Raw genomic sequence first — 1,153,433 nt, 5'->3', positions numbered from 1 at the left:
GCAGACGGAGCAGCAAGTCCGTGCGATCATTAATGAGTTTTTTATAAATCAGAGAAATAGTGCTGTCGGGCACGTAGCCATCCAACACTCTATACTCCAGTGGGGAGTACTCGGGGATAGCAGCAACGTCCGGAAAAACCGAAGACAGAGCATGGTAGACTTGTGCATACCGGAAGTACTCTCTATCATTTAATTTGTATTCAGTTTTAAGCATTTCAAACGTTTTGAAAGACCCCTTCGCCCAAAGATCACCCACCTTACATATACCAATCGTATCCCATTTCTCAAAACCTTTCGATCACCACAAACAGCCCAGCCGCCCGGATTTGCACATTGTTGATTTTAAAAACAAACTGTGTTTTCGTTTTTGCTGCTCATTTTAATTCAGTTGCATCTGGGCTTTTGATGACACTTTCCTGCGCAGCGGAGCCAGCGCTGTTGTAGGAAGGGCGAAATCTAAGCCGCCATCACCACCCACGAGACACTGGGCCACGCCCCTTACAACTAGCCACACCCCCTCCTCCTCCCCATAACTATGCACACTCCTCGGAAGCGCAGCGGGCGAGCCCTCAGCACGCCGAAGACACGCCAAAGACTAGCCCGTCTGTGCCCGTCCGGGCCAGTACGGGGCATGGGGCAGAAGACCATGCTCCCCCCGCCCACAAAAGGCTGGTAAGATCCCCTACGGAACTAAGAGCGCTACGCCCAATCACTAACATGAGGTGCACAACACTCAATCTCCACAAAACAGGAGTTACCTCCTGCAAAAACTGCAAACTTACCACCACCATCCGCCAACCCTATCCTGACGCTGCTAGGAGGCACAGGAAACGCAAACAGCCTTGCAACGTTGAGGCACAAAAATACGTGTTCTACAGTACAAACTGCCGCTCACTACCTAAACACAAATTGGACATCTTCAACCTCTTATTGGATGATAACCCTAGCGTCCTCTTCCTGACAGAGACGTGGCTGCACGAGAGTGCTAGCCCAGACGTTGCTACTGCCCTCCCCGCCAATTATGCAATCACTAGGATAGATCGAAATAAACAGCTAGGAGGTGGAATAGCAATCATCTTTAACAGAGACTTGAAATGTACGTTAGAACAAGTTGCCATCCCTGACTGCGAAGCCGGCTTTTTCAAAATTTCTCTGAACCCGTACTTCACGATGTCAGGCTTATTGATATACCGGCCCCCCGGAAATTCATCCCAATGGGCATCAAATTTAGCCAACTATATCACTCCATACTACATTGCCTCAAAAAATTTCTCACTTATTGGTGATCTAAACTTACATCTTGATGACCCTTCCATTCCCTTTTGCTCTAATTTGTTAGATGATTTGAAGGCCCTAAATTTGACCTTAGTCAATACTGGACCTACACATAAAGCGGGCCATCTGCTCGACCCCATTATCTCCAATATCAACGAGCTACAATGGCATAACACCACTCCCATTTGTTGGTCTGACCATCATTTAATAAAATTCTGCATAAATCTCCCACTTACCTCCACTATGCAATCTGACTTTCCAGCTACGTCCAGGAAAAACTGGAAGCTACTGGACTTGGCCAAACTAAATTCAGCTCTCCATGAAAACCCTCCTAGAAACGGTCACAACATGGACAGCCTAGCGGTAGCTACTCACAAATGGCTCAGCGACGCCGCTGATCACTGTTTACCCACCCCTCATATCAAAGGAAATAGACACTGCCACCCTGCCCCATGGTTCAATGACTTTGTAAAAACTGAAAAATCGAAATGCAAGGCACTTGAGCGTCAATGGCGAAAAGACTACGCCCCTGACGCAAAAAAGACCTACCATGAGGCCAGGAATTTATATCATACTGCCTGCGCAAAAGCACGAGCCTCATTCGTTTCTCATACTATTACGGAAGCAACAAATAAGCCGAAAACTTTGTTCAATATAGTGAAAGAACTAGCAGGCGCACAAACCACAGCCTCGGCTTCCCCACTGAACACTCAACAATGCCAAGATCTAGCATGTTTCTTTACTGAAAAAATCGAGAAAATCATCAGGGACATTAATATCAACAATAATGATCCACCCCCTTATTCTGACTCGGAACATGCTCCCTCCTGTGAAAATACCCTGGAAGCCTGACCTCCCATTTCGGTAGATATACTGAAAACCATTTTTAAGAACATTAAGTCCGGCTCCCCCAGGGATCCTATCCCGATTAAAATAATTAAACAACTGGACGATCGCTCCCTGGAAATCATCGTAGATACGCTTAACTCCTCGTTTGAACTTTCTACAGTCCCGACCCTCTGGAAACACGCCATGATAACGCCATTGCTAAAAAAGCCCAGAGCAAATCCGGAAAGTCCAGCCAACTACAGACCCATATCCCTGCTCCCTGCCTTCTCCAAATGCTTGGAGAGACACGTCCACTCGGTCCTATCCACCTTTGCCGAAGAAAACTCGCTTTTGCACCCCTCACAATCGGGTTTTCGGGCTGGTTTCTCGACAGAAACCACCCTTCTAGGAGTTACGGAACACATCCGGAATCTCCTCGATAAAGGTCAGACGGTCGCGCTCGTGCTTTTAGATCTGAGCGCGGCCTTTGACACCATATCCCACAAAACTCTCATCAAGGCATTATACAGAAATGGTGTCCGTGGAAAAGCGCTTAACTGGATTCGATCCTTCCTGGCGGAACGGACTTCCCAAATAACATCCTCACTGGCCTGTTCCGACACCTTCAATGCCCCCCACGGCGTGCCACAGGGATCTATATTGAGTCCCCTGTTTTTTAATCTTTACCTCAGACCCCTAGCTGATTTAGCCGAAAAATCTGGACTTACCCTCATGACCTACGCCAACGATTCCCAAATTATATTCTCCCTATCTGAATCCTGTCCGACATCCCCATCTCTCCTCAAATCAGGGCTTCAAAACATCCTTAATTGGATGGCAAGAAACCAATTAAAGCTCAATGGAGACAAGACAGAGATTCTTCTCTTAGGAAAACGTCAAGATCTTTGGAATCCTTCACACTGGCCAAACCAGATGGGTAATTTTCCTACCCCAGTGACTCAAGTTCGTAATCTGGGAGTCATCTTGGATAGCTCCCTCTCCATGAGCCAACAGGCCAACAAAGTTGTCGGCCTATGCCTTACCATCATCAAATGGCTGAGGAAAATCACTTGGATGATGCCCTCTTCCACTCAAAAGACCGTAGTCAATGCCCTCATAACATCACGGCTTGACTACGGCAACATTCTGTACCTTGGCTCAAATAAAGCGGTAGTCAGTCGACTACAACTTGTCCAGAACGCTGCAGTCCGACTACTGTGCCGAATCCCTAAAAATTCCGGAGTCTCGAGCTACCGTCAGGAACTCCACTGGCTCAGGGTAGAAAGCAGAATCCGTTTTAAAGCCCTGAACTACATGTTCAGAATCAAAGCAGGTACTGCACCCAAATACCTTCTAGCTCTGGCTCACCCCTACACTCCCAAGCGTAATCTTCGCTCGCAATCAGCTACCAACTTCTGTGTACCAAGATTTAAATTGGCAAGAATGGGAGGCAGATCTTTCGCCCACCTTGGACCATCCCTCTGGAACGCACTCCCTCCCTTCATTCGAAAGGAGGAAAACCATGTCAGGTTCAGAAGGCACGTCAAGACCTGGCTATTCGAACAATAACAAGAATAGCCAGTAAATTCTCCTGTGTCTCGGCGCCGGGAAACCCTTTTTGGGTAGCTGTAGCGCCTTAAAAATTTAAAAAATAAATAAATAAATAACGCACCAATGCCGTCTTGAAGTCTTCTTCCAGAAAGATGATTTAACTTTTATGCTCTTCTTCTCCTGTTTCCTAGACGACAGCTGTAACAAGACTCCTGTGCCTCTGCCACTCAATGCCTTTGCCAGACTACAGCGGTCATGCGTCATAGAGGCTCTCTCACTACTGCTGCTACTCTTGTCACACGTCACTAGGCTTCTTAAAGGCAGGTGGGGAGCGTGCCCAGAATCTCGTGATTACTGAATGCCGTCACAAATACTGGTAATTTTTTTATAAACTTTAGCGATTTCTCCAAATGTCTCACTTGCCTCAATTGTAATTAAAAAAAATTATTTTGTGCTCGTGCACCTGCCTTAAGGGAACATGTTGACACCCAGCTTGTGTTTAAACTTGGTGGGCCCGATGCGTAGATGCTTTTCCTCAGATTGTCGCCATAATTGTTGAGACAATAAGAATCCACCAAGGAAATCGTCTTTGTAAAAGAATTACTTTTATTTTTCAAAGTAAAGAAAAGGCCCACAAGTCAACTCCACAGAAACGATGTTGCTTCGCAAAGATTCAAAATATCATGAGAACCGGTAAACATAACCCCTATCAACCGAACGATAGAATCCCCAGCATTATGACATTATACAAACGTCATTAAACAATCGTCATGAACAGGGCTTCATTTACTTCAAATCAAATCAAAATTTCTTTATTCGACCTTCCGAAGACAGGTCATAAAAGATGCAGATGCAAATACAGTGTTAAAACATCTCATAAAAATGTGCATCGTTATAAAATTCATTAAAATTGATCACCGGAATTTGATCACGGCTAAACTGACAATGCATATAAAATAACTGGATAAAGAGCAACAATATAATTTTAACAACCAATAAATAATAAAATCGATCATGAAATAAATTTAAATTAAAACACTCAAATCCCATCATCTACCCATCCTAGTAATTTAAACTGTATCAAAATCATCCTAAATTCATTCTATGGCGCATGATATACTGCAGAAAATTAGAAACAATGTAAACCAACCCCTCCCCATCCAATAACTGTAAGAAAAGGAAAGCTGGACGACAGGTTCGAAAACCCATTCGTTTTAATAATGGGCTAAGTAATTTTTTCCGCTGTTCCGTGTAATATTTGCAAAAGAGGATGGTATGCATTGTGGATTGGGTAGAAATCCCATCACAGGGACAAGGGGGTAGTTTTTTAGCCCAGTTATTTCTCAACGGAAAGACAACTAAACGGTGGAAAAAATTCAGCCTAAACCTAACCAAGAGAAACAATTCATAAGCAGTAATACCGTAGGTTAGGTAAGGCTGCATCCCAAATACCGTCTGAACAGTCAAGCTGTGTCTAACTGATTGTTTCATGACCTCAGAGGTAAGTCGCAGTTCTTCGAGGTGGTTTAGACAGAGTTTCTGAAAGGCCTTCCTCGGTATCTCCCGAATTAAAAGGGGATCGTGGTAATATTTTACTAACCCTAAGTCAATTAAAAATCTTTTAACATAGGATAACCACCTAGATTTGAGTGCATTTTCCAGAGCTTTACAGTCTTGAATGATTGTTTGTGAGAAGACTGTTTTGTCCGACGACCATATTCGATGCAACAATAAAAGTGGCTGTATTCTCGCCAGGTCCGCCACATAAGGAAGACCCAGTTCCAAGTGGCAAGAAAAGTTTGCGGAGCTGCTTGGTAATGCAAGAAGATACCTCAAAAAGTTGTTTTCTATCCCCTGGATAGAGTCCAAAGCTGCGTGGCCCCACACACCCGCTCCATACAGAACCACTGTAATACATTTAGCTTTGTAAATTTTGACCATTTCCGTGGGTGCTTTTTTACCTAGTTTCCTAGAAAAATTTACAAGCGCTGTGGTAGTTCTCATAAATTGGAGTTTCCTCACATCGACTGCCACTTCCCAGCTTAATTTCTGGTCAATCATCACGCCTAAATAAGGATATTTATCTGTGGTCGCCAGTTTTTCATTATTCAGGTAAATAGCCCTAGTTTTATTTTTATTGCCAACCCCGGCCTTCATAACGAAGGTTTTACCAATATTGACCTTGAGATCCAGATTGGCCATAAAGGATGAATACCTGCTTAACGCCCTTTGCAGTTCGTTTGGGGTGCGGGCCAGTATCACTGCGTCGTCCACGTAGAGAAGAGCCGGTATTAGACGGTTGCCTACCATAGGGAGGTCCTGAGCCCCCCTCAACATCTCCCGCTCCAATCCCATTGGTATAAAGGGTGAAGAGAAAGGGAGCCAGGACACATCCTTGCCTAACCCCCCTCTCCACTCTGAACGATGCAGTGAGTTCTCCACTGGTCCCAAACCTCACCCTGGCGGTCGCGTTTGTGTATAGTTCCCTCACAAAGGTAACTACACTCTGCTCCACCCCCATCTCTAACAGAACAGACCAGAGTTTAGCGTGACTGACGCAATCGAATGCGGCAGATAGGTCAACGTAGACCATATAGAGAGCTCCGGCCTTAACATTTACATATTTATCCATCAAAAGTGATAGATTTAAGGCTTGGTCAATGGTCCCCAGACCCTCACGAAACCCATATTGTAAATCGAATAAAATACTGCTATGCTCCGCCCACTCCTGCAGACGGCCGAGAATTATCCGACCCATCATTTTCCCCAAGGAATCCATCAGGGAAATAGGGCGATAGCAGGATACTAAGCTTCGGTCCCCTTTCTTAAAAATCGGGACCAGTATGGATTTTTTCCAGGATTCAGGGAGACCCAAAATGCACAATGAATTAAAGACCCTGGTCAAAAAAGGGATCCAGAGATCGGTGTAAATTTTGAAAAAGTCTATTGGGACCCCGTCGGGGCCCGGGGCCTTCCCTTTCTTACTTGCACTTAAAGCCCGAGTGACCAGGTCTAATGAAATGGCCAGGTCAATGGGAAACGGGGAAGACCGTTGATAGCGAGAATCGCTATTGATTTTGTTAGAAGGTACTGGGTTGTTCATAAAAATTTTTGAAAAGTGCTCTACCCAGTCTTTTTCGTCAATAGCGACCTCTATTTTGGGGGAGTCACCGTTATCAATTAAAAAAGGTGATTTTACCACTTTCCAGAATGCAGCACTATTTTTATATAAACAACTCTCGCGCAATTGGTCCCAGAGTTGTTGTTTTAACTCCGATTTTCTTTCTTTTATAGCAGAGTTATATGCCCTCCTTAGTTTAGAGATCTAGACGGGAACCCTAATTGTCATGCGTAAAGCAGATTTTAAATTTGAATAGGCTACAGTACACCTGTGGTTAAACCAGCCCTGTCTTTTCCTTGGTGTATTATTCTTTTTCACCATTAGGGCTTCGTTTATGGCCTTAATCACTGTGCCAAAATTGGTGATAACATCAGCATCTGTAGTGGCCAAATCTAAACATTTCTGAATGGACGAATGTGCATTGGTTACCACAGTTTTAACAATTTCAACGGGATCAACAAGAGCCCACTTAAGAGAGTAGCCATTAAATCTGTCTAATACTAGATTATTTTGATCCAATAAGCTAGGGATATTAGGGTTGGACCTATGATAGAGTTGAATAGTGATGCTCAGAGGATAGTGGTCACTCAAAACATTCTGGTGTAAATGGAAAGAACTGTCTCTTCTTATTACTCCATTTGACATCAGAATAAAATCAATGGTGGAATAAAAACCTCTCCCATGGAAGGTAGGAGCCATCGCCATGTTCGAATTGACTAAATTATTGGCAATTCCTAGGTCTAAATTGAACATAGTTTCATTCAGGGAGCTACCTAATCTTGTGTGGCTAAAATGGGGGATAGGGTTATCTCTCTCATCATAGATGCCACATATAAGTTGATTAATTACTTGACAAGAAGTCTGATTAAAATCACCACCCCATATGGTAGTTACCACCCTAGCTAATTTCCTTATAATAGATGATATTAAGGAACAGATAGAATTTACTAAATTTACTGCTTCTATCTCGGGAAGATTGTTATAAAAATTTACCAACAGGAAAGTGTCCTTCATATTTATACGAAAGCTAAGGATCTGGAAATTAGGGTCAAGTTTTATAACCCTCATCTCATCTATATTAATCAAGTTTGAAATGTAAATAGTTAAGCCTCCCTTAGCCCTACCAGACTTAGAAGGTTGGGCAGGTGAAAAATAGGTTTTGTACCCATCTTCATGAATCTCTGTTGTCAGCCATGTCTCCTGTAAACACAGAATATTAAAATTTAAAATAAAATTAGTCCAGACATCATTCCCTAGTTTGGAGCGTTGTCCAGCTACGTTCCAAAATACAACCTCAATTTTTGACTTAGTGATCTCCCGATTATAGCCAGTCATAATGTTAGGTGATGGGGGGGGGGGGATTCCAACACTTCGTCCACCCATTGAGGGACGGTGCTTTGATCCTGTTGTTGTACGTTCTTATTGTGAACTATAATAGGATTTGGGCAGGGAAACAGAGAATCACTGTTCTCTGATTCCCTGTCACCAAACCCTTGAGGATCCCCGTTTTTTCCCCCAATAGGGAGTCAATCTACGTCCTCCAGCCCTCGAAGAGTTGAGAAACGATTGAAAATAGGAATATTAAAATTAAAACCCCCAAGTTGGTGCCGGGGATAGGCTCTAGGCTGTATTGGATTCCTCAATAGTGTCTGGGGATAAAAATAGGTCAGATCATAAGTTCTAATAACACTCTGCCCTTGCCCTTGAAACCAGTTTATTATATGCGTTGTTGCCCTGCGATCTCTAAAATTAACAATAATCAAATCCCCTTGTGTTTCCTTCGGCCGGGGACCAACCCAGCCGAGTCTGCGTACGTTTAAAATTTCCCCATCAATATTAGTGGGTAAACGTCTGTTCTGACCCAACCAGTGTACAACCTTGTTCTTTAGGTCATAGTATCCTTCTTTTTTCCCTCTTTCTAGTATTGGGACTCCTACTAAAACCACAACATATGGGACCGCCTCCGGGGGCAAATCTATATGTTGCCTGTTTGCGCCGTCAGACTTACCCGGCACAATAGATGCAATTTCATTTCGTCTAGGCAATTCAGACCCATGGGTTTGCGCACTGGGATTTGTCTGCCCACTTTCTAGCTCAATATCGTCCTTCAATTGGGGTATCAGTTTTTTTTAACTCAATGGGGGGGATAAACTTTTAACGGCCACTGACTTATTCTGTCTATCATCAATCAATAAAGATGGTTTTACTTGTATAGAGCTATTTAGATGTGTCGCTCTATAAGTAGATAGAACTTTTATTTGATCGGAGTTACTTAAAATCGACTTCTCCAGTGACCCAAGTTGGTTAGACACTCCCTTCATTCTTTCAAAAAATGGAAGTAGGAGTGATCTAACAAGTATCTCCAGACGTCCCATTAACTCATTAATTAATGGGTCAAAAAAGTGAAGGTCCGAATGAGTTTCGCCCCCCTGGGCCTTTGGGACATCTAAAGAAACAGGCATCTTGGTAACTTTCACTAATTTACTTTTATTATTACTGATAATATTATGTTTGTTATTTTTTTTCCCTCCCCTCTTCCTTTTTTTTGGTGGGGGGCCTGCAGTGATGCTTTCTTTGCTCTTCTTCGCCTGAGCAGTTACAATATCGTCACTAGGAGTCTGTCTATCTGGGATAATAAGGTCTGAGGATGTGTCAGAGGATAAATTAGAAACAAGCCCTATCGAGTCATTATAAGTTTTTGCCAAGAGAATGCTATCTTGCATAGGTAAGGGAAGACTGGCATCGCTCGTTGGATTGTTCACCAAACAAGACAATGGTGGTGCGGTCTCCGGTGAAATAACCAACTGGATTGATCCGATTGAAGAGCGTTTATTTAATAAATGATCAGCCGATAGGCGCCGCTCCACCAAGGCAATTTCTTTCTCAAGTACTGAAGTAGCCCTTATAATGAAGTTGTCCAAAGTTCCTCGTACTGACCCTCCTAATAGTGAGGGTCTGCTTTGGGAATTACGGGAAGACATAATTAAGATAATATATGCTTGGGCTGCTCAAGGGGCCGCAAGTCTCAATACAGTACTCACACTCAAGAGGAAAAAATGTAGTACAGCCTAACAAATACTGGGTGCTTGAATGGGATAAAACAGTTAAGCAAGAATCTTACACTTTTAGTCCCGAATAGCAGGACTAAGAGTAGGGGCCCAGCCCAGCCTCCTCCTGCCCTGGACGGCCACAGACGGCCCGCCCTTTGCCCGAGCTTAGCCTGGCGCCGCCCACGCTTGGACCCGCGACGCGGACCCGCGACGCGGAGGATGAGGTGGTTTATGTAGCGCCTCCAGGCGCGGGTACTGGGCGGGAACTTCCGCCCTTGACAAGAGGTGTGCCTGGGAGATGTGGTCCCCCTCCTGACCGCGGCCGCGAGGATGGCAAACGCGGCGGCGGGAGGGAGACACAGACAAGGACAAGCTGGTGAGTTCGATTTGCGTCCTGAAAGGCTGAGAAACCGCACACAGGGCTCCACACTGCAGCACAAGTAAGTATTAGTCCGCTTCATTTACTTACCCATGCAACAGTGTGGTATACTTTCTGGGGTTGTGGCTTTGTACCAGCAACAGGATGGAAGTGGATTTTAGAACCAGGAGCTCTCTAAGAGACGTCCGCCATCTTGATCCTCCCAAACATGCCCCCCAGTGTAGTGTTTATTTTTGTGCACAAAAGTCAAAACACTAGCTGGACATTCAGTTATTTGGGTGTTTTACTATGATTTGGCTGTCTAGTCCACAAAACATCCTTTTTTAAGCATTGAACTGTGCTGCCTCATTATTCCTCCGATCAAGTGCTAACGGTAAGTACTAGATTACCCAGTTTGGGTCAATAGTACAGTACTGTGGCCGCAGTGGTAAATTCCTCCAGTTGTCACAGTTTGAGCCTTGTACCTCACCTCTGCTTCCCATGGGACATTCCCCGAATTAGATCTGGCACTGGTTGGCAAGCAGTAATGAATCACTGGTCTGCAGTCTCAGTGGACATTAATACCACTAAAAAAGCAAACTTATGGAAAAGATGACCGCAAGTGTGAAGAAGCCGAAGTGCAGGACGTTACAGTAGAACATTTCAAGACATAGGGTTCTGCTGTGGGTTGGATGTTCCCTGGGCCAAAGCATAAAATATATCTTATAGAATAATTTTTACAAATTCAATGTAGTGAGAAAGGCCGTTTTCTGCAGAGGAGGTCCATGTAGATAACTTGGGGAGGGGATCTATAAAAGATACCTCTGAAGTGAGGGTAGAAACTGAAAACTCTTAAAACTGGGACCTTTTTTTACTAAACTATCCCTGGAACTCCACATCTCTGAGGATAAAATGTCCCCTGTCCTAGAAGTTGCCCCTTAGAAGGGACCAAACTATCAGATGCTCTGAAGCTCAGGCAGGCAGAACTAAAATTACAGAAGGCAAAAGATTTAACTAAGGAAAAGGCTATGGAGTTTCAGCAGGAAAAAATGAGGTGCCCCAAAAGGCAGATGAAGAAGGCATAGACAAGAGGATTAGACCTGGAAAAAGAAAGAAAAGAAGCAGGAGAGAGACAGGAGGTCAAGGATAGAGCCATTCAAGAAAAAAGAGGAGCTGCTGATAAAGAATTGTAGATAGTCGAGGTGAAAACAGCTAAGCACAAATGGGTTAGGTGATTGTTTTCCCACATCATCAGGCGATACTAGACAAATGAAGTCCATAACTTTCCTTAGTAGTCTTCCCCTTGAGGGTACAGAGGTAAGAAACCTGGTGCATGAGAGTACGAGGTTGTTTTATGCACTCATGGAAGAACCTATAAGCCGGAGGTTTGGGTTGACTGCTGACCAATACCAGCAGAATTTTAGGTAGAACAAGAAGACACAAGTGGTCTCGTATGAGACCTGGATGCATGAGGTATAATGTAATTGTGAATAGCGGTGTATTGCATCGAAGCAAAAGATCATGATGAAGACAGTTTGATTATTGACCCAACCAAGGGAGGAGCGCCCAAACATACTAATGCAATATTTGATAGAGAAATAGGCCCTGTATGACTTGCCATGCAAACACTGTGCTCATGCCACATAATTCCTAGCTGGCGGGGAGAAAAACTCACATCAACATGGTCAGAAACCTAATGGAAGAGGTTACAGTGCTTGCCATTGCTCCAGCAGGAGCTTCGAGTGGGTCCTCTGATCAGCAACAGAAGGGGTGTGGCGAGGAGAACCTTTCTGCTTGTCCTTGCCTAGTGAAGTACGTCTGGTGAAGCAGACGGGACATGTCAAATGGAAATGTCTGGTGAAGGAACCTCATAGCTACTAGCAGTGTAGGAAGGGGCCAGTGTAGCTGCTCTCTGTAGTCATTGACATCCTGAAATGAGACTCGGATGCTCTCAAGCACATACGCTCTAATTCCCTGAGAGTTTGTGACTGGTGCAGGGATCGATGGAAGGAAGGTCCCTGCCTTGTGGAATGCTGCAGATTCCATGGGATATGGACATGTTGCTCCTGGGCAAGTCACTGACTGCCTTCTAGCCTGGGTTAAGGTGGAGGTAAGAAGTGGGAATTGATTGCTGTGAGACCGGGGAGTGGGGCATTCCAGGGCAAGCAGAAGCTACTGGTCTCCAATTGTAACAAGCTAAATTGGTCACGGCTGGTGTCCTAGGACTTCTTACTACAGGATTACCAAGCACTCCTCTGCAGTATTTGACTACTTGTTGGTAGTTGAACAGACAAGTCCAAGTCCTCTCGAGGAAGAAGTATGGTTTAAAAATTCAGAAGATATTAAAACTGTCAAAAAGCGCTCAATAAAACAATATCTAATCAGTGTTTTGCCATCATAATATAAAAACGGGTTTATTTCACGCACAATCCAATCGTACTCCTAAAATGAAGATATCATACTAGTCAGCTTGAGTCCTTTCACAGCCACAGTTCTGAATCCAAATGTCTTTAAAGTCTTTAAAACACCAAGGCGCTAAGTGCAACGTTCCTGTCAATGTTAAATTTACGCCAATTCTTTATATATGGTTTTCACACATACTGGGCCAACAAACCTGTACTTCAGCAAATGTGAATTCTTAGCGAAGGCAGACATACAAGCTGGGTTTCACTGATCTGTGCATACTTGCACCACTTGGGAGACTGCAATTTATAGAGAGGCAGGGCAAGAGAGGTCTGGTTTTCTGTGTACATATTCATTTTATATGACTATAGGGTCTCCATTTATGTAACACGGAAGCCCCATAGACAACACTTTGTGCTGCTCCATTAAAGATGGCGTTAAGGAGCTATAAACTCTTTAACTGGTATCATTTACATTTCAAACTCATTCTGTTGAGGTCTCGTTCCTAGGTAAAGGTGTAATAGGGCTTAGAAATCAGTCAAACTGAAAACCTTTTTTAAAAAGAGAACCTGCAAGTCACCTGGTGAGTACATTTTAAAAAGTGTACGTTTACCTGATGCCTGCGGATCACACACATCTGGGTCTCAAAAGCAGCCTTCAGCCATGCTAATCGTCACATTTGCGTTTGTTTTTTTCAGAACAGGCACCCGAGCGAGTTGAGTGCCCACTCCTGACATCTGCTGTGATGAGCAGGTTATAAGCTTGGCTACTGGCAAGGCCATTTTAGCTTTTCATCATTCCAAAGTCAATAAACTGATTCCCATTCAACTGGGGAATAGCAGTCTCAGGGGGCTTATTTCCTAATGATTTCCACAGGTGCTGACATGGCACAAAGCACTTCATGGATTTTCGTGACACTATAAAGGTCTGCGGGTGCAGCATATAATTGCCACACGAGTGGGTATGCATCCCTTGCTGAATCTAGGTATGTGTTGGACAACACTGTGGTATGTGGAGCTCTATCCAACAAAGGAAGATATTTAGAGTTTGGTGGACAGGGTACTCCACCACAAATGTGGCCACATACATTTCCACCAAACTGTGGGTTCACCCGCTCAGTTTGTGGTCAAGCGAACCATCTTGTTTCTGCTGGAGGAGGTCCTGCTGGCACTGCTAGCGGAAGCCTCAGAACAACGACCCAAACCCTACAGAGTTCATGCCCTCTGTCATACCACAGGTTGGAAGTTGAATTTTGAAAAGCAAAAAACTTTGCGGAGCGGCCACATGAAACATGGCGGACACTCGGCAAACTTACAGTGCCTTCAGAGAAAGCCACTCTGGCAGCGGCTCCTCCGAAGTAACAGATGTCCACCACGCGGCAGCCATCTGCCAGAGTGGTGGAGGTTGTGATTTCCAATACCATGACAGGATGCCCACCAAACAAAAAGTTAATACCATCCCCCGGTTATCTGTAATATTATTATAGTATATATAATAGAAACAGGATTATGTTATTTGCCAGATGGTTTTGCATACAAAAAAAAGTCAGACTCCATTTGATTTCCAACATAACGTTCTCAAACCCTGTAATTGTTTGTGGGTGCCAAGTAAGCTTTGACTTCACCTCTGTGCGTACGTGCTTTCGCGCCAATTTCGCCTGGTGCGCACATGCTCTCGCGCAACCCTCACCCCTGTGGTAGGCGCTCGGCGAGGCCTTCTTAAACGTTTTTGACTGGAAAGTGTCTTTAGAACTATTTATTACATTTGGGGGTACAAACACAGCTTTCAGAGAGTTTGTATCCTCACGAACAAACCAATAACACCACTAATATTATGAAAACATGTTATCAACATGTGATGGCTTATCAAATTAGTTTTTTTACAACATCACAAGTGGTGACTCAAAAGTGGGGAACCCGCAGCAAAAGCTGTTGGGCTGGGAAGAGATCCAAGGCCTAGCCCGAGCCCTGGAAGGGGACGGGATACAAACAATTTGCATTTACCTGAGGCAGGAAGTCACCAGGAGGAGCACTTCCAGCGCCAGAGACCCAATCTCCAGAAACAGAGGGAAAGGAATGACTAGAGAGACGCGGTGACCAAGATGCCACTGGGATAGAACTAGGTTCCCTATCGTGATGCCATTTGCTGCTCCGAGCCGGCTTAGAAAGGGTCTGTGCAAGACGTTTTGCATCTTTAGTGCATGCATTAAATACAAATTTTCTCCAAGTTAATGCACATTTTTATGACCGCAGAGTTCGGCACCACACAGAGGCAATTAATGCCCCCTGTTTCTGAGCCCTGCCGTCAGTAAAACATGCACTGATTAGAGCTAATGTTTGAGGTCAAGATACCAACAGTTCTGGCATTCCAGAACCTACATCACGGTACAGCCCCAGGGCTCCTGGGGGGGAGACTCTAGAAGTCAAGACCCAATCCATGTTTAAAATGAATATACACAGTAGGGGCCATTTCTGTTCATCTTCCCGGAGATTAGGGCACCGTTGGTATTAGCACGTTATGAAAGATGAGGTGGAGATTAGAGGGAACCGTGTCAGACATTAAAATGTGGATTTGGTCTCATCTGTCATTTTTAGGTCTCACGCCTAGCGATGCAGTGCGCAACACTGCTCGCACAGCGAGAGTCCTTTTGTCCGGGGTTCCAAAACGGAGCCAGGAATCGCACACGCTCGTGCGTGTGCTTTTCCTTTTGTGCCCCGCTATTGGCGTTTGCGTGTGTGTTTTTCCCAAAGAGAGCACGCAATAGGCCAAAGGTGGGCGCATTCCACCGCCTCTGGCCTATTGGTGTCTATTACGTGCACCAAAGGCCATGTGGTTTCAATTATCGTACCCAGACACGGGCGCGATTATTGAAAACATATGGCCCGCTGTGGCGCGCGCGCACAACTCGCGGGAGTGGTTTTTTTTGTACAATAGCGATCACTTTTGCGATCGCTTTCACTGCCGCTTGTTGTGATGTGCATCGACACTCGGAAAAAACGACACTTGACTATCACCCCTGAGTGCCAGTGGAGTCCTACCGGCTTTGTCAACATGTGTTTTTTATAGTTCCCTTTGAGTAGGTGAAGTTTGTGAAATTGCATTTGGCAGAGTCTGAATTTTCAGCAGCATGAAGAAGCCAGTGCGCCCCTGTGACCCGGCTCCGCAGGCCGGTATGCGTGTCCCAGACTCCAGGCTCATACTCAGTTTCTCATTGGCGGGTTTCCCTCTGAAGAGTGTTGGAGGCACGGCGCCTGTTGATCCACCTGCCTGTGGGTGCCAGGAACTCTGTGTTCCTTCCCTCCGTGGGCCTCTCTGTAGCTGCTCTAGGACCCGCCTGTCTTTCGGTTGCGCAACATGCACCTGACTGCGGACACTTGTTTTATTTGAATATTTCTGCCCCGGCTACTGTGTTTTAGCAAGACTGACCGGGGCTCCCATACAGGCAGAAAACATCTCAACCCTGCCCTTTGTTAGGGTGCAGTGGGCTCCTCCTGCCTCTGAGCCTCTGCCACTATCCCTGTGAGGCACTCCTGGTCAGTCCCGGCTCCCCCCTCACTTATGCTGGTCATCCCTTGTCATTAGATGGAGGGGCTTGAGAGCGCCCCCCCACACACTGCCCAGTTACCGGTCATTAACAGGGCCCAGTGGATTAACGCCCTTCTGCTAGCATGTATGTGAGCTGCAAGACACTTGTTGGAATAGCGCATCTCCTCATCCTTTTATCCTTCCAGTCTGGGGTGGATAAAAGGAGTGTGCAGAGTTTTAGGAGGAAGTGATATAGTTGATTGGATCAACTGGAATAAACGTAATCCTGCAGCCTCCTGTTGTACGCACCGTGTGATATTGGGCTAGTTGCATTTGTTTGGTCACTTTAAAAATACTTGTGTGCAGGCCAACAACCGCAGATCAGACAGGTTCTCAGCACCGCCCCCTCAGATGCACCCTTTCTGTTCTTTTCCTTCCCAGTTTTAATGCGTCCATGTGATGAGCCACAGCTGGCACTCTGTGTGATCTTTGGCACGCATAGTGCTTATAAGAGAATACCTTACTAAATGAACATATGCACATACTCTACGTCATCAGGCAAATAAACTTTCTGTTCTCCCGCTTGCAAAGTCACCATTATTAGGAATCCAGCACCCTGCGCTTGCTTTCCATCTGTTCCCTCAACAGACATGCTCTTGAGACAGTGCTGCGCTTGCGGATATTCATTCCGTCTCGCCTATGAGACAGTGCTCGAGCTGTCTGTTGGGAGACATATAGTTGCCTCTCCAAGACCGTACAGGCACTTAGAGTCCGCCAAGTGCTCACCATTGGGTGGCTTTCCTGTCCCTCTCACTTGCCTGCTTCATAGTCCCATTATGGCACCCGGCCCCACCCTTACCACAACAGAGTATGCATGCATAAATAAATACACAACACAACTTTTGTTTGGGAAAAATATTGCTGCAGGTTTATTCCATACAAAAGTATGCAATATGGTGGGTTATCTTACGGGCGATCCAAGGGCAGGCAGCTGTATAAACCTATGCTGCCCTGCCCGCCTGATGAGCCACGCACTGTGGAGAAACCAATCAGCGCTACCCTTATGGGGGGTGATCCCCTTACTGGATCACGGGTGATCCCCTTACTGGATCATGTGACACATTGGTCCCTTATTACTCAAGCCCTTTTCAGGGCGGAGCGTAGCAAGGCAAACCCCCGGTTGTTCAGGCCCACAACCGCCCGAAGGACTAACGGGGCGCCGACGTAGTTGTTCCAGGACCCTCCACACGAGGTTCCTGTGATTTGGCTCTGGCACCCCTATTGTGTTCTTGCAGAGGTAAACTTTCTGTACCCATATGCTTCCAGATCGCCCTGTAACTCCGCCTGCAACGACAAAGAAAAACATTACAACATCCTATGTAATTCGCCTGCCAACCCCACGCCGGGTAAGCTGTAGGGTGGGAGACGGCGTGTCCGGCGCAAAGAGGACGCCAAGATGGCCGGGAGAGGCATAAATACCTCCCCCTCTTCTTTGTGCCGGAAGTGACGTATCTGGCCAGGGGACTCCTCCTATAGTCCCCCGTATTAGTGGGGGTGGGGGAGTGCCAAATGCGACTAAGGGTGGCCGCCCGCTTAGGGTGGCCCCCTGTGGGGGCCGCGGGCAGCCGCATATCCTTGTCCCGGCCCGTCAGTCTTGTGTTTCTTTCGCCCATGGAGCATAGCTTCTTCACCGTCTCTTTTGGGTGGCTGTCTTCTATGCTTCTAATGCTTGCTTTACAAGCACACCTTTTTTTTCCTTTTGGGTTAAGCACTCCATTCGAGTGCCTGTGTTTCCAGATCCCTTCCTCGTGCTCTACTCTCCCCTCCACTGTGTGTTGCTCTGCTGCCTTTGTGCTTCTCCGTGTCCCCCCTCCGTCTTGTGTGCCTGTTGTATTCTCCCACCTGCTCCGCGTTACTCTTTTTTTCACTCCCTTCTCTGTGCTCCACTTTGCGTTTTCCCTGTCTATCTGCTTCCCCCACCTGCGACCGTGTTGCTTCCTGCCCCGACTCCTTGTTGCTTTCCCTTCATTCTCTTTTAAAAAAAAAAAAATTCTTTGCATTTTATTCCAGTTTTAGTTTTCAGTCAAACATTTATCGGTAACTACAAAGAAAAGAAGGGGGTGGCTGGCTGAATCTGATGAGCTACTTCAAACGGTTCACAGCACTGCACGTGGGAGAGTGTCAATGACCTGTGCATACTTCAACCAGACACCCGTGTATGGCATGCCCTCAGCTACATAGTAATAATTGAGAGAGCAGAGAGCGACCATGAGCATGACCAGAGACGTGCTGCTCTCCACAGACATTTGACAGGTTAATGGGCAAGGCTAGCGGAAAAGCCAGATGTAATGTCGTCATTTAGGGCGGACGTGCCCCAGGTATTGGCAAGATAGAGACACTGTCAACTATGTAGATATGAACGAACTCATTACTGGGGCTCACAACAAATCATTTGATAAAATAAGACGTTTCATTTTCAAGCCACTAAGGCGGCACCACGAATTACCTATCGCACAGCAACACCGGTATAACAAGGACTGTAGGCACACCTATTGACCCTTTCCAGCAGCAATAAAGTCCGAAAGCTAGCTTCTATTCATCATGCGAGGCAACTGGATACGCTGTCCCAGTGGAGAGCATGAATAGATTGGGATGGACAGCGGGACTAGTATAAGACTCCATCGTCCAATTTAATGTCACTTAATTTGCATGTAGAAAGGCTAAAACGAGGAGATGTTACTAAGATATGGGTCAGTTTGCAGTAAACAATCGGATAATACCATGTGAAAGGAAGCAAATTTATATACCCGTGTTGTCAGCTTGTGTTGTATACGTAGGTAAAGTGGCTGACTCACACGCTACCTTCACCCTGCTTGTCGTGCTGTAGCTGTTGGGAACACAATTACAAGCCAGGAAGGCACTCAATTTGGCCAATTGAAAAATCTTAATAGGATTGCAGGTCCATAAGTGCCTAAATCACCTATGCCTTGTTACCAATGCCATATTTCCCAGCCTGAGAAACAGATTTAGGTGTTGCTCTTCCCGCTCAGCCTTTCTTGGAGCCCGGGAGATGGGAAACATTCACATATTTGGGTCCCCGAGCTGAGAGATGTATTCTTCGGCAGCTCAGTCAGTCAAATTGGCTTTATCCGGAGTCATGATAAACGGCGTCCGATTAGCAGTTGCGTTAAAAATGTTTTGCCCAGCCGAGTAATCATGCAATCCTCGCTGTAGCAACTCGGGAACACTGAGCAACATGAAGGTTGTCTTCGGGTCAGACAACATGGCGGTGGTGCACGCCATCAACGGCCTTACTGCCTCGTGCCCGCTAGTCCTGAGTCTGCTGAGGGAGTTAGTCAAGGAGGGTCTGCGCAGCAACGTCGAGTTTAGGGCGCGGCACATCGCGGGTGTACGGAATGTGGCAGCTGACGCTCTTTCTCGCTTTCAGTGGCTCCGGTTCCGAGAGGCCTGGCCGCGGGCAAGGGCGGAGATGACACCATTCCCGGACCACCTCTGGCGCTTGCTTCAGTGGGGGAGAGACTGAGGAAGATGGGGGACAGGTCCTTGGCGCCAGCGACGCTGAGGAAGTACGACTCACAGTTAGCAACGTTCAGAGCGGTAGTGGAGGCGCTGGGTTGCTCAGCCTCGGGGGCAGAGGAACAGGTAGAGGCCTTTGTGGTGTGGGCCAAGGAGAATGACAACCTGACACCAGGGCACCCATTGAATTCATAGACCTTCAGCTCCTCTTGGACGCGGTACCCCAGATTACTTTCTCCCCGTTCGAAGCTAGGCTGTTCTCAACGGCTTTCTGCCTGGCATTCTTTGGCGCATTTAGGGTCAGCGAGCTAGTGGCAAAATCGAAAGCTGACCTGTCTGATTCAGCGCTGGGGATTGCGGATGTGGCCCTCAATGCATCGCTGGAGCTACGGATTCGCAGATCATAGACAGACCAGGCGGGGAGGGGGAAGACAGTTGTGTTACAGACCCTAGGGGACAACAGGTACTGCCCGGTTCACATGGTCAGGGAATACCTGGCCTTGCGTCCAGCGTCCCCGGGTCCCTTCCCGGTTCATGCAGATGGACCCCCCCCCTCACCAAGTTTCAGTTCGACCGTATTCTGGGAGCCACTCTGGCTAAGGCTGGCCTATCGGGGAGTGGGCGCAGATTCTCCTCGCACTCCTTCTGAATTGGTGCTGCCACTTCAGCGGCCAAAGCCGGCCTGGGCCCAGAAGGGGTAAAAGGGGTGGGGCGGTGGGAGTCGGATTGTTTTAAGAGGTATGTTCGCCCTTGATGCGGTATGTGCAGACCCGACTATTCCCGCCCTGGGTTTTTGTTCTTTTTTGATGAACGTATCTAATTTAGTGTGTAATAAAGATACGACTTCCTAAAAGCCGCTTCATCGTTTCATTGACAGGTCACCAGGTTTGGTTGATGGGACACTCCTACATCACGAGGCTGGAACGCTGGGCAGCACACAGGAACTGGTCGCAGAATTTTGCTAACACACAGTTCGTGTGGTTGGGCTCCCCGGGAATGAAATGGATTGAAGCCTGGGGCATAATTGAGCAGCGCCTGGCTGTTGTGGGGGTTCAGCCCTCGGTTATTATCTTACACCTAGGGGGTAATGACCTGGTTTCCAGGGGAAGGAGGGCCCTGCTCATGTCCATGCAAACTGACTTGCCAGCCATTAGCCAGGCTGGGGGGGTCATGCAAAGTCTGGTGGTCGGAAATTGTACCCCGCAGGATTTGGAGGGGGGCCAGGTCCCCGGCAGCGCTAGCTAGCAAAGGACATCAGTAAAGCCTATGGAGGGAAGGGGGGGCTCTGGCAGCGACGGTAGCCTCCCCAGAGCTGTGGCGGAGTTACAGGGCGATCTGGATGCAGACGGGTACAGTAAGGGTACCTCTGCGACAGGCGGTACAGTAAGGGTACCCCTGTCCGGCACAGTAAGGGTGCCCGAGCCAAGGTCCAGGAGCCGAAGGGGGTTCTGGGAAGACCGCGACGGCGCCCCGTTAGTCCTTCGGGCGGTTGGGGGGCCTGACCAACCGGGGGTGTGCCACAACACGCTCCGCCCCTGTCAGAAGGGGCGGGAGTAGGAGACAGATCACGTGACCCAGTGGATGATCTGCAAATAAATATGTGCCACACTGCCGGGCATCGACCCACCGTGTGTGCTGGCTCACCAGGCGGGCGGAGCAGCTAGGGGCTGCTTGCCCTGGATCGCCCGTAAGATAACCCATTTATCGTCATACTTATGCTGTATGAAATAAACCTGCAGCAGTTCTTCACCCACAAAGAAAGTGTCAGTGTAATCCTTGGGTGACGTCTGTGCATGTGTGTTGATTGAAGCGGATGACGGTGTGGTCACTATGCCGCTGCCCGCGTCCCACGCAGTGGGACATCAGCAGGGCAGCCCTCTAGTGGCCGCCCGTCGCAGCCTTCCCCCTCGCGCGCGAGGCCACGCCCAGGGAGGAGATCTCCCAATAAGTGTACAGGTGGAGGCGGGCCGTTGGGGGGGGGGGGCGAGGCTAGCCCCCCCTACTTAGGCGTCCCTCTCGCCCAGTTCCTCCTCTGCTTCCTGCGCGCCGCTCCTGCTCGGACACGCGTATTCCCACCCTTTCCGCTTACCCTGCGTGGCAGAGACAGCGCGTTATTGGAATGTTTTAATGTTTTTCTTTTGCGTTGCAGGCGGAGTTACAGGGCGATCTGGATGCAGACGGGTACAGTAAGGGTACCTCTGCGACAGGCGGTACAGTAAGGGTACCCCTGTCCGGCACAGTAAGGGTGCCCGAGCCAAGGTCCAGGAGCCGAAGGGGGTTCTGGGAAGACCGCGACGGCGCCCCGTTAGTCCTTCGGGCGGTTGGGGGGCCTGACCAACCGGGGGTGTGCCACAACACGCTCCGCCCCTGTCAGAAGGGGCGGGAGTAGGAGACAGATCACGTGACCCAGTGGATGATCTGCAAATAAATATGTGCCACACTGCCGGGCATCGACCCACCGTGTGTGCTGGCTCACCAGGCGGGCGGAGCAGCTAGGGGCTGCTTGCCCTGGATCGCCCGTAAGATAACCCATTTATCGTCATACTTATGTTGTATGAAATAAACCTGCAGCAGTTCTTCACCCACAAAGAAAGTGTCAGTGTAATCCTTGGGTGACGTCTGTGCATGTGTGTTGATTGAAGCGGATGACGGTGTGGTCACTATAAGTCTCAAAGGTGAGACCTATTGGCTTTGCCAATGCTTGTATTCAGTATGCATGCGCTGTGCCTAAACGAGATCAGTTTTGCAATTGGGCCTTAGGGTTGCACAAATGCGCTCACACTCTCTCACTCGATAACTAGCCTTTTCACATCCACCCAGTGCCTTGGAAGAACGTTCTGGAGATGAGAACATTCCTGATTGAGTTCGAAGGAATTTCGAACCCTTCCCAAGTCGTTGCTAATTAGCATACGAGGCGGCAGAAAGGGGACAAACCAGTCTGCCCTGCTGTCAAGTACACTGAGGCAGGTCGGTGAGTTACTGCAGTTCTGGATCAATACGTTTCCCGCAGTCGAAGCTGCAGGCTTGTTTTGACAGCATTTCTAGGGGTGTGGCTGTACCTGCTTCCTGTCACTAAAGGTGTTTTCGGGTTATCATTCTGTTTCGAAACACTTCCCACACCTTACTCTTGAATTGGTCGCAGTATTCGTACTCATTTCAGAAATAAAAGATTTGACAAAGCCACTAAGTTGCGCTTTGTGATAATTGTCTGGTACATATTAACTCATGTTTCTTCAGTCAGGAGTCTGCTATATCATATACATATATTTATCTTGCTGTGAACTCAAAGTGCGTAGTTTAAAAAATTAGATTGGGGCGCCTCTAAGCCCACTTGTATGGGACAACTTGTCAGTTATCCAACCCTCAACCCACTATTTCTTTGCAGATTTAAGGAGCCTGAATTCTCGCCTCATTTTTTTAGCTTTCGTCTACACGGCGCTTGCGCCATCTCTTATAAAAAATAAATAAAAAAGATCTTAAAAGAGGCGTAGAACCCACACATTACATACATTTCCTTACCATTGGTCGGCTACTGCGTCACTCTCATTTTCTTTCTTCCTGTTGGTCTTCACTGACTCCTCCTGTCTTTAGCTTACTGTTTGGCTTTACGTCTTCGTCCTTCGTGTGGAGCTTGAACCAAGAACTGCTACCAGCAGCCAGTGTCCTTCCACTGGCTGCGCACTTACAACATACCCTTAATTTCATTTTTTTACTTTCCAGCGTCCTCATCTGTTTATTGTTTGCCTGTTGCTACCACCACCTCACTTCCGTCGCTGCATGCCCCTTCCCCGCATGCCCCTGACATGTCCCTCCCACCACCTCACTCTGTCACTGCCTTCCTTACCCCATCGCTAGTTGTCTCACTTCATTACAGCTTGTTTTATACAGCGCAACGTCTACTGGAAGGACTCGAAGCGCTTTTCATGAGTGCCAGTTTTATTACACAAGGACACATTCATTGTTACAGGCACAGGGAGATTAAGTGATTTGCCCAGAGTCACAGGATGTTGTGCCGGCGCAGAGACTCGAACCTGGTTCCCCAGCTCCAAAGGTAGCAGCTCTGGCCGTAACACCACAGTCTCCATCCGTAACACCACAGTCTCCATACTCAGTGTTCCAACTAGCTACACTTTGACACGCTGGTAACTGCAGTGGGCATTTGTTCAAGAATATAAACTTCTTATTAAGTATAGGGAAAATCAAAATTTTAGATTATATGTGCCTAGCTTAAAGTAAAAAATAAAATAAAAAAAATAGGCTGTGCTACAGTCTGGCCATGTCATATCACTGTTTTTTAATTAACATTAATCTATGTAGCACAGCAGCTTGCACCGCTGTGCAACATGGAAAAACATTGACACATGCAATAGATTTCGCATAGGCCAAACGTATTGGCATTGCCAATGCTTGTTTGATTATACGTCCTTTGAGGTTACTGTGAGATACATTTTTATAATGTAGCAGACGCCTACCTGGTGAGACAGAAGTACCTAAGCACCATATATTTTATATGGGCTCATCACAAGACAGGGATATATTTTAATTAGTAGGTTCCTTTAACTCCAACTCCTTTTTAGGTCGAGCCTGGACAGCGCCTGCGCTGCTATGCGAGGCATGCATTATTGAGGTAGGGTCTTGAGGCTCCGCCCACGTTTTTCATTGGCTTGTGTCATTGTCCTCTTTAAACTGTGGCTGTTCATTGGTCAAAAGGCTTAGTAGTCCGTCCTTATTACCGCCTTGTCCCATTTTGTAAACTCCCATTGGGACACCCCCTGTTACGTGTGTTGTTGCTCATAGTCTTTTATTACAGCCTCTGAGTACTATTGTCTCAAATAGCTTTGTCCGCTCCCTCCTAACTCTTTTTTTACATTTTTATATCACACATTTGCGAAGCAATAGGTCTCGCATTTGCGAAAGTTTAATCTATTGCAGGCCCGGCTCCAGGAATCTTTATTTGGGTGGGCCAACGGTGCATTCGGGTGGGCCACTGCAGGCTAGATTTGTCACATATATGTCTAGGCAGGCCTGCTTCAGGGCCCTCCTTTATCTCTTCTTAGTCTTACAAGGCCAAGTAAAACGCACTCTTTTCCAAATCTCTTTCTAAATATTATCACTCTCAAAAAGTGTTTTTTCCATATAATGTTCCTTTGATGGGAAGAGGAGGTTTCTGAGGTGGGAGTAACAGAGGGTGACACTTCTCGTTCTCCCTCTGTGCGAGCCTTCAGGGAGAATCCCTCTTCATTACTACCTCCTCCTGACCCCGGACTCTGCAACACACTCCCTTACAAGCTTGTGTATCCACTACTCCTCTCCAGTGCACCTTATCTCACAGCTGACCTTGGGCCCCAGCCCCATATCAGGCACCATCGGGCTCCACTTTCATTTTTCCCGGTAAAAACATTAGTAAAATCACCTTCAAACTTAAAACATTGAATATAGCAGTAAATATAATTAGCACGCACTTTAAAGTATGTTCCACAGTAGCCCTTATGACCCGACTGCTAATTAAATAAACAAAAACAAAAAGGCCGTGACAGGGCCGGGTTTAGCGCTGATGCGAAAGTCTTTTTTGGCGCCGCACCAATAACCTCTTTCTCCATAAATACCTTTACTATCACCTTCCAACAGTGCCCCTCATCCCTCCATGCCCCCCCCTATTGACCTCCTCCTCGGATTCCCTCACTGCCTCACGCCACAAGTGCCACTCATCTCTCCATAGCCCCTTCCCCTCATGACCTCCCCCTCGGATTCCCTCACTGCCACCCTCATCTAGTGCCCCGCATCTCTCTGTAGCCCATCCCCCTAATGACCTCCTCCTCAGACTCCCTCACTGCTACCCTCCAGCAGTGCCCCTCATCTCTCCTTAGCTCCCCCCTCCACCCCATGACCTCCTCCTCGGATTCCCTCACTGCCACCCTCCAACAGTGCCCCTCATCTTTACGTAGCCCCTCTCTCATATGCATTTCATTTGTTGTATAGCGCTACTCATATTAGTGAGTGTGTGTCAGTACTTTACACCACCCACCCATTATACAGAGACAACGAATCATACAAGTATGTAAATCAGTCTATAGGGAATGTCAAATAAGCAATGAGGATTACAAGGTGTATGAATCACATGTCATCCATACCGGTGGGCAGTATATTTTATGGGGGTTTGGTCTGGAGAAGCACAAACTCAGGATTTAAAGAGTATTCCAGTGGTTGGGGGTTGGCTTTACTGATAAAAATGTATATCTGCCCAAACATACTTATTTTAGCAACATTAGAATAATGAAAGCCTGAGGAAGTTCTAACTATATCACAAAAACAGAAAGCGAAGTTCTAACTATACCATTCATGTTTGTATGCAGCTCTTTGGTGAGAGTTCATTGGTCACTGTCCTACGTTAGGAATGTAACTTCTAAACTGCAAGTAACTTAAGAATCTCTGTGACAAAGGCAGTAACCCACTGAGCTGCCACATAAAATACAGTTCATCTACATTTAAAAAGTACTAACAGACAAATGATTGCTCTCCAGCAGGACCATTAATCACCAGCATTATCTGGGCATTTTGTATTGTCTTATTTTTGTCCTGCATCAGCCATGATAATGATAAAAACTGTTTAAATGAAGCGCACACAAAGTATGTGTTAGACCTGGCACCATTGGCGTGAGTCTCCCTTCCATTTTTCGCTGTGTCTCCTCTGTTTTTGCTGTTTATAGATGCTCTAGGCGCTGTGCCACTGCCATTCAGGGCCACAGCGCGAATGCTCCCTTTGTAAAGATGACATGTGAATTGGTACATCCATGATTGGCTTATTTGGTTTACCTGTTAGTCCCTAGTAGCGTGGCCTGTGTGTGCCCAGGGCTGGTAAACCGAAGGCTGCTGGTGGGCCTGCAGCACTGGTTTGTGCCACCCACAGAAGCAGCTTGTAAAGTGTGTCTCAGACCTGCCACTGCAGTGTCTGCGTGCAGTCCAGAACTGCCATCTTGGCTGTGAAGTGCACCCACTTCCCAGCCCCTGAACCTTCCCTTGGCATCCTGTAAGCCACCCTTATGATAGGGTGCATTGTATGTGTAAGGTAGGACATGCTCTGATGTGTGTAGCATGTCCTAGTAGTGAATTACACCTAATTTCGTTTTTCACTACTGTAAGGCTACCTGTTCTCCATAGGCCAGAATGGGAGGTCTGGGCTATTACATCCTATAGTCCTAACTGACCCACAGAACATGGTAGAAAAAACGAATTTAGTATGCCTGAGCTCAGAATATTAAAATACATCTTTTAGTGAAGGTTATTTTTATATTCTGTGGTTGAAACTACCACTTTTAGAGTATAGGTACTTCTTGCCTAAGCCTTCCAGTATGCTCTGCTATTATGTGTATTGGCTGTCTGGTTTTGGAGGGACAGGGCAGGCTGAGTCAGACCTGGGTTGAATAGAGAGATCGGCCTGGGAGTGAGGGGAGGGGTAGCTCCTGCACTTGAATGGGGCTGTGCCTGGCAAGGTGAATGCTGGCTCCACCTCCCACTGTGCGTCTGAAGGCAGACCCCCTCTTTCTGAAAGGAAGGATGCAGCCTGGTCAACAAAGTGCTCCAGGGCTGGGCAGAACTGGTTCTGGCTGGGTTCAGAGACTTGTGACTCCTAAGAACAAAGACTTTGGGGGTATAAATATTTGTGCCCAAACCCCTACAATTTGTAATGCTCCTGGACAACAAGAAGAACCTCTGTCCGTGTGACTACAAGAATCTGCAGGAGAAGGACTGTCCTTGTGTGCTGTTTCTTGGACTGGCCTGCAGAGGAAAAGGACTTGGAAGGAACTTGGATTTTGTGGCTACAGCAATCACCCAAGGGCTAGAAGAGAGCTAGCCTCCTGCAGGAGTCTCAGGCACACCAGACTCCACCACCAGCCTCCTGTGTCCTCCCTGCGAGGATTTCTATCTGCAGGTGAGGCTCCTGTGAGTTCCAGGGCCTCTAGTTCTACTGCTGAGAAAAGAGTGCTGAAAATCGTCGCTAACCCCCATTTAGCGAGCCGCTGCAGCTGGTGAGCGTAAGAAAAATCGTCGCTCTGCTACCGCCGAGCGCTCGCTACCGGATATCGTCGCCTCATCTGTCAGCGGGCCTGAAAACGCCCGCTATCCCGAAGATTATCGCTTCATCTGTCAGCGGGCCTGAAAACGCCCGCTATCCCGAAGATTATCGCATCACCCGTCAGCGGGCCTGAAAACGCCCGCTATCCCGAAGATCGTCGCAGAGCCTGTCAGCGGGTCCCAAAACACCCGCTAACCAGAGGATCGTCGCAGAGCCTGCCAGCGGGTCTGAAAACGCTCGCTAACCCAAGTTATTGAATCGCCTGACGGCGGGCCTGCAAACGCTCGCTAAACTCAAGTGTTGTCGCATTGTTTGTTAGCATGCCCCAAAGCGCTCGCTAACCCCGAATTATCGTACCAAGCTCATCGCAGCGCGGACGTCGAGCGTTCGCCATTTTCCCCGCATCGCATCGGGATCGTCGCTCCCTCGCGGAGCGCCATATTCTTCTATCGCAGCAAGATCGCACACGCACCAGGCTCGGTGCATAATCCTCCCTTAGCGGCAAGGATTTTATCATATCACCGGCTTAGCGTGAAGAAGTTTGTCACTTTGTCCTGCCCGCAACCCAGCGCATCATCCTCCCTTGCGGTAAGGTATCGCTGGTTAGCGTGAGGAAATTTATCGCTACAACTCCTTAGAGACATTTTTGTTGCTTTGCTACAGAATCCAGATACCTTGTGAGTAAAAAGGTCGCAGAGACCACTGCATTGAACTGAACATCATTTTGTGCACCTTGAACTATTTTTGCAGCATTTTTAAAGTAACCATATTTTTCTAGTATTGTGGATTTTTACTGTTATTGGTCTTGTGATTAAGTCTATATAAATATACCTATTTTTTATAACTACTTGAGTGGTGTCCATTTGTAGTGTGCCTCATTGTATTACTGTGTATGGTCAGAAATGGTTCACACACTGCCTCTGAGATAGGCCTCGCTGCTCGTGCTACGTTACCACAGGGTTGAGCAGGGGTTATCAAAGGGTGTAGGCTGCTTACTCTGACTTAGGAAGAAGGGTCCCTACTTGGACAGTGGCCAGCCGTTGCCAACTAGAGACCCCCATTTCTAACATTGGTGGTCAGCGGTGAGGATCTGGACTTGCATTTATGATTGCATACAGTTATTATAGTGTACACTACTAGTCAGTGCAGACCATAACATTACCATGTACGTTTTTTGAAATTTCTTGATTCTATTTTTGATTGTTATTGCCAGTTATTGCTACAATGGGCAAGCCCAGATCCAATGCCTCTGAGGATCTCTCCTGGGAAGAAGAGAAAATAGACACCTACACTTCTAAGCAGCTCAAATATTTTTGCAAACGCTTCACAGTCCCTATCACAGGTCTCACTAAGAGAGAAGAGTTTTACAAGGCACTGAAGGCCTGACCAGAGGCCAGTGATGCTCTAGGAATAGGGAATAGCCTGTGGAGGGGGGAGAGAATGCAGGAGAGCAGCAGGAATAAATTGTAGATTTGGTAGGGATAAAGCAGTTTCCAGCCCTGGGCACTAGTGTGTCCTCAAGGGGCCTGACTCCAGAAGAGATGGAGGACAGGGAGAGAGATAGGCGGCATAATATGGAGATGACTAAGCTTAAATTGGATGGTCAGAGAGACCTAGAGAATAAGAAGTTAGAATTTGAGATGATGAAGGTGAAATTTGAATATGAGAGAATTTTGAGGGAATTGGAGATTAAAGCAAAGAGTATAGAGATTTCCCCCTCTGGTGGCAGCATACCAGTAGTGCATACTGAAAGTAGAGTGTATATACCTAAAGAGGTTATTAAGGATTTCCATAAAAGTGAAGATATTGGGCAATGGTTTGCCGCTTATGAATTAGCTATGGTGTCCCACCGGGTCTCTGAGAAGGATTGGGGAGCGGGGTTGTGGGGACGCTTTGTGAGTGAGGGGAGGGATACCTTGTTGGACCTGCCCCCAGAAAGTAGGATGGTTTATGCCCACATGAAAGAAGCTTTGATTACCCACTATGGTTTGACCCCTGAAATGTACAGGCAGAGATTTAGAACCTGTAAGAAGTTAGAGGGTACCACGTGGGTTGAATATGTGTCTTTTTTTGGCAGAGCAATGGAGCGCTGGGTAAAAGGTAGTAAAGTAGCAACTTTTGAGCAACTGTATGATTTGATTGCATGGGAGCATTTCTCTAGTAATTGTTTTCCTGAGCTACGCCAGCATCTGATAGATTGCAAGCTAACTAACCCTAGGAAGCTTGCTGAGGAGGCGGACCGCTGGGTGAGCACCCGGGTTCGCAAGGGTCCAGTGGGAGACTTCGCCAAAGGTGGGCAGGGTCCCCCGCAGAGAGGTGGGGGGACAGGGGTAAACCAAGGGAGTTCCACAGAGGGCCCCAAAATAATTCCCCAGGGAACCAGGTAGTGGTGTCCCAGCCCCCCCAGGACAAGAAGCCAATGCCCCCAACAGGTAGGCCTGTTCAGAGGGGGCCCCCTACTTGTTTTAAGTGTGGCCAGGTGGGCCACCGGTACTTTGATCCCCAGTGTCCCCAAAGGGATACTACTGCACCACCCCGTGCACCGCCCCGCCAGCTTGCTAGTGTAGCCCTGGGGGAGGAGGAGATGGATGCCCAAGGTGGGTGGGACCCGTAGAATTGACCCTTGTCTCACTAGGAGACTTTGAGATGGTTCCTAAGCCTGCACTGCCTGATAACACTAAAAAGTACAGGCAGTGGGTAACCATCAATGGCCATAGAGTGGAGGCTCTGAGGGACACAGGAGCCAGTGTAACTGCTGTCAGCTCCCGGTTGGTGTCCAAAGAGCAGGTTGTGCCCCATGCATTCTACCCAGTAGTGTCTGCAGACAACACAGAGAGCCAATGTGAGGTGGCTCAGGTTCCCTTTGAGGTGGGGGGGGGGGGTCTCAAAAACTCTTCAGGTGGCTGTGAGGCCCGCCATGCCTGTGGACTGTCTGTTGGGCAATGATTTAGAGAACTCACCGTGGGCTACAGTGGAGAGGAGAGCTCACTTACAAATGTTGGGTCTGCCTGAGTGGGCGTGTGCTACCACTCGGTCCATGGCAGCCATGAAGGGTGTTGAGAAAGACCTGGAGCCTGAGAGTATGGCCCAGGTCCCTGCCTTAGAGAGAAGGGGCAGGGGGCGCGGGAAGCTGGCCCCCTTGGTTCCCACGGCCCAGGAGGGAGCAGACCCTGAGGGGGATGCCCTGGAGCCTACCGGGGAGCAGAGTACCGACCTAGGGGACCTACCTGAGCTGACCCAGTGGCAGCAGGAAGGAGGGCCCACCAGGGGGAGTTTTGTGAGCAGCAGAGAATTTGCCCTTCTCTTGAAGGTATGTGGCAACAGGCTGCAGCCCAGGCAGCAGGTGATATGTCTGGTTCACATCTGATTTATTGGGAGAACAGTCTCTTGTATAGCGAGCCTAAGGCTGCTGAGCCGGGGTCAGCCCGTGTGCTGTTGGTACCCGAGTGCCTCAGAACCTTCCTACTGGGGTTGGCTCATGACATTCCATTGGCAGGACATCTGGGGCAGACCAAGACCTTTGAGAGGCTAGTCACCCACTTTTATTGGCCCAAGATGCGCAAAAGCTCAGATACATATTGTAGGACCTGTGAGACTTGCCAGGCAAGTGGGAAGAGTGGGGGGAAGATCAAAGCCCCACTACAACCCTTTCCAGTTGTTAGTACCCCAATCGAGCGAGTGGGCATTGACATTGTGGGGCCTCTGGACCCCAAGAAAGCCATGGGCAACAGGTACATCCTGGTCTTGGTGGACCATGCCACCCGGTACCCTGAAGCCATCCCGCTCAGGACAGTGACGGCCCCCGTGGTGGGACGTGCACTGATGGGGATCTTCTCCCGTGTGGGGTTTCCCAGAGAGGTGGTGAGCGACAGGGGGACCAACTTCATCTCCCAGTATATGAAGTCTCTGTGGAAGGAGTGTGGGGTAACTTACAAGTTCACCACTCCTTACCACCCCAAGGTAACGGTCTGGTTGAAAGGTTCAACTGGACCTTGAAGGGCATGATCATGGGCCTGGAAGAGCCCCTGAGGCGTAAGTGTGACGTCCTCTTGCCATGCTTGTTGTTTGCATACCGTGAGGTGCCACAGAAGTCCTTAGGGTTCAGTCCCTTTGAACTGCTCTATGGCCATCCTGTAAGAGGGCCTCTGAGTCTGGTCAAGGAAGGCTGGGAGCAATCTCCCAGGAAACCTCTCCAGGATGTATTTAGCTACATCCTGGCCTCCAGGAACCAGACTCTGTGTTTCAGAAAAATTGCTGAGGCAAATCTGGAAGCCAGCCAGGAGGAGATGAAACGTTGGCACGACCAGAATACCACTCTGGTCGAATTTCAAGCTGGTCAGAGGGTTTGGGTACTGGCCCCAGTGGAGCCTTGTGCGCTCCAAGATAAGTGGACTGGTCTATTTGAGGTGGTGGAGCGCAAAAGTCAACTTACCTACTTGGTGGACTTTAAATCTCCCAGGAACCCCCTGCGGGTCCTGCATGTGAATCGCCTAAAGCCCCACTTTGAGAGGTCTGAAGTGGGCATGCTTCTTGCCACAGATGCAGGGATGGAGGAGGAGAGTGAGCCTCTTCCTGACCTCCTGTGTGCAGGAGAGAAGGATGGGTCAGTGGAGGGTGGTCCTCTCCACCACACTGACCCCTGAGCAGCAGAGAGATTGCCACCATCTGTTGGGGCAATTTCCTGGTTTATTTTCCCTGGTGCCTGGTGTCACTGATTGGTGCGTCCATGAGGTGGACACCGGGGACAGTCCTCCTGTCAAGCACAAGGCTTACAGAGTGACTGACAGGGTAAGGGCCTGCATTAAGGAGGAGGTCTCCAAAATGTTTGCCCTAGGGGTGATTGAGTCCTCTAGCAGCCCCTAGTCCAGCCCCGTGGTCTTGGTACCAAAAGCTGCAGCGCCTGGTGACACTCCAGAAATTAGGTTCTGTGTGGACTACCGAGGTCTCAATACGGTCACGAGGACCGACGCGCACCCCATCCCCAGAGCTGATAAGCTCATAGATCGGTTAGGGGCTGCCCGGTACCTCAGCACGTTTGATCTAACGTCTAGGTACTGGCAGATCGCCTTAACTGAGGGGGCAAAGGAGAGGTCAGCATTTTCCACCCCAGATGGGCACTACCAGTTCCGAGTGATGCCCTTTGGGATGAAGAATGCCCCTTCCACCTTTCAGAGGTTGGTCAACCAGGTGTTGGCTGGGCTGGAGGATTTCAGTGCCACCTACCTGGATGACATTGCAGTGTTTAGTTCCTCATGGGAGGACCACTTGCACCACTTCTGGGAAGTGTTGATGGCGCTGCGCAGAGCAGGCCTCACAATCAAGGCCAGTAAGTGCCAGATTGGGCAGGGTTCTGTGGTGTACTTAGGACACCAGGTAGGGAGTGGCCAGGTGGCACCCCTTCAGCCCAAGATTGAAACCATCCTGGCGTGGGAGCCCCAAAGGACCCAGACACAGGTGAGGGCCTTCTTAGGACTCACGGGTTATTACAGGAGGTTTGTCAAGGGGTATGGCAATATCGTTGCCCCCTTGACTGAGCTGACTTCCAATAAGCGGCCAAAGATTGTGAACTGGACTGAAACCTGTCAGAAAGCTTTTGATGCCCTCAAGACTGCCATGTGTACAGCACCCGTACTCCAGGCGCCCAACTTTACTAAGGAATTTATTGTCCAGACAGACGCTTCAGAGCATGGGGTGGGGGCTGTTCTGTCACAGATGAATGAGGAGGGACTAGACCAACCTGTAGCCTTCATCAGTAGGAGGTTACTTCCACGGGAACAGAGGTGGAGTGCAATTGAGCGTGAGGCATTTGCTGTGGTCTGGGCACTGAAGAAGCTGAGACCCTACCTGTTTGGGACTCACTTCCGGGTTCAGACAGACCACAAGCCCCTCAGATGGTTGATGCAGATGAGGGGTGAGAATCCCAAGTTGTTAAGGTGGTCCATTTCCCTACAGGGTATGGACTTCACGGTGGAACATTGCCCTGGTACATAACACGCCAATGCTGATAGTCTGTCCAGATTTTTCCGCCTTAGTGATGAGAACTTCCAAGGGGATGGGTAGTTCTCCCCACATTTCAGCTGGAGGGGACGCGTGTTAGACCTGGCACCAGTGGCGTGAGTCTCCCTTCCATTTTTCGCTGTGTCTCCTCTGTTTTTGCTGGTTATAGATGCTCTTGGCGCTGTGCCACTGCCATTCAGTGCCACAGCGCGAATGCTCCCTTTGTAAAGATGACATGTGAATTGGTACATCCATGATTGGCTTATTTGGTTTACCTGTTAGTCCCTAGTAGTGTGGCCTGTGTGTGCCCAGGGCTGGTAAACCGAATGCTGCTGGTGGGCCTGCAGCACTGGTTTGTGTCACCCACAGAAGCAGCTTGTAAAGTGTGTCTCAGACCTGCCACTGCAGTGTCTGCATGCAGTCCAGAACTGCCATCTTGGCTGTGCCCCCTGAACCTTCCCTTGGCATCCTGTAAGCCACCCTTATAATAGGGTGCATTGTATGTGTAAGGTAGGACGTGCTCTGATGTGTGTAGCATGTCCTAGTAGTGAATTACACCCAATTTCGTTTTTCACTACTGTAAGGCTACCTGTTCTCCATAGGCCAGAATGGGAGGTCTGGGCTAATACATCCTATAGTCCTAACTGACCCACAGAACATGGTAGAAAAACGAATTTAGTATGCCTGAGCTCAGAATATTAAAATACATCTTTTAGTGAAGGTTATTTTTTATATTCTGTGTTTGAAACTACCACTTTTAGAGTATAGGTACTTTCTTGCCTAAGCCTTCCAGTATGCTCTGCTATTATGTGTATTGGCTGTCTGGTTTTGGAGGGACAGGGCAGGCTGAGTCAGACCTGGGTTGAATAGAGAGATCTGCCTGAGAGTGAGGGGAGGGGTAACTCCTGCACTTGAATGGGGCTGTGCCTGGCAAGATGAATGCTGGCTCCACCTCCCACTGTGCGTCTGAAGGCAGACCCCCTCTTTCTGAAAGGAAGGATGCAGCCTGGTCAACAAAGTGCTCCAGGACTGGGCAGAACTGGTTCTGGCTGGGTTCAGGGACTTGTGACTCCTAAGAACAAAGACTTTGGGGGTATAAATATTTGTGCCCAAACCCCTACAATTTGTATTGCTCCTGGACAACAAGAAGTACCTCTGTCCGTGTGACTACAGGAATCTGCAGGAGAAGGACTGTCCTTGTGCTTATGTGCTGTTTCTTGGACTGGCCTGCAGAGGAAAAGGACATGGAAGGAACTTGGATTTTGTGGCTACAGCAATCACCCAAGGGCTAAAAGAGAGCAAGCCTCCTGCAGGAGTCTCAGGCACACCAGACTCCACCACCAGCCTCCTGTGTCCTCCCAGGAGGATTTCTATCTGTAGGTGAGGCTCCTGTGAGTTCCAAGGCCTCTAGTTCTACTGCTGAGAAAAGAGTGATGAAAATCGTCGCTAACCCCCGTTAGCGAGCCGCTGCAGCTGGTGAACGTAAGAAAAATCGTCGCTCTGCTGCCGCCGAGCGCTCACTACCGGAGATAGTCTCCTCATCTGTCAGCAGGCCTGAAAACGCCCGTTATCCCGAAGATTATCGCTTCATCTGTCAGAAGGCCTGAAAATGCCCGCTATCCCGAAGATTATCGCATCACCCGTCAGCGGGCCTGAAAACGCCCGCTATCCCGAAGATCATCGCAGAGCCTGTCAGCGGGTCCCAAAACACCCGCTATCGCGAGGATCGTCGCAGAGCCTGCCAGCGGGTCTGAAAACGCTCGCTAACCCAAGTTATTGAATCGCCTGACGGCGGGCTTGAAAACGCTTGCTAAACCCAAGCATTGTCGCATTGTTTGTTAGCGTGCCCCAAAGCGCTCGCTAACCCCGAATTATCGCACCAAGCTCATCGCAGCGCGGACACCGAGCGTTCGCTATTTTCCCCGCATCGCATCAGGATCGTCGTTCCCTCGCCGAGCGCCATTTTCTTCTATCGCAGCAAGATCGCAAACGCACCAGGCCCGGTGCATCATCCTCCCTTAGCGGCAAGGATTTTATCGCATCACCGGCTTAGCGTGAAGAAGTTTGTCACTTTGTCCTTCCCACAACCCAGTGCATCATCCTCCCTTGCGGTAAGGATTCAACGCATCGCTGGTTAGCGTGAGGAAATTTATCGCTACAACTCTTTAGCGACATTTTTGTTGCTTTGCTACAGAATCCAGATACCTTGTGAGTAAAAGGGTCGCAGAGACCACTGCATTGAACTGAACATCATTTTGTGCACCTTGAACTATTTTTGCAGCATTTTTAAAGTAACCATATTTTTCCAGTATTGTGGATTTTTACTGTTATTGGTCTTGTGATTAAGTCTGTATAAATATACCTATTTTTTATAACTACTTGAGTGGTGTCCATTTGTAGTGTTCCTCATTGTATTACTGTGTATGGTCATAAATGCTTCACACACTGCCTCTGAGATAGGCCTAGCTGCTCGTGCTACGTTACCACAGTGTTGAGCAGGGGTTATCAAAGGGTGTAGGCTGCTTACTCTGACTTAGGAAGAAGGGTCCCTACTTGGACAGTGGCCAGCCATTGCCAACTAGAGACCCCCATTTCTAACAGTATGTGTCCTGCTTGGCCTGTGCAGATTTATAAAAGAAAAACAAATAGTGACACATTCTCTTACCTACTACTCCATGAGTCAAACTTTATGTCACTGCCTGATGTGATAAGCAGCTGCAGGGGTTCGGAAAGCCGAATAGGAATGAACAAACTTATTTTCTCCTGTGCTGCATAGAAAAAGAAATATCCACGCAGCAGGACAGTAGGCAACGGTTACCGTTGTCAAAGAAAGGATTTGTCGCCTTTCGCCATGCCCCTAGTGGAGATGAAGGGGTGAAAAAATAAACAAAGCCTCGTTAACATGTAAATGGTCTTTTCAAGACCTGTGAAGTACTCTGGTGCGGCTGCGATAATCTCAAAAACTGTCTGTGTGCGCGGCCTGGAAGCTGTCTCAGCCAGGGGGCACACGCACATACAGACAGCCCTTTGAGCCCAATGCTGTTGCGCACCTGCCTTCAAGCCCTCACTGCGAGGGCCAAAGCTCCTGTTTGGGTGGGCCAGGCTCATGTTTGGGTGGGCCTGGCCAACCCGTCCCACCTGCTAGAACCGGGCCTGATCTATTGCCATTGTAAATGACAATGCCTTTTATTTATCTGATTTAAAAACAACACTTAAAAAAAAGGCTTTGTCATTTACAATGCCAATAGCTCAAACTCTCATAATAGTGAGACCTATTGCATTGCAAATGCTTGTTCTTTATAGATTGAGGGAGCGTCCTGTGTACCAATCGTGCTGATGAACATTATGTTGACTACATCATTTGCTTTAAACATGACGGGTAAAATGCAAATGGTAACATACGCTTGAAAGCCTTCGTCCCTTCACTACAGTGAGAGCACAGCCCGACGCAAGCATTATGATGTTACAGGCCCCGCGCTGTGATGTCAGAGGCCCAGGGTACATGGAAATAGCTAAGTCTAAACGGGGAAGACGAGACCCCCCACTGCAGAAGAGCGAAAGAGAGACAGTGTTTAGGCTGTAGATCATAGAAAACGGGACTGTTTTTCTGGTTCATGGCTGAAAGCCTTTTAGTGACAATATTTGGATTCAGTCAAGAAATGATATCGTCACCATGCCTGACCCAGCACCCACTTGACCCTGTACAATAATGGTATCAACCACAGTTTCGTAATGTGGTGTTGGGTTAGGTCTCCATTGTGACGTGTCGTTTGTATAAACGACTAGTATCCAGGGAGATGCAGTATTTAACATCAGGACACTACTCGGGGAGGATCGTTGCTCGTGCCTAGAGCTGGGGGACACTGAGGCCAGGAGCCATAGGGGATGGGACACACGAAAGTCCACAAAAATAGAAGCGGTGAGAAGGGTGTGGGCAAGAGGTCAAAGGTGAGTGAATAAACCATATGAAACAACTGAAAACTGAACACAAATCGTAACAGAAAAAATATCTTGAAAATCCACATTTACCGTACCTGTTAATCCTTTGCCTCATCCACAGCCCAGTCAAGAACCGTCCACACGCCCCCCGCACTCATTTCCAACCTACAAAGCCTCCAAGCCAACTCTTCTGCTCACTAGTAAACCTTTCTCCTCCTATGGCTTTATGTTTTCTCCCTTCACTTTCCTTCCTTAGCCTCCTCTTGCCTTCCCTAGTTTCTTCTCTCTCCCTCCCTCATCTCAACCCACACTTTTCTCCCCACCCCAACATTTCCATCTTTCTGTACCCCTCCCTTAAATTCCCTAATCACTTGCTTTGCTTTCCCTGGCCTGCTTTTTTATTCCCACCCCTTCATATCTTTACTTTCCCCTTCCCTACCTTTTCTTTACCTGTCCAAACTAGCCATTATTTTTACTTCTTTAATTTTTTTCCCTTCACCAGCCCAATGCTTTGAAAAAAACATTTCTGCTCATTCTCTTCACTTCCCTCCAAACTATTTCCTTAACTTCCCTTCCCATCCATTCACATTACTCTCATTCTAATCCCATTCCTGACCCCTTCCTAGCTCTTCACCTCCCCTCCCAACCCCACACAAGCAGTGGTGGCTCCTCCGCTAAGGCGGAGGAACGTTGCCCCACTGCTTTTTTTGCAGTGAAACAAAGGGAAAATAAGATGATAATACCTCACATTGTTATCATTTTATTTTCTCCGATGATAACTCACGTCATCCTCAATGTATTTTCTCTTACTTTTGTAGCTTTGCGTGAGGGGGCAGATGTAGGGGATGAATGGTAGCACTCTCCTAAGTTCGCAATGACTGCTTGGCCGGCCCACTGGGGCCACCCAAAACAGTCTTGCGCACTTTACATGTTCTCCATGCAGGCTGCAGTACAGCTTGCATGGAGAACATGCCCAGGCTCCCAATCAGCGTCTGACCAATCACAACGCTGCTAAGACAGCATTGTGATTGGCTGGCTGGGAGCCTGGGTGTGCTTCCTGTTGAGGCTGACTGAGGGAGGACTACACTGGAGAGACGCAGCGAGGAAGAGGCGAGAAGGTACGTTTTTATTTTATTTTTTGATACCCACGCATCACCAGTCCTTACCCCGCCCACTTTCTGTGCTATCCTTTCTCTTCCCTTTTTTCGGCTTACCTCTCTTTCATCCTCCCCTGCTTCCCTCCTTATTCCCTACTCTCCTAGTTTGCTTCATCTTTCCCTAGTACTCCCTGTTCTTATGCAGCCCTAGTGCATTCTATCCTCCCTTCCGACTAACATTACCATTTATTTTTCCTCCTTACCCATTCCATTCCATTCCATTCACTTCCCTTGCCTCTTCTACCTTTTCTGCCACATCGTTCAATCCCATCTCAATTAGTCATTTCCCTTTTCTTCCCCCTTCTCTTTCTCCTTCCCCTCCCTATGCTTGCCTCCCCAATCTTCCTTCCCCATCCCACCCACTGCTTCCATGCCAAGCACACTTTTCCTCTACTTCCTTTCCTTTCCTTCCCTCTTCTGCCATTTAATCTACTGATCGCTGACAGGGTGTCTTCTAGACTGAAAGCCAATGCTGTGTTGTTTGCATTCACCACAGGGGCAATAATTACTGGGTTTTGTTCGGCCATGTGGGTATTTAAACTGCCCTGACCCTCCGTTGTGGAATATAGTTTTGAAAAATGGTCCACCCAAGTCTCCGGCTGAATATGATAACTGAGGGGCCTATTAGAATGGCGGTTGGAAAATCTCCCCGACCGCCATGGTAGCAGGAAAAGACCGCCCGCAAGGACTGCAGCATTACCGCCTGTCCAATTAGGATGCTCTGCAGTCGAAATCCGACCGCGGCGGTCAGATTCTGGCGATTAACATTGCGGCGGTTGCTGCTACCAGCAGCACCGCCGCGGTGTGAAAAGGAGCATGTCATGCATGTCACTGCACTGTGTGGCAGGCACTGCACAATGCCTGCCACCTGGTACAGGGACATGTAGGGGGTACCATGGGTACCCCCCAGTGCACCCTCCCCAACACATTGGGGGCCTGCAATGGGCCCCCGGAGACATTCTCCGCATGCCTTTCCATGGCGGTTCCACCGCCGCGGAAAGGCTGGCTACCGCCGGCATCATAATCAAGCCGGCGAAGCCTGGCCCTGCACCAGCATCATTGTAGCGGTCCAGTTCCACCCGCTAGGCATGCGTGTGGACTGGTACCGACGGAAAAGTGGTGGGCGGAGATTCTCACCGCCGCGGTCGTTACCGCCATGCTAATGGGACCAGCGGTTTTCAGGGTTGCGATCGCGGGCGGATGTCAGCCGCCGGTCCGGCAGTTGCCACTGGCGGCGGCCTTCCGCTCGCCATCCTAATAGGCCCCTAAGAGTGAAAACATTCTCCAAACTCCCATTTGAGACGGTATGCCAAAAGAGGCGACTATCTCTACATTGACCAGAGAGGTCATTTTCTATGACTATGGGGTCTCAATTCATGTAACAAGGAGGTCCCACAGTCAGCACTTTGTGCTTTTGCATCAAATATAGCTTTGAGGAGCTATGAACTCGAACTGTTATCATTTATATTTCACACTCATTCTGTTGAAATCTCATTCCTAGGTAAAGGTGTAATAGGATTAGAAATCAGTCAAACTGAAAACATTTTTGAGAAAGAGAACCGGCAAGTCACTTGGTGAGTACATTTTAAAAAATGAACATTTCACTGACGACTGTGGATCATGCACATCTGCGTCTCACAAGCAGCTTTCAGCCAGCCATGCTAAGCGTACCATTTGCATGTGTTTTTTCAGAACAGGCACCTGAGAAATAGTATCCTTAGGCTTGCATGAAAGATTTTTCTGAGCTGAAGTGGTTTTGTCACTCAGACAATTATCTGGGGTGCCAGAATACAGGCCCCCCCAAAGTAAATGCCTGTGTGGCCTCAGTGAGGGGATCACAGGAGTCACCTGTAGGGAGTCTTAAGTGGAAGGGTTTCCATTCGAAGGCTGCCTGGACGAAGGTGTAAAAGAGAAAAAATCCTGGGGTGGGGGGAGAGAGTAGAAGGGGGTCTTGATCAAAGTATAAGACAGAACCTACTAAAGAACGACACAGGAAAGGTGTATTTTGCCCTCTGAGCCACTAAAGGGTTGGCACTTCCAGGCGTTGAAGAGATTAAATATTGCTAACAACCTAAGGGACAAAGCTATACGTTCTTATCCTTATGCATCCCTCCGTAACACCTCCTTCCACACCTGTCCCCTTGCCACTTCCATTTCCCTACCCTTTCTCTCCTGTTCCTTACGCAGTTCTCCTTTCCTTCCCTTCTGCCCACTTTCATCTCCCTTTAATCGCTCTATCATCATAACAAATTCCATTCAAGCCCCATCTGTTCCCTACTCACCCATTCCTTTTCTTAATCGTGCCAAAACATTCCATCCCTATCTCACCCGTATCACCTTTCATCCATTTACACCAGCTCCCTTTGATTCTCCTTCCTTCCTCATCACTTACCTCCCCACATATACCTCCCCTAATTTTACCTTTCCTCATTGCCACCTCCTCTTCTCTCCTTACCCTACATCTTTGGTCATGGCACTTCTTTCCCATGCAACTGATTGCCATCACGGATCACCTTTCATTACTCACTTAAGACCCTACTCAACCTGATGTATTCCTTCTCTTCTGTGCCCTACTGTCCCCTCCTATGCCTGCTCTCATAATCCCTGCTGTTTCCTTCCTCTTTACCACTTTCTTCCCCTACACTTTTCCCCCCTGTCTTTCCCGCTCCAACTCTGTCTCATTGAATCCCATCCTTTTACATTTCCTCTGGTTTATTTCCCCTCTTCCTCTTCTAACGTACCTTCTTCGTACCCCCTTCTCTTCCATATCAGAACCCCTGTTGTTTATTCTTTCCTTCCCATCCACCTCACCCATTCCCTTCCCCATTTCAGCCCTCCCATTCTTTCCCTCTCCTACATTTTCTTTCATTCCTTTTCACCATATGTACCCTTTCGACTTTCATTACATTACAGACTTTTGGTTCTCCTTCCCTCCTGTTTTTTTCTCCTGCCCACCCCTTGACAGTATACTTTCATCAATTGGCTTCAGGTTGTCTCTCCAAGCCCTTTCTCTTCCCTTAGCTTGTCTTCGGCATTCTTATTCCCTTTCTATTTCCCTTATTCTCATACCATAAACCGATCCATTCTATTCCCTCCCATTCTACTCTGCGATTCATTTTCCTTTCCTATCCCCGTATTCCCATCTCTTGAAATGCCTCTGGCTTCTTATCTGTCCATTTCCATTCTACATCAATCCCTTCCCTTTGCCCATCCATTAATTTCTCCTCACCATCCCTTCTGCCCACTTCCTTCACTGTCGCTTCCTTCCTCCACCATACCTTATTCGATTCCCAGCCTATCTACCCTTCTACTCTCTCATTCCTTTCCATTCTAATTCCCATTGCTTCCTGACTGTCCCCTCTCCTCCTCTCTTATATTCAATATACAAGCCCCTTGCCTTTCTTTCGTTACCCCTCCTTCTTCCACTTCCTTTCCCGTTCCTCCTGTTCAATTCCCTCCCATTCCTTTATCCCTTAACCCATTTGATACTCTTCTCCACTGCCGTTTATTTCTTTCCATTGTTTCCCGCTTAGCTGGGCATTCCCTACTCTTCCGTACGTCCTTTCCTTTCACTTCATTCTCCCATCGTCTTCTTTCCATTTATCTTTAACTGTCACACATTCCATTCCCTTCCTACCGCTCCCCTCTCCTTGTGAACACTTTGATTCGATTTGATTTGGGATTTATATAGCGCATGGCTACCTTAAGGTTTTCCCGTGCTGACAATGAGAGCTGTGGTAAGAGACGGAGCCCATTAGTGGTTTACAGGAAATAGCCAGGTCTTCAATTTTTTCCTGAATGCCAGTTAATTTTTCAGCCCTCTTAGGTCCAGAGGTGGCTCAATCCACAATTTTGGAATCAGGTGAGAGAAGGATCTGCCTCCCCATCTATATTTTTTTATTCTGGTGGTACGGAGGAGGTGTGAATGGGAGGACCTTAGTAGCCTGATGGGGGCATTAGCAGAAATCAGATATCTGAGTTTTCCTGGATCTTTATTATTTACTGCCCTGTGAGCGATGCAAAGGGATTTGAACTTTACTCTAGCAGCGATTGGCATCCAGAGAACTTGTTTCAGGGATTCTCTTGCTGAAGTATGCCTTTGGAGTTTGAGCAGGAGCCTAGCCTCCGCGTTCTGCACCGTCTGTAGCCTCTTAATCACGTACTTAGGTGAGCCCAAGTAGAGAGAGTTCCCATAGTCCAGACGGGAGATTATCAAAGACTGCAAGACGGTTTTCCTAAGCTGCTCCAGGATAAGTTCCAGTATCTTTCTGAGCATTCTCAGCACTCCAAAGTAGATACCAGACAATTTGTTTGCCTGTAGGTTCCTTGAGAGGGAGCTATCCAGCCAGATGCCTACATTTTTTACCACCGGTTTAGGAACCAGTGGGTCTCCCATACAGGATGGCCAGTTGTTCAATGGCCTGGGAATGGCCCTGTTGCCTAGAATCATGAGTTCTGTATTTTCGCTGTTCTAGTTTTAGGTAACAGTTTGACATCCAGTGGGCCAGTTTGTTCAGGCAGGGACCCAATTGAATGTTACCTTGGTTGTGATCTTGGGACATAGAAACGATCAGCTGGGTTTCGTCAGCATACGACACACCTAGGATGCCAAACTGCTGCATGATGGTGGCAAGCTGTCTTACATATATATTAAATATAGTGGGGCTAAGGGAGGAGCACTGTGGCACTCCAAATGTTATTGGCAAGCTATCCAAGAGACAGACCTAGTCCATCACTTGGAGAGACCGGTCTTCCAGAAAGGAGCTTAGCCACTCCATAGCTTTGTCCCGGATACTTTCATTCTCTCGCCTCAGCTGCCTTCAAATCTTCCTTTTATTCCATTCCATACTTAACGCTTGCCTTCCCTGTTCTCCCATCCTCTTCCTTTCTTTCCTTGCTATTAGCCATTCTTTTACTTTTGCTCTTGGCCCTGCCCTCTTCTTCCATTCCTGTCCTGTTCCTACTTTCATCATTAAAACTTTATATCGGTTCAAGAACCATAAAAGTGCACAGTAACAAACGTGTCAGAAATATATATATTACATGATGACTAAAAGGAAACCTGCACAGTTTGTTACAGTACTGGTAAATTAAAATAGATAAAGATCATAGTACATCTGTGTGCAATGGAGCACAGTAAAGTAGCTCCACTCTGGGACATTTGCCCGAGATAAATACACAAATCAATTTAAACAAGTAATCTAAGATAAGTTAAGATCATGATGCATGCATTTACGATGGAGCATTTTACAATACCTCAATGCTATAACAATTTCCCAAGAGGCAAAAACCTCAGAAAGAACCTAAAAAGGAGCTCTAAGAGGGTCCGCTATGCCAACCGTGGTATCTAGCAATACACATTAGTTTGTGGGTGCCCAAGCACTGTCTGATGTAGGAAAGCATAAAGTGCGAAGTGCATATAAAAAAAGGTCTCTAAAATCTTAAAGACATTAAGTCATTGGAGATTGCCTTTGAGGTGGGATATTTGAACCAACTTTAGTTCTAATGTGCCAGTTTAAGTGTAAACAAATTTGAGACTGAAGATATGAAAATACACCTATTGTTTGACTAAAAGATTCTCAGGGCACTAAGGGCCACATGCATCAAAAGAAAAACTGGTCGCAAACGGGCAGATTCTCAGAATCTGCCCCTTTTGCGACCGGCATTTTTGCATTTGGGATACATCCTCCCAAATGCAAGAATCGCAATTTAAGTAATCTCTAAATTGCGATTACTTAAATTGCGATTGCATTTAAGGAATCGCAAATTGAGATTCCTTAAATGCAATGCATTAAAGTAAAAAAAATTGCGATTTCGCTAATAGGAGTCGCAAATTACTATCAATTTGTACTTGATGGTAATTTGCAAAAACTTTGAAAAATGCTCTAAAGTGCATTTTTCAAAGTTCCATTTTACACACACACCTTTGGGGCATGTGTGTCTGCAACATGTACTCATATGAAGATTTCAGGGGTGCAACAGGGTATCCTTTTGGAGCCCTTGCACCCTTGAAATTGCATTCGCAATTTGCAAGTACCTATTGGGTACTCGCAAATTGCGAATGCAATTCCCATTCATTCCTATGGGCCTCTAGGCCTCTAGGTACATGAGGGGGTGCAAAGGGTTAGTGCAAATGCACGACTTAAACTCCTCCAATATAATCTAGTGCATCAAGTATACCTCACCCCACGCACGCTACATATAATCTACCCATCCCACAAGGATGAATGTCCCAGATGCAAAAAACACAGGGCAGACTTCCTACATATGATATGGGCATGTTCGTTGCTGTTCCCCTTTTGGGAGAAAGTCCTGGCATGTCTACGGGAGGCCCGGGCTGGAGTATACCCAGAGATATTAAGCAGGCATTGCTGGGAGTATTGCCTGCGCCAAAGAACAAGAAACTAAGCAGGCGATTTTTCAATTTAGGACTAGTCCTGGCTAGGAGGTGGGTGGTTATAGCATGGATGCATCCTCGGCACCCTCGATATGCCGACTGGATTAGAGATGTAAGCGAATGGTCGACTGCGGAATCGGTACAAATGAAACCTGTGCGGAAGGATGATCAGGTTGAGGAGGACCTGCTGACATGGGCCGCTATGTTGGCAGACTTACAAGGGGGCCAGGTGCCTGCATCCCAGGAGCTCTCGGGGAGGGAAACTCCCTAGAGAAGAGATTAAAAGCGGGAAACTGCCTAGGACATATGTGGAATTCCAACAATAGAAATGCTTTTGAACTGTGCAGGTGATCATCTGACCTGATGCGGACTGACCAGGGATGGGAGGGTAGGGGAGGAGGGTGGGGGAAGTTAACTGTTGTGATATATTGTGCACGTTATGCTGGCAAAGAACATGCAGGGAAATAAGTAGTCGGTAAATGGTAATTGAAGCAAACGATGTTCATATAGACAGCTGTAATACGGTTACCTGTAAATGCCAATAAAACTTTATGAGAAAAAAAATAAGCACAATGGACCAGGTTTTATGGGCCTCTAGGCCCATAGGAATGAATGGGAAGACATTCCTTAATTGCTACTTACAATTTGCGAGTCGCAATTAAGGAATGTTTAGAAATCGCTATTTTAATAGTGATTTCTACATGCATAGGCTTTTGCGATTCCTTAATTATCGCAATTAAGGAATCGCAAATGCCTACCTTGATGCATGTGGGCCTTTGTCAATTATAATTTTTAAGGAGCCGACAAAATTGCACAATCCAGTGAGTGCACTGTTTTTCATATGCATGGCAAAAGAATAAAACATGTTCTTCATTTTTCACAGTTTGACAACCTAAGGCACATAGCTTATTCAGAATGCCATTGTTTTTGCTCCATGAGTAAGTAAACAATGCAATTGGCAATATTTCTATTCTAAATTTAAATTTATTATGTAAATGCCCTACGCACGATCTTGTGCGTGGTGCATTGACATAATACAGAAATTCCTAAAACCTTGGTGCACATTTGTGGGACAACTATAAATCAGTCATAGTACCGGAGAATACAGTTGATATTCTGTTACAGATAGCAGCATTCCTGTAGGATAATGCAACTGATTTTTCGGCAGCTTTAGGTATAGAGGCGGGATTCAGCTAAAATTCAAATAAACCTAGCCTGGGCAACCAGGTTTTTACATGGGAGACACGGAATCATGGAAGCCGAACGATTCACCACTATCTCCTGGAGGTAGTCTTTATACGGGCCATATCCTCTGTCGTCCAGAGCCTAATCCAATATAGTATGGGTTTTAAAGAGGCTGTATCTGAGATTTGTCTGAGATTGAGTAGTAGTGGGGTACTTTTCAGTATCCTTAGCAAGGATTTGATGAAGGCATTTTCGGTTCTGTCAAGCTGGTCAAGGTTGCAGCAGCCCCACAATTCAGCCCCTTAAAGAGTTGTCCCACATGCCTGGGCCTTATATATCTCTAGTGCAGGAAAGATTTGATATGAATCTGCACTGTTGACAACTCTCACTATGGATTCGGTTCTATGTTTGAGAGTCAGTGTGCTTTGTTTCAATCTGGGCTATCTAATTATGGGAATCGTTGAGTCTCACACCAAGGTAGTCAAATTCATGGACCCCTTCTAGGCTATTACCCTTTAGGACTACCTTCCCCCCCTAATTTTCTTTCGATGGCTGAATACCATACATTTTGTTTTGGTTTTGTTTATTTTACAGCCATGGTCCTTGCAGAATAAACTAAACTTCCCCCAACAGGGTATTTAGACCCTGGGGGGGTTTTAGAGAGGAGAAGGATGTCATCTGCAAAACAGCAGACCAGGGACCTTTGACCCTGCCTTTATTGGGGAGTCATTCTGGCAGTCCAAGAGGTAGACAATACACCCACTAATAAATAGCATATATAGCGTGGGTGCCAGGAAACATCCCTGGCGGACACTTCGTCTAATTGGAATATCTCCAATTGTATCTCCACCCGGGCCTCATCTGAACTTGGCAAAATTCCTGGTACATAGTTGCTGCATCAGACGGAGTAACCAATGGGAACCCCAGCTTTCCCAAGGACCTCCCAGAGTTTGGTCTTAGGAACAAGGTTGAATGTTGCACATAGGTCTATAAAAAATGCAACATACAGAGACTCCTGATCGATATCAACTGTTTTCCACTTGGTAATCAGAAACCGTAAAACCTGGTCCATTGTCCTTATTTTTTTTTCTCATTAAGTTTTATTGCCATTTATAGGTAACCGTATTACAGCTGTCTATATGAACATCGTTTGCTTCAATTACCATTTACAGACCACGTATTTCCCTGCATGTTCTTTGCCAGTATAATGTGCACAACATATCACAACAGTTAACTTCCCCCACCCTCCTCCCCTACCCTCCCGTCCCTGGTCAGTCCGCATCAGGTCAGATGATCACCTGCACAGTTCAAAAGCATTTCTATTGTTGGAATTCCACATATGTCCTGGGATGCAGGCACCTGGCCCCCTTGTAAGTCTGCCAACATAGCGGCCCATGTCAGCAGGTCCTCCTCAACCTGATCATCCTTCCGCACAGGTTTCATTTGTACCGATTCCGCAGTCGCCCATTCGCTTACATCTCTAATCCAGTCGGCATATCGAGGGTGCCGAGGATGCATCCATGCTATAACCACCCACCTCCTAGCCAGGACTAGTCCTAAGTTGAAAAATCGCCTGCTTAGTTTCTTGTTCTTTGGCGCAGGCAATACTCCCAGCAATGCCTGCTTAATATCTCTGGGTATACTCCAGCCCGGGCCTCCCGTAGACATGCCAGGACTTTCTCCCAAAAGGGGAACAGCAACGAACATGCCCATATCATATGTAGGAAGTCTGCCCTGTGTTTTTTGCATCTGGGACATTCATCCTTGTGGGATGGGTAGATTATATGTAGCGTGCGTGGGGTGAGGTATACTTGATGCACTAGATTATATTGGAGGAGTTTAAGTCGTGCATTTGCACTAACCCTTTGCACCCCCTTACCTTTCTCCTGTCACTCTCTTACAGGGGTTCATTCATCAGTGTATCCCACTTTTGCTGAATTCCGAGAGGCTCTTCCAGTAAATCCTCCCTTAGAGCTCTATAGAGGTGGGAGATAAGTCGCCTACCTTGTGCCATGTATAGCATGACTTTCAGAGTATTAGTGGTAAGGGGTTCCTCCAGAAACCCCGGCCACAGTTCACGTGCAACACTAGAGATTTTCCCATATTGCAAAAATTTGGCCTGGTCCGAGGGCAAAGGCATCCTATGCCTTTTCCCGAGTCATGAACCTTCCGTCCACATAAAGATCCCCCAGGGTCTGGCAGCTGCCATCCTTCCAATGGTGAACTGACAAGGAGTCTGCGATACTGGCGAATGGGCGCAGTGCCCACAGGGGCATATCGGGAGTGAACGGAGCATGCTGCACACACCCTTCTCACCACGTTCCCATACTACTGCTACGTGACGTACAATATAGAGATATTCTCCGGGGACGCCCCCCCCCCCCCCCCAGCATCAACAGTTCAGTCAGCGAGCGGTCGCCGTAAGTTCCCTCCAGCGGGCGCTTCTCCCAGTTTTCCTCATTGTCAAACCAGTGAACCGCATGCTGCAGCTGAGAGGCCATGTAGTAAATCTCCAAGCGGGGCACCTCCTGACCAGCCTTTTCCCACGTTCTCGGTAAAGTTGCCAACCGCACCCTTCTATGTTTTTCCCCCACAAGAGGTCCACCATTAGACTCTCTAGTGTGTGAAAGTAAGATTGCAGGGTTATATAGAGTGAGCGTTGCAGTGTATACAGGCAGCGAGGCAGAACAATCATTTTAATAACCGTAATGTGCCCCATGAGCGACAATGTCAGATCAGTCCAAAAGCGTATTGATCCCCACAACCTTTCCACTACACTGCCAACATTGAGTTTGAGATAGTCAGCGGCCGTATTCACCAGGCGAAACCCGGGTATAATGCCCCCTCTCCAGCCCATGGCAATTCAATGTGCGGTCGCTCTCCTGGTGGGACCACAGCCAATTTACCAATAGGGGCCACCCTGGACTTCTCGGGGTTGATGCATAGTCCCGAGATCTCAGCGAAGTTCTGCAACTCCACCATGACCACAGGGATAGAGCTCTCCGGGTGTGTCAAGTAGACCAGTGTGTCATCTGCATACAGAGAGACTATATGATTAGTCTCCCCCAACCTAACTCCCCAAGGGTCCATCACAGCTCTCAGACCTGCAGCCAATGGCATCATGACAATCGCTAATAGTAGGCGGGGGAGCAGGCATCCTTCACGTGTGCCCCTACCAAGGATGAGCTGCCCAGACACAGCCCTACCTACCCAGACTCTGGCAGCGGAAGCTGCATAAACCAGACACACCCATTGTAAGAACTGGTCTCACCCCAAGTCTCCGAAATACCTGCCACATATAATGCCACTATACTGAGTTGAACACTTGTTCATTATCCAACAATGCTATGGCACAATCAGTTTCCAGCAGACCGGGGGCATGCCACACATGCTTCAGCTGTCGCAGGTTATAGGTTATGTTTCTTTTCGGAATGAAACCTGCTTGATCTGAATGGATAAGCTGTGTCATCTTCTGGAGGAGACGTTCCGCCATTATCCCGCTGAGTATTTGTACATCCATATTTAACAGTGATATTGGTCTGTAGGAACTGGGCAAGTTGGGGTCCTTATCTTTTTTTAGTATCACGGTCACCAGTGCTTCCCTCATAGAGGGTGGAAGAACATCTTTTCCCAGTGCCTCATTATATCATTATAGACCTCCAGGAGTCTATCCACCAGTAGTGGGGCAAATTGCCTATTGAACTCTGCCGGAAGCCCATTGGATCCTGGACTCTTAAGACGACCTATAGCTCAATTTAATTCTTCTTTGGTGATCGGGGCACTCAAAGCCTCCTGTTCCTCAAGCTCCAACCGGGAGAGTTCAATTGAGTTCAGATAGGTAACAGTCACCCACCCAGATAGCTCTGTATATACCGCTCATAGATGACTCGCCAAGGCTTCCGCTATCGTCCACTGCGTGTACATCAATGTCCCTTTGTCAGCTCGAATCTGCATTATCTGTACCACAGATGTTTCTTGCCTCACTAGTCGTGCCAATAAATCCCCTGTTCTATCTCCTTCCCTCTATAGCCTCTGACAATAGGCTGTGTGAACATGTTTTTCTAACCGACGAAGGTCAGTCAGGATGGCCTCCTTGGTTGCACACCACTCCCTCAGTTTCTGGGGGGCCATGGCAATCTCAGCCTCCAGCTTACCCAAGTTGGCCTCCTTTTGTAGCTGCATTCCACTCCAATTGATGTCGAACCCCTTAAGATGTTTTGATGCAGATTCCACTCATGATCACCTTCATGGCTTCCAATTCGGCCGCCCAGCAGCAGATCGACCCCCAGTTCTCCTGAAAGTACAGGTTTAGTTCCTCAGATATTGCGGCTACGAATGGAGGGTCTGTTACAGCTTCAATATTGAGCCGCCACAAGGGTATCTTGGACCTAACCCCTCTTCCCCTAAATACATCAGGACTGGGGAGTTATCTGACAAATATCTGAGTAGGTAGGTTATCCCCCCCAGATTCAAACCAAGGTCTGCAGAGAGAAACCAATAAGCCAGTCTACTGGAGGTTCCTGTGGCGGGCATATGACATGAAAACTGCCTAATAGTGGGATGGCGCACGCACCATACATCCCGTAGGCGCATACCCTCTAGCATATCTTGTAGTGCGCTAGTCATTTTAGGCTTAGCGTAAATGCGGTGGTTCACGGTCTAGAAAGCCATCAATGACACAGTTTATGTCCCCCGCCATCATCATTGGGGCCCCAGATATGGTGAGGCCACATCCAGGAGGTCAGGGAAAAAGGAGGCATTATCTTCATTTGGGGCATATACATTGATAATGCACACTCCTGTTCCGTCCAACCTCCCATGCAGGATGACATAACGCCCCTCCGTATCAATTACATGGTGTAGGTATTGAAAGGTAACCCCTGGTGCCACCCATATGAGAGCCCCCCTTGCTAACCCAGAATATGAGGTGGCGTACAGATGTCGTCTTCAGCGTTTCCGTAGGTATGCTATAGTGTTTCCCCAGATATGGGATTCCTGAAGACAGGCCACTGCTACCTTATACTTTTTCAAGTATGCAAATATATGCCTTCGCTTTTCAAAGACTGCTATGCCTCGGACATTCCATATGATCAACTTACTCATGGTGGCCGCCATAGATTGCCCTCTTCTTCCACTCGCCCCCATTCAACCATTCTGCTCTAGTACACATGAACAATCTCAGCGTTGTATTCATCATTGCAAATCTTGTCGACTGACACATATGAAGGAAGGACCCCTTGAACCGTTCCCAAACATTACCAACACCCCCCACCCCTTGGGCATTATCACATTTCCCTCCCCATCTAAATATAACAAGGTGAAGGCATGTAGATGTCGCCCCCATGTCCCCAAAGAGAAGCCCCCAAACTAAGAACTTTATAAAAATAAAAATCCCACTACTACAAATAGCACCTCCCTCCCGCCCTTCCCGACAGTAGTGGCTGGCCAGCCGGTGAGGTGTGAGGACTAGCCTACAGCTCCCCAGTCAGCTACCCACCTCTGGGGGGCATGCCCCGTAAACTATCTTCAGTTCGTGTCGAAAACTTTGTATGTATTTGTCCTCAATTCCCCCGCCCAACGCCATCCCATCGGTTAAATCTTACCAAATTTCTCAGCTTGGAAGTTACCTCTGTTCCTACCAATACGCCGCCACATGCCACAGTCAGTTGTCCGTATCCTCGCTCGGGTTACTGTTCATGAGTCGGCCTGGTGATGAAGCTCTTCAGTCCGGCACAACATCCGGGTCCTGGAGCATTCCATCCGGACAAACCCTGATCTGACTGGGGCTCTGGTTCCTGTTACTGTCCAGGGCATGATTTTGCTGGTGTCTAACCCTGGGTTGCCTTCGCGATCCCATTTTCTGTGGCGTCACTGTGGAGGGTACCAAGCAAGCACTCGGGGAGCCTCTAGCATCCAGCCAGTCACTTGCTTCTGCTTCTGAAAAGAAAAATAACACCTTCCCCTTGCTCTTAACCAATGCTGTATGCGCCCTCTCCACTGTGAAAAACTTTGAGAATTTCTTGGGGGGCAGTGTAGCAACCAGCCAATCTTACGAAAAGAGTTCAGCAGATGGTCCTTCTGCCTTTTCGGGGAAACCAACAAAGCAAAGGTTGTTTCTCTGAGATCATCTTTCCGCGTCTTCAACTAGGTCATCTAGTCACACCACGCATTTCTGAAGGCTGATTACCGTCTTCCTTAGGGTATGTAGCTCCGTTTGTAGAGCGTCCACCGTTTGTTCAGTGGTGGTCACCCTATCTGAGACTTGTCTTAGATCGAATCGGAGTAAATTAACATCTATGGCGACTGAATCAATTTTGTGAATCGCCTTGTCCCTCGTGGCATGAATAGCAGGGAAAACATCCGCTATGGATGGGGCACGCTCATCATTTTACGTCATCTCATCCTCGCACGTGGTCAGGGCCACCACCTGCGACCCCTGGTCCAGTGGGAGTGGCAGCATGTAGTTGGAGATTTTATTTGCCTGCGCTGCCTTGCCACCTGTCTCTTTCACCATACCTGCTCTTTGGACTACTTGCTCTTCTTTTGAAGCATCAGTCACGTTTGCCAGTTAGGAGCCCAGACCCAGTTTCCACTTGGTAGGGTCACTTTCTTGCTCTCTCCGTGTCCTGCCTAGGCCTCCCCCACCAGCCCAAGGTCGCCCAAGGTAGTCAATGGTTCCACGTATTCCTGCAGTACTTCCAGCTCTCCTGCCCCAGGCTGGAAAGACGAAGCTAGGCCCGACCCCTATTAAGTGCTGGATATTTGTGCAGCTCTGTTAATACGTGTATCACTGCACAGGCCTCTTCCAGGAGTTCCCACCTCCACTAGCAGCGCCAAATATCCTTGTATCAAGGCCCTTATTGGATACTCCTCCTCCTTGCTTGGCCTTCCCTACGTTGCCCGTAGCCTCTGCTTGCCTCCGTCTCACAGCAGCTGTCTTGCTGCGTTAAGTCACTTACCCGATGTGGGCCTCCAGCCCTTTTCAACTCCTGCTTATGCCCAGGAGGTGAATCTCCACACATCTTTGGCCCTTCTTTTCACCTAGGAGGTCTGCTTATATTGGCCGTTCGCGAGGCCCTCACTCCCACGCACTGGCTCTCCTACCTCAAGCGCTAAGTGCTGGTCGATTCCACTCCATCACCGGCGCACCTCACGCTGCTTTTCTGGCTGTATGCAATAGTTCCTGCTTGTGAGAAAGTGGCTCTGTATATACTGTTCCTTAATAGGTACAGGGTGTACAGAGTCCACAGACCCCAAGGGTTTAACAGAGGTTAAAGTTAGATATAACCTTATTCTCCAAAGTGGTAGCCTGGTCGAGCAGTAAGGCAGTATCAGAGGACGTGTAAAGCATTTATTGTACACACTCAGTCAGCAAATAGTTCCACACACTCAATAACTGAACTCTAGGCCAATGGTTTGTATATAAAAAATATATGCTTGTTTTATTTTAGAACCAACACTTGGAATTAAAATATACTTTCTCGACAGGAGATGTTTCATAAAAATACTTTTGTATATGCAATAGACTTTTTAGTAATCAGTTACAAATAGTTGCAGTAGGCAACTCTATTTCTAAACACAATACATTGAGCTCAATGATAAATTCAAATTATATGCAACAGATTACTTTTTAGATTACTTTTGTAATTCCAGGGTTGGATCCTAGATCCAGTCCTGGGTCAGTTCTCAGAATCAGCTGTTGAAAGTCGACTTTGGTACTGTAATGATTTTTAACTAATATTTAGCTATTTCAAAAGTGAGCACTTAGAAAATATTTCAGAGCAAACAATCAATGATTCCCTATGGAAGGAAATATAGGTTACAGGTACAGTAGGTTATCGTTACTTTTGTAATCCAGTACTGGGTGTCTAGACTCAGTACTGGGACATTTATCCAAAACAGGTAAGTAATTACGTTTTCAGATGTTATACGATTTTTGAGGAATATTTAGAAATTGCAGAAATCAACACTTAGAAGAAATTTCACAGAAAAGCAGTCAATGGTTTCCTATGGAAGAAAAATGAGTTAAAGGTAAGTATAGTTGTGGTTACTTTTCAGAGTCAGTGCTGGGCACCAAGATCCAGCACTGGGAGCTCACCTAAGAGCAGGTGAGTAAATTCGTTTTTTGTACTCGGCTGATTTTTGGTGAATATTTTGAGTTTTGAAAAGTTCACACTTAGAAGAATTTCCAAGAAGAAGCCAGTCAATGTTACCCTAAGAGGAAAATGAAGTTAGCGGTTTAAGGGTAAGTACTCGACTGGCAGAGTTGAAGTTCTGGGCATAGACTCAGGGGTCCCCCAGTGTCAGGTAGGTACAGTCAGTTCACCCTCAGCGGTTTCAGGACGGCCGGGTGCAGAGAGAGTTAGGCCCAATGTTATCCTATGAGGGATAGGGGGGCCTGGGTTGGTGGCTGCTGTCGGGCAAGCCACGCGGCTGTGGGAGCTGGGCTCCTGGTCACTTACTCAGGGCAAGTGGGGAAGTAGGTTAGAGTAGAGTTTTCACTGCCAGGGCCACTCGGGCGGCTGGCTGCAGGGTGCTTTTGAGCCGTCGGGCGCTCAATTGATTTCTATGGGAAATCTCCGGTTTGGAAAAAGACTGCAGGCTCGGGGACGAGGACTCTTCGGGTGCCACCACCACTTCGAGGAGTACGTTGGGTAGTTGGAGGATAGGTAGGTACCCCGGGATTGGGCACAGAGGCCCGTGGGGCGCCGGGTGCAGGGGTGCCTTTTGATGTCGGAAATCTTACCCTCTTGTTGATCGCGGTTGGGGTGGCACTCTGTTCTGAGGCTGCAAGCTTCTTCAGGATAGTCGAGGGGGGTCCTTGGGGGCCGGACTCGGGGTCACAGTCGCCGTGGGGTCGTCCTCGTGGGTTTAGTTCACTCCGGCACCGGCCAGGCTTGGCGGGTGCAGAGTGGGCTGGGATCGCGGTTCCGGGCTGCTGCCAGGGGTGAAAGGTAGGTTCTGAGTAGAGCCTATACTCGTGGGAGTCCCAGGGGATCAGAGTTCAAAGGTAGCCAGGTCCTCCAGGGTTTCTGAGGTTGCTGGCCACAAGAGATGCCGGGTTTGGAGCAGGAGCAAATCCGAGGTCGACAGGCCGGTAGGGCTGGGGCCAAAGAAGTTGGTGTCTCCCTCTCCTTTGCAGCTGCAGGGCAGGTCTTCTTTTCTTCTCGCTCTTCTTGTAGTTTCGGAATCTGGAATCTAGGGAAGGAAGGTTCAGGGTGCTCCTAAATACTAGATTTAGGGGCGTTACAGGTAGGTGAAGGCCAGGGACCAATGGGTCCTTGTCCTGGGGTGGGTACACCCCCTATCCTGCCCCTCTCCTGTGGGAGGGGGGCAGTAGCCTAATCCTGATAGGGTAGGGCCTCCCATCTTCAAGATGGCGAGAGCCCGGAGATGTGCTTCACCTCGCCTCCCCCACCTGAGGGGTGGGGTGGGCAGGCTGGCACATCCCCTGTCCTTGTATGGGGTTTCCTGCCAAGCTTCCCGCCAGAGTGGGGGGTTGCAGTGGCCTGGGGCAACTCCTAGAGGCGGCAGGCCTTTGAAGCTTCCCTTTGCTCATCCTGGGGGAGGAGATCTATCACCTCACCCAGGATGTGCATTGTTGCAGGCCCGGGAGAGCAGGGGCTCTCCCACCCAGGGGTCCAGCAACGTGTCTGCTGTGTGGCAGCCTGGGCAGCCTCAGAGCAGACGTGGTTTGTAGGTTAGTTGTAGGAGGGCATCTCTAAGATGCCCTCTGGGGTGCTTGGTACATTAAATCTCTCACTGGCATCAGTGTGGGTTTAATTTGCTGAGAAGTTTGATACCAAACTTCCCCGTCTTTAGTGTTGCCATTATGGTGCTGTGGAGCTCGTGTTTGACGAGCTCTCAGCACCATGTACTCTTAAATGGCAGCACTGCACTTACAGTGCCCGGGAATGGACCTGGGTACTGTAGGGGCACAGGGCTCCTGCTCCTGTGCCCACACCATGGGCATAAGGCACCCAGCCAGAGGGGTGACTGACATATGTCTTGGCAGTGTGGGTGTTGGGCATGGCACACAGAGATGTGTGCCATGTCGACTCTTCATTTTGTCCTGCACCCAGACACTCAGCCTGCAAAGGCAGTGTGTGTGTGTAAGGGTACAGGGCCCCTAAGGGTGGCACAATGAGTGCTGCAGCCCTTAGGGGTCTTCCCTGGTCACAAGGCCCTGGGTACCTAGGGTACCATTTACTAGGGGCTGACATGTGGCCAGGGTTTGCCAATTGGGAGTTTGTGTGTTTTAAGGAAGGAACATAGGCCCTGGGCACCTGATTGGCAGGAGTCCAGGGTACACTCAGTAAAAGTACATTCAGCAATTTAGCAAAAAATGGGGGGCATACCATGCAAGAAAGAGGGCACTTTCTCACACAACCCCCTCCCCCAAACGAAAGGTGATGAGACTAACCTTGTCCTATGGAGTCTTCATTGTCTAAGTGGAAGAACCTGGAAAGTCCATCTGCATTGGCATGGGCAGTCCCTGGTCTATGTTTCACTTCAAAGTCCATTCCCTGTAGGGAGATGGACCACCTTAATAGCTTTGAATTTTCCCCTTTCATCTGGATTAGCCATCTGAGAGGTCTGTGGTCAGTTTGAACCAGGAAGTGAGTACCAAACAGGTATGGCCTCAACTTCTTCAGGGACCAAACCACAGCAAAGGCCTCCCTCTCAATGGCACTCCAACGCTGCTCTCTGGGGAGTAGCCTCCTGCTTATAAAAGTAACAGGTTGGTCTTGGCCTTCATCATTGGTCTGGGATAGGACCGCTCCTATCCCTAGCTCAGAGGCATCAGTCTGCACTATGAACTGCTTGGCATAATCTGGGGCTTTTAGAATTGGTGCTGAGCACATTGCTTCTTTCAGGGTGTCAAAAGCCTTTTGGCAACTAACTGTCCAGTTCACTTTCTTGGGCATTTTCTTGGAGGTGAGTTCTGTGAGGGGGGTCACAATGGACCCATACCCCTTCACAAACCTCCTGTAGTATCCAGTCAAGCCAAGGAATACCCTGACTTGGGTCTGGGTTGTTGGAGCTATCCAGTCCATGATGGCCTGGATCTTAGGTTGTAAAGGCTGTCCCTGGCCTCCACCTACAAGGTGGCACAAGTACACCACAGTGCCCTGCCCTATCTGGCATTTGGATTCCTTGATAGTGAGGCCTGCATTGTGCAGGGCCTCTAAAACTTTTCCAAGGTGGATCAGGTGATCCTGCCAGGTGGAGCTAAAGACAGCAATATCATCAAGATAAGCTGCACTAAAGGGCTCCAGCCCAGCCAGGACATGGTTCACCAGCCTCTGGAAAGTGGCAGGGGCATTCTTTAACCCAAAGGGCATCACAGTAAACTGATAATGTCCATCAGGGGTGGAGAATGCTGTTTTCTCTTTTGCTCCTGGGGCCATGCCAATCTGCCAGTACCCTGCAGTTAAGTCAAAGGTACTGAGGAATTGGGCAGCCCCTAATTTATCTATCAGTTCATCTGCTCTTGGGATAGGGTGAGCATCTGTCTTGGTGACAGAGTTGAGCCCTCTATAGTCCACACAGAACCTCATCTCTCTCTTTTCACCCTGTTGATGAGGTTTGGGGACTAGAACCACTGGGCTGGCCCAGGGGCTCTCAGAGGGTTCAATGACCCCTAACTCCAGCATCTTGCTGACCGCAGCTTTGATGCTCTCCTTGACCTGGTCTGACTGTCGATAGATTTTGTTTTTGACAGGTGCATTGTCACCAGTGTCCACATCATGGGTACACCAGTTGGTCAGACCAGGGGTCAGGGAGAAGAGGCTAGCATACTGCTGCAAGACTTGCTTGCAGTCAGTTTGCTGTTGGGCAGAGAGGGTGTCTGATAAGACCACACCATCCACTGACCCATCCTTTGGGCTGTAAGAGAGGAGGTCAGGGAGAGGTTCACTCTCTGCTTCCTGCTCCTCATCAGTCACCATCAGCATGGTGATGTCAGCCCTGTCATTGTAGAGCTTGAGGCGGTTCACATGGATGACCCTCTTGGGTGTCCTGCTAGTGCCCAGGTCAACTAGATAGGTGACCTCACTCTTTCTTTCTAGGATAGGGTAAGGGCCACTCCATTTATCTTGGCGAGCCCTTGGTGCCACTGGCTCCAAAACCCACACCTGTTGCCCAGGTTGAAATTCAACCAGTGCAGCTTTTTGGTCATACCAGTGCTTCTGGAGCTCCTGGCTGGCCTCAAGGTTCTTGGATGCTTTTTCCATGTACTCAGCCATTCTGGACCTTAGGCCAAGCACATAGTCCACTATGTCTTGTTTGGGTTCTTGAAGAGGCCTCTCCCAGCTCTCTTTTACAAGACAAAGTGGTCCCCTTACAGGATGACCAAACAGAAGTTCAAAGGGTGAGAAACCTACTCCCTTCTGTGGCACTTCTCTGTAAGCAAAAAGCAGGCATGGTAACAGGACATCCCATCTCCTTTTGAGTTTTTCAGGGAGCCCCATGATCATACCTTTCAATGTCTTGTTGAATCTCTCAACAAGGCCATTCGTTTGTGGGTGGTAGGGGGTAGTAAACTTATACTGCACCCCACACTCCTTCCACATGTGTGTTAGGTAAGCAGACATGAAGTTGAAACCTCTGTCTGAAACCACCTCCTTAGGGAAACCCACCCTGGTGAAGACACCCAGGAGGGCCTTGGCTACTGCAGGAGCTGTGGTAGTCCTAAGGGGAATTGCTTCAGGGTAACTAGTGGCATGATCCACTACCACTAGAATAAATTCGTTCCTCGAGGCTGTGGGTGGCTCAAGTGGACCCACAATGTCCACTCCTACCCTTTCAACGGGGACCCCCACCACTGGTAGTGGAATGAGGGGGGCCTTTGGGTGGCCACCTGTCTTGCCACTGGCCAGACAGGTGACACAGGAGCTGACAAACTCCTTCACCTTTTGGTGCATCTGGGGCCAGTAGAAGTGACTCACTAGCCTTTCCCAAGTTTTGGATTGCCCCAGATGTCCAGCTAGGGGGATGTCATGAGCCAAAGTTAGGAGGAACTCCCTGTACTTCTGTGGCACTACCACCCTCATGGTGGCTCCAGGAGTGGGGTTTCTTGCCTCAGCATACAGTAATCCCTCTTCCCAATAAGCTCTGTAGGTACCACTGACATCTCCCCTGGCTTCTGAAACAGCTTGCTGCCTCAGGCTTTCAAGAGTGGGACAGTCTCGCTGACCCTGGCACAGCTCTTCCCTAGAGGGTCCCCCTGGGCCCAAGAGTTCAACCTGGTAAGGGTCAAGCTCCATGGACTCAGTTCCCTCAGGGGAGAGGGGTCCTGAATGGTTTGCTGTGTAGAAGCTGGTTGCCCAGTCTTCTTTCCTTTTCTCTTGGTTGGCTGGGCCATTATTCCAGGCTCCAGACCTACTTTTTCACCCTTCCTCTTGCTCTGTGCTCTGGTTTGTACACACACCAATTCAGGGATGCCCAGCATGGCTGCATGGGCCTTCAGTTCAACCTCAGCCCAGGCTGAGGTTTCCAGATCATTTCCAAGCAGACAGGCAGCTGGCAACTTTGGAGAGACCACTACCTGTTTCAGGCCAGTAACCCCCCCCCCAGCCTAATGTTACCATGGCCATGGGATGACTAGTGGTGACACTGTCAGCGTTAGTGACTGGGTAAGACTTCCCAATCAAGTATTGCTCAGGGGAAACCAGTGTGTCTTTCACCATAGTGACACTGGCACCTGTATCACTCAGAGCTTCTACCCTAGTTCCATTCACCCAGGGGTACTGCAAGTATTTCTTTAAGTTGGGTGGCCACACAGCTACAGTGGCAAACTGCACTTCTCCCAAGGAGACTAGACTGGCTTCAGTGTGTTCCCAGATTTGCTCAGGGTACACCTCTGATCCCATTTGTATGCTTGCTGCCCCAGGAGTAGCTGTACTGGGTGACTTAGGGGCTTTGTTTTGGGGGCAAGCTACAGTTAAGTGTCCTTGCTTCTTGCAGGTATTACACCAGGCCTTTAAGGGATCAAAGTTCTTCCCCCTATATGGTTGGGGCACATAGGGAGTAGTTTGGGTCCCACCCACCTGAACAGGTTTTTGGGGCCCTTTGGAAGACTCAAACTTTTTATCTTGGGGATTCTCACCACCTTTCCCCTGGGGAGGTTTTGGGACCACTTTCTTTTGGTCACCCCCAGTGGTTGTCTTAGTCACCCTAGTCTTGACCCAGTGGTCTGCCTTCTTTCCCAATTCTTGGGGAGAAATTAGACCTAGGTCTACCAAATGCTGATGCAACTTTTCATTTGTGCAGTTACTCAAAATATGTTCCTTCATGAATAAATTGTACAATCCATTAAAATCCTGCACACCATGTCCAGCTAACCAACCATCCAGTGTCTTCACTGAGAAATCTACAAAATCAATCCAGGACTGGGTCTGGGTTTTGTGAGCCCCCCTGAATCTAATTCTATACTCCTCAGTGGTGAATCCAAATCCCTCAATCAGAGCTTTCTTCATGAGGTCATAGGAGCCTGCCTCTGGCCCAGAAAGGGTCAGAAGCCTGTCTCTGCAGTTACCAGAGAAAAGTTCCCACAGGAGTGCCCCCCAGAGAGGTTTCTTCACTTTTCTGATATCACAAGCCCTCTCAAAGGCTGTGAACCATTTGGTGATATCATCATCTTCCTCAAATTTAGGGACAATCCCTTTGGGGATTTTAAGGTCAGAAGTTTCCTCCCTATCCTTATTTTTATTATTGCTGCCACCATTGATGGGTGCTAAACCCATCTCTCTTTTTTCTTTTTCTAGAGCCAGGAGCCTGGACTCTAGCTCTAATCTTTTGGCCAGCCTCACAAGGCTGTCCTCTTCACTGGGGGGTCCCCCAGTGTTCTCTCTGGGACCAGAGCCACCTGTGTAGTCTCTAGGTTCCCAGATGCTAATCCTTGGATTGGAGGGTATGGGTGCCCTCTCCTCCCTAGGGAATAGCATAGGGGGGTTGTTGTCAACCTCCTCTGCTTCCCTTTCCTCATCTGACTGGCCATCACCATGTTCAGATGGGTGGTCCTTAGCATACTCAGCCAAGAGCTCCTGGAGCCCTAGTTTGTTTGGATGCAGGCCCATTTGTAAATTTTTAAGTTTGCATAAGGACCTCAATTCCTTGAAAGACAAGTGTAAGTAAGGTGTGAGGTCGAGCTCCTCCACCAGGTCCATGTTATTATTATCACTAATAGCTGGGTTTGTTTGAGACATTCTAACCTGACAGTTCTAACCCTCTACCCTGACTATAGTGACTTTTATTTTTCTAAAATTCTAATGGGACTTAAGCAAGGCCCTAGCAAGACTTTTAGTAATTTTGGAAAGACCAATCCGAATTCTAAAGGCAATTTTTAGGTGTTCTGTCGTGTGGTCAGATGGTAACAAAGTAGTCCAACAAATGCAAGTTTGTATCCCACCGCTGATCCACCAATGTGAGAAAGTGGCTCTGTATATACTGTTCCTTAATAGGTACAGGGTGTACAAAGTCCACAGACCCCAAGGGTTTAACAGAGGTTAAAGTTAGATATAACCTTACTCTCCAAAGTGGTAGCCTGGTCGAGCAGTAAGGCAGTATCAGAGGACGTGTAAAGCATTTGTTGTACACACTCAGTCAGCAAATAGTTCCGCACACTCAATAACTGAACTCTAGGCCAATGGTTTGTATATAAAAAATATATGCTTGTTTTATTTTAGAACCAACACTTGGAATTAAAATATACTTTCTCGACAGGAGATGTTTCATAAAAATACTTTTGTATATGCAATAGACTTTTTAGTAAACAGTTACAAATAGTTGCAGTAGGCAACTCTATTTCTAAACACAATACATTGAGCTCAATGATAAATTCAAATTATATGCAACAGATTACTTTTTAGATTACTTTTGTAATTCCAGGGTTGGATCCTAGATCCAGTCCTGGGTCAGTTCTCAGAATCAGCTGTTGAAAGTCGACTTTGGTACTGTAATGATTTTTAACTTATATTTAGCTATTTCAAAAGTGAGAACTTAGAAAATATTTCAGAGCAAACAATCAATGATTCCCTATGGAAGGAAATATAGGTTACAGGTACAGTAGGTTATCGTTACTTTTGTAATCCAGTACTGGGTGTCTAGACTCAGTACTGGGACATTTATCCAAAACAGGTAAGTAATTACGTTTTCAGATGTTATACGATTTTTGAGGAATATTTAGAAATTGCAGAAATCAACACTTAGAAGAAATTTCACAGAAAAGCAGTCAATGGTTTCCTATGGAAGAAAAATGAGTTAAAGGTAAGTACAGTTGTGGGTACTTTTCAGAGTCAGTGCCGGGCACCAAGATCCAGCACTGGGAGCTCACCTAAGAGCAGGTGAGTAAATTCGTTTTTGGTACTCGGCTGATTTTTGGTGAATATTTTGAGTTTTGAAAAGTTCACACTTAGAAGAATTTACAAGAAGAAGCCAGTCAATGTTGCCCTATGAGGAAAATGAAGTTAGCGGTTTAAGGGTAAGTACTCGACTGGCAGAGTTGAAGTTCTGGGCATAGACTCAGGGGTCCCCCAGTGTCAGGTAGGTACAGTCAGTTCACCCTCAGCGGTTTCAGGACGGCCGGGTGCAGAGAGAGTTAGGCCCAATGTTATCCTATGAGGGATGGGGGGCCTGGGTTGGTGGCTGCTGTCGGGCAAGCCACGCGGCTGTGGGAGCTGGGCTCCTGGTCACTTAATCAGGGCAAGCGGGGAAGTAGGTTAGAGTAGAGTTTTCACTGCCAGGGCCACTCGGGCGGCTGGCTGCAAGGTGCTTTTGAGCCGTCGGGCGCTCAATTGATTTCTATGGGAAATCTCCGGTTTGGAAAAAGACTGCAGGCTCGGGGACGAGGACTCTTCGGGTGCCACCACCACTTCGAGGAGTAAGTTGGGTAGTTGGAGGATAGGTAGGTACCCCGGGATTGGGCACAGAGGGCCGTGGGGCGCCGGGTGCAGGGGTGCCTTTTGATGTCGGAAATCTTACCCTCTTGTTGATCGCGGTTGGGGTGGCACTCTGTTCTGAGGCTGCAAGCTTCTTCAGGATAGTCGAGGGGGGTCCTTGGGGGCCGGACTCGGGGTCACAGTCGCCGTGGGGTCGTCCTCGTGGGTTTAGTTCACTCCGGCACCGGCCAGGCTTGGCGGGTGCAGAGTGGGCTGGGATCGCGGTTCCGGGCTGCTGCCAGGGGTGAAAGGTAGGTTCTGAGTAGAGCCTATACTCGTGGGAGTCCCAGGGGATCAGAGTTCAAAGGTAGCCAGGTCCTCCGGGGTTTCTGAGGTTGCTGGCCACAAGAGATGCTTGGTTTGGAGCAAGAGCAAGTCCGAGGTCGACAGGCCGGTAGGGCTGGGGCCAAAGCAGTTGGTGTCTCCCTCTCCTTTGCAGCTGCAGGGCAGGTCTTCTTTTCTTCTCGCTCTTCTTGTAGTTTCGGAATCTGGAATCTGGGGAAGGAAGGTTCAGGGTGCCCCTAAATACTAGATTTAGGGGCGTTACAGGTAGGTGAAGGCCAGGGACCAATGGGTCCTTGTGCTGCGGTGGGTACACCCCCTATCCTGCCCCTCTCCTGTGGGAGGGGGGCAGTAGCCTAATCCTGATAGGGTAGGGCCTCCCATTTTCAAGATGGAGAGAGCCCGGAGATGTGCTTCACCTCGCCTCCCCCACCTGAGGGGTGGGGTGGGCAGGCTGGCACATCACCTGTCCTTGTATGGGGTTTCCGGCCAAGCTTCCCGCCAGAGTGGGGGGTTGCAGTGGCCTGGGGAAACTCCTAGAAGCGGCAGGCCTTTGAAGCTTCCCTTTGCTCCTCCTGGGTGAGGAGATCTATCACCTCACCCAGGATGTGCATTGTTGCAGGCCCGGGAGAGCAGGGGCTCTCCCACCCAGGGGTCCAGCAACGTGTCTGCTGTGTGGCAGCCTCAGAGCAGACGTGGATTGTAGGTTAGTTGTAGGAGGGCATCTCTAAGATGCCCTCTGGGGTGCTTGGTACATTAAATCTCACACTGGCATCAGTGTGGGTTTAATGTGCTGAGAAGTTTGATACCAAACTTCCCAGTCTTTAGTGTTGCCATTATGGTGCTGTAGAGCTCGTGTTTGACGAGCTCTCAGCACCATGTACTCTTAAATGGCAGCACTGCACTTACAGTGCCCGGGAATGGACCTGGGTACTGTAGGGGCACAGGGCTCCTGCTCCCACACCATGGGCATAAGGCACCCAGCCAGAGGGGTGACTGACATATGTCTTGGCAGTGTGGGTGTTGGGCATGGCACACAGAGATGTGTGCTATGTCGACTCTTCATTTTGTCCTGCACCCAGACACTCAGCCTGCAAAGGCAGTGTGTGTGTGTAAGGGTACAGGGCCCCTAAGGGTGGCACAATGAGTGCTGCAGCCCTTAGGGGTCTTCCCTGGTCAAAAGGCCCTGGGTACCTAGGGTACCATTTACTAGGGGCTGACATGTGGCCAGGGTTTGCCAATTGTGAGTTTGTGTGTTTTAAGGAAGGAACATAGGCCCTGGGCACCTGATTGGCAGGAGTCCAGGGTACACTCAGTAAAAGTACATTCAGCAATTTAGCAAAAAGTGGGGGCATACCATGCAAGAAAGAGGGCACTTTCTCACACTGCTTACTTGAGGGCGTCTCACGGGTAACATCTAAAGGGCCTTGCCGGGCTTCACGGCCCTCCTCTGTGTGCCACTATGCTGCGGAGTATGATATGGAGCCACACCCATCCCCACGCACAGTTCCGCTGCCCTCCAGTTCGTCACCTATTCAGTGCGGGGACCAGGCTGTTCCCATTCACACAGTGGCCCCATGTGTGGCCGGGCCCAATTTCCTCCTGTTAGCGGTCGGCCGCCCTCCTTTCCCCTATGCACTCACTCTTTGAATTGCGCCGCCGTCTCCTCTACTTGTGGGCCTCACTCGGTGCTGTCAGGACAGCCGTCTGTCCTTGTCGGCCGTTTCTCTTTTCTCCCCACAGCGGTGCCACGGAAGGCTGGGATCGATCACCTCCAGCGAGGAGCCAGCCTCCCCTCGCCACTCTGCTCCGCTTTCCCACAGTGGCGCAAGTCGCTCTCTGGAATGTGCCATTGCCTTCTCCGCTTGTGAGCCTTACTCGGCAGCAACAAGGTGGCCATTCGTCCCGGACCGTTGTCTCATTTCGCTTCACATGCAGCGTTTAACAACATTAGCGTACGGTTACTGGAAGGAGCTGGGGAGGCGAGGAAGTCCCGATATCCTTGCTAAGCTGTATGTTGCAGTTTTCCGCACCCAGGATGGCTCCGGATAATAAGCTGGCGGGAACTCCTGGAAAGCATGTCTACTCCGCCATCTTACTTGGCCACGCCCCTCGTCCACCGTGCTTATATGAGCATTGAAGCCTGCTTGAAAGTGCGATAGTGTATTACTTGTCCTTATCCACTCCCAAAGCTTTATCAGGAGGTATTTACTGTCAATATTTTGGATATTTTCAATAAGGCTTATAGGGCGATATCTAACTGGATCTTGTTTAGCTGCCTTTTTATAAATGGGTATAATTTCTGTCCCTTTCCATGAGTGGGGCATAGTGGAACCATTTGCTATTGCATTGGACAAGAAATGTATATTGGGGCTCCAGATAAGAGGTTCTGCAGGAAACATGCCCACAGGGATTCTATTGAGGCCTGGGGCTTTTCCCACTCTCTGAGCTTGAAGAGCTTTAAGGGTTTCTTCTAATGTGAAGTCCACTGGGACGGTCCCTGTTCCCATTGCAGAGTAAAAAGATCACAGTGCTTTCAATCTTACCTTCAGGCTCGGCATAAAGAGATGATATGTGCCTGACCGACTCCCCGCTGATACATGGCATTCAGGATGAGCATGGTCCCTATTTCCCTTGTGAGTCACCAAGTGCCAAAGCAATCTGGTATCTTTCTTTCTCACTGCATCCAGCAAGTCCTCCCACATCTTCGCTTCGCACTTGGTCTTACTAGTCTTTAATTACCTTGGTGTAATTTCTTCTGGAGCTAATAGATGTCCGCCCTTACATTACTTTTGATAGCTTTCACCAAGTCAGTCTTTGCCTCTTCTTGGGTTTTCAGTTTTTTAAAAATTGGATTTGACCTCTTTCACAAAACATGGATGAAGTCTAGAAAACAAATCTTGGTGAACATCCGTAATCTGTCAGTGCAGCCCGACCAATTCATCTTTCTTTTCTGGATATGCGCCATGCCAGAAATGTCCACTCATTTCATATTACGCCTATTGTTAGTCAAAACTCTTGAAACGGATGAAGTTAACTCAGGGCGGGACAAGTCCTTTATTTGAGACCCCTTCTGTTTTAATAAGAGAGGGAAGTGATCACTCGCCTGACGATCAGCGACCTCCATACAACCAACCCATGCCATTACCTAACATCTAGTAATTCATAATCAATATTACTTGTGTAATCCCCCAACTTAAAGGTTGGTTTGGCTCTGGAATCTGAGACAGAACGGCCATTGCACACTCTTAATTCATAAGATACAGCAATGCCTGCTATCTGCAAAGCAGCCTCGCTCATTTTTACATTTTTACCAGGATTGGAATGTGCTGGGATCCCCCAGCACTCGTCCTCCTTGCTGGCCAACGCTGGCAGAGGTGGATAAAGCTCATAGGAGGTGTTAAAATTTCCAGCAATGCCAAGAAAGTGACCTGCACAGGGTGTTTAAAATTTCCAGTATTTTGGAAGGTTTATTAAAAAGGCAAAATCTATTATAAACATTAACCAGGAGATGGAGGGGGGTCCCTGATATAGGTGTCATATTAATTGCAAGGAGGTCTGGTAAGTTGGTGTCTATAACTTTGATGACACAGTCCGAATATGTTGTGGTCCATATGGTAAGGCCTTCCGAAGGCCTTCCTGCTTGTGAAGTCGTAACTTCAATGCTGAATGTAAAGTACCCCTGCCTGCAAACCTTGTTTAACGCTCTGGTTTCTTGAGACAAATTTGGAATTCATCAATAAAGCCTCCCTACTCTGCATCAATCAATTTGGGTTTGATTGCAGCTATGTTCCAGCTTACTAACTGTATATTAAATGACAATTGGTGTGGGGAAGGATGCATACTTATGTCATTGTACAAGCTGTCGGGGAGCAAGCCAGAAGCAATGGGATGGCGAGAAATCTCCTGACTAGCGGGATGGGCAATAGCCTCAGTAGACCCAGTAGTAAGCTGTGTGAAAGGGTCATAAGCTATGTGGGTCCCATTGCCCTCTGAGGAAGCGTGGGGATTTAACAGTCAGTCGACTGCAGTCAAACCGCTATCAGCAGGAGGCCTCAATTTGAAGCAGATTTCAGACCCTATGGGAGGAGGGGTACATTGGTCCAGGGAGTTCAAACCAATAATATAGAAGTGACCAATTGAATAGCAATGTCTAACATTTCTAATCCAATGTAGGACATGGTTCTTCAAGGGAACTCTAACATCTATAGTATCCTGGTTTAATTTGGGAACCTTTGAAATAAAAACAGTATTGCCCACTTGGGGATGCAGAGTACTCTAGTTACTTTTAGATGTAGAACCTTAAGAGGTCACAGAGTTGACCGAGGAGATGCCGGGCCTTTGCAAATGTCGTGGAGGCTGAGTGAAAAGTGGATTTGTCTTGCAAGTAGCCAGATGATTTGATGGATGCATGGGTGGAAACTGATGCATGGGAGGTAGGGGAGGGCCATTACTGCAGATGTATGGAGGGCATGGGCGATCAACGTTTCTATAATTTCTTGTCATCCCGTTTGGGGGTACCTATGGTAAGTCTTTGAGATCTACAGTGCGGGACAGGACAGTAGGAGACTTTATAACCCCAGTAAAAAGCACAAGCAAGCGTTCATCAGAAAGTTTAGGCGAGACAATTTTTTACATCAAGGAGTGCTTGTTTTAAGCCATTAAACTCATCCCTTTGATGAGGCTGACCACTTCTTTCTGGGGGTCGGTAGGGGGGGCTATAACCAGGTGTTGGGATGTGTGGGGGAAGAGCAGGATTCTGAGATTGACTATCGACTATCCGAGGATGGTCTACTTGAAGGACATCGTACCTTTTGAGACATTCTACATAAGAGATTACTTATTTGTACTTGCGTTCTAGTGAGCTGTTTTGCCCATCAGGAAGAGTAGTTTGTTCTCTGGGTTGGGGAGGGGCTATAAGGGGGCCCAGATCATTGTGGGCAATCAGTGCCTTGGGCTTCTTCTTGAAGATTTCCGCCACCTTCTCCGCTTTTGGTTCTCTAGGTTTGCTGCTTTCAAATTATCTATCCTTTACCCTATCAATTTCCTTCTGTCCCTGTCTGTCCTCCGCTTTCATCCCCTCCCTTTGCCTCTCCCTTGCCATCCCACCTGTTCACTTCAATACCCTGACCTGCATATCATCTTCTCTGCTTTGATCTCTTCTCCTGCCCTTCATTTCCCTTCCCAACCTAGTTCCTTTAGTTACAATACTAACTTGTTGCTCTGAATGTTGCTGCAGGAACAACATGGAACCCACTGCCCTCACTCCCCGTTGACAGTGCGGAACACATCCAAGACTGCACTTGATTGAGGGTGAAGGGGGTGAAAGGATATAAGACAATGCACACAAGGTCATGCAGATTGTCTCCACAGACCAAGACTCTCTTTGATTTTTTGCAGTCTCACAGGTGAGAGCTAGCTTTGTTTTACTAAACAGAACACAATACTAATGTTATTCTCTGCTCTGGCATCCTTTTTCTCCATTTTCATGCATTTCGCGTGAAATGAGACCTCTACAAGATTTACTCTAGTAACTGACACACATATTCAGCATATCAGTGGCACAGTATATATATCTTGTTAGAGCCAAAAGAATCATCATGAGACTGCTCTTGTTCCGATACCCTACAACAGTTAATGTCCTCGAGACACCGATCAAAGACAAAGGTTCAACTGGTATCTTCATATAACACTGCAGAGGCCAACAAGATAGTTGTTACCGCACAACTTTGAGGGTGTGACAATCATACTACGTAGGAGCAGGGGACAGTATGGGGTCCAACAGGCAAGGATACAAGTAAAGTCTTTAAGGTGATAATGCTGAAGTAATATCAGGAAGTCACGCAACCAGGAAAGTGCTTGGAAGATGTTCTCAACGTCTGACCTGACTTAAATGTCGACCGGAGAGCCAGAAACACAGATGAAAAGCTGGGCCAAAGCAGAGGAACACCGGTGAAGTGCAGAGCCCAAGCAGAGGCTCCCTCTCATCAATGGGGAGGAAACCCAAGTACCTTCCATGTCTTGGGTGTGGCTTTTGTAGACTGCCAGATCCTCAAATCTCAGCATCCTCAAATTCTGTGCTATAGTCTGCCACTCAGATGTGCCTTTCAGTCACAGCTTTTTGGATGCCTGTATGGAGAAAGAATTGATTGTGGTGATGATGGGTATAACAGCTGGGCAAACATGTAGCAGCCACAATTAAGCGCAGCATGTCCTGTCACATAGCATAAATGAAATCTTTGATGGCAATACCCTGAGCAAGGGGTAGAAGTTGTTGCCAGTAATGCCCAGAACCAGAGGTGGATCCCAACAGGTCCATCGTATATGACAAGCCATGACATTCTAATTCCATTCCCCTTTTCTACTGCACCCTCATGCATTTCCTCCTTTCCCCCTTACCTTCCTTTCCTATCTCTTCATTCCCTGCCTTTTCTGTAATTTCATCTTCCTTTTTCTACCATTTATCTGTCGCTCTTTTGTCTTTCTTTCAGTTCTTTTGCTCCTTTCCCTTTTATTCCTTTCTGTTGTTTCCTTAGTTTTTGCTTCCCCTCCTTCCCATCCTTTTCACTTCTTCTTTTGCCTGCCGATCGTATTCCCTCCTGCAGAGGGTTACAGTGTACTTTGGGTGGGACCAGCAGTTCCTCTGCCAGACCACATTCAACTCTGCCACATTTTCCTCCCTGATCTGTCTTACAAAGGCCTTGCTGTCCTGCTTGGGTTCAAATGCACATACACAGTTGAATTGATTTGAACCAGCTGTTGCAAGTCCTGTTGCCCATGACAGTAACATATTGTGTTGATCAAGCAGCAGCCATGTACTCTTTAATTATTGGAGGAGCTCCCTGAAATTCGCAGGATCCCAGGAGCTGATTGGTCAGCATTGGGATCAAATACTGGCCAACCTGACCAGTACGTAGTCTCAAGATTCCTCACTGACCATGTGTTCCTAGGGATTGAGCCTAGGGCAAGATACTGGCTGGTATTCATGCTGGGCTGGGTGGCGGAGTGCCTTGTAGCACCCTTCATAGGAGAACGTGCTTCGAAGAAGTTCATCCCATCTGACTTGAGGACTGTAGAGAGCTTTGCAAGACAATGCATTTACCTACATCTTCACTGCCTGGGACGTAGGGGAAGGGACTGCTGCTTACAGCATCATGTGGTGAGATCCCCTTTGCCTTTGACTTGCCACTGTCCTCTCGTTGCCTCCAAAAGATCTTGAGGTTTATCTTTGACACATCTACTGGCCGGTATTTAGATGGAATTGAAAGGAAACAGAGAACAAAGGATGCGATGTGAGAAGAGAAAGTTATCCAGTATTGGGGTATCTTTCATAGATTCACATGCCTGAATCCCGCCTCGGCGACGGGGAATGATTCAGGCATGTGAATCTATGAAAGATACCAATACTGGATAACTGTAGTTACAGGTAAGTAACTTGTTTTCTTATCCAGCATTGGGGTATCTTTCATAGATTCACATGCCTGAATCATTCCCCGTCGCCGAGGCGGGATTCAGGCATGTGAATCTATGAAAGATACCAATACTGGATAACTGTAGTTACAGGTAAGTAACTTGTTTTCTTACTTGACATGGAAGAGATTGGGAGGGTAGAGGAAGCTAATAAATCCATAAGAGGTATAAATGCGTTTCTGTTGTTGTGGAAATATCTAACATTGAAGCCTTAACTCATAAAAGTGATATTTTAACATCCTGTGGGATTGGGAAAAGATAGGCAAGGCTAGTGAAAGAAAGGGGAGGGAAGACAAGCAAAGCTGACAAAAGTGAAGGAACGTGTAAGGAAAGAGAACCAAGACGCTAAGAATAGGTTAGGTGGAGTATTATGTAAAAGGAGGAGGGGGAAGGAATTAAGGGAGAAAAAACTAAGAATGGATGAAAAATTGGAAAAGAAAGGAGGTTTGACCAACAGAGGAAATGGAAAGAAGCAAAATGAAGGAAGGACTTTAGAGGGAAGGTGAGTATGGAATGGAAAGGGATTAGGTAGTGAAGGGGGAGAGGTATGGAAACAAGATCAATGGGTAGAGATGAGGCTGAAAGGGATATGAAAGGGAAGAAGACTGTGGAATGTAATGGAAAAGGATGGGGATGAAAAATAATGAAAAAGGTGGAAGGAATGGGAAGCAGGGAAAGGTAGTGGAAACGGAGGGGATGTGTGGGGAAGCAAAGTATATGGAAGAGAAGGAGATGTGATGTGGCCCAGTATTGAAAGGAGGGGTAGGGAAGGGGAAGTAGGGAACAGACCAGAGAAAAGGGTAGGGGAAAAGAGGATGTGGAGGAAACGTAAGTGCAGGAGACGATAAAGGAAGAGACTAATTTAGAGTGGAGAGGGACAGTGTGAAGGGATTGGACATGAATGTAAGAAATGTGACGGGAAGGAAATAGAGGTGAGGTGGTGATTGGGAGGGCAGAGGATAGTTAGATAGGCATGGGTAAGGTAGTCTTTAGCGATAATTTGCACCAGAGTCATGTGGCAAGGGAAGGAGGCATTCCTTGTGCTACAGCCTGTCTGCTGAATTAACATATTTAATGAATCTGGTTACCACTTGAGGGTGTTCTTCTTGCAGGCAAAAAATAATGCCAAGGCAGCGGGTACGGATGCCAAACTGTTTAAAGAGAAGGCGTAACTACATTGGACGCTCATTGAGGAAAACAGGGCAGGTACATAACATATAAGCCAAAGTTCCTTTCGGCATGTTACAAAGCCGACATACCTGCAAGAGAGAGTGTGCCTCCCATTTGGGCAAAAAGCCCAAACCGGGGAGGAGCCTAAAACTTAACGGCATTAGCCTTGCTTTATGCTACACGGAAGGTATCGTTAAATAATTCTGTGGGCGAAGGGAACTTTGTAAGAGTAGATTACTGACCAAGCGTGGCTTCTCTTTCTGCTATAGTTTGTTCCGCGAGAGACTTTTGTTTTGCCAGTTTTTTAAAAAGAAACTTTATCTAGAAAAAACTATTAGGGAGGTCCAATTCCCACATACCGTCCACCCGCAGAAATATTGAGGCAGTATTCAGAAATGTTAACCATGAGTTCTTCTCGTTAGCAGATCCCAACTTCATTTCTTCTCAGACATGTTTGAGGGAAGGAATATGGGGATGGCTTAGTTTCTTAGCGTATTTTAAAATTTTGATTTTTAAAGCCACATGCTGGTGTATCAGTCCTAGTTCTAGCCTAATCTGGGTTTTGGTTGAATTTTTCAGTTATCTGTACAACGGTTTTTATATTTTGCATTGAGATATCTTCAGAAAAGAACCAAGTTTGTGTGGATATACCGGTGCACCATATGTGAGAGCAGAAGTGAGACTTGATATTGTCACTCTAAGTCTGGGGATTAGTGACGGGTTTCTGTTTTATTGCATCGAGGCACAAAAGGTGAAGTTTAGTGGCAATCTCTCTGGTTTACAGGAATTCAGATGTTTTGGTGCCTGCCGTGATCTTCAAACCAAATTCCCAAATATTTATATTTTGAGATGTTTTCCAAGTTGTCGTTCAGCAAGATCTAGACTTTTTTTTACTTTCCTCCCAAAGATGACAGTTTTTATTTTATCAAGACTTACTGTCATTTGGTTTGCTTTCCAAGAGGAGGACTTAAGTACATTTAATAATTTCTGGAGGTCAAACCGTGTAGGATTTAATAGAACAACATCGTCAATGTATTGAATTGATGTATTGTGCAGATCGCCAACTCTAGGAAGGTGAGAGTTGAGGACATCGAGTTGTGTGCTCAGGTCAACAATGTAAAGATTCAAGAGTAGCTGAGCAAGCGCGCAGCTTGCTTGAGACCTCTGTTTGTGTGGATTTTTGCAGAGATAGTCTGGTTTCTGCCCAGCTTCACCTGCACCCAGTTGTTTGTATATAATCGCTTGATAGCTCATAGAAGATAATGCCGAAATGCACATTTTTTCAACAGCAAATTTCTATTTACAAGATGAAAGTCTCTACTGAAGTCTATAGAACAAGCATACAGAAGCTTTTTCTTTTGAATAGACTCTTCAGTCATCATAGACAGGACGGCCAAGTTGTTGGTTGTGCTTGACTTAGAAGCCTATTTGATTGAATGGTATTAGAATTTGGCTTTGTGCTCAGGTCTCTAGGCCCTTCAGTAGGAGGTTGGCGAAAAATTTAGACTCCACGTCAAGCAGAGCTACCTGCCGATAGCTGTTAGTGCTTGAGGTTGAGCCTTATTTAGGTCTCGCCTGACCCAGCGCATGCGCTGGTCTAGCGAGACTTATTGAGAGGGCTCCAAAAAGTGCTACCAGGCCAGCCTAGAGCTACAGTGCACGTGCACGGGCGCGTGCACCGCACTTTACCGCGATTATGTTTGATCGCGATTACTTTCACTTTCGCGGCCGCACGGCCGCTTTGCATAGCCAATAGGTCTCACTTTTGGGACCTTATAAGTATTTAGTTATGCAACTGTTACATGGCTAAACACTTATAAGGTCCCAAATGCGAGACCTATTGGCTATGCCAATGCTTGTTGTAGATGGGCTGCAGTATTGAACCAGGCAGAGAAACTGGGATGGACAGTAAGTGTGTTTAGGCAAAATAAGAGTAGATATGGAAATCTTTTCACCCCAAAGGAGAAAAATGGAAACTGAGGGAAGTGGGACATGAGTGAATCTAAGGAGAGCAGATGTTGGTGAATGTAAGGGTTGGGTAAAGGTTATTGAGGGGGATAAAAGAAGGTTACGAAAAAGGATGCTCTAGAGGAGTGAGTAAATTATAGGGAAGAGAGCAAAGAGAATGGAAAGATAGGAGAAAGGGAAGGATGGCAAAGGATATGTAAGGGGCTGCAACATAATTGGGTGGTCTCGGACAGGAATGGGAAAATTAAAAAAAAAGGTCAAAAAGACTGTCTGGTAGAGTAAGGGGAGCAGAGCGATGGAATGGGAAGGTTACAGAAATGAATAGGGAAGACAAGAATTTGGAGGCCAATGGAATTGTGATAGCGCAGAAGAATGAGGAAGGAAGAAAAGTAAAGTGGAAGGAAGAAAAAGCAGCGATGGTAAGGTAAGAGAATTAAAGGGAAATGAAGAAGGCGAGGTGAGAAGTAAGAGGAGACAGAAGGAACTGGATGGGAAGTGAGAGAAGGAGACGGTAAGGAAGGTAAATAAAGGGGAAATAAGTGAATAGAATGTAAACAGTAAAAGCATGAAAGAAGGGAAGGCTGAAGGAAGGGAATGACTGAATACAAAGAGAAAAGGGAAGGGGTGCAGAAGGGAAGAGTTGTGGGGGTTTTAGAGTGAAACAATGGTGATGGAAGAAGGAGAATGTTGGATACTGGGAGAATCTAAGAAACAGGGCAGATGGTGGACTTCAAGCCAGTTTTCAGTTTGGTTATGAGTTCTGTTTTCATTTGGTTTATTCACTTTCCTTCACAGCTCCATCAAGCATCACGCATATGGGGTTAGACTCACGCAAATTAGTCCTTGTCCCTGCATAACCGTATTGACACCTAGTTGTTACGCTATTCCATGGTCCTTTGGGGGTCAGCTGCACATTCACCCGTGAAGTGTGAAGTGTCGTTGTATGTGAACCTGTTGTAAAATGATAACGATATGGTGCATCAAAGTCGTTGTCCACGCAGCAATTAACCGAGTTACACTCCTCCAGGGAAGCTGCCCGCAAACAAGGAACACCCAATAGGTCAGTGATACTACACAACACTGAAGGTTTTAAATAGAGCTGGATGGATGGGGGAGGGGAAGGGCAGGCAAGATTTGTGTTCCTGATTGGGTGACACTGGGCTTAGTACTCTGGGTTTATTTGCTTGACGCGGGTGGTATGGACTGCGTCGTGCCGTAGCTAAGCTGGTTCGAGATTGGGTGTACTACTGTGCTGGCATCTTTATTTCCGAACAATACCCGTTAAGCAGTTGTGCATAGGTCAGTCCAGAGTCAGTCTGCTTGTCCAGGGAGTTTAGCAGACCTGGCCAGCATAGCCCTGCTTCGCTTTTCCTCTTCCGCAGAGATTTATCAGTCCTTCCAGACCAGTCCAGCTTCTTTAGAGAGTTTATCTTTCTTTCCAGGCCAGTTACTGCTTTTCTCCTCTCTTCTACCTTGTCTTGCCTAGGCCACCGTTGCTTGATCTCATATTCTGTCTTTGCTAGAGAGTTTGAGTCCTCCCCAGGACAATTCTGTTTTTAGCTCTATAATTCCAGCCCGAGATTTAACCAGCCTCGTGTACATTTCCACATTGCATCACTCACACATGTTCATGCATATGTGCTTTGCATGCGCGTGTTTTCCATTACATTATGTGCATGATGAACATATACGTCGGACACAAGTTTGAGAAAGCAAAATGGTTAGTGGCCCTTTAGTACAGCATATATATGTACATTGTACAAGCAATCAGTGGACTCATTAAGTTTCATAAACATTTCAGACCTCAAACTAAGTGGTCTTCCATCACTTTACTCTCCATTAGCACACATTTACCTAGTGCAGCCAGTGTGATGGAATGTGATGGCGGAGACATAATGTGCATAATGACTAAGTGCCCTTGTGTTGTGTATCTGAAACCTTTGACCACTCCTGGTCTTTTACCACAAAAGGCTTAGCAGTCTGGGACCTGTGGCTGCACCAGGAGTGGGCTAGCCATTACCAGTGCACGGCTAAATGAGGGTGCATTTAATACTCTGAGGTGTAGCCGGCTCCTGCTGGTTTGCTGCTCCTTCACAGTGTGAGATCACATTCCTCTTCATTTGGTAAATAAATATGTGTTGCACGGTATAGCTTTTGTACTGGAGCTCTTCCCTCCTGGTCAGCATGTTCATGGTGTGCAGAGTGCACAAGCAGGGGCTTATTTATTATGATGCCACTGTTGTTTCGAGGATGGTCGTTTTACAAATGGGAAGCAGGTTACTAATCTTGTATACACACTTCAGGACCAATGCAACCATTTTAAGGTTATCTCTGGGCACTTATATTGTGTAAAGCAGGATAATTTGTGAAATCTACCTCAGTGCATGGATGTACACTTTTTGATCTATTCACAATAAGGTGTTACACAAAGTGTCACACATAAAATTTGAAATGTCACACGTAAACATACTGGAAACATGAAAATGTCACCCATAAGGAAAATAAAAACATGGCAACTAAACCTTTGTCTCCTTGACCAAACCTGCTGACCTCTTAATCTTTGGTGCCTAAGCAGCCCTGTAGCTTCTGGTCTCTCAGTATCACTAGCTTCAGCCTACAACATTGGTCCCCCTTGCCTAGTGTTCCTGAGTACAACGCTGCAGGATCTTAGTTATCAGATTTGTGGACATGAGACATTTCACAGTGGATTGTCACTAAATTCACAGTGCAAATTATTGCACTGTATTTCCCTGTACAGAAATATGCGCTTGGGCTATTTTCATTGTTTCATATCTGGTTGCAATTTGTTAAGTAACCACACAATAGTCTTCTTTTGCTGAGCTCCACTTTTATTTAAAATGTATTTGATGCACACAGTAATATTAACAATCCTTGCTGGCTTTTAAAAGTGCTTCATTCCATGTGTTTAAACTAGGAGTGGGTGGAACTCGCGGAGTACTGCGGAATTCCGCGGAGTTACATAAAAACCCAGTAAGATTCTGCGGAGTTCAGCGATTGGGCCGAATTCGGAATGTCACGCTGATCGCCCTGATTTTTAGTGCCCGGACCTTGTTCCGTGCTGTAAAATTAGCGCAAACTGCACCACGCAGCTTGCCAGAGGGCACTACTTCTTTCTGCCGCTAGAGTAGATTTTCTACTCAAGCAGCAGTCTCTTCAATGTGAAGGGTAGCGACCTGCAGCTAATGCCCGCTTTGAGAAATCTCTCCGGAAGGAGTTATAGTGCTCGAATATCATGATAGGGACGCAAATTCTCACTTGTGGACTTAATGTTGGCGAGTCGCACGCGAGCAAAAACTTTACCATGTGGTGATTGGTGAAGTTTTGACAAAACTAAGCGAACTCTGTTAGCGCAGCAGAATTTTTTGCCCAGCGCTATTTTAAACCTCAATGCATTTTGGGCTTAAATAGCCCATCACTAGGAGAAAAGTGAAATCCGATAAACCGCAAATCATTTTTGTAGCCATCATTAAAACTCATACTCTTGTAAAACTAAGGATGTAAACACATATCTCAATGGTATACCAGATGTGAATACATTAGTCTTAATAGCATGTGTGGCTGTAGATACACCTGCATCTCTTGCCAACTACCGTAAGGCTCAGACATTTACAAGTTGTTTTTCTTCGAAGAATTATTTTGTGTCACTCGGTCTCGGTGACTCCAACTCTGGTGTCACACTGTCACTCACCTGAAATCCAGGTTGTTCCTCTTTGGAGATGACTAGACCCCAAACCCTCTAGGACCTTGCCCAGGAGAAATGACGTATATTTTGCACTGTTCCAGATAAGACCCCAGGGGGAAAGGGGTTGGGAGATAAGAGAGAGAGTAGAAGAAACAAATTGCATGGGGATCCCGGTGTGTATGGCTGCCAGGATTTCACTTACCGTACTCTGGACATCTTGGAGTTGGAGTATTGAGTGCAGCACCCCTTTGACTATCTGCAGAGGAGCAAGAAACAATTATAATAACCCAGAAAACTCACATACCTTCATATATAGAAAACTTGTGTCATATAAAATACATGTGCCTTTATTAGCATGGAGGTGCTCTTCCCTTATAACTTCTGTGGTATTGTTCTATCACAGGACTCTTTTTAATGCTACATATACTCAATAGGCTAGAAAGAAACAAAACACACTTAATCAAAACACAAAAGATATAAAAAAAGACTAATACTTTTCATATATGATTTCCTACATTTGCTTAAGTAAGTGCTGGTTGTCAACCAAGGAGTCCAGTTCTTATTTATAATACACCTGCTAACAATCGTGCCACAAGTTGTCCAGCAGTTTTTTCCCTTTTAGCTTTGTTTTATCTTTTTAAAAACTCCTTATGGCGAGTTCTTAAAGTCATCCCTTCACAAAACACTTATAATGGTAAGAAAAATAAGTTGGAGTCTCTTAGTTCTGTGGTTTGAGGCTCAAAAAGGATTATCATATGTAGAATGCCTTTGCAATTCAGCCCACACAACGCGAGCCCCGAGAAATACCTTTTAACATTGTCCTTTCTCTCTTTTCTTTATTTCCAGGTTTCTGCTTGAGAAGATTCGGTGTGGCTGACAACTTTGTCTTGTAGATGGGAGGCATGGTGAAGACTCTGGAGGTGACGGGGTAAGAATGCCAATGGAACTAGGAAGAAGAACTGCTACACAAACTGCTGCCAATGGAGATCATGTAAGTGCACAGATGACATGAGGTAAAGCGTTTCATGCTCGGTCTGGCATCTTTAAATAGAAGCGGTTCAGAAGCCGCTAGAAATACACGTGATGGGTGTGCCACCAGTTGCAGGTGTTGGCACACCAGTGTGATGGGCCTCGTTGGCAAGACCGCAATGGCAAGGAGGCGCAGTGGGCGAACAGCAAGAAAGCACACACATGAACACACATACACCAGTGACTCGGCTGCAGGCAAAAGACCCTGTGCGGTCTTTGCCCCTTTATTATACATCCTATGGCCATGGGATACTTTAGCTGTCAGTTATTACTGTGGTAATCCCTCCGTCTGGAAAACACCCGAAGTCGAGGCTTATCTGGGACCATGGGGTTGTGCATGGTTATTCCGTGATGATCGGTGCCGGGGCCTCTTGGATGCTTGTGAGCTGGCATGATAGACACTGTCGCACAAAGTCATCTACCGCAGCTTCCAGCCCTGGGAACCAGACTTTCTCCCTCATTCGGGACTTCATCCAAACGGTTCCTTGGTGGCTTCCGTGGGCTAAAGTTATCATGTGGAGCTTGAGACTCTCAGGGTTTACGATACGTTCTATGCGCAATATCAGACCACCCTCCATATCTTCCCTAGGCATTCTTTGTCCGGGGCCATACCAACTGTTGGCATCCCCTAGAAAGTTTTGCCACAATCCTTGCTGAAGGGCATCCATGACCTTCGTCATGATCGGGTCAGTCCTAGTTGCTTTGCTGATTTCTTTGACGGAGAACGCCTGGGGGCATTCTCCGTGAGAAACCATGCTGATGTACTCCTCCGTGGTGTCTGTATCGTCATTGTTCTCGTCTGCTGGGACTAGCGGGTGACGGGAGAGGAAGTCAGCTGGGTTCTTAGATCCTTGCCAGTAGACTACCTCCATCTGGTAATGTTGTACTTGGATCGCCCAGCGTTCAATCCGCGTCGGAGTGTGTGGCGCTGTGCCTCGAAATAAGGGACAGTCGGATGGTCAGTGACTACCTGGAATGGCTGCCTGCTGAGGTAGAGGTGAAAGTGACCACACACCCACTTGATGGCTAGTACTTCTCGTTCTATCTGGGAGTATCAAGCCTCTGTTGGCGAAGGGGCTTTGCTGGCGAATGCGAGTGGTGCCCACTTGCCCTATTCCACTTCATGGGTGATCACCGCACACAGGCTCACGGGGCTAGTCGACCAGTAGTTCGATGTGCCTCTTGGCATCGAAGTATGCCTTAGTAGTCTTATTGAGTAGAGCTTCCTTGATGTTCTGGAAGGGTTCCTCTTCGCTACGGCCTCATTTCCAGGGTGCGTCTTTGTTGCTCAGATATCGTAGAGGCTCGGCACGCTCGTGAGGTTCGGGATGAAGCGGCCACAGTATGAAGCCATTCCAAAGAAGCTACGCACTTCCGACACAGTGGTTGGGACCGGTGCCTGCTTGATGGTTGGGACTTACTAGGGTCAACTTGAACTCCCTCTTGGTTGAGCACACAGCCAAAGAATTCGATTGAGTTTTGGAAGAAAGAGCACTTGTCTTTATGGAGGGTAACTCTGATTGGATAGCCACTTCAGTGCCGCTAGGAGATTGTGGTGATGTTCTTCGGTGGTCGTTGAGTGGATTAAGATGTCATTGCTTACGTTCATCACACCTTGTAAGCCAGACAGGGTTTCCCAAATTGCATCTCGAAAAACCTCCGCCGCTGAGGAGATACCGAAGTTTAGCCGCTTGTACTGGCGTAGTCCTAGGTGCATTGAGAATGTGGTTATATAGCAGCTCTCATCTGCGAGTATCAGTTGGTGGTACCCAGCACTGAGGTCCAGTTTGGAGAACCACTGTGAGGCGTTAGGATCTGCGATAATGTTATCTATTGTGGGTGTTATATGCCTTCCCCGCTTGATGGCTTGATTGGGTAGGCTCATGTCTATACACAGCTGTATCTTACCCGGTTGCTTCAGCTTTTCAGCAATCACCATGGGGGAAACCCACAGCATTGGACAGGAGACCTTCTCGATCACTCCCTGTTTTTTCAGTTTGCAAAGTTCCTGCTCAACCAGGGGTCTCAGGTGGAACGGTACACACCGGTGCCGAAGAGCCACTGGCTTGATGGACTTATTGATGTATAGCTTGATGGGACACCCAAGCCCTGTGAAGAGATGAGTGTATGGCTTAGGACCTCTTCTGTCTGGAAGGCCTTCACGGTGTGTGCGAAGACTACTAGGCCCAAGTCCTCTGCGGTGTGGCTTCCGACAAGGGTATCGGCTTCCCTGTCGATGACGTGGGAGGTGGTTGTGATCTCCTGGCCCTCTGCTTTTATTTGGACGGTGATCCTCCCTTTCAGCGGTAATGGTGTCTTGCTTTGGCTTGTGAAGATCTTGGTGTTGGTTGGGGACAGAGGTGGATGTGGTTGGAGGCGTCGGTACTGCTGGATCCCCATTACATGTACAGATGCCCCAGTTTCGATAAGGGCCTTGATGCTGTAGCCTGCGACTTCGACTATGCAGGTAGCGTGCGGTCGTTTACTTCGCTTGAGATCGCCTGTGAATAAAATAAGGAATAACTCCTCATCATCATCGTCTGGGAATGAGTCTTCTATTCGGTGTCGATGATGAGGCGGTATCTTGGTGGTGCCTTGCGACACTGGATCTTCCAGGGACAGTTGCCTTACTGATTGTGACGATTGTCGCCTCCCATGTGCGCCTCTGCCTCTAGGCCCTCCTCTGCAGGCAGTAGCGAAGTAGTTTAGGGTGCCACCCTCCGAGCACGTCCGTCCTTTCACCGGGCATTCTTCAAGAGGGTGTTCCTCACACCCACAATACCCACAGTGGGATCCAGATGGCTGATTGTTGTGGCTTATTCCTCTTTCCAGGTGCACGGACTGCGTCAGCGTGCTCTATCTTCACTGTTGAATTCCTCTCCCGTTGCTGCATAATGGCTAGGCCCATTTCATAGGCCCTGGTGGAGGACAGGTCATGGGACCAGGCCAGGATAAGGATGTCATCCAAGGTGATATTGCATCCAGGCCTTCCACTGGGGTGAGGCGGTGGCAGGATCCATAAGCTCGCTGAAGGGAGGCAGCACACTAACCTGCGTGTGCTGAGGAGTGGCCTGGGCAGGCGTTAGGCCCGGCGCGAGCGCAGCATTGCCAGCATCATCAGCCATGGTCGTGGAGCTTCGTGGTCACAGGCAAAGGAATACAGAGATGAAACAGGGCGGCTTACCCGCAGGAGGGACTGAGAGTCTTGCAGCAGTCAATGCTTAGTAGCAGTCACAGTAAGGCTGGGCTCCAAGAGCCTTGTGCCAGCCTGTGCTTGTTGGCTGTTATCAATGAGGAAACATGTGCAAGCCTGTGTTTAACTGAGCTCGACGAGCCTTGTGGCAGCTTGTGCTTGTTGGCTATTCTTTATATATTTTTTATATACCTCTCTTTACTGTATGCCTAGACTCAGGAGCAGCGGGTCAAGAGCCTCGGGGCAGGCAGTCAGAGCCACGGAGGAAGGCAGGAGGAGGCGCTCAGCAAGCGCGAGGAAACGGAGTGGAGGAATGGAGGGGCCGCTCCAGAGCGCTGCCTTCTCAGCGAGCGGTCCGCATGCAAGTCCTCCGGCAGTCTCGGGGGGGCCAAGCCAGCTAGGCGGCCATGACGCACCTGATGCGGGTAGGACCGGTGCCACATGGAAGAGAATGACGGCACAGCAAAATCTGCGCCATAGTCATGGCCGAGATGGCCCAGCAGTGGGGAAGCCACACAGGGCACAGGTGAGGCCAGTGTCACTTGCGGGCTGGTTTTGGCGTTCTTGGCCAATGTTGCCAGGTGGAGGCTATGGGGTTGGAGGAGCCCCCACCCTCGTCGCCGGTGTGTTGGGCCTCGTGGGCAAGGCTGCATCGGTAAGGTGGTGCAGTGGGCGAGCAGCAAGAACTCCCACACACACACACACCAGTGGCTTCGGTGCGAGCGAAAGACCCGTGCGGTCTTTGCCCCTTTATTAGGTCTCGCTGAGCCAGCGCATGCGCTGCTCTGCGAGACATTTAGTGTGTGGGTTTTCAAAGTGCTGCCACAGGCTTTTGGTGGCCTCAAGCTTGCATGCACGCGAGCGTGCACGCGCGCAGCCGCCATCTGTCATCTGTCAGCCACCATCAGTCTTTCCTCCGTCACACGACTCCCGCTTCTCCCCCTCCCCCACCACAGATCGCTTCTCTCGCGGCACTTGATCGCGATCACTTTCACTTTTGCGGCATGTGAAAGTGACACGGACGCGTGGCCAATGCTTGTTGTGTTGTGTTTGGGCTCAGCTCACAGAAGTCTAAAATGGGTGCGACATTGAGTGTTGTGCATTTTGCAAGCCTGGACTACCCTCAGATTCTAAGTTTTATCTTTACCAATGCCATTTCCTTCCCTGCTATAATTGTACCTGTCACTCCTCTCGCCGCCATTCTTGCTCCTCCCGCCACCTTTACGCTGTACCACTAGCCTGTCATCCTCCTTTCCCGCTCATTCTTCCTCTGCTACGCTTAGCTTTTACCCTGAAGAGTGTGTCTCTCTCTTTCTTTGACTCTGGAACATCTTCTCTCCTGCCCTCGTCGCCCCTCTGCTGACTCTGCCTCTTTCCTCGCAGCCCCACACCCATCCCCAACTCCTCCCCTCCATTTGTGCCCCATTTTTCAGTCCATCCTACCTTGTTCTTGTTTATTTTTCTCTCTTCCCCTTTGGTAATTTTTGCCCCCGTCCTCATGATCCCTCCCGCACCAACATCTGACCCTCCTGTGCTACTCGCCTTACCTACTCATCCCACTTTTTAGTGCTGCTGCTTCTCCAGCCATACCATTCCTGGACTATTTGGTTTCCATCACGCCATTAAGCCTTTTTTCGTAATCTCATGATTGAAACCATACAGTCTCTGCAAGAGTTCCTAGAGTCTCCGTAGTGGTTGAGGATAATGGATACTATTGCCTTAACATGAGCAGACTATTGAAAACAATTTAGGCGTAGCACTTTTAAAAGCAACCTGACCTTTTTATTCAATTCGACAAGTAGAACCCAATTAATTGGTTTCCATAAATATGGCTCCAAATGCACTTTCCCTAGAAAAGCCTAGACTACTGGAACTACATGACGGTGCATGACTCGTGGTCCACTAAATTAAGCACCTAGGAAAAGGCTAATTATGTGGCAAGGAACCGTTGGAGAATCTGACGGGTGACTCTGGTGAAATCATCCCCACATTTACGGGCCGGAATGCAAATACTGTGATTGATTTCATTTGCATCTCATCCAGCCTTAACCAGTGGTGTACAGCCCCTCTGATAGTGGAAAACCTTATCAGCGATCATAATTGTTTAACTATGGAAGCTGTACTATGGAAGACGAAAAGGGGCCCTAAACCTAACATCATTGCCAATATTGAACCCCATCGTCCCAATGGCACTAGAATTAGGTGGAAAGGGGACAAAGCAGATATCTTGTCCAACTCCATTATTAATAGCTGTTTAAATGATATTACTGTTATTTTAGAGAATAAAGAAGCGATGGATGTAACTATCCCTAAGTTTATTAATATTAACACTACTATTGATGCCAAATGTACAGTGTTCTTAAAGGGAAAATCATGTAGGTTAAGAGGTTGGTTCGACCATGCTAGTACCAATGCACTTAAGGGTCTCAAGGAGGCACTTGCTGCTAAACCTAGAGACATAAATTTGGTAAGGGAATTTAGAGCCAGCTATCGGTCTGCAATTAATAATAGGAAGGCCGAATTAAGGCAAGAGGCTTGGGACAAGTTAGATCAAGCGGCTGAAACTTCAGATTCCTCCCTTTTCTGGGCTACTGTTAACCGTCCATTTCTTAAAAACGAGGAGATGCCTGAGTTGACTGCTAACGTCAGCGTAGAAAGCTGGGTCTCCCATTTTTCAATGATTTTCGAGTCGAATATAACCCTGGATGTAGACCGAGACGACTGGTCTGCCATTCCCTTAGATATTTCCATTATTGAGGTTCAGGATAGTATCTCTGCCAGCAAGGGTGGTAAGGCCCAGGGGCCGGACGGGGTGCCCATTGATGTCTACAAAAAAGAACCAGAGATCTGGGGCCCGGTATTAACAATTGTGTTTAACGCAGCAGTCTGCCTCGGTGTCCCACCCTCATGGGAGGAATCTATCATAGTACCAATATACAAGAAGGGGGAGAGAAGTGATGCTAAGAACTACCGTCCAATCTCCCTTCTTGATTCCTCCGTGAAAATCATGAGTAGGGTGCTCTTGGTTAGACTTGAAGAATGGGCTGATTCTAATAATATCCTGGCCAACTCTCAATATGGTTTTAGGAAGGGACGGGGAACAGTAGAACAGTGCCTCAACCTTGAACTTCTGATAGGGAAATATACGAAGGCCAAGAAAGGATCTCTTTATCTCTGCTTCGCAGATTTGAGCAGTGCCTTCGATAAGGTGAACCATAAGATTTTATGGGAGAAACTCCTGGAAATGGGGGCACCAGAGGGCATTGTTCATTTCTTGGCCCGGCTCTATGCCAATCTTAGATCGAGCGTACGTTATGGCTCGGCTGGGGAGTGTACCCCTAAGTTCCCTATTAGACGTGGTATCAGGCAGGGATGTGTACTCGCCCCCCTGCTTTTTACACTTTTTATTAACGAGGTCGATTCGGTCTTAAAGACTGTTGCGGCTGATACCCCTAAAACCCCCGATTTCCATATTCCTGTTTTACTTTATGCAGACGATGCCGTTATTTTATCTAGGACTCCCATCGGTCTGCAACGTCTAATGGACAGATTCTCTCTGTTCATTAAGGACAGGAAGTTGAAGATCAATAAATCAAAAACCTTTGTCATGGAGTGTGGCAATAGTTGTAAGAAGCCACATTCTTTTTTTATTGAAGGACAAAAGGTTTTAACAGTGGACACTTTCAACTACCTAGGTATCACCTTTTCTAAATCAGGTAGTTGGTCCAACGAGATTAATTATGTAAGGGGTAGAATGGCGAAAAGTGCCCATGGGGTGTTTCAGTTTGCTTCTAAATTAGGGGATAAACGGCTCATGGATATGCTGAAAATCTACCAAATGAGATGCCTTTCTATTACTCTTTATGGTGCCGGTATTTGGGGGCATGCACCGAGTAGTAGTCTTCAAGTGGAGGAAAATACCTTTCTTAAAAGACTTTTAAGTCTACCCACTTCGGCTTCTACCGATCTGGTGCATAGGGAGTTTGGGGTCCAACATCTCTCAGACCATGTAGCCCTTAGACCGCTTATGCTTTGGCGTGCAATATGGATAAAGGAAGAGACATCTTTAAATAGAGCCATTATTGAAGATTGTCTCTCCACCGATAAGCATTTATCGATTCCATGGGTAAAATTTGTTTCTGATAGTTTTTCCGAAATTTATGATCTTAATGTATTAGAGGATCATCATGCAGCCTCTTGTTTTACCAAAAACGAGTTGAAATCTACTTTTATGAACCACAGGAATGAGAAGCGAGGGAGGACCAGTGGTAATCTAACAACCTGTCGTTTTTATGGTAGTTTTAGTGAAATGACAGGGTTTCAACCGTACCTGAGTTTTGTTTCTAGACCCTCCCATCGATTTGTTCTGACAAGACTCCGTTTTGGTATTGTTCATCATCTGGTCGCATTTCCAAGCATTAGGAAATACCCAACAGGTTCTTGCCCATGTGACAATATCACCGCACAAAGTACTGTACACTTCTTACTGTTCTGCTCATTTTACGGAAATATCCGATCAGCTTTTTTAAAACCTGTTTTTAGGAAATATGGAGTTAGGACTGTAAAAGACACTATGAATCTGTTATTTAACCCGTCACCCGATGTATGTTTTTTCACTGCCACCTTCCTTCTACGGGCTATTAAAGCAAGGCCTAATCTGTCATTTTAAACTGTTTTAAAGTATTTATATGTTTGATTGTTAAAATGATGAAGTTTTTTATGTATGTATGTGCTTTTATGGACTTTGTTTTTAAGCTCCGAATAAAGCCTTATGAACTGAACTGAACTGATGTGGCAAGGAAGGCAAAATTTGCAGCATATTCTGTTAAAGGGAAATTATGTACCCCGTTCTTTGTCATTACCATCTAGTGGTTGTTGCATTTTAACACAGTGATTCAAAATATGAACCCTAAAAATATATTTTTTGTAAGTTATCTTACGAACAAAATGTAAACATATTAACTACAGTTAAAAATATTTGCAATTAGTGTTAGTCTCGCATGAAAGCCAGGAACAAAAGTTTATGAACCCCGTTCTTTCCACCTTCTAGAGAGTAAGAGACTGAGAGTAACATCTTGAGTGTAACAGATGCAGTGTTACATTCAGCAGGAAAACAAGCCTACATATACTTTGGTCTTGCATTTGAATGTGTCTGTCTTATTCTGTGTTTTCCCTCTTTAAAGTCTGGGTTGGAGATGACTTTATAATTTTCTCAACCCAGGTCTTTAAAAATAATCATAATCTACGTACATGTAAACAAATACACAGGGGCTGTGGGTCAGCGCTCTTCACCCCGAGTCTGTCAAATTGTCATTGATCTTTTTCTCCCACCCACCACCGCATAAAGCATGTGGTACTGGTTATAGCCCACTTTTATACATTTGGTCTCTTGCACTGTGAGTGATGTAATTTTTAGGTCTCACCTGCCTGACAGTGTAAGCTGTCGGTTTGCGAAAGACCTATTGTGAAGGTAGTTTGGGGTTAGAGTCCACCCATTGCTTGCCATTAGAAAGCTTTATTGTTTCTCTCATTTGCTTACTTATTTGTAAGCTTGTGTGGGTTTTTCTTCCTCTTCATGCGTTTGTTCCACCCCTGGAGTATGGCCTCATTACTTGCATCCTGCTGCTTACACTTCAGGCACTAGTTTTTTTCTTTTTGTTTAAGCAATCCATGAGGGTACCTATGGTTTCCACGTCTCCCTTGTGTACTACTCTCCATCCCCTCTGCTGCACTCGTGTTGCTTTCTCTCTTCCATGTGCCTCTCCCCACCCCTTCCATGTTGCGTTCTCCCTCGTGTGCTTCTCCAACGGTGTTGTTTTCTTGTACGTATATTTATTCCCACTCTAGCTCCATGTTGCTCTCACCCATGTACTTGTCTTTGTTTTCCTCTGCCCTCTGTGTTGTTTCTGCCCCCCATGCTTCTCTCATCCGTGCCCTCCATGTGGCTTTAGAAAAAAATGTGCTCTATTTTTTTTGTTTACTGATCCAACTCAGATAGGTAAATTACATGATAAAAGGATGTTTGTCATTTTGTAGGCATACGCTGTGTGCCTACAAAGTGCCTACAAAAGGACACAGGCAGCCGCGTTGCAGGCTTTTCTTTTTTCCTGCTCTTTGGCCATACCGCACAGCATTGGGAATGCTGTACAGCATCGCTAAAAAACATTGCCAAAGTCAGTTGGTTTAGATGAAAAGACCTTGTGGCTTTACCAGTGCTCGTTCCTTATCAGATGTGCACATCTGCCTAAAATGTAGTGCACTTCAGTGCGAGGGCTGTTGTGTCACTCTTTTTTAAAATGTATATTTTCTACTTGAAAATGTTTTAATTTCCATTGCATATGCTTTAAAAAGGAACAGATTCACACTTACTAAGGTCAGATCTTATAATTTTGCAAGTGTCTTTTTCAAATAGTCAATTTTTTTGTTTACCCTCTGTTCACACTACTCGACCTCTCGCAGTATTTCATTCTACCAAGAAGCAGCTCTGCAGAACTGTATTGTACACTCCATTAATATTATGTGACCTGATGAGAGAATTTTTAAATACAGGATGACAAGTCGTAGTAACATGCAAAATATTGGGGACTAGGAATGACCTATAGAAATATCTCCTGCTTTGAGGACAGTGCGATGTAAACATAAATTTGCATGACTAAAGAAACAAAATGCTTTTATTGGAAAGAAAACAAGCATTGGCATAGCCAATAGGTCTCGCTTTTGGGACCGTATAAGTATTAGTTATGCAGCACAATATCCTTGGTGCAACAACATCAACTGTTGCACGGCTAAACACTTATAAGGTCCCAAAGGATAGACCTATTGGATATGCCAATGCTTGTTATATATGCTTTGGCCATGCCTGGCCAGAGGATGTTACAGGGTGCAACTTCCGGGTCACATCATCACCCCGAGGGCAGTGTTGAGATCATTACAACTGGGATGTTAATTACCGGCACAAGTGTTTGTGAATTGCCGGCACAAGTATTCCGGTGGTTACAGGTGTTGGCATTTCCGCAAAGGCATTTAAACACTGGCATGAGTGTGAGACAAACCACACCCACACCCTCTGAACATGTTTTCAGGAATAAGCATCAGCAGTAAAAACATGTCAGGTTAATTTATATGCAGAATTTGACTAGTCTAACAGCGAAATGCAAAATTTCACTAGTCTAACAGCGACTACCAAGGTTACACGATATGGACATATGACTATTGCGCAAACATATTCAATGACAGTCATGAGAGGATATATTCTTGAGAACGAAAAGAGGGGGTTAATTTCCAATGCAGGCTGTGGCAGCAGAACTCAGACCACGGACACCTGGTCGTGAATGTGCATGGGCACCAACCCCATTATTAGATTATTGTTCTGCGCCATCACGTAGGTTGGAACGTGAAATAACATTGCTCCCACTCTCGACGAGTTTGCCAGTTCCAGTCATGGCCTTGGAGTTTGTTACCTTCCATTGTGTTGCGAGAAGACAGTTTGATGTACTTCTTATCGTAGCTGTTCTGCTCCTCAAGCCCATCGGCGTCGAGCGACTGGCTGCTTGACCATCGAGGCCCTCTGGGCCACCCCATACTTCACTCTACCATCGGAAAATGAAGACATTCTCGAGTTGATGGATCAGACACTGATTCCCACGCTGTCTGCAATCTTTGCCTCTCACTGGAGCAAGACGAGAGCCAGTGTGACTCCTGTTCGGCGTTCCACAGCAGAAGAACTCTGTGCCACGACTAGACAGACTGCGGGCCCACAGCGACTGTTGAAATCCTCTGCAGAAACGCTGACATCTTTGGTGAGGTTGACCCTCTCAGTGGCAAAGGAAAGGAATCGGGTGAGTCACCAGTTCTCCCGGCACAAAAGCTTGGTTCTCTGATTATTCACTTTGATGTCTTAGAGCCATAGGAGAAGGAACATCAGGAAAAGGTGTCACCCATGGATGCTCAACCTCTTTGGTTGGTGCCAGTTCTCGTTTGAAGACCACACAACATGTCAGTACTGTCAATACTCCAGCTCTTCTCAAAGGCCAGAAATGGCTGCATGTTGCAACCGAGCACTGCTTCTTCCAGGGAATGGGCTTTGAGTCCTGTTCCTAAACCTCTGTCACCTTTTGATGCGCAACAGCCTCCAATCTCTGGTCAACACTGAAGCAAGGCCTCAGATATGAGGAAAGACCCTTCCAGGGACCTTGAGGTTTGTCCAGCATCAAGGCTGAGGATGCAGGTCAGCTCCGAACTCTCAAGGCTGAAAGCGACATCAGTGTCTGAGCAGCTGCCATCAAGCCAAAACCACAGTCGGCTCCGAAGTCCCCTGGCCCCCGCTCACTGCATTGGGGAAAGCCCGATCCTCGAGAGACGACAGCAGGAGCTGGACAGGGCAGAGGAGGATCATCATGCACCTGCGCACTGGCAAAATCTCTGCCTCAGAGAAGATCCTGCCAAAAAAGCACAGGCTTTTTGAGAAAGTCCCTCCATCTGACACTTCTGTGTCTCTCTTTCCACCCAAGAGGCCTAAGGACAAAGCTTCTTCTCTTTCTTCTGTCATACCACCCTCACCCTGACCTCCTGTGACTTCACCTCATGGGTCACTGGAGTCATACTCCAACACAGGAGGAATTTGCCCCAGTCTGCCCATAATCAGACAATTGAGCTCTCAGTCTTTTTTCCATTCCATAGCCAAAAGAGCACGCCACACACTTGACGTTAAACACGCTCTAATGTACTATACAGATAGGACCAAATCCTTCTTTAAAATGCAACGGCTATTCATAGCCTTTATACAGCCTCATAAAGGCCATGAAGGCCCTGCTATTTCTAATGCAGGAATCGTCAAGTGGATTGTTAAATACACCCAACTCTGTTAAGCTAGAGCTAAAAGAACGCTACCTTCCACCCCAGGCCACACTCCACCCACAGAAAGGGTGCTACTATGGCTTTTTGAGGAACCCATAGCAAACATTTGAAAAGCTGCCACATGTTCTACTCCACACACATTTACATAAGATTATTTTGTAGTCATCCTTGCAAGACAGCAAGCCGGAGTTGGTCAAACTGTCCTTAGGACCACCCTGTTCCAGACTGCTGCACCATCCACTGGCTAGCCACCGCTAAAGGAAGTACTGCTTTACAGTCGATGCAGAGCATGTGCATCTACAGCCACACATGCTACAAATGGAATACATTACATTGTAAGCATCGGTCGTTACATGTAGTGATGTAGATTCAGATGCACCTAACCTTCTCCCCAGAAGCCATGCTTTGTTATGGATATCTTTCGCTTTGATATCACTCTCTTTCAGCATGCATGGATGGTATTCTTTTACTATTTGCTACTCCATTCCTATTCTCACCAGTTGGGTGAAAAAACAATTTAATATTGGAGTCAGGGCTAATGCACATCCACTTCCAGAAAAGGAGTCACAGAGACCTTGAGACTCGAAAGACTTCTACAATGAAAAACAACTTGCCAGACATCTGAGCCAATACACTAGACGGCATGAGTATGCACAACATGTGAATCTACAGCAAACATGAAATGAATAAGTGCTTAAGGGGTAAGAACATAATCCGTCTGCACTCAAAGAGGTTTCCTATGTAGTAAGCTTCAAAGGCTATATAATCCACCTTATCCACACCAGGCAGTTGAAGAGAGGTGACTCATTAAAATACAGGGTGCTCGCCTATTGGCAAGAGCGTTTGCTCATCTGGCTTGTGAACACCATGGAGATGGCTCAGTGCGGAATGCAATGGGTGAAGACGAGCAACAGTGCCCTCTTGTATTTCAATTAATGCCGCTGTTGCAGTGGCAGCCTCTCCTATGCAGGCTCTCTTGTCTCAATGTACCCTGCATCTTCTGCCATCATATTGCGAGACAGTGCTTGATTTGATCTGATGGTTGCAGGTGAGTCCCACAGGCACTTCTTTTCAGTCAACAGACTTTGATCCAGAGCAAGAGAGAGAAAAACACACAAAGGGGAGCGAAGGAGGAAGAGGAAGACAGATAACCACGATAAAGGGAGAAAATGGATGGAAAAGAATCTGCAAGATTGATACAATGAGGCAGCAAGTGTTTGGTGGTGGACTAAAGAGGCACATGGTGGGATCAAGACTAGGCAGCCTTGGTATTCAGCATCCAACCTTCCATAGCGTTGGCATTTTGCTTCTGATCAAAGCTTTGGGCCATGGCAGTTATTCTTTACAAATTAAGCTCTGTTGCGAGGACTGCAATGTCATAATTGCTCTGTTCACAGACTTCTGCTTCTATAGTTATTGAGGAATGATGGGGGCTTTCATATGAATATTAAACTGTACGTTTTCCTCAGTCTTTGTTCAAAATAATGTATACATGCAACATAGTGCTAATGCCTTAAATTCACAATTGATATGGAACTTCCCCAATATATATAACAAAAGGATCCCATTGTGCACTATTCACATCTGTGTCTCACCTCCTCCCTTCTAGGATTAATGTACGGTAAACTCCCTTACTGATTCTTTCAAGGAGTGCTAATAGCAATGGTGTGTAGATCACCTGATAACTATATTCCATTTATAAAGAATTAGTTACAGCTAACAGTAATAATTTGTTTGCCTAGAATGTGTTCACTCATTGGATTTGTCTGTTCTTTTTAGGTCTGGCGTTAGCCAAGACCTTTTGATTTTATTAAAATATGTGTAATATACTTACATATGGGGGCTTTCAGCCTCCTCTCTTCAGCCATTGATCTGTTGTGGCATTCACATTTTTCTTCCGCCATGGGACAGTAGGTAAACCTACTTGAGTGACTGGTTAACTTCACTCTGAGTGACTGCATTTTGCTTTCTCACAAGGAGCACATCCACACACAAGCTAGTTCCCTTCAATGCCAGTGTTTTTACTCTATACTTTAGTGTTGCCTTTGCGTTTAGAGCCTGATGAGATAGACGGAAACTTCTGGTGTGCATTCCATCTTTATCAGATCCCCTTTTCCTGCCAATCCTGTTGTTAATTCCATTTGAATGTTGTTTTTCTGACTGTTACTATTTCACAGCATACCAGATTGTGTCCATTTGAAACTGTTCTGTATTAAGTTATCCTCTTTTTATTTTTCTTTCCTTCTTTCCTTGACTTCTTTCATTCCGAATTTCTATCCTTGCTTTCTTTCCTTGTTTCTTTCTTTCCCTCTTTTCTTTTCCTTTCCTTATTTTTCTTTTTCCATCTTTTCTTATTTTTCTTTCTTTCTTTTTCTTTCTTTTATCCTTGCCTTCTTTCTTTCTAGTTTTCTAATTTCGTGGTTCTTTTCTTCTCTTTCCTTGTTTCTCTTTACTTTCTTGCTTTCTGTATCTTGCCTGCTTTAATTCCTTCTTTCCTTCTCATTCTTTCCTTCTTTCCTTCTTACTTTTTTCTCCATTCCCTTCCTTCCTTTTTTCTTTCCATTTTCTTTCTTGCTTTGCCTTTTTTCCTTCTTTCCATTTCTATGTCCATCTTTCCTCATCTTTCTCTCTTTACTTCTTTCTTTCTTTCTTTCTTTCTTTTCTATTCCTTTTTTCCTTCTTACCTTCTTTCTTTCATTTGTGCCTGCTTTCTTTTTGCAGCCAATTCCAGACTGATTGCCTTTTTAAGTAGGTCCCTTCAATACCAGAGAGTAGTTTGGTAATATGTTGGGTTTTTAAAGACCCCAAAAACTTTATTGCAAATGATTTTTCCCCAGACTCATGAGGGTCGAGCATATTCCCAAACAATAGCGTTTTGCAAAAACATGACAAAACAAGCATTGCCAGAAGGCTGGCAGCCAATGGCAGACCTTGTTCTAGTTTATACGGTTGGGAAGCCAACCTTTAACCCCTTGCGTGCGCATGACGGAACCACGCCGTCATGAGCCACGGGCGGCGTGTGCTCATGACGGCGTGGTTCCGTCATGCTGTGGCCGCTCCGCCCACGCGTCACTGATTCCCCGCCTGTGCGGGCGAAAAACTAACGAGTGGGCGGAGTCGTGACGGAACCACGTCGTCATGAGCACAGCTCGCCCGTGACTCATGACGGCGTGGTTCCGTCACGAGCATGGCGGAGCCGCGCTCACCCCGCACCCCCGGAATTTGCGCCGCGGCAAAGGGGTTAAGAGAGCACTTTAGTCGAATTTAAATTGCTTAGCAACACAAGCTAATATTACATATAGTAATTTTATTTATGGCTATGTTTAGTATTGCGGTAGTTGATCCAATTGACAATAATTTGAAATTTTAATGTGCCACTTTAAAATGCATACATTAATAAGCACTCGCTTGAAATAACTGCCAACCACTCCAAACGAGTGTGCAGATTATGCAGTGAGAATCTCAGATTATTATAAAATCTGTTACTGGAATGTAAATAATTATCGCATTAGAGATATAAATCATTTTCTGTGGAGTATAGATTGAGTCAATTCGGTCCGGATTTTCATTTTACAGAAAACTTAAACCCTGATATTTAGATTGGGCAGGGTTGTTTGTTTACAGTACTTTGATCATGTTAATTACAATTTTGGGAACATTATAATTGCTATAGATAAATTATGTTTTATATATGTGATACCAACTATGAAAGTTCAGAAACTGCAATTATTTATTTCACTTTACAGACGCAGATTGTCTTTGAGTCTCCCCTTGCAATTCAAAACCTGCTCCATGTTGGGAACGCCATTCCTTGTGCTTCAGGAGTGTGGTTTGGAAGTGGTGTTTCCAGTGAAGCCTGGTCTGTGGTGAGCACATCACTTTTATAGCTCCATTGTGTTGTTTTTTTGCGTCTGGCCCAGATTTTGCTTTAGTGTTTCTCCAGTCTTATGTTTTACAAAAAAAAAAAATCATACTAAAAATCCATAAATAAAGGGGCTTTCAATCAGCTCTCTCCATCCATCTAACTTTTCAAGGTTCATTTATATTTTGCTTTTGCTCACTACAGCAATGGGTCAGCCCACTCACCTGGCTCCCTTCACTGTAAGTGATAGGACATTTTGCCTGTGTACATCCACCATAAATGTATTCCACTTCAGTGCTATGGTTGGTTGACAAATCTCTGCTTTTATTTCATGTTTTTATTTGTCTACTTGGTCATTTTTACGTTTAAACTTTGTAGCACCTAGTGCATATAAAATAAATATAAAACATTGTGGCCTTCCCAAGGTTCGACCTATTGGCTTTGCCATTGCTGTTTTCTTTTGGTTCTGCCCCTCCTGAGTATGTCTTGATGGGGCTTTGGCTCTCCCAAATGTTCATTGTTGGTACTTAACTATATTGAAGTCATCGGCTGTGGTATTTGGGGCTTATAGAAGGGCTTCAAGAAAGGGATTACTTAATTTATCTCCCGGGTTCATACATGCTCGCACAAAAAGTAACTCTAGTTCTGCTTTCAAGCTTTAAAATGAAGGGGCATATTTACGGGCCCCATAGCGTCGCTGTTGCGCCACGCAACGTGGTGCAAGAGCGACGCAACTCGGAAATAAGATTTATTAAACCACTCAAGGCCACCGTGCGTGGGCCTGAATGGCTTCATGATTCTCGAGTAAAACAACGTAGCGCAATCACTCTATTGCCTTAATCTGTGCCAGGGAGGTGCTCCATGGGTGTTGCGAGGGTGTTTTCCCAGAGTCCAAATGGGCCCCAAGGACCCCATCCCATGGGGCCACAGAATAAGTAATGGGAGGGGGACACGTCCCCCGAGCCTTAGAAGGCTGCGGGGCCCCATTACCTGGGGCTGGATCACAGACTGTGTCCTGGGGAGTTTTTCCCTGGAAAACATAGTAGTTTCTCTGCCTGCAGAAGCACAAGCAGGGAAGCATATGTTTGGTCCCGCCTGTCAGGAGCATTTTTAAATCTCCTACCAGGTGGGAACAAACATGCCTTCCATGTCTCCAGGAATGCGGGCTGGGAAAGCTTATCTACTCACACCCAGCGGTATCTTTAGAAATGCTCCCACTGGGTGGGAGGAGACTTGTTTTCCTGCCTGCACTCCTGCGGGAAGGGAAACAGATATTGCTCCTGCCCGGACGGAGCATGAAAAAGGAGCTGCGCCCTCTGGGTGGGAGCGATAACAGCTCTCGCAGCACGCAGGGAGCCGACTGGGGCTGTAGGGGGGTTCCCCCCCTGCTGCCCTCAATTATATTTTTGAGTTTGTTGGCTTTAGGACTCTGGGCACTTTACCCCTACTAACCAGGGCTGAGGGACATGTGCTCTCTCTCTAAACATGCTCACATTTCCTTATCCACAATTGGCATATTTAATTTACTTGTGCGTTCCTAGTAAAGTGCACTACAGGTGCCCAGGGTCTGTAAATTAAATGCTACTAGTGGGTTTGCAGCACTGATTGTGCCACCCACTTCAGTAGCCCATAAACATGGCTCAGGCCTGTCGCTGCAGAGCCTGTGTGTGCAGTTTTAAACTGCCATTTCAACTTTGCAAGTTGACCTATTTGCCAGGCCCAAACCTTCCATACGAGTCACTCCTAAGGCCCTAGGCAGCCCTATGGGCTGGGTGCATTGTATTTAAAAGGTAGGACATGTACTTTTGAGTTTTACATGTCCTGGTAGTGAAAAATGGCTACATTTGTCTTTTACTACTGCAAGGCCTATCTCTTCCATAGATTAACATTGAGTGTAATTTCCAGTTGGCAAAAGATAGAAATTTGGAGCTTGATGTCTCTGAACTCACAATGTAAAATCACAACTTTTGGTGAGGTCAGATTTTAAATTGTAAGTCTGAAAATGCCGCTTTTAAAAAGTTGGCATTTTCTTACTTTAACCATTCTTTAACCATTCTGTGCCTCTGTCTGTCTTTAAATACATGTCTGGGTGGGGTAACAGCTCGGCTTTGTGCATTTCCTCTGGATAATCATACAAAGGGAGCTGTGGTGTGACATTTGCATCTGATGGCCTATTATTAGGCTAAAGGGCCTTCTTGCGAGTGAGAGGGAAGAGCTGACAATTGAACCTAAAAATTGCTGTGCCTGTCCCCACACAAAGAGCTGCATACCCCCTGTATTGCGTCTGGAGCCAGGACAGGAAAGGCAGGGAACTTGTGATCCTCAAAAGCCCCTGTGATGTCTCCCCCACTTCAAAAGCACATTTGGGTATCAGTACTGGACCTTGACACCCCAATTCTGAACTCTACTAGAACCAAGGGCATTTTGCCTGGAAGAAGAGCTGCTGTGCTGCAGGAGGGACTGCAACTTTGCTACTGGCTCTTTTGTGTTGGCCTGCTGTTTGCTGTACTATAGGAGGGACTGCCACTTTGCTACTTGCTCTCCTGTGTTGACCTGCTGCTTCTTCCCTGGGAGTGTGAGGGACTGGACCTGCTTTCTACATGCTTGACCTGCTTTCTACATGCTTGAACCAAAGATTCTCCAAGGGCGTGTTGGCTTGCCATCTGTGAGCCCTACCCTTGCCTGAGGTGCCCCCCTCCAGTCCTGGGACTCAGAAGTGGGTTTCTTGCTCTACAGCCCCTTTAAATAAAGCTTTTTTGGCTCTTTGCAAATGGGCCCATTCATTCTGAAACCCTTCGGTCGGCGCAAACTGGTGCATGCTTGTCTTTTGCTGCTTGCGATCACTGTCTGTCCAAAAACACCCAATGGCTCTTCAGGCCCCACAGACCACTGGCAGTGACACTCACAGTGCTCCCAGATAAATCTTTCCCTGCAAACGGGACTCTTGGCTCAATTTGAGAAGGAAAAACTTCAGCAGGACCTGTTTGGAATAGTATCCGCCTTGTGCTCCATCTCAGTTGGCTTGACTTTTCAGATTTGGCCCGGTCTAGCGCAACCTAAAGTAACCCTTTAGTGCTATTGACTTCAAAGCACTGTTTTCGGATTTAATCTTTAAAAATTCATATCTCAACTTGTACTTATTGGATTTCTGTTGTTTTGGTCTTGATTTAAACAGAATATCCTCTAATTTTCTAAACTGGTGTGGAGTCTATGTGGTGTTTGCATAGAGTTACTGTAAATAAAGTGTGCACAAATACTTTACACGTTGTCTCTTAAGTTAAGCCTGATTACTCTGTGCCAAGCTACCAGAGGGTGAGCACAGGTTAATTTAGGGTGTGGATCTGATTTACCCTGACTAACGTGATGGTCCCTGCTTGGACAGGTTGCATACCTCTGCCAGCTAGGGAGTCCATGTGAGAAGTTGGCCTGGTATATGCTGTCCACTAATTAAAGTGGGCACCTTGTACCAGTCCAAAAAACCCTTATGGTGATTTAAGAGGTCAAAGATAACCTTAGAAAGCTATCCAAGTGGTAGGTGTGGCGAGCAGCCTTCTCTTGAAGAAATGTTAAGCAGCTTGTTTTACCAGAATGCAACCATATTGTATTGGTTAAACGAAAGGAGAACCACACAGTAGTTATATAAATATGTATTTATTATTATAACACACTCTAAATACTTCACAGTATCTGCTACACGCTCATAAACACAAAGCACACCATACTGTAGCACAAAAACTATCACAAGTAGCACTAATACACAGTGGGCTCCAGGGGGAGACCAAACCATATACTATAATAGTGGTATAAGAACCATGACTCGAGTCAAGACAATGTATAGAGGATGTAGAATCGCTGGCACCCCAAGGAACCACCCAAGGTGAGTAAGTAGGGACCCCACGAAGGCCGGGTGCAGTGTGGAAACACAATCGTGGGCGCCGTACAATCTATGGGAGACTCGCAGTTGCAGTTTTAAAGTTTAAGGACCTCTACCAGTGGATTACAAAGAAACCCTTAGGATCATGGAAGGTCGGAGAGCCACCCCATCCATGGATACTGCAGTACCAGAGTTACCTATCCCAGGGAAGCTGGGTACATAGGGCTGAAGTGGTGTCGGAAACCGCCTTCGATCTCAATGGAGAACTTCACGAAAGAGCCACTGCTGGGAAGGAGAAAAGTGTCCATTGGAATACAAAGGTGGATTCTTGATGAAGAGTACCTGGAAGCAGAGGGGACAGAGTCTAGGTCACTCAGGAGTGACCAGGGGCTCGGTAGACGAATGCCCACTTTTGACAGGTGCTTCAGGTGCAAAGAGGGAGTTCTTGACTCTGCAGCCACTGAGACCAGGAGATGTCGAGGATGACCAGGAGCTGGATAGCTGACCCACAAAGGATGTCGAGTGCTGAGGGGTCGGTGTCTGGCTGGAGCAACAACAAGCCTTGGCAGCAGCAACCCACGAAGATGGTCAAGTAAAGTTACAGTTTGGACCAGCATGGTCCAGGAGACTCAGCAAACACCGGGGAGTTAGGGCAAGCCTGGAGCAACCAGGGGAGCCCAAGAAAAGCAGTGTTGACCCTCAAGAGGACCCACAGGCCGGAGGCACAGGAGTCGTAAGAGGACCTCGAGAAGAATTAGAAAGCAACAGCCCACGGAGCACTCAGTGTGAGGAGGCCAAAGTTCTTTGGAGTAAATTGTGCCAGACGTTGGGTTTACTCAGAGCCCAGTGCACTTGTTTTGAAAACACCAACAAGCATATGCACTTGCAAAAGTACACGATGCACAGGGGTACGGGTATTGCAGCCCCCATGAGGGATTCTGACTCCAAACTTGGGGAGAGGGCAGCCCAGACCTCTCGAGATGTGGAATTCACCTCCTGTGTTACTGGAGCCTTCGGATTCTGCAGGAGCTCAGGATCAACAGACCGGACAGTTGAGTTACGGTGCCTGCGACTGCAGGGGAGTGTCTCCTTCACTCCGAGGGATATGTCTTTGGTTGTCCTTGATGCTCCACAGGTCCTGCATGAAGCCTGGATGGTGCACAGGCACAGGCGATGCTTTGGACGGAGTGGGAGACAAAGTCGGGCCCAAATGAAGACCAGCAAAGTCTAGTATCCAGACGGTCGAAGTTCAGGACTGGTTTGAAATAGACTATGCACAGGGATACCAAATGTGCCCCTCATGCATACTTTTGGTCGCTGGCAAGCGCACCCCCCCCAGGCCTAATACACTAAATCCTGTCTGGGAGGTGGTCACACCTCCCTGTGACAGGATGCCTATTGTTCTGCCTTCCCCTGCTCGAGCTTGGCTTAGCAGCAGGAGGGCAGAAATGTGTCTCTGGTCGGCAGCAACCCTTTTGGGCTGCCCGGGACTAGAAGGCTGATACTGGGAATACCAGGGACCTCATAAAGCTCGTTTCTGAGGGGTGGAATCATACCTCCCACACCGGTTACCGGTGTGGGAGGTATGATTCCACAATGTTTGATTCCAAACACAATAGGGTTACTTTCAGAGGTTTTAGAGTTGGTCATTACATGGTCGCATAATGACACTCTATATGTCGTAAATGGCTGAGAAACTGACAACCCGGGAGAATGGACTCCGTAGGCTGCAGGGGTGTCCTGCTCAGGCAGGGTCACCCTCTCTCTTAAAACCAAGCACCCTGCCTTCAGGATTAATGAGGCCTGCTATAGGGTTGACTTATAGGTTTTAAGTGCAGTGACCCTTAGATATAGGAAACCTATATCTTATGTAAGTGGTGCATGCACCAATTTACACAGGCTGCAATGGCAGGCCTGTAGATCCATTTTGCATGGACTCTCATGGGTGGCAAAAAATATGCTTCAGCCCATGGGAGGCCTCTGGGGTATCTATGCCCTGCGTACATGGGTACCATATACTAGGGACTGACAAGGGTACTCCAGTATCCAATCTGGAGTGTACCTAAGTACATGACATAACATTTTAGGGAGAAACCAGATAGACTGGGGTCCTGATTAGCAGGATCCCAGTCAGACTAGTCAAAAATCAGCTTAGCACCAGATAATAATATGGGGGTACACATGCAGAAGGATCCTACCTTCCTACACTCCATTTCTAACATCTCCCTTCCCCTAAAATACCTGGTTTTGGCTCCGGGGGTGCATTCCTCGGGGCCTTTTAAGGGTAAGGGGGAGGCACATGCCACATTCCCTATTGTTTATTTATGGCCCTGGGGGATGGACAATAGTGTTATGTTATGTTAAAGGGTACTTGTTCAGTGCACAGCTACTCAAGAAGAGTGTCCCAGCGCTAAAGAACCTCTGTGCTGGACTGTTGCTATCGCTGAAAAGGGAAAAAGCCTTAAGGTTTTTGCTGGAACAGCCTGGTTTTCAGCTGCTTCCTGAAAGGGAGTAAGTCTGGCACCTGAGTGACACCGGCAAAAGGTTCCAGACACAGGCAGCCTGAACTTGGAAGGAGCGGCCACCGGTATGAGCGCGGGAAACTTCTGAACAGCCGCTTGCTGTTGAGAAGATAATCTCAGGGTTCTGCCGGGGACATAGTGTAGAACTCTCTTTCTAATATAGTGAGCGCCAGTACCATGTAAAGCCTTAAAAGCCAAGACCAAGGATTTAAAGCGGATTCTTTTTCGGACAGGGAGCCAATGCAGAGCCTTCAGGTGAGGAGAGATCCAAACTATGGGTCCAAGCATGAGGACCGCCCTGGCGGCCACATTCTGGACCACCTGAAGTCTTTTCAGTAGGTACTGTGTGAGGCCCAGGTATAGGACATTTACATAGCCCAACCTAGAGACAATGAGGGCTTGCTCCACGGTCTTCCTGTGTGTGAGAGGCAATTTGGGAAGACATTTCTTGAGCATTCGTAGGCGGCCAAAACAGGATCCTGTGACTGCCTGGATTAGAGCTTTCATTGAAAGGGGGTCATCTAACTTGACCCCCAAGTTCTTGACCGGGTTTACCGAGGCTAGGGGAGGTGACATGTCAGAAGGCCACCATTGTTTCCACTCGTCCTGAGATGGAGAGCCAAAGAAGATTATCTCCGATTTCTCAGGGTTACATTTTAATTGATTCTCCCTGAGCCAAGTGAAAACCTCAGTCAGGCATTTGTTGATCTCCTCCCCTGCAAAATCCTCTCCCTTATCGCATGTAAACAAAATTGTGACTTGAGAAGGGGGCAGCGCACCCCCTCCCCCAGCAGGGAGATGGCTGTATGTGGGGGTAGGGGCCTGAATACAGGGCCTGGCCGCCGTCCAGGCCCTGTGGCCAACCCCTTCGCTGCATGACCAAAGAACCTGCGTGGCTCAGTTGGCCTCCTGTGGGGGTCATTGGCAGGGCATGACCGTAGGCGAGACCCTGCAGACAACCACACATCGCAGTGTGTGGCATGGGCTTTCTTGCTTGCGAGAGATTAGCTGCAGGCCCTGTGGCCAAGCCTCCTCAGTGCGCGGCCAGAGGCTGTGTGTGGCAGGGGCTGGCTTTATGTATGGTAATATAATAGTCTGCGTTAAAAAAAATAAACTTTAGAAATCCACTGGAAAAAACAAAGGTTAAAGTAATGTTATAGTTAGGTGAAAATGTCAGTGACAACGTAATATTTTGAACTACAAAAAACACTGATTTTCACCGCTATAGCTCTCACCAGTTATAATTACTATAACTCATGCGTTTGTCATGCACTGCTAATCACCCCAAATATTACACCACTCATGACATCTGTGATATCATTGATAATATCACTGCAAAATTTGCAATGAAATAATTCATGAGAAAACTGTGTATGGCGGGGGAGCGAGTTATAATTACCTTAGCGCACGAGTTGTAGTTACTTGAGATAACTATAACTGTGGTGCATGGTCACTGGAATCAACTCTATGGGCCTCTAACACTGTCCCCTTCCGCTCCCTACCAGAGTGGGCTCTCCTGAACTGTGCCTATCCTGAGGCAAAGGACGTTGCCCCCTTAGCCCCCTCTTCGCCTTCCTTTGTGTCCGATTGCCGTCACTAAGTTTAGGGTGGGCTCTTCTGGCCATTTTAGGTGGTAAGCATCAGTTTGGGCCCGATTCATTGCAGTGCAAAGGCATAGATGAAGAGGTACATGATCCCCTAGTCAAATGAGACGTGCAGATACATTTCCCACTGAAATGTAGAAATCACGTGTGACCACTGAAGGGCATCTAGTGAAGAACTGAGCCCACACCATCTTATTGAGTATGCCTTAACGTGCTCTGCCTCGCTACCGCGAGAGCCCAGTGCTTGAGGAGGATGCTAGTTAGTCCAGTTTGGGATCTGATAGTGCACAGGGCCCAGGGTACCAGTGACCAATGACTACAGTTGTCACAGTTGGAGACCATTAACCTTGGACTGCCATGGGACAACCCAAACATCTCTCTCAATTAGTCACATTTTCCATGGCCTCTTGTTTACTTTTTTTGATGGAAACTGAGTGGGAACAGACCTTTAAGTAGAACCCATTTATAAAGTTTTGATGCTTGCATGAAAAAATGTTGTTCTGGGAAAGACCGTTTGGCTTTCCAGTGTGCTAATAACAGTACAATGTTTTTAATGTATCACCTCATAACGTAGCATTGCATTACATACATCCTCCAAATAATGTGTTAACAATTACTCAACTGAATGGTACTCCGTTTACCAACCTTGGCCTGATCAAACAACTTGTTGTTGTTGCTGTTTATAGCTTCCTAGTCACAGCAGCAAGCACTTGTCTCATTGAGCGATCTTGCTAGATGTTGATAGGAGCTAACTGGTAATCAGTCAATTAAAAACATGAGAATATTTCTTCACCCAAAGTCGTTACTAACCAATGCGTTGTCACTAAGATTAGCAAAGATATTTTTTTATATAGCTTTCTGGCCTACTCATCAGTACATCACTTGGTGGTGGGGGGTGTGGGGGGGTCAACTTTCTCTTGCCCAGCCACAGGTCCACTCAGAGGGTACTTTCTTAGTTTCAGGTCAAAGGCCCTTCCAGGTTTCTTTTCCTTTCTGACTAGCTTTAGCCTCAGACCATTTTTAGCTGACTAACTCTAGCTCTGCCGCCTGGCTCGCTCATGGCCTTTCGGAGCAATCCCTCCCCTCAGGCACTCATAAGTCAAACCACCTCAGCATTATCTACCAATTGAGGAACATGCTCAAGCTGTGCTTCACTAATTAGGCTCGAGTAGGCCGAAACCAGCCTGGATTTGCTTGTGCTCCATTCTGGAGAAGACCTGCTTGGCAGTTCAGGATAGACTGTTCCTATTAGAAGGGATCAAATGGCCAAATTGCTTCCTTTTCCTTTTGAATGTGAGGATGAGACCTTCTATGCAAGCTAGAGGTCTGGCAGCATTGCATGCTGGCTGGGTCAAACGTGGCCTGGAGCTCCTCTACCTGTGCTGTTCTGATTGGAGGTTATCAGTTTCATACCTTAGCTCTATTTATGGCCTGGCAAGGGTCCAGGTAAGGTACTCTTTGATCTCTGCTCCCCACAGCCTCATTCCTTAATCTTGTACCATCTCTGCGTACGCGGGAGAGTCAGCTAATGGGTGGATTCTATGTTAAACGTCTCTATGATTTGCAATGCCAGTGGTTTTGTTTGTTACCAAAAAGAAAGCAGGATGTCACTGAGCAGGTTTAAGTTCACTCTGCCCTCCCATGGTATTGGCGTACCCCTTTAAAGTGGTGCGAAAGCCACAGCTTTATTTTGGGGGTGGAAAATATTTGACTGTCCTAAGGTTTGTATTAGGTTTTGAATCCTTTTTGTAGTGAATATGGTTGAAAATGTAAGCCTAGCTGGAAGCCAGCTCTTCTCCTCACCAAACACCTCTTTCTTGTCCCACTCTCCAGTATAGGAGAATGTTCTTTCTAGAGAGCACACCGCTACTATAACTCTCTTGTTCCATTAAGGATGCAGGACCGCAGTGTGCAGAAGTACCTTGGGCAGATCAACAAGCAACATGATCATGCAGCCCCAGCAAGCAGATGATAGGTCTAGATTGCAGGTGGTGATGTGCTACTGACAATATAAAGCACTGAGGGTGTGGTCCTTAGGTAAGTCGCTACAACTTATTAGTATCAAAATAATGTTCCATGCACTTTAGGTTTGAGGACAAAGATTAACCAAGACCTTGATTTAGAGCTACTATGAAAGCTAGAACGGCATGAGTATACTTAAAGCTGATCTTCATGTATCAGATAAGCAGGTTTCAGAATAATCTTTTCTTGGATGGAGGCTCTGTGGTAAAAGTAGTAGTAAAGTAGTTTATTGTATTAATGATTACAATAAAATATGCATCATCGCATATAGCATTAAAAACGTTCAAATCTGACTAACAGCGGTAAGTCTTTAAAAATCATCTGTTTGTATTCCAACATCAACGGATATTTACATTTAGCTAATTCATAAAATCCTCCCGTTGCTGCCATTGACAGCACTGGTCACATTGTTCGATGTACGACAGCTGTATTTACTACCATCTTTACCACAATATATTACTGTTGGAAACAGCCCCACTCCCACTCCGCAGGGTGGTGGAGGGCCTTCCCGACACAATGGGGTAGCTTGGCTCGAGTGGTCAGGAAACAGGCGCAGTGCTAAGCATACAATATACCCATACAATAACCATGCGTGCATCCGTTCCAAAAACGACTCTACACCGTAAAAATTATGAAAATATTCTTCTTTATCTTTTTCTCTTAGTTGCTGATTGGGAAAATAAATAACAATCACAATATACAAATTCTTAAATAGAGCAGGTCAAATAAATATTTGCTGTTTGCTGAAATAAATAGGGGTGATCATAAATAACAGGGCATAAATACAAGTGCAATATATACAGACAATTAAATACTTTGAGGTAATAAATACTGTACCAATAAATACTGTACCAATAAATACTGTACACCAACAAGTCCTGTGGACCTATAAATACAGTGCAGCATTAAATAGATAAGAACTTAATAAATACAGTTTCCTCAATAAATAATTAGAAGTATACAGTAGCACTCATGAATCAGATGACACTTCAATACTTAAGGGCTGATTTGGCCCAGGCACAGCTTGTAGGGTGTGGAAGGCTTGGGGGGTCCTACTCCCTGGCTGAGGCAAAGGCTGAGGCCTAAACTGAGGTAGATCAAAGGGGGGAATTCCAATGCCCTGGCTTTCCTCTCCACACAACCTCTCTAGGTTAGTCCCAGTTCACCCCAGGCACAGTCAGGTGGGTTTCAGCACCTCCCTAGCCCCTTAGAGTAGTCTCTCAGGTCTCCACAGGGCCTTAGGCGCCCTCTACTCCACTTACTGCCCTTTTCTGATGTTCCGACGCCGCTGGAGTCGTGTCGACGCCGTGAGGCGGTTCCGGTTCGGTCTCGGCGGCCTCGGCACAGTGTCAGTTCTTTGTCGACGCCGGTAGGCGGTTCCGGTCCGATGTCGGTGGCCTCGGTTCGATCTCGACCTCCGATTCGATGGTGTCGGGCAGTCTCTTCACGATGTCGACTTCGGGCGGCTCCGGTCCGATGGCGTTCTCGGTTCCGATGACGTCGGCCGGCCTGGCCTCGCTGTCGACTTCCGGCGACTCCGGGGTGCGATCCTCACCCCCGACCTCCGGTGCTCCTCCTCTCTGGTTCCGGGCGACTCCGGAGTGCGATCCTCACTCCCGACCTCCGGTGCTCCTCTACCTCGGTCTCCGACGACTCCGGAGGGCGGACTTCACCCTTCCGATGACGCCGCTCACTCGACCTCGGTTCACCTCCTTCTCGACCCTTGGTATTCCTCTCGACCTCCGCCGGCGCCCTCTTACGACCTCAGGCGGCTCCGGGTACGACGTCTGCTACCTCAGTCAGCGCCGCTTCTCCACCTCGGGCTCCAGGTCTTCGGCTACTCGACGCCAGGCTCCAGGGAAACCAGTTCTCAGGTCAGAATCTTGCTGCTTTCTTGGTTCTAAGGCCTGTTCCTGCTGTCCAGGTCCTTAGGATGGTGTTCTTCTGTCTTCTTCCCACACAGGGCTATAGGCTGGGATCCATCAGTAGGGACAAGTATCAAGGGTGGGTTTATGGACCCCACTCCAGGCACAAGTTTCCACCCCTGCTGCTTCACTCCTTCCTCCTTCACTGTTGTGCTCCTCTCTCTTCACCAGTCAGGTGCCAACTGCCAGCTCCAACTGCCAACTGCCTCTCTTATCCTCCCAACATTCTAAACGGTTTCCAACTGTCACACAGTTCTGGAATCTCCTGGAAGGTTCTGGAAGGTGCTGGTAGGTTCCAGTGGATGCTGGTGATGTCATGGGAGGCCACCATTTTGTGCTTCAGGCCCTCAGACAGAAGGTTCAGGGGTAGCTAAAATGGCTCCCTGAATCTGTAGCAACACGAAAAAGTCTGGTGGTTCCCAAAAAGGAAAAATTCAAACAGGGTTTGAGGCAAAAGTGGGACAAAATAAATAATGATGAGGAGGGACCACCCAAAGGGCTGTCAGGTCTAACACGCGTCCCCCCCAGCTGAAAGTGGGGAGAGCTACCCAACCCCTTGGGAGTTCTCATCACTAAGGCGGAAATACCTTGAGAGACCGTCTGCATTGGCGTGGTCCACTCCAGGCCGATGTTCCACCTGAAAGTCCATCCCCTGTAGGGAAATAGACCACCTCAACAACTTGGGATTCTCCCCCTTCATTTGCATCAGCCAACGAAGGGGTCGGTGGTCGGTCTGAACCAGGAAGTGCGAGCCAAACAGGTATGGCCGCAACTTCTTCAGAGCCCATACCACTGCAAAGGCTTCACGCTCTATTGCACTCCACTTCTGTTCCCTGGGAAGTAGTCTCCTGGATAGGAAGACCACGGGTTGATCCAGACCCTCTTCGTTGAGTTGCGATAACACTGCCCCAATGCCATGTTCTGATGCATCTGTCTGGACAATGAACTTCTTGGAAAAGTCTGGGGCCCTTAAGACCGGGGCCTCGCACATGGCTTTCTTCAATTTCTCAAAGGCTTGCTGACAAGCCTCCGTCCAGACTACCCGTCGAGGTTGTTTCTTGGACGTGAGCTCCGTGAGAGGGGCTACGATGGTACCGTACCCCTTCACGAAGCGGCGATAGTATCCCGTGAGGCCCAAAAATGCTCGGACCTCAGTCTGTGTCTTGGGGGGTTCCCAGGCCATGATGGCCTCGATCTTCGCCTGGAGGGGTTGCACCGCTCCCCTACCCACCAAGTGTCCAAGGTACACTACCGACCCCTGCCCGATCTGGCACTTGCTGGCCTTGATCGTCAATCCAGCTTGTCTCAGGGCCTGGAGAACAGCTTGCAGGTGACGCAAGTGATCCTCCCAGCTGTTACTGAAGACGGCTATGTCATCCAGATAAGCAGCAGAGAAACTCTCCATTCCGGTGAGGATCTGGTTTACCAGGCGCTGAAACGTGGCAGGTGCGTTCTTGAGCCCAAAGGGCATCACACAGAACTGGTAGTGGCCATTGGGCGTGGAGAAGGCTGACCTTTCCCTTGCTCCATCAGTCAACGAGATCTGCCAGTACCCTGAAGTAAGGTCAAAGGTACTTAGATATTGGGCAGCTCCCAGCCGGTCAATCAACTCATCCGCCCTTGGGATCGGATGTGCATCAGTCTTTGTCACTGAATTCAGTCCCCGGTAGTCCACACAGAACCTCAGTTCTGGTTGGGCACCCGGTGGTGCAGCTTTCGGTACTAACACCACCGGACTAGACCAGGGGCTGCTAGAAGGTTCAATCACTCCTAGCTCCCGCATCTTAGTGACTTCACTATGAATGCTGGCCTTCACCTTGTCTGACATCCGGTAGATCTTGGACTTCACAGGTGGGCTGTCTCCTGTGTCCACGTCATGGACGCACAGGTGAGTCCTACCCGGGACAAGGGAGAACAACGAGGAGTACTGCCCCAGGACCTGGCGACAGTCCTCCTGCTGTTCAGGAGTTAGAGATGGGGAGAGAATCACTCCCTCCACCGACCCATCCTTCTCTTGAGACGCAAACAGATCAGGGAGAGGCTCGCTTTCCACGTCCTCTCCTCCGTCAGTCACCATCATCAAGATGACTTCGGGCCTCTCGTGGTGGGGTTTGAGGCGGTTGGCATGCAGCACCCGCAGGGGCTGACGAGGGGTCTTCAGGTCCACCAAGTAGGTAGCCTTACCCTTCTTCTCCAACACCTCAAAGGGTCCTGACCAGCGATCCTGGAGGGCACTAAGCTCTCCTGGTTCGATCACCCACACCTTCTGGCCAGGCTCCAACTCCACCGGGTGAGCATTGTGGTCATACCACGCCTTCATCACTGCTTGGCTGGCTTCCAAGTTGTCAGAAGCTTGCTTCCACAACTTAGCCATTTGGCTCCGGAAGGCCAGCATGTAGCTCACCACATCCTGGGGAAGCTTTCTGGGAGTTCTTTCCCATCCGTCTCTCACCAGGTTGAGAGGTCCACGTACAGGGTGCCCATACAGAAGCTCGAAGGGGCTGAAGCCCACTCCCTTCTGTGGCACTTCCCTGTAGGAAAAAAGTAAACAGGGTAGGAGGACGTCCCATTTCCTCCGCAGGCTTTCAGGCAGACTTCTGATCATGCCTTTTAAGGTTTTGTTAAACCTTTCCACCAGACCATTGGTCTGGGGGTGGTAAGGAGTTGTGAACCGGTAGGTCACTCCACACTCCTTCCACATTGCCCGCATATATGCTGACATGAAGTTGGTCCCCCTGTCGGACACAACTTCCTTGGGAAAACCCACTCGGGTAAAGATTCCCATCAGGGCCCTAGCCACAACAGGTGCTGTTATGGTCCTCAGAGGTATTGCCTCTGGGTACCGTGTGGCATGATCCACCAGAACCAGGATAAACCTGTGACCAGCTGATGTTGGCGGATCTAATGGACCCACAATGTCGATGCCCACCCTTTCAAAGGGGGTGCTAACGACAGGAAGTGGTTCCAGGGGAGCTTTCAGCTTCACCCCTGTTTTCCCACTGGCTTGGCAAGACACACATGTCCGGCAGTAGGTATCGGACGACACTTTCATCTGAGGCCAATAAAAGTGTGGGACAAGACGGGCGAAGGTCTTGTCTTGCCCCAGGTGTCCTGCCAATGGTATCTCGTGAGCCAACTCCAAAAGGAAGGCTCGATAACGTTGAGGAACTACCAAGGCTCGTGACGATCCATGTAGGGGTGCCTTGGGTTCACTGTAGAGGAGGCCATCCTCCCAGTAAACACTGTAGTTCCCTTCAACGTTCCCTGCTGCCTGGGCTTCGGCCTGTCGCCTCAGCCCCTCAAGGGTAGGGCACTCCCTCTGGCCCTGGCAGAATTCCTCCCTGGACGGGCCTCCCTCCACGTGCCACTCGGCCGGGATGGGTAGGTCCTCCAGGTTGGTAACGTCCCCCTCCGCAGACTCCTGGTCCACCACCTCCGGTGGCCTATCCGTCCTACGGGGTGGAGACGCCGAGGCAGGCTCCTCCTGCCCTCGGTTCTTCCCTTGACTGGCAGCTGGCTGGGCCTTTGTTCCAGGCTCCAGCCGGAATGAACTCCCTCTTCGGGTAGTCACGGACCTTGTGCTAACACAGGCCCAGTTAGGTGTACCCAGCATCTCGGTGTGAGTCCGGTATTCCACCTCCTTCCAAGCGTTGTGCTCCATGTCATTGCCCAGCAGACAATCGACTGGCACGGCAGGGCTTACGGCAACTCGAAGTGAACCTGCAACCCCCCCCCATTCAAAGGGAACCTCAGCCACGGGATAGTGGCCGGTTCTGCCGTCAGCCATCGCGGCTGGGTGGAGTACATCGGGAATGACTTGCTCTGGAGACACCAGTTGGCTACGTACCATAGTCATACTGGCTCCTGTGTCTCTCAGAGCCTCCCCTCTTTGGCCATTGATGGTGATCCACTGCCCATACTTTGCGGTATTTGCGGGCACCTGGATCTTAGGAACCATCTCCCGTTCTCCCAGGGACACTAGAGTGACACCCGCCCACTCCCTTCCCTTAGTTAAGGGCATCTCCTCCCCGAGCACTACACTAGCTACTCCGGGGGGCTTTCCTCCAGTGGGAGGGGGTGAGCGTTTCTGACACTTCGGATCTCCTTTATAGTGTCCAACGCCACCGCACTCGTAGCAATGGACAACCCTTGGCTGCTGACTCTGGCCAGGATTAGGGTTTCTGGGTGGGTTAGCCTTAGAGGTGAATCCTGTTCCCTTCCCTTGGAAGTTATTTTGGGGGCCTTTGGAGAACTCCTTTTTCTTTTCCCCTCCCTCTTTCTTCTGGGGGGCGCCCTGTCCGGCCTTTTGAGTATCCCCTCCAGTCCCCCTTGTGGACACCCGGGTACTAGCCCAAATGTCCGCCTCCTCAGCAAGCTTCCGGGGACTGGTCAGCTTGCTATCCACCAGGTGTTGCCGCAGTTCAGGGAAACATTTCTCGAGTAGGTGTTCCTTCAACACTAGGTCAAACAGCTCCTCGTAGTTCCTTACTTCACTGCCCTGAATCCAACCTTCCAGTGCCTTCTTTGCATAGTCCAGGAAGTCCACCCAATTCTGTGTGCCCAGTTTGTGACTACCCCTGAACTTCTGTCTGTACTTTTCCGGAGTAAGTCCAAACTTCCTGATGAGCGCCAGTTTCATGGTGGGGTAGTGGGTTTGCTCATCCTCTTCGAGGGCCAATAAAGCATCCCTACCAGCTGGAGGCATGTATTTATACAGTCCCCCTCCCCAATACTTCGCTGGAACCCCATGGGCCCTCAATGAGACCTCATAGGCTGCTAGCCACTTGGCGATGTCGTCACCTGCCCCATAGCTCGCTACAATGTCCTTTGGCAGGTAAGGTTTGGATTCCCTGGTGGACTCTTGGTTTTGGCTGCCACCATTGGGAACAGGTTGTGCCCCGATTCGCAAAATCTGAAGATCTATTTCTTTCAGGCGCAATTCATGGGCCATCCTCTGCTCCTCCTTTTCCTTCTCCAGCTTTGCTAAGTCCCATGTGAGCTGTCTTTTCTCCCTCCGGTCTGCTAACTCCACTTCAGACAAGCCCCCGCTAGAGGCACGGCTGCCCCCCCTAGAAAGCGTCCTGGGCCCTGCGGACAGGTCCCCCACCTCAGGTTGGTACATCTCAGCCCCCTCGGGGTCAGGCTCTCCATCCCTGTCTTCTTCCTCAGCCTTGCTTTCCCTGCGTGCCTCCCCCCAAGCCCTTAAGCTGGTTTGAAGTGCACCCTTCTTTGCTCCTGGGGGACAGTACACCCCCTCTCGCTGGCAAAACTCCCTGAGTTGGGCCACAGTGTACGTGTCTAGATTTTCAAGAACAAACTCCATCTTGCCCACTCAGGTTAGAGGTCAGGTTTTGTGCAGTAACAATGCAGGGGGGTACCTTTAGTAATACCTCCTCCCACCACCAGAGTAAATTTGGAAAAAACAAAAACCCACAATTAGGAAGGCCGCTGTGAGAAAACTCCCGGTGTAGGCCTATGGACTACCCACAGTTATTGTTGAGTATGCGTAGGCACAGCTCTATCCCACCACTGAACACCAATTTATGTTGGAAACAGCCCCACTCCCACTCCGCAGGGTGGTGGAGGGCCTTCCCGACACAATGGGGTAGCTTGGCTCGAGTGGTCAGGAAACAGGCGCAGTGCTAAGCATACAATATACCCATACAATAACCATGCGTGCATCCGTTCCAAAAACGACTCTACACCGTAAAAATTATGAAAATATTCTTCTTTATCTTTTTCTCTTAGTTGCTGATTGGGAAAATAAATAACAATCACAATATACAAATTCTTAAATAGAGCAGGTCAAATAAATATTTGCTGTTTGCTGAAATAAATAGGGGTGATCATAAATAACAGGGCATAAATACAAGTGCAATATATACAGACAATTAAATACTTTGAGGTAATAAATACTGTACCAATAAATACTGTACCAATAAATACTGTACACCAACAAGTCCTGTGGACCTATAAATACAGTGCAGCATTAAATAGATAAGAACTTAATAAATACAGTTTCCTCAATAAATAATTAGAAGTATACAGTAGCACTCATGAATCAGATGACACTTCAATACTTAAGGGCTGATTTGGCCCAGGCACAGCTTGTAGGGTGTGGAAGGCTTGGGGGGTCCTACTCCCTGGCTGAGGCAAAGGCTGAGGCCTAAACTGAGGTAGATCAAAGGGGGGAATTCCAATGCCCTGGCTTTCCTCTCCACACAACCTCTCTAGGTTAGTCCCAGTTCACCCCAGGCACAGTCAGGTGGGTTTCAGCACCTCCCTAGCCCCTTAGAGTAGTCTCTCAGGTCTCCACAGGGCCTTAGGCGCCCTCTACTCCACTTACTGCCCTTTTCTGATGTTCCGACGCCGCTGGAGTCGTGTCGACGCCGTGAGGCGGTTCCGGTTCGGTCTCGGCGGCCTCGGCACAGTGTCAGTTCTTTGTCGACGCCGGTAGGCGGTTCCGGTCCGATGTCGGTGGCCTCGGTTCGATCTCGACCTCCGATTCGATGGTGTCGGGCAGTCTCTTCACGATGTCGACTTCGGGCGGCTCCGGTCCGATGGCGTTCTCGGTTCCGATGACGTCGGCCGGCCTGGCCTCGCTGTCGACTTCCGGCGACTCCGGGGTGCGATCCTCACCCCCGACCTCCGGTGCTCCTCCTCTCAGGTTCCGGGCGACTCCGGAGTGCGATCCTCACTCCCGACCTCCGGTGCTCCTCTACCTCGGTCTCCGACGACTCCGGAGGGCGGACTTCACCCTTCCGATGACGCCGCTCACTCGACCTCGGTTCACCTCCTTCTCGACCCTTGGTATTCCTCTCGACCTCCGCCGGCGCCCTCTTACGACCTCAGGCGGCTCCGGGTACGACGTCTGCTACCTCAGTCAGCGCCGCTTCTCCACCTCGGGCTCCAGGTCTTCGGCTACTCGACGCCAGGCTCCAGGGAAACCAGTTCTCAGGTCAGAATCTTGCTGCTTTCTTGGTTCTAAGGCCTGTTCCTGCTGTCCAGGTCCTTAGGATGGTGTTCTTCTGTCTTCTTCCCACACAGGGCTATAGGCTGGGATCCATCAGTAGGGACAAGTATCAAGGGTGGGTTTATGGACCCCACTCCAGGCACAAGTTTCCACCCCTGCTGCTTCACTCCTTCCTCCTTCACTGTTGTGCTCCTCTCTCTTCACCAGTCAGGTGCCAACTGCCAGCTCCAACTGCCAACTGCCTCTCTTATCCTCCCAACATTCTAAACGGTTTCCAACTGTCACACAGTTCTGGAATCTCCTGGAAGGTTCTGGAAGGTGCTGGTAGGTTCCAGTGGATGCTGGTGATGTCATGGGAGGCCACCATTTTGTGCTTCAGGCCCTCAGACAGAAGGTTCAGGGGTAGCTAAAATGGCTCCCTGAATCTGTAGCAACACGAAAAAGTCTGGTGGTTCCCAAAAAGGAAAAATTCAAACAGGGTTTGAGGCAAAAGTGGGACAAAATAAATAATGATGAGGAGGGACCACCCAAAGGGCTGTCAGGTCTAACAATTACCTTTCGCTAATAATAAAGTGCAAATGTTCCTAAATGTGCAAAACGCATGCAAATCCTAAATTTTATGCAACCAACAATTGCCTTAAAAAGGAGGCCCAATACTCTTTTGAGTGGTTTTATCATTTCCCTATCTATGCATAGATATAATGAACAATCAGGCAGATAGTATTTTATAGACCTGATCTAAAAATGTTATCATCATTGTTATTGCTCGGTCTTCTCTGAGTCGAAAACTATATCTAATAGTGTCGACTCTTGTTGTTATTTTTGCTTTTTTTAACAAGGGGCATATATATTTCTTCCTTTTAATCAACAGTTAATGACAAATACATATTGCATGTATTAGAGTTTCAGCTGTGGCACAACAGAGATGGCAGGCACTATTTCCTTTAAAAATTGGGTTCCATCTCCCTTTGAACTCCCAAATTGGAATCTATAACTATCTAAACCTTTCACATTTCTTATTCACATGGCCGGGCAAGTTTACTCCTAGATAATCTTGGCTTTGTGCGCTATAAGTGTCAGCTACTAATGTTGTGTGTTTATATTTTGCTGCTTCTGTCAGGTCATAGGCCCACTGCTTGGTAGTATATGTGTTGCGAATAAGGTTTTTCCAAGCATATAGGCTCATTTTGGCCCAATGTCTGTGCATCAGGCAGGTCATAGGCTTATAGACTTCTCGATTATTTGTGAAATTCAAAGTCTTTTTATATGGCTCTCCCTAATTCTTTATATAATAGGTATTTTAATGAAGTCGGGCCAGCCTTGGCAGAATTAACAATATAGTTCACAGTACATCAATAATGGAGTGTTACCACAGATTATAGGCCTAATTCCAGTCTCATAATACAGTGAGGCGTTGCCGACTGTAGATACAATAAATTGCACACTTAAATTTTTTTAAATCGAAATTGGAGATGGCCTTCTTGCTCATTACCGGGGATGCGTACAATAGGTACGGAACCAGTTTCATGCGTAGGGATTTGAGTAATGGATTAATCACTTTTCCTCCAAACATATTCATGAATCTCAGCACCAACCTAGTTATCACCGGTGCCTTCAATTTCCTATTGGCCTGGTGACTTGCCCAAGATAACTTATTATCAAAGGTCGCTCCAAGGTAGTCATAGTGGTTTTCTACTTCAATTGATTATTCTCCTAGAACCCACTCCCTAGCTTTTGGGTGACGTCCCCTGGCCATAATTTTTATTTTGGACAGATTGACAGTAAGTCCTTTCTCCATATTGTACAAATGTAGTTGTTTGAGTTGGTGTGGTAGTCCTTTTGGCATCTAGGACAGGATCACTAGGTCATCCGCATATGCCAGATATGTTATTTTTGTACCTGCTAATTTTGGAAGAATACCCTGGTCATGCTTTAACGACATATTTAGGTCAGCAATGTATAATGAAAATAATATTGGGCCTAGGAAACATCCTTGTCTAAGGCCGTTTTCAGTACAAAATGTAGGTGATAATGTGTTGCCTGGCAATAGTTTTACCTGTATCCAAGTATTGGAGTGCAGTTCAATGATGAAGTTCAAAAGGTTACAATCTATACCCCATGCTATAATTTTGCTCCATAGCTTTTGCTGATTAACCTTGTCGAATGCCGTGGAATAATCCACGAAACAGGCATATAATGTTGTTTTCTGTATGCATGCTTTTTCCATGGTTAGAACAGTGTTAAAATGTTATCGACTGTTGAGCATCTTGAGTAAAACCCTGTTTAAGTTATAGGAATTAGTGCTTTGTCCTCTCCCCATAGCCTTAATCTATTTTGAAGGTGTTTAGCAAACCGTTTTCCATCAAAATCCAATAATGCAATTAATCTGTAGCTGGTTGGATCAACTTTCGGCCCTCGTTTGTATATTGGCTGTGCAATTGCCCCCTTCCAGGAAGATGGAACTTTCCCTGACTTAATTACATGTAAGAACAACTGTTCTAACAGTGAACTCCAATAGATTATATTTAGTTTGACCAGGTCTCTTGGTATACCATTGGGTCTGGCTGCTCTAGATGGACGAGAGCTTTTTATTAGGTTGGATATTGGTTCCTTCGTAATATCGGGGTATATTCCATCATTTTTTAACAGTATATATTGGCAGCTGATTTTTGATTTGTACAAAGTTTTAATATGGGTTCCCCATTTATCACTAGAGATAAATAAGTTGTCTGGCTCTTATACAAAGTTGTAACATATCCTATCAAGGTCCAATAAGCTCGTTCATTTCGGGTCGAAATAGCATGAGATAATTTTGCATAAGCGTTGTCCTCACTGTCGCACTTTGTTTGTTTGTTTCTGTTCATAAATTCCCTCTTGAATTTTTGCAACCTCAGATCATGATCCTTAGGCTCGAGGGATTTTGCCGCACCAGCTTACTTTATTCTCTCTATAATTCTGTTAGTTGCTTCGCTTTAGTTGAAAAAAAAGTATATAATCGTGGTTTTCTTAACTGAGTCATCAAGATCGCTTGTATATGCTTTATAATGTATTGTCAGAAGTTCATCCAATTGTCCCTGGCTTTCAGTTGCAAAACTGCTTTTTGGATGCGTAAAAACGTAGTGCCCCCTAGGTTAGATGCCTTATTCTTTAAGCTATTGTTCCAGATAAGCTTTTCCCATTAACTGAAATCATTCTATCAATGTTTGTCATTACTTCCATCTTCCACCAATCAGGCCTGATATGAATAACTAATCTTTGCGGATCATGATCACTCTCGGGCCTTGGTATAATTGCATATCCTTTACATAGGAGGAAATGAGAATAATGTACAAATGTAAAATCTATGATGGTGGAGGCCGCTGGCTGGTCTTCTGCCAACCTTCCGTTATGTGCTCTGTATCTGGAGCTTACTAAAAGGTCATATGTAAACCTAGGTGGAACTGTGGACCCTTTTGATTTTTTTCTGTGGTAGGATTTTTGGATGAGGAATGTTATAACTTAAATCTGGCTCTTCCATAGTTAAACACGGATTATCAAGAGGCAGAAGTGTTTGATTAAAGTCCCCCGTTACAATAACACATGATTGACTGTGTGCATCCATAATTTGTTCCAATTCCTCTAGTATTTTCCGACATCTATAGTTGCTTTTCACAAGCTGCGGGGGATAGTAGATGTTTATAATCAGCAATTTTGTAGCGAATTGACTTGTTAAAAGGACTGCTAGTATGTACTCCGAAGATGTTTTTATTTTTTCACTTATCATTCTGAGTTTATTGCTGATTGATGTTGACAAACCGCCGCTTAGTCTTCTGAAGGCCTTCTTGGTTGCTCTAATTTCATGTGTAGTATAATTTGGAATTGTTAAATTTGCGGATTGCCAGGTCTCCTGAAAACAGATTACGCACTGTTCTTGAATGAAACTAATCATTTTTGTCCCTGCCTTTGTCAATTGCCGTTCATACCCAGCGATAGTCCACGATAAAATGGAGAATTTATTGCTCCATGCTTCCCTTAGTTCCTGTTTATTAGGAGTACAGTGTGGTTGGATGTGGATGATACAGTGTTTGTGGGTTCCTTAGACCTATGACTGGTTGCAGATTCGGATCTGTTTCCCTTGTAGTGATTTGTAATTTTTCAGATCTCTGTGGTAATAGCAGCTGTGGTTTGGGTGAGATTTACACTTGTTCCTATAGGCTCATTATGGGAACATGCGATATGAGTACAAAGGAAAATGTAATCATTCTTTCAAAGAGAAGCCTTTGGAAATCATCACCTCTAAAATAGGCAGTGCACCATTCACGGATGCTGTTTCTGTTTGCATATGATGAGTCTACTCTTGGTCTTACATAATGTATCTGTGCTCAATAGTGACAATTCTTTACTATAATGATAGGGCTCTTTCAGATATTTAGTGGAGGCCTGGGGTATGGTGTTGTTGATGTATATTTGTGACCTTAGAATGAGAATGAATAGAACTCAGTATAATAAGGAGTAGACCACAATCTTGACACGTTATAAAGCCTTCAAAGACAGGTCTGTGCTTGACCTTTGTGTACATTTTGTATTCATTGTAAGCAATGCAGTGGCACATCCAGAATGCTCACAGCCAGCCATTGTAATAGTTGACTGAAAAGGCTTCTGCAATCATCCATGCACGTTAATGTCCGTTCCTTTCTGTCCTCGATTCAGATGCGGATCCAGAGCTCTGGTCCTTTTCTCATATCTTGAAGAGATATGTTCTGAACAATGTGTCCCTCACAAACCTTGTAGGGACAGTTGCAGAGCATCACGTCTGACAAATGGGTCTTTCGCATCATCCAGTGGGGCTACCTCCTGCCATTCCTTTTTGACCCACCGCATCTTCCATCTACATCAGAGCAGTTTTCAGAGGTCCACCTGTCCAATTTGTATGATGAGGAACATGCTGTATTGGGCAAAGGCGCCATAGAGAGGGTACTGGCCGTAGAAATAGAATCCTCACCCTTTAAACACCTTCTTGCAGAAAGACACATTCAAGATTCTCATAATGGCCATGGGTCTATCTGCCCTGGATCCAGGAGATTAGATGGTTCATTGGACCAGCAGAATGCCTGTTTCCCTATCCTTGTTCCATCTGCCCACAGATGCTACCTGCGGTTCAAGCTGGGCCACAAATATTTTCAGGTTGCTGGTCTCCCTTTCGGCCTCACCAGTGCCCTTCAGGTGTTCATAAATGTGATGGCATTGGTCGCTATCTATCTTAGGAGGTTGGGAGTATCAGTTTTTCCTTAACTCAGCGACAAGCTGTTGAAGACGGGCTCGCCACAGTCAGTAGCTGACCACCTCCAGACTGTGTTCCTCCTTACTTCAATAGGGTTCACAATCAACCTTTTGAACTTGCACCCACTCCTTCGCAGAGCTGTTCCTTAATCAGAGCCATCCTGGATACGGTGCACTTTCAGACTTCCCTCCAGATCAATGAGTCCAGGACATTAGGGCTATGACCCCGCATTTCAACTACTATCCTCGGTCTCAGTGAGGATAGCACAGAGACTTCTTTGTCTAGTGAACTCTCATTCTGCTCGTCGACAATGCCAGATGGCACATGTGAGCTCTATAATGGGCCCAGCATTGGTGGAACCTGTCAGATTCCATCTAGGATTCATTGTAGACTTCAAAAGATCTGCAGTGGTGCCTGCTTGACCGCAATTTGACCACCAGCAGACCCTCTCCCTACTCCTCCCAGAGCTGATGGAGGTGACGGATGTGTCGCTTCTGGTAGGTCATCTGGGAGAGGTGAAGATCAAAGAACTTTGGTCTCCAGCAGAGACCCGCCACTACATCAATTCGCTGGAGCTGCGGGCGATTGACCTTGCTTGAAGGCCTACCTGCCAACCATGAAGGGGAGGCTGGTGCAGATTATCATGGACAACACCCCTGCCATTTGGTACTGCAACAAGCAGGGTGGGGTGAGGTCCTGGGCCCTGTGCCAGGAGGCCCTGCACATCCGGAACTGGCTGTGCCAGCAGGGATCTCCCTGGTTGTGCACCACCTGGCAGGATCTTGAATGCCAGGGCGGGTGAACTCAGCTGACTATGCCAAGCAGATTACATGTGGCAGCTACACACAGAGGTGATGGAGGGTGTCTTCCAGCAATGAGGAAAACCTTAGCTTGATCTCCTTGCCACCACCGAGATCATGCAGTATCAATAATTTTGTGAGCTAGATTTCCCAAGAAAGCTTTCTCTCAGTGACACCTTCTACTTAGAGTTATGTGGATGACTCCTGAATGTCTTCCCATGGCTACCTCTTTTGACCAGAGTTCTGAAGAAGATCAGGAACAACCAGGCACAAGTTATCTTAGTGGCATCCAATCAATCTGCCGCTTCGAGAGGACCTTCTTGTCGCAGCAGCAGAGCAAGGTCTTGTACCTGGGTCTGGGCATTCTGCACTTCCATGCATGGAGATTGAGAAGCAGCAGTAGACTAGAGTTGGTGATGTGATCTGGGCAGCCAAGTTCCCTGTCACAAAATCAGTGTAAGCTGAGTGCAGGGATAAATTTGTGGCTTGGTGCGGCACCTGCCAGCGACATCCATTGCAGGATAAACTGTTGGATGTTTGTTTTATCTTTTGTCCAGCAGGAACTTTCAGTGGCCATTTTAGGGATTACTTGTCATCCCTTTCATCCTTTCATGTTTGCCAAACCAGCCATCCTTGTTCAAATCACTTGTTGTGATGAGATTTTTTAAATGTTTGTAACATGTTTTGACCAAAACCATTTGTGATTCAACAGTAAAATCAAAATGTGGTTCTCACTTTCCAAATGTGTACTCTTTTTGAGCTGATGCACAGTTGTCCATTATGCTTTCTGACCTTGAAAACAGTCATACTGGTTGCGATATCATTAACCATCTTTTTTCCAAACATATTGGGGTTGTGAACCCGAGCTGCTTTCCTGCCACAGGTAGAGACGCCTTTTCATGTCCGACAAGCTATCACTCTTGTGACATTTTTAGTTCTGCCTCTTCCCTCAAAACAAGAAGAGAGACTCCATTGCTGAGCTTTTAAATTTATAGTAACAAGCAGCAGAGCAGACAATGATCTCTTAATGGGGTTCTTTAGAGCACAGAAAGGCAAGGTGATTCAGAATCAATCCTTAATATGATGGACCGTTCACTGCATTAAGGTCTGCAATGCATTGACTAGTAGGCAGCCTCCAGAACGTCAGTGGGCTCATTCCACCATAGCCGAGGCTGTTATCACTGTGTTGGCCCTTGGAGTGCCTTTCCCGGATATCTGTTAGGCTGCTACGGGGGCATCACTGCTTATGTTCAAGAAACACAATTGTCTTCACAGCCAGGCTTGTCTTACCTTGGGTAACACTCTTTCTGGTGGATACAGTATCTAATCTCAGATTCCTCACCGCCGCCCCACCTTCTCATTCTGTGGAATGTTCTCCTATTCTATCTGAAAAGATCCCAGTTAAAGAATTTGTACACTGGTCCTTCCAATTTGCTGATGGCCTCCGCATCTGGGGCAGCCGTGGTCCGTGCAGGTAAGAGCAGTGGTGCGGTGGGGCCGGGTGAGGGGGGATTTCGACAGATGATGACGAGAGAAAATTAAATAAATAATTAATTTTCACTCATCATCGTTAGTCGAAATCTGCCCACCCAGCCACACTGCCCCACCGCTCTTACCTGCATGGGCCACAGCTGGCCTGGGGGCACAGACAAGCCTACAAAAAACATCATCATCTAGGGTGCATGGGTGGTGCCTATATGCAGCTCAATTTGTCACTTCTGGAGTGGAATGAAGTTGACGTGGAGCCGCACAATGCCTACATGCAAGAGCACTGCTTTTTGATCCAGTCTGGCACCTGGAGATATTTATTGACAAGGTGAGGAATCTCCAGTTAAAGAGAGTATACATCAGAAAGAGCATTACCAAAGGTAAGTAACTTGTGCAATACTGCTTATTAAATTTTTATATCTGATAGAGACTTATAGTCACAGATTCCTTACCTTAGAATATTCACCAGGCATCAGACTGGCTCACTAAGTGTTTTAGCAGTCGCCCAGCTCACTGGAGATGGCATAGTTTGGCTCTGCATCTGCGTTCTCCATGCACCTACATAGGCGCCACCTGGCCATGATGATGTCAGTTCTTTCCTTTATGCACTAGATAGCACTGATCCGTGAAGAGCTAACCTCAGTTGTTTTTGAGTGGCTTTTTTCCTGACTTTTAATAATCCCTTTTTTTAGAGATTTTCTCTCCTGGAGCGACAGGATGCCCCCAAAGAAACCAACTGGTTTCAAACCATGTGGTTGCCTGTCATAGGCAGATGTCTGTGACAGACCCACACTTGGTTTGTCTGTGGTGCTTTGAGAGGGACCATGAGTCCAAAAGCGGTGAGGACTGCTGCACCATGCACCCAAAGGTGCTGCAAGAGCCCTCTCTCAAACTCCAAGACTCCTGACGCTGCATGACCTCATGACGCTCAAGATCCTGTTTGCGCATAAGGTCCCAAGACCCTTCGCAGACCTGCACCCGGCAGTTGTCATCGGTAAGTTCCACCACAAGAAGAAATCTAAGAAGTTGGAGAGGTCTTCGAATTTGCCACACCTGTCAAAGTCTTCGGACGAGGTACGGGAGAGTCAGCACTCCAGGCCTCTCTCTTTTCCAATGCCTGAGTAAGGGTCCACTCTGCGCTTCACTGACTTTCCCAGACACCCACCCAGCTGCAAGAATTTTATGAGGCCATGCACGTCATATTTGGGTGGGCTTCGTGTCCCACAAGTATAGGAGGGGCCACCACAAGGGCCCCACCAGCTGGTTCACACTCGCTGCCAGTCGGGCCCCGTGGATCCAGAGCAGAGCTGCCTGCGGGACCGACACCTTCCTCAGTGCCCGAGCCAGTGCTGCCAACGCCCCTATGGCAGCACCATCCCCATCGTTATTCCCAACTTTGACACAGAGCTGACCGGGATCATGCCTTCCGGATTGGCATCCGGATCAGAGCCAGTGCCTGGAGAGAGAGATGAATGGGAGGGGTTGAGGACCCTTATGGATAGCAGCTTCCCCTAGATGATATTGAGGACAACTGGTATGCGGAACTGGCAGAGGCCATCGTGTTAGACACCTCACCTGACATTTGCTTGGTCTCTTCTCCTACAGTGGCTATGGAGGAGGAAGCCTCATTCTCTATGGTGGTGCGTGGTGCGACTGAGGTCCTACACTTTCAGCTACCTTTAGTGGCAGTCAAGACGAATGTCTTGACAGAGGTGCCTTTATCCGAGAGTCGCCCATTGTAGGAGAGTAGGATCTACACTTATGTTGCCCCCACTTTTTTCTGATGTATACACTGGTTTCTGGCTATAGTCTGGCTGGGTCCCTGCTAATCAGGGCCCCAGTCTCTCTGTTCTCTCTAAACAACTTGGAGTGCATATTAGATGCACTAGTGATTGGATACTGTGGTACCTTATGAGCCCCTAGTATATGGTACCTTAGGTACCAAGGGATTAGGTACTACACAGGCCTACCAGGGGCTGAAGCATGTATTATGCCACCCCTGGGAAGCAGACTAAATCTGACACCACAGGCCTGCTACTGCAGCCTGGGTGAGGTAGTGTTAGCACTCATCACTGAGGTATAGGTTCCTATATCTCACCATACACACACATATACACCTATCAGCCACCCCTATGGCAGGCCCTTTCAATCCTGAGGGCAGGGTGCTTGGTTTACAAGGTGAGGGGGTGCCTCTGCCTGAGCAGGGCCCCTCTGCAGCTGGCAGGGTCTATTCCTTGTGGCTGTTTGTGGATGCGGTTAAACCATATACTCTTAAGTGCATTATAACCTACCAGTAAATGCTAACTTTGGAATGACTGCATCAAAACATGTCGTGTTTGGTGTCAAACAACTTGGAATCATACCCCCACACCAGTAACTGGTGTGGGAGGATGATCTCATCCTTCTAGAGGGGATGACATGTACCTACTGTGGTAACACAGTAGAAATCTGAAAGAGCCCTGGCATCACAAAATGGATGCCACCAGCACAGACACTAGGCTGCCCTCCTGCTGCTGACTGAAACTCGCAGTGGAGGAAGCCCAACAATAGGCATCCTGTCACAGGGAGGTGTCACTACCTTCCAGACAGGATTTAGTGTATTGGGGCTGGGCGGGTGCACTTCTAAAGTGCTTTGAAGTCCTGCACTGGGGGAGCAGTAGGCTCCTCTGTGCATATGCCAGCTCAAACCGGTTCAGGGGCTACCTGTCCATGCTCTGGTGCGAAACTGGACAAAGGGAAGTGGGTGTAACCACCCCCTACTCTGACCCTCCCAGAGGAGTGGTCCTAGAGCTATTCCCTCCCCTATCTTCAGTATAAGATAGGACACCTTGCCATTGCAAAGTAGATAACCCTGGATGACACTCTACAAAGAAGAATCCTGGCCCTTCGATGTTCCACTACCTTTGGAAGACAGAAGAATCTCCCTTGGAGTCAAGGAGTGACTTCCCTGCTTGGCAGGCACCAAAATCTCTAATCAACAGTCGCAAACGTTCCCGCTCCCGCTGGAGTCCGACGTCCCTGCAGCCCCGGAAGTAGATTTCCTGACCTTTCGACGGCCATTGTGAGACCCCAGCAGAGCTGAGGCGAGTGAACCCCACGACTGACGAGGAACCACAATACCAGGGAACTGTGCACTATTGTCAAGTGCAACCCCTTTACGACGTTCTACGAACTTGTGCTTTGGACCACTTATGGCCCAAGCCTCCAGCAGGTTTTGCAGTGAGAATCAGAGGCCTACCCCATTCCGAGTGACCGTGGGCTCCTGTGAAGCATTTCCTCAAGAGGCGTCTTTGCAATCCCTTGCCCATTGGCTTGTGGGTCCCCCCGAAGACTTTCTTATCAACTCAAAGGGCTCCCCTGGTTGCTCCAGGCCTGCCTTCACTCACCCTCACTGAGTGAGTCCCTCAGACCTTGCTGGTCTGCACCATTGACTAAATTCACTTTCCACAAGACTTGCTGTTGCCAAGGCTTGTTGGCTCCAATCCAGTTGCTGACACCGCAGTCAGCTGCAGACGTTGTGGGACACTCCGAATCCAGATGCTGGTCATCATTGATCTCTCCTGGACCTCGTGAGCGAAGAGTCAAAACACCCTTGACCACCTGAAATCACCCGACATCCGTGGGCATCCATCTTCCTGGCCCCGGGTCACTGGCAAGTGACTGTGAACACTGTCCCTTCAATTTTCAGGTCATCTGCATCTCAAATCCAGCCTTGGATTCCGCCGGACACTTCTTCAGTCTTCGCAAGCAGCAAACCTTCTTTGGTCTCCATAGAAAACAGCGACGTGACCCGACACCAAAAGACACCTATGCACCCGGCTTCCCTGGGTGAGGTAACTCGTGCACTCCGGTGCCCAAGTGTGTGTTGGCCCTCGAATTACTTACCTTGTAAGTGGCTTGCTTGTAGACTTCCTCGAAGTACCCTAAAACATTAAAAATCAAACCGCGACTTGCTCCATTGTAATCAATAGGGAACCCACGGCTGTGTTCTCACACTGCATGCGTCTCCCGTGGGCCTGTTACTTACCTGCTTTTACTGCATTAGTGAAGCCCCAGCTATTCTACAGGCCCGAGGCCTTGTCATTCTGCAAGTCGACTTTCCTAAACCTCATTTTTAGTATATGGTCTGGTACGCCCATAGGGCCCCAGCCATATTTGTGCTTAACTTATTGTGAAACCTTGATATTTGAATGTGTTCCTGACTTCAAATCTCATAAAGAGATTAGTAGAGTGTGTCTAGAAATAAATACATATATATTTGATACATATACCTGTGTGGTGTCCTTTCATTTGGTAATTCAAGAGATTATAAGGTAAAATAAACTGCTTTACATTCCTCTGAGACTTAGCCTTAAGGCTGCTCTCCACAGCTACCACTAGGATAGCTATCTTTAAAAGGTTGTCTTAAACCTTTCTACCATAAGAGTCGAATTGGACTGGTGCAAGGTGACCACTATAACTAGTGACCAGCATATGCCAGGCCAACTTCTCACATTGGTGGGCAGTGTGTGGGATTCCCGCTTGCCATTGTTTTACCAGAAAATCTCTATTTGAATTACTAACTGAAAACCACTAAAGGTACTCAAGGTACATATAAAAGTCAAGCTTAGAGTTGGTTGTGAAGGGATAGCACACCCTTGCTACAGCTCAAGCTAGGACCAGTAGGCCACAAACTAGTGTAGGTAGTGCAACACTGCATAACACTAGAATGTCCTCAAGGGATGGAGCCAGTGGGTCCACCCAACCTCAGTATAAGGACATGACCTTCTTTGACTTGAAGGCCATGTGTGTTGCAAGACACCTGGGATTAGGACAGAGTCCCTCCACACAACACTTGATGAATCTACTTATAGCAGATTATCTTAGACTGGCGCTAGGAGCTGGTGGATCTGGATCAGGGGGTGGGTCAGCAATAGTCTCTGGGTCAGATGATGAAAATAAAGATGACCTGGAGTCTGTGCTTGAAGGGCCAGACCCAGAAAGGTCTGAACAGGACAGAGGAATTCTCCCTAAGAGAGTTAGCAGAGTGGTTGAGAGGCCTAGGTCCCTTTCAAGGGAATCTAACCACTCATATCACTCTGACAAAGATTCTGTCCATCAGAGGAACTCATACTTTAATAGAGAGACCTCCTCTGAAAGAAGGTACAAGATACTCCAGTATGAGGAAGCTAGGCTTGCCCTCAGAACCAAGCAATTGGCCTTATATAGAGAAGCCTTTGAGCTCCAGAGAGCTCCTAGAAAAGAGGGGTTAGATACCCCTGGTGGCAGCAACAGTGTCCCTAGAGGCAGAGATTATATTCCAGACCATAGGAACCTGTCCAAGGTTGTTCCTCCCTACCAGAGTGGGGATGATATCCACAAATGGATAACTGCTATGGAGAGGGTCTGTAAAGTTCAACAGGTCCCCCAGAAACAGTGGGCAGCAATCTTGTGGCTCTCCTCTTTTGATAAAGGTAGAGACAAGCTCCTCACTGTTAGAGAAGAGGATGCTAATGACTATGAATCCCTGAAGAGTGCATTAATAGATGGGTTTGGCTTAACCACTGAACAGTACAGGTTGAAGTTCAGAGATACCCAGAAAGCACAGACTCAGGATTGTACTGACTTTGTTGATTGTGCAACCAAGGCTCTGGAAGGTTGGCTGGTTGGTAGTAGAGTTACTGATTTTAAGGGATTGTATAATCTTATCATGAGAGAACAGTTCCTTAATAATTGCCAAAACCAGTTGTTGCATCAGTACCTGGTGGACTCTGATCTGACCTCTCCCCAAGAATCGGGAAAGAAGGCAGACAAATGGGTCAGAACCAGGGTGAGGCAGAAAACCCAGAACCAAGGGGGTGACACCAAGAAGCAAGATCCTAAAGGCTCAGATAAAGGTGGGGATAAGGCAAAAGACTAGAAGTCTTCACAAGGGCCCCAAAAATCTGCATCTGGTGGGGATTCACAGTCTACTAAGGGAAAAGGCCAAAAGAAGCCCTGGTGCAAATTCTGTAAACGGAAAGGGCACTGGACTTCTGATTGTACCAAGTCCAAAGACCAAACCACCACCACTCCAACCCCTAAGGCACCTGTTCGCCCTAGTGCAGTCATTGGTGGAGGTGGTAACCATAATAAGGGTGTAGTAGGGTTGACCCTGGGTTCTGATGTGGACTCTGGCCTAGTCAGAGTACCAACACAGGCATTGCTAGTTTGTGAGGGAGACCTTGATATGTCCTTCCTAGTGAGCCCCAGTAAGTGTGCAAGTACAAACAGCAGCCTATTATAAATGGCAAACAGGCTTTGGCATTCAGGGACACAGGTGCTAGTGTCACCATGGTGGCAGAGGATCTAGTGGACCCTGCACAGATCATCCTGGGTGAAATATACCAGGTTACCAATGCAGGCACTGTCAGGACCAACCATAGTCTGGCAGTTGTGAATTTCTCCTGGGGAGGGGTAACTGGCCTCAAAAAGGTAGTAGTCAGTGCAGACCTCCCTGTCGAATGTTTGTTGGGCAATGATCTGGAGACTTCAGCCTGGTCTGAAGTGGAGTTATGGACTCATGCTGAGATGTTGGGCATACCTGCAGAGGTATTTGCTGTGACCAGGTCACAGGCCAAAATGCATAAAACTGAACCAGCTCTGGATCCTCAAACTATGGACCAGATGCTACCCAAGAGGAGGAGCAGTAGGGTTAAGGCAGTGCCTTCCCCTCTGTCTCAGATTCCCCTCCTGAGGGAGGAGAAGCAGAGCCTGAAGAAGGAACTGCCCCAGAGGAACTTGAGCCTAGTCAGGTTGAGTTCTTGGGGGCAGGGGGCCCTTCCAGGGAAGATCTGAGCAAAGAGCAACAGTGCTGCTCCACTCTTGAACCCCTCAGACAGCTGGCTGCTGCTGAGGCTGCTGGGAGTGCTAGTGGGTCCCATAAGGTTTATTGGGATGAGGGGCTCCTATATTCTGAGGCTAGAGATCCTACCCCTGGAGCCACCAGGAGGCTGGTAATACCTCAGAAGTTTAGGGGGTTCCTCTTGACCCTAGCACACGACATCCCATTGGCAGGACACTTGGGCCAAAACAAGACCTGGGACAGGCTTGTTCCACATTTTCATTGGCCACACATGTCAGAGGACACCAAGGAGTTTTGTCGCTCCTGTGTCACTTACCAAGCCAGTGGCAAGTCAGGTGGCACAACAAAGGCCCCCCTGATACCACTACCTGTGGTGGGGGGTTCCCTTTGAAAGGGTAGGGATTGACATTGTTGTTCCCCTTGACCCTCCAACAGCATCTGGGCACAGGTTTATCCTGGTGGTAGTGGATCATGCCACCAGGTACCCAGAAGCAATTCCCCTCAGGACCACCACAGCCCCTGTGGTGGCAAGAGCCCTCATTGGAGTTTTCTCCAGAGTGGGTTTCCCTAAGGAGGTTATATCTGACAGAGAAACAAACTTCATGTCAGGGTATCTAAAAGCAATGCGGAAGGAGTGTGGTGTAAACTACAAGTTCACTACTCCCTATCACCCATAATGCAATGGGTTAATTGAAAGGTTCAACAAAACCCTGAAGGGAATGATTAAAGGCCTCCCAGAAAAGCTTAGGCGAAAATGGGACCTTTTACTTCCCTGCCTTCTGTTTGCATACAGGGAGGTCTCACAGAAGGGGGTTGGCTACAGCCCTTTTGAACTTCTGTTTGGGCACCCTGTCAGAGGCCCATTATGTTTGGTGAAGGAAGGATGGGAGTTACATCTCAAACCTCCTAAACAGGATGTGATGGACTATGTACTTGGTCTCCGCTCCCAGATGGCAGAGTACATGAAGAAGGCAACTAAAAACCTTGAGGCTAGCCAAGAATTACAAAAAGCTTGGCATGACCAAAAGGCTGTCCTGACTGTTTATCAGCCAGGCCAGAAAGTGTGGGTGTTGGAGCCTGTGGCCCCAGCAGCTCTCCAGGACAAATGGAGTGCCCCCATACAATTGTTGAGAAAAAGGGAGAAGTCACCTACTTGGTGGATCTTGGAATTCCCAGGAGCCCCCTTAGGGTACTCCATGTCAACAGATTAAAGCTATATGTGGACAGGGCTGACATGGGCTTGTTCATGGCAACTGGTGAGTACCAGGAGGAGGAGAGTGACCCTCTCCCTGACCTGCTCTCACAGAACCCTGATGATGGGTCAGTTGATGGTGTTGCTTTGGCAAGCAGCCTCACTGATCATCAGCAAACTGATTGCAGACAAGTTCTGCAACAGTTCAGACATTTGTTTAGCCTGACCCCAAGTCAGACTTCCTGGTGCACCCATGAGGTGGACACTGGAGACAGTCTGCCTGTCAAGAGTAAAATCTACAGGCAACCTGACCATGTCAGGGACTGTATCAGGACTGAAGTCCAGAAAATGTTGGAACTAGGTGTTATTTAGCCTTCCGATAGCCCTTGGGCTAGTCCAGTAGTCCTTGTGCCTAAACCTCATACCCAGGGTGGTAAGAAAGAAATGAGGTTTTGTGTTGACTACAGAGGCCTCAATACAGTCACCAGGACTGATGCCTATCCAATTCCCTGGGCAGATGAACTAATAGATACTTTGGTCTCAGCCACGTACCTCAGTACATTTGACCTAAAAGCTGGCTACTGGCAAATCAAGTTAGCTGATGATGCCAAGGCCAAAACAGCATTTTCAACCCCTGGTGGGCACTATCACTTTGTGGTGATGCCCTTTGGTTTGAAGAATGCACCTGCCACTTTTCAGAGGTTGGTGAATAAAGTTCTGACGTATGGAAACCTATTGCTCAGCTTATCTTGATGATATTGCTGTCTTTAGTTCCACCTGGCAGGATCACCTGGTCCACCTCAGAAATGTTTTGGAGGCCCTGCAAAAAGCAGGCCTCACTATCAAGGCCACTAAGTGCCAGATAGGGCAGAGTCAGGTGGTGTACCTGTGCAACCTTGTAGGTGGAGGCCAGGTTCAACCATTGCAGAGCAAAATCCAGACAATGATGTAATGGGTAGCTCCAACCACCCAGACACAGGTTAGAGCCTTTTTAGGCCTGACTGCGTACTATAGGAGGTTTGTTAAGGGATATGTATCTATAGTGACCCCCTTAAATGATCTGACCTCTAAGAAAATGCCAAAAAAAGGTTCAGTGGACAGCTAGCTGTCAAAAGGCATTTGATGACCTCAAGCAGGCAATGTGCACTGCCCCTATCTTGCAGAGTCCAGACTACAAAAAGAAGTTCATTGTTCAAACAGATGCTTCAGAGCTGGGTGTGGGACCTGTACTGTCTCAACTTAATGATGAAGGTCAAGACTAGCCGGTAGCTTTCATAAGCAGAAGGCTAACCCCTAGAGAGAAACATTGATCAGATATAGAGAGGGAGGCCTTTGCTGTGGTGTGGGCCCTGAAGAATCTGAGGCCATACTTGTTTGGCACTCACTTCATAGTTCAGACTGACCACAAGCCCCTCCTATGGCTCAAACAGATGAAAGATGAAAATCCTAAACTTCTCAGGTGGTCCATTTCCCTACAGGGGATGGACTATACAGTGGAGCATAGACCTGGAACCCAACATGCCAATGCAGATGGACTCTCAAGGTATTTCCACTTAGAACACGAAGACTCAACTGGTCAAGGTTCGTTTAGTGTCCCAGCGTTTGGATGGGGGGGTTGTGTAGGAGAGTAGGATCTGCACTTATGTTGCCCCCACTTTTTTTCTGATGTATACACAGGTCTCTGGCTATAGTCTGGCTGGGTCCCTGCTAATCAGGGCCCCAGTCTCTCTGTTCTCTCTAAACAACTTGGAGTGCATATTGCATAGTGATTGGATACTGTGGTACCTTATGAGCCCCTAGTATATGGTACCTTAGGCACCAAGGGCATAGGTACTTCACAGGCCTACCAGGGGCTGAAGCATGTATTATGCCACCCCTGGGAAGCAGACTAAATCTGACACCACAGGCCTGCTACTGCAGCCTGGGTGAGGTAGTGTTAGCACTCCTCACTGAGGTATAGGTTCCTATATCTCACCATACACACACATATAAACCTATCAGTCACCCCTATGGTAGGCCCTATCAATCCCAAGGGCAGGGTGCTTGGTTTACTATGTGAGGGGGTGCTTCTGCCTGAGCAGGACCCCTCTGCAGCTGGCAGAGTCTATTCTCTGCTGCTGTTTGTGGATGCGTTAAACCATATACTCTTAAGTGCATTATAACCTTGCGGTAAATGCTAACTTTGGAATGACTGCATCAAAACATGTTGTGTTTGGTGTCAAACAACTTGGAATCCTACCCCCACACCAGTAACTGGTGTGGGAGTAGGATCCCACCCTTCTAGAGGGGACGACATGTACACACTGTACTACACGGTAGAAATCATCTAGAGCCCTAGCATCACAAAATGGATGCCACCAGCACAGACACTGGGCAGCCCTCCTGCTGCTGACCGAAACTCGCAGTGGAGGGAGCCCAACAAAGGGTTTCCTGTCACAGGGAGGTGTCACCATCTCCCAGACAGGATTTAGTGTATTGGAGCTGGGTAGGTGCACTCTTAGAGTGCTTTGAAGTCCTGCACTGGGGGAGCAGTAGGCTCCTCTGTGCATATGCCAGCTCAAACCGGTTCAGGGGCTACCTGCCCCTGCTCTGGCGCGAAACTGGACAAAGGGAAGTGGGTGTAACCAACCACTACCCTGACCCTCCTAGAGGAGTGGTCATAGAGCTAGTCCCTCCCATCTTTTCACTATAAGATACCACACATTGCCAATGCAATTTAGATTACACCTGGACGACGCTCTACGAAGAAGAATCCTGGCCCTTCAACTTTCTACTATCTCTAGAAGACCGAAGGATCTCCCTTGGAGTCAAGGAGTGACTCCCCTGCTTGGCAGGCACCAAAACTACTGAACTACGGTTGCAAACTTTACCGCTCCCGCCGGAGCCCGAAGTCCCTGTGTCCCCTGAAGTAGATTTCCTGACCTCTCGAGGGCCATTTTGAGTCCCCAGCGAAGCTGTGGCATCTGGACCCCACGAGTGACGAGGAACAGCAATACCAGGGAACCGTGCACTGATTTAGAGTGTAAGCCCTAAACTACGTCCAACGAAGTTGTGCTTTGGACCACTTGTTGTCCAAGTCCCGAGCAGGTCTAGTACCGAAGATCAGCGGCCTACCTCTTCCCGAGTGACCGTGGGCTGTTGGTGAACTTTTCCTGCAAAGGTATCTTTGTGGTTGCTTGCCCGTTGGCTAGTGACTCTCCAGAAGACTTCCACATCACCTTCAAGGGCTCGCCTGGTTGCTCTGGGCCTGCCCTCACTTATCTTTGCTGGGTAAGTCCATCAGACCTTGCTGGTCTGCTCCATCGACAATCTTTCATCCACACAAGACTTGCAGTTGCCAAGGCTTGTTGGCTCCAAACCGAGTGCCGACACCATCAACAGCTGCAGACATTGTGGCACCCTCCGAATCCAGCTGCTGGTCTTCATCGATCCCTCCTGGATCTCGTGAGCGAAGAGACAATACGACATCAGCAACCTGAAGAGACGCGACAGCTGTGGTCATCCATCTTGCTGGCCACCGGTCACTGGCAAGTGACTTTGAACTCTGTCCCCTCAATTTCTAGGTCTTCTGCAACTCCAATCCACCTTCGGATTCCAGCGGACACTTCTCTCGACGACGCAAGCAGCAAGTCTTCAGTGATCTCCATTGAAAACAGCACCGCGACCCGACACCAAAGGACACGTATGTACCCGGCTTCCCTGGGTGAGGTAACTCTTGCATTACAGTGCCCAAGTGTGCATTGGCTCTCGAAGTACTTACCCTGTAAGTTGTTTGCTTGTTGTCCACTCCGAAGTGCCCTAGAACTGTAAAATACAAACAGCGACATTTGTCATTGAAACGCATTGAAAACCCACGTGTGTGTTTAGACACTGCACGCGTCTCCTGTGGGCTGATCACTTACCTGCTAACACTGCAGAAGTGAAGTCCCAGCGATTCCCAAGGCCCTAGGCCTCTTCATATTGCAAGTCGAGTTTGTTAAACCACTATTTTAGTATATGGTCTGGTACGCCCCTAGGGCTACAGCCATAATTGTGCTTAATTTATTGAGAACTGTTGATCTTTTGAATGTTTACATGGCTCTAATCTCATAAAGAGATTAGTAGAGTATATTTAGAAATAAATACATATATATTTGATATATATACCTGTGTGGTGTCCTTTCATTTGGTAATTCAAGAGATTATAAGGTAAAACAAGCTGCTTTACATTCCTCAGAGACTTAGCCTGAAGGCTGCTCTCCACAGCTACCACTAGGATAGCTTTCTTTAAAAGGTTGTCTTTAAACCTATCTACCAAGAGTCGAATTGGACTGGTGCAAGGTGGCCACTATAACTAGTGACCAGCATATGCCAGGCCAACTTCTCACATTGGTGGGCAGCGTGTGGGATTCCAGCTTGCCATTGTTTTACCAGAAAATCTATGTTAGACTCGGGGATCTCTGATTGGCGCAAGGATGTCCTTGTGTCAAGCAGGGACCCTCTCCTCCACGTCAGGGCAAAGGATAACCCCTTTTGGAATGACCCTTGCTCACCCTCTAGGTGCGTGGCATGAGCAGCCAAGGCGATTCTTCAGGCGTTGTTGGTTAAGCAATTATAATCACACACACAGTAAACACATTAATCCCCCCCAGAAACGGACACCAGGCTTAGGTATGTGAAAATACGCTCCTTTATATAAAAATAGTTATCTCAATATGCAGACTTATCACAAGACTAGTAATGTTGTTTGGATGCCACCAGATTATCAAGCAGGCCAGCAGTTCTTTAAGCGGGTACTTCTTTAGTCTTTTATCAATGTCACTTGAGGGATTCCGGTCTTGACTTACTTCAGGCTTACCGCGGCTCACGCATCTGTCGTGGGTGCGCCTGCGCCGTGCACAGCTCTTCCCGGCAGCTCCGGGGCGGCGGGAGGTGAGACGGTGCGGTGCGATGAGGATAACGGGGAAATAAGGCGGTGCGGGCCCCGAGCCCGATACTGGAACTCCTTTAGTGATGTGGAGAGTCGGCACAGGTCGGTGCGACTCTCAGCTTTGGAAGAGCTCTTGGGGCCTCAATCAGCGGGTGTGGGCAGGTAGGCAGGCGCGGCCAGCGACCCTTAGCACGGCGGTGCAGGGGGGTCTCCACAGCGGGGGCGGCGCGGCCCGGCGGTGTTCCAAGGATCACGAAGCGGGGTCACAGGGCACGGTCCGTGCAGCTGGTGACCCGGCGAAGATCACGATCGTTGGAAGGATTCCGGCGGGAGGGGTGACAGCGCTCTCAGCGCGCTCCAGTGGCAGGCGGTGACAGGGGTGCAGGCAACCTAGCCCGGGGACAGAGAGCGGCTTGGGACGGAGCGGGGCTCTCACGGGGTTGAGGCAGGCAAGCTCCTGAGTGTCACGGCCCTAGGATGGGCGGTGAGGGGCGCAGTCTCTTTCCAGCGGAATGCACACACGGCTCGAATTGGAGGACGAGCAAAAGCACAGAGAACCCACTGGTCCTGGGGTTCAGTTCAGGGGGCAAGCTCAGATCAAGCCCTTGGAGAATGTTCAAGCACAAAGCAGCAAAGTCTTTTCAGCAAGTCTTTTCCTCTCCTTTCTCAGCAAGGCAAGCAGCAGGCCAGTCCTTCCAGCTACTTCTTCTCCTCCTAGTCGGGCAGAGGTTCTTTGTGGGAAACAGGATTCTGATTTCTTAGGAGCTAGGCTCCTACTTTTATACCACATTTCTTTTGTTCTCTCAGGCCAGGGGGGCCTTCGCATAACCGTTCTCAGTCCTGAGCACTTTGTTGGGGGTATTCTGACTTCTGCTTTCAGTGTGAGGGGCAGGCACATCAGCCGCTCCACAGGAGGTGGAGCCGGCATTCAGGGGACAAGTACCTTCAGGAGCACCTTGTGGACAGCGCTTCGCCCGTCCTGGCCAGGTGCAGGCTGAGTCCTCAGTCGCTCCCCAGGGGGCGGCGCCAGCATTGTGGTCGTGGAGCACTGCCCTATTCAGAGTCCAAGGGGCACTCCCACCTGTCATCCCCCAGCCCTGTCACTCGCATAGCCCAGACAGTCAGATACACGCACAGCAGAGGCGGCTGAAATGATTAAGCGAGTAAATACGGACTTTCTAAAAGTCGTATTTACAAACCCAGGATAGTAAAATAAACTTGGCTACAAGAAGTATTTTATCATTCCGAGTTCAGGCATACTAAACATATCTCTCTACCATGTTCCCTGAGCCTGCTGGGATTATAGAATGTAATAATTCCAGCAGCTCATCTGGCCTAAGGGGAACAGGTAGCCTTGCAATAGTGAACTACGAATATGGCGGTAATTCACTACTAGGACAGGCCACATAACCAGGGCTTGTCCTACCTTACACCTACAACGCACCCTGCCCGCGGGCCTACCATAGGGGTGACTAACATGAGGCTAAGGGAAGGTTCTGGGGGCTGGCAAGTGTGGGCACTTGCCCAGCCGGCGGGACAGTACGAGACTGAACGCGGGGTCTGCAGTGGCAGGCCCAGGACACATTTTACGCGGCCGCTTTCTGTGGGTGGCGCAACCAGCGCTGCAAGCCCACCAGCAGCATTGGCATTCACAAGCCCTGGCACCCCGGGTGCACTTTACTGGGGACTGACAGTAAATCCAATAAACCAATCATGAATATCAATTACAGGTACACTTTACCTAGGGAGCACTTGCACTGCGGCACGGATTAGCCGTGGCGCAGTGCCCTGAGCGGACAACACCAGCAAAACAGTTGAGGCACACCATAAGAAATGTGGAAGGGAAACACACGCCAAGGTGCCAGGTCTAACAATCTATATTTGAATTACTAACTGAAAACCACTTAAGGTACTCAAGGTACATATAAATTCAAGCTAGTATCAATAAGTTCTACTGAGCTTAGAGCTGTTTGTGAAGGGACAAGCACACCCTTGCTACAGCTCAAGCTAGGTCCAGTAGGCCTCAACTAGTGTAGGTAGTACAACACTGCACAACACTAGTATGTCTCACCAGGGTGGAGCCAGTGGGTCCACCCCATCTCAGTACAAAGATATAGCCTACACTGAACTGAAGGCCTTATGCTTTGAAAGAAATCTGAGGGTGGGCAGGAGTCCCTCATCACAACACCTGATAGATCTGTTAGTAGCAGATGACCTGAGACAAGCTCTAGGAGCTAGTTGGTCTGCATCAGGGGGTGGGTCACACATAGTCTCTGGGTCTGATGACGACAATCAGGATGACCTGGACTCTGTGGGTGAAGGGCCAGACCCAGAAGGGTCTGAAGAGAATAGAGGAAATCTCCCTAAGAGAGCTGAAAGAGTGGGAGACAGGCCTAGGTCCCTCTCAAAGGACTCTGACAGGTCATACCACTCTGGAAGAGAATCTATTCCACAGAGGAACTCCAACTTTCCCAGGGAGTCCTCCTCTGAAAGAAGGTTCAAGATGCTCCAGTATGAGGAAGCTAGGCTTGCCCTCAGAACCAAGCAATTGGCCTTAGATAGGGAAGCCTTCGAGCTCCAAAGAGCTTCAAAGAAGGAGGGGTTAGATGCCCCTGGTGGCAGCAACAGTGTCCCTAGAGGCAGAGATTACATGCCAGATCATAGGAACCTGTCCCAGGTTGTTCCTCCCTACCAGAGTGGGGATGATATCCACAAATGGAGAACTGCTATGGAGAGGGCCTGTAAAGTTCAACAGGTCCCCCAGAAACAGTGGGCAGCAATCTTGTGGCTCTCCTTTTCAGACAAAGGGAGAGACAAGCTCCGCACTGTTAGAGAAGAGGATGCTAATGATTATGAAGCCCTGAAGAGTGCTTTGATAGATGGGTTTGGCTTAACCACTGAACAGTACAGGTTGAAGTTCAGAGACACCCAGAAAGCACAGACTCAGGATTGGACTGACTTTGTTGATTGTGCAACCAAGGCTCTAGAGGGTTGGCTGGTGGGTAGTAGAGTAACTGATTTTAAGGGATTGTATAATCTTATAATGAGAGAACAGATCCTTAATAATTGCCAGAACCAGTTGTTTTATTTTTATTTTTTTAAATTTATTTTTAGGTTTTTATAGAGCGCGTAGTCACCCTCGAGTATCCCAGCGCTGAAACCTCGGACTCCTAAGGAGGGGGCAAAGAGAAGCTGCTGACGAATCAGGGAAAAAGAAGGGTTTTGAGGGACTTCCTGAATCGTAGGAGGTTTGGTTCAGCTCTGAGACTCGGGGGGTTGGGGGGGGAGCGCGTTCCATTTTTTAGCTGTGTTGACTGAGAAGCGGCGGCCACCTATGCGGGCCTTCTTCACCCTGGGGACAATGATAAGGTTTCCCTGTTCTGACCGGAGCGCTCTCGTCGGTCTGTATGGAGTGATCCAATTATTCAGAATAGGGGGGCCGGCGTTGTGCAGAACCTTGTGGGCCAGGCAAAGGGCTTTGAAAACGACTCTTTCCCTCACGGAGAGCCAATGAAGTTTCCTCAGAGCTGGTTTGGCTGATGTTTTTGCTGGGGTGTTCGTGAGTAGGCGAGCTGCGGCATTCTGGGTCTTTTGCAGTATTTGGAGAGTGGCTTCCGATGCTCCGAGGTAAATGGCATTGCTATAGTCGAGCCTGGATAGAACTAAGCCTTGAATCAGCAGAAGACGGGACTGGGATGGTAGTAAAGGGAGCACCTTTCTACATGATCTGAGTAGGCCATAGCAGATGCCAGCTGTTTTCCTAGCCTGTGTCCTGAAGGTGAGATCTGTCTCCAGCCATACTCCCAGACTCTTAACCTCTGTCTTGGGAGTAGGGGGTTCACCCATACAGGCGGGCCAGAGGTTGGAGGGAAGGCTCATAGTTTTGTGACCTAGGAGCAGGATCTCTGTTTTTGACCCGTTTAGTTTGAGGTCTGAGTCACTCATCCATTGATGGACGTTGGAGAGGCAGTCTCGAAGACTGGAGGGCTCTAGCTTGGGGTGGGAGAGTGTCACCACCAGCTGAGTGTCGTCAGCATAGCTGACGATAGTGACTCCGAATGGTGAGACCAGCTCCTCCAGTGGGGCCATATACACGTTGAAAAGCGTGGGGCTCAGTGAAGAGCCCTGAGGCACTCCACACCGGAGGGGGATAGAGGGGGAGCGGCTTTCTCCTTCCCAGACTTGGAAGGAGCGTCGGGAGAGAAAGGATGTGAGCCATTTCAACGCGCTGTCTTTCACGCCGATGTTATCCAGGCGCTGGGCTAGGACCTGATGGCTGACAGTGTCGAATGCCCCGCTTAGGTCTAGGAGGACCACTGCCACTGATCCTCCAGTGTCGATGATTTCTCTTGCTCAGTTGTTGCATCAGTACCTGGTGGACTCTGATCTGACCTCTCCCCAAGAATTGGGAAAGAAGGCAGACAAATGAGTCAGAACCAGGGTGAGGCAGAAAAACCAGAACCAAGGTGGTGACACTAAGAAGTAAGATCCTAAAGGCTCAGATAAGGGTGGGGATAAATCTAAAGATCAGAAGTCTTCACAAGGGCCCCAAAAATCTGCATCTGGTGGGGAGTCACAATCTGCAAAGGGAAAAGGCCAAAAGAAGCCCTGGTGCAAATTCTGTAAACGGAAAGGGCACTGGACTTCTGACTGTTCAAAGTCCAAAGACCAAACCACCACCACTCCAGCCCCTAAGGCAACTGTTCCCCCTAATACAGCAAGTGGTGGAGGTAATACTCAGAATAAGGGTGTAGTAGGGTTGACCCTGGGTTCTGATGTGGACTCTGGCCTAGTCAGAGAACCAACATAGGCAATGCTAGTTTGTGAGGGAGACCTTGATATGTCCTGCCAAGTGAGCCCCAGTAATCTGGGCAAATACAAACAGCAGCCTATCATAAATGGCAAACAGGCTTTGGCATTTAGGGACACAGGTGCTAGTGTCACCATGGTGGCAGAGGATCTAGTGGACCCTACACAGATCATCCTGTGTGAAATGTACCAGGTAACCAATGCAAGCAACACCAGGACCAACCATAGTCTGGCTGTTGTGAATTCCTCCTGGGGTGGGGTAACTGGCCTCAAAAATGTAGTAGTCAGTGCAGACCTCCCTGTCGAATGTTTGTTTGGCAATGATCTAGAGACTTCAGCCTGGTCTGAAGTAGAATTATGGACTCATGCTGAGATGTTGGGCATACCTGCAAAGGTATTTGCTGTGACCAGGTCACAAGCCAAAATGCATAAAGCTGAACCAGCTCTGGATCCTGGAACTATGGACCAGGTGCTACCCAAGAGGAAGAGCAGTAGGGTTAAGGCTGGGCCTTCCCCTCTGTCTCAGATCTCAGATTCCCCTCCTGAGGGAGGAGAAGCAGAGCCTGTAGAAGGAACTGCCCCAGAGGAACTTGAGCCTAGTCAGGTTGAGTTCTTGGGGGCAGGGGGCCCTTCCAGGGAAGATCTGAGCAAAGAGCAACAGTGCTGCTCCACTCTTGAACCCCTCAGACAGCTGGCTGCTGCTGAGGCTGCTGGGAGTGCTAGTGGGTCCCATAAGGTTTATTGGGATGAGGGGCTCCTATATTCTGAGGCTAGAGATCCTACCCCTGGAGCCACCAGGAGGCTGGTAATTCCTCAGAAGTTTAGGGGGTTCCTCTTGACCCTAGCACACGACATCCCATTGGCAGGTCACTTGGGCCAAAACAAGACCTGGGACAGGCTTGTACCACATTTTCATTGGCCACACATGTCTGAAGACACAAAGGAGTTATGTCGCTCCTGTGTCACTTGTCAAGCCAGTGGCAAGACAGGTGGCACTACAAAGGCCCCCCTGATACCACTACCTGTGGTGGGGGTTCCCTTTGAAAGGGTAGGGATTGACATTGTTGGTCCCCTTGACCCACCAACAGCATCTGGGCACAGATTTGTACTGGTGATAGTGGATCATGCCACCAGGTATCCAGAAGCTATACCCCTAAGGACTACCACAGCTCCTGTGATAGCAAGAGCCCTCATTGGAGTTTTCTCCAGGGTGGGTTTTCCAAAGGAGGTCATCTCTGACAGAGGTTCTAACTTTATGTCAGGATATCTAACTGCAATGTGGAAGGAGTGTGGTGTAAACAATTTCACTACTCCCTATCACCCACAATGCAATGGGTTAGTTGAAAGGTTCAACAAAACCCTAAAGGGAATGATTAAAGGACTCCCAGAGAAGCTTAGGACGAAAATGGGACCTTTTACTTCCCTGCCTTCTGTTTGCATACAGGGAGGTTCCTCAGAAGGGGGTTGGCTACAGCCCTTTTGAACTTCTGTTTGGGCACCCTGTTAGAGGACCATTATGTCTGGTGAAAGAGGGATGGGAGTTACCTCTCAAACCTCCCAAACAAGATGTGGTGGACTATGTACTTGGTCTCCGCTCCAGGATGGCTGAGTACATGAAGAAGGCCAGTAAAAACCTTGAGGCAAGCCAAGAACTCCAAAAAGCTTGGCATGACCAAAAGGCTGTCTTGACTGTTTACCAGCCAGGCCAGAAAGTGTGGGTGCTGGAGCCTGTGGCCCCAGCAGCCCTCCAGGACAAATGGAGTGGCCCCCATACAATTGTTGAAAAGAAGGGAGAGGTCACCTACTTGGTAGATCTTGGCACTCCCAGGAGCCCCCTTAGGGTGCTCCATGTCAACAGACTTAAAGCATATGTGGACAGGGCTGACATGAGCTTGCTCATGGCAACGGATGAGGACCAGGAGGAGGAGAGTGACCCTCTCCCTAACCTGCTCTCACAGAACCCTGAACATGGGTCAGTTGATGGTGTTGCTTTGGCAAGGAGCCTCACTGAGCATCAACAAACTGAATGTAGACAAGTGCTACAGCAGTTTAGACATATGTTTAGCCTGACCCCAAGTCAGACTTCCTGGTGCACCCATGAGGTGGACACTGGAGACAGTCTGCCTGTAAAGAGTAAAATCTACAGGCAACCTGACCATGGCAGGGACTGTATCAGGACAGAAAATGTTGGAGCTAGGTGTTATTGAGCCCTCAGATAGCCCTTGGGCTAGCCCAGTAGTACTTGTCCCAAAACCTCACACCCAGGGCGGTAAGAAAGAGATGAGGTTTTGTGTTGACTACAGGGGCCTCAATGCAGTCACCAGGACTGATGCCTACCCAATCCCAAGGGCAGATGAACTAATAGACACTTTGGCCTCAGCCAAGTATCTCAGTACATTTGACCTTACAGCAGGCTATTGGCAAATCAAGTTAGCTGATGATGCCAAGGCAAAAACAGCATTTTCGACCCCTGGTGGGCACTATCACTTTGTGGTAATGCCCTTTGGTTTGAAGAATGCACCTGCCACATTTCAGAGGTTGGTGAATAAAGTTCTGACTGGTATGGAAACCTATTGCTCAGCATATCTTGATGACATTGCTGTCTATAGTTCCACCTGGCAGGATCACCTGGTCCACCTCAGGAATGTACTAGAGGCCCTGCAGAAAGCAGGCCTCACTATCAAGGCCACTAAGTGCCAGATAGGGCAGAGTCAGGTTGTGTACCTGGGCCACCTTGTAGGTGGAGGCCAGGTTCAACCATTGCAGAGCAAGATCCAGACCATGATGGACTGGGTAGCTCCAACCACCCAGACACAGGTGAGAGCCTTCTTGGGCCTGACTGGGTATTACAGGAGGTTTGTTAAGGCATATGGATCTATAGTGACCCCCTTAAATGATCTTACTTCCAAGAAAATGCCAAAAAAGGTTCAGTGGACAGCTAGCTGTCAAAAGGCATTTGATGACCTCAAGCAGGCAATGTGCACTGCCCCCATCTTACAGAGTCCAGATTACAAAAAGAAGTTCATTGTCCAAACAGATGCTTCAGAGCTGGGTGTGGGAGCTGTACTGTCTCAACTTAATAATGAAGGTCAAGACCAGCCAGTAGCTTTTATAAGCAGAGGGCTGACCCCTAGAGAGAAACGTTGGTCAGCTATTGAGAGGGAGGCCTTTGCTGTGGTTTGGGCCCTGAAGAAGCTCTGGCCATACTTGTTTGGCACTCACTTCATAGTTCAGACTGACCATAAGCCCCTCCTATGGCTCAAACAGATGAAAGGTGAAAATCCTAAACTGCTCAGGTGGTCCATTTCCCTACAGGGGATGGACTATACAGTGGAACATAGACCTGGGACCCAACATGCCAATGCAGATGGACTCTCAAGGTAGTTCTACTTAGAACATGAAGACTCAACTGGTCAAGGTTAGTTTAATGTCCCTGCGTTTGGGGGGGGGGGGGTTGTGTAGGAGAGTAGGATCTGCACTTGTGTTGCCCCCACTTTTTTTCTGATGTATACACTGGTTTCTGGCTATAGTCTGGCTGGGTCCCTGCTAAACAGGGCCCCAGTCTAACTGATCTCTCTAACCAACTTGGTGTGCATATTAGATGCACTAGTGATTGGATACTGTGGTACCTTATGAGCCCCTAGTATATGGTACCTTAGGTACCTAGGGCATTGGTACTTCACAGGCCTACCAGGGGCTGCAGCATGTATTATGCCACCCCTGGGAAGCACTCACAATCTGACACCACAGGCATGCTACTGCAGCCTGTGTGAGGTAGTGTTAGCACTCCTCACTGAGGTATAGGTTCCTATAGCTCACCATATACACACATATAAACCTATCAGTCACCCCTATGGTAGGCCCTATCAATCCCAAGGGCAGGGTTCTTGGTTTACTATGTGAGGGGGTGCTTCTGCCTGAGCAGGACCCCTCTGCAGCTGGCAGAGTCTATTCTCTGCTGCTGTTTGTGGATGCGGTTAAACCATATACTCTTAAGTGCATTATAACCTCGCGGTAAATGCTAACTTTGGAATGACTGCATCAAAACATGTCGTGTTTGGTGTCAAACAACTTGGAATCCTACCCCCACACCAGTAACTGGTGTGGGAGTAGGATCTCACCCTTCTAGAGGGGACGACATGTACACACTGTACTACACGGTAGAAATCATCGAGAGCCCTGGCATCACAAAATGGATGCCACCAGCACAGACACCGGGCTGCCCTCCTGCTGCTGACCGAAACTCGCAGTGGAGGGAGCCCAACAAAGGGTTTACTGTCACAGGGAGGTGTCACCACCTCCCAGACAGGATTTAGTGTATTGGAGCTGGGTGGGTGCACTCTTAGAGTGCTTTCAAGTCCTGCACTGGGGGAGCAGTAGGCTCCTCTGTGCATATGCCAGCTCAAACCGGTTCAGGGGCTACCTGTCCATGCTCTGGTGCGAAACTGGACAAAGGGAAGTGGGTGTAACCACCCCCTACTCTGACCCTCCCAGAGGAGTGGTCCTAGAGCTATTCCCTCCCCTATCTTCAGTATAAGATAGGACACCTTGCCACTGCAAAGTAGATAACCCTGGATGACACTCTACAAAGAAGAATCCTGGCCCTTCGATGTTCCACTACCTGGACAAAGGGAAGTGGGTGTAACCCTCCACTACCCTGACCCTCCTAGAGGAGTGGTCATAGAGCTAGTCCCTCCCATCTTTTCACTATAAGATACCACACATTGCCAATGCAATTTAGATTACACCTGGACGACGCTCTACGAAGAAGAATCCTGGCCCTTCAACTTTCTACTATCTCTAGAAGACCGAAGGATCTCCCTTGGAGTCAAGGAGTGACTCCCCTGCTTGGCAGGCACCAAAACTACTGAACTACAGTTGCAAACTTTACCACTCCCGCCGGAGCCCGAAGTCCCTGCGTCCCCTGAAGCGGATTTCCTGACCTCTCGACAGCCATTTTGAGTCCCCAGCGAAGCTGTGGCATCTGGACCCCACGAGTGATGAGGAACAGCAATACCAGGGAACCGTGCACTGGTTTCGAGTGCAAGCCCTAAACTACGTCCAACTAAGTTGTGATTTGGACCACTTGTTGTCCAAGTCCGGAGCAGTTCTAGTACCAAAGATCAGCGGCCTACCTTGTCCCGAGTGACCATGGGCTGTTGGTGAACTTTTCCTGCAAAGGCGTCTTCGCGGTTGCTTGCCCGTTGGCTAGTGACTCTCCAGAAGACTTCCACATCACCTTCAAGGGCTCACCTGATTGCTCTGGGCCTGCCCTCACTTACCCTTGCTGGGTAAGTCCATCAGACCTTGCTGGTCTGCTCCATTGACAATCTTCCATCCACTCAAGACTTGCAGTTGCCAAGGCTTGTTAGCTCCAAACCGAGTGCCGACACCGTCAACAGCTCCAGACGTCATGGGACCCTCCGAATCCAGCTGCTGGTCTTCATTGATCCCTCCTGGACCTCGTGAGCGAAGAGACAAAACAACATCAGCGACCTGATGTCACGGTGTTAGTGGTGACGGACAGTGTTAGACTCCACTAACCTTGTCGCAGAAGCCAGCGGGAACGATGACGAGCTGAGGGGCTTCCCAGCTCTCCGAAACGCTATGCCCCACAGTGCAAGAATACGCAGCTATGTGACTCAGCACCCCGGGGAAAAGGGAAGGGGACAAAATAAGAAAGGTCACTGCCTGGGAAGCGTCTGGCCTGTGTCTGGTATGCGCTCGAAGTCCGGATAGTGGGAGGGACCTATAGAGGGACGAGAAGAAGGTACACAAGCATCAGCACTTATCTCTACTGGCATCCACTCGCCCCCGTCCCTTCCCTTCCCAAGGCAACCACCTCAGGCACTTACTGGAACTAGGCAGTCATGACCCAGGTAATACGCGTCCGAATTCACATGTAGAGAACGCATTCCGTTCTTAAACGGGATCAAGGTAAGGGTTTGAATGGAAGTCTGTGCTTCCGTGATATCTCAGGCAGAAGCTGCAAAGTACTGAAGTGAGGCGCAGCCCGGGGCAATCCGGACAGCTGTAGAAACCCCCCCTGTTATAGGCACGAGAGTCTGTACCCACAGGGCGGGGGAAGAGGAGCCATGGTGGACTGAGGCTGCAGAAAACAGTTCTGCCCAAGCAGAAAGTATTCCGGGTAAGTTCTCTCCTTGCACCTCTGTGCGGGAAGAACAAGAACAAAGCAAGCAAAAAGGAACGAGGATAACAAGCAAGGCAAACGCTGTCACGCTCAGGGAGTTGTACTTGCGTGAGTGCCACCAGCGATGCCTTGCAGCCCTCGGGGTCCGGTATCGATCGAGAAGGAAGTTCCAAACGCGGCGCTGAATGTCCCAGCGGGACCTCGAGGAGTTCAGCAACGCGTTGCCTTCGGAAATCCTGCGCGGGAAGGAAAGCGTCCGCCCTGATGAAATCTGCAATGGCGTTGTCTTCGGAAATCCGGTGCGGGAAGGAAAGCGTCCGCTCCGACGTGGAAAGCTAAACGGATTGTCAAGCACCTACTGCCTGTAGAGGAGGTGCTTAAGGGGGAGTTTGAATTAGTGTCCGCCAATCAGAACGGCGGAGGAATGTCCCAGGGTATGCTGGGAGTTGTAGTGCCACGGGTCTCAGTCATTCTCTCTCGTGCTTTCATACTCTAGGGGAGCGCTGAGGTGGGTACTCTCTGTGATAAGGGTTTGGAGATGGGGAATCGTGACAGAACCCCTCCTGAAGGATCGCCGACTCGGCGGTCGTCCGGGTTTCCCTGGATTGTCTTCGTGGAACTGGTCTACTAACTCGGGGCAATGGAGATTCTGCTCGGGTTCCCATGTTCTGTCCTCCACCCCAAATCCTTTCCAATCTACCAAATATTGGACTCGTCCCCGAATCAATCGGGAATCCAATATTTTGTTCACTTCATATTCCTCCTGCCCATCTACCACAACTGGAGGGGGTTGATCTATAACTCGAACGTTGACTGGACATGGCTGGAGAAGGGAAACGTGGAAGACAGGATGTATTCGCCAAGAAGGGGGCAATGCTAGTCGTACCGCTACTGGATTGATGATTTCTTCAATACTGTAGGGGCCTATGTATTTGGGTTTGAGTTTGTCTATGCCTTTCAGATGTATGTTTTTTGTAGCTAGCCAGACCTTATCTCCGATTTTATAGTCGGGTTCTTGGGTTCTTTTCTTGTCTGCGAATCTTTTGTGAGCTGCTTGCGCTCTCACCAGGTTATGTTTTGCCTCTATGAGAATTGCTCTGAGATGAGCATGGTGTTCCTGGAGGCTTGGAAGAGTTGTTTCTATGGGCCACTCGAAGGGGAGTATGTTTGGGTGGTGTCCCAATAAACAGAAGAACGGAGAGCATCCCAACGTAGAGTGTTCGGTATTATTGTATGCGAATTCCGTGGTCCATAAGAGTTCGACCCAATCCGTGGTATTCTGCATGGTATAACAGAGGAAGTACTGCTCCAAGGTTTGGTTCAAGCGCTCCGTTTTTCCATCTGTTTGGGGATGGTAACTTGTTGAAAGCTTGGCTTCTATCTTCATGGAGGCGCATAGCGATTTCCAGAAGCGGGAGGTGAATTGTGTCCCTCGGTCCGTAATGATCACACAGGGAATTCCATGGGCTCGTACGACGTGTTGGAGCATTAACTTTGCCAAACCATACGAAGTAGGGAGTTTTTCCAGAGGGACGAAGTGTCCCATTTTGGTAAGGTGGTCAACGATGACTAGTACCACCGTATATCCCTGACAAGGAGGCATTTCTACGATAAAGTCCATAGAAATGGTATGCCAGGGGCGTGGGGGAACTGGTAAAGGACCTAGCTGTCCTGTGGGTTTCGAATGCACGGCCTTACCCTGAGCACACACGGCACAGGTTTTAACGTAGTCTCGCGTATCAGCTCTCAGTGTTGGCCACCAGAAAGATCGTTCTATACCTTTTATGGTCTTCTGGATTCCCATATGTCCTCCTAAAGCCGTATCATGAGCCCATGTCATTACTTGCTCTTGTAATTCTGTCTTTGGGATATACAGAGCGTGTTGAACAAAGAGCAGACCTTCTTTCTCCGATCTTGTGTCCGGGGCTTTCGTTAACCAGGCTTGTGTGTCTAGGTTGGTCAGGGATGCTTGGACTTCTTTCAGGAATTGGTCCGCGGTGATAACGGCAATGGTGGGTGTTTTCACAACTCCCTCTGCCAGAATGAATGGAGTTTCCATGCGGGCGTCTGCTGTATCTCTCTCTTCGTGGGGAAGCCGGGAGAGGACATCCGCTTTTCCATTCTGGGAACCTGGCCGGTACTTTATAATGAAATCATAATCCGAAAATAAAAGAGTCCATCGTAATTGACGTGGTGTTAGTGCTTTCGCAGTCTTCAAAAAGAGCAGGTTTCGATGGTCTGTGTAGATTTCGAATGTATGGTGAGCCCCCAACAGATAGTGCCGCCACTCTTCGCAGGCCCTTTTGATCGCTAATAATTCCTTGTCCGATATGGAGTAGTTGATTTCGCTGGGATTCAGTTTTTTCGAGTAGTAGGCTACCGGGTGTAGTTGCCCTGTCTTGGGATGTCTTTGGGACAAAACACCACCAATAGCATATTGGGAAGCATCCGTCTCAACAATAAAGGGGACTTGCGGGTCTGGATGTCGCAAGATGGGAGCTTGAGTGAACTTGTCCTTCAGACTTCGGAAGGATCGGTCTGCTGCCTCTCCCCAGACAAAAGGAGCATCCTTTTTCAGTAGATGCGAAATGGGTTGGATGATTTTCGAAAAGTCCTTTATGAATCGCCGGTAGTAATTCGCAAAGCCGAGGAAGCTTTGTACTGCTTTTACGTGCTGTGGGGTTTTCCACTGTATGATAGCGTCCACCTTGCTCGTATCCATTTTGAACCCCTGAGCATTGATGACATAGCCCAAGAAGGCGACCTCTTGTACGTGGAATAAACATTTTTCCAATTTAGCATACAAAGAATGCTGACGAAGCCGATCCAGAACAGCGGTGACGTGGGTAACATGTTCCTGGAGTGTGGTGGAATAAACGAGAATATCGTCAATATAGACCATGCAGAAGCTGTCCAAGTACCCCCTCAATACTTCGTCCATGAAGTACTGGAACGCTGCTGGGGCGTTACAGAGCCCGAATGGCATCACCCGATACTCAAAAAGGCCAAATTGTGTTCGGAAGGCGGTCTTCCACTCGTCTCCGCTCTTTACACGAACCAGGTGGTATGCCCCGCGTAGATCCAGTTAGTGAAATATCGGGCCCCCTTGATTTGATCGAGGAGTACCGGAATCAAGGGTAATGGGTAGCGATTCTTCACCATCACCCGGTTTAGCGCGCGATAATCTATACATGTGCGGAGCTCCTCGCAGTCCTTCTTCGGTATAAAAAAGAGGGGAGACGAGGCGGATGAGGATGAATGGGTGATGAATCCTGAGGCGAGGTTCTCTTCCAGGTATGTCTGTAAGTAGTGGGTTTCAGCCTCTGTCAATGCATATACCTGACTACACGGGATATCCGCTCCTGGAATCAGCTCAATGCGGCAGTCGTAAACTCTATGTGGCGGGAGTTGGGTCGCGGATTGTTTATCGAAGAGGGACTTGTAGTCAGCGTATTCCTCTGGTAGCGTGGCTGCAATAACAGAGGCTTCTGGTACGTTTGCGCTTGCCACGAGCCTTGCCTTGGTATTTTCGACGGCTCCGGGGGGAAATTTAGCTTGAGTACAATGTTCTTTGCAATACTGGGAATTCATGGTAACAGTGCGGGCTGCCCACTTTACCTCTGGATCATGAAGTGTCAGCCAGGGCATACCCAGAATTAGACAGAATTGTGGCGCATCAATCAGGTCAAACTGTATGCATTCTAGATGGTTCTCACCGAACTGCATTAGGAGCGGCGGTGTATGCGAGGTGACTGGTCCTGAGGTTAGCACTGAGCCATCCACTGCCTTTACCCATTCGGGTTTTTCTTTTCTTTCGCTGGGGACGCCTATTTTCTGAGCGTAATCGATATCCATGTAGTTCCCTGTTGCCCCAGAATCCAATAAGGCGTCTGTTTTAAGGGGTGAACCCTGGGTCACCCATAGGGATACGGCTACATTCAGGTGCGCAACTGCGGGTTGTAGGGTATTGGCTATGACGGAGGAGATCGAGGTTCTTCTTCCGCCCGGTCCAGCGATCTCGAACTGGTTCGGGCTCTTCAGTTTTCCGCCGTTTCTTTGGTTCCCATCACAGTCGGCTGTCTTGGTGACAGGCTCCTTCCGGGAAGCTGTGCTCGGGCTCGGCATTCTCGGATGAAATGACCTCCTTTCCCGCAGTATAAGCAGAGCTTCATTTTTCTTCTTTTCTCTCGCTCTTCTACGGAGAGAGGTCCACGTATACCTCCGATTTGCATTGGTTCCACTCCTTCCGAGTTCTTGGGTCTTGTTTCAGAATATTCTTTAGGTTTGGGGTACCAGGGGCGTGCTTCCCCCCAAGTCTTATCTCCCTTGCGTTCTTGTAACCGGTGGTCTAATTGGACGGTCAGTTCGATCATCTCCTCGCACGTCGGAGGTAATTGAACTACTTGGGAAAGTACATCTTTCAATTCCCCCCTCAGGCCCTGGTAGAACAAGGTGGTTCTTTTTTCAGGTGGCCAGTCGGTTTCTACCACTAACCGATTGAACGCGGTGATGTATGTGAGCAAATCTTGTGTCCCTTGCCTTAAGGTGAGGAGTTCACGGTCCAAGGTTAACATATGGGATTTTCGGTCAAAGAGTTTACGTAATTCTATGCAAAAGTCCGGGAACTGGTGCAAGACCGGATCGTTTCTCTCCTTCAACGGGATGGTCCAGTTAGCGGCGTTCCCCCCCCATATACGACATCATGAATGCTGTTTTTGCCGTGTCATCTTGGAAGATCGCTGGTTTGCACAAGAAGTGAAGCCGGCACTGATTTAGAAAAGTCTCAAATTTCTTGGGTTCGCCATAGAAGCGGGACCTCGAGGAGTTCAGCAACGCGTTGCCTTCGGAAATCCTGCACGGGAAGGAAAGCGTCCGCCCTGATGAAATCTGTAACGGCGTTGTCTTCGGAAATCCGGTGCGGGAAGGAAAGCGTCCGCTCCGTCGTGGAAAGCTAAACGGATTGTCAAGCACCTACTGCCTGTAGAGGAGGTGCTTAAGGGGGAGTTTGAATTGGTGTCCGCCAATCAGAACGGCGGAGGAATGTCCCAGGGTATGCTGGGAGTGGTAGTGCCACGGGTCTCAGTCATTCTCTCTCGTGCTTTCATACTCTAGGGGAGCGCTGAGGTGGGTACTCTCTGTGATAAGGGTTTGGAGATGGGGAATCGTGACACCTGAAGAGACGCGACAGCTGTTGTCATCCATCTTGCTGGCCACCGGTCACTGGCAAGTGAATTTGAACTCTGTCCCCTCAATTTCTAGGTCTTCTGCAACTCCAATCCACCTTCGGATTCCATCGGACACTTCTCTCGACGACGCAAGCAGCAAGTCTTCAGTGATCTCCATTGAAAACAGCACCGCGACCCGACACCAAAGGACACGTATGCACCCGGCTTCCCTGGGTGAGGTAACTCTTGCATTACGGTGCCCAAGTGTGCATTGGCTCTCAAAGTACTTACCCTGTAAGTTGTTTGCTTGTTGTCCACTCCGAAGTGCCCTAGAACTGTAAAATACAAACTGCGACATTTGCCATTGAAACGCATTGAAAACCCGCGTGTGTGTTTAGACACTGCACGCGTCTCCTGTGGGCTGATTACTTACCTGCTAACACTGCAGAAGTGAAGCCCCAGCGATTCCCAAGGCCCTAGGCCTCTTCATATTGCAAGTCGAGTTTGTTAAACCACTATTTTAGTATATGGTCTGGTACGCCCCTAGCGCTACAGCCATAATTGTGCTTAATTTATTGAGAACTGTTGATCTTTTGAATGTTTACCTGGCTCTAATCTCATAAAGAGATTAGTAGAGTATATTTAGAAATAAATACATATATATTTGATATATATACCTGTGTGGTGTCTTTTCATTTGGTAATTCAAGAGATTATAAGGTAAAACAAGCTGCTTTACATTCCTCAGAGACTTAGCCTGAAGGCTGCTCTCCACAGCTACCACTAGGATAGCTTTATTTAAAAGGTTGTCTTTAAACCTATCTACCAAGAGTCGAATTGGACTGGTGCAAGGTGGCCACTATAACTAGTGACCAGCATATGCCAGGCCAACTTCTCACACAGCGCCCCTTAGGTGTTCACCAAGGATCACCTGCAGAGGTAAGGGGTTCCAGTCTTTCCCTACCTCAACAATTAGCTGTTGAAGGTGTGCATGCCACAGGCAGTCATCTCCCACCTCCCGACTACGGCGAACCTCCTGCATTTGCTAGGGTTCCCCATCAACACGCTGAAGTCATATCTGACACCTTCTCAGATGCTCCCTGTTAGAATTTGGAATCTCTGGTTGGCACAGGTATGCACTTGTGACAAGCAGGGACTCTTACTTCTAAGTCAGAGTAAGGGGATCACCCTTTCAAATAACCCCTGCTCACCCTTTAGGTAGTGTGGCACAAGCAGTCAAGACTATTCTCAGGGCGTCATAGGTTAAGCATTTGTGAACACATACAGTAATACAATGACACACCACAAATGGACCCCAGTCAAGGTTGTATCAAAAATAGTTCTCTTTATATAAGGCTTAGCACAAGACCAGAATAACGAATACAATGACCACAGTGTTATTTTATAGTTCAATGTTCTTGTAAAAAGGCTTAAAATACAAAAATAGGCTTCTTTTAGTTAATTACGCTTCTTTTCAGGCTTTGTACGGTTCGTACCTGGATGTGCGAACAGAACAAAGTACCTTGGTTTTGTAGGGTCCGCGACGGACAGTACGGGTCGTAGCTCGGCAGCGTATTCGGATGCTGGTCGGGTCGCGGCGTCGGGACGCGGCGTTGGTACGGGACCTTCAGGGATACGTGCGGATGGCCCGGATCGGCTTGCAGAGTCCGTGGCGTTCGGCGTTCGAGCCGTACCTTCGGTGCGGATAGGCGGCGACACTTCTCGGCGAGCCGTACAGCGTACGGGGAGGATCAGCGTGATGCGGCTTCTCGGCTCTGAGTACGGCACGGTGCAGTACGTCTAGCAGCGTACGGACCGTACCTGCGGGATAGCGAAGCTTGGGTCCGCCGTACAGGATTAGGCAGCCAGGGTTGTACGTCTCGAATCGGCGGGGAAGGTTAGGTGCGATGCGGCCGGGAGGGATACGGTGCGTACAAACGCTTTTAAATCAGCGTAGACACACGGTGCCGGGCGGCAAAGACACGGCTTCGTGGCCGATGGGGTACGAGTCGTACTGGGGGCCAAATCCAGCGGGAAACAAGCAAGAATTGTCCAGGCAACTCCGTTTTGGAAGGCAGATGAGTCCAATGGTCCTGGGACTCAGTTCAGGGGGCAAGCTCTTCTTCCAAGCCCTTGGAGATTGTTGAAACAAAGTGCAAAGTTTCTTTCAGTCTTTTCCTCTCCTTTCTCAGCAAGGCACCCACTGCAGGCCAATCCCCCAGGTTAGGGAAAGTTACTCCTCCTTCAGCTTCTTCCAGGTCCTTCTAGTCAGGCAGAGTTTCTTCGTGGTTCAATCAGGATCTGATTTCTTAGGAGCAGGGCTTCTACATTTATACCAAGTTTCTTTCTTTTGTCTTTACAGGCCAGGGGGGCCTTTGCATAATCCCAGTCCAGTTCTTTTCAGTGAGGAACTCTTGGTTGTTGGGACTCTGGCTTCTTCTTTCAGCAGGCAGGGCAGAGACATCAGACGCTCCCCAGGGGGCGGAGCCAGCATTGTGGTGGCAGAGCACTGCCCCATTCAGAGTCAAGGTGCACTCCTCCCACCCATCCTGGTGTAAACTCTCTATTCACCACCTGGTAGCCCCAGCCTGTCTCCTGGAACTTCCCAGCCCTGTCACTCAAGCTACACACAAAGAAGATAGCCCTCCCCTCCAGAGGCGGACTGAAATGGTTAGGCACGCAAAGGCTAATTTTCTAAAAGTAGCATTTGCAAACCCAGGATATTAAAATAACCTTTGCTAAAAGATGTATTTTATTAGTCTGAGTTCAGGCATACTAAACATGAATTTCTACCATGCTTCCTGAGCCTGCTAGGATTATAGAGTGTTATAATCTAGCAGCCCATTCTGGCCTATGGAGAGCAGGTAGCCTTACAATAGTGAAAAACGAAAATGGCTGTAATTCACTATTAGGACATGCCACACACCTCAGGGCATGTCCTACCTTATCCTTACAATTCACCCTGCCCTAGGGCCTACCATAGGGGTGACTAACATGAAGGTAAGGGAAGGTTTTAGGGACTGGCAAGTGGGGACACTTGCCCAGTCAGCATGACAGTACCAGACCGCATGCAGGTTCTGCAATGGCAGACCTTAGACACATTTTACCAGGCTGCTTCTGTGGGTGGCACAACCAGTGCTGCAAGCCCACTAGCAGCATTTGGATATACAAGCCCTTGGCACCCCTGGTGCACTCTACTAGGGACTGATAGTAAACCAAATAAGCCAAACATGGAAGTCAATTCACATAATACATTTTCCCATAGGGAGCACTTGCCCTGTGGCACTGGATTTCGGTGAGAAGGACTCTGAGGTTGTTGTGTGTAATGCCTCTTGCATTCTGCTTGCAACACATGCCCGTTGGCATATTCAGGTTCTGCGGTGGGGCCTTAAGTCCCAGTGGGCATGGCATTAGGGGTGTGTGAGAAGTTGGCCTGGCATATGCTGGTCACTAGTTATAGTGTCCACCTTGCACCAGTCCAATTCGACTCTTATGGTAGATAGGTTTAAGACAACCTTTTAAAGAAAGCTATCCTAGTGGGAGCTGTGGAGAGCAGCCTTCAGGCTAAGTCTCAGAGGAATGTAAAGCAGCTTGTTTTACCTCATAATCTCTTGAATTACCAAATGAAAGGACACCACACAGGTATATATATCAAATATATATGTATTTATTACTAGACACACTCTACTAATCTCTTTATGAGATTAGAAGTCAGGAACATATGCAAATATCAACGTTTCACAATAAGTTAAGCACAAATATGGCTGGGGCCCTAGGGACGTAACAGATCATATACTAAAAAAGAGGTTTAGGAAAGTCGACTTGCAAGGGGACAAGGCCTAGGGCCTGCAGAATCGCAGGGGCTTCACTAATTCACCCAAGGCAGGTAAGTAAAGGACCCAAGGGAGATGCGTGCAGTGTGAGAACACAGCTGCGGGTTCCCTATTGATTTCAATGGAGCAAGTCGCGGTTGGATTTTTAAAGTTTAAGGGTACTTCTAGAGAGTCTACAAGCAAGCCCCTTACAAGATAAGTAGTTCGAGGGCCAACACCCACAGGAGCACCAGAGTGCACGAGTTACCTCACCCAGGGCAGCCGGGTGCATAGGTGTCTTTTCGTGTCGGGTCGCGTCGTCGTTTTCTATGGAAGCCGAAGAAGTTTTGCTGCTTGTGAAGACTGAAGAAGTGTCCGGTGGAATCCACGGCTGGATTCAAGATGAAGAAGACCTGAAAGCATAAGGGACAGTGTTCACAGTCACTTGCCAGTGACCCGGGGCCAGGAAGATGGATGCCCACGGATGTCGGGTGATTTCAGGTGATCAAGGGTGTTTTGACTCTTCAGCCACGAGGTCCAAGAAGTGTCGACGACAACTAGGAGCTGGATTCGGAGTGTCTCACGAAGTTTGCAGCTTACAGATTTGTCGGCAACTAGATTGGAGCCAACAAGCCTTGGCAACAGCAAGTCTAGTGGACATTGAAGAAAGTCAGCGGTGCAGACCAGCAAGGTCTGAGGGACTCACCAAGCAAGGGTAAGTCAGGGCAGGCCTTGAGCAACCAGGGGAGCCCTTTGGTTTGATGAGAAAGTCTTCAGGGGACCCACAAGCCAACGGGCAAGGGATCGCAAAGATGCCTCGTGAGGATTCACTTCACAGGAGCCCATGGTCGCTCGGGATGAGGTAGGCCTCTGATTTTCAAGGGAAATCCTCCTGGAGGCTTGGACCGCACGTGGTCCAATGCACAAGTTCGTAGAATGTCGTGAAGGGGTTGCACTCGACAATAATGCACGGTACCCAGGTATTGCTGTTCCTCATCACTCGTGGGGTCCACTCACCTCAGCTCTGCTGGGGACTCACAGTTGCCGTCGAGAAGTCAGGAAATCTACTTCTGGGGCTGCAGGGACTTCGGACTCCAGCGGGAGAGGGAAAGTTTGCGACCATTGATTCAAGTTTTTTGTGCCTGCCAAGTAGGGGAGTCACTCCTTGACTCCAAGGGAGATTCTTCTGTCTTCCAAAGGTAGTGGAACGTCGAAGGACCAGTATTCTTCTTTGTAGAGTGTTGTCCAGGGATAGCTGATTTGCAATGGCAAGGTTTCCCTATCTTATACTAAAGGAAAGGGAGGGACTAGCTCTATGACCACTCCTCTGGGAGGGTCAGGGGAGTGGGTGGTTACACCCACTTCCCTTTGTCCAGTTTCACGCCAGAGCAGGGGCAGGTAGCCCCTGAACCGGTTTGAGCTGGCATATGCACAGAGGAGCCTACTGCTCCCCCAGTGCAGGACTTCAAAGCACTCTACGAGTGCACCCACCCAGCCCCAATACACTAAATCCTGTCTGGAAGGTGGTTACACCTCCCTGTGACAGGATGCCTATTGTTGGGCCTCCTCCACTGTAAGTTTCAGTCAGCAGCAGGAGGGCAGCCCTGTGTCTGTGCTGGTGGCATCCATTTTGTGATGCCAGGGCTCTTTCAGATTTCTACCGTGTTTCCACAGTGGGTACATGTCGTCCACTCTAGAAGGGTGGGGTAATACTCCCACGTGGGTGTATGATTCCAAGTTGTTTGACACCAAACACGACATGTTTTGATGCAGTCATTCCAAAGTTAGCATTTATTGGTAGGTTATAATGCACTTAAGTGTATATGGTTTAACCGCATCCACGAACAGCCACAGAGAATAGACTCTGCCAGCTGCAGAGGGGCCCTGCTCATGCAGAGGCACCCCCTCACATTGTAAACCAAGCACCCTGCCCTCAGGATTGATAAGGCCTGCCTTAGGGGTGACTGATAGGTTTATATGTGTGTGTATGGTGAGATATAGGAACCTATACCTCAGTGAGGAGTGCTAACACTACCTCACACAGGCTGCAGTAGCAGGCCTGTGGTGTCAGATTTAGTCTGCTTCCCAGGGGTGGCATAATACATGCTTCAGCCCCTGGTAGGCCTGTGAAGTACCTATGCCCTTGGTGCCTAAGGTATCATATACTAGGGGCTCAGAAGGTACCACAGTATCCAATCATTAGTGCATCTAATATGCTCTCCAAGTTGTTTAGAGAGAACAGAGAGACTGGGGCCCTGATTAGCAGGGACCAAGCCAGACTATAGCCAGAAACCAGTGTTAACATCAGAAAAAAAGTGGGGGCAACATAAGTGCAGATCCTACTCTCCTACAGGATATATCTCTGTCATAGTCCAGATCTTGGAGGGAGCTGCGAAAGATCTACTGTCGTGGCTGATGGACTTTGATTGGGTCAGAGGCAGAACCCTCTCCCTTCCACAACCAGCAATAACTGAAGTAACATACGTCACAGCTGGGATGTCTCCGGCAGAGTCTGGACTCCACTTCCACATAAACCTGTTGAAGCTTTGGATGATCCACTTGACATTGGATGCCTTTCTTTCTGTCAAGGTCCCCTCCCAAGGCTTACCTTCTTTTTGAGGGGGTGTTCCTGCAGAGACGACTAGAACCACCACCCCGTTTCCCACCGTGCCCTAGTCGGGGTAGAGCACCGCTTAGGACAAGGGGGTACCCGGGGTAGAAGCCAGAGAGGCGTGAGTCCGGATGACGTTGGACCAAGCTGTGAGGGAAAGAAGGGAACACGGTTACGTTCCTGTACGTTCCTTCTCTACCCCCCTTTGTGTCGTGCCCACCTACTAGCCACTGGGTTACCTGGTGTTCTGATGTGGGATCCTCCTCAATGTCCGGCTTCCAATTCGCAGGTCCGGGACCACAGTGGCCGCAAAATGTTGTGTAGCTCACTAATGGTATCGACCCAAAACAAGGAAACAAAACCAGCGCTCCGGCGCAAATAATAAAGGTCCCTGGCGTACCTGTCCGGTACTCTCCTGTTTCAGGGAACGTGTGTGGCAAAAATCAATGGAACAAAACCAGCGCTCCTGCGCAAATAATAAAGGTCCCTGGCGTACCTAACCGGTACTCTCCTGTTTCAGGGAACGTGTGTGGCAAAAATCAAGGGAACAAAACCAGCGCTCCTGCGCAAATAATAAAAGATCCCTGGCGTAAATAATAACTGCAGGATGAGTCTCCCGCTCCACTGCACACTCCCCGGTCTGCAGTGGGATGACTTAACATAGGTGTAGTGAGATGGCAGAGACAGACGTCCATCTACCCTTGGTGCGCCCTCTGATAAGGCTGTACCTGGTCCTCTCGAAGTCCGCGGCAGCGTCCTTCTTCGGCGGTGTTCTGGAGCTTGGAATCGGCGTCTTCTCCTTCAGCGGTTGAGACCAGGATTCGAAGCGCTGAGCAGCCGGAGTTCCCGGCTGTTATGCGCGACCAACCGGAAGTGAGGATTTCGACCTTCCGTTGTGGTCCCGCAACACTAGACCGCTAACCTCTCCTCCACGGAGCGGGCGGATCGCGGAATCGCGGAATCATGACAGCACCCACCACTAAACAGAACCCCCACCCGGCTGCCGGAGGTTCACACCAAGGCGGCAGGCCGAGGACAGCCAGGATGACCCAAGTGGAAGGCCCGAACCAACCGGGAGGCGTGGCGGACATGCGACAACGGCTCCCACGACCTCTCCTCAGGACCATAACCCTTCCAGTCCACCAGGTAGAAGAGCCGGCCCCGGGTCCTCCGGGAATTCAGAATGGCCCGGACCTCGTACTCGATGTGGTCACCGCGAAGAACAGGAGGTGGAGGAGCGGAGGCCACACAATCAGGATGGGTAGCTCGCAGGAGGGAAACGTGGAAAACAGGATGGCATTTCATGTGCGGGGGTAGAGCCAACTTCATGGCCACACGGTTGATCACCTTAGCAATGGCGTACGGACCCACGAACCGGGGCAACAGTTTCTTGGGACCGTGTGCATTGATGTGCTGGAGTGACACCCACACCCTGTCACCCACCCTGAACTGCGGCTCGACCTGTCTACGTCTGTCCGCGAACAGTTTGTACGATTCCTTAGCCTTGGCGAGTTCGAACCTGGCCCGCTGCCAGAGATCACGAAGGAACCCATGGTATGCTTGCACTGTGGGCAGAGGACTGGCAACAGGATCCTCCCAAGGGGCCGTTCGGGGATGTCGCCCCTGGAGACAAAAGAACGGGGACATGCCGGTTGAGGAATGTCTACTGTTATTATAGGCGTATTCCACCAGCCAAAGGACCTCCGACCATTCGTGATCGACGGACAGGAGTAGACATCGGAGGTACTGCTCCATGGTCTGGTTGGTTCTCTCCGCCTGTCCATCAGTCTGAGGGTGGTATGCCGTGGATAAGCGCACCTCCATGCGCAGGATGCGACAAACCTCGTTCCAGAACTTGGACACGAACTGGGAGCCCCTGTCCGTGATGACTACCGATGGAATGCCATGTAAGCGTATCACGTTTTGTAGAACGATCCCTGCCAAGGCGGCCGCCGAGGGAAGTTTTTCCAATGGGACGAAATGGGCCATCTTGGAGAGATGGTCCACAATGGTGAGGATGGTGGTACAACCCGTCTTAGTTCTGGGTAAGTCCACCACGAAGTCCATGGATATGGTATGCCAGGGGTACGGAGGCACAGGAATAGGATGTAGCAGCCCCACCGTGGGTTGAGATGACCCTTTACCCTGAGCGCAGACAGCACACCGCGCGATGTAAGCATGCACATCCTTGTCTAGGGTAGGCCACCAGAAGTGTCTTGACAACAAGTCCTTCGTCTTCTGACGACCAGGATGGCTGGACAACGGGTGATCATGGCACATGTACAGGGCCTGTTGCTGAAGGTGAGGTAGAGGCAAGTAGTACCGGTCTCCCTGGTATATGTACCCATCTTTAGCGGTGAGCCCTTCCAGTTCCCCCATCCACAACGAGGCGGCCTTCAGTCGTAGGTCGTCCCGCAGTTGGGTCAAGAAGCCGGAAGACAGAACGGTTCCTAGAAAACAGCGGTTCGGGAGGATCGGTGCTGGCACGTCAGCTGGCAAGGTCTCCTCGTTGTCCGTGAGTCGTGACAGGGCGTCAGCCTTGGCGTTGTTCTTGCCAGGTCGGTACTGGATGTGAAAGTCATATTCATTAAAGAATAGGGTCCACCGCAGTTGCCGAGCGGTCAGGGCCCTGGCTGAACGAAGGAACTGGAGGTTCCTATGATCCGTATATATGGTTACGGGATGCCTCGCATCCTTGAGGTGGTGGCGCCATTCCTCGAAGGCGGCCTTTATGGCCAGCAATTCCCTGTCGGAAACCGTGTAGTTCCGCTCTGCCGGCTGTAGTTTTCTCGAGTAGAACGCCACAGGGTGCAGCAAGCCCGTGTTGGCATCTCTTTGGGACAGTATCCCACCTAGGGCGTCTTGGGAGGCATCGGCCTCTACAATGAACGGCCGTTCCGGGTTCGGGTGTAGCAAGATGGGGGCCGTGGTGAACCGAGTCTTCAGGGCTCGGAAGGCGCTTTCTGCGTCGTGGTCCCACGCAAAGCGGACCCCTTTTCGCAGAAGACGAGTGATGGGAGTGACGATCCGAGAAAACCCCTCGATGAAGCGACGATAGTAATTCGCAAACCCCAGAAATCGTTGCACCTGCTTCACCGACGCGGGGGATGGCCACTGTAGTATAGCTGCCGTCTTCTTGGTATCCATGGTAACCCCCTCAGGGGTGATGACGTGACCCAGGAATTCAACGGCGGTGGTGTGGAAAACGCTCTTTTCCAACTTGACGTATAACCCATGGTGCAGCAGTCGCTGTAACACTGAGCGCACATGTTGGATGTGTTCCTCGCGTGTGTTGGAGAATATCAGTATGTCGTCGATGTAGACGACACAGAACCGGTCGATGAAGTCCCTCAATACTTCATCAATGAAATACTGGAAAGCCGCCGGGGCGTTGCAGAGCCCGAAAGGCATGACCTGGTATTCGTACAGTCCGTACCTGGTCCGAAACGCGGTCTTCCATTCGTCACCCTTTCGGACTCTGACGAGATGGTAGGCCCCCCGAAGATCTAGCTTGGTGTATATGTTGGCGGTTTTCACTTGATCCAGTAAGTTCGTGATCAGTGGCAATGGGTATCTGTTTTTTATCGTAATGGCATTCATCGCCCTAAAGTCGATGCACGTTCTTAAATCTCCTTCCTTCTTTGCCACGAAAAAGAGAGGAGAAGACACCGGTGATCTGGAATGACGGATGAACCCATTACGTAAATATTCGTCCAGATACATACGAAGATGTTCATTTTCTTTTTCTGTGAGCGAGTATATGCGACTACAAGGCAGCTTCGAGCCCGGAATCAGATCTATTCTGCAGTCAAAGCTGCGATGCGGAGGTAAAGTATTCGCCCCTTGTTTATCGAACACGGCGGCCAGGTCCAGATACGCCTCAGGTACCGTCCCGTGTACGGTTAAGACAGTGTTGGTAAGGGGCAACACGTGCGCCTGTATACAAGAGGAGCTGGAGATACATAGTCGGGGGTAACAACAAGACGTACAACCCTCGGAATCTAAGTACATCACCCTGGTCGCCCAGTCAATTCGTGGGTTATGGGCCGCCAACCATGGAAGTCCCAGGATCAGGCGGAACTGCGGTGCGTCAATGGCATCAAAGGTGATTGATTCCGTATGGCTATTCTGGAACGTCATTTCAAGGAGTTCGGTTGAGAAACGGATGAGCCCTGACGTAAGATCTGTCCCATCCACGGCCTTCACGGCCTCCGGCGTCTTCTTTGGTACCACTGCCATTCCTAGGCTAGCCATATAGAGGTTGTCGATAAAATTGCCTGTGGCTCCGGAATCGATAAGGGCTGTCACCTGCCATGCCTGTCCCGTCTGTGTCTGCAGGGTAACTTCTACCCCGAAATGATGGCAACCGACGCCGTTTCCCGGGGTTGGTATCCTGACGGATGACGAACCCAGTAGCCGGACCCCACCGTTTACTGGGTTTCTTCGTTTCCCGACCAGTCTCCCCTGGAAATAGGGAGTGCAAAGGGTCTCCTCGGCCGTGGCTTTGTGGGTTTAACAGGGCACTCCTTCACGAAGTGGCCGCTTTTGCCACAATACAGACACTGGTTCTGTCGCCGTCTCTTCTCTCGTTCCTCCTTGGTCAGTGCTCCCCGAATCCCTCCGATCTGCATAGGTTTGGGTGAGTCGGAGGTAGGTACCGCCATGTCGGGGTTCTTCTCCCTTTGTGGCACCACTCGGGGGTCTCCGCCCCTGTGTCGATCGGTCTTCCGTTCCTGTAACCGGAAGTTCAGTTTAACAACCAGCTCGATAAACGGTCCGATGTCCTCTGGTGGGTCCGGGATCTGGGATAGAAGGTCTTTCATGTCGTCCCGTAATCCCCTATAGAAGACCGACACCTTCTTGGACTCAGGCCACTGGGCTTCGATGATCAGTCGGTTGAATGTAGTGATATAATGTAACAAATCCGTGGTACCTTGTTTTAATCCAAGCAGCTCATTATCCGCGGCCTGTACAAACGTGTGACGGGCGAACATCCTTCGCATGGTGTCCTTGAAGGCAGGTAAGTGGTACAACACTGGGTCGTCATTCTCCACCAAAGGTATGGACCACAGAGAGGCATCACCTCCCAGATAAGAGAGGATAAAGGCGATTTTAGAGGCATCATCCGGGAAGGCGGTAGCACGGGCCATGAAGTGCAGCTGGCACTGGTGCATGAAAACGCTGTACTTCGTACTGTCACCAGAAAAACGCTCAGGGGGGGCCAGTTGCACTGTATGCGGGGCTATCACCTGGATGGAGGTGTCTTGCGTGGGAGTCGATGGAGAACCACCGGATTGAAAGGTGGCGGGTCTCAATAGGCCTTCTCGCAGCACTCTTGATGTGGGGAACTGTCCCCAAGGCCCTGTTCCGGTATCCGCAACCTGTGTCTGTAACGCGGTTATGTCCTGGCGTAGACTGCGGTTGTCCGCTTGCATAGTGGCCAAGATGGCCGCAATGTCTTGTAGCGTAATCTCAGGGTCACCCATGTCGCCCGGGCAGGAGGTAGTACTTGGGCTTCGAATTCTGTCAAGGTCCCCTCCCAAGGCTTACCTTCTTTTTGAGGGGGTGTTCCTGCAGAGACGACTAGAACCACCACCCCGTTTCCCACCGTGCCCTAGTCGGGGTAGAGCACCGCTTAGGACAAGGGGGTACCCGGGATAGAAGCCAGAGAGGCGTGAGTCCGGATGACGTTGGACCAAGCTGTGAGGGAAAGAAGGGAACACGGTTACGTTCCTGTACGTTCCTTCTCTACCCCCCTCCGTGTCGTGCCCACCTACTAGCCACTGGGTTACCTGGTGTTCTGATGTGGGATCCTCCTCAATGACCGGCTTCCAATTCGCAGGTCCGGGACCACAGTGGCCGCAAAATGTTGTGTAGCTCACTAATGGTATCGACCCAAAACAAGGAAACAAAACCAGCGCTCCGGCGCAAATAATAAAGGTCCCTGGCGTACCTGTCCGGTACTCTCCTGTTTCAGGGAACGTGTGTGGCAAAAATCAATGGAACAAAACCAGCGCTCCTGCGCAAATAATAAAGGTCCCTGGCGTACCTAACCGGTACTCTCCTGTTTCAGGGAACGTGTGTGGCAAAAATCAAGGGAACAAAACCAGCGCTCCTGCGCAAATAATAAAAGATCCCTGGCGTAAATAATAACTGCAGGATGAGTCTCCCGCTCCACTGCACACTCCCCGGTCTGCAGTGGGATGACTTAACATAGGTGTAGTGAGATGGCAGAGACAGACGTCCATCTACCCTTGGTGCGCCCTCTGATAAGGCTGTACCTGGTCCTCTCGAAGTCCGCGGCAGCGTCCTTCTTCGGCGGTGTTCTGGAGCTTGGAATCGGCATCTTCTCCTTCAGCGGTTGAGACCAGGATTCGAAGCGCTGAGCAGCCGGAGTTCCCGGCTGTTATGCGCGACCAACCGGAAGTGAGGATTTCGACCTTCCGTTGTGGTCCCGCAACACTAGACCGCTAACCTCTCCTCCACGGAGCGGGCGGATCGCGGAATCGCGGAATCATGACACTTTCTTCAATCAAAGGAAGGCTGGTGCAGATTTTAATGGACCGCCATTTGGTACTGCAGCAAACTGGGTCTGATGGGGTCATGGACCTTTTTTCAAGAGGCTCTTAGGGGTATTGCTCAAAAACATCAGAATTCAGTCTGACACCTGGGGAATATTCTAAGGTAAGGAATCTGCGACTAGATAAAGCCTCTACCAGATAAGGCATTACCGAAGGTTAGTAACTTGTTCTTCTCGTACTCTGTGAGGTGGCACTCAAATCAAACTTTCCGGAGCTATTGAAAATGTGCATGAGTATATTTTGTAGAGAGAATGTGTCAGTTTCCTAACAAGATCATGCAGTGGTTTTCACTCTTAGTTACCATTGGGATGCATGGCTTAAGTAACGTTGCTTTCTGATATTTAGACCTTGTTGGAAATACTCCACTCCCACACCGGAAAGGGTTTGGTGGTAACGGGGTCTTTCCAGGACATACAGTGGTAGCTTGGCTCGAGTGGTCAGGAATCAGGCACCGTGCTAAGCATACGTCATACCCAAACAATACCCATGCGTGCATCCGTTCCAAAAACGACTCTACACCGTAAAAATTATGAAAATATCTCTGTTTATCTTCTTTTTCTCTTAGTTGCTGATTAGATAAATAATAACACAATCACAATATACAAGGCTTTCTAAGTAGTGCAGGTCAAATAAATACTGGCTTAATGATTCAATAAATAGGGGTGATCATAAATAATTAAGGCATAAATATAAGTGCAAAACATACAGGCAGTTAAATATTCTGAGGCAATAAATACTGCAAACCAATAAATATCGTGCGACAATAAATACTGTGGAACAATAAATACAGTGGAGCAATAAATAGGTTAAATACAATAAATACAGTGCTCTCAATAAATAATTAAAAGCTGACAGTGACACTTATAGAATCAGATCACATTTGAGATTACTATGGGCTAATTTGGCCCAGGCACAGCTTGTAGTTAGATGGATGGCTTGAGGGTGTCTATTCCCTGGCTTGGACAAGGCTGAGGCCTAAACTGAGGTAGATCAAGGGGGGAAATTCTAGAGATCTGGCTCTCTCACTCTACACAACCCCTCTGAATTAGTCTCAGCTCACCCCTGGCACAATCAAGCTGGTTCCATCACCTCTCTAACCCCTAGAGTAGTCTCTCAGGATTCCACAGGGCCTTAGGCGCCCTCTATTCCACTTACTGCCCTTTTTCTGAAGCTCCGACGCCGCTGGAGTCGTGTTGACGCCGTGAGGCGGTTCCGGTTCGATGTCGGCGGCCTCGGCGCAATGTCAGTTCTTGACGACGCCGGTAGGCGGTTCCGGTTCGATGTCGGCGGCCTCGGCTCGATCTCGACTTCCGGTTCGATGACGTCGGGCAGTCTTGGCTCGATGTCGACTTCGGGCGGCTCCGGTCCGATGGCGACTTCAGTTTCGATGACGTCGGCCGGCCTTGGCTCGATGTCGACTTCCGGCGGCTCCGGAGTGCGATCTCCACTCCCGACCTCCGGTGCTCCTCTCCTCAGGTTCCGGCGACTCCGGAGTGCGACCTCCACTCCCGACCTCCGGTGCTCCTCTCCTCAGGTTCCGGCGACTCCGGAGTGCGATCTCCACTCCCGACCTCCGGCACGCTTCACCTCGGTCTCCGGCGACTCCGGAGGGCGGACTTCACTCCCCCGTCGACGCCGCTCACTCGACCTCGGGTGACTTCCTCCTCGACCTCTGGTTCTCTCTACGACCTCCGTCGGCGCCCTCTCTCGACCTCTGGCGGCTCCGGGTACGACGTCTGCTTTTCCAGTCAGCGCCGCTTCTCCACCTCGGGCTCCGGGTCTCAGGCTTCTCGACGTCGGACACCAGGGAAACCAGTATCCAGGTCAGGATCTTGCTGTTCTTGGATTCTAAGGCCTGTTCCTGCTGTCCAGGTCCTTAAGATGGTTTTTCTTGCTTCTTCCCACACAGGGCTCCAGGCTGGGCTCAGTCAGTAGGGACTAGTATCAAGGGTGGGTTTATGGACCCCACTTCAGGCACAAGTTTCCACCCCTGCTGCCTCACTCCTTCCTCCTTCAGGTTTCTGCTGCTCTCTCTTCACCAGTCAGGTGCCAACTGCCAGCTCCAACTGCCAACTCTCTGTCTTAGCTTCCCAACATTCTAAACCGCCTCCAACTGTCACAGGGTTCTGGAATGTTCTGGAAGGTGCTAGTAGGTTCCAGTGGGTGCTGGTGATGTCACAGGTGGCCACCATTTTGTGCTCCAGGCCCTCAGACAGAAGTTCCAGGGGTAGCTAAAATGGCTCCCTGAATCTGCAGCAACACTAAAAAGTCTGGTGGTTCCCAAAAAGGAAAAATACCAACAGGGTTTGAGGCAAAAGTGGGACAAAATAAATAATGATGAGGAGGGACCACCCAAAGGGCTGACAGGTCTAACAGACCTTAATGTGTACTTAATAAAGCTTTGCATCTAATCTTCCAAAGTGCTAACCAGCGTAACTGTCCTTGCAAAGTAGGAATTTAAGAAGGCACGCAGGCTTAACATCTCTTGACAGCATTATCAGTAAAACACTTTACTTGGTGATAAACACAAAAGTATTGTGCACCATGAAAACAGTTAGTAAACGTGCTGTTTTGTTAGGTATATTGTATTTAGCCTAGGGCACATACCACTGGTAAGTAAGCAGAGAAGATAGTTTTATTGGGTGGAGCCAAAGAGGCTTTTTCTTTGTCACATGTCCTCTAACATGAAGATAGGCAGCTGTTTATCGATTTCTCTGCTGTTTGTGGATTTCAGAGGCCCATGGAAAGAGAAGGTGCTTTTGTAACTCACTCTTTCCAGGAAATGTAAAGTGCATAAAGATGGGTGATAAGCCAAGCAACTAGGACTATCTGCAGATGCAAATCTATTAAGCTGCTACTTGGTCATTTGGTGCATAACGCTTTTGTGGGAAATTAACCCTCATTTCGGGATCCAGTACTGTAGCATTTTTAGGTCTCGCCTACGCAGCACGCATGCGAGGCATAGGAGGACCTTTAGCCATCGCTCTGCTCTTTTTGGAAGCACATACACGTGCTTTTGGCGGCATCCACCTTGCGGGAGCGAGCAAGGGCGCACCCACAAGAACCAGTAAGTAAGTGCCAGCAGTGTGTTTTGCTTTTACTGTGACAAGCACACATGTGCTTTAAAATAGCAGCATTGCATGGCTATCATTTACTCTGTGTTTTGCTTTTACTGTGACAGTTTTCTCATCACTTCTTCCCTCGTGCTCTCTTGCTTTCTTTTTTTTTATCATACACTCTGTTTTGCTTTCACCTTTTCCCACTATTTGTCACCATGTCCACCACCACTACCACGTCCTCCACCACCACCACCACCACATCCACCACCACCACCATGTCCACCACCACCACGTCCACCACCACGTCCACCACCATGTCCACCACCACCACCATGCCCACCACCACCACCACGTCCACATCCACCACATCCCCCACATCCCCCACCACCGCCACGCCCACCATGTCCCCACCACCACCACATCCCCACCACCACATCCAACAACACCATGTCCACCACCACCACCACATCCAACACCACATCCACCACCACGTCTACCATCACATCCACCACCACATCCATCACCACCACCACATCCACCACCGCCACATCCACCACCACCACCACGTCCACCACATCCATCACCACCATGTCCACCACCATGTCCACCACCACCACATCCACCATGTCCTCCACCACCATCATGTCCATCACCACCATGTCCTTCACCACCATGTCCTCCACCACGTCCACCAGCACACTGTCCACCACCACATCCACCAGCCCAACGTCCAACACCACCACATCCACCACCACGTCCACCACCACCACGTCCACCACATCCACCACCACCATGTCCACCACCACCACCACGTCCACCACCACTACCAAGTCCACCACCACCACGTCCACCACCAGGTCCACCACTACCACATCCACCACCATGTCCACCACCACCACATCCACCTCCACCACCACCTCCACTACCACATCCATCACCACACCCACCACCACATCCATGTCCACCACCACCACCACATCCACCATCATGCCCACCACCACCATGTCATCCACGTCCACCACCACCATGTCCACCACATCCACCACCACCACATCCACCACCACCACGTCCACCACCACCACATCCACCATGTCCTCCACCACCCCCATGTCCATCATCATCACCATGTCCTTCACCACCATGTGTTCCACCATGTCCACCAGCACACTATCCACCACCACGTCCACCAGCACCACGTCCAACACCACCACGTCCAACACCACCACATCCACCACCACGTCCACCACATCCACCACCACCATGTCCACCACATCCAGCACCACCACCACGTCCACCACCACCACCATGTCCACCACCACCACCACGTCCACCACCACTACCATGTCCACCACTACCACGTCCACCACCACGTCCACCACCCCCACATCCACCACCACGTCCACCACCACCACATCCACCACCACATCCACCTCCACCACCACCTCCACCACCACATCCATCACCGCACCCACCACCACATCCATGTCCACCACCACCACCACCATGCCCACCACCACCATGTCATCCACGTCCACCACCACCATGTCCACCACATCCACCACCACCATGTCCACCACATCCACCACCACCATGTCCACCACCACCACATCCACCACCGCGTCCACCACCACCACATTTACCACCGCGTCCACCACATCCACCACAACCATGTCCACCATGTCCACCACCACCACATCCACCATGTCCTCCACTACCACCATGTCCATCATCACCACCATGTCCATCATCACCACCATGTCCTTCACCACCATGTCCTCCACCATGTCCACCAGCACACTATCCACCACCACGTCCATCAGTACCACATCCAACACCACCACATCCACCATCACCACGTCCACCACATCCACCACCACCATGTCCACCACATCCAGCACCACCACCATGTCTACCACCACGTCCACCACCACTACCATGTCCACCACCACCATGTCCACCACCAGGTCCACCACTACCACATCCACCACCATGTCTACCACCACCACATCCACCACCACGTCCACCACCACCACATACACCACCACATCCACCTCCACCACCACCTCCACTACTACATCCATCACGACACCCACCACCACATCCATGTCTACCACCACCACCACCATGCCCACCACCACCACGCCCACCACCACCATGTCATCCACGTCCACCACCATGTCCACCACATCCACCACCACCACATCCACCATCACCACATCCACCACCGCGTCCACCACCACCACATCTACCACCGCGTCCACCACATGCACCACCACCATGTCCACCAGTACCATATCCACCACTACCATGTCCACCATGTCCACCACCACCATGTCCACCACATCCACTGCATCCACCACATCCACCACCACCACATCCATCACCGTGTCTACCACCACCACATCCACCACCATGTCCACCACATCCACCACCACCACCACCACTGTCCACCAGGTCCACCACTACCACTACCATGTCCACCACTACCACATCCACCACCACATCCTCCACCACCACCACATCCTCCACCACCACCACATCCACCACTACCATGTCTATCACTACCACATCTACCACCACACTGTCCACTACCACCATGTCCACCACCACCACATCCACCATCACCACCATGTCCACCACCACGTCCACCACCACTACCATGTCCACCACCACCATGTCCACCACCAGGTCCACCACTACCATATCCACCGCCATGTCCACCACCACCACATCCACCACCACATCCACCAACACATCCATCACCACATCCACCTCCACCACCATCTCCACCACCACATCCACCACTACCACCACCACCACCACGTCCACCACCACCAGGTCCACCACTACCATGTCCACCACTACCACGTCTACCACTACTACGTCCACTACCATATCCACCACCACATCCACCACCACCACCACATCCACCACTACCATGTCTACCACTACCACGTCCACCACCACACTGTCCATTACCACCACATCCACCACCACCACCACATCCACCACCACCACCATGTCCACCACCACCACCATGTCCATCACCACTACCATGTTCACCACTACCACGTCCACCACCAGGTCCACCACTACCACATCAACCACCATGTCCACCACCACCACATCCACCACCACATCCACTACCACCACATCCACCACCACCACATCCACCACCACATCCACCTCCACCACCACATCCATCACCACACCCACCACCACATCCATGTCTACCACCACCACCACATCCACCACCATGCCCACCACCACCACATCCACCACCACACCCACCACCACCATGTCATCCACGTCCACCACCACATTCACCACCACATCCTCTACCACCACCACCATGTCCACCACCACCACGTCCACCACCACTACCACGTCCACTACCACCACATCCATCACCAAGGCCAACACCATCACCACACCCACCACATCCATGTCCACCACCAAGTCCACCATGTCTACCACCACGTCCACCACCACCATGTCCACCACATCCCCTACCACCACGCCCACCACCACATCCACCCCCACATCCTCTACCACCATCACATCCACCACACTCTCCACCACCTTCACACCCACCACCATACCCACTACCACAACACTTTCCACCACCACCACATCCATCACCACCACGTCCATCACTACCACATCCACCACCACATCCACCACCACCATATCCATCACCACATCCAACACGTCACCATCATGTCCTCATCCACCACCACATCCACCACCATGTCTACCACCACATCCACCATGTCCACCACCACGTCCACCACCATTTCCACCACCACCATGTTCTCTACCACCACCACATCCACCAGCACATTGTCCACCACCACCACGTCCACCAGCACATTGTCCACCACCACCACCACATCCACCTCCACCACGTCCTCCACCACCACCACATCCACCACCACCACGTCCACCACCACACTGTCCACTATCATGTCCACTACCATGCCCACCACCACGTCCACTACTGTGTCCATCACCACATCCACCACCAGCTCCACCAGCACGTCAACCACCACGTCCACCACCTTCACCACCACCACATCCACCACCATGTCCACCACCACCACGTCCACCACCACCACGTCTACCACCACCACCACGTCCACCATCACCACACCCACCACCACATCCATGTCCACCACCACCACATCCACCACCACTTCCACCACCATGTCCACCACCACCACCATGTCCACCACCACCACATCTTCTACTACCATCATGTCCTAGACCACCAGCCTGTCCACCACATCCACCACCATGTCCACAACCACCACCACACTGTCCACCACACCACACTCTCCACCACCACCACATCCACCACCATGTCCACTACTATGTCCACTACCACCACGTCCACCACCACCACGTCCCCCACCACCACCACGTCCACCAGCACATTGTCCACCACCACCACCACATCCACCACCACCACATCCATCACCACGTCCACCATCACCACAACCACATCCATGCCCACCACCACCATGCCCACCACCACCACGCCCACCACCACCATGTCATCCACATCCACCACCACCACATCCACCATGTCCACCACCACCACATCCACCATGTCCTCCACCACCACCATGTCCATCATCACCACCATGTCCTTAACCACCATGTCCTCCACCATGTCCACCAGCACACTATCCACCATCACGTCCACCAGTACCACATCCAACACCACCACATCCACCACCACCACGTCCACCACATCCACCACCACCATGTCCATCACATCCAGCACCACCACCACCACCACCACGTCCACCACCACTACCATGTCCACCACCACCACGTCCACCACCAGGTCCACCACTACCACATCCACCACCATGTCCACCACCACCACATCCACCACCACGTCCACCACCACCACATCCACCACCACATCCACCTCCACCACCACCTCCACCACCACCTCCACCACCACCTCCATCACCACACCCACCACCACATCCATGTCCACAACCACCATGCCCACCACTACCATGCCCACCACCACCATGTCATCCACGTCCACCACCATGTCCACCACATCCACCACCAGCACATCCACCACCATCACATCCACCACCGCGTCCACCAACACCACATCCACCACCGCCTCCACCACATGCACCACCACCATGTCCACCAGTACCACGTCCTCCACCACCATGTCCTCCACCACCATGTCCTCCTCTACCATGTCCTCCACCATGTCCATCACCACCACCACGTCCACCACCACCACCATGCCCACCACCACCATGTCCCCCACCACCACATCCACCACCATGTCCATCACCACCACGCCCACCACCACCACGATGTCTACCACCACCACCGTGTCCACCTCCACCATACTGTCTACTACCACCACATCTACCACCACCACATCTACCACCTCCATGTCCACCACCACACTGTCCACCACCACACTGTCCACCACCAACACCACCTCAACCACATCTACCACCACCACCATGTCCACCACCACACTGTCCACTACCATGCCCACCACCATGCCCACCACCACGTCCACCACCATCTCCACCACCATGTCCACCACCAGCTCCACCAGCACGTCAACCACCATGTCTACCACCATGTCCACCATCACCACACCCACCACCACATCCATGTCCACCACCACCATCATGTCCACCACCACCACGTCATCCACGTCCACCACCACGTCCACCCCATGTCCACCACCACCATGTCCACCATATCCACAACCACAACCATGTCCAACACCACGTCCATGTCCAACACCACGTCCACCACCACATCCACCACCACATCCACTACCACCACCACATCCACAACCACCACATCCACCACGTCCACCACCACGTCCACCACATCTACCACCATGTCTATCACCACGTCTACCACCACCATGTCTACCACATCCCCCACCACCACGCCCACCACCACATCCACCCCCACATCCTCTACCACCATCACATCCACCATATTCTCCACCACCTTCACACCCACCACCATGCCCACCACCACAACACTCTCCACCACCACCACATCCACCACCACCATATCCATCACCACATCCAACACATCCACCATCATGTCCTCGTCCACCACCACGTCCACCACCATGTCTATCACCACATCTACCATGTCCACCACCACGTCCACCACCATTTCCATCACCACCATGTCCTCCACCACCACCAAGTCCACCACCACATCCACCACCACCACATCCACCACCACCACATCCACCACCACCAGGTCCACCACCACACTGTCCACTACCACGTCCACCACCATGCCCACCACCACGTCCACCACCGTGTCCATCACCACATCCACCATCAGCTCCACCAGCACATCAACTACCACGTCCACCACCTTCACCACCACCAAATCCACCACCATGTCCACGACCACCATGTCCACCACCACCACGTCCACCACCACCATCATGTCCACCACCACCACGTCATCCACGTCCACCACCACATCCACCATGTCCACCACCACCACATCCACCATGTCCTCCACCACCACCATGTCCATCATCACCACCATGTCCTTAACCACCATGTCCTCCACCATGTCCACCAGCACACTATCCACCATCACGTCCACCAGTACCACATCCAACACCACCACATCCACCACCACCACGTCCACCACATCCACCACCACCATGTCCATCACATCCAGCACCACCACCACGTCCACCACCACCACCACGTCCACCACCACTACCATGTCCACCACCACCACGTCCACCACCAGGTCCACCACTACCACATCCACCACCACCACATCCACCACCACGTCCACCACCACCACATCCACCACCACATCCACCTCCACCACCACCTCCACCACCACCTCCACCACCACCTCCATCACCACACCCACCACCACATCCATGTCCACAACCACCATGCCCACCACTACCATGCCCACCACCACCATGTCATCCACGTCCACCACCATGTCCACCACATCCACCACCAGCACATCCACCACCATCACATCCACCACCGCGTCCACCAACACCACATCCACCACCGCCTCCACCACATGCACCACCACCATGTCCACCAGTACCACGTCCTCCACCACCATGTCCTCCACCACCATGTCCTCCTCTACCATGTCCTCCACCATGTCCATCACCACCACCACGTCCACCACCACCACCATGCCCACCACCACCATGTCCCCCACCACCACATCCACCACCATGTCCATCACCACCACGCCCACCACCACCACGATGTCTACCACCACCACCGTGTCCACCTCCACCATACTGTCTACTACCACCACATCTACCACCACCACATCTACCACCTCCATGTCCACCACCACACTGTCCACCACCACACTGTCCACCACCAACACCACCTCAACCACATCTACCACCACCACCATGTCCACCACCACACTGTCCACTACCATGCCCACCACCATGCCCACCACCACGTCCACCACCATCTCCACCACCATGTCCACCACCAGCTCCACCAGCACGTCAACCACCATGTCTACCACCATGTCCACCATCACCACACCCACCACCACATCCATGTCCACCACCACCATCATGTCCACCACCACCACGTCATCCACGTCCACCACCACGTCCACCCCATGTCCACCACCACCATGTCCACCATATCCACAACCACAACCATGTCCAACACCACGTCCATGTCCAACACCACGTCCACCACCACATCCACCACCACATCCACTACCACCACCACATCCACAACCACCACATCCACCACGTCCACCACCACGTCCACCACATCTACCACCATGTCTATCACCACGTCTACCACCACCATGTCTACCACATCCCCCACCACCACGCCCACCACCACATCCACCCCCACATCCTCTACCACCATCACATCCACCATATTCTCCACCACCTTCACACCCACCACCATGCCCACCACCACAACACTCTCCACCACCACCACATCCACCACCACCATATCCATCACCACATCCAACACATCCACCATCATGTCCTCGTCCACCACCACGTCCACCACCATGTCTATCACCACATCTACCATGTCCACCACCACGTCCACCACCATTTCCATCACCACCATGTCCTCCACCACCACCAAGTCCACCACCACATCCACCACCACCACATCCACCACCACCACATCCACCACCACCAGGTCCACCACCACACTGTCCACTACCACGTCCACCACCATGCCCACCACCACGTCCACCACCGTGTCCATCACCACATCCACCATCAGCTCCACCAGCACATCAACTACCACGTCCACCACCTTCACCACCACCAAATCCACCACCATGTCCACGACCACCATGTCCACCACCACCACGTCCACCACCACCATGTCTACAGCCACCACCACGTCCACCATCACCACACCTACCACCACATCCATGTCCACCACCACCACATCCACCACCACTTCCACCACCATGTCCACCACCACCACCATGTCCACCACCACCACATCTTCTACCACCACAATGTCCTCTATCACCACCCTGTCCACCACATCCACCACCATGTCCACAACCACCACCACACTCTCCACCACACCACACTCTCCACCACCACCATGTCCACCACCATGTCCACCACCACCATGTCCCCCACCACTACCACGTCCACCAGCACATTGTCCACCACCACCACATCCACCAGCACATTGTCCACCACCACCACCACATCCACCACCATCACCACTACCATGCCCACCACCACCATATCATCCACGTCCACCACCATATCATCCACGTCCACCACCACCATGTCCACCACATCCACCACGTCCACCACCACCATGTCCACCATGTCCACCACCACCGTCTACCACCACGACCACGTCTACCGTCACCACACCCCCCACCACTTATCCATGTCCACCACCACCACATCCACCACCACTTCCACCACCATGTCCACCACCACCACCATGTCCACCATCACCACATCTTCTACCACCACCCTGTCCACCACATCCACCACTGTGTCCACAACCACCACCACACTCTCCACCACACCACACTCTCCACCACCAGCACACTCTCCACCACCATATCCACCACCATGTCCACCACTATGTCCACCACCATGTCCCCCACCACCACCACGTCCACCAGCACATTGTCCACCACTACCACATCCACCAGCATATTGTCCACCACCACCACCACATCCACCACCACCACCACGTCCACCATCATCACAACCACCACCACATCCATGTCCACCACCACCATGCCCACCACCACCATGCCCACCACCACCATGTCATCCACGTCCCCCACCACCATGTCCAACACATCCACCACCACCACATCCACCACCACCACGTCCACCACCACCACATCCACCATGTCCTCCACCACCACCATGTCCATCATCACCACCATGTCCTTCACCACCATGTCTTCCACCATGTCCACCAGCACACTGTCCACCACCACGTCCACCAGCACCACGTCCAACACCACCACATCCACCACCATATCCAACACCACCACGTCCACCACATCCACCACCACCATGTCCACCACATCCACCACCACCACCATGTCCACCACTACCATGTCCACCACCACTACCACGTCCACCACCACTACCATGTCCACAACCAGGTCCACCACTACCACATCCACCACCACCATGTCCACCACCACAATGTCCACCACCACATCCACCACCTCTACCATGTCCACCACCACCAGGTCCATCACTACCACTCCCATGTCCACCACATCCACCACTACCACATCCACCACTACCACGTCCTCCACCACCATGTCCTCCACCACCATGTCCTCCACCATGTCCATCACCACCACCACGTCTGCCACCACCACCATGCCCGCCACCACCATGTCCCCTACCACCACATCCACCACCATGTCCACCACCACCATGCCCACCACCACCACCATGTCTACCACCACCACCGCGTCCACCACACTGTCTACCACCACCACATCCACCACCACACTGTCAACCACCACGTCCACCATCACCACGTCCACCACCACCATGTCTACCACCACCATCACGTCCACAATCACCACACCCACCACCACATCCATGTCCACCACCACCACATCCATCACCACCATGTCAACCACCACCACCATGTCCACCACCACCACATCTTCTACCACCACCATGTCCTCTACCACCACCCTGTCCACCACATCCACCATCATGTCCACAACCACCACCACACTCTCCACCACATCACTCTCCACCACCACATCCACCATGTCCACCACTATGTCCACCACCACCATGTCCACCACTATGTCCACCACTACCACGTCCCCCAGCACATTGTCCACCACCACCACGTCCACCAGCTTATTGTCCACCACATCCACCACCACCACCACATCCACCACCACGTCCACCATCACCACACCCACCACCTGTCACGATTCCACACATCCCTATCATCAGCCTAGTGAGTAACCACCCCCGCACTCCCTTTCAGGTACGAATGCACGAGAATGAATGGAGAAAGGGGCCGCGGCACTACAACTCCCAGAATGCCAAGGGACGGGACTTCTCCCAGTTGATTGGCAGCCACAGATTCAAACGACCTCATAAGCACCTCCTCTACAGGAAGAAGGTGCTTGACAATCGTTTTGCTTTCCTGAGACGTGGCGGACGCTTTCCTTCCCGCGGAGGAATCCAGAATCACCGCCGCTGCAATTTCCTCGAGTTACCTCTCGGTACTCCGACGCGACGTTCCTGAGACATCGCTCCTGACTCGCCGATTCACCGAGGGCTGCAGAGAATCCTTGACCGCGCACACGCAAGTACTTGCTCTCTGAGAGTGTGCAAATTCGTCCTCCTAGACAACTGTTTTCTTCGTGATAGTCCAGCGATAGTTGTTATTTCCCGCTCTGAGGTCCCGGAAAGCCCGTATTCCCTCAGACAGAGACTCGTTTAGCGGAGGCTTCCAGAAGCAACCATCCGCCGCCGCTTCTTGCTCCTTCTCTCTTTTCCCTCGTACTCCTGCTTCCCCTGCCCAGTTGGTACAGACTTTCGTGCCCAGAGCTGGGGCGGTTCCCCCTTCGTCCTCATTGACCCTGCTGTGCAACTAACAGCTTTCTTCGAGGACACTGACTTTGAGACATTTGCCAGGGATTAAGAGTTCCCAGTGGAGAGTGGACTGCTTTCCTTTCCTTTGTTGGATTTCGGAGAGAGAATTTCAAGCTGTTACTGTCTGGAGTTTGTAAGTGCCGTGGTGACAACCAAGGGAGGGGGAAGAGCATGAAGGGTGAATGAAAGGCAGTATAGTGGTTTTATGCTTGTGTTCATTCTTCTCTTCCCTTCTGTAGGGTGCTCCCATTATCCGGACCCGAGCACAGAGCAGCCTCAAGCCAGACGTTCCCCAGGCAGTGACCTTTCTTATTTTATCCCCTTCCCTTCTTCCCCGGGGTGCTGGGTTCCATAGCTGCATTAATAGCACTGTGGGGCTTATCATTTCGGAGAGCTGGGAGGATTCTCAGCACATCATCGTTCCTGCTGGCTGCGGTTAAAACGGTTAGTGGTGTCTAACTCTGTCCGTCATCACTAACCTTCGTGACACCACCACATCCATGTCCACCACCACCATGCCCACCACCACCATGCCCACCACCACCATGTCCACCACATCCACCACATCCACCACCACCACATCCACCACCACCACATCCACCACCACCACATCCATGTCCTCCACCACCACCATGTCCATCATCACCACCATGTCCTCCACCTTGTCTACCACCACACTGTCCACCACCACACTGTCCACCACCAACACCACCTCAACCACATCTACCACCACCACCACGTCCACCACCACCGCATCTTCTACCACCATGTCCACCATATCCACCACCACCGTGTCCACCATTACTACATCCACCACCACCACATCTACCACCACCACGTCCACCATTACTACATCCACCACCACCACATCCACCAGCACATTGTCCACCACCACCACGTCCACCAGCACATTGTCCACCACCACATCCACCACCACCACATCTACCACCACCACGTCCACCACCACACTGTCCACTACCACATCCACCACCATGCCCACCACCACGTCCACCACCGTGTCCATCACCACATCCACCACCAGCTCCACCAGCACGTCAACCACCACATCCACAACCTTCACCACCACCACATCCACCACCATGTCCACCACCACCATGTCCACCACCACCACATCCACCACCACCACATCCACCACCATTTCCACCACCACCATGTCCACTGCATCCACCACCACCACATCCACCACCATGCCCACCTCCACCACCACCACCACCACCAGGTCCACCACCACCATGTCCACCACTACCAGGTCTACCACCATGTCCACCACATCCACCACCAAGGCCAGCACGTCCACCATCACCACACCCACCACCACTACCAGGTCCACCACCAAGGCCACCACATCCACCATCACCATACACACCACCTCATCCATGTTCACCACCACCACGTCCACCACCACTACCATGTCCACCACCACTACCATGTCCACCACCACAGGTCCACCACTACCATTACCATATCCACCACCACTAAGTCCACCACCACGTCCACCACCGCCACCACATCTACGACCACATCCATCACCACCAAGTCCACCACCACCACGTCAACCACGTCCTCCACCACCACTACCATGTCCACCACATCCACCACCACCACCATGTCCACCACCAACAACATTTCCACCACCACCACCACCAGGTCCACCACTACCATGTCCACAACTACCACATCCACCACTACCACATCCACCACCACTAAGTCCACCACCACGTCCACTACCACCACACCCACCACCACCACATCTACCACGTCTACCACCACCACCACATCATCCACATCCACCACCACCACGTCATCCACCACCACATCCACCACCACCACTACCAGGTCCACCACCACCATGTCCACCACTATCACTACCAGGTCTACCACCATGTCCACCACATCCACCACCAAGGCCAGCACGTCCACCATCACCACACCCACCACCACTACCACTACCAGGTCCACCACCAAGGCCACCACGTCCACCATCACCACACCCACCACCTCATCCATGTTCACCACCACCACGTCCACCACCAATACCGGGTCCACCACCACCACCATGTCCACCACCAATACCGGGTCCACCACTACCATGTCCACCACCACCACATCCACCACCACATCCACCACCGCTTCCACCACCACTAAGTCCACCACCACGTCCACCACCACCACCACATCCACCACTACCACGTCCTCCACCACCATGTCCATCATCACCACATCCACCACCACCACGTCTATCACCACCTCCACCACCACCATGTCCACTGCGTCCACTACCACCACATCCACCACCGTGTCCACCACCACCACATCCACCACCTCTACCATGTTCACCACCACCAGGTTCACCACTACCATGTCCACCACTACCACATCCACAACTACCACATCCACCTCCACTAAGTCCACCACCACATCCACCACCACCACCACATCCACCACACCCACCACCACCACCACATCATCCATATCCACCACCACCACGTCATCCACCACCACATCCACCACCACCACGCCCACCTCCACCACCACCACCACCACCAGGTCCACCACCACCATGTCCACCACTACCAGGTCTACCACCATGTCCACCACATCCACCACCAAGGCCAGCACGTCCACCATCACCACACCCACCACCACTACCAGGTCCACCACCAAGGCCACCACATCCACCATCACCATACACACCACCTCATCCATGTTCACCACCACCACGTCCACCACCACTACCATGTCCACCACCACTACCATGTCCACCACCACAGGTCCACCACTACCATTACCATATCCACCACCACTAAGTCCACCACCACGTCCACCACCGCCACCACATCTACGACCACATCCATCACCACCAAGTCCACCACCACCACGTCAACCACGTCCTCCACCACCACTACCATGTCCACCACATCCACCACCACCACCATGTCCACCACCAACAACATTTCCACCACCACCACCACCAGGTCTACCACTACCACATCCACCACCACTGTGCCCACCACCACCACGTCCACCACCACCACATCCACCATCACCACCACATCCACCACATCCACCATGTCCACCATCACCACATCCACCATCACCACCACATCCACCACCATTATGTCCACTAACACCGCCACGTCCACCAACACCACCACGTCCACAACCACCACGTCCATCACCACCATGTCCACCATGTCCATCACCACCACGTCCACCACATCCACATCCACCACCACGTCCACCACATCCACCACCACCACGTCCACCACATCCACCACCACATCCACCAATGCATCTACCACCACCGCGTCCACCACATCCACTACGTCTACCACCACCACTACCACATTCACGTCTACCACTACCACATCCACCAACACCACCACGTCTACCACCACCACGTCCACCACCACCACCATGTCCACCACCACCACGTCCACCACCACATTCACCACCACCACGTCCTCCACCACCATGTCCACCATCACCACATCCTCCACCATCACCACGTCCACCATCACCACATCCACCACCACCACGTCCACCACCAGCACATATTCCACCACCATGTCCACCATGTCTACCACATCCACCACCACCGTGTCCACCATTACTACATCCACCACCACATCCACCTTCACCACATCCACCTCCCCCACATCCACCACCACCAGGTCCACCACTACCATTACCATGTCCACCACCACCACCACATCCACCACCACATCCACCACTAAGTCCACCACCACTAAGTCCACCACCATGTCCACCACCACCACCACCACATCCACCACCACATCCATCACTACCACGTCCACCACCACCACGTTCACCACCACCACGTCCTCCACCACCATGTCTACCATCACCACGTCCTCCACCCTCACCATGTCCACCATCACCACATCCACCACTACCACGTCCACCACCACCACGTCCACCACCACCACCACATCCACCACCACTACCATGTCCACTACCACCACCATGTTCACCACCACCAGGTCCACCACTACCATTACCATGTCTATCACCACCATGTCCACCACATCCACCACCACATCCACCACCGCATCCACCACCACATCCACCACCGCCACCACATCCACCACCGCATCCACCACCACTAAGTCACCACCATGTCCACCACCACCACCATATCAACCACCACATCCATCACTACCACGTCCACCACCACCACGTTCACCACCACCATGTCCTCCACCACCATGTCCACCATCACCACGTCCTCCACCCTCACCATGTCCACCACCACCACGTCCACCACCACCGTGGTCCACCACCATGTCCACTGAGTCCACTACCACCACATCCACCACCGTGTCTACCACCACCACATCCACCACCTCTACCATGTCCACCACCACCAGATCCACCACTACCATGTCCACCACTACCACATCCACCACTACCACATCCACCACCACTAAGTCTACCACCACATCCACCACCACCACATCCACCATACCCACCACTACCACATCATCCACATCCACCACCACCACGTCATCCACCACCACATCCACCACCACCACGCCCACCTCCACCACTACCACCAGGTCCACCACCACCATGTCCACCACTACCAGGTCTACCACCATGTCCACCACATCCACCACCAAGGCCAGCACGTCCATCATCACCACACCCACCACCACTACCAGGTCTACCACCAAGGCCACCACGTCCACCATCACCACACCCACCACCTCATCCATGTTCACCACCACCACGTCCACCACCACATCCACCACCACTACCATGTCCACCACCACCACCATGTCCACCACCACCAGGTCCACCACTACCATTACCATGTCTACCACCACCATGTCCACCACATCCACCACCACATCCACCACCGCGTCCACCACCACTAAGTCCACCACCACGTCCACGACCGCCACCACATCCACCACCACATCCATCACCACCACGTCAACCACGTCCTCCACCACCACTACCATGTCCACCACCATGTCCCCCACCACCACCTTGTCCACCACCACCACCATGTCCACCACCACTACCACATCCACCACGTCCACCACCACCAGCAGGTCCACCACTACCGTATCCACCACCACTGCGCCCACCACCACCACGTCCACCACCACATCCACCATCACCACTACATCCATCACCACTACATCCACCACCACCACATCCACCACCACGTCCACCACCACCACATCCACCACCACCATGTCCACCAACACTGCCACGTCCACCAACACCACCACGTCCACCACCACCATGTCCATCACCACCACGTCTATCAACATGTCCACCACATCCACATCCACCACATCCATCACCACGTCCACCACATCCACCACATCCATCACCACATCCACCACCACCGCGTCCACCACATCCACCACGTCTACCACCACCACTACCACGTCCACGTCTACCATATCCACCACCACCACATCCACCACCACCACCACGTCTACCACCACCACGTCTACCACCACCACCATGTCCACCACTACCACGTCCACCACCACCACATCCTCCACCACCACCACGTCCTCCACCATCACCAAGTCCACCATCACCACATCCACCACCACCACGTCCACCACCAGCACATATTCCATCACCATGTCCACCATGTCTACCACATCCACCACCACCATGTCCACCATTACTACATCCACCACCACATCTACCTCCACCACATCTACCTCCACCACATCTACCTCCACCACATCCACCACCACACTGTCTACCACCACATCCACCATCACCACATCTACCACCACTACGTCGTCCACCACCATACTGTGCATCACCACACTGTCCACTACCACACTGTCCACCACCAACACCACCTCAACCACATCTACCACCACTACCATGTCTACCACCACACTGTCCACCACCATGCCCACCACCACGTCCACCACCATGTCCACCACCAGCTCCACCAGCACGTCAACCACCACGTCCACCACCACCACCACGTCTATCATCACCACACCCACAACCACATCCATGTCCACCACCACCACCATGTCCACCACCACCACATCATTTTCGTCCAACACCACCACGTCCACCACCACCATGTCCACCACAGCCACCACCACAACCACGTCCAACACCACATCCACCGCATCCACCACGTTCACCACCACATCCACTACATCTACCACCATGTCTACCACCACGTTCACCACCACCATGTACACCACATCCCCCACCACCACGCCCACCACCACACCCACCACCACATCCACCACCACATCCACTACCACCACCACATCCACCGCATCCACCATGTTCACCACCACATCCAGCACCATGTCTACCACCACGTTCACCACCACCATGTCCACCACATCCCCCACCACCACGCCCACCACCACACCCACCACCACATCCTCTACCACCACCACATCATCCACCACCACCACGTCCATCACCACCACATCCGCCACCACATCCACCACCACCATATCCATCACCACATCCAACACGTCCACCATCATGTCCTCGTCCACCACCACGTCCAACACCATGTCTGCCACCACATCCACCATGTCCACCACCACCATGTCCACCACCACCACGTCCACCGCCACCATGTCTACCACCACCACCACGTCCACCATCACCACACCCACCACCACATCCATGTCCACCACCACCACATCCACCACCATGTCCACCACCACCACATCTTCTACCACCACCATGTCCTCTACCACCACCCTGTCCCCCACATCCACCAGCATGTCCACAACTACCACCACACTCTCCACCACACCACACTCTCCACCACCACCACACTCTCCACCACCATGTCCACCACTGTGTCCTCCACCACCACCACGTCCCCCACCACCACCCCGTCCACCAGCACATTGTCCACCACCACCACGTCCACCAGCACATTGTCCACCACCACCTCCACATCCACCACCACCACCACATCCACCACCACCACCACATCCACCATCACCACACCCACCACCACATCCATGTCCACCACCACCATGTCCACCACCACCACGTCATCCACGTCTACCACCACCACGTCCACCACTACCATGTCTACCACCATGTCCACCACCACCACATCCACCACCACCATGTCCACCACATGCACCACCACAACCACGTCCAACACCAAGTCCACCACCACCACATCCACCACCACATCCACCACGTCCACCTCCACCACCATGTCCTCCACCACCATGTCTTCCACCACCAGCACATTGCCCACCACCACGTCAACCAGCACATTGTCTACCACCACATCCACCACTACCATGTCCTCCACCACCACCTCGTCCATAACCACTGCATCCATCACCACCACCGCTGCGTCCACCACCACATCCACCACACTCTCCACCACCACATCCACCACCACCACACTTTCCACCACCACATCCACTACCAGGTCCACCACCACCATGTCCACCACTTTGTCTACCACCACCAGGTCCCCCACCACCAGGTCCCCCACCACCACATCCCCCACCACCACATCCACCACCACATCTACCACCACGTCCACCATCACCACACCCACCACCACCACCACATCCATGTCCACCACCACCACGTCCACCACCACCATGTCCACCACCACCACGTCATCCACGTCCTCCACCACCATGTCCACCACCACCACGTCCACCACCACCATGTCCACCACCACCATGTCCACCACATGCACCACCACGTCCAACACCACGTCCAACACCACGTCCACCACCACCACATCCACCACCACCACCACATCCACCACCACCATGTCCACCATCACCACGTCCACCACCACACTGTCCACTACCACATCCACCACCATGTCCAACACCACATCTACCACCCACGCGTCCACCACCACATCCACCACCAGCACATCCACCACTACCACGTCCACCACCATCAAGTCCCCCACCATATCCACCACCAAGACCACCACCATCATGTCCACCACCACCACACCCATCATCACCACCACATCCACCACTACCATGTCCACCACGTCCACCACCAGGTCCACCATGTTCACCACCACAACCACAACCACCACATCCATTACCACCACGTCTACCACCACATCCAACACATCCACCATCATGTCCACCACCATCACAACCACATCCACCACCACATCCAACATGTCCACCATCATGTCCACCACCTCCACATCCACCACCACGTATACCACCTCGTCCACCACCATGTCTACTGCCACGTCCACCACCATGTCTACCACCACATCCATCACCACCACCACATTCACCACCACGTCCACCACCACATCCAACACGTCCACCATCATGTCCACCATCTCCGCGTCCACCACCACATCCACCACTACCATGTCCACCACATCCACCACCATGTCTACCACCACCACGTCTACCACCACCACGTCCCCCACCACCACCATGTCCACCACCACATCCACCACCACCACCACCATGCCCACCTCCACCACCACCCTGTCCACCACATCCACCACCATGTCCACAACCACCACCCCTCCCTCTCTACCACCACCACACTGTCCACCACCACACTCTCCACCACTTCCACCACTATCACATCCACCACACTGTCCACCACCACCACCACATCCACCACCATGCCCACCACCATGTCCACCACCACCACCATGTCCACAACCACCACCACGTCCACAACCACCGCATCCACCACCAATGCGTCCACCACTACCACGTCCACTACCACATCCACCACCATCTTCACCACCACGTCCACCACCATGTCATCCACATCCACCACTACATCCACTACCACCACGCCCACCTCCACCACCACCACTTCCACCACCATATCCACCACTATCACCACCCCCGTGTCCACCACCACGTCCACCACCAGCTCCACCAGCACACCCACCACTACCATATCCACCTCCACCATGTCCCCCACCACCAAGTCCTCCCCCACCACCACATCCACCACCAAGGCCACCACCACATCATCCATGTCCACCACCACGTCGTCCACCACCACCATGCCCACCTCCACCACCACCACATCCATCACCGCCACGTCCACCACCACCACGTCTACCACCACCACATCCACCACTACCAGGTCCACACTACCACATCCACCACCACATCCACATCCACCACCACCATGTCCACCACTGCCACCACCATGTCCGCCACCACCACCATGTCCACCACCACCATGTCCACCACCGCCACCATGTCCACCACCACCATGTCCACCACCACCACATCCATCATCACCACCACATCCACCGCCACCACCATGTCCGCCACCACCATGTCCACCACCACGTCCACCATGTCTTCTACCACTACTATGTCTTCCACCATCACGTCTACCACCACGTCCACAACCACCACCATGTCCCCCACATCTACCACCACATCCACCACCACCACACTGTCCACCACCACCACATCCACCACACGCTCCACCACCTTCACACCCACCACCATGCCCACCACCACAACACTCTCCACCACCACCATGTCCTCTACCACCATGTCCACAATCACCACCATGTCCACCACCACACTGTCCACCACCATATCCACCACCACCACACTGTCCACCGCCACCACATCCACCACCACACTCTCCACCACCACCACACCCACCACACCCACCACCACCATTCTCCACCACCACCACCACATCCTCTACCACCACCATGTCCTCTACCACCACACTGTCCAGCACCACACCCACCACTACACTCTCCACCACGTCCACCAACACCATGCCCACCATGTCCACCACATCCACCAACACACTGTCCACCACCAACACTACCTCCACCACCTCCACATCCACCACCACACTATCCACCACCACCACGTCCTCCACCACCACCATGTCCTCCACCACCACACTCTCCACCACGTCCACCACCACCATGCGTACCATGTCCACCACAACCTTCACCACCAGCTCCACCACCACCAGCTCCACCACCACATCCACCATGTCCATCACATACCCCACCACCACACCCACCACCACATCTACCACCACGTCCACAACCACCACCATGTCCCCCACATCTACCACCACATCCACCACCACCACATCCACCACACTCTCCACCACCTTCACACCCACCACCATGCCCACCACCACAACACTCTCCACCACCACCATGTCCTCTACCACCATGTCCACAACCACCACCATGTCCACAGCCACCACATCCACCACCACACTCTCCTCCACCACCACACCCACCACATCCACCACCACCATTCTCCACCACCACCACCATGTCCAGCACCACCAGGTCCACCACTACCATGTCCACTGCCACCAGTACCACGTCCACCACTACCATGTCCACCACCACCATATCCACCACCACAACATCCACCACCACGACCACATACACCATCACGTCCACCCCCACGCATCCACCACCAATGCGTCCAGCACCACCACGTCCACCACCACATATACCACCACCATGTCCTCAACCACCACGTCCACCACCACTACCATGTCAGCCACCACGTCCACCACTACCACATCCACCCCTACCATGTCCACCACTACCTAATTTACTACTATCATATCCACCACTACCACTACCACGTCCACCACCATGTCCATCACCATGTCCTCCACCACGTCCACCACCAAGTCATCCATGTCCACCACCACCACATCCACCACTACATCTACTACCACCACGCCCACCTCCACCACCATCCCTTCCACCACCATATCCACCACTATCACCTCTACCACCACCACCACCGTGTCCGCCACATCAACCAACACACTGTCCACCACCAACACTACCTCCACCACGTCCACCACCTCCACGTCCACCACCACACTGTCTACTACCACATCCACCACCATGCCCACCACCACATCCACCATCCCGTGTCTACCACCACGCCCACCACCAGCTCCACCAGCACATCCACCACCACCACATCCACCTCCACCAAGTCCCCCACCACCAAGTCCTCCCCACCACCATGCCCACCTCCACCACCACCACATCCATCACCACCGCGTCCACCACCACCGCATCCACCACCACCATGTCCACCACCACAACGTCCACCACTACCAGGTCTACCAGTACCACGTCTACCACCACATTCACATCCACGTCTACCACCACCACCACCATGTCCACCATGCCCACCGCCATGTCCACCACTACCATGTCCACCACCACCACATCCATCATCACCACCACATCCACTGCCACCACCATGTCCGCCACCACCATGTCCACCACCACGTCCACCATGTCTTCTACCACTACTATGTCTTCCACCACCACGTCTACCACCACGTCCACAACCACCACCATGTCCCCCACATCTACCACCACATCCACCACCACCACACTGTCCACCACCACCACATCCACCACACTCTCCACCACCTTCACACCCACCACCATGCCCACCACCACAACACTCTCCATAACCACCATGTCCACAACCACCATGTCCACCACCACACTGTCCACCACCATGTCCACCACCACCACACTGTCCACCACCACCACACTCTCCACCACCACCACTCTCCACCACATCCACCACCACCACCACGTCCTCCACCACCACCATATCCTTCACCACCACACTGTCCACCACCACACACACCACCACACTCTCCACCACATCCACCACCACCATGCCCACCATGTCCACTACAACCTCCACTACCAGTTCCACCACCACCAGCTCCACCACCACATCCATCACCATGTCCACCACATCCCCCACCACCACACCCACCACCACATCACCACCACCACCACATCCACCACCACATCCATCACCACGTCCACCACCAGCACATCCACCACCACCACATCCACCACCACCGCGTCCACCACCACCGTGTCCACCACCACATCCACCACCACCATGTCTACCACCACATCCACCACCACGTCCACCACCACACCCAACACGTCCATCACCATGTCCACCACCATGTTTACCACCACGTCCTCCACCACCACAATGTCCATCACTACTACCATGTCGGCCACCACGTCCACCACTACCACATCCACCCCTACCATGTCCACCACCATGTCCTCCACCACGTCCACCACCATGTCATCCATGTCCACCACCACCACATCCACTACCACCATGCCCACGCCCACCTCTACCACCACCACTTCCACCACCATATCCACCACTATCACCACCACATCCACCACCTTCCGTGTTCACCACATCCACCAACCCACTGTCCACCACCAACACTACCTCCATGACGTCCACCACCTCCACATCCACCACCACACTGTCCTCCACCACCACCATGTCCTCCACCACCATGTCCACCACCACCACATCCACCATGTCCTCCAACACCACCATGTCCATCATCACCACCATGTCCTTCACCACCATGTCCTCCACCATGTCCACCAGCACACTGTCCACCACCACATCCACCACCACCACGTCCACCACATCCACCACCACCATGTCCACCACATCCACCACCATGTCCACCACCACGTCTACCACCACTACCATGTCCACCAACACCACGTCCACCACCAGGTCCACCACTACCACATCCACCACCATGTCCACCACCATCACATCCACCACCATGCCCACCACCACCACACCCACCACCACCATGTCATCCACATCCACCACCACCATGTCCACCACATCCACCACCACCACGTCCACCACCACCACATCCATCACCACATCCATCACCGCGTCCACCACATCCACCACCACCATGTCCACCACTACCACATCTATCACCATGTCCACCACCACCACATCCACCACCACCACATCCACCACCACCACATCCACCACCACTACATCCACCTCCACCACCACATCCATCACCACACCCACTACCATATCCATGTCCACCACCACCACATCCACCATCACACCCACCACCACCATGTCACCCACATCCACCACCACATCCACCACCACATCCTCTACCACCACCACCATGTCCACCACCACCAGATCCACCACTACCACTACCATGTCCACCACTACCACATCCACCACTACCACCACTACCACGTCCTCCACCACTATGTCCTCCACCACCATGTCCTCCTCCACCATGTCCTCCACTATGTCCATCACCACCACCACGTCCGCCACCACCACCATGCCCGCCACTACCATGTCCCCCACCACCACATCCACCACCATGTCCACCACCATGTCCACCACCATCACGCCCACCACCACCACCATATCTACCACCACCACGTCCACCACCACCACATCCACCACTGTGTCCACCACCACCACATCCACCACCGCGTCCACCACATCCACCACCACCATGTCCACCAGTATCACATCCACCACTACCACATCCACCACCACATCCACCACTACCATGTCCACCACTACCATGTCCACCACTACCACATCTGCCACCACATCCACCACCACCACCACATCCACCACCACATCCACCCCTACCATGTCCACCACTACCACATCTATCACCATGTCCACCACCACCACATCCACCACCACCACATCCACCACCACTACATCCACCTCCACCACCACATCCATCACCACACCCACTACCATATCCATGTCCACCACCACCACATCCACCACCATGCCCACCACCACCACATCCACCATCACACCCACCACCACCATGTCACCCACATCCACCACCACATCCACCACCACATCCTCTACCACCACCACCATGTCCACCACCACCACATCCACCACCTAGGCACACACCATCACCACACCCACCACATCCATGTCCACCACCAAGTCCACCACCACCACCACATCATCCAAATCCACCACGTCATCCACCACCACGTCTACCACCACACCCACGTCCATCACCATATCCACCACCACCATGTCATCCACATCCACCACCACATCCACCACCACATCCTCTACCACCACCATGTCCACCACCACCACATCCACCACCACCACGTCCACCACCACCACATCCACCACCAAGGCCAACACCATCACCACACCCACCACATCTATGTCCACCACCAAGTCCACCACCACCACATCATCCACATCCACCACCACCACATCTACCACCACCACGTCCACCACTTCCAGGTCCACCACTACCACGTCTACCACCACATCCACCACCACCATGTCCACCAACACCACCTCCACATCCACCACTACCACGTCCACCATCACCATACCCACCACCACATCCATGTCCACCACCACCATGCCCACCACCACCACGCCCACCGCCACCATGTCATCCACATCCACCACCACCATGTCCACCACATCCACCACCACCACACCCATCACCACCACGTCCACCACCAGCACATATTCCACCACCATGTCCACCATGTCTACCACATCCACCACCACCGTGTCCACCATTACTACATCCACCACCACATCCACCTTCACCACATCCACCTCCCCCACATCCACCACCACCACATCCACCACCACATCCACCACTGCGTCCACCACCACTAAGTCCACCACCACATCCACCACCGCATCCACCACCACATCCACCACCGCGTCCACCACCACTAAGTCACCACCATGTCCACCACCACCACCATATCAACCACCACATCCATCACTACCACGTCCACCACCACCACGTTCACCACCACCATGTCCTCCACCACCATGTCCACCATCACCACATCCACCACCACCACGTCCACCACCACCACGTCCACCACCACCGTGGTCCACCACCATGTCCACTGAGTCCACTACCACCACATCCACCACCGTGTCTACCACCACCACATCCACCACCTCTATCATGTCCACCACCACCAGATCCACCACTACCATGTCCACCACTACCACATCCACCACCACTAAGTCTACCACCACATCCACCACCACCACATCCACCATACCCACCACCACCACATCATCCACATCCACCACCACCACGTCATCCACCACCACATCCACCACCACCATGCCCACCTCCACCACCACCACCACCACCAGGTCCACCACCACCATGTCCACCACTACCAGGTCTACCACCATGTCCACCACATCCACCACCAAGGCCAGCACGTCCATCATCACCACACCCACCACCACTACCAGGTCTACCACCAAGGCCACCATGTCCACCATCACCACACCCACCACCTCATCCATGCCCACCATCACCACATCCACCACCACCACATCCACCACCGCGTCCACCACATCCACCACCACCATGTCCACCAGTATCACATCCACCACTACCACATCCACCACCACATCCACCACTACCATGTCCACCACTACCATGTCCACCACTACCATGTCCACCACTACCACATCTGCCACCACATCCACCACCACCACCACATCCACCACCACATCCACCCCTACCATGTCCACCACTACCACGTCTACCACCACACTGTCCACCACCACCACGTCCACCACCACCTCCACGTCCACCACCACCAGGTCCACCACTACCACTACCATGTCCACCATTACCAATTCCTATGTCCACCACTACCACGTCCATCACTACTACATCCACCACCATATCCACCACCACATCCACCACCACCACCACATCCACCACCACCACATCCACCACTAACATGTCCACCACCACCACGTCCACCACCACCACATCCACCAGCAAGGCCAACACCATCACCACACCCACCACATCCATGTCCACCACGTCATCCACCACCACGTCCACCACCACACCCACCACCACCATGTCATCCACATCCACCACCACATCCACCACCACATCCTCTACCACCACCACCATGTCCACCACCACCACCACGTCCACTACCACGCCCATCACCACCATGTCATCCACGTCCACCACCACCATGTCCACCACATCCACCACCACCACCACATCCACCATGCCCACCACCACCACCACATCATCCACATCCACCACCACCACGTCATCCACCACCACATCCACCACCAGGTCCACCACCACCATGTCCACCACTACCACTACCAGGTCCACCACCAAGGCCACCACGTCCACCATCACCACACCCACCATCTCATCCATGTTCACCACCACCACGTCCACCACCACCACCATATCCACCACTACCATTACCATGTCCACCATCACCACATCCACCATCACCACATCCACGTCCACCAACACCATGTCCACCAACACCGCCACGTCCACCTGTAACACCACCACATCCACCACCACCACGTCCACCACATCCACCCCCACCACTACCACGTCCACCACTACCACATCCACCACCACCACATCTCCCACCACCACATCTCCCACCACCATGTCCACCATGTCTACCACATCCACCACCACCACCGCGTCCACCACTACCACGTCCACCACCACTACCATGTCCACAACCAGGTCCACCACTACCACATCCACCACCACCCTGTCCACCATCACAATGTCCACCACCACAATGTCCACCACTACCACATCCACCACTACCACATCCTCCACCACCATGTCCTCCACCACTACCACGTCCTCCACCACCACATCCACCACGCCCACCACCACCACATCATCCACATCCACCACCACCACGTCATCCACCACCACATCCACCACCACCACCACCACGCCCACCAGGTCCACCACCACCATGTCCACCACTACCAGGTCTACCACCATGTCCACCACATCCACCACCAAGGCCAGCACGTCCATCATCACCACACCCACCACCACTACCAGGTCCACCACCAAGGCCACCACGTCCACCATCACCACACCCACCACCTCATCCATGTTCACCACCACCACGTCCACCACCACCACCATATCCACCACTACCATTACCATGTCCACCACCACCACATCCACCACCACATCCACCACGTCCACCATGTCCACCATCACCACATCCACCATCACCACATCCACCACCACCACCACCATGTCCACCAACACCGCCACCATGTCCACCAACACCGCCACGTCCACCACCACCATGTCCATCACCACCACGTCTACCACATCCACATCCACCACATCCACCATCACCACGTCCACCACATCCACCACCACCACGTCCACCACCACCATGTCCACCACCACATCCACCACCACGTCCACCACCACCGCATCCACCATCACCACCACATCCACCACCACCACATCCACTACCACCACGTCCACCACCACCACATCCACCATGTCCACCATCACCACATCCACCATCACCACCATGTCCACCACCACCATGTCCACCACTATATCCACCACCACCACATCCACCACATCCACCTCCACCACCACATCCATCACCACACCCACCACATCCATGTCCACCACCATCACATCATCCACATCCACCACGTCATCCACCACCACGTCCACCACCACACCCACCACCATATCTACCACCACCATGTCATCCACGTCTACCACCACATCCTCTACCACCACCACCATGTCCACCACCACGTCCACCACCACCACATCCACCAGCAAGGCCAACACCATCACCACACCCACCACATCCATGTCCACCACCAAGTCCATCACCACCATGTCATCCACATCCACCACCACATCCACCACCATATCCTCTACCACCACCACCATGTCCACCACCACCACCATGTCCACCACCACGCCCACCACCACCATGTCATCCACGTCCACCACCACCATGTCCACCACATCCACCACCACCACGTCAACCACCACCACATCCACCACCACTACCATGTCCACCACCACCACCACGTCCACCACCACGCCCACCACCACCATGTCATCCACGTCCACCACCACCACATCCACCACCACATCCACCACCATGTCCACCACCACCACATCCACTACCATGTCCTCCACCACCATGTCCTCCACCACCACCATGTCCTCCACCACCACCACATCCACCACCACCACCACGTTCTCCATCACCACCACGTTCTCCATCACCACCATGTCCACCACCACCACATCCATGTCCACCACCACGTCCACCACCACCATGTCCACCACCACGTCCACCACCACCACATCCACCACCACAACCACTGCATCCACCACCAATGCATCCACCACCAATGTGTCCACCACCACCACGTCCACCACCACAACCACATCCAACACCACGTCCACCACCACCACCACCACCACCACCACATCCATCACCACCATGTCCACCACCATGTCTAGCACCATGTCTACCACCACCATGTCAACCCCCACCATGTCCATGTCCACCACCACGTCTACCACAACCACGTCCACCACCATGTCCACCACCACCCCCACCATGTCCACCACCCCGTCCACCAGCGCATACACCACCAACACATCCACCACTGCATCCACCACCACCGCATCATCCACCACCGTGTCCACCACCGCATCCACCACCACACTCTCCACCACGTCCACCACATCCACCACACTGTCCACCACCACATCCACAACCACGTCCACCAATACCTCAGGGGATGGCAGTTCACCAACAGAATCCAACGCAGACCATCGTGATGGATGCCTCTCTGCTCGGATGGGGAGCCCACATGGGTCAGCTGCAAATACAAGGCTCATGGTCTCCGAACGAGAGGACATACCATATCAATCTTTTCAAACTCCACTTAGTTCATCTTGCACTCAAGTCGTTTCACCAGTTCTTCATGACCGACAAACTGCTTGTTCAGACAGACAATACAACCACCATGTACTACCTGAACAATCAGGGGTGAAAAAGGTCCAGAGCCTATCACATGAGGCTTAGATGATCTGGCACTCGCTCCTCGCCAGGAGTGGGAATGTAACAGCCACTCATCTTCCAGGCGTTCAGAATGTCCAAGCAGATGCGCTCAGCAGGGCTCTGGACGAAAACCACGAGTGAATGTTGAATGAAGATGTCCTGCAAGATATCTCCCGCTTGTGGGGCACACCTTCGGCCGACATTTTTGCTACAGCGGATAACAAAAAGTGCTGCGACTTTGCCGCCAGGTTTTTCCAACCAGAATTATTGGGGAATTCCCTATGGATAGACTGCTCCAACAAATTTCTCTATGCTTTTCCACCAAATCCCCCGATCCCGGCAGTCCTGCTCAAGTTTTCAACCATAACAGCCAAGATGATCCTCATCGCACCAGAGTGGCTAAGACCATTGTGGTTCGTGGACCTTATTCAGTGGTCTCTCTGTCCACATCTTAGGTTACCATGCAGGCCAGACCTCTTGACTAAATTCGGACAACAAATTTTACACCCCAACCTCTCCTCCTTGAATTTAGTATCAGGGCTCCTGAGAGAGTACAGTATGGCCACCTGAACCTATCTAAAGACTGTATGGAAATTATAAAGGAAGATAAGCGGCTATCCACACGGTCTGCATATGCATTCAAATGGAGGAGATTTTGCATCTGGTGTTCATTCAGACAGATGGACCCTACATGTTAATCTCCCATAGCTTTTGCACCTTGCTAAATCTGGCGTGCAATTCTCTTCCATCAAAGTCCACCTGGCTGCTCTCACAGGACACAGGAAAAGCCCTTCATAAACCTCTTTCTTTAAGATTTCTGTCATCAAAGATTTCCTGGAGGGTTTAAAGAAGGTATTTAGGCACCCCTCTCCTTCATGGGAACTCAACGTAGTTATTTCACGTTTGATGCTACCACCTTTTGAGCCTATACATAAAGAATCTCTCCAACATCTCACTTGGAAAACCACTTTCCTTGTGACAATAACATCTACACGTAGAGTTAGGCCCTTTGTGCTCATGAGCCATACACAGTCTTCCACTTTTCCAAAGTAGTGCTCAAGACCCATCCCAAGTTCATACCTAAAATTAACACCAATTTTCACGTAAACCAGACTATAGCTTTACCCACTTTCTTTCAAAATCCATCTACTGCAGCAGAAAGAGCCCTTCACTCTCTGGATGTAAAGAGAGTTTTAAAGTTTTATCTAGATAAAACCAAATCTATTCGCAAATCACAACAATTGTTCGTCAATTATGGCCCAGTTCACACAGGTCTGGCTACCTCCAAAACAGTCAATTTCCAGATGGATTGTCTTGTTTCTTGCATCCTGTTCTGCTATCAGCTAGCTAAAAAAAAGTCTTGCTGGCAAACCCAAAGCACACTCCACTAGGGGCTGGGCAGCCATTACTGTCTTGATGAGAAATATTTCCATGGCAGATATTTGCAAAGCTGCTTCATGGAGGTCAGTCCACACATTTACTAGGCACTACTGTCTTGACTCTGATGCTAAAATGGATGCTTAAGTAGGGCAGGTGTCCCTCAGAAATATCTTTGCTTAACTATCCATCTCGCTATTATTTATGTCTACTCCACTGCTTCAGGGGGGATGGTCTTGCTACTTTATTCAACGCTTATGACTATACATGGAAACCCCCTACCAGAGAAGGTATAGTTTCTTACCTGTAACTCCTGTTCTCTAGTAGGGGTATTTCCATGGTAGTCATAAGCAACCCTTCCTCCTCCCCAGTGGATTAGACAGACACTTTTATGCTCCACTATTATTCAGCTAGTACAGCCCATAAAAAGAACTGAGGTAACTGCCTCTGGCTGAGCATGATGGGATATTGGAGGTTACACAGTTCTTAAAGGCACAGTCTCCTTTTTCTTCCCTGATAATAGCAACCTATGGACAGTACTGCCATGCACTTCTTCGCCCTTCTCTCCCATAACAAAAGGGTTTATGAAAGATTTTTTTCTTTCATCTTACAAAGTTTTTCCTCCATTAGTTGCATGTTTCCTTCGATATTCCCCTGTTACAACAAGATGAAGAATTTTGACCACTGTAGCATAATGCTATAGCCTGCATAATGACTGTAAGTGACTATTGAAGGCCTTTCTGAAGAAAGACGAACTTAAGCACGTAAGAAGATATATTGGAAAAAGTGCTCCAGGGCCCTCACAGGCAGGCAGGACTATTCAACCCTCTTGACTATCAAGGAAATACCCCTAAGAGAGAACATGAGTTACAGGTAAGAAACTGTACTTCCTTAATTGACAGTACATCGACACCCACCATTTTACCCATGAGTGCAAGCCTTTGCCTTTAGTGGGGTAATGAAATTAATATTACATCATGTATTAGTTTATTAATTAGATTCCACAAAGTGATAGAAAAAAGGAATGGTCATATTTATTACAGTAGTGTCACAACAGCAGTGCTTTAAAAAAACAAATGTTCTGACAAACTTGACATGGCTATACATATGTGCATAATGAATATGGCTAACTATGGTCAACTATGATCAATTTACAACACTACATTTTTATAGCAAAATTGGCACGTTTTAGTTATAAAATAAAATTCATGTAAGGGTGGAAGTGACCTAGGACTAATATTAATTTTCTGACTCTGCCTTTACTGAGAAGTTCTCAGTATTAAAGATAAGATGCTTTAAGAGCAAAATTTAGCATAAGAAGCTTACGTATATAACAATTTACTCTTCAAGATCACAAATATAATAGACCCCATATTGTAAACCAAACAATATCTGTGCCATGTGAATTCTGAAATTCACATCACTTCGAGTAACAAGCTCTTTGTGTTGAACTCTTAGACTGGCACACAGTTCCTCATCCTACAAGAATTAAGGTATAAGATCTCAAAGATTTACTATATATTATATATATATATACACACACACACACACGCGCATTTCTAGTGTTAGAAACATGGGCATTGAAATATGTTAACTCTAACTATACCGAGAAAGTAATACTCTAAATTTTAAAGCCATAAAAACATTCTGCCCTAAAGAGGTCTATTGTCAAACTAATTAAACATTTTAAAACACGTCTATCTCACAATGTGTGGTAGAAGTTTTTTTTTATTTAATAAAGTATATAGCAAATATACATTTAACATGACCAATTCTAGGTGCAGATAGCACACAAGGGTCTTATTTTTTATGTAAACAAAGTTACTGTACATCAGATGACTTTTCAAAAATCCACACTAGATCATTTTGGTCATGCAAGTTATTACATTTTACGGCCAAGTGAGAAAGCAACCTCAACCATGCAGGAGTCATACAATGAATTAGTTGAAGTTTATAATATGACATAATTCTATAACAATATATTAGGCACTTTTGAGAGAAACCGCAAGATAATCAGAAGAAACTGTGAGATTGATAAAATCACATTCCCTTGATTTTTTGGGCCTAATCTATGTGCATTTTCTCAGAATCAGAACAGACAATCCACTTCTTTTTTTCAAATACAGTGCCCATTACATTGGATAGCTTCTCCAAGATGGGAATGTCTGCAGCTCTGGAAAAATCTGAATCTGTCCACCTGAAACAAGAAAGTTAATACAGAGCAGATTTTTTCATGTTTCGCGGTTATCTTGTTTAATGTATTATGATATAATATATATAACACTCTATTGCTCTTGTGGCTAGGTACTCTATCTTATGTAAATAAGATAGATACATAGATTGCTTAGCAAGAGGGACAGAAAGGGAACGCATCATCATTCCAATTTTAAAATGTGTAGATTTGGAATGGCTCCATGCTGAGATATTGATGTTTATGGATGGATGCCCAAGTTGCTAATGTTGAATAGATTGTGAGGTGGATAATGGCAAGCCAGACTTCCCTAATCAAAGTATTATTCGCAGTGGCTTAGTGCCAAGCTGGACACCAAACTGCAACAACTTGAATAATACAGGTCATCTGTCCCTTTCGTACACACTCCTAGGTCCAGCATCAGCCTGCATGTCCTTAAGGTTTAGAGGCAGATTCCCTTCAGTAGCATGTTTCAACGATGTCTTCATGGCAGCCATAAGTTACAAATAATTTTGACGCTTCATTGGAAGCCTATCTCCCTTTGGACAATACCATTCATGTATTTTAAAGCCTAGTAATCAGTTGCTAAGAGCAGCTAAGTCTGGAAATGATATTGCATTTATACACAATGAACTTTTTTCAAATTTCATGTGACTTAGTTTTATGCCATTCAATTACCAACCATACAAGAGGCTGAGGGACATATTTATCAATATGTCACGCAGCACAGCAAGCTTTCTTGCTGCGAGGCAAGGAAGGGACAGGAATGTGCCATATTTAACATTATATGGCCCATTTCTGCCTGCTTTTCTCACACACTGGCACACAATGTGCTGCCTAGGGCCGACGCATGCACTCTTGCACCAAGGTGCAAAAGTGCCTACGTTGTAAGCAGAATTGTTTTTGAGCAGGAAGGGGCACCTTACTGCACAGAAACAACCCCTTGAGGCATTTTCCTCTTTCTATGTGCACTGTGATTTTGCTATAGCCTGCATAATGACTGTAAGTGACTATTGAAGGCCTTTCTGAAGAAAGACGAACTTAAGCACGTAAGAAGATATATTGGAAAAAGTGCTCCAGGGCCCTCACAGGCAGGCAGGACTATTCAACCCTCTTGACTATCAAGGAAATACCCCTAAGAGAGAACATGAGTTACAGGTAAGAAACTGTACTTCCTTAATTGACAGTACATCGACACCCACCATTTTACCCATGAGTGCAAGCCTTTGCCTTTAGTGGGGTAATGAAATTAATATTACATCATGTATTAGTTTATTAATTAGATTCCACAAAGTGATAGAAAAAAGGAATGGTCATATTTATTACAGTAGTGTCACAACAGCAGTGCTTTAAAAAAACAAATGTTCTGACAAACTTGACATGGCTATACATATGTGCATAATGAATATGGCTAACTATGGTCAACTATGATCAATTTACAACACTACATTTTTATAGCAAAATTGGCACGTTTTAGTTATAAAATAAAATTCATGTAAGGGTGGAAGTGACCTAGGACTAATATTAATTTTCTGACTCTGCCTTTACTGAGAAGTTCTCAGTATTAAAGATAAGATGCTTTAAGAGCAAAATTTAGCATAAGAAGCTTACGTATATAACAATTTACTCTTCAAGATCACAAATATAATAGACCCCATATTGTAAACCAAACAATATCTGTGCCATGTGAATTCTGAAATTCACATCACTTCGAGTAACAAGCTCTTTGTGTTGAACTCTTAGACTGGCACACAGTTCCTCATCCTACAAGAATTAAGGTATAAGATCTCAAAGATTTACTATATATTATATATATATATACACACACACACACACGCGCATTTCTAGTGTTAGAAACATGGGCATTGAAATATGTTAACTCTAACTATACCGAGAAAGTAATACTCTAAATTTTAAAGCCATAAAAACATTCTGCCCTAAAGAGGTCTATTGTCAAACTAATTAAACATTTTAAAACACGTCTATCTCACAATGTGTGGTAGAAGTTTTTTTTTATTTAATAAAGTATATAGCAAATATACATTTAACATGACCAATTCTAGGTGCAGATAGCACACAAGGGTCTTATTTTTTATGTAAACAAAGTTACTGTACATCAGATGACTTTTCAAAAATCCACACTAGATCATTTTGGTCATGCAAGTTATTACATTTTACGGCCAAGTGAGAAAGCAACCTCAACCATGCAGGAGTCATACAATGAATTAGTTGAAGTTTATAATATGACATAATTCTATAACAATATATTAGGCACTTTTGAGAGAAACCGCAAGATAATCAGAAGAAACTGTGAGATTGATAAAATCACATTCCCTTGATTTTTTGGGCCTAATCTATGTGCATTTTCTCAGAATCAGAACAGACAATCCACTTCTTTTTTTCAAATACAGTGCCCATTACATTGGATAGCTTCTCCAAGATGGGAATGTCTGCAGCTCTGGAAAAATCTGAATCTGTCCACCTGAAACAAGAAAGTTAATACAGAGCCGATTTTTTCATGTTTCGCGGTTATCTTGTTTAATGTATTATGATATAATATATATAACACTCTATTGCTCTTGTGGCTAGGTACTCTATCTTATGTAAATAAGATAGATACATAGATTGCTTAGCAAGAGGGACAGAAAGGGAACGCATCATCATTCCAATTTTAAAATGTGTAGATTTGGAATGGCTCCATGCTGAGATATTGATGTTTATGGATGGATGCCCAAGTTGCTAATGTTGAATAGATTGTGAGGTGGATAATGGCAAGCCAGACTTCCCTAATCAAAGTATTATTCGCAGTGGCTTAGTGCCAAGCTGGACACCAAACTGCAACAACTTGAATAATACAGGTCATCTGTCCCTTTCGTACACACTCCTAGGTCCAGCATCAGCCTGCATGTCCTTAAGGTTTAGAGGCAGATTCCCTTCAGTAGCATGTTTCAACGATGTCTTCATGGCAGCCATAAGTTACAAATAATTTTGACGCTTCATTGGAAGCCTATCTCCCTTTGGACAATACCATTCATGTATTTTAAAGCCTAGTAATCAGTTGCTAAGAGCAGCTAAGTCTGGAAATGATATTGCATTTATACACAATGAACTTTTTTCAAATTTCATGTGACTTAGTTTTATGCCATTCAATTACCAACCATACAAGAGGCTGAGGGACATATTTATCAATATGTCACGCAGCACAGCAAGCTTTCTTGCTGCGAGGCAAGGAAGGGACAGGAATGTGCCATATTTAACATTATATGGCCCATTTCTGCCTGCTTTTCTCACACACTGGCACACAATGTGCTGCCTAGGGCCGACGCATGCACTCTTGCACCAAGGTGCAAAAGTGCCTACGTTGTAAGCAGAATTGTTTTTGAGCAGGAAGGGGCACCTTACTGCACAGAAACAACCCCTTGAGGCATTTTCCTCTTTCTATGTGCACTGTGATTTTGCTGTGCATGTGAAGCATACTTGTATACTATTATTAAGCACAACAATTCATCTTGCTGTCCCCACAGCTTACTTAGTGCACCGAGGACCCCAGTGAGGTCATAGTCCCCACAACTGCAAGCTAGAGAAATGGCAGCCTCATGGTGAAGTAGGCAAAATGCTCATTACTCAACATTTCCAGCACAGCTACATTAGAATGCCAGTGGCATGCCATGCTAAACAAATGTTACAATCTAAACAAGATCATTCCTTGTAGACTGAACTTCCATTCTTCAAGGGATGATCCTTTTCTATGCAGCATGCTCATTGCTTTCCTGATTCAAGCTATACCTATGTTTGGCTTTCACATATCTAGTGAGATGTATATTTATTTTATGTTTGTCTGCATTCTTGCCATATTCTCTTGGAGATGAGTTACCAGGATCTCTTTATTACTTTATTTAATGGAGTATTGAAACTCAGTGACAATTGTTATTTTCCAGGGGGAGCTTCTAGCCCAAAGTCATGTAGATATAAGGGAGAATTTTTATCAGGCAATATCCTGCTTCCTTAGTAAGTATGGAGATGATGGAGAGATAACATCAGAATAATGATCAAGCTACTAGATTTGAGCAGCCTTCTTCACTTAGCATCCATCTCTTTATATTGCCCTTCACCTTTCCTGGGCAAGGGGCATCTGCAAGGCACACTGGCCCAGGTGAAAGAGGGTAGGGGCCAGGCTTCTTATATAAGATCATGTGAACGTGTCCAAGAAGGGCTTGATTTGAAAGGAGTAAAGAATAGAAAAGCTTAATTTAGTAGTTCTGGGTGGAGAAGGCATATTTCAAATATATTGTCATGATATAGGTATTTACAACTAATTACACATATTATTGGAAAAATGCTAAATATCGTGTATTAAAGACACTTGATTGCAATTTAAGCCAAGATGCCGTATCACGAGAAAGGGTTAAGCAGGATCAGCAGCTCAACACTCTAGTGTCAAACTCTTAGCTGTGGTGTGACTTTTAAAAGCTCATTTTAATTTTCTGAGTTTAGCATGCTGCAAAACTGAGCTGTAGTAGTTGCTTTCTGAACACCATAAATTCTGCCTACTGTTGAGTGAAAATATTCCATCAATCATTAGGCCAAATATGCATGAATTCTTTCATTCATGAGAACCCAATCTGATACTTCTCTGAAGAAAAAAAATGCTGCAAAATGCGCGAGGTAAGTTATCATTTTTCAACTAAAAAGATTCCAATAATATTCAGGCGTCATAATGCATGTTAATGTGTGATTAAAATTCGTATGCTTTCTCAGTACCATGAGTAACCATCTGACAGTACAGAATGCAGTTGTGTGCAGTGGATAGTTATTTGCTTTTTTCTTCCTTTTTAACTTATGTTAGTTTATGTTTGTCAAACGTTTTAAATATTAGATACACTTTCAAACTTTTTTACTGTGATGATTAATATCAAATCAGGCTAGTTCGAAAATGATACAACAGGATTGCCCACACTCTTTGCATTTGTACTCAAATGTGATATACGTCATGGAAATGATAGCCTTGAGAGAAGCTCCAGAATATATTTCCTACAGACTTTGCTTTCAAGCATTCTCCCATGTTAAAAGTGATGCAAAAGTGGCGCAAGGGGCTTGTAAATCTGCCCCTTTGTTTTCAAGCATACTCTAAGCTGTGGGTCCTTTGAAATGTTTACAGCCAAAGTGAAGTTTTCAAGTCAGTACTTAGAAAGACAAATTAAAATAGAATTGTCAAGGGGAAAAGACACCTTATGTTGTAACTCATAGGAAACAATAAGGGGTGGATTAATATTCCAGGTTAAAAATATAAAGGGGCCTTTCATATGCAACAGGGCGAACTTAAGGTGCACAAAAGTCTAATATAAAATATGGAAGAAAGGTTTCTAGAGAGTCCAAATATGCTCCTTTTCTAGCCTTTCATTTTCTTTGTCACCACTTATCCTTCAAGTAACCATCAGATTAGACTGTGACGGCTGCCGGGTAGTTTTCTCTGAATCCCACTCCCTTTTATCCACAAGTCTGCTAGTTTGTTCGAAATGTCTCTTAAAACACACTGGGCAGAAAGACCTGGCAAACTAAATGCAGAGTTGGGTTCAAACTCAGATTCAGAAATAGTTCAAATATTTTACAACAGGTAGCAAACAGTGTACAACATAATTTCCCCTTGGTTTGCTTAATTATATTCTGATGAAAAATGTCACCAAAACACATTTCCTTTATATTTTTTTAATATAATATTAGATTGCACTGGCCTTTTAATGTGATAGTAAAAACGACACTCTTCGCCAACCACAATGCAACTTTTCTTAACATAAAATTGTTGAGCAGTAGGATTTACTCTAGCTTGCTGCGGGATTTCACCCTCCACCAACTAGTAATGTGGAAATTTAGGGATATGGAAATCTCAGCACCAGTTTATTCTATTATACGTTATTTCCTGCTCATAGTAGTGGCAAGGATAAGAGTCCAGATTCATATTCTGCTCCCACTAGCACACGTTTCGCAATTTATTTGCTAGGCACAACTGTCCAAGGGAACTTCTTAAAGAGCACAGTGAGCCTGCACTCAAAAAAGTTCAGGTTTTAGTGAAAATTTAGAAACCATAATGACTTAATGTACTGATGACACAATTAAAGTGATGAAAAGTGAATATTACCATTTTATTATTTGAAAATGAAGACAACAAGGGTATAAAAAGTGTTTGTTATTAAAAAGCAATACGGTATCCAAAAAGGTTAAGAATAGACAAATGTTAAAAGGAAAATTTATCATGATGAAGTCTTTATTCTGTGCTCATCGTTTATGTTTTTCATCATTATGGTATTCCTTTATTTTCAGAATGAACCATCCCATGCCACCTTCCACATCAGGGTAAAATTCAATTGAGATGCAGTTCAACAGCATGACATAGTATACAGTAGATTCTACCACTCTGTCACATTAAAGCACTGAAGCTCTTTACGTACTTTATCATTAGACTGACCGGCAAAAACAAGTTCCCAAGAGGAAGTTGTAAAGCTGCCTCAATCAGCAACATCACAGTTGAGAAGCCAGCAACTATGACAGCGTCATAAGTTTCAGCATACCTATCCCGCACCATCATAGACTTACCGACACTGGAACCAACCGCCGCTGCTATAAAAGCATCTCAGAAGAGGAATGGGCTTCCATTCTCTCCAAGCACCGGCCCAAGCACACAAGAGGCTATCTGAAAGCCATCAGATACCCGAATAGCTGGATGACCACAAGCACCGACACCCTGGCTCCCCTCAAGCACAACTCAATGGCAAGAGCCCGACTACAGAGCAGCTGGTATACAGAGAAAGTAAGGCTGATGGAACTTTACTGCAAACAATTGGAGCGCAAATGGAGAACAAGACAACCCGGATAGACATCTTCATATCAGTTCTTCGATACAAAATACCAAGCGTAGAGCTCCTGCAGATCGCATCGACACCATCACTAACAGCAGCAAGAAAATCTTCACCATCATCAAAGATTTCAGTGTATCTCTTGCCGCCTATAGGAACATTCCCATCACAAGACCTTTGCAACAAGCTTTCAGTACTCCTGTGTAACAAAATCTCCTCCATATATAGCAACTTCAAGTCTTAAATGGACCCCTTCACCATTGCAACTTCACTTCCGATCACACCTGATAAACGAACCCTGACTTCATGGCCTGCAGTAACCACAGTCGAAATGGCTGCTACTATGAAGACCGTCCACTCGGGGGGAGACTCCATCTGACCCTTGCCCCCACCAAGCCATCACTATAGAACTCCTACCAATCAGCGAAGCACTAACACCCAACCTCAATTCCTCCATAGACATTCCCGGACACCTACAAACATTCAACCATCATGCCCCTGCTCAAGAAACACTCTGCCTACCCAGCCACACTTCTAACTACAGATCCATCACCCTCCTACCATACCTGGCATGGATCTTGGAAAAACTAACCAACTGATGCCTCACTGACAACCTCAATGCCACGCAGTCTGGGTTGAGGCCCAACCACAGTACAGAAACAGCACACAGCACCACCACAGACATCTGCAAGATCTTTCGCAAAGGAGACATGGCAGCCCTCATTCTCCTGAACCTCTCTGCAGCATTTGACACAGTCTCACACCCCATCCTCATCAGGCACCTGAACAAAGATGGTATCCAAGGGCCTGCTATCCACTGGATCTGTGCCGTATTAACGGACAGAACACAAGCTGTCAGCCTGGCACCTTACTCCTCTGAAGCTCGCAAACTTATCTGCGGAGTGCTTCAAGGTCAATTGCTCAGCCCCACCCTCTTCAACACATACATGATCCCGCTGGCCAACATTTTCTCCTACACAGAACATACTAAACTCATACTTTTCCTCTCAGATAAGACCCCCAAAACAAGAAACAAGTTCACTACCTGCATGACCAAAGTTGCTAACTGGAAGAAAGCCAACTGTTCTCAAGCGCAACACTGATAAGACAGACATAGTGATCTTTGTCAAAAACATCTCACCATGGGACTCCAACTGGTGGCCAGCTGAAATCAGACTCACACCCAGAACCTTATCAGCAACCTCGGATAATCATCCACAGCAAACTAGACCTGATATACATAAGTCCACACATCTTGTTTCACACCCTAAAGATGCTGAGGAAGATCTTCAAACAGCTCCCAAGCAACACTAGAAAAACTGTCACTCTCGCCCTAGTTACCAGCAAGATGGACTACGGGTGCACCCTCTATGCCAGGATCACCAAGCAACTCGCAATAAGACTACAATCCATTCAGAACTCGGGAGCCACACTCATCGTCAACCTCCCACACAGAACTCACATCACACCACAGGGAACTACAGTGGACCCCCATACACAAATGTGCTAGATTCAAAACTCCTCACACACACATCTAATGCACTACACAAATCAGGCCCCACCTACCTGAACAGTCACCAACCACCCAGACACCTCCGCTCCGCAAGTCTCCTACTCATTCTCATCCCACGCATACACAAAACGAGATCAGGAGGCTGGCCGTTCTTTTATAGAGCTCCTAAGGCATGGAACAACCTCCCTCTCCACATCAGAGCCTCCTCCTTTCGTAAATATCACAAGCCACTTTGATAAATGTGATATGAAATGAAAACAAGGAAAGGTATTACTAATCCATTGTTTCACCTCAATTCACTACCCTTGGCACCTGTTCCTAGATGTCATCCTTTAGCCCAAGAGAACCATTCAGAACGGGACATTTCTGACCAGCTATACATTTATTCAGTCAAAAGGTTTTTCATATAATAAACGAAGAGAATATGAACCCTATGTGTTATGTTGTAACATTGGTGGCTAACCAACTTTCAAAGGTTGTTGTAATGCAAACAAAACAGCAACAAAGAGGGACAGAACTAATTACAAGTCACACTGAAAGGAGTGTGGCTGTAAGGTCACATTGCTAACGAAAATATTGAAAAACTCTACATTGCAATCTTTGCTGATATTTCTAATTTCGCTATTTGAGTATCCCCAGAATCTGGAGATGATCCCTATTGAATAAAACCAAGCTCTGCTGGCAAGTCAAGGGCCCCATTTAGAGGCTGGTGAATGGGATTCTCAGTCATAAAAGTGGCGACGGTTTTAAAAGTTCTATAGGCTTTATAGCCTATGACACCTCTAGACCACAGTAGATATTATAGCCGTAATATTTTGACTGAGTATCCCTGTCGGCTAAACTAAATAGACCCCAAACCTTTCACATATTTTACAGATAAAATAAGTCAAAAATCATGCGTTCCAGGTTCTCGGCAAGTGATACAATGATATACGTCTCTATGAATAATGATTGCCACATATAGTATTCCAACTGTAGGAAAATAAATACCCATTTTGCACAATCTCCACACATAATATAGCATCTGGAAAAACAAGTGTCACGTAAAAAACAGGCATCCCAAATAACTAAAGCAACTGACAATGAGTATGCAGTATGTATGTAGCAGACCAATGTCTCTCTGTGAGATGAATGCAAAACATCACTTTTGTAGGAATGGACAACAGATCGTTAATATATCATCTATGAATTGGAAGCTGGAGATTATCTGAATATTAATCTGCAGACTTGCGCATTTTAAGAATAAACAAAATTATTATTTCAGAAAACTCGACATAAAAAGGCAGCAAGCTTTTAAAGTAGGCCAGTAGTCTGTAAAACACTGTATGGTCCAATACTGGATATTAAAATGATTTCTGACTTTCTGTATCCTTTAGAGTCACAAAAAAAAAACACACTTTAAGTCACGGTTCTTTAAGGCGAGACAAAATAAGTTATCTTCTTCAAGGCAATAAGTGGTGAATCCAGGTGATCCAGGGAATAGAGACGGTGTTCTCTCCCATTTGCCGCGAGTTCAGCATAAGAAGCACATTCCACCACTTCGAAAGGTGCTTAGCCCAAATAGTCCATAGGTCCATATGCCTCCATGTCTCTCTTGTTAGCAAAACCCTTAGTATTCTTGGACATCACCATCTAGTCTTTCATCGCCCTGCTGATTTGGCAGCTTCATAAGGTACCCAGTCGAACAGGAATGTTGATTTGAGCAATACATGATCGTTTTGGCATCAACAGTTGAATCCAATGCTCTGGGATTTTGCTGTGTCCGTGCACACAAAGTAGGTCTTTAACTCTCCTTTCCCTTTGACATTGATCAATCCTCTGCATTCACAAGAATACCCAAGACCCTGTAAAACATTGCTGGTCTCTTCGGTAACCTGCAATAGAAGGGAAAGTCTTTATGTAGCTTACAGAAGCTATCAACGTTTGGTATTAGTGGAAAAGGCTCATATCAGTCCATTACCTGAATTTTTCCAAGTTCACCTGTGCTCTCCATCCTGCTGGCCACATTAACAGCATTTCCCCAAATATCATACTGAGGTTTGCGAGCACCAATCACACCAGCTATCACGGGTCCATGATTTATGCCTGAATAAAAAAACAAAATTGACAGGCATTCATTTTATTGCAATGGTGTTTGGCAATCCCTAATTTAATGAAAATAAATAATGAATTTTCAAAAGACGATACACAAGGAAGGATGCAATGCTCAATGCTTTCCCATGTATTTTTTAAAATCCAGATAAACTCTATATATTCAAGGAGAGTTTTCCAAAAAGCCAACAGACGGAAGGGAGATCATGATCCCAAGATGGCTGAGAAATGTGGATAGGATGTGGAGAGAGCAAGAGAAATGTTGGAAAGTACTGAGAAGGGGTCAATCAGAAGAAAAGAGAGACTGTCTTTTTGGTGTACAGGTTGGTGTCTAAGTTCTGGATGCCTCATCTCTAAATAATAGAATTTCAGACAATCAAGAGGCATGATTCTAAATGCAATGTGTTTGTCTCTGTCTCTCTATAACCCACTGCAACTGTATAGTTCTTGTTAGGATCGTGTTTTCATAGGAATAACCTTTTTTGTGCTGCTAAAAACTGTGGTGCCGTTGGACAAATTTTCACAAAACTTTCACAAAAAGTGCCACGGAGAATTTCAGGAACCAAGAAAAATGGAGGGTCCTAAAATGTGTTTTCCCCATTCATTTTTCGATAGGAACTTTAGACACAGCTACAGTCTAAACTACTGAACGAATTAACACCAAATTAGGTAGAAAGCTAGATATTGGTCCAGAAAGAGTGTGTTTATAATGTGTAGTAAATCTGTTAAGTAGTTGTTGAGCAATTAATGCTAAAAGAAATTATATATTTAACGCCGTGGAGGCTCCGCAGACCCAACAGATCCCTTGGAGAGAGCTGTCTGCTGCCACCACATTAACAATGATATGGCGGAAGCCATCTTAGGACTCGGTGGCTCAGTCAGAGTCCTAAAAAAAAAAAAGGCGAAAAATAGGCAGAGGGGCAGGGTAGGGATACCCTGATTCCCTAGGCCTGGAGGTGGGGTCCCATAGAAATCCCGCCTGGAGCCCAAAACGCTAGTTGGTGTTTTTTCTTTTAATTTTACAGAAAATTTGCGGCAAAGTTTTTTAAAGTGTTTTTTTCCCCAAAAGCCCCACAGGAAGGGCCTGGGCAGTGGTGCAAATTTGCAAATTGTTTTTTTATGGCAGGGGTGAGCCCCTGGGTACCCTATCCTCCAGCGAGCATCATTAGACCCTGAAGACCCCATCTCTGGGGCCAAAAGGTGCAAAAAAAAAAAAAAAAAAAAAAAAGAAGTTGGAGGAGCAACGCACTCCCCTACCTTCATTTTCTTCACGTCCCTACTCATCGAGCCTAAAAAGACCCTGAGGACCCCATTCCCCGTGGCCATATTCAACCAAAAAAGGGATGGATAATGCACGCCTCCCCCACCCCTCCCTGAGCTTTAAAAGGCTTTATGCCAGGCGGGAGCAAACATGTCTTTCTTTCCTGCAACGGCGTGGGCATGGAAGTCAAGCCTGCTCCCAGCTGGCAGAAGATTTAAAAATGCCCATGCCAGGGAGAGCAGACTTCTTTTTCCCAGCCCGCACTGTTGCGGGCAGGGAACAGATATTTTCCCACCCAAGGGAGAAGGCAAAAAAACAGCTTCTCCGGGTGCAAACAGTGACGGCTACCACCGTATATGGAGAGCCTGTGGAGGCCCCGGTGCACCTTCGCAGCCCCCAACATGGTGCTTGGTGGGTGGGCACCAAGGAACCCAACTTTAATTTAGTTAGGCAGGGGGAATGGGATTATGGGGGCAACAATGGGCTTGGGGGGGTCCCTCGTTCCTTTTTGTCATAATTTGACCCTGGGGGATGTGGTTCCTGGGGCATTTTAAGGCTCGGGAGGGGCGCTGTGTGCTTGGGACCACTATTGGCTCTGGAGAGAAAGGGCCATGCACTACCCCTGCCCATTACATGTATTGTTTGGTCCCGGTGGATGGGATCCCCGGACCACTATTGGCTATGGTAGGGAGGCCGTGCACCCCTCCCCTTAATGGCCCGGGGATGGGGCTCTTCTGGCTAGGGGAGGGAGGCCACTTCCCCCCCCCCCCCTTCAACTTTCTGAATATCGTTTAGTTCCAGGGGATGTGGTCCCGGGCCCAAAGTGGCTTCAGCAGGGGGGACACGAGCCAAAGGCTGTGGCATGGTTGGGGGAGGTGGCCTTTATGTAGGGTAACAAAATATGACTTTATGCTAAAAAGAAATAAAACAAATCATAGAAATTCACTGAAAAAATCAAAGGTTAAAGTAATGTTATAGTTAGGTGGGAATGTCAGTGACAACATAAAGTTTTAAACATACAAAACCACTGAAATTCACCAATTATAGTTATACAGGTATATTATATTCAAATTCTACACCACTTAAAAGAAAAGGTTTAAAAAAATGGGCAGTTCTCCCTAAACTTTAATAAAGTAAGTGGTAATAGGCAGTGAGCCATAATAAAACCTACGACTTACCTATAACTAATACCCTAACCCACAATGCAGCGAAATGCAAACGCAGAACGCAGCCTAACTGTGCCAGAAACTACATGGCTGTCTTTTACCTTTGGTAAACACAGCCATTAGCCAACTACATAATAACTTCTCATCCACCTGTACCGTGGCACAATATATAACTACTTTTTTAAACTTATAACTTTAACACTACTTACACTATTCATACATACTACCAGATTTTATCATTAACACCTCAATGTATATTCCTGCCACATTATATCTACATCTGTTCACACACTTTCATGCTACAACTGTTTCAATTACAACAGTCCACACCACTAATCTATGTCACTCCACTGTGCACTTTCACAATCTACGCCATTCCATTCTATGCCACTCAACTGTATGCTATTCCACTGTAGCCAAATCCACTCTAAGACACTACACTCTGTTATTCTACTCTATGCCACTCCAGTGTACACCACTCCACTTTTTCTTTCTATATAAAACTAACTTAAAATACACAAACATTACAAATTCTAAAGTTCTAGTTAAACCTTCAATTTAAACACTAGGCACCACCTTTAAATTCATATAACTTTATTTATTCTTTACCTACAAATGAAACGTAAACTACACAAAAATAAAAAATTGTAAACTTCTACTTATACCTTTTAGTTGAATATTTATGATACACCTTCAAATTATTAGAACTTGCGCACCTCGATATACAATGAATTCAACTCTGTAGCCACACTACATTAACTACAACTTGCGCCTTCTCCATGCACTGCTTATTCAGTTTTATATTATATCACTTACACCATTTAAAATAATAGTATTTATAATAATAATTATCACATCGTAAATCATATGGTTTGGGAGAACACAATGCATGGTACAGTGGTAAGTTGTAGTCTGGCTACATAGTTGAATACACTATGTATAGAGATGTGTCAGTTATAATAATTTGAATGTGTTACGTAAATTATAAATCAATCGTATAGTAAGAAGTTTTCCATTTTTAATTTTGAGTACTTTTTTGGTTTGTAGGTAACAAATACAAAAAGTTTAAAGGTGGTGCATAATGTATAAATTGGAGGTATTACTATAACTTTAGAAAATAGTGATCAAAACAGTACCAGTGGTAGGCATTTTTTTGTGAATGAATACATCTAGAACTAACCATCATGTCATGAGCCTGGGTGAGCAAGGCTGGCTCAGTGGCGCGGGTAAAACCTATGATTTTGGTGAAAATGTAGAACACAGCCTCTCAGCATATGTGGCTTCACCCCACAACTGAAAAGCCAGAAAAGAAAAAGGGAATACAATAGAGCAATAGTGTCATGTTTTATTATTTCAGAGTTTCTTGTATTACTGAAAATTCCCACACAAAGTGGGTTCAAGATTTTTCTCTGAAAATCTGTTCATCTTTAAATGTCTAAGCAAGGCTATTCCAGAGCCTTCCTAATAGATCCGATTAGGCGATGAACATTTAAGTTTTAGATTTTAAAAGTAGAGAAGGAAATAGACAAACAGAATAGAATTAGACGCCTTTACAAGCTACAAAATTACATTCTAGTTTCTCATTACTCAAAACTTACCAACACGCAGTCGGAAATTGTTGAAGGAATGTCTGTTAATGCCATCCAATTTACTCATCAAAGCAATGGCATACTCTACCATGATTCCAATTTGAGCATGTTGTTTTTCTAGATCCTGTGGGGACACATGATGAACACAAAGTCTCAGTTCACTTGTAGAGCCATTGCAAAATATACAAATATTCACATAACAAGATCTTCAATAAAATTCCGATGGGACTGGTGCATGTCATTATCAGAATTAAAGGGACACTCACATAATGAGGGCCTACGTGAAGTACTAGGCTGGAGTGTCTGCAGCGAAAAGAGAAAAGTGTTTTTAATTATGTAGTTAATGAAGAGGTTCAGAGTCATCGGGTTTTGCTTTCTTAAAAACCAGATTCTGGTTATAAATATCAGAGAGTGTTGAAGTAAATGCCAGTCAGACAGTTTATATTCAAACCTGACAGCAATTAGTCTACTCAGCATCCCTGAGTAAATGGTTGAATAAACAATAGACAGTGGTTATGCTCAGAGATTGCTGCAGCTACTGCCAGCAAGACAATCATCATAATGAGAACTGATTCTATTCAGAATTTTCTGGTTGTATTTGGCTTTCAGAAAAAAACAATTGGCAATCAATCCTGATTTGTCCCGATCAGAAGCATGATATTAGATGATTCACACATTTAACGCACACGCTGATAACATCTGAGGAAGCCTCCACAGTAGTGATACATGACGTTGAGTATACATTTGACACAGTAGATTGAGACTACATATGGTCAGTCATGGAAAAGATGGAATTCGCCCCCAACTTTGTTTTCAAATTGTTAAATACAGAATCAACACTGAGAATCTAAGTAAACAGATGGATCTCAAAAAAGTTGGAAGCTAGGAAGAGGTACCAGACATTGATACCCCCTGTCTGCAATATTTTTTGAACAGGCTATGAAGCCACTAGTGTGTAAATTGCACTCAAATCTAGCTCTGGGGGGACACAGCTTGGTGAAAGAACCAATGCGATATTGTTGTACGCTGACAATACATTAATATATTTAAGAGCTATGGACCAGTCAGTTTCTATTCTCCAGGACATGTTCAAGATGTCCTAGGCTTACTCACTAACTGTGGAGAATCATACTTATTCACTCCTTGGGTTCTTCAAGGAGTGGAAAAGCATTTTCTTCCGAACGTAGGAGCACACTTGGACATGCAAGTTAATGTTAGACAGGAACAGTGCTCATTTGATATGGGAAGGTTTCTGGAGGGACTGAGGTGCTCAGTAGAGTTCTGGAAATCACTGCCATAGTCTATTATGGGAAGGATCAGATATGCTAAAATGGTCTTTCTACCATGTTGCCTTATGTTCTCACAGCTGAGTAAACAAATTAAAGACTTGGACGGCGTTTATGCTTAATCATTTTGGTGTACACGCCTAGCCGTATTAAACTGGAAGCTCAGACGCTCCCATGGGCAAACGGAGGGCAATAACTGCCCCACTTACCCCTATATTACACAGCAGTGAAATTACAACAGGTGGTGACTTGGTTTCATGAAGAGCCGAACCGGGTGAAAAATCTAAGAAGGGAACTTAACTCACCAGAATTTTGAGAGGCATTACTTTCTGATGGATTCTTCCAATTGCAGTTGCTTCACCTTCGAATATTCCCCAGGCATCAAACTAGAGCTGGAGATTTTTCAAAGCAATGCTCCCAGCGTGCTGCTAATTGGCACTGTACAGCTTTGCCTTAGCTCCATTATGCCCTGGAATTCATAGATCTGAACCCCATATAATTGCCACCCTTGTGATTATTGTCAGTTCATTTCTTTTAGCACCTTTTAACGCAGATCCTTTCCTGTTTTTTTGGTTTTTCCCAGTAATTTCTAAAAAATTCCAAAAAGGGGATAGGGATTAATCCCTCCACCAAAAACATCAGGATTCAAGTTGTGCAGCGACAGCAGGAAGTAAATGGCGGTCAAAGATCTGCAAAAAGTTGGCCTTTAGTGTCTGGTCCCAGGATATGACTAGGTCATGTGATAAGTGTACCCTTATGCACCTGAAGGCAATTTGAGAGCAGGAGCTGAAACTGTACATTGCCAAGCACAAGAAGAAATCTTAGCCTTTGTGTAGGTCCCGCTCCATGCTGTGGACCAGTACTCTGTCTCAATCATGGGGCTGTTCCTACAACCACTACACTTCCCACTCAAACTCTATTGGTAAGTATATGTCTAAATGTAAGCACAAAAAAGCAAAGTGCCACTCCAAATCCAAGGAGAAGGCATGAGGGGTGTAAAGATGCATGTCACACTCCGTTGAGGTCATAGGTTATGGAGTCGATTTCACAGCTGATCCTGATGTGCTCTGAGTTTCTCAGGTTCTTGTTGAGCCGGCAGCAGTATGAGGCCTTCAAAGAGGTCATGCTACAGATATTCAGTTAGCTTCCTGCTGCCTTTGGCGCACCTTTGGAGCCCAAAGACCTGCAGGTCCTCATTTCAGGTTACTTCTAGAAGTCCTTTTCCTGGCACTGTCTGTGCTCTTGGGACCCACAACTAGGTCAGTGCTGATCCCAATAACAGACTTCCACACCGGCCCCACCACCTCGATGCTGCTGCTCCACCTATGTTTAATCCCAAACCAACATCAACCTGAGCTCAGCTGATGTTGCACCATGAGATTACAAAAGGGCAACCAGTTGTCATGCAACTTGACATGAACCCTGGACATCCACTGAGACTGAGACAAATGTTTACATAGAATGTTTGCAGCTGGGGCCCGCAATATCTTGGCGTTTATTTCCATTTAATGATGCCTTACTGGTCAAAACCATGTTCTTGCCCACCAGTAAAAAGACAGATGGACAGATATCACAGACCGGCGACTCATGACCCAGATTTTCTCACCAAGTATCCAACTCCAGAGGAGCCTTATTGAGCAGGCCTCAATCATTAAAGCCAATCCTAATTCATTCACCATCACTCCTCCTGGTAGGGAATTTAAAAGGATTGGCTCCTTTAGCAAACATGTGTTTTCTTTAGCCAGTTTGGCACGGTGTTCTGCAAACACACTTTTTCTGATGGGCCAGTACACCATTGCACTTTGGCACAGCTCAGATTCAAGAAGTGGATTGAGCCCACTCAGCACGTACTTTCGGACTTTAAAGAAAGTTTGAGAAAAATGTTCTGAGAAGGTAAAGTTCAGCGGGGCAAGGTTGCAGGCTGTGTCTGAGGAGGGAGCCTCTTCATTGAGGGGTCGTGGGTCAAAGCTGTGGAGATGATTTTAACGTTCGGACTTATTTGCTTTTATCGAAGTTGAAAACAGGACAAGGCAGGAGACTGTAGCCAAACACAGTTCCAGGGGCTTAAATAGCCCTTTGGTGAAGGACTGCTAAGTAGGATTTCTTGCTGTGGAGAAGAACATAGTGGGATCAGCCACAAAGTGGGGCTGACGGGCGATGCACCTCGGGCAGACAGACGAGCAAGTTGGTCCCAGTCTCCCCTCGGTTCTCAGAGCAGTTTTTAGCCAAACATTTTCAACATTCTCAGTCTTTAATTTCGCTATCTGGGTACATTTAGTACCATAACCAAGGGTCCAGGACTTGTGGGACACCACTTGGGTTTCAGAACCCATTCAGACTGGGTCCAGGTGCGTGCTCAAGAGGGTGGGAGTCTTGTGTCCCTGTAGCTCTGAACAGGAGGCCAGAAAACTAGCTCTTGGAATCACTCGTAGTTCTGGGTGCAGGCGAAGATGGAGGAGTGGTCTATGAGGGTTCAAGGCAAGCTCCAGGAGCGAAGCAATCCTCCCAGGTACAGCAGGTCACAGAAGCAGTCAGTCCTCCAAGAGTTCTTCCGCAGGTTCAGAAAGTAAACTGAAGATTGGATCTGAGGGCCCTATTTTTATACTTGGTCTCCTACCTCTGGAAGGTGGAATAAGCTTCTAGAAAGTCTCTTTGAAGTGCATGGAATGTCTGGACTCCCCTGCCCTGACTCCAAGCTGGCTGCAGTGACAATGTGGAGGTGATAAGTCCTTTTTGTGAAGGCAGAGCACAGCCTATTCAGTTGAAAGTAGGGCTGTGCTCAGCTCAGACCCTCTCCCCCCCTCATGCCAGTAGATACAGGCACACCTAATCCCTCTATTGAGTGACAGACTTTGTGGACTCCTCCCAGGCAAAACTATCAGTTACACCCAGTCATGTGACCCGACAGACTGCAGTCACAAAAGGGCTAAGGGCAGGAAAATGGCAACTTCCTAAAAGTGGAATTTTTACCATTTTATTTACAAATTTGACTGTACCATTGAGATGAGGTTTCATCACAAATTCATAGATACTAAACATGAACTGGCTACCTGGTCCCAATCAAAAGTTAGTACATATTAAATGTAATAAGGCAACCCAATGTTATCCTAAGGGACAGGTAGGACTCACAACAGGGAAAACAAATTCAGGCGTTTTGACTACCAGGACATGTAAAACCTAAACGTACATGTACAACCTTTTAATTACAATGCACCCTGCTCTATGGGTTACCTATGGCCTACCTTAGGTATGACCTATATGCAATAAAAGGGGACTTTAATGCTTGGCAAACGAGTTAAATTGGCAGTTTCAAACTGCATTCAGGCTGCAATGGCAGGCCTGGGACATGTTTTACATGCCACTTATGTGAGTGGCTCGATAAGTGTTGCAGGCCCAATAGTAGCATTTAATTTACAGGCCCTGGGTATATGGCATACCACTCTACAAGGGGTTTATAAGTAAATTAAATAAGCCAATTGTGTGTAAGACTATGAAATCATGTTTGAGGGAGAACATTTACCACTGGTTAGCAGTTTACCCCTGGTTAGCAGTCCCAAGGCCAACATAAACTAATTTCATCAACAGAAATGGCAGTAAGCAGGCCTAAAGTTTGGGGAAAGACCAACCTATGGCTAACAGATAAAACACATGTTTTCCCCACACGTGTTTTCCCCCAGCTCAAAGTAGGGAGAACTACCCAACATCCTTGGAGTTCTCATCATTAACACAGAAAAACCTGGATAGATCATCTGCATTGGAGTGGTCTGACTCAGGGCAGTGTTCCACCGTAAAGTCCATTCTATGTTGGGAGATGCACCACTTCAACAATTTTGGTTTCTCACTCCTCATTTACATTATCCACCGGAGGGCCTGTGGACTGTCTGAACCTGTTTTTGAGTCCTAAATAAGTATGGTCTCAGCTTCTTCAGGTCCAGGCCACAGCAAAGGCTTCCCTCTCAATAGCACTCCACCTCTGTTCCCTGGAAAGTAACCTCCTAGAGATGAAAGCTACAAGTTGGTATAGGTCCTCCTCATTTGAGCGGAGATGAGACGGCCCCTTTGCTCAACTCTGAGGCATCCGTTTTGACAGCGAACACTTTAATAAAGTCATATTTATAACTGAAAAGTGCAACCATTATTTTAAGTGTGAACCATTTAAAGTTCAGACAAATGTTCCATATTATGAACTATTATGCAGAACATGTTTTTGTACTTTAAATTTCTCCCATTTAAAAAGAACGCTTGTATGTTTCACATATAGTGAAAGGTATGTCCTGTCCCACAAGTATATATGACACAGGTTTCCATGCACATAGATCCGATTCATACACACACATGTTCAAACAACCCCAAGGACACACTGACACACATGGTAGCCTTGTCATAGTATCCCTAGTCAAAGTATTTTGTTTAAACCATAGTATCTGGTTTGGTAGACACAAGGCGTAAAGTCAATGAAGCTGGGCGTGGGGGTGTCTGGTAAAAATGAACAAGTTGCCTAGCTCTCACTACAGAAAAGGTTGGAGACCCCTGCTCTAGAGATTAGAGCTGAATAGGAGGAAAAAACCTGTACTCTGTTTGCATACCGAGCCATATAGAGGTCTTTGGCAGTGTCTGTAATGCACATCACAGGAACTTGTTACTGAGAGTTCTGACTCGGTCACAACTAAATATTAATATCCTTTTTATTTGATTGCATGTTTTTTAAGAACTTTTTTGAACTTTAATGAAGAATATATGCAATCAGTGTCTCTCTCACCCCAACTGCTGTTAAACCCTTCACAAAACATAAGGGCTTTGAAACACTTAACAGTGCCATACCTGGTTATTCTCCTGTCCGGGTGTAATACTGAGTCCTGCTGCTGCCATGTAGGTGCTTCCAATAGTTTTAATTTTTTCAACACCACTGAACTTAGGTTTCAACAGCAGCTGGAAGAAAATAAATAGTTCAAATGATAGATTTCAAAGCAAAGCAAGTTTCAGTTGTTTTGGTGTGTTATAGTCTTCTCTGCAAAATATTCATAGATAATTTGACTGCAGTGATTTAATGGCTAAAGTATTTTTAAATTGGTGTCAAAACTTGTTCTACAAATCTGGAAAATGGCATTATGACAGCTGCACTAGAAAGTATGTCACACTAGTAGCAGATAAAACATCACTGTATTTTTAATAGCAGAGGAACAAAGCTTTAAATACAGCCTATCCGAATTTGTACAAGCGTTTTTTTTTTGCAGATTGTTATATAGCGCGAACTCGACCCGAAGGTATTGGAGCGCTTTACATGAGCACCGGCTACGTTACACATTCAGGCACGGGGATATTACGTGATTTGCCCGGAATCACAGAATGTGGACACGACCCAGATGCTCGAACCCTGGTTTCCAGCACCAAAATCGGCAATCTAACCAGACAGAGGCAATTGTTTTGATGTTTGTATAACAAATATAATCCTCACTAGCCGCACAGTACTAGTACAGGATAATCAGCAGCAAGATATGCTTTATCCAGAGACAGAACAGGTGTAAGATGGGCAGCATTAAAGTAAGCTTTCTTTGCTGAGAATACATGTACTGTTCGGCCGGAAGCAATGCAAAGTTCACAAAATAGCCTCTGCATGGCCAACTCTTCCTATCTCTTTCTCACACACATCCAAGAATAAATACATACATGCAGAGCAGGCACGGCGTACATAATGGCATAGCAAAACTCAGAATACAGAAATTTGCACTCATACAGGACAGTTATGGCTCAGACGTCAGAAAGCATATGTGCACCTTGAGGAGAAGAGGCTCAATGCCGTCAGAAACCAATGGTTCTTCTAACATAAATGGAACCAGCACATCTAGGGCAGGCGTGGCCCATCATTAAGGGTGGAGAGGCTCCACCCCGCCACCCTTTTGCAAAGCATGAAGAGTGTCCATCAGGCTGAGCAAAGACCAGTCTGATATTCAGGTCAAACAGCCCGGCGTTGTTCATGGGCTAAATGCACAGGCACCAGTCAGCCTGATGCAAAGTTTGCCAGGCTAAATATTTCACAGCCCTGAGGGCATGACCGCCTCAGTCTGGCAAAGCCCTGTGATATCCCCCCTCCCCCTAATGACAAGGAGGCACTTCACTGATAGACTCGGACCTGGGTGCTTCAGGTTTAGGCCCTAAAGTGCCCAGAACTGATTGTTAATCAGTAATAGTTCGTATCAGAGTGTGCTGAGATCAGTAACTCTCACTGACCCCATCCAACTCTGACGATTGAGGGAATGTCTTACTCTCATTGGCCGGCGCATGACAGGGTCAGTGAGTAAGAGGAGAAGGAGGGATCTTCTTGTTTTCCCAGCCTGAAGTGTCCAGCAACTTCTGTGCCATCTGCTTCTTTTCCCGCTGGACTGCCCAGGAGGTACTTTTCTTTTTTTTAAAGTTTGGATGTGTGTGTGCGCATGTATGTATATATATATATATATATATGTATTTGCAACTGAATGCTGTGAATGGGTGTGAGCATGTGTATAGATGGGTGTGTGTGGACGGGTGAGTTTGCACACGTGTGGGCCGCCCCACTGCAGAGTCACATTACGGGTTGCCACTTATCCCGGGCAGCAGCAGTTAAACAAATCCCACACAGCACGAGAAAATGTGTAGCAGAAGTGCAAGGTTAACTTTGTTCACACATAACAGGGAGAGCATAGGCGCCAACAGTACAAGCTTCTTTACACATAAACACACAGAGCAAAGTCTGCCTTCACATAGCAAGCAGTACAAGCTCTGTTAGCATGGGTAGAATGGGTGCAGGATGGCATCAGCTGTGCAAGATTTCTACATGGATAAAACCGGTACAGCAAAGCAAAACAGGGCTGCTTCAGGCATTCAAACTGGTAAAGTAGGAGCAGCAGCATGCAATATTTTCCTTTATTACATGCATAAACACACAGAGAAGGGCAGCAGCAGTGCAAGCTTAATTCACATAAAGAACATACTGGTGACCATAGTTAACTCAGAACACATATTTGTACCCCAACTGAGTGCAGCAAAGACAATTGTGAACTTGTAGCTAGCACTACTTAGAGAAATTCTCCTGGTCCTAGTAAGCAACCATAGAGTATAACTCGCATGGGCACTTGTAATAGTCTGCTTGAGCTAATGCAATGCTATCTAGACCAGCCCCCCTCCCCCCAAAAAAGCAATCATGAACTTTCAAATGGCATCCTCTCACCTGACCATCCCATCCCATCCCAAAATAAAACCACTGTGTCAGTTCACTGGGGATTCCAGGACCCAGACCCTGAAAGAAACGAAACCCACGTCTGTGGGGTGAACTCAACTATGTGCCGTTTAAGATACTCCTGAAGACTGAGCTGCTAAGAAAGGCTTTTCACTGAACACCTGATATTACACGATCAGCGACTGAGAGATCGCCGATCCTGGATCAGTCCCTATGTTCAGATTGATTCGGACTCTCTGTGAACATTATCTTCATCAACCATCTTAAGCATCCCTACTAAGCCTCCGAAGTGTCAATGGCAACATATGGCGATGCATAACATTCCATAACAAAGAGAATAAATAAATAGATAAATATATGTCTAATTGCATGGAGATACACCATAGACAGTAAAGGCGGGAAGGAGAGTCCACAGGCAAGTAGATGCGACTCAGGAGCACTAAAAGAAGCAATGCAGGCGGGACGAAGGCAGCCATGAAGGAGGAGGCAGGGAACCTCTTCCACGGCACACCAGCTCTCTCATTCAGTCGTGTCTCTTTGCAGGGTGCAGGGCAAGCCTGGTGTGTGGTTTCCCACTCTATTTTGTTATACAAGCAGGCCATCCTCTCAAGTAGTTCTTCTTGATGTGCAAAGCATTTGCACGCAGGCAACCATCATAAATGAGCATTAATGACCACTCCTCAGGGACCATCATTGTTAATTGCCTGATCTTCAATTATGGGTGCATAAGGATGGGAAAAGACAATTATCCTCTGTAGACCTATTAGCCGACTCCCCTTAATCTCAATGTGCATAGACCAACATACTCTATGCGTGTCTGCTTTGTGCCCTCCCTTCACGCTTTCACTGAAAGCCAAAGGCAACCAACAGTTGTTCATGCCAAAACTCTACTGTGATTGGTTGCCCCACTCAGAAATACCATACAGCTGCTAACGCAGAGTGCATTTTGATTTTTAGTTAGGCGAGTGAAAACGGTGTTACCTCGTCGAAGTCAGCAATTATTTCATTTAGCAACCGGATGCACTCCAGACCTTCCTTGTTGACGTCACATTCTGTGTAAAACACTTTGAAGTCAGGAACGGAGGCAAACATGATGCAGACACAATCATACGACTGGTGGTACCAATCCTGCCAGGATGAAAGGGAGAAAATAAAATCTCATAGGAATGTTGGACACTTAAGCAGGTCATTCTCTTGTGGTGTATACATTGTAAAAATGCATGATGCTTTGCACAAATCTGTTTACGTGCCTTTATGGTTTCATTTGTAGTTTGGTTCAGGTCTGCTTGTTGTTGTATCAAGTTTAATTTATTGTTGTTATTTTTGCTTATTTTTCTCTCAAATTCTTAGTTTTTCTCCTTTTCCATCCTTATTGATCCAGCAGTAGCAGAAGCCACTTTCATTTTAATTTCTGTGACCATCACCTAAGAGCACGGCACAGAGTTTGAGGGCTGCAATAGGTGGCTGTTTCCGAAGCTTAATTCAACATCGGTTCTCAGTAATATGTGCCTTATCTTCAGCTGTTTTATGTACAAGGCAACACCGAGCTGCCCTACTAGCTAAATGTTACGGGCTACAACTGTAAATAAAATGACATAAGCAAGCATTTATTGACCAGAACTGTAGTGATGGCTGCCTTCACTAAAAAAAGGTGGGGGCGCGAAAGAGCTACTCACCATTAACTCGGAGTGGGTGCACGACCGCTGCAGCACTTCTCCCTTCCACGAGCATGAAAAAGAAGGACGTCCTTCCTGCTCGTGGAACGGAACTCCAACCAATCCTGGAGCTGTTTGCACGCTGTGAACGCAGCTCCAGAATTGGTGGAAGCAGGCTCACCCAGCGCTCATTTTGAGGCTGGGGGCCTGTGCCAGCAATCACCAGTCTGTTTCACAGCCTTTGGATTGCTGGGTCTACACTGCGCATGTTGGCTAGGATGGCTATAGACAAGCGGCCAATCCGTCATGTGCACTGTAGACCAGTGCTGTAATCCTGCATTTGCAGGATTCAGCCCCTCCTCCATCCTTGCATTGTACACACCGCAAGCCGGTGCGGTGGCAAATTAATAAAATGGAATTAAAATGCCATTGTATTTATTTGTGTTTGCCTCCTGCGCTTGCAACAGGTAGGGTGACGCTCCTGGAGAAGAGCTGCCCCTGCAGAACTGTCTATGTGATCAGGTCAGATTCCGAACTACATGGGAAAACTAGGATACGGCCTTCACTTATGCGATTGCTCTGTGAGAAAGAGTGTATTGCAAATATAGACAACTGATAGTACCCATTGCCTTGTTGATGACACCAAGATGACAAGGTCGAAGAATGTGCTTGGGAATGAGAGAATGGCTGAGAGAGGTGCTCTGGCCACCACTTCCTGGGAAGAGTAAGCAGGGGAAGTGGAGGGGACAGGACGGGCCAACTTGCTAATGAGCAGCTGCAGGGTGAGATCCCGGCTTCGCATATGTAGATGATGAAATATTAAGAGGATCAATGAAAAGTAAATAATCATGCCCATCCTTACTGAAGGGTGTCCTATGTTTTTGCGGAGCAGTAAAACTGCATTAGGTGTCAGAACTGCACTCTGTCGCAGAGAATTCCAACAACATTGCAGACTAGGAGCTCATCTAGAGTTTGGTGGGGTGGGAACCCCCGCGGAAATTGGTGGAGCTCCCCTCTCACCAAACTCACGATTCTGCTCTCTCATTTAGAGTTCGGGAAACTTCCAGGTTTCCGATGGCAGAGCCTCTGCTGGCTTCGCTGTCTGAAATTATTGGCCTGACCACCCATTTCATACCGGACTGCCAGGTCACAGGACAATAGCCCCGCCCTATTTAGTGTGTCTGACCGTCACTGTTTTGTCCTGCTTGAGTCCTCCATGTAAAGAATGGTTTACTAAGGTAGGGAAAACCAACCATGGCTCTCATGCACACAGAGGAAACTTTGTTATGCAAGCCTCTGTATACATTATGCATTGAGCTGTGCATGTGGGACCGCCGGCAAAAATGAATTTTGTTGGCACCCATTGTATTGCACAAGGTGTCAGTGTGGCAGATTTGTTGCATATTTTCAGTCACTGATTCATGTTACAGCAAAAGGGAGAAACCTGCTTTAGCTGTACATTCCCTCTAATCCTTTAAAGGCAAAGTGTTCTATTCTTCAAGTTTACTACTTGCATATTTATCACTTTTTTAACCTTGTGTGAAAACCGAATTCACACTTACATACTTTGAACTTTTGGCAGTGTCAGTTTTTTTTCTTCGTTGTATGCACGTACCCGTAGCATACTATTTCTATCCCTCCCTACTAATTTGTTCAAACACAATTTTGATTCCATTCGGTATGATGCATGCTAATTAAGAAAAGTGCATGTGAATTAAGACACTGTGGGATCTTTTGATTGTGGCATGAATCATACTTTCTGACTAAAGGTAAATCAGTCCATTGTCACGTTGTCCTCTGCTCTGTTTTAGTGTTTCTGCATCTGGATATGTAACTATTTACAGTTCCTAGAATTTCTATTTTGGTCTCTTAACCTCTCTTGATTGTATGTGTTTCATCCTGATGAAGGCCTAGGTGATGGATACACCTGTGGCCTGAAACATGCATATCTAATCCAAACAGTGGTTCAAGAATCAATTTACTAAGCAAGTGCAATACCTACAGACAAATACACATTATAAGCAACCAACCCTAACAATAATTAGTAAAAGAAATACAAAGAAGAGAGAAGAGAAACCCATATACAGAGTAATTATCAAAAAATAAGCAGATTTATTACAATTAATATATGCTAAGAATATTTAAGACACAGGCGCTCAGTACAATGTGCTGGTACAAAAAGACAATGTGTATTACAAACCAGACAAGTGACAAACGAAAAAATGTCATACAGAGGGAACAACATGAAACAAAATAATGTGTTCTTCGTTAATTTTCTGGCCATATATGCGTCAACGGCGTTTCGACCGCTCTGCAATCATGTGGTCATCATCAGGACTGGAAAAGTCAGTAGCGCGTCCAAAATTCTATTTCTAAAAAGCACTCCAACGTTTTATTTCTTTCAAGCGCTCGAACAGTGTTCACAAATGTTCATAGAGATAAATGCTGGGCAAACATGGCATAAATAGGCCACAGGGAAGAGAGATTTTCAGGCGGGCTAAATCTGTCCGCAACTTCTGCAGATCATGCTACAGACCAGGTGAATAAATCACCGATATCGCGCGACAATTTGGCCGAAGTGTCCACGTCTCTGCTTACAAAATCAGGAAGTATTGCACTTGCTTAGTAAATTGCTTCTTGAACCACTGTTTGGATTAGATATTGACTGCCCCTGGTTCAGGTGGTTCGGGCCGCCCCTGTGGCTGGTAATGCTGAAACATACATATGCCGTATCCTGTATTTGGTCACAAGTTAATGCAAATCCTCCTATTAACTGGCAGTTTAGTTTCAACATAACACTATCTTTTCCTCTTTCTTAGTCACAGTTTTATTCTCTCATATCTTATCCATGATCTAGCACTGCCATATGTTCTGTTCTCATGTGAATTAATTTGTCATGGTATTGTGAAAGTAAAAGGTTATAGTTTAATTCATTACGGTGTTTAGAAATGCCTAACATGTTTAAAAAATTATTACCTTTTCACTTTTTGATACACTGTGATTTGTTCTCACTGCCCAAGTTTATGTTGGAATGTTTATATCAAAAACCAGATCCATTTTAACCCAAAACATTGCATACTTTAAAATGAGTATGTACAGGCTTACGTAAACAAATATATTCAACCATTCAATGTCTATGTTTTTTCATATACCTCCTCCATACCCGTCACAGCTGATCTTTATTAAATATGGTTTATTCGACCAGTGCTGTATTTTTTAGATAAATGTATGAATATGTAAGAAAGTTGATATCACTACTAGTGCTTATCATATGTAGTTTATTTAATTGATTTCCATCTGAATAGTACACCCCCAGCCCAGCAGGAGTACCAACCACTGCAGATACGACAACCCCTTCCCTAACACCCCAGCCCACATAGATCACCTGTTTCCGCTGGTAAGGTGATACCACAGAACACCCCTTGCTTCTTACAAACATCATAATGTCACCACCTATGTTAACATACATATTCTTCATTCTATTGTATGCCCCTCTTTTGTTTTGTATATATATTGTCATTCCATGCTTGACCAGAAGACACCCACTAGAATTTGGGGAGGAAATGGGAACTGTTGAGAAGACACAAATTCAACATGTCTTCCCTGAAAGAGACAACGTATATGCAATACAACAAAAGGGAGCTGGAAGTATCGAATAACTACAGCTGTAAAAGTTTTTACCTCGTTAAAATTATTGTTGTTGAGAAAATGTGCTGCGACATGAGCCGGGAGAACATTCTCCAGCAAGAGTCGAGTCATATTTTCCATGGTTTCTGTGTTCTCATCTTCTTTCTTAGACTTGTTCTTCCACAGGCAGTCGAGTCTGCAATAATAGTCAATCTGTAAAGAGATGTTGAAGTAGTGTGCTATAACTAAGATGAAACAAATCATACAGAAAGAAAAATGTTCAAGAAAATTAGATGAATTGGTGCAATTTGTAATTACTGATCAAGGGAGAAATTTAGAGTTTCAGGTTTAATTTAAATTTTATTATTGAGTGCGAACAAAACGTGCACATATCAGAAAATACCGATTGATTATGATGATTGGATGAAACAGATTTGTTTTAAAGATTAGCCTATTTCTCGAATAGATTCAAGGACGTTATAATAAATTCAGTTTTCATTACATTTCATTAAAGAACACAGAGGCAGATCCCTAAGAGTTCGAGGCCCAAAGCTGTGGAACACCCTGAACCTGACATTTGAGAGTAAAACTGATCAGAAAACTCCAGAATGTATTTGATGTGGTATGTGTACAACGTGAACCTAGCTGAAAGGCAGAAGAGTGCTCTACGGGGCTAAAGGCAAGCCTAAAGTCAGTGAGTGGTAGGAGAGGGAGCTGGTCCATTGGATTGTTACTGCATTGTGATATAGTGCTTTTTAAAGATCTCTTGAAAACGGAGCTATTCAGTCTGGTGTCTAACAAATGTCTAGACTGTAAGACAGTGAGCAAGGAGTAGTGAGCCACCTATGACATTTGGTCAAACTGCTGCTACCTGCCAATTCCTGGCTACTTTCCTATCACCTGAAGTGCTCTGAGCTAACTAGAAGTTGATTATTGCACTCCAACATCCCATGAAAGAAAGAAAGAAAATATTCCACCTATCGTGCATTTTCAACTATAGCACCATCTAGTAGCACCTACATCAGTGTGTCAAAAAGAGAGGATAGTTATAAACACAGAATTTGCACTCATTCAGGTCTTTCAGCTATTGACAGCACAATCTGCTTATTCACAATAAGATGCTCATTAGCATATTAGGGATATTTGCAGGAACATTTTATAAGAACCACTTTTATTTTATAGATAGCATACATTTTCTTTGTAAGGTGTTCTATTTCAGAAATCACATCTTTAGCTCCTAATGTATTATAGTAAACTTTATATCCCTTAGAAAAGAACAATTGCGAAATTGCACTGTCACTGAATTACAGTGGGTTCTGCAAATACTCAAAGCCTACAGGATAGAATTGTATTTATTTTTTAAGAATTCAGCTTACTTTGCACCTTATAGCCTTAGCCTAGGAGGCACTGACCTTACTACCTTATGCCTTTAGCCTTATTAGCACACTGGAATGTTGAGAGCTCCATTGAAGACAATGGAGTGCTCTGGACGCCTAATGGCCCGTAGAAGCCTGGAGCTCCAACATTCCAATGTTGTCATGAACAACTGTTGCTGTGAACAAAGGCCTCACGGAGACCGAGGGGATTGCAACTTTGTTTTATTTGTTGGAACATTCTGCCCTCTAGTGGTGGAATGTTCAAATAGACTTTTAGCACTCTGTAACTGGGCTATACCGGCGCTAAGGCGGGCTACAAGCCTTTAGAAGACATTAGGGTGTCACATACACAACGGTTGCATGTCAGAATAGCATAGAGAAAAATATAATTCCTAAATATCGTTTACAAAAATGTTGTAACTTTGCATATAGATTTTCTATTATTAACTCCTTCGAGGCGTATTTTTGCAGATCATATTTAGGCCACAGTATCTATTTTACATGGTATTTCCACAAATATTCTGTTGCTACACCTTAAACACTACTATTTATCTCATGTTTTGAATTTGGCCCAAACATAACTTAAGATCGTCCACAATTCACTTGGCTTGTTCATGGTGTCCTTTCATTTCCAGTAGTTATGGAGGGATTTCTAAACTAGAATCCCTGGGCTGGTTTGATAAATTACATGACTTGTATAAATAGTCGGATCTAATAACTGGGGAAATAGCACAAGAAGGGGATCAGATGGTGAGTACGATTATCATGGGTAGATAATTAGGAATATTCAAAGTCAAAAACTGTTGAAAAGGAAGGGGAACAAATTTATTGACTGAAACAGAAGGTGGAGGAGAGAGAGTGAGGAAAATAAATAAAATGTACTGGAGTCAATTAACTCTAAAGTTAAAATAATTTGTAAAATTGCAAGTAGAAAGACTAGAATGAGAGAAACAGCTAGGAGAGGGAAGAGTGATGATAGTGTAAAACAGATGATGTAGTTAAAAGTAAAAAGAAAGTAAGGGACTGGAAGTGAATTTTTATGGGGAGACTAGGAGGGTGGACCAAAAAATAAATAACAAGGTAAATCAGAAGTGGTTTGGGTAATGGTCTAGCATGTCTGTACAGTTTGCGGCATTTGCTATTCACTCCAGCCTTCTAGTGCTGGGTGAGGACATAGCAACTTGTTTTTCTTCAAAGAGGTTTCGGTTTTGAGGTAACTTGTGATACTTCCCCTGAAATCCATAATGCATCTGGATACACCCTCCAAACCACCACCAGGTTTGGACAAGTCTTGAAGTACTCAAGTAATCTAGTGCTAAAGACTTCAACTTCAGGTTGCCGGATTGCTTCAGATCTGACGCGTGCTGAGAGTATCAGGATGAGGGTGTTAAGAATTACTCCGGTAGGGGGATGGTGTAGAGAACAAACTTTTTAATTTCTGCCCCAGCTGTAACAAGATCCCTTGGTCGGACCAGCATTTGGTCCGTGAGGGTCGCCTCCAAAGGGACCCAGACGAGACCACCAGTTCAGCCTGTAAAGGCTTTCAGTGCATAAAGACCATCAGTCACCAACTGGACCGACAGGTTGTATCACAAGTTGCAGCACTGAGGCTCTTCCGAGCCAACGTCCAGGAAGTACAATTTCTTAAGGAAGCCAAAAAGCCCACTGCATGGGCATGCTATGCAGCTAATTGGAAAACATTTTTCCGTTGCTGTAACAGCCTTAAAAAACAGTCCTTACAGGCCTAAGTGTAGGACATTATTTGCTGCTTGCTGCGCTTACAAAAGGAAAGCATAGCCTACACCTTCATAAAAATAAATACTTTGGGAAACAAACACATCCCAAAGTCCTTTTTGCCAAAATATGTTGAAGTAAGGACAGAGTGAAAGTTGTGGGTAAAAGGTTTGAGGGCTAGGGTTTAAAGGTTTAGTGTATACGGTAGAGGGTACAGGGATTAAGGTTATGGTGTTAGGGATATAGGGTTAAAGGTACAAGGCTATGATTTTGGGTGTAGGGTTAAAGGCTTGGTTATATGGATTTAGTGTACAGGGTTACTTTGTTCGGGTTTAAGGGTTAAGGTTAGGGGTTACGGGCACAGGCTTAAGAGTTAAAGGTTGGGGTACAGTTTAAGGGTGGGAGTTAATGTTATAGGGAACCCCTATTATGCTCCCTTCGTTGGCTTCCCATAAAAAACACATGTGCTCTTCAAACTTATGTGTTTGGTCTTCAAATCACTGCACGGGAAGGGACCATGTTATCTTCAAAACAAACTGCAGCCTTATATCACGGTGTGCCTGCTCACATCCAGTGAGCTACTACTGCTATGCCTCAAACTTATCCACACAGCTAGATATGGTGGCCGCTCCTTTTCTTTTTTGGCTCCCAAATACTGGAATCAGCTACCCTTGCCCCTTCGCTGACCTAATCTTCTTCAAGAAACTCCTGAAAACATGGCTGTTCGATCTTTAATCACCGTATGGAATTGTGACCTGTATCTGACTGCTTTGGCGCCGAGAGATCCCCCTAAACAATATTTTGTTAAGCCAGTAGAAATCAGAGTACAAATGTGATCTGGGATTACAGTAGTGCGAGATGCTCAGTTTCAGAGCTTTTGAAGTGCTAAATGTGCACTTATGAATAGTTTAGAATCACTAGGGCGTATGGCGGGTTAATGTGACTAATTATTTATTATGATTTACGAGAATGGCCTTCATCTACTGCCGAGTTGTTTATAACTGGTTTTAGATCCGTGTTTTGCAATAAGGCTCATAGGCAGACCCCAGGGGACCTCAGAGGCATGTGCATATCCAACATAATTAGAGTAAGTTCTCTAATGTTAACATGACTGGTTAGGTGACTGTTGCATAAGGGACTGTGGTTTTAGAAGCCCTGAAATGACTAAATGTCTAATGGACTTAGTGTGTAGTCTATGTGTTGCCTGAGTTTGAGACACGGTACTTGTAACAACTTGTAACAACCAAGGAAGCACACTAGTTAAGATTCCTCTATATTCATCCAGCTGCCACAAGATTGTTATAACAATAGAAGATTAATAATAACAAGATCAAAAATGATTAATCATGACAGGCCCCATCTGAAACCTGAACAAAATAATTCCTATTCAATTTAGTACCCCCCTAACCTCTCTAAAAATGCCTCTAAAGTTTTTAAGCATAACCTACTTAGAAGAAACCCAGAAACCTTAATTTTAGACCCTTCCTTCATTATAAAAAAAGGCACTATTATTAACGACCTTATATTCTTCACTTCTAAAATGGCTAAATGGCGCAATTGCCCTAAACAATTTGCTGAAGGTACAGGAACTGAGGCACATATTACTTATGGCTCCAAGATGCTAATAACACCCTCTCGAAAATTAAGAGCAACACTAAGTATAACATGCTGCAAAAATCACACGATTCTCACCCAAGCCGCCAACAAAGATCTGGAAAAATTTTACGAATATTTCTCAACCTCAAAAGAACACGTCCTTAACAGCCCTCCATAAAAAATCCGCCAAATAACAACTTGCAAACAATCTCCCCTCACAGGATTCATTCTACTGTGATTGTAAACGTAATTGCTAATGAACCCCAACAGTCGAATCAATCTGTGTGGATAGAAAACAACATTGCTAATGAGCACGAACAGTTGAAAAAGGATTCCAGTAGCTCCAAAGCTATCAGTAACAGCGCACATTTATCTAAATTTACATTACCCCCCCCCCCCCCACTAACCACAGAGACCTCCGCTTCGAATCAAGCCCCTACACCGATTCCAACCACCTACTGGAAACAGGCATTAGGAGGGAGTCAACAGTCTTGGACCAGGATAACGGGAGATGTACTCATAGGTCCATCACTAAGAAACGCGAAACAGCAACAAGATATAAAGAAAGCCAAACAGTAGCTCCAATCCACCAGAGTCCATCTATGCCAGCATACCATCATGGTTACCCATACATCCTCCTATCACTCCTCAACCTACAATGGAGTCTGAAAATCGCAGTGCTCGTCACCCAAGGATAGAGACTGACAATCCCAACTCGCAAGCCATCAAGACGTATAAAGCCATGCAATCCGCTATTAGAGACATGAAGAACCTTCTACTCTTATCTGAAAAATGTCCAGCGAAATTGGATCTACTACAGATATCCACTCACGAAACCCAGAATAAAGTAAATTCTATCCCAATGGTAGTGGCAAACAGGCTATTCTGTCCTCGTGATCAACTTAGTTATCTAACAGACAATGAGATACAAACCCTATTGCTATCATATGAACCATCCCCCATTCCTCCGACTAATTTCGATGAACCCAGTATTCAGCCGGTCCCAACTAATGCATGCAGGACTGCAAAGACTAGCCATAGAATGCTAAATCTGAACAACCTAAAAGTTTTTTTAATAATTCATTAAAAGCAAGATTCGCCAACAATCAAAAAAAAAACACATTCGGTGTATACTACTAAATTGTTAATCAGCAAAGAAACATGTGGCAGACATAGCCAACCTTATGCTAAACCAGGAAATTGACGTAACTATACTAACAGAAACATGGCTATCTGACGCTTCTTCCCCATGCCTCGATCTACTAGTCCCCCCAAACTATTGCATTATGAGACTAGACAGGACAATAAAAAAAGGGGGAGGCATCGCCTGTATATATAGATCTGACATTGCCATAACGAAAATACAATCTGACCCCCAAGAGTCTTGTGCATATCTCCGTATGTCCTTAAGATCCTCTGACAATCAAAACTGCAAATTTCACACTTTCTACCACCCCCAGGCAAAAATACCGGGTTCTTAGATCAGCTGATAGAAATCATCACAGCAAACTCTTCTCCTCACTCCAATAATATTTTCTTGGGAGACTTCAATCTTCATTGGGAGGACCATACGGATAATCAGATCAATTCACTCAAAGCATTCCTCGAGGATCAGTCGCTGGTCCAAGAATGTCATCTTCCAACCCACTCCAAAGGCTCTACCCTCGACTGGATCATAGCTAAAGAAAAAGCTATTGATAACATTGAAATCACCTCCTGCTATTGGTCTGACCATCACATCGTTACCTTCCAAATACCCTTTATGAAACCTAAAGCCTCGTCACAACCAATAAAACCCAGAAAATTGATTAGTGACACTAGACGGCTCAATATGGATAACATCGCAACGCGCTGTGAGACAGGACTGCAACCTCCTAGTAATATGGTGGACATTAGTGACCTCATGGAGTACTACAACAATACAATGGCGAATATTATTGAAGACATAGCCCCTTTAAAATTCAAAAGGATCCCTGACAATGAAGAAAGACGCTCACTCAGATCCACAGAGCGGAAATGGCGGCAACACCCTTCCTCAACCCATCTAATCCAACTAAGATAGGCCAGAAAAGCATACAATAAAAGCATTTTAAACTAAAAAAAAAAAAAAGACATTTTCAGGAACGAACTGGATAATGCAAAAAAACAGACCTAGGAAACTATTCGATCTGCTAAAAGATCAATCCAATGAAACGGAATCTGCACCAACAACTACAAAATCAAATATAAGCAGTGAAGATTTCTCCTCCTTCACTGCCAAAGCCAAATCGATGGAAGTGGAGCTCAAAAAAGCAGCTGAATGCCTTTGGATTTCTAAGAGCACCCCAGATGAGCCTCAATCTCAACCAGAGCTGGAAACGCCTAAAAATAATGCTGGATGGTCTGAATTCAAGCCCATTAATGATCTAGTCATTGCAATGATCATTTAGTCCACTAAACCAAACAATCACTACAACGATCCTCTACCGGCAAAGTGTTGGTCTACAATAAACCATCTGCTCATCCCCTCATAGACAAAGATCATTAACGCTTCGCTAGCACATGGCTTAATACCGGACTGCCTATAAACAGGGCAAGTCACTCCAATCCTAAAAAAACCCAACAGAGAACCCCGCTGACCCTAACAATTTCAAACCAGTAACAAACATTCCAATGCTAGCCAAAGTCCTGGAAAAATGTTGTAAGAAAGTGGGTTTCTGTTGCAGTAACCCCCCCTTTTTTTGCCTAATAGCTGATGCACTTTTCCTTGTCGTTCCCTGGGCTCCTGCCAATCAGGTGCCCAGGGCCTGTGTTCCTTCCCTAAAAACTGCCTAACAGCCAAAACCCAAATTGGCAAACCCTGGCCACATGTCAGCCCCTGGTAAATGGTACCCTAGGTACCCAGGGCCTTGTGACCAGGGAAGGCCTCTAAGGGCTGCAGCACTCATTGTGCCACCCTTAGAGGCCCTGTACCCTAACACACACACACTGCTCTTCCAGGCTGAGTGTCTGGATACAAGACAAAACAGAGTCGACATGGCACACATCCCTGTGTGCCATGCCCACAACCTACACTGCCCTGGCATACATCAGCCACCCCTCTAGCTCGGTGCTCTATGCCAGTGGTGTGGGCACAGAGGCAGGAGCCCTGTGCCCCTACAGTACCCAGGTCCATTCCTGGGTCCTGTAAGTGCAGTGCTGCCAGCTAAGAGTATATGGTGCTGGGAGCTTGTCAAACACGAACTCCACAGCACCATAATGGCAGCACTGAAGACTGAGAAGTTTGGTATCAAACTGCTCAGCACATTAAATCCACACCGATGCCAAAGTGTGATTTAATGTACAAAGCACTACAGAGGGCATCTTAGAGAGGCCCCCTGAAACCTAAACCTACAATCCACGTCTGTTCTGAGGCTGCCTAGGCTGCCACACAGCAGACATGTTGCTGGACCCCTGGGTAGGAGAGCCCCTACTCTCCTGGGTCTGCAACAATGCACATCCTGGGTGAGGTGCTAAATCTCCTCCCCCAGGAGGGCAGGGGGAAGCTTCAAAGGCATGCCGCCTCTGTGAGCTTCCCCAGGCCACTGCAACCCCCCACTCTGGCGGGAAGCTTGTCCGGAAACCGCAAATAAGGACAGGGGATGTGCCAGTCTGCCAACCCCACCCCTCAGGTGGGGAAGGCGAGGTGAAGCACATCTCCGGGCTCTCGCCATCTTGAAAATGGGAAGCCCTGCCCAATCAGGACTAGGCTCCTGCCCCCTCCCACAGGAGAGAGGCAGGATAGGGGGTGTACCCACCCCAGGACAGGGACCCATTGGCCCCTGCCCTTCACCTACCTGTAACGCCCCTAAATCTAGTATTTAGGGGCACCCTGAACCTTCCTTCCCCAGATTCCAGATTCAAAACTACAAAGAAAAGCAAGAAGAAAGAAGACCTGCCCTGCAGCTGCTAAAAAGAGGAAGACACCAACTGCTTTGGCCCCAGCCCTACCGGCCTGTCGACCCTCGAACCTGCTCCTGCTCCAACCCGGCATCTCTTGAGGCCAGCAACCTCACAAACCCTGGAGGACCTGGCTACCTTTTAGCTCTAAGCCCCTGGGACTCCCATGAGTAGAGGCTCTACTCAAAACCTACCTCTAATCCCTGGCAGCAGGCCGGAACCACAAACCCAGCACACTCTGCACCAGCCAAGCCTGGCCAGTGCCGGAGTGGACAAAGACCACGAGGACGACCCCACGGCGACTGTGACCCCGAGTCCGGCACCCAAGAACCTCCCTCGACACTCCTGAAGGAGCCTGCAGCCTCAGAACAAGGTGCCCCTCCAACCGCGATCAACAGAGGGTAAGATTTCCCGACACCAAAAGGCACCCCTGCACGCGGCGCCCCACGGCCCCCTGTGCCCAATCCCGGGGTACCTACCTAACCTCCAACTACCCAACTTACCTCTCGAAGTGGTGGTGGCACCTGAAGAATCCTCGTCCCCGAGCTTGCAGTCTTTTTCCAAACCGGAGATTTCCCATTGAAATCAATTGAGCGCCCGAAGGCTCAAAAGCACCCTGCACCCAGCCGCCCGAGTGGCCCTGGCAGTGAAACCTCTACACCTACCTACTTCCCCACTTGCCCTGAGTAAGTGACCAGGAGCCCAGCTCCCACAGCCGCGTGGCTTGCAAGTCAGCAGCCACCAACCAAGGCCCCCCTATCCCTCATAGGATAACATTGGGCCTAACTCACTCTGCACCCGGCCGCCCTAGAGTCGCTGAGGGTGAACCAACTGTACCTACCTGACCCTGGGGGACCCCTGAGTCTACGCCCAGAACCTCAACTCTGCCAGTCGAGTACTTACCTCTAAACAGATAACTCTATTTTCTTCATTGGGTAACATTGACTGGCTTTTTCCTGAAATTTCTTCTAAGTGTGGACTTTTCAAATCTTAAAAAATTCACCAAAAATCAGCCGAGTAACGAAAACGAAATTACTCACCTGCTCTTAGGTGAGCTCCCAGTGCTGGATCTTGGTGCCCAGCACTATCTCTGAAAAATACTTACAACTGTACTTACCAGTAACCCAATTTTCTCCCATAGGAAATCATTGACTGTTTTTCTGTGAAACTTCTTCTGTCAATTTCTGCAGTCTTTAAATATTCTTTAAAAATCGTATAATATCTGAAAACGTAATTACTTACCTGTTTTGGATAAAGGTCCCAGTACTGAGTCTAGGTACCCAGTACTGGATTGCAAAAGTAACGAGAACATACTATACCTGTAACTTGCATTTTCTGCCATAGGGAATCATTGACTGTTTTCTATGAAATATTTTTTAAGTGTCAACTTTTAAAATAGCTAAATATTGTTTAAAAATCATCACAGTAATTAAGTCGACTTTCATCACTTGATTCTAAGTACTGACCCAGAACTGAATCTAGGATCCAGTCCTGGAATTCCAAAAGTAATCCTAAAAGTAATCTGTGGCAAATAACATGAACCTTCCATTGAACTCAATGCATTATTGTGTTTAAAATAGTGTTGCCTATTGCAACCACTTGTAACTGTTTACAAAAGTCAATTGCATATTGCAAAAGTATTTATATAAAGCATCTCATTCTGAGAAAGTACATTTTAATTCCAATTGTTGGTTCTAAAATAAAACAAGCCTATATTTTTTATATATAAACCATTGGCCTAGAGTTCAGTTATTGAGTGTGTGAGACCATTTGCTGACTGAGTGTGTACAAAAAATGCTTTACACTGTCCTCTGATACTGCCTTACTGCTCGACCAAGCTACCACTTTAGAGAGTAAGGTTATATCCAACTTTAGCCTCTGCCAAACCCTTGGGGACTGTGTACTCTGTACACCCTGTACCTATTAAGGAACAGTATATACAGAGCCACTTTCTCACAAATGTGTACAACAACAATTGAGCCAACATATCTCTGAGCCAACATATCTCAGAATTCAATCTGTTGATTGACTTCCAATCAGGACTTAGACCAAACCATAGTACGCAAACAGCAATTCTGCACATCGTGGAAGACGCTCTACTTGCCCTCGACTGCAACAAAACATGCCTTCTAGTCCTGCTCGACCTTTCTTCGGCATTCGACACGGTAAACCATGCTAAAATACTAGATCGCATGAAAAATAGGATGGGTTTAGATGGTACGGTCCTAAGATGGTTTAGTTCATTTTTAGAGAACAGATCGCAAAAATTCATAGTCAACCAAACATTATCAGCTTCATCCAGTAATGTGATTGGAGTTCCTCAGTGCTCAACTCTATCCCCGGCGTTATTCAATCTGTACGTCGAGCCACTCACAAAAACCTTACAACAAGCAAACATCTCGTTCCACATGTAAGCAAATGACACACAGCTTTACATCAAGATCACATCGTCAGAAGAGATAGGTATCATGAACCAGGCATTAAAGAGAATCCTCCATTGGTTAAGCAGTAATCACATGAAGCTCAAACCACATAAAACCGAATTCTATGTCAGGACTGGAGGCGAGGATTATGCCTTCTATTCCTCACTTTATTACTCAGCAGCCAATAGTAAAACAACAGACTACATTTCCCATCAAACTCTGGGGAAACTGTAGTCAAACAAAAGAACCAATCGGCACTGTCCATAGTCCACCAATAGGGGTCCTCCAGCACCCAGATAGTCTGCCCTCACTGGTCCTTCCTCCTCTTTCTTCGCTGCTCAGCAGCCGAGCTAAGTGTTTTTCTTTTCTTATGAGTCTTTCTGTGGTAAAATGATGTGCTTTACTACTTGTGGTCTTAAAACTGTAGCGCTATTACCCTGTCAGTAATATTGTACAATTTGTTGGTTTATTGCGAGTCTTCGTGTGAGACGCTGACTGAATTTTATGTGACGAGATTTTGCATGTGGAGCCTGTTTCGGTTCTTGTGAGCGGTGCGGGTTTCCCCCGCGCTGATTTCGTTTTGCTTATTGTCACGGTTTATTGGCGGGCGGTTGCCCGCCCGGTTGTTGAGACCGCGGGAGCCGATCTCCTACGCGGCCTGTCTGGTGTCCCTGGTTCCTCCGCCCGTCAGGGGGCGCGGTGGATGTTTCTGCGGCGCGCACATTTTAAACCCTGAAGGGTCTGTGTGACGCGCCGTACAGGGAATCTGGCCTGAGGCATTACGCGAGCGGGAAGTCTCTATCAGCTATTCTGAGACTTCCGCTCGTTGTACAGCGCTTACGCTCCACTCTCTGATAGCATCGGTGGAGTCTGTATTACATATTTACATTCAAACGCCCGGTTGGGTCTGTATTGCACTGCGTGTTTCTCGCTTTGGGGCACCTGCCCAGGCCATTATTGTCCACGAGACTTTCTGTATCTTTACTTTGCCAGACTTTGGTGCCAGGGGCTCCCACCCCCCCCCCCCCCCCCCCACTGTTGCTAATTGCGAGTCATCTCGCCCATCTGCTGGCTGTCTCCCAGCCTTATATTTTGTGGTGGAATTTCTTAGCGTCTGAAACCCAGACCTTTTGAATACGTGCCTTCTAGGCTGTGTATCCCAATCATCATCATGGACTTTGAATACGATGATGATTCCCATGGAGGGGATGATGCCCTGACCGACCTCCAGTGGGATGAGGAGTTTTATGAGGCGGTGGACACCTCAATTTACCGCGCTGTGGGGGAAGCTATGGCGCCCTTAGAGGACCGCCTTACCCAGCGCATTGATCAGGCGCTAGCGCGCTTCGTGACTCTGCCGGGGGTCCCCCCCCCCCTGCAAACCCTCCCCCTGCGCCTTTGGGGGTGTCCCCCCCCCAACTAAACGTTCACGCGACACAGGTATGGACCCTTCCGCCTTTGACAGGCTTAAACAGGCTTTCCTGGCATCGCAACCTCTTCTGCCTCTGGGGCAATCTCCGGTTCCCAAACCCTCTGGTTCCGCTGATCCCGGGTTAGGTCCTTCCAACCCTCATGATCCCTCTACTGCCCCGGCCACCTCGGATATGTTTGATCCTGATGACATCGTTCATCCTCGTTCCTCTGACTGGGCTCCAGCAGACAAAGTGGCTGAGTACGTGGCTATGCGTATTCGGAGACCCCTAGAGAGGGAGGCTCGTAGTTGTTTAAGGGCTGAGTGTCCTCGCCCCTCCTTGGAGGGCAAGGTAGCGTTGACCCCTGAAATTGACTCCCGCATGGCGACTTTCTTACAGAAGTTCATGCGTGATCCCAAGAAGGGGATCGATAGGTCCTGGCGGTCCTGCCAGGACAAGCTCCTGGATGTCCTGGGCCCGTTGACTAAGATCCTCGACATGGCGGAGGAGGCGAAAGCATCTGGTTCCCTAATTTCCCCGGAATCCTTGTCGGGCTGGGCCCAGAGGGCCATTGTGTTCCTGGGCAATGCGAACTGTGCGATCTCTACTGAACGTCGGCGCTCTCTTTTGATTAAGGTGGACCCCAAACTGGGGGACCTTGCGGATACTGAAGCCGGTGCAGTGGCCCAGGGGGGCCTGTTTGGGGAGCCCTTCGTGAAGGAACGGGGGAAGTTTGTCAACACGTTTACTTCCTTGGATAGGGCCCAGTCGACTATTCGGAAGGTCTTCCCTCGGGTTTTCCGGGGGGCCGGTCGAGGCAGGGGCCGCTCGTCCGGCCGGGGTTCCAACAACCAGCCACGTGGACAAGGCCCCGCTAAAGGACAGTACCAGGATCAAAGCCGCTTCGGCAACTTCTACCCCACGAGAGGCAAACGTGGCAAAGGACGAGGCTACCGGGGAGCTGCTACCTCTTCCAACGGTGAGTGTACTCCCTTCTTCCCTTCTAAAAATAGGGGGGCGGCTGGGGAATTTTTTCCAGGCGTGGATTTCTGTCACGACGGATCCCTGGGTTCTTCAGACCATTCAAGGTTTTCGAATAGAGTATCAGGGGACTCCTACCCAACGCACCAGGCCGCGTCCCCTCTTGTTCTCCCTCCACGACTCCGCTTTGGTAGACGAGGAAGTTTCCTCTCTTCTATCCAAGGGGGCGATCGTTCCCGCCGACCTTCACCCGCGGGGTTTCTTAAGCAATATTTTTCTTGTCGACAAGACAGACGGCGGCAAGCGTCCGGTGATCAATCTGAGCAGTTTCAACGAGTGGCTAGTATACCGCCACTTCAAGATGGAGGGTATCCATCTTCTTCGCGACGTGTTGCGCCCCAACGATTGGATGGTCCGCCTCGATTTGAAGGACGCCTATCTGGTGATCCCGATCTTCCCCCCCCCATCGCCGTTTCCTGCAGTTCCTTTGGCGCGATCAGGTTTTCGAGTTCGCCTCCCTCCCGTTCGGCCTCTCGTCGGCCCCTTGGTGCTTTACCAAGGTACTCCACCCTGTGGTGGAGTGGCTAAGAGCTCGAGGTATTCGGATGATTGTCTACCTCGACGACATCCTGATTATGGACGTCTGCCCGCGTCGCCTTCTTCATCATCTTCAGGTAGCGGTAGATCTCTTGCAAGGACTGGGGTTTGTCATCAACGAGTCAAAGTCCATGCTTTCTCCTTCACAGTCTCTGACGTTTCTCGGGTTCGTGATCGACTCAAGGTCTTCTTCTCTCAGCCTTCCCGCTCGGAAAATTGCGAAGATCCGTCACGAGCTACGTCGTACCCTTGCCAGGGCTCAGGTGTCCCTTCGGGACCTGGCGCGAGTGGTGGGCTTGCTTTCCGCCTCTATACAGGCGATCTTTCCGGGGCCCCTGCACTACCGCGCGCTCCAACGCCTCAAGGCGTCTTACCTCCGCAGAGGGCTCCCTTACTCACACAAGGTTGTCTTGGCAGGGGAAGCCAGGGACGAGATCCATTGGTGGCTGCAACACATGGAGGCGTGGAATGGACGCGCCATTTTTGGTTCCGCTCCAGATTTAGTTATCGAATCCGACGCCAGCATGCAGGGCTGGGGTGCCAGGTGCGGCGAGTTTTCCACAGGAGGTTTGTGGTCTCAAGAAGAGCGCAGTTTGCACATCAACTGCTTGGAGCTCCTAGCGGGCTCCTTCGCCGTTCGTTGTTGGACCAAGGATCGCATTCAGTCTTCGGTCCTTCTCAAGATGGACAATATCTCAGCGGTCCGCTATATCAATCACCTGGGAGGCACCAGATCCAAAGCCCTCTCCGATTTGGCGGCCAGCTTTTGGCAGTTCTGCCTGGAGCATCAGGTCGCTGTGACAGCAGAGTATCTCCCGGGTCGGGAGAATTTGGTGACGGACTTTCATTCTCGGAATTTCAAGGATTCCAGTCTTTGGAAGCTAGACTCCGGAGTGTTTCGCCAATTAAACGAACTTTGGGGTCCGCTGTCGATCGACCTGTTTGCCTCAAGGCTCGACCATCAATTGCCCCGTTACTTCAGTTGGAGGCCGGACCCTCTGGCGGTGTCCACGGACGCGTTTCTCCAGGATTGGAGCCTGGAAACCGGATATGCGTTTCCCCCCTTTGCCATGCTGGCTCGTGTAACGGCTCAGGTCCGACGCCAGGGAGCAGAGCTGGTAGTCCTCTCTCCTTTGTGGAGGGCTCAAGTCTGGTTTCCAGTTCTTCTGGAACTTTCCTGGGATTCTCCAATCCTTCTCCCCCTGTTCCCTCATCTTCTTCTCAGTCCCGACGGGATACCCCATCCTCTGGTTCTGCAGAACTCGTTACGTCTTGTCGCGTGGAGGATTACCGGCGACGCTGGGAAATCCCGGGCCTTTCGGCAGCAGCTGGGGACCTCATGGCTAAAGCATGGGCAAACAGTACTGTCAAGCGTTACAAATCCGCATGGGGCCGATGGTCCCGTTGGTGTCTGCGAAGGGGTGGCAATCCCATGGACACGGATTTAGTTCACATCCTGAATTTTTTAGCCCATTTAGCGTCCGAGGGCCTTGCTTACCGATCCATTAACACCTTTCGTTCTGCTATCTCGGCTGGACACGTGCCGGTGAACAATTCTCCGGTTGGCGAGCATCCCCTAGTCTGTAGACTTCTTAGGGGCATTCGGCTTTCGTTGCCTCCGGAACCCCGTTACTCAACCTTATGGGACGTTAACCAGGTCCTCAATTTGTTCCTTTCCTGGCAGCCCAACAGGTTTCTGTCCAGGAAGGAGCTGTCAGCCAAATTGGCTATGCTGCTCTGTCTCGTATCTTGCAGACGGGTTTCTGATGTGAGAGCACTGGATATCACTTCTAGGATGTTCACTCCTTCAGGGGTGACCTTCACTCTTTCAAGGAGGACAAAGTGTCACACAAGGGTGATTTCCTACCCGGAATTCCCGGATTGTCCCAAACTGTGCGTGGTCCGTTGCTTGAAAGCTTATGAGGAGATGACCGAAGAGTTTCGTCCTCCGGGGGAGCGTCAGCTCCTAATTTCTCTCCGCAAGCCCTTTCAGGCGGTTTCTTCCCCCACCATTGCCAGATGGGTTCGGTGGGTTATGCAGGAAGCAGGAATCAACCTTAGAGAGTTTGGCGCCCACTCGGTTAGAGGGGCTATGGCTTCCAAAGCTTTCGGTTTGGGTGCCCGTTTGGAGGATATCCTCAACGCAGCGGACTGGTCTTCGGACTCCACCTTTAAGAGGTTTTACTTCAAGCCTGTGCTAGATATGGCTCACCTCGTGGTGAGCAGGCTTTGAACTAGCATAATCCTCGCCTCCAGTCCTGACATAGAATGAAAAATTTCCTAGCTAACGTAACGGAAAGTTTCAATTCTATTAAGGACTCGGAGGCGAGGATTATCCCGCCCTAGGGATCATCTCAGGATTCCCGCCCCGTATTTCAGTAAGTAACACATTTTGGGGTTTGTGGAATTGCTTTATTGTTTGCTTTGTTCTATGCAGTATCGTGCTGATATTCTGCCGGCATCTGTTCTCTTCTTGGATTGATGGTTCCTTTTGCCTCCGTAGGGTCCGACTCCAACAAACAAGATGGCTGAGGAGTTCGGCTGGAGGACTTCGCGCTCAGAAAGAGGAGGAAGGACCAGTGAGGGCAGACTATCTGGGTGCTGGAGGACCCCTATTGGTGGACTATGGACAGTGCCGATTGGTTCTTTTGTTTGACTACAGTTTCCCCAGAGTTTGATGGGAAATGTAGTCTGTTGTTTTACTATTGGCTGCTGAGTAATAAAGTGAGGAATAGAAGGCATAATCCTCGCCTCCGAGTCCTTAATAGAATTGAAACTTTCCGTTACGTTAGCTAGGAAATTTTTCATTCCTGTTGATTTCCCCCCAGAAAAGCGATACGAACATCCTAGAATGGACCAATCTGATCACGGCACTAAACTGTACTCCGAGGATTGTTGATTCTACCAAATCCTTGGGAATTGTACTAGACAAAAATCTGAACATGCTATCACATATCAATATGATGGCAAAAAACGCCCGGTTTCAATCAAGTTATCTCAGAAAACTGAATCCTTTTTTAAACAATTCTGACCTGAAAATGGCAGTCCAGGCACTATTAATATCAAGGATCGAGTACAGCTGCACAACTCTAGCTGGTCTCCCCAAGATCTCAACAGCCCCTCTGAAAGCCTGTCTCAATGCGGCCACAAGACTTATAACCGGCTCTAGAAAATGCAACTGCATCACCCCCCATCTGAAGGCGCTTAACTGTCTGCCTTACGAAGCAAGAATAAATCTAAAAATAGCATGTATTACTCACAAAGAGATACATTACAACACATCAGTGTACCTAGCCCAGAAAATCACACTATCAGGAGGATGCCGTCCCTCCCGGAGTCATAAAGACCTACTATTGAAACCGCTCGTTTCCGTAAGAAAATAACTTATGACCGAGCTTTCTCGGGTGCAGCCCCTAGAATTTGGAATGCTCTTCCCCCGAACATTAGGAGAATTTCGTCCATTTCCACTTTTAAACATGAAGCCAAATCTTTTTATATGAGTAAATATCTCCCATAATCTCAACAGTCACTACATTTTCATTCATCCGCCAAGATCATACAAATGCTAATTCTCATCGAACTTTAACCTAGTTGTGGATCGTACATATGTACATTAAGCCTTAATGTTTTTCTCAAAAACAATGTACAACTACTGATGTTTGATGACTTGACTATATGTAAATGTAAAGCGCTATGATACCCTACTCTGGGTCATGTTCGCGCTATATAAAACACCAAATAAATAAATAAAAAATAAAATGGTAAGAACCTTTGCCCTGATAGCAGGAAAGATAGTGAAGAGAACTTGTAAAGAACTGAAGAAGCACAAGGCCTCCATTTTGAGACTGATTTGTAAAAAACAAAACCGTTCTAGTATAAATCTGTAGAACGGGCTGTCTATGAAGTGGGAGGCCTCACTGACTCAAATCTTTAATTTCCTAAAACAGCAACTCTAGACAGAGGCACACTCAAAACATATATTTATTAATTTTAATATTTTTCTTCATGCTGAGGATAAATCCTAGACTTCTTTTCTTTTAGGGCAATTTCAAAATTAAACCAATTTACAAAGAATCCATATCGGCGTTCCTAATAACATACCCCACCCCCTTAGTGACTATAATATCACTAACATAATGCAGGGCAAGCAGTAGCTATAAAAACATAATACCTTGTTTTTATTTATTGCATCACAATGCCCTTAGTTCATTTCCAAGCATGGTAGATGACAATTACCAAATTTGATGGTGCTCAAGTTACTGTTACCAAATGTATTGATACTCAGTGTATCTAGCACATAATGAAAGAATGCTGTGTTTTCCCACCCTTAGATTCATTACTGACGTGTATATCAGCCCATACTTCAGGTGCATGTTAAAATCACTAAGTGATTCTGCCAACTGCACTACAAGTCTACAGAAGACACGCATGAGCTAGTGGCATTGTAAATGACAATGCCTTTTATTTATGTGTTTATTTAAAAACAGATAAATAAAGGGAAGTGCCATTTACAATGCCAATAGCTTGAACTCTCGCAAATGCGAGACTGTTGGACTTGGCCCATATTGGGCACATTTTTTCGCTTTTCCCCCTAGCCTTTTACCATGTGTGAAGTAATACCTGCTGCGCAATGGCGTGCGCAGATTTATTTGAAATTTTGTGAAGAAATGCTACTTTTAAAATGGACGCCATGGCTGAGTGCTTGTGCCTGTCTGCCGAAGCTGGGTTGCCAGTCTAGTTGTTTGTTTCCCAGCAACCCCAGCTTTTGGAGGGAAGCCTGGCACCCAGGGTGCTTTACACCTCCCCCTAGGCCAGTTAGGACCAGTTTCCCCAGACACTTCCAGAAGCTTCAGGCACTGTCTGGTAGGTGGGGTGAGGGGCGTATAAATAGCGGCGCTGGGATGCCATGTGCTCAGACAGAGCGTGGACTTGAATGTGAGGGGGGACACTGCCAGGAGGTACCGCCGCATGGGCCTGTGTGCTGGCCCCTGTGCCCAACTGTAACCCCTCTGCTGTCCACAGGGCTAGTGAGAGCCCCGCTGCTGGAGTAAAGACTGCTGTACCAGGAGGAGTGCCACGTTATAGAGGATGACAGTTCCTAGGAATTGTGGCCCTGTTCTGATGAGTGCCCACTGACTGCTGATCTTGCCCAGTAGTGCCTGCTGCTCTCCTGCCCATCACCTCTTGAGTGCTACAACCCTGCTTCGTGGCACCTAGCGCCGTGGAGCGCTATATTGGACTGGACTGCACTCCCAGGAGGTGAGGCGTGTGGGCGCTACGTGCTGGGGTGGGTCCCTGACTGCCTGCCCGCACCCTAGTGCCTCGTGAGCGCTATATTCGAGGCGCCAGAAGAGAGCGGTATTTCTGATCCCTGGAGCTGTGGGGCTTCCTAGCGCTATATTTCACTGCCCCAGAAGGAGGGAGGAGCGAGTGACGCCTGCGGCACTGTGAGGCCTGGGAGAGCTGTTTATTTTAAAAGGAGAGCGGGAGCTCACCCCGCGTTCGTGCCCCCAGGAGGAGAATCCCTGATCCCAGCGGAGCCCCCGTGTGCCCAGGAGGGCCCCGCGTTGTAAGGGAGAGCAGGTGCCCACCCTGCGTGTGAACCGGGAGAGCGGCCCGTTTAGAAACCAGCGGGAGCCCACCCCGCGGTTTTGGCGCCTCTGCAATTATTTCAAACTCTGCGGAAGCCTACCCCGCGGTTTTGGCACCGCTTCATATTTACAACGTAATGGGAGCCTACCCCGTAGAGTGGACCTTTGCGGGTGCCCACCCCGCATTTGTGCAGTTGCGCGGGTGCCTACCCCGCAGTGGTTTTTATTTGAAAGCGGGTGCCCACCTCGCGTTAGGAAATTGTCAGGAATCACCGCTGCAACCCGGGTTGCACCGCAGAAAAGGGCCTCCGCGCGGCGACCCGGAAGGAGTGCAGACTGCCTGGCGTGGGCGGGGCTGGGGCAGGAAGCGATTGCGTGACAGAGCGGGGCTCCCGTGCAGTGTGAGAACTCCGCAGTACTGTAAAGTGTCTGGAGCCTGCCACCGAAGTCCCCGGGGGGGAACTGGGTGAAGCCGGAAGCCAGCGACGGTGCTGCGGGGCTCCCGTGGTGATGAGGGAGCCCCGTGTTGGCCGAGTAGCGAGGCGGGAGCCTACCCTGCACTGACCCAGCACCCACGTCGGTGGAGACTTCGCTCCGTAACAGGTGGGGGCTCTCCGTGAGCGGAGGAGAGCCCCGAGTGCAGCCGGAGCCCTGCCGGCTCCATGTCAAGTCCCGGGCCCCAGGTAAGGGACCCGGGTGAAAAGCGGAGTTGTTGCCTATGCAAGGTTGCGGGAAGAAGCAGTGTGCCGCCTGCAGGGCTCCGTGTGATGAGGGAGCCCTGCCGCCATCATAGGAGTTTGCTCGCAAAGAGTCCTGGTGAGTGAGGGGCTCAGTGGGGGGGGGACTGGAGGTGGAGGGGGGGCAACAGGGCACAGTGTCGGTGCCCGCCCCCCGTTGGTCCACCTCAGGAGACACAGGGAGTGTCCGTGCCGGCCTTGGTTCTTCAGCTGCCCCGACTGGCAGTGGGCAGCTGCAACGTGCAGCCATAATTGTTTTGAAGCCCCCATGGGGCTCCACCACGGACGGGGCCATAGTGCCCCGGGGGCTACCCAGCGATGCCGCAGTTGCGGGTCGCTGCAACGTGAGGCATTTTTCCCTGAGCCTCGGGTCCCAGGAGGGGACCCCCAACTGACCGGTACTGTGTAGGCCATACAATTTTTGCATTCCTGTGTCCCTGAGTGGGGCTCTCTGGGCGCGGTGGCGCCAGAGAGCTGACCTGCGACGTTGGGGACACTTGTGTGTGCCATCCTTCCCTAAGGATCGCTAGGCTGAGGGTCAGGCCTTATGTACTGCTATGACTGCATTGCTGTTAATGTTTTATACCCCTACTATGGCCTAATGTTTTACCCTTCATGCCCATATTCATGCCTAATGGGATGTATGCTCACGTTTATGCCTGTTGATAATGTCTTACGGCCTATAACGTGACCTACTGCTTTCCCCGCGGGGTTGCCATACTAATGTATTCTTATGCCTAATCTATTCATGCCTAATGTCTTCCTAAATGGTTGCAGTGCTGATTTGGTGCCTGACGTCTTGGTTATGTTCGCAGGCCCACTTGGATTCATGTAATGCTAGTTTCATTCTCGGCCTAATGTAAATGGGGCTTTCTTTGCTAATGGCATGCATAATGTGTTGTTTATGCCAAGGGAATGCTCACACTGCTGATGGTTTTATGCCTAATGCTCTAGGCCTTATGGGTTCTGACGCATAATGAGTTTTCATGCCTGCTGTTATATGCCTACTGTTTTCTGCCTACTGACAAAGCCTGAGGTGTTAGGGCACGTGGCAATGCCTACTGCATGTGATGTTGCCTATTGTGATGCCATGATGTTTTCGTTGCAGGATGGGTGATTTACGCCCTAATGACGCCTCATGCAGATGTTTATGCCTAATGCTATGCCTAAGGTGGTGTTCTACCCCTAAGATGCTAATATGTTTATGCAAAGTGGGCCTTGGTCTTATGTATAATGCACTTATGCTCAGGATGATGCCTAATGCCTTCCCCTAAAGCTGATGGACTTTACGTTTATTCTTTGCACTTACCTTTATCCTAATTGTACCTTGTGTTGGTCCTGGCTGCGGCCCGATTGGCCCTGCCTTGTAAATAGTCCCCCCTGGTTATGGCTACCTAGTGCCAGTTGGCACGGTGTTCACAACTGTGATTGCATCCTACTGTGTTTGATTTAATACACAAGTTATTTTTCACCTAAACTGGTAAAACATTTCCTCCAGAGTTTGGCCCACCCGCTCTGCACCACGCTACCCCGTTTCTAACAGAGACCTATTGCATTGCAAATGCATTAGGAGAGAGCGTGTGCTGCCTTTTCCTGCCGACAAGAGCTGGCAGGACAAAGCTCTTTGAGAAAATAGTGCTCGGAGGCTGTAATTAAAGGCTACTGAGCAACAGCACACGTAACAGGGGATGTCCTCATGGGAGGTTCCAAAATGGGAAAAGGTGGTACTAAGGAGGGACTACTAAACCTATTGACTAATGAAAAGCCACAGTTTACAATGGACAGTGACACAAGCCAATGAAAAAACTGGGCGGAGAGTGGGCGGAGCTTCACGTCCATATTTTAATACAGCGTGCCTTGCAAAGCAACACATGCGCTGTCCAGGTTCGACCTAAACTATCCTTCTATAGAGAGAGAAAGAGGAGGCCAAGATTCTGGTTATGAGATTACACAGTCACAATGATGATTGGTGGACAATGGGAAATGTGGAGGAATACAGAAATGTAGATAAAAGGTTGTCACTTGACAGGGGTGACGAAAAGCAGAGACAAATATGGGAACCGAAAAGGAACAGAAGTCAAGATTAAGAGAGGATCCAGATGGTGGAATTTCATTGGCCTAGGTTGGAATTCTGAAACAAATCCAGAAGGGTAATGGAGTAGAGCACAAATACATTTAGATTAAAGTCTGAAGGGAAATCAAGATGATGGGTGGGAGGTAGGTGCTGAGAACTCTTGTCAAGCAGATACTAAAGAAGGGGGAACATAAAAAGTACAGGGAAGCAAGAAATAATTACTATGTTTTAGAGATGACAGCGGGAGTAGATATGAGTTGAGACTAGCAGGAAAGATGGAAGAAAATGATTGGGTCACTGTCTTTACCAAATGGACAAACTATGGAAGAATAACAGAAGGAGAAGAAGGAAAATTAAAGGCTGACTGATTATCCATCATTTAGACAATGGAGCAGATCAAGATTGGAGAATCCTTTGCTGCACAATAAGTGAATACTGCATTACATAAAAGAAAGTTTTCGACAAACAACTTGAGTGACAGAGACCAAATACAATTAGGGGGCCAATGAGGCTGGAAGGAAAAACTGTGGGTTGTAGAGTGCAAGTATGGGAAACAAATATGTTGAATGTCTTGAAGGAAGTGAGATAAATGACAGAAAGAACTGGAGAGGTGGAGATTTAATGTATGGATAAGGACAGCAAGTATTTAAAGGTAAACTTGGAATTAGCGCCTGACCTGAAGAGGACTAATAACTACAGTCTTTTACTCAACACCCATCCTTAATGAAGAGCTGAGAAAAAAGCCTGGAACAGGTGTTATTTTATTTCCCTAGCCCAAGTGTGTGGATTCAGAATGCACATGTAAAGTAGAGCCAAAACAGCTAATCGTTCCTTCCATAACGCCCATTTGTCCAGAGAGATGGGAGCAAGAGGAAAAGCCAACGTGGAGTCCTGCCAGCATCTCTCTTTACAGGAGGTCTCCATAGTAGCTTTGATGCCTCTTTTTATGTTTACCTGAATAATAAGTGCAATCTGCATTCCAATGCAGGGCACAAAATCAACAACTAGGGCGGGGACTGGATGGAAGGGTGTGGCAGAGCGCCCCAGCTGTGCTCAGATAGAGCAGAAAAGGAGGAGCAGTGCTACCAGAGGTCCTCTAGAGCAACATACGGCTTCCCAGCTGAATTTCCTTGGAGTCTCAAAAAGTGCTCTGCATCTTCTTGCTTTGCCAATATAGAGCTTGAGCAGGCCAATGTCACAAAGGATACAATGGGAAGCAGGCTACCCACCAGTAGAAACGAAGTGACTGGTAAAGCATGTGCAAAGATAATGCACAGACGATGGAAGGGTTGCCTGGGTGTTGCAGACTGATGTGCAAAACACAAATGTCAAAAACGAAAATACAAAAATACCAATTCATCATTACAAAATGTATTGACTAACAAGTGGGTAATTGCAGTGAAAAACATACATTGAGGATTTCTTAATAACGAAAATAAATGGCATCATCCCCAACTATGAACTTTGCAGTAACGACTAGCATAACCTAAACCCATGGCCAATAATGACAAATTGTTTGGTTTTCTTCTAAACTATTTATTTTCAGTGTTAAATTCTTCTTTTCATTTTAAACTTTTTGAATTCCTCAATTTATTTTTTTAGATTTAATTTTTTTCAAAATCCTTGCGTATCACAACTTTTATTTTCAACCATTTTCTCCCATGAGGGTTTTAGGCGTTCAAACTTTCATTTCTAATCATGCCTCACGTCAGAGGTTTTCTTCCCCATCAGATGCAAGACTTTGCATTAATCTACATTGTACCCTAGTTGCCTTCTCGCAGACCACTTTTCCAGATTTTTATAACTCCAATTCAATTATTCTCTCTCATTGAGGTGGATTGATTTTTAAGACTAATCTTCAATTAATCTACACGTAGGCTTAGCTTCCAATCCCTATTTTCTGCAGTTCCCCTTTAGAGACACATCTGTATCATGCTTACCTGTCTTGATAAGAAAACCAGGGTTACATAAAACAGTGAAAGGTAAAAACAGGCCATCATCTGTGGGTTTTTCATAACTCCAGCACTGAAATACAAAATAAAAATAAATAAAGATGTCGATCTCATTTTAAGACACAATTGTGGAATTAAATACATTCCGATCCAGTATGTTGTCTTATCACTTGAAATGTAATGTTACATATTTATTTCAAATTAACTTTTCAGCAAATAATCAAAAAGATGAATGCACTATGAAACCCATCTACTTCTGTTTCCACATAAAAAATACTACTACTGTTTTAATAATTGCAGAACAGGAGAAAAATTGCATGGCAAGATAGACAAAGTCATCAGAGGGACAGAGTACTTTGGTGAATTTCTCTGTATAATCGCATCAAAACGTTAGCCATCACCTGCTCCTCAAATCAACATACCTATAGCAAAATAATAAAAATTAATTATAGATACATGAGTGGCCGAATATGAAAAGACATTCCTGGCAGCATTGCACAAACCTCATCTTTAAATACATTCTATGTATTGTTAGTTGCAACGATACTGGTAATAAGACAATATTTCTTGAAGTCTTTTTATTGAAATCCATTCACTCGGGAGCTCCCACAGACCCATGCCCGCACCACATCTTTAACCTCGGAAACCAAAGGATCGGTCAGGAACTCACCACCCTACTCAACCCCGCAGCATTTCCCAATGCCTGGAAACACACCGAAGTCAGACCACTACTCAAAAAACCCTCCACCGACCCCAGTAAACTAAAATACTACTGATCAATCTCCCTGCTCCCATTCCCAGTGAAGGTACTGGAAAGGATCATCGACAATCAACTCATGATACACCTGGAGCAGAACCAGCTACTCAAAGCCTCCCAAATCCGGCTTCAGCAGCAATCACAGCTCCGAAACTGCCCTGATCGCAGCCACCGACATCTGAACCCTATACAACCGAAGAGAAACAGCAGTTTTGATCCTCCTTGACCTCTCTGCAGCCTTTAACATCGTATCCCACAAAATGCTGATTAAAAGACTCCACCACAGCGGCATCTCCTTCTGTTTTTCTTCTATAGTTTGTCAATTTGGCAAAGACAGTGACCCAATCAGGTGGATCACTCCCTTCCTCACAAGAAGAACCCAGAGGATCCACCTCTCACCTTTCACCTCTGAACGCAAGGAGATCACCTATGGTGTCCCCCAGGGCTCATCCCTCAGCCCAAAGCTCTTCAACGCATATATAACCCAGCTGGCCAATATCATCCAATCCCAAGGTCTCAACATAATTTCCTATGCAGATGACACCCAACTCATCCTCTCATTCACCGACGACCCCACCACAACCGGAACAAACTTCCACAGATGCATAATAAACGTAGCCGGCTAGATGAAGAGCAACTGCCTGCAGCTGAACACAGACAAGATGGAAGTACTGATCTCTGCCAACAGCAGTAACACATGGAACAACTCCTGGTGGCCATCAGACCTAGGACCAGCACCCACTCCCTCCGACGATGCCACAAACCTTGGAATAATCATAGACAACAAGCTCACAATGAAATCACAGATCAAAGCCTTCTCCTCCGCCTGCTTCCTCACTCTGCACATGTTATGTAAGATCTTCAAGTGGCTACTCCTACACATGAGACACACCAAGACACAGGCCTTGATCACCAGCCGACTGGACTACGGCAATGCCGTCTATGTAGGAATCACAGCAAAGACTTGGAACAGGCTCCCCACGCACCTCCACCCAATGGCCTCAAGACCTGGATTTTCTAATAAGCGCCTGGGACCTGCAAGCGCCTGGATACCCTATCAGGTCTTAGCCACGCTTTATAAATCCTGATTGACTGATTACCTGAATGTAAATATTTTTCTGAGTGTTAAGTACACTGTCAGCCATTTTTTATTTATCATCCAAAGGGGTAAATGTGTTCTGGACCTCGGAATAGCACGTTGCATTTATTGCTATTTTTTTCTTTGCTATGTATTCTTGTAGGTCTAATGCTTAATCTGCCAGAATTTTTTCTCAAGCTGTTGTCATCTAGCAAATGATGTGTCACGTTACCCTTTGATGCTTTAATGACAATTATTCCTTTCTGCCAAAAGGCCTCTCTACAGTGCATATGCCAAAGGCAGTGCATGACATGGGGTTGGCAGTCTGTGAGGGGTTAGATGCAGGGCCTGGCCACAGGCCTGTCGTTAAGGCTAAATCCCCACTGCTGCACACAGCCGAAAGCTCAGAGCAGCATGAGGTTGGCTGCCTCTGGATGGGTTGCCAGGGCCTGTGTCCAACGCCCCTCCCTGCTGTGCACGGCTAAAGGCCATGCTCAGCATGGAGTTGGCTGCCTGCAGGGGTTGGAGGATTGTACAACAGGCTCTGTGGTGAACCCCCCGTAGCAGGCCCAAAGGCCATGCACATCTGGTTGGCTGCCTGCCTGGGGTTTGGATGCTGGGCCTGGCCACAGGCTAGACCTTGTAGCCAACCCACCACTGCGCACAAACAAAGGCCGTGTGCAGCATGGGGTTGGCTGCCTCCGAGTGGGTTGGCCACAGCCAGGCCCTGTGACCAGCCCACCGCTGCACAGAGCCATGCAAGGCGGGGGATTGGCTTTACGTATGGTAACAGATAATACTTTATGTTAAAAAAACAGACATTCACTGAAAAAAACAGAGGTTAAAGAAACTTTATAGTTGTGTGAGAATTTCAGTGACATCATTAAATTTTAAATGTACAAAACCATTGAAATTCCCAAGTATAGATAGCTCTGGTAACTATAACTCGTGCCCTATGGGAACTAGAACTCGTGCCCTCGCCGTGCACTACTAATTAACCCATATACTACATCACTTATGACATCTTCTATGATATTAATAAGATCACTGCGACATAAGCAATGAAATTATTGAGGAGAAAACTGTGCATGGCAGAGGTGTGAGTTATAGTTACCTTAGGGCACGAGTTATAGTTACCAGAACTAACTGTAACTGGTGAATTTCCATGGTTTTGTACATTTAAACTGTTACATTGTCACTGAAATTATCACCTAACTAGAACTTTAGTTTTCTCCATTTAACATATATACATAGAGAAACAGGGTTCCTATTGTGGTATTATGATATAGGTCGATATTACAATGCAGTGAAGAGGTGAATTGATAATATACGTGTACATTAATCCAGCCTCTTGCATGTTTACTCACTACACTTTCTATAAAATAGACCTGTGAATTAACAAAGACCCTCTCCAACGTCTCACCTGATGTTTCCTTGAGGTTCATCAGTTCTAAATAAGTTCTGATGGGTGCGAAAGATGACAACGTTGTAGAGGATGTAAGCGGTGGATAGAAGGAGTAGTTTGAGTTCGAAGCTCAATCGAAGAAACACTGAGCAAGCGATAAACCCCAATATGCAACTATAAATATAATACTGTAAAAGAGAGTTTAGAATAGTTTAGAATAGTTAATGAACAGCATTATTTCATTCACAAACAGGTTACAGGACGTAACAACTATACATTCTTGTTGTAGGCATATGTGTGCTATAATTGATGATTTTATTGTCCTCAGTTTCAGAACTTAAAGTTTTTTTCCACTCACAGGAACGCTTTGGCAGTCACTGTGGTTTTCTATGCTTGATCCGTTGCAGTTTTGAAGTGTCTGGTTCAGTGGCTAGAAAGTACAAAAGAGATCTGTCACTGGCACTGGATATAAGGTGCAATTAACATACACAATGAAGACATAAATAACAGGTTGTTATTAAGGTCTTTTTGTAACTATTGTTGGTTTATGGGAAAAGCAGCACTATGCAATGTTCTGGGCAGAGTGCCTTGGGAATGACGTGCTCTTTTAACCAGAAAGCCTGTCTCTGAACAGGTATCATCGGTGAACTGTCACCCATGCTGCTCAATCGAGCCGACCACGACCATTTTTAGGTCTGGGTTTTACAGCGGACCTGTCAAAAAAACGTATTGCTTACAATATACATGGAGTGGGCTTTGGGCTTGCCTCTATCTACCATTGTCTTTCTTCTAACACCCTTTTTCAGCCATTGGCTTGAGACTTGGCCAATCACGCCATGGCTCAGCCAAGTAGAGTATTCATCTCTCTTCTAATGCTTTTGACTGTGTTCTTCCACCTCCACTTGATTGTCTCTCCCTGAACTGCGTGAAGGAGTACTTTACAGCTATAGTCTTCTCTGTCGGCTCTTGCTGGCTCCCTATCCTGTGTCTCACTCTTTTAGGTTGATGCTGCACATGTCAGCACATTTAATCCAGACCTACTGACCATGCCAATGATTGTTAAGACTGTCAACAAAGGTGCAGAGCTGTCTATGACAATTCTTGTAGTTACGCTGATATTTTACCAACGTAATCTGAATAAGATTAAGTGTCTGAAGAACTTTCCATTAGCACTGTTCTTTAAATCAATTTCAATTTCTGAAACAGAGTCTATATACCTACTAGAATTCATTAGTTAATTTCCTCCACAAAACCAAGAAGGAAAAAAGAACAGAGCCTTGGTTTCTACTCTACATCTAATGTTTTCTCTGGGATTTTCAGTTACTGCCAAACGCTACATTGCACCGTATTACAGTAAATGTGCTGTGCCCAGCAGGGCCACAAACTTGCATTGACTCTGGGGACAGCACACAAGTGAAAGAGAGACTAGCGACTTGAAACGGCAGACGGCAAACTAGCCTGCATTCCATTGGGGCACAAAGATCCTGCTGGAGGTGAGTGCAGGGAGTGACTGCCTGTAGCAACCATGGGTCCCTATTTTTCCCCATTTGAGGGGACACACTGACTCCGTAACGAAATGCCAGCTCAATTCACAATGTAGGAGGGGTCGCACAAGCATATGCTGTCCTTTTGATAATACCAAAGTTCCCTGGGGTGCAAAAAGCAGGTGCACATGCCTACTGTGTCCCCAGGCACTTTTTGTAATACGGCCCCAGACAGAACTAGGTCCGTCATTACCAGCACAGGATAGAGAGTTATTGAGAGAGTTTGGCCACTATGTACATTCATCTAACTATTCAGTCTTCAGCTCTTCGAGTGATGCCAATGTGAAAAGAGAATACTCAGATTAAAGTTGGTTAGTGACAAGTGATAATGTGACAAAGCAAGATCTGAAACAGGTACAAAGGTCAGGTAAAAAGAAAGACGCACCCAGTTACGCTTTTATAATCTCCACAGCTTAAATGCAGTTCACTTGCGAATATTGTTTTACCTTATGGGATCAATGTAGTCACCTATGCGGATGACACCCAACTGGTTCTGTCTTTGAATCATCCTCAGAACACCTTACTCTACCTTGATGTATGTTTAGAAAAAGTGGCAGAATGGATGGATTTCTGTCTTAAGCTAAATGGAGACAAAACTGAGCTGATGCTTCTGGGCAATACACGCACTTCAGGGTTGGGACTGGTGTGGCCAATCGGTTTTGGTTCTCCTCCTGCCCCTAAGGCAATGATTAAAAGCCTTGGCATGTGGCTTAACAAATCTTTTAAATGTGACCATTAAGCAGTGAAATTAGCAGCCACATGTTATGGCATGCTTAGAATGCTTTGTAAAATCCTACCTTTGCTTCCTTTAACCGCTAGGAGACTGATGGTCCAGGCCTTGGTTTTTTCCCTCCTGGACTACGGTAACTCCCTCTATGTAGAGGCCCCAAAGACAACTACAAGAAAGATGCAAATAACACAAAATTGTGCAGCCTGGATGCTACTCAGCATTCCCAGAACCCAATTGGCAAACCAAGCACTGAATACCCTACACTGGCTGCCAATAATTGAAAGAATAAAGTTTAAATCCATATGTATTGCCCATAAGACACTCTAGGGTAAAAGTCCCCCAATCATCCACTCCCTTATTTCTTATTATCACCCTAGAAAAAGGCTGCGTTCAGCGATTTATTTTTGTCTGTAGTACCCTGTATAAAAAAGGAAAGATATGGAGGGCGCTCCTTTTCATACAATGTTGCTAAGCTTTGGAATGCCCTCCCTCTCTATTTGTGCTTGGTGACACAGCATCTTCCCTTTCTGAAGCTACGTAAAACCAGAATATCGTACCCTAACTATAAGCTCTCCTTACTGCTGTTGTTGTGCGACACTACTAGCGCTGGGATGCCTTCGGGTAACCATGCGCTTTACAAGTGTTTCATAATAAATGCAGTAACTGTTTTAGAAAGACTAGATCATGTGAGATTATCCAGATATTTATCATTTTCGTGGACACATGACTGAAGTATGAATTCCTTGGGGTAAAGAAAGACACACTTGGTAGCCAAGAACTGACAATGTACTTGTGAACCCCAAATACAGTAGATTTATCAATGAATTTAGAAAGCATGCACAGAATTATTCAGACTCTGACAGGCTCTGCTGTGTCAGATGTTAGTGCTGCCCATACATTCCAAAACACATACGTGACATGATCGTGCGTTTAGCACGTTTCTTACATGGTTCATTGATAATGAAAATTTTACATTCATCATTAATATTAAAGAGTGCATTGACAGTAACATTTGAGAAAATACTTGTGTGTGTTTTAATCATGCAAATATACCTGTTAATTGAAGTCTTAATGAATTTAAACCCATTCTAACTTAATAGTGAAGATGAAATTCAACTTTTATAGACGTGTGCTATACTACATGACTAATATTTAATGGCTTGAAAACTTGATGGAAACCATCCTGATATGTAGAATGTGATTTTACCTAAAATGATAAAGTTTATGTAATGTGTGCACTAATGTTATACATATATGCATTTAAATGTAGTTCTTTGCCATACTTAAACTAGATTAAAATAAAGATTTCCTGCATGCCACATGTAATACGAATTTAACACAATGTGCTAGAAACTTATATTCAATTGTGTTTAAATGTGCCCATGCGTCTTAAATGTGCACCATTCGATCTGTCTTGACAATTTAGGTCTGTATTTCACCATGCTGCATTTCATAAAATATTTTTTCCATTTTCAGCTAACGTGACATTTCTTGCAGGTATTCACATGAATTGTTAGTTTAGAATAGATACATTACTGTATGAGAGATAGAGGAGAGAGCCTGAGAAGACTACCTTGACGAAAGTACATGGGGAATCAGAGCGCTAACTGAAAGGCCTATTCAGCAATGTGTCAAAACTGCTACCAGCGTGAGAAGGAGATGTTGTTCCCATATCCATGTGTGATTTTCTCGGGATGTTGTAGTCTGCAACCTGAGAAATGGATGAGAACAATGGACCCCTGATGACACGTATAAGACTTTGTGAGATATAACATAGTGTTCACCCATCAGACTTCAGAGCTACTTTACTGAATCCTTCTGCAGACTTTATGCAGATCTCTCTTGTGGATTCCTTGTAGACACCTTCCATGTTTCCCTACTACCTGAATGGAGTTTGAAAGGTTTAGACCGCAATGTTTTCTCTTAATTCTATCCTAAGTGTGGCTCAGACTCACACTTATTCCCAATGCACTGTAGACTCTTGGATGAGCTTCTGAAATGCTAACCCCTTTTTACTTGATTTGCTTTCTCTTGTCTTAAATTCCTTGATGGAAATTCCCTGCTCTTAAGATCTTAGGTTCCCGAACCATCCACGTGACCTGGACTTGGGAGATTTAGATTACTAATGTATAGGTGACAGAGTCTTAGACTATTTTCTGAGAAACAAATATTGATGCTGCTCTTTTATATTGCTTTTACTCAGTGGCGGCTGGTGACATTTGAAAGTGGTGAGGCGTAAAACAATGGGCCTACTGCAATGTTGCGAGCGAACGCAAACCACCTACGGGGATTCGGGGGGTTCTCCCCCGTGAACATTTTTAAAAAAGAGTGGGCAAATGGTGCATTTTCAAGCAAATTTGAGATAGCAGGAAGGTTAATAAAGCAATTGTGAATCTGTTCTAACAAAGACAGTAAATGGCTCAGCTCTGGTCGAGTTCTTCCTTTTATTTGTTAACTTGCCCACATATAGTCTCATACATTCCCAGCACCATCACTATCTTTTGTCTCCATCTATTCACCTTTCTTGCCATCCGTCCATCCATCTTTCTCTCCATCACCCATCCATCTTTTCATCTCTCCTTTTCTCCCGTCCTTCCTTCCATCTCTCCTTTCCGCCCAGATCTCTGCTCCGAACCCTTGAACCTGCCTAGTTATGCTGTGAACTATGTAAAATAAATATTTTGAACAAGAGATCCGCTAGGACACAACACAGCGACTGCCCAAAATGCCCAACATGCCAGACTGGGTATCAGGTTCAGGTACAATTTAACACCTACACATCAGTTTCTTTTGGGGGGCCAGGTAAGAATGGGTTTTAAAAGCTGTGGTGACCTTTTAAAAAGCAGTAAAGTTTTGACATCAGCCATAAGTCTGCACTTTGTAAGTCAGGTCTCGTAGTGCACAGTGGCGAGTGCAGAAAGGCGCCGGTGTGTGTGTGTGCACAGACGTGTAGGCCTATGCGTTATTACAATGCAGCGTAGAACCCAGCAAGTCTTCATTAACAACCACTTTTCCAGACGCTTGAATAATAAAAACAAATCTTTTACAGTCACTTTTCTTTTCTTTTAATTCCACAAGCACAACTAATTAACCCACTCGTTGCCAGGGAAGTACAAGTTTGCTGTATGCGATCTCTTTGTGTTTTGTGTGTCTGGCTAGGGTTTCATCTCAGGGATTTCCTTTATGGCGAAAGGAATCCATACACTAATTTGCTGATCCCACTACAAGGTAATGGTTATCCGTCAGCGTCCTCCCTCCTCCACCCCCAGCAAACACCCTCACACCCAGAGAAGAGAGGCACATGGGAAAATCACGTTTTAATCACTTCTGTTTAGAGTGACAGTATTTTTCTCTACAGAGCTGAGTCTTTCATGTTTCGCAGCGTAACCGCCGCATGCCAACCACTAATATAGAAGGCCAACTCCCACATGGATACATGGTTCAGCGCAGGCCTACTTCCCCAGACTGTACATTTCTGTTACCAGGGTTTCCATGTCAAACTTGTAGCGTTTGTGTGAAATATGTACCCACGACAAATGGCCACAGCATATTGGATTTGACATGCCATATCAGGTCAAATGGACATAGTTCCTGTCTCTGATATAGTTATCGACACAATGTGGCTCTGGACTTCTTAGCCTGAGATGAAAATGAAACACAACTCTGGCTCCAGTAATTAGATATAAATATTAGCGACTTTGAAATCCTATTTTAATGCTCAGAGACACAGGATTGTGGATACTTAACTTGCACCTCAAAGGAGTGGAGTATTCCTAGTTTCGAAACATTAACAATAGATCAGTCAGTGACAAGAATAGAAGTAGAATACCTTGAACACTTCACAAGCACAATGGCGGTATCTGAAGCAGCAGCAGTAACCTGCCCATAACCCGTCTTCTTCTGGATCTATGGTGTAATGTCATTCAGGGGGGCCCGGAGTCTCGTCATGGGAATGGGAGAGGGCAAGGCATTCACGCATTTGCAAATTCCAAAAAGTTGTACGCTTGGCAGGCCACACATCAGGCTTTGAGGCTCGGGCCGAACACGAGGTCACTAGGTCTCGCAATCGCAGCCGGCATGACGGGTGGGGGAAATGGGGTCGTCACGGGGGAGGCAGGAGGCTTTATTTAGGAATACCAAGGAATTGGTAGAATCGAAGAAAGTGTGAACAGAAAAGGGAAAGGCACGTGGAAAAATGAAAATGTGCATGTTTCTCTTTGAAAAACGGCAACGTTTCACTGTGATGCAACAAACCTGTAAAGTGCTTCATTTTTGCAGCCTAACCAGACCCCCAAGCTTCAAAACCAATCGTCAGGATAACATACCATGCGCAGTGACAGAGACGCCATGCTCACCTGCTTGAAACACGATTCTCGTACATAATGTTTTTCAAACATAGTAGTCGCATAACTATCACACATTCTAGAACCACACTGCAAGCAGGCAAAGCGCACAGTAGTAAGCCACCCAGATTGCTCCATCAGGAGCAAATGCAGAGCCCCTTCCTGTCCTAAAATGTGTCGTCCGAAGCAGAAGGCGCTGAGATGCAAAATCCAACATCCCTGAACAGAGATCACACAAGTTCCCTTTAATCCGCTTTACAGACCAGAGACAGACACCAATGCCCTCAGCGCTGTAGTAAAAATAAACATTTGATGTAGGAAGACCTGCAGATGGCTGGAGTTGTATGCAACAGCCACCCTACTGATACCATGATCAGGGGTTTAATTAAAAAAAAATTAAATAAAACTCACCGTCCCTCGCGGCGCGCCACCTCATATGGGTCCCGACTCCCGCCGTCCTGCATTTTGAAATTCTATCACCTCCAGATCTCATCGTCATCACAGGCAGCCTCCCTCCCTCCACCCTCCGCCAATCACACCGCTGCAAGGCGCAGCGGAGCGCTCCCCACCCAGGTCATTTTCTCTATGTAGGCTGCGGCATGTAGCAGCCTACATAGAGAAAAAGGGAGAGTGGGCGGTCCTGCTGAGGGCAGGGGGGGGGGGAGTGGCTTGCCCACTGTTGTGGGTATTGACTGCTGGGACGGCCCCAGGGCCGACCCAGCAGTCAATACCCACAACCCACTCCCCCCTGCCCTCAGCAGCACCGCCCACCCACCTGCACCTAACCAGGCACTCCGCAGTGCGAGAAGCAGAAACATGAAATGGTTGTTTTTACCATTTATGGTTCGGCCTTCTCGCACTGCGAGAAAGCAGTGGGGCAACACCCCCACGCCCCAAAGGGGGAGCTGCCACTGCTTTTACTGAACCTATTGTTTGTTTAATACTGGTCCACCTCAATTTCTTTAGGAGGTTGGAACTTCCCATTGTTATCTTGTACCTTTACAGCATGGTCCTAAGAGTTGTGTATTTGAACTTGATTATTAATCTGTAATAAACCTTCTTAAACTTGGCTACTGATTCCTGGTCCTCATTTTGTAGCCAAATGGGTTGCACTACTAATTGAATTGGATTGAAGGTAAATGCTTACTTTCATCACCTCTCAGTTGAGTTAAAAATGTGCATTGGAGGACCAATGGTAAGTAAGTGGGTCCAGAAAACGCTGGATCAATGTCAAGCAAAGATCAAAAGTTCTGATCTTCAGTTCAAAAGGAGGCATCCTGTTGACCGAATTTTCTAGTGAGTGTGGTTGAAATATGACGTGCTTTGCTGAGCATAAATATTCTTAATTTTTACCAAATCTGGACCCTTTCACTGGAGGAACGTGTCTACACCTCTTTGTGAAATCTGGTAATTGGAGCAAGCTGCAACCAACAATTACATTTTTTTTTTGGGAAATCAATCAACTCCCCAAACGAGCTGTGCATCAGTAAGAAATGGTCAAAGAAACATTTTAAATCCTCAACAGAATATTTTTAATACTTTTAAAAATACTAAAACAGTAAAATATTTAAGGCTTATTAAATATTTTAAACACTTAATATTTGTTTTAATACTTTCAGCATCAAGATGACTAGTATAGATACCTTTAGCAGGAAATGTCTTCCTTTTCTGTAATGTTTTAGCTAGGTTTGACTGTAGAGTACATGACATGGTTCTTGTATGTTCGATTCCTCTTCATATTTTGGAATGTATGATCTATGAGTATTCTGTGGTGAAGATCCTGTCCCTGGCAGTTGGAATAAGTCTATTGATCTGAAGGTGGGCTTTGCGTTACATTGCATGTACCAGCAAACTAAAGAATGATATGAATATAGCTATGAGACTATAGACTGACTACGGTCTACTGCGGCATCCTGACTTCAACTATCACACCAGCAATGAGGAAAACATCTAGATTAAGGCCACAAGGCAAGTAGCAAGAAAACAGCCATAAAGACAAGAGGTCTGCAGTAGCCAAAAGCAATTACATAGACGAAATTGGAAACCAGAGGACAAGATTTTGCCAGCTTCATGAAGCACAGGAATCGATAGAGAATGTGCATTCATCTGATTGTGTGCACCAGGAGATTCTGGTCTGAACACTTGCAAAAAGGAATAAAGACTGAATTTGCAGTGAGGTGCCACAGCCAGAAAGACAATGTCACCTGAGGCATTACAGAGAAGTGTGGGAGCACTCCATGTTCATTTAGTGATATCCTACTAGAGGAGACCGTCCATGAGGGGAAGAGGAGGATAACAGGAACTCGTGTTCATTTATTGGTTATATGTGAACTTTCTGTCTCTTGTAGTGACTGGTACTCAACATTTCTTTTATATTTTGCATTTTGTTTCCAAGTGCATCCACCTTTGATTGCAGCTTACTAATGATGTGAATGCGGTTCAAATAGGGGGTGGCACAGCAAGAGTCTGCAGATAGAGCAGAGTTTTCTTGGCTGCTTTTTTGTGCTAGAGTGCTCAAATGGAGGGGAACAGGACCTTACAATGATCTTTGTGGGGGAGAGCAGAAATCTATGGTCCGAGACAATAGTGGGCTACACACGTTGCCATGTATGTGGGCAGCTTCGGCCCAGCCTACATTTCTAAGTTCAATGAGAATCCAATCACTGAAGTAGAAAGACTGGCCAGGGTGTCAGATCTCTCTGTTAACATTAGATCAAGCTTTGCGTCAAAATGTGACCATGTTTTGTTTGCGGTATGGAAGAGTGAAGGGTCTGAATGTGGTTCCTCTGGTGCTAACAAGTGGTGAAAGATGAATGTGGGGGGAGGTGTCAAGGGGGTATTGATGTGCTATCTTGTAGAGATTTGCACTTTCCGCCCTATCTGTCTTCAGAGCGACCATGGGCAGGGACCAGAGATACATGTGTGGGGGGAGTGGAATTCCGCATCAGCGGGTCCCCTGGGGACAATGCCCTGCTGGTCAATTCCCCTGGTTGCAGGGGGAATTAGAGGGGTGGGAGGAACATCCCAGGACTTGATAGGGATCAGAAGCTCAGGAGGGGGAGTCCAGTTTGTCCTGCAGCCCAAGTATGTAAGTGGCTCATAGGGTAGCAACCCTCCTTTTTCCTCATGTTGGTGTGTCACGCACCATTGCATCAGTTTTGGCACTCGCCCATATAAGCACAACCCAAAGCCAGCAACAGCTATTTGTTTGTAACTCTGCTCTGCTGGTACATTTTGACCAAATATGTTAATTAACTTATTTATATAGAAATGTATATATTTTTTAAATATTAATAAACGTAAAAATACATACATCTTTCATCTTCAAATATTAGTAGGTATTAGCTGCTAATGTTAAATAACTGGTCAAAAAAAGGCAGATCAACATTTTCACACTCCACTGTTCACTCTGTATGAATGCACAATTAAGCTCTGTTAATGCAACAGTCAGTAGTGCTGACTAACAAAAACAAGCATTGGCATAGCCAATAGCTCTCGCCTTTGGGACCTTATAAGTGTTTAGCCATGCAAGAGTTGATGTTGTTGCACCAAGGATATTGTGCTGCATAACTAAATACTTATAAGGTCCCAAAAGCGAGACCTATTGGCTATGCCAAAGCTTTTTTTGGGTAAGTAAGAGGGCTGGCAATAATTTAGGGCTGTAAAAACCGGAAGCTGTCCAACATGTCTATCTAAATCATTGTTTCTGGCTGCAGGTTTATTTTATGTATTTGTTATTTTGGGTAGGCCTAGGAAAAAATGTGATTACTCCAGCACAATTTAAGAAATTCCTGGATTTCAGATCATGCAACATTTATGGAATATCTCGAAATTTTAGCATGGTGTGGTTTTCTGTAACTTTTTTCTTTTAAGTCAGTTCGCACCTTGGGTAAAAAAGTCTTGTGAGTTACCAGCAGGTGACTGGTTCGAGCGGAAAACGTAGAATTTTATTTTGTGTGTGAACTAGTCTCCGGCTGATAAAACAATGTGATTTTGTACACCCTTAGTGGTGTGTAGGCATTTTCTTTTGATTTTTCGGCATGGGAGATTAGTGATTTGCCCAGAATCACAGGATGCTGAAAGGACGACAAAGCTCTAACCTGGTTTCCCAGTAGGCAGCACTGACTGTGCCCATTCCCTTGAGACAGATTCCCCCTTTGGCATCCCTGTAGTCTAAGGGATATTTCACAACGGATCCCTTTAGAGGGCCCAGGCAGACATTTCACTGCCATTTACAGTCGAATAATGACCACTTTCCTGTTGTGACCCCAAATGCATAGCTGTTCATAGCTCGCAAAAGACCTTACAGTGAGTCTGTACAAACCTAAGCAGCATGTCTGTGCAAGATAGAACTACCCAATCTGCAACCGCAGGCCACTCTTTTCTGTCAGCTGTCAGATAGGCCGCTTTTATTTTGGTGCCCGGGTCTATTCACTGCCGACCACGCATGGCGAGATGTTATTCCTACCACCGGCTCAGCTAAAACAGTGTCTGGTCTGCAGAAACCGAAATCGTAGGGGGGGCCCCCAACCCCATGGCAGATCAGGGTTAAAAGCACAGCAGGTGTAGGAGAAAGCTTGCTCATGAATGGAAGCCCCAGGGCAGCAGCGGGACACGTATATTGCGTTACCCAGTTAGCGCGCACAGCCCACAATGCACCTCTGAGAGCCCCTGGGGCGGGACACGCCCTTGCTGCTCATCCAGTGCAATAATGACAAACCATGTCAAATGGGGAGTTCTGAGAGAGGCCCTACGATGAACGGCAGGAATTTTTCCTGTGGGTAGCGGAGGTTGGGGGATGCAAGGGTCCGGGGACATTCAGCAGGTCTGTTGTTACTAAATTGCTAAGTTGGCCCCTCAATAATGTATGCAGCGCACACCTGGCTTCACAGAAAGGTATTGTTTTCACATTCCTTTTCGAGCGAAGCGTGTTGTATCTCCCCGTCAGACTAAGGTGCTTTATGTGGGCCAGAATTTCAAGGGAAACCAACATAGTTTGCTGCGAGACAGCTTGAAGGTGGATTAACTTGCAAACTCAGCGTGCACTCTGATGGGCTTAAGTTCTGTTTACGTCCAGGCAGCCACACGTTTAAATAACTTTTAGCTCCTGATAAAAGAGAAAACGCACACTTATTGAAGAAAAGAACGAGGTGCCATTTGAAAGGATTAAAACGAGCACGGATGATGATGATGATGATGAAGTCCGGGGTGCCGGGCTGCTTTAAAAAAAAAAAGGAAAAAAAGCCTGGGAGTGGTGAGTGCGCGCGCTTGTGCCCGCCGCTGCACGTGAATAACAGAGGGCATGCTGCGCGCCGCTGTTCATAACGGCAAGGCATAGGCGTATACATTTCCTGGGAAAGGTGGGACATGCACCCACCTTTGCCCAAATGCGTGCTGTCTTCGAACGCAAAGCCCAATAGAAAAAAAGCTAAAAAAACACCACGCACGAGCGTGTAACAAATTCAGATTGATTCCAAGAGGTTGTTTTCCTAGAGCAGCGCATGCGCGCTGTGCTAGGCTCAACCTGAAAATATATGGCATGGCCAATACAGGGAATACACTCCAACACCCCAGCTAGGTGCCTAGAACAAGGGCGTTCACATCAGTGCTCGAAAAACAGTCTGTAGGTTTATACTATAAAATGGAGACCATACAACCTTTTTTTCTCGAGCTGTGTAAGGAAAAGAAATGTTTATCCCAAGAAACAATTGCCATTTTTGTTTAGTTGTACTGGTGTGAATAATGTATTCTCGCCTATTAAAACCCATTTGTATAACACATTGAGAACTGGGCTGTAAGGAAGCTTTCTGGTTTGTGTTACTCTAAACTAATCAGTACATCTGTAGAAAAATTGCTCAATTAAACGTTGGTTTAAGATTTTTTTTTAATTAAGGTATGCTGTGGTAAGAATCATATCGTATATATTTCAGTGTACGTCTAATGAATCTGCATTTATACTAGAAAAAACACACATGTGCAATGAAGATTTGAATTGAGAAATTAAGATGAAAAGGTTTGCCCCACTAGTATGGCATTCGCTCCTCTTAACCCGTTCCCTTTACTCCAGTGGTAGGAAACTCTTACATTATTTCTAGTAACATTGTTCGAAGAGTCGCAAAAGCTGACCAAAGTTCTCTTCCCTATGTTTGATTTATATAGACAAAAGTTTTGACTGCTCTGGAGTCCCTTCTAAACTGTGCCAACGTAACCAGTGTTACAGATTACAGCCCAATCCCATACAAGAGGGCATTCAAGCATGCCACTTTGAAAACTATTATTGCACCAATTTGCAAACATTTAACTTCCTCCCTCTCCTCAGACAAAAACCATGGGTAAGGTGGGTTCTCCCGCATAGACGGAGTAAAAAGTTTTTTTTTACATGAATAAACAAAACTGCCATGAAGGGAAAAAGCAAATAAAATAATTCTGCCACTTGGACCTTTGCATGCAAAAAGGTAAAACAATTGTTATAATCAGACTGTGTGTTCTCATTTATTGCTGGGAATTGTGGATTATAACTAAAAAAGGCCATTCACATAACTAGCCTGCCCAAAGAATTTGCTGTTTTCCCACTTCTCTTCAATGGTCAATAGCACCAAGAGCTGCGAGAGAGTAGTGAGCACTTTACAAGGCAGCCAATCAGAGTCCTTTTGAGAGAGAGAACATGGCCGACGTTCCTGAAACCCCATGGCTTGGCCCTCAGACACAGGGGAAGTGGATATGTACTGGCAAACAATGGGCATGGCTCATCCATTCTGGTGAGGTTCCTTCTCACTTCAACTTCACAACAAGCGCTGGAGGAAGACTGGCAGTGAGAGGAGAGTGTTAGAGAAGGTGCCTCGACTTTAAATGAACGCTACTAGATTTTCAAATAGATTTTAACATTTATAATTTTGCACTGTTGTTGAAATGCTTGCACATTTCGAGGCCAACAGTTGTGGTTGATTTGTAGGTAGTTATTCACAACTTTCATCTAGTGCCCATCTATATGATTTCTATTTACAATTGTGGGGTAATCTCCATGAAGTAAGCCTAATATTTTGTGGGGTGCTCTTTGTTGTTTTATACAATGACTTTCTCCAGGTAAGTCACACAGTTCTGATTACATGATTGAAATCAGGTTAGGGCATGAGAGGAAAATCAAGTGGTGACGAGAACGATGAAGTGGGTTTGGTTTTCTCGAACTATTTATTATTGATTTTTTCTATCTCTGATTTTCAGGACAGTTTTTGCTTCTTTCTATGTGTTATAGTGGTTCTGTGGTGCGGCTTATGTGCTACGGTTTGTCATTACACCTTTTTCTTATGAGTAAGGCTTTCTGGACAAAAGTGGCTGCTCTTAAGACCAGTTTAATGCCATCTCCATCATATGGTATGGTGGCAATGATAGCTAGGTCAGAGCTCGCATTAACCCACTCTGTCCCTCACGCTGGTCCACACGGAGCTCTGATGTGCCGCTGCAGCCTGTGACATGTATGACAAGCAACATGTGAGCCCCTGGAACTCTCTGAGGCCTGGGGTAGAGGAACATTGGTACCCGTCACCCTGCATCCAGGGAGCACAGGTAACACTTCGATTACTCTGTCCTTCATGCACATACTTCTCCCCTCCCCCACATCCCAGGGACAACAATATTGAGAACCAATCTGGGGTGCCTCATGTCTACTGTGAGGTGGACCCAGGGATTTTGGGGTGCAAAAAAAAATCTAATTAGAGTAGAAAATTTACAAAAAACCTGTTAGACATACCCATTGGATAACTTTTTGAACTTAACTCTTTTTTTAGACCTTCACATCCAACAAAGAACCATTCAGTAATTAGAAAAACATAACAGGAATATTGTTAAAAAGAAAATGACAGTACCTTTCTATTCTTGAAGGAGACGGTCCAAGAGAAGCATGCATTTCAAATACAACAACATTACAATGAACCAGTGGCTGTCTATTTTCTAAGACTTGCATCCCAACACTCACCAGATTAAAAATGGCGATTATCAGCAAGGCACCAATGGTAATGACGGTGAGCGGCAGTCTGACGCATGGAATCGTTTCCACTTTTTCTGGAAAACCATCTAAACATTGAGCGATGCTTGACTTCTTAAGACAGGAGCTCTGCCGGGAAAATAGAGAAAGTAGCAGGGACAAAGCAAGTGAGCCAACAAGTTTAGTTAAGTAGAGAGGGCTGGTTCTTGTGCAGAGCTTGTTACATTAGAGTTCCTCGAGGCACACAATGGCAGGCATGTCAGAGATGTAGCATACTCCTAGCTCTCTGGTAGATATCAATCAATCAGTCAATAAGTCAATAAAAGAAATGATTTTACTGAGCTATATTTTACAAGAAAGGTAAATGGAAGATTAGAAATATTGGTAAAACCAAAGGGTTTGGCCTTGGCAAGCTGGAGCAATGGTTAATTATTTCATGCTGGCATATACCACAAAAATAAAAAATGGAACAGAGAAAATATACCCGTAAAACATTCACTGATGCTCTGCTTTGCTAGGATTGTCTTTTTTAAGAAGCCTTGCACTTGTGCGATGCATTTTCCTATTATTATCGATGAAGGAGACAATGAATGCCACCTAACCAAGCACTCAAACTACAGGCACCTATAATGCTTACAATGCTGCTTGAGTACTTCACAACAAACTTTAAGTAGTAGTGGTGGCAAAATAAAAAAACTATAGTTAATGTTAATATATAAAAATAAACATAATAAAAAGCTTTCGTAGTTGGAGGGAAGGGTTTTCATGCAGAGCTAGGGGCAATTAGTTGGGAGGTGAGTTCATTATTGCATGGTAGTCCCGTAGTTTACAGGAATACAGAGAAGTCCTGTATGAGCTCCACCCTCCCTTCTACTGTTTCTATCTTCCACTCCACTCCACACACCAACATCTGATTACATCATTCACTCTCAGCATTCCAGACTCCAGTTCTGAAATACAGATAATGGGGACATCCAGGGTACTACACAACAGGGCTTTAAGTGGGATGAAAAAACTTGGGGGGGGGGGGGAGCTTAGGGGGGTCTCTCAAAGGGGCGTGGCCAATGTAATTAGGGCGTGGCTTAAAACACGTAAGCTAAAAATCCGTGCTTAGCATAGTGTGCCGCCAGACTTGTATTTTGCTGTTTCTGTCATTGCATCTAGATATATGATACAACAAGTAACATCATACCTACAAGCCAGGACTATTGGCTTTGTCAATGGTTGTTAGTTGGATAAGATAAATAAGCAGCAACTATGGCGTCTATATAATATTGAAAAAGCTTCCACTTAAAGCCCTGGTGACATCACGACAATGTTGCTGCGCCTGAGTTTCAAAAGAGAAGGCAAATCCAGAGAGAAAATTACTCTTTAAAGGAATTCCCTCCCCTACAACGCTCACCTGGCAGGACGTCAGGCCGTAACTTCTCCACTAGTGAGAAGTGAGCAGCGCACATCGATGTGCCAGGGTACAAAACAGAGCCCGATAGAGACCCGTTTTGAAGCTCCCTTTAAAAAACTGCCGATGCTCAGCACCGGTGAGACCCGGCCCACTTAAAGCCCTGCTACACAATCAAAATTTGAACCAGCTGTGGGGCTTAAAACAAAGGAACAATTGTAAGGCAGATGTGAAGAGTGTGCACAGGATTTCCCGTTTGCAACCCCTAAATACAGTCGTAAATCTGGCCCTAAGTCCCTGGCAGGTATCTAGAGGCGCTGAGTAGCTGTGTGTTACATCCACATCCCTACTTGCAGACTCTTGAGGGCCTCAATTAGGGGAGACTGCATTTTAGATGGTATAAGGCAGCCCACTGCTCTTCTAAACTCTGCCTTCTCCAGCTGATATAAAGAACCAGTGTATGAAGTTATTTGTACGTTGATAGCACAAAGGCAGCCACTGATATCTAGAAGGGGAGAACTTTGGTGATACTCTTGTAGATTCCAGCTATAAACTACACCTGCAAATGTACTCTTACAAGCTCATGCAATAGTTTATTCGGGTACATAACCATAGGTAACCCCTGCTCAAAAAAAGGTTTTGGTTAAATGTGTTTTTACTGTGGACAGTCGGAAGTCATTCTTCATTCTGTGCACTGTGCGATTGGCGCCTTATAATATATTTAATGTGGGTTAGGTTTAAGTTTCCTCTTCGGAATGTACAGCAGTGCATTTCATGAGATGGCGGCACAACCCAAAAGGTTTGTCACAGCTTTTGCCACAATCGGATTAGCTCTCACCGATTTTGGAGCAATAGATTAAAAAATATATAAAAAGCATAAAAGACGTATAATTTAGAATGGAGCTACCCAGCAGGAAATTGTAGCTGCTGAGTCTATCAAATAAACCTCCCTTTTTCTCAAAAAGTACGCGATGGGGAAAAGACGGGGAGCAATGGTGGAACGGGTGGAGGGAAAAATGAACGGCCACAGGAATGACTTGGAGCAGGGAGGTGTTTGGGATCAAAGGTGGCGGCAGCGTGGGGTTAAAAAAAAGAAAAGCTGAGCAGGATAGGGAGTAGTGGTGGAAGCAATGGATGAGCCTGGGTGGGGAGCTACATGGAAAGCGCTGAGGATGCTTGTGAGAGTGAAGCAGCAAACAGGGAAGCAGGCAAAAAAGTGCATGCGCTCCTAGGGAGTGCTAAAAGAAAAAGGTAATTCCCTGATAGGCTTAGATGAATACAAGTCATCCAATCAAAAGAACGGTAAACAAGCTAGGTTTATAGTAAGGGACAAACACAAGAAGAGGAATGAAAGCCATTTGTCAGAAAATTAGACTGACATAAAAGCCAACCAGTGCCCTGATCCAAGCCTACTCTGAGCATTGGTGTTGTGCTCAAAAGTTCTTCGACAACAAACAGCTAAAAAAACACCTGTAGGCACAACCTGAAAAGTAATATATTTTACCCAGAACCCATTCCAAAATGTGTATCCCATGGGAAAGAAAGAAGTGCAACGGGGCCAGCTAAGTCATAGGTCCCATTGATAAATCCCATGGGAGCAGGCAGTCCCTTTGGAAGGGTTTCATCCCAGGACAATAGTTGACCACAGGGCAGATGGGAAAACCCTATTGTGGCAAACACATAGAAGGATCTAACAGTAATATTGACAGTAAAAGGACAGTGAGTAACCAAACACAGTGTAGACTGGGGTCCCCCGTAATTAGGTTATCTGGAACATAAAGATGGGTCTAGATGTCTTACGCTATTGGAATGCAGTACAGTGATTCCTGGTACAAACGACTGGCAGAAAGGTTGGCAGTGGCCCCAGGCTAGTCAGAGGTTAGCACACAACGTTGGGGAAAGAACGAATGCTGGGTTCTTGAGATGCTTGTGTTTTGGCCAGGTGAAATAAACAGCACCTGATTCTAATCAGGTGTACTTCAAGAGGATGTCAGGCTTGCTAGAATTTAAAAATCTATAAATAAAAGTGGTTGAAGGAGAGCAGGACCCTGGAAAGTGAGCGGCCAGGGGCATAATGCCTCCTCTGCCCTCTCCTTATGGCAGCCCAGGATAACTCTTCCTAGTCAGTGAGTTCATTTAAGGTGTGGTTGCATTGTGGGTGGATTAAGGCTCATTGATGCGGAGATGTGTAATAAGCATGCCCCAAAATTTGTTATCAGACACGGTACCATTTTTTTTTAGAAAGCTCCTTAAACCTCTCTGTTTCTAGTCCTGTGTACACTGTGTTTGTTTGTGTTCCCGTGCCAGCAATGAGAGGTGTAAATAGGTTTTACCTTCTTTTTATGCCAAGCCTAGAGGCAGCACACATGCGATGCTCTGTGAGTTATGCTGTAATCCCTCTGTGGGGTTTGAACACAGCTACCCCACGCCCAACACTTTTCATTGGTTGCTTGATCCACCTTTACAAATTCCATAGTTTTCATTCGTGAATAGAGTACATTTGTCCCATCTTGTGACTGTTTTGTTCCCACCCCGGCTACTGCCCCTGCTAAATGGATCCTTTCGATATGGGCCATATGTTTTGTTTGAGTTTACTACTTTACCTTTCATCCCTCTCCTCGCCACTCATGAGACTTGGGGCTGCTTGCAGTTCTTTTATTCTACCCGTGCCTTCCCCCAACACCTCCCGGCCCTTGCAGTTTTTAATTTCCAGTGTCATTGTTCAGTAATTGCACCACATTCCGCCCGTTGCTGCTTCTATGGTTTGGGTTAGTTTTATATTAGTGTACGTGTAGATATAGATGGTGAGCAGTAAAGAAATAATGGGTGAGCTTTGGTAAGAGAATTCATTATCTAAATAAAACACTTCCCTTTTAAACTCTGATTCTTCACTTTGGATAATTAATTTTATCTTCATGTGTCTCCGATTGCTGAGTGAATGTAGCTTAGAAGCGTTTGTGGTCTTTATTGGCAGCAGCGTTACACACAACTCGTGGCTCTGTATGGAGCTATGATAGTGGTATGAAACTTGCACTACCTTGGCCCTCTTCAGTGTTCATATGCGTGCCACAAAGAATGCATATGCCCAATTAAATCATGTGCAGAATGTATTTTTGAATGCTTGATCTGTCAGGACCTTTGTTTAAATCGCGCTTGCTTATATTTTATCGTGAAACTTAGATGCCCGTTTTTGGATTCCAACCACTTTCTGAAGTTACAAAGGGAGGTACGTGGAAACCCCCTGAAGAGATGAGGAAGGTTTGACTCATTCGCTCTCGCCAGCTGTGACGTCACCAACACGCTTGGTATCAGTCCCTCACCTGGCACACATGGCTCAGTGCAAACACACTTGTGACGTGTGAACAGGGAGGGACAGGGAGTGACTGGCTGCAGCGGATGTAAACAGACCGGCTCACTCGGGTGAAGCTGAGCCTCTTTGAGTGGTCATCTCTCTGCATTGCTGTGGGTATTTTAAAAAGATGCCTGATCGCGCTGCCTGTCTGGGGAAAAGGTGTTTTTTTCTACTGCCGGTTCTATATTTTTATTGGATGTGGGATGAGATTGTATTATATTTTCAAGATTTGGGCATTATTTTAAACACAGCGTGGGAGTGGCTTTGGAAAAAAACAACTAAATGCTGCATAACGGGTTTCGGTGATCCTTCGTTCAAATGTCCTTCCATGCAGCTCTCAGGCAGACTTTGAGTAGTGATGCTCTCCACAGTCGGTACTCTCCAGCCTGGAGCAGGCACAACAAAGGCAGAACGAGGGGTGAAGTTTATTTTTACTGTTGAACTAATATGCCGTTAAGATTAGTATCATGGATTATTAGAGGGCTGAATTCCCCCATCAAACGGCAAAGAGTTATGACCCATTTAGCCAAATTGAATGCTGATATTGTATTCTTGCAGGAGACTCACCTAACGGAGATTGAGTCATCAAAACTAAAACGAGGTTGGGTAGGGGAAATATTTTATTCTAATGGCGATGGCAAGCGCAATGGAGTCATGATCCTTTGTCTTAAATCGCTTAATTGTAAATTTATATCAAAGGAATCTGATGTAGAGGGTCGATGGCTCCATGTTAAATTGATGCTGAAGGATGCTCCAGTCTTCTTTTGTAATGTATAAGGTCCTACTGGTGGTGACTCCTCTTTTTGGTCTTCAATTGCCCAGCAGATGGACCTCTGCATGGAAGATAATTTTATCCTAGCAGGGGATTTGAATCAGATTTTTGATCCTTTTGTTGATCGAAATTCCAAATTTCCATTCATTCCTAACAAACCACATAAATCTTTCATCCATGCTATCACTCAGCACAAACTTCTGGATGCTTGGAGGTTGTGCAACCCCAACACCAGAGAGTATACTTTTTATTCCCCTGTGCATCATTTCCAAACACGTATTGATTATTTTTTTGTGTCCCACAATATTTCACAAGCCATTTTGAACGCTGAAATAGGACCTATATTGTTATCGGATCATGCCCCGGTTTTGATTGATTTGGATATTTTACCTAAAGTTAATGCGCCTAGAAGATGGAGATTTAATAACTCACTTCTTTTGGATCCTGCATTCTCTTCCTCATTTTTTACCTTTTTTGATGAATACTTTTCCTTGAACGACACTACCTCCCTACCTTTTTCAACTATTTGGGACGCCTTTAAGGCCTCTACGAGAGATTTTATTATCAGCTATGTGGCCAAGAAGCGTAACATTGCTCGCAAGTGCTCGAGATCCCTACTTCATGATATTAAGAGACTGGAGCATTCTTTTTATACCTCCAATTCAAAAGACTCTTAGACGCACTCCAACACTTAAAAAAAGATAAGGCACCTGGGCCTGACGGATTCACTGTCGAATTTTACCTCCACTTCTCTAAATTATTATTGCCTAAATTACACCTTCTGATTAATTCCTTTAACTCTTTGGGGAAATCAGCAGGCTCTTTCTCAGAAGCTCATATATGTCTAATCCCTAAAGAAGGTAAAGATTTGAAGCACTGTAAAAATTACAGACCCATCTCATTGGTCAATATAGATTACAAAATCTTTTCTAAGGCACTGGCCTTCCGTTTAGATCCTGTTTTACCAAATATATTAGGCAGGGAGCAATCCGGTTTCGTGAAAGGACATGTCATTAATGATGATACACTCGCTGCTATACCGCTTGACGCGGAGAAAGCATTCGATAGAGTTGAATGGCGATATTTATTTTATACTGTCCAGTGGTTTGGCTTTGGTCTTAAGTTTACAGCCCTGACCTCACTTCTGTATTCTAGCCCACGTGCTGCGGTACGTGCTAATGGTCTCATCTCGCCTTTTTTTGACCTCGGTAGGGGTGTCCGTCAAGGTTGCCCCCTTTCCCCTTTTCTTTTTAATTTAGCCCTAGAACCCTTTCTCTCAAAGATTTGTCAGAACACACAAATACATGGTTTTCAGACCCCGGTCACTGATGTCAAACTAGCAGCATACGCTGATTATATTTAGCTTTTTATGTCTAACCCTAGTGAATCAGTTCCTGCCTTTCTTAAGGAAGTTCAATCCTTTTCACTGGTTTCAGGGTATAAACTGAATAGCGATAAGTGTGAAATCTTACCCCTGACTAAATTCACTTTTAAAGCTGATTTCGCCCCAACGAATTTCACTTGGAAATCCTCTCATATCAAGTACCTAGGATTGCATTTCACGTCCACAATTAAAGACACAGTTACTTTATGTTTGAATAATTGTATTAAAAAAAATTCGGACCTTACTACCAAATGGCATCCCCTGTACCTTTCCTGGTGGGGCCATTTAGACACTAAAAAAATGATGCTCTCCCCTTTGGTTTTATATACCATTTGCAAAATTCCAGTCCCCATTTCTCCAACACTATTCAAATCGATTAATTCAGTACTGTCTTCCTTTTTATGGCACAATAAGAAATCATGTATGTCTATTTACAAGTTAATACGTCCTAAAGCTGAGGGAGGGGTTAATTTTCCCAACTTTCCTGCTTATCAGAAAGCTTTCTTATTACGACAGGCCTCATATTGGCTGCTTGACCCCACAAATGATTGCCCCTTATGGGCATCAGTTGAAAGTTCGTTTTTGTCTCATTTCAAGAATATCTCTCTTTTTCCCGTAAACCCCCTAAATTATCTACTCCCACATTTAAATTTACTTCCAAACATCTTTCCCCTTTATTCCCTTTAATCCCTGATACTCTTGAGTCCTTTCTAGCGTCCACCATTTGGCACAATAACACTTTATTAATAAACAATAAACCCTTTTATTGGAAGTCGTGGAGGCAACATGGTTTGATCTGGGTCCACCAATTATTTTCGAATCATGAATTTGTTTCTTTTCCTTCGCTTCGACAGACTTATAAATTGCATGCCGCTATGATTTCTAAATACTATATTCGCCGTCGTACGGTGCTTGATGTATACACTAACCTCACCAGGGATTCTAGTAATTCTCATACTACTGATGTGCCTACTAACTTGTCCACTCTTTTACGTACTAGACCTAAAGCCTCTACTTTATACACTCTTCTCCACTCCAAAGGTCTACCTAGACAAACATCTAAGACTGAACTCGCTTGGGAGAGAGATTTTAGTGTAGTATGGTCCCCGCCATTGTGGAATAAGATTTGGACTAAAATACCTAAAACCTCCAGAACAGCTAGTTTAACACACACACTGTTTTACATCTACAATAGGCTTTTATTCTCTCCTCACACCTTAAATAAAAGATTCTCCACTGTACAAGATTATTTTTGGTCTTGCGCATCTCCTGATGTTGATTTGTTTCATATGCTTTTTTCATGTTCACTTGTATATACGTTTTGGAAACAGGTTTGGTCTCAAATTAACTTAATTTTTGGCACAAAAGCCCCGTTCTTTGTAAAGGACATTTTTCTGGGCAGCCTTTCCCCAATTTGGGATAGCTGCGAAATTAATGTTAAAATTGTTGATTTACTAATAGCAGTTGCTTTTCAGCAGATAACCAGAAATTGGAAAGATTTCACGAAGATTTCTTACAAAACTTGGTGGTATGATGTATGTCATAATCACAGACTGGATACATTTCTCCTGTTTCCTTTACAAATGGCCATGAAGCGAATTCAGTTATGGTTACCTGTCACAACACTTTTTGATAAATGTGCATTGAAACACTCTTTAGCAGTCCCTTCTCAGCAGGAAGTACTTAAACTCCCTTGATTTTCCTTGATGTTTTTCTAGTTTTCAACTGTATATGCATTGTGTTCTTCCGGACTATCTTTTTGCTGTGTTTTTAAATTTTCTTCTTCTCACTCGTATATTCATGCTGGAATATGTATATGATGTATTGTTTTTTTTTTTTTTTATATCAGTAATATGTACTGTATATTATCACCTCTTTACCTTTAATAAACTTTTCTTCTGAACTAAAAAAAAATGCCACTGCAGCATTAAAAAAAATACACCAGCTGCTTTTTTTTCTTTTAAGTCTGGGAGTTGTTCTCTTATTTATTCCACTAGAAAACAGGACTATAAGTTCTAGAATGTAAAGGAAAACATCTGGTCTGGAGTTGCACATCAAGCCTGGACCTGGGAAACTTAGCAGCTATGAATCTACTTACAGCAAGTTGTGACAAGCCACCTGGTTGGCTCAGTTCTCTCCGAAGGATCACAATTAAGCTCATTCTCTACTTATATCAACTCCATTAACCTCATTCCCCCGTTTTTTCTGCTTTGAGTCCACTCTCCATATTCGTGTCACACTCTAGATCCCAAACCCAAGGAAAACTGTTTTCTGTGTAGGCTTCCAACGATTATTCTACATATTTACTGGAGCAATTTTAAATAAAGTTTGATGAGCGCCTAAGGAAAACTGGCTTATTTTTTACAGCAACTGTGCAGCAATTCTGCTACCTGTTTTCTTAATGCACAAGAAATTCTAGAGGTGTTGTATACTTACACAGCTAATGTTGCCATATAAGACAACAACATTTGCAGATCAAGACTGGGGCTCAGGTTACAAACACAATGCGAACCTTGTCAGGTTCGACACCTAGAGGTTAGCTGCCTCATTGACAATATATCACAAAAGCAGGCTAACTATGCTTTTGTTATATGTACTAGACCTGGGCCGAGTTTGCGGAATTCTACTCCACGAAGTGCCAGAAAAACACTGCAGCGCTCCACGGAGTTCTGCCAACAGCGGAGTCTGTTAAGTCGCACTGTTCGCACTGATTTCTAGTGCCTGGAGTTTGTTCCATGCTGTAAAATCAACACGAACGGCATTACGCGTCGCACCAGAGGGCACTGCTGCTCTCTGCCGCTCGAGTAGACATTCTACTCGAGCAGCAGCTTTCTCAACGTGAATGGCAGATTTCTCAATGCGAGCAGTCGCTACTTGCTGTGACTGCCAGTGATGAGAAATCTCGCTGGGAGGTCTAACATGTGATTTTTTTCTCGCGAGCACTTGCCAACTTACCCTTGGCGAGCCGCTCCAGAGAAAAAACTCTGCTTTGCTTCACTTTGCTAAGTTTTTCGGAACTCTACACTCCGCATGGAGTGGGCAAAACTCTGCGAACTCAGCTGGCAGAGTAAGAATGTTTCACCCACCCCTAATATATACATACTTTTAGCAAAAGCGTAGTGGGGCTCTAAAAAAAAGCGGTCCTAGTGTAAATAGCTGTGGCTGTTCCCCACTTATGATGCCCTAGACTCTATCTGGGCAGGTATCTGCTGTGGGTCACCTGCATCAGATCCTCTGGTTTTTAGGTCGAGCCTACTGACAGAGCGCATGCGCTACTCGCTCTGCGAGGCATGTGGTAGTAGAGTATGCACTGGAAGCTCCGCCCACTCTCCGCCCATATTTTTTATTGGCTTGTGTCATTGTCCTTCGTAAACACTGGCTTCTGATACAATAGGAGGCTTGTTAGTCCCTCCTTGGTACCGCCTAGTCTCCATTTGTTACCGCCCATAAGGACTGGACCTTTTACTTGGCTCGTTACACGGTCTGCTTTATCTAGTGGGTGAGCACTATTTTTGTTATTAATACTGATGGGGACAAGGGCGGCCGTTTGTTTGTTTTTGCAGCGTGCCAGACGCACTTTCACTTAAAATAGAAGCTGCTGTCTCGCACAGCACTCCCCTCAAAGCGAAAGCACGCATGGTGCGCTGCAAATACAAACAAGGTGCCTCCAATACCAGTGTTCAACAGCTTGGGAGCAAAAAAAACAAGCATTTGCAATGCAATAGGTCTCGCATTTACACGAGTTTAAGCTATTAGCATTGTAAATTACTCTTATTTATGTTTCAAAACGAAAACAAAAATAAAAGGCATTGTCATTTACAATGTCAATACTAAAACTCGTATAAATGCGAGACCTATTGCATTGCAAATGCTTGTTTTGTAAATGGAATGGGGGTAATTTTCTCTTGGGGGCAAATCATACTGGAAAAACTATGGGAACTTAAAGAAGAACCAGAAAAATAAGCCTTGGGTTTAGAATACCATGAGTCAAGAGGCACTACCCCTTCATTGTGGCGCAAATGATGCAGAAGGGCCTTCTCATAAGCATTCTGAAAGCACGGCATGACCTTTGAACTTGTGCATCAACAATTTAAAGAACACACAGGTGCCTCAAAGACGTGCCTGTTTTCATCTGTTTACCTACCTGGAATTTATCAGCAGAGCATAGAAATAAAATAAGTAAAACGATTGCTCCGACTATGCCAAAGGAAATTCCCAGCGCAGCAGTCCTAAGAGGGAAAGAAAGGGGGCATTAATGATTAGCAGTGGCCCAGGCGGGATGATCATCGATGGCACACAATGAATGGCAGAAAGAGCTTTAAAGGGTCAAAAGCTGGAAAGGAGCAGTGGATTTACGTTATTTGGTATACACTTCTATTACCCTTTATCCTTTGGAGAATTTGGCCATTTTTGATAAAATCCTATATTGTGATCCCACACAAACCTTCACATAACGCCTTAACAATATGCTGGAACTCTAGAGAATATTTATTTTTGCAGTATTTATATAGTGTAAACTTGGCCTAAGGGCGTCAGAGCGCTTAACGTGAGCGCCAGACGTTATACATTTTTTAAGGCACTGGGAGGTTAAGTGATTTGCTCACGATGTTGAGCAAAGGCTGGGTTCAAACTGGGTGCCCCGGTTAAAGAATAGGCAGCTCCTGCCATTAGGCCCTACAAAATGCCTTTCCTTGTCACGTTCATGTATGATTTACTTCGCAACGGGATAATTGGCCATACGACGTGTCATCACGTGCGAACAGCACCAAAGCATTGGTGCCAAGTGAAATGTGATTGTTTGTGGCAAGAACTTACAAACACGAAACCCATAGTGTGTAATGCAACCTCCTTGGGTGCTATAGAGATTAACTTTTCGTCCAGTGCAAACAATATTTTACACTGGGATAGTTCCTGATACTTTAAAAACGTTTTTGTGTTTAAATTTGCATTGCTCACACCATGCCATCTAACATAACATCTCCAAAAACTTTTTTTTAATCATCTTATCTGACTTCTGCCATCTTGGAACAGAGTGCCTTGTGGGTGTAAACTTGCTTCCCTTTACTCCACTTGACAGTGATTCACACTGAAACGCCTAATAGCTTTTTGAACAGTGCCATTTGTACGTTAAAACATTATTAGAAGCCAGACATAAAATATTCATAACAGTTTGGTATTAGGAGAACAACAAGCTTACGTACCTTGGCATGATTAAAATTTGTATCAAAAATATACAGAGGAGCACAAAAGTGGCGCAGACAAAATAATTCCGGATCTTCGGAATAGCGATGGTGCGATACTGCAAGGAAAAGATATACATTCAAAGAAGGTTTACTGCTGGAGGAACAACTCAAACTTTAACACAAAAACATTTAAGAATGAAGAGTGGCCTTTAAAGGAGATCTGCAGCAGCAACTTTAAGCGATCTCTTTGCAGTGGCGGCTCCTCTGCTAAGGCGGAGGAGCGTCGCCCCACTGCTCAATAGGAAAAAAACAATGATAATAACCTATTGTTACTATCACTGTATTTTTCCTATGGAAGTCAGTGGCTCGTGGGGCTGGGCATCGCTGGGGGAGGAGTGGTTTTCACTCCCTAAGTGCGCATAATAGCTTGGCCGGTGCTCTTGGGCCGGCCAAGCAGTCATGCGCACTTTGCATCATTACGCAGCCTGGTGAGGAACATGCAAAGTCTCCCTGTCCTCGTCTGAGCGCCGACTACGGCGCTCAGATTGGCTCAGGAAAGCCTGTGTGCCTCCTGCTGCTGCCGACCAGTATTGGAGACCAAAAGATGAAGAGGACGGAGGGGAGGCAACCGCATGTCCGTTTCAGGTAAGTCCTCTTTGTTTCTTTCCACTACCACCCCTCCCTGCCCCACCACCCCGTCCGGTAGCAGCTGCTACTGCGATAATTATAGGGATTTAGATATGGGTTTTTTTTTCTTGCAGTTTTGTATAATGCAAACTCGACCCAAAGATATAGGGCGCTGTACATGAGCACCAGTTACATTACACAAGGATACAATCAGTTTTGATAGGCACGGGGAGATTAATTGATTTGCCCAGATTCACAGGATGTTGAGCGACACAGACGCGAACCTGGATCCAGCTCTGGTCGTTACAGTACATCCTCTCCTGGGTTGAGGAAACTGGTGTATCCTATTCACATGTACATGTATAAAGGTGCATTTGTACCATTGTGTTCATGACTGAATAACAGGGCAAGTTATGGCTGCATTTTGTTTTCTGCACGCTTATCTGTTTTAAATAGAGCAGAACAATATAAGCCATGTTTCCCAACACCACCATTCCCCGGGGATTCAGCTCCCAGCCGCATTAACATGTTTTTTATACAAGGCCTCAGGGCTTTAAGTGGGCCGGGTTCTGCTGGTGCTCTGCTCCGGCTTTTCTAAAAAGCAGGTGCTGAGACGGGTCTCTATCAGGCTCTACATTTTTGCCCTCACCCTCAGTATGAAAAAAGTTCTTACCTCTGCAGCAGTACCACCTTTGACTGCCTTTGAGGTAACTTCAAAGAGACTCGTTATAGTTCTTTCACAGTCGTCTCATCATTTCAGAACTGAAGCATTTTCAATATTATATACAACAAAGCCATAAGGGTTGCTTATTTATCTTATGCAACTAACAACCATTTGCAAAGCCAAAAGTCCTGGCTTGTTGTAGATATAATGTTACTTGCTGTCTTATATATCTGGATGCAATGACAGAAACCGCAAAATACCAGTCGGGTCACACATTATGCTAAGCACAGGTTTTTAGCTTAGGTGTTTTTAAACCACGCCCTTATTTACATAGGCCACACCCCTTTGAGAGACCTCCCCCCAGTTCTTTCATCCCACTTAAAGCCCTGCAAGGACTCTTTGAATATGCCAACTGCCCACTGAAGCAGGCCACTCTATCTCCAAGTCCTCCTTCTATGGCCTCCTTCCAAGTCAGCAGCTGGCGAGGCGCCTCAGATCTATCTGATCAGCCGCCTCTCTTGCCCTGCTTGGCTCCGGATCAAAGCCAGCCTTCCTTGGCAACTGTGTCTAGCATTGTATTGTGATGTGACATCCTGGGGTGGGTGTCTATTTAATTTTGTTGGCTTAAAGCTTCAAGGGAAAACTGGCACGACCCCCACCCTCCCAGCAGATGGTGCCCCTGTGCTGGCTAGCACTGCTTTGTTAGCAGTCTGTATAAAGAAGACAAACAAAACCAATTCAGGAAAGCCACCAAGACAGAACTGTATTGAAGAGCTTATACATAGCTCTGCACAAATACCTCAATACAACCCACCTGTAACGTAGCAGGCCCACACAATACACAGGGGGAGCCCATGAAAGATGACTAATATCTTGAAGTGGACCCCGCTCCCCTTAATTTATCCCTTTGTCTGCGCTCAGTCATTAGGGGGCAAGCAACATGAGTGTCCCTCACGTAGGGGTTTGGTTGGCTCTCTACATCACTTCCTACTTTGGTTAGGTCCTTTGCACCTGTGGTGATTCCCAGGGTTCTTTGTAAGTGCAGCATACATAGTCCAGTAATGCTTGGATGGAGGCCTGTTTGGGTCTCAAGTGGTACCTTTGGCTCTGGAGTCTTGTCAGAGGGCTGTTAGCGACTTGTCCTTCAGCAGAGGGGCCTGATTCCGCCGGGGGGCATCTCCTTGCTCCTGGGTTGTGTCCACTGAAATCGGCAATCTGTCTCCAAACTCTGGTGGGGCACTATGCAATTTTATTCCCAGTGGAAGGGCTTTCATTGACACTTGGCATCTCCCTGCTATTGTTCTTCGTGGTTTCCAAAGGAGGTATCTTTTAAATCATGAAACATTGAGGGTCACTTTTTCCCCTCCCAAGAATGCAAAAACCATTGTGCCTTTGACCTCCTCGAGTCTCCACGGACCCATCACAAAATATATTTGAACCTTCCACCTTGTGTACTTGTCTCGGATAAGCACTTGGTCTCCAGGGCTTATAGGGGAGTCTTCGGTCATTCAGTTCTGACTCGCAATCTCATTTGCCTGTCTTCGTTGGTATTGAGTTGTGGTAATGTCCAGAGCAGCCGGTCACTGCCTTTGCCCCTGAAAGAATACTGTCCTAATTTCTGTTGCCAACCTAAAAGTAGCAAAAAAAATTTCCAGTGAAGGGCACACCTTGTGAAAAGATGTTGACGCCATAAGCTCAATCACTGGAAACTTAGTGCATCCATTCACGAGCACCAAGGTTAATTGTCCATCTGGGAAGCTGCCAAAGTGTATGCTGACATTCGTCCAGAGAGTCTTTCATGGGTCTTCAGTCAGGATGGGGCTGGGCAACTTGCGTCCCTGGTCAGCTGAGAGGTGTAATATACTTTTGCCATGTCCTCTACTTCCTCATCCACCACTAAACCACAGTTTCTCCCCCAGCTGTGACTTTGTTTTGGCAACCACAGGTGGCCTTGGTGTGCCAACTTCACTACCCTCTTTTGGAGTGTTTGAGGTATCATGATGCATCATGCTTGCAGGAGAAGCTCTTCAATGGTGGCACTCAGGTCCTCCTTCTCGTCACAGTGGCATGAGCATTGGTTTATCGACTGAGTTTCATGACTGGGAGTCCTGCAGGCAGTCTTTCTACCTGTGTTGTAGATTTGCCTTCACAGCTTTCTGTAAACATATGTCTTCCCAAGAAGCAGTGATGATTTCATCCAGAGTCATGTCTTTGGGATATGCTCCCTGTGCGATCAGGCAAATGTAGTCTTTGGTTTCATCACCTGGTGAGATTGTCTCTTGGCTGGGTATTTGCAGGTGCCGCAAATCTGTGGGGTTGCTGACCCCTAGTCTGTAGAGTGAAGTGAAGTTGTATTGCTGAAGCTGAACCACCCACCTCAGTGGGTGGTGTTGAGATGTTCTGGCAGACAAGTGGCTTGTGGGCCATTACAACTCTTAACTCACCCCATAGAACAAGAGGTGTACGTGATGATCCGTCCACTTAATAGCCAGGCATTCAAGCTCAATTTGGGACGGGTCTAAGAGAGGGTCAGCGCCCTTCTTGCAAAAGAGATTGGCGTCAGAAACCCTCATTCGTGTTCTTGGACTAGAACAGCACCCAGCCCTACAAAACACTCATCTATGATGTGTTCCATGTCTTTTGGGGGTAGAAATATGCCAATGTGGTGTTACAGAGCAGTGCTTTTTTGATGATGTTAAATGCTTCTTTTGCCTGGGTTCTCCAGTCCCAACAGGCATTGGTCTTTCTCAGCACTCTCAGGGGCTCCCACAGGTTGGCTAATTTGGGCACAAATCTGCTGCAGCTGTTGGCCATGCCTTGGTTATTGAGGATATTCCGAGGTTGAGACGCTTGTACCCTCTTAACGCCAGATGTGTTGTATAGGTTATGTACCCGCTGGCCGGGTCTAGGAGTAGCCCGATTAACTTGCATTCAGATCAAGCTTTGAAAACCATTGACCCTTTGAGGTCCGCAATGATATAGTCTATTGTGGACATGATGTGTCGTAGCCCTGCCAGACAGGGGAAGCTTGTGCAGTAGTTCTGGTGGCTTGGCTTGTGTGGCCTGTGGGTTGTCGGACATGCCAGTGTCCAGGTGATGATAAAACAGACCAGCTGTTTATGCTCCTCTGCATTTCTGGTGTGGGGAAGTGCAGTGATAGCAAAGCATCTGTTGGGGGCACTCTTATGGGTGTACCAGACAGAAAATACCATTATCTTGTATTGTTATTGTAAAGGGCCCTGAGGTCCGAAGCAGCAAAGGGCGGGTGCGGTGGCAACTGTAAGTCACACGGGGATGCACTTCACACTTATGGGGATGTTCCATTCTTCCGCTTCCCGGTATCAGGGAGGGGCTCTACTGTGTCAGCTGGAGCCGCTAACTGTCCCTCAGCCCATGAACGCCATGTATGCCGTGCCGGCACTTGCCTTCCTGTCGGGCTGGGGGACGACGGGTGGTCGTCTAAACAGCAGATGAACGTGGGCAGACTGCAGTGGCATTGAGCCATCAGCCGGATGTATATGTAGGATGCTCTGATCCTCATCACCAGTGTAATATGGCTGGCCCACACGACAGTCTGAGCACAGGCACACTAGACACATCGGACTCTGGTCTGGGAGTGGACCTCAATTGGTCCAGTGCCACTTTATTTATCCCTTCCCCTCTGCCCAGTCATCAGGGTTTATGAGACGTCAGTGGCCCTCACATAGGGGCAGAATGGCCCTCTACATCTCCATTCAGCCTTTAATACTTAAAACACCTAGTGCCTATCTTACATTGGCCGAAAACGGCCAGTGGGTTGAAAACAACATACCCGCCAAAGATATCATAACATAATCAGAGTTGCTATTGGCCAACTTTCTAAATCTGTGCCTATAATTATGTGCTAGTGGGTATGACACGTATTGCACGGTAAAGTTACAAAATACAAGACTTTCTCCCTGCTCTCAATGCCATTCATGGTCATGGGTCGGATACTGAAATAAGGAGGCAGGCAAACGATTGTGGGGTTCTGCCCACAATTTACCACCCCTTGTAACTCCCACAAAAAAAAAGGAAAGAGTGTATGATCCTAGACGTCCTTTAAAAGTACATTTTCACTGGGCTTCCTAAATTATGCGATTACAAAAACAACTCTTGTAGAGTCTGAGAAAATCCAAACATTGCAATAATGTAGGTTAACAAGGCATACATGCCAACATTTCGAAGCAGGAAAGAGGGAGATAATGAAAAAGCATGTTGGCCCTTATTTTCCCCATTAACTAAAATTGGAACAGAGGCGATTTTAGGCAGGAGACGGCTAAATAAATTAAATATCGATAGCCGCCTGTATGAAACATAGGCGTCATCTGTGTGAATGTACAGCTGTCCATGCTTTTAGTGTGACACCAGCCCTGAATGCCTGCACGTCTACTTGAGAAAAAAACCTGAAACCCTGACGTCAGTTGACATCCATGTCTGTTATAGGGCAGCGCGCCCTATAACAGCATCACTGCATTTCTCACTGTCCTGCAAAGCACACTTGTTTGATGTAGTTTCAAGGGCTAGACTGGACCGCATGTGTGAAGCTTCTGCAAGACGACCACCAGACTGCAGAGCATGCCGGCCATAAAGCATTCGGGGTTTAACTTTCACACTACATAATATTTACAAAAGGACTTGAAACTGGAATGCAGAATATGCTGATTTCCTCTCGGCTTGGCGGAGACCTCGGGAAATGGGGTCGTGCTCTTTCAAAACATTACAATGACAATTATGTAAAAAAGTATTTTAAGAATATAAACAGCCATCCTAATAATAATCTGCTTAGTGTTCATGCTAAAATACGAATACGTTGCCAAATTGCATTTTGTAGGCCCAAGAACCCATCTTCTAACACATTTTACAGTATTTTACCTACCTCTCTCTCCAGTCCCTTTTCGGTGAAGAAAAGGAATATCCCATAGAAGTCATCGGATTTACCACACCAGGGCCTGCACACAAGAAAAATATGGTGTTACACTTAAGGGTGCAAATGGAAATGTTGACATTTGAATTAAGGTTTAACAAGCCACTTGCTCGCCAAGCCTTTGGTGTTGGAAGCAGATTCCCATTTTATGGCAAGCCTAGCTGCACCACTGGGTCCCCACACCCCAACTGATATCTAAAATGTGCGACTGACAGAGATCAATTTGTTAAATATTTTATTAAATATAATACGCGCAAACATTACCTGCCGTCATCGCTAGTATAATTTTTTAAAACATTAGTTTGCTTGAAACCTCATAATGTGCTCACGGCCATTACTGGAGCACCTGGTTTTAAGGTTCCTTATAAGAAATTCTGCAAACGTATCAGATAATGCTACCGGTGGTTGAAAGATGGGGGATACCTTCCCACAAGAGGCGCCTCAAGAAGGTTCAACTGGAGCCCCCGCAAGCAGGGCAGAGGTCCAGGCTCTTCTCCGAGGAGGAGATCTTGACCTCAGCCCAATTAGGTAAGACAAGGCACAGCTGAAATTCTGGGTGACTGCCCTGATGTTGCCACCATTACCCATTGTGGATGCTTCCAGCCAGTTGAAAGACTCCTACCCCTCCAAAGAATATAAGAATAATCTGAGCTGTGTGTCTGTATGTGTGTGTGTGCGCATGTGTATGCGCGTGTGTGTGTGAGAGAGAGAAAGACAGACAGAGAAATGGTGTGTGAGTGTATGTATGTGAGAGAGAGTGTGTGTGTGTGAGGGAGAGAGAGAGAGAGAGTCCCTGCCCATGTATAATAGGAGCTTGCATTGTTGCCACGGTGTTGCAGCTGCTCTGTTTGTGAGGGAAGCTTACACGCCACACTCTTGTGGCCACACTGTTTTGTGAGTATTTCTGAAACCGAAAAGCTTTTTGACTATAAAAATGCCCAAACTATTACATTTATCAGTATTGCTTTTTAAAATTGTTTTTGCACATCCTTTTTTCGCTTTTGTCGGCACAGCAAGCAAAATAGCTATGGTTGGCTCAGAGGACATGTAAAGTTTAAAGCTCACCTGTATGTCCCTGACGCAGGTATAACAGTATTCAAAGGAGGATGGCTCAGGGTAATCGCCACTTACTGAACAAGACCAGCAGCAGTGCGAGCCTATGAGGTATGGAGCTGCCACAAAGGGTTAACGAGTGCTTGTGAGCAGAGTGTTAGAATGACACCGCTTTCTGTGCCTGACCTGCGTGAAATGAGTAAATCCATGGAACAACTGAGCCAATTATGGCTATTCTGAGCAGCTAGCAGGCGCACCAGTAGAACTGTAAGAGTGACAGCGCTACATGCAGCTGATTGGTGGAACAATAGGTGCACACAACGCCATCATTCTGTCCCTTTCTGGAATCTTCCGGGATCACTGTGATCACAGTCTGTGTCTCTACAGCAGAGGTTTCCAAACGATTTGATGCAGAGACCCCCTGTCAAGATTTTTTAGGCGTAAGGACCCCCTCCTGACAAAACTTTCTAGAACTTGGTCCTCCTCATCAATGACACCTATCGACAACCATAAACGCTCTCAATTCTCACAGCAAATAATTTTTACATTGGGGAAATAATATTAAAAAGTGTTTATCAAACAAAGGTCAGTGAGCGTGGAAGTGTGGTCAAAGGTGTGGCTTATAACAAAGGGGCTCATTTATGAGGAATTGGCGTAGAGCAGCCCCGCAAGTCTTGCTGCGCTGGCCTGTGCCAACGTGAAAGGGCAGGAATGCACCGTATTTATGAAATATGCTCTTTTTGCTCTTTGGTTGACCGGAGCTGCACTCCCCAAAGCCCCCTCCCCCCTCGGCAACCTTGAGACCCTCATAGGTGAGTAGCGTGCTTTAAAAAAACCCTGAATGATTGAAATATGGTCCATGCCTGTCCTGTACCCCTGCGTTGACGCACAAATTGCTGCCTAGCGCCAATGTAGGCAGGATTGTTTTTGTGCAGGAAGGATTACCTTCCTGCACAAAAACAATCCGAGAGGGGTTTTCCTCTTTCTATTTGAGCTGCAGAATGCAACACAAATGGAAAGAGGCAAAAAAGATGAGAAATGAAAACATTTCTCCTTGTACGCCTGCTGTGGGGAGGTGTAAGGTTTTGTCTCTGCCCTAGGTTTACAAGGTGTTGGAAATCTGGGGCAGCATCAAAATCCATGGGTGTGTTGCGTGGGAACACCAACCGCAATGCACATGGAACGCCAACTTGACAGACTAAGGCAAGGCAGCGACTTGCACTGCTCTGTCTTACTCCATATGTAGGAGTCCATGAAAAGCTATGCAGGGTGACTTTACGTCTCCTTATAGATATGAATGAGACGCTTGTGCCAGCGGAGCTTAAAAAAAAGTTACATTTAGGCAGCGCAAGCCTCTCATGAATCAGCCCCAATGGCCATTTATCAGGTCTTTTATCAGGTCTTTTAACATCAGGTAGCTACATATAAAATAATGGGTGGCTTAAATTAAAAATGTATTTTAAAAAGTTGTTACTCGGGAGGTAATGCACTGTAGTACATTATGAAACCTCTATTAGTTAATGCAGTGTATAGATATACCAGGGAGCCACAGAATTAAATTTGGTTGGTGCAGTGGAGAATAGTGACTTGTCTATTTTTAGTGCTATGAGGTCACAGCCTGTGACAGAAAGCACTGTGAATGTGTAAGTCATTATTTTATTCTTGCATTACACACATTATAAAATAGACTGTTACAAGCTGTGCAAATAGTTTTAGGATAAAATGGAGCTTCCAAAATGTAGATTTTAGTAATACCGGACCATTAGTAATGTATTTTGTTTTTGCACAACTGTCCCTTCAGCACCCCCTCAGGGGTACTAAGCGCTGTGTAAATTACGACTAAAAGCATGCACTTCACAGCACAGTTGTTAACTCATCCTAATACCACTCAAAACAAAACCAAATATTTGCCATCGCAAAGCAATTAAAGCCAGAAATGCTCCCAAGCACCCTTTACATTTGCAGATTAACTCATAACGCTCGATTGCTTTTCATTCAGGCCCCCTGGCACAAAGGATTGTTGTACCTGTCTGCCCAGCCTCTTCCTTTCAGACTCCATTAACTTCAGCAGAAGCATTTTAAGGACCGGAATGAAGCATCACGGTTTCCATAAGGAAGAGCACATGTTTTAGGTTCCAGGCAGAAGAGAGGACTGGAAATGCGACCTCCTTCCCAGGACTCCACTGCCCCCCTGGGGGTTGCGCCCTACACACTGAAGACCTCTGCTCTAGAGGGCGACATCCTGCCTTGGGACCCCAGAGGCTGCTTCCAGATACAGTGGTCAATCGTTTGCACTAAGATCCCCAACAGGACCTGAGACAAATGTCTCTCCTACTCTATCCACTGGCCTCAACAACGTCCTCAACAGCTGTAGTGTGAAACAGTTTATCCAGAAGCATCACAAGCCTGTTCTGCCCTCTGCTAACCCAGCTTCCGTGCACTGTGGCGTGAGTCTCACTCCACACCGCTTAAGAAGTCAGTGAAGAGGGGGTGTAGCGGGAAGTGAAAGAAAGTGTGGGGGTGTTGGCAGGCCTATCAGGGTCTTTGAGGCTGGGGTTGCGAGAGAACATAGGGGGTGGAAAAGTAGCGTGGAGGCCTCCCAGGTCTCGTCCCCCCCCCCCCCCCCCTTCATTAGGATGGAGTCGTAAAAACGACAACAATGTGAAATATCTCCAATATGTAAGCTAATGGATAATTGTAACAGATTTTATCTGCTGGATGCTAAATTATAGCTCAACATGCCGTATATGTTGTATGATACAAATGTTATTAAAAAAGAGTTAAAAATAAAAAAAAGTGAGCCAAGTGTTAACAGCGCAAACACAACTGACCCATGGCCATTGACTGGCTGAAGTAAAAGCTGTGCTCAGGCCTCAGCCCGAAATCTTGCAACTAATTCACAAGGCACATTTTGTTAACCTCTTCTGTGCCCATGACGAGATAGTCTCGTCATGAAACCCACCCGCGTGGGAAACGCCCGGCACAGGAGGGGGAAAGGGCGTGGCACCGAAGGGGTTAAGGGTCTGGTTCAATACTTCTCAAATAAGCCAAAATAGCTAATGATCTTTGATTGCAGCTTGCAAGTCATTCTGCAAGTGTGAACGTGTTTTTGTGCCAAGCTTAGTATGATTCCCCACAATCCGAAACCCCACCCTTGCACCCTTTTACACTCCCTGCCACCCTCGCTCTCACTTTCCTACTCATCCTATACTCGCTTTTTGGCGACGGCCTTACTTGCAAGGTTCCAATCTACACACCAAGTTACGGAGTTCTGCATAAAGCGCCTAAATACCAATCAGGATTAAAAAACACTATGGAAATCATACACATTAAATAATTTAGTTAATTTTAAAACAAAACAGAAAGCTGGTCTGAGTCACTGAAACTACATACCTATTTCTAAAATGCTTTGCATTTAAAAGATCATGGAACACATCAGAGCCAAACAACTCCAAGTGTATGTAGGACAATAACGTGTCCAAACTCTCCAGAGCACTGGAATAGTGCCATGTGACAAGCAAGAAACCTATAGCAGGACCGGTAGACCATCAATATGCATCTTTTCTGACCTTGGTGCAAAGTTCAATATAAAAGACCACAACATATTAACTAAACAAGTTCAATGAAGCACACCAGTTAAAGGATTGGCCTTCTCCGGGCTACATCACTGATGAAGAATTGATAGAAAGTGTCCAAATAAAACATTGCAAACCTTCTAGCTTCATCACATCTCCTACGGGTTTCATACCTGCATCCATATACAGTCACACGTGTCTTCAGGAGTAATGGTTGCAGCGTAAGGTGATGAAATGAAGCATGTCACATTGCTTACCAGGGCATGCTACTTCAAACTATTCCACTCCTGAAGGAATTTCACTGACACGATGATACTGAAAACACTTGGCAAATTCCACTAACAGAGGAGGTCCGCTCTGCCCACAAGGAGAACTGAATCGGTGCCATTTTTCCAGATACTGAGCGCTGATATCACTGCATCAGCAGCATCAATGTTTCACTAGCACCAGAGCTTACAATCCACCAATTCAATATCAGTCGTCACACCTTTGGCCACAGGATGGTACATCCCTACAGCTCTCTGCCCATGAAAGGAGACTCGCATCTCTGGGACTCTCGCCCATGGAAGGATGCTTGTATCTCTTAACACTCCATGCTCATGGAAGAAGACTCACATTACTGTGAATCACTGCTCATGGAAGGAGACTGGCATCTCTAAAACTCTCTGCCCATGGAATACAGTTTGTATCTATAAAACTCTCTGCCCATGGAAGTCACGCATCCTTGAGACTCTCTGCCCATTGAATGAGACTTGCATGGCTAAAACTCTCTGCCCATGGAAGAAGACTTGCATTTCTGACTCTTTGCCCATGGAATTAGATTTGCATCTCTAAAACTCTCTGCCCATGGAAGGAGACTCACATCTCTAAAACTCTCTGCCCATGGAAGAAGACCTGTGTTTCTAAAACTCTCTGCCCATGGAAGAAGACCTGCATCTCTGAGACTCTCTGCCCACTGAATGAGACTTGCATCTCTAAAACTCTCTGCCCATGGAACGAGACTCACATCTCTAAAACTCTCTGCCCAATGAAGAAGACTTGCATCTCTAAGACTCTCTGCCCATGGAATGAAATTCACATCTCTAAAACTCTCTGCCATGGAAGAAGACTCACATCTATGGGACTCTCTGCCCTTTGAAGGAGACTTGCATCTCTGACTCTCTGCCCATGGAATGAGATTCACATATTTAAAACTCTCTGCTCGTGGAAGAAGAGCCACATCTATGGAACTCCCTGCCCATGGAAGGAGACTCGCATCGCTGGGACTCCCTGCCCATGGAAGGAGACTCGCATCGTTGGGACTCTCTGCCCATGGAAGGAGACTCGCATCGCTGGGACTCTCTGCCCATGGAAGGAGACTCGCATCGCTGGGACTCTCTGCCCATGGAAGGAGACTCGCATCGCGGGGACTCTCTGCCCATGGAAGGAGACTCGCATCGCGGGGACTCTCTGCCCATGGAAGGAGACTCGCATCGCGGGGACTCTCTGCCCATGGAAGGAGACTCGCATCGCGGGGACTCTCTGCCCATGGAAGGAGACTTGCATCGCTGGGACTCTCTGCCCATGGAAGGAGACTCGCATCGCTGGGACTCTCTGCCCATGGAAGGAGACTCGCATCGCGGGGACTCTCTGCCCATGGAAGGAGACTCGCATCGCGGGGACTCTCTGCCTATGGAAGGAGACTCGCATCGCGGGGACTCTCTGCCCATGGAAGGAGACTCGCATCGCTGGGACTCTCTGCCCATGGAAGGAGACTCGCATCGCTGGGACTCTCTGCCCATGGAAGGAGACTCGCATCGCGGGGACTCTCTGCCCATGGAAGGAGACTTGCATCGCGGGGACTCTCTGCCCATGGAAGGAGACTCGCATCGCTGGGACTCTCTGCCCATGGAAGGAGACTCGCATCGCTGGGACTCTCTGCCCATGGAAGGAGACTCGCATCGCGGGGACTCTCTGCCCATGGAAGGAGACTCGCATCGCGGGGACTCTCTGCCCATGGAAGGAGACTCGCATCGCGGGGACTCTCTGCCCATGGAAGGAGACTCGCATCGCGGGGACTCTCTGCCCATGGAAGGAGACTCGCATCGCGGGGACTCTCTGCCCATGGAAGGAGACTCGCATCGCTGGGACTCTCTGCCCATGGAAGGAGACTCGCATCGCTGGGACTCTCTGCCCATGGAAGGAGACTCGCATCGCGGGGACTCTCTGCCCATGGAAGGAGACTCGCATCGCGGGGACTCTCTGCCCATGGAAGGAGACTCGCATCGCGGGGACTCTCTGCCCATGGAAGGAGACTCGCATCACGGGGACTCTCTGCCCATGGAAGGAGACTCGCATCGCGGGGACTCTCTGCCCATGGAAGGAGACTCGCATCGCGGGGACTCTCTGCCCATGGAAGGAGACTCGCATCGCGGGGACTCTCTGCCCATGGAAGGAGACTTGCATCGCGGGGACTCTCTGCCCATGGAAGGAGACTTGCATCGCGGGGACTCTCTGCCCATGGAAGGAGACTTGCATCGCGGGGACTCTCGGCCCATGGAAGGAGACTTGCATCGCGGGGACTCTCGGCCCATGGAAGGAGACTTGCATCGCGGGGACTCTTGGCCCATGGAAGGAGACTTGCATCGCAGGGACTCTCTGCCCATGGAAGGAGACTTGCATCGCGGGGACTCTCTGCCCATGGAAGGAGACTTGCATCGCTGGGACTCTCTGGCGATGAAAGGAGACTCCCAACTCTACGACTCTCTGGCGATGGAAGGAGACTCGAATCTCTGCAGCTCTCTGCCCATGAAAGGAGCCTCACTTCTCTACAACTCTCTGGTCATGGAAGGAGGCTCGTATCTCTGGGACTCTCTGCCCATGGAAGGAGACTCGCATCTCCTGAGACTCTCTGCAGATGGAGGAAGACTAGCATCTGTGCAGCTCTCTGCCCATGGAAGAAGACTCGCATCTCTGTGACTCTCTGCCCATAGAATGAGATTCACATCTTTAAAACTCTGCTCATGGAAGAAGAGCCACATCTATGGGACTCTCTGCCCATAGAAGGAGACTTGCATCTCTGGGATTCTCTGCCCATGGAAGGATACTTGCATCGCTGGGACTCTCTGCCCATGGAAGGAGACTTGCATCGCTGGGACTCTCTGCCCATGGAAGGAGACTTGCATCTCTGGGATTCTCTGCCCATGGAAGGAGACTTGCATCGCTGGGACTCTCTGCCCATGGATGGAGACTTGCATCGCTGGGACTCTCTGCCCATGGAAGGAGACTTGCATCGCTGGGACTCTCTGCCCATGGAAGGAGACTTGCATCGCTGGGACTCTCTGCCCATGGAAGGAGACATGCATCGCTGGGACTCTCTGCGCAAGGAAGGAGACTTGCATCGCTGGGACTCTCTGCCCATGGAAGGAGACTTGCATCGCTGGGACTCTCTGCCCATGGAAGGAGACTTGCATCGCTGGGACTCTCTGCCCATGGAAGGAGACTTGCATCGATGGGACTCTCTGCCCATGGAAGGAGACTCCCATCCCTGCGACTCCCTGCCCTTGGAAGGAGACTCGAATCTCTGCAGCTCTCTGCCAATGAAAGGAGACTCCGTTCTCTGCAACTCTCTGGCCATGGAAGGAGACTCGCATCTCCTGAGACTCTCTGCAGATGGAAGAAGACTAGCATCTGTGCAGCTCTCTTCCCATGAAAGGAGACTCGCATCTGGGCAGCTCTCTGCCCATGGAAGGAGACTCGCATCTCTGGACTTTGCCCATGGAAGGAGAACCACATCTCAGCGACTCTCTGCCCAGGGATGGAGAATCACATATATGGGACTCTGTGGCCATGAAAGGATGCTCCTATCTCTTAAGACTCCCTGTGATGGAAGAACACTAACATTACTGTGAATCACTGCTTCTGGGAGGAGACTCACATCTCTGTGACTCTCTGCCCATGGAAGAAGACTCATCTTAGATTTATGCAGATTAGAGAAGAAACTTTTCAGGGAACTCACATGATGAAAGAGATATTACTTAACCCAACTGTCTCTCTGAACTATCGATCCAAATTGCTCTGCTTTCTTTTTCTCTGTTATGATCATCCTACTGTGCTTAGCATCACCTCCCTCATCCGCATGATGAAAGAAGCCGGGTCAGGTGAGGGTAATCTTGAAAGTTCTCAGAGTTGAGGCAAGCTCTGGAGAAGGAAGCTCCAAATAAGAGGCGTTAACAGAGAAAGATCTGATTAGTACACTGTTGTGAGGAGTCTCCATGGCAGTGCTGGTTTTGGAAGCGGAAGGTTGGTCAGTGCAGGAAGGTTGGTCAGTGCAGGCTAGGTGAAGCAAGGCGAAGGATGGATTTCAAAATGTGCCTACGGCGGAGGTCCTTACTCTCTTCTCTAAGCTCCCCCTAGACGTCCAGAGAGGGACAGCTGACAAATCGCAGAAGGCGAGATCTCAACATCGAGGACTTTAAAGCGAATGAGAGGAGTAATCCCGGAGGACCCGGGAAAGGCAGCTGCAGCAGCCCAGCTTCCTGAGCAGTGGTGTGTTAATCACCGCGCAGGTGAGATTCGAGTTTGTTAAAATGGCAGTTAAACAGGTGGCTGAAGGCAGAGGAAGTGAGGGACACATTTTGCTGCTGAAGTGAACCCCAAGATCGTAGGTTAGGCGTGAAGGAAGAATGTGGAGCATGGGAAAGGCATGGAAGATGAAATGCCTTTGGGTGCAACGCTTAACAGGAAATAAAAGATTCTGGCATATAGGACACTGTCAAAACATGACGGATGTCCCGTTCACTGCATTACAAGTGCCAGAGGTAGACCGGATATCCGCCATGTTGGAGATGGAGTATCCCAGCTGCCAAACTCTAAATGAAACCCTTAACCTTAAAGATTAGCAGTGGATATGCGCGAGAAATGTTTTCAGATCTGAGCCCCACCATACAGGACTATACAACTGGTCGTCACTTCAGTATATCTCAAAATGAAGTGATCTAGAAAAATGGGTCATAGCGATGTCTGCTATCCCCAATGATCAAATAGTGAAAAAAATATCCACCTCATATTTTCATTTACTATATGATACAAGAAACCATGTTTAAATAATAGCATCCAGATCGGATGCCCCCACAATACCGTGCAATCACATTTTGCTCTCGACAATGATTAACTTCCCGCCAAGCCAGGAACAGGACATGCTGTGACATGGCTGATAAGCTTACCCCAGAGGCTTTCAAACCCAAGGCAGGCAACAATCGACGTCATCAGCTGCCATGTGCCTCACCGTTGGCGACGGAGTGCTACAGCGCTGGCGCTATTTATAGGATTCAAACACCCTTTCACGAAAACATGACAGGACCGTGTGATGACGCATCATTGTTTAGGGGAAAAAGGAATACAGGTTATCATGTAAGCATATCTTGTGCTCCTGACGCAGGCGCGCCGCTGTGTGCTGTTTTTAATAGGTAAAGCGTGGATCTGACCTGTTTAGAAAACAATGTACGAAAAATCATGGGGTTTCCTCTGACGTAATCCAACGTGCACATACATCGGGTACTGGAGATGGGAAAGCGCGCTTTAATTCACTCGGCAGAGGTAAAAGACAGAACCACATAGGTTTGATCAAGTGTCTGAAAATCTCACATTCCCAGTGTCAAAGTGACCACAGAAACTGACTGAGGCCCAGGGTGGGACTGGGATAGAAACTAGGCCCAGGCAACAAAATAAAAGTTGACCCCATTAGCGAATCAGAGAGCAAAAAAAGCCCACATTTGCACAACGTGGCAGTTCTGAACGTGTACACTACACATCCGCTATGTAGGTGTTTTGCAAGGTATGGAAGACTGTACGCATATGGGCTTTCTGCAGGCAATGTTGTAGTAATATCAGGGAAATCAACAGTAAAAATTGCCCACCAGACCATAAACATGCCCGCAGACTGCCAACAAAAGGCCCACACACTGATCAGTCAGACCAGTGTTTCTGGCAGTGCCAGCTGCCCTATAGTCCAGTCCGACCACGCTCCGACCCTCTCTACGGTTGGTAAGTGCCAGGGCTCGAATCGGGGGTACAGGCAGGTACACGGCGTCCCCCCTCTCTTTTCACAGGGTGCGGTGGACGCCGTCCCCCCTGCCAAGAAGCTGGCCCCCACAGAAATAAGCTGAACGTGCCCCAGTGTAATTCTCAAACAACCGGGCACGTTCAGCACGTGACGTCATGGGGTAATTTGCATTTTGTAAGTCCCCCCACTTCTTATTATAGGACTTGTGCCCTGGTAAATACTGACACTGCAAGGTGCCGTATTTACCCGGAGTGGTACTGTCTTCCCATTTGGGATGCACAGCTTGGTAACAACGTACAACTGTCATTGTCACCCATCCGAGCTGCAAAAACCTGGATTGCTGGGCGGCTTCCCTACAGGATCAACTAGACCCAATACCACACCCCAGCACCAAAATAAGAGTGGATCACATCAGCGAATCAGAGGTAAAAAAAAGTCATCCACATTTGCATATTGGGGCAGTTTTAAACTCGTGCACACACACACACACTATATAAGTGTTTGCAAAGTGTGGGAAGCTTTCACCCTGTGTGGGCCTGTGAGGGGTAAGTAGTACCAAGCAGGGCCATATTTAGGGCAGTGCAAATGGTACGGTCGCACTGGGCGTTGACCTGTGGACGGGGCACTGACCTCTTAGGGGGGGGTCCTGTGTTTAGCAACAACTTATGATTCGAAAGATGAAGGGCTCTTTTGCTCTGTGATGGTGAAGGAATCTGAGGAGGCAGCCAAAGGGTGTGGGGGCGCACTGGGCACCACCAGCGTTGAAGCCAGCCCTGGTACCAAGTGCGTGACCCTGTGCCTGAGCAACACTGGCTATTACTCCCTGCAACTCTCCTCAGCTCACCCCATCTTCTCTAGATGTATCCCCGTGCTCTCCGCAGTCTCTCTTTCTCTCGGGTAGACCCAAATCACCCTTAAAGTGCGGCGTCCGTCTATCTCCTTGGGTTGCAGCAGCATGAATGGCGTCCTTGATTTTGGATAATCCTTTCTATGAGGGGCACCAGTCGATTTCTCAGCATTGCTGCACACCCAGTTCTAGACCACGCGACACCTGTCTGTGTAGGGGTTGGTTCACTTTTCATGGGATATAGTCTTCTGCTCCTGGATGAACTCCACAGACAAACATATCAGCCAATGCTGGTTTCTTGGTTGGGTTCTACGGTTTGTGTAGTCTGGACGTCTTATTTCACTTTATGCCAAACCAAAACAAGTATGAAAATGGGAGGACTGAGTTGCCCCGGATGGTTTAAATAATAATCAGTCAGTTGGCGGCCATTTATTTGGAATACGGTGGTCTTAAATGACGCCAGTCTTTGGCAGAAAGCCAAGTAGCTGCTCTTACCATGAGCGACTACTGGGTATCACACATCGCCATTGTCTTGTCGTCAGATCTGGAGACATTAGCCAGTTTTTCAAAAGGTCGTGACCTCACAAACGCCTGGAAGCCATTTATTGCCTCGTATGTACAGTGCTATAAGTTATACGATTTCTAGATGCTGTTATAAGGAGATGATACAATTGTTTTTTCTAATGTATAATCGTCATAACTGAATTTGGCAGCTTTTAATTTTATTTTTACACCTGATCAGGATGTTTCACATGCTCCAATGTAAACTTTGTCTTGATGAGGCCATAAATCACAGGCCGAAACACCTCAACACCTTTAACGCTTGAGGAGTTTACTCTGAAAAACAAGTGGTACAGTGGCAGCTCCTCCGCTAAGGTGGAGGAGTGTCGCCACACTGCTCTTTGAGCAGTGCAAAAAAGAATGATAATAAATGTATTATCATTTTACTTTTAGTGTGGAGGCGGGGCGGGGCTGGGATCAAGTCAGATGGAGGACGAGTGGTTGGTGCACCATCAGTGCGCATGGTGATTTGGCCATCCGTCATGGGTCGGCCAAACCATCATGCGCACTTAGCATGTTTTGCACAGCCTGGGTGGAGAAGATGCACAGGTTCCCATTCCCTGTCTGAGCGCCAAACCAGGCCACTCAGACCAACAACAAGGCTGCGATCATGCGGTTGACAGGGGAAACAGCCTTTACAACGCGGTCATTACATCGTGTTTCCTTTACAACACGGTCGTTACAACTTATAATACTATTCCTAAGTCCAGCGCGCCCCCTACAGCAAGTCGATCTAATGACTTGCGTTGTAAAGGTATCGCGTTGCAACGACCGCATTGTAAAGGAATGCAATGTAATAGCATGAGTTGTAACATGCTATATTCGGTTGACAGCAGTGTCGTGATTGGCTAGGGGAGTCTGGGAGCCTGAGTGCTGCTGCGTGGCAGGAAAATAGGGAGGATGGAGGAAAGACTGGTGACCGGAAAGCAGCACTTAAGTCTTCTTTTTTCTTCTTTCTTTTTTTCTAAATCCACCCCCAAGTACGTGCCACTGTTCCCTACCAGCTGCCACTGCAAGTGGAATATAAGGATTGATTACATATTGACCAGACGTTGGCCTATGGACTTTGCCTTTGGAGTATCATTGTTCAAACTACCTCAGGGTGTATAAATGGACACAATTTATGTGCATGCACCCCCGTAAATGCTTAAAATGGACTGTGATGCATTTTGCACAGTGTTTACATACACGGTATGCACTTTAATGTGGTTAACAGTTGTTGTATTTTGATTTTTTTTTTAAATAAATGAGCAATGAATTTCAAAAGGTAACTAAAGTTTGCCTATTATAGAAGATAAAGTGATACTATATGTTCTTTGCTTGCCATGGGTTAGAGTAGGAGAAATAATTGCCTTAAAGAAATGTCAATACAATTAAGCCAAAATGATGAGTACATTCTTGTGTTAAGTTAAATGCTGTTAGGCATGATCTTTCCCTTAAGGAACCACACTTTTTGTATATAGTTGAGAGCCCAGGTTCCAGGGGATTATACGGGCTGTCCTTCAGGCTCCCTGATATCTTGGGATAATGCATCTTCTGCTGGGTGGAACTCATAGACCCATGTATGTGTGATGTTTGCTTTTTTCCCTGGGACATAACATCTGATTCTGGGTGGACTACATACACCCATGTGGCTGTTGGGTCTATTCATTTTACTGGGAGCAGGGAAACATCCTTTACTCCGCATGCGTTACAACGCATGTCATTACCCCACATTTTTCACTCCGCAAAAACTTTTACAATGCAGGGCTTTACACCGCAAACCATTACAACGCATTCACCATTACAACGCCCCGGTGGAGGTAGAATAGTAAATTGCATTATAATGGTCAATGCGTTGTAATGGATTGCGTTGTAAAGCCCTGCATTGCTAAAGTTTTTGCGGAGTAAAAAACGCGGGATAATGGCTTGCGTTTTAAATGTGTGCGAAGTAAAGTGTCCTATTCCTGGGAGCATAACTTCTTCGACTGGGTGGATCTGATAGAGCCTTGCACATGGGGTGTTTCTTCATTCTTCCTGTGAAACAGCATTTTGTGTTCCTGGGACCCCACATAGACTAATGTATGAACAGTCGCTGTTCATTTCTGAGGGGATACCATCCCCTATCCTGGATAGAGAGCATTGAGCCATGTAGAAGTGGTGCCTGTTAATATTTCCTGGGACACAGATCTTCCACTTGTGTGGGAGCCCAATAGACCCATTTAAAAATTGAGTCTGTGGGACTTACCTTCTCTAATCCTGGGTGGCCCTCAGACTTACCCAATATCAATGGGTTCTCAAATCTATGCAGAAGACCCACACACAAAAATGTCTCTGGATTTTTGTGGCACATAGCATCTCTGCTCCAGACTGGAACCAATAGATCCATTTAATTATGGTATCTGTTGATATCATTGAGTTACACGTTCCTAGGTGTGGCTGTCAGATGGATAGCTCACTATCAGAGGGATAGCTCTCCAAAAAGTCGTCATAGGAAATAATGCTGAGAAATACAGTAAGCAACATAAGTGAGCATATGCAAACACAATTCTATCTGTCCTACTTACGTCAGCTTCATACCATACCTAGGAAACCCCACACATTTGCTGCAAAATGTTAGGGGCACACATATGAATTTCACAGACACACCGAAATGACTCCCAGATAGGCCACACAATGAAACCTAGTCTCTGCTTAACATGCAAAACAAACCGAGTAGCTTGTTTTTAATTTTGGCAGTCCACGCGGCACCCCTTTACACTTACCTGCTCCCTGCTGACGAGAGGCAACTACCTCGAAACACGTGTCCAGGGATGGCTAATGCGACACATATTTTTTATACACACCGTGGCATAGGCGTACTCACCGTCGCCACTACATTGACCACAGTTCCTTGGGGCAACTTGCTGGTGTGACGAGCAGTGTGCGGCCAATTGAACTTGATATATTACGGCTCCCTTGAGCCACCGGGCTGACGAGTCCTGGATCAGCACCTACGCGCCATGAGAGGTACTCTACCTGTTTTTAATTTTTGGCAGTCCATGCGGCACCCCTTTACACTTACCTGCTCCCTGCTGACGAGAGGCAACTACCTCGAAACACGTGTCCAGGGATGGCTAATGCGACACATATTTTTTTATACACACCGTGGCATAGGCATACTCGCCGTCGCCACTACATTGACCACAGTTCCTTGGGGCAACTTGCTGGTGTGACGAGCAGTGTGCGGCCAATTGAACTTGAGTAGCTTCTTACTTTACTATCCAGAAAATTATCTGATACCTCACTAGAGGAAGGAAATTGAGATACAATTCTACAATACAATGCAATTATAAAGACTAAAAAAGCTTAATTCCCGGGTTTGGTGCTCAAAATAATATCTGCGTGTGGGGGTATTGAAAAATCCTGAAATTGATGGATAGAAATTAAATGAAACATGTAATGTCGGGTACACTAACTTTGTTACACTCTTAAGTCTCATATAGGAATGCAAAAATGTTAGTTTGACGTTATACAGTGTAAATCCTGAATCACAGCATGGGGCTGGTCCTCAAAACTATTTGCTTTTGAAGGTTGGCTTACACGTGAAAATAACATGTTTTATTGATAGTAAAAAAGACAACTCTACTTCTCAAGACCAGAAACACTTCCTGCACTTTAAACAGACTTGGATGTTCAGCACCTACCTGGAGTTCAACCCCACCAAAACAAAATGTCGGCTGTTTACCAGAACCAACCAGCAACAACTGGCCCAAACCTTGATCAATTGCATGAATCAGGAAGGATTCAAAACCAAAATTTCACCAAGCACTAAAGCACATGGATTCAGCCTGGCCACCAACCTCGCCCTCAAGGAATATATTGCAAAGAAAACCAAGACATCCTCGTACCAGAATTCTTTACTAAAGAAAGTAGAATCAGTCCTCCTAGGAAGTGACTTTAGTACAACATCCTACAGATTGTAGTATGCCTCACCGATTGCCTAATGAAATATGACTAGATCACCCCTTCCCTGATGGAACTTTACCTGCTCCTGTTGCAAGTAGGAGTCAACTTTCTAACCAGTTGCATCAGCTTCAAAAAGCCATCATGACCAGCACCGCATTTATTGGGCTACCAAGCTCACCATCACTGGTGGATCTCGGCACACCTACAGCCAGATCATTATTAGACATGAAGATGAAGTGCAGAAAAAAACAAAACAACAAGCCTTGTCCATCTATGCGCCTAGTATCTGGAGTGACATCCCCAGATCTATCAGCATAACCTAATCCCAGTCACCCCTCCAGTCACTCATTGACTGTATCTGTGCCTTTGACTTTCTTCTCTTCTCCTTTGGGTTTGTGCTATAGAAACACCGCAAACGTACTTTTCCACTTCATAAAAACAACATTTTTCACCTATATTTTCTTGTGAGTAATTCTTCTACAAACATAGTTGTTTCTGAGTATTCACAAGTCTTTTCTCAGCCCATTCGTACCCTGGAAAAAGTCCCAATGTACCCTTGTCAAGTACAGGAACTGGAAGGGAATATCGCTAAAATTGGTGTAGGTGTAGTGGGAGTGTGTGTCTTTGGGAAAATACAAAAACATAAAAGTACAATTGAACTGATGCATAAGCATTTTCCATGTCATTTTCATACTAGATACAATTAAGGATGGAGAAAGTTGGAAATCTCAAGATCTGTTAGATTTCTGGGTGTAGTCTGAGCATTGTAAAAGGAGGACACACGTAGACTTATATAACCTTTCATTAGCATTATCTTTACTGGGTGAGGGTCCTCTAACTGTGATAAAGGATTTCTATCACTTCATGTCCATGGCACTGTTGCTTGGGGTCAGTGTTGCCAAACGTCCTGCTTTTACAGGTTCAGAGCATCACTGAACGATTTGTCTTCCACATATCCCTTAGAATATCATTGATAACCTTATCCATCCACCTGCACAACACTCTTAGATTTGGTCTAGTCCCAAGAGGCCATTCATATGTAAATGGAATACTTCTAGTAAAATAGCCTTCCAGCATATTAAAGCACACAACAGGTGCTTAGGTTAATAAAGTGAACAATTTGTTTACTCCTTCAAGTCAGCAGCATGTTTTAAAAAGAGATGGATGTGTCACCCCACCCGCATAGTATGGTGGCATGCTTCATCACGGATGATCTATTCACACCAAGGTAAGTAGATAACACCTTGGCGGGCCTGACAAATGCGTGAGAGTTCAGATAAAATTACCTGGATATTTACAGTGATCCAGATTCCTGTTAATAGACTTGGGGTTTGCCCCTATGGGACATCCCACTTTATTGATTGGGGACCCAAATATAATTAAAATATCTATACTGTGGATCTTAGATTAGATATAATGAACCATCCGTCCACTTTATACTTTCAGACTTTTCCTATGCCTCTACGGGTCAACAGCTTTTGTGTGGGCTTTAACTAATGTAGGTATCCATGGGTCTATTTCTCTCATAACATGCAGCACACTAAGGAATGCTAAACATCAAACCTAAATTACTGTTTTTTGAAGACCCTTCTCTATGGGTAATTGCTGCATCATGGACCTTATGGGGATGCTCTGACCTGTAGTCATACACTCATCAAGGGTTAGTAACCTCGGAACACCTACCGATCCCCCATCAGTTCTATTGGAAGACAACATATGATCACAAAGTTTCATTGTACACATTCCAAAAGGCTTGCGGGTAGAAGGGCTATGCTGAAATAGATACATAGGGTTCAACCAGGAATAATTTCAGTCTCAACATTTGCAGTCAAGAAGTATTTACTTGTATACGTTTTCTCTATCAGAAACGTAAAATGCTTTATTTTTTACCTTACTCTATCTCACAAGATTCTAGCACCATGAAGCATTTGTGAAGCATCTGTAAACTGGATTTAACGGATACATGGAGTCTCAACCTACAGGAAAAATAGTTGACATACTTAGCCGAACTGAGACCATCAATAGCCATTTTCATCTTGTCGTGTAGGCCATCTTCGATCTTCTGAGACGCATTTCTAAGGGAAAATACAGAGGGTATAATTGTTCAATTTTATCCCCATCTCACTTTTGTTTTCAAGAACTGCAAATCCCCTAGTGTCTGGGATCTAGGAAGGCATTTCAGACACACCTGGCTTTATTCTTCAAAATACAATCTCAGAAATGCTCATAAATGCAAAAGACTTCAAGAAAGACAAGGTACAATTATTGCAAGTCAAACCAAATAAATGTAGCATCAAATGCAGTACTAAGAACCGATAGTGGGTAATGTTTGTTAATTGTTCAGTCCATCCATGTTTTTACTATCTGTTCAAAGCCCTTGTCTAAAGTTCTGTTCTAAATCCTACTTTCTATGATCAATCGTATCCAGTACGTCCTCTGAGGCCACCACTGCAGCACCTCTTTAGGACTATGCTACACATCCATATGCCCATCATCCTTTACTGTCTCCATGTGACATTGCTTAACAGTTGCCCTTAGCTTTTTGCAGTTTAAATAAGGATCCTCCCTTCGGATAAGTGGTGGACCTACTTGAACTTCATATTGAAATGCTTTGGACCAAATGGATAACTTGATTATTAATTGTAGGGAAAAAGTAATTTTTTTGTACTCACTGTGAACCTAGAGTTCTGATGGTCAGATCCAACATTGTAAGCTCAATTTTAATCCATATGTTATCATTTTCCTGACCTGACTCTCAAGATTAACCCATCATTGAAGCTGGAGGATTAGGAGAAAGAAGGGCCACTGAGTGATTAATTAGGCCGGGAGCCCCCTGACCACCACTATCGCAATGCTGAATCCTCACCCACCACCTCTCCTTCCCTCCCAAGGGACTAAGCTCGAGTCAAAGCAGTAATTGGGATCTGGGAGCGGCTGCTGGTAGGTTTACTAGCTTAATTTGAGGACAATCAGTACTTTGAGAATTTATAAGTGTTTATGCATCATTAGAAGACAATCATAATTATTTTCAAAATACTGTCATAACATAACAGGAATCAAAGGCAGCCAAGATGTCCGAGTCAAAAGCAAAGAATGTTGTTGCATTCCTCCATTGTGTTAAGACCACTGCTGATGCTATCGGATTGGAGTATCTAGTAGCATTCAGCTTTATTTAGTAGATGTTACACAATTTACTAGGAAATAACATTTTATGATTACCTTAATTTTGATTAATTTAATAAGTAAGTAAATTACAGCTGTTGTAAAACATCCATTGGTTATATAGCTTTTGGAGTCTACTAGGAACCATTCATTGGAGTACTCATAAATGCCCTATGGCATTTAAGCATGTTTATGTGAACATTGTGTATTAACATGCACCACTTGACCCAATTTCTTCAAACTTTTCTTGGGGGAAGAAATCTACCTCCCCAAACCCTCCTAGAGATGCAAAGCTTTCTTCGCTCATTTTCAAAGAATTTCAAGACAAGTATTACACTTCAACACAAAGATCACCAGCTACCACTACTGGACGTTGTAATGCTTTACTGAACTTCCATAGAGCCGTACATAAAACTTTCTTGATGAAAGCGGATTGCCCGTGCCTTTTCCTACTCTTAACACTTTGTCATTAAGGGTTTGCGTGGAGTTTTTCTCTAAATGTCTCTATGAATATAGCCTCAGTAAAAGTTACAAGAGGGAAAGCAATCCTCCTGCTTTTGATGGGATACCTCGAATTTCTGCACAGGGCATCCAAACGTATATTCCAGTCTCTTTTCATAAAGTTGTCTTATTTTTTTTTATTAGATGCCCCATTGATGCCTTTTAGCCACCTTCATAAAATGATATTCTGTTTTCTAACCCATGTCCTCCAACATCTATAAGCCTTTGTTTACTTGAGAGCTGGGTGTGAAAAGTTAAATTTTCTCTTATTCTGAGACATCTATATTAAGAATTGTTGAATCCTCTCTTCCCTTCCCACTTCTGTAACCTGTGTGAGAGAGTCAGGCTTTCTAGACGTCTTGGAGGTGTGCTGACTTACTCTTAGTGTTAGGCAACTTGTAATCAAATTGGTGAGTTGTAATTTAGTCTCATCAAGGACTGGGATGGGGAACACTGGTTCTCAGCTGCCCCCTACCTCGAAGATAGGTTCCAGACAATAGACAGTTAAACTTTTAATAGTATAGTTCAGAAGTATCTTTCTTAATCGAACAGTACCGGAACCTTTGAAGCACACTGCAATTAGAGGTGTGCGAAATTCATGTAACTAAATACATAAAGGCATTAACTCTAGTTTGGAGTTAACTTCTGAGGGAATGTAGATAATATGAGAGATCTGGAGGAGAGGGACATTAAACTTTACCAAAGGATTTTTCTATAACTTACCCAGCGCTTGCTGTGTTCTGTCCAACGGTTTGCAGGGGTATCTCCTAAAAAACAATATATGGAAAAATATGAGATGTACATTTACTAAAGTATGACTCAGTATTTCTTTAAAAAAAAATCATTTAAAGGGGCTTGGTCATGGAATTGAAGGTGGCACAGCACCCTTCATCCCAAGAGTCTTCTTGAGGCCATGTCTTCCTTTAGCCACAGATTGTCTGCATTTTGAGTGTTATCTCTAACATACATTCTAAATGTTTTATTTACCTAAACCATACGGACAGGAATGGGACAGGTAAGATACCACACACCTCCAAAAAATAAACAAAAACAAAGGGAAACGTTACCCCGACAACAATATATTTCAGTCTAAGACTGGATGGCTTGCTATATGACAAAATCATATTTTATGGTACCATTCATTTTGTGCAGTGTTTACATGCACAACCATATCCTAACACACAACCCACTGGGCCACACCACCTCTCATCTTAGCTCTTGCATCACCCGCCACTCTGTCACCTTTTTGTTTACATGCAAACACCACCCAGTGCAAATTGTACGCTCTACAATCAGTAACTTTCCCAGTTTTATAAAACTCCTATTTTTCTACAAAGTGAGGAGAAAACACTCTAAACCCTTTGTTATATTTCTAGGTACTTTATTGCAGACCCAAATACCCACCTTCACATCCATCTTCCTGGTGTCTTTCCTGGAATCTGCCCTCTCCTTTATTCTGTTCTGAATTAATCCATTCTCTTTCTTTTATCATTCACCTTCACTCTTTTTTCTCTTTACATCTTCTATAGGTGCAATCTTTTGTTTGTCTTCCTTCCTCTCAACATTTCAAAAGGAACTAACCCTGTGATCCCTTGAAGTGTTGCCCGGTGTCCCATGATTGTCTTATCCAAATACATCTTCTAATCACTCCCCTCACTCATCTCATCATAATGCTGCATTTAATGTTTTAGTCAGTCTCTCCACCATCCTCTTATTTTGAGGCTGATACAGAGTTGGCAACTTGACGGTAATTTCATTCTTTTAAAAAAATCACCCATCACCAAAAAACCTTTCACCTTTTAAGTCTCTAGAACTCTTCTTAACCTACTGTCATGCTCTTGCATCTGCTTCCCTGCTACCAGATTTCACCCTGAAAATATAAGACTACCTGGTACACCTCTAAATACTTGCTGCATCACTATGAAAGGGCACTAGAAGAAAATAATTATTCTGTATGCAAAATGCTTCGAATGACGGAAAAACTCGTCTCCTCAAAGTGCTCCAACGAGTCACAACATGAGCCTAGCAAGATTCCGATCATAGGGTATATGGCTGATGAAAGTACAGTAATTAAGTCAAGTGGTATACATTCAAATGGGTCACAGAACAGAAGCTAAGATTGCGTACATATTTTTATCCATATCAAAGCAATCAAACTAAGCATATTATATTCAAATCAGGATGATCAATACAGTAAATGAGTTAATAAAGACAACAACACCAAGACACAGAAAAAATCGTCATACCTGATCTCACACTTTCAGACATACCACATTCATACCACAAACAGTAAACACATTCTTAAAACAACAAAGAGAAATAAACAACTTTAGGGGGACAATCCTAGTGCTATAATCAAAGCTTAACCCAGGATAAGAGATCTTCTTATGTAGAGTTGGAATGGTCTCAGTATCTTACACTTACGTCAAAAGCAAACAGCAATTGCTAACAGTAAGGCTGTTGTATCACAATGGGGATGATTCAGTATGCTGAGAAAGTACAGTTCTAAGTGAAAATATATATCAACGCTACACGGAGCTTCTTATACAACGTTTCTGTTTAAGGTGGTCTCCTTATAGTGCGCTGACACGCGTCTCGGTATTTGACTTAACAAATAGGTCACACCTTCTTCAGGGCACTAAAAACGTAGGAGAATCAGAGTGTCTTGGTGTCGGACAGAAGTCAAAATCAATCCACAGATCGGAGTCTGGGAATGTACATACTTTGGAGGTAACCAAGGTGAGACAACCGGCAGCCCAACAGGCAGGGGTCCTAAGGGAGATCTCTTGCGTAACGGTCCTCCCGATGGTAAAATGTGGACCGGCGTTCGACAAAGAAATGTGTGAATAACAGGGCTTCAAGAGGGAAGTGAACTAATCATGGGATAACCGCCATCCCAGTTCCCCTTTTAAAGCCTTTCTACTTTTAATGTTTGAGCAACATGGATGGAATCCTTCTTTAACCTAATTTCAGGCACGACTTTTTAAACATCCACATTTTCGCAGAAACATCGCCAAATTCTTCTCTCTCCCCTCTTTCCTTGTGGAGCATCGTCCCCACACTGCTGCACTAATGATTGTGAACCAGGAAAGCTATTCATTTCTGAAAAGGAGACAACATTCAGAATTCAGCAGGGGGTCATCTGTGTACATCCCTAAAGGTTTTCCCAAAGAAACTAACTGTTGAAAAAAAGAGATCTTGAAAATGAGTAGGAAAAAACGGCCATTTGTGACATTTCCATCTGTAAATGTTTGTCACAACAGCAGAGTTACAAAAGCAATATATCATTACGTCTGCTAGATCCTTCTGTTTGCCGGGATGTATAGGGTTTATAGGTCCTCCTAGAATCCAAGGTATCCAGAGCAAACAACTTAGGTGCACTGTACAACAGCTTTTCATTGTGTACAGAGTAGAGACCAATTTGTATGGTGAAATATGTAGAGTGAAAAATGGGTTTAAGGTAAATCTATGTATTTCTGAAATTAGCACAAGATGTGGAGTTCAGGAGCAGTGGCTATTTGTACAAATCTGAATATGTGGGTACTGGTACTAGCATATGATTTAGAGGGTATTTTTCAAAATGTCTTCTTTCTTACACATTGGCTTAAATTTGGGCGGCACCAATGCAGCGCAATCCAATTGGTAATAGCAATTCGTTAAGAGTTTCCGTTCATAACAGGATGTCCCCCAGTAACTAGATTGATTTCGTAACATTCTTCGGTTGGTAAGATATTTCACTAAGATAGATTCAGTGCAATTTAACATTGACTGCAACGAGATGGCCACCGTAGTTCTAAACTGTTATGGACGGAAACTCTGAAAGAATAGTCGTTGATCACAGACACTGTACAAAGGAAGGGATCCAGATCAGTGAGTTAAAAATGCTTAGTTTCCGACAGTTCACCTTTATTGGTGGGAACAATAGGTAAGATTAAAAACAAATAGTAGTAGACTTTTATCTAAGAACTCGTCAAGTCCACCAGGAGGTCGAGTCCACCCTGTATTGTATAGGGTGGGGAGAGGTTGTCGATGATGAAGCATGACACAATTTTCTGTGTGAGGCTTCCTCTTCCATAAGGATGACCTTCCCTGCTCTCTGCACTCATACAGGAACACTGTGAATGTCTTAGTTGGACTTCAATGACTCTGCTTAAGGGTAGTAATACCATATCTTGTATTTTACCCACAGCTGCCATACCTATTGGTGTTGGTTTTATCCTCATAGTGGGGTGTACGGTGGCTCGCCTCCTCCTCTCTCTTATGTGTTATAAGGAGCAGAAAGACTGTCTGTCCTATTGCTGGTGATGGGGGCATGTCCATGCCCATAGTGGGCAGCCCCCACACCTATATTAAATAACACCGGTGTCTAGTGGGTTTTCTGCCCCCCCCCCCAGGGGGGGGAGATTGGGGGTAACTTCTACTATTCACAACCCTGAGAGGGGATAGAAAGACAGAATCTTTATATTTACCCCTAGGGGAGCACAAGCCCTGCCAAAGGGGCTGTCCCTCCATCCCTGGTGCCTACCGGTGGATCCCTGCTTGGGGATCCCCAAGCAGTGATCCACTGGGCAGAAGTACCACTGGAAAGGGGATTTTCTTCCCTCTCCATCAATACCTCCTCCAAGAGAATCAGTGCTAAGGGGGGCCTGAGATATGCGCCCGAGCACGGATTCAATCTAAGTAAAATGAGCCCATCGGGTCATTTACTTTCAGTGCAATGACGTCAGGGCGCCCTGCGCGCCTATGTCATTGCAGTAAAAAAGAACAATAAACACTCTGGCTGCTCGGGAAGTTCCTCCCAAGCAGTCCAAGCTAACAATAAAATAAAGTACTCCCTCTGGTGCAGAGCCCCAGAGGGGCCTCTATATTCCTCCCCAGTGTCGGCCAATGGCCAACAGACTCACTGGGGAGGTAGTGCTGGTATTGGCCATGGGCCAACACCCGCAGTAAAAGGTTATCCGAGTGGCTGATATTTAAGAAGCAGTTCAGTAGCAGAATCTATAAGGGAATTTAAGAACAAAATCCAAAATCATTTCACTCACAATTGGAACCCAAACAGTCCATCAGCTCACCAGGAAGGTATGAGATTTGTGCGTAACTCGGGTAGCTAGCGATAAGGCATCACCCTAATAAAAAAGACCTGATAAAGTAAAAAATTCCACTCCTTGTAGTCTCTGATAAATGAGCATGAATGCATTAATTGCCATATTTCTCCATCATGGTGTCAGTTTGCTTGCTACAAGTGTAGCCCACATGAGGATACTGATTTGTGTTCACACACAAGGGGGTTATTCTGGAGCACAGTGTGCATAAGAGTTATTCAGGTTTGTACGGCCTTATTTAGTACTGTATTGTTTGCCAAAAAGGCAGCCCTGTCATGTATCATGCATGGAGGATTAGAATAATGCATTTCACTGCCTGAGCATGTCTCTGCACTGCACTGCTTTAGTCATGCACATGAGCTTCATTGGACTCTCCTCAAGGGCCTCCAACAATAAAGAGTGGGAGCTCTGTTGTCACCCTGCAGTGCTGCAGAGGGGGCACCCAGGCAGTAAGATGTTGGGGCGAGACGAGGCTGCTGCGGATGTGATCTTGTGGCTTGAAGGGGTCTGGGCCTGCCGGCATTGTCCTCTTAATGTGTTGCGCATAATTATTGAATATAATAGCGGATAAAAAAAACGAATGAGTACTTTTGTTTTAAGTTATTCATTCCAGTTGTTGCTTTTTCTAATTTCAGGATAGCTTTTATTTCTTACATATTTATAGCCATCTGGACCGTGATGCACAATATTGATAGTATTTATGGTGTTAAATCTTTAGACAGAATTAGGTTTTATCTAGCTGAATGAAGCCAATTAAACATTCTGCTACAACATTACCCTTGCATATTACTACTTAATTGTCTTAAGCATATAAGCCCTTTCTGCACATCGCCCAAGAATGAAAGTATATTTATTTTTCTTTTGATTGTTATCTCCATAGGACCTGCATGCGAGAATTCAGAATGCATTTGTTATGAAATTACAATGCATTCCCCTCTTACTCCCTTCTCCCACACTGAACAGCAGATTGGACTGGGAAGAACTACACCTGCTCAAAATTTCAGTGATGTGGCTAAGAGTAGTGGGTGGTGGTGGTGGGGTGGGCCTTGTATTGAAACCGAGGCAGTGCGGTTGCTAGCATGAACTAACAGTGTTGCATGCGCAATGCCACTCCATGAGCTTGAAAGCCAAGAGGAGCAGCTGACTGCACACATTTTTGTTTTCCTGTCGCCATCAGGTTCCTAGATTACAGAGAAAAAAGTGACCCTCCAGGACTCCCACCCAGATAAGCGAAGGGGGGACCCCTTTGGATCCTCAGGTGTCATCGTCCTCACTGTTGCCTGAGCATTCCAGGGCCCTTCCCCCGTGTGAGAGTCAAGGGACCCCTTTGAGGCCTCACGTTTCATTGTTGCTGTCCTCGTCTGATCTGTTCAGTGCAGTGTAGTCACACAGGAGACCGCGAATCATGTTCCGGCAGCCCAAGGCCGATGTCTCCTCCTTCCCTACTAATAGGCAGTTTCTGGAAAACAGAAGAACATCTTTAAACCAGCACAGGAGCCTCCAGCAGTCCTGGAGGTCCCAGAGTGCATGTGTCCCTGGGAACAGACAGTACATTACAGAGTCCGCGGTGATGCATGATGTTGGTATGCAGCCCCTAAGCTCCATGCCTAGGGCCTTCACCAGGACCTGTACATAAGCGCACTCCCAGAAAAGATGGTAGGTCATCTCATCTGCGGTGCACCTTCTTGGGCAGGACTTCTATCGGTTGAGCCCTCTTATGTGCATAAAGGCTCTCACTGGCAGACCTTCTTGGATGGCCATGCAGGCGATGTCCTTGTGGTGGTTAATCAGGCGCTGGAAGCAACGTTCTCCCACACGTGGTCCACTGTGGCAGAGGGGAGGGTGCCAATCGGTTCACTGACATCCCTCGCATGTACCTGGTGTTCGATGATCTTCGGAGTCTACTAGGCCGGGGCAGCAGCCTCCAGACCAAACTCCTTGGCAGACTTTTCCACTTCTTTGTAGAACCATGGAGAATCCAAGTTGTGGGAGATTGGGGGTCACCCACTCTGCCTATCTGAGGCGCCGCCACGTTGGCAGATGGAAGAAGGGTGTCATCAGAAAGCTGACATGGCTTTCATCTTCGGTCCTCAGGGTGCTCCTCATGCAGTGACACACAAAGATTCCCTTTAGGATGGTGGCAATGTCTGGCACTCCCTTGCCTCCCTTTTCATGGGTTTTGAACATCATCTCCCTCTTCACTTTAACTATCTTGGAGCTCCAGATGAAGTAGAAGATCATTCTCAAACAGCCTTCGCCATTTGAGGCTGCATTGGCCACACTTGAGCGACCAACTGGAGCACTGGCATGGTCTCATTCTGCGGGACCAAAGCTTCCCTTCGATTGTCAACTTCCAGAGTCCCAGCTTCTGCTTCATCTTCTCCAGTTTCTCTTCCCAGGTCTTCTCCGCTGCACCTTCTCTGCTGAAACAGCCTCCAAGGATCTTCAGGAAATCCTGACTGATGGGGAATGCCAGTGGATCTCAGGTGGGGTCCAGTGGCCAAAGAACAGGGTTTATGACTTTGCACTCTTGATCTTTGCTCCAGATGCTTTTCCAAGCTCAATAAGTCCTTTGCATTTCTTTCACAGAGTGCCCGTCCACACAGAAGATCGAGACATCGTCCATGTAGAGGGAGCACTTCATTTCATCCTTCCTGCTGCTTCCTAGTACTGTCACTACCATGATGTTCTTGTTCTGTCTAATGCATTTGTCGTGGAGCTCTATAACGCAAATGAACAGAAGAGGGAAGAGTGAACAGCCCTGCATAACACCTGACAGGATGGGGAAAGGGTTGGTTTTCCATTGATTAACCAATGCCGTGCTAGAGTTATCTATGTACATTGTGGTCACCACGTCACAGAAGTCATGCCCCAGTCCCAGGACTCTGAGCGTCTAGCCCATGAACTTGTGGGATACGTGGTCAAACATCTTTTCCAGATCCAGGTTGATCAAGGCCATCAGAACATTGCGGCTCTTGATGTACGCAATCATGTCCCGTACCAGGATCAGACTGCCCACAATTTGCCGACCTGGTATCCCATAGGACTGGTCAGTGTGAAACTATCTTCGCTATTACTTTCCTTAGGCGGTTGGCCATTACCATCGCTAGGATTTTGTAGTCCACATTAAGGAGCGAGATGAGCCTCCACTACTTGAGGTCCTCTCTCTCCCCCTTCTGCTTGTACAAAAGCATTATCATGCCCTCATGCAAGGATTGTAGCATACTTCCCTTGTCCACCATTTCCACGTAGAGGTCCAGCAACTCCAGCCTGATAAGGTCCCACAGTTCAACAGAGTTTCACTACGAGACCGTCATTTCTAGGCATCTTGCCTCTCTTAAAGGCTATAGGGGCCAAGTGCAGCTCTTCCAGAGCAAAGGGCACATTGAGGCCCTCTCTCTTTTCCAGACCCAGTGTCTTCGAGATGCCCTCCAGGAAACTGTCCGCCTGGGATCTCTCTGACGACTTCGGTGAGTAAAGCTCACCATAAAAGTCAGCCACGGCTTTTGCTCACTTTGGAGGTTGCCCCCAAGTCCTGAAGCTCTACAAGCGGTGTGTGAGGCGAGTGAAGTTTCTTGAAGAAGAATGAGTTGCATTTCTCGTCCTTTTTGACGTTCTCGCTTCTGGTCTTGAAGATGATTTTCTTCGATTCTTCCCTGAAGTGCTCTGTGAGCCCCTTTCAGGTTTCCTCCAGTTCGTCACTCACGTTCCATTCTCTGTCTCGTAAATAAACAGATTCGGCCCCAGACAGACTTCTACCCAGCTCATCATCACCAAATGCTGTACTCTGCCAGGGCTGTTTTGTCATCCTACTTCATTTTGGACTTTCCTATTAGAAGACAAAGAATGTGTGTCAAAGTCCCAGTCGACACGTTGTAGGTTGTTTGCCAGGCTTGAAAAGATTTCAGGAGTGCTGCATTGCTTTTAAATTGGTTCCTAAACAATTACAATTATCTAGAAGGAGTTAATTTTGGACATGTATTCATGAGATAAATATGATTGCTTTATTCTATTTGCAAAAAAAATGGCTCTCAAAGATCACACAAAAGGCAGTAAAGTGTAAAGCATGACAGTTCTGACAACATGGAAATGTCACTCAAAAGCAAACTGAAAACTTGCCAACTACAAACAGGAGTCATCTCTGTTGCATTTGGCCCTTTCTGCAAGGTCATCTTTAAACTCTTTTGGCTTCATCTGCCTGTTTTCTGAGACTGTTTTTGTTGGCTTTTAGGACTTTGCACACTTTACCACTGCTAATTAATGCTAAAGTGCTGTACTCTCTCTTTATAACATGGTAAAATTGGCTCACACCTAATTGGCATATTTAATTTACTTGTAAGTTCCTAGTAAGTTGTCACTACCTGTGCACAGGGCCTGTGAATTAAATACTACTGGGGGGCCTGCAGCGCTGGTTGTGCCACCCACTTAAGTAGTCCTTTAAACGTGTCTTGGGCCAGGCATTGCAGTCTGTGTGTGCAGTTTTAAACTGCCATTTGAACCTGCCAAAATAAACCTTTTTGACAGGCCCAAACCTTCCTTTTTACTACATATAAGTCACCCCTAGGGTAGACCCTAAACCCCCGACAGGGCAGGTTCCAGTGTATCTGGGTTTACCTTATTACATCTAATACGCTGCAACTTCCAATTGGAACCAGGTAGACAGGTCGAGTTTTGGGTTTAAAGAATTGTAATTAAAAGCCCCCTTTAATGGTTAATTAGGATTTTTAATCACAATTCTGAAAATTACACTTTTAGAAAGTTGGCATTTCCTTGTCCTCACCATTTGGTGCTTGCAGCCTGATCCTGGGTCACATGACTAGGCATAGCTGGCAGTTGGTCTTTGTGTATTGCTCCCAGACAGTGAGACAAAGGGAAGATGGGTCTTGGCAGGATGGCCAACTCTGATTTAATGATGGGGAGGAGCTGTCGCCTACCACACGTTCACATCACAAAGGCTCTGCCTGAGCACTCTCACAAAGGGCTTGTCCCTAGGTTATTGTGATCTCAGATAAGCTACGGTCAGGTCAAGGAAGTGGAGATGCCTACAGCCTCAGGGGAGCGGACACCTCTAGAAGCTTCTCCCCACTTCAAAGGCCCAACTGGGTATAAATACTGGACCTCAGACACCAACTCTTCAGTACACTATTGACCAGTGGATACTCTGCCAGGAAAGACTGCTGTGCTGCTGAAATGACTGCCACTCTGCTGGACTGCGGCTCTGAAGTACTGCTGCCCTGATGTGATGACCTGCTAACTTCTTGCCTGACTGGACCTGCATCTTTTGAACCCAGCACCCAGAGTGACACCAAGGGCTAGTTAGCTGGCCTTCTGATCTGAAGCCTCGGGGATACAACAGGCTTCCAACATCCTTGCACCTGCACCTAGACTCTGCCATCTGTGAGTCTACTCTGCCTAGTGGTGCCACCCCAGTCATGGACCCTTGGAAGTGGGCTGCTACACAGCGCAAACTTGTGCAGAACTGTCGCATTGCTGCTGCTGCATGGATTGGACCCGTCACAAAGACCGCATTACCGCTACAGTCTCATCGGAACCACCACTGCCCAATGCATCCTCAGTGCAGGCCCTCGCATCTCTCGTAGACAGCAGCCTCGAATGACAAAGATGCAGCTCCTCTGCATCGACTTATCACCATGTGGCGCATCCTTGAGCATCTCAAGCCCTTATCAACGAGATACTCAATGACGATGAAGGACCTCGCATTGCACCCTCGCTGCATCACGAAACCAACGCTTCCACTGCATAATTTATCTTCAACACGGATTGTTGCAGCGCTCCACAAACCAGGATTTAGGTAATTTGTTCAGCAGCCCTAACTGGGTCCCTGTAGTCAGAACACACTCTATCGTGGTTACCCTGAACCTGTGACTTTGTCCCAGTCCGGCATGACCAGATGTCCACAGTTGGTGCTTTGTGCGCTTTTTTACTGAAATCTTTAAAATTGCATATCTTTGGGTTCTACTGATTGCATTTTTGTTGTTTTGGTCTTGTGTTTTTTTATTGAAGATAAGTGTACTTTTCTAGCTTTGTTTAGAGTCCTTTGGGGTGGTGTTTTTCCTTTATTAGTGTCAGAAGTGTTTCACAAATAATTTAACTCCAAAAAAGGAGTACCACCCTTCACTGTCAAAAAGGAGAGGGTGGTTTATACCTAGAACAAATGAGATTCCCTTTTGTGCACCCTCAAAGTGTAGGACCCAGATTTTGCTTCCCAAGGCCCAATGGATATGCACTATAAGCCTTGCTGCATGAAAATATAAATAATCCCTGTCTCACTATATATATATTTCTTAAAAAAATTATTTAACATTTATCTTCATAAGATATAATCATATACATACATGAAAATAATCACAGATTAAAAGCACTTTCCATGGTCCATCATTTTCGAATACTAAAATCTTTGTTTTCTAAAATTCATTATGAAAAGACTTTTTATTACAATAAAATAAATATAAAATGAACCAAAAAACGATTCTGTTGACTGGGCGTTTCAGCAGAAATCAAAATGGTTCACAACACCTTTCTCAGGATAAATTATACAAATCATGCAAAAGTTCTTAATCTTCCTTTAGCAGCACTCATAAGTTCTCCATGATTTAGGAATGTGATGAATCACTTCACACATTGCCTCATAGTTAAGCTTGACTGCTCTGTGCTAAGGTACCAGAGAGTTGAGCAAAGGTTAATTTGGTATTGGCTTGTGCCTCACCCTGACAAGGATTGTGGGTGCTGTTTGACTAGGGCTCACTCCCAGTCAACCAAAAACCCAATTTCTCACAATCTCTCTCAGGATGTTCTCTGTTACTTTACTTTCTATTTGTTATGTGAGAGAGTTGTTGTGCAGAAGATTCTGGCGTCAGCCATGGCTGAGCTCCTGTGATGTCCCCAATAGAATGTTGACGCTGAAGTTAAGGAGAGTTAGTCGGAGAGCAAGTAAGTTGGGGGATGAAATGGTGGTAGTGCAGGTGACCCCTAGAATGGGAGAACCAAGAACCACAAAACCAGAGCTACGTGAAGTATGTGTATGTGCTGGGGACATTCGTACTAGTGCAAAAAGAAATGACTGCTGAAAATGTGTTCACCTTTCTGGTAGTGCCATTCGGAGCAGCAGACTCATTGCTTATACTTTCTCGATGATTCAGTTGTGAAAACGGCCTGGCAGCACCCCAAGACTCCAAGTACCTTGTCATTCGGACTGAGGCCCGCATCTTCAGACCTCCATTGACTCTTGGTTTTGGCAAGTGATTATTTCTTAGGTGTCTCTCCTTAGTCTAGAATAGAAGACACAATAGAATTTCTTTTAAAGAAAAAACCTTGGATGTGTATATACATGGGTATTAACTGTTCTTTCAGTTATCTGAAGGCTAAGAGTCACTCTGGTTAGTGGTGCAAACAACATGGAATTTTTAGCCAACTGCTATAAATGTGACACACATCATCAGAACTTATCCAATCTCATTAATGTATATAAACAAGTGAAAATAGGTAACAATATACTTTAGTACAGAATGATTTTGTTTAAAATGTTGTACAGTATTTCACATGGGGCAGGGATCACCAATCCACACTTACTCACTGATTATGTGTGAATAAAAACAAAAATATTTACAGAACCTAGGGCCTGATTTAGAGTTTGGCAGACAGGTACTACATCACAAATGTGACGGCTATCCAGTCCGCCCTATTATAAGTGCATGTTATCCTTATGCACTTGTAGTAATGCAGACCGGATATTTGTAATTTTTGTGACAGAGTACCTGTCTCCCATACTCTAAATCAGGCTCCTAGATTTAGAGAGTATTAACATACTTATTTCATTGATGGTAAAGAACTCATGAGCATTCAGGACAATAAGCACATACAGGCATGGAAGAGATCAGAAACTCACCATTACCGTGAAGTGAGGCAAAGGAGGTAAGGGATGCTGGCTATGTTGATAGGAAAACTGAAGATGTGGGTTTTGTGATCTTCCTACATCAATCAAGGAGGGTGAAGGTGTGAAATAGTGAGTAGGGAATATCGACTTACCATATTATCGTAGTCAAAGTATCGAAGAGCAAAATATTGACAGGTAACAATATATAGGTAAGTATAGGTTTACTATATGTAACTCTCCATATTTGTACATAGATGTGGAGTTTGGAAAAGTAAATCCATACTTATCTATCTGCACTTACCTACTCTGTATTTTGGTCCTTTATATTCTGGTAAATCTATATTAGGGACTCGATATTCTAGACTACAACCATGAAGGAGCACGTCTGAGGTGAAAAGGGAGAGTGGGCATTCCTTTCAGGCAGAGGATGTATCACCGTACAACTGATTAATGTTGATCTATCTTTATTAGAGGTGAGCACAGTCAGGAATTTTGTCAAAGCCCAGTTTTAACTAGATGTAACCATTATGTAGATGTATTAGGTTGAGGAAAATAAAATAAACCATACATATATGTTGTTCTTAATTTCCACCTCATGCCTTTCTTCCGATTCCATGCATTTCTTTTCTCCTCTCACACTTGAAGGTTCTCACTGTGTCATTGTTCACTTATCTCCCACTTCCTACTTTTTCTCTCTTTCCCTCTCTTACTGTGAGTCAAAGTCTCACGAAATGTAAGTTACTGTCACAGAAGTGATGTGCCCACCATTAGCAACCAGCGGCACAAATCAGCATATGAAAAACGTTCATAGTAGGGTGCCTTATACAATAACCACATAACTACATTTTCCAAATAGTACACGCATGTCCTTTTTGCTCCGGCGAGTCAACAATTTCCCAGATTGTGTGGGACAAGATAATTGGCAGTTTTGTGTCCTTCCTTTTGGGATAATGATGGCTCTAAGAGATTTACAAAAGTTCTGTTGCCAGTGATGTCATTCTTTAACAACAGCAGAATAAAGATTTATCCTCACAGTGACGATCTTTTGATTCATTCCCATTGTTGTGCTGTTGCGTTCCAACGGGCAAAGAAAGTCTTGAAAGGACCGGAGAGCTTCTGGTTTCTAATCAACAAGACAAGGTCAGTTCTGGTTCCATGACAGGATATGGAGTACATTGAGCCAATTTCAGGACAGATGAGGAGGGAAAGGTATTCCTTCCGGTCGCAAGGAGAATGAAGTTACATACTCAAATGGATATCCTGCTGAACAACAGTGGGCTCCGGTGAGAGAATGTCTTCAAGTCTAAGGGGACATGGTAAATATATTGTGATTTCTGCTCTCTTGTATCAAGCTACATTCCAGCATAGTGAATGCTATGTTGACTTTTTTCCCTTTTTTTCAGGCAGCAACTGTAGCAATCATTCCCTGGACTCACTTTCCTCTAGGTCAGGTGGTCCTTTATATCCTCCAAGATTGGTACCCAGTTTCAAAGTACCATGAGATGCTCATTCCAGTACCTTCTGTGGTCAGAACCCATCTGAGCTGGTGAACTGATTCCCCTGCACTAGATCAGAGAACTCCCTTTTCGCTTCCAGACCCTCTTATACTACCTACGTACACCAGCAAGCGGGGCTGGGGAGCAGTGCTAGGGACTTTAACTTCTCAGGGACTTCGTTCTCCATAGGAGGTGAATCACTCATGGAACTGGAAAGGGTAAAAGGCAGTTCATAAAGCTCTTTGGGTTTTTCTTCCTCAGTTGAAGGGTTCAGTTTTGGTGATCAGGACGGACAATTTAATGACAAAGGCTTACATCAATTGTCCGTTTTCTATGAAAAGTCAGTCCCTGAACCAGGTAGCTTCACAGATCATGTCTTGAACAGAGGTAAATCTTCTTTCCATGAGATCAGTACACATTTAGGGGAGTTTGAACTTCCAGGCAGACGGAGTCACCTTTTTCACAGATCACAAGAGTATACTCATAATCCCGTTTTCAAGCTCTATGTAGCAGATGGGGGTTCCCTCTCTTAGACCTGTTAGCAGAGATCTCAAATGCACAAGTTTGTCATTTTGTTTCCCGATCAGCGAACAATCAGTCTCTGGGAATAGATGTCTTTCTCCAACCATGGTCAAACGGTCTCCTGTATACCTTTCCCCCTTTTACCCTCATTTGGAAAGCCCAGCTCAGAATTCTGACAGAGGAATTGGATGTCATTCTGGTGTTTCTTTTTTTTGGCCACAGAGTATATGGTTTCCCCTTCTTCACTCCTTGGCAATAGACCAGAAATGGATTATCCTCTTGTTCCCTATTCTGATCATTCATTCAGTCCTGACTGTGGTATTCCTGGACCTGCTTTGACTATTGGCCTGGAGGTTGAAAGGGGGAGTCTGATAAAGAAGTGTCTTTCCTTGTCTGTCTCCCTTCATCATGTGTGCAACTTCCAGAATTCAAATCGTGTATCCAATGCTTAACCACTCATGTGTCTAGACCAGTGCTCATTTTATATGAATATTGTTATTCGTAATTGTATGAAAAATCAGATTATCAAATGCATATATTTAGAATTAGCGTTTTTTGTTTACTATTTTTTGTTTATCACTCGGTAGGTCCCATGGAAATCGCATTTGAATCATTTCTCGCTCTGAAGAAGGTGTTACCCCGGGGAAAGGGGGTGTTACACCGAAACGCGCGTCGGCGTCTTGAACTGAACTGTTCGTTACACAGATCCACTAAGACCTTACAATACCACAAGAACAATTCTTTTGTTGTTCCATTTTTCTTTCCATACCTGGTCATTCTTGATTGTACTTATCTGTGTATGCCTTACGCCTAAGAAGACTCGCCTACCATTTTGGGCCTGTATTTTGTTCATCTTTCAAGATTTTAGGGTGTATGTGTCACTTGTTGTTATGGTGTGAATGGATCTTAGTATGAATGAGAATGTTTGAATAATTTTATATCACAGACTGTCCATGGGTACCAATGTATTGTAGGACTAGCAGGTCCTTGGTTTTGTTGAATTGTTGGTGTAATTTATAAAATTCTGCGTATTCACTAAGCAGATTTTTTTTCAATTAATTTCAAAATTAAAAAAATGGATTAACACCTTATTTTGACTTGTTATGTAATCCTTACACGGTCTAGACAGAGTGGTTTTTTCTGCCTTAAAAAATGACTTAGGTGCATTTATCAAATAACTATAGGTACAGCAGATATTTTCGTGTTAACTGTCTCCCTTTCTATTCAGGCTTCTAGGAGTAAGTCAACTAGAAAGTCATACATCAGCACTGGGCTTTATTTGATAATTGGTGTACGGTGAAAGATTTATACTTCTTGGAATTTTCCCCAGAGGTGATACTGGATTTCCGTTGGGAGGGTTTTGACAAAAATCTATCGGTTTCTACATTGAGACTTCATTGGTCTGCCATTAGAGCTTTTAGATCTCCCTGGGATAACCTGGATTCTATTGATTCTTTGGTTGGTAGCCATTTTTTAAATCTGTTTTTATTGCTTTTACAGTCAAAATGCAAACAAAAGCACCCAATTACATGAGTGTAATGATATGTCAAACCAGGCAGGAGAGTAGAGTGACATATCCAGGATATAGGATATATAAAGTATGGCAGTTGCACTACGGGATGCGCCGCAAGATATAAACAATCTTACATCATGAGAAGCGTCCTTAATAAGACCGTGCATGCCCTCATATAACCAGATCCTCATGCACATCCTCCATATGCTCAAAAACATCCCACTAGTCGAGATTACTCTAATCCGGAAGCCTTTGTGTCGTCACGCTGATCTGGGGATGAGGCCCTTTCCATCGAAGACTCCCTGGTGGACCCCTCCTATGCCACTATCCTCCCTTGGAGATCGAGTTTAAGACAAGCCAGCAATATCACACCACAGGCCATTAGTAGGGGTATCTTACATACTCCTCTATCCTCCTCCTTTCTGATCGCTGCTCTATCGCAGTCCACCCGCTTAATTACTTCCAACACCTCTACAAGTCTGGGTCCCAAGCTGATATCCAGCACCTCCTAAGTGATTAGCCAGCAAGGATCAGTGCCAAATCTGTAAACGTAATCTGTAACCTTATGTTCAGCGCTGCATTTATGAATAACTAGCAGGCACAACTGGGGAGCAAGGTCGTATGACCTATCCACAGTAGCACGGATGGCCCACATAAACCTGTCTCAGGAGTGGGCGATTACTGGGCAGGCCCACACCATATCGTAGAAATCGGTCTCCTCTGAGGCACAACGGGGACATGCTGAGGACGCTCCGGGAACATAGTGTGCATTCTCCGTGGGTTGAGATATGCTCCGTGCAAAAAGTAGAACTGGATTAATTTAAATCTAGCATTAGGAGACACTTTAGGTTTGTAGGTCAATGTTCTCCTCCAGGCTATCTCATTAAAAGAGGCCCCAGGTCCTCAACTCAGTGACTGTGGAGTGTGGTTGGGCCGCCTGAGCTCCCTTCTCAAGGGCCCTATAAAGAAGAGTAACTGTATAGTCTTCCCAGTTATGATGAATAAATTACGAAGACATTTGTGTTCCGGAGGCTCTGCAGATACCATGCCCATACCCTGCAGGTCAATGCCCCCTATAAACAGAAGAGCCCAGCCAGAAGACCTTAAGAGTCGCATAAGTCCAGAAAGAATGTGAACTCGCCCCCTGTGTAGATTGCTCAATATGGTAAATCTCGCCTCTGTACATGCTTGCAGGCCCACCCAGTTCTCAGGAGTGAGCTAGCATTTCGGGATCTGCAAGGGACGCTCTGAAGAGTTCGGGGGTTTATTGCATGTTCTCTGTAGCATCCTGGCCCATACATGCCTCGCCATTCTAACCAGTATATTCTCATTACGTACCTTCAACACTGAGGTAGGTTTCTGCAAAATATGGGTCAGGAGTTCACGGGATGGCTGTTCACGCCCCGCTGGCCCAGAGTATCCCACAAACGAGAAACAGTAGCGCCTTATCAAGGGCTATCTCTGTGCCCAAGGCTTTAGGAGCTATGGACCTGGAAATATGTTTGTCTTTTTCTATATTATGACAGTGCATTCTGGTATTGTCATTTGAGCATAAATCTCTCATAAAGCCTGTTTGGGGATCTTGTTATAAGAGATTACTGATCAATGTTATACCCTTCTGCCTTTTGCTAGATCATGAACTTTGGTGATAAAAACTTTTGCCTGGCCATTTGCTTGTGTTGGAAGCACATTGTTCTCATCACCGAAAATGTAACTTTGTGTGTGACAATTACATTTTCTACTCCCCTGGAGTGTGCCCTGAGCACTCAAGATGTGGTAGAGCCTTGTTGCAGCCCAGACATTGAGATGGAAAGGGTTTTTGCACAATGAGGTTTGAGAGCTGGAAAATGGCAGATGTGTCTATGAATAGCATTTTCTCAACCAAGTTTGGTTTACAAATATATCGATGATTACTATTGTTTTGGAAAGGTTGGAACAAACTCAACCCAGACAACTAGGCTGGATAATTAACTATCTTAAATACAAATTCTAGCTCCCACTCTAGCCTGTAAAGTTGGACACATTCCAAGACAATTTTCAATATATATTACAGGATCAAGTTTACATTAATGAACTTTCTCTGAAAAAAATTCTTAGGGGTTCATCAAATGAGGTGAAAGTTATCAGCAAACAAAACCTGGAGTTTGCAGCTATAGCTGTAATGAGATCACAAAGCCCCTATGCACTATTAATAACCTCACATATTAGATCACAGAAGACCTCCCAAACAACATCTGCAATGACATTATTGGAGGGCCACCCATTGTATATCCTCTCACCTCTTGATACCATTCTCTTGATAATCTGTGAGGACATTGTTAGTTGTGTAGCACATCAGGTTTAGATATGTATCCAGCAATATGAGGATAACAATTACTTATAGCTATAGCAAATATTCTCTCTAGAGGTTCTCTATGAAAACTTGCAGTTGCTGACTAAAACTGCTGCTTTGCATCTGTATTTAACATCTGCGAGGCTAGCTATTTGTGACTACAGCATCTGTATTCCTCTTTATGACCTCTTGAAGGACATCTAGGCTGACATCAGTACTGCAGGGTTTACTTTTTATGCAATCTTGAGGATACTTTTTCATTTTGCATCCCACGTTTGCTCTTTGCTACAGCAAAGAACTGCTGAACTGACTTATATCTACACTGCCATGAAAATAAAACTTTACTCAAAGTAGACCTTTTGTGGTTTGGTATAAATCCAGTCAGTAATTTTTTAGATATTTGCATTAAAAAAAGTGTCAGATGGTCTTCTAAGAGTTAAGCTTCTGGGTGTGTAACATGCTTTTTTGATTTGTTTATAAATTAATCACAAGTTGATGAATCTGCACAAAATTCTGTTTACGCCAAACATGATACCGTCACGCCAGGATATCCTTGAGTGTGATAGTGCACTTTACAAATGCACATAACATAACACGTTTAGCCTGTTCTTGGTATGTCGGTCTTGGGCAAATCTGTTATGGTGGGGAATAATGGGCAGGCTAGCATGGACTGAATCGATCTTCAGTTGCTTAATGGATCAACATAAAATTTAGATGACAGAAAAGGGCTTAAAGGGTTGTGTGGTGAATTTCATGCAGAATAATCAAATTAGATGGCACCAAAGCTACTAGCAAGTTAAAACTTGATCGTTCATCTTTTGCTTTGCCGCATGCCTCGGCCTTTTGCCCGGAGACCTCAACAGGTGGCAGAAGGCAGTGCACAGGTAATTTTGATCGAATTGGGGCTTGGCTTTGATCCTGTACTCAGAGATTGGAGAGTCACTAGGGCTGGCTGTAGGCGTTGCTGTGGACACAGACGTCACTACTTAGGCCAAATAATAAAAGCAGTTTGAGTTAGTGTGACGAGGACTGAGTGCATGGCCTGGCTGCGGCCTGGGTTCTGTGCCCAGAAGCTACTGCACCAAATCCAAAGGATGCTCCATACAGAGTTGTGCACATTGAATTATTGACTTCCTTAATCTATATCCTACAAAAGCAAGACAATTTGCTTACATGAGAGAAATGATTAGAATGTAACCACCTTACAAACCACAAGGGCTCTTCTCAAATGGGAAGAAAATACCCTTTCTTACCACGTAATGTGTGTGCTTTATCTTGACGTCTATGGGTGTGAAAACCTAAGTTTGTCTAACACATTTTCTGCTAAAGGTATAGACTTTCAATGCTATAAGCATTCGGTTGTGTGTGTGTGGGGGCGGGGGAGGGGGCAAACATGGTGCTGAGGTTTCTGTCAGTGACCAAAGTCTTATTTGGCTTGTAATGACATATTCCAAGAATTTTGTTCTGGTCCTTCTCTCAGTTTGGTGGCAGTGTTTTTTATGCCATACCTGGGTTTATGATTGTGGGAACGGAGGGTTTAGGGATAGAGGGCTTTATCAGGCACTACATTTTACAGATATTACAGTTATGGTGCTTGCATAGGTATACCATTGCAACACATCTCCATTTTACTGACACAACTTTTTGATATTAGGGGACGCGCACATCGCCCAAGGCCACAGTGACTCAGGAAACTGCATGTCCCAGACCCCATTGCTGCTGCTTGGAGGTGTGGCTAGCGGGCATTCGCACTGAAAAAGCGCCGAAAACAACCGCGGCGCCGGACGCGCGCGGGCGAAGCCCGGGCCAAGGGCGGGCCCGTCCTTGCCCGTCGGAGCCAGGAAGAGACAGGACAGGGCTTCCCCTCTAACTCACCAGGCCACGGGCATAAAGGTACTGTGTATTTGCATCATTTAAGACTCAAGATATATGATCACTGTGAGGGGCGAGCATTCGATCTGCCATTTTTCATTGAAGCCCTGCTTTACGTTTGTATATTATAACGGACGCTGTGCTGCATTATTTTGTCTAAGTGCACTTGATAATATATTTATCATCGTCACTGCCAGAGAATGGGCAAGAGAAAGGCAATGGAGGGTGGGGGCACTGCGGGTAGTAAAAAGGGCAAAAAGTCCAAAATCACCAAACACGCTGCTAGTAATTGTGTTATAGACAGAATTGAGAACATCGTCACTGATTGTGAGGACATTTTGGGAGGGAACATTACGGGGTCTGTCGTGGGCAATGAGGAGGGGTCGGGTAAAATTCCCCAAAAGGGCATACCATCCATGTTTTAAAAAAAAAAGAAAAATTTAAACAAATTGCAACGCACCCTAATCCCATTTCTCACAGCTCTTTTATGGATGATACTAGACTTACATTAGCTTTGGATTGCCCCGCGCCCCGATCCAAACCTCCAGTGAAAGGGGGCCATGGACCCAAGAAATGTCTCGACGAATCCTTACAATTCATTCCCTGCTCAAACCGCTTTTCAGTGCTGGAATCCGCACCAGAGACCGTCGAGTCTGTAGATTGTCCATTTCGTAGTAGGTGCGGTCCCGCTGAGATCGCGGCCCCTTCGATCCCTTGTACCTGTAAAGCATCCTTCGAGAGTCTCATGGAGAAAGTCGATTCTCTTCAGGGCGTAGTGATCTCACTCAGTAAGATCATTGAGACCCTTAACGCCAAGTTAAGTACCCCCTTGCCTTCAGACATTGCCCAGCCTATAACAACCTTTCCTCCCGTAGCGGCGCACATTGCTAGTTTGCGGATCGTCACCTCTAAACTGGTATCTATCAGAGGATCTTGTGGTCCGTCTAACCCTGCAAGTGCCCCACCCTGCTTGCCTCCTTGCCCTACTCCCAAGACCAGTTACGCGGAAAAAGTAAGTGCAACTAGGCCTATCCGCACAAATGAAATGTTTAGGGGGGGGGGGTGTCAAGAATTCCTGTCATACAAGGGAAACACGCCCTTATGTAAACAGGAGAGCTGTTACATAACTCAAGGAAAACACGCCCTTATGTAAACAGGAGAGCTGTTACATAACTCAAGGGAAACACGCCCTTATGTAAACAGGAGAGCTGTTACATAACTCAAGGGAAACACGCCCTTATGTAAACAGGAGAGCTGTTACATAACTCAAGGAAACACGCCCTTATGTAAACAGGAGAGCTGTTACATAACTCAAGGAAAACACGCCCTATAAAGGGAGGAACCGGGAGGTACAACGCTGTCGGATATTGTGTTCACACCGACGTACCTGCTTCGTGAAGAGCAGTGTTCCGGAGTGGTGCTCCAGTAAGGCAAGAACGGAGGTAGGTCGAGTCGTTACTCCCTGGGCCGTGTCTTGCCCCATCGTCACCTGTGAAGGACCCGGAAGCTCTACCGGTCAACCATTGAGCTTCGCTTTTTGACTCGGCTGAGTCCAAGCGCAGTGGCGCTTTTGCTGGTTGGAGTCGTAACTCCCAGCCCGACCAGAGACACAGGGACTGCCAGCTGTAACGCACACCAGGAGGTGTTTGCCGCGTTACAGACTCGGAAGTCCACAGGATCGATCGAGCGGCTGCTCTCGGTTCAGTCTTCTTGCTTGTGATTGGGGTATCGGTGACGCATCACCAGGAGGTGACTCCGCGTCCCGGTGCAGTCTGAGGAAGAGGTTGAGCGGCTGCTCCCTTCAGGTAGAGACCCCGGCTGGGTGTTTCCCTGACTCCTCGATTCTCCCCAACACTCTTCGTGCCCCTCACAGCCTACCGATTGGCATTGTCGGCCATTTCATTTCTGCCCTCTGTTGGCATACGCCGGGACCGGCGTATATGCAGAGGACGGTTAGGACCATCCGTGCTGTGGGCTGGTAACGTACTTAGCCTGGAGGATTCCAGTGACTATAACTTGTTTATTCTTTGTATTATATTTGCCTTCATTAAAACAACTAACCCTTCACTAGTGGTTGCGTCCTCATTGTCGTGTCTGTTAAACGATCCTGAGACGTTCAGGGCGTTACAAAATATCCGACCTTAATAACACGAACTGTCTCCCGGTCGATAACAGACATGGCAACACTTGATGATGTGCTGGCTGCTTTAGCGGCCATGCAAGTTGAAGTGGCTGCCTCTAGGCAAGAAACAGCCGATGTAAAAGCCAGACTGGATGCTATCCAATTGGACCCGCTCACGCCCAGCACCTCCCTCACGAATCAGACCCCTGCGGTAGTAGTGGAAATGCCGGTAGCCATCCCCTTGGCGACACCAGAGAGGTACAGTGGGGATCCTAACACAGTGCAGGTATTCCTCACACAAGTGGCGCTACATTTATCGTGCAAACCAAAGGCGTTCCCCACGAGTCAGGCTCGTGTGGCTTTCCTTATATCCTATTTGGCTGGAAACGCGGCACAATGGGCCGTACCTCTGGTGAGCAGGGACGACCCCCTCTTATGTGATTGGGGTGCTTTTCGCGAGGAATTCCTGAAGGTATTCGACAGAAGGGCTGACTCGTACACGGCGGACCGTGAAATGCTTGAGTTGAGACAGGGATCCAACGACCTGGTGCAGTATCTCAACGCGTTCCGAAGGCTGGTTGCGGAAACCAAGTGGCCTGTTGCTAAACAGACGGCGCTCTTCCATCAAGGGCTGTGCGATGAGCTCAAGGACGCCGTGGCTCATATTGACCCTCAACCCAAGACATGTGAGGGCCTTATCAACCTGGTATTACGGCTGGAACATAGGCTAAGTGAAAGAAAGGGGGATCATGGGAGAAAAGGAAAATCCCTTCCATCCTATGTGACGGTGGGAAGTCCTGAAACTTCCACCGCATCCAAGGGAGAACCCATGGACATCGGCGCAATACGAGCGAGCCTCACAGCCACGGAGAAAGAGTCACGCCGTAAACAAGGATTGTGCCTATATTGTGGCAAAAAAGGCCACTACGTACGTGAATGCCCTGCCAAACCGAAGACGTCACGTTATCGGGCCAACCGGTCGGTAACAGCCGTGGTGGACATACCGGCGGAAAACTAGAGGACTCCAAGACCAGAGAAGGGGCATCTCGGAGTCACTCATCCATCCCTTCACTTTCAAACTCGGTCACTAAGGGACAACGACACCTGTTTATCACGGTGCACGTGGGAGTGCATGACCAGTGGATACCCGTTGTGGCCATGGTGGATTCAGGGGCCACTGGCATGTTTATGGACCACAACGAGGCATGCAGGCTAGGGCTAGTGCTTCTTCCCAAAGCTGTACCCGAAGACGTCTATGCTGTAGACGGAAGGCGATTGGTGACGGGGCCCATCGGGCAGCACACGGGGGTCCTTCCGATGAGATATGGGTGGAACCATTTGGAACAAATCGATTTTAACATCATCCGAGCGCCCCAATATGGCGTCATATTGGGATTGCCGTGGCTACAGAAACACAACCCCTTTGTGGATTGGCCAACACATCGCATCGAAATGACGTCACCGTATTGCATCCTGCATTGTGGAATAAGAACGGAATCCCTTGACGCAGATGAGAGCGGGAGTCAGACGGTGGCTACAGCGGCAGAAAAAGATGTGGCTCTCCCCCAGGCTTATCACAGTTTTGAGGATGTATTTGATGAGGTGAAGGCGGAAGTGCTACCACCACATAGACAGTTTGACTGCCAGATCGACCTGGTGCCAGGGGCCAGCATTCCCAGCGGCAGGCTGTATGCCCTGACGGAGCCTGAAAACGTGCATCTCCGGGGGTACCTGGATAAACTCCTCAAGCTAGGATTCATCCGCCCGTCCAAGTCTCCGGCCGCCTCGCCACTCTTCTTCATCCCGAAGGCTAATGGGGAGCTGAGAGCCTGTGTGGACTTTAGGGCATTGAATGCGATAACCATAAAAAATCGGTACCCCTTGCCTCTCATCAGTGTACTTCTGGAACAGGTCAAGAAAGCTCGTATCTACACCAAGTTGGATTTGAAAGGAGCATACCATCTGGTGCGCATGAGGGACGGAGACGAGTGGAAGACCGCCTTTAAGACCAGGTTCGGCCTTTTTGAGTACCTCGTCATGCCGTTCGGTCTGTGCAACGCCCCGGCAGCCTTTCAGTACTTTTTGAATGAGGTATTCAGAGAGGAGTTGGATATCTACGTGGTCGTATATATCGACGACATCCTCATCTATTCGTCCAGTGTGGAGGAGCACGTACACCACGTCAAAGCTGTGCTCCAAAAGCTGAGGGAAAACATGCTGTTTTGTAAACTCAGCAAGTGTGACTTCCACGTCACATCCGTGGAATTCCTCGGAGTGATGCTGAGTCCAGAGGGACAGGAGATGGCAGAACGAAAGATCAAGGCGGTGAAAGAATGGCCGGTGCCCCAAAGCGTGAAGGACGTCCAAAGTTTCATTGGCTTCGCCAACTTTTACAGGCGGTTCATAGATGGATTTTCAGGAGTGGTGGCCCCAATCACACAGCTACTGAGGAAGTCCAAGGAGTTTGTCTGGTCCCCTGAAGCGAACAAAGCCTTTGAGGCCCTGAAAAGCGCCTTTGGTAAGGCGCCGGTGTTGGCTCACCCCGATCCGGATCTCCCCTACGTGGTGGAAGCGGACGCGTCGGATGTGGCGCTGGGGGCTATCTTGTCCCAACGCAACCACGACACAGGGGTGCTTCATCCCGTTGCGTACATGTCCCGCAAACTCAACGACGCCGAACGCAACTACCATATTGCGGAGAAGGAGCTTCTCGCAATCAAGGACGCCTTCACCGAATGGAGGCATTGGTTGATGGGGGCAAGACATGTGGTATCGGTGTACACGGACCATCGGAACCTACAGTTCATGACTGCCACTAGACACCTTTCTCCCAGGCAGCTGCGGTGGATGATCTTCTTTGCGGGGTTCAACTTCCGCATCACATATCGGCCGGGGACGGAAAACCGAAAGGCGGACGCCCTGTCCCGTCAATCTGCAGTTAAGGAACCATTGCCTGCGACCGAGCGTTCCATCATTTCCCCGAGGATGGTATTGGGGGTTATCCAACCGGATACTTTCCTGAGGGGAATAAAGAGAGGGATCAGGTCATTCGCATGGCGGAGGTGGCTCCTCAGTCACAGAGAATGGCAGCTGAAGGACGGGATACCCCTGAAGGGCAGGTGCCTATTGATACCCACGCCTAGGCTAAGGAAACAAGCATTCATCTGGTGCCATGACTCTCCATGCGCAGGTCATTTGGGCTTTGAAAAAACGGTGGCTAGCATGGGACGGCATTTCTGGTGGCCAACCATGAGAGTGGATGTCAGGAGGTGGGGACAGGAGTGTCCTACGTGTGCTACCATGAAGGCCGACCATGGCCGAACCCAAGGGCTCTTACATCCACTTCCAACCCCGGATAGACCATGGGATAGCATATCACTGGACTTCGTGGTGGGCCTACCGGTAGACCAGGGGATGACGGCAATACTGGTGGTGGTGGATTACTTGACGAAAATGGGGCACTTCATCCCCTGCAAGAGAGTCCCTACGGCCGGGGAATTGGCGTCACTACTCCTAAAGAATGTGGTACGACTGCATGGATTACCTGGGGTGATCGTGTCGGACCTGGGGTCGCAGTTTACTGCGCAATTCTGGAAGACTTGGTGCACTGCGCTGCATGTTAAGACCGCCCTGTCCACCAGCTACCACCCTCAAACGGACGGCCAAACCGAGCGCCTGAACCAAACGCTCAAACAGTATCTGCGATGTTTTGTGGACCAGGGCAGGGAAGAATGGGTCGACTTGCTATGGGTTGCAGAGATAGCCTATAACAACGCCACTCACAGCTCCACACAGTCATCTCCGTTCTATAGCAACTATGGCCAACATCCCAGGTTCTTGCCATTTCTACATCCGTTCAGAGAGGACAGGATTCCCGCCACAGCGGACAGGGTGGCACACATAAAAGACACATTGATGCGCTCAAGGGCTGTCCTAATAGAGGCCAAGAGAAGATACAAGGCTGCGGCAGATAGGAAGAGAAGGCCCGGGCCACTGTACCGCACTGGAGACTACGTCTGGATATCCACAAGAAACATGAGGTTTCGAAAGAACAGTGTGTTCCATCCCAAGTACATGGGCCCCTATCGAATTACCAAGTGTATGGGTCCCGTGAACGTGAAGGTGTGCTTGCCCCAGTCATTGCGGATACACCCTGTCTTTCATGTATCATTGCTCAAACCAGCACCCTCCAAGCCGTCTGGGACACCTCGGCCGGTATGCGTGGAGTCGGAGGTGGAGTATGAAGTGTCGGGCATACGGGCGTCCAAATGGCGCAGGGGGAAGCTGTGGTACCTGGTTGCGTGGAAAGGCTATGGCCCGGAGGAGCATTCATGGGAACCGGCTGAAGGGGTTCATGCTCCGCGCTTGGTCTCCTTGTTCCATCGGCGTTTTCCTGCCAGCGCTGGACCCGTGGGGAGCCGCTGAGAGGGAGGATGTACTGTCAAGAATTCCTGTCATACAAGGGAAACACGCCCTTATGTAAACAGGAGAGCTGTTACATAACTCAAGGAAAACACGCCCTTATGTAAACAGGAGAGCTGTTACATAACTCAAGGGAAACACGCCCTTATGTAAACAGGAGAGCTGTTACATAACTCAAGGGAAACACGCCCTTATGTAAACAGGAGAGCTGTTACATAACTCAAGGAAACACGCCCTTATGTAAACAGGAGAGCTGTTACATAACTCAAGGAAAACACGCCCTATAAAGGGAGGAACCGGGAGGTACAACGCTGTCGGATATTGTGTTCACACCGACGTACCTGCTTCGTGAAGAGCAGTGTTCCGGAGTGGTGCTCCAGTAAGGCAAGAACGGAGGTAGGTCGAGTCGTTACTCCCTGGGCCGTGTCTTGCCCCATCGTCACCTGTGAAGGACCCGGAAGCTCTACCGGTCAACCATTGAGCTTCGCTTTTTGACTCGGCTGAGTCCAAGCGCAGTGGCGCTTTTGCTGGTTGGAGTCGTAACTCCCAGCCCGACCAGAGACACAGGGACTGCCAGCTGTAACGCACACCAGGAGGTGTTTGCCGCGTTACAGACTCGGAAGTCCACAGGATCGATCGAGCGGCTGCTCTCGGTTCAGTCTTCTTGCTTGTGATTGGGGTATCGGTGACGCATCACCAGGAGGTGACTCCGCGTCCCGGTGCAGTCTGAGGAAGAGGTTGAGCGGCTGCTCCCTTCAGGTAGAGACCCCGGCTGGGTGTTTCCCCGACTCCTCGATTCTCCCCAACACTCTTCGTGCCCCTCACAGCCTACCGATTGGCATTGTCGGCCATTTCATTTCTGCCCTCTGTTGGCATACGCCGGGACCGGCGTATATGCAGAGGACGGTTAGGACCATCCGTGCTGTGGGCTGGTAACGTACTTAGCCTGGAGGATTCCAGTGACTATAACTTGTTTATTCTTTGTATTATATTTGCCTTCATTAAAACAACTAACCCTTCACTAGTGGTTGCGTCCTCATTGTCGTGTCTGTTAAACGATCCTGAGACGTTCAGGGCGTTACAGGGGGCAACTTCAGGGCTTCTCAAACCCATTTCCCCACTGAGCAGGACGCCCCGGTAAATATTGTCAGGACACCTGGTTCACAGCATCTAGACACGGTCCCAAATCACAGGAACACAGTATATTTGGTCAAAGTCCCCAAACCCCCCCCCCCCCCTAACCGGGGGTTTGAAGGTGGCGAATCACTCTGTAACAAGGCTATGCAATGGCTGCGCCAGGTCCGGGGTTGTAGATCCATTATCAGGGAGGATATTATTAGGGCAAAGAGACTATCGTTTCATAACTCCCCGCTTGACTGTATTGAGCTGGAACTTGTAGATGCTAACTTGGCTGAGAATTTAGTGGCCTTGGAATTTCGTTCTTCTTCTCCTGACTTTTCGTCCATTCAAATTAGGCGAATACCGCTATGGGCTCCACTGGGAGCTAAACCCCAAATGACATCGGGGGAAACTAGGGGGGATTCTGGCCTGAATAGGGGGGATTCTGGCCTGAATAGGGTGGACTGACTTATCACCATCTAGTACTGGTTCTAGTGTCGCCTTTCCCCCCAGTGGCCATTTTTTCCCAGACACCCTTTTTCCTCAAGACCATTGTGAGAATAGGGAAACTCCTATCAACCCGCCATCACACGTTATTGCAGGTGTTCCTGGAATATCGGTTACATCAAATAAATCCACTCTTCACATTATTTCTTGGAATATAGCGGGACTAGAGAAGAAGCTAGCTCTTCCTGAATGGAACGCTCAGGTTGGGAAATACGAAATTTGTTTATTTCAGGAAACCTGGAGCCTGAAACCTCTACATAAGTCAGGCTATTCTACCTATTTTTGCCCGGCCATTAGGTCAAGAAAGGGACGCCCATCTGGAGGTCTCCATATATGGGTCAGTACCTCCCTGAATTGGTCAATCTCCTCCCACAACTGCACTTCACATAACATCTTGCATTTAACAGTAGGTGGAGCACCCAATAGACCCACACTGGATCTTTTTAACATCTACGCTAGGGGTTCTAAGGGTGCCCTGGGCTCCGCAACCATATCAACGCTGGAAAGTATGCTCTTCGGCATCTCCCCGTCTTCCTATATCATTATAGGGGGAGACTTAAATTGTACTTTTGAACCGCTCGGCGAGGAGGACTTTCTTGGCACTGCCGAAGAAGATGCCAAATGGAACATTCCTGCCCTCGCCCTACCCCCATTAAGAAGTGGTCTCAGAGGGTTATCGAATTAAATGCCCTTGTACAGGAGTTTAACCTTAGAGCAGTAAATGGAAGATCTATCTCAGATCTACATGGGGCGCCTACTTTTAATAGGATTTGTTCTCCATACAGGATTGATTATATTCTCATGGATGTCAGGCTATGGCGCGACTTACTAGACATGGAAGTTAAACCTTCCACAGACAGTGACCACAATCCCCTATGTTTAGTATTAAATAATGTCTGGCAGGCTTCTGGTGTTGAGGCAATGAGCCGACCGATTCTGTTTACTAGAGAAGTAATTCCTACCAACTGCTGCAGATGCCTCAAATGGCAGAAAGTTGCTATCCAGGAACACAAATTGGCAAGTATAAAGGGCATTCTAGAAGCCGAGATTAGCAAATTTACAAATTATGCTAAATCTGCTCCGGCTCAATTTAACTTTCATAAGATCTACCAAGATTTCATCTCTAATTTGAGTGCCTTTTTTATTGTTTGCACCAGAGGCACACAGGCAAAGACTGGGAACCCTTGGCACTCTACTAAATGCAAGGAAAAAAGGGCGGCTCTTATTCTAGAAGTCAGAAAAAAATATTCCCTGGCAGTTTCTAGAGCTAGGAAGGAGTACTCCGAGGCCCAGAGGGAGGCCAAGAAAAGCTGGGACGAGATCCATTGGGATAAATTAAAACATGCATCCAACGAGAAAGACTAGAAAGGCTTTTGGGACCTTATTAATAAGAGGGCCAGGAATACCTACCCCTTAATGCCCAACCATATAACTGCCAGCCAATGGTCGCTTCATTTCTCTAAACTGTATTCTGATGATGCTAATCCTTCCCTTTCTCTTGACACGGCTTGCCTACCTCTTACTAGTGCCCCTGGCTATCATCTGGATCCCTTTGCCTTGGGTGAGGTGATGATAGCAATTAAAAGTATAGCCCCAGGTAAAGCAGCGGGTCCAGACGGACTCCCTGGTGATTTGCTTCTGCATTTTTCTGAGACATGGGCAGTTCTCATTCTTTTGACCCTGAATTTGATAGCAAGAGGATCACCTGTGCCAGACTCCTGGAAAGGCGCTGAGGTGGTCCCTATTTTTAAAAAGGGGAACAGGGAAGACCCTGCCAACTACCGACCGATTAGCTTAATCGACGTGATACAGAAAGTGGTTGGCAGGGTCCTACTAGTCAGGATGGGAACTTGGATGGAAGACAATAATATCCTGTCCCACTTCCAAGCTGGCTTTAGGACCAAGGTGGGAACAATCGATCAGGTCTTCAGATTCCTTATGATCTATTGGAAGACAGTACTTCTGGGAAGGGGCAGTTTGTATCTGGCTTTCATAGATCTGAAGACCGCTTTTGATCTAGTACCCCGGGGGAAACTTTGGCTTACCCTACAACAACTAGGTACTCCCCCTCTAGTCCTTGACATCATCCAGCGCCTACACAATGGCAATTATGCCAAAGTAAGATGGGGGTCTCAAGGGCAACTGACTGAGAGAATTGCTGTGAACAGGGGTGTTCGCCAGAGATGTGTACTGGCACCCACCCTGTTTTCTCTTTACATCAACGGGGTGGTTGACTTTTTACGCCAGGACCCGGCCGATGCTCCATCAAAGGCCGGGGAGAAGATCCCGACCCTCCTGTTTGCAGATGATACTCTCTTGATTTCAAAATCCCCGGGGGGGTCTTCAGAGGCTTTTGAACAGGTTTGGCACTTTTTGCGACTCGCATGGTCTGATAATTAACACCACTAAAACCAAGACCATGTGTATTAACCCGTCCAAACGCTTTAAAAACCACTTCACCCTGGATGCTGTCCCGCTGGACAATGTGGAGGGTTTTGATTACTTGGGAATTTGTCTTGCTAAAGATATGAAATGGGGTCCCCACCTTGCCAAGATGCTCTTAAATCATAAGAGGACATCTGGCGCCATCTTGAGAGAACAGCGTCTTGCTGGGTGTAGGCCTGTGGCCCCTGTGCTTGCGGTCTATGCCGGTAAAGCACTTTCATCGGCCCTGTATGGTTCTGAGCTTTGGGGCTTCCAGAATGTGAGTGATCTTGCCACGTCGGAAAATAAGTTTATGAGAGATATGCTCTCCTTACCTTCTTCGACGCCCCAGAAGCCTCTATTTTTTGACCTAGGGAGACACTCATTCCAAGATATAGTACGTCTGCGCCCCTTTCTGTTTTGGGCTCGCATCAAAAGGACTGACGAATTGTCCCATTATGCGGCAGCTCTTGATGAACTTGTTGCAGCGGACTCTGGGAGCAAGATAAAATAGCTAACAGACCTCCGGAAACTTCTATCTGCCATTGGTCTAAATGAGGCTTGGCGTAGCCAGACACCACCCACGAAACAGGTTATAAAAAAAATATACTGGGAATCGGTACAGTTACAGGTCACTCAAAATCCAAGACTGGGGAAACTGGCGGAGGGTTTCTTCCAACACAAACACACCTGCTCATTGGAACCCTATTTGGACTTTATCCAGATCCCTAGACACAGGGTATTATACATGAAGCTAAGATTTGGGACTAACAGCTTTGTTGCACGCTGGAAAGGGCCAACCATGACACCTTTACCCTGCCCGGGCTGTGCTTATCATAATGAATCGAGGCATCTCTTGTTTGCCTGCCCGGCGTACAGGCTCCCTAGAAAGAGGTGGCTAAAGCCGGTTTGCCAATTATTGGGCCCAATGAGCCATCGTAATGCTCTCCGCATCCTATGTACAGATACCTCCTCTCTTACCCTGATATGCGGGGTGGCTAAATTCTTGGGCTCTGCCTGGCTAATTAGAAGTAAGATACTGGCTAGGAAGCCTCCCTGTCTAATCAGTGCAGACATTAATTGTGATCAGCATCCACTTAGCTAAGATTCAAGGATTGGGCCCCTCTTTTTTCATGTAGGGTTCCAGTCCACACATTTAGTTTCAGATTTTTTTAAGGTCTTTTAAAAAAAAAAAAAAACTACGAACTAAAATTTGTATTGGAAAATGTATTGTATAAGCTGTGTTAGATGATGATTTAATCACTTTTTAACAATTTTAACCTTGTAAATAATGTGTTTATTTTTATTCGGAAATGTACTGCTTTTATGATATTTTCATATCGAATAAAGCTTATACTACTACTATTAGTATTTTAATTGACATTTTACAATATAAGCACTGTATAGAGCTAAGAACCTTGTGATGGTATTCACATACTTTTTATTAATGACATTTTTCAATATACAACTCAAAATACATCTACGTCAAAGCTGAGCATTAATACATTCAATTATGTAGTTCTATTTGTTTAAATTCTAACTACATGGCCTCCCGAGGTGTGTTATCTGGACAGAGCACAATTTTTTGCACCTATTTTTCTGCCCATGACCCAGTTTTACAGAATGAGTTTGTAGTTCCAGACAACGGCGGACACAGAGACCGCACTACCCTATTTAGTTCCCTTAGTGTGACCCAGTAAGTAGAGTGAGCGTGCACAAAACAAACTCCAGCACTCGCCGTTGAGGAGTGCCAACTGCTTAGCAGAAAACTGAAGGAACAGGTTGGTGGAGTGGTGCACTGCTTATTGTTACGAAAATGGTGGTCAATGAATCAATGAGTCTTGGTAAGTGATAAGTCTTGTTTATTTCCCAAGACATAGATTGCCTATCTACTTATTCTCCCGCGTTCTACTTTCCAGACACTACATGTTATTTTCGTGAGGGAACGAGTCTTTCGGATCCCGTCTTACAGAACATTGCGCACCCAGGCCCTTATCAAGGTGGCCCTCGCGCTGTACTGTGTCTACCTATATTTGCTGATTGGGATTTTACAAGAGCGCCCACACTTGCCCTGAAGAAGTTCATTAAATGAACGAAACGCGTTGGCTGGCAATCTAGGTCTTGGGAATTAACCAAGACTTATCACTTACCAAGACTCATTGATTCATTGACCACCATTTTCGTAACAATAAGCAGTGCACCACTCCACCAACCTGTTCCTTCAGTTTTACAGAATGCTTTAGGTAGAGATTGCTATGGTGGCCTGCTGTCATCCTTGCTTTCTAATTTCAGCAGGTATGCATTCCATTCAGTGCACCTTTGAAAAACAGACCCATTTCTAATGAAGATATCCAAGGCCATTATTTTCGCCCTTGCAATTTACTCATTTTTTCCTGCCATCTAAACAAAGATGCTCATCCACATTCTTCCATCCCATCGCTTTTTGTATTTTTGCCAATAGCATATCCATATCAGCATATTAACACGCTGCTGCATGGTGCTTCGGTCTCTGAAAAAGTACCAACAGGGACACGCTTCACGGCCAATACTTACAGCACTCTGTGGTGAGATAAAAAAAATTAAAAAGCTCTTTATTGTCAAGAACAAAACTATAATTAATGACCACACTGTCTGATTGTGAAGCAAGAAGCATGTATTTTCAGTGTGTTAAACATACCTATAACGAGGCCAATTTCAGAGGTTACTAATTTTAGGAGCTACTTCTAAAGTTCTTTAATGACAATTTTATCAGATGTTTATATCTAAACACATCCACAAAATCATAGGTACATTTGGAACTTACTCATTGTGGACAAAATGCATGAGTCACAAGGTAGAGTAACAAGAAAGTGCAAGTTACATACATGAATCAGGCTTTACAGCAGACATTTCTAATATGGCTTCTTAGTATTTACACTCTAGGACCCTCATTATGAGCAACCCGTTAAGATCCTCATTAATACCCACTTCCTTGGATTTACCATTATAGTGGCATCTGGTCATTTTGGAAGGTGTGGGAATGCCCCGGTTACTTACCGAGTCCTAGTCTTCCTTGCCACAGTAATGACATGAGCTATAGCCTCCCACAGAAAATCCAAAAGTTAAAGTCAGCATACCAACCTCCCATCCCTGCAATATGGCCGACGCGGTCATCCACCAATGACATAAAAGTAACGGACTCCCCACATAACATCCTGTAACCAAAGCCACAAGAAAGATGAAGCCCCACACAAAACAGAGCAGGAGGGATGGGAAACTATACTGTGGCGAGGATGACTAGAACTCAGATTAATGAAGATTACCGGTAAGTAACCGGAGGATTACCCCCCCCCCCCCCCGTCCGTCTTCGAGATGAGATGATATCAAAGCAAGCATCAGCTTCAAGAAACATGCCAATAACGCAAACACCATGAAGAGATTTGCAACAGCCTGTTTAATCTACACAAGTCCATACGTACACAAACAGGGACATCAATATATACTGCCATGCAGCACAGAGGTAGCAAAAGACACAGAAGCACCGCCCGACCTCCAGCCTGTAATGCTCCATAAAGGTGTGAGGAGAAGTCCATGTAGCTGGCCTGCAAACATCCTCCAAGGATACGCCCTTAAAAGCAGCCCAAGGCACAGCCACTGACCTCGTAGAACATCCTTGAACTTGGTTTACCAACACCCTGTCCTGAGACTCATAGGCCAACAAAATCGCCCGCTTGATCCAACGACTAAGGGTAGAATTGGATTGCTTCAAGCCATTCCACACTGGACCAAATGTGACAAAGACTATCCACTTTACAGGAGGGCTCAACAACGCCCTCTTCACATCCAAGAGATGTAGGAGGGACTCCTCCCCAGACTGATTATCAGGGGAAAAAAACAGGAAGCACCACCTCAGCAGATCAGTGAAAGAATGAAGCCACCTTAGAAATGGAAGTGAGGTGAGTCCTCAAAACCACCTTCTCCTCGAGGATCTGTAAAAAAGGGGCAGACCTCAAAAAACATCCCAGTTGCCCAATCCGCCTGGCTGAGGCAAACGCCACCAAGAACACCACCTTCAAAGTCAGGAACTTCAAGTCCACCGACTCGAGAGGTTGAAACGGACATCCCTGTGAGGCCTGCAAAACCAACTGCAAGTCCCACGGAAGGGAAGACAACATAGCCCTCTGCCATTTTAGAGCCAGGGATTTCAACAATTGAGACACCAGAGGCTCCACCATATCAAAAAGAGGACATGCGGCCGACAGTTCCAACAGGACCAGAGCTGTCCTGGCCCCAGCATCTAATGTTTCACGTGTGGTCTCAGCAATTTTCACCAGTGCCAATTCCGTACCGTAGGAGGCTCTGAAACCCATTTGGGCACGATGAAGGAGGCCATGCTGTTTCACAAACGCGGTCAGTGATTATTGACCACTTCTCACAGACCTTAGCCACTGCAGAGAGCAAAGAGATAGGGCGGTAGCTGGTCAGGAGATTAGGATCAAGGGACGCCTTTTTAGGAAGGGGAATAATCAACACCTGCTTCCAGGAGGGAGGAACTGTAGCCGATGCCAATGAGGTATTAAACAACTGATTCATGTGGGGGTTGATCACTGCTGCTGCGCCAGCCAAAAGTGTGGCAGGGCACAGGTCGTTGGGAGAACCCGATTTGAGAGTAGACAGGGCGGCCAAGGAGTCCTTCAGCGAGATGGAGTCAAAGGTGGAAAATGTAGCCTCAGGAGGGGAGGGTGCTTGTTGGCAAGATATCACATCAGCTGCCTGGCTGTTCCATTCGCCATAGTGTGATTGCAGTGCCCGCACCTTGTTGATAAAGAAATTTGAGAGTTCCTCACACCATGAGAGGGATGGTGTATGGTTATTAGTCATGGCCTTAGGTTTTACATAGCTTTGCACAATATGAAAAAGTTATTTGCCATTATTGCCAGATAGGGCAATGCGTTCAGCATAGTGGGCGCATTTAGCTTGCACAATAGCGGCAAAATAGGACTTTTGGGCCGCTTTGAGAGCGGCTTTAGCCTCGATGCTATAATCCTGTCTCCATTTCCGTTCCAACCTTTTACATTGCTGTTTCTGAATGTTTAAAGAAGTTGACCCGCTATGGAGGACCCTGCCGTAGAACCAGCCGCACCCAAGGAGTCAAAAGAAATGTCCGACAAGAACCTGACCTCCTGCTCGATCATGGCCAGAGTAGGATAAATGTACTCCCAATGGTCCATCAACTCCGCCAGAGATTGGAAGTCTTTGAGGAGGGATTGAATAGCATATGTAGAGTAGGTAGCAGCCCTGATCGCAAAATTAGATGTGGAAAAAGTGTGCTTCACAGCAGTGTCAAACCTTTAAATCAACTGGGTTAGATGGAGTGGCATCTTCAGAAATAATCGTACCCTGGGAGGTCAGCCCTGCCATCAAGGAATTGACCTTAACAGACGCCAGAAACTTGTCACCAAAGTCCTGCAATAGATATTGTTTGGGCAGAAAACGTGCAAAACCATGTCTGTCCACATCTTTACATTCATTCTCTAACACCGCTTGCACAGAAGAATGGTGTGAGAATGATTCAGGTTTCCTACGTTGATACTGGGAGAAAAAAAGCATCAGTCTCCTCCAGCGTCACAGCATCTAGAAATACTAGATTATGGCAAATGTGCTGAAGGACCTCCTTCAACTCAGGACCCTGCACTTAGTATAATTTAAGTTCAACATCCTCATCAGAATCAGCCTAGGCCACTGCCTTCATATGAGGTTTGTTAACTGGTGGAACAGGATCTCTTTCACAATAAGCAGCAGCCACAGTAGCCTGTATAATCTGCTGAATAGCAGCTAAAGAAGGATCTGCCTCAGGAGCCCCAGGTTACTCCATATTGTGCGTTTACTTCAACACTTTACCACCAGCCTCCATACTGCGTGCAGTACAACTATAGTAAGCAAAGATGTCTCCCGCTAATATAGTTGCTAAGCACCCAAAACATGAGGCATGCCAAGCAACATCCCCACAATGCCTTGCGGTCTGTGCCACAAAGTAACTGCGAAGCATGCACCCAGGAAAAGTACAATAAAATGCAGACATCGGCTACTCGCGTAAACCAGCCCATTCACACCTGCTCATGCCGAGCGCAGAAGGAGCAACGCAACCCCACAGAAACCTCCAGGAATCTGAAGATGCCAGACCGCAACACCCCCCCCCCACTCCCCCCCCCACCCCAAGACCGCTCAAGCAGCAACCTCAAGGGGAGCACAAGACCATATATATATTGCGCCCAATCCTCAAGGACCCATGAGTATGCCAAGCAATGAAACCTCAGCTTAACTGCCCACCCAGCACCTTCCCCGAGCCTGATCAAGCAGGATAGCAGCTAAGGGGGAAGCGCAAGAGCACAAATAGGGAAAATGCACAAAGTGCAAGAAATTTACAAATGCCTAATTAGTAAGGTCCCAGGTATGCTAAAGCAATACCACGACCTTGCGGGACCATGAGTTCACTCTGGCAAGACCTTGATCCCCCACTTACCTGCAATTCCCAAAAGCAACAACTCACGAAGTTTGTTTGTAGAAACTAAACAACACAATGTTATGTGGGGAGGCCGTTCATTTTATGTCATTGGTGGATGATAGCATCAGCCATATTGGAGGGATGGGAGGCTGGTATGCTGACTAACTTTTGGAGTTTCTATGGGAGGATAAAGCTCATTATATCATTACTGTGGCGAGGAAGATGGACAAGGAGGTAATAAATATGATTACAAAGCTTTGGAGAATAACAAGCAGGAATCTGCATCGAAAGGATCAGCATGAAAAAACAAAACGTATAATTCGGATTACAAATAATTTATTCCTGGCCCCTTGAAATGTATAGGCCACTCATAATTGAGGCTTACTTCGTCCAAGTACTTTTAACTGATTTGGCTGCTTAAGAGTTTGTTTCTGCAGAGTTCCTTTTGTTTTTGTTTCCTAGGTGCTCACTCTTTTTTTACTTCTCATCTATGGGGCCACCTGGGCTGTTTTTAGGTTCAAATCTTTTAATGATAAATGTGGTTTATGCAATGAACAGTTCCACCAGTAATGAGCTAGGTAGATCATACATGTACAGCAGGGCACGTAACAAAAAAAAAACAACACAACTCCCTCCCGCCCTACCTTCCCCCCCAGGACCACCCAACCCAACCCCCATCTCAATCCCTCCCTGGGCTGACTTGGTATGGAGCCAATAGAACAGAGTTGGGACTGTTCTACCTACTAATGCAGGTTGAGCAATTTCCAGTGGGGGCGTCAAGAGACGTAAAAGGTGCAAGTATTTGGGGCAGGTAAGTTCCCACATTTCCATGCTAAGTAGGGAGAGGAATAGGCGCCATAGGGTTGCGAAGGAGGCATAGTCTCCCTGAAGTGAAAGGGATATACGCTCCATACCCAGGACGTACCACAGTCTGTATAACCACCCCTGGTTTGTGGGCATCCGGTCTGTTCCCCAGTGAGATAGTATGTTTTGTAAGGGCGAGCCAAAGCAATATCCATTTGTCTGCCTTTGCGCGATCTGAGGGGAACGTGAGCGTATTGGGCAGGCCTAGGACAACTTATGCCTGAAAGCGTGGTATCTGTGTGTCAAAATGTTTGTCTATATCGTTTAGAATCTGTTCCCAATATGAGGAAAGGGTGGGGCAATCCCATAACAAATGTGTTAGCGTACCTTTAGACCCGCAGTTTCTCCAACAGTCTGATTTGAGGGTGGAGTTACATCATTGCAGTCTGGGGGGCATGAGGTACCAATATGTGGCAACCTTAGTCGCTGTTTCTATGCTAGAGACGTTTCGCGCGGTGTGGCGTACTCGATAGAAGATGTCGCCCCATTCCTTCTGTGAGAGCGTAGGTCCCAACTCTGTCCTGCAGATTTGTTTGCTGGTCCTGGAGGGAGCAAGAGTTGGTAAAGCTCAGTGATGAGGCATGGGCTAGTTGTTTTGGTGTGCAGCCATCTTTCATATGGGGTAAGGGGTCCCTGGGCCCCCGGACGTGCCGAGGGCAAATGACCCAGTGCCACATCTGTTAGAAGTGGTAGCGTTCAGTCTCCGGCAGTGCGAGGTTGGAGCAAAGATCTTCGAAGGTCAGTGGGCCTTCCGTGTCAAAGAGATGTCCTATTGATCTACACCCCTCCTTCCCAATGTTTAAAGGCCACCAGATCGAGGCCCGGTGAGAAATCCGAATTGCGAACTATTGGCGTAAGGGGTGATGGAAAGGAAGTTAAGCGCACATTAAGGCAGTTGAATCCCTAGTTTTTAATGTTGTGCGAGTGACCGGTGATCCATATAGCCCTGCAGGACATTGAGTTTTATGGAGAAAGGAGATCTTACACAGAGATTGGCCGGCAATGGCTCTTTCCATAAAAAGCCAATGCTTTTCCGATTCACTTCGGGACTATTCCAGTAAACTTCGAAGCTGGGCAGCCTGATATTGGGAATTCCCAGCCCACCCTCCCAGGGGGTCTGTAGCTTATCTCCCTACTCATCCTAGGATTCTAGTCTGCCCAGACGAACAAGAGGAATTCCTGCTGTAACGACTTGATGACACACCTATCCACGGGGAGAGTCTGAAAGAGGTACAGTATTTTGGTTAACATGTTCATTTTGAGTGCCACCATGCGAGCTAGCCAAGAGAGGCCGAATGGCTCCGGTGGCGCAGATCTCGCCTGGTTTGGGAGAGGAGGTGATTATAATACAAGGCAACAGTGACCTGTGGCGATGTTGCCAATCTAATGCCAAGGTATGAGATCGATTCCGTCGCCCATTGAATTGGGCATAGCTGTTTAAGGCCTACTTAGTGGAGGATTAAAAGGAAACCCTATGGACTTGCGATTTAGAAACATTGACCTGGAACCCTGAGTCTTCTGCAAAGCTCTCGAGCTTGGTGAAGAACACTGGGATGGAGGTCCAGGGATCCTAAAGTGTTGTAACTACATCATCTGCGTATGGCGCTCCCCCAGAAACCGAATCCCTAAGATCATTGAGTTCTCTCGCACTCTCTGGACCATAGGCTCCATATAAAGAGCAAATAGTAGCGGGGAGAGCGGGCACCCCTGTCTCGTGCCTTAGGTGTTCGGGAAGGGGTCTGAAGAGTGACCATTCACCCGTATCATGGATGTGGGGTGACTGTAGCTGCTAAATAGCCATTTGCGGAAGGGTGGCTTCCAAATATATCCAATGCACCCTGTCGAATGCTTTTTCAGCATCGACCGACAACACTACCCTCTGATGTTGGGCCTTATCAAAGAGATGGAGCAGTCTCCGCGTATTATCACAGCAATACCTAGTGGCTACAAACCCAGACTGGTCTGGATCCACCAATCCCGGCTTCATCAGCCCAAGCCTGGCCGCCAAGATCTCCGTAAAAAGCTTCAGGTCAATATTTAAGAAGGATATCGGTCAAAAAGAAGCACAGTGTCGACTATCTTTGCCAGGTTTCGCAAGAATGACGACCGATGCAAGAAGCATCATGGGGGGGGGATGTCGGAGGAGTCGCCTATCACATTAAGAAGCCTAGTAAGAATGGGCACTAAGATGGTTCAAAAGGTCTTATAAAACAATAGCAGAGAACCCATTAGGGCTGGGAGATTTAAGATGCTTAAGACGAGCTATAGCCAATATCACTTCTTCTATACAGATGGGGCTGTCAAGGCTGGATGCCTGCTCCGGGGTTAATTTAGAGTGGGTTGCCCCTTGCAAATAGTTAAGAGAAGCCTGTTCTGGGAGATGTTGAGCTGTGTAAAGTTTAGCATAAAAATCCCGTGGGTTATGTTTGCGACGTTCAAGCATTCAGAGCCAGTCACATCCAAGACTGTGTTGACGGTAGCTGCCTGGTGCTGAGTGCGTAATTTATTGGGTAAAAGGCGTTCGCATCTGTCTCCCCCTACATAGAATGAGTGTCGCAGCCTTGGTGCGGCGTATTGCGCTTTATCCAAGTCCAGGCCGGCAAGCTGTGAACGTACTGCCTCTAATTGCCGCCATTACCGTTTATGAATATGCACCAATTCTTGCATTTGTTTGGCGAGGCCCTCTCTTTTGTCCTTACGGAGCTTGTTATCCACTGAGGAAGTGGCAATAAGTTCCTCTCTCGCGACTAGCTTGAGTGTTTCCCATAGGGTGGTAATTGAGGTGTCAGGGGTGTCATTAAAAGCCAGGAATTCCTCTAATGTCTTAGCTAGACATTATACCACTGCCGGGCGATGTAAGTGTGTCACACAGCCACCAAGAGTATGTTGGTCTGTTTGGGGGAAGGATTGCTAGTGTAAGTGTCAGTGCAGCAAGGTCGAAGACGAGCTGGGTTCAATCTCTGAGGCGAGCGCTAGGCGAAGTAGGAATTGAGACTAGATGAAATAGTCAATTCTAGTGTATGTTTTGTGCGCATGTGAATAGAACGTGTAATCTGTGGAATGTGGGTGTAGGGAGTACCAGATATCCACCAGTCCCAGGTGGTGTAGCCACTCCCTCCCATTCCGTGAAAGGTCCGTTGGGCCGAGCGGTCTAGTTGATTGTCGAAGACCGTGTTTATGTCTCCCCCCAGCATAATTTGCCTGTCCGGAGAGGTTGTTAATTCCATCACTGCTCGTCGGAGGAAAGCCTCCTGTCCCTCAATGGGCGCATATATACAGCACAGGGTAAAAGTGTGTGCGGTGATGGTTACTGAGATAGCTAAAAGCTGCCCCTTAATTTCAGCTAGTTATTGCCCACCTTCCCTCCAAAGGTGCGGGAGGTAAGACTGGCAACACTGGCTGTTTTGCTTGTGTGTGAGGAGAAATATTGTTGCGGGACAATCCTCGGTCGGAGTCTGTGTGTGTCCCTGGCGAGGAGGTAAGTTTCCTGTAACAGGCATCCCGACTGCTCTAAATAAGAAAAAATTGCCCATCTTTTAATCAGTATATTTAACCCTTTGACATTTAATGTAAGGATTTTAGTGTTCGCTACCATATGGGTCGGGACCAGGACTGAAAGCCAAGCAAGGGGCCAGTGCATACCGGGAGACCCCCGCCCACAGATATCCCCAAGGAGCCAAGTGTGTATACCTGGCGGAGAGCAGTTATCTGAACTGGAGGCCAAGCATTCGGAGAGCCCAGAAGGGTGAGCACAAATAAAAAAACAAGTGAAACTATGAACCAGTGACTAGAGTCGGGAGCGACATGCCCCTGGAGAGTTAGTAGACTGGTACCAGTGGCCAGCTTCTCCCCACTCCCGCCCAGACCCAGCCCCATGCGCGGGTCGAGAAAAAAAACAGGAAAGGGACCAGCAGATTGTTCGCTATTTTCCCCCACTTATCATGGCCTCAATGTTCAAGGGGGGTCCCCGGCTCCAGCACCGCTTGTCTTTTTTTGGCCATGGTGTCCGGATCCGGACGCAGTTTATGAGTTGGAGTTTTGACTGTTGGCCACCCATGCCCACTCCGGCAGTTTTTGCTTGCCTTACTTTGTTGAGGCTCCTCGGCCGAGGTGCCTCGATACGCAAGAGCTTGCAGGATTCAGTCACTGAGCACAGTTGCAGGAGTTCCCCCATTAAGGGGGAAATCAATCGGAATGGGTGACCGCATGATTCGGAGATGCCAGCTGCCCATATGTACATAGTGATGGGCCGAAATGCTTTGCCTTTCTGTAGTGCAGTTGCGGCTAAATCTTGGTATAGTGTGGGGTTTTGGCCCTTGTACTGAAATGAAGGGTTGTCTCTGGCAGCAAGGAGTATGCGCTCTTTAAGCTGAAAGTCATGCACGCCGGTTAGTATATTGGCCGATGGGGCCGGAGCCGCCTTCTGGGGCCCCACTTTATGTGCACGATCAAGTTAAATGCGGAAGTTTGAGGGCTCTCCTAGAATTGCACGGAAGAGATCGGCCACCAGGGCCTTTATGTTTGTGTCCTCCATCCCTGTTGCAATACCTTGGATGCGTATGTTATTGTGCCGGGACGGTTTTCCAAATCTGCCGTGTGAGTTTGGAGGTCGAGGTTCTGTTCGCACAGTCGGATGACTCCTTGTTGGGAGGCCTTCTATCTCCTAGTCCCCACTGGACTCGTGGTCCTCCAAGATATTAATCCTCTCCACTGAGAAGTCCAGGACTCGGCGAACATCCCTGAGATCAGCCGATAGATCGTGCTTCATGGATGAAAGGTCCTCTCGGAGGGAGGTGAAGAGTGATTCCAGGAAGGTGTGACTGACCGGGCCCTCCAATCCATCCACTCCCTCTACATCTGCCGTAGTCATCTGCCGGGTGGAGCCCACAGCCTGCAAGTTAGGTGTCTTGAGGAGCATATCTTTGACCGATCTGTTCTTCCTCCCTTACCGGAGGCCATACCTGGAATGTTACTCCCCGTGGCTCGAGACAGATCACCATGGCCGGCTATAGGCAGGGCCAATGGAGCAGTATAATCTTCTAGGGCCCAGGTTACACCCGCCACTCCCTTGGTCTCCTGCAGTGGGGGACAGGCCAGCCCCTCCTGGTACCCAGCCAGTGGGTCGCTGGTGCCATGGACGGTGTGTTGCTTTTCTCCACCTGGGGTATGAGGGGGCCTCACTATTGTCCTCAGGTCTATGGCACTGGGTTTGCTGTGACCGCTTGCTCTTCACCTCAGGGTCTTTGGCTTGCCACTGGCTCCCGTCCACCAAGATGGTCCTTAGACTAAGACTCCCTGATATGGGCTCCGGGTCTTTTCAGGCAAGGGGGGGACCCCCAATCCCGCCGCTGCTAGCTCTGTTCTCCACCCCTTGCTCCCGCGATCCCTGCAGAGTGGGTGGCTACACAGCGGCTATCTATCAGCCAGGGCCCAACCACTCATCAATGCTTTTAGTTTGTAAGTAGGCCCCTGGAGCCTCAGGCCCTACCAGGTCCGCCATATGCCAGGAATGCGAGGCTGCACTGGATCCGCTCAGGCACCTTCTCTCGTTTCTCGCCCACGAAGCAGGAGATCCATCGGATGCCTATGCACAGCCACAGGAGGCGTGTCAAAGCTGCCTCTTCCATTGGGCCCGCTGGCACCGGCTCTTGCACTCCGCTCCTGCAGTCACTGGTTAGCTCCACCCACCTCTGATGGCCGCAGCTCCTCGGCGGGTCCACCCCACACCACCGGGGATCGCTCGGCGTGCCTCTTCCCAGTTCTTGCTATCACCACGTCAGTCCTGGTAGGCTGCCTCCTCCCAGCCACAGGGCACCCGTCCACGAGCCAGACTCCGATTGCCCGCCGGCCCAATTCTACTGGGACTGAGTGCCTGAGCAGCTGGAACTGCTCCTCCGACTTCACCAGCACTTGGAGGATGGTTTGCTGGGGGAAGCTGTCCCCGATGACCACTGATTAGCGGCTACAGATTGGGGCCTAGCTGGGCAAGAGCAGAGGGAAGGAAAAGCAAGTCTTACTGTGCCGCCATCTTGGCCACGCCCCACACCTGGGCTGTTTTTATAGTAAATGCCCTGTGTCTCACTAAATCTATTAACTTGGTAATAACTTACTATTTTGAGGTGCAATCCTCTAAATTTTAAAATGTACTGAATGAATCCTAGAGAAATCATTATTTTTTTTACATACCCCATTGACCCAAAATCTCCTTAGTGTATTGGGTTGGCATTTACCCAATATAGGTAAATGCCAATAGGGTACATATGCTTGAAAATGCTATGTTTTAACTTACTTTACCAACACTGTCCTTGTTCATAGTGTGTTGAATTAAATACTATAAAGTTAAGTGGTATTAACTCTAGCAGAAGGCCAGTTCCTTACATAATGTCAAACTATGAAGTTCAACTGTTTAATGGTAATGTTTGACAATGTAAGGCTTAATTAATAAGAAACTATCCTTGCCATTTAATGCTTGCAGTTGATATTCACCCCTTACCAGCCCTCTAGAAGCCTAATCGAAGTCAGATATGTCCTAAGATTCATACCCGTAGACTGTATTGGATGAAACCTTTGTGCAGCTGAGTATTCAGACCACTTTCTAAAATGACTACTATATTAATTCACTTTGTAAAATATTTTGCTTTAGCTAAATATTCCTAACCATTTTCAGAGAAACTAAATATAGGAACAATAATATTGAAAAAACACTAGAATTGGGACACCTGAGATGTTGTGGCCATCAAAGTGGCACTGGCAGTATTTGTACAAAAGGAGAGTGACAATATTTTCAAAAGCAACTTTTTACTTTTCAGAATGCAGTGACATACCCTGGGGTCAATCACAAGGTACGTTTTTATGTTCATCTCCTTGAGATAGGGGTCTCTCAGATGTCCATTTCCTTCCTCCACTTGATAGGCATCAGCCAGGAAGGCAAGCGTTGCTTCTGTGATATGTACACGGCTGTAGAGAAAGAAACAAAGCATTAACACTTTCTAAAATGGCAAATCATTAATGTTGTTGTTTTTTTGCTATATGGGTATTTATGAACCATACCATATCTTCACAAACAAATGGATGAGCGTAAGAGCATGGAGAAACCATCAAATTTGCCCAACCATTCACTGACGTAAGGTTGAGCACTGTGGAGACCAGAGTAGATACAGCTTTGGGTCATTTACATAGGAAAATTATATAAAAGAGAGTCCTTAGAAGTTTGAAACGAAGAAGGTTGCTCATCTATTATGTTAAATAATAAAAATATGTGACCTTTTATGTCTTTTCTGAATCGGAGGAGGGTTGGGGGCGTTTGATTTGTAGAGAGACATTATTCTATATATTAGCTTGATGGATATACAATACTTGTCTACTCCTTCCTACTGTTGTGCTGCTATGATCTGATGAGGTTTTGGCTGTTGTCTGTAGAAATATTCCACTGACTGCAAGCTTACCAGCTGGGGTGCGGTTTCAGGTTAACGTACCTTTGTAAATGTCACGTAAGGTTTTGAACAAGATGTGTATTTAGGATTATTAAGTGGAGCTTGCAAAGGTTAAGAGTAATGAGTTTGAACTTTAATTTTCCTTTGAATGAGTGGAGCTCTCATGAGAGAAAGCGAGGATTCCACAGACATGATATATATTGCGTGTCCCCCTTCCAGGCGAGCGATCATGTGTGCCTATACAGGGGCATTGAGTTTGCTTGTTGTCTTGAGATGTTTGAGTTGGTGTTAGGCTGAATGTGCTTTCTCTGTGATGTGACAAACAAAGGCGGATGATAAATATGAAGGTTGAGTGATTGGGTCCAAACTAGCAGGTGTGATGAACAATCCCACCATCTGTAAACCTGAGAGCTAGGTTTCCCAGGCTTCAATTTTTGAATGTTTGTTTTAGGTTGTTTGTTACATACATTGAGTTTTTGTGGAGCTGATACACTGTGAGTATCTTGATTTGAATGATGGGGAGGCTGTATCTCAAGTGCCTGACAATATCAGTTGCAACGCTTTAAGTTTGATTTGAGTATACTTGGGGTAAGAGTGGATATAGATGCCGTGGTGTACTAGTAGAATCCATAGCATTTCTATTTAAAGGTTAAATGTAAGTTGAATATGACAGAGCCCTTGGGAATCCACTAATGGGGCGGAGGTGGGATCTGATCTGGGCAAATTGATGGAAGTCTGCCACATTGGAGGAATGTTATACTTGTAAATGGTTGTGGCTATCTCTTGCATGTGGGTCTGTAGTTGTATGCTTACGGCTGTTTTTCCAAAGTAGTGGACAGCAGATCACGGTAGCCGAAATCAATTTTGAGTGAGTAATGCATTAACTGTGGAGAGGAGGGGCGTGAGTGCTTTAAGACATACCAATATGTCAGAGAAGTTTGTGATATCTGTGCATTATCTACAAATTTCCAAAGGTCACAACATATCTCAGGACACCCTATATGGTCCTGAGATACTGCCCTTGTGACCTCTGGAATCCTGAACCACAGTGGCATTGACAAGGACAGAATGTTTATCTCATGCATATTCCCTAATAGCAATTTTTACCCACTGTAGATCACTCCCTTTGTTGCACTGAACGCATGTTCATTGTTTTAAGGTTTTTTTTTACTCCTAAAAACAGTACTGAATTTGAAAGGTGTTTTTAGTTTGGAAACCCTTAAAAGGAAAGTCTTCTGCTCATCATCATAGAGATGTTCCAGGGAGGTTGTACTACTGAATATCGGCACCACCAATATTGAGATACAAGAATATTGAGGACAGATTGTTGAGGGGCAAAATATTGATAGGTAAGTGGGAAGCATAGATTTACTATTCTTAACTCCATATCTACATACCTTGAAGATATATGCACCGCATATATACATATATGTGGAGTTAGGTATAGAAAATCTAGAATTACTTACCTGTCACTATTTTTTTCAATATTCTGTCCCTCCGATATTCTGGACTCTATATTCAAGTTGCACATCTTTCAGGCCATTTCAGGTAGCTCTGTTGATGACTTTGATAACAATTTGCTTCAACTCGCTCAGGAGCAACTATATAATATGGACACTCAAGTTCATTTCAGTGCAGGAAGCTCTGAATTCAGTTCAGGGGCAGAAAATGTGCAATCTAATCCACCTTTAGTTATTTTACAGAAATGTACAACCTCTGAACTTTTTGAGGAGCAGGCACAAATTTAAAAGGAATACCCTTTTTTCCCCACTTCCAAGGGTACAACTTGCCAAGAACCTTGTTAAAGATGCTGTAACAAGTTCCAAGAATAGGTCGGATGAAATACTGAACACAAAAGAACAATACTATAAAAAAATTCAAAAAAAGCTTTTCCTTTTTTGAGAAGGCATGCCTATAGAATTTGTCTGCCCATCCCAGCACTTTCCCTGCCAGTGTGGGACCACTACCCACTGGGCAGCTAGAGAGATTCTGCGATACCAAAATGAAAATCCATAGATTGGCGGGATATGTTGCCCAATCAATCAATAAATCATACTGAAGGCTTACCCAGGTACTCCGGCTGATTCCATGCGATTAGCCAGTGTGACATCATGGGACCAAACATCGTACTGCCATTTCCTGAGGCCAATCACACCACAGAGAACACTGCCAGAATGAATACCAACTCGCATATTGATATCCACACCCACGGCTTCACGCACCTTTCTATAAAACAAAACAGACGACTTATGAATCAATAACTCTTCTTCATTTGTCAAATCAGTTCTTTCGCCACCAATTGTAACACTAGGTTTGCTCATTACTTTTCCTTCCTAGTGACAATACTAACCCTGGGTGGACAACTACGCTAGCGAAGTTTGCGTAGTTTGTGCTACTTCGCGCTACGCGAATTGCACGTAGCACAGTGCAAAAGCGCATAGCGTAGCGGGCATTTTTTGCTCGCTCGCGCTCCTCATTGTCAAGTTGGCGACCGTGAGCGAGCTAAATGACTTCCCGGCGAGACTTTTTCCTCGTTTGTGATCAGCAACATCAAGTTGCCGATCGCAAGCGTGGAAAATAAACCTCCCGGCGAGATTCTCAACGCGGGGAGGTCAGGTTTCTCATTGCGAGTGGTCGCGTATGCTCGCAACAGCTTGCGATGAGAAACTACCAGTCCGCGTTGAGAAAGCTGCCGCTAGAGTAAAAATCTACTCGAGTGGCAGAAAACGACAGCTTGCACTGTGCAAGATGCCGTTTGCAATGATTGCACAGTGCGGACAAGCATCCGGCACTGTGCAATCATCGCAAACAGCGTACTACGCAGTTCGCGTAGTGCTACGCGTATCTCGCGTAGGCGAAGTGCACTTCGCGTAGCTATGCGTAGCGCTACTTCGCGAACTACACCCAGGGTTAGACAATACATGGCCTTACTCCTCCTGTTTACAGTGTCTTTTTTACTCTACAATATTTTCATTTATCGTTGCTATTTGCAATTTATCATTTTTTGTATGCATCTAAACACCATAATATATTCACCAAAAGAGGTTGCTAGGGTGTACAACCACAATATTATGTGCACATGGACGTAGACCACCTTTGACTCCAGAAATCAATTGCCACTGTATAGTCAATATTAGTATGGATAGCTAAGTGTAGATTTAATCTTAGTCTCTCATCACTTGCATATATATATATATATATATATATATATATATATATATATATATATATATATATATATATATATATATATATATATATATATATATATATATATATAACCTACTGGCGGTCGCCAGTAGGTAGTTATAGTTAGGACCCTCTTACCATAGGAAATCCACAACATTCTATTTTGAATAACTTTGGCGCCGGTCGATGAATCCTCGCGAAATTTTCAAAATAGGTGGGGCGTTGAGCTCCGCTCCTACCCTGAAAGTCTCGGGGGGATTCGTCAAGCGGGGCTGAGATAAAAGGGGGGTCCCAAAACGCGTTTTTCCCATGCATTTTTCCATAGGACCTTTAGACAGAGCTACAGCCCGAACGGCTGAACAGAATTAAATGAAATTTGGCAGAGAGGTAGTCCTCAGGCCAAGGAAGTGCCTTTTGTAGGTTTGGTGTAAATCTGTTCAGTAGATTCTGAGAAAATAGCCTTTAAATCAATATATATATCTGAGCCAGCTTACGGTGCGCTTACGGTGCGCTTACCGTACGCGTATGGTGACGTGCGCGAGCGCGATTCTGATTGGCTCTTAGATCTTAGTAAACATTCGAATCGGTGGAAACCAGGAAGCGGCGGCCGCCATTTTCTCTCTAGCTCTCTTAGTTGGGCAGCAAAAATGAAGCCAAAAAATGTCTAAAGGGGCAGTATATTGAGATCCTAACCACCCAGCATTGATATAGGGGTCCCCAAACAACCCCCAAGCCCAAAAAACATTTTTTTTTCGGAAAATCGCCGATTACGCTTACCGTACGCGTACGGTAAAAATTTAAAAACAAAAAAAAATTATCCACACTCTCCCCACCCCGTGTGCAAATTGTGCCCGAAGGGCACCATTTGTGCATGGCATATCACAGGTGTAAAAATAATAAAGAATACATTTCACAACGATGCGCATAATATGTCCCCCATGTGCGCACGGTTCGCACGCGCGTGACCACCGTGCGTGCACGGCACTAACTGCGTAAAGTGGGCGCGCGGTGCGCGAATGGCGTAAAGTAACTTAGCATTTAAAAAACCGTACAAATTCACTGAAAAAAACCATAGGTTTCACACACATTATAGTTAGGAATTAGCATTTAAAAAACCTTGCAAATTCACTGAAAAAACCATAGGTTTCACATGTTAAAGTTAGCTGTACATTTCACTCGTAAAAAACCAATGAAGTTCCCCCGTTATAGTTAGTGCAGGCAACTATAACTCACGCGACCGCAATCTTCTGCTGATGACATATGTGTCTTTATGAAAAAAAAATATTTGTAATATATGTATAGCTAAAATTTAATGGAAGAAGACATGGGCAAATAAGTGTCTAAATACAGTATTAGCATCAGCAGAGGATTGCGGTCGCGTGAGTTATAGTTGCCTGCACTAACTATAACAGGGGAATTTCATTGGTTTTTTACGAGTGAAATGTACAGCTAACTATAACTTGTGTGAAACCTATGGTTTTTTCAGTGAATATATATATATATATAGGATCACTGCACATGTCATTCCTCACCTGTGATCAAGGCTTTATGGACAAGCTGAAACGTGTTAGGAGGACGAAAGTGTGCCTTCTTAAGAAATAAAAACGCACCGTTTGTTTCTAGAATCTGGCTTCAGCGCCTCTCTTTTTCATGGAAATGTGTAACAGGATGCTCCGTCCCTGTTAAACAGCTGAAGCCATTAGGCAAGACTAAGCCGTTTCTACCATTAGGCAAGACTAAGCGGCCGCCTAGGGCGGCAAAAGGGGATTTTTTTTAAAAGATTGAAATCAAACAGTGAAAAAAATTTAGCAAATTAGGTGAAAATAAATGAAATAGAGGAAGTAAAAGGGAGGGGGGGGCATTTTTTAATTCTCGCCTAGGGTGGCAAAACACCTAGAAACGGCCCTGCCTGAAGGGTTGGGGGCTGCCGTCGATGGAGGTCTTTTGTTTGTACTTAATTGGGGAGCATGACCCACTTGTCCTCCGGCCAGTGAAAGGATCGAACCTAATACTTCTGAAGCACGGAGGTGAGGAAGGGAAATGAGAAAGGAATTGTCCTTGTGATTCTGGACACTCTGCGTATGAATAGACATTTGAACAGTTTCTGGCAACACTTTTAGGAGCAAAGACTGAATTAATATGAAAATTGCATTGTGTTAAATTTCAAAACACATGACGATGTTGGCTTTTATTTTTAGGCAACTGAGCACTGGAATAATATTGTAATTGTGGAGCAATGACGCCATTACAGCATTGCTCTACAGTTTTGGAAATATGTGATCTCATTCCAGGTGCATGCTGGGCATCGTAGGATGTAGTAGCATCACGTGTGGTTGGACTTAAAAGCACAGGATCACTGCACGTCATTACCTCACCTGTGATCAAGGCTTACTGGACAAGCTGAAACGCGTTAGGAGGACGCAAGTGTGCCTTCTTAAGAAATAAAAACGCACCGTTTGTTTCCAGAATGTGGCTTCAGCGATATATATATATATATATATATATATATATATATATATATATACTTACCTTGAGTATTCTGACATGCAATCGACTGTTGGCACGTAGATTAAAGAGACACAAATGGGCATATAAAGCGTCTGCTGGTAGACCCTAAAATTACTTTGTTTTCCACACATACGTTTTGTCCACATTACATTGTGGTGGTATTTTATTCAAATGCCCTTTGAGACCACACTTCTTTAAAAGCCATTGCATGATGCCAAAAGCCAATGTATTATTTATGTTGGTCCAAAACACTCCTAATATCACATCTCATAACAGGGACTTCACTTTAATGTTACAGCCATTCACTGTGGAAAATTGCTTGCGTAATTAATAGGAGGGGAGACAAGCTCACTTCACCACGGGAAGTCAAAAATTATATCGGATTTCTTTTTCGCAGGAAGTGCTCTGGAAAAAAGAGCATATGACACTGTTCCCTTCGCCTCAGAATTTCATTTTTTGACAATAAATTGCCAGATCAAGAAAGCCGACGCTTTTATTATTTTGTAGAACTCATGAATTTAACACTTGACCAAGTCTGTGGCCTTGCCAAAACACACACACTGCCCCACAGTGAAACTCAATGTGCAGAAATAACTTTGGTGTCCAAGGTAAGCAACATGAGATACTCGCCATCCTGTCTAGGGTTTTTTAGACATGCAGTATTCTCCGAGGGTGGACTTCTGTGGGTTTCATGTAAAACACATAGACCAGAAAAAGATTTAAAGCCACAACAAAGATATTGAAATATAGACTGCCAAAATCTCGGCTAAGGTAAGTACATCGCTACAAAAATTATAGACACAGATGTAATTCCCTATATAAATGACAAAATAAATTCAGCCACACGTATTACAGGACTGACTTAATCTACTATTGTAACCCCAGTTCTGGGCTATATGGGCGTAAATGCCTAATAGTGGAACTATTTTAGGTCAACATTTGCATATTAAGAAATGTATTTAATCCCTTAACTACTGGGCCTTATCCCCCGTCCCCTGTGCTGAAACCTTTTTGTTTTATTTGGGGTAGTATGCACTGAGGGCTCTATACATTTTTTCCACATAAGGTATCCATGCCAAATTTGCCTCCTTTTTTTCCAGCATCCTGAGGATTACAGAGGTACCTAGTGTTTGTGGAGTCCCCTGGAGGGGACCGAGAAAATATGCAAATGATAGCACATTTTGGAGTTTTGGAGGAAAAATAGGAAAAAAGTGCTCTGGATAAAAGTGTCTGGTTTTCTTACCTAACATTTGGCACCAACAATCAGTTTGCTGTGCTAAAGTCACCATCTTCCAGGAACATGCAGCGCTAAATAAAAAAAACTAATTTTGTTACCACAGTTTTAGCATTTTACAAAGAGGTAGCCCATTTCTCCTATTTTTTGTGCTCTCAACCTACGTCCAGTTTGTGGTGGAAACCAGTATGAAACCCATGGGTGATCCAGAAAAGCTATAGATTTCTAAAAAAGTAGATGAAATTCTCAATTCAGCAAGGGGTCATATGTGTACATCCCTCAAGGTTTTCTCAAAGAAACTAACTGTTGAAATACAGAGATATTGAAATGGAATAGGAAATAAAGGCCATTTGGAACATTTTCATCTGTGACTTTTTGTCACACTAGCTGATTCATAAAAGCAAAATACCATTAAGTCAGCTAGACCCTTCCGGTTTCGGGATATTTAGGGTTTGTATGTTCTCCAAGAACAGAAGATACCCAGAGTCAATAACTGAATTGCACCATACAATGGTTTTTCATTGTGTACAGAGTACTTCATATGGTGAAATATGTAGAGTGAAAAATGGTATCAAGGAAACCTATGTATTTCTGAAATTGGCACAAGATGTGGAATTTCGGAGCAGTGGTTAGTTGTACATCTCTGAATTTGTGGGTACCCGCACTAGCATATGATTTAGAGGGTATTTTTCAAAATGTCTTCTTTCTGACACACTGGCTTACATTTGGAAGGCATAAATGCAGTGAAATCCAATTGGTAATAGTAAATATTCTACTATTTTATGCTCCCACATGTATTCTGATAAAAATGATACATTATTTGTTTATGTAAGCCTAATGCCTCAGGGAGGAAAGGGCTTCAAACGCAACATGTAAACAGTTACATGGGGGAATCCAGGGTGAGGTGACTTTCACAGCTCTCACCAGGTTTTTTTTATACCCAGAATCCCTTGCAAACGTGAAACATTGACTAAAAAAAAAAAAAAAAAGATTTTCCTCACATTTCTGTGATGGAAAGTTCTAGAATCTGTGGGGAGTCACAAACTTCCTTCCACCCAGCATTCCCCTAAGTCTCCCAATAAAAATGGTACCACACTTGTGTGGGTAGATCTAGTGCCTGCAGCAGGAAACAGCCCAAAATGCAACATGTATACATCACATTTTTCCACTCAAAACTGACCATTTTTTTGTAAAATGGATAGCTGTGGAGTTTAGGCCCTAGCTCAGCCTGCACCTAGGGAAACTTCGGCAACTTGCACATTTTTTAAAACTAGACACCTGGGGAAACCCAGGGTGAGGTAACTTGCATTGCTGTCACCAGATTTTCTTTTACTCAGAATCTCCTGCAAACATGAAACTTTGACTAAAAAAAACACATTTTCCTCACACTGACCTGTGTTTGATCCGTTCATGTTGCAAGCACAAGTCCCAGCCACAAAAGTGGCCCAGCATTTTTATTGCACACATGGGGTAACGCTGGGTGGTAAGATTTTTGTAGATTCTTGTAGATTCCAGAAGTTTCCAACAGAGAAATATAAAGAAAATGTGTGATTTTCAGGCATAGTTTGAGGTTTGCAGGGCATTGTGGGTAAGAAAACCTCATGGGATCCACGCAAGGCACCCCAATCTAAAATGCTCTGGCTATCTATTTTTCATAAATACCTGTGGTTCATAGGTTTCCATGGGTGAAGGCCAAGCACGGACCCAAATCAAAAAGTTACTTTTATTACTGATCTCTCCACTTAGCGTTTTAGGGCCTTTTGTGTCAAGGTCTCTTGGCCCACCCACACAAGTGAGGTAGCATTGTTATGAGGAGACTTGTGGGAATTCTGGGTTGTAGGAAATGTGTGGCTCCCTGCAGATTCTAGAAGTTTTCCTCACAGACATGTGAGGAAAGTGGGTATTTTTAGTCAAAGTTTGAAATTTGCAGGGCATTGTAGGCAAGAAAATGTTCTGGCATCCAAGCAAAGCACACCACCCTGGACTCCCCCAGGAGTTTAATTTTCAGAACTGCCTGGGTCTGGTAAGTTTTCCCAGGTGGCAGCCTACTCAAGCTCAACAAGTGCAGCCATTCACTAGTGCAAGTGGGACAATATTAGGAATTAGCCACACTCTCCAGACCCATTTGTACAAACATGATCCAAAGGAATCCAATTTCCTCTTGTTTGCCATTGGGATGGGATTACTTAGTCCGCAGGGGAGCAGAAAGACTGGTGAGCATTAAGGGTGAGGGTGGGGCAGATGTTAGGATGGGCCAGACCCACCCCATTATTTTATTTAAAAACATATATTCCTGTCATACAGTGGGCTTTCTGGTCCCCAGGGCAAACCAGCTATCTGCCCCAGTGGTAGGAGGGGAAAAAAGACTTGTTTGTTCCTTTTTTTAGGGCGGGGGTCGACAATGCCAGAGTGCAGCATCCACACCACTTTCTTTTGCCCTAAATAAAAAAAATATTTTCTACATCCCCCACCCCCTCCCAGGTTGGACAAACCTCCTACCTGCCCCCAAGGGAGAAGAAATACACTTTTGCCCCTTCTGGGGAGGTGGTATGGCTCAATGCCAGGGTAGGCAGCACCCTCCTTTTGTAAGTTTATTCTCCTTTTTGAAATGCCTGGTGTTTATTGGGCTTTTCTCACCGCCCCCTTCCCCGGGGCAGAATGTGAGTGAATTCCCCTAACCACCCCCCGGGAAGGGGACAACAAATCTATTGGGCCGGGTGGGTGGAGAAAGCATGGGCCCATGCCCGGGGGGCTGCCCCCGACAAAAATACTGCATAAATGTAGTCTCTGGTGTCTAGTGGGCTTACTGCCCCTCGGGCGGAACTGGGATAATTTCCCTAATCCACCACTAAGGGCATCAGAAAGACTGTCTGTACTCTTTTAGGGTGAGGCATGGCCATGCCTATGGGGGCCAGCCCCCAACACTATGATTTTTTTCTTTCTTCCCTGGTGTCTAGTGGGGTTTCTGCCCTGGGGGTGCATATCGGGGGTTGTTTCCCCCATCTGTCCGCCGGGGGGGCAGAAAGACTATCTGGCTTCCTGTTGGGATGGGGCATGGTCATGACCATGGTGGGCAGCCCACACCTCCTTTATTAAAAGAAAAAATCCCTGATTCCCTGGTGTCTAGTAGGCTTTCTGCCCCCTAGGGGATTTATGAGAGAGAGTTATGTATGCCAATAATGGATTATCCAGTTTCTACATTTTTAGAGGTAAGAGCCCATTCACTGGGCACGGGTCATCAGTGTCCCAGTGTGCAGGGTCCGAAAACCAACACAACCAGTATAAAAATGTGAGTTATCACGAACAAAGGAGCATTTTCTCACACAAAACCATTTCTGTCTCAGTGTTGTTTAGTTTGGCTAGTCTCACCTGCAGCACTAATTTGTTCGCCGTTTGTGACTTGAATATCTCAGGATATTTTTATCTTTCTATTTAACTGGTCTTTTTGACAGATGTCTGTGTGAGGGCAGTTGTGCAGAATGTTCTAGTACCAGTTGAAGCAGGAGCACAAATGATGTCATAAATAGATTGTGCTGAAGTGAAGAGAATCAGAGTTGGAATCTAACTAGATGGGAGTCAGAAGAGAGAGGAGGAGGGGTGGGGACCAGGAGCTACTGTTGTATGAAGCTTACTCTGAGACAAGCCTTTGTAAAACTATCCCCTGGCTCTCTAGCTTATCCTGAGATGCATCATTCCTGATTCTTGAAACCACAGATGTCCTTCAGTAAATCAATATCCATTCTTCAGTCAGACTGCTGTAGATGAGAGGGAGTCCCTGCGATAAAGAGTAATCCAGGTTCAAGATCCGGGAGATCCAGCATCTCACATCTTGAGACACATTGAGGGCCCAGATTCCCCCACTGTTTGCCTGAAGTAACACCAGAAGACTGTTTGGTGCGATTGTGAAAATGGCATTGGTAGGTGGGAAGACGACAAGAACAGCGAACCTAGTGGTGAACACTAATTTGCACATTCATCAGTACATTCGTTTTAGCCACTAGGAAGAAATATTTATTCGAAATAACAATAAGGTTTATTACTAAAATCTGGTGAGTAAAGTGTAGTTTATTCCCAAGAAGTGTTATTGATAGAAACTCAAAACATCTTCTCAAACTTTCATCTAGATCAGTGTTTCCCAAAATGTGGGTCCTGAGCCGATTTGTGGTGGGTCGCAAAAGTCCAAGCAATAAATAAAGGAGCCTTTAAATTCTGTATTATCTTGTCACATTTTCTGCGGTTCAAAGACAGAGGCCAATGTCAGGCTGTCTTCTGACAAAATGCTGCTTATTTTTTTTAACATGGGGATTGGTTTACAGTCAGAGAAAGAAAAGTAAAGTGAATTATGTGACAATCTTGCTGCATTACAGGAAGTGTGAAAGGAAAGTCTGTAGGATGTCATTTTTTGTAGCACACAACAAATTGTAAATACCTGTAATTCAACTGTACAAATTCAGGAGTTAGGAAAAACAATTAAGAAAATATTTTCTGTAATTCAGACGTGTGATGGAAACAAAGATTATAATAGGATCAAAACACATAAAGGCACAGTACTTGGTGATGCACAAATGACACATATTCATCTAAAACCAAATCTCTAAACATCACCATTTATGTCTGTTATAATTGTATCAGTGAAACTGTATGCCTGAGCAAATTTAGTACCCATTTCAATAGATAAACAGTAAATGACAGTACGTTACCACACAGTGCTAGTCTTTTGACTGCCCACTAAGTATCACTGCCAGTGACGCATGATGCTGGTATCACACCAATGTACGACCTAGTCATCTTGTCCCGGCCATAAGAGATTACTAGCTAGCAGGCTGAGCACTCTAGCCCCAGCACGACGAGGGATCGAAATTGGATTGCATGCACAGTGGGGCATAACATGACCAATCATAAGCATGAAGTCAGATCCAAATACTAGTTGAAATAAACAACACTAATTCAAACTGAAAAATGTTTCAGGCTAAGGTCTTACAAATGATCCCATTAATCATACCCCAAGAATAAATGTAGCATGCCTTTATATATGGAATTGATTTCTCTGGGTGTAGAGCAGCTGGAGGGAGGGCGTTGGTGGGGATCTCTGGAGCAGCAAAAGCAGGTAGACTACAGAATTAAAATTACTATTTGGATGGATGCTACAAGTGCATTGACACCCGGTCAATTTCAAATGTATAGAGAATGTCTTCAAGGATATCGGTCTTCAATGTCCAGAGGTTGACTTTCATTAATCCCTGGTCTTTCGCCCAACATTACTAAACATGCTGGCCAAACCTTGTAGTTTGATTTTTAACTGCTGTAAGTATGGGCCTACGAATGCCAGCATGTGTGATGCTGAGGACTGAAAAAGACTGTGCGATATGAAAGTGATCCTCCTGGCATGAAGTTATTTCAAAATTATGTTGAGGAACTTGGATCTCAATTGATGTTCATATTTTGCTGAATATTCATGAAAAAAACTGTAGTTCCACATATGTTTCTAAAGTTACTGCTGGGTAAACATGCCATCTATGTACTGCTAATCAGCCATATTTGCAGATACTCATTTCTTTTATTATTGGTACCTGGTTTCTCAAGCATTCTTTTACTCACTTTATAGCTTCACACATATCTAGTCCCATCTTCACACAGTTCTTCGCATTGGTTGGCAATGACACAGGCAGCCCTGAGACACAGTAGTAACAGTCTCCCAGAATTTTGATCCGCATGCACTCATTCTCCTGCAGAATAAGGAAAAACCAATGCATCGTTATGAACACGGGTTAGCGTACTGCAAAATAGGGTTTCGCTTTTTTTTATTCAAATATTTTGTCACCATACTAAAGCCCTCTTCCAAAGGTGAAGATAAATTCAGACTTGAGAGCAAATAGCATTTCTGCCTGTATCAGGATCACAAATTGTGTAGCAGTTTCACAACCCCGTGACTTTTCTTTGTATATGCATTAACTGGATTCATTCGTTTAAGGGAAATAAAATGGAAAAGAAGAAAATTTCCAAAATGTTGGTTTGGTATAAGTGATTCTGCATGTTAGTCCTCATTTCAAGATGAGAAAGGCAGGACAAAGCAGTAAAACGTTTCTAAGGAAACATTTGAATATGGAAGAACATATTTCCCTTTTGGTTATTTTGCAACATAGCAATTCCACATTCTTCAGAATGAGGTTACAAATTGAATAAATATTAAACTGCTCTCTCTACAAATTGTTTCACCACATTATCACACACAACACCCTTATGCTGTATTTCAAAGTTATTTTCAAAGTTCCTTAATTTGTTGTCTTGCTTAAGCTCTTTTAATTTTCATAGGACAATGGGCTGGCCAAGGAAGGGCATAAAGATTTCAAGGAAGAACCACAAACTGGTTCTGCAGACCTGAAATTCTTAGATGGTACTTAATAAAAAGCCTCAATGTTATGCTCAATCACTAAACCTCCTAACGTGTCATTTGGACAGCATTCAGTGAAGTAAAGTCCTTGGGCCAGATGTATGACCGTTACATTTTGCGGCTCGCGAAATGCGATTTTTAGAGATTCCAATTTGTGAGTCACAAAAAGAAATGTACTAATGTGTTTCAGACACATTAGCGATTCCCAATGGGGTCGCAAAAGACCTGCCTCATCAATATTTCTGAGGCACGTCGCAATTTGCAACCCATTGGGAATGGGCAATAACACAGGGTTGCTGGCCTGCTGGGGACAGCAGACCACCATGTCTGTGTTTGCATTTAAATAAAGCAACTTTTATGTGTTTTAAATGAAGCCTGTTTTCTTTAAATGAAAAAGTGATGTGTTTCAAAAAGAATAATGAAATGTTTCTGTTGAATTTTTTTTAAGTAGGCACTGGTTCGTGGGACCACCAGCTCTTAAAAAGCTTTTTTGCTGCCAGTCACCAAGAGGAATTGGTCCCCTGGGGACCCCTTCCTGTTTAGGATTGGCTTACCACCTACTTGAAGTAGACGGTAAACTGTGATTATTTTGCGACCGCATTCCGGTTGCAAAACAATTGTACATGCCCTTGCGACTCGCTATTAGGAAGGGATGCCTTTGGCACGCCACTTCCTAATAGCAACTCGCAAACCCTATTTTGCGAGTAGTTAATAGATTACAGACTTGCAAAATAGGGTTAGTACATGTGAAAAGGCTATTTAGCTGTCACAAATAGCTCGATTTTCCGTTTGTGATTGCTAAAAGCTGTCGTACATCTGGCCCTTATTTACTTTCATAACCTTGGCTTCTTACCTCTCTCCAACCTAAACACTAGCTATCTCTATTCATTAATATACCCCACCAGCGTTGTTTGGTACCAAACGTTCTCCTAAGTTAACTACCGTCTACAAGACATCTGTAGGATGCTCCCTTCCCATTTTTTTTTATTTGGGTGGTTCTCTTTCTCCGCTACCAAAACACTGGCTCGCTTTGCAAAACTACCTGCAAACCCTTTGCTGTGCCTGAATCTCCGATTATAGAATAACTCTTTTATGGGATCTTCTCCATTTTATTTCTCATTGTAGGGAAGGCCCACTTCCATATAACATAGATGCCAAACAGGGCGCCTTCTTCAGGTTCGATAGGTCTGGATCTCCTATACCAACATCCACTATTGGAAGAGTCCCAAAACATTTCCAATTTTCCATGCAGCTTTGGAGGGGATCCAATATGGCCTTCTGTCTCAGGCTAAACAATGGTGCCTCCCACACCCTACTTCGAACATTATTGGACAGTTCTTTTCAGCTGCCCTGCTCCATAAGCCAGGTCCAGTTCAATTGTGCTGCCCAGTTTTTTCCAGGTCTGTGTAGGAAGCCACCCACAGCATAACACAAAAGTGGTGGAACTAGTGCTTAATTTGATTCAGTGGTTGCAAATTGGACCCACCAGCACTCATTTTTGGGGACTGACACTTATTTTTCCTCATCATACTTTAAACCAGAGCATGATAGTGAAAAATTCACAAGGGGCAATGAAAGTGGAAGAGAAAGACAAAAAAATGGATAAAGCGAGAATCTGCAAGGGTGAGATAAAAGGGCATGGAATGTCTGGAGGTGAATTAAAGGAGGCATGGTGTGGAATCAAGACTCCACATCCTCCATATGCAGCACACTGACATACAATAGTAATGGCTGTGGGCTTCTGAGCAAAATTTTGGGCCCCCTACTTATACATTTACAAATTGAGAACTGGGCAGAAAACATTTGTAAATATGATAAAGTTGGTCTGCAACCACTAGATCTCAACAAGACTACAAGATACTGAAGCCAGAGAAATTTAACATCAAAAGTGCAAAAACAGTTACATGGATCAGTGTGTGCAATGAACTCTGGTTACAGCGGCAAAGCTTCAGAGAATCAGCAGGCGTCCTGCCCTTTGGGAAAGGTAATATATAATGGACAATGCCCCTCCTGAATATGGTTAATAAACACCATTTGTTTGCATTCGGAACCAATTGTAAATTTGACCTTCTCTTGTTTTGAATAATCAAATAAAATCGAATTGCTCTCTTACATAACTGCAGAATCTCTTAGCATTTGTCTCCACTGGAGAAAAGTATCCTTCACCCAAAGTGTAACTTTCTTGCATACGAGTCACTGTTTCTTGAAACAAAACTGCTCTACTGAGTACAGTACATGAGCCTTGCATACTGAGGCACAGAATTGGGAGCACCAACCTCAGGCAATGGTTAATAGTTTCTCGGTTTGCAGAGTAGCCAAATGAACCCAAATATACATCCAAATGTGTAGACATGCTCATTTTATGACATCTTTCAAATAGCTCGACCCAAGTTTTTTGCTTCAGGAAGATGGGGAGTGTTGTGTGTTCGGCCTAAGAGTCGTGTGCAGAACATATTTTCTTCTATCTGAACACAGTTAGTGTTAAGCAATATCCTAGATACCCACACCGTAACAAATAGATATAATACATTTGGTAAACAACGTTTACCACAAATCTTTTTCCCCGCAGGGAATCACAACGGGGTCGATACAACGACCGCGTTGTGATTCCGCATACCATTTCTCCGCAAGTCGGAACAACGACTTGCGGAGGGGGTGGGGGTGGGGGGGGGGGGAGGTGCTGGATTTAAAATCCAACACCTTCCCTATTGTCCACACAGACTGGAGTTGGAATAGTAAATTATACTATTCCAACATCCAGCACCCCCCTCCGCAAGTCGTTGTTCTGACTTGCGGAGTAATGGTATGCGGAATCCCAACGCGGTTGTTGTAACGACCGCGTTGTGATTCCCCGCGGGGGAAAATAATGCGTCATAAGAACGTACATTCAATACATTTAATTCTGGAGGTGTCCATAGTAAGTTCCAATGACCAGCCTATCCAAGCCACCAAATCACAAAAGGCCCTGTGCGGTTAAATATGCCTCCTGGTCTACAAAATAAAAGACCAACGTCCAAAACTAACAAAAAGATACGATAAAGCCCAAACTGCCTAAAAAGTGAGATTTAGAATACAAAATGTGCTAGAACACGTGGCCTTAATCCCCATGGTTAAAACGTGAGACCTGAATACAGAGAACAGAGAAAATCAAAAATACTACTGTCCATGCCCATTTTAACTAGGATAGGGCAGAGTTTTGACATGGACGTCAACTAACCAAAATGCCAGGAATAGCGGCAGTGGCATCGCATTCCTTCAGTGGCGTAGCTAGGGGGGGGGGGTGCGGTGGGAGCGGTCCGCCCCAGGCGGCACTATTTTGGGGGCGGACAAAGGAATTCAGATAAGGCTCGGCTTGCTTTCGTGGACGTTCGGGGACGGGCAGAGAAGGAATAGGACTCAGCAATGTTCTCTTCTTTTTTGTGCTGGCAGCTGTCCCCCCCCTCTCTTCCTATTATTCCCTCTCTTTCTGTCTTGCTCCTCGCTTCACAACCTCTTTCCTTCTTTCATTTAGTTGCTTCCCTGTGAAATGGATCCAAAAAAGAAAAACACTCTTGCAGGAAATGCCCTTTTTCTGACATTTTTCTATTCCAAAGTGCAGCAGGATGGAGAGAACTAGAAGGTTTTAAATCTGAAAAATAAATACATAACTAAATAAAGCAAGACAGAGTGGTTGCAAAGTGGCCAGATTGGTTTTATTCACATCCAAACACATCAGCCTCACTTTACAGAATTCGCAGTGAAGCACTACTTTGTTTTCTCGTCTTTCTTTGAACAGCATTGTTGTCCCCAGGTGGGGAAGTGAACCATTCCTGGAGGTACTGCAATACCTGGTTGATGGGTGGATTGGAAAATCAAAATGTGTACCATGGCTCTGTTTATGGATGTGGTCTTTTTAAACCATACTGCTTACGTTTATTAAGGATATAAGCAATGGACATTGAAACGGTTCCCTTCAGGGCCCTCTAGTCACGTCCTTAACTTTTCAGGTAAAACCACTTGCTGATTTCTGAATAGTGAGTGAGAGATCGTTAAGGTAACCATGTTGTTTTTGCTTACATTTCACATGCTTTACTTAATCTTGCATTCCCTATGAGTGTTTGCTTGTACTTTTTTTTAGGCAGCATATTACACTTATCAAGTGCATAATTTGAATTAAGCCACATCCAAGTGTTTATAGCGGGCACAATTAGGTTGTAGCTGAAGGCAGTGCGAGTTTCTCTCAGTGGGGCAGTATGGTGTTCAGTGGGGGAGAGGATGTGGCACTATGGCCAGAGCTGTCGAATTTGGAACTGGGGAACTGGGTTCAGCCTTCATGACCATTCCACCAGACCACTCTACTGAGGGAGCATATTCCCATGCTAGACCTTACAAGGCCTCACTAGACCTTAGAAGACTTGATGTCTTAGCACAAGCAGGTGTACCCTAGTGTCAATTGTGAGTTAACCTTGAAGGCCTGTCCACCAGAATCCATACTGAAGTTTATCTCCAGTCTTGCGGGCAGGCCTACGAAGCAGCACAACTTAGAGCAACAGTGATCCAGTCACTGTGACTCTGTCACTGAGGTCACATGAACCTTGAGCAGGTTAGGGCGGTGCAAACGGTGTGACCGCACTGAGTACCTATTTCGGGTGGGTGTGTAGTGTTTGCAAGTATATTATGGTTTTAAAAAAACTTGCTGCCTCCTTCCTGGCCTCCAGCAATTTTCAGAAACAATAAAAATGTCATGATAACTTCGATGATTAATGTTCTTCCTAGAGAGAGATCCGAGTTTTGTCTAGTGGAAGGGTTGACTCCTGGAAAGGTAGCACAGGGGGTTAATGTGCTTACTGCAAAGAACATGTACGATGCAGATCCCTGAACAGTGTCATGTATGTGCATGTTTGCATTGTGCTAAGGGGATTACCAGGTAATTGTTCACGCAGCTCTCTGATGGATGTCACATGCGGTTTTTCTGAGTCCCCAGATAGATCATGCAGGCTGTGTGTTCTCTTTTGTACTGCCAGTCACTGGTGTATTCAACTGTGTAGCCTTGGACCGTGTCATGTATGTGCATGTATGTGTCATGTATGTGCATGTAACTTGCATGATCGAGGTAAATATTAGCGGCGATACTACGTGTCTCTCGGTCCTCTTTCAAGTGCTTGCCGTCCTTTTTCCCCCGCAACCCCCCACCCCAGGGGCGGAAATCTGAGGGATAGCCCCGGGCGCCACAAGCTCTAGCTGCGCCTCTGCATTCCTTTTGACATTAATGACATCACAGGAAGGTACATCACATGACCTTTTGACTCTGACCCCCAGGGAATCGTGTCACAAGACCAAAACCCTGAAGACATCATAATAATGAACATTTCTGAAGTTCCATAATAACGGCATGATTAATCTAACAACACAAATGTCTGTTTTAGAAACCACCTATATAAGACTGCTCACAACGTCTCTGAAAAGTAGTACTGTGCAATACCTGCCCTGAAAAGTAGCAAGCGAGAAAAGTGAATCAGCCAGACCTCTTGTATGGGGGTTTGGAGCATTCGCTCATGAGAAAGGTTTGAAAAACTGAGTCAAATGTAAATTTTAAAGCACAATTTTAACATACATTTCCTACAATGCCAGAAGACTCTAAAAGGGCACTCATTAAATGTTTAATTCCTTTAATGGTGTGCCATGACAATGAAATCTGACGTTCCACAGGAGATGACCTCATTTTAAAAACAAATGTGATATGATTGTCCCCATGTGTCAAAAATTACCTTCACGGTGCCAGGGTCAACAATTTGTCATGAAGACTCCCATAAGCAACGGGTCCCCCATGCCAAAAATTACATACAATATGCCAGTGCCAGAATATTGCCAATAATGGCATCCATGCACCATGGGTGACCCTTATGTAAAAACTTTCATCAGTAAGTCAAGGGCAGCATTTTGTCATGGTTGTCCCAGTTCCGTATGCCATGGTTGTCTCCCTTAAGCCAACAATTACATCTAATGAGCTACTGGAAGCATTTTACTGTGAATGCCCACTATGCCAACAATTTCAAGCATGCCAGCATTTTTCGCAAGATGCCCCATATGAGAAGAATTACCTCTACTATGCGAGTACCAGTACTTTACCATGGGTTCCCATTATGCCAAGAATTATCTCCAATATGTGCGTGTGTTAGGTATTTTGCCATGGGTGCTTCTACAGGGCAAGAATTGTCATTACTATGACTTGCCAATGGCAGACTCGCAAGCATAACACCACATTTTCACCCACGCCCACTTATATTGACTCACCCACACTCTCTCACTCACTCTCTTGCACTTACTCTCACTTCACAAGTGACTCTCATACTTTCTCACTCACTAACACTCACACACACTCCCTCATTCTAACTCACTTATTCATTCACACTCTCTCATATTCACTCATGTATTCTCAGTCAGACTCATTCTCACTCACAATTACTCTCACTCACTGCCACTAACACTCCCTCACACTCATTCATTCTCAATTATTCATTCACACTCACAATCTCATTTGCAGTCACTGCTGCTCTAACTCACTTTGACTCACTCATAATCACTTATTCTCACTCTGTACCCAGTACATATCATTGAAACTTACAAACGCTCACGCATGCAGACACATGCTCACACATACACACGCTCTGTCTCACAATTGTACCATCATCTGCAAGCATTCCCACAACTTACATTTTAAAGCTTTTTTATTTTTTTAACTTACCTCACCTGGCAGCGAAGTCCCATTCAACAAATTGCCCTCCATTGTTTTTTTATTGTTCTCTAATAGTGAGTAAATAAGAGTATTAGTCACTATTAGCCTAATAAAAAATGGGCAGGGAACAGGGAGGGTGGTGTACTGACAGCCATAAGGAGCTGCTCCCCTGTGCTGTTGGCAGTGATTTTGCCACCTCTGAGGTCATGGATCACAAAGGTAGTGCCAGAGGTAACAAGGGACGAACCAGAAGTTGCAGCTGCGACCCCTGAATGATGTCCAGGATTTTTGACTTTATGAGACGGTCAAGAGCTTAGTTAAGATCCATGAATGTAAAATGTAAAGAGCCTTCAAAGTCTGTAGTGTATCTGCTGACAAACAAATGCAAATGTAGGCAGTGCTCAGTGGAAGAGAGACAGCTCTAAAGCCATGCTGGGCATTCATGATAAAATCCCTTTCTTGGGCCTAAGTTTAATTTCTCTTCCTAATATCTCTATGGGCTACCTTGATGATCAAAACAATCAGAGATTGGACAACAGCAGCGAAGGGCCGCCTTAATCCCTTCTTAGAGGTTGGCACAGTAATAGATTGTGACCAGGATGTGGGTAAAAGACTTGCTGGCGGTGTTTAAAAGCCTGGTACCTGTAGGAGGTCAAAGGGTCGGAGGAATTTTTAAAAAAGGTCCATAGGGGGCTTTGCCAGAAGCGCTGGCCTTAATGGTCTTCATAGTCTCCTGTAATGTAAATATTAGTCCATTACCTTCAGTAAGAAGCTCACCAGCGGATTCACTCAATAGGTCCTGGGGAATGGAAAGGATGGTTCTTTATACCCAATAATGATCTCAAAACAAATTTCCAGGGAATGCACACTACACACCAACACTCCACTGCTTCCAGCAGCCATTTGATGTTGTCCCGAGTTTTAGCGGCCTGAGTTAAGGTCAAAGAGCAGATGCCAGGGTGCACATGATACCCTTATCATTTTTTATGTGAGGCTTCTGTCTATTTATGCATTTTTTATTGGTAGGCTTTGTTAGTATGTCAGATGTATGGATGCGACTGCGGTATGACTGACTTAATGAGAGAATGCTGTTGTGCAACTGATATGAAGATGTTTTAAGTTATTCTTTTGCTGTGATTTACTTGGATGGGGGATACTTCATTAATTATATCACTGTTTTAATGGGTGCATTTTGAAAGGTAAAATATGTATGGTTAGGTTATTTGATGTGTTCTATTATACAGTTAAAACATTATAACAATTCTTCAAAATATTTATAGATTTATCTATTTTGAATAAAATATTTGTGTACCAGTCATTTTTTGCTATTTTCTTATTACATTCAGGTGCTTGTGCTATCTATGGTTCTGTTCCCCGCTTGAGATATCTGTGTAGCTACTGAGAGACGCTTTGCGCTGAGCTTATTCCGTAGGCAGGCAACACTCATTCCCTTCCTTTCCAACGTGGAGCTCCTAGGAGGCAGGTAAGTACATGAATACATTACCTTTGCAGAACGAATCTATGCCCCTCTCTCCCATGCATTTGATTTTTAAAAATACATTTTTTATTTAAATTATGCTTACAATGACAATCTGGAAATAATATTTGGAAAATTTAATTCTATGGAAAAATAAAATCCTATTAATGTGACTTTTAACCATCAACATCTTATAAGTGCTGGTCTGGTGGCTCAGTAGATCCACTCCAGACCTGTGTCCTGGACACAATAATCACAGGTTTGAATACTAGTAGGTCTACTCAACTTTCCAACCTGTCATGGTCAATTAAATGAGTACCAATCATCTAGATAGCAATACATATCTGTTATTTGTCAATAGCTTAAAGAGACTTCCTTGGGGGCAGGAGGGTGCAAATGAGGCACTCTACAAATATATATGGTATGTTTATGGATGAAACTAGAGGTGCATTTCTTTATGACTACCTTAACCTTTGACCCAAGCCCAAAATGATGATATGAACAACCAATATCAGTGATCGGCAGAGCAGGGCCGGCGCTAGGTATGGGCAGAGTGGGCCGCTGCACAGGGCCCAGGAGACATCCCTCCAACTTGGGGCCCGCACCAATGCGACAGTCAAACCACGGCATGAAAGGTGCCACCTTGCAAGTGCGCCACTATAGGAGGCCCCCTCCCCTGGCCTCACTGCTATGGTGTAGCAAGGGGAACCTTCCCCCTCCCCATTCACAGTTGTTAACTCAGGTTTGTCTGGCAATTAGGCCTCCGCCCCCCACCCACCCACGCAGAGCCACAGAGGGATGGCGACTGCCCAGCTGTTTAGCTCCCTGGCAGTTTGGAGATAAGAAACCCTCACCCCTTCAGCCCTTTATTAGCTGTTAAGAGGTGCTTGTAGGTGGCTGAGAGGGAGGGGCTTCAACTTCAAGAGCAGGGGCATCTATTGAGATGCAGACAGCTCTGAATGGGTCAAATCTATGCAAATTAGAGGGGCCTCGTACATTTCCCTTCTGCCCAGGGCCCCAAAATTCCTGCAGCAAAGACTCTCGAAAATCCCATCATATAAATAACTATTTCTTGGCATGTCTTTATTTGAATCATTCACTATCTCATATTCCTTGCACAAATGCCACTTGCTTAGTAAATCGCTGTGTGATTCAGTGATGTAAAGAAACCCATGAAAGAATATATTGAATTTAATTTTTAATTTGAAATATTGCACATTGGCCATAGACTTTAATGGGAACAATGCTCAAAATAACCACTTGGTATTATTTATTATATGTAACGCAGTGTCTCCCACTGCCACTTTTGTCAAAAGTTCACTAGTACAAAAATACCCTATTTAATACAACCTCCATGCTGCGCGGTGGTTTCTTACTGGCAAGACCTTGTATACCGCTGACGCTTTATCCCAGTGTTACCTATGAAATTGTCACTGCATGCTGCAAATCACAATGTAATTTTCATACAATTGCACCTCTCTTTTAGAAGAAGAAAATAATCACATCCTGTTCTCCATGTGGCATGTTTTCTTCACCTTTTTTATTTTTTGGGCAAATGCTTACAATAAAAATATTACATTAAATTCACCATCGCATTAGATTACAAAGGCCACATTTATTGGCTTAGCCAAGGATTGTTTTAATGGAAAAACATCAAGATGCTACTAGTTGAGTAAGCTTCTTAGTTACTGAATACATTTATTCCCTCTGTTTTGCGTTTTATCGCATCTAGGTGAACTTTTTTGGGATGATGGGCAACTCCAAGCAGACAAGATGCAACATGCACCATAGCAGGAAACAGGACATTTGAAAACCACTTAGAAAGTACACTGGCCAGCCATAAGAAATGGGGATTCACATCAGCTAAATACAGTGCTTACCTCACTTGAGATTTCCATCAGCCAACCTGTCAAACATTAATTACTGCATTTAGGGTAGATAAAAAAAGAAACCTTATGGACTAACATTTTTAATAATTATGACATAGAGATTGCTGAACATGTAGTGAGGTAAGTGGTAATTTAGTAATGTAAACCTGACTGTACACCAAGTCGGTTTCCTCTGTTGCGGTAAGATGCCAGGGCTTCTCCTGAGTAACTTACCTTTGCTATCTGGTCAAACTTCCCAAAAAGTTCGTTCAGCACCACCACGAGCTCTTTGGGGGAGCAGTCACTAGCAAGCCGGGTGAAGCCGACAATGTCTGCATACAGGATGCTGCAAAGAGAGTTAAAATAACTTCAACTTCTACAGCCTGGTGGTACAACATAAACACATATTAAGAACTGTTTGAGATACAAAAAATCAGTAGTGATGTGGTAGAAATAAACTAAAGAAGCGTGCAGCTTTTGCCTTTAATTATTTTTTATCGTCATGTGTAATGGAATTATGTGGTAGAGGAGAACAAATTGTGTGGCAGTGCAAATAATGCGTCAAGGAAAGGAACATTTTACTGCACATTTTGCGATTCAAGGCAAATTGTGCAGCACATTTTGTGTTTAGAACACTAACACAAAACATTCCAATGTTCTAAAAATACACAGGTCATACAGCCGATTCTCTTGCAATTTGTTTTCGGCAACCATTAATAACTTTGTCTTGCACGGTAACGCAGGTTTGCGGTTTTATGAATACTGTCCTGTCTACTTCCCACAGTAAAATCAATAGGTAAAACAAACGCAACATTCTATACAGTAAAAAAGACGTCTAAAAGTACACACTGCTTGCAATACCCGGTGTGACTCATTCATTCAGCACTCCCCTTTTTGTTCTAAAACTTGTCTTCAGTTTCAGGTGAAGCCTGAGAACATCTGTGATGGAAGCATGAATCGGCATTGACGCAAAGCACGAAGGACAAAGAATGAATCATTCTTTCCACCCTGTTTGCATTACATTTGCGTGTTTTCCTTTTTTAGGTCTCGCGAGCCAAAGGCTCGAAGAGACATTTTATAACTGGGCTTTTCAAAGTGCTGCCGTGGCCTAAAGCTACAGTGCACGTGAACGTGCACGCGCGCAGCGCCATGTGTCTTTCCTCCGTAGCGATCGTAATCACGATCACTTTCACTTTCACGGGCTCCTCTGTTGCTGGTTTGTTGTTGTTAAACTAAGCTGTTTACACCAAAGGCATCACCCCCGTTCTGTGCTACTTTAGCAGTCAAGCGCTTTTAAAACCTCTAGGATTTTTCTTTTGCCATTTTATGCAACTGCTTTTTATTATTGCTAGGATTTCACGCAAAGCCACGTTGTGCTACGTTAGTAGATCTGCCTCTGCATGTAAACGCTGTTCCCGCCCTGATATGCCCCCACTGCATTACATTAAGAGGGGGCTTGCTGCTATGCAATACAGAGCCAGACATTTTGCTTCAAATTATCAGCGCAAAACCTCTCTTTTGTTTGACAATTGGTGTTTGTTCTGCTTTGTGTCGCGCTAGAGTACTCCTAAAAGAATAGTCAATCTGAGCCTACCATTATGGGGTTTAAAAGTTTGGAGCCAACGTCCGTTTGCCAAATTGAGGAGTTTTGCCCACAATACACGTGTTGCTCTGCAGTGATGAGACAGCACGTCACGTCAGCTGCACGGCTCGAGCCAACAACAGGCAGTCTCTCCTCACGACTGCAACAGCCAAGTTGCGATAGGAGGGGCGCTGCTTACGAGCCCTGAGACAGCCGTGCGCGTGCACATCGCCTGTCTGGGCGCATGCCATCTCCTGTCCTGTCAGAACCCCTCGATCTCAGATGAGTTTGCTGCACAGAAATCCATAGAAAACCAAGTTTCTCAAGCCCAGCAAATACCAATCCCCGAGCCTCCATACTCTCTCTCAAAATTTAACTTGACTTTGCGGCTTCCTTGTAGTTTGCAAATGCATATAGGAATTACTAGGACGGCCCTAACAAATCTTTATCTAGAATGCACTTTTTGAAAGTCTTGCCATGAGGCAGCTGGCACTGTGATCGGCTAAATGACTGTGTACAGAAATTCTGGGAACAGACCTATTGTTTAGCTTCGATTTCTGTTTCACTTCAAAATTGGTAGTATTTCTGCTTTCACTTTTTCTCTAACAAGATGGATGGCAACAAGAAATAATGCCTCTTAGGGTCCAACTACAAATCTCCACAAGCCTGAAGAGACAAAGTGTGAGTGTATGCCACATGCTTGGCCATGATGTGGTGGAGTACACAATGACCACCTTCCCTGAGAGTAATGAGTGGTGAAGGCAATGGCCATTCTTGAAGTTTCACCTAACTATGAATACTGTACTTTTAGAGAATATGCAGTGTGGCACCCTAGATGCATTTTTTAGGCTTGTTTTGATGCAGATTGGAGACTTAGGACTCAACTACCAGAAACCGTCAGAGTGACTTTATAATCCCGCCGGGATTCCAGCACCCCCCTCTCCTAATACAACGAAGAACGAATGTGTATTTTACGTTCCTTCGCTATGCCGTACTTTATAATCATTTTTCAAAGGGAGCGATTCGTGTCCGTTGGTAGCGCCTATTACCGCAGCGCTACAAAACCGAATATAGGAGCTGCTGGTTTACACAGAAAACAAGATATTGATATTTCACCCATGTGTTTTCTTCGTGTGAGTTGTATAAAGTAGGCCCCTGTGGCATTAAATGGGTCTTGCACAGCTTGTCTGGTCTGCCACCGTGTGCGATCTCTTAGTCTTCGTAGTTGGGCTTGTTCGATTCACTGGCCCTATACCTTCAGCCCACCCCTCCCAGTCTATACTTTAAACATGAGCATATTTCCACTTCAGTGCACAACATATAATTCCACATCATGCCACATACTATGCCACAGAATTGCACTCCCTACAACATAATTCCACTCTGTGTCACATAATGCCTCTTCCCTTTCGCGCCACATAATTCAGCTCAACATATTTCCACTCAACTCAACACTATTCCTTGCCATGCGACACAATTGCACATCACATAAATCCATGCCACATAATTCTACTATATGCCACACACTTTCACTCCACACCACATAATTCCACACCACGTCACATAATTCCACTCCACATCACTTAATCCCACTCCACACAATTGCACTCCATGTCACACAGTGGCACTCCTCACAATTCCATGTCTCAAAATTTCACTCCATGGCACACAATTGCACGCCATACAATTTCACACCACACAATTCCATGCCACACAATTCCATGCCAAATAATTCTGCGCCACTAAAATCCAATCCATGGCATGTAATGCCATGCCACACAATTCAACTCAACATAATTCGGCTCCATGCCACATAATTCCACGGCACGTAATTCCACTCAACACCACACAATTCATTACCATGTCACATAATTCCACTCCATGCTATATGATTTCCACTCAGTGACACTCCATGTCACCCAATTGCACTCCACATCACACAATTGCATTTCACGCCACACAATTCCACGTTGCACAATTCCACTCCAGTCAACACAATTACACTCCGTGCAACACAATTCTGCACCACACAATTCAACTCCATGCCACCTAATTGCACTCCACCCTCATATTTCCAATCCAAGCCACATAATTCCACTCCATGTCGCATAATTCCAATCCTCTCAATGCCGCACAATACCATGCAAAACAATTCCATGCAACACAATTCTTCTCCACATAATTTCACGCCACCTAATTCTACTCTACACCACATAATTCCACTAGTCAACACCCCACAATTCCATGCCACACAATTCAACTCCATGCCACATAAGTTCACTCCATTCAACATCACATGACTCAACATCATGCTACATAACTCCACTCCATGAGACATAATTCCACTCCATACCACATAATTCCACATTGTACCACACTGTACCACCAAAATTTAATCTCCCCAAACCAACATAATTTCACACCACACAATTCCACACCACACAATTCCATGCCAGACCATTCCATGTCACATATCATAATTCTACTCCACGGAGCATAATTCCACTCCTTGCCACCTAATTCTATGCCACACCACTTGAATTCAAACCATGTCACATAATTCCACTTCACGCCACTGAATTCCTCTCCAAACAATTGCACACCACGTCACATAATTGTAGTTCACGCCACACAGTAACATGTCTATCTCAGTGAATGCAAAATAATTCCACTCCACATAATTCCATGCCACATAAAGTGCTCTCCACTTCTCATAAATCCACACCACATAATTCCATTCCATGGCACACAATTCCATGCCACATAATTCTATACCACACCCCATAATTCCACACCACATCACATAATTCCACTCCATCCCCATACTTCCTCTCCACAGAATTGCACTCCATGTCACACAATTGCATACCACGCCACACAATTCCATGTCTCACAATTTCCCTCAACACCCCACAATTGTAGGCCACACCACACAAATCCACACCAATTAATTCCATGCCATACCACATAATTCCACTCCATGGCACGTAATTCCATGCTACATAATTCCACTCCACTATTAATGAATCCACTCAATAACATAATTCCACTAAGCGGCACATAATTCTACTCCACCACATAATTTCATTCCATGACACATATTTCCACTCCATTCCATGACACATACTTCCATTCCTCTCAACACAATTCCATGCCACACAATTCCATGCCACACAATTCCACTCCACACAATTCCACACCACACCATATAATCCTACTCCACGCCATGCCAACTAATTCCACACCACATCCCTTAATTCCACACCATGCCACATAATTTAACTCCAGGTAACATAATTCATTTCCATACAATTGCAGTCTATGCCACACCACGCCAATCAATTCCACATCTCACAATTCAGCTCCATGCCACACAGTTCCAAGCCACTCAACATACTTTCATGCCACATAATTTCACCCCACACATCATAATTTCACTCTGCATATTTCCACTCTACTTGACACCACGTAATTCTACTTCCCTCTACATTTGCAGAACAAGCATTTGCAATGCAATAGGTCTCGCATTTACGCAAGTTAGAGCTATTCACATTACAAATAACAATGCCTTTTATTTTTGTTTTCTTTTTTAAAATTAAAATAAAAGGCAGTGTCATTTGCAATGCCAATAGCTTAAACTCGTGTAAATGCGAGACCTATTGCATTGCAAATGCTTGTCTATTTTCCTGCTGTAAGTAAAAGCAGTCTTTCCAGCTCATCAGCTGATCAGGTTTGCACAAACGGGGTAAAATAGTTACTTGGTTTAAATGTCCGACTACAGCAATGTCCCCATTTTAGAGACAGGCACACATGGCATGAGAAGAACAGTCTTTTTACAGTTTCTGACTGTTATATTCTTGGGTCAAAGGTCACATCGGTAGGCACTGAGGAATCCATAGGTATTGAATGTGCCATTCTCTTGCTACCCCTGACTGAAAGAACTAAAGATGTGGCAAATGATTAAAAAATAAGTAGATCATAGAGCTGCATAAAAATACAATTTAAAATAGGATTCCAATTAGGACCTGTGAAGCTCATCTGGTGCATCCACTTGCTGCCTTTCTATAAATGCAGACACTGCGTGAGCTCCAGCGTAACATGTTTGTTTCTTTTTGAGAGGGTGTGGAGTTCATCAAAACGCTTCTCTTTAAGAAAACATGACCTAGTGTTCTTTCTAACCATCCCCTCCTATTCTCATATTGTGGCCTCTAAAATTGTGACACCTAACTTTAAGGCTTCTCTTGTCCTGATGATGCATACCAGTTGTACAAGTTACCATTTTCAGATGCCCGTACCTTACTTTCTGCATCTCAAAATGTCCTCCAGGTGGTATATCACAAGAAAACCTGAACACCTTTAGAGCTGGCCTAGCCTAAGCTTTGGATGAAGGCACCTGCAGTCACCCATGCACACAACAAGACTTTGTGTCTCAACGAAACATCTGCGGACAGTGGGATTCACAGCTGCACCTACTGACAGAGCAGAGAATGGGCTTAGAATCTGACCTCCAGCCGCATATTGTGTGGGTTGTTGGTGGCATCCGATCCTACCACTGCGAGAACTGATCTCCTGTTCACTCCGTGCGCCACCTTACTTCCCTCCGGGTGAATGCCATTCCCCTGCATCGTCATTCCACCACTGCACCAACCTAGCTCGCGCTCAGTCTCTTAATTGAGGTCAGTATCAAATATTTTAATGAAACCCATAGCTCTGCCTTACCTCTTCATCTTGTCAGACAGTCAAGGATGTTTGACATGTGTTTACCTTCATCCAACTTCCCTGCTTAGCTAATTTTGTTTTTGTTTTGCTTCATTAGTGATTCTCCCGCTCCATCATTGATGTGAGGTTGACGCACACAGTTTCAGTCTGCCCTCCTCCGTCAGGTCTGACTCAGACCTTTCATGGGCCCCAGTGATCAACTGAGCCCCATAAGGGGCACTCCCAACTTTGGCAGTCAATCAAGTGCCCCTAGTTCCTATGCAACCATTTTGAGAAACTGAGTCAAAATTCTGTTTCTCCATTCAAGCGCTCCCTTTGTTCCGGGGCAACTACAACCTCTTGGGGTCAACTGTGGTGGTTTCTGCAACATCACCAGGTGCAAGGATGTAGTTAAAGTGTAAAGATGTATTTATTAGTTAGTATATAATTTGGAAGAAAAGAGCATCTTTCCAGACCTCAAGCTGCAGCCACTATTTGGGAAGTTTTGAATGAGGCATATTTGAAGGAGAGGCGGGGAGCACCTGTGGGGCCTTGTAGGAAGTGCTGCTTGTTTGTTCTCGGACAATTGACAGCTCAATTGATAATCTAAGGTGCGCCAATAATAGGCTGTGGTTACGGTGAATTGACCACCTGAGAGCAGATGTGTGCAAGCCCCTGGGTGGTGGGAATCATGCAGAAAAGGACCCGCTCAACTAGTAAAACGTGTTTTTACACTGCAGGTCTCCTGGGAGGCCAGCTCCGGCTGGAACAGCACAGCCCCACTGGTTCCCATGAAGCCGTCGATGCGAGCACAAGGCACAGGACGCAGCGCACATGCATCAGTCTGAAAGAAGCTTTGTCTACCTGACGTTCGGGTGACGTTTCACGTACAGACTGTGGAAGTTTTTATCGGGCACGTTCCTGTCATTGTTCTCCTTGAGGCGCTCCATGATAGCCAGCTTCATTTCCATCGAGATATGCACCGGAAGCACCGATAACAGAAGGTTTTCCTAGACAGAGACAAAGGACATGCAGACATTATTGATGCCCCGACACGCAAGCAAAGAAGTTTACTCAAAATGCCACCTGTACTCACGTGTTCAAACATTTCCGCTTACACAAATGTGGCTAGGCATTTTCACTGGTTGGAATGAAAAGAAATGCATGTGAAATTTGAGAATTTCCTCCACGGAAGAAAATACCCTCTCTCTACACACCCACCAATTTTGGCGTTGATCCATCCCCATTTCCACCCTCTATATGGACCTATTCATGCACTTGATAGAGTAGATCTCATACTATATCCAAAGTTTGAATTAGACATAGCAACATTTTAACTATGCCGGCAAAACTGGCAAATTTCACTTTATGCTAAATATCCTGAAATTCCGCATTACGTAATTTTGCATATATTGCTTATATTCGGCAAAGGGAGAATGGTTCGTGTCCTGCCAATGTCTTTAAAGATCAGTGGCGTAAAAAACACGAGCGTGTGTGCCCCCCTGCAAAGTACACGGAGCCCCCCCCCCCCCCCCCGCGCTCTGGACCCAGTCAGGAGCTCCCAGTCCAGGGGCGGAGAGGGGCCTCCAGGAACTAGCCCCCCCCCCCCCCCCCCCCTAACTGCAGGGACTATTGTTACGCTCAGGGCTTAAAGTGGGATGAAAAAACTGGGGTGTCTCTCAAAGGGGCTTGGTCCGTGTAATTAAGGGCGTGGCTTAAAAACACGTAAACTGAAAATCTGTGCTTAGTGTGATATCGGCTCTCAGGGGCCGTTGGGGGTGATGCCGTATAGGCCGCAATGTGCGGAGCGGGCGCATACAGATGGAGCCACGCCAAACGAGTCGGATTGGAGACCCCGCCCCCGAGCGGGCAGCTCCTTTTATTGGGGACCCCGCAGGCCACACCTGGCCCGCGGATGCAGTGTGACGGCACAAATAAACACTAGACTGTGGAATACTACATCCCTATCCAACTTGGGTCAACTAAACAATCACAAACTCGCAATAGTTCAAATAGTTCGAACCACCGGGGTGGTGATACTTGCGTGCCTTCCGGCGTCAGCATCTGGCTGTCTTCAGCAGGCAAAGTCCTTCAAACGCTGGCTGGAGCGAGGATCGGGCCTTAGGCAATACCTTTGTGGAGAACCTCGCATCCGTGAACTGGCGGGGTTCCCGTTTTCAGGAGGTGGGTTAGCCGCTGGCCCCGTGGCGTCCTCGGTGCTTCCGGGGGCGTCAGTATTTGCGCCAGTCGTGGACCCTTCCGTGGGTCTCTCCGGGTGTCCTGGTGGCACCTCTTTGAACCAGGATACATTCCTGGACACTTCATCACCTCCTTTTCGGGCAGTTACCATGGTCCCTCGGCTTGCGGTGACTGCCCATGGCCCGGGTTCATAGTTCGTTCTGAATTTTCCCACGGGGCGACGGTCCTTGAGGAGTACAGTAGCTCCGGTGCGAAGTGTTCTTGGGGTAGCCCGGCGGTGGAGGCTTGCTTGTTGGTTCCGGCGGGTTCTTCTGGCTTGCACATCCTCGACCTCTACAGGTGGCGGTGCCCACCCTGGGCACGTAGGGAATAGGTCTCTCCGTGGGCCTTGGAACATCAGTGCCCACGGGCTTCTTTGAGTGGTGCAGCGGGGTGTGCTCCGGTACTCCCTTAAGAATTCATGAAGCCGTCTTTCGGGGTCTATTTGTTCCACGCCTGCGATGCGGAACACTTTGTTTAGGGTGCGCATAAAGCGCTCCACATCGCCATTGGCTTGTGGCCACTGGGGGTTTATCCGTCGGTGGTGCACTCCTCTCTGGCTTAGGAACATGGCAAACTCTGTTCCCTGGAAGGGAGGTCCATTGTCGCTGCGGATTTCCTGGGGGAATCCGAACATAGCAAACACTTTCTCTAGGATGGGTTCTACTTGGGTGAATGCTGTTGAAGCCACCAGTTCCACTACGGGGTGCTTCGATTACTCATCCATTAGTACCAGTGTGTGTTTTCCCCCGGGGAAACTCCCGAAGTCCATGCTCACTCGCGACCACGGGACGGTACTGGCAACTTCGGTGATCACTGGTGCGGGTCTTTCCGCACTGCCGGTCAGCTGGCACAGCGGGCATCGTCGGACGTATTCCTCCACCATGTTTTCCAGCTCGGGAAACCAGACTTTCTCTTGCATCCTGGCCTTCATTTTCGTGATTCCTTGGTGCCCTCCGTGGGCAAGTTGTGTTGCTTTGTGTCTCAGGGCTTGAGGTATCACTAGCCTTGCTCCTCGTAGCAGGATCCCGTCGCTGGTGGCGCTGAGTTCATGTCGTATGTGCCACATCTTCCCAGAGTATTCTCGCTCCTCCGGACTCCAGGAATTGGCTGGCCGCAGATAGTTGGTCCACGATCCTTCCTGGACTGCGTCTAGAGTTCTTTGGTACACCTCATCGGTGGTAGCCGCCTCTTTGATATCTTCCAGGGTCATGTTTACCGGACAGGCCGCGGTGGATACTAAGTGGAAGTATTGCTCAACCTCCTTGGTTTCTTTGTGTGTTGCCGCCGGGGCCGGGTGCCTGGACAGGAAATCGGCAGGGTTTTTGGCTCCTGGCCGGTATACGACTTCCATCTCATAGATTTGCAGCTGCACTGCCCATCTCTCGATCCCCGGCGGAGGGTAAGGCGCCGTCCCCTTGAAAAGTGGCACGAGTGGTTGGTGGTCTGTGACCATCGTGAACGGTTGTCCCTTGAGGTACAGGTGGAAATGGTTGCAGGCCCATTTGATTGCTAGGGCTTCACGTTCAATCTGCGCATACCTGGCTTCCATAGGGGTGAGTGACTTGCTGGCAAATGACAATGCTGCCCACCGTCCTGGTTCTTGTTACTGGGCTAGGACGGCGCCTAGCCCTACAGGGCTGGCGTCTACTAGTACTTCGGTCCGTTTTGCGGGGTCAAAGTACGCAAGTGTGGCTTTTCCTAGGAGGGCGTCCTTTATGCTTTGGAATGCCTCTTCCTCTTTCTGTCCCCACTGCCACTTAGCATCTGATTTTGTGAGGGCTCGTAGTGGTTCCGCCCACGTGGCTAGTCCTGGGATGAATCTCCCACAGTATGTTGCCATACCTAGGAAACTGCGTACTTCTGTTGGGGTCAGTGGTGCCGGTGCGTCTCTGATAGACTGGGACTTCCTCTGGTCTACTTGGATGCCTTCTTGGTTAAACACGTACCCGAAGAATTCTAGTGATGGCTGAAATAATTGGCATTCTCCTTATGTAGGGTTGCCCCATGGTCTCTGAGGCGTGCCAGTGTGTTGTGGAGGTGTCTATAATGTTCGGCAGCCGTCGCAGAGTGGATGAGAATGTCATCACTGACATTTAGGACGCCAAGCAATCCGGATAGCATCTCTCTTATCGTGTTTTGGAATACTTCTGCTGCTGACGATATCCCGAAATGGAGTCTCTTGTACCTCCTTAGTCCTAGATGGGTGCTGAACGTGGTAATGTATCGACTATCCTTGGCCAGTGGGAGCTGGTGGTACCCTGCGTTTAGGTCGATTTTCGAGAACCACTTGGATCCATTCACATCCGCGATGATGTCGTCCATAGTCGGCGTGATGTGGGGCTCCCGTCGTATGGCTTTGTTCGGTAACCTCATGTCAATACAGAGGCGTATTGCCCCCAGCTGCTTCAGCTTCTCCGCGATGACCATGGGTGACACCCAGGGTGTTGGTCCCGATACTTTCTCAATGACGCCTTGCCTTTCTAGGGTCCCAGCTCTTTTTCCACTAACGGCCGTAAGTGGAAAGGAACCCTCCTGTGCCGCAATGCGACTGGGGCGACTGTCTTATCAATGTGTAGCTTGACTGGGTTACATTTGATGCGTCCAAGCCCTTGAAATAGTTCCGGGAATTGGTTGAGCAGCTCTTCTACTTGGTGGGTCTGTATTCTCCTTGCGAACGAGATCAGACCCAGGTCTTCTGCGGTGTGGCTGCTTAGAAGGGTGTCTGCTTCTCTGTCAATGACGTGTATTGTTGCCGTTACCTCTAGGTTATCTGCCTTGATGGGGACTGTGATCTTCCCTTTCAACAGAAGGGGTGTGTCGGCCTCGTATGCATAGATTCTTGTTTTGGATGGCTTCACTAAGGGCCGGGGCTTTAGCCGTCGATATTGTTGCAGGCCCATGACGTTCACGGTGGCCCCTGTATCGATGACTGCTTGTACTTCCGTTCCTGCCACATGGACTACGCACGTCGGTTGCGGCCTGCGGCGCAGCTTGAGTTCCCGCGCGAACGAGATTAGGTATGCTTCTCCTTCATCTTCGTCCGATGACTCTTCACTTGTTTCTTGGTACTTCTTCCCTTTCCTCTTTGAATCTTCGGGCGGCCTCACATCCGTTACCGACAGGTGCCGTACTGCCTTCGTCGGGGGTCGTCTGTTCCGGACCTCACGGTCTCTAGTGCGTCTCCGGCATACGGAGGAGAAGTGGTTCGGTATCCCGCAGTTGGTGCATGTCTTCCCTTGCGCGGGGTAGTCTTTCGCAGCATGCGGTTCATGCCCACAATACCCACACTTTGGTTTGGTTCCCTCTGTTTTCTGGTTCCTGAACGGGCCTCCTCTTGGTTTGGCTCGAAGGGCATCCGCCCGTTCTACCTTGATGTTTTCGGGTCGTTCCGGGGTTTTTGGTGAGCGCTTGGTCCATCTCATTTGCTCTGGCCGCCGACAAGTCGTGTGATCTCACCAGTACGAGCATATCCTCGAGTGTGATTTTTGGCTGGCGCAGGATGAGCCCTCTCAGCGTCTTGTCTCGACACCCCTGTATTAGTTGTGCTCGTATTTCCTTTGGCTGGTCGTCTTCTGTGCACGTGCTAGCGAGCTCACGCAGTCGGGCATAAAATACGTCCATTGACTCCCCCTCTCTCTGCCGAGCTTGGCGCAATTTGAACCCTTCAAAGTCTGGGTTCAGTTGTGGATCAAAATGGGCATTCAGGGCGGTTACCGCTGCGTCGTAATCATCTGCTGCTCCCGTGTTGGGCAAATGCTTGAACAGCTTGAATATTTCGTCTCCTGCGTAGTGCAGGAGCAGAGACCTTTTTATGGCGTTATTGGTTTCCCTGGTCACGATGAAATAGTTGTTGAGCCATTCTATCCAGATCTTCCATCTGGGCAACGCTGTCACGGGGTCTTCTAGTTCGCTGAACGGGGGTAAGACTCCCGACGCTGCGTGCTGGAATGGGGCGTGAGCAGGCGCTGCTGCTTGGCCTGGTGCGGCCCTCTGGGCGTTGTCGACCATCGTGCCGGGCGCGGGTGACTGCTTTGACGTGGCGCAGTAGGGGATGGGTCTCTCCCTTGACTGCTGGTTGTGTCCCCTGTGGCGTCTTGTGTGTGTGTGTGTGTGTGTGTGTGTGTGGGGGTCCTACTGCTCAGCCGGTTGATGGTTTTGTCCTGTCTCGTGGGCCTGTGCCAACTTAGTAGTAACAGGAACTACGCTTTGGGCCAGCACTTATTAGTGGGTCTGGTGCTTCCCTTGCCTTGTCCCCTTGCATTGATTTATTCAGTCCCCCATGTGCTGTGGGTTTGTTTTTCTTGTTCCTTATCGTTTTTTTTTTCTCTTCCTTCACTGTGGAGTAGAGTTCAGTGAGACAACGCTGTACTGCTGCCCTGCGTATGTCCGGCCCTGTGTGCCGCTGTAGCTCCAGCGTTGTGCAGGCTGGCTGGCCTCGTGGCAGTAGGAGCGAAAAACACTCACCGCAAGACTTGTCGGGGATCCGGCGGTGCACACGTGGCCTTGGGCGCTCCGCACGGGCCGGCGCACATGCGCGCACTTGAAGCCGCCGGGTCCCGATGTCCGTGCCTTCTTTCGGTGTTGGTTGTGCTCGCGTCGTTGTCGGAGCTTTCCGGCGCGCGGAGCCTGCATGCTGAGGGTCTCTGAGCCCCCTCCCTCGTCGCCAGTGTGATATCGGCCCTTCGGGGCCGTTGGGGGTGATGCCGTATAGGCCGCAATGCGCGGAGCTAGCGCATACAGATGGAGCCACGCCAACAGAGTCGGATTGGAGACCCCGCCCCGAGCGGGCGGCTCCTTTTATTGGGGACCCCGCAGGCCACGCCTGGCCCACGGATGCAGTGTGACGGCACAAATAAACACTAGACTGTGGAATACTACACTTAGCATAGCGTGCCGCCTCACTGGTATGTTGCTGCTTCTGTTACTGCATCCAGGTATAAAATACAGCAAGTAACATTATACCTACAACAACCCAGGACTATACGCTTTGTCAATGGTTGTTAGTTGCATAAGATAAATAAGCATCAACTATGGCTTTATTGAATGAAATATTGAAAATGCTTCAGTTCTGAAATGATGAGACTGTGGAAGAACTATATGAGTCTCTGAAGTTACATCAAAGGCAGTGAAGGGTGCCACTATTGCAGAGTTAAGATTTGGGTTTTTCGCCGAGGGTGACGGCAAAAATGGAGAGCCCGATAGGGAACCGTTTCAGCACCTGCTTTTTAGAACTGCCAGTGCTCAGCACTGGCAGGACCCGGCCCCATTACACCCCCGCTTACGCCACTGTTCAAGTTCTTCACTAGAGGCACTGCCGTGTGCAGCGGACGAAGTGCATAAAAAGTATGGAAACCCGAGGAGGAGGACAACAAGGGCAGGGTCAGAGTGCAGTGGCAAGTCAGGCATATAGCTAGAAAGAACAAAATATTATTTAACTATTGCTGACCTTTCACCTACAGGTAACTGGGTATAAAATATTGTATGCACACATGAAAAAAAATAAGTGAATCTATTCTGTGTGCAATGCACTGTTCTGATAGGAAAGGGCAGTTGGTTAGTGTGATTACTTTATGTGTGTGTAACTGTAGGGTCACGGATTTGAATCCTGGTTTACGCACTGGGGACAATGATGCATTTATAGTGGTATGAGCTCCCAGCCTGTGACAGAAAGCACTATGGCTATGTAAATCATTAGTTTAAAAGTGCATTACAGACAGTATATGATAAGCTGCTGCAGATTAAACAATGTAAAAGATGCAGTGATTACAAAGTTATATTTTTTGTAATACACAATGAGACAGTACCTAGTGCAAACCTTCATTATATGTTTTGATTTAAGGGAGGCATTCCAGAACGGTAATAGCCTTAAAGTACCTCTCCAAAACAGTAACTGTTTGTCACCAGGATGCTTCAAATTCTAGCAATGAAAGCCTGTACTGGCTCCTAGGCACCCTTTAGATTTGCTGACCAATTGAACACATTTACATTTCTATCAGGTAGCAGCCAGACACCCTGGATAGAATGTTTGTTTCTTGTTTAGCTATCTGTCTCTTTTCTTCATTCAGAGTGGAGGAGGCACCCTTCTTCCCTTTCAGCTGACGCAACCCAAGGTTCTGCCTTAACCATGCAGGATGGGTTGTTTCCGGTCTAAAAGTAGGGTAACTATTTTGGTAAAATAGAAAAAAGCAAAGGGAACGTTGTTCCCAATAGATTCCATGTTCTTCAACCTCTGGCCGAGTGTGAAATGTTGACTTCAGACACTGGCAAATTACATTTCATGACATTTTGTGTCATTCCAGTAAGTTTTCCTGAAGTTCACAAAAATATGCAATTTACACATCCTAGTTTGAATGTGCCATAAAATGTTTCTGAATACCACAAAGTTGCAAGTTGGTGGATGTTCACCTAGCTTGGCACTTAATCCGAACCCTCAAATGCCCACAGCCCACCCAAAGACACAGCAAGAGAGGGCTCTGGCTCTTTAATTTGTAATAGAGAATCTAACGTCACTAAATAGGATAATTCCACAACACCTTGTGAAAATGACCAGACCTAGACCCTCATCTCTCAGGAGGGGCGGACAAAAGGAGGAGCTGCGCCTTCTCTTAGCACAATGTACTAACTCATCATGGCTCACTGAGAAGAGACCTGTAAGGGCAGCCAGCTGAGCCATGCCTCACCAGGAAAATTCAAGGTGGCATTCAGAAGAAATCCAAGAGGTGTACAAACATTGCAATTAGGATGAAAGAAGTTGAGCACACCTTAGAGGCAGAATCTGTCTTAGCAAGGAAAATCAAGTAAGATGCACGGCATGAAAATCAATTGTCCAAAAGAAAATGGAAGCGCAAAGAGTTCAAACATTAACAATGCCAAAATAATCTCAGGGTATTGGGCACTGGGGAAGGAGTAGAGGGCTCAGACCCCAAGTCTTGTTTAAAAATGTATTTCCAGAACTAAGTGACTGGGATTGACAGAATCAAGAGGCTTGCCACTTTCACTTGACTGCCCGTGGAACATTTCTTTTGAACCTCAATGAAAGGTGCCTCCTTGAACAATATTCCTTTTCTGTTGTAACTTTTTACTCCAGCATAACTTCTTTGAAAGAGCTAGACTGGAAGCAAAAGTTAAGACCGATGAACACTTGTTTTTAGTGACCGCTGATTTTTGCCACACAAATGTGGAGAAAATTAGATGACTTTATCAGATGATCAAACCTTTTCAGGGCATGAAGATGCATGCATTTCCCCTACTCAAGGATTACCCAGACTCAGGATTTAAATTTTTTTTTTTTAAATTGTATTACAAACATGAGAAAATCTTACAAATGTTGTATTCTTTCTCACAGTTCTATCTATAGAAGATACATAACAACCAATCCCATGGTGGGATATTGTTAAGTCAAAATTTGCATAGCAAGACAGTGGGAGGCTTTAATTCGATCAACATAGTAGAGCTTAGCCGCCTTAGTCCTAAGCCATTTGCTGTGCGTAAGGGTCAACTGAGATGGAAGAACATGCGTTTACTTACATGAGTCAGCTACGTATTGTGGGTTAAAATAATAAATAACTAAAGTGACAGTAATAGTTCCCCAAAAGTCAATATTTATAGCGGGTCAGTGTGAGGGAGATGCAAATATGCAGGTCCATCACCACCTATGCGGTGCCAGCGATTTTCCTCAAAAAGGAGTGTACATAGACACTGAGATCCAAGGGACTGAAATAAGGGAGGGGAGCTGCCCAAATGTCTATCATTTATGGAGCAGGGGATGTGAAAGCAGTGGTGTGCAGCTGTCAGTCTTTAGGGAGCTGTATGTGTGGGAAGGGGTTGTACCCTAAGATATTCACATTAGTTTTTATGGGCGACTAAAGTACTTATCCCTGCCTTCTGTTATGTTTGCTCATAATTCATCCCATTCCCACGCTATCAGGTATTTACAAAGGCTTCTTGCTTCCTCTCTATGTACGGCTGTGCTTTCCCAGGTCATGAACCGCTGTATAGGAGGGCCTAAGGAGGACTTCCAATTCATAGCAATGGTAGGCTTTGCTAGGATCAGCGAATTTCGAGGCTGCCTTGCATCTTTCTGGGCAGGGAGTGGGGCGCAAAAGGCAAGCGTCCGGGTAGTGTAATAGGTCCTACCAGTGGTACATTGTATGTCGCTTGAACCGGTTGCCAAAATTAATACTAGACATCATGTGGTAGAAATCCACCTGATGTATGTGATAGCAGGGACAGTTACCTGTGGAAGTTGAATACATTTAACTGAGCATGTGGCAGGATAGATATGCTCCATGAAGCTGATAATCATGAATTTGTTGCGGTCCGGCATTGTGGGAAACCTCACATGGATATTGGAGTAGTTTGTCTCATATCTTGTCAGTGAATGCGTGTTCCAAGTTTATTTCCCAGTGAAGTTTGAGCTTATCCAAGGGGGGTGAAGAGTGATTACAGTTATTTATAGAGCCACATAATTAGTTTGCAGTCTAATCCTGATATAGCTATGTGTAGGTGGTGCCTCATTGGTAATATGACACAAATTCCTCATCTGCGCCAGAAGCTGTCTGTGTGAGTGGAAGGTGTTTGAGCTGGTCTGCAATGATTCAAAAGCAGATATCGTCCCATTCTCGAAAAGCTACCCTACCGTGGTGAGGCCAGCGTGCGCCCAGTGGACTGCCAGTGATTTATTGTGAGGAGGTGGGAGTGTAAATAAAGAGTACTAGAGGTATATCTGGGGCATATGGTGTAGTGGCTCAGGACCGATTGAGGTTTGATCAATTGCATTGTTGTGCCACCGTGGATAGTAGGGGTTGATAGTTTTGTGGTCTTTTAGGGCATAGTACCCACTGTGCCATTCAGTCTATTGCATTAGGTCTCTGTGAAGTGCCAAGCTCAGTTAAAAAGAAGACGGCTAGCCATTGCGAGAGCTATTGTGTTTGCGCTGCAAAGTAGTAGAGCTCGAAGCCAGGGACCCCACGTCCTCCCTGATCAATTCACCATCTGAGGGTGGCCACAGCAACCCTAGGGCGGTTCCCATGTAGTGTCACATCCATCTCTTAAAAATGTGACCTAGGCAGCGCCTAAGGTAGGTTGTAATAGTAATAAAACCATTGAGGTGACATTACCATTTTTGCCACTGCTATACTCCCAGTCATCGACAATAGGAGGATGCGCCAAAAGGCTACCTGGGCGAGGAGGATTGCACAATGTGCCTGATATTCCTGTCAATCACATCCGTTTCAGCTTAGGGGACCCATATCCCCAAATAACTAATTGTAGTGTGAATCCCTGTGGATCCCCACTCAGGCACAGTTCGAGGTTGCTTCGGGAAGATGGTGGTCATATCCCAGTTTACCTACAACCCAGAAATGCAGCCAAATGCACTAAACTCTTCGAAGATCTCTGCTACATTAGTGCCCAAGTTTCTGAGGTAAAGCAAAAGGTCCTCTACATACAGAGAAATCGAGTCTGCACCCATGTCAATGGGGATTCCCCAGTTCCTGCTGATCAATCAGGATTGAATTACAAAGGGCTCCAACGCCAGGGTGAACAGGAGAGGGGAGACAGAGCAGCCGCGTCGGGTACCTCTATGGCCGTAATAGGACTCTGATATCATTCAGGGCCGGGCCGAGGAGATAGCATAGAATAATTAAATATACTTAAGGAAGGTGCCGCGGACCAAAGAGGGCCATGAACTTATGTAAGAATCTCCAACTAAGGAAGTCAAAGACCTTCCCTATGTCCCGAGTAAAATTCAAGTGGCAGGCCATTCACTCCTGGTACCTTCCCAAGTGGCCTGTTCCACTCTAGTGGCTTGAAGGTAGGCAGGTGCTCAGATGTCTGACTGATTAGCATTCCAAGTCTCGTATGCAGCTATCTAGAAAGATGGGTTGAGTAGTTGTTTCTTTAGTCCCACAGAGGTCTGTATACAGTGACCTCGTAGACTGACCTTAAATGCCTCCCACATAATGGACTGAGGGAGAGTCTTATCTGCATTTCCATTGAAGTAGGGGTCAATAAATTCCTCTAATAAGTCTTGAAACACCGCATCTTCTAAGGCGGTGCTTAGGAATCTCCATGTGGTGATAGGTGGAGTGACATGTGCACAGGCTAAATGGAGTATTAGTGGGTTCTGGTCTGATATGGTGTGGCTCAGGTGCTCTATAATATGTATGTCAGGCATGAGGCTGGTATGAGCAACAGACCGATCTAGTCAGATGTGTACCTCATGGAGTGTTGAATAGTAAGACTGTTTCAGGCCTGGGGATATCAGTGGTGCCACATTTCAGTGAGATCCCAGTGTGTAGCCATTCTTGTAGGGACTTTGCAGTAGTGAATGGCAGGGCATTTGGTAGGAGGGTGAGCGGTCCACGTGTGCATATAATATACTATTGAAGTCGCCACCTAATATTAAGGGTGGATGAGGCCATGATGCCAACATCTGTTGCACCACAGACCACTTCCTCCTACCGGGCTGCGATACAGCCTGCAGCGTCTCTTTTCTTCAGGCGCGTCGCGGTGCTGCACAGCTGCCCACTGTTGCTGTTTTGGCATTGCAGGTGCATCCCTCGGCGCCTGCTGTCTTTTTGTGTCGGGCACGCCGCCTACCTACGCGGCGGCCCGTTATCTCACAATTTGCATGACGGGAATGCCGCATCTCCGGTTTTGGAGCTGCGGCTTCTTATTTTCACATGTTAGGGCACTATATTCTTACCTTCCTTTCACTGGATATATATTTCTTTCTTCATGGGGCCATCTTGCCTTCCCATAATTCCATAGTCTTCTTCCCAGAAGACCTTGGGAAGTATCTGCTCAACCAATTCAAGATCTTCCTATTCTGTCCACTATCCTTTTCCTTATCCAAGATGGTGGTCACTTACTTCCTGTTTGGTCACTTCCTGTTTGGTCAATTCCTGTTCATGGGTATTTAAAGGGCTGGATCCTTCATTTCCTTGCATTGCAACACTCTTCGCTCCTGGCGGTGTGTCCTCGCTCCTGTTGGCATCCTGTGCTCCTGTCTGGTGTATCTGTGATTCCTGTTGGCCTACCTTGTTCCTGATTTAGCCTTCAATTACGGTTCGGATTCCTGTCCTTTCTCCTTCTGGAGGTTTCTTTCCTTCCTCTTAACTCTTGGAGTTCCCACTTCCACCAGAGGTTTTAACGACGGGTTTTGTTTCCTCTTGGAACTCCTTTTGGAGGGCACTGTCTGCTTTGGCTGTTTCATAGTCAGCGGCACCGTGGCTACCAGAAGGGGTCACCCTTACCTCGGACAGATAAGAACCCTCAAGAACCAATGTCGAGAATCTCTCCAACACGCCAGAGCCGGTAAGAACATCACAAGTCTTGACAACACCAGGGACAGGGAAGCAAAAAATGAGAACTGGCTAGTGTTGAGTGAATATATCATGAGTAGTCATCTGTTCAGCCTGCCCTCATCAACCACTTGTGCTTTAACTTCGAAGGAGACCCTTAGGCTTATCCAGATCAGAGTTCCTAGAGTTTAGGACGAGTACCCTGTGGCTCCAACTCTGCCTCGTCTTTTAGCCTGTAACTTTCGCCCCTCTGCTACTGTTAGGTGGGTCCCTTGGGGCATAGCAATGCAGATATCCATACAGCACAGAAAGGAACCTGACAGACTCAAGGTTGTCAGAGACTCACAAATGTATTTCTCCACTTCAAAAAATCATTTCTAAAGAATCTTCAAACCCCGAGGCATGTCTAATATTTAAGTTTGATTATCAAACAGATGTCATACATTAATAGTGTTGTTGGGTTGGTAGGGGGTAGAAGGTCAGCTTGGCACACTGATCAGGGACGGTGTGAGAAACTGGTTTGTTGGTTGACTGGGGTGTGAGCCCTGGCCAAGCAGCAACCACATTCCTCGGCAGAAGCCCGCCCTAAATTAACCTGTGCTCAACCCTCTGGTACCTTGACATAGACCAATCAGGTTTAACTTAGAGGCAATGTGTAAGGTGTTTGTGCAACACTCTCTAAAAAGTAACAAAGTGACAACAGTACAAAAAAAATCATACACCAAGTTATAAAAATAGAACTTTCTTTAGAAAATAAAAGGCCAAAACAACAAAAATACAATCAGTAGAACCGGAGATTTGTCATTTTAAAGATTTTAGTGAAAATAGTGCTAAAAAGCAAAAAGTGGCTACTTTGGATATCTGGTCGCGCCAGAATGAGACCAAGTCACAAGTTCTACCCGACCGCAATGGAGAACTGGCCGGCTACAGGGACCCAGTTGGGTCTGCAGAACAGAGTACCTTAAATCCTGGTTTGTGGAGTGTTGCGAGGATACCGATCAAAGATACATTACACAGCCAAGGCAATGCATCAGTTCCATGATACAGCGAGGCTGCGATGCAAGGGCCTGCGTCATCATGGAGGATCCCGTCGATGGGGCTTGCAATGGGAAGCCCAGAGTCGAGGATGCTGTGCACAGTCGTGGTGATGCATCGATTTCAAGGGGCTTTCAGCAACGTCCTTCCGGCTGTCTGTGATGAGAGGTGCGAGGCCCTTGCCAAGGATGCATCATACAGGGCGGTTCTGTAGGTGTGCTGGTCTTTGCAACTGGTCTCCATGCAGCAGTGAAGAAGCATCGGTTCTGCTTGGGATTGTGCCACGCAGCAGAGGAAATGCTTGATTCTGCTGAATCCACAGAGGCCAGCAGAGCACCTTAACCCACGTCCAAGGGTCCAGGACTGGAGTGGCACCCCTTGGCAGGGTGGACCCGCGGATAGAGTCCATGTGCAGATGAAAGGTTGTAAGAAACCTCTTGTGTCCTTGAAGCTTCATATCAGGAGGCCAGCTCACTAGCCCTTGGAGTCCCTCTGAGTTCTAGGTTCAAGAGATGCAGGTCCAGTTCCTTCTCACCCAGGTTAGGAGGGCAACTGGTCAGCACAGGAGGGCAGCATTTCCTTCAGACCAGCAGTCAAGCAGAATGGCAGTCCTTTCAGCAGCACAGCAGTTCTTCTTCCTGGCAGAGTATCCACAGGCCCAGACGTGTGCTGAAGAGTTGGTGACTGGGGTCCAGTATTAATGCCCAGTTGTGTCTTTTAGTGGGGAGAAGCTTCTAGAGGCGTATGTGCACAGGTGCCCTGCCTTCCTGGCCCTGGCTCCAGACTAAATACAATGGGGATGCAGCCCTTTTCAAGTGTAAGTGGGGCTGGGCCCAACTCCTCCCTCCCATCCTGCTTGTAACAGCCCACGCAGCACTATTCTTCCCATTGTGTGTGGCTGTCTAGGAGGAATACATAAAGCCCAACTGTCACCCACACCGACTCATGTGACCCAGAGTCAGGCGCAGGCACCAAACGGCTATGGAAAGAAAATACCAACTTTCTAAAAGCGGCATTTTCAAAATTGTAATTTAAACTCCAACCCCACCATAAGTTAGGATGTGAATTTACAATTCCAGAGACACCAAACATGAAACGATTACCTGGTCCCATTTGGAAATTACACTTAAACATATAACAAGGTAACTCCAATGTCATCCCATAGGAGAGGTGGGTTTTGCAGTATTGGAAAACAAATGTAAGAGGTTTTCACTACCCGGGCATGTTAAACTTAAAAGTACATGTACTAATTTTAAAATACATTGACCCTGCCCTCGTGGCTGTCTGGGGCCTACCCTAGGGGTGATTTATATGTATTAAAAAGGAAGGTTTGGGCCTGGAAAAAAGTTGATTTTGCCAGGTTGAAATGGCAGTTTAAAACTGCACATACACAGGACAGCAATGGCAGGCCTGAGGCATGTTTAAGGGACTACTTAAGTGGGTGGCACAATCAGTGTGCAAGCCCACCCGGAGAATTTAATTTACAGGCCCTGGGAACAGGCAAGGTCCCACTTTACTCGGGACTTACAAGTAAATTAAATATGTCAATTGGGTATAAGTCAATCTAACAAGTATTTTTTTCTCAAAATGTTTTTTAAATTCAATTTTTTATGAAAGGGCTGTACATTAAAAATAATTAACCAGCAATGGACACATCAGTGAAATGACCAAAATAGCAGGGTTGTCAAGCCTGGAAGTGTGGCCGCTATCGACTGCCATCATCAAAACAATAAAAGGAAACCGACAATACCAAAATAACAATCAAACATGTTTTAAAGAGAGAGCACAAACACTTTAGCATTGGTTAGCAGTGGTAAAGTGCGTCGAGTCCTAAGGCCAACAAAAATAAGAGGTCTGAATGCAAAAAGTTAGGGGGAACCACGCCAAGGATGCTAGGTCTAACAGATGGGTTATTTCTGTCAAGAGGAACAAGAACATGAGGGTTGGGATGCATGGATCCGGGTTGGGTGGACGTAATGTGAGGGCAGGCTGGGGTCTGGTGGAAGGTGCTGTCTATAAAAATACAAACAAAATGAAAGAATCACTGTCACAAAACCTAGTCAATTGCAAATACACTCAGGATTTAACATACGATAACTAAGGCAGAATTACGAATTTTAATATGGAACATTAAAGGCTAATATCAGAGCAGTAAAATGAAAATCAATGGCTGCAAAACTAAAACCTATCAAGGCAGGTATGATTTGTATTAAGTAAACCCACATATTCTTTAATAATAGAAAACTGTTGGAACAGATGGAACATAGGTCTTTGGTATGTACAACCCAACATTTTTCTATCTGCAGGTTTGCAGTATTGGCCCGTCCTAATTTGTTTCATGTGCTAAGTAAAGCAACTGATTCAAAGGATAGAAGGGTAATGGTTCAAGTACGTCCCGGAGGGCCAATGAACCACTGGATACAATTGATTCCCACCCACACAAGAAATATGCTCAAATAGATTTATTTTTTATTGATAAAGAATAATTGTTATTTTCATCAATAAAACGCTATCCGAAAGTTCTATGAAACCATACTCCGCTCATGCATGGGACGCTGTTAAAACTGGAATCCATGGGACTACATTAAGTGATACAGCAAGGAAGAAAAGACTATCACAAATTCAAATCCAGAAAACATATAAACTTCTAGAGAAGTTAGAATTAATTCATAAGCCGGCAAATCTTAACAACAACCAATGTTCCCTCTAAGTTATTTTATCCGTGTGCAGCTACAAAACCTCTATTTTCTCATTTCCTTTGGCCTTGTGCAAAACTCCTTCTTGGTAAGCTAGCTGTAGGGCTGAAAGCAGGATAGGAGTGGTCCTCCTAGGCCTTTTTAAAAAAATGCAAAATGTGACAAATGAAAGGTACTTTTTGCAACATGTTTGCCAAAACAAGGACATTTTTCCCCAAATAGTTTCAAAGCTTCCTATCCAATCAACATTTATTTTTTACATAGCTCTAGGAAGGTTGCCAAACAGATCCAGCTCTAGGTAGGTTTCAAAAAAGATCAATTTCCCAATATGGCTTGCTAGGAGTCACAGAACTATAATACGTGCTGAAAATATGAGAAAACACAGAAAACATTACATTGCGTATTTTATATAGCCCACACTGTGAACTGAATTCTAGGCACTTTTGCGCTGGGACTCATACTGGTGATGGATTAAAGGAGTTTGAGCACCATGCCTTACGTGAAGTCCCTAGAGATCAACACAGCAAAAAGTTGTAAACTTGGGCTAACCCTTTACATTAATGTTTATGCTTCACCCACACTTTCAGCCTATACTTTTGGCAGTACAGTGATAAACATAGCTCTCATAACATAACATTACTTTACATAACATACCATAAGGAAACATTGCCTTGTGGAAGATGAGTTTCAGTAATTGGTGAATGAACAGGGACATTTCAAGTCTCTCTGAATAAAACAGTTCCCTTAGTTAAAAATGTGTAATCTATGTGTAGATGAACACTGTAGTGCTACATTTCCTTCAAATAACTACAACTTAAAAGCTGAAAAATATAAATATTATTATCAGCCTGTCGGAAATGGCCATCGTTTCCCCACTCCTTAAAATGAATGGTATTAGCACTTAAAATGAGTGACAGTAAATAATATACTCTTGCTAAATAAATTGTAAAGAATCTGCCATTGTTCATATGCAGTTTGGTGGTCTGTAAGTGCTACAGCACATCTATCCAATGAGCAGTGACACGAAGAGACACGCTCAAGAGTTTTCAGGATGACACTTGGGATATGTTGGACTGTTCCTTCAACCTGGAGTTCCATATTCCGGGTTCTAATCATTTAGCCTCAACACCCCACATGAAAATAATTTTGGTGCTTTACATGAGCAATGCCGTAGGATTTAAAATTTGAGAGATTTCATAACCAGCTTTACAGAGCTTCATTACATGCTGCCTGATATTTTAGGAAGAAATTCTTCATGGGATGCAGATTTCACCGGGTACTGCATTTACTGGGTGCAATATTACCTCCCTAATAATACGTTCCATAATGCAGAGCTGGGGGTACTGGTGAAATACTCCATGCTTTGGTTCAGGCTATCATCCCTGCAAGTGTTGTTGTTCTTGTTTGTTAGCATCTCAAACCTGAAAACAAGTTTCTAAAGCTGCCATTGAGCAAGACACCCTTTGTGATGAACTCCTCTTAAGTTACCTTCCAAACAATGGAGCTTGCTCAGAGGCCTTTCCACACTGATCAAATTCTGTGAAGCTGAAGAAAGGGGCAGGCCGCTCTATTACTCTTATTCCATCCCTCTATTTAACACTATTGTTGAGGCCTCGCCTGTCGACCCCTCCCATCCTTCACAAGTCAGATGTGGCAGTGGTGCAGTGAGGAGAAGAGGCTCCTTTTAGGCAGAACCTTGGCTAGGATGCAACACACAGGCAGTGCATGCCTTTCATTTGTATTTCACAAAGGCCCTAATGTATTTTAGGAGCATGCATGCTCCCTTATGATGAAGTGTGTGGAAGTAAAGGTGAAGCTGAGCAGCCGCACAGGCATGCAACTGAAAGGGAACATAGGTAGCATCCCACAAGAAAGTACTCTGCAAGAGCAGCTCATTGCTTCCAGAGCTGACGCTTGCAAATCTATCCTGACATGCCTGCTAGAAACGTCATGGCTAATCGGTTGAAAATGTATGATGGTAGAGAAGCAGTGGGTAAGGTCCTTGTAGCTCAGTTAAGAGCCTGGCCTAACGGCTAGAGCGGTCGACTTCGGAGCTGGGGAACTGGGTTTGAGTCTTGGCAGAGATGCTCAACATTCTTTGATTCTGGGCAAATCACTGAGTCTCCCCATGCCTAACAAAAATGAATGTGTCCATCTGTAACACAATTTGTGTTCATTTAAAGCACTCTGATACCTTCGGGTCTCGTTCGTGCTATATAAAACTCTAAACAAACAAAAAAACTCTCACAGACCTGATTAAAAAGGAGGTACGATTCAAGGTCTGTGAGCATTCCAAAGGTGTTTTATGACAATTAATCAGTGGCTGCGTTGAGAAGATTGTTATGCTCTAAATGAAGCTATCCACTCACAAATTGAATCCGTCTTGAATCATTGAAAGAAAATGATTGAGACCCTTTATCTTCACCCATCACTGGGCACGAAATAGAAACTGCTAAACTTGATTGCGAGTCTGGTCAGTCGGTTGTTGAGGACAGAATATCATTTAAAATTTCCATATCTTTTTCTTCCATGACTCCATTGATGTTATCCCTGTTTTAGAGATTCAGCACACAAAGACCATATCAGGATAACAGATACAGTTAAATACTGTATTATTTGAAAAAACCAAACCCTAGACATATCCTGTCATACAGTCCTATTTCATTGATTAATAGCAATATTACAGCCTATTCTAAAATTATGGCCACTTTGATAAGTTAAGTTATTGCCAAGTGGGGTCTCTGGAAACATGGACTTGTACTGGGTCGGGATACTGTAGTTCATATCAATTGGGCTATTCACTATTTAATATTGTTTCAGAGCAGGGGAATCTCTTACCAATGATTCTGCTAGACGCAGAAAAAGCATTTGACAAGGTCTCGTGGCAATATCTGTGGATGGTCACGAAGGGGATGCTATTTGGCATTGGATTTATAAAATCAATATATATCAGTAACCAAAAGATAAGATTTTAACGATGGAGAGAGCCTCTGACAATATTCAAATCTGTTGGGAAACTCGCCAGGGATGTCCTTGTTCTTTACCTTTATTTGCATTATATCTCAAACCCTTTCTGCGAAAACGTTCATTTTCAGAGACAATAATGAATGTAGAAGTCACTTATTAAAGTTGCTAGCTTACCAGACAATATTGCTAAGTTATCACCAGGAGCTGATACACCTATGAAGGCTATTGATTGTGCAGCAGCGATTTATTGTCAAATAGCTGGATATAATCTAAATTAACATAACATACAAATTGTAAGTGCTTGCTCGAATGTGTAAGATCAACAAAGAATTAAATCTGCTATCTAATTAAGAATTACTTTGTCAGCTAAAACTAATGATCTAATACCACTTAACAATGACCCTTTAATACAAAAAAGCAAAAAATGATTTAAACAACTGGGACTACATTCAGATTACTCTTATTAGACAATGTAATATTGTTAAAATGTCTATTTCACCAAAGTTCTTTTATATACACAGGGTTAGACTCCTATGTTTAACAAAATACTTGTTCCCTTGAAAACGATTAATCTATTAGCAGTTTTGTTTGGGGTTACAGGTGACGAACAAGGGCTCTGAAGTTTCTTAGACTTCTTTTACAGTGAAGTTGTCGGTATTTTCCTAATTTTAAATTCTATTTCCCCGCAATGCTGAAGCACACGCATTTTCTAATAAATAGCTACTTTTATACAATCAAAGGAATGCTGGCTTTCACCTATATATAAGCTAAGTGTAGAAGATGAAGGCGAAAGATTTCTTATCTGATTCATAAAGCTGAGCTATTGCAAAAAAAGTGCATTTTAGGACAGTACACTAAGCGATTAGGGTCTCGAAAATATGTTCAATTTTACTCAACTTAACAAATATACCCTTTATGGAAGTCGGCTCTCCTGCATAGCAGCCACAATCGACGCTGCAGGGGTTGGGAAAACCCAGTAATGAGGCTATGCATACAGACTTTTTGTTAACGGTTCTATGTTACACCTTTATTAAAATTCAAGAAATATTTCATTTATCCAAATGTGTTCTTCAAATAGTACAGATTGGGGATATCTTTCAAAGGTGAGAGTAGATTAAAATCAGTTTATGCACAACCAACTACTCGATTCAATCTTCAAAGAAAATACAAATCAAAAGCCTTTGGATTATTACTAGATCTTTTCAGAAAGTTGCATAGATGATCTAAATTTTCAAAGACATTGCTGGAGGGTTAAGCTGAATAATAAAATAATTGTATGTTCAGCAATAATCAATACGCTTAGGAGAATAATAACCTATTGTTATCAGCTATCCTTAAGATAGAACAATGAAAAAAAATGTTTTGCTTATATTATACACCTTAAAGTTTATTTAAAAGGTGTAGAGGTGACAGCTCTGAATGTCAGCAGGATGGAGCAGATATTTTGCATATGATTATTTGCCGAATGCCATTGTTTTCAAGAATATTGGAAATGTATATTTAGCATTTCAAACAAAATATTACAAACACAAATTAAGGTCTCCATTCAATTCATTATATCAAGAGAAATCTTAGGCCATTCTTTCTAGCGATTGTACTTGCTAGGCTTTATTTTGCTACTGTTTGGCTTAGCCCACCCTCAGCCCGGCAATGGGGGCCAAGATATGTGGCTTGCTATTATATAGAAAATTCTCTTTACAGATTAAAGAAAGCAAGTCATAAAAGAGGTCAAGAGCTATAGGGACAGTTAGACAACTGGTTGAATTTGAATTCTGGATAAATTGTGTTGACATCAATATTTTTGGTTTATTAATATTTTAGCAACTCCCACATTTATGGGCTGGATGAAACTACTTAAGAATTATCTATTGTGGTTCTGTACCTTTTGATTTTAAGTATGTTATTTATTGGTATCTAGTTTTTCACTTTCATAATACAAAAATAGAAACTATGATTACAGGTGCTCATGAATGTGAACAGAAAGTGCTTAGCATCTTTGAACATTCTTAAAGCTGAAAGTTCATGGAAGCCTCATGCACTAAGTGTAACAGTTTGGGTCACGGGCTCACTGTGCCACTGGAATCAAGCTATCCTGGCTGATTAGGAAATAAGGTTCAGCATTCCGTCCATCAGTTGTGTGTCTTTTGCTTTCTTGCCCTAAGTGCGCTGGTATGCCCAGGCGTAGGTCCCGGGCTCACTGTGCCACTGGAATCAAGCTATCCTGGCTGAGGAGGAAATAATGTTCAGCATTCCATCCATCAATGATGTGTCTTTCAGTTTCTCAACACTGGCACAACTTTGTTTTTTTAATTTTTTAGAATACCTCCCAGAGTCTAAGAACAACCAATTCCATAACTTTAAACAGACACCTGACAGTCAACTCCTTCACATTCTGTAAAGAATGAAGGCCACCTACGTCTTCGCTATTTAGACAAATACCTCAAACCTCAAATCCAATTTGAAATCCTTTTATTCAGTGTCCTATCCAAAGACGTTAAATTATGCTTACCTCAGTGCCAACTTTTTCTCCGAATACCTAAACGGCTACATTGCTGATTTCTATTTAACCATATAATCTATGTACTAAGGATCATGTCTTCTTGTGCACTAACCTATACAAAATAGGATGAAAATGGAATCAAGGCCAATGTAATGAGCTATTGTGAGTGAGGATATGCTATGTGTTCTTGTATTTCTATGATATTTAGTTGTGCCTTCCTGTAAAAATCACTGAAAAAGGGTGTGTTGATACTGGATCAGGTTTTACCAGCACTCACTGTCCCTCACCTGTTGCACGAGGAACCAGCCCACACCTTCTGCCGACCCCTAATACACCCCCTGCCCCGCCACACGGAATACATCTAGAACCTTTCAATCAGTTAATTGGGTCAGGGAGTGAAACGTTTCTCTTGATCAATATTAATTGACAAAGTTGGATACCGATATCTTTTCAGTCTTTCGCTAAATTGTGCAACTCTAGTTCTGTTATTACCAGATCAACTTTAGAAGGGTGAATCAAAATTATGGGAAATGGGTTGAAGTATCTTTAGAAGCAATGCAAATTCACCATTACAATCGGATAGCTACCTGCTGCCTCTTCTGATCCTCTAGTTTCATGCGCATCCGGATGCACCTCAAAGTATATCTGTACAAATCTCTGGAGGCATCCAGCATCTGGTGCTTGTGAAATGCACCCACCAGGTTTCCACAGAGAAAAATCACAGCATTGGAGAGGATCTGGAACACAGAAATAAACAATGAGGCACACTGAAGTGAATTTGGTAAGGACAGTCCCCAAATCCCCCCCTCCCCCCCCCCCCCCCAAAGGAACAAGCACGAGCCCTGTCATTCTGCACTGCATTTTCACTGTGTCTCCTGTTTCAACAGTCTATTGCTATACATAAACAGTAACAGGGGGCAACATGTTGCAGCAGGGATTAGGTTAAAACTTCAATACAATATGACAATTATATTCTCATTAAACTGCAATTATGTTTTCCATAAATTTCACTGGAGTTTATAATTCGTGCAACACAGCAATCTTTATCCATTTTTTAATATGATAAATAACCTATTTTGTTACCACATGAAACTGTCATTAAAGTATTCAGTATTATTAGGGTTAGAAATGGTAATAGGGCTGGAACAGCTCCTATATATAATTGCAGCATTAATGTCAAAGATAAACACTGGGTAAATTCTACTAGAGACGGAGACATTTTTGCACTATTCAATTTCTTTCAAATTATAAATGATAACTCATGTGATGGGAAGATAAATTAGGCTTCTCTTTATTCAAACACCTGTATGTATACAATGCAGTGGCATTAATTGAACTCCATTTGGTGACAGATCTGACAAAGCTATAGCATTTGTTCTAGATATGCCAGCATAACAGTGATTGAATTCATATCATATCATATATAGTCTTTATTATCGATTAAATTCATCATAAAAGACAATACAATATAAAAAGTGTATTCCATACAGTAAAAAAGAAAAGCATTTCAAGGATACAAACTAGATAGAAGACTAAGTAAAACACAATGCTGGGTGCCTATTATGTCCTATTTCTAATGATCCAGGCCCAACCCAGAAATTTGGCCACGGCAATTACAGTGCAATCACTAGTATCAAATCTTAATATTCTTAACGCCTCAAGCCCCACTCTAGTGCCCAAGTTTCGACATATGGGTTTGAGCCATTTTACCCGTGGGGCTGCATAGGCCGGGCAGACAAAAAATATGTGACCAACGGATTCAACACAGTCGGAGCACCAGCGACAGGAATCACTCACCTCTCCCTTCCAACTTTTGGTGAACGATGTGGTGGGTAGGGAACCAACCCTAAATTGGAGATAAAGTTTCCTGTCACTGGGCCTACAAATAATGTCCCAATAATCTTCTAAAAATGGGACATTTTTTTGCTCTAGGAACCTGCCAGTCAAAGACTCTGCTGATGTTTGTGTTAGTTGCTTCTGGTGAACCTGGGACCAGTAGAGACCTTTGAATAATTGTTTGGGTGGAAAGGGGTTATTAACGGGGTCGGACCATAAATTTCCCAATCCCATGGATTCCAGTAGCAAACTAACTTGCTTAAACCAAACTATATTGCCAGAACCCAAAATGGAACGAACATCCAAAAATGCCTTAGCATATGGAGCTAATTCCAGGGTGGTCCATAATCTTCTCCAGAAGGCCAAAGGTTTAAACTGGGCGATTTCTTCGAAAGAGCGAGACCCTCTAGATCCAGTAAAAGTGGTTTCACTGGGCTTGAACTGGGGAGGCCCGTGAGGTTCCTCAGAAATTTATTTTGCGCCTTGACCAAGGGGGATAGATCCGCAAAGCCTCAGAGTTCTGCACCATAAATAATCGCGGAACTGATCCTGGAGTTGTAAATCTTAATTGCTGGACCTATCCTTTTTATCTGGGACTGTTTCTGTTCTTTTACCAAACACCCGGAAAGCTGGGCAAATTTAAGAGATAGAATGTCAATTTGCGGCTTCCAGCTCAGTTTGTTCTCAAGAGCAACCCCCAGATAGGTCATGATGTTCGTGCGTTCAAGTATTTCGTTGTTCATTGTGACATGACCTGCCAAGCTTCTTCCTTTATTGAAAACCATATACTTGGTTTTGGAAACGTTTACTTGCAGATCGTGGTCAAGGCAAAATTTGTCGAATTCATTCAGGGCCCCCTGTAGCCCCATCTGTGTCTGTGACAGTAATAGGGTGTCATCGGCAAACATGAGCAGTGGGATCTTAGTACCACCCAAGGAGGGGGCGTCAGTTGAAATAGATGAAAAATACTGCACAACTCTATTAATGAATAACAAAAAGAGAGTTGGCGCTAGGACGCGCCCTTGCCTGACACCCCTATTTACTTTAAATTTGTCAGTGACCTGCCCTTGGTTCCCCCAGCGTACTTGAGCAAAGTTTTCATCGTGCAGCCTGATGACGATGTTCAAGAGGTCAATGGGCATCCCTAACACCCCCCATAATTTTGTCCTGGGAACTAGATCAAAGGCTGACCGAAGATCCACGAAAGCGGCATATAAAGTGCCGCCGCAAAGGTAGACCGTTTTCCAGACGATCAGTTGAAACCTGAAAACCTGATCGATGGTACTAATGCATGATCTAAACCCAGCCTGCAATGGCGAAACGATATCCTCCTGCTCGATCCAAGACTGGATTCTTGCCAGAATCATCCTGGCAATGATTTTTTGAATCGAGTCGATTAAGCTAATCGGCGATAATTACCTTGGGCACGAGCGATCACCCTTCTTAAAGATGGGCAATATCTCGGCACCTTTCCATGATTCGGGAATAGCCGCCCCCTTAGCTAGGGCAGTAGCCAAGAAAGCAATATATGGCACCCAGTTGCTATGGTCCGATTTAAAAAGGTCCGCCGGGACACAGTCGATACCGGGGCCTTTCCACTGGGAATCTTACTTAAAGCCATCTCGACTTCTTTACAATCGAACGAAAAGTTTTGGAGGATAGACAAATCCCGAAAAGTTAGGGGAATAGTCTCTTCAGCCAAATTGGTGTCGGAGAACTGTGACTCGAAATGCAACACCCAGGTTTCAGGGAGGACATGGTTTGAGGGGATCTGCGAACTCAGAGTTGCCCCACTTCACAATGTGCCAGAACTTGGTCAAATTTTCTTTACTGGCAACCAAGAGATCATAAAGCTAAATACAAGAAAAACCCTACACAAAGAGGGAGAGTGTGGGTAAGGAGGGTCCAAGGGATATGTTTAGAGACCAACTACAGTATAAATCCCCAGTCAACAAACATCATACCAAAAAATACTGTGGGTCTAAAAGTTCTGTGTGAAGACCTGATATATTAAATAAAGTGAAACCATCTGGGGTATACCCAAAAAGGTTGAATTCCCATCACCCACAAAGGTGGCTATTCATCATCTGGGAACTCTGAACTAAACCATAACAACCAACCACTTGGGTAATTATGGCGGTTATATGGTAGTCCCAGTCGTGGGTGACCCAGGGTAGGGTGATGGTTTGCAGTGCCAAAAATATAAATGGAAAAAGTGCTATTAAAAATGGCTATCAAAACACAAACAATTTTATTCTGGTGCTGTCTTGATGCCACATTAAAAACAGTGCGTGGACAGCGTAACAAATAACTGTCAGGGTGTCGGTCAGGCCAAGAGATCATGCCAGTGTTCGTTGTCCCAATCTTGTTTAGCCAGAACTTTGGCCTTACTATAGTTACTCCTGGCTGTTCTAATATTAGCCAGGTTTTTAGATTTGATTGCGGATTTTAATTTGCCATAGAATTCACGGCACACTTTGTTGTACCAGTGGTTACGCTTGGGTTGGATAGATTTCTTAGCCTTACCCGGCTTTGAAAAGAGAGCCTTAAGACCCAAAAACAGATTTTCATGGATACGTGTAGTCTGCCCAATGACAGCTTCATAGTTTTGGAGAGAGTGAAAAGCTTCCATCGCACCTGTGACTTGCGAGCTAATTTCGGTAAGTACGGCGCTATCAATGGCAACCCTTTCCCAACGCACTCTCCGTAAATTATTGGTTAGGAGGGCGTCTGCAGTAGCTAGCTTGGTGGGTTCATTTCTGCTAACTGTACAAAGCAAGAAGCTCAGTACTAGAGTATTGTGGTCACTCTCAGGGCGATCTAAAATCACCATGTCATTTAGGGTAGACCAGAACTCCACTTTAACGAGGGCATAATCAATTCAGCTGCGCCGACGCCCATCGGCAAAGGTGTCGCAGCCATTTTTATCGGAGTTGGTCCGTCCGTTGGCTGCCCTGAAGCCACGCCCCCTACACAAACTCATCCACTGGATGGCAGATTCAGTCCACTTCTTGATAGGTGGAAGATCAAGGGGGGGGATATTCCAATTAGCGTCCACTTCCATAGTGAGCGAATCCCAGGCGGTGTTCAGAGGTTCGAAACAGCAGTTCACGTCCCCCGCAATTATCACATTAATATCGGGGTTAACTGTTTCCAAAAACCCATCTAATTTTAGAAAGGTATTGGAACCTCTCCCGCCTGGTTGGCCCCTGTTGTAAACATTTATAATCATGATATCTGGATCATCATTAAAGTGTAACAAAATTATCAAAAGGTCTGGACTGTCGATGGCCAATTTGGTTAGACTACACTTAAGGGTTTGCCTAACCCAGGTACAGAGACCACCCGAGGCTCGGCCCCTTGTCCCGCTTAGGGCCCCTTTGTGGAAATTAATGAAACCAGGGAAATATACCGGATCCACTGCCCACGTTTCCTGAAACGCCAATATGTCATAATTGTCTACCCATGTAGACCACTCCTCTATTGCAGTTTTACTCCTTAGGCCAGCAATGTTCCACGAGACCAGAGTAAGGAGGGGGGGATTGTCATTAACAACTGATATTTGAACCTGGGACGAGACCTTGGGGACAGGCTGAATTACAGTCTTGCCAGGGGCCAAACGCTCATATTCGCCTGAGCATGGGTCTATGCGCAGAGGCTTTAGTCTGTCATTGCTGGGCATGCAGGTATGTAATACTAACTCAAGGTGGATGGACGGAGGGCTTACGAGGTTTATACCCTGGAAATTTTCAGAACTATCCAAAACTAACAAAGAGGGATCTTGATTACCGAGGGGCACAGGGGGGGGGGTGGTGCATACGGTGTTAGAACGCTTACCATCATTACCCGTGGGCCCCTCCATGGAACAGCTACTAGTTACATTCCCCGAGCAGACAAAACTACCGAGGCCATTTTCAATTCCACTCACACAGCCATGATTGATGTTGTTGTTAGTCAGTCAGTCTACCCCTTCCATGCTGTTCAACGGGCCAAAGTGATTAAACAATGGGAGATGGAAATCCAATCTAGAAGGATAACAATGGCCTCTATTGACCCTTTCCCATCCAACTGGCAGGTCGTAGCGTGTTTCACGGGGGGCAATGGGAAGGAAATAACTCAAATCCAAGGTAAGTATACCACTAGAGCTCATAGTATTTGGATTACAGCATATATGCCTCACGACTCTAGGGTCCCTGAAATTGATGATTATGCAGTCGCCCTCTACATTCTTGGGTTTTGTACCTAGCCAACCTTTGTACGAACAAAATTTCAGCACGAAGGCTGGGGGGCAGAGGCCTGTTACCATTGAGCCAATTAATCACCTTATTCTTGAGCTCACTATGGAGTTCTATCTTGCCCTGGGAAATTCCTGGAACACCAGCCAAAATAACAGTGTAGGGCAGTGACTCAGGAGGAAGGTTAATACAGGGGTGTTTAAGAAACAAACCATCACACTGGGAATCAGTTTGCCCTACAATATTATTGACCTCATTATTAGGAACATTTATAGCCAACTGGTTCGTCCTACCGGCTCCAGTTGGGGTATGGGCAGCTTCCCCAGCGAGGTCCGAAACAGATGTGGTAACAGGGTTTATATGTACGGGGAGATTGGAAGGTTTGCTAACCATGGTAGAAAGATTAGTGCCATTTAAAACGGTCTTTGCTTTAACAGCCAAGCCAGAGGATGAAGTAGTACTCGGATTTGGCAAGGTCACTAGAGTTTTTTCCAAAAGGGTCGTGTTGGCAAGCACAATACTTTCCAGTTTCCCAATAGAAGCCAAAAGTTGCTTAAATCTCTCATATATCGGTAATAAGAAAGATTTTAGCAATTGTTCAAAGGACTCCAAAGTACTAATAGGTAGTGGATTATCACCAGGCTGGCTAGGTAGGGTCTTACTATGCAAGGGGCTGACATTAATTGGGGAGATACTACAGGATAACGATGGGTGGGGTACTTTGGGTGGACTAACTAGTTTGGGAACTTTAGGCACTTTAGCACGTCTACCCTTGGATAGCACTCCCACACGTTTTCTTTTCCCTTTAGTAGGCTGGGGGATGCTTCCTTTATCCACATTGGCATTAGAAGATTGTACAGTAGGGGGCAATGGAAGATTAAATCCAGATTGTACAACAGGGGGTCTGGGCTGATGGATATACTATCGGGGGTTGTGTCCGAAACACTGAAATTTGTCGTATCCAACCCCCCAGTCTCGATGCTATGCACCAGGTCAGATTCGAGTTGGGGCAACCGGCACTCGGCGGGAAAGAGCTGACATTATTTTACCAAGAGACGATCTCTTGGCTGTTAAATCCAAGGACAGTCTTTTTTCCGTTAAGGTAATTTCGTGTTCGAGGACACGCACTGCTCTAGTAATAAAATTATCAAGAGTCCCTGAAACGGTGCCCCCTATACAGTCCTGGGCAATCTTCCTTCCAGACCTCAGTGATGTCATCTTCTATCGTGACGTGCGTGCTTAAACAATAACAGCAAATGCAATAACAGCAAAAGAGTGTCAAAAACCCTTAACCACACAATGTGTTACAAAAACTAACACTCAGTTTGCGTTGTCACTATACTTAAAACAACAAGGCACCATCAACTAATCATCGAATGAATTATAAAGGCACAGCAATATATCATACAAGTAAAAACTCGGATATCATGCCAGGACAGCTGATGTTAGTGTAGTGGCCCGACCCGGCTACTACTGGCCACGAACGGCCACAAACAGTCCTGCCCTAGTCCTGGGCTTCTCCCGGCACGCGACCGCACACGACCGCGTAGCGGGCTACTATGTTTCTTTTATGCAGGTAACAACAAGGGCGGGAAGAGGGCACAGCTGGGCGTGGTGACGGGGCTGCTGGTCCTCGCAGTCCCGTTCGAGTTAGCCTCCCGCTGTCTGACCGCTTGGTCAAAGATCCGCTCACTCTCCACAGCGCTATTCTCACGAGCAACACCAGGTCAGCAGGATATCACACCAGACACCCTCAGACTACGAACGGCAGTGATTGAATTCAAACATTTGTCTTGAGAAATCTCATTGGCTGAATTTCAAGAGCAAAACAAGTGTAGGCTGTTGCCATATATAAATACCATTGTTTGAATAAAAGGTAACCTAATTAATGAATCTTGAGGAATTGTTTGTGAATTGAAAGAAGAGGAATATTATCAAGATATCGGATTTGAAAACTATCATGACAGTAGTTACTAAGTATTTTCATAATTTAGACCAATTCTTCAGAACAGCTTTCAGTTCCTCGTCATGGTAATTGTCAATAAGAGTATCCCACACACAGTCCATCAGTGCAAGGACAGATCTATGAGCTCTGTTCATGCACTCTTTTGGATTGGTGCACATTTCTAGTTGATGTCTCAACAATATTCAACAAAGTTATACAGCTCAGAATTATGTCTGATTCAGATGGTTGGGCACAAAGATAAATTACAGTGTTACGGGAACCCCTGCTAAATTAATAGGCTTCAAACGGTGTCGTCATAGTTGTATGCAGGATACAAAAGAAAAATCAACCGATTTGTAGCTGAATTGAAGTTGGACTATTGTAATATTATTAATGCAAGCTTTCCCAAGGAACATCTTCTGCAAAAGCAGAGAGGGCAGAATCTGGACATCAGTGTCCCATCTGTGTCCTAAAGACATCACATTGGCTCCCAAATGAGTACTGGATCTACTTCAAATTCCTGTGCAACATGAACAAAATGTACTGGGAAAAGAGTTCAAAATATCCCCAGTACCTGGGACCCCACTAGTTCCCACCCAGAAACCTAATGTCCAGCCACTCCTCTCCCATTACATTATCAGAATGTTGTAAGGTAAAAACATGGGGACAAATGCAGTAAAGTCGAGACTCTGATTTGTGGACAAGTTTAACCCCATGCTGAGATTCCAACATACCCTTGTGTTAACAAGAAGTACAGGATGGTACTCCAACCTTTAGCTCAAAAGCTGCATGAATGGGAGACCTTCTTTGAGTGAATACTGTGTCCATAATTCAAAGAATCCCATATATGATTATTCAAACTTGTCACAAAGTCCTTCATGTCATGTGGACTTCCTCAGACTACCTGCAGAAGAAGAGCAACCCACCCATGCAATGCGTGCTTACAGACGTTTGTCATTTCAACAAGCTGAGAATGCCATTGTAGACAGAACCACTGAACTTTGCTACATGAAGTACCGACTAACATGTGTCACCCAGATCAGGTGGCAGCCTACAGTTCCAAACTGGTTGACACACTAGCACTCCAACAGTCTCTAAGACAAGTAAATATAAATATTGAAGCACAAAACAGCACACAATGTGTTCTGGTCCAAGCTACATTAGTTGATGCCTAATTAAACCTATGTGAGCAAAGAGATACTGTTGAGCAGCTAACAGTATTGAGATCTAAATAAGTCATCAATGTGTCCTTACGATAGCGTATCCGGGGCAGTCAATCATTCTTGTTGAGTGCCTATAAAAAAAGATGCTACTTGTTCCAGTCACCCTCAACCATCTACAAACAAGAAAGCTATGCCCTGGAAATGTAGACTATCAAATCAAATACTCTTCTTGTCATAAACTCTATAAACAAATGAAAACTTACTGAATACGGAGATTATGAAAGATAAAACACAGTCACATGAACAATAGACTGACCTAAAACATGACTCTTCAGCTGGAAGCCTCGCTATTAAATGAAAGGCATAAAATGTCCCAAAGTACTTTAGTTAATGAGACTGGCCATTTACTGTTTTGTCATTGTACCAGGACTCTCCTTTACGGTGAGATGTAGGGGTGATATTCTTACATGAAAATAAACCTTCCACTGTACAACTGACTCTGTATTGCTGGACATATTACACTTGGAAGCATAGAGCTGTTCATATGATTGAATTGAAGAGCAGTATTTCAAACTGAATCACTTTATATGACAAAATATGTTGACACAGTAGACATGAACAGTGAGAAAGGATATATTAAGACTAGGTGATGCAGCTGGAGGTGAATGATGATGTGAGACATTGACAGTACAGTTTGTCTAACATATTTAGAACTGGGGGAATTGGTTGTGTGGAAACTTTTTTCCAGGAGTCATCCAGTGTATGACGTTACAACAGCTCTCAAAACTGAAGATGATGTCAAACAAATATTCTAGATTGCCTATTGTTGGTGATTGTTTGAGATGTAGAAATAGGCAAACAGCACTATATTTTTTCTACACTGGGTGGCAGTACTTAACATAAATTCGTATCATTTTTATGCAGTTACATTTTGTAAGCTCACTAAGTTTGGGTCCAGCCAAAGCAGTGGGGGTGAGGCTCAAGGTGGTGGATGAGTTTTGAGGCTGAACTCTAAATGCCTGAAGTAAGAGATAGCTCTATTTCACCAAGCATTCTGTTCTGGTGATGAGGTCCCAGTAACTAATGGAAACAAAAGTGAGCTCAGTGAAACTAAGGAACAACCAGAAAGTAGTGCCAGGCATGATTGAATTATTCAATTGAGTGAAGCAGTGCTTGAGATAAGATGAAAAATCCAAACTAGTGAACTCATAATAAGCTTTATGATTAGCTGATAGCTATCGGGCCTGGTGTCCTTCTGTTCATAACAGGCTGCTGTGATTGGACTGTGAAATCTTCTGAATGTTGTAATGAAATAAACAGAATGATTCTGTGTGAAAAACATGCCAGAAACATGTAACAAGACAAACGCACAAAGAATTCCTGACTCAAGCAGCTTGATTAAAACTTTAATGAACGTAAAAATACACAATGTATACCTTTGATGGTAGGTTGAAAAATTGTATATCTTCTGGAAAGAATTGAACATTGAACCCAAACCCGTAATCATTGCAGGAAAGTTAGCTCTAAAGTTGATTCCACCAGATCAGACAGTCAACAACTACCTATGAATCCATGCACCTGTCCATACAAGTACAATCAGGGCAGCATTACTGAACAAGGAAAGATGTAGGATGTCTGCCAATGACGCAAACTATCTACTGTGATACTCCGAATACGAGAACACACTTCAAAAAACAGAAGTTGGGAAGTCAAAGATAGATTAAAGCAGGACTTCCCCTTAGTGAGCTCCAAAAGTATCCCTGATTGGGCAGATTAACATTTCTTTTAGCAATTTACCCCACATGATCTAATGCTCTTCATCTGCTCCAGAAGTCCAAAGAAGGATCAGGGAAACAGTACTACCTGTCATGTCTCATGTTTTGGACTCCTATGTAAGATGAAAAGTAAATGCTATCTACCTAGCATTTGGTATATATTTTCTTGTCTTCCAAGTGATGTAAACTTCCAAGGTAAACCATCTATAGTGATTGGTATGAGTAAGGGTAGAGAAAAGTAAGAGGCAGGTGGCTTTCTCTTCATTATTGTATTCTTGTAAATAGTCTCTGCAAATCACTAGTTTCCCAGTGCTGGACACAAGCATACACATCTGCAGGGCCTTGAAGCTGTTACAGTTCTGTCTGATTGGTACAGGAGGATTCTTCCCATCCTCCGGCTCTCCATGTCCATGGCCAAAATACAATGAACTCTATCTATCTATCTATCTATCTATCGATCGGTCTGTCTATCTATCTATCTATCTGTCTGTCTGTTTCAGAATAACAAAAATGTGCCTATTCTAACTAACAAGCATATTGATAAGACACCTGCAGAGGGGAATGAACATGAGACTTGCAAATTAATTTATAAAAATACATTTTGTGTAACCCGGGCATGGTTATAGGTTATGCCAACTTTGAATCAACATGGCTTCCAAGCAAGTACAATTAACATGAGTAAACACATTGATTACATGTCGAGAATATGTGTGCATTGTTCATCTTAAGGGTAAATACAAATGAATACTTAATTTGATTAATAAAAAAGCCCTTGGATTAATAGTGTTAAACACACATCGAATATTTAGATGGCATATAACTGAGTGGAGCACTACATTTCGCTGCTCCACTTCTAAGAAGAATATTGCTTTGTGCATGGTCCAGCCTTGTGACGTCACCAACTAATAATGTTCAGACTACTAATAAAAATTATAACTCAAACAGCTGGACACTACAAAAAAATGCTGCTTTTTGATTGGCCCTTAGTAAGTCCAAACAGGAGATTCATAACTGACAAATGTCATTACAGTAGCAACCAACCTATCACCTGCGCCTTCTTCCCATAACAGTGGCCTGTGAAGCTCACAGAGTTCTAAGAAAGAACTACAATGTTCACCTAGCTCACAGTATGTGTCGACAATGGGGACATGTTGCTGGAGAAGATAACTTTAGACTCATTCAGTTTATTGTACAGAAGTCTGAATATGTACATGAAAACGTTTCTGATCTCTGCTGCTACAAATTCCTAAAAGTCTTTTAAAATACTCCTTTCCATGCATTGGTATTATACATTTAAAGAAGGTCCTAGTCTGTGAAAATTGAGCAGTCTATGGCAGTTCTGACCGTGTTTTAAAATTGGACCATCACTTTTTTGTCTGTTTTAATTATTTTAAAATATTTTAGATGATTCTTTTTAAATGTAGTAGTTTATAGGGTATACAGAAACTTCTTTTTAATATATTTTATAATTGCCTTATATTTAACTCAAAATAGAAATATTTTGAAGCTAGTTAACATTTATGTAAAGTGATGCAACTACTTATGAGGAAGTGGGAAAAACTAAAAAGAAAATATTAAATGTCCGAACAGCAGCTTCTTCACAGGGTTTCTTGACGCATTGTGTCATGCAGCACAAATGTATTCATTTCAAATATGAAATATGTCTGCAAATAGCCTCTGAACAATCTATTCACATTTAAATGGAAGAATAAAAAAGCCTTCTGATTCTAGCAACATGTTTTTCAGGTGTGCCTCACATTTGTCTTGAATATAGAATATTAGTGTTCTAGTTGTTCCTTAGAACTCTGTGCTAAAGCTGCATTAGAACACATAAATAACAAGAATGCTCCTGCTATTGGAAGTATATATTTTACTTAGCATTCGGTTCACCATCGCGCACGCACGGAGACGGCCATAGAACTAGCGTACTCGCTAAAGATCATCAAATGCCTACATAATAGGCAAGAAAACAGATTGGAAACCCAAACGCCGATAGTACTTTTAAAAGAAGTCTTATGAATACGGATCTATTCTACTGCCATTATCTTAAATTTACTAAACCGGGGGACATACTCGCATCACAGCCGGGACAGAAGTAAAACCGGTGGGGAGAACCAAAGTAAATTTACATTTCCGACAGCCCTGAAGAACTCGTTTGTGCAATCACCCACGACGAAACACGTGTTGGCTGGGCGTTCGAACTGAATAAAGGAACAAAGAACATTTCACAAAATCTCTTGTCAATAAGGATGCTTGTGTTGAATGTAACTGTTGATTACCATGACATTGACCGTACTAGGGTCGTATGTACAAAATATATAGCGTGTGCACAGGATTTGAGTTTATATTTTACTTGGCATGTCAGACTTTTTTTCTCAAATGGCTATGGAAGAAATGTATGAATTTATAGAAAATGTGCTCTCATTTTCGCTTTCGGAGCACCTTCCGTAACTCGTATGACAAAAATCATGAAAGAAAAACATTTTCTCTCAAACATGGTTCATTAAATCCCAGAAGAGGGAGAGCATTTTTCACATGGTAGAGTTCGCTGAGAACTCATCACAATTCTTAAAATTCGCAAGATTCCACCAACAAATAATTTATATTGTAAGTGAAATCTGTTATAACCCTTTGTTCATTTCTGTGTCCTTCAAAACGAGGCATTCACTACAATGCATATCAAAGAAACAAAACTGGTGGAGCCTTATTAACACAAAAGATTAATCAGGTATGATTCTAGTAACCTTCCACTTAAGCAGTCACAAGACAAACACACCAACAAACAAACTATTTTGTGGATTGCACCCAAATGTAAGGGTCTGATTTACAATAGCAATATTATCCAAGGGAGAGAGCACTCCCAAATTGTTATGGACTAGGATGAAGTAGGGTCCTCTGGCCTCACCCCGGTCAATAATTACCTTGAAGTGCCCCCCTCCCCCGCTTCAGGTAACAATGCTTAAATAGTAAACTATGTTCTGAAGTTCATAGGCCAAATGTACGTTGCCAGTTTGTAACTAGTAAACAACATAAAGCAAACTTTTCCTAGCAGTACTCAGGAGACAAAGCAAGCCAAACTTCTCACCCCAGTCCAGAGAACAAAGACACACAAAGTAACAACTTCCTTCTTCCAAGGACGAGCTGAGCACATTTCACTGATCCTCAAAATCACCATCAAACATTAAAATGAAACTATGTCATGGCTCCAACAACATAGAGAAAAGCACGGTAAACAAAGCAATCTGCAGAGATCACCAGTCACCACTAAGGAGAAAGGTTTATTTTGTCTATGTGTTAATTCAGTTCTTTGTCACACTGGCTTCACTTGTCATCTCTATTAAGATTGTTTGGAACCCCCAGATTAATTAATTAATTGAGAATAATAAATTTTGCTTTTAGATGATTTTAAGCCATTAAAGTGAAGAGCTGCAATAGGCTTTGAAAGTACAATTTGGCAGACGACAGGCCTTGGCGAAGAGCCCGGCGTCAGGAGACATTAGCGGTAAATGCCATGGTCACAGGTAATTACTACTGTAATACAATTGGTTTTGTCAATAACTGCCCTCAGAGATATAATAAGGAGTGTCTGCAGAAAAATGATATACTGTAGAAGGGGGTGATTAGGACCTCACATTTGCTGGAACACTGTCAGCGATCTGCAAGCCAGCACTTGAAAAAAAACACAATGTACCCTGGAAATACAATTTTACTTTGATGTGTGGCATGCATATTCTTGTGCAGTGATTGTACTACAAGAGTGCCGAAGGAGAAAACACCATCCAGCTAGGTCGTGCACTTAATCAGCAACCCTTGAAAATACTATATTTCACATAGTTCACTCCTGTTTTTGCATCTAAGAGTATGCATCATAGAAAGTAAAAACAGTTCTTGCTATTGACCTCTGCTGTGTGTGTTATATGTCCCCTAACGCAGGGGCAGCTCCTCCGCCTTAGGATCGTCGCTCCACTGCAACGGCCAGACTGGAAATCGAAAACAGCCCTGGCAAACTGCTCGGACGGCCCCCTGGTGGGGGGGGGCGGCCAAGCTGTTTGCTAGGGCCGGTTTCGGCCGATTTTGTTACAGAGGGCCAGTATTGCCGACCCCTGGTAACAAAAACGCCCCCCAGAAGCCCAAAAACGGCACCCACCCTGGTGGCCCACCAAGGAAAAACCCGGTGCCCGCTACGGCCGGCCCTGCCCACTGCACTTTGAGCAAGGAAAGAGGGAAAAATAAAATGATAACTGAATGTTATTATCATTTTATTTTTGGTTTCTGCAGGGCTGGGTTAGGACGGGGCTGGTGGCTCAGGGAGGAGGAGTGAACTATGCACACTAAGTGCGTACGACTGCTTGGTCGGCCGCTTTGGCCGGCAAAGCAGTCATGCACACTTTGCATATTCCCCACCAGGCTGTAATGGACAGCCTGGTAGGGAATATGCATAGGCTCCCTGTCCTGATCTGAGCACCGATCCACAGCACTCAGACCAATCACAACGCTGTATTGCAGCATTGTGATTAGCTCAGGTGAGCCAATGTGTCCGGGTGCTTCCTGCAGCTTCTTCCGGAATGGAGTCAGGAAGAGCAGAGAAGCGGAGCGATGTGGCCGGCGGAAAAGGTAAGTGCGTTTAAAAAAAACATTTTCAACCCCACACCCCGCCACCCCCATTCCCTACTAGCCACCACTGCCCTAACCTTACTCACTCACTTAATTTAAATACAGGCAAACTAAAGCAGTTATTGCATGCATTTTTAGCTTTCTTGTTGGCTAAGACATCGTCACGGAAGTTGCCATGATGAGTGAGTGAGTTACTTCAGTAAGATGACTTTAGTTACACGTTGTATTAACATGTGTGCTTTTAGTTCTACTCTCCCTACATTCACAACATGTGGACATCCACCTTGAGTCAGTGATTACACTTTTATAGCACAATGTAGGCCCGATTCAAAGTCCTTAAATCTCTGATTAAAACTGAGTTTTGTACTTTTTCCTGATTCATAAAAGCTTGACACAGAACGACAGACAATGTTATTTTGTGTGGAGTTCCTGGGGTGCGCCTGTAAGCAGGAGAATTGTGAAAATATTTTTATATATATATATATATATATATATATATATATATATATATCGCTGCTCCGTAGGTCTTACCTGCTGCCGCACTCGTGAGCGGGTGCCCGGTCCAGCGGTGGCAAACCGCTATATATCAAGCTCCTTACTTCTCAGTAAATTAGGGCCAGCACTCGCGTTCGGTATAAACCATTAAGATTTATTTACGAGACTCGATAATAACAACAAACGCGTTTCGGCGTCAGCCTTCGTCAGTGTCGCCGAGCGCCGTTGTCGTGGCAACTTAAATTCAAAAACAAATGCGTGCAATGAACAAAGGACTTCTGCTCGGTTTCGAGCGCCATCTTGGAATATGTTATTGATCACATATCCTGCCTTGCAATAATACAACCTAAATGTGTTACTCTGGTCAGATTATACAATAATTCCATCAAAGCCACAAATTAATAAGCAAGTTAGTTCACAAGCCATGTGTGTTAGCGCGTAGATTCAATTAAATAAAAACATGATTACGCCCTAGATGGGCTTGCGCTATTACTTCAAACACCAGTTTGTAACTTATTAGCATATGCGTTTCAATTGTGATAGATCTAACACATAATTAATTAGAGGAATCCATCTCAACTTTTTGTAATGGCGCAATAAAGTTATATGATTCAATCACATTCTATGGATAACAAAATAACGCCCTGAATGGGCTTGCGTTAAAAGTTCAAGCTTCCTCTTGGAACATGTTTATATACATATAATAATCGTGATCAATCTATCACATAATATCTAATGACACTTATGTTTCTTAATCCTCTGGTGTAATCATGTTTTTATTTAATAGCATAGAATTGGGCAATGGAGGGCAGGAGGAGTGGACTGGTACATCATACTAAATTGAGGGCAGTGGCAGCACATCAGACCATGCATGGTAGGAGGGAGGAGGCTAGTCCATGGATTCACACAACAGAGGATAGGGAGGAGGGGGATGGGGCAGCAAGCTAACTGTTCAGAGAAGGCGGGTATTAGGAACTTTATTGTTTTTAAAACATTGTGTCTGTGCGAACTACTTAAAATATGAACAAGTATGCAGCATAATCTCACTTTTATTCAGGAAGAAGAGGACGTTTGTGACTGTGACTCCGGGCTCACTTGGCAGAAACACCCCCTGACCCTCCACCCCCTATCGCAAAATGTAATGCCCGTGAAAAGGGTAGGTGAACACAGTGTTATATAGAACATAGTCCTGAGAGCACGATTGGTATAAACTATGCACCAAAAAGTGTGATATAAGATGAACCGGGCGTGAAATATAATATGCAATACATTGAGCGCAATGACAGATTCATTGGAGAGCGCGAGATAGCACAGGCACTAGCGCGTGCTATGTGATATGCGCCTTGGAGTGTAATATGCACAGGGCAGTGTTGTGTAACCTAACTAGTCTCTAAAGTTGTAATATAAAATATGTGCTGGGGAGTGTAACGTTGCATATGCACTGTGACAAAGATATGGATCCCAGATTGTAATATGTATGGCATAGCACTGTGCGTTATAACATAGGCATCGAGAAAGGCACGTTAGATGGGGCAATATAACCCGTGCAAAGGCAAGTGTGGCATGACATATTCACAGGGTGGTGTTACAGTGCACATGGGCTAGAGAGTGTCATAGCATATGCACTAGCTAGTGGAATACAACACAGAGGTGTGTGGCACTCGGCAGGCAATGGTGGGTGTAACACAGCATTGGGCTCTGTCAGGAGCACGCTGTGACTCTCAAGTGATGTTCGTCCCCTTTCCAGAGAGTAAAATAAAAAGTATTACACATCCGGCGGTGGATGTGTGTTTTATTAACCGTGAGGGGGGTTTCTTGCATAGTTTTGGTCGAATTTTTGTCGAATCCCCTTTGAATGGCTTGGTGTGCATGTGTATTAAATGTGCCCGTCAATAGCTACCCATGTTTGTATAAATAAACGACAAGGGTGTCTACCAGGATTAGGCACGGTAGGGCATCAGACATGTCAGAGCTTCACTAGTGGTGTAAATACATTCCACGTGGATTCATTGCATGCATAGTCGCCTTTTAATGAATATCACGCAAATCGTCATGGTGATAGGTACGTACGGTTTGTCCAGCATGTCCTAGGTGTGTCTATAAATATATATTTTTTAAAAATAATAAAAAACAGTGGCCGGCCCTGGGGTTTGGGGTCAAAAAAATATAATTAGGAGACTGGCCCTGGGGGATGGGGTCATCAGGGCCAATAAATTAGAATAAGAAGGGGAACCAAACAGCCCCCCTTCTTAAAAAACTAAAATAAATAAAAGACTGGCATCATGCCGGAGGCCATGCCCCCTCCGTGCAGCACTCTGCAAACGCGCCCCCAACAGGCATCTCCAGTATGCGCCAGGGAGCTGCGCTGCAGCCAGGTGTTCTGAGGCCAAGCCCCTTTTTACACCTCTCTGCAACGCAGCTCTGTGGCGCTTACTGGAGGTACCTAGTGGTCTAGTTTGACCCTAGGGACCCTTAGGATTCAGGGGGACTTAATCTCTCAACTTAGAACAGCCACAGGGCGCGTTTACACAGTGGTGAAGGGAGGGGACGGGGCCTGAGGTGACGTGTGCAAACACGCACTATGGCACGTTTTAAATTGGGGATATAATTTCCCTTCAATACTGAGGGCCCCTGGGGGCTAACTAGCCCACCAAGTGCTTCCAGTAAGCGCCACTGAGCTGCATTGCAGAGAGGTGGTCCAGGCCGTGCCACTTTTTACACCTCTCTGCAACGCAGCTCTGTGGCACTTACTGGAGGTACCTAGTGGGCTAGTTGGACCCTAGGGACCCTCAGGATTCAAATGAACTTAATCTCCCAACTAAAAATGGACACAGGGCGTGTTTACACAGTGGTGAAGGGAGGGGACGAGGCCTGAGTTAACGTGTGCAAAAACGCCCTGTGGCCTGTTTTAAGAGGTAGTTTTAATCCCCATGCCCTATTATACACTAGGGGCTTACAGAGGAGGTCATGCTAATCACAGGGGGACCCCAACGCATAATGTTCCCTAGTGTATGTAGGTGTTTTCACTGTATTCTAAGTGTCTTTTAACATAGCACTGGCTCTAGGACTGGTTAGTCAGACTCAGTTACCACCAGTATCCGTCTGAAAAAGTTGAGGGTACAGGATGATTTTGCAACAAGGCTTCTTTCTGCTCTTCTTTTTGTTCTTTCTGCACGTTATCCTTCTTCCTGCACTTATCTTCGTATTTGAGGACTTCTGTTGCTTCTTTCTGCACTTCTTTTGTTTCTTTCTGTGCATTTTTTCTTCTTTCTTCACATGTCCTATCTCTGTAGGCATAGTTAGAAATTAGCATTTAAAAAACCTTTGAAATTCACAGAAAAAACCATAGGTTTCAGGCACGTTATAGTTAGGAATTAGCATTTAAAAAACCTCAGAAATTCACTGAAAAAACCATAGGTTTCAGGGGTGTTATAGTTAGCTGGACTTTTCACTTGTACAAAACCATTGAAATTCCCCCGTTATAGTTAGTTCAGCTAACTATAACTCGCGCGCCCGCAATGCACTGCTGATGACGTCACATATTACATCACTCATGACATGGTCAGTGACATCACTCATGACATCGCTGATGACATCTCAAATGACATCACTGATGACATCACTGATGACATCATCCTTGTGATAGAGTGGCAGACCTCCTCTTTCCCTAATATAACCTTTGATACACACATTCAAAAATAGAAATTAAAATTTTAAAAACAATGGACATACCAATACCAGTTACAACAACCTATACAGTAATTCTAAGATCCACATACACATCCACTCATTCACCAACAGTCCTATACAGTCACTCATACATGTACTCACTCATCTTATGTACTCACACACCTATACATCCTGTTACACAACGCCACTCATCCATAGAGGTACTCACACACATAGTCACTCATGCTAATAAAGAATCAAACATACATTTACTTGCATATACAGTTATACACACACCACCACACTTACTTCTACGGAAACTTACACATACTTAGTCTTTTAAACAATCACTTATAGAAACACATACTTATTCATACAGGAACTCTTTCAGTCTCTCACTCTCACATATACTCACTTATATACACCAATAGTCACATATACTAGTTTAAAACATATGTAGTTACTCATAAAGACACTATTGAGACAGTCATTCACTCACTAACACACCCATACACACACTCATCCACCCATACAGTCCTGCACACATGCTGTCTTCAACACATACAAACAGTGAGTCACTCATTCATGCACCTATGCACTACGTAATACCCCCCACCGAACCATGCAGACACTCAGACTGATACTCAAAAAAACAACTAATAACCTATATAGACACCCATGTAGCTACTCACCAACCCATGCAGCCACTTATACACAAAGTGAGAGACTGATACAGATATTTACATATTTAAACATTACTCACTAAGCCATGTATTCACTATGAAACACTTAATCAGTCAGTTACACAATCAATTTTTCAAAAACAAATCATCCATTTAGACACTTATATACCCATTTATTCTTCCATCGACCTTGAGATATACATATATAAAACAAATTTAATTTTCAGAAAAACACACATTCACTGGATGATGTCATCAGTGATGTCATCAGTGATGTCATTTGAGATGTCATCATTGATGTCATGAGTGATGTCACTGACCATGTCATGAGTGATGTAATATGTGACGTCATCAGCAGTGCATTGCGGGCGCGCGAGTTATAGTTAGCTGAACTAACTATAACGGGGGAATTTCAATGGTTTTGTACAAGTGAAAAGTCCAGCTAACTATAACACCCCTGAAACCTATGTTTTTTTCAGTGAATATATATATATATATATATATATATATATATATCGCTGCTCCGTAGGTCTTACCTGCTGCCGCACTCGTGAGCGGGTGCCCGGTCCAGCGGTGGCAAACCGCTATATATCAAGCTCCTTACTTCTCAGTAAATTAGGGCCAGCACTCGCGTTCGGTATAAACCATTAAGATTTATTTACGAGACTCGATAATAACAACAAACGCGTTTCGGCGTCAGCCTTCGTCAGTGTCGACGAGCGCCGTTGTCGTGGCAACTTAAATTCAAAAACAAATGCGTGCAATGAACAAAGGACTTCTGCTCGGTTTCGAGCGCCATCTTGGAATATGTTATTGATCACATATCCTGCCTTGCAATAATACAACCTAAATGTGTTACTCTGGTCAGATTATACAATAATTCCATCAAAGCCACAAATTAATAAGCAAGTTAGTTCACAAGCCATGTGTGTTAGCGCGTAGATTCAATTAAATAAAAACATGATTACACCAGAGGATTAAGAAACATAAGTGTCATTAGATATTATGTGATAGATTGATCACGATTATTATATGTATATAAACATGTTCCAAGAGGAAGCTTGAACTTTTAACGCAAGCCCATTCAGGGCGTTATTTTGTTATCCATAGAATGTGATTGAATCATATAACTTTATTGCGCCATTACAAAAAGTTGAGATGGATTCCTCTAATTAATTATGTGTTAGATCTATCACAATTGAAACGCATATGCTAATAAGTTACAAACTGGTGTTTGAAGTAATAGCGCGAGCCCATCTAGGGCGTAATCATGTTTTTATTTAATTGAATCTACGCGCTAACACACATGGCTTGTGAACTAACTTGCTTATTAATTTGTGGCTTTGATGGAATTATTGTATAATCTGACCAGAGTAACACATTTAGGTTGTATTATTGCAAGGCAGGATATGTGATCAATAACATATTCCAAGATGGCGCTCGAAACCGAGCAGAAGTCCTTTGTTCATTGCACGCATTTGTTTTTGAATTTAAGTTGCCACGACAACGGCGCTCGTCGACACTGACGAAGGCTGACGCCGAAACGCGTTTGTTGTTATTATCGAGTCTCGTAAATAAATCTTAATGGTTTATACCTAACGCGAGTGCTGGCCCTAATTTACTGAGAAGTAAGGAGCTTGATATATATATATATATATATATATATATATATATATATATATATATATATATTTTCTGCATGAAAATTTGTCTTTCTCCAAACCCCTGTCAAAATGTGGGTGTTCTAGGCCCTCTCTCGCACCACTTATACCTGGGTCGTCCAGCCGTGAGTTTAAAAAATGTGACTGCGAGAAAAACCATTCCAGATAAGGGAAGTTAATACTGTGCACCGCACGCTCAAATGTGAACCCACAGTTTTCCATCTCTAGATATCACTTACGACTAAGGAAAGGCTCAAACATCTGAGACACTGCAAATGTGCAAATCCGTGGCACTTTTGAACTTGGTTTCTTAGTACAAAAATGTTTTTAAAGGTTAAGGAACAGGAGCTACATAATAAACTCTTCTTCCTACAGACAGACCTGGAAATGGACTCACATAGCATTGTGAGTGCCAGTGGATTCCAGGACTTTGCTAGACTCCCCTGTAGACAGAAGTCAACCACCTCACTAGAGAGAATACAGGCCAATAAATGTCCTGTGTAGACATGCAGCATTACCTGTGCACCCTCATCGGCCTGTGAGACCACCTGTGTTTTACAGAGTTAAGTACTTTGTGTATGGCACCACCCCACCTGCCTGGTTGTCCATTACTAATTGAGAGAAACATGTCCATGGTAAGGTCTATATCCTAAAATATACCGAAACGTGCAGCAAATTACATCACATAACACTCCTGGTTTCCAGTTAGAGGACACAAGGCCCAAACCTCATCGCAACATACATTGTTTAGATGGATAGTGTCACAGTTAGGAGTTGGGTCAATCATTCAGAATCTTCTGATAGGGTCATTACATAAGAAAACATGGGATTCATGGGACCAATTAGCGAAAACCACAAGACCAAGGGTCCTAAAGGCACTGGTCCAAGCATATCAAAGGACGGGCAGTAAGAAGGTAGTGTGCGTGGATAGGTTAGATGGAAACTCAAAAGTTCCGAAGATTAAGTTGTTCTATGTTGAGATGGTTCTGCTCCTACAGGTATATGACTGGAGCTGGAAGCTGTGAGACACTCAGGTAGTGCTCACAGGAAGGAAGGTCTGTGTGTATCTAGTCTCAATGCTAACTATAGTAGGATGTTGGCAAAAGTCAGGAAAAGGCCTCTAAATTCCTGGTCAGCGCTGTGTAAAATACAATTCAGTTGAGATTTCATTAAAGACCTTAAGTTTACCAGTCTAAGAATTACCAAGGCTTGGTTGACAGATAAGAAGAGAGCTCTATGCAAAGACATTCTGATCCGAGAGTGACATAAAATGGGGTGGAGGCCTCCTAATATCAATAATGAGATAACAAAACTTTTATTTCTCTGCTTCAGATTATCTACTATGAAAGCCTGGCTAATTGTGGTTTAGAATTGATAAAAGCCCAGCCACTCCTGTTTGATTCATGGACCTCTGGTTTACTCCAGCAGTTTCTACAGAATTGCATAGCTTCTTTTAGATGGCTTTCTCCAGGGCAAAAAGGAGAGAAGATATTAGGGAACATAAATATCTGGAAAGGTTGTCCAAATCATTGCCAGGAGCTCTAGAATGACTTAGCTCTTACCCTTGCATGGGCCCAGGCCATGGTGCAACAGTGATCATCTTGGCAAATGAATCCACAGTTTGACATGGTGACGTTGGTGGATCAGCTAGGGGCGGCTGGGGAGCAGGTGAAAAGACAAGAGGGTGCAGATGACAAATTAAGTATTTGATGGGGATAGGGGTCTTAAAATTCAGGTTGAAACTGGAAGAAATGCTAAATGTTCTGTCAAATTTCCATAGCCTGAGCAGGGTTTCATATTTGCTTCCCCTCTGTGTCAGTAACAGTAAGGACAGTACAACCAGCAGCAGCATGGTGCCTGGATATTCTTGTAGTTTTATGGCCAGTTTGCTCCATACACTCACATCTGTTGTTTTGGGGCCACTTATATACTCTTATATTCCAAGTATTTCCCCTCGATCTGTCATATGTCTACTTCAGAGTTCCTGATGAGTTCCAGATCTCCCAGTCGGCTCAGCAGGGCAATGTTCTCTGAAGGAGCTAATATGGCTCTTGCCGATAATTATGTATGTGCCTGACCTTGCCTCTCATCTTTAGGATAGAGACTGAGGGGGATTTCGACCTAATCGTTTACCCAATCAGAACTTGTTCTGAACGGCTCCAAAAAACTTTATTATTCAGTGATGACAACCATGATCTGGTTTTGTAGTGCCTGAACTGTACCTCCATCCTTCGAGCCTGGACAGAATGTTTTGAGTGCTAACCATGGAGAGAATGTATCTGCACAGTCACACTCATGTGATGTATCCCAGTTCTCTGCCATAAAAATGACATATGTGGGGTGAGGTTTCTAGAAAGTACCTGTTCTCCCACACAATTCTCATTGAAAATGTGCTCAACTCCGTGCATATGTGGCACAAGCAGCAGGTAATTCCCCAGAACATTTTGTGTTAAGCAGTACTAACAATAGCGAAGTAACAGACAACATAATAAAATCCCAAACATATTCAGAAATATACATAGAAATGCAAGACAGCAAAAAAGAAACAAGTAAAATAGGGTAAGGGAGATTAAAGAAATCAATTTGTCAGTTTTAAGGCAAAAAGGGACTAGAAAAAGTAAAGCACCACTGTAAAAAATGAATTTTCAGTTCACTGGGACCTAGGTGGGATTTCAGGCTGATCGGGATTGAGTGGAGGTCAGGGAAACCAAGCTGCTCGCACTGTTCAATGTTTTTGCTTTAGGACTTATTCTATTTCATCATCAAGCTCCCCCTGAAGCAGTTGTTTTTGGTATGAAAAGCCCAGAGTGAGACAAAACTAGATTTCCAAGCCTCAGAGGCCCAGTCACCGCTGGAATAGAATTGTGGCCTCAGTATAGTATAAGATTCCACCTCTAGTCTTAGTCATGCATTTCTTTCTGAAAAGCCAACAATTGAATGAGGCAGGAAGCTTTAGCCGAGCTAGGCTCCACCACGATGGGCACCTTTAATGCAGGTTTTCGCTAAACTGATTTCAGCATGGCAAAAAAACCTAACTGGTTGAACTTGGTCTTCTTGCCCGGCTAGGATGTGCATGCTGCCTGTGGAAGCCTTAGCACCTTGTCTCGGCCCCCCCGCAGGAGAAAAAACAGTAGTATCACTTTTCTCCAACTGCTGGAAAAGATCCTTCTGGTTAGTCCTGAGCGCTTAAATCTTCATGGAAGACTTCTTGGCATCAGAACTCTCACTAGCCTGGGTCCTGCAGGGTCCTTCCACAGATGGTCTTTCTTGCAGTCAGAGGTCTGCTTTTTGACTAGTCGGAGAATGCAAATAGGAGGCCAACGATTTGAAACCTTAAAAGCAATTCTAATCCTTGGGGGCCAGCAGGATTCCTTGAGTCCTGTTTGTGCAGCAGTCCGACAGAACCTTCTTTTTTACAAATGGTTTCTTTCCATGTCCCAGAATGTTCCAAGGAGGGGTTGGCGAGGTTCCAGTTTTATCCTGTGCAGTAGCCACTGATTGGAGAAATACCTACACAAAACACTGCACTATCCCCACCTCCTTTTCAGTACTTCCTCTTTGATGTACCTCCAAAATTCCAAGAAGCACTAAAATCAAAGTGGCTCTGTCCATTCACCACCCGAAAGGAGCTCTGGCATTCCCTCTGCCATCTTATTTAAAAACAAGTGCCAATACCCGTAAAGAAGTGTTAAGGGTGTCCTCTTACTCTCTGAAATGGCTGAGTAATCCCGGCAAAAGAACCAGTTGTTGACAACATCCTTGCCACCTTAGGCCGAGAGGCCAAGCTGCCAAGCCATTGTCCTCTGGGGGCAAGGTCTTTAACATCCCCCTGCGAGGAACAGGTATTGAGCCTCTGGAGCAGGGATGAGAAGTGGATTGCTTCTAAACCAGTTTTCTTTCAATCAGCACAAGCAGATGCTCTTAAAGTTATGCTTCCACTAATGTTATCAAAATTCTGCTTTCACTGTTGAATTGCACTTTAAAAACTAGCATTTTTACAGGCAGGGATGTAAAATAAGGATATTTATAGCTAAGCTTCTTCATGGAAAATGTAGCTTTACCTACACAGTGAAATCAGCTTCTCTGCAATTGTTCACTGAGCAGGCATACAATTCCCAATATGTATTATGCCACATTTTTATATTATTAAGCACCCAGCCCTATGGGCTTACAATGTATACTGGACTACTTATCATCAATATACAAATAGGTTTTTCAAAATGAAAAAACAACTTTCCATGCCATGTATCGTTGCAGTGTTTTTCAATTACAGTCCAGTCAGAGCCCAATAATGGCCCTGCCAGCCATCATTTTATGTCATACATATGGGTGGTAAAAATACATACTGCCGTCCACATAGGACATTTAACTGCCATGACACTAGTGTAATTTCTGCGCTTATTTACAATGGTCTTACTGGTAAGGTAAATACACCAATTGGGTGAAACCAATTTTACAGTACCATTGTAGGGGCAGAGTACACACACGGTGTCACTGGATGTAAGTTTAACAGTGAATTAACCACTAGTAACTGCATAAATAAGGTTCAGAGAAAAGGCCAAAAAACAGATGCGACTAAGGAGAAAAGGTGACCTGGCTCTAAAAAGTAAAGGAAGTTGCTTTACATCTTAGAAGTACTAATTCATTCCTTCCAGAGGGAAGACTCACTGTATAGAATAGTATTAAAAAAATTGATCTCCTGGTTGATGTCTATGTCAGACAGTAAAGTGCTTGAGGACTGATGGAGTGCAAATCCCTAGCACAGCTTTATCATTTTTTTTCTTTAAACACTTTTATGAACTTTTATATATGGTACAGGTTACATAAAGCGAGATATTAAATTATTTGTTACACTGCGGTATAAGGTCGCAATATGATTCATTACTTTGTTTTCATGCCAACAGCTTTCTGGATGGGGTAACCCAAAATGCTACAATAATTCTCTGACCTACCAATATTTAATGAATCTCTTTAACACATTTGTCATAATTCAATGTCAGTTGTGCGACAAAGCATGGACAGCTCTTTGGCTAACAGAGGCAAGTCCTTCTGAAGAAAGACTACAAGCCCATGCACGCTTGGGAAATAAGAGTAAAAAAGTCTTATTCTGGGGACACAGCCCCTACAATAAACAAAATAAATATGATCTTGACCATACGAACTCAACTTCTTCACCGGCATCGTAGAGAAGGAATGAACAAAAGGCACAACTTGTAATGATTGTACAGCAACGTAACAGAGTGGAACCTCCAACCATGATATCAAATCAGATTTTCTTTATTTGGTTAACGTTAGCCATTAAGGATGCAAAGTTTTAAGAGATGGTAATTCACATCTTATAAAAAACACTAGACTTGAAGATAATGCAGAATTATAAAACAATTATTACTAGATCATTACTCTTAAAAAGCATATTACGAAGATTAGAAATCACAACACACAGCTTAACGGGTCCTCTGCAGGAAAAACACCACAACTATGAAAGGTGCAAAGATTAAGTGAAAAACAGCTGTCAGTTATTGGCAGTTCATAACACGTTACTTAAACTCTACTCTTAAGGTTTCCTTCAATTTAATCGACTGCTGAATAAATGTAATCACAGCCAGACATAATATGATTCAATTCAATTCAATGACACTTTATTCGGTTACATACATAACCATAAAAGTACATAAAAACATAGTAAGATTATAAAAGAAGACATATAATTATATTTCCAATAGAATAAAATGATGGACCAGATTCATAGACATTATTTCATTTCTCGTATTGTCACATCATAATTGATTTCCTACACTTAAAAATATTTTTTTTAAAGGTGGTTACAGAGGCATAGTAGGATAGAAGGGAGCAATTGAATAAAAACACTACTTGTCTACAGTGCCTAAAACAAGTGCAATTTCCGAATAGAACGATAAAAAAGCTTCCTAAGTGAAAGACTAAAATTTGTGGAATAACATAAAATGCATTGTCATCTTAGATGAACAGGAATCACACAGACATACAGGAAGCTTGGCAATATAATGACCTGGTTACGGAAACGCCACCAGGTAGTGTATGGAATGTACCCCGAGTCGAATGAATAAGCATCTTTGTTCAATATTTAAGACCCTGATCAGATGAGGTACTATCCCTAGAGTGGTTTGAATTAACAAATAATCTTTCACTTTATGTTTCTGAAATTATCGACATTCTCTGCCATTATAAGATTAATCATAACAAGCATTGGAAAACTCATTAGGTTATGCCTATGTGATTAATAATAAGCTGTTCTTTGTGGTAAGTTGTAGCCTGCTGAGTAGTTGTACAATATAAGTTACAGAAAGTCTGTTAAAAGTGTTATGACTTGTTTATGTACAAAAAGACAATATGTTGTGCTGTTACTAATGGTACAGTGCAGGTACGAAATTTCAACATTTTGAAAAATGAAATGACTGAGGGAAATAATAGAAAATAATTGATGTATTAGTAATGTTTGATGTTTAGAGTAGGTATGACAACTCTGGCCCTGGTGTCACTGCACCTGCTGCACCATCCAAATCATGAATCATGACCCTGTTGCCTGTAAGGTAACTGCACTTGTGACTGCCTGTTTAGTAGTGAAATATTGCAATATTTGGTTTAGAGGGGTTCCTAGAGCTTTGGGCCCCAGTGTCACTGCACCTGCTGCACCATTGAAATCAGGTGCCTAGTGCCTGCTAGATAACTGCGCTCGTGACTGCCTGTTTAGAAGTAAAATATAGCAATAGTCTGCGTTTAGTGGGGTCCCTAGAGCTGTTTGCCCCAGTGCCACTGCACCTGCTGAACCATTCAAATCAAGCACCTTTTAACAGCAAGATAACTGCAATTGTGGCTGCCTTTATAGTAGTCAAATATAGCAATATTAGCTGTTTAGAGGAGTTCTGACAACTTTTGGGCCTGGTGTCACTGCACCTGCTGCACCATTCGAATCATGACCCTGTTGACTGCAAACTAACTGCACTTGTGGCTGCATGTTTAGTAGTAAAAAATAGCAATATTAGGGGCCAGATGTACAACCCATTTTTGCATGCGCAAACAGGTTTGTGACCCATTTGCACATGCAAAAACCTACAGGGCCATGTACAAACCCTTTTTAGTGAGAGTCGCAATTTATTTGCGACTTGCTAAATTGGATTTGTGACTCGTTATTAGGAAGGGGCGTTCCCTTCCTAATAGCGACCCCAAATGCCAAGTATGACTGTTTGCGACCGCAATTGTGGTCACAAAACAGTCGCAGTTTAACACCCTTCATAGGAGGGTGGTAAACAACTCAAACGGGAAGGGGTCCCAGGGGACCCCTGCCTCTTTGTGACTGGCTCTAAAAATAATTTTTAAGGGCAGGCAGTGGTCAAAGGGAACACTACCTCATTTTTCATTACTTTTTAAATGCATGCCGTTTTCCTTTATGGAAACGGGCTGCATTAAAAAAAACCTGCTTTATTTAAAAGCAGTCCCAGACATGGAGGTCTGCTGAGCCCAGCAGGCCACCTTACCTGGGAGGGCCAGCCATTCTCAATGGGGTTGCAAATTGCGAGTGACTCATGAATATTGATGAGGCATGCAATTTGCGACCCCATTGAGAATCGCAAATAGTGTCTCTGACACTGTTGTACATGTCATTTTGCGAGTCGCAAATTGCAACTCGCAATTGAGCGCAATTTGCAACTCCCAAAATAACATGGTCGTACATCTGGCACTCGGTGTTTAGTGGGGTGCCTAGAGTTTTTGGTCCTGGTGCTACTGCACCTGCTGCACCATACAAATCATGACCCTATTGCCTGCTAAATAAATGGACTTGTGACCGCTTGTTTAGTAGTACATTTTAGCACTAATCTTGGTTTAGTGGAGTACCTAGAGCGTTTGGCCCCAGAGCCACAGCACCTGCTGTATCATTCAAATCAAGTCCCTTTTAACTGCAATGTAACTGCAATTTGACTGCCTGTTTGGTAGTCAGTTCAGTAAAACTTTATTCGACTGCTGTTTCAGACAATCATAAAAGCACATAAAATAAACATACATTCAATGCCCAGAGTAAGAATAAATATGGTATACAAACAATTAATTCAGTGATTATACTACAATGCATTTTCTATGGCTTAGGACTTTATTTAAAAACATCGCTACCCCTCAAACTTTATGTCCAACAGCTGTAATACAATAAAGGCCGGGCAACATTGTCTGATCCCAAAAGATTTTAAAGAGTGACAATCCAAACCTTCCTTAGTTCACTGTAGAATTTACAAAAAATAAAACGACATGGATAGTTGATTGTACTGAGTGGTTGTCACAAGGACACAGTTGCAATTTCCGGGACCAGTCATTCATTTTTGGAAAACGTACAAGATTGTGGAAGATTCCAAACCTAAACCTAGTCAGTAAGAATCTGTCGTAGGCCCCAGGTACCACTGATAAATATGGTTGTATATTAAAAGTTGTTAAAATCAGCTGGGTATACTGAACTGTAGGCTTTATTATCTCACCAGATATTCTGTTTGTGTCTAACAGCAGGAGGCCCTCTCTTTTTAAATCTTTTCTCATAACCGTGATCATGGTAGTAGGATCAGTAAAATATTCCATATGACCTAAAATCGCCCATAAAATCTCGGACATATCTTAACCATGGGAATTTTAGTGCTCCATCCAGCTTCAGACTATCTGTTATTATATCTCGGTTTAGCTTTGTCTCTCCCTTTGCCCAAATCCTGTGCCATAGAAGTATAGGCTCCATTTTTATGAGATCAGAAATATACATCAAGCCTAGCTCAGCATGACAAACGTACGAGGATGTACCCTTAGGTACAGTCAGGAGGTAACGAAGAAAGGTATTTTCCACAATTTGTATCGGAAGGACATCGGCAAAACCCCACACTCCTGCCCCGTACATGGCTGCAGAGACACATTTCGCTTTGTAGATCTTAATGAGCTTTACAGGCGGTCTTCTGGCCAGTTGTTTTTTTTTTTTTAAGTTGGCAAGGGCGGTTGTGGTTCTTGAGAACGCTAGCTTTTATTGCTGATACTGCCTGGACCCAGGAGTCTTTATGGTCAAAGAGTATGCCAAGATATGGAAATCTCTTTACAGGCTCTATCATTTGTCCATCCAGAAACATGTCCCTACACGTCTGGCTACCACGGCCACACCTCATTATGAAGGTTTTCGTGTTATTCACCTTAAGATCGAATTTGCTCATAAAATTAGAAAAGTTATCGAACACCCTCTGCAGTCCTACTTGCCTGCGTGCCATTAGGACTGCATCATCTGCATAGAGGGCGGGTATAGGACGGCCAGCTATTTGGGGAACGTCTTGGTTATCTTTTAGGAGTGCCTCACCAAGGCAGTTGACAGATTAAAAAGAAAGGGGGTCAGAACACAGCCTTGCCTGACCCCTCCTTATTGGGAATGGGGCCGAGCGATCTCCGCTCAGACTGTAACGTACTTGCGCCTTGGCGTCACTGTACAGGCGCCTAAGAAAGTGGATAATTTGTGTATCCACCCCTGTGGCCTCGAAGATCTCCCAAAGCTTATCGTGCCTCACAGAATTGAAGGCTGCAGTGAGATCCACGAAAGCCAGGAACAGCCTACCCTTTTTAGCCCGTGTATACTTCCCAACAAGGATAGCTAGGTTTAAGCACTGTTCTATCGTCCCAACACCTTCGCGGAAACCGTATTGGATATTGGATAGGACCTCATTATCCTCTGCCCAATCGTGTAACCGTTCTAATATTACTCGGCCTACCACTTTCATCAGGGAGTCTAATAATGAGAAGGGCCTGTAACATTCTGGGTCTTGGCGATCCTCGTTTTCTAAGATTGGGACAATAATCGATTCCGCCCAGGTTGCTAGAAAAGGGGCCCAGCAACCAGAATTGATTACCTGAGTGATAATTGGGGACCATAGGGTCTTGTTTGACAAACAGGTCTACAGGGACCCTGTACTGATGCCTTTCCGCCCAAACTCGCAGAAATGGCCCGATCAATTTCCTCCATCGTAAATTGGAGGTCGGTGTATTGGTTCATATGATCATATGTTATTTCCCTATGGTTGTGATTCAGTTGAGAGGTAGAGCTTCCCTCACCATTGTATACCCTAGAAAAGTGCTCGATCCATTTATCCTCTGAAATGGCAATTTCTATTGTCGGGCCGCCGCCTCCAGAATTCAAGAAAGGTGCCTTTACCGCCTTCCAGAAGGCCGCACTATCTTTTATTAAGGAGGCCTCATGTAAGGATTCCCAGGCTTCGTTTCTCAGAGCATTTTTTCTATCCTCAAGTGCCAGCCTATAGTCCCCTCTGGCCTGCCTCACATCATTAAAATTTCTAGGGTTCTTATGTAGAGTATGTTTTAACTTGGTAAGGGCTTGTGTACAATTTGAGTCAAACCATCCCTGGCGGTCACTTTTTTCCCAGTTATGAACAAGTAATTCCTCCCTTATAACACCGGATATTGTTCGAAAGGCGGATAAAATACTGTCTGGAGCAGCTGTTTCGTTTAAGCAAACCTCAATAGCTAATTTACATTTTGTCATCACTTACTTAGTGATCACAGAGGGATCCACCATCACCCAATGCAAGGTATAGCCGTTTGGCTTATTCATTGCTATATTTGCTAAAATCTGGTCAGATTTGTCCAGGGTCCCAGAATGGCTTATCGGTAACAATATGGAGAGCCTCAAGGGAAAATGTTCACTTATTGGGTTATCGTCTAATGAGAACGAGCAAAGTCTACAAGCATGACTATTTGACAGTAATATGAAGTCTATAGTAGTACGCAAACCTCTGCCATTAAAGGCGTGACACATGGGAGTTGGTATGGCACATAACTCATTGGCAAAGCCCAAGTCAAGGCAAAAAACGAGGTCGTTGTACAACTCCCCTAGGGGTGTGTGTCGAAAGTGGGTGTTACTGATCCCTTCTTCATTTGTAAAACCACATTATTTACCATCTGTATTTGGGCACAATGCACAGTTACAGTGCGTCCCTCCCACCCCCCCCCCCCCCCACCCGAATTAACATAGCATCTTTGGTGTTGTCATTATACAAAGTTTTCAAAACATTACCCAGTTGTCTCACTGTACCTACAACTTTTTCTGGGGGTATATTATTATACAAATTTGCCAGTACCATACAGGTCTTTATATCCACATTAATTTTGTAATCAATTGATAGTATATCTCCTCTATACACATCACTGCCTCTTTAATTTTCAGCCTGTTGGAAACATAGGTGCAAAGCCCTCCTTTTGCCCTACCACCGGACCCCACAACAGCTGGAATGTGAAACGTTTTAAACCCGTTGATATGGATTGGGTCCTTTGGCCACGTCTCCTGGAAACACAGAATATCATAGCTTAGCACAACATCAGTCCAGGTCAGAATGGTCAACTTGGAACGTAAGCCTGCTATGTTCCAGGAGACAAACTTACAAAGGGTATTATCACAGTTATCAGAGGAACTGGTTGTTATTACATTCATAGATGATGAACCATCAATGTTGGAAGATATCCAGCTTGTGCTTACTGGTTTGGTGGATTTAGAAGGCGCCCCCGAAGTCAACTCGGTGGTGCCAGTTCCCACTTTTCCCTGCTCAATTATGGCTAAGGATGACAGGTAGTTCCGTGTGGCTTTATACACCTGAACAGTGGAGTTTTTTTGTTTGCACACTTTACCGCATCGATTTACATTTGAATCAGGCTTGCGAGTGGGAAAAGGGGCATTCGGATGAGTCAGTCAATCTATGTCTTCTACTGAGTTAAAAATATCATAGCGATTGCTGACTGGGACCATGAATTTAGTCTGTGCATTCCCAAGGATTCTGTCCTCTAAAGGATTCAACCACAGGTCTTTAGGGGATTGATAAAAGTAGCCCAAGGATAGAATGTTAATCTCCTGCAACATGATGCACCGATTTCCGGCCCTATCAAAAATGGACTTCACCAGAGAGGGTGACCTAAAAGTTAAAACCCCACAATCACTTAATAGTGTTTTAGATGTTTTACCAACCTATCCTATTCTGCGGGCCATCTTAAATTCCAAAAAAGGGGTATTAGTTATACCTGTTCTAGCGCTCAATAGGTATAGTGATTTATTCCTCAATGTTGATCAGTGTTCAGGAACCTTAGATAGTGAGGGTGGGACATTTGCTAATACCACCGTATAAGAAGTTGCTTCTGGTGGGAGGTGCAGGGTCAAATTTGGGTTAGGATGTTCTCCTGAGTTTGGACTTCGAAGATTAATTGGGTTTGTATTTATCGCTTTATCTCCCCGTTTAGTAATCCCCATAGTTGTTGGGGCCTCATGTCTGTGTTTTACTGCCTGTGAGCTTATGGAGCTCGGGCCATCTATAGGAGACAGAACCCCAGGGTATTCTGGTGGGAGGGATGTTATTAGTTGAGTTTGGGGGTCAATTCGAGCTCGCCCTTTAGCTGTAGTGCTATATCTAATAGGATTGTGTACTTGGCCACTTAAGGAGTTAGTTATGGGTTGGTTAGCCGCTGTGCAGTTCCCCCCGCTAGGTAGCATGCCACTGCCTCTACATGGGCATGAAGCCAAGTGGCCTAAAAGGTGGCTTGTGGCATGCCCCTCCAATTTGGTAAGCCTCTCTTCGATTTGTTTCAGTTTCTGTGACAAGGGATCCAATAGGACTGATACCATTGTCTCGAGCCTTTTCCAGAACTCCTCCTCAGGCGGCCAGGATGGTAGGCCATTTGTAGCCGTGGGCAATAACACTGCACTAGATCTCGGGTCACAAACTCCATCAACGGGTTTAGTTTTATCTCTCATCACGTGTGGCGATATTTGTGGTTGTTTCTGGGAACGCCGGCACTTTCTTTTTTTTTGGTGCTTCGTGGCTATTAACATGGATTATTTTGGCCTTCTGCCCCCTAGTTGTTACATTAGGCTTGCTTGATCTACTTGATCTACTTTGTGGCTCAGGGGGAATACTGGTTGCCAGGTCAGTCCCCATATGTTTTGCCTGGGTTTTCTTGTTGGGAGATATCTCCAGGGGTAACAGTAGAGTGAATAGCAGTTGCCACTTCTGTTCCCAGGTAGTGTGACTGGGTGACTTGCAATGAAGTATCTTCAGGATTGTGTTGCAATAGGCACCCTGTAGGGACTAAGCGATTCTGCGAAATCTGAGGCTCTAACGATAGTCTACGCTCTGTGAGCTCGATATCATGGATGAGAGCTGACTCTGCACTCCGCAGAAAAGTGTCAAGCATCCCCACTACCCCCTGCCCAACACCAGACTTTCGCTTGCTCAGATTAAGGGTTCACTAAGGCTCACTAATGACAATAACAATGGCACCAAATACACTGTGCACTGTGCCTTAAATGGACAACTAATGAGTCCCAGAGTCCAGATGTTAATGGTGTGGCCCAGCCCTGCCTCGTTCGGTCTCGGATGGGCGTTGTGGGAGCCCGAGTCCATTTTTATGCACCCCTTGGCGCAGAAGAACCGTGTTGGCGCCTCCTGGTGCTTGTGGTGCTGGGAAATGCAGTCCAGTCGGCCTTCAGCGGTCCCAATAAGGCAGGCAAAGTGGTGGCGTGCAAAGCAAGATGCAAGTAGTGCTACTGTCCCACAAGGGCTTAAGCGTAGGGCAAGCGTGTGAGATGCTGTGCACACCTACGAAGAAGCACTGTGCAGTTCAAATGGCCCCCTAATGAGGGCTCAGCTATGAAGGAGCCAGCCCTGGGCAGCTCTGGTTCAATCCGGGGAATAGGGTGTGCAGTCCCCTGGGCGAAGGCCAGGCCCACGGGTTACGACCAGGCCACGGCGTTGCCCAGCGTGTCTGGAGGGTACCGCAGCGTATATTCATACAGTTGGATTCCCAGTGTTGCAGGGTGCTGCGCAAAGATATATCGTAGCAGGGTGGGATTCCAATCCGTTTGCTAGAGTGAACAGCCAGAGTGTGGTACTAGGCCAACGAGGAGCACTGTGCAGCATTCAATTAGTGTGGTTATATTCTGCAGCGGGGGTCAGTGCCGACTTGCACATACCTATGAGATGTCCCCTGGCCCCAAGGGCCGAGCAGTCGCCCCCTGGAGTCCTCCGCTCTGCACAGCGGCGTATCGGGGGCTTAAAATTTGTCCCGCGCGCCCCTGGGATGTCGGACAGGCCTACTCACCACAGCATGGTGCAAAGGCCACGGCGGGTGCGCTACCGCTCACTTCAGTGTCTGCAGCACGTCAATCGCCTCGGATGGCGCACCGACGGTCACCGCGGATGAAGCAACAATTTCTGTGCTTGCAGCCACTTTCCAGAATGTAGTCGGGCCGCGTTGGTCAGATTTGCTCTGGCTTGCGGAGCAGGCTCTCCATGGTCGCAGGGCGCATTCACGCTCGGATGGACGTTCTGGAGGAAAAGAGGAAGATCGTCTTAGGGGCTGGTGGTCAGAAGTACTGCGTCCGGGTCAGGATCCAGAATTCGGCAGAGGAGTCAGTGTGAGTCTGGCATCAGACAGAACTAATGTGTCCAGTACCGTATCACTGTGCATAAGTTAGTGGGGCATCTATGTTAGTGAGACGCACACCACCATGATGACATAACAAATATATAGTCAAATATAGCAATATTCTGTGCTCAAAGGAGTTCGGACAACTTTTGGGCCCAGTGCGACTGCACCTGCTGCACCATTCAAATCATGATCCTGTTGTCTGTACGGTAACGTCACTGTGGCTGCCTGTTTAATAGTAAAATCTAGCATAGGTCTTGTATAGTACATTTATTTTTAACGTGCAATGTTTATTACAAAATTTAGAATTTGATCATAATGACCAAATAGATGAAGTTGAAAAAAACTCAATCCGATTATCTCTACAAAGTGCAAAGAAAGGTACTGATGCATGAATATGAAATGCCACAAACTTTCTAAAGCTAAAGCATCTGCTTTGCACAACCAAGAAATAAAAAGCAAACATTTCAGCATACTGTTAGAAGCGGTCTGCCTTTTCAGTGGGCAGAGACCTTATTTTGACAGTGAATGAGGCTTAAACAGTACAAGTATCAAAATGTATTTAACAGTGTGAACAGCTTTAGTAGAAGCATCGTAAATGAGTGCAGTCATGTGAAGTTCCACAGAAAAGCGAATGACCACAGTAATTCGGCATTGGCAACTGATAAGAACCTCCTTTTATGATATATTAAATAAAAGATTTCACCAGCACCTTGCAAGCGAAACCTAACAACAGACCTTAACGCTATCCTTAGAAGACGGAGACAATTGTTGTGGGTTACTAAACCAATCCTGCATATTGACACGAAGGCGTACTTTCTTTAAGTAGGCAAAACAATGAATCTTTAATGCTTTGCCTAATTGAAGATAGTCAGACAGAACCTGTCTAAGGCCGGATTCCTGTTTGGTCCATACAGATAGTGACAGCAGCAAGGGGCTCGATTTAATCAAATCTGTGGTATAACCTAGCCCCAGCTCTGCGTCGCACACATAAATCGAGGTGATATTAGGCACAGCTAGCAGCCTCTATTAATTTTTGCAGCCTACCGAACTTGCCCAGTCGCCTTCCTCGCGGAAGCCAAGACCTAAGCCAAGCCTATCACCATAATTCTCTCCTGAGGGAGGAACCTGTTCAGCCTGCATGAGTGAGGGCTTGGATCTTCAGACTAGTCTTCACTATGGAGTCCTGGGACAACAAGCTCTACCGCTGAAATGCTCTTCAAACACCTCAATGGTCAAGAATTTCTGCAGTTTCCACACCCCTACTTTAATATCAATTTTTAAGACCTATTTTGGCTTCATTACCTCATATTTTAAGATTAAATACCCGCTTAAATTTTAGTTTATTTATAAACTAAAGATCTGCCAGGGGCATTTGAAGTATTAAATCTGCAAAGGTGCGCAGCTCCAACCAAGATACAAACAGCATTGATCTGGTCATCCAGCAGGCCTAGACCGCGGTAGGAATGAGATCAGGGCCGGCACCAGGGATCCCATGCATCGGAAAAACGTTTAGGGGCCGAGTCATACAGACACTTCATGAGATCAGACTTTGCATACATCTGCAAAGACAGGAGTGAGTGTTTGTAGACATGACTAACAAAAGGTTCCCTTACGTGCGGTTGCACTGTGGTGGCGCGTTATCTGCAGACTCACACGTCACGTTTTCTGTTTTAAATTAAAGCAGTAAACAGACCAGTACTAAACATTAACTGCCATGGCGATTTGCTTGGAGAATGGCTCATGGAACGATGTGCATATATGCCTATTTCACCCAGAGGTAGTGCCTGCAAAATCTTCAACCATGAAAACAACTTTCTGTTCATATTTGGCCAGGGTTTTCAGTCCCATTTGTTTTTTTTTGGAAAACCCTATAAATTTCGAAAATTCACAAAGTAAATGCAGAAACTGTGATTCTTTTACAATAAAGGCAAATGTGTGCAGTCACTTTCTAGGTGTGCATGACATATTCCTGCAATAAGAGTAAAGCAGCTTCTTGTTTGTGAAACCGTTCTGCAGCTCTGTGTACTTGTCTCCACTTGGACTGGTGGAGAATGATTCAAATAGCTTTCAGAATATTACATGCAATACAGGTGCCAACCTTTAATTTTGCTCAAACTTGCGGTTTTTTTCTTAGCACTGACAAGACTTTAATTAGTGATAGATGCGGTAGAAGATACGTGGAACGTAAGACTCATGGAGGTAAGACCAATGTACTGTCTACCTTTCCACCAACAGCAAGGCTACATTGCCCTAAATGTCTCCAGAACCAAAATGCAGTCCTTAATTTGTGGCGGAGGCTGGCGGGGATGGGGACCAGGCCTTATCTTTCATCATCAGACTTTGTACAGAGCAAAGAAGAATTAAGGGAAATATGGCAACGCAGTTACAGGGGGACTAAGAGGAGATCAACAAGAACATGCAAGAATGAGATAAAGAGACAAGAAAAGAAGAGCCGTAGTAAAAAGAGGCATGAGGTGAAATCAAGACTAGGGCATCCCCAGAATTCAGCACGGTCGACCACATCTACCCAGGAAAAAAATTGGGCCCCTGCATGTATTCATTTAAATAAATAAAAAATCTATTTATTTATTTTACAATCTAAGCACTGGTGAAATGATCAATAATAAAAAAGACTGAGATACTTTTCGCCACTGGGTACTGTGAAGTGATAAACTGGCAATTTTAGAACATAGGGTGAGCCAGAGGCTCGGAGTCACCAGAGCAACATATTTTCAGTAGTATACCCTCTGATTGCACAACACTGCATTGGCATATGCACCCCAGTGAGTTACAGTGAGGTGAACAAAGATTAGCACTCCAAGGGCCAGATGTGGGACCCATTTTTGCATGCAAAAATCTTGTTGGCCATGTACTAACACTATTTTGCAACTCGCAAATAATTTGCGACTCGCAAAATAGTGTTTTGCGACTCGCTATTAGGAAGGGACGTTCCCTTCCTAATAGCGACCCTGCAAACCATGTTAGAATGTTTTGCGACCGCTTTCATTTTTAAAAAAATGCATCCTGTTGTCTTTTAAGAAAAACGGGCTGCATTTTTTAAAAAGCGGCTTCATTTAAATGCAGCCTCCGACATGGAGGTCTGCTGAGCCCAGCAGGCCACATCCCTGGGAGGGCCAGCCATTACCAATGGGGTTGCAAATTGCAAGTGCCTCATGAATATTGATGAGGCATGCAATTTGTGACACCAGTGGGAATCGCAAACAGAGTCTCAGACACTGTTGTACATGCCAATTTACGACTCGCAAATTGCGACTCGCAATCGAGCGCAATTTGTGACTCGCAATTTCTCATGGTCGTACAACTGGCCCCAGGCGCGTAGCTGGGGGGGGCGGTGGGGGCGTACCGCCCCAGGCGGCACTATATTTAGGGCGGCTGTGGCGGCCTTTACAATTTATTTAGGGACACAGTGTCACTAAATAAATTATAAAGTCCGCCGCGGCCGCAACGGCGCGGGCGGCCAAGTTTGAGTGCAAGCAGTGCGCTGCACACTGCGCGCACTGACCTGTAGTGCTGAGTGCGCCAGTGCGTCAGCGCCTGCTGCTGCAATTGCAATTTGCCACCATGATGACCGTTAATCTCTGCCCACGGCGCCGCCCGCGTATACGTTGTTGACTGGCCCATCCCAGCCTGCTCCAGGGCCGTCAATCTTGGAGCGCACGCCAGCGCTACCAATGACGGCCCTGGGCTACATTTTTGCCCGGCCCTCGCGATGAGAACGTAGCGGTGACGCGTCACGCGCTTCACCACTACGCACTCTTGTGAGGACCTTGTGGCCTGGGGCAGTCTGCTGAGCCTGCTGCTTGGATAATTCGTTTTAGTGCAGACTGCAGTAGTAGATAAGAGAATGTGTTTCAATCTTTTCTTTTTAAAAATATGCGCAGGCCCAGCAGGACACGTACTTCGTGTGCGCTTCATTTAAACAGTTTTTATCATTATCATGGCCGATGCAGGACAACAATAAGACAATAAAAGATGCCCCAATAACGCTGGTGATTAATGATCCGCTGGAGAGCAATTATTTGTCTGTTAGTAGTTTTTAAATGCAGATGAACAACTGTATTTTGTGTGGAAGCTCAGTGGGTTGCTGCCTTTGCCACAGAGATCCTTGTGTTACTTGCAGTTCAGAAGTTACAATCCTAACATAGGACAGTGACCAATGAACTGTCACCAAAGAGCTGCATACAAACATGAATGGTATAGATTTGTTTTGTGATATAGTTAGAACTTCCTCAGTCTTTCATCATTCTAATGTTGCTAAAATGAGTATGTTTGGGCAGAGATACATTTTTATCAGTAAAGCTGACCCCCATGGAATACTCTTTTAAATCCTAAGGTTGTGTTTCCCCAGACCAAACCCTCTCAAAATATACTGCCCACCAGTATGGATGACACGGACCTACTTTGAAATACAGTGTGGCAAAGGCTACCGGTAATGCTATTTCCAGACCTGCCTCTCCACAATATTTTACGGCCCATCTTAATCTGAGCCCATGAGTGAAAGCTCCGAGATCGAATGCTATGTTAGCTTTTTCTCAACATTAAGCAGTTAAGAAACCACAAGAGTCTATCACCTTCCTCCGTCTCCAAATGGATTTGAATGAGCTTACGCTCCATTTAGAACAATATATTTCAGCAGTAACGAGGGGTGACATTCTAGACTGGCACCATGTACATCTTTTTTAGCACTGATTATTAATTCAACCATTAAGTGGCTCAGAAAACATCCTGCAGAGTAAAGAAGTTGACTATATTTTCCATTTCCTCTTTTTTAATCCCTGACAGGCAACAAGATCAATTGCCCTAGGAGTAGTTGAGAAACATCTGTGGCCAATAAAGCGCGTTTATTCTTCCTTTTTAAAGAATAATGACCATGTTTTGGTCAGAATAATCATGTTACGAGTAGACCTATGCATTACCATTTAACACCTGCTGGTCATGGCAGAAGTGTAAGTGATTAAATGAAATTTAACTAATTTCACCTCTGATGTGGCTATGTGATCTTCAGCTGCTTTCATTTCCCTTTGTATATTATAAATTTTTTTTTATTTAAAACATATATCAAGCTGTGCACTCTATGTTTAACAATTTGTTTCAGGGCTTCGTTTCGACAGTACATTGTATGGCAGCAGTTTGATGCAAGTTCCTTCAGAATAAAGCAAAAATAAAAATGAATTATGCAGGGTAATGGATTCAATGAAATACGTTTGTAGCTGGTCAGGTACAGTTCACATTAAATCACACAAATTAATAATTAAATGTGGCTTCAAAATAAATTATTGAAAAAGAAAAAAGGTATTAGGTTTTTGCAGCAAGCAGGAGTGTATGCAGTTGAAATAGCATACACATAAAGCAACACGTGTTTTGCTGCAAATAATCTTTTATTGGGGAGGTTTTTAGAGACATTTCATAACAAATCTCACAAAACTGCGTCACAAAACCAAAATGAGATTTATCTAGTCACGCAAGGTCACCTTGGTTTGAGGAATCTAGAGTAACACAAGGCAGCGCAATCGCTGCCTTGCGTTAATCTGCAGCAGGGAGGCATGCCTCAGGTGGAGTGTAGGTGGTCCAGCACATTTAACCATGGATTCTGACACATTCCCAGATTCACCAACATTAGTAGACCTGGGAATGTATCAGAATTGTACGCCTCCCCACCAGAGGCACAACGGGGAGAAATATCTTTGTTTATGGTTGTTGTGTCCTCTTTCTAAGTATGCAGCAGATTCCTACACCTTGTAATCCTCATTGGCTTATGTGACATTCCCTGTAGACTGATTTACATACTTGTATGATTCATTGTCTCTGTATAATGTGTTTGTGGTGTAAAGTGCAGACACACTACACTGATATGAGTAGCGCTAAACAACAAATGCATATGAGAGAGGGGCTACGGAGCGATGAGGGGCACTGGTGGAGGGTGGCAGTGAGGGAATCTGAGGAGGAGGTAGTTGGAGGGGCTGTGGAGCGATGAGGGGCACTGGTGGAGGGTGACTGCAGGGCTCGAGTCGGGGTACCAGGCGGGTGGATGGCGTCCCCTCACTTATTTTCACTGGAGCTTGATTACTGGAGCAAATGGAGCTACACATTTACTCTTTGGCCTCTCTGGGGCGAGATCGGAGCTCATTCAGAACGCTGCTCACGCGCTGGCTTCTCTGATGCAATGGCATCTAAGGGGTGAGCAAGGGGAGGCAATGAGTCTGATGGTGCAAGCCACCTTTCGTGACATCACTTGCTGTTTTGACGTCAGCGTCCCCCCACTTCTTTTTTTAGGACTTGTGCCCTGGGTGACAGTGAGGGAATCCGAGGAAGAGGTCATGGTGTGGAGGGGGAGCTAGGGTGAGATGAGGAGCACTGGTGGAGGGTGGTAGTGAGGGAGTCTGAGGAGGAGGTCATGAGGGGGAGAGGCTACAGAGAGATAAGGGGCACTGGTGGATGGTGGCAGTGAGGGAGTCCAAGGAGGAGGTCATGAGGGGGAGGGGCTATGGGGAGATGAGGGAGCCCCGGGCGCCACAAGCTCTAGCTACGCCACTGTCTGGCCCCAAGAATATATGATTGTGAAATAAAAGGTAAAAACACGAAACAACGTTAAGTCATCAGTCAAATTCCCCTCAAAGGTATGGCCCTCTATTCTCGCTCCACAGACCCACTACAAAAGGCACAGCAGATGGTAAGAATATAAATGTTAATTAGAATCTGTAAACATCTCTGTAGCACTACAGACCCTGCAAATGGGATCCATGCCCTGAAAGGACAAGTATTAGCCTGCTACAGAAGCAGGGTCGCCACATGCTATCTTAAGAGCTTGTGACTGTCAAGTTATCAGATTTTTTTCACGAAACATTTCAGTCTTTGAGGGACAAAGCTTCGACGGCCGGATCTAGAACATCTAAATTTGGATCAATCAGTAGTTATTTGTTAATTGAATATCGAGGCCCAGCTTATGAAGAGTAAACTTCTGACATAGATTGTGTGAGCCACAAATGGCCGACTTAGAGATGGATGAAAATGTGAAAGTGATTCAAGCTTTGTCTCCTCAAAATAGGTTGTTCCAATAGAGACTGATCTAACCACCTAAACCACAATGTCATGTCATGCCCCTGTTCTGAAACGTTTACTGCAAAGGGATTTGTATTTCATGGTACTTGGGTTGTTAGCTGAAAAAGCCTTACCTGGAGAGCAACGTTGTCCTTTGGTTTTGAAGAAAACACCGTTACAGCAATACTAATAACCACAATATGAGACACTGCAGACAATACACTGAGGAAGATGGCTTCTCGCATCCCAAACGGTAACATGGTGTAAACTGCGAGAATTATGAAGAGAAAGAATGGCACCTATTCAAGAAATATGAAAGTACATACATTAGCAAGATGAAGCATCCCAGAAATTAAAGCAGAAACACGGTAGCAACCATCCTGCACTTTCCATTGATTGGAGTTCATCACAACATACACTTTATAATCATTCGTTTGATCGGGTCATGTTCATACAGGACTACAGGGAAGCTGCAGGAAAGTTGTAGGAGACCTCAATATACACGAACATCAAACATATACCCAAACCAAACATGTTTATGCCGTGCAAGGGGAGAGAAAATGTACCCAATATTCGAACTGAAAAAATCATATTAAGGACATTATAGTGGATATCATCAAAAACTCTAAAAGAACTACTGAAATTGGCAAATTATGCTTATGAGAACCACCACTACCCACTGCACTCCAAATGCAAAGTTCTTTCCACTGAAGTGCTACCAGAGTGCTATGGTCCCAGTGAGGTCAAGAACCATTACAGGCAAATTTCAGGACCTGTTCAAGGTTAGGTTGATTAAAACCTCAATGTCCTCAAAAGTCAGGCTTTCGGTGAATTCTGTTTTTTAAAGATCCTTCTTCTATGTTTTGTTTCTTTCGGTCCCCTGTCCATCAGTGTGCTTATAGTGATCACCATCATTACAGCAGGTGTAGACTGTGGAAAGCATCTGTAAACTAAATATGAAGTCCAGTGACTTCAATGATCACAATTTGCAAGTGATTGCTTTAGGACCTTTAGTTACTGAAAGATTATCCACTGAAAAAGGATCAAACTGGCAACCTCCTGAGAAAATGAGGACATTTTCCATTCCTCTGTCCTCAGTCCCATTAGGTCGCACATGCCTGGAGGTTCTCCACGAAGTCCAACCCAAAATATTTTCTCAGTTGCATCTGTGGGCTTCCAATCAAGCGTGTGTCTGTGGTTGGGAGAGACTCTCGCCAAACAAAATCTGGCAGGTCTGCAGAGAAAGTGTACAGGCACCTTTGAAGACTGTAAATGAGGTTAACTGATTACGCTTGCAGAAAAAGTTAAAACTAGGACTGCTCTGTGGATTCTACTGGTGGACATATACTTAAAACAAAACTTTCTACGTGTGGATTGTTAATTATTCAATTGTTAATATCTCCCATCCTACTCCACAGATTTACAACAAGCTACAATGCTGACTAATGTGGAAATTTATTATCTACCCAGTACTTTTGGTGTAAATCTGTCCAATAGGTTGGGATGTAGAGGAGAGAAAAAAACATAACATGAAGGTTTTGAATACCCACCCCAAAATAGTTTCTCCAAACTAATGTTTGACCACCTTGAACAATTTGTTCTAAATTTATAGTGGAGACCCAGAGTAAAATGCGCCAAGGGCAAGCCAATTTGGTGTGGATTCATCAAACAGGTTAAAATCATTTAGCAAAAACATAAACGTTAATAAATGCAGATTCGACCTTAAAATAAATAAATAAGCAACATACACAATGTGCAACCATGTATTAAGATCGTCCCAGGACCGCGCTCATCCTTCCCGCAGCTCCGCAGTGCTCTGCACCGCCTGGCATCCAGCAAGCTCCCTGTTGCAGGGTTCGAGTCCCCCTGACCCCGTTTTTGCCATATTTCGGTAAATGGTAAAATGTGCCTGGTAGTGTTTTTGTGAGTTAGATCATTGCCTAGGACTGCTTCTGTTATTTTATTTTCCCCCTGTTACTGTGATTTTATTTTCCTCTTGTGCCCCCTCGTTGCTTCCTGTTCACCTCCGTTTCTCCTCCGTCGCAGACCCCTCCCCTTCCGCCCGCTCCTGCCTCCCAGCTCCTCGTCCCTCCCCCCTTCCCTACAAATGCCAACCGCTATGCGGTCACGTAGCAGGCGCACCGCTGGCACGCCAAAGGCACGCCTAAGGCAAGCCCGTCTGCACCCGTCCGCGTCTGGCCCCCGCGACCTCCACGGGACCCGATGCCACTACGACGCCAACACCCTCCATGCACTCAGCACCGGCCGAAATCCCACCTGCTTCCAGGCCACCCCAAAGCTAACCCACGGCCCTTTCACCTGCCGAAACTGCAGCTACACCAGCCTGCCCACCCCAGCACATCCGGCCCACCCCAACACTGAAGGCAACAACCACCTCAGCTGCATACTACTCAACACCCGCTCAGTCCACAAGCAAGCCGTCGAAATCCAACGACAACAACTCCACAACACTGATCGCCAACCTCTGACTCAAACAACTCGTCGCAACACCCACCTGCTCTGCCAGACACATGCTCGACCCCATCTTCTCTGCCAGCGACGTCGTCACATTCAGCCACACCACCGAACACCACTGGACCGACCACCACTGCATCCACTTCTCCTTCAAGAAACACACCACGCACAACCAACCACAACAGACCCCATATCGCAACTCATCACCACACTCGCTCGAGACCCTCCACCCAACCCCACCGAGACCGACGCAGCAGCCCACAACCTCAGACAATGGATCGACGACTGCGCCAACACCCTCGCCCTGATCAGGAAACCCTCCAACAGGCACACTGACTCAAGAGCCATCTGGTTCAACGACGACCTTCAGAACTCCAAAGGTGCCTGCAGAAGATTCGAGAGGTAATGGCACAATGAACAGACACCAGACAACCACGCAGCCCTCATGAACGCCCGACGCAAACACCGCCAACTCATCCAATCCGCCAAAAGATCCTCCTTCAAGGAACGCATCAACAACAACGCACACAACAGCAAAGAGCTCTTCAACATCGTGAAAGAACTCGCCACCCCCAGCTCCAGCTCCAATGACGTACCGCCATCACAAGAACTCTGCGACTCCCTGGCTACCCTCTTCCACCGCAAGATCGCAGACATCCACAACAGCTTCGACACCCAGACGCCGACGATAAACGCCGACCCCCCCGACCCAACACCCACCAAACACACCAACCTTCTGCTCTCCTGGACAACATCACCAACAAAGACACCATCAAAATCATGAACACCATCCACTCCGGCGCACCATCGACCCATGCCCCCACCACATCTTCAACAAGGCAAGCTCCATCATACCACCCCAACTCCGAAAGATAATCAACAGCTCCTTCGACACCGCCACCTTCCCTGAGATCTGTAAACACGCCGAGATCAACGTCCTCCTAAAGAAGCCCAAGGCGGACCCAAAGGACCTCAAGAACTTCCGACCCATCTCATTGCTCCCGTTCCCGGCAAAAGTCATTGAGAAGACCGCCAACAGACAAGTGACCCACTTCCTAGAGGAGAACAACGTCCTGGACTCCTCCCAATCCAGCTGCCGCAGCAATCACAGCACCGAAACTGCCCTCATCGCTGCCACGGACGACATCAGGTCCATTCAGGACAAGGGGGAAACCACGGGGTTCATCCTCCTGGACCTCTCGACCGCCTTCGACACTGTCTGCCACCACACCCTGCGAACACGCCTCCACAATGCAGGGATCCGTGGCAAAACCCTGGATTGGATCACCTCCTTCCTCACCGGCAGAACCCAGAGAGTCTGCCTCCCCCGTACCGATCCGAAGCCACTATGATCACCTGCGGCGTACCCCAAGGATCATCCCTCAGCCCGACACTCTTCAACATCTACACGACACTGCTCGCCAACATCGTCAGAGCACACCACCTCAACATCGTCTCGTACGCCGACGACACCCAGCTGATCCTCTCCCTCACCAAGCACCCGAACACCGCCAAGTCCAACCTCCACGAAGGAATGAAGGCCGTCGCAGATTGGATGAAGACCAGCCGCCTTAAACTGAACTCTGACAAGATGGAGGTCCTCATCCTCGGCTCCACCCCCTACGTATGGGACGACTCCTGGTGGCCGACCATGCTGGGAGCTGCCCCGGCACCCACTAACCACGCACACAATCTGGGGTTCATCCTGGACTCAACGCTCTCTATGACCCAGCCAGTCAACACTGTCTCCTCCTCCTGCTTCAACACCCTCCCCATGCTCCGCAAGATCTACAGATGGATCCCCACCTAAACAAGGAGAATGGTCACCAAAGCACTCGTCAGCAGCAGGCTGGTTTACGGCAATGCCCTCTACACAGGAACCACAGCTACACTCCAGAAGAGACTCCTACGTATACAAAACGCCTCTGCATGCTTCATCCTCGGACTCCCTCACCACAGCCACATCACCGCCCACCTTAGAGATCTGCACTGGCTCCCGGTCAACAAGAGGATCACCTTCAAACTCCTCACTCATGCTCACAAAGCACTCCACAACGTCGGACCAGCATACCTCAACGAATGACTGTCCTTTTACATCCGAACCACCAGCTTCGCTCCGCCGACCTCACCCTCGCCACCGTCCCACGCATCCGCCGAAGGACTGCAGGCGGAAAATCCTTCTCCCACCTCGCCACAAAGACATGGCACACCCTCCCCGTCCACCTGCGGCAGATCCAGGACCTGTTGAACTTCAGGAGACTCCTCAAGACCTGGCTGTTCGACCAGTAGCCGCCTCCCCTCAGCGCCTTGAGACCCTCATGGATGAGTAGCGCGCTCTACAAATGCTTGATTGATTGATTGATTGAAGATTTAATGGTATCAAAGACTGGGTCTAGTGACAAGATAACAAATTACAACACTGATGTTTGAGTGGTTGAATGGGTGACCAAAAACATGATATGTCATTATTGAAACATTTACACAATAATTTGTTATGCAACAGTTATATTTCACAAAGACTAAAATCCAAGATTCCAATTGGTTGAAATATATTATGCACAGGAATGATGTGAATCATGAGGAACAATTTAGGAGTACCATATTGTTCTTTTAAATGATGGGTGTGCTCTTTATGCAATAACAATAGCCAAAAATGTAATATATGTACATATTTCTTTAAACTCATTTAGTTGTGGCCAAATTAAAATAATTAAAATAGAAGGGAAAACGTCAAAAGCCACAAAATAATCATTCAGGGTAGTGGAAACGTAACTCCCCAGGAGCTCCTCAGACGTCACACATGACATTACAGATGAGAGCATTATCAACTGTAACATATTATGACTTGTGGTTCTTCATGGTAACAATGTCCTATCAACTCAAGATTTTTCAAGGAACTTCGTAGGTTTTTGCAGTATCAACATGCTAAATCGGCAGGTTAGATAACCGACATGTAATACAACAATGGCCATTTGCAAGAAGCACAGCTGGCCACTCCCCACAACATTTTCCCTGAATAATTCTGCATACATTGAGGCACGCATCAGCGCAGCAGGGTGTTTTTCAGATGAGTAACCAGGTGAGACTATACAGACAGAGGTCTACCAGGATCCTGGTGTACCGCAATTTACTACACTTCACCCATGTAGTCCAGGGTGGATTATTGCAGACATGTGTCTGTTTTGAACTTCAGTTCTGATCCTTTTTTAAAGGATTTATGGAAATGTATTTTATATGCTTCGGTATGCACATCTGTCAGAGCCTGCAGAATGTGTACAATTCACTGTGAAATATAAAAATTGATGTATGCTTATCAGTGACTCATGTAGTTTTCCACCTTCTATTGTACAAAATGTCATTTTGTTGGAGGGTTTGAGGTGTTTGGATTGCATCAGGGCCTAATTTGTAAAAGAATAAGTGCCTGACCCAACGTTTTGCCCAGAAGCAAACGGCAGGCGCTATCAAAGGTTGGATGCCGAATAGAAAGGACGTCTAGTCTTGATTCCACCACCTGCCTCTTAGTCCACCATCAAAACTTCACTGTCTTTTATCTCACTCTTGCAGGTTCTTTTTCATACCCATTTTCTCATCCCTTTGACATTTGTTTTCAGTCTCTCTTCCTCCTTTTCTCCTCATTTTGGGCCTCATGTAGGTAGCCAAATACCGGTCGGTAACGGCCGATATTCGGTAAATATGCCGTTACCGACCGGTATTCAGACAAGTGAGATGTAGGAGTCCAAAAACCACTTTTCGGTAAATATGAGGCGGTAAATACCGATTCATATTTACCGAATTCCAAAATACCGAATCAGATTTACCGAATACATAATTAACGATTCGGTAAACATGAAGTGGTAAATATGAAGTGGTAAAAATTAAAATGACATGTAGGAGCACTCGGTAATTAAGAAATCCAGGAAAATCGGTAAATAAGAGTCGGTAATTAACACGGATTGAAAGCAGGTGGTAACCATCAACAGTGCAGATAAGCAATCCCAAAATGCAACAGCGTGGACAACATGGACGCTATGTACGTCATTGCAAGGCGCCTACGTCTACAGGCAGCAGGACTGAGGGTGTGGCGACGGGAGGAACAAATCTACAGACAGCGCATCACACTATTCCAGCTGACTGATGCAGAGATACATGAGAGGTACAGGCTACACCCCGAAACCATCATGGACTTAATCAGGGACCTACACCCACTCCTGGACCATCCAATAAGAAGGGCGCACGCCATACCCCCACATGTGCAGGTGCCCTGCAGCCTACATCTGTTGGCATCCGGCAGTTATCAGGTGGTGATAGCTGCGGTGGGTGGGGTATCCCAGAGTTGCCTGTCACGTTCCTTCAGGAATTTCTTCCCCCATTTCATTGGCTGCATTGATGGTACACACATCCCACTCTGTCCACCAGCTGACACAGAGCACATCTACAGGATCAGGAAGTCCACCCACTCCATCAATGTGCATACCGAATGGAATGATTTTGTGAATGGTCCTGTGGGTGGCAGAACCAAAAGGTGGGCGTATGCTATCTACAACGAAGTCTGCAAGTTGTCGCACAGTGAGGCGGCTTCCAGATTGAGAGCTATTGACCAAGCAAACATGGAGAAGGCTTAAGCCGTTATAGATAATAGCTTTAGCACTCTCTCCTCTAGGATTCATACATGAGACAATAGGCACATGCAAGTACACGGCGCATGCAATGTACAAGCCCAGATTTTTGCGTGCGTACTACGAGGTATCCCAGTGGCTGTGATTACGCCTTCTTTCACTGTGCTTGCAAACGGTATATATTTAATTTTGAATAATGGAGCTTGCTGCGGGATGTGAGTGGGAATCCCGTGCATAACTGTCTCGCATAAAGTTGTCTGCTGCAATACTGTTCTTTTTCCACCCCCGCATGTGCGGCTGGATGTTTCCATCTGGCCTTCGATTCCAACCTTGAAAGCAGAGTTCAACAAGTTGAGCAGAATAGAGCGCTATTGTCCCACAAAGAGGTGCCTTTGACTTCCTCTCGTTAAACATTTGTCCTTCACGTTGCTAATACGCGCACTGAGGTACAGGCGCCTCTGAATACTGACCTCCCCCTGCATTTCGGCTCTTTGATCCAAACTATTTTCAATGCCTCGTCCACGACCGCCCTGGCTCATTTTTTGAAACATGTGGCCTCGGGTCTCGTGACCTCCTTCCAAACTGTTTTTTGGTGTAATTCCGGCATTTGTTCATTCACTTTTCTCGAGCATCTTTGGAGGTGTCCCGCTGCTCCTGGCGCTAGTGGCAGGTGTGCTGCTTCTCCGTTTCATACTCCGGAATGGCTGCTCCTTCTGTGCCACACGAGCACCTGTCCCGTCTGCATCTTCTTCGTGATAGGATGCTTGACTACTATGGTACTTTGCCATTGGCGACTTTGAGCCTGGCTTATGGTTTATCCTTCAGGTATTCCTACTTCACCTGCGTACAACCTGTATTTCACTGCCTGGATTGTCCCTTCGAATGGCCTCTGGATTTGTGCTTGACCAACATGGTGTCTCCGGTGCCGGATTTCGATCGACTGATGAGGCCCTTAGTGTCTCACGAGTTGTCCTGTTCTGGTGTCCGGATCATGGCGTGTGGTGCGGCGCATGGTATCCTGGGTAATTGGGACATCTCAGCGGCAGCCTACGACTTCTTGTCTATGAGCTATTTGGAGGAACATTCCGGGTGCCCTCTGATTGTGCTAGAGGCTCCGTTGGTTGGAGAACACGTATGTTCCTTTTCTTTACTTAATTGGATGGCTGAGACTTTCAGTGGCCCTGCAAACGATTTTTTGTTGGAAGCCGTGGCCACATATGCTGCCTATACATTCATGGATTAACTGGATTGTCGTCCATTGCGCCTGTGCTACTGGACAGCACCCTGGCGCAACATTTATTTCGTTTATTTCTCTTATTTCTCTTCCTGATGGTCGGTTTGAGTTTTTAACTATACTTGCATTGTGTTTTTGGGAATATTATGCTGCTATTAATTGGACTTTAGGACTTTGGCGCTGCATTGGTTACGCCTTGTTCTGCTCTGACGAAACTGAACTCTGCGTTCTCTCTTTTCTTGCCTATTACATCTTGCTTCGCTCAAGGGGGCGTGTAGTGAGTTCTCCCTGAATCCGTACATACATTGTTCAGTTAGCATAACCACGTTGAAAGTTATGTAGCCATCTTTTTGTCTTTGCACAAGACACTGCGTTTACATGTTCTTTCTTGAATAAACTGCTGACTCGAGACTTCCTTCAGACGAGTGCAATCTGTTGTTACCATCCCAAGCTCTGCGCAGCGACCTTGGTCTGTACATGCTGTGCCACACAGTCTGGAATTTTACACAATGCATGTTTTCCAGTCTAGGTTGTTCGACCCACTATTTAGCCATGACACACGCGCAGCTGCAAATACCTGCAAGTTGGTGCTTTTCATATCACAGACGTCATGTTTATTATTCAGACCGAAGACGAGCCTTCCTGCGAGAAGGCTCCTGATGCTCCTGTGATGTGATTTCACTAAGCTGATTTTTGAGGTATGGGGTCCCCTATTGAAGCCTAAGAGACCTTCTATTGTAGCATTATTATGATATTTGCTACTTAGTTAAGGGAAGGTGGTAGTATCCTCGGTATTTTCCGATTCGCTAAATACCACCTCGGTATTTACCGATTCGGTAAATACCACCTCGGTATTTACCGATTCGGTGAATTCCGATTCGTGATTACCGAATGTTACCGAATCGGTAACTGTTACCGAATTTTTACCTACATATAACTTACCGATTCTAATTTACCGATTCGGTACGGCTCGGTATTTAAGAACCGGTAAAATTTATTTTCCTACATGAGGCCCTTTGTGTTTTTCTCTCTCTGGCTCAGCTTCAAAGTCCATTGAGTTAAAATAGGTGCTGGACTCCAAAAATGAGTGTCCACGGGCCAAATCTGCAATCACTGGCTCAAATTTAGTACTGGATTGCATGTCTAGTTCAAAGACTTTGAAAAAGCACATGTCTTTGGGCCACATGTATCAAACATTTTTGCATTTGCAAATGGGCCGAATCTCACAAACGGCCCATTTGCGAACGCAAAAAATGCTTAACGCATGTAACAAACCCTATTTTGCAATTCAGTAACCTGTTACCGAATCGTGCGATTCGGTATTTGGAAGCAGCGTGTTTAGGGCGTCACATCCAAATACTGAATCGTAACTGTATGTATGAATGTTTTGTGACCAAAAATGCAGTCGCAAAACATTCCCAATTTACCACCAACTTCAAGTTGGTGGTAATCCATTCGCGAATGGGAAGGGGTCCCCTTTGGGAATGGTGGCGAAAACTCGGTTTAAGAGCAGGCAGTGGTACCATGGATTTTTGTTTTTATTTTTTAAACAAACCCATTTTCCTTTAAAGGAAAACATGCTGCATTTAAAAAAATAAAATAATAATGCTTACTTTATTTACAAGTAACCACGGACATGGTGGTCTGCTGACCCTAGCAGGCCACCATTTCCGTGATTTTAGCGATTTCTAGGGGGTCGCAAATTGCAACCTACCTCATTAATATTAGTGAGGCAGGTCAATTTGCGCGCCCCAATGAATTGCTAAATGAAACTTTTGGAGTTTCATACATTTGGAATAGTGAATACCTAATTGCGATTCGCTGAAAATCACAATTAGGTCTTTGCTATTCCAAATCTTGATACATGTGGCCCTTTGAGTTGAAAGTAACAGATTCAATGTTCTGATGTCTGGTTCTGGGTTCACTCTGTGCTGAATTTGCTCATTAAAACTACAATATTCATTTATGAGAAGAAAAAAAAATATGAAAACTAGACGTGCCTACCTGGAGACAATTTAAAACTAAAATACTAATTCTCAGTTAGAATATCAGAAATATATCAAAAGAGTTGCAGCCGTTTTATAAGGTCATAGACAGTATAATAAATGTGCTATTGAAAAAGGAAAGAGTAATAGAAAAAAACTCGACTGGAGGTGCCAGTGTTCGGCTTTCAAAGATGTAATCTTAAACATTTGAAAATGCTGAACACTTTTTGACATGCACTAGAAGGTGCCAAAGCAATTAAATAAGTTGCCAAAATCATTTAATAAGAATGTGTCCAGTGCCTGCTTTTGGTTAGCACACTTGCAAACAGTGACCAGATCATTTGTTTCAGCCACCTTTAGGTAATCAGGACACAGCCCTGAAATATGAACAGGTTCGTCAACAGTCCAAAACCACAGAATTGCATCAAAGCCAAAACAAAGTTGATATAAAAAGACTGCACAGTGTCTGACATGCATTTAAATTCTCTGGCAAGCAGAGACATTTCGCCATCACAAACACCTTGATTAGGATCTTAATGTTTTACTTCAAATTACACCAGGTGTTGTCAAACCTTTCCGTGATGAGCGCTACTTCTGATCAGTGAAAATCATTGTGAGCTATTGAAGGCCATTCAAACTTAGGCATTGTACCAGACACCCCATCGTCCAGCTTCCTTGACTTTAAACCTAATGTCCATGAAGCCAGATACTATGGTTGGAACAAAATACGTTGACATGAGGCACTATGGCAATGCTGCCATGTGTGTCAGTGGGGATGTATGAACATGTGTGAATGAATGGGATATATGTGTATGGAAGACTGAGAGCCTGCGTTGTATGTACAGGACATACCTTGCGCCATTTGTGGCACCGTTACATGAACAGCACAAATAATACAACCATTATTTTTTAAATGGGAGAAATTTAAAGTGCAGGAAAATATTCTGGAAAAATGGTCATAATAAGGAAAATTTGTATGCACTTTAAATATCTCCCATTTAAAACAAGCATGGTTTTGCTATGTGAGATCTATTGACTTTGTCAATGTTTTTTAGATACGTACAGCAGCGCGGGCTGCTGTCCAACATGGCAAGTAAAACGGTGCGAGGATGTGGTGCTAAGGTTAGAGCTGCCGACCGTGTTACTGGGGAACTGGTTTGGGCCTTGGCGTCTCCACAACATCTTTTGATTCTGAGAAAATCACGTAATCTTCCCCTCCCCCCCAAAAAAGAAAAAAAAATTAAAGTGTCCCTGTCTAATGTAAGTGGTGCTCATGTAAAGTACTCCAATACCTTGGGGTTGAGTTTGCCCTGCAAAAAAGCACCAACAAAATTAATTAAATAACAATAATAGGCCCTGAATGGAGTTTAAAAGGACATGAGGCAGGAGAGTGGTGGACATGGGGGATGTTGCAGGAGGTGGATGAAGCAGGGGGTGGGTAAAACAACGAAGAGCAGAGAGGAGGACGTGGTGAGTTCAAAGCAGGGGGGATTAGTTTAAATATATGTAATCAACAAGAGAGAGAGGGAGAAGTATAAGGAGTCACTCTTGATCCCCCTACTGGTAGCATTAAATACACAACAAAAGGGTGCAGCCAAAAGAAAAAGAGAAACGGCAAAAGAAGTCACTGTTTATTAAAAGAACCCTCACTCACCAACCTAGTTGGAACGGGTTTTTTTGTGATGCAACTGTGAATAAGCGGAAAGTGGCGTCCGCGGGGTCCTCAGGAAGGGAGTATGCAGGTTCCATATGGGCGCTGAGCTTTGGCGTAAGTTTGACTACAAGCCACCGCCCCCCACCAGGACCCATGGTGCAAGGTCACCGGATATTTCAAATACACATGGCTTTCATTAATGCTGAAGGCACTACTTAAACCGTACGTTATACCGGTTCTTTCTACACCACAGGTTAGAGTGCGCCTTAGCGTGCGCATACCGCTGTGGTGTCTTGGTCCTGACGAAAGCCTCGCAAACAATGAGTGGAGGCAGAAACATGTTGACCACACCCTTTTCTTTTCTATACTATGGATGTATCTGGTCAATTTAGCCATTTTCTGTAAGATCCATCACACTGCCTGTAAGTAGTGCTTGGTTCTCCACAAATAAAGTTTGTTTTCGGTTGAACTAAGCACTTTTTAAACCACTTTTCACTTATTCACACTTGCATCACAAAAAAACCCTGTAATCAGGCGTCTTAGCACACCAGGGAGGCACTCAGCCTCTCTGGTGGGAACCCAATGATGAAGCACGTCACCAACTAGGTTGGTGAGTGAGGGTGTTGTATTCCGCTTTAGGTGTCCGTATATAGGTTTTCCTGAATCATGTCCTTATATAGGCACAATCCGCATTTCCCTTATATAGGCATAAGATCCCAGTCCTTATTTAGGCATTAGCCATGCTACCCAAATACAGGCATGGTCACCTACATCCGTCCACCCCGACGTCACAACGAGTTCTTAGAAACCAGACACTTAAGCTGTTGGGAGTTTCCCTAGCCCAGGATTATTGATTTCTCCAAGAACTCATTTATTATGCACGAACCGCTATTCATTGTCATTCATGACATCTTCCTCTGCCCGACTTTACGTCAATGCAAACATTCCTAAACACCTTCCAGGTATAAATACACAACAAGGACGGCAAGTACGGAGGAGACCTCGACTTTAGAGGAGCCCGTGTCCCGGCCTGACGCACTGACAAGAGACGCTGTCACCCCTGCTCGCAGAGAATCCAGCTTCCAGTGTTCTGACTCCCTTCGCGGGGTGTTAGAGTTCGAGACCCGGAAAGAGATTCCCACCTCTCTCATTCTCAAGGTATGGAGCTGACTAGAACCTAGAGGGACTCTTGGCATACCAGACTTAGCTGGCTATACTATAGCCTACCAGACTATAGAATATAGCACCTACTTCTTACATTGTACTACACTTAGGTTAGGTACACTGGGGTAGAACTAGTTAGAGAAGCATCTCAGGAGTACTTGCATTTTTAGCTTATGTTATTTATGTATATGAATATATGTCTCATAGCTAAAAGATAATGCTAGTGCAGTATTATTTCTTTCTACTGCTTATGCTGTACATAATATATCTCGCATACTGTCTTGTGATTATAACAGCTCATATCTCTTACGCGAGAAACAAGACTATTCAATAAATCCTTTTATTGAAACGCCCGTCTATTCTTTCTGTGTAACTCTGAAGAAAGTAAGCACGCACGAATAGCTGAGTGAAACGGTTATCTGTTTCCACAATTCTGAGAGTGTTCCGATTCTAAAGGGAAACAAAGTTGTCATGTTTATGCGGCTGCCAGGAGTGTACAAGGAGTTTCTAGTGACCTCTGAGTTAGCAGGTACAAATTAATTAAGTTTAATATACTCGATAGGGGCATACTGATCTCAGCCCTATGCCAAATCTATAGGGTATATTATTCCAATGCGCAGAGCCTATTAGGGAAATAGGAACTACACTACATTCTTAATAAACAAGCGAGACTTCTTTTGCAGTTTCTCTTTTTCTTTTGGACGCACTCTTTTGTTGTTTATTTAATACTTTGGGATTAGTTTAAAACCATGGCCGTGGGCTGGGGGTGGTGGGTTAACATGCTGTGTAGGAGAGAAGATGGCTACAAATGCCCTTTTATGGAGTGCTCACTACGTGTCTCTGTGTAATCTAAGTGGGGCTCATGTAATGGACTGCAATCCCTACAAGTTGAGTTTGCGTTACATAAATGCAGCTATAAAATAAATAAAAGGCAAAACGGAGCAGGAAGATGATGGAGTACAAACACATGCACTTATGGGTCACGTTTGCGCTACATAAATGCCCGTAAAATAAAAAATGTAAACGGCAATACGATGCAAGAAGATGACGGGACAAACACATGCACTTGCAAATCGAGTTTACACTACATAAATGCAACTAAAACATAAATAAAAAAAAGCATTTGTAATGCAATCAATCTTGCATTTGAGCTACTGGCATTGCAAATGACAATGCATTTTATTTATGTTTTGTTTTCTAAAACATAAATAAAAGGCATTGTCATTAACAATGCCAATAGCTTTAACTTGTGTAAATGCGAGTCCTATTACATTGCAAATGTTTTTCTTCCTTCTTCAGTGGGGGAGTGGAAATAGCAGTGCTACGTGTTTGGCATGCCCCCCAGAGATTAATCACCCGCATGGCTGCTGCCAAGCCACGAAGGGTGGGGGGTGGAGCCAGTTCCGTGCAGCCAGGGATCATGGTCTCTTGTCCGCTTTCTCGCTAGACCACGTTATTCCAGAAGATTTGAAAATCAGAAGCAGGAATGCTGCGGTGAGTTTACGACTTAATTATGCAAATCTCCAGGAAGGGCTTGCCATCATCGCAGCACCTTTCTGATAGAACTGTAAGGCGGCTGCCTTACCTTACCTCAAGCACGCCCCACACCTGCGTAAACCAGTTGCACCGCAGAAAGCAGTCTCTTTCTGTACATCCATCCTTCCCACTCAAAAAGGATAAATGCATTAAAATACGTAACCAAGCTCATTAAGGGTAGAGGAGACAAGGAAACTCGATCTCACCAGTGAACGCGATGATTGCTAATAACATCCCATCTTCTCGAACGCAGAGATCGGGTAACTAAGTCTGCTGGTGCAACTATGACGTTGTGCCCCAAACCCTGCTCGGCCCTAACGAAAGCGGCCTGCACTATTAATAAAATAAAAGAATAAGCGCATTTGCTATAGTTAAAGCGGATGCGCTATAATTTAAATATATACATTAGTAAAACTAGAGGGCCTGCTGAGATGTCGTGGGTGGAATAGGGAAGATCATTAAAGAAAATAGTGCTTACCGACTTATGAAGGAGACCATGTAATGTCACAAGTAAAAGGTCCAGGCGTTATGGGCGGTAACAAATGCAGACAAGTCAGTACAAAGGAGGGACCAACAAGCCTATTTACGAATCAGAAGCCAGCATTTCCCGAAGGACAATGGCACAAGCTAATAACAAATATAGGAGGAGAGTGGGCGGGGCTTCCACTGCATACTCTATTACAGCATGCATGCTGCCGTTAGGCTCGGCCTAAAAAGGCAATGTAGTTTAGGAAGTACTAGGTCCACAGCTATTCACAGCTGACAGACAAAATGTGAGCTCTGCACAAGGGTCACTGGTGCAGTCTACCACAGAGTGATGCGGTGATCTCTGTGCCTCTGGAGCTTCTTTTTGCAGTGTAGGCTACATGACTGAACTGGACTTTTAGACACTTGGTCTCAGCCCAATCCAACACCCCTTTGACTACGCCCATCTGGGCAATCACCCGTTTGTCCTGTTACTAAAATGAGAGCGCTTAAAAGCAGGCTAAAATGCCGGCATTGCCTGCTGTATTTAAGTAACACTACATTTCTACAGCACACCATCTGTTCACAGCATTTGCAACATTAACCTGGGCATAACATAAGGACAAATTTCAAATATTTACAGGAAAAGTGTAAATAGATTTCGAGCCAAAGCTTCCACGGCCAGACTTCTGGTGCACAATTCAAAGTTCTCCAGGAATTCAAGCGCTCACATAATTCAATATTATTTTAATCCGATAGACTTCTGGAAAGCTCCTGGTAAAATAAACATACTTAAACTGGCACTGGAAAATCAGTTTACTCACATTCAAGCCCAATGCTAGTAAATATTTCACGCAGGCCAGTAAGGTCGTAACTGAGACCGAATAACGACGTAGGTAGAACTGAAGTGTCTCGAAATGCAACATATTGGTGCCAAACAATTACATGACGAAAAAATTATGAAGTAGTTAAAATCAGTTTCAATATTATTAAACATTAATAAATACACTATACTCCACAAAAAGAATAGCCTTGTATGGAGTGTGGGAAGAAAGTAAAAAAAAAAAGCACTTCGGAAGCACTTGGCTAGTGGAAGGACAGCCGCCAGCCGAAAACTGTACTCGGTCCAAGCTCCAGGGAACAGCAGGGGAAAGTGAAAGCTGATGATGTGACCATGAGGCTTCCGACCAGTGAGAAGCAAGAAAATGTGAGTGACCGCAAAGCCTACAAATGGTAAGTAATGGGCAGGATGTAAGCCGCTTGGAAGAATTTTTTTTAATAACAAGAGATTTCACAAACGCTGTGCAGGTAAAACTTAACAAGCATTGGCATAGCCAATAGGTCTCGCCTTTGGGATCTTATAAGTGTTTAGCCATACAACAACAGTTGCATAACTAAATACTTATAAGGTCCCAAAAGCGAGATCTATTGGCTATGCCAAGCGGCCATGCAGCCGCGAAAGTGAAAGTAATCGCGGTAAAGCGCGGCGCGCGCGCCCGCGCACATGCACTCTAGCTCTAGGCTGGCCTAGTAGCACTTTCTGGAGCCCTCTCAATAAGTCTCGTCAGACCAGCGCATGCGCTGGGTCAGGCGAGACCTAAAAATGGCAGCATGCCTACCAGCCAATGGGAGCAAGATGCCTGCTTTGTGTAAATGCGACATATAGAAATGGGAGAAAATTAATCTGAAGAGTTAACTTTGTTTATATGCATTCCATAAAACACAATTTTAATTTTCTCCCTTTTCAAAGTGTTGCATTTACAAACAGCAGGCATCTTGCTCCCAGTGGCCTATAGACACAGTGGCATATTTATAACGGAAAAACACAGTCCTTACGTACATTACAGCCACATACAAAAACATTTATGTGGTTTACAAATTAGTACACTATGCGTGTAGTTACTATACATTTCTGGTTTAATTAAAAGCACCCATAATTGGTTGTACTACATTACTTGTATGCTTTGAATATTTTCAGACAGCAGATTGTTCTCTATTAACCTGGTAGAGCTCTTAGATCTGCTCACAATCTACGGGCTGTAGTCCCATCCGTGAAGTGAAAAGGGAGGAAGATCCTTTAGATTTAACGTGGCAAAACTTTGGAACTCCCTGACCCTCTCTTTGCAGACAATTGATAATTAATTGTCCTCAAGGAAAAGGCTCAAAACCTTCCAGTCCGTGAAGAAACCCCTAAGGATCCTGCGGTCATAGTCTGTGTTGCCCAAAAGCGCTGGGATGGCTTCGGGTTGCCATGTGCTTTATAAATTCCCCTAACATTACATAACATTTCTTCCCTCATCTATCTAAAGTTCATATGAATGAATTCCAGATGAACCATTGGTTTGAGTATATACTGAATGCCCAGACTCTACTGGCATACCGGCTGCTACTGTCACATATACTATAGTGAGTCAGCTAATGAACAGAACTGTTTTATGTTGCAAATTTCTATTCACCAGTTTCTATTGTGGCACATAGGTGATTGGTCAGAAAACAATATGCATCCAAAAATAAGGCATAAGGAAATGCACAGAATGTCTCCTGGTTTCATAACGGTTACCAACTAGTGAACACAATGGATTTCCTTTCATACCAATTTACACAGTCCTGAAATAGAACTAAAATGTATCCGTATTTTCTGTATAGCATACACTCTCATTATATGTCCAAAGCCCAATTTCCTACCAGCTGGATTATCAACCCAAGTATGAGTGATCAAATATTATGTGTATTTCAATTCATCTTCAAATATATACTTAGGTGAGAGATCCAACTCAAGGTAATTAGATTGCACTTTCCTGGGATCTGGTTAGCCCTTGCTTGCATCTCAAATCCAGTTTCACTGCAATCCAGGCGGCGAACAAGAGTCTTGAGGATCATGCAATGTTTCATGCATACATCTTATCGTAAGGTTCGCCCTTAAGAAAGCAATTCCATTTGTTGTGATAGAGGGAAAGACCTTGTGTTTATATTTTTACTCTTCCTGATGTTTGCCTCCTCTCCTCTCCTTGTGCATTGCTACATCTTGAGAAGCACTCGTTGATCAGCCATGCCGTCAAGTGCTCCAAGCTGAGAATCATCTGCCTAGTTATACTTAAACTTCACATGCCGGCTACAATATCTATCCCCACCATCACCCAAAATGGATCGTGTCTCGTCCTATGCATTTACTTCCAGAACTGTCAATTCGCTGATGAGGAACTTGGAAATCTTGAATAGAAAATCTCCAGGGTATAGTAGAACTGAGCTATGCAACCAAACCTTCAATCCAGCGGTTTGTCAAATAGACTCTTCATTATCAGAGGCTGGTACATATCTCTCACAGCCACACAACCACACACTGGACTTACCTGACCCACTATCAGCAATGACTTCTAGATGGTACCCAAACTCAAGCAGTTCAAAAGCTAGCTTCAAGTACAGTTACATCAGAGTATGCTTCCGATGCAGCTTAGGTCTCATGGAGAACTGGCACTCAACTTACAGTAATGTAGCAAGGCTGAGGTCCCCTCTCTAAATAACAGAGGGTATACTCAGTGGTCACTCTGCTTTAAAAAAATAAACACTAGGTCTGGGGTGTGGCCAGGTGTGCATCTGGCTTGACAGGGTAAATTGTGACAGGCAGCTGCTGAAGGGGCACCTTGGCCTTGATCCCACACCACGAATCAATGCAATCTCGTAGTACGCCGCCTCGCATTGGGAATGTAGGCAACATTCAGGGGCCACCTCACACAGATAGGTAACACCAGGTGAACCACTGTCCGGTGGCATAACACAAAATGTTGGGGCCCTTGCAGCATGTGGGGAGGGGCCCTGCGAGTCATCTAAATCTCACAAAAATGTATAGACCTTTATCTATGTGGGGGGCCCTACAGGGGCCTGATTATACACTTGTATCACTGTCCAGTGTTGGTTTGTTTTATTATCTAAACATATACGAGCTCTGCCAGTTTGTGTACGGAAGAGTGTGCTTTTACTGTTAATATGGCGCACAACCCAGGTCTGCACATGGTGCAGCATCTTTGGGCACTCGCATGTTCAAACCGGATGCATGCACCCCTCCTCTCCCCCCCCCCCCCCGGTCTTCTGAACGGTGAAGTGGACAATAAACCACAATTTTAGTACATAGTGACAACAATGTAAGCAATGTATGATGCAAACCTTTTATTGCCTGCCCCTAAACTGTGACCATAAAATATGGATGCATGAGAAAAAAAAATTCATTTTTTTTAAAAAAACGACTAAAAACTTTTTTTAATGTTAAATACGCAATTACTGCAAAGTGATTAAAATACTTGTCCTGTTTTCCCCTTCGTTATATTGTATTATATGCGTTTAATAAATGGACGGAGCTTATCCTGAAAGACTACTAGGCCAGGTGTGATATTTGATGCACTTTAAAGCCAGGTTTGGCAGTTTGTCCCATGCCCCGATTTTCAACTGAGGTTGTTAAAGATCAAATGGAACCTTTTGGCATGAATTTTCTATTTTGTGGTTACTTGTAATGCGTATTCAGTTAGATATTATTAAACCTAGTCTTCAATCTTGTGCACTTAAAGTTTTAATTTTTGGATTATTCACTGTACTTGATGTGCAAAAGCTATGTCAGCAATACAGACATCAACTGATTTGACGATAAATTAGAATAAAGCAAAATACCTGATCCCACGCGGAAACAGCACCTTTGTCGAAAATCAAGACATAGCCGATGGTCATGAGGCAGATCCATATCAGGGCCGCTAATAGTGTCAGCCGCCTCTCAACAGAGGATTCAGAGCGCACCAGCATATACAGGACGCAGAATATTACCAGGGTGACTAATACTGTAATGACGAAGGCAAGGTGCTCACTGGGATCCTGTGACAAACAGAGCAGAAACATACCTTTACAAGGTGGCATGGTGGAGGTTCCATAACAAAACTAAAATTGATCATATATGCAAAATACACTCATTGCATGCAGGTCTACAACGCGTCATGGAAATCGAGAGGTCGCTGGACCTCTCAACACCTATTATCAACACAAAATATCACAGCTGTACTGGAAATGTGTTTAGTGGAATCTCACATCACCAAAGAATGCACTATAGTTGTGCTACCCCATGACTTTGCCCAATTGACCTTGGACACCATTACTCCAACCGACCATTAATCTGACATGGCTTATGCGCCTAAATTGGGTGGTATTTGAGTTGCAATAGTAAAGCACATACGTGGAAGAACACGTCAGTCAAAAAGTAAAAGACAGGCCTCAGTAATAGGAAATTAATTAATGGAACTCAGAGAAATGGCAAAATACTTGCAGCTGCCCATTGAGCTAAAAAAATAGTTCCATCTCAAATTTGCACTGCACTCTGGAGAATTTCAGATAAGGCTATGTGATACCCGGTTTGTGTCACTTCGTGAACGAGTGCAGTGTGCAAGCTCACCTTGAAGTGGGATTTGGCTAGGATCAAGCAGTCCATTTTGAATCACATTTGCAAACCATTTCGGTTAATAAAAAATATGTTTATTAGTTGTAAAGGGGAGCTCAAGACTTCCTTTAAATATCCCAAAATATGATTTGTAAAGTTACCACAGAATCATTATTCATGAGCCAGCAACAGAAGGACGTTAGAGGGTTAAAGAGGATATGTGTAAAAATCTAACATGCGCATTGAGTTGGGGAGACAGCACCTTTCAGAATACTTTGCTAGAAAGAAGAATGTCTACAGACCTTGCCACGTCCACTCTGTCATACACAGACTGGACAATTTGTGTCATCGTTTTTATTTCAGTAGGAAAAACTTTAACTATCCATGAAAGCATCTCAATCCTGGCTTCCTAATGTAAACAAATTGTGAGATCCTGGGTAAATCCGTTGTCTCCCTTATTGGGAAAGTCTAGATGAGAGCTAGCTTGCGATATATGCCTTTCAAAATAAAATCATGAAAAAGTACAATCTTTTCACATCGATATTTAAATAAAAATGATCATATAATTTTATAATATCTACTCTAGCTCATCAAAAGCTCTTATTTTGAACATGGACAAAGAGTGCTAGGAAGCAATTCTAGTTTCGGTTTCTAGATGTGATTGATTACTGCTCCAAGTTAATTTGCCATGCATGTAATGAATGGGAGGAGTTCCAGGGTTTACTCGTATGAGGCAGCAATCTGTATGAGAGTCATGCTTAGGAGCAAATACAAGACTCACAGGAGGCTGTGCAGACAGCTTAGCCATATTCCAAAGAGGTTTGAAATCCTCCTAGTAAGGTTAGTCAACATGCTTCCTATCTGTCTCTACACGTACATCACGAGATGTTCTTGGACTGCTTTTACTTCATTGAGAAAAGGAATTTCATAGTGAGGCAAACCTTAACACGCATTATACTTCCGCCATATGCTCCTCTCTCTTACAGCAGCTTGTAGGTGCTCGACTCCTTCCTCTTCAGCATATGCTATAATTCCTTTCCTCTACAAAGTAAAAGTAGGGCAAGAACATCCAATATTCTATGATACAGAGATGGATTTGCAGTGGAGCCCTTGTTTTGGTTATGTGCCATACTTCAAGGCTACCCCCTCACCCTGGCTTATGCTATAAGGAACAAAGTTTGTGTATCGTGTTGAAGGTGATCTTTGCTTTAGGGCATAAGGCACCAAAAAGCAGGTCAAAAGACATCCTGATTTGCCCAATAAAAAGGGAAGAGAAGTGGGCATGCAGAGGGGATCTGAACAAATGTATTTTAGTGTTTGATTTGTTAGTGATTTTATTTTTATATCAAGAGAGTCTGTATTGGGATGATTGAACTGGAGTGTATATGTGTATGGTATGCATAAGGTTGATGGAGTGGGCTTCTTTGTATGTAGGCAAAAGGAAAATTGAAAAACAGATTTTGTAAAAATTAACAATGTTGCACAATCAATAATATGCATGCATATGAATTGATTGATGGATGAATTTTGTATATAGTGTGTGTGTGTGAAAAGAAAATTAAGTATATAGAACCACATATTATAGTATGCCAGTATTTCGGTCACCTTCTGGGTTTATCAATTTTGACTCCTCAAAGAAATATAGGTCCGGCAGGCAATTTTTCGATTGTTTTGTTGAAATTATCCACTTCCCCATACTTGCTTACCCGTCAAGTAGGACTCCCTCAAATGTCTGCTAAATTTTATTGTCATTCCTGATAGGTGTATTTTAAATAAATACTTAGTAAAAAAATTATTCTTAATTTTAGACTATACATATCCTTTCTTTTGTCATTTTCATTAGCGTGATGTAACTACCTGTGTTCTGTTAACGTGAGACAACTTTTAAAGAGTTACATCCCCTAGCAGCAGCCTTCCTTAGTAACCTGTATCTCCACCCAATCATCCGGCATGCTCCTCTGCATGATAGCTAGGTTAGCGCACTACAACTATTGTACATAAAGTAACTGGAAATGCACGTAAATGAAAATATGCATCTTTCACCCTAAAGCTTCTCTCTAGTAAAGCCCCTAGCAGTGGCACTTAACTGCAGATGTCCACGACCAGGACATATTACTAGGGCAGTGAAAGTTGACGACTGGGCAGAATCCTGTGACTAGCTAGCTCCTCCTTTTTGTTTGGAGGAATTTGCCAGATTCAAGGCTGTACAATAGGTAGTGCGCTTCTATTTCTAGTGCTATCTTATGCTATGTTAAATCGACTTGATATAGCGCACAAATCACCCTAGGGCATCTCGGTGCTGCTTGTGAATCAAAGACAGGAACCGATGAGGGTGTTTTAAAATAGGAGGCCTTTGAGTTGCTTCCTAAATTTACAGTAGTTTATTGTTCATAAATGTATGCACAGGTATGCGTTTGCACTAATTTAAGGTGGTGCTTACTTAGGAAACAAGACTGGAGATGCAAATAAGAAAACACAAGGGACATATGGGTTATCTAGAACAACATACTTATATCCACCAGTACTACTATAACTTAGCTCGAAATCGGCTGAAGACAGACCTCTTTAAAGAGTACTCTAGTACGATGCAGTAACAGTCCACTTTCGCTCTTTGAACCCGGCAACTCATCCAATCTAACGTTGACTGTGTCTTTGCCTTAGATTCTTTACAGTCGAAAGGCTCCATCTTTCATCTTGCTCTTGACTACATAGATACCATATACATGCATAGATAGACACAAATACAACAGAATATCTAGCAAACCTTCCAATGAACAGTCATCACAGAAGGAAAGTAGGCACAATATAGTGTAGTTTTATCACCCTAACACTTTTGGCCTCAAGCCCATGCATTAAAGGAATGACCTCGTTTGAAGAATACCTGTACTCACATAGAGAGGGTAGGAGGCAAAGAAGAAGATGATCAGAGTGAGGCACGACGTGATGGAGATGAAGAGCAGATGTAGCAACAGCGGGTAATGGTGGCTGGCACAGCGGTACGACTCATAGAGGAGGTCCGAGTCCTTCAAATCTTCATTATCATTTATAAAGTACTTTCCCTTGGATGGCATTTTCTTCCAGTGCGACTCCTTTTGAGTGCCAGATTTTCTGTGGAGAAGAAGCATGGGCAGCTGGCTACGCGGATAGTTGGTGGCAGAGGTGAAAAAGCTGGCCGATTCAAGGACACTGGTCAACTCCCACTCCACACTCGAGACATGGACGATGGATCTCCGATCACCTTACATACAAAGCAATAGGGTTTCGTCCTCCACCGACCCAAGTGTTATTCATGGGGAGCTCCATGCAGCGTGCTATTTGTTCCCCAGTTTTGTTTCAGTTCCTGAAACAAAAAGAACATATTTATACTCTTATGTCCACTGGCTGTCGTGGATTATATGGCGATTTGGATGATAATAGCAGTGTAACACAAAATAAATAAAAGCGAGAACCCTAAATGAAAGCGGAACAACCACCCAACGGACTCTACAAATCAATTGCCATGGTCAATGTTCATGGACTTGTCCGCTTGCAAGTGTCAAAAAGATAGACGAACTAGAAACCTAGCAAGAAAGAATGGATTTTACTAGGGCGCATTCTATGGGACTCCACATTGCTGGATTTTATTCCCTTTGGTGGTAGAAACCTACACTTTCATCACAAGAATATACAATTAGAGTTATGCTTCCGTGATGGATGTATATGTGGTGGATGTGTATTTGTCTTGACGGCCGTGCCACTGGACATCAGGAAAATATTAACTAGATGGAACTGGATTGTTGCAGTTGTAGTGTTTGAGTGCTGTAGTAGAAGTGGTATTTCATGGTAGGGTTGTATATAAGCGCGGCAGTTTTAGTTCAATAGTGCAACAGACGTGGTGCCATAGTGCTGCAGTTGAAGTAGGTACTGAACTAGCTGCATACAGGTCAAGGTAGGGCTTGAGCACAGCAAGTACCTCCAAAACATGAATGCTACACCCACACCTCTTAGAGATACAGCAGGCGAGCAGCAGCACAGCAACAACACAGGTGCAGAACTTCACTTCCGCTTATCAACCAATGGAGGGAGGCTAAAATATTTATTGTACCAATAGTTTGGGCCTATATAGCTCTAATAATGCAGAAAGACAAAATCTAAAACTGGCATTCAGCAATAAATTGATGCTGCGCATGCACAAACCGCACACACTCACAATACCACCACACCTCAGAGAGAGCAGCGTAAGAGTGAAATGCTTCCAAAGAGACAGGGTAGGGTGCGTGTTCTTTTTTGGCCCGCATATACTTGAAGAGTTTTAGCTGCATTGATTGTAACAAACTTATACTGCAAGCAAGTTGTGTTGTAAGAGATTCCATGGGTCTACAGTTTACCCAAGTAGTTTCACTTTGTGTACAGCTAGATGTTGGCCCTCGCTGTGGCCTGAGGCCTGCTGACCCATCCTCAGTCATCATATGCTCTCACCAAACTAGCTTTCATTCACCACCCATGCACGATAGAGTGCGCCAAGTTGCAGGTCGACCGACGACCGTCTCAGATGTCAAAGCAAAATTTTACCATTGGTAACAACTATTGTCATCGCAATCATCGTGTGTATGTAATTTGCACTGAAAAATATAAAAAACAGATGTAATCCACCTCTTCAGAAAACGTCCACCCTACTTATACCTGCATCACGAGAAGTCGAATGTTTAATTATCTTCTATACCAGGCACTCTCTTTATGCATTAACAAACATTTTAAGATTAATTTACAGAAAAATTTAAATAAAAACAGCATCAATGAAAAACTAAAAACAATATTTTAGAAGTGGGACTTGGCAATAAAAAATATATATTGTTAACAGCATCCCAAGGTTGAGGGAATACGCTTAGAAAGGAAGGGTGCCATGAGACATATTCTGCTGCATAAATTATTTAAAATGCATCGTTGAAAGTATCAAATAATGTTATTAAAACACACACTGGGCGGAGCTGGGAACACGATTAAGAAACAATTATTTAATTATGCTCCTCTCCGTCTTCCATTGATCGTATAATTTAATACCATTTTTTTCTGTACTGAAATTAGCACCAGAGGGATTTATTATCCAAAGTCAGAATCAGGCTACTTAGTGAACACATTTGTAACTGTGGTAGGTAACACCTCAAATGTTTCATTGCAAAGGAGAAAGTGATTGTAAACATAAGCCTACCTGGACAACGTTTCTCAAGAAGGGGAGATGTGGCTTACACATTGTGCAAATATGGGACTTATCCCTTGGAAAAAGATGTAAATTCTCAAAGGCACGATTATTAGTTATTGCATATATTAACAACGTCCAGGCGTATCTGAGCAAAGTGGGCTACTTTGCAGAAATGAATGCTTTTACAGTTTTTGCACATCCTACTCTTACAGTTGAGCACAGTGGGGACTATCTATAGGCAAAGGACCAGTTAGAAGGTGCATGTGCACAATTCTTTCAATTTCCTTTATCCCTTTCACATGAAAAACATACTTTTACTCAATCCATCTGTGCATCCATCCACCCACTCATCCACTTATCCATCCATCCATCCCTTCACTCACTCATCCATCGTTTGTCTCATCATCCATCCACCCTTTCACTCATCCATCCTTCCTCTTTTACTCATCCACCCTTTGACTCATTCATACATGCATCTATCCAGCCACCCAAACCGCGCTATTTCTGCTAAAGTAGAGAGTTCACAACACCCCTGCTTCCCACTATAGTTGTTTAAGGAACTATGGCAGACCAGAATATCTATTCACTGAAAACCTCCAAAAACGAGCAACTAATTACTAAAAAAGTACAATGATCACAAGTTTAGATTGTAAAAGTGCAACAAAGAAAGGTCTGGCAAGCACCAGACCGGATAAGCCAAAAAGTGACCTATGCCACATGGTAAACGAGACATAGTTTCAGAAACGTGCACCTTAACAATGAGGAAACTAGGAATTACTGTAAAAATTTCTCTCAAAAGTTCAGTAACTTCACAAATTTGGAAGATTAATAGTTTTACCTTCCAAATCAATTGACCAAGCAAAGGGAAACACAACTTTTTTGAGCCTAGTGCTAGGAACCTTAGTCATTGTATGCACACACACATACACATGTTTCTGTTATCTGTGGTGTCACCTGGGGGTATTAACCACTGAAATCATCGTTTCTATAATCCCTGTTTGATTCTTTCTGTTACATTTTAGATTAGAAATCTTATTGATCGTTCCTAACTTTTCTCCTCACATATATATACCTCATCACTTGCTTTGGAAAATAACTTACCTTGAAGAGTTTAAATGAATTAAAGTCTTACAAGTGAACCATTGTTCTTTGTATCCCAGAACCTCAAGAACACATCCTATGTTAATCAATCAATGTGAGAGGAGGAATCTCTTGACTTGCGCTGTCAAATCTTTACCTCACAATTTAGCACTTTTTAGCTTGGAAACTCACAAACAATGCTCCAAAAATGTTGGACCACTAAAAAGAACAGGTCTTCAGTCTCATTTGAAGCCTGGCCCAAAAGGGAGACTAAGGGACCAATTACGAATGGGTCGTTAATTTCAAACCCCTCTTTGCACATTGGTCGGAATTACGAGCGGATTGTTAATTAACGTATACGATAAATATCGGATGTGCTAAATACCTCAACCTTTGTTACATTTCGGCTGGTCAAACCAAATAAAAATTAACAGGGGAAAACCATACGGTAATTTCCGTAACATGCGGATTTTGGTTCATTAAACACCAAAATCTGCTTGTTATTCCCCACAAACTTGTAATAGGTGTAAATGTATTGCCCATGGTAAATAACGTACCCCATAGTATTGTTATTTATATCATGTGCGATAACTAACACCTACACTTGTAATGAGGCCCTAGGTCGCTTAGGAACCGTGGTACTCAATGATTTCAAAGGTATTCTCAAGAATAGAAGAGTAGCAAAGCGCCATATAGCACGCCTATGGGGAGCGGGCACACCTCCAACGCTCAGTGAGTGGAAAAAAGATATGGACTGGTGTATGCTGCAAGAGAAGACAGTCTATGTGGCCCGGGGGTGTCCCCGGAAATGGGTGGCAGTTTGGTCAAAATGGAATGAATACCGTGAAAACTTGTGTGAACCTCCCATGATCCCCTCCCTTGACGAACCATTAACACCCTAATGACCTCTGTATTGCCAACAGCGTGTGTAATATGACATCTAAAGTGATAAGATTTGTATAAGAATCTGTGACTGCAACAATGTAAGAAATGTGATTATATATGTGTAATGACCAACGAGTTGATTTTTGCAAATAAAAAGAATTATAAAAAAAAAAAATAGAATAGAAGAGTATAACTATGCCACGTCAACCATTTAGGTACTACTTTCAGGAAGTTCAAGATGATCAGACCTACTTGAAAGAAATCACTGTAATCACAGCATTACTCAATAATACACATATCGATTAGGAGAATGCAATACAGGGTTAAAGGCCTTGTTGGCATATATGCAATAGTTTCTTCTGTACCCATCCCCCCTAAAGGAATTCTCCTTGGTGTGTTATCTCGGACATCTAATCGTCTGAATGTCCAAAGAAGAAGCAGAGGTGGCCCTCGTGCTAGGTGGAGGAGGAGGGAAGCAAAGAGGTAGAAGAAGAGGGCAGCTTTTCCTACAGCGCCAAAAATCAATAAAATGGTCCTAGTGCCATTGTGCTGTACATAGAAAAGACTGTCTCCGACTGGTGCTCGGCCAGGAAGCAAATGGTGATATTTATAACCTCAAAACTTTACAAACAAAAACTTTTACAAAAGACCAATGTGAGTGTGTGATGACCTGTAACAGGTCACAGTTTTTATTAATAAGGCCGATGCTTTTATGTAGTACAAGAGAGCAGCAACATCTGCCTCTTCTTTTGGAAATTTGAAGCTAAAAGCTAGAGTGTTTTAGCTCTCTAAAATGAGAAAATGACCCCCTGCCTAAAACAAACTCGTATTATTAAAAACAATCAAGGAACACGATAATGCAAGTACAAGCAGGCCGAGGACTGCCAGCATCGTTCAAATGAATAGCTTGCTTATAATTGCATGTATGTTGCAAAGGTATGCTATTAGTGGCCTTTAAATGTGGGAAACTGGATTTCATACAGGAAGATCAAAGCTAAAACGCACTTGAGGCAGGTACAACCATTGGCTTGTCAGGGCAGAATGAACTTTCCTAAAATTATTGCAGAAAAATAAATGTACTCTAGCAAAACGGTACTCGCCAATAAGAATCACAGGTCAAAGAGTTTCTGGCCATTACCTTTTAATTTAGAAGGGTGTTTTTCAGCCATTAACAACCTCATTTTAATGTATTTATTGTTTGCAAATCACTACCTGCAGTTGTTAGTTTTCTCTGAGTTCTTAGCAGAGGGGAAATCTGCTTACATGTGAATGCAGCTGGCACATGTGTGAAGATGTTGTGCTTCCAAGTCTTCACATGGTGGGTGAAAGTAAATGGGTTAATATTTGGGGAAAATCTGTTTCCTTTTTAAGTGATAAGTCTCTAAACCCTGCCAGGTTAAACATACAATGTCATTCATTTAAACCAGAGTTCTAGCCCAAGTAGCTATGGCACAGAGCAGAAAGGGTTAACTTGGAAAAAGCTTGCAAAGTATTTAGAAGTAGCAAACCAATAAAAAGTCTACACACATCACAATAAATATCCCACAACCAATTTCTAACTATTGAGAATAATGTAAAAAGAAAATGGACACAAAATTAATGCAATCCAATTGTTTCCCAGACATGATTTTTTGGGCAAAAAGTGCCAAGAAAAAGTTAAGCACCAATTAAAAGTCACTGTTCACGTTTGACCAGAACCTAGGCACAATTTCAAACTAATCACAAATGAACAAAGGTCAGACATGCCAAGGGGCTTGTCCCAGTAACGTGTTTACCTTCTGACTTAGTCTACTTTTTGGAAGTCAAAATTCTCCAATGTTGCAAAGTTGATGTCTGTATCCACGGATGTGCACTACAAGTTAGATACCCTGTGTCCAAAGGATCTAATAAGGTGGATGGGATATTCATCGTGTTTGTGACGGAGTACCTGTCTACCAAGCTCTAAATCAGGCCACAAGTCAAAAAGTGGAAATCTTGACCGGGAAAAGGCATGAAAAGCATCTTGCTGAGGCTGGAAAACCAGTGGGAAGTCAAAGTGTGGAACCTACAAATGTGGGCACTGTGGTATCACTGTATATATGAACCCGTATTCCTCGGTCACCTGGTCATAGATGATAGTTGTGAAGGTGATGCTATGTTTTGTACCAAAAATTCCCTAAATAAAGTTGTTACAAAAAAGTATCTGACTGACGAAACCTGGAAAGAATTTTTAATTTTCCCAGAGCTTATCCCGCCAAAATCAATGGCATCACTGGGTCCTTAGCTACAGCACATCAGACTTCGAGTAGAACACATAGGATATAGCCTTGAACCATACCCCACTGGATGATTTTGGCTTCAAAACAGTAGATTAATTCAGAAGGTAAAAACGTTGACCAGGAGGGCCCACTGGGTGCATTTGATCTTGGCTCCATCACAGTTAGCCTGAAATCGCACCCAGGTACTGGTCAACCTGGTCATTAGCGAAAACGCAGGGATATCTATCACATTTGAGATGGAGAATCCATCTGCCAAACTCTTAATCAGGACTTTAGTCACTTTTTTGGGAGCTCAAAATCTTCTCTAGGGTCAAGCCTGGACGTTGTATACATATAAGTCCTCTTGAGAAAGGATACCTTTACCACGAGGTCCACTGAAGCTCCAGAGGTCTTAGAAGTCAAACTATTCCTAACCTTTTGGAGTAGCTTCTCTTGGTCACTTCTAAGGCTCCTGGGGCCTGAAAGACAGCACATAGGGGACACAAATCACTCCAATGTGGGCCACTAGCAGGGTCCTGTCCAGGTGCAACTGGTCAGCATGTCACACCAGACCAAGAAAAGGGTCACTTGCAGCTTTGGATGTCCCCGTAGCCAGACAGGCGGTCAGCCAATGGACCCTTGAAGTCCACTCCTTGGTCCTGGGTGAAAGTGAAAGAAGGTCCAAACCCTTCAGGTTTCCACATAGGCCACGAGCAGCAAGTCCAGTCCTCTTCTGTTCTTCCACAGGTCCATGTGTCTTCTGAGGAGCTGAGGTGAGGTGCCACTTTTACATTATTATTAGACAGTGAGTGAGGGTGGTGCCTTGACACTCCCTGACCAATGAGCAAAATGTATCCAAGCGCAAACCTTCCCCCTTTTGTAGCATATCCTGTTTGTGTCACTGCAAACTAACCCACAATGCACCATTCACAGGGAAAACTGAGATGGCAGATCTATTCTGCCCTGGACGGACCATCCAGGAGTGTTATGTTATGTTAGGGGGATTTCTAGAGCGCGCGACTCACCCCGGGGCATCTCGGCACAACTTAGTGATAAACTGATGGAGGAAGTCAGAGTCGAAGAAGTTACCCGAGGATCAAAACAGAAAATCTTTCAGTTGTTTCCTAAAAATGCTAAAGGAAGTACATTTGCGTAAGGCAATAGGCAGTTGGTTCCAATAGCGAGGGGCAAGATACGAGAAAGCCTTTCCACCAGTGCGAGAAAGACGTATTCGGGGGACCATTAGGAGTCCTAAGGAATTTGATCTAAGGTTGAGAACCGATACCGGTTTGGTAAGCTTCCTTTGGAGGTATAGGGGGCCTTTGGCATTATAGGTGAGGCAGCAGATCTTAAAATGTGATCGCTTACGGACCGTAGCCAGTGAAGCTCTCGCAACAGCGGAGCTGAAGGGGAGCCAGCTGGGTGATTCAGAGTCATTCTCGCTGCGGTGTTTTGAATCACCTGCAGCTTTGTGAGCAGCGTCGTACCTATTTCAGCCAGCAGTGCATTCCCATAGTCAAGGCGACTGATCACCATGGCCTGGACCAGGGTTCTGCGAGGATTAATGGGCAAGTAGGGCAAAATCTTACGTAGGAGACATGGCTGTAGTAGCAGGAGCTGGAGACAGCTGCAATATGGTCTTTCATAGATAATACATGGTCATGTTTTAGTCCCAGGTTTTTTACCGATTGTTTTGGAGAGGGGGCGGCTCCCAGCTGGGTTGGCCTCCAGTCATCCCTCCAAAAGGTTGAGGCTTTCCCCATTAACATGACCTTGGTCTTACTTGGGTTCAACTGAAGACAATTCTCCGTCATCCAGTTAGAGACAGCGAGCATGCATGCCGAGAAACGGAATTTCTCAGATTCAATATCAGGGCCAATTGTAAACATAAGCTGAGTATCATCAGCATATGAAATTATCTCAAACCCCAATGGCTCTACAACTTTTGCCAGTGGGGCTATATAAACATTAAACAATGTTGGACTGAGAGAGGAGCCCTGGGGTACGCCCTTATCCAAGCGTGATTTCTCTGAGTGGTAAGGCCCTAGTGTGATCGTTTGATGTCTGTCAGACAAGAAGTTCTGCAGCCATTTTAGAGCTGTGTCTTGGATACCACAGGAATATAGTCTCTCCACGAGCTTAGAGTGTGAGATGGTGTCAAATGCCGTGGAGAGATCTAGGAGGATCAGGAGTGCTGATCCTTCAGCGTCCATTACTCGCCTCAGTGAGTCAGTCACTGCCAGGAGAGCGGTCTCGGTACTAAAACCTGGACGAAACCCTGATTGTGAAGGGTCCAGGAGGTTGTTGGACACAAGGTAGAAACTTAACTGCCTGTTTATTGCCGTTTCCAATTGTTTTCCCAACAAGGGTAACAGGGATATGGGCCGATAATTACCAAGTACCTGAGGGTCTGCAGTTGTTTTTTTAATATCGGGCGGACATATGCTTCCTTCCAAGAGGTGGGGATTATGCCAGATTGTATTGAGCAGTTAACGTTTTTTTGAATTTCCAAGGCACAGCTAGGAGCTAGAAGGGCTATAGTTCTGGGAGAACAGAGGTCACTTGGTGATCCAGATTTAGCAGAGGATAAGAAGTTCATGACCTCATTTGACGTAATAGGTTCAAACTGCTTGAGAATACTGGCTGTCGGTGAACCCAATTCTATAGGTCTAATGTGGGGTTTAGTATTCTGAGACTTGGAAGTAGTAAAGTTGGCATATATCTGCGCGATTTTATCGAGGAAATGGGCTGCTAGAGAGTTACATAGTTCTTGTGATTCTGTTGGAGATTGTCTACATGCTTGGGGTGATACAAAGTCTTTGACTATGTTAAACAGGGCTTTGGATGAGTTACCGGCCTGATCAATTTGGTTCATTATGAAGGTTTGTCTAGCAGTTTTTATATTTTGGTGGTATTTGGACAGGGACAGTTTGTATGCCTGTCTGTCCAGCGAGTCTTTACAGACTCTCCAACGTCTCTCCGGGGTTTTACACTTGGATTTCTCAATATGAAGCTCCGCAGTGTACCAGGGGGCAGATTGACGCCGTTGAGCTGGACAGTATTTTTTTAGGGGAATTATGGAGTCGAATGCTGTCACTAAAATGGAATTGAAATTCTCCAGCATCCCAGACACATCGGAGTCAGCTGGAGCGCTCTCTGGTGAGTATGGGTGGAATACCTCCTTGAAAACATCCAGGGATAGGTTATTCCAGGTTCTACGTAGCTCCTTCTTTCGAGCTGCAGCTCCTGTTAGAGTCTTAGTGGACTGAGATTGAGAGGAAAACATGACCATAAAATGGTCAGATCATGTTAAGGGATAAGGAGGATAGCAGGACAGATCTATATTAGTAAAAATTAAGTCCAAGGCATGTCCAGCCCGATGAGTGGGAGCAGTGACCTTTTGAGAAAGTCCAATTTGATTCAGGCTAGCTATGAGGTTGTTCACATCGGGATTCGATGGGTCTTCGCCATGAAAGTTAAAGTCTCCCAGCAGAATAAAATTGCTGGAGGCTAGGACTTGCATGGCTATCTGCTCAATCAATTCATTTGAAAAGTTAGCTCTTGGTCCTAGAGGCCGGTAGATCAGAGCTCCATTCCAACTATCAGACGGAGACCTGGTAATTTTAAAAATGCCTAGTTCCAAACTGTCATTGCTGAGGGTGGAAGTCCATTGGACGTTGAGATGGTTTTTGAAAGCTATCTCTATACCACCCCCCTTTTAGCGATAGGAGTGTGCCTAGGGAAATGAGCAGTCCCGCCTCCTCAACAACAGCAAACTGGTTCTGGGACCAGCTCCCCACCCAGTGGAATGGAACCAGCCTGACCACAGTTGGCCCTTGTATCGAAGGACCCCTGTTCCCCAGGTCTCACTTTACACTTAAATATGAATTAGCAGGCTTCATTCATTCATCCCTTACAAGTTAATTAAGCTGCTGAAACCTCTCTAACTGCCCTTCCTGACAGGTGATGAGTCACATACCTCACACTCTGCCAAAGGTCCAAGTCACTGTTTCTGCGCTGGGAGAAGTTTTCACTCATCAAGGGGGAAACACTGGCAGGGTGGGCATTTGCATGTAGGCTAATGCTAATGCAAATCAGTTTACCGGACGTTCATGCAAGAAACATTTTGCTTTTTAAAAGTCATTTTTCTGTATATTTATCAAAATCCACTTAATTAAATTGGATTTTTACTTAATATTAAAAAAGTGACTGGGTGGACTACATGAACTATTCCAACCAAAGTTACAAAAAACTGTATTTTAATTTAAAATTAGTTTTTTCTTCATAGAAACCGCAACCGCTCTATACAGTGAATATAGTTTTTAGGCCATGCTAGTGTTAAATTCTTACATGCTAAATGCTAGACTCCCTATACCTTGTGAGCTACAAAGCATACTTAGGGGTGACGTCCTTAATATTTTAAAGTAGAGTTGTTTCTTGAAGAAAAGGGTTATTTTAACATGTCTGCCTGCACACTTAAAAGCTGCAGCAGGTAGGCTAGACAGATCAGCCTGAATCCAGATTTCCCTGGTCAGCCTAGTAGATGGTTCAGTCCACACGTGACATTTAACCTCAATGCCTCTGGTGTATTCCCTACACTATATACTATGGCCTTACTGGAACTTTACATATGCCAACTGAAGATTAGCCAATTTGTCTATGTGTTTCGGGATCAGAGCACGTACACTGGGGACTGGTGGGCAAAGCCGCTGTGTGCAGAGTTTAAAAACCTGCAACTGCAGTCAGCAAAAGATGCGGGGTGACAATGCTTTTTAAAAAGAGGCATTTTCTAACAGTAGGCATGCATTGTAAAATGGATCAATCAGGCCTTGGATTCCATGGGCTTAATGGTAAACGACATCTGTTATCCTGGTAGAGTTAGAAGAAGTCAGAAATGGGTCCTTCGTAAAACTGAATAACAAATGGTCACACAATGGTAAAGTCCCAGTGAAGATAGCTGAGAATTTTAGTAAACAGGCTTCCTCATAGGCAGAAGATACTGTCCAGCCTTAGGCATTCGGCCCATATTCAGTATTGACGAAATTAAATGCAGGTGTCTAAAAAAAATCCTAACCTAAACGGTGTAAAATCAGAAGGATAAGACTTTTCAAATTAGGTCAGCATAGTTGTTAGGGTCAAGGACACCTAGTCAAATGAGCAATGTGTGGCCATCTACAGCCAATGACACACGAGGAAGGTAGCGGCGAATATTCAAGCTACTGCAAGCCTCTCAGCTGATTTTATTTCTCTTAGTTCAGATTATTTGGAACAGACTATGCATAATGTTGGATTCTAGAGGGGTCAGCCAACACCACCGTCTACCAGCGCCACACGCTGGAAGTTAAGCAGGCCTCAAAAACTATCATACCTCCTGTGTTTGGAAAACATTTACGAAGCCTTCTGCTGAATAGGTCTTTAGTGGTTCAGGGGACTATTCTATTCTTTAGTGTTTGTAAAGCGCATCGCTACCCATGAGGTCCTCCCAGCGCTAACAGCTAAAGAATCGGATGCAACTACTAGGAAATTAGAAAACTGATTTTAATACCTTTCTGAATTTTGCTTCTGACTCAGTTTTCCTTAAATACTCAGGTAGAGCGTTCCATTGCTTGGGGACCAGGAATGCAAAGAAGTGTCCCCTGCTCTTGAAATTCCTAATCCTGGGAACTTTGAACAATTGCTGGCTAGTGGAGCAGAGCAATCTTATAGGGTCTTAAGGGGATGAGAAATTTCTGAATCAGTCTTACAGTCAGTACACACACGCTATGGAGAGGAGGTTACATGACTAGTTCACTTTTATCAGTGTGATTCCCTACATTTGTGGTGACCATGTAAAACCCTGGACAAATCCCTCATCGCCGTTCAAGCCTATCCAGCCTCAGCACCCCCGGCTGGGATGTTTCCTGGAATAGACAATAGAGATTATGTGCCCCATGCTGTTTCAGCAAGCTAAGAATACTGGTATCTTTCAACTGTGAAGCTGTCAGAGCCAGTGTATGCCATTGTTCAAGCCCCAGATTTTCAATACTTGGTGCTAGCCAGAAGATTCGGGGTTGGCAGCTTGAGTTTGCTATGTGGATTGGATTTGCCTTAATCATTACAATGAGCTGGAAAACAGTGAACTTCAGTGAAGAACAAAGGGAAGGTGTAAAGCTTGTGAACTTCACATTACATGTGGATCTCAGCAGCAGCCATTTGCGATTTCCACTGGCTTAGACCTTATAAACAGGCACACAGGAAATCCAAGAGTGATTCTACTGCTGACCTCACCTGCCCTCTTTTGTGCACTTCTGTAATATCTGGTCATTGATTTAGGGCTTAGGCTGACACTCCCAGGTAAGCAGCATCAGAATAATGAAGCACAGGGAGCAGTTGTGTAAGGACAACTTCCCAAAAAGTCACCCGGCAGATGTATTTCTTTTTTGTTTTGATCTCAGTGCTAGTAAATGCCATGTTCCATCACATCCATTGCTGGCCATTCAATGTGAGATGTTCTTTAAAACAGCCCAAAACCACTTCCTCTGGGTTGATGTGTTATGTACTTGACCAGGCCAGATCCATGGGAAGGTGAGGCTGAACTAAGTGGTACTTCAATAAGCTTTTTAAATCTCATCAGGGAGGCGTGGCAGGAGATGCTCCGAGATGGACATACTACACTAAGCTCTACCTGGCTCCGGCTTTTCTGGCTCTGATCTCAGACCCGGTGGGGAGGGTGGGTTCCTGGCTAAAATTGGGGTAAACAACAGGAGCTGCAGCCCCCAGTTAAACGAGCACCTTTGTGACAATAGAAAAGCTGCATGGCTCATCCTCAACATCCCGAAATATCTTTCCATGAAAGAAGGTCTTTGGAATCTTCACTGGCTGCCAATTAGAAAGCACGTGATCTTCAAGGCACTTGGGCTTCATGATAAGGGAGCTGTGGCAATCGGGTCCACTTTTCATAGCCACAAGCCGAACAGGCATTTGAGATCAGCCCCCGGCAAGAAAGCTGTAGACTCTAAACTTCAAAATGCAAGATGGGGCAGTCGCTTCTTCTCTGTGGCAGCTGCGAAACTATGGAATATCGTGCCAAAATACAGTGCTGAGAAAGACTCCGTCGCCTTTCGGAAAAATTTAAAAACCTGGCTTTTCACGTCATTAGCTTGCATTTTTGTTGTCATTAGATTAGTTGTTTTTTTCTTTCCCTTTTTTTGTAGCTTAGGGCTGTTTCATTCCTTTCCCTTTCTGAGGGATCCCGGATAAGGCTTTGGAATTCATTAGGTGCAGCGCCTTGATACTTGCGGGTTAAGAGCGCTTTATACATCACTTTTTTATTCATTTAATTTCATGGGCACTGTGTATCACAGAATTGTATTTTATGTAAATAGCTCAGTGGGTTACTGATTTTGTCAAAGAGATCCTCTAATTACTTCCAGTTCATATGTTACAAAGCTAATAGAGCACAGTCAGCTATGAACTCTCATTAAAGAGCTGACCGCAAACTGCAAGGTATGAGTTACAACGTTGTTTTTATTGTTCTTGCCCAGTCTTTCATTACTCTAAAATGGTTCATTTGGGTAGAAATAAGTTATTAGTAATACCTACTCCAACCACTGTGTTTTGTTTTAAATCCAAAGTTTATTCTTATTCAGACCTACCAGTATGGATGAAATGCAACTCCTATACCTTAAAGTCCTGATTGTCTTTTGTGACATTTCCTACACAATGATTTATACAAGTATGATTCACTGTCTATGTATAATGTGTATGCGTGATGTAAAGTACTCCCGACACCCTGCACTGGTATGAGTACTACTATAAAATGAAATACTTGTGAGAGGGGTCATATGGAGAGACGAGGAGCACGGTTGGAGGGTGGTGTTGAGAGAAACCTTGGAGAAGAAGACCATCAGGGGCGGCAACATAGATTGTTGCTAAGGGCACCGCCAACACTAAACCCAGCTTTAGCTGCTTGTGAACAGAACCAACCTGCTCACAAAAGATGGAGCATGCTGAGCCGTGGGTTGGATTAAACTCAGTGTCTCATAGAGCAGAGCTACCTGCTCATTGACCGCAGAGGAGAGCATGTCAGAATGATGAGTAGGCTCTTCAGGCTGATGATGGGGGCCTGTTCTTTCACCGCCTGCGTAGGGGCATCCAAACTAGAGGAGTGACAGCACTGTATCAGGCGGATAGAGGGCTGGGAGATGGCTGGAGCATTAGGGGGCCGTAAAGGGTGACCTGTTGCATCCATGTGTGGTCACCCAAATAACCACCTGGAAATTGGCATAATGAGAAGGAATGCGTCCTGTGAAGAGGTATAACACCCAGATGGGTGTGCATCTTAAAAGAGTGCCCTTTATGCCCCACTGTTGAAAATAATATTGAAAGAAAAAATCCAGAGATAAAGAGCATTGGAAGCTTCCTTAGAGATGTCAAAAAGAAGCCCAAACGGCAGTCAGGGGGTAAGGAATTACTTGAGCCCAGGGGATAGCTATGCATCATTATAAAGACAGGAGACACTGGCACACATGAAGATATAGCCTAACAAAGACGAGCGGGAGCCTATAGCCTCTCAGGCAGCTCTTCACAAAAGACAGATAAAACAGAGTAGACTGTCTACCTTTGAGTCGCATATAGGATCAGTGGAGACAACAACAGAGCTAGTTTCCAAAATCTCTGCTTAGGTGGGTGCCGGAGAAGAAAGGAGAAAATTGGACCAACTCTTGACCACTCAGAAGCATTATGAAGGTTTCCCAAGGTGTACAGTCGATTCAAATTACAGATGGAAGGGCAATGTGAGTAGCTGATGTATGGCAGACATGCAACCTTGCTCTTGAAGATGCCAGCGAAAGAGTGGGGCATTTATATGAGGTATGAAATGGAGGATTTTTTAATGCAGAGATGATTTATGACAAATGTGGAAAACCTGTTGTCTCAAAAGCAGCAGTCAGAGGGGGCGGAGTCTGGCCACTGACTGAAATGGCCGCCTCACTCCGGGAGGGGAGAATTCTTCAATTCAGCTGTCAACAGGTGTCCTTGGAGCCAGAATAAAAGCAACATGAATGGGACAACAGTGGGGTAACTTTGAGGCTATTTTTCACATGAGAAATTTCAGTTAACCAGCTCTTCCATGAAAATGAAATCCTGAAGTCCATCTTTCCTTCAGCGGAGATTTGCAAATCATTCTGTCAGGAAACAGTCAACTGCTCAAGAGATAAGTGTTTTTCCTTGCTTTTAAACACAGAGGCAACTTCAGTGGAATTTAATTACTCTCGTACTTTGGTTGACCTCTTCACACTGGCAGAGGGGAAGGGCAAGTGTTTTCCTGTCAGCTGAGTGTGTGGAGGGAAAATTAGAGCACCATTTCTGTAGCTAAGAGTCTGTGAAAAACAACTCATTCTGTCAGGAAACAGCTTGAGTCTAAATATTTAAAAGAAATCCCCTTTCTTGAAGTGGAAAGACTGCTGTCTGTTTTTGAATTTTCTTCCAATTGCAGTTGTATTTCTCACAGACACAGGAGAAGCATAGAGTCTGTTACATAACATGGGAATTCCTGTCAGCAGAGTGTGTAGAGGGAATTTGGCTAAAGGGGGGAAAGCTGTGTGGCATTTATGACAGCAACCCCTGTTTGACAACATGCAACCATAATTTTTAGAATCCCAGAATTCTGTGAAAAAAGGACTCATTCTGTCAGGAAACAGTCTGATTCTAAAGAGAAATTCCCTTTCTTGAAGTGGAAAGGCTGATGCCTGTTTTTGAATTGTTTTTGAATTGCTCATATGACACAGGAGAAGCATATAAGTACTTTCAACTCTGAGAATCCCAGAAGCTGTGTGACATTTCTGATTGCCCGGTGACTGTTTTTCAGCAACCCCTGTTTTAAAGACATGCAGTCATAATTTGTTAGAATCCCAAAAGTCTGTGAAAAATTACTCATTCTGTAAGGAAACACAACCTGATTCTGAAGAGTTAAGTGGAATTCCCTTTCTTGAAGTGGAAAGGCTGCTGTGTGTTTTTGCGTCACTCTTGTACTTCTCACAGGGCGCAGGAGAAGCATATGAGAACTTTCAAACCTAAGGTATTTTTCTTCATTTGACAGCTTCGCCTCTGCTACAAATTTAAGAAGACAAGGAAAGTCCAACCAGCAAAGGGTGCAGAGCAAACGTAGATAAACAGGGGAAAGCAGAGTGGCATTTCTCATTGACTGTTTTCCAGCACCCCTTGTTTGAAAATATGCCGCCATAATTTTTGAGAATCCCAGAAGTCTGTCCATATCCAAATATGTATTTGTGCTTATAGTGTTACTACCCAACTGCTTTGTGAGGCAACTGGATATCATATTGGTTAGTAGGCAGCACTTATTTCTTGTTTTCTCTAACATTGGAGTATAACAGTATGGCCAGTGGAAAACCTAATAGAAAGCCTTTGTTTACACAAGTAGTAGGGAACACTCTACCTTCGGGCACTTCTACTACTGCCCCACAAGATACTGCTTCTATGGACCTTATTTTAAAAGAGATCTCTGCTGTGAGACAACGTTTGGGATCTATGGATGTCAAAATCTCAGATCTCGCGACAGAAATGAAGCCTATGAGGATGGACATAAACTCTTTTCATACCAAAGTGGAAACTCTAGATAAACGAACCACCCTTTTGGAAGAAAGATTAGATAATGCAGAGTGCTGGGGTCCAGATATCTGGCATTTAAAACAAAAAGTAATAGATTTGGAAGATAGGGCCGGAAGAAATAATGTTCGCTTTTATGGAATTCCAGAAAAAATGGAAATGAATAATGATGTGAAGAGCTTGCTACTAACCTTGATACCGCGGCTACTGAACATATCTTTTGAGCATCCCATCGAGTAGCAGAGAGCTCACAGGATTCGGTCAAGAACGTCAACTGCAACCCTTGAATCTAGACAAAGACCAATAATTGCGTGTCTCCTGCGTCATGAACAGGTCCGTCAAATACTAACAGCTGCTCGTAAACATGGTCCTTATGACTTAGAAGGCCATAAAGTATTTATTGCTGCAGACTTTTCCACTGAAACCAATGCCAAACGAAAAGCGTTCCTGCAACTTAGGCCAAGACTTCGGAAATGGGATATTAAATATGGTCTTTTAAGAACCTGCTACAATGTGGATCACAATGGATGGGAAATCAAGAGATTACACAGAGCCTGAAGATCTGATACGCTTCCTGGACAGTTTAGAGGACCAACACATGGACTTAATACCGCCACCCCTGACCGAAAAAACTATGAACAGTCAACTTCAATTACAGAATGATCCTCAATCCCACCTTACTGCCGTACCTTTAAGAAACAGTCTGACAGAGATAAAGTGGTCCGCTGTGTAGAAGTACTCACACAGGAAAATGCCAGAGACAAATCGAGATCACCTCTGAAGTCATCCACGTCTTTTGATAAAGTATCTGATGCTAAACCTTCCACTGTTGCTTCTTCCAGCTAGAGGAGTATATATGCATGCTGTGTATTAATATAATGTTATTACTGTTTTACTCCAGTTATTACCTCTGATGGATGTGATTCATTTCCTTTTCTCCTACATTGTTGTTCAATACACCATGTATAGCTCATACTGTATTTGTATACACAAATCTCCTAGATGGACTTTATGACTCTATGGCTTGGTTCTTTGCATAATCTGTTTACCACGTGTGGTTTTCTCCCCTGCGGAGTCTGCATCTCGCATTGAGGTTTAGACCCACCGACGAAAGATCCATTGTTTGATCTGTAGTGTTCTTTTCCTTTCTAGGAGGTAGAAAGGTGTACTTACACCAATTGAAGTTTAGTATTAACAATATTTTGTGATCATATTTCCACATATTGGTTTCAGGTTAATTATCACTTTTTTTTTTTCTTCTTTTCTTTCCCTTCTTCGCTTCAGTAATTTTCCATTACCATATTCCCACATCATTTATCAACCTTCCTTTCCCGTTTTATCCTCTTTGATACATTCTTACACAATACAAACATACTCTAACATTTCCAATCCGCATCATGACAACTAGTCCTTTGCACATTGTGTCTATCAATGTCAATGGCCTTACTAATTACATTAAAAGGAAGAAAATTCTTTCCTATTTAGCCTCCAAACATACAGATATTGCTTTCATTCAAGAGACACATCTATCAGGTATAGAATCAGAAAAATTAAAACGAGATTGGGTAGGCCAGATTCTTTACAGCTGCAAACCTCCTTCTCACACGTCAGGTGAGCCTATGTCCCATACTATTACTAGAAAATGTGGTGTAGCCATTCTGATACAGAAAACACTGAAATGTCAAATACTACAGTCCTGGTCAGATGAAGATGGTCAGTTTGTTTTAGCCAAGCTTAAAATCGGTAATACCATATTAGGAGTGGGTTCCATTTATGCCCCTGTTGGAAACAAAGCTCCTTTTTTCCTTCATCTAAATAGAATTCTAACAGAGATGGGAATTTCCAAAATAGCTCTGGGGGGTGATTGGAATCTTGCGCCAGATGTGATCTTAGACAGAACGGGCCCTCAAGACACAACACATGGCAGAGATAGAGCGATACTGGGAGACATCCGTGAAGATCATGGGTTGACTGACATTTGGTGTTTATTACATCCTTCGGATAAGGGGTTTACATATCACTCTGCAGTACGATTCCTATTCTAGAATAGACTATTTCTTTATTTCACATTCTATCATACCACATGTACTTGATTGTGATATTTTAGAAATTGCACTTTCAGACCATGCTCCTATCAGTCTACAGCTTGATTTGGGTCTGAAACGTCCTTGTAGGAAACCATGGCGTTTAAACATATCCCCATACAAATTACCGACAGAAAAATCACAATTACAATCACATTTGACTACTTATATGAAAGACAACAAAGGTTCCGTTTCTTCTCCACAAATTTTATGGGCCGCTGCAAAAGCCACCATTAGGGGGCAAATCATGAGAGATTCTGCCATAGCCAATAAACGTAGAACAGAACAACAGTCTATTTTAGAAAATGATATCAAAACCCTGACACATGCTCATTTTACCAATCCAACCGAAGCTTCCAGATGTAGATTGGAAAAGGCTAAAATGGAGCTTAATACACTATATACTTTGAAAGCAGAATATATGTTATATAGACTTAAGGCTCGAAACTACGAACAAGGAGAAAAAGCCGGTCGTTTACTAGCGGAGCGGCACGATTAAAACAGAGAGAAGCTATGACAGCTATTCCAGCTATTTATAATTCTGTAGGTAAGCTAATAACTGAGACTCAGGAAATAGCTAATACATTTGCAGATTATTATGAGAAGTTATATAGCTCAGAGGTTGATGATGATCACCACAAAGATCAGGAATTTTTTGATAAAATAACACTTCACCGCCTCAATGAACAGGATCGGCTCATACTGGCAGGCGAAATAACAAAAGATGAAATTGCCCAAGCAATCTCTAATCTTCCATACAATAAAGGACCGGAAGAAGATGGTTTTCCTGGGGAATTTTACCGTTGGGTAAAACCAGAAGCAATAGACGCCCTTTATGAGGCCTATAAAGAAGCAGAGGAAACTGGTAGCCTCTCCTCTCTCACAAATAAAGCTATCATAACGGTCCTTCCCAAACCTGAGAAAGATCCATTATACTGCAGTAACTATCGTCCAATTTCCCTTCTGAATACAGATTCAAAGATATTAGCCACCATTCTCGCCAACAAACTCAAACAAGTTATCGCTAAACTCATGCATAATTCTCAAGTGGGATTCATACCAGGCAGAAATTCTCGTAACCATCTACGTACTTTGGCTCACATACTCTGGCTTTCCAAAGATGCTGGAGAAGACAGAGTAGCCTCATCCTTAGATCCTGAGAAGGCCTTTGACCGTATTGAATAAAGCTATATGTTCCGTACACTACATAGGCTGGGGTTAGGCAATGAATATATCTCTAAGGTCAAATGTTTATATGAGACACCATCCGCAAAAGTGAATTGTGGGGGTTTCCTTTCAAAATCTTTTTTAGTGTAAAGAGGTACCCGGCAGGGTTGCCCTTTATCGCCCCTTTTGTTCCTTCTTGCACTTGAACCACTGGCTGCGGCAATAAGACAGTGTTCACAAATAGCAGGCATTCCTACACCAGCAGGGATCTCAAAAATACTTCTTTATGCCGATGACATATTGCTCACACTTACTGAACTGCCTACTTCACTCCCTAGACTCATGTCTACCATTTCTCGCTTCTCGATCATTTCTGGCTACAAAGTCAATTGGAATAAGAGTGAAGCTCTACCATTGTCCAGGGGTACAACAAAAGCAGCTATTTTGGGCTATAATTTTCAATGGAAAGTGGACCGCCTGAAGTATTTAGGTATTTACATCAACACAGGTTTAGAACGTATGATTCAAGATAACTTAGATCCACTTATTGCCAAAACGAAGTCCGAGTATGAAAAATGGTCCCATCTTAACTTGTCTTTTTGGGGTAGAGTACAGGCAGTGAAAATGATTATAGTGCCCCGTTTCACTTACGTTTTAGGTATGTTGCCTTTGACAGTTAAAATATCAATATTGCGAGATATTGACAAAGGTATTAAAACCTTTATTTGGGGATCCCTGAGACCTAGGCTTAAAATCTCCAAATTGATTGCTCACAGGCGATATGGGGGTCTTAGTTTACCGTGTGTTGAGCATTACTATACAGCCCTCCATTTATCTCAATTGGTTTATCTTTGGCCCAGACAGGATGATCCCCCACTATGGGTTCTCATTGAAAGACAAACTGTACAGGCAACTTCAGGTTTGCACATGTTTTACACTCATAAATCACCTGCTTTACAAACTTCCAACCCTATTATTCAATCTATGCTTAAGATGTGGATACAGGCCCACAAACTCCTTAAGAGTGACCCAAGACTACATGGAAAGGCCCCCATATGGCATAACACTGATATTAGAATAGGTAAACAGACTATATCCTGGGATATATGGGAGAGATCAGGTATTCTAACGTTGGATCACTTACTCACTTTAGAAGGTGAGCTTAAAACCTTTGAAATGCTTAAGATAGAATTTCAACTCCCTGCCTCCCAAGAGGGGAAATACTTACAACTAAAACAAGCCCTATTTCGTAGACTAGGACCATTTCCTTGGATAGTTGAGGATTCCCCAGTATTACAATACTTACAAATTTGGGGGAAATTCAAAGGCGCAGTCTCTGGATTTTATAATCTCATAGTGCATAAATTACACTCATACCCATTACTTGCACAGCTTCATGTCAAATGGCAAGGGTTAATTACTGTCGTTTATTCCGACGATGAATGGGAGGATGTTATTATGAACATGGATAAGGGAATCAGAGAGGCCAAAATGAAATTTACTCTTTTCAAAATTCTTCATAACTGGTACTGGTCACCACAAAAATTCAAGTCAGCAGGTTTACTACACCGATCTCCCTGTTGGAGGTGCCCAGGGGAGGACTGCGATATACTACACATTTTATTCCGATGCCCAATTTTGAAGGCATATTGGTCTTCCATAACTGCCTCTCTACACAGAGCTATACAAGTGTCCATTCCTTTAACGAAAAATTAGTTCTATTACATGATGTTACTGATCTCCCAAATCTCACAAGACGATTGATAGCTATTGCACTCACTGTAGGAAAAATTTGTATATTAAGACATTGGAGAACACCACAATGCCCTACATATGACGAATGGCTTATTGAAATGTATAAAATAGCATCATATGAAAAACTCATTTATAGATTGCAGGACAATGTTGGAACTTTCATCCAAATTTGGAACCCCTTTCTAACTAATAAATGTTCTATTTCTGGTAACATTTCAGATTTTTCTTCTAGTTAAGAACTACAATAAGTGAATTACTTCTGTTTTCATTTCCTTATTAATTCATTACCATCATTATTTATATTCATGCTGTTGATGTTATCATTAGGACTGTTGATGCTGTAGCCAGTAACACTGATTTGAATTAGGACTTACTGTTCGCCTATTTGAAATTGTTGAGTTAATGGGAATATCTTCACTTGAAATAATATATTTGTATGATATTATCGCTACTATCTTCCAACTATCTATAATACATGGTTTACTACATACTGTATACTATCTTTACCATCTCCTCCCTAGTCCACCTTTCCTATTTCTTCCTTTCCAGGTTTTATGAGTACCTCAACTATTGTATCTTTTGATATCTGTATTATCCTTTTTATATTTAAAAATCTGAGAAGGTAACATTTCATAGTAATTTATTGTGTGGCCATGATTTGATTTGTTTATACTCCCTTCTTTTTTATGTATTGTTTATAAACTGACATGTACTTCTCAATAAACATATACCAAAAAAAGCAGCAATTAGAATGGCAGTGTGCAGGGGTGGGAATGCCACACATTAACATGACAACTCTGATCATGATAAGAGATGGCTCTAAGGGCTACCTAATCCTTTCAATGATGATAAAACAGGAGATTATGCTACTAATTCTGCTGATTTGTGACCTTTGTTTGGAAGAAAGGAGCTCCAAAGGCTGAGCAAGGAACTGGAGAAACTGGGGATTCAGGCATCCATGCCAAACGGAAAGTGCTGAGCACATAGGAACTACATTTTTATATACATGGTTGTAACAAAATGGTTTGCCAACAGTGTTAAGGCAGAATTTTCATGAAAAGTAGCATGAATGAGACAGGCACAATCTTGATGTTGACTCACTCATGGGATTAGAGCTGAGCTACAACGGCTGTTGTATGATGGTACACTGTATTTCTCCTCCATTCTTGGTACACTTTCAAGACATGAGGGGACAGAGTAAGATCTCATCGACAAAGGAAAGGTAACCTTCACAGGAAGAGGGGGGCGAAGCTTAGCTCGCGAGAAGAATGGCTGCCTGAGCTTATAGCTCCACTGCGCAGCGACAATATCCGTGGAATAATCCTGCCCCTCTACTGCCGGGATACTGAGACACACGCCGGGGCCCGAGCGCAGATGCCAGTACGGGTCCCAAGTCAAGAAAACGGGACTCCGGAGGACGCCGCAACTGCGAATCGCCGGATGGCAGAGCGGAGGGCAGAAACAGGCCGCTGATCCCCGTGCTCAGGTGCAGGACGCTGCCGGGCGACGTGGCTGTATGTGCGGCTTTGCGTGGGGCGGAGTCCCGGTCCCCCGCATTGATTTCACCGCATAAACGAGTGAAGGGTCGCGCTGCAATGTAAACACAGCGAAGGCATTGTGGAGGCTGTGGAGACGCTACCGTAAGTAGCATATGAGGAGCGCTGAGTTTGACAGTTGCGGCTCCAAGGGCGAGCTCTCCTATGTAATGCACTGCCTGGGAGGCACAGCGGATTTCGGCGCTGTGGTGGGATAACTGTTGGTGTCTGCTACCAGAGGTGATTGGGGGACCCCATAGTGAAGCCAACGAACTGAGCAGCTGAAGACCCCCCCCCCCCCCTCCTGGCTCGGGCGATTTGTTGACGCTAGGCGAGCCCAGGAGACGCAATTTACAACTCGGGGGGGACCCCTTGAGGCAGGCGGGGGACGCGCTGTGGTCTGTGCGGGGGGGGGGGCCCTGGAAGGGGTGGTCCTGCGGATGTCATCTTAACTTTTGCCGGGGTGCAGATGATTGGTGACCAGCGGAGGAGAGATCTGCGTGGCTAGGCGGACTGTCATTGGTGAAAGGCTGAGGCACAAGTGAGGGGTTCTGGCCAGCAGGTGGTGGAAGCCTGCCCACGGCTGCAAGTGGGTGGAGACTCATACTCCCAGGGCTATAGCGCGGCAGCTGCGGTTAGGAGTGCCGTGTTGCGACGAGGCGCAAAATGGGCAAAACTGACAAGACGCAGCCGAAACTAACTTTTGAACAGAAACGCCCCAATACCCAGGCTGCTGCTGAGGGGGCGACCGGCACCGCTCCGGAGGAAGAACAGGATATAAGAAGCTTGTTGCTATCTATGGAAAAGGGGCTGCAGACCGGCATAAACTCCTTGGGGTCCAAGATTGATGCCCTTTCGTACCGCATGGATCGCATGGCGGAGCGCTTAGACAAACACGCGGAGCGACTGGACCAAACGGAGCAGCGGTTGGTTGACGTGGAGGAGGTGCAGACGGCGTCGGAAGCGGATCGTGTTAAGATGGGGCGACTCATGCAGGTGCTGCAGGACAAAATGGAGGATGTAGAGGCCCGCTCGCGGCGCTGCAACCTGCGCATTACAGGCCTGCTGGAGACGACGCCTACCGGTCGGATGGAGTGCTACGTGGAGAAGTTGCTGGTGGAGTTGCTGGGCCAGGGGATATTCTCTAACATGTTTGTGGTGGAACGAGCGCACAGGTCTTTGGGGCCTAGACCTCCGCCGGGCGCACCGCCGCGACCTATTATAACGAAATTACTGAACTATCACGACAGAGATGCAGCCCTGCATGCGGCTAGGGAAAAGAAGACGCTGTCCTACGAGGGGTCGACCATTGCACTCTATCCAGACTTCACGGCGCGTGTCCAGGAGGCTAGGCGACCGTTTATTCCGGCCAAAAAGCAAATGCGGGATATGGGACTGGACTATGCGATGCTTTACCCTGCCAAGCTGCGAGTGAATCGGCAGGGGAAGACCCACATTTTTCTTGATCCCAGGACACTGCAAAAGGCGCTAAACGAATGGAGCAAGGAGAGGCGAAAAAGTCCAGAGAAGCCGCCGCAAGAGGATGAGACGGAAAGCACACTTGATCACCAGGACTAATGTTGGTCACCGAGAGCAATCGGTGGTTGGGTTCCTGGAAGGCCGGGCTCCATTGCAGAGGTGATGGCAGTACGGAACTCTGGGATCCCCCCTTTTTTTTTTGTGGTGTTTGGTGAGGTGGGCAGTATTAAGAAGCCTTTAGTTAGGGGCAGCGGTGGTCTGGTGGGGTTGCGTGAGTCTGAGGCGACAAAGCGAGCTAACATGCGAGATCCGGGAGGGGTGACTGCAGCGCATGAAGCATGGCTGGTCTACTAGACGTGAGCTGAGCGGCGAAGTTTGGGGCCCAGCGTCATTGGGTTCAAAGTTTGCTTCTGTCCCGGCGATGTAGAGAGGGTGAGTTACTGGCGCGCGGAGGCATAGGGTGCAGGGTGAATTCCCTTTCTAAACTCAGCACTGAGCGACCTCCGCCCGCGAGTGTGTACCACAGTGTTCAGGAGTTTCCTTTTGGTGAAGGGAGGGTGTGGGAGGAGTGGGTAGTCCCTAGATAGGGAGCGGCATGGCCGAGTTGGGGGAGGTCAGCTGCGGGTGGGGTGTTTTGGAGGGATGTTGTTTTTTTGTTTTTGAGCCGTGTGTAGATGTGCGAGGTCTGATTTTGGCATTTGCCCGCTCTCGGCAATATGTGGGGCACTACATGCTCGCCGTTACGATGTATAGGCAGGTGAGAAATGACGAGTGATGACATAAGCGGGGGTCTGTCGGGCTCCTTGAGAGTTGTGACATGGAACGTCAGAGGCCTGAACGATCACGGGAAGCTGCGCAAGGTGTTGCACTATCTAGTATAGACGTGGCCTTCCTGCAGGAGACGCATCTCCCTAACCAGAGTCAAATGCTGCGCACGAAGGGGGTACTGGGGAACGCGCTGGTGGCTGGCTTCACAACACACGCTAGAGGTGTAATGATTTGGACAAACCCTAAATCGGCTTACAGGTTGCAGTTGGTCTCAGCGGATGGGGGGGCAGGTTTGTAATAGCGCGCTGTCAGGGCAGAGGCCTCGATCTACTGCTAGTTAATGTCTATGGACCCAACTATGACTGTCCGGAATTTTATGAATCCTTAGTCAACGCTATAAGGGGCTGTGGAGTACCTAATATTCTTTGGGGCGGAGACTTTAACATGGTCCGGCAGCCGGGTCTGGATAGATCGGGGGGCCAGAGCAGAGGTCTGGCAGCTGCAGTCAAGGTAGTTGATAGAGCGCTGATGAGTTTAGCATTGGCAGATGTCTGGAGAGCGCTTAATCCGAGGGAGGGGGGCTATAGACACTATTCGGCATATCATGACCTCCATACGCGGATTGACTACTGGCTTTTGTCGGTGTCTCTTTTGCCGCAGATACATGCCTGCCAGGTACTGCCGAGGACTCTATCCGACCACTCCCCCATACTGCTGACCATCTCTACACCGAAGAAGACTATTCCGCCCTTTACGTGGCGGTTTCCCCCGTACTCGCTACTTGACCCCCTCTTTAGGGAGGAAATAGCGGAAGCAATAACTGAATATTTTGACATCAATACTGGTTCAGTGGATAATTTCCAAACGGTCTGGGAAGCCTTTAAGGTTTACATCAGAGGGGTGGCCATGGCAAAGCATTCTGGGGTGCTTCGCGATCTCCGGCGACGGTTGACGACCCTAGAGAGTAGACTAGGGGAATTGGAGGTTCGGCAGCGAAGAGAGGGGCGAGGCGACGCTGCAGATGAGTTAAAAACAGTTCTGGCAGATTATCATGAGGCGGCAGATGCGGAGGTGAAGCATTTGGGGAAGTATGCTACAGCCAGGGTGTATGGGGAGGGGGAGGGACCCAGTTCTGTTCTTGCTAACATGCTGAAGGTTCGTAGAAGTAAGGCCAACAGGCGGAGGTTTGTACCGGGCAGGAACCTTACTTACAACCTGCGCACAGTGTTTGGCACTATTCAACATGTCCGGCCGGATTCTAAGGCACTCGCGGTCTTCCTGGACATGGAGAAGGCGTTCAACTCTGTTGAGTGGTCCTTCATGAGCCAGGTATTGACCAGAATGGGACTGGGGCCGGTCTTTTTGCAGATGATTGGGGCGCTCTACAGGAGTCCCACTGCAAGAATACGACTTGGCGACAGGATTTCAGACACGATCCCGATTACTAGAGGGACGCGGCAGGGGTGTCCATTGTCGCCCATAGTATACGCTATAGTCGCGGAGCCCCTGGCATGTGCATTACGAGAGTACCATGCCCTGCGGGAGGTGAGCTTCCCTACCTATAAGATTGTGGTCTCGACGTACGCAGACGATACTCTGCTGTACGTTTGAGACCTGGAGTACAATTTGTCATCGGTGTTGCGCGAGGTGGTGCACTATGGAGCGCTGTCTGGTTTACGTGTTAATTGGTCCAAGTCTATAGCTTTCCCATTGACTCCGTCTACTACAATCTTTGAAATGGATTATTCGCTCCAGTGGTCTGACGACCCAGTCAGGTACCTGGGTATACAGTTGCATGTCGAGTCTGAAATAGTGCTGCGGGAAAATTATGGTAGGGCAATCCATAAACTGGAAGATGATGTGGAGAATTGGATCGGGCTGCCCTTATCATTGGTAGGCAGGATATCAATCATGAAGATGGTGATATTGCCCCGATTGCTATTTCTGTTTGCTAATATCCCTACTGTGCTGCCGCGCTCCTTTTTCGCTAGGCTTAATAAGTCCTTGCTGCGGCTGGCGTGGGCGGGTAAGCAGGCGCGGGCTAGCTGGCGAGTGCTGACATTGCCTTATTGTATGGGCGGCCTGGGGGCACCAGACCTGGAGCTGTACTACAGGGTGGCGCAGGCTGCACAGGCGCATAGCTGGATACACGGGGAGGAGTCGGTCCCATATCTAAAGCTTGAGAGACTGTTTGCTGACCCGCAACCACTCCCAGCGATAATATGTGAGCCGGTGGACCGCAGGGGGGGCTTCCTGGTCTCGCTAAACTCCACTAGACATGCTTGGCATTGTATACTTCAACAAACGGCAGGGGCTTTACTATATTCACCATCAATGACTCTGGAATGGGCGGGGTGGCTTCCTCCTTCCAAGGAAACAAGAGTAACGGGAGCACTTTGTGAGCTTGGAGTCAAAATGATGGGAGAGTTGTTTGTGGATGGCACGGCTAAGACTTGGGAAGATGTGGTGGCGGCGGCGGAGGCCCCTACTCAGCTGCAACGCTTCCAGTTCCATAGAGTGAGGGGGGCATTGAGACAGCTATTGGGAGATGACATGGCTGAACCCCCGGAGGTCCGGGAGTTAACTTACCTCATTAAGCACAAAAGCCCTCGCAAGTTGATATCGCAACTATACAACATCGCACTGTCACAGAGGTCCCAGCAATACACCAAGGCCAGATTGACATGGCAAAGGGACTTGGACACTGTCATAGATGACGCCATGTGGGCGTACTGCTGCGTTGGCACTCGCAGGATTTCGCTACACGGCAAGCATAGATTGGTACACTTCAAATACATAAATAGAACATATTACACGCCGGAGAGGATGCATCGGTATGGCCTAAGAGAGGCGGCGTCATGCGACAGATGTAGCCATTCGGTAGCAGACTTCTACCACTTAGCGTGGGACTACCCGGGCATCCACAGATTCTGGGAAGCTATTTTTCAAGAAATAGGTAGAATAGCCACATTGGAGCTCAGCCCTGACCCTGCGGTTGCACTTTTAGGCTACTCTAGGGGACTGCCTAAGGCGGCGCGTAGGCTTGTCGATATGGGAATGCTAGTAGCAAAGCGCAGGGTGGCGATGTGTTGGATGCGGGGACCCCTCCCAACAATTGCGCAGTGGGAGCGAGATGTACTTTATTGCTGCACGCAATCAGATGCTTATAGCGAACTACTCTCGCCAAGAAGCAGGCCAAAAAAATGTTGGGGCTTGTACGCGGAATACTTGGGAAGGGAACGCACGGCAGCGGATGCTGAGCTGGGGGCGGAAAGCGAGGGGAATGCAGGGGAAGCTGTTGTCTAATCAGTTTTTGCGACACATGTCATACATAGGAGGTATCACTGGAGCTTGGGAGAGGTTGTGTCCTCTGCGCGGAGGGGGGCGTCAAGTCTTGAGATTTCATCACTGTCATTATTGAACTACAGACGAGTGTACGGTGTTCTGTAGCGGGGGAGCAGCTCTCGGTGGGGAGCTGCAACTCTGTATGGTGTGTGGAAGTGGGCAACTCGGGTGGGTTACGGCCCAGGCGATGCTACAGGCTCAGGGGAGGGTGGGGAGGGAGTTGGGGGTTTTGTATAAGGTACGCTAACTGAGAAAACTGTGGGCTTTGGTGGAGAACACTACTCGGGCAAAGATGTACTATGCTGAACTATAGGGTGCTCATAACGCATTACTGATTTGACAATTGTGCGGACAGGATTAAAGGGAGGCGGGGATGAGGTGTGCCACGATATATCTCATGAAGTTTTGTCAGCCGGCCTCAGGGTTGTAGGCATGAAGCAATGTACATCACCACGAGCGTATCATTTAATTTAAAAAAAAAAAAAAAAAAAAACCTTCACATGAAGAAATACAAAGAACTACTTTTCCCATCCTCCCTCCAGCCAGAGCCAACTCACGACAGGGAAGTACTAATGTGAATTTCAGAAAGCAATGGATATATCTTGTGTTTCCCATCTAATAGTTATGGTGAATTTGCATGTATAGGGATTTGCATTATCTGATTTCAAGAGTTTTTTGCCAAAAGAAAAGTTTTAAAAAAAAGGTCAGTTTTTCACTCTCCACCTGAGAAAGTCAATGAGACCATACTACTGACAATTCATTGAAATCTACTGAGAGCCATGTTCTGCTGTGTGTTGTAGAAAAAATGAAGGAAAAGGGCAGCCCAACATGCTGATTTTCAACACAGTCAATCTGTGAACTCAAGAACATGTTGAAAAGAAGTAAGAATGAGAACTAGTAAGGAATATTATGTTCTCATTAGTCTTTCGCACCCCAATCTTATATGTTAATCAGCCCCATGGCACTGACATGGTTTACCTATAATAGCAAATGCAGCAAGAAAATAAAGACTTCTCATTCAAATGTTGGCTCTTTTGCTTTTTTCTTCAGCCTCACACAAATGTGCCTGCCTGTCCTATTAAAGTAAGACAGGTATTTCAATTTTTCATTGGGGGCGAGGTTTCATAAAGCGCAAACTCGACCCGAAGGTATCAGAGCACTTTACATGAGCACCAGTTACGTTACTAACGGACACGTTAATTTTGGTAGGCACAGGGAGATTAGGTGATTTGCACAGAATCACAGGATGTTGAGCATCCCTGCCGAGACTCGAACCCGGTTCCCCAACTTCGAAGTCGACCACTCTAACCGTTAGGCCACATCCTCTTTCCAACATTCTTTTTGTGCTGTACTTATATTATCTGGGTCAGTCTCAAACAGGCCCTTATATGTAGTTTAGGCCACTGTGGCTGTGCTTTAGTCAGTGTGTGGGATCTCTCCTTCTCAATGTATGACAGTTCCTGCTTCAGGGGTGCTCGTTGCGATGAAACTCTTAGCCCAAGTTTTAGGAATTTAGTGCTATTTTACAGGAGATCAAGGAGGTTAAATATATTCACTCTCAATATTCCTTTTATATTAAAGGACAGACTGAAAAGCATGAAGGTTTGCTTTTGTTCACCAAATGAATTCAAGCATTAGAAGTACGTGTCTCAGACTTGGAGGATCATGATATAAAGCATCATGCAGGAATATCAAAAAGATCTTGAAATTCCTAAATCTATTGAGGAAGGTGTTGAGAAAAGACCAAGGCCATCAAATATTCTCCTCACTGGCATCAGTCACTAAGGAGGCTGAAATAACTCTAATCCAGCAATCCTAATGAACAAACTTGTTAAAGAATAGATTCTATTGTATTGCAAAGGGGATTTAGCAATCATGCATGCATTTTATATACCTATATATAAACATTTGAATTTTCCACATATCATAATTATCAGCTTTGCCGATTTCTGGATTAAGGAAGGACCCTAGCTAAGGCCTTGACTACCAAAACTTTTAAGACTAAAGAAAGGTTTGATTTCAGAATATTTTCAGACATGACCTATGAAACAGTTAAGATGTGTAAAGGTTTCAAACAGCTCTTTCCACACTTTCAGTCTTTGAAGTTCTTCCCAGCATTGTTTCAGCATTGGAAACTCATGGTGGTTCCTAATGGCCAGGTGCACATGCTTTAGGATCTCAGCTTGCATTACTTGATTTTTATTCAACAACTAAATCCCACAAAGTGATTTTTAACTCGTATCTAATTGTTTTCTCAGCTGTATGGTTTCACTGGCACTGGAATCCTTCTGTGCAAAACAACAGCTCTTCTTTTGGTGAGGGTGGTGGCTTCCAGAGGCTTCTGGATGCCTGGGTAGGTTGGAGGATGCATGGGGTGGGGCAGAGGCTTGGAGAGGTAGAAGGGGGTCAATAGAGGGGGGTCGTACAGGTGCATATGGGAAGAAAATTAGTGCAAAGGCGGCTCTTGAAGATTTGCATATTTTCGGGCAAGCAATATTTTTCATCCCTAATTGGATTCATTTAAAATGTTTATGTGCTGTTAATGGGTTGAAGAATGGAAAAAAAGATAATTATGTAATGGGTAAAAGAAACATCACCTGCTGTTATATTTTGCAATAGACACATGATAATTCTAGTAAGGTATAATGGGGCCCCAGCTGTATTGATTTGCACCTACTAAAGATGTTCCTATCGGGCTAGTAGATCCTTGTAGAACAATGCACACCTTACAAAAAACAATTCACTTGTTTCTCAAGCAGGTTTTAACAGCTTGCTTTGATTTTCTTTAAACATACAAAAATATTGTTACAAATTGAGATCAGAGATAATACTGTGCCTTTTTAAGTATATTGCATAGGGATAACTCCAACTTTTGCAACTCTTGGGCATTCAAAAATTATTACTGCAAGACAGTGTGTGGATAAGTGAAACGCACCAGTTTATCAGTGAATTCTTTGAAGTCAATATTGGCACTGCTAAGTTAGTGACTGTTAGGGACATCTTTAAAGCCACTTTCCGAAGTTCTGTCATTGTCTATAAAGTTAGGAAAAATAAACTGGGGTAGCAGGTAATTCATAGTATGAAAAAATAATTATCGGGGTGCCATACCAATGTGTGGTCGATATTAGTATTACAGTCCAAAAGTAGCTGGTGGAAGCTAAATCAAAAATGCACAATTTTTTTATCATGGGAACAATTATTAAATGATAAAACGATTGCCCCACAAACTTTGAAGAAAGTGAGTGTACAAGCAGATTACTTGCCTGCGCTGCAAAGGCTAAAACTGTTAAAAATCAAAATATACGGATAAAAGTTCCTTTTACTAATCACATAAAGACCACTCCTGAGCAGATCAATTACTTACATCACTATCAATCCATTTATACTGTTGAACATAAAGCCTCACCCCAAGAAATTATCATTTTCTCTCTTCAATTAGGGTCTCCAAATGAATGCAGAGCAGGCATCTGAATGAATATCCCCCGTTGATTCAAATAAGTTTTCAAACTGCAAGCTTGCCAACTGAAAAACCTGTGGTGGAGATGATTTCCCAGATTAATTTTTTAATATTACTATAAAAATGTTACTAATATTATTTAGTCATGTATTTGCAGGTGGATTATCTACAAACTCTTTTATTGAAGTGAGTGTTATGAGTTTCTTGATGAAGGATAAAGATCCTGAAAACCTGAGCTCCCTACTATAAATTATTTAAAGAAATTATTAGATAAGAAAATGATTTCAATCGCACAGGGGTTGACACATTCAGAACAAACTGGCTTTGTTTCAGGTAGGCAAACCATCTCTAGCAGTAGCTATTTAACCCCTTCAGCGCTGCGCGGATTCCCCCGCGGTGCTGAAGGGTTCGAGCGCGGGCGGGGCCATGACGGAACGGTTCCGTCATGAGCACAGCTCAACCGATGCTCATGACGGAACCGTTCCGTCATGAGCATGGAAGGGGTTAACTGAGTACATTGATTACTTTTCTAATTCTCAGACTTTTCTCACAGCAATGTTTATGACTGATGCTGAAAAAGAATTTGATTTGGTTAACTGGGACACTCTACTTTTAAATATGGTGGATTGGCAGGAAAATATTGTAGGTTTCAGCATTTATATACTTCTGCTTCCAGTTTAATGAACAATCAATTTGCAAGAAAAATATGCATTGAGCGACGTAAACAACAGAGTTGTCAACTCTATCCTACTCTCTTTTGCTTTCTTTATATAATTTTTGTATTCCTTTGTCAAAATACAAGAATATACTAAAATCAGTGGCAATAAAGTTTATCCATCTAAAACCGAAACACTATTCTTCAATGCACAACCAGCAGTTCTACTGATTTATTTGATTTTCAAAATAATTATCACCTGCCGCAGAACATCCGATATCTTGGCATTTGTGTTTCGCACAACTAATATCTTTTTTTTCAATTGAATTATAGCACCCTTATATAAAAAAATGAATTCACTGCTTTCTAACTGCAGCCTCTTACACTCTCTATTGTTGGAAGGGTGGCACTAATCAAAATGTTGATCCTACCTTTGTTAGTCTTCATATTTCTTAATGTTCCATGTACATTTCTGTCTCTATCCTTTAAGCAGCTCCGACAACTTTTAACATCTTTTATTTGGCAAAATCGCATAATCTAAATGTGACGGGCAAAGCTTGGACTTGATAAAATGCAGGAAGGTCTCTCAATGCCAAAGCTAAAATTATACTACTTCGCTGCATTATCCAATGTAAATCCTTTTCATAGTCTTTCCATGTATGATAATTCTATTGTATGACTAACAATACAGCAAGATGGGATTTAACACTATTTTTTAAATGACCCATCTATTCAAACAATTATCTTATACAAGTCTTCAAGTTTTAATGTCCAAAATAAATTAAAACCAATTTTTTTCAAAATTCCTCCATTCATTGTACCTTCATTTTATCTGGTTGCCAAAATGTGGGACTAGAAATAGATTTTCTGAGATTCTTAGATGGAAATTAATGGGATGTGCACTATTCATGATATTTTTTAGGGCAGATAACTTTTGGTATACCTTGGATTAACTGCAACATCGAGTAAATGATAGGCAATCATGATATTATCTTTCATTTCAGAAAATCAAAGGTTTTGTGACTCCACATGTGAAAGCTTGTCACTTTTAGTCTGCTGAAATCATGGATACTTTATTTAATGATACTCAGACTGGAACTGGCACTGGTATCACAGAGTGTCTATGAGAAATGGCCTAAGAGAAAAAAAAAATAGGAGCAAGATCTAAACATCTGAAATACTAGTTTGCGTACAAGCTCTTAAGGCAGGCGTATTTTCGTTGTGTTTACTTATTGGCAAGGTGGATAATTTATTACCAAACTAGACCAAAGAGAGACTCTACCTGTATCAATTCTAAGGGTGCTTTAAGTCACCTATTTCCGTTAACCGCTCTTGCTAAGCCACTGCAATCAATAACAGTATTCAAAGAAGCATAGTCATTGACTAATTTATTATTTTTTGACTTTTCTGTACATAAACATCAATACATTCATGAGGACAAATCGTGACTATACAGTTTCAGTGAAATTCATCGGATCCCATTGACAAACAGTTCATTCATCAGCATACAATCACTTTCATACCCACAGCATACTCACGCAAAATCACCAATACATACATCGCATATATACAAAAGCAGCATAATACGCACTGATTCCCCTCTCACTGCGTGTTCGTGGACAAAAACAGTTATTTCAAATAGGGGATACCAGAATACACAATAAAGGGATACCAGAATACACAATGTTTTTTTCAGATTTTAGCCGAAAGTTTGGTATCATAACACAAAAATGTTTTATAAGTTGATTACATTCAAACAAAACACAATTCCCAAATCGAAAATTAAAATGCAGAATAAATGAACGGAGGGGACTGGTTCGGAGCGCCACTGCGCGTTTCGGTGGAACCCTTTATTCTTTTGGGGTATCACCTTCCTCAGGGCGCATGTAGGGAATTTTCAATTAAAAAAAGGCAATGGGACCAAAAATTGAAGGACGAGGTTCTATGGTCGGTGTTTAAAGCCAATAGAAAAGAACCCCAAAGGGCATAGGGCAAAAAGCTTGGCCTATAGTATTTGCCGAGGTCGTCCTAGTAAAATTTCATTAATATCACACGATTAATGGGACTGATGCCCGGATACAGCTTGGAGAATTTAGCGGAAATGATGCTAGTACAAGCAGCTTCAAGAGGCAGACTCGCGCTCCATTCTGTGGGTGTTAAGCTAACAAGCAGCTTAAAATAATTCCCTGAATGTGCAAATGAAAGTGACCCACGTCTGACGAGAGCTAGAGCGTCCCGCTGATAACGTGAAACCGTCCAGGTGGATAATTTATTACACCCCGCTACTACTGCATAAGTTTAACTCTAGTCTTTCACTGGTTGTCAGGTTCTGAAGCTGTAGACCCCTGAAAAGCCCCCGTCAGCCCTGAATAGTTACACCAGTGAGCGCAAAGGAACTCGACATAAGATATAGGAATTCGGGCAGAAACAGGGAGGTGGAACAGTATTAGGCCTAAGTTTTAGTGGATGTTGTTTGTGAAGCCTCTTTACTAATCGTTAGGCATGTACGAAGTCTGCTCGTTCCCGAGGTCTTTATGGCACGCTGTAACCCTTCCAGGCTACTAGGTAATGTAATTGGCTGTGGAAGATACAGGAATCAAAAATGTCTTAAACTACATACTCAGGAGATCCATCCACTAGTATAGCTTGTTGTTTACTGGAAGTGCCAGAGATAGCCAGTTTTGGCAGGAAACATGGAAATATGGGATGTATACCACTGTGAAGGAAGCGCTAACAGAAGTGTGAATTATTCAGAAAAGGACCTACAAATATTGGCGTAAACTTATAGTGAGACCCAAAAATAGACAGGTACTTGGTAGATAGCCATATTTTATTACCCTTTTGATGGTCTGGGTCTTTCATGCGATGTGTCGCTGTGAAATATTTGTATCTAGCCTTTGCTACTAAGTGCTGATGATGAGCTGTCTGAACTTCCTTCAGTCTTTTTCAACAAAGTGGTCACAAAGTATAAAGGGGAATGACACTTTAATAGGGAGCTTCAGGGGGTGGTAGCCATACGAGTATCAAATTCTTCTGCTCCTTCATATGTACTGGACTTTTGTCTATTGTTATCTCGTGCCTTTATCTTATCGTCAGTATCTGCCACATTATTGTACACATTATGCAACTGTCGGAGGCTGAATCTTGTTCTTCTCCCTACTTGTTTCCTCTGTATTGCTTTTCATTATCAAAACCAATAAAATGTATTGGAAATAAAATGGTCTCTGCTTACTAAATCCAGCATCTTCTACGGGCTTCAGTGCCCAGCAGCCAGAGCACTGTGGAATCATTTTAAAATCTCAGTTGTGCTAGGAATATACAGTACTTCTCCATAATACAACAAACCATCTTTCGTGGTTCTTTGCTGAGGTTCCAGTTCCAGCTAATCCTTCTGAGCTATATTCCATCGTCATTGTCTAACTAAGTACAAGATATTTTGTGAATTGAATGTAGAAAGAGCCCGGATGTACGGGGTCTCCACTTTGTTTTCAACCACTGCTTCCTTTTGTTGGGATAGAACGTGGGCCTTTTGGTGTTGATTGTCGCGTCTATATGTGATAATGTACAATAATATAAGAAAAGGACACTGTCCACCTGGCAATACGACCATTAGCACATCTCACACTGGTCAGGTACATAAGCTTTTTATGGTTGCCATACCCCTTACAAATGATGTCTCCAATCTGTGAATGCTTCTTTGATAGGTACAAGCTCTATATCATAATGGTGTCATTCGTCTCGGTATCTGTGCGAGTTCTCAACTAGCATATTTTTCCAGTTGAATATATAACAAATTGGGTCACCAAATAGTAATGAATCCACATGTGGTTGACCTGTTTCAGTGCTGTTGCTAGGGAGCTGCTAAGCGACGAACCACAATCTCCACGTCCCCCTGAACTCTTCCTTGCGTGCAGACCGGATGCATTTGGTGAACTGATTTATGGAGTCTTATGTTTCGAAACATGCCGCTGATAGCCTAAATGTGCTCTCCAGTGATACAGAAAACACAGCTACGATCGAATAGATGAAAGAGGGGGGGGGGGATAGAGAGGGCGCAGCATAGAAACAGGTAGTACGGTTTTCCCATTTCAAATGGACCAGAGGTTTTGGGACGGGTTAATTGAAGCCTGGTAAAATTGACACAGGCAAGTTTTATTTTCCTTGAAATATGAACAGCATTAGGATAAGGCCTGGTCAGGGTTTATGCCAGTTTCGGGGAACAGCATTTCCGCCTCATATGGGACTCCGTTAGTTGTTTTTTAACTAATTCTGTGTTCATACATATAAGATATTTGTAAAATTGCCCAGCTAAAAGTCAGGCCGTCATAATAACTTTTGTACTTTTTGTGCTAAAGCAGCAGTTAGAAAACTATTGAGTATATGATAAATGTTTGTCTTTGATGGCATACCAAGTTGTGGATGTGGTGATATTAATCATTGAATATTTATATTAAAAGTTATTATGTCAAACACATTGAAAAAAGTCCATGTGTTGTGAAACTCATCAATGGTGTGTAACTGATGGCACTTGGGGGTTCCATGTCTCATTCAACTGTGGCCACCTACTGATCAGCAGTTAGAATCACATTGCTCTAGGAAGGTAATAGCTCATCCTAACACAAGATGGCGCTGTACTGCAGTACAAACATGTTTGGTTCTATTTCATGCCTGCCCAATTCAGCCTATCTGAATGAGCATTTCAGACAGACAACTAACTCATGTTTGTTTTTAGACACTAAAATAGCAGGTACACTCACAAGAGAGACACTTTTCCATAATAACCACTGCTTTGCAATTTTCCTAACCTCTGTTTCAATCGAGGGAATTTGGGTCACTTAACTTTTTAATTGACACTACAAAGCTGCCATCTTACAGTCAGCCATTGTGTTATTTCTACATGCGGCCAATACGCTCCAAAGTGCACGAGATGAACAGGTAAACATCCTTTCACAAGCTGGGATTGATGGAACCAGGAATGAATTGGTCACGCGGGAAAAAGCTGTGTGCTTCAAACACAAGTCCAGATGTGAATGTGACTAAGAAATAAATGATTGAAAAGAATGAAAACTCTGCTGATGAGCCAAAGGTACGGTGGTGCGGATGGCTGCAGTCCTGGCCGCCTGTGGAGCGCCATGCTGTGGCTGGAGTGCGTCTGACGTCAGTATACTACCTCGGGACGCTCTCTGCCAAGTTTAACAAAATCAGACGTCTTTAAAAACAGAAACACATCCAGTAACGGCGGCAGTTCATGTATGCTTATTATGGGTAGTGTGTGTAATAAAAATATGTAGGTCAGTCCGTGGCAAGAATGCTTACTTAAGTCTAAGGAAAACCGAGCATACAAGCTATAAAATTAATTATGTTTTTTCAATGAAAAACACCTTGATTCTAGAGTAGAAAATGCAATAACAAGCATTTTCAATGCAACAGGTCTCGCATTTCTTAAAGTTAGAACTGTTGACATTGAAAATAACGTTTTTTACTTTTGTTTTTTTATTTGCAGTGGAGTTATTATATTTGCATAGCACAATTGCCAATGGTATAAGAAAAGCAAAAATAAAAAACATTGTCATTGTCAACGCCAACAGCTCTTACTTAAACAAATGCGAGACCTATTGCATTGGAAATGCAATCGGTCCAGCATTTGGTAAAGTTAGAGCTGTTGCCGTTGACAATACCAATGTTTTTTACCTAGCCATGTTGCAGTGTGCAGTACCATATGTGACCAAAAGAGGTCCACTTTTGGTACTGCACCCTGTAGAAGATATGGTAACTTCACCCTACCCACAGTGCATTGCATGCAAGACAGTACCACGGGTACATGCAAATAGCTATGTCCATATATACAATTAGTAGCTTTGAAACCTGACAAAAGAATATTTATAATAATTCCAGATTACGTTGTACTCTGTCTGGAGCTGATGAAGGGTAATTTATAGAAGGTCTCAAATAAATGTGAGATGTGCTAGCGAGTAAAGTACCCAGTGCCAGCCTTGCTTGGGACCAAGCATGTATCCTGCCTGAAGCCCTTTAAGAGAATAGTGCTCTTAGGTCCTAATTAAAACCTAGGGAGTTACAGCACGTGTCACAGGGGGTGTCCTCGGGGGAGGTTACAAGAAGAGAAAAGGCAGTACTAAGGAGGGACTACTAATCCTATTGTCAAATGAAAAGCCACCATTTACAAAGGACAGGGACAGTAGCCAATTAAAAAGCTAAGCGGAAAGTAGGCGGAGCTTTATGCCCATATCCTGAATACAGAATGCAAGCGCTGCCTAAAAAGCTGGTGGTTTCTTCCTTGACTCCCATGAAGTCCCTATTTTTTAACTCAGGTCAATTTCTTCCCCACTGTCCGGACTCCAGTCGGTTCCACTACAGACTGTATCTACAGGCTACCGCAGAAATGAGCAACTCCAGTCAGCACAAGAAAGATGTATGACCCACCACGTTTTGGAAAAATTAGGCAGCATGTGATGTTGGCCTCAATCCTAAGACTTTGATCAGAGCAAAAGAGAGAAAGGCAGTAAACGGAAAAAGGAGGAGGAACAGAAATTTAGGAAAACAGTGACAAAGGGATAAAGCATGGATGAACAAACATTGACAAAGACATTAGGCCTCACCTTCACAACACAATTGGCAACTTACAGGCTTTTTCAATGCTTTCTTGTAGCTGGTTGACTCTTTTTTGTTTTTACTTTACGATTCCAAAATGGTTACTATGCTAGAACTGTAAAGTTAATAAAAGCTAGATTGGCCACTTTTGTGTTGTAACACATGCAGCGGCCATGTCGGAATAGAAAACTAAATTTTTTTACAAAGGGCACATCAGTGAATAACAGAAAAATCAACACCCCTTTCCAGCTGTCAGGAAAGGCGAACTAGGATGAGAGCAGGTAGGAGAGCTGTTGAGATGGTGAGCAGTGAAACAGAGGGGAGCATCTACCGGGAGCATGAGGACCTCATGTAAAAAGAAAAATAATACTACTAAAGAAATTCATGGGTGTGGGCGTGGTGTGGTGGGGTGAGTGTGTGTGTGTGTACTACTTTGTCAGAATGTTCACATCCGAAAAATATAGTGAGCTGTTAACAAATGCTAACTGTCAATGCCTAAAACCATGTGGCCCCAGAAACCATTGGCTGTAAGAGGATTTTCAAAAGCCCCTTTCTTTCTGTACGTGTGTGTGTGTGTTGTGTGTGTGTGTGTGTGTGTTGTGTGGTGCATAATATGCGATTGTCATACAGTTTCCACTTTTCAGTAGGAACTGTTCGTTTGTTGGACAGCATAAACGTTGGGATGGGGCCAGACTGATCCTATGCACCTTCTCAGGATATATTGGCCTAAAATCTGCCAGCTCACAGTTCCACCATAAGTACCCTTAAACCTGGTAAAATAAGGAATGGTTTGGGCAACCTCAGAACATGACAACCCTAACTCCCCAAGGAATTGTGGTAACCGATCTAGAACCTCTTCACTCAGTCACTCGTGCTTACTCAGAAAGACACACAAGAAATAAACAAAGGGGAGTTTTCAATATTTATTGAACCACTGTGATTCCTGTATAAAATATAGGTGCTGCAATGAGTAACAAACAGAAGCAGATAAAAGTGACTAGCAATACAAGGACAAAGGCTAGAACTGTGTATATATGCTGACATACGAGTACTGGGTATATTGTACTCCTACTATGCGTTCCCTAACCTAGTTGCCTGGGGCGGGTGTTCTGCCAAGTATCCCCTACTGGATGATCGAAGGCCCCATTACTTGAAGGCAAGGTATGTAGGTCCCAGTCTTGGTCACAAGTTGGACATCCCTCCTTACAGAAGGAAAACAGGAATCAGCTGGGCTGAGACTCTGACACAGAGACAACCTCACAATGACAGCAGAATGGCCCTCAAATTTGAGCATGGAAACGTGTGAGTATTTATAATAACATCACCCATGCTTCTGTGTCAAGGCTTCAGCGGGCCTGACAGTTTATTGTTTTTCTGATAGCCATGGTGCCTCATGAACGAATAACAAACAATAACATTTGCTTATGAAGTGGAATTGTAAGCAATGTGGTTTCAGAGAAACTAATCCTGCACTGACATACAAGCAAATGTGTGTCAAAAATCATCATGCAGAAAAGAAGGCAACTTAAGAAAAGTGTACATGTAAAATGTAAGTGTTTTTTCCTGGGCCTAACCTAGTCACGTGACACAATGGTATAGCATGACTGACAGCTAAAGCAGTCTGTAGGCGAAACTTAACGATTAGCAATGACCAAGGTTACAGCCTGCTGGGCTTAGTTACTACCATTGTTTACTGCTACTGCAAGAAATGATTGTCACTGATTGTTTCCACAAACCTCTGCCATAGTTCTCATACTCTCTTTAATGGGACGCCTTCTAGTGGTGATTTTCTGAAGCTTTGCCTTTCTCAACAACCAGCAAAGCAGACAGTAGTGACAAAACTCCTGCCCCATCCTGTTTATGTTTATACAATATTTCGACAGGGCTGCGGAGGGGAGAGCCAGCCTTGGGTAAGTATCTCGCACTCCCTTCGGATGAGCCACCCTAGCTCGCTTGCATGAGATATGGTGTTATTTACCTGCTTTTGTTCAAACATAAGCGATATGTGGGAGCACAGGAGCACGGCAAAAGGTGGGATTATGCGATTATGTATTTGGGTTCAGGCTGGGCGGAGGCATTAACAGCATATAGGTAATTTCCCAATCACTGCTTCTACCATGTGGCTCACAGCACTTTGAATTGCCATGAATTGTGTGTACTGTCTGGTATCTACCAAGACTAATGGTAATCATTTAATCGAACTCAAAAAGTTGAAAGGTAGCCGGGAGTAGAGTTGGCACTATGTCTGTTGTATAATGTTAGCACTTAGATGCTGGTGCTTTTAAGTGTATTGATCCAATCATGCACAGATCTCAGCAGCAGGCGTTAATCCCACTGAGCAATTTCATTGATTCTTCGCGATAAAACATGTTCACATTTTAGTAGGGCATCAGTCGACATGGAGCTCTGTGGTATCAATTTACACATGAAGCAGCCCCTTTAGGTTTTTGCAATCCTGTAGCAGTGACTGGGGTTTTGATCTGAAGAAAACAGGCATCTCTGCAGCACAGCCAGAGCAAGCCCAGATATGCTGTACAAACCTTTTTGGGGTTAAGCCTTTGAGGGGAAAGACTGAGATCTGAGAATGCCACGCAGTGAGGCAAGCAGTCTATGGAAGTGATTTCTTTGTATTGAAATGTATTTACTACTTTGTGGTTTAAAATAAGTCTTTTTTCTACCTTGTAGTGAAGTATGAGGAAGGCAGAGGATGAGTTCACTTCATGTTGCGGCAGCTTCGCACTTTAAGGTGAATAGCCAGCATGTGTGCAGTGTCTTCACGTGCCGGTATGCCAACTGCATTGCACGAGTTGTTTACAATTTCACTGCAATTTGTTTACTACTGCTACTTTGAGTCATGACTAAGCACTCCATGGGGAGGACAGATCGTATGCTCTGGTGCAGAACCAAATGTAACATGATTGGTCTCTGTTGCCTTCCATGTTGGCCAGGGTTAGCACTATAGCAGCCTGCTGCTTGGCACATGACTCCTGCTGCTTCTGTGGCGTAGGGTGGGTGGATTGCACTGGGATGGCCTCATGGTGAAGCAGCACAGAATGGTATTGGCCAGGACAGAAAAAGAGTGTATGGGCAGTGACAGCAGCACCTGCCCAACTGGAGGCATCAGCCAACGGGAGTAAGCTCAGGCGAGTATCAGCCTGCAACCACTGTACAGCTCAGGGAAAGACAATAGGTCCCTCCTATTGGCTTTGTCAATTTTTGTCGATGATGTATGTATGGGCACATGTTTCACCAAGAATGTGGTGATTACTTATCGGTAATAGTATTACTCTGAGTCCTTCTCTCGCCGTGATGGCTCACTCTTTGAGGCCCCTGTGCCTCCAATCACAACCCTTTCCCCATATAAAATCCCCCCTCCTTACTTCCTATTCCTTACCAAGCCCAAATGCCACACAGTTGGACTGGCCAAAAAGGGTGGGAGAAAAGGCCTGCGTAATCACGGTGAGAGAAGGATTCAGAGTAATGCTATTACCAGTTAGTAACCACCACATTACCCCTTTGTCCCTCTCGCCATGATGACTCACTCATTGAGAAGTACCCAAGCCAAAAAGTGAGCCAGGGCAACTGCACAGAAAATGCAAACATAAGTTCAAGTCACAGGCAAAAAGCTTTGTACAAAATGCAAGCCAGCACTGTGGTACGCAACAAAACCAGAACCGCGTGACACTGGACCACCCGATAAGGAGACCCAAAGTTAGAAGGAACTACCCAAGTAGCAGACTGACAGAGTCCCAGCAAAGAAGCACCATGCACCTCAGCAATGGAAGGAGACATATTCCAAGTAGACCGCCCCTGTATCCCCAGAAGAGAAGATAGACCAAACTGCTGAAATACAAGCAGAATCATGACCCGAAAGACAGGCTCAAGGGTTAGGCAGCAAGCTACGAGTGGGACCAAGCGCAGAAACAAATCAGTGGAGACCGGAACTCTTTCACATGGTCCAGGAAGAGCAGAACTGCCTTCTTCCCATCAACTTAATGAAGTGTCACCGGTCCAGGAGACTGAAGATCTGGGAAAAAAACACCAGAAGACACACCACCTGTAGGCAATGAAACAAAGACATCACTGTGGGCACGCAGCTAGGGCCCAAAGAACAATCCAAACTCCCACAAGAAAGGATACAAACAAGACAATGAGCCAAGTTCACCCAGGCAGCGAGTAGACAGTACCACCACAGGAAAGAACATAATCAAGGCCAGAAGACGGGACCCCACAGATGCCAAAGGCTCAAACGGGGCACATCAGAGAGTCTGCAAAACAAACTGCTAATCCCAAGATGGACACAACCCCAGAGAGACAGGACGGAGATTGAAAACCACAAAATGGTCCTGGAGACCAGACCCAGATCAACCACCAGACACCCTCAAGAATACCGGAAGCCGTAAAAGCCAATCCTGGATGAAGTCCAGTACCAGAAAGCAGAAACACATGCATCCGATTTCACTAAGCCTGAAATGACTTTCAATGCTGAGCATAAGAAGATCTGGCAGAAACCTTTCAGATGCCTGCACAGAAGAGGAGACAGAGGCTGAAAAACCCTGCAACATGAAGCCACCCCGCTCAATCACCAAGCCATCAACCAGTGACTCACCAGAGAGGGCACCTGGAAATGTGGAAAACTCAGGGGAAACCGAGGTAATGGAAACCATCACTTCAGATCCACCATCATCTCCATCAGAGGAAACAGACAGAACAGGGCCATGCCAGAGCCACCAGAACAACCTGAGCTCCTATCCTCCGAACCTGAACCAGAAACATCTGGAGCAAGGAAAAGAAGGGAAAATAAACATCAGGCCCACAGGCCAAACACCCGTCAGGTCATCCATTTACACAGATGACACTACTTCTCCCTCGGAAACAACCTGGGAAGAAGTGATTTGCTAGGGCACGCAAACAGGTCCACCCGGGGGCGACCCCACAACTGACACACCTTGGCAAACACCAGGGTAGAAAGGCCAAAATCCTGAGAGGATGGAACCTCCCCAGCACAGGCGATCAGCCCGACAAACCAGAACTTCCAGATCAGGAAGGCTTTGACTGAACCTACAGACAACTGAGCCCACAGAAATCCCTTATTTGCAACACTAAATAGCCACGACATGACAAAAGACCCAGCACTGTCAGCACATGTAACAAGTCAGGGAAAAAAGAAGCCCTGTTGACCAACAGCGGTCTAGAAATAGGAAGAAGGAGGTCCCCAGCAGACAAAGAACAGCCAATAGGGGAGCCTACACTATAGAAAAAACCCATGGATTGGTACACAGGCCGAACAGCAGGAGCAGAAAATGGTTAAGCTCGACCCCACAGTGAGCCTCAGAAACCACTGAAGACACGGATAAACGTGAATGCATAGAAATGAAATCTGCAGAAAGACTGCAGCCACGAAGACTCCAGGAGACAACAGGGGAAGGAGCTGCTGTAAGGACAGCCTTAGAATGGAAAGGACGCCACCCATCAGATAAGGCACCACAGTACCAACACTGGTCAAAATTCCCCGATACTTTCAGTACCAGCCAGGAGCACTGCTCAAGGGATCCGCAGTGAGGGAGACATCCTGCCGCCCATCCCACCTGGCAGAGACCGACCCCTATGTAAGGAAGAGGAACGGCTGTCCCCACAAGAGGACGCCTGGGCTCTCCGGCATCTGAGCAAAACTAAGGCTTAGTAGAAGTGCTGGAAGAGGACCTGCAGGACTCGGCGTATAACCTATCCACGAAGGACAGTGGGGTAAATCATCCAACCCTATATTGAACAGCTTGGCACCCTCAACGGCAACCAAAGAAATGAAGCTAGTCAGCCAGAACCGCCTACTAGTCCTGCAACCAGAGGAAATGTCAGGCCATGAAAGCACACCAACCGCATGCAATCAATGAGAAACTGCGAACAAGAGGGGTCAAGGTGGAGCCAATCTGGACGGAACGCGGCAACAGCATCACACCTTATACCAATGCACAGGTGAATCTGGAGACCATGACCAATGCCTAACTGTTAGACCTGGCACCATTGGCGTGGGTCACCCTTCCATTTTTGTCTGTGCCTCAATGTGTTTTTGTGTTGGTGTTAGCTGCTCAGGGCGCTGTGCCACTGCCATCCAGTGCCACAGTGCAAGTGCTCCCTATGGTAAAATGTACTATGTGAATTGACTTCCACGTTTGGTTTATTTGGTTTACTATCAGTCCCTAGTAGAGTGCACCAGGGGTGCCAAGGGCTTGTATATCCAAATGCTGCTAGTGGGCTTGCAGCACTGGTTGTGCCACCCACCGAAGCAGCGGGGTAAAATGTGTCTAGGGTCTGCCACTGCAGACCCTGCGCGCGGTCTGGTACCGTCGCGCTGACTGAGCAAGTGTCCCCACTTACCAGTCCCTAAACCTTCCCTTAACTACATGTTAGTCACCCCTCTGGTAGGCCTGAGCGCAGGGTGCATTGTAGGTATAAGGTAGGACATGCCCTGATGTGTGTGGCATGTCTTAATAGTGAATTACAGCCATTTTCGTTTTTCACTATTGAAGGCTACCTGCTCTCCTTAGGCCAGAATGGGCTGCTGGGATCGCTACACGCTGTGACCCCAGTGGACTCAGAGAGCATGGTAGAAAGTCATGTTTAGTATGCCTGAACTCAGGATAATAAAATACGTCTTTTAGTAAAGGTTATTTTAATATCCTGGGTTTGCAAATGCTACTTTTAGAAAGTTAGCCTTTGCGTGCCTAACCATCTCAGTCCGCCTCTGCTGTGTGTGTGTGTTCTGCCTAGCAACAGTACAGGAGCAGGGCTGGGGGATTCCAGGAGACAGGTTGGCTGCCAGGTGGTGGGTAGAGAGATTACCCCAGGATGGGTGGGAGGAGTGCACCCTGACTCTTGAATAGACCTGTGCTCTGCCACCACAAAGCCGGCGCCGCCCCCTGTGGAGCGGCTGATGTCTCTGCCCTGCTGCTGAAAGGAACAGGCCGAGTCACCACAACAGAGTGCTCCAAAACTGGACTGAGCCAGGCCCAGGCCCCCTGGCGCTAAAGAACAAAAGAATCCCTGTATAAAAGTAGGAGCCTGGCTCCTAAGAAATCAGATCCAGATTGAACCACGAAGGAACTCTGCCTGACTAGAAGGACCTGGAAGAAGCTGAAGGAGGAGTAACTTTCCCTGACCTGAGGGACTGGCCTGCAGTAGGTGCCTTGCTAAGGAAGGAGAGGAAAAAGACTGAAAGAGACTTTTGCACTTTGTTCTTCAACTATCTCCAAGGGCTTGGAAGAAGAGCTTGCCCCCTGAACTGAACCCCAGGACCAGTGGGTTCACCGTGTCTCCGCTCGTCTGAGAATTCGAGCCGTGTGCTTTCTCCCGCCGGAGTGCCCTGCGCACCTTCGCATCCCTCCTAGGGCCGTGACACCCAGAAGCCTGGCCGCCTCCACTCGCCGAGAGCCCCGCTCTACCTGAGTCGCTCTGGACCCCTCGAGTCTGGCCGTCCCGCTTCCCTGTCACCTGCCTGCTACTGGAGCGCGCTTGGTGCCCTCTCGCCCTCCCGCCGGATTTCTAGTGGGGAAGTGAAATCCAGCCTCGGACGGCCGCCCGTACGTCGTAACGTATCCGGCCGCCCCGCTTCACCTCCCAGCCTGAGTCTGACCGTGCCGCCCTCCGCAGTGACCTCCCGCACAGTCCGTGTCGGAGGCCCTGGGCCGCACCTGTCTACCGAGAGCCGCCCGCTGAATTCTTGACCCGGAAGACCCACGAGGTGCAGATCCTGCATCTCTCCTGAAGACTCGTCCAAGCACATCGCACGTTCCCAGGTACAGTGAACTCTCTATCGGACTCGGGGTCCGCAACGTTCTGATTTCCCCGTATCACTGTATCCCGGGTACGCTGCGCATCATCGTGACTGGACCGACTCAACCGAGCCCTGTGAAGCGCTCGTGATCGAATAAGTTACCAAAGACAAGAACAGTGCCTAATTATCATCTTGTGGCTTCCATTTCGTAACCGTTATTGATGGTCTTGTACATGCCTGCGTAACAAAGAATCTTTGATATAAAGCATCCGTATTTTTGATACAACTTACGCCTGGTGTCCGTTTGTGGGGGATCGTTGTGATTTACTGTGTGTTATCATAAATGCTTAACTGACTAGCGCCCTGAAGTTTAGCCCTGACTGCTCGCGCCACACTACCTATAGGGTGAGCAGGGGTTGTTCTGAAGGGGTAATTCCCTCGCCCTGAATAGAAGAAGGGACCGCTGCTTGTCACAAGTACCTACCTGTGCCAACCAGAGGTTCCCCATTCTAACACTAACCAATGGGGGGGAAATACCCCCCCAAAACAGCCAACAGCATTGCAAAAATGACACTGAAACCAGAGGCAAGAGACTGCACCATAGAGCAATCACTCCCAGCAGCAGGTCACCCCACTCCATTCCAATATAGTTGCACCCACTCAGAATATCCACAAGAGCGCTGTGCAACAGCTCACAGCTGTCATCGCCTTACACAACAGTGACCCCCACAGGAGCACAGCTGTGTTCTGAGGCACCCACTACTCGCCCCCTACCTTCACTTACCCAGCCAAGCAGACAACATGGAAGCACGGCAAAGCAGGTGAAAGCCAGCCACAAGTTCCTTCCTTGGCATTCACCACAGGCGTCCAGCAGCCTGGGGAAAACTGAAAGATAGCCACCCTATCCTGCTGCACCGCAAGCAGGACAAGAGATATACCATAGCTGCAGGCCCACGGAAGCTGCTCCGGCCCACAGGCACCTCGATGTAGACGACAAGCCTGCAAACCTGAAAACAACATCAACATAAGAATCCAAATGCAAAAAACCTGCCCAGTCCCACAGACAGGCCGCAATCAACTCTCCCCTACCCATGGATATGACATCCCATGTGCCACGGCCAGGCAGCATGTCAACAAACTAGGGTGACTCATGGCAGTGCATGAATGCAATGAGAGCCATTATCATCACACTGACCCTTGATAGACACTGTCTAGAGACTTAGAGAAACAGTCAAGAGAAGCGGGGGAGACATCCTGCTACAGTGACAAATGGCACATACAGGTGAAAGTATAAAGGGCAACCAATCAACAAAGGTGCACAACAGGTCGGAGTGGAAACCGGAGAGCGGCCAAAATCAAGAGCAACTGCATCCACCGGTTTCAAAACTCATCAAATTGCATTTGACTAGAGTCGAACTATGAGCCCAAATATGCAGCTACATATGTACAGCTCATCGAGCTATTGCACACCCTGGCACAACACAGTGAGCCCCACGGGCCGAACAGCTAGTTGCAGAGGTCCACCCCAACCGCGACACCCTAGACACACCCAGCCAGATCACCCTGGCCAGAGGAAGGCACTGCATCCCACCAGTCAGGCAAAAGCATAGGAAATATGCCCAGAACGTCCAGAATTGTCGGTTGCCGAGGACCCTTCTGTGACCCAACCAAGAAACACCACCTAGCCAGCCAGGGGGGCAAGCACAGCAGACCTCCAGCTGTCCAAGAAGGGATAGGGAAGGAGGCACAGACTATGGAAATGCATGCAGACGCTCCTCCCTCACTCACAGTAAATCAGCCAGCTCCCACTGTATTCCTCATGCCGTAGAAATTGCCAAAATAAGTCAGTGTGCATGCCGCCATGAAACGGGTCCGCACGGTCTCCCAAACCTGCCGGCACTGCATGGCCTGAAGGAGCTGTTGAAAGTTGCTGGAGCATGTGCACCGTCACTGCCCATGGATTGTTTGGAGCACAAAAAAGGAACAGGAAGTAAGGAGAGAGGGGATTTTCATATGTGGGAAAGGGTTGTGGTTGGAGGCACAGGGGCCTCAATGAGTAAGTCATCACGACGAGAGGGACAAAGGGTAAATGCACTTAAAAGCATCATAATGCAGCAGTCATTGTATTTTTTTTATTTTCTGTTTATCGTTTCTAAGTTGCAGGGTCAATCTTAGAGCAGTAAATTAAGAAACCGGCACACAGAAGGACAGTACAGCAATGAGTGGTCCGGTAGCAAAGCGCAGCTAACGAACTCTTCTGTAAAGTAAAACAAAAAAAAAAAGATTAAAAAGAAAATGGGTCAGAGAGGGAAAGCAATAAATCCCTTTACAGCAGTGAGCATTAAAGGGTGGGGAAGCACTGGTGGGTGTTTAAACCAATTTAAAAAAGCTAAGCAGAAAGTTGAGAGGTAAGCAAAGCAAGTCAGAGAGCGCAGGGTAGGGATAGGAAAGAGAATGCACCACCCAGAGGCCAGTGGATGAAAGCAAGAAAATACATGTACTTGATGAAACCAAAAGTAAAAGTAATTTCTTGCTGTGAAGCCGTGGATAGATATAAGCCACCCAATCAAAAAGATGTCTAACCCGGCAGTGCTACAGGGAATGGACAAACACAGGAGGAAGAAAAGCAAGATAATGAGATGGAAAAGAACGCCAACCAATGATAAGCAATGCGCTCATCCAAAGATCACTGGCAGTATATTGTATTGCAGACAATATGTCGTTGACGACAGCAACGGACAGCTAAAGCTGTCTGTAGGCGAGACCTAAAAAAGACATGCAAGAGTGAAAAAAAGAGGAAGTGTATGAAGGTGGAAGAGGCATAAGGTGGGAACAAATTTAGACAGCTTGGTATTTGGCAGCTCTGGTACTTGGCAACCCTGGCATTTGGCTGTGCCAACTGTAGACTCTTAACAAAAATGTTGGGCCCCTGCTCTTTTCCAAAAATGTTTTTACTATTTATGCACTCAGATCAGATGAGTAAATAACTCTGGGAATCAGACATGCCCCCTACTTTTGTCTCTTTATCTCATTCCTTTTTTTGTGTGTAACATGCATGGAAGAGAGATTTGTACATTTGCAAGTGCCCTCCCTTTTCCTCATGCCTGTTATAAAGAGCCACATGAATGCACTCTTGATGAATTATTCCTCTTTGAGGAACCCGTGCTGGTCACAGTCCCCGTGGGAATTGAATCCAACAGGTAAAAGTAACACATTTGGGTATCATTGACACCTCTGATGCTGTGGCTCTCCATAGTCATATATTGTGCATTAATAGCAAACTCCTTTAAATGAAATGTGTCCTGCGGCTGCTTTACCTACATCCAAATAAAATGCTACATGCATGCCGGGGTAGCTTGCTATTTTTTGATTAACCTGGAAAAGAGGAATCAGGCAGGCCTGATGGGCTGATCTGACAGATTGGTGTGTGGGGTGTGTTTTTTAGCAGTTTGCGTGCCTGTTTTATGGTCAGTTTTTACTGTTGATTTCTCTATTACAGCAATCATTATCTGCAGCAAACAGAAGCGCAGGCAGTCTCCCATACCCTGTGAAATAACCATACAGTGTGTACTTACAAGTTCAAAACTGGGCTCATTTGCCAATGTGGGGCACTCTTTTAGCTACCTTGTTCACTAATGGGGCCACTTTTATTTTGGTGCCAGGGCCTATTTTCTGTCCCAGTCCGACCATAACCTCCAGGTGTGGAGCCTGGGTGGCTCTATACTGAGCAGTAGAAAGGTTGTTTCTGGGCGATTGTCGTCCAACATATGCCATGGACATGAACTCTTGTGCTTCAAGGAGTAGGTGTTTCTGTCTCTTCTCTCTTTCAGAAGCGCATACACACACTATGGTCCTCGTGTGAGCTGTGACTGAGCTCCTGCTCTACCTGAGAATCTATCAGAGCAAAGAAGTGCCAATAATGGTAGAGTTGATTCACTTCAGCAGCAAGGTAATCCTCAGAGAAAACGTGTGAGGCGCAGCATGAACCAAACAAACCAAAACCAGAACAAATTTAAAGAAATAAAGAGCCCCAAGGGCCAAGTTTCTGTAATACAAGAGTTGTTTAAACTGGATATAGTATTCAAACGTTAAGAACTGTCACACCAAAACCAAAAGGTGTTGACTTGAAAGTCAATGGAAAGTGGAAAAATAGTCAATATAGGCCTAGTGCCCAACTGGCCCATGTCCAAGTGGCTGGCCTGCAAGTGCACACGTCAGATTGATGGTGGCTGGGTCCAGTCAAGAATTCAGCACCTAAATAAAGAGTGGCTATAATGAAATGTTCTTTGTAGTCCATTTCCTTGAACTTTGTAGCAGCAAATAGTCAATAGGAACAATCTACAGGTTTAGGGTTAGAGGGTGTATACAGTGCGCAATGTTGACCCCATGTTATCGTCACATGGATTTTTTTTTCCAAATGGCAAAATTGCTTTTTACGGAAACACCGCAGACCTCAGCTCTTATGCTATGAATTAAACATTCTATGAACTGTGAGTTTGACAGAGAGTAGTATTTTGTCCCTCTTTAGTACTAGAAGTTGCCAGTTTTAAATCAGGGAGTAGATAGCACTTGACTTGGCAGGCAGTGCCCAGCCTTGGGTAAACAGAAGAACTCGGCATTAAAATAATCCAAAATGACTTACAATGAAAACCACAGTCACATTTCTCTACCATCCATGCCAGCTTACCATGTGTATGGATAGAGTGTGCTGGGCCCGTGCTGGAAGGTCCCTGGCTGTGAGGGCTTCGTAGGATGACAGGACTGAACTGATAGGAGTAAGGGGCTGAACACGCGGGTAATGGGCAGGTCCTGAGCCACCACCCATTGGATTCTTCATGGCCGCAGTAGTCCCAAGCTATAGCTGCAGTGCTCGATGGTGCAGGGGGTAGGAAGAGTTTTCTGGAACCCTCATACACTGGTATACTACGAGGCAGTAAGTGCGTAGCTTGTGACCATCTTATAGTTACCCATCCAGTGGATGAAATGGGGGAAGCTGGGGTCAAGCTCCATTTGCAGGTGGTGGCCCCGTCTTAGCCTCATACACAGCAAGTTGCCATACCACTCCTTCCACACAGGGAGTTTAAGCTTCCCTGAGTGTTTGTTGTGCCCCTGAAGAAGAAAGGAGGACTAGTCCCTCTCATGATTCCAGAACTTGTCTTACGGCATATTACTCTCTGCTCTAGGGTGAGGTGAAACAGACACCCCCACCTGAAGCCTTCTTGGAGCGGTGGAGGTGCTCCAGTCCCAAGCAGACAAAAGATGATGTCAGGGAGATATAATTAATTATTATGAAGCTATGCTTCAGAAAACGCAAACAGTCTTGCACTATGGCACAAGGGTGTGTGCGCTGGTGTATGGCTTACAAGAGTGTGTCAACACTGAGGTAGAAAAAATAATGCACGATGTGGCACCTTTTTCTCTCTCCTTTCGACACAAGGCAGCACAGCAACCTTGGTGCAGAGTTGCCTTGCGTCAAAGAACAGAAACTCTCCACCTCAATCTCAAACAATCACACTTATTAGCCTGTCACTTGTCTGTCACCTACTTTTATACACACACACACTTACACATACATACTCACACATATGCACTCTTTCTCACTTAAAAACACACTCACTTCCAAGCACGCACACATCATACATTTAAAACCAGTTTCACAACTGCTTTATTTACCCAAAATGCTTCACTATCAATCACAAACAATAGGCATTCTGGAATGTTGCTTTGCTTGAAAACATCTGCATGGGTTTTGAGACCTACTGTGACATCATGCACTGGGTTGTACCTTTAACTAGGGGTGGGTGATTTTCTGCTCCACTGGCAGAGTTGGTGAAGTTTTGACCACTGCACATTACGCATGTAATTCGGAGTTCCAGCCAAATTCCGCCAACCATTGCGTGGTGGAGTTTTTTCTTGCATGCAGCTCGCCAACGGTAAGTTGGTAAGTGCGAGCGAGAATAGGCATCCTCTAGCATGAATTTCGGGCGCAAGGTGAGTACCCCTCTGGCTAACCGCACGCTGCAGTTTGTGCTGACTTCTCAGCGTGGAACAAGGTCACAGTGCTAAAAACCAGCACGAGCAGCGCAACATGCCAATTTCTGCCCATTCGTGGAACTCCTCAGAATCTTGAAGAGTTTTCATGTAACCCTGTGGAATACCACTGTGTGACACTCCATGACTACTGCCCACCCCATCTATAGCCTGAACAAACCACTTTCTGCATGCATAACCTGCACTTACCCTCACATGCCACCCGTATTCTTAGTTAACACATACCTCCAATAAGACACGCTATACACGAACAACCCTCTGAGAGCTGCCCACACAAATAGTCACATTCAGACACACACTGCCATCTCTGACTAAGACATGAGTTTTGGAATGCATCTACTGGTCTGTCACCAAACATCTGTTTCTGGAGAGAATCTAAGATGGACTTACCATGTCATACCTTTTCACCTGTGGAAGAATGTTACAGCACTGAGATTTACAGACCTTTTTGACCTGATATCGTATTCCAGGTGGGAGCAGTGACGCGAGTCAATAGTGTAGCCCCAAAAAATCATGAGGATGACTATTGAAAGTCTGAGGCCTTGTGGCTTTGGTGACCTGAAGTTCTCTTGTAACCTTGGGAAAGGTCACGGCAAATTATCTTCGGCTTTAGTGAACACAAAGTAAAAGGATTGGGGGACATTTGGACCGTCTGCCGTCCAAATTACATCTATTTTAAGCTAATTTCCAATAAGGCTCTCAGATGCAGGTGCACTGGAGGGAACACCGGCATAAACATAAGACATCACTAGACTATTCAAATTCTGAGGGTACAATATGCATATCTATCAGCAAAAGAGGGAGAAACCTTCAACAACCAAGTGTTGTCCTTATCGATACTACGGATACCAGAAACAAAAGCAACTGGGACCCTATTTTGCGGATTGTCATCTATCAGCAACATTTAAAAAAAACGTCAAATCAATAAACATTTTGTTTACAGAATAGTTCAAAGAAGCTACGCAAATGCTTTCCAGTACACTACAGAAAATGATTATTGCTGCGCTCTCAATAAAGAAAATAATAATAGTGAAAGCAAGATAGATAAAAGCCATACTGCGAAAAATTGTGGCATTTTGTGGTGATTGTTAAGACTAGTATTAGCCACCTTACCAGCTATCAGTAGCTTTACCCCTGGCACATAGTATTTCAGTGAAAAAATATAAAATATAAAATTGTCTTCTAGAGTGTGGCATTTAATTCAGTGGAAGCATAAAGAAAGATATTATGAAGGCTAAAAAATAAATGCGATTCATCTTCACTTTATAAACCTTGATTCAACAATAGATAGATACCAAGTTAGATGCGGAAACTATTTTCCAGTGGCAATTGTCATTAGATTTCCGATTAAACGTGAATATATCGTCAAATACATTTTTCAGGATGGACTGAGCATTAGTAACGCCAAACGCAAGTGTACAATAGCAGAGACCATAAAAGAAGCATTCATGTGGCTAGAAATAACGCGACTGTAATAATTCCTGGTTTGCTTTTTATTTCTCTGAACAAATGAGGCGTACCAACACATTAAAAACATCTACGTCGGTGATTTAGTGATTTATTAACTGCAATAGAACCTTTTCTTTAATAAAGTACATTTACCTTTTAATAGTCAATAGAATTATTAAATCAGGCAGCAAACCAAATACTGCATGGTTAGGAGCCTGCAGAGGGTGACACACAAATCATCATCAGAAAACAATTCTAACTTGAGCATTTAAATAAGGTATAATAAAGGCTGCTTTGAACCTGCACATCCATTATATCTGCATAGGTTACAACACACCCAACTTCTGCCAGGTGATGTTTGAATTCAGACCATGAGGTTTGAGAGCTCCTTTTAAGAATGCTTTACTGCTCCTGGCATCTGTATCCCTGGAACTCCAACTCTTGGATTGTGAGTGTTTCTTTAAAAGGTGAAAGAAAGAGGTACCCTTTCTAATAAGTAGAACTATAGTTAAAATATCAGTTATGTTCCAATGTATGTGAACGCATTGACTACTGGAATAAAGACAAAGATCTCCTTTTGTATTGCTTTTGTTAGTCTTTCGAGGTCTATTGTCTTAAAGGGCTTCCGGCTTTGGTAGATAATAAGTGTTAAAGTGCTGCAACGTTGCTTACATTTTCAAGCACTCCCAAGGATGGAGCATGTGCTCTACAGCTGGGAGCGCAGTGTTCAAGGGGATAAGTCTATGGCTACAGTTATTGTGGCTTGAAGGCGTCTAAAGAAAGATACATATTGTGCAGCACCCTCTAGGAGTTAAATCTATGGTTGCATGTTATGTGATCAACAAGTGATGCTCTCTGGGGGTTGATTTTCTGATTGTGTTTTCATGGTTTGAAAGTATATAAAAAAATCACAGACAAGTGATGCTCGTTTTTAAATGTTTTATTAATATAATAATGTTGACGGTGATTAATGATGAAAATGCATATGTTTTACTAACAGTAATAAGTGCATTTACACAAGGTAATTGATTATTCCATTTACTAGTAAATTTATCGTGTTTTTGGCACGTGGTTTGTTGATCTTGAACCTTTGACCAAGTCAATAGACTTAGCTGATGTGTTTGTATGTCCCTTCCGGAGGTTAGTGATGATAACGCAATGTCATCGATGATTTTTTTCGATCTGCCTAATGTGTATATTTGTAAATTGACGTGTAGTATTGAGTAGTGTACTTTTACTGTTCCAAAGAAAAGCACAGACTGGACAATTATATATTGAGCGTTATTATTGTATGCCAGCGAATGATGATTACTAGCCCACAACACCTCCCTTAAGGATGTCTTGGACAGCTCTCCTCTACTACCCTGACAGAGTCAAGCACTACAATGTGGCATTTGGTTCCCAGTGGAGGGAGAATGTGGAACTATTACTTGTGCAGGCCACCCAACTAATGGCCAGTGTCCTTACATTCTTGTTCAATTATATCACTGGAAGTAACATCACCCAGCCTTTGTCTTTAATAGTGTGAAATTAGAAGATGCCCTTTAATCTTCATCTTTACATCTCAGTAGTGGGGAACCACAGGTAACCCAACAAACTGTTTGAATTTCCCATTTGTAGAACTGACATAAGTTGAAGGTGAGACAGGCTCACAGCTTCTGCGGCTGTGCATGTTCTATACAAATCCTATAACGTATGACCACCTGCACCACTGCAGATTGTTCAGAGATGGTGAGCCCTAATCTCATAGGGGCCCCATTTGGTCACAGACTTTTAATATCTTTAAGGCAAGTAACCCAAGAAAACTTTTAGGGGTCCCTTACCAAATTTAACACAAACAGATCCTCCTTTGGTATGCCAGTGCTTGGGGCTGAGGTTAACAACGTGTTAAGGAGCCTGCAATCTCCAAATGGTCACAGAAAATGGATGACAATAGTACATACATCTTTCTCCTTATACTGGCTTGCACTATTCTTCCCCTGACTTTATGATTTCCGTTGTTCTCCTCCTCAGTGGTAGAAGGTTAACAAAATGAGAGTGAGTGTGTGACTGAGTGTGTGGGTGTGTGTGTGTTTAGAATTGGTCAAAGCACCTTAACATATGTTCAAAAAAACCTCTAAATTCACCGAAAACTGACAGTTATAGCACAAATAAAGTTCTGAATTAAAACTAAAATACACTCAAATCTGTTAGTTAAGGTTAGAGAAGCAAATTCACCTTTCTGAATGGTCTCCCCAGATAGCTCACCTTTTTCTGGACCCGATTTTTGCTGGTACTAGGACTCTGTGAACTGTGACAATGCTAATTAGTGCCACAGCCTAATCCTAAAATGGTTTGGGTAAAAGCTTGGCACACTATATATTTTTGTTTTCAAAGTGTGCCCTCAGGGACTGATGGACTAAAAGCTATGTCACGGTATAAATTTAGCTATAATTGCCATAGGACAGGCCTAGTTGTGATTAATATATCTAATTCGATATCTCTGTGTCAGAACCTGCTAGCAAAGTCATTCAAATGTATTTAATTTTCAAAATATGATTGTAATGGTGACATCAAGTGTTTGAAATCCTAAGTGGAAAAGTATATTTATAAAAATGTACTTTAGGCTGCCTGAGACACAAACTGCCTTAAAGCCAGTTCTGCTACTCATCACAGCTCCAGCGCTGGATTACACATTTTGGTTTCAATCACTACCTAGTACACAGAAAAAAATCTAGCACATCAACCACCACTTTCTCAGAACAACCCTGTTTCTGGTAAGACATCACCTGAAGAAGACTCTGCCACAAAAAGACTCCTGCCTTCAACCTTCTTCTAGAAGAAGAGGACTTACTCATGGACCCCTGATTCCTGCTGGCACTTAGGGATCTGAACTGCACTCCAAGGGCCAAGTTGCTGAACTCACATTTGACTGCACCAGGGAGCTAAACAAAAAACAATGGGTGGCTCAAAGATGGCATAGATGACCACAGAGCACTGGGTCCTGCAGGAGGCCTGGCTGGAAAGTGCGATCACGCGTAGAGGCCTTCCCTGAGGAACAAAAGGCTGCAGGACTGACCATAAGGAACATTTTCAGCATTAGGAGAAAATGAGACTTAGTCCAGAGGACCAAGATAAGGTGCTGACTCTTGTCCAGGAAGGCAACTCTCTAAGCAGGTAAGAAAACCATGTTTGTTCCGCTCTGAATAGCACTCAAAACAAATCCAGACGGACATTGTGGCAAAGGTATCTGGCTTTATGGAGGCCCTGTGCGGCTACCACTTCCAGCCTGCTCCGATTAAGGATTTAAACATCCAAAAATTGACTAAGACTGAAGATAAAACTTGGACCAAGGCAAGGAGGCAAATCAATTCAACTGATGAAGGTCCCTTAGCAGCATGAAATCCTGTCCTTTTGTGAGCTTTTGGCACTAAAGCCAACAGTTTCAGTGGGAACTCAACAGCAACATATTTGACTTTGATGGATTCCCACCAGCACAGCTTTGGACCGTGCCCCACGTGACTTCCAATTCAAAGACTGGGTCCAAAGGTAAAAACTTTGACTGGGATGACGCAGTCGGTGTATCTGACCTGCGCTCCATCGCAGTCAGTCTGAAATGATGCCTAGATCTCGTTCTCTAAGATTCTCTACGCGAGGTGTTTTGACCTAACCATATTGTGTTTAAGTTTGTGGGAGGTCACCCCTCTTCGAAATTAATAACCCAGTTACTGACAGTAAGTTATGGTATCCATAACTTGCACATGAGACTTACAAATATACCTTGCACACAAAAATGCAATGCTCACAACCTGATCCTTGGGGTAAGTAATCTTACACAGATTGCATATAATATTACCCTTTACACTATGAAAGATGCAACTGTGAATGTAGCATGTTTGTTTGGCTTGAATGCATGCTACTTAACTAAGTTGTGCTTTAGGTGTTGTTACTTTCTTATATAAATATTGTGCGGTCCTAAGCATTAGATCTGGCGTGTAAATGATGATTTGCACGGATATTGTGGGTTGCATAGCAAACAAGAAGTTGTCAATTTCACTGTGTTTTCTTCAGTTTTCAAGATTGACAGAACAAACTCCATATTGAAACAGGTGCCATATCAGCTGAAGTAATGTACAGATATTCACATAAAGTAACTTTGTAGCATTTCATGAATGATGTCCCTCAAAAAGAGGGAGAAGGATTGAACATATAAAATATGATTTCAAAAGTTTAAACACTACAATGTGACAACAGATGGTTCAAATATATTCCATACACATTACAAACACTTGCTAGCATAGGTGACAAGTGAAACCACAAGTGACATCACTGGTGACATTATATATCATCCTACAATTGACATTATGGATGGCAGAACTATAGATAGGATATTGTTTATTTGCATAGGTCTTATTTAATGAGGTGCTCTTGAGTTCTTTTATTACTGGCAACAATATTGTGAAGTCATGTGCAGTGCAATTGATGGGCTTGTTACGGTTTTTGTGGGTGGAGAACAAGTTATGGTGTGAATAGTTCATTACTACCACCAGTTTCAGTTTTATTTTGTGACCCTCACTTCGGTTGAACAGTGTTTTTAAGCGAATTTCTCAGTTTTTTTAAGTCAATGTATTAGGAGTAGAAGAACCCATAACTTACCCTTATGTTTTTCTTTAATAATAATAACTATATTCACCTACAAACCACAGTTCATAGCCGTGCACAGCACATGTTAGACGCACCAAAGTCTGCAGTGCTTTCGGCCAGCTCCCGCAGCCAACCAACTCCTACCGCATACGGCCTATGGTCATGCACAGCAGGAGCTGGCATTCAGTCATGGATGCCCTCCTGTCCAAACATGGGTTGCCAATCTTCAGTGCGCTCAGCCTTTGGCAATGCACAGCCAACTCACTGGGTCCCCGTGGAGCACAGCCAAAGTCCATGCACAGTGGAGATTGGCCACAGAGATTGTCCCAACTCCCACTGTATACAGCTGTTAGCCATGTATGGCAAGGGGTTGAACATAGTTCCTGACCTCCATGGTAGGTACTTTAATAAGGTTTCCACCATGGAGGCACTACTGTTTCATATGAAAAAATATCAATTTTTTAAAACTATTTTTCACATATATATGTTTTTTAAATAAGGCAAAAACATGTCTAAAAATATTGAAACATGAGTGATTGTAAGCTATATATCTACAAAAACTGTGGCACCGATTTTTACTTTTCTTGCAAAACACATTCCACTTTAAGTTGGTCTAAATGCCTTCCTCATTCGATACACATTGAGTCAGTAGTTTCTAGTTCTTGTTAGGGTATTTAAGGTCAACATATTTAGTGGATGTGTTCTTAGAATCATATGGCTCTCCGTTTTGCCCAATCAGCACTCTCAGACAGGAAAAGAAACTGTCTGTGTGGCATTCCAAAATGACATCTGAAAGAGGGGAAAGGGTGCCAGACAGGAGAAAGATTAGTTGAATTCACAATGAAACTATAGCTATTTTACTTAGGCCAAATCCTCAGCTTTCTACTAGTCAACAAGTCCCAAAATTGAAAGTAGAGCAAAAGATTTTAACAACTGGTAGGACACCCCAGATGCACTAAGAACCACTTATGGGCAACTGCAGCTCCCTACAATTGTATCAAATGATGCACTTCTTATTTTTTAGAGGTTCCATGTTAGAACATTCCCAATAAAAAACACAATCTCGATCAAGCACATACCATGTTAACCAAATGCTGGACAAGGGACCATAAGAAAATGCTGCATAGCCTCAGCACGGAATTCACGTTACTTTGCGGATGGAACTCTTGAGTACAATTGAATAGTCGGAATAACCAGGAAACCATCCCTATGAAAAGGGGAATGACTAAGCAATTAGAATACCTGAACACAAAAAGTGGCTTTATAAGGGTCACACCAAGTTTGCCCTCAAGGTGTTCCATGGCACCAACACGATCCAGAATAAAAACAGCAGCAAACAAAAAAAATAAAATCAGCAGTAAACTCCTCATCTAAGCCCACCCCTGGTTATAGAGTTGTTTCAGTTTTAGGCCATAGAGCTCAAGTACTAGTTCTCAATGTTTCGGAGTCTGGAAATCCCATAGTTTGTGACTTCCTATAATTAAGGAACTGTTTTCTCAACTGGAGACCTAGAGTCTGCTCCATGAGCAAAACACGTTGTGTCAGAGTTTTATTTTTTCTATCTGCAGTTCGGCTCCTAGCTTCAACCTTTTCACAAAGTTATATAAAGAAGTCATCAAGGCAATAACCAAGGCTTCAAGCCCTTCCCCACCACCATGTCCAACATGCTCCTGAAGGATTTACATTTCTACCTTTAGTAAAACGTTTTCACCAACCTACCAAACATACTACTCACAGAGGGCGTTAGTGAATGAATGAATGAATACTTTCTTATATAGCGCATGGCTACCCTTGGGCATCCCAGCGCTGTGAGACCTGGAGGATGATGGTAGACCTACTTAAACAAGAACGTCTTTAGTTGCTTCCTGAAGATGGTAAGGTTTGATTCATGCCTGATGTTATCGGGGAGATTATTCCAGAGTTTAGCCTCTTTTACAGAGAGTAGCCGGCCGCCCATCCGGGCGAGCCTCACCCTGGGCACTACGAGAAGATTACGATGATTGGATCTGAGAGATCTTATTGATTGATGGCGCTGAAACCAAGGGTTCAGAATGGAAGGGCCCATATTATGAATGCACTTATGAGCCAAGCACAAAGCCTTAAATATGATCCTCTCCTGAATTGGGAGCCAATGAAGAGTTCGAATTGAGGTTTTTGCTGAGCAACGTTTGGGGATCTTCATGAGCAGACGTGCTGCGCAATTCTGAACAGCTTGCAAAGTTTTTAAAGTGGCTGCTGATGTCCCCAAATATATGGCATTAGCGTAATCCAGTCTTGAAAGAATTAACGACTGGACCAGTATGCGTCTTGCTTCAAAGGGAAGAAGGTCAAGGACTTTTTTTAGCGATCTCATAAGACCATAGCAGGTTGCCGCTACCTTGTTGGCCTGATGGTGGAAATTTAGCGTGGCATCCATCCAAACCCCTAAGCTTTTTATTTTGGTCTTAGGCTTTGGAGGGGTTCCCAGACAACTGGGCCACCAGGGGTCAAGGTTGATCGGAGCTTTAAAGCCCAACAACATGATGTCTGTTTTGGCTCCATTTAGTTTTAGGCAGGAGGAAGTCATCCATTCCAGGACATTGGTGAGACACGGGGTTAGATTGTTAAGCCCATGATGTGACTTATTGTCCCTTGCCAAAGAAACAACCAGCTGCGTGTCATCGGCGTAGGTGACAAGCTGAATTCCCCAAGGAAGCACCACATCAACCAACGGTCTCATATAAATGTTAAAGAGTGTAGGGCTGAGTGATGATCCCTGGGGAACGCCGTGACTCAGATGCAACTGGTTTGATGACACCTCGTCCTCAAAGACAGAGAAATACCTGTCCGATAGAAAGGAGTGCAGCCATTTGAGAGCCAATCCTGATATCCCTGCAAGACGAAGCCGATGTAGCAGGAGAGAGTGATTTACCGTATCGAAAGCTGCGCTGAGGTCCAATAGGACCACCGCAGCGCAGCCTCCAGCATCCACAATCCTCCTGGTCGCCTCGACTACCGCCACCAGCACTGTTTCGGTACCTTGCTTAGGTCTGAAACCAGTCTGAGAAGAGTGAAGGGCACCCAAAGATTCAACAAAAGAGAGGACCTGGTTAACCTGCTTTTCCGCTATTTTGCTGAGACTAGGTAACAGTGAAATAGGTTTATAGTTGGCCAGGTCTTCTGGGTCCAACTTAGGTTTTTTTAGTAAAGCACGTACCTTTGCTCTCTTCCAATTCGGGGGAACCTCTCCTGAGGTCAAAGATGAATTAATGACCTGCATAATAGGGCAGACTGCTTAATATGACTGGCCAAGACATCATTAACTTCACCAACAATCTCAAAGAAATATCATCTCCACCATCAGGAAACAAGTAATGCACATAATTCTAAAGCCACACCACAAGCAGACCTCTCACATCAAGCTCCAGGCTCATGTAGAGCACGGAGGCGGCAATGGCCTTCCTCCAGGAAGACATCCATCATACAGAAGAAACACATGTGCTGATCTTATTCTAGGCAATAAGAAGCTACTTCAGATACACCAGAGCATTATTCATATCAGAAACCCTTTCATGACACTGAATTAATTTTTCCTCAACACAAAACAGAGGAACGGTATACAGGGGACCAGTCAGCATCCATTGAGCTCCTTTCTTCATGGTTATTCTAAAGCCTTTCATCCTCCCTTGTAGTGTGCAACATATTCCAACATCCATCATGATAACTAATTGCAGAACCAGGGTGATTGTTCCTGCGGTATTGTCAATGATATAGCATTAACAATTGTTTGCTAATCAAACCAGGTTTTGTAATTTTAGGGGGTACCTTAATATCCTATATCCACAAAAATGATTAGGGTGTAGGTGTTTTATTAGCACAAAGATCAAGATCAGAGGAGTTGTCACTATGTGTGTCAGTCTCACATATCACACAATGTAAGGACACCCTTAATTTAGTATTACTGTTAGCTTTTGTTAAAAAAATAAATCAATACAAATATTAAAAAGTACAACTGTAGATTAAACATAGCTCACATAAATACTAGGGATTGCACTGTCCAAACAGAGTTATATCACAACATTATTGCTCAATCCTCATAGCTCATTCACAGTCATTCCCACACAATTGCCACCAGCACACTAAATTATTCCATCCTTAATCAAATCCAATGGATGCATAGAGACTAATATTCAGCTACAATTCAATAAATTAATATGGATGTAAACAGACCATTGACAACAACCGAAGTATTGAACAACTACTTTGATATTCTTGGATGCATATATATTTACTAAAATGCAGATAGGCTGAATGGATCAATAACACAACTAGTGCTATCAACTAGGTTTCATTGACAAAGAACAGGTGCGAGTTGCAAGTAATATTTGTCAAACAGTTGATATTGAACAAATTATCAGGGAAAGGCCCGAGCACCATTTTCAATGAGTCTAGACACAGAAATAGATTTTTGTACCATTAACTGAAACTATCCAAATGAAGTTCAGGGTTCAATTAATCCACTGTGTTGGTCTTCTATGCATACTCACACACATTAACTCAACTAACTCCCAGAAAGTATAATGTTACAATGCAGTCCTATCACCTATTTAATCTTGTTTTTCAAGTGCTTCCACAGCTATTCTAAATAATGTTTGATTGAATATAAACTCCAATTATTTGCTGATTACTTACTCACCATTGAAACCAGCTATGTTACTCTCGGCACTGTTACAACTTTTGACACACTATCAGGTATAGCAACACTATGCAGCCAATCGGTCGAATTCCAGTTTCAAAGAATACAGAAAATATTATGTCTTTCAACCTAAATAAATTAAGCTTACGGGTGAAAGACAGCCTTTTTGCAGTGGTCTAAACTCAACATACGTGTTTAGTAAATAATCAATACGGACAAAATTAACTAGTTACCTTTCAAGAAATTGATGTGCCCCGTGACGAGGATTTTGAGTGTAATGCCTGGGAGCTGACTTTAAGGTTTGTCTCAGGTTCATCTAGACAAGCTTTTTATGTAGCTCCAAATTTAAAAATCGTTTTTGTAAAGGTGGTTTGACTTATTAAAGCTTACAATTATTTCTTCTTTTAAGACCCTTCCCCTTTCTCCCTTCTGCTTCTCTTCATTCTGAAAAGTACAAGGAACTGCCTTTAACTCACATGCCAATAGCTTTCAAATGAGGTTGTAATAGGAAAAACTGAAGTATATCAATTATTGGAAACTACTAAAAATGAGAAACCACATTGAAGACCCAAATCATGGAAAATCAATTTTAAGGAATCACAAATAAATAGAAAAATGACAGGAAACATTTGAAAGGAATGTCATTCTAAAAAGGCACTATTAAACCTCTTACCTTAATCTTATCTTAATCTCTTTTTCTCACACACAAGTACACACTCGCAATACACACACAACAGAGAGAACTCTTTTTCAAGAATAACGCCATTTAGACCTTAAAAAAATTAATATGCAATAAGCAAGCACGTTTGGGAAAATGGTACTCTGTTAATCAGTTTCTATGAAATGGTAAATGCCAGTCATCTTGAAATTTTTAATAAACAGATTAAATGAAGTGTTTTCTTAGTAATGGTATTCCATTCTCTGAAATCACATACAAACAGAAAGGACAGCCTCAGATGGTTATTCTTTATAGATCTCTATCATTGCACACAGAATTAGAATTAAATCTCATATTTTAGACTCAGCGTAAGTTTCATGCTAAGCGATCTGTGAAGCTTTGAAGGGGAAGTATTGCTTCGATTTAGGCAATTAGGATCTAAAGTTTGTAAACCTTTCTGGTTAAACACACTTCTGGCCTTCAAGGATAGAACAAGCATTGGTAAAGCAAATAGGTCTCGCCTTTGGGACCTTATAAGTGGACTACTGTTAACAAGTAGGCAGTAGCGCTTGTGAAAAGCACAGCGCTCTAAAAACAAAATGACATATGCATAAGCGGGTGGCCCCCAGATTGAAAGCGAAAGCACCGCGGGTTGTGTGTGGATAGTAACCTGACCCATGAGGAGTGTCTCCACGTGATGCAGCTGTGATCGCACCATGCAGGTTTTATCTTCATCAGATGGTGACTTCCAATCTGTTCCCTGTGTCTTGGCTCGTGATGTAGTAAAGAAAATCATTCTAGTTACGGCGCATTTCTGACTATGACTTTTTTTGTTGCAGTTCTTCACATTTTAAACTGGTGCCTCCTGTTTTTTATTTCTGCATTAAATGTTGCACTAAAACGTGCAGGCTAGCGCTGCGAGATGTGATAGGGCGCCGACAGGTAGGCACACCCTCCTCTTGTGGCTAAGGGTCACACTGGTATTGCTCCCCATCTCTGCCGCCAGGCATCCCAGCTGGTGCCCTTTGACTCCGCCTTCTAAAGCTTGCATCATGGGAGGAGGGTGTGTGCATACATTGTGCACCCCTATCCGAGTTCAAAACTAGTGGACGGGGGAGGGGCGTCGCTAGCTGAATGGGCCACAGACCCTCCAGCCAAACTTTGTTTATTTGAAAAAGGGGTCGGTTGTCCTCTTTGTGCCCATCCATCTGTTGCGGGTGGCTGCAGTCACGTCTGTTGTCAGCACGTCTGCTGTACTGAAGTGTACAGAGGCCGCCCCTGCCTCCCCCAGTGTGATGGCAAGGAGTGCCTTCTACAGAAGACTAACATTCAAAGTCATCCCCTCCCTCCCACACGCCGAGGACAGTCTGTTTGAACTTGATGTTCACGCTGCAGTGTTTCTCTTGGGCAGCCAGACTCGCATAGGTAACAAGCAGTTGTATTCACTTCTTCTCAGAGCCCGCTGTGCAACAAGGCAAACCCAGGCGATTGTCTAGTGTGCCCCCTTGTCACCAGCAAGAGGGCGTGGCACCACTGTCGTGCACGCAAATCTACATTTGTTTTTTGTGACCGAGAAAACAAGGTATTTAGCCAAAGCGTTCCTATATTACAACTCTAAAAAGGGAATCTGAAGTGAAAAGTATCGGAGCAATGTAATTAAAAGAAACATAAAACTACGTAGGCGCGTTTGTAAAAAGGGGAGACATACTCCAATAAAACATTTATTAAAAACACTAGAAAGGAAATCGGAAGTGAAAAGTATCGGAGCAATGTAATTAAAAGAAACATAAAACTACATAGGCGCTGGCAGTAAAAGACAAGATTGCAAGCTAAAGAGAAAGCACGCTTGTGTGTAGATAGTAACCTGACCCAACAGAAATGCAGCTCCCACCATGCGCGCCGCTGCTCGCTCCCGCAGGCAAAATGCCGTGAGAGAGAACATTAGAAAAGAGGTGGGACATGCACACGCCTTTACCCATTTGCGTGCTTTCATTTTTGAAAGACACACGTAAAAGCCAACCACATGCGTGGGGCGAGTCAGACCCACACAGAGTAGTTTAAAGCACTTACAAGAAGCCTCGTAGAGCAACGCATGCGCGCTGCGCTAGGCCCGACCTAAAAAAGCATTTCGCAAATACTGTAGGTCGGTTTCGCCAGAAGAACACTATTGTGTCATATAGAAGTTTACAAAATACATGCTGGATTTCCATTTGTGAATTGTGGAACTGTTCAGATTATATAGTGATGTCTATTGCATTCTCCGGAAAGTTCGATGAGTTTTGAAGCTCGCCCAGTATTTACCTCGCCTTTACTAAAAAACAATCCCTGCTTTTAAATTAGACATGTTTAACACAATTACTAACACAGATTACAAAAATAATTTGATGTGGCTATTTGTGAAGAAAATTGCCAAGCCCAGGAAGCCCCATGAGTATAGTGAACAAAGTTGTATAATTTATACTCAATAGTGAATAATAATGTATACCCAGCGGGCATCATCAAAACGGTTAATCTGAATCTAAAGAAAACCTCCAATTACAGGAAATACAGAACACTGCAATCCAGTCTCACGGATATGCCCCTTAATTGCCCTCGGCCTAATGCCTTACGGAAGTAGGTTTTTGATTGACTTTTATGGGTCCATTCTGAGAGGGCAAGGAAATGCCCACCTGAGTTACCAATACTGGATGCGTCAGTAACTCCTGGGGGATAAATTACTCCCCATTGCAAGTTTTTGAAGGACAGCATGGAGGAATTGGTGTGCCTGTACATATTCTTGCATGTATTTACCAAGTATTTTACTGGGACGCTTTGCCTACTTTCAGCAGGTGAAGTATCTTGGTATAAAATACTAGACTCGTAAAAATTCCAAGCAGGGTTAGGAATACTGATGAGACCAGCAAATCCCATTAAAATCCCTATTGGGTTTACTCAACCAGAAGTAATAAGGACCTAAGTCAGGAAATTGACTCTGAATGTTTATTCAAACAAATGGTAGATCAAACCATTATGGGAAGGAGGATATATTGTTTGAAAAAGCGAAATCGCCTGTTAAATTATTTCTTGAGTTGTGGACTAACAACACATCAGTACAGGCTTTGTTGAAAAAAGTCATTTCCACATTTGGGAGCACTAAGAAACATTTAAATTTCATTTGACGTGGAACTGTATTTGGACCTCTATCGGTAAGGCACACTATTGTCATACATTATTGCTTAGGTATTTTGCTGATATTTCTCATCATTTGCTTCTATTGTTTGTGTTCTCTTGAAAGTGTGTCATACACATAAAACCAGTTTCAATACAGAATGTTCACTTTTTCACTTTGTGATACACTTACACTTTTCTTTACATGTTGGTTAACAGTTCACTGATGCTTGCTACAAACAATTAAAAGGTATGTTCATTTTCTTGTTATTTAATACTGTTAAAAAAAAATCTGTAATGGTGGTTGCTTTGTGAGGGTCAGCGCCATGCGTGTGCCAAAAGAAATCCACAGATCTCTTGTATCATCCTCAACACGGTCCTCAGTCGGATGCTGCAAAAGCAGCAGAAGGGAAGAACAGTGCTATCCTTCTCGTTCGCTCTGAACAGTTTGAGTATTAATCAATCATGTCAGATCGAAGCGGATAAGGCTACAGCACACCTCCTACGCATCAAGAAGACCAGAAACGGAGGACGCTCCTTCTCATACCTCGCAGCCAAGACCTGAAATGGCCTCTCGAAACACCCCAGATCCTCCCCCTCCCTCAACGACTTGCGATGGAACCTCAAGACATCGCTCTTCCAGACAAAACAGGCATGATCTCCTCCTCCTCCTCCTCCCTAAGGCCTGCCTACGAGCTTCTGGAAACCCTCAGGAGTGATTAGCCGCGCTCTACAAATTCACATCACATAACATCACTACTTAAGGACTAGAATATCTTTGCGTAGGTGTGGATAAATCTTCTTTCCAAGAATACACCTGTCTCGTTGGAATTAGGCCCGGGAAACATTTACATCACACCAGCATAATCTTCTGTAATCTCAGTATTTTCGTTTTGTTTGTTAAGCAAAGTTCCTGAAATTACGCTATTACGCTATGTCCCATAATTAATTTAACACAAGTGCACTGTGAACCACCAGACCAACTGCTGTATTCAGTTCTTGTGTTTTTTGCGCTATCTTATTATTAAATGCCGTTTTTGCAATTCACGGAATTATGTGGAATTTAATTGAATTTTCCACAAATTTAGTGTGAGTATACAACAGCAAATTACGCAATTTTCACACACCCTTAGCTTCGAATTCGTAGTGTGTTTGGGTTGGAGAAACATTATTTTTCACTTGTGCAAAAGATGTTAGCCTTTCAGGGCGATTACTGCAATGTCATCACCCTTGCTGCTGGTTCTAACCGATTCTGCATTATTACAGAGAGAAGCTGAATGCAAAACACTATGAAATATTCATTTTTACAGCTATTACAGGCACCATGCAGAATGAAATGCTACAAATCATTGATCAGCAAAACACATATTTTCTCTCATAGACTAAGATCATTAGAATGAGGAGAGGGGGGTATTTTGTCCTCTGCAGCAGAAGAAGATCCTTTGTCAACAAAGGCTTACAACAAAGGGTGTTTATTTTGCGTTGAACAGGAAGACCTTGGTTCAGGAAAACAATGTATTTCAAAGAACTTGTAAAGATAAATACAACTTAAATAACCGAAAGCACCCAAACAATTTACACACAACGAACCGTTTAGAATTTCAAAGAATACAACCTTTAGAATTAGGGTGGATAACAACTTTATTTTTCACAATCTCAAATAAGAAAGCACCATTTATATTTGGCCCTTTTATGTGAGAAGGTCGGTTTATACAAACAAAAAAACGTCTCATCACCCGTTTACAATACACAAAAGAACCATCTTGCAAAACAACGAAAGAATGACCTCAAATCCTGTCATCTTTTCAATCGAGAGTCTAGTTTCGGCCTTTCATCTCTTACAAGCTTTAATTGAAAAGAAAAGTAGTTTTTGCCCTACAAGTTTCCGGTAAGTTAGCCATAGAGTGACTGCAACTAAATGAGCTGTTTTGATATTTAGGGGAATGGTCAGCGTAAAGTTATGACCGTGCAAGTACACAAGACCTTCTCGCAAAATTGGACCACACAAGACTCTTACGACAGTGGACTGGTGTGCTCCTGTATTGATCGCTCTTTCCTATTGGTAAGCGGATCAAATGCAAGTAGGTTTCAATGATTCTTCTCTTTTTAGGTCACAGCCTATCAGCAGAGCAGCTGTCTGGTTTGCTAAAGACATCTTGGGGACTTTCAGAAAGATTACCTTGGAATGCCTTCTGCTCGTTGATTACCATTGGCTTTGGGGTTTGTAACTCACATTTTGTCTGGTTATTTGCTGGCTTTACGTGCTTTAGGCTCACCGGATTCAGTTTTTCCCTCCCGTTGCCTAAACCAGGTTTACTGTTTTTCTCTATGAACTCCCTTTCTCTGAAACATGTGTTTAAATCTTGTTCTTATCTTGTCACATTTGCTGTGCATTCAAAGACAGAGGTCAATTGTCAGGTGCTGTCTTCATTTCTGGGGTGCACTTGTTTAGTTTTCTTTCTCTGACTCCAAAGTGGGAGGATTTATGCGACAATCTTCCTGGAAACTAGGGGTAGGAAAGAGCTTTTTCTAGTACACAACAATTAAATAAACTGTGTAGGTATTTCAGAATATATCAACATTAAGAACACAAATTAAGCACCATTTTTGGTTTCTGAAGTGTATTGGAAACAAATATTTTAATATGATCAAAACAAATCATTACACTAGGTGGTGCAATTTCCACACATTTTCGTTTGTGTGCTGTGTAGTTTTATTAGTGAAAACGTAATTGTCATTTCAATTGAAAATATATTGTTTGTAATGGCAGTGCGCTACCATGCCATGCATACTCTGCTCTACGTCACTCTAATCTACACCACCCCACACCACTGCACTCTATGCTGCACCACTTCACTTTATAAAACTCCACTGCACTCAGCACCACACCACTCTATGCCACTTCACGCTACGCCTCTCTACTCTACTGTGTACCACTCTACTCTATGCCCATGCACTCTTTGCCACTGTACTCTCTGCCACTGTACTCTACACCACTCGGTAACACTGCACACTATACCAATGCACTCTACACCAATGCACTTTGCTCTGTATCACTCAACTCTATGCCCCTGCTCCAATCCATTGTAAACCACTATACTCTACTTTGCACCACTACACTCAATGCAACTGCACTCTATATCATGTTACTCTATGCCGCTCTACCCTGCACCATTCCACACCAGTTCACTCTACTCTGAAGAAATCTACTCTGTGCCACTACAATCTATGCCACTCTTCTCCACTCTGCGACACTATACTTTACACCGGTGCACTCTACAGCACTACATCATTGTGCTCTATGCCACTGCTCCACTCTACACCACTGCACTGACACTCTACTCTGCAACACTGCACTCTCCATCACTGAACTCTACGCCACTCAGAAAAAGTGTATCACAAGTCTATTGAGTAAGATCATCAGCAGTATTTAAAGTAAGGCAGATGGGGTTTATATAAGGTGGGTTTGATGTAGATAGTTGATAGTTACCACAAAGAGATGATGGACAGAACGCTGAAACTTTTCAGACACTCACCCCCAATCAGAGATCTGGGTTGAATCCATCATCGTTCTTTAGCTCACTTCGCAATCCCAGTTCAGACCCCAGCCATATGCAAATCAGTCTTGTCCCTGTGCCTCATAGGAACAGTCCAGCCCATACTGCCAAGCCAGGTCTTCCCTGGACAGGAAACAAGCATCCTGGAAACACCCCTCATCAGCCAGGCTAGCTTGAATCTAGTGGCAAAGTGAGCAAGGGACCCACGTCTAGGCATACCCTGCTAACTGAAGGCAAACAAAGCAAACACAAGGAGATGATGGATGGAGCGCTGAAACTTTTCAGACACTCACCCTCAGTCACAGATCTGGGTTGAATCCATCATCTTTCTTTATAGTTGATAGTTAAACAGAAAACAGAATCATCTGCTTGCCCCTCCCACACTGCATTATTGCTTGCCCGTATTGTAGCTACCCCCACCCTCCCGGTGTTGTTTTGCTTCAACCTCCAGTACTTTGACCTGTCCTCACCCACCCTGCACTGGTGCTTGCCCGCTTTTTGCTTCCCCGTCCCATCATCCTGTCCCACACAGTTTTGCTTGCCCCCTTGTTGCTTGCCATCTCCCATCCCATGTTGTTGCCTGCTTCTTTTGTTGCTTGCCCCCTCCCACCCCACATTTTTGCTTCTCCCCATTCACCCTCCTGCCTTGCCAGAAAAAGACAAGCATTGCAAAGCCAATAGGTCTCGCCTACGTACCTTACTGGCTTTGTCAATGTTTTTTGCCATATTGCACAGCAGTGCATGCATGTGCAGAATGGCTGAATGTATTTAAAAAAAAACACTATCATAGGCATCTACAGTCTCACGCCCTCCCTCCTTCTTGCCAGCAATAAAAAAAAAGTTTGATGCTGTGTAGACTCAGGTCTGTCAAATGAACATCAAATTAATAGTGCTACCAAGAGCTGCATAGTTTTCAACCATTGATAGAAGAAGGTGACTGTGTAGCTTTGACCAGGGTCATTAAAAGGGCAAAGCTGGTCTACTATAATCCCTTGTGAATAAGTTTAACGAAAAATATAGCAAATAGTTTACATAAACAGCCGATGTAGGACAATCTACTGCCAGCCAGTGAGCAAAATAATGCCTTTCAAAGCAGGGGCTTAACGTAGGCCCATGGAGCCCCTTCGAGTGGTAGTCAACCCTTCATTGGGCTCCCATTCATCTCACGGCCAATGAATATCTGTGAGATATGGGAGACTCAGGGAGGACCTTTCTGCAGGGGGGGGGGGCATTATTGTGTGTAATGTCACTGTTTGGAAGTTGCTTCCGTATTGTCCTCTGGACATCACCGCATGTTATTTAAACACTAGACCCCAGGGAGCATCACGATTGGCTGACAAGTGCCTCCTGGTAATTCCTAAGCTCAAAAGCAGTACACTGGGTGATAGATTGCTGTTAGTGGGTTGAGCCAAACTTTGGAAGGAGCTCTCAATGGAGCTTTGGTAGCAAATTAACTTAAAGATTGCAGCACTGTGGCACCTTGCAGATGATGAAAATTATGAAGTTATACAGGCCTACAGTGGATAACTGTTTTGGTGTGATAAGCACCAACCCTCGCTGAAGCCGCCCCCACACACTTTATCTCCCGCCTCCGTCTTGAGCTTAACTTTGCAAGTTGTTCAAAATATTTCAAAAAAAAAATTTAAAACCATATGCTCTAACTATACAATGTCCTTCTACACTTCATGAGACCAAAAGTATGTAGACTCCTTGTAGAGACAAAAAAGCACATTAGAAAACTGAAACACAATAAAACATACACAAGCTATGTAGCAGTCTCTCTTTACACAGCGAGCTCCAATTGCCATGTAATTTCTGATCATCAGATTCTGAAACAGGAAGTGTGCCCAACCACAGGAGAGGAAACACTGTGTACAGTGAGATCTCATCTGTTCTAACAACAAAAACTGCTAAACTGACAATATGACTGAAAATGTCAGACCAGCCTGATTAGAAGTGCCACAGAAAATTGGGATCCCTCTGCAAACCCCAGTTTGTGCAGGGATCGCACTTATAAGTGGTATGATGTTTACTTCACCACCAGTTAAATTGCAACAGGTCAAACCTGAAAGAATTTTACAAGGGAAAAAGACCTGGTAATTACCCAGATATGTATGTTATTCCCAAAAATGTTGGGATTGGAAATAATTATCTCGCCTGATAAATTTGGTGTCAGATTTTATTGGGTACAATAATGATCTCATCCAGCATGGAGCAATCTTACGCAGGTACTTGGGGTTAAGTGATTTCTAGACACCGCACATCATAGAATAGCAACATAACCCAACATGGCCCAGATACTGTTGCCTTATAAGGACTTCCGACTTTGCAGTTTGCGCCCCAGCCACTAAGATGATAACCTTGCAACTTCTTTTCCTTTTACTTCTACCCATCCAGGTTATCCTGCGTAAGCACTAATAAATATCCCTTCAAATCTCACCAACAGTCACCTTCAGAACCAATCAATGGTAGTCAATGCATGCACTTCTCGAACCACAGCCCCATTCAAAAACAACCACTCCCCGTACCACTCACCAACTTCCTTCATCATCCATCCACAAGTATACCCATCAGCAACTATTCATGGCCACCATTATTACCAATTTTGGGAAAAGGACAACATCAGAGCACAAACGCAAATGCCAAAACCACAATACCAGTGGCCACAAAAAAAACTCACCACTAGATCACACTGAGCACAAACACAAATCTACCTCATCAGTGCCCAAAGTAGTGACCAGAGAATTTTAGCTTACACACACACAAGTACACTCCCAGTTGACCCTGTGGTAGAGAACTATTTGATTCCAGGGGCGGCTCCTCAATTAAGGCGGAGGAGCATCGCCCCCCTGCTCTATGAGCAGTGCAAAAACAAAAAATAAAACAATAAAATGTTCTTATTTTATTTTTCAGTACGGAGCCAGGTGGGGCTGTGCTATCCTGACGGACAGCAGCAGCCAGCAGAGAAGTGCGCATGACCGTTTGGCCATCTGTCTTGCACACCTGGGTGGAGAACAGTCCCAGGCACTGTCTCAGCATCAAACAAGGCTTCTCAGACCAATCACGACGCTGATGTCATGCTGCTAATGCATGACATCAGCGTTGTGATTGGCTTAAAGGAGTCTGGGAGCCTGTGGGCTGCCGGGAGTCAGGAGCAGAAATGTAAAGAGGAGAGGCGGTGGCCGTATACAGCTAAGAGAATTTTTTTTTGTCTTTCAAAACCTTCCCTCCCCACCGCCAGACTTATAGCCCGATTTATATGTTGGCAGAAAGGGTACTCTGTCGCAAGAAAGATGGAGCCCTTCCTGACAAAATAATGATCTGCCCACTAGATTTGACAGTGGGCAGACCTTTGCTCTAATCACAATGGAGACTACTCAGCCTACGCCATGGCTATATCACTCCGACGGCCCAATAGAGTAAGGGCCATAGGACACTGACCTGTATGTCCGCCCACCTAATTTAAATGTATACAAAAAGTGATGGGTGGAATGCTTCAATTAATCTCAGTCCCTGGTAATTATTTGGTGCTGAATCCCAGTTCTTCTTTATTTTGCACACCATGTCATCTCAGTTTGGACCCAGCTACATGCAAAATAGTCTTGACACTGCTCCGATGGGAACAGTCAAGTCTGAACTGCCAAGCCAGGTCCTCTCTGAACTGGAGCTTAAGCAACCCAGGACCTCCCTCGCCCTTGTTATGGGCTCACGAGCCGGGTATAGCTTGGTTCCAGAGACAGAGTGTGCATACAGCATACAGCATACAAAAAGTAATGCTTGAATTAATCTCAGCCACTGGTAATTAATGGGTGTAGGACTCTTTATTGAACATCGACATTTTAAAGAAACATTATGGCTCTAAAATCCCAGCATATGGTTTTTTGTAAAAATACTGAAAGAAAAAGATATTGCCGTAAATCACATTTTTACATAATTTACTTCTTTTTTGAAAATATGTTTCCATGGTTTCCCTATCTAGCCTCCTTCCTTCTTTAATTTCATAACAAAGTCTCATCAACGTCCCACCTGCTGATGTCCTTTTTAGTGGAGGTTTTGAGTATCAACAACATTTTTCAATTGGTGCAACCAAACCCTGTTGAAAATTGTGCGGTTTCTGCTGGGTTACCCTTGAATTTTTTTCCCTTTTGCTGAACCCCATTATTGCTGGCTATAGAAAGCTGTGCACTTTACCCCACTAACCAGGGTTAAAGTGATTGTGCTCCTCCTTTCATCATGGTAGAATTGGTATATTTCTGATTGCCATATTTACCTTACCTCTAAAACCATAGTATAAGGTACCAAAGTGTACCCAGGTTAAATATCACAAATGGACTGCATCACCCATTGTGCCATCCACTCCAGTGTCAATGTAAAGATGACTTTAGGCCTGCCACAAGTAGCCTGACTATGTAGGTTTTAAACTGCAAATTCTACATGTCAAAATGGCCCCTTTTGACAGGCCTAAACCTTCTTTTTAAATAATTGTCACTCCTAAGCAGGCTTTGTTACCCACAAGGCAGGGTGCATAGTACTTAATATAGGAAATGTAAACATTTATTGTGAGACGTCTCACAGTGAAAAAGCCCTGAAAGCATTTTCCATAGGAAAGCACTGGGAACCAATATTCAATACTAATACTATATCTTGGGAATGGGACTAGGTAGAAAAAAACGAAACAATTTTTTTTTTTTTTTTTGAAACCGTTTATTACAAAATTCAAAAAAATATACAAAGATGGGCCTACAACCTTCAGGCCGGCCGCTAGCAAGCAAGAGGAGCATGTGATACAAACAATAGCGCGCATGCCGCGGCAAAGGGAAATGCACAGGAGTTAGAAGCGGTGGTAGCCACACCATTCGGACCCCACATAACGGTTTCATTTTAATATAAATAACAACAAAAAACAAATCCACAAGGCAACCCACAATCGGAAACAGCAGCATGTGCTCCCCTAGAGGGGGGACCCTACCAATCCATAGGAGTATCAAGGGGGGGGAAAGGTCAAGACGGGGATTAGGTGGACTCAGTGCCCGGAACCAACGAAACAATTTTTAATAGATATTAAAAAACAATTGAATTGTTGAATACGTTTTTTTCTAAATAACTTTTAGAAAGTTGCCTATGCCCTGCCTGAAGTACCTGGAAGCTAAACCTGCATTTTGCTCTATATTGAATAGGCATGGATGCTGTTTGAAATAATATAGATAATATAGACGCACCTGAATGGGTAGAGATGACCTATCCGGACTGACAGAATATGGATGGGGGGCTGGAAGGATACATTTTGACATTAAAGTGTCAGGTCCTGCTTGAATGTCACATCCTGGTTGCCAAGTCACTTCAAAGAGGCATCCCCTGTCACAGACAAATGTTAGCTGACACTTGGGCAGGGCCCTTCTTTTGTCCCCCACCCTCCAACCAGTCAGGCCCCAATCACAGTTGACCTCTTTTTGACATTACAGTGTCACAGGCTGTTTGGCAGGTCTGATAGGCTTATATATAACATTTGGGGGACACTTCAAATGAGGGAAACAGAATTCCAAAACAATTTGTGTATACTCACGGTCTGGTTTCTGATAACTGCGCTTTGTTCTATCAGGCTTATGTCTCAGAGTTTGATGGGGTTGCAGGGACTGCCTCATACTGGATTTTAGTGTAGATGTGAGAGGCACTAGGATTACCATAGTACACTCACCACAAATATCCCTAGCCATCAGAGCCCAAGTTTAGTGCGGCAGAAAACTTAGGTCATCTTGAAAATGATCAGAGTGGGTGTGGTAACCCAAGTAACCTTTACCCCATTGGTTAAGGCGTGACCCAGGGGTCATTCTCACCCACTAGCTGGTGCTAGGCATAAATATGGCATCTCCTGGCACCCACTCCAAAACACTTCTGGACCTGAGTAAGATCTAAAGAGGATTGAACTGGATACATGCAACCTGAAAAGAGTCCTGGAGGACTGGACCTGCTCTCTCTCTTGTACAAAGGACAAAGAATTGAACTTCAGAGGTCACCGGGCTGACCTTCTGTTCCAGCTACAGGGATACAACAAGCTCCTAGAGGCCTTTTCGTTAACTGCTCAGCTGGTCACTGGCAAATGGACCTGGACTGCACTCTGCCTGCCACCCTGTGGTCTCCAAGTTCCTCCCCTGAGATCTGGGGGTGGAGGGGGGGGCTTTAGAACTGGTTACTATATATGACCCACACTCCATTGCTGCCAGCGTCAAATTCAGCCTAGGTGCTTATGTTCTACCTTGTCCATTGACAATCATTGGCACTTTGTTCTTCATGGTGCTATTTCTACTTTATACTTATGGAATTTTTTTAATTTTAGTATCATTTTGTTTATTCAATTTGACTTTTTCTTACTAATTTGTTGTGGGATTTTAAGTCTTGCATTTTGACTTTATTACTGTTTTAGTACTGCACAAATACTTTATACATTGCCTTTAAGTTGAGCCTGTGTGATCTGTACCATAGCTACCAAGAGACTGAGCTCAGCTTAATTTTGTGACTTAATAATCACGGTCCTTTAAACCACTAAAGGTGAGTACTTACCCTCCCCCAGCTAATAACACAATTTCTTACAAGACCCGTTTTAATATTTTTGCCATCGTAACATTTTTATCACCTTTTTGTTCTACTTCTCCCATTATAGCTTACCAGGAATATCAAAAATATTTGATTGCCCCAACATTTCATTTTCCAATAACAACTTCTTCTCGCGCTCCATCACTTTCTTATGGAATCGCCCACAGCAACACAAGCTAACATCCACCCTGTCTGATATCTGCCTGGTCCTCTGGGTCAAAGGTATTACTCAACTGTGTCAACATCTATCTCCATCAGCTCCAGAAAGTCAATGGTAGAAATGATCTCTACTGCCATATCTATACTCATAAGGTCCATGGTTCTGCTTATAGATGAACAAAATCCAAAGTCAATACCCAGCCCCTGAACCTTGGCTGGCACAGAATTATGGAAATTCATGAAAGTGTCAAAATTAAACTCTAAAGCAGAATGACGGTTTCTTGACTTGAAACACAGCACTCACCACCAACCAATCATCTAATGTCTCCACCTATTACCTGACAGATATTACTAGCCAGTATCCAAGGTAAAAGCCATCCACTCACCCTTGAAACACATGTGATAAACAATGACAAAGTTACATATCATTGTCATTCTGCAAATTTATACTGGGACAAACCACCTCTCAATCGAGAAGAAACTAATTTTACAAAAGCACTGGGGGCACCTTCATTGCACCCAAGATGCAACTTGAAGACATAGGGTTTGTAGATCTTTACTATTATTATACCTAGATTCTTACATTAAATCCATGAATGACAACAGAAGCAAACCAAAGAGTTAGTATGTTAGTGTAGAAAATTGGGTTACTGGTTGAGGGGGTGAAACCCTACTCAAGCAACAATCAGAATTCTTGTCAAGGTACAACACAAGCAACCCCCAAAATAACCTCTGCTTAATCCTCTGGTAGCTTGGCACAGAAGTAGTCAGGCTTAACTTTGAGGCTATGCAGCACACAAACAATAATAAAGTGAAAGCGCAATACAAGAAACATCCCACACCAATTTAGATAAATATAGTAAACTTTACTGAACTATTTGACACCAAAATGACAAAAAATCCAATTCGTAGAACCGGAGTTATGCAACTTTAAGGATTTAAGAAAAAAAAAAAAAAAAAGAAGGCTTAGAAGCACAAAGCACCAACTGTGGTTATCTGGTTGCACTGGAACTGGGCAAACTCAAGTTCAGGCTGGCCGTGATGGAGAATGGGCAAGCTACAGGAACCAAATTTGGTCCACTGAACAAAGTACTTTCAATCATGGTTCTGGAGTGTCGGAAGGTCCCGCTTTGGGGCTGTTTCGCGCATCGGTGATTTGGGGCTGTGATACGATGTCCTGCATTGAGAATGCATCACACAGTGGCGGTTCTATGGAGCTGTAGGGCTGCGATACGATGTCCCACATCGAGAATGTACCACACAGTGGCGGTTCCATGGAGCTGTGGGGCTGCGATACGAGGTCCTGTGTCGAGGATGCGTTAAGCAGTGGCGGTTCTGAGGAGCTGCAGTAATGTGAAGCATGGTCCTGCATCGAGTATGCGTTGCATAATGGAGGTTCCAAGGAGTTGCGAGGTCCTGTGTAGGGTTGCGTTGCACAGTGGCGGTTCCAATTCGAGGCTGCAAGTTGATGCGTTGCGATGTGTTGGTTCTGTTTGGGCTACAGCGGGGCTGGCAGAGCACCTTCAGGTCCACTTCCAAGGACTCAGGATTGGGTGGCAGCAGTTGGGGTCAAGACTCACACCAGACAGAGTCCAGGTGCTGGGTTCAAGGTGGTTGGAGCCTTTTACGTTCCTGAGGCTCTGATCAGTAGGCCAACCACTAGCCCTTAGAGTCACTCTGGTGGTCCTGGGTTCAAGATGCAGATTCAGTCCTCACACAGGCAGCAGGGTATCAGGGCAACATATCATCAGTCTTTCTTGCAGTTCAGCAGTCCTTCTTATGAGTCTTCCACAGGTCCAGATATGCACTGAAAAACTTTGGTCTGAGGGTCCAATATTATTAACTGCGAAAAAACTTCTACAGTCTCCGCCCACAAAGGTGTCTGTAATTTCCTACCTCCCTGCCCTGGCCCCAGCTTGTCTGATGGTACAATAGACTAGTGTGAAACCCTTTGTAAGTGTGCTGAGGCAGAGTCTTTGTGATGTGCAAGTGTTTTAGGTGACAGTGTCGCCCCCATCAGGCCAGAGAAGGCCCAGCATGCCATAACCTATTCCCCCTTCGTCTCACTGTCTGGAAGTACACAAAGGCCACCTTCCAGCTACACCTAGTCATGTGCCCCAAGATATAGACTGCAAGCACCAAAATGTTGGGACAAAAAAGGGGAACTTTCTAAAAGTGGCATTTTCAGAATTGCGACGTAAAATTCAACTTTACTATGAAAGATTGTTTTTAAATTACAATTCTTTAGAGACCAAACTCAACCTTCTAACCTGCTCCCAATTGAAAGTGAACACTTATTAAACGTAATAAGGTAACCCAATGTTTTCCTATTGGAGAGTCGGACCACAGTAGTGAAAAACAAGCATTGGCATAGCCAATAGGTCTCGCATTTGGGACCTTATAAGTGTTTAGCCATGCAACAGTTGCATAACTAAATACTTATAAGGTCCCAAAAGCGAGACCTATTGGCTATGACAAGCGGCCGCAAAAGTGATCGCGATCAAACATCAAAGCGGCCGCGAAAGTGAAAGTAATTGCGGTCAAGCGCTGCGCGCGCGCCCGCGCACATGCACTGTAGCTCTAGGCTGGCCTAGTAGCACTTATTGGAGCCCTCTCAAAAAGTCTCGCCAGACCAGCGCATGCGCTGGGTCAGGCGAGACCTAATGAAAGGTGTTTTTCACTACCAGGACATGTAAAATTTGAAAGTAAATATGCAACTTTTTAAATACACTGCACCCTGCCCTATGGGCTGTTTAGGGGCTAACGTAGGGGTCACATATATGATAAAAAGGGAGGTTTATGCCTGGCAAAAGATTTATTTTTGGCAGTTTAACCCCTTGGGTGCGGGTTTATTTCCCGCGCTGTGCGGGAGAAATAAATGGTGGGCGGGATTGCGACAGCTCCCGGCCGTCGTGCGCACACGCCCGCCGTCATGCGCATACAAGGGGTTAAAGCTGCACACCCAGGCTCCAATGGCAAACCTGAGACATGTTTACAAGGGTTACTTAAGTGGTTGCACAATTAGGGCTGCAGGCCCACTAGTAGCATTTAATTTACCGGCCCAGCGTACATGTAGTTCCATTTCACCCTGATCCCAGATTGTCTGGGGTCGCAATGGACTAGTCTCAAACCCTTTGTGAATTTAGTACCACTTTACTAGGGACTCACAAGCAAATTAAATGTGCCAATTGTGGGTAAGCCAATTTTAACATGAGAGAGGGCACAGGCACTTTAGCACTGGTTAGCAGTGGTAAAGTGTGCAGAGTACTAAAGCCAACCAAAACAAATTCAGCAAAAACAGGAGGGTTAGGCAAAACGTTTGTGGGAAGACCACCCTAGGGCTGACAGTTCTAACAGTTAGTGTTTGGAGGTGTACTTTAATGAGATGCATCACAAACAAACCGATACATTAGACAACTCCTGGCAGCATCATGCGCACAAAACGGCTTTAAGCAATATCATTGTTGAAGTGTTTGCCTCCCCAACAGCACATCCACAGCACGTCACACTTCATTCCACATCAACAGTGCATGTTGGATACAACTCTTGGAACCCTTATATGAACAACATGCTTCCATGTCATTTATTCAGCTACGTGTTTGTCACCTGAAAGATACGTTTACTCAAGTTATTCAGACATATATGTAAACTCTCATCATTCTACAGCAGCTATCCTCATGAAGCTAATTTAAACCTATCACACCCACGTAAACATGTAATGGCACTAAAGCCACATATCGACAGAGGTGTGTCGATACATAACGACCACTTGTAGCTGAAGAATGAACAACAGTACATTCCCGCCGAACGACAAAAAACAGTAACGCCATTAGGCACATGCATCCATATACATTATGCTGAATAAAATCCATGCAAGGATCTAGCCAGACACTATCCAATATGATTCATCACTAAACAATGCCTTACTCTTCTTCAACCACACCTGCTGCTATTCAATGGGACTTCCCTCTACACAATATACAATTTCAACAGGCCACTTTTACTATGGTCAACAAAAAACCCAAAACCTTAAAGGGTGCTCAGATTCTGAAAGTAACATATCCAAATACAGTTTGAAATAAATGTATCAATAAAGAAACTAATTAAATTCTTGTTTTAGGGGAATTATATTGAATATGTGCAGAAAGGACAGGTTTTAGAAAGTTCATTAACTTTGTCTCAGGTTTTACAGTATTTAGATACACAAAGTCCTTTCAAGTCCTTAGATTTGTTGTTTGTGCCAACTTTTTATTTAAGTATACAGGATAAATACGGATCTTAGTAGCCGATAATAAAGGCCATCAAAAGGGAGATTTTAATTCCTTTGGCTGAAGCCATATAGAAAACTGTGTTGTGTACCACTTAAAAACTACATTTACAAATAAAGGTGGTTCATTTATAATAACATTCGGCCCTTAAAAAAGAGAGAAAGGTGAATTTGTTTAATTAAAAAACTTTTTTTCTCAAGTGCTTCAATTAGAAACACTGCTTCTGATACTTTCAAAAGGAAAATCATAAGTTTACTCCAAGAAAGAGGGACAGAAGTCACCTGGCATGTGAATGCACTGACCCTATTCACGGCTGAACCGAATTCACTCGAATACTTTGAGCCAGAACAGTGTCTTCAAGCATGGCAGAGTCAGTGCACGGAGTGTGCACGGCATCTGGTCTCTGTCTTCGGTTAATGAGGCCATTAACTTCAAGACAATTGCAAACCATTTCCTAGAATGTGTTGATAAACCCCGAAACACATTCGGAAAACAAAAAAAAGAAAGGATTCGTTCTCCCTCGCGAGATGCATCATTATTAGAAACAAGTTGATCATGGGGGAAGGAGAACGTTGGGTATCGATCCAACGTGATCAATTAAGACATATAGGTTTGTATTTACATAGTCAACGCTGCGTATAGTTTTAATACATGCAGTGGCGTAAAGCAAAATAATGCCCCCTCCCCGCTCCGCAGAGTGATGAGAGGCCCTTGAGGCTCATATCTCACAGAAATTCATTGCGTTTGGGCTTAAAGAGGACACCCTCAATTTTTGGGGCCCCTTAAGTGTTGCTCCCCCCCTCCACACACCGTAGGGTCTAGCGCTACGCCCCTGAATATATGCAGGAATTACTTGGTGAAGACAGTTCCACAAGTTTAGTGGAAAAGCAGCCATCCATTCTGTGCGATCCATTATTATCCCACATAGGTTTGGGTTACAGGTTGGTGCACCATTTCTCCATATCCTCGTTTAGAATATGTCCTAAGAAAGACTTGCACGTATGAAATAGAAAAGTTGATCACTGCACCAGGTTATCCCAGCTATCTGTACGAAGGAATCCACTTCGAAATGCAGAAGTAAAATTTCAGAAGAAGGTCCATAAATGCATGCCACGCGGAGCGAAACATGTTAAAATTTGAAAAGGTTTAAACACCATTGATTTGAAATTAAATTATTTTTGCCTACCCCCTGTTTTTTATTGCCCCCTCAGCACTAAAAAAACACATGTTCAGCCAACAATATATGACGACTTTTCACTGGGACCTAGGGTAGTCATTGGTTGCAAGGCTGTATCAAAAAGGGAAACTGATGGTTAACCCGGGGCCTCTGATCATATTGCAATCTAATGAGATAGCCAGGTTACTCCCATCATACACTTGACAGTGTCCCGATAAATGGAAGATCTATAGGCTCAAAGAGCTGCAGAACTTTGCTAAACGGTAGACGGCTGTCGCAGTCAGAAGTGCAAGTGTGACTATCACCGCTTTATTTTGATAACTTCTTACCATCGCACACAAGTGACAACACAGTAACTTTCAACCTTCACGGATCCAGGTCAGATCCTAGACTATTCAACATCTAATTCCAAGACACTCCTAATGATAACTCTTTGACTAACTCACCCAGTCGAAACACACGAGTGCCACAAAAAATATTCAGAATACATATAATTCAGACCGCCTTACACCACAAAAAGATATTTTGCTCGGGCCCCTTATAAAAACATCCCACCATTTAGTTTCCAGTGAGGCCTAATGCTCTCCTTTAATCTGGTATTTTAATTACCACCGATGCGAGTTACTCTTGCAACACTAAGCACTGCTCACCACACTTGTAGCCGCTTTATGCCACTTCATAAAATGGATTATTTGATGTAGTACTTTATTTTGGTTTGGGAATTCATTTGGCAAGCTTCACTAATTGAGCTTAGACAACAATCCAGGCTTGTTATCCAGGCTCAACAGCAGCCTTTGTGGGGACCGGGTCACTAACTATCCGGGGCCTCACAAAATCTACCTTCAAAAATGGAAACCTTATCCACGGAAACATATAGAGGAAATGCTGGATATGGCCTACAGCATATCAAGTTAACTGGTGTCATCTAGAGACTGCTGTTTCAGAATGGGCGTCAGTGGTTAGCCCTAACCGGTGCTGCACTCGTATGATCACCTGTAAGTGAATCCTACCAGTGTACTGTATAACAGAATACGAATTAACTTGCGACAGTTTTCCCACAAAAAGTGTGTGGTCTGTTTTGTTGATGATGCAACTGTATTTTGTCATAAAAGTATGTGCGTAGACATGACAGAAGGGCTAGGGGTGGAAACACTAAGAGCAGTCCCTGGCGAAATAGCCCGCCCATTGTCATTCTGTCTGTGACTGATTATCACATACAGAATGACAATGGCCAGTTTGAGCTGCGAAAGCATACATCCCACCCTAAACCAATGAGGCAGCTCAGCAGGTTGGGTATGCGCTGCCGAGACCAGGGGACACAGAGCAGTGTTGTGTGTGCCATGATTGGGTTTTTCTCCCTAAGGCCATGAAATGGAATAGGCTCTGCCTCGAGTGCCACTTGACATCACCACTGCTAGAGGTGGTGCGGAAATACACCCACCCCCTTCAAACTCGTGCTCAATGGCATTCTGGTTCATGCAGTCCTTTCCTTAATCAGCCATAGGTGAAGGTGCAGGCTGCATCGTAAGGGGAAGTGGCAAACTTGGTCTGGACACCAAGACCTCCTTTTAACACTATGTAGCCTGAGAGCAAGGGGTCTTCTGAATGAAGTTTGGGGGTTGGGGGGGGGGAGGGGGGTGTCGATGCATTATCCACCCAAGTCAAAAATTGAGGTTGCAGCATTGCCCGGATTTCAGATCCCACTAAAACGTACACAGTCACGTGTCAATAAGATATCTGCCAGTATGCACCCTATCATGTCCGGCAGGACGTCCCGACCCTGTGGTTCACTGCCTTATATCCCTCTGTACCCCACTCCCCGCGCTCACTGCCTAAAATCCCTCTGTACCCCACACCTCTCGCTCACTGCCACAACATATCCCTCTGTACCCCACAATTCGCGCTCACTGCCACAACATATCCCTCTGTACCCCACACCTCTCGCTCACTGCCTTATATCCCTCTGTACCCCACACCTTGCGCTCACTGCCTTATATCCCTCTGTACCCCACACCTCTCGCTCACTGCCTTATATCCCTTTGTACCCCACACCTTGCGCTCACTGCCTTATATCCCTCTGTACCCCACACCTCGCACTCACTGCCACAACATATCCCTCTGTACCCCACACCCCACACCTCGCGCTCACTGCCACAACATATCCCTCTGTACCCCACACCTCTCGCTCACTGCCTTATATCCCTCTGTACCCCACACCTCGCGCTCACTGCCACAACATATCCCTCTGTACCCCACACCTCGCGCTCACTGCCACATATCCCTCTGTATCACATTCCTCACACTCACTGCCTGATCGCTCACTTTACCCTGCCATTCATCTTCTACGTGTTCTCTCCCCTTTCACTCGTTCTACCTCTGTTCACCCCCTTACTTCTTTTAGTACCTTACTCCTTTCTCAATACCTCTACTTCCTTTCCTCTTCAGTAACATCTCTCTGACACATCTCTGCACTTCCTTTATATCAACGCACCCCTCTACCTCACCTGTCTACCTCAGTCTTTATTATTCCCTCTTCCTCAGATGTCTCTACCTGTCTCTGACACAACTCACCCTCTCTCTACCTGGCCCTTTCACGTTCTACAACTGCGTTATTCTCCCCTCTCCATCTTTGATTTACCGGTCTCTGCTCCTGAATCTTTTTCTTCTACATCTCACTTCTTTGTCTACCCTTCACCCCTCCCTACCCTTCTGTTTGCCTCACTACGGTCTTTACCCGACGCACCTTTCAGTGCCTCTTCCCATTTCGCCTCCCTCCCTCACATCGCTCTCCTAGCATGCATCTGTTTCTCCCCTCACCACCATGCCTGCCTCTACTCCTCCTTACCTTTCTAACCAGCCTTACTTTCTACCTTCCTGTTATTCCTGGTAGTGAACCTTTCATTTCACGCCTCCGGTTGTATTACCTACGCATTCAAATTGAGTAGGTCATTGCTGTGCTCCCAACCCGACATCGAGACCCAGTCCCCTAGGCTCTTAACATGCCCAGATATAACAACAAGCATTGACATAGCCAATAGGTCCCGCCTTTGGGACCTGCTGCATAACTAAATACTTATAAGGTCCCAAAGGCGAGACCTATTGGCTATGCCAATGCTCGTTTTACTCAGCTTGGCCTGAGCATTACTCGATCCTGATTGTCTGCCATTTTAGCCCCGCCCCTATTGATTAACATTAGCCACGCCCCTTCATTTGCCAGGTTAGCCCCCCCCCCCCTGGAAAAATTTCTGCGGACACCCATGGGTGTTACAGTTTCCATATTTACCCATTCTGGGTAAGAAATGAGTAAACACCTTGGGTTTGGATCCATTACAGTGCCCATGTGTAAGTATTCACTTCCGGTGCAAGTAGGAAGAATGAAACGCAATGTTCTGTCAAAAAGAGGCCAAAAATTCCATCGCTGATGGAGTAGTGAGAAAGAAAAGGGACGTAGTTCGTTTCTGCTTATGGATTAAAAAAGTGATGGAGAAAGTTAGCTTATGCCGTTCTGCCGCTTTTTTTTACACCCCAAGCACACATCCTGTTATCTAACAGTTTATCGGTGGTTGGGTAGCTAGGCCATGCCACATCAAGCTGAAAACAGGCTGCTGCGCTGGACATCAACCACACGAGGCTACTTCCCTAGCAACCAGTTCGGATCCAATTTCACTCTGACAAAGAAAGCAAGCACATATTGCATGCAGAAAGCTCGTGCACAATGGAGTTCCAAAAGAACACTGGATCATCTAATGGTTATCAAAAATGGGAAAAAGGCACTCCCCAATAGAGAGGGATGGGTACATTGCACAAAATAAATGCATAAACCTAATTCCATTTCCTATATATTGTCCTCGGTGGTCTCGAAGTGATTCTAAGGGCACACAAGGGTCCACAATAGGGGCGTCATGCACGCACAAGCAGACCCTAAGTGGGGCCCATTCAAGCCAAGGCCAATGAAAATGCGTGAGGTATGGAAGACTCCGGGCCCCCCCCCCCCCCCCCATCATATTCTTCAAGGAGGGGCATAATATTGTGCTACGACACCTACAATGAGCAACCATGAAGATTGTGTGCGTGTGAGACAATATATATATATATATACACACACACACGTATATACATATACAGGATAAATTACCCCTTGTCATACAGTATAAGGGTATTGCAAGTCACTGAGGAGTTTAATAACCATATAGATGAACAAGACAGAAGGCCAAGCTCCTTTATGAGGTTATGGCACTCCGGGGTGACCTGCAATATCCTTATAATATATTGCAGAGGGTACTTCAGCCCCTATAATACATGGTCAACCATCACCTTTCCCACAAACCACGTAAAACCTTGGTGTGTAGCTCTTTCAAATGAAAGCGAGCACATTTGCAAACATGAGGAATAAAAATAGAATTTCTAGTGCAAAATTAAACACATCAGATCCTGTTAGATATTTGTTGCAAAAAGATAATAGAATCAGTTCAATACATGTCATTTAAGGAAAAAAGCTACAGTAGCTTATAATGTGTAGAAACATGAAGAAAGGTTCTAACTTTTCTATAATTATCTAAGGAGTGGAAAAAACAAACATGTCCTTTCTGACAGTCACTGCAAGCTAGAAAAATAATGTTTGTTTTTCCATTGCTGCTTCAATTATTCTCCATGACCTGGCTTTCACCTCTGCTGACATTAGAACTTAATTGCAGTAAGTTATTATGTGTTCTGATGTCTTTTCTTTACATTTGGAGACCTGGTGCGTCACAAATTGCCGATTGTAAAGAAGTTAGAGACTGGTGTTTATACAGCGATTGAATAATATAGTTACCTTATTGCACAAGTTATAGTTACTTGAGAGGACTATAAATGGTGAATTTCAGTCGTTTTTTACATTTAAAATTGCATTTTTTTAACTGACATCTTCACCTAACTATTTTTTTCAGTGAATACATTTTAAGCAACCTGTTAATTAAACCTTACTAGGATCTATGGAGGGGTTAGTGGTCATCGGAGCATTTAATTCACTTCCGTTCTCTTCATTCCACTCACTGTCTTCTGCAGTCTCGCGGTCAAACTCTTATGCCTACTTCTCCTCATTTCTTTCTGAAACACTCCATCTGTATATCTCACATCTCATCTCTTTCCTCTTCAGCACTCTCTTTTCACTCTCTTCCACACTTACTCCCTTGCTTCTCCTTCACTTCACTAGGCACCCACTCACCTGTAAGCATTGCATTTTCTTTAACGTTTGCCCCATCAATGTTGACAGTGGTGTACCCCCTCCAACACTTTCACATAGAATCACAATTACAATTGACACACCTTGACATTGCTCTGTGCGATCTGCAGAGAAGCCAAGGATTGGAGGAGCAGGCATTCTGAACCCGTTCATCACCACTGACGGCAATGAAAGAGTAAGCGGAATGTGAAATGTTATAAGGAACAATATTGTTGTGTCCAGGTTGGGAGGGCAGTGTCTATGTTTTCCAGCTGTGGCTGTCATCTGTTCACGGGGCACCCCTACAGGACATGAACAGATGTGGCACAATGGACACCCTCCATCTGTCTGCATGTTTGTCCTCCTACTTGCACATTTTTGGGCCTCCTTGAAAGTGCATTTTCCACCAGCCTTTTCTTGATAACTTGTAGTGCTGAAAAGCGTACCTGAATCATTCTTTTCACTGCCTGCCATTGGTCTATATACACTGCTTGTGTGCTTTATAAATACAAGGGAATGAAAATAAAATAAGAGGGTGTTTGCAAATTCCTGGTTACATCTTTTGTTTGCTCAAAGTCAATAGTTCTTATGTTCCATATAGGTACCCCAATATAGGCTCAGGTAACAACCAACCTTTTCAACTATATTCTCCTCTACTATTGCACAACATAACGGTTCTTGGGACTGAACCTTTACCTAGTTACGGTACTGCTAACAGGACATGGGATTTTCCCTGAAAACTAGCTTCATCCATTATGCATGAGGATTCTTGAAAACTCAGCAGGACTACCATCTCCTGCATAATAACTATGTATAAGGGCCATTCCTTCCGTCATCCTAAGTCCGACATGACAAGGTAGAACCCCTGAGTGCACCACTTTGGGTATATAAACACCATATCTTGCTGAGGTAGTCAGAGGAGAAAAGGACTTCCATGCTGACACACTGACGCAAGACGCTGAGGTTCCTGTACGCAGACACTCCAGCTCGCAGTGGTCTGACAACCCTTGCGGGTGTCCATCACGAGACCAAGACGGGGTCCCACAGTCTCACTTCAGGTCGCGGGGTTGACTTTATCCTAGAGGGATTCTTGGCTTTACACCTACATACCTGTTGGGTACACTTAGGTACATCTACTTAGGGTTGCATCGTAGGAGTACGCATTTATTACTGTCATGTATTTTATATACTTGCCTGTATTCATTGTTTTAGCACGATGGTAGAAATCTACCATCCTTTTACACTGTTAGTGCTTCTAATCATTTGTATCTGTTTCTGTCTAATGGTTGATTCAGCACAACTATTTTACAATAGAATGACGCTGGTTCAATAAATGCTTATTGGAAAACGTCCTCACCATTTATTCTGTGTATCTCTCCGAGACAAAGTGAGCACGAGTGACTGTGCGAATAGTATCGCACTGTTGGATCAAGGTTGTCATGTTCAATAGTTGCCAAGAACTATTCTCTCCTTGGTAAGAAGGGTCTCTAGTGGCACTGTGAGCTAGCTGGTACACAGGTTAACATACCCGGCGGGGGTGTCTAGAATCAGTCCAGACATCAATCCTAAAGATATATATAATAATGGTAAAAAAATAAGCACAACAATATTAACATTAATTTGGAGTTTGCTCGTCTTTTCCCCTGACAGAGATTGTGGTTCCTACTTGAGTAGCATTCCACACCCTTCAACCAGACCGAATCTCCAATACAAGGTAAGTGGCCATTTGTGATGCAGGTCTGGATGATGAGGGCACACAGTCGAGGACCAAAATATACATCCGAGTTGACTAACTCATGACCCAAGAAAAGGCAAAATATGCAAGGCTATGTGGCACATTTTGTGAAAGTAATCATTATGTTGTCGTTTTTACACAAGTTAACACTGTCTGGACAAAGGTTTCACCTCATTAGTAACATTTTAACACACCAAAGCAGCAATAAGCAGTCAACCCCTGTGAAGGCCCTTCCACTGCACGGCAATACATGTTGCTGCGTTTTTAGTAACGTTTGATGTGTTTGAGCTAAAAACATTTTTTTGTTAAAATCTACAAGTTAAGCAGCAGAGGATGGATTATGCGGCAAATGCGAGCAAATCCGTAAATACACAGAAAATGCTGCAGCCACAAAAGTGAATAATTACAGTTCCCTTGACGTAGTGTCATGTGTTTGGATGGCAAGTTAGAGACAGGCTGGAAACAAAGAGTATTATTAGTACCAGGTTGCCTCACTGCCAACTGTGAAGCAGATAAGTTCATGATAACGTCTGCTCAGATGCTCTGAGGAAATTATGACAATCATCTTTAAAGAAAAACACGAACATTTTTGGGAGTTTTACTCGAGAAGCTGAATGCCTAAAACTTTCCACTACGAAGTCTCTAGTGATCAGGCACTGCGAGGCACAGAGAGCTACATGGGGAGCAGGGAACGCTCCTCCATGATGGCGAGGACAGTTGCCCCCCTCTTCAGAGTCAGTGACAGAAAAATAAAATAATGAAACAACATCATTTTATTTTTCGGTTACTGGTTTAGGCATGAGTGTAGGGCAGGGCGGGCCAGGAGGAGTGGTGGGCACTTGAAAGTGTGCATGTAAGTTTGGCCGGCCATCTTAGGCAGGCCAAACAGACATGCTCATTTCTATTTCTCCAACAAGCTGTAGGTTCCCAGGGATGGTCTGAATGCCAAACCAGGCTGCTCAGACCAATCCTGGTGCTGCCCTCATTGCATGAGAGCAGCTCCTGGATTCGGTAGGGCAGAGGTTCCCAAACTGTGGTCCACAGACCCCCAGGAGTCCATGACACATACCAAGGGGGTCCCCAGGCAGCAGTTTTAAAAGTACTGCAAAGTTCCTTGCATAACCAGCAGTTGTCCGGCAAGAATAAAAGTGTCAAGATAACTCCGGTGATTAATGTACCAGCAGGAGTGCAATGGGAGTTTTTTCCAGTGGCAGCTTTGACTCATCTAAGATAGCGCAGATGGTTAATGTGCCTGTTGCAAAGAACGTGTACCATGCATCTTAAACAAGCATTGGCATAGCCAATAGGTCTCGCTTTTGGGACCTTATAAGTGTTTAGCCAAGCAACAGTTGGTGCTGTTGTACCAAGGATATTGTGCTGCATAACTAAATACTTATAAGGTCCCAAAAGCGAGACCTATTGGCTATGCCAATGCTTGTTAGTCTTGAGTGGAGCATAGCGAAGCGACCATTTTGTGGAAGGGGTGCCAACAAAGTCCATTTTGTGTTACCTGTTTCTAGCTCTTGCTATCTTTGAAAACAATGAAATGCTAACGAAGTTCGCCGTCTATGAAACACTGCTGTCGATCCCCTTATGCTGCTCACTGTAAGATGACTGTAGAACAGTCTTGTGATAATACCGCTTTCAATGAGACTTGTGCTGCCACCCCTGCTGCTCGAAAAATGCTTAGGGGATGGTAGCGATTAATCTTTTATCTTGAATTGTATTGCGGTACTTGTTGAATGAATTTATGCGATATTACAACTGTCCAGAAAGGCTACTAAATACATATGTATTTGGTCTGAACACACAAGTATCAGACGCGTGTACCTAAAAATAATTTTTTTAGACAGCATAAACAGGTTTATTCGGTTGAACTACTTCCGTGACTGTCATTATATTAAACTTCTGACAAATGTAAAAGCAAGATTATTCTCGTCACAAATTAAACTCGTGTAAATTCACTACGACTGCTGTGATTGGATCTTAGGAAACAAAGGCAGTCTAACACACCCTACTCAGCCATTGTCCCGGTGTACAAGGCTGGAAATATGCGGGCACCGAAAAGAGCTGTAGATAAAGTAAATGCATTTTGCAAGATCAAATTAAGAATCGGACAAACCTGGCAGTTCCTATTTTCTGCACAACGTGCTAAATTGTATCTAAAAGAGATTGAATTTATAATTTTAATGTTATCGAGAGGTAACGCTGACGCTGAAGCCGGAATTAAAGGAAGAACAGTGGGGGAAGAAACGCAAGAGAAGCCCGGGAGTTGTGTGCGAAAGTGAAAGTCATTGCGATGCACTTAATGAGGCCAGCACAGTGACGAGATCTGTGGTGGGGGAGGGGAGGAGGAATTGAAGCGCTGACAGAGGCACGCAAAGCGCGCGCCCGAGCACATGCACTCAAGCTCTAGGCCGGCCATGGCAGTATCTGGTAGCACTTTTTTTTAACCCCTTTACTAAAAGTCGAGCAAGCAGCGCATGCGCTGCTCTAGGCTAGACCTAAAAATGGGCTACCTCTTTGAAAAATGCCAAAACTCCGGTTAAAAAAAAAAAAATAGGTTTTTTTATTCAGCTCTGCAAATTCCTGGAAGTTGGGACAATGATGACTTTAGCACAGCAAACCATTTGTTTATGCCATTGTTAGGGAAAAAAGACACTTTTATACAGAGCACTTTTTTCCTATTTTTCCCAAAAACGCAAAGACTAGCTATATTTTGGCTATTTACTCGGTCCCTTACAGGGTAGTCCACAAACCCTGCGGACCTTTAGAATCCCCAGGATGTTGGGAAAAAGGATGCAGATTTGGCATGGATGCCTTTTGTGAACCAAAGGTTATGGTGCCCTAAGCATTAACTACCCCAAATAGCCAAACAAAAGGGCTCATCACCTGGGGAGTGTGTGTGTGTGGGGGGGGAAAGCAGTTAAGAGGTTAACTATGTAATAAAATGCTAATAATAATTCCACAAATCTCATACTCTTTGCACACATACCATACTCTCAGGTTGTCAGCAAGGTGCCTGGTCATGACACTAACATTAATTTGGAAAGTGAGCACCTAGGCTTCTTGCTTGCTCCCAGGAACAGGAAACAAGCATTGGCATAGCCAATAGGTCTCACCTTTGGGACCTTATAAGTGTTTAGCAATGCAACAGTTGCATAATGAAATACTTATAAAGGTCCCAAAAGCGAGACCTATTGGCTATGCAAAGCGGCCGTGGAAGTGAAAGTGATTGCATCACGATCACACATCAAAGCGGCCGGGAAAGTGAAAGTAATCACGGTAAAGTGCGGCGCGCGCGCCCGCGCACATGCACTGTAGCACTAGGCTGGCCTGGTAGCACTTTTTGGAGCCCTCTCAATAAGTCTCGCCAGACCAGCGCATGCGCTGGGTCAGGCGAGACCTAAAAAGGACTGTCTGGTACTAGAGATTCAAAAACGTTAAGCTGCCCCATTACTAAGCCTCTATGAACCAGTTTATGGACAGTAGTCTCTTGTAATAAGGAAGGAAAGCTTTTTTTAACCTGCCAAACCCCATTCCCAGAGCACAAGGCCTCAGCGCACACACGATTGTCTTGCGCTGGGCACTAAAAAAGCATTTGCAATGCAACAGGTCTTGCATATACGCGAGGAGAACATCATTAACCCCTTCCCCGCTCATGACGGAACCGCTCCGTCATGAGCCACGGTTGCCGTGTGCTCATGACGGAGCGGTTCCGTCATGCCACGACCGTTGGCGGCCGCTCTGCCCACGCGGCGCTGTTTCCCCGCCTGTGCGGGGGGACAACGCAACTGGGCGGAGTCATGACGGAACCGCTCCGTCATGAGCACAGCTCAACCGTGGCTCATGACAGAGTGGCTCCGTCATGAGCACAGCGCCACCGCGCTGCCCCCCCGCACCCCCCAGCGCTGCGGCGGAATTCCCGCCGCAGCGAAGGGGTTAAAGAAAATAGTGCTCAAAGTCTAAATAACACATACCATGTAACACTTGAAGTAAAGGGGCCAGACGCCATGGGAGGTGACAAATGAAGAGGAGGCGGTACTTCGGAGGGACTAACAAGCCTATTGGGGAATCAGAAGCAAGCATGTAGGACAAACAATGACACAAGCCAATGGCAAACAAGGGCGGAAAGTGGGCGGGGTTTCTATTCGCTACTCATCTACAATAAGTCTCGCAGAGCATCGCATGCGTGCTGGCTCAGGCTCGACCTAAAAATGACATGTAAACCTGCAGTTGGCTGATTTAGGGCAAGGGTTCCCGCTTGCAAAGCCATTAAGTAGACCTTCACATCAGTATAACAGCAAAAAACTGGTTGCATTTTTCAGCAGCAAGTATTTATAATACTTCACAGCCACAAAGGAAGTAGGGAGCAGAAGATAGTGTTAAGTTACTCCCTGAACCATAAGCCTTTACAAAATGTAGGTCTTGAAAAGAACGGAAAGAATGTGAAAAGGACCCTGGGGCAGCATTCCGACAACATGCGGGCTGCTTCTACCAAGAACAAAAAGCAGACAAACTGCATTCACAAAATGTGAGGTGCTCGCAGCCTGACGTGGATAGTTAAAATCACAAACATCTCAGTTCCCCTGCAGCCACTCCTCCATACACAACACTGAAATTGCAGTGTCTCCACATGTTTTCAACGCAGCGCCTCTGGCGCAGTGTGCCCTGGGACGGGACAGCACATGAAGGAGAATGTACCTAAATGCGGCAGCACTGCAGCGAGATTGCTCTGAACAGCCCTAGCATTAGAACGAGACAACCTTAGAAAAAGACTATAATACAATGATACAGCACTGGGGGCACCGCACTGAGTGGAATCTCTCCTTGCATAAAACCAGCAGAATGCGGCTGTGCCGGGATAAGGATGCATTGTAAGGAGTTTGCACCGGGTGAGATGCCAGTGTACCATGTAATAAGGCCGCGCTGGAATGTGAGCACAGGGGATAAGGCTGGGCAGGAGCCAAGGCGGTATTGGAACAAGGCAGCCCTGGGATGGGTCTACCCGCACAATCCCCTAGCCGCGAATGACACCGCGTTAGGATGAGGCACCACAGAAGTAACGCTTCCCCAGCTAGATGCTATAATTCAGGTGCCATGGAAGGAGGCCGTGCTGTGAAGAGACCACTGAGTGAGTCTGAAGTGAGTGGGGATGGAGGGGGCTACGGTAAGGGAGCCCAGGGGCAAGAGAGCGCTACACGAGGGAGCAGTGGTAGCGGGCAGGACTCGGCGACAACAGTCCTGGGCGAGTTACCCCTGGGACGGATTAGCAACGGAGGGAGGGTACACTGCAAGCGGAAGCGCGAGAACGAGGCTGCAGTGCGGCCTCCATTGCAGCACTGGGCCGAGTCTCCACCTGAAGAAGACAGCGCTGGGTCGGGGCTACAACCAGGCCAAGAGTGAAATAAAAATAAGAATGAAACGCGCGGAGCGAGGGGACAATAGAATCGGATCGCCCTGGAATAAACCCGCATTACAACAAGATAGCCCTAAAGCTGCTGTGCACCTGCTTGACGGGGAGACCGCACTGAATTGAAGCAGGACAGACAGAAAAAAATGGAATGAGACGGCACTGGAACCAGGCATGATTGTTATGAGGTTCGACTGGCATACGACTGCACTGATCGAGGCCACGACAGGAGTACGTTTCGCTGGAAGAAAGATACACGGAACTAAACAGAACGGAGTGAAAAGCAGCGCAAGGGTTGCACTGGAAGAGGATAGCAGTGGAATGCGTCAGCATGTAGTGAGGAGGCACGAGGGATGTGAAGGAAGCACCGGAAGGTGGTTGTCCTGAGACAAGGCTCCCCTGGAATGGGGCTGCCCCGGAGAGTACGTGTGAATTAGAATACCTCCGCGTGGGAGCGACGCCTCAGTGGTGTGAGGCTGCACCGGACTGTGCCTGCCAAGGATTTAGGAAACGCTTCAATGAAATGGCACGGGCGAGAATGCACAGAGCGAGGGCCCACAATGAGAAGGCAACATAACATAACATAACGAGGTAGCACTGAAATGAGGTAGCACTGGAGAGGCAGGCCTGAGCGAGGATGCGCCGTAATGAGGCCACTGTGCAATAAGTGTCCCTCGGAATGAGGCTGCACCAGGGCGCGTTGAGGCTAGCTAGATGAGGCAGCATTCATTAAGAATGCCCTGGAATGAGCCGGCACTAGAAGACTATATATCGCTGAGTGGTGCAGCACTGGAAGGAGCGGCGCTAGAAGACTATAGCGCTGAGCGGTGCAGCACTGGAATGAGCCGGCGCTAGAAGGCTATACCGCTGAGTGGTGCAGCACTGCAATGAGTCGGCGCTAGAAGACTAGAGCGCTGACTGTAGAAAGACCAGAGGTCGAAGTGGGCGGGAACGGCAGGGCACGGCGTGCCCCTACTTCTTTAATTCTATAGCTTCCGTTCCCCTACTTTTTATGTCTCGCCTTGCTATCGCGTAAGCGATCGCAAAGCGAGACTATTGTAAGCGGGTTTGAAAAGTGCTCCCAAAAAGCGGATTGCATGGCTAGCACGCGCACAATCACGCGCATCGTGCCGCCATGCAATCTGCTTTTTGGGAGCACTTCAAAGGGTCCGCTCCCCCGCCTGGAATGCGCTCCCCCGCCCCCAAGCGCGCGTGCGCCACGCTCCGCCGGGCTTGTCTTTTTTTTTTTTTTTTTTAACTTTAAGCGCGAGTCGCGCGTGCGGCCAATGCTTGTTTTTTTTAAGCAGCATGGCCTCGCTTTATGTTATCTTATTTTTTTGCCTCAACAATGGCGGCCACGCCTCTAAAGCTAGTCACGCTGTAATATTTTTTGGAAGCGCTGCAGTTTTAAGCCTCACTTTATGTTTTTTCTCAACCAGCACGCTTCAGTTGAGAATGGCGGCTGTGCATTTCTTTTGTTATGCACGGCTCGCCGAAACCGATTAACAACCAGTTGATAATGGCGCCCCCTCACAGCCCTCATCCCAGTCCTGCCCCCAGACTCCACACTTTAGGTTTCAGCACAGTGCCAGCTTTTATATCAACAGCACAGGCACCGCTCTTAAAAGTTTAGAAGGCGCCCGCTTTTATGATCGTTTTTTTTTTAGCATGGCGCTCGCTTCATGGTACACCATGCGCATAACACTGCTCAGGCGCGAAGCTGCCCGTTAAAAAGGCTTCTTTTTGAAGGAAATGAATCCCAGCCATTTTGTTCCTCTGACCCCCTGACGCCTGCATTCAGCGCTCAAGTAACCCGATACACCCCTCAGACCCTCTCTCCTCGGCATGTCACACGCTCCCCATCCCCTCACCCCTCCAACTTGCTGCAAGCAAGCTCCGGGGCCGTGCGCATCACACTCCCACCCCTCTCACTCCCACCTCTCTCACCTCTCTCACCAGAGGCCAACTGACAAGATCTGGGGAGGGGGCGAGAGGGGGAGTGGTGAGGAGCAGACCAATGTACAAAACACGGGCTTGCAGAGGGGATTCTTTTCTCTCGTGACATTTTTGAAGGTTTCATCAGGCTTTGCGGCCAGGAGAGAGGAACATGTGTTTTCCTCTTCAAACTATTGGATGCTTTGCAGGCTTCCCAGTGAGAGATAGCAGGGGAGGTAACCTCACTCCTGCCGACACTTCTCCCATCCACCCCAAACCCTCTGCGTCACTCTGTCCTGAGCACCAACATGAAGTGTAAGTCTCCTGAGATGCTCTGTTGTCACCGCGCTTACTGTCTGCAGTGTGCTTTAAAAGTGGCTTCCCAACTGCTCCTGGGTGCAAAAACTTCACATACAGCTTCTATCCTAGAAATAACTCGACTGCACCTGAGAGCCACGTGCTTGAGGAGAGAGAGAGAGAGAGAGAGGACCCTGCTTTTCTACAACAAATATTCAGCCTCTTAGCACTTTAAATGTTGGTGTTTCTGGTGTGCAATCTCTATAGCGCTTATCTATCAGGTGTCCAGGCACCTGCCTGTGCTTTATTCAGTGTGTCATATTTAAGACATGCTGATTGTGGGGCTGCTGGCTTGCGTTTATTTTCGTGCTTTCTTAAGTGTGTTATGTTTAAGATGTGCTAATTGTGGGACTGGCCTGAGTTTATTTTCGTATTGTCTTGAGTGTGGACCTGTTTTAGAAGTGCTGATTGTGGAGCTCGTTGCCGTTTATTTTTGTTAGGGTCTCTTGCAATCTCTTGAAGAAATGCATCTTTAGTCCCTTGCTTTAATACAGAGGTCTTCAACGAGTAGCTTGTAAGCTACTGGTAGCTCTCCAGCGACCTGTAAGTAGCTCTCCTGTGTGCTGCCAGCATAAAAATTAGAAGCTTTTGCTTGATTGAATTTTTATATGCATATATCAAAATTGATAGTGTATATATTCAAGAAGAAATTGTGTTTATTTTCAGAACTCATAAGCTCATATTTGGAGAAAATGGCTAAATTTATTTCCAAAAATACAATTAAAGCTGATATTATAGGGCTAAATCTTGTGGCATTGGGGCGAATGTTTACATATGTTATTATCCTGGCGCCGAGGCATTGCAGCTATGGTTGTTATGTTTTACCCAAGTGGAGGCATAATACCTTGTCAAAGGCTTTTTGAGATTACTGCTGGCAACCATACCGGATGCACTGAAGTCATCACTGGCAGTAACCGTGCATATGGTGGGCACTAATGCACTCTCCTCTGATGTGGTCACTATTATAACACTCGAATACTTTCATTGAACATAAGTATCTTTTATTACGAAAGAGGTTGGAGACCCCTGCTTTAAAACCTGTAACTCTTGAGGGACGCTTGTGTTATGTACCCTGTGCAGAACCATTCTGTATTCAGGATCACTGTAACTTTAGTATATGCACACATTCAGCTTCAGGCTCCAAATAGCTGCTGGATAGAACAAAGCCCTCATTTCGCTTTTTGGCCTCCTGTGGCACACTTTTCCCCTTGACCACCTGTAAGCTTTCCTTGTTTGGTTTTCTTATCTCTCTTCTTTTCTTTGTTGTTTTTAAAAACAGACTCTTCCGCCAAGGTTTTCTAATGTTCTCAGCTCTGCTCCTCGACTGGCAATCACTAGTTGCCAATGGAGGCTTAACTGGCTTGTGAAATGTGTTTGGCATCCTTCTCTCCTCCAAACACACTGGCTGGAAAATATTTGTTTTTTTCACCTGCTGCTGCTAGGAAGAACAAAAACAAGCATTTGTAATGCAATACTGAAAGCATTACTGAAAGCTTGAGCTACTGGTGTTGCAATTAATAATGCAGAGCCAGGAGCTCAAACTTTCAGTTGTGAGAGATCTATTGCATTGCAAATGCTTGTTTATTTTGAACATGCGTCCCGGGACGTCAGAAATATCCACGGCCTCAGAGAAGGCTCGGTATTAGTGGCTGTTTGAGGATGGGCGGGGAGCAGGGAAGGAAAAGGTCTCCGCCTCTTGCTTCCTGCCCAGATGAGACAAGGACAGTGTCTGCTTCTGCTCTGCCGCTGGCAGCTGCCCCCACCCTCTTTCTTACTCCTATTCCCTCTCTGGCTGTCTAACTGCTCCTCACTTACTGAAAACCATGACTCAAGAAATGGTTCTCACCCTCTTTCTTTCTGTCGTTCATTTGTTCGCCTGTGAAATGGATGCAAAGAAGAAAAAATGTTCTGGAAATGCCATTTTTACATTTTTCTATTCCAAAGTGCAGCCTCGGAAACAAAAGGTTCATAATATGAAAAATCAATTAAAAAAAACAAGTCGGAGTGTTCTTAAAGTGGCCAGATTGGTTTTATTCAAACTCCAAAAACATTACCGTCACTTTACTGAGTTTGTCTGTGAAGCGATGTTTTCCCCCGTTGGGGAAGTGCGCCAAACCTGGAGGTACTGCAATACTTGGTTGATGGGTGGATTGGAAAACAAAATGTTTACGGCGGCTTTGTGTTCACGAATTGGGAGGCATATTATCAAGGACAAGGTTATAATTATAGCTGGTTTAGAGGCAGAAAACTGCCGCTAAAGCGGTGATAATGGGCTTGATATTATGCCCTGGAGAATTCCAATAGAAGCCCATGTTCACACCAGAACATGGGCTTCTATTGGAATTCTCAAGGGCATATTATCAAGCCCATTATTGCAGCTTAAGCCGCAGTTTTCTGCCGCTAAACCGGCGATAATTTTTTAACGCCATCCTTGATAATATGCCCCGTGGTCTATTTAAACCTTACTGCTTACGTCTTGTAAGCATATAAGTAGTGGACATTGAAATGGGTCCTTTCTGGGCCCTGTAGTTTTCAGGCAAAAATACTCGTTGATTTCTGCATAAATGTAAAAGCGTTAAGTTCATCATGTTGTTTCTGCTTACATTTCACATGCTTTATTTAATCTTTCATTCCATATGAGTGTTTGCTTTTTCCAGGATGTTGTTACCTTTTCCTTTAGGCAGCATATTGCTCTTGCCGAGTACGTAATTTGAATTGAGTCGCATGCAGTTGTTTATAGCAGGTCAAATTGGATTGTAGTTGAAGGCAGTGTGAATTTCTCTCAGTGGGGCAGTATGGTGTTCAGTGAGGGAGTGGATGTAGCACTGGGGGCAGAGCTGCCGAATTTAGAACTAGGGAACCAGGTTCAGCCTTCATGAACAGTTCCCCAGACCACTCTCCTGAGGGAGAACATTGCCATGCTAGACCTTAGAAGGCCCTGCAAAACCGGAAAAGCCCTGGTGTCTTAGCACCAGTAGGTTGACCCTAGCAGTGGCAAGTGTGGGTTCACCTTGAAGGCTTGCCCACCACAATACATACTGAAGTTCACCTCCAGTCTTGTGGGCAGGCCTACGAAGTAGCAGACCCTAGAGCAACAGTGACTGTCACTGAGGTCACAGGACCCCTGAGAAGAACTGGCTCAAGGGTGGTGCGACCGGTGTGACTGCAACGGGTTCTGACTTTGAGTGGGGGCGTTGTAAATTATGGTTTTAAAAGCACTTGCTGCCTCCTTCCTGGCCTACAGCAATTTTCAGCAATAATAAAATGTCATGATAACTCCGGTGAATAAACTTCTTCCTAGAGAGAGAGATCGGAGTTTTGTCTAGTGGAAGTTTTGACTCAGGGAAAGATAGCGCAGAGGGTTAATGTGCCTGCTGCAATGAAAATGTACCATGCTCATCACAAAGTGCACATATTGTAAATAGGTCAGTGGGTTACTGCTTTTGTCAGAAAGATCCTTTTGTTACTTGCAGTTTATAAGTTAAAATCCAAACAAAGAACAGTGAGCTATTAACTTTCATCTAAGAGCTGCATACAAACTGCAAGGTATAAACTAGAGCTTTATGGTTTTTTCCCTAAGCCTTTGATTATCCTAATGTTGCAAAAAGTGTTTATTTGGATAGAAATCAATAATGATTATTAAAGAGAACCCCCAATCATGGTATTAAGTTTTAAATTCTGAGTTTGTGTTTCTCCAGTTCAATCACTATAAAACTATACTGCCTACTAATATGGTTGTCATGTGACTCCTACATCTTGTAGTCCTTTGTCTTATGTAACATTTCCTATACAGTGATTTACACACGTAAAATTGATTGTCGCTGTGTATATTGCTGACGACAGAAACTCCATGGCTCGGAAACAAATGGCTTGTGCTTCCATTTTTAAGCATATTTGGGACATTCTGTGATTAGAAACATATCCCTCTTTGTGAATTTATTTTAATGTCAATAACTCATATTAATCGTTAAAAAATCATGTGTATCCATTGGTTGAATTACATAACATAATAAGCTGTAACTGGTCAGTGAAATGCCAAACAAAAACATGGGATGTTTTGCCAATCCTGGCCACACCTCTAACTCCGCCCACTGACCCCATTCTCGGGTTATTCCCGCCATCTGATTCTCCGCCCATAGTTCCCCTACTTTTTTTCCCCCACTTCGACCACTGAGAAAGACACAACTGTTGTAATGCACAGCTGCACTGAGCAAGGCAGGCTGCACCGGACTGAGGCCACACTGGAGGAAGCCGGAAAGAGAACGAGGTCCTATTCAGTGACACTGCACGAACAGAGGCCAAACCGAATGTGGCGGCGCTACAACGATTATGCACTACTGAGCAAACCGACACTCTAAAAAGACAACATAGGAAAGAAACCTTTTTGTAGAACCCAAAAGAAGCACCAGTGCGAAATCTGGCTGCCCCAACAAGTCTGCACTGAAAGAGTAAGCGCTACGACGACGAGGTAGCGATGGGGAGAGTCAGCTCCGATCGTCGATGCTGCTCGAGAATAGGGCATCCTTGGATGCGCTGCACGCGAACGACACTTCCCTGGAAAAGGGGCTGCATGGCTAAATGCTGCACTGGAAGCAGTCACATGCTGAAACAGCAGTGACTGAGACAGCACTGGAATACCACTGTACTCAGGGCTTTGAGTGGCATGAAAAAACTAGGGGGTCTCTCAAAGGGGCGTGGCCAATGTAATTAAGGGTGTAGCTTAAAAATACCAAACTAAAAATCTGCTCTTAGCATAGTGCACCGCCAGTCTGGTATTTTGCTGCTTCTGTCATTGCATACAGATATATAATACAAGTAACATTACACCTACAACAAGTCAGTGCTATTGGCTTTGCCAGTGGTTGTAAGTTGCATAAGATGAATAAACAACAACCAGGGCTTTACTGTATATAATATTGAAAATGTTTCTGTTCTGAAATGATGAGACTGTGAAACAACTATAACAAGTCTCTTTGAAGTTACATCAAAGGCACTGAAGGGTGGCAATGCTGCAGAGTTAAGATTTATTTTCACCCTGAGGGTGTGGGCAAAATGGAGAGCCCGATAGGGACCCGTCTCAGCACCTGCTTTTTAGAACTGCCTGTGCGGAGCACCAGCAGCACCCGGCCCACTTAAAGCCCTGACTGTACAGCAATGAAACTATGTTAACTGAGGCAGCACAAGAGCAAGACAGTCCTAGAATGAGGCAGCATAGGAACGAGGCAACATTGGGTGAAGGATAAGGCAGCTGTGAATACCTCTGCATTCGAGTAAGTGTGCCTCGAATACAGCAGTACCAGAGTGAGGCCCCCAGGACAGACGCTTCAGCTACTGAGGCTGCAGCCCTGATATGAGGGTTCACGGAGTGAAAATGTTCCCAGACAGCGCTAAATGAGGGCCGCTAAGGAATGAACCCTCATTGAAATGACACAGAATATAACATTAGACTGTAGCAACCGAACGAAGCAGCAGTGTGTGGGAATGACTTGGAACGAGGCAGGACTAGAATAAGGGAAAAAACCTGCATGCAGCTACATACGGATTTCCCTGAAAAAGCAAAGGCTGCAATAAAATAAAACTTCACTGAGTGAGGATGCACTGGAGAGGTAGCAACGAACTAAGCTGAACGAGGCAGCCCTGAAATAGGCGTGCACTGACAAAAACATCCTTAAGCGAGAACACAGCAACGTAATGACACAGTACTATAGCGTGTCAGCTCTGAAATGAGGCTGCCTGACATACTTCTGTACTCGAATGGGCAAGCCCTGCGTACACCTGTACGAGAAGGAGGCAGCGCTGATTGGGACTTAGCACTGATCCTGCTTCACAGGAAAGAAGCTGCTGCAAGTGACACTACTGAAGTGAGGCACCGCTGCAATTCGCGCTGACACAAGCTGCCCCGAAATAAAGCAGCTCTTCTGTGAGTCACCCAATGGATGCTGCACTGCTGGGAGAGACTGATCATGAATGAGGCTTTACTGGCACGAGAAAGCGTTGCGAGAGGCTGCATCAAAATGCTCAAACAATCTGAAATGTTTCAGTAGTTTACAATAAAGTTTGTTTAGCTAGAATTACAATAGAAAAGAAAAAACTGACAGAATTCAGTAATTCACCATGGAAAGTTGTTTTAGCCTTACATTAACTAAACAAATGGCGCATTCGATTCCATTCCAAAAAGTGATCAAATGTAGAAGAAGAAAAAGTGCATGCATGTTATTTGCAGGAGTGAGGTGAGATCTACATTGACAGAGGTCAATAGAAATGATGCAATAAAACAGCTGAAATGAAAAGCAAACATGATTTCGTTTGCGCTAAAAAGAGATATTAAGAAGCACACGTTCTGTAAATCAAAGCGCACAGAATGTTTTTCAACAAGCATTGGCCGCTCGCGAAAGTGAAAGCAGCGTGACGCGGCGTGGGGGCGGAGGAGAGTGAAAGCAATCAAGTGAGAGGAAAGACAGATGGCGCCTGATTGGGCGCTGAAAGCTGGTGGTTAAGAGCGTGAACACGAGCGTGAACGCAAGCGCTAGGCCAGTCAAAGCAGCTTGTGGTAGCACTTTCTAAGCCCATACTAAATGTCTCGCAGAGCAGCGCATGCGCTGGCTCTAGCGAGACCTAAAAAACTGCATTTTCTGTGCATAACTTAGTTGGTCACTGCTTTTGTCACAGAGTTTATTTTATTACTGTGCAGTTCATAAGTTACACTCATAATCTAGCACAGTGAGCTATGAACTGCCATCAAAGAGCTGCATGCAAACTGCATGGTACAAGTTAGTAAGTTATGTTTTTTTCCAGCATTATCCTGATGGTGCTAAAAAAGATTTGTTTGGGTAGAAATACATTCTCATTATTAAAGTCAATGCTAAAGACTTATGTTCTGAATCCTGAGTTTGTGCTTCTCCACAACAAGCACTCTTCTGAAATGCTTACCAATGTAGAGGACATGTGAATCCTACACCTTGTAATCCCCTTTGCCTTATGTAACATTTTCTAAACACTGATGTATGATTCAGTGTCTCTGTAGGTGTGTGATGCAAAGTGCTCTGACACTCTACACTGGCATGAGAGGTGCTATAAAACAAATGAAATACATGTGACAGAGGGGCTATGGAGAGATGAGAGGCACTGCTGGAGGGCGATAGTGAGTGTATCATTGATAGGCCCAGCAAAGATTGTTGTATCCTGGCGCATAGTAAGCTCATCATTTACTATGCTTTAAACACTAATACAATTCAATATATAATGACAAATGTATTGTAAAATGCACCCTTTTTTCCATAATTTTCTAGGGAGGAGAGCGCCCCAAAGCCCCCTTTTATAGTGGTAAGGCTCACTCGCTGCACTTGGTGTGCATCACACGGGGACTGATCAGAGAAAAATTGCCAGGGCTGTGTTGGGTTTTCCGTCCGACCCTGGCAGGAGCCTCGTACCTCGAAATAAAAACAAGCATCAAAAATTTAGTTGCCGAGATGCAGCACAAACCGACCCATTAAAAGTATTCGATTTATGCAAATTTTTTCATTATAAAATAATAAAATCGTTAGTAATTTAAGATTTTTTTGGGGTGTGCACTTGTTTGTGTCTTTTTTGTAGATTACTGTACAAATGTTTGAAATTTAAATCGTACAAATTGCTTGGGGGGGTCCATGACTTCCAGAAGGGACTCAATGGGATCCTCAGGAGTCAAAAGTTTGGGAACCACTGCGGTAGGGAGCCTGGTTTCCCAGCGACTGCTGGGAGAACACAGAGTTGGGCGTCGGAGGCAGCGGCAGCAGAAGTGAAGGGAAAGATAAGTTTTTAAAAAAATTATTTGCCCCATCTTTTTCCCCATCCCTCGCCCCCCCACCCCCGTGCGTTGTCCATCCCCCCACTTTCGTTTTATGGCAGCCGCCACTGATGTAGAGGGTGATGGGTCACTCACACTACTTGCAGTGAACCTTGTGAGTGGATGCACATGCTTGTGCATACGTGTGAAGTCACCAGATGGAACAGGCAGAAAAGAGCATTTCTAAATCAAAACAAAGGCAAAGCAATACACTATAAACTCAGAATTTAAAGTAGCAAGTCCTCCCATATCAAAATTGTATTTGAAACACTGAAAAAGAACACAACCTAAATTACAGTACATCACTTGCAGTGGACTTCTAGGTAAAAACTGCACCTATGCCTGTCTAACAGCGACTTGGAGAAATGAGAACGTGAAGCATTGTCCGAGTAATATCATAGTAATTGCAGGAGAGAGGTGGCCCCACCAGCCAAAGGGACCAGGGTGCTACTGAACAGTAAAGGTAAAATGTGTCCCTTGGATAAGAAGACTCAACACACATATAACCAAAATTCACTCAAACCAAAGGCCCCACAGAGCAGGGGTGCACATACACCGCTGTACCTTCTAACCAAAGTACCACCAAATTCGAGAAATAGCATCAAGATTTTTATTCATATAAAAAAATCATACATTAAAAACAATCTAGAATCACATTAAAAAACATTGAGTATTTCGTAATTCATAATAGTACAATGCATACAATATAGGTTAAAATACAGTAAACTAAGTTGATTGTTCCAATCATACAGTCAGTGAGGCCTAAAAAATTTACGTGAAGTTTTTTATTGGGGTCTTTCCACAAATACCCCAATAAAAAAACTTCACGTACATTTTTTTTAGGGGAAGGGGAGCAGTAAAGGACTAGCGAGGGAGACCCTATTGCACAGTAAAAAAAAGCAATTACAGAACCTGATCCAACTTATTACATCGAGTTTATGTATTATTACTGTATATATTTTTTTCAATTTATTTCAGTAATCTTTGCGCGTGGTAGGATTCAGTCGCCTTAGGCGTCTGAAAACCTGCAAAGATAAAAACAAGTACATACGTGAACCCGAAGGTGCAACAGGGGTGCTGTTTATCAATAGTGAGCCTAGGCTATTTCCTCTGCCCAGATTGTCCTTCATTCAGTCTTCTTCCTTTAAACCTCCGTTGATACAGGAAGTGACGCCACAACACTTTGCATAGTGAAGAATATTTATTTCCATCTCATACCAGTGCAAAATGTCTTAATCTTTGAGCCAAAATATGTGCAAAGGGAGTTCAGCACTGCACTCACCCAGCACCAGGGGGAGAACTGTGTGGCTTGGGAAGGGACTATCAAGAACCTTTTTAGTGGACTTATATAAAAAGCCTTCTGTGAACTATGAACTTATAATATTTATATATGAATTATATTAACTTGTATTAAAGTATCTTCAAGATACAACTGTGGATATTAACTGTACTTTAAGTGATTTAGGCTTTGTAAAGTGTAGATATGCCTTATTAAAATACGAATACAATACTTTCTAATATAATACATCAATAGCTGGCTCTATACAAGGGGAGGCCAAAGTCAGTAGCCTAGACTCCAGCATTTGAGGCAGTAGGTTGTCTCTACAGTACAAAACACTGTCCCAACATGTGTGTGACACTGGAGACAACCAATTCCTCTTCAAATATTGAACACCTTATTGACTTTGGCATCTAAGTTTAAGGTCATCAAATGGTTAAGACTCTGATGGAAAACTGCCTAATTTGCTTCTTGACAGAAGGTAGAGGTTTAGGCAGGAGGATCACACACAACATTAACCAAACATGAGGTAAATATGCGGTCTTTGGGCTTGGAAGCATAAGAAAGTATGGCAGCCTTTTAAGTGGCATGGTGAGAGAGCTTTTTTAGTGGCGCTGCTGGAGTTCTCTCTAAGGCGTAGCGGAGTGAGCCTTCTTGCAAGTATGGCTGGGAGAACCTTCTAGTGGGTGTGGCTGGAAGGGCCCTAGTTTTGATATGGCTGGGAAAGTCTATTTTTCAAAGTGGCTGGGAGAGGATTCTTGGCGTGGCTCAGAGAGCCTTCTTGTTGGTGTGGCTCGGAGTGTGTTCTTGTTGGAGAGACGTCTTTTCGATGTGGCGGGGAGAGTCTGCTTATCGAAGTGGCTGACTGAGACCTCTTGATAGCGGATCTAGGACTGCCTTCTTATTGGTGTGGGTGGGAGAGCCTTCTTGTTGGCGTGGCTAGGAAAGCTGTCTTTTTGGCATGGCTGGGGAAGCCACCTTGTTGGCATGGCTGGGAGAAACTTTCTTTGGCGTGGCTTGAACAGCTTTCTCCGTCCTGTGGCTGGCAGAGTCTTCTTGATGCCACGGCCCAGACTTTTCGATGTGGTTGGGAATCTTCACATGTCAAAGTGGTTGGGAAAGACCTCTTGTTCGTGGGGCGCGGGCAGCCTTCCTATTGGTGTGGCTGGGACAGATGTCTTGTTGGTTTATGTGTTTTGGGTTTGGTTTTATGCTCTTCCGAATATAGATTTCAGGGGTAATAGAATCCCCAATTTTAGTTTTCTGCGGCATATATATTGAGAAAATAAGAACTCATCTTTGGTATTTTTTCTTTTATTTGAAGTCCTGTGCAGGAAAATAAAGACAGCCGACACGTGTTTCGCCAAGGGGCTGAAAAGCCAGGGCTTTCTCAAGGCAGGAAATTCTCTTTCGGTTGGTGTCGATTATAGAATTCAAAAAATTAAACAAAAAAAAAAAATCACACGGCAAAAGCAGCGAATGACTGGTCCGGATGCGGTCTTGTTGGGTTAACTGCGAGAGGGTACACCAGGTGTGGCCCTCATGCTGTTATTCCTTTCTTCATGCACCAAGGTTCAGACCAGGTTTTTACTCCTTAGACAAGACCACACTGGAAACCTGCAAAATCCTTGGTGTACTGTGCAGCGTTTATGTATTCCTTAGCCTGTATGCTATCCGAAATTTGAAAATTAGACATCTGATCCTCTTCCAGATTTTTGTCACATGATTTACCTGGCCTGTAACTCATTCATTCGACCTATCCCTGCCCTAGGAAATGCTGTAAAATGTAAGCCTGGTTAATAATATCCGAGTTGGAAGGATGTTTTCTTTTGATTTCTGGGGGGGGAGTTTTACATCGTATTCATCACACATGACCCTTAAAAGACCAGGAGGAATGCTTAAAGATTCATACATCACGAGTGCCTGATCTTTTCTGATCATCCAATGAGCTTCAGAGACTGTATGTGGTGACACTCGGGAAACCAAGGAGCCTCGTCTCTACAGTAAATGGAGAAACAGTGTTTCTCTGAAGAGAAACAATCATTTCTACCAGAATAACTCAACCTAAAAGAATTTGCTAAGTGTCTTGAAAGCATGCTTCATGGATCACTGTGGCTTTACAGAAGGTTTTCCAAACAGAGCTACAAGATCTTGCGACAAGCTTAACAAATTTAGCAAAGAAACTCCCAGAGAGGAAATTGCAGCATCTGCCACAAAAAGGTCTTTCACAACGTACAGCCTGGGCTAGTGTGCATAAAAACCCTCTTACTTCTTCACTTCAGTACTTCCCCTATCGGCTACCCTAAAGTGAGCGCAAACTGCACACTTAGACCTCTTTGCACGTTGGATTAGTGAGTTCACCTCACCATTTCAGGCATTACGTTTGACAGTCCATTGCTTCCAACTGTGAAGGGCGTATCGTTCGTGCAAACCTCCATAAGCAAAGGTTTCAATGCACAGGGGCCATTGTCAGACTCCATCCACGGGTTAAATGAAGCAATGTCTAACCTTAACCCTGTACAACATTCTCGGAAAATGGCTTAGTGGGGTACGGTGCCAACATATCTAACCAAAACATTTTCTGACAGTAATACTATGTCCTAAATGTTATTTACAAAAATACTCACCAACTGGAATTAACAACAGAAACTCTACACCCAGTGGGGCGTTATTTTTGTAAACTATATTCAGGACACACTATTTCTATCAGATAATGGTTTTGTATGAGATATATACTACCCTTAGTGGGTTCTAAACAAAACTACTAAATACAGAATTTAAATACAAGAGTGGCCAATACCAACCAACATTCTGAGAATATTTTGTGACTGTACAGCATAGGAAAATGACTGTTTTCCTCAGTGAAAAAAAATATACGACAAACTCACAAACATACTTCAGTATATTTTTGATAAGTTAGTTATTATGACGTGGCATGTACCATTCAGTTTTAAAGTCAGCACAGTAGAAGCTCTCAGAGTGCATGGCGACAAGACATGTAAGATCTCTTATGTGGTGGTACTCCAACACCTAACAACCCTCCCACCCTAGCATCCACATTTTACAAACGCACTCTTAAGGGCAAAATAATGTTTATCAAAACAGGAAGGAGTTGTTTTTACCATAGTGAGGTTTACGGCATGGTTTAGAGTTGGGTGGTAACAGAAAATCCTCATATTTGTGGAGGAAATGTTGAACACGGAGTAGGAAACCCCAGAGGAATGTTTTCCACCCTGTAACGGTGGAGGTAATTGTGCTGGTGGTTTCTCATAAGGGTTTTGCAGCTCTTTCACTAATAGGAGGATTTTTATCTACCTGAATTCAAACCAGACCTCTAATACAGAGGCTTACTTTCTAAGACTGGAACATTGAAATCTGGCTTTAAGGTCTTAATTTGTGCTGGTGCTGGGCGCGGGCACTCAAAATTGGGTTACACGAGTCCCCATGAGTCCCTGGGACTCATCGTGAGATTTTGACTCAGATCAAAAGAGAGAAATGAAGGAGAAATTAGAAAGCAATAGAGAAGAAAACAATGACAAAGGGAGAAAGCATTAAAAAAAAAAAAGAACGTTCAAGAATGAGGTGAAGAAACTGTAAGTATAGAGTGGCAAAAGAAAGAGGCATGACAGGGAATCAAGACTAAGGAAGCATCCTTGGCAACTGACAACCCTGACATTCGGCAGCACGTGTGGTGGACTCCTAAGACAAACTTCGGGACCCTATATTTATTTTTCTTTTTTTGTTTTACAAATTTAGCACAGCAGGGAGTGTCAACCCTTTGTCACTAAATTAAAGATTGCATGATCACTTTATCTCCGTATGAATCAACATGTATGTGTAACTCTGAATCTGTGCGATGCCAACAAAGGCGACCATATAGTGCACTATCCTAATTACAAGTCACAGCCGCCTCCCTACCTCAGTGTGAAATGAAAACAATATTCGTCTACGTACAGCACATCGAGGTTGACACGCGCCTGGTGTACTGTTTATTGCACTTTGAAGCTAGCTCCAGGCTACAACCAAATACTAAAACAGAAGACTGTTTTGATATTTCATCCTGACCACACCCCTCTCGAACATCACAGCTAAGATCCCTTCTATGGGCTACACAATCTCGCCACAAATCAAACAAACGAATCACACAAAGTCAATAAGAGGAAATTGCGCCCCAACGGCCATTAAGGTTAAAAACACCTGCCAATTCATGACTTAAAATGCATATGTATTTTTTTTCCAATTAACGATCTTTCGGATGAAGAAAAATTACTTACAGTGCGTTGTAGAGTGTGATGCCCGACAGAGCTTTGGCAGCAACCAAACACTTCTGCTGGTTAGGCAAGAACGTGCGCACTCGGGTCTCGCGCCTCACGCAGCGGAACAGAGACTTCCGCTGTGACACACCTACGTCATACTTCATGCTCCCTTTGACCATCAACCCGAGTGACACAAGCAGTCTAAACGCTCAATCCGGGGTTGCGTCGCCATTTCCACCTCACGAAACAGCCCGTTCCCACTTTCGAAACGATAAGCTAACACACAGACCGCAAAATCTGACAGACGTGTAAAGGGAGGCGCAGCTCAGGGAAACAGCCAAACTGCACAAGGCAAAACCACCAAATGCAAATCAGCAAGCCAGATCTACTGCAGCGCTTCCGTTTCCATTCCTTCTTCTCACTGCAAACCGAGTTTCTCTTTTGAAAGGTCAGAAACAAAAGAAATCCTCTTGTGCTGGGACGCTGGGGATTTATTTATAATTGCATTATTTTAATGTAATGATTTGTGGCTTTCCTGTAATTGTCCTTAATGGCTTTCCTTATCCTGAATTAAGCCATTTAAGACCATGGCAGAGCCTTCTCGCTTTGCTCCCTACCGGAAACTACGCTCTTCATCATGCACTGGGTAACAAGGCCCAGACAGAGCAGGGCCAGCGGTAAACACATGCCAATCAATCTCTGTTCACTAAATTAATCCGAGAGGTTCATGAAATTGGCACGTGCGGGTGCCTGCAATGGCCAAGAAGCAAAAGGGGGCTGGTAGGGATGCAGCATTCCACTGCCATGCATTTGAAAATACCTCTTATGGCATTTTCTGTTAAGACTCCCAAGCACGCGGAGCTACAAGTAGGGCTGGCTTTTGCGTTGGGGAGCCCGGTGTGGCAATCTTTGTTGGCACCCCCTAATTACTTCCTTCTTCACAGATTCCTACACAGCCGCCTTCCGACAGTGACCCTCATCTCCTCTTAACCTTACTCTCGCATTTATCTTTTTTTATAGTGCTACTCGCTTTAAATCAGAAACATGCACAGAGGCAATGGATCATACAAGTGTATACCTCGATGAAAAGGAATCGTTACTTAAGGCAATGAGGACTACAAGGTGTAGGTGCCGCATGTCAATCATAATGGTACGCATTATATGTTGAGTGCTTCAACTTTAAATATATTTTGGAAATACAATTTGTTTCCCTCCATTCATTCATCAGCGTAGGCTGGGTTGCACACAGGAGAGCTACTTAAAGGAAACTGGGGAGCTACCATTAGCTCACGAGCTACTCATTGGAGAAGCCTGCATTAGTGCATATTTTGTTTAACCTTATTCTGGGGAGAGTGCCGCTGTTCACACAAATGTGCGGCCCCTTGAATGAACTTCTCCAAAAGACACATACTAGGTGGCATCAAAAGACAGGCCGGTGGTGTTGAGATTTCTGGCCCTGTTTTCTCATTTCAAAATCAAGTGAAGGGCACGTGTGTCTGCGAGTCCTTTGCCCAGCAAACAGCGTGGCCGTGCACATGTGTGGGAGACACCCAGGGCCGAGCTGAGGAAAATCTTTCTCAGCACTAGGCTTTTGGAGATGGTGGCTCAACTGCTAGTAGGGCTAGATGGAAAAGTGGCACAAAGAATAGAAAATTTAGGGGCTCCTGAGGGGTAAATACAACTGAATGGGCGAGGGGTAGGGTTTTATCAGGTCAAGCTTAGACAACACAAGGTGTCTGGTTGCAAAAGATCTATTGTGAGCTTACCAAGATCCTACAGAGGGCTTACAGTCCATTTTTGCTTACCATTGGTTGGAGTTATCATCACTCTCATTTGCTTGCATCTTATTGGATGGTTTGATGCCTTGTCCACCTTGCGTTTATACCTCTCTGCAGCATATCCTTTTTACTTGTGTACTTCCACTGCTCACTTTTGGGGAACTACTTTTTTGTTGTTTAAGCACTCCATAAGAGTGCATATGTTTTCCAGCTGGCTCCCTTGTGTGCTTCTCTCCCCGTTGCCGCTCTTTGTTGCTCTCCCTTTCGCCTGTGTGCTTCTCTGCCCCACACTGCTCTCTGTGTCGCTCTCTCTCACCCATGTGCTTCTGTGGTGTTCGGTCCTTCTTGTGATTCTCCATCCCACCATCCGTGGGCAGCTTTTCCCGTCCTCTCACCCACTCCTCCATTCCCCTCACCCACCCCTCAGTACCTTCAGTCCTTCCCCCCCCCCTCTATGATTGGCACTGTAACACTACACAATCTTTATATTATTGATTTACCGATCCAGGAAAGAAAAAAAAAATGAAAGGAAATGGCGCCCAAGTCATTACGCAGGGCGTACATGTAGTCTGACACATGCGCACAGTTGAGTGACACGATCATCATTGCACCTTTTTAGGTCTCGCCTGATCCAGCGCATGCGCTGATCTGGTCGAGACATTTAGTGTACGGGTTTTCAAAGTGCTGCCACACGGCCTAGCGCTTGCGTTCACGCGAGCGTGCACGCGCGCAGCCGGCAGCTTTCAGCGCCCGAGGAGCCATCTGGAGCTTTCACTTTTTCCGCTGCTGCACGCGCACCACTCGCATGTTTGCCATCGCGCGCGCACCCCTGCTTTCACTTTTACCGTCTTGTTATGCAGAGTGTCTGTTCATCCCTTCTATTCTCATTTCCCCTGAACGCATTTTTATGGTCTCCAAGGTCCTTACATTTTCTCACAACCCCCCATGACCACTGTTCCCACCAAGGTGCGCGCGTGCACGATGGTCACCCGTAGCGCGCAGTGTCCTGGATTTGGCGTGCACACTGCGAGACATCCCTACGAGACCGTTCGCGCCGCCGGTTTTAAAACGCGAGCAACGCGAAATCCATGCGGGATGCAGAGACATGGTGTTGCAGGCGCGCAAAGCCCATTGTGCTCACAGGGCTTCAGCTTCAGCCCCGCCCCCCTCCTCCCGTCCTGTGGGGACCTCCGGGCTGAGACAGCTTCCCGGTCACAGAACAGCCGCACTCGAGTACTTCACGGGTCTTTAAAAGACCATTTGCACGTTTAATGAGCCTTGTCGTTTTCACACCCCTTCTTAGAGCCCCAGCATCTCCACACTTCATACTGATGGAAGAATTAGCCGTCCCCCCTCCTCCCCCCGTCTCAATGCTTGTTTGGTCGGCCTTTCTAGAAACATGCTCTGCTGGCAGCATTAGGAACATTGCTGAGAGAGGGAGAGGAGGTAAAGTTTGCAGGCACTCCGCATATAACTCCAGCGGGTCATTTCTTTGGGGCAAAAACATTGTTTTTCCTGTGTTCCCTCTCCCCTCTCATCCCTCTCCTTTCCTTACATGTTCCCTTCCTCCTGCTATGCTTGTAGCTTTTCCCTATCTCAATGCTTGTTTGTTCAGCCTCTCTGGAAACACGCTCTGCTGGCAGCATTAGGAACAAAGGTGAGCGGCGGGGGACGGGTGGGGAGGCTAAGTTTGCTGATGATCTTGCACGTAACTTCTCTTTTTTCCACAGGAATAATTAGGGGACTAGAAGTAACAATGTCAAGAAATAAAAACACCACATCCTAATTTTTGAGAAAATGTTCAATGTATTCCTAAATTTAAATTTTCCAAGCTCCAAAGTCTTCTTTTTAATCATTTTGTGGTCTCCCCTGTCCTTTAATATCTTCACATATTTTTAACATGGCACAATTATATATTGCTTAAAAATATTAATAATAAATTAAAAAAGGAAGCATTTCTTGAAAGTTAAGCCCAAGTAATGTTTGTATTCTGGGGCTTCCTGTTGCAGAGCCAGATCCCCCATTAATAGTTCATTATTGCTCAGTGTCAGTCTGTTCACCAACATGTTTATTATGAACAGCAATGACTTACAGTGAAGACATGACATATCACACAGATCGCCATCAAAAAAGGTGGTCGTTTCCGGCAGCCACTTTAAACCTTTTTTTCATCCTTTTGCCTGTTCCTCTCTCTGGGCCTGTCCTTCTGTGTTATCCCAGTCCTGTCCCTCTGACTGTCTATGGCCCTGCTCTTCTCCTGGCACCTTCCTGCCTGTGCCTTTATCTCCATGGAACCATCTACTTCTGCCTGTCTGTCCCGCTTTGGCTCAGAGCATATTTTTCTTTTTCAGCCTGTGGTTCTGTTGATCTCTGTCCTTCTACCCGTCTCTGATCCTCTACTTTCTGCTCTTTGTTCCTTTCTCTAACTCTGTCACACTGTCTGCCTCTGTCCTTCTATCTTGATTTTGCAGCCTCTCTCCATTCCACGGTCTCTGTCACATGGTTTGCTCTTGTCTGTCTCCTCATCTTGATTTCTGTCCCACCTTCTTTGTCTCACTTTATACCCCTGTATGTCTATCCTTCGGTCTGTCTCCATTCTCCTGACCTCTTCATGCCCCTTTGTTTGCAAACCCTCTATGTATCCGCAGAAGTTCCCCTGTATCACCAGCCCAAGCTGAAGCAACTACAAATCCCATATTCCTCGCCCCTTGAAGCAGCAGTGCACCCTGGAGCAACTTCACCTTCTGGAGCAGGAGCTACCGCGGAGCACCCCCAGCAGCGGGCAAAACCGGAACACCCTCAGCATCTGGTGCATTTATCACCCTGGAGCTCCCATGACCTTGTATGTAAAGCTATATTTTCAGTGAGCAAGAGTTCAGACTGTGTTTGTAGAATCGCAGATCAGAGCCAACTTCTAGAGCCAGGATTCATCAGTTAAGACACATTGATACCCATTTATTAACTGATTTGTACAAACTTAAACAAAAAAAACCTGGACACATTGTGTCTTCCTCTCTTAAATTGTGTTATCAAGCAAGCTACTTATTTCACTAAAAATCTTTTTTGTTTCATTATCGCATATGAAAGCACTCCCAGATATCTGACTTCAGACTAAGAGTTATACACAAATAAAGTTTTAAGTACTTCTCAATGCAGTGCTATAATGTACCTAGAACTGTCAAAGCTTGCACATTAAAGAACAGTAGATGTAGCACTCAGGTTAATATGCTGCATGGCTAAATATTTATAAGGTCCCAAAGGCGAGACCTATTGGCTATGCAAATACTTCTTTTATATTGGTATGAATAAGACAAGTCAAATAATTCAAAGAAGGAGGAGGAGCCTAGCGCGCATCCAAGATGGTCGCGTGAGCACAGGGCTCCCCGGACCCTCGCTGCTCCTCGGAATTTATCCTGAATCTATCCTGACCCGGTTGATGGAATCTGGGAGACGAACGCTGGCTGAACACTAAACTCCTTTCGGAAATCAAATCGGACCTGGCAATCCGGAGTTATGGTGGTTTGAACTTTTGAGGCCCACCCTACGGCAGTGCCCGATGCGAGGGTGATCCGTGGAGCCGGGGCGTAGTTGAACAACAACGGCAGCGGAGCGGTGCCAGTGGCCGTCACATCACTTTCGGTTTCACTTTTGGTCTTTGAGGGGCTGGACTGTGGACTTGCCTGGTGCGACTGGGCTTCCATTTTGCCATCGCTTGATGCCGGTGGCTTCGTCTGCTGCCAGTGTGCTCATTGACGGTGGTCCCTTCGCTCCGCCATATTGCGGCCTGTGGTGCGACACACGTCTGCCTGGTCTGTGCCATCTCGACGCTTCCTCGGTGGTCCCCTTCGGCGATCGAGGTTCCCATGGGAGGCAGGGGAGACCCCGAGAGGCGTAAGACCAAGACATCCCTACGTGGGGGACCGGTCCAGACGAACAACATGGACCGCTACACTCAGGGTAAAGGATCCCCCGGGACAGCCAATGTCCCCCCGGATGACACCAGTGGTGGCCCGTCCGTTTCTCCGGATCTGTCCCTGCAGGACATCATGGGCGCCATTACGGGCATCAGAGAGACCATCGCTACACAGTACGAGGCCTTGGCCCGTAAAATCGACACGGTGGCCATTGACATTACCCTAATCCGGGCGGATCTCTCTAAGACCAACGAGAGGGTTCAATCGCTGGATGTGCGGACGTCCTCCCTTGGGACGGACGTGTCGGACCTGAAGGCCACTCTCGGCGATCTCAAGTCGGCCAATGATTTGATGGCCCGGCGGCTGGAAGACTTCGAGGGACGGGCCCGCCGCAATAACATCCGCGTCATAGGCGTTCCGGAGACCTCCGATAACCGCCCGGTTGATCTTCTGGTCGAGGAGCTCATCCTCGAACATCTTGCTCCCGCTGGCCTGAGTAAGTTTTTCGCTGTGGAGCGGGCCCATCGAGTCCCAGGTGGCCGGCCGCGACCGGGTGCCCCCCCGAGGCCTATCGTTGCGAGACTTTTCCACTACAGAGACCGAGACGCGATTCTGCAGGCCTCACGGGTTCATGGCCCGGTCCGACATGAGAACTCGTCCATTAACTTTTTCCCGGACTTCACCCAACTTGTCCAGAAACAGCGGATGGGCTTCCAGGGGGTGAAGCGGCGTCTCCGGGACCTCGGTCTCAAGTACTCTATGCTTTATCCTGCAAGGCTCCGAGTGGAACATGAAGATCGGACTACCTTTTTTGACTCTCCTGTGACTGTGAGTGACTGGCTGGATTCGCTGCCAGATCGGGGCGACCGGACTGGGCCCTCTGTCGGTACCGAGGGTGGTGGGTCTCCTTTGGAGTGACTTATGGTCCCGGACTCTGCCAGGTTGTGCTGTTCGGCTGGGTTCTACTTCTTTTGTGCATTTTGTTTCACTATGTTGTGTGTGGGGAGCGGGCGGGGACGGGTCCCCTCCCTCCTCCGGGGTCTTTTCGTAGAATGGGGTTTGTAGGGCGACAGGCACACTGCAAGTTGGGGTGGTTTGAACCGCAGGGGTGCAGGGTGGGGGGTGTTGGAGTTGGGGGGGGGGGTTGGTGGGTGGGTGGGGTTGTTTGCATTTGTGTTTTTTGTTTTCAAGGCGAAGTATTGGCTATGGTTCATCCTTGGGTGTTGAGCTCTTTGCTAGGGGGCCCTTGATCTACTGGATGGGATGGGGGGGGACGGGTTGAGACTGATGTCTTGGAACGTCAATGGGTTGGGGGACCGTATCAAACGGGGTGTTGTGCTGCAATATCTGCGTCGTTTGACTCCTGATGTGGTGTTCTTACAGGAGACGCATCTGGTTGGCAACGTTTGTCGGGCTATGAACAGGGGGGGATATCGACTTGTGGCCCACTCTGGTTTCACCACTGGTTCGAGAGGGGTGGGCATTCTCTTGCGAGCTTCACTTCCGTTGGAGATCACCAGGGTGGTCCCAGACGATAGAGGGCGCTATGTGGCTCTGACTGGGAGGTGGGAGGGGCAGTCCCTTTCCTTGATCTCAGTCTATGTTCCCCCGGGCCTCCAGAACTCCACCTTCTCAGACTTGGGTCGTATGTTGCTTGGGCTTCCTGACAGTCTTCTGCTTATGGGTGGGGACTTTAATTCGGTTGTCTCGGGTGACCTGGACCGTCATCCGCCCAGGGCCCTCCCCGCTGCCCAGGCGTGGCTGGGCGGGCTCCTGGAGACCTTCGGTCTGGTGGACTGTTGGAGGTTAATGCATCCGGCGCAGTGTCAGTACACCTTTCACTCTGGGGCCCATGGGAGTCTCTCCAGACTGGATTATTTCCTTATGCCCGCGGCCCAGGCTACTCGGATTCGAGAGGTCAAACACCTGGCCAGGGGTATTTCTGATCATTCCCCACTGTGGTTGCTTTTTGACACCGAGTCGCGGTCCGCTGGGCGGATCGCTCCTATTAACCCTTGGTACCTGCGAGACCCCAAGATCCGTGATAGCCTGATTAAGTCGATTGATCAATATTTTTCTGAGAATGAGGGGTCGGTATTGTCCTCGGTGTCCCTGTGGGAAGCTTTCAAAGCAGTGCTCCGCGGGCATGCCCTGTCCCAGATAGTGGAGGCCAAGAGGGTCAAGAGAGAGGCGGTTGTGACGCTGGAGACTGAAATATCGGGGCTGGAGGCAGCCTTGGAGGCGGGTGTCACCCCGGATGGGCTGCATGCCCTCAGCCTGAAGCAGTTTGAATATAAGTCTCTCGTCACTGATGCTGCCAAGACTATATATAGGGAGCAGCAGGGCAGGTTGTATGACGCCGGAGACAAGGCGGGTAGGCTGATTGCCTGGTTGGATAAGAAGGAGAGAGTGAATCGTGTGGTCCCGGAGCTTCGGGTGTCGGATGGAGTGTGTGTGACTGAGCCTGGTGAGATTGTTGAGTGTTTTGCTGACCACCTCCGTGCGGTGTACTCCCCGGTGTCCGAGAGAGATGAGGACAACTCTCGTCTTCTGCTTCGGGATCTTGCCCTGCCCGGCTTATCCGTCGATGACCGCGAGCTGATGGATGCCCCTTTGTCTGTCGAAGAGATTGCTACTGCGATTCGCTCCCTCCGCTCGGGCAAGGCTATGGGCCCCAACGGCCTGCCGATTGAACTATATAAGTTGCGCCCGGATAAAATCGCGCCTTTCCTCCGTCATATGTTTCAGGAATCGCTCGAGAGGGGTTCCCTTCCTGACGACCAGCGTCTGGCTACTATAGTAGTGATTCCCAAGGAGGGTAAGCCACGTGACCGCTGTGCCTCCTATAGGCCTATTTCCCTGCTGAATGCCGAACCCAAAATCCTTGCTAAGGTCCTCGCTAATCGCTTGCTGAGCGTTATATGTGACTTGATACATCCGGATCAATGTGGCTTCATCCCACATCGTAATACCGCTCTTAACTTACGGCGTCTGCACGGCGTCCTTGCTAGGGCTGAGTACTTGGCTGAACCGGCCATACTGGTTTCCCTAGACGCCACGATGGCCTTTGATACCATTGAATGGCCATTTCTTTGGGCCGTCTTGGCGAAGTTTGGGTTTGGGGAGGGGTTCCTTGGCTGGGTGAAGCTCCTTTATGCTGGACCAATGGCTCAGGTGGTTGTCAATGGTCGGGTTTCTCGGCCTTTCGCTCTCGGGAGGGGAACTAGGCAGGGGTGCCCGTTGTCCCCGCTGCTCTTTGCTCTCGCCCTGGAGCCGCTCGCTGCCTGGCTCCGTTGGGAGCCCTCGATTAGAGGGCTCCGGTGGGCCCCGGGCTTCGAGGATCGGGTTTCGTTGTACGCAGATGATATTCTCTTGTATCTCACCTCACCGCGGAAGTCGCTCAATGTTCTCTTTGATGTCCTTACTTCCTTCGGGAAAAACTCGGGTCTGATAATCAACTGGTCCAAATCTTGTGTGTATCCTATCTCTGGTGGTTCTCCTCTCTTGCCGCCTCGGCTTCCGCTCCAAATATCTCAGTCCGGCTTTAAATACCTGGGGGTGTACGTTTCGTTGGATCCGGCGGTCCGCTATGAGCAGAATCTCCTGTCTCCACTTCGGCGTTTGAGGGCAGATACGGCTCGGTGGTGTAAGCTGCCCTTGTCTCCGCTTGGTCGCGCGGCGCTGTTTAAAATGATGTCCCTTCCCCGATTCCTTTATGCACTCCAGAACTTCTTCGATGTCATTCCTGCGGCCTACTTTAGGGAGGTGGAGAGTTTGCAGAGGAGACTGGTTTGGGACGGGCGATCGGGTATCGCGTTGGCCAAGCTGACTCTTTCCTGGTATGACGGGGGCATCGCGCTTCCTGATATTAGACGGTACTATTGGGCCTCCCAGCTGTCTGCCATTAACCATGCTACGTACGCTCCTGGTTCGAACCCGGCATATGAGATGGATAAATTCCTGCTCCCCGGCGGTAACTATAACAGAGCGCTTTACTCGCGGTCTGCTGGTAGGGCCCTTACGGGCCCTACCGGGATTGCGGTCCGTGTATGGAAGGCGGCTAATGTGGCGATGGGCTGGAGTGAGCGTTTAACGTGCGCCACTCCTCTATTCGACTCAGACCGCTTGGGAAACCTCTGGACAACGAAAGGCTTCGAGCGCTGGGATACAATCGGCATCAGCAGAGTGGGGGACCTGTGGGTTAAAGGTGCGGTTAAATCCTTCGCGGCGCTTCAGCTCGAGTATGAGCTTAGTGACAGAGAGTTCTTCCGTTATGCACAGGTTCGGCACGCCCTGCTTTCGGTCTTTGGGGAGGGGACCTCGGTTCCTTCTTCTTCGCCTCTCGAGGACCGCATACTCGACGGTCACGTTCCCGACAGTACTATTTCCCTGATTTACAAAAAACTGATAAACAATCGGGCTGACCTCTTGGTGCGTCTTCGGGAGGCATGGACGGGAGATGGGGTGGAGCTGGACGATGAGGGCTGGCAGACTGCACTGTCATCCCCTAAGAAGGTGGCCATCCCGGCCCGTCTCCGCCTGGTCCAGCTTAAGATTCTCCATCGTGTATATGTGACGGGCCCCCGCCTGGTCTCGATGGGGTTCTCAGACGACGGACTCTGTAAGCGTGGCTGCGGGCTCAGGGCTACTTTTCTCCATATCCTATGGGAATGCCGCGAGGTGGCGGAATACTGGCGCCGGGTGCATGATATTATGAGACGAGTCACCGGGGTCGCTCTGCTGCCGGAGGTGCGTCGTTGTGTGCTGAATGTATGGGAGCCCAGTGACTGCAATGCGGCTCAGGCTCGGTGGCCGGCCTTGGGGAACATGATTGCAAAGAGAGATATTGCACAGCTTTGGGGTTCCCAGCGGCCTCCCACCGTGTCCGTCTGGAAGGAAAACATGGACTGGTGCATGTTCAGGGAAAAAACGGTGTATGTGGCCCGTGGTAAACCGGGGGCTTGGGGGAAAATTTGGGGGCAGTGGAACGCGTATCGTGGGTCTATCTGTGCTCCCCCTTTGGTGGATACGTCCGGGGTTGCCTCGTCCCCCTGATCCTTGAGGGTTCCTTGTGCATCTCGTACTTCGGAGTACAGATTTGGTTCTCTCGTTGCCCCCCCCTCCCTCCCAGGTCTTCTTTTCTTGACCGCCCTCGGTGGTTGGGTGCTGACTCCCCCGGCTGGTGTTCGCCGCCCTTCATAAGTCGTTTCGCCTTGTTTGTTGTATTTTTCTTTTTTTGTTGTTATTTATACTAAAAGTGTGTATTCTGATTTCCTTTATGTGCAGTCTGATTTACTGTGATAGAGCGGAGCCCCTGTGGGCTAGCCATTGTTTTCTGATATGCTGGAACACTTTGACTACTAGCGGCCGGCCCTGGTGGTTGTAGGCCCGTGTTTGTAACCCTTTTATGCACAATAAAATCTTTTTTTTAAAAAATAAATAAATAAATAATTCAAAGAAAAAAAACCTGTACTGGAGCAGCACATCACACATAAGCCTGGGAAAATTGGCTGTGGTGAGTCCTATATTTTTTCATTACAAACGTTTTACTCATGGTACACTGAATATTTGAGTTCATTGATTTATGTTTTTGTACATGCAAACTAAAACGTTTGCTTTGAAAGGCCTTGGTGGTTCCTAATGATCCTTAGTTTGGCCAGATGGGTGTGGGCCACTGTTCCCACTAAGATGCGCGCACGGGTGCGCGCACATGATGGTCACCCGGAGCGCGCAGTGTCCTGGTTTAGCGCGCACACTGTGAGACAGCTTCCTGGGCACACAACAGCTGCACCCGAGTACTTTACGGGTCTTTAAAAGACCATTTGCACGATAATGAGCTTTGTCATTTTTTCACCCCTTCTTAGAGCCCCTGCGTCTCCACACTTCCTACTGCTGGAAGAATTAGCCAACCCCCCCCCCCCCCCGAAATTTGCCTCAACTACACCTGTTTTGCCTTCTCGGGCGCACATACCAGCATTCCCAGCCTTTCAGACACATAACACGATAATGTTTTAATCCAGCCTGGGCCGCCTTAATCCATCTTTAATAGTTGCTTTTGTTTTGTCCTTTACCATCCTTACCTAAGTGATCAGAAATGAAACACATAAAATGTTTCCAACCTTGTTTAGTTTAAAATATAGCGTGCCATGTTTTTAGTCATCGAGGGAGGGTAAGCCCGCAATGTGGAGGCAACACAACACTTTAAAGTCTTGGCTGCCATACAAAGAAAAGGTAAGATTTTTTAAAGGTTTGACGTAACTCCTAAACTTATGTTCAGCTGAGTGCTAAAGTCTTACACTGTTGCATTGCTGTTATCCACCAGAAACACTGTCAATATGACTCTGGCCTTCGGACCCTTTAGCTGCCTTTCTTTCTAATTCAACAACAGAAAAGATTGCATAACTGCCAATCCACTCATTCCTCAAAAGTCAGATTCACTATTGAATCCAGATCAACGGTCCAGCACAAGTCCATCTATGAATTTAAAAGTAACAGCACCTGGAAACAGTGAAATGTCAGTGGATGAAGTGATCATGATTCAGACCCAGGTTCACGCACCAAGCTATTCTTATTCAATGCCAAGACCTCACCCAAACAAGCGCTATCCGTATACAAACAACTCCATCATTGACTCCGTAGAGGAAGCGGAAAACTCCTGGCTGAGCTCAATTTTACTAGCAAACCATATAGATCTAGTACAGGCAATGGAAAGTTAAGACCATCAATCTGGTTGATGATCCTGTAGGGCATGAGCAATCTGCTACTTAAATCTCAGATTCATCTGAGCAATTAACCCAAGAAGAGCTAATTAATGAACATAAGTCTGCATTTAGCGACCAAGTAACATTAACTCTGCCACAGCCAGAAGACATCAACAGAAATACATTTGATGGCCCTTCGTTGAACGCAATTAGGAAAATAAAGAACCCACATACTGTTGTCTTTACTAATAAGAATGTATTTCTACCCAAACCAACCCTTTTTACCATCATTAGTATAGTGAAAGATAAGGAAAAAACGTAACTCTTTAACCCATACCATGCAGTTTGCAAGCAGCTCTTTGACACTTCATAGGTTACTGTCCTACATCATAATTGTAACTTATGAACTGCACGAAACAAAAGATTCTCTACAACAAAAGCAGTAACCTACTGAACTTTCCACATAAAATACAGTTCTGTTATGTGTATGGTACACATTTTTGATACAGGCATACTACCCTTCTGTACTACTTTATGATGAGTCAAAACTGCAACCAGACAAACATCTCTTTCCAGCAGAAATATTAATCACAGGAAACCACCTTTACCTCATAGTCTCAACAACTACAGACCTTTGCAAAGCATTCACTACCCCGACTGCGACTTTACCACAAGTTACTTTAACCCAGAAGTTATTATGACGACTTGCTGTAGGGGACTCGTTTTTGGACTGGTGACAAACTATCTCTGACGGGATATCCAGACATTTCTCCGTAGCTTGCACGTCTAATTATAAATATGTTATGTAATTGTGTAAATATGTGATCTTGTATAGGCTTCCAACATTCCCCACCCTATGAACAGATATTGAGCTGAGGATCTTCAGTAAAATCTTATTATGATACCACCATTGGAGTCCTGTGCTTTTTTAAACCCAAAGTGTACTTCCCTGTGTAACCAATTCATGTCATTTCGTGTACATCTAAATTGAAAACCTGCCTTAAGGCACTTCATGTGGCGCTACATGTGTGGAAATGCACTCTCTGTTCACTTTTTTAAGCAAAGGTTTGGAGTGATATTTGGCGCTGCACACACATATGCGGTCTGGTTCCCGGCGCACATAGCCTTAGTTGCAGCGCACAGAGACCTTATACTGCCGCACACAGAGGAAAAAAATTAGAGGGAACATTGCCCATGACTAGTGGTGGCGGCATTTGTAGAGAGGCCAAGGTTTGAATGGGCGTTCAGACTGAAGTTGGTAACGTTACCAATGATTCCATGTCGCCAACAGTGCTGTGTCCCCAGGATTTTATTTAACCACCTACTGCATTCTGTGAGCTGTCGATAAGGGATTGTTCACGTTGTAACGTCAAAAAACCAATCATTTGTAACAGAACAGCACAGCCTTTTGATCTTGGGGCGTGCATCAGTGCGGACGTAGAGCACAGGCATCATCTGCAGTAGTCAGGCGATGAAGACGCGATTCCATAGAATGTATTAAGAAAAAACACTTGCTGCTACGTTGAAACTTGCATGGCTGTTGAATGGAAACCTGAATCCATTAAACACTGCTGTCCTACAATTGCGGCAGATTCCTAGCATGTGACTAGCACTACCCCAGTCCCGCTGGCTTTTCTGAGGCCCCTCACGGTGTAAAACTCAGGCGCAGACAAGATAAGAATGTAGCAGTTTACATGATCAATCGTCTGGTGACAAAGCCCGAGTTGTACTATGACCTTATCCAAGAGCTATTTGGCCACATATCTACTTTTGTTGATGGCACTCTCAATTGTACTCCTACTTGTTCTCCTTGCCTCTCAAACCTTCCTAGGAAAGTAGTCTCCCGCTACAACCTCCACCATCCCCCAACAACTTCAGTGTGTCTTCTTGACCCATAACCTAGCAACATTTTAAAGGCCCAACAACCTGTGCTCTCAGTCCACTCAAGAACTTTGGCAGCAATTTTGTGGCTTCTTTATTCCTGCGAAACACCCTTAAAGAGGCATATGTAATTTCTCATTCTTAAGAAGACAATTTTAAGGTCCCAAACTTGGAGAAATTGAGGCGCTTTTTAAGAGTTTGCTTCATACTTAAAGGCATGTTTTCGAGTAGCTGCTGAACAACTTTGAGGCTTTATTAACTGAAACATGTCCTCTCAAATGGGCAGAGAATGCAAACACCCTCAGAAAAGTTTGTTAAAAAAAACAAGTTAAAAACTGTGAACACATCTGAAATTCAAGAGCTATTAAATGAAACATTTATTAGAATCTCTTTATTTAATACTGCTATTTATAATAAGCTACTGACCACGTAAAACTGTGGTCCCTGTGTGCATTTTATCCCCTCTTGCTAATATTTAGAAATTCACATGAATGCATATTTCTTCCTGAAACACTTTGTGATTAATCCTGCAACTCTCCTCAATAAAAGGTAATCTTTTATTTATTGAAAATTAGGTTTAATATTCTTGTTGTCTTTTACTGTCAATTAAACTTTCATTTGTATTTAGAAACAGTTACTGGTAAAATAGATCTGCAAGCACTTTACAAACAAGCATTGGCATAGCCAATAGGTCTCGCCTTTGGGACCTTATAAGTGTTTAGCCATGCAACAGTTGATGTTGTTGCACCAAGGATATTCTGCTGCATAACTAAATACTTATAAGGTCCCAAAAGCGAGACCTATTGGCTATGCCAGTGCTTGTTTTATTTTTATGATATTGCAGTGTCCAGGTGCTTTACAGCACCGCCAAAAGCAACTGGCAAAGCCAATAGGTCCCAAAGGCAAGCCCTACTGACTTTGCCAATGCCTGTGTTTTAAAGTAGCTTTAGGACTACTTTATCTCCCCGTAATGAATACAATCATAAAAGAACCTAAAACCATAAATACATTCATTTATCAATTTGAAAGATTTAAAAAGGATTTTTTTAAAACAGCATTAAAATACAGATAACAAGTCAGGCACTGAGGCCACAACAAAATGAATCTAGCCTAGAGCGCATAGATCGTACAGCAGCCTGCAAGAAACTCGACACTGCAGAAAGAACGTGCACATTAGGCAGTAGCTGCAGATACAAAAACGCCGGGCGAGCTTGGACAAAGTTCAGAGCTTTCAAAATTGAAAGAAAAAAACGCTTCCTGGGGACGCTAAAATATTTACACAACAATACAAAACGTAGTGTATCCTGAGAAGACACATTGTCACAGCCACTTGACCCTTAAGTGCCTGGACTGGACCAGCCACTCAGGGGACTAGGAGGTGATGTAACAAAGTGAACCTAAATCGAGCCGCCACAAATCTGTCCCTTTCATTGGACTATGGCATTTCACTAAGGGTTTACATTACATGGATTCTTATAGTGCATTTGCTTTTATAGATGCAGTAGAGAGGTATCAGTAAACTGACTACTACCGAACGTTCCCGTACATATTTTTTATCTTTCTCAAGATCCCAGATCCCGTACCAGTGGGAGGTGCTCTTCACAACCCTCTTACATGAGCGCCAGGGGGAGCCCACCATGGTACCCTTCAGATTAGTGAGGAGGGCCCCGATGATGAAGTATGCCATCTCAGTGGATGATGGACTTCGTCTTTTCAGGGAAAACTTTACGGCACGTTTTCAGGAGTAGCTACACTAATGTGCTTAGGTTACCCCTTTAAGCTTCTTAGAAATGCCATGGCCCATACGAACAAGCATCGACAAGCCATGAAAAACCCATGTAACCCAAAGCGCATTCTTTTTATGTCCATCTACTTTTTGTACCCTTTTAAGGAATTGATAACATGAGGTATTACACTAAACTAATGCTGCCCATAGCTAGACCTAAAAATGACCCTGAAGGCTCCTTGAGCACTTGCACATTTTAGGGATGGACTTCCTCTTTCATGAGTCAAATCCACCAAATTAGAAGTTGCTGAGTGATCCAAGACATTGGACATGGGGCCTGCCAGTCAATATACAGAGAGAGTAACAAACACTATCACGCGGTGAGGCCTTTAAAGCAATAAAGAGTATTTAAAATTAATTGTTTTATCCCAAACGCAAAAAAGGAAACAAAATGGGCATTTGAGACGTCAGTGAGGGAAATCTTTTAAGTTGTCTTTTATTTATCCTCAGACCAATTGAGTTACATGAAAAAATATAAATACCACATAAAATAATACCATTGTTGAATTTTGACATATAGAAGGTAGTTCTGAAATTCAGAAAGTGAACATCAGAATCCCCACCACTACCCTAGGAACTCCAAGTCAGAATAAATGCTAAGGGATGTGGTCTTGTTGCTCTGTTACTGACTTTGGGACTTGGGTTTTTATCCTACCTCTAGCACTTGACAAACTCTAAAACTGCTCCCTTTGTCCTCTGTTATAAATAGTATAATATACGACGAATTAATTATCTACACCACTGATCTCGAAGTATTTTGTGCTTACATTCTAAGGTAGCTCCACTGTGCCAGTGGTTGCAGGGGTTGGGCACCTGCACTCAGTTTGGGTTCACATTTATTATTCATCAACAGACTTAAGAGGGAAAGAATGAGGAAGAGACAGGATAGTAAAATAGCGACAAAGAGAACAAGCATTGGCATAGCCAATAGGTCTCGCCTTTGGGAGCTTATAAGTGTTTAGCCATGCAACAGTTGGTGTTGTTGCACTAAGGATATTGTGCTGCATAACTAAATACTTAGAAGGTCCCAAAAGCGAGACCTATTGGCTATGCCAATGCTTGTTTGAATCTGTGGCAGGCCCTGTGAGAAACTTGCACTGCCTTCATCCTCAACCCCCGACCACTCAATCGTGGTGGCCCGTTATAAACACCTTGATGTAACTCTGTTTAAAGTATGCACTAAGCACCATATATGAGTAACGTGCTACACGAAAAAAATACAGGAACACAACATCCTGGAAATAGCTAACACCACAGGAGAATGCGACATTAAGTAAAACATGAAAAGGAACGAAATCGCTGACATAGACTACCCTAACGTTTTTAACAGTCCTTGCGCATAAATTAATGAATATTTTGTAAAGTTATTATAATGATTAGCGCGCGAACGGGGGGGGGGGGGGGCTGAAGCCTTTTGAGTCCAATGGGCGTTGCGTGCCTGGCCTCTTCACATAAGCCTTCTCGGTCTTGCCGAACAGGACAGGACACTCCTCCCTGCCCTGCATTACCGCTGCGTAGCTGCACCTCAAGGCCTGGCTGCGCGCGCCATTGTCGCCTGCAATGCCAGGAATGCAGGGGAATAACCCAGAAGCACAAAGAGGACATTGCTGGCGGGCACCGGGCTACAGCCAGTCTCGGTTTCACCCGGGCTGTGGAATCCAGCAGGACCAGCGGGACTATGAGGAGGGGGGGGGGGGGGGAAGGGGGGTGTTTACGTCGAAGATGAACTCTGCTGTCAGCTGAGCCCACTTAAGAGAGAGTGAACACACTTCTTGTTAAACGAGCAAATGCCACTTCGGGTAAGTTGACATCCTTCCCAAATAAATATGTATCAATCATGACATCAAAAGGTCATGTGTGTAGCGCGGTGAGGCCTGGGTCTCAGTTACTGCCATGATACGGAGTAAAGGACACGCACACCACAGTATAGCGCTCTGGGCTGGAAGACCACGTGCGGTCCCGCCCACGTTTATTTATCCCCTCGGGACGAGCCCGCCCCGAGGGGTGTATGGATGCGTGTTGTAGCGCAACATTGTTTAGGAGAGTCCGGGTGGCTCTCTACATCGTGGACCCACCCGTACTAAGTGTCACTATAAACCCTATCGAACTGTTGACCATTCACTTTTATCACACAGTTGTTAACCAGATCTCAGTTTAGAGCATATCTAAACGACATTGCTACATGTGAAAGCTTTTTGGTGAGTGTAGCTGTGCCCTGGTTGAGCGCTTACAAGAGGCAGGCCCAATTAATGCTTAACTGGTCGGGCTCAATTAAGGGCCAGCGTTTGTGACCATCAGTTGAAGTTGAGCAAACAAATCTGCAAGTGAAAGCTCTGATAGTGCTGATTGAGGCCTGCTTTAAGAATGGTTGAGTGCTCCTGGTTGACTGCTCCCCATTACTGAGGGCTGGTTAAGAGACGGCTGTCGGTCTTTACCAGCTCGTGTCATAAAGAAAAACAAGCATTGGCAAATCCAATAGGTATGGCATCGGCCACCAGCCTTTTGGCTTTGCCAAGGTTTGTTTCGTTCTGCCATGGTTTTTTTAAAAACGTTATTGTTTGGTAAACAGCTAGGCCCTCACCAATCTGGCCTAGCAGGGGACAAACGTATGACTCAACAATCCCCAAAGCATTTCACCTAGAGCGCTGCAATATCCACAGCTTTCTAGGCACATGCCTTGGAAACGTCTGTGAAATCCTAATTTTGATGATGGAGAGGCAATGCAGGGTGAATAATTGTACATATTGCATATGGTGGCATGCCCTCACTTTTGTGCAATATTTTTTTTCTTGATATTCATGGGCAAAATACTGTTCCCGTGGAGAAGCTCCTTCTCTTCACCAATTTTGAGGGTGTTCAATTTCCCTCCCCACATTCTAAAAATATGAATTTCTGCTCTTGGCAGGAGTCAATTATGAACCATTTCCAGGATTTTAAGGGATCAGAGGCATACTTAAGTAACAACCCCAAAACTCACCAGCTACATCACTTTCCTACGGCTCATACTACTCACCCCTTGAGTGGGAGTTACTCACACTCAGGATTAATTCACAGGAGGTAATATTACACATGAATAAAATGATTCATGAATGTAAACTGTTGCAATGGTAAATTGAGCCTTTTAGGCATGTTAGTCAGACTTACACACTCCAACGGCTATGCATATTGGGCCAGCAAATGTGCCTCGGTGGTTAAAATCTATCATGGGAGATGAATTACTAATTTTAGAATTTCACAAAACTCTTCCAGGCTACAAAAGGAAACCTGCATATGTTACGGCTTACCAGGGTTAATCCTGGGAAGATTTTGGGGAACACCATTAATTGCATTGAAAAAAAACAAAATGCAAATGCCTTTTGTAACTTCTTTTCTCCAAGGAGAAACATTTTTCCTTGTGAAGAACTCTACAGGTTTGAGGGAATTACTTACCCTTTCCCGTCCTGGAAAGGGATTGCTCTTGACTGGAGTAAATCTTCAACCTTTTCCAGGGTACGAAGTGGAGACACAAGATCTGTGAATGCCCACAACGTGTACGTTGCAAGGAGTGCACCTGCTTTGGAATGGCCTCTTCCCATCCATTAGAGAAAAGAGGAGAGACAAATGACTTTGACCCTAACAACCGTTTACCAATCTCAAACCCTTTCTATTTTGTCAGAATTTAGTTAGAATTGAAAAGCTATGGTAAAGCTGTGTCAAGAACTCTTACTTGACAATATTCTAATCTCCAGCACGCACACCCCCAATCCGGTTATTTTTAGCTCGAAAGCCATTCACAATACTCCCAAATCTCTTTTCCAATTGGCTGTAGGAATTTCCAGCACAATACTGTAACTCGTTTTGCTGACTGGTTTCTTTTTTTAATTTTCCTAGATTAGCTGTTCCGTCTTGCAATTTTCCTTAGCATGTTTTAACCGTATATGTTCCATCCATAGCCTCTACTGTTGTTTTCTATGGTGGACGATAAAGTTTGTTCAGAAAATTGTTTCATGAAGGTCTTTTAAACATCTTCATCTTGCTGCAGGGCTGCTCCGGTGTTCATTACCTGGGGAGCTCTGCGCGAACTAGTAAACTGGTTTGCATTCTCCGCTGCAGATTTGTACTTAGCAGTCTTCTTCAAATCCTTGTCAGTGGGCAATCAGTGATGAACCAGCCTCTCCAACATTAGCTTCTGCTAGGGATCTGGTGGATGTTCAGAAGCCCTCGTCGCCACAGTATGTGAGAGCTGTCATTGCTGGTTTATCTGCTGGGACGATAATACAATAGTTTCACCACGAAAAACTAAACTTTGTGCCAGTATGTATGTATGTATGTATGTATGTATGTATGTATGTTTATATATAGGGTGTGCGCACGGTGAAAAACCAGAAAAAAAAAAAAAAAAATACATAACTTAGCATTTAAAAAACCGTACAAATTCACTGAAAAAACCATAGGTTTCACACACGTTATAGTTAGGAATTAGCATTTAAAAAACCTTGCAAATTCACTTAAAAAACCATAGATTTCACACATGTTATAGTTAGCTGTACATTTCACTCGTAACAAACCAATGAAATTCCACGTTATAGTTAGATCAGGTAACTATAACTTGCGCGACCGCAATCCACAATGTGTCATTTCAGATGTCATCATTGATGTGATGAGTGATGTCACTGACCATGTCATGAGTGATGTAATATGTGACGTCATCAGCAGTTTATTGTGGGCGCGCAAGTTATAGTTACCTGATCTAACTATAACGTGGAATTTCATTGGTTTGTTACGAGTGAAATGTACAGCTAACTATAACATGTGTGAAACCTATGGTTTTTTAAGTGAATATATATATATATATATATATCTCCCCCTTCCTCCCTCCCCAGAGAGAGAAATGTATGATTAGCACCAGAAGAGCACAACACCTCTACACTGGCCTCCATGTGCTCTGCTGCCTGAAACAAAACACATCCCCAAAATGTATGTGCAATCTCTGGTCTCAGGGGCCATGAAGGCAGAGGCATGAACATAAAGTAAATGCTGCTCTAGGAGACTTGATGACTTTGTTCTGTTCCCACACCTTGCTCTTTCCCTACATCCTCAGCCGTAAACAAACAAGAAGCTGCTAATGGGGCCACGCTTTTTCCAGGCATTTGAAAATCCCGGTGGGAAACCATCGGGGGAAACGTCGCTCCTTAAGACATTTACTGAGCTGCATGAGGTTTCATCTAATTTAGTCCTGAGGTTTGGAGTTCTGGCTCTCAACCGCAGGGTCTCAGGGGGGAGAAAGCAGATTTGAATCAACCCTTTCACCATCCTCTGTGCAGAATGCATGATATCTCCATCATCCGCAGCAAACTGTTTCTGGTACGGCTAAGGAACTGGGACTGCACCGCCCACCTCTCTCCTCTTGCTGATACCAAACTCAACAGTGCCCAGGATGGGCAAAATGGGACAACTTACTCAGGGCAATGTTCAGCTCAAGAGGACAGAACAGACAGGAAAATTACAAAGACTGAACCCCAACCATGGCACCACAGAGCAGATCCAGTGCCACCACCTAGAACCCTGATGGTGGATCACTAAGGATAATACGCAGCTCTTGGATTAATCATACACCGGTGCAAATTCTATTGGTTACATGGGTGGCTAGCAGCACCTTAAACAGGCCATGCCACTTCTAACAGTTGGTGGGAGTTGAGCACAGTAGTGAGATACTGGCCTTTATACCAGAACTCTACTGGGGAGATTGACAATTGGCTCTAACTGGCACATCTGTCTATTATATCATAACTGGACCCCCTGCCTGCCCCTGAGGTATTGTTTGCTTGGGTACATGTGTAGTAGGGTACCCGTGTTGGAGTCCACATCAGACTTATGTAGCTCCTAATGTTGTAAGCGGCTTCATGGAGTGTGGTCATAGTCAGTGCTATTGTCTCCCTCTTCCACAAAACCCCCTTTGCTGCTCCTTAGATTTCCCCCTCAGCTTAGATTGTTTTGGTATGCAAAGCGCAAATTTGTGGATTGAATCATCATCATCTTAAAGGAGGAGAAAGGAGAGGCCTTTGTTGTTCATCAGCCTGCGAAAAACCAATTGGAGAACGTCAGCCTGTGACATGACCAGAGCAATACCTACACAAAGGGATGGCCAAAGTGCACAGCAAGACTGCCCAGCTCTTACAGTGAGTGGGGCTATCTGCCCTACCATACTTCCTGAGCTTGGTGGTGTTTGAGAGAAGTCATCTAGAAAACACAAACTTTGAATGACAACTTCACGTGTTACTAGTTGCTCTGGAGTGTATGACACACTGAAAAGAAAATCCACTCTAAGTTCATATGTCCACCCACAGTGTCTAGGTCTAACTTTGAAACTGTCTGGACTGTTGAATATGCCAAACACATGTTCTACTTCAACTGCAATGAGCTCTGCACGTCTACATACCGAAAAATACGGATACACCCAGAAAGCAAGAATACACTTTGATGCTGAAGGACTCAGGAGATGGACTGACCTGCTTGTGGTGGGTCTCCCTCTTTAGCTGGAACCTGATATTTGTTCAGATTCTTGTTGTGAAAAGGTCCAAGATGCAGAACCTGCCAAGACCGTGAGCCTGACTGGTGTTTCCACTTGTGAGCAGTCCCAGATGACAGCGCCCTTTACTTGGCTGCTCCTACATGCGAACTTCTCCTGCAACTGATGATCATTTGAGGCCTGGGATGCCCATACCCTGCATTTTCTGTAATGTTCCTCTGCCCAAAGATTGTGGGAGCCAGTATGCTGCCCTTTCCTTGAGTGCTCGCTGATCGTGTGTATCAGTGTGCTGCAACCTACATTGACACAGATTCCTCTGTTCCCACTATCCATGTGAGCCCATCGGGTACACCCTGCATTGCTGCACTTCTGCATAATTTGATCAAGTGACCCATTTAGTGTATCCTGCATTGCTACATATTTCCTTTGTATGAATCGGTGAAGTGCTCATTGCACCTCCAGCTGAAGACCTCTTTAGTCACTTTGCTGCTGGCTCAAGACGACTGGACAGTTCACCAGCCCCTCCTGCCTCTTGTTCTTCCCACCTGGCCAAGTGTACAACTTTTTGTCCAATCATGAGCTTCAACTCCAGAACTGCGCAAGTCGCCCACATGTGGCTCCTGTGACGCAGCACAACAAGGCACTGCAAGTATCAAACTGTCCTACCAAAGAATACTTACAAGCAGATGCTACACTGGACTATATAGCCGGGATGAGCCTATTTATTGTATACCTTCACCAGTTTGTATAAGACTGAGACACAGCCTAATTACAGAGGACCTGTAGATGCAGAGTCAGAAGTGAACTTTAAATGCCATACCACTTACTTCAGATACTTAGCATTCCCCAAATAGAAATAAAAGTCCATCATTCACAAAATAACTAGACTGCTTGAACAGTATATTTATGGTGCTGTCTGAAGGATACATTCTGCCCCACACCACACTTCCAGAGTACATCTACCCCATGAAAATCAAACCCTAAAGAAAAACTAGGAAATTGAGTGAGGGATGGATTCCTTTGTTTCCCAGGTGGAGCAATACTGGAGAGCATTGCCTGTGTTTGAAGTACACGGATCACAGAAATTGACTTAACATCACTAAACTAACTACATTAATGTATACTTACTCAGTATTAAAGCCAATAACCTTCCTGTATAAATGAAAAGGTTTTCTAAACCTATCTTATATTCACAACTAATAAATGATGGACAGTAGTATTGCAAGCTTCTCAGAGACACAGAACAAACACATCAAGGCCATTATGAGCCTGTCCCCTCACATTAAGATAGCAGCTCATGCCAGCAGCGGTGCATGTTTCCCTCACTCACAGAGCAAGAACACCAATTGCAATGCAAGCTCCTCGCACATACCGAGCAGTTATATGATGGGGAGCAGCACTGCAAGCTTCCCTCACTCAAGCACACCAATTGCAACAACAATGCAAGCTCATCCCGCTTACTGAGCAGTTTGTTTCAATACCACTTTTTTGGTCAAAAACCTAAAGGCACATGAGCAAATTACAACATTCCTTCTTTCATATAAAACAACATATCCAGCTAGCAGAATTCGAATCCACAATGACATATTAAAAAATAAATTTGTAAAAGTTTCCATACAATATGCTACAGCGCTTTGATAAATTAAAAAAAAAAATAGAAATTTTGATTGGCAAAACAGTTATATTTAAAATGGGAAAACGAATAAAACTATCTCAGTGAACTTGGATAATTTCATCCCTTCATGTCCAGAACAATACAGTGCAGTATCATTATTAAACAAGCATTGGCATAGCCAATAGGTCTCGCCTTTGGGACCTTGTAAGTGTTTAGCCATGCAACAGGTGATGTTGTTGCACCAAGGATATTGTGCTGCATAACTAAATACTTATAAGGTCCCAAAAGCGAGACCTATGCATTGAAAATGCAATAGGTCTCGCCTTTGATTAAGTTAAAGCCATTTGCTTTGCTAATGGTATAGTATAGCAAATTGCATTTTTAATGCTTGTTACACTCGAGTTCGGAGGTCACAATGCCTGATGCTAGAGTCTGCAACTAGGATGAATGGCAACGAATTGGCTATTCAGTCTCCTCATATATTTTCCTGAGAAGCAAAAGGTTTCACTAGAAAGGAGATATTTGTGGCAACATGTTTCACTTTTTTATACAATGCTAGAGGTCGTTACAGGAAGGATGAAATCTCTGCATGGTTGTACACGATCTGAGCGACAGCATTTTTAATCTGATTTACATTAATTGATCTATCTATTTGCAAAAATTACTAGCTGCTTTTTAGTGTGTTCAGTATTACAGTATAAATTCTGATTATATTCATGTCTGCTACGAACACAAAAGAGTAAGAGACCAAAGGATTAAAGTGGTTTGTGAAAAGGGTAATGGTGTAACCATATGTATTAAGAATGTGTTCCCCTGCCCAGGATCAGAGGGCGATACCCTGATGCACCCAGCTAATTTCAATACTGAGAATATACTTTTTTTAAATGTATATATAACCAAAGAGTGCTTTTGTCAATTCATTCAGTAACCATATATATTAAGGAATAAAATACCTTCTGCCATACATTAAAAAGATATTGTAAGCTGCATCTGAGTTCTATGGCTTCATGAAGGAACTCTGCCTTCGACCTCGTTCATCTATATGATCACGGGACTCCTTGGTGACTTGCAACATGCTTGTAATGTAGAGCAGGGGCTACTGTATCCCATATATATGCTCTTGTTTGACAGCACTGCTGCCATCCATTGAGACTGATTATGTTTGTTCCTCAGAAAGCTTTTAACGAGTCTCTGCGGCTGCCCTTTCCCTTCCCTTTATTGATGCAACCCTCTTTCATGACTTCTTATTCTATAGTTATAGGTAAATGACCTACAAATGCTGAACCACTGGCCTATTTAACTTGATAATGCACTATAGGAACATTAGCGGGGGCACATTTACTGGACCGTAGAAAGAGATTTCAATACGTTTTTTTAGTTTGGTCCCCATTGCATCAGACTAAAGCACAAGCTACTGGCTTTAGAGGTGGAGTGTATTTCCCTTCACAATAATATGCGTTCCATTGCCTGTTCTTCCTAAAGGCAGTAACATGCCAAGCTAATGCTATTATTTGTGTTGAAACATGAGATTTGAGGATTGTATTGGGTAGAGGTGTGGTGCCTCGGCCAGGGCGACTGACTCCGGAATCTGGGGATCACGGTTCGATCCCCGGCGCCGGCGGCAGATTAGCCCAGCACCATGTGACTCTGGGCAATAGCTTGCTTAATCTTCCCGACGGCCCCCAGCGCCTAGAGACCCTTACGGGTGATTGTTCGCGCTTTACAAATGTGGATTATTATTATTATTGTATGTGGTTCTCACGAATGTCAAACCACTTACAGAATCACTGATCTCAGTGATACAACGTTTAGACATAGATGAGATGGGGGGGGGGGATCACAGTACTGGAAATATTTCACTGACATTTGAGCTGGAAGTTGTGGACATACAAGTGATACCCAAGGTTACAGAGTTCAATAATGCAAGTCAATGGTGCCTCATAGCTGTTAAACAGGATTGGCGAGAAAAGCGAGGTCTGTAAGCGGTGTGGGAAAATGCAAAAGGTTACACTTGCTTTTGTACTGCCTTCTTGAGTCAAAGTCGCTGGAATGCAGAAGTTCCTCAAAGAGAAACAACAACTGAGAAGCGCACCTGGCAAACCTGAACGCTAACACCATAGGCTTAATGTAAATAGCTATCTTGATGCTTTGCTATTAGCACCTTGAGGTGAAGACAAAGGAAGAAAGCTTCGAATACTTCTTCTAGAAAGTAAGTTATAAAGAAATTCGGTTTACTGGTACATTGTAAATCTTTTTTTTTCAAAACTGAAAGAAAATACTGCCCAACATTAATGTAGCAGAGATTGTGAGGCATCATAACCCACGCTTGTGAGCATGGCGTGGATGTAGTTATGATGAAAAAAGTCATATTAAGCATCATTTGAGTGTTGAGATGTATGCAAAATAGAGTGGCTATTTTTTACCCGATCTGCTAATTAGATTATTCAACATATTTTCGTGAATACTCTGTAACCATGACCAAACAACAAAGCTAGCCACAGACCATCGACATCCGTGAAATCCTGCCAAACCTTTCTTGTCACAATCGCTATCCGTAATCATGTCATGCACCGAACAGAACGCCCTGGGGATAATTGGGTGTCCAGCACTGTCCTTATCCAGAGCGCGCACAGCATTGCATAATGGAAGGCGTCCTGCAGCAAACCCTTCCACAGTGAAGCCTCAATCAAGCAGTCTTCACAGGGATGGATTTTATTCCTGCATATGTGAAATTGGACTTCTAGCATAAGATGTTCTATCAATGCATTTACTGATTTGACATGAGCAGCCTAACCTTAGATGAGAAATGCCTTACATAAGGGTAAAAGCAGTGCACAGCATGACACGCATTTGAGGCATGAACACAAACCAAAGAAGATGAATGGAGAATTTTACAAAGACCCTGATCTGTGAAAGCTGATCAGCAAAACAAATGCAAGATATAGACAGTTACTCAGGACTCAATGAGCCAAACTTGTTGCCGATAGGGGCAGTTGTTGAGCACCAATTTAGAAGTGAAGAATACTGAATAACTTTAAACCCCATAAAGCAAAATAGTGATCTGCAGAGTACAAAGGAATTGCTGCTTGGGGGGCAAACAATGAAAGTAACAAGCATTTGCAATACAATAGGTCTCGTATTTACGCGAGTTGGACCTATTGGCATTGTAAATGACAATGGCTTTTATTTATGTTTCTAAAACCAAAACATAAATAAAAGGCACTGTCATTTACAATAAAAATAGCTCAAACTCTCGCAAATGCTCCTTTTACAGTAATAACCCCATGACTGGTAACAAGGACTCTATTGTACAAATGAATCGCCTGGGAGTGACTGGGTGCCTGCCTACATCGACGTCTTCAGGATACTAGGTTTCCAGAATTGGGCATGCATTTCACATGTTGGTGCATTATGGGAATTGTAGTCACGGGTTGCTTCAACTCAACCAATTGGGCTGACTCGCCCATTGCCGATGATTTGAAGAGAATGGGCTGGCCTGGAAACATGGTGCCCTGACGTCATGGAGTTAAGGGGGCGGGGGTGGTTAAAACATCTAAAAAAGGTAGCGCCTTGTGGTCAGTGTATTTTTCCAGAAGAAATGTGTAATTATGTTAATGGTAGGTTTTTGATAAGCGGATGTTTGTCAGAATAATTGCATATTTGAAAGTTATCCGGAGTGCGTCTGCCCTGCTGGCAGGGAAAGGGTCAGGGTACGCGACAGGAGCTCTTCTGACGCACCTGTTCTGCTGGGCGACAAGGGTTTAATGCCCGTTCAGTAGTGCGAGCTGCACTGGCGCTGCCGCGCGCAGGGTCGCAAAGGGTTAACGTCTGACCTCCAGAGAGATGTGCTGTGTGCACCGGGGGTTTCTGTCTCCCTCCTCCTGCACCTGTCCTGGTATCGGTCAGGTGACCTGGCGGTTACACAGGGAGGGATGTGTGTTTTTCTGCACAAGGAAGTGGCAGACATTAGTGTAAGTTAAAGACGTGCATGCGCTGCTGGAAATCGATAGATGCAGAAAGAGAGTTTGTCAATGTTAAAAAACCAGAGATGAGAAGCACCAATCTGGTCTCCCCATGAAACAAGTGATATGCATGCAGCATTGTATTATATGACTGACCGGCATAGCATGCAACCTCCTCGCCAGCTAAGGGCTTCACCACTAAACAAACCTGGGAGGTCAATTATTTGGTTTTGATTTCGTAAAGCCACACCGAGCACTCGCTGATGGCAGACAGCTGCTTCTAAACTCTTCTGTAAGGCACGTACACCCGAGGGGAGGGCTTACCGCCACACTTGCTTTGTTTACTGCTACAATAGCCATCCTAATGACGTCCCAACCTCAGAGACTGTTTTGTCCCATCGCGAGGATACAGGTTTCCATAGCAAGGAACCTTCCCCGAAACTCCAAATGGGATGAACGGATATTTCTGGTTAATTACATCGCTACACACCCCTGTGTACACTTGTATTACCGGTTTGATATTTGCTACCACTATTGAACATAAACTAACACAAACCAGTGGTGCACACGCACCACAGAGGAGCATGGCCGGGAATCGAAAGTAGTGGTGCGCGCGCACCACAGAGGAGAGGGGGGAGGGAGAGCGGCAGCGAGGAGAACGCGCGCTGCTGCGCGTGCTGGCCACTGACGGGAATGGGCGTTGCAAAGGTGGGACATGCGCCCGCCTTTGCCCAATCGCGTGCCTTTTTTAAAAATAAAAAATAAAACACGCAGAAGCCAATGGCGGCCGGCGAAAGCCTGATCACACGCACAAGAGTGTGAGCAGCTTTCAGAACCCCCTTTCAAGAGGTCTCGCGCTGCGCGAGCAGGGCTGAGCACTGCAACGCTAGGCGCGAGACCTAAAAACTTCAATTTGGAAGCACTCTGTTTATATAAGGAAAGTCTTCACAGAGGTTGTTTTTTCCCCCGCAGGTGTTCGAAAAACACATTCCTGTACCATACCATCGTGAAGCTGGGACCCAAATCTAGACATTGTAGATAAAATCCAGCATTTCTGTGACTACATCCTACACAAGATTTAAAAGTGCAATATTCTATTCAAAACTGTATTTTTCTGGTAACGTAAAATGTAATGTGCTCGGCTTGTACCCAAGGATTCTTTAGGCAGAATTTAAGCACAAAGCACCATGGAAAATCGAGATGCATGAGGCACTGCACGGCAGAAAGAAAGAGAAGGCGGTCAGCTTACCAAAGACGCTAAGTAATTCATGAACCAAAAATACTCAACACGCCTCATATGCACTGGAGTCAACTCCTCCAAGACAACAGGCAACAGGCAACTTTTTACCAGTCAGCTGACAGAAAACTATCGGTCAACATCCACGGAGCAGCAGATAAGAGAAATATTCTTAACAACAATCTCTTCTGCAGAAAGGGCACATCCACTTCACACAGTGGGCCTTGTTACTCTTGAACTAAATGGCAGCTCTTTCCACTATATACTGTGGCTTGCAGATTCTTCGCTAACGCTTTTGAAATTACATAAACAGTTACTATCTTACAGAGAAAGCCACAAACAAAATGTGTTAATATGCCTAGAATTAAAAATTCTCCTTGTTCTAGTAATATCTTGATGTGTTGCCAATAACGACTCTGCCTCCAGCTGGAGAGTGGCACGCTCACTATTAAGTATTCACCACAGAACCATCATTTTAAAATCTACTACTATTCACTCATTTCATCGTTGAACTCTTTGGAAGGGGGGGTTTTAAGTGTTTTCTGTTTTTTTGGATACGAGTCTATATGATGCTAACAATATTTGTTGAGTGCTTTATTTGTACTGCTCAATTTTGAGAGGTGATGATGCATATGATGCTAGTCACGTGCTTTAGCTGTACTGATCAATTCTGTAGCATGGTTACCCTCATGCTGTGGTATATCCAATTCACACTGTTGCGGTAAAGCAAGCAGCACTGTAAAAGAACTCTTGGGAGAGTGAACTGGTCCTGGTGCCCCTCGATAACACTCGGGAGTAGACAGGAGGCCCCCAGAGCAAATGGAAAAATGTGTAACAATATTTCACATATTTATGCAGTGGAAAGCAGTTAGTTTGTTGTGACACATCCTGCCTGGGCTCACGCCACATCAGACAGCAGGAGGTCATCAAACTCATCATTGGAACTGAACTGTCAACTGACCTGCAATCCTGCTATGTTTACCATTAGTCGGACACCTCTCATGAAGGGCTTCCATGTCCAATTACACGGGAAACGAGCCTCGAGTTGTGTGCGCGCGGGCATTGAAGCGAGGCGCGCGTGGCCGAGTGAGAGGAAAGCCATATGGCGCCTCATGCCTGTGAAAGTGCTCGCCCTCCAGATGGCACCTCAGGCGCTGAAAGCTGGCAGCTGCACGCGCGCACGTGACCGCAAGCGCTAGGCCAGCAGAAGTCTGGGGTAGCACTTTTAAAAGCACGCTACAAAATGTCTCGCAGAGCAGCGCATGCGCTGACACAGCGAGACCTAAAAACAGCACATAGGAAAATGGACATTTTTCAGTTGCATAAAATCACCGTTGTGGGCAAAGTAATTTACACATGTGTTCAAGTGGTCGCATCGATGTCCGTTGGCCAGTAGCCCAGTTTGCTGCAAAAAAAGAGACCGACTGGGACAGAATCTTAGACCGGATAGATGGATTCAAGCTATTTTGCAATTGGAAATACAGTATATGGCATACTGTCCGACTTGCAAGGTCTCAACGCCACTCTGTATCGGTGAATACCCAAGGAAAGACTAAGAGGCACAACCCAAAGCCTGCCTTGCCTGGTGTACATTGGGCAAAAGAACAGTAAATGCTCATCAGTTTCTTCTATTCCTCTACACGCTGGTCTGCAACCTTTAGTTAGATCCTTCCAGTTGTTGGTAACAGGTGCAAGTGGTGGGGTTTCTAGCCTAAATCCTAAATAAAGAGACACTTTGATAGTTGTTTTGTCTCTAAAAATCTGTTAGTCAGTGTGCCATGGTTAAATGACTGGGTAAACTGCAAAAACAGCGCTGCCCCACCCCCTACCTACCCCCGAACCTTCCTAACTGGAAAAAAACATCTATACCATGGACAGCAAAAGACTAGAGTGCACCAATCATGGCACAGAGAACAGGTACACCACAGGCATGAAAAGCAAGCCAAACCGATGCAGGAGCCGTGACGTGGAGAGCCTGGTAAGGGAGGGATTAAAGAACCAAATATATATTTCATAGTATAGTTGCTTAGAAGACGAAAACATTAGAAAATCTAGCTTTATGTTGTGTGCAAACGGATAGGCTAAAGAGTAGTTGTACTGCTTTCTATTTACTGCAACCTTGCTTCTTCTACAGTTAAGGCAAGTTCTCAAAACCAGTAGTCTAGTTTAGAAATGAACTCCTGAAATAAAAAGATATCAGCAAAAACTATAAAACAGCCGTCCTTATGAGTGCAGCAGATCTCTATGCTTTTCGGTTCACATTTGTACATTTTTATTGCATTTTAGCAATCCTTGCATGCACTATACGAATGAACAACACATATACTTCACTGCGACCCTTCTTCTTCTGTAACTTTCAAAATATCGGATACACAAGCTGCTGTGTAGTGCTTGAGGACAGTAAGCCTGCATGAAATTTCCAATAACCAGGCGTAATCTTGCGTAATTTTGTTAATAATTTTATGTTACGCTTGTAATGCAAATTACCCTATCAGGCCACATCAAGTAATTCCTCGCCACTTCAGTTAGAGTGCACAAAAATAGCGAGAACGACCAGAACATGAGTGGTTGCTGCTGCTTGCGGCCCTTGCGTTTTTAAAGGTTTTTTTTTTTTTTTAAAGAGCTAAGTGCGTCCTGGCATCCTGAAAGGACATGGAGATTCATCTCGCGCTAAAATATACAGCTAAGTGCCAGTTTTGCATTTCACATCATTTTTCCAAAATTTCAACTAACTACACAGAGGCAAATGACGCATATTTTACATACCAATAGAGGAGAGGTGACATCAATCTCTTGGTTCCGCGAAACGACATTGACCGGAGTCCCTTTGGAATGGGAAAAACACCAACTGTGATAAAGTGTTACAAGATAATACAGTCCCACTCTTGGAACCAACAACTACAGGGCGCCTTTCTGAGTTGATCGGCTCAACAGAGCCACCATACAATGGTCTTATCAAGGTACTCAGTTTACACGAGTTGTCATGAATTGCAATCCACAGTATATCATTTGGGAGTCAAGCCTTCTATCTGTGGAACAACCACATTAAATCTATACATTAAATTGATTCTTGAATAATAGAGTCTACAGAAAAGTCTTACACCATGGAATGCCTCCCATAAGGATCTCATATCCACAAATATAAATTATGTATACTAGCAGTGACAGTGAGTATGTTTAATTCTGAAGCCTGTAGAGTCAACGCCTTATCAACATCACACTTTTAGAGGTAAAAGGTTTCAGGAATAGGAGGGTCCTGGAAGAAAGGGGCATGATGTGCAAACAAAACTAGGCAGCCTTCTTATTCTGCCACAAGACCATTAGGGATTGCTAGCGGAGGACACGTGATTAAAAACTTGGGCTCTTCACTTATACTTTGGAACAGTCCAGACCGAACTGCCAAGCCAGGTCCTCCCTGGACCGGAAACAAGCATCCTGGGACCGGTTTCGGAGTGTGTCACCCTTCATCAGCCAGGCTAGCTTGGATCCAGTGGCACAGTGAGCAAGGGACCCATGTCTGGGCATACCCGTCCCACTTAGGGAAAAAAGTGTAACTGCAACAAATGACAAGCATTGGGAATGCAATAGGTCTTGCAGTTCTTAGAGTTGGAGCTATTGGCATTATAAATGCCAATATTTTTACCTATGCTGTAGATATGACCTCCCCACCTTAATGAAATAATCAGTTGTATTTTGTTTCATATAGTACACCTACAATCATGGGAGTGAAAATGGGACTTCCGACTCAACATTAAAACAAGCAGTGTTGTGATGGTGCAATACCACTGGCTGTCACTATGTGTCCCTTGGGACCTCTTTTGGCCACATGTGGTACTGCACCCTGCAACATGGCTCTGCAAATGTTATGGCGCAGCGGTGAGAGCGGTCTACTTGTGAGCTGGGAATCCAAGTTCGAATCTGTTGTCGGCTCAACATTATTTGGGGGTTCTTCCAGGTGACTTCTCATATTTTGAGCTGCATGTATAATTAGGTGTGGCTGGTGTGCATTACATAGGTTTCACTGCATTTAAAAATGTTAACTTGGTGTTTCTCATAATAACTGCCGGAACAGTGTAACGAGTTAGCAGACTTTTTTCATAACAAAGTCTCTCAAATATACTCCTCTTTCCCGATAGTAGCCAATAACTCAGGAACATCCAATCATACTCTTTTGAGCACTGCCCCCCCCTCAGACCAGTCTATTCTGGAACGCTTCCCTCTACTAGACCTGGACACCCTTCACAAACTGGCACGGCTTGTTAAATCTGGCTCCCCCCGCGACCCGGCCCCTCCGGAGACACTACTCCAGGCAAGCCAATCTATACTTCCCGTGGTACTAGACCTACTCAACTCTTCCATCGCCTCCTGTACTGTACCCACCGGATGGAAGAGAGCCATGGTTCGGGCGTTGTTAAAAAAAACCCACCCTCAATCCAGAAGACCACTCCAGCTACCGCCCAATCTCCTTACTTCCCTGGGTAAGTAAGGTGCTGGAGAAGTACATAAATACCCAACTAGTACAATTCCTGGAAAACAATCTGCTCCTGGACCCAACCCAGACAGGTTTTAGGCCTAATCACGGCACTGAAACGGCCCTGCTAGCAATCATCGAAGAGTCGCGGAAGATATTAGATCAGGGAGGATCAGTGGCAGTGATCCTCCTTGATCTAAGCGCGGCCTTCGACACGGTCAGCTACGCCACCTTGCTGAACCGCCTATGTAACATCGGCGTCACAGGCGATGCTTTGAGATGGTTTGATTCTTTCCTTAACAACAGATCTTTCCAGATCTTTGACGGGGATACAGTATCAGCCAGTAAATCGCTGAACTGTGGAGTACCGCAGGGCTCTTCACTGAGTCCTGCGCTGTTTAATGTATACATGGGGCCACTGGCTGGGATCGTCAAACCATACGGTATAAAAATTGTATCGTATGCCGACGATACCCAGCTAGTGGTCTCATTGGCTCAAGAGGGTACCAAACATATGGCAGGAGGTCTGATGAAATGCCTTGAGGATGTTAAGGAGTGGATGACACTCTCCTCCTTAAAGCTTAATGGAGACAAAACTGAGCTCATGCTCCTGGGCCCAGCATCCCCAGTGTCTCTCATCCCCCTCTGGCCTCCCTGCTTGGGTACCCCCCCAACTCCCAAGGACAGCGTAAAAAGTCTAGGAGTTTGGCTCGACAATACCCTCTCCTTCTCTACTCAGGCCACCAAACTATCTGCCACATGTTTTGGCCTACTAAGAACACTAAGGAAAGTTCTTCCTCTCTTACCAATGGAAGCCAAACAAGTGGCAATACAGGGCCTGATTCTGTCCCGGCTAGACTCGAACAATGCCCTGTATGTTGGAGCTCCAGAGATGACCCTGCGAAAGTTGCAGGTGGTGCAGAATTGTGCGGCCCGCACCCTGTTACAGATCCCGCGAACTCAGTCAGCAAAACCCGCAATGAACAGTCTACACTGGCTTCCAGTGAGACAAAGAGTGGCATTCAAGGCACTTTATATTGCCAACCGGGCTTTCTGGAAGTCGGGCCCAGCTATCACCGACAAATTAGTCACGCAATACCACCCCAACAGAAACCTTAGATCTAAGGAGGCCTTCCTGGCTGTGGTACCCAGAGTCAGGAGAGCTAGGTCCGGAGGCAGGATGTTCTCCTTAAATGCCTCTAAGATGTGGAACTCACTCCCCTTACACCTCCGGACTGATTCAAACCTACTCTCCTTCCGCAAACAATTGAAAACCTACCTGTTTACGAGGTCTACCGAACCTTAAACCCATCCGTCATATTCAGTTCTGTCTTATGCTTCAGCGCTTGGACGCCCTTGGGCAGCAACCGCGCTATATAAGTGACAATACAATACAACTAAAAATACAGAATACCCTGTAGGATAAAAAGTACTAATGCAACTGCAGGTGAGTAACTTTTATTCTATTAAGGCAGTAGGCCAATGAAAACGGGTATCATACTGCTTGGCTATTTACGGTATGGTCTACTTAGGAACAGTCCCAAGGAATTGAAGGAGGACCTTCTCTTAATAAAGCATAGCTTTGCTACTTAAGGATGCAGTAGGGAGTGACACAGTCAGCACATTTTTACCCACATGCTCTGAAGCCTATCAGTTTTACTCGAACAGCGCAGCTTGTGTGCAAATGTGTCTTAGGTTAATGTACAGATCACAAGACATCAGGAACGAAAAGCATCTTCCCATTTCTGCCGTTTCTTTTCTTGCAGCTTTTTTCTCTGAGGAATCAGACTGACAAAGCTTGATGGAGTGGAGCGAACCTGGAGTTCTCTTCATAATTGTTTTCCAATGCCCCTGAAAAGTGCTTAAACAAGAAAATATGCTATTTTCTTTGGAGAGACACATCTCGCCAAGTGTAATGGGTTACAAGCTGTGGTTTTCTGCTTTGTAGCCTGTTGTTGCACATATATTTGTATGTAGTACACCTGCAATGGTGCCGTAGCGCTGGGAGTGAAAATGGCAGTTCCGATTCCACATTAAAACAAGCAATGTTGTGAGGGTGCAGTACCACGTACTGTCATCAGGTGCCCTTGGGACCTCTTTAGGCCACATATGGCACTGCACCCTGCGACATGGCTAGGCAAAGGATATGGTGCAGCTGTGGAATCGGACGACTGGTGAGCTGGGGATCCGTGTGAGTCTGCTGTTGGCTCAACATCCTGTGATAATGGGCTTATTGTTTAATTTCCCCGAGCCCATGGGTAGGTGTACTATATAAATAAAAGTGTTTAATGTAAAATAGCATAAGAATTCAATGCAGCGACCTTGGAGGGTGGGGTGGCAAGCAGTGTCAAAACAGCAGTGGCGAGGGGTGGTGGGGGCCTGCGAACAGTGTTGTGGGAGGGTTGAGTTGGAGGCAGGGGAGATTAAAGGGACATGAAGCAACCAAAGCAGTGTTGTGGGATGGGTGAGGGGGAGGCACAGGGAGATAAAGCGATGGCAAGCAAATGATGACACTGAAGTTTAATTGCACAAGTAAACAGAACAGTTAACAAACAAAGAGGCAGACCAACTAAAAAAAAGAGTTCTCTCTAAGTATAAATAACCTGAACAGTAAGAACACATGTAAGTGGGGCAGTCCTCATGGGAGGATACAAAAATGTGAAAGGAGAGACTACTAAGTGAATTCACCAATGAAAAGCCAGCATTTCTAAAGGACAGCAAGAGGAACCAATGAAAAGGATGGGCGTTTTTTCAAGCCCAGATCCTAGATACAGCATGTCTCGAAGGAACTGAGCAAGCGCTGTCTAGGCGAAACCTAAAAAAACTAGCTTTAAAGAAACGAGCCATGTAATGCATCCATGCCATGCTCCAGGGACAGACAAACCCATGACAGGGAAGCAAAGCCCCCACTATGATGCCAACCAATGGTAAAAAAATGGGTGTGCTCCAAGCCCACTATAAGCTAATACCATATGTTGCAACAGACAGTGCATACACTGTCTTAGGCGAGACATAAATACTGCAGTCACACAAATGGTATATGGGCTCCCATGCACCAACGTCTTTTTACGCTGAGTGAAGGTAGCTGTGCCCCCTGAGCCCTGTGAAGTCACAAGTCCCTAGTAATAGCTTATTACCAGTTACTGGGTGCATTCTTTTCCTATTATACGCCTGTTCTGATGTTAGAACGTGCCGGGGATAGGAAAATAAAATACAATATATTATAAGGAGATTACGAACTCCCACATATTATAGCACGATTAATACTGGGGCACTTGTTCAGCAGCAGTGTTATTTAGGTCAGGAACACTTTATTGCACCATGGATTTGTTTACTGATTTGGAGTGCATATCTATTTTTGTTTAATTGGTCTGTATGGCAGATGTCTGCCTGAGTGTTAATGTGCACAGTGTTCTAACGAGCCAAAGCTAAAGTCAATAAAATGTCATTAAAAGAATATAGCTGTTGAGTTTAGAGACTGTGATGTTGTTGGGAATAGGCAGCTGGAAAGATCAATGTCAGGCATGAAGCAGAGAAGGGAAAGAAACCAGAAGCCACTGGTTAATGTAGATAACCCTGATAGAAGTCTTCAATTTATGAGGATTTGTAAAGTGCGCTTATCTCCCAGGGGATATCCAGGTGCTGAAGTAGGTGAGGAGGCCAATCAGGCTCCTAGTGGAATAGCCAGGTCTTCAGTTTCTTGTGACATTCGAGAAAGGATGGGGTGGTCCGGATGTTGTGAGGAAGGTCGTTCCCAGATTTTATGGTGATGTAGGAAAAAGAGCATCCACCTGACTTGCTCCTATGGATGCGGGATACTTGCATGAAGAGGAGTGAGGCTGAGCGCAGTGGCCCAGTGCGTTAGTGGAAGTTGAGGTGATGGTTGAGGTAGGCAGGTTCCATGTTGTGGAGAGCTTTGTATGTGTGGGTGAGCAGTTTGAACTGGCATCACTTCTGGATTAGTAGCTGGTAGAGGTCTCTGAGGTGGGGTGTGATCTGTGCATAGCGGGGGTGTTGATGATGAGTCTTGCAATGGCGTTCTAGGTGGACTGGAGTCATTTCAAGAGTTGATTCATGATTCAGTGTAGAGTGCATTGCTGTAGTCCAGTCTGCTGGTGATAAGGGCCTGGGTGACCGTGTCTCTGGTGTTGGTGGGGAGCCAGCAGAATATTTTCCATAGGATGAATAAACAGGAGTAGGTAACAGCGTTCACTTGTTTTGCCATTGTGAGTCTGTCGTCCACAATAATACCAAGTTTTTGGGTGTGATCTGTGGGGTTGGGTGTGGGTCCCAGTTCTGTTGGCCACAAAGAGGAGTCTCATGGAGAGCTCTTGTTGCCGAAGATCAGGACTTCAATTTTATCAGTGTCGAGTTTTAGGCACTTTGTTCATTTAGTTAGCTACAAAGGACATGTAGGTGTTGAATTTGGTCCTGGTGGTGTGGTTGAGGAAGAGGATGGGCTGGGTGTTGTCTGCGCAGGAAACAATGTTGATTCCTTGCGATCTTATGACATGGGCAAGGAGTGCCATGTAGATGTTGAAGAGTGTAATCAAGAGTGGGTGGTGGTGATCAAAAATGTAAGATCGCACATCACAAATAAGAGTAAGTAAAGAACCAAACAGAAAGGAACATATGTGCTATACAGGGATTAATTACACTATACCACCCGCCTAGTGTTGAAAAGTATCAGAAAACTCCTGATACTGAATACAAAATAGTTTGTCCCAAAGCAACACCAAATTTCGCAGTCTTGGTCTGTCAAAGCAACAGGTCCAAATAGTAGTTTACACACACAGAAGACAAATTAGATTTGTAAAAAATATAATCAAAAGTCCAAGTACGAGAAAGTCCTTTGGCTGAGGTAGCAAATTCTTTTGCTTTTCAAGGATGAACAAACTGGATTGTAGACCACAGATGAGCAAAACCAAAGAGGATTACAGCCGACATGTGTTTCGTCCTATGAGGACTTTTTCAAGGCTCAAAATGTTATGGGATTGTCTAGGAAGGTTCCACTTTGGATGGAGGTGTAAATGATGGTGGTGAGGTGGGAGCTAAATGGAGTTCCTCCACGGTTGAAGATGTTGTGGGGACAGGGCTCAGTGGGGGCCCAGAGTGGATTGTTCACATGATTTCAGCTGGGACTCTTAGGTAAGGGGTTTCCAGTTTATGATCTGGTGGTCCGCTTTAGTGGTGGTGAGCAACTGGTTGATGAGTTCTTGTGTATTGCACTGGGGGTTGCAGTTGCTGTAGATGTTGAGAATTTTCCTGTGGAAGAAATAGGAAAGGTTGCCACAGAGTTCTTACGAAGGATGATGGAGTTGGTGGCCCCTGAGGGGTTGGAGAATTTCTTGACGAGGTTTCCCAGTCTAAGAGCTAGGGCTTTTTTTCTTGCCTCATTGAGTTGGGTGTGGTATTTCCTGACTACGTACGTGTAAGAGTTTCTTGCAGTGGTTCTCTATTTTCTCTCCAACTGTTTACAGAGCCATTTAGAGTTTCAAAAGGTCTTTAGTGTGCCAGCTGGCTCGTGTGTTGGTTCTTGAGTGTCTGAAGTTCTTCAGGGTTGCGAGGGTGTCTACGATGGTAGAGATCCCGTTATTGAAGATTTTGATGTTGGTATGCAGGTCGCAGATGAGGTTTGGATGGTGGGCGGTGATGTTATGGTCCAGTCTGTGTCTTTAATCTGGTTCCAGCTATGTACAAGTGCGGCGTGGTCCGTTGAGGTGAGCGGAGTGAGATGACTGAACTTGACCTTGTTGCTAGCTGTGAAAATGGGGTCAAGAGTGTGTCCAGGGTTGTTGGCGTGGCCCTGGATGATCTAGGTGAGTCCTAGGATCTTGAGGCTCTCAAGTAGATCCGTGGAGTGGGTATTTTTTTTGGTCATCGAAATGTAAGTTGAGGTCACAGAGTAAGAAATATGAGCTGTGAGGAGATTGCTGAAGGTGGCGCATGGTCCGGGTGGTCGGTAGTCTAGGGTGCCTTTGATGGAGGTGTGGTTGACAGGCTGAAGTCTGACGTGCATGTTTTCAATGAAGGTTGTGTTCTCGTTGGTGGAGGTGGTGCAAGTGAAGGAGTCCTAATGGATAACAGTGGGTCCTCCTCCTGGTTTGTACGGTCTGTTCTGGCAGGAGATCTTGTACCCCAGGGGGAAGGCTGTGGTGATGGTGGGTGCTGATGTGGGTTTTAGCCAGGTTTATGTCAGGAAAATAGGTCTGGCAAGTGCATCTCAATGGTGCCCCAGATATCGGTAACATGTTTGTTGAGAGATCTGGTCTTAAGGAGCTTGCATGCCAGATGGGGTGAAGCATGCGTAGTGTGTGTGGAGTGCATGTTGGTGCAGGTGAAATAGCAGTGAGTACATGAGAAAGGTCCTACCATGGAGCGGGGTGAGGTGCTTAAGTAGTTGGTGTGGCGGTGTCTGGTATTGAGTGCATGTAGACTGGAGGATGTGTAGTGGTGGTGTTCGGACCAGGGTCTGTGGCGCTGGGTGTGGTTCAGAAGTGGACAGGCGCTGACAGTCTTGCCTTTGGTGCGTCTGCTGCGTGGTCACACAGCGACTGCCAATAAATAGGTCTTGGGAGTGAAAGAGGGCGGGGGGGCAGAGGGCCAGGCTAGGGAAGGGCATGGGAGGAGGTGGGAGATGGCATACAGGTAAGGAGCGTGTGAGGCAGAAAAGCAATGGGGAGCAGGAGTTGTGAAAGTAAAGGAGAACTGGCGGGAAGGTAAAGTAGGCCACAGAGAAGGAAAAAGTGGGGCGCAAAGAAGGGAAAAGTGGGGAACAAAGGCACAAAGAAGGAAAAAGCAGGGCACAAAGACACATGAAGACAAAGGATGGAGAGTGGAAAACGGGCACAAAGAGGCCCAAGAGAGAATGAAAAGTGGGAATTGGCAAAAAGCAGTGCTTAATTTGAGCCGGAGCTTTCCGGTGCTGAGCACTGGCACATAATTGGTTTACGGTGCTCAGCACCAGCACCCAATTGTCAACACCACACTTAGAGCAGTTTGCCACAAGGTGGCGCTGCTCATGTAATTTAGAGATGAGCAGTATAACAGTTGTTTAGGAAAATAATATACATTAAATAATTACTAATAACTGCCTCCTGAGCCATTCCTTTAGCTTTGGAGACCTTGAATAATCTGAACTGTCGCATTTACATGAAATAGAGAAAGGTTAGTAGTTGTTTGGCAGTGATGACAGGGGCGATGGGTGGTGCAAGCTGCAGTGGCCTCCTGGTCAGAGCCCCGGCACTTAATATTTTACAAATTAAGCACTGGCAAAAAGAGAGCGAAAAGAAGGAGTGCAAGAACAAGGCGGGCTCGAGTCAGCGAGGTCAGGTCCAAAAGAGCCTTAGACTGGTCGGAGAACCAGACCAAATAAGTGGAAGCTGGGGCCTGGGCTACTGCTAGCCCCTAGGGTGGCTTGTAATTTAAGAGGTAACTCCAGGCCTCTCTGAGGATTATCCTGTGAGAGTCCATGGTTCCTGAAACCGCAGATGAGTTTCAGTGACCCCCCTTCCCTCTCCGCCTTAGTAGAATTGCTGCTCATGAGAGAAAGACCATGAAGTAAATAGTATTTCAGGTGAACTGCTAGAATATCACACACTGAGCATCTTTTAGTTACCAAACTATTCCCTTGCTTTGCTGTTGTAGAAGTGTGAAGAAATAAGGGCAGAGAACCTATCAAAGGCCATCTGTTTGTACCTTCACCCAAAACATCACAATCTCCACAGGGAAGAAATGCTCATCCAAAGCGGAGTAGTATTTTTCATAGCATGACCCGGTGAGGGAGTATGTTGAGAAAAAGTGGAGTTACTATTAAACTCAAGCCAGGTGCTCATTTATGTACAGCAGAGTCGGTCACTTGTACAGTTCTGTTGCCAGTTAATATGTAATAAGCAATATAATGTTTTCCATCCAAGGAAATGGTTTATTGTTGGCACACTGAACACGTTATGTTCAGCAACTTTGTCGTTGCCCATTTTTTGTGGAACCGACACGTAGTTTAACAGGACTCTTCGGAAATAGGCGAAGTGGGGGTACGGTGCCAACACACACATACCTCAGGGGGTTTTCAGACACAAACTGCATGCAAAAAATCTCCACCTGCTATATTCCTTAAAATCCTGCATGAAAAATGTACCTTGAATCAAACTTTTACTTATGGTTTCCATCCCTCATTTATTTTGAATGCATTTCTGTTTCCCTTCTACCTTCTGCATGCCTCTTCTATATACACACACAACTCTAAATCTCATACCTTTCTTTCTTAAACTCCTTTTTTGAAACCATAACAATACCTATTCCAGCAAGTATTTGCTTCTCACACAGCCCCCTCTAATGATCATAGCTAAGCTACTAATGTCCTACAAGGAAACTGGAGTAAATGCATGGAATGGTTTCCTTTAGAATGCAAGACTAACCCCAATAACCAATGGACTGACCACTAACTTTGCGCTCCCTGGTAGCGTGCTTTTTACCATAAAGCGTTTCAATGCCTCGTCGGGGTAGTAAGCACTATATAAATGCAATTTCCATTCCAATATATATTAAAAGCATCACGTTTTTGTTGCCTCAGGTGATGATATATTTTTAAATACAAACACACATATGTCACCATATTATTCTAAAAAGCTTTTGGTCGACTTGGCCTCAGCTATATTTCTTAGAGACTAGGCTCTCGCCTCCTGTTAGTCACATTACAGCACCTACATGTAAATTGGTAAGGATCATATAACCAGCATTATTAGAAAGCAGTAGCACAGTTCCCACACTGCTGTGAACCATAAATAGAGGGACTCTCTGCATGTAATTGCCTTGTCTGAGTTCGAAGCAGAACCTAGTGTGTGTTTGCAGAGTATGTCACTGTAGTTTCCTCTTTGCGGGAAATGTTGGTGTTGTGTATGAAGGTCTGACAGGATCCCTGAACCGGTATCTGTGACTCCACAATGTGTGTGTGTGTGTGTACACTAGTGTTGTGAAAAGAAATGTGGTAGACAGAGCTAGTGGGCCTTCATGTTTGGTTGAATAGATTTCAACTAGCTCCATCTATGGATATGGTGTGGTGCTGTGTTGTTATTGTTCAAGGCAGCTAGCCCAATCCTTGGGGTTTATTTGCCTTATCTGATTTTTTGTAAATCAGAGTTAAAGTGTGGGTTACTTCTCAAATTTGGCGTGGGACGGAGCCTGAGCGCGTCACTGCCTTTTATAATTTGGAGCAGGCAGAGCTTGGGAGACTGCATTTGCCTTGCCTTATGGTGGAATGGCCCAGCACAAATGTGGAGGGTCCTAATTCTTAGTCATAGCATGCCAAAATGGCATCAGAGTGAAAAAGCACACGTGCCTTTAAAAGAAGTCACAACAAGTCAATCTTCAGCCGGTCTCAATATGGAGCCCACCGTGGTGTGGGGCATTAGTAGGAGAAAAAGTCACACTAGCAGGGGAAAAAGCTAGATATTTATAGCTTTCTTGAAGCAATACAGTCTGTTTCCTCTTTACCATCAATGGAATTATATGGGAAAAGCGACCTAAACAGTGAACGCAGCCCCACCCCTACTGCGTTGGGTGAAACTATGGATGGCAACTAGCATGGTCAGGTTGAAGCTTCCTCTTGGTTGGTCGGTCGGTTTAGAGCTTTTGTTACTGAAAATATTGGCCTATACCATTGATTGCTCAATTTGCGAAGCAGAGTGCCTTGCAGGGAGCCATCTGGCCACTGGGAACCAGTCTATGCCTAGTTGAATTGGGCATGTGTATTGTCAAGGTAAGAGATGGAGGAGTAGCTTGGCTGCTGTGCTCGGATCCTTATGCAGCCGGCAGAGGAGGACAGCAGGAGCCCTCAATTAGATGCCACCGATATATTCTAGCTGGAAAAACATGAGCCAGTGATTGCCTGGTCCTGATGAAGGAAGCCCATGAAGGGGACAATGCACCTTTGCTTCCTAAGAGATTTGATGACTTATTGACTTGCGGAATTCGTGAGACCTTGGAGTCAAAGAGGACAACAAAGATTGTGATGGTGCTGTCTACAGAAGGTTGTACCCCACGTTCTTTAGGCAATTTGGCACATTGCTGGAAAGATGACCATTTACCAGAAGTAGGGACTTCATTTTCACTGCTGTGAGTTTGAGGTGGTTACCATTCATATGTTTTCAACTGGCCACAGGCAGAAGCAGAGGGCATACTGTATCAGTCTGTTGTATCTCCTACCTTTACATTAATCTGTGTGACATCAGCCGAGTTGTAGATGGGTAGGCTGCGTGTTTTGAGTGTGTCCGGGATAGGTATGGGCAAGGTATTGTAGGGAAGGGTGCAATGGGGAATCCTTGAGAGCGGCCATTTTCAATGTTGAATGGAGATTATTTATAAGCAATAATAAAATACTTCACACATTTAGCTACTCGGGTTGTCAAATACAACAAATTGAATTTGCGTGTTACTCAATTTATTACTTTCATAGAGTAATTTAGCTATACCATTTTACACAGGAGGAACAAAAACTAAATTCATAAATCACACATTTTTCCTTTCAAATATGGAAAATGGTCCCTAGGGTTAAATTATACCTAATAATTAAATAACAAAACATTCGGATGAAATTTATATGTATCAAAGTTTCAGATCTGGTCCACATAGTCACAGACAAACCCATTGGTTTCAGAAGTGGAAAGAAAGGGCAAACCTAATAAATAACCAAAGCAATATATTAGAATGATGCTGAACACAACCTGTAGCACTACAGTGGCGCCCTGACACTAGATCAATGTAAGTTCCACAACATGTCTCTTAAAGGTGCCCACCATCCAGTAAAAACCGATGTAAACTCAATCTGGAAGGGATCAACCGTGGCAATCCAGAGCCACACTCACTTCCTGACTGATTACCGCTATGGTGAAAGTAAGCAACAATCCATCACCTCCCATCACTCCCTTGAGTCCTACTCGAATCAAACCGGAAACCCAAGCACTTCCACTGGAGTCACCCAGGACAAACTTGAAAATTATGCTCTTTACCCTGCAAACGGTTTTGAGAAGAAGCACCAGGAAAGAGTAGATGGAGACCTCCATGCATGAATTTGGGTTCCTTGTTAAATTGATGGGCTTTAAATAATTTATGTGCCCTAGACATTAAATCAGATTTGAATCATCCTCTCTTTTGGTACGGCAGATAATTCTCCAAAATCAGGTATCGCTATCACATAAAATGTCCTAAAAAGAATGACAGTGATAGCAAAACAGCAGGAAAAAAACAGCACACATAAAAGTAAAACTCTATAAATAAATAAATACTATGAATATGCACATTTCATAAAATACTTGCACATCACTCATGAGGCATTTATATACTGCGACACATATGTGTTTTGAATTATGCGAAAGGATCTCAAACTGAAAACTGTATTCAGGTGAAATACATTTAGGTGCACTCTGTGTAATATTTCTTTAAATGTATGTTTAAGTATCTAAGACCCAACCAATCGTAGTGTAAGTACAATCTTGAAAAAGCAATAGAGGTAACGAAACGTGCTTCGGCTAAAGCTACTTTGGCACTAAACACAGAGGAAGATTAAAAGAGAATAAACATGAACATGTATTTGGACTCAAGTTGTGATATTGTTCTACAAAATCAAATATGTCTACATGAGTTGACCGGATACTACTGTAGAATGAATGCAAAGAAAGTTGGGCTCTTCTAAAAACATTCAACACTCGGATCAACTTTGAACACAGGGGGCAGCTGTGCTTTCGAGGCTACGTTCTGTATTCTTGCAAAAAATAATCGAAACATATATATGGCATACACTAACCCTAAATTACATATTTGCACTAAATATTGTGCATAATAGCTTAATATCGTATTTATGAACAAATTATAGTATTAAAATTGTAGCTAGCAATTAAATATTGCATATACAATGTATTGCCCATTTGAGTCATCATGCTCTGATTTTACAAGGGAGCATAAGAATATGTAATAAAGAGGACAAAATATAGGAAAAGACATAGCAAGGTTAAAATATTTCTTCACAGATGCTTGCAATAAAGACATTCTTTTTTTTTTTTTGAAAATATCTTTATTGTGCACCAGTCAAAAGCAATCACATTTACATCCGGTATCCATGTGTCATCTGTGCATTTTACGATAAACAAAAATAAAGACATATTCTAGTGCAGCTAGAAAGGAAAGGTGTAAGATAATGTATATTCTTACACCTTCTTGGAGTGACCTCTGCACCTCCACAGCTTTAATTGAGATGTCTGGTCCACCCCAAGATGCCTTTGCCACCCTATATCTGATTATTCGTGTTTCTGCTGAGAATCCAAGTTTGTGTTTTTTATCTGGAATCCCTGGTGCTGTGGTCTAGTCTCTTTGAAGGCCAGTAAGGCCATTATGAAGCAGATGTGGAATTTCATAGGTAACTGAGAGGATCTTGAAGATATATGTGAAGTGCTCTGGGCGCGAGACTCATCTCAGCATCCGAGTGTCTCCACTCTGCGTCTGTTGGACATTTCAAGCCAGTAATAAGGAAAGATTTACATTACTTGTAGCCAAGTTGTATTGATTTAAAGTCAGGGCCCAAGAACTCCAAGACAGGAAACATCTAGAAAGAACATGAGGCTCTAAGTGTCCTCAGCTACACAAGAACCTGGCCCCTATGGTACCAGTCATTTGGTATTCATGATCAGTTAACGAGGATGCTACGTTTCCGCACCCGGTGCTCCCAAACTGGAATCAAAGATCTTATAAAAAGGCAGATGACAAATAATTTGGCCTCTCAGCTACAATCATCAGTCCAATCATAACAGATTTAAATTCAGGCAATCTTTGTACATTTAGCTGGTTAATTAGGGTGGAAAGTTAGATTAGGTCTCTTTCCTCACCATTTCAAACACGTATTGCTAAAGCTAATAGGTTTAGGTGCAATGTGCTGACACATGTAGTGTTAGCACATTTGAGCAAGACACATGGGAGAGAGACAGCAGAAGCAGGGTGGAGAGGGCTATGGTTGTAAAGTAGTCCCTCATACAGTTCAAATCAAGCACTGGAGTAGAGGTGGCAGGATACATCCACACGACCAACACCTTTAGGTGAGAGATTATTATTACACTTGGCTGAGCTAAGACATGACTGGAAAACTCTCCAGTCAATGGCTGAAAGAGGCTGGCTGAAGAAAGCCAATGGTAGAAACGGGCAAAGCCTGCTCTGTGTACATTCTCAGCGATAGGTCAGTTTGACCGATGAGCTTAAAAACCCAGACCTAAAACTCCACATTTTATAGTGTCACTCAATGGAAAATAACTCTGCATAAAACGAAAAAATTATGGTTTTAGGATTTTTTTTGTGTTTTATACATGCTTTGTTTTGATGTGGGTTTTATTACCAGAACGTGTGTAGTGCAAATTCTGCCGCTTTGTCTGTGCAGCGCTGAGCATTCTCCCTATTTTCCATGTGTTTACCACTGAAAGCAGGAGTCTTATTCAGCCTACCATGATGTGTCCCAGGATCTGTGTTCTGTTCATGTTTTTAGTTACACAGCTATGTCTTCTTCACTGAGCTCTATATGTATGATTTTGGTGTCTAATTGTCAGGGCTCCTGGAATTAGGAGATTCTGCTGCTTTCTTTCCCCATAATTATGGATTTGCCGCATAACTCATCATCTGTTGCATACTAAAAATGTGGTGACGTGTCATGTGTAGTGGAAGGCCCTTTGAAAAGGGGATCTGATCATCTTTCAGTTGCTTTATTTCTGTATATTGTTATGTGCCCGGTCAGTATTACCATGTGTAGAAATGACAAAATAATGAAGTCATACTATCAACAGATGATGTGTATTATGCTCCATAGTTTACCTTTTCTTGCTGCATAATTTAGTCAACCATACCGTATAATTTGTTGTTCCCCTGCAGCATAATTCTAGTGGCCCTGCTAATAGTTAAGGCCGCAAAGCGTTGTCCGGTTCAAAAGCATCTTGTAGGCCAATTTTCCGAGTAATTGACCGGTAAATTAAGGTGTGTGTAGTGCTTTATGGTGCAGAGTGCTGTGGGGTACTTCGATAGTGAATCATATGGCATATCTGGGCCATTCTGGATGGATGTGAAGATTGTTGTCTAATATGTGCTTTTGGATGCTAGCTAGTGTGTGCTGTTGTGTGGCTTACCATCTTGTGTTGAATTCATACAAAGTGGCCTGCTGCCTAAGGTGTTATGCAGGAAATTTCTAGAATTGTTGCCCCCTGTGCTCACGTGTAAATTACTATTTGGTGCCAGGCACTTGGGTTCTCATTCACTTATAGAAATTTGCTGAAAAAACAAAGAAGCGACGGGTGCAATGCCGAATTAACCTCAGTCACTGGTAATTATTGTGGCTGCATTCCAGCCGATGATGCCACTCAAGACAGAGAAAAGCCAGTACCAAGTCAGTCCTGGTTCTGCTCCAATATTAACAGCCAAGCAGGAACTGCGGGGCCAGGCCCCCAGTAGCTGGGAACAGGAGAACGGGCTTTGGGGTGCTGCCTAGGTCAAATGAGTGCCCATGACGAATCAAGGAACCTTTACACCTATGCCAATCCAGATGGGTGACATGGGCTGTATCTTTGCAACTGTATAACGTCAGGGCTATTGCATACTGCTGTAAAGTTTTTTTTTAAATAGCTCTTTATTGATTTTACAGCTAGCATCTGCATGTTACACGTAAATTGTATCTTTAAAGGAACAAAGGTCCCCTCCTCATAAAGTAGCACAGCAATCGATACATAGAGATACAATGAGGTCTACTATATATAGATACAAAGAGGTCTATGGATACTCAACAAAGACCTCATTGTATCTCTATGTATGGATTCCTGTGTTACTTCACGAGTAGGGGACCTTTGTCCCTTTAAAGATACGTATACCCTTGGACCCTTAGTACCTTTGGGTTTCCCTCGTCTTTGGAAATACACGTAAATTGGAAACGACACCAGAGGTCCAACAGAGTGGCACCATGCTGACCCCGTCTTATCACAGTTACTGTATGCAGCGCGTGTGCCAGCAGGTACTGGTAAGTGCTCACAGTTACAATTCACACGTTGCATGAGCTGATCAACAAGGGGAAGTGGTCAAACTTGGAGAAAGAGAAATGTAACTGACATAGCCAAGGCAGCCCATGACCCTGAATCATTTTCCAACTCCAGGGCCTCTGCTCAGGTCTGGAACCCCTCCTCAAGCTACCACCCAGCTCCTGGCTGTGAGGGTCGCAATCGTGCCATAAAGGTAATGCCACTGTGGGTTCCTTCAAAGGCGGCAACCTACTGCGGCTCGTCACTCATGGCAGACTAGTGAGATAATAAGTGAAACAGCACTGCTCATAGGATGAAAGATACCGCTCTTGAGCAGGGTTTGCACCCAAGCCCCTCCCATGCTCTTGAAGGCCCACAAGGGGGCACAATCTCCTCCTAGTCGGGTCATGATTCAAATCATAGTCGGACGAGCAGCTTGCAAGGGTGCGACAGAAGGTGCTGCACTCACGATGCAAAATGATTTACGGCCATTTCTTATCACCTGCCTGTTCTCACCCCCCCATGCAAGTTTAATACTGCATCTTAGAATCCAGAGACTCTTGGGTAAATGTGGGGGTATCGTCTTGTTGCCTTAAATTCTGAGGTATAATTTATTCTGATTGAGCCATTACAAGTTAACAATAAGCAGTGAGGTTGGCCGCTGTGACAGCCGCAGCTAAGCCTCACGTAGTTGTATTTCCTGCCTCTTTATTACAATCAAAACAACGTGCATACTAAGGAATTTGTAAGTGTTTTTTGGCTACAGTGCTTAATTTGAGCCAATGGGGTTCGGCGCTCGGCAGCGGCACTTAATCGCCAACCCCCGAACTTATGACAGTCTGACACATCTAATTTTGAGCTGAGCACAACAACAGTTGCTTCTTCAGTCAATATACATTAAAAAAAATGACCAACACTTGCAGCCCAAGCCATTCCTATAGCTCGGGGGCCTGGAATAGACTGAATTGACCCACTTTTAGGAGTGTGATGGTTAGCAGCTGTGTAGGTACTGTCATTGACACTGCCGGCAGGTGTTATTGGTGGTGCACCTTTTTAGGTCTCGCCTGAGACAGCGCTTTAGCGCTGCTCTCGCGAGAGCTTTTGTAAAAGGGGGATCTGGAAGTGCAAACAGTGCTTTTCAGGCCTCCAAATACAGTGCATGTGCGCCGGCCGTGCGCACCATTTGGCAGCCTGAAAAGCACTACCTGATCACTTCGCGGCCCCTTTGATGTCCTCAGTGAGCCGCGCGGCCACTGAGGACATCAAAGTGCACACCATTTGCCACCCCCTTCCTGCTTGTTATTGTTTCCTTTGATCCCTATCTTTCCCTTTCTCAATCTCACCCTCTCCCTGCCTTTTACAACTGCGGCCACACCACTGTGCCCATCCCCACTCCCCCCTCCCACTCCCTCCTCGTCAACTTCAGTGCGCGCTTGTTATACAATGCAGCCCTGCTCTCCGCTCCCCCGCCTGGAATGCGCTCCCCCGCCCCCAAGCGCGCGCGTGCCACGCTCTGCCGGGCTTGTCTTGTGTTTGGACAGTCCGTGCCACGCTCTCTTTTTCTGTATGTATACCTTTCATTTTTCTCCTATCTCGTTTCCTCTTCCCATATATTTGTTTCTGTCTCTGCCCACCCCTCACTCTTAATCTCTGCCTAACTCTTTCTCTTTCACACACACACTATTTACAGTTTACGGAGATGCGTGTGCTTTGCATGGATGCGGGCAGAGAACAGTGGTGCCAGTTTTAAAAAAAAAATAGCGCTGGAGTTGGGGCTGTTTTTTTTGTTGTTGTTAACTAATGCTTAGGCAAAGATTTATTTACATTTTTTGCATATTATATGGTAGTGTTATAGCGTACATGGGCGCAGCTCCTTCCCATCAACCCCTCCCCCCCCCCCCCCGTTGATGGGAAGGAGCCCCGCAGCCATCACACCTCCCTCCTGTACCCTCCTACCAGCTCAGTCTTCAGCGAGAGCAAGCCTAACCGAGCCTCCTGCGTGCCCCTCAAGCACTGAGCCAGGCAGAGTGGGCACTCCATCTCCCCATGCTCGGCCAACCACCGTAGGGACGGAGAGGGGGAGCTGAAAAGAACAGCTGCAACCCTTCTCTGCTCTCTTGCCACAAATCCCCCTTTCCTGGTTTCTGCCTTGCCGGATGTGTGCAGCTTCACCCAGCCCCCACTCGCTGCCCGGCATACTCGGAAGGGAGTGCACTTCTATAGCCCCTTCCCTAATTAGCATTTTTCTTGCCCACGCCGGGACTCAAACCTTAATTACAGCCGCTGCACTTTATTTTATTCCCCCACCTACCCAGAGTTTTGCTGTTCCTTTACATTTAAATTTACTTTCCCAGGAAGCTAGAGGCATTGTAGCCCCACATACTCCCCCCTTCTAAGCATAGCATGGGCTTCAGGGGCCTCAGGTGTATAGGGGTGGGGGCTGCATGCCTTTCTTATATTCTACATGAGCCCGCTTTCATCTAGGTCCCCCACCCACCCCGTCGCTGCCATGTGTCTTCACTGTGTGTTTGTGTCAGTCTCTGTGTTTTTTTATACAATGCAGCCCTGCTCTGTTTACTGGACCCTTCCTCACCCCATACCAGCACACGGGGAGTATGTAATACCCACAAAGCAGCTTCCTTTCCTTTCTTATCTAGTCCTGCCAGATGCCCGACCCGCCCCCAGCCCATCTGTCAGATTTACCTCCTACCATTAATCCCTATAAAAAATAAAATACTGTGTGGAATTCCGCTCAGTAAAAAACTGATCTTCACAGTTATTCCCCATTCTGCGGGAATTAACTTGTAACTGCATTTACTTGTGAAGTATTACGGCATTATACCAGTGTTTATGCACCGTCACCTTCTTACTCGGAAGGGAGTGCACTTCTGTAGCCCATTCCCTAATTAGCATTTTTTATTATGTACCACTGTCTGGTGCACACATGCCTTTCCTGTGTATCTTCTGCAGTGTAAGATGCTCTAGGCAGCCTACCAAAAAGCAGCATCTTACATTATTTGACTATAATAGTTGTCCATATTATCACTTGGAGGTCAGGGTTTCTGCCATCCTTCTGGTGTGTGTACTCATCTGAGACGGGATTAAAGTGCATAGATTGCATTGGTGGACAAATGAAAGCAAGGGGTTGCAGGGAGGTATCCTTTCAGATGGGGCACATGGTTAGTGTGTTATCTTTAAAAAAAAAAATAATTATAGATACGTTTTTATCGATTTTTGGGTGGATTGGGGGGGTCAGGGGAGACTACCGTCATTAGGTAAGGGGGGGCAGTGTCTAGTAGTGGAGGAACACACTTATTATGGTTGCACTTCCAGAAATGTAGCCTGCGCGATTGCTCAGTAATTTTAATATTCATGTACATCTAAAAGTTACAGGTTCACATCGCCTCAAAATCAGTTCAGCCTTCTATGCTTACGGGGTCAGTACATTGTGCGCCATTACAGCTACTAAGCTTAACTAACATCAGATATTTAATATGCAGAAAAGTGCTCCAAAGTGTTGTATTAAAAAAGGCACTAGAGTTACTGTTTTTATTCCTCTCAGATCCCACTTCACCCACAACCTATTGGTAATTCAGTGCTTAGTTTGTAAATAGAAAAGCGCCAGGGCCCAAGGCATTGCTTACCAGGCCACTGCAGGGGACGCCTTTCCTTTCCGTTGTTCCATATATGTGTGTTTGTGTGCCTGAATCTTGTCCGTGTTTAGGCTGAGTCTCCAGAAACTGTACTGTAGGAACCTCTGAAGCCTGGGCAGGTTGGGGATATCAAAGGGCCATAGCAATGTGGCTGTAATTGTTTTATAACTCGCCAGAAATCAGACACCCTTGTGTTAGTAGCTTCCAAAATGGCTGGGGTTCGACTATTTGTTGCTGTTTATGCCCTGCTGTAACAAGCATTTGCAATGCAACAGGTTTCGCATTTACGTGAGTTTGAGCTATTGGCATTGTAAATGACAATGCTTTTTATTTATGTTTTGGTTTTTGAAACATAAATAAAACGCATTGTTATTTTGCAATGTCAATAGCTCAAACTCGCGTAAATACGAGACCTATAGGTCTCGCATTTGCGAGAGAATAAGCTATTGGCATTGTAAACGACAATGCCATTTATTTATCTGTTTTCAAAACCAACACATCAATAAAAGGTTTGTATTACAATGCCAATAGCTTTGCAATGCAATAGGTCTCGCATTTATAGGAGTTTGAGCTATTGGCATTGTAAATGACAATGCTTTTTATTTAAGTTTGTTTTTTTTAAAACATAAATAAAAGGCACTGTCATTAATAGCTCAAACTCGTATAACTGCGAGACCTATTGCATTGCAAATGCTTGTTTATTTTTACTGATTAAGTGCTGGCTAAACCGCTCGACATTCCACTCCTACAGATTCCCCCCCTTTTATGATCAATGATTATCATGATGCGGCTCCACATCTATGGATCTCCTGGCCGTGGATGACACAAAGGAGGGGGGGGGGGATACACCACCTACTAGGATTCCACGTTTTACCAGGCACCCTGGATGGGGAAAGACTCTGTGTCCTGGAACTCTCAGGACGACACTCCCTCAAGGGATGAACCTATCACAACGTATTGCAAAAAAACACAACCCTACCTAGATATGCCTGTGAAGAGGCCGGAGGTCCCGGCAACCGTCCTTGTCGCTTCTAACACGCCAACAGTAGCTGAGGTGGGAACCACCACATCGGAAATGTGGGAACCAGGCTTCAGAGGGGCGATTATTGGTTCCGCCCTTGCCACTTGAGGCACGTTGCCCAGAAATTAACAGCGAGATGCCTGGAGAACCACAGGCAAGGTGTGAGTCCACAGAACCATGATGAGACCCATCAACTGCAGATCGCCGCTGTAATGCGTCCTGCAAGAGCCGGACTCCCTTTCAACCTCTGTTGCTTCAATAGTTGCACATCATCAGGTGATCTATCACACATTATTACAGAAAAATTCTTAACAATTATTTATTATTATTCACATTTTTGTATCATAATTTATTTCACCTTTAACACATTGGGTGATAGATAAATGTCTCATTAACAGAATCAATGTAAAAAATGCATTTTGCATAATAACTCCTGAAGCCTGACTCCCATCACTCGCAAACTCATACTTGCTCATCTCACTAATATAAACACTAAATCCTGGACAGCATCAAAGACCCCCATCGCACAGTGTGCACCTGATTGTTGTAGGTGTTTTGACACTTGACACTGTTGGTCTATATCCAAATATGTGAGGGTGAATAATAAAGGGTTTTAACAAATGATGTGCTGTAGTGATGTGTCATAGATCATAGGACATTGTGCAAGTGCTGATACAATAGAGAATGGTTAGATCTGGCTTTTTCTGCTAGTTCACCCCCAGATGTTTTGCTTGTTGGCCTCCTGTTGTTGAGATTATTGCTGCTGGAGTTGCTATTCTTTTGTCCTTCTATAACCCCTCTCCCATACATAAAAATAGCATGTGAGGGTGCCCTCCTCATATCTGTGATAGCTTAAGCCTACTCACATAATCTTGAATGTGAGGTGACATGAGATGGAAGGCGGCCTGCGTACAGGCCCTGGCTGGGGCCTTGGTGATACTGATGCTGTTGCCGAGATTGGCAGGCCTGATGAACTGACCTAAGCAAGTGACTGACCACGACGCGAAGGCTTGAGCAGGACCTGCTCTGGCCGGGCCAGGTTGCGCTGTGCTGAGCCTTGGTGCTTCGGATTGGTGGCAGGCACGAAAGACGGACTGGAGGCAGCGCTGCGTGAACATGGGGTGACTATTTGGAAAAACAAAGGGGTCCCCTGCATACGGGTAACTTGCCAAGAGCAGGGAGAGAGGCAAAAAAGCTTAGAAATGTATCTTGAACAAGAAAATGTACACTTAAATTACAGGAATATGACAGTACAGTGGTAACTTAATCCAAAAATACATTAACAATCAATATGATACATAGTCAAGATCTGATTTATTTTATAATCGAAACAGCAAAAATATATATTTGATGTATAATTAAGACAAATGCTAAAATATAATTAGAATACTTTCCACTTAGCTATTCACAGTCATCTTTTGTGGTAAATCTGACAATTTCATTTCATAGACATACGACAGAACAACATGGTATAGTTACACTGTAATGTTGCTATCCACTGAACATATTCTCAATTAGACATGGTATTCCCTATAGACATTGATATTAATTCACTGATTTTAGTCAATAGGTGATACTAATACAACATATTGTGGAGGGCTTGAAGATGTAATTACCATTTGAAAATGGGGTGATAGCATGGGACCTGGAGGCCTCCATTATTGGCATCTGCCCCTTGATGGCGGGAAGAGTCAAAGACCCTGTATTTGGGGACTGGGTGGCCTGCTCATGGTCCCTGGTACCTCTGTAACACCAGGGGGTGGTGTCGGATCATCCCCCACAACAAACAAGACATGTACCTAGAATAATTCTAAATCACTAGCGCATCTAAGAGGCCTTAGGAATCATATGTCCTCATGCTCGAGGCCTCCCTTCCACCGGATTGTGGGGTTAGAACCCAGTCAGTGTAAAGTGACATTGCCCTAGCCCGGCCCATTCTTTCAAAGGAAATGACTAGTTACTAGCAGCAACACTCCTAGCACTAGAACTCTCTGCAAGCCCAGAGCCAGGGTGCTGATATTGGGACTGCAAAACCTCTGCTGGATATTGCCATCATCAACCCACAGCTTTCCCCCTTCCGTGGGCTTGGGGTGGGGTTGGTCTCTACTCCGGCCCGCCCTTATTCCCCCCCCCCCCCCCCAGGGGTATGCTCTGAGTCCCCCAGACTAAGATTGATTTCTTCGTGGCTTGGTTGGGTACGGAAGGTGGGTTCCGGGAGGGTTTGGGGGGTTGTGGGACAGTTGAGCGGACACAGCTCCCCTTGAATACAATAGTTCGTAGGCTAGGAATGTAATGCACAACACTGGGATGGACTGGTGGCTTCCCCAGCTGTCTTGGGACATTTTGGAATGTATTGTTGACAACACTATAATGGGTACAGATGGCGCACAATGCCCGAATTGTAGCCTGTACTTTCTGAATAATCACAATGTTCAATGTGATGTGTATTGCAATGTACCTCCACATGAAAATCCCAATAAAAATCAACCCACAGCTTTGTTAGCAGTGTCAGGGAGGGGGTGCATTTCCCCTAGACTAACTGCAAGGATGGAGAAGCATGATGCCAAAGAAACTAAAACAACATTCAACTCAAACGAGCACCTAAAAACGATGGACCGTGATGGTGCTGGAATATCGCAGGGTGCTTCGAAAAACATGGAAGAGGCAGAAGACATGAATGACAAAGACCTTCTGCTTAACATGCAAAAACATCTTGCCCCAATCAAGAGAAATATCAGATTCTCTAACCAACAAGGTGGACCAGATGAAAACTAAATTAGACAGACAGAGGGGCAGGCTGACAACAGCACATTTATCCACCCTCAAAGTAGTCAATGTGATCAATAACAAAATATTGCTCAACCAGGGAAAAGTCTTAAGCAGCATCAAAGCAGAGAATGAAGAATTAGACACTTAATCCCGGCACAACAATTTGTGCATTGTTGGCATGCCAGAATCGACAACCACAGAGAGACTTGAAGATTATATCGAAAGCCTAGTCACTGTGATCTTCGATGCTGACAACTTCTCCCACATGTTCACTGAAGAGAGCTCACTGGGATCTAGACTTCCGCCAGGCCAGCTCTCTGCCCCAACAATGCCACTTTGTTATATTTCAAAGATCTCAACATAGTTCTTAGGTTGTCACGGGTAAACAAGGCATATCAGATGCACATAACTCTATGCCAATAAATCATGCCTTCATAAACACTGTGCAGGAGGGTCGGCGAGAATATCTTCCCATCAAACACAAGCTCCAACAGGTGGGCATACATTAAGCCATGGCATATTCAGTGAGACTAGGACAATGCACTGCAACAAACCTCACACCATTGAGATGCCACAGAGTACAGGCCCCGTTCTAAAGATCCAAGAAGCAGCACCACCCTGCTCTCGACTTGAGTCACCCAAAGGCTAAGAGAGCAGCTGAATTACATAGAATGTTGGTCAAATCTTCCAAATCAGAGACGGGAACAGATGACATGTAGGTGAACACTCCGCTCAGTACACCTGTAATAACCATCATTGCAGTCAAGAAAAGCCACTATATAGAACGCCCCAGGTCATCTGAGGGGACCCACACAATCAGGTGAACTGCTCCAGGACTGAATGAGCCACTGTCTACAGACAATATATACTTTTCTACGTAATTGAAACATTGAATGATACCTGGTGAGTGGACCAGTACAGACATAGCATCTATCCACGAGCAGGGGAGCATACTGGGGATCACCTTAGCAGGGCTAATGTACCAGCTGAATGCAGTGCAAAAGTTTAGATGGAGGTCAGGCTTAATACAAATATAGCTTGGTGAGGTGAGTGCACCAAGAGAGTATACCCAAGATTGTCGTTCATATCAGGACTGGTCCATGCCTATGAATATTCCCAAAAAGGGTTTACCCTTATGAAGGTGCTGGCATGCCAGATTTTATGGTTTCCCGCATGTAGCCCCACTGATTACACGAGATGTTTTCAAATGTTTTTGGTTTACTTGTATCCTTGGTATAGTTTGTGGCTGGTTATGTAAGACGGTAATATCTACTAGCTGGTTGGGGAGAGTGACGTATGTGGTGGAAGCAGGAAACTGTTGTTTACACACAAGAATCAACACAAAATCGGGTTAAACGCCCCAGTCTAGAACAAACATCGAATGCACCTAATAGCATGAGAAAGGAAGCTGGCACAATTCATTCACACCCTGATGTGGCACACTGTGCAATGGCTAATGCCGCTGTGACTTATTAATTCCTCACGTGGAACATCAGGGGCTCAATAACTCCCACAAAGTCAGGCAGGTATTAGCCTTGCTAGACCATTCTAAAATGAATGTGGTGTTTCTCTAAGAACCTCATCTAACCAAAAAAAACAGAATCTAAGTTTGCATCAAGATGGAGTGGGTACCAATCCCCATCAACATATTCCACATATGCCAGATGAACTGCTACCTTTATCAGAAGTGATCTGCCCTTGAGACTCCTACACATCATTGATGACTGCCACAGGAGATTCAATATAGTCCAAGGTACACTGGGAGGAAACACATCACACTCATTAATGTAGATGGTCCAAATGTGGATGAACTCTATTTTATTCAGCTTTGGGGCAAATATTTGTTTACTGCTCCACAGGCTGTAGTGTGAGGGAGGGGGGTGATTTTAATTTTGTACTAAACCAGTTCACAGACCACTCACATCAGCTGGCACACTCCATTTATGCTGCAGAATCCAAATTGGCAGACATTTGCATCCCTAGAGAGAGAGGGTTCACAGACATCTTCTGTACACAGCTCATGGTCCAGGCTAGATTCGTGGATTGGCACCAGGGACATGTATGCCCGGGCTAGGTCTGTAAAGCATCTGACACCCCCCCCCCCCTCTCTCTCTCTCTCTCTCTCTCTCTCTCTCTCTCTCTCTCTCTCTCTCTCTCAGAGACCACTCCCCAGGCAAGTTGCCTATAGCACTACCTGCCTCACAGCATAGGGCTTTCAAATGACTACTTAGATCCCAGGCAGCCCAAGACCTAGTTTTCAAAGAGGAATTAAAGGCAGAGATCATTGCATTCTTTGAGCAAAATGAGCACTCACGGAACACTATGGGCAGTCTTTTGGAAGCCTTCAAAGTATTAATCAGTGGGGCGTGTATGGAGAAGCAGCACAGAGTCAGGTTATAGGATGAAATACTGAAACAACAAACAATTTACACGTAGCAACCCAGCCCCAAAATCCCAGCTAAGCTCTCAGAATTTAATGAAGTGGCAGAACAGGAGATGAATGAAACCGCTGGGAAAACTAGCTAGAGCAGTAATATTTACGGAGTGTGAGTGGCCAGTCAGAAACACTAGTGGCCCTTGTATACTCTCTGTGGTTAGCAAACAATGTAGTTTAAATTAGGGCAGAGGGAGAGATGGTTTTCAAGGCAGACCCTATCCTTAATGAACTCAGTCAATATCACACCAACCATATAAAACCTCTCAAACGACCCAAGCACCCACTGATCTTTACAATTTCTTTGAGCGAACAGCATTGCCCTGGCTAGATTTCCCGCACTGGCAATTCCTTGAAGCCCCCATAACTGTAGAGAAAGTAATGGCCGTGCAGTCTAGCATGCCTACGATTAAATCGCCTGGAAGTGATGTCCTGCAATACTAATGCTATAAGGAATTGAATAAGGAGTGAGCTGGATGAGGAGGCGAGAGCTGCTGACACCCTACCCCCTCACTACAATGGTCACCTCATACTGCCCTATTGTCAGTCACTCATAAAACCTTTATTTGGATATTACCCGATTAAAAGCCAGGAAACCACAGGAATACAGAGATAAGATTTTGCAACGGCGCTGGTGAACAGTTTGCTGCATAGTCTTGCCAGAGCAAGGAGGATTTATTCCTGGAAGGTAATCAGCCCATATTCCATGCGGTCTCTCTGCTCTAATACACAGTTAGATCAGCAACTCGATGCACCAAGGTATTCAATTCATTAGAATGGAACTTCCTCTTTGCCACCCTAGCCACAATGGCCAAGGTACCAATGAGCTTCCTGACCTGGGTCCAAGTATTATATTTTACTTCAGCCATAAGACTCAGTACCAGTGAGAGAAGTGCCCAGTAAGATCGGCCCTTCCCCTGCTGTGTGCCTTGGCTCTTGAAGCTCTCGCCGGCATGATTACACAGCAGCAGGCTGCCAGAGGGCTCAATTTCACATCCAGTAATCTAATAATTTCTTTATGTGCAGACAACATCTCATTGTCCTTCTGCGGTCCCGCATTAAGCCTTTGCCCAGTCATCAGAAATTTCTCAGTATTTGGACATGTGCCTGGTTTATCCATACACTGGAATAAATCAATGATGTTCTCGCCTACACCTAGTGTACCGCCACAAGAGTTGGAATTCCCCCTTCCCTGGTGCACACACTCAGTACAATACCTAGGCATCTGGGTTTGTCGCGATAAAGATATAATTATGCTGTAAAAATAAGGCGCGGTGATGGTGACAATCGGTTAAACATCAAATTTCACTATTAGCAGGAAGGTTAGCCTTGATCATCCTCCCAAGAATGCTCCGTCTCTTCTAGACCATTCCAATCTGCCTGAATCAGCACTTTTTCAAGTGTTTGGGGTCCGGCATAGTTATTTTCGCCTTGGCTGAGGGACCGCCCAGGGTCGTCTAATGGGAAGTTCTTACATTGCCGTATGACCAAGGAGGCTTTGCTGCACCCGACCTTTAACTACACTATACTACAACTGGGTTCCACATTACTGATAACTCTAATGCGAATGCGCCCTGCATGCAATGTAACCACCTTAAACTCAATGACATTCACTCGGCTGTCTTTGGATATGATCTGTACGAGAATCACACTTCCCTCAGCATGCACCAAAACAGCGACTCAGCCTCCACCTACTTCATCCACTCACAGAAGAGCCCAAGGTCAGTGTACGATAGCGGTGTTGGGGGCTCATTAGGATGAGCAATTTATTTCCAATGGTAACTTTATAGAGCTTTCAACCATCACTGGTATGGCAGACCACACGCCGCTTGACATACTGCTATATGACAGACTATGGGCATCATGCAGGTCAGCCAATCCCGCCTTTACATAAGAACTTCCCGCGAGCAAAACATTGTTCCAGCTACTTAGCGTCAAAGCAATCAGGCACACTGTCACCAAATTATGCAGCCCAGCACACAAGAAGGACTGCATAATCACTGGCTCGGCCGCCAAACAGACATGGGTAGCAAAACGTAAGCGTCCTGTCACAGACAAAAAATGGCGCTTCTGCTGAGGGCAGATGGGAACTATAGCCCCCAATAGGAGGGTGCCCTTGATCCACTTTACATCCCTACATCGAGTATATGGTACCCCTTTAGAGAAGTAGAAACGTGGTATTGTGGAGGATCCCAGATTTGTTTAACATGGACATGCCCTGAAATAAATAAAAACTGGCTTGAGATTTTTCCCCATTGCAATTGCATTTATAGCGCTTACTACCATTGACGAGGTGTTGAAGCTCTTTTCGGCGAGTAGCACGCTACTCCAGAACCCAAAAAGGATTAGTGTTGAGTAAGTATACGGAAATATAAAATTTATTTGAGCGGTGGACATGTGAGTCTGTTATTTGGGTTGAAAAGGATAGTAGAGGGAGGGATTTGCATTTATATAGCGCTTGGTACTCCTGATCAGGCATCAAAGTGTTTTTCGAGGAGTAGCTCGCTACTCCAGAACCCAAACAGGATTAGTGGTGAATTAGTATAGGGGAATAGGATATTAATTTGAGCGGTGGACACCGAGTCGGTTAGTTGGATTGAAAAGGGTAGTGGAGGGACAGAAAAGGGTAGTGGAGGGACAAAAGAGGCAAGAGTCTAGAAAGTGTTTATTTGGAGATCATAGCAGTGGGAGCAGGTTTGGGATGAGTAAAGGGGGGGGGATATCCATCACTCTTTAAAAAGAAAAAACAAATTCAGAGTTTTTAATAGCGCGCACTAGACTCGAAGATATCGGGGATCAGAGTATCATTACAGATGGACACATTCATTTTTGTTAGGCACGGGGAGATCAAGTGATTTGCCCAGAATCACAGAATGTTGAGCGTTGTTGCCGAGACTCAAACCCGGTTCCCCAGCATCGAGATTGGTCGCTCTAGCCCTAAGGCTACATCCGCTCCCCAATGCTTGAGGTGAGGATTCCGCTGTCCCCTATGCTAGTACTACCAGGATGCACATCCCTTTTTTTTTTTTTGTTGAAACATTTTTATTGTTTTCCAACTCAACAAAACATCAATCATCTCGCCCTCCCCAGGATGCACATCCCTATGCACTATCTCTGGCCAAAAGGCCTAACAGTGTATGTCCCCACTATGAACAGTCCTAGTAAAGAACACTCTGCCGGTCTTGACATTGCACAACTCACCATCCTAACCAAAGGACGGTCATAACCAGCTTGAATAATCCGCAATCCGGGGAACTATGCACATGTTGCATAGTATGTATTGTGGAGAACTGCAGTATGTATTATCTTCCTATGCATTATGCAAGGACATTGGCAGCTGGTGGAAAGATGTTAACGTATGGTGCACTGCGAAATGCCTGCTAAATCCAATTCAAAAAGACTTCGATCTCATTGATATTACATTTTCTTCTTTTTTACTGTATTATCTGTGTTTGTGTGAGAAAGTCGCAATAAATAATAAAAAAGCCACAGAAACCCAGAAAGATCATCGATACTTTAAGATGCATAAAATTTAAATGGGGATTAAGAAAGAGAAACGGCTCATACTCGGATATGAACTAAAAAAACGTATACTTAAAGGAGACACTTGCACTGTTCCAGATAGAGGGAAGGAGAGAGAGAGGGCTTCTTTGCCTCACGGGAAATTGCAGCTAAATGGGGGATATGGAACCCTTGCCCACAAATGAAACCCTGTCCATACAAACAAACTTCAACAACCAGGATGCAAAGGGCACCACAGTATCAACATAACTAAAGTGAGATACCAATATGTACTTCTTATTTTTGCCTAAAGCAGCTTCATTGTTAGAAAATCCACACGCCACATTAACCCCCTGAGAAGAAATGGAAAATCAGGGGTCAATAGTAAAAGAGGAAAAGAGACATATGCGATTGGTAACTTAGTGGTGTCAACCAATCCCAAAACACTTTGACCTCTGCACCTATTGAAGAATTGGGGGTCTCTGGGCAACTCGGGAAAGGGACTGGGGAGCAACAGGCCACTGTGCAATGCAAGACAGGAGACCTGGTGAAAGAACTGGTGGGGCCCAGTCAGCAGGAGAAATCTAGTAAATCCTCAACTAGTAGGACACAGCATACTTATACGGATAGTTCAAGTTCTTCTTTTGAAGAAAATACAGCTATGGAGGCTGCTAAATGCTTCTCAAGTGAAATGTAGCCTCAGGCAAAGGGAAATGGAAAGTAGGAGGGGGTTTATCAAGAGAGTTTAACAAGAGATCTAACTTCCAATCCACAGTTAGTGATTTATTATTAAATAGGAGAAGCTTTACCCCATTCCCCCTTAGACAAATTGGGCTATTGGAAGAGTTTGAAGCGCCCCGTGCTGTCCAGGAATTAAAATTAAAGAGGAAATTAGTAGTGCTTACCAGGTGCCCAAGGAACATCCTCCATCTCCCCTAGCTTGAAGCCGACTAATCTCTTACACTGCCCCAAGGGAATAAAGCAATGCACTGGAAACAAAGAACAATAAAGAGACATACTCCTTTGGGTGGAATCATGTATTAGTGGGTTTACACGCAAAGACTAAATGAAAGCTGGTAGGAACAACACGAACGAGAGCGAAAGGAAAGATTGCCCAGGTTATCCCACTACTAGAAATAAACCCCATGTGTCTTCCGAAACAAATATACCTGCTAAAAGGAAGACTCCATTATAGAAAAAAGACCACGAATCACCATCTTTATCCTTAGTTCATAATTATGGCAGTGTAATAACAGACGGAGGAAATATTCCTGGGAACCCCGCATATTCATACAAAAAGAAAAAACAAAGTTCCTGCAGCTCTAGGAATCTCTCTCGACTCCAACTCGAAGAAAATCCTAAGAAAAAAATGATAATTTAGAAAACTACTAGGAAATAGAATCCTAGATTAATAAGAATACTAGAAGATACTGAAGGAGAAACAACAATGATCCGTCTCATTGATAAACTAATCAGTGAATATGTTCTCCCAAGTGATAGTAGCAGAGACTTAACAACAGCCAATATGCATCAAACCTCTTTCCAAAAGGGCAACCCTTGAGCCCTGCCATGTACAATCATTGTGTACTACTTAGATTATGGCATTAAAGAACTTATTATGAAAAATTAGAGAAGGGTCAGCATAGTACAGCTACGCAATGATTCAACTTTCCTATTGTTTCAGGCTTTGCATTTAAAACTGATAAAAGGGTAAAATCCACGAAGAGGCTCATTCCAGAACTGAAGCAAGCAGCTGCACAAATGCAAGTTGTAGAACAATTATATTTATGCATTCTCTGGAAAAGTGAACCCTGGATTCTTGATGAGGCTGTGGAGGTGCAATCCTTCCTATCTCAGATCCGACAGAACTCCAGGTAGTGGTGGAAGTTGATGCCACTATGTTGCTCCATCTAAAGAGGATTCAGAAAGTGTTGCAGATACAAGAAGACTAAAATTTAAGTTGGGAATCCAAGATCCAATGCACTGGATGTTGCAGTAAGACTAAAAGGATGAGGGCCATACTCACAGGTGAGATGCATTCCTACAGAGGGGTGCTGAATAGTTAATCTGCCAGTCACATGTCCGATATGAAGAAGCAAGGAGCACAGGTCTGGCCTCCTAATAGGTGACCACCATTTGTGTATCAGGGTAAGAGGAAAAGGTGGCTGGGGAGAGGGATAGGGCTTGGGCTGGGAAATGGGGGAAGGGAAGGCAGAAAAAACAAGGGGCAAAATGAAAATGAGACACAAAAGAAGATGCTATTATTTAAAAAAAATCAGTCAGTCAAAAAACTTTATTTCGGCTGTCAGCCATAAAAGTTCATACATCACAATACTTTAAAACAATAAATATAATAAAAAGATACAACATTAAAAATGTGAATAAAAAGGCATGTAAGCATACACTTGGGCCAGAACAGCAAATTCATCACTATGTTTAAAAGGAAATAGTGCAGAAATATACCTTATCGTGGTATTAAGCGTCTTCTAATTAACCACATTGAAAATAAGAATTTAGCTATCGCTGTGACGAATAAAGGAGATGGGTCATACTTCAACAGCCTGAACAAATCTCTATAATTCTTAACCCCCAAGTTTTTAGCGAGCTGGATAATCCATTTTCTACGGGGGATTTTGTAGGCTGTACAGAAGAATATGACGTGGACCTCTGTCTCTTCATCAACACCGCACCCAGGACAAGGCTGTCTACTAAAACCAACCCACTTGCTTGTTCTACAAAGGAGGGGGAGTGATCCATGTCTAAATTGCATGTATAGTTTCTTGGCGATTAACGGCTGAATCAAGTCTAGTGCAGGCTCAAAACTATATCCGATTTTCACCTCGAGAAATGCCGAGGTCAGATTAGCTCTATTCTCTGTCTGTAGGACCTGCATCAAGTTATGTTCCTCCAAGGCTTTAGCCAGAGTCTTTTTTGGGAGGATAGGGCATGACTCCTCAGGTGTGTGCCAAAGATCTTCTCTCCCGATTGCCCTCAAAGATTTTTTTACATAGGCTAGCCACGGGATGGCACCTGCCTTTGGGAGCAACAGAATAGATTTCAATTCCTCCCGAAAGTTGACAAGTTCAGGAGTGCTCCATAGTCAACGCCAGTACATGACCGGACGTGAGGCTACGAGGTCGGCAATTGGGTGTATGCCCAGATCCATCCTAAGAGGCTGCATGGGGGTACTCGTGGGTAGTGCCAATAATTGTCTAATAAAATGATTTTCTGACTTAGATAAAATCTGGACCATATTATGGCCCCAAAGTTCAGCACCGTATAAGACCACCCCTCTCGCCTGGACCTTATATACCTCTACTAATGGGCTGATTAGCTTTAGTGGGCTGTCTTTATGCATCTTTAAGATGCCCCCTGTTATTTGTGTAAATTTTAGATTTGCTTTTGAAATCTGGGGGCCCCAATTCATTTTATTATTAAGTGTCAGGCCCAAGTAGTCAAAAATGCTCACCCGTTCTAAGTGCAGGCCATCCAATTTTGGCATGGGGCGATTTGTGGTGTCCGCATGAAGAACCATATATTTGGTCTTGCTCACATTGATGACCAGGTTCCTTTTCCTGCAGAATGAAGCGAATCCATCCAGGATTCTTTCCATCCCCATTGGGGTCCTGGACAGGAGCAAGGTGTCGTCTGCGAACATTAATGCAGGTATTTTCCTGCCCGCCAACCTGGGTGCGTCTACATCTCTTATGGCCAGGAGGTCCTCAACCAGCCCGTTTAAAAAAAGAGAAAAGAGGGTTGGCGCTAGTACGCAACCCTGCCTGACTCCCTTCTCAACTCGGAACGGGGAAGTTACTTCTCCGTTTAGGCCAAACCTAACTCTGGCGAAGGTGTCTTTATGTAAACGCTCTAGTAAATGGCATAAATAGAGGGGCACTCCCATCCCTTCTAACAACTCCCACAACTGTCGGCGATCCACCATATCGAAGGCAGACTTTAAATCTACAAAAGAGAGATAAAGGCTGCCTCCTTCTAAGATAATGGATTTCCAGTGGATCATCTGTAGTCTAAACAGTTGGTCTATTGTTGACATTTTAGCTCTAAAACCCGCCTGGAGTGGTGTTAAAATGTTGGAGTCGTCCATCCATACTTGGAGTCTCCCTAGTATAATACGCGCAAAGATCTTCTGGGCCACGTCGATTAGGCTGATCGGCCTATAATTTGCCGGATCAAGGGGTGAACCCTTTTTATGTATGGGTATAATCTCGGCACCGGCCCATGTCGGCTGTAACGGCATTCCAGCCAAGATTGCATTGAAAAGGGCATATAGATATGGGGGAAGGGAAGGCAGAAAAAACAAGGAGCAAAATGAAAATGAGACACAAAAGAAGATGCTATTATTAAAAAAATCACTTCTTTAAAAAAAAGAAACTAGGTGATGTCCATGAACATAATCACATTTGTATGTGCGAAGGGATTGAATACCAAAAAAAAATTAAGGTTTTTAATAGTTTATTTGCAGATAGCAATAAGGAGGTTATATGTCTTAAAGAGACTCACTGGAAGGTAAAGGATCCAAGTATAGTGAAAAAAATACGGTGCATAGAAAGAATCCAATGCAACAGCAGCCGCGAGAGGTGGGTTATATCACAAGGAAAATGTGTGGCATAATGGTTAAAAGAATGCAAACAATTATTGTTGGGAGATGGATAACTGCATACATGGAGGTAAAGCACAGAATTACACTGCAGCATGCCACCATGGCCCAATATTGGACAGGTTCATCAACTACCAAATGAGGTGCTAGCGCCTGGATCATTTACATCACTTATAGTCTTGGGGGGAGATTTTAATCTAGTACTTGCGCCTCAGGACAGATGTTCTTATGTCTATTCAATGGAACATCTGAAATCAAAGCCAGCCTTAGATTTATTACAACAAAGCAATGGGTTACTAGACTACTGTCTTTGACAGCATCCACTACAAGTGGTCTACGTTTTCTTTAGTAATAAATACAATAGTCAAGCAGAAGAAAATTTGTCAGTGGGAAGCCTCCATGTCAAGACTTTGGGATCCTTCCGCTAATCCTTTCTGACTGCTCTCCCATATATTTATTACCCGTTGGCTGAGAGAAAGGACAGCAAATAAAACCTCTCAGAAGTTTCCACTTGATTACTGACTGATGAAGTAATACCACACTCCTTATTCAAGGATTTCTTTAAAGATGATGGGGGATCTGCCCCCCCACCCAATAGTGTCAATTGAAATGAATTTGATTTGCGTGTAGTTAAACACTTTGGATGACTTGATCACGTATTGACTATACAAATGCGGATTAGATTTTCAGAGAAAAAGAGACAAATTAAAATATGTGAATAAAAATTAATTTGGACAACATTATGCATAACTCGCATTTAATTTCATCATACTAGAATTACGTTATTTTGAGTGCGAATGGGAGACGCCCCTCTATGAAGGATAGCGCTATTTTCTAAGGATCTGCTCCCCCCCCCCCACAATAGTGTCCAGAACCCAAAACAAATATTACTGCAACAAAGCTGCACTCCATGCTTGTGTTTACAACCATGGCTTGGGAATCTATCCGCTTCAGCACGCCGAGTCCCTACCAACAGTATAAAGACCATTACGAGGTATTACGCTACTTCATTGCAGCGTCCTTGACTGCATTACAGCCTGAATGGAGCAGATGCGCAGCATCCCGTTCTCTGGCTGAGCGCCGAACCACAGCGCTCCGACCAATCACAACGATACATTGTAGAGGTGTGATTGGCTATTGGGAGGCTGGGTGCTTTTAAATCTTAGAGTCGCTTGAGAAGAGACCTTCATTCTGGTTTTTGTTATGGCACATGGTCATATTTTTAATTTTACGAATCCCCACATGCACTGAAGATAACGGCCAGTTCCAGTCTGGTTTTTGTTATGGCACAGGGTCAAATTTGATTAGCTTAACAAATCCACACATGCACTGTAGGTAACGGCCAGTTTCACTTTAACTTGTAGAAATTGTTTCGGTGAATATTTTCACTATATCTGCATGTGTACATTAGTAGCATGTGTATTGTGAACACTGATCATGCCACTGTGCAATGTACAATGAACTCACGACATCTCTTGGCACATTGATATGACAGATGTTGTATTTTCCTTTTCTGTTTATGTGTGTGTTTGTCCTTGTCTTTATTTTGATAGGTTGGGTGTAGGTTTTCCAATAAGAAGGAGCACCTACCAGCGCCACGACGCATTTCCCTTACTATTAAGGTATCATTGGTTCACAGAACCTTATTTCACTGGAACCTTCTCTTTTTCATATACTTTTTAGATTCACCTGTATGATTCGGTCCTGACGAAGCGCAATCGGATCCCTTATGGACCTAGTCTGAAGCGCGAAACATGTTGACCTTTATTTTCTAGAGTTCTCACTCCCCATTCACTCACCTATCCTGAGAGCTGCAGTAAATTTTATATCTGCCCTCATTATATTGTACTTTTGAGGACCTCCAGGATCTTTTTTAATCTATGCTAGATAGAGCCGTGAATAAAGGTCTTGGTCTCTACCTAGTATTTTTAACGCACCACTCACATCCCTCATAGACATACCCACACACCCCCATGCACAACTGCGGCGTCTCCTAAAAAAGAACTCTGACAAAGAGCCCTCTTGCGGGGCCCGTGGGGGACTGCAGCGCCACCCCCACGAGGAGCAACGCCCTATGATGAAGCAGGACACCTGAAAGGGTGTGTGAGGGCACTATAATTCAAAGGAGAAATTCCCCACACTCATTCTGACCCAACCAAGCTCAGAGCACACACAGCAGTTCTTTCTATCTTTTTTTAGGAACAGCTACCCTCTCAATATAAATATGTAAGATCAGACTCCCCTTAGTCTAAAAGTCTACCTTTCCTCAGGCAGGATTGTCCTATCGACAACCCTGGGAAGGGGAGGTTTCAAGTTCTGAGCATTTTTATAGTGTATTTCCCCCATCTCTCCTGCCAAGAGCCAAGAATCTACCTGAAGAACTCTGGTGCAATTTCTTTACGTACTCAGTTTCCAGTCCAGGACTTTTTTGCAATGGCCTAATGCATTCTGGGTGTTTTAGACATGTTTTGCTTCCACTGAACTAATTAAATTATTACACCTGAAATTATTGTTTATAGGTAAAAAGTTCACGACTGGAGAGAGTGTCCATAAAGACCTGGAACGAGGTGGTCCCCATACTAGAGAACTTGTTGTGCATGTGGTTGTCATGTTCTAACACGCACCTTCTGATAATTGTGTTGGATGTCAAGTGTATGCTCTTCGGGTGGAAATGCTTTACCATAAGCATCATTTTGATTCTGCGTTGTGCTTGTGGGACTTTTCTGTGTTTTTGTTCTGCAAGGGGCTTTTGTGCTATTAAGGCAGCAACGTTTTGCAGAGTTGCTCTAGTGAATGGATTGATAAGGGTTGTGTGCAGCACTCAAGGGTTGTCTTGAGTTCAAGCAAGGCTGATGGTTTATGTTCTTGTCACACTATATGCCTGGATGCCACCATTCTCTCACAGCACATGGGCAAGGTGGACCACCGTAATGTCTGCATGACTCTGAAATCTGAGCCATCACATCCCTCCTAAGACACTCTTTATTTCAAAATACCACGTGGGCGGCTCCCGCAGAACTCTAAAGCTACCAAAATGGCGCCCATTGAATTCCCAGGATGGTACACGGAGGTACCCAGGCTGAACTAAGGTGCTTTTTAATAGTGTTCGCCTCGCTGATGGAAAGAAGATTGCTACTCCGATTATTATTGCATCTTTAAAGAAGGTACAAAATTGCTGCTCTGCGTAAAATGTAATTGTGAGGAACATGCGAATGAAAGAAGTCAAAATTAATAAAGAGAGATTATGATCAGAAAAAAATGAGTAAAAGGAAAACATGGCATTCGTAAGCACTAACTCAGAATTATTAGCTACTAAATAGGAGAGGAACAAAAACGGCCTTTTTCTGCTAGCTCAGTGCCAAAGTACGCAACCTACAACTGCATTCCAAAACAGATAGATGACGACCACCACATACACAATTACCTAAACGCAAACAAAGTTGAATAATGCCACTGGATTGCATTAAATTACCCGTAATTAAAGGGTCGTGAAACTCCAGATGACAAGGTAATCAAAAAAGCGCCCACTTTCATCATTGAACTGCTGCATGGCCCACATTAAAATTAATAATACAGGGACACCGCATGACGAAAGCGGCACTACAATGACTCAACTGTAAACTGATTAGGAAGCAAAGGGGAGAAACCAGCAACGCATGATTCAGCAGTGTAAGAAAAACACCGGCTTGGGATGACCCAGGAGAGAGGTATTCAATTTTCCAGCAGTAATGAGGGTTTTCTGTTTTTATTGAAATGTCGGCACAGCTGCAGATTCACTCACTGCTTGATTGCCTCCCTCCCACAGACTGTCAGCATTCCCGGCTAATGAAACCGAGGACGGGACACGAATGTGGTTATGAGCTCAGCAAAGAGAATATGTCCCGACCCGCAGGAAAAATGGAGGCGCAAAGCCTGCTAAAACATTCAACAGGCAAACACACCGCGGGATTCCTCGACTGCTGGCTAGTAAGTTTCAATAGACTTGCCCTCCTCTTCATCGCAGTGCTGTGAGGGCGAGCCGACTCCTGGAGAAGGGAATCTCTGTAATTCACTTACTTATCAAGGCAACTTTACCTGTCTACATGAAGTCATGTCAAGAAGGAGAAATAATACATAGGGCTTTGGTTCAGCCTGAATCAGCTATTACTTGGAGGAAGTGCCATTTACATTTGAGACCAGCTCACAAGACTACCAAACAGAGGGGGCCAGTGGGTCAGCCCCCTTCGGGCATGGCTCATTGGAACTGTTATTCACATTTTGGATCAGTCCATAGGACAACCAACAGAGCGTGGTAGTGGGTCAGCCCTCAGCAGCCATTGCTTGTAGGAAGTGTCATTCAAATTTTGGATCAGCCCATAGGACAACATACGTAGAGAGGGACAGTGGGCTGCCTTCAGCCATTGCTTTGATGGATGTGCCAATCACATTTTGGATCAGCCCACAGGGTGGCCATTGAGTGTTTGGAGCATTAATCATGATGAGTGATTGTTTTTTTACTTGCTTGAGTGCTGATTTTTAATAATGAGTTTTATCCTTACTTGTCTGTATTGTCGGTCTTAGCCTATTTACCTGCGTGACTTGGTTTTCTAATTGTACATGTGGGATCTTTTAATCATTGTATCTCTTATCAAATGTCTTCTGTTTAAATTTTTGCTTTCATAGATTTTTAGTGGCCGAATAAAGTATTTTTGACTGACTGACTGGCTTTACTTGTGTGAGAGTCTGCATAGGGAGGGAGAACACCAAGAGACAAAGGAGTGTCTCTGGTTTAGGGAATTTGTTAAGCGCACATATGACCATCTTGACGCTATAAGGGGAGGGAGAACCTTCCTAAGGACTACTAACAATAGGCTGGAGTGAACAACCATGTTTTCAGTTGTTTCCTGAATTTGGTGTACCCAGATGTTAGTCTAAAGTCTATTGTCAAGGAATTCCAAAGAGTAGGGCCAAAGACAGAAAAACGGGAGCCACCCGCTCTCTTGCGCTTGAATCTTGAAATAGTCAGCATAAACATTGTGGCCGATCTGAGATTCCGTTTGGGTAAATACCTTGAGATCTTAGCAGATATGAATTTGGGGCCCTTCTCGCCCAGTGCATTAAAGACCATACAGCCTGTCTTAAACATGGCCCATTGAGTCACTGGAAGCCAATGTAATTGCTTCAGAAGCGGTTTGATGTGACAGTGTCTTGGTTGCTGAAGGACCAGCCTGGCCGCTTGATTTTGAATTAGCTGCAGCCTATGGGTCCGATTAGCAGGGAGCCCCAAGTAGATTGCGTTGGCATAATCCAGCCTGGACATGATCAGGGCAAGCATGATAACTGTGCTTGGTTCCCTGGTAAATAATTTCCTGATTTTCCTAAAGGTGCTCAGATGTTAGGTGCAAGAGGAGATAACCAAGTTGATCTGTTCAAGCATGGATAGCTTGGCATCGATTTTAATCCCCAATCTTTTAACCAAATTTTTGGGGGTGGGTGAAATGCAAAATGCAGCTGGCCAGTGTGCTGGCGTCCACTGATCGAGTCTATTATTAGAGAGAACTATGTTAGCACACGTTAGTGCATCTTTATTGAGGACTTGTGCCTGGCAAAATATTACCTACATTCACCACTCAGAGATGGTTGATTTCTGACCTACAGAAATTAAGTGCAACTTCCCAGCAAAATCCAGTACAGTCTTGACTGGGTGCAAGCTTTGAGAAGAGCTGCCACAACTGCTTTGCATCCACACATTTGTCTTGATATGGCGAGCACAGAAGGTGGCAGAAGAAGAACATTTATAAAGTATGCATAATGTTTAAACTTCTTGGTATTAGCGGAACCTGGAGCTGAAATTTGTAATGTCTCAAACCACAAACTGGCAATGACTGTTAATATCAGACAAAGAAAGGAATTAATCCAAAGCATAGAGATTTTCCCCAAACTTTCTTAAATGTGTTTTTGGGGGCACACAATTCTGTTCTATTGAGCTTCAAGAAAAAAAAGAAATTACAAATGGAAAGAAACTACACAGTGATGCTTTGTGAACATCCTGTCTTGAGATGTTGACTTGTTCACAAATTGCGCTCAGGCTGAAACGGAGAAAGAATTGATTAAATTCCATTAACAGTGTCTGAGTTTAGATGGATCATAAATGCCACTTTAAAAATCCACGTGTATTTTTCAGCAATGTTGTCCCCCCACACCATTTGCCCTATATAATATGGTTACTTTGTCTGTTTTCAGCACTTTCATACACAGAGAAGATGTGCGGTCATAAAGATCATGGTGGACACTGTCTGAGAATCCGAAGGATCTTTGAATAACTGCATGCGTTGCATCACAGACTTGTGATTACATGCGTGAAATCAGGTGAGACAAAGGCAAGTTTCTCAACACACCGCTCTGCTTTGCAATGGTAATGCATGAGAAGAGAAACCTCTCGTGTGGTGGTCTCTGCTCTCAGTGGCAACAGCAGCCAGATACTAGTGGACAGCATCATAAATGAGGACCAAAAAAACGAAGATGTGTGAGATGGATTACTGACAGCTCAGTGCCTTCTATAGCCTTAGAGCCCACTGTAGCGGGCTCTATCGGCCAATAAAGGCTTGCTCCAGTGTTAAATGACTGGAGCCAAAGGCAAGGGCCTTTAACAAGGGAGCGGGCCTTTAATTGCCAGTAGATCCCGCTACAGAGGGCTCTAAGGCTATTAAAACATTCTGCCCCCAAAGGGCAGAATTTTCTAATTTGTAAAACAAAGGCCTCACGGAGCCTGAGGGAATTGAATCCCCTCTGGCTCCGTGAGGCCTTTTGTTCACAGCAACAGCTGTGAACAAACATTGGAATGTTGGAGCTCTGGGTTTCTACCGGCCATTAGAAGCCCGGAGCACTCCATTGTTTTCAACGGTACTCCCAACATTGAAAAGTTCCAATAGAATTTAAAAGCAGAGACATTTTGAAAGTTATAATTTTATTGTCATTGAAGCAGGGATCTAACGCAATATAACACAAAGTGCTTCCTGCTCAGGGTTCCTTACATGAATGAATGATATTAGCTTAAAGGGCACACAGCAAACTCGAAAGGTATCTCAGTGCTGTGGAGAAAACAAAGACAGCCCAAAACTGTGATCAAGAACTTACGAAGGGACCGTAAATAAGCAGGTTTAGAGTTGTTTTCCTGAAAGGAGGATGATTGATTTTGCAGCGGGAGGGCATTCCAGTGCTTAGCAGCCTGGAATTAGATTGGTGTCCATCCAGTATTGGCCAGGCTGGCTCAAGAAATGACCGGCCAGAAAAAAGGTAGAAAAAGATCTCAGATGTCTGAACTGCACAAGAATGGAATCGAACACAGAAAAAGAACTAGGTAATGTCTTTACGATAAACACTTATGCATTTAAAATAATTATTTTGCAGCTAGGCAGTGAGGGAAGTTTTTTTCAAATTATGTGGAATATAATCCTTCCACTGGAGACCCAGAATGAGTCTTTCAGCAGAATTCTGTATTACCTGAGGTCTGCTAAGCAGGTACAGTGATAATCCTAAGAGATGAGCGTTGCCATAGTCTAGGTGGCCAAAATTATTAGTTGTACCATGGTCTCCCTAAAACAAATAGAATAGCAAGAATTTTCCGTGTAGCTCTGAGTGCCAAAAAAGGAGGCAGCAACCTTCATAAAATGAGACTGAAAAGAAAGATATAAGTCGAAAACTATGTTTACGTTTCTTGCCCAATTTACAGGGAGCGGTGGTTTGCCCAATGAGGAAGGGTTACATTGTTTTGTTCCAGGATAATGGTAAATCCACTCTCCTGCAATTTCCAGGGGGGTTCTCCTATAATCCTCAGTGAATAAATTAATCTAGCAGATTCTGAGGATTTAGTGAGAGAACTTAACCTCAAGTAACCCTCACAAACCTACTAGTATTGATAAAACGCAAAAATATGTGTCTAAGAGCTGTAGTGCATGCCTAGATGTATAACAGGTCCAAATCAGGCCCCATCATTGTGCAGCAAAATGAATCCATTTTTTCCTAGCGGAGTTGGAAGCCCTACTGTTGTGACTCATCTTGCATCATTCACTTACTGCCTTGATGAGAGACCAGGGTATCCACATTATGACAGCTCCCTCCATTCCCAACTATCTCTGTGGCTGCAGAAATGGTGCAGTAACAGGAAGGTAGTGGATTCTCTGGCCACATGTCACTTGGACCGGTCTACTGGTGTCCCATTCAGGCCTGGATCCTCCTAGTGCCTGCAAGAATACAGAACTCTCTCCCACTGGGTCCCTGCTTGACCACACGTCTGGTCACCTTTAAAAAAAGACCTCAAAGCTCTTCTCTTTGAACAACACCTGGCCTAAAATGCTCCAGCGTCCTCACGATCCCACCAAGTGCATACTGACAACCTACATGAATGAGCGAAGATCTTCACTTGGTGCTGTACCACCTGCTTCCCATTGCTATGTTTTACAATGAATGTGTTTGAAGCACTCTGCCTCAAGGAGAGTGTCAACCTGGTGCTCACCCCATCTTTAATGTACATATATATTGTCTTTGTTTGCGATGTTATGATTTATTGTAAAGTGCTCTGGGCCATCAGGTCATATCAGCGCAATATCAAAATCACAAAAATAAATTAATACTTCAGTTCCCCTAGAAAGAACCTTCCCAGCTAAGAACCTCCTGAAGGATTCGCTCCAGCCCTCCACGCTCTGTGAAGCACTGAAAAAGCCAAGCCGACCAGCACCACCCTGCACGATGTTTGCTCACAACAATTGACTCAGATAGTCACTTCAGTATCGTAGTCGACCAATCATTTACAGGCAGAAAACCAATGAGTCCCATGCACGTGCAGTCAATCACTCCAGACTCAGTCCAGGCACATAACTAGCTCTGCAATGATAATCTCCCACCCTACACAATTACATTAACTACGCCACCTTTCAAGACCTAGTGTGGCTGCAGACCTCTCTCCATTCATACTTTCACATTCACACATCTAGGGAAGAGGTCCCTACTGTTACCAAGAGCAAAGCAGTGTGGGGAGGCATGGACTGCTTGTTGTTATGATGAATCAGAAGGCTGCTCATCAGTTCTGATTGGCTTACTTCAACTAATCAGAACAGCCATCTATGATCAGAACCTACCAATAGGCTATTAGGAGTATCCGGTCACTGTCCAGTTCCATCCTGACTGTCTGTTATAGCCGTGGAGTCCGCCGTAGCGGCCAGCTCGGGCCTTTAACCAGGGAGTGGGTCTGTAATGGCTGATAGAGCCTGCTACGGAGGGTTCTAAGGCTATTAGAACATTCCGCTTCTAGAGGGCAGAATGTTCTAAATTGTAAAACAAAGGCCTCATGGAGCCCGAGGGGTTTGAAATCCCCTGGGGCCCCGGGAGGCCATTGTTTAAAGCAACAGTTGCAAACAAATAGTGGAATGTTGATGCTCCAGGGTTCTACCAGCCATTAGAAGCCCGGAGAACGCCATTGTCTTCAATGGAGTGCTCAACTTTCCAATGTTCTAATATAGGATCCAATTGTGCAGAAGTCCATAGATCACTTTGGGATACTGCCATTTGATAGACGCACTGCATAAAAACAATATGGCTGCCTTCTCAAAGCAACAATGTTGTTTGCAGTCCTTAGGTTCACAAAGAGCCTAGATTCTGGCTACATTGCAGGCACACGGCTCTTTCAAGTTTCTCACAGCACCATCGAAGCAAACCTCTGGTCCTCACACATTACTCTTGACTCTTCCTATACGTGTTACACCACCCAACACTCTTCAAAAGTATACATGAGTGACCTGACTCTGAATCACTGGGCAAAGCAAAAGCACAACCAGGCCACCCCGCAACCAGTCATATGCTACATACATTCCAGCATTATGCAGGATCCATGGAACACGTCACATCCTGCTCAGACTAAACGGCTCAGTGAGTTGAGCACTCTGCTGAGTTGCATGTGTGCGTGACCTTCTGGTCATGCGTTTGGATCTCAGCCTCTCATCCTCATGAGGTCGATACATTGAGTACCATCACACGGAGCAATAGTAATACCTCTACAGCGGTACGCATGGCTATAAAAATAAGCTATTATCATTGTTGTTGTTAATACAATTATTATTAAGAGCACTGTCACGTTTCTGTGATCCTTAATCCACATTCTATGTTTTGAAGACATTCAAACGGCTCGAAACATGAATGATAATCGCTAAATTTGCGGAAAAAAAATACATCCTTTAGTGATACAAAAAGGGTCTGATTTGTATGTTCCCGAGATTTTATAAACTTGAGCCAAAAGTACATCGGCTTCAAAACTGTGACGTACATTTAATTCTCTATATACAAATAAGCTATGAACTGTCAAACTGACAACGCACTACAAACTATAATGCGGCACTTTATGTTTATAAACTTTCATCTCAAACGCGCTCATCCTCGTTGTCACGATCTGTCGAATTCAAAAGCTTTGTGTTTTAAGAGTTTCGATAAAAAATGCGCTCGATATGTTCGAAGGAAGGCTCCTGAGGGCGGTTCGACCCTTGATACCGCTGCCTGCCCGATTAAACTGATTGCGCGCGCGGTTTGTTTACATCTTTACTCCCTCCTAGCAACCGGCTCATACTTTCAACAGCAATAGCCTTTCAAATGTACAGCGACATCTAGATATGTAGATTTTATTATCGCCATGTGCGCACGCGAGGCTTTCATATTCCTCAGTCTTTTCCAGATAAAGGGTAGTGAATTAGATAGTCTGTGATCACTAAAAGTCAAGCAGTGGCAGGTGTACTGGCCGGGGGAGACAGACACAATATTACTGGAAACATATTAGCTTCCAAATGATGAAATGATGGTCATACACGCCTTTTCTCATTCATCCAATGTAGTGATGCCAATTCTATTATAGCCCGCTGCCTATAGCTGTCACGGGTGCTACAGGCCCTCCTCTAAAAATTAAGGCCCCAGCCCCTGGGTGCAGACAAAAATCAGTGAGAGGCCATTTAACAAATGGTATAACCCTCGACAGAAGGGCTATCGTTGTATGTGTTACCCAGTTGGGATATATTGTTCTGAATTAAATAAGGATAAACAGAAAGACAATCTTTGGAATTTAGGAGCAGCCTGCCTATGCCAACCGTCATTGAGCCTCTGAAAGTCCGTTATTATTAACGGGGCTTTCAGCTTGGCAAGGTACCATTCAATTATCCTTTGGAACACACCAAAATGTTACCATTAAAATCAAATCAATCAAAATACTTGATTTGGTTATTTAAAATAATCATAAAAGCACAAAAATATAACAATAAAATCCACAAAATGTTAAAATATTCCATATAAATCAATTGGCCATTAAAGGCATTCAACAAACATCAGTTACAAATGTATGAATGAGAATAACCAAAACATGAATAATAAAAAATAAAAAAAAATGAAAACATTAATGAGTTCCGGAAATTAATAGCTGCTGTTAAGGAAAAAATCCAGCTACATACAAGCAGAGATGGGAGCATTTGAAGAATCAGGGTAGCTTTGCACCTTCTAAAACCTATAGCCTTTAAAATTGACTTGATGAAGAATTTCCTTTGTCCATCGTAAAATTTCCAGAAAAACCTAAACCGTAACAAAGGTTGGTGTGCAGATTCATCACAGACAAACTCGGCATACCTGGATCAAATGGATTCAGAGGGAAACTCAATTGCCAACATATTGACCAATTTTAAGCCTTGTTAAAATTGAAAGCTTCCATGAATTGCTACCAGGGCAAGATACGGTTCCACTCTAGGAGTTGTCATGATCCCCACATATTCTCTGTTGCCCGAGGTTTCCAGGTCCAACATACTCCACTATCATCCTCTTTTTATCCATTAAATTCTGTCTTACCCACAATTCATCCAAGCTCAGAATGTTCAAGGGTTTACTGTATAGCACACCTCTTCCCAAGGACACAAGGCCAGACTTAATTCAGTGGGCCCAAGAGATCTTCAATCCATGCTCCCAGGACAAACAGTCCTGGATGGTATGCTTGCTCAATAACGCAAGCTGATATGGAAGCGGTGCTAGCTTTACCAGATCCTCTTTGTAGCCTTCTCATGAATGGCGTAATTTGAAGTACAAACACCAAAAAAATGGTTGTCTTCTCTCTGAAGGCTACTGACATCCATATATCCCAAAACACTGGACCTGTAGCACATCACAGGCAAGTATTTATGGTTGAAGATTGCCAATAGGACAGCAATCGGTCTGGTCCCAATATTGGCGGCCAGATTAGACCTAGAACCAACCGAATGCAAGAAACGTGGCTTTGTTATAAGCAACTTGGTGTCCCATGTTCCAGTCTCTTCCCCGAGATCGGGGAAATGAAACGCCCTCTCTAAGCGATGCCTCTTGATAGACTGAGATAGATTTTTTACAACAGCAGTTCATGAAGAATACCGGTAACTGATGCGGATCACTCGTGTGGCTCTCCACTGTGGTTATGACAATAAAAATGTTGTTTAAAGAAACTGGAGTTCATGAAGAAAGTCTTACTGCGATTAGTATCAAGAATGAGTGTATCCTTGAAATCAACAACCTGTTGTTTATCTCTTGCAATCAGAACTGTGTTGTCAGCATAAAGCAGTGCAGGTAAAGGCCTGTTCTTGACCACAGGCATGTCTGACCTCTTGTCAATGCGCCACGGATCCAAATCATTCATATATAAAAGGAACATTAAGGGCGCGAAGGCACACCCCTCTTGTTAACCCTTTACTAACTGAAAAAGATGGAGCACTCCCCATGGACTCCAATTCTCACAAAGGCTGACAGGTCAATGTATTACACTCTATGAAAATCCACCAGAGTCTTTCTAGCCCCATTAAAATCGATTATCAGAAGGAACTGCGCGAACAGATGGTGCTCCAGGAAAGGCGTCATCTTTGAGGTGCTAAAAATTTAGATAAAGTTCTGGATATTTCAGATTAGGACCATCGAAAGTAAATTGGCATCTATACCACAAAATGACACCAATAAAATTGCAGAGTTTTTTCGGTCACTACCTAAAGTGGAAACTCGTCTGCCACTTTTATACCTGTGACTTTTATTCATAGAGAGAGGAGGAACTTGTGGTCCTCTTCAAGCATTTCCTACAATTCAGATACTCCAGGTGTTGATACATTGCCTTGGCTTAAGTGAAGACAACATGAACCACTTGTACAATGGATAAACATCCATCGCTACGCAGTATAAGTTTAAAGGCGGCATTGATACAAATAAGTTATTGCATCCGTGCCATCTGCGTTATCCCAAAAGTGTATGAATTGCACCTTCTTTAAGTATTGTTTGCCTAATAAGAAGTAGCAACACTTGAAATAGTTTAATTTTAGATAAATTTGGAATAAAGTCCTCCTTTGTATAGTTTTTAATAGGAATGTTGTACATTAGTTCCAAAAGATAGTACCTTCAGCGACGCAAGTGCAAGATTAAAATACCCAGAGAATGTAGAGGAAGGAGGGTGGAAGAAAGATACAAAAGCAAATTAAAATATGGACCAATGTCTAGGTATTGCTTGGTAAGCTTGTATAGTGAGCAGTTAAAGAGCAGCTGAGGGTAGTGGTGAAGCAAGCCTTCTGCCAGGGTAAGGTAGCAGTCTTTGAGGGCCAATTTAAAGATATTGTTGGAGATGACTGTAGGTAGAATGACATGGCAGTCGTGTGGCGTAGATGAATAAGTGAAAACGATCCATATTGTTATTAGGACCAACGGAGGATGGGGTGGACTGACAAAGAAGGATACAATGGCCTCTATTACAAGTATTCTGTTTTTGACGATCCCGGCACAAACATCTGTTTGTGCTGTAATTACAATTACAAGTGCTGTGGATTTAGCACACGCAATAATTACCGGGTGCAATGAAGTACACGTCACCAAGATAGATTTTGGAAAAGGCGGCGTTATTACGAGGCACATTGGTATTTTGGCATGGAAAGCATGAAAATCTTTAGGCAATTCTCTATTTTTAAACGAGAACTTAGAATAGGTTCATTTATCACAGCGGTAAATTCTGAACTCTAACAATTTATTGTGTGGATTAAAAATCATTGCCTCCCTGGATACTCATAGTGTATCCAGGGAATAGCGGGTGTAGGAGAGTAGGATCTGCACTTATGTTGCCCCCACTTTATTTCTGATGAGAACACTGGTTTCTGGCTATAGTCTGGCTGGGACCCTGCTAATCGGGGCCCCAGCCTCTCTGTTCTCTCTAAACAACTAGAAGTGCATATTAGATGTACTAGTGATTGGATACTGTGGTACCTTATGAGCCCCTAGTATATAGTACCTTAGGTACCAAGGGCATAGGTACTTCACAGGCCTGCCAGGGGCTGAAGCATGTATTATGCCACCCCTGGGAAGCAAACTAAATCTGACACCACAGGCCTGCTACTGCAGCCTGGGTGAGGTAGTGTTAGCACTCCACACAGAGATATAGGTTCCCTATATCTCACCATACACACACATATAAACCTATCAGTCACCCCTAAGGCAGGCCCTATCAATCCTGAGGGCAGGGTGCTTGGTTTCCATGTGAGGGGGTGCCTCTGCCTGAGCAGGGCCCCTCTGCAGCTCTCAGAGTCTATTCTCTGTAGCTGTTTGTGGATGCGGTTAAACCATATACTCTTAAGTGCATTATAACCTTGCGGTAAATGCTAACTCTGGGATGACTGCATCAAAACATGTCGTGTTTGGTGTCAAACGCTTTGGAATCATACCCCCACACCAGTAACTGGTGTGGGAGTATGATCCCACCCTTCTAGAGGGATAGACATGTACCCACTGTGGAAACACGGTAGATACCTGAAAGAGCCCTGGCATCACAAAATGGATGCCACCAGCACAGACACTGGGCTGCCCTCCTGCTGCTTACCGAAACTCGGAGTGGAGGAGGCCCAACAATGGGTATCCTGTCACAGGGAGGTGTAACCACCTCCCAGGCAGGGTTTAGTGTATTGGGGCTGGGTGGGTGCACTCCTAGAGTGCTTTGAACTCCTGCACTGGAGGAGCAGTAGGCTCCTCTGTGCATATGCCAGCTCAAACCAGTTCAGGGCCTACCTGCCCCTGCACTGGCACGAAACTGGACAAAGGTAAGTGGGTGTAGCCACCCCCTCCCCTGACCCTCCCATAGGTGGGGTCATAGAGCTAGTCCCTCCCTTCCTTCTATTATAAGTAAGGGAACCCTTGCCATTGCAAACTAGATATCCCTGGATGACGCCCTGAAGAAGAATCCTGGACCTTCGACGTTCCACTACCTTTGGAAGACTGAAGAATCTCCCTTGGAGTCAAGGAGTGACTCCCCTGCTTGGCAGGCACCAAAACTTTGCATCAACAGTTGCAAACTTTCCCGTTCCCGCCAGAGTCCGAAGTCCCTGCAGCCCCAAAAGTAGATTTCCTGACTTCTCGATGGCCATCGTGAGTCCCCAGCGAAGCTGAGGCAAGTGGACCCCACGAGTGACGAGGAACAGCAATACCCGGGTACCGTGCACTATTGTCGAGTGCAACCCCTTCACGACATTCTACGAACTTGTACATTAGACCACGTGTGGTCCAAGCCTCCAGCAGGATTTCCATCGAAGATCAGAGGCCTACCTCATTCCGAGTGACCGTGGGCTCCTGTGAAGCGAATCCTACCGAGGCATCTTTGCGATCCCTTGCCAGCTGGCATGTGGGTCCCCTGAAGACTTTTCTACAGAACCAAAGAGCTCCCCTGGTTTCTCCAGGCCTGCCCTGACTTACCCTCGCTGGGTGAGTCCCTCAGACCTTGCTGGTCTGCACCGCTGACTTTCTTCACTTTCCACAAGACTTGCTGTTGCCAAGGCTTGTTGGCTCCAATCCGGTTGCCGACACCTCCTCAGTAAGCTGCAGACTTTGTGGGACACGCCAAATCAAGCTCCTGGTTGTCGTCGACGCCTCCTGGACCTCGTGGCTGAAGAGTCAAGACACCCGTGATCACGTGAAATCACCCGACGACTGTGGGCATCCATCTTCCTGGGCCCGGGTCACTGGCAAGTGACTTTGAACACTGTCTCCTTTGCTTTCAGGTCTTCTTTCTTCTGAATCCATCCTTGGATTCCACCGGACACTTCTCCTGTCTTCACAAGCAGCAAGTCTTCTTTGGCTCCCATTGAAAGCAACGCCGCGACCCGACACCAAAAGACACTTATGCACCCGGCTTCCCTGGGTGAGGTAACTCCAGCACTACGGTGCTCCTGTGTGTGTTGGCTCTAGAACTACTTACCCTGTAAGTGACTTGCTTGTAGACTCTCCCGAAGTATCCTAAAACTTTAAAATTCCAACCGCGACTTGCTCCATTGAAGTCTATTGGGATCCGCGGCTGTGTTCTCACACTGCATGCGTCTCCTGTGGGTCCTTTACTTACCTGCCTTGGGTGGATTAGTGAGGCCCCAGCGCTTCTACAGGCCCTAGGCCTTGTCCCCTCGCAAGTCGATCTTCTTATACCTCTTTTTTAGTATATGGTCTGGTACGCCCCTAAGGCCCCAGCCATATAAGTGCTTAACATGTTGTGAACTGTTGATTTTTGCATATGTTCTTGACTTCTAATCTCATAAAGAGATTAGTAGAGTGTGTTAGAAATAAATACATATATATTGTATATATATATATACACCTGTGTGGTGTCCTTTCATTTGGTAATTCAAGAGATTATAAGGTAAAACAAGCTGCTTTACATTCTTCCAGAGACTTAGCCTGAAGGCTGCTCTCCACAGCTACCACTAGGATAGCTTTCTTTAAAAGGTTGTCTTAAACCTATCTACCATAATTGTCGAATTGGACTTGTGCAAGGTGGCGGCCACTTTAACTAGTGACCAGCATATGCCAGGCCAACTTCTCACAGCGGGGAAATGTGGGGGGTATTTGAGTATGGTCTTAGAAAGGAGAGCTGTGCAAAGCCATGGATAGATTAATTAACTTTTGTTTTGCATTATTTGCCCGTCTGCCTGGAGCCAGATGGGGGAAGTGCATGGGTGGCAGGGGGTGGTGGTAACCTATAATAGACATAGGTTCTGAATTTTAGGACTTGACAGGAGTGTTAAGGAATCGCTACAAGGGGACTGCAGCAGAACTGGTTCCTGCTGAAGCACATTAATCAATAATGTCTTTAGCCGAGTGGAGCGAAACACTGAGTGAGATCTTGCAAATAAGTAGTAACTTTTGACGAACAGTGGTGGATGAACGTAGGGATGAAGAGTTGCATTTTGCTGGGTCAGGAGAATTATGTTGTGGGGAAGAGGACATGACGTTGTTGGTGCGGTGAGTGAGAGGAAATGGAGTTGTGCCCAGTAGATGATGGAGTATTGCAACCCAATATTCAAGAACACAGAATTCATTACTGAAAGATAGTGCACATCAATGGGTACACTAGAGGTAGGAGAAAGACATATTCAAAGTGCATATCGCTTACTGTTCGAGAAGTTGATTCTTTGTTTAAAACATATATATGTGTTTGGCTCCCAAACGTCTTAAACTTATGGGTACGCTCAAAATAAGCAGGTTTTTTTTCTAAAAGTAACGTTCACCCCGTAAATCCACCCACTTCTCTGAGGTAGGAGGAGACCCTTCTTCCATAGTAAATTGGTTTTCTTTGCAATGTTTGCATTAATATTTGGGAAGAGCACACTCTCTGATCCTTCTAAGATTCTGTGAGCGTGAAAGTTTATTTTTCTGCATCTAAACACAATGTACAGGGTTTTTTTGCCCGAAACAACAGAAAGAGAAGGAAGATAATTATTTAGACTAATATTAATTGGCAAATACGACTCACATTGAAGGTTTTTAGTTGATGACTCTGGATAGTTTCAGGTCAGTACAGAAAGTTGCATCTGGTACCAAAGAGCTGGAGCGTTTATAGGAATAGTGACTATAGAAGGAAACATAAAAGACTGTGCCCAGAGATCCAGAAGGAGTACCGACAAATAAATTCTGAAAAACTTGAGAAGGGCGTGATTACTCTTTACCTAATTTGAGATTTCTTTTTTTCTCTTACTGTTTTTTGAGATGCACCATAGGTACCAATTGAAAACTACAAAGACCATAACATGACCTGGGTCCCCCCATTTGAAGGTACCGGAAACAGGAAATTGACAGACAGATTCAAGATGACAGTTTATTTAGTAGGATTTTCCTTTAGACCCAAGTCGTCAAAGTTTAATGTGCTTTTTAAGTAAAGTTTAGTTTGGCCCCTGATCAACTGTTTAAGAAACCATAAAGGAATTGTGTAAGTCTAGTGGAGGCAGGTGAACATCTTGTGGCAGATGCGAGTGAAGAGGCCTCATCAGAACTACTTTCAAACTTAATATAAAAAATAAAATGATTGTGCACTTCACTAAAAAAAAAAAAAGAAATCTGAAACTTTATTAACTTTTGCAAGTCTTCCAATAAGAATATATCCACATTTACTCATGCTAGGCTCTCCATTTCCCCCAAATCTTTTAGTGTTTCTTCGGGCTGCCCTGTCACTTCACTTCTTATAAAGCACATATACGTATTTAGGCTAACTTTCCATGCATACTATTTCAATATTTCTTTCTAAGGCTGGTTAATTCCATCAATCGTCAACACTTTTTAGCTTTCCATATATTATTTGTTCAGAGTCTGAACATCATTCTTTTTCCAGGTGTTTCAATTTTGAATGTTCTCTGCTAAGAGAGGCCCACTTAGTCCGGGAACTCGTGGCACATCGATATGTGGGCCTAGTGCCATGTTTTGGGACAAGTGGGGCCCAACTGTGCAATTTACAGTGCAGCAGTAATATTTTCCAAATATACTGGGTAAATAGAAAAAGGTTTTTACAGGCAGTTATGAAGAAGCACGTATGAAACATTTCATTACTTTCATATTATACTATACGTCTAACCCTCCCACGGATTTTGGCAGAGGTTAACCCCTGAAGAAGGGTAATTTAGCATTTTGACAAATTTCTATAATGAAGTAAAAGTCAGCCTTCCGAAAACAGACTGATCAACCTTCATATTATAAAAAAATGTATACCTTATCCAAGAAATTATAAATGTTGGAAATTGGGTTACTGGTTGGGGGGAAGAACCCTACTCAAGCAGAAACCATAATCTCTGTCAGGATGAAACACAAGCAAACCCTAAACTAACCTGTGCTTAACCCTCCGTTTGCTTAACACAAAGTAGTCAGGCTTAGCTTCGAGGCAATGTGTAAAATATTTATGCAATGCTTCAAACAGTAATAAAGTGAGGACAACCAGAAAAAAAACCACACCAAATTAGAAAAGTGAATTACAATTTTATAAATTATTTCAGATCAAAACAATAAAAATACAATTAGTAGGACCGGAGATATGCAATTTTAAAGTTTTAAGTACAATTAGTGCCTAGATGCACAAAGCGCCAACTGTGGTTATCTGGCCACGCCAGACTGGGACTGCATGTTTAATCGAGACTGGGGGGTTTGCTATGTGAAGTCTGGCATTGAAGATGCGTTCTGCACTGGCGGTACCAAAGAAGCTGCATGGCTGTGATGCAGAGTCCTGCATCATTGAAGATCCCGTTGACGAGAGGCTTGCGATTCAAAGGCCTGGGTAGAGGATAAGCCACAGAGTGGCAGTTCCGTAGAGACTGTGGGCTGCGGTGCAAGTTACTGCACAAGGCAGCAGTGGTTCAGAGGAGACTGCTGACTGCGGTGCAAGTTCCTGCATCAGGAATGCATCACACAGCAGTGGTCTGAAGTGGAGCGGCAAGGAGATGCATCGTGCTGCGGCGGTTTGGCCCACAGGACCACAGTTTGACTGGTAGAGCACCTTCAGGCTCACTTCCAACGGTCTAGGAAAGAGGTGGCATCACCTGGGGGGCAAGACTCACAGCAGACTGAGTCCAGGTGCTAAGTTCAAGTAGTTGGAGCCTTTTCTGTCCCTGAGGCTCTGATCTGGAGAGAAGCCAAATAGCCCTTGGAGTCACTCTGGTGGCCCTGGGACTAAAGATGCAGGTCCAGTCCTTTAATTAAAGCAGCAGTGTAACAGAGTAGCAGTCCTTCTTACAAAGAAGCACAGCAGTTCTTCTGAATCATCTACAGGTCAAGAGGTGTACCAAAGGGTTGGATCTTATTGTCCAATATTTATACCAGGTCCCCACTATGAAGTAGGAGAAGGTTCTGAAGGTTTCTACACAGTGGTGCTTGAACTTTTCTTCCTCCCTCCCCTGGCCCTAGATAGTCTGGGGTTAAAATAGACTAGTGTCAAACCCTTTGTGAGTGTGCTCAGGCAGTGCCTTTTTGATGTGAACGTATGGTAGGTAACAGCTCCTCCTCCTCATTAAGTCAGAGATCCTGCCAATGTTCCTTTGTCTCATTGTCTTGGAGCAATATAAAAAGACCAACTGCCAGCAACACCTAGTCATGTGACCAAGGAAACAGGCTGCAGGCACCAAACAATTGGGAGAAGAAAATGCCAACTTTCTAAAAATGGCTCTTTCAGAATTGTGACTTAAAATCTGACTTTACCATTGAAGAGTGCTTTAAATTACAATTCTTTAGGCGCCAAACTTGATCTTACTACCTGCTCCCAATTGAAAGTTATTACTTATTAAATGTAATAAGTGAATCAAATGTTATCCTATAGGAGAACTAGGCTTTGCAGTTGTAAAAAAAAAAAAAACGATTGAGAGTTTTTTGCTACCAGAACATGTAAAAGTTAAAAGTAAACGTCCAACTTTTTAAATACACTGTATCCAGCCCTGTGGGCTGTTTAGTGTCCACCCTGAGGGTGACATATGCATTAAAAAGGAAGGTTTAGGCCTGACAAAAGGCTTATTTTGCTAGGTTTAAATAACAATTTAAACTGCACACACAGGCTGCAAAGGCAGGCCGAGACATGGTTAAAGGGCTACTTAAGTGGGTGGCAGAATCAGTGCTGCTGGCCCACTAGTAGTATTTGATTCACAAACCTAGGTTCCGGCAGTATCACATAACTAGAGACTTTCAAGTAGATTAAACGCACCAAGTCAATTTCAACAAGTGTAAAGGTGGGAGTACACACATACTTTAACACTGGTTAGCAGTGGTAAAGAGCACAGAGTCCTTAAGGCCAACAAAAAAACAGCTGAGCAAAAATGGAGGGGCAAGACAACATTTTTTGGGGAAGCCCACCTCAGGCTGGGCAGGTATAACAAAGTTTTCATTAAAAAGGTAAAAATGCATTTTAAATGACAGCATGACAAAGAGTTAAGAAGGCGAAGTGGTTGGGTACACAGGACAGTAGGAGATGGAGAAGGGTAGATGGCAAAAATCGAGGTTAATTTGTGAAGAGGATTGATGGGGTTGTAAAACAAATTAAAGCAGGAGAGAGAGTATGTTGTTTGTAACAACAAAAAAGGAGAAGCGCAAGAGTGAGTAAAGGTTTTGTGAATAAGACAACTGGAGTAAAGCAGGAGAATAATTAAGGAGTTTGAAAAAAAGAAGTCAAGTGGGAGGGAAAATAAGATGTTTGTAAAAAAAAATAAAAAAAAGATGAGCAGGAGATGAAATAAGGTGTAAGTAAAGTAAAGAGGAGTTTAGTGGGAGTGGAGTAAGAGGTTTGTAAAAATAAATAAAAGGCAGTCAAGCTGGAGTGGGAGTAAAGAGTTTCTAAAAATATTAGAGTGAATTGAGAAGGGCAGTAAGAGTTTTATCAAAAAAAGAGTACAGTTCTGGGGATAAGAGGTTTATAAAAAACAAAATTAAGTAGGAGGAAGAAATTTGTATAAAAAAAAGCAGGAGTAAAGCGGGAAGAGGGCGAACAGGGTTTGGGAAAAAAAAGAGTGAGTAAAAGCAGTATTGGCGGTATTACCAGGGACATCGAATGCATAAGAGAGGGTGTTTAAAACATGGAAAATAAAAGAACAGGACTTGTTGAGGGGTGGGGCATTATTAAAAAAGCCAAAAATACAGCTTAAAGAAAGGAATATTTCATCCCCCAAAAAATTCAGCAAGTTGTTTTTTTCATCTTATTGGAAATCAGTCTTGCTGAATAAATGTGAATATTAGTTTAAATCATTTTGTCAGAACCACTTTATTTAAGCTGTTTTTTGTTGAAATGCGTATTGCTAGCTAGTAAGCATAAAATCAAAAGTCGTGGGAAGTAAATAGTCAATTCAAAATTCACCTAGCAAGGGAATGAGAGAGTCCAAATTCCCCAGAAGGATTCAGGTGCTCCACTTGTCCGTCCCCAAAAGAATATTTTGAACAAAAGGCCAAATTGAGCCTTTTAGGGCTAAAACGTCTTAGGTTTTAAAGGCCTTCGGTTTTACAAGTCTTATTGAGGGGGCACTTGTGATTATTCCAATAATGCTAGTCTGTAAAACAGATCGAATGCTCACGAGGAATGATTGGGGGTATTAAATCCCACCTTCAAAATATCTGGTAAAAATGGAGGCAAATTGTCTTTTTATTGTTTCAACTTCCCATGAATAAATGGAAAAGTCCGAAAGTTTTGCAGGTAGATCAACTAATCAAGTCTGATCAATTTGACAGGACTTCCTTTAATGTTTCTCACTATATAGGGGATATTTTGTAGCTTCTACCTTCATATTTGCAACATGTGTCTTGCAAGTAGATTTACACTGTCACATATTGATTGAGAATCTAATTGGAGAAAACAGGGTTGAAAAAAGAACAAGTCTCATGATTGCAGACAGTGGAAAGTGGATCCATCTTTCATGAAGAACTGATACAACAGGTTCATACACTGCTTCACAGGCTACAAAACATTTACAGGTTCAGACAGCAGACCACTCATCCAGACTCTGGACTAAGACAACAGCAGTCAAAATAATGTCATAAAATGGTCTATCAATCTAGATGATAAAGTGTCACTACAAACAATATTAGAAAGTGTCCACTGGTGACAATTAAGTAACACTAACAGTAATGTTCCCAAAAGCTTTAAAATTATCACAAACATATCTGGTCTATATTAATTGAAAATAAATAATTTTGTTCTCCTACCATCTCTTAGATATGTCTATCAATACACACATTGTTTACCACATACCAGCCCTCTATCTTGAGTGAATAAATGTGATTTTCCAAATAAAAGCTTGTTGTCTTTGGGCAAGTAACTTGTTATCCTGTAAATGCTAGCATTTCACTTAGTAATTAATTGAGTTGGTCCTCCAAATTCCAAGCAACGTCAGAGCATGTGCAAGTATTTATGTGGCGGGCCAGTGCTGACTGGAACATTGCGTTATTACTGTGATGGCAAAGCAGCCATGAACACATACACCATTTTACTTCTGAGTGAAGAATCACAACAAGAAAAAGAACACAATTATCCCCACCCCAGGCGAGTTTGCACTGGCTTCATAAAAGATGATCCTCTCCCATGTGCACATATTACTACCCTCTGATTTTTGTCCTGTGTTCTTAGTCACAAGGATTCTGAACTTCCTTGGCAGTCTTCAATGTCAGTGGCAACTGGTGAATGGGTTTTTCTCTATTGCCAAAGAAAAGATCAAAGCTAAAGTACAGTCAATATCTATCTTGTGCTTTCAAGTACTTGATAAGAGCCAGGTCCACCAACCTGACCATCCGGAACACAAGGTATTTTACTCTAGTCTCCTAAAGGACTGGTTAGTCTGAGGGAATTGCCAAATGTACATTTAAAAAACATGAGGACTTTCGAAACATCGTGTGTGGATGATGGACACTAAAGTGAATATGAAGGAAATAGAGAAATCAAAATATTGAGTGGACATGAAGATAATCACAATCATTTCTTTGCAACAAAAAAAAACACACTATTAAAGAATGAAGGGTCCTCACTTTGGAAATACATTTTCACGAAGCTTTCTTACCTCTCTTCTCTTCAGTCTCCAGCTTGGGATATGAGCACATTCAAGGTCATTGTTCATTTGTCAAAACCTTTGTGAAAATAATCCAAACAAAGTTTGTTAATCATTTTGCCTTCACCTTGAGTGAACAGACTTTTTACATCTTTACTATGTCAGTCTTAAACCCTATCCTTTTGTGCGCAAACTTTAAATAAGAAAAAATCGTACAGATTCCTAGTTTTGAACTCAATGAGCACTCCGTGAAAACCCATGAGGAAGTATACCTTAGAGATGGATTGCTGAACATTTTATGATCAGTCTCTAAAGAAAGAGAGAGGGGCCCCTTGCCACCAAAGGAGTAGGGCGCCAAATAGACCAAAGTCACAAAAACAATCTCCTTTGGGTAACTGCACTCACATTACTTTCATACTCAATCATAAAATCATCACCAAAACAAACAAAATAATTCCCACAGATCCTGAAAGCTTAATATTAGTCAAATAAACCTTGCATAGTTTATTGTATTTAAAAACATGTTATAACACATATATTCATAAAACTGAATTCATTTCTTCAATTAAAAAGGTTTTAAAAAAAAATTCAAATATCAATATATCATTCCAATTTACAAAAACAAATGATTACATAAAAAGTAATTATACAAGGACAAAAGTATGGGAGAAAAAAGCAAGAACATGTGTTTTCTAGTCAAAAATGAACCACACCAATCTGACTTTGGTCATTCTATGATCAGTACTGATTTCAGAAGCTTCTTTGGCACCACTTCTGTCATCAGAATCTCCAGATTCTCATATTTTCTAAAGCTCACCTGAAGTTATACTATTTCAATGCTTATCTTGTACATAATCGTAAGACTGGTCTTCTCATGCAGCCTACAGGAGGGGAATTGTTCCCAGCAAACATGTGACTCCATTGCATGGCATGAAGCAAAATGATGGGGCACCACTGCAAAATGTGATGAAAGCCCCTGAGTCTCCCCAATATCATAGGTATTCATCAGTGACCTTAATGGGAGCGTCTTGAAGGTTTAGGGTCCCCGCCTCAAAGGGTTAGGGTCCCCAATGTGACATAACTCTGGTCCATCCTTTAAACATAAGGCACAAGACAGGTCTTTAGCCTCTAAAAGGCTTGAAGCATGGCACCCTTCACGGTGGGCTTTTACGTGTCAAGGGTCTCTTTTGGTCTGGCTCGACAGCACAGCTGTCACCAGACTGTATGTAATCACCAGAAAATGAGCTTCAAAGAGCACCATTAGGAGAGGGGTTTCCGTTTGGCCCATGCGCGGATTGTCCCCTTTTTACAAGTTTTGATTGGGTAAAACGTGTGTACTTCCGCTGAAAAAAAGAGTGCTTGCTTGGCCTTTTGGGAAAGCTTATGCGCAGTTTGGTAAGTCTACGTAGGTTAATGTTACAAGCCAATGGTCAAGGCTATAGGCATTATTGGCTCTTTGGAAAATGTTATATCTGATGCCACAGGTGTAAGCTGTTTATTATGACATGTTACCACAAAGACAGTCAGCCTGACTTATTTATTGTTAAAAGTATGTGTTAAAATCAATAGGCCTTTATGGATGGATCCTTATTTCACTATATTAAATCCTGCCTACAGGTATTTTGTTACATGGGATCTTACAGATTAACATAGTAGGCAAGAGTTTTGGTGTTGAATACCCACAAACAAAAACAACACACATGAAAAGGAGCATATCATTATATAATCAATTTTACTCTATTAACAGCAGTACATCAACTTAGGAAAAAATATTCTATCATTAAATTTTGAGGATTAAATATCCAATCATATTCATCAGGAGTCTTGTGCATGAGTTTTCATCCAACTTATTGAAGTTGTATTCATTGTAACAATAACACCTCAGCCCAGCCAACACTTTTCGTCCTTGCTGACTTCATCAGGGTTGGGTTGTTAGTGTAGTCCTATATAGCACCAAATGAAGAAATGTCCGATAAGCACCATATCCAGTAATGTTTCATAATAATGAGTTGTAAGGAGGTGTACTACCCCTTGCTCGTTCGAGTCACCTTCCCATATAGAGAATAAGAGCGCCTGTATATATGTACCCAAAGACAAGCCCTGGAAGTAAAAGACATTTACTCTGATAATCTTTGTTAGGCCCTCTTAGGAAGGATTATATAATGTTAGCCAAATGTAATTTCTTACATATTTGTAATTTTATGACTATGTGTTTGATGGTTGTCTGGTAGGAAAGCTCAGGCTCAGTACAGTTGGCCAGGGCTGATTATGGTGATAAGTGAATGATCGATGCTATAGCTCTTATTGATAATAGCTATGTCAGATTCCACATGTCAGATCTGTTTATTATGAAAAGTTACAGCAAAAGCAGTAGTGCTGTCTTACTTATTGTGAAAGAATATGTTAAAGCCAATAATTATTTAAGGATGGATTATCATTATTTATTTATTTATCTATTTATTTTAACAATTTAATAAGTGCGCAAATACCCATAGGTGTCTTGGCGCTATGTACTGGAAGGATAAGCAGAAAGCTGGGGAAAGCCTATTGCTTGAAGAGCCACGTTTTTATTTGTTTTCTGAATGATAGTGTGGGACTGGCCTTAATCTGCAGGGGGAGAGAGTACCACAGTTTAGATGTAGCCAATATGAAGCTTCTGTCACCCAGTTGACTTTCTTAGTTCTGGGGACGATCAGAAGGTTGGCATCTGTTGAGCGAAGAGATATTGGGTGCATAAGCCAAGAAAGTTTTCTTCAAGCTTTCTGGTCCTTTATTGTGAATTGCCTTATAGGCAATGCAGAGAGCCTTAAACTTCGTTCTGCTTCTCACAGGCAGCCAGTGAAGCTGCCACACCACATTGGGGATGGGTTTAAACTTCGGGGTACCAGTAAGCATCCTAACGGCTGCGTTCTGTACCAACTACAGCCTACCCAGAACCCTTTCTTGGGCATTGATTAACAGGCTATTGCAGTAGTCAACCTTGGACATAAGCAGAGCACAGATTAAAGTTCTCCCGGTGCTGACTGGGATGAAAGGTAACAATTTCTTGATCATCTTTAGCACATGATGTATGAAGGATAGTCTATCATCAAAAATGACACCCAAGTTTCTAGCTTTCTTGACGGGGATAGTTGGTAGACTATTACCTCGGTCTGGGCTGAGTTCAATTTAAGACAGTGATTAGACATCCAGGTACTAATGGCCAACGTAACATCATGAAAGCTAGCTGAGACTATGTCTCCATCCTTATGTACGGCAAGCACCAGTTGCATATCGTCCGCATATGAAGTGAGACCCATCCCGAAGATTTGATCACCTGTGCTAAGTCCGTCACGTATATGTAGAACAGAGTTGGATTTAGCGACAATCCTTGCGGAACACCAGTGAAAAAACTAGGGAATTGAAGTCACCCAGATTAACTGACTGGGTTCGATTAGATAAAAAAGAGGAAAGAAGGGCTTTAACCTTGTGCCCGATACCAATGGCAGAGACACAATTGATCAGCGTAGCGTGATCAACCGTGTCAAATGCTGCCGATAGATCCAGTAGCACCAGTGCTGCGGCACCTCCACTATCAAGCACAAACCAAATTTCATCCAACGCTTTAATGAGTGCGGTTTCAGTGCTATAGCCTTTCCTAAAGCCAAACTGCGTGTCATCTAACAGCTTGTTTTCTTCAATGAATTGTGCCAGCTGAGTATTCATGACCTTTTCAATAAGTTTAGCTGGAAAAGGGAGACGCGCAATTGGCCGATAACTTTTGGTCTCTCCTGGATCAAGATTGTTTTTAAGTTTTTTTTATAGCGGCAGAATAATGGCCTTTTTCCATAGTGAGGGATAGGTGCCTGAACAGAACATAGAATTACAGATACTCGCTAGGTTGGAACCTATTAGGTCCGGGATCAAATTCAGGACTGATGGGGGGCATGGATCAGACGGGGAGCTTGATTTGACCGTGTTAGCCAGATCCGAGATCTGTTCCACTGAAACTGGCCTAAATTCCATAAAGTTGGAGCTGTCTTCACTCTTGCTATTAACAGCCAACTGATTACCGCCCTCCGCGGGGGCAGTGAAGTTGGAATAGATTTGCCCCACCTTGTCTAGAAAATAGCGGGCTAACGAATCACAGAGTGATTGAGATGCCCACTTAGTGGAGTTGACCCCTGGCCCTGCCAGCTTCGAAACTACCTCAAACAGCTGTTTAGAGAAGTCTTGTGGTGTTTTTCTTGGAGTAGTAGTTGCTTTTTGCTGTTATTAGAAGACGTTTATATTTTGTCAATGTCACCTTATAGCGAGATTTACTACGCATTGTCATATTCTTGGCGCCATCGCCTTTCTTGTTTCCTACAGCATTGTTTCTCCAGTCTCAATGCCTCAGAGAACCAAGGGGCAGAGGGAGCCTTTCTCTTTTTTTTAGGCTGTTTTGAATGATACTAGTCTATTGAAAGCATTTTGGACCCATTCTGTATACTTTGGTGATGCCAGTTCTGGGTCAGGAACATCTTCAGGTTGTATTACAAGTATGGACATGTATTGTGTTATGTAGTAGCTTACAGAAAACATAATAGTCTCGACTTCTGGTGTTGGTTACCCTGTACAACACGTCTTGGGTGTAGATGACTTGCACTGTGAGAATCCTACTAGACCCTATTAGGGGTGTTCGCACATTCTTTTGTAATCTGTATTTTTGGGCATATTTGCAATTTTATGCATAGTATTTAGCTGTATGTTTATTAAAGTGTTTAGTTTGGACCAGAAATCTTTAGCTGTGTGTCAGGTTCTTACAATAAAACCAAAGAACATAGAAATATATACATCAATTACGGGAGAACTGGGCAAGCCCTCTTCAGCTACTGGTTTGTTCCAGTATCATTCACCTTCTGCCTTCACCTATAGCAGGATACAACATGACACAGTGCATCAGCCCACTTCAGCCATAAGCTCTATTACCCTGTGAATGTCAGCCCTTTGCCTGATCATGTATACAAATGGGTGTGCTTCAGTATCGGGGATAGTGGGCTAGTCCTTTCGTTTTTCATCTCTATTAAAGGCCCCCCTTCATTTTATGTCTTCTTTTTTCTATTTTTGTATTTTTTTTTTAGTGATCCCAACAATGAATCACAGTTTTACCATTTCATGGTGCATCAATGATACAATATGGTCATTACCATTCTAAGATGGCCATCAAGTGTGAGGTTTACTGAGCGGCCATTTTGGAATGGTATTGTGCAGAATATGTTCTGGTTTTACTTTCTTGAAATAGCAGACTTTTTCTTGATGTCTCTTGCCTGCGCTTCCTGAGTTTATGTGCATGTGTTTATTGTAATGAGTGATTAGGTGAATGGAAGAATGAGTTAGTGGTTGGGAGAATGGATGCATAAGTGCAAGGGTGAGCGAAGAGCTCATGCATGATGAGGAACGGAGTGCCTAAACTCACTGGTGATGGAATAGACACTTTTCTTTATAACCCAGAGGTATATTCATAGCCAATGCTCGTTTTGTTGTGGGCTTTCCCAAAGCAGATAACGCTGCAATTAGGTTAAGTGAGGTTGGACAGAAGAAGCTTTCATCTAGGAAATTATAAATGTGAGTGCAGATCACTTTAACAAGTGACAGCCGCGTGCGTTACAAGCAAGTCGAGGAATATAGTAAGAGATGTCACTTTCTTGGTCTCCTAGGATTGTGCACAGCTGAGAGCTTGAGAAAGAAAGGTGCATTAAACTCCTCAGGATGGATGAGAAGTGAAACAGGGTCTGCCACAATTGAAGCAGTGCATCTTACAGATGTCAGAAGCATGAGACAATTTAAGAAGTATTTGTATTGGAAAGGCCCTGCAAAGAAAACAGATCTGCAGCAATGCTGCTTGCGTGGCATAAGAAAAACAAGCATTGGCAAAGCCAATTAGTCTGTTTTGATAAACAATGTAGGATGTGATGATTCACTATCCTTTTGAGATTTACAGTAGTTCCTCATGCATTGCAATGCAAACACTCCATGGAAGGTGGATGGATACATCACAGAGCCAACAGCAAGAGGTGAAAGAAAAATACTTCCCTGAGTGGCTTGTGCACATTTTAAAGAATTGGTAATAGGCCGCTTTCGCCTGCACTGTCATGCCAGACCTAAAAAAAGGCCTACTCCGGAGACACTGTCTCAGTAAAGTAGGCTTAAATCAGGCAAATAAGATTTTAGTATTAAAACTAAAAATGTTCAACCCAGGCTATGGATAGTGAATGCTTATATGAGGCTTCAAGATAATACTACTGGCAGAATCTGCAAAATATAAAGGCTTGTATAACATAATATAAAAATACATCAGTAGACTGAATAGCACAACTATCGTCTTTAATGCATTACCTATTTCAAGATCGAACATGATAAATGGAAATAAACCGGAGCCTAAGTGACTTAAAGAACAATACCCAAGGTCTAGATTGGAGCAAGGACAAAAAGTGATATTGACTTTTTAGACATCTGTCAATTGCTCCTGTTGACTGAGTCCGCCCTTCTGTCAACATACTTGAAGGCTCAATTTCCTCGTCGCCAGGTATGTGGCCGGAAAGCCGCAAGCATCAGCTACAGGTTATTGTCGGAGGATGAAGGTTTCATTAGGCACACTTGTCCAGTGAGATCACACGGCTAACTCCGGGAACAGAAAGACAATTCGGAGTAACTAACACTCCGCGAAATGTCAAGTAATATCGCGGCCAGGGCTCAATTACTGCTGAGCATTCAGCAAATATTTCCAACACACTAGATTTGTAAATCTAGGTTACGAAATGCCCCCTGATGCCAGGCAACCGAACAAAAGGCCTCAGTTCGAGGAGGCGAGCAGATTAAACACGCTCGCTGCCTGTTTTTGCACCTTCCAAGGTTTCATTTTTTCTTGGTTGCACTCTGACGCTCTTAACAAACTCTACATAAAGGGCCGACGAAATTGAGATGCAGAAGTTATGTTTGGAAACCGGAGTGTCAGCGAGCCTCAGGAAAGCGATCTGCAGATCTGCCATTGAGTCATGGTGATGAAAAAATAAAAAAAAGGCAAGGCGATGGCTCACAAAACTGCAACTGCGCCTGCAAAAAACGGAAAATACATCTCCCACAACTGCTTAGACTCTGGGGAGATTCTAGTCTGCCCTGTGTACCTTCTTCCCAAATGTACACATTCCACCTTCTGCACTAGTGGGGAGAGTTCTTCACCTGCCCATGTGTCTAATGTTTAATTAGTAATTATTGCAAGGGCTAGTTGCACTTGGGATGGTACCCTGAAATCAAAGAGACCAATCAACCAATCAAATGGATTTGTATAGTGCTGCTGGTCACCTGTGAGGGTATCCAGGCGCTGGGGCTTCTGCTGCTGGATGTAGTCAGTCAAACAGCCAGGTTTTCGAATCCTTTCTGAACTTGTGCAGGGAGGGGGAGGTTCGGAGGTGGATGCCGTTCCAGGTCTTGTCCGCCAGGTAGGAGAAGGAGCGGCGGCCGCTCCTGCTTCGGTGAATGCGGGGAGTCTGGGAGGCGGAGCGCAGTTGTCTTGGGGGAGGCTGGTGAAAATTCACCCGGTGGTTAATGTATGATGGACCCTGATTGTGAAGGGCCTTGTAGGCGTGGGTTAGCATTCTGAACTGATAACTCTTTTGGACGGGGAGCCAGTGAAGCTGTCTGAGGTGGGGGCTAATGTGGGATGGTCTTCAGAGGTTGAGGACACATCTGGCGAATGGGTTCTGAATGACCTGTAGTCTGTTGAGCGGGTTTGAGGTGAATCCTACGTAGAGGGTGTTGCCGTAGTGTAGATGGCTGGAGACGAGGTCTTGGGTGGCAGTGTGTCTGGTGCTAGCAGGAGGCACGAACATTTTTCTGAGTGAGTGGAGAGTAAGGAAGCAGGCTGAGGATACAGTTTTGACCTGGTTCTTTATGGTGGGTTTGCTGTCCAGTATGATGTCTAAGTTCCTAGTGTGTTCGGTGGGTGTCGGTGAAGGTCCCAGTTCTGCTGGCAACTAGGAATCGTCCCTTGGAGATGTAATGCTTCTGAAGAGAGTTCCTCTGTTTTGTCAGTGTTGACCTTGAGGCAGTTGTACTGTAACCAGTGGGTTACGTTGGTCATGCATAGGTGGAAGTTGCCCATGGTGATGGCGGGTCAGCGGAGAGAGCATGAGCTGAGTATCGGCATATGACATGATGTTCATTCCATAAGTCCTGCTCACCGTGGCTAGTAGGGCCAGGTTGGCATTGTACAGGGTAGGGCTGAATGAGGACCCTTGGGGAACACCACAGACGATGTCCTTGGAGCCCGAGGTGTAGAGTGGGAGGCAGACACTCTGGGTCCTACCGGTGAGGAAGGATGTGATCCATTTGAGGGCATCCCCTTGAATCCCCATCTGGTTGAGCCTTTTTAGGAAGGTGTAGTGGGATATGGTTTTGAAAGCTTCCCAGGGGTCGAGGAGGATCAGGGCAACAGTTTCTCCTTGGTCTAGGAGGGTCCTGATATTGTTGGCGGCTGCAATTACGGTGGTTTCTGTGCTGTAATTCAAACCGAACCCAGATTGGGATGGATCCAGGAGGTTGTTTTTCTCTAGGTTGTTGGTTAGTTGGTGGTTGATAGCTTTTTCCAGAGCTTTAGCGGGGAACGCAAGATGGGCCAGTAGTTCTTAAGATCGTTTGGGTCAGCGGATGGATTTTTGAGGAGTGGTTTGACTTTTGTGTTTCCATTCTTCTGGGAGGGTGGCAGAGGTGGTGGAGGAGTTGCAGATGGTGGTGAGTTTTCTGATGGTGTTGTTCCCTAGGTTGAAAATGTGGTTGGGGCAGGGGCCACTGGGCACTCCTGAGTGGATAAGGCTCATGATGGCAGAGGTCGTCTGCGTGGTGAGTTGGTCCCATGTTGTAATCCTGAGGTTGGGGTGGGAGTCGGTGGAGTTGAGAAGGCTTTGGATGCTGGAGGCGGGCAGTTGGGTGTCAAAGTGTTTGCAAAAGGTGAAGATTGTGTTGTGGAAGAAGTCTGCAAGGGTGTCGCAGAGATCTTGGGAAGGAGTGACAGTGTTTTTGATTGACAAGGGGTTGGTGAACTCTTTGATGATGCTGAAAAGTTCCTTGCTGTGGTTATAGCTGGCCTCAAGGCGGGTGGCTAGAGCGTCTTTGGTGATTTCAGGCACTGGTGGCAGTTGAAATAGCAAACAAATGAGGACAAGCTTGTTACCATCCCAATGTACGCGGTAATGTGGCATTGTAGCACATCAGAGATGCATTAGGCATCTTAGGTGGGAACCCAGTGATGAAGCATGTCACCAATTAGGTTGGTGGCTAAAGGTTCTTTTAAAAAAAACTAATGGTTTTTCTGAGACATGAGTGAAAGACATTGGGATGGTAACAAGCTTGTTCTCATTTGTTTGACATATTGAAAAGGGGAAGAAGAATGGGCTCACCTCTACTTCTCGCTCTCCTTTTTTATTTATATTGGTAGTTGTTTGAGAGCCATCTTGAAGATAACTCAGTTGTTTGTCTCCTTGCTAGCGTACCAGATTCCTTGCAGTGGTTTGCAGTTGCGTTTGGTGTTTTTTAATTCTGGGGTGTACCAGCTGGTGTGCTTGGCAGGTTTGCCTGGTTTTGCAGGTTTGATGGGGGCGACCAAGTCGGCGCAGTTGGTGATCCAGGAGTTGAAGGTATTGACAGCCATTTTGAGGCTGGGGGAGGTGTCCAGATAGAAGGAGCGGAGGTTGTTAGTCCATAGGGGTTCGGGAATCTTGCTCCAGCTCCTGTGGGAGGTGCCTGGCAGGTTAGTGGGGGTGTCAGGGGAAGTGGTGATGGAGAAGTGGATGATTGAGTGGTCTGACCACATAAGTTTGGTACAAGGTATATGTGTAGAATAGAGTATAAACTACATCCAACTGGAGGTCTTAAAGAGGCAATAAGTAAACAATGAGCATTACTTCCTTTTTCATCCAGTACAACCATTGTTATTAAATATTTTTTTCTTTCTTATGGATAGGAGGTTACGCCAGCACACTGTCCTCTTTTGGCTAGAAATTAGCATTTTATGAAGACCGTTCAATCCACAAGACTTCTCATGCATTGAACTCTTTTTCCTCTTGCTGTCCTTTTGCCTGGTCAATTTGTTTTACATTTCTTGTACCCCACTAAACACTTTGCAGCATGCTTAGGATGGCATTCAATGTTAGAGATATCACAGTATAATTCTATTTACCCACCACTGTCCCCATTCATTTCCCTCTCGGCCGTCTCCCATATCACTTTCTGCACCCTGTTTTCTCCTCCTAATCCCAGTAGAGATTTTAAGTGGCTCTCTGACAGAGTTAAACATTAACAAACATGACTTAGAATCGTTCTTCTTTGTCCTTTTTAGGCCTGCATTTTGACAACACAGCTGTCAAACCGAACTACTGCTCACACTATACAGAGGGCATGCTTTGGGTCCGCTCCTTTCAACCACTCCCTTTTTTATCATTCTCTTTTATCCATTAGCTGGAGAGTTTGTTAATTGCATGCGGGCTCAGGCCAGTGGAATATACATGTCTCACCTAATGTTATTAGCTGTTTGGGTGCATCTTCCGCCTTCAGCGCAGTGTGTGCATTGGACTGCACTATTGGCCTATCCTGCTGAAGTAGCATCTTGTGCTAAGAAATCAAAGGACCGTGCCATCTGCTACCACCAGCAGCACTACTTGGGAAAGAGTCACCTTTATACCCATTTCTTTGTAGTCAAATAAGAAGATAACAAGAAGAGATCTAAAACGTTGGTGCAAGGATGGAGAACATTTTTCTTCTGTTAAGGGTGCAAGCCTCTCATTATGAGGACTTCTAAGCTTCAGCCAAGAGAGTTAAAAACTGTCGAACAGGAGGTAAACATGTGATACACCGGACTGAATGGCACAGTAGATTGTGCCAGTAAATGTAGACAAGGGGGTCCTACGTCATGCTTGGATATGCTCTGATTGGCCCTTGTACATCAGGACTCTGTATTTAGTGGCTTTAGTTGCTTGAACAGTATCTGCAGGTATTCTGAGAGCCAGAAACAGCTCAGAGGCATATGGAATGTGCCCCAGCCTGCATGAGGTGGATATCCCCTGAAACATATAAAAGTCCTTTATTAATTACACAACAGAACCCCTAACATGCATGACCCATGTGACAAATAACTATCATTGCATCAAATAGCCGTCACCCTCAAAACACTCCTCACATCTCCTTTGCACAAGGTAACAGGCTTGTCCACTGACAAATAGGATTCAGAAGCAGCAAGCAAAGCCTCTAGGCCAAAACAACAAAATAAATATACTTATCACTCAATACATAGGACAAAATTACCAAATGACTAATATAACCAGTTGAGAACCCCAGTAAAAAATGATCATAGGCTGAACCAGAGTTCAGTCTGCGACTGCAACTTTAGACCAGATTAGAATGTCACAGGTATACTGACAGAGCTACAGGGCCATTCCAATAGCAGAAAGTGTATTATATAAACTAGCTTCCCTTGGTTGAGGATAACAAGTCATAGGTGTGTGTCCTACCAACCAAACGCCTGAATCAATACAATCACCCACTTGCAGACCAAATCCCTTGCTTCCTCTCTGGCAGCCCAAGTCACCCCAAGAAGATGTTCATTCAGCATGACATATGGTCATTTTTCCCATACTAATCCCAGTGATGATGGAATTGCAGGAACCGCTATGTAAAGAACAAAAACCGACGCAGATACTAAATATCCAAGACAAAGTCAGTAACATTGTGCACATATTCATTCAATACAGACTTTGGACAACTGCGCAGCCATCTGAGAACTAGGACTTCCAGTCATTTCTCTCGGACAGGAGTCAGTGTCTCATGCATGGATGAAAGCTATTGCATTATTATTTGGGGCGGGGGCCTACCCAACTCAAGGACTAATCACAACCATGGTCAGGGTGAACCTTTAAAGTAACTAAATTAAAGAGAGCTTAACCCCCCTGGTAGCTATGGCACAGAGCAGAGAGGTTTAACTCGGGGCAATGTGTAAAGTATTTAAGGCAGCACCAATACAATATTAAAGTCGAAATGCAACATAATAAAGAATAAATCCCAAACTAAACTAGAAAAATTGAATACAATTAAATAAACAAAATGACACACAAATTACAACAATTCAATGAGAAGGACTGGAGATATTATTTTTTAAAGTTTTAACTAGCAATAGCGCAATGAAGCATATAGTGCAGTAGACGTGGAACTAGAAGTACAATTGATATGGACTGCAATGCAGTGAGGGTTGGATACAATAACCATGTTCGTCCTGGAGAAAGATTTTGCCTTCTAACTGTTGTCATTTATATCCTGATCCACTACAGGAGTACACTTCTTAAGTCCCTCAGGACCTCAGAGGAGGCACTTAGAGGCTCAAATGTTTTCAAGAAGAGGCCAAACAGCTGGGTCCATTCCAGGTCCAAAGGCCACTAGCAAGCTGGGCAGTTGCAGGAAGATGCTCTTGTAGTTGTTGTTTTCCTTTAGTTTTGACATGAGGTCAGCCTTATAACTCTTGGAGTTCACTTCTTTATCCCAGGTACAAGAGGGACAGCAGGCCCAGTCTTCTAGGCTCTTCTCATGTCTCAGACAACAGATTCAGTCCTCATCTGATCTTCCACAGGTCCAGGAGTGCTCTGAAGTGGGTACATGTAGATGCAACATTTAGACCTGTCATGAGCTAGTGGGTGGAAAACAAATTCTAGGCATGCACTAATCAATGGGGTAGAAACTCCAGGGGCCAACCCTCTCCACTTTGGGTATTTTCAAGATGGCAAAAGTCTTCGGCCACACTAAACATGGGCTCTGAAAGCTAGGGGGCGGGGTGGGGAATGTACTGTGGTAATCCTAGTGTCCCCCAACATCCAATTCTGAAAAACCGTTTGATACGGTCACTATACCCACAATAAACCTAGAGACAGAATCTGGTAGGCCAAAGCATGGTTTTCCATCAACCAGACAGTAGATACAAAAGAATTGTTTGGGCATCCTGTTTCTCAACCCTTGAAGTACGGCTCAAATGTTACATGCAAAACCCCAGCATACCTGTCAAACAGGTATTCGAGAAGGATTTGACACTGCAATGTCAAAATGGAAGCTCACAGCCACTCCGCATATTCTTTCAGGTTCAGAGAGGTCATCTCTGTACATTCAGGAAACCCTACTCTTTGCTCCTGGAACACCTCTCACACCTATTCAAATGCTAATTATTGGCTGACAGAAGTAGGAGAGCAAATGGGTCTCCAGAGGCTTCAGGTGGGAAAAGGCAACTTTCTCAAAGTATATATTTTCCTAAATATTTATCAAAAGTCCGACAGCCATTTAATTGGATTTTTAGCAACTATTAAAAAATAGATGTTTAATTATTTTTCTAGAAGTTTTCTAACCTAAACTATCATTAATAAATGTAATAATGTAACCAACAGTTTTACTATGGAACAGCCAGTATTGCTACAATATCTATAACTTTTAGTGTAAGGACATGCTTAACATTATATTCCTATATGCCCGACTTTTAAATGCTATGGACCCTGCCGTATGGTCAATAAGGACTACATAGGGGTGACTTAGTAATATTTTAAAGGATGGATTTGACCTGTCAAAAAGGGTTATTTTGAAATGTCAAATTTGCAGTCTAAAACTGCAACAGCCAGGCTACAAATGGTAGGCCAGCAGTCATGTTTGCACTATCACAGTGGTGAGTGGCACAATGGGTGCTGCAGGTCACTAGTGACATTTAGCTTACTGGCCCTAGGTACTCTATATAACATACTAGGGATGTATAGGTAAGTTAAATGTGCCAATTAGGAGTCTGACAACTTCACCATGTGGAAAGGTCAAGAACAGGCATCTTACACTGGTTAGCACGGGTGAAGTTCACAAAGTCCTATAGCTAGCAAAAATATAAAATCCAGCAAAGGTGGTAAAACTGGGGTGACCCTACAGAAAGGGCAAATTTCCCACACAAACCGATGTAGTATCATGCATGCTTAACCTCCCTTGAGCAAAGATTTCAACTGGGAAATGTGAAACACTGCCAGCTTCGACTCAGTCCCATGAAATCGGCAGGAGTCCTACCCATTTGGCACGGATCATTATAGTCGACTTAAGCTGAATGGGGCCAAGACAGAGATTCTGCTCTTAGGATCCAATGACAGGGTTCAATTGGCACCACCCCCTCCCACCCAAGCTCTCCACCTGCTTGGCACTACTAATAAATTTGCACACAGCGTTAAAAACATGGGAGTAATTTATAACAGGGAATTTATCTACAGAGTACATTTTGAGGCAGTTTTAGGTTCAGTCTTCTTTAGACCAATGAAAATAAATCTAATTTTTCCATCTATGTCAAAAAAGCTAGCAAGGGATTGGACGGGGCAGTGATCAGTGCTGAAATTAACTGTGGAAATGCAATTTTAGAGATATCCTAAAAAATGCCAATGGCTGTGCCCGCTGACTCTCAAACTCGCAAAGCATAACAGTACCTCATCCGGGCTGGAACATTATGCTGGCAAATGGATTGTCAAAAAAGAACTGTTTGCTAATCTCCCACCTACCAATTGAGTTTGTCAACTGTTCACCCATCTGAGATGACAGGAGGCTCGCTCTGTTGAATCCTCATATGTGGAGAGCTCTGCCTCCAAATGTTAGATACTTTTATACTCATTAGCTCCAGGAACAACTTGAAAACCTATTTCTTTCAGAAACAAACTCAAACGGTCAGACCTTCGACTCTACTGAAATCCCCCCTTGCCCCTGCAGTACAGTATGGGTTCTTTCCTTTAGAATTTCACATTTATTCCACAGTTCTGCACAAAGAGACAATTGGGTTTAAAGAGGCCACTATATAATTAAATATATAAATACTCATACCATAACTGCCACAAAAACATCAATTCTAGTTGGTCTCTCTCTCTGATTACCACATCAAACTTCAGTGCTAAAAACACTCAAACAGAAAGCAGAAATTCAGTTCCAAGAGGATCATAGACAATAGCATTTAAACAGCAGCTGAATGTGCAGGCACACAATGTCTTTCAGAGATCAGAGCGACGTAAAATGGTGAAACCCAAAGGTTCCATGCTCGAGTTAAAGAAAATAAAAGACGGACTAATGACTGCTATCATTTCTTTGCTATAAACATCCACAAATTCACGGAACAGATCCCGGGGAGGTGCTTCACAATAAACCCAAGTCTGCCATTGGGAAATGGCAACACCAGCGAGGATGGACCGCGACCAGGGCCGGCCTCGGACTGGTCACAGCGGGCACCGGGCATTTCCCCTATGGGCAGGAGGGGTGGGGGTTGGTTTTGTCACTGGTGGCTTACCACCCCCCCCCGCTCCCATATCTGTCAAGCTACTTACTTCCTGCCCTCTCCACGACCTACAAATCTTAAGAATTGGAGAACCTGAAAGACCTTTTATTTATTTTTTATCTAAAGACAAATCTATCCAAAACCTTTTCTGTAATCTTGACAAGAAATTATCCTCCAGATTATAGCGGATGGAGTTAGTTGTTGAAACTGGAAGATTCCAAGATAATTCTTGACCCCCATACATCCATCACATCACCATCCATCGTGCAAAGCAAAAATCTGTTTAAAGAGTGGGGGTCAAAAAGACAACATAAGGAAGATGTTTCTTCCTCTGATACAGTTGTTGTTAACACCAATGACACTTTTAACAGTCACGCAACAAAACATAAGGGATCACTCAACCGCTGAATGGGGAACTACTAGGATGCTCTTTGTCAACCCCCTACTTTTTTACCCCATTCATGTTTTTCCTTTTAAATGTGGAAATGAAAATTCTGCTCACGATGGATCATGAATGCTTAGTCCTTGGTAGGGCAAAAATAAAAGGACCACAGCTGCCACTCTAAAGACGTGGTCCCTCCCCCTTTGCCGATATGAGACAGGATCCTCCTGTAGACGATGCCTCACACCCACCGCCATCTTACAGCTTTCCTCCATCGCACTCTTTGTATAGGATGTTTGTGCAGCTGATTATGCTCTCTGTTACTTGTCATGTTTGCTTGCATCTTCGCAGTGTTAATTTGCTGTCAAGCCATTCAGTGCATCAAATTCTGGTTATCCTCAGTGTGCATAAACAGTCAAAAGAGAGAAAAGGGAAATTAATGGTCTCCTGTGTAGCAGGATAGAAATCTAAACATATTGTCCAAAGTGGATAGTGTTCTATCCACTTTGGACACTTTAAAAAATAAGGAGGGTCTACAACCCTACGAGCAAGGATCACAAGGAATGCAACAGATATGAGGTCATCTGGGATCTGGAATCACTAATTGGAAAGCAACACTGCGCACTGGCTACGGGTGCACTTGACCAAATGTCATAGACGAAGATTACATAATAATAGCCACAGGGTGACGTCAGAAACTATTTCAAAGAATTTAGAACCTTAACACTAGCCAACCATAGGAAACACCTCACCACCATCCAAGAGGATTCCCTCATTGTTTCTATCCAGTTCACTCATCGCTCCGCGTCAAATGTCTTTCCTTGGCTGCTTTCTCATCGGCTGCAAGACGCCATGATGCTGCAGGTTCACCTGAAATCTAATCTCGGCATTCAAGAGCTTTCATTGTACTTTGAGCAGCTTTATGATAGGCACTAAAAACAACTAAGTGATCCTCCCAGGAACCTGACGCGAACGAAGCTGGATCCGGGTCCACAGTGAAGCAGACCCTTCAGTCAGGACTAGTAAAACTCTTGGCGGAAATTGATATTGTTGTACTTTAGAAGGTCCACACTCGCCTTCGGTGACTCAGCTGTTTGGAGTTCCCTAACAGTCCTGACAGGGCAACTGCCTTCCAAGAACATCAATACTGAAAGTCAAGAAAATGCCACAACAAGATAATACAATTCTGGCTGCTCGCCCAACTTTATGGAGTCATGACCGTGCAGCGATACAGTCTTAAACATGTCCAGTCACCTGTGCTTCATATAACTTCCTTTCATTATATTAGCACGGAAGAAAGTTCATATTCAGGGATTTACTTTTAACTAACCATTTCCTGGTACTGTCCACTTGAATCTGTCTCCAGCACCAGAACTAACAAGCACTGGCAAGGCCACTAGGTCTCCCCAATGGGTGAGCTATTGGCGCTGGCAATCAGGTGGGCAAGGGTAGCGGGAGGGCGGGTTGGCGTGAATAACAGGATGGTTAAAAAACAGCACTACAAGGCTGCCAGTGCTGGCCATGTCATAGCGCTTTTGCTTTTTCCTTCTGTCAGTTGAAAGGAAGGAGAATAACGGGCGGTTTGGGGGTGAGAGAGACACAGGAGGGAGAAGAAACAGGGGTGAGAGGGAGGGTGGGAGGGGTAGAAGAAAAGGATGGATGAATAGGAGGGGGTAGAAGAAACAGTGATGGGTGGATGGTCGGGGATGGGAGAAGAAATAGGAACAGGCTGGTGGGAGGTGAGGGCAAAAACAGATGAAAGAACGGGTGGGAGGGGGAAAAGAAACAGGGAGAAGGGGGAGATGAAACAGGGATGGGGGATGAAACCGGGATAGTGGGATGAAAGACGAGAGGATGGGTGGCAAGGGGAGAAAAACAGGGGCGGGAGGGCAGGTTGGAGGGGGAGAACAGAGATGGTAGGGTGGGAGGGGGAGAGCAGAGACAGCAGTGAGAAGGGACAGGGTGGCTGGGGAAGAAAAACAGACGGGAGGGCAGGTGGGGAGAAGAAACAGGGACTGAGGGTGGGTGGGGGGAGAACAAACCGGGATCGGAGGTCGGAAAAAGCTGCATGGCGCAGATGGTGTTGACCTCATTATAGTGCTTTTTTTATATAGAATAAATACTACCTGAATCACAGCAAAAGCAGTGGATGGCCCCTCAGGTGTGGTGGGGCGGAGGGTTCCTTCCTGCATACGGTTTGGCACTGCTCGTCGTTGGATCGATTCTGGAGGGTTTTTTTTCGTGTATGTCTGAGGTCCTGGGGTGGCAGCTCCAGCGTACGCCGCAGCTGGCCTTGCTTCATGTCATGGACGATATTGGGGGTAATGTCTATAAACGGCACCTCCTGTTGCTTGGTCTTACCTTGGCGAAGCGAGACATAGCCAGACAGTGGAAGGATGAGCGGGCCCCTTCGGCGGCCGCATGGAAAAATGGTCTGGACTTTTGTATGGGCCTGGAACAACCTATCTTTGTGGCTCGGGGCTGCCCCCGCAAGCATTTCCAGATTTGGAAGCGGTGGTCGGATTATCGGGGTCTGTGGCTGGAGCCCCCTGCTGTGTCTGACGATATCCCAGTGGGAGTGGGGTAGGACTAGAGTGATGGGGGCTGTTCTTTGGGGTGTCGGGCGCCATGGGGGTGCGGGGGCGGCCTGGGTGTGCCGGGTCTCTACCAGGGTGGATGGGTCGGGGTCCTTACTGCTTTGCTGTGGTTACCGGGCGCGGGTGGGAGAGCCGTTTTCAGTGAGCGAAGCGCAACTTGGGGGGGGGGTGGTGGGTGGGGGGGCGGAGATCCGAGGTTATATTTTAGATCAAAGAATGTAATGGCTTGTTTTGTTTCTGGTGTTCTGTTTCTTCTTTTTTCAAAAACACAAAACGAAAATTGTCCTTTGCAATGTCTCTCTCTGTAATTCTGTGCGGTAGTTGCGTCTGGGGTCACAGAGCCCTGCCTCTTATGTGCAAATGACGAATAAAATCTGTTGTGAAAAAAAAAGCAGTGGATGGCCAGCGGAGGGACAGTAATGACACTTAATGAATCTGTGCTTGGTCCAATTGACACAGAAATAAAAGAACGTGACACCTGGCAAGAGCTGCCCAATTAGAAGGGAGCAAAAAACAGTGGCATTAATAGCATTAAATAGCAAGCAATGGGCGGGTTTACAACCCATTGTTAAACACAAAAGTCTCGCAAGTGAGAGCACATGCGCTAGGGCTTGCTCACTCAGGCTCAACCTGAAAATTCAGCTTTTAGGCCCAAATGTAGAAACTGGACCACTGAAGAGTCTGGCCTACGGTATCAGAACCTTTCACCTTTCTGTGGCCTGCCCACATCCAGCTATGCTCCCTGACAATCAAACTTCATTAGAGGCGGGTCAACTCAACTGCTCAGTGGTCCCTGCATTAATGCATTGGTGTTCCCTGTCCATGATGCGCCGAGGACACGTCCCCTACACTGAAATCACAATTCCTACTCACACACGTGTTGATTTCAGCAATCGCCAATGTGTGAACGTAGATGCCAAGTAAGGCTTTGTTGGTTCTTATTCTGTTCAGGCACAAACTTAAAAATGCAGGAAGAACAAGTGGTCACATAAACACAAGTATGAATAGTTTGTATACAATTAGTTACACATACATATTATTGTTTTTGGCAGGTGTATCCGAGTCAGAGGTCTGGGCAAGCTAGCTTTCTGATAGTTATTTTGGTTTTAAATGGATTCTGAACTTTGCTCTTCTCTCTTTTCCCTGTACTGGCCAATGCTGCATGGGAACCACTCATAAAAGCAACCCATCAAAGCAGACCCTTACAGAGAGAAGCAAAATGTTTGTTTTATTTTATTTTTAGGTTTCTTTGTAAAGCGCGACACCACTAGCCATCTCGTGTCCTTAAGGCTGATGCAGTGAAAGGGAGCGTGAAATTATGCTACCCGAGAGGCTCGTGCGATATAGTTCTCATCCTGTCAGAGTGCCCAGTCAGTAACTGGTGGCTACCAATTTATTCTTTTCCATTACATGCTAGGTCAAAACACGCTTTATGATTTCTAAATGCATTGATCATCACACAGAGTCGTTAAATAAAACGATGTCTATTAGAGCTTAGCTACAGAATGCATTTACATCTCTGTGAAAAAGCTACAAGCAAAAGGTGTGGATTCCTAACGTGGCAAGCAGCTAGCCAGGTATAAACGTCACTCACAAATGTGTGTACATAACAGTCACCAGCACGCACAATTACCAGCAAAAATGGCAGACACACAGCCCTCTGCTAAATTAAAGGTTTAACCCGCCAAACACATGCACGATTTACCTTACCCTATTTGAGAGCTGTGACCGATATGCAGACAGTGTCTGGGGGAAACGTTTTTAATCTATAAAACAAACACTGGATGAGACCGTCTTTCTTCCCTCAAGTACGCTACTCACACATATGTACCACAGTTTTCTGTTGTTTATTTGCTTTCATTTCTTTTCTTATTTTTCTTCCTTTTGTTGATCATTTCCTGTTCTACTTGGCTGAATACCCCCTTAATCAGATTAGAGTGTGTGCTTGCTTTTAGCAAGGCACATCATATACGCGTTGTGCCCAATTTAGGCTTGATTTATGGGTTTTACTAGACACAAGGATGCTCTTTTTGTAGTCCACAACAAAGCTATCTTTTTCAAACTGCCGGTATATCTCAATTGTGGATAATTCAATTCACATTTTTAAACCCATGCCGGCTCCCATCACATAATACAGGATGATGGAATCAGATCCAGGAAATGTTGGATAATGTTCTGCTACAGGAAGAGTGGATGCATATCAGCCTCTAACTTTCCTCACTATATGGGTCCCAAGAGAGTTGCCCTTTGGCACAATACACAATGTTATTTTTTTTTTAACGTCCGGCCAAGTTATACTTTTGCTCTCCTAGAAGAAAATTATTGTGCTTCTATTACTAATGATGGACTCTAGCACAGGAATAGCCGGAGGTTTCTGTATGCCTTGCACAGGGATTTTTAAAACTTTTTGTGCATGCATGGGGTTAAGTATTCATCTGGTGTAAGCCTGGCGTGTGATTGCTTTTATAAAAGTATTTGCTTAGCCATTTTGGAAAGAGAGCAACTCCATTAGTTCTTGCAAGAGGTGCAATTGTTGTTCCCATTGCAGTTCCTCTATTTCAACGGCGCTGAGGTGTCTGTCTAGAAATTAGGCTCTCAGTGGCACAATTCAAGGAGGAGCTTTGGTGGAACTAAAGATAAAGGAGTTGTCCTCATTGTATATAGACACACCTATTTTGAGACCCAGCCCCTCAACCATGAGAGGCCAGGAATACAGCATTGGGCTGCATTTGGTCTTCGCTCTGCTTTTCCTGCCCCACATCTGGGCGCTGGTCACCCCAAACCGTGATTGGATTGGATGCCTCCCTATTTTCCAGAGGTACTACCAGATTGTGGGCGTCTTTGAATGTCATCAGCGCTGCTGGGTGGAGTAGAGTGGATAGCATAAGCTTCCTGCACATTTTTGAATATTCAAAGTCTAGGACAGAAGCCTTCATGGTTTCCCTCTGTTCGAATCATAAAATGTTCAGTTAAACAGCCGTCCTTCTGCTGAGCTGAACCAGAGGGAAGAGATGGGACTGCTCATGGATTAAATAATGTTGAAGACTGGGGAGACATAGGTGTCACTTGTTTATTATTAAAAAAAATCCCACCAGCCCCTGCTTTCCCTAAATTATTTTCCTATTACCACCAGCCCTGCACTGATTAGGAGGAGGGACAGGAGGACAAGAAGGAGAGCATTACCCCCAAAGTGGGACTTTGTAGAATCTGGCATGGAGAGGCGGGCTTTATATGGTTATAGGCATTATTGACACTTGCATTTTACACTCTAGGTTTAAAGAAGTGTCAGCATCCTAATGGATAATTTTACTATTGGAATCTACAGCATGTAAGGTAAGTAACCCATAAATATTCTGCCTCATTGTAAATTATCCTAAATCTTATAACGGGGCTCCCACCCATGCTCGGCTCACCTGCAAGGCTTGCCCTCTACAAATACTCGCCATACAAACATAATAAGTAACCTGTACCAATTCTAGCACCCTGCGCCAACAAATCCTGCATCCTTATCACTGGCCAACTACCCTCGCCAGCTAATACCCATGAGCATTCTTCTGGAATAAATGAACTACGCCTTTATGGGAAGACAGAATACGGAGAATCATAGTATTATTAGAATCATAGTATTTTTAGAACCCAGAGATAATTTAGCAGAACCATAAAATAATTTTGCAGAACCATAAAATGTAACGGTTAGCCTCCAAGCAGCTTTGTTGCCTGAGAGGAGACTGTACTTTAATTGTGCTTTATTTTCCTTGTATTCCAGGAAGTGCCTGGCTCCCAGCATATCAGAAGGGTGATGCCCTTCACTTTTAGTTTGTTTTATGCTTTTAACTTTTATATCGTTATTATAATTGTGGTTGAGTTAACAGTAGTCATTAGTTGCAGGGGAGGCTGCTACTAATATCAGGGGTTGCTGGACCCTGTATTTTTCTTTTAATTTTCCCAAGATGTTTATTCTCACCTGCTTGTCTTTATTGGAGCCCTCTTCAAGTGCCCTGACCACACCACTGCCACACCCCTCAACATGACAGGCTAAATCAACCCCACCAAAGCGTGTCTGCACAGCTTTGTTGTACAAGAGTAGACTGTGCTTTAAATTACTTGTATTTTGGGAGGTGCCTGGCTCTCAACCTAACCACTCCGCCATATCTGAAGGGAGATTCCCTTTGCTTTTAGTTTATTTATGCTTTTGACTTCCGGATCTTTATTTTAATTGTTGTTAAGTTACCAGTAGTCATTAGTTGCAGAGGAGGCTACTACTAACATCAGGGGTTGCGGGGCCCCGGTTTTTCTTTCAATTTGCCCAAGCTGTTTGTTCTCACCTGCTTGTCTTTATTGAAGCGCGGTTCGAGTGCACTAGCCACACCCTTGCCATGCCCCTCGACATGACAGGCAATATCAACGCCACCAAAGCACGTCTGCCCAGCGGGTGTGCCGCTGGTGTACCAAAGGCAAGCCCGTCTGCGCCCGGACCGCCCCTAGTGTTGTAAATTGCAACATCGATGTGATTAAGCATTTACTAAAGACATGAATTCTCCTCCCTTACACATGTTCCTTTTGTTATGTTGACTGAAGTCTGGACTCCATTTTGTACTGTCATGTCTCCACGTGCTCAACACGAGGGGAGTCTTATCTTTGTGTTAGTTGCTCTTGTAATCTGCCTAGTAACAGTCTATAAATAGTTCCTTTGTCCGTCTGGCGCATGCCCAGACTTGACCACATCTGTTATCAGTTAGTCCTTGCTTGACCATGTTTTCGCGGGCTTAAGGAGTATGTCAGCTCCGCCCACATATCGATCTTGTATTGCAAATGTCCATAAAAGGTAACATTCCTCGTCTCATGTCGTGCCCTCCCACTTATGAGCCCCTCTGTTGTGTATAAAAGGGGACCGTGTGTGCAAGTTCTTTGTGCTACTCTATGCAATACTGAAGGGTATTGTATGGATTGTAGGACCACCCTTAAGGGTTAATAAACCTTGTCTTTGTACTTTGCAGTTTCCGTGCCAACTTCCTTATAGATTCCATTGCAGGAGAGCGAACCCTTGTGTCCTGCGGGCCTAGCTGGGGCCTGTACTCATCAATTGGCGCCCGTCACGTGGGGCTCATCGGCGACTCGGATGCTCGAATGATTGGTCGCGACGAAGGTGAGGAATTTGGCCGGGGATGTGATCACTGCCAGAGGCACTTTAGTCCTGGCATCCCGAGGTTTTTCTTCCTTCCCTTCCGAGCTGACCATCTGGGTGGCGCCGGTCCTCGACTGAGACCTCTTCTGTCGGTTCTGCCGTGACAGCCGTTTGGGCGAATTTCGGAGCTTGGCAGTTGGAATCTGGACTCTTGATTGGTAAGAACCGTTGTACGGTACTTGCTCAGAGTTTTTGAAGCCTGGGTTGGCTATTTGAGTTTGATTTGTGATGACCGGTCATATCTTGTATTGATTATTGTGAGAATATATGCGTTGCAACACATATAGGCAGGTAATGTGGAGACATTTCTCCGGAACTGTGTAATTTTGACTAGCACAACGTTTAAGTGCCATTTTTTGGATAATACTGCATATTCTGCATTATTTTTGAGCATGCCTGCTTTTAGCGCACTCCGTAAGTGGTGCTGCTGCTTTGGAAACCGGTTAAACCTCGAGGAATCTGCCCCAGCTCCCCCAGAGGGGACTCCTAATAGGGATATGTATGTGAAGCATGGTCTTTCCTCCATAATGTACAGCACAGTATGGAGGAAATATACCAGAAAGGATCCTGAGTTACGGTGGCCGTTGTATGGGTCGTTTGATATACGTAAGATTGAGTATGTGGAACAGTGTATGTGTAAACGGCGTGCGCGGCAAGATATGTTTGAATGTGTGCGACTATGGGTGAAGGAAGTGCGTGAGCGAGAGAAACGCGAGAAAGCGCTGTTTGATAAAGAGCAACGAAAGAATGATCATGTGAGAGCGCAGGAAGCAAAGCGTCGGGAGGAAAGAGAACGGACGGAGAAACAAGAGAAAGAACATAGGTTACAAGTCTCGGGTCAATATGCTGTTCGTCAGCCACTCTATCCTGTCCTTAATAATCATGACGATGATTTTTATTTATTAGATCGTTCTCCGCCTCCTTATGTCGGCGCGTCTGCCCCGAGGCCGCAAGATTCTGGATCGGGTTCGAGTAAGGTAGACACGCGATCCATGTTATCGGCTGAGCGAATGGGTGAGCTTCGGCAGGTTTCTTATCGTGCATGTAAGGGCAAGTTATCCCTTGATGAACTGTTGGCTTCTTGGGAACCGTGGCAGGATAGAGAAAGGTTGTATTTCTTGGGACACTTTTCTGATGAAGTGATTGGTGCCTTTCGGAAATATTCCAGCGTCTTTGAACCTGACGATGTGGTATTGGATGCTAAAGCATTGCGTAATGGTGTTCTCTCCCTCTAAGGCGCCTGAAGCAGTTCGGCGACTGTTTGCGTTGCGGGATGCGGCAGCAGACCTTAAAGAGAAGGCGCGCCAACATCTTGAGGAGGAAAGGCGGTCGGATTCGCGTACTGGAGGCGGCCATTCATCCATCTCTCAATCAGATAAGAGCGATCCAGTGCATGCTAAACCAATGCGCGAGGCGGCGCCTTTGTATGTTCCTCCTAAAGGAGCAGGGACTAGCTCGGATATTACCTCCGCCGATGTTAAGGGATATTTTGTGTACAATTGGGTTTATACTCCCTGGCACAGAGCTGACGTCATGGCATTAAAGAATGCGCTGCCTGATCCCCGCAAGAATCCAGCGGCCTTTTACGAAGAAGTCGAGGGGGCCTTGAATTCTTGTATTATGACCTTAGCGGATATAGATTTGTTCTTTGGGCTTATTCTACCACCAGATATGTGGCGATCCGTGCGAAAGGTAGATGATGCTGCCACTTTTAAGGCTCGATGGTCTGAACTAGAGGATGAGGATAGGGAGAGAAAGCCCGCGCAGAAACCACCTCAGATTATCTTAGATCTCCCTGCTGCTATTCTGACTAAGTTGAAGACCATCATTCCTCCTAAAAAGATTGACTGGAATATGCTAGCCTCGTGTAAGCAGAAAGCCGATGAATCAGTTGCAGATTTCTTTACGCGCTTTGAGGAGACGTTCCATGATTTTAGCGGTCAGTCCCTTACGGATGATACGGGTCGGCACCTTTTTGCTGACAAATATGTGGCGAATTTATTACCGGCAATTGCAGCTCGCCTCAAAGCGAGTGAAAGTTCTTGGTCCACTACGACCCCGACAGCCCTTCTGACTATAGCCCAATACTATGAGCGCCAGGAGCTAGAAGCGAAGGGGCAGGAGGAAAAGAAATCGAAGGATTTAAAAACGAAGGTGATGTTAGCGCAAGTATATGGTCCGCCCCGACGGGGTGTAAATAGAGGAAGGGGAGGATTTTATGGTCCTCCCTCGGGCCGATCTGATCTGAATAGGAATCAATGTGCGTATTGTAAGCAATCGGGGCACTGGGCCAGAGAATGCCCAGCATTGCATGCTTCACGGCAGGGGCACGGTCAGGGACACACTCAGAGTGGCCCCAGAGGTAGAGGGGGTTTCTCGAATTTTAGAGGGAATTCTAATGATCACGCTCGTTTTGACCTTGCGGGGCAGCAACGAGATAGGTCTAATGTTTTTGATCGACAAAATCAGTATCAAGTGTCAGGGATTGACCGGTCTGGGTATCATGATTCTCAGCATGCATAGGAATGCGTTGGATGGGGGTTAGAATCAGTTGAGGTGCCAGTTGATCAGAGGGGTCCTTACGTATCAGCTGAGGTTTTGGGCTCCACTGATCAGTTCCTAGTGGACACAGGAGCGACTCGTAGTGCGCTGTCTAAACAATTGGTTCCGAGGGCTCCCCCATCTGGCTTAATGGTTACATCGGTAGGGTTTGATGGAACACTCTCCCGAAGCCCTCTTTCGCAGCCCCTTGCATTTCGGGTTAATTCCTTTTCTGTACCCTGTCCGTTTTTGTTAGCTCCGAGCACGCCGGATAATATTATGGGCCTTGATATGCTGAAGCACTTCAGAGCTACGATCCGGTGTTCCCCTTCTGGAGTGCGGGTGATATTGAATGACAATTATCCCCTGTCTGAACGGATGTGTGTGGCTACAGAAGATGCTGTGTTAGCTGCCCTCCCCCGTGCTCTGTGGGCCACTTCGGATACTGATGTGGGACAGATGGTGATTCCGCCTGTTCACATTAGTGTCCAGGAGGGGGCGGTGTTACCACGCCTTCCACAGTATCGTATTTCGCAGGAGGGGGAAGAGGCTCTTATACAGATTGTGCAGGATTTGATTAAGGTGGGAGTGGTGGAGGAAGTTCCCTATAATGTTTGTAATAGCCCGATTCTACCCATTCTGAAAAAGGATACGGATGCTAAAGTCTATCGGTTTATCATTGATTTGAGAGAAGTAAACAAGATCGTGATACCTCAGTACCCAGTGGTTTCGGATATCACGACGTTGCTTACTTTGGTCCCACCTACGGCGACCACGTTTTCTGTTATTGATTTGAAAAATGCCTTCTTTTCAATTCCCATTCATCCCGATAGTCGATACCTTTTTGGTTTCACTCTCAATAATAGGTCTTACCGATTTTGTAGAATTCCCCAGGGCTATACGGAAAGCCCTAGCATCTACAGTCAAGCCTTGAAAAGACAATTGGACTCTTTTGTTCTGCCCGAGGGTGTCGCCCTCATTCAATATGTCGATGACATCTTGCTGGCGGCTGACACCCCGGAGTTGTGTGAAACGAGTACGTTGTCTTTGCTTTCCTTTTTGGCATCCCACAATCACAAGGTCTCTCGGAAAAAGTTGCAATTTTGTAGACCAAAGGTGACTTATCTAGGTCACCTTTTGTCTAAGGAGGGACGTGCACTCACACCAGACCGTGTTCAAGTGATTCTGGATACACCGACGCCGTCCACACAGAAGGACGTGCGCGCATTTTTGGGTCTTGTCTCTTTTTGCAGGCAGTGGATATTAGGGTTTTCGTATATAGCCAAGCCATTGTTAGCCCTTTTGACAAAAGATACACCTATCCCGCTCCCCTGGACGAATGAGTGTGACACTGCCTTTCAGAAACTGCGACAGGCCCTCTGTTCAGCACCAGTATTAGGAACACCTGATTATACCAAGCCTTTTTCGTTGTATGTGCATGAGAAAGATGGATGTGCATTATCAGTTTTAGTGCAGATGCACGGCGATAAGCAGCGCCCTTGTGCATATTTTTCGGCTGTACTTGATCCTGTTGCCCGAGCATTGCCTGGTTGTTTTCGCTCGGTTGCGGCGACAGCTGTGTCAATACGCCAGAGCGAGGGAATTGTGTTATCTCATAAGCTGTTGGTATTAGTCCCCCATGCTGTTGATGCCCTGCTTAATCAGACAAAGACGCAGCATTTGACCAGTGCCCGTTTAACGGGATATGAGCTGACGCTTTTGGCTCCTCATATCACGTTGAAGAGGTGCGTGACGGTAAACCCTGCCACATTGTTGCCATACCCCGAGACTCGGTCTGAGGCACGAGAAGCACATGATTGTATCCTCACGACCGAGGAACAAACGAAGGGTCGTATTGATCTCCAGGATACGCCCTTTTCAGATGTAGATGGAGAACTGTGGGTGGACGGGTCATGCCTGAAGCTACCAGATGGTACGACTTCAGCAGCGTATGCGATTACCACATTGCAAACAATAGTGGAGACAGCACGCATACCACAGAAATCAGCTCAAGCAGCGGAACTGATAGCATTAACACGAGCATGTGAGCTCAGTACAGGATTGTGTGTGAATGTTTATACAGATAGCCGCTATGCCTTCGGAGTAGCGCACGATTTCGGCCTGCTCTGGAAGGAAAGAGGGTTCCTAACGTCGCATGGAGTACAAATAATGCATGGGGAGTTAGTTCATAATCTTTTAACTGCATTGACATATCCGAAGAAAATTGCTATCATTAAATGTAGTGCCCATAGGAAAGTAGTCGATAAAGTTGGAGAAGGGAATGCGTTAGCAGACCGAGTGGCGCGGGAGACTGTGATGCAGCCCGGTGCTACTGCCATGTATGTAGTGAAGTCACAAGTAGAAAGGTGGCATGATGCGAAGGAAGAAGTGCGAGAAATACAGAGGACCGCTTCTGACAAAGAACGGGAGCAATGGTCCAGTGAAGGAGAATTGGATGATGAGGGTTGCTGGAGAAATAAGCAGATGGATCGATGGAAATTACCCACAGCTTTTGTACAACCTATGGTTCAGATGGCACATGGGCTAGCACATGTTGGAGCTTCCGCAATTGTAAAATTGCTTACCCAAGTCTGGGAGCATCCAGAGATTGCTAGCACGGCAAAGAGGGTGGTACAGACCTGTATGATCTGCCTGAGGTACAACCCAGGAAAGGGGACTCGGACCCCAGCAGGAGGATTCGTAACGCCTACTGCACCCTTTGAGGTGTTACAGATGGATTACATCCAGCTGGAGCGTTGTAATAATTTGAAGTATGTTCTAGTAGTGGTGTGTGCCTTTAGCAAATGGGTTGAGGCATACCCCACGAAGGACAATACTGCAATGACTACCGCTAAGATGCTGTTGAAGGAGTTCTTCCCTCGATATGGCGTTTGTAGACTTCTGTGGAGTGATAACGGGCCCCACTTTATAGCGGACGTTATAAAGTATGTTCTGAAGGGTCTAGGCATCACCCAGAAGTTTCATGCAGTATTCCACCCTCAATCTGCAAGACTAGTCGAGAAGTATAATGGTACACTGAAGCTCAAGATCGCTAAAATTCAAGCTTCAACGTCTTTGACTTGGCCAGACGCTTTACCGCTGGCATTGTTGTCAATTAGGCCGGTACCGCACTCTCGAATCGGTCTTACACCATATGAGATTGTCTTTGGACGTCCAATGAATATTTGGGGTCCACCAAAACCTAAGACTGTGTATGATGTACCTTGCGTAATGATGAACGATTATTTGGCACAGTTAACGGATAACTTGGTTTCCATTCATCAACAGGTCCGGGAGGCGCTCCCTGATCGGTCCACCGGCGAAGGACATAGTCTCCGGCCTGGAGACTATGTCATGCTGAAAATCTTCGACAGGACGAACAGCCTGGAGCCGAGATGGGTGGGCCCTGAGCAAGTCTTGCTGGCAACAAGGACGGCTGTGCGAGTTTCCAACAGAAAGAATTGGATCCATTCCCTGCACTGCCGCAAGGTACCGCCCGGATTGGTGGAGCCCGCTGTACTGACCGATCAACGAGAGATTCTGACCACAGAGAAAGGCCGTGCTGTGGAATCGAACGACGCTGAGGAGCTCTTTCCGGACCACGCGACTCCTGGAGGAAGGCGATATCATCTGAGGTCAAGAAAGTGAATCCTTCAGTATCGGGACATGTTGCCAGAACGGCCCTTGGGTTAGTGAAACGGAGAGCCAGTGAGGCAAGGGGGGGGATCAGCCCTGCATTAGTGTAGTGACACCCGTCTTGGCCCGTTGGTGAAGAAATCGACCGCTGCCCAAGGGGAAGAGTTCTGACAAACCTTTAGTTTCAGGAAGATATTGATTTTTTTTATTTTTGACATGGAGAAGAAGAAGATCCTCTGTGCAACAGGTTTTATGCTCACAGTAACTATTGTTGGGATAACCACATGGTTTGTGGAGAACGTGACTCCTGCCCGAGAGTTGCTTGTATTGACCACTCCAGTGCCTGCTGAGCACTATTTCTATACCCTTCCGTATCAAGAATTGAAGCATCGTCAGTCCTATTTGAATAACACTTTCATTCAGATGTTACATCATACCCATGTTGCCACCAATGCTACGAACTGTTGGATATGTGGTATGATGCCAGCTCATCAGAAGAAGGGAGGAACGCCATTTATACCTCTTCCTTTCTCTCATAATGGCTCTTGTAGAGCATGGTATACTTTGCTTTTTGCCACTCGGAAACCCACAGTGGGACGATTACTCTTCAGACTCAATAAAGAATGTCATCAGGATAAAGATGGATATCCGCAAGCGAATGGGACAATTTGGGAATGGGAAGAGTATCGACCAGACAATGAATCGATTCCATATGTTTTTACGAACACCAGAGACACTGTGGGAAGAGATAAATTTGTGATTCAAGTGGCACAAGCTCAAGCGGACCTGTGTGTCCAAAGTGTGGGTTATATTCCCGTCGGTGTTAGCGATTGTATTACCATATTAAACATCGATGGATTGAATAACAGTACTTTCCTAGCATCCCATAATACGTACTTTGTGTGTGGAACTAAAGGTTATTATCGTTTGCCAGCCGGTTGGTCTGGAGTATGTTATGTATCATTTTTGTTACCTCCTGTATTTCTGGCACCTGCATCCTATCATAAGGATTTAAAGTTGTTGAATAATGTGACTGTAAATAGGTATAAACGTACTTTATGAATTGATGATGTGGATCAAACTGACACCAGTTTACAGCAGTATATCGACTTCAATCTAGGATTGTTTTTCTTTGTTGGAGCTGCCCTAAATAGTAGGAAAATTCGAAGATTAACACGAGTGGTAGAGGCTGTGACGAACCAAACCGCTGCTGCTCTTGGGAATCTTACGGAAGAATTACAGATTACCAGAATTGTTGCATTGCAGAATCGTATGGTGTTAGATGTTATGTTAGCTGATCGAGGTGGAGCTTGTAAAATTATCGGAAGTAGTTGCTGTGTGTTTATTCCTGACCACACACCTTCAGTCTACAATGCGATTAACAGGTTGCATAAAATTGCAGCTGAAATCCATACAGAAAACGGCACTTGGTCCTTTTCTGGATGGTTTTGGGCATTGATCACTGCTTGGGGTTGGAAGGTTTTGACTGGTCTCTGCATAATTATAGCAATTCTGTTTTCTTGCTGTATCTGTATTCAATGTGGTCCCTTGCTCTGTTCTGTATGTGTATCATTTTGTATCCCCGATAAGAAAGCTATTGCCAATGTCACTTATCAGAAACGTTTAGCTAAGGAAGTAGAAGAGATGATGATAATTGATATATATGATGATTATTCTAACAAGCCGGATGTCTTCAGTAAATGCTGAAAGGGTCGTCTGTTGTAAATTGCAACATCGATGTGATTAAGCATTTACTAAAGACATGAATTCTCCTCCCTTACACATGTTCCTTTTGTTATGTTGACTGAAGTCTGGACTCCATTTTGTACTGTCATGTCTCCACGTGCTCAACACGAGGGGAGTCTTATCTTTGTGTTAGTTGCTCTTGTAATCTGCCTAGTAACAGTCTATAAATAGTTCCTTTGTCCGTCTGGCGCATGCCCAGACTTGACCACATCTGTTATCAGTTAGTCCTTGCTTGACCATGTTTTCGCGGGCTTAAGGAGTATGTCAGCTCCGCCCACATATCGATCTTGTATTGCAAATGTCCATAAAAGGTAACATTCCTCGTCTCATGTCGTGCCCTCCCACTTATGAGCCCCTCTGTTGTGTATAAAAGGGGACCGTGTGTGCAAGTTCTTTGTGCTACTCTATGCAATACTGAAGGGTATTGTATGGATTGTAGGACCACCCTTAAGGGTTAAAAAACCTTGTCTTTGTACTTTGCAGTTTCCGTGCCAACTTCCTTATAGATTCCATTGCAGGAAAGCGAACCCTTGTGTCCTGCGTGCCTAGCTGGGGCCTGTACTCATCACTAGCACCTGTCCCCTGGTCCTCCTGAGGCAGAATCAATTATACAAAGCTACTCGCGCATGACCTGCTTAGCTACCATCCAGGTAAGGACACAGATTGTCTTAAACTTTACTGTCTTACAACCCCAGTAAACACCCAACACTGCTGTACCAGCTGTGGCAAACAACTAATCATACATACCACAGCAATAGCTATGCACACTCGCTCCCCTAACTTGCACGCTAACACCACCTCCTCCAAGAACATTTTGCTCTGCGTACTGCTTAATGCTAGATCATTATTTAAGCATAGTCTGGAATTTCATTCATGTATTGACACTCACAGGCCTGCCCTGGCAATCATTACTAAAACATGGGCCGGCCCGCATGTATATAAGATAAGCTAGCGGCTTTTCTTCCAGGTTATTCCATCTCCAGATAGGATAGACCACATAAGCAAGGGGGCGGCTTAGCGATTGTCTATAAGGCAGAACTAAAAATCAATTGCTATCCGGCACCTTACCAATACTGTGAAGCACTTTTTCAAAATTGCTCTTACTGACACCAACACTTTCACTGGCATGCTCACGGAGCCTCTGCCCGGACAACAGGTTCATTGAGGGTCCAGCGACATCGCGCAAGTGCACATGGTCATGGCCCCCGGCTGAGCTCCATGCTGAGTTGTTCGCTACAATCAGGTGTACAACCCGAGAGGAAACACCTCTTGCACATATAAGCACCGTAGCGTGTGCTTTACACACAGGGCACTGACAAACTCATAACTACCCCTGCAACACCCCACACATATAAGGTCCTGACGAAAGCCAGTAGAAGAAAAGGCCTGGCTGAATCTAGTTGACCGCACAGGACGTCGGAGGCCATAAGCCTACCGTGCACGTCCCACAGCCTTTGTTTTTATCGACTACCTGGGGCCCACCATTAAAACAGTCTTTGGGACACCCAGGACAGTATTTTAAACCTCACTCAAAGCACACTCACAGCACCCTCACGAACCAAAAAAACCCACTCCGCAGTAATCTGGCGTCGAAGCACACCTGAGATACACTTGGTACCTCGGGTGGGGCCCAATGATGAAGCATGCCACAAACTAGGTTGGTGGGTGAGGGCCTTCATAAAAAACCTAATGGTTTTTTTTCCACCCGCAGACATACAAACAATTTAAATCAGAGCTAGTTCTCATTGAGTACTAACACATAAACTGGGGAAACGGACTAGCCTCTCTAGTTTTCCTCTCTCTTTTTGATTATAACATGCTCCTATAACGACCGCCAGACCTCAGGCAAATCTTTTCACAGGAAATCATTAATCTCATGGAAAGACATATCTTTTCACTGTTCTAGGTGATTTCAATTTTCACCTAGAAGCACTTCACGACCTGTACACATCAGCCATCCTCAGACCATGTCCAGTCTTGGCTTCACTCAAATTGTAGAGGGTCCCACACACCATGCGGGGCACACCCTAGATGGAATTTTTACTAATAGTACATCTATAACCACCACCAATATTCTTTATCTAGCGTGGTCTGACCACAGTGCTATTTGTTTTCTCACACTCAACCCCCCTAATCACAGATCAAAAACCAGATCAAGCATGTTCACCTCTCGAGCCTGGCATAACACTCAGCCAGATCGGTTCTCGGAAAAATTATATTCTTCACTTCCTACCCTCTCCACCAACATCGATGCAGCGGCTTCTCAATACACTACTTGGGTTGATACATAGCCCATTTGTTGCCTCAACCCAAAATGGGGAAACCTAAATGGAACAACTCATCAGCCTCCTGGCTCACAGCTGAGCCAAGTGCTCAAAAACAAAGCTGACATAGACAGGATAAAATATGGAGGCAAAACTGCAACGAACATGAGAAGGTGAACTATAAGCTATGTCTAGCCACTTACAAATCTCTCATTATTAGAGAAAAGACCTCCAGCTTTACCAAAAAGATAGACGAAGCAAAACAAAATTCCTCAAAAGAACTTTATCAAACAATGACCAAGCTAACCACTGATTGCTACTACAAGACGAGCCCCAGTAGCCAATACTTTTGCAACATTTTGCAGAATTTTTTGTGCACAAGTAGAAGCAGTTTACAATTTATTCTCCTCCTCGATTCCTCATTCGGACAATATTTATGTCCCTACTACAAAAGTGAAAATAGACTATTGTTCAGCAATTTCACACCGCCCACTCTAGAACGAGTCACTAACTTATTGAAATCCATCTTTTCTGACTGCCCCCATGACCCTTGCCCGCCAAGAGTGGCCAAACTAGTGGCCGGGACTATTGTCTCTCAGCTGACAGCTATTTTCTGGCTCATGAACTCAAATGGTAGGTTTCTTTCCATTTGGAAGAAAGCTTCCCTACTCCCATCTTTAAAAAAAACAATTCTAGATCCTAACAATCCCAGCAGATATCGCCCTATTTCCTGTCTCCCCTGCCATGAATATCCAGTTGATGGAACACATTCGATCCAATGATCACCTAGACACCATCCAGTTTGATTTCTGCAGCGGATACAGCACAGAAACAGCTTTGAGCAAGGCTACCAAGGAGATCAGGCAGGCGCTCGATCAGGGCAGAGGAGCAGCCCTCATGTTGCTTGATCTCTCTGCAGCTTTTGATACAGTAAATCATGAGTTGCTGTTTGAACGTCTCACAGAAATCAATGTAATCGGTCGGGCCTGGGATCTACTAAAATCTTTCCTATCAGACAGAGAACAATCTGTCCGGCTGGATGAATTTGCCTCTCATCCTTTATTTTTCCCGTACGGGGTCCCTCAAGGGTCTTTGCTCAGCCCAACTTTATTTAATATATACAGCTCACCTTTAGCTCGTGAAATTAAACGTGTTGGCTTTTCCTTGACTTCCTACGAAGATGACACCCAAATCGTCATCTCACTGGCCACGGATGACATAGGTATGCGTACTAGATTTCGTGATTGCATGCAGGCAGTCAGCACGTGGATGAGTAAACACGGTCTTGAACTGAATGCAGGAAAAACAGAAGTGATGCTCTTTTGTGAACAAACGTCCTTCTGGACCCCATCCTGCTGTCCAGCATGCCCTCTTGTCACTCCTGTCAACGAGACTCGGAACTTGGGAGTCTCGATTGATAATAAATTAAGTTATACTAATCATGTCAGCGCCCTATCCACTTCCACTTTCTTTACTTTGAAAATGCTAAGAAAGATTCTCCCGTTCATTCCGGCTCACCTTCAGAAAACCCTCATTGCATCTCTGATAATGACTAAATTGGATTACTGCAATGGCTTACTACTCACCGCACACCAGTACACCCATAACAGGCTGAAAATACTGCAGAATATAGCGGCAAGACTTCTCTTAAAAATTCCAAGACATCATTCAGTAGCCACCGCTATCAAAAACCTCGACTGGCTCCCTATTGGACAACAAATCACGTTCATGGCACTTTGCAGTGCTTACAAGGCACTCCATGGCTTAGGCCCAGACTTTCTTCAACAAAGTTTTAACTGCTATACCCCAAGTCGAACCTTACGCGCTGACACATCCAAACACATAGTTGTTCCCAAATTCAAAGGCTCCATCTGTGGAGGCAGAAGCTTCTTTCTGGGTATGACAGTAGCCTGGAATGTCCTACTACTGTTCATCAAGAGTGCATCTAACCTGATCACCTTCAGGAAGCTGCTAAAAACCTGGCTTTTCAGTACCTGCTAGCTCCTTGTTGCTCTTCTTTAGACTCTTCTCTAGTATCAAAGCCGGCGCCAAGACACCCCAGGATAATCGAGCGCTTTAAAAGTATATTTAAAAAACATGAGGACGTGAGCAACACATTTCTGGTCTTCCTCTGCTATAATGCCAGCATGCTGGTATATAATGGGATCCATTTTCATCGTATTGCCATTATTATAGGCTACTATTGGCAGAGAAACAGTGATGGACTTTATATCCTGGCAGAATATTTGAAACGAGTGTTATGGTGTTAGTTCTCCTGGCATATACTCTTGAATTCACATTGTTTCCAGTTGGACAAGATGGATTTGTTTGGCCTTGCTTTTCCTGTGTTTCAAATATACTTTATGTTGTGCACCGAATGTTTTGTAATACATGATTTGATGTTATGATTAAATATTATTCATTAGGATTATTGCAAATTAGGGGTATTTTAATTTTTTAGACTCATTTGTAGCAATTTCCCTTTGGAATTACACAGAAAATATATTTATATTTGTGCTGGCAATTTCAAAATAATCTACGAGGGAGAATAATCTCTATAATAATTTAATAAGATTGTCTGCTTGGTGGAATGGTAGAAACTATGGATTGTTTCTGGCCCCAAGTCCAGACCCTCCTCTCACCCTGTCCAGCATCAGATTGAGGATACTGGTAGTTTAAGTCGCCCCACCGTGGTCCATTGAAAGAGGTCCACCAGTCTCACCACCCTGCCGGGCTTTAAATGTTCACGCTTGGGGAGACGTGCCTGCCAGGGTAACCTCAGAGGCCAACGGATGACTAAGTCCACTCCAATTGCAGCTGATGTGGCTCAGCATGGGTGCAGAGAAGGGATTAGATGGAATTATGGGACAGGAAATGATGCAAACCCAGGATACCCGTCCGTTGGTAGTTTTCATGCTGGAAAGCGCCTGCGGAGTCTTTCCTCTATTATAATATTTCTGTTTTCTCTAGCACTAGTGGGCAGCTGACCATGAGTGGAGATTTAAACCTCCTCTGGGAACCATAGATTCCAGATATTTAGCTCAATCAGCACTGAATGATTTGTAGGGATCAACTTAAGCCTTTTAGATGGTGTCCCTTTTCCCAGGTCCGTGTGTGGTGGGGGAAGGTGAATGCACCAGTCTGTCTAATTTGGACAGGAGGTTGTAAACCGAAGATGGACAACCGAAAGCTATTACTACCCCTCGACCTCCTTCCTCCGATAAAGCCCACCACACCCCATTTAAAACCCATCTAGATGGTCCATGTCCTGCTGTAGACCCCAGCATCAATATATCCAAAGAATGCAGCACATCTACTAATACTTACAGTGGATGGGATAGCTCAGCTGACTAACGTGCCTGCTGCAGAGGTCTGGATGTAAGCTGCAGGCACCACTCTTCCTTTCATTTTTCCAAGTTTGATAAAATGAGTACTAATGAGTTTTGCATTCATCATGGCCTTCGGGGAAACATTCTGCGGCTGTTGCTTTCTCCCTACATAGACACTCACTTGTCATACTTTGCAAATCTGCATAATTACTACAATTTAACAAAAAACTTCATTTTGTTTCCAGCTCAAATGAAGGAAAAATAATCAGGGTTGAAGTATATGGAGGCGTCGCAAATGTAAAAAGTTGTTGACTGACGCATTGAGGCATTGACAGAGGTAACAATTTTGCCCATGTATTGTTAACATCCCAATTCTTTTTCAATAATTATCGTTACATGAAACAGGCAGGAAACACATGATGCATACTGAGGCCTATGGGACCAAATAACTAATTCCTTTTCAACAGGAAGACAGGCAAAAATCCTCACCCTCTCACTGAATCTAACCCCAGCATTCACCCAATAATAGATATTGAACCCATTCAATCCCAGGCACATAGTAACCACACACTGCCAAAGGGGCAGCGCCAATGAGCTGCAAGCTCTACCCAGGGTATACATATTGGGACAGTCTAAAAAAAAGAGGATATGATGTTCGTCATTACAGTGACAAATGCAGTGACTGAATGATTATGAATACTGGAAAGTATGTCATAAGCATACTGATTTATAGACTCTAGGGCAAGGCCACTGGAATTATGCGATTGTGTGGCGCTTTCTGCATAACTATGGATTATCCACATTTACCACCTTCATCACCTGCTGCATAACCTACAGATTGTAACTAAAAAAATTGTTTCTAGCTCAAATGGATCAAAAGTTAATAAAAAGGCAGCACCTTGTGATGCCCCGCAATGGAAAGCCCTTAGCAAATATTGACTGGTCATTTTTATAGGTCTTGCCTGAGCCAGCGCAAGCGCTGCATGGAGGGACATTTAGTATACGGGTTTCCAAAGTGCTACCAGACCTCGCTGGCCTAACGCTTGCGTTCACGCGCGCAACCAGCAATCACTGCTGTGCGCGCACCACTCGAGTGCTTACCACACAGCGTGTCCCGTCCTCGCGATCACTTTCGCTTTGATCGCGATTACTTTAGCTCTCGCGGCCGCACGATGCTTGTTACGTTTCAAATGGCTTCTGACTTGAGTTGTGTGAAAGCAATCAGCCACCGTGTCCTGGACCGCAGAGTTGCACAGGTCTGAATTATGGACTGTAAAATTACATTTTAAGTGACTGTAATTTGAACATCGAGTCCTTATTACGTGCCATGTGCAGGGAGGGGCATTTGTTATATATGTTAATTTTGTTTTGTAAACAAAGTGAGTAGTATATTTTATTTACGCATCACTGCCCGCTTTTATTTATCGTTGTATATCATGCTGTAAAAAAGCTAAGCATTTTTTTCTTCTGTTGTAATTGGATTCCCGAAGCTTTAGTTGTTGTTATTGCAAGGGGAGGACAGCTCTTTGCCTCATCCCCTCAGCGCGCCCTCATCAGCCCTGCTCCTTTTTTTCAGTTTCGAGACCTAAAAACCGTGCAATATTTTCACTTTTTGCGATTTTCCCAATCCGAAAAGCAGATCAAATCAACAATTAGTCCAGTGTGCCATCAGAAGGGCACGCTGTCACACACTTTCAATCGAAATACAAGTGTTTTTTTCATAACCGTTCAACCACTTTGCTTGCTTTTAAATCTCAAACCTTTTCAGGTGATTTTGTAATGTAAACGGAGTCAATTCTTCCAATATCATCATTGTTCTGCTTTGGGAATTGGGGTGTCTCAAAAACAGAAAAGTACTTTCTCATCGTACATCAAATAAGTACATTATGAAGCGAATGCTGCAATGACAAATATTTTGCTTTAATAATTTAACTTGAGTTTGAGCTGGATGATTCTTTTGTGGTTGTGTCCGTGCTCCCAGCTCGAGTCTTTGTCCTATAGAGGGCCGGGAACTGATCATTATTGGTTATCATACCTTGCCAACGGGTACTACTTAGGAAGCAGCCACGCTTCCTCCTTATGAGTGTGCATCCTTGCCTTGTAACAAGCATGAGCAAAACCAGGAGCACTCGCCTATGGTGTGTCTATTGACTGTCAATGTCATTTTTAGCGCGCCTTCACCAGTCCTGTTCCTTTTTTTCCAGTTTCGAGACCTAAAAACCGTGCAATATTTTCACTTTTTGCGATTTTCCCAAACCGAAAAGCAGATCAAATCAACAATTAGTCCAGTGTGCCATCAGAAGGGCACGCTGTCACACGCTTTCATTCGAAATACAAGTGTTTTTTTCATAACCGTTCGACCACTTTGCTTGCTTTTAAATCTCAAACCTTTTCAGGTGGTTTTGTAATGTAAACGGAGTCAATTCTTCCAATACGGCACAGACACTTGTATGCACTGCCAGACACATACTCACAGAGACACATGCATCACAATACACATACTCCCATACACAAACACACACATAGAAACATACCCAAACAAACACATTTAGACATACTCAAAAACTCACACTTTGACACTTACACTGAAAAAGCACACATATATACAGACAGAGGCAAACATACACATGCACATACACACAGACATATGGCTTATGTGCGTCTTTCCATTACTGCAATATTGCCACAAAAATGCTGTAAGGGGATGACTGTCTTAAGGCCTCTGCCTCAAACAATATCATGCATATTTTTTAAAATATTATTGTCATTTAAGCTGCTTGCTGGCGCATATTGAAATCCCATATCCAGAAAGACAGCTGCCTTTGAAAGGCACATAAAGCTGGGAGGAGTTGGTCATAACACTCAAACATTAACATGTTTTGTGTGCAGTTCTTTCTGCTACAGTTTGTTTTTTCTTAATACTATAAATACCAAATGTTGACAGGAAATAAGCCTTGTGTATTATTGAAAATCAGCTCAGTTAAAGGCAAAACCAGTGCCTAGAATTTCTTCCAACACAGCATACGTGTTTTCCACGTATTTTCATCCCCTCAGTTACCTAATGTAGATTTAAAACAATGTGTTTTTCGTTGCTTCTAAATATCAACTTTTGGACACTAGGTTAAATTTTTTTATATGCCTAACAAACAAGCATTGGCATAGCTAATAGGTCTCGCCTTTGGGACCTTATAAGTGCTTAGCCATGCAACAGTTGATGTTGTTGCACCAATGATATTGTGCTGCATAACTAAATACTGATAAGGTCCCAAAGGTGAGACCTATTGGCTATGCCAATGCTTGTAATTGCTTGTGGCTGTGCTTGGGTGCTAATCTGGACCTAATGAGTTGAAACCTTTGCACAGACAGTTTTAACGTGTACAGATGAAAACGAATCATGTGATTCTATCAAAAAGTGTGCCACATAATTTGCATTTTGTTAACACATAATTTAGTCAACCCTGCGCATAACTTGGTCCTCCCTGCCACATAATTCCAGTGACCCTGCTCTAGGGTGAACTCAGTGTGGTTAGTCAATTCCAGCAACAGTGTTTCCCATAAAAATAATTGGTTCTCCGAGTTGATGCCTCGGATCATGTGTGTGTGCAGCCCATTCTGCAGCACATGGTTTACCCACATCATAAACCGGAGCACAGCCGGACCTCAACAATATGCAGGGACATTTTAAGGATTGTGGCTGCCCTGTTCAGAACAGCTTTGCATTTATGATCCAATTTCAGCTCCTCTATGGTCTTTTTAGCCAGGTCACTGACAGAACACAGAACACTCGTCCTAATTGTACATGAGCTTTCTTCTAACATTCAGGGCTAGTGGCGTGTGTTTTCTATACTGTAACACAGCAGCAGCTCACTAGTATTACTGCAAATAATCTCTGTCACACCTTCCCATTTCTCATATGTGAGATCCTGTTTTGATCTCAACGAATTATTTTTATAGCTATTGCATGAAACGAACAACATTTCTCTGCCAAATGTCTGTAATAGACTCTCACATGTCACTCATATGAGAAATAAATTAAAGGAAAACGCAAACCCTCTGTATAAGAATTATTCAAAGTCAGTAGGGCAAGACTTTGCAGAACATAGCTGGCTCTATCAGTGGGCCCCCCTAAAAGGCTGGGGCCCTGGACCAGCGCCCACTTTGCCAATGCCTTAAAAGTCTTTTAGCCAGCACCAACACCAAAATATAAATCTAAACTGTTTTAATTCCGTTATACTTCGAGCTATAAAGCGTCAGACCCAGGAGGCAGGCTATATCCAAGGATGAGACTGTTCCACTTGTAAACAAACACTGTCAAAGCCAATAGATCTGGTCCTAGTAGGCTGGAAGAAGGATTTTTTAAATTATTTAAAGAATATGCTTTTAAAATAAAAAAAAAAGGAGGAAAAGAAAACATGCTGTGGCTTAAACATGGTGGCCATACGCTTGGAAACAAAATGTTAAATTAACATTTGAATGTAATTTTGATAGAACAGAATAGGTGCTTCCTAGCAGGTAGATGAAAAGATGTAGAAGATGTTTTTAGTTTTAATGTGAAGGACAGCAGAATATGATTCTTTTTGCTGCACAGAAAATGTGCTTTTTGCTTTGAATTAGTGTAACCTAAAGACATAGTTTAGGTTACAAGGATGACTAAATAATAAACAATGACAAATAATGGAAAGAGAAAAAATAGCGAAGTAAAAAATTGGCCCACCAGCCATCGCACTGATGTGAAATTCTTTTTAGGTGGATGCGCATGTTAAAATACAGGTACCAGTATGAAAAGGATATATTAGGGGTAGGTGAGCTGAGTGCACATGTACCCTCCCAACCTCTCTCACATTTGTGCTCATTCCTTGCAATGAAGTTTTATATCCAATCCAGTCATTCACTTTCAAGCAATATGAAGCTACAAATTAGATCACTTTAGAATATGTTGTTTTCACTTTAAGTGTGGACATTTATGAGTTGTCATCAGTAAGCAGTTTGGGTAAATTAAAGCTCTAGTTAGACCGATCTACTAAAACCTTTAAGACCAAATGATGTCCTAAGAAACCCTGGGATGTACCTTCAATCAGTAAAATATACACTACATACCTGTATTAGGATGATTCCTCACTCAAAAAAAACCTTCCATTTATGATTTTTCATCCTTTGTAAACTCATTTCACAAATTCATACATCGACCTATACGCCCGAGTAATACGAATTTCATTCTGCTCCTAGAAAATGGTATCAGAAATGGGAAATTACCAATACTTCGTCATCTTGGGAGCTAATCACACCCTTTTATCCCTTGGTATTGGCATAAACTTTTAAAGACTATGACCTTGGTCCGATAAGTAGATGCAATTTATCATACCCAATACAACTCAACTCCCCCAGATTCGGAATTTATTGGGTGTGATAAATCACACCTATTCCAAGTTTTTGGGGAATAACGTGTAGATTTTGATTCTCAGTGCACCAAAATCTGCATGTTAAGAAAACACTGTTTTCTTTGCTGTTAAATTCCGGCAGATTTGACCTGCCAACATTTAATGAAGGGTGAGGTATTTACACACCTGGTAATTATTAGGTGAGGTAAATACCACCCAACTCGAACCTATCCCAACAGGGATTGGAAAACGTCGATCAACTCCGAATCAACCCATATTGTAACGCAGTCTGGTTTCTCTTCAAAACAAAAAAAATCTTTCGCCCTATATATGTCACTAACTACACCATGTTCCCAGCCCCTCCTCCCGCCCCGCTCTAGTTAGGTGACTCATTCGCAGGGGTCTCTATATAACTGATGCACTGTATATGCCCCTCTTTGGTAAATTAAGCACCAATATAAATGGCAGTCGGCTAACATTTAAACAAGTTAAACTAGCGGTGGCAACAAGGGTGCTTGACAAGTAGAATAGCCAGAAATAAATGGCTGTCACATAGCAATACAGTTAATGGTTGGGTCCCTGAGTATTGATAGTTGCCGAGCCCTGAGGTTGGCAGAGTTACACAGTGATCCAAAGTACTTTGTTGCAAAAAGCAACCGCAAAAAGGCTACGTGGGGAGGTTCGGTGGCTCCATATACAACAAGCATTGGCATAGCCAATAGGTCTCGCTTTTGGGACCTTATAAATTTAGTTATGCAGCACAATATCCTTGGTGCAACAACATTAACTGATGCATGGTTAAACACTTAAAGGTCCCAAAGGCGAGACCTATTGGCTATGCCAATGCTTGTTTTTGATTGTACTTTTGGCTATTCTGCACAGCATCTTGCCCATTACCAAAAGGCTTTGGTAAAGACTACAGCCTCCAAAAAGGGACACATTGGATTTGCCAATATTTATGTTTAACGTGGCCTCATGCAGAAGCTCAAACCATGCTCAGATAACCACTTGTATGAACTATGGAAGATGCATGCGCCATAAACGGATATCTATAAGACATTTCCAGATTATTACCTTTAATTCGGGTATCTAACACCACATTAGATTAAAAAGAAGAAGGGTACAAATAAAAGTAGCGCTGCAGCGTTTTGGCAGCCAAACACATTCCTTGAGCTCGAGTCGAGGGAGGTTATTTCCAACTGCTTTGGCTAACAGGAGCCAGCAGCTTCCTGCGCATGCGCCTTTCACTCAGCATAGATTAGAATAACAAATCACAATGAATTAGAATAAATCAAATCTCGGAGGCGAAAACCCGCACATCAAACACCGCTGTTCGTTTAAGTATGCATTCCAGCACCTTTTAATAGGCAAGAACTAAAACAGACCATAAAGCACTGTTGTCTCCGCACTTCACACAAGATTGCAAGAAACTGCACATGCTATAAAACAAAGAAGCGATTTATTGCTGTTTAAAAAGCTCCTGTGAATAGGAAAACACTAACTGTTTTACAACACATTATTGCTGCAGTTAAATAATGGTTTCTTCATGTAACTTAGCAGAGAGGTAATTTTATCAATGAATTTAGCTATCAGTCACACTGGCTTGTGCTACTTCCTCACACTGCCAATTGAACACTATTTACTACTTTACAGACATGGTGACACAGGTAAATGACATTACTTAAGACGTGTCAAATCTTTTCTTGCGGGCCCTTATTTAGAGCAAGGTGTGGAATGCAGACGTATGCAATATCGGAATTATTTACAGCTCACTTTTACCGCATCTGCATGTCACAGCACGTGCCGAATTACAGCTGCCGTCTGCGCGGGCAAACCACCACGGACCTTCAAAACTACCACAGACGTCTTAAGAAACGAGTGGTGCTCGTAGGCAGAAAGGGGTTACAGTTTTTGTCAAAAGTGATTTGATACACAAGGCAGCAGTCCAGACTTCCTGGAGTCCAAACAACCACCACGAGCTAAAAGGAAACGGTTAAGTGTCATTTGCATGAATCTTACTGGCAACCGGGGGCATCTTGACATAACACGACTCCACATCTCCGTCTGCTTTGCTCCTTCGGTAACCCGCTTCTGAGCAGTATGCCCAGAATATCCTGCACAAAGTACAGTCGAAGTGATTCAGTCGCAGTGCAAAGTAGAGCTAGTGAAGCTCTCAGGTCACACACAGGCAGGGGCCAACAACTTCAGATACAGTGGTTGGCCCGAGCACTCATGAAGTTAGAGCATCGGCATACACAACAAGACCTGCTTAGAGGAAAGACAAACAGGATGGAGCACGCCACGGCGTGCATAAAAAACGAACGGTGGCGCGTGTTTTATGCATCGCGATACCTCAAGCCCAGGAGTTGTGTGCTCGCCCAATAAAAAACACCAAAAAAACACGCGATTGGTGAGCGAGTTGTGTGCGCGCGCGCAAAAGAGGACATTTTTTAAAAAGCACACGAGTGGTGCACGCGGGGCAGCAGCAAAAGTGATCGCCCTCCAGATGGCGCCTTGGGCGCTAAAAGCTTGCAGCTGCACGCGTGCACACTCGCGTGCACGCAAGCTCTAGGCCACAGTGGTAGCATTTCTGAAGCCCTTACTAAAAGTCTCGCCAGAGCAGCGCATACGCTGACTCAGGCGAGACCTAAAAAACACAGGCATTCTTACCGTAGGGCCCAGGATGAATGCGACGGCGCGTTGTAAGCATGAGCAGGTTTGAGCTTGCCTACTTTTGCTCCAGCCTGCTCTTATTTGTTTTCTTGGACAATGTGTGCAGATGTAGGGTAAACCCCAAAGCTTTAGTGCCAAATGTTGTGTAGTTCTGCTACGTGTTGGCTAACTAGGCAGTCAGCTTAAACGTTATTGCTGACTAACCTTGGATCACCCGTAAGTTATTGTGCCTAATTAACCTGCAACATAATTTTCGCCAACTAAAACACATGTGGTCTCAATAATTTGATTGTCATCTTTAAATCAGTTACAGGTGTTTATTCGGTTTACTCAGTGTGTCAGTCTTTCAATCAGATCAGTGATATGCTAACTGGCCTGTGTCTGAGACTCTTGATTCCAAGGTCAAATCGATTTGAATTGTCCAGATAGGTTTACTAGTCTGTCTGGAATCCTCTTTCATGGCAGAGTAACCCAAGTCCAGGCCTTCAATACAGTTTTTAATTTGAGCCAGGGGTTTCCGGTGCTTGGCACCAGCACTTAATTGTCAACACTGGTGCTTAAGACAGTCTGCCACAAGGTGGCGCTGTCTAGCTAATTTAGAGATGACCACAAAAACAGTTATTACTTCAATATACATTAAAAATGACTATTACCTGCCGCTCAAGCCATTCTTTGTTTGGAGTCTGAAATATTCCCAATTGTCACACTTGTAGGAGTGTGATGGTTAGTACTTGTGTTGTTACTATCATTAGCAGCATAGCAGGGGCAATATATATGTGGTGCAAGCTGCAGTGGCCTCCTGAAGTGAACCTGGACACTTTTTTTTTTTTGCAAGCTAAGCACTGCTCCAATGCCAGACCCAAATGTTTCTTAGGAGCCCGTAGCTAGCACTACCAAATGCTGAGGTTGTCCGTTTTGATTCCCCCTCAACACTTCCTGTTCATCTCAGTCTTACAGGCTCTTTTTTATCCCTCTTTACCTTTGCCACAGTTTTATCTTTCTCCTTCTCCTCCTTTCTCCAATCAGTCTTTCTCTTGCTGTTTTAGTTTCATTATGGCAATGTTTTATTTTAGTTGTTCTCGGTGTCTCTTTCTGGTTGACCAAGCACCTCTGTGTTTTAAACTTTTCCCCATTCTGTTATATTAATTTCAATGTTTCAGAATCATTAATGTTCCCTTAAGTTTATTTATTTCACTTTGTAGTGCCTGATTTTGGGATCCATAATTACCGTTGTGGGACTGCTTTAGTTTAAACATGGGGCATTTCAACATTTTGCATTAGAACAGGGTCTCTGTGTTTGCTTTCATTTCATGTGTACGATTTTATTTTAAAGGGAGAACAGTTCTCATATATGATCTTTGTATTGTTTATTACAGAGAATGTTCAGTTACCTTTCCTCCTAAGGATGGATTTCTTTACTACATATTGAAATATTCTTAATTATTGTGTTTTTCACAACCTTGAAAGTTTTAGAGTCCATCAATGTACCCCTTATGCAGGGCCGGACGGGCTATAGTGGGCACGGGGCGTTTTATCGGTGGGCCGGAATGGTCTGGCCCGGTTTTGGACAGGTGGGGGCCATTTTTGTTACTGGAGGCCGGTTTTGCAGCAGTGCTGCATTATTGCCCCCCCTGTAACAAAAGCAGCAATTGCCAGGGCTGGTTTACATTCCCAGTACAGCCCTGCTTGTCCTTACCAGCCTGGATGTCCTCCTTACAGACAGACTTGGAACCAAACTCCGTGTAATACACATTTAAACATGGCGAATGCAAAATAAATCTGCTTTATCATGTTCTAATGACTGCATCGTAATGGAGGATCCCCGTTTTCCATTTTTACAGATTGCTACAGATAAATACAGACAGAAAACCATGTGTTTTCCGGTCTCTTTTAATTTGTAAATATGGATAAAAACGAAAATTAGGTTATTTCTTCAATGATTCTAAATGCTTGTCAGTCATGACTGCCAGATCAATAGCTGTACTGGCTGACAGTTGAGGAGGTTAAAAAAGAAATGTTTAAATAATGAGGCTTAAACAACAGTAGATGTGCACAAAGTTGATAGTAACATTTCAGTGATTTAAAACAGGGGTATGGTTTTATCATCTGTGGGTGTTGGCACCATTAAACCTGTTAGGCTTTCAAGTACAAGTGTACATTTAGTAGTTAACTGTTTCAGCTTCAGTGGACAAATACAGATAAAATGAGCACAAAAAAAAATTCAAATACAGACAGAAATGTTAACAAAATAAATACCAGAAAACCAGGAGCCCTAATCATAATGCAGTTACATGCAAAGGCATCTACATTATAGTGTCTGCCGTGGAGGTAAGTAACTTTTTTCTTTTTTTGTATATTTCTTAAATAACAGGTATATATGAAAATAATAGTCCGCATATTATATTGTGCCTGGTGAGTAAAGTCCAACTGCTACATAATTGATATAATTGATTTGTATAGGTGAATTGCACCCTGATTAGAGTTTAGTCGTTGATATTAGATCAAAGACTAGTGGTGGCCAAAGGTTCTGGCCAGGTAGAGCCCAAAATGGTAGCAATGTTTCTGGGCTCCTGCTGAGTACCCAGATTCTCTAACTCGCCTTGGAGTGCCTCGGATCTCCTACAAATTAAGAAAACAGTGTAGGGACCTGTGATGAACACCATTGTCTGCAAAACTTCTAAGTGTCAGCTCCAGCAGACCCCCATGGACACCTTTCCTTCAACATCGCCTGGAATCTGAGGCTGCTTGAGTCCAGTGAACAGACATAGTCTGTGTTGGCAGCAGCGAGTCTGAGCGTCTCAGCCTCTTTAGACCATGGTAGTCAGAGGTAATGTAGAAACTAGAGACATGAGGGGGAGGGACTCGGAGAGCTGCGAGTACTGCAGTGAGATAAGAGCCCAAAGTGACAGTGTTGGAAATGGCTCTTTTGCAGGGTTATCCCCAATCAATTTGCTTCTTCCTCCTATTTTTTCTGACCTGTTTTTGTTGGCTTCAGGACTCTGTGCACTTTACCACTGCTAATCAGTGCTGAAGTGCATATGCTCTCTGTGTAAATTGTGAACATAATTGGTTATCCATGATTGGCATATCTGATTTACTGGTGACCCCTAGTAAAGTGCACTGAGTGTGCCATGGCCTGTAAATCAAATACTACTAGTGGACCTGCAGCACTGATTGCCCCACATGACTAACCCTGAAAAGGTATCTCAGACCTGCCACTACAATGCCAGCGCACTGTTTTAAACTGCCATGTCAACCTGGCAAGTGCACCCACTTGCCAGGCCCTAACCTTTCCTTTCCTTTTATGTAAGACACCCCTCAGGTAGGGGGGGGGGGTGGTGGTGTGTGTTTCTGATTGTGAAATACTGCAAATTTCGTTTTTCACTATTGAAGGGCTATCTGTCTCATAGGATAGCATGGGAGATACTTTGTAACATCTTACAAGTATGACCAGCTAGGAGGTGCCAGTTCCAGTTTTGGGCCTCTGGAGATTGTTCCTGCTGTTGGGAGCTGGAAGAAACCTAAGAAAAGCAATTTCTGACGCGGTAAGTGATGCCGCTGTGGCTCCTCAACAGTCAACGAGGTCAGGGGCACCGCTCGTGAAGTGCACTACGCACCGCCTGGCCTACACTGCAGCTCTGACGCCTCTAGTTATTTGCATTTCCAACGCCAGCGCTCTCACCGACTAAGTCACAGCCAGCACCTGCATCCCGTTATCACGGCTCCAATAACCGTCAAGGGTAACTCCACTAACTTGCCAAACATCACATTGCCTCACCGAAACCAACACCTCATTGCCGACACAACCGACTTTCCCTGTCCTGGATTCGAGACGTAGCCTCCATGCGGACACAACGCCTCACCTCACCCGTGGCAGCCAGGGAGCTGGCATCAACTTCGGCACCGATGCCTCACCTCCACAACGCTGTGCATCGTCATAGACTTCATTTTCCAAAGGTACTGTTTGTTTGGGGGGTCTGTGTGACATTGTGCCAGACGCAGCACACCTCACGGTCGGCGGCGTACTTTGGATTTATTGCTGTCACGACACTGTAATAGCCCCAGGTGGAGCTATTTATTTTCTTCAAGCTTTATTTTGGAGTCAACTGTTTTGAAGTGCTATTTTACTACATGTATGATGGATTTTTGTTGTTTTAATGTTATGGAGTTTAGATAGAGATGCTTTATTTTTCTAAACTGGTGTGGTGTCCATTTGTCGTGTTATCACTGTATTACTGTGCGTTTTGAGAACAAAAACGTTATATATTGCCTTTGGGATAAGCCTGCCCTGCTCGTGCTAAGCTACCAAGGATGTGAGCAGGGGTTATCTAAAGTGTGTATCCCCCTTACCCTGACTAGAAGCAAGGGTCCCTATTTGGACAAAGGTGCATACCTCTGCCAACCAGAGACCCCCAGTTCTAACAGACAAACTACTCTTGGGGCTAAACTTTTCTAAGGACCCTGTGGAGTGCTTCTCGTGCTTATAGAAGGATAGGAATCTGCACAGATCTCCCTTCTGCAGCCCTCGTTGTGTGTTTTTTGGCCTTTACATTTGGCTGATGTATTCCTAAACCTTTCCTTGATCCAAGGGCAATGGGTGACACACACAAAATTAAATACACTTTTTTTTAACCTTCTGCCTCTAATAAGAAAGCACACAGAGTTGGAGGCTGACTCTCCCGATAAGTCTGAAATAAGTACAGAAAAAAAATCAAACAAAATGGCAATATGGAAGCAGCTGTGAAAGCAGGAAATGAAAGATGAATGCCCCTCAACTCCTGCGATGGAGAAGGCATGTGAAATGATAGTCTCTGATGCCATGATACAAGATCTAAAAGGACAGAGACTCAAAACCATTGAGACGTTGGGTCATCTGACTATTTTCAAAACCTCCGAGATACTGTCTTCTTAAGTTGGACTTGTGGCTGGAACAGCTAGATAACCAGTGGAGAAATGTGCAGCGACATGTGCTTGGTGACCCCTCGTACCTTCTCTGACACATCCCTCATGGATGTGATGGTTACGGGCTGTATGATCTACTGGTCAACAAGCAGGGAGACAAGCAACAGAGTCAAATACAGGAATAACAGGGATGTTGATCTTGGCCTCAGCTGAATGGCGAAAGAAGGAAATAGATGGAGGGTTCCAAAGGAGAAGAATGATGCGGGATGGTCACCATCTACTTCGGTTTCCTGGCCTGCACCCGAAAAACACCACGGAAGAGAGCACCAAGGGAGAGAACGTTTTCAATCAAAGAAAAGACTCCTGGTCCTTCCTTGGCAGCCTGGTACGGATTGGACGGCGACCTTCAGGTCTTGGGGCGCTTGGGAATTTGGGTTTGGCAGCCTAGGGGATGGAGGTGGTCTCTGGCCCAACTACAGTGGCTTGCCAATACAAGCCCCCAGGCAGAGAAGTGATGAGAATGCTAGACTTTATTATCCGCCTCGATACCCTATCGGATGATGAACCGCGCTTTATAAATCCTGGTTGACCGATTGATTAGGAGTTTGTTTTGTAGTGGATTTCTGATGATGTGTTCCTCTCAGTACCTTCCTCTCCCGCTCTTTCGCTCCTAGCGAGCGGCTCTTCTGAGTTTTACTATTAACTATGTAATTATTTTGTTGATAAAATAACGCAGACACTCGGGGATTGCTCGGTGCTTGATGCTGGTTTTAAGTGGGCAAACTATATTTATTTTTTTACGGAACCCTTGCTTTGCCACTTAATAAACAGTTGTTAAAAAAGACAGGCGGATAGTACTAGACGTGTCTAGGCCACCCTGGGTTGTAATTAAATTAAGATTATATCTTTGAACTCCCAGCAAGCGGCGCCCAACCAGGAGAACTGTTAGTTGAACGAAACCTGCGGGTGGGTGAGGATGGATTACGGAAAAGAGCGCGCACCACGCAGAAACCTTGCAGTTCGGTCGAGGAGTTTGACTGGGAGTGCTTGTTGATATCAGCAGACATTCTATTATTCTATTGCATCTTTTCAATAATTTTATTATTTGAAGCAAAGACTTACCTTTCCCCTCAACACTGGAAATATTTTTGTTAAAAGTACAACACGCTACATCAACCGAGGGGCCAGCCGACATCGGTCGGACGTCAATAACAGTAACTCCGATAAAACGTACACACTGCATCTCGCCAAGGAAATCCATTCTAGCCAACAAGATGCCCCTCCGCTCATCAGCATTTACAGGACGTTAATCGCGTCACAGAATCGGTTATGCTATCTACCACTTGATTTACGGTCATTTATGCGGCGCGTATACATATTGAATCAATAGTTATCTTTACTGAAAAAGTGTTTAACTGTTTACATGTTAATGTAAAATAATTACATGAGAGCGGCCATTTTATAGAGAATGAGAAAAATTGAATGTTGCCATCAGTTGCTAAAAATGGGAATAGAGCCAGATTTCAGGCAGCGGTTTTCGCTGTTTCTTCTTGGCTCAGACTCAAAGTTGAGACACTATAACGTGATTAATAAATCTGAATTTCATTTTCAGCTGATTACCAAACCAGGAGCCCAGTTTTCTTACCTCACAGGGGACTTGCATCTTCCTTTGACTTTGTACATCAGATACAATGACCTTCGGCAAGAGTTGCGCTACACAAATAAATCCACAGGCAATAGGCAGGATACTCTTACTTTTGTGCAGGCGCAACTTTGCAACCCTTTTCGATTTATCCTTGCTGTTGACTTGACCCTCTCCAACGGGTCACCCCCAAACATTTTGCCTTTACCCTCCCCTTTTTTGCCGATTTCTTTTTTGTTGGCTCTAGGACTCTGTGAACTTTACCACTGCTAACCAGTGGTAAAGTGCTCTCTCCTTTAAACATGGCAAAACTGGATTACACCGGTTTGGAATAAATTATATTTACTTGCAAGTCCCTAGTAGAGTGGTATACCATGTACCCAGGGCCTGTAAATTTAGTTAGCCGTCTGCCTCTAGATGTACAAGCCTACCGGGGAAGGGGGCACATCTCACACTTGAGGTGGGTGACCAGACAAAGAATGCCCCCATTAAAGCCATACTTGTTGCTAAATTTGGGTTGACTATCTACAATACTCTCCCTGCTCCTTGCAGCCTCTTTCACGTGAATGGAACTCTTAGTGCTGTACTTTGAAAGTAACTCTTTCATTTGGACTAACCTGGTCCCTATATCCATCCCGCACTCCATCACGGTGGGCCTGAAGTTGTGACTTTCACCATGTCTCACACGACTTGATAACCGCAAATGGCCTTTGTGCTGTTAGGCACCTTACTTACATGAAATATTTTAAAAGCCATATCTCCAGTTCTACTGGTTGGATTTTTGTTGTTTTGGTCTCAATTAATTCATTACATTTTACTCTATATTTTTCTACTTTGGTGTGAGATTTTTATTGAGTTGTGTTTTTACTTTATTGCGGTTTGAAGTGCTGTATAAATACTTTACACATTACCTCCAAGTTAAGCCTGACTGGGTTTGTGCCAAGCTACTAGAGGAATGAGCACAGGTTAATTTGGGGTTTGTGTTTCACCCTGACACAGATTGTGGTTGCTGCTTGAGTAGGGGTTCACCCCCCCCCCCCTCAACCAGTAACCCAATTTCATAAGAGTGGCAAAAGGAGCTCGGACGGGTGGGGGAAATTGGTCAGAAGGTCTGGTTAAGGCATGCAACTGCCCTGGTGTCTAAATTCGTAATAAACAATGGTGTCAAAGAAGGTCATTTATAAATCAGTGACTGACAGGACGTATGGGCTGCAAAGAAAAAGGATGCTTTTTAAAAGAATTTCTATAAGAACTTTCTAGCATTTTACCTGGCTGTCACAGAGGATGGACTGGTAGTGACCAGTCCTTAGTACAACTGCTTCCAGGAGAAGAGATACTCAAAGAATATTTGTTTCAGCTAAATCAGTAAGCTAACACCGTCTCTGTGATTTGAGTCAATTTTCAGCTAGTGAACACGGTTAGTAATCAAAATGAACTGATTCGTATTTGTGCTAAAAATCAACCCAACTTGACTGTGTAAAAAATTCAGTTATTGTGCAAAAGAGAGTCCTTCACAAGTAAAAGTTTGCCTCGGTCTTTCGATCTTATTCCTGGGAACCAAATACCTCATTGTAGCATTTGATTCTCTCAGGTTAGTGAAGCAGAGCAGTCCAGGGCCTACTCAAGGGAGGTGGTGTGGGCTAGCTCAACTCACTGGCATGCAGCAATAAAAGTCAATAAATTAATGTCCAGTCATTTTATGACACACACACACACACACACACACACACACTAATAAATACTACACATTACATAAAAAATATATATATCTATTAAGGTAGATGGGGACACCTTCATATCACAATAATCCCTTTGTGGGTCGTGAACGCCATAATCACAATACCCATCAGCTATCCCAGATGCAACATGAAAATAGAAGGTGGTGTCATTTTAAATAACACAGGTCTCCGGGCTTTGTGATGGTGGGGGTTAGCCACATGAATAACAATAACTACATATTATACTTTAATATAACATACTATAAGGGGTTTTAGCATATCTGAGGCAAGCCTACTGACTTTGATAACCTGATAACACAATTAAAATCAATGTAAACAGTACTACAGTCATAAGCATTCATAAAAATGGTAAATGTTCATAGTTCAATATTCTTTTTGTCAATAAAGTATTTGAATTCAAAAGCACACAAGTTCGAGTCTTGTTTTATTTGCTACATGCCACATAAAATAGTCACAGGACAAACCACTAGGACTCCCCACACTCCAGAGCCCAAGAGCAAAAGCTCCTGCCCTGAGAGTGCTCATAATGAATACTCTCCAGGGGTCATACTTCTGCCCCAGGCACCCTAGTAGACATAGGGTTAGTCTATAGACAAATACTTCAAGGAGAGCTGCTGCCACTATTACAGCCTCGCCCAACGTGTTCAGAGCTTTGGTACTGTAAAGTACATACAGTTTCTTTGTGGTGCCCAAAGGAGGGGCAGGGGCACCACAAAGAAACAGAATGGACTTTTCAGCCCCCTCGCTGGGGATTTTGGGTGCTCCTTGCACAATTTGATGCATGTTTAATGAGCAGGAGGCTTCACTTGCTTTTGCGCGTTGTGTTCTCCTTATGTTATTTTCTGTGTTAGGTGACCCAGTCCCATCTTAAAATCGAAAATAAATGTATTGTTCACATTGACTAAAATATAAATAAAAAATTAATAACAATGTTAATATTTTTCTAATATATAAAAAAAAAATCTTCTAGTCTCTTTACTGAATTGATGTACATTGTTTAATGTTATAAAATAATTTGTTTTGTTGCCCACAGAATTGTTTGAAGAGTTATACACTTGCTTATGTACCTTTCTCCCTTGATTGCTTATTCCCCTACGATTAGCAAGTATATTGTGTATGTAGGGGTCCCTATTTTTCAAAACTACCAGTCTCATCTAAGTTCATCCCTGCAGGGCATCAAGTGTCTTCTCTTTCCAGCTGGGCATCCATTCAGCTGTTGTCTGCGAGCAAATCCATGGTCTTCTAAATTGTCACTCCCTTGCGCAGGGGTTAAGTGGAGTAGAAAGTTGTAAAAGCCAGGCACCTCTGGCCAATCCTGCAATGCTGCATCATTCCTACACCTCCGTCTCAACCCTCCTGCGCAACATTCTGGTACAATCCAAAAGGGTGACTTCAAGTTTTCCCGGGAAAAACCTTCTCTGAGGGCCTCAGCTACACCCCTAACTGACATCACCACCTGATTGGCAAGCCCCCTCCAGTATTGACTCCAGGTGTCTGGACTCCCTCCTTTGTTCAAATGGACCTGAGCATCCAATCCACGTAATATCCCCTGCCTAACAAAAATGAATGTGTCCTCATGGAATGCAAATGGTGCTATGTAAAGCGCTCTGATACCCGATTCTGGTCAAGTTTGCGCTATATAAAACTCTATTATTAAAAAGTCACACAAAAAAAAGGAAACACTTACCTACACTATGAATTCCCACTCATATTATAAGGCCTCCCTTAGGTCAGTGCCAATCCTTGCAGAGTGTCTTCTGCGTCAGGCTACCTGTAGGCAAATATGGAGCTACACACAATGGTAGCCTCACAAGTGCAATTTGCATGTTTGCACAGGCATGTGCGCACATGTTCACGTGTAACTAGCCTAGTGCCTCTTACCCTAGCTGCCCAGCAGTGCCCTCATCTTAAAAGGCAAACACTGGTGCTTAATGCGCTCTGTCCAATTACTAGGAATTTACAGCGGGTGGGACTTGGGTAGTGAGAGTCACTCACAGTGAAAGTACAAAAAACACTAACAATTGTGAGAAATCCTGCTGGACTAAACGGCAGAACCCATTTGCTACAGACGTATTTTCGACCAACTTGGAATTACGTTTTAGTTGGTAAATCAGCAAAGTGACACACCCTGTCTCTATATGCCCCAAATAGATATTCTGAATGCTGAAGCAGAATGAATACTGGTTATTCATTCTGCTTCTAGCATCAAGAGGATCTACGCAATTTCATAATCTTAAACCTTTTAAACTAGCGGGAGTACATTTACTAAGCTGTTCCATGAACAATTAGACAGGAGACCGCGATGAAGCCTTGAGAGTATGGGCTGAAACTGACTACATGTAGACACTGTGCAGAAGAGCCCCACTGTTTGTCAACCAAAAGCTTGCTGAGGGTACAGCATAACAACGGGTTATTTCATCCCTCTACAGTTACAGCAAAAACATTCAGAAAATGAGCTAGCGCTACAATAAAACTGAAATGTATACAAGCTGGAAACTAGAAGACAGTTTATTACAAGATAGAATCTAGAATCGCTAAGCAAATAGTTGTTGAGGGTGAACTCTTCATGAGAGTTCTAATTGGATCAGTGTTGGCTGGCCATAAATCTGATACCTACTTGTTTATATGCCATCTGTAAGGCTCTAATGCATCAATTACCGATTCAATGGTTCCAATATAAAAGACTGTACGGTATGTCCTTTAATCTTCTGTATACATTTAAAAAATATAGATTCCAGTGCAACCCCCCGTTTGGCATGGTGAGATGCGGACAGGGAGGTTGCTGCCCTCATCATGGGTTTTGTCCTAGAGGGAGGAAGCAATCGAATTGATTCAAGGCACACAGCACAGTGGTTGCTCATAAAAATAACAGATGCATAAAAAGCCTCTGGCTATAATGAATAGGAACTTATTGGGGTAGTTTATGAATAACCATGCCAAGTGTGAAAGGCATATTTGATAGATACAGTACCAGAATATCACTGCTTAAATATCATCAGACAAAAATATTGTTCCTAAATATTGTTTACAGAAACCTAGCCCATGGAGTTATTAATAGAAAATCTACACCCAAAGGAGCAATATTTTGTATAAGCAGCACAATATTTATCCCAGCCGCCATTTTAATTAGCCATATTCTGCCAGGCAGATGACTGGATCAGGTAGACAAGAAGCTAAAATCGAGGCTTGAAAGTGGGTGGATTGGAACAACCTCTTCTAGAGCTTTGTACAAAAACACAGGGGATTGGTTTCTATCACAATTGTTCTTAAATACAAAAGGTAAGCCATGAGAAGTGGCAGCACATTGCAACATTGCAAGATTTGTCTTCAAAATGATTATACAAAACATAATAAATACGTGCAGGATCTGAAAAAGTGATGCATTTAAGTGCGTGTACTATTTTTAGCAAATTGGAATTGCTCCTGGTGTATTCCACTCCATTGTTTTTCTACTCATTGTGCCGTTAAAGACAGGGCCCAACCATGTGAAAATGTGCCCTACTACGGTAACAACCGATGAGGGCGGCAGGCCGAGTATTATATAGACTCAGTGTATGGATTCCATACATAAGGTCTACAGGGAGCTATTTACATGAAAAGGGATCAATTCAGGGTCTGCCACGAGACCCTGGTAGGTGGGGAGTGAACCTAGCAGCAGTGGCAAAGAAAAAACTCATCTTCTAGGGAACAGAATATTGATCTTTGCAGACCAGAAACTGATAACTTCGTAAAAGAGACAAAACTACTAGAGTTTCACAGAGAACTGTTGGCACTGAAGATCCAATTGTCCTTCCAGTAATCAACAACAAACAAACAAACGGCAACACAAGCTTTTCATCTTTGAATAATAGAGGCACGGCCCCACCTAGTAAATGCAAAGTAGGACACTAGACCTTCAGTACCAGTTTGTAGATCTCATCTGTTGTAACCCAAGTAATGTTTTTCCGGCAGACTCTGCCTTCACGACTACTACTACCAGCATCTCCAGAAAAGTCAGCAATGATTCACCTTGATATTCCCTTATCCACCTTTTTCAGAACTGTAGACATGATACCAATAGATGCATTTCTGGAATTGTGGCTCTCTTTAAATGAGTGTGAATTTCACACATTTTAGCATGTTTACTAGTGTCTGAGATGATCAGTTTCTAATATGGTAGTTGATTAATTTGAACTTCAAATTTCTGTAAACCAGATTTCACGATATGTTAACGAAATGTATGACGTTTACTGAAATACAGTGCGGTGGAACTCAGACAAAATGATAGCATAACATATGAATATGTGCATTTGTTATGTTTCCAATTGCTGCTTTATGATTATTGTGTAATATCATTATGTTTGTAGCTCCTCTCCTTCTAGTGTGGCTTAATTGTTTCTTCAAGTAGTCACAAAGCTTTCAATATCCAATTGAATTTTAACATATAAATTGCTGGCAGAACAAGGGAACACAAATAGTGGCAACCAAACTGGGCTAGTATTATATTCGAGTGCAGTGATAAGGGTAAGAATGCCATTTCCCATCACTTCCAAATAACCTGTAACTTCCAATCAGTGAATACCATCAACTGAGGCACAGGCCTGTATGTGAGCTACGTAGATACAGTAACTACATGGATGCATATTTGGGCACATTGGTGCTCTGGGGGACCCGGGGGTATGGTCCACTGCTGGTTTTTATTACTTAAGGGGCAGCAACTTTGGCTGCTGGGTGGATTTATTGGTAGCCACTGAGCAGTTACCTGGGCAATGTCTTGATTGATGGGACTGAACTTATTGGCTGATTGGTTCCATGAATCTATCTAAAAGAGCAAAATCTGTTCTTTCAAATTATTCTTTGTTAGCGGAACTGGACATGGAACTGCCTTCTGTGCTTAAGGATGCAACAGGAGCTCAAAGCATGACATCTAACTCATATTATACCCAAACAGATGCATGCAAGTATAGAATGGTAGACAAATAAGTGGAGGTGTTCTACCAGAACAGGGAAAGCATTACTGACCTTGAGACTCGACTCATTCCTATGTGGGAGTTTTGGATAATTTGTGGATTTATCAGTTTGAAGTAATGTAGCCCTAGGTATATCCTTCTGTAGATGTGAGCCAGGATGTGAAGCAATTATTACCCAACGCCCGGCATCAACGCTTAGTTTGATTTCTAGACTTTCAGTACCAATGACATGCAAAGACCACTAAACCACTCAAATGTCCTGGTATGAACAGAGGAATCCTTCCTTTTGAACTACATACTCCATCAGCCATGATACACCTATCACCAAACAAGAATTCAAGGTCTTCTTCCTCTACCTCCTTCTGCATCCAGCACCTCCTTCACCTTGCCCGGAGTCCTGCCCTGCCATCCCATAATCCATCCTCTCACTAACTCCTTCTGTTCTCCTCGGCCCTCACACACTGTCTCTTGCACTCACCCACCGTCTCTCACCCTTCCTGCGTCCAACTCTGTTCCTACTTAACCCATTTCCCTCTCTCAGTCCAACGTTTCTTCCATGCCCTTTTCCTCACCCACTATTCCTTTCCCCCTTACTCTCACTTTGTCCTCTCCAGTTCTCCTTTCCTCTCCTCAAGTTTTCCCTTCTATCTTTGCCCTTTCTCTTGCCTCCTCTGCCTCCCCTTACGATCCCCTTGTTTACTCTTTTCATCCTTCTCCTTAGCCTCTCCTTCAAGGCCTACATAGTCTATTCCTCTCAGTCCCTCTTTTCTCCCACTCCCTTTCCTTGCCCTCTTTACCTCCCTCCCACATCTCCCCCACTATGTCCTCCTCTCTAGTCTTCCCATATCTTTTTGTGATGTACCTGCTAACAATTCTTTGTTTTAACTTTCAATGTCGGACCTTCTGATCTATGTTAACTGTACGATGTCATATTACTATGAAAATCTCTTCCATACCTCTGTGTTTTTGACGCCATATAAATCTGCAAAATAATTAAATGTGTGCCTAATTACTTGAGCCGTTCCACCTAAAAAGATCAAGGTATGGGATGCTTTTACAAATAACTCCTCAGACATAATGATGGTTACAAAAACTTTGCTGGGAAGAAACAAGCAAGGAGCAGGGTGAGCGTCGCAGATGCTCCTCGATGTAGCGTGAAAAGCAGGATGGGCATCGTGGATGTTCATCGCTGTAGTGTGAAGCTCCCATCGGCATTACGGACAGTCATTGCTGGAGCTTTGCGTTGGCCATCAGCACGAGCGTTCGATGCTGTAGTGCAAAGTGCAAAGTGCAGATTTCACGGTGCTGAGTGTCATTGGCTGTTGCTATAACGTGAAGACTCAGGTTTCCAGGAACTTCGTGTTGGGCGGTGGCAAGATTTTGGTGCAAATGGGCCCATTCGTGTTTGTGAAGAGCCCTAAAACCTTCAGGGGAGCTCAACTGAGGCCACAAGGAAAGGCCTAGGCACCGAGGGGCACCACCACCTGGAGGTCAGGAAACCACTTCTGCAGACACCAGCAGGGCTCAGGCAGGTCCAGTTGCAGGTCCAGGTAATAGGTTAGTTGGTCAGCTGCAGGGAGCCCCTGGAGATTGTTATGTCCCTGTAACTCATTACAGGAGGCCAGTTGGCTGACTCTTGGAACCACTTCAGGCTGGGATGAAGGGTGCAGGTCCAATCTTCCTTCTCAGATAGCAGGGTAGCAGGCAGCAGAGCAGCAGAGTGGCAGTCCTGGCAGCAAAGCAGCGCAGCCGCCCTTTTGCTGTATCCCCAGGGGTCCAGAAGTGTACTGAAGAGTTAGTCTCTGTGGTCCAATATTCATACCTTCTTTGAAGTTTGAAAAGCTGAAATGTTCAGGTTTACTGCCTCCCTTCCCATGGCTCCAGACTAACTACAGGGGGTATGCAGTCCTTTGTGCGAAGGCCAGACACAGCCTATTCAGGTGTAAGTGGGGCTTGTGTTCAGCTGCGCCACCCGCATCCTGCAAGTGATGGTTCATCCAGGCACACCTAAACTTCATATTGTGTGTGGCCATCCAGAAGGAATACACAAAGGCCATCTGCCAACCACACCTAGTCATGTGACCAAGAAACAGGCTGCTGGCACTACATGGCTAAAGCAAGAAAATACAGACTTTCTAAAAGTTTCACATATTTCGATCGGTTGGGCCCTTAGTATCAGCTAGAATAGGCCTCTCTAATAAATTATCCCAAAAATGTTCTAGCTGTCTATTTACACCACTATCCAATTCTGAAAATAGGACCAATAATTCAATTTACTTGGCCCTTGTATTTATTTACTATGATTCTTTCATTAATTTCCATAAAATCACAGTTCAGTTTTTGCCAAAAAAGGGACCACTTTCATCATTTTGGATATGTACACAGACACTTTAAATACATCAAACAAAACCAAGATGTGAAAAACGTATTACAAAACGGAAACAAAAACCAGAGAAACCAAATTCACAAATTAAAAACAATTCATGTGTACAATTTCACAAGTGCTTCTTTCCAGTCATATATTCATGGAATAAAACAGTGGAGACCATAAATCCCGTAATCAAAATGGTTCTAATCTGCTGTTGGTAACTCCTGGGGACTGCTACTAACTCGATTTTATTCTGTAGTATAGGGTTGGGAAATTGCCACTACTCCCACTGGATAGTCCTATTCCTGCAGTTATATTTCTCAGGAGATCTACCTTATAGACTAGTAGCAGTTAATGCACATGTACCACCACTTTACTAGGGACTTACAAGTAAACAAAATAAACCAATTGGGTGTAAGCCAATTCTACCATGTTTTAAAGAGAGCGCAAGCACGTTAACACTGGTTAGTAGTGGTAAAGTGCATAGAGTACTAAAAGTTAGCATAAATGGAGTCCAGAAAATAGGAGGGTGCAAGCAAAAAGTTTAGGGATGACCCTGCAGAAAGGGCTAAGTCCAACACATGGCAATGAGGAAGTGTAAGGGAGAAGACCACTCAGGATGAAGCGGGTCACCACACCGTGGTGAGGGCCAAGGCAATCACCCATACATTAACAGTAAACAAAGTCAAAAGGCAGTGTGGAGGAATCCCTGTTGAAGGAGGGGCAGGCTTACTTTTTTGATTTGTCTCCTTTTCTCCAGATCCCTCAACTTATACCACAGGATCAGAGACATAACACATAATATTTCAAATAGGTTTGGGCTTGTTTAGAACCATTTCATGCATTATATAATACGTGTTGAAATGAAAAGAGTCGGAGATAGCAATGTTCAATTGCCACTATGCTTCATGTTGATCACAAAAACATTTAAATCATACAGATAACACTGTTCTGCTAACAAATACCAGAGGTGATGTCCTTGATTGGATCCTCTCATCAAATGCCACTATTGATTTGGAAATGTAAAGCTACTAGTAGTGCAAAGTGGCTGTAGGAAAAAGTGCTTTCCAGACAGTCTACCTCTACCTCAGCTGCTTTTACCAATGCATTTGCTCCTCTAAACTCTTCAGTGACCAAGTGCACTAATAAATGGCATTCAGTATTCAAAGAGACCTCAGGCAGTTCAGAGAATGGCAGAAAATATCAATGGGCTGGATAGAAAGCTCACTGATCTGAAAAAACTTTACCACAAGAAGGATAGAAGTGTTTGCAAAAAAAAAGCTATGGTAAAATCTAAAAGACAACAGCATGAACAGATCAGAGCAGCTCTGAATGTTGCAACAGATTTTTTCCAATACTTAAAGGAATTACTGATTTTAAAAAAAGCTAGTAAACACTAAAGGATAAAATTGAAATAATAAGTTCTGACATCTCCCCTGTTGAGAAAGAGGTTAGAGCCAACTCAGTCAAGTCCTCAGTGGCCCCTAGTTTCTACTGTTAAGACATCTCATCAGTAGAGACCAAGGTCATCAATTCATAACTAAATCCTACCTAGAAGATTCATATGCCTCTAAGTTAATCAGGGAAGGACACAAGGTTCTTGCTTCATTTACATGGAAAATCATTAATGTCCCAGAGAAGAATCTAATCCTGGGAGGTTGAAGAAATAGTGAGTGAGACTCCATCTGAGAATACTCTTACTGGATGTGTAAGATGATTTTATTTTGGATCTGTTTATTGCTTTTATTGACATTACACCCTCGTGGCCAAAAAAGAATGAACATTGTCCTCCAATTGCAGATCTGGTACATGAGTATCAGTTTCCACATTGGTTATTTCACTTTTCTTACACATCAATAACTTTCCATATAGCAGTGTGTTTCTATACTGGCAATTGCTACAGACCATATTATGCATTGTAACTATATCGACTCGATAGTTCACCAAACTAAAAACATCACTCTCAAGCATGACCATACAATATACTGTCTACACTTCCCCAATGTGCAGGTCTCTACACATGGCGGTAACAGACTGACAGTCTTCCCCTTTGGGGTTCACTCAGACGTCGGTGTCAAGTCGGGGTTTCGAATGATGCAAGGACTGCCCCCAGTAGGGTATTTCCTACATGCCCTTCTCTCCTCTAGTTTCAGCGCCATGTGTCACACTGCGCCGATTGGGCCATATCTCTCCTCCATTGATGGTGGATGGGGCTGGTCAGCCCTCCAGTTCATGGCTATGCACCTTTTGGCCAGAGTGATCGCAAGTGTCAGGTACCTGGAGCCCACCCGCACTTTTGTTGCCAAGTGAGTGAGTCCCAGTCGGCATGTTTCAGGGGAACGGGGTACTTCCCCTCCCATCTCCTTGCCAATGTATTCCAAAGTCACCTTCCAGAAATCAGCTTTCATCTCGCAGTCCTATACCATGTGCGTAAAGTCAGCGTTCCCGAGCTCACAGCTCAGGCAACTGTATACAGTGCCAGAAGTCATTCACCAGAGCTTCTGGGTGTTAAGTAGTTGTGTGAAGGTAATTAATTACATATATTTGAACCTTGCATTGCGGGAGGCCTACTGTGTGTTTCCTAGGGCCTTCTCCCACTGTTTGCCTGTGAGTGGTTTTTGGATAGTAGGACCAAAAACATTAGCATGCAATATCAAATATTACTCTAGTTCTGAAGATACTGGAGAGTTGCAAGGATATGCAGAAATTATATGCAATTAAATGACTATTTTGATAAGGTAAATAATCAAAGCAACAAAAACAGTGCAGTGAGTACCAGTGCAGAACAACCTGTTCGGTGCTCTTTCAGAATTGATATACACACAATAAACGCGATCCCCTTGTATCAACATAACAAGAACAGCGCCGCCCCTCACAACAAATCATAAACTCATAATTAGCGGTTCCAGTGTCCACTGTTGGGTGTGCCTCTCTGCCCAGTGGTTCAGATGTTATAAAGATACAATTCTTATTTACTCTTGCACGATACAACTGTGAGTCACTGCCTGTGAAAGATAGATTTGTTGAGCACTGTCTTGGATCTCAGCCTAGGAATCATTTTCCTTCTACTTTTGACATTCCGGATTCCAGGAGACAGCCATTTTGACAGTACGTCACATGGTTCGGAGGATGGTCTTCCATCCTGTTGACCTTCAAGACTGATATGTCAACGACTATTCCACATTGGCCCTAGATTTCTTCACAGGGCCTCCTTTATTACGACTACGTTGATTTTGATGGACACTTTATCTATGGCCAAGTGGAACTTTCAATGATTAATGCCACTTATATATATGTATGAACTTTGGATATAATAAGTGGGTTGCAGACATCAGTGAGTGTCCTTGTTCTGACCCTGTGTTTGTCTTCATCACCTGTGTCACAGATTTATTAATGAGAAAAATTGTAAAAACTAATTCTTCATACTATCTATCTATACATTTATGTATTCGCTATTGATGTTGATTAGTTCAGTTGAATAGGATGGATTCATAAATACAAACCGTTCCCTCGTCTATCCCTTCACCATCCTTCTTCAATCCAAATAACAAACTCACATGTGCAACGCTCAAATTAATTTAATATCTCTCTATACTAATTCACCACCAATCCTTTTTAGGTTCCGAAGTAGCGTGCTACTTGCCGAAAAAGCGCTTTGACACCTCGTTATGGGTAGTAAGCACTATATAAATGCAATTACAAATTTCTTAAATGTATTCATATTGTTTCCTAAATTATTGCTTCGGGCTCTCCTTTTGCACTCACAGTTTCATGCCCAGTCTTCTGGGGAATTATTGGGTTGCCCTATTTGAGTTCAAAGACCTCTTACAGTCGACATGGCTCCTGTAAGCACCAACTGATGGTTAAAAATAAATAGATGACTCGTGCTGGAGCCTTGCATATTAGATTATACCTTTGGTGGCAGAGACCTGTAATTATGGCATCAGCAAAAGGTAAACATCTGCACAGAATTGTTTTGCGTACAGCTTATCTTATATCCTATTGACAGTTTGCACAAAAGAAACATGGTTTTGAACGGTAGCTAGGAAAAGCAACCCAAGCATAACAGGCATAATTGTAGAGCACACATTCACACCTGAGGCAGCCCCTTGGGGCTACTGGCAGAAAAGGTGTGTTTATTGTTACTCAACTTATTGCTACTTTTTTATGGGCCTCGTAGGAGCGAAGGGTTGAGCGAACCTGCTGGATTTGAGCCTGTGACCCTGTACTTTGAAACACAGCAGATTTCTTGAGTGAGTGCATTAAACAACTTAGCCCCTAGACAACCAGACCCAGCGTTGCCCCTGAAGCCATGGATCCAGTGCTTAATTTGAGCTGGTGGTTTCTGGTGCTCAGCACTGGCACTTAATCGTCAACACCAGCGCTCTTCATGAACACCAGTTAAGGACACATTCATTTATGGTAGGCATGGGAAGATTAAGTGAATTGCCAAGAATCACAGGGCGTTGAGCCAACGCCGAGACTCGATCCTGGTTCCCCAGCTCCGAAGTCGGCAGCTCTGGGCATTATGCCCCATCCTCTTCCCACATGTTTTATATGGTGCTAACAGGAGAAATGAGCTGGTGCAAGCTGCATCCTGACGAGAGCCCCAGCACTTATGTTTTTTACAATGTAACCACTGCAAGGATCGAATATAGAGCAGAAACCTTTGGCAATTAGTTGTAGTTTTTTACCAAGTTCAGAATGTGTAGCATTTATTTTTAACAAACCAGTTATTATTTCTGAAATGCATGCACTGCTGTGAAACAAATATGCACCAGTTTGTTCCTTAAGTATTAAGAGTCTGTGTGAAACTTATAAACAATAAAATAATCAGGCTTCAGAACAATGGCATGCTTCTCAATAGAAACCGACTTGCAATAGTGTAAAGCATCTGTAATATTGGGCACAGCTGAAACTATATTGCTAATAGATACCTTAACCCCACCATTTTAATCTCAGGAATGCAACACATTGTCAGGAAAAGTTGTGCTTGCTATCACAATAAAATATCCAACAATGTAATGTAAATCGTTCAAATGACACTAGGATAGGCCTTGGGACCACTTTACCATTGTTTTAAACTCTGTGGTGCTGTTTTCTATTTGCCAATCATTTAGTAAATTTAAATATTTACTTTATAGTTTTAGGTTTAAATATTGACCTAGCTAGGTAGGTCACTCCCCCTCCGCACAGCACCACCTGTGCGTCCTGTCCCTGCCCCAGCTGCCGCTGCTGAGGAAAGTTGAGGCCCTCCTCCACCCGCAGGCTACCACCTGCGCCTCATCCCTGGTGGCCAGTGGTAGGCCTTGGGTCTATTGTTCACTGTACTGCCCGTATCGTTTTCTCTTTTGCGGTTTGTGACTGCTGTTGTCTGTCTTCCCCCTGTGGCTGTATTTTCCTCTGTACCCTTCTTTCCTTCTGTTCCCATAGTCACCCCCGTGATCTGTGGCCGTTTTTCCTTCTGTGACCCCCGTGATCTGTGCCCGGTTTTTCCTTCTGTGACCCCCTTGATCTGTGCCCGTTTTTTCCTTCTGTGACCCCCGTGATCTGTGCCCGTTTTTCCTTCTGTGACCCCCGTGATATGTGCCTAGTTTTCCTTCTGTGCCAGTTTTTCCTTCTGTGCCCCCGTGATCTGTGCCCAATTGTTCCTTCTTTGCCCCCCGTGATCTGTGCACTTGCCTTCCGTGCCGTTCACCGCTTCCGTTCCCGCCGCTGCGTGCCCTGCGGCCCCGCCCCCGACTGTCCATTCGCTGCCCCTACCTCCCACCTCCCAGCTGCTCCTCCCTTCCACCTCTCCATATATGGCACCCGCTACGCAGCTGCGCCGCTGGCGCGCTAAAGGCAAGCCCATCTGTGTCAGTCCGCGCCTGGACCACGCCAGCGCCAGGACCCCTGGCCCCCGTGAACTCCACGATACCCGCCTCTGCTACGACTCCAGCACCCTCCAAGCACTCAACGCCAGACGATCATGCACCTGTTGCCTGGCCGCCCCGAAGCGCACCCAAGGACCCTTCTCCTGCTGGAACTGCAGCTTCACCAGCATCCGGCCCGCCAAGCCACCTACCAAAGAATCCAACCACCTCAGATGCATCCTTCTTAACACCCGCTCCGCACGCAAACACGCTGTGGAACTCTGGAACCTACTGGACTTCAACACCCCAGACATCACCTTCCTGACGGAGACCTGGCTGAACCCCTCCTCGGCACCCGACATCACCATAGCCATCCCGAAAGGCTATAAGATCACCCGCAAGGACCGCACCAATGGAGCAGGAGGAGGAATCGCCATCGTCCACAGAAACACCCTCAAAGTCTCAACCAACACCGACGACACCCTCAGCACCGCCGAACACCTGCACTTCCGGATCCACACCGATCCCAACACCACCCTCAGAGGAACCCTCATCTACAGACCCCCCGGACCACAAGCACAGTTCAGCAACTCCATCACCGACCTAGTCAGAACACACGCCCTCACCTCCACGGACTACATCCTCCTCGGGGACCTGAACTTCCACCTCGAGAACAACGACGACACCAACTCCTCCACCCTGACCGACAACCTCGCTAACCTCGGACTCAGACAACTCGTCACTACACCCACCCACTCCGCCAGCCACACGCTTGACCCAATCTTCTCCGCAAGCTCCCACGTCCCCTTCAACCACACCACCGAGCTCCACTGGACCGATCACCGCTGCATCCACTTCACCTTCCGGAAACCCACCATGCACCACCGCACCCAACAGATGCAGCGCCGCTGCTGGAGCAAAGTCACCGAAGACCAGCTTTCCACCATCCTCGCCCGGAGCCCACCCGCAGATCCAACCGACCCCGACATCGCCACTCGCAACCTCAAACAGTGGATCAACGACTGTGCCAACACCCTCGCCCGCTCAAGAAGCCCTCCAACACCCACACTAGCAAGAAAGCCAGCTGGTTCACCGAAGACCTCCAGGCCTCCAAGCGAACCTGCCAAAAACTCGAAAAAACATTGGATCCGTGAACAAACACCGGAAAGCTACACAGCCCACAATAACGCCACCCGCAGACACCACCACCTCATCAGATCCGCCAAAAGGACCCCCTTCAAAGACCGCCTAGACAACAACACACACAACAGCAAAGAGCTCTTCAACATCGTGAAGGAGCTCTCCAACCCCAACTCCAACACCAACGACATCTCAGCTCCGCAAGACCTGTGCGACTCGCTTGCCACCTTCCTCCATCGCAAGATCGCAGACATACATGACAGCTTCAATGCCGTCACCACCCCGGCAACCACTGAGACCCCCGCTCCCACGACCACCACCCGCACTAACCGCCTGATCGCCTGGACCAACATCAACGACGACACCATCAAGATCATGAATACCGTCCACTCCGGATCCCCGGAAGACCCCTGCCCACACCACATCTTCAACACAGCCAGCAGCACCATTGCACCCCATCTTCGGAAAACCATCAACATCTCCTACGAGACAGCGACCTTCCCGGAGAGCTAGAAGCACGCAGAGATCAACGCCTTACCCAAGAAACCCAAGGCGGACCCCAAGGACCTCAAGAACTTCCGACCCATCTCCCTGCTCCCGTTCCCGGCGAAGATCATTGAAAAGGCCGTCAACAAACAACTGACCAGCTTCTTTGAGGATAACGGCATCCTGGACCCGTCCCAGTCCGGGTTCCGTAGCAACCACAGCACTGAAACTGCCCTCATCACCGCCACCGATGACATCAGGACCCTGCTAGATAACGGAGAAACCGCGGCCGTCATCCTCCTGGACCTGTCAGCCGCCTTCGACACGGTCTGCAACCACACACTACGAACACGCCTCTACGACGCCAGAATCCAAGAGAAGGCGACTGGACCTCCTCCTTCCTCTCCGGCAGAACACAGAGCGTCCGCCTCCCCCCCTTCCGCTCCGAAGCCACCGAGATCATCTGCGGCATACCCCAAGGCTCATCCCTCAGCCCAACGTTGTTAAACGTCTACATGGCACCACTCACCCACATCGCACGATGGCACGACCTCAACATCATCTTCTACACCGACGACACCCAGCTGATCCTCTCCCTCACCAAGGACCCCCACACCTCCAAAACCAACCTCCACGAAGGAATGAAGGCCGTCACCGACTGGATGAGGAACAGCCGACTGAAGCTGAACTCGGACAAGACTGAGGTCCTCATCCTCGGATCCACCCCCTCGGCCTGGGACGACTCCTGGTGGCCGACTGCACTAGGAACACCCCCAACACCCACCAACCACGCACGCAACCTAGGGGTCATCCTCGACTCTACCCTCTCCATGACGAAGCAGGTCAACGCCGTCTCCTCCTCCTGCTTCAACACACTCCGCATGCTTCGCAGGATCTTCAAGTGGATCCCCACTGAAACAAGGGCGGTCACCCAGGCCCTCATCAGCAGTAGACTGGACTACGGAAACGCAATCTACGCAGGAGCCCCGGCCAAACTCCTGAAACGGCTTCAACGCATCCAGAACGCCTCCGCACACCTGATCCTCGACATCCCTCGTCGCAGCCACATCACACCCCACCTGAGAGACCTGCACTGGCTCCCTGTCAACAAGAGGATAACCTTCAAACTCCTCACCCACACACACAAGGCACTCCACAACACCGGACCAACGTACCTCAACAGCCGACTCAGCCTCTACACCCCCACCCTCCAGCTCCGCTCCGCAGACTGCGCCCTCGCCACTGTCCCCCACATCCGAAGAGTGACCGCCGGCGGCAGATCATTCTCCCACCTCGCCGCCAAGACATGGAACACCCTCCCCATCCGCCTACGGCAGACCAAAGACCTTCTGACCTTCAGAAGGCTTCTCAAGACCTGGCTCTTCGAACAGTAGCAGCTTACCCCCCCGCCCCACCCCCCTAGCGCCTTGAGACCCTCACAGGTATGTAGTGCGCTCTACAAATGCCATGATTGATTGATTGAATATTTGTATTACTTCATGATATGTACAATATCAAACAAATTCAGCAACTAACCTACATTTTCCACAATATTTGCTGAAGAAATCCTGACTAAAATATTGTCTTTCACACTCAAAAGTGACAGACCTTGGAGATGACGATGTGTTTACAGTGAGATTGTGTTACTGTTACTTAAACTCTATTAATATATTTATTCAGTAGCTTATTTTTGTAAAATACTCTCTAAAATCCATGGGCCAAAAATGCACAGAATCTACCAATCCATTTTACAAGAACTAAGGAATACGCTATCCACAAACAGAAGATCCACTGACAGCCCTCTCAGCTTCAGAAGATTAGTCAAGAGCTGGTTCTTCCCCATATGACGACTATACTTACAACACAACAGTGTACCACAACAGCATACTCAGACATGACAAACCATGTTTCTTATGGTATGGAGATGAGGTTGTTGTTATACATGGGCCATTGTACATTAAGCTTCCAGTTATGAACAGATGCATTTATATAAGTAGAAAAAAACTATATTACACCACAACATACAAGTGCATATCAGACCATGTCATAGGTGCTGCTGCTATGTACACATACCTGCTTATATAGAGGGGTTTACACTAGCTACTGAAACTTTAAGAAACGCTGTGTGTATATTTGTATGTATAAGTTATTTGAGAAAAATGTGCATACTTTACCCAACAAGATCAAAGTGCACATCAGACCATGTAAATATTGCTGCTTGCATTTGTATAGAGGAGTTTACTGCAGGCACTAGAACTTTACCCAGCCACGTGCATATACATATAAAAAGAAAATGATCCCTTCAATCTTTGTCTCATCCCAAACTTTTCTGACTACTATGAACTCCCACACATCCTTCTCAAATTGCCCTGACCTTTTTTAGCCAAGTCTCCAAACTAACAGGCACACACGGCCACTACTTCTAGAAATAAATTACTGCTTCCCCTTTCAAATCCATCCCCACCATACTAACCTTAACCTAAACTCTACAAAACACATAAGCAATCCGACTCAGCACCATGGGGCAAGTAGCCTACAGACCCCAGAATCGCTCGCTGCTGCCGTCACAACACGTCACCTTCACGCCCGGAGGCGCTTATCTGCAGCGCAGGGTTCCCGCAGCGCGGGAAGCCTGACTCAGTACCAGGGAGCAAGGAGCCTAAAGGCCCCAGAATCACTCGCGACTTCCCCCGTAACATCACCTTCGCGCCCGGAAGCGCTTATCTGCAGCGCAGGGTTCCCGCAGCGCGGGACGCGGGCAGGCTTACCTGGGCCGGGCTGGGCCCAGTCTCTTGGCTGGAGGAGGCCGGAGCGGATGCAAAGAAAGGCATACACTATCTCTTCATATGGGGAAGAGTACCTACATTGCCATTGATGGATAGTGTAGAATACGCAAAAGCCTCAGATTTATTGAGAATACTAACTTGACTGTGGCTTGTTTTATACTTGTATCTCGGCACTTCATATTTTATTTGTAGAAGTCTCTTTTTAGTCAACCACCATGGGACAGAGGAAGGCGGCTCACACTGATCACTAACAGTAACAAGAGGGCTACCATTGACTCCTTCCTGGCGAAAGCGGTGGGGGCTATTTCAAAGGAGATTGATAAGGCAGAGAAGAGACTCTCTTTGGGTTCTGCTGGTCCATCAGTACTCTTGCCTGGCGGAACCACAGACACAGTAGTTTTAAATTCCCAAGCCACTAACTCTAAGAATCCACAGGACCTCGCTATAGGTGCTTTAATGCCCGCTGTGGTAATTGAGAGCCTTAGTACTCCCTGTCCTAGTCCAATGGGAAATGGTTTCAGAGTGACTTTAGCCCCTAAAGAGGGAGTGGATCCAGAGGGGTCGCCAGTCCCTAAGAGGTCGCGGAAAGCTAAGAAGAGGAACAAGTCCCACCGGAGAGGGGAGGAACCAGCAACATCAATTAGCCTGACAAACATGGGGGGATTCTGGAACTCCCTAAGAAAAATATTTACTATTTTGCTGTTGTATCTGCTATCGCAGCTTTGGGACAAACTTGATAAAGTACTGTCAAACTCTATAGACACACTTGGTAGAGTGGAGAGTATGTTTGACACTATTAATAAAGTGCCCCCCCCCACCAAATCCCCATATACAGGCAGATGATCTGGATTGCCCTTGCAAAAACAATTTCAAATGTATGCCACCATGCACTAATCACCTAACGGAGAAAGGGTCTATGACACATGAAAGGGATCAGGGCAAGGCTTCATGTTGTTTTGGGCGACATTTTCTACCGTCTATGCACTGCTTAAATACTTTACACATTGCTTTTGATTTACGTGTGACTGCTGGATGTCACATTGCCAGGTACTGACCACAGGTTGATTTTATTTAATTTGTGTGATACCTAGCAGAGGGTGGTCTTATCCTTTGAAGTGGACACTCGCCCCAACCCAAACAATGATCCACTTTCCTACAATCATCACAAACAATGTTGCTGTTTTTTATAATGCTGCAGATCATCAGCAAACCCAATAGTTCAGCAAGTCGAGGTTTGACTCTGTTGATGCTTGTTTTCTAACTCCACAGGTCAGAGTAAGCCCCTGCAGCATTCCTAAGGCTACAGTGGGGGGTTGGTACAAGCTGGCAGAAAATACATTTAGTGGGCCTCTAACAATAGCTTTCACCCGCAAAGGGGGCATTCTGATTGGCTGGCCAGCTCCCAGAGACCCATCCATTGTGGTAATACAATTAACACCATGAGATGGTGGATTTAGACCATGTGACGATAACTGTGTGCAGAGATGAATGGTTCACATAAGGACGAGTCCCGCTGGTGCAGCTCTGTTATGGCACCAGGAAGTTCCCGGTGGTACTCTTGTTCTTGGAGACCTTTACAAGTGGGCATCCCTAACAGGGAGGAGACTGCAAGACCCCTAAAACGTGGTGTTCTTGTCAAGAATACATTAACCTCTGGAAGCAGAGGCGCTCACAGAATTGCCTGCTCTGGCCAAAGAGGTGTGGGACACAGTGGCGCTGTCCTGCTGCCTTGGAGCACGGCTCCCGCCCTTCCATTGATACCCGGAACACAAAACCCTGCAGGATGGTCAGTAGCGTAACAGCCCCTGTGGTGCGGAGGTGCCCCAAGTTCCAATGGGTCCCCGCCAGCACTGTGCACCGGCACGGGCACTGGCCTAAGAGCTCCTGACTGGGTCCGGAGCAGGTTGGGCCCCCTCCATGTAGTTTTCAGGGGGGCGCCCTCAAGTTTCGTTACGCCCCGGAGTAAGATTCTGATATTTTCCTTGTTTTCTAACATTTGCATTATCATAAAAGCTTTCCAAGAAATCAATACTTATTAATAATTCACACGGAGCCACATTGTCAATTCACAACAACATGTGCGCTGAAAGAACTAATGGTTTCCACGGGAAGACGCCCTTTTTTCAACCTTGGGATGTTTGCACATCTGCCTGGAATAGCGTCAGATTTGGTACATAACAAATATTTCTTGCAGTAGACGAGTGCTAGAGATATCAGTCGACTCCTGGCTTGTAATGTTAAGTGGGGGGCTGGGCAAGCAGGCACATCTAATTCCTGTTTTTCCTGGCTGCAGTGCAACACACCAAGGCTTGACGTATTTCCAAATGCCTCGTTTATTATTCAAAGGGCTTTTACCAAAGAGGCCTGGGGGAGTTGTGATGGTGGAGTGTTCGGTTTTCAAAAAAGTGATTGTGGGGTCCCTTTGAGCAGGATTTTAATGCGCTCTCTGCTGCTCACAGAGAGACCAAAGCTGCTGGCTGCACAAGGCCAGCATGTGCCTTGTATCGCACCCTCTAAGTCTAAGGCGTCTCTAACTCTGTGAATAAGAAGGGTTTGGGGGCAGCCGAACAGGGGGAGCTATGCCCCCTGGGATGATTGGAGGAGTGGTACATTCCAGGCGACTGTCTGGAGCTCAAGGTTACAGTCCCAGGTAATGGAGCTATTCACCACCAATTTGTGATAGGTGACCTGGTGGCTGAAATGGGTACTCCGTAAGCAGGGCAGGACTGGCCATAGCGGGCACCAGGCATTTCCCCAGTGGGCCGCGAGGGTGGGGGCTGGTTTTGGGCGTCTGATGGCAGTTTTTGTTACTGGGGGCCTGCAATATCGGACCCCAGTAACAAAATCGGCCGAAATCCCAGGGCTGGTTTCGGTTTCGGTTCTCAGTCTGGCCCTGTCAGTAAGGAGGAAAATGTTGGCCCTTTGACCCACTTCGAATTTTTTCTACAGTTGTGGGCTATTCATTGCTATGTGGATTCATGTGCCATGTGGTATTTTATGTTACAATAGGTGTGCAGGGCTCAATATGTTGTGTTCGTCGCTTTGGGACAGGTGCGGATGACGGTTAGCTGAGAAGTTTGCATGCGTTTAGCTCATTTTACTGTTGTTGCTATTGGTGAACCAGGGTGAAAGGGAGGGTGTGAACAAGCTCACACCTGCACCAGGCAGGAAGTGAAAGATTACACTATAGGAAGTTATTGTAGTCAGCTGTTAATAGATGCAGCGATCAGCTGTAGGAGAAGTTAAAGGTCACAAGTGCAGAAGTTTAGGAGGTAGGATGTACATAGAAACAGGATTAGGTTACGTGGGGGGACAGAGGGGTAGGAACACATTTAGGTGACTTCTTTGTACAGTGAGGCATTTTTGTGGGGCAGAATGCCAAGGGAAAAGGTTGATGTGCACCCGTTTCAATAAAACCTGCCCTTTTCACACAAAAAACATTGTCAGTGGTCTGTGCTGTTCTTCTCTCTCCCAATCTCATACTTCAGGCGTTATTGGCATGGTGTAGACTGCCCCCTTTGGTGCAAGGGACCCCCCCCCCCCCCTGGACCGGACTGGGAACCAAAGGCAGTTCTGGCAAACATTTCAGACTAGCCCGGTTCTCTTCCTTGGTTCTCATCTCGGTCTCAACTGATTCACTCCAGAAGCCCACCTGTGCCTGCTGGAATTACCCAAGGGAGTTGGAGTAGGTGGCAGAGGTGCAGCAGCTGCCCCTGCCTTAAAAACTGACCCCCAGTGTCACCAGAGAAATACCCGGTGTTAAAAACAGTCGGTCTCGGCAGAGCTGGCTTTTGCTTAGAGGGCACCCTGGGCGAAACCAATTTGGTATGCCCTCCCCCCTCACGAGATTTAACTGTCTGTGTGTTTAAAAAAATGGAAGGGTGAGGGGTGGAACAGAAAAAGAGCCAATGAGAATAAAACCATTGATGCTAATAGGTGAAGGAAAGTGCCCTCCATGTCACTGATGGGTGTAGACACTCATACATGTCAATAGACCCGATACAGGTTTACTTTTCTCCCACCTGATCTTGTCCGTTTCAATAGGAGTTAATGGGGGAAATACAGTCTCCCGAATTTTTTAATCTTCCACTTTCCTCATCTAAAATGTTGGTATGTGTGGACACTCATTGAATTAATATACACACATTCTGTCACTCATCTTTGCCCTCATGCATCCATTCATCAGTCCACTGACTCGTTCTTCTATTCACCCTCTGACAACTGCAATAAACACACAAACTCAAGAACATACACAAGATAAAAGAATACAAGCAGAAAAAGAAAACATCCGGCCTTCTAAACACAACAGGCACATGGTTGCAATAACAAAACTAAACATAGCACCTGGCGTCCAGCTTGCAAAGATATTGTAAAACGTCTATCATTGTTTTAAAGGTTCAAGCATGGCCACCACTTTTAGCATTTCCATAATGATCTTCTGGTTTGAAGGAAGTGGACGCATGGAACGTGGTGCACTACAGATGACATGAGCGGCAAGCAAGCAACCTATTAGCACTGCATGGAGAGCTGTAGAATCCTCATAAGAAACATTAAAATAAAAAGAGGAGAAGCACATAAATGAAAGGGGGAACTATAAAAGACGAAAATTCTAAACTTAAGGCCTGGTCAGCCAGTCCTGATACTGGAGCACTCTATTTTTCAGGCCGATGTACACATGTGATAAGAAAAGGCCATCCTTCACAAGGCAAAAAGGCCACTGGCTGATACACACTGAACCATTGCCTCCTGAAGTTCACTGTCATGGATGGAAGTAGTGTGTAAATGACACTCAGACAAACCAATCGCAGAACAGAGTGGAGGCAAAAGGGCAGACATCTAAGCAGAGATGCTTTCAAGAATTACTGTAGCACAAATCGTCTGCCTCTAGGGTTTGTCAGAGTCAGTAACCAACACCTAAATCTTTTCCTACAAAGGTAATCTGACACTTTGTGTAACAAAATACCTATCTGTAGGCTTTAATACAGAGAAATACCAACCCACCAATAAATGCCTATTGATTTTAACATATCATTTTCACAAACAATACATCAACCCCAATGTGTTTATTATAACTTTTCATAATAAACAGATCACACATATGGCAACAGAATGTTTTTCCTAGTGTACCAAATAGACCTATAGCTGTTAGCAAAGGTTTATCACTATAACCACCTGTGGCATTCTATACTGACTATAAGCTTTCCCACAAGGCAACCATCAGGTATTCACTCATAAAATTACATAGTGCTCAAAGTTACAGTCGGCAAAGCAAAATAAATTCAATCTCTCCTAAGAGGGCCTAACTGGGATTCTGACAGTACGAATATTCTATACCCATGATTTGTCAAAGGAGGTGGGGGGCTACCCAGCACTAAAAAGCATGCCTACTATGGTAATCTGTGAGAGACTGTAACAAAATGCTTAGCTGTAGGCTTCAATACAGAGCAATTACATTCTACCCTTAAATGCCTATTGATTTGAACAAATGCTTTTCCTATTCAATATATCAGGCCTACTGCCTTTATCATAACTTTTGATTATAAACTATTACACCTATAACCTACTCATTGGCTTGTCACCATAACTAATCAGACCTACTGTGTTGGTGCATAAGCCTCCCCACAAGGCAACCATCCGGTGTACTGTAAAAATGTAAACATGTACTAAATACAGTTGTCAAAACAACACACAATTCTTACTAATAGAGTCTAATGGGGAATACCACAGTGCAAATCCATACTACAATAATCTGTTAGATTCCATGTAACAAAATGCCTACCTGCAGGCTTTAGCACAGTGCAATACCAATCCACCCTTAAAAGCTGTTTGTCTTCACACATACTTTTCACAAGACGTAAGGCAGGCCTACTTGCTTTGTCATAAATTTTCATTATAAATGGCTCACAGTGATAGAATCAGACCTAACTTTTCTTAGTGAACTGATAAAGCTTCTACCCTTTACCAATGGCTTGAAACTATATACAACCCAGGCCTACAGGAGAACTCAGAAGCTGGCAACCATCAGTCATACATTTGATAGAATTACAAATATGTACAACATTAAAGTTAGCAAAAACAATATATAGCCTCTCCTAATATGGCCTAACAAGAATGATCACAGTAAAACTCCACTCCGGGGCCAAAACCCTTGCCTACGATGGTAATCTCTGAGATTATTAGGGGTGAGCAGCAGCGTGTGGTAAACTCTGCCCCGCCAGAGGTCAGCAGAGTTTTTTTAACCAAACTTCACGTTACAAGCGGAGCAAGCAAAAGTCAGTGAACTCAGCCGACAGAAAAGAGTCCACTGCCCACCCCTAGAGATTATGTCTAACCAAATACCATTTTACAGCCTGTATCATACTGTGCCAACAATACATTGTTAGAGGCCTACTGGCTTTACCATATGCTTTCAACAATAAATAAGCCAGGCATCCTGCTTTTCTAATACCTTTTTTATAATAAACAAACCAGACTTGTTACATTGGACATAGCATTTCCCTGTACATCAATCAAACCTATATCTGTTGTCATTGGCTTGTCGTCAGTTGCACCAATCCCGAATGGGTGGTGTCCCTCTTATAGCACAGCCCCTGTGTGCAACGAAGTTGCAATAATGTAAATCATGAAGTTAAGACTGTAGTTTGAAAGTAAATGATTTATTGATGATAATCCATCAAAATGATAATCTTCCTTATAATCATGAGATTTTCAGTTTCCAAAATTCAAGTTGTTTAAAGCAACCGGAAAATAATCCTCAATGCATTTCGAGTATACAATTACCCTTCATCAGGAGGAATCCTCTGTGAAGTTAACGAAAAGAATTCAAGAGCGATCAAAGGAACCATAACCGATTTAAAGAGCCATTGGCAGTTTCACTGTACCGGCCGTGTGTACTTACACGTGCATGGCTTAATCTTTGAGACAAGCATATGCTACTGGCAGGATCAACCAGGTACCTCCTGATGAAGGGTAATTGTATACCTGAAATGCATTGAGGATTATTTTCCGGTTGCTTTAAACAACTTGAATTTTGGAAACTGCAAATCTCATGATTATAATGAAGATTATCATTTTGATGGATCATCATCAATAAATCATTTACTTTCAAACTACAGTCTTAACTTCATGATTTACATTATTGCAACTTCGTTGCACACAGGGGCTGTGCTATAAGAGGGACACCACCCATTCGGGATTGGTGCAACTGACGCTTATTTCCACGTCTTGGTTTAGAGGACGACTCCTCTTAGCACGCCCAGATCTGCATAAACTTTTTAAACCATTGGATCAATTTAAGGTGTGCGTGGTATTCTACATTGATCATTGGCTTGTCACCATAACCAATTCAGGCCTATTGTAATGAGCATAAACATTACCATAAGGCTGCCAAAAGGCGCAAAGTCATGAAATTGCAAATGTGGACAAAATTACAGCTGGCAGCGCAAAATTGTATCTCTCCTAACAGGGCTCACAAGGATGTTCACAGTGCAAGTCGTCTGTACGCATAGTTTATCAGAAGGTGTATCCAGCACCAAAACTCTTGCCTAATGGAGGTAATCTGTATGATTCCATGCAACAAAAAAGTAGGCTTTAATTCAGAGTAATAGCAATCTGCACTTAAATGCCTATTGACTTTAACATGTGTTTTTCACAAAAAGTAGGTCAGGCCCACTGGCTTTGCCATAGCATTTCATAATAAACAGATCAAATCTATTAAATCGGTCTTGTTTTTCCCATGAACTGATGAAGCCTGTACTCTTGAACATTAAAATTTACCCAACCCCAGACTATAAGTGCACATAAACTGGTAACTAGCATGTCATATAAACCAGCCCCTAAACTTCTATACACTTTAACATATGCTTTTCACAATGAATGCATTTGGTCTAATGCCTTTATTATAACATTTCATAATAAAGAAATCAGAACTGTGACCATAATCATTCGCTTGCCATCATAACCAACTCAGTCCAACTACATCGAATATGAACTTTGCAAGAAGTCAAAAAGTGCAATACATGCAATCATTTTAAAGGAAGCACACACATTCGGCCCAATCAAATCCTGTGCTCAGGTGGACCAACAAGTGAGTGGAGACTCAGCCTCTCTATCTGTAGGACTCAGAAAGCTATTTTTGTTGATTACATAAGGTCAGGTGACCGTTGCATTGTCATGCCAGCCCTAAAAATCTATGTAGGTTAAAGATCATCTTGTTATGTAAGACACTTTAATAGCATTAAAATGTCATGTGTGTGCCCCTGAAAGTTCAAGCTCAGGCAGCTGGATAAATAAATAAAATGATCACAGTATTTGGGGAGTTAAACAATGTTTTGGTAGAAACACACAATGTCTGTAAAATCAAATCATGTACTCTCGGCTCTCAACATGTGGGCGGAGCCAGAGCTCCTCTCCTGGGGATTCTCACATAACTGACAGCTGCACGGTCAACCAGACCATAAAAAGCAGCAAAATACAGACATGGGCACCAGCCACCACCAGACCAGTGTTTCAATGCACTTTTCTTTGGAGCCACTTCAAAAAAAGACTGTTGCAGGAAGCTTCTGCACCCCTCTTCCTGGGTGTGGGCCCAGCGCATCCATGCTAAGGACTGGCCCCGGGTCCAGGCCTGCCTACGGCCTTTGTAGATCTAGGAGGTGGCCAACCTACATGACATTTTAGAGGGCACTCTCCAAATTTTACAAGGCATATGAGGTGCCCTTTTGATCTTGTGCCACCTGAAGGGCGTTTCAGCTCGCAGACATTATAGGCATTTTTGTTTTTTCACCCCACACTGAGCCCACAACCGGTCACAGATAAAATTGGTGTGGCCACCTACCAGGTGCAATCGTGAAGTGCTTGTCTGAGGGCATGTGCAAACTTTTGCTAAAATATGGCTTTATATGTATCTATGCATATATAGATATATAGGCATACACAAAGTCATATTTTGACATTTGAAGTAAACATGTAGGCTCGCGCATTTCCTTAAATATTAGCTCGTTTTTTTTTTTTTTACAGGGAAAGGTGGTTGGATACAAAAGTGTGTTCGACAACGTGAGGTGTCTTTTTCTGTGACATTCAACAACTTTTGTGGTAGGGTCCAAAATGGGACCGAACAAATGGAGTTGGTACCCTCTAGGAAAACCCAGTGAAACCCAAAGAGATCGCTGCTTATGCCAGAGGCATTATGACATAGGAGGGGTGCACCCAAGGCTGCATGCTTGAGCTTGGAAAGAGAGCAGCAAGGTATCGGTTTCATGAAAGAATTTCTAATATCGCTACAACAACCACCTCACTATGTGAGTAACTGTGCGCTACTGTGCACTGTAAACTGAAACGCCATACAAAACAAGGGATCCATATAATGGATCATTGTTTCCAGCATTTCATAGGTGCCTGGGAAAGATTTAACTCAAGTTCACAACGGTCTATTTATAGAACTGTAAAATCCCCATATGATATAATGCAATCTTAATTGGCATTTTTCTGCCTTGGTATTTAGACTCCTGAGGCGTGAGCCGGGAGTTAGTGTGCGCTTTTGCACATGTTGGTGCGTATGTGAATCTTTTTACATTTTACTCTTCTGTTTTAATTATCGCCGCGAGAAAGTATTTACTCCCTTACAAGATTGCTGCGCATTTGGGGCATTGCGGGGAAGTACTTTGTGGAGGTGGCTTGGTGTGAGGAATAGCAGCAAGCTCGCTCCGTGATCGAGGAGCGCAACCGCCATCTTGGGTGTAATTGTAGGTCAGCGGTACAGTTGCTAGACCGCCGACGCTACTTATGGAGGCACTGACATGACCGCGCAGCAGGCGCGCTGCTAGCCCGCCGAAGGCGCGCCAAAGGCAAGCTCGTCTGCACCCGTCCGCGCCAGGCCAACGCCAGTCGCCAGAACCCCTGCCCGTTTTCCGGCTGATCCTCTTAGGTATTCGCGTGCCGAGCTCTTGAAGTTGGAGATTAAATGCCCCTCTTCACCTTGGGCTCCTCTGGATGGCCCTGTTAAATGTAAGGTATGTTCGTATCAACTTCAAGGGGAGGAGTTTGTGTCATGTCCCCCAGACCATACGGACATTAAGTTTCTGAGCCTGAATTGCCGGTCGTTGGCAAAACATCATGCTGAGGTTTTTGATCTTCTGGCTGACGAATCCCCTGATGTTCTTTTTTTAATAGAGACATGGCTTACACAAGACTCCATTGCAGAACCCTGGTTGGATCTTCCACATGGTTGTGTAATGAAGAGTGTAAATAGAGTGGGTCATAGAGGGGGCGGGATTGCAATCATCATGAAAGACATATACTCCTGTAGTTTTACTAGGGAGGATATAGCGGACTGTGAGAGTGCCCTATTTAAAATCATGCTGAATCATAGCCTCACTGTTACTGGCTTTCTCATCTATCACCCTCCTGGTCCATCTGGTGTGTTTAGGGAAGATTTATTGAAGTCATGTCATATGCTAGTCGAGCTGCGAATTTTACCATCGTAGGCGACTTAAATCTTCATCTTAAGAATATTGGGAAGGCAGAGATTGCCAGTTTTCTGGCTGATCTAGAGGCTTACCAACTGACTCAGTGTGCTTGAGTGCACGCATGCCGCAGGGCACTTGCTGGACCCTTTATTCTCTAACCTGGTTTCGTTGAAGGTTCAGCCTCCTGCTCCGCAGAGTTGGACAGATCACTTTTTGGTCTCATTCTCACTGCGGTGGCAGGGAAAGCCGGGCTGTCCCCGGTCTGCCCCAGTTTTAAAACGTCCCTGGCATAAGTTGGATATCAGCCATCTATCAGCTTTTTGGTCTGGCCACAGGCCGCAGTTGCCACTCGACATTGAGGTTGCTAATTCGCATTTTCATGACTAGTTGAAGGGCTTGGATAGCTGCATCCCGGCTAAATTGGGTGGGAATAATCGTGGGCAGTTCAAACCCTGGTTCAACGATTCACTGACCAAGCCAAAAAATACTGTAAACAGCTTGAGCGTGCTTGGAGGCGCTCGTATGATTGGGTAGAAAAAAAAAATATCGAGCAGCTATCAAGCACTATCATAAATTAATTCAGAGAGCAAGAGCCGAGTTTATTGCTAAAAAAATCTCGGCCAGCACTAACCCTTCTAAGACAACCTTCTCTCTGCTCAAGAACATTTCACCGAATTGTCAGTGTAACATTCTGGCCAGGTATTTTGTGAACAAGGTTGAGAATATATATCAAAGCCTTCCTACCTTGGTCCAGTCGGGCATTAGGGATGAGCCACGGGATTCTGCACCCCGGGTGGGCAACAGCTTGTCATCTTTTCCTTTGTTGTCCCCCGTGGACTTTGAAACCCTCTGTATGAAAATCAAATCGGGTTCACCGGTTGACCCTTTGACACCCACTCACTTCCGTCTGTTTCTTGCCGTGATTTCTCCAGTGAGCTTAGATTTGGTTAACCTCTCCTTGTCTTCAGCTTCTGTACCAGTGGCGTGGAAACACGCGAAAGTCATCCCTCTGTTAAAGAAACCATCTTTGGATCCTGTTGAGCCGGGCAACTATCTCCCAACTGCTTTTTTTGGCTAAGTTGGTTGAATCTCATGTGAATACTACTCTCACTGAGTTCATTGAACACAATGCCATTCTTGATCCCTCGCAGAACGGCTTCCGAACACGCCACAGTACAGAGTCTGCTCTCTTGGCTGAGACGGAAGAAATCCGTGGGAGTCTTGATGCGGGTGATTCTGCGGCCTTAGTTCTTCTGGACCCAAGTACCGCTTTTGAAACTGTCTCCCATGAGATACTGTTAAACCGCTTACAGGATATTGGACTTAGGGGCTTGGCCTTGGCCTGGTGTTGGTCCTTCTTGAAGGGTAGATCTTTCCAGGTCCTGGTGCCACCTTTTCAGTCGCAGGAGTTTGCCTTGAAACAGGGGGTGCCTCAGGGCTCAATATTGAGCCCCCTTCTTTTTCAATATTTATATGCAACCCCTTGCACAGGTGGCTAAGGGAAGAGGGATGTCATTGGTGTCATATGCTGAGGATACCCAATTGGCGATCGCTTTCTCTAAAAGAAGTAGTGTCAATCTGGGAAAGTTTAAGGAGGACCTGCTAGAGGTTGCGGACTGGATGGCGGCAAACTGCTTGCAGTTGAATGCCAGTAAGTCTGAGGTTCTGCTATTTGGGAAGGACCGGGATATGTGGTCCGAGCAGTGTTGGCCGGATAGTCTTAAACCGGCTCCTTTGCCCAAAGAGGCAGTAAAGAATTTGGGTGTGTGGATCGATAGTGGTCTTACCTTCGATACACAATCGAAAGCTGTGGCAGGGACCTGTTTTGGACTTTTGCGAGGCCTGAAACCTCTCCTAGGTTTCTTTTCCCTCAAAGTGCGTCAAACCATTATCCAGGCGACAATTTTATAGAGGCTGGATTATGGTAATTCGCTTTATCTTGGGGCCAATAAGACCAGCATTAGGCCCTGCAGAGAATTCAGAATGCTGCTGCACGTATTCTGGTGGTTCTTCCGAAATCTTGCTCGGTCTCCCATGTTTTGCCTAAACTACATTGGTTGCCTGTGGAAAAGCGAATTCAGTTTAAGACCCTTTGTGTGTCGCACAGGATCCTGACTCAACAGGCTCCTCTGGGGATGTCCAACTTGTTACAGTCCTATGTACCACGGCGTACCTTAAGGTCTGCTGACCAAGCCTTAGTAAGCATCCCCCGTATCTTTAGCGCTAGAGCCGGAGGCCGCTCTTTCTGCAGTATTGTGGAAAAACTCTGGAATCTGCTTCTGGTATCGATCAGAGGGATCCAGAACCACATTGCTTTTCGCAAAGCCATAAAGACCTGGCTTTTCCCGGTCAATCTCTAAGTTTCTTTCCTCCCTGGCCACTCTCATTGTCTTTGGTGGCGCTGGGATGCCCCATTGCTGGGGCAGCCATGCGCAATACAAATCCAACAAATAAATAAATACAGAGTCACAGAAAGTCCCAATGGATAAAACTGAATGGGAAAAACCGGAGATAAACAAAATTGGTCTCTCTACAAAAGCTTTTACAGTCTTCCTACTGGCGCAAAATATCAGAGTAGTGCCTAGAGTAGCACTTAGATGTGCTAAAACGCAAACTTATTAAACAAGTAGTCAGTCATCTTTATCATCATTAACTTTATTCGGTCGTTAAGACCATCAAAGTGCATTGGCGTACAAGTAGTTAGTGATCTCAATGGGTATTGCAAAGGTGGTTAATACTAATAATTGGTATTAGAGTAAAAAAAAAAAAAACAGTTTGTATGCATTGGTCTATGTCACCTGATTACCTTTGGGCATTTCTGCAGTCTTAGCCCATGAACACCTCATTGTGAGAAAGTGCCATCTTTCTTGCATGGTGTGCCCCCACTTTTTGCTAAATTGCTGAATGTACTTTTAGTGAGTGTACCCTGGACTCCTGCCAACCAGGTGCCCAGGGCCTATGTTCCTTCCTTAAACCACACAAACTCCAAATTGGCAAACCCTGGCAACATGTCAGCCCCTAGTAAATGGTACCCTAGGTACCCAGGGCCTTGTGACCAGGGAAGGCCTCTGAGGGCTGCAGCACTCATTTGTGCCACCCTTAGAGGCCCTGTACCCTTACACACACACACTGCCTTTGCAGGCTGAGTGTCTGGGTGCAGGACAAAATGAAGAGTCGACATGACACACATCTCTGTGTGCCATGCCCATCACCTACACTGCCATGGCATATATCAGCCACCCCTCTGGCTGGGTGCCTTATGCCCATGGTGTGGGCGCAGGAGCCCTGTGCCCCTACAGTACCCAGGTCCATTCCTGGGCACTGTAAGTGCAGTGCTGCCATTTAAGAGTACATGGTGCTGAGAGCTCGTCAAAAACGAGCTCCACAGCACCATAATGGCAACACTAAAGACTGGGAAGTTTGGTATCAAACTTCTCAGCACATTAAACCCACCCTGATGCCAGTGTGGGATTTAATGTACCAAGCACCCCAGAGGGCATCTTAGAGATGCCCCCTTACAACTAACCTACAATCCACGTCTGCTCTGAGGCTGCCCAGGCTGCCACACAGAAGACACGTTGCTGGATCCCTGGGTGGGAGAGCCCCTGCTCTCCCGGGCCTGCAACAATGCACAATTAGGCTACTGCCCCCCTCCCACAGGAGAGAGGCAGGATAGGGGGTGTACCCACCCCAGGACAAGGACCCATTGGTCCCTGGCCTTCACCTACCTGTAACGCCCCTAAATCTAGTATTTAGGGGCACCCTGAACCTTCCTTCCCGAGATTCCAGATTCAAAAGGCTACAAGAAGAGCAAGAAGAACAAAGACCTGCCCTGCAGCTGCTAAAAAGGGAAGAAGACACCAACTGCTTTGGCCCCAGCCCTACCGGCCTGTCGACTCCCGAACCTGCACCAGCGCGGCATCTCTCGTGGCCAGCAACCTCACCAACCCCGGAGGACCTGGCTACCTTTTGGCTCTAAGCCCCTGGGACTCCCATGAGTAGAGGCTCTACTCAGAAACCTATTTCTAACCCCTGGCAGCAGCCCGGAACCGCAAACCCAGCACACTCTGCACCAGCCAAGCCTGGCCAGTGCCGGAGTGGACAAAGATCCTGAGGACGGCCCCACGGCGACTGTGACCCCGAGTCCGGCACCCAAGGACCCCCCTCGACATTCCGGAAGAAGCCTGCAGCCTCAGAACAAGGTGCCCCCCCAACCGCGATCATCAGAGGGTAAGATTTCCCGACACCCAAAGGCACCCCTGCACGCGGCGCCCTGCGGCCCCCTGTGCCCAATCCCGGGGTACCCACCTAACCTACAACTACCCAACTTACCTCTCAAAGTGGTGGTGGCACCTGAAGCATCCTCGTCCCCGAGCTTGCAGCCTTTTTCCTAACCGGAACATTCCCATTGATTTCCATTGAGCGCCCGACGGCTCAAAAGCACCCTGCACCCAGCCGCCCGAGTGGCCCTGGCAGTGCAATCTCTACACTAGCCTACTTCCCCACTTGCCCTGAGTGAGTGACCAGGAGCCCAGCTCCCACAGCCGCGTGGCCTGCTAGTCAGCAGCCACCAAACCAGGCCCCCCTATTCCTCATAGGCTAACATTGGGCCTAACTCTCTCTGCACCCGGCTGCCCTAGAGCCGCTGAGGGTGAACTAACTGTGCCTATCTGACCTTGGGGGACCCCTGAGTCTATGCCCAGAACCTCACCTTTGCCAGTCGAGAACTTACCTGAAAACCGCTAACTCTATTTTCTACATAGGGTAACATTGACTAGCTTTTTCTTGAAATTTCGTTTAAGTGTGGACTTTTCAAATCTTCAAATATTCACTAAAAATCAGCCGAGCGACAAAAACGCAAAAACTCACCTGTTCTCAGGTGGGCTCACAGTGCTGGATCTTGGTGCCCAGAACTGGCTCGGAAGAATACTTGCATCTATACTTACCAGTAACCCCATTTTCTCCCATAGGAAACCATTGACTGCTTTTCAGTGAAATTTCTTCTAAGTGTTGATTTCTGCAATTTCTAAATATTCCTCAAAAATCGTATAACATCTGAAAACGTAATTACTTACCGGTTTTGGATTAATGTCCCAGTACTGAACCCAGACACCCAGTACTGGATTACAAAAGTAACGATAACCTACTGTACCTGTAACCTATATTTCCTTCCATAGGGAATCATTGATGGTTTGCTCTGAAATATTTTCTAAGTGCTCACTTTTGAAATAGCTACAGATTAGTTAAAAATCAGTACAGTACCAAAATCGACTTTCAACAGCTGATTCTGAGAACTGACCCAGGACTGGATCTAGGATCCAAGCCTGGGATTACAAAAGTAATCTGAAAGTAATCTGTTGCATATAATTTGAATTTATCATTGAGCTCAATGTATTGTGTTTAGAAATAGAGTTGCCTACTGCAACTATTTGTAACTGTTTACTAAAAAGTCTATTGCATATACAAAAGTATTTTTATGAAACATCTCTTGTCGAGAAAGTATATTTTAATTCCAAGTGTTGGTTCTAAAATAAAACAAGCATATATTTTTTTATATATACAAACCATTGGCCTAGAGTTCAGTTATTGAGTGTGTGGAACTATTTGCTGACTGAGTGTGTACAACAAATGCTTTACACGTCTTCTGATACTGCCTTACTGCTCGACCAGGCTACCACTTTGGAGAGTAAGGTTATATCTAACTTTAACCTCTGTTAAACCCTTGGGGTCTGTGGACTCTGTACACCCTGTACCTATTAAGGAACAGTATATACAGAGCCACTTTCTCACACTCATGAGCAGCCCTCTCAGGCTCAAAGACACCTTGCTCCCCTCAAAACTACTCTGAACGCAGCAGCCAGAATGGACACAGGAGTGAAGAAATTAGATCACATATCACCCGCACTTAGAGATCTAAATTGGCTTCCAGTTGATATGCGAGCTAGTTTCAGAACAGCCTGCCTCATACACAAAGTCCTTCACACAGGCAAACCTGAATACCTGGCTTCCAAACTCAAACAAGCATTGGCATATCCAATAGGTCTCACCTTTGGGACCTTATAAGTGTTTAGTTATCCAGCACAATATCCTTAGTGCAACAATGTCAAGTGTTGCATGGCTAAACACTTATAAGGTCCCAAAGGCGAGACCTATTGGCTATGCCAATGCTGGTTTTACTTTGCCACAAAGAAACTGGCAACAAGGAGAAAAGTGGCAGTAAAAATTCTGCATTTTAAAATATCTTATGGGGTTAAGGCATCTGCTGCAGAAAGAAAAAGTAGCATAAAGGGTTAGTTTCTCTCCTGTAAAAGAACATCATCTAACATGCAGATGACAGATTTCTATTTTATGTATCTAGGTAAGTGGGTGACTGCCTTTGACACAGATCATTTTGTTACTTACAGTTCAAAAATTGTAAGCCTAAGGGGCATGTGAGTCCCACACCTTATAACCCTCACTGCCTTATGCAAAACATCCTGTACATTAATGAACACATATCATTTATGGTCACTATATAATGCGTGCGTGTGATGTAAAGCGCTCCGACACTGTATTGGGATAAGTAGCGCTCTAAAAGAAATAAAACAAAATAGCGATATTTAAATTGCTATTTGTGCAAATACTAGGACAGATCAACACATCTGACATACCAACAGTGCATGCATCTCTCTTCTCTTATTTATAGGAACTGAACAAAGCCAATACCATCCCTCTCTTAAGTACTAGCGAAGTAATAAGCAGTGTGCCTTTGTTTCCCCTTCACTGCATTTGCATCTAGGTGTGAGGCTCCAGATATCTCTCAAAAGGAAGCCTGATGGCCCTTTAACTTTGCCCCTTGATGTCATTCAGCCTTTGTTTTGGCCCCAGCTCGAATTTAAAATAACAAAGGCCACACGCCGCCGCCCGCAGGTTGCTGCGGGAAAGGCCACACCTGAACCAGTTCAGCATATTTCAGAAGGGCACAACTTCTTGGAAGTGTGAAAATAGTGGACGGACGTCATATACCCACTGCACCCCCGACTTGTGCCCTGGGCTAAACATTCTCTCTTTTTTCTTGCTACTCTGCAAAATAACAGACGAAATCTCGTGGCAGTGGCGAGTTTGCAGACAACAATTTCACAAGTTCAGCAAAAACTCAGGAAACACCTACGGCAAAAATACGTCGACACATGCAGACGGAAGGGATTACTACAGGTCACCCTGCTGCCCCAAAACCTGCTTTTCTTGCTGTAAAAGTCACATACCAAACTTTTCTTGAAGTCAGAAGTTTTGAGAAACAGAAAATTAAATAAATATGTGCAGCAAAACTGTATGATTAACCAAAACCTTCACGGATGCACTAAAAAGGTACAAGTATAAGATTTTTATTTAAAATAGGGGCAAGTTACACATACCTTGTTCTGTTTAAACTTTCTTTGGTGATTTAGAATAGTCCAATCCAATCGCACCCAGACTCTCGTTTTTCAAGGACCCTTTGCTAGAGAGGACATTAGGTATTTTATATGGGACACGTATTCTGCTGGGCTTAAACTGCTTGCGTGTGTGTGTGGATCGGGGTAATAGGAAAGCAGTAGATACATTTGGAACTTCACATGTGCATGTTTGTAGCAAAGCTTGTGGTTGGTAAGGGAGTGCTAATTCGTGGGAAACGCTTATGTTGTAATACAGGGATGTGTGCAGGGTTGGATTGGAATAAAAAAAAATAATAATAATCGGCCCGAGCACACTTAAAACAAGCATTGGCCACTCGGCTCACTGAACATCAAAGCGGCCGAAAGGGGGAAATGTGGGGTGAGTGCAAGCCGAGGTGACATGAAGGGCTGGGCGAGAAGGAAGGGGGGAATGCCAGCAGCAGAGGAGCCTGATCAAAGCTGACGAAAAGGGAGGGGGAAGAAGGGAGGAAGGAGTGCGAGCAGCAGCTGTGCACGCGCATGCCATTGTGCACTCAAGCTTCAGGCCTGCAAAATCATGTGGGTAGCACTTTGAAAACCCGTAAACTAAATGCTCTCCGAGCAGCGCATGCGCGCTGGCTCAGCGAGACCTAAAAAGTTGGCCAGACCAGGTCCCTCAGGAGCTCGAACACCCTACTTCTCATCCCATTGAAAGCACGCAAACAAAGAACCGTGGCACGATCCTTCGCGGGTAATGCTCCCAAAATCTGGTACTCTATTCCACCCCATATTAGAACTATCCCCTCCTTTGCAAAATTCAAAGGTCGGATCAAAACCCTTTTCCTAGATCGCTCCTGGGGAAGGGACAGGAGCCTCTGAATTGATGAGGACACCACCTCCAGAAGAGGTGATCTCCCCAGGACACTGGCACCCAGCAAAGACGTCTCAACACCTCTAATGACCTCTGGATTCTCATCTCCCTGAAATTCTCCCGCCTGGTTTTATTCTTGGACTGTTCTTCGTATTCCTCTGCTTCTCGAATGCTGTAAAGTGCTCCGATACCCTCGGGTCTGGCTAGCGCTATATAAAACTTCGAAATAATAAATAATCATAATGAGCAACTATAAGGATTTATGCCAGGGAAGTGAAAGTAAATGTGGCCAACTAGCATGTGATTTAGAGCAACTGTACTAATAAACTCGTTCACACATTTATATTTCTACAGTGTAAAGATCGAATTTCAGTTAATTACAGCAGTAGAGGGAACTTGACATGAGAAAAACATTGTTTAATGCCTTACACGTGGGAGCAATTCTACTTATGGTCACAAGGCCTCTTCCATAGAATTTTATTGTTGCTGATATGAAGAACAGGTCACTTTCAAATACTGGCTGTAGTTTAGAGAGTGTGGTAGACAGCAGATAGTTTTGGGTTCTTTAAATGAAGTCCAGTAGAGCAATAAACACACATACTATAACAAATGTCTCCATATCAGCTACCAACGGTGAAGCTTCAGGCAAACATAGTTTAGAAAAAAAGAGTTGAAACCTAGTTAGCTCTTTCATTGTTGGAACAATAGCAATTCTGCTCCATGACCAGACTTTAATAATGTCTGCTGGATCCAGTGAGACATGTGGAGCTGTCACAACTGGACTGTGATAACACACAGTGAAGAAGCACAGTAGTAATGTAACAACTATTAAATAATATAATTAAGAAACAGCTGAAGATGCAACTTTTAAAAGAACACTACATCATGCTGAAGCAAAAGTCCACTTTCACTTTTAGGAACCAGCCACCCCTCCAGTTACATGCTGATTTGCTCTTTGATCCCGCATAGCACCCACCGCCTTTAGGCGAGGCTCGAGCTGCATAAATACCACTTGCATCCAAGACCCGTGGCTTAGTCTGGTGCAGTTCAGTCTAGTCCTGGAGGAGACCAGGAGGATGTGGGGCCAGTCCTCATCTCAAAGGCCATCACAGATGAATATCAAGGTTTTGGGCGCCTTCCTAAAAGTGGTTGATCATCAGCAGCACTTTCTAAAGCACTTCAACCCTGAGGCAGCCAGACAATTACAGTCTTGGCATAATTAAATCTATTCCCATCCTTTGAATACAAAGTGTTTACATCCCATGCAGATGCGAGATTGTTGTACCAGTGGCTGGTCTTAACAGCAGAAGCAAAAGAACCCCTTCCTACTCTCCAATAAAACACCTCCAGCATCCCAAGAAAACACTTGCTGCTGGAGTACAGTGTTCAAGAAGAAGTATCACGTGATCCTGTTCGAAAATATATATGCATCTTTCACAAGGTCATCTAGTGAAGAACTGATATATGTGCATCTTTCACAAAGTCATCCAGTGAAGAACTGGTATATGCATCTTTCACAAGGTCATCCTGTGAAGAACTAATATATATGTGCATCTTTTACAAAGTCATCCAGTGAAGAACTGATATGTGCATCTTTCACAAGGTCATCCTGTGAAGAATTGATATATGTGCATCTTTCACAAAGCCATCCAGTGAAGAACTGATATGTGCATCTTTCATAAAACCATCCAGTGAAGAACTGATATATATGTGCATCTTTCACAAGGTCATCTAGCGAAGAACTGATATATGTGTACATCTTTCACAAAGCCATCCAGTGAAGAACTAATATATATGTGCATCTTTCACAAAGCCATCCAGTGAAGAACTGATATATATGCAACTTTCACAAGGTCATCCTGTGAAGAACTGATATATGTATGTATCTTTCACAAGGTCATCCAGTGAAGAACTGAGATATATGTGTATATTTCACAAGGTCATCTAGTGAAGAACTGATATATGTGCATCTTTCACAAAGTCATCCTGTGAAGACCTGATATATGTGCCTCTTTCAAAAAGCCATCCACGGAAGAAATGATATATGTGCCTTTTTCACAAAGTCATCCACGGAAAAACTGATATATGTGCCTCTTTCACAGGGTCATCAAGTGAAGAACTGATATATATATATGCGTCTTTCACAGGGTCATCTAGTGAAGAACTTATATACATGTGCAACATTAAGGATAATGAGGCGACCCAGTGTCCCTCAGAACCTGGGTATTGTTAATATAGAAAACAATTGGTTCTGTAGGGCGATACAATTGCTGTGATAAACGTATTCAATTCAAGAGAAAAGGTGTTACACAGTTCCTTTTAAACAATAAATAAAAAAAAGATTTCAATTGAGAACACACCAGGAAAACACAGGGAGAGTTGATTTACTGTTATATATTTCAAGAAGCATTGAATATTAAATGGCTGTCACAAATACAAGTAAATTGAGAAAATACAAAGGTGACTATTATGAGAAGGTGACATGTGGTGACTGGTGAAGTGGACAGTACACTATATACAAAACATACAGATGTGACATAAATTAAAAGAATTGTTGAATTTCTGTCCTGTCTCGTCATTTAAAAAATGTAATGCAAGACCCAAAACTGATTGACTATTGGTCAAGAGAACTGTGAAGACATGTGTGATGGGAAAGTGTCGACGTTTCGACCCTGGACACGCACGGAATGGTAAGCGTCACTGCGGGTCTTTCTCAGGACTATGAAGGGAGGGGTGAACAGCCTGTAACAATTATAGAAAAGTAGTGATCATGTGTGTTCTCCAAAGGCAGAGACTTCAATCAATTACCTTGCGCATAAAAGCATTTTTAAATTAAGGAAAACACGTCTTGAATAACCATAGTTCAAGAAAACCAAAATGCTCACAATGACCAAATGGTGCGCCACCTTACCAAAAGTCAAGGCGTAGTGGGGATCCAATATTGGTCTCCAAATGTGAATTAAGATAGTTTGGTTCAGTCACAATGCATCATTAGTGTGAATTCTTCCTAATTGGAAAGGCTGAATTTCTCCACCATCAGGTTGGAGTCTGAAATATAAATCAATGAGAAAGGTGTTTGGGTCACAATATCCTTACTAAAAACGTTCTGTGGCACGGTGTTGATAGAAGGGGAATAGGGCCTACCTTAAATGTGGGCGATGCCACAACAACACACAAAAACATGCCTGTGGCATCGCCCACATTTAAGGTAGGCTCTATTCCCCTTCTATCAACACAGTGCCACAGAACGTTTTTACTGTCCACTTCACCAGTCACCACATGTCACTGTTGGACTTGGCACCTTTTGGCTAAAGTTCCCTATACTTTTTGCCTTCCCCCTAAACCCTTTTTCTGACCTGGTGTTGTCAACTTAGATGCTTTGGGTACTTTGCCACTGCTGATTAGTGTCAAAGTGCATGTGCTCCCTGTATAAAGTGTTATGGTAATCGGTTGTCCATAATTGGTAGGTTTGCCTTACTAGTAAAGTCCCTAGTAAAGTGCCCTGTGTGTGCCAGGGCTGGTAATGCAAATGCTACTAGTGGGCCTGCAGCACTAAATGTGCCACCCACACAAGTAGCCCTAAAGAGAGCTCAGGCCTGCCACTGCAATGTCAGTGTGCAGTTTTCCAACCGCCATGTTGTCCTGACAAGTGCATCCACTTGCCAGGCCTTATCCTTCCCTTTCCATGCACATCAGACACCCCTATGGTAGGTCCAGGGTACCCCCCCCCCCCCAGGCAGGATGCAGTGTCTGTAGAAGGTAGGACATGTACTAAGTTGTGTACCATGTCCTGACAGTGAAATACTCTCCATTTCATTTTTCACTGTAGCAAGGCCATCTTGCCCATAGGACAGAATGGGGAAGGCTGTGTAATATGTTTCCAGCCTATCTTCCCATAGGCTTAATATGGAGAGGTGAAATTTAGTGTGCCTGGACTCACAATTTAATAACGCATCTTTTTGTGAAGGTGTTTTTTGCATTGGGTGTTTAGAAACCACACTTTTAGAAGTGGCTGGTTTTTTGTGTTCTAACAATTCTGTGGGTCGCTGCCTGGTTGTGGATTGACTGTCTGGATTTGAAAGTGATCGGATCTGGGAAATGTCTTGACCCAGGGGAGGAGGTGAGAAAGCAACAGGCTGACCTGTATCTGGAGTGTAGGGGGAGGAGTAGCCCCCCGGAGGTGAAGAGGCCTGGGCTGCTGCCATAAAACAATGGCTCCATCTCCTGCTGAGTGATTGAGGATCCATACCCCCACTATCAAAGGAAGAAGGTGTCACTGTCAGGGAGACACCCAGAACTGGTTTGGACAGGGGTCAGTGCCCCTGAACACAAAGACTCCAAAGTCATTTAGGGGTATAACTATGAGAGCTGAAACCCCTGGACTTTGGACTGATCAAGACTGAAAATAATTGAAACTACCTTGTGGTCAAGAGGAAACTCTGCCAAGGAAGAAACAGCTGAAGAGACTGAAGGAAAGGACTGACCCTTGCTGTGCGTTCAGGGGCTGGCCTGCAGTTCGCTGATTTAACCCAGGAGAGGCTAAGGGACTTTGCTGTGTGCTGTGTCTCCCTGCTTGAAAGGACTTTGCTGTGTGCTGTGTGCTGTGTCCTGAAGTAACTTGTCCCCAAGGGCGCCGAGGAGAGCTGGCTCCCTGTAGTGAAAACTCAGGAACATAAAAGTTTCCAAGTGTGTCTCAGCGAGGCTGTGTGCGTGTGCTTTTTGCAGTCTGAGACCTTCGTAAGAACTGGCCCGTGATCGTGTGAACCCGAAGTCCAAGTGAGTCTCAGCGACACTGTGTGCGTGTGCTTCGTGCAGCCTGAGACCTTCGTGAGGATTGCCCTGTGATCGTGTGCACCCAGAGTCCAAGTGAGTCTCAGCGACGCCGTGTGCGTGCGCCCTGTTGCAGCCTCAGACCTTCATGAGAAATTGCCCCGTGACTGTGTGTCCCGAAGAAGTCTTGTCCTCTGCTTCGATCGACAGAGTGACCAGAAGTGCTGCGATCGTCATTGCCATCGGCCTGGACCGGCATCCCCAGAGGAGCTGTGAGGATTCACCACTGCCGGCCCGAGCCTGCCTTTGCCAAGGAGAGACCTCGAACCATCACCGTCAGGGGTCCGATTTCCACTGCCCAAGATCAACGGAGTCGCATCGGAGGCCCAAGCCGCGAGGAGAGGACAGTGAGATCGTACCCCCCCCCCCCAGGTAACGCTCAGCGAGCATGCGTGTGTCACCGCCTGGGGCGGGGTGCGAGCTACGAGAGAAACGCTCTCGGCCTTTCCCATCTTTGCAGCGCGAGCCTCCGCTCAAGTCCATATCCCGGCCCGTACTTGCCGAGGACTGGCAGTACAAGGGCCGGAGTGTGGAGCTGCACTTTGTTTTCCATCATAACAGTGTTGGGGCATATTTTGGCAATAGTTGACCGCGAGTCAGTAAGAGTGGCATAGAGACCATCCTGAGCACCGCGATCGGTGCCGGAGTACATTATTTTTGCATTGCGAACTGTCTGATTGTTGCATTACGAATTGCATTATTTTTACATTATGAAGTGCCTGATTGTTGCATTACGAACTGCATAGCATTGCATTAGGACTGCATTGGATCATCGAGAATTGCTCATTAATACTGCCAGAACCTACAAGGGCTTGCTGACCTAATAACCGGCAAGGTGAAATATTACAAATACGAATATGTTGGATGTTTATCGTGTGGTCTCATCGTATATCTTTTTTATAAACATATAATTGTTTGTTTATGAAACTCGTATGGAGTCCATTTGTGGTGTTATCACTGGGTTACTGAGAGTGTGGATGCAAATACTTCACACATTTGCCTTGGAGATAAGCCTGGCTGCTCGTGCCAAGCTACCGAGGGGGTGAGCAAGGGCTATCTGGGAAGGTGTCCTTTCTTTCCCTGACTTAGAAGCAAGGGTCCCTATTTGGACTAAGGTACCTACCTCAGCCAACTAGAGACCCCCAGTTCTAACAGTCACCTTCTCACAATAATCACCTTTTGTATTTTCACAATGTATTTGTGACAGCCATTTAATATTCAATGCTTCTTGAAATATATAAGAGTAAACCAAATCTCACTGAGTTTTCCAGGTGTGTTCTCAATCGAAATAGTTTTTTACTTTATTGTTTAAAAGGAAGTGTGAAACGCCTTTTCTCTTGTATTAAATTCACTTATCACAGCAATTGTGTCGCCCAACAGAACCAATTGTTTGGTATATATGTACATCTTTCACAAGGTCATCCAGTGAATAACTGATATATGTGCCTCTTTCACAAAGTCATCCTGTGAAGAACTGATATATGTGCAGCTTTCACGGTCATCCAGTGAAGAACGGATATATATATGTGCCTCTTTCACATGGTCATCCTATGAAGACCTGATATATATGCCTCTTTCACAAACTCATCTTGTGAAGCACTGATAAGTGTGCCTCTTTCACAAAGTCATCCAGTGAAGAACTGATGGCACACGATAAGTCAAGGTCAGCTGGAAACTGGATCTCCAAATCATGTGTGGGGGTAGGGGCATGCATCGTGTACAGGTGTTCAATCCTCCACGGGTGGTAGAAGCCTTTGTGTTTTGAAGACTGCAGAAATGGCTGCTCAGGCAGTGCTGGCTCAGAACCCCACCCGCCCACCTTGGATCTATCCTCTGCAAGGCCCCTATGGGGCTTCTTAGGCAGCACAGAATCAAATGTAGTCCCCTGCCTTACTAGGTCGCTGTCAGCTCTAAAGGATCATACTTTTCAAGGTTACCATGTCTGTAGGGTCATAGCTTGGTCAGTACCATTGGGAGGTGAGCTTCATGTTTTCAACAATCACGCAGGCATTAAATGTTAAAATACATTATACGACAACCAGGGCGCCTGTGAGGAACTTAAGGGGCAGTGGAAAGGGAGAGGAATGCAGATTGGTAGGGGTACTAAGTGAGGGAAAACATGATATTTTGTAAATTAATCAACATATCTAACACTTTCAAAACAGTGTGTGTGTATTTTGTCTGTGTGTATGTCAAACTTCTTGGTGAGATCCGACAGACATCACTATACTCGACTGAAAACACTTGTACCCAACTATTCACCAGAAAATGAAGAAATTTAGGGTGGTATTAATTCCCCCCCCCCCCCCCCCCCCCTCCAAGCTACGCCCCTTGCAGGTCTGCCGCTAGCAGTGACCTGTGTAATATCTTCCAGGCAGGCAAAATGCGATTTCTCTGGCTTAGTTACACAGTAGCTACACTATATAGGCGCAGACTGTTCCAAAGACTGGGGCTTTCATAGTTCCACATCCACCCCCATGTTGGTGAGCTCAGGTGCAGCCATGACGAGGAAGAAGTGAAGGAGGCAATGAAGTGGCCTCTTTTGTTCCAGGGGTCATCTTGATGAAACAAATGCCACTGCCAGAAACGTACTTGTGGATGAGACAACTGGATTCTGTGCCTCATGTATGGATTCCACCTTTCCAGAGAAAGATACCGGCCATCTGTTCATGTTTTAAGATTCTGCAAAGGCCCAGGCTAGATTTTTAAGCAGAACTTGACATGAAATCGTCTGTATATTTACTTTAATTATCAGTCAGAGGTGAATAGGGCAGCTGTAGAAAACTTTAGAGCGTTTTCTTTCAACATTTACCGTTTTAAGTAGGCACTGAAGAAAAAAATACCGGGTTTAGGTGATTTTTCTAGTTGTTGTACCAGCAGGAACATTAAAACACCCGTCATGTGGGTATAAAACCGGCCAGGGGGCAAACCTAGTCTCGTGTATTACCAATTTATTTTGGACATGACTGGGGCCAGAGAGTCTCTTAACTAGAGCCTGGCCAGTTTGAAGGAAGCGTGTTGTAGTAGCCAGGTTTGTTAATTCTCTTCGGTCTGCCCTCGTTCATACGGACCTGATCCCACCATTTACAGTTTAAGAGTTTCATCAGTGGACACATCTCGGTGTGTTAAGATTAACTAATTACAAAAGAAAAACATGGAAGGGAAATAAGGAGGTACGGGACAGCTGTGGTGAGGCAGGGCATTGAAAAAACTGCTGGGGGGATGAGGGCAGCTGCTTAGGAGGGTGAAACAGGATGCTGAGCAGGCGAGAAGTAGAGACTATGGCTGACCTCATTTCATTTTGGGGTTTTCACAGTTTCTAGATGCACGTGGTGGGCAGGAGTACAACTTGCAAACCCAGCCTTCATTTGACCTCGTCGCAGGCATGTGTTTTTTGTAGGCTTTGGTATAAATTTAGTGGTCGAAGATGCCTCTCTGCAAAACACAAGAGGTTTTGCTACTTGCATTTCCTGTTTCCATTTTTAACTCAGAAGAGAAGACTTGGGGGCTTCTTGTTGATTTTCCCAGTCATTTAAAAGTCGTGATGTAAAAAAACAGGCGTGTAAGTAAATGATTGCACCGGAAGTACCGAAAGCTGGGTTTGTGGGTAAGGCAGAGATGTGCAAGGCACCCAGCGCTTGCTTTAAAACTTATTTCACAGTAGTTAGTGCTTATTTTGTGATACAGAGTGTGCCGGTGCTGAAGCTCTGCTCAGAAGCTAGCGGCAGGTGCAATTAAACTTCGGCGCGCCTAATACCAAGGCGGGTAGTATTAATCCACTACCAGACGCTCCCTGCCCCTTTTTATTTCTTGCACGTTCCTACGTTCTCTTTATTACGGGTTTGCCGTTTCCTTCCTCTTTCCAATGTGTGTGTTTTTCCCTCTCTTGCACTCCGTGGAAATAAGTGCCAGTGCCCCGGCTCAAATTAAGCATGGGCAGTAACACAATAGCACTAATACTTTTGTTTGTTTCAAACAGCCGGAACAGTCATGTAATAATGTGCCCAAATTCGGACTAATTTGCATTTGTGTATTAGATTATGATAGATGATAGATTTGAGAGACATGAGAATTCATATGCAGGGTCCATGACTCACCCGTTTCAAAGAGAGGTTTTTCCCCCAAGAACACACATTTTTATTTTCTATGTCTGCCGTAAAAATATTTTCTTGCCCTCTAAATAGTAGGTACTGTTCCTTTAAAATAGTAGAAACAAATAGCAATTTTTCCAAATTATTAGGTGAGGTTTTAATTTGGATATCTGATGAGTTTGACAGAAAACAACCTAACACCACTTGAACCTGACTGTATTACAGGAAGTGGCACTTCATATTCCTTAACCACAGTGACATATCACAAGGAGAGGAATTAAAAGAAAAGAGATAAATCAAGCGAATTGAATATGTTTAACAAAATAATCGACAAGTGAACAGGAACAAAAAGAAGAGCCACACTAATATAAAAACAGCTGTAATATTAATCTATCTTTAACAGTAATCTTCATAAATGAATGCTATACACTTCAAATTTCTCACAAGACGACAATTATGCATGAACTCATTTTACATATGCAGATGGGCAGAATGTAATGTGCTAACTCATTTTACATGTGCAGAATGCAATATGCTAACTCATTTTACATATGCAGATGTGCAGAATGTAATGTGCTAACTCATTTTACATGTGCAGATGTGCAGAATGCAATATGCTAACTAATTTTACATGTGCAGATGTGCAGAATGCAATATGCCAACTGATTTTACATATGCAGATGTGCAGAATGTAATATGCCATTTATTACCTTTGTTGAGCATGGGGCGAGCCAATAATGACAAGTCAAAGGCTCAATTGGGTCACGAAGCCCCTCCCTTCATGCACCGATAAACAGCCTATTCCACTCTGCACAGTTGCATATGTTGTTTATGCCATGTTCTTTCACATGTACTTGTTTAAAAATATATTTAACCAATATCAAGACACTATGGGCTAAATGTGAGCTATTTCACTGTGCAATGGTAATAACAGTACCGCTGTAGTAATAAATGAACAAATGTACATTTATTTGTACAATAACTTATTAACGAACACGTTTTATTTTCAGTGCCATGCACAAATACATTATTGCTACGGCTAAAAAAATAAATGATACAAAATAAAGCATGTTCTTTGGAACAAGCATACTAAGAAACTTTCATGGAAGCATTTATCACCACAGTGCAAAGGTCAAATTGCATGTTATCACCACAGTGCTGCTTAACTACTTTGAGGAAACAATGCTCATTGCCTCACAGATACTGCTCCAGAAACAGCTGACAGAAGAAAACTAGGGCCACACTCTAGCTTAGGTAATGCCACATTTAATGCACATGAAAAAATATCACAGCATAAACCATACACTCAGATGTCCAGGGTGTAATATGCTATTTATTACTGCTATTGAGGGGGGGGGGGCATGATCCACAAGACTGGAAGCGCAAATGTGTTATGATGCTCCCCCCTAACCTCAGCAATGGTACCAAATGGCTCCCTCAGCAGTGGAGGCCCATTTCCAGTCCCCTCTGTGAAACTATCACCCTCCAGGTACACAAACGATACCCTCAGTGCTCATGCTTAAGAAACATCCCAAAACTTGCCTCTTTCGTCTCTATCTGAGTTACTAACAGACTTCCCCATTTCCTTAATAAACAACAAACGAGCAGACCTTTCTATTCTATAGATTGTTTCTATCCTTCTGCTGTGATTGCTGCTTTATGTTGATCAGGTATGACCAATGTAATCTCTCTTACTTTTGTTCAAGTTCCTAGTACGGTCTTTACATTGGGCCCCAACACCTCGTAGCATCCAGTCGCGTCGTATATAACTGAGACATAAAGGATGTAGTGTGATCTACTATATTCAATGCGGAATCGCTAATTAGTGCTCCAGGCCATTACCTCTTCGCCCCCCTTCTTTGTTCCTCTCATTACGGAGTGCGGCACCTATGCCTCCACAGACAGGTTAAACAAGCGCAATCTCCCAAAATCACAAAACAAAAACAAACTCCTCCCTCCCACATGAGGATATATGGCCTTTCCTTCCCTTTCTCTGTCTGTCGGTTTTTGTCACCATCGACGAGTCAGCTGAGTGCGAGGCTTAGGCTGCATCAACTTGTCTTATCAAGTCGGTTCCCATGACCTCTGCGGTGCTTACGTCATGGTTGAAGAATCCATGCAGGCAACGTACCTGTAGGCGAGCCAGGGGGGCCGTCTGCACACAAAGTAAGACTTTTTATTTTGAATACTTCACTTTCCGTTCGCTTTCATCTTAAATGGGTTTTTATTTTTATCTTAATGCGCTATAGTAGCCAAGAGCGTTTCAAGTTATTTATTTAACACGCATTTCATTGCAGCGGTTAACAGGCCCAGGCAACGCGGAGGGCCTCAGTCTCCGAAAGGCGCTCTCCGTTTGTTTCCTCAGCAGCGTTGGCCGGAATGAAAGCGAGGTGTTGCTAGACACGCGAGCAGCCGCTCCTTGTCTCTACGCGGCTTCACATTATTACTGTGTAACAAATCCAGAGAGTACGTATGAGTTCTAGCCTCAACAGGGGCAACCCTCACATATTGTGAGTCGGGGGCAGTAAGGACTCAGGTTCTTGCGCCAGGAGCAGAAATAATATTCAAGCCAGTTTAGCCATTAAGAAGAAAAAAACAACAACAATTTAAGGAATGTTTTTGTCCTTTCTTTGTTTTTGAAAAACAAAAAAAAGCGAAAGGGCTTTTCTGGGATTGGTGGTAACTGGCAACCTTTTACTTTATTGAATGTATTCTAAGGAGCATACATATATTCTGGAAATTATCCCTTATTTTTGTGTGAGAAGCATGGCGCCTGGATACACTTGCTTGTGAGTAGCCTGGCTCTATAAATACATATTGATTGATGGAGGGTACACATTTATATAAGAGAAAACATGTTTCTTCTTCTGAGGAGGAAGTGAGACATTGCTCCAGAAGCCCTTTCAGGATATGTAAAGGGGAAAAAGGATCTCATGAGGACATTTCTGGGTTTGCTGATGAGGTCGAGGCTTTGATTAATAAGGAGGTCGCAAAAACCTTAAAAAAAGAAAGGAGCAGGAGAAAGAAAATAACTAAAGAGTACTCTCCTTACTCGGATTTTGAACAAGGCACAAGTTCCACAGTTGTTGACAAATATATATGCGGAGAAGAGGATTGCCAAGTCTTGGATCATGTAAGATGTAAATTAGGCTTCCTGGAAGTGGAGAATTCCCTGGAGGCTGAAAAAATGTTTCCACAGTTTTCAAGACATGTAAAACTGTCCATGTTGCTCCATGAGAAAAGTCATGCTTTAATCTTACATGAACGGAAAGATCTAAAACACCAGAGTATAAAAAGATTTCCAGAAAATTGGACTTGTTGGAGAATGCACAGGAAAATTCTCCTCATTGCATTAAGATTGATGCAATGTTACCCATCTTAATTGGCCACACTTGTTTAATCCAAAAGACTGTACACCTAAGGATCAGGTGGAAAAGAGGATTGAAAAGGTGATGAAAGTGGCACATGAAGTTGCTAAGAGCTGGGACATTTGCCACCTATACCGCATAATCCTTACTAAAGGATTTTGAAAACCTTGCAGCTGCAAAGCAGGAGGAAGAAGGTTGCTCCGAGTTACTAGTTAACAAACCTCCTGCAATCCTATAAAATCTGCAGCACTAGTAACAGGGGCCTCACTTAGTCAGAAGACACATGTGGCTGAGCCGTTGGAATTTGAAGGCAGCAGAAAATACCACATTGTTGAAAATGCCTTTCCAAGCCAGTAAATTGTTTGGAGATCAGCTGAAGCAAATGGGGACAAAGGCCTTCAAAGACAGGAAGCACGCTTTGCCATACAAAGGCGAAAGCAGTTAAAAAAAACTATAAAGTCAAGAAAAAAGGATAATATTATACCAAATTATCACACAGGAAGCATTTCCAGCCTAAGAAGGAGGAAAAGGGCTCCACATCTTTAGGATTTAGGTCTGGACAAAGACATCAGATATCCTGACAATTCCAGAAAGGAGAATTTTCCAGTTGGGGGCCAGCTGAAATGTTTTCTTGAAAGATGGAAAGACATTGTTTTTCAACCAATGGGTTCTGAATATCAATCACAGAGGATATGTGATAGAATTCGAATTCAAGCCTCCAAACTCGAGAAGCAGCCAAACTTCTGTTCCCAAGAACACAGAAAAAGGTACAGCTTTCAAAGAAGGTATAAAGACTTTGCTGGAAAAAGGGCAGTAGTGCTGGTTCTCAGGGAGGAGTGCGGTCTGGGTTTTATTCCATCCTCTGTCTTGTAAAAAAGCCATCAGGAGCTTCAGATCCATCTTCGATCTGAAAAGCGTCAACAAATGGCTAAAGACAGTACATTTCAAGATGGCCAGTCTACAGAAAATTATTCCTATGGTGTTACCAAAAGAGTAATGGTCACCATAGATTAAAATTACGCATATTTGAATGTCCTGATTTTATTTCATCACCAAATATATTTGAGCTTTGCAGTAGAAAAATCAACATTTTCAATTTACAGCCTTCACATTCAGGATCAAATCTGCACCAACGATGTTCACTAAAGTGCTGGCTCCTTTGGTAGCATTCTGCACAAAGAAGGGTGCATTTGCACTCCTACTTGGACGATTAGTCCACACCCGAGGACCAAATCAACAAAGAGAAGGACAAAGTTCTAGAGGTTTTGCAGCAGCATGGGTTTTTGATAAATTTAGGAAAATCCCAATTGTCTCCCTCACAAGACCCAAAATTCACAGGAGCAAGATTCCAAACAGATATTGGACTAATATCTCTTCCTTTAAGAAGACAGCAGAAGATAATTTCAAATCTTTGCAATTTTTTGAAGCAGGCTCATCCAACAGCCAGAGACTGGTTAAAAATTCAGGGCGATACGGCGGCTGCCATATTTCTAGCTTTTCGGGTGAAGTTTCACCTTCATGTGTTTGTGAAACAGTTCCTACAAATTTGAACTCCAGCATCAGATTATTTGGAGAAGTTATTTCTGTCCAATGAGATCATGAAAGAATAAGAATGGTAGTTGGATCCAGCATAATTGTAAAATGTCTTCCTCTTAGAACCGCTGAACTGGTTAATCATAACAACAGATACCAGTAAGAAGTGTTTCAAGAGTATGGTTGAGTTCCCGAATAGTTAAAGTGAGATGGTCCCAGCTGGAGCAGAGAAAGTCTTCCAACTAGAGAGAGATGGAAGCGGTACATCGATCTCTCAGACATTTTTCCACAACAATTGAGAACAAACCTCTTCTCATAAGGATACACAATATGTCAACAAAGGATTACCTGAACAAGCAGGCGGGCGGGAGGTTAAAGTTGCTGATGAAGTGTGCAATGCACACTTTTCAGTGGGCAGAGATTCATTTAGAGAGAATTTCAGTCATTCATATTCAAGGGATTCTGAATCAGATGGAAGATCAGCTGAGCAGAGTATTCTCTTCCTCGCAGAATTCACATCGAAATCCTGTAGCGTTTTCAGATATTTGCACGAAGGTGGGAATGCCAGTTGGAGATCTACTTGTAGGTCAGCAGAACGCCCTTCTTGCCACATTTTATTCCAGGGTAATGGAGGAAAAAGTGTTGAATGTGGATGCTCTACTTATTCGTACCCTCAGAAAACCCTTTATGCCTTTCCCCATTCCCTCTAATATCAACATTTCTGATCAGGGAGAGGACAGAGAGACTTCAATAATTCTCATTGCTCCAGCCTGGGTATATTCCTCCTGGTTCCCTCGGATTGTGAAAATGAACATTGGGCAGGAATGGTTACTTCCTATCAGGCCGCCTCCATGGATTTTTCGTCAGTTATCTCTGATGGCACTTCGGCACTTCCAATTAATGGCTTGGAGACGGAAAGGTTAGCGATAAAGAAATTGGATATTCTATATGAGTTAGCAGTCACTATCCAAACATCTAGGAAAGAAGCCACTCAAATGTCCTACTCTCGTCATTGAGTTACTTTCTCTAGAAGGTGTGGAAGCGCACAGTTAGATCCTTTGCATTGTCTGAACATGGCAATACATCAGTTTCATCAAGATGGTTTTGAGTTTGATCCGAAAGTGGCCACATTAACGTTGCAGTGGCCATCTATAAATGACTTCAGCGAGAATTGGAAACGTGTCGATCCTGTCAACTAGATTATTTAAGGGGTTCTCTAATATTAGAACAGAAGTACGAATTTAATTACCTTCTTGGTATATATAACTGGTGTTAGACACTTTAAAGCGCTCTTCTTTTGAACCCTTAGAGTCAACAGAGTATACATTTCCATCTACAAAAGTGTGTTTTCTTGAGGCAATCACAGCAATCAAAATAGGAGAACTGGGTTATTTTTCAATCAGAGATCCTTATCTAATGGTATTCCCAGATAGTGTATTTTTGAGGTTAGGTCCTTTTTTCTTTCTCCTAAAGTGTCTTTCTAGATCAAAGTTTGAGCAAGAGATAAATCTTCCTGTTTTTTTTATCCTAATCTATCCTATCCAGAGGAGGAAGAGCTGAATAAAGGATATCAAAAAGGCCATTCTGATTTATTTGGTCAGGGGATCTCATTAAAGAAAGACAGAAACGATATTTGTGAATTTTGGGTCATCCTTCTCAGACACTAAGCTGGTGGCTAACCTCTACCATTTTTCTGGCATATGAACAGAAAAGGAGTTTCTCCTCCAGTTAGGGCCCCAAGGTAGATCCACCCGAAGAAAGGCTGTTTATTGGGCAGAATTTCAAGAAGATTCTCTAACAAAGATTTACCGGGCAGCAACGTGGTCAAATCATTCAATCTTTGTTAGACATAACAGGCTTGAAAATGTCAGCAAACAGAATGATGTGTTTGGTATTAAGGTTGAATCCGCTATGAAGTAAACAGTATAAAAATAAATCTGCAAAAGTGTTCATTAATTCTTGACTGGTGTTTATGGTAAATAATCATTTGAAAATAAAGCTTGGGTATCTCCTGCCCTGCATCAATCCTGCAGGATCAGAGAGCCACGTTTTAGTAATTCAACAGGCTTCAGTCAGTTCAGTGACAGTTTAGGGTCATGCCAGATTCGAGAAATGCCGATAGTAACAGGGGGTGAACGGATAGAAAAGATTGTCATCTGCTAGAGTGCATAGGTTTAGAATGTGTTTACCAGACTCAAGGAGGTTAGCAGAGGTCACTCATCCAGAGTTTCCAAATGGAAAAGACAGAACATCAAACGTACCGCCACGGCCCTTTGTTGTAGACACAGGTTCCATTTGTGAAAGCAAATGCTCGTTCAATACTTATCAGGAATTGAAATAAAAAAAATAAAAAAATGCTTAACGTGCATTTTGCTGCACAGAAAACACACAAGAAACCAACAAGAAAAGCACTCGGTTTCCTAAACCAAGCATCTAGTTCCTTGCCCTGTCAGATAGAAAGGTTTCATGTGCAGAAATAACTTTGCTGCGCAGAAATATGTAAGTAATCAGTTCTTTATAAGTGCAGATACAAATAGTAGCATTTAATGTCAATCAGCGCATTTTTAAAAATCAGAATTACCTTTATACCTGTGGCTATGATAGCACAATGCTATCACGCTCCAGACCTTTGAAGGTATTGCTTTATTTGATAGCATTACCAATATTTGTGTGCAGGGCACAAGTCCTCAAAAAAAAGTGGGGGGACTAACCAGATTAGGCAGCATGCAAGTGAAAATCATGACACGTGCCATCCCAGCGCATGATGTCACGACGCGTGACATTGCACGTGACATCACTGGAAGTGACATCACTGGAAGTGACATCACAGGAAGTGACATCAGATATTAAGACCTCACAGATATGTTTATCAGGTATATGATGAGTACATTTAAACGCATTATGAATGTAACAAATGAGATTTGGCATTGAAGTTGTGCCCAAAAAGTGGCACAATCTCAACGCAAAATCTGGGCCTCAGCTAATACATTTATCTTTTTTAAACCCTGCCACAAATAAACTGGCAACAAGGGGAAGGGCAGTACTAGATCTGTTATGCTTAATTGATTGCAAAGTCTATATTTTAAAATATTTGATTTGGGTTAAGGCATCTGCTGTCAAGGTGCCCAGTAAATGTCAGGGAGTAGGAATAATGGTGAGATAACTCTGGTAGTTCATGCACTTGCTGGAGAGATCTGTGTTTTATGAAGTCCCAGACTTGAATTAAAGTAGCAGAGAAGGAAAATGTGTCTCCTGCAAAGCACATCGTATAACACGCCGATGACAGATTTTTATTTTATGTAGATAGTAAAGTGGGTTACTGCTGTTCTGTTAACACTGAGATCCTTTTGTTACCTGCAGTTCATAAATTGCAGTCCTTCTAAAAGACCACAGTGAGGTATGAAGGACATGTGACTCCTACATCATCTAACCCTGTCTCATATAACTCATCTTGTGCATTGATTTACACATGTACCTGATTTATGGTCAATGTATAATGTGTATGTCACGTAAAGAGCTCTGACACCCTGCATTGGGTTGCATAGCGCTATAAAGGAAATAAAAAAGTGCTATTGCAATTGTTATTTGTGTAAATACTAGGACAGACAAACACATGTGACATTCTTACAGGACTGAACAAAGGTAAAAGCTGCCTCTCTTAAGTACCTGTGAAGAGATAACAAGCTGTGTGCCTTTGTTTCTCCTTCGTGGCATGTACATGTGAGGTTCCAGGCCGCCTCCAGGCAGGATAGTCAAACAAAAGGAGGCTTGATGGCCCCTTAACTTCGGCACAGATGGAGGTGAAAAAAGCTCCCTCCCTGCCTGCACGTTGTTGCTGGGAATGGAACGTAGACAAGGTACAGGTGCTGCTGAACGTGCCCCGGTGTCTGAAAATGGCACTGGGACACGTTCACCATATTTCTGTGGGGCCCAACTTCTTGGCAGGGGGGACAGCGTCCACCCTGTGAAAATAGGGGGTGGAAGACGTGTACCTGCGTGTACCCCCAACTCGTGCCCTGTTCGTGTGCATAAGACATCCGTTTCCCTTGAGCTAGGCCCCAATCCAGCTGATATCTACCATAGACTTGCCTGTGAAATGAACTGTGCGGTGCATATATCCAGAATAAATTCTAATCAAAACTCATTCAATATTCACTGTGAAGTGTTTTTGCCTTTAAATAATTCACCTAATGTCTATAATGTCCAGTTTTTTTACATTTTATTTATATTCAATGAATACGAAGGGGGCGTGGTCTGGCCACGAAGGAAGATGGCCGCCTGAATGTGAGGCTCCGCTGCGAGACGGACCCTTGACGGAGACGGCGCACTTTACACCACAGCTAGGATCACCCCTGTGACAGCTATGCCTTCCTACAGCAGCGCTTTTACTTGTGGCTGAATTTCAGAGTCGAACAACCCTTTTTAGGGTTAATTCGGACTGAAATACTTTCTGCTCCGGCAAGCACGTCCTAGGCCTCAGAAGCCTCGGCTCTTGCGTAACCGGAGAGCCCCTCTGGCTGCATTCCTGAGAGGGTTTTATTACCGGGCATAGTGGCTCTCTTCCTTCAGTGCTTCAATATTTCTCAGCTGGTAAGAAGTATCTTTGTCTTCTGCTTCAGTGATTAATTCCTGCAATGACATGACCCTTTTCAAGGTTATCTCTGACCGGAACAATTATTCTTTCACCAAATAGTTCTGAAGTATCGGAACTCAGCTGTTCTATTGAAACTTCACACACAACCTTTTGCGCTTCGATTAATGTGTGAAATGTTAAAGTTCTTCACTGTTTTTTCTTTTTTTTATATTCTCCAACCTTCGTCTGCCAACACCTGCAGAGAGTAAAATTCAAGAATGGAGTTCACATGTCAACTAATACTGTTTTCTCTCCTGTGACATATTCATTTCCAACTTGCTTTCAGATAGACTGTTACTCTTCATTTCAAAGCGCCCTTTCATGTTGGTAATGCGCAATATCTTCACTTAATACCACCTCACTGTCCAGTGGAAATATCTTTCTGCTTATGAAGTATTATTTATGAGGAATTTCTATGGCATATTATGCGTTTTTTCTTTCAATGACGTGAACACACTGTCAGCTTTATATTGCATGTTATGAAGGTCTAATGATTTTATACACAATGCAGTAGAAGATTGAGCTCTTTTTTCTTATAATTTGTATCTTACTAGTTTCTTATGCTGATGTTGTTTTTCAAACACTAAATATTTTATGTCATAGGATGCCATACATTGTCATTTGTGACTGATTATTTATGTCAATATTATCGGTAAGAGACTAAAATAGTTATTTACGTGAGCCTACAGGATTAAGTGTGATAAGTTTACTCTTTCACCCTCATATTAACCCCTACGTGCTCTAATTGTTTGCATCTGATTGTTAATCGCTTGATTTGTGTCTGGTTTTTTCAACACTCTGCGGACACATTTTACAGATGTCTAATCACAAAAATTACAACAAAAATTCTAAATTGTCTCTTCCTGTAGACACACATAAGCAACTGCGCACAATGCCTTCTAAAGGTTCACCCCCATCACCACCTACTTCATCTTTGGTCAACTCAACCGCTGAGTCAGCAGCAACTATGAATCGTATTTTGCAGGAAATTTCAACCATTAGTTGCCGTCTGACAGAAATGGAGAATAACATTTCCTTCCTCACGACAGAAACCAAATCCATTAGAGCGGATATTGCGCAATTTCATAAAAAAACTGATGGGCTGGATCGGCGATTAACTGTAGTGGAAAACAGGCTTGACTCAGTACAAAACAGGGACCAGGATTTTCTACTTCTTCGCAGTAAGCTTGTTGACTTGGAAGATAGCAATAGAAGAGACAATGTTCGCTTCTTTGGATTGCCGGAGAAAATTGAGGGCCAAAATGCTCGGTTATTTCTATGTAAAATTCTTCCCAAATTACTTGGTACTACTTTTGACCCACCATTGTTAATCCAACGTGCTCATCGTATTGGTCCTCCACGACCAAACCTGGATTCTCGACCACGGCCTCTAATTGCTTGTTTTCTGAGACATGAGCTAGTCAGACAGATACTAATATCAGCTCGCATGCAAAGATCTTACATCTATGATGGTCATCAAATACATATGGCAGCTGACTTCGAGAGAAACCAACGAAAGAAGGAAACTATTCTTAGCTATGCGACCACAACTGTGGAAGTTGGATATCAAGTATGGCCTGTTTGACCCAGCTCGCTTCCACCTTACTAAAAATGGTGAATCACAAGACTTTTACAACCCTGAAGACTTACAGCATTTTCTAGACAGTTTGACAGTTCAGGATATGGATGTACAACATTTTTCTCATGAGCAGTATGGTCAAAGTTCTACACAACCTCAACAGTCGACAGATAAAAGGCGTTGCAACCTTGGGGATGTGCGTCCTTGAGGTAGAGAAACAGAGCGACCTTTTCGTACACACGAGGATCAAGCATCCGCCTTGCAGTCTGTAATTACTACCACACAAGATCAACGTAGAGATAAGTCCAGATCTACCTTAAAATCTGCTCCAAATGGAGAATGAGTTGAGTCCCTATTTATTATCCTCATAGTTACGTTCTTAGTTAATATCGTTTTATCAACTTACCTGACTCTTTAAGTTCAGTTAATGCTTATTTCTTGTGTTTACTTACATCTTGCTGTTCAGCTAGAAAGATGAATAAGTTCTACTTATATTTATTATAGATGATTATAATATATTACTGAGTGTTTTTCCTTATGGATATACTTACTATGTATTTTAATATGTATCTTATTTTAGTCCCTTTATCAAAAGAATTTTATTCTAAACATTTATAATTTTATTTCACATTGGTCATATGTTATACGCTATGATATGTGCTTTTAATGTATTACAATCTCACTTTTTAAGAACAGGCTCTTTATCCATCTTTACAATGCTGACATTCTTTCTTAAATTATACCAGCGTTTTTTCTTATAGTTATCTATGAATTTAAGTTATCAGATGTTGTTTATTATGTAAATATTATGAGAATTGTATTTATGAATGATAATTTAATAGTTTACTTTAACTTCTGGTATTCATTCTCATTCATTTATTGCTTTTAGACCCGTTTAATGCTTATCTATGTTTCTTAATGAAATGTGCTTATCCTCCTAACGCATACTATTATATGTATTTGGGTCACAGGAGTTTTCACTCTCTTTACAGCTTTTCTAATTTAGTGTCCTGGCTGATATTCATTTTAATTGTCCGCCCTCCTTAAGGTGTCTGTACTCGTAGTGGTGCTCCAGTGAGCCCAGACCCGCGGTTAAAAGTTAAAGGTTATAGGTAACGAATCTATATCAATTTTTTTTAATTCTCTTTTATATTTTAACAGCCAGAAATATACTGATTACATAGAACATTTTGATCCCTCTAATATATATCAATAAGAACCTTAGTTTACATTTTCTTATATCTTTCTCTATTGTTCTATACAATACTTTATTATATTCTTTATTTGCTTCTTTATCACGTTTGTCCTCCAGAAGTCTTTTTCTTTTCTTCTCTTTTTCTTTTCATATACTAAACTTTCTTAACCTGTAAAACTCTAATTTTCTTACTTTTCTATTTCTTATCAACCAGAGTACTCTTCCTTCCCATACAGCCCTATTCCCTCCCATTGTATTCCTACTTCTTATTTTTACCATGTTTGACTAATACATTGATTCCCAATCCCTTTTGATTGTATCCCATCATGGCTAATATTCATCCTTTATCTACCATTACTTGGAATGTCCATGACCCCACTCATTACATTAAATGGAAGGAGGTACTTTCTTATTTGCAGTCCAAGCATGTAGACATAGCTTTATTACAAGAAACGCACCTCGATGAGATTGAATCTGACAAACTTTGCAGAGATTGGGTGGGGAAGGTCATTCACAGCAGCATTCACAAAAATGACCCCACAGATACTAATCCTGTCCGCAAATGTGGAGTTGCAATTCTTATCCGCAGATCACTTCCAGTCACGATCTCCAAGACTTGGTCAGATCCTGATGGTCGATATGTATTTGCCAAATTACGTATCGGGAATTCTTACATCTGTCTTGGGTCTATTTATGCTCCGATTGGCACTAAAAAGTCTTTTTTCCTTCAATTGAATCGCCTCCTCACAGAAATTGATGCCTCGCAATACCTCATTGGTGGGGATTGGAATTTGGTACAAGATCCTATTTTAGATAAAACTGGTTCATTTGATAAGGCCAATGCAGCGGATAGAGCGGTATTAAATTACATATTTTCGGATAACCGTTTGGTTGATCATTGGCGACTTAGTCATCCACAAGACAAAGAATATACTTTCTTCTCATCCTCACATGGTACATTTTCCCGCTTAGACTATTTTATGATATCGCACAAAGCGGTTCAATTAGTCACAAAATCACGTATCCTAGAAGCAGCCTTGTCTGATCATTCTCCTGTCCTTTTATCTTTAGATTTAGGTCTAGGCCAGGGCGTAAACCATGGCGTATGAGCATTCAAAGACACAGGACGCCCAAGGGTAAACTTCAGTTACAATCCCATCTACAGGACTATCTCTCTATTAACCAGGGTTCTGTCACCTTCAGCAGAACTGTTTGGGCGGAGGCTAAAGCCACTATTAGAGGGCAACTAATGCGCGATGCAGCACTTGCCAATAAGAATAATATTGCAAAGCAGACAGAATTAGAATGAGATATTCAACTCTATTCCCGTTTATATACGTCGGATCCCACCTTACATAATCGCAAGTTATTGGAGCAAGCACGTATGTCCCTTAATAGTCTCTTTACATCCAAAGCTGAATTTGCTTTACAAAGGATGAAAGAAAGACATTACGAGCAAGGGGAGAAGGCCGGGAGGGTGTTAGCTGCACAATTACATCAAAGGGAAGCAGCAATTGCTATTCCAGCTATTCGATCGACTCAAGGTGACATACTTACAAGGCCCCAAGAGAGAGTTAATAAATTTGCCTCCTTTTATAAATCCTTATATACTCCAGGTAGTCAAATAGACCTAGGTAAGATGTCCTCATTTTTAGAGAAGGTGAGCCTTCCGCGTCTTTCTGATGATGGTAGAGCTCTGCTTGATGGTGAAATCACAAGAGATGAGATCTCTAAAGCCATTACTGCTCTGCCTAATCATAAAGCTCCTGGGGAAGATGGCTTCCCTGCTGAATTTTATAGCTGGGCAGGTCATAGTATGATTGATACGTTACATGCTGCATTTCTTGAGGCTGATAAAGAATCATCATTGGGCCCTCTCTCTAATAAAGCAGTTATAGCTGTACTACCTAAACCTGGCAAAGACCCTCTTTTGTGCGGTAGCTATCGTCCCATTTCTTTATTAAATTGTGATATTAAAATCTTGGCTAGCATCTTGGCGTCTCCACTCCGCAAAGTACTGCCTTCTTTAATACATTTTACTGAAGTAGGTTTTATACCAGGGCGTTCTTCTCGGAACCATCTCCGCACCCTGGCCAACACCTTGTGGTCTGCTAAACATCTTTCAGAAGATACCGTGGCCCTTTCGCTTGATGCAGAAAAAGCGTTTGACCGCATTGAGTGGGAATACCTTTTTACCATTATGCATAGATTTGGTTTGGGTGATCAATTCATCACTAAAGTGCGTTTATTATATGACAATCCCTCAGCTCAGGTTAATTGCGGTGGTTTTTTGTCCAATGCATTTCCAATATGTAGGGGGAACATGTCAGGGTTGCCCGTTGTCCCCCTTCTTTTTCTTTTAGCTATGGAACCACTTGCTGCTGCTATCCGTCAATCTGATGATATTATAGGTGTGCCTCTCCCAATTGGACATTCTAAAATCTATTTATATGCAGATGATATTCTTCTTACTCTTACTAATTTTCCTCGATCTCTTCCATCCCTTCTTCAAATTATTAATGATTTCTCCTCCTTTTCGGGTTATAAAATAAATTGGGACAAAAGTGAGCGTTACCCATTTCTAATGGCACTACAAGGGCAGTGATTCATAGATTCCCTTTTCATTGGCAGTCCTCACATCTTAAATATCTAGGAATTTTGGTCAACAAAGGTTTGGAAGATATGGTTGCAAAAAACTTAGCTCCTTTACTTTCTCAAATGCAGAGGGATTTTGATAAGTGGAAAGCTCTGGGTTTATCTCTTTGGGGTAGAGTACAAGCTATCAAAATGGTCACCCTTCCTCGTTTCATCTATGTTTTAGGTATGCTTCCCCTCAAGATTCCTTTAGCTACCATTAGATTAATAGATTCTAAGATTACATTTTTTATATGGGGCTCAGCTAAACCACGTCTTGCTATAACAAAATTAAAAGCCCATCAGTTATGTGGAGGTATGGGTCTTCCATCCATTGAACACTATTCCCTTGCTCTACACATCTCCCAATTTTCGTATTTTTTGCCAGGAACTAAAGATGTCCCACAATGGGTTTCCATTGAGCGTCATCTCTTATCCACAAACTCAGATCTTTCTCTTTTATATGGTAGTGGCACTAGTTTTTCTGATCCCAAGAATCCGATCTTATCAGTCATACACAAATCTTGGCAAAGGGGGCATCGTATACTAGGCTCAAACGCGCGTATTCATGTTAAGGCTCCTCTTTGGAACAATTCAGCTATCCGTATCAATGGTCGCACTTTATCCTGGCCTTTATGGCAAGCAGCTGGTATTTACTCCCCAGATCAACTTCTTCATGATGGAAATTTTAAATCATTTTCTCAATTATGTGAGGAATTTAATCTTCCTATACAACACTCCTCTAGATACTCTCAACGTCAACAATGTTTGAGGAAACACTTGGGATCTCCCCCTTGGGTGTTGCAGGTGTCCCCAATACTATCTTACCTAAATCAGTGGGGAAAGTTTAGAGGAGTGATCTCTGGTCTTTATAAAACCTTTATGTCTCCTTTACTTTCACAATCTCTCTCGTATGCTCTCCAAAATAAATGGCAATCTCGTTTATCTATTTCATATACGGCTTCTGAATGGGACAAGATACTGGAAGGATTACATAAAGGCTTTTGTGAAGCAAGGCTTAAATTTTGTATATTTAAAATCCTTCATGAATGGCACTGGTCACCAACTAAGTTATATAAAGCTGGATTGCTTTCAACACTAATTGCTGGAGATGTTCCACCTCTGGTTATGACATAGTTCATATCATTTGCGATTGCCCAGCAACAAGGTCCTTTTGGTCCTTCGTTGGCAAGACTTTACATTCCACAACGCCATTATCCTTACCATTTACACCTGCCACAATCCTTCTACATGATTTTCGACACTTTCCAAAACTTTCTAAATCACAAATACGTCTTCTACACACTGCATTGGCTACAGCTAGAATCTGTATTTTGCGTCATTGGAAGTCTCCTTCTCCACCCTCTGAGGAAGAATGGCTGGTGACAATGATGCAAACAGCCCTACATGAGCGCACAATTTATAACCTTCAAGATCAAGTTGATGCATTTCTCCAGACCTGGTCTTCTTTTTTAAAAACTGAAATTAACACTGATGCCAACTTCACTGTCTCTCCTAATGCAAACACTTGAATTAACTAATTTGTTATTTTATATTTTGTGTATTTCTTTTCTTTTTCCCTTTCCTTTATCCTTCATCAATTTATTTCCCCCACTCCCGTCGTCCTGCTCCTCCCTCCTTTTCTCTGCCTCTATTATCTCTCACTGTTCTCTTATTATATTTTATATATTATAATATTTATAATATCCAGTTCTTATTCATGTTCTTTATACCATATATCTACTCACTTATTTATTCATTTTAATATTTATTTATATATGATTTCTTATTTATTCGTTCATATTTATCATCAACATATGTATTTAATATTATCAATAATTCATTGTTTTATTATTTCTGTGTTACTCTGTATTTCATGATAAAATTAAATACAAAATTTCAACACAAAAAAATATATTCAATGAATACATTCCAAGTACTGACTGTGACTTGCTCCAGTTCTTTTCATTTATCCCTCTTGCCAAACAAAAAGGTGCTCCGGATAGTTCCAAGCACCGCTACTCTGGACAGGTCTGTTGGAGGTCACAATCCTTAGTATTCTTATACGAAGGTCTAATGTTTCAAGTCTTTTTATCAACTATTTATGGATCTATTAACAGACTCTCTCCTCTGTTGGATATGTTGGTGTTTGATAACTCTGAACATATTTCCGCCTCATTAACTTTTCACGAATTGTTTTACAGGATTTGCTTATTGTTTGCCAATAAGGTGTACAGATACATCCACCCGCTACTTCTTTAGCTGTCTGAATGCAAGAAATTGATATCCCGCACGCTCCTCAACTGGAAACACTCCAAGGATCTGCAACTCACTCCCTCCGGAGATCCCCGCAAACCCCTCCTGGCTTTCTTCAAGAAGATTGGAAGTCCTTCTGCTTGAAAGATATCTAATGAACTGACCAGTCGTAATCCACTGAAGTTAGGGCCTTGTATATCAAAGGGTTTCACTCATTCTGTGTCTACGAAGAAAAAAAACTTTAGTACATATGGTCTTTAGTCCCTTCAATCCCTCCATGGTGATGGAATTAGTTCCTCTCTCTCTCCTGTATCTAACTATTGTTTATATTCTTTGCCGTTGTGTATGTCTTCAAAACTCTTCACTTTAAGCTGTTATCCTATACTCACTGGCATAACTAATCTCGAGGGGGCCTCCCTGCAAGGCACGTGGAGGGGCCCCCTCCGGGCTCAATCAGGAGCTCTGCAGCCAGAGTGCTGTGCTGAGAGGGGCCTGTGTTACGCCCCTGCCTATACTGTACAGCACTCTGGCACCCCCGGTCATGTATGCGCTTTATGAAACTCTCAAATTGAAGATACCGTGTCCAGGCCAGCGACTTCATGACGCCCATCTTTTACAAGTGTAGCCGCTCTGTGTTTTTGCCATTTATCCTTTTTCACAGAAGGTTCACTTGAATTCAATAAGAGTATCGTTCAGTGTCCAAAACCAGACTGAAAGTTCCTCAACGTTTCAGACAGAAACGTTGGACTTGCTGGTGTCCAAAACTGTGAAACTAATCAGTTAAAAAAATAGAAGACCAGCAAGCATAGTTTTTACCACAAAACATAATGGATGTTGGCTTTTTCAGGATTTTCAGATCGCTGAGATCTCATCTTTTGTCCAAGTGTAATAAACCTCAATTCATTTACACTTTGAGGGTCCACTTGGATCACATGTTGAACCACTTCATAAGGATCAGCTTAAAACAGGCATTAATAACGACAACACACTTCCAACCAAACACTATACACAGTGTAGGGTGCTATCCGTGTGGGCAGCGCTTCAACACCCACGCAGGGGTTGTATGCGCTATACAATAAATAATGCTTTTGAATAGTGCAACAATAGTTGATGCTGGGCTAGTGATCTCTTAGTTTGGGCCCATAAATATTTGACACCCAGCAACAAGGTTACTTGGAACATTAACTTCCACCTAACCAAGCTTGTAAGTGTCTCTAATAATGGAGTATTTTGGGAAGGTCCATTACCTCTGGAGACTTTGAAAATAGAGTAACATTCAGGATAGGTTGCTTTTTATAAAAAATATCCATCAAGTTACTGTGTGACAAGGATGAATATTATACCAGTGGAAACAAAACCCACCCGGATATAGTGCCATATAAAATACCGCTGTGTCTACATATCGTGTCATAAGTGACAATGTTCAACTGGGCACTGTACAACCAGAGAAATGACCATCTAGATGCTGACTGCAAAGGGCACAAGAAACATTTGGAAAAAGAGGACTCTTCAGAGTTGTCCTAAAGATTAGAGTTGGTGACACACAGGGGAAAGTTGATGAGTTACGTACTGTGCTGCCACATACCCCAATGTCCAACCATGTCTTCAGAGCATATGCGTTAGCATTCAGTTATTCTGAGTTTGGCCCTCAAAGCTCATTCAACAATGTCGTATGGAGCCGGCTCTTGCAGTAGGTGGACACTACAAATAGGGAATTCATTAATTTGCATAGGGATATGGGTCCATGAAAATGAGGGAATCCCTTTGCCTATGTACATGCTGCAAATGGTGGGGGCTGTAGGGGCATGGGCTTGTCCCCTTTCAAAGGAACGTTGCAAATGGATTGGCACAAAAAATAACAGTGACGCAGAAATCACTGCCAATATCTGCACATGGGCTCCCAGCACCCTGGTCCTTGAGAGAGGCCTGGGACTCTCCAGAAGGTGTGTGGACCTGCGAGTTTGAGTGCTGGACATACTTCTGAGTTTCACGTGGTGCTTATTCAGGATACATCACTATTTGATCAGTTTATGAAGCACGTGACCTCGTTCGGTGCATGCTGCATCCATGTCAGGTGAGCTCTGGTGCACCTGGTCACGCTCTGTCACTGTGTTCCGTTTTGCTTGGCAATTAAACAAATGCACATTACATATTTTTATCTAGTTTGTGATTTCCATGTTAAGTTTGACCAAAGTTAGTAATTCTCACTTTATAGTTGATCATAGTTAAAGTGTATTCATGTTAAGTTAGCCATAGTTAATGTAGGCCTCAGCTAAATAAGAACATTGAAACTGTGTTTTTGATTGCTGTGTGTTATCTCACCTTTTCTCCTCATTTGTGGGGCCAAGATATATTTCAGTAGGTTGAAATAATAAAAAGCCTAATTTGTTTCGTTTTCATGAGAAATATTATTGCTAGTTTCACTGTAACTGAATAATTGATTTCTTGCACCACTGCCTGGGACGGCCTTGCCATGATATACCATCCTGTACGAGATATATTCTTAAGGCCGTGTAGCGGTGAACTTCCTTTGTGTGATCCATAGGAAGAAGGGGATGACACCTTATTGATAAAATGCTGAATTTTGATTGGTTCCCAACCGTGGGAAGTGTAGCCCTTAGTTGCATCTTATGTTTTATTGTGCATTGCTGACCTAGTTAGATTTCCTATCCTCCTGTGTAGCAGTGCTTAATTTATAAAATATTAAGTGCCAGGGCTCTGACTATGAGGCCACCGCAGCTGGCTCCACCCATCGCCCTTGTCAACGCTGGCAAAACAACTACTAATCATTTCTCTCGCATGTAAGTGCGACTGTTCAGATTATTCCAGGTCCCCAAAGCTAAAAGAATGGCTGGAGAGGCAGGTATTAGCAATGTTAATGTAAATTGTATTCCTAAACAGCCCTTGTTGTGCTCATCCCTAAATTAGATTTAGCAGCGCCACCATGAGGTGGACTGTTCTAAAAATGGTGTTGACAATTAGGTGCCGGTGCTGAGCTCCGGAAAGCACCAGCTCAAATTAAGCACAGCTGTGTAGTCTTTTGAGAGCAGATGCCCTTTCTCTCTCTAGATTTTATGCTTACTTTACCACACTCGTAGACTTTAGTGACAAACAAATCTATCCTTTGCCGGCTTGAACCTTTATTTGGTTCTGCCTTTAGAGGCTTTACTGGCTGACACCTGCTGCTTAATATCCCCGAGCTTATTTGAATTCTTAGTTTAGCATTAGCGAGTTTCCCTTCATGGGAACTTAATTCGATTTGTATACGACAATCCTTAAATAACTTTTCTCTGTATTTGCTATTTTGACACGTGCCTTGGTTATATTGAATTTCACTTTCACAAGGTGATTGATTTATGACTAACCTGAATTAATTGAGTTTGTAACTTTTCTAATCTCAAACTTTTCTGGTTAGAAAATCTGCTACCCTCTGCCGTCCTTGTGGGGCAAAATGTGCTTCACTGTCATTGATATACAGTTGAGAAGCCTCTATTCGAGACAAAGGTTCAGCGAGTGTAGCTTGTACTTGGATTTGCACCAATGATCTGAAAGTACTTACCACATCCCACGCTGCTTCACACCGTAGGCCATGCGTCAATTTAATATTAAGACCCCTGGTGTTTCTAAAAATTCCAGGTCCTGGTGTACAACTTACTCACGGGCTCTCAGCCTACCATGCATATTCTCCCTCTATGCCCCTCGCCTAAGCCATGCATTAATCCAGAACCATTGTATAACATATCAACTCTCCCCAAGCACATCATTCTGAACAGGTTCTCCACCCGTCACACTTTCATTGGAACACTATCCAATCAGATCTGAGATCTATCTAGTTCCAAAGCACCATCACATTTGCATCCAAAAAACCCTCACCACTAACTCACTCAGCAGAAGCCACACAGCTAAGATACAGCATGATCACTCCTCTAACTACAGTGCAATGGCCACATTGTTATGACGCGCCCTGCAATCGATACACCTCCCTCCATCACTGTTGCAGTCACTGACTGTTAAATGTCATATTCTATGTAGATCATCTGAGTCAGACATGCTATTCAAATGAATACGCATAAAGGCAGCCAAGGCCAATGGCCGCTAGGCCTGAAGGGTGAGGGCCTGGAGTTTACCAGCATTACTGGCCATCGTCCACAGAGTCCAGGGTGGTCTCACTCCCTTCTAGTGCTGGAAATGCAAAATAAGGAAGTGCAGGTACTCACTATCCCATTGTATATTTGCCTCTGAAAAGTGCCTATTAAAGGTATTGCACCCCCACTGAGAAGTGCTTTTTAAAATTAAAGGACTGCAGGTACTTGGTACCTAAAAGTACCTGCCCATTTAAAGAACTGGCTACCCCCTCATGAACATTGCAGGAGGAGGTGGCAAAAAACCCCAGCCTCTCAAAGTGCCAGTAAATGCAGACAAATGTCCCATCCGCATGACCAGCTCTGGTGGTATGGGGTGGTACGCTAGGGGCTCATTAAGAATAGGGGAATGGCAAGAGGGCCATAGATAATAGAGCACACAGCACCTGCACTGGCACTACTGGTCTGCCAACTGCAAGGCCACATGCTCACACAGTGTCATTAACAGCACGGGATGTGTAACACAGGCAATAACCAAGCAAAACACACTGTGTGTTTGACAGTATTGTGGGCCACAAACACATTGTCCTTAAAACAATGTTTTAGCATGGAGCGGTCAGAACAATGCCATCTTTTTTTGTGGTCCTGGTTGTTGGAACGGAGTGGTAGTAGAGGAGTCATGTGGCAGAGGCAGGGTCCCACTGGCCAATGGGCAATCAGGCAGTGCCAGATGGGCTGCTCTGATAGGTCAGTGTGTGGGCCAGTTTCTCTGAGATTTCTGTGCCCGTTTTATTGTCTGGTGAGCCGGTATTTGCTATTGATTTCCTTTATATCACCACAAACATTGCCTATAGCAAGCACAGATGCATACAGTCTCTCATACCGTGCAAAACACCAATACAACATATCTTGAACAAGTTAAAAACTGCTCTTTTTTGCAAATGTCGGCCACTTTTTAAGCCATCTGATTCCCTAATGAGGGCCACTTTTATTTTGGTGCCCGCAGTGTAGGGTACGCACGCACGCATGCCTTTATTTGTATATTTGCCTACGCTTATGCCTGCAAACCTTCCGATTCATACCCATTTGGAGAGAAACTGTATTAAATAAAAATGGCAGCTATTTTTCAATTCTTTCTTAGTAGGTACACAACAGAGGACCCATTGGAAGGCTGAAGCGTGCTTGACACACATGGAGACTATTATAATATTTCATGAGCGAGCCTTCTGAATTGCCTTTATTTCCTACTATGGTTTTTTTTGTTGGTTTATTTGAAAATTGTGCTTTACGGTGCTCTGTATTTATGGGACCCAGCTGTGAGTGCCTCATGGGGTACTACAGGGGAATAGTTATTACTAGTTAGGGGAGAAGATGTGGCCTAACGGCTAGAGCGGTTGCCCTCAAAGCGGGGGAACAGGGTTCAAGTCTTGGCAGAGACGCTCAACATCCTGTGATTCTGGGCAAATCACTTAATCTCCTCGAGCCTACCAAAATAAATGTGTCGTCTGTAATGCAACTGGTGCTCTGATACCTTCGGGTCGAGCTTGTGCTAATTAACCCCCCCCCACCCCCACCCCAATAAATGAGTGCCACTAACGCAGGGGTATAATACAGGCCCCCCAACTCTTTAGGGCCCCCCAAAATCTTCAGAGAGGCCGCATTGCGCCCAAGGCCAATGGATATTTGTGAAATACGAGAGACTCGGGGGGGACCTGATTTTTACTATTATATGGGGCTTGAGTGGCAGGTTATTTCCGTGCATTATGGCCCATCACCCTTGCAGCAATTCTGGCTCCATAGAATTAGGCAAGGGCACAGAGTGGAGGCTAATGCAAGGGGGGGGGGGGGGCTTGGGCTATGACAGTATTTCCGTTAAACCTTCCTCATCATTATAACTCGGATTCGAGCCCCTAAAAACGGCCTTTTGAAGAAGAATGCCATGAAAACATGGATTTATTTTGCCTAGTGTACCTTTGAAGCTGAGCAGAGGGTGGGGCAATGTAACCAGAACCCTCACCTCCATTCCTGCCAGCGGTGGCTGCTGTTCAGTGCAATACGGCTGACAATGAAAGGGCAAGCAAAAGAGGCCAGCCAATGTAGGGGTGGGGGCATTTTCTTAGTTCCATTCTGCATGTAACATTATAGAATGTTGCTTTGTTTGATGATGTCAATTGGGATTAGCGATTTGTGACATCATTCACCGCATGGCCCCTTTAAAGCTGCATCTGCGACAGCGCGCGCGCACACGTGTTGTTTAACTGTAACTTTCCAGTCCCTGCCAGATGTCCAAACACTTTCCCGTAACAGCTCATCATCGCAGTTGCCGGCTTCTGCGAGTGAACGACACACAACTTGCCCAGGGAAAGGACACATACTCTCAGCTCACACCTCGCATCTTTGGCAAGTTCTACGGCCTGCCTTTGGTGCGTCTTTAAGTCCATCTTTTTATTTTCAAGCAGTGCTATGAGAAACGCGGGACTATTTGGTGCTCCATGAAAAGCTGACATTTCTTGGCTAGCACGCAGTTTCTCAAAATGTGTTGGGGGCCAGCTGGCCATGCTGCTTGAAAGGGTGAAAGCATATTTTTCACCTCCATTAACCTCCCCCCCCCCCCCTCTGAAATTAGTTTGCATCAAAAATCCCCCTTTGATGTGCATTGCCACATTTCGAAGCCCTGCACTGGTGAGAGTTGAAGGGAATATTTGGTTTTGTGAGGCTATGAATTATGCACTAAATTGGCTAAGAGGCCCTTGAGCGTGCATACAGGAAAAGGGTGAGCAGTGGCCAACAAAACAACAACGTGCACTTTTGTTACTTATACTGGACCTGGGTTCATATCAATTTGGGAAAATTGCTTTTCGAATTTTCAATCGCTATGAAGCACTTGGATTTATAAAAGTTGCTTGTCGAGCATTTTGGAGCCCTTTAGAGATTGTCGTGGCTTCCTTGAAATTCCAATGTTCTGAATCCAAACCAGTTTACTTTCCACTCATGTGTTCTAGTGCAGCCAGGAGACATTTTTTGTGGCCTCGTCAGTTGAACAAACCTTATTGTCTATGTGACCTCAGAGGCTAAAAATGTAAAGCCAGAGGTTGGGAGAAGTTACTGAAATGTAGCAGCTGCAGTTGTATGCCAAGTTATTTCTTTCTTTATATTTTCAGCGGTCTGGTTGCGAAAGACTTACCATTGGTCAGCATTGTCACTCAATTTTTTGTTGCTCATTCAGTGGCTTGCCTTCCTCTTCTTGTATTTTTCCCTCCCCTCGAGCATAGCCTCTTTACAAACGTTTTGATTGACTGATTTGTATCCTTCAACTACTCACATTTAGGGAACTACTTTTTTATTTTTCATTCCAAACTGTGAGCGTGTGTGTATTTTCTAACTCTCTCCTTCGTGTGCGGTGTCCCCACCCTCAAATACACCCTTCCACGCTCCCTTGTTCCTCACTTCTCTATAAAGCAACAGGGACATTTTTGCTGGGGTATCACTGAAGAGCAAGCAGCCTTTAAAATGCTGTTTTTATTTCAGCTCCTGCAGCCCAAGGGCTGTGTGAAAGCACAAGTTTTGGCACATAAAGCCTTTTATAGTATTTTGCTCCACTCACTCAAATGGCATTTGAGGCAGAAGGTGTACTTAACATCACACTTCTCTTGGAGGCCCATAGACCTGCTCCCTGGCCTACTACAGAGGACCACATGGCTGAATACTGTGGCAAGTAAATTATGTATTTTACAATAATTTCCCTTTACATTCGAACACTTTCTTATTATTTTTAAATTCCTTTCACAGATTACTGAGTGAAACGTATTTGATAAATAAGCCAAGCCATTGTAAACATAGAATTCAATGTACATTTTTGAAATGCCATCTTTTTACTTTTTCAAACAATACTTTACAGACAAACATTATACTGAGTCAGCCGAGCTGAGGCTAAAGATTAAACCAATGGCTTTACCAATGCTTGTTCTATATTGCGGATATTATCCAAGGCGTCAGAGTGCTTAACATAAAAACAGATAAAATACGCAATAACAGTTAATAAATTACAGAGGTTTGTAGATGAGAAAAGGTACACGCTGGCAAAGTGGAATATGATTAGAAATAAGGTCACACGTTCTCAGGGCAAGTTGCAGTATAGATGTCAGAGTGTTTCACATGTATATGGGCTTCTGTGGGGTAACCAGAAGCTATTTATTAATGCAATTTTGGCCGTGAATCGTGCTGAGAGCGCGCTCAGTATTTTAATGGAAGTGTTGGGCTGCTTTGGGAGCTGGTGCTTTTCCGGGGAGTGTTTGAAATATGAGAAGCAGGGGTCCTTTCTTATGCTGAGCAGGGTGCTATATCCGGTCTTTGGAGCACATCCTGAGAAGGACCAGAATAAATGGGAAGCTCGAATGCCTCCCATAGCAGAGGTGTCCCCGTCTGCTATGGAATATTCATTTTCTTTTCAGGTGACCGGGGCATGATGTTAAGTCGGTAGGTTTCATTTGTGAAAGAATCAAAGGGAGGCTTCTGTTCATAAAGGAGAAGAATAAGTGTTGCCAACAGGTGTATCTGGACATTATATCAGGAAGACAATCATCCCCATTGTCTCATGTTGTCCTCACACATCCCCAAGGAGATGTTCTGCTTCATCATTGGGCGGTGCTCCTCGTAGGGCCGGCGCGCAATGCCCTTCGGGTCCCCCGAAGGGTCCCTTTGGCGGAGATCTTTTTGAGAGATGCCGTATGATGTGTGCAGGTGAGGTTACTAGTGTGGTGTAGTGAAATGTGGTAGTGGGTTAAAACTGATAGGGGAGGTTACAAACTATCTTTTAATGAGTAGACTGCCGTGTCGAAGATAAAAACCTTATAAAAATGCTGATACTATTCAAGGGGTTTAAAAGGAACCCTGGTAGTCAGTGTATGGAGACTATGTGAAAGAAATACCCTATGGTCGTGATTCGGCGATATGTTTCGCACCTATGAACTTGGTCTGAAGGATCCGTGGTACTTCGTCAAGATAAAATTATCTGTAATGAAAAAAAAACACACACAATAATGGTTCACCTAAAGTGCAACCTACTGTCTGTGTGGTTCAAGGTCCAACCTAAAGCTTGAATGTTTTCGCTACATCAGGTGGCACGGAGTTGCCGCATGCCAGTATGCCCAGGATTTTCTGGGTGCGGACCGTTCATCTGCACCTACCCCTCTGTATCTGCTTCCCTGGGTTTCATTTGTGCCCAGCATTTGGTGGTCATTGTCGTCGATGAAGCGGAGTGTAGCTGACTGGTAGCGCTTTATGGAACGTTTTTCATCTATGAATTGTTTTAGCTGTTTATCGCCACACTCCTCTAAGGTTTTTGCTAGGAAAGGTAGACCAGTAATGAAGTCACAATCTTTGTTGTAGTTCTTTTTTTGTTATTTCGATCAGATTGTGTTTTAAGGGAAGACTCAAACATGATTGCCTGTATGTGGAATTGAAGGTATTAACTGACAAAAGCAGGTTCTATTTCCAATTTACTGAGGTGTAAAGCACCACATGCTTTAAAGGCAGTTTCAGGGGGGCGGAAGTCATAAATACAAGAAGTGAGTGGCAGAATGTGGCTGACAAAGGAAAGTAGCGAATACCTTGACCAAACTAGAGCATAAGCTTGAATGGCTGCAAACGGAAGTAGGGAGCAGCAAGGTTTGATGAAAATAAAGACAGAAACAGTAGCGGCTGCTACCGGGTGGGAGTTGTGAGGTTGGGGGGAGGATTGTAATTTTTAAAAAAAGGACTTACCTTTAACGTCTGGCCACCGCCTCTCCTCTGTCCTCGTCATCTTCCTGTTCCAGCCGGCGCCAGCAGAAAGCCCCCGGGCAGGCAGGCTCCCCTGAGCCAATCACAATGCTGCAATGCAGTGTTGTGATTGGTCTGAGCGCCGTGGATCGACGCGCAGACTGGAACAGGGAGCCTGTGCATGTTCCTGACCAGGTTGTGTAATGCAGACTGGTAGGAACATGCAAAGTGCGCATGGACTGTTTGTTCAGCCCAAGAAGGCATGCCAAACAGTTCATGTGCATTCAGGGAGTGCACAGTACCCCTCCCCTGCCCAGCACCGCCCGCCCACCACTGGCTGCAATAGGGGGGAAAAAATGATAAACAACAGTTATTTTATTTTCCTTTTGAGTAGTGGGCGACGCTCCTCCGCCTTAGCGGAGGAGCCGCCATTAGACAGAAACACTTGAAAAGGTTTAAAAGGTTGTAAATCGTGCCACACCATCTCCTACATGGTAGAAGATTCAATGGCTCCATCGGTCTTGCTTCTGTTTAACCGTACTGCCCACCACGCAACCAACAACGATAATCTGTGGCTCTTTGCATCCTGCAGCCTACTGACTAGCCTTGCATCATGTTTCCTACCCCAAATACAACTTTCCGGGCGTCTGAGGTTGGCCACCAACGTGCAAAAGAATAACAGATTTCCTCCTTTTCAGTGAGCTTTACTCTGGACCATCCTTGAGGTATGAGTAGTTACATAGCACTTACCCCAGGAAAGCTTTACGAATGGGTTCACTCCGAGGGAACTTAGTGTTGGGGAATTGGTCGTACATAAAAGGTCTATTGCATTCAGGATCATGCATTTTAATCAAGTCCTTGGGAATTATGCGGCAGGAGCGGGTCAAATCATGTGGCAGGGAATGGGTAAATTATGCGGCACGAACGCCAACTTATACGGCGTAATGCAGCACACTTTGTAGTATTATTTCATTATTTTGACATTTTTACACTTAACACTGTCTGGGCATAGGTTGCACTTCTTTGGTTCCAGTGTAACACCTAAATATAGCAATAAGCAACAGAAAGGTGACCAGTCAGCCTTTGCTAAGTGCCTTCCACTGCACGACAACAGGTGTTAATGCAATTTTAGTATCTTTTATACAACTTGAGCTAGAAACATTTTTTTGTTAAAATCTGCAGATTATGCAGCAAGTGATGGACTATGTGGCAAATGCAGCAAATCCATTTTCCGGCAAAAAAAACCACTGCAACCGCACAATCGCTTAATTCGAGCGGTCCGGACTAACACATATTCCATGCAATTTGTGCAATAGAGAGTTCGTAACTTCCGTATATGGATGTTAGTTAACAAGTGTTCTAATTAATAAGGTTATTCCCTCAATTAGTATTATTTACATGTGTATAGATACTACAGTAGTCATTTGGTTTTGTACTCTAATTGTCATGTCATTCAAGCATAATGATCATGCTACTTGCCATGCATAGGTGGTCATGCTGTTATCATGGGATAGACTGGATGTTTAGGAAGCATCAGAGTAGTGCCAATTATCTGTTGAGTGTGGGTCTTAAATTGCGGTGTGCATTCGCTTTCAATGCGACAGCTAGAATTGCTGAGTTAGATAAGTTGACGCTTAGTCTAATGTGTTAGGACATGATGTATGTCATGCAAAGTATGTTCTGCAGTAGAGGAATAATGTTTCTCAATGGATTGAAATTAGATGCATTTATTTGCATAAAGTAGCAGCACCCCACAGCCCGCATAGAGTACCCATTCTGTTGTCATGTATTTGTGTACACGATAGCAGGATTGCACATGTTCGGATTCCTTCTGCTGTAAGGAAAGACATCCATGACATTTGCTGAACACATCACAATATTCTGGAGAGAGTCTTGAAGACACACCTCATCTGCTATCTCAAAATCTTATGACGTGAGCACCAAAGGACTAGATCTCGTTCCTTCATTATCTATTCACATATGTTTACATGTGTAGACTGTCATCATAAAGTGAGAGCGAAGGCAGTCCAGGAGCTAAGCAGAACATAAGGTGTTGCAGCAGGCTAGGGAACTGGCAACATGTGCAGCCACACAAAAAGCTTACAGCAACCAAGCACCAACATCAACACACCAAATCTTTGCACTTTTAAAGTGAATACAAACTGGTATGGTCAGTGCTGTTTTCATACATATATTAATCTTCCATGAGAATATATTTAATTAACGGAGACAGCACCTGAAGAAACAGGTGTGTATCTTTCACGTGAAACTACAGCTATCTGTAATAAAATGCAGTACACGGCACAACGAGCTAGAAACGAATTGAAGGCTTTGCAGAGAACAATTCCATGCAGGAGACCTTGACTAATAAAAGGTGCAAACCTTTTATTCCCAAGAACACTGCATGCATGTAGCTCAGAAGTCTTCAAACTGTGTGTGGGAGGGGAGGGCTTTATTGATCCCACAGCCAAGTTCAGCATTTTTTATTCCCCGAGGAAGAAAGTCAAACACCATGCGAAAATAGTGTTGTGTTCTTAGTGAAAGAAAGCTGAGCTACTCTGTTAGGGGCCATCAGTAATGTCTTTAGTTACAAATCTCCTGGCTGCTAGTGGGTGTTCAACTATGGGGCTGAAGATCTACCCCACAAAGAAAGTCCCACCCCATATTTCTGATAAAGGATCACACTGTGGATACCTTTAGACTGTAAGGAAAACTTGACCCCCAAAACAGTATTAGCTATCGTGTGACTGATTGCCTTTTAAAACGGAATAACTGAACATAAATTCATTGTTTGACTTTTTAAATATGTTCAGAGCTGCAAGTGTTATAGAATAATTGTGAGAAAATGTGTGCGTGGTCTTGGGGGGCCCTTTATTTTTTTTTAAAAATGTTATACACAGAGCGGCATTAAGGAGTTTGAACACCCATACTTGATGTAGAGTGAGACTTGTGTAACAAGTATTGGCAAAGCCAGTAGGCCTTGCCTTTGGGAAGTACTGGGTTTACCAGTGCCGTTTGGCGATGCTATACAGTGTCTGGAATTTCCTGATGCTGTGCAGCAAAATCCAAAATAAGTAAATATATGTTAAAAAGACGAGATGACCCGATCGCTTAACACTGTCTTGTGATTCTGCTGGCACATGCATGCAAGATGACATAAGCGAGTGCCTGCATCAAAACACATGTATACTCCATCGGAATGATGCAGGTGCCATTTGCTTTTTTTAGCTTACCATTTCAAGATGGCGGACACCACTTGGATCACGAAGTTTAAAAATTACATTGTTAGTGCAAACGAGCAAATTAAAAAATAAAACTTTGCGGTGGAGCAGTAACAGAAACGCAAACGAAGAGCAGGTGGGGTGAGGAGGGAAAGCATCGCATGAGGGAGAAAGCAACACAGGGGAAGGGGAGAAGCACACATTGAGAGAGGAACACAGAGCACAGCGAGACAAGTACACAGTACAAGAAGCGCACAAGAAAGCGGGAAGTACATCAAATAATAACATGAAAAGTAGGGGAGAAGCACACGAGGGCAAGTACAACAGGGAGCACAGGGATAACAGTACATGGGAGAGAAGCAGTGTGAGTGTGGTTGCAAATTTGGTAGGAGTACACAGTGAGAGAAGAAACCAGCTGGGAAAACACAAACTCTCATGGAATGCTCACCAAAATGATTTTTTTATTTTTTATAGTTCCCTAAAAGTGAGCAGTGGCAGGATAGAAGTCATCCAGTCAGAGAGATGGTAAAGAGGCTATTGCATGAGAGGGGCTACCACAAGATGGATACGCTGGGACAAGGAAAGTCATTGAAGAAGCGAGCAAATGAGAGTGAGACTAAATCCAAACCATGGTAAGCAATTGGTGGGCTGCAAGTCTCTGAGTTCTTGGTAAGCTTAACATAGGTCTTTTGCACCCAGACTGCTTGCACTGTCATTGTACCTCGAACTAAAAACGGTAGTGGTGCAGCAGGTTACACAAGTGAACCAAACAAAAGGAATACCACAGGTCTGATAATATAAATACAGCATGATTTAGGTCAAACTATAAGAAGTGTTAACCAAAGAAAAAAATGAACACAGTATATTGCATATCAATATATACTGTAGGTCATGAAAGAGGATACAGTATTTTGAAAAGACTATGGGCCTGATTACAAGTCTGGCAGTCTTCCGACCGCCAGACCCGCTGTGGCACAGCAGTGGAGCTCCACCATCCGCTGTATTACGACTTCCAAAGTCGATGCGGCGGTGGACCGTCGGCTGCACCAGGGAACAGTTGTTCCCTGGCGGTGGCACAGGAGCGGCAAAATGCAATATGCTGAGCGGGGACTGACTCAGTCCCGCTCAGCATATTACAAGTTCCTGGACCATCAGCCTTTTCATGGCTGAGCCCCGCCATAAAAAGTCTGTCGGTGCAGGAACAAAGGGGGCCTATAGGGCCGCCACGGGTATACAGTCAGGGGTCACAACATGTGGCTCCCTGTCTGTACCCCCACAAAGTACCAGGGCGGCATGTATGTCAATGCCTAGCTGGAACGTTTGTGCTGTTCCCATTGCGGTGCCTGTTTTCCATGCACAGCCATGGAAATAGCAAAGAACCGCCAACCGTATAACGAGTTGTGCATTTCCAACTTCGAATACGGTCGGCGGACCTTTGGAAGTCTTGCACGTGTTTGGCACAGCGGAAGCCCCGTTGCTCCGCTCCTCTGCACCAATCTCGTAATCAGGCCCTCGTGGTCAACGATTTGGATAAAATAGATACAGTTTGCCAAAATATAATAAACTGGATCAAGTGAAGTCGGTCCAGAATAGTGTTAAGTAACTGCATCATGCCCCACTCACGGTATCAAGTCCAACATTACATGGTGCATATCGCAGAGAATTTTGAAAAGGAGGTACTTGTATTTTGGGCTGGTTTTCAAATGGAATAACACTTTTGGACTCCATTTGATCTGTCGATATATTTAGGCGCAAAAACTACCCAGGGAGAAATGGAGTTACCCGACAGTTGCAGGTTTTACCCAATCCAATATTTGCAAGGTCAGAAGTACCTACATGTAACAACCGTCTGCTTCTCCCCTTTCTGATGTGCTCTCCTGAGCAAACACTTCCAGGGACTGGAACACTGGAGACCTGGAACACCCTCCCACTGAGCCTACGACAGACCCAAGACCTGCTTACCTTTAGGAGGCTACTCAAGACCTGGCTGTTTGACCAGTAGCGCCCCCCCCCCCCAGCACCTTGAGACCCTCGCGAGTATGCAGTGCGCTCTACAAATGATTGATCGATTGATTGTAAGGAAATACTATGGGTATAAATGCAAATTAAGCTAAACTCAGAATCCAAAATTCTATGCAAACTCTGTTTGCACCAGATTTTGCTCGAAATCCTCAAAGAGCCCATTTGTGGTGAAAATACTTCATGAGGGCCAGAGCCAGACAGGGGTAACTAAAAGCAGTCCTGGCAATAATGCTCCAACAAGCCCGCTCCCGCCATCTTCTCGCACCATCGCTCTCTTTCTACCCATTCTCTCTCTCTACCTTCCCTCCCTCACCTTCTGCCTCCCTTGAAGCCTGCCATGCCTGCTGCCATTGGGGAGCTGGAAATGTTACCAAGGCACAAGGACCAGCTTTTAAAAACAAGCCATCGAGGACTCCGGCTCACCGGGAAATGCCCGATGGAATAAAAGGCCTGTACGGCCCTGCTGAAAATCACACAACTCCACGCCACTTGTACCATGTGATGTCAGTAAGAGACAGGACCCTCTGCAGCCATCTGCATATTCCAAATGCATCGCTGCCTTCAACCCATCCCTGTTCAGCGTTCCACTGCCTTTGGAACAATGAGATATACAAACAGCACATACATAATAACAAGCATTTGCAATGCAATAGGTCTCGCAGTTACGCAAGTTTAGGTTATTGGCATTGTAAATAACAATGCCTTTTATTTAGGTTTTTAAAAACAAAACAAAAATAAAAGGCATCGTTATTTTCAATGCCAATAGCTCAAACTCGTGTAAATGCGAGACCCATTGCATTGCAAATGCTTGTTGCTTCTCGGCATCTGGTCACCCTGCACTGTAAGGGATGCCTTGCTGAACGGATTAAGTGCATCAGCTCCAACAGCTTACAGGTTCACGGCTGGTGCTCAGCAAGTAGGGGCACAGAAACCAGGAAAGTGACCCATTACGCTGCATCAATTGCACCTTTCTCTCTAGTGAATTACTAACATTGGCAAACGTTATGCAGTTACTGTGGTCAGATGTTTTTGTGGAAGCTTATTCATATGTAATAATGTTTCTCCAAATCATGACGATTTTTTCAAACCAGCATCATTTCTGGTGTATCTCGATGGATAAAATGGATTGATTCAGCAAGGAAAGTGAGAGCCATATCACATGAAAACATGTAGCAACTATGTCCTATCCAAGTCTAGGACAGATGAGACGCACACAGACGCAGTGAAACGCGGCCCCTGTGACGCAATGGATTTATGTTATGTAGTGTGATAAAAAGGTCACTACGGCAGGTGGACCCCTCTTACACAGGAAATGTGAGCACAGGTCAGTGGGAGAAGCCTGAAACCAAGGAAAGACTTCATGTCTGTGTTCAGAACTTTCAAAGTACGTTGTTATCGTAATGCAAAGTCGATGAAACAGAACATTTTAAAAATGGGAAAGAAACACCAACAATGCACTAAAGGGCTCATATATCCACGCGATAATCTACAACACACTTTACATCCCACCACACTGTCCTACGTGGAGGGTGGCGCCATTTACACTATGAACTGAGGCGACCTCGAGCGTTCTGGTGAATGTGTCAATGGTCGGGCCGGTGCTAATCGGGTTCAGTTCTCACTTTCCTCAGTACCTTTAAAAGTGACCTTTTAAAGAACGGGAAGGATCACTACTTTACCTTTTGAAGTCTCGCATGAGCCGCCATCTGGCCGGGTTGACATGGGGCCACTGCTTATTTTGCAGCTTCCGGTTCTCAATGCTGTTGGGGGGGGTTGAAGGGAAGGCGTGGCAGCACGAGGCAGGTTGGAGAATACCACGCACGCGGACAATTAACAACGACGTCCGCGCATCTGAAACAAGCATCATTAGTGAAAGCGCGGTGGGAGCGCACGACGCCGTGAGCATGCACATATGCTGTTCGGGCGCAAGCTCACATCGCCAGACAAGAGACTCCGTGAGCGTGCACATCGGCTGTCTGGGCAAGTGCACATCTCCTGTCCCCCTTCGGCACCCAAGTCGATGACAATAGATCTCGCCAAAGCAACGCATGGGCTGCGTCGCCAGGCGAGACCTAAAAATCAAATAAATGAATTCAATTAAATAAAAATAAATAAAAAAAATAAACATTTTACAAAATAACAAATAAAAAAAATCACTCAACGTCTGGTTCGAGATTCCCTGTGCAGTTTCAAAGGCATATGTTCAGAAAAAACATGAGCTTTCTGCTTCGAAACAAGGTTCTGAAACTGCAGTTTCAGCCTCGTGCATGTTACTGTCTCTGCATGGAGGGGGCCAGGTGTGGGTTTCCGGGTGTATTTATACCAGCAGGTGTTTTGTACTGAAGAATATGCTTGAAATTGTGTGTTTGATGTTCTTTTTCAAAGAGCAGGCGGAGATTTGGGGGAATAACCCCCATTGTGAATACAAACTGCAACAAAGGTATGCAGAACAGTGAACTAAAGTGCAGTGAAACTTAGCTTAGCAGTGCTGTTTCCCAGAGTGTTTTCTCAGGGTTGGAAATACATACTTGGTGCAGGGCAAATGGCCAGCTCATAATGTAATGCAATCCAGCCCAGTGACAGCTAGGCTTGTAAATACTAATAATCCGCACCCCAAAAATAATTGGCCCATGCCGGGTCCAGAAGAAAAAAAACACAACAAAATGTCTACAAGGGCCTATATGGATGAACAGGTCTCAACTGATTCTTCTGAAATCCAACATCACCATAGTGTGACTCTGCCTCCTTGCTGTCGATCTCAGGGAATCAACGCAGGCTTAGACCTCGCAAAGTCTTTGGGAAAGCGTAATACATCTGGCCCAGGTCTTCTCAGACCCCCTATGAATTCCATTTTACAAAAAAGCACTTCAAGTTGCTAAATGTAAACTCTATAGACACTTCTTTGTGGCAAAATCTGTAAATGACAGCACATTAACATCCATATGGATAACCCAGATGATTTAGAATGCATAAAACTGTGTGACTCTTTGGAGATTTTTAGTCTTGCCCCATACGTTCATCTCCCCACCCACGAGAAGGGACATATCTTAGATCAGATATTTTCCTATACCATTCTACAGACAGATACCCTTCTTCCGTTGGTATGGTCTGATCACTTCCTGATAGGCTTTAGAATCCAGAAGGAATTAGCCCGCCCCTTATCCCACGGCATTCCTCCTTCATATAGTTTGAGAACTTTCTGCCAGAAGAGAGCATTGAGTCACCACACGATTCCTTTCTGTGGTGACCCAGAGAAAGATGCGCTTAGCTTGGATAACTGGCTAGAAGATCGGGCTCTTGGATTAGCCCCCACCCCCTCCTCTCGCGTGGCTAAATCCCCGCGCGCTTCCGCCCCTTGGTTCACTGAAACTCTTAGGAAAAGTAGAAGTATTTGCAAACGGCTGGAGAGAGTATGGAGGATTAAGTTTGACCCGGAGGCTAAAGCAAGATACAAATTGGCTTTGAAAGCCCACTAGAAGAGTATCCGTGAGGGCAAGAAACATTTCTTCTCCTCTAAAATTGAGGTAGCCAGTAACAAGAGTAAGGAAATATTAAAAATTGTTAAAGATTTTTCCTCTCCGAGTACGGTGAGTACTCCGTTTATCCCCTCGTCTACCTGGGTCAACCACATTGCTGACCACTTTTATAATAAAATCTGTACTATTCAACAGTCCTTTACCACCCCCTCTTCTGTTATGCAAGATGGGGCAAGTCTAGTTGGCGTGGCTAGCCCTAGCACCAGTCATTCTTTTACTCAATTCCTGCCTATTTTCCCTGAAAAATCCCTCGAGATCATGTATTCTCTGAAGTCCGGCTCTCCTTCAGAACAGTGTCCAGCAAAAACATTTTTGGACATTGCAGAGATCCTAAATCCAGCGGTCAATTTGGTTCTGAACTCCTAATTACAACAGGGGCTGGTTCCTGGCCGCTGGAAAAAGGCTAAAATCATCCCCTTGCTGAAGACGCCTTCTGCAGACCTCACTGTGGCTGCGAACTACAGGCTCATCTCACTGCTGCCATTCTTCTCCAAAACCTTGGAGAAATATGTCAACCTACAACTGACTGAGTATGTAGAGGCCAACCATATACTCCATGAAAGTCAGTCTGGTTTTAGGACCCATCTCAGTACTGAACAGCTTTACTGGAAGTCTCTGAAACCATTAAAGAGTAATTGGATGGTGGAGGAAGTGCCGTGTTGATACTTTTAGACCTCTCTGCAGCTTTTGATACCGTGCCCCACGACTGACTCTTGCAAAGCCTATCGGACTGTGGCATCAGGGGCACGGGGGTACCTAAGTGGTTTTCTTCCTTCCTCTACGACTGCCATCAAGAAATCTGGCCCCCCCCCTTTTTCAGCCTCCATTCCCCCTATGAAGGTGGGGGTCCCACAGGGGTCCATTTTGAGTCCATCACTAACATCTATATGGCTCCTCTTGCTCTTTTAGCAGAGTCGCACGGCGCTAAGATAGTATCTTACGCCGATGATACTCAACTGCTATTCATGCGTGATGCAGGTTGTGATTTCAGTAGTGAGGAGATTAACACCTGCTAGTCGAAAGTTTTCTCCTGGTTGCGGCTCAATCAACTGAAATGCATCCCTGAAAAATCTGAGATTATCTTTTTTGGCTGTCCACCTTGTGGATCATGACTCAATTGGTTGCCTGGTGACATGTCTCCTCCTGCGGCCCCTGTAAGCGTCGTGAAAAACCTAGGGGTAAAGTTAGATGTCACCTTAACCATGAAAGCCAAAATTCAGACTGTTGTTGGCACGTGCTTTGGCATGTTGAAAATGTTAGAAAACTTTCTCCCTTTGCTGCCGATTGAGTACCGGACGACAGTAGTTCAAGCCTTAGTCACCTCCAGGCTTGACTATGTCAATGTACTATATATGGGTCTTCCTGAGTACTTACTGAACCGCTTGCAGGTGGCTCAAAATGCAGCGGCCAGAGCTATTCTCATGGTAGGACCCAGAGCACACATGTCTACTCATCTAAAAACCTTGCACTGGCTCCCGATACGCAAGAGGATCCAGTTTAAGGCATTGGTTCTGGCGTTCCGAGCCTTTCATAGCACAGGCGCCATTTATCTCAGGAGACGGGTTCAACACTATGTGCCACATCGTGCCCTGAGGTCCTCTGGTCAGGCCCTGATACTTATTCCTAAATTCTCCCGCTCACGGGCAGGCGGGTGCTCATTCCAAGTGCTGGCCGCCCGCCTATGGAATAGTTTACCCCTTCATCTTAGACTGGTCCAAGACCTGCTTGTTTTCAGGAGACAGCTAAAAACCTGGCTTTTCCTGCTATAATGCCTCTGTCCTGGTTTTAGTACGACTGTTTCGACCTCTGATTTCTCTGTCCCTAGCCAGTCCTGTAGCGCCGGGACACACTGTGGAGTAGCCGTGCGCTTTACAAGAACCAATTTTCATTTCATTAGAGAAAAAATGCAGGATGAAGCACTACTAAAAGCAGGGCATAATTTGCTTTCATTCCTATAATCAGGGCCAGCTTTTACGCTGGTAGTGCCCAATGCGACAATGTTGTTTGGCGCCCACCCATATGATCTCTTCCTCGGTTTTCCTCATTACCACCCGGCAAATGCACCCCTCATCTCTCCATAGAACCTCTCGCAAATACATTTCGTTTATTTTAAAGAGCTGGTAAAGGCTGCCTTTACTAATCCAAATAAAATACAGATCTGTTTTTTGCAGCAGCCATATTAACAATCTGCGCTACTTTATGGTGAGCCAAATCTGCCAATAGACAAAACTTCAGTCTCTCGCCCTCTAGCAGGAACATTAATCACAAGAGTTATTGTGACATTTTTATTGCTACCTGAAAGCTGGATGCACAAGTAACTCTGCAGCAGGTACTTTAAATTGTACGTTATTGCTGAACACAGTGCCCCCCCCCCCCCCAGGTTAGTGCCCAGTGCAGCCGCACCAGTTGCACCCCCCTAAGGCCAGCCCAGACTATAATTAATTTAACTGCTTGTCCAACACCACTTTTATAAAGCTGAAAGGATTGTAAGGATGATACTCCACATACCTGAAACACTTTATACGCCAAAACCTGCAAATCTTGGGAGGCCCAAGGGCCATATGTACAAAGCTTTTTTAGAGGTCTTAAACGTCCAGATGTGCAAAATCTGGCCGTTTGCAATAGCAAAAATGCATTTCTTAAATGTACAAAACCAAATTATGATTCAATCACTTGCTACGGATTCGCAATTTGGGTTTGCAATTCGGTATTTGGAAAGAGCCTGCTTAGGGTATCCCTTCCAAATACTGATATGCATTAATGTTTCTAGACCAATTTACAATCACAAATCTTTTTCACCAACTACTGAAAGGTAATAGTAACCATTCACAAACGGGAAGGGACCTAAAGGTTTTCATTTTTCGTTGGAAAGCCATCCCATTTTTCTTTAAGGAAAACATGCTGCACTTAAAAGAATTTTTTTTTTTTATTAAAAAGTGATCAGAGACATGGTGGTCTGCTGACCCCAGCACACCACCGTCCCTACGATTCCCAGTGAGTCATAAATTGCGACCTACCTCATTAAAATTCATGAAGTTGTTTGATTTGCGACTCCACTGGGAATCGCTATTTTAAAATATATTATTTAGGTGACAGCACTAGAACTTCCAGGTGCTTCTCAGCTGGACTACAATGCTGTTAATAGTACAGTGGCAATACAACTCAGAAGGACGCAGGCCCTGTGAAAAAGGACACCTGCACATGAGCTTTCTTATCTCAAGCACGGATAACAGAGAAGTACAGTAAAGGAAAACAAAATCTCATGGAAAAGGAAATAGTATTTTCATAACGTTTAGGTTTGGCAGAGAGATAACTTAAGCAATCTCACCAGCCTCACATTTTCCAAAGAAACAAATACATTTATCCAATGGAGGACAGTAATTTTAGCAGGAAGGGGAGTGGATGGAACACACACTCCCTCACATCCATGCATTCACAAAAACATCCATTAATAACATTCACACATACACACATGCACTAAACACAAAAAAACAACAAAAAAAACCACAAATTACACTTGCCTGTGCAGCTCTGCCCCAGATATCCCAGGAGATTTGGAACTGCTGTTTTCCCTAACTGGCCAACTTTAGGTCAGCCAAGGAAAGGAGGCAGTAGTCCCTAACTCTTCACAGAGTGGGATGGGATCAGTGAGAGTGTTTATCAACAACATGCGAGAAAGGATTCTGGTTCTACGCCACACAGAAAGCAAAATGATATCCGTCTGCAAGTCCATGTCGTTACACACAAGCACAATATTTTATTAGTTTAACGAAAGGGGTTAAATGTCTAAACATTTTGCATTAAATAATTTTCTCCAACAGGCTAGTTCTTACAGCAGCAATAATATTTAGATCTCTCAACAACAATAAAAGCACCAGGATTCGAGCAAAATGAAGAGCACACCACTTTTTTAAAAACGCCGAAGTGCGGATAACATTAAGTTCAAAAGTATTTAGCTATTATTAATAATAATTTGACCACTTTACTGCAAAATATGTAAGTTAGTATTTCAACAAGTAGTGTCACCTGCACAGAAATTCGAAAATTGCCTAACAACGCTATTTGAGTTCATCAGTATTCCCACCTGCGTCGGGTGTACATACAGTGCATCCCAATAAAGGTACTACGAGTACTAAGTAGAACAGTACAAGAACAGTACCAGCTGAATCAGTTGTACAGAAATGGTCCTGCAGCAGTGCCACCTGTATAAGGTGGTCAGAAGCGGCCAGTGTCACAGCAGCAACACACCGCACAGGGTGCACAGAAACAGGCACGCACCCGGATTGCTATCGGCACAGAGTGCACACAAACAGCGTCACTGCAATAGCAGTACCACTGGTACAATGTATACAGAAACAGGCACTGCAGCAATATTCCTATCAGCACAGGGTGTACACAAATACTACCACAGCAGCAGCGTTACCCCTCGCACAGGGTGCACCAAGACCTGCACAAAATAGTATTCCTATCTGCACAGAGTGTACACAAACAGTACCACAGCAGCACCACTGGCACACTGTACAGAGAACCAGGCATGCAGCAGTATTACTATCTGCACAGGGTGTACACAAACGCTACAACAGCATCGGCAGCACCCCTGGCACAGGGTGCACACAAACAGGCAAGAAGCAGTAGTGGTGTACACAAACAGGGTCACAGCAGCAGCAGCGCCACTGGCACAGGGTGCACAGAAACAAGCATGCAGCGGTATTACTATCAGCACAGGGTGTACACAAACGCTACCACAGCATCGGCAGAACCCCTGGCACAGGGGGCACACAAACAGGCAAGAAGCAGTAGTGGTGTACACAAACAGGGTCACAGCAGCAGCAGCGCCACTGGCACAGGGTGCACAGAAACAAGCATGCAGCAGTATTACTATCAGCACAGGGTGTACACAAACGCTACCACAGCATCGGCAGAACCCCTGGCACAGGGGGCACACAAACAGGCAAGAAGCAGTAGTGGTGTACACAAACAGGGTCACAGCAGCAGCACCACTGGCACAATGTACACAGACAGGCATGCAGCAGTATTACTATCAGCACAGGGTGTACACAAACGCTACAACAGCATCGGCAGCACCCCTGGCACAGGGTGCACACAAACAGGCAAGAAGCAGTAGTGGTGCACACAAACAGGGTCACAGCAGCAGCACCACCACTGGCACAGGGTGCACACAAACAGGCAAGAAGCAGTATTACTATCAGCACAGGGTGTACACAACCCAAACGGTGTCACAGCAGCAGCACCACTGACACAAGGATCAACCAAATAGTCACACAGCAGTATTACTATCAGCACAGGATGTACACAAACGCTACCACAGCATCGGCAGAACCCCTGGCACAGGGTGCACACAAACAGGCAAGAAGCAGTAGTGGTGTACACAAACAGGGTCACAGCAGCAGCACCACTGGCACAATGTACACAGACAGGCATGCAGCAGTATTACTATCAGCACAGGATGTACACAAACGCTACCACAGCATAGGCAGAACCCCTGGCACAGGGTGCACACAAACAGGCAAGAAGCAGTAGTTGTGTACACAAACTGGGTCACAGCAGCAGCACTCTGGCACAGAGTGCACAGAAACAGGCACAGACCATGATTACGATCTACACAGAGTGCACACAAACAGTACCAGAACAGCAGCAGTACACCTGGAACAGGGTTCACGTACACAGACACACAACAGTATTACCATCTGCACAGGGTGTGCACAAACAGTATCACACCAGTAGCAGTACCCCTGGCACGATGTACACAGAAACAGGCATGCACCAGGATAACTATCTGCACAGAGTGCACACAAACAGTACCATGGCAGCAGTACCATTGGCACAGGATGCACAGAAGCAGGCATGCAGCAGTATTACTATCTGCACAGAGTGCACACAAACAGTACCACGGCAGCAGTACCCATGGCACAGGGTGCACAGAAGCAGGCATGCAGCAGTATTACTATCTGCACAGGGTGTGCACAAACAGTATCACACCAGTAGCAGTACCCCTGGCACAATGTATACAGAAGCAGGCATGCAGCAGTATTACTATCTGCACAGAGTGTATACACAGTGTCACAGCACCACCTGCACAGATGGTACTACTGCTGCACTCTTGCAGTACAATCTGTGCAAGATGTACGGAAATGGTCACAACAGCGGCAACACCTGCACCGAGTCTTTAGCAGAGAGTGCCGCAGTAGCACTGGCACAAGGTGTGTTGAGACAGTGCGACACCAGCAGTACCACTGGCACATGGTTACAGAAATGGTCACCGCAGCAGCAGGACAAGTTGCACAAGAAACAGTGCGACAGCAGCAACACTACCTGTAGCAGGTATGACATCAGGAGAAGCATACACTCCCTGCATAGCATGCACATAATAGAGACACAGTAAAAATACTATGACCACAATGTTTACATAAACATTATGACAGCATTGGCAAAACACAGAGGTTTGGTCTTGGCAAGCTGGTGCAATGGTTAGTAATTTATTTTACTGTAGGCATTCGCACAAACAGAAAAAAAACACATTGCTGCATTACTGTGAAGGGCATATAAATGCAATAAAAATATTTGAAAATTATTACCGTTGTATATAATTTAACATAATACAACAGCTGCTTCCTGGAAGGCCGGTGCGTTTGGAACTAAATAGAAACAAACACATGTAGTCTGAAAACACATCAGAAGAAAGAATTCTTATTTGCACAAAGAAAAGGTGCCCTTAGCTATGAGATACTGTAATCTGAAGGTAACGTTTACAATATGAGGGGACTTACAAAATAAACAAGCATTGGCATAGCCAATAGGTCTCGCCTTTGGGACCTTATACGTTTTTAGCCGTGCAACAGTTGATGTTATTGCACCAAGGATATTGTGCTGCATAACTAAATACTTATAGGGTCCCAAAAGCGAGACCTATTGGCTATGCCAATGCTTGTTTTTATTAGTCACAGACTCAGAAACTAATCTAAACTGGTTCTCAGATTGGCCCCAGGTGATTGGTGCTTCCTCAGTAATGGTTTATTACTATCTTAATACAATCTGCTCGGTGGTGTTGGTTGTTTCCTTGCCTTTCCTAGATGACATAACCTCTGTCACGTGTTGAGGAGACAGGCGGGGACAAGAAGAGACTGTGCAGGGATGTGCGTGCTCTTGATTCTTCGTTTCAGATTGAGAGCATGCCAGAGTTTTGGTCTTGAACTCCTAATGCTCTGCCCCTTAGTTCTCCAGTTTTTTTGTTGCTACGGATCTAGAATTCGTGTTTTGATCAGATCATTACCTGCAACATAACTGGGTACAAACCTGAAGGTGTTCTAGCCCTGTGCCCCAGTAGGCCTGTGAGTGTTGCACAGTATTTAACTTTGATCCTGAACCCTAAGGGATGCTACAGCAGGACTTTTGAAGCTGATGTGTTTTGTTCCATCATCTAAAGTTAATAAACAGTCTCTTCACAGGATATAAAGTTTTCTGGAGTTTACGAGTTTCTTGGTAAGACTATCAATTTCAATTTAGAGCACTCCTGAAGCACATGTTCAGTAGATGTCACATGTCTTAAGCACTGTCTAAATCAACAATAACCCGGAGATAAATAATGCCATCTGCCTATTAATACAGGTAACAGGAGCCGATTCACACCAAACATCCCATGCATTCTCCTTGGCTTTGTTTCCAGCGGTGGAGTACAACAACTCAGGGTGGCAGTCGGATGGTGCAAATACAAAAAAATATATAATATAAATATATGATGTCTTCAGATATAAGTAAGCCATGTCTTTGGTGCAAGACCATTGATGGATTGTCTTATTAAGCACTTGTTTAAACTGATCTTTTAAAGTTGTTATCCACCAATCCCATACTGTGAGCTGGTCTACCAATTCAGCTGGTGTAGGAAGCAAAGACGTCTTCAACAGGTCTTTCCCAAAAATGTGTGGCAATTTGCCAGAGTCAGACACTTTGATGTCTTATAGGGACAGACCATCCCCCTGCTATTTTTACCATCTCGGATAACACCAGTCTGGATTGGAATAACCTTTCTGACACCTAGAACCGATTTCAAAATTGCGCTCCCAGTTGTATCTAGCCATGCTTGCTCCTTCAGGGCCCCAATAACATAGATTATAGCAATCCAGCCAATCACCATGGATCTTGTGAGTTCAATTCCATGTCTGGATTCCAAGAAAGGCAGAATTTCCCTCAGTGGTCAGTGCTGAAAGTTTGGTAGCCTTGAGAATTTATTAGAAGAAGGATATCTGTAAGCACCACCAGGTATCTGTTAGACGCTTGACCTTCTGTACTGGATCCGGAGCTATCCTCGGTGTGGTGGGCTAGTCGAGTGGAAGGCCTCTGTTCTTGTTGCCGCCTGCCCGCAGGATCACTGATTTGCGCCATTTTGGTAATTTCCCTTCATCGGGCAGGCTATGCAACCCAAGCAATCCGAAACTAGCTACAGAGAAAGACATCCTTTTATTCAGTAATCAGTTTTGGGTTTATCGCGTTTGGATAGCGGTCGATAATGCGTGCAGGTACCAATATACGACTAACAAACGCAACTCCGTTTACACTAACGTTACTGGACTTTCCAAGGCACCCAATTTAAGGAAATCTCCCAAACTCCGCAAAAATAGCGTGCAAGGGGCAACTGCTAAAAAATCTACATGTAAAGAGAGCATGACGCTCGTCCTTAGATGCCGCTAAAGAGAGGCCTATAGTTGTATGGGCAGGTCGTTGGGGCGTTCAGTTAGTCCACATGGAGAGATGTTTCATGAAGCCAGCTTCTGGGAAGCTAAAGGCCAGAACCTAGGGTCCCACGGTAAGCTCGGCGTGCATTCGGAGAACGTGTCAGAGAACATGTCTTTTCTGCAGACCCTGATCGGTGGGCGCCTGCGGATTAGAAGCTGTGAGCCGTGACTCCTAGAAGAAGCTGCAGTCGGAGACACGGTGCCTGGCCTCGCCCCCAACGCAGTCAGGAATGAGAAGTTTCCTCACACCCACACCAGAGCCTCCCAATTCTCTGGTCCTCGAGGCCCGCTTTGCATATGAGAAAGGCAGAGGTTTCATCGCTGGATTACGATGACAGGCAAACAACAATCTGGGGCTTGGGCCAGCGAGAGCAAGCAGAAAGGTGACAGTCTGTCGTTTCCAAAGGTTGGTGGGTCGATGCACGTACTGCAGTGTGCGCAGCAAAACACACGAGTAGGAATAAAAACAAGCATTGGCGGCAAATGAGCGGCCGAGAGACGCGATCGGGGGGGTGAAGGGGGAGAGCGACGTAAAGCCATATGGCTGCTTTGCGCACATGCACGCCTCGTGCACTGTAGCTCTATGCGACGTAAAGCCATATGGCTGCTTTGCACGCGTGCACGCCTCGTGCACTGTAGCTCTATGCCAGCTGTAGCACTTTGAAAACTCCCTTACAAAATGTCTCGCTAGCAGCGCATGCGCGCTGGCTCAGCGAGACCTAAAAAGGTAAGGAAAAGAAAGGAGCATTCATAGAGTGAAGTTTCAGCGTGCCTGGAGTGTGCTTCTTGGTAAGCTTTTCTGAAAATGTAATCAGGTGAAATGCCACCACTCAAAGAAGCGTAGTAGAGCCTTTGACAGAAGTGGAATGTCCCAGGGCAGAATCAAACTGTTTATGACAGTTAGACCAATGGATGAAGACTGCTGTCAAAAGGCACGGAATGCAGTACAAATCAAAACATTCACCCTCAGTTAAGAGATCTAGGTTAAATCCATGATTCTTTTTCTCACCATGCCACCCCAGTTTAGACCTGGCCATATGCAAATCAGTCTTGACCCTGTGCCTCATGGGAACAGTCAAGCCCGAACTGCCAAGCCAGGCCCTCCCTGGACCGGAATCCAGCATCCTAGGACCGGTTTCGGGGTTTCACCCCTCATCAGCCAGGATAGCTTGAATCCAGTGGCACAGTGAGCACGGGACCCACGTCTGGGCATACCCAGCGCACTTAGGGCGAGAAAGCAAAAGACACATTCTCGGGCAGTGAAGGGATGACTTAAACCTTTCAGTTAATACATATACCTCAACAAGGGCCAATCCCCATTTACACAAATATTGATCTAAAATTAATAAGCAAATATTGCTGTAAAATTATTTGTTATGCGACTTTTATATCGCACAGGTGATTTCAGGACGATTGAAGCAAGTTCACCAACTCTTCACCATACAAAACGTCACACTTCGGTGAAGTGAGGTATAGCACTTTTTAGAAGAAAACTTATTTTTAGTAGCAAGTGGCCCAACTCCTCATCAAAATATAACTCTTATAGCAAAATATTCAATGATTCATAGCAAGTGCATAGCCCTCTTTAAAATAAAAAAAATAACAGATCACCCTTTTACAGCAACTGTACTACCTCTTTTTACTAAACTGAACACGCCACTATTCATAACAGGTGCACTACTCCATTACGTGAACAAGCAATGGCAAAGACAAACTGTCTGGCGTCTGCTGCCATTTTATCTTTATCTGTGCTTGTTTTCCTTTGCCATGGGTGTTGTAAAATATTATTATAAGATATCAGACATCAACAATATTTATTCTTGTTAAAGAAAATGGCTAAAAGCAAAACATTTTTTAATGTCAAAGAACACACGTTGTGGCAGACGTCCGTGGTACTAAAGGACCTATTTTCTGTGTGGATGTGCTCCTGGTGAAAGGACAGAATGCTGCCACCCACAGCGAAGTTAGCCAATGGCTGAAGTGTGCTGATCCATTGTCACATGCTGTACGCTGTGGTGTGTGGAAGAAAACTACGAATGACAAAATAACAGACCAACAGATGAAGATAGTTGGCTGAAAGCCACTAAAAAAGTATTATACAGAGGATTTCAATAAAATCAATAAGGTATTGACTAACACCAGCCATAACAAGTGACAAATGTATATGCAATATCCATATTTACCAACCAAAAAAAAAAAAAACACTCATGCGTTACTTAACCAGGGCACTCAGCCCTCTGGTTACAAAACTATCTGCAAACCACATCATCATTCTAACAAACAAAAGCCCCGTCTGCTTTGTTCCAATGTATTATATGTGCTGTTTCAAGCAGACGTTGGCCTGGCCCCACCTTAAAGTGCAGGAGGAAATAAAAGCGACGAACGAACATAAAATGCTTGCAGGGCCCGGGCCCTGGTGTCAAGTGAAGCTCCTTTATAAAAACACAATTACACGTTTTATGGCTTCAGCTAAACAGACAGCTCAAAGTGCTCCCCGCTGCTCCGTCAGATTACAACTTGGGACACTGTGCCAGTAACCATGGCGCTCACGGAGGCCGCTCTGGGCCTTCCCGCAACTGAAAGAAAGCGTTAGCGTTTGAAAGGAGAAATGGATGTCTCTGTCCAGGAGCTGGCAGACAAAGGGCAGCGGATGAAAAGGAGACGACGCCATTCCTCCCGGGCACCTCGTGTTCCTAGGCAGGGACCAGCAGCGTGTGTGCGCGTGAGGTGCGTCCAGAGGTGCGCGCGCCAAGGCAGGGTTCTGTGTGCGTCACCTTGATTGGACCAGCGGGTAGCGCGCGAGGCGCAACAGCGGGCCACTAAGCTGGGAGTAACCTGGCGAATAGTATTCATAGAGGTGACTAGCAACTACCAACGAATAATAAGAGCAACACCAGCAAACTCAAGAAAAGCACCAAGATCACACACATGGACGGAGTTGGCACCCGGAAGGTGAATATCCTATTTGAACGAGACACTATGAAGAACACGAAAACTGGGGCCAATAAAGGTCGGTCATGCTTATACCAAAGGCAGGCTCAGACTGAAGCCCAGGTATGACGTCCAAGATAATTTGTCATTAAATAATGCATTAGTCTCTACTCCACCGTGGTGGCCTACGTCCAACACGACTCCGCTCCAAACAAAATGAAACACAAGCAATGACAATACCAACAAGTCACACCACTCTGGCCAACGAGAATCCAGACTACAGAAGGCGCTCAGATTCCAGTAGCGCTTCGGGACCATACACATGGTAGGAATGCGCTAAGTAAAATCTCAAAACACATATGTGCTAGAAGCTGGGCCTGGGGTAAGAGACGGCCTCCGGTGCAGGGGCGTAGAGGCCCGCTAACTTTCTTCAGTCTCCTGCAAAGAGGTTTGCATAGGCCCTGCGCACACAGAATCCGACTAGGGGGCCCCCCAGATACATAGGTGTAGCAGATGTGCTCTTAACGCAAAAACGAAAAGAAAATCAAATTCTTTTTTTTTTGTTTCCAAGAAATACATTCTTACAGAAATTTTGCACAATTGCAATATTTCTGTAAGAATGTATTTCTTGGAAATAAATAATGTTGGTTTTGAAATGGAAAGCAGAAACTGTAAATAAAAGAGAACTTAGAAGCGCTCTTTATTCGTTATATAGCACTGTAAGAACTGTGTCGGAATCAAATAAACCTACTGTTTCCAGTTACATGGCCTACGAACGGCACTGCTACCCCCTACCAAATTATCTCACCTTACCTATGAGTCGGTGGGAAAGGAGCCTCTTATTCCGCCTGAGGGCTGGGACAGTTACATTTGCTTTGTCTTTCCCATTGGGTTATCACCCGAAACTCGATTCACTACCCTGCCCATGTGACGGGGTGAGTGGCCAATCAATTCAACACTTTTTGTTTTTCTGCAAATATTACATGAAATATATCAAGTGGCTTCTTTTCACATTTCTTAATAAGAGCAGGCCTATTAGTTTGGTTTCTGCTTATTCATGTATGCTTGCCTTGGCTGATGAAGACCTGGTTTTTCGTCTAAGCACATTTTTGAGGATTGCCACCAGGGCACGCAAGACAATGTCTAATCACTGAGTTTTATTCACGTACGGACAGTTCTTAGACATCGATTGGATTGGTTTTATATATTAGTGATTTATTTATTATTGAGGACTCTTGTTTTATTCTGTCATCCGAATTTTATGATATTGGGTTTATACAACCGTAATTCTAACTATTATGTATTCTTACTTTTTTCCCTGTCATTTTTAACCATTGTCGTACTTTTATGGATACTATGTTTATCCGAATAAAGTTTTGTGAACTGAACTGAAAAGGAAATCAGATTGAAGGAGTGCTTCGTATGGTGCCAGAGGTGTATGTAGCACAGGCCCTTGAGCCCCTACGTCATAGAGGGCCTCCAACCCTTCAGGGGACCCCCCCCAATTCAGTGCAAAGATTATGAATATTTGTGAGATATTGGCAGCTCAGTAGCTCCTTGCCACATTCTGTCGTGGGATCGCATCGTTCTGCGGTACCCCACTGTATGGTACTTAACCAGAACCCGTCAATTGTTTCCCTAAACAACTGAAAACGTTTCCAAAGCTCCCCAAGAAATTGGGGAAGGAAAGAAAAAAATATTACCGCCCTTAGGACAACATAAAAATCACAAGAGACCTTAATTTGTCCGAAACTGCCAGGGAGTAGTTTATTCTAACCTGCTTTCGCTTTTCGTTCGATTAGGTGCAGTGCTTGAAATGGAAAAATAGAAGTGCAGGTACTCCATACTAGAGTACTAGCTTGATTCTGAGAAGTGCAGGTACTCTCCAATTAAAAGTATTGTATTTCTCTTGAGAAGTGCCGGTACTCTTCCTCTCAAAATAAAAAAGTGCCGGTACTCCGTACCGGCCCATCTAAAGCACTGATTAGGTGTACTCCAGCCTAGAATGTAAAGAAACCGATAAAAAACAGCACAGACCTCTCAAACGTGATCTGGTACATCTAGTGGTGTAAAAGACATTTGAGCCAGATGACCTCAGCGGCCTGTGAGCATTATTTGACGAAGACGACCAACAGCAAACCATTGCATGATTAAGGTCACTATGACTATTTAACGCACAAAAAATGTCTGCATCCCTACACTTCCAATGGGTATCTGAAATATGGCGGCAACAAGCAAGAAACAACCGGAGGCAATGATACAGTTACATCCGAAGGGCGGGGCCAGAATAAAAGCCCCCTTTATGCCAGAGCTGTGTGCACATTTAGTAACTAGAACACCGATCTAGAAACAAATGAGAAAAGCCCAGCGTTAACCAAATCAGAAAGGTGCACCCCTTAATTTCAGAAATGTGTGCACGTGCAGTAACTGGAAGAGTCCTCTAGAAACAGATGAGCAGAACCCAGCAAAGCAAATCAAAAGGGCGAGCCCCTTTTATGCCAGAGCTGTCTGCACATTCAGCAACTAGAACATCAATCTAGAAACAAACAGAGCAAAGCCCAGCTTCAACCAAATCAGAAAGGCGCAGCTCTTTATTCCATATCTGTGTGCGCATTCAGCAACTAGAAGAGCCTTCTAGAGAAACAGAATACAGGGCAGGTGTGAAGGCCACAATACACGCCCCAGAAAACCAGCTGAAGGCAACAATACACGCCCCAGCAAACCAGCTGAAGGCAACAATACACGCCCCAGAAAACCACCTGAAGGCAACAATACACGCCCCAGAAAACCACCTGAAGGCAACAATACACGCCCCAGAAGACCAGCTGAAGCCAACAATGCACGCCCCAGAAAACCACCTGAAGGCAACAATACACGCCCCAGAAAACCACCTGAAGGCAACAATACACGCCCCAGCAAACCAGCTGAAGGCAACAATACACGCCCCAGAAAACCACCTGAAGGCAACAATACACGCCCCAGAAAACCACCTGAAGGCAACAATACACGCCCCAGAAGACCACCTGAAGGCAACAATGCACGCCCCAGAAAACCACCTGAAGGCAACAATACACGCCCCAGAAAACCACCTGAAGGCAACAATACACGCCCCAGCAAACCAGCTGAAGGCAACAATACACGCCCCAGAAAACCACCTGAAGGCAACAATACACGCCCCAGCAAACCACCTGAAGGCAACAATACACGCCCCAGAAAACCAGCTGAAGGCAACAATACACGCCCCAGAAAACCAGCTGAAGGCAACAATACACGCCCCAGCAAACCAGCTGAAGGCAACAATACACGCCCCAGCAAACCAGCTGAAGGCAACAATGCACGCCCCAGAAAACCAGCTGTGGCAATCACTCGTCTTCGGCACAGAAACAAACACCCAATCGGGTCGCTGCAGAGGTCCAGCTGACGGTCATTACTGTCGGGGAATCTGCGAGTATGATTTATGAATTCAGTTTTTCTCATGTGTAGGGTTAAGCAACAAGCACATGTATCCTGCACCGGCTCACACGGGGGATTAAATGCGAGCAGTGGGAACTTCTCATTAAAAGGGGCACGATTTCCCTCGGGTGATCTGTGAGGCAGTAAGCAGTGTTTTCTCGAGTCAGTTATGTTTCCCTTCGGAAATGAATTAGAACCTCCCCCCCCCCCCTTTTTTTTTTTTTTTAACAACCATGGTACGGTCCTTCTAATTGTCAGGTAACAATGAAACTGGATTTGAAGTTTTCATGTTAAGGTCTCCCTATCGGCTTCTGTGGAAAGTACAGCGCCTCACCACGTGCAAGAGACTTGTAAGTAAATGTTACCGCGATACAGCCACAGAGACGAGGACGGAGAAATTAGGTTAAAACTAGGAGCGTAGCTTGGTCAGGGTGGGCTTCACATGTTCTACAATCACGCTAGGACATTTTGTTAAACACATAAGTGAAGCAGGACGTGACCGGGCTTGAGGGGCACCAGAAAGAGACAGGAGGTTGGATTGTTAGAGGTACTTAAAAACGCAACAATTTTCAAACTAGTCAACATTTTTAAGGTCTTCGAGACGTAGAGTGTGTTTGTTTGTCATAGTGGGCATGTAAAAATTACAGGTGAAATCTGACAGGGATGAGAAGTACATTACCCGACTGAAAGCACTTGTACCCAACGATTTACTACAGAATACATTTGTTGGGGGGGGGGGCAAAATACTACAAACACCTCGCAGGAGCTGCGCCCCCGGTTAAAGCAGCATTGCACAGCAGAAGGACAACACACTCCTGTTCAGGCTGATTAACCCGAATTTAAACGGGGCAATGGAACACCTCAAGGAGGCAGGCAGGACAGTCTACATCCAGAGGTTGAGGAAGTGCGCCCTCTAGAGGCAACTGCTGGCACAGCGCGCACATTCCCTAATGCAGAATGTGATAGGGACTATTATCGTAGGATATTTAACGGAAGTTTATTGGGGAGAGTAGGGGCTGGCCACCGCACACCGGCATACAATGAATAAAAAAGAAAACACATTAGCTTTAGTTTATTGGGATACGTTTAACACCTGTAATATATCGCCCCGCCCCACAAGAAACATCTGTCACGTAACGTTCTCCTCCTACATCGGCCTGCGTTTGCTTTAGGGACATTTTCAAAAGGGGCTCTGATTAATGGTAAATGACTCAAATTAATTTGCCTCACGATCACACGCGTATTTGTATTTCCTGGTTAATTTGCATGAGGTGCGGCTGAAGCAGAGCGAGGGCGAAATGATCAGAGCGCGCACAGGATGTAGCAATGTGAATAAAAGCAAATGCAAAGAAAAAAAATACACAGATTTCAAACTTTCCCCTCGGGGTGCGTCTTTCTCCAGTGGCGGGCAGGTGTCCATCTTCAGACGAGCACACCTGCTGCCTTTTGCACTGAATGTTGCCCTATCCCAGAGTGAAGGCGGCATTTAGGATCAGTAGCGCAGCTCCCTCGTTGAAGAGTGAGCCGAGGCAGGAGCCGGGGCAAGACGCCCCACTTCTTGCCCCAGCCAGTCACCCCCGTTAAATGATGCTTCTACTGTGTGGAGCCGGTGGGAGCCACCCTACAAAACACGACCCAGTACCACCCCTCCACACTGCCCTTACCTGAGCCCGCAAGAGCGTCCGTCCTCCCCGCCGTCCTGTAGCCGGCTCTGTCCTGGGGAAGCAGGCGGGGCCCGAGGCAGGCGCCCCACCTCCTGCTCCTCAGCGGCGTCCTCTCTCACTCACTCTGCCCGCGCGCTCTCCCCGGGGAGTGGAAATGTGTCACACGGTGGAAGTTACACTCACCCCCTGCGGTCCCAAATTTAACGTAGGCTCGGAGCTAGGAATCAATATTTTCAGTATTATACGCGTGACCCAAAGTTTCAAATTGCAACCTTATGAGCCGGTGAACGTTCGCGGCCGGTGCTTTCAATGGGCAGCTATTGAGTACCAACTTGTAGTTTAAAAGGGAGAGTGCCAGCGCTTCTCAGCAGGACTGAAGTACCTTTAGGGTACCTGGTCTTGTGAGAAGCAAGCATGTAATCTGGCACAGCATATCTGTGCTTCTGACAGTGCTTAATTTGAGCCGGTGTTGAGCACCAGCACTTAAATTGGTTTCCGGTGCTCGGCACCGGCACCTAATTGTCAACACCACACTTAGAGCAGTCTGCCACATTGTGGCGCTGCTCATGTAATTTAGAGATGAGCAATATAAAAGTTGTTTAGGAAAACAATATACATAAAAAAAATTGTGAATACCTGCCTCCTCAACAATTCCTTTAGCTTTGGGGACCTGGAATAATCTGAACTGTCCCATTTACATGCGAGAGAGATGGTTAGTAGTTGTTTTGGCAGCGATGATAAGGGCGATGGGTGGTGCAATCTGCAGTGGCCTCGTGGTCAGAGCCCTGGCACTTAATATTTTACAAATTAAGCACTGGCTTTAATGTTTCCATTCAATGCACTGCCTGTAGCAATTTTTGTTGTTTTGCAAATACATTTATATAACGCTTCATGCACTTCACAAGGCGCCTAAGTACTTTGAGAGGCTGGCCAGTACGCTACTCCAGAAATTCTGAACCATGAGCGAGTGTGTACTAGAATATGGTCTTTGATTCCTGTCTTAGTCGAGTACAAAAATGTCAGTGCCTGCACCTCCTTGTGCCGTGGCTTCGAGGTCGGAGACCAGACGTCTACATTTGCCAAGACAGTCTGGGTTTTTCATCATCTGACCTAGAAAATTTAAGTAAAATTAGCACGCCTCGATTTTTAGAGAGAGTGGACTGAACATAGAGGAAGGGTAGTTTTCAGTGGTTCCATTGTAAGCTTAGTTAGCAGCAAGCAATGTAGTTAGCACAAGTGATGTGTGTACAGTTGAATTTAAAACCCACAGCGCTTTTTTGTGTTTTCTACATTTGCGAGTGCTTCAGTTTAAGCCTTAGATGCCCCTCGGCCAAGGCACCTTTTAAGTTCCACTTATATGTTTTTGGATTGTCCCGGTTTTACGTTTTAAAAGTCTGGTTACCCTTTACGGGGTGGGGTTCATACTTCATTGGTAATGCTTCAGGGTCGGATTGGGACCAGATATAGGACCGGGCACCCCTCAATAAGAAAAGTGGCCCACATTTGCGAATTGCAACCTTTTGTGAAGCATTGACTTTAAGTATGAGATGAGCGGGCTACTTTTAGGAGAATGTTATGGTAAAGAAAGCCTTGGATTCATTATATGGCAAGTAACATTGGTCAGGACTGAAAATTCCATTATTCCACTGACACTCGCTCTTCTCTTGACACTCATCTTAAGGTCCATGAATCACACTTATCCCATGCCCCCTTCATATCTCCGAGTTCCCTCCTGTTTATTAGGCCATTATCCATATATTATCCTGATGAAGGCAACAAATGATGAGCCAAAACGTGTACAAAGTTGATAATTGTTGAAAAAGTGTCTGGAAAGGAGAGGGAAATAGTGGATGAAATTCATATTGCTTGGTGTTTTTGTCTCCCTTTACCAGGACTTTTTCAGTAGTAATGTGTGAATGAGAAGAGCTGCCTGGAATAGTATTTGACTTTTTAAAAAATATTTTCATAGATATGCTGCCTACTAAATGGTATTTGATAGAAAAAGATGATGAAAATGTAAATAGGCAGTGACTGTTTACAATTTGTATGGATTGGCATTTGTATCTAGAGCAATAAAGATGAGATGATGTCAGTGATTTTCTTTCTTTTAATAATGGGGGAATGATAGATATTTTTATAGCAATCAATCAATCAGGTGTTTGTTAAGCGCGACTACTCACCCGTGAGGGTCTCACAGCGCTGGGGGCTTTCGCAGGTTCCACTCCATCAAGGAGGGGGTCTGTCGAAGGGCCAGGTTTTGAGGTTTCTTGTGAAGATGGGGAGAGATGCTGTCTGTCTGAGGTGGAAAGGGAGGGCGTTCCAGGCTCTGGCCGCGAGGAAGGAGAAGGAACAGCCGCCTGATCTGTTCTTTCTGGTGCGGGGGACCACAGCGTAGGAGAACTGGGGTGATTGTAGGGTCCTTTGGGGTGTGTGGAATTTGAGTCGGCTGTTCAGGTATGCTGGTCCGGTGTCACGGAGGGCCTTGTGAGCGTGGGTGAGCATCTTGAAGGTGACTCTAGCTTCGATGGGGAGCCAGTGGAGTGTGCGCAGGTGCTGGGAGATGTGACAGTGTCTTGGCAGGTTGAGGACCAGTCTTTCGGCGGCGTTTTAGATGTTCTGTAGCTTGCGGGTGAGGTCTTTGTTTATTTCGGCATAGAGTACGTTGCCGTAGTCGAGCCTGCTGATGACCAGGGTGTGAGTGACGGTCTTTCTGTGTTCGAGGGCGATCCATTTAAAGGTCTTGCGTAGGAGGCAGAGGGTGTGGAAACAGGAGGAAGAGACGGAGTTGATCTGGCGGTCTATTTTGAGCTCTGAGTCCAGGATGATTCCCAAGTTGCGTGCGTTGTCTGTGGGGGTGGGCGGGCTTCCGAGGGCGGGGGGCCACCAGGTGTCGTTCCAGGTGTTGGGGTTTGGTCCCATGATGAGTGCTTCCGTTTTGTTGGTGTTTAGTTGTAGGCAGCTGTTTTTCATCCATTTGGCGACGGCTTCCATGCCTTCTCGAAAGTTGTGTCTGGTGGTGTTGGGTTCGTTGGATAGGGAGAGGATGAGTTGGGTGTCGTCTGCATATGACACAATGTTGAGTCCGTAGGTTCTGACGATGGGGGCGGGCGGAGCCATGTAGACGTTTGTTAGACCTGGTATAATTGGAATGAGTCTCCTTTCCATTTTCTCTGATTGCCTCCTCTGTTTTTTATATGTTTTGCTGGTTTAGATGCTTTGGGCACTGTGCCACTGCCATTCAGTGCCACAGTGCAAGTGCTCCCTATGTTAAATTGATGTATTGATTAGTGACTCCATGATTGGGTTATTTGATTTACTTGTCAGACCCTAGTACAGTGCACCATTTGTGCCCAGGGCTTGTAAATCAAATGCTGCTGGTGGGCTTGCAGCACTGCTTGTGCCACCCACAGAAGCAGCTTGTAAAGTGTGTCTCAGGTCTGCCATTACAAAGCCTATGTGCAGTCTGGTACTGCCATGCTGACTGACCAAGTGCACCCACTTGCCAGTCCCTAAACCTTCCCTTATCTTCATATCAGACACCCCTATGGTAGGCCCAAGGGCAGGGTGCATTGTAAGTATAAAGTAGGACATGCCCTGGTGTGTGTGGCATGTCCTAATAGTGAATTACAGCCATTTTCGTTTTTCACTATTGCAAGGCTACCTGTTCCCCATAGGCCAGAATGGGCAGTTTGATTATTACATCTTCTAAGCCTAACTGACTCAGGGAACATGGTAGAAATTCGAGTTTAGTATGCCTGAACTCAGAATGATAAAATACATCTTTTGGTAAAGTTGGTTTTAACATTCTGTGTTTAAAAATACCACTTTTAGAAAGTATGTATTTTCTTGCTTAACTATCCAAGCCTGCCTCTGCTAGGTTGTGTATTGTGTGTCTGGTTCTGTGAGTGACAGGGGCTGGGGGATTCCGGGAGAGAGGGTGAGTCAGCACAGGGCTGAATAGGAAGATCTGCATGTAGATGGGTGGGGGGGGAGTTTCACCTGGGACCTGAATAGGGCTGTGCCTTCCCTCCACAATGCTGGCTCCACCTCCTGTGGTGTGTCTGATGTCCCTGCCCTGCACTCTGAAAGGAAAGAAGGAGTCTTGTAAAAAAAAGTGCTCCAGGACTGACCAGAACTGGTTTGGACTAGGCAAACGCCTCTCTGCCTTCAGAGAACAAAGAGAAAAGTAGTATAAATATGGGGACCCAGACCCCAAGACTTTAGATCACTTCTGGAACAACAAGAAGAAACCTCTGCCAAGGAGAAGAGAAGAACTAAAGGAAGCTGTAGGAGTGGACTGCCCCCCTGCCAGTGTGCTGTGTTGCTGGGTTGGCCTACAGTGGCATCTTCAGTGCCAAGGAGAGGAGAAGGAACTTTTGTGTGTACTTCATCATCTTGCAGAATATTTCTCCAAGGGCTTGAACTTGTGCTTGCCTCCTGCTGAAGTCTCAGGGACAACAGACTTCCCCACCAGCTCCCCACTGAATTTCCTTGCTGGGAATTCTATCTGCAGAAGCCTGCGTGTCGCTGGGAGCTGGAAGCGCGACGCAATGAGAAGAAGCGTGTCGCCGCCGCAGCTGTAGTCATCGCATCGCCGGAGAAGCATGTCGCCGCCGCATCTCCCAGAAGCGTGTCTTCGTTGCAGCTGTCTGCTGTTGCATCACCAGAGAAGCGCGTCGCAACCGTGAGGGTCACCGTCACATCATCGGAGAAGCGTGTCGCAGGGCCTGTCGTGGCTCCAAAGTACAGAGTCTCCGCAAGGCTGCCAAGGCTGCCATCGTCTCAACATCGTCGCATCAAGGGCCCATCTTGCCGCATCGAGGCATCGCATTGAGGCGCCATCTTGCCGCATCGCAACGAGAATCTACGCATCACCTCCACTCTGGTAATGAACAAGACGCATCCCCTACTCTGCGCAAGCATTGAGGCATGACGCATCATCTCCCCTGAAGCAAGGAACCGACGCATCTCCAACACTGCAAGCCTTTTGTTTATTTTGCGTTATGCATCCAGGTACTTTTGTGAGAACTGTGTTGCATTTACCAGCAACTTGAACTAAGTTACTTCTACCATCTTTAAGTCAATTTTGAGTATAGTATTGTGGATTTTTGTCGTTTGTGGTCCTGTGTTAAGTCTATATAAAGAATACACATTTTCATAAAACCTGTGTGGTGTCAATCTGTAGTGTTTTCACTATATTACTGTATGTGTTCACAAATGCTTAACACACTGCCTCTGAGATAAGCCTGTCTGCTCGTGCCAAGCTACCAAGGGGGTGAGCAGGGGTTATCCAGTAGTGTAATCCCCTTTCCCCGACTTCGAAGCAAGGGTCTGTATTTGGTCAAAGGTACCTACCTCTGCCAACTAGAGACCCCCAGTTGTAACTGCGTTGAAGAGCGTAGGGCTGAGGGAGGACCCCTGGGGGACTCCGCAGGTGGTAAGTGTAGGGTCTGAGAGGAAAGGGGGGGAGTCTGACCCGCTGCGTTCTGCTGTAGAGGAAGGAGCGGATTCAGTCGAGGGCCTTCTCTTGGATCCCTGCGTCATGGAGTCTGCGTTTTAGGGTGCGGTGAGAGACTGTGTTGAACGCCGCTGAGAGGTCGAGGAGGATGAGGGCTGCTGTTTCTCCTTTGTCCAGTAAGGTGCGGATGTCGTCTGTTGCAGCGAGGAGGGTGGTTTCCGTACTGTGGTTTTTTCTGATGCCGGATTGGGAGAAGTCGAGGATGTTGTGCTCTTCAATGAATGTGGCGAGTTGGCTGTTGATGGCTTTCTCGATGACTTTAGCTGGGAACAGGAGCAGGGAGATGGGTCTGTAGTTTTTGAGGTTGGCAGGGTCAGCCGAGGGTTTCTTCAGGAGGGGGTTGATCTCAGCGTGTTTCCAGTCGTTGGGGAAGGAGGCGGTTGCCAGGGAGTGGTTGATTGTGTGGCAGAGCATGGGTGCGATGGTGTCGGCAGCACTGTTGAAAATGTGGTGGGGAAAGGGGTCCTTGGGGGTCCCAGAGTGGATGACTTCCTGATCTTCAGTGTGTCTTCGGTGGTGAGGGCTGTCCAGTGGTCGATGCTGGCTTCAGGGTGTCGGGTGGTTGGTGAGAGTTCAGTGTGTTGGTTGTCTTCGTCGAAGTTGTCGTAGATGCTCTTGATTTTGTGGTGAAAAAGGTGCTGAGTTTGTTGCAGAGGTCTTGTGAGGGAGGGATGTCGGTAGACTCGCTGGTGGGTTGGGCGAACTCCTTGATGATGTTGAAGAGTTCTTTGCTGTTGTGTGCATGAGTGGAGATTCTGTCTTCAATCGTTTTTTTCCTTGTTTTTCTGATGAGTTGGTGGTGGGCGTTGGTGGCAGTTCTGAAGTTGTTGTGGGCTTCTGTGGATTTGGTGTTCCTCCATGCCTTTTCAAGGTGGTGGCAAGTGCGTCTGGACTCTCGAAGTTCGGTAGTGAACCATCTAGCTTTCTTGGCGTGGGTGTTGTTGATTTTCTTGAGGGGGCTATGGTATTGGTGCTGTCGGAGATCCATCTGTGCAGGGTTTGGGCTGCGGTGTTGGGGTCGTCGTTTTCCGCGATGGTTGGGGTGAAGTTGCTGAGTGATGAGGTTAGCTGGTCGTCGGTGATTCATGTCCAGTTTCTTCAAGGGAGCTGGTGCTGGTGTCTGGATGGTGGGTGTTCTGAAGCTGAAGTGGATGCATCGATGGTCAGTCCATGGGAATTCGTTGGTGTGGCTGAAGGTGATGGAGTTTCCTGTTGTGAAGAGGGGGTCAAGGGTGTGTCCTGCTGAGTGGGTGGGTTTGGTTACGATCTGGCGGAGTCCAATGTTGTGGAGGCTGTCCAGGAGGGATGTGGTGCTGGGGTCCAGTTGGTTGTCGAGGTGGAAGTTGAGGTGTCCCAGTAGGGTGTAGTTGGTGGACACGATTGCATGCGGGGAGGTGATGTCCGTGATGGAGTTGGCGAAAAGTCTGCGGAGTCCAGGGGGTCGGTAGATGAGGGTGGAGGTAGGGCTGGCAATATCTTGAAGTGAAGGTTTTCCATCAGGTCTGTGGGCTCGTCGGGGTGTGTGCTCAGGCGGAGGGTGGATTTGTGGATGATGGCGATTCCTCCTCCCGGGCGGTTGGGGCGGTCCTTCCTGGAGATCTTGTATCCTTGGGGAATGGCGATGGTGATGTCCGGTCCCGAGGTGGTGTTGGTCCAGGTTTCGGTAAAGAATGCTACATCCGGGCTGGTACTGTCGATGAGGTCCCAGATTTCGGTGGCGTGTATGTGGAGGGATCGGACGTTGAGGAGGATGCATTGCAGGGTCTTCGGTTCAGTTGTGTTCTTGCGGGCAGGTTGCGCTGGTCCGTGGTCTTAGCGGTGGTGAAGGTGTGCCGGCAGCGGTGACAGCTGAAGGGTCCGTGGGTGTCGGCTGGTGATGCTAGCTTGCAGTTGTGGTTGCGGCCTGGGTTGAGAGCGTGGTGTGCCTCTGGGTCATAGCATTGGTGGTGCAGAGATCCAGGGTTCCTGGCGCTGGTTGCAGTCGGGTCACGGATGGGCGCAGACGGGCTTACCTTTGGTGCGCCGGCGGTGCCGCCACTGTGCGGCCGTGCAGTGGGCACCATTAAGTAGGGGTCAGGGAGGGCTGGACAGCTGGGAGGCGGGAGTGGGGAGGGGGGCTGGTTTGGGCCGGTCGCAGTAGTCGTGCTGGGGGGGAGGGGCCGCGGGGGCAGCAGCGGCGGGGAAAAACCGGCTGAAAAAGGCAAAAGGAAAATGGCAAAAAGTGCAAATAAGGCAGCAAAAGTGCAAGAAAGAGTGGAGGAAAGACACAGAGCACGCAGAAGGGGAGTGAAAGGGGGAGAATGAGACGAGGGTGAAGGGGGAGCTTGAAATGAGGGGAAAACGACAGAAAACTGAGGAAAGACCCAGAAGGAGAGTGAAGGGGGAGATAGAAGTGAGCGAAAAAGGAGAGAAAAAGCAGAGTGAGAGAATGGAGACAGAGGTCCACTGGACCACCAGGGATGAGGCACAGGTGAAACCTGCGGGTGGAGCAGGGCCTCGAACACCAACACTCGAGAGTGCAGGGGCTTGGGGGAAGACCTCACTTAATGGTGGAGCTGCGAGGGAGGGCGAGCAATTTCACTGACAATGAGTCAGTGGTCTTGCTCGCCTGTCCCCGCAGTGGCCACCATTAAGTAGGGTCAGGGAGGGCTGGAGGAAAGACAGAGAGGACACAGAAGGGGAGTGAAAGGGGGAGATTGAGATGAGGGTAAAAACTAGTGAAAAACAGAGGAAAGACACAGAAGGAGAGTGAAGGGGGAGCTTAAAATGAGGGGAAAATGACAGAAAACGGAGGAAAGACCCAGAAGGAGAGTGAAGGGGGGAGATAGAAGTGAGGGAAAAAAACAAGTGAAAAAGGAGAGAAAAAGTGGAGCGAGAGAATGGAGACAAAGGTCCACTGGACCACCAGGGATGAAGCACTGGTGAAACCTTCGGGTGGAGGAGGTCTAGAACACTAACACTCGAGAGTGCAGGGGCTCGGGGGAAGGCCTCACTTAATGGTGGAGCTGCGAGAGAGGGAGAGCAATTTCACTGACAATGGTCTAGCAATTGTGGGGATGAAATCATTAGTTGAGAAGTAATGAAGAGAGTGGCATCACTATTAAAAGATGAAGTTCAAGAAGAGTGAATAGATACTCTCTAGACTTACCCAATTTGAATTTAAAAAGAGCAAAGGTTCTTACCACGGGCAAAAAGATAGAAAAGACAAACTCTGCTCATGGCCTGTGAAATGCGAGAGAGAAGCTCATTGTGAGTGCTCAGTGGAACAGACAGCATGGATAAAAGGCTGGAAGTAGGTCCTCACCATTGGCTCTGTAGAAGGAGCAAACCTCCAACACACACAATCCACCATCCTACTCCTCCTGTCTCTTTATTTCACTCTTGCAAGTTCATTTTCCTCTCTTTTCTCTCTTTGTCAGTGCTTTCCTATGACTGTGTTCCCCTCGTTTTTTGTGCCTTTCTCTCTCTCGCGCTGGTCAAAATCTCATGTAAAAAAAATAAACCTTGGTGTCCAAAAATTAGAGCATATGCCAACCACTACCAACGATCTGAACAAATTCAGCACTGAGTTGATGTTGTGATAAAAGGACGGTGATGTGGTCAGTGAGGACAAATAAAGTGACCTACAGACAGTGGTGGAACAGAGACAAAAGGCAGAGAGTTTCTGAAAGAGGCAGGAAAGGTGCATACAATTTGAGGTGTTACATAGTGCATTCCAATGAATGTTATGCCATTTTGTAGCACTGTACCCAACAGGTGTTTTTAATACCATGATCCATTTTTCTCAGGAAGAGAACTAGTTGGTTTGGAACTATCCAGAATAAAGACTGCAGGTTATATCATCTATGGCCACTGCAATTATATGGTTATGCGGCTTCAGCATTTTTCGCATTTAGATTTATCGCATTTACCACATAATTCATCTACCGCATAAACTGCAGTTTTAACAAAAAAAGTGTTCCTTCTCAAACGGTTCAAAAGTCACCTAAACCGCAGCGACACGTGAGGCTGTGCAGTAAAAGGCCATTTTCAATGCTTAACCTCCCCTTCCTGTTGCTTATTTCTATATCTGAGTGTTAAACTGGTACTAACAAGGTGCAACCAATGCCCAGACACCGTTAAGTGTAAAATTGAGAAAATATTGAAGAAATACTATCATAAAATTTGCAGCATTAAGCTGCGCAATTTTCCTTTTCCTGCAGTATAATTTACGCAACCCTGCTACATAATTTGGCCCTCCAATGCTGCATAATTTTAATGGCCCTGGTTATATCAATACACCCCAGCAGACAGAATGTTAACCTCTTCAGTGCCCCGCCCTTTCCCCGCCCTGTGCCGGGCGTTGAATTAGCGGGCGGGGTTCATGACGAGATAGTCTTGTCATGGGCACAGCGCAACCGCGCTCGATGACGAGACTATCTCGTCATGGGCACTGAAGGGGTTAAAGACTGTGCTGTTTTAACAATTAAACATTCTCAGTTTCATTGGTTTTGTGTGAAAGGGCTTTATGTTGTTTTTATCCAAGGAAGCAGCACAAGATTAAACATTTGGGGTCATATTATGTATTGGCATTGTTTGCGCCCGGCGCACCTTTGAAAAGGTGCGCCGGGTGCAAACAATGCCCATGCGTCCCATTATGGTGTATGTGCTGCCCCCAGGGCAGCCGCGACCTCACGCTGCTCTGGGGGCATCGCATTCATGTGAAAACATGGAGCAGCCGTTCCATGTTTTCACAGTGCAGGCGGCATCCGCCAGCACTTTCAAATGGGTTTAGAGATCCCCTTGCAGGTGGGTGCAGTCAGTGATTGCACCTGCCTGCAAGGGGATGTCTGGGGGGTCCATGGGACCCCCTTTACCCCCTGCAGAGGGCTGCCGTAAGGAGGCGCACTCACAGTGCGCCACCTTTTAAATGGCACACTGTCAGTGCGCCTCCAGAGGGCTTCTTTGAATCTGAGCCCGCGCCTGTAATATGGAGCAGGCGCAGAATCAAAGAAATCCCCTCATTTGCATAGGGCACCCCCTATGCAAATGAGGGTACACCCTCTGTTGATAGCGCTGGCGCTTTAAGTGCAACAGCGCTATTTGTATAATAGAAGGGGACGCACAAGCATCGATGTACCCCTTCTATAACACCAAAGTACCCCGGGGCGTACAAAGTTGGCGCAAACGCCAGTTGCGCCCTACCCCCCTCCTCGGGGCACCGATTTAATACAGCCCCAGGTCTCTCAGGAAAACATTAACACTTTCTGTGGGGGCCTCCTTTGACTACCGTAATTTAAAAGCTGCACTGCTGTGCCACTAAGGCTCAGGAAACTCGCTGCCAAGGGCATCTGCTGACGAAGCCTCTAAATGAAGTGCCAAATCTCAAAGAGACCGGTAAGGCAGGGGGTGCTTTCCCTTTGAATTCTGGGTTTGAGATGGGAGGCTGGTAAAGCAGCGAGGTTGCCTTGCCTGCACGCCATGAATGGGAGTGTGTCTTAGCCACTGCAGGGCAGGGAGGGAGCAGAACCACGCTCATTGCCCCCATCTCTTCTCCTTCCAAGGGGAGTGAAAACTCTGCCCTCAGAAGCAGCGTTTCCTGTGGCGAGGCCTCACCCTCATACCCCAAGGCCATGGCGGGAGCTCCCCCCACATGCTGAGTCTGCTGGGGCTGGCCCATTGTCATTCTATAGATGACAGTGGGCGACGATAATCTGTGCTGGGTTGGGCAGGGGCTGCTGCAGTCTCTTGAGTTCAGATCAGCAGAGCCAGCCCGAACACTGATGGGGTAAAACCGTCCCACATCAAGCCTCGGGCACCCGCCGAATGCCCGCCTTGCCAATCCAACCCTGGTAATGCTAAAAACACGACGTGCCCTGCCTTCCTAACGAATTGGGCCTTTACTTGCGCCCTTGTTTATATTTTATCTTATTATGTGTATAGCGCCAACCACCATTGTTCTAGTATTGTGGCACATTCATTACCCCTGTGCCCTTTTTATGTGAATTTGCAAAGGCCAGTAAACGGACCGGAAGCACCACTAGATGTTGTCTGTTATTTGGTTGTGAGATAGTACAGAGTTTGGATGCAACGTGAATGGTGTGAAAGTAACGTGAGTTTTTATCTAGGAAGATGTTTGTGGTGATTTGAGTGTGTGGGCGTGCCGAAGGACTTCCCTTATTTCTTGGAGGGGTAGGGGGGGGGGCATAAGTAGCCCTTTACTTAGCCAAAGTACAGTTCTTTTTACACTAGTATCACGAGCCAGGTTGGTGTTTTATAACGAGTGCGAGGGCCTGTTATGTTTATGCTGCATGTTTCAAGGGGATGTGTCGGTTTTGAATGCGATAGGTTTTCACAGAAATACAAATGTTTTGAGGTAGGATTTTAATGCTGTGCCAGTTTGGAGTTGCGTGTAAACAGCTCTCGCTTTGCATTTTCCGCAAAAAAGGAAAAACGTGGTAATATCTGCAAAAGGTGTAGAAAAGCTGCTTACCTATGAATCCCATTTCTTGTGCTCCTGAGGAAATTGGGTCCAAAAACTCAGGTGTCTTCTAGGGGAGTTTTTGTGTTCAAGTTCACCAGAGAACTTTACATGCAGAGGTTAGAGGCTTATGCAAGGCCCCAGTCTGTATAGGGCTTGCAACAATCTCACATAGCTCGTTACATTTTTACACAAAGAAAAACAAAATGATGGGGCATAGTGGTATGTGCTTGGGCTTACCGCGAGTAAGTGCAATTTCTGCAATATGTGAGAAAGGCCTCTTTTTTTGTATAATCGCACCTCAATTTTTGGACGGATGCTTCTGGGTTTATGACTCTGTAGCCCTGCTAACTAGGCCTCAGAGCATAATCTCTGACCCCTAAAATGTGTACAATTGGCTAATCCCTGAGTGGCATATTTAATTTTCCTGTGTGTCCCTAGTATATGGTACTCTGTGTACCCAGGCCCTGTAAGGTACATGTCCCTATTGGGCTGCTGCACCTATTGTGTCACTATTAAAGCGACAAGGCACAGCTTATCTTCAGGCTAGCCACAGCAGCATGAATGTGCAGTTTTAATACAGAAAATTTGACCTAGCAAAAAACCTGACTTCCTTTTTAATACTGATAAGTCACCCCTAAGGCAGGACCTTGATGCCCATAGGGCAGGGTGCATGGTTTTTTAAAATAAGATGTGTGTTTTTGTTGTGCATGTCCTGACTTTGAGAAATCTCCAAAGTAATTTTTCACTGTGGCAAGGCCGGCTCTCCCATAGAAAAGCATGGGGTACATTATAACACCATATAATGCATAACATCAGATTTGCAAGAGCTAGAACCACGATTGAAGGACTCAAATTAAAAATAATTTAAAACACAATTCAATGGTCACGTCCGATTTAAATTACTATTTTTAAAATGCCACTTTTAGAAAGTTGCAAAAAGAACAGATGAAGGACGGAATACGGAACAAATCAAACATTCACCACCAGTTACAGATCTGGGTTAAATTATTGTTTTTTTTGCTCACCATGCCATTCCAGTTTGGACCTAGTCATACTTGGACCAGAAAAAAACATCCTGGGACAGGTTTCGAGGGATCACCCCTCATCAGCCAGGCTAGCTTAAATCCAGTGACGTAGCGAGCACGGGAATCACGTCTGGGCATACCCTTCCCACTTAGGGCGACAAATGCAAAAAGTACAGATGATAGAGGGAATGCTGAACAAATCAAACATTCACCCCCAGCCACTGATCTGGGTGAAATCCATCTTTTTTTTGCTCTCCAATCCAGTTTGGACCCAGCCATATGCAAATCAGTCTTGACCCTGCTCCCCATGGGAACAGCCCTGCCCGAACGGTCAAGCCAGGTCCTCACTGGACCAGAAACAACCATCCTGTGACCGGTTTCTGGGTATCAGCCCTCAGTCAGGCTAGCTTGAATCCAGTGGCATGGCGAGCACGGAACCCACGTCTGGGCATACCTTTCTCACTTAGGGCGACATATGGAAAAAGAACAGATGATGGAAGGGATGCTGAACAAATCCAACATTCACCCCCAGTTACAGATCTGGGCTAAATCCATTGTTTTTGTTTTTCTCCAGTTGGCATTTTGCTGCCTACAATCTCTAGTAGCCTTTTCAGAGGTAATTTCCAACTGTCACCTGGTAGCCTGATGGGAGGTGTGAATGGTTCTTGGGAAAAGTAATAAAAGGGACAAGAGGCCCTTAGCTGGGAGGTGTAACCTCCTCCTGACAGGATGGCCTGGAGGATGTGCCCATCAACTGCACAAGCTTCAATGGGGCTCCCCTGTCACACGCGGATGCAACTCACAACTAGGCCTACCTCTGCCATTGTCCAAGTAGCCATAGTGGCACCAATGCCAGTGGAGGGTGAATCCTGTTCCAGAACTGATTGGCAGGGGGAGTTTCTCATTTCCATGGACACAACTCAGGGGTTTGCCTAGATCCCTGACCAGGTGAAGATTCTGCTATGTTGGATTTTGGCAGAGTACGCCTGTGGGATTGTTTAAAGTCAAACTGCCCGGAAATTATGTCAAAGTGGGTAGAGGTGCTCCCAGGTACTTTTTCTCAATTGGACAAGGAGTTTCCCCTACCCACAAGCCAGTGCCAGGCATAACAGTGGCACCCCTTGGTACATTCCTCAGAACACTTCTTGACCTGAGGAATATAGAAGAAGGACTATACCTGCTGAACCCTTTGGGCTTCAGAAAGAGGAGTCCACCTACAGTTAGCTGTGGAGAGAAACCCCAAGGCCTGGATCTACTACCACTTGAACCCAGGACATAAGAGTGAGTTCCAAGAGTTAGTCGGCTAGCTTCTTGTTAAGCTTCAAGAACACAAAAGTTATAAGAAGCATGCAACCGCATGAGCCCAGTTGACCAGTTCCACTGGATTTTCTCTGCACCCTGCTGGTGGCTTCTGGGACATTGAGTCCTAATCCAAGTGGCGCCACAAGGTCCTGGACCTTTGGTTGGTGTCAGAGTGCACTCTTCTCCTGCAAGAACTGAAAAACTGAATACTTAGAAACTTTTTCAAAAAAGAACCAGAGGCTACCACCGTACCCACACTGAGCCACTGCTGCTGATGTTGCACCACCGGTCAGATTCAACTTACTGGTTTGCCCTGCTAAAAGTAGTCTGACTACCCAAAAAGTTTATTAGTGTGGACGTAGAGGGATACCACCGATGAGAACTACTTGGGCACAGACTTTAGACTTTGCCCACTTGGAACTTTCCCATCGTCAATGCCACGACCCTTGAACTTCCTGCCAAAGCCGAGGTTCCAACCAAGATCATGCACTCAAGATGGTAGACAACAACAAGCCCTTCTACGGGTCCACCCTAAAACTCGCCTGTCACCAAGGTTTTTTCTCTAGAATAAGTCAGTATGTAAACTTTTCAGCAAGACAAACCTGGCCCCTGTATCTGACACAGGCTCAATCCCCGCTGGGCTTCATTTTTTACTTTGACCTAGTCTAGCTTATCACATACCCATGGTTGGTGCTTTGTTCTTTTTGGGGCTAGAAACATCTAAAACCTTGAAAAATCATCATATATCTGGTTAACCACATCAAGTATATGTCATTTTGGTGTCTTTTGAAGATTAACATTTATATTATTTTTATAAATTGGAGTGGAATTTGTATTCGGTTGTGTTTCCTACATATTGACTATTTTGGTACTGAAAAATGCTTAACAAATCTTTCCTAAAATAAGCCTGTCTGCTAGCAAGTGTTGAGCTCAGGCTTAAATTATTGAGAGCTAATTGGAACTAGTCATGTATATTGCCTTTATCACTTGAAGAGGACTACCATCCACATCAACTAATAATCCACTTTCTAAAATTGGTGTTTAGAGTTGGGACACAGAACTTGTGATTAGCTATATCCCTCGGCTATTATGCTAGAAAGTGAAAAATCCCTAAATTCACGTAGTGCAACATTGTTTTAGATTTTTTATTGGGTTTAATTCAATAACTGGGTTATATTTGGTTTTCTAAATTACTCTTTTATTCTAATGATTACACCTTTTAAAAGTCTATAGGGAAGATGGAGTTGAATCTGACCAGCCTTTTTACTCTCAAGGTGCCCCAAGTAAAAACCCTGTGCAAGGACAGGGACCTGAAATTAGACCACTATGCCAAATAAGATGCTTATGAAAAAGCCCTCAAGGCTTGCGAGTAAGTTCGCTTTGCCCAGATCTGACACAGAGCAAAGTCAAGAGGAAGAGGCCACTCCAGAGATTGGTGAAGAGGGGGACAACTTCACATAATCTTGGTAGAGGATTTTGAACTGTTTGTTTGGTAATGCTAGTGGGTTTATAGTGACAAAGGACAGGAAGGGCATTTTATGCTCACTATACATTAATAAAATGAAGAAAGAAACCAGACATACTTAAAAATTCTGCTGTGCTATCAGATTTTTTTCGATTTCCTTAATGTATCTGTGATTCTAAATACCTTAAAAGGGTGAAATGACTACTTGTGTGAATACGACATGCGTTTAGGTTCCCATTTACAGTACATAGTGCAAAGTTTGGGTTCAAAACGTCTGTGGTGCAAATTATATTTGTACTGGTTGACTTCTTAGTTTTTGCATTTAATTTACAGATCTACCCCCAGTTTCTGGGGGTAGATCTGTAATCCACTTGCAATTTCCATAGAGCTCTTTAGACATAACTGCAGTATAAACTGCTGAATGGACTTACACCAAATTCGTCAGGAGCTAAATCTTCGTCCAAAGATGGGGCTTTTTGTGATTTGAAATAATTCCATTCATTAGATTTTGAGAAATAAAGGGTCAAAATTCATTGTATATTTTGACAGTTGGATTCGCGAGAGTCCCGCAGGCCTCCTGCGAGCACGCAAAATGAATAGTGGAGCCCTGTGATTGGTTGAAAGGCCAATTTTCCCCGTGAGCCTAAACTGACTCATGGTAGTCCCACAAGCGCTCTCATTGGCTCGCTGTTAGAATGTTAGAAATGAAAGGGCCACCTTTACTGTTTACTGTGGCACTATCTAAGGGGGCAGCAGAAAGGCATGCTGTCGCTCTAACTTAAAAAAGAAGGTGTCTAAGGGCTAAGTACTGTGAAGAAAATAAATATTTTGTTTTCAAATAATTTTTACGATCTTGCCGGACTCTTATGGGATCGTGAATAGTAAAAAGAAGTAGATTAGTTTTCAATACACTCTATTAGTAGTAATGAATATTGCGATGCTTGTTTTTGAGAGAAAGTGTGCAACTAGCACTGCTGATTTTTTTTTTTTTTAGATTTTTTTTTAGTTAAGAACCGTTAAGATTGGCACTGAGAAATTAACCTAACTATAGCGTTAATTTAGGCTTTGTTTTTTCTGTGAATTTCTACTGTTTTTATGGCATGTCAGACTTTCTTTCTATACCCAAGGATACTTCAACTGTGCGCAGTGGAGTGTACAGCACAGTATATGGCGTGTGGCCAGGCCCTGAGGAAAACCCACCCGGGGGGCCAGTCTCACCAGTAATAGCCTTTACATGTGCACAGCGAGGGCATATTTTCTTTTTATTAACTCAAAATGTGGGCCGTAACATTTTTTGTTGACGTTGTAGTTTGTTAATCAAATTGCTCAAACGCAGCAAGATATAATTAACATTTAAATCTTAATGTCACAAAAATGGCTGAACAGATTTATCTCAGACCACAACAACATGCTTCTTGAGTAAAGATCTAGCTTTCTGTCACATTTGGTGTAATTGTGTTGACCCATTTTCTTCTGTATTGCTGTCTAAAATGCACTACGCACTGGGAAACAATGCACTGGGAAACAAGAAAACCATGAAAATAGGAGAACAATGAATATTTGTGTATGTTTTGAATGTATTTTTCCATATTTAAAAAAAATGTTAAACTTGCAATTACTAACACGAGTGTTTAAAAAAGGGGGAGAATACAATCTTTGTGCATTTCACTGATTGCTGGTAGACACTGTTGTTTATGTCTCTGTTACCGTTTTCCGAAAACTCCCTGAACTCAGTAATCCCAATTTAATACTCACCAGGTGAGGGGAGCAACTCCATGGCTAAAATCTTGAATCCTCCATAAATCTAAATTCCATAAATTCGTTGCCATTCATTACCACGTGGGCACTATGCTCTCAAGATGCACTAACTTTGCAAGATTATGTGATAACACTATAGCGTTATGATGATGATTAATGTAACTGATTGATAACTGTAAGATGAAAAGCATTCTTTAATTCCAATTGTATGCCTAATAACCAACAATCATATACTGTTTCAAAATAAAACCTTAATACAACATGTGTTTCTAATAAAGATATAAAAACTGTGCAAGGTGAGGTTTTAAACCCCACCTGTAGAAAGACGCTGCTGCAATATAAAGTTTGAATCCGAATGGGTGACGTCTTGTGAAACAAAAAAGTGCAAAGTAAGAGTTGGTAACGCTCTTGGATGACTGCTTGTGCAAAGCAAGAGTGTGTAATCCTAATGGAAGACCCATGAATTCAAGTGCAAAGTCTATTTCCTTTTATGCAAGTGCTTCCCTGACTCCAGATATGCCTTTCATCAACTTTCAAGAATGACAGATTGTGAGGATTCTAAACTTCAGAGTAGCAGGTCCCAGCTGCAGCAACTATGAATCACGATTGTCTCACAATGTGCCATAATAAACCTGAAACATTCACAATGGCCACCGCCATGTGTAAGTCGTTTGAGGGTCCTTTGACTCCTTATAGTCTTTATTCAGGTGTTTAGTGTAGCACATTCATGAAGACTATTTCTCTGTTGGCACCAACACTCTGTGCTCCTTGCCATCCTTTCCTGCTCCTAAAGATGCGGAAGTAAAACATTTTTGGAATGCTGTATTCACGGGTGGGACTGGCACTCAGAGGTAAGCACGTCCCGTGCATCCTGACATATTCAGAGAGATTAATAACTAACCTTTCAATTGAGATGTCATCAGTGATGTCACAGACCATGTCATGAGTGATGTAATATGTGAGGTCATAAGCAGTGCATTGTGGGTGTGTGAGTTATATTTAGCTCAGGTAACTATAACTGCTGAATTTCTCTGGTTTTGTATGAGTAAAATGTCAGCCTAACTATAACGTCCTTGTAGTCTTTGGGTTTTTCAGTGAATATATATATATATATATATATATATATATATATATATATATATATATATATATATATATATATATATATATATTCACTGAAAAAACAAGGTTTAAAGGAACATTATAGTTAGGTGAGATGTTCTGTTTTAAACACTAAAAATGTGTGAAATTCGCCAGAGGCCATATTATGCACCTGTTTTGCGCACCCCCAGAGCACTTTGGTATTACAGAAATTGGCTACAGACGCTTGTGCACCCCGTCTGTAATACATGTTGCGCTGGCACACATATAGCGCCAACACTATCATTAGAAATGAGGGAATCTCTTTGCCTCTGCGCCATATTACAGATGTTTGTGCAAAGGTAAAGAAGCTGTCAGGAGGCGCGCTGACAGTGTGCCACCTAAAAGATGGTGCACTGTCAGTGCGTTCCCCGATGGCAGCCATTTGGAGGAGGTGAAGGGGGTCCTATGGACACCCTAGACATCCCCTTGCAGGCAGGTGCACTCGCCTGCAAGGGGATATCTCACCCTTCTTAAAAGTGCAGGTGGGTTGCCATTTTCACAGCCTCGTTTGACGCATCTTCATACAATTTTTCCCCAAAAAGTAAATTCACCTCCGCTCCTTCCTGGAAAGTTTTGGGGTGATCCATCAAGCAGAGCTGTTAAAAAATGGGGGTCCCAAAACGTAAAATCCACTTGCAATTTTCATAGAGCTCTTTAGACATGACTACAGTATAAACTGCTGAATGGACTTACACCAAATTCGTCAGGAGCTAAATCTTCATCCAAAGATGGGGCTTTTTGTGATTTGGAATAATTCCATTCATTAGATTTTGAGAAATAAAGGGTAAAAATTCATTGTATATTTTGACAGTTGGATCCGCGAGAGTCCCAAAGGCCTCCTGCGAGCACGCAAAATTAATAGTGGAGCCCTGTGATTGGTTGAAAGGCAAATTTTTCCCGTGAGCCTAAACTCACTCATGGTAGTCCCACAAGCACTCTCATTGGCTCGCTGTTAGAATGTTAGAAATGAAAGGGCCACCTTTACTGTTTACTGTGACTCTATCTAAGGGGGCAGCAGAAAGGCATGCTGTCCCTCTAACTTTAAAAAGAAGGTGTCTAAGGGCTAAGTACTGTGAAGAAAATAAATATTTTGTTTTCAAATAATTTTTACGATCTTGCCGGACTCTTATGGGATCGTCAATAGTAAAAAGAAGTAGATTAGTTTTCAATACACTCTATTAGTAGGAATGAATATTGCGGTGCTTGTTTTTGAGAGAAAGTGTGCAACTAGCACTGCTTTTTTTTTTTTTAGTTAAGAACCGTAAAAAATTGGCACTGAGAAATTAACCTAACTATAACGTTAATTTAATCTTTGTTTTTTTTCAGTGAATTTCTACTGTTTTTATGGCATGTCAAACTTTATTTCTATACCCAAGGATACTTCAGCTGTGCGCAGTGGAGTGTACAGCACAGTATATGGCGTGTGGCCAGGCCCTGAGGAAAACCCACCCAGGGGGCCAGTCTCCCCAGTAATAGCCTTTACATGTGCACAGCGAGGGCATATTTTCTTTTTATTAACTCAAAATGTGGGCCGTGACATTTTTTGTTGACGTTGTAGTTTGTTAATCAATTTGCTCAAACGCAGCAAGATATAATTAACATTTAAACCTTAATGTCACAAAAATGGCTGAACAGATTTATCTCAGACCACAACAACATGCTTCTTGAGTAAAGATCTAGCTTTCTGTCACATTTGGTGTAATTGTGTTGACCCATTTTCTTCTGTATTGCTGTCTAGAATTCCTATGGGAAGTTGCATGGGGAAAATATGTTTTGAGACACCCCTTGTCCCACGCTTGACGGATCACCCCAAAACGTTCAAGGAAGGAGCTGAAGTGAATAAACTTTATTTTTACATGTTTTGTGAAGGTTTCTCAAATGGTGTCAAAGTTATTAGAAATACTGTTTTAAAGTGTGCTAGTGACTTTTAAATTGAATTAGTTATTTATAGTGTATTAGCGAGTTGTTGGGTTTGTAGATGGGAAGTTAATTAAATTATAAATAATTTAAATGTAATGGCAATTAGTTTTTGTTGTAAATTAATTATCGATTTGATTATGAATCATTGTAATTGTTATATTTCCATTTAATAATTTTGATGTATTTTGATGTATATTTCAATTTTATTCTTAGTAATAATGTAATAATGTATTTTAGTAGCAGGTTGTTGAAATTGTAGCACTAGGGGGTAGGAAGTTCATTAAAATAAAATGTATTTAAATGTAAGATTTTCTTTTTTAATTAGATATTTAATTGAACAATAATTATGTAAATTCTTAATTATTTTGAAAGTTGTTTAACTCGTGAAGAGTTTAATTTGTAATGGAATTTTAATTTTCATAAGTTTATTATGCATATACTTTTAAAACTATATTACATTTTTGTAGGGGAGTAGGGCGGAAAGATATTACCATTATAATATTGTATTTATTGTTTTTATATGTTATGGCTTGATTAATAATTGATTGTGCATGTCATGGTTCCCGGGGGGTCCCTACCTCCCGACTGTCGGCAGCGTGTTTGCTTCTTCGCTCATGCGGAAACGAGTGTTCCTCACTTCCGTGTGGCATGCGGTTGGCAGTCCAGTTCCCAGCGACCGGAAACCACCGATACATTTTACAGCGCTTCTGGGGGAAACCACATAAACCACAACGGTTCCCGCTGGTCCAGCGCTTCAGATTGACGCCTTCACCTTGCTACGAATGTCTGCTTCTGCGCCGGACTTCACACCAGGTATTTCCGACGCCGCGTTGGAACGCTGCCTCGTTTCTCTTGACACCCGCTACTTGTTCCCTGCTAGTGTGCTCTACAATTCCCAAGCCTGGGTTTTCCGTCAGAGTGTGGACGCGCGGGGTTACTCATTGACAGTGACCTGTTTACCTTGTGCGCACTCTGGGAACCTGGCTACTTGACCCTTGCACCGCGCTGGAGCGCTATACCTTGTTTTTGTTTATTGACACCGCGCAGGAGCCCTTTATGTTTGTTTATGCTAAAGCGCGCAGGAGCGCTTCTTAGTTTGCACTGCCCGCATTGGGAAGCTATATTGTGTTTTCCTGCGCAGGAGCGCTGCTTCTTATTCCGTTACTACAGATGACTTCTCCCCACATGGTGCTTCTGATTACAAGGTAAATACTGTTTCCGCCTTTGTGCAAGAAGTGAACATAGAGGAGGGTTTGTCTGTGCCGTTATAACAGGGTCTCCCCTTGTCTTCCCTACCAGCCGGAGTTAACGGTCATTCCCCAAACAGAAGGAGGTCCTCTACTGGTCTTTGGGACACCATCCCCATCATCTTTAGCTTCCTTCCTCAATCCCATCTCCATCCTGGTTGGTGTACACATCTCAGCTGGGGTAAGGTGGGTACGGGGGTGATAGCTCATGTCATCTCTGCGAGATTACTTCACAAGCAACAGGTAAGCATTGTGGGGTACACGACAGTGCAGAATTTTACTGTTGTACTTTGTATTGTAATTGTGTTTTATTTGAATCACTAATTCAATGTAACATGTTTTGGAGAATTTTGTCTGTGGAATGGTGGTGTTTTTATATTATATTTGTTTATTTTAGTATTACTTTTAATTAAATAAGTTGGTATTTATTTTAAAATTTTGCAATTTATTTGAAGTTAGGCAAGTGAATATTATAAGAAATGCTATTTTAATTGAATTTTTTCTTTGTAAATTTTCATTTTATATTTTACAATGGTTTCATATTTTTATTAACTAATAGAGTATTTTTTCTATGTACTATAATGTATTAGTTGTGGAAATATTTTTAGTAAATGAGTAGGACTTGGGTTCTTGTATGTATTCCTTTGAAAGTCCAGCACTTTATCTACTGTTCCATAGACTGGAGTGGGAATAGTATATCTAACCCCTCAGAAGTCCAACACTTTCCCTACTTTTGCTTAGACTAGAGTGGGAATAGTGGATCTAACCTCTCAAATGTCCAACACTTTCCACAGTATTGCTTAGACTAAAGTGGGAATAGTATATCTAACCCCTCCGAAGTCCAATGCTTTGCCTAGTGCTACTTAGACTACAATGGTAAAAGTATATCTAAGCAGTCTGAAGTGCAATACTTTCCCTAATGTTGCTTAGAATGGAGTGGGAATTTTAAATATAACCACTCAGCAGTCCAACGCTTTACTTACTGTTGCTTAGAAAGGATTTTTACTATTTTTAATATTGTTGTTTATATTTTTAATATTTTGGGGTTAGTAATTTTCATATTCTTTTAAGAGAATGTTTTTATAATAATTTTTCTATATTCACTATTTTAGTACACTTAAAAAATATTATGCATACTATGTTTACTTGATTTTTTTTTTGTTTCTGATACAATTATTTTCTAACAATTGTAAAATTATTATAATGAGATATATATATATATATATATATATATATGTTAAAATTGTTTTATTTCTAAATTTAGGAGCATATTTTCAAGGGCTTTACACCACAGAACGTCACTTGTATCCTTGCGTTTTTAGAATGGCGGAGCGTGGTGTTAGCAATTTTTGATTAAGGCCACGCTTCACCATTCCCTTGTAAATATGCCCCATTGTGTACGGTCTAAATAAATAAAACATGTTTTAATATGGTTATTTTATTATCTTAATTAGGTTGCATATATATTTGCTAATTTTAAAATTATTTTACCTTATAGGGAAAATTAATAATATTCCAAAATATGGTTATTTATTGTTGAGAAATGTTTATATATATATATATATATATATAGAGAGAGAGAGAGAGACAGATGTATAGCTATGTATACATATATATATATATATATATATATAATCTACTGGCGGTCGCCAGTAGATAGTTATAGTTAGGACCTATTTTCCAAAGGAAATCCGCAACATTCTATTTGCTCCGGTCCGCTGCTATCCTGAAAATTTCACGGTGATTCGTCAAGCAGGGGCCGAGTAAAAAGGGGGGTCCCAAAACGTGTTTTCCCCATGCATTTTCCCATAGGACCTTTTGACGCAGCTACAGCCCGAACTGCTGATCGGAATTACACCAAATTTGGCAAAGAGGTAGTCCTCAGTTCAGACTCGTGCCTTTTGCTTAAATGGTGTAAATCCGTTCATTCGTTCCTGAGAAAATGACATTTAAAAGTACATATATATCTATGGCCTCGGAGGATCCGCGCACCCAGCGCGCACCCTGCCATGCACGAGCTGTATTCTAATTGGCTGGCAACACTCCAAATCAGGAAGTATTGGCAGCCAACTTGTGCCTCGGTAGAACCGAGGCACAAGAAACCTAAAAAACAAATGCAAAAAGGGGGCAGGGTAGAAACACCCTGACCCCCCTAGGCCTGCTCAGGGGGTCCCACAAGGACCCCTAGGGCCCAAAAAAACATTAAAAAAAAAAAAACAATCGGCGAGATTCGCGCACCCAGCGTGAATTTCGGCCGAAAATGTAAAAAAAAGGAGTGGGCTCCCACGCTTCTTTGGTAATTGGCCCCCGGGGGGGGCAATAGTTATGTAAAGGGGGGCTCAGAGGGGCCCACCAGCCCCAGGGACCGCCCCCCCCGGGGCTTATTTCAATTGTGTGGGGGGGCTCGCAGGCCCCCCCAGCCCTGGGGACTGCAACCCCCGGAGCTTCAATTTCTTTGTTTGGGGGGCTCTCAGGCCCCCCCAGCCCCGGGGCTTCAAATTCTTTGTTGGGGGGCTCTCAGAGCCCCGGGGGTGGCGTCCCCGGGGCTTCAAAAAATGAATGGGGGGACACACGGCCCCCCGCGGCCCCGGGGACCGCCACTCCCGGGGCTCTATTTTAAAAAAATATACCCTGCGTGGGGGGGCTCAAGACCCCCCACACGCCCCGGGGACTGCCACCTCCCCGGGGCTCTAAATATGTAAATTGGGGGATCCTCTTCCAAATAGCAAAGCAGATTGCTTTTCCACATGGGGAGCAGCATGTTAGCTGCTCCCCATGTAGAAAAGCAATGCCGGCTCCCGCAGGATGCAGGGTGCCGGCTGGGACCGTGGGGGGATTGGGGACCCCCCCACGGTCCCCAACGGAGTGAGCCAGCCCCGGTAGATGGGGTCCCCGGGGCTATTAGTGGCCCGGGAGGGGGGCAAGGCAGTCCCCCTCCAAAATAAAAAATAAATAAAAAAAGGCCCATGCCCCGGGGGATGGGGTCCCCGGGGCAGATTATGGCCTCGGGAGGGGGGCCACGCAGCAAACGCGCCCCCTGGCGTGTTTGCAGAGGGGAAACAAATTCCCCATCAATACTGGGGGTCCCTGGGGGCCAAGTAGCCCACCAGGTGCCTCCAGTATGCGCCAGGGAGCTGCGTTGCAGAGAGGTGTTCTGAGGCCACGCCCCTTTTTACACCTCTCTGCAACGCAGCTCTGTGGCGCTTACTGGAGGTAGCTGGTGGGCTAGTTGCACCCCAGGGACCCTCAGTATTCAAGGGGAGTTAATCTCCCAACTTAAAACGCACCACGGGGCGCGTTTGAACAGTGGTGAATGGAGGGGGCGGGGCCTGAGTTCACATGTGTGCAAACACGCCCTGTGGCCCGGTTTAAGTTGGGGAATTAATTCCTTGTCAATACTGAGGGTCCCTGGGGGTCAACTAGCCCACCAGGTACCTCCAGTAAGCGCCACGGAGCTGCGTTGCAGAGTGTTGTAAAAAGGGGCGTGGCCTCTAAGCACCTCTCTGCAACGCAGCCTCCTGGCGCATACTGGAGGTACCTGGTGGGCTAGTTGGCCCCCAGGGACCCACAGGATTGAGGAGGAATTAATTCTCTAACTTAAAACGCGCCACAGGGTGTGTTTGCAGACATATCACTTCAGGCCACGCCCCTTTCCTTCACCACTGTGCAAACGCACCCTGTGGCGCGTTTTAAGTTGGGGAATTTATTCTCTTTCAATACTGAGGGTCCCTGAGGGTCAAATAGCCCAACAGGTATCTCCAGTATGCGCCTGGGAGATGCGGTGCAGACAGGTGTTCAGATGCCACCCCCCTTTTTACACCTCTCTGCAACGCAGCTCTGTGGCGCTTACTGGAGGTACCTAGTGAGCTAGTTTGACCCTAGGGACCCTTAGGATTGAAGGGGAGTTAATCTCTCAACTTAGAATGGTGACAGGGCGCGTTTACACAGTGGTAAAGGGAGGGTCGGGGCCTGACAGGATGTGTGCAAACACACCCTATGGCGCGTTTTAAGTTGGGCAAAAAATTCCACTTCAAACCTGAGGGACCATGGGGACCAAGTAGCCCACCAGGTGCTTCCAGGAAGCGCCACTGCGCTGCGTTGCAGAGAGGTGGTGCAGGCCGTGCCCCTTTTGACATCTCTCTCCTACGCAGCTCTGTGGCGCTTACTGGATGTACTACGAATTCCGATTTACTCACCTGTTATCAGGAGAGACCTCAGTGCTGCATCTTTGAGCCCAGTACTGATTCTGAAAAGTAATTCTAACCATACTTACCAGTAACTTGAATTTCCTTCCATAAGCTAATATTGACTGGTTTCACTTGGAAATTCTTCTGAGTGGGAGTTTTGGAACTTTAAAATATTCACCTAAAATCAACCGAAGAACGAATTCCGATTTACTCACCTGTTATCAGGAGGGAACCCAGTGCTGCATCTTTTAGCCCTGTACTGACCCTGAAAAGTAATTCTAACCGTACTTACCAGTAACTTGTATTTCCTTCCATAGGAATCCATTGTCTGGTTTTCAGCAGAAAAGTTTCTAAGTGTCTATTTTCACAAACTAAAAATATTCCTTAAAAATCGCCTGTATGACTTAAACGCATTCTTTCAACTGTTTACAGGTGATGCACCAGTGCTGGATCCAGGATCCACCACTGAGTAAGAAAAAGTGACGATAACACTACTTACCTGCTAAGTGAATTTCCTTCCATAGGTTAACATTGGTGAATCTATGTGAACAAATTTCTGCGTCAACTTTTAAAATACAATAATATTCCTTAAAAATCACTTACTGTAACCAAAAGGCTTTTACTCAACTGTTTACAGGACATGTCCAAGGACTGAATCTAGGATCCAGTCCTGTGGTTAGAAAAGTAATACATAAAGTAACTAATTGCATTTAACTAGAAATTCACATTGAGCTCAATAGTGCACTGTGTTTGAAATCGTGTTGCCCATTGCAACAACTGTAACTACTGTACTTAAAATTCTATTGCCTATTTGCAAAGTATTTAAACTAAAGTAATTCATTCTGAGAAAGTATATTTTGTAATGTAATGTATAATGTAATTATAATGTAATTTAAAAAATAAAATATCTAAAAATAAATAGTTTAAAAAAATGTAGGAAATCAGTATCAAAAAAATCAATATAACAATTAATACATTTAAAAATTGTCATTTACAAAACCTTTGAAATTCACAAAAAAAAACATAGGTTTCAGGCACGTTATAGTTAGGAATTAGCATTTAAAAAACCTTAGAAATTCATTTGAGATGTCATGAGTGAGGTCACTGACCATGTCATGAGTGATGTAATATGTGAGGTCATCAGCAGTGCATTGCGGGCTCGTGAGTTATAGTTAGCTGAACTAACTATAACGGGGGAATTTCAATGGTTTTGTACGAGAGAAATGTCCATCTAACTATAACGCACCTGAAACCTATGGTTTTATCATATATATATATTCACACTCTAGTTCCGTGGGCACTTTTGTCATGGCTGTAGACATCATCTTTGTAGGGACCATGGAATTACTGTGATCACATACCAACTCATTGGAAATTGTTACATGTAATCCAAATGCGTTGATAATAATCACCTCATTGGGCATCATCGCACATCATTCTTATGCAAACATTAACATTAAATGCATTCCTAGGGAAATGCAGTGTAATACTACAAGATCATCTTTATACACTATGTCTGTGGGGAATTGAACATCTCTATAATAAAACACTATCTTTGTTGGGACTTGAAAATCCCTATTATAACACACTATCTTTGTTGGGACTTTAACATGATTACCATCACATAGCATCTCAGCAAAGGCTATGAGATTCCTATAATCACACAGTATCCAGGTAGAGACTTGAACATGCCTATCATCACATACAATCTCTGTTTGGACTTGAACATCAATAGTTTCACACTCTCTACAAGTGGGGACTTGAATATTATCATTACACACTATTTCAGTGGGGCAAGATCATGATTATCGTCACACGCTATCTGTGTGGGGACTTGAACTTTATTATCCTCACACACTATCTGTTTGGAGACTTGAACATTGTCTTTTCACACTATTTCAATGGGGACTTTGAAAATATTATCTTTATCCACCATTTTGTTATGGAATTTAGCATCCCAATAATCACACACTATCTCTATAGATACAAGAACATCACTATAATCACACACTATCTTTATGGGGACTTACACATCACTATAATAACACTATTCTTGTGGGGACTTGAACAAAATTACCTTCACACACCGTATCGGTGGAAGCATGATCATTCCTATCAGTACACATACACAATTTCTGCTTGGACTTGAACATTATTATCTTTACATTATCAGAAGAAGACCTCCACACCAATCTCCTCAAAACACCCCCCCCCCCCCCAGCACCACCACTATCGACACCAACTCCACAGCCATAGGATTTCACCACTGGATCTCCTGCTGCGCCGTCAAGCTTGCACCCCTCCTCCCCCCCGCCAAACAACACCCTCTGAAGGTCGCCTGGTTCACCACAGAACTACAAGAACCCAGACGCTCCTGCAGACGCCTAGAGAAAACCTGGCAAAACCACGGAAGCACGGAACAACCACAGGAGTGCACTGAAGGAATACTACCAGCGCATAAGAGACACCAAACGGATCTTCATAAGAGACAAGATCCAAACCAACTCGACCAAAGCCAAGGAACTGTTCAACATCATACATCAGTTCACAAACCGCCCAGCGAAGCCACGGACATCACACCTTCCTAGGAACTCTGCGACAAGCTCAGCGCCTACTTCCACCTGAAGATCAAGGTCCTCTACGACAACTTCAGCAAACAAATGCCAGACACCACGCCCCCCCTACGCCGCCGACAAGCCATCCATCATGACCTGGAACCCTGCCACCGTCGAACACATCACCGCGACCATGAAGATAACCCACTCAGGATCCCCTACAGACCCCTGCTTACCAACCATATTCCACAGGGCCGCCACCGCCATCTCACCCGAACTAGGACAGACCATCAACGCCTCCTTCTTGTACGGCATCTTCCCAGATGACTGGAAGCGGGCGGAGGATAAACCCCTTCTCAAGAAACCGACGGCAGACCCAACAGACCTGAAAAACTGCCGGCCCATCTCTCTCCTCCCCTTCGCGGCCAAAGTCACCGAGAGACTCGAAAAACCCAACTGACCGCCTTCATCGAAGAGAACTCGATCCTGGACGCCTCCCAGTCTGGATTCTGCTGCAACCACCGCACCAAGACCACCCTCCTAGCCGCCACTGACGACATCCGCATGCTACTCGACCAGGGACACTCTGCGGCCCTCATCCTTCTAGACCTCTCCGCAGCCTTCGAAACCACTCCACACCACACGCTCGCAGCCAGACTTCACGACGCAGGGATACAAGGAGCCGCCCTCGACTCCTTGTCCATCAGACAGCATGGGCTCAGCATTGTATCCTACGCCGGCGACACCCAGCTCATCCTCTCGCTTACAAAAAGTCCCGAAGACACCAGACTCTGTTTCCAAGAAGGAATGAAGAACGTGGCAGCCTGGATGAAGACAACTGTTTAAAACTCAACTCAGAAAAGACCAAAGTCCTCGGACCCTGCACCACCGCCTGGGACAACACCTGATGGCCCTCGGTAATCCACCCACCCCTACAGACCACACACGAAACCTCGGTATCAACCTCAACTCCTCCCTCTCCATTAACCGCCAAATCAACGCCGTTGACTCCACCTGTTTCAACTGCCTGCGCATCCTCCGCAAGACCCTCAAGTGGATCCCTCCAACTACAGAAGGACCGTCACTCATGCGCTCATAACCAGCAGACTGGACTATGGCAACCCATTCTACGCCGGGATCAACAGAATCCTTCTACACAAACTCCAAGCCATCCAGAACGCAGCAGCCAGACACATCCTCGAGACACCGCATCACGAACACATGACCCATCACCTACGAGACCTCCACTGGCTCCCCATCGAGAAGAGTGTCACCTTCAAACTCCTCACCCCCACTTACAAATCCCTCAATAACATCGGACCCGAATACCTCAACAAGAGAATATCCTTCCACGTTCCCAAGAGGAACCCCCGCTCTGCCGACCTCGCTCTGGCAGAGGTACCTCGCATTTGCAGAAACAGAACAGGCGGGAGAGCCTTCTTCTACATCTCAGCCAAGACCTGGAACATGCTCCCTGTGAACATCAGATGCTCCCCGACCCTGCACACGTTCAGGAAGGACCTCAAGACGTGGCTCTTCGACTGATCCGGAGCTGCTCCCCCCCCCCCCCCCCCCCAGTGCCTTGAGACCCTCACGGGTGAGTTGCGCACTTTACAAACCCCTGATTGATTGATTGTGTTGAGACTTTAAAAATTATCTTTACATGCTTTGTAAGTGGTGAACTGAAGACAAATATCTTTACATAAAATCTCTGTGGGGACTTGAACATCTCCATAGTAAACGACTAACTTTGTTGTGACATGAAAATCACAAAAATAACACATTTTCTTTGTGGGGACTTGAACTTGATTGCCTTCACATAATATCAGTGCATGGGCTATAAGATTCCTACAATCCCACACCATCTACATGGAGACTTGAACATGCCTATTAAGACATACTATCTCTGTTTGGGCTTGAACAGTATTATCTTCACACACTTTCTGTGTGGGGATTTGAACATTATCTTTACACATTATTTCAGTGGGCCTTGATGATGATTATCTTCACACACTATCTTTGTGGAGAATTGAATGTTGCCTTTTCACATGATTGTACTGGGGACTTGAACAAGATTATCTTCATACACCATCTTTCTGGGGACCTGAGTATCCCAATACCCACACATCATTTCTGTTGGTACATGAACATCACTATATTCACACACTATCTTTGTGGGTGCCTAAACATCAATATAATAACACACTATCATTGTTGGGGACTTGATCATAATTATCTTAACACAGTGTCCCTGTGGGAACTGGAACCATCCTATCAGTTAAAACAATCTCTGTTTTGACTTGAACATCATTATGTTCACAATCTCAATGTGGGGATTCAAGCACTATATTTACACACTGTTTCAGTGCAACTTGAACATGACTATTGTTACAAACTAATTCTATGGGGAATTGAATATCACTAGAATAAAACACTATCACTATTACATACATTCCTAGGGAGATGTGGTCTACTAGCTTCTTTGGCAAAAATGTAAGAAGTTAATCAATCTCTGGGTTCTTTATGACTATATTACTTGATTCCATCTGTTAATTTATTTATGGCTTAGCTCCCTTACCTCCTAAGATTTTGTGAACTAAGCAATGGGTTAACCACAGTTTAAAATGCCTTTCTGTAATCATCATATGATATTTTCTGATACATTATTAACATAATCTATCTTCCTGTATACCCCTAGGAAGTGCAGCAATTAATTTATGAATATATTATGATGGTATTTGTGTATACTGTTGATAAAATAAATATTTAGCACCGTGTCTTTGTCTGTATTTAATCAGAAATGCTAATTATGAAGTAGATCCTCACAAGGATGGTAGCACATGTTCAACTCCCCACAAGGATGGTTCTGTGCAAGTGATTAAATAACAAAATATTTGCAAATGTGAAGCAGGCTCCTATATCATAAATGTTTTCTTAATAATGTTCAGTTATTGGTGTAATTTTAAACCATTAGGAAAGCTTAGTCCTCATAAGACAGGTGTCAACATATTGTCCCCACAAAGACTGGGGATTAGGAGGAGTTTGTCGGAAAGTAGAATATTACGTGGTATGGCTGGGTAGCCTTACCAAGTAATATTATCACAATACCCCAAAGATGGTCCTTGGACTCACACTAATAAATCTTTAGATCAGTCTAGTACAGGGTGGCAAAGAGCAGTCAGGCTTTACTAAACGAACATGTGTTAGGCATTTCAGAGTACCAACATGGACAATAAGTAATTGACACGACTCGAGAAAAATCCAACACCAATTTATAAACATAGAGTGTATTTTTATCTTAATTTAGAAACCGAAATAAACAGAATAGCATACATATAACCGGAGTTATAGATTTGTGAAGCAATATTAAATCAGTGCAATAAAATACATGGAAAAGATAATATTGCGGTCAAAGGCAAAAAACCAACCATTAGTGACAATCAGTCACACCCTGAGATCCTCTGAAACAGTATCCCCAGACGCCCACCTTCCAGCAGCTCCAACTCTAATTATACAAGAACAGAGGATCCGAGAATCTAGATAGGGGGAAGGGAAATTAGGGAAGGTATGCCAGGAAAGGAGACCTGCAAAACAAAAGCAACAAACCAATGATTACATTTTGCCATGATCAAGTAGAACTCCTTACATCATGCCTGAGTCACTGTAAATACTGGGGCATATATTCACTGAGAATGCATTTCAGAAGTTGTGTTTACTTCATAGAATGGTCAACTGCAAACAACACAGTACCCTAGCAACACATCAAATATCAATGGTGTATCATCTGGTACATATCATAATCTTGGTTGGATGTGGATTCCAAACGTATACATAAATTGCAATACACTGTGCAGGCTTTGCAAACGCTGAGAATAATGTTCCATTTACACTGTACTATGAGCAATAACAAACTCACCTTAACTCAAGGAATTCCACATACAGTGATTTCAGAAGTATGCCACACTTACATCGCCCTTCAAAAGAGCTTAATATTACTGAAAGCAGCACCGCTCAATATTAAGCGAGTCAGGATAAAATCCGCACAATGAAACACAGTCCTTCAAGGGTGCAAAGCGATCCAAACCATAACTTCTCCCAATTCTGTAAAGCAGCTGATAAGATGCGGTCCGGGCACTGCAACACAAGACACGCCAAAGACAAAGGATTCCGAAAACGCGCTTACTCTGCAAGGTCCTAATACTTAGGGGCCGATTCCGATCCGGGTCGGAAAGCGTCGGATCCGGAGTGTTTTCCGACCGAGCCGGACTCCTACAGTCCGACCGAGTGAGTACGAGGCGCACGTATGCTGTCAGACTCGGTTCGGTCGGACTCCCATAGAAGTCAATGGGAGCCAGTTGTACGACACGTACATGCGCTCCCATTGACTGAATGGGTACGTCTCGAACAAGTGCGTCCCCTACAGTGGGTACGCGTCGGTGCCATCTGCACCATACATGCCTGTGTGGGGGAGACCCATGGGTCTCCCCCTGTGTGCAAGTCGTGCGGGTGTCAGGGTGTCCAACGCGGACCCCCGAAGTCTGACTCCGGGAGCTTTTGCGAGCCGGACACAGGCTGTCCGCGTGCATCGTACTGGCTCGGTCGTGAATCGCATCCATTGCACGCCACGGTTAGCTTACGTTTGAGACATACGGAGCGGTTCGGACCCGGAAACGACTCGGTCGATGAATTTCATGTAGCTCACATCGTACTGGCTCGCTCGTACAGCTGTACGAGTCGGGCGGAAAACACGCGTACGGCTCGTAGTTTTTCCGGCCGGATCGCGTTCGGTGCCCTTCCGACCCGGATCGGAATCGGCCCCTTAGTAGACGCTCGCCCCGCATTTTCCCGACTCTCTTGTACTGGCAAGCAGTATCCCACGGCACCATGCAATTCTCTTTGCATTTCCACCATGGACGGCCCCCTGAAGCATGGTATATTTTGCATAAAGGGGACACCCTTCGCACCGGCGAGAGTGCAGAATGGGCACAGACTTCGCAAGTCCTGACACAATCAGTTTAGTTACGTTGTAGCCTTGCAGGTAGGGCTTTAAGTGGGTCTGAGCACTAGTGTTTTTAAGGGTGCCTCGAAACGGGTCTCTATCGGGCTCTGTTTTGTGCCCCGGCACAGACGGTCCGTTTTTTCCCCCGGACTCTAGTGACGGACAACAAGCACATCGAGGTGCGCGTGGTGAGCGTTATAGAGGAAGGAAAATCCTTTAAAGAGAGTCATTTTCTCTCTGGATTTCCCTTCTCTTTTTGAAACTCAGGAGCAACAACATTGTCGTGGTGTCACCAGGGCTTTAAGTGGACGTTTTCTCAATATTATATACAAGCCATAGTTGCTGCTTATTTATCTTATGCAACTAGCAACCATTGACAAAGCCAATAGTCCTACTTGTAGGTATGATGTGACTTGCTGTATCATATATCTGGACGCAATGACAGGAACAGCAAAATACAAGTCGGGCGGCACACTAAGCTGTTCACAGATTTTTAGCTTACGTATTTTTAAGCCACGCCCTTAATTACACTGACCACGCCCTTTTGAGAGACCCCACTAGTTTTTTCACCCCAGGTGATGTGGGTCCCAGGATCAAGCCATGACAGTTCGATTTTACCTGGCTGTGGAGCCCGGGTGCAGTGCTGTTCTGGCTGTCCGTGGTGCTGAACGTGAGCCACGGAAGAGCATGACCGCAATTCAGTTGAGAAGACAGTCCCGGTATTAAGAACCAGGCTGATCTAGAACTGATAGCTGAACATATTAATAGATCCTTTCTATGAATGTTTAAGTTGAGAGACTCATTTATGCTTCTCCCTTTTTGCATACTATGAACCAAGCCCGGGTCTAGCGGGTGGGCCAGGCCCACCCAAACATGACCTTTGGCCCTCCCAGTTGGCAGAAGAGGCCATGTGGATGGCCAAGCGTTGTGATGATTTTTCACTTTGTTTACATCAATGATAAATCTGGGGTAGCGTTGTCACCTTTCCAAAAGAAAATACCGGCCATTTGTTGTAGTTTTAAGAGTGTGCACAGGTATAGACATGATACTTAATAGAACTATGAAAAAAAATGTATGTATGCATTTGTACCATGACTTTTCCATCGGTTTTTACTATATTTAATAGTCCATAATCTTTGCAGCTCTAGAACACATTTAAAAGTGTTTTCTATTTATATTTGCTGTTCGAATTAGGTAAGATAAGGGCTAGAAAAACTGGCTTTAGGTGGTTTTGCTTATTTTTGTACCAGCCGGGACATTAAAATACCGGTGGTGCCAGTAGAAAGTCGGCCAGGTGGCAACCCTAGTCAGTTGTAATTAAGGAACCTCTAGCACACATTTTAAAGTACATTGTTTTTATAAATAGTGTTCTAAGTATGCACTGTAAAGGGGAAAAAAGACTTTTGGTGATTTTCTCTATTTTTATACTAGCTGAGACATTAAAATATTCATGTTGGAAGAAAACAGCCCTGTAGCAACCCTACCTCATGTCTGAGACAAGCTGTAGTTGGGCGATGTGTATTGATGACAGGGTGTTACCTGCCAATGATGCAGCAGGTGCAGTGGCACCAGGGCCCAGGGCTGCGAGCGTCCTTTTGCACTTCAATTATGTAACTTAACATGTGTATTTGTAAAATGCACATTCACCCAAGCATATCTTGGCCTTGAATAACAGATGTTTTTTATTACCCAACTCAATGGTACTCATTTTATTGACCTCACAACGATAAAAGGCTGATTGGACCTGCCGGGATTTGAACCTGCGACCATGAGGTCGAACACAGACCCATACAGTGGATGCATTAGTCCACCAGACCTGGCTGTTTCTGTGTGGGGATTCTGAGGGCATTTTTGTATTTTAGTCTGTGGATGATGCACACAGTAATATACTGTAGGATGTGGCATACATTATACTATTCCCATAGTGGCAATGCATGCCTCATTGCATAAGCAGCCACAAGGGAATCATAAATGTCCGACCATTATCTAAGAATAAATGTGGAATTACAATGCCTACTAGGGTATGTGTGTCTGTTCTCTGCCAGATGGTGTGGTAGGATAAATAATCAGTTTATCTCATTTGAGATATTGTTCTGGGCTGGGTTACAAATGTGAGCACTTCATATTCTGATAACTAGTCCAAGGACATTGCACATACCCGGGTTATAGTCAGGGCCATTGGAATTGTCTAATTTTGCTACTATGGTGTTTTCCACATAACTATGCTTTTTCTGCATTTGCCACACAATCCATCATCTGCTGCAAAATCTGCAGTTTTAAAAAACGTTTGTAGCTCAAACGGATCAAAAGTTACAAAAAATGCTGCAACTCGTGTTTAAGCGCAGTTTAAGACCATTTCCTCAAATGTTAACATGTCACCTTTATGTTGCTTATTGCTATTCCTGGATGTTAAACTTGTAAATGTTTTAAGACAAATTTTCATCTATTCTGTCTGGTCACATTTCCTAAAGAGCATTTGTTTCTTCTTACATTTCACAGCATTTGACTATCTATGAGAGTGAGAAGTCTCGCAGCTGATGATCCAAGCACATAAGCTGCAGAGTGTGTGGTACCTCAACCTTAAGGGCTTAAAGCTGCATCATATACACTTTTAGAAAATAATTTCTGTTTGTTTTCCTCTGTTCCACGTCCATAATACAGGGCGGCCACAGAGGTAAAGTGATACCCTCATTTGCATGGGGTCATTGGAGAGGAGAGCAGCAGTGCCATATCTTAGTAGTTATGGCTCTACAATGCTCTCTTCCTCTATTGCAATGCAGCGTAGCAACTTTGGCTGCGGTGCATGTTGCTATTTTTAATGCTCCTAAGTGTCAGTGAGTGAGAATGTGAGTGAGAAAAAAGTGACTGAAAAAAAGTGAGTGTTAGTGAGAATGAATGAGTATGAATGTGAACAACGAGAGTGAGTAGCAGTGAGTGAGCTGTGAGTGAGAAGGAATGAGTGCACGTTAGTGAGAATGAATGTGATTATGAATGAGTGAATATAAGTGAGCATGAGTGAGAATGTGGTTATGCTTGTGAGTGTGCCCTTGAGTCAGGCATGCTGAAGGTAATTCTTGACTTAAAGATACACCCATGGGAAAATTCTGGTACTAGCATACTGGAGGCAGTTCTGTGTATGACAAGCACTTAGCATATGGGGACACCTATGACAAAGTGCTGGCATTGGAAAACTGGATGTAATTCATGGCATAGGGGCAACTTTGAAAAATTGCTGGCGTACTGAGAAAATTCTTGGTATTGTAGCCACCATGTCAAATTGCTTGCACATTGAAGGTAAATTTTGTCGTAAAGCAGGACAACCATGGTATATAGGAGGTATATAAGAGGGGGGCAATTATGGCAAAGTGCTGGCCCTGACATACTAGAGATAATTGTTTACGTTCAGCTCACCCATGGTTTATGAACGGCACTAATGGCAAAGTTCTGGCAGTGATATATTGCATGTAATGTTTGAACTTAAGGATCATATTGACATATGTGGAGCACCAATGAAAATATACTGTATATGGCACAATGGAGGTAAATCTTGTCAAATGGGAGCACCTTTAGCACATTTGGGAAACACATGGGGTGAATTCTTGGGAGAATGAAAGACTTGTATTGTATTTGTATAGCGCACTGTCACCCTACGGGTATCCTGGCGCTCTGACAGAACAGATATCCCTACTACAGAGGGAGGAGGCAGGTCAGGGGCCATCAAGCTGCTGGAAAGAGCCAGGTCTTAAGGCTCTTTCTGAATTCCATTAAAGAATCCATATGTCTAATCCGCAGTGGGAGCTCGTTCCACATCCGAGCACCCACCACACTGAAATCCCTCCCACCCATCCTAGTCCGTTTGAATCTAGGTTGTGCCAGCAGGTTAGCGTTGGAGGAGCGCAGCTGTCTTGGGGGAAGATACCGTGTAAATCTTTCCTGAAGAGGGACCGGGCACATCCCGTGTATTGCTTTATGAACTAGACAGAGGGATTTAAAAAGAACCCTTTCTCTGACTGGCAGCCAATGAAGCTCTCGCAACGCCTGAATGGAGGAGGAGTCGCGCCTACGATTTAACGCCAGCTTCGCTGCAGCTGACTGAACTCTCTGTAGCCCCTGCAAGATGTATTGGGGGGCTCCTAAATACAAGGAGTTGCAGTAATCCATTCTGCTTAGTACCGTGCTCCTTATGACCGTAGCTCGCGTGTCTTCGGGTAAAAGCGGAAGGATTCGGCGTAAAAGCCGTAATAGCCCAAAACATGCGCTGGCTGTCTTACTTGCCTGCGAGTCCAACTGGAGATTACTGTCAAACAGAAAACCGAGATTACGTATTGTATCAGCTGGGGCCAGTGGATCCTCATCCGGAGCGAGCCTGAGATCCACCGGCAGGTGTTGAATCTGCCTTAGCGGCGAATAATACAGTAGCTCAGTTTTTTCTCCATTGAACTGCAGGCAGTTTCTCCGTAGCCAGTCTATGGTCAGACTCATGCAGTTTTGAAATTGTTCTAGGAAAACCGCCTGTTTTCCTTCCAGTGAGAAAGCCAGTTGCGTATCGTCTGCGTAATTGACTAGATCAACCCCAAACGCCTTGATGATCGAAAATAGGGGCTGTAGATATATGTTAAAAAGAATGGGGCTGATGCTGGAGCCCTGCGGTACTCCAAAAGCTACAGGGGTTTTTTCAGAGGAGAAAGACCCCAGGGTCACCACTTGATATCTTCCCGCCAGATAGGAGCGGAGCCACTGCAAAGCCCGACCCTTTACCCCTATTTCCTCCAAACGCTCCAGCAGGATTGAGTGACTTACTGTATCGAATGCGGCTGACATATCCAGGAGCACCAGAATGGCAGTGCTCCCGTTGTCAGCCTGCATTCGCATGTTGTCCCTCATGGTGACCAGGGCTGACTCCGTCCCATGACCAGGACGGAAGCCGAACTGGGCCCTATCCAGCAAGTGATGTTCCTCTAGATATTCTGAGAGGGATCTGCTCACGGCCTTTTCCAGAATTTTAATGGGGAAAGGGAGGAGAGAAATAGGCCGAAAACTAGCCGGATTAGTTCGATCCAGGGTGGGCTTTTTAATAAGGGGGGACACCACCGCCTGTTTCCAACCCTCTGGGACTAAGCCCACTTCCAGGGATTGGTTGCAGATCTGACGCAGCCAGGAAAAGGTCAGGTGGCCGTAAGACTTCCACACCTTCTGAGGCAGGGGATCAAGGGGTGAACCAGAGGAAATGCTATAGGCCATTGTATCAAAAGTAAGATCCGTGAAAATGGGAAAGGTTGCCAGGGAACAATGCCGGCCCGGCGTCTCCCTGGTCGCCTCTATATCAGAATCCTGAGCAGTCACTTCATTGCCCTTAAAAAGGTCGACGATCTTTGCCACTTTATCTTTGAAGTGAGTGGCGATCTCGTTGCACAGCTTTTGTGAGGCTACTACTTTGTTCTCCAGGCAGTTCGGAGCTGAAATAGTTCTTACGATTTTAAAAAGTTCCTTAACCCCGTTTGGTGCTTGCATGATGGATTTGGCATAAAAATTGGCCTTACTTTCCAGAATAAGCAGCTTATACCTGCTCTGTGCTGACTTTAATACAAGCTTGTCCCTGTCCAAATATCCCTTCCTCCATTTCCTTTCGGCCCTTCTACAATGTAGTCTTAGCTGTCTCAGGTCTTCATTGTACCAGGGCGCTGAGGTTTTATTCCACTGTGGGTGGTGTTAGAAGGGCGCCTGTCCTTGCTAATTTAGTCCAGTTTCTACCTTTCCAATACAGTACTGCAGTTTTTGCTTGGACAGGAAAGTCGGCTAACTGTATTTTGAAATGGATAAGGTAGTGGTCTGTCCAGGTTTGGGGTATGATATTTAAAAGTTCTGCCTCAGATTAATTTGCAAATAGAAGATCAAGTATGTGACCTCCCTGATGAGTCGAGGAGGTGACTAATTGTTGGAGACCGAAATTTTTGCATGTATACTTCAGATCCCTTAGCTGATTCTTCATGCTGGCGTTCTCCCACCAATTAAAGTCACCCAAAATGACCATTTTAGAGTGTGATAGCGATAGGGTAGCAATAGTGTTCAGGAGAGGCTGCTGTGGAGTGTTACTCCCTGGGGGGCGATAGCAGAGCAGTCCTGTAAAGAGATTACCTCTAGCTTCGTGAAGCGAGAAACCCAACTTGAATATTTAATGAGAGCAGAACCTATGGCTTTTTAGCAAATGTATGTGAAAAACCCACTTTAAAATACACTATATGGTCAGATTTTTTCAAGATGTTCATAGGGAGTGTCAGGATTCTGCCGCCGGTTACGCACTGACGGCTGCAGTGCTGACGACCGGAAGAGCAGTTGCCAAAACTACACTTCCCGGCATGCAAAGCGCGAGTCGCGTCTCACGTGACTCGCGCGCGACGCCACAGGAATGAGTAAAAGGGAGGCTCTACCCGGAAGACGCCGCCGATTATTCAGGCGAATGCCCGCAGCTTTACACATCGAATTACGAGACGGCGAGCGTGCGTTCCGCACTATTCACGGGGCCGTCTGTTCCAGGATTCTCTTAGTAAAGACCGGGGGTGGTTCTTTTCCACGCCACCAAAGCGCTTCTCTGTTCTTCCCCTTTTTTGGCTGGGCACCACCTTTCAGAAGATTCGCATAGCAGAGGAGAGCGTTTCCAAGAAGCAGGAGCTCCTTCTTTTGTATCTCCCTGTTGGAGAGACCGGCGAGGATGTGGTCTCATGCAGGGAGGAAAACTGTGAACCGTGAGTAACAGCTAGCTTTCTGGAAGGGAGCGGCTGCTTCCTTTGCTAAGGTTGTGATGCATCAAAGCTGACAGTTTGGATATCATGCACAGTACACCTATTTAACCAGAGAGAACCTTATTCACCAAAGCGTGTTGTTCTCGTTTCCTGAGTGCGACATTGTCCTTTACCTTGTTTTGAGTCAGCCGGGTCATCCAGGGTATATGGTACTACTTCAAAGAACTTTGAACACAGGAGTAGTAGGGATTGTACAAGACTGTATTGTATTGAAACCCTAACATCACTTTTGCTGAGATTTGTTGTCTTTTTTTATCTCCACAATTATTTTGTCTACGAGAGGGGGACCAGAGAGGGTGTACGGGCGTTTTCTGCCTTGCATATACAGCAGCGCCACACATGTGTTTGGGTATGTGATGCAAGGGGAATCTCTCTCTCTCTTTTGTAGCGAGACGTCTGAGGTGGGGAACTTCAGAAACATTGTCCAATGCGTGATCTCTCTCTCTTTTCTTTTAGTACATGTTGGGTCCTTGCAACCACCCTTCTCTCTCTCTCCAGGCTATTCAACCACCCACCTTCTTACTTTTCAGGTAGTACGTTCTAGGCCTTTCAGGGCAAGACAAAGTGTAAACATCACAGTTAATTGTTCCACATGATACATGAAGTAATATTGAGCTAGTGTAATTTTGCCGTCCGCAGATCTCACTCCACGCTGTCCCTACCCTTTCCTTCCCTCACTTGACTATCCCAAAAGTCCGAGTTTATTTATATTCCGGGATTTGGGCCGTTGAGAGGTGGACCCTCTTGAGCATCAGCACAATTCTGAGGACCCTGAAGGGTGGACCCCGACAGGGAGAGACCCACCTCCTGTAACCCTCGCTAGAAGATTGTAAGAAACAGAGGGGTAATCGGTCCCAAACCCTTACTAGCCGTTTAAATGGAGCAAATAGCGTTGATGATGCTTCTCCGTGACAGGGGGAGACCCCTGACCCCCTACTTCCGAAAAGTGGTTCCAAATGAATGTCTGGACAAGCTTTAGGTTTTTTTCCTTTTTTCTGGAGTAAATTCCAAAACAAGGTGTGCAGGGTGAAGATATTCAATTGATGTTTTTTTTCGTGTTTGTGCCTCATTTGTACAGCTTTGGGTCACAGGGGAAAGAGAAGAGCGACAGCCAACATGTGTTTCGCCCCTTTTACATGGCCATCTGGCCTGGGGCTTCCTCAGGGCATGGTGAATAGATTCGTCAGTTGGATGGTTCCTTGGTTGGGTATATGTAACTTCCTTTAGTCAGGTCTTGGCATAATGCCCTCGTATCCACATCAGTCCCTCTGCAAATTCAATGAAACAATTAGATGCAAAGTGATTTCAATCGAAAAATAGAATTCAGTATATCAAAGATGAAACGTACTGTAAAAGTGAAAAAAAGGGTTAACGGTCACTTTTGGTCACTAATACTTAACTCTCGATTCAAGCTACAGCTTGGTGACTGGAACTAGTGTGACTGAGAGTACAGGCTTCTCATGTATATAATCCATCGCTATCAACTGGTTTTCTCAGAATCCCTCACTTTCATTTCACTTTGCAAAAACCTTTGAGCGCAAAATAATGCTGTATAAAATAACTGTGTAAAATAAAAACTGAAAAGTACGTTCTGCGAACAGGAAATCTCAGGCGACCGTCACTCCTGGTCACTGTCTTCTCAATAAAAAAACTATTATTATAACATTCTTTGCTTTCAGACAAAAAATTGACAGATTTTTGCAGCAAAATAGACGCTGCAGCTATGCAGTAAAAAATGCCCTTTCAAAAAAAATATATCTCCACTGAGAATATCTGGAACTACCCACCCAACATGACTTCCAAACAATTTTATGCAACTCTACTTTAGGGACAGAAATTCACATTTCGTGACACCACATTTTGGCAAAACATACTCGCCCCCAATAATGCACCCAGTGCTTAATTTGAGCCGGTGGTTTCCTGTGCTCGGCACCTTCATTTATTTGTCAACAGCCGACACTTAGGATAGTCTGCCACATGGTGGTGCTGTCTAATTTAGAAATGAGCAATACAACAGTCGTTTATTCATTTAATATTTGTTGCAAAGGACTAATACCTCCCACAAAGCCATCCTTGTTGGGTGTCTGGAATAGTCTAAATTGTCACACGTGTAGGAGTGTGATGGGCATTAGTTGTGTTAGTACTGTCACTGGCAGAAACAATAGGTGGTGCAAGCTGCAGTGGCCTCCAGACGAGGGCACTGGCACCCTTTTTTTTTTTTGTTTTTACAAATTAGGCACGTAATGCACTGTCCAAAAATTACTTCTGTAATGCTTAGATCTTCCTTGAACCATCCTCAAACATTGGAGTGGGTGGTTTATGTCTACCCAATTCATCTTTACAACTCGTCTGTAACCAGTGCTTTATTTGTAAAATATTAAGTGCCAAGGCTCTGACCACGAGGCCACTGCAGATTGCACCACCCATCGCCCTTATCGCTGCCAAAACAACTACTAACCATCTCTCTCGCATGTACATGTGACAGTTCAGATTATTCCAGGTCCCCAAAGTTAAAGGAATTGCTGGGGAGGCAGGTATTAGCAATTTTTTATATGTATATTGTTTTCCTAAACAACTTTTATATTGCTCATCTCTAAATTACATGAGCAGCGCCACAATGTGGCAGACTGCCCTAAGTGTGGTGTTGACAATTAGGTGCCAGTGCCGGTGCCAAGCACCGGAAACCAATTAAGTGCTGGTACTCCGCACCGGCTCAAATTAAGCACTGTCTGTAACCCCTATTTCTGTGCCTAGTATGGTTAGGAAATGACCAACATGAGTAATTCTCATCCTACCCTCAGAGTCACCGCCTTGTGATTGAATAATTCTTCTCTGACTCTAAACAGGAAAAGGAAGACATGTTCTTTTGTGTTAGGAGAGTCTTTCTTTCATGCAAACATAAACACATGAAGACCACAAAACCACAAATAAAACATTACTTTTGTAGGTTTACAGCCCCGGCTGGGCAGACGTAGTTTATCTTCTTAATTCACACCTTCATGAGTAAAATCTGTCAGATTTACAATTTGTGTGGAACATCGAGTTTTTATAAACAGCTTAAAATAAACTAGCCTGTTAATCATTCAATGTTCAGAACGGCTATAAATGATTTAACCTTTCGCCAATATCGTGCCTAAATATTTGGCCTTTTGATGATTTAATTACCCAGTAGCAAGATAATTAAAAATAGTTACAAGTGGTGCTTAAGCAGTTCGACATTTGGTGTCCCAGTAGGAATCACCGGAGCATGTTAATTACATTTAAATGCAGAGGCATTTAAGGACATTTTTCTCAAATCCAATAATCTGCTTAGTCCATGATATGGAATTTTCACATTCATTTGGATTCCTGTATTAAACTTTATATCTCAGCATGTTGCAATAAGCAGGGCTGAAATGCTTTCATTCGTCTCCAGGAATAGATACCAAGCACAATGTACAATTACTATGTACAAGTAATAAAACTCTGATTATGACCCAGCCTTACAACCTTGAACGGGGCAAAACAAAACTGGTAAAACACAAATTGACCTTTTAAAAGGAAAACAGTATATTAGATGTAATGCCAAGATTTCTACAATATCCTCTTTTTCATATAAAAAATGCATACCATATGCAGGTATGCTTAGGGATTCTTTAACACTAATTAGGACATCTGCCCCCTCACCCCCAAGTAGTAGCTCAGTGAGTAGTCGCGTAGTTACAAAGAAAGGACTTTTCACCTGACAATGTAGTCAAAGATTTCAATTTGCATAGTGTGTGACAAGCACAGTTTTCAATGTATGAACATAGGCAAGGTCCTCGTTCTTCAATCCTTGCCAAGAGACCCTTTCCAGCAGAAAAAAATAGACTAGATTGGAGACCTCCCCTACATGTGTTGTGGTTAGATTCTTCTAAAATCATTCCCTAAAAGACCTTGGGCCAGATGTACAAAGCATTTTTCTGGTTGCAAGCAGCCAGATTAACAGAATCAAGCCGTTTGCGATGGGAAAATGCTTTTAAAAATGTCCAAAATGCGATTTGGTAACTTGTTACAGAATCACAATTTGCATTTGTGTTTTGGTATTTGGAAGGGTGTGAGTTGGGCACCCCTTCCAAATACAGAATCGGTTTGGTACGTATTACTGTCTTGTGACCGAATTTCGGTCCCAAAACAGTGATACTTTACCACCATTTTAAAAGTGATAGTAACCCATTTCCAAATGCTTCCCCTTTGAGAATTTGGAAAAAATATTCAGGCACTGGTCCCATGGACCACTGCCTACTCTTAAAAAATTAAACTTCAACGTTTCTTTAAAAAAAAAAATTCTAAACGCATTCTAAAGGAAAACAGGCAGCATTAAAAAAATAATTGCTTTATGAAAAAGCAATTACAGACATGGTGGTTTGCTGTCCTCAGCAGGCCACCATCCCTGTGATGGCTGTGATTCCTAATGGATTGCAAATTGCGACCTACTTCATTAATATTCATAAGGTAGGTCAATTTGAGACCTACTAGGTACTGATATTTGGGAATAAAACATTTCACACATCAGGAATAACTATTTCCTAATTGCGATTCATAATCATTCGCAATTAGGAAATCGGTATTCCTAATGTTAGTACATCTGGCCCCTGGTATATTGTACAGTAGGGAACCTGCAATTCTTAAAGGGTATGCAGTAACCCTAGTGACTGCTGACGTCAACTCAACAGACCCCAGAGATGTTCCCTTTTTCTGCAGTGACTCCAGTGTTTTTTAGCACTCAGCAGGGTACTGCCGAAGGAACAAAAGCTCAAGGTATGAATTGGGTCAGGGCATCAGAACAACTAAATGACACAGATCATAAGTTATGTAACACCACCAGGGTCGTCACGCGGGGAGAAGGGTAGAGGGGACATTTTGCCACAGACCCAGTGCTTTCTAAGGCCCTGCTCTCCTTCAACATTTAGTTATAGATTTTTATATCTGCATGTAAGCTTATCGCCTTCAATAATAATGAGGCAGCGTATGTGGTTAGACCACTAGATGGGGCCAGGCACCATGATTGCTCTTTCCCAGGCCTATATAAAAAAAAAGGAATACTTGGAAACAGCTGCTTATCGCACCTAACGAAAATGGAAGAAGCATTCAGAGGTCCCAGGGCTCTTACCAGCCTGAGCATCACATTGTAAGACCAATGTATTATGAGTGAGTCTATTTCATAGGATCTCTGTTTCATGCTTTGATAGTGCTTAAAAACAAGTTGCTCAGTGTGGGTGCTTTCTCTGAGCTATGCTATGGTACTTAATACAAATGTCAAGAAACCTCAGCCATTTTGAGTTCGTAAGTTCTGTAATTCTTTCTTCTGCTAGATCCCAAGAACTCTCTCTAAGGCCATAACATTTTCACTGTATCAAGTCGCACAATCTTACCCTAAAAATATAAGACTTGACGGTTAGGGCCCGATAATGACTTTTGGCAGTGCAGAAGCAGGCGGTATGCCACGCATCGCCAAGAGTCGCTGCCGCCCGCTGCCAGATTACAATTAATTTTGTGGTCTAGGGGGCGGGCAGCATGGCAGTCCCACGGCGGTGGCTTGTAAAGGCTCATTGTGAGCCTTAAACAGCACCGCCATGGGACCACCAGTGCACTTTCCTGCAAGGGAAGGAATGCACCATGCCTTGCTCTCCTTCCCATGCAAGAACTGGGTTTGCAAAACTACAGGGGAGCACACAATGTGCACCCCTACATGTACCCCGTGCACAGAGGCAAGAGGGGAGACCTGTAGGGCCCCTTTTCTTTCCTCACCGCCAGCAGTTACATGGAGGAAGAACCTCCATGAGACCGGTGAGGAAAGTCATAATATACTTGGCGGTGCATCGGGCCAGCACCAAGCATATTGCAGCCCTCAGACCGCAGCGGCCCACCAGGGAATGTGGTTCCCTGGCGGTTGCGGCGGTGCAACGGCGGTCCGACCGCCAAATTCTTGATAGGGTGGTCGGACTACCGGTGGGCGGTGGCTGGACCACCACTGCTGCGCCCCATGAGTTGGAGAGTTCTCGGACCGCCAGACTCGTAATCAGGCCCTAAATCCCTTGGATTAATTGCAATTGCAGGTTATATCTAAAATCAGTAGACCAGGCGTCAATAAAGAGACATAGAAAGTGGCATGCATGCAACTATCAGAAGGAGCGTTAAGATCCATAGGAAGAGGCAGGGCCTGCACTAGGCATGGGCAGCATGAGAGGCCCAGGGGAGGAGTAAATCTCTGCTGGTCCTCGCAGGCATGTGTAGCGCTGCCAGGAATAGGGAAGGCCCTTTGGAAACGGCAAATAGCTTTCACGCTTCCAGTCCTTGAGTGTTTTTTTTAGAACCATTTTTTTTGTATTTTACCACAATTCAGAACATCATGTGATATATCATGCAAAAGCACATTCAAGAGTTACTGAGTGTGACAGAAATAAGATATTGGCAGGAGTAGATGGCTCAATACATAAGAAAAATTACAGTAGAATAAAGCTGTTTCCAACTTCAGATCACACCATCAGAGTCCCAGTTTATGCATTCGCTTTGCCGTTCTAAAGCCCTCCCCCTTTGTAATGTTCTCCTCTTGGCGTGCATTTGCTACTCTGATAATTTTATGCATGTAGCCTCTCGTCCCCTTACCCATGTCGCAATGTGTGTATAGTCCTAAGAGTCAACCGTGATCGAGATGTTTGCCTGGGGTTTTCGGGAATCAAGAAACAAACAGCAAAGGCAGTCATGGACAGGCCCACATATGATGTTGCACTCTGTACTTGTAGGACCTATATGTCTTTTAACTATCCATGGGAACATCTTGGTATGTCTGCAACTCCTGTAACATGGTCTCCCACAATCCCGCTATGGGAAACCTACATAGCCCTATAGCTTCCTCTCTCCTCAACACCACTACCTCTGCCCTACCCCACTTAAGCGTCACCACGAACCAGTGCTGTATGCTTAGGAGGGCATGCGCCTTCTACTGCATTGCTATGGAGAGGCGTGAAGTGAGTATCACCAGGTCTATGAATGGATTGGCTACCTTTTTTTTCCGCTTATACATTCCCAACAATGTCCCTTCCATAGTGTATAAGCCAGCGTGTTCAGTCACTGCTGTCAGCACACTTGTTACGACTCTACACAGTGTCTCCGTGGGCAGTGGGCAGCTCCAGGGCATTTGCGCCAGGCCAGCATTAGGTGTGTGACATATGAAGCAGAGGGAAGGAGTATTAAACATTTTGTGTAGGTTCGCAGGGGTGAGGTAGGCCCTATGCAATATGTTGTGTTGGATGTATTAAAATTTGGCATTGCGGGATAGCTCCCACGGATATTGTATGATTCTCTCCCACTCTTTGGGTGTCAGGTCGCGGCCTATGTCCCTCTCTCAGCTTCTGCGCATTTCCAAAAGGGGGTCAACGGTCGTATGCACCAGAGCTTTGGTGAACCATGTGATGAGCTGATGGCCACTACCCATGATGTGGAGAGCATGTGCTAGTGAATGTTGGTCCGGCTCAGTGATATTCCATAAAGGGCCCAGCTCCGCCACTAGTTTACCATGGACCAGGAAATGCCCCACGCCAACTCACACTCTTCCTGCAGTTAATCAAAAGGCATCAGCGCCCCATCCCTGAATAGATCACCAATTGTGCCCACTCCAGCCTCCGTCCAAATCGCCAGGCCGTCTCTCCTTATGAGTTCGAAGAACTCAGCTATATTGCTTACATTCATTGCTGGAAAATATGGTAACATGCGCGATAACTTTCTTAGGCTATGTGCAGTTATTAGCTTCTCGGGGAAGCTCCGCCTTTTCATTGCCCTCATCATTGCCAACACCCTGACCACCAGCAGCCCGCCCACCTAGTCGGTCTGTCACCCTGCTAACCATTTTGCAGGCCACTGTGACTGCGCTGCCAAATATCAATGCTAAAAATTCAGCACCCCTTGCCGACTGGTAGCTGCAACTTAAAGAGTGCCATTCTCTTTCTGCCTCTGATCCATATAAAACTATCCAGCATCGCGCGTAAAACATGAAAGTTGGACCATGCAATATGGGCAGGAAGGTTATGGCAGAAGTATAAGAGGGAGCCTCACTATTTTTGAGAGGGATACTCTTCCCTGTACCGTAAGTGGTAGGGTACTTTAAAACATAATTTGCGGGTGAAGAGAAGATATAGCCTTTGTAAGGTTTCCGTCAATGAGGTCCTGTGTATCGTGATATATATGAACTCCCAAGTATTGGAACGTGCAGGGTTCCCATCTCAAAGAGTGGAAACCCACGGATATAAATTGTGGAGGGCAGTCCGCGTGGAGTGGAAAAACACATTACTTGGCCCAATCGACTCCTAGTTCTGATACTCTTCAAGAATCCATGCAATCTCAGGAATCCCCGGTCAAATGTCCCGTACGTACATAAGGACATCATCTGCGTATTATGAAACTCAATGCATTTCCTCATTCAGCAGTATACCCCACTTCTCATCCCTCTGCCGGAGCCGCTGAGCTAGGGGCTCCATTGCTAGTGCAAATAGAAGCGGTGAGAGGGGCATCCCTGGCAGGTCCTTCTATTCACCAAAAAAGATGGTGACATAAACTGGCCTATTTTCATCTGAGCAGCAGGCGCCATGTAGAAGGGCCTAATGAGCCTCTGTAGTCACCCGGATATGCCCATTTTAGTCAGTGTGGAGAAATGGTAACCCCAGTCCACAGTGTCGAATGCCTTTTCCAGATCCAGTACTAGACAGGCTGCATAAGGCCACTGCGCTGGGGTCAGCTCCATCACTCTGTGTAATCTTCGGACATTCAATGTGGTTGACCTTCCGGGATTAAAACCATTGTGGTCGACATGAACCAGATAGGGCATGTGCTACATCAAGCAGACCGCTATCACTTTACTATGGATCTTGAAATTTGTTGCTGGCATTGATAATGGACGGTATGATGTGAGCTCTAATGGGTCTATATCTGGTTTGTGCAGGGACACCAAAAGGGAACCTCAAAGCGGTCTTCGCCACGGATGGCCTGATACACCTCCAGTAATTTTGGGGCCAGGAGAGATTCATAGACCTTGTTATACTCGATAGACAAACCATCTAGGCCTGGGATCTTTTGTTTGGATGCGCCTCTAATGGCCCCCAGAATTTTGTGTATAGTAAGAGGGACTTTCAGTTCTCCTCTTTCCAGAGGGTCGAGAGAGGGAATCACAAGACCCTCAAGGAAGTCTGTGATGTGTACTTAACGCTTTATGTGCAGGGGGTCTTACATCTGTTGCTAATATGCAGTAAATGCCTAGTGTATGTCTGATTGACTAATATGCGTGGGAGCTAGGGTTTCTCTGATCATTGTGATGGGGGTGACTGACGGCAGACTACGAAGGAGCCATGCCAATAGGCAGCCTGATTTGTCCCCTTCCCTGTGCATCCTAGCCTGACATGCCCTAAAGTCCAGCCAGCGCAGCTGTTCTTTCAGAGCTGCTTCGTGCTTCAGTGCCTCGGTTAGTGAAGGCTCTGCTATTGGTTCTGTCCTAGCTGCCATCTCTAGGGCCCCCAACAAAGACTCGGTCTGTACTAGGTCTCTGTGCATACTCACCCTAGCCCCTACCACCGCTCTGATGTAGTGACCCCTAATCACCACTTTCAACAACTCCCATTCGATTGGTCTAGAGGTGACCATGCCCCAATTCTCTTCACTAATTGGGTTATCATCTCTTCTCTAAAGACTTGAACCTCTAGCATCACCAGCTGCAGTCTCCATGTGGGAACCGGGGGATGTGGCACTCCCCGTGTAAGGTGCATCTGAAGCGGATTGTGGTTGGAAAATATTTATGTTAAGAACTCTGCGTCCGTTACCTGTACTGTGTAGTGGCAAAGAATGCTGTCTAATTGCACATGCAAGTCGTGTGGAGTTGAGTAGCAAGAGTACTCCCTGCTCCCTAGATGAAGGACCTGCCAGCTATCATGGAGGGACCAGTGACTGATACACTGCGTAAAGCAGGTGGCTGTTGACACTACCGGAGAGGAAGGTAATGGGGAGTGTGAGCAGTCTAGCTGTGGATCAAGAACACAATTGAAGTCCCCTTAAATTATCTAGGGGATGTGGGCCCACCAGGTGAGGGTAAGGGAGAGGTGTGCCAGGAAAGCTGGCTGGGCTGTATTTGGTGCATATATACTTCCCAACAGTATGGGTCTACCATCTAGTTGGTCTTCCACCAGGACATAGTGTCCCTCTGGATCTGCATCTACTGTGATTTGCCAGAACGGCACCACGGTCATACATATATGAGTACTCCTTTTGCAAATCCAGAATAAGTAATACTGTAACATTGCCCTCACCAGCACTTTTGTAATTGACTCTCCTCACCTTTTGCTATGTGAGTTTCACGGAGCAGAGCTATCTGCGCCCCACGCTCCCTCACATATTGTTGCACTGCGTGTCACATGCGCGTTGATACCATTCCTCTGACGTTCCAGGTTAGGATGCCTATTCTAGCCATTCGAGGCTGTGTAATGTGTAACAAGAAGGGGAAGGAGGAGACCAAGCCTGCACAGGGATAGGGAGGTTAAGGAGGGCATCTCTTAGTTTGTACACATGTTATACCCTGAGGGAATCGCCGTGTTTGTCCGGGCTCTTTCTCTCTGTGTGATCTGTGCAACTTAAACTGGTAAAACCCCCTTCAACTCCCAACCCAGATAGGACCCCAATGAGATGACTACCCAAACAGTTTTTTTCTCAAATATTTTTAGTGACAGCTTTCTTGGTGTGATATAGTGATACTCCTGACATGTAATTTCAGTGCTACAATATAAAAAATAGAGAATCATCAGGATAATACATTACATCTGTCAGTAACCGGCTTGAGTAACCATATCAATAGCCCCTGCTTGGGTTACATCATTGCACAGGGGGAAACGGGTCATAAAAATAATGAGGAACGAACCATAAACAACCATAGCGAAATCTTATTCGTTCCTGATCAGCTAACCATGATGTGTGGGTTATCCATCGTTACCCCACCATGCCGGGTGTGTGCCTAATGTTATGTGAGGGTGCCATGTCTAAGGAAAGGAGCATGTCCGTGAGGTTGCGGGAGGGCAATGTCCTGTTCGTGCATCACAGAAGGAGTCAGGAGGAGTAGGTGTCCCATGAGTGTACAATGTTTGCGACCAGATGTGATAGCCGCTGGGAGGGTATCTGTCAGGGCAGTCATACTGACCGGTTCATGAAAGTATCATGTGCGTATGAAACAGTGGACATTGTATTAGCTAGGGCCGAGCAATCAGTGTAGTGCCCGTTGAGCCAGTCCTGATCAATGGGAGAACTGATTGTCTTTCAAGGGGGTCGTTCATTCGCTTTGGCTTCCACTGTAAGCAAGAAGGTTTCCCAGTACTCAAATCCTGTCCGGGAATCACCTCTCATTCTGAGCAACCTAAGCGTGTGTGTTTCAGCTTTAGTCCAAATCAACAAGTCACGCAACCACTATTTTGTACCTGGGGGTGCAGGAGACTTCCATGCCATGGCTATGCTGCGTTTAAATAAGACAAACCCAAATCTACAAAATGTTGTAGATGTTTTCGCCCTTCGTTCGGGGGCGCATCCCCAGTAGGCACGATTCAGGTGTGGGAGTGAGTGTGCGTCACCATGCCAGTGATGAGTGCAGTTATCTTTGTCCACATAGGTTGTAATGATGGGCATGCCCAAACCGTGTGAAAGAGGTCTGCATTGCACAGTTTGCATCTGGGGCATTCTGCAGCGAGTGCCGGGAGCATGTGTTGGATGCGGTGTGGGGAGATATAAGTCTGGTGAATAAAACTGAATTGTGTATAGTGAAATCGGGGATTACAGAACACATTTTTTGCCAGTTGGAGGGCGAGAACCAGACCCCATCAGAAAGTGGTTGTTAGAGTATCTCATTCCACCGGGCGCATGCCTTCACTGCGTGGTCTGCTGGTGGGGTGTATAAAACTGTGATGGAGTGGCAGGTTCAGGTAGCCGATAAAAGGGGCGTGTAGCATCAGAGAAATGGGGAGTTCGGATTCGTCTGCATTCCATGTCTCCTGTATAACATACCGGAGAACCATGTGTGTGAGCAACTGTCCATTATTTAGGCCATTTGACTCCACCAGATCCTGAAAAGACATGAGCGTGTCCTCATTATAGAGGTCACCCAGCATTGTGAGTTCTGCCTCGCTCCAAGGAGCCAGGTCAGGGCGTTGTGCCATCCTGTGTCATTTCTTTTAGGATAGTTTCATCAATGTATACCCCATCTTACATACATTATCCCATCCACATGACTATAACGATTCTAAACAGGTGACCTTTTACCTCATAGCTTGCTCCTGTCTCTTCGACACCAGGCTCTCAATCTTCTATCTGAATCCCTGTACCTGGCGTACATAAACATGTCCACAGGCACGGCAGATTTATTCTGTATACGAGTCACCACTTTTTTCATCCTTGGCCAACAACCAGCTGTGCATGATCACACTTGTTTAGAAAAGCTTTGGTGATTGTTTTCAAAACATTTATGATTGTTTTCAAAACATCCATGGTTGTTTTCGAAACATATTGATTCTAGAAAAAAACTCTGGAGTGAGCACTTTAGTATAAAAGACCCTCACTTTCCCCTAAAAATGAGAGGAGAATTCCTTCCATGCTGAGACTGGGGTCCTGCATGCCGAATCTCCGACAAGCAGAGGTCTGACATCCCATGTGGGTTGTCATCCTCGACGCAGAGACGGGGTCCTTCATTCCCAACCACCAGGTGAGGGGCTGGTTCTTCCCTGGGGGTTTCTTGGCTACAGATACACATATCTATATGCAGCACGTATACCTACACATCCAGGTTAGGCTAGGTACATTTTAGCAAATTACTTAGGGCGCACATTTTAGGAATATGCAAGTGCTATTGTTTTTATCTGAACTGTTTCTGTTCTTCTTATTAGCACTATGGTAGAAATGTATCTACTATTCACTATATTGGTACTAGCAATCTCTTTTGTATGATGCTGTCTCCTGATTGTCGCAGCACATATGTTTTACACAAGGCTGTTGCTAGACCAATACATTCTCATTAAAACATCCCAATCGCCATCCTCTGTATTTTCTGAGAGAAAGCAAGCACTGAGTGTCTGAGCAAAATGTACTGTACTGTTTTCCATGATCCCTGTGGAACCAAGGTTGTCATGTTCAGTGGTTGCCAGAGACTACCTACACCCTGCAACATGGGGTGGTAGTGGCACTGTAGAGCTAGCTGGTCTAACAGCTGACATCTCCTGTGGGGGTGTCTGGAAGCGGTTGGGACACCAAGCCCTCAGTTTAGGTCATCCAAAACGTGCAGGTACTGGGAGACTCCTAGGAACTACACAACACCTGTGCAATGTAGGCAAATCCTAAATACCAATTGCTGGGGAGTTTAGAAACGCAGAGCCTTTGGAGTGTACATACCTGTGCCAGCAAGTGCGCCACCACCACCTGTCTGAACTCGTATCATGTACTGGATGCTGAATCGAACAGCCATATGTTAGCATTCACATGCTTCAGTTTTGCGCGCACTTGGACGGTTTCAGGATAATGCAGGTTGATCAGCCATGCCATCGGCCCCTGCAGCTGTGCTGCAGCATAATAAAGCTCATAGTGGGGTGCCCCCAATTTGCTATCATTAAATAAGCATTGTATTGTGTTTAAGGCAACCCAACGATGGCCCGAGTCCAATATCAGTTCAAGCAGCAACCCGTTCAGCTCCCAGAAAAAACTCCTAGGGAGCAAGAGTGGGAGGGCCACAAAGAGTATAGCAGTCGAGAGAGAACCAACATTTTAGATATAGCCACCCAACCTGGCGGAGACAGTGGGAGCGAGCATCAGAAAGTGATGGAACACCGTATGGAGGCCACTGCCCTGTCCAGATTCCCCTCTTTGGGGTCTTTCTCAGTGTGATATATTTGTATACCTAAATATTTAAAGGTATCGTAGCACCACCGTAGGCAAGTCCCCAGGGGATCCTCCCATTCTGCAACCGGTCTGCGCACCAGAGGGAATACACAGGACTTATCCCAGTTGACGCGGAGCACAGAAATCTCACCGAAAGTGCCTAATATCTACATAAGGCCCGGAAATGATGCAGCCACATCCTGGAGGAAGATTAAGGCATCGTCAGTGTAGAGCATAACCATGAATTCAAAAGGTGCATTCGTGACATTCATTGACCAAGGTGTTGTGCGGACTGTCGCGTGATGGCCACTCTGGGGGGGGATCAAGCATGACTTCTGGGACACAAAGTCCCTGCCCCAGAGTCTGGGTGTGGATGGGTCAGCCTGTTGAGTATTGGGGGCTTAGATTGCAGTTAGCGTGAGAGGTTCACCATCCAATTGGCCTTCTAGGATCACAAATCAACCACTTGTGTCAACCCTCTGAGTGTCCACCGTGTAGGGTAACCCCGGTAAAACCCAAAATAAGACCCTTGATTGGAGGAGGGATCTGAAGAGGTGTTGAGGTGTGTTTCTTGGAGCATGGCTGTATGTATCTGGTTCCATTTAAGAGAGGCATAGATGCATAGACGGTGTGACCATACCTCGTACATTCCAGGTAATTATATGATATTGAGGGACACGGTTTTCTGGTAACTTTCTCATCATGTCATGCATTGTGTGTGGTCTGGGACCCTATGAACCCATCACCCCCTCCCTGTGGAGCACCCGAGTCAGGTAAACACCGCCTGTGTCCATGGCGCACAGGGTTGCAGCAATTACCGTGTGGAACATTGATAGAGTATCTCCATTAAACAGGATAACAATAAACAACAGATTTCCCCCTGGGACAGTAGCCATGAGAAGGCCCGTCCATATAAAGAAAAACAAGCTATACACCAATATCAATAGGATGCAAAAAAGAAGAAGCACAAAAGAGAGAAAAACAATCAATGCTAGAGTCCACTTGGAAACATGAGGGTGGCATGGCACCAAAGTCAAAGCCAGGGGTTGCCTGTGGCCTTGATGAGGTGGCAATATTGGTTGGGTAGATCTCAGTGCGGGCCCTGATTATAAATGACCCACAATCCCATACATACCACTTCTTACCTGCCTACTATTGTCATATCTAGCGAAGTGTACATAGAGTTTGTCACCGAAAAAGTGGCTGTTTCAGGTGGCACAGTCACAAGTCGTCAGCCGATCTGGGAGTAACCTTCGGACCCTGAATGTCCCCAATGATGGAAGGGAGTGAACTGCCCAAGTCTGATCCTGACTTCGATGGGTGCTCATCTTGAAGAAGTGTAAAGGAGTGGTGTTGTGGAAGGAGGCTTCTGCAACCGCTCGGGTTCGTTTCTCGGTGGCCTGGGTCTTGGCTGGATGCCCCCTCGGGCGGCACCTGAGTCATCTCTGTTTGGGTAGCAACCATTTGTTTTCATGTTGAGCTGAAGAAGGGGAAGGTAGCATGTCCGTCGCATGGAGCTATGTCTACACATCCTCCGGAGAGTGGAAAATGTGAATTTTGTCACCATCAATTATGCATAGCCAGGAAGGAAATAAAAGAGTTTATTTCAGGTCCAGTTCTCAAAAGGCGTTGTTTAACTTGGAAGTATGACCCCTGCTGGCACTGCACCTCCATGGTGAAGTCTGGATATGCCGTGATGTGAGTGTTTTCGTGGGCTATGGGACCCTTGGTGCGGAAACCCTGTTGGAGCAAGTCGTGATCACGGTAATTAAGGAGCCGCGCTATGATGGGGCGTAGAGGGGCTCCTGGTCAAGGGGGCCAACCTGGCATACAATGAGCCCTTTCGAGTGAGAAGAAGTCAGGCACCTTGCTGTCCAGGACGTTCTGCACCAGCCATTCCTCCAAGAACAGCTCTACACTAGAGCCCTACGTGCACTCAGAAAATCTCATCAGGCGGATATTATTATGCCTTGATCTGTCCTCAGCGTCCTCTGCTCTGCAATGCAGGGTGACTCCTTCAGCTTCCACCTCCTTCAAGAGTTCCTGCATGTCCTGCAGTGAGGGGCGTGCCATCGCCAGCATGGATTCTGCCTCCTCCACTTGCTCCGCATGTTTGCAGTGATTAGCCTGCAGTAAATTGACCTCCACTGTGACTGAGTGTATACGGCTTTCCAGTAAAGCTTTAGTGTCCATGATGGCCGGAAGGACCTCATCAGATTGGGTAGAGTGGGCAAGGAGCTGCTTCTCTAGTTGCTGCAGGCTGCCAGGGTCTTGTTTGCTGGTGTGGAGTCCACCTTCTAGGCCTTTATTAGGCTTTGGTTTCACCATTATTAGAATGCAACGGGGTGAGTTCATGGAGGAGGAAAGGAAACGGGCAGTCTTGGCTTCGACTAGGTATATAGCTGGAGTCAGCGGGAGGCAATTCCGTCTAATACAGGATAATAGGTGTTCACGAGGAGTGAAATATCCAGCGACGGGTCATCCCCGCAAATCGAAACCCCACAGCCGTTCTGCCAGGTAGTGCAAGCCCTCTGGGGCCCATGCTGTAACAATGCGTATCACACAATTGTGGGGATGCAGTGTGTGGTCTGCCCACTTGGATGATAATCGTTCTTAAGCTACGTAAGTCCAGAGGTGGTCATCTTGGGAGCAGTGAAGAGGAAATGACTCCCACACAGCAGGCCGAACTCACTGAGGAGCCCTGAGATGAACAACCAGGGTACAGGCTCCCAAATATCTACTGAGGCAGTGTGCTGGAGCCCAAGTATACAGGAGCCAGGTGTCGCCCTCTGCACAACGAAGGAAGGGGAGAGGCAAGAACTCTAACCACACCCCAAGAACCAGCAGCTGTCCTCTCAACTGTCTCACCTTCGCAGCTCCGCCAGGTCCTCTGCAGCAGTAGCCTCAGTGTAGACACAGCTGGTTGCGCAAGGCAGCGGTCAAACCAGGGTGCACCAGGTAAGTGGGCAACCAGGGATAAGGGGGGTAGCACTGGACTTCGTGCAAATCAGGGTCCTCTGCCCCTCCAACTCACTCCATTTGTCACCATTATGTTTCACATTTCCTCTGCCTTGGTCTTTGTAACCCTGCAAGGAACCCTCCAGCTTCAATAGCGGGCCCAGGAAAGTCTGCAATTCCTTTGCAGGACTGTGGGCAGTTCACACCCGTCAGGGGCTATCCAGGGCCGTCCCGCCCGTTTGAGACCCGCTGCTCACTTTCCCCTTAGGGCAGCAGCCACAGCAGGCGATATCAGGAAAAGTGCAAGGACCACGCCGGGAGGCTGGCCCTAAGCTGCTCAATAGCACAGGCTACCATAGGCCTCTGCCAGCAGTTGAGCGGGGGGCGGAAGAATACGGTCAGTCCACTCCACTCACCTCCACCCCACAAGTACAAAGCAGATGGGGTCTGCAAGGCCGCTCCTTACATTCTACATTTCAGGCCCCCGGTGCACCGCGTCCATTCTTCCAGCACTCCTGGGTCTCACGGATGAACGTCCGGTTGTTGCCGGGCAGTTCCGGCCCACCCCTCTCTCACCAACTCCAATCATAGCCCAGGGCCAAACACAGCTCAGGTCACGGGTCGAGCGGTGCCCGCAGCACCGGGGGCCCCAGGGTCGAAAACCTACGTGGTGCATTCCGAGGGGCTGCCGCCAAGAGCCTTAATCCCAGGATCACAGCCAGGCTGTGGTGGCAGCCCGGCCCCGCTCATCATAGGAGAGTCACCGGCAGGGAGCCCTCCCTCCAGCTGAAAAAGGAATCCGCCATGCCCCCTGATCACAGGTTAAATGTAGGCAGCAGTGGGAGTCAGTGGCAGCTGGAATGTAGGGGATTAAAGGAGGATGACTGTCGGGCCTGTTGCGGAGCTCCAAATTATGCGCCATCTTGGCCACGCACCATGACTACCCAAACAATGAACCAAATATATCACACTTGGGAAGCTCTACACTCTTGGATGCATCAGTGTTAACTATGTAGAGAATTTGGGGGACGGGGCTGTATTGTGGCCCTATAGGGTCTAGCCCTAACTGTGTAGAGCTGTATACTAACTTAGGGAAAGGTGTAGACAAAAGATGAAACAGACCCCCATGCCTATGTTGCTATTGTGTATAACTTGGCAGATGACTTTCTTCAGGCTCCTGTGTTCCACAATGTCTGGAAGGGGGCATTGCTGCACAGGAGGAGTCCTGCGCCATGTAGGTTCAGGATCACCTTTAACTATTGGGAGGCAAACAGGGTTTCTACCTTTCCAAGAGAAAATTCCAGGTCACTTGTTGCTATTTTAGGAGTCCGAAAAGCCCGGGACACAATACTAAATAACACTTTAAAGAAAATCGTATGTATTAATTTATAACAAGACGTTTCTGTCTTTGTTTACCTTAATTATTACTCAGGGATCAAATGAAGCACTAGAACATGTTTAAATGTGTTTTCTGTTTAAATTTGCTGTTTTGATTATATACAGATAAGGGCTAAAAATAACAGCTTCAAGTGACTTGCTTATTTTTGGACAGAAAACCAGCTATGTGGCAACCCTAAATGCAAAGAGCCTTGAATGAGGAATTAAACTCATTTTTTGCAGTGTTGTATAGCGCAAACGTGACCCGAAGGTATTGGAGCACTTTACATGAGAATCAGATGCGTTACACAAGGACACATTCTGTTTTTTAGGCACAGGAAGATTAAGGGATTTGCCCAGAATCAAACGATCTTGAGCTGACGCCAAACCTGGGACCTGGTTCCCCAGAGACAAAGTCGGCAGCTCTAGTCATAATGCACATCCTGGTAAAATGGAGGGTGGCAGGCAGAAGCCACATGAAAGCTCGTCTATTTATGGACTTGTGGTTCAAACTGGACCTTGAGCTGAGCCAGAGCCAGGGAGTATGTCTTTGGTGTCTATTTCTCACATTATGCCTGTTTCAAAGTGCTGCCGTATTGTCAGATCAGTGGACGAAGCACAGGTGGAGTATTATTTGCCCAGAGTCAAAGTTTGTTAAATTAGTACACCCAGGACTTCAGTAGACTGTTACTTGGTACAAAGTCTATATATTTACCACTGTACTGCATTTAGGTGACTATTACATATGACTGGGCACCTCCCTTCCCACAGAAAATATTCAGTACATTAAAAAAAATCTTGATGACTTAAAAAAAAAAAAAGAAGAGATAAGTGATGTAAACAACTCGTCTTGATTTCAGTTGTGGATATTGCAATATGTACCTGCAGTAAAGCCATCTAGTGCAACTGCAAGGTTCTTACATGTAACAAAAACAAAATCGCTTTCTTGTTTAGGAAAAATTACACACCTTAATCCCAGAACTATATATAAATATAGTGGTGTATTACGTTGTCTTGATAAATGTTATGCTTATGTATGAACTCTTCTTTTGCTCTATTCATTCATCTGTGTTATTACCATCTCTTCCTTTCTCTTTTTTTTCTTTTGTATATAGTTGATTGTTTTATTTATTCCTTTGTAGTCTTTTGTATTAGGACTGGAAGTGCGAGCATTGAAGGGATTATTTAAAAAATTAAATAAAATCTTGGTCACTAGCAGCTTGTCAAAAAGAGAGCAGCAGAGCAATAAGCTCTTGCCAAAAAGGGAGCAGGGCCACAGGGATTATGTGATATGGGAGGGTCAAATTATGTAGCAGGGGTGAGCAAATTATGCACCAAGAAAAGGCATATTATGCAACGTAATTCAGCACATTTTATGATAGTATTACTTCACTATATTGACATTTTTGCACTTCTTAACACTGCCTGGACATTGGTTGCACATACTTAGTACCAGTTTAACATTCAAATGAAGTAATAAGCAACAGAAATGTAACCAGTCTAGCTTTGCAAAGGATCTTGCTGCACCAACATGTTATTGTGTTATTAGGATATTGTTTTTATTAAAACCTGCAGATTATGCAGCAGATGATGAATTATGTGGCAAATATGGCAAATCTATAATTATGCGAAAAATGCAACAGCCGCATAATTCCAGTGGCCCTAGCAATAACTTCAGAAAAGTGATTGCTGAAGAGAACAATTTGCCCAAATGAGAGGCAAGGATTAAAAAACGAGTCTCCTAGTTCCATATTTCCAACTAGTCATCTGGATCACAACTGGGGTGTCAGTGATTCTGATGGCATGGTGAAGGGGCTGTCCCTCCCAGGAAATCACTTCTCTTATCAGCCCTGCTCAGCTTTAGAACCTGGTGATTATATCAATCATAAAACTGAGATTAGATGTCAAATATCCTAGTTCCCTGGTTAAAACATACCAGTTGGACCAGGTAATGTGGCAGTGGGTACTTACTGGGTAGTATGCGTGGTAGATACTGATATTTTGTGTATACACTCGGGGGGGGGGGGGGTAACAGTTCCTCAGATCTCAGAAAAGTGCAAACCAAACTATGGCTCGTAAAAGAGAAAGGTGCTAAGTGGTCAGACTCACGGTAGGTTGGAACTCTAAATGTGGTGGGGAGAATTCCTCCTTTTAGATAGAGTGCCCTCACACACCCTTGCGAGTGTCATGCTTCATCATCGGGCGGTGCTCCTCGTGTGGGTGGTGCTGCAGTCCCTCACGGGCCCCGCGAGAGGGCTCTTTGGCGGAGATCTTTTACGGAGGTGCTTCAGTTGTGCATGCGGGTGTGTGGGCCTAGGGAAGAAAGTGAGTGGCTGTGTTAAAATTACCGAATGGTACCCACAACCTATGTTTATTCGGGGGTCTGAATGGTAAATTAAAAAGGTGTGAATCCTGGAGCTCCCCTTAAAAGCAAATATAGAGGGCGGATGTGTGACTCACCGCTGCTCTCAGGATGGGTGCTGTAGTGAAAAGATCATACATAAAATTAAGGTCAACATGTTTCGCGCTCAGGTTCCAGGCAAAAAAGAACCTGCGATACCTTATTCTTTAAGGTGTTTGAGCGTCCTTGCGCTGATCGGGACTCTCACTGTGGGTACCTATCCCCAACCTGGTAAGACAAAAAATAGAGAAAGACACACATACATGAAAGGTAAACTGGCAGCATATAGGGCAGTCATTGTCATAGTGGAGTATTCATCCTGCTATTCCATCCACTCTGAGTTGTGCTATGCCGCTCTTGCATGCACATGTCATGACCATATTGTCATTTTTCCAGGCTGTGAAAACATTAAAAGGCTGAGACATATGTCTCACGATACAGCTGTCCAATGTGCATACGGGTGAGGTTTATAGGTTCTATCTGAAATCGGATCCCCTATAATTCCCACATGCACCTTGCCTGTTGTGAATGGTCCCACCACTAGCGGACCAGGTAAGGTTAGATGATGTTTCATTGTTAATTGGCCCAAGTAATCCTTGAAAATAGATCTCTTTAACATAGGCCACAAGTCATGCGATCTAGTGGGGTAATGGACCGGGGTGATCGTGGTTGTGGCTCGGGTCCTGTTTTTACTTTACCCGGAACACCAATGCAAATATGCCAGTACTGTCGTGCATAAAACATACTAACAAGTGGTGTGCCCGTAAAAAAAAAAAGATACTGATATTTACCATAGGTGTTTCAAAGCTTAAGACTTTTTCATTCTGTTTGAATACCAAAGTTCATTTTCTTAACTTATCTCTCAAAATATGCAGTTGCGAGCAGACAAGGATTACTCCAGGAGGCAGTGAAGGGATTTGAACTCAAATATAGTATATACTCAATGTCCAGCTGAGTTATTTTTAACATGGCCTGTTTTAGAGCGGGGATTTACAATAAAGCACCAAAAATCTGCTTTGTGACTCTTAGTTCCCTTGCTTTCCAATAAACATCTTTCGAATTTTCTGCACACACAATGTGTCTCCACACGAGCAGTGTTTCTCCAAAGGCATAAATTGTCCTGTAAAGTGATAATGTATAATTGCCACCCAACTTGGCTCTTGCAGTGATGGCTGGGGACCATGGCTGTGCGGCCCAGGGAAGAGGTCTCTCCTTCGGTAGGTCTTGCAGCACCAGACCTTGGATGTGAAGCCCATGGCAGTGGGACCATATTCCATGGGCACTACACCATAGCTGTGAGGCCAGAGAATGGGACAACATTCTCATGCGCCTCACAGCTGTGGATCATGGTGGGGTGGTCCATGGGAGGAAACACCCTTCCCCTAGGCTTGCAGAACTAAACTATTGTTTTGAAGTCAATGGTAGAGGGCTCCCCTATCCTGGGTCACCACTCCTGGGCCTCACAGCACTAGACCATGATTGCAATGCCTAGGGGAGTGAAGGCTCCTACCCTATGCCTCGTAGCCATGGTGTAGCATTGCCAGGCAATGGGGAGGGCCCCTAAGTCCTGTGCCTTGCAGCCATGTTTATGTGCTTCGAGACACATGGGTTAGTGGGCTCCCTCCCCTATTCCTCTCAGCGATACACCATGTCTGAGAGGTCCAGGCAGAGGGAGGGGCACCTCGTGTGGGACCCTCCCCTGGGACCCATTAAAAGGGTTTCACAGCTCTGTACCATGGCTCTGTGCATAGGTCGATGTCGGGTGATGTCATTTTCTGTGGTTTTACATTTCATTCAAATTAGAGGGGCCTAACATATTCCCTTTCTTCCCGGGCATAACCATCGGTCAAGGGCATAGCCATCCATAGGGCAGCAGGTACTAGTGGCACTGGGCCTAGGGATTTTAAGTGCCCAATGTTCACAAATGATGGCTTTATTTTACAGTACAACCAGTGGACAAGAGTGAGGGGCCACTTTTACTATGCACCAGCACCCATGGCACCATTACTGTGCTACTTGACTCTCTTCCATGGGCATTGCAGCCATGTTCGAGAGCTGTGAGGCATGGGAGAGGCCCTCCCTCCTGTGGGCATTGCAGCCGGCCATGGTTGGACACTCAGGGGAGGAGGCACCAGTCCATGAGCTTAGCAGAGCAGGAGTATTGATGTGAGACTCATTGGAGGCCTCTCTCAGGGGTGTAGCTATCAGTAGGGCAGCAGGTGCAGTGACACCAGGGCTCATGGATGTTCTGGACCCAATGCTCCTAGAGTATTGCTGCGTTGTACTGTGCTACATCATTTTCTTGCATCAGGGCCCATGGCTAAATTACTATGCCACTGGTCCCTTCTTTCATGTACTGCACAGCCTTGATCCAGAGCTGCGAAGGTCAGGAAAGGTCCATTCTCCCCTAGGCCTACCAAACATGGTCTAGTGCTGAAAGGCCCAAGGGAGGAAACATGCTGTTCTTGGCCTTGCAGCACTGGTCCATTACTGCAAGGCCCAGGGCAAGAGGCCCCTTTGAAGGGCATAGTTATCAATAGCACAGCAAGTGCTATGGGGCAGTGGCCTCGAGGGGTTATGGGATCAATTAGCCCAAATTATGGCTGTACTTTACTGTCCACATAAAAAGTACACAAAAGGTGATGGATGAAGTGCTTCAATTGATCGCAGCAGCTGGTAATTACTCAGGCTGTATCCCACTCTATTGTTAATTTGCACCCCATGCCACCTCAGTTTGGACCCAGCTATATGCAAATCAGGTTTCACCCTGCTTCAATGAGAACAGAACAGAGCAAACTACCAGCCATGGTCCTCCCTGACCCATAAAACAAGCAGCCCAGGGCAGATTTTAATGTATTGTTAATTGCATTTATATAGCACTTACGACTCCTGATGAGGCATCAAAGAGCTTTTTCAGCGAGTAGCAGGCTACTCCGAAACCCATAAAGGCTTTTTGGTGAGTTGGTATACTGAAATATGAAAGTAATTTGAGTGGTGGATATGTTAGTCAGTTATTTGGATTGAGACGGATAGCGTAGGGTTAAAAGAGGGAAAAGGTTTGCATTTATATAGCGCTTGCTACCCTTGATGAGGTGTTGCAGCTCTTTTTGGCAAGTAGCAGGCCACTCCGGACCGATAAAGGATAAGTGGTAAATTAGTATGGTGAAATATGAAATTAATTTGAGAGGTGGACATGTCAGTCTGTTATTTGGATTGAAAATGATAGTGGAGGGATAGAAGAGGGAAGGATTTAGAAATGTTTTATTTTCTTTGTTTGTTTTGGAGGTCATAGCAGTAAGAGAAGGCTTGGGTAAATGGGGTGTGGGGGGGAGAGTCAGAGGGAAGGGCTTAGAAAGGCTTGTTTTGGGGGATTGGAATATTAAAAGAGGTATGAGATGATGCAAGGAGGGGTAGAGTAGGGAAGAGTTTAAAAAGGGTTATTTTGGGGATCATAGTAGTGGTATGGGGTTTGGGATGAATGAGAGAGTGAAGGTAGAGGATGTATTGATAGACGTATGGGGTGAGAAATAGAGTAGTGCATTGGAAAGAGTAGTAGAAAGAGGTTTGAGATGAGTCAAAGATTTGAGGTAGAGGATATATTGAGAGAGGTATAGGGTGAGAAATTATGAAGTGCATTGGATATGCTGAATTTGAAGAAAAGTAACAAATATAAGATCCAGAAGTACATGGAAGGTATATAGATGCATAAATGAAGTAAGTATATGTAGATTAAAGATCCTTTAAATAAACTCTGGCTTTCAAGTGTTGTTGTACTTAAAATTAATTTTATTTATTTGTTTATATATTAAAAAATGTTTAATTCAGTAGTGGAGCATTGTAGATAAATAGTTATGATAAAATATGTACTTATTTATGCAGTCACGGATATACATGTTAACAACATAGAATAATGTAACTATCAGTAATATGTACATTTGTTTCGCAGAGCTAATGAATATCTATATATAAATATATTTTTTTAAACATAATTATTCTACATGTTTATACAAAGCAATACACATATATAAGTATGTAACTATAGTACAAATAAATGGGTATATACAGAGAGCTACACTGTATGTTTCTGTTTGCGTATGGTGCTTATGTGGGGAAGAGCCAATACTTGAGTGGTTTTCTGAAGATTATGTGCTTATACGTGGATCTTATGTTTGGGGGTAAAGAGTTCCATAGTTTGGCTGCTTGAACAGAGAAGGATGTGCCACCTATGTTTTTTTCTTGTATCTTGGGATTTGGAGGCGAGGTGCCACTCTAGAGTGGAGGTTCCTTTGTTGAATGTGTTTGGTGATTTTACTCCTGATGAAGAGTGGTCCCGTTCCATGTATCGCTTTGTGGGTGATACAAAGCAGCTTGAACATGGATTTTCTAGCAACCGGTAACCAATGCAGGGCTTTCAAGGCAGGGAAGATGTGGTCTCGCAGTTTTATATGTAAGAGTAGTCTGGCAGCTGAGTTCTGAATCCGTTGTAGTCTTTTCATGGTCATTAAAGGGGATCCGTGATAAAGGCTATTGGTGTAATCCAGTTTGGACAGAACAAGGCAGATGTCGCCCTAGTTAGGGATCATCAGCCAGGTATAGCTTGGTTCATGTGAGACAGTGTGCACAATAACGATAAAGTGGGATACACCACGAGTAATTACCAGATGCTGTGATTAATTCAAGCATTTCATCAATCACTTTTGGGCATACCCATCCCACTTAGGGTGACTTACTAAAGTATAAATAAAAAAGAGAAGGATGGAATGCTTGAAATAATGTCAGCCACTACTGAGGCTGATGCACCCCCGCCCCCCATGATAAATCGAGGTCCACTAGGGGAGTCTCGCCCCAATTTGAAGACCTACTGTTTACACCATTTGTCTTTACATTTTCTGCACCTCCAATTTAAGAGATGTTACCACGCTGATGAGGCATAGATACTTTGTTCTATATTGTTATATCCCCAAAAGCTCTACTGAGATTTATTTGCTCTGTTTTAGACATGAAAATACTATCTATGACTCTAAAATACTGACCAGACACAATCCTAGAGGTCAGGCCTCTCTCCAATGGGCCCTGCAGCCATAGTCCAATTCTGTGAGGCCCAAGGAAATGGCCCAGTTAGTGGGCCTGGCTCACAGCATTTATTTGCATTTAAACATGTGCATTCCAAGGTTTGTACAAAATTAGGAGAAATCAGATGAGAGGAGCTGGAGCTCAAATCTGTTAACTGAATCTGCATCATGCTAATTTACAAAATGAAAAGCACTATGGACCCATGTAAGTGTATACTAATTATTAGTATCAGAACGTTTAAAGACTTCAGAGGACGTTGATAGTGGTGTTGTAGCCATGGCTCATGGCACATGAAATTAAACCCTTTTAGCCTGCATGTGATTGTATTCTGTTTCTGGTGTTTTTCAGCGACTAGGGTGATGTCTGTAATAAAAGTCACGCTATTTTCAACAGCTGTATTTGGTTTCATATCTATTTTGGACATACCCTATCTTTCACTTGGTATCTGGGAAACCATTGTCCAATTTTAATACACACTGGCCCCCTTAGTTGCATTCTATATGCTGCAGCACACCTCACTAGTGCATGAAGAAATATGACCACATCATAACACTGTGATGGAAATCCACAGGTCCTCCTTGCCCGGCTCACACCTCTTCAAGCTCAGCTACATTATCTGCAAAGCTACCACAATGTGTTAGTAGTCCACAAACCAGCTACCTTTCCCATCACTCCTTGACTTTATGCTTGTCCAGGCTGAAGTGGACTCAAGACTGGACTACGGCAACTCCCTGTATCTGGGGGCCCCCAAATATATGGTCGACAGGCTACAGGTTGTCCAAAATGCTGCAGCCAGAATGCTTCTGTAAATCCCTAGACAAGAGTCAGTGAGATCCTCTCTGAAAAAGCTCCATTGGCAATCTATTCAAACCAGGGTCAGGTTTAAAGCCCTCTGCCTAGCTCAAAAAGCCATGTATGACAGGTGTCCAGCTCTGCTAAAGACCCTAGTCTTCCCATATGTCCCCAATAGGCCCCTCAGGTCCGCAACCATCTTCTTTATGAACACACTAAGTATAAAGAGATCAAGATGGGGAGGGAGATCCTTTTCACACCTGGCCCCAAAGCTCTGGAACTCAATCACCACAGAATTGAGATTGATTAAAGACGAACGGAGTTTCAGAAAAAAACTCAAGACTTGGTTGTTCCCATGATTTCTCTACCTCCACACCTTTCCTTCCTCTTGATAGCGCTGCGAAGCCCTCAGGCAGCCATGTGCTTTATAGATCCCATAAACATAAAACACTGACCCTGTACAGCGCTTTGTTGCTTTTGGCTAGGTTTGCACCACATGACTGACACCCCTGCCTTCTTGGATGACCAGCTTGCCATCTCCAGTGGCTCTCCACACACCTGCAGCAAAGACATCTTCAGAAAAAGATGTGCTAAAAAAAAAGCAAACAACAAGAAAAAAACCTTCTCCGTATATGCCCCAAAGATCTAGAATGATATTCCCATATCCACCCGACAATCTGAAGTCAGCTCCAATTTAAGAAACAGCAAATACTCAACTTAAAAAAAAAACGAAGTCATGATCCACAAACCATCTACTCCTCCTATCACATGTTGACTGTTTCTTTTACCCTGTACAGTGCTTAGCAGCCTTTCGGCTTGGTTTACGCTATATAAATACAGCATACACATATACATATCGAATGCACTAATCTGGAAAGTAATTGCTAACATTTGATTGAACTTATAAGTTTTGGAGAAACTTAGGCCAAACCTTTCCATCCAGTGTGACAGATGTAATGTATTTCCAGTTATTTGAAATTAAAAATATATCTGATTATTTTATTCATGTTGATATTTATGTTTTTGTTTTACTAATATCTGCACCAAAAAAGTAGCTTCTTGCAAAGTCCCTCAACAATAGTCAATTGATGGCACTTCCTATTATGTCATTTTCTGTGATTTCACGTTGTATGCAATTTAAAGGGGCCTCACACATTCCCTTTCTGCCCGGGCCCCTAAAGTCCCAGGACCGGCCATGAGTGGAGGATTAATTAAGTTCTTAATCACATACACAGCCATAAAATGATGAGTCTTTTTTCTGCTCCTGTAAACTTATAGTTGATTTTAAGTTTCTGTTAAACTTTTCTTTTTGGAAGGATGTACTTGTGCACCATATCATGAGCTAGCTGTACAGTTCTAAAGGATTAGTAACTGAAATAATTTGTAGATATCAAGCCTGCAGACAAAAAAGGTATTGTAATGGGCAGATTCAGCCATCAGCAACACATTAGTCCTGTCGTCTTGATGTACTTTGATCAAACATGGCAAATTTGATATAGCCTCTTATTTGTTCTTTTGGTCTGACAAGTGATGGCAGAGTGAAGAAAAAGGTAATTCAGTGTCCAGAGTTTACCAAAGGTTTTCTAAGAATGAGATGTACATTGTGTACCCCTTTCATTTACCATAACAGCTAGTATGTATGCTTTTTTAAGGAACTTGTAACCCAGTACTAACCCTTTAAAATAGCAGTCAAGGCGATGAAAACAATCATCTTGCCAAATATCCACACTAACTAGAACACTATTATTTTATGCTACCGTGAGGTCAGTAATATAACGAAGAGGCAAAGGATACATTTCCTGTGGAGTGCAAAATTGCAACTCCAGTTCACTTAGTTTACAATGAGTCAGTTAGTAAGCTTGAGAATAAAACCACAGGAGTTGACCCAGATTTAAATTTCTCTGCCCATTGTGAGCTGTCAGAATATAATCAAATCTACATTATATTTTGTATATTCCTCCCATACAGGCTGACAAGGGGGACTAGGTATGACAGGATGGGACATCCTAGCAGGATGGGTGGGGAAATGGGGGGCTGTACCCAGACCCACTTACACTTCAAAGGCATCATAACACCCAAATATTTGATCTCATATTTCTTTTATGAAAAGCTATACCTCTTGATTTTTCTAAAGAATATTTTTGAAGTAGAACACCTTCCTTTTTTAGGTCTCGGCTAGCGAAGGCTGCGCTTGCGCAGTCTCGCTCGCGAGATTTAACGTTTTCAGAAGTGAGGCTTTAACCCACCCCTCTTCTTCCCTCTTCTCCATTGGCTGGCCTCTTAAATGCTGGTCAGCCATTGGAGAAGAGCTTTGTCTCTCCAAACAAGCCCCGTCTTTTTCCGATTCGGGGGCGTGTTTTTTCACTTCTTTCGCTTTTTTGAAGCCCCGCCCCTTTCTGCCCCTTTTACACGTGGTGGGCATGTTTTTTTTTTGTTTAGCGTCGGAAGATTCGTCCATTTGTGCGCGGTCGGAGCGGGACGTGGAGTCGCCTCTTTCTTGCTGCTGGATCGGCGTTTCAAGTCCCGTGAGTAAAAGCGTTAAGGTAACAATGTTGTAACTGCTTGCATTTCACATGGTTCACGGGCGGCAGAGAAGTAACAGGACTCTGTCTTTTCCTTCTTACTAGAAGAAAAATACAGTGTCCGCTTCTGCTCTGCCGCTTCAGCTGCCCCCCCCCACTCTTTCCCCTCCTCCTCACCCCTCAAGCACAGCGTTTCCTGGCGCTCGAGGACGGGCGGCAGAGAAGTAACAGGACTCTGGGCCATATGTAGGTGGCCTAATACCGGTCGGTAACGGCCGATTTTCGGTAAATATCCCGTTACCGACCGGTATTTAGGCTTTTGCTATGTAGGGGGAACATTTCAGGATTCGGTAATTTACCGAATCGGTAAATACCGAATCCTGAAATGTTATGTAGGTGACACTCAAATGAGTGATGTGTAGGGAAAATAATTCGGTATTTAGCACCAAATATATGTTGGTGCTAAATACGGAATTCATTGCAAAAAGCAATATTTTGCTGGACTAACAGTGCCATGTGGCAGACATACATGCCCTTAGGGCATGTATGTGCGCCACATGTGCACACATGCAGGAATCAGGGGTGCAACAGGGTGTCAATGTGACACCCTGCCACCCTTGAATGTGCTCCCCCCATTACCGAATCGGTATTTACCGATTCGGTAATGAGGCATACCTTCCCATTGATTCCTATGGGCCTGGAGGCCCATAGGAATCAATGGGAAGGTATGCCTCATTACCGAATCGATAAATACCGATTCGGAAATTACCGAATTTCTCCGATTCGTGATATTTACCGAATGATTACCTACATACGAGTTACCACTTCTTAAATACCGAATCGGTAAAGTTCGGTATTTAAGAAGTGGTAACTTGTATGCTACCTACATATGGCCCTCTGTCTTTTCCTTCTTACTAAGAGAAGGAAAATACAGTGTCTGCTTCTGCTCTGCCGCTTCAGCTGCCCCAGCAGTGTTTTGCACAGTGCCTTTGACGCACACAGGGCCGGCTTTAGTGCCTGTGGCGCCCTGTGCGACAATGCTGAAGTGAGAAGACCCCAGGCCTGCTGCTTCTACCGCGCACTAACAAGATGGAGAGGGGACGGGGGTGGCCGCCACGCAGCTCACTCGCCCCAACCGCCTACCTAGAAAGCTGCATCCTCTCTACACACCCAAGGTCTGCCTTCGTTCTCAAATTCCGGGCCGGATCAGGCAGGAGAGGCCGCATTCATTTTGTTGATTTACTTCTGCTTTGCCTGGCACTGCGCCTTCAGACAGCAGCGGGAAACGCAGCGAAAGTAGGTACGGTTTTCTGTAGACTAAAAACGTGCTTCACACTGCTCCCTTCGCGTGTCTCGGGCAGTCTTGGTGTCAATTTAAAAGAAACTTCACATTCTGAAAGTTGCGCCTTCTGTTGGCTTTGAGTGAATGTACACATTTTTTAGGGAAAATCCTTAAACGCTTACAATTCGGGTTAAACATTTGGCTTGAACTGTTTAAGCCGAATACTCTGGAGAAAGAATTGAGACTTCGCTCCAGGCCGTGTGCATGAAGCGCTCTGTTTTGCACCTGGGTCCACGAGGCCCAGCTTGTATCACAGCGTGTTTCCATGGAAACAGGTGTGCAGCGACAAACGGGACAGAAGGAGCACATGAATAGTTTGCAAAAATAATGCTAATTGTAATCGGAACGCTTCGTGGTCTCGTCAAGGCTCTGAAACACTATTTAGAGGTGCGGCCATACGCGGAAAAGCCAGTCACTTCAGCTAAAACTAAAGATCACCACGATCTGCTATTAAATAGGCTTAATTGGTTCTGATTTTTAACTGCTAACCACTGATTTCGGCCAATGTATACCTGCCTTACTGCCTGCCTGACCCTAACATGCCTTGAGTGACTTTACAACTTGTACATTTGCAATTTTTTTCTGTTTGTATCTCTTATGTAACTCATGTAATCCAAAGTCCTTATGTAACGCGACTGGTTCTTTTGTAAAGTGCTCTGACACCTTCGGGTAATGTTCGCGCTATATAAAATTTCATTAAATAAAAATAAATAAATAAATAAATGCTTCAGCTGCCCCCCCCCACTCTTTCATTCTTCCCTCTCTTTCTGTCTAGCAGTTCTTCTCTTACTGAACCTTGACTTCAAGATGGGGTTCTCACTCTCTTTCCTCTACTTTCTTTTATTTGCTCCCCTGTGAAATGGATCTAAAAAAGAAAATCATTTTTGCTGGAAATGTCGTATTTTATTTCTAAGGTGCAGCATCTGGAATAAAAGGTTAAAAATATGAAAAATAACTAAATAAAGTAAGACAGTGGTAGCAAACTGTCCAGATTGATTTTATTCACACCCAAACACATTAGCGCCACTTTTACAGAGTTTGCCAGTGAAGCGCTATTTTTCTTGTCTTATCTTTGTTTTCCCGGGGCTTGCAACTAGTGTACCAATCCTGGAGGTACTGCAAAGTGTGGATTGGAAAACAAAATGTGTACTGCGGCTCTGCGTCCACGGATTGTCAAGAATTCCTGTCATGCGAGGGGAGGAAAACGGTAACCAGCGAAAACGGACTACATCTCCCAGGATGCTTAGCGGTTGAGAGGTTATGTAAACAGGAGAGCTGTTACATAACTCAAGGAAAACACGCCCTTATGTAAACAGGAGAGCAGTTACATAACTCAAGGAAAACACGCCCTTATGTAAACAGGAGAGCTGTTACATAACTCAAGGAAAACACGCCCTATAAAGGGAGGAACCGGGAGGTACAACGCTGTCGGATATTGTGTTTACACCGACGTACCTGCTTAGTGAAGAGCAGTGTTCCGGAGTGGTGCTCCAGTAAGGCAAGAACGGAGGTAGGTCGAGTCGTTACTCCCTGGGCCGTGTCTTGCCCCATCGTCACCTGTGAAGGACCCGGAAGCTCTACCGGATAACCATTGAGCTTCGCTTTTTGACTCGGCTGAGTCAAAGCGCAGTGGCGCTTTTGCTGGTTGGAGTCGTAACTCCCAGCCCGACCAGAGATACAGGGACTGCCAGCTGTAACGCACACCAGGAGGTGTTTGCCGCGTTACAGACTCGGAAGTCCACAGGATCGATCGAGCGGCTGCTCTCGGTTCAGTCTTCTTTGCTTGTGATTGGGGTATCGGTGACGCATCACCAGGAGGTGACTCCGCGTCCCGGTGCAGTCTGAGGAAGAGGTTGAGCGGCTGCTCCCTTCAGGTAGAGACCCCGGCTGGGTGTTTCCCTGACTCCTCGATTCTCCCCAACACTCTTCGTGCCCCTCACAGCCTACCGATTGGCATTGTCGGCCATTTCATTTCTGCCCTCTGTTGGCATACGCCGGGATCGGCGTATATGCAGAGGACGGCTAGGACCATCCGTGCTGTGGGCTGGTAACGTACTTAGCCTGGAGGATTCCAGTGACTATAACCTTTGTTTATTCCTTGTATTATTTTTGCCTTCATTAAAATAACTAAACCTTCACAAGTGGTTGCGTTCTCATTATCGTGTCTGTTAAACGATCCTGAGACGTTCAGGGCGTTACACGGATGTGGTCTTTTTACCATTCTGCTAACGTTTTGTAAGGATATTAGCAATGGACATTGAAATGGGACCATTCAAGGCCCCTTTCAGGCAAAAGCACTCACTGATTTCTGAATAGTGAGTGTAAAAGCGTTAAGGTAACAATGTTGTCCCTGCTTGCATTTCACATGGTTTTCTAAATTTTGCATTCCCCTATGAGTGTTTGCTTTTTCCAGGATGATGTTACTTTTCTTTGTAGGCCGCATATTGCTCTTGTCTATTGCCTCATCCAGGTGTTTATAGCCGGCAGCAATTGGGTTTTAGTTGAAGGCAGTGTGAGTTTTTCTCAGTGGGACAATATGGTGTTCAGTGGGGGAGAGGATGTGGCACTATGGCCAGAGCTGCTGAATTTGGAACTGGGGAACCAGGTTCAGCCTTAATAACCAGTCCACCAGACGACTCTCCTGAGAGAGCACAATCCCATGCTAGACCTTAGAAGGCTTCGCGAGACCTTAGAAGGGCTGGTGTCTTAGCACCAGCAGGTGGACCCTAGCACTGGCAAGTCTGGGTTAACCTTCAAGGTTTGTCCACCACAATCCATACTGAAGTTCACCTCCAGTCTTGCTAGCAGGCCTATGAAGCAGCACAGCCAAGAACAACAGTGACTCTGTCACTGAGGTCACAGGACCCTTGAGAAGGGCCAGCTCTAGGGCAGTGCAACCGGTGTGACCGGGCGCTGACTTTGGGTGGAGACATTATGTTTGCAAGTAAATTAAGGTTTTAAAAGCGCTTGCTGCCTCGTTCCTGGCCTCCAGCAATTTTCGGCAACAATAAAAATGTCATGATGACTCTGTTGTTTAATGTTCTTCTTAGAGAGAGATCGGAGTTTTGTCTAGTGGAAGTTTTGACTCCTGGAAAGGTAGCACATACGGTTAATGTGCCTGCAGCAAAGAACATGTACCATGCAGATCACAAAGTGCACATAATGTAAATACGTCAGTGGGCTACTGCGTGTGTGTGTGTGTGTGTGTGTGTGTGTGTGTGTAGGTGGCTCTGTGGGTGGCTCTATTTGTGTGTGGGTTGCTCTATGTGTGTGGCTCTGTGTGTGGGTGCAAATGCAATAGGTCTCGCATTAAGCTATTGACATTGTAAATAACAATGCCGTTTCTTTAAATGTTTTAAAAACAAAAACATAAACAAAAATAATGTCATGAGCAATGCCAATAGCTCTAACTTTAACAATGCCGAGACCATTGCATTGTAAATGCTTGTTTAATATATGCACACCATGTATTTCCATAAGCGCATCAATCTTTTCCATTGAGATCATATCATGAGCAGCATTTCTGTTCAAATGCTTAGCTGTGAATACTGACCCAAACCTGGCTTCAAGGTGAGGACAGTGATAACAAAATTAACTGTTAATAAAATCAATATTCACCAGGCTTTTCGGTCATTTGTATATTTTGCATTTGTCAATTAAGGTCTAAATACTGTGATCGGTAATTCCTTCAAACAGATACTCCATGCCTTCTAAAAAAATCCTGCAATGTTTCCAAAGAACAATGTTGGTCAGCGAATTTAAATCTGCCATGAATCTCCCACTATAGTTACTACATCTGTGCAGAGAAGTGATAAGGGGGTGCCAATAATCACATGGTTATAAATCTGTCACTTGCCCTCTGCACCCTTCAAAAGCAAGCATCGACAAAGCAAAATGGCCTGGCTTTATAATGCAAATATATGCAAGCCGTCTCTGTACATGTCTGTGCTTGCATGTGTTAGTCGTTAATTAGTCTACCTTTAATGTTCTGTGTGGCATTTGGGTCCAGCAGAAGCAAAGAGAAGCTGCCAGGGGTGTTAAAAAATTAAATAAATGCTCAAATAAAATCTGCTGAGAGCTTAAAAACAGCAATCTCACAAAACGTCGCGCTTCCCATCTTGTGGTCCCTAAATGTAAAGAGAAAACCCCATTGGGCAAGTTGGAGACCATATTAGGATTAGGCTCATGAGCCTGACAAATACATTAAAATGCCCTTGAATTGCAGTTAAAACAAGAACTGCTTTGTATTTAGGATCCAAATGTGGCACAGTGGATCGAATGTGATGAAGAGTGTAATGATTCGATGTTATTTTAAGAGGTATAATAGTCCCTCATGCACTGCAATGGAGGCACTCCCTACAAAATAGATGTATGCACCAAACAGCCAAAAGCATAAGTTGAGAGATGTTCACTTCTCTGAAGCCCACATGATGTATATTTTTTAGAAAAGTTCCACAATACCAGGCAGGCGAGTGTCTGCAGGCAAGGAGCACACTGCAGGACGTGGAGTAGGGCAAGTTCCGGAAAAGTTTCTCCATTCTCCTGTATAAAGTTGGTTATCTCAAGCTTGGCTGCAGAGACCTTTTCTTGGAATGACACCAGCCATTCACCACTCATGTTCTGAAGTTTGACTGCTTCACCGTCCATCATGCCTCGACACCACTGTTTTGAAGCAACTTTCGATGCTCGTGGCGCAGTGTCTAAAATGCAAATAAAATACCATAAAATTCAGATATCTGTATTTACATACGTGCACCTCCCTATGTCCCTGTAAAGACCCAATGCAGACCTGCACACATCTGAGTAAAAACATTCTTAACTTTGTGCTTAAAGCTCAGACAGTTTCTTAATAAAGGGATTCTTCACTGGGGGCAGGTATTGCCCAGACTAATGCGTCTGCACTCAGATTAGCAATGACACAATTAACCTGAGCCAGATCATCTAGAGCAGTGGGTCTTAAAATGGCGTCTAGGATACATACTCCGGGGATCTCAGACGGTTTAGAAAATGTAATAGAAGCAGATTACTAATATATATATATATATGTGATCAAGGCCGTTTTACCGGCCGTAACGCATCATGGCAGGCAGAAGGGAGTAAATAAAAAAGCTCTATTCACCAACGAAGAGGTGTTCGTGCATTCATTCTCGCCGTGTGCTGGAAGTCTGTGAATCCTTTGAAGTCGATATATATATACATATATATATATATATATATATATATATATATATTCACTGAAAAAACCATAGGTTTCACACACATTATAGTTAGGAATTAGCAATTAAAAAACCTTGCAAATTCAATGAAAAAACCATAGGTTTCACAAATGTTATAGTTAGCTGGACATTTCGCTCGTAAAAAACCAATGAAATTCCCCCATTATAGTTAGTTCAGCTAACTATAACTCGCGCACCCGCAATCCACTGCTGATGACGTCACATATCACATCACTCATGACATGGTCAGTGACATCACTCATGACATCACTGATGACATCTCAAATGACATCACTGATGACATCACTGATGACATCATCCAGTGAATGTGTGTTTTTCTGAAAATTAAATATGTTTTATATATGTATATCTCAAGGTCGATGGAAGAATAAATGGGTATATAAGTGTCTAAATGGATGATTTGTTTTTGAAAAATTGATTGTGTAACTGACTGATTAAGTGTATCATAGTGAATACATGGCTTAGTGAGTAATGTTTAAATATGTAAATATCTGTATCAGTCTCTCACTTTGTGTATAAGTGGCTGCATGGGTTGTTGAGTAGCTACATGGGTGTCTATATAGGTTATTAATTTGTTTTTTGAGTATCAGTCTGAGTGTCTGCATGGTTGGGTGGGGGGTATTACGTAGTGCATAGTTGCATGAATGAGTGACTCACTGTTTGTATGTGTTGTAGACAGCATGTGTGCAGGACTGTATGGGTGGATGAATGTGTGTATGGGTGTGTTAGTGAGTGAATGACTGTCTCAATAGTGTCTTTATGAGTAACTACATATGTTTTAAACTAGTATATGTGACTATTGGTGTATATAAGTGAGTATATGTGAGAGTGAGAGATTGAAAGAGTTCCTGTATGAATAAGTATGTGTTTCTATAAGTGATTGTTTAAAAGACTAAGTATGTGTAAGTTTCCATAGAAGTAAGTGTGGTGGTGTGTGTATAACTGTATATGCAAGTAAATGTATGTTTGACTCTTTATTAGCATGAGTGACTATGTGTGTGAGTAACTCTATGGATGAGTGGCATTGTGTAACAGGATGTATAGGTGTATGAGTACATATGATGAGTGAGTACATGTATGAGTGACTGTATAGGACTGTTGGTGAATGAGTGGATGTGTATGTGGATCTTAGAATTACTGAAGAGGTTATTGTAACTGGTATTGGTATGTCCATTGTTTTGAAAATTGTAGTCTCTATTTTTGAATGTGTGTATCAAAGGTTATATTAGGGTGAGAGGAGGTCTGCCACTCTATCACAAGGATGATGTCATCAGTGATGTCATTTGAGATGTCATCAGTGATGTCATGAGTGATGTCACTGACCATGTCATGAGTGATGTAATATGTGACGCCATCAGCAGGGGATTGCGGGTGCGCGAGTTATAGTTAGCTGAACTAACTATAACGGGGGAATTTCATTGGTTTTTTACGAGCGAAATGTCCAGCTAACTATAACATTTGTGAAACCTAGGGTTTTTTCATTGAATTTGCAAGGTTTTTTAAATGCTAATTCCTAACTATAACGTGTGTGAAACCTATGGTTTTTTCAGTGAATTTGCAAGGCTTTTTAAAAGCTATTTTTTATATATAACGCGTGTGAAAGCTATATTTTATTTTTATTTTTGCATGCTTTTTTTAATTTTTTTTCCTAACAATAATGTGTGTGAAACCTATGATTTTTTATTGTTTTTTTTTCTTTTTTACATCATTTTTTTCCTTTTTATTTTTTCCTTTAAACACTATTCTACCTATGTATATATTCATGGTTTTAATTCATTCTTTAATTTTTAAAGATTCACCTTTTTTAAATAATTGGTTAGATATAGTTGTATAACACAGTTAATATCTTCAGCAAACCTTTTTTTTTTTTTTTTTTTTTTTTTTTTACCGTGCGCGTACGGTAAGCGTACCGTAAGCGCACGGTTCGCTTTATGTACGGTGAGCGTACGTAATATTTCTACTCTGTTTGCGTATGCTTACGCAATTTGCGTATGCATCCGTACTTTCTACGCGACGCGTAAGCACATGCTTTACACGCGCACGCGCGCGCACACGTTATGCGGAAGTGTACGAGCGTGCCTGTAATGCGCATGCGCACATGCGCGTGTCTTTCGTACACGCATGCGTACTTTTACCGTACGCACTCGGTAAGCGTAACGTGCGCGTACGATTGGTCATGTGATCAAGAAACAACACTTATGATTGGTTTAAACTACTTTCAGTTCCAGAATCTTCCTACACCACACCCATTCCCCTCATTACTGCTTGTGATTTCTTAGGAGAAGGAGCTGAATTGTCTTTGGGATACAATGGCAGAGCAGCAGACCTCTTCTGAGAGTGAGCAGGGCAGCAGCATCATCAGGCAGAGAAGGAGGAAACAAAATAATTCTTTTGTTTGGGAGTATTTTACTTTTCCAGAGGGGCAGAAAAAGGTAAATGCTCCATTAGTCACCTGCTCACTTTGTGAGCGTGTCTTATCTAGAGGTAACCCAAGGAAGAAGTATTCGTTTGGTAACCACACTATGGTGAGACACATTAGGGATAAACATCCCAGGACTTTTGCTCGACATTCTGAAGCAAATCCTTCAGAAAGTCATCCGAGCACACCCGCAGAAGCTCAGCCGAGTACATCTTCGGCAGCTCAGCTGAGCCCTTCCTCTGCGGTGGGAGCATCACCCTCTTCTGCTCCTCTGGAAATGAACCATCGATTTCTGAGGGTACAAATGAGGTGCACCAGATGTTATGGTCTAATTGTTCATGGGGAGAGCAGTGTTTCCCTAATAAACAATAGGATAGACCAGCACATCTGTAGTACTTATTAATATTCCCATTCTTGCCTTCCTCTGTCCCTGTATTAACACAACGGCTCTTTTAAGAGCCAACCTTACCTCACAACTTTTTAAAAAAAAAATTTTATTAATTTTTTGATTTTTTTTTTACCGTGCGCGTAAGGGAGTACAACGGAAGTGAGAAAAGCAGAGAGAGGAGAAGTGAAAAAAAAGTGAAAAAAAGGGAGCATGAAAATAAATGTGTAATAAATACAGAAATTTCACACTTACCTGACCCAAAAAATATAATATTTATTAATAAATGCTTCATTTAAATTGCTAGAAAAAACGTTTTTTACAAAAAAAAAAATTCTCAATCTGAAAAAAAAGAAAAAAGTATTAATATTTAAAAATACATTTTAGAATACAATACACATATTTTCATATTTCAAAAACAATTATTTTGCCCTTTTTTTACTGTTTTCAGAATATATTGAATTTCACTGTAAATCGTGAAAGCAATAGCATTCGTCACTTAACAGCGGGCAAAAAAAAATAACAATCTGAAAGATTGTTTAAAAAAAGCCCAGAATCTCTTCTCACTAAAACATACCTTTATAGAAATGTTACATATTTTTCAAAAATATCATCTAAGAACAATAACTTTTTGCACTACATATCGTCGTAAAAATTTTTTTGCATAAGCATAATCACTAAAATAATATGTGTCTAAGAAGTCCACAATACAAATTGTTACCTTTCCTTTAGGCCAAATGGTAATTTTTAAAACCTTTTTTGATGAAATTTCCAATGGTAATCCAATAAAATTGCAAAAGTGGTTTGTACAGATGTTGCAAATTCTATCTAAAATTTTGGTTTCAGAAAAATTAAATAGGAATTTGCTAAATCAAAAGGCAAACGTTGCTTAAAAACCAATTGAGAATCATTACACAGTGTCCAGCCTTTTTCACATTTAAGATAAACTGTGTAATGACCAGAAGTTATCGTAGGTCCATCATGGAAAATTATTGCAACTGTAACAAAAGTTTTTCCTGAAATTGATAATTGCTGTCCTATAAACTTCTTTATTAAAGTGTCCAATTTTGAACCATCAGCTCTACAACGTTGCATCATTAAAATTACATACTGTCTGTATTTCTTTAAAAATAATGTTGAAAACATGTCAGGTTTACATTCAGAGCATTCCATGCTATGATTGGCATCTTTAACTAATTTACTAAAACTCACTGATTTACTCTCTGGCAATGTTAAATAGATAAACCTTTCTGAATCAACATTAGAGCTGCATGTGTAGAAACAGTTTTCACAAGTATGTTCCCATTTATAAGAGAGACCGAACATATTCTCAATATCTATGCCTTCATCTTCCAGTACCATAAGGACATATATCAAGAATTCCTGTGCATCTTGCTGGACATTTTGAGTAAACTGTGTACGTCCTGAACATGCGTCTAAAAGATTTCTAATTTCATTAGCACTTTCTATTTTATTTTTATCAATACTCAGTTTCTCATAAAGCAGACTTAGCACAGAACAGAATCTTTTATCATGATTTACTATTATCTGCTCTTGCAAACTTTCAAGATAAAATACAACATTTAGCACTACATTTGCGTAGCAGTTGACACCAGAGAATATTTTCAAAATGACAACCAACAACCTCTTCAACATTATCCTTTTTCTTTTTGCTTGCAATCACATGAGTCTCTTTTTGTTTTCTCTTCTCTACATCCTCATTACAGATATTCTCAAATCTCCTTTTCCGAGAAACAACACGTTTCTCCAACACAGGATACTCACCTAAATGAGGAGCATAGGTTCTTCTTAATCTATTATACTCCTTTACACAATTTGCATCTGCACTAACTTTTGAGTCATCAAAGTCTATCATGAATAAACCAGATAATGTTTTCACTCTTGACAAAGCAACATATGCCATACCTTCTTTGAACACAGTAGATCCAATGTTTACAAAAGCACTATCTACAGTTAATCCTTGAGACTTGTGAATAGTTACAGCATATGCTAGAGAAAATGGAAACTGCTTCCTACGTACATATAACTCTTTTACAAGCAAAAAACGGACTGAACAACGACTAATATCTTTAATCTCTGCAATGTGATCAAATTTTATTTTTAAAAATTCAATGCCATCTTTTTTCTGGTATTTCACAAAACCCACAACTTTACCTATAGCTCCATTCACTAAACCCTTTTCAACATCCAAATTTCTCCTTAAAAATACTCGACAGTTCATGCAAAGATATAGATTTTTTTCTAATCCAGCTGTTTTCGAAATGTTCTTCTCTAGAGAATCCAATTTATTTTGCAGTTTGCCTGTTAATGCAATAGTAATTCCTTCATGCTGAATTTTGTCAACTGCTTCCATTTTCTTAATCTCTTCCTTTTCCAATTTCAAAAGTTCCTCATTGAATATCGAGCATTCACGTAGTGTTGGCATTAAGCAGATTACAGTATTATTTTCTGCAATGTTCTTATATATTTTCTCTGCAACTATTTCTTCCTTTGGAAATAAATTTTGTAGCAACCGACTCTGTAATGCTTTTCTGCCAACTTCTGTCAGTAGTCCAATTCTGATATCTTTCAGAATACTTGCATAATCTTCATCGTTTGCTTGCCTCATATTGGTAGTAAGTTCTTTGTACTCAAAGAACGACCAAATATTCGCATTACAAATGCTTCCTAATGACTTCTTCGTGTCTTCATGTGTCACAGTATTAAACACTGGTTGTCCTTTAACTGGAGTAAGCTGTAGAAGATCCCCAAAAACTATAACATGTTTTCCTCCAAATAACACGTCATAGTCTCTCTTTAGAATTTGCTGCATTCTTAAATGCACAAAGGCAAGCATTAAGTTTGATACCATGCTTACCTCATCAATAATGAGAACTTGCATCTTCTTCAACACTCTTGAAACTTCGAAGCATGCTTCTCCTGTAAGCTTGTGATATTCTATTTTGTTCTCATGCTCCACTGGTAACATTAGCAAGTGATGTAAGGTAATTCCTTTTATGTTATATGCTGCTAACCCAGTTGGAGCAGTAACAACACAAGACAAAGTTGAATCTGTTTTTTGCTGTAGGTAGCTTCTGATGACTTTAATTAGGAAACTTTTTCCAGTTCCAGCTTGTCCACTCACATACATCCTGATTGATTCAAATGATGTGCATGTGCACTCTTTATTTTCATGTAGTAATCCGTGCTCAATTTTTTTTCTGACTTCTTCATAAATTTGTTGTTGTTCTTCATTCAGTTGTTGTTCCAAATTTGGTAAGTCTATTAAATCTTCTTGAGCTTGATTCATAGCCGTTTCAACTTCATTCATGGCTATTGCAGCTTCATTTTCTACAATTGGTTGTCCTAGGGGATCTTGACTGAGCGTTTCAGAACTATGGCTGTCTTGAGAACTGTCTCTAGCTACTTCAGCTGCAATTGTTGCTTCCTGTTCAATTTCTTCATTTAACATTTGGACATAATTTATGAAAGTACTGCATTCAATCGTATCTTTATATGCATTGAATGAATCCTCATAGCTTTCAAATTCTCCAAGTAGTTCGTCCTCTGTACGCCATGGTTTAAACAGCTGTAAAAGTGCCAAGTAGTAAAATTCCTTTTTGTCAGTAGTGTCGCAACTCAGCTTCCTATGATTAATCAAACTTCCTTTTGTTTGCTTCACCAAACATCCTTCCTCACCAATGACTTTATATTTTCCATTTTTGATGTCTTCTGTGGCTTTCCGTGAAAAAATGTAGTTCTGCAGCACTTCATAGAGACACATGTTCTCAAGATGACAACTTCTTTTTGGGTAATACGTGTCCAACATGTTGGTTTTCAAAATATCTGTACTTTCCGGGTCGTTCTCAGCCAAATATTCAATTTCTGCAACAGATTTCAGTACCCGATTTCGCATTGCTGCAAGGCCTAAACTTACCCAAATTATTCTTCTGGATTTCGAGTACAGACTTGCAGATGATAACCTATCTGAGCATTCGTAGGATCCAATTTCTCGATGCGATAACATCTTTAAACTGAAACTGTATAGTTTCTTACTGACAGTTTTCTCGTGAGAAATCTCTTCCCACATTTCCTTCAATTCCGTTTTCTCAGATTTAGTAATGTACGATGTGACATACCGAGCAACAGCAATAGAATTGTCTGCCACATACTGAATATCCATGTTAGCATTCCACATGGATGAAATGACTGGGTTGTAGTCATTTATATACTTTGACTCTTCTTTTCTTCTTAGGTTGTACGTATTTTTTGGAGATTTTCTTGTAATAGTATGTCGCACAGCTGACATAAAACTGTTGACTATTCCTTTTGAAAGAACAGGTCGTGGAAATCCAAATCGACATTTTGTGTAGAATTTATCTTTACTCTTGTACTTCCGTCGACAGTATTTTCCACAACGATGACTTTGGAAACGTAAAACTTGCTCTTTTAAGTTTTTCTCTTCTGTGCTTTTAGGTATAGCACATGTTGCATATTCTTCGATGAAAGATAAAACTGCTTCATCAGCATCTGTTCCAAATTTTGGGGCATCCTTGATCCACAACAGCATATGAATATGAGGAGCACCTCTTGCTTGGTACTCTTTTCTCCAAAAGAAATCTACAACTTCTCCAAGAGGTGGATTTTTTTTATTGCAGATGAAGGACATCATAGCCTCAAATCTATGATTGAAATATCTGCAAACATTAACCGGATCCAATGAGCACAGTTCTCCTGCTGTCTTGTATTCGATGTTTTTAATGTTTGAATTTGCCTCTCGTAGAAAATCCAGAAGATCATCCCAAGCGTACTCAGCACAGCTTAGGGTGAGAAACCATGTAGGAGTTCCTAAATTCCGTAACATGCACTTCAATTCTCCATGGCGTCGGTACCAATATTCATTTGTCCCACGCTGACAAGCCATCAGATTGATCAATTGTGATTCCAAATGATCATCTCGCTGCTGCACTTTGTTCATAAGGATGTACGATGTTACAACGCGAGTTTTTACAACGCGTACCGTTACATCGCGGTCGTTACAACGACTGCGATGTTACCACGCCATGCCTTTACAACGCAAGTCTTTACATCGACTTGCACTAGATGGCGTGCTAACATTAGAAAAGCGTAATTTACTATTCCAACTCCAGTCCACTTAACAGTAGGGAAGGTGTTGGGATAGTAAACTACACTATTTGTAATGTTAGCACGCCATCTAGCACAAGTCGATGTAAAGACTTGCGTTGTAATGGCATGGCGTGGTAACATCGCAGTCGTTGTAACGATTGCGATGTAACTGCATCGCGGTGTACTAACCGCGATGTAAAGGATGTTCCCCGTTCATAAAATCCTTAGCAGACACATTATGTAGATGTACTCCACTTTTTAAAATGTGATTTACTGCATAAGATAGTGCAGACAAGTCACTTTCAAATAAAAGATGGAACAAATAAGGAATACTTTGACGAAATCTGGGATCTTCTGCATATAATCTTGTAGTCCGATACTCCGAAGCAGGAATCTGTACTGGACGTTCATCATATCGTCCACCTTCTCCTGTAGGAAACAGCTGGGGAAAACAACGAGCTTCCAAACTCTCCGCCCATACACTTACGGGAGTTCCTTTGGCTTTTTTCATCTGAAATAGATCAATGGTGTTTGCCATAACTTCTTTTGAATGAAGAGGATGTATGCTGAAATGTTCATAAATTTCTTCTTCTTTTGACTTGTCCACTTTTTCAATTTGCCCAGTTGGTGTGTCTGTGTCTCCTACTAAATCTTCTTCATCTTCATCTATATAAATTGATTCATACCATTTATTATTCCTTTTCAAATATAAATTTGCTCTTTGTACTTTCCGTACATCTACCAGCTCCTGCCAAATTTTCTTACTCTTTGTAGGTACACCATTAACCAGAATAACTAATGGTTCAGTTTCCAAAGTATCTGTATCAATAGTTTCCATATTTTTTTTCAAATCCAACGGCAAATAGACAACTCTTCCTTTTAAACCTCTCTGTAAATCTGAAGGAGGTAATTTGCCTGTTTTTGGCTCCATACGTACTATGGTCTGGAACGGATGAACACATTGAATGAGTATAGACTCATACGTATTTAAATCAGAAAGTTCACCCAAATCAAAACAATTTTCAAGAAATATATATGTTGCAAAATCCTTCCACTTATAATTATCTTCTTCTTCACTTTTTTTGTAGAGATCAACATTCCTTGTTTGGATTTTATAATGGCTTCTCCGGCAACAAATACAAGTAATATTTGGTCTTTCATTAGAGGTGATAGCAAATTTTGTTATTTGATCTTCAAATTTCTTATTTACGGAGGGTTCTACATTCTCTTCCACATTTTCCTCAATAACTGTGTCATTCCCTGCATTTTCTTGTTCCGGACCAAAGTAACTTAACTGAATTTCATCAGTAACCTTCTCAACATCTGATACAGTTCCACGGAACAGAGCCTTATTCAACTCATTTAACTTTAGTGCTGGACTTTTAGCAAAATACAATCTTCTCACAAATTTTCTAATTTCAGTATGATGAACTGCCAGCATCCTAAAATGGTGAAAAACACTTTGACAAACTTTTCTAGATAGACAAGCCAGAGAGTGTCCTTGCAAACCAGTATTCTCTCTCAGTCTGCATGGATCTAGTCCTTGAAGCACCTTAATCTTCTGTTTAACACTCTTTTTACTATATTCTCTTAAAAACTCGCGTAATTTATCAATAGATTCCTGTCGCAAAGTACAAATACTACTACAATTCCAAGTATACACTGGGGCTTTAGGACGTCTCCCCATAACCTCATCCGCAATCACTTCTTCCTCATTTCTTGGAACCATTTTCTCCTTTTCCATTATACAACCATCTTTTACTTCATAAGCTCGTCCAGTGGTGTCAACTGCATGCAGCAAACTATTACTTTGAAGATAACTCTCTTCATTAAAAAATGGTTCAGTACTTGAACTATGCATCCATTCTCCTAAAAACACTTTACAAAAGTTATTTCTTTTCACTACTCTTTTCGTTTTGCTTTGTGACTTCATTACATTGACTATTTTTTCTAATGTACGCATCCTGTTCAAAATTAAAATGAATAGTTTTCTTTTTAATTCGAAAGCCTTAGCTACAATGGCTTCAATATCTTTTTTTCTCTTGTAAAATTTAGCTCTTTTCTTATATTTTTTCACATCCTTTAGCAAATTGGACATCACTCTTCTCTGAAACATTTTCCTACGGATCTCTTTAAATGCTGATTTTCTTTTCAAGTCAATTTTAATTGTTTCTGCTTGTACATTAGCATTTAGTAAATTCTCACTATTGTCATGTTGTTTTCTACTTGAAACAGTTTTTCCAATGGGGACATTTTTTAAATTTTTCCTTTTTTTGAATATATTTTTAAAGAATTCCTTTGTCTGCTTACCAGAAGACTTTTTATTTTTCCCAACATGAGCATCTTCAACTAACTTGGGTCCTCCAGTTGTCTTCAAATATACATGTTTTTTCTGTTGTTTTCGCTTTCTTGATTTTATAGGCATCTTATATTTCCTTCACTGCTCTGCAGCAATACCTGAAAGAAACTAAAAAAAAATACCTTTTTGTAATTTAAATATATTACTATATTTGTTATGATCTTTTCTAATCTTATAACACTATCTACCCCTTTCCTACAAGTGAAAAACACAACAAAACCAACACGAATTTAATCTCTAAGAACAATTCCTGTGTGCACACAGACTCTTGGTGTGATTCTAGGCAGAACACGATATTTCATTTGCAATTCAAAAGCACACTTACTTTTTTTTTTTTTTTTGCAACTGTTAATTACTCTAACAATCTGACACATTTTCTTTATAGTTTAGAGAGGCAGAACAGAGCACATGTCCAAACAGCTTTTTCAGAGCATGTACATGTGTAACCTAGCTGACTGACTACACTCCAGAAAAGATAATGAGCCTTGGTGATGTTCAATGCATTAGCGTTCCTCACTCCTACCTAAAACACCATACAGTGCTGATTAGTAAGCATGAGTGTACAGGAAAAACAGCTAGCTCTCTGCTAAGAGTGTGGTTCTGGAGACTGTCTACTGTCAGCTGCAAGAGAGACTTCAATGGACCCTTACATAACTGCTTAAACACTGTAAACATGTATGTAAGACTACATGTGTGGTAAGGGTTAATATGAGTTTTTAGCATGTAGCAACTACATGACCCATTGCAAGAGTGGAAGAAAAATCTACCATGTTGATTTCAAATATGTTAGCATTTGCCTCTTATTTAAGATACTGTTTTGCGCTGAATGCTAACCATCACATTCCCAGAAAACAAGCTTCCCCTTTCATACGAATGCAATTCTAAATGAAGCAGAGTGTCACGAAATAGATCTCTGAGAACAATTCCTGTGTGCTCACAGACTTATGCTGTGATTTTAGGCAGAAAATGAAATTTGCTTGCCAATTTCAAAGCACACTTACTACTGTTTTTTTCTGCAAGTGTTAAGTACTCTAACAGTCTCATACGTTTTCATTACAGTTTTCAGATACAGAAAACAGCACATGTGCAAACAGCTTTTTGAGACCATGAACATGTGTGACCTTGTTGACTGACTACACTCCAGCAAAAGAAATCAGCCTTAGTGATGTTGAATGTATTACCGTTATTCACTGCTACCTGAAACACCACTCACTTGTGAATACTAAGCATGATTCTACAGGATAAACTGCTGGGTGTGTGCTAAGAGTCTGCTTATGCAGACTGTGTATTTTCAGTTACAAGAGACATATGCATGGATACTTCCATTAAGAACCAGAGTGACACGAAATACATCTCTGACAACAATTCCTGTGTGCTCACAGACTCATGCTGTGATTTTAGGCAGAAAATGAAATTTGCTTGCCAATTTCAAAGCACACTTACTACTGTTTTTTTCTGCAAGTGTTAAGTACTCTAACAGTCTCATACGTTTTCATTACAGTTTTCAGATACAGAAAACAGCACATGTGCAAACAGCTTTTTGAGACCATGAACATGTGTAACCTTGGTGACTGACTACACTCCAGCAAAAGAAATCAGCCTTAGTGATGTTGAATGTATTAGCGTTACTCACTGCTACCTGAAACACCACTCACTTGTGAATACTAAGCATGATTCTACAGGATAAACTGCTGGGTGTGTGCTAAGAGTCTGCTTATGCAGACTGTGTATTTTCAGTTACAATAGACATATGCATGGATACATCCAAAAAGAACCAGAGTGACATGAAATACATCTCTGACAACACTTCCTGTGTGCTCACAGACTCATGCTGTGATTCTAGGCAGAAAATGAAATTTGCTTGCCAATTTTAAAGCACACTTACTACTGTTTTTTTCTGCAAGTGTTAAGTACTCTAACAGTCTGATACATTTTCATTACAGTTTTCTGAAACAGAAAAGAGCACATGTGCAAACAGCTTTTTGAGACCATGAACATGTGTGACCTTGGTGACTGACTACACTCCAGCAAAAGAAATCAGCCTTAGTGATGTTGAATGTATTACCGTTATTCACTGCTACCTGAAACACCACTCACTTGTGAATACTAAGCATGATTCTACAGGATAAACTGCTGGGTGTGTGCTAAGAGTCTGCTTATGCAGACTGTGTATTTTCAGTTACAAGAGACATATGCATGTATACATCCAAAAAGAACCAGAGTGACACGAAATACATCTCTGACAACAATTCCTGTGTGCTCACAGACTCATGCTGTGATTCTAGGCAGAAAATGAAATTTGATTGCCAATTTCAAAGCACACTTACTACTGTTTTTTTCTGCAAGTGTTAAGTACTCTAACAGTCTGATACATTTTCATTACAGTTTTCTGAAACAGAAAAGAGCACATGTGCAAACAGCTTTTTGAGACCATGAACATGTGTGACCTTGGTGACTAACTACACTCCAGCAAAAGAAATCAGCCATAGTGATGTTGAATGTTTTAGCGTTACTCACTGCTACCCACTCACTTGTGAATACTAAGCATGATTCTACAGGATAAACTGCTGGGTGTGTGCTAAGAGTCTGCTTATGCAGACTGTGTATTTTCAGTTACAAGAGACATATGCATGGATACATCCAAAAAGAACCAGAGTGACACGAAATACATCTCTCACAACAATTCATGTGCTTGCCAATTTCAAAGCACACTTACTACTGTTTTCTGTGATTTTAGGCAGAAAACGAAATTTGCTTGTCAATTTGAAAGCACACTTACTGCTGTTTTTTTCTGCAAGTGATAAGTACTCTAATAGTCTGACACATTTTCATTACAGTTTTCAGAAACAGAAAACAACACATGTGCAAACAGCTTTTTGAGACCATGAACATGTGTGACCTTGGTGACTGACTACACCCCAGCAAAACAAATCAGCCTTAGTGATGTTGAATGTATTTGCGTTACTCACTGCTACCTGAAACACCACTCACTTGTGAATACTAAGCATGATTGTACAGGATAAACTGCTGGGTGTGTGCTAACAGTCTGCTTATGCAGACTGTGTATTTTCAGTTGCAAGAGACATATTCATGCATGCATCCATAACAGCTTAAACATTGTAGTAATGTATATAAAAGTACATGTGTGGCAAGGTTTAATTGCAGTTTTGTATATGTATGACCAAGCTCAGCAATTGCATGATTAGAAGCAAAATCTGCGATATCAATTTCAAATGTGTTAGCATTTGCCTCCCATTTTTGTCTTACTGTTTTATGCTGAATGGAAACCATCATATTTACAAAAAGAAAGCTGCCCCTTTCCTACAAATGCCATTCTTACAGAACCGGACCATCACTATTAAAATCTCTAACAACAATTCCTGTGTGCACACAGACTCATGGGTTGATTCTAGGCACAAAACAGTATTCCTCAGTGATACCAGTACACCTTAACTTATGGTAAAAACACACTCCATAATATTTAACTAGTTAAAGACAGTTAAATATCTCCCAAACCACAAAATGTAAAACATAACTTTTTAAGAAGAATCACAATTCTAATATTTATATAAAAAATAACCACATACATCCTCTCTCAAACTCATATCTCACCTTTAAAATTACTTAGTTGAGAAAGAAATGTGGCACTCAAACAGCATACTATCAGAGTCAGAATATCAGAGCTCTACACCTCTTTCCTCTCTCCAGAACCAGTAAATGGCAATGTTTCCCTCTCTTTTTTCACACATATACATGTTAATTACAAATCTCAGTGCTTCCCACATTTTTTCAAATGAATATCACACATTTCTATTGGTTGAAAACTTCAACCCTTTTCCAAATGTACCCTTCCCCAAACTTGACTTCTGCCTGCTACCATAGCAACAGCTCATGGAACACTGCTGTGAGGAGAGAGGTCAGAAGTTCAGCACACAATGTTTCAAATCCAAAGAGCAAGAGTGCTTCACCTGTCGAACCTAACAGCAAATCCAAACTAATCTTCTGTGGGAACACAATTTTCTGAACCAATACAAAACATGATTCTAAAAATGTACACATACAGCCTACTTTTTACTGTAAAACGATTTCAATCAGCCAATGAGTTCTTTTTATTTTTAAAAATTATGTATGCCTCCATTTTACAACTGTCTTTCATTTCATATTGCCATTCTACTGAAAGACACCTTCTGACTGCATCCAGATCTCCTTGAAAGATGTTCACAGTGTGGATTGTAGGTCACAGCTATGTCTTCTGGAGTGAAAAGTTTGCAGAAAAAAGAGGTATGGTGAAAGACCTTGCTTTGCCAAATGTATACATTAAATGGATTGGTCAGAGAGGGTTAAAGTGGCACCAATTATTGCCTTTGGTGAAAACCTTTCAACATCTCCCACAGCCTAACCTTATTATTGTGCACTGTGGTGGAAATGACCTAGGCACTTTAACTGGTGTAGGTCTGGAAATGCTTATTAAGGACACCTTTGTGCAATTGATGTCGCTTTTTCCTCAATCTGCCTTTGTATATTCTAACATATGCCAAAGGCAAAAGTGGAACTGGTCCAACCAATTTTGTCCACAGATTGACAAAGCAAGAAAGCACGTCAACAAATCTATTTCTGCTTTCCTCAGAGACTATGGTATGGGTTCTATATACCACAACAACTTGCGTTACAACATGCAAGGCATTTATAGAGGAGACGGTGTACATTTCACTGATGAAGGCAACAGAGTCTTCCTCTTGAACTTTAGACTCTGCATCGGTACTTACTTGTAGGTACCGAAAAACACTTCATAAACACAACGGCTCTTTTTAGAGCCCCCTAATATCTTAACACTTAAATTTGTTTTTTACTTCTATTTTTTTTATTTTATTTTTTTCTACCGTACGCGTACGTAAGCTTACCGTACGCGCACCCCGCGATTTAAAAAAAAAAAAATTTAAATGTATTTTTCATACTTTTATGACCTTCTTGGACCCCCTGACAAACGCTAGGGGGTCTGCAACTCTCTTCGTTGCCCCCTTTCAACGTTCTCCTCCTTTGTTTATCAGTGTGAGACACACAAAATGGCGGCCGACACTTCCTGATTTCGAATGTTTACAGTCATGTAACCACCAATCAGAATTAAGCTCGCGCACGGCAGCGTGCGCGTACGGTAAGCTTACCGTACGCGCTCGGAGCGCGCTTATAGATATATATATTGATTTAAATGCTATTTTCTCAGCAAATACTGAACACATTTACACCAGACCTACGAAAGGCACATCCCTGACCTGAGGACTACCTCTCTGCCAAATTTCAAGCAATTCTGTTAAGCCGTTCGGGCTGTAGCTTGGACTAAAGGTCCTATGGAAAAATGCATGGGGAAAACATGTTTTGGGACCCCCCTTTTTCTCAGCCCCCGCTTGACGAATCCCCCCGAGACTTTCAGGGTAGGAGCGGAGTGGAGCACCCCACCTATTTTGAAAATTTCGCCAGGATTTGTCAATCTGCGCCAAAGTTATTCAAAATAGAATGTTGCGGATTTCCTATGGAAACACGGTCCTAACTATAACTACCTACTGGCAACCACCAGTAGGTAATATATATATATATATATATATATATATATATATATATATATATATATATATAATCTACTGGTGGTCGCCAGTAGATAGTTATAGTTAGGACCTATTTTCCATAGGAAATCCGCAACATTCTATTGCCAATAAGTCTGGCGCCGGTTGATGAATCCTCGCGAACTTTTCCAAACTTTTAGCCAGCTCTGCTCCGCTCCTACCCTGAAAGTTTTGTGGTGATTCGTCAAGCGGGGGCAGAAAAAAAAGGGGGGTCCTAAAACGCATTTTCCCCATGCAATTTCCCATAGGATCTGTTGTCGCAGCTACAGCCCGAACCGCTGAACGGAATGACACCAAATTTGGCAAAGAGGTAGTCCTCAGTTCAGACTCATGCCTTTTGCATAAATGGTGTTAATCTGTTCAGTAGTTCCTGAGAAAATTAGGGTAAAAAAGTTAGTGATATCTGTGGCCGGGGAGGATCCCCTGACCCTACCCGCACTGTAAGCGCACCCTCCCCGAACCGAGCGCGCACCCTCCCGATCGCGCGCTGAATGCTAATTGGCTGTCTCTCTACATTCGAAACCAGGAACTGTTGGCAGCCATTTTCTGCCTCGGTAGAAGCGAGGCTGAAGAAGCAAGGGGAATAAGTGTGTAAAACATACAAAGGGGCAGAGTGGAAATACTCTGACCCTCTAGAGGTGCTTAGGGGGTCCCAGAAGGACCCCCTGGGTCCCCATTTAAAAAAAAAAAACACGGGGAAATGCGCGCACGGTGCGTGCATCCTATCGCGTTGGATGCACGGATTCTCTCGCGGTGGGTGTGCGGATCCACGGCAACGTGTTTTGAAAAACGACAAGAAATCATTGGTTGTATAATAACTTTCTACACTGAAAGGTAGGGTGTATATTTTTGTTTTTAAAGGTATGATTGTTATTGGTTAACAAGAACAGATTGTAAGGAACATTATATATGATAAGCTGATATGTTGAAAAGTCATGCACACTTCCTGTCTTGTGTAGGAACATTGTGTGCTGAACTTGTGACCTGTGAGCTCAGTGCAGTGTTCCATGACCTGTTTCTATGGTAACAGGCAGAAGGCGGATTGGGGGAAGGGTTGAAATGTATTTCAGTTGGAAAGGGTTGAAATGTTTAACCAATAGAAATGTGTGTTTGCTTTTGAGTTTATGTGCGAAGGAATGTGATTTGATGTTTACATGTATATGTGTGGAAAATGAAAGGGAAACTTTTTCATTCTTTGCTTTTGCTGAGAGGTGCACAGTGTAGAGATTCTGTAAAAGAAAATATGGTGAGTGATTGATATACTCCTTAATCTACAAAAGAACTTGAAAGATGAGTTATTTAATTGTGAAGGGATGTATGTAGACTATTTTAATCAGACTAATGTATTTTTCCTGCTAAAGTGTAGGGAGTACTTGTTTTCTTTACAATGTGTGTGCATGTAGAAACCATTCTGTGATAAGCATTTGTGTTTTTCATGTGTTTGTAGACAGATAACTGTGCTGTTTTTATATTTTGGTAGAATTAGAAACCAGTCATTGTTTATGAATTTGTGAAATGAGTTATGTTTCTGCAGTAAAATGTAGTACTCCTTGTAGATGAAGAAATGTGCTTTGGTATAGTGCAAGGGATAGTGTTGTTTGTCTAGAATCACACAGAGAGCCTGTGTGCATTTGGGAACCACTGTGAGAGATGCATTTAGTAATATGTTGTATTTGCTGACAGATAACTCTTTTAAAACCTGTCATGTTGTGAAGTTTTAGTAGCATTAGAATCCAGTCTTTGCTTATGCGTTGATTAAATGAGTCATGCTTTGACACTGATGTGGTGTACTTAAATATGTAGATTGTGTGCAGTACCATTAACTCTTCCAGACTAGTGAATGAGTTTTGGTAAACTCCTAGGATAGTGTTGCTCGTCTAAAATCACACTGTGAGTCTGTGTGCATTTGGGTAAGGATTGTGAGAGAAGCATTTGGTAACATCGTGTATTTGCAGACAGATAACTGTTTTAAAACTTGTCATGTTGTCAACTTTTAGTAGCATAAGAAGCCAGTCTTTGCTTATGTGTTGATTAAATGAGTCAGGCATTGACACTAAAGTGCAGTCGTGAAATATGTAGATTGTGTGCAGTTCCCTTACCTCTTCCACTGTAGTGAATGAGTTTTGGTAAACTCCTAGGGATAGTGGTGCTTGTCTAGAATCACACTGTGAGTCTGTGTACATTTGGGAACCACTGTGAGAGAAGCGTTTGGTAACATCGTGTATTTGCTGACAGATAACTGTTTTAAAACCGGTCATGTTGTCAAGTTTTAGTAGCATTAGAAGCCAGTCTTTGCTTATGCTTTGATTAAATGAGTCAGGCTATGACACAAAAGTGCAGTCCTGAAATATGAAGATTGTGTGCAGTTCCCTTACCACTTCCACAGTAGTGAATGATTTTTGGTAAACTCCTGGGTATAGTGGTTGTTGTCTAGAATCACACTGTGAGTGTGTGTGCATTTGGGAACCACTGTGAGAGAAGCATTTGGTAACATCGTGTATTTGCTGACAGATAACTATTTTAAAACCTGTCATGTTGTCAAGTTTTAGTAGCATTAGAAGCTAGTCATTGCTTATGCGTTGATTAGATGAGTCAGGCATTGACACTAAAGTGCAGTCATGAAATATGTAGATTGTGTGCAGTTCCCTTACCACTTCCACTGTAGTGAATGAGTTTTGGTAATCTGCTAGGGATAGTGTTGTTTGTCTAGAATCACACTATGAGTCTGTGTGCATTTGGGAACCACTGTGAGAGAAGTGTTTGGTAACATTGTGTATTTGCTGACAGATAACTGTTTTAAAACCTGTCATGTTGTCAAGTTTTAGTAGCATTAGAAGACAGTTATGGCTTATGCTTTCATTATATGAGTCAGGCATTGACAGTAAATTGCAGTTGTGAAATATGTAGCTTGTGTGCAGTTCCCTTACCACTTGCACTGTAGTGAATGAGTTTTGGTAAACTCATAGGGATAGCGGTGCTTGTCTAGAATCACACTGTGAGTTAGTGTGTATTTGGGATCACTGTGAGAGAAGCATTTGGTAACATCATGTATTTGCTGACAGATAACTGTTATTAAACCTGTCATGTTGTGAAGTTTTAGTAGCATTAGAATCCAGTCTTTGCTTATGCGTTGATTAAATGAGTCATGCTTTGACACTGATGTGATGTACTTAAATATGTAGATTGTGTGCAGTACCATTAACTCTTCTAGACTAGTGAATGAGTTTTGGTAAACTCCTAGGATAGTGTTGCTTGTCTAAAATCACACTGTGAGTCTGTGTGCATTTGGGTAAGGATTGTGAGAGAAGCATTTGGTAACATCGTGTATTTGCTGACAGATGACTGTTTTAAAACCGGTCATGTTGTCAAGTTTTAGTAGCATTAGAAGCCAGTTTTTGCTTATGCTTTGATTAAATGAGTCAGGCTTTGACACAAAAGTGCAGTCCTGAAATATGAAGATTGTGTGCAGTTCCCTTACCACTTCCACAGTAGTGAATGATTTTTGGTAAACTCCTAGGTATAGTGGTTGTTGTCTAGAATCACACTGTGAGTCTGTGTGCATTTGGGAACCACTGTGAGAGAAGCATTTGGTAACATTGTGTATTTGCTGACAGATAACTAATTTAAAACCTCTCATGTTGTCAAGTTTTTGTAGCATTAGAAGCTAGTCTTTGTTTATGAGTTGATAAAATGAGTCAGGGTTTGACACTAAGGTGCAGTACCATGTACTATTCTGTTCACTGTGGCAGAACTGAAAATTTTAAAGTTTTACCTAAGCACTGTCCTAGAAGTAGTCTGATTATTTAGTCAGTTTCTAAGTACCAAATAGATTGCTTCAAATGTCTATGCAGTATGCATGTAGTGTTCTAACATACTATACACTTGTCTTTTACACCTTCAATTCCCTAGTCAGTATCCATACACTTCCAGGAAACATCCTGTCACTTCCTTTGCAGTCCTCTAGAGACCCATTCAACAGCATGTACTAATCCATTCACTGTGCCAAAACCCAAACACTTATAAATTCACCAAGACACTCTCTTTCCAGTACTCTAATGATTCAGTCACTGAGTAAGTATTCATGCACTGAGCCAGGTCTTAGCACATGGACTTCTTCAAACCCCTATCCACTATGCATGCAGTTCTCTAACCACCTACACACTTGTCTTTCACACCTTCAATTCCCCAGTCAGTATCTGTTTACTTCCAGCAAACACCCTGTCACTGCCGTTGCACTCCTCTAGTGACCCATTCAGCATCATGTACTAATCCATTCACTGCGCCAAACCCTAATAAATTCACCCAGGCACTCTCCTTGCAGTACTCTAATCATTCAGTCAGTACCCAAGTACTCATCCAGTGACACAGGCCTTAGTATATGGACTGCTTCAAACCCTTATCCACTATGCATGCAGTCCTCTAACCACCTTCACAATTGTCTTTCACACCTTCAATTCCCTAGTCAGTATCCATACACTTCCAGGAAATACCCTGTCACTCCCTTTGCAGTCCTCTAGTGACCCATTCAGTACCAAGTACTAATCCGTTCCCTGTGCGAAAAGCCTAGCACTTATAAATTCACCTAGGCACTCTCCTTGCTGTACTCTAATCATTCAGTCAGTACCCAAGTAGTCCAGCAGTGAGCCAGGCCTTAGCACATGGACTGATTTAAATGCCTATGCAGTATGGATGCAGTCCTCTAATCACCTACACAGTTGTGTTTCACACCTTCTATTCCCTAGTTAGTATTCATACTCTTCTAGAAAACACCCTGTCACTCACCCAGTGTGTCTCCTTATAGTACTGTAATCATTTAGTCAGTTAGCATGTAGTCTTTTAGTGAGGTAGGCTTTAGGGCATGAACTGCTGCAAAGTAGTGTGCACTATGCATGTAGTGTTTTAACGATCGTCACACTTGTGGTTCAGGGCTATAATTTCTTAGTCAGTTTTTATATAAAATGTGTTTGTACAGTAATGGAATAGTGTAAATTTGAAAGTTATTAATATACATTTATTTGTGATACTTTTTTACAGATACAGAACAGGAGTGTTTCTCATCTGTTTGCACTCTTCTCGTGCAAGATTGTTTGGATAAAGGGTCCTTAGGTGTTTCATCATACTTGCTGTGCCGCACGAGTATTTTTTGTTAGGATCCCCTCGTAACAGAACTCTTTGACAAATCTTGCGAGTGACGAAGGTGGCATTGGTCTTTGTTTGCCCCTTGGGAAAAGTAAAACATTTCCTCACCACTGAAGAAAAACGTTTTGGGCGTGGTGCTTTCTGCAAAACATTTTCCTCAGATTCGGTAAATATTTTAAAGCGGCAACATTTACAGTTTTTGTAAGTTAAACTTATAAAATTTTGTTAGCTTTATGCATTTTATATATCTGTGATTTGTTTCTTGTGGTATTTTGTTGAGAATACCATGTTGGTTTTTTTTTAACAATCTTTCTGATTTTCCAGGTCTGTCGTCGACATCCATGGTCCCCACAGGAGTGTTCGGCCTTGTTGTTTTGTATTATTGTTGTTACATTTTGTTTATTAGTTTATTGTTCATATATATGTTAATAAAAAAATAAAGTTTGAAAATAGTTTATCATTTATATAGTTATTATTATAAAAAATAAAGTTTGAAAAATAAATTCATAACGTTTTGGGTTGTTCTCTTAACTGCTGTGTGACTCTTTCTTGTTCTTATTACTGTTATTTGATGGAGTCCACTATGGTGTTAAATTTTGGGGCACTTATCGCTGGAATACTGGTGATATCTGCAGTTTGCATCAACTTCTGAATAGTGTGTTAGATTTATCTCAACTTTACTTCCGTTAAAGTGCTGATAAAGAAATGGAGAGTAGCCGTTCCCGTGCAAAAAGACACGAGGTGCACCTTTCCGATTTATTCTAAATACTAAAATCCTGTATTGAATTGCACTGAGGTATTGGCTGCACTTACAGTGTACACACAAAATCTATTAAGAAATCTCATTGTATTTATATTGATTGGGAATAGTGCGTCAGGTGCTGAATCTTGACGAGATACACTGCTCAGTTCGTATATTGTTCTGCACACGAAAAAAATCACATCACAACTTTCACACCAATTGCAATGCGAAACAAATTCCGGCGATAAGACACGTTAGCACCAGGGATTTTACACCTGCTTTCTGCTGGTGTTAAGCAGGACAACTACCTGCACCATGAAAGGGAACACAGCCAAGAGCCACACCAGAACACCCACAGGTGCCATAGAGTCAATGAGCATGATACAGGGATACCCATGAGGGCCAGAAGACTCATCTCAACAACTCCAGGACCGCCAATGCCCCCCAAACCCACATCTTAGTAAGTGTGTCCCTGTGGTCATTGTCTTAGCATGATAGGCACGAGCCCTGCAACATCACAGTGTGCTGTCACCTCAGCGTAGGCAGTGAGCCTGGATGTGTAGCTACGCACGCATCCTCCTGCATGCACAACTGGCGTGTGCTGGTCTGGGGTTCACAGATCAGTGCAGGGGTGTGCCTATCCGGCAAGGAGAACGGGGTGTCTCAGACATGTCCGTGTACAGGAAGTGCGGTAAGTGTGTCTCTGTGTTCTGGTGTGGCCTGCTACAAGAGCCGCAGCAGTCGATGTTGTAAAGTGGCATGCACCACCTCCAAACGGCACTGTGATGTTGTAGTTGGAATTTAGCAGGACATGCGCAAATAGGCATTACAATGGTGTGCCGTACGAGTGCACGAGATACAACAGCGCACCATACAAAAGTGTGGGGGCTCGTGGGAGGGAGGAGCAGCCGTTTGGCAACATAACACACAGTCAACTCGACCATGTGCCACATGCTGGGCATCTCATCCATGATGACCACGGTCGCAGACATCCCACAACATCAACGACTGGCCTTTGTACACATCCTGTATGAATGCAGCGTGGTTTTCACTTCTATGCTCGTTCAGTGGTGTGATGTTGGCGGGTTGTGTGACTTGTGCTCCTTGTTGGTGTGTTTCATTTTGGACATTGTTAGTCTATATGTGTGTTGCCATTCTGCCCATCTCCCCCCCCTACCCCCACTCCCTGCTTCTTCCTCTTCCTAGTGCTGTTGTGCCTATAATTTTGTTGCTGCACACATAAATACATGTAAACAATAAATTAGAATAGTTCCTTGATTCTTTTAGGTTTCAAATCTTCTCTATTGGTTTCTTTTTAATTTTCCATATGAACCATTTTTTTAATATTCAACAACACATAGAAGTCAGAAGTGCAACGTATTCTATCAACACACTTTCTAGAACATTCTACAACACGTGCAGGTTAAAAGTTCATCAATTTTTTAAAACTTAACGATATTTTTTTGCAACATTTTCTTGAACATTTAACGACACGTGCAGGTTAAAAGTTGCCGATTGTTTTAAGTTCGAACAGTGCCTTCCAAATGCAAGTAGCAGGTGTGGTTGAGCTGAGCAAATTTTATCCTATGATATGTACTCCACGTTGAAACTGCTTTTTCTTAACCAATCACAAAGATGCTTTTCCACAAAACTAATGTGCACCCTACTTTTAAAAAGGAATGCTTTTCATGATATTTTTAGACATAAGTTATAGATAGGAATTAGCATTTAAAAAACCTTTGAAATTCACTGAAAAAACCATAGGTTTCATGCACGTTATAGTTAGGAATTGGCATTTAAAAAACCTTTGAAATTCACTGAAAAAACCATAGGTTTCAGGGACGTTATAGTTAGCTGGACATTTCCCTCGTACAAAACCCTAGAAATTACCCTGTTATAGTTAGTTCAGCTAACTATAATTCGCGCCCCCGCAATGCACTGCTGATGACGTCACATATTACATCACTCATGACATGGTCTGTGACATCACTGATGACATCTCAAATGACATCACTGATGACATCACTGATGACGTCATCCAGTGAGTATGTGTTTCTGTAAAGTTTTAATATGTGTACTATACTATAATTCCCCTGAAACCTATGTTTTTTTCAGTGAATATATATATATATATATATATATATATATATATATATATCTCCTCCAAAGTTGCCCCAGAGCTCAAGGATGCCACTCCTGCGGAAGAGAGTTCAACAGAACTTTTTATTAAAAAAACAGCACACCCTTTCTCAATTAATTGAACAGTCCCTGACGCGTTTCGGTGACACTTCACCTTAATCATAGGGTGGGGCAAAAACAAACCATGGAGAACACACTGCAAACATATTGTTCCATTAGCATGCACTCTCCAGTGAATAGCATGCTGGATGCTGCAGTGGCGATATTTCCCTCAGTAGGGTCCATGTATTTGTCCAAAGTTACAACATCCCCAATGTTCTCACAATGTTTACAGCCCTCCAGTGGGTCTCGAGAAAGGATGTGCAGTTTTAAATCAATTTCTCCTCCGTGCTGCGATCGGGCTGCCATTCCATTACAGCCCTGCAGTCCTGAAATCATTGAGCCAGGCCATAACTGTGGTTAGGAAAATGTAGTGCGAAGGAGGTGAACAGACACAAAGCCACAACACTGTGGGCATTCACAAACATTTGCAATACCCTTTCCACTCTGTCCTTCCTCCCATACAACTTTATTACTTAGTCCTGAGTGCAGTGGCATAACGAAACTTGAGAGGCCCCCCTGCAAAGTGCATACAGGGGGGGCCATACCCCTTGGACCCCGTCAGGAGCTCTAAGGCCCGCCCATGCACAGTGCTGGAGAGGGCCCCCCTCGTGCTCGACCCCCCCCCCGCACCACAGGGACTGCAGGGGCTATTGTTATGCCACTGCCTAAGTGGCACCGAATGCCCCCTTAGCTCAAATTTGCGTGGGTTTAGGGGCAGCCTAGGAGGGGCAGTAAATTAATGGGAAATGTTTAGCATGCACAAAAATACATTTGAAAATATATTTTATTTTTGCCTAACCCTACATGTGCTCAACCTTCATAAAATGGAGACTTACCACACAAGATGTTACCACACATTTCCATCAGGAACACATGGACTTTTTTTGTGATTTGGGTGAAGTGGAATGCACCTCCGCAATGTCTAGTCTCATGCCACACATTTTCTGATTTAAAGCGTTCTTGAGAACCAGGCCACATGTGATGGACAATCACTTCTTGGTATGTGAACATAGCACAGTCATGGTTACAAAGTATGCAGAACAGTGCAATATTTGCCAATCATTGGAAGAAATTGTAACAAAACTCAAATTTCCCTTAATTATAAAATCTTTCCAATTTTGCTCTGGGCCTTTTTTTGAAGAGATGCAAGCATACTAAACTACAACATTCAAAGAATTCTCCAACTCCTTACTGCAACGAAAAACACTACACCCTCACAGGAACTCTGAGAAAGCGACTCTGTTTTGTGGTAGGCAACTGCTTATTGCCTGCCGATGAGGGCAAGGTCAAAGTGAGCAAGACAGCAGCGTGGTCAGACCACAGAAGTTGCAAGGTGCTTTTAAACTTCAAAAGCGGACAGTCAGAGAAGACTGCATCTAGTAGATGACCGGCTCTATGGGTAGGACCCTCTGTCAGCTGTGTCAGACCAACGTTCGACAGAAGGTCCGTCAGAGCCTTCGAGTCATTGTCCTGCACATTATCTAAGTGGAAATTCAGGTCCCCAAGTATGGTGTAATCCTGGAAGTTCACTTTATATTCTAATAATTGCCCGAGGGATTGAAGGAAATTAGCCCTAGGACCAGGTGGGCGGTAGATCAACATCCCGTTGAAAGAATGATTATGGTTAATAGCGAATTGGAAAGCGAGTGCTTCACAGGATGCTCCTGCCGGAATCTCATTGAGAATAGCTTTTAAATAATTCCTATAGACAACTGCAAGCCCCCCGCCTTTTTTCCCTATATGGTCCTTCCTAAAGATGGCAAAACCAGGTGGAATGGCCCTCACCAGGTCGGGCCCTGAGGCTTCATCAGCCCAGGTTTCTACCACAAATAAAAGGTCAAGCCTCTGCTCTTCGACAAAATTGGCAAATTCAAACTTATGTTTGATGAGTGAGCGTGCATTAAGTAGTGCACACTGAAGCCTTGACTGAGCCTTAAAGGTAGTCCCTATAAAAGTACTTTTAATTTTAGAAAGCTCTAGGTTACATATGTGGCAAACAGAATGTGTGACACTATTGAGACTAGGGCCTACACAGCGCAAACTGGGGATTGATAAGGCCAACAAGGCCTCACAGGTGTAGGTAGACATAATAGCCAATGATCATAGTGCATTGAGAAGAAAGTAGGGGTAATACATTTAATACGAAATGCAATAGGCCTCGCCTTTGCATAAGTTTGAGCTATTGGCATTGTAAATGACAGTGCCTTTCATTTATGCGTTTTGAAAACCTGTAAGCTGTGCGTAAACACACACTTTGCTCTTTTAGTCTTTGCTTACGAGAAGCAAGGCTGGCAGTAAAAGAGGCGCAGGTACTGCCAGCCTTGCTTCTCGTAAGCAACGACTATAAGTACAAAGTGCGTGTTTACGCACCGCTTGCAGGTTTTCAAAACACATAAATAAAAGGCATTGTCATTTACAATGCCAATAGCTCAAACTTATGCAAAGGTGAGACCTATTGCATTGCAAATGCTTGTTGTTTCTGTGAGCCGGTTTTGTAGCTGTGCTGCACATTCCACCCCTGTAACAAAAGCACCGCAGCAGTGTTTATCACCAGCCTCCCCCACCCCCAGGGGCCGGTCTGACATCATTGGCAGGGCTGGTTTGCGTTCCCGGTTCGGCCCTGAGTGGGGCCTACCTTAACTTTGGCAGAATGGCTTCAGCTCAGCTGGAGAGAGCACGTCAGTAGGCAGGTGCACATTTTATTAGAACCTACTTTATTGTACATTACTAGCACACAGTACTTTTCGGGAGCCCGAGTCATGAGACATAGTTGAAGTTGCACTTAATAACTCACTGGTGACGGTTGGGTGACTCTGGTCAGTGGTGACAGAGATAGTGTCACTCATAGGGGCTATTTCTGCAACTGTTCTCTATTTGTTCGTTGATGGCGGATCAATTTGTACCTACAGTCACCATAAACAAGCTAGGATAACGCCTGCTTCCATCTATTGACGCTGCTGCATTTTTTGTGCACAAGACTTGGTTAAATAAACATATGTAGTAAAAATACATGAATATATACATACATACATACAGGGTCCTTTCACCACTCATTTTCATATCCTGGCCTGACTAGGTGTCATTCACATTTTAATTATGCCCACCACAGCATACACCATTGGGCAGTGGGTCAGTCCACTTTAGTCTTTGCTTCTCTTCACTGTGAGGGATGGCATTTCGCTTGTGCAGGTGTGCACATCTACCTAAAAAGTATTCCATTTCAGTGCCAGGGCTGTTGAGCCAATTTGTGCTGTCATTCCTGCTTTCATTTAATTTTGTTTTCATTTTATTATTCTAGTGATGAGCCTTTTTTTAGTTTATGTTTTTTGGGGCGGAAATATAGAGGCCTCCTTTAGACAGTGGTATTTTTTTTTTGCTATTTATTACTTTTAAATTTCTAATAACTGCTGCATATGTTTGTAAAAAAATATCATCACATGATTATCTAGGCCAGACCTATTGGCATTTCGAATACTTGTCTTTAGCTCATTTTGTCCCATTTCACTTCTCCCCCTGCTTCGTGTGTATGTGTTCTGCGGTCTGCAAGAATATCATGAAGGTAAGTATAATTTCCAGTAGTATATTGCACCCTTCCTAAATACCAATAGTGTAAGTTACGGTATTTGCCGGTGCGTAATCTGCATAGTATTCAGAGTTTTCATATTTTGTTGGCAAAAGAAGCGTAAAGTGCTCATGCTTTTCCCTTTGTGGGGTGCATAAACACTAATGTTGCCATTAGGATTTGTGGCCGGTTTCACCTGGTGAAAATTGTGTAGGTAAAACCTATTGAAGCATACAATGAATGCCTGTTTTGGAATTAGTGGGCCATATTGATCAAGTCATGCAGCGCCACATGCCACCTTGCTGCGCTGTGTGACGGGGAAAGGGCAGGAATGCGCCGTATTTAACATAACATGGCACATTTCTGTCTTTCCCCAGCTAACGCAGGCTCCCTTGCACCTGCGTTGGAAGGAGGATTGTTTTTGTGCAGGAAGGGACAACTTCCTGCACAAAAAACAATCCAGAGGGACTGTCCTCTTTCAAAGAGGAAAGGATGCGTAACATTCCCAGGTCTACCAGTATTGGTATATCTGGGAATGTGCCAAAATCCATGAGTGTTGCGTGGTAACACCCATGCACCGTCCATGGAACACCTCCCTGGGGAAGAGTAATACAAAGCAGTGGTTGGCGCTGCGTTGCGTTACTCAAGATTTATCAAGCAACGCAGGGATACGCAAAATCTGACTTTTGAGTTGCGTCGCTCTTGCGCCCCATTGAGTGGCGCAAGGGTGACGCAACTCATTAACAAATATACCCCAGAATTTGTGCAAGGGTTACAGGAATCCATGAACTAATGTGTGTAGGTTTGTTGCTACTTCTTAATACCACGAGTGCCGAAATGTTTGGAACCAGATTCAGAGAAGGAAGACAGTTCTTTTGAGAGTAACTGGGGAGTAAACCTTCCCAAGGGGCTCCTGCGCCCTTTATTGGGTGGCATACATGCCAGCCCTCCCGATTCAGGCGGGAGACTACCGATTTCAAGGCTGGTCTCCCGCCTCCCAATTCAAGCATCCAGAAACCCGATTCCTCAGGGTTTCAGCTGACAGGGCTTGGTATTGTGTAACGTGCTAATTCTTCCTGCTCTAGTAGGGGTGAAAAACCAACAAAGCCTCATTCACATGCAAATGGTCTTTTAAATACCTGTGAAGTACTGGGGTGCGGCTGTGTGGTGCCCAGGAATTTATTTCAGCCCGGGCTGCCCCACACAGGGGAGGGAGGGGGGGGGGGGTGTATGCATTGCCAGCAACCTGCCAGGCCAGTGCATAACACTTGCATCACCCTCTCTCTGCCTGCCATTACGCTCCATGCTTCTGAAAGGTAAGAAAAGAAAACATGCATTTTGCGTTTCAAATGTCCGATCCTGCAGCAGTACACTTCCAAAGCCCATACATGACAGTAACCCGATTCAGGCCCAATTCTCCCGATTTTTTTTTTTTAAATCTCCCACTTTGCTCTTCTAAAATGTTGGCATGTATGGGGTGGCTCTATGAGGCAGAGGCGTTTAACGGCACCCCGCGTAGGAATTGCGAAGACAAACAGGGATCTTCCCGAACCGCACCCTACTGAAAACGCCCGGGTTTCTATCATCGCAACTCTGTGTCGTCTGGGTGCTTGCTCCAGCGGCTTGAAGCCAGCCAGTGCGGTGTAAACGCTCCATTGATGAACATATGCAAATAAACAATCAAATCTCACGTTCGACAGCTCGCAGTGGGCGGATGCGTCTGGTGTTTTCACTCTTTACAGAAACGAGATGCAACAGCTTTGTAAAATGGTCTTGGGCAGTCAGTCAGGCTCGGCGTTTTCCCAGTAGGCCAGCGACGATGAAACTTGGGGTGCGGGGTTGTTGCTGCACCCCCAGAAAATGTAACGACTATTAGTTGATCAATGAACAATAGAGGGCGCATTAAATATTTGAATTTGTTATATTTTTAAAGAAGCTCTGCCAACTTTCCCTGTGCATTTAAAACCAGGTGCTGTAGGCATAAACAAATACCCCTATTTCCTTTAGAGAGTAGGGTACGGTTGGGTGAATGGGCTTCACAGTCGTGAGATTAGTCCATAGCTGCGCAAGCATAACTAAATAGAATAAATCACCCATCACCGCTGACGCAACCCTTGACCATCCTGGTAGGTCGCTCCCCCCCCCCTCGCTGCAGCTCCGCCTATACCCCCACTGAGGACTACTGACCACCGCCGAAGTCGAGGCCCTCCACCACCCGCAGGCTTCCACCTGCGCCTCATCCCTTGTGGCCAGTGGTGGCCTTAGGTTCGTATCCGCTCTGCTGTGCCATATCTCTGTCTGCCCACTCCTCTTCTGTGCCCCCCTGCCCCCCGCTCGCCGTTTTGCTCTGTGCCCCCTTTTCTTGATTCTGTGCCCCGTTTTTCTGACTGCTGTTGCCCCCTTTTCTTGATTCTGTGCCCCGTTTTTCTGACTACTGTTGTCCCCTTTTCTTGATTCTGTGCCCCGTTTTTCTGACTGCTGTGCCCCCTCTTGATTCTGTGCCCCTTTTGCTGACTTCTGTGCCCTCTTGATCCTTGTCCCATGCCTGTCTCCTTCCCGCGGTCGCTCTGCTCCGCTTCCCTGCCCCCGTCCCCGCCACTGCTTCCCCTGCGGCCCACCCCCTCCGCACCCATTCGCTGCCCCCGCAACACACCTCCTGCCTCCCAGCTGCTCCTACCTCCCCATATATGGCGGCCGCTGCACGGTGAGGAGAGCGACCTTTGACCTTCCTGGTAGGTCGCTCCCCCCACTGCAGCTCCGCCTGCAACCCCGCTGAGGACTACTGACCGCCGCCGAAGTCGAGGCCCTCCACCACCCGCAGGCTTCCACCTGCGCCTCATCCCTGGTGGCCAGTGGTGGCCTTAGGTTCGTATCCGCTCTGCCCCGCCCCGTCAGCACCCATTCGCTACACCCGCAACACACCTCCCGCCTCCCCATATAGGGCATCCGCTACGCGGCTGCGCCGCTGGCGCGACGAAGGCGTGCCTAAGGCAAGCCTGTCTGCGCCCGTCCGTGCCTGGACCGCGCTCAGCGCCAGATCCCCTGCCCCCCGCACCAGACACGAAGACCGCCTCCGCTACGACGCCAACACCCTCATCGCTCTCAACCCATGAAGGACCCACTCCTGCTGCAAGGCCGCCCGAAGCGCACCCACGGTTCCTTCACCTGCCTGAACTGCAGCTTCTCCTCCCTCGAAGGCGCCGAGACACCCGCCATGATGGACCCAACCAGCTTAGATGCATCCTGATCAACACCCGCTCCGCACACAAACACGCCGTCGAGCTCTGGGACCTACTCGACACCGCATCCCCGGACGTCACCTTCCTGACCGAGACCTGGATGAACGAAGCCTCCTTGCCAGACATCGCCATAGCCATCCCCAACGGGTACAAGATCACTCGCAGAGATCGCAACAACGGGGCCGGAGGAGGAATCGCCATCGTCCACAAAAACACCATCAGGGTCTCAACAAACACCAACGACACCCTCAGCACTGCCGAACACATGCACTTCCAGATCGACACGGACCCCAAGACCACCCTAAGAGGCACCCTCGTCTACAGACCGCCAGGACCCCGGCCTCAATTCTGAGACTCCATCGCCGACCTCATCAGCACGCATGCGCTGACCTCCACCGACTACATCCTCCTCGGAGACCTGAACTATCATCTGGAGAACAACAACGACAACAACTCCTCCACCCTGATCGACAACCTCGGACTAAAACAGCTTGTCACGACGCCGACCCACATCGCCGGTCACACACTTGATGCCATCTTCTCCTCAAGCCCCCACGTCACCTTCAGCCACGCCTCCAAACTCACCTGGACAGACCACCACTGCATCCACTTCTCCTTCGGAAAACTCCTCACACACCACCGCACCCTACAGATCCCCTGCCTCTGCTGGGGCAAAGTCACTGAAGAACAACTACAGACGAGCCTCGCACTCAACCCTCCGACCAACCCCACCAACCCCGATGATGGTGCACTCACCCTCGAACGCTGGATGAACGACTGCGCCAACACTTTAGCCCCGCTGAAAAAACCCACCAGCAGAGACACCAGCAAAAGAGCCAGCTGGTTCACCCCGGAACTCCTCGCCTCAAAGCGCACCTGCCGGAAATTGGAGAACATATGGCACAGCGACAAGACGCCGGACAGCCGTGCCGCCCACAAAGACGCCATCCGCAACCACCACCACTTCATCAGGACCGCCAAAAGGACCTCCTTCACAGACCGCCTTGACAACAACGCACACAACAGCAAAGAGCTCTTCAACATCGTGAAGGAACTCTCCAACCCCAGCTACAGCGCCAACGACATCCCACCATCGCAAGCCCTGTGCGACTCCCTCGCCACCTTTTTTCACCGAAAAATCACCGACATCCATGAAAGTTTCAAACCCCGGACAACCCCTGCGGGCCTCGACGCACTGGACCCACCGCACCCCACCATCCACGACTCCCTGACAACCTGGGCCAACGTGAGCATCGAGGACACAATCAAGACCATGGGCACAATCCACTCCGGATCCCCGTCCGACCCTCTCCCACACAACATCTTCAACAAAGCCGGCAATTCCATCGCACCCCACCTGCGCAACATCATCAACCTCTCCTTCGAGATCGCTACCTTCCCTGAGAACTGGAAGCACGCAGAGATCAACGCCCTACTGAAGAAACCCAAGGCGGATCCAAGCGACCTCAAGAACTTCCGGCCCATCTCCCTGCTTCCGTTCCCAGCAAAGGTCATCGAGAAGATAGTTAACATCCAGCTCACCCGTCACCTCGATGACAACAACATCCTGGACCCCTCCCAATCAGGATTCTGCTGCAACCACAGCACCGAGACCACCCTCATCGCCGCCACAGACGACATCAGGATCCTTCTAGACAACGGCGAGATGGCGGCCCTCATCCTCCTGGATCTCTCCGCCGCCTTCGACACAGTCTGCCACCGCACACTACGCACGCGCCTCCAAAACGCAGGTATCCGGGAGAAGGCCTTGCACTGGACCACCTCCTTCCTCTCCGGCAGAACTCAGAGAGTCCGCCTCCCCCCGTTCCGGTCCGAGGCCTCAGAGATCATCTGCGGCATCCCACAGGGATCCTCCCTCAGCCCGACGCTGTTCAACGTCTACATGGCACCACTAGCACGTGTCGCCCGACAGCACGACCTCAACATAATCTCCTACGCCACCGACACGCAGTTGATACTCTCCCTCACCAAGGACCCTCTCACCGCCAAATCCAACCTCCACCAGGGAATGAAGGCCGTCGCCGACTGGATGAAGGAAAGCCGACTTAAGCTGAACTCAGACAAGACGGAGATCCTCATCCTCGGGTCCAACCCCTCAGCATGGGACGACTCCTGGTGGCCCGCATCACTGGGGACCCCCCCGGCCCCTACAGACCACGAACACAACCTGGGAGTCATCCTCGACTCAAAACTCACCATGACCAAACAAGTCAACGCAGTCTCCTTCACCTGCTTCAACACCCTCCGCATGCTCCGCAAGATCTACAGATGGATCCCAACAAACACAAGGAAAACAGTCACCCAGGCCCTAGTCAGCAGCAGACTTGACTACGGAAACGCCCTCTATGCCGGAGCCTCGTCCAAGCTCATCAACAGACTACAAAGAATCCAGAACGCCTCAGCACGCCTGATCCTCGACGTCCCGCGCCGCGACCACATCACCCCCCACCTGAGGAACCTGCACTGGCTCCCCGTCGACAGAAGAATCTCCTTCAAGCTCCTGATCCACACACACAAGGCACTCCACAAAACCGGCCCAGCCTATCTCAACAGTCGACTCTCCTTCTACGTACCCAACAGGAAACTCCGCTCCGCTGACCACGCCCTGGCCACGGTCCCGCGCATCCGTAGAACCACTTCCGGAGGCAGGTCCTTCTCCCACCGTGCCGCCAAGACCTGGAACACCCTCCCCCTCTACCTATGACAAACCGAAGACCTGCTGACCTTCAGGAGACAACTCAAGACCTGGCTTTTCGACCAGTAGCAGCAGCGCCTTGAAAACCTTACGGGTAAGTAATGCGCTTTACAAATTAACTGATTGATTGATTGATTGACGCAGAGGCTACGCTCAGGCACCATGGAATACGTGCTGCTTGTTTTATATTTCTCTTTCTTCATCTGCCTCTGTGCCCTGGTCTGCTTTTACTTTTCTGGCTGCCAAGAAATGACCTATAAACACGAAGATAAGACGTACGTTGTTTGTTGGGTATTTTGCAGTCTGTGCAATTGATGTGGTCATCGCAGCTTTTTAATGTCTCTTTTATCCCCCTTCATATTCGCCAGCCTAATTTAACCTCTTCCTTCATTCAGACACAGCAAGCTCCATTCTTATCGCCTCCGCCACTTGTTGCTTACATCTGTGTTCCAAAGCCAAACCAAAGTCACCGAGCCCCCTCAAACTCCGGCGCAGGGGCCCGCCTGCCCCAGGCATTGGAACTAATTAAGTATGTCCAGTGACGTTTACTTTTGGCTCTTTCAGACGGCCCACTTGGACGGGCTCATCTGCTTAAAAGCTTTCTTGTCTTTATGGGGCCATGTGTTTGAAACAAATGGCCCATCATCTGCGCACTGTAACAATAGGTGAAATTACCTTAACGATAAAACATTGTTATCATCACAATATTAATGTTTAACTCATTATTTTCATTTACACATAAATCCACAGCGAATTCCTCAAGGAATTCAAAAATTATTCCAGAGTGTAAAACATGTATACATTCAATTTTATTCAAAGAATGTCCATGAGATTCATCTTTTCATTCCAACTTCAAAGATAATGGAGATTGCGAAGATTTATCTTGCTGCCCAATGCATTTCGAGCCTAAGTTGGCTCTTCTTCAGGGGCCAATTCTAAGACATAAACAAAGAAATATTTGCTATACAAGAATAGTACTAGCATCATTTGTATCAAAGCAGCTTATACATAAAGCTTAAAAATGAAAAATGGATCGTAGATTTCTTTTATGCACGACATTTAAATTAAATAAACGGAAAACCCTCCACCAAAAATGTGATATTTATCTAAGTGTGTAGTTTATTCAACTATAAAAAACTACTGTGCTATTTATAAAAATCTGGGGGCACGTTTCAAGTTTTAGACAACCCAGGTGAAATTCACCGCTGTGATTATCAGAGCATGAGTGAAAAATACCTTCTTTTTCATGCGTGTATACGTAGGTGACCAAGCAGTTACAGACGAAATACCTGAAAAATAACGGAGCTATGAAATTCACTACTCAAATCTATACTACGCTTTAAGACTGCTCGAAAGTGGCCTTCCATAAAATCTTTATTGAGGTGAAACCTGAATAGCATTGGTTTAATAGACATCCTCATTCCCCGCGGAATCCTTTTGGCTCGATGATACTGTACCAGGGTGGACGCATGAAGACGTTGGTTCATTTCTCTTTTAACTAGGAATTCTAGTTGTTTAAGTTGTTGAGTGATTGTGCCGCCTTGTAAGTCTGATGCCTTGACATCTTGTATCTGTGCATACATTTCTGAAGCCTGTTCTGGTGTGTAAGCAAGAGTGCTAGCTCTCTTCAATAAAGATTTTATGGAAAGATGGTATTCCATCTTAAATAAATGTTCACTCGATCTGATCTTATTATTAATAGAGGAACTATCAAAAGTCATCAGTGAACTCTCAAATGAAATTGAAGAGATCAAACAAAATTTATCAACACGGATGGAAGATGGTGAACTAAAAAAGTCTTTGGAAGATATCAACTTTAGACTAGATAAATATACCAAAGAACTACAAGAAGGAAAACTACAGAAATATAAGAGAGACACTTTGGATTATAAACTGAACGAAGTGTATACTTGGGCAGAAGTATACGCACAACGGCGCTCATACTTTAAAAAATCTACAGCCACTACCTCATCAGAAGAAAGTGTAGCAACAGAGACCGATATAACCATGACCAGACCACCGGCGAAAGTCAGATGAAAACTGCAGAAACTCCTAAGGATAATATAGAAAGCGCAACTACTTCTACTCATTTTTTATCCAAGGACCCAGATCCCAGCCAACCACCAGGAACGTCAAAAATCGCAAAACCAGGAGAAGCCATCGGAAAGTCAGGACGAACACGGAGCCAGAAACAAACCTAGTGGTTAACATTTCATCCAAAGAGTTTACTTTACCACAGATTCGAATTCTGAACAAAGGACTGGGCTTTGTCCCCACATATGATACCAACATTCTTGAATGTGAGATAGCACTCTAAGTTTCTGAGAATTCTGCGCCTCAGACATTTTTTCACGAATGTGTTACCACCTAAAAAAGAAGAAAAAACTACAGAATTCTTAGAATTTCGTCCAAAATCTAACTTTCAAGCTCCTATCTCCCACAAAATATTGCACTCTTTTGAGAACCTAGTGAGAAAAGATTTTCATCAGCTACAGTTTAGAAGAACCAAGAAGACTAACCTAACTAAACATGAAAACTGTATGCTACGTTCAATTCAGAATAATGCTGAAGTTCAAGTACAAAGAGCGGACAAAGGTGGTGCTATTGTTATAATGGACAGTTCATTTTATTTCAATGCTGTTCAAGATCATGTAGCAGACCTACAGACATATCTGCTGTTAGATAAAGATCCTATAAATGAACTTAAAATTACCCTTAAGAGTATCCTAGAACATGCCCTCGAGATGGGCTGGATCACTATTGCCACTAAACAATATCTCACCGTGGATTATCCTCGCAAACCTTTACTATACATGTTACCAAAAATTCACAAAGACCTGTACAACCCTCCCATGCGACCGATAGTTACCGGATGTGGAACTATCTTTGAACCTCTTGGCCATTATATTGATTATTTTTTGCAACCTTTTGTTCAAGAATGGAATTCCTACATAAAAGATACCAAGGATTTTTTACTGAAACTGGAGACCGTTGTCCTCACAGAACAAACTCTATTTTGCACGATTGATGTCAAGTCACTTTACACCTCCATACCACACTCAGCTGGCATGGAAGCTGTAGAGTGGGCTTTGCTGCGTCAACCCTCATTGCGAGCTGACAAAGTATTTATACTTGAAATCTTACATTTTTGTCTGTACCACAGTTACTTTTACTGGAACAACAATTTTTTCCTTCAACAACAAGGAACATCGATGGGTTTTGCAGGGGCACCTGCCTATGCCAATACCTTTATGGCCAAATTTGAAGCAGACCATATATACAATGATGATGATTGGACAAGGAATTCCCTGCTTTATTGCAGGTTTATTGACGACATCTTTATTTTATGGACAAACACTCAAGAACTATTGGAAGGAAAAATTCAACACCTAAATTCAGTGGATGATCACATTCAATTCACTCATACTATCAGTGATACTACCATTTCATATCTGGATGTGACCCTTGCCATTCAAGGAAGGATTATTCAGACCGAAGTACATAGGAAATCGACTGATGTTAATAGCGCTTTACATTTTCAGAGTTTCCACCCCACCAGTCTCAAGCATAATTTACCATTTTCACAATTCCTGCGGATCAAGAGAATCTGTTCTGAACAAAACGATATGTAAAAATACACCTTACAACAACAACAAATGTATCTTCAAAGAGGATACCCCCATGAAGTGATTGAACAAGCTAAACAACGCACCTCTAAACACACGAGAAAGAGCTTGCTACAATCTCAAACTCGAAGACAAACGTCCAGACAAGTTTTTGTTTCCAAGTATTCAACAAGCTCAATAAAGCTAAAAAAGCTCATCAATAAAAGGTGGGAAATGCTACAGAACGAACCTGATTTCAATGATATCTTCAAGAATCCGCCCATGTTTGCATATACGCGATCTAAAAATTTGAAAGAACTCATTAATACTCCCAGAAAGCCACCTGATATTCATTTCAAAGGTATGAGCAAATGTCAAAACTGCGTCCAATGCAACAATGTTATTGTTGGGAATGAGTTACACCATCCCACCACTGGAGAAACGATCAAACTTTATCATGATTCAGACTGCAATTCAAACAAACTCATTTATTACATTAAATGCCCATGTGGAAAACTCTATGTAGGGAAGACAGAACGTAAAATCAAAGTGCGAATATCCGAACATAAAAGCACCATCAGAACACAGAACAAGAATAGCAGTCTAGCTACTCACTGGCTCGAGGAGAGACACAGTATAGCCCAACTAAAATTTTCAGTATTAGAAAGGGTTACACATCATTCAGATATGGATCTCACTAGAGGTCTATTGCAAAGAGAAACATTTTGGATAAAACGACTTGATACCCTGATAGATCGGGGAATTAATGATCGCATAGATTACTCATGTTATCTATAAGTATGATACTAAACACCGTCTTGGGTTTGTTCTGCATGAAAACTATGTGCTGGATATAGATGTATTTAAAATTTATGACATTTCACCGGGAGTTGATTTATTTATTTTTCACTTCAGTTCGCCGATAAGTTTTCGTAATTTTTAATCGACAGTCCATAGGACGAGCACCTTGAGCCTTAGCATTGAATATAGTAATGATAGCGCTAAAATGGCGACCGTTTATTTCTCTCCACACTTGCAGACGAGCACCCCGGTTCACGTCTTCAGTTTCTATGAAAACTTCACTCAGTCAGGAATAGTGCTTCTTTTATTTTCAATCCGAACACATATCACCGCGCGATGATAGTTTGTTTTTAAACTAAGCGGACTTGCGGAAGAAAACGCTTGAGCTAGTCACATCGACACTGAGGGTCTTGGCACTCGGAATCCAAATCCTTTTGCACGGTAAGATGAAATATCAGTTGTCTCATTTGAATTGAGGCCACTTTCGAGCAGTCTTAAAGCGTAGTATAGATTTGAGTAGTGAATTTCATAGCGCCGTTATTTTTCAGGTATTTTGTCTGTAACTGCTTGGTCATCTATGTATACACGCATGAAAAAGAAGGTATTTTTCACTCATGCTCTGATAATCACAGCGGTGAATTTCACCTGGGTTGTCTAAAACTTGAAACGTGCCCCCAGATTTTTATAAATAGCACAGTAGTTTTTTATAGTTGAATAAACTACACACTTAGATAAGTATCACATTTTTGGTGGAGGGTTTTCTGTTTATATAATTTAAATGTTGTGCATAAAAGAAATCTACGATCCATTTTTAATTTTTAAGCTTTATGTATAAGCTGCTTTGATACAAATGATGCTAGTACTATTCTTGTATAGCAAATATTTCTTTGTTTATGTCTTAGAATTGGCCCCTGAAGAAGAGCCAACTTAGGCTCGAAATGCATTGGGCAGCAAGATAATTCTTCGCAATCTCCATTATCTTTGAAGTTGGAATGAAAAGATGAATCTCATGGACATTCTTTGAATGAAATTGAATGTATACATGTTTTACACTCTGGAATAATTTTTGAATTCCTTGAGGAATTCACTGTGGATTTATGTGTAAATGAAAATAATGAGTTAAACATTAATATTGTGATGATAACAATGTTTTATCGTTAAGGTAATTTCACCTATTGTTACAGTGCGCAGAGGATGGGTCTTATTGACCCTTAATTTTGTTGTGCAATACTGGCATTTTTGACTGTTCCATGCCTCCCCTGCAGCCTGCTTCTTCATAAAAGTGTTTTATTATAAGACTTTATACTGCGAAACAAATTTGTTGATCAAGTTAAGTCAGTGTGTGCCTCTCCCAAAAATATTGTTTGAAACACATGGCCCCATAAAGATAAGAAAGCTTTCACGACGAACGCAAAGCATGCGAGCCCGTCCAAGTGGGACAGGCAAAAAAGCCGAACAAAAACATCAGGAACAGCTCTTTTCCAATGGCTGGCCACCGTTTAGCATAAACGGTGACGCCAGCCAATAGAAAAGAGAGGCAGGGTTTAATGCCCTTTACTGAAAATACCACAAAACGTTAAATCTCGCCAGCGAGACTGCGCACGTGCGCAGTCCACTCCAGGCGAGACCTAAAAACGGCCCCCACCGGCCCACCGGTAAAACGCACGGTGCTCGCTATGGCCAGTCCGGCCCTGGCCCCACTCTCCATGGCTTGTATTTATAACCCAGCACCGTTTAAAGGGAACCTATTCCTCACTGACTTGGCAGGATGTCTCCTCTTACTAGGCACGTCTTTGTTTACGCTGTGTAAACTGGAACCTTTGCATGTCTGTAACTGGAATGTTACGTTTCTGAAATGGAGTTGCTGCTTTTGTCATTACCCCAAAAAGGTCATAGTGCCAATCGTACAGGGCCCTAACACATGCAATATATATAGAGTGCAGCTGAAGTATACGTTACGCTCTCCAACACTCTCCACCAGTCATTTGGAGACACTGATCTGTTGTGATCTCTGCCTGCCCTATGTTCATGAAGCTCAGCCCTGCTACCCTACAAGATAACATCATATGTTGGAATGTGGAAGGTTCCATGTGACTCAACATCATCAGTTGTGGGCGTCTGTTAAACTAGTCAGTGTATTATGAGTCGAAGTCTTCGGTGAGTTAAAATGAGCTAATGACGTAATTTATAATGAGTTGTAAAGGAAAGGCTAGGACTGGAAAAGATCATGTGCAAATGGCAAAGAAAGGTCCATGCTCACAGAGTACCTTTCAGTAGACCCCGTTCCTCTCTATAAAGACGGTGTTTCTCTGCTCCCCACATAGCACCCCTCATTTTTTGCACTAAAATATCGCTGCTTCTTTTTTAGCCCACTTCTAAACAACCTATTTTGTAACCTTTGCTCAAAGCTCATGCCAGAGTGCATTGTGGGAATGGAAATGTCAGTGTGAAGTATTGTGCCCTACAAGCCTTAATGAAAGATTATTTCAATGCACTGACCCTTATAACATGAAAGTGGGGGTGGGGTTTGCTCTCTGATAACCAGAGTTCGGTAAAATGTGAAACAGTGGTCTAGGCGGTCAGGGTTTTTTTGCCCAGCTCCAAACACCAATAAGCAAGCAATGTTGACTTTTGTTCAGTGCACAGTTTTTACTTGCGCACTAGCGGTGTCATTCTTTGGAACCATAAACACTCTATAGTATCACCAGACTTTTCAGGACCATTGCTCTCAACCTACCTGTCAAAGTTGTGAGAGTCCCCTGACAATTAAATGGTTGGCCAACTTAAAATTATGAACAAAATGCTTCTGCCAGTGCAATGAACTTGAAGTTGTTTGAGTGGAGCCAGCCAGGCCCTAAAATGAGGGCCATGTGACTACAGACCCACACAGACAAACCAGTGCAGGTGCAAGGTATCGGTTCACTCAGGGCACAGACAGTTTTACTTAGTCCACAAAAGTGCCTGCATTCCTCGAGTTAAAATAGGTGCACCAGGCAATTGATTTGGCGGCTGGCCCCGTGGCTGCAACAACTCCTAACACCGCATGATTCTTTCTTGCTCAACTCTGAGCAAGAAACACACAGTCTCAGGGTACGGCCGGTGGGGTCGGGTCCGGTTGCGAATACGGAGTGCCAGCAGCTCTATTGCATTATTTGCATAGCAAATTTGTCCTAGCGTCCTCCCTTTATAAAGCTGAGTTATATTTCATTACCCAAAATACCATAAAGAGCTCATGAAGGCTTCATAAAGAACAGTTAATATGGTTATTTAATTGAAATATTACCCCCATGCACACTTGCAGCTGGTGCCCCCAATGTCTGTTCTAAATTAAAAAAAATTCCAAGACCACGATCGAAATCTCTCAAAAATTCCACAGCTCTCAAGGCATTCATGTGATGTGGCGGCCATTTTTGATCACTAAACTAGTATAAATACCGCAGCTTGTCACAAGGCCTTGCTTGGCTTCGTCAACCGGCTGGTGTGCAAGTGGCACCTGTTTCTCCTGCCAACCTTCTAAGAAAAGGTACCAGAAAAAATCCTAAACTTACCTTTTAAGAGAAATTCTTTCCCAGCTCCATGATCTGGCAAGGGAATCAACGCCAGGCATCCACCAGAGAAAAGACCTAGGAGGAGAAAACAAAGAAAGAAAGATAATCGTTCAAAGCTTGTCACTGTGCAGATAATAAAGAACAAGAGTTTAATGCACTTAAACTAGGAAAAGATACAAGTTCATTGCTTGTACACTAATGATATTCACTCTTGTAATAACAATCGTAGTAACCACAGACAATACGTAACTCTAGATCATCCATAAAGAAAGGAACAGTGAGAGAACTAAGAATGTTAGTCTCTCTTACCTCTATGTTCCCCTAATTTGTTCCCCTTTCCACTAGTGTGAAGCGCTCTGATACTCTTCGGGGTCTTGTTCGCGCTATACAAAACTTTTAAAATAAATTAATAAAAGAACAATAGAAAGGGTTTTTGGGGAAAAAACAGACTAACTCTAACAGTCAACAAAATTAAGTTGAAATCCTTTTTGTGACCAGAAAGAACACTTGAGAAGGAATCAAGAGGAATTTTTAATATCTGTTGAATGCGATAGGAACACACAAAACGTCTGGACCACTTGTTGTGGGTAAGAAGCATTGATGATATACACTGTTTTCTTACACATGTAAAAAGACAGTGGTAAAACCTATTGTTTGTTGGTGATTTCAGAGAAAGAACTGTGAGAAGAGCTTAATATGAAGAGCAAGATCCCACCCTCTCTCCCAGAAAAGGAAAGGCAGGCAGATATAAAGGCGAATCTTTGCCCAAGAGACCACTGAAAGAAAAACATATAATCAGAAGGTCGCAACAAATTCGTTCTCCATCCAACTCCCATTCCTCGCTGGAACACTTGCCAACTCGTGTACACATTCCCCTTGAGTTGAGAGTTGTTCCCGGAAGCAATAACAATGCCCCTGCGGATGACCTGGTATTTCAGGTGAGTGGCAAGTGCAATAACATCTCTCTACTCCTTCTTCATGGACGATGCACACTTATGTCATCAAGCTCTGTGTTACCAATTACATTCAGAATGAGGCAAGAAAAGCAAAAAGAAGAGATGATGGACAGAATGCTGAACATTGCAAACATTCACCCCCAGTTAACATCTGGGTTTAAGCCATTTTTTGCCAACCAAGCCACCCCAGTTTGGACCCAGTCCTATGCAAATCAGTCTTGACCGTGCTCCTCATAGAAACAGTCCAGCCCGAACTGCCAAGCAAGGTTCTCCCTAGACCAGAAACAAGTATTCTAGGACCGGTTTCTGGATATCACCCCTCATCAGCCAGGCTAGCTTGAATCCTCTAGCTCAGTGAGCATGGGATCCATGTCTGGGCATACTCTTCCCACTTAGGGCAAGAATAGCAAAAAGAACAGATGATGGACGGAATGCTGAGCAATGCAAACATTCACCCCCAGTCAACAGACCTGGGTTTAATCCATTGTGTTTTTTGACCACCCCAATTTGGACAGAGCCATATGCAAATCAGTATTGACCCTGCTCCATATGGGAACAGTCCAGCCCAAACTGCCAAGGCAGGTCTTCCCTGGACCAGAAACAAGCCTCCTAGGACCAGTTTTGGGGTATCACTCCTCATCAGTCCCGTGCTCGCTGTGCCACTGGATTCAAGTTAGCCTGGCTGATGATGGATGATACTCTGAAACTGGTCCTAGGATGCCTGTATTTGCTGAAGGTTGCTGTCGGTATGAAGAGCTCTTCACGTTGGCAGTCATTGCGGGTGGCTTAGTGTTGGTACGAACAAGGATCTTTGCACTCGCGAGGAGCCCAAACCTCAGGATTTTCATATTTCCTTCTTTGGAGGACCTCGCACTGATGCAAAAGAAACAATTGGTGGACTGAATGCTGGACAATGCAAACATTCACCCCCAGTCACAGGGGTCTGGGTTTAATCCATCATTCTTTTGTTCACCACACCACCCCAGTTTGGACCCAGCCATAAGCAAATCAGTCTTGACCCTGTTCCTTATGACAACAGTCCAGCCCAAACTGCCAAGCCAGGTCCTCCCTGGACCGGAAACAAGCATCCTGGGACCGGTTTCAGGGCACTGATGCTAGCCTAGGATGCAGGACCAAGGGGTAACTTTTTGGAGGTCAGGACTCTCTCCAGTAGAGGGCATCAGCAGGGCTCAGGCAGATCCAGTTGCAGCAGGTAAGTTCGGCAGTTGCAGGGAGACCTCTGAAGCTTATTATGTCCCTGGTAGTCTGGGATGAAGGAAAGCAGGTCCAATCTTCCTTATAAGACAGCAAGGCAGTCCTTTTTCTGTAACTTCCACAGGTCCAGGAGAGTTCTGATGAGTGGCTCTGGAAATCCAATATTTATACTTGGTGCCAGCCTTTGTGTGGCGGTACCTCCTGACCTACACCAAAATTGGTTCTGGTCAGTTCTTGTTCTTCCCCAGGTCCAGGCTCCAAACGTTCTGGGATAACAAAGGGCAGAGCAAGCCAGGTGTCAGGTTCCTTTCTGTGTGTTGTAGGCAAAGCCCTTTGATGTGGAAGTGGGTTTGGGTACAGCCCCATCCCCAGCCATCGTGCCAGGATGACCCATCCTGCCAAAACCTAGCCCCCTTCATCATCCTGTTTTGGAGAAATATACAAAACACAACAGGGGAGCCATACACAGTCATGTGATCCAGAGCAGTGGCAGAAAGGCACTTTAGGTAGAAGAATGCCAACTTTCTAAATGTGTCAATTTCAGAATAGTAGCTGATGATTATAAATTATAATTAATTTCATTGTAAACATCATATCTGAACCTGCTCCGAGTCTGAAGTTAGTACTTGTTAAAATGTAATAAGCTAACCCAGCCCAAAGGAAATATAGCATCACAACAGTGAAAAACAACTATAGGAGTTTTGCACTGCCAGAACATGAAAAACTTAAATACCATGCACCCTGCCTCTGAATTAGTTTAATTAGATGATCTCCCTTTATTAACATCATGTGACATCGCATGGTATTATGGAACTTGTAGTTTGGGAACACACATTCCAAGCCAAGTGGGTGTTGCACTCTTGAATAAACAATAAAAACATGTCCAGTAATTTCAGCCTGTCATGTGCTCGGAGCCTCGATGAGTGTGCGGGCTTCGTCCTTTGGACAAACTTTGGAATTTGATTAAACGGCGGTCCAAGCCATGTAGCCTGCACCGCTGAAGAGATAAAGCGGATCTGTGTTTTCATATAATTTTCTGGACTGAACGGAACGTTGAGGGAGCTTTATAAAAGTATTTTATGACCAGCTCTTAGCCCACATGGGGGATGGGGTCCCCGGGGCCATAATAGGCCTGAGGAGGGGGGCCTCGCGGCCCCCCCCAAATAAAAAAAAAAAAACAATGGCCAGGCCCCAGGGGATGGGGTCCCCGGGGCCAGAAGTGGCCCGGGAGGGGGACCACGCGGCCCCTCTCCCAAATTATAATTTTTTTTTTTTTAAGTAAGAGAAAGGTCGGCCCCGGGGGATGGGGTCCCCAGGGCCATAAATGGCCAGAGGAGGGGGGCCACTCAGACCCCCTATAAAAATTAACAAAAAAAGAGGCCATGCCCTGGGGGATGGGGTCCCCGGGGCAATTATGGCCTAGGGAGGGGGGCCACGCGGCCCCCTTCCCAAATTTTATACTAACAAAAAAAAGGGGGTCAGACCTTCGGGGATGGGTTCCCCTGGGCCGGTAAAAAAGGAAAGAAAGGGGGGCCACACAGCCCCCCTTCTTAAAAATAATTTTTTTTAGAAAGACCGGCATGGCGCCAGAGGCCACGCCCCCTCCTTGCACCACTATGCAAATGCGCCCCCGGTGCGTTTGCAGATCGGGAACGAATTCCCCTTGAATACTGGGGGTCCCTGGGGGCCAACTAGCCCACTAGGAACTTCCAGTATGCGCCAGGGGGCTGCGTTGCAAAGAGGTGTTCTGAGGCCACGCCCATTTTTACACCTCTCTGCAACGAAGCTCTGTGGTGCTTAATGGAGGTAGCTGGTGGGCTAGTTGCGCCCCAGGGACCCTCAGGATTCAAGGGGAGTTAATCCCCCAACGTAAAACCTGCCACGGAGCGCGTTTGCACAGTGGTGAAGGAAGGGGGTGGGGCCTGAGGTGACATGTGTGAAAACACGCCCTGTGGCGCGTTTTAAGTTGAGGAATTAATACTTCCTCAATCCTGAGGGTCCCTGGGGGCCAACTAGCCCATCAGGTGCTTCCAGTAAGCGCCACTACACTGTGTTTCAGAGAGGTGGCCCAGGCCTTGCCCCTTTTTACACCTCTCTGCAACGCAGCTCTGTGGCGCTTATTGGAGGAACCTAGTGGGCTACTTGGACCCTAGGGACACTCAGGATTCAAGGTGACTTAATCTACCAAATTAAAACGGACACAGGGCACGTTTACACAGTGGTGAAGGGAGGGGATGGGGCCTGAGGTGACGTGTGAAAACACGCCCTTTGGTGCGTTTTAAGTTCAGGAAATAATTCCCCTTCAATCCTGAGAGCCCCAGGAGGCCAACGAGTCCACCAGGTGCTTCCAGTATGCGCCACTGTACTGTGTTTCAGAGAGGTGGCCCAGGCCGTGCCCCTTTTTACACCTCTCTGCAACGCAGCTCTGTGGCGCTTACTGGAGGTACCTAGTGGGCTACTTGGACCCAAGGGACACTCAGGATTCAAGGGGACTTTATCTCCCAACTTAAAACGGCCAGAGGGCGCGTTTGCACAGTGGTGAAGGGAGGGGGCGGGGCCTGAGGTGACATGTGTGCAAACACGCCCTGTGGCGCGTTTTAAGTTGAGGAATTAATACCTCTTCAATCCTGAGGGTCCCTGGGGGCCAACTAGCGCACCAGGTACCTTCAGTAAGCGCCACGGAGCTGCGTTGCAGAGTATTGTAAAAAGGGAGTGGCCTCTGAACACCTCTCTGCAATGCAGCTCTCTGGCGCATACTGGAGGTACCTGGTGGGCTAGTTGGCCCCCAGGGACCCTCAGGATTGAGGAGGAATTAATCCCCCAACTTAAAACGTGCCACAGGGCGTGTTTGCAGACATGTCACCTCAGGCCACGCCCCCTTCCTTCACCATTGTGCAAACACACCCGTGGGGAGTTGTAAGTTGGGGAATTAATTATCTTTCAATACTGAGGGTCCCTGAGGGCCAACTAGCCCACCAGGTACCTCCAGTATGCGCCACGGAGCTGCGTTGCAGACAGGTGTTCAGAGACCACGCCCCTTTTTACACCTCTCTGCAACGCAGCTCTGTGGCGCTTACTGGAGGTACCTAGTGGGCTACTTGGACCCTAGGGACATTCAGGATTCAGGGGACTTAATCTCCCAAATTAAAACGGACACAGGGCGCGTTTATACAGTGGTGAAGGGAGGAGATGGGGCCTGAGGTTACGTGTGAAAACACTCCCTGTGGCGCGTTTTAAGTTGGGAAAATAATTCCCCTTCAATCCTGAGGGCCCCTGGGGGCCAACTAGGCCATCAGGTGCTTCCAGTAAGCACCACTGCGCTGTGTTTCAGAGAGGTGGCCCAGGCCGTGCCCCTTTTTACACCTCTCCGCAATGCAGCTCTGTGGCGCTTACTGGAGGTACCTAGTGGGCAAATTGGACCCTAGGGACACTCAGGAATCAAGGAGACTTTATCTCCCAACTTAAAACGGCCACAGGGCGCGTTTACACAGTGGTGAAGGGAGTGGATGGGGCCCGAGGTGACGTGTGAAAACACGCCCTGTGGCGCGTTTTAAGTTGGGGAAATAATTCCCCTTCAATCCTGAGGGCCTCTGGGGACCAACTAGCCCATCAGGTGCTTCCAGTAAGCACCACTGTTCTGTGTTTCAGAGAGGTGACCCAGGCCGTGCCCCTTTTTACACCTCTCTGCAATGCAGCTCAGTGGCGCTTACTGGAGGTACCTAGTGGGCTACTTGGACCCTAGGGACACTCAGGATTCAAGGGGACTTAATCTACCAAATTAAAACAGACATGGGCACGTTTACACAGTGGTGAAGGGAGGAGATGGGGCCTGAGGTGACATGTGAAAACACGCCCTGTGGTGCGTTTTAAGTTCGGGAAATAATTCCTCATCAATCCTGAGAGCCCCAGGAGGTCAACTACTCCACCCGGTGCTTCCAGTAAGTGCCACTGCGCTGTGTTTCAGAGAGGTGGCCCAGGCCGTGCCCCTTTTTACACCTCTCTGCAACGCAGCTCTGTGGCGCTTACTGGAGGTACCTAGTGGGCTACTTTGCTAGTTGGATCCAAGGGACACTCAGGGTTCAAGGGGACTTTATCTCCCAACTTAAAACGGACACAGGACGCGTTTACACAGTGGTGAAGGGAGGGGATGGGGCCCGAGGTGACGTATGAAATCGTGCCCTGTGGTGCGTTTTAAGGTGGGGAAGTAATTCCCCTTCAATCCTGAGGGCCCCTGGGGGCTAACTAGCCCACCAGGTGCTTCCAGTAAGCGCCACTGCGCTGTGTTTCAGAGAGGTGGTCCAGGCTGGGCCCCTTTTAACACCTCTCTGCAACGCAGCTCTGTGGAGCTTACTGGAGGTACCTAGTGGGCTACTTGGACCCTAAGGACACTCAGGATTCAAGGGGACTTAATCTCCCAAATTAAAACGGACACAGGGCGCGTTTACACAGTGGTGAAGGGAGGAGATGGGGCCTGAGGTGATGTGTGAAAACACGCCCTGTGGCGCGTTTTAAGTTGGGGAAATAATTCCCCTTCAATCCTGAGACCCTCAGGGGGACAACTAGCCCACCAGGTGCTTCCAGTAAGCGCCACTGCGCTGTGTTTCAGAGAGGTGGCCCAGGCCGTGCCCCTTTTTACACCTCTCTGCAACGCAGCTCTGTGGCGCTTACTGGAGGTACCTAGTGGGCTAGTTTGCTACTTGGACCCTACGGACACTCAGGATTCAAGGGGACTTAATCTCCCAACTTAAAACGGCCACAGGGCACGTTTACACAGTGGTGAAGGGAGGGGATGGGGCCCGAGGTGACGTGTGAAAACGCGCCCTGTGGCGCGTTTTAAGTTGGGGAATCAATTCCCCTTCAATCCTGAGGGCCTCTAACTAGCCCACCAGGTGCTTCCAGTAAGCGCCACTGTGCTGTGTTTCAGAGAGGTGGCCCAGGCCGTGCTCCTTTTTACACCTCTCTGCCACGCAGCTCTGTGGCACTTACTGGAGGTACCTAGTGGGCTACTTGGATCCTAGGGACACTCAGGATTCAAGGAGACTTAATCTCCCAAGTTAGAACGGACACAGGGCGCGTTTACACAGTGGTGAAGGGAGGGGATGGGGCCTGAGGTGACGTGTGCAAACACGCCCTGTGGCGGGTTTTAAGATGGGGAAATAATTCCCCTTCAGCCCTGAGGGCCCCAGGGGGCCATCTAGCCCACTAGGTGCTTCCAGTAAGCACCACTGCGCTGTGTTTCAGAGAGGTGGCCCAGGCCGTGCCCCTTTTTACACCTCTCTGCAACGCAGCTCTGTGGCGCTTACTGGAGGTACCTAGTGGCCTACTTTGCTAGTTGGACCCAAGGGACACTCAGGGTTCAAGGGGACTTTATCTCGCAACTTAAAACGGACACAGGGCGCGTTTACACTGTGGTGAAGGAAGGGGATGGGTCCTGAGGTGACGTGTGAAAACACGCCCTGTGGCGCGTTTTAAGTTGGGGAAATAATTCCCCTTCAGTCCTGAGGGCCCCAGGGGACCAACTAGCTCACCAGGTGTTTCCAGTAAGCGCCACTGCGCTGTGTTTCAGAGAGGTGGCCCAGGCCATGCCCCTTTGAACACCTCTCTGCAACGCAGCTCTGTGGCGCTTACTGGAGGTACCTAGTGGGCTACTTTGCTAGCTGGACCCAAGGGACATTCAGGGTTCAAAGGGACTTTATCTCCCAACTTAAAACAGACACAGGGCGCGTTTACATAGTGGTGAAGGGAGGGAATGGGGCCCGAGGTGACATGTGAAAACACGTCCTGTGGCGCGTTTTAAGTTGGGGAAGTAATTCCCCTTTAATCCTGAGGGCCCCTGGGGGCTAACTAATCCACCAGGTGCTTGCAGTAAGTGCCACTAACGCTGTGTTTCAGAGAGGTGGCCCAGGCCGTGCTCCTTTTTACACCTCTCTGCAACATAGCTCTGTGGCGCTTACTGGAGGTACCTAGTGGGCTACTTGGACCCTAGGGACACTCAGGATTCAAGGGGACTTAATCTCCCAACTTAAAACGGACACAGGGCGCGATTACACAGTGGTGAAGGGAGGGGATGGGGCCCGAGGTGACTTGTGAAAACACGCACTGTGGCGCATTTTAAGTTGGGGAAATAATTCCCCTTCAATCCTGAGAGCCCCAAGGGGCCAACTAGCCCACCAGGTGCTTCCAGTAAGTGCCATTGCCTTGCGTTACAGAGAGGTGGTCCAGGCCGTGCCACTTTTAACACCTCTCTGCAACGCAGCTCTGTGGCGCTAACTGGACATACCTGGTGAGCTAGATGGACCCAAGGGACACTCAGGATTCAAGGGGTCTTTATCCCCCAAATTAAAACGGACACAGGGCGTGTTTGCATACGTCAGCTCAGCCCCCCCCCTCCTTTCACCAGTGTGCAAATGCGCCCTGTGGCGCGTTTTAAGAGGTAGTTTTAATCCCCCTGCCCTATTATGTACTAGGGGCTTACAGAAGAGGTCATTCTAATCACAGGGGTACCCCAACGCATAGTGTTCTCTAGGGTATGTAGGTGTTTTAACTGTATTCTAAGTGTCTTTTAGCATAGCACTGGCTCTAGGACTGGTTAGTCAGAGTCAGTTACCACCAGTACCCATCTGAAAAAATTATAAAAACTGCACCAAAACCCAAACACTTATAAATTCACCCAGGTACTCTCCTTGCAGTACTCTAATCATTCAGTCACTACTAAAGTACTCATGCACTGAGCCAGGCCTTAGCACATGGACTGCTTCAAACACTTATCCACTATGCATGCAGTCCTCTAACCACCTACACACTTGTCTTTCACACCTTCAATTCCCCAGTCAGTATTCATACACTTCCAGCAAACACCCTGTCACTCCCCTTGCACTCCTCTAGTGACCCATTCAGCACCATGTACTAATCCATTCACTGCGCCAAAATCCAAACTTATAAATTCACCCAGGCTCTCTCCTTGCAGTACTCTAATTATTCATTCAGCACCCAAGTACTCATGCACTGAGCCAGGCCTTTGTACATGGACTGCTTCAAACGCCTATCCACTATGCATGCAGTCCTGTAACCACCTACACACTTGTCTTTCACACCTTCAATTCCCCATTCAGTATTCATACACTTCCAGCAAACACCCTGTCACTCCCCTTGCACTCCTCTATCAATCAATCAATCAGTCATTTGTAAAGCGCACTACATATCCGCAAGGGTCTCAAGGCACTGGTGGGGGGGGGGGGGGGGCGCTACTGATCGAACAGCCAGGTCTTGAGTGTTCTCCTAAAGGTCAGCAGGTCTTGGGTCTGTCGTAGCCTCAGTGGGAGGGTGTTCCATGTTTTGGCGGCGAGGTGGGAGAAGGATCTCCCGCCATTGGTAGTTCTTCGGATGCGCGGGACGGTGGCTAGTGAGAGGTCGGCGGAGCGTAACTGGCGGTTGGGGATGTAGAAGGAGAGACGTCTGTTGAGGTAGGCAGGGCCGGTCTTGTGGAGTGCCTTGTGTGCGTGAATGAGGAGCTTGAAGGATGTCCTCTTGTTGACCCATTCAGCACCATGTACTAATCCATTCACTGTGCCAAAACCCAAACACTTATAAATTCACCCAGGCACTCTCCTTGCAGTACTCTAATCATTCAGTCAGTACCCAAGTACTTATGCACTGAGCCAGGCCTTTGTACATGGACTGCTTCAAAGGCCTAGCCACTATGCATGCAGTCCTCTAACCACCTACACACTTGTCTTTCACACCTTCAATTCCCCAGTCAGTATCCATACACTTCCTGCAAACACCCTGTCACTCCCCTTGCACTCCTCTAGTGACCCATTCAGCACCATGTACTGATCCATTCACTGCGCCAAAACCCAACCACTTATAAATTCACCCAGGCACTCTCCTTGCAGTACTCTAATCATTCAGTTAGTACCCAAGTACTCATCCAGTGACCCAGGCCTTAGCACATGGACTGCTTCAAACCCCTATCTACTATGCATGCAGTCCTCTAACCACCTACACACTTGTCTTTCACCCCTTCAATTCCCCAGTCAGTATCTATACACTCCAGCAAACATCCTGTCACTCCCCTTGCACTCCTCCAGTGACCCATTCAGCACCATGTACTAATCCATTCACTGCGCCAAAACCCAACCACTTATAAATTCACCCAGGCACTCTCCTTGCAGTACTCTAATCATTCAGTTAGTACCCAAGTACTCATGCAGTGAGCCAGGCCTTAGCACATGGATTGCTTCAAACGCCTATCCACTATCCATGCAGTCCTCTAACCACCTACACACTTGTCTTTCACACCTTCAATTCCCCAGTCAGTATCCATACACGTCCAGCAAACACCCTGTCACTCTCCTTGCACTCCTCTAGTGACCCATTCAGCACCATGTACTAATCCATTCACTGCGCCAAAACCCAAACACTTATACATTCACCCAGGCACTCTCCTTGCAGTACTCTAATCATTCAGTCAGTACCCAAGTACTCATGCAGTGAGCCAGGCCTTAGCACATGGACTGCTTCAAACGCCTATCCACTATGCATGCAGTCCTGTAACCACATACACACTTGTCTTTCACACCTTCAATTCCCCAGTCAGTATCCATACACGTCCAGCAAACACCCTGTCACTCTCCTTGCACTTCTCTAGTGACCCATTCAGCACCATGTACTAATCCATTCACTGCGCCAAAACCCAAACACTTATAAATTCACCCAGGCACTCTCCTTGCAATACTCTAATCATTCAGTCAGTACCCAAGTATTCATCCAGTGACCCAGGCCTTAGCACATGGACTGCCTCAAACCCCTATCCACTATGCATGCAGTCCTCTAACCACCTACACACTTGTCTTTCACCCCTTCAGTTCCCCAGTCGGTATCTATACACTCGAGCCAACACCCTGTCACTCCCCTTGCACTCCTTCAGTGACCCATTCAGCACCATGTACTAATCCATTCACTGCGCCAAAACCCAACCACTTATAAATTCACCCAGGCACTCTCCTTGCAGTACTCTAATCATTCAGTTAGTACCCAAGTACTCATGCAGTGAGCCAGGCCTTAGCACATGGACTGCTTCAAACGCCTATCCACTATCCATGCAGTCCTCTAACCACCTACACACTTGTCTTTCACACCTTCAATTCCCCAGTCAGTATCCATACACTTCCTGCAAACACCCTGTCACTCTCCTTGCACTCCTCTAGTGACCCATTCAGCACCATGTACTAATCCATTCACTGCGCCAAAACCCAAACACTTATACATTCACCCAGGCACTCTCCTTGCAGTACTCTAATCATTCAGTCAGTATCCAAGTACTCATGCAGTGAGCCAGGCCTTAGCACATGGACTGCTTCAAACGCCTATCCACTATCCATGCAGTCCTCTAACCACCTACACACTTGTCTTTCACACCTTCAATTCCCCAGTCAGTATCCATACACGTCCAGCAAACACCCTGTCACTCTCCTTGCACTTCTCTAGTGACCCATTCAGCACCATGTACTAATCTATTCACTGCGCCAAAACCCAAACACTTATAAATTCACCCAGGCACTCTCCTTGCAATACTCTAATCATTCAGTCAGTACCCAAGTATTCATCCAGTGACCCAGGCCTTAGCACATGGACTGCCTCAAACCCCTATCCACTATGCATGCAGTCCTCTAACCACCTACACACTTGTCTTTCACCCCTTCAGTTCCCCAGTCGGTATCTATACACTCCAGCCAACACCCTGTCACTCCCCTTGCACTCCTTCAGTGACCCATTCAGCACCATGTACTAATCCATTCACTGCGCCAAAACCCAAACACTTGTAAATTCACCCAGGCACTCTCATTGCAGTACTCTAATCATTCAGTCAGTACCCAAGTACTCATCCAGTGAGGCAGGCCTTAGCACATGGACTGCTTCAAACGCCTATCCACTATGCATGCAGTCCCCTAACTAACCAACACACTTATAGTTCTGCACTTATACATTCACTTTCAACATTTTAAAAACATTTTTATTTCCATTTATATTAAAAATATATAATGTAATTTAAAAAATAAAATATGTAAAAATAAACAGATAAAAACTGTAGAAAATCAGTATAAAAAATACATATAACTATTATTACATTTAAAAATTATCATTTAAAAAACCTTCGAAATTCACTGAAAAAACCATAGGTTTCAGACATGGTATAGTTAGGAATTAGCATTTAAAAAGCCTTAAAAATTCACTGAAAAAACCATAGGTTTCAGGGCTGTTCTAGTTAGCTGGACATTTCACTCGTACAAAACCATTGAAATTCCTCCGTTATAGTCAGTTCTGCTAACTATAACTCGCGCGCCCGCAATCCACTGCTGATGATGTCACATATTACATCATTCATGACATGGTCAGTGACATCACTGATGACATCACTGATGACATCTCAAATGACATCACTGATGACATCACTGATGACATCATCCACGTGACAATCAGCTACACCTCATCATACACTAGTATAATCTTTCATCACTTACTGTAAAATACAGAGTACCATATTTGAATCCATTGACACACAAATACAAGTTTCTAAAAACCCACTCAGTGATTCCTAGATCTACACACACATCTAATCACTTACTGTTGCGCCGACCGGTCCTCAGGAGCGGTTTGAAGAATGAGGGGTCCACCTCTTGATCTAACCAAGCCTGAATGCTGTTACAGCGCAGGTCAGCGGAAGGATCAAGTGAGGGAAGGAAAGGAAGGGAACACCGGGGAGGGTGATCTGTAACGAGAAAAGAACAGAGCACACACCAGTAAGAATCACCCCAACATATACAATACGTAACACTGTGAACCGAACTTGGTATAGCCCGTAGCCCTTGTACCTGTAAAGGAAAAGAACGTTCATTCATAACATGAAGAAGGTAACGTAAGGTTGAAGGCTGGTTGAGAGGTGGGCTGACAGCGCTTGAGGTGGGAGGTTAGGCTGTAGCAAGACAAACGAACAATGATCAACCCCTATACTAACAGCCTACTCTGAACAATTATGCTCTGTAGCGTGACCTGGCACCTACCCTCCTATTGACTCCACCGCACTTCACAGGGGTAGAGTGCAGCCCTCTACCACTCGCGATAACCCCTGTTAAGATAGAGCCATAGAAACCAACAGTTAGACAATACACCACAGTACTGCACCCATCACTGTAAGCCTCTGGACGCAGTCACCACACTCTCCCTTCGCGGTTCACTCCACACTGTAAACCTTTAGGTAGGAAGGTAGGAAAGGTATTGTAGATAGGGCCCAGTACTAGCAAGCTTCCTTGGAGCTCTATGTTCGCAAAGGGACCCAGTAAGATCAGGCTTGGAGCCGCCACCCCGCCGGCCGACAATGCTGGCCGAACAAATCCCCGGGGAGAGGCTCTCTCTCTCGCTCCGCCTGCCGATGACCGCAGGCCGAACAATTCCTCCGGAATCCGGACGAAGACCGTCGTAGGAGCACCTGCTCAACTACGGAAGGACCCAGACAGAGTTTGGTGCAAGCACCCTTACCGTACTCAAGCCACGGACTGAAGATCAAGGATCAGGATCGGACATGGACGTATTCACACCACGGGAATTTCCGACAATGGAAGGTCGGAGACTTCCTGTCTTAAGCGTCTTGCGCGTCTTCTCGCGACACGCGCTATGCCCTCTGGGGATTGTAGTTCCGGGCGTCTTCGAGTGCGGAGGTCCGAGGGTCGCCGTTTAGCGCTTGCCACGGGGGGAATCGTAACACTTACCTATAGATTCACTCATAAATGCTGTCAATGATCAATAGAACACTATCAAATATACTTATACACCTATATCGACATTACACACCAGCACACATCCTACTCACTTATGCAAACAATAGATCATACTTACATTTAGTCAGCTACACACTTATACAAACACCACTTCATTTATTCATATAGATAGTAACTTATACTTAGTGTGTTATAAAATCACTTTTACAAGTATACAGTTATCCATACAGTCACTCATACAATCACTGAGTCTTATGTATACTTATTTATATACAACTGTCACATACACTGCCTTTTATTTTTCTAGTTTGTTGGACATGTACCATTGAGAGATATATTTGCTCATCACCACCCCCATACAGATATTCACTCACCCAAACAACTGTTATAACATGTAGTCTTAACCTCATATACCTACTGAATCAACTATTCACACATCTTTGGGGAGTCACACACCCCCCACTGAACCACACACACATTCACTCTCCCATACAAATACTCAGTTAACTAATCAATGACTAATATAGACTTTCACGTAGCTAGTAACCAACTGGTGCAGCAGTTTACTCAACAACTGACAAAGTGATACAGATATTCATACAGTTTAGTCACTATCCAATATATTTAGGGAGACACTATAAATTAGTCAAGTAAACAGTCAATCACACTGCTACTAAATCCTCCAACCAGATATTTATATATCCACTCATTCTTCAATGCAGATTGCTATATATATAATACATATTTAAGTAACGAACCAAACCACATTCACTGGATGATGTCATCAGTGATGTCATTTGAGATGTCATCAGTGATGTCACTGACCATGTCATGAATGATGCAATATGTGACATCATCAGCAGTGGATTGCGGGCGCGTGAGTTCTAGTTAGCAGAACTGACTATAACAGAGGGATTTCAATGGTTTTGTACGAGTGAAATGTCCAGCTAACTATAACAGCCCTGAAACCTATGGTTTTTTCAGTGAATGTCTAAGGTTTTTTAAATGCTAATTCCTAACTATAGCAGTTCTGAAACCTATGGTTTTTTCAGTGAATATATAGATATATATATATATTCACTGAAAAAAACAAAGATTACAAGGTGTTGGAGTTAGAAATTAGCATTTAGAAAACCTTAGAAATTCACTGAAAAAACCTAAGGTTACATGACATTATATTTAGGCTCAGATTTCACTTGTACAAAACCAGTGAAATTCTGCCTACTCTAAAATAAGCACTATCGGGGGAGAACATGGCGGCAGTCGGCTGACTTGCTGCGGTGCTCCGGGATTAAGCTCCCGTTGTTCTCCGCCTAGATGCCTGAAGCCCGAGAAATATGAATAGCTTCCGCGTAGTAAGAAACTCTCTATAAACTGATGTTTATACTTTTTCGTTGACCAAAGTTTTGGATTCCAAAAAAAACGAAGAAAGGAAAACGGAGTATTCCTCCCACGTACCTGGCGTTCGGCATAGCTCGACGTGGGCTGTCTGTCCTCCCTCTCTATGACGGGAGATTCAGGCGGCGAATCATGCATCTTCGGTGGTGGAGGCGGCAGGGGTGTTGTGAGCGCTATTGGCTCTAAGCAAGGCTCTAAGTACGGAGGAATACACACCGAAGTACCGGCCATTCTGAGGCTGTGGTCCGTGGCCGCCCTGGAGCTGCGATGGGGGAGGAAGGCAAGCTGTCTGGCGCTTACTGCATGTAGCGCTTCAGCTAAGTCCCAGGCTCAAAAGTCCGAGTTTGTTTCTCGAGGAGCAGTGGAGGGCAAAGTGGCTGTTGAGTGTCCTGCGGGCACGAAGCACACGGGAAGCTGTGTGGAGGGGGTCTTGGAGGAGTCCGCAGAGGAGTGTTTGCAGCCACACCAGCGGTCACCCAAAAATAAGGGCAGAGGTGCTCGTAGAAGAGGCAGGGTGCCTACAAAGGCACTGTGGAAGGAGCCTGCCCCTACTGCTCCACGTGAGGTAAAATTGGTTAAACTGGTGGAAAATGGATCTACACCCCTTGAAGGTAAGAAAGCCTCATCTTATTTGTCTGCAGAAGTAAAGTCAAAGGGCATAAGATTAAACGGGGCCAGATGTAAAGCTAAACTTAAAAGGGATTTGAACGCGGATCTGGGCACTAAGATAACTCCGTCCCTGCGCTCCTATGTTAAAGTAATACCACAGGTGCTCTGTTTGAAAGAGGCGCAGGACATGTTTGCCCTCCTGTTAGTAATGGATTCAGGGGCTGCAGATCTGCCTGTTCCAGACATCCTGGACGTCATGGATGTTCCAATTTCAGATTCCGTCCCTGCCTCTTGTGGCCCTTCCAGAGGAGATTCGGGGTCTTTACTCACTTCTGTGAATGTTTCCTCTGAGGTGGAGTTGGCTCCATCCAAGGGAGACCTATTGTCCAGTGGCTTGTCCGGTCCATCAGTACGCGAACCCCCGGGGAGTGGAAAGCATGATCTACCAGGAGCAGGGGTAGGAGTAGGGGTTTTTGTTACCCCCAACCTGGTAACCCAAGTGGAATCTGATGGCACAGAGTTGAGTAGGGAGGGGATGGAAGATCCCCTCCATCTGGACCAGCAGCAAGCTTGTATATCTAACCCTGATACAGAGGGCACAATCTCTGCGGCCTCCTTACTGGCAATGTTTTCGTCCCTATCCCGAGATATTAAAAAAGGGTTTGAAGAATCTTCTGCCAATCAGATGGACATCCGTAACCATTGTGAATCTCTAGACAAAAAGATCGATGGGCTAACCTCCAGGACGGGAGAGTTAGAAGAGACGGTCGCTGTGATGTCTATGCATTTAGATAAGGCTGAGGAGGACATTGTTAAGTTGCGGAAGGAGAATCAGGCCCTATTAGACAGGATGGAGGTGTTAGAGAACAATGCCAGAAGATCTAATATCCGCATACTTAATGTACCGGAGGGCTCTGAAGGATCTGATGTCAAAACTTATGTGGTGCAATTACTGAAGGAGTCGTAGTGTCTAGATCAATCTTCAGAGGAATTGACCATCAACATTCAAAGGGTCCATAGAGACCCGTTTAGGAGAAACCAACAAAGATCTAAGCCCCGCAAAATCCTTGTCAATTTCCATACCTACGCCCTTAAAGAGCAGATCCTCAACTTAGCCCTAAAACAAAAATCTCTTCCTGGAAAGGGATTTACTTTTCTTATCAGGTCTGATCTCTCTAGAGTTACGTTAGAGAAACAGTGGGAGTTTGGCAGGCGGCTTGATGCATTTAGAAAGTTGGGAGCAACTGCTCAGTTGGTGTTTCCAGCCGCCTTGAAGGTGATGTTCAATAATAAGATGTTTAATATTAGGACAGTGCAAGCTGCTGACAAGCTCCTTTTAGATTTGGGCAATAAGACAGCGGGTTAAAATATATGCCTTGTAACTTACAGATCAAGGAAGGATTCTGAGTGTTAGGTATAATTGCATAATTGCAGGTATTGAAAAACCAAAACAAATACTTTTTGCTAAATACAAAAAAAACAAAAAAAATATATATAAAGTGAAGAAGAAAAGGGTGGAAAAAGGGGGAATAGAGTAGCGATGAAATAGATATACATATATGTCTATGATCCCTTTCTCTTTTTTTTTTTTCCTTTTTTCTTTTGCATATACTTTTCATACACTTTCGTTTGCACACTCATCTTGCGTTAACATAAACGGTAGCTTTGATCACTTTGGTCACTTTGGAGGGAAACTCGGCTCAGGGAGGGGCACGGGAGCTTGAGGCGGGGGTGCCATCTGCTGGACTTGATCCGGTTAGATACACCAAGGGTTCTCCATGGGAGGGAGGGAGGGGGGTGGAAGGGGGGTTGGGAGGGTCACGGGGTAAAATGTTTTATAAAACCCCTCATGTGCCAACTTAGTGTTCTATTGTACTTTGCTCGCAGTATGATAACCTTAGATATGCTGCTATTTGATTTAAGGTTAGGTCAGACAAATGAGGTCCTAGGCCCCCACGCAAGGTTTGGTGGTGTTAGGGTCAGTCATCAGGACAAGTTCTTATGGCTATGGCTAGTCTAAAGATAATATCTTGGAACGTGAACGACCTGCGTACCAAAGCTAGGGCTAGGAAAATACTACAACACCTTAGAGACTCAGAGGCACAGGTCATTATACTGCAAGAGACGCATTTGATCCAGGATGAAATGGATGCGTTAGTTAAAGGGAATAAGTGGATCGACTTTGCAATTTCTACTTCCCAGTCTTTGACCTGTAGAGGGGTATCGCTTATTTTCAAAAAACATCTCAGGGCTAGGTTGTTAGATTTCAAGGTTGACCCTGTAGGTAGATGGGTTATTGCTTCTCTCTCCATCTTGGGTACTCAGTTTACTTTTGTGGGGTACTATGGTCCTAATCAGGACGATCCGTCATCCTTGGAGGTAATTTTCTCTCACCTTTTGTCTTTTCCAGAGCCTGTAATTTTTGCAGGTGACTTTAATATTGTCCTAAACCCCACTCTGGATAAATCTCATAATAGTCGATCTCGAATTCCATCAAAATCAAGGTCCCTTTTGCTAAACGCAATGAAGCAGTATGGATATGTAGACATCTGGAGGTTAAGGGCAGGTGAACAGCAGGGTGTCTCTTATAGAAACTATAAATACCGCCATCAGTCTAGAATAGACTTTGTACTAATCAGCCATTCCTTAGAGGATCTTGTTAAAGACATTAAATACCTCCCAATACATCAATCTGACCACTCTGCCGTAGTTTTGGAACTTATATCAATGCTAAGGGTGCCGGCCAGGAGTTGGTCTTTTGATCGTTCCTTACTCTCCCACCCAGACGATGTTCTCTTTCTTAAGTCTGAGGTGAGCCATTTTTTAAGGATAAATGTAGGATCGGCAGGCATCGGAATGGTGTGGGACTCTCTGAAAGCATTTTTGAGAGGCCTCATTACAAATAAAACGGCGTACAGGAGGAGGGAATATAGGGAGGCCGTGACATCAGTGGAAGCAAATATTGCTAAGATCCAGACCCAATTAGATCTAGTCGCTGATTATAATACAGAAGCGGTCCGCTCTTCTTTGTCTGAAAGATTACTTTCCTTAAAGGGCCATCTAGCTTCGATTCTAAATCAGCGGATTCAAGAAAGGTGGGAGGCCAGCAAACTTGCACACTTTCAGTATGGAGAAGGAGCAGGGAAGCTATTGGCATGGAAAACCAAAACGGACCAAGTCCGGAATAACATCGAGGTGATTAATGTCAATGGCTCCCCACTCTCCCGAGATGACGATATTAGATCTGCCTTTAGAGAATTTTTTCAAAATATCTATTGTGAAGACAAGAACATCAGCTTAGTTACCATTAAAGATTGGCTCAGCAAGATCACCCTTCCAGCACTTTCTGCTGAGCAAAGCGAGATGTTAGATGGTGAAATCTCGGAGGAGGAAGTTATTAAGGCCATACATAATGTCAAAAAGGGGTAGGCGTCTGGTACAGATGGCCTACCGGCCGAAATATACAAAATACTGGAGCGGGAACTTGTCTCCTTCCTGGTTCTACTATTTAATAATATTCTACTGGATGGTGGTTGTCCTCCGATGTCATGGGACAGTGCGTCTATTACAGTAATTTTAAAACCGGGGAAACCACCCACGGCATGTGGCTCATATAGGCCTATCTCCATACTGAATGTAGACTATAAAATATTTGCTTCAATTCTGGCCAATAGATTAGCTCTTGTTGCCCCTAACATCTTAAACCCTGATCAGAAGGGGTTCGTCAAGGGGCGGCAGCTATGTGAATTAACTTTTGACTTATTTGGGGCTATAGACTTGGCAGTTTTGGAGTCTCTCCCCCTGGCGGTCCTTACCTTGGACGCCACCAAGGCCTTTGACAGAGTCAATTGGTTGTATCTGTCGGAGGCCCTGGCGAGGTTCAAGGTGGGAGCAGGGTTTCGCCGGGCAATTGGTCTTTTATATCAGAACCCAAGTGCTTGCGTACTGGTCAATGGCAATTTATCTGATCCCTTTAACATCTCGAGGGGTACACGGCAGGGCTGCCCCCTCTCCCCGCTTCTTTTTGATCTATACGCTGAACCATTTGCCCAAAGTCTGAGGGATAATGTTAATATCAAGGCGTTTGCGTACAGGGGTTGGGAGAGAAAAGTGGCCCTGCACGCTGATGACATCCTCATTTTTACATCTGACGCCCATATGGCTCTCCCGGAAATATTCAAGCTAGTCTCGGCATTTGGGGAAGGAAGTATCTGGGTATGAGATCAATGCCACAAAAACCGAGATGATGACCTGGGGTAGGGACACATTTATTTGGAATAAACATCTTCCAAGAATCTCGTGGAAAAAGATAAGGAGGCGTAGGGAAAAGGGGGGGTTGGCTGCTCCGGACATCCAGGTGTATGCCTGGGCGTTCCAGTTATCTCATGCCAGGATCCTGTTAAAGAAACCATTAGAGTATGGGGTGGGAACTCTATACACCACTTTGCTTAGTGGAGAGGGGGTTAGCCAGTTTGGATTCCTTTTAAAATTTGGAGATCCCAAGTTCTTTAAAAAAATTAAATTGAAGATTCTATTGGGGATGGCAAGGACTTGGGCCCAGGTTCTAAAAGCTATTAAAATAGGGTATTATGGCTGTAGGACTCCCTTATGGGATCTGCCCGACAATCCGCCCTGGTTGGGTGATTCACTTGCAATACCTATCAGAGAGGCAGGGATGGAGGTTTGGGGAGACCTATTTGTTGAGCGGGAATTGCTTTCCTGGGAGTGTTTGAGTAGGAGGATTGGCCCTGGCCTAGCTAGGCTAAAATATCTGCAGATGTCCAGCTGGTCTCTATCTTATACTGCACGGCCCTCTCGGAGAAGCAAGTTCCCACTAGGTGGTTATAGTACCCTTATAACTTTGTTAATTGACAAACCCCATTATAAGAAGGAGATTTCGTCTTGGTATAATTTGATCTTGGAGGAGATGGATGGGGTATTCTTGTTACCAGATGAGCTTTGGGGGCCAGATATAAGCAATACTAACTTGCAAGAGCTATGGAGTACATCATGTAGAATGATGTGGGATGTTGTGAAACCGGCGTGGTTGCGCAGGAACCACCTTTATACTATTCACAGAGCTTACTACTCTCCCCTTCGACTTTCTAAATTTACTCAGGGGAATATGGTGGTGTGTGCTAGATGTGGATTCTTGGCAGCCTCGGATATCCACATGTTTTATGAGTGCCCTCTTTTGTCGCAGTTCTGGGAAGCTATTTGCAAGATTCTGTCGTCCTCAGTAGACTTCAACATAATATTAGGTCCTCAGTTAGTGATTTTCGGAATCTTAGAGGGGGTTTCCACATTGGTGAAAAAGTTAGTCTTCTACGCTATACTACTTGCTAGAAGGGAGATATGCAAGAAGTGGAAGGACTCTTCACCCCCTTCTGTCAATGAATGGTTTGCTTCTGCCCTGCAGGTCTCCAAGCTGGACTTGGCCAGAATAGGGAATCCTGATAAAAGATCTTTTTGGTGCCTCTTGAAATGGGATCATTGAGAGACTGGTTTTTTTTTTTTTTTTCCCCCAGGTCCAATGATTAAGCCATCTATCCCATTTCTGGGTATAAGCAGTGCTTTGATACTTCTTTCAGTATTCTGGCGGATTTCCAAAATCCCCCTTAAGGTTACGCTATGGTGAACGCAGGTATGTCAAGCTCTATCGCTGTGGGACGAGGTCCTCGCTCCATGTCTGTCCCTTCCAGTTGGCATGTACTGAGGCAGCATATCGCTTGCTAACCTATTGATCGCGCATATAGAACCTTGGTGGCATATGAGGACAAAAAAAAAAAGGAAAAAAAAAACAGTGAAATTCAGCAGTTATAGTTACCTGAGCTAATTATAACCTGCGCACCCCGCAATGCACTGCTTAGGACCTCACATATTACATCACGCATGACATGGTCAAAGTGAAAAAACTCTAATCAATGGTTTACAAGTTATGATTGCTCAAAGTTATGAATGCAAATGCAGCGTTGAAAACGCAGGCACTTCTTGTAGGTCATTTACAGTAACGCTGGGGAAATTACAGCGATCCAAGCAGAGAATGAGAAAATAGGTGTTAAAACGAATACGTTGCTTCAACAGGGAAACAGTAAAGCTAGTGCAGGTCCCTCAAGACCAGTGGAATTCAGGCAATTCCAGCTGCCTGCGGTAATGTGCAGGCCAGCTATGGAGACCTTGCAGGTCTTAATAGACACAGTACCTTTCTGGGGGGAAGCTGCTAGGTCGACAGCCTCATGAACGGAGCTCACGGTGTCAGGATCTCCTCCTTTGCACAGGCTATGCTGCAGCAAACTGCACTGAGTTGTTCTTGCACGGCGCTGCAGCACAAGTCATGGTAGCCTCGGTGAGCTGGAGCATGTGGCAGATGTAGTAATCTCCCTCGATCGGTCCCGCACTGGGGATGCCCCTTCACTTCGGGGTTGCCAGTAATGTATGCCAAGCCGCGCTGGGCTGTTGTTGAATGGCACTGCTGAGAGGCAGGCAGACGTGGTGATCATCACAGTAATCTTGGTCAGCATATGAGCAAACAACTGCAGGGACCCTGGTTTGATGCCCTGAACTGGTTTTGGGCAATCTCAGCAGGGTAGGGCTCTGGGGAAGCCGGGTCCAGCTGGAGTGTGTGTAGGAACGAAGTCTTTGATGGCCCTTATACTTCTTGAACAGGGGGCAAGCCAGCAAGCTCTTGGATTTACTTAAGTTGTCTTTGTAGAGGATGCCAAGAGTAGATGTTGTCCTCACTGGCAGGCAAAAAGCAGCAGGCCAACACAGCAGGGCATGTTGCAAAGTGGCAGTCCCTACTACAGGACAGCAATCAGCAGGGCAACACAGCAGAGCAGTTCGCACAGTGGCAGTTCCTCCCGCAATGCAACTCCTCAGTGTATCCGACTAACTTTTAACCCTATCGAGGGTGACCAAGAATAAAGGTAACATTTGGTTCCCCTCAGATAGTTTTAACATTATGATTTATGTTTTGCACTTTATGATCCCTTCTTGAGGGAATAATTTGTTCCCTATTCTTTTGTTTGTCCTTATACTTTCTTCCCTCACCACTATATTTTCAAATAATTCTTTAGTGCTCCGTCCAGCGTATTGGTCTCCACCTGGACATATAGATGCGGCCCAATGATGAAGCATGACACTGCAAAGTGTGTGAGGGCAGTATTAAGAAATTAGATTTCTTTCCTCCGGCGCCCCCCCTTTCTTTTCCTGCTCCAGACTAGAATATGCGAGTAATTTGGGATGAGAATATGTATTAGCATTTTCTATAAGCATTCACATTGAAGTTTAAAAACCCTTTTTTGTAGTTTTTTTAGTCCTTTTCTTTCTAGTGAGTAACAAGTACGTTAACTTGCCAGTTCAAAACTGCACTCATAGGCTCTGCAGTGGCAGGTTTAAAGGTATATTAAAGTGGGTGGCACAATCAGTGCTGCAGGCCCACTAGTAGCATTTAATTTACAGGCCCTGGGCACATGTGGAGCACTTTACTAGGGGCTTTTAAGTAAGTCAAAAGTGGATATGCCAATGTCACCATGTTTTAAGTAGAGAACAAAAACACTTTAGCACTGGTTAGTAGTGGTAAAATGCCTGGAGTCCTAAAGCCAACAAAAGCTAGGTCACAAAAAGAGGGCGAGGAAGGCAAAACGTTTGGAGGTGACTCTAGAGAAAGGGCCAAGTCCAGCAATAACAATAGCAGAAGTGCGGTATACAGCACTGCATTAAAACATTATTATTACATTTACTTAACATTGAAGTGGTGTTTCTTTACCCTTTTACTACACTTCAAATTACGAAAAATCCACCCAACCTGTGGACTTTGCTCAATTAAGTCCAGCAAATATCCAGCGATTCCCAATTCTGTGAATTTAGAATCTGTCCTTTCCGCATCTAAACGAAATTTGGGGGGGGGACACAAGGTTGTGTGAACGAAACATTCCAGTTGCTGATTCTCATAATGAAATAACCAAAGTCTTGTACAAAAAAGCAACGTAGGTAGTGCACCCGTTTACAAGAAATGCTATATTTTAACTCTGTGTTACGGAGCATGTATTTCGATTTCCTTTTTTCTACACAGCCCCCAGTGAATGGAAACAAAATACTCTTCTGCTACAGACATTCACAGAGAGAGAGAGAAGCCAACCCTTTTATTCAAGGAAGTCTGTCAACAACCTGCAATAAAGAAGAGCACACTGAGCTCGCGAGTATGTTTGCCTTTCCGTTCAATAAAACTCGCTGTGTGCGTAGCATATAAGGAGGTTTATCAGGGTTCACACAAATGCTGGGTTTAGACCCCCCCCCCCCCCCATCCTGTGTGCTCCATCACTTCCTTTGTTGTCAGTAAAAAGGAGGCGTTGAAAGCGTCACTTATCAGGAGGTTACAGAAGTGTAAACCGATGGGTTTCAAAGCATTCCAGAGAGTGGGACCCAGGACGACGGGTAACCTGCCTCCGAAATTCAGTAAGGGTTACTCTTTAGCACCCCTGCCCATATCATTCTGCCAAGGAGTGCAATGTGAGGTTAGTATTTAATCTCTATGCTGTTTCAATCATACAACATTTGATGATCTGAATAGAATGTTTCTTTAAAAGATTTTACACAACTCTGAACACAATAAAGGTTGTTTACTTGTAGAACAAGAATGAAACAGTTCTGGTAAAATATGCAGAAGACCTGCAAAGAGTTAGAAAAACATGTCTTAGTTTTAATGGGCATATGAACTTTATAAGGATATTTTTGGGTAAAACTGAATTATTATAGAGAATTTAATGTGTCAAGGAAAATGTGCAGACAGAAATGCATATATGTTGGTGTTAGAAATGGGGGTCTCTAGGTGGCAGGTTGTTACCCTGTCCAAGTAGGAACCCTCCTTCCTAGTCAGGATAAGGAGGATGCTCTACTGAAAGAGCCCCTGCTCACCCCTATGGTAGCTTGGCATGAGCAGTCAGGCTTATCTCAGAGGCAGTGTGCAAAGCATTTGCACATTACCAACAGTAATACAGTGAAAACACTACAAAAGGACACCACAACAGTTTTAGAAAAATAACTAATTTTTTATCTGTGCAAACAAGACCAAAAACAATTTTAAAAAATCCACCATACAGTTCTTAGAAATATCAATAAGTAAAAATAGACTTAAATTACAGTTCCTTAAAGTCGATAGCTCTGTTCAGGACTATTACAGCGTCGTGAACAACAAATCCAAACAGTTCTGGCTGACCGCGGTGTCGCGGGCTAGCTACAGTGTCGGGAAGACCCGCAAAACAATACCTTTCGAAATGCAGGGCGTCGGTGACCTCTCGTTGAGCTCCAAAGAGCCAGCGTCGGCAGGCATCGGTTCCAGAGGTCTGTGCAGGAGTCGTCGGGTCCTTGAATTTACACGCGTTGCAGATTGAACTCCTCGCGGTTGAAGTCGGGAGCACCGGAGTCGGCAGGCATCGGGGTGCGGTGCGTAGTACAGCAGTGTGGAGTGCGGCATACTCAGGTCGCGGTGCAGGTAGCGGCTCGATGACGGTTGTCCAGCAGCGTTGGTGAGACCAGGGCTGCGTTGCGAAGTGATGCGGTGCTCGTCGCGGTGCTGGCAGGTCACCGTGGAAGCAGCAGCGGCGTTGTTGCTGAAGCGCTGTCGTCGGCTGATGAACTGGAGTCGATGGCACCGGCATCGGTAGGCCAAGGCTATGGTGCGGGATGATGACGGTGCGTCATGTAACTTACAAGCGGTGTCCTTGAACCACGGTGCAAACAGTGGCAGCGATGTCAGCGTGGAATGGCATCGTCGGGGATACCCGGGAAGCGAGGCACTGCAAAGTGCGGTGCCCACAGATCACGGTGCAAGCAGCAACTCGGTGACGGCAGCGAGCGTCGTCATCGGTGAGACCAGGGTTAGGGTACGAAGTGCGGCAGTGCCCTCTGCAGTGCCTTCAGGACACAGAGCCGGAAGTAGCGTCTTTGACGGAGTTGGGTTGCTTTTTCTTCTGTTGCAGCACAAAACACACAGTTCCCAGTGCTGAGAACAGATTAAGCTTAAGTCTTTGCTGTTCCTGAGACTTCTCGAACAGGGGGCAAGCCCTACCTCAAGCCCTTGGAGAAACTCACACAAAGAAGTTGCAGAAAGATCAGTCCAGTCCTTTCACTGCCCAAGACAGAAGCTGCCACTGCAGGTCAACACAGCAAAGTGGCAGTTCCTCCTCACAGCTTCTCCAGCTCTTCTTCTTGGCAGTCTTCTTGGTCCAAAAGAGTTCTCTGAAGTATTTTATCTCCCTGAGACTTCCAACAGGAGGCAAGCTCTACTTCAAGCCCTTGGAGAAAAATCTAACAGGAGGATGATGAAAGTACAATCCAGTCATTTCCCTGCCCAAGCTAGAAGAAGCAAGCAGCAGGCCAACACAGTGGAGCACGCAGCAAAGTGGCAGTTCCTCCTGACAGCTTTTCCAGCTCTTCTTCCTGGCAGGTTCCTTAGTTCAGCAGAAATCGAACGTTCTGGCGTCTGGGCCCCAATATTTATACTCAGTTTATCTTTGTTCTTTTGGGCATAGAGTGTCTGTGCTTAGCCTAAACCAGTTCTATCCTCTCTGGTCCAGCTTCCCAGCAGGAGGTGGAGGCAGCATTATCCAAAGCAGACCAGGCCCATTCAGGTGCAAGGGATATCTCCTCCCACCACTCTAAATGCAGACCAGGCCTATTCAGGTGCTCGTCAAACTCCTCCCACTACTCTGAATGCAGCAGAGGTCTATTCATCCCAGTCCTGACTCATCCAGGAAAGGCAGGTCACACCTCGATCCCTCCCCCAGTCGCTGTCTACAGTGAATGCACATCCCCAGCCCCTGTCACTCCAAAGCCAGACAGTTAATCCACAACCCAGCAGAGGCACACAGGGTGGCTATGTAAGAAAATACCAACTTTCTAAAAATGGTATTTTCAAACAAACAACATAAAAATCATCTTTACCAAAAGATGCATTTTTACTTTCTTTCTTTCTTTAATCTTTATTTCGACTACAATTAGTCATAAAAGATAACACAGAAAAACATAAATTCCACAATTATAACACAATTGGACATAAAATTTCATAGTTTTTACAATCAAGAAAAAAGAAAAAAGAGAGTATATCCATCATACAGTTATGATTGGAAAAGCCACTAATCACGTTAACAGACATAATTTGCATCATTCGATCTAACAGAGAAGTGTGGAACTAGATAGTATCATATTTACAATGCTTTCTCCTTATTTTCCACATTGCATCTAAAAATTTACTAACTGCAAAAACGGTTAGAGGCGATAGATCCGTTTTCAATAATCGATATGCCTCCATGTGTTTTCTAAAACCCCATCTTTTGCATAGAGGGATAATCCATTTTTTCCTGGATTCTATGTATAAAGGACAAAAGAAAATTACATGGAGGTCATTTTCAGGGTGGGTGGTGCAAGAGGGACAATTAAGATCAGTTGAAGGGCGCCATCTATTCGTAAGAGCGCGGATGGGAAGGGAATTATATCTCCATTGTAGATACATTTTTCTTAAGGTTGTGGGGTAAATATCATCCAAGACCATCTCCAACCTATAATAATCTTTCATTAAAATGAATGATCTTGTCATGGAGCCCAAGTTGTCAGAGGTCAGCCAGACCGAGCAATTTCTTTCATAAAACAATGTTACCAGGGCTTTACGTGATATGGCCTTGGATGCAGTTTCTGGAGAACTCCATAGGGAGGGGCAACCCAACCTATCACACTCTGTCTTGATATACCTTAACCAAGGAAGGTTTTGTATAATTTGGTACTTCAGTAAATCTGAAAGTTCTTGTCTATAGGTATTGAGTTCCGCGGTTGCCCATAAACGTCGCCAAAAGGTTAGAGGCTTTAAGGCTAATTCCTCCTTAATCGATCTAATTCCTAGGTCCAGCCTAAGGGGAAGAAGTGGGGTACTAGCCGGTAAAGATGATAATTGTCGTAGAAAGTTATTTTCCACGACCGTAAATGATTGCAGGCAATTATTGCCCCATAGTTCCGCCCCATAGATTACTGCCGCTCTGGCCTGTACCTTATAAATTTCTAAAGGTGGGCCAATTGGTTTTATGTAGGAGTTTTTCCAGAGTTTAGCAATCGCCCCAGTTTTCTGTGTTAATTTTAATCGTGATTTGGTTTGGTGTTGAGTCCATGTGAAGTTTTCATTTATTGTCACTCCTAAATACTCAAACACACGGACTCTCTCCAAACCAATTCCGTCAATGGTTGGGTTTGGCCGGGACTTTTTTGGGGGATTCAGAATCATGAATTTTGTTTTTGAAGTATTGATTTCCAAGCCCCTGTCCTGGCAAAAGGAAACAAACCCATCCAATACCCGCTGGATACCCATAGGGGATTTGGCAAGTAGCAAGGTGTCATCTGCAAACATGATTGCCGAAATCCCCACTCCAGCCAGCTTTGGGGCGTCTCTGTTTGAAACCTTGTTTAGGTAGGAGATAACTCCATTTACGTATAGGCAGAAAAGAGTGGGAGCCAGGACGCAGCCCTGGCGAACACCTCTGTTGACAGGGAAACTAGCTGATAATTTTCCCACTCTCCCACATCTAACCCTAGCATAGTTTTCAGTGTGTAATCGGATTATGATGTCCAGAAGGGAAGGTGGAATTCCTAATTCACGAAGAACAGCCCATAGCTTGGTACGTGGGACCAAGTCAAAGGCTGATCGGAGATCTACAAAAACTGTGTATAGGGATCCACCTTCAACCATGACAGTTTTCCAGTAGAGCATGTTAAACCTGAAAATCTGATCAATGGTAGATACAGATTTCCTAAAGCCAGCCTGATAATGGCTTAGGATCTCCTCCTCGTCAATCCAGTCCAGTATACGATTGATAATTAGTCTGGCAAACAGTTTTTGGGCTACGTCAATAAGGCTGATAGGCCGGTAATTGACTGGGAGGAGAGGCGATCCCTTCTTGTAGATAGGGACCACCTCCGCGCCCAGCCAAGTAGAAGGAATCTTCATACCCCTTGCGATCCCATTATATATAATTAAAAGATAAGGAGCCCAGACTTCTGGTTCATGTTTATAAAGGTCGCCAGGGACCTTGTCAAGGCCTGGAGCCTTCCCTGCTGGGAGTGCGGCGATAGCATTCAGGACTTCAGATATAGTAAAAGTAATTGGATTAAAAGTGAAATCATCAATCAGTGGTGATTCAGATAAAAGAGGAGTTGGGCTGGGGGCTGGGTTGTTGTACAAAAGTGTAAAATGATCTTCCCAGACTTGCGGGGCAATATTCGGGCTAATAGCAGAGACCATATCAGTGGAACCGGTGGTGACAATTTTCCAAAATCTAAAGGAGTCTCGTTCCGCCAAAGCAGATGTTAGATCGGCCCAGTTCTGACTGGCCCACTCAAGTTTGGCGTGGTGAATCAAATAACAATACACACGCCTTTTGTATTTGATTAGATCTCGCTCAGCATTTTCCTTTAATGCTGTCATTAGATCAGTTTTTGCGAGTCTACAAGCTCGATTATACCATGCATGTTTCCTGGGTTGGTGTTTCTTTAGGGGAACTACAGGATTCAAGATATCTCCTAGACTTGCATAGAGTGCATCATTATGTACAGCAATCTCACTATTAAAATCCAAAACTAATTGAGACTCAATATGGTCAGCAATTTGTTCCAGAGCTAAGCTAACCTTCCCATAAATTTTGGAGATGTCCTCCGGATTGCTGACCAATTTCGACCATTTCACCCTCCGTCTATTATTGGAGAGGGCAAGATTCTCAGTTCTGTCTGGAGTCGTCAAGGGTTCAATAGGACCCAAACCGGACAGAGCATAATCCAAAATTAAAGGGTTGTGATCACTTTCCCTCCTTGGAAACACCAGAAAGTCCAAAACTCGATTCCATTCCTTGCACTTAACAAAGATGTAATCGAGATGGGCTTCTCTGCCCGATACATTGAAGGTCGACTTCGGGGGATTATCGGATTTGGAGCGTCCGTTACACGCTCTGATGGAATGGGCCAGCGATAGAGAGGTAATTTGAAGTGCCAATGGGGTCCATGATCTTACTATGGGACCAGCTACTTGTGGGATGTCCCAGGAATCATCCTCTTCTTGGTTTATAGAATCTAATAAACCCTCTAAGGGTTCAAAGTGGGAGTTGAAGTCCCCACCCACCACAAGAGGAATACCCTCAGGTAACTCTGCCAGTACCGTTGATAAAACCTCCACAGCTTTTGATTCTGTAGAAATACTAGTCGGTCTGGAGTAGATATTAACCAGGGCCATCTGTACCCTGCTGTGCCATTTCACTATTATGGCTTGAACATCATCAGATCCAGTACTAATAGGGGTAACGGTACAACCCAAATGAGTTGCCACCCAAATGATGAGGCCACCAGACGGTCGGCCTCTGCCTCCCCAAATTGCCGGGATAAAAAAAGAGGCAAATCCTACTCGATGATAATTAATCCTAGCCCATGTTTCCTGGAAACAACATATGTCATGTTGATCTATAAAAAGGCCCCATTCGGGGGAATCAAGTTTATTGTTAAGACCCGCTATATTCCAGGAAAGGATCTTTAGTGATAAACTAGGACGTGGGTGGTCGGGAGATATACCAGCGTTAACTGAGGTACAGCGGAGATCATTGTTGGTAATATCGATTAGTGCAATCTCCTCAGTCTGCACAAATACGGAATCACTTTCATCTACAGAAGAGGTAGATCCAACCTGCAGTCAGTCCACCTCTTCGAGTAGACTAAACCTATTGTGGCATGGAACAGTATAAGCAGTAGGATAATATGGCCAGGAATTATCACAATTGCGAGGAGCAGAAGAGAGTGAGCCCACCCTAGTCCATCCCTCTGCATTCTCAGCATATGCATTGTTATTTAAGGGGGGGTAGAAATAGGAGAGTGGTAAAGGTTGAATACAGGTCTCTCGGTGTTTTCCCCTCCAATTGAGGATGTATGCTACTATATTGGGGTCTCTGAAGTTCACCAGGACACAATCGCCCTTGTAACGTTTAGGTGAATTTCCCAACCAATTAATCCTCCTAACCATCAAAACAGCCGTGGTTACAAAATGCGGAAGTGGCCTATGGGTATTTAACCAACTTGTGACTTTGTTTTTAAGAGAGTCATAGGTTTCTACATCAGAGTTGGTATACTTAGGAATTCCAGCCAGCACAAGTACATAAGGGGCCGCCTCGGGGGGTAAGTTAATCACATCCTTCCTACCCAGCTTACCCTGTGCACTGGTGTTATTTCCAATTATACCACTATAGGCATTCGATTCTTCAGCAGTGTCCACAGGCCTAGATTGAGCAGATACACAATTCTGGATGGGGTAGGGGGGAGCGACAGAAGTCTGTTGGGGATTCATAGATTGAGCCAAGGCCTGTTGGTCAGTAACCACCCCCCCTCCTGCTTTTTTGGGTGGAGCTCCTGAACTTTCCCCCCTAAGGGACAAGGACTCAGGTAATTGTTTTTGGGCATCATTATTCATTTTGGGGATAGAACTTCCTTTGTTTAACAAACAGTTAGTAATAGTTCCAGTAGCTTTTTTTATTTCTATAAGCGTGTCATTGATGGAATCAAATCTAGCCAAAAGGGGCTGAATTAAAACTTTTAGCGCATTAACTAGTGAGCTAACAAGCAATTCACTGTCTCGCTCTGATCCAACAACTCTGTTGAGGGGTGGGGGGAGTTGAGGAGTTTGATTACAACTTATTATTGTGGGTGCTAGAGTCTGGTTTTCAATAATACCTGATAACTCAATAGATGAGGCGTCAGTATCTAGCCTAGGCTTTTTACCACCCTTCAACTTCCTCACACTTTTCCTTTTGGGTATCGCCCCCTCCCGTGGACCATGAGCTACAGTTGGAAGTATTTCCTTCCCCTGGTCCGTAGGAACATCCGGTGCCACAGTTGAACTAGATCTTAAATCATATAGTACCGAATCAATTGTTTGATCAATGCTGTTCATTAGGGCAGTATGAGAGTTATCCAATCTCTCCGGGGTTCTTACAGCTGCTAGTAGGCCGAGAGAAGATCTCCTGGCACTTTCAATGCCTTCCGAGAGTCGTTGTTCCAACATTACCAATTCATTATTAACCACCGAGTTTGCCCTAATAAGAAAATTGTCCAATGTACCTGCAATTATTGAGGTTGATGGCTGTGTTCTCGACCGTGTGGCCATAATTTCTCCTCACAGGCACGACAATCAAGAGAGGGGGCCCGGTCCGGTCTTGAGCGTGCTTGAACGGGCTTAAACGGGCCCGCCCTTTGCCCGGGCTTCGCCCCGGACCTCGCCCCGCACGCGTCCCGCTCACGCGTGAACTGGGAACAGTTAAGTAGCGGAAGGAGGTGTGTCCGGGAAGAGGACCAGGTGCGTTCGATGATTTTTGTCCAAGGCACCCTGGTCCTCGCAGTCCCTGCACGATGTCAGCCTTCCGTGGTGAGCGCACCTATCCGTTTCGCCCCACTATCCGGCCAGCTCCTCGATAGTAAAAAGATGTAGAAATTTAAAACCAGCAAAGTCCCAGCCTGCGAACGGCTCCCGCGAAGCGGGGGCCGTGAGGCGTTTTAAAGCAATTGGAGGCAGAAGGAGGTGTGTCCGGGAAGAGGACCAGGTGCGTTCGATGATTTTTGTCCAAGGCACCCTGGTCCTCGCAGTCCCTGCACGATGTCAGCCTTCCGTGGTGAGCGCACCTGTCCGTTTCGCCCCACTATCCGGCCAGCTCCTCGATAGTAAAAAGATGTAGAAATTTAAAACCAGCAAAGTCCCAGCCTGCGAACGGCTCCCGCGAAGCGGGGGCCGTGAGGCGTTTTAAAGCAATTGGAGGCAGAAGGAGGTGTGTCCGGGAAGAGGACCAGGTGCGTTCGATGATTTTTGTCCAAGGCACCCTGGTCCTCGCAGTCCCTGCATGATGTCAGCCTTCCGTGGTGAGCGCACCTGTCCCTTTCGCCCCACTATCCGGCCAGCTCCTCGATAGTAAAAAGAAGTAGAAATTTAAAACCAGCAAAGTCCCAGCCTGCGAACGGCATTTTTACATTCTGAGTTCAGGTATACTAAACTCCAATTCTCCATTTTGTCCGAATGGGAAGTTATACTTGTAAGATGTTACAAACTATCTCCCATTCTATCCTATGGGACAGATAGCCTTTTAATAGTGAAAAACAAAATGCACTGTATTTCACTATCAGGACATGTCACACACACCAGTACATGTCCTACCTTTCATATACATTGCACCCTGCCCACAGGGGTACCTTGGCCCTACCTTAGGGGTGACTTACATGTAATAAAAGGGAAGGTTAGGGCCTGGCAAGTGGGTGCACTTGCCAAGTCGGCACAGCAGTAAAACCTGCAGGGAGACACAGCAGTGGCAGGTCTGAGAACCCTTTGAAAGGCTGCTTGTGTGGGTGGCACAATCAGTGCTGCATGCCCACTAGAAGCATTTGATTTTTAGGCCCTGGCACACTCAGTGCACTTTACTAGGGGCTTACCAGTAATCAAATATGCCAATCTTGGAAACACCAATCCATAAACATAATTTACCTGGAGAGCATATGCACTTTAGCAGTGAATAGCAGTGGTGAAGTACCCAGAGTTTTAAAACCAACAAAAACAGGGTCAAAAACAGGAGGCCAAAAAGCAAAATGTCTGGGGGTAAACCCGTTGAAAAAGCCAGGTCTAACAGTTAGTATTTTGCTTACAAACTAAACAGACCAAGTAAATGTTCTTTTACTTCCTGCACATTATTAATATTCAATCATAGCCAATTAACGTTGCTCGTTTAATTGGCCTGAGGTGAACAGATCTCTACAGCAGGGGTTGAGTCCACTTAGCTGTTTTACGAAGCAGGATGATGAGCCTTTCTGCAGGGCCTGCGCTGATCCCACCGGAGATACCTCTGCTGCAGTCAGTGCCTCAGTAGTCAGATTTTAACACATCGGTAAATGCTATGAATTGCTGTAAAATGTGCGGTGCAGCAGATGGCGATAATATTGTTGCTCCACATTTTAACCAAAAGTTGACATACGTTTGGCTAGTCATGTAAAATGTCACATATACGTCTCATATAATTTACAGCAGAAGTTATATTAATATCAGGTGTTGATTTGAGCCTGTCCTTTCAGTTCTGATTTTTACAATGGGTTGTCGTCCGCTTTTTACTTGTGGTACTTTGCTGTCGTATTTCCTACAGGGGCGTGACAAAGGCACCTGCAGTGCTGTTCAGGGAGGCCCTCAACCCTTCAAAGGGCCTCCAGCCTTCAAGGGTGCCCCATTCAGCCCAAGGCCAATGAATATCTCTGAGATATGTGACTCAGAGGAGCCTCATCACATTCTGAAGGGGTGCCCCATCATTCTGCGTTATGCCACTGATTTCCTAATACACTTTAGAACCTTTATAGGCCTCATTCTGGAATTGTAATGTGTAAACTCGGACACTAGGCTTTGCAATTGAGCTCATTAGGAGATGAGATTGAAAACTGCTCAAAACAGAGGTTTGTGAGGGCAATTACAACCATGCGTGGGGGTGGGGAGGTCCATAAAACAGGCATGCCCCAAAGAAGTGTAACTAGGAATCTCTACATGAGGCATGACCTATGTTATTGGGGGGGGTGGCCTAAACTGTGTGAACTAGAATCCCGTGCTTGACGCAGCGTGCCTCTTGACCAGTGTTTGGGAGCCTCTTTGTAAGTTTTTGATTAGTGCATCCAAACATGCCACACAATATTGAAAACAAACATCGCCAATGCTTCACAGCACATAGCTTTATTCAATACTTCAACAGTAGAAACATCAATGTTAATGTTGTGATAATTCAAATTGAAAATGTGAAAATGAGATGTAAATTAAACATTAGAAGGGTCTGTAGACGAGACCGCCATCTTCTGACCATTTCACCATTAACTAAACTGGGGTGGCATGGTGAGCAAATAAATGATGGATTTAAGCCAGATCTCTTGACTGGGGTGAATGTTTTGATTTGTTCTGCATTACGTCCATCAATTGTGTGTCTTTTGCGTTTCACCATTAACACCATTCACAAAATTAGAAAATGTTCATGTGCATTATTCTTCATTGATTTATCACAGAGCAAATACACACCCGATATTAAGCTCAAAGTTTATTTGTACCCAGGTACAGTGCTGAATTTGAGCCGGTGCTTATAGGTAGAGCACTCATTTTTAGGTCTCGGCAAGACAGAGCTTGCACTGTCTCTTCGACATGTTGTATATGCTCTGAGGGCTTTAGCCTGCCCATATGTTCCCTATTTTCTGGCTCCATTGTCACTATCCTAGTCTTTTTCCTTTTTTGTCCATGGCATGCATTTGCCAAGCCTCTTGCTGTGTTTAGCCCACCCCGAGAGAAGAAACTAAGTACTATATAAATACACTAGTCACAATTTTAACATCTAGTTAGGAACTACTTTTTTCTTTAATCTAGAGCATTTGAGACAAGTGCTCGTGGTTTACCGAGCTCTGCCGTAAACAGGGCTGTAAATATTGTTATCTGGTAACATTTGCTGTGCATTCAAAGATAGAGATTAATGTCAGATAATGTTTGCCCGAGGGTGCATGTTTACTTACTGTCCCGGTATTGCTTGTAATTCCCTCCCATCTTCATGACCCCTCTCTCATTGAGACTCCCACAGCTATTTCGATCTCTTCATGTAAAGCCACGCTGTCCTGACAGGGAGCTGCCAACCCGTCTCTCCTGACCAGGTACTTCCTTTCCGTTGCTTTAGCCAGCAAGTCACTCTGCCCCTCCACCCCATGCACTCTCCCTGCTCCTGGTTATTGCATCTGTCCTCTGCTCTTTCCCCCCCATCATTGCCCCACTGTTGCACTCCTTACTCACTCCTGTCCAGCCCAGGGTGATGGCCGAGCGCTGCTCCTGCGTGCACTGGTTGTCCTCCTCCAGATCTTCTCCGACACAGGAATAGGACCCATCCGGAGCCATACTCTCTCTGAACCGTTTGGTGTGTGTTTGTAGATTTATAATTTCGCCCTGGATAGCCCCATGCCTGGGCAAGAATGGTACTGCTTCCAGCAGGAGGAGCTGATTGGCCAGATAAGCGACATTTGAGTCCAGAATCTGCAAGGTAAAGGAAAAACATGTTTTCTCCAGAACCTGTTTCTCATTCCTCATCTTCTGTGCTGTTATTTGGGTTGTGCTACCCCAGCAGCAGCTAGCTGTGGTTGCATTCACCGAGCATGGATCATACCAACCAGATTGCTGAAAATGTTATAATTGTTTTCGCTTTGCTACCGATAACACCAATCTCCCCCAAAGCGCACAGCGACGCATGTGTGACGTTCCTGCAACCATCAGGTTATAGGATGGATCACAAGGACACTGCTTTTCCATTCTTTTGCAAGAAGTATGTTGGAAGATCTGAGTTGTAAAAGTAACTTTAAAGGGCTTGTTTAGTACATGCCGATATCATCCAAGCATCCTCAATTCTTGGATCTTTAGCTTAAAAGCGCTTTGCACCCGGAGTGTTTTTTTACTCATATTTGAAGTGTTAAAAGTGAAACTACAGGTCCCATAATGCAGTAATTTGTTGGCTAAGAAGCCAGGCTGACTCACCACATGGGCCAGTTGCCAGCGGTGACCTTCTCCCTACTGCGGTTTTATCTAGGTGGGCCGGATAACTTATTTTAGGAAAGGTGGGGGTTGTGGGTGTCGCAAGGAAAATATGTAGGAAAAGAAAGCAACATCATTGCATTTTGTGGCGTGTCTCACAGTACAGAAGGCACACCCAGTATATACCTTTCAGTGACCCGTACGCAGTGGACAAGCAGCCATATTTCTATTAGACACCTTCGGGCTCTCTCAGACTCTGAGGAAATCGTTTCTGTTGTGCTTGAGGCATTGTGACACATGAGAAGCAAAGCTTTGCACCATGAGCTTCAGATCACTAGTGTCACTGACTACTGAAATGCAAAGTGTTATTTTCTTTAGGTAATTCTTTTCTATGGCCAAGTCTTTTCCCACTTTGCACTCGTGTTTTGTTTTTGCCTGTGGTCGCTGTTCTCAAAAGAGGACTATTATCTTGTAGCATTTTAGCATCCTTATATGAACGTAGGACGTGGTGTTGCAATCCAGCCGCTCAGTGCAGGTATACAATGGAGGGGCTTAAGGGGGAGACATGCACTACGTACAGGTTTAAACTGCAGGACAGGCACTGACTTTTTTCCAGAAGGGGCGCCTTCACTGAGCACGCACACAAGGGGCAGAATGCTGGTTAACATTTCTAAAGTGCCTCGAAGATTGCTGGTGGTGGGGGGAGGTGCATGCTTGAGCGCGGAGAGGCGGGTGAAGGGTGACAAGCTGTTATATGACCGCATTGTTCTTTACAGGGGTCATCACATGCCTTTCCTTTCTGCTGTTCTTCATGCTGCACTTTTTTCCCCAAAGGAAAAATCTGTTTTCAAATCTAAAAAAAAAACACACACACACATGAAACATATTAGTTTGAATCCATTCCAAACAGGCAAGTGCTGTCTTCATAGTTGAACAGCAATCGGGAGGTTCACGTGTCATTGTCCTTGTAGCCTTTTCGCTTTGATCACTATATATCAATCAACAACATTTTCAGCTTGGGTCATTTCCTATTGTTATGTGAAAACGGAAAAACATACCTGACCAGGCAAAAGCATTGTTTTCTGTAAGATCCCATGTACAATGTAATGTTGTGCCCCTTACACCAGGTGATGTCCCCCACAGAATACAGGAGTCGTGGTGGTGGAGTTGAGGGGTATTTATTACAAGATATAATCATCAGCAGGAGCGCCGGTACGGAGCTCCGATCCCCTTTCGAATCGGCGTGCTAGTGCCGAATCCAAGATGGCCGCCGCCGGAAGTCCGGTGACGTCGCACATCGTGCGAGCCGCGGACTAGACCGCAACACCACATCTCCATCCTTTATAAACACAACGTTCCATGTTCCCCCATGCACGTGCACAGTCTTACTTGTGGTCCAGGCTGAACTCTTCGAATCTTCGTGGCAGCATTTCTCTCCTCCCGCAGCGTGTTCTCCTACCTCCTGTGCTCGCGGTTGGAGTGGTGCCCCCCCCCACTCGGGGATGCTGCTCCACTCGCTTCATCGAGTTCAGGACCACCCAACTCTGTCTCTGTCACTGTCTCTTGGTCTCTAAGTCCTGGTGTCTCTACTCCCCCTACTCTCGGACTCCAGGCGTCTTGAGGAAAGCCTCCCGCTTCTTCTTCCAGTCTTCTCCTATCTCCCTTTGTCGCTGGTGTGGACCTGGTTTTGTCCATGTTGTTCAGTTCCGTTCTGTGCTCTGTCTCCTCGGCCCTGGTACATCTTGCCATACGATCTTGGGCCCATATCTTCCCGTCGCTCAGTAAGGCCGATGAGGAGTAGGGTTCCACAACTTGGAATGGGGGCGTGAACTTGCTGTCCCCCTTTCTCCTGGGTGTTGGGAGCTTCACCCTAACCCACTCTCCTTTTTCCAGTGCGACTTCCTTAGTGTTGTGCTTTTGGTCATAGTAGTTAGTGTACACGGCTTGCGCCTTCTCCCAGTTCTTGCGCACCACCGCCGGTGACCAATGGCTCTGCACGGTGAGCCTCTTCCATGCCACGTTGTCTCGGGTGAACGGTTCTCTTCCTCTCAGTATTCGGAACGGGCTGTAGCCTGTGGAAGAGGGAGTTATCCTGTAAGCCCATAGCAAGCGCTTCAGTTCCTTCTCCCAGCTTGCCCCTTGTCCGATTGCCGCTTGCACCGACCCCATGATTACTCTATTGAATCTCTCCACTGCTCCATTCCCCGCGGGGTGATAGACGGGGGTGCGTCTGACCGTTATCCCATTTCTGTCCATGAAGGCCTCCCATTTGGTCGACGTGAACTGCGGGCCGTTGTCGCTTAGGATTCCCTTGAGGATTCCTTCCCTGATGAATATGTCCGTAAGGAATCCTAAGATGGTGTCTGTCTCCGCGTTCTCATCTACATGGATTTCTGGCCACTTCGAGTACCGGTCCACGACTACGGTGAGGTACTTCTGGTTGCCACTGGCGTCCTGTATGGGGCCTAGGACGTCTATTGAGATTTCTTCCCACGGATTTTCCGGACACTCAAAACGTCCCAGTGGTGGACGCAGCATCCTTTGTGTCTTGTCTGCATTGCTGCACTGTTCGCACGCCCTGACGTGTCGTTCCACCGCGAGGTCCAACCCTGGCCACCAGTAGTCCTCCTTCACTCTGCCCTTCGTTTTCACGATTCCCAAATGCCCTTCGTGGGCCAAGGCCACCACTCTAGGTCTCAACGCCATCGGAGGAACTACCTTGTTGCCCCGGAACAGGAAACCTGGGTCGTCTCCCAACGACAGTTCTTCTCTGATTTCCCAGTACTGTTTGAGTTCCTCTCCGAGTAGCCTCTTCTCCGGCCACCCTTGCGTCACGTACGTTTTGACGGCCTTCACCTTCTCATCAGCCTCATACTCTTCTTCCCACTCTTGCCTGCTGATGGCTTTCTCGTGATCGCCCATGAATGCCACCGCATACTCTGCCCACTTTTCTGTGCCTTGTGTCTCTGCCGATTCCTTCGCTGCTGCTCTGCTTAGGTAGTCTGCTACTCTGTTCCTGGTGCCTGGTATGTACTCCACGTCGTACACGTAGTCGAGGAGTCGTAGCGTTATTTTTGCGATCCTCGGTGTTGCGTGCTCATGGCCGTTGGACGTGAGGACTTTTACCAGCGGTTTGTGATCTGTTCGCAACAGGAATCTGCCTCCCCACAGGAACTGTCGGAACCTCTCTACCGCCCACACCACGGCCAGCATCTCTTTTTCAATCACGCTGAATTTGCGTTCATTGTCCGCCAACGTGCGGGATGCGAAGCTGATCGTGGCTGCCGCTCCTTGTGCTGACTGTTGAGTTAGTACTGCGCCTAGGCCTTGGTCGCTCGCGTCTGTGGTCAGGATCGTGGGAGCGGTTGGGTCGAATCCTTGAATGGGCACCGCACCGCATATTTCCTCCTTCATCCTCTCGAATTCCTGCTGTTGTTCTTCCTTCCATGCAAACGCCGTCTTGTCCTTCAAGATCGACCTCAGGTGGTGTGTCTTTGACGCGAAGTGGGATATGAACTTGCTGTAGAATTCAGCCATCCCTAAGAACGTCCGTACCTCCTCCTTGTTCGATGGTGTGGGTGCGTTCCTGATAGCCGCCACGTTTGACGCCTTGGGTTTTATGCCGTCCTGGCCAATTTCATGCCCCAGGTACGTGACACTCTCCATTCCGAACCTGCATTTGTCCCACTGGGCTGTGAGACCATTATGCTTGAGTACTGCCAGTACGTCCGCCAGCTTCCGGTCATGTTCTTCCCTGGAGGCTCCCATCACTAAGATGTCGTCCTGGAAGTACTGGATTCCCTCCATCTTGTTGAACAGGCGGTACATCAATTTTTGGAACACTGCTGCAGCAGAGGCCAGCCCAAACGGCATCCGTAAGAATTTTTGCACCCAAACGGCGTTATGAACGATGTGAGATGGTTGCATGATTTGTGGAGCGCGATCTGGTGGTATGCGGACGTTAAGTCTACCGTGGAAAACCACTTGGCGCCCTTGGTCTTGGCCAGCATCTCGTTGATGCGGGGAAGAGGGAACTTGTCCACCACGATGTTTTTGTTGAGCTCCCTGAGGTCCACACACAACCTCACCTTCCCGTTCGGTTTCTGTGCTACTACTAAGGGGGCCAACCATTCCGCATTGTCGATGGCTTCGATGATCCCGTTGTCCTCCAGCATCCGCAGTTCCTCTTGTACTGCCTCTCTGGTGCGGAACGGAATGTTCCGCACTTTGTGTGACACCGGTCGGGCTCCTTCCTTCAGGTTTATTCGGTGCGTGAATTTGGTTAACTTCCCTATATCATCCCTGAAGACTTCGGGAAACTCCTCCTTCCACTGCCTTGCTCCCACTCCAGTGTCTTCCTCCATCATGAGCACTTGAACACGACCTCCCGGGTTCAATTTTATCCCAAGCTTCCCTTGGTCCCTCCATCCTAGTACTGATGGCCCTTTTTCTGCCACGTATAGTTTCCCTTCGCACGTTCTACCCTTGAACTCGAAGGTTAGAGGGCAATACCCGACCATCGGTATGGGTTCCCCGGTGAATGTCACGGGATGGATGTCTGTGGGACGCAGTTGGTGTGTTGTAACCGGTTCGAAGTCCTCCTCCCATATCTTCCTTCTTATGATCGTGTAGGGGGAACCAGAGTCTGCGACCATTGTGACTCCCACTCCTCCGATGTTCATGTCGCATCTGGGTTTCTTGTCGACTGCCCCGTCAATCCCTAATATCTGATCCTCTATCATCAGGATCTCTTCTTCGTCTTCCTGGCTTTCTGCTTCTTCCTCCTTGCCCGTTTCCTGTGCCACGTACTTCACTTGCTGCCTCGGCGCTTTCCTTCGGCATACCCTTTCGTAATGGCCCATCAGGCCACAGTACGTGCATTTGGCCCGGAACGCTGGGCACCCTTTGTCGTTGGCGGCGTGTCTATTGCTGCCGCATCTGTAGCACGTGTTGGTGCTCCCTTGTCCCTGTACTTGCTGTTTCGCGCCCTTGGTCGTGGACTTCCTGTATGGTCGCGTGCTGTGTTGTTCCGCCGCCGCTTGTCCCTCGCGGTTCTTCCGTTCCTCTATCCTGCACACCGCTTGTTCTGGGAGACGGTCTTTATTCGCCACCTCTGCACACCTCTTGGACAATTCGGCTTTCTTTACCATGGCCACCACTGTCTTGAGGGGTTCGTCGCCATTGGCCCACAGCTTGTCTTGGATGGACGTGTTCACCGCATGCATTACTATTTGGTCCCTGATCAACTCTTCCTGGAAGGTCCCAAATTTGCACGTTAGGGCCAGCTTCTGTAACGCCGCCACATACTGGTCGATCGTTTCCCCTTTATGTTGCGCTCTGTGGTAGAAGTTGTACCTGTCGACAGCTACACACACGGTCGGGCGGTAGTGGGTATCCATATCGTCGATCGCGTGCTGAAACACATCGTCGTCGTCCGTGGGCCGCACTACCTTCACCAGATCGTCGTACACTCTCTGACCTGCTGGGCCCAAATGGTGTAAGAGTATCCTCTTCCTGCGTGTGCTCGAGAACACTGCGCCGCCTTCCTCCTCTAAAGCGAACAGGTAATTCAAGAAATACCGCTTCCAGTCCTCCCACGGCATCTCCGGGACCCCCGCCTTCGTTAGGAAGGGTACTGGGTTCGGCAACCCGGTCGATGTGGCACTCGTCTTACTCCCCGCCTCCGTCCGCCGCGTCCTTGGGCTCGAACTTCTCGATGCTACGGTGCCGTCGGAGCTCCCTTCGCCTGGGTCGTCGTCTCGGTCGGATTTTCCGCTTCCCGCGTGTCTTCCTGTGACCCCCGCCACGGTGCGTGGAGTTGCCTGGCCACGTGCACTGTCCCTGGCGCTGTTCCTTACCGCCGGGCTGCTGCTGTCCTGAACCAGGCTCGGATGGGACCCTTCTGTCCTGATGCACGCCCTCTGCCGTTCTCCGTGACACTGCCGCGCTCCTGCCGGTTTGGGTTGATGACCGTGGGTGTATACAGCGTGCCCACCACGTGGCACTCACCCTGGAGGCAGCGCAGGGCCGTTTCACCTCCTCGTCGCCATTGTAATGTTGTGCCCCTTACACCAGGTGATGTCCCCCACAGAAAACAGGAGTCGTGGTGGTGGAGTTGAGGGGTATTTATTACAAGATATAATCATCAGCAGGAGCGCCGGTACGGAGCTCCGATCCCCTTTCGAATCGGCGCGCTAGTGCCGAATCCAAGATGGCCGCCGCCGGAAGTCCGGTGACGTCGCACATCGTGCGAGCCGCGGACTAGACCGCAACACCACATACAACACTGAAATAAATATTGTAAGCGCTGACAGCGCTCAATCTCTGCCTGCGCCTAAACTGTGACCCTTTGCACCCGTGGGCGCGCGCTTCGAAGACGCAGCAGCACCTACAAAAGGCCGGAGCTTGATGGAGAAACCCCAGGGCCGCCCTGAGAACTAAAACCGGCCCTGGCAAAGTGCTCGGCAGTCCCCCCCCCCCCTCCCCCCTGTGGGTTGGGGGTGCGGTAGAGCTCTTTGCCAGTTCCGGTTTTCGGCCGATTTTGTTACAAGGCCGATTTTGCAGCTATGCTGCAAAAACGGCCCTGTCACAAAAACGGCCCTCAGGGGTCCAAAACGGGCCCCCACCCCTATGGCGCACCGGGGGATTGCCGGGCCCTTTGAAATCCCCAGGATTACGTTTTATCTGTGTACATCTTGATTCCTTGCATGTTGATTGGGGCCTCTTGGTTGGTTATGTGGTGTTCATACCCTATGTAAAATAAGCGCATTATCAGAAATTCAAGAAGCAGGAGCCCCGTTGCTGCAAACATTTGTTTTATGTCAGGCAATACCAGACATATATACTTAGCCATTATTTCGGAGGGAGGCCTTGTGGAAGCATATTTTACATTGAATTCGACAATCACAGCTTTATATGCATATAACGTAGCATAACAAAAAAACTGATCTAACTTCTAACTATCTTTTATCTATCTAGCTATCTATGTTCTATCTAGCTATCTATGTTCTATCTATCTATGTTCTATCTATCTATCTATCTATGTTCTATCTATCTATCTATCTATCTATCTATCTATCTATCTATCTATCTATCTATCTATCTATCTATCCATCTATCCATCTATCTATCCATCCATCCATCTATCTATCTATCTATCTATCTATCCATCCATCCATCAATTATCTATCTTTTATCTATCGTCTATCTAGCTAGCTATCTTTTATCTATCTAGCTATCTATCTTTGATCTAGCTTTGATCTATCTTTTATCTATCCTTTTATGTATCTGTCTTTTATCTATCTATCAAATAACCAGAAGTGCTGGTAGAATGATAGGAAGAACATAATGCACAGATGGCCCCTGCTGGGCACACACATTCCAGTTAGGCAACCACCTCTTTAAATTACTACACACCTATTCCTCCATCTTGTGCTCAGATCTGTGGAAAGAAACCTGCACAGATGCCAGCCTTCTCTTGTTCTCGCTTGAGCCTTTAGCCACTGTGAGCTAATTCCCTCTGCCCTTGCTTATCACCAGCAGTCCCTTGACAACTAGCTTTTCTTTACACACCGATCTCTGATTACACATGCTCACCTTGCTCTCAAAGAGATACATCCAGCCACATCTTTGCCATTTGCTGGTTGCAGCAACCCTTTAACTTCTGTCTGCTCTGCCTTTATTTTTAGGTCTCAGCTACACAGTGCGTGCGATGTCTCGAAGAGACATGTTGTGTTCCGTCCATGGGCTTACAGGCCGCCCATCTTCTACCATTTGTAAACTTCAGCGTTGCTCTCATTTTCTTTGATGCCATTCGTCATGGCATGAGAGCGTTATGCCCTCTTCTTGTGTTTGGAGCTCCCATAGAGCATGGACCAAGTACATGTCTCCTTACTCTGCTCCTGGTTTACGGAGCTATTTTTTTTTCTTTGTTTTCTAGCACTCCATAGGAGTACATGTGTTTTCAAGCCGTCTCCCTTGTACACATACCACTAAAATGCATGCCCATGTACATAAACAAATGCATTTCTTAAAACATGAATGGCACTTGTTTCTTTTACTTTGCACGATCCGATGGTATTGGAGCGCTCACTCTGTCATCCGTCTTGCCATAGTACAAACACAAGCCAATGGTATTGGAGCGCTTTTAAGTGCTCACCAGTTACATTACACACCAGTTACATTACACAATGACAGATTCTTTTTTGTCACTGATCCTTCTTCAAATAAGGTTTTTATTTCTCGTTGTTGCTTGCCCTGTCTCCCCAATGCCTCCACCTTTCCTGCATGACCCATCCCCCCACTACCGCACCTCGTTGCTGCTGCTTTGTTTTATTTTTTGCATGATCCAATGGTATTGGAGCTCTTGTTACGTCCTCCATCTTGCCATAGTGCTAACACCAGCCAATGGTATTAGAGCGCTTTCAGTGCTCACCAGTTACATTACACAGTGACACACTCATTGTTGTAAGCAGGGGAAAGCGTAAGCGATTAGTCCAGAATCACATATTGTTCAGCCAACCCTGATATTCGAACCTGGTTCCCCAATTCCCCTGTCAGCAGTTCTGGCCTTTACACCACATCCTCGCTTCACTTCACAGCTCCTCAGCTGTCAATCTGTAAGCAAGATAGCTAAATCTAGGCCCACAAGAATTATGCGATTCCGACGCCATGGCATTTTTTGCAAAATTATGGATTTGCTGCATTTGTCACATAATCAATCATCTGCTGCATAATCTGCAGTTTAATAAAAAAGAATTATTTCTATATTAAATGATCAAAAGTTACAAAAAATGGTGTGACGTTTCTCGCTTGTCAAAACCTGCCCTTCCTGTGCAAGTTTAGGTCCATCCCTTCTTAGCTCCTGCCGCTATTCGCTACCATTGCTCTGCCATTACATTACCCTGTGACCCCGAGTGTTGAGGGTTACCCCTTGATCCTGTTTCTCCCCTTCCCAGAATAGTCCTGTGAGAAAGGACACACTGAACTACCCAACACATACTGTATCCAAGAAATGCCACACGGTGGTCCTCCAAGGGATCCTTTGGGTCTTCCCTCCTCCACCCTTGTAACAGGCTTCCTCCATGTCCAATTCCTCACCTGAGAACACAAAAATAAATTGGCTGCACACGGATACACGGGGCAAAGCCTGAGGCCACAGGATGGCATGATGTACATCCTCTTACACTTTTTTACACCATGTGGGATATAAAGTGAATCACAGTAGACTATCACTTTGCTTGAATTCACCTAGTTCCCTTTCATTTATCCTTTTAATACATCTTCTTTTCTCCTCAAAAGTGGTGAAGGTTTCTTTTTTATGGTACAGAAACAATATTGGGTTTTGGTTTACAAGGCATTACGCTGATATGACTAATCTGGCTTTAAAAACATATTACATTATTTCTATATATCCCCCTGATGGGCCTGCCAGTGCAGGAGGTGGAATCTAGACTTCTTGTCCACCGACATGATCATAGACCGAACTCTAACTCCAACCTACAACACAACAACGATCGAGTAAACAAGCATTTGCAATGCAATCGGTCTCGCCTTTAGAATCTCATATGTATTTAGCTATGCAGCACATTAGCCTGGATGATTTGAAAAAAATATTATTGTCTACGGGTGCTCGTGGAAGACAATTTCTATGGACTGTAATCTAGAGAATGCTAAAGTGATTCTAGTTTTTTACTGACCTCTGCTGGTCGTTTTCTATCAATAAAGTTAAATAGAGGCAATTGCCAGAGAAAGAAAAGTTCCTAAGTTGAAAGCAATTCTGGTATTGTACTGACCTCTAGTGGTCGTTTTCTATCAAGACATTTAAATAGAGGCAGTTGAACAGAAAAAAAAGTCCCTAAGCGGAAGCAGACAAATCCTAGGGCTGATCTCCAGCACCCACAGAGTACATACACATATAAGTATATACAAGAGGTCTCGAATGCTCGACCTAAAAAGACACTTCCCAGTTGCCTTTTAGAAGGTGATTGTAAAACAATGGTGGAGTAAGCATGAATGGCATAAGTATGGGAAGGAATGTGTGTGTATCTGAGTAATGAGTAGTGACTGGGTTCAGCCCATGTTGGGGATAGTTTACAGTACATGTTGTTCATGAAACAATATACATATAAGGAAAAAAGTCCTTGTGTCTCAAAAACTGATAAGGTTTATGTGCATTAAATGAAATTGTATTGTATATTGTCTATTGTAATACACTGTATAATAATGCACATATGACTGTATAGCAATGTATATATTGTATTCACATTTTTAGGAAAATATATAAAGAAATAACAGATAAAAGAAAGAAAAAAGGAAAATTTAAATGATACAAGGAAGAAAAGGTGTAATCGTGTCGATTTCTTACATTGAGGCCAGATTTGGGAGCCTATTTAGGCTCCATAGTGAAGAAATACAGGTCAGGTGGGATAGCTTCGCATTATACATTGTTTTTTTCTCCTTGTCCCAGACCTTATATAAAAGGGGGCTCCTTTGCTCTTAAAATACAGTTCCTCACCTTTTACACATTCCCATACGAGACTCAAGATCTGGTGAAATCTCGAGGTCCTGCAAGATTTGGCGTCTGTTGGAAAACGAGGCAGCATCTGTGAGGCCTGCACAAATAACATGACTACATTTGTCCTTCACTGGGAACCAAACACCCAATCGTAGCGCCTGACTCTCAGAGGGTAGCGTTGCAGAGCAGTCTGAGGCTTACTCAAGGGAGGTGGTGTGGGCTAGTAATCGCCATTTGCAGGTGCACAAAAATAACACTCAATAATTGATTGTCCAGTCTGTACTTTGCTTTATAAAAGTAAGAGTACATTTATTAAACACACACACTACTCAATACTATGCACCAATTTACAAATATACATAAGCTGTTGGAATTACTTTGTGACATTGCATAACATCTCCACCCCTCCCGCAAAAGGGGGGTGAGGTCTAGTACCACCACTCCCATGTATGCACATCAACTTGCCCCCAATGCAGATAGTTGAACATAACCTGGGGCGAAGGCCCTGCGCACTGGCACCATCCCAGTGGCGACCCAACAGATTACCTCAACAAGCATTAAAAAGGGGTAAACCTGTCTTGGTGACACATGACTCTGACTGAGCATCTCCTACTGACCATAAAGTATGCACCTCTATATCTTAAGGGCTAGCAGTCTGGGGTCTTCACCTAAGCGCAGCAGCAAGAATCCATGTTTACGCACACTTTAGAATGACAGTACTCATCACCTTGGTTGATCATTTTAATGCATTGCAATTACAGCCCCTAAAGGCATTGCAGATGAAATCACAGGATTGCGCATAAACAGCCAGACACCCTAGCAGGATGCCATCTGTGAATATCTGGCTGTTGTTTATTGCTCTTCAAGCCTTGCTCAGTGAATAACCAAGAGAAGGGAAAAAACCGAGATGCCAGGTTGAGTGTGAGAAATTCGAAAGTAGAGGGAGTATCCAGAAAACCCCAAGAACTGAACAAAAGCCAGAGGTTAAAATACTCAAGAACAACCACCTTTTTTCTTTCTCCAAACCCAAACCCTCTTTCCATTGAAGGTTATTTGCCGGCACTCGCTCTCCGTAATCCGAGTGTTGAGGGTTACCCTCGAGGAGATTGGAAGGACTCTCTTCGCTCTTGCTGAACCTGGAATTTCAGGTGAGTGGACCTTGACAGTGTGAGCAGGGGAAGGCCCTTCACAAAGATTAACTGCTCATCTTTCAGTTGCTTATTTCTGAATTTGGTTGTGAAACTGGTACTAATGAGGTGAAATCTTTGTCCAGACAATATTACCAAGTATAAAAATTACAAAATAATGAATTAATACTATCAAAACATTTGTTGCATTATGCCTCATAAGTTGTCTTTTTTTCCATATAATTTAGTCAACCCTGCATCATAATAGGGTGCTCCCTTGCCACAAAATTCCAGTGGCCCTGGCTAAATCATCCAAGCAACTTTTTCTCCCCATGTCCTTCTGATAACTTAACAAACACCTCCTTGGTTGTTATTAATTTACCAATAAGCTGAGGGGATTTCCTACTGGAAAGGGGTACTTTCTATAACACCTTCCTGCCCTTTGAGGCTGCCCGGTGCTTTTTCCACTTTGCTAAAAAAAACAGAAATAACAACTTGTTGATTGGGAACCGTTCAACATTTTCTTTGTAAACAGCAAATAAGGAAGTTTGATTCACTGCTCCTTCTGAGTTAGAAAAACGGCACCAGGGATTTTTTGTTCTATTTTTGTTGTGCAAAAAGAAACCATGCAATATAAGTTGATGCAATATCAGTAAAGTGTCAAGGAACAATGCATATTAACCTCATGTCCCGCTTCCTAATCCCAGTCATTATTAAACATGCGGCCCACCCTGTGAACCTGGAAACCCATTCTGTTGAAGCTGGCTCCATCAAGCTAGCATTACCCAGGAACCTAATCGATTTCATTGGTTTCCTTGAGACAAGTCGCCTTGTTCTGAAAGCTCTACTCACCTGGGGATTTGTAGCACCCCACTGTAGTGTTATATAAATAAAGAATGATGGAACTCTTTTGGTTCCTGATGAACTCTGTGGACCTGTGATGTAGGCGTTGAAGGATAATAAATGAATGCAGGTTTAGAACGTTGAGTTCTTGCTTACACACTGGTAAATGAAGACGTGTATAGCTATCTCTGTGTGAGGCATAATCATTGGCGAGTGCCAGAGCTAGGTACGACACTACAACTTGCGATGATTAGAGGATAAATAACCCGCAGATCGACTGTGCTCTCCCAGGGAGTTTGCCGTGCATGCCAAATGTGCTGCAATTGAAGTGCAGAATCAACACTGGCACTTCTGGAGTCACAGTGCAACACCAGTGTCACGATTCCCCTCTAGACCGAGAGGGTCATGAATCAACTGACTCCTGGTGGACCGTACCCCCGCTCAACAGTCCTCTTCTTTCCCCACAGCAGGACTGCTGGCCCGAGAAACAGAACGACTGGGCTCCCACGCCCGAAACCACGCAGGTAGCGGACACCTTTTTCCTGGGTCAGGGCTCCTTTAACTGGAAGCCAGACTCAACAGACGCCACCCACAGCCTAGACATCATCACGCAAGGACCAATAAACCCTGGCGAATCCCGTATCCAGGTGTGTGATCACCGGGGAAGGAGCAGGAGTGGAGACGAGGAGAACGCTGAAGAAGGAATCCTGGATGCTGTAGCTGAGAAGCAGCCGCTCGTAGGAGAAGAACCGAGGACGTCGGATACGCCAGTAGGCCAATGTTTCCTTGCATCGCCAAGCAGCGTTCCTGGAGGAACGTGGCTTACGAAGCTACGGAACCAGGTTGCGGGGTGGGTTGGAGGGAGTAAGAAGAGCAAACGTTAGGTTTCTTCTACCTATTTTTGTTCCCCCGGTTACCTGCGTCCCCTGCACGAGAACACCTTCCGGTTCTGTAAAGCACTTCGCGGGTGTTCCCTCACTCCCTTCCCCATTACACCGAAGTACTGAGGCAGTGACACTGTTCTCCCTTTTCTCTATGTGCCGGTGAGACGCATCGAAGAGACAGTGTTCAGCAATCCAAGGAGGGAGGAGCGACGCATCGAGCAACTCCAGGATAAGAAGCATTAACATTGACTGTTAATACTGGCCTCTGTTAAAAGAAGAAGTTATTGTAGAATAAAACCATCTCTAACCCGGTTCAGTCTGGACATCGATCCTTCCTCACACGTACAACCAGCCTTTGCAAAGCTTTGAAGAATAAAGAAAGAATAATCGACACATCAGTGGCCAAGAATCAAACGAAAAATCCACAAACAGAGGTACTGCGCTGCTACACAAATTAATGATCCATGCCATACAGAGTTATTACGCTAAAGGCGGATGCAACCAGGTTTTGAAAGGTGGTGTATGGTGATAATCTAGTGCAATTTGAGCTGTAATATAATGTGCTCTGAAGCAGAGATCATCCGAATATCATAACGTTATCCTCTTATAAAGTCATTTGAATACGAAAAAGATTGGTCTACTGACCGAAACAACTTAAGAGTCATCATACCATGGCCTGCTGTGAAGTGGCCCTAGAGGTCAGACCGAGGTTGAGCTTGCAAAGCTGTCCATAAAGGAAGCAGCCCTCCATCAAAGCTGCAGTGTGGAGGCTCAGATCAACTCCCATCAAGATAAAGAGCCCCAATGGAGAGCATGGGCATGGTCAAAGTTCCTATAACTGTTAAGTTTGACCAAGCACGTTGCAAAGCTCTAGAGATGGTTTGCGTGAGCAAGTTCACCAAGAAGCATTAGAGAGACCACTGATGTCCACCAATGGTTATACTGCTGCTGCTTTCTTAAAACCGCCATCATCATTTGATACTGCCAAAAACACAATATTGGCAATAGATGGATTGCCTGGATAGATAATTTTGAGGATTTAATAGATGAGACAGATGGCAAAAATATTATCAAGTATATGAAAAAGCTGGTGAAGGTGTAAAGCAAACCATAAAAGATACCACATGATGACAACGTGAAGTACAATCAAACCAGAGCAGCCTTGAATGTAAAGTTCAATCCAGTGCCAAATGTAGATTACGAACGATACATCTTCAGTCAAGAATTCCAGACAGTAAGTGAAACCATCAATGAATTTCTTGAGAGACTGGATCTCCTCATAAAGCAATGAAAATTCAATGAATTCAATGATGAGAAAGTTACCTGCCTGAGGGTTATAGAATGATATCTGTCAGATTACTTTCAAGTACGAAGGCCGAAGGAAACTCTGAGTTTGGAGCAAGTCCTCACAGCTGGCCGAGCTGAGGAGCATGGTAATCGACATGGTTTACATGGAGGCCGGAGGTGCCCAGAGTGAGTCAGTCATAAATGTGAAAAGTAGGCGAAAGCCTAAAGCTGAGGGACAAAAATCGATGTATTCACAGAAAAAGAAAATGTGTTTGAGATGTGAATTGTCATTTCCACATAACGGTGGATGTTACACCACTGGACAGATTTGCAAAGGCTGTGATAACTGTGCAGCTGTCGGGTTGACGGCTGAAACCCAGCCTGATCCAAGTGTGGTTTCACGGGAGCAAAGATGCTGTTCCCAAAACTTCTAGACAACATCACCTGGAGGAATATTTAGTAATTCACTCCCAAGTAACTGTTCACTAAAAGTATGGGGAATAAATCATAGAGTGACCACCACTCTTCCCCAGATGTTGACACAGGAAACGCTGTGGTAAGAAAACCGGATATGCTGCAATAAAATATAAACTAATCTTACTAAAGTTTATAGACAAACAACGTAACATAGAACATTAATGCATGTCAAGTTCAGTTGTACATAGTTCACTTACCCATAGGAACATTACAGAAACATCTTGGAAGAAATAGTAGGCAGTGGTTGATGTCTCTGAGCTGCCTAATGAAAGGATTCTGTGTTGAATAGCAAATGGGACTTTAAGCATCGACACTCGCATCCAATCACTCATTCCAGGTTCATTGGGGAATACTGGGTGAGAATTAGCCAAATGAGAGTAAAAGGGGATGAGAAGGGGAGCATATGGGGAAGGAGAGAACTTGGTTGAAGGACAGGGAAAACGGAAGTAGATACTCTTAACTGTCGCGTGCTGGCTGGCTCATGAAATGGTGATGAGCGTCCAGTGTTCTTGTCTCTCTGTGAAAGAACTCCCCCTACCGCATACTGGGAGGCATCGGCTTCCACATAGTAAGGTTGTGTATTGTCTTCATGTTTGATGACAGGAGTAGTAGTGAATCGTTATTTCAACTTACAGAAGGCTTGTTCTGCTTCTTTCGACCATTCAAAAGGAAACCCTTTCCGTAAAAGTCGAGTTATGGGGGATATCAAGTAAAAAAAGTGATCTATAAATCTCCAATAAAAATTTGCAAGTCCTATGAAGGATTGGACTTCTTTCACTGAGCAAGGACTGGGCCAGTCAACCAACGCCTCTATTTTTCGAAGGTCCATATGGACTCCTTCAGGAGAAATTACAAACCCTAGGAAATCCACCTGGGTGGTATGGAAGGTGCTCTTGTCAAGTTTAGCAAACAGTTGGTTTTCTTGTAAATTTTGCAAGATTTGTGATGTGCTCTTGTTCTGTTTGTGAGTAAATCAATATATCGTCTATATAGACGATCACAAAGATGTCAAGGTATTCTCTCAACATTTCGTTGACAAAAAACTGGAATGCAGCAGGAGCATTACAAAGGCCAAAAGGCATCACGCAGTATTCATATAACCCAAATTTCGTACGGAACGCAGTTTTCCACTCGTCTCCCTATTTAATACGGATGAGATGGTAGGCTCCCATAAGGTCTAACTTGGTAAAGATCTTAGCTCCTCGTACCTGATCCAGTAGAACAGAAATAAGTGGAAGGGGATATTTGTTTTTGATGGTAACTTTGTTGATAGTCCAAACAAGCGCGCAAACCTCCTTATCTCTTTGGAATTAAGAAGATGGGTGAGGATACTGGCGATGTGGAGTGTCATATGAACCCCTTCTCTAACATTTCCTCGATGTATCTTTGCAAGTACTCCGTTTCAGGAGCTGTTATACGTAAATGCGACTGACTGGCAATTCCGCTCCAGGTATTAGGTCTTTACGACAGTGATAGCTTCTGTAAGGGGGCAAGGCGGTGGTTTTGTCATCGAAAACGGATTGATATTCTTCATAAAGTACAGGAAGGCAAGATGTCGCTGATACTGTATGCACAGCGCAGCATAGTGAGCCATTCCACTCACTGGCTTCTTGGTAACAGTTTAACATGCAATGATGGGATTTTAATGTCACTGTTCGAGCCACCCAGTCTATTTGGGGATTATGAACTTGCAACCATGGAACCCATAATATGGCACCAAAATTGGGGGCATCTATGAGATCAAATGGAATGGATTTGGAATGCTCGTTACCACAAACCATCACGATCGGTGGGGTTTGACATGTGATTAATCCAGAAGATAGCTCCGTTCCATCAACAGCTCTGGATGTGGTTTCTGTACAAAAGGAATCCCGATTTTTCTGGCCAATGGAATATCAAGAAAGTTCCCCGTAGCTACTGAGTCCAATAGAATCGCTATGTTTTGTCTGTATTGAGGAGATATCACCAAGGTAACCGATAATGTAAAGTGTTTTGGTACCAAGGGAACAACTTTTCTCGGTTTTGAGACCTTACAGGATACTGTACTTGAAGAATCGGTCTCAGCCTTCTTCAAGCTCTCTAGTTTTCCTCCAGGTGTGCAGAAAGTTGACTGCTTGCAATATTCTTGGAAGTGGAGCGAGGTCTTACAGGACAATCTCTGGCATAATGCCCTCCTTTCCCACAGTGTAAACAAATATTATTCTTTCTCCTCTTGTCCTTCTCTTCTAGGGACAGGGGACTCCTTAGTCCTCCGATCTGCATGGGTTCAAAACTGTCTTTGGTGTCCTTGGGTTCTTTCTTTTCCATCCTAAGCATCAAATGCTTAGATGGGTTAAGTCGCGATTTTTCTCCCTTTCGTTCGTGCAATCTATGGTCTAATTTAACTGTCAAGTCAATAAACGCCGGGCAGTCTTCCGGCGGGTCCACTATTTGAGATAAGAGACCCTTAAGTTCATCGCATAATCCACAATAGAACAAAGAGGTTCTCTTTTCTTCAGGCCAATGCGTCTCTGCTACCAGTCTATTGAAATTAGTAATATATGAGAGGAGGTCCTTGGATCTTTGTCTAAGGTTGAGAAGAGCATTATCACTAGCTTGCATAAAGGTATGTTTAGAAAAAAGACTCCTCATCTTTTCCTGGAACAAGGTAAAGTCGTACAACAATGGATCGTTGTTTTCTACCAGTGGGACCGCCCAGTCTGCTGTTTTACCAGCTAAATAAGAAATAACAAAGGCGACTTTGGCAGCATCATCCGGAAATGCCGCCGCTCTACACAGGAATTGTAGTTGACATTGGTTCATAAAGACGCTAAACTTGGAACTATCTCCATTGAATCTCTCAGGCATGGCTAGAGGAACCGGACTGGGAGTATGTACTGTGAAGTGAACAGGAGGGATATTGCGGTCTCCTCGCGAAGTGGAGCTAGGGTTCTGAGAAGGGACATACAAATGGGCAGGTTGAATGTAGCTCTTTCTACTCTTGGGAAGTGTACCTGGACCTCTAGTGTCTAACGATTCCTGTGACTTTAGCTGCATTACCTCTGCGTATAATCTTTGATTCTCTGATCTTAACCTCCCTAGCTCTGATTGTAAGTCTACGAGAGCTACTGCAAGTTCTTCAACTGAGGGGCTCTGTAAGGCAGTATGTAAGGAGGGGTCTAGAGGGGCACTAGCCCTGTCTGTGTTCATTTTCGCTCAGGTGGAAACTATTCTTGGGCTTGGCTTTCTGTCGGGTTGACGGCTGTAACCCAGCCTGATCCAAGTGTGGTTCCACAGGAGCGAAGATGCTGTTCCCAAAACTTCAAGACAACAGCACCTGGAGGAATATTTAGTAATTCACTCCCAAGTAACTGTTCACTAAAAGTATGGGGAATAAATCCTAGAGTGACCACCACTCTTCCCCAGATGTTGACACAGGAAACGCTGTGGTGAGAAAACCGGATATGCAGAGTGCTGCAATAAAATATAAACTAATCTTACTAATGTTTATAAACAAACAACGTAACATAGAACATTAATGCATGTCAAGTTCAGTTGTACATAGTTAACTTACCCATTGGAACATTCCAGAAAAATCTCGGAAGAAATAGCAGGCAGTGGTTGATGTCTCTGAGCTGCCTAATGAAAGGATTCTGTGTTGAATAGCAAATGGGACTTTAAGCATCGACACTCGCATCCAATCACTCATTCAAGGTTCATTGGGGAATACTGGGTGAGAATTAGCCAAATAAGAGTAAAAGGGGATGAGAAGGGGTCTTTAGGTGAGCATATGGGGAAGGAGGGAACTTGGTTGAAGGACAGGGAAAACGGAAGTAGATACTCTTAACTGTTGTGTGTTGGCCGGCTCATGAAATGGTGATGAGCGGAGCAACAACGCAAGCGAGTATATATGAGGATTCTCCAAAGCGTAGCGTGCTGGCCGGCTCAGAGATTGAGCGGAGCAGTCACGAATACGCTATAAACAAAAATGCAGAAATAATACTGAGTCTCAAAACACGGCGTGCTGACCAGCTCTGGGATACTGAAGGAGCGGAGCAGCAACGCGCGTGCGACCGGACTCCAGGAACCAGGGGAAAAGGCTGGGGAGAGGCGTTGCGTGCTGGCCGGCTCCGAGACACAGGAGCGGAGCAGCAACACAAACCTAGGCGGGAGAGAGTTGTGTGCTGGCCGGCTCCGAGACACGAGAGCGGAGCAACAACGCAAACCTAAGCCGGAGGGAAAGCGGACAAAGTATAAGGGCGTGACGTCCTGATTGACTCCGAGGCAAGGGGAGCGGAGCAGCGACGCACACGCATCAGCAAGATAGTACCTCGCTCTGAAGGGGGTCAAAAATGACAGCGGGGGTCCGGGACCACAGTCGGCTGAAACCAGCAACAGGAGGCGGAACAGAGAGCCAAACAGTACACTGGATTCTTGGCAACTAGGACGGAACAAGGGGGGCGTGGTCATATATCAGAAACAGTAAGCCAAGCAACGGCTTACGGAGGGGACGGCCTCTTAAGTGAGTCAGGGGCCGTCTCTAAAGTACTCAAGCAGTGAACTTCACAAAACTTTGACCATGCCTTAATGTTCTACCTGTTATAGTACTGTGGTGACGCTGCGCTAAACCTGAGTCCTAACAGCAGCATCGATGTTTACTTCAGAGAGGCATGCACATGTGGGACTAGTCGAATGTGAGAAACACCACAGACTAAAGGAAAATCATCATGAAAAAGCACCAAAGACTTACAAACATTGTCCGAAGATTACCCTTAAGACAAATGGGTGTTTGATACCTTTCGTTATTGATAGCAGTGCGTCGATAAACATCATACCTAGGAAGTAATATTATGAATTGTCTCCATTACCACAAATTATGAAGTCAAAAACTAAAAATATATACATGGACTGCATCAACACCTTTAAGAAGTCAAGGTTTCTTGGTAGCCACAATGAAACTCAAGAAAACAGTGGTACGAGCGCCTATTCGTGTACTTCCCGGCACAGCTTCAAGTGCCTATTTGCTCAGTTTCAACACCGCTGCTGAAATGGGACTGATATCAGTGAACTACAATATGAGTGCTCATCATGAAATAGTAAGTCAATTTCCTTCATTATTTAATAGGTTAGGAAAGCTGAAGACTATGACAGTACAGTTACATATAATGAGGATGTTCGTCCTGTTGCCCAAAGAGACAGACAAATTGCATTTCACTTGCAAGAAGCTGTTGAAAGAGAACTTAATTCATTCCTCAAACACAATATCATTGAACGCTCCACTGGTCAAAACCATGGGTTTCTCCCATAGTAGTAGTGCCTAAAAGAGACAGTGAAGGAGCTGTATGCCTTTGTGTTGACATGCGTCAGGCCAACAAGTCAATTGAGAGAGAATGACCTCTGAGTCCGCATATTGCTGATATGATAACTCAATTGAATGGTGCAAAGTTATTCTCTCGTCTCAACTTAAACAAGGGATATCACAAGTTGAATTTGAAGAAATTTGCAGTTACATAACAACCATTTCTGCATACATTAGTCTGTTTTGCTATAAGCGACTGAGCTTTGGTGCATCCTCTGCTGCAGAATTTTTCCAAGAGATCAATCGACGTATCATACAACCTGTTGTGAATGCCTTCAACTATAGTGATGACATATTGGTTTTAGGAGCTACTCAGAAAGAGCATGACAAAGCTCTCAGTCAGGTTGTAGTCTGCTAAATAATGCTACATTGACTTTGAATGCTGACAAATGTGAATTTCATAAGACCATGTGAAATTCTTTGGCCATATCTTTTCTGATGGTTGGGATGACACCTGATCCAGCTAAAGTGCAAGCTGTATCTACTGCTAATCCCCACAGGATATTTCCATGTTACTTTCATTCCTTGGGATGGCTAGGTACTGTTCTAAATACATACAAAACTTTGCCAAGGTCAGTGCACTGTAACGAGAACTGATGAAAAAGAATGGTGTGTTTCATTGAGAATGCCACTCGCATGGCTTACTTTGATCTCAAGCTTCATACCGAGGTTGTAGTTGATGCTCGCCCTGTTGGGCTAGGTGCAATCCTTGCACAGCACAATGGACAGCCGAATGCTTGGAGGCATATTGTGGCATATGCCAGTAAAAGCATGTCACAAACTGAGCGTGCTTATTCACAACCTGAGAAAGAAAGCTTGGCAGTGGCGTGGGCTTGTGAGTATTTCAATGTGTTCTTATTTGGGAAACCTTTCACAGGAGTGACCGATCATCAAACACTATTGACAATATTTGGCAATCCAAAAGACAAAATGCCTCCTCATATTGAACGTTAGGGTTTGACATTACAGGAATACAACTACACCATCGCTCACTGTCTAGAGAAAGATTAAAATCCTGCTGATTATTTTTTCAAGGGTGCTAATACAATGCCCTGGTACCCCATCTAAGACAGTTGAAGCCTACATAAATTTAATTGTAAAATCGAACACTCCTGCTGCAATGCCATTAGAACAAATAGTCACTGCTACAAGCCAAAACGGTGACATGCTGAAGTTGAAAGACATTATTGCTCATCAATCGTGGAACCAGTGCTCTCGAACTCTCACCAGTGACAAGTGAGTACTTAAAATTCACAAATGTCAGAGATGAACTGTCTGCAATGCAGGAAGGCCTCATCTTGTGAGATACATGTATTGTTATTCCGGAGAGTCTACGACAACAAATACTGAAGTGGTCCATGAGGGACCTCGAGGAATAGCTGCCACAAAGAGAACTCTTCGAGACAGAGTCTAGTTTCCTCATCTCGATGAAAGGGTTGAAAGAGAGTTAGAGGTCTGTCATTTATGCAACTGTCTCTCATCTCATGTTACCAAGCACCCTTAAAACATGTCATAGTTCCGTAACCATGTTTGGGAGCGAATTGCTGCTGACTTCTTTGGTCCTCTTGAGAATGGACAACATCTAGTAGTCATTGATAATGAACACTCCCGTTTTCCTTTGGTAGATCTTTCATCCATTACTGATGAAAAACGTATTGAAAGATTAGATGGCATGTTTGCGACATGGGGAGTCCCTGTCATCTTAAAATCTGCAATGGTCCACCCTTCAATAGTCGAGAGCTCAGAGACTTTCTCAGCCATTTCAATGTAAAGCATCAGAAAAGTACTCCTTTTTGGCCCCAGGTCAATAGCCTGGTAGAACACTTCTTGAGTACTCTAAACAAAGCTGTGTAGCGTGCTGCATTAGAGAATCTCAACCACAAGATTGTTTTGAATACCACTCTTCAAGCTTACCGATTGACCCCTCACTCGACTACAGCAGCAAGCCCTACAACTTTAATGTTTGGGAGAGCCAGGACGATCAAGTTACCCCAATGGACCAATCTCAGATCAAAGAATGAGAAAGACATTTGCACAGAGGATTCTGATCGCAACCGAAAAAGGAAAATCTATGCTGACAAGCGACGTCATGTGAAATATAATACTCTCAACAGAGGAGATCAAGTACTAGTTTGACAACCCAGAAAGCAAAAATCTGATGCTCTTTTCGAGGCCGAACTCTTTACTGTCCCAACCACCAAAGGACAGATGGTGAATGCCCAACGTCCTGGGAAGTCCCTCACGAAAGATTCTTCTCACTTCAGACATGTGGCTCATCACTCACCAAACATCAATGTCACTGTAGAGTTGAAGTCTAGACAGAGAGTGGATGATCCTATGACTACTGTTGTCTCCACCTAACCTATGCAGATTACTGACACTTCGACTGTCAGATCCCAGTTTCCAATGACCCAATCAGGCCATGTGATCCAAGCATCACAAAGATTCATTGAAGAATTATAAGTGTATATGTATTCATAATTATTTATGTATGTATTTATTTATTTATTTTAAAAAAGTTGTAACTTTTAATTTAACAAAGGGGGAGATGGCGTTGTAGGGTAATGAAGTGAATGCATGTTTAGAAAGTTGAGTTCTTGCTTGCACGCTGAAGAATAAAGACATTTATAACTACTCTGCATGTGTGGCGTAGTCATTGGCGAGTGCTCTGGCTGGGAAGTACGCTGAACCCGGGAGGTCAGCTGTCCTTGGAATAGGGTGTTGGGATGATAGAGCAGATCACGTTGGTGTGCGCCCTCCAAGCTCGGTTAGTTGAGCCTCCTAGGTGAGTGGAGTGAAAACGAGAATTCCAAGAAACCTTGGCTTTGGGACCTACTAGCTGGTGTGGCACCCTGTTCACTGGACCACCAAATCAGTGGCACAGTAAGGAGGTTAATTGATGGCTACAAAGGTTGGCAAAGGACAATAGGTCCTTTGGGGATTGGAGCTTGTCTTCAGCCGATTATGCTGCACAGTTTGGTCAATAGATTATGGGACATGTAAGTGTCATCTGCTCCGGAGCACTAAGGTGTATTAGGGTTAAATGAAAATCGTATGTGTTTCACAGACAAAAAGCTCAGATGCTTCAAGCAAGGGCAGGGATGGGGTACCTGAATATCAAACATTTAGGTAGGTGGCAGTCAATGATATGTGAGGTGCCTTGTATGCAGATTTATTTCCGTGTGGGCTCTGATGGAGATTGGAGCACTCCCATGACTGCTGCTGGTGTTTGGTCCAAGCCACAGATGCTGTAGCTATCTGTTCAGTTCCCTCATGTTCTGTCTAAGGACAGGTTAGTGCTACCTGGCGAGTACAGAGAGGTAGCAGCAGAGAGACAGCTGTGTTTCAAATAGTGGATGGCGTGCTCTGCTCCCTCGACAAAGGTGAACCATGCCCACTCATCCTTCTCAACCTGCCAGTTGGATTTGATATAGTAAGCCATACTTTTCTTCTGGAAACCATGGAATGATGGTGGGAACCAGTGGCCAGAGGTAATTCAAATCCTACTTGACTAATGACTCCTAACAAATAAAATGTGCAAATGTACTGTCATGCCTCTCAACTCTTTCCCAAGGAGTTTCCCAAGGGAATGTACTCTCCCTGATGCTTTTCAATGTATACATGGAGCCTGTCATCACCTTCCTGAGTCCTTCTAACATCTCGTTTCACCCCTTCATTGACGACACACAGCTGTTCCTGAAAGTAACCAAGCTCACCAGGAGATATTATTGACCTATCAAACAACCTATAAGTGCTCCTATCCTGGATTCCTGGATGATCTAGAATCACCTGAAACTGAACCCTCCTGACAGGCATTCCAACATCTCACATTGCTCCGTTAATAGCAGCCATCGGCATCGGTTCTTGGCTGATATTTGGAGCTGGATAAACTACATGCTAGCATAATACGATATATTAAACAGGAATAGGCCCCTGAAGGGTTAGAGCTGCAAACGCACAAACTGATGGGTACCGGCAGACATCTGACAAAGTGGTTATACCAGGGCATAAGGGCGCACATACTCCCATCCCTATATGCACTATAGGCAAAGTGAGAGGCGGACTTAAGTAAAGCCTTTACAGACAAGGACTGGGCATCCCTTCTCGCCTACCCGAAGGGTGTCTCCCGCAATTCATACTTCAAATGTATAGAATACATGATCTCCCAGAGAGAATACCTCACATCACATCAATTGCATTCAATGTTACCCACGGTGGCGGCGAACTGCCTCAGATGCGTAGAGCCAGGAGCTGACTTCCTGTATATATCCACCTATCCACCTATTGAATACAGATAGCATACTCATTATGAGAGGTGGTGGGAAGCCTCGCATGGACCATGGTGGAGGGTTGTATTTTAGTCCTCTACCCACGCCCTAAGGGGTACAAGGTGCAAGCGATGTTCGCTGACTTAGCGCTTATATTAGCGAAACGCCTTGATACAAGGCGCTGTAAATCAGCAAGACCACAGACAGTGATGACTTGGAGGGAGGAGGTAGAGCATGGGGACAAGCGGAAAGTGGAGTAATACAAAGGGAGGAACGGCGAGGGTTACGTAAAATACCTATCGCTATGCCCTGGGGCATGCTACTGGAATCTTTCAAAGCCCTGGACATAGACGAACCCAGCAGGCAAGTGGGTAACATACCTGAAGAAGCACCCGAAAACTAGTGTTACCCCGAGACACATATACAACTGTTAAGAACACCTGATATAGGGAGGTGGAAAGAGAGCCATTCCTGGCCCACAGTTTTGATGCTTGCCATATCAATATGTTCGTAAATGAGAGACAGGCAGAGGTCTCTCCACAATCCTTTACACAACTGACTGTTGTTGAGGCTGCCCCGATAGTTAATCGAGGAGGAGGGGGGTTGTTATGTTATTAATGTAATAGCTTAACAGATTTGCAGGATATCTTACTCTACTCAGGCTCTACGAACATAGTGATTGACAAAGCTTGAGCGGACCTAGCTCTTGAAGATATGTTGGCTATCGTATGTTCAAGAATACACATTGTTCCGAATAATGTATTCAACTAAATACTGTATAATAAACTGTACCTTGTAAAGCAGACCGAACTGCAGTATGACTTAACATATATGGATAATACTGTATTTACTGCAAAAATCAATAAAATCTGTTTAAGCTGGAAGGTCTGACCATATCTCCCTATACTGTTCACATGTTAATCATTTTCCATAGCGGTGAACTGTCAAACTGAATTGATTTGCCCTTAGGACTTTTCATAAGGGTTTCTTCAATTAGCTGATAAACTGATCAATTTGGGGTGGACCAGACTTTCTTCACCTGGATACACCATCCTTTAGAAAATCAAAAACTCTACATCAAGCATTTTAAAGAAATTGCCCCAAAATCTGGAACTCCATCACCACCATCCGCTACTAGGACTAATCCCTTCAAAAGCACATTCAAATAATATCTCAAAGCCTTGATGTTGCTGGCCCATTCTGGACCTAATGATTGCTGGACTGACCAGATCCAGATCTATAAACTGTGTACTGTAGGTTGGTCGACCGCTACTTCACCCCTTTCAAAATTAAGACACCTTATTAACTGTAATAGAACTGAACCTCAAACTTTGACCAATGTTAGAGAAATTAAGGACATTTTTCACAACTTGATTCACTCCATGTTCCAGGAACTCTATTTAGACAGGCTTCCCCATCACAGCTTCTCTGATTTAGTTGCCCAGTACAATCAAAAGATCACTAAACTAAGTTGTACCTGGTAAAACAAAATTCAAATAGATCATTAGGACAGCACCCTAGTTTAAGAAGGACATAGCAAATGAAACAGAAGTTCTTTGTCTTACAGAATGGGTTTGGAACATGTCCCCTACCATTATTATACTGACGTCCTACCTTCCAAGTGCAAAATCAGCAAGAATTTCCAATGACAAAATCAATGAAGCCTAATCCAATCAGAGAACTCTTTAAGATAATAAATGAACAATGCCATGAGGCCCCTCCTATTCCACTTAAAATAACAAAACTGAACTACACCTATCTAAGGTAGTCTTACTTTGAAAATCCAGAAATTTAGAGATGAGATTGGCTGCCTTGCTCTACCACCCGACACCAAAGCCATCACCCTCACAATAAAATCTCCTAACACATAATGGTTGTTTTTCAAACCGATCTCAGCGTACAACCTTGCCGTAGCTAGTGTAAAACCATCATCTTACTCCTCTGATCCTATCTCAACTGCTCTTGCAACACAACATGTGGACACATTGGGCCTGATTCACAAACTACATTTTGTAGTACCTAACATAGTACTACTTATTTACTGCAAAATGCAATTTACAAACTTATAGGTGTAATTCTCCACCTCCAATCTTTTCTATAGGGGGATCGGCACTCATGTAGCTTTTTTTTGTTGTGGTTTTTTTGGGGAAGTTTTATATAGCGCAAACTAGACCTGGAAGTATCAGAGCGCTTTACATGAGCACCAGTTACGTTACATACGGACACACATTAATTTTTGTTAGGCACGGGGATATTCAGTGATTTGCCCAGAATCACAGAATGCTGAGCGTCCCTGCCGAGACTCAAACCCAGTTCCCCAGCTCCGAGGTCGACCGCCCTAGCCGTTTGGCCACATTCTCTACTGCTTGGTAGTTCAAGTTCAATACAAGTTTATTTAGACGGATGGTCCCCAAACATTTTTAAAACCACATCAATAAAACATCAGTGAAACATTCTAAAATCACAATTCATTATTTGACCTCATAAAACTTCATAAAATACACTCGGCTTCCCTTCGACATTTCATGTCACATAGGCCACACAGAACTATAAAATAGGCAAATCAATTCAAACCGCTATTGAGGAATTCTTTAACTTTTTGGATATACTTCCCCATGGCACACGCTATGTCTAGATTACTAATTTCTGTTAAGAGATTTAGGCCCACATGCATCACAGCAAAAACCAGTCGCAAACGGGCAGATTCTCAGAATCTGCCCCTTTGCAACCAGTATTTTTGCATTTCGGATGCATCATCATTACTTAAATTGCGATTGCATTTAAGGATTCTCACATTGAGATCCATTAAATGCAATGCATTAAAGTAAAAAAATTAGCGATTTCGCTAATAGGGGGAGCAAATTACCATGAAGCTGAACTTCATGGTAATTTGCAAAAACTTTAAAAAATGCACTAAAGTGCATTTTTAAAAGTTCCATTTTAAACACACACATGCCCTTGGGGCATTTGTGTGTGCAAGATGTACTCATATACAGATTTCAGGGGTGCAACAGGGTGTTCTTTTGACACCCTGGCACCCTTGAAATTGCATTCTCAGTTTGCGATTCTCTAATTGAGAATCGCAAATTGAGAATGTCTTCCCATTCATTCCTATGAGCCTCTAGGCCCATAGGAATGAATGGGGAGGTATTCTTCAATTGCGACTCGCAATTTGCGACTCGCAATTTGCGAGTCGCAATTAAGGAATGTTTAGAAATCGCTATTTTTTAAGCGATTTCTACATGCATAGCCTTTTGCTATTCCTGATTAGAGAATCCTTATTTTTCGCTAATAAGGAATCGCAAATGGCATTGTTGATGCATGTGCCAGTTACTGCTTGGTCCCTATTTTTAATATCTTATTTTTTTAAAAGTGGACATGAAAACTCTTTTCGTATCTCTAAGAATTTATGACAATCCAGTAATAGATGTAGGATATTGCATGTTGTTCCCAAAGTGCAGGTGCATTTTCCCTTACTATCAATCATAAATCTTTTTACCCCGTTATTCACATAACATGGGTTTACCCCAATCCTTAACCTTAGCAGTTTTCTTCTCAACCAGCGGCTAGGTAGCCTATCAATATAGGTTGTAGTGTTGTTCATTTTGCCACGCTAGCGCCATGAAGCGTACAGATTTTTTTCTCAAGAGGTAATCTTGGTCTTGAGCTCGGGAATTTTCTTTACCCAGGACCCTAAATTCCGTCTTGTCGATCTTAATTTGGAGAGTCTTGGGGCACAGCGTAATCTTCATAGTACTGCATGCTTTAGTGATGATAGCTCTTGTTCATTTTGCCCACATTAGCTCACTCTTTGAAATCTCATTTGTGCACCATTGCAAGATTTTATGATCTTCCCCCATGCCCAGGCGCTGCCAGAAAAGTAATAGGGCCATACATGCTGTTATACCCCATGAGGTTGTCCCCAATTCTAGTCTCGTTGCCTGGATCACTGACGATTTGGGCAATGAAAATACGTTTTTCAGAGTGTTTCCGTCCTCTGAATCCCATTCGTTTTTACCATTCAAATAAAGCACTTCTTCACCATACAAAAATTGAGGTGATATCATTGCTGAGTAAGCTTTTAAGACTGGTCTGTCGGACATGTCGCCATATGCAAGGTTGAATCTTTGTAGTCCCCTGACAGATGCCAATGCCCTCAGCTTTAGTGCGTCGTGATGATTATGCCTGTCAAGAATTCCTGTCATACAAGGGAAACACGCCCTTATGTAAACAGGAGAGCTGTTACATAACTCAAGGGAAACACGCCCTTATGTAAACAGGAGAGCTGTTACATAACTCAAGGGAAACACGCCCTTATGTAAACAGGAGAGCTGTTACATAACTCAAGGGAAACACGCCCTTATGTAAACAGGAGAGCTGTTACATAACTCAAGGAAAACACGCCCTATAAAGGGAGGAACCGGGAGGTACAAGGCTGTCGGATATTGTGTTTACACCGACGTACCTGCTTCGTGAAGAGCAGTGTTCCGGAGTGGTGCTCCAGTAAGGCAAGAACGGAGGTAGGTCGAGTCGTTACTCCCTGGGCCGTGTCTTGCCCCATCGTCACCTGTGAAGGACCCGGAAGCTCTACCGGTCAACCATTGAGCTTCGCTTTTTGACTCGGCTGAGTCCAAGCGCAGTGGCGCTTTTGCTGGTTGGAGTCGTAACTCCCAGCCCGACCAGAGACACAGGGACTGCCAGCTGTAACGCACACCAGGAGGTGTTTGCCGCGTTACAGACTCGGAAGTCCACAGGATCGATCGAGCGGCTGCTCTCGGTTCAGTCTTCTTGCTTGTGATTGGGGTATCGGTGACGCATCACCAGGAGGTGACTCCGCGTCCCGGTGCAGTCTGAGGAAGAGGTTGAGCGGCTGCTCCCTTCAGGTAGAGACCCCGGCTGGGTGTTTCCCTGACTCCTCGATTCTCCCCAACACTCTTCGTGCCCCTCACAGCCTACCGATTGGCATTGTCGGCCATTTCATTTCTGCCCTCTGTTGGCATACGCCGGGATCGGCGTATATGCAGAGGACGGTTAGGACCATCCGTGCTGTGGGCTGGTAACGTACTTAGCCTGGAGGATTCCAGTGACTATAACCTTTGTTTGTTCTTTGTATTTTATTTGCCTTCATTAAAAGAACTAACCCTTCACAAGTGGTTGCGTCCTCATTGTCGTGTCTGTTAAACGATCCTGAGACGTTCAGGGCGTTACAAAATATCCGACCTTAATAACACTAACTGTCTCCCGGTCGATAACAGACATGGCAACACTTGATGATGTGCTGGCTGCTTTAGCGGCCATGCAAGTTGAAGTGGCTGCCTCTAGGCAAGAAACAGCCGATGTAAAAGCCAGACTGGATGCTATCCAATTGGACCCGCTCACGCCCAGCACCTCCCTCACGAACCAGACCCCTGCGGTAGTAGTGGAAATGCCGGTAGCCATCCCCTTGGCAACACCAGAGAGGTACAGTGGGGATCCTAACACAGTGCAGGTATTCCTCACACAAGTGGCGCTACATTTATCGTGCAAACCAAAGGCGTTCCCCACGAGTCAGGCTCGTGTGGCTTTCCTTATATCCTATTTGGCTGGAAACGCGGCACAATGGGCCGTACCTCTGGTGAGCAGGGACGACCCCCTCTTATGTGATTGGGGTGCTTTTCGCGAGGAATTCCTGAAGGTATTCGACAGAAGGGCTGACTCGTACACGGCGGACCGTGAAATGCTTGAGTTGAGACAGGGATCCAACGACCTGGTGCAGTATCTCAACGCGTTCCGAAGGCTGGTTGCGGAAACCAAGTGGCCTGTTGCTAAACAGACGGCGCTCTTCCATCAAGGGCTGTGCGATGAGCTCAAGGACGCCGTGGCTCATATTGACCCTCAACCCAAGACATGTGAGGGCCTTATCAACCTGGTATTACGGCTGGAACATAGGCTAAGTGAAAGAAAGGGGGATCATGGGAGAAAAGGAAAATCCCTTCCATCCTATGTGACGGTGGGAAGTCCTGAAACTTCCACCGCATCCAAGGGAGAACCCATGGACATCAGCGCAATACGAGCGAGCCTCACAGCCACGGAGAAAGAGTCACGCCGTAAACAAGGATTGTGCCTATATTGTGGCAAAAAAGGCCACTACGTACGTGAATGCCCTGCCAAACCGAAGACGTCACGTTATCGGGCCAACCGGTCGGTAACAGCCGTGGTGGACATACCGGCGGAAAACTAGAGGACTCCAAGACCAGAGAAGGAGCATCTCGGAGTCACTCATCCATCCCTTCACTTTCCAACTCGGTCACTAAGGGACAACGACACCTGTTTATCACGGTGCACGTGGGAGTGCATGACCAGTGGATACCCGTTGTGGCCATGGTGGATTCAGGGGCCACTGGCATGTTTATGGACCACAACGAGGCATGCAGGCTAGGGCTAGTGCTTCTTCCCAAAGCAGTACCCGAAGACGTCTATGCGGTAGACGGAAGGCGATTGGTGACGGGGCCCATCGGACAGCACACGGGGGTCCTTCCGATGAGATATGGGAGGAACCATTTGGAACAAATCGATTTTAACATCATCCGAGCGCCCCAATATGGCGTCATATTGGGATTGCCGTGGCTACAGAAACACAACCCCTTTGTGGATTGGCCAACACATCGCATCGAAATGACGTCACCGTATTGCATCCTGCATTGTGGAATAAGAACGGAATCCCTTGACGCAGATGAGAGCGGGAGTCAGACGGTGGCTACAGCGGCAGAAAAAGATGTGGCTCTCCCCCAGGCTTATCACAGTTTTGAGGATGTATTTGATGAGGTGAAGGCGGAAGTGCTACCACCACATAGACAGTTTGACTGCCAGATCGACCTGGTGCCAGGGGCCAGCGTTCCCAGCGGCAGGCTGTATGCCCTGACGGAGCCTAAAAACGTGCATCTCCGGGGGTACCTGGATAAACTCCTCAAGCTAGGATTCATCCGCCCGTCCAAGTCTCCGGCCGCCTCGCCACTCTTCTTCATCCCGAAGGCTAATGGGGAGCTGAGAGCCTGTGTGGACTTTAGGGCATTGAATGCGATAACCATAAAAAATCGGTACCCCTTGCCTCTCATCAGTGTACTTCTGGAACAGGTCAAGAAAGCTCGTATCTACACCAAGTTGGATTTGAAAGGGGCATACCATCTGGTGCGCATGAGGGACGGAGACGAGTGGAAGACCGCCTTTAAGACCAGGTTCGGCCTTTTTGAGTACCTCGTCATGCCGTTCGGTCTGTGCAACGCCCCGGCAGCCTTTCAGTACTTTTTGAATGAGGTATTCAGAGAGGAGTTGGATATCTACGTGGTCGTATATATCGACGACATCCTCATCTATTCGTCCAGTGTGGAGGAGCACGTACACCACGTCAAAGCTGTGCTCCAAAAGCTGAGGGAAAACATGCTGTTTTGTAAACTCAGCAAGTGTGACTTCCACGTCACATCCGTGGAATTCCTCGGAGTGATGCTGAGTCCAGAGGGACAGGAGATGGCAGAACGAAAGATCAAGGCGGTGAAAGAATGGCCGGTGCCCCAAAGCGTGAAGGACGTCCAAAGTTTCATTGGCTTCGCCAACTTTTACAGGCGGTTTATAGATGGATTTTCAGGAGTGGTGGCCCCAATCACACAGCTACTGAGGAAGTCCAAGGAGTTTGTCTGGTCCCCTGAAGCGAACAAAGCCTTTGAGGCCCTGAAAAGCGCCTTTGGTAAGGCGCCGGTGTTGGCTCACCCCGATCCGGATCTCCCCTACGTGGTGGAAGCGGACGCGTCGGATGTGGCGCTGGGGGCTATCTTGTCCCAACGCAACCACGACACAGGGGTGCTTCATCCCGTTGCGTACATGTCCCGCAAACTCAACGACGCCGAACGCAACTACCATATTGCGGAGAAGGAGCTTCTCGCAATCAAGGACGCCTTCACCGAATGGAGGCATTGGTTGATGGGGGCAAGACATGTGGTATCGGTGTACACGGACCATCGGAACCTACAGTTCATGACGCCCACTAGACACCTTTCTCCCAGGCAGCTGCGGTGGATGATCTTCTTTGCGGGGTTCAACTTCCGCATCACATATCGGCCGGGGACGGAAAACCGGAAGGCGGACGCCCTGTCCCGTCAATCTGCAGTTAAGGAACCATTGCCTGCAACCGAGCGTTCCATCATTTCCCCTAGGATGGTATTGGGGGTTATCCAACCGGATACTTTCCTGAGGGGAATAAAGAGAGGGATCAGGTCATTCGCATGGCGGAGGTGGCTCCTCAGTCACAGAGAATGGCAGCTGAAGGACGGGATACCCCTGAAGGGCAGGTGCCTATTGATACCCACGCCTAGGCTAAGAAAACAAGCATTCATCTGGTGCCATGACTCTCCATGCGCAGGTCATTTGGGCTTTGAAAAAACGGTGGCTAGCATGGGACGGCATTTCTGGTGGCCAACCATGAGAGTGGATGTCAGGAGGTGGGGACAGGAGTGTCCTACGTGTGCTACCATGAAGGCCGACCATGGCCGAACCCAAGGGCTCTTACATCCACTTCCGACCCCGGATAGACCATGGGATAGCATATCACTGGACTTCGTGGTGGGCCTACCGGTAGACCAGGGGATGACGGCAATACTGGTGGTGGTGGATTACTTGACGAAAATGGGGCACTTCATCCCCTGCAAGAGAGTCCCTACGGCCGGGGAATTGGCGTCACTACTCCTAAAGAATGTGGTACGACTGCATGGATTACCTGGGGTGATCGTGTCGGACCGGGGGTCGCAGTTTACTGCGCAATTCTGGAAGACTTGGTGCACTGCGCTGCATGTTAAGACCGCCCTGTCCACCAGCTACCACCCTCAAACGGACGGCCAAACCGAGCGCCTGAACCAAACGCTCAAACAGTATCTGCGATGTTTTGTGGACCAGGGCAGGGAAGAATGGGTCGACTTGCTATGGGTTGCAGAGATAGCCTATAACAACGCCACTCACAGCTCCACACAGTCATCTCCGTTCTATAGCAACTATGGCCAACATCCCAGGTTCTTGCCATTTCTACATCCGTTCAGAGAGGACAGGATTCCCGCCACAGCGGACAGGGTGGCACACATAAAAGACACGTTGATGCGCTCAAGGGCTGTCCTAATAGAGGCCAAGAGAAGATACAAGGCTGCGGCAGATAGGAAGAGAAGGCCCGGGCCACTGTACCGCACTGGAGACTACATCTGGCTATCCACAAGAAACATGAGGTTTCGAAAGAACAGTGTGTTCCATCCCAAGTACATGGGCCCCTATCGAATTACCAAGTGTATGGGTCCCGTGAACGTGAAGGTGTGCTTGCCCCAGTCATTGCGGATACACCCTGTCTTTCATGTATCATTGCTCAAACCAGCACCCTCCAAGCCGTCTGGGACACCTAGGCCGGTATGCGTGGAGTCGGAGGTGGAGTATGAAGTGTCGGGCATACGGGCGTCCAAATGGCGCAGGGGGAAGCTGTGGTACCTGGTTGCGTGGAAAGGCTATGGCCCGGAGGAGCATTCATGGGAACCGGCTGAAGGGGTTCATGCTCCGCGCTTGGTCTCCTTGTTCCATCGGCGTTTTCCTGCCAGCGCTGGACCCGTGGGGAGCCGCTGAGAGGGAGGATGTACTGTCAAGAATTCCTGTCATACAAGGGAAACACGCCCTTATGTAAACAGGAGAGCTGTTACATAACTCAAGGGAAACACGCCCTTATGTAAACAGGAGAGCTGTTACATAACTCAAGGGAAACACGCCCTTATGTAAACAGGAGAGCTGTTACATAACTCAAGGGAAACACGCCCTTATGTAAACAGGAGAGCTGTTACATAACTCAAGGAAAACACGCCCTATAAAGGGAGGAACCGGGAGGTACAAGGCTGTCGGATATTGTGTTTACACCGACGTACCTGCTTCGTGAAGAGCAGTGTTCCGGAGTGGTGCTCCAGTAAGGCAAGAACGGAGGTAGGTCGAGTCGTTACTCCCTGGGCCGTGTCTTGCCCCATCGTCACCTGTGAAGGACCCGGAAGCTCTACCGGTCAACCATTGAGCTTCGCTTTTTGACTCGGCTGAGTCCAAGCGCAGTGGCGCTTTTGCTGGTTGGAGTCGTAACTCCCAGCCCGACCAGAGACACAGGGACTGCCAGCTGTAACGCACACCAGGAGGTGTTTGCCGCGTTACAGACTCGGAAGTCCACAGGATCGATCGAGCGGCTGCTCTCGGTTCAGTCTTCTTGCTTGTGATTGGGGTATCGGTGACGCATCACCAGGAGGTGACTCCGCGTCCCGGTGCAGTCTGAGGAAGAGGTTGAGCGGCTGCTCCCTTCAGGTAGAGACCCCGGCTGGGTGTTTCCCTGACTCCTCGATTCTCCCCAACACTCTTCGTGCCCCTCACAGCCTACCGATTGGCATTGTCGGCCATTTCATTTCTGCCCTCTGTTGGCATACGCCGGGATCGGCGTATATGCAGAGGACGGTTAGGACCATCCGTGCTGTGGGCTGGTAACGTACTTAGCCTGGAGGATTCCAGTGACTATAACCTTTGTTTGTTCTTTGTATTTTATTTGCCTTCATTAAAAGAACTAACCCTTCACAAGTGGTTGCGTCCTCATTGTCGTGTCTGTTAAACGATCCTGAGACGTTCAGGGCGTTACAATGCCATTGCAAACTTCTTTCGAACCACATCCCTAGGTACGTATATCCTGCAACCTTTCCAACTTTTCGGTGCCCAGAACCCATGTGAACCCTATTTTCCTTCGACCGAAGCATAAGATCTTTGTTTCATCTATGTTGACAATGAGTTTTTTACAATGACAATATTCGTTGAACCTGTTTAGTTTTCTTTGTCGGACGATCTTCGTTTGATCCATAATTACTAGATCATTCGCGTAGAGTAGACAAGAAATACGTTTCCCATCTTGTTTTGGGCTTGCCCCACTCACATTGCCCAGGATTGACGGCAAGTCTGCAATAAACAGTGAAAATAGCAGGGGGCACAGTACGCACCTCTGCCTCAACCCATTGCCAATCTGAATTTTCTGAGACAAGCTCCCATCTACATTTAAGATTATCTGGGCCCAAATATCAGTATGAAGTTCTTCAATCAGCCCTAGCAAATCCCTTGGTATGTTATATCCAGTCAAAGTCTCCCACAGTTGCTCCCGGTCCACCAGATCAAATGCTGCGTGGAAGTCCACGAAGCAGCAGAACAAACTTCCCCTCTGCTCAATTGACTTCCGCGTAATGGACCAGAGCGCAAAACTGTGGTTGACCGTTGAGTGTCCCTCTTTGAACCCCCCCTGTTCTAGGGGCACAATCCGATTTACTTCAGCCCAGTCCTTAAGTATTCCTAAAATTACTTTAGCAAAGACTTTTTCTCCTATATCAAGAAGGTTTATTAATCTACAATTCTTGGGGGCATTTATATCTCCTTTTTTATGGATTGGCTCATGATAGCTCCTCTCCAGTTCTGGCACAATGCCTGTCTTAAGGTTCCCCTGGAACATTTTTGCAAAAAACTCTGCCCACCACTCAAGCCTAGTTTTTATAATCACTGCCGGCAGATTATCTGGGCCTGCTGCCCGAGTTAGATTTAAGACAGATATTATTTTCCTTATATGGCTGGAGGTAAAGTGTTCCTTTATCTCCTCTCTCACACTTATCCATAAAATTGTGCTTGCTTTCTCTAACATTGGCCATTTTCCATAAATTTCTCCCAAGTAACCCACCCAGTTATCTTCGAGGACCAAGCAGTGCAGGGATCCTGGTGTTTTACCGGAGCTTTCTTGGACCAACTTCCAGAACCCTTTCACATCTTTGGACTCAATTAAGGCTAGCATACTTGGCCAGCATCTATCTTTGTAGGTACTTTTTTTATTCTTATTAAGTAGTAAATGTGGGAGGGACCGAGGGAGTGGCTGGAAAATGGGGTATATTTACTAAAAGATTAGAGGGGTTTAGGGAAGGTAAAAAGAGGGTTTAGAGAGAAAATTAATAGAAACACCCACCCACAGAACAGTAAGACCATTGTATTCACAAAACTATACATCTAAAATTATTTCAACCCACAAGGCCACAAAACCATCATAAATGAACCCCAGCCCATCCTTGGTGTGAGTCTAGCACTATACATGGCCACTCAAAGGTACTGCAACAAACCCCTTTAGAAAATACGGGAGGCAGGGACTTTAAATAAAACACCCCCTAGAAAATACTGTAAAATAAATTAACTTATTTTATTTTAAATTATATATATATATATTTAATTTACATTATATATATATATATATATATATATATATATATATATATATATATATATATATATATATATATATATATAATTTGGGGGGTTTTTTCCACTGAAAAAAGACAAAGGTTAAAGTAATATTATAGTTGGATGAAAATTTCAGTAACAACATAACCTATTAACCTATTAAACTAAAAGAATCACTACATTTCTTAAGTAACTATAACTTGTGTTTTAAAGTCACTAGAACTCCCCTGCTCTGCACAGTTTTGGCACCAATTATATAATTTCAAAAGTTGTAGTGCTGTTACCAGTGATGTCATAGAACATTTCATTTGTGATGTAATATGTGGGGTAATTAACAGTGCCTGGCAAGGGTGCGACATGCAGCTAGGCCTTGCGTCCGACCCCTCGCTGGCAAGCAACCCCAGGGCCCTGCACGCAACCCTTTCAAGAGCCCTACCTCCTGCGGCAAATGGCCTTCTGGCATGCACAGCATGCGCTTGGTCTCGCAGGTCCTGACTGCACTCAGATTTACTGATTGTGTCAGAGTCACAACCTCAAAATATAAAAAGTGGGCCTATTAGCTTTATCAATATATATATATATAAAGAAAATATATAATCTTTGTTCAAAATCACCAAAATGTTTAATCAAATATATATATATATATACACAATGCCATGCTAAATAATGGGGATTCTTATAAAAATAAAGTTTTAATAAAAAAATAGAATCAACATGTCTGAGTCTTTCTTGTAACACAGTGTTTCTGATTGCATTTTGTGGGCTGGAATTTTGTTAAAGAAAAACAGAGACTTTAAAAAAACAAGGAGTCTTTTAACATTTTTCAGTTCACAAATAAACCCACATAAAAGCAATCACAAAAGGGCCTTGCACTCCAGCTGAAGAGCACAGAGCTCCAGCTAGGAGTGATTTAAAGAAATATGCTAAGTTCTCCTGGGGGTCATGGACTTAATGACCCAGGAGACTTATTGTTTTTTGTTAAGTTTCTGGTGGGATGTTGCACTCCCTGTAGCCCACCCACAACATTACAAAGCAAATTCTTGGTTGCGCAGCTTCCCCTTATATGGACATTACAAAGCTATTTTAAAAAATGTAAATAGTCCTTTCAGGGCATTATGGGGCGTACCTTCAAGGAGCAGTAATTAATAATAGGGTGTGGGTGTTTTGGTATCCACCCGGGACACCCACATGTTTATTTTTTACGTTGGGGCAATTGGGGTAGGCCCTGGGACCCATGGCCCCAGCCAGCACACATCGTCTGTGCGTGCAGCATCTGGAATTTTTTTTATTAAGCGGGTGTCCTGGTGCCCAACTGGGGCACCCATGGCTCTATTTGTATTTTGGGGGAGTCCCAGGGCTCCCGTTACCTAAGCTGGTCCCCCTTATGGAAGCCATTCACTATTTTTTGGAGGTGGGTGCCCTGATGCTCACTCGGGCCACCTACACTGCTGGGGTCATTGGGGGTCTCAGTGGGGAGTCCCAAGGCCCCCGTAGCACCAACTAGCTCGTCCACCAGCACCATACTAGGTGCTGGTGAGAGCTGGAACTCTCTTGTTGCTCCCACCTGGGCGGCAACAGCATTTTTTAGCTGCTTCCGCCGGGTGGCAGTAAAGTCGAGTTCCCTGCCTGGGAGAGTGTCGGCAGGGTATGCCCACACTTGCCCGGGCAGGGAACCACTATGTCTCAAGGGTGGGCTACCCAGGACACTGTTCAGTGTCGCGCTCAGGGGATGGGGTCCAGCTTGGATGGGTGCATGGCCCCCATCCCCTTTACAAATAAATTTGGCCCCGGGGTATGGTGCCCACAGGGCCCAAAAATGGCTTGGGGGGGGCTGCGCACCCCCTCCCCTTCTTCAAAACGTAGCCCCGGGGATGGAGTTCCCAGGGCCCAAGAGTGGCTCAGGGAATGGGGCCATGCACCCCACCCCATTATTTCCTATTCGGCCCCAAGGGATGGGGTCCCTGGGGCCTGAGCATGCTTGTGGAGTGGGACGGCAAGACTGTGTGACAAAATAAAGCATTTTTATTGGCTAGGCCCAAGGAAATCCTGCAAGACAGAGCGATGTGATAAGCAGCTGTAACATGAAGAGAAATGCTGAAGCCGCCATTACAGGACACAGGTACCCAGTCCACATGTCCTGAATCTAAATGATAAATAGTATGGTGGCAGTACCCTGACCCCTTCCAGTTATGGTGGGTTCAAGAGGGGTCGATATTTAATTTTTTTTATTCCAACGGTTCCAGCAGGACTGGATATGAAGAAAACCAGGAGCACAGTAAGGTTGTCAAGTGTCTACTATGCACACTCTATGACTTGTACAAAAGCCTTTATGTGTAGCTAACTTTCCCCACAGAGAGAGACAACCAGTTAGGTGTTCAGGCTCCTACTACACACACTCTTCAGATATGTACCAGACCATTTGATGTTAGGTGATCTCTCAGGCACAATCAATGAAATGCGAGTGGTCAAGCTCCTACTAAACAACATCTTTGCTTTGTTCTTGACCAATTGCAGGTAGGCAATCTCAATGGCACAATCAATGAGATGTGAGTAGCCAAGCCCCTACTATGCACACCCTTTGTGGGCCGGTAATCACTCGAGGAAAATCAATGAAATACGAGAGGCGAAGCCCCTACAACTCACAACCTATCCCTTGTGCAGAAGTCTTCAAGCAGAGCCCCCTAATCAATCAATCAAATAATTTGTAAAGCGCACTACATACCCGCAAGGGTTTCAAGGCGCTGAGGGTGGGGTGCTGTTGCTACTGGTCGAACAGCCAGATCTTGAGTTGTCTCCTGAAGGTTAGAAGGTCTTCGGTTTATCGTAGGATGAGGGGGAGGGTGTTCCAGGTCTTGGCGGCGCGGTGGGAGAATGATTTGCCTCCGGCTGTGGTTCTACGGATGCGTGGGACAGTAGCCAGGGAGAGGTCTGCGGAGCGGAGTTTCCTGTTGGGTACGTAGAAGGAAAGTCGACTGTTGAGATACGCTGGTCTTGTGGAGTGCCTTGTGTGCGTGGATCAGGAGCTTGAAGGAGATTCTTTTGTCGACAGGGAGCCAGTGCAGGTTCCTTAGGTGGGGGGTGATGTGGTCGCAGCGCGGGACGTCGAGGATCAGGTGTGCAGAGGCATTCTGGATTCTTTGCAGTCTGTTGATGAGCTTGGTCGGGGCTCCTGCGTACAGGGCATTTCCGTAGTCGAGTCTGCTGCTGACTAGGGCCTGGGTGACTGTTTTCCTTGTGTCTGTCGGGATCCATCTGTAGATCTTGCGGAGCATACGGAGGGTGTTGAAGCAGGTGGTAAAGCTCCTACTGCATGCTCTCCAAGTCTTTTACAGAAGACCTTAAGGAGAATCTACTCCTTTCAGATACACACACACACAATTAGGTGTTCAAACCCCTGGTATGCAACACTTTACCCTGTACCAAACCATTTGTGGGTAGGCGATCTCTTGGGCACTATCAATGAGATGCGAGTGGCCATGCCCCTACAACACACAGCCTAAGCCTAATGCAGAAGTATACAAGCAAATACCACTTCCTTCAGACACTTAAGCCCCATTATGTAGGCAAGCCCCCACTACGCACATGTTTCACACTATTTACAGCTTTTCAGAGAGAGGACAGTTTATCCATACATCTAAGCTTCTTTAAGTGGCCAATGCCTTACAATCTACAGTGCTCATACTGTGCACAACTCTTTACAGAGAACTCCCGTCCCCCCCCCACACACACACACCCATACACACATACGTATCACACACTTAACACCCAGAGTGCCACACACATACACCCACACAAACGCACACAATTCTAAATTGTATATATACTCTGTATTAAAAAAGACAAACCTTATATAAACGTTTTATAGAGGTATGATCCATTTACTGTTATACGTTTTAGAAAATTTTCCAGCACATAACCACAGACTTATCTTTTAATATAAAGAATAGACTGCTGTAGGAGATTATTAACAAAAAGAAACAATGACACATACATGACAAACAACAATGTTTTTCTATTTTTAAATCCCTAAAGGTGATTCTAAATGGACTTTTTTCTTGGATTTTTAAATTGTTTAGGGTTTAAACTTAAAAACAACAAGAGCATCTAAACTTTGGATTCCAATGGAATTAAACTATTTCTGCTTCTTGCATTTATACTCCTCCATGAATTTCTTGTGGGTTGACACACCTTTCTCTCCTGCCACCACAATCTTGGAGCATTAACTACGTTACGTTACCATATTAGGTATGGTTTTAGGTGGAAATGCCCCTACTATAAACAGCCTTTCTCCTGTGGCCGCGTTCAGGAAAGACAAGGGTCACCCTACTCACAAGGAACCAGGGTATATGTTATATATCCAAAGACATTGGTACCTGTGGAAAAATTAGAACAATAACAATGGTACTTATAATTGGTACTTATTATACTGGTATTCATTAAGCACAATGGCAATAGTTATGAGTAAAGATGCACAAACTCAGAAGAAGAGTCAAAAAAGCCCAAAGGGTAAAATGCAATGTTGTTTATATCAAAAATTAACATTGAATTAGAAAAGAGGTGTAAGGTGTCCCAAGTGAAATTAGAACCTATATACACAAGTGGCAAGTTGTGACATACATTGAGGTTTCCAATATACAGAAACAACCATCCACTCAACATACAATAATTATTCACCGCCTTCAGTAACAATAATGAAAGCTGAGTACATTGGTTTGTTTTACAAGCGTGTCAGTGGCGTTTCGACCTCACAAACAATAGGAGGTCTCATCAGGAACTTCCTTTGGGGGGGGTTGGCCACAGGGAAGGCCACAGGCCAGGCCCTGCAGCCTGTGGTTGAATTAACGTACGGTAATTGAATATTACTGTACATTAAAAAAAACTAGAAATTCACTGCAAAAAACAAAGGTTACAGTGATGTTATAGTTAGGTGATACCATTAAGAACAATAGAAATTCACACACAAAAAAGCAACAGAGAAGTTATAGTTAGGAAATAGAATAAAAAAAGAAAACTTAGAAATTCACTAAAAAAAACAATAGTGTACAGGAATGTTATAGTTAGGTTCAGATTTTACACACACAAAACCATTGAAATTCAGCAGTTACAGTTATACTTATCTCAAGAACCTATAACTCGTGCCCTAAGGTAATTATAACACTATAACTTGCGCCGTCGCCATGTACTGCTAATTACCCCACATACTAAATCAGTCATGACATCTTCTCTGACCTCTTTGATAATATCACTGCAACATTTGCTGTAAAATTCTGCATGGCAGGGACATGAGTTATAGTTACCTTAGGGCATGAGTTATAGTTTTCAAAAGTTACAATGGGGCCACAAAACATAGTAGTATATAGCAGAGGTTCACATGAGAGTTTAAACAAATACTCAAAATCATAGCCATTTACACAAACTTGCGTCTTAATAGCAGTGGTGCATATGTGATATCTCCCCTCACTTCTCTGGCAATGTATATATACAAAATATCCCCCAACAAACACGGAAAAGAAAGGAAAGGGAGGGCTTGCATGCTCATATCTGTAGCGAATAGAGGAGGGAAAGAAGGGGAAAAAAACATGCCCCCCCACACCCACAGTAGGGAGGAGAGTGACAGGGGACAAAAGACACCCTGAGGGCGTTAGGAAGAGAAGGAAAAAGCAGTTGATCAAACTGTGAGATCTGAATAGTCAAGCGGGCATTGTCTGAGTCGTGATTGGGCCATCGGTTAACAGGCGGGAGCCCACAGAGCGGCGGACTGTGATGTCTCAAATAGTTGTAGGGCACACAGGTGAGGTGGTGGGAAGGGCATATATTCCGGCCTGGACATGTAATCAATCAGGGGGCCCCAGATTAGATTAGGGTGAACTTCTTGTCAGTGAGTGAGAGATTAACTCCATCGCCAAGATATGCCATAATCTATTGAACCACAGCACTATGGGAGAGGCTTTTTTTTCCACCAGAAGAGAGCAACTAGTTTTTTCACTGCCCCAGTCATGTAGCTAAGGGATATCCACTCAGAACAGAGCATGCCCTTTAATTGGGTAGGCTGCAGGCCCAGGAGTAGAGTGTCTGGGTTTGCCGAGATAGGATAGCTGTGCATGTTTTTAATGTGACCTAAGATCTCCTTCCAAAATGTTTGAATGGTAATGCATGACCACCAGATGTGCAAGAAGTTGCCTTCTTCCTGAGCACAGCGCCAGCATATGGTGGAGGCTGTGAGGAACTGTGTTAGGTACCATTAAAAAAGAAATTGTATGCGTTTTCTCTGTGAGTGATGCTTCTCTGTAGTTTAGTGGTGTCTTTCCACAGTCCTTCCTACTGTTTGGCAGTGATAGGGGTTCCCAGCACTGTTTCCCATCTAGTTTGGTACAGGTGCGCTGCAAGGGGTTTACAGTCTTGCAGCGCCTTGTAGGTATTGGAGATGAGGCCTTTGGTGCCGCTGAAAGAGCGGATCATCTTTTCAAATGGTGTAAGCGTTCGCGTAGTGATGAAATCATTGGAGTGTTATCGGGCCAAGTGATGTAGTTGGAGAAACTGGAGATGTGAGGACTCGGCGAGGTGATATTCAGTTTTGCATTGTGCAAAGGATTTAATGGTGCTCTTCGTGAAGAGGTCACTCAGTGTCTAACTCGGTCAACAAGGTCGGAGTAAGTGTGGGCGAGGATTCAGGATTCGGAGCAATCGGGTTGTTAGGGTACAGAAACGTGGTGAGGCCTCTTTTTAAGGCGAACTGATCCCAGATATCAAGTACTGTCTTAGTGGAGGTGGCTATGTGTTGACGTTTGGGAGCCAGGCCAGGTCCCAGAGGGGAGTGACAAGCAGATGCTCTATCCATGTGGAACCAAGGTTTCTCGCTTTCTCTAACCACCCATTCCTACAAGTAGCAGAGGTTAACTGCCCGATTGTAGTCTAGCAAGCTAGGTCATGCTAAGCCGCCTTTATCCCTAGGTAGCATTAAATGTTTTGCTGACACTAGCAGCTTCTTACGTCCCCATATGAAGGAGAGGAGTCTAGTTTGTAGTGATAGAAGATTGGTGGTAGGAAGAAGCATGAGGATAGACTGGAATAGATAGAGGAGCTTTGGCAGTATATTTATTTTCACAACATCAATACACCCAAGCCAGGATGTGTAGAGAATGTGGAAACATGTAATAATTTACGTTAGCATAAGCCACAGCCATTTTTGCTGTGGTGTCCATTTCGTTTCCTTCATAATTCTTTCGTCCTCTGCTGCTTGTCTTTTCACTCTGCTTGTGTTATCTATTTTAGTTGACTTCCTGGCTCAGTTAAAGCAATGTACGTGCTGGGGGTTTGTAGTTGCTAGTGCACCTGGTCTTAGACGTTAACTGTCGACCATTTACTGCTGCCATAAGCATTCCTGCTCCCCCTCCCACTTTGCTGACCAAGTGGTTATTCATCTGCCCTTGTTTGCTGATAGCTATTTCTAAAACTTGTTCTTTCCATTTCTGTCCACGTTTACATTACAGAAAACCGGTATAAAAGGGACGATGGTTTGTGAATTCAGTGTACTACCTCCTGCAGCACTTGCTGTGTGGATGTGGTCCCACTCATGAGTGATTCATAAACGTATCATTTTATTTCAACTCCAGTGCGATCTCTTTTTGTTAGCCTTTGGAACCCGTGGACCAGTGTACCCCTAAAAAGGTACATTTCCACAGTTGGCGCCTGGCACGTGGGGCCCCATCAGAGACCTAGCCATCCAAAGGAGTGGTCTTGACGGAGGATTGAAATATTACTGAGGAGGTGCCCTGCATGAGGAGACTCTTGTCTTTGCAGACCGAAGTGACTTTTCCGGTTTTCCCGATTTGACCCTCCGGGTGGTTGCCGGTCTCGACTGGGGCTTTCTTTGGCATATTTCTGCAGTGACCATTAGGTCGACCAGAGATCGGCAGGTGGGAGTTGGAGACTTCTGTTTGGTAAGGTCGCTGAAGCGGCACTCTTGATTTGCTTGGCCAAGATTTTGGTTTGGTTTGTTATTCATTTTTTGCAAAAAGTGAAGGCAGGTAATGTGGAGATTTTTCTCCTTTTTGGAATATTTATTTGGAGTAGTAATATTTTACATATACTTGGAAAAACATGCCTGTTCTCAGCACACTCCGTAAGTGGTGTTGCGGCTCTTGTGGTACCAAGATTAGTCTAGAACAAAGGTCAGCTGGCTCCTCCAGAAGGGACGCCCAATAGATACATGTATGTCAAATATGATATTTCTCCCATAATGTACGGTTCATTGTGGAACAAATACACAAAGAAAGAGTCTGATTTACAATGGCCAGTGAATGGGTCATTTGATTCTAAAAAGCTTCAATATGTAGAGCAGTGTGTATTTAAAAGAAAAAGTAGACCGGATATGTTTGATTGTGTGCGTATGTGGGCAAAAAGAAGTGCGAGAGAGAGCGAAGAGAGCAGAAGCTATAGCAGAAAAAGAACAGCGGGAAACGATATATAAAAAAGCGGTAGAATTAAAAAAATTAAGAAATGAAGGAAAAAATTGAAAAAGAAGATAGAGAACGTCGATTAGAGGTAAATGGCCAGTACCTTATTAGACGCCCTATTTATCCGATACTTAATAAACTTCTTGATGATTCTATTTTATTAGAACGCCCCCCCACCCCGTATAAATGTCCCACTCCAAGTGCCCCTGAGGATGAGGCTTCTGACGAGGAGCATTCTTCTTCAGAGGATAAACATAAAGATAAGCAAGGCGGGCGGCAGACTCGCTCTACTTTGACTAAGGCAGAAAAGAATACCTTAAAAACCGCTGCTAGAGAGAAAGCTTGTCGGAGTACCACAGCGACGATCCTCATAAATATGGTTCAACCTTGGAAAGATATAGACCAGTTATATTTTGTAGAAAAATCCTGTTGGGAGGTAATATATGGTTGGCGGCATAGTTCTGACGAAACAGAACCAGCTGATCTAAACGTTGATTATAAGCGGTTAGTAGATGGGACTTACCTTTTTTCAGATAAGATTTGACGAATAGTTAAATTACGAGATGAAACATTGCGTTTACGAAAGGAGCAAGAATTCGCTAGAAAAAATAAAGTTGTAGAAACTGAAAAATCTCAGACAAAGAAAGTAGATGCTTCGGTGGATGTGAACAAACCCAGTACTAGTGGAGATGTTATGAAACCAATGCACCCCTGTATGTTCCTCCGAAGGGTGCGGGAACAAATGATGATAAAACTTCGGATGATGCAAAAGTATATTTTATATATAATTGGGTTTATACTCCTTGGAGTAGAGCAGATGTTATGGCTCTTAAGGCTGCTTTGCCCGACTCCTGGAAAAATCCCACCGCCTTCTATGAGAAGGTGGAAGGAGCCATCAGCTCCTGCACTATGACCTTGCCAGATATTGATATGTTCTTTGGACTTATTTTGCCCCCTGATATGTGGAGAACAATACGTAAAATAGATGATAATGTAGCATATGGTGATACTTGGGAACATTTAGAAGAAATAGATGCGGAAAGGGAGCCTTCGCAGAAACCTCAGAAGGAGATATTAGATCTTCCTAAAGCTATTATGACTAAGTTAAAGACTCTCATACCCCCTAAGACAATAGATTGGACTACGTTAGCGTCCTGTAAACAGAAAAAGGATGAGCTAGTTTCTGATTTGAGGAGACATTCCATGATTTTAGTGGCCAGTCATTGGCCGATATTACGGGTAATCATTTGTTTGTTGATAAATTTGTCACTAATATGTTACCGGAAATAGCTAGTCGATTAAAGGCCAGCAAGAGTTCTTGGACCACGTCTTCCCCAGTTTCCCTTTTGACTATGGCCCAATATTATGAGCGACAGGAACAGGAAGCAAAAGGCAGGGAGGATAAGAAGGTTAAAGATTTAAAGACAAAAGTTATGTTGGCTCAAGTATATGGGCCACCATTTAGGGGACGTGGAAGAGGCGGACGGACAATGTATACACCTGGAGTGCCCCCTCTCCCTCGAGCAAATTTGTCCCCTGATCTGTATTGTAAAGAGAGGGGGCATTGGCGTTCTGAGTGCCCCCTTTTACTAGGTCAGCAGTACCGAAGGGGTAGTATAAGAGGACGCCTAGGGAATTCAGGAAACAGGGGAGGTACAGAAGCTCGTCCCAGGTTTGAGGCAGTTGAACAAGGACCAAATTACTATAATACTTTTGATAGACGAAATCAATACCAAATGTCTGATTATTCTGTTGATGCACTTGCAGATTCCGATTACGCATAGGAATGTCTAGGATGGGGTAAGGGACCGGTTGAGGTGCTAGTAGATCAAATGGGTCCTTATGTTGACACAAATGTCTTGGGATCTATTGATCGGTTTCTGGTTGACACAGGGGCTACTCTTAGTGCTTTGTCTAAAAGATTGGTTCCTAGGGCTCCCCGGTCCGGCACAATGATAACATCAATAGGATTCGATGGAACACCTACACCTAGCCCGCTTTCTCAGCCACTTGAATTTGGAGTTGACAAATTCACTGCAGCATGTCCATTTTTGCTTTACCCTAACACACCGGTCAACATTGTAGGTATCGATATGGTTAAATATATTCGTGCTACAATACGTTGTTCTCCGGAAGGTGTGCGTGTTATTTTAAATAACAATTTTCCAATGGTTGAGAGATCCTGTCTTATCAATGAGGATGCCGCTTTGGCTTCCTTACCTAGTGTGAAGAAGGAACACTGTTATTGTTATCAGTTCTTGCCTCCCATAATCACAAAGTCTCGCAAAATAAATTGCAATATTGTAGACAGCAGGTTACCTATTTAGGTCACATCCTGTCTAAGGAGGGATGTGCACTCACACCAGACCGCATTCAGACCATTCTAGACACTCCTGTACTCCGCACTCAGAAGGATGTCTGTGCACTGATTGGCCTCACTTCTTTTTGTAGGCAGTGGATCCCCAGTTTTTCGCACATTATTAAACCTTTGTTGGCCCTTTTGACTAAAGACACTCCTATGCCCCTATCATGGACTGCTGAGTGCCAGAGCGACTTCCAACCGTTACGCCAAGCCCTTTGTTCTGCACCAGTATTAGGTACCTCACACATGTTGATGAGTGACTATTTGTCCCAGTTAACTGATAGCTTGTCTTCTATTTATCAGCAGGTGCGGGAAGCTCTTCCTTCATGAGCCCTGCTGTGCTGACAGATCATCGCAACATTTTGGTCACCGAGAGAGGATGAGCTGCGTGACCTGAAGGGCCTGAGGAAGTCTTCACAGACCACACGATCCCTGGTGCATCTAGATATCTGCTTCGATCCAGAAAGAAAGACACTTCATCGCAGAAAGAGACTGTTTGAGCCACTGTCCTGGGTGGTTAAAGTCTAACTACAAAGGGGGGTAGCCTTTTAGTGACTACTCGTCTCAATGTTAGTTAAGGAACCAATGCCTGCCTAGGACCTTAGGGCGCCATCTGTTTTTTTGTTGTTGTTTGCCAACGAGATGAACATGCCTGAAAAGAAGAAATCGAATGCTGCAAAAGTCTCCAGTAAAAGTATAATGATCGTTATTGGACTAACTTTGACTGCTGTCATCCTTGCTGTGATGATGTGGGTTGTGGAGGAAGTGACTCCGGCTCGAAACTTACTGACTGCTACTACTCCTGTCCCCACAGAACATTATTATTTCACTCTTCCCTATCATGAAAAGAAGCACTGAATGTCATATCTCAATAACACTTTCATACAAATGCTGCACCATATTCATAATGCTATGAACACTACCAACTGCTGGGTATGTGGAATGATGCCAGCCCATCAGAAGAAGGGAGGAACGCCTTTCATTCCCCTGCCATTCTCGCATAATGGCTCCTGTAGAGCCTGGTTCACACTGTTGTGGGCCTCTGAAATCAGTAATATTATTCTAGCTGATGTAGGAGGACTTCATTCGAAACTCAATAAGATTTGTTACACAGATGAGGAAGGAGACTCACAAGCCAAAGTAACTGTATGGGAAATGGAGGGGTATCGCAAAGGAGATTCCTCCACAAGCTATGTTTTCCCCAATACTCGAACGGCCAAGGGTAACGGGCGTCCTGTTATCGCTGTTACTAGAGCCCGAGCAAATCTTTGTGTGAGCAGTTTTGGCAGTATCCCAGTGGGAAAAAGTGACTGTACTACACTATTGAACATTACTGGAACAAACAATAGCAATTTCTGCCTTCACACAACACTTATTTCATTTGCGGAAGTAAAGGCTACTATCATCTACCAATTGGATGGTCCGGAATATGCTATTTGTCCTTCTTGCTTCCGCCTGTGTTCTTAGCACCTGCATCTTATCATAAAGGTCAAAAACTGTTTAATGACATTTCCTTGAACCGATTCAAAAGAACTATAAATAATGATGAAGTGGATCAAACTGACACTGCATTACAGCAATATGTTGACTTTAATTTGGGACTCTTTTTCTTTGTTGGTGCCGCTCTAAATAGCAGGAACATCAAACGCTTGACCCATGTAGTAGAGGCTGTGACTAATCAGACAGCAATGGCTCTTGGAAATATTACAGAAGAACTCCAAATTACGAGAATTGTGACCTTGCAAAATAGAATGGTGCTAGACGTTATCCTAGCTGATCGTGGTAGAGCATGTCGCATTATCGGTAGTAGCTGTTGCGTGTTCATCTCTGACTATGCCCCTTCTGTTTATGATGCTATTTCCAAAATGCATAAAATAGCCACTGAGATCCATCAAGACTCAAGAACATGGACTTGGACTAGATGGTCTGGAACATATTTTCTGTATGGGGTTTGCAAATATTGTCAGCCTTATTTATAATTATTGCAATTCTTTTCTCTTGTTGTTTGTGTATCCAATGCGTGCCAATGCTCTGTTCCCTCTGTATTTCCACTTGTACTACTTGTTTACCATCAAAGACGAAAGTCCAAAATGTAAATGCCCGTTCAGATATGGAACGAGAAATCTATGAAATGATGCTAGTAGATATCCATGATATTTATCGTACCCCTTTTACAGCATAAGAAAATGTCTTAGCTTATGCTAAAAGGGTCGTCTGTGGAAACATGTAATAATTTATGTTTGCATAAGCAACAGCCATTTTTGCTGTGGTGTCCATTTTGTTTCCTTCGTAATTCTTCCGTTCTCTGCTGCTCGTCTTTTCACTCTGCTTTTGTTATCTATTTTAGTTGATTTCCTGACTCAGCTAAAGCAATGTACGTGCTGGGGGTTTGTAGCTGCTAGTGCACCAGGTCTTACATGTTAATTGTCGACCATTTACTGCTGCCATAAGCATTCCTGCTCCCACTCCCACTTTGCTGACCAAGTGGTTATTCATCTGCCCTTGTTTGCTGATAGCTATTTCTTAAAACTTGTTCTTTCCATTTCTGTCCACATGCTTACATTACAGAAAACCGGTATAAAAGGGACGATGGTTTGTGAATTCAGTGTACTACCTCCTGCAGCAATTGAGAGTGTTGTGTGGACGTGGTCCCACTCATGAGTGAGTAATAAACTTATTATTTTATTTCAACTCCAGTGGCGATCTCTTTTTGTTAGTCTTTGGAACCCGTGGACAAGAGGGTGACCCTGCACCAGTGTACCCCTAAAAAGTTACATTTCCGCAAGACGTTTCCACCTCCTGATGTCTTTGAGGATCTATTGATGGTATTCGGGCTAATTAGTTTTAGTCCAGCCCTCTAACGTAGGGGAGATGTTAAGGACCAAATTGCAGATAGTGCATAGGGCCCATTGAAATGGGGCTAGGGCATGTATGGGTGGAACGTCTCGTGGGAGGATCATTAGGTTGTGAATGTGTGCTTTTGTTATATTAATTTTAAAACGTGAGATTTTTTTGAAGTCTTCCAAGATCACTACTAGAGCAGGTAATGATTCAGAGAGGTTTGTTTGTGTAAGAAGGAGATCATCAAAAAGAAAATATGTTTGTGAGGCCTGCCTCCGAATGGGATCCCACTAATTGAAGAGGAAAGTCCAATTTATTTTAATGGTGAGAGGTTCAACCACTAGAGCAAATAACAGAGGCATGCCTATCAGGTTCCTCCAGTGAGCATGATTGGTTATGTGAATCTGCCATTAACTCTGATGACAGCTGAAGGGGTGGCATATGCTGCTAGGATTTTATACCTCATCTTGGAGCCAAGGTGGATTTTCTAGAGTACAACAAAAAGGTCCAGCTCACTTGGTCAAAGCCCTTCTCGGCATGAGAGAATCATAGCTGGGATGTTCCTTTTTTGTACTTTTTCGACCAAGTGCACCAACCACCGAATGTTGTCAGCTCCTTGGTGATGTCTCACAAAGCCAACTTGGTCAGGATTCACCAAAGAAGGAGGCAGGGGATCCAGGTTTAAGGCTAGTAATTTTGTGTATAGTTTGGCGTTGGTGTTTAGGAGAGATATATGGGGGAATGATGCACGGTCCATTGGGGTTTTCCAGGCTTGGGAATCAGTGCTAGTTCTGCCTCACACATGGGGGGTGAGACTTGAGCAAAATGTTAACGAGTTAAAAATGGCCAGTAAATGATTTTGAAAAGCAGGAGGAATACCCTGTAAAAAACAGCGGAAGCCCGCCAGGTCCCAGTCACCTACCCAGTGGCATGGCCTTTAATACCATGCACAGCTCAGTGGCATCTTTAAGTCTTTGGAAAGGCTCCCTGTGATGCTGTGCAATTGGGGTCCAGCCGCATTCCATAAGGTAGGTTTGGGCCATAGAGATGTTCTCTGTGGCACTTGTATAAAGCTCTTGATAAAAGTGGTGAAAGTTGAATTGTTTATATTCCTTGGACACAGCCCAGTCATTGGGCCAGTGACAATGTCGGCTATGTGGACTTTAGACCTTTGGAGGTGGAGTTTGCATGCCAGGAGGGTGCCCACTTAGTTTCCCTTGTTAAAAATATCTTTGTTTGGGGGCCAGCAAGGAGCGTTTCGCTTGGTTGGTTCTAGGCATGCGGAGCAGGCCTCTCAGGATAGCCAGCTGTCTCTGGGCAAGTTTTGAGGGATATTGCTTATCTGTTCTCTCCAGAGCTTGTATCTCTGAAGTAAGGGATTGCTCATAAAGCTGTGCCTCCTTTGCCCTGGCAATCGCCACTGAGAAACCTATGCCCGGATGGAAGCTTTGAAAGTGTCCCATAGTATCTGACGTGGGATATCGGGTAGGGAACTGAGTCAGAAATATTACATCATCTCAGAAACAGTGCATCTATCTATCAGATCTTTAAGGATATGTGGGAGGAGTCACATGTGGGCTGGTGTGCCAGATGTGGGTAAGGTGAGCATGGTCAGAGACAGAGATGTCTGAAATGGTGATGGTGTTGACAGCACGTAAAAGCACGTGGGTAGCTAAAAGATAGTTGATGTGGGAATATGAGGCATGGACATGTGAATAGTATGAACAGTTCTTTAGATCTGGGTGTTTGTAATGTCAGGCATCAACCAAAGCCAACTCTGAGATATCTTTTTTTGTCAAAACAGTTTTTATTGATTTTACACATTGACAATAGCATAGAAGATGGTGGAGAAATCAGTACATATCTCTGCATCATGTTATAGACCTTCAAAATACAGGATCAGAGTCAAGCGCTGGCCAAATATGGTCCCATACATGAGAATAATACACACTTTCAATCTCCACCTTTCGCCTTCTCACGGAGTATATATCTCCCGATATAACAAAACCCAAAACTCCCTCCCACTATTCCTCTCTCCCCATTGGGGAAGCGTCCTACTATGAGCGGAAAAGTGGAAAAGAAATAGGAGAGTTTTAAAAAATAAAAACAAACATGAAATCAAACTGAAAAACTGAGCAGTGAGTGATTATCTAGAGGCTACATAGGTGTTATCTCAGGTGAAGGATTAAGGGTGGGCCCACAGCCGGGGTTTAATGCTTTACTAGAGAGGGAGGAACTCTGTACTTTTCAAAACTGAAATAGATGGAGAGCTCTTGTTCAAGTGGGGCAAATCGTCAAGCGGGAGACCCATTGAAAGAAATGTCACCGGTGGACCCCATGTGAACATGCTTGACAAATTGTTCTATGGGGGTAAGATCCCTAGTAGCCGCTGCTCTATACTGAGGTTTTAGTGCCCAGTGTTTCAATTGATTGTAATGGTATTGTTCAGAGTCTGATGGGAGTCCTGTTTGCAATTCTCAAATGTTAAGATATCCCAATTATGAAAGAGATCTCCTAATTTTAGGCAACTGCCCTCCTTCCATGAGTCAAAGGGGCCCGGTTCCAATGCTGGGGAGAAGGCAGGGTTGTAGTGTATAGGCGTATATGGGGAGGGGAAGGTTGTCCACTCCACCAGTCAATTCACGTTGTCCCATGTTTTCAGAGTTGTCCTTGTGGGTGTGTGTAGGATGGCATTCAGGGGTCATTCTGTTTTGTGTTTCCATAGTACATTCCATATGACTCTCCCCACTATAGCCCTGTCCATATGTAGCCAGTGCTTGTCTGATGATCTAAGAGACCATTCAGAAATCACTTGTAATTGAGATGCTTCATAATAAAGGTGGAAGTTTAGTAAGGCTAGCCCACCGGCCCCCTTAAGTAGTCTTAAGAGTGTGTACAGTAGTTGTGGTCTGCGGTTTTGCCAGATAAGTCGGGTAATGAGGGAGCGGAAGGGCGGGAGAAAGTCAGGTTCCAGAGTTATGGGCAGACTTTGGAAAATATAAAGGACCTTAGGTAAGATAGGCATCTTAACTGCATTAATGCGGCCAAGCCATGACGTAAAAAGAGGAGTCCATCATCTTAGGTTCAATTGATGAAGGAGTGAAGGAAAGTTGACTTTGTAGAAGCTTGTTATTTTTGGAGTGATTCTAATGCCTAGATAGGTTAATCTTTCTTCACCCATTGGAATTACATAGTAGTTACTAATGACTCTGTTACAGGACAAGAGACCAGACTGCGCTCTGTTTGATCAAATGGGGGTAGTTTATTTTTCAGTCAATTTCTTTTCAAGTCCCAAGTACTATGGTCTTCCCTTTCAGGTTTTCTGTTTCTTCATCTTTTCTCTATCCTTCCAGTTGTGTCACTTTCAGGGTCCTCCTCCACGTCTTTGTCCACCTACCCACTGGGGTAGAGTATCCTCGGGGAAACGAAGGCATAGGCTATTAACATCCAGGTATAAGGGGGTTATAAGGTCCGTCACCAGATCACCATTATCTGTCTGCCAATGGTCTAATTCAGGAGTGATAATCTCTTGGGATGCACCGTGTGGCGGAGTATTTTTCCCCTTGCTACTACAACCCTCCTTCCAGAGTGTACGTCATGCACCCACAAAACAAAGAAAAGAAACCCATGGCTGCCTTGCCAGTTTTGCCTTCGCTCAGGGTCTCTGGGCGTCCAGCTCCGCTCCTCTTCTCCACTTCGTCTGGAAACAGGGGCGACCGCTCCGACTCTGCTTCCTGCTTTTCCCGCAACAGCCGTCGGCGTCTCCATTGCTCTTCCCTGCCTCGGCTCCACCCGCTCGTCTCCTTCATCCAGCATCGGCCACGTCTTGAATCCGCCTTTCTAGACCTCTTCCGGTTCAGACACCAGCTGTCGGTCCTGTAGGCGCAGAAAAGGGTGTGTGTCTTGCATCACCGAGACAATCATGCACGTACTCCTGGTGCCCCTGGGGTTCCAGCCATTGGCCTCCACACTGCCTCTCTTACAGACTCCATATCTCTGTTCGGCAGGGTCAGGTTAAGGAGGAAGGATTTGGTTGTGTTGACCCAAAAGCCTGCTATGGTTTTGAATTTACTCAGCTCTGCTGGAAGGGCCGCTAGAGAAGAGGCAGGGGTAGTAAGGGTTAAGAGAATATCATCTGCGAATAATGAGATTTTATGCCCTGTTCCCCCAAAGGTAATAACCTGAATCGATGGGTTAGACCGAATCTGAGCAGCTAAGGTTCAATGCTTAGAGCAATTAACAGTGGGGATAAGGGGCACCCCTGTCTTGTCCCCCTCCCAAGTTGAAAGGGGGCAGAACTGTATCCATTGACTAGTACTCTTGATCTCTGGCCTCATAAATAGCTCGGATCATAGCTATGAATTCTTCACAGAAGCCAAAACGTGTTAAAGTTAGGAAGAGCAGGGACCATTCAACGCGGTCAAATGCTTTTTCAGCGTCTAGGCCTAAGAGTACCACTGGGATCTGTTTATTCGTTACTTTCTCTATCAGGTGAAGCACTCGTCTCACGTTATTGTGGGTTTGCGGCCCTTGATAAAGCCTGATTGATCCAGATGGATCAAGTCAGGCATCAAACTGTCAATACGGGATGCTAAAATCTTTGTATAGAACTTGGTATCCAGATTGAGCAGGGATATGGGTCTGTACGAACTACAGGAGCTCACATGTTTTCCTGGCTTTGGGATAACCGTCACCAGTATCTCATTTATAGATAGAGTAAGGGATTCTCATGTGGCAAATTCCTGGAACAGGAGAGTCAGGTGAGGAATTAGAACTGCACTAAAGGTTTTATAAAAGTGAGCTGTGGGGCCATCTGGTCAAGGTGCTTTATGAAGTTTTAGAGAGGTAATAGCGTTGCCCACCTCTTCCTCAGAGATAGGTTCTCTCAATATTTCATTTTTGGTCTCTGCGGAAGTTGCACTTTATTCAAATACTCTGTCTGGACTCGGGGGTCTACATGTTCCCCGGTGCATAATTTGTCATAAGAGTCCCTGAAAAGATGTGCTTTCTAGATTTCAGAGGTCGCCATTTGTCCTGTCTTTGTGCATATATCGCCAATATAATCTATTTCAAATCCAGTTCGTAATTGGCAAGCCAGATGAGTGCCAACTTTATTTCCCTGAGAATAAGAGCTCTGTCTGAAACTGAGAAGAGTGAATTCAGCCCTATTGTTATAGACCGGATTTATTTCACCTCTCACCACAGTGACTTTCTGTTGGAGAGCCAAAGTTGGGTTCACTTTAAGCACCTGCTATAGTCAGTGTAATTCCGTTTCAAGTATTGTCCACTCTGAGGCTCTCTGTTTATTAAAGGCGGAAATCAGGGCTAAGCATTTTCCCCCAACGTATGCTTTGCACACATCCCATTATTGGCTGGGGATGTGTTGCGATCGCATTTGGTGGCACGCTGTCAAGAACATAAAGCAATGGCAACAGACGAAAAACTACGATCCCTGGCATGCCCGCAGCATGTCCGGGTTCGGATGTGAAGTGCTTCCGGCTTGGGCGGAACTTAATGGACACCGGTGCGGCCGGCTGGTGCAGATTATTCATTGTCGGATGAAGAAGACGGTTGAGTTTCAAGCGTCGACCTGGGGTTTCGGTAAGGGTGGCTCGGCACCAACTATTTTAGGATCTGCTGTACTTGAGCATTGGATTGTGGTTTGTACGGGTGAAGGAACCCGCCAAACTTATTTGCCATTTTTCTCTCCTTTGTTTCCACATCTGGAGGTCAGTGCGGATTGATGCTGAAGTGTTCGAAGTTTTACTTTAGTACTTGTTTATTATGATGCCAGCACTTCGTGGGAGTATGCAGACTGATAAGTGGTAGTGAATTAACTGCTAAACATTGTTATATGCTGAAACAAGAACTATCATTATATATCATATTTGGTTGCCTGGAATTGCCCTTGTATTCTGTGGTGGATTCTGTTTAAGGATATATATAACAGTTTTTATCCCGAGTATGTTTAAAGCATCAAACTTAATTACTTATGTTTTCTATATGTTTCATGCCTAGCCTCTAGCAGGGATCTTCGAAGGATTGAGGCTCTAGTCACTGTGGTGAAAGTACAGGCAAATTAATGGGTATGTAATAAATGATACTAGAACTCTTTTAAGCCATGGTATAGACGCTTGTGGTTAATATCCTGTCTTTCATTTAGATATGCTGATGCAAACTATTTCTACTGAAATTTTAACAAAGGAAGTTCTCAAACTTTTCCAGTGAATACTGTGACTCTGGAAAAAGTGGTTCCTGTTATTTTCTTTTACAGGTACACGAGACAAATAGTGGAGGTGTAGGATATAACATTAAGTCCTCATTTGTAGTAAGGTCTGGAGAAAGTAATTGCGTGTTATTTTTGTTTTCAGATCTCACTCCCTGCAGTACCCTTCCTATCCATGCCTCGCCTGCTCATATCAAGACTCTGAGCTATTACAGCCTACAGACTTGAGACGATCAAGAGGTGGACCCACTTGTGCATCGCTCGAGTCCCGAGGTACAGGATAACAGATGACAGGATGTATCTTGAGGGCTATTAATCTCAAATTATTCCCTCATTGCTTTCCTGAGCTCATCACATAACAGGCGGTCTCGTGTCAGGTAGGGAGGAAAAAAACAGTTGGAGTATCGCAGTGGTGGGGTATCTCAAGCCAATGTTACTACCACCAGTTCATGGTCTGAGATAGAGATTAGGAGGATGGTGGCATCTTGTATATCCTGTCTCAAGGCCTGACTCAAAAATATATAATCTAATCTGGAGTATGTTTGATGTGTGTGGGAAAAGAACGTGTAGTCATGTGTCGTGTGGTGGATCATCCTCCATGCATCTAGAAGGCCCAGGGTCTGGAAAGCTTGTTTAAGAGGCCTCAGGAAACTCCCCGCTGACGCCCTATTGGGTGAGTATTATCGTCGCTAGAATGGCATGTAAAATTGAAAGTCTCCCATCAAAAATGATGTCTCCCTCAGCAAACCCGCTCAATAATGCCAAGAAAGAGAGGAGGGAAGAGGCCTCATTGGAATTCGGTACGTATATCGAGGCAAAGGTATATACTCTACCCCTGAGATGGCCCTTAACCGTGATAATCCTATCCTCCTTGTCTGTTTTGTAATCTTCTGGTGTAAATTGCATCAAGGAGTGAAAGAGCAGGGCCACCCCATTGTGCTTATTAGAGACCAAGGACTTAAAACTGTGGAATATGTTGGGTGCTTAAGTCTGTGATCCTCATCTCTCTTAAGGTGAGTCTCCTGGAGAGCCACTACATCATAACAGTAGTTGCTCAGATATTTCCATAATTTGTGGCATTTGGCTGGCGAGTTAATGCCCTTAACATTGCAAATGAGTGTAGTGGTCACCATGGTTGTTGTGAGTATCTGATCTGCCCTGTGGTTGTCCCCCAGCATGCCTCCCCCGCAAAACCCAGTACAGCAGTATCACTCATCCCCTCTTTCCCCGGCCCCCTCCCACAGATCTCCCCAGAGGCCTTCCTCCATGTCAGCAGCCTGTCGTTGTAAGCCACCCACTGCAAAAGGGGCTCCTGAAAGCCAAATCAAAAAAATGTAAGATAACATGTAATACAACATTTAGTGCCCAAGATACTGCTAAGCATCTGCAAGGAATTCAATCAGGATCTCCTCTAGATCCTTGTCCAGCACAAATAGCTAAACTAGCGTCCAACACTATTGGAGCGGCTCTTGCCCCTGTTTTTAACAATATTTGTAAGTGCGCCTTGTTTCCCAAGATTTAGAAAAGAGCTTCAATTCTTCCCCTTCTCATGAAAGCCAACCTGGATCCCAAAGAGCCGAATAACTATAGGCCTATTTCTCGTCTTCCTTTACCGGCCAAGCTGATAGAAAGAGAAATGAACCGTCAGTTGAGTGCTTTTATTAACAACAATGGACTCCTCGACTCTACTCAGTTTGGCTTTCGCACAGAACATAGCACAGAGCTTGCACTGACTAAGTCAACGGAAGAGATTAGAGAAGTACTGGATCAGGGTGGCGCGGCAATTTTGATCATGCTGGACCTTTCAGCGGCCTTTGACACGGTCCACCATGAAGTACTGTTGGACCGTTTAGGCGGAAAGGGGGTTACTGGCAAGGCCCTTGCCCTTTTAAGATCCTTCCTTTCTAACAGAACTCAAACAGTGGACATGGGTACTGACTGCTCAAAGCCTTTCTCTCTGCCCTGTGGGGTCCCATAGGGCTCAGCGCTCAGCCTCACGCTGTTCAATATATATGTATCTCCCTTGGCAGCCCTTATTCGATCCTTTGGCTTCCAACTGACCTCCTATGCCGATGACACTCAAATAGTGCTATCCATTCAAAAAGGCAAAGAGGCCGAGATCGGTCAGAATTGCTACAACTGTATGCAGTCCATTGCCGGCTGGTTGTCTGCAAACTGTCTCAAGCTGAACGCAGGGAAGACTGAGGTGATTATTTTTGGTAATCCCTCAAATCTCTGGTCAACCAATTGGTGGCCAGAATCCTTGAGCTTACCCCCAGTTCCAACTGGTAAGGCAAAAAATCTGGGAGTAATGGTGGACTCTAGATTGTCCTTTGCGGACCAGATAGGTAAGGTGGTATCATCCTGTTTTTATATACTCAGGATTATGAGAAAAATGAAGCGCTTCCTCTCGGATGACAGCCTCAGGACAGTAGTAACAGCGCTTGTTCTGTCTCGTTTAGATTATTGCATTGCCTTATACCACAACATCCACAAAAGGCAGCTCAATCGACTGCAAGTAGTGCAAAACGCTGCTGCCAGGGTTCCTTTTGGGTATTCCCAAGTTTATCTCCGTAAGGAAGGGACTTCGGGACCTTCATTGGCTACCAATGAAACAGCGGATAGAATTTAAGGCTCTTTGCCTGGTCTTTAAAACCTTGGAGGGACATGGGCCTGCCTTCATGAGTCAACACCTTCAATGGTATCAATGGTATACCCCCCCTAGGGTCCTTCGCTCAACCAAGGCAATGTTGGTAAAAGTCCCACGTGTTAAAACAGCTAGTTGGGGGGGTAGGAGCTTTTTCTGCTGTGCCGCAAAGGCTTGGAATGGCCTCCCTTTGCAGCTCAGAGCAGCAGCTGGGTTCCTAGAGTTTAGGAGGGGCCTAAAAACCTGGCTTTTTTCTTAACTGAACTTAACTTAACTTATGTAATTTACCCTTTATCTGACCATTAGGCAATGCTCTCAGCGCCAGGACACCTAACGGTAACAGTACGCTTTACAAGCTCTATTAACATAACATAACATTTAAACCCCAAGAACTCTTGTCTTTGAGAGAAATGCAAAACATGTTGGATGAAACAGTCCAATACTGCTACCTTTCTTCCTCAAGGAGTAGTAGGATTAAGGCTCAGTTGGGAAGGTATCTAAACAGACTTAGGTAGACAATAATAGCAATATCATTTAAACCTCTCAGGGCAATATAAATGAGTCACCATGCGGTGTACAGGTATCAATTAACATTTAAATGCCCTGCATTAGCCAGCTATCGCTGCATCTGCCAGTTGGAAAGTCTCAACTAGCCATTTGAGATCATGTAGGTTTTCTGGCGGATAAATCGAAGGGACAGGGTGGCGATCCGTGTATTTTTTTAGCCTGATGTGGATGGCGCTGCTCAAGCCATTGACCGTTATTGTGTGGGCTATGGGACGAGCCCGGCGGCTCCTCCACTGAGGATACAGTCGGCTGTGGCATATCTAGTAGTGTCATAGCTTCTGCTAGGTCGGTGACATGCTGGGGTTTGTTGTGCAGCACAAATGCCAACCTAAAAGGGAATGTCCAGCGATATTTTATGCTCTCATCCCTTAATTTGTCAGTGATTGGGCAAAATTGCTGGCATCTCAGCAACGTCCCTAGGGCAATGTCCTGGAAGAGGGTGCAGGAAGCACCCTGAAAGTTGACTGAATCAGTCTTCCTGGCCGCCAACAGAATGGCTTCTTTCGTCTCGAACGTGTGCAACTTAGCCAGGATATTTCTGGGGTGCCCCTTATCTCCTAGCATGGCTGGGCCCACTCTGTGAACTCTGTCAAGCTTAACTTTTGGCGGCGAGTTGCCTAGTTGCTCCGTGAAGAGGCCCACTACAAAGGCCTCCCAGTCTGGGCCCTCGATCCCCTCCTCCAGGCCTCACATTCGTATATTATCTTGATCTATTTTCCAGATCTTCGCATTTAAGGATCGCTGAATGGAGCTGTTGGCTAAGTATGTGTGTCGTTTCCTCCACCTGACCGGTGCGTTGCTCCAGGTCCGTTGTCATGGTTTCAAAGTCCAAGACTCGGGTGCCCACTGAATCTACATCTGGTTGGAGAGTTACCGTTTGCCGTGTAGATGTGTACGCAGGGATTCCAGGGATGCGGTCAAATGTATTTTAAGCTCCTCTCAGACTTCCTTCTTGAAGTCTTGGAGGGAGGCTAGGAGCTACTGCTTCGTAAGCGACATGTTGGGTGAACCTGGAACGTTTATTTTGTGTTCTCTCAGTTCCGCTGGTGAGAAATAGCCGGACACCTGGTTAGGTTGCTGCTTCTTTGGAGGCGTAGAGACTGGAAGATCAGGTATGCACCGGGTGATGGTTCAGGAGTCAGCTCAATGCACCTTCAGATGTTCCCCTCCTGGAGTATGCCCTCATAGTTTAATAGTCACGCTCAGACTCGCTGCACTTCTGAGTGGACAGTGAGAGAAGCGCCGAATGCGAACCCTTCTTCTTCCAAAGTAGGTATGAGTTCTGTCCCTCCTTTGTCTTCATCTGGCTTGGACAGGCGGGCTGGGGATTGACATAGCACTTGTGGATTAGGAGTCAGGCTGCCATACCCGAACAGCCTTCACCATTTCCCCCATTTAAGGCCCTGCCTCGTGGCTATGATGTCTATTAGGTCTACTCCCCCGTGTCCTCCATGATCAGGTCCGGCAGCTGATATTACACCAGTACACAGGGGGAGGGCTATGGTTGGAATGTCTGAAGCCCAGCTGGTTAGAGACTACCAGTGGGTCTCCACCTCAATATTTTCATATAAGATACAGCGGAGCTTCCCTCCGGGCCTCTTTACTGCAATCGTCGGGTGCCCTGCAGCGACATGTCAGGGTCAGGCAAGCCGCACCTCCAGACCCTCTGGTCTCCCCCTGCAATCCTCAGTCATTCCAGCATCGACAGTGGGCCACCGCTGCACTCCTACTGCCCCTGCAGGCAGCCACCTCTCACTGCCGGGACAGCATGCAAGGGGGATTGTGGTACTGCAGCCGCTGTGGCGACACGGAGCAGGCAGCCAGGGCGATGGTCTCCAGTCGGTCTTCTGTGAGTCGTCCAGCAGGTCCGCTCTCCACCATCGGATCTTAGAAACCGCCAGGTCAGTGTCCTAAAGTTTGGAAGTTGGGCAAGAGGGTCTCAGCAAGTGCAGAGCCTTGTGGGCTCTTGGCAATCGTTCTAAGGTGCCATCTTGTCACTCGACTGCAATCTGAATCCTCTGTCAAGGCTGCCCGGGAGGCTGCGCAGCGGCCCCTCAATAGGGCGGCCGCCTTAGTGCCACAGGAAGGCACTGGAGTCGTCCGTCTAGTTCCCTGGGCCAGGTCCAGGGAAGACGTCCGGTTGACCCCATTTCCGGGGAAGGGGGAGGAGACAAGGGTACTTAGGCTGTTCCCCGCCCATCTTTCAGCCTCTTGTTCCCTGCCGTCTCGCATTGGTGGTCGCAGCTCGTCCATCGTCCGCGCTCTGGCAGCCCCGCAGTAGTCGTCGCTTCGCGGTGAGTCCGCTTGCCTCCTCCCCCCGCCCTGGCCCTGGGCAGCACCAGGTTGACGGGGCCCTGTGGTATGGAATACCACGGGCGGGGGGGTGCGGGCTTAGAGCTACGCCCAGTGCAACGGCCTGGGAAGCTGCGTGTGCGGCAGGGGTGTGTGTGTGTCTTGCCGCCGAGCGTGGACTCGGGGGCTCGGTCGGGCCTCGGCGAAGGTCTTCCTTGGGGCATCCGGCCCTTTCCCCCTCCCCCTTTTTTCGCCATCGCCCCCCCCCCTTTGTGGTGGAAGCGCTCAGGGACCTCAGGATTCGCGCGCCGCCCGAGCGCCTCGTGGCGGGTGCATGCTCGGAGCTATGCTGCGTGAGACGGGGCGCCATGGCGATTCCGGACGATGGGGGGCTAGGGGGGAGATTGTCCATTCACGTGCGGGAGCTGTGAGGGAAGCCGGGTCAACCGCAGGCCCCCATACCCGCAAGCCCTTATATGCAGCCCATATGTGTTCGGGGAGGAGATGTGTTCCTTCGCCTGCGCTGCCGACTTTGGGCGCAGGAAACCTGGGTTCCAGCCTTGAGATCGCGTCCTGTGATCCTGGGCAATGCACTCCGTCTTCCCGTGCCTGAATATGTAATGTATATGCGGTGCCCATGTGCAGCTGATGACTTAGGTGCAGGTAACCGGGTTCGAGCCTCGTGGTCGCGCCCCGTATTTTTGGGAAAATCTCTTAATCTCCCCGGGCCGGAACATGTAATGTAAATACGGGCTCATGTGTAGCCGCCGACGTTAGCGCAAGTACTTAGTGTTCGAGCCTCGAGGTCACGTCCTGTGAGTTTGGGAAAATCTTTTAATCCCCCCGTGCCTGAATATGTAATGTATATATGGTGCTCATGTTCAGCCGCCGACCTTGGTGCAGGTAAATAGGTTCGAGCATCGAGGTCGCGTCCTGTGATTTTGGGGAAATCACTTAATCTCCCCATGCCTGATATGTAATGTAAATACGGTGCCTACGTGCAGCTTCCGACCTGGCTGCAGGTAACCGGGAGAGCCTCGAGGTCGCGTCCGTTGTTTTTCGGGGGAAAAAAATAAATCTTAATCCCCCCGTGCCTGAATAGGTAATGTAATACGGTGCTCATGTGCAATCGCCGACTTCGGCGCAGGTAATAAGTGTTCGAGCCTCGAGGTCGCGTCCGGTGATTTTGGGAAAATCACTTATTTCCCCGTGCCTGAATATGTAACGCAAATACAGTGCTCATGTGCAGCCGCCGACTTTGGCGCAGGGAAATAGTGTTCGAGCCTCAAGGTCGCGTCCTGTGATTTGGGATAAATCACTTATTCTCCATGCGCCTGAATATGTAACGTAAACACGGTGCTCATGATTCATCCGCCGACTTTGGGGCAGGAAACCAGGGTTCGAGCCTCGGGGTCGCGTCCTGGGATTTTGGGATAATCACTATTCTCCCTGTGCCTGATTAGGTAATGTAAATAGGGTGCTCTTGTGCAGCTGCCGACCTTGGGGCAGGAGGCAAGGTCTACTGTCCGGAGGCCCAAGTGGGGGGGAGAGTTCCGTGGCCGGTTGGCTAGGCCTGATCCGCTTTCCCTTAGGTTGCAGGTCGACTCCCTGTGCTGCTTGAGGGATATCCGGCAAACCGGGTGTGTCCTCGGCGTTACGCTCTACTCCGTTTGGTAACCAAACCAGAGAACACCCCCCGTCCGGATGGGCTAGCTTCCCTATCCCACATTGATGTAGGGCTCGCCCCCCTCTCGTGAGCCCCGGGCAAGCTCGGATTACAGTCCGGAACCGGTTCCCGAGCTGCGCGTTGCCAGTGTGGGGCATGCCCGGGGGGGGAGAGTTCTCAGCGGGCTCGGTCACGGTGATTCAGGGTGGGGAGACTGTCTTCCCGTGAGGCTTTCCGCCGGGAAAGGCGGAGGAGCAGATACTGTGGGGGTGTGTATAGTAATTACTCTCACTTTGTGCCACACAGATCCCACGGATGATCCATAGAGCCATCGGGACCTTCCGCTAGAGATAAAGGAGTGTTAGTGGGTCAGCAGGAACAGTGGGGGCACCAAGAGCAATTGAGGCATAAGATGGCCATAGAATAAGCACAATTGAGGGGGGGCTTTGCAATCTAATATTTGCTTCATTTTAATACAGATTCTTGGAAACTCGCTGGATCGGACCTGTCAGGCGCACTAGCTCTAATCCAAGATAGTAAGTAAAGAGCGGGTCTGGGCGTCGCAGAAGGGACATTTGAGAATGTGTGGTGTGCCTGTTCAGGTTGTTGTAGGCTGCAGCTCACGACAGTTTTTCTTTCAGACTGAGGCGACCCGAGCTCGAGGGATGGATAGCCAGGGTTCCCCTTCGCTCTTCACGATGACGTCCCAAGTAGAGGAAACCCAGCAGGGCACCCCTCAGGACGTACAACTAGCGGCCATCATTGAACTCGCCAAGTCCAAGGGCCTGGCCTGGGCTGCGGACCTATTGAAGGCCAGCAACCCCGATGATTATGGGGTCATTTCTGGTGGCTCTCCCACGGGGCAGGAGCCTATCGAGGAGGCTGACCCATCCCGGTCCAAGCGGATTCGCAGGGCCACTATGAAAGACTTCCCGGCGGACGCACCGCCACCTAAGAGCCGGCCTGCGCCTACCTCCAGAGGTGCGCCAGGGCCCGCCCTGCAGCCCGTGTCCCTAGGAACTGTCCCCCCCTCGATCGGCGGCCCATCGCATACGAATTTCGCTATCACTGAGGACTTGGGTAAGCTCAATGACACACTAAAGAGCTTCACGGAGGAGGTCAGATCTGGCCTCTTGAGGGCTGGAGCAACCGGGGGAGCCTCAACTGCAAACTGTTTGGGGGGGGGTTTGACTCCGGCAGCAAATGTATGGGCTCTCCAAGGGAAAGGCACGCAGGCCACAGAGTTGCCCAACCTTGGGGGTTCCTCCCGCAGTTACACAGGCAAGAGCATAGATGTTGTAGCGACGGGGCCAGCTGTGGCCTCCGGGCTGGTGGCGGCGCCTGCTGGGACCCCAGGGTTAGGCCTGGCACTGGTGAAGGGGGGAACAGCAGCAGCTAGTTGGGAGGAGTCGCTGGCAGCGCAACCTACTGCCGTCTTTCCCCAGCCGGTCCCAACCCCCCCCCAGGTGTTCCTCCCACCGCGCCGCAGCTCGGGATTTTGACCACAGCAGTAGCAGTTCAGTCAGCAACAGATAAGAAGGCGGTCACCCACACTCCTCTACTGTCAGGTCATAGCTCGTTGTCATGGGAAGTGCCTGTGGCAGTGAAAGAATTTATTTGGAGGCGTGAATTTCTGGACATTTTTTCCTTACTCTTGTTGGGCCAACACGGCCAAGATGCCCGGAGGGTTGGGGGGAAAGAGGAGGACAAGAAAATCAGGTTACAGAAATGGGGGGAGAAGGGTGGCTCAACTACGACCGGGAATTCAGGAAGAAGATGGCTATATGCCCGGAAATTGAGTGGGACCAAAAAGAGGTCCAGCTGTGGATGGACCACATGGGATCTCGTGGAGCGCAGAGCACAGTCACCCAGCCAAAGGCCACGGGGGAGGGGGCTCTTCTCCAGGGCCCAGCCAGTCCAGCACGAAACCTTTCAAGCAGTCTTTTCGGGGGGCGCGCAGGGGGGGCAACAGTGGGGGGGTCAGGAGAGTCTCGCCAGGGACGTGCAACCTCTTCAACGCAGGGGCATGCTCTTGGGGGAGCAAATACAGGTTCCAGCATGTGTGCAGCAAATGCGGGGGCCGTCACGCTGCGACCACGTGTCAGTCTAAGCAGGACAAGAAACCATCAGACACTTGTAAACAGGCCAGTTGAGACAGCTCAGCCAAAATCAGCAGCATCCCCCGCCGCCACCCCCCCTGACCCGCCGCCTTGCAGCTCGCTCCCACTTGCCACCTGCCACAAGGGTATCCGGTCCCTGGTACTTCCCAGCACGTCTGCATCCCCCGCCTGCAAAGGGCCATCCCCAGTGAACCTGCGCAACATGCTCCAACTCCTTAGGAAGTATCCCAACATAACAAACAGCGCGCTCTTGCTGGGGGGGTTCTCTGAGGGCTTCATTATCCCGTTCATAGGCCCGTTTTCCTGCAAGGAGGCAGACAACCTCAAATCAGCTAGAGACCTCCCGGCGGTACTGCAGGAGAAAGTCAGGAAGGAACTACGACTGGGGAGGGTCACGGGTCCGTTCAAGAAAGAACCAGGGACCTTCAGACTTATCCACCACTTATCCTACCCGGAGGGGGACTCAGTGAACCATGGGCTCCAAGAGGGTGTTTGCTCCTTGTCATATTGTACGCTGGATGTGGCTCTGGACCTTGTCAGGAGGGCGGGCAAGGGGGCCTGGCTAGCAAAGGCAGACATTGAGTCGGCTTTCCGTTTGCTACCAGTGCACCCAAGCAGCCAACACCTGCTGGGTTTCAAGCTAGACGGCCTGTACTTCTTTGACAAATGCATGCCCATGGGGTGTGCGGTGTCCTGTGCCTTCTTTGAAGCTTTTAGCTCCTTCCTGCAGTGGGTGTTACAGCATTCCTTCGGGGTGGCAGGAGTCTCCCATTACCTAGACAATTTCCCTGGCTTTCATTCAGAGCCTCCTGGGGAAACTTAACTTTGCTGCCAGAGTAATTCCAGCAGGAAGGGTATTTGCGCGCAGGATAGCCAGAGCCACAGCGTCAGTTAAAAAGAAGCATCACGTGGTCAAGCTGAGCAGAGGCATGAGGGAAGACCTACTCATGTGGGCGGACTTCCTGGACAATTTCAATGGGTCTGTCATCTGGCGCGCACCCTGGGCCAATAACACTGAACTGGCACTTTTCACAGATGGGTCAGGCCGGGAAGGGTTCGGCGTGATTATGGACAGGGAGTGGTGTGCCGAGAAGTGGCCGAACGCCTGGCACAAGAGAAAGATCACGTCCAAGATCACTGTATTGGCCTGGGGTGCTGGCAGCGAAAAGGGTTTTGTTTTGGTCGGATAACTTAGCCGTGGTGCAGGCCATCAACACACAGTCAGCTAGTTGTCCCCTGGTGTTGTGCTTGCTGCGAGAGCCAGTGAGGGCATGCCTGAAGAACAATGTGGAATGCAGGGCTAGGCATATTCAAGGGGTTCTGAACGTAGCCGCTGACGCTCTTTCTTGCTTTCAGTGGCACCGCTTCTGGGAGGCCTGGCCGAGAGCGAGAGAAGGAATGACCCCTTTCCCGCCACACTTGTGGCTGCTTCTGAAGTGGAACAAGGGATGAGGGGTCTGGGAGAGCGGTCCTTAGCTCCAAGGATGGCGAAGCGTTACAGGAGCTGTGTTGCAAAATTTTGTGCGATCAACGGGGCATGGGAGGAGGACCGGGCTACCATGGAACTCAGAGTGCAACAATTCTTGCTGTGGGCAAAGGATGGGGGGAAATCCCACCCGTGGATCGTGGGTCACCTGTCTGCCATCAGCCACCACGCCGGGTTACGGGGACAGTTCGACCCCACCAAAGCCTTTGTTATCAAAGCTGCACTGCAGGGGTGGGCTAGGAATGAACTGCGACCGCCTGACAGCAGGTCTCCCATTAGTTACCCCATTCTACAAGGGATGCTCGACTGCATGACTAGGGCCACCCGCTCGGGGTATGAGGCAACCCTATTCTCAGCCTGCTTCGCACTGCCTTTCTTTGGGGCCTTTAGGATCGGGGAACTGGTGGCGCGATCCAAGTTGGACACCTCCGGGGTGGCCTTGAACACCAAAGACATAGACTTGGACTCGGGCTGTCTCAGGATAGTAGTGAGGCAGTCCAAAACAGACCAATCCGGGCAGGGGAGGCTGGTCCTGTTGCAAAGCCTGGGGGATGCCAGATACTGTCCTCTACTTTGGGTCAGAGCCTACTTGGCCCTTCGCCCGGGGGGGCGGGATACCTACTTGTGCACGAGGATGGGTTTCCGGTCACAAGGTTCCAAGTAGATTACATCCTGCAGGCTTGCCTACGGTTGTCGGGGCAGGCAGACCGGGCCAAAAAGTTCAGTAGCCACTCCTTCAGAATTGGGGCAGCAGCCACGGCATTCCTAGCGGGGATGTCACCTGAGAGTATCAAGCAAGTGGGGCGCTGGGAGTCTCAGTGCTACAAACGGTACATCAGGCCCTAGACGTGAGGGTGGTGGGCGGCTGCTCAGGGCACCTCCCTCCGATCTGTGTAAATTTGGAATCACGAGTGGGGCCTAGGCCACTCGGACGTTTGCCATGTTGTGTTATGTTGTAATTTAGATGTGATATGCAGTTTGTTCACCACTACAATAAATATTTTCAAACCCACCATTTCTTTATTTATCAGGAACCAAAGTGTGGGTAATTGGCCCTTCAAGCATCACGAGACTGGCTCGGTGGGCGGAGGTCAGAAAATGGCGGCACGGCTTCTCCACCACGGATATTACGTGGCTGGGCTATCCGGGAATGCGTTGGAGTGAACTGACCAGGAAACTACAGCAGAGATTCGGGGGAGGGGGGCCTCCACCGCACTTGTTGGTAATTCACTTGGGAGGAAATAACCTGACCACACTAGGGAGGAGAACTCTGCTCCAAGATATGGGGGACACCTTGTGCCAGTTGAGCAATACCCTGGGGTCATGCGAACTCTGGTGGTCGGAAATCACACCACGGGCTGTTTGGAGAGAAGCACGCTCTGGAGACGCCATTGAGGTATCGCGGAGGAAAGTCAACCGCGCCATGCGTAGTTTCACGGAGCAAAGAGGTTTTGGCTTCATTAGACATGGTTTACTTCACGCCAAGTCCACTGGAGGGGGATGGGGTGCACCTCTCAAGACTGGGCATGGACTTATTTCTTCTGGACCTAGGGGAGGCCTTGGCAGCAGCAGGATGTAAGTAGGAAGGGATGCCTTGGTGGGGGGGCCCTGGTAGTGACGGTGGCCAATCCCAAGGCTGTGGAGGAGTTACAGGGCGGTCCAGAGTCTGCAGATACCAAGAGGTACTTCATGCAGCAGCACAGCTTGGTGCTAAGACAGGATACCCAGGGATGTCTTAGCGTTGTCCCCTGGAAGAACTACGACGCCCCGTTAGTCCTATGGGCAGATGTGGGTCTGAGCAACCGGGGGCTGCCAGGAACGCTCCGCCCACCTCTTTCGGTGTCCTGTGCTATATGTATAGCCTGTTATAGACAAGTTGGAAACTATAAAGTAGATGGTTTCTTGTTTAGGTCCCTCTTCATTGGAAACGACTTGGATCCATTTCAGGCAGATAGATTTCTACATTTTAAGGTGGGTGTTGAGAGGCCGTGTTGGTGCTTCGTAGGAACTCTGAGTCACAGTATCATATCCTAAAACGTTTTTTTATTGTTCATTGCAGAAATTGGTTGGTCCTGAGGAGAACCCATAATTCAGTGGTTCGAAACGCGTCGACCAGTTCTTTTTCCTTGTGTCGCACCGCTTTCAAGATATTTTTTCTTGTGTATTTCAAAATAATCTGTTATATTCATTGTGGCAACGAAAAAACAGAATGGTTTTTGGATGGTGAAATTGAGATGTAATCAATTTTACTAGTGAAGAAAGGTCGCCACAAGGACCCAGTTCTTTACAGTGTGTAGATGTTTTTGTGTATGCATGAGTATAATGGCCATGAGTGCTTGATGAATGTTTGCATGTTTGTTTCAGTTACCCAGGGGATCATTATTAATGTGTTGTTGTACTACATGTTTTGTAAATTTTGTATATATGATCTTAGCGCAATGAAGCAATGTCTCAGCGCAAAATCATTTTGAAATGTGAAATTAATTAAAATCATTTCCGTTAAATAATAAGGAAATTCATAAAACCCTCCTCTCAAGTTTCATTTCTTTTTAGGAGTTATTAAAGTATTTTGTTGAGTTATTCTCAGCTTGAACTTCCTGTTCTGTTTTCCTAGTATTTTCGGCTCAGTTCAGCTGAGTTTTTGAGCCAAAACCCGGTGGTGTTTTTTTACCTCTTTCGGGGGGGCGTGAGTAAGCGAGTGGATGGTGGTCCACGGCTGGGAGGGGTGGCCCCTCCCAAGATTTGGTATACACCAATTGGCGACAGCCACGGTGTAATTTAGGCTTATCAGACGGGCAGGCGGCATAGGGGTTGGCCTGCTCTGGGATCGCCCGTAAGATAACCCACCATATTGGCATATTGGTTATGCTAATAAACCTGCAGCAAATTTCTCCACTAACAAGGTGTTGTGTGGTTTATTGATGTATTGTTTGTGGATATGTGACTACAGTTGCCGATATTGGCATTATGTCAAGGCTGCCCAGGGGGCTGCACAGCGGCCCCTCAATAGGGCGGCCGCCTTAGTGCCACAGGAAAGCACTGGAGTCGTCCTTCTAGTTCCCTGGGCCAGGTCCAGGGAAGAAGTCCGGCTGACCCCATCACCGGGGAGGGGGGAGGAGACAAGGGTACTTAGGCTGTCCCCCGCCCATCTTTCAGCCTTTTGTTCCCTGCCGTCTCGCCTTGCCCGCCCCTCCGCTTAACCGGCGGACGGCCAATATAAGGATTTGGAGGGGGGGGGGGGTGTCATGTTTCTAACCTATTGTTTTGTGTTGCAGGAGGAGTTACAGGGCGGTCCAGTGTCTGCAGATACCATGGGGTGCTTCATGCAGCAGCCCAGCTTGGTGCTAAGCCAGGATACCCAGGGATGTCTTAGCGTTGTCCCCTGGAAGAACTACGGCGCCCCGTTAGTCCTACGGACGGTTGTGGGTCTGAGCAACGGGGGGCTGCCAGGAACGCTCCGCCCACCTCTTTCGGGGGGGCCGTGAGTAAGCGAGTGGACTGGTGGCCCCTCCCAAGATTTGGTAAACACCAATTGGCGACGGCCACGGTGTAATTTAGGCTTATCAGATGGGCAGGCGGCATAGGGGTTGGCCTGCCCTGGGATCGCCCGTAAGATAACCCACCATGTTGGCATATTGGTTATGCTAATAAACCTGCAGCAAATTTCTCCACTAACAAGGTGTTGTGTGGTTTATTGATGTATTGTGTGTGGATATGTGACTACAGTTGGCGATATTGGCACTATGCTATTTTCAGCATCGCCGAGCCATCCTGCTGACCTCGGGGCTCCTGCACACTGCCCGATACCATCCCAGTATATTATGGAGCCGAGCTAGCTCATTATTCCTACAGTATCCCCAATTTTGCAAAGGATGGTAGTGGAGCCAAATCGGTTCACGTCTGCTTGGCTGGTCACGCCCCCAGATATCTTTTTTTAATAAAGCGGACATCGCTCACATTCCTAGATAGGCATTATGACTCCTGTCCATGTTGGGGTCTCATATCATATTAAGGTGCTCTCCTGCTATTGGGTCTTCTTGTGCCTTATCCAACTGTTCACTCAGCACTCGTCAGAGGAAAGCATCCTGCACTGTGTAAGGAGCATAAATGTTCAATAGTGTGAGTGTTGTTGGGCCCCGTTGTAGAGTGAGTGTCAGATGTCTGCTCTCAGGTCTCTTGTGACTGATGGGGATCGGGGGCCCAAGTGTGCTTTACAAAGTATAGCGACACCAGATGTATTGGTGGGAGCAGAGACCCAGAACTGGAGGGGATTATTACTGTGCCTTACGTGTTGTTGGACTCGTTTCAGAATGTGGGTTTCCTAGAGAAAAAGGATGTCAGGGTCGAATTGAAGTATATATTTCCAGATCTGTCTGCATTTATTAGGTGAGTTAAGCCCTCGGACATTGAGGCATAACAATGTGCAGGTGTAAGTGTCTCCCATGGTCGTGTAGGAAAAAGCTGTAACAGGCAGGGTAGGTAGAATCAGATAATAAAAACTTCCATTTCCCACCCACCTATGCCCAGGGGAAAGAAAGAATAAAGGAAACAACAACATGGTAAGTAACAAAAGGCTAGCAAGGCCCAGTCTCATTCCTCCAATCGTTAGTAATGGTAACATCTACAGAATCCTTGATGGCCACATGCCCCAAAGAGATATTGGCCCAACTCCACTGGCTACCTGTAGCCAAAACGATTCAATTTAAATCTCTGTGCATAGCATTTAAATCCCTCAACAACCGAGGGCCAACCTATTTGGCAACATTTTTAAATCTTATACACCTGCCAGATCTCTCAGATCCACCAATCAGAGAAATCTAGTTGTACCCAGAACCAGCAGAGTCAGGTGGGGAGGTAAGAGTTTCACAGCCACTACTGCATGCCTCTGGAATGCCTTACCCATCTCATTGGTCTCATTAAAATAGAGACCAATTTATTCAAATTTAAGAAGGGCCTTAAAACATGGTTGTTTTCAGCCTAGCCGATTGTTTAGTATTCACCTGAATAATACCTATCAAAGGCAGCGCCTAGACACCCCAGGGTATTAGTTGCGCTTTAGAAATGTAATCATCATCATCTCGTTGATGTACCAAAAATTAATAAACAATATGACTGACCCTCTACAGCGGCTGCGTGAACACTGGAAGCGGGATGTAGAATGTATGGAAGAAGAGAACTGGCAGGAAGCTCTTGCGTCCCCCCGTGAAATCGCGATCTCCTCAAGACTGAGACTGGTACAGCTCAAAGTCGAAAGGACTCGTACATGCACCACGTGAGGTGAGGTGAGCCAATAAGTAAGAGGGATACAACAGATAAATAGGAAGCAGGATATTGGAAAAGTGATTTGGCTCCGATCCGGAAACTGATAGGACGGAGGAAACACAGCGAAAATCAGGTGAGAGAATAAGGATCCTGGTAGAAGGTAGATGGAGGGAACTAATCTGGGTTGGAATTGTGGACTAATTTAGACTACATTCTCTCTCCTCTGCCCTTTCCTCCCTTTAGACTCGCTGATCTAAGAAGAGGATTTTAATATACTCCGCAGTGCAGGAACTCAGAAATATAACCATAGAAAGAGGTTCCTTGCAACTAGCGAGCCGGCATTAATCACGAAGAGGTAATTATGCGAGTTAAAAAGCAGGGGAGGAACCTAATATTATAATTGAGCAATCAATTAGGCTCAAGACTAATGTTGTACAAACACTCTTATCTCTCTCCCCCCTTGGAACGTAGAGAAAATATAACACGTTACTCGAATCATTACGAGGGTGTAAGAAGAGGAATGTGAGTTCTCCGAACTACTCAAAGAATAAGGAGCACAGATAGATATCCCCCAACACAAAGGTGAGAAGAGGTCTTGACTTAGGAAATTGCGGAGAAGCGTATAATCCCGTTATGCAGATAAATCGAATGTATTTACACCAGGAACGACAATTATAAAATGTAGTCCGGTTGCCTGTAGTAACAGCACGAAATGAAAGACATCGGACCATTCTTAAAGTAAAAGGTGGGGATACAAACAACAATTGGGAAAAGAGGAAAATTATGAACAAAAACCGAATATAGCCATAAATAAATGGGGTTAATGCCGGAATACATAGAACGATAATACAGGGCACTGAAAGATAATGGCGTTGCAAAAACTGCCACGGTTTCCAGTAGTAAAGCCCATTGAATTTGACTAACCATACAAAATAGGTCACAAAATGGGATATTTAATACCTACAGACAATGAATATAATCGTGACATAGAACAAATGAAAAAATGGATGTGTCTCAGGGAATATGACCGTAAATGTATGAGAAAGAGAAATTATAAGTACAAGCGAGAGCAGTAACTATATTTATCTGTTCTAGGAATAAAATTACTGTGGTGGGAGACAGAATCATGTGGTCTTGATAAAGATGGTACTATCACTTTGAAACCATCGAAACGCGTCGACGCTGTGGATAAGCACAATCAAAGAACAAATACAGACTACGTATATACAGATTTACGAATGTATAATGTGCTGTACCTTTAGAAATTGAATCTGATGTGCACTCGTAAAGAGGAATATTTGAATCTTACAATTTGTGTCTGTCTCCACATTATGCTGGTCATAATTGTGTTACATAGTTTTATGTGATTGAAATTGAACTGTTATGTATTTTATGAGGTTTTTAACAATTTGATGTACTATGAAATGTTAAATGAATTTGTATGATCTACAAGGACAAATGTGTGTTTTTTTTAAAATAAAGAAACATTTCCCATAGAGAACTTCCTTTCTGACATAATATTTTATGCTCTCTCAATTGCGGAATCAAGGGAACATTCTCTTCTTTCTGGCTCACAGCTCAAAGTCCTACATAGGGCATACCTATCATGTTCAGCACTTGTAGAAATGGGCTTCAGAGAGGGCCCTGACTATCGCAGAGGGTGTGGTATGGAGGGCACATTCATACACATTATCTGGGAGTGTATACATATTCAGCGTTATTCGTCCAATGTGGCCAGATGCATGGGGGAATCTTGGGCACTCAAATAGAACACAAGCCAGGATTGTACCTCATGAATATTTGGGGACCCACTGACCTTGGAAACAAAGTGAGGACCTGGGCGGCGTTGGGATCGATGATAGCGAAACGCAATTTCACTAAACTATAGGGGGGCACAGGAGGTGCCAACACTTGCTGCATGGAAAAAAGATCTCGATTGGTGTATGTTGATGGAGTAAACAATATATGAGTCAAGGGGCTGTCCTAAAAAATGGTCGCAAATATGGGAATTGTGGAATGAATATAGAGGAAACGTTTGTGAACCTCCGTGGTTGAATCCTGACCCACCTTCTGTGGTAGGATGAATAAGTATGTTTTACTATAGGATAATTGTGTATTAGAAGTAGATAGGTGAAAGCTCCAAGACACATCTAATGTTAAGTTCTGTACAATGCTGCATGACTTTGTTTATATTAAACGCACACTGTCATCAATAAAAAGATTTAATAAAAAAAAAAGTAATGGTAACATCTTTAGTCCATTCCATAGAGAGGTGCAACCCTCTACTGTCAGGGACTAGGGGTGGAAAAGTGATGGCAAGTGGGAAGTATGTGGGTTGTTGAATGTCTTCATCGTCCTGTATTTTCATTAAGGGCGTGAAGTATAGGTGGTGGGATTTCCCTCCCAGCCCTTCAGCAAACACCCTCTGTGGGCATTTGCTTCAAGTGTTGTAGGCTAAGAATCCATAGGTGTGCCATTTGCCAAGGCGAGAGAGTCTTGCTGGGGTGGCTCGCTTTTCATATTTTAGTGGTGGCGGATAATGGTTCCTTAGCCCCCGCCGATGTTTTGTTCTCAGTTTTGTGTGTATTTGTAACTTATGCATGTGAAACATAGATGATGAACAATTTCCCAGTGAAATGACGGACTCCCTCATAATAGTGATTCCAAAATAACGTAAAGATACTGAAAGCTGTTAAGTTATATGTCAATATCATACTTAACACTGGATTAATCAGAAACGCTATGGTCGCAACAACATCCGATTACTATCAAATATATTCAGAAAGAAGGAAAATGAAAGTAATGACACAATGTTCATCTCACTAGATGTAGTAAAGGAAACTGGCAAAATATATATATTTTTTTTTATTAGCAGCGCTCAACGGAATGAGCTTTGGCAACAATTGTGGTAATTGTATCAAGGCTTTCTACACAGGTTATAAGGCAACTATAGACGTAAATGGGACTAATTCCAATTATTTTCCTGTACAAAAATCGACAAAGCAAGGTTTTCCACTATCACTACTACTTTGTAATATTGCAGTAGAGTTATTAGTAAGGATGGGCGGAGCGCGCGGTGCTTCTTCGCAGAATTCCGCGGTGTTACATTGAAATTCCGCAGAGTTCCGTGAGCGGCAGAATTCCGGTCCGCTGACCATAACTATAACTGTTCGAATTGTGGTCCTCAAATCACACAGCGTTGTAAATTCATTGGAAGAGGCATTAGTAAACATATATGCAGGCACAACACACAGGAATCAAACGTAGGCATCATACGCCAGCAGTTAATATGCAGCAACACATGCATATTACAGACTATCCAGGGCAGGGGAAACAGCAAGAATGAACCAATGAAATGTGTGCTCCCAGGCATCCTGGCATCCCAGCCACAGAAGAACAAGCATTGGCATAGCCAATAGGTCTCGCCTTTGGGACCTTATAAGTGTTTAGCCATGCAACAGTTGCGTAACTAAATACTTATAAGGTCCCAAAAGCGAGACCTAATGGCTATGCAAAGTGGCCGTGTGGCCGCGAAAGTGAAAGTGATCGCGATTGCGATCACGATCAAACATCAAAGCGGCCGTGCGGCCGAAAGTGGAAGTAATCGCGGTAAAACGCGACGCGGGCGCCCGCGCACATGCACTGTAGCTCTAGGCTGGCCTGGTAGCACTTTTTGGAGCCCTCTCAATAAGTCTCGCCAGACCAGCGCATGCGCTGGGTCAGGCGAGACCTAAAAAGCAAAGTGCACGGGGAGCGTTTAGAAAGCAGGGACAGCTCCAAGGTAGCACAGAAACAAACGGCATCATATTGGAGCAGCCTGCCCTGGACTCTATCCACTTAGACCCTTAACAGGCAATTAACGGGCAACACAAAACTGTGCATCCCAGACTTCCGCTTATGCGCTGTATGTTGGCATTAGGTAATGGAATGGGTGACACCACTCAGTCGCCCAGGGACCTCACGCAGCCCTTGCACCTCAATGTTGTTTGGGGGGCACATTAATAGGAGTCCTGAACTCGGTGGGGCAGGTGGGATTCTAGGGACTCCATTGTGCACAGGAATCAATTCAAATCAGAGCTCTTCAATATGAAACTCCGGAGGCTCCCCATTGGTCATTTGCAATGCGTTTCATGCCTCGCTCTCAAGAGTTAGAGCATGCATTGCAAAATGAGGCTTGAAATGCAAGATTGGTGACGCTATGGAAGCCATAGAATCAGTGGCGTCACTAGGGTTGGTGTCACCCGGTGTGGGTAACTCATGGTGTCACCCCCTCACAACTTACCGCATGGACCTCCTCCGCTCCAAGTCCGGCTTCCCCCTCATTTCAGGGCGTGCCTGGCGGTTTAACCAGATTTAACTGGTGGATGTGTTTCTGCCAGGCAGCTCTCCACCATGGTGGAGTCATGTGACAATGACACCGTAGTTGAGCTTCCCACCCAGGCTTGGACATCGGGGAGAGGTGCTCCTACAAGCTCTTCCAAATAAAGGTCTCAGTTCAATAGCACATAAATGCCCAATAAAGGGCAGCCAAATATAGCCCCCCGCCCTGTACTCTGATGGGAGTGACATAAGTAAATTGTCTGAAAAATGATAGCGCCACAGATTCACCCCTCGTGTCGTCTTCACATTTCAAATTCAAATTACAGATGGTTGCCAGGTCAAATGATAGTGAATTTTACAGCACATTTTTCATTACATATTCAATTTGTATTAACTTTCAAAGCACAGTAAATAGTAGATGATGACCTTAAAGAGCACCAGGTTACCCACCCAGTCATATGTACCCATAGACATTCTCACAGAGAGCACCAAAAATAGACATGAGTAGTGAGTCAGAGAGAACAAAGTAAAAGTGAGACCAGCCCCCATATGGTGTGTAGCGAGCAAGCGCAGTGAGCAACCACTACTAGGGTGAGTTTGGGGGTTCTCCCCCCAAGAAAATTTTGGAGACGGAAAGGCCAAAACAAAGCATTTTTCAACACATTTATCATTACATTTTAGATTGTATTAACTTTTAAAGCGTAGTAAATGATCACTTTATAGAGCACCAGGATACCCAGTCATAAATCACAGACATTCCTACAGAGAACACTAAAAAATGAAATGTCGAGCATGAAACATGAATTTAAATATAACCAATTTATTCTTCTACCACCCAAATCTGTATAGACAGTAAGAGCCCAGCCGTGCCTCTGCAGACAGAGACCCCTGTGCCTGTGTGATAATGACTCATTAATCAGGTTGTACAGTGGGCTACCTGCTAGTCAACAGTTTATTGGAATTTATAATATCATAGGTATGTTACTTTATACTGGTGTGGTGTTCCCACTATCCGGCAACACAATATATCAGTGGTCGAAGTGGGGGAAAAAAAGTAGGGGAACTGTGGGCGGAGAATCAGAGGGCGGGAATAACCCAAGGATTGGATCAGTGGGCGGAGCCAGAGTTGTGGCCAGAATGCGCAAACAACCCAATTTTTTGTATTTGTTTGGTTTCACTGCCCAGTTTTAAAAACCAATGGATACACATGATTATTTAAGGTTATAATGAGTTATTGACAGTAAAATTTATTCACAAAGTGGGATATACTAATCACAGAATGTCCCCAAATACGATAAAAAGCACAAGCCATTTGTCTCCGAGCCATGGAGTTTCTGTCATCAGCACTTCTCCCTTTTCCACAACAGCAGTTCAAACATGAATGGCTAAAAATCCTAGTTTGCAAATGTTTTCTATATAATAATGGCTCTGCCATATTTGCCCCATAATGCAAGATCTGCAGCATGATCTGACCATTTAAACTAATAAATTGTTTGTAGCTCAAACGTATCAAAAGTTAATAAAAAATGTGACTTGTGTTGCTGCGGAGTAGATGACCGTTAATAGCTCACTGTTCTATGTTAGGATTTTAACTTATAAACTGCAAGTAACAAAAGGATCTCTCTGACAAAAGCAGTAGCCCACTGGCCTATTTACATTATGTGCATTTTGTGATCTGCATGGTACATGTTCTTTGCAGCAGGTACATTAACCTTCTGAGCTACCTTTCCGATCTCTCTCTACGAAGAACATTAATCACCAGTCATCATGACATTTTTATTGTTACCGAAGATTGCTGGAGGTCAGGAAGGAGGCAGCAAGCGCTTTTAATATACTTGCAAAAATTATGCCTCCACCTAAAGTCAGCACCTGGTGCGGTCACACCGGTTGCACTGCCCTAGAGCTGGCCCTTCTCAAGGGTCCTGGGATCTCAGTGACAGGGTCACTGTTGTTCTAGGGTGTGCTGCTTCATAGGCCTGCCCTCAAGACTGGAGGTGAACTTCAGTATGAATATTGGTGGCCAAGCCTTGAAAGTTAACCTACACTTGTCATGCTAGGGTCCACCTGCTGGTGTTACGACACCGGGGCTTCTAATATCTTGCGAAGCCTGCTAAGGTCTAGCATGAGATAGTGCTCTCTCAGGAGAGTGGTCTGGCGGATTGGTTATTAAGGCTGAACCTGGTTCCCCAGTTCCAAATTCAGCAGATCTGGCCATAGTGCCACATCCTCTGCCCCACTGAACACCATACTGTCCCACTGAGAAAAACTCAGACTGCCTTCAACTACAACCCAATTGTTTCCAGCTATAAACACCTTGATGCGGCTCAATTTAAATTACACACTGGGCAAGACTTTTTCATACTATAAAGAGGTGTCTGCCATCATGCGTCTAGTGGCAAAGCTGGTGACTTTGGAACTTGGGCTTGAATCCAGGCCAGGGGATTAGTTTCCCATTGGTGCAGTGGCACTGGCGACGAGGGGCCGGGGGGGGGGGGGCACCAAACCATGATTATTCCTCAAATTTGTAATTCATAGAGCATCCAGGTAGGTCATTTCCTTCCTTGCGCTAGGCTACATGACACGCTACCGATCCATACTCGAGTACTTAATCGAAATTCTGTGATTGCATACATTCACGTAACATAACTTTATTAAAAAAACAAATAATGTGTGAAATGCAGTTGTATATGTAGGTAATTTCATTGTTTATTTAAAGGCTGTAAATATCCCCTTGGTATCTTTTAGACTGACACTCCAGTGCAAAACGATCCATAACAGGATTTGTAATGTGTGAAATAAAAAAATTAAAAAGCACATACATACATACACAGAGGCGTAGCTAGAGCTTGTGGCACCCGGGGCTATCCCTCAGATTGCCGCCCCTGGGGAGGGGGGTTGCTGGGGCAAAAGGACGGCGAGCACTTGAAAGAGGTCCGAGAGACACGTAGTATCGCCGCTAATAGTTACCTCGATCATGCAAGTTACATGCACATACATGACACGGTCCAAGGCTACACAGTTGAATACACCAGTGGCTGGCAGTGACTGGCAGTACAAAAGAGAACACACAGACTGCCTGATCTATCTGGGGACTCAGAAAAACCGCATGTGACATTCATCAGAGAGCTGCGTGAATAATTACCTGGTAATCCCCTCAGCACAATGCAAACATGCACATACATGACACTGTTCAGGGATCCATCATCTACAGCTGACATTAAATGACCATTCTTCATGGTCCCCCCCATTAAAGCAGTGCACTTTGTGATCTGCATGGTACATGTTCTTTGCAACAGGCACATGAACTCTCTGTGCTACCTTTCCAGGAGTCAACCCTTCCACTAGACAAAACTCCGATCTCTCTCTAGGAAGAACATTAATAACTGAAGTTATCATGACATTTTTATTGTTTCTGAAAATTGCTGGAGGCCAGGAAGGAGGCAGCAAGTTTTTTTTAAACCGTAATATACTTGCAAACACTACGCACCCACACGAAATAGGTACCCAGTACGGTCACACCGTTCTCATCACCCTAACCTGCTCAAGGTTCATGTGACCTCAGTGACAGAGTCACAGCGACTGGATCACTGTTGCTCTAGCGTATGCTGCTTCGTAGGCCTGCCCGCAAGACTGGAGATTAACTTCAGTATGGATTGTGGTGGACAGGTCTTCAAGGTTAACCCACAATTGACACCACTAGGGTACACCTGCTTGTGCTAAGACATCAAGCCTTCTAAGGTCTAGTGGGGCCTTCTAAGGTCTAGCATGGGAATATGCTCCCTCAGTAGAGTGGTCTGGTGGACTGGTCATGAAGGCTGAACCCGGTTCCCCAGTTCAAAATTCTACAGCTCTGGCCATAGTGCCACATCCTCTCCCCCACTGAACACCATACTTCCCCACTGAGAGAAACTCGCACTGCCTTCAGCTATAACCTAATTGTGCCCACTATAAACACTTGGATGTGGCTCAATTCAAATTATGCACTTGATAAGAGTAATATGCTGCCTAAAAAAAAAGTGAAAGCAACCACTCATAGGAAATGCAAGATTAAGTAAAGCATGTGAAATGTAAGCAAAAACAACATGGTTACCTTAACGATCTCTCACTCACTATTCAGAAATCAGCGAGTGGTTTTACCTGAAAAGTTAAGGACATGACTAGAGGGTCCTGAAGGGAACCGTTTCAATGTCCATTGCTTATATCCTTACAAAACGTAAGCAGTATGGTTTAAAAAGACCACACCCATTAACACAGAGCCATGGTACACATTTTATTTTCCAATCCACCTATCAACCAGGTATTGCAGTACCTCCAGGAATGGTACACTTTTCCACCTGGGAACAACAATGCTGTTCAAAGAAAGACGAGAAAACAAAAGTAGCGCTTCACTGGCAAACTCTGTAAAGTAATGCTGATGTATTTGGATGTAAATAAAAGCAATCTGGCCACTTTGCAACCACTCTGTCTTGCTTTATTTAGTTATGCATTTATTTTTCATATTTAAAACCTTCTATTTCTCTCCATCCCGCTGCACTTTGGAATAGAAAAATGTCAGAAAAAGGGCATTTCTCGCAAGAGTATTTTTCAGATCCATTTCACAGGGAAGCAACTAAATGAAAGAAGGAAATAGGATGTGAACCGTTGGTTTTTAGTAATTGAGGAGCAAGACAGAAAGAGAGGGAATAATAGGAAGAGAGGGGGGGACAACGGCCAGCACAAAAAAGAAGAGGACATTGCCCGAGTCCTATTCCTTCTCTGCCCGTCCCCGAACATCCACGAAAGGAAGCCAAGCCTTATCTGAATGCCTTTGTCCGCCCCCAAAATAGTGCCGCCTGGGGCGGACCGCCCCACCCTAGCTACGCCACTGTACATACAGCAGACTTCATTTATGAAAAATGCAGAGGGAAAAATGCACCGACCTCTGCATTACTTTGAGGCTGTTGCACCTTTATTACTCACCTGGAAGCGACAGCATTCAACCATGTTTGCTTTGGCCTTCGGAATGACATCAGCCGCCTGCACCCGGGCCTAGAGTCTCTGGTGAGTAGTGACGACGCCACTGCCTAGAGAGGCACGCAGACGCGGCGGAGGAGGAGGAGACAGTGCGCACTGCGCACAGGCACCTCCTCCTCCTGAAAAGTTAGGTTGCGTTGCGTTGCTCTGCACGGCACACACCGGCCCTTTGGTGTCACCCCGTGTGAGGGTGTCACCCGGTGCGGTCCGCACCCCACGCACCCCCATAGTGACGCCACTGCATAGAATGCCACATTTGTGTGTGATTAGATCACGGGGTAGGCGGTAAACTGCAATACGCAGCGGTTTACTTTTTGTCGAACTCCATGCCCCAGCGGAGTGCGGATGGGGAAAAACTCTGCAAACTCCACCAGCTGAGCTCACCGCCCAACCCTAGTTATTAGGAACAAACTTAGGGGGTTGTATATGCAGATGACATGCTTCTAATAACATCAAACCCTGTTACTTCTGTCAATGCAACACTAGACGTAATCTCACAATTCAGCAAAGTGTTAGGTTATAAGGTGAATTGGCATGTCTATCTCAAAGCACAATAACGATTTATAGAAGATGAGTTGCCTTTCAATAGACAACCTCTGGAGTAACATATTTAGGCATAAAGAAATGTAGAGAAATGTGGCTGGAGGCAAATTAAATTCCCCAATAACAAGAATTACAGAGGATATAGATAACTGGAAGATATAGATAACTTGAAGAATTTAAAACTCGGACTTAAGACAAAAACGAACTTAATAAAAAACATTTTTTTGGCCTAGGATTACTTACATATGTAAAAATCTGTGGATAAAATACCATCTAACATTTTTTTTTTAATTCCCAAATCTGTTATTAGAGGGGAAATGAGCCCCAGTTTTTATTTCTTGTCTGCAACCAAACTGCCAAAAAGGTGAATTTGTTTTACCTAACAGTAAGAAATACGTTGAAAGATTTATATTGCAGGAAACCCTTCAAATGTTTAGGGAAAGTCATACAAATGGTGAAACCCCCAACTGGGACATAATTGATTGGAAGCTGCTCGGAAATTTCCGATTAGAGTCTTTCTTCTTCAGACAGATCTTTAGATTTAAAAAGGTTAATGATCTGAGCCTCATATTAGTGAGGCAAACTTTGTTTGACCTAACTTGATAAAGCAAAAATATATTGAGGAAAGGGATATACTTCCCTGTTTGGTAAAACCCAGAATTAATTTTTGGAAGAAAAGCACTTTACCTGAAATTCTGGGTCTAAAGAAAAAAAATATATATTCAATCATTTGTTGAAAAACGTTCAGATGTGAAGTTTCACTGAGCTCTGAAAATTCGACTAGACAATAAATATGGCAGTCTATTCGGAAGAATTTTCAAAAGATAAGTTTGCTTCTGCAAAAGCAAAATTCTTTACAAGGAACTGTGGCAAAAACAATTAATAGATTTTTCAAATTGCCATGCAGATTTGGCAGTAGAATTAGCCACTAAGTGAACAAGAAGGGGATATGGACTTGTCTAGAATCCCCAAAGTTCACATTAACATGCAAGGGGGGGTTGTAACGATAAAAAGTTTGTTTCACACTACACTGAACCCCACAGTAAAATTAAAATAACGGACTACTCAACTCTGACTTATACTAGAAAAGTACTAAACAAATTAAAAAGGCACGGACACATAGGTGCTGGAAAAGTTAAAAAAGGACACAGGCACATAAAGCCTCATGATAGTCACATGTAAAAACTAACCAGTTTGGGAATTCAATGAAATCACTTTTTGTGCCTCTTAATAAGACTATGGATCCGCGAGGCAGCGATAGCAGCAAAAATTCTAACTCTCCAGAAAAAGAAAAGTAAAAACTTTGCGCGCAGAGAATGGTAACCAGAAACAGAACATAGTTATTTAACTGAATCTAGAGAAAACACATAATAGAAACAGAACAGGAAAAAATGAACTATTGTATATTTTACCTAGCGCATCAGTTATCTATCAGTAATCCGTAACATTTACAGAATGTTATCTTTTTCATAATGTTATCATTTTTACCCTTAGGTTTTCAATCCATATCAGCTTAGATAAATAGTATATGGTTAAAGAATAGTTGTTCTTCTACGTTGCTTAAAAAGTCTTTAGAAGGTCAGAATTTCTCTTTAACTACCAGAATTAAAAAAATTAAATGTGCTGCAGGGAGCGGTGTTGTGGGCGCTAGGTCCACATGCTATTAAAATATTGCAAACATACTCAGGGAGCATGCTAGTTAACTGGCCACGAGCGCGTGCACCTGGGCCATTTTATTTGCAGTGTCCCATCACTCATGACGCTTGTGGTGGATGGATGTGGGGTGCAAGTGTGTCCACTCCCTCGAGGTAGTGGCTAGCAATACAAGTGCCAGCTGAGACACTAGAATGTGTACAGCACGTCACTGTATATCCCCCAAACTTTATGAAAACAAAACAAAGTCCAACCTATGGAAATAAACTATGCACATAAGACACCACTCAGTCTCTTGGTCTTGAGAGCCAGTCTGTGGGACAACGGTGGACAGGTGTAGATGGGAGCACCCGGGCATCTCAGCACATGTCCATTATTTAACCAGCCACTACTGTGTACAAACGATGTGTCAATGGAGTCCGGATTCTTTGGCAGCTTGTCAGTCGGCTCAATGTCCACTTACACACTGTTAGATGGACATGTGTGCTCTTGCAGTGATGCTGTTGGTGTCGGACAACTCAAACATGGTGCATCAGGAGTGTCAGTGGAGTCCCGCTACAGAGTCTTCTCTTGAAGGCACCTGGGCACTGCTATGACCAATTGCCATGACTGGGATGACGTTGATGATGCTTAGGACGTTATCCTTCAAAATCCCCGTGCCTCCCGATACATTGTCAGTGGAGCCACTTCTAGACCATCTCTCTTGCCAGGAACCCTGGGTGCGGGAATGTCCTTAAGACCAATCTGCGGAGTTGCCACGATACAGCGTGGACTGTGCAGGGCTGCTTGGGGGCCGCTGCAGGATCACTGACGGGATCCGACGACGTTGTTCATGCAACCGCCAGGGTAGGTGACTTTATGGTTGGTGTGCTTGCCAAAAGGACACAGGGGCAGATGGGCTGTCAGATAGCCCCTGGACACTCTGTCTCTCACTTCGATAGGAGTGCCTAGGTCTCTTGGTGCTTTGCAGGTGCAAGGCTCAACCCTGTGGAGAGTTGCTCCTTGGCTGGATTTGGTGATGCACATGGCAAAGATTTTGCGGTTGCCATTAAACCTGGAAGACAGGTGGTGATGATTTGCCAGGAGTAAGGCTGTCTAGAGGGAATTCCCAGCCATTTAGCTCAGTGTCTTTGCTGAGGCTGTTCTTCAACCGTGACATCTGCAGTCAAGAACAGGGATGCTGTCTGACTTAGACTGCTGATGATCGAGAATTGAAGGTCGCACTGGACACATTTTGGAGAGACGCGGTTCGCGCTTGCTGTAGCTTACTTTTGGTTCTCACATTGAGCTATCTCCAGGGACGTCACTCCGCGTTGGTGGCTGTCTTGTGGTTGCGGGTGCAATCCTGTCTTGTAGTGACACGAGTCCTCATTCTTCTCCCCTCGTTGATCCCTCCAGCGCACCTGAGTTTGTCCGGTTCTTCAGGGTGACAGGATTGTCACTCTTCTGTTCCCTCTTGATGTGGCTTCGTGCCACATTCTCTTCTCCTTGCAGTGGTGGCGGCTCGCCACTTTGGAATGTGCTGCTCTCCTCCTGCCCGTTATGGGCTGATGTACGACGCAGTCTTACAGCAGTGTTGATGCAGTCCCTTGACTGTCTCTGGCCCACTGCGGGGTGGTGCTGGTGCAGTGGAGATGTAGAAGTCCTCCCTCCTGCATCTGGGCCATGCTAGGCCTATCTGCTCCTCACTTTTCTCCAGGGAGGGCTGGGTATATGCAGCATCTCTTTTGCTAGCATCTTGCGGGCAACCAAGTGATTCGAATAACTTGCTTTGTGTCTGTGAGGGTGCCCCTTCCCTTCTCACTTGCGGTGGTGGCTGATTACCACTGAGGGGCATGCACTTCTTTCCCCCTTCCCGGATAGCATAATGATACAGGGGGCTTAGTAGCAGCAAACTCGAGTACTTGTGTAGTTCTGCTGCTGCAGGCAGTGCCGGATGAGCAGCATGGTATTGTAGTGCTCAGGGTTTGTCCTTATGGAAGGCAATGGAGCGGTCTCTCCCTCTGCGGGAGTATTTTTTATAAAATATGCTTATTCCCTCTATGGGCTGGTCTTTAGCAGGGTCAGTTTTCACATCACCTGCTCTGCTTCAGATGCCAGGCTTGAGATGTGGGGAAAACTGCTAGGTGGCGCTTCAACCACCAACATTAACTCAAGTCAGGGCAGCTCTTCTAAGGCTGCGGGCCTTTTCATTTCCAAAAAACTGTGTTGTTGGAGCACTCACAGTCCTCTTTGGGCAGGTGTCCTCCACTGCTGGCTATGCATGCGATTGCAGGGCCGTGCTCTAGGCTGCCACTAGGTGGCACTGCAGCCACCATCCTCACTTGTGGTAGGCCCCTGCTGAGTCTCGTGGTGAGGCCGCTGGCATGCTCATTTGGGCTGAGGTATTCCACTCCTTGCCGGCCTAGATACGACCACCTCTGGTTGCTGGGGTAGTACAGTCTTCATTTATTTATTTTTCATGCTAGCCCGGCCTGGGCTTCCCAATACAAGGGGCTCTGTGCTTCTGCTGCACATATGAGCTACCGCATGTGTTCTACATACCACTGTGGGAGGGGTGTGACACTCTCTGGTGGAAAAAGCTGGGGGCCAATCCACGATCTTCTCCCCTGCGGGCGGGGCCTCAGCAGGCAGCCGGCGCACCTCGCGCTGGGCCGCCACACCGCTCCTGTCTCCAGTCCAGCGAGGTGGGCGTAGAGCGTTGTCATGGGCATCGACAGAAATTTTTCCGGGGGGGGGGAGGCTAACCTGGCAAATGAAGGGGCGTAGCTAATGTTAATTAATAGGGGCGGGGCTAAAATGGCAGACAATCAGGGTCGGGTAAGGCTCAGGCCAAGCTGAGAAAAAAAAGTGGTGAATTCTGCATTTGAAACTGGACAACAATTACAGCACACATGAACCCTAAAATTACCCCCCTGGCCCCTGAAAACTCATACATTCCCTGATCCCTAAAATTAGCCCCCTGGCACCCCAAAGCCCATAACCGTCCTGAGCTCTAAAATTGTCCCTCTGGCACCCCAAAACCCATACCCGCCCTGAACCCTAAAATGTCCCCCCCTTGCACCCCAAAACCCATACCCACCCTGAACCCTAAAATTACCCCCTGTTACCCCAAAACTCATACCCACCATGAACCCTAAAATTATCCCCCTGGCACCCCAAAACCCATACCCACCCAGAACCCTAAAATTACCCCTGCCCCCCAAAAACCCATACCCACCATGAACCCTAAAATTACCCCCCTGGTACCCCATAACCCATACCCACCCTGAACCCTAACATTATGCCCCTGGAACCCCTCCTTTAATCCATTTGTATTGGGCCTCTCGTTCTCCCATCTGGCTTTGAGTCTGTCCAGGTCTTTTTGTCTGAGATGTTGCTTCTTTTGGCCATTCTATTCTATGGGAGCCTTACATATAGCCACAAGAGTTCCTATTATTCGACCATGAGACACCCATTTTATCAGCCTCATAAGAATGAAATCCTGAGGTGACCATGCTGAGAATAATTAAAGTGTCTTACCGGTTACACGTAGGCAGGGCCACTGGAATTATGCGGCAGGGGAAGGCTAAATTATGGGTCAGGGTTGACTAAAGAATGCAGCAAGAAAAGGTAAATTATGCGGCATGATGCTGCACATTTTGTGAGTATTATTTAATTATTTTGCCTTCTTTACACTTGTTAACACTGTCTGGGCATAGAATGCACCTTATTGGTACCAGTTTAACACCAAACTATAGCAATAAGCAACAGAAAGGTAACCACTCAACCTTTGGAAAGGATCTTCCACTGTGCGCCAGCACATGTTGCTGCTTTTTTAGTAGCTTTTGAGCTAGAATATTATTATTTTTTAATCTGCAGAATATTTAGCAGATAATGGATTATTTGACAAATCAACAAATATGAGAAAAACACAGCATCGGCACAATCGCATAATTCCAGTAGCCCGACCCATAGGTCCCTGCAGAAGGAATCATTCTTTCATTTAAAACCATCAACATACATATGAATGTTGTATGAATTAATGTAACAATGCCTAGAATGTTCTTTCATTTAGCCAATGACAAGATAAAACTTTTGTTTTGTTAACTTTTTCCATTAATTTACTTTTCATGTAATGCTGCAAGTTTTTAAGAGTCTCAAAGCGGGAAGAAAATAAAGCATACCCCGAGTGAATCTGTATTCTAATTGTGTACACATGTGTACTCCCTTTTCTGGGAAAAGGAAAATCCTTTGCAACACGTTTCTGTTACATCACTATTTTCAGCTCCTAGGAACCTTGTGATGGGAGCCTGCAGCCTCCTTAGCGTGAATAAAAGTGTTCACGATGTCTGTGATGTTCATTTGTTTATCTAAGCAGCTACTATCCCTGCAGAATTTCTTACCACCCCTCAGGCCTGAAACTAACGTATGTCAATGGTATTAATATTTAAATAAACAATGAGGTACAGTCCACAAGACTTCATACCCCCGTGAAACAGAGTGAAAAACTTATTTTTCAGTTCTTTATGGCCTGGGGTGGGCCAGGGTATTTCTTGGGTGGGACTGGCCCACCCTCTACCACCGGGTCTGGTGGGAAGTCTGCTTTAGCAGCTCAAACTTGCCATTGTCATTCTGTATGTGATAATCAGTCACAGACAGAATGACAATGGGCGGGAGGGGCTGCGAGGAGGAGTGTGAGGTGCCCCATCAGGGAGTTGAGGCCTCTGACAGGGAACAGCTCTGCTCCCTGCAGGGCCCAGAATTGGGGACAAAAGGCGTCCGTAAAAGCATGTGCGTCCGCGGGGGGGGGGGGCAAGGAGGGGCGCTTGCCCCCCACCCCCCGGAGCACCCCTCCTTGCCCCGACTGCGGATGCCCATGAGCGTTGTGCAGGATTTTCGGGGGCGGCAATGTTCAGGCGCATTATGGTCAGCGTTCTAACACTCTGCCCCCTCTCACATGGGGAACATCCATTATAACGCATGCGTTGTGTCGCATGCATTTACGGCGCAAGCGTTACAACGTAAGCGACGTCACGACGCAGACCACTACCCCACGTACCATTACATCGCATGCGCATTTAAAACGCATACGCTTTTAAAGCGTATGTGGTGTAATAGACGCGAGGCGGGCGGCACGGACGAGCACCGAGACAGAGGCGGAGGAGCACCGAGACAACGCGAGGAGAAAGAGGTAAGGGGGATTATGCTTAGAGTGTAGTGTTTAGGGTTTAAGGCAGTGTCTGGAGATTGTGTTTACAGTGCAGTGTTTAGTGTTTAGGGCAGTGTCTGGTGGTCGTACTGTAGGGCAGTGTGTTAGGCGTAGTGTATTAGAGTTTAGGGGTTAGGGCTAGGGTTTAGGGAAGTGTAGGCCACTTTTTTAGGCTTTAGGGTAGTGTGTGTTATGAAGGGTAGTGTGTGTTATGTAGGGCTGTGTGTTTAGGCATACTGTCTTAGGGTTTAGGGAAGTGTAGTGTACTTTTTAAGGCTTTTGGGTTGTGTGTGTTATGTAGGGGGTATTCGGGAAACAAATCGCGATTTTAAAGCATGCGGGGTGTTTGTGTGCGTTGTGAATGTATTTTGCATGCACTTCGATACGCAAGCGAAGTAATGGTTTGTGTGGTGAAAGCGTGCGTTGTGAATGGCCATGCGATGTAAAGACGTCGATGCAAAGGTATGCGATCTTAACGCTTGCGATGTAGCATCATACATCCCTCTCTCATCTGCACGGCTTCCCTTCTTCTAAGGGCTACACAGTGCTGTAGATGCCGCTTCGCAGTCCCAGTCTTCTCCTTAAAGATCCCAGCGCCTTCTCCATGGGCGAGGCTTCAACTCTGCAGTGTCCGACAGTGGCCCCACCTACTTCTGCCACGCGATTCAGCAATCAATGAGCAGGTACGGCCTCTCAGAATTCGCCCACATAGTAGCAGCTACGGGCAGCTCCTGCGCAGTTTTAATGTGTGAAAACCCTGTCTGACCTTGGGAGCTAGTGCTGCATTCTCTTCATTGTACTGTCTGTCACTTCCCTCAGTCTTTCCGCAGGCGGATGGCAGTGGTTGCAGCGAGGTGGTGGAGACGGATGGTCTCCGATTCTTCTCCCATGCCAGGTCAGAATTATCGCTCTCCACAGCACACAGTAGCGCGTGAGTGGAATACGCCTGCTGCGCTGAGTCAGCTCTAGCTCACCTACATAGCACTTCACTCTGGGGCAGTGGGCAGGCAGAGTTATACTCCCTCGTCGCCATTGTGGTGCAGTGGGCCCTAGGCCCACATGCTACTAAAATGATGCACACGTTCACAGGGAGTATGCTGGTTAACTGGCCACAAGCGCGTGCACCCGGGCCCTTTTTTTGCAGAGCCACGTCACTCGTGACACCTGTGGAGGATGGATGGGGGGTGCAGGCGTGTCCACTCCCTCAAGGGAGCGGCTGGTAATTCAAATGCCTGCTGAGACGTGTCCAGCACGACACTACATTGGGATTGAGTGCAGCTCATTGTACTGGACTCACTACACATGCTATTCAGCAGTACATAGTGGGGATTAAATGCACATCCTTTCTTAAAGACCAGACCCTGCATCGAATTCCTGTACAAAAATAAACCACTGTGGGTGGCTTCGGACTGCACACAATGTGGACTAGATGGAAGGAGTGGCCTTTGGCCAAGCTCTTTGCACTGACTTGTGTCCATATGACAATGAGCATAAGGCTTTCATCCAGGACCTGAGCAGTAACCGGTCGATCCTGTGAGATAGTGGGTGTCCCACATATTTCTTCCCAGTTCATTCCCCTCAAGATTTGTCATGAATGATTAATACCACACACACATTAATAAAGGCACCTAAGATATAGCCATCTTACTATGAGCATCAATGTAATGTCCATTCCAGTGAATGCCCCTAAACAGGGCACGAGTCGGGGGTACACGCAGGTACACAGCGTCCACCCACTCTTTTTACAGGGTGGATGCTGTAAGACACCGGGACATGTTCAGCAGCGCCTGTATGTTGTCTGCTTATCATTCCCAGCATAAATGCCATAGATGGAAACATAGGCATACAGCTTGCCTTCTGTTCACGGGTACTTAGGAGAGACATGCTTTTGCCTTTGTTCTGTCCCTGTATAAAAATGCAGAGACTGTAAGACTGTCAGATGGGTTAGTCTGTCCCAGTCTTTACACAAATATTGTAAAAATAACAAATGTATTTCTTTTATAGCGCTACATTATGACGTCGTGATGTCATTTACATACTGTCTTACTTGGTCAGTCACCCCACTTCTTTTATAGGACTTGTGCCCTGTCCCTAAGGCTTGATCATTTTTATTTTTTATTTTATTTTCAGAGTTTTGTATAGTGCAAACAAGACCCAACATAGGGTAACAGAGCGCTTCACAGTAAGAAGTAAAACAAATTCAAGACAATATAGTAGGGTCCTAGACAGAATGAAATTATGTACATTTGAATAACGGATAGGTACAGTACAATAAAGACATGTTAAGAAGACATAGAACTTCAGTTCTGGGCATTATTGTAAATTTCAGTACAGTCGACTCTGATTTGTCAGGCAGTCTACACAAGGAAGCATGGAGATGAGTTTAGAATAGCAGGCTAGGTAAGAGGTAAGTAGAGATGTACACGATGTTAGAACTTCCTCAAGAAATAGTGATTAAAGGAGTGTGGTGAGTAATTCAAGAGAGGAGCAAGTTGGGAGGAGATCAGTTGAAGTATAATGAGTCAAAGTGGGTGGGGGGTGCTAAGGATTCAAGGGAAAAATGTGCTCATCAGAAAGGTTTTAGTTTCCGTTTTGAATGTTGAGGTAGAAGAGATTCTTCTGATGCTCGGAGGGAGAGGGTTCCAAATTCTTGGTGCAGCTCCAGAGAAGGCTCTATCAAATGTTTTTTTCTTGCTGAAGCAGAAAGGTTTTAAGAGCAGATTGTCGGAGCTCCTGGTGAGTCTGTTTCCACCCGATAGAGTACGTTTCTGGGCTAGGTATTGGGGTGTCTTGTAGTGTAAGGCTTTATGAGTGATGCAGGCCCTCTTTAGCTGTATTCTCACTTCATAGGGCAGTCAGTTGAGTGCTTTCAGGTGTGGCGAGATGTGGTTGAATTTTCTAGAACCTGTTAAGAGTCTTGTGGCTGCGTGGAGGCAAGCTTTTAAAGGGGCTGTGGAGATCTTGGGAAGCCCCGCTAGAGTTGTACATCCGTATTCCAGCCTCGAGATGACTAACGCTTGAACTGCAGTTTTGAGGTCCGGGGTCTCGATGAATGGTTCATTTTCTGAGATAGCGGAGGTAGAACTGGCATTTTTAGATAGCATGTTAATGTGTGTTTGCATGTTTAGGTTCTTATCTAGCGTGATTCCAAGTGATTTGGTGGACTCTTCTAGGATCGGGGGTACAGTTTAGAGCAGTGATCATGTCAAGAATTCCTGTCATGCGAGGGGAGGAAAACGGTAACCAGCGAAAACGGACTACATCTCCCAGGATGCTTAGCGGTTGAGAGGTTATGTAAACAGGAGAGCTGTTACATAAACTCAAGGAAAACACGCCCTTATGTAAACAGGAGAGCTGTTACATAACTCAAGGAAAACACGCCCTTATGTAAACAGGAGAGCTGTTACATAACTCAAGGAAAACACGCCCTTATGTAAACAGGAGAGCTGTTACATAACTCAAGGAAAACACGCCCTATAAAGGGAGGAACCGGGAGGTACAACGCTGTCGGATATTGTGTTTACACCGACGTACCTGCTTAGTGAAGAGCAGTGTTCCGGAGTGGTGCTCCAGTAAGGCAAGAACGGAGGTAGGTCGAGTCGTTACTCCCTGGGCCGTGTCTTGCCCCATCGTCACCTGTGAAGGACCCGGAAGCTCTACCGGATAACCATTGAGCTTCGCTTTTTGACTCGGCTGAGTCAAAGCGCAGTGGCGCTTTTGCTGGTTGGAGTCGTAACTCCCAGCCCGACCAGAGATACAGGGACTGCCAGCTGTAACGCACACCAGGAGGTGTTTGCCGCGTTACAGACTCGGAAGTCCACAGGATCGATCGAGCGGCTGCTCTCGGTTCAGTCTTCTTTGCTTGTGATTGGGGTATCGGTGACGCATCACCAGGAGGTGACTCCGCGTCCCGGTGCAGTCTGAGGAAGAGGTTGAGCGGCTGCTCCCTTCAGGTAGAGACCCCGGCTGGGTGTTTCCCTGACTCCTCGATTCTCCCCAACACTCTTCGTGCCCCTCACAGCCTACCGATTGGCATTGTCGGACATTTCATTTCTGCCCTCTGTTGGCATACGCCGGGATCGGCGTATATGCAGAGGACGGTTAGGACCATCCGTGCTGTGGGCTGGTAACGTACTTAGCCTGGAGGATTCCAGTGACTATAACCTTTGTTTATTCCTTGTATTATTTTTGCCTTCATTAAAATAACTAAACCTTCACAAGTGGTTGCGTTCTCATTATCGTGTCTGTTAAACGATCCTGAGACGTTCAGGGCGTTACAGATCATCTTGGTCCAGTCCAACAACGTCATAGATTTTTTGGGAGGGAAATTAAAAGGAATTCAGTTTTTTTTTTAGAGTTTAGCTTAAGGTGGTTGGTGGCTAGCCAGTGGACTGTCTTTTCAAGAGCATGATTCATCAACTTGTTCTCTTCAAGGGAGGTGACCTTAATGTACAACTGTGTGTCATCTGCGTTCATATGGAAGGAGACGTTCGACTGTTGTAGTAAAACTGTTAGGGGTTCGATGTGGAGATTGAATAGCGCAAGGGATAAAGTAGAGCCTTGTGGTGCTCCTAAAAGATTAGGAGATGGAGGAGATAAATTCTTGTTCACCATAAACCTTTGCGTCCTGTTTTCCATGAAGAATTTGAAACATTAAAGGACTGTGCCAGATAGTCCCATCCTTTTTTCTAGCCTCTCAAGAATTTTGCAATGATTAACTCTATCAAAGACGGATCAGAGGTCGAGCAGCACTAGCAGACAGGTTTCATTCCAGTTGAGTGCAAGTAGGGCGTCGTCTACAATGTGTAGAATAGCCGTTCGGGTGCTGTGTCCAGGTCTGAATCCAGATTGGCAGTCGTCCAGAAGCTTGAAATTTGTGATGTGTTGGTTTAATTGCTGTTAAACACATTTTTCCAAGACCTTGGCTAGCACGGGAACGTTATTTATTGATCACAACTCTTTATTAGAAATGCCCACCGAGACTTAATGGATCCTGTGAGTTCACCGTCTGAGTGAGGCAATAGTCAGGTGCTTATGAAATCGCGCTCCTGCAAGAGTCTCAGAAATCTTGCGAGCGCGGCAGTCATGTTGTGCGCATGCTTACATCTAAACAGTGCTCAAGCCCCTGTAAACACTGCTTGCCATTGTAAATGCTTACCTGGAAGGTGCTCTTGTCTTCTGCTCGCACTTGTCTTCTGTTCACCAGCAGCCTAAGTCCATCACGGCATACCATGAAAGAAGAACAACAAGGCGGCAGCTTTAAAAACGTGCAGTTCTTTGTTATCATCAATAAACGGAAATGCAGTAGCTTTAGAACAACACAACACAATGTCAGGAGAAAAAGGAACAGGATGGTTGTTTTACAGAATACTCTTGCATATACGATACCGTCCTGGACATTGGTGCTGTGCACGAACAGTTCAAGAAAAGATTAATAATACTTGTTACAATTTTTTTATTTTTTATGTTTACATTTTTATCTCCTCCTGTGTCGAGGTCGGTAAAACGATTGCAAAAATCTATGAAAGATGGTATTTTTGCATTGGGAGACAAAATCCTAAAACAGCAAACATATATATAAACCAGTTAAAAAGTCTTTGACAGCTGTGTAAATCGTTTCAGAATGGTTATTACAGCAAACTAGACAGGGCCGGCTATAGGGCGGTGCGACCAGTGCCACCGCACCAGGTGCTGACTCTTTGAGGGGTGCCCGGTTTGGAAGTATTTTATGGTTTAAAAAGCACCTGCTGCCTCCTGGCCTCCGGCAATTTTCACTTAACAATAAAAATGTCAAGATAACTCCGGTAATTAATGTTCTTCCTGGGGAGAGAAGGAGTTTTGTCTAGTGGAAGTTTTAGCACATATGCATGCTGCAAAGAATGTGTACCATGCAGATCACAAAGTGCATATAGTTTAAATAGGTCAGTGCCTTTGTCAGAGAGATACTTTTGTTACTAGCAGGGTAGATGTTAAAATCCTAACATGGAACAGTGAGCTAATAACTGTCATCAAAGAGCTGCATGCAAACTGCATATAAATATATATATATTAGAGAATTATGATTTTTTTCCTCCGTCTTTCCTTATTCTAATGTTTAAACAAGCATTGGCATAGCCAATAGGTCTCGCCTTTTGGATCTTTTTAAGTGTTGAGTCAGAGATATTGGCTTTGCCTGTAATTTAAGCTATGTTGTAGAGTAGTGTGGCTGTTGCAAAGTTATAATAAAAAAGGGTTATAAGCATTTGTGTTACCTTATATATAATTAAAAAAGATATTATGAATAACTCAATGACCCTATCAAAAAAAATATTAACATAAGTGTTTATGAAGACATATGAGTAAAAGTGATTATTGTTTTAAGTTAACTAAGGCCAAAATGCGATTTAAAAAGCAAAATAAATTTTTATACAGCGGAATAGCGCACACAGTATCATATTTCATATAAACCTGCCATGGGTATGTATTCCTTGAGGTTAGAGAAGCTCTGTGCCTTTTAAATAAGAAGGACCCTTGTGTCTCTGCTTAAGGTGTTAATTGGCCAAAGAGAGCCTGTAGTGAGTCTCCTGTGAAGCAGCGGGCGAAGGCAAACATTCCTGAGACAACTGCCTGTGTCTGCCCGACTCTGCCGTGCACTTGCTGCCAGACAGATCGGGTTTCAAAACACCAGCTGCTGGAGGGCCACAGGCCCTCGGAACTGGGGAAGAGGGCCCCTCATGACTGCCAGCTGTAGATGGCTCGCCCATCTCCGGCTCACAGGTGGTTTGTGCCCTGCTGGTGAAAGCTCTCTGCCACCACTCCCCAAGCACTGCCAAACACAAGCGGAAACCGCTGCCTTCACAATACACCACAGCCCCCGGGTTCGCAAAGCAAGGGGTTACGGGTGTATTTGGGAACATTGCTATATACTAGCAGCATTAGATGCCCCAGAACCACTGTCCCTCCAGTGCCCCTTCGCAAGGCCCCCGCTACTGACCCCACTGCACCACCAGACCGACGATGCCATGCTACATGTCCGTTACTTGCTTCCATCACATGCATTAATCTGTTCTCCGCCAGTGTATCCAAAGTCTACGCACAAAGCGCTGAGAAGCCATTCATTAGCTGTCATACTTGGCACTACACAATGCAAGACAATAAATATATTTGCCCATTGTATCGTGCAACGAATCCACAGTGCTGTCAGAAGGGCAGTAAGTTTATCTGTTATTTCTGTCTTTGATCTAAGGGTGCTTCCTACTCCAACATGGAGCCCGAGCTGACGGTCAGAGGGTTAGTGATGCCTTTAAAGATTCCTTTACTCATTCGGCACAAACAGCTATGGTATCTGCGGGAAACGCATGCAGCCATCACGCGGAACCTCACATGAAACACGTCTTTGTTCAACCGGAGGGTTCCTTCAAATAGTGAAAGCCTCTCCGCTGCACTGCGCCGTCCCCTCGCCGGCAGCCCCGCCGCGGTGCACCCCACAGCGCACCCACAAACCATCGACTCAAAGCGGCGGCTCACTCACCGGGCATCCTCGAACGCACCGTGCTCCCATGCGCAGGGCTGGCCGGGGCTGTGCAAGCTGCTCCACCGGGTCTCGGAGCCCGCATTTTTTTCTTCATGTGCATTCCTCACCCTTGCTTGCTGTGTTGGGCATTGTGTTTGTGTACCCTACCTTTTATTCTCCTGTTTAATCTTTCTAATGTTCTATTGTGTAACACTTTTCTCTTGTAACTTAACTGGTTCTATTGTACAGCGCTCTGACACCTTCGGGTAATGTCCGCGCTTTATAAAAATGCATTAAATAAAATAAATAAATAAAAATCAGCCAAATCGTTTTAATCAGTGGTGTGACATAGGCCCCCGCAGCCAAGAGACGTCCTCGCTTTGCCCGTAGTTGTCACAAAAGTCCTGGTAGTACCCAAGAAGTCCACTGGAGGGAAGCATCGCGCCTTGGGAACTCATAGTTTCTGCTACTATGGAAAACTAGACAGTATACCAAGTTACAATTATAAGGCAAAAGCGTAATAAGCAAAGCCACTCAATTATGCAAGTGAAGATACTTATCTTACTAAACCCAAAACTGTGACTGATGACTTTGAGAGACACTTTTAGTAAGGAAAAAGACTCGAGAGACTAATTTGTTAGCTAGAAATGTATGTTTATAAAGGACTTTGCCATTTTAAGTTCAAATTATTTCTTTATTTTGACTAATAACTTCTTGTGAAACCACCAGGAAGTTATTCAAAGAAGGCAATCGAAACACATCAGAATCTCGAATACTTGAAGGTGTGTGTGCATTTTAGCCACATTGATAATATGTAAATGTGTTTAAAAAAAGTTGTCATAACTAACCGGGTTACATTTCATCTATATTAATATTGGAAACCTTTCAATAAGAGTTAACAAACAATTAAAGTAAATAATGCCTTTTATATGGGCAAGTGTATAAGACCAAGAAGGTTGAACGATTCATTAGCCTGTGAAGTTACTGGTAACTGGAGGAGGGCTCATAGCAAAGAAAGACAGTTCTTAATATGTTGTGTCGTGTTCTCAGAGATCGTGTGCACAGACAGAAGTTAGGCTAAGCAAAGAAGCCAATCAATCGTTGAAGGAAGATATATTGAAGACACCTAATTGGAGGCAACTCTGTCTTGCTCTCTCATTCCCTTCTCTTTTCATTTCCCTGTTCTGCTACCACCGGCGCCAGCAACTGTGACCTGGACAGACCACACCCATGTCAGTTTCAGCATACCCATCCCACACCATCATAGACCTACCACCACTGGAACTACCCACCACAGCTGGAAAAGCATCTCAGAAGAGGAGTGGGCTTCTGTCTTCTCCGAGCACCGGCTTTGAACATACCAGCGACTTGCTAAAATCCATCAAAAACCTCAACATACCTTTACCTGGATCACTGCACGCGCCATCAACCTGTTTCCCATCAAGCGAAACCCAACAACAAGAGCCCTACCACAGGCCAGCTGGTGCACAGAGGAACGCGGGGAGATGAAACATTCCTGCAATCAACTGGCGCTTAGATGGAGAATAAGTCGAGACACCATAGACAAAGGCGTCTTCAAATCAGCCCAAAGACGCTACCACCAGCATATAAGGAACACGAAGCGCAAAGTTGTAGCAAATTACATCAATGCCAGCACTAACAGTAGCAAGTAAATCTTCATTATCATCAAGGATTTTGCTGAGCCTACTGCCACCTCTAGCTAAATCACTCCCTCACAAACACTTTGCAATCAGCTCTTGGAAATCTTCTGTAACAAAATCACCTCCATATACAGCAACTTCGACCATCAAATGGACCCTGTTACCATCGCAACTCAACTTCCCTTCACAGCGATAAAGGAACCTTGATCTCATGGCCTGACATCACCACCGTTGAAATCGCTGCTACTATGAAGACCATCCACACAAGGGCTTCATTTGACCCTTGTCCCCACCAAGCCTTCCCTACAGAACTCCTAACAATCAGCAAAGCACTAACACCCGTCCTCAATACCTCTACCAACTCGGGCCACATACATGGACTCCTGGAAACATGCCACCATCATGCCCTTGCTCAAGAAGCTATCGCTGACCCAGTCACAGTTTCCAACTACAGACCCATCTCCTTCCTTCCATACCCAGCAAAGGTCTTAGAGAAACAAATCAACAGATGCCTCCCTGACCACCTCAGCAACACTAGCTCGGCAACGACATGCAATCCGGATTGAGGCCCAACTACTGTACAGAAACAGCACTCATTTCCACCACAGACTACAACCGCATGATCATTTACAGAGGAGATATGGCAACTCTCATTCACCTGGACCTCTCTGCAGCATTTGACACAGTCTCACACCCCATCCTCATCAGGTGCCTGCACAAAATTGGCATCCAAGGACCTGCTCTCAGCTGGATTGGCTCTTTTTTAACGGATAAAACTTAAGCCACCAGCCTCGCACCTTACTCCTCAGACACCTGCAACTCATTGGTGAAGTGCCCCACAAAGCTCATCGCTAATCCCCACTATTTTCAACGCATACATGATCCCTATGGCCAGCATCATCTGTGCGCACAACATCTTCTTCTACACAGATGACATGCAACTCATATTCTACCTCCTGGACAAGACACCCAACTCAAGAAATAAGTTCCCTGCCTGCATTACCGAAGTCGCTGACTTGATGAAAGTCAACTGTCTCAAGGTCAATACTGACAAGACGGAAGTAGTGATCTTCAGCAAGAACACTTCATCATGGCGATTTCAAATGGTGGCCGGCCGAATTCGGACCCACACCCAGAAACCATGCCAGGAAGCTCAGAATAATCATCGTCAGAAATTGGACCTGACGGCACAAGTCAACGTCATCCCTGCATCCTGCTTCCACAGGTATGCTCAGACGTGGGTCCCATGCACACTGTCAATGAAAACAAATTGTACCTGGCTGATGAGCCCATAACTAGGGCGACACCAGTCCTGGTTTGCTTGTGTTCCGGTTCAGGGAGTACATGGCTTGGCAGTTCGGGCTGGACTGTTCCCATTGGATCAGAGTCAAGACTGATCTGCATATGGTTGAGGTGGCATGGTGAATAAAATAATGATGGATTGGAATGCCGGCCCGAGTAAGTAGCAGCGGCTGAGATTAATTCAAGCATTCCATCCACTTTTTGTATACTTTAAAGTGTAGGGTGTCAGAGCACTTTATCTCATACACACATTATAGAGAGACCATGAATCATACTTATGTGAATCAGTCTATAGGAAAAGTTACATAGAACAATGAGGATTACAAGGTGTAGGAATCACATCACCCTTACTAGTAGAGAGAATATTTTAGGAGTGAGTGGCCTGGAAACGTATAAACTCAGTGTTGGACTTGGCCCTTTTTCCCTCATTTTTTTCGTTTTTGCAGTGTTAAGGTGCAGGTGCTTACTTCGCCCAAGATGGCTGCCACAGACCCCTGCTACTGCAGGGTGGTCGTTTTTCATAGTAGCACCCTAGCTGCCAGGAGCTGGCTGGGACCCACAACAATGTTGCGATACCAGCCCGCCTTTTTGTCCCATAGTTAGAGTGGGGAAGCTCCTGGAAGAGGCTGGAACCTTCTAGAAGGGAGGTGGGGTTTTACTTTTGCCGCCTTGGCTAGAGGTCACCTGACCTAGGGCTACTTAAGAGTGGGAGGGAAACTTGTGTGGTGAGTTGGCCATTGGGGTGAAGCAGAGCTGGAAGAATCCACCAGGAGTGTAGGCGGTAGGGCCTAGCCAGGGACTTATGCCTCTGAGAGTGACAGGATTTAGGTACTGCCTCTTAAGTGAGTGAGGTGCCCTGTGAATCCCACTGATCTTGCCCAGTAGTAGGAGGACCCAGAGACTCTCTGCCAGCCTGACTAGGAAGGACCTAGTCGCCCTCTCCATCCCTACCCCTGTAACAGAACCCCTTAAGGGCGCCAGATACATCTGCGCCACAAGACTTCATCTGTCAACTGAGAACTGAAATCTAACTTCAAGAACTGAAACTGCATGACAAGAGCGAGCTGTAAGCCTTGAATGCCAGAGCTGAGACTGCGTGTCCAAGCTACTCTAGTGAACAAAATACTAAGCCGATTGCCAAGACACCGGGGATCGACCAGGTACTAGCGCTGTGACCCCCGCGCTTCCTACCCTGGTCTGGGACCCCCGGCAGCGTGCTCCGCTGAGCACTTTACCCCATCCTTAATTTGAGCCCCCCCCCTGCGACGACGAAGCCAGCACGCTCACCGCTGCGGCCTGGAGGAGTGCCCTGCTGTGTCGCGAGGCCCAGGAGAAGCCCGGGGCCCCGTCGCTGCCGTCGCAGCCGAGTGAGGAGGTGCGCAAGGTCGGGGCCGAGTTCCCCCAACGTCGTGAGGACGGACGCCTGCTGACGCCGAGACGGAGGTAAGCCCGGAGGCCGAGATCCCCCCTGGTGCGCCCCCTGCTGGTCCGGAAACCGCACCGCACTTGGCCCGGGTCGTCCCCTCCGTGGGAATCCCCTCCCCTGCCTGCGCGACGGAGAGACCCCGCCGAGGGATCCTGTCCGTGTCCCCCCTTCTGTAAGACTGAGAGCGGTGCTTAGTGAACTGCACCGGAGCATAGGGACCCGCTCCGCAAGTCCTGTCAGTCTCCCCGCTGGAAGCCGCCTAAAGGAACTGACTAACATTACCCTCGTGTGGCGCTTCCCGCCACCGACCCTGCTTCCCCCGCTGGAGTGACAAGGGATGCGAGTAGCGCACTGTATGACCTGTTCCGCTCGAAAGTATTCACATGCCCGCGATCGCGAGTAGTGCCTTGTGTTATATGCTCTACTCGATAGTGATTACCTTAAAAGGAAATGCGAGTAGCGCCTTGTGTTACCTGCTCTACTCGACCGAAGTTGTTTGCCAGGAGATGCGAGTAGCGCACTGTGTTCCATGCTCTACTCGATAGTAATTGTTTTGCCAGGAAATGCGAGTAGCGCCGTGTGTTATATGCTCTACTCGGCAGTAATTACATGCTAAGGGATGCGCGTAGCGCATTGTGTTTTATGTTCTGCACGAAGGAAATTCTACACCAGGATCACGAGTAACGTATTGTATTATATGCTCTGCTCGACTGTAATTACTTACAAATGGTTGCGCGAAGCGCTTTGTTTCATATGCTTTACTTCACAGGATTAGGGGCCATTGATTACGAGGAGCGCTCAGTTCCACAGGCGCCATGTTAGTGAGCCCAACGTGTCCCCGTTCAAGTAACATGCTTAGTTAGACGGCCCGTTCAGGGAAAGACTTTACGTAAGCGCGCACAGCGCTAGAACAAGGTTAGGCACTGCATAAGTATCACCCAGAGTGTCGAATGTAATGTCATGATGGTATTATAATTCATGTATTACCTTGTTATTTCCTGAACTGCATCTGACCAACTAAACTTGGATAAACTTGAAGTATTTGCATAATTGAACGGTGTGGCGTCCCTTATTGTGTGTGTTCCTAGTCCATGAGAAGCGTGTGGTGTATGGTTGCTTAACACATAGCCCTCTGGTTGCCCGACCGGCTCGCGCCACGCTACTGCCTATAGGGCCTGGTGACCCCGGGTTCCTACATTGTTGGCCAGCGGTGGGATCCTTGGGACTTGTGACCATACAGCACCCTTCCGTGAGGCGAAGGGCGCCACAATTAAACGCCTATCCTACATTTTTTTTGTTCCACAGCTCAGAAACCATTGTTGCTGGATCATTAGTTCCACTGTCCAGGTAGAGAGTGCAAGAAGCCTGGTTAGCTATTGACTGTTGCCTACACCCTAGGAATTTTCTCCTTAGAGTCTAGGTCCCCACCTGCCAGAATGGAATCCCGGCTAGCTGACCTCGAGGGGTACACTGTGAGGCAACTGAGGGAGTTCGCGCAGGAGTTGGGGGTGCCTGGGATGCGGAGGGCCAAGGCGCCGGAACTCCGTACCGCCATTAGGGCATGGGTAGAAGCCCACCCAGAAGGGAGAGGGGATGAGGGACAGGAAGCGCCAGATGCACCTCAGGAGGAGAGCGCCCAGGAAGTCCTAGATATCCTGAATGTAGACATGTCCGAGAATGTGCCCCCAGGAAGACGTTCTGGGGCCAGTAGTAAGACAGGGTCTAGCAGGAGCGCGTCTCCAAGGGAGTATGAGGACAGAAGGGAAGAGAGGCAGTTAAAATGGGAGCTGGCCAGGCAGGAGAAAGAAAGAGAAATGGCCAGATTGGAACAGGAAAAGGAATTAGCAAAATTGGAATGGGCAATGGAGGAGAAGAGGATGGCGCACGAGCTTCGGATGAAGGAGTTGGAGCTGCGTGCCCTCCAGATGAGTGTGTCCAGTGAGGACACTGGTGGCAGCATACCGGAAGCTCCACAGGAGCTAGAAGTTTATTTACCCCAGGATGACATCACTAGGGTGTCTGAGGAGGCACTGGGGTGTGAACCTGAAGGGGGTGGTGCAGGGATCTCCCAACCCAGCGAGGTGGGAGGAGTGGCAGATAGCCCAGCTAGGTCCCAGGGAGAGAGGGTTGTAGGGCCTCACGACCTATCTATAGGAAGGCGTGAGACGGGGAGGTGTCCCGAGGTGCCCCAACCGAAGTCTCAGGGCCTGGAGAGTTCCGCAAGGGAGCCCCAGGTTGGGAGCCTAGGCTGTCCCGATGTGCCATCCAGTGCAGGGGAGCCCCTAGTGTCAGGAGGACCCAGGGCGACTGTAACCAGCGCGCCTGAGGTTCTGGGGTTGGCCCAGTTTCAGGGTTTAGGTCCTGGGCTGGGGTGCCAGGTTCAGGGGTTGCCTGACCTGGCGGGTGGGGCCTCTGCTAACAGGGTCCCCCCGAAATTGACTTCCAGAGGTACTTCTCCAGGTGGGAGGGTGCGGAACTCTGGAAGGGGGTGCAGAGGGAGGAAGGTCTCACCTCGGGCACCGGCTCAGCCACAGGGTTTAGATCCTGTGCTGGGATGCCAGGCTCAGGGGTTGCCTGACCTGGCGGGTGGGGCCTCTGTTAACAGGGTCCCCCCGAAATTGACTTCCAGGGGTACCTTTCCCAGTGGGAGGGTGCGGAACTCTGGGAGGGGGTGCAGAGGGAGGAAGGTCTCGCCTCGGGCACCGACTCAGCCTAAGGGTTTAGACCCTAGGTTGAGGAATCAGTTGAAGGGTCAAGGCCCTGTACTGAGGAGACAGTGGTGGTTTGAGGGTGCCTCGCAGGGTAGGGTGAGGAACCCCAGAAGGAGAGTTAGGGGGAGGAGAGCCTCGCCCCTGAAGGCTGGTCAGCCTAAGGGTGTGAACCCCAGGAGGAAGGACCAGAGGCAGTTTAGGACTGCAAGGAGGAGGACCGGAGTGGTCAACAGGCACTACAGGCCTGGGGCTACTGCCACCCACTCCGCGAGATCACCCGGGCCAGAGACATCTGGACGGCCCAGGGGCCGGTCCTGGCCACAACTAGCTAGGGAGCCCCAGTGGGGTGGTTTCGTTGGTCCAGGGAGGTTTGTTAGGGAACCATTGGGATCCAGAGCGGCGGAGAACCTGCGGGTGCTCCTGCCGTTGCGGGCCTGCGTCCACCTTTTCTCGCCCCAAGCAGGGAAGACCATCAAGGCATTGATCGGTCTACCCTGGCTTTCGGCTGGAAGGGGGTTATGTTGGACTTGGCCCTTTTTCCCTCATTTTTTTCGTTTTTGCAGTGTTAAGGTGCAGGTGCTTACTTCGCCCAAGATGGCTGCCACAGACCCCTGCTACTGCAGGGTGGTCGTTTTTCATAGTAGCACCCTAGCTGCCAGGAGCTGGCTGGGACCCACAACAATGTTGCGATACCAGCCCGCCTTTTTGTCCCATAGTTAGAGTGGGGAAGCTCCTGGAAGAGGCTGGAACCTTCTAGAAGGGAGGTGGGGTTTTACTTTTGCCGCCTTGGCTAGAGGTCACCTGACCTAGGGCTACTTAAGAGTGGGAGGGAAACTTGTGTGGTGAGTTGGCCATTGGGGTGAAGCAGAGCTGGAAGAATCCACCAGGAGTGTAGGCGGTAGGGCCTAGCCAGGGACTTATGCCTCTGAGAGTGACAGGATTTAGGTACTGCCTCTTAAGTGAGTGAGGTGCCCTGTGAATCCCACTGATCTTGCCCAGTAGTAGGAGGACCCAGAGACTCTCTGCCAGCCTGACTAGGAAGGACCTAGTCGCCCTCTCCATCCCTACCCCTGTAACAGAACCCCTTAAGGGCGCCAGATACATCTGCGCCACAAGACTTCATCTGTCAACTGAGAACTGAAATCTAACTTCAAGAACTGAAACTGCATGACAAGAGCGAGCTGTAAGCCTTGAATGCCAGAGCTGAGACTGCGTGTCCAAGCTACTCTAGTGAACAAAATACTAAGCCGATTGCCAAGACACCGGGGATCGACCAGGTACTAGCGCTGTGACCCCCGCGCTTCCTACCCTGGTCTGGGACCCCCGGCAGCGTGCTCCGCTGAGCACTTTACCCCATCCTTAATTTGAGCCCCCCCCCCCTGCGACGACGAAGCCAGCGCGCTCACCGCTGCGGCCTGGAGGCCTGGAGGAGTGCCCTGCTGTGTCGCGAGGCCCAGGAGAAGCCCGGGGCCCCGTCGCTGCCGTCGCAGCCGAGTGAGGAGGTGCGCAAGGTCGGGGCCGAGTTCCCCCAACGTCGTGAGGACGGACGCCTGCTGACGCCGAGACGGAGGTAAGCCCGGAGGCCGAGATCCCCCCTGGTGCGCCCCCTGCTGGTCCGGAAACCGCACCGCACTTGGCCCGGGTCGTCCCCTCCGTGGGAATCCCCTCCCCTGCCTGCGCGACGGAGAGACCCCGCCGAGGGATCCTGTCCGTGTCCCCCCTTCTGTAAGACTGAGAGCGGTGCTTAGTGAACTGCACCGGAGCATAGGGACCCGCTCCGCAAGTCCTGTCAGTCTCCCCGCTGGAAGCCGCCTAAAGGAACTGACTAACATTACCCTCGTGTGGCGCTTCCCGCCACCGACCCTGCTTCCCCCGCTGGAGTGACAAGGGATGCGAGTAGCGCACTGTATGACCTGTTCCGCTCGAAAGTATTCACATGCCCGCGATCGCGAGTAGTGCCTTGTGTTATATGCTCTACTCGATAGTGATTACCTTAAAAGGAAATGCGAGTAGCGCCTTGTGTTACCTGCTCTACTCGATAGTAATTGTTTTGCCAGGAAATGCGAGTAGCGCCGTGTGTTATATGCTCTACTCGGCAGTAATTACATGCTAAGGGATGCGCGTAGCGCATTGTGTTTTATGTTCTGCACGAAGGAAATTCTACACCAGGATCACGAGTAACGTATTGTATTATATGCTCTGCTCGACTGTAATTACTTACAAATGGTTGCGCGAAGCGCTTTGTTTCATATGCTTTACTTCACAGGATTAGGGGCCATTGATTACGAGGAGCGCTCAGTTCCACAGGCGCCATGTTAGTGAGCCCAATGTGTCCCCGTTCAAGTAACATGCTTAGTTAGACGGCCCGTTCAGGGAAAGACTTTACGTAAGCGCGCACAGCGCTAGAACAAGGTTAGGCACTGCATAAGTATCACCCAGAGTGTCGAATGTAATGTCATGATGGTATTATAATTCATGTATTACCTTGTTATTTCCTGAACTGCATCTGACCAACTAAACTTGGATAAACTTGAAGTATTTGCATAATTGAACGGTGTGGCGTCCCTTATTGTGTGTGTTCCTAGTCCATGAGAAGCGTGTGGTGTATGGTTGCTTAACACATAGCCCTCTGGTTGCCCGACCGGCTCGCGCCACGCTACCGCCTATAGGGCCTGGTGACCCCGGGTTCCTACACTCAGGATTTAAAATGTACCACAGTAGTTGGGGTTGGCTTTACATGTAAGAATATATTTCTACCGAAATAAACAACCATGTTTAGCAACATTGCGATAATGAAAGACAGGGGAAAAACACATAACGTTCTAACCTTTACCATGCCGTTTGCATGCAGCTCTTTGATGACAGTTCATAGGTCACTATGCTATATTAGGGTTGTAACTTATGAACTGCAAGCACCAAAAGAAGTAACCCACTGAGCTACCCACATAAAATATAGTTCTGTGATCTGCATGGTACACCTTCTTTGCAGGAGGCAAATTAACCTTCTGTGCTTCTTTATGTTGAGTCATAACTGCCACTACACAAACCTCAGATCTCTCTCCAGCTGGAACATTAATCACCAGGGTTGTCTTGACATTTTTATTGTTCTCTGGACATATGAGAAGCTCTGCAGAAGGTGATTTTAAACCCATAAGTTATTACTAAACGCAGCACTCCCCAAACTCAGCACCAGGTGCAGTTGTGCTCTAAAGCCGGCCCTGCTTGCACCCGACAGCAGGAATGTGCTGTGATATGAGGTCCATTCTTGCCTGTCAAATGCCAGCCAATAAAATGCTGAGGAGTCACTGCCCCCTTGCATTCTCATGTAGAAAAGGGCTATGAGATGATCTGCATGGTCATTACCACTCTGGAATCCACAACCGCAAGTCTTCCAATGCCAGACAGTTGCCTTCATGGTTAATGCGAATGGCAGAATCGGAATTGTCCCACAAGGCTCTGGGACAGATTACCCAGCAATGCAATCCTACCAATACTTTGAGGAGTCTATGTAGACTGTGAACATTAACAGGGCAAGCAGAAAGAAAACACCATTAAAGCCTTAGGGGCTTGTGTCCACCTACACAATTTTGTTACTAGGGATGGTAGGACTGGAATAGGCATCTAGTGGTCATACAGCAGTTGCTTCCTGTGTTCCACTAGATTCAACTGTAGGGTATACTTTTGGAACTTAGAAAAAGACACCACTTTAGTCCCAAAATCCATTGGAACCACAAGGCTGACATGGTCTTTATGCCCATGAAGTCATCTATTTTCACTGGCATCATTACCTTGTCGAAGCCTGTCTCTGCGGATTGGATCTTTTTGTATGTTGCAAAAAAGGACTTAAGGAGATTCACTCAGAACCCAAGGTTATAGACAAGCATGTAACGTAGTGAGATTCAGGGGTGTGAACCTCAAATTTCCCAACTAAAAAGCAGTGGGCTGCAAGGTGGAGATGTGAGCTGTCCAAGGTTCAAGAGTGACTGTTTTCATACGAAACAGGGTCAGTATTGATTAGCATTAAATGTGCCTCTCGCTAGTGAAAAACGATTGGTTGGATTGCTTCCCTGAACAAATGTCACTGGTTAGACTACTTGCAAGCATTCATACAAACAACTTTTTGGGTGTTTGATTGACAGTTTTTTGTATGCCAGAAAATCTGAAACTGGCACAGCTTTCTAAAAACTACTGCCAATGTTTGTGAATGCCAAAAAGCTGCACATGTGAACTAATTTAAGGAGTTCATCTAAGATTTACTAATTTTGCTAAACCAGTCACTATAGCTATTTAAGGTTCCATTCCAAAAAATGAACAAGTTGAAAGCTCTTAGTGGCAGACCTGATTCAGGGCCCCCAGACCCAACTACCAAGCCAAGAATGCATTTTGAGGTTTCACACCCCCAAACTCCCTCTACACTCAGAGCTATGTCCCTACTCGTCCCACCTGGGCCTGGTAGTTCGTCCTGGGAACTCATGACTACGGTCAAGAACAACACAACAGCCTCTGAGAATCCCTGCTATTGGATCACTTATTTTAAATGTATTTTCAATGCATGCATTCTTCTTCGTCTTCTACAAAAAGCCTTGACTGTAGAGTTGTCAAATCAGTGCATGTCGGCAGGGCTCCTTATTCAATGTATATATCAGGACCCCTGGCTACTGTTAACATATCCCAAGGCAGGGAAACACAATTGTATAAACAAATCCCTAGGCAACTAACCATTTATTACACACATTTTGATATAATTATATTAAAGCCAAGCGTACAAAAATAATTACATTGTTTATTTTTACAGAAAAACATTCAAAACAATAATATTCAATGTCTGTAATGATGCATGACTATTAAAAGCAAAACAGATCACAAGAGGCATTCCTCTCATACAAACATACATTCAATACTTGAACACCAAAATGTTAGTAACCTAAGAACGGAGATCGTGTCTAGAAATACTCTATAATTTTGCTTGTAATGGTACAAATCATGAAGTATCTTTTTTATAGATTCACATCTGTTAATTGGTATTCATAATTTTTTTCAAGTGACAAAACAAAATACTGTGAAAAAGTGGCTTCGATTGTTGATGAACCTTCATGGAATCGAGTCTACGCGCATTTCGGCGACCCAAGCGTTCTCATGAGGAAAGCCACAAGCAAAGACATGCCTAAAAATTATATAAAAAGGACACTTAGGCTTCCTGTTTAATCAGAATAAAATAGTGAAAGAAAATAGAAGAAGAGAGTAAATTCTACAGTGAAAAAACACCTTCACCAAGATTGGTCATCATAAAGAAATCATTATTCATCAGAAAGTAGAAATAGAAAAAAGAAAAAATTAGAAACAGAACCTATTGGTGTTCCAAAAGACTACGAGATGTTTGCAACTCAGCCATGAAAAATTATGCTAGTAAGTAAAAATAAACTCTTACCTGGTAGTACAAGCAACTGACGCAGCTGAGAGATCTCAAGCAGTAGACTAGAGAAATCATATAAGGACAAATGATATGAACAGACTGCTGTCAGAACAGTTTAGGGCCTTTGATAGTTATATTCACATAAAAGTTTCTATAATAATAAAAATCCTTGGAGACATTGCCATGATAGATTTCAGAAATGTATATTGTCATATACCTAAGTCAGTTGTTATGGATACCAGATGGAACACTCGGAGAAGTCAATTCTAAATTGATGTGACAAGCATTGAAAATTGAAGTACACAACAGATTTATCACCAAATGATTCTAAATAAAGAACATAGACAAGAAAGATCATTACATAAAATCAAATAATAGGCTTCTAGACAGTCCTGTTTGGTGATGCCATAAGGATGGCTATGGGGAGTTGTCAGTGTATATTTACCATGAATTATCGGTTCTTCGCCCCGATGTCATGTCCCCAATACAGGTATAGATGTGTTGGAATTGTGACTTAATTCGTACGCGAGTAGATATGTATCAAGGAAGCGTCACTTGAAAGTAATCTAATGAAGAACAAGAAACATAACTAAGTAGATGATGCAGTGTAGCAATTAGTCATGGAACAAGCTCTATGTATGATACTGGGAACCCCGACACCTAGGTGTTAGAGAAAGGGGGCTCAATGATGCAACATATCAGTGATGCCAATACACCAGTCTGTATGCCGTATGGTGTGAAGAACCAGTATATTGAACAAGCAGACTAAAATTAAACTAAGTCTGACAAATGGGGATCGCTATTGTGGTATATGTACAGCAGAAAAATGCATTTTCAAAAACGACAAAGATTCCAACATCAGGTCTTTGTAATGGTCATTACATGGGGGAGATCTAGTTTTCAACGTGTTAAATATATACCTATAGAGACTGAGCGATGGTATGATCTATGTATTATGCAGATCTTGGTGTCTGAGACAGTAAATGTGCCACCATGAAGAATGGTTATTTTTCCCTCTATATTGCCAAGATCTAATTTTCAAAGCGATAAATACACCCCGTTGGGAACCATGAATGTATGTAAACTACTCCGTGATTGGTATATCTTTTCTAACAATTGTGGATCACTATCACTAATTATGGTCCATAATGTCAAAAATGGGGATTGATGGTGCAATAATTACTTTGCTAAGCAGGCTCCACGAACGCACCTCAGACACAGTACGCTATAGTACCGGAGGAGATCTAACAGAAGAATTCCCCTCCGACATAGGGGTAAGGCAGGGGTGTGTCCTGGCACCTTTCCTCTTTTTATTATATATATTCCAAGACTAAATGTGTGTCAATTCCCTGTATTATTATTATACGCTGATGATGCTGTCCTGACAGCCAAGACAGCAAATAGCCTACTAACACTGCTTGATTCTTTTAATGCTTTTATGAATGACATGGGCTTAAAAGTTAATCGTACAAAATCTTTTATAATGAAATGCGGACCAGAAAATTCTAAAACGAGGACCTTTTTACTGGGGGTTGAAGAAATTAAAAAGGTTCCGCATTTTACATATCTGGAGGTACCATTTGATGCGGATTTTAATTGGCAAGATGGTTTAAACATTAGAATGATGCAATTCCAGAAATCCAATGATGCTATTTCTAGATTTGCTAAAATACTGGGTCACAAAGCAAATAAGGAGATTTTATGTATCTATAAGGGCAAGAGTCTCTCAGTGGAAACCTTTGGGGCAGGGTTCTGGGGACATATGAATTGCAAATCATTACAAATAATGACAAATAGGTTTTTAAGGAGACTTCTATCAGTGCCACAGAGTTCCCCTGTTGCTTTTAGCCACGATGAAGTAGGAATGAGTTACCTGAAATACAATATTGCATTACAACCGCTGTTGCTTTGGTTAATAATTTGGAAAAATCCTGAGGCTTCCATAGGACAGTATTGATGGATTGTATGGGGCTGGAGAAGAGCCTAGATATACCTTGGTTAAGATACATCAAAATGAAGCTTACTAAAATGGGTGTCTCAGAATATTACACAAATTCTGACACCCTTAACATGTTTTCACTTGTCTCTATTAAATCTCTTTTCTACCAAAGCCTTCAGCGGGTAGATACTACTTCTAACATGTCTAATCAACTGGAACCCTTCCCCCAGCGACAAAGATAATCCGCACTCTATCTAAAATTGATCTAAATGAAAGGCGGAAATTTCTGCTGATTAGCTTGTGGTTAAAAACAATTTATTACCTAGTCGCTTTCCCCACTCAAGGAACATGGTTTGTATCACTTCCATAATGCCCCCGTGATAGTCAATCATGTCAAAGCACTATGCACTTTATTTTATTCTGCAGTCTGTATAATCCCCGGAGGAAGCATTTTATTTGCCCACTCTTACTTGCTGCGGGGATCAGAAACCATGAACTGGCAATGAAATACTTACTCTCATTAGAAATAACTGAAATTATATACTGTCTTTTAAACTATCTTTTACCACTTTTAAGAACCATAGCAAGTATTAATTATTGTCTATAAATGTTTAAACTCGGTGTATAAGGAACTGTTGGCTTTTAAAGTTTTAAATTTTAAACATGTATGTGCAATCTTTTATGGCTCTTTCAAGAGTCGAATAAAGTATTTTCTTATCTGAATTGTAATGTATTCCAACTTAATTGAAGAGCCATTCAGAGCTTATACACCCACTCACAGACCCACTCTGGACTAATTCAGCCAGTCACATACCCAGTTGGGGACTCCTACACCCTCTCAGATTCACCCCTAGACTCATGCACCCACTCAGAGACTCACACACTCTCACAGACCTGTTCAGACACTCATGTACCCACTTGCAAACACACTCAGACACTCACACACCCATTCACTGACCCACTCAGAAGCTCATGCACCCAGTCTCAGACCCACTCAGACATTTATGCACCAACTCTGACATGCACTCATACAATGATGCACCCACTCTAAGAGCCATTGAGACTGCCCCCACTCACACACCCACTCAGAAAGTGATGTATGTACTCTCCAACCTGCTGAGAGACGTATGCGTCCACTTACACATTTAGACATTCACAAAACTAGTCACAGAGGCATTGTCACATGCATAGAGTCAAAATGAGTTGTACATCTTAAATGTGTTGTTGTGCATTGAATTTGTGACATTTATGCACCCACTCATAGACCCATGTACCCACTCAGACACTCACACACCCAGTCACAGAGCCACTGAGACACTCATGCACCCACTCAGATTTAATCAGAGACTCATGCACCCACTCAGACAAGCTCCCACTCAGAGACCTACTCACTCATACATCGATTCACAGAGCCACTCAGAGACTTATGCACCCACTCACAGACCCACTCAGACTCATGCGGCCAGCCACAGACCCAGTCAAAGACTCTTGCACCCACTCACAGATTCACTCAGACTCACACCCCCACTCAGAGACTCTCTCATGCTCTCACTGACCAACTCAGAAGCTCATGCCCCCGGTCTAAGACCTACTAAAATAGGTATGCACCCACTCACTCAAGCAAAAGCTCATATACCCAGTCACAGTCCAGAGACATGTATGCACCAACTCTGACACACACTTAGACACTGATGCAACCACTCTCAGAGCCATTGAGACACTCATGCACCCACTCACACACCCACTCAGAAAGTGATGCATGTACTCTCAGACCCACTGAGAGACTTATGTGTCAACTAACACACACTAGGAGCCCCAGGGACAACCACAAACAAATTGCAAGTTACTCAGAATTGCACAGCACGTACGCTTCTCAAGATTCCCAATAGCCACTCTGCAAGACCTGCTCTGAAGACCTTGCACTGGCTCCCGATTATGGAAAGAATAAAGTTCAAGTCCTTATGCATTGCCCATAAGTCCTTCTGATAGACAGGCCCCTCCATCATCCGGTCCATCATCTCCCCCTATCACCCTAACAGATGCCTCCGATCGACCAACCTCTACTTAGCCTCTGTTCCCAAAATCAAAAGGGTGAGAAGTGGTGGCCGGTCCTTCCTTTACAATGCCGCCAAGCTGTGGAACGCTCTCCCCCTCCACTTATGTTATGAACCTAACCTCCTGTCCTTTCGGGAAACTCTGAAAACCTGGCTTTTTCAAAACTCCACCCACTAAGCTGTTGTGATCTGTCTGGCGTCTTCTGTAGCGCTGGGAAGCCTACAGGTAGCCATGCGCTCTACAAATATCCCTATCATAACACCCATTTAGACAGTCACAAAACTAGTCACAGAGGCATTGTCACATGCATAGAGTCAAAATGGAAGTTATACATCTTAAATGTGTTTTGTAATGAATTCATGCTTATGCATGGTGAATCCGTGACAGAGTCGCGACTCAAATAAAAATACCAAAAGGATTTAAAATGAATAATATTTAGTGTTTGGTAATAGGGTGGCTCTTAGAAGAGCTTTTGTGTTTATTGTATGTAGATTATTACTACACTTTAAACAGGATGCAGTCTTTCAAGTTGTTAAGGAATATGGTGTTGCCTTTCTCAGGGAAATATACTCCATCACTTCAATATATGCTCCATGTTGAAGCGCAAGTAGTTGTAGATGAAGCCCATGTTCTGGCCTCTAAGGAATGCAGAAACCATTTTATTAACATTGTTATACTTGGCATCTTTGGCATAGTTTCCCCTAACTTTTTGCCTCTACCTCCTATATTTTTGATTTTGTGCTGGATTTCGTTTTTGCTGGCTTAGATGCTTTGGGCACTTGGCCACTGCTGATCAGTGTCAAAGTGCAAGTGCTCCCTGTGTAAATGGTTGTTACAATTGGTTCTCCCTGATAGACATATTTGATTTACTGGTAAGTCCCTAGTAAAGTGCACTGAAGTATGCCAGGGCCTGTAAATGAAATGCTACTAGTGGGCCTGCTCCACTGATTGTGCCACCCACAAAAATAGTTCTGAAATGGTAACTTAGACCTTAGACTGTAGTGTCTGTGCGCAGTTGTTAACTGCCATGTCGACTTGGCAAGTGCACCCACTTGCCAGGCCCCAACCTTCCCTTTTCTTACATGTAAGACACCCCTATGGTAGGCCCAAGGTACCACATGGGCAGGGTGCAGTGTATATGAAAGGTAGGACATGTACTCATGTGTGTGTAATATGTGCTGATAGTGAAATACTGACAATTTCATTTTTCACTATTGAAAGGCTATCCTGCCCCATAAGATACAATGGGAAATGCTTTGTAACAGCTTACAAGTATAACTTCTCACTGGGACAAGCTAGAGAAATAAAGTTTAGGCTCTCTGAACTCAGAACTTAATGACACCTCTTTCAGTAAAGATGGTTTTCAAATTGTGTGTTTGAAACTGCCACAAGTAGGCATTTTCTTGTTTAACCATTCTGAGTGCCTCTGCCTGTTTGTGTATTGACTGTCTGGATTTGGAGGGGCAGGGGATGTGCATTCACTGTAGACAGATACTGGGGTGTTGAGGTGTGCTTGGCCCTTTCTGGATGACTCAGAGCTGAGCTAAATAGACCTTGGCTGAATTTTGAGTAGTGGGAGGAGATTTCCTTGCAACTGATTAGGGCCTGTCTCTCTTGCACAATGCTGTCTCCACCCTCTGTGGTCATACTGCACCAGTGAGGACAGAACTGGTTTGAACTGGGCTCAGATACCCTTGCACGAGGAGAACAAATACATTTTGGTGCATATGTATTAGATCTAAAACCCCAGAGATTTAGACTACTTCTGGAATCACGAGGAACCTTTGCCAAGGAGAAGAGCTGGAGAAACTGAAGGAGGAGTACTGCCCCTTTGCTGTGTGCTGTCTGGGGTTGGCCTGCAATAGCTGTTTCTGCCAAGGACTTTGCTGTATCCCCCTTTTTAAGGAAGATCTCCGAGGGCTCGAGTAGAGCTTGCCTCCTGTTCTGAAGTCTCAAGGACACAAATACTTCACCGGTGATGGATCAAACCCAGATCTGTTGACTGGGTGCGAGTATTTGATTGGTTCTGATGCTCCGTCCATCACCACCCCTTTTTATACCGCTTTGTTCGTCATAAGTTGGCAGGGAATGCTCAGACGTGAGTCCCATGCTCACTTTGCCACTGGATTCAAGCAAGCCTGGCTGAAGACGGCTTAAATGCCAGAAACCGGTCCTAGGAAGCTTGTTTCCGGTCCAGGGAAGGCATGGCTTGGCAGTTCGGGCTGGACTGTTCCCATGAGACACAGGGTCAGACTGATTTGCATATGGCCATGTCTGAACTGGGGTGGCAGAGTGGGCTAAAGAACGGTGATGGATCAAACCCAGATCTGTTGACTGGGTGCGAGTATTTGATTGGTTCTGATGCTCCGTCCATCACCACCCCTTTTTGTACCGCTTTGTTCGTCATAAGTTGGCAGGGTATGCTCAGACGTGAGTCCCATGCTCACTTTGCCACTGGATTCAAGCAAGCCTGGCTGAAGACGGCTGATATGCCAGAAACCGGTCCTAGGAAGCTTGTTTCCGGTCCAGGGAAGGCATGGCTTGGCAGTTCGGGCTGGACTGTTCCCATGAGACACAGGGTCAGACTGATTTGCATATGGCCATGTCTGAACTGGGGTGGCAGAGTGGGCTAAAGAACGGTGATGGATCAAACCCAGATCTGTTGACTGGGTGTGAGTATTTGATTGGTTCTGATGCTCCGTCCATCACCACCCCTTTTTGTACCGCTTTGTTCGCCATAAGTTGGCTGGGTATGCTCAGACGTGAGTCCCTTGCTCACTTTGCCACTGGATTGAAGCAAGCCTGGCTGAAAACTGCTGAAATGCCAGAAACCGGTCCTAGGAAGCTTGTTTCCGGTCCAGGGAAGGCATGGCTTGGCAGTTCGGGCTGGACTGTTCCCATGAGGCACAGGGTCAGACTGATTTGCATATGGCCATGTCTGAACTGGGGTGGCAGAGTGGGCTAAAGAACGGTGATGGATCAAACCCAGATCTGTTGACTGGGTGTGAGTATTTAATTGGTTCTGATGCTCCGTCCATCACCACCCCTTTTTGTACCACAAAGAATTCACCCCCAGTTTCTCTGAACGTCCTTGCTTGAAGTTCTGACCCCCCCCCAAGAGGTGCCTGGGTCTGTGTTGGGCCTCTAGAGGTTGTTACTGCTGTTGGGTGCTGGAAACGCACCGCAACAACAAGAAAATCAACGCATCGCTCTTCTTGCAGCTGTTTTTCCGACGTAGCTCCGCTGTGCAAGAAGAATCTCCACACATCGCTGCGTCACTTACGAAACTGACGCAGCACCTGTCGCCGCTGCAAAAACCGACTCATGGAGGGATCGTGGCTGAAAAAACCGACATGGCACCGCTCGACACCACAGCATCAATCGCAAACGCATCCCGGATTGCCATGCATCATACCTGTGCAGCAAATTTTCCTGACGCATCACCCATGGACCAGAGCCGTCTCGGAATCGACGCATCACTTCCCCCTGCAGACCAGATTTGACGCATCACTTCTCCTGCATGCAGCAGAACTGTTGCATCGCCTACCCATGGTCTCAGGAACTGACGCATCTCTTTGCTTTTCGACGCTTCCCATCTCTGCGGCTGTTTGGCCTTGTGAATTTTGTTGCAGCTACAGGTACTTCGAGAGAAATCACGCATCCATAGTTTTCTATGGGGCAAGTTGTTTGAAGCCTTTTTAAAGTCATATGTTTATTACATGTATGTTGGATTTTTTTGTCGTTTTGGTCTTGTTGAGTTTAGATAGAGATACTTTATTTTCCTAAACTGGTGTGGTGTCCATTTGTGGTTTTATCACTGTATTACTGTGTGTTTTGAGTACAAATACTTTACACATTGCTTTTGGGATAAGTCGGTCTGCTTGTGCCAAGCTACCGAGGGGGTGAGCAGTGGTTATCTAAAGTGTGTATCCCACTTACCCTGACTAGAAGCAAGGGGCCCTATTTGGACAAAGGTACCTACCTCTGCCAACCAGAGACCCCCCCCGCATTTCTAACAAACATGTTTCCAGGCTTTGTGTCTTTCTTTTTTTTTACAGAATTTGTCTGACCAGTTTCATTTCTGCCTTTGGCAAATGTTAGAGTACACCAAAGTAGTACGATTGAAAAGTGTCATTAATTAGCCTAAGGTCTCTTTCATTGCAATTTCCACTCCTACCCCTGTGCCTAGACCATTGCAACTACAGTACAAAATTAAGAGGTCTGGATGTAGACAATCAGCAATGCTCTAAACCAAAGGAAGCAATTGCTGCCATTTTAATCCTCTCTGGCTAATCCAGGCAATGTCCACATTGGGCAAACCCAAGTACCTGTCAATGCCACTCTTTCTAGCAAATTCTATGGCCCAAAAGGCATTTCTGTGGCCCACAATCCACACTCTAATCATATTGAAGGATGGAGCAGTAGCACAGAGGTGAAGGGTGTAGCTGAATGTGACACTTGGTAGAATGAAAGGCAGTAAAAATGAAGGAGTGGACCTGGATTAAGAAAAGGACGTACTGGAGTGGTGTAAATAATTTAATAACTAATAATAGGCAGTGATTTAATTGGTAAAGTAAGTAGATCTGTGATTGGCTCTGAATACATTTAAGAGAAGTTAAGCTATTGTGGATATGTTACATTTTCAAGGAGTCAACTGAACCTGCTGCAGTTAGAAAGTGCTATGAACGTTTGACTTACTGGTACAGTAGAATGTTTGAAATCAGGTTGCTATGACAACGGATGTAAAGCAGTGTGGGGGAATGGTGCTAAATACACTATTTTGAATCTGCAAACAATATGGTAGCTTAGGGACAGCACGTATTGAGAAATGCCAATTTTCAAATTTAGTAGTGTGATAGGATTTGAAATATATCTGAAAAATGTTATCACTATGATTGTAAATGCTTTAATGGACTCACATATGGAGTTGACTCTGTTGCAAAGTTACACAGGGGAGGGTCGCGCTGAGCATCGTGACCGGGTAGGGAATCCATCCACAAATACTACCAGATTTGGCTTCTAATCAGTAGACTAATAAAGGGTTAAAAAAAAACCAATATAAACTGGAGTAACAACTGGAGAACTTGAAAGGAACGTTTTGATTTGCTAACTACATTAGTATCACTGGAGAGAGAAAATTGTACATTCTGGTTGTTTCTGACAGTGTGGTAGTTATTTTTTGTGAGAAGAAATTTGAAGTGCAAGTGTGTTAAAACTTGACGATTAAGAAAGCAAATTTACAGGTATGTTAATAGGCAGATTAATGATCTATACTTAAATAAATATGATGAGTTACATGTCCTGCAACATACCTTAAAAAGGGCTGAAAGTATTGATTAGCTTTGAAGTGAAGTGCTTAGAGTACCAGCCAATCATTTGAATAGCAAGTAATATGTACATGTATACAGAGTGACATAGGTGTTTGCATTATGAAGCCGACATTAAGAAATATAGTTATGTAATCATGAAATTAAGTGACTGAAAACCTTGTTAGTGGCTAAGCAAATATTTTGGGTCCTACATATAGATTTATTACCATATCTTCAAGTGCTAAAGGTAATCTATTTGTAAGACTGCAGTTCATTGCTGTAACTATGGAGGGATCTGTAATTATACACTAGTACACATATTCTATGTCTGATCGTGTAACCCAGAGGAGAAGGAATACAAATATGTGACATGGTACTCTAGAACCACTGGCTGTCCTTTCAACATGTCTTGCACCTGGTACTGGACAGCCTGTGTGTGCAGTTTTAGTACTAGCCTAACTTTGCATTTGCAATATGTTCCCAAGCATTGAAGTCTATTTCTACTACATGTAAGTCACCTCTAAGGTGAGCTGCAGATAGGCTATAGGCAGTGAGGTATGTGCTTAAAACATAAGACATATAGTTTGAAGTTTCAGGGACTTACAGGAGCACTTGCAGGGCCATTTGGGTAATTACACAACCACTCTCAGTCACGCTGGAATTCATATACCTATCTACAAAAGGATACACTCACTCACATCCCCAGTCAGATATTCACAGACACCTCAACATGCACTCTCACAGAGGCACATCTCTTACGTATCTAGGCCATATGGAGGCAATTGAGCTCACACAGTTGCATACCTCAATACTCACTAGCACAGCAAGTAAGCAATCCATGCAGCCCCTTAGAAACATATTTAGAGATTCACAGAGTCGCTAAGAGAGGTAGTCAAATAGCAGCATAATTCCTTAAATATCCAAAGACACACCCAAATGGGGACTCAGATGCACTTTCGGATATCTACTGAGGCACTAACAAGTCACCCATGTAGACAAATTGCCCTTCAAATATGATTCAGGCCTGCTTCTACAGAAACTGTGCATGCAGTTATACAGTAGGTCAAATTGAAATTTAAGGATGTTTGCCAAGCCTTAAACTCCTCTTCTGTTGCATATAACTAACCCCTAAGGTAGGCTGAAGGTAGGCCATAGGCAGTGAGCTATGTGCTTTAAACAGAAAACATATACTTTGAAATTTCAGTGACTGACATCTGCACTTACAGACCTGTATATCCAGTTATACATCCGGTCCCACAGTCACATTGCAACTCATATACACATCTACAGAACAAAAGAACCACTAATACACCCAGTCACACAATCGCAATGGCACCTAACCATACTCTCAGATATAGAGCTACACTGTATGCATCTAGGCCTACTGGAGGCAGTTGTGCTCACACAGTTGCATACCCTAATACTCACTAACACAGCCAGTAAGCAATTCATGCAGCCCCTTAGATACATATTTAGAGAGCCATAGAGCCACTAACAGAGACAGTCAAATAGCAACATACTTTCTGAAATATCCAAAGACACACCAAATATGGACTCGGACACTAATTCAGATATCTACTCAGGCACTAACACTAACCCATGTAGATAAGTTGCTCTTCAAACATGTCACAGGGCTGTTTCTGCAGAACTTGTGTGTGCTGTTTTACCGGTAAGACGAATTGACTTTTAAGAGTGCTTAACAAGCCTTAACCTCTTCTTCTATTACATATTAATCACCCCTAAGGTAGGCACTAGGTAGGCCATAGGTAGTGAGCTATGTGCTTAAAACATAAGACAGTTACTGACATCTGCACTTACAGATCCGTATGTCCAGTTATACATCCGGACTCAGTCACATTACAACTCACAGTCATCTACAAAAGGATAGAGGCACTAATACACCCAGTCACACACTGACAATAGCACTTAACCATTCAGTCAGTTATAAAGATATATCATATATATCTAGCTGTACTGGAGGTAGTTCTGCACACACAGTTGCATACCCCAATACTCGCTAACACTGCCAATAAGCAATCTATGCAACCCCCTAGATACACATTTAGAGATCCATAGCGCCACTAAGAGAAGCAGTCAAATAGCAGCATACTTTCTAAAATATTCAAAGACACATAAAATATTCAAACACACACCCAATTATGGACTCAGACACTCTTTCTGAGGACCTAAGAAGTCACCCATGTAGACAAGTTGCCCTTCAAACATGTCTCATGGCTGCTTTTGAAGAACCTGTGTTTACAGTTTTACTGGTAGGGCAAATTGACATTTAGGAGCGCTTGCTAAGCCTTAACCTCCTCTTCTACTACATATTGCTCACTCCTAAGGTAGGCAGTAGGTAGGCCATAGGTAGTGAGCTATGTGCTTATAATGTAACAAACAGTAACACACCCAAGCTCATTTTCATGCATCCACTGAAACACCCTTGCAGATACTCTTTCATACACTAACACACCTAAACACACACTGATGCATTCCCAAGGACACCCAGGCAGACATTTAATGCATACACAAATGTACCCAAACACACACTGGTCTATATGGGTATACACCCAGGTACACTTTTATGGATATAGCGATACACTCAATTATAAACTAATGTGTATGCCGACCTAGGCAGGGACACATATAATTATGAAAAGTCAATAACTTCGGAGAGGGTGTAACATAACGAGTTTCATGTTTATAAACGTAGTTAAATGTTTGTAATGTGCCATTTATTAGTATAGTGTGAAAACCTAAATGGCTTTACTTGTTTTTTTCTTTCCAGACATTTACTTCTACTTACAAATAAAGACTTACAATGCCAAAGAAAACAGAGAGAAGGAAGATATATAAGAAAGCATACAAGGCTCTTACAACACACCAAGAATATATTGAGAATGGTGTGAAAGAGAAAAGAGCTGCTGGTAAGAAAACTAGGAGGTTTCTTAAAACAGTATATAGAAGGCTGCAAATTGCGCAAAACCAAGTAAATATGACACACTGTTTCAATTTAGCTAAGAATGGGCAAAAAGGAAGCGACATTAACAGAAAAAAATCCTCTGAAAAAGGAAATACTTTAACAAGAAGACAGGGCAGTTTAGGGAAATAAGAGTGAGAATGTTTCACAATAATCTTCTACGATCTATGGAACAGTATAAAAGAAGCGAGGCACTCAAATAAAAGGAAAGTGTTGAGGCTGCAGTTGATAAGTGTAAGTTTGTAGGTCTCTCAGGACCCACACCTGCACTCTGACTACACGAGATAAGACTGAATAGACACGGAATAAAGTAGGTTGGTGGTTTATTGAGGTTATGGACAAGGTCTGGGTATAGTAACTTAGGAGTCCGTATAGGGAAGGGAGGAACAGAAAAACATTAACGATCCAGGACATTAGAGAAGCAACAAAACAGTTCCGGTGGCCACTTCCATAAGTCTCTCTTGCGTGAAGGCTTCCAGGCGATTCCTTTATAGTTTGCTCGGTTTGGTTTGGCATCCCCGGTATGTAAAGAAACAGAAAAGAACAACCTCCCGTCAGTATTTTGACCTTTAGACTCTTAATGGGTGTGATTGACCCTTCACCATTTTGTCACCACGGTATGTGAGGGTAGGGAGTGTGAGGAGTGGGGTATTCTGACTAGTGCCCTGTTTTACTCGGTCTCCCAGCTTTCACCCTCCCAGTCAGCACTTTGAAATAATTCAGGAAAGACACTGTCCTCCAGGACCGTAGCGTTGGGAGTCTTGGCGTTCTCTCCTTCCGAGGGATGGCTGGACTCTGCAGGGATCTCGGTTGGGGCCTCGCCGCCCGTCGGGGCTTCTTGCCGGTTGTTCCCTTGGGGCTGCTCGGTGTCCGCTGCTGTCTTTGCCGCCGATTCGTACTCCTCCGCTTCTTCGCTCTCTGTCGTCTCCTCACTCGCTGTTCTCTCCTCCTCCGCTTCTCCCCCCTCCTCTCGTCCGCCCGTCTTATCGCGAGCCGAGCGATCCGCCCCCATCTGGAGGACTAGACCGCCACAGTCCCCTCCATGGAACTCGGCTGCCGCCATCTTGAAGGGCACGGAAGCGGCGGCTTCCGAACAGCCCGTATCACACTGCCTTTCTCCTCGGGATGGCCGATCGGGCCATTCAGATACGGGAAATCGGGAGAGATAGTCCGCGTTGCCTTGCAACCTTCCCGGAATGTGTATGGTCTGAAACGAAAAAGGTTGTAGCGCTAAGAACCATCTTAGTATTTTGGCGTTGGTGTCCTTATTCGTGGCTAGCCAGGTTAAGGGAGCATGGTCCGTTAGCAGAAAGAAATGTCTCCCTGATAGATAGTATTGCAGGGACTCTATGGCCCATTTAATGGCTAAACATTCTTTCTCCATGGTTGCATATCGGGTCTCCCTGGGGAACAGTTTCCGACTTAGGAATAACACAGGTTGTAGAAGCCCTTGGGTATTAGGTTGGGATAGTACAGCCCCCACCCCTCTATCCGAGGCGTCTGTTTGTAACACAAAGGGTTTATGGAAGTCTGGACAAGACAAAACAGGTGCGCTACATAGAGCGGTCTTTAGGGTATTGAAACTGTCTTCCTGCCTCTTCCCCCAGTCTATTTTGGCCTTTGGGGTTGTGCGTCTCAGTAGGTCTGTGAGGGGACTCGCCAGTTTGGAGAAATGTGGAATAAATCTTCGATAATAACCCACTAACCCCAAAAAGGCTCGAACGTCTTTCTTGGTGTAAGGGCGGGGAATCTTCTGTATAGCCTCTAGTTTGTTGTGTTGCGGTAGAATCGTACCGTCCCTGATTGTGTAACCCAAATATTCTATTTGGTGTGTCCCAAGTGTGGTTTTCTTGGGATTTAAAGTAAGCCCTGCATGCCTCAGGGTTTTGAAGATATTGTTGAGATGGGTTAAGTGTGTGTCCCAATCGGGACTATATACCACTATGTCATCTAAGTAGGCGACGGCATAGTCCCGATGTGCTTTTAACAGAACGTCCATCAGTCTTTGAAAAGTTGCAGGTGCTCCGTGGAGACCAAACGGCATCACCTTGAACTGATAGAGACCGGATGGAGTTGAAAACGCCGTTTTTTCTTTGGCTGACTTTGTCAAAGGGATCTGCCAATACCCTTTTGTTAAGTCGATGGTGGACATGACTCGTGCTTCGCCTAACCTCTCGACTAGTTCGTCAACCCGGGGCATTGGGTAGTTATCAAACTTGGAGTGTGCGTTCACCTGGCGAAAGTCTATACAGAAACGGAGACTTCCGTCAGGTTTAGGCACCAACACAATGGGTGAACGCCATGGGCTGTGTGAGGGTTCGATAATGTCGGCTTTGAGCATGGACTCTACCTCTGCCTCTACAGCTCCTCTCCTAGCCTGTGGTATCCTATATGGTTTTAGATTCACCACCATTCCTTCCTGAGTGATAATGTCGTGTGCTACTAGTGATGTACGGCCCGGGTTCCCAGAACTTAACCCGGGGTATTGATCCAATAACTCGTGTACTTGCACTCTCTGTTCAGGAGTTAGCCTAGATCCCAACTGGGGTATCTCGTCATTGAACCTCCCCTCGAGTTTCAGACATATATCCAAAGGTTTGTTTATGGTTACTTGGCATACTGACTGTATCCTCTTATCATCCCTGGTAGCGGCCTCCTTCTCCTCCCACTTCTTCAACAGATTTATGTGATATGTCTGTCCTGGGCTATTGGTGTGGGGTACCGCTATTCGATAAGAGACCGGAGTGACTCTCTGGGTCACTGTATACGGTCCTTGCCATGTTGCCAACAGTTTCTTTTCTGAAGAAGGCAACAGAATCAACACTTTATCTCCCACTTTCAACTCTCTCCTTTTGCTGGTGCGGTCATACTGCTCTTTTTGGTTAGCCTGTGCTTTCTCCATGTTTTGATGAACGGTGTCCCACAGATTCGCTAAGGTTTCCTTCAGGGTATTGAGGTACCCTAAAAGAGGTTTCCCTTCATCCTCCTCCTCCTCAGTCCACTGCTCTGCTGCCATTTCTAATAACGTGCGAGGAGTACGTCCAAACAGGAGTTCGAAAGGACTGAATCCTGTGGATTTTTGCACGTGTGTTCTGATGGCGAATAAGACCAGAGGAAATTTCCGATCCCAGTCTTTTCCTGTGTCTCCAATCAGCTTCTTCAGGATGGTCTTGATGGTTCGGTTATACCGTTCCACTAGACCATCCGTCTGGGGGTGATACACTGAGGTTCGGATTTGGCGCACCCCTAATAATTTGCAGATTTCTTTCATTAATTTGGCCATAAAAGGAGTTCCCTGGTCTGTTAACAGTTCCAACGGGAAACCTACTCGGGAAAAGAAAGAAATCATAGCCTGAGCTACTGCTATCGTGGTCATACTAGTGAGAGGAATGGCCTCGGGATAACGAGTAGCATAGTCCACCAGGACCAAATATACTGGTGTCCCCTTGCTGACTTTATGAGTGGCCCTACCAAATCCATACCAACTCTCTGAAAAGGCACGTCAATGATGGGTAAAGGACACAAAGGTACCTTTTTATCTGTAGAAGGATTGATCATTTGGCACTTAGGACAAGTTGCACAGAATCTAGCGGTTTCTTGATATACTCCTGGCCAATAAAATCGTTCTAACAGGTGTTTTAGGGTGTGTTCTTGACCACAGTGACCCCCTCCTGCGTGACTATGAGCTAATTGCAGGGCTTGTTCCCTGAAAGCTATTGGTATCAGCAGCTGTTCATACCTCCGACCTGGACCACCAACGGCCCTATACAGCAGACCATTTTTTACAAAAAAATAAGGGCCTACCTTGTCGGGGTCAGGTTCCTGAACATGCTTCCAGGCTTGTACCAGGGTGCTGTCGTCTTTCTGAGCTGTTCGGAAGCTGCGGGCGGGGGTATTGCTGTCGTCTGGGGAAGAAAGCATACATGAGGATACACTAGAACAGGCTCGAGTGTATTGTTCTTTATTTCTTCTTTTTTCGCTACGGGATTTCTTTTCCCTGTCTTGGGGTCTCATTATGGATTCAGTACAGAACGGGGCCTCTTGTAACCAGTCAATCTCCTCTCCTGACTGCATAAGTCCGGTTAAATACTCATGAAAAAGAGGAAGGTCGGTGCCTAACAAAACTTTTTCTGGAAGTCCCGGTACCATCCCCACCTTTCGCACTTGTGGGTAACCATCTATCTCTAACATTACCTCCGCTAAGGGATAGGCCCTCACATCACCATGGACACAGGACACAAGCACTGTCTCCCCATCACACTCTTTTGCCCCCGGAAGTACTTCTTTGGCTATTACGGTGTGGTGACATCCGGTATCTAGTAAAGCGTCTATTGGTTTCCCATTTATCCTGACCGATTTCTTATACCTCTGTCTAATGCCTCCTGTCATTAACACCTTTCCGCGGGACCACCCCACCTCCATGGGCTCTGCGTGATCTGTGTTCAAGGGGCAATTCCGGGCTATGTGTCCCCACTCAGCACAACGAAAACATTGGGGCCCCAGATGTGCGGGAGTTGCTTTTGGAGACGGTTTGGGAACTGGCTTTGTTACGGGCAAGGGTCGCCTATCTCCTTCACTGGAGGGTTTGGACAGGGGTTTAAGGGAGGTTAACGGGGCTCTGGCTGTTTGAGCTTTAAAGTCCGGAGACCTATGGTATGCACAAGCTAATTCGATGGCTGTCTGTGAAGTTAGAGCCGGATGCTGTTTCACCCAAGCTCTCGTGTTATAGGGTAGGGCATCCAAGTATTGTTCCAAGAACACTTTCTCCACCACCTCCTCTACAGAGGCAGTACTGGGTTGAAGCCAACGGGTTCCTAAATCTTTGATGCGATAGAACAAAGCTCTGGGATTGTCTCCGGTCGCCCATTTTTCCTTGCGAAATCGTGCTCTGTAATATTCGGTATCACATCCTAGTCGTTCCAAGATGGCTCTCTTAATGTCCTGGTAGGGGGTGACACCCGCGGTGTTGGCCGCCTGGTAGGCTGCCTGTAGTTCGCCTGACAAGAGCGGGGCGATGTACTGACCCCACCTTTCTGGAGGCCAGGCAGCAGTCGTTGCTACTCTTTCAAAGTTCGTAAAGAAATAGTCAGGGTCTTCACCCTCTTGGAACTTTTGTAAGACGCTCCCAGGGACGTGGGGATGTACCCGGGTGTTGGCTATCACATCCGTTAGTCTCAGTATGGCGGTGTCTTGCACCTGTTGGTTGTTTGTTAACAGGGCGGCCTGTGCTGTCATAGCCGTCTGAAAAGACTCCCTTTCCTTCTGGGCGTTTTCATTTTGTTGCTCCAGGACTAATTGCAAATGTCTCTGTCCCTCAGCTAACTGGGTGATAATGTCCTGGAGGGTTACGGGTTGTGTCATCTTCAGGCCTCAGATGACTATCCCACTTCTGACACCACTGTAAGTTTGTAGGTCTCTCAGGACCCACACCTGCACTCTGACTACACGAGATAAGACTGAATAGACACGGAATAAAGTAGGTTGGTGGTTTATTGAGGTTATGGACAAGGTCTGGGTATAGTAACTTAGGAGTCCGTACAGGGAAGGGAGGAACAGAAAAACATTAACGATCCAGGACATTAGAGAAGCAACAAAACAGTTCCGGTGGCCACTTCCATAAGTCTCTCTTGCGTGAAGGCTTCCAGGCGATTCCTTTATAGTTTGCTCGGTTTGGTTTGGCGTCCCCGGTATGTGAAGAAACAGAAAAGAACAACCTCCCGTCAGTATTTTGACCTTTAGACTCTTAATGGGTGTGATTGACCCTTCACCATTTTGTCACCACGGTATGTGAGGGTAGGGAGTGTGAGGAGTGGGGTATTCTGACTAGTGCCCTGTTTTACTCGGTCTCCCAGCTTTCACCCTCCCAGTCAGCACTTTGAAATAATTCAGGAAAGACACTGACCTGGAGCCACAGTCCTCCAGGACCGTAGCGTTGGGAGTCTTGGCGTTCTCTCCTTCCGAGGGATGGCTGGACTCTGCAGGGATCTCGGTTGGGGCCTCGCCGCCCGTCGGGGCTTCTTCCCGGTTGTTCCCTTGGGGCTGCTCGGTGTCCGCTGCTGTCTTTGCCGCCGATTCGTACTCCTCCGCTTCTTCGCTCTCTGTCGTCTCCTCACTCGCTGTTCTCTCCTCCTCCGCTTCTCCCCCCTCCTCTCGTCCGCCCGTCTTATCGCGAGCCGAGCGATCCGCCCCCATCTGGAGGACTAGACCGCCACAGTCCCCTCCATGGAACTCGGCTGCCGCCATCTTGAAGGGCACGGAAGAGGCGGCTTCCGAACAGCCCGTATCACAATAAGGTATTTGCCCTGAAGAGAAAACTATTCCTTTTGAATCTGGGCAGAATAATAACACTGGATAAAACAGTATTGTCTATGAGGAGAAAAGGCAGAAAAAAAGATTTGTCAATAGAACAAACGTTTGTAAAATAGTCAGCAGCGAATGGAAGCATTTTCTTTGATGGAGAAAGCTACTTTCAAGAGAACACATTTGTGTTATGCATTTGAAACAACTGGACAATGTTATGAGGTAAAGGATGGTACTTCCATTGCAAAAGAAGAGATGGTTCCTAGAAATGTTGAGGAAGTGATAACTGAAGAGTTACAGGGAAGGCATTTACAGGCCTCTGTGAACAAATTGAACTGTAGTAGTATTTGCAGCGTTCAACAGGAATCAATTGACATATTGAGAACTTTCCTTCATAACTTTGCATGTAAAAGTGTAAAACAGCAAATTGGTATTTTGCAAGGATTCGATCCATGCAAAGTAAGAGGTATATTAATTTACAGGGATATTCACTGGCATGTCTATCAAAGAAAGCGTGCCAAAGCATCTTTCATCACTTGAGTATGTTAGCTGTTCACTACTGTATAAGGCAAAGGTTCGTTACGAGGGTTTACTATGTGGAAACTCCTGCCCAGTATTTAGGAGAAATAAATACAGTTCTTTTGCATGGTACAGTAGCAGAGGTAGAAAAGGTATGTGATGATATCCAGTTTAGTTTCTTTGATCCTTAAGATGTGTAGGTAAAATAATGACTTGGTATCTGCAGGTGTAGCAGAATAGGAGACCAGTATTACCATTGATATTTTGAAGCAGAGAATACAAACTTTAACAGTCTCTTCAGAGAAACTGAACTGTGTTTGTATATGTGGCCAACGCGCTCACTACAAAACTCAAACTTGTTATGTTACTTTTGTCTTCAAAAACGAAAGAAGAGAACAGAGATAAGTGGCAAGAATTTGCAGTTCATTTTTAGAGGAATGCTTTGATTTTCCACAGAACTAATTATATGCAAGTACTATTATAATAAGTTGGAGGATAATAAAATGCCAGCTAAAGCAGTCTACAACAAGTGAGAATTATTAGTTCCAGTCCCACAACAACTTGAAGCTTTAAATGTTTATGGATACATTCTAATACAATGTATACATCCATTGTAAGCTATAGTTCGTACTGAGCCAAAGACATGTAAGTTACCTCCAACTGAGCGCCAGAAAGGTCTTAAAGGTAGAGTTGTGTACTTGCCATTAGTTTTCAAGCAGGATATTAAAACTGTAGGGGTGCAGCGAGATTTGGAAGAATAATTATTATTTTAGTCAACAGTGTCCCTACCAAGTGTAAAGAAATATGGCAAGAGTTAGTGGATGTTAGTAAATAAAAAAAATAAAAAATTGTACAAACTAATATTTTTTTTTTTTTAAAGCAAAATTGTACAAACTAATATTGGTTATAGAAATCTACATCTTCAAGATTTAACACATATGGAGGATGACACATCATCAACAAGAGGTCTGATTGAAAAGGTGGATCGATCCAGATCGGAAGAAATTTATGAGCACTACAATATTTATCCTGTGCATTCTAAAGAGATTATTGGTGATGCTATGGATCTCTTTGAAATGAAAAAAGGAGTGCCCATGAGTGTGTGGAAGAAAAATTTAGAAGCTCGCTGTTTTACACGTTTGTTTCTCACTGGAGTAGGTGGTAGATATGAGGACCTGCCTGTACAAATACCAGCAGCTGAGTACAGATTAACCAGACTATATCAGAAGAATCTAGATGTCACCAGGGTATTACCTACATATTTCATCTAATATTTGAAAGCGACTTGTCAGGGCTATCATATGCAGTAAATCACATTCTCAAAACAGGAGTGAATTAGCAAAATCTCTCGGCAAGGGAATTTGTTGAGAAAGTTCAAGAAAAGATTAAAACGTGGCATACAACTTGATTAATCTAATGGCATGTCAACGTGGCACCAACGAGTATTGGTATCGTCGTCATGGTAAGCTGAAATGCATGTTGAGTATCTTCAGAGCACCTACTTGGTTGTGCTGAGTATGCATGGAATGGTCTGCTTGAATTCCTGCGAGAAGGAAACTCAAACATAAAAGATATCAATCTGAAGACAGCAGGAGAACCTTACTCGTTGGACCCTGCAAATGTTTGCAGATATTTCAACCACAGGTTTCAAGCCATGATATCTTTCATCTGCAACAAAACGAATCCTACTACTTGATGAAGTAACTGATTTCTTTTGGCGCAAAGAGTACCAAGTGAGAGGTGCTCCACATATTCACATGCTGTTATGGGTAAAAGATGCACCAAAATTTGGAACAGACAGTGATGACTATCTTGTCTTTCATACAGCAGTATGTGACATGCACCATTCCAAAAGATGGTGGTGACAAGGGCTTGAGACAAGCTCAACGGTTTCAAACCTATAGATATGTAAAGCACTGTTGACGAAAATACAGATACTAAGCACATTTTTACATGCAATATTGTTTTGGATACCCCTGACCTGTAATCTCAGAAGGAAGAGTCAATAGCTTTTTGTCTGCAGTAAGACATACTGTGATACTGAAATCACTGAAAAATACATAGAAACCTCAGAAGAACAGAAGCTTTCAAGTATATCAATGACTACAACCCAGTGATTCTGAAGATGTGGACTGCAAATATGGATCTACAATTTGTTGCAGACAATTCCATCGCTGTTGCTAGCTACGTGACTTCATATATATCAAAATCAGAGAAGACAAATGAAAAATGTGGGAGGAGAATAATGCATAAAAGGGTCATCGAAGAAATTTTACAGTTTTAGTTTGAAAATGCTTTCCCATAGAAAAATAGGATCCTATGAATGCTCAGACAGATTGAGCTCAGTTAGCTTGTTCTCCAAGTCAAGAGGAATTGTGTGGGCAAGCCTAGGCCTTGCAAGCAGTCAAAATAGAGTATTCAAGTCTTTCCCTGAAATACAGTACCTTGCAGAATTTGATCCCGAAAGTAGAGACATTCTGAAAACTAAAATGCTAGATACATACTGCCCAAGGAGGAGTCTTCATCTTCTTAACATGTGTGTGTCTATATGAAGCACTTCAGCACTGTACATATTGAAGTAATCGAGCTGAAAAGATAAAAAAAGGAAGATACGAAGTACTTGGATGTGACTGTTGTTTGGTGAGACACAACAAAAGGAATCTAATTAATCACCGAAAGCTTAGTTGCCAAAGCCCAGGGAGAATAGACTTTTTTTACTTGGCACTTTTGCAGTTATTCGAGCAATGGCATGCTGAATCAGATTTACTTGGACACTATGGGGCCTGATTCACAAAGGGCCTCTGCACTTGTGGCAGAGGCCCCACAGTCGTGGGAGAGACTCTGCACTAGGGGTGGAATATCTGCAATGAGAATGCAGAAACTCATCCTTGACGGCAGGGCCTCTGCCACAAGTGCAGAGGCCCTTTGTGAATCAGGCTCTATGACTGTTAGGAAGACTCTCTTTCAATGCTGTGAAAGACAGCATTGAGTGGTCATTCTTTCCAACCCACCTGCAAATGTTGAAAGACAAGATTGAACAGGAAGAAACCATCTCTGTTGAGATAACCAAGGAGAGTTCACAAAGCAGTCAAAGTTCTACACCAGTGAGTCAAGATCCTCTCGGAGAACCAATTATTCAAAATGAAGCAGCTATATCTATGGATGAGGTGGAGACTGTAATGCAGCAAACAAGAGAGGAAACTGTGGCTTTGGAACACTTAGTAGAACAACTGAATAATGAACAAAGAAAATGTACAACGAAGTTAAAGATAAAATAGAGCATAGATTTCTCAACGAGAGGAAACTGTGATTGTTCTTCATACAAACCAATATTACTATATATCAGTGGTCAAGCTGACACTGGAAAAAGCTTCCCAATTAAAGCTCTCACTGGTTATCTACAGAAGACAATAGAATCAAATGTGTCATGTGTAGTAACAGCAACAACAGGATTAGCTGCACATATCATTAAAGGAATTACTTTATATTGCCTACTAATGCTACCTGTTGAACATGACAAACTGGAATACCAGAAATTATCTGGTGAAGCTTCCCATGAGGTACAAAGAGTATTGAAGAAACTAAAGCTTTTAATCATTGATAAGATCAGCATGGTATCCAACTTAATGCTTGCTTTCATACACTTAAGAATGCAGCAGATTGTAAGAACAAACTACAAAGTACTCTTTGGAGGAAAGCGTTTGATTGAATTTGGTGACCTACTACAACTTAGGCCCGTAAAAGTACAACCTGTATTCAAACACTTGTGCATAATGAAACAAGAAAGTCTCTGCGGAGTATTGGCAATGTGAATATTTGGTTAAACTTTGAATACAAGGAACTACTGAAAACTAAGTGTCAAGCATCTGATGTGGATTATGCAGATATACTGAAGGACATTAGAACAGGTTTTTTTTTACAAAAGAGGTAAAAAGTGCTCTGGAAACTCACCTTATCAAGAAACTATTTCCATCTACTGTTACAGCAGCTGAACTAATATACAATTTTGCTGAAGAACAGAAATCTATAGTTTGTTTATTTCCAACACTTCAAGAGTGCTCCAACTTTAATGAACAGTTACCACAACTGGAGAAAGAAGATATTTTGGAAATTACAGCTATTGATAAAATGGAACATCAGGGAGTCACAGTACACTCACAGATAAACTACAAACAACATTGGATGCTTTGGAGAAGTCTGTCTCCAAAACTGCAAAATTAGAAAAGCGTTTACACGTGTGCAAGAGGAGTCAAGTAATTTTACGGTGTAATTTAGATGTTGAAGAAGGGTTAATAAATGGTGCAAAGGGTAAAGTTTTTGATTTCATACATTTTCTGAATAGAGATGAGATTGAATACTTAGCCATAAAATTTGATTAGATTGATGGAGTAAAGCAGATTGACCAATGTGTTGTATGTTTTTTGCTTGTGAAAGACTTCTATGTGCGGTGACAACATTTCCCACTCTCTCTCTAGTGTATACTGTAACTGTCCATAAATCACAAGGTTGAAGTGTAGATGCAGCTTTTGTTAATATTGGAAGAACTGTATTTAAAGAAGGAATGTCATATGTAGCACTGTCTCGAGTTAGATCATTGTCCGGTTTGTTTTTGATTGATTTTGATAAGAACATTTGTGCTAATGCAAACTGTGTAAGAGTACAATTGGTTAAGAAGTGTGTATGCTCCTCATTTAGGCCAATACCGTGTTTGAGAGAAATGGACAACCTGTTGAAAGTGAAAGAAAAATGGAGGTTACCAGTGGGAAACCAGTTCAGGTGTCAACTGCTATGCAAATGTTTTCAATGTGCTGTTTCATTTACTACATTTACCACATCTAGTCAACCAAATTCAACAAAAACAGATAAGAGATTTTGTTCTGCACTTTATCACTTGCTTCAACATTTACTGACCGACAGAACTGTGATAGATTCTGCTTCAGGTATTCAAGATCTTTTAGATAGATGTAGGGGATCAGTAATGTTTACTCTCAACAGTCAACATACAGCCACTCATATACCCTTTCACACCATACAATCACACATCCACATATTCACCGATAGAGCCACTCACCCATAGAGCTAGTCATGCACCCTCTCACTTACTCACATTCCCAGTCATTCACCTATTCATATAGTCAAACACCCACTCATTTACTCATACAAATACTCAGACATACACTCACTCACCTATATGCTCACTAACACAACCCCTCACTACCTCCACCACTCATCCACTCACACACCCCCATACAGCCACTCATGCATCAACTAACTCACTCATAAATGCACTCACACACTGGCCCACTCACTCACATACCCACTCACTCACCCACACAGCCACTTATGCATCCACTCACTCACCCACTCACATACCCAATCACTTACTGACAGCAACTCGGGCATCCACTCAATCACAAATACAAGTACTCACACTCACTTGTGCACTCATTTAGCCACTCGCACACTCACTCAGACATACAGGTACTCAGACACCCACTCATTCACCCATACAGCCACTAATGCAACCTCACTCACCTATATAGCAACTCATGCACCCAGTCACTCATGCAGCCACTCACTCATATAGGTACTCACTCACCCATTCAGTTACACACACACACACACAGAGCGCCACTCATTCACCCTCTCACTCATTCATATAGTCACTCATACAGCCTTTCACTCACACACACACTCACTCACCCATACACAAACAAAGCCACCCATACAAGTACTCACAGACCTACTCAGTCACCCACACAGGCAAACACACCCTATCATTCACCTGTACAGGCTCTCACATACCTATTTACTCACTGATGCAGTCTCACAAACACACAGTCACCAATGTAGTCGTTCACACATCCAGTCATGCACCTACACCATCATTACAATTGTACTCGCACAATCATACATCCTCTCGTACACACACTGGTTCATATATTGAATCAGTTCCACAACCATATCCCCATTCATTTAAACACTCAATAACATACTAATAGACATAACACAGATTCACACTCTGATAGATAATATAGGAAGGTGCACCTGTTGAGCACAAAGTCCATAGCCGTATATATCGAGCGAGGACACAAACAAGATCGCCATTGCCGGCGAGGCCACGCCCACTCCGAGGCCACGCCCCCCGCCCTCACAGCGTATATAAACACTGACTGAGAGTGTTTTTACCTGGAACCTAGCACACTCCTGAGGCGGAAGCCGGGAGATCTACGATCCTGTTTTTAAAATTGAATTGTCACAAATAATCTTTGTATTTTAACATTGCACTCCTGGCACAATTTGGACTTCAGTGTTTAAACCCCTCACTCACCTCACAGCGGATCTAACGCTGTTTGTAGGATCGAGCGAGGACACAAACAAGATCGCCATTGCCGGCGAGGCGCGAGGCCACGCCCACTCCGAGGCCACGCCCCCCGCCCTCTTTCTCCCCCTCAAATAATGTGCAACCACCGTACGCGCAGCGGACGGGCGCAGCGGACGGGCGCAGCGGGCGCGCCGTTTGCGCGCCGAAGGCGCGCCTAAGGCAAGCCCGTCTTCGCCCGTCCTCGCCAAGTCATCGCCTCTCGCCAGTCACCCTGCCCAACAAATACGGACGGCTCATCACTATGACAAAGATCATCTCCTTTCACTCAACCCAGGCCAACGCTGTTACAAGCTAGAGGGCTGCATTGGTCAGACTGCTCTTCAGTGCAACTCCTGTAACTTATACATCCCTGAGCCACAACTTACCCGACACAAAGCCATTAGAAGGAACCAGACCTCGCTCACTATTTCCCAGCTAAATGTCCGGTCCCTGGTCAAACACCATGCGGAGGTAAAAACTCTACTGGTAGACGAAAACCCAGACATTATGTTCTTAAGTGAAACCTGGCTCAAGGACGAACGGACTAGCATTCCTAACCTAACGTTATCGGAGGGGTTCTCTATGACCTCCATTAACAGAGACTCTAGAGGAGGCCGCATTGCCGCCATTTATATAACATCTTACTCTTGCTCTTTCTTAAAGGAAAACATTATGGGATGTGAATGTGCCCGTTTTAAAATCACCATTAGCCCTCACTTTTCCCTATCTGGCCTTTTTATCTATAGACCCCCTAGACCTTCCTCCAAATTCATTGAGGAGCTCCTAGAGTCAGCTCATGCGTTGGTCGCTAGCTCCGCTAATTTTACGATCTTAGGGGATTTAAACCTTCATTTTGATACCATTTCGGATCCAATCATCAGCAACCTCCTGGCTGACCTAACAGCCTTGCAACTCACCCCCCTTATACAATCTTCTACCCACTCTGCCGGGCACCTACTTGACCCGGTCTTTACCAATATCCCGGGAGCTAATGCGGATCCACCTAAACCCATGGGTTGGACGGACGACTTCCTCGTCACAGTCGCGACCTCTGTCGCTACCCAACCCAACAGGGCGACGCCTACTTCTTGCCTCAAACGACCCTGGCACAAACTCCAGAATTTGGACCTTCCGGCCAGATTAGGAGAACTTAACTTTGAAATCACAAACTACGTTAATGCGTCATATGCCGCTTTCCAAGCATGGATTACCAAAGGACTTGATACTCTCATACCGGCCAAATGGACTAGAGGACGTACTACCCCATCTAATCCATGGTATGACGATAACTTAAAAACATTGAGAAAAAAATGCAAAAGAGCGGAACGCCAATGGAGGAAAGAATACAAGGACGAGGACAAAAACTCTTATCTGACCTCACTCAAAATATATCATAAAGCTATACGCACTGCCCGCGCTTCCTTCTATGCCAAGGAAATTGACTCCAGTTCCAACCCCACAAAAACAATCTTTAAATTAGTTCAGAATCTACAAACCGGGGGCAACCCTGCCTCGATTATTTCCTCCACCCAACAGTGCGAAGACCTCGCCACGTTCTTTACTGATAAGGTGAGGAAATTTTACAATTCCTTCTCACCAAACCCCTCCATCTACACCAGCCCTCCTAACTGCCCCTTCAAGGGACCCAGGCTCACCCATCTGCCAGCTATCTCTCACGAGGACCTAGCTAAATTTTGCAGAGGGGTGAAATCTGGCGCCCCCTCAGATCCCATGAGACCAGCTTATTTTTTAGGAGCCCTAGACTTTTTTCTCCCCTCGCTGGCCACACTTCTCAATCTTTCCTTTTCATCGGCTACAGTACCCACCTGTTGGAAACAAGCATGGGTAAATCCTATTATCAAGAAACCCACCCTAGACCCCACTAAACCGGAGAACTATAGGCCCGTATCACTGCTCCCCTGGGTATCCAAACTGGCAGAGACCCACGCTAATACAGTACTCATGAACCACCTAGCAGAAAATAACATCTTAGACCCCTCCCAACACGGGGTTAGGCCTGGGCACAGTATGGAGTCTGCCCTTCTTTCCACCACCGAACACCTCCGGAAGATTATGGACTCCGGTCAGAGTGCTGCGCTGATACTACTCGATCTCAGCGCAGCCTTTGACACGGTTTCCCATAATATCCTTCTAAGCCGTTTGGAAAGTATTGGAATCCAGGAACTGGCACTTGAGTGGTTCCGATCGTTCCTTACGGGCAGGTCCTTCCGTGTGTCAGCCCCCCCATTTATTTCCCAACCTCAGACTATAGGCCAGGGAGTCCCGCAGGGCTCTTCCCTCAGTCCATCCCTTTTTAATCTGTACATGCAGCCCCTTGCGGCAGTGGCCAGGGAATGGGGTCTCACGCTGGTGTCGTACGCCGACGACACACAGCTGGTAATCACCCTGACGGAGGTGCCCTCCACTTCCGCCACAAGATTTAGGGATGGACTGGCCGCAGTCACCAACTGGATGACTGCAAACTGTTTACAACTGAATGCAGGGAAAACTGAGGTGCTACTCCTAGGCAAGAACCCCAGCTGCTGGAACGACTACTGGTGGCCCCCCCTGTTGGGCCCTACCCCCCCTCCCAAATCTTTGGTCAAAAACTTGGGTGTATGGCTCGACTCCGCACTGAACTATCAGACTCATACAAAAAAAGTAGCGGCTACCTGCATCGGGTTGCTGAGAAGCCTCAATCCTATTCTAGGCTTCTTTGACCACAAAACACGGCAGCTCATTGTCCAATCCACCATCCTGGCTAGATTAGACTACGCAAGCGTCCTACTCCTGGGCGCCAATAAAGCCGAGACAATCAGGTTCCAGCAAATACAGAACGCTGCGGCCAGAGCAATAGTAGGCCTCCCTAGAAGGTGTTCTGCTAGAGCCACCATACACAGACTCCACTGGCTTCCTGTGGAAGCCCGCATCCAATTTAAAGCCCTGACCACGGCTTTTAAAATCCTGAAAATGGATGGCCCCGAACTCCTCCACCCGCTTTTAACACCGTACACCCCCCAACGCCATTTGCGTTCTACGGGGCAGCACTTAGTAGTGGTTCCCCGCACGAAATTCTGCCGCATAGGGGGCCGCTCCTTCAGACTGCTGGGAGCAAAACTGTGGAACTCCCTTCCCCTCCACATCCGTTGCCTCGACAACCTGTCCGCTTTTCGCAAAGCAATCAAAACTCACCTCTTCCCACCCCTATAAACCTTTCTCCCCCCCCCCACAGGTTATGCTATGGTTCCTAGCGCCGGGACGCCCCGTTGCTGGGGCAGCTGTCGCGCTCAACAAATCTATAACATAACATATCCTGAAATTATCTTTATTAGTTTGAATTTCATAAAAACATCCAACTCGTTTTGTTCATATAAATGAACTTCTTCAGGGCTCAAAGACAGTTCAAATTGCGTAATCAATTATGGACAAATTGCCATACAAATCATCAGAAGATAGGACAGTCATCTCTATCCCAGAGGGGTGTAGCGTACCCTTGTGGTTGCATCAGAAATCCGTGCCCCAGGTCCACCATCCCATCCTGACCAGAAAGGTTGAAGGGAAATAAACTTTATTGATGGCATGATTTGAACTGTCTTTGAGCCCTTAAGAAGTTCATTCATATGAACGAAACGTGTTGGCTGTTCTTTGGCTCTTTTAATGAAATTGAACACAATAAAGAAAATGTATTTCTTGATATATGCGACTGTGGACTTTTTACTCAATGGGTGCACCATCCGATATTATCTATCATTGTTTTGTCTGCAGAGCAGCAGTATCACTCAAAGGCTGGTACGGAGGGAAGAATGTACTGAATTTTGATATATGGAAACGTGCGGGCGGTGCGGTTTGCAGATATTTGCCGTTGGTTTGGTTCTTCAATAGATTCACACTCTTAAAAATGTATATTTAACATATACATTTTATTATTCTTCAACTGGAATAGGTGGTTCTAACAAGAACCATGTTTTTTTGTACAAAATATGGAACATCCTTTCAGACAACAAGCACAGTAAAATAAAGTGTGCTACAACTAAAAACAAATAAGTATGTTGATTAATAGTTTGCACAAGTGTGGAGTGCACGTCTACACTGAGGATGGTACTACAGTTAGGACAGAAAATGCCAGCTCTTTCAAACTCTGGAATGGTGGTCGCAACACCTGAAAGTCATCTGCCAGCAGATGATGTTCCTGCTTCGTCATTCACAGCACCTGAACTTCCTTGCTGGTTTTATAAATTCTGCTCTCACAAAAAGAGTACCATGAATCCTTAGATGTTTGTACATGCTAAATGAACCGCAGGAATATTTTTTCTGACTGCCACGCAAAAGTACTTTCTGGCAAATACTGCATGTCACTTTGCATGCATTACTAACATTTGAAAACTCACAGCCACTCCCAAAACATGAAGGAAAGGGGTGGGATCTTCCTGTATTCATGATAGAAAGGTGTTTCACCCATCACATTCATTTGTTTCTGTCTCACAGGGGTATGTGCGACACCAACGTGGCTCTGTCGCCTCCTGGCTCATGATGCCATAAAATGTATTTTAACGGCATTTAAAATGCATTTTCTCTCTAGTTATACTATTTTCGTTAGTCTATTAGTGAACCTCTTTCCTTAAAGTAAACCTTAAAAGGGTCAGATATGTGTATTTTACTATTGTAAAAGAAACAACAACAAAGAATGCCGGGGGGGAGGAGCCTAGCGCGCAACCAAGATGGCCGCGTAGGTGCGAGGCTCCCGAGGACCTCTGCGACCTCCTACATTTATCCTGTCTTCATCCTGATTCGGTTGAGGGGACTGTGTTGGTGAACCTGAGCCGAGGTGGTACCCGTTTTCCGTATTTCAATCGGACCCCGTGTGCCGTGATGGGCATCGATTGAAGTTTGCGGCCTGCTCCTCTCCTGACCCCGGACTTGAGTTGGGGGGCGATCCAGTGGAGAAGTGAATAACAACGGCGGGACGAGCCTGGCGAGACGCGTACCCCACACTTTCACTTTCGCTTTTGAGCCCTCTTGCCATTGTCGCGAGTGGGATCACGGCCCTTCTGTGTGTGGTGGTTGCCTCGCTGGGGGACCCTGCCTGCCCTGCGGGGACCTGCTCCGCCTTTCTGAGGCGACCTCTGGGGTCTTTGGCCTCGATTGTTCGCTCTCCGCGGTAGGACTCGTGGGTGTACAGGATACAGGACGATGGCGACGAAGCAGGATGGAGAGAGGCCGAGGGCCAAATCGACCCGGCGTGGCGCTGCGACTCAAGCCAACATTATGGATCGCTACACCCTACCGAAGGGTTCTCCAGGCGGGTCGCATAAGTCTCCTGAGTGCCCCGCGGATGCCCCGGATTTGCCGACGGATCTGACTTTGCAGGACGTCATGGGCGCCATCGGAGATGAAGACCTCGGTGGGTCAACAATTTGATACCCTGGCGCACAAACTCGACGCGGTGCTCATCGATGTTAACCTTGTCAGGGCAGATCTTTCCAAGACAAATGACAGGGTGGATTCTTTGGCCCACACCGCGTCTGGCCTCACGACTGAGGTGGCGGCCCTCCAGACGGAGGTACGTCGGCTCCGGCAGGCCAGTGCGCTCACGGATCGGCGACTGGAGGATTCCGAGAGTCGGGCCCGGAGGAACAACGTTCGCATTATCGGGGTGCCAGAGGGACTGGAGGATTCGGCGGCGGATCTCTTTGTGGAGGATCTGATTTCTAATCGTCTGCAGCCTCGAGGTTTGAGTAAATTCTTTGCGGTGGAGATGGCCCATAGAGTTCCGGGTGGCAAGCCGAAGGTCGGAGCTCCCCCGCGGCCTCTTATTGCCCGTATCTTCAACTTTCGGGACAGGGATGCGATTTTACAAGCTTCTAGAGTGCAGGGGCCGCTTAAGCTGGAGAACGTGGAGGTGAACTTCTATCCTGACTTTACGCAAGCGGTCCAGAAGCAGAGGCTGGGTTTCATGGGCGTCAAGCGGCGGCTCCGAGATATGAACTTGAAATACGCCATGCTTTTCCCGGCCAGGCTGCGTGTGGAGTCCGAGGGTCGCTCTCATTTCTTTGACCGTGCGGAGACGGCCGGGGACTGGTTGGACACTTTGCCTAGGGGACATGATCGAGAGGGTGTGGGGGCCGCAGGAGGAGAGTGCCCACTGGACCGGGCCAGCGGTATTGACACTGGGGCTAATTCCTGATGATGCCACTTTTCGGCTGTGCTCAGGGTTTCTTGACTGTCGTGCTTTGCTCCCCCTCCCGTGGAGGTTGTGGTGTGTCTCGAGGGGGTTCTCTTTCCTCCTCTAGGGGGTCTTTGTAGTTTAGTTCATGCAGGGGCGACAGGCACACTGCAAGTTGGGGGGGCTGTTTGGAATGTTGGGTTGGGGTTGGGTATTGTTTGTTTGTACCACAAGGCAGACATATTATTGTGTTCTATTCAAGGTGCACTCTGGGAGGGGACTGATTGGTTTTGGCTGTGATGGTGGGTAGGGGGGTAGGGGGCTGAGACTTCTTTCCTGGAATGTTAACGGACTTGGGGACAGGATAAAACGGGGGGTGGTCCTGCAGTTTTTAAAACGGATTTCACCTGATATTGTGTTCTTGCAAGAAACACACCTTATTGGTAATTCCTTCTGTGCTATGAATAGGCGGGCCATTCGGGCTTCACCTCTGGTTCGAGGGGTGTGGGCATTATGGTTAAAACCTCGCTCCCGTTGGAGGTTGACGAGGTGCTCCATGATGACAGGGGGCGATATACGGCTCTGGTGGGTAGATGGGAGGGTAAAGTAGTTGTTTTGGTTTCTGTTTATGTCCCGCCGGGGTTGCAGACGACTACTTTTGCTGATTTGGGGCGCCTTCTTCTTGGGCTGCCGGAGGGGATCCTAGTGGTTGGTGGGGATTTTAATGCTGTGGTCTCCGGAACTGAGGATCGTCACCCACCCAGGGATCTCCCCCGGGCCCAAACTTGGTTGTCTGGCCTCTTAGATACCCTGGGTCTGGTGGATTGTTGGCGGCTAAAACATCCTGCGCAGGTACAATACACCTTTCATTCCGGGGCTCATGGTAGTCTTTCGAGACTTGATTATGTTCTGATGCCAGCGGCACAGGCGGGGAGGGTCGGGGAGGTGCGGCATCTTGCTCGGGGTATTTCAGACCACTCCCCGCTCTTGTTGCACTTTGATATTGTCCCGGGGATGGAGAGGAGGGTGGTCCCGATCAACCCCTGGTACCTGCGCAATCCCGCAAATTTGATTAAATCCCTTGAGCAATATTTTGGAGATAATGTGGGATCAGTGTCGTCTGCTGTTTCTCTGTGGGAGGCGTTCAAAACGGTACTCCGGGGGGAAGCCCTGTCCCTCATTTCCCATTCCAAGAGGTGTGAGCGGGAGGAGGTGACCCGTATCGAGTCTGAGATAACTGAGTTGGAGGGTGACCTGGATTGTGGTGTCACGGACGACAAACTGCATGCTCTCAGGATCAAACAAGCGGACTACAAGGCCCTAGTCACCGAAGCAGCCAGGGGCCTGAGTAGGGAGCAGCAGGGGCAACTGTATGATATGGGTGATAAAGCTGGAAAACTGATCGCGTGGCTGGATAAAAAGGAGAGAGCGAGTCGAGTTGTTCCGCTGGTTAAGAGAGTGGAGGGTGTGTATGTTACTGATCCGGGTGAAATTGTTGATTGCTTCGCAGAGTATTTTCGCGGGGTGTATTCCCCAGTATCTTCTCGCTCGGAAGAGGATTCCCGCGACCTGCTTAAAGATATTGCGTTGCCTTCCCTTTCGGAGGAGAATAAATCGTTGATGGACGCGACTCCGACGTCTGAGGAGATCGCCCTGGCCATACGTTCAGTCGCCTCTGGCAAGGCCATGGGTCCTAATGGCCTTCCCATTGAATTGTACAAATTGCGACCGGATACATTGGCGCCGCATCTTCGTGATATGTTCCTCGCGGCCCGGGCGGCGGGTTCCCTCCCGCTGGACCAGCGTCTAGCCACTATTGTGGTTATTCACAAGGAGGGGAGACCGCGTGATCGGGTCACTTCTTACAGGCCCATTTCGCTTTTGAATGCGGAACCGAAAATTCTGGCCAAAGTGCTGGCTAATCGGCTGGTCAGCGTGGTGTGCGATCTGATCCATCAGGACCAGTCCGGTTTTATCCCTCATCGCAACACCGCGCTTAACCTGCGGCGTCTGCATGGGGTGCTCTCGAGGGTTCTGTTCATACGTGAGCCCGCCATTTTGGCGTCCCTGGACGCCACTATGGCATTCGACACGCTTGAGTGGCCATATATCTGGGCAACACTGGAGAAGTTTGGGTTTGGCTGGGTGAAATTGTTGTATTCCGGACCGCTAGCCCAGGTGGTGGTGAATGGTAGAGTGTCGGCTCCTTTTGAATTGGGTAGGGGCACGCGACAGGGTTGCCCGCTGTCGCCTCTCCTCTTTGCGCTCACCTTGGAGCCCCTGGCGGAGAGGCTGCGGTGGCACCCTTCGATTCGTGGTCTCCGATGGACTCCTGAGTATGAGGATCGAGTCTCTCTCTACGCGGACGATATTCTTTTGTATCTTGCTTCCCCGCGTGAATCGTTGATTGTGTTAGTGGATGTGCTGTATTCCTTTGGCCGGAACTCAGGTCTAGTCATCAACTGGGCTAAGTCCTGTGTATATGTCCTCTCAGGGGAGGCTCCTATCCTCCCGCGGGGTTGTCCTATCCAGGTTGCTCAACAGGGATTTAAGTATCTGGGTATTTTTATTACCCTGGACTCTGCGGCCCGATTCACACAGAACCTACTCCCCCCCCTCCAACGTTTGAAGGCGGATGTGGCGCGTTGGAGGCGCTTGCCGCTCTCGCCGCTCGGCCGGGCGGCACTGTTTAAGATGATGTCGTTGCCACGGTTTTTATATGCCTTACAAAACACGATGGATGTCGTTCCGGCTAGTTACTTTCGGGAGGTGGAGGGGCTGCAACGCCAACTGTTTTGGGATGGGAGGCCGCGGATCGCCCTCGCGAAGCTGACGCTCCCGTGGTACGATGGGGGGGTCGCCCTCCCCGACAACAAACGTTATTACTGGGCCTCCCAGCTGGCTGCGATAAACCACGGGCTTTATGGGCCGGCCCTTAATCCGGCTTTTGAAATGGACAAATTGTTGTTGCCGGGTGGCGACTACAATCGTGCGCTCTACTCTAGATCGCTCGACGCACGTTTGACGGGTCCGACACGGGTCGCGGTACGGGTGTGGCATGCGGCAAACTCGGCGATGGGGTGGAAAGATCGGTTGACCCGGGCGACGCCACTGTATGCCTCTGAGCGACTGGGTTGTTTGCGGACGACGAAAGGCTTCGAGAAGTGGGACACGATTGGCATTAGCAGGGTGCTGAAAGCGGAATACCAGTTGCATGACAGGGAATACTTCCGGTATGTACAGGTTCGCCACGCGTTGTCTTCCGTGTTCACGGAGGTCACGTCCATCCCGGAGTGCTCCCCTTTGGAAGATAGAGTGCTAGACGGGCATGTACCGGATGGCACCATCTCATTGATCTATAAAAAGCTCATCAACGATCGCTCGGGACTGCTGGCCGCCCTCCGTGAGGCATGGGTCTCTGATGGATTGGAGCTGGACGACGAGGATTGGGTATCTGCGGTGGCCTCCCCGAAAGAGGTGGCCATACCGGCCCGCCTTCGTTTCGTCCAGCTCAAAATACTCCACAGGGTTTACGTTACGGGACCGGGCCTGATGCGTATGGGATATGCGGTGGATGGGATGTGTAAGCGTGGGTGTGGCATGTTAGGGACCTTCCTCCACATTTTGTGGGAATGTCCGGAGGTGACTCGATTCTGGCGTGGTGTGCATGCGGTGTTGCAAGCGGTCACGCATGTTGCGCTGTTCCCCGAGGCTAGGAGGTGTCTGTTGAATGTGTGGGAGCCGACTGATTACACGGTGACGCAAACGTGGTGGGTGACATTGGGATATATGGTGGCCAAGCGTGACATAGCACAATTATGGGGCTCCCAGAGGTCACCCACGATTTCGGTATGGAAGGAAAATATGGATTGGTGTATGTTCCGAGAAAAGGTTGTGTATGTGGCGAGAGGTAAGCCTGGGAAATGGGTAAAGGTGTGGGGCCCCTGGAACTCCTATCGCGGCGGGATCTGTACCCCGCCACGGACGCCCGACTTGGTGGCGGCCCTGTCTCCCTAGTCTGCACATTCTCTTGATTCTGTGTTATCGTGACCACTTTGTTTCTGCCCCTGCCCTTCCCCCCCTCCTATTCTTGTAGGTTGGTAGAGCCCTCCCGAGGGGAGCACATACTGTTGCCTAGACTTTTGCCGCCTTGTGGGTTTGTTTTTCGTTTATCATTTAAAATGAAACCGCCATTTGGGATGTTTGGGCAATGTGACCGCAAATGATATTTTTGATCTGTGGGACTTTTTACTGCTTGCTGCTCGCGTTTATGAATGTGTTTCATGGTCTCACTGTCTACTAGCGGCCGGCCTGAAGATTGTAGGCCCATACTTGTATATCTCTTGAACTCTGTAATAAAGGTTTCCCAAAAACAAAAAAACAAAAAAAAAAAACAAAGAGCGCCGGAGTCCCGACAACAGTGCGACTCCGAAAATGCACGAGGGCATCGCGACTCCACAAAACGACCATAAAAATATTTGGAATCTGTTATTACACTACTTTCCTTACCGTATTACTAAACCTCTTACCAAAAAGTAAACCTTTGAAGTGTCTATATATATGTTTTATTACTACCAAAACTACGCTGGAGTTGAGTACCCTGAGCAACGGGTCATGCGGGTGCACAACTCCTAATTTATTGGAAAAAATTATAACTAATTTAACTACCATATCATTATACATCATTTGTGTTTTGCCAAGATGAGGGGCTGCATACCAAAACATCCTCCAATACTTATCTTGCAAAGTTTGTTGCTGTGTTGTAGATGATGAAGAACATTGCCATACAGACATTCAAACACCCACTTACACCCATTGAGACACTCACTCACATAACAACTAACACACTAACACACTCACAAAGGTTACAAGTCTGAAAATGGGACTTTATAGATCGGCTCACATTTTACTTGTGCAAAACCACAGAAGTTCATCAATTATAGATACCTGAGCAAGCTATAACTTACACCCCCGCAATCCACTGGTTATGACATTCCATACTACATCACTCATGACGTGATCAGTGGCATCACTGATGACATCTCAAGTGGCATCACTGATGACATCTCAAATTATATAATCCACAGAACCACTCACACACCCACTCCCCTCATAAAACATCTCATACACCTGCTCTCATTCCCACACAACCACTAACATACCCATTCACAGACCCATACAAGCACTCACACACCCACTTACTGATCCACAGGGCCATTCATACATCCATTCACCCATACAGCCACCCATGCACCCACTCACTCACAAATACAGCCACTCTCACATTCAGTCACACAGACACTTACACTCGTACCGCCACTCACACACCCAAGCACCCATATAGAAACTCAAAGCCACTCACTCGCCAATACAGATACTCACACACCCACACACTCACCCATACAGCCAATCACTATCATCTATCACCAGTACAACTACTCACACATCCACTTATGTACCAATACAGCTACTTACACAATGACTAACACCCATACAACCACAGGCCTCCAAAAATCTACTCTGCCACTCGCAATTGCAAATAAACTTTTAGCAGGCCGAGCTATTTTCGGCACCTACTAGACCCATCTGGCGAGTAAACGAAGGTAGAAAGGAATAGGTGTTCTGTTCATTCTGAATGAGCAATAAAGATGCCATTAAATCTTGTTTTTATCTCGACACATTTGCTGTCTGTTCAAGGAAAGAGGTCAAATGTCAGTGTCTTAACTAATTGATGCTTGAAAAATGAGGTTTATTTTACTCTCTCTTACTAGAGTTAGAGATTTTTGTCAAGTGGCTTTCCCAAGATGTCAGTTATTTATCTTTAACACAACATTTAAACAAAGAGCCTGTAAATTAATATTACAAATATTTCAAAATATATCAAGAATTAGAAAAGCACTTTTTTGTAATTGGGAAGTGTGATGCAAACAAAGAGTTAAATAAAAGCAAAACAAACCAGAACTCTTTACTTGGTGATGTGCAAATTACACATATTTGCAGAAACTATTTCCGAACGTTGTTTGTACAGTATATAGTTTCATCAGTAAATCCACATGTCAGTGGGAAAGTTTGTGGACATTTCAATGTAAAATATGCTGATTACAAATGACAGTGTGCTACCACTTCATGCTTTAGTTATGTTTTTATTAAAAGTGATAGTTTTTAAACCTTATTTGAGAAAGATTACTGCCCCTGCCCTGATGAAAATGCTGCAAATGAACTTGGAGGCAAGTCAAGGGTCATGCATATCCTATACGTGGCTAGATTTGTATTATATATGGAAAAAAAGTTTAGTCTATTAAATCAAACAAACGTTTTCTGTACAGCAGTCATACTGAACTAACACATTTTAAGGTGCTCATATATGTGATTATGAAGAAAATGGTGGCTCAATTAATTAAATTTGCCCATGATAACATAATTTAAAATGAGTTTATGGGCCAAGCTCATTACAAATAGGTTGAGTAGATTATTTAAGTCACTAGACCTGCAGGTCTAGCAACATTTCAATGATTTTTCAAGGCCCGAGCCACTGACAGCCACTCACTCACTTATACAACCACTCACATATCCACAGAACCGCTTATATAGCCATTCACATATCCATACAAACACACACCCACTCACCCTTACAGCCACTCACAGACATTCACTCTCCAATACAGCCACTCACACACCCACTCACAAAACTATACAGCCACTCACACAGCCACTAACTCACTCACACAGCCACTAACTCACCGACCATCCACTTTCCAATACAGCCACTCACTCACGCACTAACACATCCATACTTACACTCACACATCCATACAGCCACCCCGACATCCACTCACACACTGATAGTCACACAGCCACTCAGGTGAGATGTTAAAAACAGTATGACTAATTACGAGAACAGAAAGAATAGTAATTTAACTTAGGCTGTAGCTTACTAAATCTCTTTAAAACTCAAACGTTTACAAAACACATTCACTGGATGATGTCATCAGTGACGTCACTGACCATGTCATGAGTGATGTAATACGTGAGGTCATATGCAGTGCATTGCAGGGGCGCAAGTTATAGTTCACTCAGGTAACTATAAGTGCTGAATTTCGATACAGTGTTGTACGAGTGAAATGCGAGCCTAACTATAACGTCCCTCTAACCTTTGATTTTCAGTGAATATATATATATATATATATATATATATATATATATATATACATACACACACACATACATACACATATACATTCACATGCACACTTGCAACATTGTCATCAAGGGTGCTATAATTGGTGAACCGGAGCAATGGGCCAGAGCTAAAAGTAATGATAAATGTGGTGTAACCATAAATGGAAAACACATGCCGAACGAGGCCATGTGAAACTTTCAAGAAAGACAATATTTAGTATTCCATTAACATCAGGGTTTATTCTCATTTGAAGTGATGTTCTTTTGATTTTAAACAGTTTGAAATACATCTTGTTAAGGCTTCAATACCATAAAAAATAATTTGGGAATGTCTTTATCAGGACAGTAAGTAAGAGCGATATGGTGTCACATTTGGAGTAGAGTACATAACATGCATATTACTTGGAAATCAGTTAACAAAGTTATGTGGATCCTTATATTGTGGTCATAGAAGAGTTCCTACCTCAACCGATAAGCTGGTAAGCCAGAGATAACAGGAAAAAACATTATTAAATACACAATAAGTAAAGTACTCCCCGTTGGGTAATTATAAGTAAGGGGAAAAGGTGCCTAAAGAGGTCATTCCTGGTTGTGACCCTGCTATAGGAAAAACGTTTGGTGCTCCAGCTCCCACCATCAAGGCACCAGACATAATAAATGCATTGGCTGTGAGGTAATAAATAGTGCACAAGCATAATTGTATAAAAATAAAAAATTAACACCTATAGAATGAATACTGCAAATATTATTAAACAAAACTTAATTCCCCATCCTATATCAATACCTTTCAACCAGGACCAAATTCTACTTCCATCGAGATCAAACCCATCATGAACCTTATGTAGTTCTCATAAACTATCCCCGATATGGTCAATGCATTCATGGACACAAAGCGAGGGGATACAAGTACAACATTCAGAGCCCACTATGCACATACATCACTCATGTGAACCAGGACGACATCCAGAGCTATTCTTTTTTGTAAAATGGCAGTTTTTTGAGCATTTAACTCATCAGAAACAAGTCCCAAATAAACTGCAGTGGAATTTACACCCCTTCTAGTATTTAGGCAGAAATGCAGACTTCACATGTTGCTTGTCCCAAGCTGTACATTGGAAAAATGATGAAGGAAAAAGTGGTTGGCTTCAGAGATCGCACAGGACAGTGTCGATTATGGGGAACTGATCATAAAATGGACAGATAGCTGGAAACATATAGGAAGGATAAAAAGTCCCAGACCAATCTGCAGATGAGGGACAGGCTTGTTTACCACAGACAAAATATATTTTATAGCCCCTATTGAGCCGGCTGTGGAAATGCAGGAATCCTGAAGCAACTGAAAGTTAAATGGAAAAAAACAGGAACGATGTCTAAGACAATTTCCTAAACCACTGTGCGTTAGAAGGTGGTGCCATGCAGCCCTGCACAGATGTCGTTCCATCTGGAAACGACATGCGGAGCCTATAGAAGAGTCACCCCGTGCGTTGACGTCAGTTGCTTTCAAGACTGTCCGTGTCCCAGGCGTGGACTCCAATAGCAAATTGGGTGTGACTATTGTGCAGATTGCTAGACTTGGAATCTTATTAATGGATAGTGTTAAAACATAGAATGGGGAGGATGGGAGGATGGGAGGATTGGTGACGAATCTGTGACTAGATAAGAGTAGCTTATTCTACTGATAGAGACTTTTAACCACAGATTCCTCACCTTTTTAATAGATACCAAAGCAGTGCCTATTCAGAGGTGGGTCTGTGAATGGACCAGAAAGACAAACTTGGACAAGAATCACTGGCCTTAAATACCAATAGTCCCCCAGAAGAATAACCATTCACAAAAAGTAATTTCCACTGTTCCCATTTGCGTTTATCTCAATCAAAGATGGCCACTATGCGCCCCTTCCTCAATGGACCTTTTATTTGAGCCACTCACTCATATTAGGACGCAAGCGCTGCAACATGAGGAAACCTTCTCCAGCTGTCCCCCAGTCTCTAGAAGCACCATCATCCCAGTGCGTGTTCTCTACACACATGCCAGACTCACCCAGTGCGAGCATTATACATGATAATATGCCAAATCCTGACTAGGGGTCAAGTTGGAAACTATTTGAGACCAGCAGTGACTGGCCTGATTCTCTGCTCCCCTCTCAGTTGAAAACATAATTTACCAGCTAAAACTATCCCTAAAGTATGCAACTATGTACCACCTGGTGGCTGCTCAATGGCTTATGCAGGAGAGGATCAATTCATATATGGATATATCTTTGGAGATCTAGGAGTTTTGATTCATTCCCTGTATGCCTCCTCCAGTGCATCCATGCGCTGTTATAAGTATCAGTAACTGAGATGTATGAATGGAGCAAAAAGTAACATTCTACACCCCTGCCTGCCCCATTAGAAAGAATGAAAGTGGCACTGTCTCAGTGTATACTCACTTGTTAATCGTTTAGCTACTTGGTTAGGTTTTGAATCACTCCAATCTATACAGAAGATCTTTCCAAGGCTGTCTTGGGTCTGGTCACTTGTGGCATCACTGTGGTCTTCAAACTCAGCAGAAAACTTCCTAGAAGCAAAGCGGAAGTCACATGTGCATCATACATAAGCCAGGAATCATGCGTCTCAGTAAGAGAAACAATGGAATGCTCTTAGCACCTGGTAGCAGGGCCAATCCTTCAGCTCCTCCAATGGGAAAGGCATGGCGAAGGCTGCAAGAGTATAGATCTGGGAAAGTACATACCATCAAAATCCAAATGTGGTCAGGTGCCAGAAGAATCCTCCCGCAACTCTTTGAGTCAAGTTTTTGTCCCAACCGTTAATATTTCCACCCACACCCAGCAAGCCACAGTTGCAGAAGCAAACAGCTCGTCTCACTCTCCTTCCAACATCTGAGTCAGCCCTGCATTGCGATATTTCAAGTTCTAGGGAATCATCTGCAGAACCAGCACAATCAGCATTGGCATTTACAAGGGTGCTAAAGATACAGCCAAAGAAATCCAGACAAAAGAACTTCCTAGGCTGAGCATTGTGAAAGGCCATCTAGTGGGCGGTAAAGAGCTCACCACACCAACCTCTAGTGAGAAAAGGGCCTTGTTAAGACCCTAAAAACTGCAACAGTTAAGACCTGAGAAACTTAAGAAGTAGAACATCTATACAGTTTAGCATACAGACTTATCACAAGCCATTTGTTGAAGCTAACACTTATGTCTCTAATGTCTTCAGTGTCTCCTATACTGTGGTGGAAAACCAAACCTTGAAAACGGTCCCCACAGTGCATGACTCTCTGCATTTGCCTCCCTTTCCTACTTCCTGTGTGGAGTAGGGGACCATTAAATTGCTGCTCACTAGCCGATCATCAGTTTTGGCACTTACATATATGGCATCACAATTCAGTTATCAAGCAGTTTTATCACCGATGATCTAGGCATTAGAGGAGGCATATGTGCTTCCTTCCCCCAAAGACACTCAGCAATACCTCAATTACCTATATACTTATTGAATGGATACATGAGGAAAGGGATCACAGCAAAGTTAAATTAGCAGGACCCTGCTCCGAGACAATACGAGAAGTATCATTAAGCCCTCTGTGGTACAATTTATTGATTTACATTCTATTACAGGACCGGAGGCTTCGTATTATGCTTCTCTTTCTATTTATTGCCACTCACAGCAGTCAATCAAAACGTTTTGTATTCAAAATAAACTAAACATGCCATTATGCTTTAGTCATATGTCAATTCCTGTATGACCCTATAAGAGCCACCATAACTAGTCCACAAGCCTCTTTCTTTGCTGCTCACGCAGGAAGTTAAGTGCATTCACCATTATTACTAAACTTTGATCAGGATTGTTTATTGATATGTTAATCAGGCACACGTCGCTAGTTATTTAATTAAACCCGATACTCGCGCTTTGTGACTGCTTGCTTTGCCTGTTTTAATTATTGTTGTTCATTATTTTTTATCAACGTGAACTTTGCGCTAGGGTTCCTGACGGGCTCTCGCACTCCCGCTGACACCAGGGAGTTATGTACTCCAGAGCCGGTGTGTTACCCTGCCACAAGTATCTTTAAATTTCCCAGCCGATGTCGGGAATGTAATCCGACATCACGGTCGTTCGGCCAGCATGGTTTTGACTCCCCCTTGGAGTCCCGGTACCGCGCTACCATCGGCAGCGATAAATACTTAATTTTGTCACGTGCAGAGACTCCCCTCATTAGCCGGACGCGCCTGGAGCTTTTCCTTGGTTTCGACATGCGTAGCCCAATTGGGCTACTTTCTAGTAGGATTTGGGCTACGCACGTCGCTACTGCCCTCATTATCCTAGAAACTTCCTAATTCCCTCTATCTTCCACCAAGCAACACCTGCTATGCCTGGATGGCTGCAATAGCGTTCTGGGCCTGGAGTGTGCACATCTCCATTACATTTCTGCTCATTTGGCTCCACTTACGCCCTGGGGGCTGCAATAACAGTTATACAGCTTATGCTGAGGAGCTAGGTACCTCTTAATTTTTTGTGCTGTGGGTTGGCTCCCCCCTTACTCCACTGTGTGCCTTCACCTCATGAGCAAATATATTTACAAATGCTGTCCCACAATGGAGGACTGGGTCACATATGAAGAGGATGATAATTTATATGAAGAGGAAGTGGCAACCCCTTCCCTGGAAGACAACATTGTTGAGGCCCTGGACGCTTCGGTCCAGGAGTCCATCAACAAGGGCCTTGAGAAACCAGTTCCTGGGACTGTGCAGCAAGCGTTAGCTACTGCATTGAAACCAATCACGAAAAAACAGCTTGAAAAATTCGCCAAACGTCATGGTTTCACTACACCTGCCGAACCACCCAGGGACGCCTCGGCTTCGGAACCCCGATCTAAATCCTGGCCTCATTACCCCGCTCTCTCTTCGCTACCTGCTCCCGAGACCGGTAAATCCAAGAGCCCAGACACTGACACGGGGACTGATACCACGGGGACTGATACCCTGGATGAGTCCCCTCCTAAGAAAAGGACCAAGAAGTCTAAAATGTGGAACTGTCTCAAACAATTTCCACCCCCTTCAACTTTAACCCGGCTGACATAGTTCATCGCAGATCGTCTGACTGGTTACCTGCCCCAGAGGTTGTGGCTTATTTGCACGACAACTTTCACAGGAGCTTCGATAAGGAGGTGCAGAATAGGCTCCGCTAAGGGTGTCCCAGACCAGATATCCCTGACAAGGTGGCGGACACCCCGGACATAGATTCAAGTCTTCTAACCTTCCTGAAGAAGTTTGCGAAGGACCCTAAGAAGGGTATTGATGGCGCCTGGCGAGGTTGCCAGGACAAGCTTCTAGATGTAGTGGGTCCTCTGGCAAAGATCTTAGAAATGGCTTTGGAGGCACAGGAGTCCCAACACTGCGGTGGATCCCCATGTCCTAGAGGGGTGGACCCAAAGAGCCATATGCCTGTTAGGTAAAGCAAACAGGGCCATTTCTACGGAGCAGCGCAAATCGCTCCTTATGCGCATGGACTCCAATCTCAAGGAATTGGCCACAGCGGAACCAGGGCTCTTAGTAGACGGCAACCTATTCGGGGAACATTTCATCAAGTATGTAGCTAAGTATGTGGGCACGTTAACGACCCTCGACAAGGCGCAGTCTGGCATCAAAAGAGTCTTTCAGGCTGGCCTTTTTAACAGGGCCGGATGAGGCTGAGGACGCTCATTTGGCCGCCAATTCTCCCAAGGTCCTCAGAGAGGAGACTTCGGCCAAGGCCGGGGGGAATGGGACTCCACTCGTGGGGGAACCTTCTACCCCACCAGACAGCGCTTCAACAAGAGGCACTTCAACAGAGGAACATACCGTGGGGGCTTCCAAGCCCTTGAATCTACAGGTAAGAGCCCCAGACAAATTCCTATTACCCTTGGGGGGGGTTGTACTCAGTTTTTCTATCACTATTGGGTTCAACTATCTCAGGAGGCTTGGATATTGCAAACAATTCAGGGTTTCCATCTAGATTTCTATCAGACCCCTTATTAGGACAGACAGCCTAGACCGCTTTCTTTTTCCCAACTAGAGTGCAATTTTATAGATTCCGAACATGAAGAATTGCTGCGGAAAAACGCGATAGCATATTGCGGCGAGGGCCCTCGTGGTTTCTGCAGCAATATTTTCTTGGCACAGAAGAAAGGCGGAGGTTACAGGTTGGTACTCAATTTAAAGGATTTCAATCACTACATGACTTACTTACACTTCAAGATGGAAGGCATCCATCTGTTGGCAAATCTCTTGAAACAGGGAGACTGGATGGTCCGTCTGGACCTAAAGGATGCCTACTTGTCCATTCCCATTTTTCCTCCCCATCGCCGGTTCCTTCAATTTCGGTGGCGGAACCGATGGTTCGAATATTTGGTCCTTCCTTTGGGACTCTCCTCAGCACCATGGTGATGAAGCCAGTGACAGCATACCTCAGAGAACAGGGAGTTCTCATGATAGTGTATCTGGACGACATACTTATCATGGCGCAGTCTCCAACTTTGGCGGTACAGCACTTATGCATGACCTTTGCTACGCTGCAAAACCTGGGGTTCGTGATCAACGAACCCAAATAGGTTCTTTGTCCTTCCCAGACGATAGACTTCTTGGTTTCGTCATAAACTCCCAGACGGCCCAGTTGAGTCTCCCTCGCTCCAAACTACGATACATCAAAAAGGAGCTCTGCTCTCTGTTATCCAAACAGACTGTCTCCCTGAGAGTGATTGCCAGAATCGTGGGTCTCCTGGCATCATCCATACAGGTGATTTTTCCGAGCCCCCTCCACTATCGAGCCTTTCAAAGGTTAAAGATTCAACATCTTCAGAAGGGTGTCTCTTACACAGACTTAGTCCCTCTTTCCCAAGAGGTACGGGAGGAGATTCAGTGGTGGCTTGGCCATGTGGAAGCGTGGAACGGCAGAGCTATTTTCGGCTCCCAGCCGGAGGTCGTCAGAGTCCGACGCCAGCCGCTGGGGGGGGGGGGGGGGGGGGGGCACGTTGCGGAAATATTTCTACCGGAGGTAGTTGGTCCCTACGCAAACTAGATCTCCATATCAATTGTCTAGAACTTCTAGCGGGGTCATTCGCGATCTGGACTCTGTCACCCAATCAACTCTCGTGTTGCATCCTCTTGTGGATGGACAACATCTCAACAGTTCCGTACATCAACAAGCTGGGAGGCACGAGGTCCTCAATCCTAGTAGAGATAGCGAAGGACTTCTGGCATTACTGCCTGAGTCAGCAGATCTTGGTCATAGCAGAGTATATTCCAGGACAGTCAAACATTGTGGCAGACTGAAATTCCTGGCATCTCAAGGATTACAGCGACTGGCAACTCCAGCCCCAGATAGTGAAATGGCTGCAAGCGATATGGGGCAGTTGCAAGATCAACCTGTTTGCGCTCAGATTGAATCGTCAAATGACCATATTTTTCAGTTGTAGACCGGATCCATTGGCTCTGGCGACGGATGCCTTTTCCCAGGATTGGTCCCTGAACCTGAATTATGCTTTTGCCCCCTTCATTCTGATTCCCGGAGTATTCACGCAGATAATTCGTCAAGAGGCGGAAGTGATCCTGGTGACTACTCTGTGGAAGTCGCAGCCTTGGTTCCCAATATTATTGGAGGCGAGCTGCAACTCCCCCAGAATGATTCCGTGGTCCTCGACGGTGCTCCAGGGCCCTCATGGAGAAATGCACCCGATGGTACTATCGGGGCAGTTGTCCCTGATGGCCTGGAGACTTTCTGGCAACGTTAGCAAATGCCAGGATTTTCGGAAAACGCTTCAGCTTTCATCAACCAGGCCTGGGCCCCCTCGACCAAGAAAAGATACTCTTCAGCCTGGAAGAGTTTGGTTCGTTGGTGCGTGGAACACCACGTGGATTCCGTGGGGGCGAACACTCGATGTTGTAAATTTCTTTTCTAAAAAGGCTTCTGAGGGTCTGGCACACCATTCTATTAACAATATCCGTTCGGGGAGGAGGAGCCTAGCGCGCAACCAAGATGGCTGCGTAGGTGAGAGGCTCCCGAGGACCTCCGCAACCTCCTACGATTATCCTGAAATTATCCTGCCCTGGATGAGGGGACTATGTTGGTGAACCTGAGCTGAGGTGGCACCCGTTTCCCGCTTCTGAATCGGACCTCGGACACCGGAGTGAGCACCGATTGAGGTGTGCGGCCTTCCCCTCGCCGGACCCCGGATTTGCGCTGTGGGGTGATCCAGTGACAAAGTGAACAACAGCGGCAGGCAGGGCCTGGCGACTCGCGTACCCCGCACTTTCGCTTTCGCACCACCTTGTCGTCTCTGCGAGGTTGGGTCGCGGAGCCCTTGGTGTTGGTGTGGTGTGGTCTTGCTGGGAGACCCTGCCTGCCTGCAGGCTGTGATTCACCCCGCTGCTCTGAGGGGGCCCCCCCGGAGCTCGTGGCCCTGCTTTCCTGCCCTACACGCAGTGGCTGGTGCGACTGGGAGACTGGTGGCCATGGCCACGAAACAAGATGGAGACCGGGCAAAGACCAAATCGACCCGGCGTGGCGCCGTCCATCAGTCCAACAGTATGGACCGCTATACCCTCCAGAAGGGATCTCCCGATGGACCGCGCAAGTCCCCTGAGAGCCCTCCTGATGCCCCAGACCTGCCCGCAGATCTGACTCTGCGAGATGTTATGGGCGCCATTGCCGAGATGAAGGCCTCGGTGGGCCAGCGGTTTGATACACTGGCGCAGAAGATTGACTCGGTCCTCGTGGATGTTGGCCTGGTGAGGGCCGATCTTTCCAAAACCAACGACCGAGTAGAGTCTTTGGCCCACACCGCATCGGGCCTAACGACAGATGTGGCGGCCTTGCAAACAGAGGTGCGCCGGCTTAGTCAGGCGACTGCGCTTATGGATCGACGCCTGGAGGACTCCGAAAGTCGGGCACGGAGGAACAACATCCGCATTATCGGGGTGCCCGAGGGACGCGAGGAGGCGGCGGCGGATCTCTTTGTGGAGGACCTGATTGCTACCCATCTCCAGCCACGGGGGCTGAGCAAATTCTTCGCTGTGGAGAGGGCCCACAGGGTTCCCGGGGGAAGGCCGAAGGTCGGAGCCCCTCCGAGACCTCTCATCGCCCGGATTTTCAATTTTCGGGATAGAGACGCTATCCTGCAAACCTCCAGACTGCATGGACCGGTCAAGCTTGACAATATGGAGGTTAATTTTTATCCTGATTTCACCCCAGCGGTCCAGAAGCAGAGACTGAGCTTCCTAGGCGTCAAACGCCGTCTTCGGGACCTAAACCTCAAATACGCCATGCTTTTCCCGGCCAAGCTGCGTGTGGAGGTGGATGGTCGCACGCACTTCTTTGATCGTCCCGAAGCGGCCGGGGACTGGCTGGATACTCTGCCCGGGGATCGTGATCGGGGGGGCGGGGGGGGGGGGGGCGGCGGGGGGAGACGGCACGCTGGATCAGGACTGAGGGTCTAATATTGGGCCTCACTCTGGACGAAAATGATGCCACTTGTGATTCTGCGTCAGTTTTTGTAAGTTCCCCTCCTATGGAGGTTGTGTTGGGTCTATTGGGGGTTCTCCCTCCTCCTCTAGGGGGTTTAGTTAGTCTAACTATATATGGGGCGACAGGCACACTGCACGTTGGGGGGGCTGTTTGGGCTCATGCAGGGGTGCAGGGAGGGGGGAGTTCTGTTGGGGTGGGTGGGTAGGGATGGGGTGTTGTTCGTTTTTATCACAAGGCAAACGTATTATTGTGTTAGTTCTAAAGTGCTCTCCGGGGGACGAATGATGGCTTCTGTATATGATGGGGGGTAGGGAACTAACTTTGTTGTCTTGGAATGTGAATGGACTGGGGGACAGGATCAAACGGGGTGTGGTCCTGCAGTTTTTGAAGCGAATCTCGCCCGATGTAGTCTTTCTGCAGGAGACACACCTCATTGGCAACTCCTTCTGCGCCATGAATCGGCGTGGCTATCGCCTAGTGGCTCACTCGGGCTTCACGTCCGGCTCACGGGGTGTGGGCATCATGGTAAAGAACTCGCTCCCGTTGGAGATTGATGAGGTGCTCCACGATGACAGGGGACGTTATACGGTCTTGGTGGGAAGACTGGAGGGCAAAGTGGTTGTCTTTGTGTCAGTATACATCCCACGGGGCTGCAGTCGACCACCTTTGCGGACCTTGGGCGCCTTCTCCTTGGCCTTCCGGGGGGGCTTTTAGTTGTGGGGGGGGATTTTAATGCGGTGGTATCTGGGTCTTTGGATCGTCACCCCCCTAGGGACCTCCCCCGGGCACAGGCGTGGCTACCCGGCCTCTTGGATACATTTGGATTAGTGGACTGCTGGCGTTTAAAACACCCCACGCAGCTGCAGTACACTTTCCACTCGGGAGCCCATGGTAGTCTCTCACGACTAGACTATGTCCTTGTCCCGGCGGCCTATGCTGGGAGGGTGGGAGAGGTGCGCCATTTGCCACGGGGTATTTCGGACCACTCCACGCTCCTATTGCACTTTGATGTCTTTCCGAGGGGTGAGGGTAGGGTGGTCCCAATCAATCCTTGGTATCTGCGCGACCCCACCATTCGCGCTGAATTGATTAAATCCCTTCAGCGATATTTTGATGAGAATGTGGGGTCTGTGCCTTCGGCCATACCACTATGGGAGGCCTTCAAGACAGTACTCCGAGGGGAGGCCCTATCCCTTATTTCCCACGCCCGGAGGCGCGAGCGGGAGGAGGTGACTCGGATGGAGGCTGAAATAGCCGAGTTGGAGGGGAATTTAGAAGGTGGGGTGACGGATGCTGCATTACATGTTCTCCAACTCAAGCAAGCGGCCTACAGGGCCCTCGTCACGGAGGCGGCCAGGGGCCTCAGTAGAGAGCAACAGGGGCGACTGTATGATGTGGGTGATAAGGCTGGTAAACTTATAGCGTGGTTGGACAAAAAAGAGAGAGCGAATCGTGTGGTCCCGCTGATTGAGAAACCGGATGGTGTGTGTGTGACTGAGCCAGAAGAAATTGTCTCCTGCTTCGCGGATTATTTCCATGGGGTGTATTCCCCGGTGTCTCCCTGCTCGGAAGAGGATTCCCGTGCCCTGCTCAGTGATATCGCGCTGCCGTCGCTTTCCGGGGAGGACAGGGTGTCGTTGGACGCTGCTCCCACCTCCGACGAGATCGCCCTCGCCATACGCTCGGTCGCTTCCGGCAAGGCCATGGGTCCGAATGGTCTCCCTATAGAGTTGTACAAGTTGCGACCGGATACGCTGGCACCCCACCTCCGGGCTATGTTCTTGGCGGCACACTCGGTGGGCTCCCTCCCGCCGGACCAGCGTCTGGCTACAATCGTGGTCATCCACAAGGAAGGGAGACCTCGGGACCGGGTTACATCCTATCGGCCCATTTCGCTACTGAATGCGGAGCCCAAGATTCTCGCCAAGGTACTGGCCAATCGGCTGGTCGGCGTGGTGGGTGATTTGGTTCATCAGGACCAATCCGGCTTTATTCCCCATCGCAGCACAGCCCTTAATCTGCGGCGTTTGCACGGTGTGCTCGCACGTGCCCCGTTCATACGGGAGCCGGCCATTTTGGCGTCCTTAGACGCCACCATGGCGTTTGACACGCTTGAATGGCCATATATCTGGGCGATGCTTGCGAAGTTTGGATTTGGCCCAGGGTTCATCAGTTGGGTCAAATTGCTGTATTCGGGCCCATTGGCGCAGGTGGTGGTGAACGGAAGAGTGTCGGCTCCGTTCGAGCTGGGCCGGGGCACACGGCAGGGCTGCCCCTTATCGCCGCTCCTCTTTGCACTTGCCTTGGAGCCCCTGGCGGCGTGGCTGCGGTGGGAGCCTTCCATCCGTGGTCTCCGCTGGACCCCTGAGTATGAAGACCGCGTATCCCTATACGCTGATGACATCCTCTTGTACCTAGCTTCCCCAGGTAAATCACTCATAGTACTGGCTGATGTTTTGCATTCATTCGGTCGTAACTCCGGTCTGGTCATCCACTGGGCTAAATCGTGTGTGTATGTTCTCTCTGGGGAGGCTCCTATCCTCCCGCGGGGCTGCCCGATCCAGGTCGCCCCGCGGGGATTTAGGTACCTGGGTGTCTTCATTACTCTGGACCCGGAGGCTCGGTATGATCGGAACTTGCTTCCCCCCCTCCAGCGTCTGAAAGAGGATGTCGCGCGCTGGCGGCGTTTGCCGCTTTCGCCGTTCGGCCGGGCGGCATTGTTTAAAATGATGTCGCTGCCGCGTTTCCTATACGCGTTGCAGAACACTATGGACCTCGTCCCAGCGCGCTACTTCCGCGAAGTGGAGAGTTTGCAGCGCCGCCTGTTCTGGGACGGGAGGCCACGTATTGCCCTGGCTAAGCTGACGCTCCCCTGGTATGACGGGGGGATTGCCCTCCCGGATATTAAACGGTATTATTGGGCCTCCCAGCTAGCTGCGATTAATCAGGGCCTATATGGGCCCGCCTTAAACCCGGCGTTTGAAATGGATAGGATGCTACTTCCAGGTGGTGACCATAATCGAGCGCTCTACTCTAGCGCGCCCGACGCTCGCCTAACGGGCCCCACGCGTGTCATGGTGCGAGTGTGGCACGCGGCCAATGCTGCGATGGGGTGGAAGGACCGTTTGTCCCGGGCGTCACCACTATACGCATCTGAGCGGTTGGGCTCCTTGTGGACCTCGAAGGGCTTTGAGAAGTGGGATTTAATAGGCATTAGCAAAGTGGGGGATCTCTGGACGAGGGGAGGATTTAAAACGTTCGAGATGCTGCAGACGGAATTTCAGTTGCAGGGCAGCGAGTACTTTCGGTATTTGCAGGTCCGGCATGCGCTGGGCTCCGTCTTTCCGGACGTTGCCTCCATCCCGGAGTGTTCCCCCCTGGAGGATAGAGTGCTGGATGGACACGTCCCCGACAGCACGATCTCACTGATCTACAAAAAACTGATCAACGACCGCTCAGACTTGTTGACTGCCCTTCGTGAGGCTTGGGTAGCCGATGGGCTGGAGCTGGACGACGAGGACTGGATCTCCGCGGTGGCCTCCCCGAAAGAGGTGGCCATACCGGCTCGCCTTCGTTTCGTCCAGCTCAAGATACTCCACAGGGTCTACATGACGGGGCCAAAGCTCCTGCGTATGGGCTATGCTGAGGATGGTTTGTGTAAGCGTGGGTGTGGTGCGCTGGGGACTTTTCTGCATATTTTGTGGGAGTGCCCGGAGGTGGAGGGGTTCTGGCGTGGTGTGCATGAGGTGCTGCGAGTGGTCACGCATGTGGCGCTGTTGCCCGAAGCTAGGAGATGCCTGTTGAATGTGTGGGAGCCTACCGATTACTCGGTGCCGCAGACGTGGTGGGTGACTCTGGGGTATATGGTTGCCAAGCGTGATATTGCCCAGCTGTGGGGATCCCAGAGGCCCCCGACTGTCTCAGCCTGGAAGGAACATATGGATTGGTGCATGTTTCGGGAAAAGGTGGTGTATGTGGCGAGAGGTAAGCCTGCGACATGGGTGAAAGTGTGGGGCCCCTGGAACGCCTACCGCGGGGGAATCTGTGCTCCACCGTTATTGCCCGATCCGTCGCCGGCCCCGTCCCCTTAGCCAACTCATCCCCCCGGTACCTGGGCATTAGGTGTACCCAGCCCTAGTTCTGATCTCTCCCCCCCCTCTTGAGATTCCAATGGATGGCTAGGATCCCCCCTCTAGGGGAGCACGTGTTGCTATTTCCGATTGAGGATTGCCTTGTGGGTTTGTTTGTATTTGTTGTTCTTTAAGTTTAAAATGGAACCGTATAGTGGGGTCTGATAGTGTGGCTCGCAACGATGTTACCTCCTGTGCATGCTCGGCCGCAGCACTATGTGTTTTATAAATGTATATCGTATGCTCCTTTTATTGCTAGCGGCCGGCCGGAAGGTTGTAGGCCCATATTTGTATATTTTTTGAGTCTTGTAATAAACGGTTTAAAAAAAAAAAACAAAAAAAAAAACAATATCCGTTCGGCCATTTCGGCTGGTCATTCCCAGATTGAGGGCAGACTGGTAGGAATGCATCCAGTGGTATGCAAACTATTGAAAGGTATTAGGGTAGCAAACCCTCCCAAGCCGAAATATTCCTCTTTTTGGGATGTCTTGTGGGAAGTTCTTTCCTTATTCAATAAATGGCCACATAACGATATGTTAACAAGGGAACAACTCTCATCAAAATTATTCATGTTGTTAAGTCTCTCTGCATGTCGTCGTTCCTCTGATGTGAAAGCTCTAGACCTTACAGGTAGAGTATTTACTCCTGAAGGAGTTTCCCCTAATATCACTTCCAGGACTAAAACAATGTCACGTAGTGTGGAATATCATGCTTTTCCTGGTAACTTGAAACTTTGTGTAGTTCAATGTCTAAAAGCTTATGAGGAATGTACCAGGCCTATTCGGCCTGATGGTGTGGTGCAGTTACTAATTGCTTTGCAAAAACCTTATAAACCTGTTACTGCGGCTAATATAGCCAGATGGTTGAAATCTGTTATGCAAGAGGTAGGTATTGATACCAAAGTGTTTGGGGCGCACTCTGTTCGTGGCGCCATGGCCTCTAAAACATTTATGTTAGGTTCTACTATTCAAGATATCATGCATTCTGCTGATTGGTCTTCTGAGTCTACGAAGCCTCCGGATCTGTAATAGAATAAAAAATTAGCTAGCATTCGCACCAAGAATTTTCAATTCTATTAAGGACACAGAGGCGAGGATTAACCCACCCGGTATATTACAGTATTGTAATGCTTACCCACCCGTATGTATTGAATTTTCTGATTAAGCAGAAGTTACGGGTTTTTCTTGTATCTCCTCCTTTCCAGGCTCCGAGAAGAAGATGGAGTAGGAGTACTTCTGGTTAAAGAAGACGTTCCCGTTTGGTTCTCGTTTTCTTCCATGTTGGAGGATGTTTGTTTGGACTTATATATTATTTTTGGACTTATCGTTCGAGTAAAGAGGCTCAAGGACTAGTTATGGTGGCTCTTATAGGGTCATACAGGAAGTGACATTTGACTAAAGCTTCATGGGATGTGTAGTTTATTTTGAATACAAAACGTTTTGATTGGCTGCTGTGAGTGGCAATAAATAGAAAGAAAAGGATAATCCTCGCCTGCGTGTCCTCAATAGAATTAAAAATTCTTGGCGCGATTGCTAGCTAATTTTTTATTCTCCATTAACTTGCAACCTTGGACTCCAACATGGAGATACAGAGGGCCCATTGTTTACTTGTTGCTATTTATTTGGAATCCGTTTGTTAAACTAAATCTCCTCATTTCGCCATCTACATCAGGCATGGGCAAAAATTGTATGTCAATAACACTTTTTTTCAGACCAAATAGCAAGGAACTAGGAGACATCTGCTGGCAGCTAAAGACAATATTTTGGCCCGCTGCAGGCACAACTGCCAATGTACTCTTGCAGTATCCAGCTAAGGGTAAATAAGTCTTTAAAAGGAAAAAACTAATTGTTTTCACCAAAAGAGGCACAGCTACTATTGGACAAATGTGCTATTTAGATGAGTAAAGCGACAAGGAGTGCTGCAAGTCCTAAAACTGTCAGTTAATCCTTGGATAAATTCTTGCTAAAGCATCCAGGATGGAATATTTGTCAGATAAGGTAGATTAGGGCACTTACTGGTGCTGGGTATAGTTCATTTTTTGGTTTATTTTTCCTATGATTTCAGTTTTTTCCCCACACTCTTTAAATATTTCAGCTCTCCCTCCACTAGCTGATTTTTATTTTATTCTCACTTACAGTATTAATGTTTTATTTATTTTAGCATTACCCTTTTCTTGGGTGGCATGCACATTTGCATAATTGCACACAGCCAGAAACCTTTAAAGATTATACACTAGGAACAGCGGCCGACTGTAGTGAAAGCACCTGGCTCTTGTCTTCTTAAAAACACAAGAAATAACCGGGTTCAGCCAACTCCTTTCGTTCCAAAAACAACTTTAGAACTTCATCAGAGTTTGAGTAAAGTTGAAAAATGCTATATTCGGTTGTAAGTGAGATAGTGTTCCCAATCAATATCCAATCAAATGTAAAAACTGGGCCAAAAAGTCATGCATATGTGACATGCATCAATGAAAATTCGCCATAGGCACCTTGATAAGTGTCCATGTGTCTCGCAGACACGGTCCCGGTCTAAGAAGCCAGAAACCTCGAACATTCTGTGATGGGGAAGGGTTCTACAACAAGAACCAGAGGCATAGCTAGAGCTTGTGGCGCCCGGGGCGATCCCTCAGATTGCCGCCCCTGGGGAGGCGGGGTTGCTGGGGAAGAAGGACGGCGAGCACTTGAAAGAGGTCCAAGAGACACGTAGTATCGCCGCTAATAGTTACCTCGATCATGCAAGTTACATGCACATACATGACACGGTCCAAGGCTACACAGTTGAATACACCGGTGACATCCATCAGAGAGCTGCGTGAATAATTACCTGGTAATCCCCTCAGCACAATGCAAACATGCACATACATGACACTGTTCAGGGATCCATCATCTACAGCTGACATTAAATGACCATTCATCATGGTCCCCCCATTAAAGCAGTGCACTTTGTGATCTGCATGGTACATGTTCTTTGCAGCAGGCACATTAACCCTCTGTGCTACCTTTCCAGGAGTCAACCCTTTCACTAGACAAAACTCAGATCTCTCTCTAGGAAGAACATTAATCACAGAAGTTATCATGACATTTTTATTGTTTCTGAAAATTGTTGGAGGCCAGGAAGGAGGCAGCAAGTTATTTTTAAACCATAATATACTTGCAAACTCTACGCACCCACCCGAAATAGGTACCCAGTGCGGTCACACCGTTCGTATCGCCCTAACCTGCTCAAGGTTCATGTGACCTCAGTGACAGAGTCACAGAGACTGGATCACTGTTGCTCTAGGGTGTGCTGCTTCGTAGGCCTGCCCGCAAGACTGGAGATGAACTTCAGTATGGATTGTGGTGGACAGGCCTTCAAGGTTAACCCACAATTGACACCACTAGGGTACACCTGCTTGTGCTAAGAAATCAAGCCTTCTAAGGTCTAGTGGGGCCTTCTAAGGTCTAGCATGGGAATGTGCTCCCTCAGTAGAGTGGTCTGGTGGACTGGTCATGAATGCTGAACCCGGTTCCCCAGTTCCAAATTCGACAGCTCTGGCCATAGTGCCACATTCTCTCCCCCACTGAACACCATACCTCCCCACTGAGAGAAACTAGACACTGCCTTCAGCTATAACCTTATTGTGCCCGCTATAAACACTTGGATGTGGCTCAATTCAAATTATGCACTTGATAAGAGCAACATGCTGCCTAAAAAAAAAAGTAAAAGCAACCACTCATAGGGAATGCAAGATTAAGTAAAGCATGGGAAATGTAAGCAGAAACAACATGGTTACCTTAACGATCTCTCACTCACTATTCAGAAATCAGCGAGTGGTTTTACCTGAAAAGTTAAGGATATGACTAGACGGCCCTGAAGGGAACCGTTTCAATGTCTATTGCTTATATTGCTTATATCCTTACAAAACGTAAGCAGTATGGCTTAAAAAGACCACATCCATAAACACAGAGCCATGGTACACATTTTGTTTTTCAATCCACCCATCAACCAAGTATTGCAGTACCTCCAGGAATGGTACACGTTCCCACCTGGGGACAACAATGCTGTTCAAAGAAAGGCGAGAAAACTAAAGTAGCGCTTCACTGGCAAACTCTGAAAAGTGATGCTGATGTATTTGGATGTAAATAAAACCAATCTGGCCACTTTGCAACCACTCTGTCTTGCTTTATTTAGTTATGCATTTATTTTTCATATTTAAAACCTTCTATTTCTCTCCATCCCGCTGCACTTTGGAATAGAAAAATGTCAGAAAAAGGGCATTTCTCGCAAGAGTGTTTTTCTTTTTTGGATCCATTTCACAGGGAAGCAACTAAATGAAAGAAGGAAAGAGGTTGTGAACCGTTTCTTCAAGTCACGGTTTTCAGTAAGTAAGGAGCAAAACAGAAAGAGAGGGAATAATAGGAAGAGAGGGGGGGACAGCTGCCAGCAAAAAAAAGAAGAGGACATTGCCCGAGTCCTATTCCTTTTCTGCCCGTACCCGAACGTCCACGAAAGCAAGCCGAGCCTTATCTGAATGCCTTTGTCCGCCCCCAAAATAGTGCCGTCTGGAGCGGACAGCCCCCACCGCCCCACCCTAGCTACGCCACTGACAAGAACTAACAGCCTAGACCACCAAGTGTCAATTGCTGACGAATTATCTTGGTTTTGGGACCTAGAGGGATGGTAGATTCCCTGTGAATCAGGTGAAAATAAAAGTGGTAAATGTATAGGATAGTACACAATGTTTACACTATCTTTTACAAAGGAAATTAGGGATGAGACAGAATAATTCCTATAGCCACACAATAAATATGACACCTTCAGTTGGAATGTAAATTATTTGCCTAATCTTAGCGTCTGCAAGCCACTCTACATCACAAATAGTCCAGACAAACATTTAGTGTCTCCAGGACACCCAGATTCTTTATCAGCAGAACATGCTTTTGAAGCAGTTTGGCAGAGGGAACTTTATGGCTACCAGTTCTAGAGTGTTGTCAATGATAATCCATTTCCATATCTAGGTCATCTAAAAACTCCCTAGGTACATGGATGATATTCTGTGCAATATCAGTTTCCAATCATTCTATATTTGCACCTTCAATGGCCCAATATGGAAAACTGATCCAACTGGACACGGATTATAGCGAATCTGCTACATTTTCTGACTCTATAATCTAAACAGGTAATTTTAACAACATGTTAATGTTTGTAACATACTGATGACCCAAGAATATGAAGCAGCCACTCGCAATGCATGGCAAAAAGCTCAGCCACATTTCAGGCTAGGCATTTGTTTGAAAGTGTAGATACCTAGCAGAGCTTAAATCCAGAAAAGTGTAAGTTTAACAATTCTACCATAGTCTTAAAGCCTGTTGATGTACAGATTATATTCTGGTCTTACTTGAAGGAGCACCATGATCTTGGCCGCTCTTCGATCTCTTTAAAAGTGTTTAGCAGTAGAGGGCCTGTGAATGGACAAATCAAATGCCACAACTCGGCTTGAACGCCATTAGGGCGAGGGGTTTTGCCTGCATGTATTTACCCCAGGACCAGCTCGAGCTCCTCGGAAGTAACTTCTGCTTCTAACAGCTCGCGGTCCTCAGGGGTAGGCGCGGCGCCGGCATATCAGCCCCAAACTGATTTAGGTCCTAGGGGGAGCCCCCAGCATGATTCTAAGAGCATGACCGAGGCGCACGCCTTGCGTGGGGTGCACAGCCAGTGATACAGCTTGCTTGCCTCGTCTCTCTATTGGTATATACGGCTATGCGTCGCTAGCCACGCCTCTCAGGCCTCCTGCATAGGCTGCTGTTTGAGCACAGTTTGAGCGTGAAGAGAGTCGCGGGGGAGAGACTCCTCCAAAGTGACCATGTAGCAGCCCTCAAGGTAGAGTATCCGTGTCACGATGGCGTCCACCCTAGCCAGACACAGTCTCTCAGTCCCTTGCTAAACTAATTTATTGCCGCGAAGGACAGTCTTCTGTGCCTCTCATAATGTGCTAGGGGATGAGACAAATGACTTATTCTCCTTCATGTATCTTTAGCACATCTGTAGACAAGCCTCTTGAAATTCCTCCCCCTGAAGACCCCAAAGACTCATGCGCCAGCCTACCACAGACCTGAGGGGACCCCAGGCTAGATCCAGTACCACTGGCAAGTGGTCAGAGTGGCCCCCCGCCAGCAGGCGAATGCCTAGGACGTAATCGCCCTCGTGGCTGGGTAATATGAAATAGTAGTATGTGGGAAAAGGTCTTATGAACCCCAGAATAGGAAAAATTAATTTTGCGTGGTCGGGTGGTACACCCGCCTCTCATCTATCGAGGACAGGTTGCACAAAAAGGCAGATAATAAAGCTGTGCCATGACCGTTGGCTACAGACTCGCCACAGCAATCAAGAGAATGGCCACCCACTCCATTAAGGTCGCCCCCCCCCAGGAGCCACGGGGCATCAGGCTTCTCGCCCAGAAGACCGCTAAGCTTACCTAGGAATTCAGTCATGAGGGGCGGGGCAGTATCGATATTGGGAAGCCCCATAGAGTATCCAAAACAACCACACAACAGTCCAGGCTATCATGCCACACCTTGGATGCTGCCAGAGAAAGGTCTATGAGCCAGAATGGCCACAGCTCGCGAGTCCCTATGAATGAAACCCATAGTGGAAGACTTGGAGAAACACCCGTCGTGTCAGGAATGGGCAGTCTTTGCCCAAGAGATGGGTTTCTTGGAGCAATAGGGTGTCAGAGCCAGTTGTGTGAGCGGCTTTAAGTTCTGCCCCATGTTTAATTTTGTCTAGCATGCCATTTACATTCCACAAGAGGATTGATAATCTACCCTGGGGCTCGCCTCCCCTCTCACATTATCTGATCTATTGGGCATAGTGTGAAGTAGTCCAATACATCAGTGTGGGATGCATATTTGTCAAACTTGAGGCAGTTGCATGCTGTGCCTTCGGTAGGACCATCCAAACAAAAAAGTCTGCTTCCCGGACCTCCTCCTGGAACTCCCTTGCCATACTTCCCAAACTAGAAGTACCTGTTGTGGTGCAACCAGGAATCAACAAAGGAAGGGGGGGCCTAACGGGCTTTAGAAGAGGTCCAGCTAAGTAATGCCCACAGATACAAGAAAAAATGATAACAAAGCTGTTCCTAGGGGAGGGACGCACCATGTACGGGGAGAACTGTTATGGATATTGGAGCCCTCACACAGCCATCAGGATATTGTGAATCACATACCCTTCAGGATGTAATGTAACATCATCGGGCTGCTCCTACGTCGAGTCGGCTGGTGCAATACCCGACGGGCTCTGATTTAGAGAGCACTCTTATGGAGATCTTTAATATCCAAGATAGCCGATAGTTCAGATTGAAGGGTGAGGCTCGATGAGAGTGTAGATGAATGTGTAAAATAGGGGAGGGAGTACGATCTCAACAATTTTATTATGATGTCTCCTCACCTAATTAAAATATGAGGTAAAAGTGTTAGTGACTCAGATTAATGTTCTGGGTTGCCTACACTGCCTCGTTATGGTCAACATGTTTCTCACTATAACTGAGATGTACTCAAGTGATTGCGTATGACACCCCCCAGTCCTGGTAGTGTGGGGTAGGTCGACGGGCGACACGGACTCGGCGTGTCATACGCAAGGAACTCCTTGCGCAGCCTACCAGGAACTGCTGTGGTTTATCCTATGAAGTTGATAGGGTAGACCGAGTCACAGGTAATAATACCAGCTGTATATATGAAACGCTTATTGTCTATCAAAACTACCCAATCGGTACATTGTTTTTGTAGATAGAATTTAACGGTCCTGATGAATCACTTGAGTACATCTCAGTTATAGTGAGAAACATGTTGACCATAACGAGGCAGTGTAGGCAACCCAGAACATTAATCTGAGTCACTAACACTTTTACCTCATATTTTAATTAGGTGAGGAGACATCATAATAAAATTGTTGAGATCGTACTCCCTCCCCTATTTTACACATTCATCTACACTCTCATCGAGCCTCACCCTTCAATCTGAACTATCGGCTATCTTGGATATTAAAGATCTCCATAAGAGTGCTCTCTAAATCAGAGCCCGTCGGGTATTGCACCAGCCGACTCGACGTAGGAGCAGCCCGATGATGTTACATTACATCCTGAAGGGTATGTGATTCACAATATCCTGATGGCTGTGTGAGGGCTCCAATATCCATAACAGTTCTCCCCGTACATGGTGCGTCCCTCCCCTAGGAACAGCTTTGTTATCATTTTTTCTTGTATCTGTGGTGCAACCAGGGACAGCAGCCAACTGGGCTAACCTGAGACGTGTGTCTTCTCAATGAGCAAACCCCTCCCCAACTATCCAAAAGGACAAGCCTCAAAACGAGTTAACAAACAACCCGCAAAAGGAAACTTAATAATAATGATGGTGGAATACAGGAATAGTGAACAGAGTGGAATCCCAGTGCGCCTAGACTGCTGTGTCTTTATATCCCTGCTAGTTGAAACCAGATAGCCACCTATGTAGGGTCAGGGGAGTCTGCTAAGTAGGCAGCACTCTTGGGCGAGGCATCAGTCCCCTCAGGGGCAGCGGTTGGGTTGCAAGAGAGGGCGAGGCATCAGTCCCCACAGGGGCAGCAGTTCAGTTGCAAGAGTCCTCTGGCCCGAGGGATATGGCCCTCCTCTCTCGGCGATGCGGCCGCCATAGGGGCGTGCGCCACACACCCAGAGGTCTGTCAGCACCTACCCCTCCCCTCCTAGATGTACTCTCCCTCAGTATGTAATGTGGGGAGCTCCTCTATCCAGTCCCAAACAGCTTCAGGAGTGTCAAAGAAGGTTTTATTTTCTCAAAAGATAACCTTCAGGTGGGCTGGAAAGAGGAGCATGTATGCAATGCCCATGGCCAGTAGTTTTTGCTTTGCTTCCAAGAAGGAGCCCCGCTGCTGTTGAACCTTTAGGGTTTGTTCAGGAAACATCATTATTGGAGAAGTGACAGGTGAGTGATCCAGCCTTGAGTACCGCTCTCAGGACGGCATCCCGATCCACATAGTTGAGAGCTCGGGCAATGAAGGGGCAGAGCAGTGCCCTCATTCAACTATGAAGCAATTAGAGACGTCTGTGGTGGAGATCCAGCTTTTTAGACATTTGGAAAATTAATGAGGTAGGTGTATTCCCTTCTACACCCTCAGGTATACCCACTAGGAGTAGGTTCTTATGTCTCGATCTGCATTCTGCATCCCCTATTCGGGCATCTAAGTGCCCCCACCAAGCATTGTAGAGTCACCAGACGAGATTCGTGTAATTTAACTGCGTCTTCAGTCTACTTTACCCTTCACCTCAGTGACTCTGTGCACAGTAACCCTTAGGTCCTGGCGGATCAAGGCAAGTTCAACTTTGATTTGCACCATTTTGCCCTCCATAGT

The 1,153,433-nt window shown here is 45.5% G+C and overlaps 1 protein-coding gene and 2 long non-coding RNA genes across 6 annotated transcripts; 1 reads left to right on the top strand and 2 right to left on the bottom strand.

Moving 5' to 3' along the window:
- Nucleotides 1-206,065: 206,065 nt before the first annotated feature.
- Nucleotides 206,066-828,054, bottom strand: ADCY7 (adenylate cyclase 7). 4 transcript variants are annotated; one of them, XM_085639173.1, is made up of 28 exons: nucleotides 827,920-828,054; nucleotides 676,743-676,809; nucleotides 506,566-506,732; nucleotides 473,974-474,422; nucleotides 470,329-470,526; nucleotides 450,675-450,839; nucleotides 407,521-407,670; nucleotides 385,053-385,198; nucleotides 378,143-378,254; nucleotides 367,056-367,183; nucleotides 356,594-356,752; nucleotides 353,918-354,050; nucleotides 320,623-320,811; nucleotides 309,144-309,187; nucleotides 306,758-306,832; nucleotides 288,704-288,776; nucleotides 282,534-282,631; nucleotides 281,477-281,561; nucleotides 270,417-270,554; nucleotides 256,186-256,257; nucleotides 255,846-256,015; nucleotides 252,576-252,660; nucleotides 228,251-228,409; nucleotides 223,896-224,042; nucleotides 220,523-220,630; nucleotides 214,425-214,539; nucleotides 210,269-210,393; nucleotides 206,066-210,182 (listed from the first exon to the last, which is right to left on the bottom strand). In XM_085639173.1, exons 4-28 carry the CDS (start codon nucleotides 474,205-474,207, stop codon nucleotides 210,033-210,035), a joined length of 3,258 nt encoding a protein of 1,085 aa, XP_085495299.1. In that variant the 5' UTR covers nucleotides 474,208-474,422; nucleotides 506,566-506,732; nucleotides 676,743-676,809; nucleotides 827,920-828,054; the 3' UTR covers nucleotides 206,066-210,032. The 4 variants fall into 4 exon arrangements, with proteins under 4 accessions (XP_085495299.1, XP_085495298.1, XP_085495297.1 ...); XM_085639172.1 differs by having other exon boundaries at nucleotides 506,608-506,732; XM_085639171.1 differs by lacking the exon at nucleotides 506,566-506,732.
- A 31,798-nt stretch (nucleotides 828,055-859,852) lies between these two features.
- LOC146776178 (uncharacterized) lies at nucleotides 859,853-1,054,847 on the bottom strand. Its single transcript, XR_014972304.1, has 4 exons — nucleotides 1,054,751-1,054,847; nucleotides 945,410-945,484; nucleotides 903,133-903,371; nucleotides 859,853-860,086 (listed from the first exon to the last, which is right to left on the bottom strand). It is a non-coding gene; the product is annotated as an uncharacterized LOC146776178 (long non-coding RNA).
- Nucleotides 1,054,848-1,054,989: 142 nt separating this feature from the next.
- On the top strand, nucleotides 1,054,990-1,056,345 carry LOC146776177 (uncharacterized). The gene is made up of 4 exons (XR_014972328.1): nucleotides 1,054,990-1,055,028; nucleotides 1,055,139-1,055,250; nucleotides 1,055,367-1,055,477; nucleotides 1,055,991-1,056,345. It is a non-coding gene; the product is annotated as an uncharacterized LOC146776177 (long non-coding RNA).
- Nucleotides 1,056,346-1,153,433: the final 97,088 nt, after the last annotated feature.

Source organism: Triturus cristatus, chromosome 12 (genome assembly GCF_964204655.1).
Source record: "Triturus cristatus chromosome 12, aTriCri1.1, whole genome shotgun sequence".
NCBI lineage: Eukaryota > Metazoa > Chordata > Amphibia > Caudata > Salamandridae > Triturus > Triturus cristatus.
Note: the sequence above shows the minus strand (reverse complement) of the source record. Positions and strands in the feature narration are given on the sequence as shown.

Excerpts from the sequence above, each read along its gene's own strand:
- ADCY7 (XM_085639173.1), bottom strand. The coding sequence starts at position 474,207 with ATGCTTCTTCTCCACAGAAAATCTGGCACTCAAAAGGAGTCGCACTGG. Across the intron at positions 252,661-255,845 it reads GAACCTCAAGGAAACATCAG|TGCTGGAGTTATGAAAAACC; the intron begins GTGAGACGTTGG and ends TTTGTATTTCAG. Across the intron at positions 224,043-228,250 it reads ACAACAATAATTTTAACGAG|GATTGGTACCACCAGTCGTA; the intron begins GTAAAAACTTTT and ends TCATCCTGGCAG.